The following is a 928,623-nucleotide window of genomic DNA, read 5'->3' as shown; positions in this document are numbered from 1 at the left end:
ATACCCAAAAATGTAGAAGCAACTTTGGAACTGGTTAACAGGCAGAGGCTGAAATAGTTTGGAGGGCTCAGAAGAAGATAGAAACATGTGGGAAAGTTTGGAGCTTCCTAGAGACTTGGAGGGCTCAGAAGACAGGAAGATGTGGGAAAGTTTGGAGCTTCCTAGAGATTTGTTGAATGGTTTTGACCAAAATGCTGACAGTGATATGAGCAATAAATGAAGTCTATGCTGAGGTGGTGTCAGATAGAGATGAAGAACTTGTTGGGAACTGGAATAAAGGTGACTTTTGCTATGTTTTAGCAAAGAGACTGGCAGCATTTTGCCCCCGCCCAAGAGGTCTGTGGAATTTTGAACTTGAGAGAGATGATTTACGGTATCTGGCAGAAAACATTCTAAGCAGCAAAGCATTCAAAAGGAAGCAGAGCAAAAAAGTTTGGAAAATTTGCAGCCTTATGATGCAATAGAAAAGAAAACCCCATTTTCTGGGGAGAAATTCAAGCTAGCTACAGAAATTTGCATAAGTAATGAGGAGCCAAATATTAATCAACAAGACAATGGGGAAAATGTCTCCAGGGCATGTCAGAGACCTACACAGCAGCCCCTCCCATCACAGGCCAGGAGGCCTAGGAGGAAAAAATGGTTTTCTGGGCCAGGGCCAGGGCCTCCCTGCTGTGTGCGGCCTCGGGACCTGGTGCCCTGCATCACAACAACTCCTGCTGTAGCTAAAAGGGGCCAAAGTACAGCTCAGGCCATAGTTTCAGTGGGTACAAGCCTCAAACCTTGGCAGCTTCCACATGGTGTTGGTCCTGCGGTTGCACAGAAGGCAAGAATTGAGGTTTGGGAACCTCCACCTAGATTTCAGAGGATGTATGGAAATGCTTGGATGTCCAGGCAGAGGTTTGCTTCAGGGGCTGTATCCTCATGGAGAACCTCTGCTAGGGCAGTGCAGAAGGGAAATGTGGGGTTAGAGCCCCCACACGGAGTCCCCACTGGGGCTCTACCTGGTGGAACTGTGAGAAGAGGGTCACTGTCCTCCAGACCCCAGAATGGTAAATCCACCAACAGCTTGCAACATGCACCTGGAAAAGCCACAGACACTCAATGCCAGCCTGTGAAAGCAGCCAGGAGTGTGGGGCTGCCCTCCAAAGCCACTGGGGCAGAGCTGCCCAAGACCATGGGAACCCACCTCTTGCATCAGCCTGTCCTGGATATGAGACATGGAGTCAAAGGAAACCATTTTGGAGCTTTAAGGTTTGACTTCCCAACTGGATTTTGGACTTGCATGGGGCCTGTAGCCCCTATATTTTGGCCAATTTCTTCCATTTGGAATGGGTGTCTTTACCCAGCCTGTACCTCCATTGTATCTAGGAAGTAACTAGCTTGTTTTTGATTTTGCAGGCTCATAGGCGAAAGGGACTTGCCTTGTCTCAGATTAGACTTTGGACTGTGAACTTTTGAGTTAATGCTGAATGAGTTAAGACTTTAGGGGACTGTTGGGAAGGCATGATTGGCTTTGAAATGTGAGGACATGAGATTTGGGTGGGGCCAGGGGCTGAATGATATGGTTTGGCTGTATCCCCACCCAAATCTCATCTCAAATTGTATCTCCCATAATCCCCATGTGTCATGGGAAAGACCAAGTGGGAGGTAATTGAATCACAGGGGCAGGTTTTTCCTATGCTGTTTTCATGATGGTGAATAAGTCTCATGAGATCTGATGGTTTTATAAAGGGCAGTTCCCCTGCACATGCTCTCTGGCCTGCTGCCATGTAAGACAATACTTTGCTCCTCCTTCACCTTCCACTATGATTGTGAGGCTTCCCCAGCCATGTGGAACCATGAGTCCATAAACGTCTTTTTCTTCATAGCAGTATGAAAATGGATAGATAGATAGATAGATGCATAGATACATAGATAGATAGATATCCTATTGGTTCTATTTCTCTGGAGAACTCTGACTTATATACCACTCACGTGAAGTTGGTAGAAAATTATTTGTTAGAAGATAGATAGATAGATAGATGATATAGATAGATAGATAGATAGATAGATAGATAGATAGATAGATAGATAGATAGATGATAGATAGATAGACAGACAGATAGACAGACATCCTATTCTGTTTCTGGAGAAGGCTAACTTATATACCACTTATGTGAAACTGATAGAAATTACTTAACAGTTGCCAAGATCCTCAATTCATGTGAATTTCCTTCCTGGACCTGGTGCCACTATAGGCTGACATTCTTCCTTTCCCTCTTGTGATTTGTGGCTTCTACAGTCTGGGTCAGTGGGCTGAGAGCAGCGGACCTGGGGGGAGGCCTGATTTTACAGAACCTACCAGCTCTGTGAGCTTGGTGCATTAATTAATTTTGCTGACCCTCAGTATCCTCCCTGTAAAATGAAGAGAACTGCCACCCCAGGAAGGTGTGGAGGGGATTCATGAGATAACATGCAAAACATTTCACACAGTACCTGGCACCAAGCAGACACTCAATAAAAGATTGCTTATATTATTATTTTAGAGGTGAGGAAACAAAGAAACTATGCTTTTGAGAACTACACTTGAATTGTCAAAAAAGCCTCTGAGTAAGGACCTAAAGGATATTGCGAAGTTAAAACAGCATGAGCTTGTTTCAACTGATCAGAGGCCTTTTCCTCATACAAGTTTATGCTATCTTGGCTTACATTGCAGTGGCAAGATCTCTGGATAAGCAGGGAATTACTCTTCTCGCATTCATCTTCTTGGACTTATATCCTAGGATTTTCTCTCCAGGAAACTGATATCACCTTAAAAAAAATCAATCTTGGAAAAAGTGCTTGTTCATCCTTTTGATAACTCCTCATTCCCACCCCGATCTCCTTCTGAGTTCAGAGCTGGTTCTTCCATATCTGTTCCCACTACTCTGGTTGATGCCTTCTTCGTATCTTACCTGGGACTGCAGTCATTTCTTAACTGGCCTCTCTACATCACAGGGCTCTTTCTAAATGACAGGGCTGAATGCACCATTCCCCATTTCTAAACCTTTCAGTGGGGCTCTGTCACTTACAGAATTGGGCCAGCCCACTCAGTCAGAAGCCCAGATGGACCTCCATGGTCTGCCCTCTTCACCCTGCAGCCTCACCTCCCAACCCCTGGGCCCTGGAAGTTCCAAACAACCAACTCTTCCCCAGACATGTCTGTCTAAACGTTCTTCCTCATTTGGCAACAGATAACTTTGTCTTATCCTTCAAAATCAACCCAGTGTCACAACTTTTGCAGAAGGAGCTAATCCAACACTCTCTGCCTCCTGAACACCCCACCCCCTCACCTATTTGCTTGCCGCTGCACCTTGAGCTTATTCCTATCATAGAATTACCACATTACACTATAGTTTGTGATGTATGTGACTATGGCCCTGTCTGTGAGCTCTTCCAGAGCTACAAGTACATTATAGTTATCTCCGTATTTCTTTGACCTATTAATGGGTGAGGCACACAGAAGGCACTGAAGAGACGTTAAGCAAATACATTTAAAAATGCACAGGTTGGGGACGGAAGAAGATGAATGTAACTGTAAAGGGGTAGTACAAGGGGGAGCTTCATGGTGATGGCATAGTTTTGTATCTGGATTGGAGTGGTGGGTATACAAATCTACACATGAGACCAGGCAGAGTGGCTCACGCCTATTAATCCCAGCACTTTGGGAGGCTGAGACGGGCAGATCACTTGAGGTCAGGAGTTCGAGACCAGCCTGGCCAACATGGTGAAACCCCATCTCTACTAAAAATATAAAAATTAGCCATGCTAATGGGAGGCTGAGGTGGGAGTAATCACTTGAACCTGGGAGGCAGAGATCCCACCGCTGCACTCCAGCATGGGCGATGGAGAAAGACTCCGTCTCAAACACATACACACACACACACACACACACACACACACATCTACACATGTTATAAAATGGCATAGAACTATATACACATTGTAGCAATGTCAATGTCCTGACAGTGGTATTACACTATAGCTGTGTAAGACGTAACCATTGAAGGAAATTGGATGAAGCATATGCAGGATCTCCCAGTGCTATTTTCACAACTTCTTGTGAACCTATAGTTACTTTGAAAAAAAAAGTTGGCCGGGCACTGTGGCTCACACCTGTAATCCCAGCACTTTGGGAGGCCAAAGCAGGCGGATCACTTGAGGTCAGGAGTTCAAGGCCAGCCTGGCCAACATAGCGAAACCCTATGTCCACTAAAAATACAAAAATTAGCCAAGCATGATGGCGCATGCCTGTAATCCCAGCTACTCGGGAGGCTGAGACAGGAGAATCACTTGAACCAGGAGGCAGAGGTTGCAGTGAGCCAAGATGGCGCCATTGCACTCTAGCCTGGGCGACAGACAGAGCAAGACTCCGTCTAAAAAAAAAAAAAAAAAAGGAAAAGAAAAACTTTCTTAGAAATGAAAAACACACACAAACTCTAGTTTTACTGTTCCGGCTAATCTAATAAAATAATTGGAAGTAAGGGGCTGTCAAAGTCTAATTTAATATTATTTAAAATTGGTTAGAAGGTGAATGATTACAACAGAAACATAACCCAAGTGTGCTTCAACATGCGGCTGTTTTATTTATTTATTTTTTAATTACTTAATTTTTTTATTACACTTTAAGTTTTAGGGTACATGTGCACATTGTGCAGGTTAGTTACATATGTATACATGTGCCATGCTGGTGCGCTGCACCCACTAACTCGTCATCTAGCATTAGGTATATCTCCCGATGCTATCCCTCCCCCCTCCCCCCACCCCACCACAGTCCCCAGAGTGTGATATTCCCCTTTCTGTGTCCATGTGATCTCATTGTTCAATTCCCACCTATGAGTGAGAATATGCGGTGTTTGGTTTTTTGTTCTTGTGATAGTTTACTGAGAATGATGATTTCCAATTTCATCCATGTCCCTACAAAGGACATGAACTCATCATTTTTTATGGCTGCATAGTATTCCATGGTGTATATGTGCCATATTTTCTTAATCCAATCTATCATTGTTGGACATTTGGGTTGGTTCCAAGTCTTTGCTATTGTGAATAATGCCGCAATAAACATACGTGTGCATGTGTCTTTATAGCAGCATGATTTATAGTCCTTTGGGTATATACCCAGTAATGGGATGGCTGGGTCAAACGGTATTTCCAGTTCTAGATCCCTGAGGAATCGCCACACTGACTTCCACAATGGTTGAACTAGTTTACAGTCCCACCAACTGTGTAAAAGTGTTCCTATTTCTCCACATCCTCTCCAGCACCTGTTGTTTCCTGACTTTTTAATGATTGCTATTCTAACTGGTGTGAGATGGTATCTCATTGTGGTTTTGATTTGCATTTCTCTGATGGCCAGTGATGATGAGCACTTTTTCATGTGTTTTTTGGCTGAACATGTGGCTGTTTTAATCTGGTTTGAGTTGATGTTTAAAAACAAAAAGAAAAAGAAAAAGAAAAAGAAAAAAAAACATGGTTGTTTTAGAATATAACAAGTTTCTGCTCTGAAGACCTTTCCACCAGTGCCTAAGTGCTTAGGGCCTTGAGTAGAGTGAATTAGGTCAGTGCTGCTGTGGGTGCTGAACAAGGTCAGCAATGATGAAACACCTGAGAGAAACATACAGCTGCATTTATGGTATCTGACCACATAGAGGCTGAATGGGTGGAAGAAAACTGCTGGGCTGACCCACAACTCTGGGAAAACCTAAAACTCTGAGACTGTGTCCGTAGCAACCTGGAACCTGTGAAAAGCTACAGGTGCTAAAAAATGAGGCTTTTTGTGGATTGACACCTTCACAAGCTAAAGGCCTCTAGAAACCCAGAGCCTCTAAAACCTGAAAGTCCTAGCAACCAGGTTGAGCTAACAACCTAACAACTTCGATAGCCTAGATCCATAAGAGCCTAGGGCCCCTAGAAACTGATGTCTCTAATAACTTGGGGCCTTTGAGAAACATGAAGCTGTTAATAAATTGAAAATCTGAATAACCTGGGGCTTTTAACAACCCAATACCTGTAATAAACTGAAACTCTTAGCAACTTGGGTTGCCTAGCAACCTGGGGGCTCTAATTATCGGAGACTCCTAGCAACCAGAGAGATTGTACAACCTGAGGGCCCTGTACACATCCAACCCTGGACCCAGACTGCCTCTCACTCTTGCAGTAGCTGCCGCTGCATCTTGAGAAGCAGTGTGATCTAAGAGACAGAGCTGGAATTGGAAACCAAAGACGCATGTTTAGCGTTCTGACTTTGCCACTTGCTAACCATATATCCTGTGGCCTAAGCTCCCTGACCATCAGTTTCCTTACATATGAGAAAAGGCCGGGCACAGTAGCTCATGCCTGTAATCCCAGCACTTTAAGAGGCTAAGGTGGAAGGATTGCTTGAGGCCAGGATTTCAACACCAACCTGGGCAACATAAAGAGACACTCTTTACAAAAAAAAAAAAAAATTTAATTAACCAGGTGCGATGGCACATACCTGGAGTCCCAGATATGCAGGAGGCTAAGGCAGGAGGATTTCTCAAGTCCAGGAGTCTGAGGCTGCAGTGAGCTATGATCACGCCAGTACACTCTAGCCTGGGCAACAGAGCGAGACCCTGTCTCAAAAACAAAACAAACGATCCAGTTATTAACATTTTAGTGGCTAAACAGTCATTTGCACTAACATACTTCCTGTGAATAAAACAGGTTAATCTGGATTCTAAAAATACACATTGTCCTACGTTGGACTCAAAAAAACTGTCATTTTTCATTAAAATAAATACACCCTGTAAACACCTTTATTCACCCCATTTGATTCTCAAAGTTGCGAGTGTGGGAAGGTGGAGTGAACACCAGGAAGATGCTCATCCCTGGTGCAGTCCAATGTGAGGACCAAGACCCCCAAGGGGAAAGTGAAGACCTCCCACGCTCACAGGAAGGGCCAGAGCAGGGACCAGATCGACCTTTCCAGAACATAGCTGTGTAATCACACTGCTCTTGCCATTGACAGAGAGGGCACAAGAGAAAGCCTCTGACATTATTGCTCATGGGCCTGGAGTTGAGAGACAGTGAGCCTGGGTATTCTATGGGGCTTCTTATGGTGTGTGGAAGGGAAATCATATGCTGCTCTGTGGGTGTGTTCAACCTTCTGAACTTCTACGCCTTTCTCTGCAAAATGGGGAAAATGATATGCATCTTTCAAAAGATCTGGTGTTCATGCTGTCTTCCCTCTGACACATTCCCTACTACTCTCTTGGAGCTCCTCTCTCCTAGCTGAAATCCCAGGCCCCAGCAGAGCTCTCCCGCAGTGCTCAAGGGTTGAGTGGGGAGGAAAGACATTCTCCACTTAGCACCCAAAAGCAATTTCTCTCCCAAACTACAAGGAAAGAGCTGAGCTCCAGTTTTATGCTGTTTGATGGGCCCAAAGGAGTATCTTTTTTTTTTCTTTCTTTCTTTCTTTTTAGACAGAGTCTCACTCCATTGCCTGGGCTGGAGTGATCTCGGCTCACTGCAACCTCTGCCTCCTGCATTCCAGGGATCCTCCCATCTTAGCCTCCCAAGTAGCTGGGATCACGCCTGGCTAATTTTTTTTTTTTTTTTTTTTTTTTTTTTGGTGTTTTAGTAGAGACGGAGTTTCACCATGTTGCCCAGGTTGGTCTCAAACTCCTGAGCTCAGGCAATCTGCCCGCCTTCGCCTCCCAAAGTGCTAGGATTACAGGCATGAGCCACCATGCCCCACCTCAGAGGAATATCTTATATAGCAATGGTTTTCCACTGGAGATGGTTTCGCCTTCCAGAGGATGCATGGCAATGCCCGAAGACATTTTTGGTTATCACAACTAAGGGAGGGGGATTGCTACTGGCATTTGGTGAGGAAAAGTCAAGGATGCAGCATCCAACAAAGCACAGGACTGCTGCCCACAACAAATCATTATTCAGCCCAAATGTCAGTCGTGGCAAGGTCAAAACATCCTAATATACGGCATAGAGCAGTCTAGGTCTGGATCCTTCTCTGTTCCTAGCTTCCATGTGATCTTAGACAGGCTCTCTCATTTCTCTAGGCCATAGTCAGTTCCCTGACCTGCAAAACAAGACAATTTGATTTGATTGTGAGAAACACACATTCACCCATCCAAACCCAAAGAATGGACTTGGAGACACGAAGAAGAGCGGAAGCAAGACTTTTAATGGCAGTCTTGCAAGATCAGGTGTCTGGTAGGCAGGCACGCCCAGGACAGTTACAACAGGTAATTTATCTCCTAACATGCAAGTCCCTCCCCCAGTTCCTCATTGATCGAGTACTGTGGGGTTACAATCTTCCCGGATATCGCCTAAGTTTCATTATCCCTCTTATAAGGTTATACCCTGGGTCCCCTTCCCCACTTAAGTTTCAATCTCCCAATAATGAAACTTTCTTCCCTTTTATAGGGTGACCCCTTCCTCTACATTCTGTTCACTTATTGTGACCTTCTAGGTGAATGACCCATGCAGTTTGTTACGTTTGCAGGCTGGCTGCCAATACTTAGATTTATCATGCCTTGAAAATGGACCATTTAAAATGTTTTCTCACAAACTCCCTCCTCTTTTCTATTTACTTCCTTTGGTCTCATTTTCATATGAAGCCTTTTAGTCCTCGAATTTCTCGTTTACTTTCTTCATCATAGGAGAATGAGTTTAATTTGGTTTCTAACAGTAACAGGTTATTTTCCTGGTAAGTCATGGGCATTTGTTTACTAATAGCTGCTTCAATTAATCTCTGTGCTAGTCCCCTCACACAAGGGACAATACAACATCTCACTGAGGTTAAGACTCCTGCCACAATTGTGACAGATATAAGGATTGAAGCTACCATGTCTTTCCAAACCAACTTCTAGCCAACCCACAAGTGGGTCATCAATTCCAGCATTTTCTGCCAGTTCGTTGGCTAGAGTTTTCAGTCCTTGTAAAGCTTCTGTGATGGTCCCATCTGGGGCAGTATTGTTGAGAATGAAAGTACAACATTTCCCACCTAGCATAACATATACGCCCCCTTTTTCCACTAGTATCATGTCTGACGCAAGCGTGTTTTCCCAGGCCATTTGGCTGGTGGCATCTAACTGGCTAGCCACCCCTTTGAGGGTGTCTCAAGTATAATTGATAAATTTCTGTTGATTATAATAGATGTAGTTAATCCAATCCACATTCTTATTAATAGTTGGGCCAGGTGTGGTGGCTCACGCCTGTAATCCCAGCACTTTGGAAGGCCGAGGCAGGCAGATCACTTGAGGTCGGGAGTTTGAGACCAGCCTGGCCAACATAGGGAAACCCCATCTCTACTAAAAATACAAAAATTGGCTGGGCATGGTGGCATGCACCTGTAATCCCAGCTACTTGGGAGGCTGAGGCAGGAGAATGGCTTAAACCTGGGAGGTGGAGGAGGTTGTGGTGAGCCGAGAACGTGCCAATGCACTCCAGCCTGGGTGACAGAGCGAGACACTGTCTAAAAAAAAGAAAAAATTAGTTGACCCCCAAAAGAGTGCTGACTTTGGGCCTTAAATTCATTAGGCACCCCACTAGGGACTCCTATTGAGTCAACATATATATTGCGGTCAAAAGAATTTGTCAAATCTCTCCAGTTTTGGTGGCCATATGTATTTTCAGGTATCTTGTGGAATGCCAGGGTGAAGGGAATGGCCAATCGGACTAAAGCAAAGTCCTGGTCCAATTGGACAGTAACAAGCTATGGAGATTCCTTTCCCACAATACCATCAGACATCAGCCTGGGGTATATGGAGAGCTGAGTAATTGCCTTTGCCTCACCAGTGATGTTTAGGAATTGGGTACAAGTCGAGAGTTCTCCCATGGGCTTATTGAACCTGCCCCCTGCCTAGAGAGGCAAGAGGAGTAGTTCATATTCCCTATAGAGAATGAGGGGATTGCTGTGGGATCTGACCTCTGCAATGCAGGAAAGAGTAACGACAGACTCCTAGAAGTCTCATTTCCCATGCATCCTTATCCTCGTATAGAGCCAACATACAACGCATTCCTTCAGGACTGGTATCCCATCCTAGGGGAAACGGAGCCACTTTTGCCTGAGGTTGTCCTGCAGCACACACATAGCAATTACTCTTCTTGAGGGCTTATACCGAAAATTTGACCCATTAGACCCAGACATTCACATCCCTGTAAACTGTCTCAATTTCTATGATTTGCCTTAAATACTTTACCTCAATTATTTTTACCCTTTTAGGGTCATTATTTGGTGGACTAAAGTGTTTGTTAGGGTCTGGGGTTGCAGTAGTCCCAGGCAAATGGGAGGTTGAGTTATTGATTAGTTTGAGAACAAACCACCCTAGGGGTCTTTCCCTGTGATGTCTGCCCCTAACTTATGTACATAGGATGCTACTTCTGGTTCTTGGTCTAGAACAGCTGGATTGTCAATGGTGATGAGTATAGGATTGCATTCTAAATTCTGGCAGTTATTTGGTGGGGAGCTCTTGGACAGAGGTAGTTTATTCCTCAAAGGTCTTCAGCTCAGAGTTTCCCACCCCATGTTTACTGCCCAACCCTCAAATTGGGTAGTCCACCATACATCATCCCAGCTGGGGCAGGGTGATGCCCTACTGTAACCTGCATTTGACTCAGGGCAAAGATATTTATTCACCTGGGAGAGCTGTCTCTAATTTTCCAAATTCCCACAAGGTAAGACCTGGCAGGCATTAAATCTTATAGTTTGGGGTGCTACCATCTGGGTTATATTAACTACCAACCTGATTGGATAGGGAGGAGTCCCCTGCCAGTTTCCATTTTGACCTTCTGCTTCTTGTATAGTAGCCTATCCCAGCCATATTAACTTCCAGAAATGGGACCAGCTCATGTTTTCTTTTTAGATTTTTCTCAGAGTTAACTTTAAGGGTTCCTCAGGTGACCCATGCACTTTTCACCGGGTTTTTTCCCCTCCCTTCTGGGGTATCTTTTACCAGTTACTTGACTCAAGTATACTGAGTTCACCCCCATTCAGCTGTTTGCACAGCTGTCTCAGTGCTCAGGAGCACTTGATAAGGACCTTCCCAGCTTGGGTGCAGCATGTCTTCTTTCCAAGTCTTAATCAGCACCAAGTCACCAGGCTGGAAGTGGTAAACCACAAACTCAAGAGGCAGAATTTGAGTCAGAAGTCCTTTTAACCTAAGGGATAACAGGGTAGAGGATATGGCCAGTATATAATATCTTAAGAATTGATCAAAAAAAAATTGATCCTTGGTTTCCATAGTAGGGAGATCTGTAGCTCTGCCCAAATATGGGAGCCCATATAATAACTCATAGGGAGACAATCCCAAGTCTTTTCTTGGGGCTGTCTTAATCCTAAGGAGTGTTATTGGAAGACATTTTGTCCAAGGCATTTTAGTTTCTAAGATTAGTTTGATGATACACTTTTTGGGTGTTTGATTCATTCTTTCTACCTTTCCAGAGGAAGGGGGATGCCAAAGGGTGTGATAATCCCATCTAATTTGTAAACCTTCCATAATTCCCCTTAACAACCTTGAGAAAAAGTGGCTCCCATTGTCTGAATCAGTATTTTCCACCAGGCCAAATCTAGGGTACAATTGTTCTAATATTATTTTGACCACATTCCTGGTGGTGGCTGTTGAAAGGGGAAAGACCCAGCCAGGAAGGTGATCTATGATCACCAGTAAATACTTTAGTCTTCCTACTTAGGGCATTTCTGTGGTATCTACTTCAATGCTTTGAAATTGTCTTAATCTGGGAGGTCTTCCTCCCGTGGCCTGTTTTCTCATTATCTTTTTGTTTATCCTTTGACAAGCTACACAACTTCCACATACTTGTTTAATGAGGGTATAAATCCCTATACACCCATAATTCCTAAGTATTGCATTATACAGAGACTTGGATCCCCAGTGACTCCTTTTGCATAATACAGACATTAGTTTCTTATTGGGGGTTTACTCACACTGGTTCTTTCACACTGTCCACCTTTTTCTCGGCTGTCTGCTCTGGCTCTGCGGCTCCTGCCACCCCCACGCCTGCAGCTGCACTCCCTGGCCTGCTAGGCCAGCTTTTAGTCACAAAGCTAACCTTTAAAAGGCCTTGCCCACTGGTTCTTCCAGATTTAATCCAAAATATTTTCTCATCTGATCTCTGAGCCTCTGCAGGAATGCAGAGGGAGTTTCCTCTTTTTCTTGTTGAATCTCAAATGCCTTTACGACATTTTATGCCCTAGGAGTGGACTCTTTGATCTCTTCTAATTATTCATTCCTCCATTTGGGCCCAGTCCCTGGGATCTTTATTATCCAATTTGGGAATGACATTTGGGAATTTTTGTTTGGCTGGCAAGAACCCTTGCCCAGGAGAGTGTTGCCTGTCCCAGATGGTCATGACTGCTCTCCTAATCATTCCCCTTTCTTCTCCTGTGAACAGTATATTTATAATAGAATAATTTTAGCCCAGGTGTAAAAGCTGGGTCCTAGGATTTGGTACAGCTGGTCTGCTAAACTGAGGGGATCTTCTAGGAGTGGTTTCATTTCCTTCTTGAAATTCCTAACTTCAGTACCTGTAACAGGAGCATTTACAAAGCCAGTCTCTCCCTGTCCCATGGGAACTTCCCTAAGAGGATACATGCTAGATGCCTGCTGTGTGGAGTGGATAGGGGAGTTTTCAATATCCTCTTACACTGTTCTTTTTTTTACATATATACTTTAAGTTGTAGGGTGCGTGTGTACAACGTGCAGGTTTGTTACATATGTATACATGTGCCATGTTGGTGTGCTGCACCCATTAACTCGTCATTTACATTAGGTATATCTCCTAATGCTATCCCTTCGCCCCCACCCCCAACACCCCACAACAGGCCCTGGAGTGTGATGTTCCCCTTCCTGTGTCCAAGTGTTCTCATTGTTCAATTCCCACCTATGAGTGAGAACCTGCGGTGTTTGGTTTTCTGTCCTTGCGATAGTTTGCTGAGAATGATGGTTTCCAGCTTCATCCATATCCTTACAAAGGACATGAACTCATCCTTTTTTATGGCTGCATAGTATTCCATGGTGTATATGTACCACATTTGCTTAATCCAGTCTATCATTGATGGACATTTGGGTTGGTTCCAAGTCTTTGCTATTGTGAATAGTGCTGCAATAACCATACGTATGCATGTGTCTTTATAGCAGCATGATTTATAATCCTTTGAGTCTATGCCCAGTAATGGGATGGCTGGGTCAACTGGTATTTCTAGTTCAAGATCCTTGAGGAATCGCCACAGTCTTCCACAATGGTTGAACTAGTTTACAGTCCCAACAACAGTGTAAAAGTGTTCCTATTTCTCCACATCCTCTCCAGCACCTGTTGTTTCCTGACTTTTTAATGATCACCATTCTAACTGGTGTGAAATGGTATCTCATTGTGGTTTTGATTTGCATTTCTCTGATGACCAGTGATGACGAGCATTTTTTCATGTGTCTGTTGGCTGCAAAAATGTCTTATTTTGAGAAGTGTCTGTTCATATCCTTCACCCACTTTTTGTTGGGGTTGTTTGATTTTTTCTTGTAAATTTGTTTAAGTTCTTTGTAGATTCTGGATATTAGCCCTTTGTCAGATGGGTAGATTGTAAACATTTTTTCCCATTCTGTAGGTTGCCTGTTCACTCTGATGGTAGTTTCTTTTGTTGTGCAGAAGCTCTTTAGTTTAATTAGATCCCATTTGTCTATTTTGGCTTTTGTTGCCATTGCTTTTGGTGTTTTAGTTATGAAGTCCTTGCCCATCCCTATGTCCTGAATGGTATTGCCTAAGTTTTCTTCTAGGGTTTTTATGGTTTCAGGTCTAACACTTAAGTCTTTAATCCATTTTGAATTAATTTTTGTATAAGGTGTAAGGAAGGGATCCAGTTTCAGCTTTCTACGTATGGCTAGCCAGTTTTCCCAGCACCATTTATTAAATAGGGAATCCTTTCCCCATTTCTTGTTTTTGTCAGGTTTGTCAAAGATCAGATGGTTGTAGATGTGTGGTATTATTTCTGAGGGCTCTGCTCTGTTCCGTTGGTCTATATCTCTGTTTTGGTACCAGTACCATGCTGTTTTGGTTACTGTAGCCTTGTGGTATAGTTTGAAGTCAGGTAGCATGATGCCTCCAGCTTTGTTCTTTTGGCTTAGGATTGTCTTGGCAATGCAGGCTCTTTTTTGGTTCCATATGAACTTTAAAGCAGTTTTTTTCCAATTCTCTGAAGAAAGTCCTTGGAAGCTTGATGGGGATGGCATTGAATCTATAAATTACCTTGGGCAGTATGGCCATTTTCATGATATTGATTCTTCCTATCCATGAGCATGGAATGTTCTTCCATTTGTTTTTGTCCTCTTTTATTTCATTGAGCAGTGGTTTGTAGCTCTCCTTGAAGAGATCCTTCTCATCCCTTGTAAGTTGGATTCCTAGGTATTTTATTCTCTTTGAAGCAATTGTGAATGGGAGTTCACTCATGATTTGGCTCTCTGTTTGTCTCTTATTGGTGTATAGGAATGCTTGTGATTTTTGCACATTGATTTTGTATCCTGAGACTTTGCTGAAATTGCTTATCAGCTTGAGGAGATTTTGGGCTGAGACGATGGGGTTTTCTAAATATACAATCATGTCATCTGCAAACAGGGACAATTTGACTTCCTCTTTTCCTAATTGAATACCCTTTATTTCTTTCTCCTGCCTGATTGCCCTGACCAGAACTTCCAACACTATGTTGAATCGGAGTGGTGAGAGAGGGCATCCCTGTCTTGTGCCAGTTTTCAAAGGGAATGCTTCCAGTTTTTGCCCATTCAGTATGATATTAGCTGTGGGTTTGTCATAAATAGTTCTTATTATTTTGAGATACGTCCCATCAATACCGAGTTTATTGAGAGTTTTTAGCATGAAGCGCTGTTGAATTTTGTCAAAGGCCTTTTCTGCATCTATTGAGATAATCATATGGTTTTTGTCTTTGGTTCTGTTTATATGATGGATTACATTTATTGATTTGCATATGTTGAACCAGCCTTGCATCCCAGGGATGAAGCCCACTTGATCATGGTGGATAAGCTTTTTGATGTGCTGCTGGATTCAGTTTGCCAGTATTTTATTGAGGATTTTTGCATCGATGTTCATCAGGGATATTGGTCTAAAATTCTCTTTTTTTGTTGTGTCTCTGCCAGGCTTTGCTATCAGGATGATGCCGGCCTCATAAAATGAGTTAGGGAGGATTCCCTGTTTTTCTATTGATTGGAATAGTTTCAGAAGGAATGGTACCAGCTCCTCTTTGTACCTCTGGTAGAATTTGGCTGTGAATCCATCTGGTCTTGGACTTTTTTTCATTGGTAGGCTATTCATTATTGCCTCAATTTCAGAGCCTGTTATTGGTCTATTCAGGGATTCAACTTCTTCCTGGTTTAGTCTTGGGAGGGTATATGTGTCGAGGAATTTATCCATTTCTTCTAGATTTTCAAGTTTATTTGCATAGAGGTGTTTATAGTATTCTCTGATGGTAGTTTGTATTTCTGCGGGATCAGTGGTGATATCCCCTTTATCATTTTTTTACTGTGTCTATTTGATTCTTCTCTCTTTTCTTCTTTATTAGTCTTGCTAGCAGTCTATCAATTTTGTTGATCTTTTCAAAAAACCAGCTCCTGGATTCATTGATTTTTTGAAAGGTTTTTTGTGTCTCTATCTCCTTCAGTTCTGCTCTGATCTTAGTTATTTCTTGCCTTCTGCTAGCTTTTGAATGTGTTTGCTCTTGCTTCTCTAGTTCTTTTAATTGTGATGTTAGGGTATCAATTTTAGATCTTTCCTGCTTTCTCTTGTGGGCATTTAGTGCAATAAATTTCCCTCTACACACTGCTTTAAATGTGTCCCAGAGATTCTGGTATGTTGTGTCTTTGTTGTCATTGGTTTCAAAGAACATCTTTATTTCTGCCGTCATTTCGTTATGTACCCAGTAGTCATTCAGGAGCAGGTTGTTCAGTTTCCATGTAGTTGAGTGGTTTTGAGTGAGTTTCTTAATCCTGAGTTCTAGTTTGATTGCACTGTGTTCTGAGAGACAGTTTGTTATAATTTCTGTTCTTTTACATTTGCTGAGGAGTGCTTTACTTCCAACTATGTGGTCAATTTTGGAATAAGTGCGAGATGGTGCTGAGAAGAATGTATATTCTGCTGATTTGGGGTGGAGAGTTCTGTAGATGTCTATTAAGTCCACTTGGTGCAGAGCTGAGTTCAATTCCTGGATATCCTTGTTAACGTTCTGTCTCATTGATCTGTCTAATGTTGACAGTGGGGTGTTAAAGTCTCCCATTATTATTGTGTGGGAGTCTAAGTCTCTTTGTAAGTCTCTAAGGACTTGCTTTATGAATCTGGGTGCTCCTGTATTGGGTGCATATATATTTAGGATAGTTAGCTCTTCTTGTTGAATTGATCCCTTTACCATTATGTAATGGCCTTCTTTGTCTCTTTTGATCTTTGTTGGTTTAAAGCCTGTTTTATCAGAGACTAGGATTGCAACCCCTGCTTCTTTTTTTTTTGTTTGTTTTCCATTTGCTTGGTAGATCTTCCTCCAACCCTTTATTTTGAGCCTATGAGAGATTTTGTCACCACCAGGCCTACCTTACAAGAGCTCCTGAAGGAAGCACTAAACATGGAAAGGAACAACCAGTACCAGCCACTGCAAAAACATGCCAAATTGTAAAGACCATGGATGCTAGGAAGAAACTGCATCAACTAATGAGCGAAATAACCAGCTAACATCATAACGACAGGATCAAATTCACACATAACAATATTAACCTTAAATGTAATTGGGCTAAATGCTCCAATTAAGAGACACAGACTGGCAAATTGGATAAAGAGTCAAGACCCATCAGTGTGCTGTATTCAGGAGACCCATCTCACATGCAGAGACACACATAGCCTCTTACACTGTTCTAATTCTTTACTTAAATTTGGATAAAGATTTAAAGGAGAGGTTGGTTCAGCTCCCCCATGGTCTCCAGGTCTTTCTTCCTCTAACCTTCCTCCTGCCCCTTGATCTTCCTGTCCCCTATTTTTTGAGACGTATGGAAGGGGCAAGCATGGTAGGGGGTCCCAGGGCTTTTCCCTGGGTGAGGACTTTTTACTAGGCTCTTTCTCTTCTTTGAGGGGGAACATGGGGGCTAATTCCATGATCCATCAGAGAGTGTAACCTATCTCTTCTCGTCAGTATGGGGTTTTATCATTCACATAGAGAATTAAAACTTGGCAAACCCAGTCCTCGTCTGATCCAAAGTTAGGCCAAAAGACTGAAGGCTTACAAATGGGGTCCTTGGGACAGATAAAACAGCAATACTTTTTCATCTTTTGCTTTTCCTTGTCCCTGGTTCGAGAGTTGTCCCTCCAAACCTGCAGCACTCTCCCCAAAAGACTATCCAGGGAATGTCAGAGAGAGTCTTTGATTCCCTCTTTCCTTTGTCCCCTTGGCCTAGAATTTCTGTTTCCCATTTTTGGTCAGTCTCTGTGTCTGAGTTTCCTTGTGTACATAACCCCCCTCTATTGGAGGTTTCTTGCACACCCCGAAAATCACTTCATCCATCTCCGGCCATTTCCCTTGCAGGAGAATGGAACTGCGGATTGGGACTCTGCACTCGCTTCGTATCTAAGATACCTCTCAGTCACACACACTTGACCTCCGAAAATGCCCAACCACCAAGGCAGTACTTATAGTCCAATTTTCTACCTTGGCTCATGCACAAGTTTGCCTGGTTGCCACAGTGCCTGCTTTTCTCCCTCTGTCACCTCCACTGCCTCCTGAGTAACAGTCTCGAGTTTGTCTATGGCTTCTGCAGGGAGCCGGGGCGCCCGGACAGAGCAGGCCACCTAAATCAGGTGGGACACATCTCCCCTCTCACCCAGAGTCTTACTCCACGCAGGCACAGAGATCCCAGATGGGCCTCCAGGTTTGTGAGAAACATACATTCACCCATCCAAACCCGAAGAATGGACTCAGAGACACGAAGAACAGCGGAAGCGAGACTTTTAATGGTGGACTTGCAAGATCAGGTGTCTGGTAGGCAGGCACACCCAGGGCAGTTACAACAGGTAATTTATCTCCTAGCACACAAATCCTCCCCCCAGTTCCTCATTGGTTGAGTACTATGGGGTTACAATCTTCCTAGACATCGCCTAAGTTTCATTATCTCCCTTCTAAGGTTATGCCCTGGTCTCCTCCCCTGCTTAAGTTTCAATTTCCCAATAACAAAACTTTCTTCCCTTTTATGGGCTGACCCCTCTTCTACATTCTATTCACTTATGGTGACCTTCTAGGTGCATGAGACATGTGGTTTGTTACGTTTGCAGCCTGGCTGCCAGTACTTAGATTTATCATGCCTTGAAAATGGATCATTTAAAATGTTTTCTCACATTGATGATCCATGTGGCCCCTCCTAATGCCATCATCCTCTAGCTGTGCCCCCTACTCACCCACCTGCTGATTTTGTATATGGTATTTTGAGTCTCCATAAGCTAAAATGGGTGTATTGTCACCTCCATTTCTTCAACTGTAAAATGGGAATAATTATTCCTACTGCACCATTCCTATATTGGCATGAGGAGAAAAAGGGAATAATGTGTGTGAAATTGCCTTACACATAGTACATGCTTAATCAACATTTGTCTTCCTTAAAAAACCATCATAATGGGTTAGCATGGAAAAAATGTTAAAGAAAATTGTAATTCACTGACAAGCATCTTCATTCAACAGCCAGTGGGACAGAGTGGCCTTCAAGCCAAGAGAATTACATGATGTCACAACTTTCCAAGAGGCGGTGATGGATCTCAGGCTTCACAGGCAGCCTAGTGAAGTGGAAAGAACTTGGGCAGGGAGATAGACAGACCTGCTTTTAGGCCTCTGACCCATCCTTAATAGAAATATTTCTGTCCAAAAAAAAAAAAAGATTACACTGGAATAATCATTTCAACAGCTCCAGTCACTACAAAGTGGAAGATTACAGAGCCTTGATGCCAAGTCTGAGCTGAGCTCAAACCCTTCCTTTGCCATTTGTTATTGAGTGACCTAATTGTCAGTAGGGATGGTAATAATTCAAATTATTATTAGGAGGCTGTGAATTTCAAGTAAGATAAAGTATTTAGTAAGTGCTTAATAATATTAGCTATTGTTGTGTTCTAAGAGCTACAGATGGGTCCCAGTCAGTGTATTAGTGTATTGCCTGCCTAGGCACAACTGTATTCTTGTTTAAGATTTCCATGAAAAATCACACAACATTGTCAAACCCCATCACGGTTCCATGAGAAAGATGTTTAGTAGTCTCTGCTACCCTCCCTCCATACACACACACACACACACACGCATCCCATTTTACATGTAAAAAAGTTGACATTGGACATTTGATCAAGATAAAGATCTGTTATACTCTGAAGGATGGGGATATAAAGTTGTGTTTTTCCAGCATCTCCTTCCTTCATCCCAAGAACATACTGCACTCCCAAGAATATACCCATCAAAAGAGGTTAAAATGACTGTTTGAAGTGGGAAAGGCATCATCCTACCCCTGAGCCTCTATAAAGAAAGAAATCTTGTAAAACAGAATCTGTCCCATGGTTAAGCCAAGACCATCTCTTATTGATTAAAGGTCAACAAGAATGTAGATTAGTTAAGCTATGAAGAGACCTAACATTCTGAAATGCCAAGTCCTGAGGCTAAAAGTCTGAAACCAATCATTCAAAATCCAAGGAGATGCAACCCTGGAGGAATGATCTGAAGTAAGCTATTTCACAGAATCTGAAATCCGGATTGCCAGTATCTCGCTAAGGCACTCCCACACAGAGGGCTGAAACTGAGCTCCAAACTCTGATAGTGCTTAAAATAGAGTCCTGCAAACATACACAGAGCTCATGAGGCTGTAAGGCAGACCCCTGAATTCCAAAGTTGCTGGGAGTATTGGGACAATCAGGCTTGACAAGAGACACTTACAGACAAGAAGACAGAAGGAGACAGAGGCACCCACATGATAAAGAGAGTCAAGCAGCAGCTACCCACTTCTGGTTCCTTAAACGTTCTAAATAAACAGTGGAAGCTTAGTCTTCTCTTGGTTAATCTTTCATCTCTCCAGAGAATGTGGCTTTAGTTACTACCCAGTTTTCTTATCAGAGGAAACCAATGTATACAAAGGCAATGGAGTTAGTCCAGAAGCCTTTATCTAATTATATTATCAGAAGTCAATGGTTGGCCTTAAACAGTGCCCACTTCTCTAGAGTCTAAGACAGGGAGGTGAGAACAAGCCAGGCCAGAGCTCAGGATAGAGTTGAGTAGGGGGCAAAATTTCAGCTCCAGTCTGGACTCAGTGGCTCACGCCTGTAATCCCAGCAATTTGGGAGGCCGAGGTGGGTGGATCACTTGAAGTCAGAAGTTTGAGACCAGCCTGGCCAACATGGTGAAACCCCATCTCTGCTGAAAATACAAAAATTAGCCAGGCATGGTGGCGGGTGCCTGTAGTCCCAGCTACTCAGGAGGCTGAGGCATGAGAATCACTTGAACCCAGAAGGTGGAGGTTGCAGTGAGCCGAGATAGCACCACTACATTCCAGCCTGGGTGACAGAGCAAGATAACATCTCAAAAAAAAAAAAAATTCAGTTCCAGGGCTGGGCCCCTGCAGAAGGCAGCTGTGAAGGTTCAAGGTGCTTAGTTCAAAAAGTGAAGCAAACTCAAGGGTACAAGCAGTAAATGTCTGTAAAGCTGCTCTGGCTGGGATGAGTGCACAGCAGCAGAATGTCTAAGCAGCCAGCCAGAGCTCAGCAGCCAAATAAATGGAAGTCAGTTACGGAAAACATGTCCAGATGCGGCAAGACCTCACCAGCAAGTGGGGAGGGGGAGAAACAGATAACTGGCTCGATGTTCTTGTTTGTCACTATCTTCTCATTGCCTAGCCTGGATGCTGGCATATAATAGATGCTTAATAAACATTTGTAGAATTAATAAATGCAAGACAAATCCCCTATAGACACCAAGTGTCTGCTTACTTTCCCGTCTCCACCATCCTGCCCATCACTGCCTTTCTTGCAGCTTCCGAGGGTAGTCTCATTAAATCACTAATTGTAATTAGATCATAAGAACAAAAGTACAGATACTGTCAGGTTGTAAAGGACAAGAAAATTAGGAGAAATCTAATGGGAAACATAAAGCTTGGAGATGGAGTTGCTGATTGAGCTCCAGGAGCAGCGCCTGGGAGGGGAAGACTGGCTGTTGCGGGAGGGTTGGAGAGAGCAGGGGAGCCTACTGGGGCATGGAGAGGAGAAGAGGGGGCTGGACCTTGCTTCCTGGTCCAGCCAGCCACAGGGAACTAACACCTAATGAAAGCAGCCTTGCAAGCTCACAATAGGATGTGGTCTGACTCATCACCTCCCCACTGTAACTCTGGTGGATGGGCTTCTCACACTGCCTATGGAAGAGGAAAGCATTACAGAGGCCACATGGGATGGGGCTGGCCTGTGGCTCCGTTCTGGAAACAGCAACCAGACTGCCTGCCCAAAAGGTGCTGCTAAGACCATGGTGAAAGTCAATAATGATAAGAAGCCACCATCACTCTGACAGAAGACTCATGACATGAGAGCCAGATGTTCCACAGGACAAGGATCTCCTTCCCTGAGTTGGAGGCAGGCAAGGAGCTGAAGTTCTGTCAATCCAGCCAGCTTGGGCTGAGCCACGGAGCAAACCAGGTCTGTTTCTAATCTTGTCATCTACTTTGCCCACATTCAGGTGTGGCCTCAGGCGTCCTCTTTACTCTTGGCTTCTAGGAGGCGCCCCTTTGGGCCACATGTTGAGACTCAACCCTCAGAGAGGATCTGCTCCTGGTTGTGTTGCTGCAGATCCCTGGATCTTGCAGCGGGGAGAGTGTTGACGTTGCCTGGAAGAGGAAACAATGTAAGAGACTGGCTATCAAACTACATTCTGTGAAGCTGGGGGACTCCGCAGAGGTGTTCGGGAACAGAGGGGAGTTGAGCAGGCAGGGGTTCTGCACACCCCCACTCCCACTTCAAATCAGAGCAGCTTCACTTTTCTCCATATTACATTACAATTCTACATAAGGTTTTGTTTCAAGAAAATGTTTTGAACTAGCCTGGGCAAAAATAGTGAGACCCCCTGTCTCTATAAATTTTTTTTTTTTAATTAGCCAAGCATGGTGGTGCATACCTATACTCTCAGCTATCAGGACACTGAGGCAGAAGGATCGCTTGAGCCCAGGAGTTCAAGGGTGCAGTGAGCTATGATCACACCACTGCACTTCATCCTGGCCAACAGAGAGAGACCCTGTCTCCAAGAAAGAAGGAGAAATAGAGAGAGAGAGAGAAAGAGAGAGAGAGAAAGAGAGAGAGAGAGAGAGAGCTGGGCACAATGGCTCATGCCTGTAATCCCAGCTTTTTGGGAGGCCGAGGTGGACAGATCCCTTGAGCCCAGGAGTTTGAGACCAGCCTGGGCAATACAGTGAGACCCTGTCTCTACTTAAAAAAAAAAAAATAGCTGGGTATGGTGGCATGTACCTGTGATGCCAGCTACTTGAGAGGCTGAGGCGAGAGAACCAATTGAACTTGGAAGGCCGAGACAGCAGTGAGCCATGATCAGCCACTGCACTCCAGCCTGGGTGACAGAGCAAGACCCTATCTCAAAAAAAAAAAAAAAGATATTAGAAAAACAGGGAGAAGAAAGAGAAAGAAAGAAAGAAAGAAAGAGAGGGAAGGAAGGAAGGAAGGAAGGAACGAAGGAGGAATGAAGGAAGGAACGAAGGAAGGAAGGAAGATCCTGAAACTAAAAAACGTTGATATCTGTGGCAGATTCAGTTATTGACCCCAGATCTTCCTTCCCCTATAGTGGAATTATACATCCACATTCATACCATGGCTTCACGATGGACAGAGTGTATTTCCTGAGCTCTTGACTTTGGGCCTACCTATTCTTTGACCAACAGGATGGTTGCACAACACTAGCAAAGACGTGAAAAGTGTTTGTGTGGGCCTACACTCGAGTTCTTGCCTTTTCCCATGAGAAAAATTTGCCTCAGCTACAAGTCCAAGGAGGATGAGAGGCATGTGGAGCAAACCTGAGCCCAACCCACTGCTTGGAGTCAGGCTGAGTTGAGCCCGTTACACATCAGCCAAACCCTACCAATGCACAGGTCAATAAGCCCAAAATAAACGCTTGTTGTAAAACATTCAAATTTCTTTTTTTCTTTCTTCTTCTTTTTTGTTCCATCTTGCCCTGTCGCCCAGACTGTGCAGTGCAGCGGTGCAATCACAGCTCACTGCAACCTCCACCTCCTGGCTCAAGTGATCCTCCCACCTCAGCCTCCCAAGTAGTGGAATTCTAGGTGCATGCCACCACACCCAGCTAATTTTTGCATTTTTTTGTAGAGATCACATCTTGCCGTGTTGCCCAGGCTGGTCTCGAACTCCTGAGCTCAAGCAATCGGTCCACCTGGTCTCCCAAAGTGCTGGGATTACAGGTGTGAGCCACCACACTCTGCCACCATTCAAATTTCAAAGTTGTCTGTATGCAGCAACATTAACTGACTACACAATGCCTTTTAAGGGCCCTTCCAGCACCTTTATTTAAACAAAGAATCTGTCCAAAAAGGAAAGAAAGAAGTTTACAAAAAACTCAAGCACTACAGTACTTAGTTCTATTGCTTTGGAGAGCAATTTTACAACATCTAGTAAAGCTGAAGATGCCCATAACTTACCATTCATTATTCCACCTCTAGGTAATTATATAACAGCAGGAGTTGGCAAACTTATTCTGTGAAGGGCCAGATAGTAAATATTTTAGGCTTTGCCAGCCATATGGTCTTCATTAACTGCTGTTTTAGCATGACAGCAGCCATAGACAACACTCAAATGAATGCCTGTGGCTGTGCTCGATTCAAACTTTTTAATAGACACAGAAATCTGGATTTTATGTACTTCTCACGTGCCACAAAATAGTTTTCTTATTATTTTTAACCATTAAAAATGTAGTGGATAAACAAAATGTGATACACACATGCAATGGAAAATTATTCAGCCTTAAAAATGAAATTCTGACACATGCCTCAACATGCATGAACCTTGGAGACATGATGCTAAGTGAAATAAGCCAGTCACAAAAGGATGAATATGGCATGATTCCACCGACATAAAGGACCTACAGTAGTCAAGTACACAGAGACAGAAAGTAGAATGGTGTCTGTCAGGGCTAGGGGAAGCGGGAAAGGGGAGTTATTAATGACCACGGAGTTTCAGTTTGGGATGATGAAAACATTCTGGAGATGGATGGTGGTGATGGTCACCCAATGACGTGAATGTACTTAATGCCACTGAACTATATACTGAAAAATGGTGAATATGGTAAATCTTCTGTTATGCATATTTTACCATAATTTTTAATTTATTTTTATTTATTTATTTTTTTGTGTGTGTGAGACCTCTGTCGCCCAGGCTGGAGTGCAGTGGTGCGATCTTGGCTCACTGCAACCTCTGCCTCCTGGGTTCAAGTGATTTTCCTGCCTCAGCCTCCCGAGTAGCTGGGATAACAGGCATGTGCCACCACACCCAGCTAATTTTTATATTTTTAGTAGAGATGGGGTTTCGCCATGTTGGCCAAGCTGATCTCAAACTCTTGACCTCAGGTGATCTGCCCACCTTGGTCTCCCAAAGTGCTGGGATTGCAGGCATGAGCCACCATGCCAGGCCCCATTTTACCACAATTTTTAAAGTTAAAATTCAAATTCAGAAAAAGGAAAAATGTAAAAACCATTCTTAATTCATAGCTGCATACAAAAAACAAGTGGTAGCCAGGTATGACCTGTAAGCTATAGTTTGCTGACACTTGCCTTAAACAAACCCTCTCACTGTTCCCCAGGAGGAGGTAAGTGGAGGAATTCATCACAGCATAGTGTGGGTTATAAAAAAGAAAAAAAAAGGAAACAGCATAAATATTCATCAACAGGAAAATGGAGAAATACATTGTGGCATATTTATATAATGGAATATTCAATGATAAGTGGAATCTGCTACAATTTATATATAAAATTTAAAACCCTACTGAGTAATGCTATATTGTATTAATGAATACATAAATATGTAATAAAAGTGTAAAAACATACATAGGAATGATAAACACTGGATTCATGGTAATAGTTACCTCTGAGGAGGGAGAGGAACAGGGGTAGGAGTGGAATATGCGGAGATCTTCAATTATATCAGTAATATTTTATTTCTTTAAATGAGATCTGATGCAAATATGACATAATGTTAAGATTTGATAAAGCTTAATCGTGGGTAAATAGGTATTCATTATGCTCTTTTCTATTCTTGTCTATCTTTGAAATATTTCATGACAGAAAAATTAATTTAAAAAAAAGCAAAGCAAAGGGAGGAACAAGTTTTTTGAGGAAAGAAAAGAAATCATCAATTTCAAAACATGCCAGTAACAAAGTGAATAACAGGCAAGGTAATCGGGCCATCTCACAGATCCTGGCTTCCTCAGGCTTCTTCAGCCCACCAGCTGAGAGCTTAGGGGACGGACCGTGTGCAGAGACCCACATTTGGAACCAAAGGATAGCTCTGTCCACAGGTTTGTCCCTCTGTGGCTGAGAGAGAAGACCGACAGTGCCAGACCACCCATACCTGGGCACCTTCCTCCAGCCACAGCCCTGGTTTCCAGAGATAAGCCCACCCCCACTCACAAGGCATGACAAGTCATTTTAGGGCTTCAAGATGTTTTGTTGTGAAAACCCCAGCTTCTCTCCTAAATACCTGCAGAGATGGAAAAAGACAGGCCAGGCTTCTCTGGGGGACCTCTCCTCAACTCAATAAACATTTATTGACCTTGTTTCTAGTCCGTATCTAATGCTGTCTGTTAGGATTAGATTAGACTGCAAGTAACAGGAAACCCAACCAACAGTGGCTTAAACATGACAGAAGTTTACTTCTGTCTCATATGAAATAAATCTAGAGGTAAATAACTCATGGTAGTGTGAAGGCACTGTCATCCCTAGGCTATGACATACTCCTGTTCAAGATGACAAGAGCTTCAGTTACCAGATCTGCCTTCTAAGCAAAAAGATGGAAGAAAGGGAAAAGAACCAGCATTCTCCCTTTTGAAGGAGACTTCCAGAAAGTATCCTTTGACTTTTTCACTGACATCTCATTGGCCAGACATAGTCAAATGGCCACACTTAGCTCCAAGGAAAGCTAGGAAATGTAGCCTTTTTCCAAGACACCATGAACCCAGCTAAAAACCAGGGATGCTATTGCTAAGAAGGGAGACAAGATATTAGAAAAGGCAACTCACAATCTTTGTCACAGTTACTGAGTTACTATGTGACTGGCCTTGGGCAAGTGTCAATAATTCCTCACGCTTCAGACAATGCATTGGATTAGGTCATTGCTAAGATCCTTTCCGGATCTGACATCTCATTCTATCCTATAATATTCTATGCTAAAGCTTTATGCTTAATATAATTGATTGATTCAAAGTCGGAAGAGAACCAATACGTATTACTTATTTTCAAATGTTCAATAATGTCATTATTTATCTTTTTTAAACCTCACAAACAATTATATGATGTTTGATGTATTATTCCCTTTTTTTTTTTAGAGACAGGGTCTCACTCTGTCACCCAGGTTGGAGTGCATTGGCACAATCAGAGCTCACTGAAGCCTAGAACTTCCAGGCTCAAGCCATCCTCCCTGCCTCAGCTCCCTGAGTATCTAGGACTACAGGTACACGCCACCATGCCCAACTAATTTATCTATTTATTTATTTTTTAGAGATGGGTTCTTGCTATGTTGCCCAGGCCGGTCTCTAACTCCTGGCCTCAAGTTCCTCCTGCCTCAGCCTCCCAAAGCGCTGGGATTACAGGCATGAGCCACCACACCCGACCATATTATTCCCTTTCAGATATGAGAAAATTGAGGTTCAAGATGGCTAAGCCACCTCCCAAGTTCATGCAGCTTTAAATGGTGTGACCAAGATTTGAACCCAATCCAGGCTCTTTCACCACACCATGCTGCCAACTTCAATATCTTGAAATAGACTGGGATACAATCCCAGGTCTGCCATTTACTAACAGTGTCACCTTGGATAAATTACTTAGCCTTTTTGTGCCTTGTTTTTCTCATCTGCAAAATGGAAATAATAGTACCTATGCTGTAGGGCTGTTGAGAGGATTAAATAAATGAATAAATATATCTGCCACATAAGTATTAGTGTATAAGCATATTAGCTATTCTTATAACAGGGAACATTTGAGATGTACCTGGAGGAAGAACTGAGGAACAGGGAGGGTGTTGCAAGCAGAGGGAGGGATAAGCAGGAGGTATTTAGTCTCCTCCAACTCCAGTACTTAAGCAGGACAGGTCCTCATTTGGCACGTATTTGACTCAAATAAGTCTCAAGAAAACCCCGAAGAATAAAGGACTATGAGACATGAATCTTAACCTCTACCTGGAAGGGAAGGGAGAGTAGCCCCTCTTAACTCCCAACTGCAAGCTCTCCATGGCGCTGGGAGCATGTAAAAGGAGGGTGATGAGGGTCATACATGAACTTGGGTCCTTGCTCTGTCTTGGCCCGTATCATGCCATATTCCATGTGTTCTGGTTAGTTATTCACAGCAGGCAGCCAGCCAGCTGGGCGGCACTCAGCCCCACCTTCTTGGTGAGGTTGTTCCTTGAACTTTATCCCCACGACGGAAAAAAATTTTTTTTCTCTGTATACTTAAGAGAAAGACAGCTACACAGAGTCACACCCACAGGTACAGCTAGCCAGGGCGCTGCAGCCAGGAGGAGGGCTGACGGGCAGGGCTTTCCTCCCCAATGCCAACCTCTCCCAAAGAGAGATGTATCTCTTCTGTAGGGGCCACGTGCAGGTCTGTCTTTCAGCAAACTGGGCAAATCGTGACATGGAGGCAAGCACATGAAAATGGAATTTGAGAGACCTGGTCTCTCATCCCAAATCAGCTCCTAAGCCACTCTGTGACTGTGAGCAAGTGCTTTGACCTCTCTGCGCCTTGAGTTGGTGGATGTAATAACACCAGCCTCATAAGGTCATTCATCTCTTGTGAAGATTAAATAAAATAATGCATGTAAGGTGTTTCCAACAGCTCCCAACATGCAGTAGGGACCCAGTCACCCAAGGCCCCTGTCTCTGCAGGCTCCTCTCAGCTATTTTAACATTCTACCACACTGTGCTAGTGCGTCCCATAATTAGATGACTTTTTTTTTTTTTGGCCCTAGGCATACCCCTTATATTTCTGAACTTAATGAGTTTACCTTTGAACTTTTTCACACTGTTTATGCATTTATGACTTTTTATTATAGCTTTTACAGGATGACAGATGTTAGGGGCTCTGAGTAGCACACTCACCTCCTCTCCTCCATGCAATGAACTGGGAATTCCTTGGTGTGCATTCTTTCCCAGTTCTTCCCTTACTGGCTGCATGAGCTTGGAGCGTGAGTTTCCCTTCCTAGGCCTGTTTCCTCCTTGCTAAGTCTCATTTTCCTAACTAAAAACCAGTAATAATAGTTGCTACCCCTCCAGATCTCCCAGGCTGTTTTAAGGAATCCACAGACTCCAGTAAGATGAGTGTGGCATGTGTTCTCCTGAGGAGAGGAGATGGGGAATGAGCAAAGTCCTACCAGGTCAGGACAGAGTGATCAGTCCAACAACAACACCAACTAAGAGAAAGGATGTCCCAGAGGCCAGGAAGGGTACAGGGAGAGGGGCATGAAGAGAAGTTGATTGATGGGTACAAATATAGACTTAGATGGAAAAAATAAGATCTAGTATTCGATACATCAGCAGTGTGACTATAGTTAACATTAATCAATTGTATATTTCCAAATAGCTAGAAGAGAATAATTTGAATGTTCCTCGCTTAAAGGAAGATAAATATTTAAGGTGTTAAAGCAAATTAAATATGGCCTGAGAAGGACTCCATACTTCTATATATGAGTGATTGTGGACAAAATGTAACCCAGCTTAATAGGCAGGCAAGATTGAAAACCTAACTTAGGAGTATGCACCTGTAACAATAGCTGAGTCTTGGCCAATCCCAGTGGCCACACTTCATCTACTCATGGACTAAGTTAAACTACTCATGGACTAAGTTAAACACCAACTGTAACCAATCCAGCTGTTTCTATACCTCACTTCTTATTTCTGTACCTCACTTCCCTTTTTATAAATTTGTTCTGACCACAAGGCACCCCTGGAGTCTCTCTGAATATGCTGTGATTCTGGGGGTTGCCTGATTCATGAATCATTCATTGTTTGATTAAACTCCTTTAAATTTATTTCCACTGAAGTTTTTAACAAAGGTATTGGATGTCCCAATTACTGTGATTTGACTACATGAATGTACCAAATTATCACCTGTACCCCAAAAGTATGTATATCTAATATACATATCAATAAAAATAAATTTTTAAAAGAAGAGAAAAGGAGTCTTATTCACCCTTCATAAGACAAATGGGGCTGGGTCATCTGGAAAGACAATAAGAGAAAAGCCTCTCTCAGGGGATGTATTAGTCTGTTCTCATGCTGCTAATAAAGACATACCCAAGACTGTGTAATTTATAAAAAAAAAAAAAAAGAGGTTTAATGGACTCACAGCTCCACATGGCTGGGGAGGCCTCACAATCATGGTGGAAGAGCAAAGGACATCTTTTATGGCAGCAGACAAGAGAGAATGAGAGAGCCAAGTGAAAAGGGAAACCCCTTATAAAATCATCAGATCTCGTGAGACTTACTCACCATCATGAGAACAGTATGGGGGAAACTGCCCCCATGATTCAATTGTCTTTCACTGGGTCCTTCCCACAACACATGGGAATTATGGGAGCTACAATTCAAGATGACATTTGGGTGGGGACAGAGCCAAGCCATATCAGGGGAGGACAAAGCCAAAAGTTTCAAAGAGTAAAATTAATAATCCCATTTGCAGAAGTAAATAACAAAGAGGAGAAGGAGAAATGGTAAAGTGCTGAATTGAAGCAGAAATCACTTTTAAAAAACCAAAGAGCCAAAGTGAGAAGTCTGTATAAACAGAATCCCAGTAATTAGGAGAGACAAACGGAGTGGCAGGCAGGAAGGCAATGCCATGCATAGACCTTCGCCAGAAATGCAAGGAGGTCAGAGGGCTGCCACAGGGTTGAGAGAGAATGCACAGGGAAAGGTGAGAAATAAGAAAGTAAGGACATCAGAACAGTGTAATCGTTCTGTTTCAGGAGCAAGGGAAGGCTCAGAGAAAGTGGGAGGCAGGCTTTAGAGGAAGACTACAGCATCATTCCAGAATGGGCCAAGCTATAAACTTAAGAAAGCACTCCCCAGGGAGTCAGAGTCTGGCAATCAAGGTCTCTATATGGCCTCAAGACCAAGAAAACCTCAGATTGCTGTCCCAGGAAAAGGAGAGGCCTAGCCAAGGCAATAATAATACATTTAGAAAGGACAGTGGGCAGCTATGGCAAGCTGGAGCCCTCCAGCTGCAGCTCCAGCTCAAGTCCCACCACAAGCACTGGCAGGAGCAGGTGAGGCTGGGGGTGCCATGCAGGATGGCAGTGGACCACTCAGCCACCATAAGGGAAAACACAGCAGGGATGACAGAGCGAGCTGTGGGAGAACCATCACATTCAGATCCATGATAAGCTTCAGACCAGACAATGAGCCAGGGACCAATGTTGGCAGGAACACTGGAGGTAAAGAAGATGCTAAACAACTGGGGAAGACAAGGGAAGGGACTGGAGAGGAGCAGGCACATGGGAGCTGAGGCTCAGACACCTGCCTTCAAAGATCACATGGAGACAGACCAAGTGAAGTATCTCCCCCAAGCAGGGATGGGCCAGCAGGGCAAACAAGGAAAGTCATCTGAGTACTTGCTGCTGGAAGAAGACACACTGAGCATCATCAGCATGTGCATTTGTGTGTTTGTGTACTTTGAAGTGTACATAGCTACATTTTTTTTTTGAGACAGCATCTTGCTCTGTGGCCCAGTCTGGAGTGCAGTGGGGCAATCTCAGCTCACTGAAACCTCCGCCTCCCAGGCTCAAGCAATTCTCCTGCCTCAGCCTCCCAAGTAGCTGGGACTACAGGCACACATCACTGTGCCTGGCTAATTTTTGTATTTTTAATAGAGACAGGGTTTCATCATGTTGGCCAGGCTGGTCTCAAACTCCTGGCCACAAGCAATCCACCCACCTCAGCCTCCCAAAGTGCTAGGATTACAGGTGTGAGCCACTGCACCCGGCCCATGGCTACAATGTTTTTGAGCATCTACTGAATGTAAAGCAGTGGGTGAGGCACATTACATACATTAGCTCCGTCAATTCACACATACACACAGACACACACACACACGATTTTGTGTAAGGCCACACAGTAAGTGGCAGAGCTGGGATTTGAATGTGTTTCTTGCATCCCAGGCCTATGCTCATAATCGCTCTTCTATTCCTTAAGATAAAAGGTAATACCATTTGACCCAGCCATCCCATTACTGGGTATATACCCAAAGGATTATAAATCATGCTGCTAATAAAGACACATGCACACGTATGTTTATTGCGGCACTATTCACAATAGCAAAGACTTGGAACCAACCCAAATGTCCATCAACGATAGACTGGATAAAGAAAATGTGACACATGTACACCATGGAATACCATGCAGCCATAAAAAAGGGTGAGTTCATGTCCTTTGTAGGGACATGGATGAAGCTGGAAACCATCATTCTCAGCAAACTATTGCAAGGACAAAAAACCAAACACCGCATGTTCTCACTCATAGGTGGGAATTGAACCATGAGAACACCTGGACACAGGAAGGGGAACATCACACACCGGGGCCTGTCGTGGGGTGGGGGGAGGGGGGAGGGATAGCATTAGGAGATATACCTAATGTAAATGACGAGTTAATGGGTGCAGCACACCAACATGGCACGTGTACACATATGTAACAAACGTGCACGTTGTGCACATGTACCCTAGAACTTAAAGTATAATAATAAAAAAATTTAAAAATTAAAAAATAAATAAATAAAATAAAAATAATAATAAACAATGGGAAGCTTTTGGAGATTTAAAAAAATAAATAAATTTTCACTTAAACTTGAAGAAAAAAATTCCCACTATGTGTCAGTCTAGGTATAATTACTAGGTATTGGAAATACAGTATTCAGCAAAAGCATATAGGGTTCAAACTTTCATAGATTTGACACAGAAAGACACTATTCAGACAATCAGGCTAATCAATATAACAAACTGATACACGTTCTGAGAAAGAAGAAATGAATCATAGTCCTAGGTGCAGGATAATCAGATGTGCACACAGCAGCTTTCCAAATGTGACCCAATCAGCCAGTCTGGGAATTCCAGGTTGACACGTTCTTATTCCTCCCTCTTCAGACAAAGGCCACAGAAATTAGATCAAGCACCTTGAATCAAGCACCACTGTTTAGCTTTCCAATGTCCTCACTCCAGAACTACAGGGAGAGGGTATACTAACATGCCTCAGTTGGCCTCCAGGGTGAAGCAAAGTTGTGGCTAAGTGAACACTTCCTCCACTCTACTAGGAACCCAGCGGTCCAGTGAGGTGCTGTAGCCCACACCTGAAGGTTCCCAAGAGCTGATTATGCACATCACGTCCCATGTTCAATGGCATCATGTTGGTACCCTGAAATCAGACATGCAGGGAGAATTTAAACTCCAAAAACAATAAGCACTACAAATCAAACAATAAACACTGCATCTGGGGGAAAAAAAAGATAAAAGGTAACTCTAGGAGATACTTTCATTTCTCCTATTTGATTGGAAAATGGGAGGAAAGGTGGGCTCTGCAAAAAGTTCTTCTGGGATGAGACGGGGCACTGAGTCATCCACTCTGGGTAACCTGCCCGGCTTTCTCACTTCCTAAGCTGGATCCCGGGTTTCTCTTCTGTTCTCCTCCTGCCCTCTGTGCTTACTTCTGCCTTCACATTGTATTAAAATCATTTGTCTCCACATCTGTTTCATCCATTAGACTAGTGAGTGGTTCTTATCCCTGGGTGCACATTAGAATCTGTTTAAAAATAACAATGCCAGGGTCTCACTCAATACCAATTAAACCAGAATCTCTATGGCTAGGACTTCGCAATTAGTATTTTTTTAAAGTTCTTCAGACGGCGATTCAAACGTGCCACCAGGTCTGAGACCCACTGTTGCAGGCTGTGAATACTTCAAGGTCAAGATCAGGTCATGGGTTTTTGAATCCCCAGAGCCCAGCACAGAGCCTGGTTCATAGTAGTTGCTTGACACATGTTTGCTGAGATGATGAATTCAGATAGCAGAAGATAAAGATCAAGAATACAGAAAGGGAAATCAGGAAAGTGTCATGAAGAATGGGAAAAAAAGATGTGATTTGAGAAGCAAAAAAGAATCTTCAAGATGCCAGGGCAAAGGAAAAATCTGCATGAGGCTGCACGATCATGAGGTTGTCTTGCATAACAAATCTCTAGTTAAAGGTAATATGAAGCTTCAATGCAGAATAAACAGCACTTGCCTCAGAGAGGAATGAGGTGGAGAGGAGTCAGAAACGTGAGTCTCTGAATGTACTGGAACAATGGGCGTTAGGGGCCAGAACCCTCGTCGGTGAGAGGAGATGAAGAGGGCACGTGCCAAATCAGAAGAGAAAGAATGAAATCATGAGTTTGAGAATAACAAAAATGTGTGAAAGAATATGGCCTGGAAGATAAAAATCATGATTTAAAAATAAAATGGGAAAACAAGAAAAAGAAATCTTATGAATAAGAGTGGATTTGTTAGCCATATGCATGTTTGCTCAGAATGCTATTGTTTCAGCAGCGGGGAAAGGATTATAGGTAAATAAAATACGCAAATGCAGTTCATAATGAAAAATCCTTTGATGAACAACTGAGATAATCACTGTGAAAACTCTCTGAAAAAATACAAAATGTTCTGGAAATGCAAGGTGACATAATTATCATTCTAAGGTGCGATCATCCAGTAGAAGTTGCTGTGTGTCCTAAGAAAATTAGCTCTCGGACAGGGGCAGTGGCTCATGCCTGTAATCCCAGCACTTTGGGAAGCCAAGGTGGGCAGATCGCTTGAGCTCAGGAGTTTGAGACCAGCCTGGGCAACATGGTAAAACCCCATATCTACAAAAAAAAATACAGAAATTAGCCAGGTGTGGTGGCATGCACCTGTAGTCCCAGTTACACAGGAGGCTGAGGTGGGAGGATTGATTGAGCCCAGGAGGCGGAGGTTGCAGTGAGCTGAGAGATCATGCCACTGCACTCTAGCCTGGGTAACAGAGTGAGATCCCATCTAGAAAAAAGAACAAATGAAAGGAAGGAAGGAAGGAAGGAAGGAAGGAAGGAAGGAAGGAAGGAAGGAAGGAAGGAAGGAAGGAAGGGAAGGAAAAAAAAAAACTGGCTCTCTGAGCACTGATCATTGGTAACTAAACTTACTTCAGCTTGAGACAGCTCTCAAGAGGTAGGCTCTCCCAGGCTGGGTCTTGGAGGAGAGCGATGTATGCCAGGTTTGTGCACTAGGTACCCTGGGGAAGTTGAAAGAAGTCAGCTTGAGTCTCTGGCTGTAATACATAGAGCCAGAAAAGAGAGAGAAATAGAATAAAGGGAGCAGAGAAACAAAGGAGAAAAAGGAGATATATTTAATATTTACTGAGTGCCTACTGTGTGCCAGGAACTGGGCATATGCAATTTCATTTAGCCATCAACATAACAGTACAGAGCTTTGAACTGGCCCAGTATCATATTCGATGTTAAGAGTATCTCACACCCCTCTGCAATTTTCACTCCACACTCTCTCCCTAGGATTGCACCCATGGCCAAAACTCTCTTAATAACTTAATGAAAAGCCTTCAGCCCAGTCTTTTCTGAGCTCCAACCATTATATCTCTAACTCAACTCAGATATCTCAAATGCACCGCAAACTCTTCAACTCCAAAACGGATGACTTTAAACTCGTCCCCAAACCTGATCCTCTTCTGGTGCTTCCTGTACCAGTGACCCCTAGCCCCAAACTGTCACCCCCATATAAGTGTGCAAACTTGAAACCTAGGAGTCTTTCTTGGCACGCTATTATCTTGCATCACTGTCCCATATCCAATCCACCCAAATTCTATTTATTTTACTTCCTAAACATTTCTCAAATGCTCCACTCCCCTTTCCATCTTCCTCTCCCTGCCTAGACCAAGCTACCATCATCTCTCACCTAGACTGCTGCAGCAGCATCAGGCAGCTCCTATCTGCTCCAGCCTCCTCCTATTGGTTCTCCACGTAGAAGGCAAAAGGATCTTCTCAAAATACAAATCTGATTATGTCTCCACCTCTAATCAAAACCCACCAGATCTGAATAAACCATTTGAATGGGTTCTCATCACTCTTCAGAGAAAGACCAAAGTCCTTCACATGGCCTGCAATGTCTGGCATGATTCAGTCCCTCCCCCATTTTCACCTGGCCTTCTTCCCTGTCTGCTCTGCTCTTCAGTCACACTGGCCTGGTCTCAGTTCTTGTCCTTCTGCCAAAGGGCCTTTACATGTACAGTTTCTCATACATCCACTTCTTCACCTCTGGACTCCTACTTATCCTCCAGATAGTATATCAAAGATCCTCTTACTGGAAGCCTTCCTTGACATCTAGATAGATCAGTTTCCCTTATAATCTCTCATAAGATTCAAATTATTTTCTTACAACACTTTTAAAGTTTTCATTTTACATTTATTTAAGCAACATTTTGTTTAATGTATGTCTTTCCTCACCAGACTACAATCTCATGAGAGCAGAAATTGTGTGGCTTTTCTCTGCCCTGCATCCCCCGCACTCAGACATGCTTGTCTCTTCATCCTCTACCTTGGGACATGCAGCTTCCTTTCTGTGCTACTCCCACACACCCTGTATGCCTGACCAGCTCCTACTCGTCCTTCAAGGTGTTCCCTTCCTCTCCTCACCATTCTTGTCTATTTCTTTGACCTGTGACTGTTCCCACAGGATTTGGGTGGATTGGGGTGGATTTGGGGTGGATAAAGGAAGGTTTGGGTTTTTTCTACCCTGTTGTTTTTTTCTGCCACTACACCTAACATGTGAATATTATTATGTGCCTTTTGTTCCATAGCTCCAGCTCTCAATATTTATTTGATCTCTAGATAAGAAAGTATAAAAGCAATGGAAGGAATAACTAACAAAAAGAAAATCAATAAATTTGACTACACAAAATTTGAAACTTCTGGACATCAGAAACCATTGTAAACAAAACTAAAAAGCAAATGACAAAGCTGGGTGAAAATATATGCAATAAATATGACAAAGGGTTGTTATATTTAATATATAAAGAGCTCATATAAGTCAATAAGAATACTAAAATCCCAGTAGAAAAATGGGCAAAGGGCATGAATATGTACAAATAGCTAATAAACACCTGAAAAAAAAATGTCTAACTGCACCAGTAGTCAGGGAAATGCAAATTAACACAATGCTAGGCCATTGTTCACCTATCAAATTAGGAAAACATTAAAGGCTGGTGAGGGTGCAGTGATCAATTGCTAATGCCCCAGGAAAAAAAATAAGAAAACAATTTTCAACATTCAATTGCCCCCTATCACCTAGAGAAAAAGTCCAAAGACCTCAGCAAGGCCTATGAGACTCTCCAGAGTCTCATCCTCACCTTCTTCCCCAGGCTTACCTCCTACCATGCCACAGCTCCCACCTGACACTCACAGTACTGAAGCAGCTAACATGTCCTGAGCATGGCATGGAATGTCATGTCTGCAAGATGGCCCTACCTGGATGCTCTGTCCTCCACTTCCACCTTCCCAACCCCACCCTGTCTTCTCCTAACACCTACTCCTCGACAGACTATTCTGAGATGTAACCACCTTTAGGAAACTCTCATGACCTGGGTTTGGTGGTCCTGCTCTGCGCTGTCATCACACACACATTCCCTCCCTTAGCCCTTACCACACTGTATTGAAAATGCCTCTTTATGGTTTTCTTTCCACCTTAGATTATATGCACCTCAAGAGAGGCATTATCTTTTTATTCATTCATGCATCTCTGGGCCTAATCCAGTGCAGATGCTCAACAGATGACTCTTGAACTAATCATTCATGTAATAAATCAATTATTCTATTCTGCACAATAAATTTTTGCCACTATTCTGGTAAATGCAAATTTTATTTTAAATGGATAAAATTAAGTCATTTTGGAAGGAGAGGAAATACCTCACCCATGCCCCAGCCCTCATTTTAGTACCTATGTTCTATCATCCTGTGGGTTGTAACCAATTAGTGGGCCGTGAAATTAATTCATGGGTCACAACTACCATTTTTTTCACAAAAAAAGATTTGAACTGGAAGAGAATGGAATGACTCTCATGTCTGTTCTTTCCTTTCCATGATGGATTTCCCACCTGCTGCACCCAGGCAGGAAGATGTGCCAGTTAAAAACACAAGTTGAGGAGTTGAAGATCCTGCTCTGATTCATATTAATTGTGAGACTCCAGGAGGGTTACTGATCTTTCTGCTTTGGTCTCCTTACCTGCAAAATTGGGATAATAAAAATACAAATAGGATGAAACAGGAAGAACCAGTTTTGCCTCAAATTCTGAAAATTGCTCATCAGCCTTTCTCATAGAAACACAGTAAGACCCACCAGAACAAACACAGCACAACCATATTATTTCCCCCGGCACTTTCTGTGTGTGTGTACATGTGTGTGTTTTGAGACAGGGTCTTGCTCTGTTGCCCAAGCTAGAGTGCAGTGGCTCTATCAAGATTCACTGCAGCCTCCACCCAACCCAGGCTCAAGCGATCCTCCTGCCCCTGCCACCTGAGTAGCTGGGACCATTTTCTGTTCTGATGCCTGACTCCTTCTTTGTCAAGTCTCCATTCAGGCAGCAGCTCTGCCCTATTTCAACCCCACCCCTGCCCTGTCCCTTCTCTGTGTGCCCACAGTCCCTCTTGTGGTCCCCTCCATCACAGCACTGGCTACAGTCATGGCTCCAGCAGTTGCTCATTTCTCTATCGCTCCTTAAGGGCAGGGATTGTGCCTTTTGTTTCATAGCTCCAGCATCTAGCACGAACCCTCTTCCACAGAAAGCTCTTGGTATGCATTTATTGGAGACAGGGAGGAGGTGAGGAGGATAGAAATTCTTCATCTGACACTTTCCCCACATTTCCAAGGCCATAAAGCAATGCAGGGCCTTTGAACTGTAGGCCATTTTCTAAAAGTCTGCTCGTGTGGGCACACAGGGTCTCTGGAGAGGGAACTCCTGGAATGAGGCAGGTCAGGGGGAGCACCAGGGGAAGTTGGATGCCAGGAATACGTGTTCCCTCTTGGAGATCTCACAAGCTGGGGGAATTTCTCTGGAGGAATGTGAGTTGCACAATCGACCCTTTGAACACTGATTAGAGGCGACGGCTTTGTATGTCTTCATATGAACAGACTTGTAGTGGGGCAGGGACAAGGCTACTCTCCCTACTGTAGGGATTCCAGATTTTTGGCCACTCAATTCCAGAGCCCATGAACAGAAGTCACTGCTTGGACCAAGCCATGGTAACTGAGGTGACGCCATCTGGGTCAGCGGCATCAGAGAATGGGAAGCTGTGGAGAGAAGGGTGTTAACATTGGCTAATCAGAACCAGGCCCACAATTGGGCAGCTCACACATACCGTTTTGCTTGTTGACATACCAACCCAATGACAATAGCCTTGACCATACAGATGAGAATGCTAAGGACCAGAATGTTAAGAACTTGACCAAGCTCACACTGTAAGTCACTGAGCCCAAATTCAAACCTAATTCTGACTTCAAATATCTTGTTCTCTTCACATTGAATCTCTATCTCCAAGTAATTTCTTTTTCATCAGAATTTGAGTCTAATGCTCCTATTCCAGGCCAGAGGGAAGAGAGACATGGAAGGAAGGCTCTACTACCATGTATACAGACGCTAGAGAACTAGGCACTTAGGAATGTGTCTGTTGCCTGGGAAACCACACCTGGCACAGAGACAGTCCTGAGATCCCTGGCACTCACTAACCAGCCCCTTCCAAGGGAGGAAGTAACTTCAGCCAACTCCCGAAGGGCCTAGAGGAGTGGCATTGCCTCCTACCCCAAAGACTGCTTCCACTTCAACCATCAGCCACCAACACCAAATTTATCCAGAGGCTTCTTACTTGTCCAGCACTAGAAAAAAAAACTACACAGCAGTGGGATCAGAAATCCTACAGTCCAGCAGACACCTCCAATATCTTCGGCAACCTCTCCTCACAACAGAAAGGGCAGCATCTAAGGGATCCAGAAAGCCAATGTGCCAGGACTTGCCAGGACTCAGAGAAGGTAATCGACATTGGGCATTGCTTCAGGGGTGCTGGGAAAGCTCTCCACCCTGCAGACCCACACCAGGTGGATGGTATTTGAGATACCAATTCAGAACTGCTTCTCTGTGGCTTAGGGCTCTAGTGCAGGTTAAAATGCAGGGGACACTTACAACTGTGGCAGCCATTGCAAACTTAGCATGAATTGCTTTCCAGTCTAATTACGAAAACAGGTTCTGAAAGGGAGGTAAAAAGACAAAAATAGGATGACTCTGGATGTTTACTGTGGAGGCCTCAAATAGAAAAGTCAAAGTGACTTTGTATACATTCCCCATTCACAGCTTGACAGGACGGGAAAGTTCACCACTTAACGTTTTTAAGAGTTGATGGAAGCCACCAATCCAATAAGGTGTCCCCTGGAGCCCATCCAGAATCCATCCTTTAGTCCATGAGAGTTGAGCTCCAGCTTCCCTCTCCTGACTCCATATCCCAGCTGTGGTTCTGTGGTTTGGTGTACATTGTGCAGGTTGGAAGTGGCCTGTTTTCCTGGAAAGAATGAAATGTGCCCAAATGGAAAGACAAACCAGGTCCCAATCTTGGATTTGGGAATATGGGTTCCTGGTTCCCCAGAATCCAGCTGAGGAATTTTCTGACTTCAGTTAGACAGAGAAAATGACATGGGAACAGATGTGCAACTCCAAACATGCTTGACAGCATAGGCTACGAACCTGGGCAGCCCCTATACCAGGCCCCTCTCCCAAGAGCAAGCTGGCTCTGAGAATCTGAGAAGTGAAGAATTCAAGCTTTTCCTACAGGCTTATGACAGAAATTATGCCATTTGGGTATGTATCCAAATTATATAATTGTGATTCTGGGTCATAGCTTTCATAATCTTTCAATGTTTGCAAAATGAACAGATATTAATATCAGAAGAAAGGGGGAACACATCGTTCAAGTCATTGCTATTGTTAATGTGGAAACTACTTCATAGTGCTATCTTCACTTCTGCCTGAACTCCAAGAGGTCTTTAAATATATTTTATATATATGTATGTTTTGGAGACATGGTCTCACTCTGTCGCCCAGGCTGGAATGCAGTGGCACAATCAGGGCTCACTGCAACCTTCACCTCCTGGGCTCAAGCGATCCTCCCACCTCAGCCTACCAAGCAGCCGCACGTGTCACCATGCCCAGCTAATTTTTGTAGTTTGTGTAGAGATGAGGTTTCACCATGTTGCCCAGGCTGGTCTCAAACTCCTGGGCTCAAGCAATCCACCCACCTTAGCCTCCCAAAGTGCGAGGATTACAGGTGTGAGCCACCGCGCCCAGCCTAAATATCTCATTTTGAGGCATACACAGAAATCATCCTCAGGATTCTTAGGCTCTCTCCTTCCATCTAAGTATGTCCCACAATACACCATGCATATGAATTTGACTCAATAACTACACACTTGAGGGAAACATAAGTATAAATTTACTATCCACCTAGTGGTAGCTAGGTAAAATTGCAGGCATAAAGATAAAAAAGAAATCATCAACTTTGTAGTTCCTCAGCTTCAAACCCAAACCTGCAAGGGAGAGGAGAGACCCAGACGCCTCAGGGACCAGGCAGATAATACAAATAAATGAAACAGGCCAGGTGAGAGAGTACAAGTCTTGCCAAAAGAAGAAACCCCTACTTAGTTTCAATTGATTGTCCTCTTCTGAAAATGCAGATCAGAATTGCCACACATTCTGACCGATCGAGAGAGGCCAGAAATTCTAATTTTAATGTGAAACCTCTTGATTTCTTAGACGGTGGCTCAATTTTCTTGAAAACACTAGGTGAGCTAAATAAAGCTGACAGTCCACCAGTTTTCAATACTCCTCTTGCAGAGAGTGAATGGCATCTCCCCTAACTGTAGTATTAGACTGCCACTCACCAGCCACAGTTTGCAACTGCAAAAGAGGCATAAACTGACGGGGATCTCCTGCTTTACTATGCACACACAGCTGAACTCTCCAGCCGTGGAGAACAACTAACTCTATAGGAAAAAGTAGAAGGCTAAGCTGAGCCATCCAGGGATGGCGGCAGGGGCCTTCATGGCTAGCTGCTGGCCTGTAGGCACTAAATTGCAGACTGCTCCTGCAGGAAGCCTTCAGGGCCTGGGAGGCCTTTATCTGGCTCAGAAGCTAGGGCTGCTTCTCGAAGGACTTCCAAATGCTCCTCAGCAGCCGACAGAGACTGGTCAATCCAGTCCAGGCCTCCCGTCAGATGGCAGGCATTCCTTGTCACCAGCACCAGGTGACTGACAGACAGGAGCAGGGCAGTCGTCCTAGGGAAAAAAAGAAAATAGGGTCAGGTTTCCTAGGAAATGAGGGACTTTGCACAAAAGCCCAAATAGATAGACTTTTTGACTAGTATTCCCCAAACTGCACACCCTTCCCTAGGATGTTGGTAGGTATGCAATTTAAAGTTGGCTCCATGCTCAAATAAATTTGGAGATGGCTGGGTTAAACATGGTTAACTGAAGCCTGCCTCAGAGCCTTCTGAGATGTACCTGGTAAAGCTCCAAGGAGAATATAACAGGCTGTCTCTCACAAGCTTATTTAAGACTGTGGAAGCCATTTTCTGCAGCACACCTATTAACATCTCCCCAAAGAGCGCTTTGTGAAACAGTTCAGATATAGTCAATCAGATGAGCATATTCCCCAACCGCTGCCCACTGAAACATAGGACAGACACACCCTCACTTAAACATTCCTTATTGATTACAAATTGGTAAGGCCCAGGGCTGGTTTATCCAACTCAAAAAAAAAAATGTAACTGAAAACCAAAGTGAGGAGTAGATTTTTCAGTGCTGAAAGATTCACTGTAGAATACCTTTTATATGGTTAGTACCATGATGCATTTGAGAATACATTACAGATTATTAACCCACGGACAAAGCTCGGCAGCAGTAGGAGTGGGGCAGAGAAACCAAAGCTGAAGCGCTGTGACCCACTGCCGATCTGGCAACTGTTACATGTGTATGACACAGTCATATAAATCCAAGGCACGAAAGAATCTATATTTCTTAAATGGGTTGCATCTGGTATAGGAACATAACAATTTCATAGGGCTAAGTACACTCTGTGTATGCGCATGTCTGGTGGCAGGTGAGCACAGCTGTGGCTGACCTGTCACCTCCATTCTCACTGCTCTGGGAACCACTGCCCCACCGCCCAACTGGGTGGCACTCACAGCTAAGGCATGTCTGCTTCTGGGGTACAAAAATCAGAGGGGGAAAGGGGAAAAGGTAGAAGGGAAGGCACAGTTAGGATGTAACATGGCCGGAAGTCTAATCATAACAATTTAAAATCTAAGACTGCCTCTTTCTTCTCCTGGGTTTCAGGAGAGGACTGGCCTCTATCACCCAGTCAGGCGCCGCTCACTGAAGTAAATGGCACGCATGGCCCGGGCAGCCTAAGGAGGCTGCAAAGCCACCCTCCCTACACAAGCCAGTCAGCCAGCCTCACAGATCTGATAAAACGGTTGTGGACCTCTGCATGAAAAACCGAACATGCACCCACCCCTGGTCTCACCGTGCGTCCAGGAGTTTGGGGTCCAACGGAGGGTACATCGACTTCACAACATCATCCACCCTGACCGGAGGCAAAAGGTGTTCAGTACTTCACTTTCCTGATCTCCTTTTCTCCTTTTTTTTTTTTTCCTGAGACAGAGTCTCGCTCTGTCACCCAGGCTGGAGTGCAGTGGTGCTATCTCAGCTCACTGCAACATCCACCTCCCAGGCTCAAGTGATTCTCCTGCCTCAGCTTCCCAAGTAGCTGGGATTACAGGCACGCGCCACCATGCCCAGCTAATTTTTGTATTTTTAGTAGAGACGGGGTTTCACCATGTTGGCCAGGCTAGCCTTGAACTCCTGACCTCAGGTGATCCACCCACCTCAGCCTTCCATAGTGCTGGGATTACAGGCACGTGAGCCACACGCCTGGCCCCTTCCTTCCTTTCTATCTTTATTCCAGTTCTTCTTTTTTGGTATTCCAGACCTGGTCTTTAATGGTTCTTTCTCCAATTGCTTCTGCATTCTCAGACAGACACTTAGGCACAAAGACTTCAGGTTCAGTCTTTGCAGAGACTACTTTGTTTTCTAGTTTTGTTTCAGTTCCAATGGTTTTTTAAAATACAGTCATACATATGGAATGATGTTCAAGATTACTACTATATTAAAAAGGCAAATTGCCAAATAATATGTAAAGCTCAATCTGTCATTTGCATAAAAATAGATAAACAAAAGCTCTGAAATGTGGGGTTGGGAAGGATCTGGAGGAACACTCACCACTTAATAGTGGTTTTTTCCTACAATTGGGAGGGAGTAGACTTTCCAGGTCATGTATGTCTGCAGTATTTCACATTTTTATAAGCATTAATTACTCTTGTATTCAGGAAAAAAAAATACAAAGCTAAAGGTATGTAAGACACCGAAAAAGAAGGCCATGAGTTTCATTTGGCTTCACACTGCTCTACTGGATTTCTTCTACCCTGTGGTTAATTTTTTTAAATCAAGTTCAGAACTACAATTCATTCTGATTTGCGTGGCACAAGGTTTTGCTCCAAATCTTTGCTCATGAACACTCGATAGGAAGAAAAAATAAAGATGTATTGTTTGATTTCTAAAAGCACTTGAAAAAAAGATGGCCTCAAACACTCTTATTCACGGCTGTGGAGCCGGTGAGGACATGCAGAGACACAGTCACCCTCCGCGCCTATCTCAGCCAGCTCCTTTCTCTAGTGCCCTGGAGCTGAAGCCACCTCCTCGAGACTCACAGGCCATCAACACACTGTGTGGGATAAATGGAGCAGGAAAAACAATGGGGACAAAACATGGCCAGAAGGAGAAAGAAGTGTGAGGGCAAAAGGACAAAGCAGGACCCTGGCTGAATTATGGCACGGAGCATTCTAGAAGTAGTCCAAGGTACTCTTTAGGATGGGCCTGTGAGCACCAGAACAGGTCCACTCTCTGGACAATGCCACACCCTCATCTTAGGACCCGTGCTGATCCTACTCACCCAGGCTCACACAGAAACCTCAACCTCCTGAAAGTGCTGCCTTGTAACCTGTATCACAGGAATCTGCCTGGCCTCTAAGTGGCTCTTAGAAGGCACAAAAAGCATGACAAAGGGTCTAGTGAATACCATAGTGCAGAATCTTTAAAACTAATGGGGAAGGAGGCCGGGTGTGGTGGCTCACACCTATAATCCCAGCACTGTGGGAGGCTGAGGCAGGAGGATCACCTGAGGTCAGGAGTTTGAGATCAGCCTGGCCAACATGGTGAAACCCCATCTCTACTAAAAATACAAAAATTAGCCAGACATGGTAGCAGGCACCTGTAATCACAGCTACTCAGGGGGCTGAGGCAGGAGAATCGCTTGAACCCGGTAGGTGGGGGTTGTAGTGAGCCAAGATCGCACCACCGCACTCCAGCCTGGGTGACAGAGCAAGATTCCATCTCAAAAATAAATAAATAAATAAAATAATGGGGAAGGAATGCCCAGTGCCCACCCAGAGCCTGGGATGTGGGTTCTTATAAAGCCAGGGGCTGACCATGTGGCTACAGCCCACTGGAGGCAATTCCAGAGAAGGCAGGGAACTGTTCTCAGCTGAGTCCCTCCCTGGATTATCTCCCTCCCACTCTCTCAACTCACTGAACTGCCTGGACTGAGTTCAAGCTGACCAGGTCGTGTATTCCCTCAGAGGAACTCACGTGGCAACTCAGGAAACTGGTCGTTTTTATTTGGTTAATCTTGAGGCAGAGAAAGGGCTGGTTCCTCGTGATTTACCTGGGGCCATGGCAACAAGGAACGTGTGGGCCCCTGGAACTCACAGCAGTGCCATTGTTTCAGCAGGCATACAGAGGTGCCCTCCCGGGTGGGCGGAGGGGCCAGGTGGCTGACGTGGAAAACATCCTGGCCCCGACCCTCTGCTCAGGCACGTCGGCATACCAGCCACCAGGTGGCAGCACAAACTTAGTACAGCCCTTGGCTCTAAGAAAAGGGCTTTATTTTTCCTCACGATATCAAGCCCAAATGAGGGGGTGTAGCTGTTGACTGCAATCCTGCTGGTTGCCTCCCACACGGGATTTCGCAGTTAGCCTGGAATCTGGGAGGTTGAATGCCATATGGCTTCAGCTCCCACCCAGTGCTGGAGGCTGCTGGCCTGGGCCAGGGATGGAGCAGTGGGCACAGCCAGAGTGGGTCCCCCAAGCTAGTCTCCAACACAGATTCAGGCAGAGACAGGGGTGTGGGCATCTGTGTGACATGTTGGCCTGGGAGGAAGGCGTGTCAAGGGGAGCTGGTATGTGGCTGGGTAAGAGGGGCGGCCACGGGCTCTGCAGGGCAGGGTCTAGGACAGGGTCAGGACTAGGCACCTGCTGGCGCTTCCCCAAAGCCCTCTCAGATGGGTCATGCTGCAGGTGGGGATGGTGGAAGCCCACCTTAGCTGAGAAGTCTCGGTATCTAAACCCTCCTGGTCACTCTGTAAATGTGTGGGAAACAAATAGCTGAAGTTGCCTGTGCACCATTTTATAGAAGAGCCCAGCTCTGCGGCTACCCCAGCTTCCAGCCCCTCTCTTCCCTCAGGGAGTGTGGGGACCTCGAAGCCGCCAATTGCTCACCTGGGGCTGATCCGCTTGGCCACCACAATGATGTCGCTGACACTGGCTGAAGTCTTCATCTTGGCCCCAGAGCCCATTGTCATGGCAACAAGCTTCTCTGTCAGAGTGTGACAAATCTAATGCGGCAGGGAGGAGAGAGATGAGGGCTGACCTGGCTCCACTCAGGGCCTCGCCACCCCCACGAGACAAATCAGCCCTGCCGTGAGTTCCATCGCAGCTGGCCCCCAACCTAATGGCCAGATGTGAAAAGTACAGAGATGAGAGGAAACGGGTGGGAAGTGGCAAAAGCCAAGGGCATGGCTGGGAGAGGACCTGGGGTGGGAGCCGCAGATCAAGGGCAGGGTGTGGGCTCTGGGAAGCCTAAGCTGAAATAATCTGTCTTAAGAAAAATCATGTGCTCCAATTTCACCTTCTCACTTAGGGGAAAAACCTACTTTCTTTTTCTATTCCTTCATCTCATGGTTTAGTCTTCCACAAGAATAAATATCTCCAACAAGGCACCCTCAGGAATGGGGCTGAACAAAGGGCAATTGTTCCCTTTAAGCACATGCTCCAATAACAGCACTTATTTCAACAATTGTCTCAGGTAATATATTAGCATGTTTATCAAGCTGATGATGAAAGGACCTTAGGAAAAGCAGGGAAAAGGCAAGACTGACTACAGCCTTCTTCGTGGTCCCACCCACAGAGCTGGCCACCCCAGAGCTTGCTTCCCCTTTCCAGGCCACCCCATGCTAGAACCAACCAACATGGGTGCGCCTCTATCCATGGCAAGGAAGCACCCCTACCTGACCTATACTTGGAGCTGGACAGTAGAGGGCAGAAAGAAGCCCAAAGGTCCACCTGGGAGTTAGCCCAGACCCCTCTCCCAGCTCCCACCACAGAGACTCAAGGGCAGGTGACCTAGCAAAAGAGTCTTAAGATCCCAAGAGGAGACTTAGAAGCCCTCTCCTTTGATCAGAGGTTCGCCGGGTAGACACAGATTCCAATTCAATATGACTCCCTCCAGCTGATTCATCTCACACCACAGGTGCCATTTATCCTCCTAATAGATGAGGACAGGAGACAAAACCCAGGCCCAGGACACATCTTGGCCAGGAGAAGGGAAATGTAGTATAGTATTATCTTCTAGCCATTATGCCTACCTAGCTCTATCAATAACCATATTTATATCTATAGCCATATTTGTATATCCAAAGAGCCTCTCAGAATTAACTAAGCCTGGACTCTGAGATAATAACTTCCTACTAGGCATTTATCCATCCCCTGAGAGAGACAGCCAAAGAAGAGGTGGGGTAAAGAATGTTTTATTAATAGTGTCTTCTACTGAATGACACTAAAGAAAAGACAAAGTTGTCTCTTTTGAAATCTTGAATAATTACTAGTCAAAGAGATAAATGTGTGATTACCCAGGTTACTGATGTAAAAAAAAAAACCCTGATATTTGCAACTGGCCAAATATTTCAGTATAGTTATTATTCTATTAGGTAGGATATTAACAGGCAAGAATTGAAAACAAATGCTAAAACCATAAAATTACCCAAAATGCAAATTGGATGCAATTTTTCAAAGATTCCAGGCTTTCAAAGAAAAAATCCTCTGCCTTCAGATTGAAGTATGCCTGCTTTGGTTTTTTAACACTGATTGTCCCATTTGGCTGACTACGGTCACAGCCAAAGAAGGCTAGTGATGACTTTCTAGTCACAGTAGAAATCCAAATACAGAAAGAAACTCACCATACAGGCCTGAACTCTCTGTTAGTGAAAATGAGTGTGCAGGGGGAAGCAGGGAAACCCCATTTCTCTTGGCAGCTACACGGTCTCAGGAATACACAGCTTTCTCCAAGAGGAGTGAAATGGTGGCTGTGTACCTAGGCTGTCTTTCCCACAGGTCATTGAATTAAGACGACCAGATGAAATAAAGCCTTTGAAACAGCCTTGAGATTCTGTGAACAGCCAGTCCAGGCAGGGGGGGAAGTAAACCACAAAAATTCCAAGTGTCAAGTTAAGGAAAGGCCTCTTGCGAGAGGTCAGTGCCCTTTCTAAGGTCCCGTTCTACTCCATCCACGCACAGTGGTGCTTTTCGACTACCCTTTATCCCACAGAGAAATAAGAGAGGGTTACCTTCAAGATGGCAATGCAGTGGGACATGAGACCCCTGGGGAAACAAGAAGAAGTCATCAGTGCTCATCTGGAGGGGCCCACCACCCTCCAGCTCCCACCCTTGCTTCTCAACTTGCCCTGACCGGTGGGCACAGCCCAATACCAACCACTGAGAGTGGGAATGCCTCAGTGTCAACATGAACCAGCCCATGAGTTAAAGGAGGGAGCACCTCCCTTCCCTTCCCCTCCCTGCACCCAATCCACTCTTCCAGCAAGCTCCACTGTGTGCCTAGCGAGTCATGCTTTAATATAACTCTCAAGCTTCTGGTAGACTGTTCCCTCTGCCCAATGTGTCCTTCCCCTTTGCTCAGACTGGGGAACTCCTCCTCATCTTTCAAGACCCAAGTCAAAAGGCACCTCCTCTGTGATATCTTCCATGAGATCCAGCTCAACCTCCCCAACCCAGGCAAACCTAGACACTGCCTTCTCCATGTGCCTACTGCACTGTACACAAGGATCTCTTACAGTTTCTGTGATACTGACTATAACTGTCTTTTCAACCGTTTCAATATCTGCAGCACCTGACCCAGTACCCTCCACATAATGCCCCACAAACATGGGACCAGGGAATGGATGGCTAAATGGATAAGGCAATGAAGTAGCAGCCGCTTCTCAAAATGTAGGGGCTCCTGTTGGATGGAGAGACCCCTGAGATCCTAAAGAAAAGGGCTGCATCTCTGAAGCCTGAGCCAAATTTATGGGCACTCAAGGATAACCAAAGCACACCAGGGTGACTTTATAACAACCTTTGCCACACAACTATAGGCCGCAGTGTTCAGGTCTACAAAATGTGGGGAGAGAAGGAAAGGACAAACACTTTCAAGTCATATTCTGATTTTCCCCCACACTAAAGGCACAGGAAAGAGCAGCAAGTAACAGAGTGACTGTTCTTGAATGCCAGCTAAGTGCTCTGGCAAAGGACACCAGCAAAGGGCATCATTTGCCAGAAGCCCGGAAGCAAACAGTTCCCATGGCCTTACGAGGCATCTTCGATCCAGTCTTCATTCTCCAGAATGGCCTCAATGTGGGGGTTGGTGATAACGACATCGTCCAGTTCTAACTCAGAGGGCTCAGACTGGGTCTCCATGGCACCAATGAGGTCCACAATGGGCCTGGAAGAAAAGGCCCCCGTTAAATGGTTTCATGGTGGGTGACCGCTGCTGATCCTCTCCTCACTGAGGCCCACATACACCATAAAAGAAGTAAGGGAGTCAGTAAGCTAGGGCAGAGACCACTTGTCCCGGATCCAAACCTAAGCCTAGTGGGGCTGCAGCTGAGGGCAGGGCACATGGCTAGACAGGGAGTTGGGGAGGCAGGCCGGGAGCACTAAAACAAAAGAAAAGTGAAATGGAGTCAGATAAGCTACCAAGAGAAAGAGTAGGGTATAACTACCTGATTACAAAGATGTTAGGGATATCCCTTCAGGACAAAATTATATCCTTCTATAATGTATTTTCCCTTTAATCCTACATTTTACAGAGAGGCGGTGGTTCCTATTACCCAAACCTACATAGGCTCCCCACCTGGTCTGCAGAATAACTCTTGTGAACCACTTTGGTCCATCCCTATATCCCTGCCTTTTCCTAGTTACACTGGAAAAGTGAAAGAAGTAAAAACACCTCCAATTTTACAACAGGGTACTTTAGAAAATGAGATACCATGGCATTCTGTTCAGTAGAAGAGCTTTCCTGGGTCATATAAATGGGCATTTATAAATTATGAACCACTTGACAGAGATGCTGATAGGATTAAGACAGAAGGATAAGAAAAACTAAGGGTTAATCCCTGAACGGTCTATCAATTAAAATATCCCTAAATTGAAAATAGAATCTTGCTTACAAAATATATTTCACATACAATGCATCACAAAGAAATCTGCTGGGCAGGCCAAGCATGGTGGCTCATGCCTGTAATCCCAGCACTTTGGGAAGCTGAGGCGGGTGGATCACCTGAGGTCAGGAGTTCAAGACCAGCCTGGCCAACATGGTGAAACCCCGTCTCTACTAAAAATACAAAAATTAGCTGGGCGTGGTGGTGCATGCCTGTAATCCCAGCTACGTGGGAGGCTGAGACAGGAGAATCACTTGAACCCGGGAGGCGGAGGTTGCAGTGAGCCAAGATTGCACCATTGCACTCCAGCCTGGGCAACGAGAGTGAAACTCTATCTCAAAAAAAAAAAAAAAAAAAAAAATCTGCTGTGCAAAGAGAGAAACAGTCCTAAGTTGGGATTTCACAAAACCAAATGTTTGTTGCTTAGATGTATGGCCAGAGTGTGGGCATCTGATTTCTGTTCCTGTGGGTCTGGCTGGAAAGTGATTTGGCTTATCCAAATGCTAAGTGAGGTGGCCAGTTTGAGACAGATGGCTGAGCTTTTATGCTAGGTGAACATGTTCATATTCAGTGACTTTCTTCTTGGCTCAGGAAGCAGAGAAGGAGGTGACTCAGGATGTTGGGAGGCTTAAGGAACATTCTTAAACTCTGAGGTCTTTACAGGGAAGGACACCTGCAGGTACCATTTTAGAACCAAAAAGCTGAGTTAGAGTTGCCCAACACTGAACTACGTGTTCCTCTCTTTTTCTTTAGTTAGAGCCCACCCCTCCTCCTTGCCCTCCATAGGCTCACTCACTTAGAATCATAGCGCTGCAGCAGGTCTCGCGGCCGGCAGTAGCGCTGCCTGCAAACCAGCACCAAGGCTGCAAACGAAGCCAGAAAGATGGTGGCCAGCACACCTATGGCAACAATCACCACAGTCTCCATGCTTCCAGAGGGCTCCTGACTCAGTCCCGGTCACATCCTCCTCATGGGCTAAAGCTTGAGAGAACATGAAGTCAGAGCAGATCTGGTCAAGAAGCCACGAAAGAGAGTGGGACAGGTGGGTCTTACCTGCTGGAAGTGGCAAATTGGGGAAGAGGATGGCAGGTGCTAGGTTCCTCCACGACACCTGCAGAGACCTGAGGGCCTGAAGAGAACCAAGGTAAAATTTATGCCATGCCCCAAATTTGCCTTTTCCTTTCTCAGAAGAATTTGCTCCCCAGTTGGACTAAAATTTTTTGTTTGTTTGTTTGTGTTTGTTTGTTTTTTTAAGATGGAGTCTAGCTCTGTCACCCAGGCTGGAGTGCAATGGCACGATCTCAGCTCACTGCAACCTCTGCCTCCTGGGTTCAAGCGATTCTCCTGCCTCAGCCTCCCAAGTAGCTAGGATTACAGGTGCCTGACACCACACCCGGCTAATTTTTTGTATTTTTAGTAGAGACGGGGTTTCACCATGTTGGCCAGGCTGGTCTTGAACTCCTGACCTCAAGTAATGCACCCACCTCGGGCCTCCCAAAGTGCTGGGATTACACGCGTGAGACACCGAGCCCGGCCTTAAAATAGCTTTTTAAACCCTAGACAAAAGGAAACATTTTAACTAGCAGTTGTTTTCGCAGCCATAAAAACATGCACAAAAGAACACCCATTAAAGAGAGGAAAGATGAAACTGTATTTACTGAGGATCTACTCTGCACCAGGTTCTTTGTTAACTTTTCCAACAACAATCTTATGAAGTGGACATATTAGTAATCCCATTTTACAGTTGAGGAAACTGAGGTTCAGGGAGGTTACAGAATTTTTCCAATATGCAGTCAGGAGATGGAAAGCCATCCACTTACACTGAGATGGACATTCACTCTACTTTTCCTTTCTAAGGAAGAAAGAAGACTGTAAAGGTTCTGGAAAGAGTTCTAATTGCCAGTTTCAGTGTTGGAAACTTAGAACTGGCATTAAAGTGTCCATTGCCTCTTGCCAGTTTTCACTCAGGAGACTGTTTCACATCTATTTCTTTTTCTCATAGAATTCTTTTATTTGTGTACAAAAGAAGAATGAAAGAAGTCCGTGCATTTGTATATACTAGTGCACAGAATTTTTTTAGTATGAACACATCGATAGGCACAAACACACATAAAATGTAACTTGATAACAGTAGCTGCCTCTGGAGAGAGGAACTGAAGAACGGGGTCTTTCACACCTATTTTAAACTCATAAGCCAGAAGAACAAGGGCATCTCACAGAAGTACATATTCACTGTTATTTCATTGTAGGCCTCCTGCTTGTCTCTCTTTGTGCAAGCATTCTCCCCTCTCTGGGCTTTAATTTCCCCACGTGAAAAAAAGACACTCTGACTTAGGAGTCCTTAGAATACCAGGAGGGTGCTTTTCCTCTATTTGCACTTAATTCTATCCTCCATGTCTCGGAGGGTCCAAACGCTCTCGGTCACCATTCACTAAGTATTTATTGATCATCTACTATGCATCATGCACTGGAGATTGGAGATAGATAGGACAGAGACCCTGATCTTAAGGAGTTGGTGGGAGAGGCAGACAGGTGACAAACCACTTCAACTCCATGTGCCTGTGCTTCCTGCAGAAGAACACAGAAAAGAGAGTAACTGTGCTTGCATGACACTTTCTGGGAACTGACACTTTCACAGGAGTGGTGAGGCTAGAGCTGGGTTTTGAAGGATGAGCAGGAGTTTGCCAGGTAGACAAGGTTGGGACATGCCTGGCTTAAAGTGCCAAGGAAGCCTTTCTCAAAGGGCTCACAGAGCTGCTCTCCCATCTCGAGCTCACTGGACCACAAGAAGGAGAAGGCTGGCATCTGCCTCTTCTGTGTGTGTCGCTGATTTTGTGAGAGGTAGGTGGGGGAGGGGGGTAATTCTCAGGGTCCGCCTCTGTTTCTCTACGTGTGTGTTTCTCTTTACTGTCCTTTTAACCACCTCCTTTTGGCCTTTGTGTTTTCTGCCTCCTCTTATGTCTGCCTTTATCTCTGTTTCTCTTTCCAGGCATCTTTCCCTCTGCTGCTCCCGTCTCCCGCTTCTCAGTGTCTCTCCTTCCCCTCCCCCGGTCCCCAGGCCTCCAAGACCACCCACTTGGTTTCCTCTCTCTTCCTGTGCGTTCTGAGTGTTTCTCTGATCGTGTTTCTCTGGGTGTGTGTGAGCTGAGTGTGCTTCTAAGTGTGTTTCTCCGTGTGTGTTTGTGTTAGTGTGCGTGAGCTGTTTTTCTGTTTCTGTGTGTGTGAGCTGTTTCTCAGAGTGTGCTTCTGAGTGTGTGAGCTGTGTTTCTCAGAGTGTGTTTCTGAGTGTTAGCTATGTTTCTGAGTGTTTTCTGAATGTGCTTGTGTGAGCTGTTTATCTTGAGTGTGCTTGAGTGGGTGTGAGCTGATTGTGTTTCTCAGAGTATGTTTCTGAGTGTGTGTGAGCTGAATGTTTCTCCGAGTGTGCTTGTGTGTGTGAGCTGAGTGTGCTTCTGAGCGAGTGTGAACTGTTTCTCGGAGTGTGTTTCTGAGTGTGTGTGAACTGAATGTTTGAGTGTGCTTCTGTGTGTGAGCTGAGTGTTTATCTTGTGTGCCTCTGAGTGCGTGTGTTTCTGAGTGTGTGTGAACTGAATGTTTCTGAGTGTGCTTCTGTGTGTGAGCTGAGTGTTTATCTTGTGTGCTTCTGAGTGCGTGTGTTTCTGAGTGTGTGTGAACTGAATGTTTCTTAGTGTGCTTGTGTGTGTGACCTGAGTGTTTATCTTAAGTGTGCTTCTCAGTGCGTGTGAGCTGAGTGTGTTTCTCGGAGCGTGTGTTCGTGGTCCTTCTCTGCAGTCTGCGTGGCGTTTCTTTGTGTTTTTCTTTCTCTATTCTTCCCTGCGTACTGAAGAGTAAGTTTTCCTGTTTTTCTCCGTCTCTTTCTCTCTCCCTTACTTTCCCCCTTCCCCTCCGGTTCCAGAACCACAAGGACAGAACAGACCCAAGACCCTACCCGCTTCCCCGTGCTCGTCCACCCAGGACGCCCACTCTGTCCCCGGGAGGGAGGGACCCCCAGCCCGCCCGGGACGCGCCGCACGGGCCCCGGAGCGCTCCGGGGCGCGGCTCCTACTCCTTTCCCCAACTTCGGGCGCGCGGCCCCGCGGCAAGAACAAAGCTGCGGCACCCGCCTCCCCTCTCCCCGGCAGCCGGGCCAGGCCCCGCGCCCCCGCGTCCCCTTCCCCGACTCGCCGCGGCCCGCCCGGCCCGGCGGGGCTCACCCACCTCAGGCTGTGGCTCCCGGGCGCATCCCGCGACTGCCCCGCCGATGGCAAAGTCCGGGCGCGGGCGCGGGCCTGCAGCGGAGCATGCCGGGAAGCGCCGCGGCCCTAGGAATCCAGCCTCGCGCCCCCGCGCCCCGGCCCCCGGCCCCCGGCCCGCGCCAAATCCCCGCCGCCAGGCGCCGCCGTCACCGCCAGGCCCCCCGGCGGCCGGGGCAGCTGGGAGGCGGGCCCTGGCGACCCAACACCCCTTCCTCGCGCCCCCGCGGTGGCCCGTCCGGGCGGCAGACGGAGAGGGGAGCGGAGGGTCCCTGCCTGCGCCCCGCCCCGGGCTGGCGGTCCCAGGCGGCGAGCGCGGATGGGTACCGCAGGGGGGCTGGCGGCGGAGCCAGTGTGCTCCGCCACGGACTGTCCCATTGAAACCCTGCCTCTGCCACTCACTAGCTATGGACAACTTAGTTCAGCCTTTGTGCCTCGGTCTGTAAAACGGGGCTGCTGCTTGTCAGCATCCTCAGAGTTGGTATTAGGAATGATGGGATGCAGGATGCATCGGACTGCCTGGCCCAGGGTAAAGAGTGAATCGAGGGTCGCTCTTATTTACAGCCTGACCCACGGGTCAGTGAGAAGCAGGCCCACCCCTGGCGACTGCCTAGCCAGGGGCAAGAGTACAAATGCAGAGCCCTTGCTAGTAGTCTTGCTGCTTCTATTCCCACACGACTCCATCCCATACATACTGAAGGGGGTCTACTGGTTCAGGCAAACACACACCCCCTACCCTGCCATCCTTCATTCTAACGATACTCAGGCCAGGCAGGGCAGGCTGCCCTGGGTGGATGGAAGTCAGACCTTGGAAGCAGGCTCAGGGCTGTTTACACAGGGATTTCCGGAGTCCAGGGTACCAGGAGCATGATCTAGAAGGGAACATACGCTCCAGCTGGAGTGGGCCAACTAAAGCACGGGGTTCAGGGCAGGATCCCAGTGGTCCAGGTCTGAGGTCAGTATCGGTGACAGTTAACAAAGGATACAGATTGGGTCCTAGGCCGCTTGACACAGGGTCTGCAAACTGGTACCCCCAAGGCCACATCCAGCCCACAGAGGTGGTTTTTTTGGTTCATACTTTTGTTGTTTTATTTTAATTTTTTTGAGACAGAGTCTCAGTCAGTCGCCCAGGCTGGAGTGCTGTGGCACAGTCTTGGCTGTTTACGGGTGGAGGGTGTCCAGGTTCTTGCCTTTATTTATTTATTTATTTATTTATTTATTTATTTTTTGAAACAGAGTCTGGCTCTGTTGCCCAGGCTGGAGTGCAATGGCACGATCTCAGCTCACTGCAACCTCTGCCTCCTGGGTTCAAGCGATTCTCCTGCCTCAGCCCCCCAAGTAGCTGGGATTACAGGTGTGCGCCACCACGTCCCACTAATTTTTTTTGTTATTTTTAGTAGAGACGGGGTTTCGCCACGTTGGCCGGGCTGGTCTGGAACTCCTGACCTCAGGTGATCCACCCACCTCAGCTTCCCAAAGTGCTGGGATTATAGGCATGAGCCACCGCACCCGGCCTGTTCTTGTCATTTTGAACAAAGAATTAGACAAAAGGCACAAGCAAAGCAAGTAAAGAAAGAATGAAGCAACAAAAGCAGAGATTTATTGAAAACAAAAGTGCATTCCACAAGGTGGGAGCAGGCCCCTGCATATGGGCTCAAGAGCCCCTGCTGTAGAATCTTCTGGGGTCCAAATACCTCCTAGAGGTTTCCCATTGGCCACTTGGCGTTCACCCCATGTAAATGAAGTGGTGCCACAATTAGTCTGATTGGTTGTGGAAAGCAACCAATCAGAGGCTGAAGTGAAGTTACAAAGGTTGCACTCCTATGCAAAAGAAGATTTGGCCCGCAATCAGTCTGATCGGTTACTTTCCACAACCAATCAGAGGCTAAAGTGAAGTTACAAAGTTACACTCCTATGCAAAAGAATATTTGGCCGCAATCAGTCTGACTGGTTGCTTTCCACAACCAATCAGAGGCTGAAGTGAAGTTACAAAGTTACACTTCTATGCAAACGCAGGATTGGTTGCGGAAAGGCAATCAGAGGTACTTTCAAAAGATTTTCCATCTGCCAAGCAGAAAGTGGGGAGTGGGGGTTGCAAAGGGAGTAGTCTCTGGTCCGTTTGTTACTTAGGTGCGGAAAGTTGGGGTTTTCCTTTTGATTTAGTTCTAGGAAGTCAGGTGAACCCTTAGGTTTCCTGCCTCCAGACCCTATTCTCCTGCCTCATCTCTCTCCTGAGAGACATGACCCCCATAAATCTTTATGGGATGCAGAGGAACTGTAACTGCTTTATGCCAACTTGGGGCGTAGTTCCTACCTACTGGAGATCATGGAACTCTTGCCCTACTCTGTCTAGTGGAGACAGTGTGGCATCCTGATGGCCAGGGGTGGTGTCTTCACTTGGAACTGACTGGAAACTTTGTCACATGATCATCTGAAGCTTGATGGTCTCTATGTGAAAGGAAATGAATATGGTTAAAAGATTTAACAGGAACTTCAGGGGGTGGATACTTATGCTGTCAGGAATGTTCATTATGGAGATGAATTGAAACATTCTGCTAATTACTACAAAGGAAGTGATTCCATAAGTTTGGAAGAAGGCAATAAAAAAATGGCCACTATTATCCAGAGCACTTCCACGTTTTATTAAGTACCTTATCTCCTGGCCTGATTTGGGGTTGCTGGGATTGGCCAAGACTCAGCTATTTTTACAGGCACATATTCCTAAGTTAGGTTACCGTTCATCCACAGAGACTCCAATATAGAAATACGGAGTCCTTCTCAGGCTATATTTAATTTGCTTTAACAATTTCCCCCTTTTGGTCATTTTCTCAATTTTGAGAGATTGACCAAACCTTTAGTCATTCATGTCACTACCACCATCATAAATGAACTTATTTGGTCTTGAAACCCACTGGGAAACAGTAAAACAACAGTGAGTTTTGTACAGTGGGAACAAGGACTGAGTAGAGGGTACCTCCTTATGGTGGAACATCCTGTTTGCAGGAGAAAAACAAAACCTGGTCTGTTTTAGGATCTATGTGTTTTGGTTTGTTTGGTTTGCTGGGGCCTAGCACATGATGTCAGTCCAAAACACTGGCCTCTCATAATTTTGTTAAAAAAATTCTCCCTTTTTGGTCAGGTTCTCACTTGGGTGAGAGTGTGACCAAAATTTAAGGCCTTAGCACCACACTCACTTGCCATCATTTTGGGTTTCCAGTCTCACCACATCATTCATAGGTTATGGTATCCTCCTGGTCATGCACTTCTTTCAGCTCTTGTCATTCCACTTGAAAAGAGACCATTTGACATTCTAGAGATGGCTGAATGCAAGCATTTAAAGCCTTTGAGATAATACAGCGCACCAGGGAGACTATTATTATGACTACTGGGAGGATAATACTAAGAGTTTGGAGCATACTTCATACCAAGGATCCCCATAAACCAAACCACCTAAAATTAAATCAAAGAATGTGCTAAAGAATCTACTCACTTAACTAAGAAATCTCTTCGTTAATCCCCTACAACTAAATCTCTATAATCTTCATTTGATGTATTTCTCCATAAGCCACAAGTGCCAGCAGCTGCACAGATACTTCTCTGTTCAGCCGATTCTATCGTAACCTTCACAAAAGAATTTAAAATCTGTTGTGTAACTATAGCCTTTACAGTAGATATTCTCAGAAGACCCAATCTTTGGGTTCTAGATTGTGAAGGGGTTGATTGTCCTCAGTGACCCATAAAAAGCTTTCTTTACCTGGTGAAAATACACTGTAGCATAATAATCTACTGTTATAACATCAGCCCTCTTGCATAGGAAAGCTTTTTTACAACCAGAAACATGCATTGAAAATGGCAATTGAAATGTTTAAATGGCCCATGAGGTAGCCAAATGTACTTGAAGATTTGATTGTCTTCCCAGGAATATGGATTTGACAAACCAAACATTGGTTATAAACTACTTTAGCAATGTATAAGTCAGCACACCAATATATATTTAATTTGGATTATTTTATCTTTTCCATGATGAGTCATGGAGTGCATAACCTTGAATAACAAAAGCTTTAAGGACTCAGGAAGGGCAAGGCTGCTGTCCTGGTTCTCCATGAGTCCATGCTTAACATCGGACTTACGTCATCTTGAATACCAGTTGTTTCTCCAGTTTAGCTGTATAGCACTGACAACTGATGGGTTATCATAGGTAATTTGACTTAGACCATGGAGTTCATTCAAATTGTATATCTAAACAATTTTAGTATCCGCTGATTTAGCATGCAAATCTGGCAAAGTATTTTCTTGGTACTCAACTAATTTTTGTTCCACTTGGGTTAACACTTTTATACAAAGAAATTTGGTCTCTCCCCCTCCCCCTCCCCCTCCCCCTCCCTCTCCCTCCACGGTCTCCCTCTGATGCCGAGCCAAAGCTGGACGGTACTGCTGCCATCTCGGCTCACTGCAACCTCCCTGCCTGATTCTCCTGCCTCAGCCTGCCGAGTGCCTGCGATTGCAGGCGCGCGCCGCCACGCCTGACTGGTTTTCGTTTTTTTTTGGTGGAGACGGGGTTTCGCTCTGTTGGCCGGGCTGGTCTCCAGCTCCTAACCGCGAGTGATCCGCCAGCCTCGGCCTCCCGAGGTGCCGGGATTGCAGATGGAGTCTCGTTCACTCAGTGCTCAATGGTGCCCAGGCTGGAGTGCAGCGGCGTGATCTCGGCTCGCTACAACCACCTCCCAGCCGCCTGCCTTGGCCTCCCAAAGAGCCGAGATTGCAGCCTCTGCCCGGCCGCCACCCCGTCTGGGAAGTGAGGAGCGTCTCTGCCTGGCCACCCATCGTCTGGGATATGAGGAGCCCCTCTGCCTGGCTGCCCAGTCTGGAAAGTGAGGAGCGTCTCTGCCCGGCCGCCATCCCATCTAGGAAGTGAGGAGCGTCTCTGCCCGGCCGCCCATCGTCTGAGATGTGGGGAGCACCTCTGCCCCACCGCCCTATCTGGGATGTGAGGAGCGCCTCTGCTGGGCCGCAACCCTGTCTGGGAGGTGAGGAGCGTCTCTGCCCGGCCGCTCCGTCTGAGAAGTGAGGAAACCCTCTGCCTGGCAACCGCCCCGTCTGAGAAGTGAGGAGCCCCTCCGTCCGGCAACCACCCCGTCTGGGAAGTGAGGAGCGTCTCCGCCCGGCAGCCACCCCGTCCGGGAGGGAGGTGGGGGGGGTCAGCCCCCCGCCCAGCCAGCCGCCCCGTCCGGGAGGTGAGGGGCTCCTCTGCCCGGCCGCCCCTACTGGGAAGTGAGGAGCCCCTCTGCCCGGCCAGCCGCCCCGTCCGGGAGGGAGGCGGGGGGGTGGGGGTCGGCCAGCCGCCCCGTCCGGGAGGGAGGTGGGGGGGTCAGCCCCCCGCCCGGCCAGCCGCCCCGTCCGGGAGGTGAGGGGCTCCTCTGCCCGGCCGCCCCTACTGGGAAGTGAGGAGCCCCTCTGCCCGGCCAGTCGCCCCATCCAGGAGGGAGGTGGGGGGGTCAGCCCCCCGCCCGGCCAGCCGCCCCGTCCGGGAGGGAGGTGGGGGGTCAGCCCCCCGCCCGGCCAGCCGCCCCGTCCGGGAGGGAGGTGGGGGGATCAGCCCCCCGCCTGGCCAGCCGCCCCGTCCGGGAGGTGAGGGGCGCCTGTGCCCGGCCGCCCCTACTGGGAAGTGAGGAGCCCCTCTGCCTGGCCAGCCGCCCCGCCCGGGAGGGAGGTGGGGGGTTCAGCCCCCCGCCTGGCCAGCCGCCCCATCCGGGAGGGAGGTGGGGGGGTAAGCCCCCCACCCGGCCAGCCGCCCCGTCTGGGAGGGAGGTGGGGGGGGTCAGCCCCCCGCCCGGCCAGCCGCCCCGTCCGGGAGGGAGGTGGGGGGATCAGCCCCCCGCCTGGCCAGCCGCCCCGTCTGGGAGGTGAGGGGCGCCTCTGCCCGGCCGCCCCTACTGGGAAGTGAGGAGCCCCTCTGCCCGGCCAGCCGCCCCGTCCGGGAGGGAGGCGGGGGGGGGGGGTCGGCCAGCCGCCCCGTCCGGGAGGGAGGTGGGGGGGTCAGCCCCCCTTCCGGCCGGCCGCCCCGTCCGGGAGGTGAGGGGCGCCTCTGCCCGGCCGCCCCTACTGGGAAGTGAGGACCCCTCTGCCCGGCCAGCCGCCCCGTCCGGGAGGGAGGTGGGGGGGACAGCCCCCCGCCCTGCCAGCCGCCCTATCCAGGAGGTGAGGGGCACCTCTGCCCGGCCGCCCCTACTGGGAAGTGAGGAGCCCCTCTGCCTGGCCAGCCGCCCCGTCCGGGAGGGTGGTGGGGGGGTCAGCCCCCCGCCCGGCCAGCCGCCCCATCCGGGAGGTGAGGGGCGCTTCTGCCCGGCCGCCCCTACTGGGAAGTGAGGAGCCCCTCTGCCCGGCCGCGACCCCGTCTGGGAGGTGTGCCCAGCGGCTCATTGGGGATGGGCCATGATGACAATGGCGGTTTTGTGGAATAGAAAGGCGGGAAGGGTGGGGAAAAAATTGAGAAATCGGATGGTTGCCGGGTCTGTGTGGATAGAAGTAGACATGGGAGACTTTTCATTTTGTTCTGTACTAAGAAAAATTCTTCTGCCTTGGGAAAAAAAAAAAAAAAAAAGAAATTTGGTTATTTCTGTGGTCTACAGTAAGTTAACATAATAAACATAATTATGAATGATAGCATATACTCAGACATATTTAGAATTTTAGAAATCCCATACAATTTTGTAACATATATTAATAGTCACTGAAATATAACCTGAAGAAAATTAAACATTTTTTTATTTTGACAATGCTTCCCATGTAACTAAATATGTAAGCTGAAATTTGATTTTGGGAAGCCTATTAAATATGCTAAAGGCTTACAAAAATTTACATTCCCATGCCTTCTTATAATCTTTTACCATTCATTCAACCGGTTTGCACAGAGAAAGAGAGGCCAGAGGTCCGACTGGTATGAAATTCTTACCCTTTTGCTGCGTATCAGGTTTCTGGGTTCTCTCTCCCTGAGCAGCCCTAGTGACCCTGGCTCAACTATATGCAAACACAAACATTGCCATGAATTAAGAATGTTCACAGGCCGGGCGCGGCGGCTCGTGCCTATAATCCCAGCACTTGGGAGGCTGAGGCACTAGAATCACTTGAACCCAGGAGGCAGAGGTTGCAGTGAGCCGAGATCGCACCAATGCACTCCAGCCTGGGTAACAGAGCAAGACTCCATCTCAAGAAGAAAAAAAAAAAAAAAAAGGAATATTCACAAATAGTTTACAAAGTCTGGACAAATTAGGCAGAGAGAGAAAAATATGACTTGAAAGCATACTCAATACACTTAAAGTATCAGGGAATCTAATATCCAAAAAGTTAGTTTAAAGTTAACAAGCTGGTGTGTTCCATCAATTCCTGTGAACCCAACAAAGGTAGCCTAGAAATTCCAGACAAATGGAACAAATGATGACTTGCTAGAAATGCATAGGAAACAAAATAACTATTCATAGAACCGAATAAAAGCCTTCCACTAGAAACTAAAAAAAATCATGGTTTTATATATATGCGTACATAAGCAAAGCCCAGAGGAGCGTAAACAGCAAACAAATAAAAATTAGAAGCACAAACAAACAGGAAACCAACCCTAAATTTCTCCTACTCAATCTACCCGGGAGGCAGCAGTGTTACCCAGAGCTCCCCGCCAGAAAAACCCACATAATGAATATTTTATTCCTGATATACAATTCAGTATCCTTAAGCTCACCAATATCACCACATATCCGGTGCAATCAGGAAATACACTCTCAGCCAGCCGTGGTGCTTCACGCCTGTAATCCCAGCACTTTGGGAGGCCAAGGCGGGTGGATCACTTGAGGTCAGGAGTTCAAGACCAGCCTGGCCAACATGGTGAAACCACAGCTCTACTAAAAAATACAAAAATTAACCAGGCATGGTGGCACGCACCCGTAATCCCAGCTACTCAGGAGGCTGTGGCAGGAGAATAGCTTGAACCCAAGAGGCAGAGGTTACAGTGAGCCGAGATCATGCCACTGCACTCCAGCCTCAGTGACAGAGCTAGATTCCATCAAAAAAAAAAAAAAAAAATTAACTCCAGGCACATAATCAGTAAGTACTCCAGTGCCAGCACTATCCATGCAAAACAGTAAACATAGTGTGAAGCAATGCAAGTATGTATATGAAATTTGACTCCACACAGAAAAACACGGCTTAACTATATTAAAAAAGAATTGCCAAACTGCCAATGCATTTTTTTACAATATTTCTTATTTTACTTTAATCAAGACTAAGAGCTTTAACTATGAAAATGTTAATTAGCCAAATTTCTCCAATTCTCTATGAGGTTTTAAATAATATTTTATTATCTAAACTTTTCCACATGTTTCTTCCCTACTTACTGGTTCCTTACTACATTGTTTCATAAACAACTTTTTCAAATCTGTAATTTGAACTAACTTTTAGATAACTTCTGAATTAGACAAAATTATTATTTTTCTCACTAATATCACAAACTTTTTTGGCACATTTTGTCCTTAGTAACCTAAAACTTTAGCAAAACACTAAAAAGCAAGAAATCTTGAACGATCAGACATGGGCATTTATAGATAAGAACAATCCCACAGTTTTTAAAAATATATTTCCCCATACCACAACCCTTTCTTAATTGGAAATGACCCACATATTCAACGAGCATCAAAAATAATTTTAAGATTTTAATTTACACAAAACATTTACATAAAACATTTATCCCATTTACATATACTCAATTCTTTCACTTACATTTATCTAGATAACTTCTGTAAACTGAGATATTAGATGCTATCATTTAAAGTTAGTTATTTCCTTGTTAACTACGTTTTGAATAGCCAGTGAACATCAGGTGCTCACCTAAACCTAAGTAAGAGTCTCAAAGTTAAATACATAGGTATTTTTGCTAATAAATCACAAGATTTAGCTGACAACATTAAATTACTCATGTTTGTCAATAAAAAGGGCACGCAAACCAAGATCACTTTGTTTTGGCTGGGTTTATAGTTTTATAACTTTCTATGCCAAACCTGGACACCTCAAAATATCTAGCAGAGACAAATATAAAATCCAGACAAAAGTGTATGCTGACAGTTCTGAAGGCATTTCTATTTTTATTTTACCAATAATTTTAAAAGCAGCTTGTTTAGTAAAGTTATACTTAAGTCACATGAACTTGAACATTGCTTAAACTTATTTATTTAATTTATGAGGGCTCTTTTACTTACAAGCCAGTTTGGTAGACACAACATATAACAATAAGCATACATACAAATAAACACATCTAGACATGTATACACACTACACACAAATAAATGAAGATCCAATACCTTTTACCTTGGAATCCTAGCCATGAGATAGCAATACAAGCTTGCCAGTTTTACTTTGTTTGCCCCAATAGGTAATCCAATGAAGGCCGTGAACCAAAATTTCAGGTAAAGCAGTTTGATTTTTAAAGGCCAGACCGCCCCAGATTCCAAAGAACACTGGGGCCAAACAGCACCAAAGGAGAGCATCACATATTAACCAGACCCAACCCTGCTTAGGACAGCAGCACTAAAGCCTGGATACATGCAACTCCATCCTACTTTCCCATTCAACAGCAAACTCCAGATTCCAAACAATATTGGGGCCAAACAGTATCGCAACTGCAAGAGAAAATTCTAACGAGGGCTTAGTACTAGGCCTAAGAACCTCTGCCGAGGGCGTTCTCTTTGGAGAGGTTGTGGTCCAGAGGATCCCCCAGAGTGTCCCCCTTTGGGGTCCAATCTTAGAGTGTCAGATGTCTCTGACCTTAGATGGGCACCAGTGCCACTTTGCATGTTTTCCCTCCAGAGGTCATGGCCTACTATGAGCTTTCCTTTTATCCTTGGATGAAGGCCTGGACTTACAGCACTCTTATAATTTGTTAAGGCCACAATTTCCCATGCTCTTCATTCCACTAGAGATAGCCATGAACTTTAATGACAGGAACTGGAGGCTGAGTGGGTTTCTTTTGCCCTTAGCCAGTCGAGTAGGAGAAGGGAAGAATTTAGCATAAGAAAAGGTTTAAGTCGCCTGAAACACTTGTGAGTTCGCCCCAAGCTGTGCCACATGTAGCGATCAGGGACCACAACCAGAAAAGACAGAAGAGTCCTTCCTGCTTCTGGGCAGGGCAGTTATCCCCATTCACTCCTTTGCCTTCAGGCAACACTGGAGAGTGGTCCCAGCCAGTTGCCCTCAATTACCAAGGAGCTGCTAGGAAACAGCCACTGAAAGACTGAAAAAGAAAGAAAGGAAAAATACCCAGGTCCCTTAAGCAAACCAGGCGGTGGCAGTTAGGTGCCTCCACATGGAAAACCCTTTCAGTTCACCTGCCACAGCCAGAGACCTAGAGTTGCCTCCATGCTTAGGCACTGCTCACCAAGGGACCCGAGTTGCAAAGGAAAAAAAAGAGAGAGAGAGAGAGAGAGAGAGAGAGGGAGAGAGACAGAGAGATTACCCTGTATGGAGCAGAAAGGAGAAAAATAAACCCCAAACTTTGGGCTTACCTTTTGGCTGGCTCACCAAAATATGTTACCGGTGGAGGGTCTCCAGGTTCTTGGCATTTTGAACAAAGAATTAGACAAAATGCACTAAGCAAGGAAAGAATGAAGCAACAAAAGCAGAGATTTATTGAAAATGAAAGCACACACCACAGGGTGGGAGCGGGCCCAAGCATAGGGGCTCCAGAGCCCCCATTACAGAATTTTCTGGGGTCCAAACACCCTCTAGAGGTTTCCTATTGGGCACTTGGTATTCACCCCATGCAAATGAAGTGGTGGCCTGCAATCAGTCTAATTGGTTGCTTTCCACAATCAGAGGCTGAAGTGAAGTTACAAAGTTACCCTCCTATGCAAATGTCTGATTGGTTTTGGAAAGCAATCTATCAGAGGTACTTTCAATTTTCTATCTGCCAAGCAGAAAGGCAGGGTGGTTTGCAAAGGGAGTAGCCTCTGGTCCTTTTGTTGCTTAGGTGTTGAAAGTTGGGGTTTTCCTTTTGATTTAGTTCTAGGAATTCAGGGTGAATCAGCCTTGGGTTCCCTGCCTCCAGACCCTATTCTCCTGCCTCAGGCTCACTGCAACCTCTGCCTCCTGAGTTCATGCCTCGGCCACTCGAGTAGCTAGGATTATAAGCATGCACCACCATGCCTGGCTAATTTTTTGTATTTTTAGTAGAAATGGGTTTTCACCATGTTGGCCAGGCTGGTCTCGAATACCTGGCCCCGAGTGATCTTCCTGCCTTGGCCTCCCAAAGTGCTGGGATTACAGGTGTGAGCCACCACGCCTGGCCCGGTTCATGGTTTTTAAAAATCAGATTAGTTGCCAACATTTTAAAAAATCAGGACTCTCACTTATAATTCTAGATTTCCAGCTTCCCTGAAAAATTAATAAGATCTCTCAAAAACACAGCCTACATTCCACCAGTAGCAACAGTCAGCAGGAGAGGGCAGGTGTTGTCCGAGGCTTGCTTTCCAGACCCAGCACTACCCCATTGCCCCTACAACATATGTGCACACACTCACAGCTCACCCTTTTGGTAAGAGCCTGGACCTGTAGGTAGCTGGGTTTTCCCACCATTGGCTCTCAGGGAAAAGAAGGCTGAGGGATGATTTTATAATCCTCTGAAGTGCTTTCATGAAGAAGCTACAAGCATTACAATCTGTGTAAGGAAAATAGGCTCAAAGCAAAGCAGCCAGCGTTGGAATGGGTGACTGGGGACATTAAATGTGTCCATTTCTTGGAGAGTCTCTGAGACGAACTATTTCTATTTGTGTTGGGTGGTTAAACATTTGGTGGCCTTGAGGTAAGAAGCTAAAACCACATGATCTCTTGTGGCCTCTTCCAGGTCTGGGGTTCTGTGACTCTGTACAAGAGATGTAAAAGAAAGCTTTAATCTTGAGGAGGTTGAAGCACACATAGAAAAGACATACACTTACCAAAAAACAAGCAAACATATAAACAAGTGAATAAACAGCTCAGCGACTGCCTGGAGCTGACAGTATGCATGCCCCAATTAACCACCCACTAACCTGCTGCTGGGAGGAAAGAGTTGTACCAAGGTTGTGCCCAGTACCTTTTCTAGCCAGCTGTCTCCCATTGTTCTAACATCCCAAGGCCCCTTGAAATCTCTCTCAGGATTGATCTGAGAAGACCTCAGTGTTGCACAAGACTGAATTGCAAGCAACAGAAAATGATTGTCCCACGAGGAAAGGGGACTTGTTGAAAGGACAAGAGGGTGCCCACAGAATCAGCAGGAGACTGAAGACCAAGATTAAGAACTGGGCAGGCTCTAGGGGCTAAGTGCCCCTCTCCATTATCCTACATTCTAGATCCCAAATCCTGGGTAGGACCTCACCCTGTCTGCTTCCACTGTGGGAGGTGAGGCACAGGCAGTATCCTGCCTTCCAATATACTGCATGTGAGGAGGTTGTCCCCAAATAGGTAAGAGGTATGATTGCTGGATTGTTCCCCAAAATTCAAATACCCCTAGCTAAGGCCTCTCCTCACTAAGTCTGAACAGCAAAGTGTGTAACAAGGGTCCCCAAATTGAAAGCTGAATCCAGTGATTAGAGAGGACAAGCCAGCAGGTCAGAAATGGTGCTGACCATGATAAGGAGGAAGAAGGCTTGGCTCCTGGCCACTGGGTGCATACTCGTGCTCTACTCAGCAAGGAATGAATATTTGTTGAGCACTTACTATGTAGCAAACACTGATTAGACATCCGACACACCTTATCTCTTTTGATCTTCTCACCAACCCTAAAAAGTAGGTATGATTATGTTTGCAAAGGAAGAAATAGCCTTGGAAGGGTAAGGCAACTTGCCTGAGCTCTTTCAGCTTATATGTGGGAAGGCAGGAAGTGAAACTCAACACCTCCTGGTACCAAAGCAAGACCACTCAAACCAGGAAACTGATAGCTCTTCCAACAACCTGGTTATTGGAACAGGACAGGTGGTCATGGCTCCAGCTGCAACAAATAGAGCCACTCCATCCCAATTTTGCACACACTCCATCATCAAAAACAGACTTACTCTGGTCCAGATGTAACTCAAGTACTGTACTTTTTTGGCTAGTCTCATCTTGATTTCCTTTTGTTTTGCTTTTTCCTTCTGATATCTGTTGCATAGCTGTATCTGTGTCATGCGTAGCTCCTGGATGAATCTCTTTGCAGCACCTAGCACTGTGTTATAACCTAGTAATAAATAAGTGGTGGTAGTGCTACCTGGCTGACTGGACACCAAGCAATAAAGATGCCCATGCTTATCCACTCAGAGCAGCTGATACCCCTTGAAAGACAGCTCAGAAGACAAAGATGGAAAAGGAGAATAGCAGACAGATGTTGGTTACCTACTCTCCCTTCTCTCCCCAATCCTCGTCACTGGGCAAGAGCCTCTTCCTTCCAGGCAGACAGGACCAGTGAGGTACAACAAACCCCCTCCTGTCCCAACCAGAAAAGCTTCTCACATTGTCTGTAATCCACATGAAACTCTCTCAACTCACCTCTATGTTTTCAGAGGGGCGGCAGAAGGACATCCTAAACCCCTACCAGGTACGCAGTTACAAGCAGGAGCCTGAGCCAGAAGCACTGTGAATGGAGACCTCCTTCCCTCACTTAATGGCCGTGTGATCTGAGACAGTTCACTCAGTTTACGTTTCCTCATCTGTAGAATGGGGATCACAGTAAAACTCATGGCCTACAGTTGTTTTGAGGATGAAATGAGATGACACATTTAAAGTGCTAACACCTAGAAAGTAGAATGGTGGTTGCCAGAGGTTGGGGGAGGGAGGAAGGGGGAGTCATTGTTGATGGGCACAGAGTTTCAGTTTGAGAAGATGATTAAAAAGTGCTAGAGATGGATTGTGGTGATAGCTGCGTAACAGCATGAATGTACTTAATTCCAGTGAACTGTATACTTCAAAATGGTTTAAATGGGGAAGTTTATGTTGTATATATTTTATCACAGATTTTTTAAGTGCTCATCACTGTATGACATTAAAAGAAAAATGAGGCCTCCTAGATGTTCCTCCAACATGTGAAGCTCATTCTACTCCAGTGATTTGCTGTGCCCTCTGCCTGGAATGCCCTCTGCCTGGAATCCTTACCCCCATTATTCCCAAGGCTCCTCCTTCCTTTTGCTCAGGGACCTGCACAAGAGTCACCTCCACAGAGAAGTCTTCCCAGATCAACCTATCTAAAGTAGCACCTCCCATCATTGATGTGCCCCTGGCTCTGTTGTGAAATGTGGGGTTTTTTTTGTTTGGTTGGTGTTTTGTTTTGTTTTGTTTAGAATTTTTCTTTTCTTGCTCTGCCACCCAGGCTGGAGTGCAGTGGTGCAATCACGGCTCACTGCAGCCTTGACGTCCTGGGCTCAGGCAATCCTCCTGCCTCAGCCTCTCACGTAAGTGGGACCACAGGTGCATGCAACCATACCTGTTGGAGACCAGCCTCAACACCACCCGTACGGTACCCAAAGTCCAGTGGCGACGAAGGAATGAGAAGATACAGGTTAAGAGTGCATAAAGAGTGTGGGCCAGGGGGACAACTGTAAAATGGAGGCTGTAAAAGGCTCAGAGCTCTGGTCTCTGCACTATTTATTGAGTACAGTCACTTAGAACTAAGAAGCAGATGTTGAAGGCGAAACAGTGAAAGGGAGGCAGTGCGTCATACGTGTAATCTATAGCAGTGGTGGTTTAAATGAATCTCCTTTGTGCTCAAACAGTGTATCTTTAACTTATTGGAGAGTAGTTAGTGGGAGTGGGTTTAACTAGCAGCCTGTACATCTGGCCACATTCTAATGTTTCAAAGGAGGGTCTTTTTTCTTGAACACAGTGTTTATAGATAAGAGAGCAAGTCTCGCTCAGAGCATGGGAACATAATGGCGATAAGAAGGCTTTCCTCCTCAGAGGCCTTTTGTGGCTTTTCACAACCTACTGTCCCATATTTTTACAGCCAGTTTATACAGGCACCCCATAAGCCTTTCCCCCAACATATACCCAGCTAATTTTTGTGTGTGTATGTAGAGACGGGTTCTCTCTATGTTGCCCAGGCTGGTCTCGAACTGCTGGGCTCAAGTGATCCGCCCACCTCGGCCTCCCAAAGTGCTGGGATTATAGGCATGAGCCACCATGTCCTGCCTGAATTGGATTTCTGAATGGCATGTATCACTACCTGACACTGCGCGATATATTTATGACTTCTCCCATTCCAGAATATAAGCTCCATAAGGGCAGGGACTTTATTGTCATGGTCTCTGCTGACCCCCAATATCTAGAACAGTGCCTGGAGCTTAGTGCTCAGTAAGCACTGTGCATGGAGTGAAAATAAAGCTTAGCTATCATCACTGTCATTCTACAGCAGGGATGGGAACTCTCCACCCACACCCAGCACCAACAGGCCCGCTGGGGTGTGGCAGCCACTGGGAAGCAGGAGGGTTAAGCACATGGGAAACACTCAGACAGGGTAAGGCACCAGAATTGGAAAGAGAATGAAGGTTGACCTGAATTAAAGTGCCGCAATTTTAAATTTCTGGTTTGACCGAGTCCATGTTTGTTTTAAGTGCTCAGGCCCTTTTATGGACTAGTAAATGGCTTTCCAAGGACAGCGCCACCAGCCAGGAAGGGGGTTGTGTATACACTGATCAGGCTTTCTCTAAGCTGTGGGCGTGGACAGAGACCATAGCGAAAGCCCGTCCTCCTTGGAGGAGTGAAAGTCAGCAAACACTCAGAACTGCTGTGGGTCTGGCTGGAGCGAGGGGGCAGGACCAGGAAGCAAGGAAAAAGAAAAAGCGTGGAGGAGGGTTGAGAGCTAGCAGGGCAGTTCTGAGCCACTGGAGATACAGGGCAAGTTTGCATTTGCGCTAAGTTAAGGCAGCTGGGCCAGGGGACATTGAGACCCTGAACAGGGTTTCCCTAGAGGAAAAGGCATGTGCACAGGGCATATGCATCTGGCAATTGAGGCTTAAAACACTTAAAATCTTCAAAAGACTTCCCTGAAAAAGCTTTAAAGACAGATAACACAGCTGTCCTCTCTTGCCCATTTCCGTATTTTACCATGTCCCTCTTTACAGCCAATAGAAATATCTTGCTTTAAGTATTTTGGGAGTGATGTGTAGATGTGTATAAGGGGAAGTAAATCCCATATTTTAGTTAATGCAGAGAAGATTGGTTCAAGGATGGATTTAATGCTATAAATAAAGTTATTTAAGCGTCCAGCTTTAAATCTGATACATCAGCATCTCCTACTTTTAATTTTCAGCATGATCATATTAATTATAATCACTGTCATTTTTGAGACTTTGTTCATGCCAGGTACTGTGCTAGGCACTTTGCATAGATTATATAATTATTACAATAATCTCTCAAAATAGGTATTATTCTCCCTCACTTTATATAGGAAGAAACTAGGGCTCGAAGAAGTTAAATACATTTCTACAGCTGGTAAGTGGTAAATCTAGGATTTGAACTAGAACTGTCTATCTGAAAAGCTGTGTTATAAGACAAAATCACCCACCACCTAGCCTGGTGCCTGGCCCATAACATATGTCCAAAATATTTAGTTTGGGATGACCTGAATTAACTCATTTTCATGATACCATATTCACTGAGTGCATACTCTATTTAAGGTGCTTTACAGGCAGCACTTCATTTAATTGTCTCAACAGGTCAGCGGGGAGGAATTATCTCCACTTTATACAGGGGTACACTGAGCATCTGGGAAGTTCAAGAACTTGTGTGAGATGCCACAACTAGTAACTGGCAAATACAGGATAAGAAGCTAAGTCTGTCTGACTCCAAGTGGTGGATCTTCTCCTTTACCCACCTCTTTCTGTGTTCTCTCAGTCTTGGAAAAGACATCAATGGTCACTTTGCCTCTGATGAGTTCCCCCAGGGCCTGGTATACACCTCTAATGGAATTTCATTGCCATAAAACTTTTTTCTTTTTCCTTAATGTCTGTGAAATCTGCCTTGGTATAAATATCTAATAGTAATGCCTTAAACCAAAGCATTGTGTTGGTGTAAGAAACACTTTCATGTGCATTGTTTAATTTTTCACCATAACCATGTGCCATCACCACATCACCATTTTACAGATGTGGAAGCAGGTATGTGGCCAAGGGATGACCCGACTGCAAGTTCAGCACAGGCTCCTTCCACGACACCAGGCTGCCCTAAGTACAAAGTCCAGTTCAAACCGGGGAGTGTGAGATAAGAGATGGGGAAGAGGGATAGAGGTGAGTCAGAAACAGTCTTCCTCCATTTCTTGACCACCTTAGAAACCACCTCCCTCACCTACCCCATGCCTCAGTGACCCTCTTGTGTTTGAACTCAAACCTGATTTACTAACCTCTTAAAGTGGAAGGGAAACAGCATGTCCTGGTACAGGGTAATTGATCAGAACAGTAAAAGTGCCTTAGGTTGCTGCAAAGGGGCTGTCCTGTCTTGGTCCTCTTTGTATTTCCCTATACCCTCTAACTAAGGGACACCCAACTTCTTGGCCCAGAAGTCATGCCCAGTACCTCTGATGACTGACAGGACTTTGGGAGGAATCTGCGTTTCTCTCTAGACTAAGCCAGATCCCAGTGCTTGGGTCAAGTGGAGCTGGAGACAGTGGAACCCTCTTAGAACCCCAGCAACAGTCAACTTTCGGGAGGTGGTGCTGAGAAGAGAGTCCTCACACAGTTCTGGGTCAGCCAGGATGGTATTTCCCCAGGACAACTGTGGGCTGGAAGAGGATTATGTCACTACCTGGCATTTTTCTAAATCCAAGCAGGGCTTTAGAATACCCAAAGCCATCCCAGGATTCAGGATCTGTCTCAGGACAGCAGGAACCTAGCAGAGAAGGCCAGGTCTGGGGTCTGGAGCTAACAGCCCCCAGATTGCCTTCAGTCCACTTCTAGTTACCCCCCTAAGCAGCAGCCTCTCCATCCCCTTGAAATGTCCAGGACCAATGGGACAGAATCCTGCAAGAGAGAACCATGGAGAGAATGGTGAGGGCTCTGATGCCTCCCAAGTGGAAAAAAACACACACTTCCGGATCTGCTGACAACCTAAAACCAAGAAGGTGCACTTCAAAGAGTGGTCACTGGGTGTCACCACTGCTTCTAAAGCAAGTGCCCTCATCTGTGAGCTAACGTTGAAGATTGCTGGGGAGAGAAATTCCTTCTTGGAGCCTCTGTTTACAGGCCTGACATCTTCTGTGCTTCCCTTGAGCTCCATGCCATTCTCACTCCTCTCACCCTCTGGTCCTACCATCTGGCCTGGATCACATAGGCCACCACGGAGTTGCTCTCTTGCTCTTCTCTCCTTCCCAGCTCTCTTGGCAGAACCCAAACTCCGTGTTCTCCATGCTGGCACTGGAGCACATAGTTAGGGAAAGTCACCCAAGACTGGCTTTGCTTTTGATTCATGATCACAAATCTCAAACAGGCACTTATTCCTAGTCATCCATCTGTCCGTAAGTGTCCAACTCTCACTTACTCCCTCAAACAACTTCATATCTAATCTTTAAACCTCCTATGCCCCTATTCTGCTTTACTTGTACCATTTAGAAAAGAAAAAAGAAATAGGTATCAACTCCATGTTTTCATCACCAAACATCTAAACCTTCCAAAATTTGTATCTATCTTCTCTTTCACCTCTACTCTGTATCTCATCTCCCTTTACTTTCTCAAGGTCCTTTGGCTTTCTCTACTTTCTTCTGGATTAATATCTCCCTCTCTGCTAGAGAATTCCCACCAATGAACAATTAAAATCTAGTATCACTCATCTTAAAAATCTTTATATACCAAGTGACTCTCCAGTTACCAGCCTGTGTCTCTCTTCTCTTTCAAACTAGATTTCACCTTTCATCTCAACACCATAAGAAAAAAAGCTGTCTCTACTAACTACCTCCCGTTCTCTCTTCAACTTGCTCAAATCTCGCTGATACCCACTGTGCTCCACTGAGTTGACTTCTCAAGATCACCATGACCCCCATGTCACCAAATGGACATAAATATCCTCACATTCCCACCAGGATTGTGAACACCAGTCTGACCATGTTCTCCCTCTTGGCTTCCATGACACCACCCTCTCCTGATTTTCTTAGATTTATCCTTGGTTTCCTTTGTTGGCTCCTCCACTGTCTGATTTTAAATATTAGAATTTTTCAGTCTTTTTCCTGGATAGTTTTCTCTTTTGCTTTTTACCCCATCTTCCTGGGTAATCTCATCCATTCCTGCTGATCTATACATTGCCTTTTGATGCTGATGGCTCCCAGATTTGTATTTTGGGCCCAGTCCTATCTATTTCACGTCTTCACTTGCAGGTTTCATAGGTATTTCACAATGAGCATGTCCAGAATGGAATTCTCAATTTCTTCCTCTCCCCAAAACACCTGTCCTGTGTTTAGTCTTCTCCATCTCTGTAGATTGCATGGCTGTTTCCCACAATGCCCAAGCTCCAAACCTAGGAATCAGTACTTTTTTCTACATGCTCATATTCATTCCATGAGCACGTTGTATTCTCTCTCCAAAATTCATTTCAAATTTCTCACTTCTCTCCATTTTCACACTCAACTGGATCACCATCACCTCTCTACGAAACTGACATGGAACATTTCTAAATAATCTTCTCATTTCCACACTTTGTGATCCATTATTGACAGCGGCAACAGAGGTCTAAAACCTAAGTCAGTGATGGGGCCATTCTGTATCTTAATCTGGTATACATATGTAGAACTTTGTGGTGTGCTTAAGGTTCGTACACTTTACTGTAGGTTGTATCTCAACTAAAAACAACAACAACAACAACAAAACAAAATAAAGCCAGGTACGTTGGTACATGCCTATAATCCAGGCTACTTGGGAGGTCAAGGCAGGAGGATGGCTTGAGCCCAGGAGCTTAAGACCAGCCTGGGCAACATAGAAAGACTCTGTCTGAAAACAAAACACCTAAGTAAAATGTCAATTCTCCAGTTAAAATTCTTCAGTGGTGTCCCTCTGTACCCAGGTAAAACCCAAGCCCTGCATCACATGGCCCCAGTCTTTTCCTCCAGCTTCATCTCCTATTGTATTTCTTCCTTGCTTGCTAGAGCCCAGCTGTCCCAGCTTCATTTAGTTTCTCCAATTAATCCAAGAACTGTCCTGCCTGCCTCAGGGCCTTTGCTCAGGCTTTTTCCTTAGCCTCTGGGCTAAGGAACCCTTCTCCATTCTTAAGACCTTCTCCTTCATGTCACCTACCCAGGCTTCCCCCAGGCTCCCCACCCACCCCTATCTACAGCATATCATCCCATTTATCCCTTTTGCTCCTTACCGTGATTTTTTTTTTTTTTTTTGAGACAGGGTTTCACTCCCATGGCCAAGGCCGGAGTGCAATGGTGCAATCTTGGCTTGCTGCCACCTCTGCTTCCTGGGCTCAAGCGATTCTCCTGCCTCAGACTCCCAAGTAGCTGGGATTACTGGTGCATGCCACCACACCCAGCTAATTGTTCTATTTTTAATAGAGATGAGGTTTCACCATGTTGCCCAGGCTGGTCTCCAATCCCTGAGCTCAAGCGATCCGCCCACCTCTGCCTCCCAAAGTACAGGGATTACAGACGTGAGCCACCATGCCTGCCCTTGATTTTATCATACTATTATAATTGTCTTTTTTCTGCAGTTGGGACCAGATTATACATTTGACACTTGTACACTTATTACACACATTAATATATATAAGTGCTACATCATAGATAATCAATGCCACTGCCACAATTTTTTTTTTTTTTTTGGAGACAGAATCTCACTCCATCACTAGGCTGGAATGCAGTGGCGCGATCTCGGCTCACTGCAACCTCTGCTTCCCGGGTTCAAGCAATTCTCCTACCTCAGCCTCCTGAGTAGCTGGGATTACAAGCACATGCCACCACACCAAGCTAATTTTTGTATTTTTAGTAGAGACAGGGTTTCACCATGTTGGCAGGCTGATCTCGATCTCGTGACCTCATGATCTGCCCGCCTTGGCCTCCCAAAGTGCTGGGATTACAGGCGTGAGCCACCGCGCCCAGCCCCAATGCCACAATTCTTATACTCAAAGAGCAAGCAGATACCTTTTGCTTTAGTTCCTGTAAATCATGGCAGAGGTGCTTAAATTTTAAAAATTGTCTTTCCTCATAGGAGTCTAAACAATGTCTCAACACTGTCAAGAGCCATAGCAATCTACACAAGCCAGGTAAAAGGGAAAATTACGGCCAAAGCAAAGGTTGGGGGCTAAGGTTGGAGAGGCAGGCACAGGTGGATAGGGAGAAAGCCAGAAGCTGGCAGCAGTCCTCATTACACTGCAAGTTTGGGCAATACTGTCTACTTTCAAGCTCCCCTCTCCCTGGATTAATACCCCCACATACGTGCCCCCCAACTTGCCCCCAATCCTTTGTGATCTCAGTTCATTCTAGTGTAGCAGTCTCCACCCTCAGTCTGGAGTGGGGAGAGATGATGGGTATACAGTGTCATCGATCTAGTTGTGTCCTTCAAAGAATACAATGGGTAAGCGCAAAACGGGAGTAGTATACATAAGAAATTAATAGCCATAGACAACAAGTACATACACACATGCACACATAGCATGCACAAGAGAAAATGCCTTTCCTTTATTATGTTCACGAAGTAAGCTGGAGGCCAAAAACACAGGACCCAGAGACTAGGTGTGTAGCAATGAAACTCCTCATGCAGCAGGACAGCTTCTCAGACATCTTGTCTTCCAACCCAGCCTTCCAACACATCTAGTTTTTTGACAAGTGAGTCATTTTAACAAGGCCATTCTGAACAACTTCATTTATTCAAAAGCTCTTCTGAGAAGATCTCTGCTTAACTGCGCCAAGGATCTCTCTGCCAGTGATGGCTCTTCTGTGGTTGTAGAAGGACAGCCTAAATGCCTCCAGGCTAACCCATTCCAGTTGCCAAGCATTGAGGGCACCTAGTGCATACAAGACCCAGGAACGCCCGCTGAAATCAGGGTGGATCTAGGGGAGAAATGGCACAGAGGTGAGACAGAAGTAAAGGCTTCCCACAGTGAACAGTTGTGGTCTGACCCAACACCCAGTACTCATGGTTTCTATGAATTCATGTACAAGTGGAACAACATAAGTGACCTTCAAGTTGAATGATGAATTAAAAAATAATAATAAACCACCTAAAGGGGCAACGACAGGCATTTGATGAAACAGGCTGTTATACTGTAAAAGGAAAATAAACCTTGGGACCCCAAAATACTAAACTAAAGGAAAAAGCCAAACTGAGAACTGCTTAGGACAAACCTGCCTCCCATTCTATTCAAAGTCACCCCTCTACTGAGATAAATACATATTTGATTGCCTCACTTGGAGAAGCTAATCAGAAACTCAGTAGAATACAACCACTCGTCTCTTACCTACCTATGATCTGGAAGCCCCCTCCGCGCTTTGAGTTGTCCCGCCTTCACCTCGAGTTGTCCCCTTTCCAGATGGAACCAATGTACATCTTATACATACTGATTGCTGTCTCATGTCTCCCTAAAATATGCAAAAACACACTGTGCCCCTACTACCTTGGGCATATGTCATCAGAGCCTCCTGAGACTGTGTCATGGACACATATCCTCAACCTTGACAAAATAAACTTTCTAAATTAACTGACAAAACACACACACACACACACACAACCACACACACAAAAATTAACTGAGACCTGTCTCAGATTTTTGGGGTTCACATTTTGGTAACCATAAAGGGATTCTGAGTAGAGATGCCCCTGACCTTTGACAAATCTCTTGTCGGTGCTTGGTACCAGCATGAGCTAACTTTATGGCTCAAACCAATAGGACAATTTATTGAAGTCTGCAAGCACCCCCTCCAGAGAATCCCTGATCTCCCCAAATTTAGTCAAGAACTAAAGTTTATTTTGCTGTACAACTCCTCCCTCTTTTGTTTTGTTTGTTTGTTTTGGAGTTTACTTGCTCCCAACAAGGAAGGCAAGATTTCCTGTTTACAGGACGATGGAAGGCAGGTAACTCCTTTATGGAGTTTGAGCTCACTCTCGGCAGGGAAGAGGAGTTTGAGGCTTTTTTCCTGCTTCTAGGATGGTAGAAAGCAGTCTTCAGCCTCAGACCCATCCCTAGGTAAATAACTGAATTGGAGTTTTGTCTTGGCTAAAGTTCAACAACCAGCTGGTCTTAATTTTTTCTCCATTAGAACACTCAGTGATCATATTGTTGGGTTTTTGTTGTTGTTGTTTGTTCCGGTCTTTCTTCCATCAGATTTGACCAGCTTTACATGACTTGATCAAATCCAAGTGAAAATTCCAAATTATGGGTAACAAAACCTCTCTAATTTGACTAAAATTCCTCACAACTATAAAAGAGTTAAAAAATGCATTTGGTTTCTGTGTTTACTTCCTGTCTTAAAAAAAAAAAAAAGTTCTTTCATTTACTTTTCTTCCACCCCATACCTCCTTGCCCCTTTGCCATCTACAGTACCAAAAAATCTAGAGGAGGCTTCTAATGACTTGAACCCTTTAAAAGAATTCAGAACAAAGGTTCTAGTCACCCCTTTTGGGGTGTTCTGTTTTCTTTGTTGAGTTTCAAGAGTCATAGGCAGATTTTTCTTAGGTCTAAAGGTCTGTTTTTCTGTATTACATGACCTGACCTCTTTGGCTTTGGGGGTACCAGAGGTTATCTTGTACTGTGAGAGGATTTGACCTTGATGTGTGTAATGGTGGATGAGAGCTACAAAGTAGGGGTGGCTGAACACAGTCTACAGGAAATGCCCTTGGCTGTTGTTTATTTTTTCTCTCCTAGGAAGTTGTTGTTTAAGGAGCCTAATTCTAGTTCGGAGATGCATTCTAAGAGGTCTTGTCTACTACTTTGTCTCCCAAAAGTAATCTCAATTCGGCTTGTCTGTGTACATTTACATGAGGAACTGAACTGTTGTTTTCATAGATAAATGAGAGACTGAGTTTTCTCAGCTCTGAAGAGAAAGGGCATTTGCTCCTCCCAGCTGAAAGGTGCCCCTGGGTGACCGGGGGCCTTGTGGGAGTGTCTGGGGGGTTGACCCCCATGACATACAACAACCCCACAGGGAAATCTCCAACAAAAATTAATTTAAAAAAAAGACTCATCCAGGAAACACGTATAAAAACTGATCACCTGGCATTTTGAACCCTCTCAGAAGTCTTAGACCTCTGGAGAGAGAAACTGAGACACGTAAGAGGGTGAAACAACTTAGTGGTGACACATTGTGGAGTCTGGCCACAAGCAGCACACATCAAACCACCACACAAAAAACCTGAGGCCACAGCTCAGTTCCCCCTCTTCAGAAAAAAAGTGAGACATAATCTAATGAGGAGAAAACAAGGAGAATGACCTCCTTTTGAACACTCTGTAGGTTTTATGACACCTCTACTTGCCAGAGTTTATGTAAAATGGAATATGGTCCTTGTACACACTTACATTAGAGAAAAAGAGCCCTAAGTTTGACCTGCAAACTACGTTGTTCCTAAATTCTTTTTCGCTATTTTTCTCTTCTGCCTGCTTTAAATCTGCTGTTATTTTTCTCTTCAGATAAAAACCACTGTTTAGATCCAACATATTCATTTTGCAAGCTGGTGAATTTGTATTTATCTCATGGCTAAAGTTCTGAAGTAAAAACTATAAGGTGTGTGTGTATTTAAAAGGACTTTATAATTTCTATAATTTTATGTTCAAATGACAATTAAATTCATATTAATTTCCCTCTAACACAGACTTTTTCTCTCCATAACTTACGATGTAAATTTTGCCATTAGATTTTTACCCGAGTTGTTTCCTTTAATATACAAGTTTAAGACTATTTAACTGACAAGTGCCTAAGATAATAAAACAGGTTGTTAAGAATTTGAAAGTCTAAGATAGGAAAAAAAAAGTTTTTTATGAACTGATAGGAAGTACTTCCACTGGCATGCCTAATACATCTATGTATTTATGTGTTGTATATATAATATATATATAATATTTCACTACTGAAAATATATAAAAGAACTCTAATTGGCTTAAGAAAATAAAACACTTGAATCAAATACTTTATCAGGAAAAAAGAAAAGACTAGTCAAATGCTCTTTCAAGTTTATGTAACAAGTAAAATCTTTAATAAATTAACCTTAACATTATTGGTAAAGTAATATTAGAAATGTCTTAATAATTGCCAACATACATTGTTGTTTGCATTTATTAATTAAACAATTTCATTCTATCCCTGCCAAATACTATAAAGGTGTCAAAATTTGGTATAGGGGTTACAAAACTATAAACACAGCCCAAAAACAGAATGATCTTTGCTTGTGTAATTTCTTTTTTTTTTTTTGAGATGGAGTCTCGCTCTGTCGCCCAGGCTGGAGTGCAGTGGCGCAATCCCGGCTCACTGCAAGCTCCGCCTCCCAGGTTCACACCATTCTCCTGCCTCAGCCTCCTGAGTAGCTGGGACTACAGGTGCCCACCACCACGCCTGGCTAATTTTTTGAATTTTTAGTAAAGATGGGGTTTCACCATGTTATGAAGGATGGTCTCGATCTCCTGACCTTGTGATCCGCCTGCCTCGGCTTCCCAAAGTGCTAGGATTACAGGCGTGAGCCACTGCACCCAGCCAACTTGTGTAATCTTTAATAAGATATTGATATTCATTTAATAAAAAACTATATCTTGAATTTAGTAAGATTACCATAACTCCTAATTTTGTGACTTTAGACGGTCTAGTCTACAGGCAGTAAGGTTTGTTTGGGGAAGGGTTTGTTATCATCTTTGTTTCAAAGCTAAACTATAAATTCCTCCCAAAGTTAGTTCAGCCCACACCCCAAAATAAACAAGGACAACTTGGAGGTTAAAACTGAGATCACTGTCTCAGTTATAATTTTACAATGATGGTTCCATAACTTTAAATGATGATTATCACAGTTTTCAGAAATAATCTAGGTAAATGACTTCTGTCTAATTTAAAATGTATTTAAAGGTTATGTATAAAACAAGATAAAAGGAACCCAGAAGTAAGAAAGATGTGAAGAAAGTTATAAAAGTAAAGAGGTTTTTTTTTTTTTCGGTAAGAAAGCGTAAAGAGAAATGAGAAAGAGTCTTGTACGGTAGATTTAGTCCTAAAGTAAAATAACTGATGGTTTAAGAAAGAGGGATGTTCAGGACAAGCCAGAAAGTCCAAACATGTTATGAACAGTCTGTGTAAGTCACAATAAGAAAATTCATTTTTTAAAAAAGTTTTATATGATCAAGTTGTCAATTAAAGAGAAAGTATAATGATCTTTCTAGAAATTGGGCTTGATGTTAAAAAAAACACTTCTACACTAAATAATTGGTTAGAACAATGAAATTTTCTTAAGGGATTGACTTACTCTTAATAAATTACAAGAGATTTTAACTTTTTTTAGCCCAAAGTTCAACTTTCATTGCATCTCGCCATTTTCAGTTTTCTTTCTCCTTTTAAAGGGCACAAAATAGTAATGCTCTCCTTCAACTCATTTTCAGCTCATACTTTTAAATACAAGTACTTTTAAAGTACTTGTGACATTGAGTTATAGGACTTTGACTCCTGGGACTAAAAAGGACACCAAGTCCTGCTAAATCTTAAACACTGACAACAATTAAAGCCTCATCTTCAGGCCCAATAGAAGATGTCAATTAAAATAAACTACATTCCTGAAGTCACAGGGCCAGAAATTAAAATTATTCAACTCCTCAAGGCCCAGGGACTATCACAGAAGAGGTGAATATGTGAGATTTTTAAGGGCTGATTTTGAGAGATAAAATAAGTTCAGTTTCCCTATAAATTAATAATTAATATCAAAGACACACTGATACAAGACCAATGCATAAGCCCCTATGTCAGATTAACAAGGTTTTTTTGAAACATTAACTGACTCCTTAATAAAAGTTATAAAAGGTTTATGGAAATTATATCTTATGGTCAAGATTTAAAAAAAAAAATTTTTTTTGACACAGAGTCTCACTCTATCACCCAGGCTGGAGTGCAGTGGCGTGATAATGGCTCAGTGCAACCTCTGCCTCCTGGTTCAAGCAATTCTCCTGCCTCAGCCTCCCAAGTAACTGAGATTATAGGCACATGCCACCATGCCCAGCTAATTTTTGTATTTTTAGTAGAGACAGGGTTTCACCATGTTGGCCAGGCTGGTCTCAAACTCCTGACCTCAGGTGATCCACCCGCCTCAGTCTCCCAAAGTGCTGGGATTACAGGCTTGAGTCACCACACCTGGCCGAGATTAAAATTTTATAGATTGCTTATAAAATTTTTAAAAACAAGGGCTGGGTGCAGTGGCTCACACCTGTAATCCCAGCACTTTGGGAGGCCAAAGTGGGTGGATCATGATGTCAGGAGATCGAGACCATCCTGGCTAACGTGGTAAAACTCTGTCTCTACTAAAAATACAAAAAATTAGCCAGGTGTGGTGGCAGGCGCCTGTAGTCCCAGCTACTTAGGAGGCTGAGGCAGGAGAATGGCGTGAACCCCAGAGACGCAGCTTGCAGTGAGCCAAGATCACACCACTGCACTCCATCCTGGGCGACAGAGCAAGACTCCGTTTCAAAAAAAAAAAAATTGTAGTTGCCTTCATACTGTTTATTAGGACTTATTGTTTGGAAAATTAAGTGTCCTCTCTCAAAGAATGAAAGTTTTTGCCTTTTTTTGAAATCCTTGAGTTATCACTTTGGTCAAATGAATGACTTGTTTTACAATGACCTGTGTTTTTAACCTTTGATATTTTACAAAATTTCCAAAATCAAATTATAAATTTTGTCTTTTTCTGACCTAATTAATCCTTTAAGATATTAGGTTCCCTAAAGTCAAAATTTAATCCTTTAAGATATTGGGTTTCCCAAAAGTCCTAGTTTGAATTATTTTATATACAAATTATACAGGAAACAAGTCAAATCTAAAATGATATTTGACTTTATCTGGGCTGTATTTATATAAATATGTTATTGGTATGTGTTCCAAAATTATGGGAAATTCCTATAATTCTGATATGACTTAGTATACATTATCAGTAATTATAATTGTTATGTTAAATTATTGTGTGCCACAGAAGTAACAAATTTCCTTGTCAATTGTATGTCAGCTATGACTGACCTAAAACTTTGTCATCCACAGACAATTGTTGTTTGCTTTGGTCCTCTTTAGAAGGTGGCTTTATAAACAACCATAAAGCTCTAACAGATCCTCTTGAATACAAATTTCTGATAACTTTGGAGACTGTGACATCAGAATAGAAGAAAAATGTTTAAGATTCATGGAAAACGGAAATGTTTATAAATAGTGACCTAATAGAAGACTGAAATAATCTTTTTGACTTCTGACTTAAAACTTTATTGCTGATCCTTTGTTTTGTTTTTTTCATAGTCAAGGAAACTTTTCCTTTGAGCTATTGACAACTTTTAACAATTTAGTATATGCCTATGAACAAACTTTAAAACATATTTGTTTCTCTCTATCTGACTTCTCCAGAATTTACAAACTATTTATGAGTATTCTTAACTTTTGAAAATACAGTTATTTACAAAAGTACAGTAAGAATCTATTTTCATTTATAACAGGACACGACTAGAGAAACTGGTTATTTTACCAAGACTTTTGACTGGAATGGTGTGCTTTCCTTTAAAGAATCACACTTGACTTATGGAGCCAATAAAAGCCCCTTAGGAAAACTGGCCTCATACCTTGTTGACACAGTCCCTGTACAGGTCTTCAGCCAGGCTGACTTATGATAAGTAAAGAATGTCACTTTCTGACAGGCCCAGGAGCCCCAAGTTTATCTTGGAACCTCAAGAGGAGAAGAATTCACTCAACTCATAGGTATTTGATGGTACAAATCCATGACTGGGCTTGGCTTTTAAAAACTCTTATCTAAGTTTCTTTCTATGGAACAAAGTTCCATCAAAGCCAATTTAAAAGCCTATGTTAAAAAATTTTTCTTGCTATACTATATGCAAATAATCAGGCCAAGTATAATAAAACAAATCAGTCCTACCATGATTTGTCTTTAATAAAAATGGTAAACTAGACAGAGAAAAATTATATTTCAAAAACTATGGTACACCTGTTATTAGATTCTAGTCTTGCCTAATGTTGTTCGATTTTTATTATTTTCTACAGTTCAGACCAAATTCTAATTTTTCTTGGCTACAAGTCTTCAAAATAATGTTTTCAATTTTTTCTTCCCCCACATCTTTCCCAGTTTAGAGTCACTGAAAACTAAGCTGTGCTTTCATAAAACCCTACGAACTGAAACTAGACAACTTAAACTTCAGAAGAAAATAATAGCAACCTATTTACATACATAAGCCACTTTCATACCTGCCTACTAAAGTATGGACTTCAGAGTAATATGGCCTATACCAATTTTCCAATATTGTTCTTTTGTTTTTGTTTTTCTCCCTTCCTCCCCCTACTTTATCTTCATAGGACATGAGACTTCACAACTTACTAAAAATGAACTTTCCTAGTAACTCAAGACCTACCCATCTAAAAATAAACCATCCTAGCCATGAAACATCAGACAAAACCTGAGAGCAGATTAATTTTCTCCTAAAATGTTTTCTCCAAAAGATTTTAAAAAAGAAAAGGGGGGATGTGAAATGAAAATAAACCTTGGGACCCCCAAAATCACTAAAGGGAAAAGCCAAACTGAGAACTGCTTAGGACAAACCTGATTCTATTCAAAGTCACTGCTCTACTCACTGAGATATATACATATCTGATTGCCTCATTTGGAGAGGCTAATCAGAAACTCAATAGAATACAACCATTTGTCTCCTATCTACCTATGACCTGGAAGCCCCTCCCCACTTTGAGTTGTCCTGCCTTCGACTCAAGTTGTCTCACCTTTCCAGACTGAACCAGTATATATCTTAAACATATTGATTGATGTCTCATGTCTCCCTAAAATATATAAAACCACACTGTGCCCCTAACACCTTGGACCCATGTCATCAGAACCTCCTGAGACTGTGTCACGGACACACATCCTCAACCTTGACAAAATAAACTTTCTAAGCTAACTGAGACCTATCTCAGATTTTTGGGGTCCACAGTACCTATCAGCAGTTTCTTGGGATGAGAAAGAAGAGAGGGACGGGAATTTGGAGCTGGTGAGAAAGATAACCGTTGTTTGGATAACACAGACTAATTCCAGTCACTTCAACCTTTGTGACTTGGTTTTTCCTAACAGAAGTGGAGTTAACGTCCAACACCATCTGAAGATGGAAAACACTTAGTTTAGAATGTGCTTTCCCACTTTATATTTCACATTAAGTAAGCATTTTACTTTGACATTTCTCAATCTTCAGCCTCTCTTTCTTCCTGTTACTTCTTTGTGGTCTTCAGCCAGGCTGGAAAACTTGGTCTTCCTCGGATGTGTCCCTGTGTTTTCCAGCCTCCACCCCACTGTTCATCTGTCACTTCTACCTACCATGCTGACACTCAACAGCACTCTTCAGATCCTATCCATCCTGTAAGGCTCCTCCCCAAGTGCCAGCTCCCTTATCTGTGTTCCACACACACTTACTAAGTTCCTCCTCCCACTGAGAACATTGGCACTCTCTGCCGTCAGGCCCTGTATCACATGTTGCTACATGTCATTAGTGTCCTTGTTTAATGTTAGAGAGACAACCAGAGTAGTAAAAATAAGCTGTTCTGAGAATCATTTACCCAACGCTCTAATCCTAGCTCCACTTGGACATGAGACATATGGAGCAAGTCATATTTTCACACTGCTCTCAGCTTCTTGTTGCTGTGTGTGTGTGTGTGTGTGTGTGTGTGTGTGTGTGTAAGACAGAGAGAGAGGGGAGGGAGGGAAGAAGGGGGAGATGGGGGATGAGAGGGAGAGGGAGGAGAGAGGGAGGCTTGAGGTGAGATTCAAAAAGTTTTCCTGGTTCTAATAATTGAGAAATACTTCCTCCTCAACACTCTCCCACCGCAGGATTGTGAGTCCCTTTACAATAAAGTCTGCATCATTTTCATCTGAGTTCCCACAGCAAACAAGGCTTGCACTTAGACCACTTAGACACTCAATACATTTATCCAACCAATATCTTGTTTTATCCTTACAGTGCCCTGAGACAGTGACTCCAGCCACAGACCCAAGCCTTGGGAGGTACAAGGTGGCCTGCCAGGCCCACACAGTTAAGAACAAGCCAAAGAAAGACTAATTAGAGGAGAATGTCCAGGGAATGCACAAAGGACTACTTAATGCAAGTACTCCCATAGAGGGTCCTACCAGCCCTACAGGCTCTAGAGCAGGGGTTCTCCACTGGGGGTAATCTTGCCCTCCAGAGGACATTCAGCAATGCCTGAACATTTTTGGTTGTCACAACTGGGAGGGAGGGAGCAACTGGCATGTAGCAGATAGAGGCCGTAGAGGCTGCTTAACATCCTACAATGCACAGAACCCCACAACAAAGAGTTAACCAGCCCCAACATGTCAACAGGGCTATGGTTGAGAAGCTCTGTTCTATATATCCTCACTACACATCATGCACCTTCTCTCCTCTCCCATCTTTCCTTAATCTCATTTTCCCCTTTGTTTCCCAAGATAAGCAACAGATTCTAGATGATATTACCGGAATATGGGAGCTGTGGTATGACACACGTGAACACTCAAACTTACTTCCTTGTCATGAAGGCGTAAAATTCAGTCAAGATTTCAGAAAATCTCCTTACATCTTTTGAATCTTCCCAGCTTTTGAGGGGGAAGATTTTCCTGATTGTTTTCTACCAATTTCTTATGCCACGGGGTGAAGTTGGGTGGGCAGGAGGAAGGAACCAGGGTGCCTACCCCTCCTAAGTAATATTAGAAATACAGAGCATCATTTGACGAAAACTGATCTATGCCACTCTTCAAAGTTACAAAACAGACTAGGTGGCAAATATCCGCTTTACAAGAAAAGGAGAGGGCGTTTAAGAATCAGTTTAGGCCAGGCGCAGTGGCTCATGTCTATAATTCCAACACTTTGGGAGGCCAACATAGGAGGATTGCTTGAGCCCAGGAGTTCAAGACCAGCCTGGGAAACGTAGTGAGACCCTATCTAAAAAAAATAAAAACCCACTAAAACAGACAAGCAAATTAGCTAGGCATGGTGGCGTGGGCTTATAGTCTCATCTACTTGGGAGGTTGAGGTGGAAGAATCATTTGAGCCCAGGAGATGGAGGCTGCAGTGAGCTATGATTGCAACAATGCACTATAGTCTGGGTGACAGAGCAAGACCCCATCTCAAAAAAAAGGAAAAAGAATCAGTTTACAGATTTACAGATTGCCTGTCAACAGATACGAGAGCGAGAGAGACATTCATTAAGAGCTCAGGTGTTCAGAGCTGCTGCCAACAGAAAGAAAACGAAGCGAGAGAAGACAGCAGCCATTAGCAGATCCAATTTAGAAAAGCTGTTGGCACATAACTTTTCAGGAACACTATGTGTGAAGGACTCCTGTATCACAGTAAGTTGAAGTCAAGATGATACCCAGGGCCGCTAACATGATACCTCTCTTGGCCATTCTAAGCTTCTACAAAGAGTGCACCAACTCACTTGCTTTAGGATTTTCCCCATGTAACTAAAATAGGCTTCCTTCCTCCTCTTCTTTCTCCACCTCCTCTTCTTCCCAGTGGCTGAGTTGGCCCACTCATGCTTCTTTTTGACTGGGAAATAAAGCTCAGTCTTGTTCTTAGGGAATCTTAGGTCATTTAAGCAAATGAAATACATGTTGAAAGCTCAATCTTTAGGCCCCTAGCTCAGAGCACTGGCTGTAGGTCAGTGTGTGCTCCAAAAAGGTTTTATAGGGAGCGCTGAAGTATGCTTTCCTAATTAAATTAGTGATCACACCTGCAGAAGATGAAGGTGCTCAGAATCCTTAATAGATATTAGGTGTAGGCCGGCACAGTGGCTCACACTTGTAATCCCAGCACTTTGGGAGGCCGAGGTGGGAGGATCACTTCACCCCAGGAGTTTGAGACCAGCCTGGGCAACATGGTGAAACCCTGTCTCTACCAAAAAAAAAAAAAAATTGTCGGGCATGGTGGTACATGCCTGTGGTCCCAGCTACTTGGGAGGCTGAGGTGGGAGGATCACCTGAGCCCAGGAGATGGAGGCTGCAGTGAGCCGTGATCATGCCACTGCACTCCTGCACTCCATTCTGGGTGACAGAGTAAGACTCTGTTTCAAAAAAAAAAAAAAAAAAAAGATTAGGTGTAGACTCTAAACGAGAGAGGCTACTTTGATGCAATGGCCATTAATTTACCAGGCAACAGTCATTTCAGAAGTTATTCTTTTATTGTACCTAACTCAAGGTGTTTTTATTACATGATTCTTAGCCACTAAGATTTATATTCAAAAGACTGGGAGTGAAACCTGGAAGATAGATGTTTCTAAAGCAGGCCAGGTAAATCTAATGACCAACCAGATATGGAATTTATTGATCTATGAAAGCTTCCTGAAACAACTACACAAGATTTGGGTTGGAGTGGAGGAGGCATCTATTCACAGACATTGCACTTATGCCTTGTATTTGTATTTGCATCAGGAGAAAAACGCATCCTCTGAAAGGCAAGCACATACCTGGTTATGCAACAGCAATTAGGAACTTGGGTGACAGCATGAACAAAAATGCCAGGAAGTGACTGTATCTACAAGACTCAACTTTGAGAAATTGTAGATAGCCCATGAACTTCCTGCAATTAGTGTATCAGTTCAGCTACAAGGAATTGACCAGCCTGACACGAACGAACAGATAAGAGGACACCAGAGAACCAGGGTGTCAAAGGAGAGAAGAACCAGATCAGAACAGACACTCTTTCCCCTACTACTGGTTATAAGTTGCTTCAAAGCCTTGGTGCAAGGGACTGGCAGATAATAACAGTGCCGTCAACTTAGGAGCCCTAACTATGTCCCAGATGCCACACTAACATTCTTTATCCCATTTAATTATCAGAGCAACGCTATGAGGTAAGATATTAGCATTACTCCACTTAACAGAGAAGGACACTGAGGTTCAGAGGGCTTAAGTGACTTGCACAGGGTCATATACAGTGTCTGAGTGGCAAAGCCAGCCTTGGAGCCTTTGCTTTCTAACTCGCATTCTCTCTCCTTCCAAAACTGAACACCAGAGCCCCACAATGTTTGTAGTTACACATGTGCTCTACATAATTGCTACATGTATCAATTCATTGCTGGAGAATTTCAAATGTAACTTATTTATAGTGTAGGTTGAATTCTTCTGAATTATTTCTTTGATACTCTGCAAAGTCCTGAATTTAAAACCCTGAAAAAAAAATCTGAATAGTGCCTGAGTTAACAACAACGACAACAAAAACTAAACAGAATACCTCTGTGTACTGGAAAGGAACAAGTATGAAAGGAAAAGGTAGTTGCTTGTTGCCTGGTTGTCAAAACCATGCCCCCACCCCACCCCCAACTCTTACTCTCAAGTCACCAGTCTCATCTTTAAACTCTCTATTTTAAAATGCCATATATGGCTGGGTGTGGTGGCTCACGCCTGTAATCCCAACACTTTGGGAGGCCAAGGCGGGCGGATCACTTGAGGTCAGGAGTTCAATATCAGCCTGGCCAACATGGTGAAACCCCGTCTCTACTAAAAATACAAAAATTAGTCGGGTGTGGTGGTGGGCACCTGTAATCCCAGCTACTCGGGAGGCTGAGGCAGGAGAATCGCTTGAACCTGGGAGGTGGAGGTTGCAGTGAGCCGGGATTACACCACTGCACTCCAGCCTGGGCAACAGAGTAAGACTCTGTCTCAAAACAAAATAAATAAAATAAAATAAAATAAAATAAAATAAAATAAAATAAAATGCCATTTATACACAGAGCATGTATGATAGAGTGAATCAGAAGGTTTTTTGTTTTGTTTTGTTTTTGTTGTTTTTTGTTTGTTTTTGTTTTTTCTCATTATTTTAAACAAATTCAAGTCACACTTTAACACAGAGTGAATCAGAAGTTTTTTTTTTTGTTTTTTTGTTTTTTTCTTTTTTTATACTTTAAGTTTTAGGGTACATGTGCACATTGTGCAGGTTAGTTACATATGTATACATGTGCCATGCTGGTGCGCTGCACCCACTAACTTGTCATCTAGCATTAGGTATATCTCCCAATGCTATCCCTCCCCCCTCCCCCCACCCCACAATAGTCCCCAGAGTGTGATATTCCCCTTCCTATGTCCATGTGATCTCATTGTTCAGTTCCCACCTATGAGTGAGAATATGCGGTGTTTGGTTTTTTGTTCTTGCGATAGTTTACTGAGAATGATGATTTCCAATTTCATCCATGTCCCTACAAAGGACATGAACTCATCATTTTTTATGGCTGCATAGTATTCCATGGTGTATATGTGCCACATTTTCTTAATCCAGTCTATCATTGTTGGACATTTGGGTTGGTTCCAAGTCTTTGCTATTGTGAATAATGCCGCAATAAACATACGTGTGCATGTGTCTTTATAGCAGCATGATTTATAGTCATTTGGGTATATACCCAGTAATGGGATGGCTGGGTCAAATGGTATTTCTAGTTCTAGATCCCTGAGGAATCGCCACACTGACTTCCACAATGGATGAACTAGTTTACAGTCCCACCAACAGTGTAAAAGTGTTCCTATTTCTCCACATCCTCTCCAGCACGTGTTGTTTCCTGACTTTTTAATGATTGCCATTCTAACTGGTGTGAGATGGTATCTCATTGTGGTTTTGATTTGCATTTCTCTGATGGCCAGTGATGATGAGCATTTTTTCATGTGTTTTTTGGCTGCATAAATGTCTTCTTTTGAGAAGTGTCTGTTCATGTCCTTCGCCCACTTTTTGATGGGGTTGTTTGTTTTTTTCTTGTAAATTTGTTTGAGTTCATTGTAGATTCTGGATATTAGCCCTTTGTCAGATGAGTAGGTTGCGAAAATTTTCTCCCATTTTGTAGGTTGCCTGTTCACTCTGATGGTAGTTTCTTTTGCTGTGCAGAAGCTCTTTAGTTTAATTAGATCCCATTTGTCAATTTTGGCTTTTGTTGCCATTGCTTTTGGTGTTTTGGACATGAAGTCCTTGCCCATGCCTATGTCCTGAATGGTCATGCCTAGGTTTTCTTCTAGGGTTTTTATGGTTTTAGGTCTAACGTTTAAATCTTTAATCCATCTTGAATTGATTTTTGTATAAGGTGTAAGGAAGGGATCCAGTTTCAGCTTCCTACATATGGCTAGCCAGTTTTCCCAGCACCATTTATTAAATAGGGAATCCTTTCCCCATTGCTTGTTTTTCTCAGGTTTGTCAAAGATCAGATAGTTGTAGGTATGCGGCATTATTTCTGAGGGCTCTGTTCTGTTCCATTGATCTATATCTCTGTTTTGGTACCAGTACCATGCTGTTTTGGTTACTGTAGCCTTGTAGTATAGTTTGAAGTCAGGTAGTGTGATGCCTCCAGCTTTGTTCTTTTGGCTTAGGATTGACTTGGTGATGCGGGCTCTTTTTTGGTTCCATATGAACTTGAAAGTAGTTTTTTCCAATTCTGTGAAGAAAGTCATTGGTAGCTTGATGGGGATGGCATTGAATCTGTAAATTACCTTGGGCAGTATGGCCATTTTCATGATATTGATTCTTCCTACCCATGAGCATGGAATGTTCTTCCATTTGTTTGTATCCTCTTTTATTTCCTTGAGCAGTGGTTTGTAGTTCTCCTTGAAGAGGTCCTTCACATCCCTTGTAAGTTGGATTCCTAGGTATTTTATTCTCTTTGAAGCAATTGTGAATGGGAGTTCACTCATGATTTGGCTCTCTGTTTGTCTGTTGTTGGTGTATAAGAATGCTTGTGATTTTTGTACATTGATTTTGTATCCTGAGACTTTGCTGAAGTTGCTTATCAGCTTAAGGAGATTTTGGGCTGAGACAATGGGGTTTTCTAGATATAGAATCATGTCATCTGCAAACAGGGACAATTTGACTTCCTCTTTTCCTAATTGGATACCCTTTATTTCCTTCTCTTGCCTAATTGCCCTGGCCAGAACTTCCAGCACTATGTTGAATAGGAGTGGTGAGAGAGGGCATCCCTGTCTTGTGCCAGTTTTCAAAGGGAATGCTTCCAGTTTTTGCCCATTCAGTATGATATTGGCTGTGGGTTTGTCATAGATAGCTCTTATTATTTTGAAATACGTCCCATCAATACCTAATTTCTTGAGAGTTTTTAGCATGAAGGGTTGTTGAATTTTGTCAAAGGCTTTTTCTGCATCTATTGAGATAATCATGTGGTTTTTGTCTTTGGCTCTGTTTATATGCTGGATTACATTTATTGATTTGCGTATATTGAACCAGCCTTGCATCACAGGGATGAAGCCCACTTGATCATGGTGGATAAGCTTTTTGATGTGCTGCTGGATTCGGTTTGCCAGTATTTTATTGAGGATTTTTGCATCAATGTTCATCAAGGATATTGGTCTAAAATTCTCTTTTTTGGTTGTGTCTCTGCCCAGCTTTGGTATCAGAATGATGCTGGCCTCATAAAATGAGTTAGGGAGGATTCCCTCTTTTTCTATTGATTGGAATAGTTTCAGAAGGAATGGTACCAGTTCCTCCTTGTACCTCTGGTAGAATTCAGCTGTGAATCCATCTGGTCCTGGACTCTTTTTGGTTGGTAAACTATCGATTATTGCCACAATTTCAGCTCCTGTTACTGGTCTATTCAGAGATTCAACTTCTTCCTGGTTTAGTCTTGGGAGAGTGTATGTGTTGAGGAATTTATCCATTTCTTCTAGATTTTCTAGTTTATTTGCGTAGAGGTGTTTGTAGTATTCTCTGATGGTAGTTTGTATTTCTGTGGGATCGGTGGTGATATCCCCTTTATCATTTTTTATTGTGTCTATTTGATTCTTCTCTCTTTTTTTCTTTATTAGTCTTGCTAGTGGTCTATCAATTTTGTTGATCCTTTCAAAAAACCAGCTCCTGGATTCATTGATTTTTTGAAGGGTTTTTTGTGTCTCTATTTCCTTCAGTTCTGCTCTGATTTTAGTTATTTCTTGCCTTCTGCTAGCTTTTGAATGTGTTTGCTCTTGCTTTTCTAGTTCTTTTAATTGTGATGTTAGGGTGTCAATTTTGGATCTTTCCTGCTTTCTCTTGTGGGCATTTAGTGCTATAAATTTCCCTCTACACACTGCTTTGAATGCGTCCCAGAGATTCTGGTATGTTGTGTCTTTGTTCTCGTTGGTTTCAAAGAACATCTTTATTTCTGCCTTCATTTCGTTATGTACTCAGTAGTCATTCAGGAGCAGGTTGTTCAGTTTCCATGTAGTTGAGCGGCTTTGAGTGAGATTCTTAATCCTGAGTTCTAGTTTGATTGCACTGTGGTCTGAGAGATAGTTTGTTATAATTTCTGTTCTTTTACATTTGCTGAGGAGAGCTTTACTTCCAACTATGTGGTCAATTTTGGAATAGGTGTGGTGTGGTGCTGAAAAAAATGTATATTCTGTTGATTTGGGTTGGAGAGTTCTGTAGATGTCTATTAGGTCCGCTTGGTGCAGAGCTGAGTTCAATTCCTGGGTATCCTTGTTGACTTTCTATCTCGTTGATCTGTCTAATGTTGACAGTGGGGTGTTAAAGTCTCCCATTATTAATGCGTGGGAGTCTAAGTCTCTTTGTAGGTCACTCAGGACTTGCTTTATGAATCTGGGTGCTCCTGTATTGGGTGCATATATATTTAGGATAGTTAGCTCTTCTTGTTGAATTGATCCCTTTACCATTATGTAATGGCCTTCTTTGTCTCTTTTGATCTTTGTTGGTTTAAAGTCTGTTTTATCAGAGACTAGGATTGCAACCCCTGCCTTTTTTTGTTTTCCATTTGCTTGGTAGATCTTCCTCCATCCTTTTATTTTGAGCCTATGTGTGTCTCTGCACATGAGATGGGTTTCCTGAATACAGCACACTGATGGGTCTTGACTCTTTATCCAATTTGCCAGTCTGTGTCTTTTCATTGGAGCATTTAGTCCATTTACATTTAAAGTTAATATTGTTATGTGTGCATTTGATCCTGTCATTATGATGTTAGCTGGTGATTTTGCTCGTTAGTTGATGCAGTTTCTTCCTAGTCTCGATGGTCTTTACATTTTGGCATGATTTTGCAGCGGCTGGTACCGGTTGTTCCTTTCCATGTTTAGTGCTTCCTTCAGGAGCTCTTTTAGGGCAGGCCTGGTGGTGACAAAATCTCTCAGCATTTGCTTGTCTGTAAAGGATTTTATTTCTCCTTCACTTATGAAGCTTAGTTTGGCTGGATATGAAATTCTGGGTTGAAAATTCTTTTCTTTAAGAATGTTGAATATTGGCCCCCACTCTCTTCTGGCTTGTAGGGTTTCTGATGAGAGATCCGCTGTTAGTCTGATGGGCTTCCCTTTGAGGGTAACCCGACCTTTCTCTCTGGCTGCCTTTAACATTTTTTCCTTCATTTCAACTTTGGTGAATCTGACAATTATGTGTCTTGGAGTTGCTCTTCTCGAGGAGTATCTTTGTGGCGTTCTCTGTATTTCCTGAATCTGAACGTTGGCCTGCCTTGCTAGATTGGGGAAGTTCTCCTGGATAATATCCTGCAGAGTGTTTTCCAACTTGGTTCCATTCTCCCCATCACTTTCAGGTACACCAATCAGACGTAGATTTGGTCTTTTCACATAGTCCCATATTTCTTGGAGGCTTTGCTCATTTCTTTTTATTCGTTTTTCTCTAAACTTCCCTTCTCGCTTCATTTCATTCATTTCATCTTCCATCACTGATACCCTTTCTTCCAGTTGATCGCATCGGCTCCTGAGGCTTCTGCATTCTTCACGTAAGTCTCGAGCCTTGGTTTTCAGCTCCATCAGCTCCTTTAAGCACTTCTCTGTATTGGTTATTCTAGTTATACATTCTTCTAAATTTTTTTCAAAGTTTTCAACTTCTTTGCCTTTGGTTTGAATGTCCTCCCGTAGCTCAGAGTAATTTGATCGTCTGAAGCCTTCTTCTCTCAGCTCGTCAAAGTCATTCTCCATCCAGCTTTGTTCCGTTGCTGGTGAGGAACTGCGTTCCTTTGGAGGAGGAGAGACGCTCTGCGTTTTAGAGTTTCCAGTTTTTCTGTTCTGTTTTTTTCCCATCTTTGTGGTTTTATCTACTTTTGGTCTTTGATGATGGTGATGTACAGATGGGTTTTCGGTGTGGATGTCCTTTCTGTTTGTTAGTTTTCCTTCTAACAGACAGGACCCTCAGCTGCAGGTCTGTTGGAATACCCTGCCGTGTGAGGTGTCAGGGTGCTCCTGCTGGGGGGTGCCTCCCAGTTAGGCTGCTCGGGGGTCAGGGGTCAGGAACCCACTTGAGGAGGCAGTCTGCCGGTTCTCAGATCTCCAGCTGCGTGCTGGGAGAGCCACTGCTCTCTTCAAAGCTGTCAGACAGGGACATTTAAGTCTGCAGAGGTTACTGCTGTCTTTTTGTTTGTCTGTGCCCTGCCCCCAGAGGTGGAGCCTACAGAGGCAGGCAGGCCTCCTTGAGCTGTGGTGGGCTCCACCCAGTTGGAGCTTCCGGCTGCTTTGTTTACCTGATCAAGCCTGGGCAATGGTGGGCGCCCCTCCCCCAGCCTCGCTGCCGCCTTGCAGTTTGATCTCAGACTGCTGTGCTAGCAATCAGCGAGATTCCGTGGGCATAGGACCCTCCGAGCCAGGTGTGGGATATAATCTCGTGGTGCGCCGTTTTTTAAGTCAGTCAGAAAAGCGCAGTATTCGGGTGGGAGTGACCCGATTTTCCAGGTGCGTCCGTCACCCCTTTCTTTGACTCGGAAAGGGAACTCCCTGACCCCTTGCGCTTCCCAGGTGAGGCAATGCCTCGCCCTGCTTCGGCTCGCACACGGTGCGTGCACCCACTGGCCTGCGCCCACTGTCTGGCACTCCCTAGTGAGATGAACCCGGTACCTCAGATGGAAATGCAGAAATCACCCGTCTTCTGCGTTGCTCATGCTGGGAGCTGTAGACCGGAGCTGTTCCTATTCGGCCATCTTGGCTCCTCCGTGAATCAGAAGTTTTAATGCAAATAACATATACAAATTGGCAGGTAACAATCAAGGCTCCATGGGATGGCACTCTTCACACGGAATGGGGAAATGGGAAGAGTTGTGCCAGGAGGGACGTAAACCAGGGCTTTATGTCAGGAGGAGGCTGGAGAGCATTCGGGGAATGGGAAGAAGAAATGTGATGCTGCAGTGAGGGTGTAGCACAGAGGGAATTCACTCATTCAAATATATTCAGGAAGGGCCAGGTGCAGTGGCTTATGCCTCTAATCCCAGCATTTTGGGAGGCCAAGGCAGGAGGATTGGTTGAGCCCAACAGTTTGAGACCAGCCTGAGCAACATAGGAGACCCTGTCTCTATGAGACCAGCCTGAGCAACATAGGAGACCCTGTCTCTACAAAAAATTTAAAAAAATAAATAAATAAGCCAAGCATGGTGGCATGTGCCTGTAGTCCTATATAGTCCTAGCTACTCAGGAGGCTAAGGTAGCAGAGTTGTTTGAGCCCAGGAGTCTGAGGCTTCAGTGAGCTGTGATCGCACCACTGCACTCCAGTCTGACAGAGCTAGACTCTGTCTCTTATTTTAAACACACGCAAACACACGCACACACACGCAGAGGAAGTTTTGATCCCTTACTAAGTGCAAGGCCCAGGGCTATACATGTAAATGGTAATAAATCAACAGGAATCATAAAACTCACATAGAGGAAAATCACAGCGTGACCAGAAGCTCACAGGCATCAATTAGAAATCTCAGTCTGCTAAAAAGGACATGCTACAACTTATCTGCTTCTAATAATTCCCTATTCTGAAGATAACAGAAGCAATTGCACTAATAGCAATGCTAGCTTGTATTTACTGAGTGCTTACTGCCCGCCTTAAATTACATGAAGCACTTTATAGATGTCACCTCACTTCACACTTCGAGGTGGGTTTTTCTCATCTTTATTAAAGGTGAGGAAACTGAGGCTTACGCAGATGAGCTAATTTGTTCAAGGTCATACAGACCTAGGACTTGAACTCCAGTGTATGACACCAAAATTCCCCTCAATATTTCTCCAAGTTTGGTTGGCCCCCTGTCCACCTGCAGCAGAATCTCCTGGGCTGCTTATTAAAATTCAGATCTCTAAGCCTCTGGTGCAGGTACCCAAAGTTTGGGTACCACTGTGCCACCACTGCCTCCTGAGTATGGGGAGGATGCTACTCTGAACAGAATCCTATTCAGTTCAGGAGAGCTAATTAGAGACTTGGAAAGGATGAGAACACTAAGAGAAAGTGACACTGTGAGGAGATAAGCAAAGTCACACTGAGACATTGAGACGCTGGACCTCAAAAAGATCGGTGAAATAAGAGTTGGAATTTTATGGACAGAAACTCTAAAGACAGGTCAACTTGAGAAAAGTAGGAGGCTCCTTTCTACCTGGCCCTGACCTTGGCCCCCCAGCTTGATTACAATTCACTTCAAGCTGGTCCTACCTTGGTGGCATATAAGCTCCAAAGGACAAATCAAGCTCATAAATAGGGATAATGAGGAACAAGAAGATGGGACAGTTGGGAGCTGGTTGGCATACAGGGCATGCAGCGAGTCTGGGCAGTGGTTCAGGACTAAGAGTGAGTGAGATGTTTGTTTGTTTTGTTTTGAGATGGAGTCTCGCTCTGTCGCCCAGGCTGGAGTGCAGTGGTGCAATCTCAGCTCACTGCAACCTCCGCCTCCTGGGTTCAAGTGATTCTCCTGCCTCAGCCTCCTGAGTAGCTGGGATTACAGGCATGCACCAGCATGCCCAGCTAATTTTTGTATTTTTAGCAAAGATGGGGTCTCACCATGTTGGTCAGGCAGGTCTCAAACCCCTGACCTCGTGATCCATCCACCTCGGCCTCCCAAAGTGCTGGGATTACAGATGAATGAGCTGTTTTTATGTAGATATACCTTCTGGGCATGAGGGAGGCCTAATGAGGCAAATGTCCCAGGTAGGTGCAGACATTGTGGCATATTACAGAGGGGATTCAGGCATTGGATGAGATATTGGGTTACATGACCTCTGGGATCTCCTAGATTGAAACTTTTCCCCTGTATAATTTCTTCAGGGTTCAGGTTGTCAGATTTGGATATAAGCATGGCTCACATTATTTATACCTCTAGATATTCTGAAGAATTAATCCAGTTGGTTGGAAAAAGTCAGAGGGTCATGCTATGCATTTTATTTCAGGATCTTAACCCTAGGAGATGGATACTGCTGCAGCTTACCAGTTGAGAAACTGAGAAACTCTGGGTAAAAGGCAGGAGGAAAGCAGTTTGGGGGAGCAGATTATCCATCACCCTAAATATGATGTTGCACTCTTCCTGGAATGTCAATTCTGCAGATACTGACCCAATATGAATGCTAGGTGAAACTAGTACTAACTAGTACTAGGTATTAGATATTGTAGTAGTAGATGTATCTAGTACTAGTTATTATTATCGTATCTTGTACTAGTTACTAGATATTGTTGGGTTTGAAAGAAAACCATTCCAATTCATTTCTTCCCTCCACCTGACAAAGTAGCAAAGTACTTGGAATTGGAACGGTTTTCTTCCAATCCCAACAATATCTCCTCTTTAACCTCTACTCTAAACTTTTAGGAGAAAAAGGGGACAGAGAAAATGAAGACATCATCCCAATATTTACAAATGGGAAAGGAACAGAAGTTCTGGGGGTACCCAGAGAAGATCTAGGGTGTTGCTCTCCCTCACTTCTACTTACCTTACCTCCTGAACTTCATCTCACGAAGTGCAATTTCTCTCTTTTTAAATTTTTTTAAATTGTTTAATTTTTTGTTGTTGTTGTTGAGACAGAATCTCACTCTGTCACCCAGGGTGGAGTGCAGTGGCCCGATCTTGGCCCACCCGGGAACCTCGGCCTCCTGGGTTCAAGCAATTCTCCTGCCCCAGCCTCCCGGCGCAATCTCTTAATTGAATGTCCATGCTGGATAGTGGAAACTACCCATTACATGACCCAAACCACATATTTTGAGTTCTGGTCTCAGCTCTACCACTGCCTCACTTTGATCTAGTTAGTCAGCCACTCTTCCTGGGACTCGGTTTGTCCGTCTGTAAAGGAGGATGTTTGATATGACCAAACATATCCTCCTTTACAGATATCATCATACTTAAACATGATGTTCAAGTAACAACATTCTATTCCTTAGAATCTTGCTACCTAAAGTGTGGTCTCAGAACCAGCAGCATCAGCATCACTTGGGAGCTTATTAGAAGAGCAGAATTTCAGGACCCAGACCTACTAAATCAAATTCTGCATTTTTGACAAGATCTCTAAGTGATTTTTCTTTTTCTTTTTCTTTTTTTTTTTTTTTTGAGACGGACTCTTATTCTGTCACCAGGCTGGAATGGAATGGCACGATCTCGGCTCACTGCAACTTCCGCCTCCCGGGTTCAAGTGATTCTCCCGCCTCAGCCTCCCGAGTAGCTGGGACTACAGGCACCCACCACCACGCCCAGCTAATTTTTGTATTTTTAGTAGAGACGGAGTTTCACCACGTTGGCTAGGATGGTCTCCATCTCTTGACCTCGTGATCCGCCCGCCTCGGCCTCCCAAAGTGCTGGGATTACAGGCGTGAGCCACGGCGCCTGGCCCCCTAAGTGATTCTTCTGCACTTTAAAGCTTGAGACATCCTGCCTTAAGACACCATCAATCCATGAATAGATTGTGATATGTCTTTTTGTTTTCCCTCTCATGGGTTCCTATCACACTCCCAAACTTTCTAGCTCTAGGACTGCTTTCAATGGCAGAATAGCTTGAGATTTAGTGATTATTTGGTTTGGGGCTTAAGGAAAGGCCATATGGCCCTTAAAATGGAACAATACATCTACACACATCCATTTACTAATTAACTTGCTAATTAATTCACCTACTACACTCAAGAAATACCTGTTGGGTACCAGGCACAGTTTGAGGGGTTGTAGATATAAGGATGAGTTGGGCACAGCCCCTGTCCTAGAGAGTTTAGGGATATGCCTGAACAGCCAACTCCAACCCAGAGTGATAAACACTTCTGTAATTCCTAAAGAAGATGCATTCCCTTTGAATGTTTATAGTCAGAAACTACGTCATGGCAAGCAGGAATAATTCTGGAGGCAGTTCCAGGTTGTCCGCCTCCACCCTCTGATTCTATCTTTCCTGTGGCCTTACATCTGTGGCTTGTCTGCCCACACAGGGGGATGAGTTATTGGGACAGTCCCTGTCTGGTGACTCACAGGATACTGACAGTGATGGCTTGCTATAATTCTTCTCCATTCCAAAATAATCAGGAATTGTGGTGTGATCTTTCCCTTAGCTCAGGAGTCCTTAACTTGGGGCCCGTAGAAGAGAGGTTACTTCCAGGGGTGGAGGTGAATTGGTGGCCCGTGGGCAAACTGTTCTGTGTATGTGCTTAATATATTTGTCTCAAGAGAAAAAGTCCACAAGTGTTTTTGTTTTGTTTTGAGACAGAGTCTCGCTCTGTTGCCCAGGCTGCAGTGCAGTGGCACGATTTCAGCTCACTGCAACCTCCGCCTCCCGGGTTCAAGCAATTCTCCTGCCTCAGCCTCCTGAGTAACTGGGACTACAGGTGCGTGCCACCATGCCCAGCTAAGTTTTGTATTTTTAGTAGAAACGGGGTTTCACTATGTTGGCCAGGCTGCTCTTGAACTCCTGACCTCATGATCCATCCGCCTCAGCCTCCCAAAGTGCTGGGATTACAGGTATGCGCCACTGTGCCCAGCCGGAAGTCCACACGTTTTTATTAAAGGATGATGAAACCTAAAATTGAGAAGTAGTGCCTTGCTACTCTCCTCTTGCTGCCGACACCCTTGTAGTACCGGCTCCTTCCTTCTCTTCCTCCTCTATCTCCTCCCCTCTTCAGCTGACATCTCCCAACACCCTCTGTGCTTAGCCTGATTAGTTAAAAGGAGCTCTGTCTGTGGTATCACAGTCACTCCAGTCCCCAACTCAACACCATCACAGGTAAGCACAGCTGGACCACAGGAACAATGGAGAAAAGAAGTGTCTAGAACTCAAAGCCAAGTCGTTAGCAATTGGCTTGCTAGTCTTCTGTCTTTAAGAGTTAGAGGTGAGAAGATGAACTTTAAAAATCACTTTTTGGACTTTCAGGATGGTTCAGGGTAGTGATCCCTGCCATGAAAACTCCCTTTCCTTTGTCCTGTGAGATGTCTAGAGTGTCAGGTTGGGGGTTAGGGGAGAGAGGGGACTCTACAGGTGGGTAAAAGTCATTAATGACATCAGAGAGGCAACTGTCAGGTCTCTTTATACTTAAAGAATTTTTTGGCTTCAGAAGCCATGAAAAGTACATATGCTATTTCTGATGTATCATTCTTAGTTCAAATCCAGGCTCATGCAGTAAAGAGGAGGAGGTATGTTTTGGATATTTTCTAAGGCAGAGTTCCAAATCATTTCTATATGGCTGTAAGTACGTAATGAAGTTATTTTGCAACATATGTTTGCCTTTCTACTTCTGCTCTGTGATAATTTGGGATTATAAAATAAATTTATAAAATGCCCTTTGAATATGCTGTGTGACTATTGTTGTTGTTGTTTTTTTCCTAGCTGTCTTATTTCTGTCTTGCCAGACTCATGCTGAAAGAGTTGTCTTCCTTGGATGCAAAGCCTCTGGTAAAGGGAGGGAGGGCAGGGCAGCCCAGAAACATTCTGGGAAAGTTGAATGGGAATAAACATTTGTGGTGGAAAATTCAGGGTTGATTTTCGTGGATCATCAAGAGTAGACCCTCTGCAGTGGCTGGTAACTACAGAAGGGTTTTTGGAACAGTAGCTTTTGTTCAGTGTGAACACACAGTGTGCAGGCCTGGTCCCAGGGGAGAAATAAACACAGCCCTGAGATCTGCTTCCGGGGCAGGAGATGAGACTGAGGTTAATGTTGTACAATGACTAATTTGCAATGCAGAAAACTACCAAGGGGGGTGGATTTACAGTCTCACATTTTATGACCCATAGGTTCACAGACCATTCCATATTCATTTATCAAGCAACAGTTTATTAAGCACTTCATCTCTTAGCACTATGCTAGGAGGTGCCAGAATTACATTTACATCAAAAACCAGAAAAGACAGCTTCCAGCCCTCATGGCCCTTACAAACGAGTGAGAGAGACAGACAGTAGGCTCAAGGGCATTTAGTACTGTAATGGGGGCAGCACTTCCAGGATGCTGCAGGAGGCACAGAGGAGGAACAGCCAATTCTGACTCAGGAGATTATGGAAGCCTTCTTGGAGGAAGTGATGTTGAGACTGAGAGCGGAGGGATGAGCGGAAGTTAGCTAGGTCATAGGAGTGAGGGGTGGGGTGGCGGGGAGAACTTCAGGCAGAGAACAGGATGCACCTTCTCAGGGGCATATGGGTATATTTGACATCTAATTATTTTTGTTTTTAGAATTACCTGTTCAGTGTTTATAATCTCCTAGCACATCTATGCCAAATAGAGCTAAGAGGTACCCTGGACCAGGGTTTTCAAAAATATCTGCTGGTTCTTCAGTTCTGGAAGGTTTGCAAAATTCTGATGTGACTTTGATTTCTAAGTGTTATTTAATATTTTTAAATTAAAAATTTTTATTTAGCACAGTTTTAGATTACTATTTAATTTTTAAGTTTAAATTTCAGGCCGAGTGTGGTGGCTCACACCTCTAATCCCAGCACTTTGGGAGGCTGAGGTGGGCAGATCATGAGGTCAGGAGCTTGAGACCAGCCTGACCAACATGGTGAAACCCCGTTTCTACTAAAAATACAAAAATTAGCTGGGCATGGTGGCATGCACCTGTAGTCCCAGCTACTCAGGAGGCTGAGGCAGGAGACTCGCTTGAACCCGGGAGGCGGAGGTTGCAGTGAGCCGAGATCGTGTCACTGCACTTCAGCCTGGGCGGCAGAGCAAGACTCCGTCTCAAAATAAATGAATAAATTTCAAACTAATTGCAAAGTTACAGAAAAGTTGTGAGGATAGTACAAAAGAAAATCCCCTCAAAAGTCCCATATATTTTTAATGACTTTACCACTTGTTAGTATTTTGCATCATTTGCTTTAATCATTTATATGTCTACCAATATATATGCACGCCCTCCTTCCACCTCCTCATCTTATTATTTTTATTATTCTTGCCAAACAGTTCGAGACATCATTTTACTCCTAAATACTTTAGCAGATACCTGCTAGAAACAAGGACATTATCTTGCAGAATCCCAGTAAAATGATCAAGTTCAGAAAAACTAGCATTGATACTATCCTACTATCTAACATCGCGTCTATATTTGAATTTCACCAATTATCCCAACAATGTCCTTTACATTTTTCTGGTTGGAGATCCAGTCCAGAATCACCCATTGCCTTTAATAGTGATGTGCCTCAGCCTCTTTGTCTTTCACATCATTGATATTTTTGAAGAATACAGGTCAATTGTTTTGTAGGATGCCCCTTAATGTGAGTTTGTTTGATGCTTCTTCATGATTAGATTCCATTTACGTATTTTTAGCAGGTAAATGATATGTGTCTTTTTCAGGAGACCATATCAGGAGGCTCATGGTGTCTGTGTGTCTCATGATTGGGGATATAAACTTTTATTTGTTTTATTTTTTGTATATTTTAAACTGTAACAAAAACATGCATCTCCAAATGTGTTTCTATTCAAATTTTATCACAAAGAACATTCATAATGAGCTAATCTGCTCTAGGTTACCTTGACTGAATGCAGACCAGAGTATTCAGTCTCTCCTGCCGGCTGTGCATATACCTGAACTTTGCTCAAGTGTGTCATTGATTAATAATGTTGTAACTGCACATTGGCCTAGAAATGCTGAATGTAAAGTTGTATGGGTAACAAATTACTGCTTAGTTATACAAACAAGAATTTGCTTGACACAGTACAATGAAAACAACATACAAAAGTAAACTGGAATCCTGAGGCTAATAGTGAGCCCCATTGAGCAGATTTGGGTTCATCATGAGAGCATCAATGCCTAATTTTATACTAATTTGGACTTATACAAGAAATTAATAAAATACCCTTTGCATATGTTGTATATGTGTTTTATATGTTGGGTTCCTATATAAGATGTTGATTAAAATGAGGATCTCTTACTTTGGCCATTTGGAAACCACATTGTATCCCACCATAGCTCCTAACCACTGTACAATTTCTGCAACTCTCTCATCATCTGCAAGCCGTGATGTTTCTTTTCCTGGTACCTGGGATTTTGCCCTAATTTTTAACACCTACAGAGCTCAGGGAACACACATATATAATTTACCAAAAGGTTTTGGGGTGTGGTCCCTGGATGCTCCAAAGTGCATACAGTTTGAGATTTCTTTCTTTCCTTCTTGAAGTTCAGTTCTGCTTATGTTAAAACATGCCAATACAAACATTAGGAATACAACCATACCCTATGCAATAACCTACTTAGCCACTGACCGACACCTCCACAAATGACCCAACCATAGGACAGTCCTACCTTATTCCAGAGCTTTTATTCCACAAATGAGGACACTGATATCGAGACAGGTGGATCTCCTCCTTCTGAAGGACAGCTGCTAACGGTAGTCAGATGCAACCCAGCTCTGCTGGTGCCAGGGATTGGGGTGGTTTTCTGATGGCAGAGGCAGTCCCTCAGGAGGTGACAAAGCTCCTTTCCTTTCTCTTAGCAAGTGTGGGTGGCTGGCAGCTGAAGCAGGCCTTGGGCAAGGTCCTTCAGTCTGGTTTACTCATCTCAAACTCAGCCAGAGTTGAAGCCCAGCCAGGTCCTTGGAGGCCTCTAGATTTCCTCGTAGATTTTGTAATAGAAGATGTCCTAACAGAAACACAGGACTGAATAAATGTAGATACCTTAGAAAGTCATTTATTTAAAAAAAATAGCTGGGCATGGTGTCATACACCTGTAGTCCCAGCTGCTCAGGAGGCTGAGGCTGGAGGATTGCTTGAGCCCAGGAGTTTGAGGTTGCAGTGAGCTGTGATTGCACCACTGCACTCCAGCCTGGGTGACAGAGGGAGAATTTGTCTCCAGAAAAAGAAAAAAAAAAAAAAAAGAAAGAAAGTCATTTGTAGTATATTTTCTTTGGGAAAATACATTGAGTTCAAAAAGAATTTTCCAAGCTCAACCAATGTATCAATAAATTGGAGACTACTTACAACTCACTTCATTCCACTGAACCAGTATGGATTTCATATTTATATATGCAAAGTAGTACAATAGTTATTTGGTGGATGCAAAAAGAATGGTCCCATGCTCAAGACATCCGCAATAATCCTGGAGAGATGATACAAAGATATATTAAAAACTTAATAATCATATAAGGTAATGTCTGATGACATGCTCGGATGAGTGGAAGAGAAAATGGGCCACTGAAGAATGGAGGTAGTCAGACGTGGTTGAACGCTGCGGCTCCTAAGTCAAATGACCTGCGTGAAACCGCAGCTGCTCCACTTCCTAGTCGTATGGCAAGTTTCTTAAAAGTTCTCTAAGGCGCTGAGAACAGCTCTGGGCATTTTTGGTGCCCCAAAAATGTTAGCCATTATTATTACCTCTCAGTCTGTGCTTGAACCACCACTTCAAGAATGGGCAGGGTGTGAGTAGAGAGGCGGGAGTGGGTTTTGGAGCAGGGTGACAGAATCATAATGAATTGTCCTCGCGAAAAGCTCCACGAACTACTTTTCTAACTTTGTTGGCAGCTACCAAGTGTGGGCGGCAGGCGGCCATCCTCTTGGCCGCCTGAGATCCCAGCGCCTGTCCCCAGGGGGCGCTGCCACCCAGCTGCCGCCGCCCGGCCCAGCGCGCGTCCCCGCCGCCCACCCGCGCGTGCGCGCCGCCCAGGTGAAGAGGCGGCGGCCAGGGCCGCGGCTGGGGCGGGCTCCTCAGTGGGCCGGGAGGGGCGGAGCCGGGAGGCCCGGGCGGGGCGGAGCCGGGACGAGCCCCAGGCTGGAGGCGGGACCAGCCGCTGCCGTCTCCGTCTCGGTGTCCCGGCCCCTACAGCGCCCGGCAGCCGCGGCGGGAGGAGCGGAAACTGTCGGGTGCGTCCCGTTCGGAGCCGCGCCGGCCGAGAAGGCGCCGAGGAGCAGCGAGGCGGCCTCTGTCCGGCCCGGACCCGCCGAGCGGCGTGCGCGCCCCCTCCCCGTAGCCTCGCGGCGCGGCCTCGCCCCGGCCCCTCCCGAGCTCATCGCGGGCCCACGGAGCGGCCCCGGAGGCCCGAGCGCGCCCACCTGAGCCCCCGCGCTGGCGCCATGGCGGAGCAGGAGAGCCTGGAATTCGGCAAGGCAGACTTCGTGCTGATGGACACCGTCTCCATGCCCGAGTTCATGGCCAACCTCAGGCTCAGGTGAGGGCGGAGCGGCCGCGCGCAGGGGCGCGAGGCTGCGCTTTCCCGAGAGGGGGCGCCTCGGGGCGCGGCCGGATCCGGGGTGTCGGGAGCGCCCAAGCTCCAGGGATGGAGGCGCGGCCGGGCTGCGGTGTCCGGGGGTCTGCCAAGCTCCGCGGCTGCGCTTTCCCGAGAGCGGACGCCCCTGGGGTGCGGCCGCTTTGGGGTGCGGGGGGCGTGTCGAGCTCAAGGGCCGCGCTTCCCTGAGAGGGGAGCCCTGGGCGCTGTCCGGGGTTTAGGTGCAGAGGGTGTGCCGCGCGGGAGGGCGCGCTTCCCCGCGCCAGGTGAGGGATGTGGGCGGGCCGGTGACCTCATGGAAACTGAAGGGAAATAACTTGAACGAGAGTTGCGGTGGCCCCGAAGGCCCTAGGAGGACTGGAGGATTATTTTGGAGAGAGGCTGGCGTCTCATCCCGGCTTTACACTTGCTTCTTTTCTTTCTTTCTTCGCCCTTCTTTTTTTTTTCCTCCTGGCGTAGTTCCATCCTGTCATTCAGGATGCTATGGAGTGATCCCTGAGCTGTCTGTTCCGGGACACTGGCTATTTTTTTAGTTACTCTCTAAACGTAATTAGACACGTTTCCAGACATCGAAGAGACTGCTGTACTTGCCAGTGCCAAGATAAACTGTCTGAATTTGACAAGACGTTCATGGTTTTGGTTTTTTTCAAGGAGTTAGTGGATGGAGCTCTTGTGTTATTAACATCCTTGAGAACGTAGTCACAACTCAACGCCCCAAAATGGGCTTCCAAGATGTGGATTTGTTTTAGAAAGCCCTTTACATGCGATTATTTCACCCTTGATAGAGTAATATGTAAACAGTTTTAAAGTAGTTTGACTTAAACATTAAAGTAAGTGGAATTTCAAAATAGCTGAGTTTTGGTGTGCGTGTGTATGTTTCCCTGCAAGCTTTGGCTGCATTTCTTCTAAGGTTTATAGCTAAACATCATTCCTTAAGCTTATAAAGTGAAAGTCATAATCTAGGCTTGGGTGCTTAACCCTAATTTCATTATTAACTACCCCTGTCAATCCAGTTGACAGGGGTCAATCAGGTTGATTACATACCAGCATAATGATAGGATGTTACATTTCTGATCAAGGTTTGGATGTACAACTTTTATAGAAATCACCCCAAATATTAATCAAAATGATATACCTCTACATCAGCTATAACCAATACCCATTATCATAGTGATTAAGAGTCAGACTGTTGAGATTCAAATTCTAGTTCCACTGCATTCTTGCTGTGATCTTTGAGCAAGTTACTTAACCTCTCTGTGCCTCAGTCTTCCCGTCTGTAGGATTGGGGTTGTCCTGAGGGTTAAATGAATTATTAATAATATGTGTATACATACTTCAAAGATTAGTGCCTGGCAAATCCATATTAGTAAAACTGTTTTAAGTTTTCCCAAGTGCACATAAAATAGATAAAGGGGTAAGTTACATAGCAATTTCATAGATTAAGGTTGTTTTAAATTAAGAGATTCTACTCCTCTCCCCCACAGGAAATAAGTTGTGTGCTTTGAGAAATGCCTTTATAATTTTGTCACTCTCAGTTATAATCATTTCAGTTTTTCAGACATTGGTACATTTATTATGTACATACTGTATACAAGACCATGTAGTAACAGTTGAATATGAAGCCTTTCATTTTAACCTCCATCTTTCACCTCCAGCAAATACATGGGCTTAGCCAGAGCTTTTGCAGAATTTTCAGAATTTGAAATTGAAGGCATAGAGTCTAACAGGGCTACATTAGTTTGTAGGACTACTCCTCTGTAATAGAATTAAAACTCTTGTGGTTTTTAAAAAGTAAATTGAGGGAAGGCACTTAGAATTTCTGCTTTTTTTTTTAAAGCATTAAGTCTCTTAAGTGTGAAGTTTGAATCTCAAAATAGATTACTAAGGTGAGCCTAACAACTCCTATGTGTACAGAAGAGAATGCTGCAATTTATTTATATTTATATTTATATTTTTTAGAGATGGGCCCTTAGAGTTGCTATGTTGAGCAGACTGTTCTTGAATTCCTGGCCTCAAGCAATCCTCCCATCTTGGCCTCCCAAAGCACTAGGATTATAGGTGTGAGCCACCATGCCCGGCCGAATGCTGCAATTTAATTCTACTGTGTGCAAGGTACTCTAGGAGATAAGCTAGGAGTATCCAAAGAACTACAAGATGTGCTGCTTACCTCTCGAAGAGGTGACATCTCAATGAAGACCTGGAGAAAGGTGGAATTTTCTATTGATTTAAAGAATAGTTCAAGAAAACAACATCAGGAGGCTGAGACAGAAGGATTGCTTGAGCCCAGGAGTTCAAAGCTGCCGTGAGCTATGATCACACCACTGTACTCCAGCCTGTGTAATAGAGCACGACCCTGTCTCTTAGAAGAAAAAGAAGAAAGAAAACAGAGAGAGACAGAGACACAAAGAGAGAGAGAGAGACAGAGACAGATAAAGAGGAAGGAAGGGAAGGAAGGAGAGAAAAGAAAAAAAGAAAGGAAAAGAAAGAGAAGATAAAAGCCTTATAAAGCTTAGGTGATTATTTGTCAAGTAATTATAGAAATTGTTCTGGAAGTTCAGAAGAGAGAGAGATACCTTAGGTTGACTCCAAAACACCTTATAGAGGAAGAGAGGAGTTGAGCTGAGTTCCAAAGGATGGGTAGGATTTGTAAAGGTGGACTCGTGGCTGGAGAGCATTCCAGGTGGATTAAGCAGCATGAGCAGGGGTTGGCGGCATGAAAGCTGACTCTGGGTGACAGTGAATAAGTTAAGTTGTTTGGAAGGGAAGGGGTTGGTGTTGTGGAGAGGTGGGAGGAATCACCAGCTCTCCATATGGCCATTGGCTAAGGCCCAGGTTTTTAGGTCTACCTTTATACCCAATCTCCACATCATTCAAAATCCTGGGTGTACAGATGTATATGTATTTGTATGTATCTCATCTGTGTGTCCTTGATGACTCTGAGAACTGGCTGTGGTTCTCATTGTACAGATCAGTGATTGTTCATGACTTACTTATACATTAAAATAGTTGGTTCCCTGTAGCCATAAACACAGTGCCAGCAAAGGGTAGCACCCTTACCCTCCTCTGAAACTATAAATTCTGACCCAGACAGAAAACAGTCCTCTCTTTCCTTTCACTTTGCAGAAGGTGACCAGAAACCCACCACTGCGTAATCCAGGTGCTGTTCTGTGATGTTGAAGTGTTTTTGTCTCCTGGAATATTGGTGGTTGGGCACATATTTCTGGTTGTATATAGCTGAAATTGAGCGTGTTTGGTCCATTGGTATATATGGATGTGTGAGTGAAATTCCCATGTGTGCTTGTACCTCATGACTCCTGCCCTCCCAAGCTGTAGTTCCTGCTCTTACTCCCCAGTCTGGAATGTCCTGTCCTCCCTTCCCACCTGGCTCTTCTGCAAGGCCTGCTTCCTTCCTTTAAGTCATGTAATAGTCAAGCACTCAAGGCTGCAGGTGCTTCATGGGTCTGTGTTTTCTCAACAGCAGCACCTAGCATAATGCTGGGTACAGAGTACATTCCTTCATGACAACATTTTTTTGTAGAGAGGGAAAAATGCTTGTTACTTTTTTTTTTAAAAGCTTATGTGGCATTGTCCTTTTAGAATTATCTTCTTGTTTTGCTATTAATCTGGCCTTCTTTTTCCCTCTTGGAGCTAAAGCTTGATTTTTAGACAACTGCCACAATTGATGCAACTTTCTCCTACCATTTTTACTTTTAAAAATTGACCTAGGCCGGGCGCGGTGGCTCACGCCTGTAATCCCAGCACTTTGGGAGGCCGAGGCAGGTGGATCATGAGGTCAGGAGATCCAGACCATCCTGGCTAACAAGGTGAAACCCTGTCTCTACTAAAAATACAAAAAATTAGCCGGGCGCGGTGGCGGGCGCCTGTAGTCCCAGCTACTCGGGAGGCTGAGGCAGGAGAATGGCGTGAACCCGGGAAGCGGAGCTTGCAGTGAGCCGAGATTGCGCCACTGCAGTCCGCAGTCCGGCCTGGGTGACAGAGCGAGACTCCGTCTCAAAAAAAAAAAAAAAAATTGACCTAGATGTGTGTCTGGATGGGGCAAGAGTAAAAGAGTGATGTGGATTACTGCGAGTTAGGATATCTGAGAAGGAGCTTCAACTTATATTTCTTGCTTTATAACAAAACCTGCGGCCGGGCGCGGTGGCTCACGCCTGTAATCCCAGCACTTTGGGAGGCTGAGGCGGGCGGATCATGAGGTCAGGAGATCGAGACCATCCTGGCTAACACCGTGAAACTCTGTCTCTACTAAAAATACAAAAAAAATTAGCCAGGCGTGGTGGTGGGTGCCTGTGGTCCCAGCTACTTGGGAGGCTGAGGCAGGAGAATGGCGTGAACCTGGGAGGTGGAGCTGGCAGTGAGCCGAGATTGCGCCATTGCCCTCCAGCCTGGGTGACTGAGCAAGACTCCGTCTCAAAATAAATAAATAAATAAAACCTGCTTGTGTTCTAACAAAACCCTGGAATATCTGAGAAGGAGCTTCAATTTATATTCCTTGCTTTATAACAAAACCTGCTTGTATTGTGAGGGCTCCTTCTTTCCCTCCCAGAAGTCTCTTGTTGGGGGATATTTCTTTTGACTTTTTGGTGGAGATGGAGGTGGTGGTGATAAGTTCCTCATTCCAATTTCCAAGGGTCTCTGCTCAGGCGTAAGACCTCTGTATGAGTCCTGCCTGCTTCCATGGTCAGGAGCAGTTCCTGCCAGCAACCCTGATGACCACTTGAAGCCCTAACCACAACATCCCTGTCCTACCATGTTCTGCTTTCTCTGTAGCCACTTCCTTTTTGGATGTGGAGCTCATTGGTTCCTTTTCTCCTTACATGGGCCATTCCTATACGTGAGTTCTTCCAGCATTAACATCAGCTTTGCACCCTCCCTCTGAGAGTCCTGCCAGGGCAAGCTGCTTGCATCTGCTCCTCGGCGTGCTCCTTACTCCGCACACTCCTCACTCTCAGCCATGTGCGTGAAAGGAAGAATGCAGGCTACTGCTCAGGAGTGGACTTGAGCCACGGACGGTGTCCTTGACAGAAATGCTTTCCATTTTATAGGACAATGAAATATACGTTAGACTTCCAGAGGTCCAGTTTCTTAACTTTATTTGTTATTGGTTCCTGTTTTGAGAATAAAGCATCTATTCAGTCTGATATCTTGGCTTCTCAGAAATTTAATTTTTCACCCTCTCTTTTCTTACTGGGTTTTGTCTTCCATAAAAGCAATCATCTGAAGCACTGTGCATGCCAAAGCTCCATGCAACTTCTCTTTTTTAATCTAACACAGTATGTCTTTTGTACCTTTGCTTAGACCTGGGATTTTCAGCCTTGTCACTATTGACATTTTAGACATTTTAGACTTTGTTGTAGGGGCTGTCCTGTGTGTCGTAGGATGTTTAGAAGCATCCCTGGCCTCTACTCACTAGATGTCAACAACTCCACTCCTCTTTCATTTATGACAACCAAAAATGTCTCTAGACATTGCCACAAGTCCCTGGGGGGGTTGTGTGTGGGTGGGTGTCTTTGTGCTCACATGCATGCAATATTATCCCTAGCTGAGAGCCACTGGCTCTTGCTGTTTTCACCCCCTGGAATGTCCTCCTTTCCTCATCTCTGCCCTCATTCCCTGCCTGCCATACTCTTACTCATCCTTCAAGACCAGATGTGAGAAATCTTTCCCAATCCCCCAAAACAGGTCAATGTCACATTCTCATGTGCTCTCAGGATACATGGACATTTATTCATAACAGAGAATTTATCATATTCATATTCCTCACCAACCTATGGAATCCTCAAAGGCAGATAGCCTGTTCAGAGGTAGATCCAGGTTTTCTGGTGCTTTGAACCTCATAATGCTTGGGGGCAACCACCTTTAAGAAAAAGAATGTAAATCATGAATGCAGAATAAAATGCAAGGCTTTGGAAGGGGAAGGTGCAAGTGAGTGGCTGTGAAGCAAACCTACCTTTAATCCTTTTGCGTTTTCTGTGATGCTACAGAATTTGCCCTTCCCCATGTTTAATACATCTTAAAATGAATTAACTGAGTACTCAAATGTTGGCTGATTGGTCTTCAACCAATGGAATTATTTCTTTTTTTTCTTTCTTTTTTTTTTTTTTTAGCAGACAATCTTCTCAAAATACTGTACTTTAATAGAACTTAACTGTGTGTTGGGGCAGTGAGTTATAGATTAGAAGAAAGGCAGGAAACAGACACACACATACTCACCACACCACCCCTGTATTCTTTCTCTGTGGCTGTTTGGTCATTTGGAAAATTTGGTGGGACAAAGGGTGTCTCTTGCTTGCCAGGGAAAAAAACCCATAGATACCCTGGGTGGTCTTCAAGTAAATGTAAACCTGCCATTGGTTCAGGGCTCTAGTTAGAAATAGCTCTAGTTAGATTTATAGGAGAGGTGAATGGCACACTAAATCTTTTTGGCTTCCATGTGAAATTCTTTGGCAACCTCTTTTGAAGGCCTTTGGAAAAGGACAGTTTGCTCTCTGCCTGTTTTGTACATTGGCTTCATATTGGGACAAAAATGGGAATTTGGGTTTTGGAGCTGCCATTTGGAGTGAATCACCCTGCCGCCTGGTTTCCTTTCCTACTCCGTGACAGATTTCCGAGACTATTTTTATTCAGGGTCATTTCTTGACCCTGGAGACTTCTGCTGAATTTAGTTCCCAAATAGAGCCAGATGTGGGTGGAATCAAGCACTTAGAAGTTGCTACTGGTTCATTTCATTGCAGGTTCTGATGGGATCTACTTTTCTTTTTTCTTTTTTTTAGACGAGGTCTCACTCTGTCACCCAGGCTGGAGTGCAATGGCACAATCATGATTCACTGCAGCCTTGACTTCCCCAGCTCAAGCAACCCTCCTACTTCAGCCTCCTGAGTAGCTGGGACTACAGGCGCACACCACCAAGCCTGGCTAATTTTTTTTTTTTATTTGGGAACTACTTTTACATTAAAGAGATACACTTTGGCTTTTTGCTTAACTTTGAGACAAAAATGTTGAATCTGATATAGCTAGAAATGTGTTTATTTAGTGATCTCCATATTAGCTCTATGTGGAGAGCTGTTCGTTGACATTCTCACCTAAGTGTGAGTCAGCTAAGCAAAATGGACACTATCTCTAGGAGTGACCTCATTTAATGATAATTCTCTAGTACCCATTTGTGGTGCTGCCACTGGAACTGGTTTGGGTCATTGTATTATTGCCCAGCCACTGCTAAGTCGGGGAACTTTACTGTCAGCAGTGGCTCCAGCTCCGCTGGGTAGATTACCTGTTCATGAGCCTCACCGACATGGCCTATAAAAATGCCAACTATATTCATAATGGGGTCAGAGGGTAACAGCATTTTAAAATATGCATTGTATGTCTCTCCTTTATCATTTATTAGATGCCTTGATTTGGATGACAGTTTTATTTCCTGTAGGAAGCAGGCTTCTTTCAGTTCAACTGCAATGTAATTACTGGCTAGATCTCTTTTTTTTTTTGAGACAGGGCCTCGCTCTGTTGCCCAGGCTGGAGTGCGGTAGTGCGATCTTGGCTCACTGCATCCTCTGCATCCCAGGTTCAAGCGATTCTCATGCCTCAGCCTCCCTAGTGGCTGGGATTACAGGCACGTACCACCACTCCCAGCTAATTTTTTTTTTTTTTTGTATTTTTAGTAGAGATGGGGTTTTGCTATGTTGGTCAGGCTGGTCTCAAACTCCTGAGCTCAAGTGATCCGCCCGCCTCAGCCTCCCAAAGTTTTGAGATTACAGGCATGAGCCACCGAACCCAGCCAAGATCTCTTGAATAGAACAATGTTTTCCAAACTTTAGTTTTGAGCATTTGTGGGAAAAGAGAATCAAAAGTATGCTTCCAATAGGGAATCATGGAAAGAGCACAGGCTCTGAGACGTAAATGACCAAGTTCAAATCTCAGCTTCAGCTGAGCATACTTCTCTTACCATAGGCTTCCCTAAGCCTCATTTCCTTATATGTAAAATGATCGCCTTTTAGGGTTATTGAGATGAAATCACATGTTCAGCAAGTGCCTGGTATATAATTCTCACTCAACTAATGCTAACTCTTCCTGAATCCTTCCCGAATGGCCTCACCTCCCTACCCTGACCCCATAACTGCTAGAGAGCTAGATATTTTCATCTCTTCCTTGTCATTTCTTCCTCCCTCACTAAGACAAAGTTTTGTCTTTTTTGTTTGTTTTGATTTTGTTTGGGGGGCAAGGATGAAAGTTTGCAATGGCGCAAACTAGGGAATTCAGATTACCTAGCAGAGAGTGCAAGAACACGAAATAGACAAATCTGGACCTTAATCTTGTCTTTGTTCCTTTACTACCACCTGTGTGACTTTGGACAAGTGACTTAGCTTCTTTGAGCCTCAGTTTTTTCATCTATAAAGATGATGTGTTCTTGTGAAATTATAGCACATTTAAAATATGTGTCAAATACCTATGGTGGTGGCTGAAGCATAGTAGATACTCAGTGGGTACCCCTCTGTCTCTGCTCCATTCCCTGGTCCAGCCCTGTGAACCAAAAATGCCCTTGCTATTCCCAATTCACTCTGTAACTATCACCCTATGCATTCTCATAATCACATTCCCTCCAGGTATCACTATTTAATTTCTAGAAATCGTTTTAGACTCTTTGGAAAATGAAATATATTCATATTTAAGAGATTTCTAAACTATTTTATTCTGCATGTCACTGTTCTCAGCCTCCGTGAAGGTTTGTAACATCTAGGCACTATTGCTAGGTAATAGACTTTAAGTCTAGAGTTTTTTTTTTGTTTTTTTTTTAAATCTATAACCAATTTCCTCATTATCTATAGACCCTATATGTTTTTCATATAATCTCCTGGTATTAAAGCTAGCAACTACTTGAATTCTTTTTTTTTTTTTTTTTTTTTTTTTGAGACGGAGTCTTGCTCTGTCGCCCAGGCTGGAGTGCAGTGGCATGATCTCTCGGCTCACTGCAACCTCCATCTCCTGGGTTCAAGCAGTTCTCCTACCTCAGCCTCCTGAGTAGCTGGGATTACAGGCGCCTGCCACCATGCCCAGCTGATTTTTGCATTTTTAGTAGCGACAGGGTTTCACCATGTTGGCCAGGCTGGTCTCGAACTCCTGACCTCAGGTGATCTGCCCGCTTTGTCCTCCCAAAGTGCTGGGATTACAGGCGTGGGTCACTGTACCCGGCCAACTACTTGAATTCTTACAGTGTGCTTAGTGCTGGGTTGGGTACTTTGGTGGGGGTTACTTTTAATAAAGTTACTCTTTGAGGGATAGCTTAATTGGGAGTAAGAGATACCTTAATAAATGGATCAATATAAAGTGAAATATGATTGAGCTCAAATGAATAGCACAGACAATTCTTTTTTTTTTTTTTTTTGAGACAGTCTCACACTATCACCTGGGCTGAAGTGCAGTGGCGTGATCTCAGCTGACTGCAACTTCCGCCTCCTGGGTTCAAGCAATTCTCCTGCCTCAGCCTCCCGAGTAGCTGGGATTACAGGCACCTGCCACCACATCCAGCTCATTTTTGTATTTTTAGTAGAGATGGGATTTCACCATGTTGGCCAGGCTGGTCTCAAACTCCTGACCTCATGATTCACCCGCCTTGGCCTCCCAAGACAATCCATTCTTTTAAGGGCTTCCTACAGAGAAGGAATCAATATATCATATTTTTAGAAAAGAGAACTGATGACAATATAATTAAGAGCTGTCTATATGTATGTACTATATTATGAGGGAATTCAGAAAAAGAAAAAATGGCATTGGGAGTAGGTAAAAAATGCCCTATGGAAGAGGTAGAATGTCAGCAGACCCTTGTTGAAGTAGAGATAGTCTTTCATTTGGAAACAGTCCTTCCTCCCCCTGCCCTGTGGCCTGAGCCATCCTGGCCTTCTTTTCTTCTCTCTCCACTCACTTTAAGCATGCGTGGGCTGGCTGTGCTGCTAGCCAGCTTCCATTGCTCAAAAATATTTTCCCCCACATTGTCTGCACTTCTTTCATTCTTGTCTTATGCTGCCCCAAATTCTCCCAACTAGAGATTGAGTTAGGTTGATAAGAATCCCCTTAGAAAGTCAAATACTTCTAATGCAGCACAAGCATGTTAGTGTAAATCTGCTCAGTCTGGTTAATTTCTTTCTCATGCCTCAGTGGCATCAGTTAGAATAAGGAATAGAGAATTTCATTTTTGAGAAATAACTTTACAGTATGTTACTGTTCAGGGATACGGCAGACCTGGGATAGAGAACTGAACCCTTGTGGGAAGGGACGGGCAGCAGGTAGTATAAGGTTAGTTCATTCTTGGGGAGGCAGGTCCTGATGACAGAGAGGGGAGGGTACCTGACGAAAACTTTGCTCAATTAAAAATTGTGTCTCTGGTTTATCTTTGGGTCTAGAAGAGAGAGAGAATTTTTTTTTCTTCTTTTATTTTATGCTCAATTACAGAACTTCCAAGACACAGCACCCAGTGTGTGTGGTGAATACTGTGGCCCTAACATTTGGGTTTAAGGGACATTACTGAGGAGCCAGGTGCAATGACCCATGCCTGTGGTCCCAGCTACTGGGGAGGCTGAGGCAGGAGGATTGCTCAAGCCTATGGGTTTGACACTATGGTCACGCCTGTGAATAGCCACTGCACTCCAGCCTAGGCAATATAGTGATACCTTGTCTGTAAAAAAATGAAAAATAAAAAGAGAGACCCTAGAGAGCCAGACTATGACTCTAATCATGGTTTTCAACATTCTTATTGAAATAGAATGGTCTGGTTTTGGAAAGTAGATCATTTTTTAAGTGAAGGGTTCCAGTAAGTGACTTCAGTTGATGGAGAAGGGAATCAAGAACATCTGCTAGTTCCTCTTGATATTTTGTCCACCTTCCAGGCTCCTCATTGTCCTAGCCTCATTCCTGAAGATATCCCAGTTTGTATTCCAGGCACAGCTGCCCACATGGGACTAGTTACAATTATCCCAGCATGGGATTGCCTTTATTTTCCCACATTTCTGCTCCTTGATACACAATATAGAAATGGATTTCACTTTAATGAGATTAAAGCATTAACTCTAGTAAAGCTATTCTGCTTTAATAAAAAGATTGTTTACTCCTGAACATAGGTTTTTCAGAAAAAGCCACAGGCCAGTTCAGAGTTCTAAAAGAACCTCCTGGAATAGATGGATAAACACACCAAGGAACAAACACAGCTTTCCTTTTATTCCTCCTCTCCTCATATCTCTCACAGTTATATTGTTAAGTCTTGGGAAAAAACCCATTACCACTTACTGTATATTCACAAGGTTCACATATGCAGAAGAAGCAAATGAATTTGTCAAAAAAAAATGGCTTAATCTAAAACAATGAAGCAAACAAATTTCGCCTCTGACCACAAAGTCGGCTTTGAGTAACTTGTACAATAGAGGATCATCTGTAGCAACGCCGGGTTATCCCAAATGGTTCTATCTCAGACTGTTGCTTTGTGTCCAGTATAAAGTCAAGATAAATTTTATAGTCAATTAAAAGTCAAATCCCATGAAAAAAACCCAACAACATATTTATTTTGGATAAACCCCATCATTGGTCATATATCAGCTTTGGGTTTTACAGATATTTAGGTCATTTTAAGTTTATTATAAGGATAGTCCTTGATAATGAGATTGAGTTAACCTGTTTCTGCCATCTTATCCCGTGTTCCGTCTTATTAAGACAAAAACCTATAAACAATTCAAAAAATGTCTAGAATAGTTTAAATGTCAGTGAGTACAACTGTTTTTTTTAATTGCATTCAACCTTTCCTATCGGTTTATATTTATGTCCTACCTCTACACTCAAAGTTCTAAGGGCAAGACAAAGTCTTATCTCCCAAGGCTTATTTCCAGGCATTAAGGAGAAAATACTTTCACCTCTATCACGGAATAAACAAATAAATGCATAGTACTTCTGCATCTTTGATTCTTGGCTGAACTATGCATTTACTATATTTTATGTATGCTTTTTAATGTATTCTATTTTATGTATATAATCTGATTTTTCTGTAATAACTCCAGTTTTTGGTAATGCAGGAAAAATGAAATTACCATTGCTCTTGGAAAAACCACTAAAATAGATTTTGGGCCTTTGTGAAATGGTAGACATTTCTCTCCTTTTTTTTTTTTTTTTTTTTTTTCATTCGTAGAACTCAGACATGTGAAGCTAGACACCGTACAACAAAGCAGGAAACATTAGTGGTGCTGTAATCTTGAGCAGTCTCATGATGTTGCTTGCCTTAGCCAGTTAACTACATTTTACCATACTACCAAACTTTTCACAGCATTGTGATGCCTTTATATAGCTTTGTGTCATTTGCTAAGTGTTTCTAAGGGACATGCCTTTACACAGCAAATCTAGGGACTAAGCTTGTTTAGATTGGTGCTTTAAAAAAAAATCTGTAATCTGTCGTGTCCTGGGTCATGGAGGTGCCTGAGGAGCAGTCTTGGATTACAGGTAGAGGTGGAGTAGGGCTTCAGGCCCTGGCACTCTAGTGCTTTTAACAGAGCAGCTCTGCTCCTGCATAGTGGGGTTCCAAGGAATATGTCATTTGGGAAAAAATGCTATCACATTGGAAAAACAGCTTGCAAACAACTGTTTTAGATGATTTTTTTTCCAGAAGGCTTTTATTCTTGCAAACACCAAAAAAAAAAAAAAAAAAAAAAAAAAAAAAAAAAAAAGGAAGAAATGTTTGTAACCAAAATTATTTTAAAAGTGGCAGTATGGTATAAAATAATGAGCAAAGGAAATATTTCAGTTATTCAAAGTTCAACATGGCTATGGCTACCTTCTACAGTAAAACTTAAAAAATCTACTTCAGTTCTCTGAGCCTTTAATGGCTCAGTCTTAAAATGAGACTGATTTCTGCACTACAAGATTATTATATCAAATGAGATAATAGCTGGGTTGTTTATTGTTCTTTACACATAGAGGGCACTCAGATGTTCGTGCCTTTTCATTTTTGCTTCCTTAAGCAGAATATAAAGAATGTGATTTAATTCTTTTTCTTAATGACTTAGATCATCATGACTGTAGTTATAAAAAGTTGTTTTCATGTCCTTGGTATTTACTGTCATATTTGTAATGTTTTGTTCCACACTAAGTTGATCTAAATTAACTTTTAAAAATATATGGTTCAGTTTCTATCGTTGCTTTCTGTGTGCCTCCCCGTGAATTCCCTTTCCCCTCTTAATTTACAAAGGTAATCCTCTCTGGGTTTTGGCTGTCAGCCGAGCTCATTAGAAGGGTGTATAAAAAAGGAGTTAATATGTTGTAATGAAGACTGAGGGGTTACCTTGGGTATATCAGTCGTAGGGCAAGAGTTTTAAGATGTCTGTTTTTTATCTTCTCTGCTGAGAGGTATTTTTTATTGCTTTGCTGTGTTTGGCTGGAAAGGCAAGTAGGCCAAACTGAGTTCTAAGTAGGTAAGGTGCTACTCTAAAACATATTACTGCCCTTGGTATTTGAATTGTTTGTGTGGTTGAACAAACCAAACATGATGAGTGCATTTTTCCACACAGTGTGCAATTTATGACTGCTTGTTGACTTGTGGTAGGCAGCTGCTATTGGCAGAATCTGTTACTGTTTGCATCTCCACCTCTCAGGTTCCTATTTTATCTGAAACTCTTACTGAAAAGAAACCTCTTCTTCAACTTCTTGATTTACCCTAGGCTGGGGTTCCCAAATCCAGCTTTGTGTCATGATCACCCAGCTTTTAAAATACGCAGATTCCCCGGACTCTGTCTTCTGGAGATGGTGATTTATTAAGCCTCCTTAGTGCCCAGGTGAGTCTCATATGCAGCCAGGCTCGGAGCCACTGTCCTAGGCTAACGTTTTTCACTCCACAGTTGTGTTCTATTAAAACTAAATGGACTATCACTGTAATGTGAGCTGACTGACATATTAACAAATGTATTACAACTTATCCAAATAGTCAGTGTTCTTAGTTCTGTTTTGGTTATTAAATCAATTTAATCGTTGATAATCACACTTTATTCTTTATCCTTACAACAAGTTTTCCATTTTTTCACCCGATGGTTATGGTTATCCAGTTTTAGCTACAATGTATGTATTTTTCTGTCCTCAGATTATCCATAAAAACTGTATAATCCCACCCTCCTTGTTAATACCTTGATTTATTTCCTTTACAGTCTTTTCTAGACATATAAAAAATGTACATATTCAAAACTTTGGCATCTTCCTGCTTATACAACATATAGTTTTGTAAACTGTTTTCTCACATAGCATGGTATCTTAAATGCTTTTCCATGCCATTAAGGTGCCTTTGAAAGTATGGTGGCAGCCACGTTGTCTTTATTCTTTTCTGGATATGCAGGAGCAACCCAGATAGACACGGTTCTTGTTCTCATAGAACTGATAAACCAGCAAGGGGAATATACTAAACCAGTAAACAAACAAAAGGATAACTACAAATAGTAATAAGTGCTATGAAGAGAAAGAGCAGAGTTCCCCCATAGGGGAAATGGAAATGACGTGTCCAAGTATGTGGGTGTGTCACAGGGAAGGCACTTTATGGGGAAGATAGCTTTAAGCAAGATCAGAAGGATGCGGAATATGTGCCTGTTGGGGGAGAGGTGGGGAGCGGGGGAACAATCAGATAGGGAAGAGAGAGAAGACAGAGACATAACTTTTATTGATTATTTATTTATTGAGACAAGGTCTGGCTCTATTGCCCAGGCTGGAGTGCAGTGGCACAATCTCAGCTCACTGCAACCTCCACCTCCTGGGCTCAAGCTATTCTCCTATCTCAGCCTCCCGAGTAGCGGGGACTACAGGCGTGTACCACTATGCCCAGCTAATTTTTATATTTTTTGTAGAGACGGGGTTTTGCCATGTTGCCCAGGCTGGTCTCAAACTTGTGAGCTCAGGTGATCCACACCTGCCTTGGCCTCCCAGTGTTGGAATTACAGGTGTGAACCGTGGCACCTGGCCGAGACATATTTTTAGATAGGCTCAGTTTCTGAAACTGAAAGGTATCCAGTGAGGCTAGAGTCTTTGGGCAGAGTGGGGCAGGCAAAGTAGGGGCAGGTGAAGATGGAGCACTCATCAGGGACCACACTTTGCGGAAGGGTCTTGGGACATAAAATCCCAAGATTCAAAATTTAAGTATGTTGGGGAGCAATTGAAGGGCTTTACATCAGGGTGACAACACATTTTTAACTATCTGGGCTTTCTTTCATTTAGCTCCTATAATCTCTCTGGTCTGGGAGATGGCTGAATGTTTGTTTTTTGTCACATTCGTGAATAGGGTGCAGATTTGGCAATTGTTTTCTACACATTTCCTCTGCTAAGAATAAATACAGGCCAGGTGCGGTGGCTCACACCTGTAATCCTAGCACTTTGGGAGGCTGAGGCGGGTGGATCACGAGGTCAGGAGATTGAGACCATCCTGGCTAACATGGTGAAACCCCCATCTCTACTAAAAATACAAAAAATTAGCTGCGTGTGGTGGTGGGTGCCTGTAGTCCCAGCTCGGGAGGCTGAAGCAGGAGAATGGCATGAACCTGGGAGGCGGAGCTTGCAGTGAGCTGAGGTTGCGCCACTGCAGTCCAGCCTGGGCAACAGAGCGAGACTCCGTTTCCAAAAAAAAAAAAAAAAAGAATAAACACCAATACAGCCCAGACGTGATCCCTATAGTATAACAGAGTTGTTTCTTGGAGTAGGTAGCCCTAGGGCAGTGTTTTGTTGATTTGAAATAAGTGAATCTTGATAATGACTAATGGGCTAACACTGATTTGAGGGGATTTACTTTTCTTCATTTTATGCTTCAAGCCAGAGAAATTCTGAGCCATGAATTCTCTGATGAAGTCTCTTGAGTCATAGAATTTTAATGCCGGAAGGGAATCTTGAGGTTCCTCACTGTTGTATAGATGCATGAAGTTAGAAACACAGAAAGTCAGGACTTTTTACTAGTCTAGTGGCACATTTACTACGGGGGCAAAAATCTGTCTCCTAGCTTTGTGTTTATTATTCGGTTTTTGTCCTATTCCTAGCTCTTTTGCTTTGCAATCAAGTAGCAACTCTTCAATTTCCTTTATTATTCTCACTTAAAAGACCTGAACTAGTTGAAACAATGGAAAAGCTTACAATGTAAATAAGAAGTAAACCTCTAGTTCTCTATTGAAGGGCAACAATTTAACAATACAAATACAAAATAACATTGTTGTAGGTGTGAGAAAGATGGAGGTCTTAGTAGTCTATGTTATGTGTCACCATTGACTTGGGCTATGTCAGAGGAAATACAGGGACTTGGAAGTTCCCTAGCTTATCACACCTCTCCTGGAGGGGTGTGTGGTTGCTAGCTTCACTCTATATCAGTCAGAATGCTGTTGGGGGCAGCTAAAAAGAAAACCAGACCAAACTGGCTTAAACAGAAAAGAAACATGTTATCTCACACAACAAGAAGGCTAATGATAAGAGAGGTTCTGGCCAGTCCCTAAGGACTCTGCCTCCACTTGTCTGTGATTCCCTTGGTTTTGCCCTTCTTGTGCTGGTTTCATCCTCAGCTGGTGGAAGGTCGTTGCAACAGTTCTGTGCATCTCACCCAGGCACAGTAATGTCCTGAGGAAGGAGAGTGAGCTCTCTGCTTGTGTTGTGCTCCTTGCTTAGGAAGCCCCCCAGAAGACTTCCTTACATGTCACATTAGTTAGCATTTGGTCACATGCCCATTATTAAACCTGCCACTGGTAAGAGGAATGTGGTTATCATGATGGAATAGTCAGGCGCTGATGATAGATTTCTCATTTCCTGCAGCATGTGGCTGTATGGAAGGGAGTGGATACCTGAACAAAGTCAGGCTTTTTTAGGAAAGAAGGAATTTTAGGGGCAGAATAGGATATTGGATAGGCAACCAAAAGTGCCTCCTCTACACAGTTTTACAAGCTATGTAGACAGAATAGGATTTATTCAGAAAAGAATGCTCAATATGTTGAGGGTACTTGAAACCATGTCATTTAAGGAATGACTGAAGGAACAAGACAGGACATGAACACCAACCTCAAATACTTGCGTATGAATTGATTATGTTTATTCTGGGAGACCCCAAAAGACAGAATTCATGCCAGTGGGTAAAAGTGAAGAGATGTAGATTTATCTTTCTGCTCCTTTTCTTCCTCTTCTTCTCTTCCTCCTGAAGAATTTGGTCCTAAAGCCATTGGGTTGGGGCACAGCAAGGTAGGCATCCATCCCAGGGGAAGGGGAGCCACAGGGGCCCAGATTAGAGTTTGGAGCCAAGTTGAGTAAAGAGGGGGCCAATGCATGAGGACCTGAGTATGGAAAAAGAGCATCCGTGCTGGCATGGTCTTGGTGACAGCAGTGGGAGATAAGTGATAAACAGGGAGATTGACAAACAAGTAAATATGTTGAGGATAATGGAGTCAGGTTTCTCATGGTCATAAAAGAGAGCTCCAAATATGGAAAGGGGAAAAGTACAGTCAACCCTTTGTAGTTAGATTGGAATCAGAAGTTTTCAATATACAGCTAGACAGAGGAGTAAATATAGATGTGAATGCGTATGCACCTATATCCATACATTATGTATTCCCCATCTCTGTCCATTGTGAGGACCTGGGAGCAGTGATACCTTAATATAATAGCAATGGTCACACCTAGTACCATCCTCCACTGAAAGAAATCAGGGCTTTGTGGAGAAATGGGTAATTCCAGGGTTGTCACAAAGTAAATATTAATACAAGGTGAGCCGGGGGCATCTTGTATTTTCAGAAAGCAAGGAAATCCTCAAAGAATGATGAAAAATGTAAAACAGATTCAGAAAGCAGCTTAAGTGAGTACCCACTAGCTAAATCTGGGTCAGTTTAATCATCAAAATGAAATCGGAAACCATGAGTCCATACTTACATAAACTAATAAATAACTTTTGAAGTTTGATGAGGAATGGGATATTTACTTAGTATCTCCCTACAAAATGTTCAATTAATTAATACCAAAGAAAAAAAGATTATTGTTACAGTGGAGAAGCCTGACAGATGCTACCTTAATGAAGTGATCAAAATGAACAATGTCAGAAATGGGACAAATCAGAATCATGTACCATGTGATCAGGTGCAATGAGAAAAACACAGCATTACTTCCTCTGTGACATTCCTGCTAAAGATGCATAACCTGAATCTAATCAGAGGAAACACCTAGCAAGCTCAGATTGAAGGCCAGTCTTTAAAATAACTAGCCTGTAACCTTCAAAAATGTTAAATTCCAAGAAAGACTGAGGAAGTATTCTAGAAGCAACGAGAATAACAAGACATAACAACTAAAGGTGAAGCATGATGCTGAACTGTATACTTTTGCTATAAGGGACATTTATTGGGGCATTTGGTAGAATTTGAATAGGGTTCAAGAATTAAATCTTAGCAATATATCATATGTTAATCTCCTGATATTGATAGTTGTATTTTGGAACTGCTACTTAGACATCAAATGGTTCCCAAAGAAGGTAATGAGTTTCTGGTCATGTGAACTTATTGAAACTGGAGTTAAAGGTTCACTCATTAGGTTCTTGTAAAGAGATGTTGTGCATCTGGAATATTGGTCTATGTGGCCTCTAAAGTCATACATTCTAGGATTCCAGTTGTCTAAATGCATATTTTAAAGGAACAGTTGAAAATATTAAATGATGTTATGCTCTCAGTTATTACAAATTAACAATTAACATTACCAATCAACAGGTATTACTTAAAGCTTTTTGCTAGAAACTGTGTATACTGAGGACTACATATAATTCGTTCCAAGAATAATGATATAATTGGAGATAAATGGAATGAAAAGATATGTAACCCCCGAAAGTAGCATATAATAAATGCCTGATGATTAGTAGCAATATTCTACAGTTCACATGTGGAGAAAATTTCTGAGGAGTCTGAGCTTTGGTGGTTAAGGAAGGCCTTTATTGATTAAGGGATTGGGCTGAATGCTGGAATGTGAATAAGACTTAGGTATGCATGAAGTAAGAATGGCAAGGGAGAGCATTCCATGCAGGGGTGCCTCTGTGAATGGTTGTGACATGTTCAGGGACGGTGAGAAGACCAGTCTGATAGGGTTAAAGGAGTCTATTTTTTTTTTTTTTTTTTGAGGTGGAGTCTTGCTCTGTCGTCCAGGCTGGAGTGCAGTGGTGCGATCTCGGCTCACTGCAAGCTCCACCTCCTGGGTTCACGCCATTCCCCTGCCTCAGCCTCCTGAGTAGCTGGGACTACAGGTGCCCGCCACCACGCCCAGCTAATTTTTTGTATTTTTAGTAGAGATGGGGTTTCACCGTGTTAGCCAGGATGGTCTCTATCTCTTGACCTGGTGATTTGCCCACCTCGTCCTCCCAAAGTGCTGGGATTACAGGCATGAGCCACCGTGCCCGGCCAAAGGATTCTTAAAGGATTAGCTCTGCCTTAAATTCATTACAGTTGGGAAGACAGGATTAGATTCCATAAAATGGAAAATGGGAAGGAAACTAATTATTGGGGCAGCTACTAGGCATCATCAGGTGCAGTGTTAGGTGGTTTTCATTCATTAATCTCTTATAATCTATTCAACCCTACAAGATAGGTGTTATACAGGTATGAAACACGTGTTTACAGAGAAAGAAGATGGCTTTGCCAAAGTCACATAACTGATTAAGAAGCAGTTTGAATTTGAAGCCAGACTGACAGGACTTCAAAGTGCTTGACATTTCTGCTACCCCTGCTTCATACATATGGAAAGGAATAGAGAGCAATGATACAGACTTGGGGGGAGGGGATGACTGTATGTGTAGAATATCGAGAAGAATATTGGAAAAAGGAGGATATTTCCCAGTACCTCTTCTCATGTTGAGATCAAAGTGCTCATAGAACATGCCTCTGAGATTTAGATGATCAGAAATGAGCATAAAATGTGAGAAAAGGGCCAAGGATTGAACCTTCAAAGAGATCTGTATTTAAGGGACAGTCAGAATAATAAGGACCCTGAGAGGAGTCTGAAGAGGAGTGTCCATGGAGGTTGGAAGAAAACAGGAAAGTCTGATATCACAGAAGTTGAGAAGAGAGGGGTCAGCAAAGTTGCACACTTGAGAAAGGCCAAGGAAGAGAAGGATGAAGAGGTGTCCATTAAATACAGCATCCAAGAGGGCATTGATGACTTTCATTAGGGTGATCTCAGTGGAGAGGTAGAGGTGGAAAACAGTTTGTAGTGGGTTAGTCAGTAGGGGTGAACAACTAGAGACTGAGTGATATTGCTTTCAAGAAGTGTGTTGGAAAGGAGAGAAGACCATAGCTACAGGTTTTTGTTTTTCTGCTACTTTTTAAGCCAAGAGAGTTGAGTGTGAATAGGTAATGATGGGAAGGAGGCCGTAGAGAGAGAAAGACATTTGAGAGGACAGAGAGTCTTCTGCAAAGGATGAGATGTCTGAGGAGATGTGAAGCGCTGGAATCTGGAGCAGCAGACATGAAGAGGATGAAGGCTCCTATGCTTTTTGTGGAAATTGTCCATATCTCTCCCTCATACAACAGAAGTCTTTGTGTTCCCAGGCAGGGTGGTCTCACTGACCATAGTATAGCTGCTGTGTGGTCTATACTATTTCAAAAAGAAAAAAAAAATCATCCAAGAATAGCATCTGCATGCACATTCTGATTGATGGCAACTAAGATACATTTTGTTTAAAGCTGCAAAATTCGGTACCGTCATTATAATGCTGTCATTCTGAAATGCCTGCCTTAAAAATGAGAGTAAAAGAAGAACAAGGGAATAAGAATGACTATATACTCTCAGCCAATGAAAGCTAGTCCTACAGACTATCATAGCATGGATCCATGAGTTAGTGCTTCAGACAACCTCATCCAAAGAGCCCTGTGCTGTGCGTTCCAGAGATGAGTATGTTTCACAACATGTATTGTTTACTCTGTTGTGACCTCCTCTCCATTTATTTTGGCTTCTACAGACCTATTTTGATTTGTAATAGTTGCCAAAGATTTTTTTAAGTGAATGAATGATATTAGGCATGCAAGAAATAATACTAGACCTGCAGCTTCTGCAGTGTAGAAATAAAGGGGGAAAGTACTATGTTAGATGTAGGAGTAGGAGTCGAAACCTAAGAAAAAACACAAATGTCCATCAACAGTGGGATGGAAAAATAAATTGTATTCATACAATAGAATGCTAGATGACAACAAAGGTGAATGAATTACAGCTACATACATCAGCATGAATTAATCTCACAATCATAACATTGAGCAAAAGAAGCCAGACAGAAAACAATACGTACTCTATGCTTTCATTTATATAGAATTCAAAAACAAGCAACACTAATCTATGGTGTAAGAAGTCAGGATAATAGTTATTTTTGGAGAAGAGAGAGGGGACAGTAATTAGGAGGAGACTAAAGGAGGGTATCTGGGGGTGCCGGGAACAGTCTTGGCACAGGCAGTGGTTACGTGTACTAAAGATGTGTACATTCTTATGTATGAATGTTATACTTCAATAAAAGTGTGTTTTTAAAAAAGGCCACAAGGAGTCCTCAAGGAAATCATGGAGGAAACAGTACAAAAATCAGCAAGCAATTAAAGGTTTGTAGCAATCCTTTGACCTTACATATGGCATCATAAACCTCATTGCAGCCAATGGGGATGGAACCAACAATTTTATTGTTAGTTGAAGGTGTGTCATGACTTCGTGGATTTGCAGAGACTGCAAGAGTAACTGCCAAATATGGGATGTGTGCGTGTGTGAGTGAAGCTACACTCACACATGTACACATACACATTTGTATATCATATGTTGGCATCTTCATAGGGACCACAGTTAAAGCGTGCAGATTCATCCAGTTCCCTCATTCCAGGAAACTCTACTTCCAGCTCTCTACTTTCAATTCATGTATTCTGTAGCTATAGTTACGGACTTTATTGTGCCTATTCAACCTTTACCCTGTGTTTATTACTTCTCAAATCACTTTCTAATTTTATTTTGAGTCTCAGATGCCTTTCAAGAATTTCACATTTATGGGATGTTTTTACTTCCATAAATGTTTTTACTGTGTTAACCTGGCCCAGTTGGTCTGTGTACAGGGAGTACAAACTAATTCTGATGTTAGCTTGTTAAATAAAATTAAATCTGTCACCACTGCATAAAGTGTATAATGTATCCCAAAGTGAAGCAAGAATTATTTCTTATTTGTTGTTTGCCATTGGCTTCGCCAATGATTTCTCCCTTTAGCCCAGAGAAGAACTGAAGTTGATTCCTTTAGATGTGCAAGCTTTTCACATTCAGGTTTATTTCAGGTGGAACTTTGCTTTTCTTGGAGGAAGGTGACTCATTTGTGAGGAATTCTGAATGGCTAAGTAAGGAAGAGATCTGTTTTTCAGAGTTTCATAAATTTTTACTAGTCTACTCTGCCAGGATCCATTTTTATTCCTTCATGTAAGCTCTTATGAGTTAGATCTTAATGATGATTCTGATTAATAAGCTAAAATTCCCAAGGGTTACCTATTGCCTATGCTTGCAATTAATGTAAAAGAAACTTTCCGTGGAGTGAAAAGGAGATTTTATTTTTCTTTAGTTTGGACTGATTCCAGTATGCTGAAGTTGTTGATATTGCTAGTAAAAAAAGTATTTGAATTTTCATTCTGTTTTTAGGAAACTAAGATAATTTTTGCCTATATTTGAAATCAGTAGCTATGAAAGGTGACTTTCAAGTGTATTCCTGAGAAAGAGGAAATAAGAGGTTGGGGGAAGATTCTAATAATTAAGTTTAAAATGTGCGTACTTTAAATATCACTGCGAGACAGTTGTTTGAACTTGAAGCAGATACCATGCTTCCTAATGTTGAATTTACTGTTTGTTTCAATAATTTATTGACAAATTTATTGGGTAAATTTGCCATCTTGCATATATTGATTCTAGAGCATTGGTTCAGAAGTGTGGAAAAAAAGATCCATAATTTGTTAATCCATCATGTACTTTTTGTTCGTTTGTGAGCCAAATCATTCATTTAAGCAATTAGCAGTTAATTATCCATCAACTATATGCTAGGTTTTAGAGATACAAAAATGAATAGAATCCTTCCCTTGCCCCTGTGTAATCCAGGTCTATAGGGAAAGACAGACATGGAAATAATTACAGCAGTGTAATCCATGCTGTGATGGAGATATGGATGGCATGCCCCAGGAACTCAGAGGAGGATGCATCCAACTATTTCTGGGAGGTAAACGGAAGCTTCAAAGGAGATGTTTGAACTAAAGTGTGAGCAGGAAGTTGGCAAGTTGGCCATAGAATAAGAATAAATTCATCAAATCCTATGCTAAAGATTTTTTATTATGTGGTGATGGGGAGCCATTGAAGGATTTTAATTAGGGAAATGACTTGATCAGATTTACATTTTAGAAGACTGTGGTGTTAATGAAGGAGATATATAATCACATGACTGAAGCTGGAAGTAGAGAGAACATTTAGGAAATTGTTGAAAGAGTCCAAGTGAGACTAGTGAGAAAGTGGGAAGAGAGACACAGAGGCGTGGTTTTCATATCTGTTGAGAAGGTAGAATTGATTGGCTTTGGTATTTGATTTCGATGGTGCTGTTTACAAAGAGTAGAGATGCAAGAGGAAAGAAAATTTGGAGTGTGGGTTAGAAGGTAAGATAACAGGCTGAGGCTATTGTTCTTGCGAGTCATCACATGGAATTGTCTAGTAGCCAGATGGAAGTACTGGACTGTACAGTTTTGAAGCAGATTAGAGTGGTGTGTAGTCAGGACATAGGTGTTACAGTCATCTGTATATGATGACATTTGATGCTTTTGAAGTATATGAGATTACCTTATTAGAGAATGTATACAGTGAGAAGTGAAGGTAAATACCATCTTTCACAAAAAGGTCTTTTGGACCTCTGGTTTGTTTCTCAAAATTGTTTCTTTTTTTATCTAAATTTATAAATACATGATTCTTGTAGAAAAATTGAAAAATATAGAAATATATAAAGACAATAAGATAATAATATTCACCCATAATTCAATTCTCATTCCCCAAGAAAGTCACTGTTAGGAAAAAACTATGCATGTATTTGCCACATAGTTGAGACGACATTCTACAGACAATTTTGCACCCTATTTACCATTAATTCAAGCATAGTAGCATATTAGTATTATAAGTAACATTGCATTTAATATGTCTGTATGAGAATTATTTTCTAAGATCACAATTCTTCTTGGTATGGATTCCTAGAAGTAGAATAACTTGGCTACAAGACATAAACAAATGTAAAACTTTACATTTTGGCCAGGCACAGTGGTCATGCCTGTAATCCCAGCACTTTGGGAGGCCGAGGTGGGTGGATCACCTGAGGTCAGGAGTTCGAGACCAGCCTGGTCAACATGGTGAAACCCCGTCTCTACCAAAATATACAAAAACTAGCCAGGTGTGGTAGCATGTGCCCGTAGTCCCAGCTACTGGGGAGACTGAGGTGAGAGAATCTCTGGAACCTGGGAGGCAGAGGTTGCAGTGAGCTGAGATCATACCAGCCTGGGTGACAGAGTGAGACCCTGTCTCAAAAAACAACAAAAAAAACTTTACATTTCATCAAGTGTTTTTCAAAATGGTCATATCAATTTCTACTTCCACTGGCAGACAGTTCTAACATTTGAAGGTTTTAGGGGAAGAAGAGTCAATAAAAGAAATAAACTAGAAAGTAATGGTACGAGAGAAACTAACAGAGGAGAGAATTTCTAGAAGGAAACAACAGCAGTAGTAAATGCTGTAGATCAGGGGTCCCAACCCCCAGGCCCCTGACCGGTACGGTGGTCTGTTAGGAACCGGGCTGGGCTGCACATCAGGAGGTGAGCAGCGGGCCAGCAAGCATTACAGCCTGAGCTCCACCTCCTGACAGATGAGCAGCATTAGATTTTCAGAGGAGTGCAAACCCTATTGCGAACTGTGCGTGTGCACACTCCTTATGAGTGCACACTCCTTATGAGACTCTAATGCCTGATGATCTGAGGTGGAACAGTTTCACCCTGAAACCACCCCCCTGGGTCCATGGAAAAATGGTCTTCCACAGAACCTGTTCCTGGTGCACAAAAGGTTGGGGACCACTGCTGTAGAGAGATCACAGAAGCAAAGAATGGAGGAGACCATTGAGTTTGGTGATGGGAAGCCTTGGTAGAATGGTAGGGAGTTAGCCAGGTTGCATTGAGCTGAGGAGTAGATGAGGTGGATATGGACTATTTGATAGAAGGGCTGCAGAACTGGTGGAAAATATTGTGTTGTTTGTTTTTAAAGGTGAAGAGTCTTAGGCATGTCTGTGGGAATTGGAGTTGATCATTGATGGAACAAGATGCTTGAGGAAGTGAGAGAGGATGGGTTCCAGAGCTCTGGGGCTCCCTCTTTTTCAGGCTCAGGAAAAAAGGTGGTCAGGATTAGGGTGGATGTAGGTAAAGTGGCAGGAAGTCAGAGTTGTTTCTGTCTATTGGATTTTATTTTGCTTTGTGAAATAGAAGGCAAGATGTTGGCTGAGAGTGGGGGGAATGGTAGAAACATCGACTTGAGGTGAGAGTGAATAGGTTTACCTTCTGATTTGGGAGCTGTTGAAGGACAAGTACAAGGATCACCAGACAATGCCAAAGGTCCTCCTGATGTTGAACTCCATGGATTTATAGAGTTTCCAATTGGTCAACCTGAGTTTTTGTTGTTGTTGTTGTTGTTGTTTTTCATAGTACTTGGCAGCCTAGGTGCAGGGGAGAAATGAAGTAAACAGTTGGTCATCTGAAAAAAAAAAAGTTTTCATAAGTATTCTTAACTAAAATTTAAAGTAGGTACAGGGAGGTTTATTCTCTCATAAATGAGAAAAAAGAGACAGAGATTGACTCCCATGGTAAGTTGGTGATCAAGCCCAATCCAAGCCTTGATAAGACTCCATTCCCCTCAAATTCACTAATGCTTGTAGTTAAATTTTAGAAAACTTGGTATGTCCTTATATGGTGTATCTCAAACAAACAAAAAACAGGGTACATAAGAGTGAGTTAGGGAGAAGAAAGAAAATCAGACAGCATTACTCTACTGTGTTATTCCTGTGCAAAATTACTTCATATTACAAAGTGGAGCAGTGTTTAATCAGAGGAATTATAGAGAAACAATGAAAGAGAGGTAAATAGAGCACTTACAAAAGTCACTTAGTTTTTATACTGCTCAGACATTTTTTCCTGAAGAATACTTTTAAAAAATTAATATCAAATACAATTTTATTTCAAAATAAAGTGGCTGCATTCTTTGATAGGATTGTTGTACCCATGGTGAAAGAGTAGTGCAGTAGTTCAGGTCTGAGTGTGTGATGTGTTGGAGGATGGGCAATTGTCCATTTAAGTATCAGTGGATAATTGTTATTTTTAAAACTTCACATAGTTTGATTCTCTCTCAAAATATTGTAAAGAAATAACTCCTTTATGAAACTTACCATCATTGTTTTCTCTTACATGGTCTTGAGTGACATCAGTTTTAAAGGATGTAAAGAGCCATCTCAAGAACAGTAGCTATTAAACTGGTTTGAAAGTTGCTTGACAATAATGGAAAAAAAAAGTTATTTCCCAAAGGATTGCAGTAAGACTGATGATTTTTATGCCAGTGGAAGGCCAGTTTTTACCACAAAAATTTCCCTGTAACCTTTCATGATTGAAAACATATTACTTGCTATTCAAAAACACAGGCAAATTAGTGAGGAGAGTTTCTAAAAGAAGCTCAAGGGTTAGACATGTAATTTGTGGATTACATGTCATGATAGTGAAGTGTATTTCCTTCCGTGTTTTGTTTTAAACTGTAGAAGGGACACAAAAGTCCACAATTTGGGCTTCAAACTTATTTTTACAGCTGTAAGATGAAAACACTTAATTTTTTTTTATTATACTTTAAGTTTTAGGGTACATGTGCACATTGTGCAGGTTAGTTACATATGTATACATGTGCCATGCTGGCGTGCTGCACCCACTAACTCGTCATCTAGCATTAGGTATATCTCCCAATGCTATCCCTCCCCTCTCCCCCCACCCCACAACAGTCCCCAGAGTGTGATATTCCCCTTCCTGTGTCCATGTGATCTCATTGTTCAATTCCCACCTATGTGAGAATATGTGGTGTTTGGTTTTTTGTTCTTGCGATAGTTTACTGAGAATGATGATTTCCAGTTTCATCCATGTCCCTACAAAGGACATGAACTCATCCTTTTTTATGGCTGCATAGTATTCCATGGTGTATATGTGCCACATTTTCTTAATCCAGTCTATCATTGTTGGACATTTGGGTTGGTTCCAAGTCTTTGCTATTGTGAATAATGCTGCAATAAACATACGTGTGCATGTGTCTTTATAGCAGCATGATTTATAGTCCTTTGGGTATATACCCAGTAATGGGATGGCTGGGTCAAATGGTATTTCTAGTTCTAGATCCCTGAGGAATGGCCACACTGACTTCCATAATGGTTGAACTAGTTTATAGTCCCACCAACAGTGTAAAAGTGTTCCTATTTCTCCACATCCTCTCCAGCACCTGTTGTTTCCTGACTTTTTAATGATTGCCATTCTAACTGGTGTGAGATGATATCTCATAGTGGTTTTGATTTGCATTTCTCTGATGGCCAGTGATGATGAGCATTTTTTCATGGAAAACACTTAATTTTTAAGGGATTTTGTGTTCCAGTTTTACATGTCTTACTACATGTTTATTTCTAACAATTTATTTCTTCTTATACTTAATAATATATGTTTATGTAACTTTGCACAGGTACGTAAGAATGTTAGGGAACTTGGCAGTGTCTATGAAATGGTCATCTAGGAGCCCCTTTATTACAATGTGGCTTATTCTCTTAAAGCATGTACTTTAAGGAACAAATATGAGACATGGGACTACTGCACTGAATGAGCCCAGCTACCTACTATGGCAAGAAGGGTGTGGGACGGGGGACTGTGGTTAGGTAGCAACGGCACCAGTAATTCAAGCTGGAAGTCATCAGGGACTGATACCCCACAGAAACAAGAGTATTTCCACTTTAAGGAGTGAATCCGTTTTAAATCCAGTGTAAGCAACAGAGAGCTAAGGACAGAGTATGGCAACTCCTCAAGCCCACTAATGGCCTCTGTAACATACAAAACATTTAGTCTTCTTGATCATTCTGAGACTTGACTACCACAGAACTACTTGTTTTCATAAGGAAATGTAAAGAATTAATGTTTTGGTAATGTTTTACTTTGACATGATTTAAAATTTCAGAAAAGTTACAGGAACTCCCATGTACTTTTCACCCAGATTCATCAATTGTTTGACATTTGCCTTATCACTCACTTACCAATATTTGAGAGTAAGTTGCAGACATCCTGCCCCTTTCCCCTAATTCTTCGATGTGAATTTCCTAAGAACAAGGAGGGTCTCCTACATAACCACAGCATAGTTATGAAAAGCAGGAAATTTTACATGGGGTAGATAATAATCTTGTACCAAAGTCCATATTTAGATTTTACAATTGCCCTAATCATATGTTTTATAGCATTTTTCCTGGTCCAGGAGTCATATCTTAAATCTCATTTAATCTGAAATAAATTAACTAACTAGAACGGAGAGAGGCCCATTTTTCATAGTACACACTGCACACTTTCATTCATGTGTATTCATTTCAGCATCTTCTCTGAAACAGAATGACAGAAGCTTGTACATAGCAGGTACCCTGTAGGAAATACTTGTACTTTACGGCTTCTCAGTTAGTGCCTTTTTCAGCAGTGAATTAATTTTTGTATAAACAATCTTTGGTTCTTATTCTACTGTATAGGTACTGTTGTGTGCTGAGGACAATATTAAGCTTTCTTTGGTTTGAGCCATGTTTTTAACATGTATTAATAATAACTATTCTGGCTAGGCATGGTGGCTCATGACTGTAATCTCAGCATTTTGGGAGGCTGAGGCAGGTGGATTGCTTGAGCCCAGGAGTTGGAGATCAGCCTGGGCAACATGGCAAAACCCTGTCTCTACTAAAAATACAAAAATTAGCCAGGCGTGATGGGGCATGCCTGTAATCCCAACTACTTGGGAGGCTGAGGCACAAGAATTGCTTGAACCCCAGAGGTGGAGATTGCAATGAGCTGAGATTGTGCCACTGCACTCCAGCCTAGTGACAGAGTGAGACTCAGTCTCAAAATAATAGTAATAACTATTCTATCCCATTGGGACATTTTTGTGAGTCCCTGATGAGACAGTTCCAAAGTTCCAAGATATGTCCTGCAGTTTGTCTTTAGCTGAGAAAAAAATGGCAAGTGGCCACTGTCTTTCTGCTTAGGGCCAGTGATTTAGTTTCTTTTCTCTGGGCTATAATTATTCTCTGAAGTATGTGAACAAAGCAGCATATATATGCTTGTGATTCCAAAATCACTCGTAACTTTCACCATGTTTGTTCCATTGAAAATTGCATGATAGTTTTTGGTACTGATGTTCCATTCTATAAAAGTTTGGCATCGTTGACATTCTGTATCTAACTCATTCATGCCATGTATGAAGAATTCCCAAATTAGGATTTTTCTTAAAAGACTCATGGGCTACATGGAATTAAATTACTAAATTCAGGTATAGTTTTTAAATGGTTGTTTTGTTTAATGTTATGATTCTGTAAATTCTATAAAGAGGAGAATTGTGCTATCATCTAATCTCCCTATTCTGTCTTATTTACTTATTTGTTTGTTTGTTTGAAACAGGGTCTCGTTCTGTTCCCCAGGCTGGAGTTCAGTGGTGTGATCATAGCTTACTGCAGCCTCAATCTCCTGGGCTCAAGCATTCCTCTTACCTCAGCCTCCCGAGTAGCTTGAACTTCAGGCACAGACCACTACACCTGGCTAATTTTTAAATTTTTTGTTTAAAAAAATTTAGCTGGGCAGCTATGTTGCCCAGGCTGGTCTCAAAGTCCTGGCCTCAAGCAGTCTTCCTGCCTCGGCTTCCCAAAGTGCTGGGATTACAGGCATCAGTTATCACTCCTGTGCCTGACCTGTCTTGATTGTTTAAATTTTTATAAATGTTTGTCTACAAAAGGAGTAATGTTCTCCACAAAGTCTACTTAGATAATGTGCTTGTTAATGTTTGTATTATCAGTCTGCTTCCCTTTTTATTTAATTATTACTGTAATTTACTTTTGCAAGAATGTATTTCTATTTCAGATTGTAGATTTCAAAACACAAAGCACAAAATTAGATTTTTTTAACCTCAGAATGTACCTAGATACTCACCTGTACACATATTAATAAAGCTAATAGAAATACTACACATATTAGTAAAACAGAGTGATGTGCTTGGCTCATATTGTGGACTCTGTTATGCTGATGAGCTATAACTATTAATAGTCCTGTGTGTGATCACATGATACACATACACTTTTTGGTTAATGCCTGAGATAATGTTGAAGTAGGTATTCTGCTGTTTGGCCTTTCAGAGGTTAAGACCAAAGCCTCAAAAGGTGTTACTCTTATCAGCTAACTTTTTGTCTTGTGTGACGAAGCCCAAATTGCATTGCAGGCCTGTTCCTGAACTCTGTGGGACAAAGCCCATGTTGGGTAGGGGTAGATACCAAAATAAAATCTTAGTCCTATTAAAAGGAAGAAGAGAGGGAATAGGTGCTAAGTAGGCAACCCTCAGAGTTCACTCTATCACCCTTCAGGCTTTCGTTGTACCTTCTCCCACTACTCACCACTCTCTGGCTACCCTAGCCATCTTTGTATTATGAATTCAGCAGTTTTTTTTTTTTCCTCTACAGTATTTCAGAAGCTCGTACCATTCAGAGTAAGATGCTCAAATAATATTTTCCTTTACTTTAAGTGGGCAAAGCAAGGGTGTAGAAAGCCACCACAGGAGTGGAAAATGTCCTTGGAGTGGGAATCACATCAGTTCTGTGATGATGGAAATATTCTGTACCGTACTATCCAAAGCAGTAGCCACGAGCCACCTGTGGCAATTGGGCCCTTAAAATGTGGCCAGTGCAACTGAGGAACTGCATTTTTATTTCCCTTTAATTTAAGTTTAATAGCCACATGTGGCTCGTGGCTACTGTATTGAACTATGCAGGACAACGCTGTCACTCCCCAAGTCAAGAACCTGGATACATCCCTCTACCTCTTCTAACTGAGACTGTTTATCTTATAAGGGGGAATTATACTTCCCTGCCATCTTCATAGACTTGAGAACCAAATATGATTGTAGTTGTAAAACCTCTTTGGAAATCATCAGTTGAAAATATAAAATGACATTATCAATATTATGGCACTCTATCTTTTTTTCGTAGCAAAGCTGAAACCAACCACTTTTTGTTGATAATCTCAGTCCTATTACTTCTCCTGTTCTACTGCTGATTCTTTAGGCAGGGGTAAACCTAGAGGCTATTGAGTGAATAGGGAGAGGAAGCATAATTAAAGTCAGTATTGTTGAACCTTTTTAGTTATTAAAAAGGTTTACTAGTGAAAATTGAAGACGAAGTTTTTAAGTGAAAACTTCATTTATAAAAATAGTATGTGGTCTTAATTTTTTTAAAAAGGGAGTCAAAATAGAAAGTTACAAAGAGGAAAGCAAAAATCACACAAAAATCTCACCACCCAGAATAGCCATCGACAATGTTTTGGTGTAGCCTTCCAGATTTTTTTTTTTTCCTTTGGTATGTGTGTAACTTTTTAGAAACGTGAATATGTTGCCTTAAGCTGCATTTTTTTCATTTAAAAGGTGTACTGTTGACATTTTACGTGTCAATAGATATACATCTACTTTAAAATATCTATACATTTCTAATTATGAATATAATACAAAGTTATACAAAATTCCTAACTCAAGTGTTTCATAAACACAAGATTTATAAAGAGAAAGTCTCCCAGAAGTCATACCCCATTTGACATTATTATATGGTACATGCACATCAGTATTACTTTAAAATTTATTTTTATAAAACTATATTACATTATACATTGTTTTTTTAGAGATAGGGTCTTGCCCTGTCATCCAGGCTGGAGTGCAGTGGCGTGATCATAGCTCACTGCAGCCTCAAGTTCCTGGGCTCAACCAATCCTCCTGCCTTAGTAACTCTGTAGTAACTGGGACAACAGGCATGTGCCACCATGCCCAGCTAATTTTTAGAAGATGTTTTACAGAGACATAGTCTTGCTATGTTCCCCAGGCTGGTCTGAACTCCTGACCTCAAGTGATCCTCCTGTCTCAGCCTCTCAAAGTGCTAGGATTACAGTTATGAGCCACATATTATATATATACATATTATATATAGTATATATACACATATATACATATTATATATAGTATATATACACATATATACTATATATAATATATATACACATATAATATATACATATACATATTATATAATATATACATATGCATATTATAATATATACATATGATATATATATCATATATGATATATACATATTATATATTATATATACACATACATGATATATACATATTAAGAACAGCCTAATACTGTTCTTAAACTTGCTTTTGTCACTTATCAGTATATGTTTTATACATGTATTTATATGTTACTTGTTGTGTTACATATAATAGAATATTTAATAAATTTACTGGTGAGCTGATACTAGTTTTTTGTTAATAAGGTTATCATTATGCTGATAAATATCCTTGTGTGTGTATGTATGTGTATATATATGTGTGTGTGTGTATATGTGTATATATAAAATATATTTATCTTTTTTCTTAATATAGATTCCTAGAAGTAAAATAAGAAGTCAAGAAGTCAAATGTATGCAAATTAACCATTTTTATATTTATTGCTAGATGGCCATATAGAAAAGTGGTGTTATTTCAACAGAGAATAAGAGTTCTCCAGAATGGGTATTGCCATATTCATTTGGAGAGGAAAAAAGCTTTACCATTGTTAATAGATTTTCTTCATGTTAATTCTAGACTGGAATGTGGCTGAATGAGTTTGTGTATATGTCCTTTCGAAATTACAGATCTTACACCTTGTCTGTAGGATCTTGATGAAATCCACTGCCTTTCCTTCCATTCGGTTTCAGCTGGATCTGTAAACCATTCTTGCCTCCTTTATTTCCATCTCTTCTATTCTCCTTAAGATAGGGGAAAATAAAGCTTGGTGACTTTGGATTTTCTTAGCATGCCAGATAGAATACATGATGATTTAGTGACTAATAAACATAAGGCTAGTAGTCAGTATTATGCTTTCCATTTGATTCATTTGACATTCCATTACTAATTTGGCAGGTTATTGTGCAGCTTTGAATACATTTTGTATAAGCACACTTCTCTATTTTTTCCTTAGTCGTCGGAGTTTGTTCTTTATGGATACTCAGTGTGGTATGTAAGCTTTAGAATAAAAAGATGGTTGTCTGCATGTTTGGCTGGCTGTGTACTTTAAGTCAATAGTCTTTCTTAGGCTCCAGCTACACTCACACATATTTTGGCTTAAAACTTGAATTTAAGAGGAATTCCTGTCCTTAAAGAGAAATAGACGTAGACTGGGCATGGTGGCTCATGCCTGTAATCCCAGCACTTTGGGAGGCCGAGGCGGGCGGATCACTTGAGGTCAGGAGTTCGAGACCAGCCTGACCAATATGATGAAACCCTGTCTCTACTAAAAATACAAAAATTAGCTGGCCCATGGTGGCGGGTGCCTGTAGTCCCAGCTACTTGGGAGGCTGAGACAGGAGAATTGCTTGAACCCAGGAGGCAGAGGTTGCAGTGAGCTGAGATCGTGCCACTGCACTCCAGCCTGGGCTACAGAGCGAGACTCCATCTCAAAAAAAAAAAAAAAAAAAAGAAAGAAATAGAAATAAAACAAATGACAGTATAACTGTGTTGAGTACGAAAAACTTGTGTATTGAAAGAAATAGTGATTTGGGTTAGGTAGAATCTTAGAGACTTTCCTAGAAGAAATTGGATACTTACCTGGATGTTGAAGTTGGTGAGATTTTGAAGTCTGAGCGCATAGAATGTGGAAGCACATTCTGAATGAGAGTGAGGAGAAGGTATGTAAGACACCTTGAGTGAAAGTTCGAGTGCCAGCAACATCTTGGAAATGGCACACAGCTTTGTCTGGTTGGGGTAGATCACCTTTGCTGAGAAAGAATGCAGGCATTTTATAGGAACAGATGAGGAGTGGGGGAGAGAAAGAGAAAGAGAGCGAAAGAGAGCCCCTTAAAGTGTATAAAGTATCTACATATAAAGACTTTGAGGAATAACTGCATATTTCTAATCAAGAAAAATATCAGAAACCCCATTAATCCAGTGTGCAGCCAACTCCTAAGAGTCCTAAGTGACCCCTGTCCACCTGGGCACTGCTGGGATTAACTGTCTCGGAAACCTTGCAGTAACTTACGCTTCACATCCCCTGTGTTCTTGGTTATCTCCCAGAATGCCATTCTATTTTATTGTTCTCATACTGCTTCTTCTTCCTTCAGACCCACAACTCTCAGTCCAAGCTCCATTGTATCCCTGTCTTCCCAGTCTTAAACTGCCTTGTTCCGCTGACCTTCAGGGACCGTCACCTGGCAAAACCCCAGTCCTGGAACTATCAAATGGCTCATCTTAATTTGTCCCTACAGATCCAATATTGGGGCTGCCGAGACTTGCTGGAGAAAATACTACTACTGCACAGATGGGTACAAATAAATGTATAATTGCTAATCTCACTCAGATCTTCAAATTTATGGACGTTACTTCTGTGCTTCCCTAGACTGCTCTCTCTCTCTCTTATTTTGTGTAATGTCTCTTTCTTAGCCTTTTCACTAATCTTTTATTACTAGCCTACTCCCTGTCTCCTGCATCACCTTCCTGCTTCCCAGAGAAATACCCTGCAGACCTGAACTCCCACTTCCTCTGGCACATCTAAAGACCGCATCTTTATCCATTCTTTCTTCCTTCCTTCCTGTTGCAATAGGAGATGGGGGCTTATCCTCCTCTATTAGGCTAATTCTGCCTACCCTATCGTGAGTCCTGTCTTTTTTCACCCTCACAGGGACATTGATCTCTGAAATTATCTTTTTACTCTTTTGAATCTTCATCCTTGTCCTGTCTCCCAGATGCTTCCCTTCAGCATCCAAACTTTGTAGTAGACACCTATTATTTTATCTGAATAGTGCCCTTTTCTCCAATCCAGCCAGATGGTAACTCTGGGAGCTACAATTTAAATGCAGATGCTTCTTGACTTGCAAAGGGGTTGTGTATTTTTTTTTTTTTTGAGACAGGGTCTCACTCTGTCACCCAAACTGGAGTGCAGTGGCACAACCATAGCTCACTGCAGTCTTGACCTCCCCAGGCTCAAGTGATTCTCTCACCTCAGCTTCCTGAGTAGCTGGGACTACAGCATGCAACCGTGCCTGGCTAATTTTTTCTATTTTTTGTAAAGGTGGGATTTTTGCCATGTTACCCAGGCTGGTCTTGAACTCCTGGGCTCAAGTCATCTGTCTGCCTAGGTCTCCCAAAGCTCTGGAATTATAGGTGTGAACCACTGTGCCTGGCCTACAATGGGGTTACAGCCTGATAAACCCATCATAAGTTGAAACTATTGTAAGTCAAAAAGGTATTTAATACACTTAACCTACCAAACATCGTAGCTCAGCCTAGCCTACCTTGAACATGTTTAGAACATTTGCATTAGCCTACAGTTGGTCAAAATCATCTAACATAAAGCCTATTTTATACTGAAGTGTTAAATATCTCCTGTAATTTATCGAATACCATTCTGAAAATGAAAAACAGAATGGTTTTATGGGTACTTGAAGTATGGTCTTTACTGAATGTGTATCACTTTTGCACCATTATGAAGTCAAAAAAATCAAACCATCATAAGTTAGGGATCATCTGCACAAGACATTCCTGCCTTTTGGTCACTGTTGATTTGTCCAAGGATGGGCATCTGACTCAAGCTGGACCAACCACAGTTCTTCCCCAGGACTTTATATTTGAAATGAAATCATCTTTCTCTCTGTTTTGGTGGCTGAAATTCAGAATGTGTATGTTTTGGAATTGTTGGGAGTCAAGTTCTGAGGGTTGAAGAGTAGAAAAGAGTAGAGAAGAATGAGGGGAAAGAAAGACGAGAGAGTAAGAGAGGGAGAGAATAAGAATGAATTATAGCCAAAAGGCAAAAACATTTCCTTAGTTCTTTACAAGCAGTGATTCCTAACCTTTTTTATGTCATGACACACATAGCAAATGGTAATATAAATACTGCCCATTGAAGGAGATGGACAAGGCTGTGCTTATGGCTGGCGGACACACCTGTAATCTGAACCCAGGTAAAAAGCTGTACTCTGCAGTGTTCTGAGAGGTCATACTTGTAAATCACTCCCACGTTGAGAAAAGCTCTGTTCCAGAATCTGGTTCTAATTATCTTGGTCCTAACCCTTGGGTCGTATGAGATACCCTTGCAACCTTCCTTTAGATGCCATTTCCTCCAGGCTGCTTCCTGAACTCCCCAGATCCTCTCCAGTGTGCGCCAGTAACACCCTGGGCTTTTTGTTGTAATTATCTAATTATTTATCTGTATAATCTGTTGTATATGAACCCCAGGAGGATAAGAACTACATCTCTCTTTTCATCTTTATAGCCCTAGTGCCTCCAGTGGGGTAAACATCTCCTGAATGAAGGAATTATGCTCTGCCCACATAAAAAGATGGAACAAGAAAATTGTAATTGAAACAAGATCTTTTGTGTAAATATTCTTTCTTTCTAAAAGGAGACGGCTTTGAATGGCAGCCCTGGAAAGGAAAGTGAATGAGAACTATGTCTTTTTGGCATTATGTGTCTGGTAGTTTTGTCAGACCGTCAGATCTTCAATTTCTTAAATTTTGCCTTGTATTAAATATCTCACTATTCACGTTGCAAAATAAGACTCAACCCATTTTCAGAATAACAAATCCCCTGTGGAAAAAATGCATTAAAAATCCTGAGAGTAAATACAGGCCTAAAAATATGAGCAGTATCTCTGTTTTGTCCACTCACAGAATTATGTGTCCTGTCTTGTTTGTACTGAAGAGGTTGAGGAGGATTAATCTCTTCCTATAGGGTGAGCTTCCTTCCCCATGCTTCCCTTCATCCTCTGCCTTTCTCTGGAATTGCCCCTTACCTTCAACTTGCTGTCCATATTCCAGCTCACAGTGTTTCCAGGTTCACAGCCTTACTGCACTATGGTATGAGAGAATCCAAACTCAAACTGATTAAAGCCACACGCAATTACTCCTAACTTAGTCTGGCCCAATTTAAAAGCACTTAAATTCTCTGGCAGGTCTTTTCCACTCCTTTGGTTCTTAGGCCCTGCCACTATAGGTTACAATTATTTTGATAAGGCTCCAGCTTGCTTTGAATTCAGGTTGAAGTTTTTTCTTTATTCACTTCTTGGCTCTTGGAAAAATAAGGTTCTTTCTTCCTTGGGACCAAGGTATACCTCTGTTTAACACTGAATTAACAAATTGTCCATATAGTTCTCTCCAACAGCTTAGTCTACCTTCTTGGCTTAGACTTAGTCCTTTTTGCTTTTGCTTTCCTTTAGTTCTTGACATTTCCTGTACTTTGAGACAAACTATTAAGGTGTTCCTACTCTGCTTGTTTTTCTTGTTTTTTGTTTTGCTAACAACTTATGTTATTCTTGCAAAAATATATGATGGAAGGAAACATGGCTGAATAGCAATTGTTTAAAAACCTTATGGAAAATTATATGTAATCAAGTTGTAATTTTTCATATATTAAGCATTTAGTGTACTTCCAAATAAAATCACAATTGGATTGGAGTTGGGTGTATAGGAGGGAAATTGACTAAACAATTTCAAAGTTTATGTGGAAACTAAATATGTGAAAGTAGCATAGAAAAGTTTGAAGAAGAGTATTGAGTCAGTTGTTAATATTCCTCATAGTCCCTTAAGTGGGCTCCTTGACTGTACTCCTGACTTCCTCTAGTAAATTATTTTTATTTTCTTATAGATAAAGTGATCTTTCTAAAATGCCTATCTGAACACTTTGCCCCCGATGAAGCCCTTCGGTGGCTTACTTTGCTCTCAAGATAAAGTGCAAACTCATTTTTTAGATCTTTAATATCCTGTGTGATCTCGCCCTTAATACTTCTCCAGCCTGAGCTCTTGCCTGTACTTTTCCCGTCTGTCTGTTTACTTGTCTCCATCTTCTCACTAGCCTTCAAGCACCATAAAAATAGTGACTATCTAGTCACTATGTCTCGTTCCCTGTTTTATCCCTACAATCTAACGTGATGCAGGTGCTTAGTAAATATTGGTCAAATGAAATAATTATAAGGCTAAGACCAAATCGATGGAACTGAAAAGACAGTCCAGAAGCAGACTATTTCGTGTCTAAAAATTTAATAAATGATAAGGTATGCATCATAAATCTGAAGAGGAAAAGAATATTTGATAAATGGTATTGCCAGAGCTGGTTATTAATTTGGAAAAAGATAAGAGTTAGAGATGAGACCAGTATGTTAATAGTACCCCCAAAAAGGTTGCTAAGGCATTAAAGAGTTAATTTTTTTAATTTTAAGAATATAGTTTGACATGAATATTTATAGGGAAATACTTAGATTTATGGGGAATATTGTAGGGAAAAAATATTTCTAAGCTTGGGTGTGATCACCGATCCAACTACATAAAAATTTGAAAAGCACAAAGAACATTACATCTTGGGAAATGATTGCAGTAAATATAAAAATAAAAATGTTGTAAAGTATTATATGAAAAGAAAAGCACAATACCTTAGTGAATGAGAAGAACTCTAAAAAGCACTTGATAAATGCATACACAAAATGAAGACCGTTTATGAAAATGAGAATATAAATGACTAAACAAAAGTAATTTCGATTTTACTAGTAATCACTGAGTTAAACATTAAAACAATGAAATACAAATTTTTTGTCCTATCAGACTGATAAAAAATAGGGGAAAAGCCAGAGTTGGTGAGGACATGGTGAGTTGGTATTATGATGCATTATTGGGCACCAGTATCAACTGATAGAATTTTTCTGAACCAGTTTGGCTCTGTCTGCATCAATACCAAATGGTTGTGTACATTAATTCAGTAATTCAACTTCTGTGAGTATGGATGAAGGAAAGATTTTAGATACAAATAAAGCTTTAAATTTTGGTTATCAGTGTTTAATTAAAGCAAAAATTAGAAATAGTCTATTTGTGCCCACCTAGGGATGCAAAAAGAAAGAAAGAAAATAATCTAAATGTCCAGCAGTAAGAGAATCATTAAACGGTGGTTAGATCTAATTGAGTAATGCATAGCCATTAACAATGAACATGAGCCACAGTCTGGGAAAAGATTTTTATTATATATTATGGTCCTATATAATATAAGATTTGACAAAGCACTCATAGCTAGAACATTTAAAGAACTACCAAAAGAAAAAAAAAGACAAACAGCCCAGTTAAAAAAAAAAAAAGAAAAGGCAGGCACTTTGAAAAGAAGATAACCAAATGATCAATAAACATTTAAAAAGTCCACAACATCATTGCACATCAAGAAAATGGGAGCTAAAACTACAATGAGATAATATTACACACTCATCAGAATGGCTAAAATTTTAAAAACTGACAAAAATCAAATATTGGTGAGGATTCAGAATGAACCATTTAAAAAAAAGGAAAAAAATATTGGTGAGGATATGAAGCAACTGGAACTCTTACACATTGCTGGGAAACATGTAAATTACTTCAGCCACTTTGGAAAACTGGCAGTATCTCCTCAGGCTAACTCTATACCTATCCTATGACCTAGCGATTTAACTCCTAGGTATATACTCAGGAGAAGAATTCATGTCTACCAAGAGACTTTTAAAAGTGTAAAAAGAGTAGCTTCATTCAAACTAAACCAAAACTGAAAATAATCCAAATGTTCATAAACAGGAGAATGGCTTAACCGTGGTATAATCTAATGTAATAATTAATATAATTATATGATGTCATTATGTAACTATAATAGTTAATGTAATTAAATTGTGGTATATTCCTATATAGAATACTGTATGGTGATAATGAAATAACAAATTAGTGACACACACAACAACATGAATGATTCTCACTAACACTATGTTGAACAAAGGAAGATAGACCAAAAGAGTACATACTAAATGATTCCACTGATTTGATGGAAGAGTAGGCAAATTGATTAGTGACTGATCGTCATAGAAGGCAGAATAGTGGTTACCCCTGGGTGGGAGAATTAACTGGGAATGAGCAGAAGAGAACCCTCTGGTGTGATGGAAATATTCTATGTATTGATCTCTAAGGGGGTTAGGACTATCCATGTGTCCAAATTCAGCAAACTATGCCCTATATGTGCTCTTTAACATTCCTTACTGATAAACTGAGGGAAAAATAACACATGGCCTTGAGCAAGTCACTTAATTTTCCTAAGCTTCAGTATGCTCTTCTCTAAATCACAAATACACTTGCAGGATTGTTGTTAGAATAGCATATGGTTAATAGGTAAAAATGGCAGTTACTGTCAACTAGAAATACTTAAAAATATTATATGTTGCAATATGTATAAATTGTGAATATATCATATGGTTGGAGGAGTGTAAAACACAACCCCCTTTGCATTAAAATACTAATTTACCAAAATATATGCAGTGGTTTAGATGTCTTTGGTTAATGAGATTTGTTTTTCTTCCTATTTTTAGCTTACAAAAATATGAATGAGCATTATACTCATAATGAAAGCAAACAAATCTTATTTAAAACATTTAAAAGTAATTTTCAGTCCATAGTGAGCGCAGTATGAACCAACAGTTAGTGTAAACCCCCAAATCTTAATTCTCTTTTAGGTTAGATTACTTGAAGAGTTGTGACTACAACAAAGGAATTAATATTCACTTGGTTTTAGGTGCCACCGTTCTAAAGGGATATAAATAATCTAGGATGAATTCAGAAGAAGCATGACCAGGTGTTAAAGAGATGTGAGCTTGTGATATGTGACAAAAGCTGAAAGACCTACTCATGCTTGTCTGGGAGAAGAAAGACCCAGAAGGACTTGATGTCTGCTTTCAAATCAGAAGGCATCCATGTGAACAAGAGTAGGTTATGTTCTCTGTGATCTCAAGCAGAACCAGTAACAGTAGGTAGAACCTATGCCAGGGAATCCATTTCAGGGCCGTGTAAGAAAGCTCTTTGTGACAATGCTATTCATTCATTTATTCAAGTTATTTATTGAGTGCATTTCTGTTGTAGGCCCTCTACTAAGCATAGAGTATCCGAAAATAACTAAGTCATGGTCCTTTCAGTAGTGACCAAGGAAGCTATGCAAATGATAACAGATCATGTTTTTCAGTGCTGTGACAGAAGTATAACAAATGTTATAGGAGCTTAGAGGAGGGAAATGTGCTGTTGTGCAGGGAATAGGAGAGAGCTTCACAGAAGGGGTAACATTTTAGTTGAGTATTGAATAATGGATTAATGGGTATTTGCCAAGCAGCCAGGCAGGGTATGGTATCTGGCAAAACAAACAAACACAAAACCAAAAAAAAAAAAACCCCAAAAGAAAGCAAAACCAAAAACCAGAGCTGTGTTTGTACTTGTCAAGGTATGTTTGGGACCAGACTGTGCAGGACCTTGTATATATCCTTTTGTAGGCAATGGGAAGCGGTTGAAGAAATGTGGTTTTTTGTTTGTTTGTTTTTGTTTTTGAAGCAGAGTCTTACTCTGTCACCAGGCTGGAATGCAGTGGCGCGATCTGGGCTCACTGCAACCTCCGCCTTCCGGGTTCAGCGGATTCTCCTGCCCCAGTCTCCCGAGTAGCTGGGACTACAGGGGCGCACCACCATGCCTGGCTAATTTTTGTATTTTTAGTAAAGACAGAGTTTCACCATGTTGGCCACGATGGTCTTGATCTCTTGACCTTGTGATCTGCCCGCCTCGGCCTTCCGAAGTGCTGGGATTAAAGGTGGGAGCTACCGTGCCTGGCCAAAAAATGTTTAAGAAAAGGAACAGTGTTTGTTTTGGGGCAGGTAACTCCAGCTAAGGTTGTAAGACAGATTGGAGTAGGAGAGCCTGTGGTGAGATCCTAGTTTGGAGAATGCTGCAGTTCTCAAGTGGCAGATGATGTAGGATGAGGAATTGAATGATAGTGGAGTTGGAGAGTTGGACTGCATTTGGAACGTTCCTCAGGTAGACTCAAGAGGTCTTGATGACAAATTGGGTAATTGTTTTGGAAGGTGAGGGAGAAGAAAGAATTGAGGATAATTCACATGTTGTTAGCTTGGAGAACTGGGGGCCAGGTGACCTTGGCCTTACCCACAGGCACTGTTTGGTTCTGGTTATGGGGCAGGGGAGTGGACACCTTCACTTTGACTGCAAGCTCCATGAGGACAGGTATCATATGTACTTGTTCATTTCTGTTTTTCCAGTGACTGGAATAATGAATGAATGAGCAATTTGTTATCCCTCCCAAAGTGTTCTACTAATTTGATGACAATTCTGGGACTTCTGTCTGTTGTACTTAATTAATATTGATCAGGCTAAACATATTATCAGGTATTATTACATTTCGGAGAAGTTCATTTATTCAGCAAACATCTGTTGGGCGCCTACAATATGCTGAGCACCATCCTTGTCTTGACAGGTAAAATAGTAAGCAAAAAAGACAAAAATGCAAGCCTTCATGGAGTTTTAATTCTAGTGGGGGGAGACAGACTAAAAATAATGATAAAGAAGCAAAGTATATAGTGCATTAGTTGGTGATAAATGCTGTGGAGAAAAAGCACAATGTGGAGAGAGGGAGTGTTCGGAGGTGTAGTAGGGGGTCTTATCTAGAATGGCCAGGGAAGGCCTCACTGAGAAGGTGGCATTTGAAGAAAGAATTGAAGGAAGGTGAACCACGCAGACAGCTGGGAGGAGAGACTTCCAGGCAGAGGGAACAGCAGATGCAGAGACCTGTTGATGGGAGCTTGCCTAGTGTGTTCAGAGGAGCAAGGAGGTGGCCAGTAAGGCTGGAGTGAAGCGTGTGTGAAGAGGAGAGCAGAAGGAGATCCGGTCAGAGCTGTGGGTGGATCAGGGTCAGGAAGGCCAGTAAGGCCAGGAAGGCTGATAGAAAGACTTGACATTTTTCCTGGGGTGCCATTGGAGCTGGGGTGCCATTGGAGAGTTTGAGCAGAGGAATGGCATGATGTGACTTACATGTTAACGGAATTACTCCGGCTGCTGTTTTAAGAATAAATTGAAGGGGAACCATTTGGCTAAGAAGCTATACAATAATTCAGGTGGGAGAGGTGATAGTGACTTGGACCTGGGTGATCGCAGCAGAGGTGGTGAGAAGTAGTCAGACTCTAGATATGCTTTGAAGAGAGATGGATTGTGTTTATACTTTGAAGATAGATGGATTCTCGATATACTTTGAAGACGGGTGGCTTCTGTATGTACTTTGAAGATAAACAGATTCTAGATATACTTTGAAGATAAATGGATTCTGGACATACTTTACTGACAGATGAGACATGGGGTATAGCGAGCAGGAGGAGCAGGTGTGGGACACTATCAGGGGCTCAGTGTTAACATGCTACGTTTGAAGTGGCCACTAGACATCCAAGTAGAAATGCTAAGTAGGCAAGTGGATGTACAGTTCTGAGATTTGGGTTAGAAGTCCAAGCTGGAAATATAAATTAATTCTGAGGGAACTTGTTACTGTGAGCATAGTTTATGATTTGAGCACCCGAGACTCGGGGGAGTACCATATACAACACTACTTTAAAATAATGTAAACGTCCCTTGGGAGAAATTTCAGATTGTTTTGTAGGCATAAAAACATTTTATAGATCAGATAAATTAAGCTGCCAACTTGTACCAAAGTTAAAAGTTCTTAGTTCTTTGTATTTTAAAGAACAGTAGATTCTTAAATCATATATAACTTCTATTCTTTACATTTACTTTTCGTTTAAAAATAAAGCATGCCTTTTTCTCACGTCAATAAAATTGGTGAAATTCGCCATTTTAATGCAGCTGCTTTTACTCAGAACACCTAATTTTTTCTTAGCTTGCTCTTCTCATTCATGTGTATTCACAGACTGCAAGTTAATTTTAACAAATGCAAAATACATAATTAGGAGCCGGGCCCAGTGGCTCACACCTGTAATCCCAGCACTTTGGGAGGCCGAGGCGGGCAGATCGCAAGGTCAGGAGATCGAGACCATCCTGGCTAACACGGTGAAACTCCGTGTCTACTAAAAATACAAAAATTAGCTGGGCGTGGTGGCGGGCGCCTGTAGTCCCAGCTACTCGGGAGGCTGAGGCAGGAGAAAGGCATGAACCAGGAGGTGGAGCTTGCAGTGAGCCAAGATTGTGCCACTGCACTTCAGCCTGGGTGACAGAGCGTGACTCCATGTCAAAAAAAATACAAAAAAAAAAAAAAGAAGAAAGAAAAAAATTAGTCAGGTGTGGTGGTGCGTGCCTGTAGTTCCAGCAGTGGAGTCAAGGGAGCTGAGGTGGGAGAGTTACCTGAGCCCAGGGAGGCTGAGGCTGCAGTGAGCCATGATTGTACCATTGCCTGGGCAGCAGAGCAAGACCCTGTCTCAAAAAAAAAAAGAAAGAAAGAAAAAAGAAAACCCCCATATTATACATGACAATGTATCGCTTCGTGGCCTTTTGGCTAAGATCTAGTGTATACATGACACTGCAGAATCCTAGTGAGATGATGACCAAAATTACACAGCTGAGCTGAGATGAGGACCCAGGTGTGTTGGACTCCAAGGTTAGTTTCCCCTGCATTGCCTCACCTAGAAAAGTTAGGAGATGGTAAAAGATGCCTTGCCCTTATGTGTAATGACAACAGCATCCCTGGTTACCTGATCAGGCCATTCAAATTCCAGGAAATGAAAGCAGCATATCACTGAGAACTTACCTAAATATTTGTTTAAGAATAATATGTAAACCTAAGTACAAACACCCCAGCATTTAAGTATGTAGAAAAGTAATCTTATTCTCTGGGGCACAAATTGAGTTATTAAATGCAGTACATTGTTTTAACAGCACACAATTCTGGTTATTACTTTGTATTGCATCAATAATTAATTACATTGCTGTTTACCTTGTTTATTTAGATTTGAGCATATGTTACTTTGTAAGTGATCCTAAGCCATCATTCTAAAAACAAATTAGTGGAAGCCCTATGCTCACATTCCTCTTTAAACAGATATTTTAGTTGGATTACTAAGTATCTCATTATCTGAAAGCACTTAATGCTCCATCAGCTTGGGGTTTCCTAAGCAATGTTCACAAATTAGTGAGAACAAAAGTGAAATAAATTCATCTGTGAGGACTTACCTGAGTGCTATTAGTAATGGGTACTTTTCATAGGTTTCTTGCAGTAAAAACTCAGCGTGATCTAAGACAGCAAAAAATAACAAAAAGCTGTTTCTTTCTCCTCCAAGCGAATATCATGTGCTTCAAAAAATGTTATTCTCTTTCTCGGCAGAATTTTGGAAGCCTTTTCTGATTAGATTAGCACTCTATTAAATTGCTGCTTAGTATTGTGTTGACTTCTACTTTCTTAAGTCTGACAATATTCTCTTGATCACAAGTCAGTAATATATTTATGAAAACTTAATCTATACCTGCTTTTTGCACTCATGTCAGTATTTTTTTTTATTCGAGACGGAGTCTTGCACTGTCCCCCAGGCTGGAGTGCAGTGGCATGATCTCAGCTTGCTGCAACCTCCGCCTCCTGGGTTCAAGCGATTCTCCTGCCTCAGCCTCCCAAGTAGCTGGGACTGTAGGTGCGTGCCACCACGCTCAGCTAATTTTTTGTATTTTTAGTAGAGACGGGTTTCACCGTTACACAGGTTGGTCTCCATCTCCTGACTTCGTGATCTGCCCGCCTCGATCTCCCAAAGTGCTGGGATTACAGGCATGAGCCACCGCCCATATCGGTATTTTTTAAAAACGCTTTTTGTGTAGAAAAATCAGAAAATGAGTATTAGGAAAAATTTAAAAACCCAATTATTCCATGTAGTGATAACCATGCTTAATATTTTGTGTTTATCTGCCCAGAGTTTTTTCTGCTTATATAGGTTAGATAAATGCCTATATGATTTTAAAGAATAAAAATGGGTTCATACCACTGAGCAGTACAACACTGTATCCTTTCATTTACTGTGTTTTTAACATCTTATTTCACTAGATAATGTCTCTGCCACATTCATTTTTATTAGCTTCATGTTCTGCTGTATTTCACAGCCTTCTTTCTGTCTACCCTGCTTGCAGTCATCCCACTTTAATCTAGGACAGTAGCTCCTGGGGGTACTATGCTGTTATACATTTTTAGTATTTTCTTATATTCAATGATAATTGTGTGATAAATGCTATTTAAAGCATCGTGGCTGGTCTGAAGGTAGTGAGTTATCTCAGTTGATTGTTCAGTCACTTGCAGATCAAACTCCTTATTCTACTCTTTACCCCCTTCTCACTACTGCACTTGACTATTCGAAAATGAGCATCCCACATATTTTCATCAGATGGAGAATTTTGTGCTAATGCTGAGTATCTTGATTTAAATGTTATCACTTTCTCGGTTTACCTCAGTTATCCAGAGCACAGATAAAGAGAATAAAGTAAAATTTATTTAATGGAAACTAAAATATATATTGTAATCAGTTAACTTTATTCATAAGAAGACTGTCTCATGCCTTTTCTGGGAGCTCTTTTTCTCTCTAGCTTTAGACAGGACTCTAGGGCTAAGCTTCAGTTACCTGGAAAATTTGATGATATGTGAATTAAATTATTCATAGAAGAGATGTCTGTTTATTTGATTAGCGGTGAGTGGGTTGGAGAGACCGATTTATGATAGGTCTCATGCTAGGGACTTTTCATTTCTGCTTCACAAAAATCCCACAAGGCATGTACTCTAGTTTCTGTATCTCTCTCATTTCCTTGTTAGTTTAAAAAACAACATGAAGCCGGGCTTGGTGGCTCACACCTGTAATCCCAGCACTTTGGGAGGCCGAGGTGGGCAGATACTTGATGCCAGGAGTTTGAGATCAGCCTGGCCAACATGGCAAAACCCTGTCTCTACTGAAATATAAAAAAATTAGCTGCGCTTGGTGGCACACTTCTGTAGTCCCAGCTACTTGGGAGGCTGAGGCATGAGAATAGCTTGAACCCAGGAGGTGCAGGTTGCAGCGAGCTGAGATTGCGCCACTGTGCTCCAGCCTGGGTGACAGAGCAAGACTCTGTCTCCAAAAACAAAACAGAAAAGAACAGCATGAGACTCAAGTTCCTACCCCTAGAAAGTAATTGAACTAGGGTACAACCTCAGGTCTGGCTGCAAAGCCAGAGGTATGTGTATAAATTCAAAGTGCATAAAATAACTTTTAGCCAAATCATTTTATCCACCACTTGAAAATGACTTTGTCTGATGTTCTGATAAATATCTGTCCCAAAAGGTGGGGAGGTAAATGAAAGCACCCTGAGAAGACCTTACTCAAAAATGCCCTTAATCTAAGTATCTAGTTCCCCTGTTCTAATACTTTCTTAGCTCCTCCCTGTTAGATGACTCTCTTTTTGCTACTATTTCAAGATTTCATCTTAAAAGCAAATGTTTTGTAGTTTACTTTGGCACACACCATAGCATATTTTCTTTCTAGCATTTCCATTTTTGTTCCTAACTTATTTTCTCCTGTCTGTGTGGAATTGAGGCAGTGTAGCTCAGTGATTAAGTCCTGAGCATTGGAGTCAGACCCAAGGTCTGCCTTCTGACTGTCACTTACTAATAGTGTGGCTTTAAGCAGGTTTACCCGACTTGTATGTGTGTGCCTCCGTTTCCATAGCAGGAATATAGTATAGTAGTATGGCACCAACAGAACTGATAGAACAGAATACAACACCATAGAGTGGCTCTGAAGTTTAAATGAGAAAAATGCATATCTAGCACCACCTTGCCTCTTAGCACGAAGCAGGCATTCAAAATAGGTTAGCTTTTCTACCCCTTTTACCTCTTTAAATAATATGAAATAATTGATTTTGCCCACTGGCTTACATAGCATTTTCCCTCCCTCCCTCTCTGCATGTAGTAGCTTAGAGAGAACATTTGGAACCTGGCATACTTGGCCAGAGCCTGCTCATTCTCTGCTTGACTCATTCACGTACACACCTGTTTCCTGTCTTCTTTCTTTTTTTTTTTTTTTTTTTTTTTTGAGACGGAGTCTCGCTCTGTCGTCCAGGCTGGAGTTCAGTGGTGCGATCTCTGCTCACTGCAAGCTCCGCCTCCCTGGTTCACGCCATTCTCCTGCCTCAGCCTCCCGAGTAGCTGGGATTACAGGCACCTGCCACTATGCCCGGCTAATTTTTTGTATTTTTAGTAGAGACGGGGTTTCACCGTGTTAGCCAGGATGATCTCGATCTCCTGACCTGGTGATCCGCCCGACTCGGCCTCCCAAAGTGCTGGGATTACAGGCGTGAGCCACTGCGCCCGGCCTCCTGTCTTCTTTCTGATAGCACGGGAGAAAACAAACAGAATCCAATTTACTTACACAGAACAATGACCTCTTACCCAGGACCTTTCTGGAAAATAATGCCTGCCATTAGTATCCCTGGCTTCCACGTCAGCTTCTTTCACTCATCCTTAACTTGAAGTGTTTTTCATTGTGCTTTCAGCCTCTCCCATGCTCAGGGTTTTGGTCTTTGTCCAATATTTAGCGGTTTGTGATCATGTGCTTTTGCCATTGGTGTGGTTCTGACTTGGTAAGAGTTATTTCTTAATGCTTTGTAATGTTATCCCTATTTCTTTAGTGAAAACTGCAGTTTATAAGTAATGATAAGCATCATATTTTACTTGTAAATCAGATTTCTGAAAATATTTTTCTGCTTAAGTGAGAGCTGGATTTTTTTTCAAGGTTACTTTTTCCTCATTGCTTTGGCATAAAAGACAATTCCTTGTGTACATAGTCACTGACCATCTGTTTTGTGGGCTGTAGATTCTAGAGTTTGCCTTTAAACTTAATGATGTCTTTTTTTCTACTCTTTCCTTTTTGGGGGGTGTTCATGTCAGTTGAATCGATTGGAGGTTTTAAAAATAGAGAAATAAATACAAACATTTTTTACAAAATGCTTATTAATTTTTTTATTGTAGTAAAATATATGTAACATAAAATTACCATTTTAGCCACTTTTAAGTGTACAGTTCAGTATTTCTGTAGCATTAAGTACATTCACATTGTTGTTCAGCTGTCACCACTACCCATTTCCAGAACTTTGTCATCATCTCAAACTGAAACTCTACCCATTGGACCATAACTCCCATTCCTCCCTCTTCACAACCCTGGTAACCACCATTATGCTTTCTGCCTCTATGAATTTTTTCATTCCAGGTACTTCATATAAATGGAATCATACAATATTTGTCCTTTTGTGACTGACTTAGTCACAACTTATTATATGACTTATTATAATGTTCTCAAGGTTTATCCATGTTATAGCATGTGTCAGAATGTCTTTCCTTGTTAATCCTGAATAATATTCCATTGTGTGTTCATACCACATTTTGTTTCTCCGTTCATCCATCGATGGACATCTGGGGTGTTTCCACTTTTTGGCTATTATGAATAATGCTGCCATGAACATTAGTGTGCAAATAAATTTCAGGCCTCTACTTTCAATTCTTTTGGGTGCATACCCAGGAATGGAATGCTAGATCATATGGTAAATCTATTTTTAATATTTTGAGGAACTACCATACTGTCTTTCACATTTGGTGGCACCATTTTTCCTAACATACATTCCCATGTTTTATATTTTACATTCCCATGTTTCCTAATATACTGATATAGCATTTTTTAAAAGTTTAAAATATATATATGTATATGTTTTCAACTATGATTGTATCAGAATTTAGCTGGAAATTATGAAACAGTATGATAAATGCATTACCAAATATTGCACTTCTGAAATATTTTCTCAAGATATTTTTATGTCCATTAAATTAGTTTGCTATTAGTACTAGTTTGTCTTCTATTCAGATAGAAATTTTCTCCTATCACAAGAGTGTGGAAGATCCAGTGTCCACGGTCTTCTATATCAGGGCAGGATTTTTGGTGTGTGGTGTCACCTGTATAAATTACATTGTATTCAGTTTTATTAAATGTCAAGTTTTGTTAGATTTCAGATTTTAGTAACATAGAAATTACTGAAGGGATGCACATTTTTCTACAAATAAATTTTCAAGCCATGATTTACTCATTTGCAACTAAATATTTAAGCTCCTATTCTTTTTAAGGTAGTAAGCTGGCTACTGTAAGAAAAGCATCTCTATGTATTTTTTCCACATAGGCCTTAAAAACATTCATTCATTCATATCAACAAACTTTTGTTGACTTCCTATATGCCAGGCTCTGCTAAATGGGTGGGGATGGGAGGTGTTGATTGCAGGTAGGTGAACAGGCAAGTCTTTATTAGACTTGTATGGTTAAGTTATGTGAAGGTGGAAGTACAGAATGCTTTGAGAGTAAATGAGATGGGGCAAACTAACCAATAGTTGGAGAGGAAGGGAGAATGTATCATCAAGATCTCTAAAATACCTCAAAATTCTTCAGGAAGTGTATTCTCCCTAGAATAGTTAACCCCCAGAATAAAGTAGTAATACACTTTTTTTTTTTTTTTTTTTTTAAGATGGAGTTTCACTCTATCACCCGGGCTGGAATGCAGTGGCACCATCATAGCTCACTGCAAGCTCAAACTCCTGGGCTGAGGCAATCCTCCTGCCTCAGCCTCCCAGTAACTGGGACTACAAGCGTGTGCCAGAGCACCTGGCTAATTTTTATCTTATTTTTTAAATGTTTGGTAGAGATGAGATCTTGCTATATTGCCTGGGCTGGTCTTGAACTCCTGGGCTCAAGCAGTCTTCCCGCCTGGGTCTTCCAGAGTGCTGGGATTAGAGGCATGAGCTACCACACCTGGCTATGGTAAACATTTTTATAGCATTTTAATATCATATATCACTTGTGAAATGAGTATTCTGTTAAGGAAGCAGCATTCGACTTCTGTCATGCCCATCAATTAAAACTATCAATAGTTTTAAAACTCTGCGCATATGAGCATGTGACCTTGCTTAAAGAAAAATTGGGCCGGGTGCAGTGGTGCACACCTGTAATCCCAGCAATTTGAGAGGCGAAGGTGGATGGATCGCCTGAGCCCAAGATTTTGAGATCAGCCTGGGCAACATGGTGAAACCCTGCCTTTACAAAAAAATACAAAAATTAGCCAGGCGTGGTGGCACATACCTGTAGTCCCAGCTATTCAGGAGACTGAGGTGGGAGAATCATTTGATCCTGGGAAGTTAAGGCTGCAGTGAGCTGTGATCACACCACTGTACTCCAGCCTAGACATTGGAGCAAAACACTGTGTCAAAAAAATAAAATAAAATAAGATAAAGAAAAAAGAAAAAGAAATGAAAAATCATCCTGAAATAATAAATACCCTGTGTTTATAAAGTAATGTATTATGGAAATTTTTGTTGTAGTAGTACTTAATTTCAGTTTGAAAATGTTGTACACCCAAACAAGCTCAACGACTATTTCTAATATCACATTTTCAAAAGGCCACAGTTGAGATAACAAAGATATGCTGCTATTCTTTAATATTTTCATCACTTTTAATTTAGCTTACTTTTTTATCCTTATTTTTTCATTACTAAAGAAAAACATGCAAGTAACAGTCAAACAATCAGAAGTAAATGAAGTAAAACATGAAATTTCCTCCCTTTCCTCTCCTCCACGAATTCTACTCCACAAAAGTAAACATTGCAGTTTAGTGTGTCTCCTTCCAGGACATGCAAGCATTTGGACAGCCAGCTACTATAAGAGGAGGGAGGGAGGAAGAGCGGGAGAAGGCAAGGGAGAGAAATTGTGCATACCCATACATACATTCAAATTAAATAATAATGAGAGTATGCCATAATAATGTTCTGTATATGGTTTGTTTTCTATTTACTAGAAATGGAAAGTTAGACCAGAGCACCAGCTCCAAAGAAAGAGGTCCTGGGTCAATTCTGAGCCATCACTTACTAAGCCGGGGGACCTCAGACAGTAATGCAGTCTTCTTCAATCCTAATTTTGTCATCTGTCAAATAGGGGTAATTATTTGCTCCTTAACAGGGTTGTGAGGATTAAATGAGATACTATGTGTAAAGTATTTGGGGGACGTGCCTGGCACAGAACCCCAAACTCTGGACAAACAGTAAGCTGTTAGTTTTATGGGTACTATAACTAGGATAGCTGACCCATTATGCTATGCTTTGCTGTGTGAAAGGACAAATATCTCTTTACTGTTCTTTATTTTGCAAAAATTGAACTTTAAAGCCAACTTTTCGAGTTCCTAAATGAAAGTTTATTAGTCTATTGAGTGCAGTTGCTTTGAATTTATAAGTTAAATTTTGGGAGAATTATTACCAACTTTCAGGGTTGTTTTGTTCCAAATGAATCTCTTGTGTTCAGCATATAATTTGATTCTACTTTGTGATCATTCTGAGAGTCTTGCTTTTAATGGTTTTATATGACAATTTATTGACATGACAGATATGTTTGGTCTCAGTTCTGTTTTACTTTATGTAATTTTTCTGCCTTTAGTACTTCTTTTTTTTTTTTTTTTTTGAGACGGAGTCTTGCTCTATCGCCCAGGCTGGAATGCAGTGGCCTGATCTCGGCTCACTGCAAGCTCCACCTCCCGGGTTCACACCATTCTCATGCCTCAGCCTCCTGAGTAGCCGGGACTACAGGTGCCCACCACCACGCCCCGCTAATTTTTTATATTTTTAGTAGAGACAGGGTTTCACCATGTTAGCCAGGATGGTCTCGATCCCCTGACCTCTTGATCCACCCGCCTCAGCCTCCCAAAGTGCTGGGATTACAGGCATGAGCCACCGTACCCAGCCTAGTACTTCTTAAATAGTTTTTGCATGATGTTCAGTGTTTGTGTTGCCTGGCTTTATGTTTTCCTTTTGATAATTTGAACATCTAAAATTAGGTTTTTTCCTAGTAGTTACTTTTATAACTATAACTTTACATTCCCTCTCTCCCTTTGATCACTCAATTTTTAATTACTTATATTACTATTATCAGTTTTCCTAGGTGTATTTCGCCAAATTGGGGATATATATGACCAACCTGTGGGCTTACCAACAACCAGTGGCTTGATTTGCAAAGTTTAACTCAGTTTTAAGCACTATATGCATGTTGTCTAGATTGAAATTCAGACTTAGCCACTTGCTAGTTGTGTAACCTTAGGCAAGTTACCCAAAGTTCACTATGCCTCAGTTTCCTTCTCTGTAAAATATTTTATATATATATGTATATAAAATGAATGCTGCAGAGGTTAGTAGTTGGGCTGATCTTGTAGCTGCGTAGTGTCATCAGTGCCCTGACCCTGGGTGCTCACTCAGTCTATCCTTGGCTTGTGACTTTTGTGCTCATGCTTGTCTTGTGGTCATATGATAGTTACTCCACCTCCAACCTCTCATCAGCATTCTAGACAGAAAGAAAACGAGGAAAAGGGGTGCCTATACTGAGGAAGCAAAACTTTACTAGAAACCCTCAACTTACATCTCATTGTCCAGAACTAGGTCACATGATCACCCCTTCCTGAATGTGGGAAATAAAACAAGAATATTTACCATGATAATTTTACCAGACCAAGTAAAAGTCATGGTTAAAACCACTAATTTTATTTATTTATTTTTATTATACTTTAAGTTTTAGGGTACATGTGCACAACGTGCAGGTTTGTTACATATGTATACATGTGCCATGTTGGTGTGCTGCACCCCTTAACTCGTCATTTACATTAGGTATGCGAGACGCCGGCTGAGTCTCACGCCCGCGGGCGGCAGCCGGTCGACCCCGGAGGCCCGACTGAGGAGCGGTCGCGAGCGGAGGTCGGCCGGGTGCGGGGACGCCCCGGGCCTCGCCGCCTGCTGCCCGCCACCCGCGGTCTGCTGGTCGACCCGTGCGGAGGAAAGAGGAGGAGGGACGCGCGAGGGCCGGAACCCCGGGTGGCCGCCCCACCGGGGCCCGCGCGGCCACCCCCCGGGACGGGGGCCGGCGGGCCACGGGCCCGGCTCGGCGCGGCCGCCTCCGCGGTTCCCACCCACGCTCCCCGGGCCCCGTCCCGAGCCGCCCCGGCAGTGAACGGGGAGGAGGCGGGAACCGAAGAAGCGGCGCGCCGACCGGGGACGCGCGCCCCCCGCCCCCCACCACTGCCCGTGGTCGGCGGGAGAGGCCGGGAGGGAGGAAGACGAACGGACGGACGGCGCTGGACGCGTTATCCCTCCCCCCTCCCCCTACCCCACAACAGGCCCCAGTGTGTGATGTTCCCCTTCCTGTGTCCAAGTGTTCTCATTGTTCAATTCCCACCTATGAGTGAGAACATGCGGTGTTTGGTTTTCTGTCCTTGCGATAGTTTGCTGAGAATGATGGTTTCCAGCTTCATCCATGTCCCTACAAAGGACATGAACTCATCCTTTTTTATGGCTGCATGGTATTCCATGATGTATATGTGCCACATTTTCTTAATCCAGTCTATCATTGTTGGACATTTGGGTTGGTTCCAAGTCTTTGCTATTGTGAATAGTGCCACAATAAACATATGTGTGCATGTGTCTTTATAGCAGCATGATTTATAATCCTTTTGGTATATACCCAGTAATGGGATGGCTGGGTCAAATGGTATTTCTAGTTCTAGATCCCTGAGGAATGGCCACACTGACTTCCACAATGGTTGAACTAGTTTACAGTCCCATCAACAGTGTAAAAGTGTTCCTATTTCTCCACATCCTCTCCAGCACCTATTGTTTCCTAAAAACCACTAATTTTAAAATGCTGCCTGTGGTTGGCAGAATTATGCCCCACCATCACCCCCAAAGGATGTCCACAACCTAATCCCTGCATTCATATTTTGTCTCTTTCTTTCACTTTTTGAACAAAAATCCTATGCTTATAAGTAAAAGGAGTTTTTCCCTGAAAAAACTTTTCCCCCCAGTCCCTAGTATGGACGAGTTTGAATTTGGTAGTTTGAATTTAGATCTGTCCATGGAAATTCAGTTCAAATATAGGACTAGATCTCCCTGGATCCATAGAGAAGTTCCAGTCAAAGATGTGTGTGTGTGTGTGTGTGTGTGTGTATGTGTGATTTACTTATCTTCAGCTGACAAAGGTTGGCAGTTGTAGGGCACTTGGCCATCTCTTATTTCTCTACAATAAGGATTACTTCATCCTTATTTGTAATTCCTAAAACTAAATTAAATTTTATGTACATATGTATTCATTCATTTCTTTATTTTAGTTTGTTGATTTAAGAATATTCCCACAAGTTAAACAATGAAAGTGATAGTTATATTAGAGATATGAATGACTAATTATTCCTGCCCACCACCTACATCATTTTCCCCCCAGCTTAATGGAGGTTTTATTGACAAACAAAAATTATATATACTTGCATCCAGTCATAAAAAAGAATGAGATCATGTCCCTTGCAGGGCCATGGATGGAGCTGGAGGCCATTATCCTTAGCAGACTAACACAGGAACAGAAAACCAAATACTGCATGCTCTTACTTATAAGTGGGAGCTAAATGATGAGAACACATGGACACACAGAGGGGAACACACACTGAGGCCTATCAGCGGGTGGAAGGTGAGAGGAGGGAGAGGATCAGGAAAAATAACTAATGGGTACAAGGCTTAATACCTGAGTGATGAAATAATCTGTACAACATACCTCCAACACAAAAGTTTACCTATATAACAAACCTGCATATGTACCCCCTTAACTTAAAATAAAAGTTAAAGAAAAAGTAGGAAGAATGAACAGAAAAAATATATATACTTAAAGTATACAATGTGATGTTTTGATATAGGTATACATTGTGTAATTATTACCACAGTCAAGCTAATTAACGTAGTCATCACCTTATATAGTTACTCTTTTGTGTGTTTATGGTGAGAATATTTTTCTATAACTGAAAGTTTCTACCCTTTGACCAATATCTCTCCATGTCCGCCATCCCTTGACCATATATGCCCTCATATGGTCATAATTGTATGAGGTTATGACCTCATAACAACCATTCTTTCTTTTTCCTTGAGTTCAACTTTTTAGATTCCATATTGTAAGTGAAATCATGTAGTATTTGTCTTTCTGTGTCTGGCTTATTTCACTTAGCATAATATCCTCCAGGTTCATTAATCATTCATGTCACAAATGGCAGGATTTGCTTTTTAAAACTGAATAGTATTCCATTTTCTGTGTATGTGTGTATATCACATTTTCTTTATCCATCCATTTGTCAACAGACACTTTGATTCTTTCGTATCTTGAGACTAATGTGAATATGCTGCAGTGAACATGGGGTGAAGATCTGTCTTCAAGATGGTGATTTTCTTTCCTTTGAACATATACCCAGAAGTGGGATTGCTGGGTCATATGGTAGCTCTATTTTTAATTTTTTGAGGAACCTACATACTGTTTTCCATAATGGCTGTACCAGTTTACATTCCCACCAACAGTGTGCAAGAGTTCCCATTTCTGTGCATCCTTGTTCTCACTTTTTAAAAGAGAAACTACCCTTCTATGGCCTTACTGAACAGTGACCATGTTTTGAACCACTTGATTCCTGTCTCCCGTCTCTCCCTCTTGCCACATCTGGAATGAGACATAATCCAAAGATGACCAACCTGTGGGCTTACCAACAACCTGTGGCTTGATTTGCAAAGTTTAACTCAGTCAGTTTTAAGTACTATGCATGTTGTCTAGATTGAAATTCCGACTTAGCCACTTGCTAGTTGTGTAACCTTAAGCAGGTTACCCAAAGTTCACTATGCCTCAGTTTCCTTCTCTGTAATATTAGATCCTATATAATGTGGTTTTGAGAATTAAAAATAGTTAAGTCCTTAGAACAGTATCTGGCTCATACTCAAAGCTTCATAAATGGTAGCCATTATTATTATTCTGGTAGGAATTTGGAATTAAGAAACTGAATAACTAAAAGAGTTACTAGTAGAAACTAAAGGTAGAGTGTCATGAGATAGAACAGTGGTTTTTATTCCTTTTTGGGGTCATTGCTTTCCTGAAGCATCTGATGAAAGTATGGACATTCCCTGCAGAAAAGTTCATAAGTATATATAAACAATAAAATCAAGGTTGAAAGCACCTGATGCAGAGAATGATGGAGAGGAGGCCACAGCAAGTCAGAGCCATGTGCAAGTCAGCCTTGAGAAGGAGCAGAAACTGCCACCAAAGCAGAGGGAACTGTTGAGTAAACGGAGGGGAATGGACTGAATGAAAAGGCAGAAGCAGAAGCTGGGAGATAGCCCTTCAGTTCCGGTCCAGTGATTTCTACCCCAGAATTCCTGTGAGATCTCTGTTTATCTCCTCACAGCCAACTTCCCTGCTTATAACCAAGCTAGCATAGCCTCCCTTCTTGCAATCACACTATCCAGACCGAAAAAAAAAAAAAAACTTGAAACCAACTTCTACATGATGAAGCATTATTGCTGTGTCATTTCAGATTTCTTTCAGCCAACATTATGATGTTTTCCTGTGGTGTGATTATATCAACAGCAAATGCTTTCAGAGTAAAGTGAATAGCCATCTGTAGTTACTTTTCAGCGGCTGCTAACTTCCTTTTTTGTAGATAGAACACTTTCCAGGCATATCCTAGTTTTTAACATTCCACTTTAAGGAAAAAGCAAGGAAGAAGTAACGTCAACCTATCTCTCTAGTAGAATTCTCTTTTATTTCTATTAATTTTTTAAAGTTTTTAAGCAGAAAATGAGGCAGAACTTCATAAGATTTTGTAGGTGAAAAGGATTTTAAGGAATTTTCCAGGCCCATTACATCCAAAGAAAACTGGACCCTGGTATCCTATTGCATACTTAGTCTAATTTAGTCCTCACAGTAACCTTATGTGATATAATACCCTTCCTTACAGATGAGGAAACAGGCTTAGAGAGATCTGACCCCTTGCCCAAGATCGCTATAGCAAGTGGTAGAACCAGGATTTGATCTCAGGGTTTTCTGACTACAAAGCCTATGCTGCAATGCTTCACTGGACTCTAAAACTTAGGCTAGAGAAGAGTGAGGCTTTCACTTTATTTCCCCCATTGGTCTCTCTCTCAGCAGCTCTTCTAGAAAAGAAGAATGGGAACTTGCAAGCCCCATTTTTTTGATCCTTGAGCCGAATGGGTCTTGAATGTGTCCATCGAGCATCTGCCTCCGTTGCAGTGTCATCTCAAGTGGTGGTACCTTCCCACTGGGCTGGAGCTACTATTGGATACTTAGCCAACCCTCCTTCCATAATGAGGCCTTCACATGGGACCACAGCTCAGCATTGCTGGGAAGAATGGTCAGAGACTGCAGGGGCAGCAGCGATCCACAGTTTGAACAGAAGCATCACTAAGACTTGTTTACAGACTATTTGCAGGATAGAGGTGTGGTTAAAAGCACTGGCTCTAGAAGTAGACTGCTTAGGTGAATCTCAACTCTTTCACAATACTTGTAGGGCAAGAACCTACTACCTCTTTTTTTTTTTTTTTTTTTTGAGACGGAGTCTCGCTCTGTCGCCCAGGCTGGAGTGCAGTGGCGGGATCTCGGCTCACTGCAAGCTCCGCCTCCCGGGTTCACGCCATTCTCCTGCCTCAGCCTCCCAAGTAGCTGGGACTACAGGCGCCCGCCACTACGCCCGGCTAATTTTTTGTATTTTTAGTAGAGACGGGGTTTCACCGTTTTAGCCGGGATGGTCTCGATCTCCTGACCTCGTGATCCGCCCGCCTCGGCCTCCCAAAGTGCTGGGATTACAGGCGTGAGCCACCGCGCCCGGCCCCTACTACCTCTTAAAGTCTCCATTTCTTTATCTGGAAAGTAAGATATTTCTTTAAAAGTGCATACCATATAGGGTTGTTGTGAAGATTAAATGTGATAATGCACGTAAACCACTTAGCTCAGTGCCTGGCATGGTAACGCTCAGTGAGTGTTGGCTATTACTATACTACTTGAAAACAGTTTAGAGAAAAAGCAAAGAAAGAGGAACATCAACCTCTACTGGATCCTTTTATTTTGGTTAATTTTGAGTTTTTGAACTGAAAACAAGTCATAAATGTATAGGCTTTTATAGCTGGGAAGGATTACTTTCCTTGAAAATGGTAACTCCTGTGTTTAGCTGACAAAACCAGTTTTTAAACTGCAGTCATTTTATGAGTGTAAAATATTACCTTCAAAAGGCATAGAATGTATATGCATTTTATTACTGTAATTAAGAGAGGTACAAATATGTTCTTGTTCCAAGTTTTTTGTTGCTAAACCATTAAATAATCTGGTGGTTGTTTTCCTGTTACTCAGCAACATAAAGAAGCTTCAGTCTTCAGTCTTCAGTCTTCATATCTTTTTAGAAATGCATAAAATTTGTAGATTGCTAATGTATTCTTGTAACATTACTGTTAGCCAGGCATGGTGGCTCATGCCTATAATCCTAACACTTTGAGAGGCCGAGGTGGGAGAATCACTTGAGGCCAGGAGTTCAAGACCAACCTGGGCAACATATCATGACCCTGTATCTACAAAAAAATTTAAAAATCACTGTGAAGTAGCTAGCAGATAATTACTATTTTTATTTTATTTATAGCAATACATCTAGTACCTCATTAAATAGAAATTTGAGGTACAAGTAGTTACTTGCCTAAGTTACATAATTTTTCCTCACCAAAAACTTTTTATTCTGTGGCATTTCTTACCGCTTGTCATCTTTTTCTTTAGTTAAAAACACTAATTTTTTTATTATTTAAAAAAATTCAAAAAGGGACTGTATTATATTGGAAGAAAGACTAAATCCTGTGTGTGTGATGAAAATGGATTAAGGTTTTGATGTTGAATTTTAAACTCATACTTATGCTACATCCAGGAATTTTTCATAATATCTGCAGTTGAGGTGAGTGCATCCATTTATTAGATTTAGACCACTTAATATAAAAACAATGAAGTAACTCAGGATTTACTAATTGTAAATACATAGTATAAATATGTTTAGAGAAAAATTATATGCAAATGTTTTTTCCCTTGCCTAGAATTTGAAGATATTGTTAAAACATGGCAATCTATTGCAAACTTGACTGTTTAGAATCAAACAGAATTATTTAAAATTCAGTTTTAATAGTACTACAGCAATCAGGTGGAGAGAAACCAAAATAATTATTAAAATGATTTCAAAGTTTAAGACGAAAAGTAAATAACATTGGACTAAGTTTCCAACCTTTCCCTTGGTCTAGGACATTAACCTTCTCTCTTTAGCTGCCTAACCCTTATGTATCCTTCTGGGCCCTGCGTTTGTCTCAGTGAAGCCTTTCCTAACCTGGTCAGGTCTCATGTTTAATACAGTGTTAGCACTGTGACCTCTTCCTATATCTCTTGTTTGTCTGGATTGTAATAATATGATTGTTGATAATTTTTTAAAACTGTGTTCCTCACTTGACTCTAAGTTTGATCAGGGCAGGAACCAAATGTGCCCTTTTCACTCCCAGACGCTTAATGCAGTGTTAAACATCACACTAGACCCACAGACATTCTCAATAAATATTTATTGACTGATAGATGAATGGATTCCTTGTTTAGGATATTGTAGCTGAGAGATATTGAGAAGAATCAACTGGCTACTTCCCACTGGTTTTCAGATCAGTTAGTTGCTACTAGGTTACCATGGATAAAGGATTTGTTTATAAGCCCAGAAGTTTAATTTTATCCTCTTGATTCTCAGTTATTGATACTAGTAAACAAACTTACAAGAAACTAATTTGTATGAGAGAATACAACCCCGAAATTTACATAGGAAAATGTACCTAGAAACTGGGGCTTGTGGTCTATACAGGTGTGGCAGAGACGGTAATCACTTACCTTGTCCTTCTCAACATTTCCTACCTAGCTTGCAGTTAGGTGGGGACCACAGGACTAACCTGTGGTATTGGCCAATGAACTCTGCACAGAGTGATGTGTCACTTTGAGGCCAAGGGAATTCAGAGCCAGCATGCTTTCTTGTTTGTTTCTTTTGCCAAAGCGTGTGCTCTTTAGGCCTCCTGTTCTCATTGGCAAATCTACGAGAGGGAAGAGGGCTGCCTGACCAGGATTGGACTTAAGCATAATAACTATGCTTTTAAAAAAGTTAAGAGAATAAGAACTAACATGAAAATTTAAAATATTTAAGTCATTATCATTGATATTTTTCCATACTTTAGAGATAGTTCTCACAATTCTTGAGCCACAAGTTTGGAATGATTTCTTCTACCACAATATTTTTGGTGTCTTCCTGGTAAATAAGGAAAATCCAGGTTGAAATGGGCAACTTCTATAAGTCAAGAGCTGGAAAATCTTTTTTCCTACAGTTTATGTATTTTAGCAGTAGTTTATGTAGCAAAATGGATCTCTTATGAGATAATTTTTTCATTAAGTATTTTTTCAACAGAATTATATTTGAGCCTTGAGCGCCTATTTTCTTCAAGATATTGTTAAGCTCTGCAAAGGTGAGTAAGTCATATATCTTGTCTTCAGTATTTTACCATCCATAACAGACTGCTAATTATTCAGCAAAATGTGTTTCCTGTTCTTTGGAGGCACATCCTCCCTTGCAGTTACGTGTCATGTGACAGAGTACTCATTGGTGGAATTTCTGAGGTCTAGACACTTCTAGGTCTAACTCATAAAAGCCTCCCGCAAGTGATTCTCCATTCTCTGCCACTTTTGTTGGCTGGCTGTTGATGCGCAGCGTAACTTGAAGTCATGTGTTGAAGATGGAAGCGTTTTTGTCGGACATGTCACTGAACAGTTGCATGGAGCAAAGGCCTACTCCCTCCCCACAGAAACGTTTGTATTGGACTAATGTATGGGTAATAAATCAACTTCTTGTGTAAAGCCACTGAAAGTTTGGAGTTTATCTGTAATTGCAATTAGCATTATTCTAGGCAACTTCTAATAGATGATACAGCAATTCCAGTGTGAATATTTAAATTTTCAACAATGATTAATTTGTCTTATTTGTAATGCATCGTGCTTAGAAGAGACATGTTTTCATTTAAAACAGTCTGCTAATTCTTTCTCTTGCTTTCATTACTCCAAATTATATGTCTCTTCTTTTAACAGCCAACAAATGGCTACTCTGATTAAGGAGGCCCTTCATTATCCTTCTTCCTCTCACACCGTTTTATAAGGTCATTTATATGGTTTCTGTGCTTACAAATTCATTGAGCATTTACTCTTATTTATAAGTGCAGTAGGAAAAAAAGAAGGGATAAATTTAGAATGTTAACACAGAAGTGTTTTTTGTTTTTGTTTTTGTTTTCTTGAGACGGAGTCTTGCTCTGTCGCCAGGCTGGAGTGCAGTTGTGGGATCTCAGCTCACTGCAACCTCCGCCTCCCGGGTTCAGGTGATTCTCCTGCCTCAGCCTTCCGAGTAGCTGGGACTACAGGTGCACACCACCACACCCAGCTATTTTTTGTAATTTTAGTGGAGACAGGGTTTTACCATGTTGACCAGGATGGTCTCGATCTCTTGACCTCATGATCTGCCCACCTCGGCCTCCCAGAGTGCTGGGATTACAGACATGAGCCACCACTCCTGGCAAGAAGTGTTTTTTAGATGGCTGACCTGAACTCTGGCAGGTCACTTTTCTAAAAAGTGTTGCTGCCTCGAGAAAGTTACCAACATGTGAAAGCTAGTTTGTATTAAACCTTCCACCTAATGCCCATGGCAGAAATCTAGTTATTCTTGATTCATGTCTGTCCTCACCATCTCCACTCCCATCTGATCAATCACCAGATGAGGTCAATTGAGTCTCCTAAATATCTTTTGAGTGTGACTACCACCATGCTCTAGTGTAGGTTTCTATCAAGCATCCCATGGACGCAGCTGTCTCTTAACTGGTCTCCATAGCTCCAGTCTTAAGACTTCCATGCTGTAGCCAGAACTTCTTAACATGACTTGGAAGGCCCTTGCATCATCAGCAATTAATTCTCCTCTCTTTTCTCTAGTTTTCCTTTCCTTTACTGTTACTGTCCTTTCTGTGCCTTGTGCTCCAGGCTTACTGAACTTCTTTCCATCCTTTAAACATGCTTTTTTCTTTCTGAAGCCTCTCAGCCTCTGTTCCTGCTGAGATCTCCATGTGGCACACTACTCTTTCCCACTCCTCCTCCTCCACCCCATCGCCTCAATAATTCCTACCCATTCTTTAGTTTTCAACTTAGATGTTACTTCTGGGATCACCTTCTCGGTCCTTGAGGTCTGGGTTAACTGCCTTTCATTTGTACTGTAATATATCTCCCTGCATTTCCTCTAATAGCTCCTTTGTTACATTTTCCTTTTACTTGTCTGCATCCCCTACTGGGCTGTCTGGAGGAACACAGACCATAGTTATGTTGATCACCATTGTATCTAAGCCCTTGGCGTATTGCTTAGCACAAAAAATATTTGTTAGATGAATGAGTAATAGGTTGTGTAAGAACCTAGTCTTTTTTCAGACTTGTCTGTAGAGTGATATTTGAGGATATAATAAAGAAGAGACTGAAGTCAGTGCCAGAGTATCTTTTCACATATTGGGAAATCATCAGTGAAGACCGTTTATAGGAGAAATGATTGAATGCTGGATAGTTGTTGAAGATTGAACTAACAAGATTTGCCAATGGATTGGATGATGGGTGTGGATGACTCCATGTGTATAAGTTATATTTGCTTGGCAAAATTGTTCATGAAAAGTTAATGTCGCCATTATGGTTAAGGTGATTGTGAGAATTAAATGGCCTATACATATAAAGTCTCTACCTAGTCTAGTGCTTGGCATTTTGTAGGTACTCAATAAATATTATTTTCCTATTTGTAAGTGACTTAGTGCTTTGTTAAGGCAAGGAAGCTGAATGTGTTATAACATGCTGCTGTTTCTAAGCAAAACTGTGCAGCAGGTGAAGTTGGTGCCCAGTGTCTGCTGGAACTTCTGCAGTCCTCTCCGTTGTCCTACCCAGAACCCCACAGGCTATATCTCAAGGTCAGTACTCCTTCCCTTGACCTGGTACTCTACTTGTCTCTCCAGTTCCCTCACTTGGAAGGCTTATTACTCTCATGTTTCATCCTGACTTCCTCTAACTTAAGTGTAGGTAACACAACATAAAGAGTTAAGAGCATTTACTCTGCTGTCAGACTGCTGGGTTTGAACTGTGGCTCTATCACCCCTGACCTTTGTAACCTTTTGCAAGTTACTAGACCTCTCTTGTCCTCATTTTTTACCATATGTAAAATAGGAAGAGAAACTCTTAGAACTGTGAGAATAAAAGAGATAATTCTTGTAGTACATTTGAAATTGTGCCTAGCACATAAAAAACACTGAATAATTGTTTGCCATTTTGAGTCATAATCATACCTGATGACTTCAGCCACTTCTGTGTAGCCCTCAATATCCCTTCTGTACCAATTCTTGAATTTCTGCACTCCTGTCCTCTCATCCATCCTTTGATCTTGTTTCCATTTGGAAAAGTAAACTCAAACTCAGAATTCAAAACTAAACTTATCAACTTCCCTATTAAGGCAAGCTTATCTCTTTTTATAGCAGAATGTGTTGGCTACAAGTAGTAATAGAAAAACCCAAATAAAAGTGACAAACTACAAGGAAAGTTATTTCTCTCCCATAACAAGAAGTGTAGTAGTAGAATGGGTCCTGGGTTGGATAATTCAGTTGCTCAGTTATGTTTTCAAGGACCCAGGTGCCTTCCATTTCCTCAGCATTTTGACTTGTCCTTTTAGACTGGCTCTCCTCAACTCAAGATGAAAACTCAGGCAACACGTGCATATGACAGCTTTCAAAAAGGATTGCCCCACATCTTTACTCAGATCCAAGAAAAGCTTCCTAATCTCATCAATGACAAGAGGACTGGAATTCCCAGCTTTACCTTAGACTAACCAAGATCCATTCTCTTGGAGCTGGGGATAGCATTCCATTTCTGGAACACATGGCTTGGTGAGGGATGAACACCTGAGCAGCATCAGAGCCCTCCTGGCAAAAAAAAAAAAAAAAAAAAAAAAAAGAGGGTGAGGGTTGGGAGATAAATGTGGCTAGAGGGCATACAGTGTCTACTACAAGGTTTGAAATATTTCATGATTAGAAGTAAAAGATATAAAAATGAAGAAGAATTAGTAGTCACATTGAAGTTAGGGAAAACTAGGTAGTAAGTACTGTAGAAAATCAACTCAGACCAAGGATTGGGGCTGGAGTAGCGGGGATGGATTTGGGAGATGCAGCATGCATCCTCATTGACTGGACATAGGGAGGGGAAGAAAGGCCTCACTTGACTTCCAGTTTCTTTTTGGCTAAGTGGATAGCCATTCATGGAGATGAGGAAGACAACAGGATGAGTAGGTTTGACTGGTAGAGGTTTACTTGAGTTATGTTTTAAATGCATTGAGTCTGGGATGCCTAGTGAGACATCCTAGTTGAAATATCCTATAGGCAGTTGGAAGAAATGTCTGAACTGGAAATGTAGATGCCCTTTTGAGAGCAGAAACTGCTCCTTCCTCTTTTCTTCATTATTGATGGTGTCTCCCAGTCTTTTTCAAGTCTTCCTCATCCTTTGGTGCCTCTCAGGCTGATAGCCTTCTCCCTCTCTTCTTAAGGAATACACTCACTTTTGGTGAAGCCGTTGCTACAATTGCTGTCTGTCTGCCAAGGTTTCAGTGTAATGCCATAAGGCAAATAACCTAAACCCATTAAAATTAATTCAGAATTTAAAAGGCCAGATAATTTAATCTACTTTTTAAAAGACTCATAAATATTAAATTACCAAAAAAAAAGACAACTCCTCAAACAGAATAGATTTATCCTAAGCCGAGGAAATTGTGATAAGTGGACAGAGTTATTTAAAGGCATATTAAAAGTTAGATTTCTCACGCCTGTAATCCCAGCACTGTGGGAGGCCGAGGCAGGCAGATCACTTGAGGTCAGGAGTTCGAAACCAGCCTGGCCAACATGGTGAAACCCCGTCTCTACTAAAAATATAAAAATTAGCCGAGCATGGTGGTGGGTGCCTGTAATCCCAGCTACTTGGGAGGCTGAGGCTGGAGAATCCTTGAACCCAGGAGGCAGAGATTGCGGTGAGCCAGGATCACGCCATTGCACTCCAGCCTGGGCAATAGAGCGAGACTCTGTCTCAAAAAAAAAAAAAAAAGTTACGGACTTAACCTTATGGTTCCCCAAAAGTATAAACATGAGAAACAGAGATCAGGAATTTTCAATCATTTGCTATTTAGACCTAAATTACCAGGGGAAATCCTCCAGCACATTCTGACACAGGACACCCAACCATCTGTACCTTTTCTGAGTCTGTGAACTCTGAACTTCAGGGTCACCCTTAGAACTCTTTGTATCTGCGCTTCTGTTTCTCTTGCCACCTACTCTCTCCTCCCTTTCTCAGCCTCCCTGTCTGCTGTCTGGGTGCTCTTCTCTGCAGCTTCCTCACCCTTCATATATAGTCCCTTGTCACATTGGTTCCTGGCTCTGGCTACCCACTACTTCCTCCCCTTTGCCACTTCTCCCCAGTGTTCATGTACACCTTTCAGCCACATCATTCTCCTGGCTGCTTCCTGCTCATGCCTGTCAAGGTCACCTGCATGCCACTGCTTTTGCTTTGTCCTGGCCTTTTCCCTTCACCCTTTACTTAGCCCTTTCCCACTGCCTTTAGGTATAGAGGAAGCATTAATTAGTTTTTGCCTGTCTTTAGAGAAGCAGATCATTGATCATTGTGAATTTGTACTGCAAATACTGTATAGATTATTAGCTCACCTGACAATTATAGTTGGACCCCTTCTAATAAGATGATGCAAAAGGCCTGTCCAAGTATTAGCAGTTGCTATTATTGCTGAGCACAGAAACTCTGCATGAGTGCCCCTTATTTTAAAAACAGCCCAATGGCTGGGCACAGTGGCTTACACCTATAATCCCAGCACTTTGGGAGGCCAAGACAGGCAGATTAATTGAGGCCAGGAGTTTGAGACCAGCTTGGCCAACATGGTAAAACCCTGTCTCTACCAAAAATACAAAAATCAGCCAGGCATAGTGGCACATGCCTGTAATCCCAGCTATATGGGAAGCTGAGGTGTGAGAATCGTGTGAACCCAGCAAGTGGAGGCTGCAGTGAGCCAAGAACACGCCACTGCCCTCCAGCCTGGGCAACAGAGCAAGACTCTGTCTCAGAAAAAGAAAAAAAAAAAAAAAAAGGCCTAGGCCAGATACAGTGGCTCATGCCTGTAATTCCAACACTTTGGAAGGCCAAGTGGGGAAGATTGCTTGAGGCCAGGAGTGCAAGACCAGCCTGGGCAACATAACAAGACCCCCATGTCTATAGAATAAAAAACAAAAAAATTTAGTTGGGTGTGGTGACACATGCCTGTAGTCTTAGCAGCTCAGGAGGCTGAGGTGGGATGATTGCTTGAGCTCAGGAATTTGGGGCTGCAGTGAGCTTATGATTGCACAACTGCACTCCAGGATGGGTGACAGTTTTTTTTTTTTTTTTTATCAAAAACAAAAATGAATAAAAACAGCCCTAGGAGGGGGTGTGGGAGAGCAGGCATTTTCTTTGAGATACAATTTAGAAATATCTCTCAAATCTACCCTAAATATACATATGTGTGTGCATGTGTGTATTTATATGTACGTATACGTACACATGTTTACATATATACGTATGGCTATACCTAAAGGCATAAAATTTGCATACAAAATTTCTCAATGTCTTAGTCTTTCAGGCTGCTCTAACAAAATATCATAAAGTAGGTAGCTTATAAATGGCAGAAATTTATTTCTGACAGTTCTGGAGGCCAGGAAGTCCAATATTAGGGTGCTGACATAGTTGAGTTTTTGTGAGTGACCTCTGCTGGGTTGCAGACTGCCACCCTCTCATTGTATTATTACATGGTGGAAAAAGAGTATGTTAGCTCTGTGGCCTCTTCCTGTAAGGGCACTAGTCTCATTCATGAGGGCTCTACCCTTGATGACCTGGTTAACCCCAAAGGCCCCCTCTCCAAATACCATCACATTAGGAGTTAGATTTCAATGTATGAATTTTGGCGTGGCAGGGGGTGGGACACAAATATTCCATTCATAGTGCTCAGAATACATTAGAAATCGATAGCATTGGTTATAGTCGGATAAAAGCACTGGAAGTTCTGGGATAAGCTGTGAGGGAAAACTTTTACTGCATTCCTTTTATATCTTTTGAATTCTGATTATTGACGTATTACTTAAATATTTCTTTCAAATTTACTTTTTTTTTTTTTTTTAAAGAGACAGGCTCTCATCCAAGCTGGAGTGCAGTGGCATGATCATATCTCACTGCAGCCTCGTACTCCTGGGCTCAAGCAATCCTCCTGCCTCAGCCCCCTGAGTAACTAGGACCACAGGCATGCACCACCATGCCTGGGTAATTTTTAAATTTTTTTGCGGAGACAAGGTTTTACTATGTTGCCCAGGCTGATCTTGAACTCCTGACCTCAAACAGTCCTCCCACCTTGGCCTTCCAAAACATCAAATTTAGTATTCTATGACCCATCAGTTCTCACTTGAAGAAATTTTCCCCCACAGAAATGCTTGTTTGGGTTAGGAAAATTGTGGGTAAGGTGATGTTAATGATAACATTGTTTATAGTAACAATAGCAACCACAAAAGCAGGAGCAACCTAAAAGTACATCAGTAGGGGCTGACATCTCAATTATAACATATCTATGCTGTTATTTAGGAAAATGAGGTATGCAAATATGGTAATGTGAAAGGGTTGCTGATTAAGATAGGGTAGGTTATGCTAGAGTTACAAACAACCCCAAAGTCTCAGTGGCTTTAATGTAAGAAGGCTTATTTCTCAGTCACATAAACTTTTCTGTCAATCCAGGGGACTCTCCAGGCAATCCCTGAGCACGCAAGCTGCTTTGATCTTGTGGCTCTGCCATCTCAAACACAGAGGTTCCTCAGTCACCAAAGCATGTGCACACCAGCTTTTCTGTGCTTTGGCCCAGAAGTGTGTGTGTATCCCACAGCCTGCCGGGCAGAGCTAATAGCATGGCCTTGCCTAACTCCCGCAGAAGTGTGGGAGAACAGATGAAATGTTTGGGATATAAGCCTGCTTTACTATTTACTGCTAATGTTACCTTTAGTATTTAAGACATCCTAATTGAGAAAAACATGTAGATCAGATTATATGATATATATCACATACAGACAAGATATATTAATATGACACGTAAGATACAGTGTATATTTTACATATTATATATAATTTTGTTTTAAATATGTATATACATAGGGTATAGGAACATAAAGTTTTATGGAAGAATATATAAGTTAACAATAGGAACCTCTAGAGAGTGGAACTAAGGTTACCCTGTTTAAATATTTTTACTGTAATTTTTACTGTAATAAAGTGTTTAAACTGCTTTAAACACTATAGTATAGTCTTTACCTTTTATTCATACATATTAAAATAGTAGGATTATTGTGTATTAATTTTTGTGATTTTTTTCCAATCTGGTTTAAATTGACTTTGTGAAATCCTCCATGAAAATAAATTCAAGTTTGAGAAATCTGAGTTGTGCAACTGTTATTTCACCTTAAGTGAAATTAACTTATAGCCTATTTATGTGTGTATATAATATGTATAGACCAAAGAGAATTGCCAAATTCACCTACATTTTTATTTATACATCCTATGTTATTTAGTTAAGGCTTACGTGTTGCCAGTTTTGTAAAATAGGAAATGCCATTCACTGTTGACTCTGCACCACTCCTTTCCTGAATATGCTGGAACTAAAGGGCAGGCAAAGAAATAAGTAATTCATTCATGGTGAACAAGCAAGGAACAGACTAGCAACACCTTGGAAAGCCAAACACCCTTGGAGCTATAAAAACATAGTAACAGATGACATAATCCTTACTCGGAAGATTTATTATTAATCTCTTTAGATATTCAAAATGTGGAGGTTTGGCCATTCATGGTGGCTTATACCTGTAATACCTGCACTTCGGGAGGCTGAGGCAGGAGGATTGTTTCAGCTCAGGAGTTCAAGGCCAGTCTGGGTAACATAGTGAGACCTTGTCTCTAGTGAAAATTTTTTAAAAATTTAAAAGATCAGCTGGGCGTGCTGGCATGCACCTGTAGTCCCCAGCTACTTAGGAGGCTGAGGTGAGAGAATCACTTGAGCCCGGGAAGTTAAGGCTGAAGATTCACTTTTCACAGATTAATGACTATTTCTACAAAGCTAAACATTCTAATTTACAAATGGGATACATATTAAATATACATTTAAAAAATAAATTTAAACTCTAATTGAAAAACAAACAACATAACACCTTAGGTATGGTGTGATAAGGTTACTTTTTTTTGTTTTTGTTTGTTTGTTTTTGAGACAGAGTCTCGCTCTGTCACCCAGACTGGAGTGCAGTGGCGTGATCTTGGCTCACTGCAACCTCCGCCTCCTGAGTTCAAGTGATTCTTCTGCTCAACCTCCCGAGTAGCTGGAACCACAGGCGTGTGCCACCACTTCTGGCTAATTTTTTTGTATTTTTGGTAGAGACAGGGTTTCACCGTGCTAGCCAGGATGGTCTCAATCTCCTGACCTTGTGATCCGCCCACCTTGGCCTCCCAAAGTGCTGGGATTACAGGCGTGAGCCACTGCACCCGGCCATAAGGTTACTTTATAATAATCATGAACTTTTACCTCTCATCAAACCCCAGAAGGCAGTTTATTCGTTGAAGTTGCAGATAACCTGAGAATAAAGATGGTGAAAAGCCCTAAAGATGTGGCTTGAGGTCCTATGTCTATCAGGGAGTAACTCTAGGAAGGAACACGTAATCTTTGAAAAAGCTCTTCCAGAATTCAGATCCAAGAGCAGTGCTTCTTTGAACCAGCCCAACCTGAATGAGCTGCCTTGATCAGGGTTAGACTATCCTGTAAACATCAGCTTTTAAAGCTATCATTTTTTTTTTTCAGAGAATTATTTTGGCCTTGAAGTAATGTTTGTTTTATATATAAATGCTGTCTAATTTTGATGGTTTGATTGCTTCATTAGTCATCTCTGCAAATAACACACTTCTCCATCGGTTTTGGCTTCAAAACCAAACTCAATATGTGAGGAAATCACACCTCCAAGTAACAGCTAGTACAATCTCTTTTGGTCTTCATTTCTCTGAACCTGCTTCCTTCACCATAATTTGGTTTGCAATGACTGTACACTCAGAAAATACATGTATTTTGGAGACAAAGGAGTCCATAAAGCTTATTTTGCAAAGGATTAGGCGTGAAACCAAATTAGGATTAAAAATAAATAATGTACTTTTTATTTCCCTAATGTCTTAGTTTGTTTGGGCTGCTATACCAAAATACCTTAAACTCAGCAACTTATAAGCAACAGAAATGTATTGCTCACAGTTCTGGAATTTGGAAAGTCCAAGATCAAGATATTGATAGCAGATTTGGTGTCTGTTGGGATCCATTCGTCATAGCTGGTGCCTTTTTGCTGTGTCCTTACATGACAGAAGGGGCAAGCAAGCTCCCTCAAGCCATTTTTATAAGAGCACTAATTCTATTCATGGGGGTAGAACCCTTATAATCTAATCACCTCCCAAAGGCCCTACCTCTTAATACAGTGCAAATAATATTTTGAGTTAAGAGTTTGTATAATACCCTTAAATATGACACTTTGTAACATGGTCAGACTGTGTGTGACCAATCCAGCTTGTATCATACAGGACCTCATCATGCAACCTCACCATGTGAGTTTGATAGCATCCAGACTGCTCTATACTTTATTGAATAAAATGAGTCCACTAATCTTGCTCTTGGCTGCCACTGTAATGTCAAATTGTCGTAAAAGTTACTAAACTCTTTATTTCCTTACTTATCACAGACCAAGCAACAGACAGTTTGCAGACTGGAACCCTTGAAATAACACTGTTCTAGGAACTATTAGAGAATATAAACAAATGTAGAAGCATTTAAAATACTAGATAGCAGTGAAACATTTAATTGCTTAAAAGGGTAATAGATGAGATGCCCCAGTGCAACATCCAATTAATTGGCAAATAAATTGTAGAGACAGTAATTGTCCTGAAAGTCCAGTGGAGGGAGAAAGATCACTCCAGGCTAGAGGTGTCAAGAAAAGCCTTATGGAGATGGTGGGTCTTCAAATAGTTCTTAAAGGACAATATTTAAAAATAAAAATTGCATAAGTTTTATTAATAATTTTAGTATATTCCTGTAAACTCCAAAGTAAACCCTAGTCATACTAGTTAGTGTTAGTCATACTATTAGAGCCCTCTATATCTATGTGTCCTGCATCTGTGGATTCAATCAACTGCTAATAGAAAGTATTTGGAAATCTACATCTGTACTGAACATGTACAGACTTTTTTGGGTCATCATTCCCCCAAAATATAGTATAACAACTGTTTACATCGTGTTTGCATAGTATTGGGCATTATAAGTATCTGGAGATGATTTAAAGTATACAGGAGGATGTGCATAGGTTATATGCGAATACTATGCCATTTTATGTCAGGAACTTGAGCATCCAAGAATTCTGCTATCCACAAGAGGTCCTGGAACCAACCCTCTGCTGGTATCAAGGGATGACTGCATATAAATACTAGTATTACTAGATAAATCTTCCATTCAGCCTTTGAATGCAAAGGGAACTTCCTTGCTTGTCTTCTTTTTTAAAACAATTTACAAAATTTAAAAACAAAAGTCTTTGTTCTCTTGAATCATTACAAATTTCCTGGTAATTACTGTGTTTGGATTAGATTCTTTATAAGTGGGACTACTCTGTAAGATTCCTTTAAAAGCTCTGCTTTGCAGATGTTGTTTTGTAATATGGAATCAATCCTTGCCAGCAAGAGTGTAGTTTATATTGCATCACTTCCTTCGCAAGAGAATTGACTGCAGGATCCTTGGGGTTAGGGTCATTATTTTTTCATTGTTTTGCAAAGTGTGTATTGCCTATTTATGTTGTTAGAACTTTCAGATTAGTCATGACCAGAAATTAACTGGGAATGATTATTACACCTGTCAGCTGATAGTGCGATGTATATAAGCTATAGATGATTTTTTTCCCAAACCAATTTCATGATTTGTAAACATTAGTTTGGTTTTAAAATAGGATAACATCCTTTTAAAATACATATTTCCAGCTTTTCTTGAAAAATTGGAAGTTCTGGGCCCGGCGTGGTGGCTTACACCTGTAATCCCAGCACTTTGGGAGGACGAGGCGGGCAGATCAGGAGGTCAGGAGATCGAGACCATCCTGGCTAACACGGTGAAACCCTGTCTCTACTAAAAATACAAAAAATTAGCTGGGTGTGGTGGCGGGCACCTGTAGTCCCAGCTACTCGGGAGGCTGAGGCAGGAGAATGGCGTGAACCTGGGAGGCGGAGCCTGCAGTGAGCCGAGATCACGCCACTGCACTCAAGCCTGGGCGACAGAGTAAGATTCTGTCTCAAAAAAAAAGAAAGAAAAATTGGAAGTTCTGGCACAACTTGGTTCACATTTCAGAATGGGAACTGTCTGCTAGAGTTAACAGCTGCTTACTTTATACAGGGCTCATGCTTCTCACAGCCCTCACCATGCCCTGTTTGACTGACTTCTTTCCTTTTCCACTTATCTTTGCCTGCCTAACTTCCATAGACAGTTTGGCTACTGGACTAGTGTGTAATAGTGCGATTTGGCCACCAAATCTAAAACCAAGACAAAATGAAACCTCCAGCTTTTTTAGACCAGCAGGTACCTTTCCTAACTTGATGAAGCATCATTTGAAGAACAAAATCATGTATCATTCTGTGTTTAAAATTAGTTGGTTGATCACAGAAATAGATTATTATAATCTGTATAAACAAGTGAAATTTATCTGTATGTATATATATGTTATAGGTCTACATACACACATACATGTATATGAGAATAAGACAAATTTGAAAACATTAACAATTGGGCATTCATCTGAATGAAATTTAGGAGTTTTTAATGGTCTTCTTACAACTTTTAAGTTTGAAATTGTTTCAATGTGAAAATTATTTTTAAAAGTCAAACTAACTCTTAACCACAGATTTTTAACAGTGAAAAATATTTTTCTTCCCTAAGTGATTAATCTTTGTCAGATTAGTCAGATTAGTCAGAATTTGAGAAAGGGAAAATTTAAGACCAACTTAATTGATACCATGTTTTACAAGTTATTTCCCAGAAAAAAATTTTTTTCTTTAGCTGATATTAAAAATAAAACTTAGAAAAAATGTTTTTAATGCATTAGCAATTGAAACTATTTGTCTCTGCATCCAAACTGTTAGTACCTTGACATAATAAAGTACTCAAAGCATAAATAAACGCGTTGCTTCTCTGTGTCCAAAGAGGAAGCTTATTAGCAAAATATATACATATGTGGTGATGTGTAGGCATCTACATATTAGGTACTTTAAACAAATGATCATACTGTCAGAAGAGCACAGACTTGAGCTGTTTGTTCATTTGTGGTGATGAATTTGTGCCAGTTCATTCCCATTGGTCTGTTCTCCCTTGTAATCAATGGTATGTGTCTCCTAGAAGGCTGGTCAGGGTACAAGCTGTATACCACACAGCCAAGACTGAGAACAGATAGTCAACAACTGAATTGATTCTCCTTATTTTCCACAATAAACTATCCCAGATTTGGATAGTGGAGGTCCGTTTCAGCTGGCTGCAGTATCCTTTGGACATGTCTGTCATTCTGTGAGAACTTCCTTATTTTCTGCTCATAAAGATAGTCCAGGTTCATCTTGTATTTCCTGTGTCCCCATTATGGATTCAGCCGTTTCCTTTAGTATAGCATTTAGAAATCAAGAACTGGGTGGTAGATATGGTTGTTGCCATTGGTGTGTCATTGCTCTTACAAACAGAGCTAGGAAGGGGGTTGGGGAATGCACACACACACATACATGTGTCTACATCTATTTCTTTGTCTATTTATTGACAGGTACCATATTGATATTTACCATTTCAATCTAACACCATGGGGTTTATTTTAACCTTCCCTCTTTCATATTTGTAATTTCTTTCTGTGGTAGGAAGAAACCTGGGCTCCCATTATCCTCAACATATATACTTATTTTCTCAGTTTTCCTGTATGTCACCAATTTCCACTCCCCCTGCCATGCAGGCCACTTCCTAGACCCCTCCCCTGCTGGACAACCCAGCTGCACCAGTGGAATCCTTACCCTGGCCCCACCACCAGCCCAGTGATCCAGCCGAATCCTCAGCCCTGTCTCTGCCAAATATACTGGCCACGCCGGCCAAACCCTTGACTTTTTAAACTTAGACGAATTATAAGCAAAATCTTGAGACAAAGTATTTCCTGGAATTTTAAAATAAGAATATTAGTAGTTTTAGTTATTCAATCACACATTATTTAGTTTCAAATCTTATTCACAGAAGATGTAAGACTTGTTTAAGTAAAGATTTGTAAATAATATTATTTATAAATAAGCTTAGTTTTTCTTTCACTTTTTTGAAATGTCATATTAATAGACACTTAGAGAAACTGCTTACTGCTTAAATGAGCAAGATTGAACTAGAGGACAGGCACTTTCCTTTTTTTCTTGTTTTATTTTTAATTTACAAATAATTATATTTATGGGGTACAGTGTGATGTTTGATACATGTATACATTGTGGACTGGTCGAATCAGAGTAATTAGCATATCTGTCACCTGAAATATTTATCGTTTCTTTGTGATAAGGACAGTTAAAATCATCTCTTTTAGATTAGCTGGTGTTGTGGCACGCACCTGTAGTCCTAGCTACTCAGGAGGCTGAGGTGGGAGGATTGCTCAAGCCCAGGAGTTTGAAGCTATAGTGAACTATGATTACGCCACTGCACTCCAGCCTGGGCAACAGAGTGGGACCCTGTTTCTGGAAAAACAAAAATAAAAACAAAAAAAAACAAAAACAAATAGCTCCTTTAGCTATTTTTCAATATGCAATGCATTATTATTAACTGTAGTCACCCTGCTGTGACTTTTTCCTCCTCTCTAGCTGAAACTTCGTACATGTTGACCAGCATCTCCCAGTTCCCCATCCAATCCTCCCCTGGTCTCCAGCCTCTGGTAGCCACCATCTACTCTCTACTTCTATTAAGTTCGACTTTTTTAGATTCCACATGTAAGTGTGGTCATGTGGTATTTGTCTCTCTCTGCCTGGCTTATTCTACTTAGCATAATGTCCTCTAGGTTCATCCATGTTATCAAAAATGACAGAATTTCCTATTTTTTTAAATAAAAGCTAAATAGTATTCTGTTTTATATATATATATTTCGCATTTTAAAAATCTATTCCTCTGTTGATGAAAACTTAGATTGTTTCTATATCTTGGCTATTGTGAATAATGGTGCAGTGATTGAGAGTGCAGACTGATCTTTGACATAGTGATTTTAATTCCTTTGGGTATGTATATATCCAGTAGTGGGATTGCTGGATCATAAGGTAATTCTGTTTTCAGTTTTTGAAGAACTCTATACTGTCTTCCAAAATGGCTGTATAATTTATAATACCACCTACAGTGTACAAGGGTTCCCTTTTCTCCACATCGTCTCTAACACTTCTTATCTCATTTTTTTGATAATAGCCAGTCTAACAGGTATGAGGTGATACCTCATTTTGGTTTTAATTTGCATTTCTCTTATTATTAGAGATGAGCAGTTTTTCATATGTATTGGTCACTTGTATGTCTTGAGAAATATCAATTCAAGTCCTTTGCCCATTTTTAAATAGATAGTTTATTTGTTTTCTTATTATTGAGTAGTTTGAGTTTCTTATATATTATGGATATTAGCCCCTTTCCAAAGTACAATTTGTAGGTATGTTCTCCCAATCTGTAGGTTGTCTCTTTACTCCATTAATTGTTTCCTTTGTGGTGCAGGAACTTTTTAGTTTGATGCAATCCCATTTGTCTGGTTTTGCTCTTTTTTTTTTTTGGTTTTGCTCTTTGCTTTTAAGGTTATATCCAAGAAATCACTGCCCAGACCAGTGTCATTGAGCTTTTCCCATGTTTTCTTCTAGTAGCTTTATAGGTTCAGGTCTTATGCTTAAGCCTTTAATCCATTTTTAATTGATTCTTCTTTAAGAGGGGAGATAAAGTTATATTTTCATTCTTCCATATATGAATATCCAGTTTTCCTAACACCATTTATTGAAGAGATTGAGGACAGCTATTTTTTTAGAACAATTAAAGATTTTCTTAATGGCTTATGAAGCTCAGAATGCAGTCATGGTTGGGATGATACTTAAAAAATATACTATTTGTCTTAAATTGGCAACCAATCTACCTACACAAATTTCTCTCTCAGTTAGATCTAGCAATAAACGAGATTTAATTTCTGCTACAGGGACTAAAAAATAGGGAAAATTATTTGTTTTTTCCATTTCCTGATGTATTTGATCTGTTTTTAGTTTTTGACTCTTTTCTTTGCCACTACATTTTTATTCTCTTAGTTCACTTCCTGATGTCTGGTATTCCTGAGTATAGAAAATACTTGGTTATTTTCACAAGTGGAAAAGGACTGGCTGGCTAAAGCAAAGTAGTAGATTATCCAAATCATGTTTGTCTTTAGCATGTGTTGATTTGTGTTTCTGAATGTGGACCCATTTAATACTTAGAAATTTTAATAATGAATCTCTTAGTAGTTCCAGTTCCCTCTTACCTTACTTACTAAAAACCTTTTTGAGCCCCACAGCAGTATACTAGAAATAAGTATAAATAAAAAGAAATTTGGTTCACATTGTCTTAGGAAACTTGATTACAATCTAGGAAGAAAGCTGTAAAATGCCATATCTCAACCATCATTTAAAGATGAAAACTCTTTGCAGAGTGGCCATAGCTGATGTCTTTCACCTACTTTAGGTCTTCTTTACACCCTTCCAAATTTAGCTCCCTTTCCCTTACCATAATCACTCTATCCCAAAATGAGCAGACATTATTGATGGCCCCAGTGAGCAGCTTTTGATATTTCACTTGGGGATGCCATCTCACATTCTTAGCTTCCATTTAGGGGCTGTTGGCATCAAAAGAGTTACAGTATTACCAGATTAGCACCGTAGAAGTTCCACGTGCCTCCAGACACTCCCAACGTTGAAGCAGTGATTGAGCCTCCTTAACTGTGGACAGGGGAAGGGAAGTAACCACTTACGCTATCTTAGACACAAGGAAGATTATTCTTTAAAAAAAGGTAAACTTAAGCTAAAAGAAAATGCCAGATATAGGAAGTATAAGGATAGTGCAGAATATAGGAAGTATTAAAAGCTTTCCATGAGGAAATGCAGCCTTATGGATGTTACAGACTTCTGACGAGGAAAGCCAAGGAGAGCCAGCAGACAAGGTGTCTGGCCCTTCATTAATTCAATAAATATTTTGGCTGATTTTAAAATACTTTGCTCAGTTCCTTGTTGGCTATTAATTCACCCCAACAAAAACAATAGTCAAACAATAACTTTAGGAGCGTCTGGGAAACTTTCCGGTTTTCCTACTCATGCAATCCATTCTGTAGTAGAAGTAGATCTCCTTCCCAGGTCAGTGAAAGCTGTGCTTTGTAATTCAGATTTCTCCAAGTAGAGATGATGGTTAAATGATTGGCATAAACGTATTTCTTTCTTACCTGTAACTGGGCACATGATGTCAACAAAAGAGGGCTTTAGAAGATTTTCTATTAATATTTAGTAAATGTATAATTAGCAACATACATGGAAAAGATCTAAAATAATTCTAGGCACAGAGTTGATGCATAGTTAATATTAGGTCAGAGTGAATCTGTTTATTGAATTTTAAAAAGTTTTGTGACAGTAAGCTGAAATGAAAGTAATCCATGCGCTTGACGTTAACCACCTGTGAAAGTCTTCAGTGTCTCTTGTCACGACTACAATAGCTCCTCCTTATCTGTGAGGGATACACTCCAAGACATCTAGTGGATGCCTGAGACCACCTATACTGAACACTATATATACTGTTTTTTTCTATATGTACATAGATGTGATGACGTTTAATTTTTAATTTAGGCACAGTAAGAGATTAACAGCAATAATAAAATAGAACAATTATAACAATAAACTGTAATAAAAGTTATATGAATGTGATGTTTCTCTCGAAATATCTTCATGTTTTTGGGCCATGGTTGACCGAAGATAACTGAAACCACGAAAAGCGAAACTTTGGATAAGGGGGACTACTGTGCCTCCCAGCCTGTGCCCAAAAGCTGCCTATCTGGGTACCTGAGGATTTTTAATAACACCTTGGAAAACCTTTCTTTAAATACATCACAGTCTTCACATGTTATGAAAAGTGGGATAAGAAACTATGTTTTTAGAAAAGTGATGCAGCAGGCCAGGTGTGATGGCTTACGCCTGTAATCCCAGCACTTTGGGAGGCCGAGGCGGGTGGATCACGAGGTCAGGAGATCAAGACTGTCTTGACCAACATGGTGAAACCCCATCTCTACTAAAATACAAAAAATTAGCCGAGTGTGGTGGCAGATGCCTGTAATCCCAGCTACTTGGGAGGCTGAGGCAGGGGAATCGCTTGAACCTGGGAGGCAGAGGTTGAAGTGAGCTGAGATCGCACCACTGTACTCTAGCCTGGTGATAGAACGACACTCCATCTCAAAAAAAAAAACAACAAAAGTGATGCAGTGTACTAAGTTTTATGTCATTTTCTGAATTAGGCATAGTTATTTAAAAGTGACAGGATATACTGTTTAGGTTTCCTGTCGTCCAGAGACCCGTCCCATGGAGTGAAATACCTCAGTACCATGTAAGGTAGAGAGGCTTCCTACCAGTATAAATTTGAGAGTGGGAAGGGATGAGAATCTTAAGTTTATTCTATTTAGTTAAAGTCCTCAGCCATCTGTGGGATTTACTTGTTTTTTAAAAGGATGTTTGGCTGGGCATGGTGGCTCACACCTGTAATCCCAACACTTTGGAAGGCTGAGGCCAGCAGATTGCTTGAGCTTAGGAGTTCGAGAACAGCTTGGGCAACATGGCAAAAACCCCGTCTCTACAAGAAATACAAAAATTAGCTGGATGTGGTGGCCCGCGCCTGTAGTCCCAGCTACTCAGGAAGCTGAGGTGGGAGGATCACTTAAGCTTGTGAGGTGGAGGTTGTAGTGAGGCTGCGATCATGCCACTGCTCTGCAGTCCAGACAACACTGTGAGACAGTCTCAAAAAAAAAAGTATGTTTAATACTGTAATTCACATGGTTTTTAATATTATTTAAAATGCATAATTGTTATCAATTCATATAATTGTCAATGCCTACTAAAGAGTTTTCTACATCAGGTCCAGGTATCCTTCATTTTCCTGAGCAGTGTTGATTTATAAATAAGCTAACTCCCCAGTTAAGGTAAAATGCAGCTAACTACTTCCCTAGGTATGCCAAGTAGCCAAATGTTACCATAATGGGAAATCATTTCTAAATGGAATGGATGAAAAGGAATAAATATATAAATATTGAGCCCTATGTTGGATAAATTATGTTTATTGTTGGTTGAAAGAGAAAATCAGTGTCATATTATTAATAGGTAATTTTCATTCTCATGTTTTGGTTTAAATCTTCATGCCTGTCATTATTGGACACTCAGCACCGTTAAGGGTCTTGTATCGGTTCGAACCCCGAGAGCGCGCTAACAGACAACATGAGGTGGTGTGAAGCAACATGCTGTTTTAATGAGCACCTGGGTGCAGGCGGGCTGAGGCCTAAAATGGCCTCAGCACCAAGTGAGGACGGGGCAAAGGTTTTATAGTCTCCTGTAAACAGGAAGTGTCGTAGTCTGACGTAACTGCTATGTTGTACCCGGATGGCCTCTTTCTCAGTCTTTAGGAGTACTTGTCTTCAGGCGGACTCTCTTCCTCCTTCTGCTGTCTTGCTGGCGCAAGTTGCTGCCCCAAGTTGCACCTTGGAACTGGGCCTGAGAAGAGAGGAGTTATTCATCTCCTTAAGCTTTCAGGCCCCGGGGAGAATCTTACAAGCACTTCATAGCTAAATAATGCTATGGTGATTTATTCATGTGCTGACATTGTATAGCTTCTTTATTGTATTTTTTAAAAAACTGAATTGCATGAGACCTTAGTAGTTAACGTTTTATGGGAGGAAGCTATTGTGTTTGTTTCTATTATACCAGGAAGGTTGAATCACTGAGGAACTTGGTATGATGAATTCAGTTAGTAAAAAAAAAAAAAAATTTAAATAGAACCCAGATATCTCCTGTCTCTTTAAAATATTTTTCCACTTTTAAATGGGGCAATGAAGTATGTGTTCTCCTTGCCGTGTTTGCTGGCCGTGATGGTGTGGTTATCTGCTTGCTCTCTCCACTGCTGATGATCTGTGTTTGCCATCCTTGGTGTTGTTCACTTTGTGTTCAGGGGATCGGGTTTAATTCTATGAGAGAAAGAAGTGTGAGAAACATCTTCACTTGGATGTCTCTCAGGTGTCTCAAACAGATTGCATAGTCTGTCTGAATCACAGTTGCCTCCTGTCCCTATCCTCATTAATGGAGCATCACGGTCTGCTCAGTAGCTCATGTGAGATACTTACCCTGACACTTCCTTCTTTCTTGCCTCTCATACCCAGTAAGTTACCGTCTCCAATAGATTATATCTCTACTCTTAAAGCCTGTCTACTTCTCTGTCTCTCTACTGCTCCATCCCAACCAGAGAACCCGTCATTCCTTCCTGAGACCAGCGTAGTGCTTCCTAATTGGTCCATTAGCAGGCACTCAATTCCTTACACCCTGCAGCCAAAGGGAAGCTTTCAAAAAAGCAAATGTGATCAATACTTAAAGCTCCACCCTTGGATAAAGTCCACAAGCCCTAAGGCCTTGCGCGCTCTGGCCCTCCTCCCACACCTCTCTCCCTATGCTCTCTCTGCTGTGGTATAGTCACATGCCCTGCTCTGGATTCCTCAAACACTGCTGCTTCCCTCCACCAGTACAGTGCATTCTATTGGCTCTCCCTGGACCTCCATTTAGTGTCTGTCCTTATCATTGCCTGCATTAGGGTGGAGATGAGTCTGCTGTTTATTCTTCTGCTTGTGGCTCCCAGCACAATGCTTGGAACATGAGTGCTAATAACTAATGATTGATTGAATAAACAACTGGATACAAATACAATTAAATACATCAATAACATTTAAAATTAGGCATGCCATAATAAATAAAAGAATTGTGTTTTGAAAAAGCAAGCATCACCTAAAAACGTATATATCAAAAACAGTTGTTTTCCATTGCAGAGGAAAGGTAAGATAATTCATCTAGGCATCTCCTGACCACATCTTCTGGTTAACTACCATTTGTGCAGCTCAAATGAAGAAATATTGCACCAGAAGAAGAAAGCCAAGAAATGAAGTCACAACGTCAGTCATTTAATCCACCACCTGTGGTCCTAACTAGTTCTTATGTCCTGTGGTAAGCCTAAGCAATTTTACTGAAGGCATTTGGCCTTAGAGGGTCCCCATGAACTGCTAGAAGAATGCTTTATAAACATGAAGCCAAGCTGGATCACCGTTCGCTGTGCTAGCAGAAGTAACCCTCACTGTGATGTTAAACAGAAACATAGCACTGATGCCGCATGCTGAACAATGGGTCTCAAGTGGAAGAAAGATATTTCCTGCCATTCTTATGACTTCTGCTATTGCTCATAATAAAAATACGACTTGGTATTATTGTGCTGTTACCATGTACTAATTAGTGTGCTGAGCACTTTATGCAGAGTATCTCACTTCTTGTAACAATCCTCTGAGGGAAAGGTACTATATCAGTTGAAGAAAGTGAGGCACAGGGAGGTTAAACAGCTTCCACGTGATCATAGAGCTAGTCAGTGCTAAACTGCAGCCAGATCCCAGAGTCCACCTTCTTAATCAATACACCCTTTCCTCTGCTATCGATGGGCCTGGGAATACCCATATGCTGCACTGATGGGCTGTGGTGGTGGTTCTTAAGTGCTGTCTTCCAAGTTGTTAATTCTAGGCTTCAGTGTGTTAACAAAAGATCAAAATAAAGCATCCTTTTCCAAATCATTTTAAGAAAGTGTAAACCAAGAAGTGGTTAGAACTGTCTATGTGGAGATTATATAATTGCATAAATAATTCAAATGTCAAGCAATACAATTTTTAGGAAGTCTTCTTTGAAGCCTCCCACTCCTAAAGCTGGTTTAGGTATCCTTCTCTAAGCTTCCATGACATTCTTTCTATCTTTGTTATTGCCTTAAATCTTTTCTGGAACAGAGAGAGAGATTGAGAGACAGAGGAGAATGAGAACAAGAAGGGAATAAGTTTAAAAAAAAAAAAAAAGCCTAGTTTTTAAACCCTCTATCGTTGTGCTTACTGCATAGCATTGTCTATTTATATAAGCCTTTGAGTACAATAATACTATGTCTTATTCTTCTAGTAACTAGTAAGTGTCCATGTGCCAAGTACTATGTCAAGAGCTTGAGTGCTGCACTGGTGGACTGTGGTGGTGCTTCTTAAGTGCCCTCTTCCAAGTTGTCAATTCTAGGCTTCAGTGTGTTAACAAAAGGTCAAAACAAAGCATCTTTTCCAAATCATTTTAAGACAGCTTGAGTGCTCTTGACATAGTACCTGGCACATGGACACTTACTAGTTACTCAGATGTTTATAAATGCACACAATCAGTAACTGGCAGAGCCAGGGTTCAAACCCAGGGCTCCAGTGCTGTATGACTCTAAAGCTCATAATTGGAGACCAAGGTAGGGGGATCATTTGTGGCCAGGAGCTCCAGACCAGCCTGGACAGCATAGAGAGAACCTGTCTCTACAGAAAAATCAAAAAATTGGCCAGGCATGGTGGTGTACACCTGTAGTCCCAGCTATTGGGGAGCCTGAGGCAGAAGAACCACTTGAGCCCAGGAGTTTGAAGTTACAGTGAGCTATGGTCATACCACTGCACTGTAGCCTAAGTGACAGAACGAGACCCTGTCTCTAGAAAAATAAAAACAAAAATAAAATAAAGCTCCTACTCTTTCCAACATATGGTCCCTGTCCATCTCAGGAACACACAGTCTAACAAGGGGATAAAACTAATTGACTCCATCACATGGAAACCATGATTTTTGCCAAGAGAAGCAGAAACAAGATGCTTTCACCCTTGGGAGAGATTCTCATCTAAGAACTGGCAAGGTGGGCTGAACCTTATTGAAAGTAACCTAATGAACATTGCATAAGTGTAGAAAGGGGTCAAAGTTTTGTGTATTTTGAAAATAAAACTCTGTCCTTTCTAAATAGGCCAGTATCGTTGGTTTAAAAACCCACACCCATGAAACAGAAAGTCTCATACATTATAAGCAGAAGTTTAAATTGGTACAGTCTCTTTGGAGACTAATTTGGCAATATAATTCATAAATTTAAATTGCTTATATCCTTTGAACTAATAATTTGAATTCTAGATGTGCGTTCTACAGATATACATACACATATGCACAAAGAAATAGCTACCATTGTATTTATACTTGCATTGTTCATAGTAACAAAACTAAATGTCCAATAGGGACTGATTAAATATATTATTGTATAATCACCCATGAAATGGAATACTATGAAGCCATAAAAAACTCGGCTTTTCTCTATCTACTTACATGAGACTTTTGCCAAGATAAACATTTTAATTAGAGAAAAAAAAATTGCCATTCATTCAAAAACAACAACTAAACTGTTTCTAAATGAATTCACAGGAAACCAGCAGCAGTGGTTGCCTCTGAGGAGGGAAGGTATAGGAAAGAGGAGAGAGAAACACTTTTCACTGTGTATTCATTTACATCTTTTGAGTCTTTTACTAAGAGTCTATCTTGCCTATTCTAAATTAATTAATTAACTATATAAAGAGGATTAGAAGTTGGATTTTTATTATCAACTTCTAATTTTGATATAATTTCAAATTTACAAAAAAGGTAGACGATACTACAAGAAACCCCCTTTTGTTCTTTATCAGTTGTTTACATTTTGCTCTATTTGCTTCTTAATTTCTCTTTGTATATTTTTATATATGTATGTAGTTATTTTTTGTAACCATTGGAGAATAAATTGGAGACATCAGGCCCCTATCATTAAATAATTCAGGGTGTGTTTCTTAAGAACAAGGATCTTCTCTTACATAACCACAATACAGTGATGAAAATCAGAAAGTGTAATTTTGACGCAATTCTGGTTTCTAATTCATAGCTGATGTTCAGATTTTATCAGTTGTCCCAACAATATCCTTTTTTTTTTTTTTTTTTTTTTTTGAGACGGAGTCTCGCTCTGCTGCCCAGGCTGGAATGCAGTAGTGTGATCTCGGCTCACTGCAACCTCTGCCTCCTCGGTTCAAGCGATTCTCCTGCCTCAGCCTCCCGAGTAGCTGAGATTACAGGCACGTGCCACCATGCCCAATTAATTTTTGTATTTTTGGTAGAGATGGGGTTTCACCATGTTGGCCAGGCTGGTCTCAAACTCCTGACTTCAGGTGATCCACCCACCTCAGTCTCCCAAAGTGCTGGGATTACAGGTGTGAGCCACCATGCCCAGCTCATTACTGACATGATTTTAATGCCCATGTGGTCCCAGATGGGTGCAGTGAAAGTCCATTCATCTTGCTCCTGTGTCCTTTTGACATGTGCGTTTCCTACTTTCTGGCTCAACAAGATAGTCCAAGCTCATTTTGTACTTTCCCTGTTCCAGTGATAGAATCCGCTTTTCTTCAAGGAGCCCTGAGTCCTTTTAGTTAAGAAAAATGGTATTTCCAGGCCTTTATCTGGTGTTACTGTTTCTCTAAGTGGACAGAGTTAGGAAATGTGTGTGTGTGCATACCTATTTCTTCCTCTCTCCCTCTTCTCTCTCTTTGCCCTGCATATACTATGAGTTTGTACTGATTCTTCCAATTCCAATTGAGACCCATATATTCTGTGACCTTCTTCTCCAGCAATGAAAAGTCTGTCTCAGAAGTTGAGTTGGAGTAGATACCATTTAATTGTATTTTTCTAGAATAAAAGTTGCTGTTTGTATCTAGATTGTGTGAAGTTGTCCACATAAAGAGAAGATCGTTCTGAAGATAAAACATGAACAAGATAGATATGTCCTCTATTCCTTTGCAGGTAGACAATAAACAAGTAAACAAAAAACAACTTGTGACCGGTATTACAAAGGAAACATACAGGTGTGGAATGATGGGGGATAGAGAAATTTTGATGGATAAGGAACTTGTGTGAAATTTAGGAAACAAACAGGTGTGGAATGATGGGGATAGGGGAATTTAGATGAATAAAGGCCAGTGCACACAGTAATCAGAGGTAGATGGCATGAGATGAACCAATGTCTGTGTGTCAGATTGGCTTGAGATTAAAGTTTCCCATTGAAAAGATTTAAGGCTAGGAATGCAGAGTAAGATAAGATTTATATTTTAAGATCATACTTGCTACTGTATGGGGAACGGATGGAGAGTGGTTTGAGCAGATCAGTTAAGATGATACCTGTGACAGTGAAGATACCTGAGGTTGCATATTTTTGCTAACACCGTTCACTATCAAAACTCTTGCTCTATATAGGTGAAGAAGCATATCTTATTGTTGATTTGATTTACATTTCTTTATTTGTAAGGAAGAATGAGACATTTTTATTGAATTTATTTTAGTATAACTAGTTTTATTCCTACGGTTACTGTAACAAATTACCACAAACCAGGGGGGCTTAAAATAAAGAAGTGTATTGTCTCACAGTTCAGAAAACTAGAAGTCCAAATTCAAGGTGTCAGCAGAGCAATACCCCCCAAAACCGTCAAGGGAGATACCCTTCCTGGACTCTTCCTAGCTGCTGGCAGTGGTCGTCAATCCTTGGCTTGGCTTGACTTGTGGCTGCATTCTTCTTCTAGTCTCTGCCTCTGTCATTGCACAGTGTTCTCCCTGTCTCTCCCTTCGTGGGGCATTTTTCTCTTTTATTGGTTTCAGGTCCACCCTAATGACCTCCTCCTAACTTGATTTCACCTGCAAAAACCCTATTTCCAGATAAGGTTACATCCACAGATACTAGGGGTTAGGATTTCAGTGTATCTTTTGGGAGAATACAGTTCAACTTATGACAGTAATGATGTGTGTTTTTTATTTTTCCAAGTGACTAGCCCATTTTCTAACACTGTTTATTGATGTTTATTGTTGGTATATTTATTTACTGTTTTGAAATGTCACCATTATCAGATACCTCACATCTGTGACAGACTCACAGCCAACATCATACTGAATGGGGAAAAGTTGAAAGCATTCCCCGTGAGAACTAGAACAAAACAAGAATGCCCACGTTCACCACTTCTATTCAACATAGTACTAGAAGTCCTGGCCAGAGCAATCAGACAAGAGAAAGAAAGAAAGAGCATCCAAATTGGAAAAGAGGAAGTTGAACTGTTGCTGTTCACCAGAGATCTGATCATATACCTAGAAAACCCCTAAGACCCTTTATCAAAAAAGCTCCTAGATCTGATAAACAAATTCAGTAAAGTCTCAGGATATGAAATCAGTGTACACAAATCAGCAGCACTGCTATATACTGACAATGGCCAAGTAGAGAATCAAATCAAGAACTCAGTCCCTTTCACAACAGCTAAAAAAACAAAACAAAACAAAAAACAAAAAAACTTAGGAATATACTTAACCAAGGAGGTGAAAGATTGCAAGGAAAACTACAAAGCACTTGTGAAAGAAATATTAGATGGCACAAACAAATGGAAACATATCCCATGCTTATGAATGGGAAGAATCAGTGTTGTGAAAATGACCATACTGCCCAAAGCAATCTATAGATTTAATGCAATTCCTATCAAAATACCATTATCATTTTTCACAGAACTGGAAAAAAAATCCTAAAATTCATATGAAACCAAAAAAGAGCCTGCACCCCCAAAGCAAGACTAAGCAAAAAAACCAAATCTGAAGGCATGACATTACCTGACTTCAAATTATACTGTAAGGCTATAGTTACCAAAACAGCATGGTACTGCTATAAAAATAGGCATGTAGACCAATGGAACAGAACAGATAACCCAGAAATAAAGTCGAGTACAGCCAACTGATTTTTGACAACTGGGGAAAAGACACCCTATTCAGTAAATGGTGCTGGGAAAACTGGCAAGCCACATGTAGAAGAATGAAACTGGGTCCTTATGCAAAAATCAACTCAAGATGGATCAAAGACTTAAATCTAAGACCTGAAAGCATAAAAATTATAGAAGATAACATAGAAAAACTCTTCTAGACATTGGCTTGGGCAACGAATTCATGACTAAGACCCCAAAAGCAAATGCAACAAAAAATAAATAGATGGGACCTACTTAAACTAAAAAGCTTCTGCACAGCAAAAGAAATAATCAGCAGAGTAAAAAATAAAAAAATAACAGATATTGGCGTAGCTATGGTGAAAAAGGGAACACTTTTACACTGCTAGTGAGAATGTAAACTCACCAGTACAACGACAGGATGGAGAATTACCATTTGATTCAGTAATCCCACTACTGGGTATCTACCCAAAGGAAAAGAGGTCATTAAGTGAAACAGACACACACACACACACACGTTTATAGCAGTACAATTTGCAATTGCAAAAATATGAAACCAACCTAAATGCCCATGAACCAATGAGTGGATAAAGAAAATGTGGTATAGATACACCATGGAATACTACTCGGCCATAAAAAGGAACAAAATAATGTCTTTTGTAACAACTTGAATGGAGCTGGAGGCCATTATTCTAAGTGAAGTAACTCAGGAATGGAAAGCCAAATATCATATGTTCTCATTTGTAAGTGGGAGCTAAGCTATGAGGATGCAAAGGCACAAGAATGATATAATGGACTTCGGGAACTTGAGGGGAAAGGGAGGGAGGTGGGCGAGGAATAAAAGACCACATACCAGGCCTGGCACCGTGGCTCACGCCTGTAATTCCAGCACTTTGGGAGGCTGAGGCTGGCAGATCACGAGGTCAAGATATTGAGACCATCCTGGCCAACATAGTGAAACCCTGTCTCTACTAAAAATATAAAAATTAGCCAGGCGTGGTGGTGGGCGCCTGTAGTCCCAGCTACTTGGGAGGTTGAGGCAGGAGAATCGCTTGAACCCAGGAGGTGGAGGTTGCAGTGAGCCAAGATCATGCCACTGCACTCCAGCCTGGGCGACAAAGTGAGACTCCGTCTCAAAAAAAAAAAAAAGAGTACATACCTGGTACGGTGTACACTGCTGCTTGGGTGACAAGTGTACCAAAATCTTGGAAATCACCCCTAAAGAACTTACCCATGTAAACAAAACCCACCTGTTCCACAAAAACTATTGAGGTAAAAAAAATTTAAGATTTTACATATAAATGAGATAATACAAAAAATTATTTTGCTTACTTTTCTCCACCTTTTCTTCCTGTCTCCTTCTATTTTCAGCAGTGTCCATTCTCTTTATGTCTTTTAATATGACCTTTATTACTGTGGATTTTTTTTCTCTCTTCTGGTTTTTTTCTTGAGCTCTTCTAGCTTTTTATCTCTTGAAAAAATGATTTTAAACACAATTTCTCCTTTTAAATGATGCCTTCTTTGATATCTTATTTTAGAGAGCTACATTTTTTTTTGTATTCTTTGCTTTCATACAGAATGTTCTTTCATAATTTTTCTACTTTGTGGTTTTCTTTGGGGGAGTGGGGTATTCTTGGTCTGCCTTTTGCCTGTCAGATGTTTTACCCACTACCTACTTTTTTTTTCTTTTCTTCTGACATCTTATCATGTGCCCCATTCTGGTTCACTTCAACTGACCGTCTTTTTTCTTTTTTGACGGAGTTTTGCTCTTTCACCCAGGCTGGAGTGAAGTGGCGCGATCTCAGCTCACTGCAACCTCTGCCCCCTGGGTTCAAGAGATTCTCCTGCCTCAGCCTCCCAAGTAGTTGGGATTACAGGTATGCGCCACCACTCCCAGCTAATTTTTGTATTTTTAGTAGAGCCGGCGTTTCGCCATGTTGGCCAGGCTGGTCTCAAACTCCTGACCTCAGGTGATCCACTCACCTCAGCCTCCCAAAATGCTAGGGTTCCAGGCGTGAGCCAGTGCGCCCGGCCTAATGATTGTCATCTTTGAGTAGGTATGGTTCATTCTGGGTTGAAAGATAAAATGCACTGAGTTTGGTGGTCTGCTGCTCATTCCCTGTCTCACCAACTGTCTGCCCTGAAATGGCAAGAAGATTGCCTAACTAGAAAGCAAGTTCCCTATGTATGTCTGAGACTTCTGGGAGGTGATTTAGCATTGCCTCTTTTCATTTATCAAGATCATCTGCTGCAGAGCCACTGCACTTTTTCTCTTTTGCCTCACCACTATGACAGCCTGTTTTTTTTTAAAAAAAGGAATTTCTAGTTACTTCTTCATTTAACCTCACCTTACATATACTTAGAAGTGTCAAATGGGACTTATTTTGTTCCAAAGCCACCTGCATACTGAGACCCTGACATTCTTAGCAAGACTTTTGGTTTGGCTACTCAGGAACTGCAACCTACTTCTGGAGAACTCTACTCCAGTGCCGGAGATTTGGAGAGGCATATATTCAGTCTTAGCAACCTGCCTCAACTAGGTCTAGTTTTCATAGCTTTTCACAATCTTTCTTCCTAGATTGTGGTTCAGAGTTGTGGCTAGTTTTTTGTTTCATTGTAGGCGATGTCTTTTTCTGTTTTTGTTATTCTTGTTGATTTTCTGAGGGTAGAAAGGGGGCCAAGATATCATTACTTTATCCTCCTTAAATGGAAGACCCTTGAATGGTATTTGAAGTGATACTAGACTCAACCCTAGAGAACTGGAATATTTAGAGATCAGCAGAAAAAGAGGAGTCAGCAAAGGAGACTGAGAAGGAAAACCAGAGAAGCAGAAGGAAAATGAAGAGAACGTGGCTCAAAGAAGCCAATAGAAGAGTGTGTTGAGGAAATGGGAGTCAGTGTCAAATACTGAGAAATTAAGTAAGATGAGCATAGAAAACCAACCAGTGAATTTAGCAGTTTGGGAAGTTTGGTCAAGGTTTATTGAAGTGCAGGAGTGGAACCTAAATTGGAGTTGTCTAAGGAGATAGTGAAAGGCCAAAAAAAATGGCATGGGTAGATGGACACCTCTCCTGAGAAATAGGAACGTTCATGGTAACTTAAGATTCCATTTAAATTCAAAAAGGAAGGAAGACAGGCCAAATCAGTGTGATTAAGCAACACCTATTCAGAAAGTGTACGTTCCTCCTCAAGTAAATGAATAATACTTACGAATAAGGTTTTGTTAATACCATACCTAGTAGACCATTCACAGAGAATTTTCTTCCTGATTATAATTGGTTCCATATATTTCAAGAAGTCAACCAAGGATAACACTGAATTCTGTTAGTGGGTGAATCTAACTTAGACGCTTCAGGAGTACATTTGAGATATGGTCATCTGAAATAAATTCCTTTTTCTCTTCTGCCTAACTCAAATATATTTTTGTCCCTTATGTTCAGTAGGTTTTAAGATTCTGTCCAGTTTCCCCGTGAAACAACTCCAATTTTCCTTTCCTCATTTCTCCTACCATTCCCCCCACTGAGCACCTTATTGATGTCTTTAACTAGAAAAGTCTTCACTGATTCCTTGTTTCCAGTCACATCAAATGTAAACTCCCTCAAATGTAAACTCCCTAAGCCTGGTTTTCATATCATATCAAATCTGACCCCCATGTACATTTCCAACTGTTCCCCAGCATTCCTTAACACAGCCTTCTACTCTGACTGGGCCAACCACCTTCCGGTTCTCCATACCCCACCCCTCCCCACAGTATCTTCCTTTTCTGTGGGGTTGTGCATGTAGTCTGCCTGTGACTGATCTGAAGGAGCCCCTCTCATCTTGACTTCCTACTATAGATTGTCCTATATATAAGTGACACATGCAAATTAACAAGGCTACTTTAAAAAAAAGGTTTCAGAATTCCTTTACAGTGAACTATTGTTTGCCAATGTCATTATTATACCTTTATATTTTATCCATTACTACTCACTAATTCAGAACTTTTTAGAACCTCTTTGTTTCACTTAAAAGCCAGTGAAAATATATGTCCCTTTTAATAAATATTTTTAAACTTACTAGTTTAAAAAATCAATTGCTATTAATTTATGTTAACCATTTAGGAAGTTCTAAAAAGGAAAAAAAAAAGGTAACAGAGCAAAGACCATAAAACTGACGTTGGAGGTAGAGTATTAAGAGTGACTCCATAGAGGACCTAGTGCTTAGACTTTTGGAGAAGGAGAGGGAATCTGGCAAGCACATGGGGAAGAAGGAACCAGGAAAAGGTGTGAGGCAGAATGAACTCCATGGGCAAAACCATGAAGACATGGCGCTCTTGGGAACTGTAATTAGCTCATTAATGAGAACAAGAGCAACAGAGACAGAGAGAAGTGGTAGGGGAGGTTTTGGTGGGTGGAAGTGTTGTTGGTAGATGGAAGTCAACAGAAACCCGGAGGCCAGACCCTGTATGCTCTTACTCTTAGTGTTCCTCACTGAAGGTGGTTTATTGGGATAATCTTTGTCACTACAGTACATGCTTTTATTACCTTACCTATCATACTATATTGTTGTTATTTATGTACAATGCTTTCCTGTTCTCCACTCCTTTTTTAATTCCCAGGGTTTGACCCGGTATCTGGCACAAAGTAGATACTGAATAATTATAAAAGTTTGTCATGAAAGGTTTGCACACAGAAGTCATAGGAACACCTTCCTTGGTCTCTTGTAAGAGATGATAACATCCTATTTGTCATCTAGGATAATTAGTAGTTCTTCCTGGAGGCAAACAGAGTAAGCGACTATATTACTTTAGTGCTTACTTACTACCCTATGGCTTTCCAATGCAAACTGAAATTTGAGTTGCTGTTAAGGTGTATATTGGCACCACCTAGTGGTGATTTTTAAGACCCAACCAAATTGAAAGTTTTGTATTTGATAACCAAACTTAGAATTTCAAGTAAAATGAGCTTCTAACGTTTTGTGAATTGCTGAAGCATTGTATTTAATATCATATTCTGTTAATATTTGCCACTATCTTTGAGTTAATAGTTATGCATTCAATTATTTTCTTAAGACATGAGATCTTGCTGTGTTGTCCAGGCTGGACCCAAACTCCTGGGCTCAAGTGATCCTTCTGCCTCAGCATCTCAAATAGCTGGGTCTGCAAGCATGTGCCACTGTGCCAAGCCATTTAATTATTTTATACATGGTGCCTATAGGTTAATAGAAAATATTTTATTTGTAATAAAATATTATTTTAGAGCATAATGGTCTATTAGTGGCTCTAAAAATTATCCAGTGAAAAAGAAGGTACATCATTGGACCAACATGGAATCTTAAAATAGTCTAATCTCATACATAATTTGCTGTGACTCTTAGTTGCAGAGTTCCCGGCTCATGAGACATTCTTCTGCTGCTTTTCTTCATTTTTTTTTTTTGTTTGGACAGTGCTTATTCAAAACTAAACAATCGTGCCCTTTTGATTCTTTTCCTTGGAGATACTTGAGCATGTACTGCAAATTTGCAGGTTAAGCCAGAAAAACTTGCGTAGTGAATCTTAGCTTATTTTCGCGAGTCTTTGAACAGTTGTTATATAGATATTTTGCTTGTGACTTGTAGTTGACTGACAGCTGAGTCAGGGAATTGGATTTTTTTTTTTTTAAGATGGAGTCTCACTCTGCTGCCCAGGCTGCAGTGCAGTGGTGCGATCTTGCCTCACTGCAACCTCCGCCTCCCAGGTTCAACCGATCCTCCCGCCTCAGCCTCCCAAGTAGCTAGGATTATAAGTGTGCACCACCACGCCGAGCTAATTTTGTATTTTTGGTAGAGATGGAGTTTCACTATGTTGCCCAGGCTGGTCTCAAACTCCTGGTCTCAAGTAATCCACCTGCCTTGGCCTCCCAGAGTGCTGGGATTATAGGCAAGAGCCACTGCGTCTGGCCAGAGAATTGGATTATGATAATTGAATTCATTCATTCCTCATGTGTAAGGATTGTTGTGATTTCAGTAGCAATGTTTATAAAACAAAAATGTTATTTAAAAATCTCCCTTATGCATAACATAATCAGAAGCATACTATTAATGATCTTTTTTAAAAAGTACTTATTCAATGTCCGAGGGTAGAGGGGTATAATTATGACCATTTTACAGATGAATAAGCTGAAACACATGGAGGTTAAGTAGCTTTCACAAGGTATCACTGCTATTGAGTTTGCAATGTGAGCATTCAAACCCAGATGTAAAGGACTCGAAATCAGTGCTTTTAGCTGCCATGTAAACTTCCTAACAACTGAGAGGATACATAGAAAACCCATAGTAGAAAAATGCACTGAAAACCTTGAAGTAGTTAATAACTGTTAAAATACTCTAAATACTTGATAAAAATCTTGGTTTGAATTTATTGTTGAAATTATCAACATCTGTTTGTTTCCATTCCTAATTATAGCCAACAGCCTTCATTCCAGCTTAAAGGAAATTTAAGGTTCTTGCTTTTTGGTCCCAAATGCTTAGTTATTTCTCCTGCTCCACCAGCCATGAAGCAAGCGTGCTTAGAGACATGCTGTCTGTGAACCAGCATTTTGCCTGTCAGGGCACACCCTTTGTTCAGTTCTTGGACGTGAGAGAGATGTCTACCAGTATCTCTCAGCTGGTAGAGCATGTTGGTGGTAACCACTTGTTATGTGGAAACATCTAAGCTCTGGGCCACATATGTTTCTATGTGTGGATTACTGTGTAAAAACAGTGGACATATATGGGTTTTCTGAATTTTATATTTAAAAATTTTCTTAAATAGACACATAAAGTTGCACAATTGCAGTCATAGCATACCTACTCAAGCTTTGTATTTTTTTTTTTTTTTTTGTCCTGTGGCCTCTTCTCACCTGCCCATGTGGCCTTCCTCTTTATTTCTCTCCTTCCACATAACCCTACTGTGTGTATAAAATGATGCATAAAATATAACATGTATTTGTCTATATTTTTTCACACTTATGTACTCATTTATAAAATATATCTGTGTACAGATACAAATACGTATGATTAGATTTTTAACCCTATTTTATGGGGAAAAGGTAGAATCATATTATATATACTTTAAAAATACACATGCCTTTCAACCAGCTGTCCCATTCCTGAGAATCTATACCACAGAAGTAAAAGCACCAATCTGTAAGATTATGTATCAAGAGTGTTTTCTGCAGTATTGTTCATAGAAAGCAGGAAGGAACAGGAATCGTTGAATATATAATGATATATCGACACCATGGAACTTTAGGCAGTCATAAAAAAATAAGTTTGATTTAGAGCAGAAGTGTCTCCTCCACCATTCTCTCTGTTATGGATTTTACTGTTTATATTAATTTACTAACATTTTAGTGAGGTTCAAGAGGGAGAAAAAAATAAATGTATATGACAGTCCTCTTTAAAATTGAAAATCTGACTAAGTGGATTTCAAGATCTACTTTAACTTCTATTTCTTTTCCTCCTAGAGCTCTGAGATTGTCTTCAACTCTTTTTAGCTTTTTCATCTTCTTACCCTTCTGTATTTTGGAAACAGGAAATCCCAGCCTCCAACAAGTTAAATTCTTCCTTCTTGCCTGGCTTTTAACCCCTACTGGTCTTTTCTACCAATGGCATCTGAAGGGGCACAGCCTCAAACATTCTCTACAAGTTAACTCAGAGCCAATGAAACGTCAGTTCAGAAATCATTCCTAGGATATTTGGACTTCCTTGGAAATAAGAGACTCACAGGACAGATACATCATTTCTCTGTAACCACAGCTACGTCTTCCTTTTCTTTTGCTTCTGTACAGATTTGAAAAAGGGCGCATCTATACGTTCATTGGAGAAGTCGTCGTTTCTGTGAACCCTTACAAGTTGTTGAACATCTATGGAAGAGACACAATTGAGCAGTATAAAGGCCGTGAGCTGTATGAGAGACCGCCTCACCTTTTTGCTATTGCGGATGCTGCTTACAAGGCTATGAAGAGGCGATCAAAAGACACTTGTATTGTGATATCAGGTAATTGGAGGGGATCCCCTGTATTTCCAAAGTCACAATGTGTTTAATTTGTTTGATACTCAAGAATCCAAACAATTGATTAAATATTTTTTTAAAGGTAGAAGCCTGAGCAATTCTATAGGAGAGAGAAAAGTGATGAACGTTAAATACCAAATTATTTATATCATTTCTGATCATCCTCTAATCTTGGTTCATTTATGAATACATATTACACTTGGATGACTTCTGGCCAATTTGTTAGATTGAGCTGACATGGAAAATGTTTCCATCTCAAACACATAAAAGTCTGGATAAAATGTAACAAAATTATTTTAAATAGCAAAATGAAACCAACGAAAATGAAATATTGAGGTGTGAAAAGGAAGAATCAACTCAAAATCAGACTGGTGCTTGGGAACTAGTGTTGAGGGACCTACTGAGGCGTGGGGGCCAAAAATAAGCTTTCAGAGCTGAGGGGCTGAGTTATTGAAGCCCAACAAGGGGGGAGATAGGCACGAGATAGGGTACACACCTCACATGTTTGAGGACTGGAGCCAAACTGCCTACGTTAAGGGGAGCCCTTCAAGGACCCTTATGTAGTGAAATGGGGACAGGAAAAATATCTGTTCACTGACCCAGGATGGCCTCTCCCAAATTGTGGGAATTTCTTCAGGTGCTAATAATACCTCACATTTGCACTGGTGGTTTTATGCTTTTAGAAACACTTTTATAATCATTATTCCATTTTGGTGAGCAAAACAACTCTCTGGTATGTAGAACAGTTATTTTTCTACTTTATAGATAAGAATATTAAAGGTCAGAGGAGTTAAGTAACTTAGTGTTGGAGTTAGAAAATTATATCCTAGGACTATGTTTTATTTAAAACAAATCACAAAAACAGTATTACTGGGTTTTAAAGGGGAGAATAAAAACAATTATATGAGTGTGTGGAGTAAAAGCAAAACGTTTCTTCGCCTTGAGTGCCTTATTCTTCCCAAAATTCCAGCAGTAACAGCTGTTAACAGTTTAGTGTTTATCCTTTTATACATTTTCTCTGGATGTGCAAACAAATACAGTCATAATTGCATGTGTAATTATATTATAAATATATAATTATATATAGAATTATGTCTGTTATATAACTAATTTTTCCATTTAATAATATATAGTAAATATCTTTTCATTGGTGTTTCTATAGAGCTAGTGCATTCTTTTTAATAATTGTATAGTATTCCATTTAAATAATTGAATCATAATTTATCCAGTTATCTACTGATGGATATATAATTTCCAGATTTTAGCCATGACTTACAGTACAGTCTATAGAAATGTTTTAAAAGCTTTGAACATTATTATTATTTGGTTATGTTAGTATTTTTTAGTATTTCCTTAGGAGAAATTTCTACCAGTGGAATTTTTGAGTCAGAAGGCATAAGCATTTAACATTTCGAAGATACTTCAAAATTGGTTCCTTTTTCCCCATCCCCCAGCATTATCCCAATTGTCATGCTTTTTCTATGATACCTTGTGTCTGGAGCTTGCTGTTTTGTTTTTTCACTAAAATTACTCTAACCTTAATTTTTTAGACGAATTATTTTGTCCCCTTTAAGATTAAAAGAAATTCTCTTATAGAAAATAAGATTATATGAATTTAGTTGTAACCACTGTTTGACTCACTACCTTATTTCATTTCTGCTAGACTTATGAGTCCCTACCAAGTACTAAAACTTTAGTCTTAGTTTACCACATCAGTACCTTTTTCCTAAGTAAATCTTTATTTGTAGTCTACTCATTATTTTAGTTTTATAATAGTTTTATTTTCTTCATCATATTCAGGTCTGTTAGAACCACTAACCATATCAAGGCAGGACGAAATAACTCAAAAAAGCAAAAAAATGAAACAGTGCAACATGTGGGATTTTAAATGCATCACCAGTATCAGATTTTTAAATTATTCTATTAAAAATTAGCTTACTCTTGGTTTAAATTATTATGTTAAGCCCTGAACAATTTTTCCCCCCAGGGGAAAGTGGAGCTGGTAAAACGGAAGCCAGTAAGTACATTATGCAGTATATTGCGGCCATCACCAACCCCAGTCAGAGAGCAGAGGTTGAAAGGTAAGAGCACTCTAATAATGGGGAGGAATTCTTAGCACTCTGTTTTCTCTATGGACTTGGCTAGACCTAAACTCTAGGGGTTGAGCATTTTGGGGGTCTAAACCTATGGGCTGAGCATTTTTTGATGATTAAGCTACTTTGATTCTCTTAAGTGCATATTGTCTCTGTACTTTTATTTATTTCACTGTATCCATTTCTAGATTTGTTTTTAATAGAAAAATAATACTATGGTAAGCTTTACCTAATTATGAGACCAAAAGAATCATTACTCTGAAACAGTTGAAAGTGTTCCCATCCTGGTTTATTACTGTTGACTTAAATGTGGTCAGCAGAGCTGTTATAATTTACACTGGTAGGTTTTATTGTTCAAACTCTCACAGGTTCCTTGCTCTTTGCACCACATCAGGGTTTTTAAAAAACTGTGTTCTGAGAGAAGTGGGACTCTGGAAGGCAGACCCATGCCTTCCCATCATCATCATTACAACATTCAGAATCCACTGACAGTGGAATTTCTGAACAAGATTCATTTTCTTTTTTTCTTTTTTTGAGATGGAGTCTCGCTCTGTGGCCCAGGCTGGAGTGCAGTGGCGCGATCTCAGCTCACTGCAAGCTCCGCCTCCCGGGTTCATGCCATTCTCCTGCCTCAGCTTCCCGAGTAGCTGGGACTACAGGCACCGGCCACTGCGCCCGGCTAATTTTTTTGTGTTTTTAGTAGAGACGGGGTTTCACTGTGGTCTCGATCTCCTGACCTCGTGACCCGTCCGCCTCGGTCTCCCAAAGTGCTAGGATTACAGGCATGTGCCACCGCGCCCGGCCGAACAGGATTCATTTTCTAAAAGGATTTCATGCCATACTGTGCTATTGCTCATGGGAAGATGAGTAATAAAGCTGATCTCTACTGTCTGGGGCCCAGCATTTAGGGGAGCAGCTGGCACATAGTATTTGCTTAACAAATACTTAAGGGATGAATGGATGATAGCTATAAAGCAACAAGACTCACTTTCTTATGTGGTGCAGCCTTTTTGAAGAGAGAAACTGTTTTCCTAATTGGTTACTTCAAAGCTCAGTACTAATTTAGTAAAGAGTCCCACCTCATCTACACATAACAATCTTCAGTTTTATAAATAGGAAGAAAGGATATTGGGTTGATGTAAAAGAAGAGAACTTACACTTCACTACCCTGCGTAGCCTTTCTTCTTTTCATCATATTGGGCTGCATTGCTGGGCCAGGAGAGGCATTTTTCTTAATTGTAACATATCCCTCCTTCTTACTCTGACTTTACAATCTAGTTTGACAAGGACAGGGATATGTGTAAATTTTCTTAATTTCCTTAGGAGCTCAGGAGAGCAACTAGATGAGAAATAAATTAATTTCACACCTACAATAGTAGAGTAAGGCATATATAAATTTACTAGTCTTTCACAAACATATCTTATCACAAGCAGTTTCCCCCCACACACATATTTTTAAAATATGCTTTCATTTATGAGGCGATAAGGTTGAACTCTCCAGTATTAGCGGGAGTAACAGTAGATCTTCTACATCAAGTTATTTCAGAGGCCAAAGTTATTTCTGCAGGTATGCCTGTATAAGAAGAATTTTATCAGTGGAATGAAAACAAGGATATAGCATGAAGTTTAAAATGTATCCATTGGGAGGGACTGCTGTATAGAAAGTTAGCATTCGTCGAATAAAGAATGCATTAAATGGCTGGTACAAAGGAGAAATTCCATACAGCTTCAAAGAAAATAATGAGCAATTTCTGAACTAGTGAAGATTAAATTTATGATGTATAACTAAGTACAATAAAATGTCACAATTCCAGGTTTTATAAGCAAGTGCCTTAAAAATTGTATCATTTTCTGTATCACCTATTCTTTCCCTTTTCAGAACACATCTTTTTAAAAATTTTCTTTATGTAGATAAAATATGTACATTTATAAAATGAAAAACAAAAATTACAGAATTAAGTTGAAGATGTAAAAGTTCCCTGAAATCCTACCTTGCCCATTCCATCAGTCTCCTGTCTAGATAACCATAGTAAGGTGTGCTGATCCCTCCAGATTTTTAAGCATTTGCTGATACATGTGTATGCACACACACACACACGTGAACATACACATACACACACAAGGATCCTGCAATGCATGTTATTTGACAACTTGATTTTATATTCATTAATATATGCTGGACATTTCCATGTGAGTACATATTGATGTACCTCATTCTTTTTAGCACCTGTATAGTATTTCATTATATTGGGAAACAAAAATTTATTTTTATCCCTATTGGTGGACATTAATTTGTTTGTTTTTTTTTTGATATTGCAAACAGTGCTGGAGTTAGCATCTTTGTATAAATATTTGTATGTGGTTTAGCAAAATCCAGTTTTTAAAAAATTCTAGTCTCTATAAGTTTTTATAATGACTTTCATTTATCTGTGTTAAAGAGTGAAGAATATGTTGCTTAAGTCCAACTGTGTTTTGGAAGCTTTTGGAAATGCCAAAACCAACCGTAATGACAACTCAAGCAGGTTTGGAAAATACATGGATATCAACTTTGACTTCAAGGGTGACCCTATTGGTGGGCATATCAATAACTACTTACTAGAAAAGGTAAAATATGCTTAATTTCTGAGGGTAATGTTTTAAGTGCTGAATGTTTAAACAAATTATATTTATAGAATTTATTTTATTGACTCAAAATAGCTTTAAATCCTATTCTCCCTTCTTCATTAGCTTTTTATGATAAGGTATTCTCCTTTTGTCTTCTCTTCTTAGCACTTACACTGTCAAGTTGGAAAAAGTTGTGGACTTTGTAGATAGATTTAGCTATGCGTGTGAATGGGTGGGGGCACAGGTATGAGTGTGTGCCAGCTTCTGGGTAAGGTTTAACCGAAAGTCAATCTAAGACTAATCAGTTCTAGCCTTTTTATACATCACCATCTTCTATACATTTTAATTTTAATTAATTTGATATCTCATTTTCTTCTAGTTTCTATTTGTTCATTGCTTTATAGTAACATATATGTATTTTGTGATCTTACATCCTAATTATGAAGCGAACTGTATTTGGTCAGTAAAAACTTAAAATAGGCCCAATTTCTAGAGGATTCCAATTAGAATTTTCTTCTTGGGACCACCAGAGAGGTTGTGTCTGGTTTGGTTTTGTGTTTTTTGAGACAGAGTCTCACTCTGTCATCCAGGCTGGAGTGCAGTAGCATGAACATGGCTCACTGCAGCCTCAACCCCCCAGGCTCAAGCAATCCTCCCACCTCAGCCTCCTGAGTAGCTGGGACCACAGGCATGGCCCACCATACCCAGCAATTTTTTTTTTATTTTGTAGAGATGGGGTCTCCCTGTGTTGCCCAGGCTGGTCTCAAACTCTTAGGCTCAAGCAGCCCTCCTGCTTCAGTCTCCCAAAGTGCTGGGATTACAGGCATGAGCTGCTGCACCCAGCTGGTTGTGTCTTAACTAATCTTGATTATCAGTGGACATGACTGCAAGAGAATACATAGAGTTCATTTTTACAGTTAAGCTTGTGCTTTATAAAATCAAGTCTCCACCTTGAATTCATACAGATCTAAGCCGACAGGTTTTCTCAGTTAAGGGTTTCCTATCCCAGTTAGGCCATAGCATCCTTTATGGCCATATAATGAAGTATAATCTTTATTTTTGTTTGTTATATTGAAGTCGGACTGTTAAGGAAATAAATGTATTATCAGAGTCAGTTGAAAAAGGACAGGAAATGCCAGGTATTATTATCAGTCCTTTTTCCAGAATGTTTCATCAGTTCACTTTATGTGTAATACATATTCAATCAAAAGGATCCTTTTGAATGAACTCATATTTTGAACCCTCTCCTAACAGCAGTATTTTTGGAACCATCTAAGGCAGAGGTCTCTATGGATTGATCTTGCTCAACTGACTTTTATTACAGGATATAAGGCATTGCTCTTTGAAATGCCAGCAGACCCTGGGGAAAGGAATGTTGAGAATATTCCTCCCTAAGCATTCCTTCCTATTCTCCCCACTTCTAATTCTTACCCCACCCCCAACCACCAAATTCCATCTTTAGGCTCCAGGTTAAAAAAATCAAAATAGCTTCATTCTTCAGAAAGTTTTAGGGACCTCTGTTTTAAGCAATAAAAAGAATTATCAAAGAATTGCAGGGGAAACCCCATAGAGAAGACTCATTCTTAGATGAGTATACAATCCATGGGGGTCTTTAGGATATTTAACTGATTTGGGAGAGGTCGGATAAAGAAAAAGGAGCATTAACCTTGACTATGCCTTTAGCTCCAGCCGCCTCTTTAAGAGGAAATTGTTGGGCAGGTGGGGGAAGGCTAGTCATGGAACGAAACTGTAAGCCAGATCGGGTGTGAGGAGGGGAGGTGATAAAAGGATTATAGGGTGGGAGAGCACAGGCTGAGGAAGAATTGGGACCTGGCTCAGCCTGGCAAGGCACAGCCTGGGGAGGAGGGGAGAGGTCCTGTAGAAAAGGAGGATTCAGAGGACTCAGAGCTTGGGGTGGAGACTAAAGGAACAGACAGGAGAGAAAGAAGAAAGATATGGGACAAGTCGCATTGGGAGCAGAGACTAGGGAGGGACCGATGTGTAAAAGAATGCCTGGACGTCAGGCATCTCAGATCATTTGCCCATTGTACGACAATAATTGTCTAGACCTTGTAGGATGGAGAAATTTAAAGTGCTGTTTTCTGGCTGTTTGGAACCATTGTTGAGTTTGTATTGGGGTCAAGTGGTATTGCAGAAGAAAATAAGGTGTTTAGGTTTTAGGTCAGGTGTGAGTTGAAGAGGTTTTAAGTTCTTGAGAACACAGGCTAAGGGAGAAGAAGGAGGAATGGAGGGTGGAAGGTTGACCATAGTGGAGGAGGCAAGCCCAGAGAAAAGAGAGGGTAGAGACATGGGCCGGGGTCGGGGGGTGGGGGTAGGGAGTGGGGTGGGGTTGGTACTTGCCACCCAGGAAAGTGGTGCTTGCCACCAAGGTGAAGGATCAAGGCAAGTGTCCCCACAGTGATCAGACACCAATGGAGTGTGGGTGAATAATCAGGCAGGCGTCCCTGCAGTGATTAAACACCAAGGGAAGACTGTCTTCCCGAATCCGTGACCGGTGCTGAAGTTTTGTGTTCACAGATAAAACACGTCTCCTCTGTCTCTACCAGAAAAGGAAAGGAACTGAAATTAAGGGAAGGGGGAGATTGAAGGGTGGCGCCGAAATTGAAAGGAGAAAGAGGTTGAGGGATAGTAAGAGAGGTTGGAGAAGAGAGTAAAAAGAGGCCGCTTACCTGATTTAAAATTGGTGAGATGTTCCTTGGGCTGGTTGGTCTGAGGACTTGAGGTCGTAAGTCAGTCTTTCTCACAGAGCAAAGAGCAGGAGGACAGGGGATTGATCTCCCAAGGGAGCTCCCCCGATCCAAGTCACGGCACCAAATGTCATTAGTTAAGGCAAGAATCTGCCATTTTCACTTCTTATGTGATTCTTCAGTTGCTTCAGGCCATCTGGATGTATACGTGCAGGCTTGGGCTCAGAGGCCTGACAGTTCCCTAAGAAAGTGGCTCCTGTTTTATTTTAGGGGCACATTTTCGGGTTAACCATTTTAATGTGTTTTTTCTTAGTCTCGAGTGATTGTGCAACAGCCAGGAGAAAGAAGCTTTCATTCTTTCTATCAGGTTAGTAATCCATTATACAGATAATTGATCATTTGCCCAGTTGTGCAGGAAATGAGTATTTGTGTCTTGGGCTTTCCCCTGTCCTATGCATCACTCATCTCCATTGGCCCCGTAACATGTCACGCATGCACGCACGCACGCACGCACCACATGCCCTGCCCTACCTGCTTAAGAGATTGGATGAACATGACTGTTCCACCCAGCTGGCAGGAGCTTAGCCAACCAGATGACTGCCTTGGGTGAGCATCCCCCATATTTTCTTGCAGTACAGATAACACTTTAATGACTGTGAAAGCTTTTGAAATGGTACATTCTAAATGTTAAATTAATTTTTGTTTTATTTTGAATTGAAGCTGTTGTTTCCATATTTGGGAGTTCTAGAGATCAGAATACAAATTCAGTTTGTTTCACTCATACACACTAAAAGCAATATGATTACTTTTAAAAAAACAATCTGGATTTATAACTTCTAGGGAGGATTGCCTTTTTAATCCATCAAGTTTAGAAAAAAATTTGAGTATTTATTTTCAAGAGTGCTTTTAGATTTTAAAGCAAAATCTTTTAAATAGCCTTCCTGTTGGCAAGTCTTTACACTTAGAAAACAAGTATGATATATTATTGTAAGTTTTTAAAGCCCAAATTAATGTAAATCAAGGTTAACAGAAAGTAACTGAACGGTGACAATACAATTGGATGCAATTCAGTCGAATTCAGTTTCTTCTAGGTAACTGCTTTAATAGACACTACTCATTTGTATATATAAGTTCTGGTATATTAAGTTTAAAAATCAATTTTTAAAATCTGATAATTAGACTTTTTAAGTAAACAAAAGCATACAGTTTAATTTAGAGAATTTAAACCTAATACCTTCCAAAAACATGCTCTATATAAAAGCACTGTCAATATTGTGTTTATGGTTCTGTTGGCAATTTGCCATGTTTTAAATAAGCTATTTTTCTACCAAATATAAAAGAGTTCTGTTTATTTCAATAACCTGTAACTTTTTCCCAGTGTTCTTCCCACTTGGGTGAAAGTATTAAAATTTATCTTTATCCAATACTACAATCATGGTTCCCCAGCTGTCCTCTTTTCCTGAGAGGTACAGATTGATGAGGAAAAGCTGTTTGTTTCCAGTGTGATTCAGCATATGACTGTCTGCTGATGTTTCTTACTTCCGTAGCAATATTGACTTTTTCTAAATTCTGAGACAGAACTATATCCTGTCTATAGTGAGGCTGCTAAGCAAGCAACCACCACAGAGCATAGGATCCTGTTTTACAAATGACGGCATTCAAAGCAAGAAACTTTTATGCCAGTTATATTGTAAATGAGATGAGACATTTTCAGAGTAATTTTCTTTATGACTGCATAACATTCTCTGTAACTGATGACATTGAAGCCATTTACCTTGAATGTTTAAAAAAACAAACAAGCAAAACTTCAAAGCTAGAAACAGGAAGACATAAGTGAATTAAGCCCAGAAAATGAATAAAAGCTAGATTACCACTAAGTTCATGTTTGGTTCAATGTATGTCTGGCCAATTTATTTCTAATTAAATATTTTTCAGCTACTCCAAGGAGGTTCAGAACAAATGCTACGCTCTCTACATCTCCAGAAATCCCTTTCATCCTACAACTATATTCATGTGGGAGCTCAATTAAAGGTGAGAATTTCCTCTTTGAGATTGCTCCAATAGAAAATCAGTCAAAGGATTAGAAGAGACATTCAATAATTATCTGGTCAAGCCTGCTATCTTTAGGCAAATAAACATCTCTTTTATCCTGTTCTATTTTTTAAATTCTCAAGGACAGAGATTCAGCACATTTTTGAATCAACAACTTTGCTTAAAATCAATTATGATATTTTATCACCATCTGACAGGAAAGAAGTTTTTTCCTACATTCAATGTTTTATTTTAATTTTTAATCCTATCCCTATTCCGTTTATTTTCACACTATAAAAATATTGATAGGACTAGGAAGCCTACCTCCTAAGAAGATTCCATATGATTTGGCCAAAGGCAAGTTAGTAAGACAAAATTAAAATGCACTTTGATTCTCCACTCACTGTTTGTTCAAATGTTGATTTTGATGTACCCTAGAAATAATTTTGTGACCTTTGAGGCATTCCTATTCAGCTTTCAAGTTTTTCCATTTTTTCTCTTTTCTTGCATGCAAGCACTTGCATACACTTACATGCAGGCGTATTTTTGCTCTTTTATTTCTAGTTCATTTTATTTCTAGTTCATCTAGTAATTTTACAACTAATTATAATAATAGTTTGTTGATAATAGTTACACTATTATCCTATTTCGTAGGAGGGAAGGTATATAAATGCATATAATAAGATATGGTAGGATATAGATCACAGTATTAATTATTTATTCTAGATGGGTGAGATTATGGATATTTGTGTTCTGTTTTTCCTTATTTAAAAAAATTCTACATCAAAAACTTACTGCTTTCATATTTGGGGGAGAAATAAAAGAAACTGTAAAGGAAAAAGATCTAAGATATGGGAGCTATTTCTTTAAAAAATTCTATTAATCAAAATAAGCTAATTATACCTGCATTATTGGTTTAGCTGTATTTTTATTGCTGTGCATAGAAATTAATGATATTTTGGTTTTTGCAATTAATTTTCCATTATTTGACATTTAGGTTACAACAACTTTACTTTTATGGTCATCTGAGAGCGAGCAGGATGTTTGGCTGAAAATGAATTAAAAACAAAAAACAGTAGAGGGCAACACTCCACCTCTCTGAGAACTAGCCAGAGGCACTTAAAGAATTGTGAAATCAACACCTGGAAAGCCAGTGACTGGGAATGTTTGTTTTCAAATTGTCTTATCGACTAAGTTACTTTTGACCAAGTCGTGTAGAGTCCCCACAGAAAGCAAGTATTAAATTAATAGCCTTTTTTCTAGGTTAAATTTAGCTTAGATTCCCTTTTTATCAAAAATTTCCATGTCTGCTTTCCCCACCTTTTTTTTTTTGCTTCCTAAGAAAACAAAGAACTAATAAATGATCATAGTCAAAACCTAAACTATGAACCAAAAGGAAACAAAAATACACTAAATCTTACCATACAGAAATGATTATTGATAATGGTTTGCATCTATATTTATAAATGGAATCATACAATAAATCCTAATTAAATAAACCTGTTTTTATTATAATCTTTCCATGCAAACAAATATAAATTAATATAATAATTTTTATAACTATTAAGTATTGCACTGTGTGTATCTTAACCAGTTCTAAAATGCAGGAGTCATATACAGTTAAGATATTTTGGGTTGCAAGTAGGAGAAGACCCAATTAAAAGTCTCCAAAAACAATAAGAAACTTAATTATCTAGCATAACAAGAAACTCTGAGATAGGACAATTCCAGAATTAGTTAGTTCATTGCCTTAACAATGTTGTCAGGGACCCAGGTGTTTTTTTGGTTGTTTCCCCAACTTACAACTCTGCCACACTCATGGACAGCTCTGTCCTCTTAGGCTGGTTTTCCTTTTAGTCCCAAAATGTCATCAGAATTTCCAGGAGTCACCTGCAAAGGAGATGTTCATGGCATATGTCCTTTATAAGCTAGGGAAACCTCCCCAAGAACCCTCCTCCACTCATCCCCCATAAACACTTTCCCTCATGTTGTATTGATCAGAATGGCATCCCATGCCTGTGGCTAACCAGTCATTTAGTAAGGGAAATAAGATCACTCTGATGAGTTTAGACCAGTGAAGATTTACCTCTTGAGGCTAGGTAGATGCCAGTCACAAAGGACATGCACACTTAGAGAGGAGTAAACAAATCAGGGTTCGATTGGCAAGAAAGAAATGAGGGTAGAGGATGGCTGTTAGGTAAGCAGCCAACAGTTCCCCACAGTAGGACATTTAGATTTTATCCAGTTACTTTCCAACTTCAACATGGTTGCAGTTTATAATAATAGTAATATCTGATACTGCTGAGTGGTTTTTTTTTGTATGCTGGTGCTAGAGAGGTGCTTTATATAAATTTTCATTCAATTCTGACAACCACCCTGTAAGATATATGTTATTATGCCCATTTTATTTGTGAGGAAGTTGAGGTTCAATGAGGTTAAGTATCTTGTCCAAGGTAAAAACAAAAACCTAGGAGGAGGAGGGGCTGGCCTGGTTGTCTCCTGGACACTAGAGGAACTTGTACTCACCAGGCAGAGAGGTCCCCTTCCAGGGCCCTTCCTCAACAAGTGAGCATCAGGCCAGGTCTCTGTATCCAAACAAGAGGAGAAACTTACTGAGGAAAGAATTGGTCAAGCCTCTGCGGCTGCTGCTGTGGTAAAACTAATATAAGCAGTTACTATTGCTTTATTGCGAATTTCTGTTTACGCACTTGTATTTCCAATGTGATGGCCACAGCTCTAAAAGGGCAGGCGATTCATCTTTGAGCTGCCTGTACCAGTTAGTAGAGCTGACTTGTGAAATGCGTATCAAGTGAGTGAAAGAATGAAGTTATAGTCCCAGACTATTTAATAGCTTACTAAATGACTGAGGCTGGCTGTTTTGCTTTTGAGGGCCCGCCTTGCCTCACCTGGAAAATAAACCGCCTGATTATACGAGAGTGAAGTGTTGTTGCCAGCCTAAATAAGACAATTGTGGAACAAAGAGCCACAAACAACAGTAGCCAAGCATGTATCTTGGAGGCTCCCACATTCAGCACTTGCATTTGTGATCTCACATCCATGCTGTTGCCTTCACTGATCATGGAGTGGGGGATCAGCTTGTCTGAGCCAGCTCAGGACTTGCTCCCTCACTGAAGGTTCCAGAAAACGGCACAGTGCTTATTTTAGGTGATGGCTTTCACGCACAAGTGGGCTTTGTACGTGCTGAATAATGTTGCAACTCGTGAAATCATTTTTATTTTCTCTGGAGACTCACCATCCCCTCAAGTGATTTACTATGAAGGCAAAACCTTGGTATAACTTAGTTTTATAATTGTTGAATTTTAATGCTCATAGGAAATATCTGTAACTTCAGTTTTTCATTTTCATCCCCAGTCTTCTATCAATGATGCTGCCGAATTCAGAGTTGTTGCTGATGCCATGAAAGTCATTGGCTTCAAACCTGAGGAGATCCAAACAGTGTATAAGATTTTGGCTGCTATTCTGCACTTGGTGAGTAGGGACACCTCTCAGAATGTATTGTCTTCTGCTGAGAACAGGATGCTTTCTCAGAAGATTTTGTTTTTTCCCTGTAGATTTAAAAAGTATTCAGAGAAAATTTTGTACGTATTTTGAAGAAATTACTATGTCTGTGGTTCTTGCCATCATTTTATAATATTATGAGGGATTTTCCAAGCTACTATAGGGTTGGAGACTACTACTTCAGTTGATTGTCTTACTGGTATTGTCAAACTTTGAACTGGTTAATTTTAAGGATAAAGGAATTCAGCAGTGATGTGACTACTAGTGGTATAAATTTCTAGTGGCATTTGAAACATAGAATCATAGGTTATCGGAACTGGATTTTTAATCATCTCATTTTACAGATTGGGAAATAGCCCTGATGGGTGGCATGACTACCTCAAAGGCACAGCCAGCTCATCCCAGAGCCAACACCATAGACCACTTTTGGGCCACTTGTTTCCCACTATACCACACCAAACTTAGAAGTGAAGAACTGTGTGTTAGATTTCTTTCATTAACATTTATATAATTAGAGATACTTAAAATACACTGAACATATAATCTTACAATAAGAATGACAACATGGATTCAAATCTGGAATAAAAATTACTTTTCACTTAATATAGCAAGATTTAACTCTAAATGAATCAGAAATGTGCAGGATCTTTATGAAAAATATTATATAGCAATATAAACAATAAATGTTCCTGACTAGGAAGACTTTAGTATTATAAATTGTCTCATCTGTTTGAATCAGTTTTTAAATACAGTGCAGCAGTCCTTTTCAGAATCCAAACAAGAATTTTATTTTTTGTTGTTTTGTTTTCTTTTTGAGATGGAATCTCGCTCTGTCACCCAGGCTGGAGTGCAGTGGTGCAATCTAGGCTCACTGCAAGCTCCACCTCCCGAGTTCATACCATTCTCCTGCCTCAGCCTCCTGAGTAGCTGGGACTACAGGCGCCTGCCACCACGCCTGGCTAATTTTTTTTATTTTTAGTAGAGACGGGGTTTCACCATAGCCAGGACAGTCTCGATCTCCTGACCTCGTGATCTGCCCATCTCAGCCTCCCAAAGTTCTGGGATTACAGGCGTGAGCCACTGTGCCTGGCCTTTATTTTGTTTTTAACTTGACCTGTTGATTCTAGAATTTACCTGGAAAAAGATCAAATAAAGTATATTAAAGAAGTGTCGTATAGGGTAGGGTAAGGGAGGAGAGGGAACATGACTAGTTCTACCAAACTTAAAATGATAGTAAAAGCTAGAGTACTTTATAACTTTGCACAAGTTCAGCACCAGATCAACAGATTAATCAACTGATTGGTTAATGTGCTGGACATTTGGTAGATGGTTATAAGTATGTATTGCTTATTGAATGAGTGGAATATAAATAGACTCAAACACTTGAGGAGATTTAACATATTAAAAAGGTGACATTTCAGCTGGGCGGGGTTGCTCACACCTGTAATCCCAGCACTTTGGAAAGTTTGAGGTGGACAGATTGCTTGAACCCAGGAGTTCCAAGACCAGCCTGGGCAACATGGCAAAACCCCATCTATACAAAAAATACAAAAATTAGCCAGGCATGGTGGCACGCATCTGTAGTCCCAGCTATTTAGAGGGGCTGGGGGTGGAAGGATCGCTTAAGCCTGGGACGTTGAGGCTGCAGTGAGCCATGGTGCACCACTGCATTCCAGCCTGGGTGACAGACCCTGTCTCAAAAAAAAGGTGACATTTCAAATCAGAAAAAGCTAGACTGTTCAATAAGTCCCGTTAGAGCAACTAATCATGTGAAAAATAAAGTTAGATTCTTACTTGATACCATGTACCAAAATCAATTGTGGATGGATTAAAAAGTTTAAGGAAAAAGGCCAGGCGCGGTGGCTCACGCCTGTAATCCCAGCACTTTGGGAGGCCGAGGTGGGTGGATCATGAGGTCAGGAGGTCGAGACCATCCTAGCTAACATGGTGAAACCCTGTCTCTACTAAAAATACAAAAAATTAGCTGGGCGTGGTGTCAGGCACCTGTAGTCCCAGCTCTTCAGGAGGCTGAGGCAGGAGAATGGCGTGAACCCAGGAGGCAGAGCTTGCAGTGAGCCAAGATCGCACCACTTGCACTCCAGCCTGGGCGACAGAGCGAGACTCTGTCTCAAAAATAAATAAATAAATAAAATAAAAAGTTTAAGGAAAACAAAAACTATAAAAGCATTAGAGGAAAGCATCAAATGCTCATAAACCCTTTGGAGTAGGAATGGTCTAAGTATGACACCAAAGAAAGAGAGACCCTAAGGCAAAAGATTCATAGATTCGATTACATAAAAATGTAAAACTTTTATCTATCAAAAACATACACTGAAAGCAAAAAGATAGATGAGTGTCCGGAGAAAGGGAAAAAGTAGATGAAACACTGTTTTTATATGTTGAGATGTATAATGTATTTAGGAAAATAGGTACAAACAAGGTCACCTGAATTGTATTTTATATTGGCAAATATATCCTTGACATAATGTTTCATAATGTGTTATTTTTTTCACTTTTGATACAGGGAAATTTAAAATTTGTAGTAGATGGTGACACGCCTCTTATTGAGAATGGCAAAGTAGTATCTATCATAGCAGAATTGCTCTCTACTAAGACAGATATGGTTGAGAAAGCCCTTCTTTACCGGACTGTGGCCACAGGCCGTGACATCATTGACAAGCAGCACACAGAACAAGAGGCCAGCTACGGCAGAGACGCCTTTGCCAAGGTGAGAGTGTAACTGACCCTATGTCACCTGGTGTTGATCGCAGTTGCAAATTGAGTGAAATCCTGTGAGCATGTATTCAGACATTCTTGAAAGAGGGTTAAGGCTTTTAGAAACCATAATGATACTTTCTGGCCATACAAGCCTCGGTAAAACTCCCAGATGTAAGTAAGCATCACTGCCAAAAAAGGTTCTGAGAAGAGTGGAAGCTGACTGGGGGTGGCGCTCATGAGGGCTTCACGTGCTGCTTCTCTCACTCAATAATGCTTCGCCAGAGTCAACTGACTGAGCTCTGATCCATTTTTTTTAAGTTTTATTTATTTTTAATTGACAATAATTGTATATGTTTATGGGTACAGTGGGATATTTCAGGACATGTACACATTATGGAATGATCAGATCAGACTAATTAGCATACCTCTTACCTCACCTACTTACCATTTATTTGTGGTGAGAACATTTAAAATCCACTCTTAGCAATTTGAAACAATATTATTAGTATTATTATTAACAGTCACCACGCTTTGCAGTGGATCACCACAAATTATTCTTCCTGTCTAACTGAAACTTTACCCTTTGACTAACGTCTCACACTTTCTCCATCCACCCCGCTCCTCTAGCCTCTGGTAATCACCATTCTATTCTCTGCTTCTATGAGTTTGACTTTTTCAGATTGCATATAGGTGAGATCACACAATATTTGTCTTTTTGTGCCTGGCTTATTTCACTTAGCATAATGTCCTCCAGGGCTGTGTACTAAGCCTGCAGTGATAGTACCACAATTTATTTAACCACCTTACTCTTAAGTCACCCACTTTACTTCCCTTTTTTGCAACTGCAAACAATGCTGCACGTCTTTATACATCTATGCTTATATACTAGTGCTTTTGTTTCAGCTGGATGGATTCCCAGGAGTGAGCTTGCCAGGTCAAAGGGTATACTTATTTTATTTTTATTTTTTGAGACGGAGTCTTGCTCTGCCATCCAGGCTGGAGTGCAGTGGCACAATCTTGGCTCACTGCAACCTCCACCTCCCGGGTTCAAGTGATTCTCCTGTCTCAGCCTCCCAAGTAGCTGGGATTACAGGAGTGTGCCACCACGCCCAGCTAATTTTTGTATTTTTAGTAGAGACAAGGTTTCACCATGTTGACCAGGCTGGTCTCGGACTCCTGACCTCAAGCGATCTACCTGCCTTGGCCTCCCAAAGTGCTGGGATTACAGGCGTGAGCCACCGCACCTGCCATATATTTATTTTAAACTTTAAATTTACTGATTTTATGGCTGCATGGTAATATTTTATTGTTACTTTTATTTCATTACTAGTATATTTGAGCATCTTATCATATTTTTGTAGAGTATTTTAACATATTCTAAGAATTGCCTGGGTATATCTTTTGTGCATTTTTCTTTGGAGCTGTTATCTTTTTATTGTCAATTTCTAAGTGTTCTTAGCATATCATAAACTTTAACCCTTTGTTATCTGTGTGGCAAGCGTTGTATTTTCTCACGTCTAACTTTCGTTGTTGTTGTTTTGCTGGTTGATTAGTTTACTGTCTATTTCATTTTTTACTCTTGTAAGTCTTAGGCTTGGTTTTTAGTTTTGGGGGAATTTGAATTTTTCCTAAGTGCAATGGAGAGCAATAGGGAGGACTTTAAGGAGGGGCAATGACATCAAGTTTGCCTTTTTTTTTTTTTGAGATGGAGTCTCGCTTTGTTGCCCAAGCTGGAGTGCAGTGGCACAATCTCAGCTCACTGCAAGCTCTGCCTTCCGGGTTCATGCCATTCTCCTGCCTCAGCCTCCCAAGTAGCTGGAACTACAGGCGACCGCCACCACGCCCAGCTAATTTTTTATATTTTTAGTAGAGACAGGGTTTCACCATGTTAGCCAGGATGGTCTCCATCTCCTGACCTTGTGATCCACCCTCCTCGGCCTCCCAAAGTGCTGGGATTAGGTGTGAGCCACCGCACCCGGCCGTTTTTTTGTCTTTTTTTTTTTTTCTTTTTTTTTTGAGACGGTGTCTCTCTGTCACCCAGGCTGGAGTGCAATGGTATGATCTCAGCTCACTGCAACCTCCACCTCCCGGGTTCAAGCAATTCTCCTGCCTCAGCCTCCTGAGTAGCTAGGATTACAGGCACCCGCCACCATGCCTGGCTAATTTTTGTATTTTTAGTAGAGATGGGGTCTCATCATGTTGGCCAGGCTGGTCTCAAACTCCTGACCTCAGGTGATCTGCCCACCTCAGCTTCCCAGAGTGTTGGGATTACAGGCATGAGCCACTGCACCTGGCAAGTTTGCATTTTTAAAATGATCACTCTGGCCTTAGTATGGAGAATGTTATGGGGGCTAGAGTAAGAATGGAAGCAAAGAGGTCAATTAAGGGGATATTTTGTTAATCCAGGAAAGAGATGAGGGCAGCTTGAATCAGAAAAGTGAAAGTACAAATGGGGAGAGGAGGATGATTTGAAATGGACTGTGTTGAGAAAATAAAATCCATAGGACCTATTATGTGGAGAATGAGAGAAGCAAGAATAATACTTTAACATGGTCTGGCTCCAGCCCACCTCTCCCACCTCATTTTATACTATACCCAGCCCCCCTTTCTTCAGCCCAGCACATTAGTCTTCTCTCAGTCCTCACAGATTATCCTGATCCCTTTCTCCTTCCAGTCACAGGGCCTGTGCACATCTGTTCCCTCTGCTTGGACTGCTCTTCTCTCCTCTCTTGCTTGGCTACCTCTTACTCATCCTTCTGGTCTCAAGTATCACTTTCCCAGAGAGGCCTTCCCTAACCTTCCTGAGCACTGCATAGATTAAATTTCCCTAAGACCCCATGTACCTCTCCTTTAGTGTGGATGTTTATCTGCGAGGTGGGGGGCAAGTGAGAGAGACAGAGAGAATAATTTTTTCCTTCACTCTATTCCCTAAGTTTCTTGGACATTGAGACTATGTTTGTGTTTGCCTAGACCTGTATCTCTAACAAACTATATATAATAAGTATTCAGCAAATATTTGTTGAATAAATCAGTGAATTTCTAAGTGGTGCTATTTATTTGTGGCTAAAAGTAGGATAGGAACAGTTGTTGGAAGAGGAAAGATCAAGAGTCCTTTGAGTTTGAGATGGCTGTGAGCCATTGAAGAGTCAGTGTCAGGTAGACAGTCAAGCTCTTGAGTCAGGAGCTCAGAGACTGTTCTCTGAGTCTGGATTTGGATAATACTTTTGGGAGTCATATTATATTTGTATTATTTAATCCTGGGTGAGATGATTTAGAAGGTGCTAGAGAGTGAAGAGAAGAGGACCAGGAAGAACTCCAACTTTTACAAGTCAGGTAGAAGAGGAGACTCTACCAAAGGTCACCAAAAAGGAACATCCAGTGAACAAAGAGTAAAATTCAGAAAGGCTATTATCCGAAATCCAGAGAGAAGAGTGTTCCAAGAAGGCAGTGAAAACCTAGGTTGAGTGATGCTGAGCGACAGAGCAAGATGTCCATATGAGGTACGAGAAGTATCTATGTAGAGGTGCTGGGAGTCTTTGATGAGCCATTTCAATGGAGTAATAGGATGTAAGTGGAGACTGGAGTGGATTGAAGAGTAAAGGGGAGGTAATGGATATGGGTGAAGAGAGTGGGTAGCTGGCAGGAGACGTTAAGGAAGGTTTTCTAACGATGTGACGTTGCAGAGCACATGTGTATCGGGATGTGAATGTGTGTTAGCGTGTGGCACCTTTGTCCATGTGTGGCTTAGTGTGTGTGTTCTTGTGCATTGGATGTGTGTTCGATTCTCAGGGAATTTCAACCCTTGATCTTTGGCTCAGATCTTCATTTAGCATTAGAAATCAATATTTATATTTTTTAGAATTCATATAGCTTTAGTGGATCATAGATATTAACTCACTAGCTCTCAACTCTTTATAGTTGATGAAATTAATAATAAAGCAATGAACTGGCTTATTCAAGGGATCAGGCAAACTATTGATATAGCCGGGCAGGGAAACATGCCTGGAGAGTGTCGTTGGAATTGGTATAATGACCGGTAATAATCTTTTAAAAATACAAGCTATTTACTTTAGTTTTGCATACATCAGGTAGTTTGGGTTTTTTTAAATGGACAGTCTACATTTTCATTTGTTCTGCTGAGGCCAGTAATGGCTATGCTAAACAGTGAGAAGGTGGACAGGAATTTAAAACTGATCACAAATCCAAACAGAGGACTCATTCCCAAATTGGCAAGCATTTATGATGCTATTTTCCTTGCAGGCAATATATGAGCGCCTTTTTTGTTGGATCGTTACTCGCATCAATGATATTATTGAGGTCAAGAACTATGACACCACAATCCATGGGAAAAACACTGTTATTGGTGTCTTGGATATCTATGGCTTTGAAATCTTTGACAACAACAGGTAAACTGGAAAAGATACTTAAAACCTTGTTGCCTGTTTTCTATTTGTTGAAACTTAATTTATTCCTTTTCTTGTAGTTTTGAACAATTCTGTATCAATTACTGCAATGAGAAACTGCAGCAGCTATTTATTCAGCTGGTTCTGAAGCAAGAACAAGAGGAATACCAGCGGGAAGGGATCCCCTGGAAACATGTGAGTGGACTCTTATGGAAAATGCCTTCATGTGTTTCTCATATTATTGATAATGTCAAATTTTATTTTAGGTATTTCTTGATCTTTTGGGGGTATTTGAAACATCTGAACCTTAGCTTTCCTTTTTGGGATATGTAAATACAATTAATTTCATCATTTTTAGGTGGGATTGCTATAATTTGATAGACTGCCTTGTTGATGCCCAGAACATCCTGAGTTAGAACCAGTAAACCTGTTTTCACTTTATGGCTGCTACCACGTGGACTTACTGGTTTATATCTGTCTGTTAGGTTTAGCATACTTTATTAAGTTATACCTTAAATTGGCTGAACTTTGCTTCAGAATCTAGTTTCTTCTTCCCTTTTTCCTCCTTTTTCTCCTCTTCTACTTTGTAGACTATATGGTATTTTATTGTCTTCAGTTAATGTTGTTTATATTCTCTGAAACCTACACATTAAAATACTTGTTTTACTTTGCATTTTCTTGTGTATTACACTTCAATTATCACCTCTACTCTAATCAATCTTTGGGAACTTTTGTATTTGTCAGAGGCAAACTAATCTGGTAAGATATAGCTGGAAAGTATAATGGGTGCACAGTGCAAACCACAGAGATCAAAGCTAAAAGGCATGACTTGTTTGGTTTTTAAATTTCCTGTGATAAGACCTTCTGTTTATGATAGAAATGAGACATAGTAATTTTTCTTGTAAGTTTGTATTTTTAAGCAATTTTGAGAATAAACTTGAAAAATACAAAAACTTTTAAGTTTCTGTAGTTTGAGTTTATATGATTGTTCATCCTCTTGCCAGAGAATAGAAATGAAGCCAGTATTTGTTTTTTGTTATCCAATATAATAGCAGCAAAAAAATATTTGAAATACTATATTTAAATGACTTTTATCTTCCTTCCTACCTATTTTCTATTTCCTCTCATTCTGAAATAAAGAGACAGTGATATAACAAATAGCTTTCCCGCCTCAAAATTGTATCTGCCTTCCATCATGTGTTAAACGTTAGAATACCATAAAACAGTTGCTCAGGTATATTGGCATAAATTTTACCTATCTGCATATAAACCAAAGGGCTATTTTATATAAGAATTATCTATAGTTTGACTTAAATAATGAACTCTCCTAATACAATTAAAATTTAATTCAGTTCAATTAAGTGTATATGAAGCTTTCTAAGAATGAAACTGTTGTATAATATAATACACGGTATAACTGAAGCTTGGATTTTTAATACCAAATTTAATCATAAAACTTGTTATTCAAATGTGATTCCAAGGTACTAGTCAAAAATATCCTTTCACAATCAGAATATCAAATTTCACAGACATAATTGACAACAGGGTAAGTAATGCAGTGGACTGTTCCAAACATCTCAAAAAGAATTAAGAATCCCAAAATGCAAAAAATTTTCGCTAAATAAACCAAGAACTATTTGTCCTAGAGGGAGCAGAAGGCTAACTCCAAGGTAACAGTTACTTACTACATGGCAGATCCCCCCACAATTAGAATCTCTATTCTGGGTAAAACCCCAAACTTCTAAACATAGTGATTCTTTTTAAAAGATTTTTTATTATGGAAAATTTTAAACACACATTAAGAAGACAGACTATAGTACAGTAAACCCTATATACCCATCACCTGGCTTTAACACGTACCAGTTGATTGCCAGTCTTATGCCATCTGTACTATACCCACCTACTCCCAGATTATTTTGAAGCAAATTTCAGATATCACATTATTTCATCTATTCAATTGGGTATCTATTCAGTAAATATTTCCATGTATTTCTCTAAGAGAGTTTTACAAAAACCATAATCACAATGCCATTATCATACCTAAAACATTAACAAAAATTCCTTAATATCATAAAATATCCAGTCAGTATACATGTTTCATATTTCCTTAATTGTCTTCTGGTTGTTGTTTTGCAGGTTAAATTTGGATCCAAATAAGTTTCTTACATTATGATTGATTGATAGGTCTCTTGCATATCTATAGATTTTCTCCATGTTTCTTTTTTTCCTTGAATGATCTCTCTTTGCAATCTTGTGTTGAAGAGAATGAGTCATTTGTTATGGAGTTCCCCACAGTCTGGATTTTGCTAATTGCATTCCTCAGGTGCCATTTAATATGTTTCTCTGTTTCTTGTATGTCCTGTATATTGGTTGTTAGATCTAGAGTCTTGACTGGATTCAGAGTCAGTTTTTTTCCACAGCCCATTTCATAGACTGTGTGTGAACTTCCACCAGGAGGTTCATAATGTCTGGTTATCTGGTACATTCACTTTTAAAAGCTTTCGATGCTGTAGTTTGCAAATCATTTTAACTATTGAGAACTTGATACTCAAGCACAAAGCTGTTTTATCTGGAGTGGGTATGAAAGGCCAGAGCCCCATGTCCCTAAGCTACCCCATCACAAGTCTTCTGGCTCCTGGTATCCCTTAGGAAACCTTACGGGAATGCCAAGTTGCTGGAAGAACTTAGTTTGAAAACTACTGGTTTAAGCAATGTTTGAAGCAGTATTAAACTTACAAACTGAAAGTTACTAGCAGAGACCAATAGCTTTTAATAATATAATTGGGATTTTAGGGAAGGTAATTCTTTAGTCCCTGGGACAAAAGACTTCGTCTTTAATTTCACAGTCCCGAAGTCTAAGATGTCAACTATTAATATAGAGCTCCTGCTTTTTGAGTATTTTTAGGATTTTTTTTCCAAAGATGGAAATAACTTTTCTCCCTAATTAGAAATGTAATAAATGCCCATAATGAAAGTAAATATTTAGACCTACACTGCTTCACCTCAGTACTACTGAGATTTTGTGCCAGATAGTTCTTTGTTGTGGAGGCTGTTCTATGCATTGTAGGATGTTTAGCAGCACCCCTGGCCTCTACCCACCAAATGACAGTAGCACCCCTACCCCATTTTGACTAGAAATGTCTCCTGATATTGCCAAATGTCCCCTGGTGAGCAAAATTCCCCCTATTCCCCTATTTGAGAAACTTTAGTTTAGACAGATCAGAAAAGTATAAAAAACAAAGTAAAAACTACCCAGTTTACAGGTTTCAGTCCATAAGATACAGAAGAGAACATGCAAGACTAGAAATGGAGCTAAAAGCCATGTACAAATAACTGGCATAAAACCTTGGATTTTAAAGCATGAAATGGGAATACATGAGTCACTTGAATGGTCTATTATGAGTATATAGACCTTATAGAAGGTAATGGAGACAGCAATCAGTTTAGGTAACTCCTGCGTAAGATGGGACATAGCAAGATTAAACTGTGTGATCATAAGCTGCCCCTCTTTGAGATGTGCAGCTTGCCTGAGTTGGCCTTTCTTTGTGTGCCTTCTGTGTGTAGTGATAGGTACATTGCAGGCTGTCAGAATAAACAGGTGTGGCAGAGGATTGTTGGACAAACCTTGTACATGTATAGTTGCTGAAAAGCCAGAAGTTATTTATAACTTCATTCACCTTGTGGAAGTAAAGGAAAAGCTTTTTCTTATCTTTTATAGATATTTATTTCTCAGAATTAAATTCTTTATATTATGCCTAGAAAAATGTAAAAATTCTACTGAATTTTTTCAAATTGTTCAAAATTCTATTGAAGCTTTTTAACTTTGGGGAAACCAAAAGAAATGCTCTTTTGGATTTTAGTCATTCAGGGTCATGTAACTAAAAATGCAAGTTCTTTTTTTTTTTTTTCCGTTTTAAGTGGAGTTTATTTAACACTAAGAGATAAAGGGTTGTTAACAAACACAATGACAAATGGACATCTGATTGGGATGAGGCATTATCCTGTACACATAATGTTGATATTTTTGTGTACCCTCAGTGCATGGCATTTACACATAGAGCCACTACTGCACAGCACAAGAGTATCTGAAGAGGCTGAATCAGAGTAAGGCTGTTTAAAAGACTGAAATTTTTTAGTATATATATTCTGCATGAAAACAGAACTTTTGAACTGGCAGGTAGAAGGCAACTCTGCCAAACACTACAGTTAAAGCCCCCACTTTAGTGCACAGTTCCACCCCTTCCATCTGCATGCGTGACACATTAACAGTATTTAAAGGTAAACGAGGCACTTTGTGGCAACTGCAGCCATCGTTATGAACATATTGCACAAAATTTCTAGAACTAAACATTTAACTTGTACCCTACTTTTATAAAATTGCAAGTTTTGTGTAGTACCTTAACTTTATTATGAAGTAGTATATCAGATAATACTTTAAGGTTATTTGTTGGCCCTTTGTGGAAGGTGGACCTTACAGTTAATGGCAGGCAGATTGGTATGAAGGAGTAGGGTTGGGTGTGGGATCTGGAGGCAGGATTAAAATGAGTTTGTAATGGGAGAAATGGTGTCTACCTTATTATCTTTGCCTTGGGCTGTACTAATCTCAGACGGTGTATTTCATGATAGAAAGTTAACAAAGAAATTTAAAAATAAACCTCTGTTAGAATGTGTACTCTTTTTAGCGTAAGACCTCTTTAATGTTATTCACACATTTGACACCAAAGTAGTTTTACCTGAACTCCTGATACAAATGGGAGCATCAGGGTTTAACCTGGCCTGGTCACTGTTCTCTTCAGAATTCCCTCCTTGCTGTGTCCTACAGATTGACTACTTCAACAATCAGATCATTGTTGACCTCGTGGAGCAACAGCACAAAGGGATCATTGCAATCCTTGATGATGCTTGCATGAATGTCGGCAAAGTCACCGATGAAATGTTTCTTGAAGCACTTAACAGTAAATTGGGCAAACACGCCCATTTTTCCAGCCGAAAGGTAATGTGTTTAATGACACCTTCTTCCTTTTATCTGTGAGGTTCTCCTTATTGTTTGATGGAGTTCAACGACTTTATATGTTGGGATAAAAGAATGTCCCCTTTAATAAGAAAGAAAAGTCATAAACATTCATTAAATGATTTGTTGCTGTGGATAAATTCTGCCTCTCTGGTTTATAGTATGAAGAAATTGATAAAATCATGTTAATCCAGGAGAGGGAGCTCCAGACTATGCAATTTGGTAGAAACAGGAAAAATGAGCATGATTCTTTAGAAAGCATGATGTCATTTGTAACCAATAGATGTAGAGTCCTTGCTCATGTGCTAGAATTTTACTCCTGCATCTGATAATTCTGGCATGGAAAATAGCTTTTGTCCTTGACTTTTTACTGTAATCCTCAGTAACAAAATGTGTTGTGCACTCTGCTGTACTTCTTCAGATCATATGACTTCCTTGAAAACAGAGAGATTCTAGTTGTAATTCTAGTTATTACAGAGAAACTTATTCATTAAATAAATGGGTATCCTTTTAACTCTCCATTTTTCAGGATCTAAAAAAGTGATAAACAGATCACATATCTGTAGTAATTGGTGACAATTGTGCTTATCAGACCTTTGTGCTGATATGGACATATCATTTGCATGGAATATTCCATTTGCATGGAATATGTTTGCTATTAATATTTGTTCAAGAAATTTGTGTTAGAAGAGGAACACATCATCATCGCCCCTGAGACTTCCCTACCCATAGTCTTGTCTAGTAACCATATGCTAAAGGGAAAACAGGCCCTTGCTCCTTCACATCCATAGAAAAAGGGGGCAAACATTTCTGCCTCTCCAGAGTTCCATGTAAATCTCTGACACTGCCATTTTTTAGTGTGAATAAAGTCTATTTTCTAACTTATCTCCTTTGAAATTATGTAATCAGAACAGAGAAATTCCACAATTAACTAGCTAAAGCCCAAATCGTCAAGAAATAGATTACTAGCTGACATTTATTTTAGGCCAGTTTTTTCTAAAATATTCTCCTTGGTCTGTTACTGAGGATTGATAGTAACCCTACTACAAATTGGCTTTCAGATACTACAGTCTGCTCTTTCATGTTAGGGTTTTGGGTTAGAGGTACTGCTTCAGTCATTCCCTATTTACACCACAAATACCTAATAAGTGCTTCTCATCTTCCAGGTGCAATCCTAGGTGCTGGGGACAGAGTACTGGGCAAAGTTAGAAGTCACCTAAATAATTTAGAGTGATGCTTTTAAAGATGGCATGATTACATGGGCAAATGTCCTATCTTTGAGGGAAAGTTTATAAATGCCCTTTATAATCACAGTTCAGGTTTGGAGACTCACTTAGCACGGTGCCTACCAGATGGTAGACATTTAATCAGTGTTTGTAAAGTTGAATTGAATTGTTCCCAATCATGTCAAATAAATCTTATTTAAATTTTCATTTAAATTAGCTATGAGTCTCACATGAGAAATCAAATCCACCTCATTTTGATATCTTCTACCTTGGCCATTTATATACCTGAATTAAATGTGTCAACCAAATATTTTGAAATATAATATCATTCCTTTTTTTTTTTTTTCTTTTGAGATGGAGTCTCACTCTGTTGCCCAGGCTAGAGTGCATGGTGCAATCTTGGCTCACTGCAACCTCCGCCTCCCGAGTTCAAGCAATTCTCCTGCCTCAGCCTCCCAAGTAGCTGGGATTACAGGCACCTGCCATCATGCCCAGCTAATTTTTGTGTTTTTGTAGAGACGGAGTTTCACCATGTTGGCCAGGATGGTCTTGAACTCCTGACCTCAGTTCATCTGCCCACATGGGTCTCCACAAGTGCTGGGATTACAGGCATGAGCCACCACGCCCAGCCATGTCATTTGTAAGAGTAACTGTACATACCACATCAGTATTTGCTACTGATTTGACATGAAATGCTAAATAGTAATTTGTCTGTGGAGAGGATTTTCTTTTTCTTTTTCAAATTTATGGGAGCCCAGGTTTCCCAACTTTCAGACCAAGTGGCTCTTTCTTTTGGTATCCCTAAGACAAGTGCTGAGGTAGTGATTATTTATTTGTTTATTTATTTATTTTTATTATTTTAGATCTGGGAGGTGTACATGTTCAGGTTTGTTACGTGGATATATTGCATAAAGGTAAACTTTGGGCCTCTAGCTTACCTATCACCCAGATAGTGAACATTGTACCCAATATGTAATTTTTCAACTCTCACCCCCTGCTTTTGGAGTCCCCAGTGTCTTATTTCCATCTTTGTGTTCATGCATATGCATTGTTTAGCTACCACTTACAAGCGAAAATGTACATTATTTCACCTAGTATAATGGCCTCCAGCTCTACCCCTGTTGCTGCAAAGGACATGGTTTCATTCTTTTTTATGGCTGCATAGTATTCCATTATATATATGTATATCACATTTTCTTTCTATCCAATCATTTGTCGATAGACACTTAGATTGATTGTTTCCATGACTTTGCTATTGTGAATAATGTTATGGTAAACATACGAGTACAAATATCTTTTCGTTATACCTGGTAGTGGAATTGCTAGATCAAATGGTAGTTCTATTTTTAGAACTACCATTTAAAAGAAATGTTTACATTCTTTGAGAAGTCTCCATACTGTTTCCCATAGAAGTTGTATTAATTTACATTCCCACCAACAATGTATAAGCATTTCCTTTTCTCCACATCCATGCCATCTGTTTTTGACATTTTTAGTAATAGCCATTCTGACTGGTATAAGACGATATCTTATTGTGGTTTCAATTTATATTTCTCTGATGATTAGTGATGTTGAACATTTTTTCAAATGTTTGTTGGCTGTTTGTATTTCTTCTTTTGAAAAATACCTGTTCATGTTCTTTGCCTACTTTTTAATGGGGTTATGTGATTTTTTTGTTATTTAGTTATTTGAGTTCCTTGTAGATTCTGAATATTAGTTCTTTGTTGGAGGCATAATTTACAGATATTTTCTCTGATTGTGTAGGTTGTTTGTTTACTCTGTTGGTTATTTCTTTTGCTGGGCAGAACCTTTTTAGTTTAATTAAGTCTCATTTGTTTTTGTCACATTTGTTTTTGAGGTCTTGGTCATAAATTCTTTGCCTAGGCCAATGTCCAGAAGAGTTTTTCCTAGGTTTTCTTCTAGGATTTTTATAGCTTCAGGTTTTATATTTAAGTCTTGAATTCATCTTAAGTTAGTTTTTGGGTATGGTGAGAGACAGGGGTCCAATTTCATTCTGCTGTATATGGCTAGCTATTTTTCCCAGTACCACTTAGTGAATAGCGTATGCTTTCTCCATTGTTTATTTTTGTCAACTTTGTCAAAGATCAGTTGATTGTAGGTATACAGCTTTATTTCTGGGCTCTCTGTTGTGTCCCATTGATCTATATGTCTATTTTTGTAACAGTGCCATGCTGTCTTGGTTACAATAGCCTTGTAGTATAATTTTGAAGACAGGGTAATGTGATGCCTCTGGTTTTGTTCTTTTTGCTTAGAATTGCTTTGGCTATTTGGGCTGTTTTTTGGTTCTATATGAACTTTAGGATTGTTTTTCTAATTCTGTGAAAAATGACATTGGTAATTTGATAGGAAATGCATTGAATTTTTAGATTGCTTTGGTCAGTATGGGCATTTTAATGACATTAATTCTTCCAATCCATGAGCATTGTATGTTTTTTCATTTTTTTGTGTCATCTATGACTTCTTTTGTCAGTGTTTTGTAGTTCTCCTTGTAGAGATCTTTCACTTCCCTGTTTAAATATATTCCTAGGGTTTTCTTTTGTGTGAGTGTTTGTGGATATTGTAAATGGGATTGAGTTCTTGATTTGGTTCTTAGCTTCAGTGTTATCAGTCGTGTATAGAAATGCTTATTTATTTTTGTACATTGATTTTATATCCTGAAACTTTACTGAAGTTGCTTATCAAGTCTAGGAGTCTTTTGGAAGTCTTTAGGGTTTTCTAGGTATTAGATCATGTTATCAGTGAACAGGAATTATTTGACTTCTGTTTTCCAGTTTGAATACCTTTTATTTCTTTGAGATAGAGATTTTTTAAATGTCTTCTTCTTTGGGATTTTTACCTAATGAAGAAAAGAAATGATCAAACTATCAAAATATTTTAATCACTGTGAACTGTTTATTACACATGCTATTCTGTGTGTTGAGCTGGATATCATCATTTGCTACGGGTTACTGATTAGCTAGACTTATTGGCATGTTAAATTAGAGGTTTCTGTCTTGTGACAGTTATTTCATTTAGGGACTACATTGCTTCTTCCGTATTAAAGTTACCATGGAGAGACAGGCAAATAATCCAATAAAGCATAAAATTATTATTTAAATTATTAATATAAAAAGTTAAATGATAAATACATAACTGCTATTACCAAAAAAAATAAAGAAAAATCTAAAACCTCCTGTGTTCAGATCAGTTGCAACTTTGCAGTATCCAAATGTAAGAATGTTCCATTAGTGTAGACATCTCTTGGGTCCTTTTCCTTAAGGGGTTTTATAAATAAAACAGTTTGTAAAAGGGGTTAATAAGAGAGAGAGCAGAAAAGGGGAACTAAGTATTTTGGAGACCTCTCTGTATGGTAGATGCTTTGTTCTCAATAGTTCATTTAATCCTCAGAACAACTCTCTGAGATAAGTAATTATTAAAGAAGTCAGAGTGAGTAGATGGTAGAGGCAAGATTTGAACCGTGGAGGTCTGACTCTAATTTCCTGTAATTATTCACTTGTCAAATTAATAGAATACACCTTTCAGGTTGAGATTATTTGTTATCGAACATTAGAACCTAAGTGGTTTTTGTATATTTCCCTAGGAAAATTTATTTATTTATTTATTTATTTATTGAGACAGAGTCTTGCTCTTGTCGCCCAGGCTGGAGTGCAGTGGCATGATCTCGGCTCACTACAAGCTCTGCCTCCCAGGTTCATGCTATTCTCCCGCCTCAGCCTCCCGAGTAGCTGGGACTACAGGCGTCTGCCACCACGCCCGGCTAATTTTTTGTATTTTTTTCATAGAGACAGGGTTTCACTGTGTTAGCCAGGATGGTCTCAATCTCCTGACCTCGGAATCCGCCCGCCTCAGCTTCCCAAAGTGCTGGGATTACAGACGTGAGCCACCACGCCTGGCCTCCCCAGGGAAACTTTTGTGGACTCTCCTAGATGTCTGCTTAAGAAACTATAAGATTCCAAGTGATTCTTAACAGGGCAGACAAAGAAGTCTAGATGCTACTGTAACAAGGAAGATTGTAGAAAGTCATAGAGACCTCCACAGCCATATAAAAACTGCCTTCCCATAAACTATTCCTCTTCAGGGAGAAAAGGAGCTGCAGAAGCTTTATCTTCTGTGAAATGATAGTCCTGAACTGGAGTCTCAGCTTAGCAGACAGATGAGCCAGGCCTCCATGTACATAAGAGAGCACAGATGTTACATTCGATTCCAGGAGTCCTTTCCAGGGGTACCACTTACTAGCTATGTGATCTTGGGCCAATTGCTTAACCTCTTTGAACCTCAGTTTCCATGTGTGTAACAGAGAGATTGTTGTACCTTATATGTCAGCATTGAAGACTGAATAAGATGTGTATGCCTAACAACTAGTAAGCCTTCAGTATGGTCCTCCTTAAGTCCTCCTTCAGTATGGTCCTCCTTAAGGAGGAGAAAGAAACTCTATCAGTCAGGGTAGGCTGGACTGCATGAAGATAGTAGCTAAATTTTGTTTGGTTTGGTTTGGTTTTTGAGACAGGGTCTCGCTGTATTGCCCAGGCTGGAGTACAGTGGCCCAATCTTGGCTCACTGCAGTCTCTGCCTTCCATGGTCAGGTGATTCTCCCATCTCAGCCTCCCGACTAGGTGGGACTACAGATGCATACCACCACGCCTAATTTTTGTATTTTTAGTAGAGACGGGGTTTCACCATGTTGCCCAGGCTGGTCTTGAACTACTGGTCTCAAGCAATCTGCCTGCCTCAGCCTCCCAAAGTGCTGGGATTACAGGCCTGAGCCACCATGCCTAGCCTGTAGCCAAGATTAAAGTGTCATAAGATAGTAGAAGTCTGTGTCTCTCTCAGGGACCCAAACTTCCTCTATCTTCTGACTATTCCATGCCTTAGGGACTACCCTCTGCATCCAACTAGTTGGGGGAGAGAAGAAAGCACAGAGGGGAATCATTCACTTTTCACCAGTTTGGGCCTAGAACAGCCACACTTTACCTCCATTGTCCAGAACTTGGTTACTTGGCCATATCCAGCTGTAAGAGTGGTCAGGAAATGTAGTCTAGCTGTGTGGATTTCTAGTGAAAGTTTAGTCTTTATAATACATAAGCCATATTTTTAAATCAAGCCCCACACAATGTGATGTCATAATTTGTGATATTATCATCATTTCATATTAAGCTGGAATATATTTTTAGGAAAGCAAAAATGTCTGTTTTCAAAATAATATCCTTCTTGATTCCTTAGCTCTGTGCCTCAGACAAAATTCTGGAGTTTGATCGAGATTTTCGAATTCGACATTATGCAGGCGATGTAGTGTGAGTATCTTACCTTGGTACCTACCATGATTTGCATGCCGCCTCACTTTAGAAAATACAACCAGGAAAAATGTAAATTGGTTTTATATTCATTTGCATGTTTTGGTCATTTGATATGTCAATATATTTTAATTTGTTCAACTTAAAAATGGCATAGCTTCATTCATTCCTTGCTTTTCAACCATTTATTGAGCACACACTACTTGCCCATGTACATTTCGTACAGTTCCTGGCATAGTTCGTGTTCAGTAAGAATCAGCTGGCGGGTCAATAAATCATGGAAGTATATTAAGAACTGGGATAGAAAGATGGATAAGATGGTCTTTGCCCTAAAGAACCAACAGTTTAGTGAAGAGTATAGGCATGTACGTCCATCAAAGGTCACTATAATGAAGAATGGAAACAGTTAAACTAGAGAAGCACAGGCATTATAGGAGCAGTGGGTAGGAATAATTAACCCACTGAGAGGGGTATAGAGAGGTCTTGCTGGAGGAAGTGGTATCCAAATTGAGTCCTAAAAGTAAAAGAGGGTTAGTCAGGGGAATGAATTAGGAAGAGGGGAGAGAAAAGAGAAAGCTTTCCAAGTAGAAGAAACAGTAGGCATAAAAAGGCCCCTAGGTGAGAATAACTCCTGTACATGAAGATCTGCAAATAGTTGGGTAACTGCATAAGCAAAAACCATTTTTGCTACATTATTTTCCAAATATTATTTTAAAAAGTAAAACTCTTACTAGCCGTATTTTTATTAACAATACAATAAAGTAGAAATTGATCAGAAAGTATAACTAAAAATTATAACTACCTTAGTACATTAGGTTCCAAGGGCTGCTGTAACAAATTAACCACAATCGGTGGCTTAAGTCAACAAAAACTTATTCTTTCACAGTTCTGGAGTTCAAAAGTTCAAAATCAAGATGTCAGCAGGGCCACACTCTCTCTGGAGGTTCCTGTAGAGAGGAGTCTGTTCCTTTTTCCAGCTTCTAGTAGCACTGGACATTCCTTGGCTTGTAGCTGCATCACTCCAGTCACATTGCCCTCCTCTTTGTGTGTCTGTGTTAACTGTCCCTTTGTGTCTATCTTTTTTTTTTTCCTTTTTTTTGAGATGGAGTCTCGCTCTGTCACCCAGGCTGGAGTCCAGTGGTGCGATCTCAGCTCACTGCAACCTCCGCCTCCCAGGCCTAAGCAAGTCTCCTGTCTCAGCCTCCTGAGTAGCTGGGATTACAGGCGCATACCACCACGCCTGGCTAATTTTTGTATTTTTAGTGGAGACGGGGTTTCACCATGTTGGCCAGGCTGGTTTCGAACTCCTGACCTCAATTGATCTGCCCGCCTTGGCCTCCCAAAGTGCTAGGATTACAGTCATGAGCCACCGAGCCTGGCCGCTCTGCCTCTATTTTAAAGTGACATTTGATATGGTATGTAGAGCCCATCTGAATAATGTAGGATGAGCTTCTCCTCTCAAGATCATTAATCACATATTTTATGATATAAGGCAACATTCCCAGGTTCCAGGGAATTTGATATGAAACTTTTGTTGGGGCTGCATTTCTTAGCCTACTATATTTATTATGCCTTTACTGTCCACTGAACACTGCTCCTCATCTTATTGTTTAAAGAACTCTTTTTCTTAGTTTTTACATTAGGAATTCTTTACATGTAATCCATTGCAGGAAGAGATTAAACAAAAAAAGGTAAATGATCTTCTCTATAAATGCTGAAATGATGTTTGAAGAAATTTTAATAGCTGTTCCTGATTTAAATCAAAATTCTAGGACCATAAAATAATATGGCTCAAAATTATCACACCATCTGTCAAACTAACCATTAGTGATGGAATGGCACCATTTTCCACTTTTTCTGGTCCTGTTCCCAGGTTCCATAATACTGAAGAGGGAAGATCCAGTACTATACAAATATCTCCCACTAAAAATCCAAGCCTCACTTACAGGGTACTTTCATACCACTCAGAATGACGCAAATGCAGAGCTGGATAGAGGCCTTAGAGATGACCTAGACCAGCCACTTCATTTTACAGATGAAGAAACTTATGCAGAATGAGTAAAGTTCTTACGCAATGCCACATAGCAAATTTACAGAAGAACTGAGACAATACCTAGGTTTCTAGACTCTTAGTCTAGAACTTCAACTAACCCTTTTGAGGGATATTCAATGCCTCAGACTTCCTCTTCACTTCTTAAACTCTTCAATCCTTTTCTGGATTTTTACTGAGTATCTTCTATGTGCTCAGTACTTCATAAGGTATGGTCTCTTCCCACAAAGAGCTGGCTGCCATGTAAGATACATACGTATATACATATATGTATGGTTGTATGTGTTCTTATTTTTACACATGAAAACACGCATATATACACATAAACATTTATATACATGTATACAATAACAGTGGTCTAAAATAATTGCCATATGAGTAATAGCAATTACTCATTTGGAATTTAGAGTAAGGAAATACTTCCAGGTTTGTGTGATAAACCCAGGAAGGCTGATGCTGGTCTTTGAATGCTAGGAATTATTCTTATAGGAAGAAGTGGGAAGGGTGCTACAAAATATTCAGGAAATAGCAACTAGGTCCATCTGATTGGAGTGTATCCTTTTTTGTAGCACAGAGAAGTAGAACTATCTGGAAGAGTAGCTTGAGATCAAATCACAAAGGTTCAGTCAAAAGTGACTTGAAAGTATTAAGAAGACCTAGGTCGGGGCAGGCAAGGAAATAATTTTGGGTATGGTAACCTTAAAGTACCCATGGGCAGCACAGCCTGAAGGAACTTTCTTGCAGGATTAAATATGTAAGGCAAGGAATCCGGGTTAGAGATCTGAGAATTGCTTATACTGATCTGATTGTCAAGAGAGAAAACAGGCACGAGAGCAGAACTGTAAGGTGTAGCTGTGTCTAAAGTTCCTATTTGCTTAATCTCCTAGCCTCTGTCTTAATCACCCAGAGTTGTCAATTACTTTTATAACCCCAAAAATGAATTCACTCCTCCTAGAGTCCATGCCAGTCACTGGGAGTAGTACAATTCTATTCCTACTCTTCTCACCAACTGCAATCTTAGCTGGACTTTCAAGACCTTACTCATCTCCCTTCCAAACCATCTATACTGGCCTCCTCATTCTCTCTCCAGAGCACCATGCATGTGCCTGCTTTCGTCACTCCATTTGATCTGTTTCCCTGTGTGATCTGCCTGCCTTTTTCTCCTCTGCTTATCCAATTATTACCATCCTTTGCAGTTCTTCTTGGAATCTTTTATCCTACCCTCAACACTGAGTGAACCTTAGGCAAGTCACTTGACCTCCCTACGGATGAGACTGTTAGTTCCTGTATGTTGCTGTTTTGCTTTTATCTTAGGAATGCTGGATGATAAATACAGCTATCTTTTAAAAAGTCATCTTCTTGAGGTAAGCAATAAACCAGTAGGGAATTATCATCTTAATCATAATAGTACTGATGAAAATTCCCTTCTATTTAGTAGGTAAATTTGGTATCCTTTAATACAGAACAAGATGAACAATATCAGCTTTTAGATTATTGATTGCATAATTAACGGTGGAAAGGCTTGTTGCCTCCTGGAAAAACTTAAATGTGGCTCTTGCTTGGTAAATGATACATGTTTTCTGTGATTTTTCCCTGTTAGCTATTCTGTCATTGGTTTTATTGACAAAAATAAAGATACTTTATTTCAAGATTTCAAGCGCCTTATGTATAACAGGTAAGATTGAAATTTTATTAATTAACTCTAGATTAAGCTCATTGACATATGTAATATATGCACATGGTTATATTTATATGCAATTTTAAGAGTTTCTGGCACATTTTCTTGTTCTGCTTTATCAGACTTAATAAATAGCATATAACTAACTTGATGATAAAATCTATAAATTTTGGGCAGGGACCTGCTAATAATATGATGTGCTTTGATTTCCCTTGGGTTGCCTCAGCTTCTGTGCTCACTGCTGCCAGCCTTCCAGCATCCCCTACCAGTATACTCAGCAGTCCTCAGGCCAGGCCAGTGTGATGAAGAAGTGTCAGGTGACATCTGGCCCAGCTAGAAGTTTTGCATACTCAGATTCCCACTGTAGTGTCTTCACCCCCAAATAAGAGACCGCTCTGATATCAGAGTGGCATCTAGTGTCAGTGAGCCCTGATAGTGACTGAGCAGACAGAATCTTCTCACAAACCAACAAAATGTGGAAAAGTTATGGCAAAATAAAACTAGGCAAATGATAACAAGTTTAAATCCAGTATGGATACTTTAAAAAGAAGGTCCATGAAGAAGAAAGAGGATTCCTGGTCATCTTTCTATGGGTTAAAGAACTGTATTCACTCATTTGTTAAGTCTGCTTAGTCAGTGCTCAGTAGATTATCAAAAATGTATTGAGTACCTTTGAGGCACACTTTCTTCTATGTTCTGGGATACAGCTGTGAAAAAATGTAGGCAAAGTCCCTGGCCTCATGGAGATTATAGTCTAGTAAAGGTGACAGTTAATAAACAAGGAAACAACTTTCAGTTTGTGACAAGTGCTGTGCAGAAAAATAAAGTAGGTAACAGATTGAAGGGTACAGATGAGGAGGGGCTGGGAAGGAATTATAGATAGGGTAGTCAGAAAAGGCCTCTTATAGAGGTGACATTTCAGCAGAGACCTGAATTAAGTGAAGGAGGGAGCCATGCTGGAGGAAGAGCATTCCAGGCAGAGAGAAAAGCTAGTACCAAGGCCACAAGGTGGGAATGAGCTTGAGTGTATTGACAGCAAGGCCATTGTGGCTGAAAACAGAGTGAGGGATGGAAAGAGTGACTTTAGAAAGGTAGGTAGAGCCTGGATCATAAAGAGCCTGAGTCCACATAAGAAGAAAGTATGAAGGGAAGCGTTGGAATTTATGATGTGATGTGATGTGATTTATGTTTTAAAGATATCACTGCTGCTACTACTATGTAAAATGCACACAGTAAGGGACAAGCATGGAAATAGACAGTAAAGGAGGCGATTTTAATAATGCAGGCTGAGGCTGGTCGCAGTGGCTCACACCTGTAATCCCAGCACTTTGGGAGCCTGAGGCGGGCAGATCACAAGGTCAGGAGATTGAAACCATCCTGGCTAACATGGTGAAACCCCGTCTCTACTAAAAATATGAAAAAATTAGCCGGGTGTGGCGGTGAGTGTCTGTAGTCCCAGCTACTCAGGAGGCTGAGGCAGGAGAATGGCATGAACCTGGGAGGCGGAGCTTGCAGTGAGCCGAGATCGCGCCACTGCACTCCAGCCTGGGCGACAGAGTGAGACTCTGTCTCAAAATAATAATAATAATAATAACAATAATAATAATAATAATGCAGGCTGAGGCCTGGGTGGTAGTGATGGAGATAATGAAAAGGGGTCAGATTGGGTGATATTTTGAAAGTAGAGTTGACAAGATTTGCTGGTAGAGACAATGTGTGGTGTGAGAGGAAGACGGAAATCAAAGGTGATACCTGAGCCTGATAGGAGAAGACAAGAGGAAACGCTAATTGGTTCAGGGAAATTAAGAGTTTTGTTTTGGATATGTTATGTCTGAAGTGCATTTTGGATACCCAATTAAAAGTGCCAAATCAGCAATTGCAACTATGCATCTGAATCTCAGGGGAAAGGTGGGGCTAGAGATATAAATTCACAGTCATCAGTGTATTGATTGTATTTAAAGCCATAGACTAGATGAGAGTATCTAGGGAGTGAGCGTAGTTTTAAAAAGAGAAGAGGTTAAAAAGACTAATTCCTGAGACACTGTAACATGTAGAGACAAACAAGGAAAGAGGAACTAGCAAAGGAAACTGAGAGCATGCCAGTGAGGAAGGAAGTAAACAAGGAATCTGGTGTCACAGAGGCCAAGCCAAGAAAAAATGTTTAAAGAAGAAAAAAACGATACACTACATCAAATCTTGTCAAAAGCAGGAGGGATGAGAGGACCAAGATTGACCATTGGATTTGCTAATGCCAAGGTCAGTGGGACTCTTGACAACACTGGTTTCCATGTAGCATTGAAGACAAATATCTCATTGATGTGAGCTCAAGGGAATACAGGAAATGAGAATATAGAGACATTGTGTTTAAACTGTTCTTTCAAGAATTGTTATCAAATGATTCATCTGTATGGATGTTGAAGCCACCAAGATTAATGATGGCACTATCATCAGTAAAAAGTTACAGAGACAGGAATGTGAGAGAGGATCCTTGGAAGAACTGGGCATGGGGAAAAGGGACTTTCAGAAGGGAATTTCAATGCTTAATTTATCAGGTAAGGTACATTCATTTTGAGGGACAAATGACAGAGTCCAGCATTTCTCTGTGCAGAAAATGTTAAAAGCTCAACTTAGAAAAAACAGCCTTATTTGGCCAGTAGTACCATCAGGGTGTGTTGCCAGTCTCTGTACCAAGAGGCTGCACGAGGTGATGTTTGTTAACTTTGTGAATGTACCATGGCCCAGAGGTTCAGCTGCTGAGAACAGCTTCACCTTTCAGTGGTGAACTAATATAGCCCAGGCTCTCCAGGCCAGTGTAGAAACCAAACAGCATGTGGATTTATTTCTAGTGGAAAATCTAACAGTAACATGGAATGGAATACAGTTGTCCCGAAGTATCCATGGGGGATTAATTCCATCTGGTACCCTCCTCCACTGAAGATACCAAAATCCATACATGTTCAAGTCCCTTATATAAAATGGTGTAGTATTTACATATAACCTACACACTTCCTCCCAGATACTTTAAATCATGTCTAGATTACTTACAAAACCTAATGAAATGTAAGTGCTATGTAAATAGTTGTTGTATTGTTTAGAGAATAATGACCCCTCAAAAAAGTCTGTACATGTCTAGCACAGGCACAAACATCTTTAAAAAAAATTTTTTTTTTAATTTACTTTTTTTTTTTTTTTTGAGACGGAGTCTCACTCTGTCGCCCAGGCTGTAGTGCAGTGGCGCGATCTCGGCTCACTGCAAGCTCCGCCTCCCAGGTTCATGCCATTCTCCTGCCTCAGCCTCCTGAGTAGCTGGGACTACAGGCGCCCACCACCACGCCCGGCTAATTTTTTTTGTATTTTTAGTAGAGACGGGGTTTCACTGTGTTAGCCAGGATGGTCTCGATCTCCTGACCTCGTGATCCGCCCACCTTGGCCTCCCAAAGTGAAAAATATTTTCTATCCATGGTATATGTTGAATGTGGAAGCCATGGATATGGAGAGCCAACTGTAATTGTGTTCATGTAACAGGCTGTTTTTCCCTGTTGGAAAACGTGCTTGGGAAGTCAAATAGCAGTGAGAACTCTGATTCATTATTACCCATGGAATCCAGAATACTTAGTTGCCTGGTAAGCACAGAATCAGAACAAAGGAACTTAGATAAACCCAACAAATAAAGGCATCAGGCTAAGATGAATCCATTTCACAATAGGAATAGTTTTGCCAAAGGGGTGAAAGATTGAAAGTCTATTAAATGCAGCATATTGTGTATATTCCATAATAGGAAAGGCCTTGCCTGTGAGATGGGAAGTCTTGACTTTTTTTTTTTTTGGATAAAACCATCCTCCTAGATGGTATTGGAATGAGCCACCTTCATCTCTGGACACTATTTGATGCTTCCATGGCTAATAACCTTCCAAAATTTGAATCCATTTTTTCTTTGTATATGTTAATATAATGATTTTTCTTTTCTTTTTTTTTTTTTTTTTAGAAGTGGTATCCCAGTCGCCCAGCCTGGAGCACAGTGATGTGATCATAGCTCACTGTAACCCTGAACTCCTGGGCTCAAGTGATTCTCCCAACTCTGCCTCCCCAGTAACTGGGGGTACAGGCATGCACCACTACACCCAGCAATATAATTATATTTAAGCAATGTTCCTTGGATTCTAGTTCTGTAGACCTTGATAATATACACACATGTATGCATGCATGTATGTGTGTGTCTGTGTCTGTGTGTGTCTGTGTAAATGAAGGGAGGAAGGGAGCAAGCATTTTGCATTCCAAGTGCACAAACTTTTACTCTTTACTGCTGTCTTGTTAGCCAGATGAGATCTGCCTTACCTATTATACATACTGGGTCTCTGGAGGAGCTTCCCTTCTAAGATAAGGGTTCTGGTATTTAAAATATGTTGAAAACTATTTTGTTAATATTACATTCAGGCTGGGCATGGTGGCTGACACCTGTAATCCCAGCACTTTGGGAGGCTGAGGTGGGAGAATCGCGTGAGCCCAGGAGTTTGAGACCAGCCTGGACAACATAGGGAGACCATTCTACAAAAAATTAAAAAGTTAGCCAGGCATGGTGGCACGTGCCTGTAGTCCCAGCTACTTGGGAGACTGAAGTGGAGTATCACTTGAGCCTGGAAGGTCGAGGCTGCAGTGAGCTATCATCTCACCACTGCACTCCAGCCTAGGTGACAGAGTGAGACCCTGTCTCAGAAAAACAAAAATATTACAGTCATGACTTGGCCTGAAAGTTCTTTCTCTTTAAAATGACTCCCTACAACTGTTTGGATTCATTTTGTATCAATTCTGCTATTTAACGTATTATCTTATTTCCTTCATTTCCAACCTTTACAGTGTAGTACAGGAATAGTCTCCAAATATGGCCAACAGTGAGTAAGGTAGACAAAGAATTTGGAGTAGAAACTGCATAGACCAAACACCAGTGACTAAAAGACACAGTCTTTTAACATGTGTCGAAATTTTCAAAGTACACAAAGTGCAATTTTCTACTTTCTGAAAATTCTATTCAGTAAATGTTAGAATGGCATTCAGGCACCATGTGCACTGTAAGTTAAGAACGTTGCCTTAAATTATTTCTGTGCTAAAGATAAGAATGAAAAAGTTAAGGAAAAACAATATACATCTATGTAGTCATTTTGATATAAGTGTACAAATGGAAAATTATGGAATAGGACTAGAAAGTAATGAAACTGGGTTCATAAGCCACAGGTTATTGCAGCATTTTGTAGCCACTTTGACAGTAGTTGGCACTGCTTGCTGGTGATGGTGGGGGCTGGGAGTGTTGCTCTGTCTGTGTTCACAGACCCAGTCAATCCACACATTACCATTTGTCTTCTTCGCTCTGCGCTCATCTGCTCTTTCATCTTGCAGCTATTATTTTGAGCACCTACATACAGAAATATTCTGAGTGCTTTGGGGATCCAACTCAATTTTTAAAATTTTATATGAGGGAAAAAAAGTGGGTAAAATGTTAGCAGTAGTAAGAGCAATTAGCAATGAATGCTAATGTTAATTATTTTCTCTTCTCAACCCCCAATTTTTTTTTATTATACTTTTAGTTCTAGGGTACATGTGCACAGCGTGCAGGTTTGTTACATATGTATACATGCGCCATGTTGGTGTGCTGCACCCATTAACTCGTCATTTACATTAGGTATATCTCCTAATGCTATCTCTCCCCCTCCCCCCACCCCATGACAGGCCTTGGTGTGTGACGTTCCCCTTCCTCTGTCCGAGTGTTCTCATTGTTCAATTCCCACCTATGAGTGAGAACATGTGATGTTTGGTTTTTTGTCCTTGCGATAGTTTGCTAAGAATGATGGTTTCCAGCTTCATCCATGTTCCTACAAAGGACATGAACTCATCCTTTTTTATGGCTGCATAGTATTCCATGGTGTATATGTGCCACATTTTCTTAATCCAGTCTATCATTGATGGACATTTGGGTTGCTCAACCCCCAATTTTTTAAGAAAAGTTTTTTTCTGATAAAAGTTTCTAGGAAGCAAGCAACATTTTGAGTTCCAACTGCTTTAACATCAAAAGCACCCAAAATGAAACCAGAAAAAAAATGACAGTTGAGATCACTACACGTTTTTAAAAATATCTCCACAGAGCAAAATTATGAATATACAATTTTAACCTGAAAATTGGCCTGAAATGCATTTTTAGATTTGGATTGCAACAGTCCTAATGTCACATCAATAAAATATTGTAACTGCCAATGCTACCTACAGATTTGTTCACAATTTGAACTGCAGTAAAGGGATTTACGAGGGACAATATAAAAATGGTTATTTTATATTCCTACCTGTGTTTTTTTTTAAAGAGCAGGCTTTCTGTAGTGTTACCTGTTCTATTAATATATAAATTATTTGCTTTAATTCAAAGATATTGCCACTTTTATGTTTTCTGCTGTGACATTGAGGATCATTTTTCTACTAGTGGTTTGTCCTCATTTTCTAACCATCACAAAAATGAATTTGTTTTATATATGTATTGTAAGAGCCATATTGACCATTTGAGGGTCCTAGGTAGGTATAATAAGGATGTCACTTTAAAGAAGTTTAAATAATTTTTAAAATATGCTATAGTTTGGAAAAACATCTCAATTTGCATTGCAGTATCAGTCATTATTCTTGTAGCATAATTTTCTGGATGGAATCATCATTCCAATTAGGCCTTGTGAGTTGAATCTGTAGTCCAATTATGATTCTCAGGATACATTTCAGCAGAATTGCTTATCAGTTTTTATCCAGCTTATTTGAATGTGACATTTGAATTGTTTTTTCTGTGCTTCTCAGTTCAAATCCTGTGCTCAAGAATATGTGGCCTGAAGGCAAACTGAGCATTACAGAGGTGACCAAGCGACCTCTGACTGCTGCTACCTTGTTTAAGAATTCTATGATTGCTCTAGTAGACAACCTTGCATCAAAGGTAATTATTTTCTTTTCTAAATATCCATTTTAACTCATAGATTTCCTCTTGATGTATTATAAAGAATGTATGTATGATTTGCTTTTTAGGTAATCATGTAGATTGAAGAATATGTATAAAGTGAATGTTATAATAGAATTTTTATTCCTGCATTTTTAAAAATCTCACCTCAGTGGAACGATTGTTGGTGTCCTAGATTAGTATCTGTCTTGAATTTGAGCTTTTTATTCTACTGTCATGGTCAAGGGAAAAATCTTGGATTTGAAAAATATATAAGGCACAGCATGCCCAGCAAAAGGAACTTTAGCGCTGTGCTGAAAACAGGACCTGGCCAAAATAAATAAGTAAAGTCTTGAATTAAGTTGTAAAATGTACCATTTATATATTGTGTTTGAGTACAAAGTGGCCAGAGAGTTTTAAGAGGAAATTTAGGATGCAAGTATTGTCCTTAGGCTGTTTTAAATAATTGAAATATAAAGACGTATTGGCCTGGGTGTTGTGGCTTATGCCTGTAATCCCAGCACTTTGGGAGGCCAAGGCGGGAGGATCACTTGAGACCAGCCTGGACAATATAGTGAGACCTCCTTTCTGCAAAAAGTTAAAAAATTAGCCAGGCATGGTGGCATGCACCCACAGTCCCAGCTACTCAGGAGGCTGAGGCGGGAGGATCACTGGAGACCAGCCTGGGCAATATAATAAGACCTCCTCTACAAAAAGTTACAAAATTAGCCAGGCATGGTGGCACATGCCTGTGGTCCCAGGTACTCTGGAGGCTAAGGTGGGAGGATCGCTTGAGCCTGGGAGGCAGAGGTTGCAGTGAGCCAAGATCACACCACTACACTCCAGTCTGGGTGATAGAGCAGGACCTTGTCTCAAAAAAAAAAAAAAAAGTTGTATTATTGACAATTATTTGTGTTTTTTATTGTTTCTTTAAGGACTAATACTATTTGATAACTTTTGTCTGTTTTTTCCCTTAAAGAACATATTTCTACCCCTAACTGCTGCTGTTGGCAAGTTTGATAAATTAGGCAGCATTCTGAGCCATGTTATTTTTAGTTTCTTCATTTTTATCTTTCTCTTCTGGTGCTTCTCCTATGTAGTTTCTTCTTCGTTATCTTTTTTTAAAAAATCAACTTCCTCTCTAAGAATTTGAATCCATACTGTTTCTGGTTACTTCACTATAGATAAATTAGGCAAATGCCACAGGAACACATCTGTGCGGTCGCTTTCTATCTCCTTTTGTCAGGATTCTTTGGCCTCAAGTGACCGCATATAAGCACAATTTGTTGGCTTATATAATCAAACCTCCAGAAAGGCAGGGGTAAGGACACTGGCACTGGAGGCTGGAATGCCGTTAGGACTCTTCACTCTTGTATCTCAGCTTTTCTTTGCATGTCAACTGCAGCCTGCTTCATCCAGCAAGAAGAAAAGTGAACCTGGAAGGAAGACACAGGACACAAGAAACAGTTGAACACTGAATTTCATGAAAGACTTTTAAATATTCAGTTAACTACAGTTAGTCAATTAACTAGAAAAAGAATTGTTTTGTTTTCTAAACTTGGTAGTTAATGTGCCATGTAAAGAAATAAAAATTCCAGAACCTTCTATAATTTCTGTATCAGGAATTGCATTCACCTTCTAATGAAACAGATCCCTGAATTAGTAGCTTAAATAAGAGAGACATTTATTACTCTCTCCTATAAATGAAGTATAGAAGAAGGCATCCCAGGACTGGCATGGCAGCTCCAAAGTTATTAGAGACCCAAGTTCTTTCTGTCCTTCCGCTCTACCATCCTAGTGCTTGGCACCCAACCTCCTGGTCCATGATGGCAGCTGGAACTTCCTCCTTTTTAAAGAGACTTCCTGGAAGTTTGACACACTTTAGCTACACCCCATTTGCTATATAGAGTTGTCAGGGAAGCTGGGAAGGACATTTTCATTCTGGTCAGCAGTGCACTCAGCTAGCAATAAGAATTCTGTTTTAAAGTAAGAAAAAGATACTGGACATAAAGTAGGGAACTAGCCTAGCAATCTCTGCTACAGCTTCCCAATCCATGTGTGTATGGAGATCAGGGGAGAAGGGAGGGAGCAGAGATAAGCAGAAGAATATAGACAACTTATCAGTACAATAGAAGGCAAGAAGGTAAAGCCAGACTGAGAGGTTCTAGAGGACAGCAGAAAAAAAAAAAAAGAGTTGCATTTAGAACAAAATAATATGATAGAAATAAATCTAAATAATTGGTATTCATCATAATGTAAATAGACTAAGCAGACTAGATAGGTGGAAAATCCAGCTATATGCTCCTTAGAGGAGACACACATAAATAACACTATGCAGAAAGCTCAAAAACAAAGACGTAGAAAGATATCAAGCCACCTCTCACCAAAAACGGTTAAAAGCAACATTCATGTGAAAGAACATAGAATTTAAGAAAGCAAGTATTAATACAGATAAACTAGTGATATCAAAATTATCCAAGACAAGCCATGTTGAACTAACATGGTACCTAACAACATACCCATACTTCTTGTAAATTCTATAAAGAAAAAAAAAACCTGAAAAATTTTAAAGGAAAAATTGACAAGTCCACCATCATAGTGGGAGATTTTAAACCAGTGCTGTCAGAAAGATAAATGATAGATGAAGCAGACAAAAATGTTAGTGAGAATGCAGAAGCTTTGAAAACCAAATTTAAACTTTATCTAATAGATCAAAGGAACCCTGTACCCAGAGAATAGGAAATACATATGCCTTTAAAGTATACATCAAGGCCAGACATGGCGGCTTATACCTGTAATCCCAGCACTTTGGGAGGCCAAGGCAGGAGGATCACTTGAGGTCAAGAGTTCAAGACCAGCCTGTCCAGCATAGTGAAACCCTGTCTCTAATAAAAATACAAAACTTAGCTGGGCATGGTGGCCTGTTGTCCCAGCTACTTGGGAGGCTGAGGCAGGAGAATCACTTGAACCCAGGAGGTGGAGATAGCAGTGAGCAAGATGGTGCCAATGCATTCCAGCCTGGGCAACAGAGCGAGACTCCATCTCAAAAAAATAATAAAATAAAGTATACATGGAACATTTACAAGAATTGACCACATAATAGATGACAAAGGAAACCATTTTGGGTTCGTGTGTGTGTGTGTGTGTGTGTGTGTGTGTGTGTGTGTGTGTTCAGATGGAATCTTGCTTTGTTGCCCAGGTTGGAGTGCCATGGTGCGATCTCAGCTCACTGCAACCTCTCTGCCTCCTGGGTTCAAGCAATTCTCACACCTCAGCCTCCTGAGTAGCTGGGATTACAGGTGTGTGCCACCACACCCAGCTAAATTTTTTTTTTTTTGTATTTTTAGTACAGATGGGGTTTCACCATGTTGACCAGGTTGGTCTTGAACTCCTGATCTCAGGTCATCCACCCACCTCGGCCTCCTAAAGCGCTGGCATTGCAGATGTGAGCCACCATGCTCAGCCATCTCAACTATTTTGAAGAAGTGCATATACAGATACAGTTTTCATCTTCAAAGCAAGTAAAATAAAAATCAGCATTAAAAAAATGTAATATGTTTTGGAACTTTAAAAGTACTCTCCTAAACAGGTCATAGTTTGAAGAAGAAATCACAATGGAAATTATAAAATGTTAGGAAGTGCATGACAAAAAATTTGTCAGAATTTATAGAATACTGCTAAAGTGATCCATTTGTTGCCTTTGTAAAATAACAAGAAAGACTGAAAAGTTAATGAGCTAAGCACAACTTAAGAAGCCAGAAAAGGAACTCCAAAGAAAACCTGAAGAAAGAAGTAAGAAAATATTTTTTAAAATAGTAAAACTTTAAAGTAATGGAACAAAAAAGTAATCAATAAGACCTCTAATAAAGCTGATAAATTAAAAAATTATGAACAAAAAAAGGGCTATTACTGTGCAGACATTATGGAGATTTTTTTAAAGTATCAGAATATTATGGATAACTATATGCCAATGAATTTGAAAATGTAGATGGTTTTCTAGAAAAAAAAAGTTATCAAAATTAATTCAAGAAGAATGGGGCAACCTGAATATATCAGTAACCTTAAAGAATCCGAATAACTGATGATAAATCCACCTTTTCCCAACGTTGCCAAGGACATCAGATCTAGATGGTTTTACAAATCAGTTTTATAAAACCTTTGTGGAGCCATTAATCCCTATCATATGGAAACTGTTTTGGAGGGTGGGAAGAAGAGAGGCAACTACTCAACTCATTTAATGAGATTAATATTACCTTAATACAAGCTTAATATGAGAAAATAAAATTAGAGATCAATTTAACTTAGAAACACAGATGTAAAGACCTCAAAAATATATGAATAATGCATTTTCTGGCAACATGGTGAATGAGGTGCCCACTAAAGCCAACTGAAAACAACTAAAATGTTAGATAAAATATAAAAATCAACATCTTGAATCTAGCCATGAACTAACGAAAAGTAAGAAATATACAAGCCAGGAGCTGAGTGAATACAGAAGTTAACTGAGTGAAGGAAAAAACCCCTAAAGCTGCCCCTCACCCTGTGGGGATTTGTTGAAGTGTGTAACTTTGAATATAGTTATTCAAGGCTGGGTCCTTGAAGTGAAGCCCAGGGCCTGCCCAAAGTAGGGTATCTAATAAGGAATTCTGTGCACACACACACACACAATGGTGAGTCTTTAAAGGGCTACATGTAGAGTGAACTAGAAGTAATTCCCCATTATCAGTAAGGAAAACTGCCTGTCTTGGTCCTTGGCACTCAGCCATGGGTGGAGGGGGTGTGAATCTCTCTTGGGAATTTATAATCATAAGTGAGCTTTTAGGTGGTTTGCAACCCAAACTCATACTATCTGGGTAGCTTGAAAAAGCCTCAAACTGACAATTTGATTAAAGGTGGTCCAGGTCTTATAATTGCCCCAGGCATCTGAAAAAAGCAAGTAAAACTGTTTTCCTTAGGAAACTATCTTCATACTGTCACAGAATCCTTGGGGTGTGACTTTTCTCGCCAGAAACCTTTGTGCCTGGTGGTGCCTTTGCCTGAGTTTTGCTCAAGCCTGCCAGGCTTGTTCCACCTACTCAGCCTCGCAGGCTGCACTCAGCTTGCCCTACCAGCCTGGATTCCACACTTGCCAAGGGTGAGCCAGGCACAGAATGGCAAGGGGAGTGTGAATGAGCGAGCATAAGGTCCAGCCACTGCACACAGCCAAGCACACAGGCTGCAGCAGAGCGGGCAGCTCCAGGTGCCGGCACAGACACTGGTTCCCTGTGAGGCTGCGGCTGGACCAGGCATACTGCAAGCAGCTTCCATGGCTGGCACTGGGGAATGCAGTGGTGCCCAGAAGCTTGGAAATACCAGGAACTGCAGAGCCCCAAAGAGTATATCAGCCCTGGCTTGGGGAGCTCCTAGGTCTGGGCTCCCTGAAGGGCCACAGCTCTTCTCCTTCTCTCTTCACTCCTCGTCACCCACAACGTGGCAAGCAAAGGGCATGTTTCAGCCCTGTTTGTGTTACAGCTCTTTTAGCCCTGCCATTCAGTGGATTCTGAGTTGTTGTCCTGTGTCCAGGAAGAATGAGGTATGCATACAAATAGAGGGTGAGCAAGGCAAAGAGGTGCTTTATTGGGTGACAGAACAGCTCAGAGGAGAATCTCAGTGGGTAGCTCCTCTCTGCAGTCAGGTCCTCCCATTGTCTACTCATCTCTCAGCATAGAGGAGACCAGCAGTATGAAGCTAGCTCCTCTCTGCAGGCAGGTCGTCCCATCATCTGCTCAGCTCTCAGCAGAGAGGAGACCCATGGTGGGTAGCTCCTCTCCACAGGCAGGTTATCCCATTGTCTGCCTGAGTCTGGCTGAGTCTGGGGTTTTTATGGGCTTCAGAGGAGGGGAAGTGTGCGCTGATTGGTCCATAGGCAGGCCTGGAAAAAGCACTATAAGTTCTCACTCTGGACCATGGAACTGGCAGCCTGGCCCAAAGGTGGGATTTCACCAGCGACCCACCCCTTTCTGCCCAGGCACCTGTCTGCCTCCTGCCACCATTAACCTGCCATCCACAGCACCCACAGAGTCCAGACTGTTCGTGCCAAGGGGTGCCTCCAGGCCCACACCAAGCTGCCCTCAGCACCCCGTTGGCCTTCCGCTGTGCTCTTTGGCATCCAAAGTCTGAAGGGGGCCAAGGTAGCAGGGGGCTGGCATATCAGCACTGCCCCAAGTGTGCGCATACCCAGCTGGGTTGCAACAGTGCCCAGGCTCAGCCTCAACTTTGCTCTGAAATCAGAGTGGGCGCCAAGACCAGGGAGAGGCCAGACGTTGGGAGCAGCACATCCAAGCCAACAGGGGCAGGGGAGCTTCCCATGTCCCCGGGAGTGCAGAGGTACCCAGGTCTACAGCCATGGCTGGGTGGTTATGGCTTCACCCAGGAGGTTGGGGCTCCTGCCTGCTCCCAGCCCCCAAGAGCACAGGGATGCCTGGGTCCTGCACCGTAGCTGGGCGGCCACAGCTGCACCCAGGAAGTGCGATGATCCCACCCAGCCAACTTGGAAGGGGGCGGGGCTTCCACCTGTTCCTGGCTACTGCCAGCTCCACGGAGCACACAACCCCAGATGCACCTCCCCCACTGCAGCCAGCATCATGGCAGCAGCTGCTCCAGATGGGCCACCAATACCAGACCTTAAAGAATTTCCACAAAGCTCTAAGGAAAATTAGCTCACAGTAAAGAATCACTACAAGATACTATAAGTAAAAGGCAAACTAAACAACAAACAGCAGGTTCAGACTCATGAAAACTTCTGATACAGAAATGATCAGAAAGAGAATATGAGAATGCTTAATATACATCAAGAAATGAAAGGCCAGAAAATGAGAGAGAACAAGCAACTAGACAATTGATAGAAATAAAAACTAAGTAATTAAAATTAAAAATTCAATGGATAGGTTTAACATCAGTTTACATAAAGCTGAAGAGAAAGTAGTGAAATGAAAATAAGAACTGAAGGATTATCCAGAATTCCACTTAGACTAAGAAATGAAACATATAAAAGAAACATTAAGACACATGGGGGCTGGTGGCTCATGCCTGTAATCCCAGCACTTTGGGAGGCCGAGGCGAGCAGATCACAAGGTCAGGAGATCAAGACCATTCTGGCTAACACAGTGAAACCCTGTCTCTACTAAAAATACAAAAAAATTAGCCAGGTGTGGTGGCATGCACATGTAATCCCAGCTACTCAGAAGGCTGAGGAAGGAGAATCGCTTGAACCCGGGAGGCAGAGGTTGCAGTGAGCCAAAATTGTGCCACTGCACTCCCGCCTGGGCGACAGAGCAAGACTGTCTCTGAAAAAAAAAAAAAAAAAAAAGACACGTGGAAGAGAAAATAAAGTGGTCAAACATGTATCTTATCAGAGTTATAGAAGAGAAAATGGATAGAACAATATTTGAAGAAATATTCCTGAGAATTTCAAGAATATTGAAGGACTTAACAGAATCAGGAAGCCCAATGAATCTGAAGTTAGAAAAATTAAAAGAAATCTGCATATAGACACCTAGTAAAATCCTAGAACATTAAAGACAAAGAAAATATCTTAAAAGCAGCCAGAGAAAAGACAGATTAGATTCAAAAGTATGACAATTAGGCTGAGAGAAAATAAACGTAAACCAAATTCTATACCCAGGGAATACATTTTTTCCAGAACAAAGGCACAATAAAGAATCTTTCTGAAAAACAAAAACCAAAAACAGAGAGTTTATCAACCTCACTTAAGGAGATTCTAAAAGATATTCATCAGACAATAGGAAGAGTATACTAAGTGAAACTCTGAAATGCGAAAAGAAAAGAAGAGCAAAGAATTGGTAAATACGTAGATGCATGTAAATGAACTCTGTAAAATAATATTTTGTGGAATGGAAAATACAGATTAGAGTTATCACAGTAACAATTGCATATCAATTAGAAGAGCAGGTAATTGTAATTCCAGTGTTTAAGGTCCTTAGTTCAGAAAAAAATAATAAAAATATTGTTTAACGTTCAACTCTGATGAGTTAAAAATACATGTGAAAATTTTCTAACATAATCATTGAAAATAGTAGAAAATAGAGGTTATAAATTCCAAACTAGTAGAGAAGGAAAAGAAAAAAAAAAACAATAAAAACAAAGAATCCTCCCTGCCCCCAAAACAAAAACATAAAAAAGAAGAAACAAAAGAACATGGGAAAGCTGGATATTTGGTAGAAACAAATATAAATATATTAGTAATTACATTGAATGTAAATGGATAAAAACCAATTCAGACTGAAGAAAAAGAATCCAGATATATGCTATTTATTAGTGACACCCGTAAGGAAATAGAACAACTGAAAGTTTATATCAGTTCGACAGTCTGGGATCACCTTTATCCCATTTCAGGGCCTGTAGTAGCTCAGTGTTGGGCTGTCGTCCATTCACCTTTATCTCCCTGGTTTAGCTATTCAGGATTCCAGACCAAACTACAGTCCCTCATCCAAGACCCCAGGTTCTAACTTTGGTACCCAAGTCCCATGAAAGCCAGAAGCTATGTTCAGCCTTATGACTGTCTTTTCCATATCAACAGTAGCTTCTAAGACAAAAACAACCATGAGGTGTAGGCTCACTCAACTTGATTTTAGTTTTCTGATTTTGGCCAGGTCTTTCCTCACTATCTTATTAGCTCCGAGATGCACTTACCAAAACCTTTTCCCCATATTTTGTCTAGCACTTTTTTTTAGTAACTTCATCAGGAAGATTGATAAGTATTACCTAGTGCTCCATTACCAGAAGTAGACGTCCCTGGCTCCTCACTTTCACAGAGTCCATAGTGCCTTCAGTTCATGACTTGTATCCCCACCCAGATTATAAATCTTTTGAATCTAGAGAATGGGTTTTGTTAATTTTATGTATTAATACCTAATAAGGTACTAAAACAGATTGTCAGTAAATTATTAAATGAACTTGAATTTGCTATGACTATTTGACAGTGTTCAAAGCAAGTTAAATAGAGGTATATTTAGATAGTGTAGTCTAGCTAATCTATATACTGATTGGTGTACTTTCACAAATGGTGTTTTTTTTCCCGTAAAATATATAGGGAGAGACAGGTGAAAAAGTTCAAGAGAATAAGATCACTATTAACTTTTGCAATTTAACCTTTATAAGACACTCTGAATTTGCCAAATTTAGGATTTCTTAGGCTGAGTCAGTCTGGATATTTATAAATGAGAGAGGAGGCAGCATTTATAAATTGAGACAGAATGCTGATTAAATATAGAGAAAGTATTCCCACTATATTCCTTATCCAAAGACTTTTATATCACTAAACAGGATGAAAGGGCTTCCCCCCATTTCTTAGTTGGTTGTTAGTGTCTCATCCAATATTGCCACTTCCTATGCGTAATCACTCAGTACTGGTAATAGTCCATTCAACTATTTTCTGGTTAATAAAGTTGTATTAATACTCTTCATATGATGCCTTATAAGATTGCGTTGCCTACATGATTTTATACATTATTCAGTCCAAAATATTTTCCAAATCACATTGTAATTTCCTTTTTGACCTAAGGTTTAGTTGTTCAGAAGTATTTTTCTTAATTTTCAACATATAGGATTTTCTCATTATCTTTTTGCTCTTGATTTCTAGCTTAGTCTTATTTCATCAAAAGACATACTCTGTGTGGTTTCAATTTTTAGAAATTTGCTAAATTTGCTTTATGTATATGTTTTGTTTGTCTTTAAAAAATAATTTGCAGCCGGGCGCGGTGGCTCATGCCTGTAATCCCAGCACTTTGGGAGTCCAAGGTGGGCAGATCACAAGATCAGGAGTTCAAGACCAGCCTGGCCAACATAGTGAAACCCTGTCTCTACTAAAAGTACAAAAAATTAGCCAGGCATGGTGGTGTGCACCCTGTAATCCCAGCTGTTCGGGAGGCTGAGGCAGGAGAATCACGTGAACCCGGGAGTCCGAGGTTGCAATGAGCTGAGATCACGCCATTGCACTCCAGCCTGGGTGACGGTGTGAGACTGTCTCAAAAAAAAAAAAAAATTGCATTCAATATTCTATACAAGTCCATTAGGTCAAGTTTGCTAATAATATTGTTCAACTTTTCTATTTTCTTCCTGACTTCTTTGTTTTGTAAACATTGAAAGGTGTTTTAAACTCTGCCTTGATTCTGAATTTATCTGCTTGTCCTTATTGTACCTTTGATTTTTTGTGTAAATATTTAGAGAATTTGTTAGGCTCATTCAAGTTAGAACTGTTATATCTTCCTGGTGTTTGAGTCATTTATCATTATGAAACATCTCTATTTCCATATTGCTTTTTGCCTTGAAATCTGCTTTGCATGAATAATATAGCTATGCCAGCTTTTCTTTTGGCTAGAGTTTGCATGGTATATCTTTTTCATCCTTTTACTTTCAATCTTTCTATATCCTTATGTTTCAAGTGTGTCTCTCATAAGTAGCATATAGTTAGCTTTGATTTTTTTAATCCAGTCTGACAATTTTTGTCTTTTGAATAAATCATTTAGTTCATTTACTTTTAATATAGTGTGTGTTGCATTTAAATCAGGCATCTTGTTAATGCTTCTATTTGACTCTTCTGTATTTATTTTCTTTTTTTCTGTATTTCTTTTAGATTGATTATTGTGGGAGAAAGGTAAACAAAACTTTATTCCTTCCCCTTGACAGCTTAACCTCAGTTAAATTTCTAGCTCTGTTCCTCTGGCAACCTAGTAAGACATGTATCACTTAACAACATTACTTATGGTCAGAATTATCCCTGTCAGTAAATTGCATCTGTCTTGGGAGAATGATGTCTGGTGGGTTTTATATACTTTGGGTTTGCCTGAGCTTAGTGACTCCTGTATTAGGTCTGTCCTTTGCTGGACCCTTGAAGCTATGTCTTCTGAGCTGTTCTAAGAGATATTTGGTCCTGTGGGGCATGAGGCTTTTAAGCCAAGTTCACCTCGCACACATGTCCAATGTGGATCTCATCTCCTTACACCTAAGCTGTCACTTGACTGCTGTGTGGACTGCTCCAAGGACACTGACGCTACCTGCTAGCAAACCGTGTTCTTGGCCTTTTGAAGAGATTGGTGCCAAATGTGGCCTATGAGTATTCTGAGTCAAAATGTTTAGTTAGACCTAAGATCATACTCTTTCCCCTCCACTGGTGTTGCAAGTATTTTTTATCATTTTATTTATTCTCTTTATTATTTTGGAAGATTTACTTAAATACTGTTATAGTGGTTACTTGACTTATTGCAATATCATTCTTGAATATAAAAATCTAATGTTATTTGGTACTTTTGCCTCCTTCCTAGGAAATACAAGGCCAATTTAATTCCATTTACCTTCCTCCTAACTTGTATGCTATTTTGGTCATGTATTTTAATTATATACCAAAATAACATGCATGTATTTTAATTATATACCAAAATATATTTGGTCATGTATTTTAATTATATACCAAAATAACATGCATATACATTTTTAAAGCCAGTAAGACATTATTATATCTATTTAGATATAAATATATTTATTATATTAGATATAGATGTTATATCTATATTATCTGTATCTATATTACCTATAGCTATTTATACCTATATGATCTATATTATCTAATATCTATATCTATTATATCTGTTATAGCTATTAGATGATATAGATATAATATATATCTATTTAGATTGTAATTTACATCTATTATATCTATTTATTCACTTGTTTATCTTTTTTCTCTTCCTATTTTTTTAAAATATATCATGGTTTTATTTTGCCAAGTTACTCATGAAAAGCATGACTTTTTTTCTTTTTCTTTTCTTTTTTTTTTGAGACAGGGTCTCACTCTGTCACCCAGACTGGAGTGCATTGGCATGATCTCAGCTCACTGCAACCTCCACCTCCTGGGTTCAAGCAATTCCTGTGCCTCAGCCTCCCAAGTAGCTGGGACTACAGGTGCACGCCACCACACCCAGTTAATTTTTGTATTTTTTGGTAGAGATGGGGTTTCACCATGTTGGCCAGGCTGGTCTCAAACCCCTGACCTCAACTTATCTGCCCACCTTGGCCTCCCAAAGTGCTGGGATTACAGGCGTGAGCCACTGCACCCAACCCCTATATTGTTGACCTTCCATCTGGGATCATTTTCTTCTGCCTTAACCTCACTCTATTATATTTGAAATCTGAGGGTGACAAATGTTGTTTTTGTTTACCAAAAAATATTTCTATACTGTTTTCATTCTTGAAGAATATTTTTGCTCAGTGTAAAATTCTACGTTAGCAGTGTCTTTTGGCACTTCAAAGATAGTGTTCCTTTGTCTTCTGGATTTCATAGTTTCTTTTGAGAAGTTAGCTGTCAGTCTGTCTCTTTGTTGCTCCTTAAGGTAATCTTTTTTTTCCCTCTGGCTGCTTTGATTTTCAGAAGTTTCACTATGATGTGCTTAGGTGTAGATTTTTTTTTAAATATGCTTGTAGTTTGTAGAATCTCTTCCATTTGTAGCTCCCCTTTTTTTTAATCAGTTTTAGCAAGTTCTTTTCAAATATTTCTTCTGTCCCTTCTGTCTCCTCTCCTTTAGAACTCCATCTCACTGTGTCTTCTATACCTCTTAGCCTCCCATCTTTATTTTCCATCTTTTTATCTATCCATGCTTCATTCCAGAAAATTTCTTCTCACCTAACTTCTAGTACATTCATTTTTTTTTTCTTCACCTATTTCTTTTTTTTTTCTTTAAGATGGAGTCTCGCTCTGTTGCCCAGGCTGGAGTGCAGTGGCGCGATCTCAGCTCACTGCAAACTCTGCCTCCCAGGTTCAAGACATTCTCCTGCCTCAGCCTCCTGAGTAAACTGGGATTACAGGAGCGTGCCACCATGCCCAGCTAATTTTTTGTATTTTTAGTAGAAACGGGGTTTCACCATGTTGGCCAGGCTGGTCTCAAACTCCTGACCTCAAGTGATCCACCCACCTTGGCCTCCTAAAGGGCTGGGATTACAGGCATGAGCCACCACACCTGGCCTTCTTCACCTACTTCTAATCTACTCTTGTACTGATCCACTGAGTTCTTAATTTCCTTTATTATATTTTTCAGTTCTAGGTTTCCATTTGGCTTGGTTCTTTTTCATAGTTTCTGGTTCTATACAAAATTCTCATTATTGTCTTTTGTCACCTTGAACATGGTAAGCATAGTTATTTTAATATCTCTATCTGATAACTCCAGTGTCTGGATACCTGCAGGTTCGTTTATTTTTTTATTTTGTTTTGCTGTTTCTAATTCCAGTTTACTTGGCTACTTACATGTCTGGTTACTTTTTATTTTGTTCCAAATATTATATTTGCAAAATTATCTGCAGAAATAATTGGAGGCCCAAGTTTATGTGATTTTTCTTCAGGGAAGAGTTAATTTTGCTTCTTTTAGTTACCTAAGAACAATAGTATTCCAAATCAGCTATTCCAATTTCAAGGACTTAGGTGATTCAAAGCTGAATTATGGGCTCTGTAAAGGACTGCCTCCTTCTACTTCATCCTTATTCCTGTTGGTGGGATCCTAACCCAAAGTGAGAGGGGTTTACCTGTGTCCCCTCCTTTTCAGGCCTTGCTCGCTAATCTTTGTCCCACTAGGCCCATGAAGCTGCCAGAATCACTACTCAGATCCCATCTACCTTCTCTGGAACTGGCAAATTTCCCCAGGAAAAAAAGGCAGCCTCAAACCTGGGTTCTCCTCCACGGTTTTCTTCCTCTCCTGGATTCTGACCCAGTAAATTCTCCACTGTGTTGTTAGATCTCCCATGTCTTCTGGCAAACGTTTTGTTTATTTTGTTTACCTATTCTAGTTAACCCTCAGCACGGGTGTCAGTTTAAATTACCTAGTCTGTCATTACTCAAAGAAAGCCCCCGTATCTTCATTTCATAAATTAGCTAATTAGTTCCAGAGAGAATTTACAGCCAAGACTCAAGTGTTCTGATTTTGTACAATGCTTATTCTGTTACACTGGTGCCAAACATGCAGATAAATCTGGTAGCATTTTGGCATTTACTGTGCTCAGTGCCACTTTTCTTGGTTTATTCACCAAAAAGTAAAGGCATTCTATTCCAGCAAACTAGTAGAAAATCCTTAAGTAAACAGTGCCTCCGCCCGACTTCCCCATCCTATTAAGTTTTTTAAAAAACTTACTATAAGCCATTTTTTAAAGTGAGCTACAGTTGTTCCCCCAATATAGATGCTCCACTTGAAAATCATTACAGATTTAGTGAACGTTTGATCACACATCACTATTTTTAAAGTAGGATTCTGCTTGTGCTTTATAATAAAATATACCAAAATTTAATATCTAATGAAAGGGTTGGTATTCCAGAATAGGGAAGAAGTGTAAGTTATCTATCAATCCATAACAAATCACTGTAAAATATAGTGCTTAAAATAATGGTTCTTTGTCATGATTCAGGGGTTGACTGGGCAGTTCTGCTGGGCTCACCAAGCAGCTGCAGTCAGCTGGGGCGAGATAGGCTAAGATGAGCTCACTCAAATGGCGTGCCTGGATGACTGAGCATCTTTTCTTCATGTAGTCTTTAATCCCGGGCTTCTTCACATGGTAGAAGTGGTCCAAGAGGGCAGGCAGACCCTCTCGAGGATGGACTTCCAGAAGTAACCCAGTGTTGCTTCTGCTGCATTCTACTGGTTAAAGCATGTCACAGGCCAAGCCAGATTCGAGAAGTGGTGTAGAGACTCCACCTCTTACTGGGAGGTGGTGCAAGATATTGAGGTCATGTTTTTCCTTCTGCTACAGATGACAAGATGAAAAAGGGCAGGTGTACTAGGCAGAATAGTGGCCTCTGCATAGCAACAGCAACTCTCTAACATCAGCTAAGTGTCCTACAATTCAATTCAGTTCTTACACTAACTACCCAGAGTTAGCATTAATCTAAAAAATTAAAGGACAGGGTCCCTAATAAGACTCTCCTTTACTTCAGACACCAGCTGCAAGTGAGGTCCACAGAACACCTGCCCTTATATATAACTTGGGTATAAATTTGAGGATTCCCATGACCCCCCTCTTCAGGTTTGATAATTCACTAGAATGATTCACAGAACTCGGGTCCAAGCGCAGGAGCTTCTGTCCCCCTGGAATCAGGGTGCACCACCCTCTGAGTACATCCATGTGTTCACCAACCAAGACGCCGTTGTGAGGCTCAGCGTCCTGAGGTTTTGTTTTTTTTGTTTTATCAGCGTTTCATCACAAAGGCATGATTGACTAAATCTTTGGTCACATGATTAAGCTTAATCTTTAGTCCCCCTAACCTGCCCAGAGGTCAGGCAGCTGTAAGTTCCAGCACATGACGGAGTTTTCTGGTGACCAGCTCCCATCCTGAAGCTATCTAGATGCCCAGCTATGAGTCACCTCATTATCATAACTAAGACACTCCTGTCACTGAAGAAATTTCATAAGTTTTTGAAGCGCTATGCCAGAAACCAGGAACAAAGGCTGGTAGATAATATTTTTTATTCTTACTATTACTATACCATAGTCATCCCAGATGTCCACATCCTAATCCCCAGAACCTATGAACATGATATGTGCTGTGGCAAGGTGGAATTAAGGTTGCAGATGGAGATAAGGCTACTAATAAATGGGCTTGAAAATAAGGGCTTATCCTCCATTACCCAAGTGAGCCCAGTGCTATCACGAGTCCTTCAGTGGGAAGGAGGGAAGCAGAAAAGTCAGAACGAAGAGGTGACATCATAAAAGACTCAACTGGCCATTGCTGGCTTTGAAGATGGAAGGGGGCCACCAGCCAAGGAATGTGGGCAGCCTCCAGAAGCTGGAAAATAAGAGAAAATGGGTTTTCTTCTGGAGCTCCCAAAAACACCAACCCTGCTGACACATTGACTTTTGACTCAGTTAAACCTATTTCAGACTTCTGACCTCCAGAAATGTGAGATAATAAAACTGTGTTGTTTTAATATACTAGATTTATGATAATCTGCTATAGCAGCAATAGGAAACTAATACAGCAGGGCCTAGAAAAAGGCAAAAAATGGCATTACCTTTCACCATGTAGGACAGCATGATAAATGTACTATCGGAGTTTCTTTTTTTAGGTGTTGAAAACTGTTATTCTGTTCAAAATGCAAGTAAATTTACATCCTTCAAATCTCTCCTACTTCTTAAATTATTTACTACCCGTTTCTACTTCTAGCCCTCAGCAGAGCTCAAAACTGCCTAATTTAACTACAGAGTATTCTGTATCTTAATCAAAGTGCATCTGTGTGTGTCTGATAGATAACAGATTCAGAGAAGAAAAAGAAATTCTTTACACTTGTAGGATACATTTGACCTCATTGATTCATCCAGTGATAATTTATTCATTATCTTCAGTGTACCAGGATCTATGCCAAGCATGGTTTTATATTTAAAAGGGGTTATGATCTAATATGTAGTATAAAACTTAATTGGCACAGAGGGAAGGATTGCTAGCTGAGCTCCTTCATAGAATCAGTGATGCCTGTAGGTGGTTTTGGAATTTCTCTACTTACCCGTGAAGTTTAATCTCTTTTCCGAAAGTGCAAACTAATGCAATAATATTAATAATGATGGCTGACACTTAAGGAGCACTTACTATATACCAGAGCTGTCCGTCCCTATCATTCCTTAACATAATATTAACATTAACAAAGAATGTCCTTTTACATTCTCCATCCATTTTCATCGTTAGCTGCTGCCTTTTTCTATTGAATTACTCCTTCAGCTGCTTTAACCTTGTTTTCATAAATACACAGAAACTCGATCTTTACGTCTCTGTTATTTACTTCCTAGTTTTATCCCTTTTCTACTATTCCTAATAAACCCTAAAACATAATTAAACAAAAATTTGGCTGAATGCATGAGAACTTCTAACCTTGAATTGAAGGAGAAAGGAAGAATAACTACTTTATTCACAAGTGTATGCCTGAGAAATTAGAGGCACTGAGCTTAACTTGACACAATTAACACTAATTACATGTTAGTGTCCCTAGCTGGGAAATTTTCTCCAGTGAAACTTACCATTTGCTGATTTATTTCTTTAGGAACCATATTACGTTCGTTGCATCAAACCCAATGACAAGAAATCTCCACAGATATTTGATGATGAACGCTGCCGGCACCAAGTAGAATATCTTGGACTACTGGAAAATGTGAGAGTGCGTCGGGCAGGATTTGCCTTCCGCCAGACATACGAGAAGTTTCTTCACAGGTGAGAATAGACTCGTCAGAGAGGCCTAGTTCACTGAGAATAAGGGAGTCCTCCCCGTACAATAGTGCATCAGCACATATTAGGCAATCTATAAATATTTGTTGGGTGAACAAAAGAGCTGAGGAAATTACAAATATGAAAGACTTTCCCAGTTTCAACATGAGTCCCTGAATTCATGGTTTATGGACCATGAAAAAGTTTCAGCCTTTTGGGAGGAAATACTGGCATCATAGCATAGCAGAAAGAGCACTGATCTGAAATCACATTGTGGGTGGAATTCTGATTATGCCACTTACTTGCTGCTTGATCATGGGCCAGAAATTTAACTTCTATGACCCTGTTTTTGCATCTGTGAAATAAGTAAAATAACATTTCATAGGACTGTTATGAGAAATTAACCTAAGTAAAAAGCCTAGATTCCTGGTACATCATAGCTATTTAATTAACACTGCCTATCATTACTGGTGTCAGTAATTATCATAATAATAAAATATTAAGGAGTTAAGCATGGAGGACCTGAAATCAGTCTGCCTGGTTTGATTCCTGGCTCTGTCATTTTTCAGTTGTGTGACTTTGGACAAATTACATACCCTTTTCATGCCTGTTTCCTCATGTGTAAAATGGGGATAATAATAATAACTACCTTGAAGCATTGCTAGAGGGTTAAATAAGATAATATATACAAAACACTTGGAATAGTAGTACCTCCGTAAAGTAATCACTCAATAAGTGTAATATATTGTTGCTATTGTTAATTTATTGTTGATAATGTTGCTTAATGATACCATGTCATATAAAAAAATGATAATGATAATTGATAACTTGGAATCACAAGAATGCTTTAAATTCCATCTGTTTTAAAACACTTATTGAACATTTTCTATAATCTCGACTATAGTTTTCCCCCCAAAAATGAATAAATATAAATTTACATAAAATATAAATAAGAAAAATGCAGAAAATTAAAATACTTTAGATTAGTTGGTCAAAAAAGAGTCTCTAAGGAGCTGACAATGACAGGAAGCAGCCAGCCATACAAAGATCAGAGCAAAGAGAAGATGGGGCAGAGGGAACAGCCAGGGAAAAGGCTCTATTGTGGTAGTAAGTGAGGCATTTTAGATGCCAAATGTAGTCCATTGTGGTTGGAGGACACTGACAGGACAGTGGTGTGAGATGAGATCAGAGAGATGGACAAGAGCCAAATCATGTCAAACTTTGTAATCAGACTAAACTATTTAGATTTTGGCTAGGCGTGATTTAAAAAACAAAGAAACAAAACCATTGGTGGATTTTAAGCATGGAATTACATAACCTTATGGATGTCTTAAAGGAATCACTGTGGCTACTGTGTGAATAGAAGGCAAGGAGATGTTGGCCAGGCGCAGTGGCTCACATCTGTAATCCCAGCACTTTGGGAGGCTGAGGGGGGCAGATCATGAGGTCAGGAGATCTAGACCATCCTGGCTAACAAGGTGAAACCCCATCTCTACTAAAAATACAAAAAATTAGCCGGGCGTGGTGGCGGGCGCCTGTAGTCCCAGCTACTCGGGGAGGCTGAGGCAGGAGAATGGCCTGAACCTGGGAGGCGGAGCTTGCAGTGAGCCAAGATCATGCCACTGCACTCCAGCCTGGGTGACAGAGCGAGACTCCGTCTCAAAAAAAAAAAAAAAAGGGCAAGGAGATGTTTAAGGATGCTATTGCAGGAGTCCAGGAAACAGGGCTTGATGACAGTGCCTTCAGTAAGGGACTATTATAGATATGAGAGCAGTGGACAGATTTGGGATATGTTTGAGGGATAAAGTTGACAAGACTCTCTCATGGATTGGATATGATGAAATAGGAATAAAGAGGAATGAAGGATGAAAATTATATTTTGGCTTGAGCATCTAGGTAAGCACAGTACCATTTGCTGAGATAAAATTGGGTAAAATAATTTTGAGGAACAGGATGTGGAACAGGAGTAAAGATGGAATCAAGATTATTCTCTTGACTATGTTAACTTTGACACATCTCTATGTTCACTTTGAAATGCCTACTAAGTATCTAGGCAGAAATATTAAGCCATTAGACTTTCATACCTGGAGTTCTGGAAAGAAGTTTAGGCTGCAAATAAGAGATTTTGGAGTCACTGGTAACATAGATTACATAGAAAGTCTCGGGACTGGATAGTGAAGAGGAGGAGGTCCATGACAATGTTTAGATTTGTGGTCTGGCATGAAAGAACCAGCAAAGATAAGAGAAGCAGCAACCAATAAGGTAGAAGAAAAACCAGAAGAGGATTATGTTACAGAAGCCAAGAGAAGATGGCTTTTTTTTTCTTTTTTTGACAGGGTCTTGCTCTGTCACCCAAGCTGGAGTACAGTGGCGCCATCTCAGCTCACTGCAGCTCCACCTCCCGGGTTCAAGCGATTCTCCCACCCCAGCCTCCCAAATAGCTGGGATTACAGGGGCGCGTCACCACACCCAGCTAATTTTTTTTTCATTTTTAATAGAGACAGAGTTTCACCATGTTGGCCAGGCTGGTCTCAACCTCCTGACCCCAGGTGATCCACCCGCCTCAGCCTCCCAAAGTGCTGGGATTATAGGCATGAGCCACCACGCCCAGCCAGAAGATGGCATTTTAAGAAGAAAAGTGTAGCAACTTTATGCTGCCCTTTATATGAAGTTCAAGAGCAGGCAAAACTAATTTATGGTGATAGAAATCAGAATAGTGGTTAGCTATTTGTATGGCAGACTAGAAAGCAGAATGGGGGAACTCTCTGAGATGATATATCTTGATCAGGGTGTCGGTTTCATGAGTATACACGTTTGTCAGAACTTGAATTATATACTTGAATTATATACTTAAATGTGTATATTTTAGTGTATGTAAATTTGATCACAATTTTTAAAATGTTTTTTAAAAACTAAACTTTTTTAAAAAGTAAATTAGTGGGCCAGAGGATCAAGCTGAAGTCTTGTTCCAGATCTCATCACAAAGAAAAAAAGATGGGAAGTATTAAACAAAGGTCTAGCCGCATGTAAGGTTGATCCAGGAGCAGCAAAACCCATGTAACAGAAGGACTAGAGGAAAGAACACCAAGAATAGGGGAGAGGCACTATTCGAACAGTGGCCAGGGATTTGCATGAACTGAAAAAAGACGAATCTTCAGATTAAAAGGATACACTGATTGTCAAGCATAAGAATTTTTTAAAAACTTAAAAATACATTTGTTCACTTTTAGAATGTTAAAGAAAAATAATTATAGCTCCCAAGAAAAAAAGACAAACTGCCTTTGGGGAGTGAGAATCACGCTGACATCTGGTTCCTCATGAACGTTTGATCAAGTAGACGAAGGAGCAAAATGCCTTCACAGTGTAAGGAAAGGGCTTTCATGCCTAGAATTGTATTCTGTGTCAAAATACCATTCAAGAGTGTGAGTAAAATAAACAGCATTTTCTGGCATACCTAGTTTGAGAAAGTTTATTACTCATAGACCCTCTGAAAAATCTTCTAGAGGATATACTTCAGCAAAAAGAAAGATGAATGCAGAAAGGAAACATGTGGCAGGATATATGCAAAAAAGCAACATTGAGCAAAGAAATCTGTAAAACTTTTTGTTAAATCTAAACAAGTACTGATTGTAAGGGTGGGGAAGAAGTCTTTAGTGATAATCTGGAACAAAAATTAAAATGGGAGTGAGAAGTAGAGATAATTAAAGATTTTGTCCTATTTATGGAAAGGATATTATAGACCGTGATTAACTAGACAGGAAAAGAATTATGTGTTGAAATTTTCAAGTGAGTTATAATAATAGTTGTGAATATTTTGAAATGTTTACTGGATGTACTAGATACTGATTTAAACATTTCACATATAGGAAGTCACTGGAACTGACAACCACTTGAGGAGTATACATTATTCCCCTTTTATGTGGCTCATCCAGTGATGATGAGAGAAAAGATAATATTTTCTACAGTGAATTTTTGCTTTTAGATTCTGCAGATTTTTTGCAAGTAGTTTAGGTTTGAACCTGAATTTTTGCTTGTGACTTTTCTTCATTTTCATTTATTTTACTGAGAAAAGAGAGAAGGATTTAAAACATGCTGATAACCTTAAAAGCTACTAAAGTCCTTTAGGGAGGTAAAACTCCTTGTCAGAAAGCAGATGAGTTCAACTTTTTAATTAGCAAGTTCAGATTGCTGGTTTGCCAGAGAACCAGGGTCATGCAGTTTGCTGGCATGAAAGAAGGCAGAGTGCCTCTTGCCTGCCATGGGAGCTGAGCAGTGGGGCTGTAGGATAGCAATCCAGTTTCTGAAGCGTGCCTGAAACAAACAACACCAGCACTACCCATATGATGACCCAGATGTAGACCCCTACTATAGTTTGGTGTAACAAATTTGAGAGGTTTCTGATTTCACTTTTTTTCATGTGACATTGTTTGGTATTACCTCTGTCTTTATATTAAAACTTTTTCATTTGGCTTTGATCTCTGCCCCCATCTAGCAAGTGAGTAGGCTTTAAATGATTTCTTTTCATTCATTCTGCAAATATCTATTGCCTCATAGTATGGCAGGCAACATGATAGGCACATGGTATATAGTGGGGAACAAAACAAAGTCCCTGCCTTCATATTAGCCACAGACTAGGGAGGGAGACTGACATTAAGCAGATAAACCCACAAATCAGTATGATTACAAGTTGTGATAAATCATGTGAGAAAAGAATAAATAAAACTAGTTGCCTTAGAGAGAATATTGGGGGTAGAGGGTTTGTTGATATACAAAGATCAAGAAAAGACTAAAGGATGAGAAGGAGCCAGACTTTCAAGGACTAGATAAAATGCATTCCGGGCAGTGGGAACAGCATGTGCAAAGACCCTGAAGTAGGAAGGAGGCAACCGCATTACAGAACCCCAAAGAAGTTAACATGATTGATGGATAGTGAGGAAGGAAAGCAGCCAAAGACAAAAATGATTTCAAGCTTTTTAGAAAACTACTCTGACTGATGTATGCAGAATGGATTGGAAAGGAAATGGAAAATAATTTAGGAGTCTGTTGTAAACTAGAAGGTGGCTTGCCTTTGAATTGAAGCAATAAAGATGAGGAGAATTGTTAAATATATTTTGGAGGTAGAGTCAATAGAACTTGATGATGGATTAGAAATCATGATAGGGCAGGGAAAGAATAAAAATATTCTCAGGATCCTGGCTTTAGTAACTGGGTAGATTGAGGTAGGAAAGACTGAAGGAGTAATTAAGATGCCTTCAAGACCTGTATAGACATTGGATATATAAATCTGAAGCTCATAACTGAGGGCTAGACTAGGGATAACACACAAATTGAAAATATATGTTTATATTTTATATACTTATAAAATATACATATTTTTGTTTTTATATTTGGAATGTTTTATTAAAAGTAAGTGGACTAGATGAGGTAATGTGGGGAGAGAATACATAGAAAGAAGTCCAGGTCTTAGGCTTGGGACACGCCTGCATTTGGGGGTATAGTAGTAGCCAGAGTAGCCAGAAAATCAGATTGACAAGATATATCCAGGGAGGCAGAAGGAGAGCATGCTGTCATGGAATCTAAGAAAAGAGATATGTCAAGAAGAAGGAAGTAATTAACTGTAATTAGGGAGTAATTAACAGATGCTTCCTACATATCTACTATCTTAACAAGAAATATGAAAAGCCCTGTGAATGATTTATATTCCTTTGGGTATATACCCAGTAAGGGGATTGCTGGGTCAAATGGCATTTCGGGTTCAAAATCTTTGAGGAATCACCACACTGTCTTCCACAATGGTTGAACTAATTTACATTCCCACCAATAGTATAAAAGTGTTCCTGTTTCTCTGCAACCTTGCCAGCATTTGTTGTTTCTTGACTTTTTACTAATTGCCATTCTGACTGACGTGAGATGTTATCTCATTGTGGTTTTGATTTGCATTTCTCTAATGATCAGTGATGTTGAGCTATTTTTCATATGTTGGCCGCATGTATGTCTTTTTTTGAGAAGTGTCTGTTTATATCCTTTGCCCACTTTTTAATGGGGTTGTTTGATTTTTTTTTTCTTGTACATTTGCTTAATTTCCTTTTAGATTCTGGATATTAGTCCTTTATCAGATGGATAGATTGCAAAAATTCTCTCCCATTCTGTAAGTTGTCTGTTCACTCTGATGATAATTTCGTTTGTTGTGTAGAAGCTCTTTAGTTTAATTTGTCATTTTTGCTTTTTTTGCAATTACTTTTGGTGATTTCATCATGAAGTCTTTGCCCATGCCTGTATCCTGAATGGTATTGCCTAGATTTTCTTGTGGGGTTTTTATGGTTTTGGGTTTTACATTTAAGTCTTTAATCCACCTTGAGTTAGTTTTTGTATAAGGTATAAGAAAGGGATCCAATTTCAATTTTCTGCATATGGCTAGCCAGTTCTCCCAGCATCATTTATTAAATAGGGAATCCTTTCCCCATTGCTTGTTTTTGTGGATACATGCACAGGTATGTTCATTGCAGCACTATTCACAATAGCAAAGACATGGAATCAACCCAAATGCCCATCAATGAAATGATAGACTAGATAAAGAAAATGTGGTACATACACACCATGGAATACTATGCAGCCATAAAAAGGAAAGAGGTAATGCCCTTTGCAGGGACATGGATGGAGCTGGAAGCCACTATCCTCAGCAGACTAACAGAGGAACAGAAAACCAAACCGCACATGTTCTCACTTATAAGTGGGAGCTGAACAATGAGAACACGTGGACATATCGGGGTGAATAACACACACTGGGGCCTGTTGGGGTGGGGGTGGGAGAATGGAGATCATCAGGAAGAATAGCTAATGGATGCTGGGCTTAATACCTAGGTAATGGGCTGATTTGTACAGCAAACCACCATGGCACACATTTGCCTATGTAACAAACCTGCACATCCTACACATGTACCTCAGAACTTAAAAATAAAATAATTATTAAAAAAAAAAAAGAAAGAAAAGACATATGAGAAAACTTTAAAGATTCATGTAAGGCACAAAGCAGACTAGATCAAGTGGGAAAACATCTCTTGTTCTTGAATAGGACAACTCAACACCATATAAAAATTAATGGATTCACTGAGTGCAGTGGCTCTTGCCTATAATCCCAGCATTTTGAGAGGCCAAGGCGGGCAGATCACTTGAGGTCAGGAGTTCAAGACCAGCCTGGCCAACATGGTAAAACCCCATCTCTACTGTTAACAAAAAAATTAGCTGGGCTTGGTAGTTGCCTGTAATCCCAACTGCTCAGGAGGCTGAGGCAGGAGAATCACTTGGACCGGGAGGCGGGGGTTGCAGTGAGCTGAGATCGCACCACTGCACTCATAGATAGAGCGAGACTCTGTGTCAAAATAATAATAATAATAATGTATTTAATGTTCCAACTCACTAAATCTATCAAGGGTGCTTTGGGTCTTTAAAAATTGTTTATTCACTGAATTCTGGTTTTTTTGCCTGGAACTGTAAAACTTGATTCTGAAGTTCATTTGGAAAAATATGTGTGCCAGAATAACTAGAAAGACCTTTAAAAAAGAAAAGAATTAGGAAAAACATTAAAATGTACTTGTATCCTCTATAATTAAAACCATGTGGTAGTGATGCACAGATGGACAGACACAGCAATGAAACAGACCAGAAAGTCCAGAAATAAACTGAAGCACATATGATAAAGGCAGCATGTTAATCACAGAGGGGAAAGATGGACTTTTTAATAGTGTTGGAACAGCTAGACAGCCATTTGTTAAAAGATAAAATTAGATCCATACCTCACACCATATACCAAAAAAACCCTCTAAATGATCAGAAATCTAAATGTGAAAAATGAAAACATACAAGTACTAGAAGAAAACATAAATGCATTACTCTATAACCCAAGTGAAGAAAGCTTTTCATACAATGACTTAAAATTTAGATGTAATATAAGAAAAAAACTAAATTTGACTACATGTGTTAAACAACTTTGCATGATGGAAAAAGCTCTGTGATAGCCTTCTAAGATGCCCTCTACCTCCTGGTATCCATGCCCTGTGTAATCCCCTTCCTGTGAGTGTAGGCTAGACCTAGTGATTTGCTTCTGACAAAGTAGAATATGGCAAAAGTGATAGGATGTCACTTTTGAGATTAGACCACAAAAGACTGTGACTCTGTGACTTCTGTCTTGTTCACACTCACACTCATGAAGCAAGCCGCTGTGTGGTGAGCTGCCTTAATGAGAGGCCCACATGACAAGGAGCTGTTGACTGCTCGTATGTAGAAATGCAATTAATTTTTGTGTGTTGCTCTTATGTGCAGCAACACTGCTTAATTTTCTTTTAGTTATAATAGTTTTTTTATCTAGAGATCTGCTTGATTTCCTTTGAGGAAAGTTACATTATACATAAGTAGTATCCATTTTGTTTTTCTGTCAGTCATTTACCAATTATGTCTTGGTCTCACTATGTCGACTAGACCTCCAGAGCAATGCCGAGCAGGACCCATGACAGAGCCACCCTTCTCTTGTATCTGTTTGTAAAAAGAATGTTTCTAAGGTTACCCCTTTATGAACAATATTTGCCGTAGGATTTTGGCAAATAGACTGTATGAGCTTGAGGAAGTCCCTTCTATACCTAGTTTAGTAAGAGTTGTTATCTTAAAGTGTTTTATTTTACTGAAGCCTTTTTTGCATACCTTATGAGGCTAATGAAATTCTATTGATAGTTTGCTAAGATTTGGTTTTCTATGAGGTGTCTTGCATTTTATTGAATAGTTTTCTATTGAGATGACCATATGGTTTTCTCCCTTAACCCTGTTTCTTTTTTTCATCCAGGTATAAGATGATCTCTGAATTCACCTGGCCCAACCATGACCTTCCTTCAGACAAAGAGGCTGTCAAGAAACTAATTGAACGGTGTGGTTTTCAGGATGATGTAGCTTATGGGAAGACCAAAATTTTCATTCGAACACCCCGAACATTGTTTACCTTGGAAGAACTCCGTGCCCAGATGCTCATAAGGATTGTCCTCTTTCTACAAAAGGTAATTTTATATTTTATATATAAGGATAAGATTTTGCTTTTAAGTTCTTAAAAATTTGTTGCATATTTTCTTTAATTCAAGAAATATTCCTGGAAGATATGTTGTTTTATGTCTATGCATATCTTAAAATGTTTTCTGTTGCCTTCACACATGGAAAACTTACTTGGTTGCCCCAGTTCAAAATTATTTTTGCCCAAGTTCAAAATTATTTTATCTTCAAAACTCTGAAGATATTTTGTTTTTAAAGTTGGAGAGATGTCTGAACCAGTCTTTCTGTCCTTTACTGTTAACTGTGTTTTTTCCTTCAGCTTAAATGCATAAAGGACTTTTTTTTTCCCCCCCGAGACGGAGTCTCACTATGTCACCTAGGCTGGAGTGCAGTGGCACAATCTTGGCTTACTGCCACCTCCACCTCCAGGGTTCAAGTGATTCTCCTGCCTCAGCCTCCCGAGTAGCTGGGATTACAGGCGCACACCACCACACCTGGCTAATTTTTGTGTTTTTAGTAGAGATAGGGTTTCACCATGTTGGTCAGGCTGGTCTCGAACTCGTGACCTCGTGATCTGCCCACCTCGGCCTCCCAAAGTGCTGGGATTACAGGCGTGAGCCACCACGCCCGGCTGCGTAAAGGACTTTTAAATCTTGTAAGTAAAAAATGTTGCCAACATGTTTGAAATTGCCTCCTTCACCTATCATTACCTACTCACCACCACTTGACCTCAGTGCTGACTCAATGCTCGTTAGTTGATGGTGCTGTACCTGTCATCATTGATCTGTGCAAGGCCCCTTCTCATTTCATTCACTAATTCATGTATTTCTTTGTATCCCCCATACCCTTTCCCATATCTTCCATATGAACTAAAATAATGCAAAAAATTGTAGAGCTATATGAAAAATCATATACCTCTGTGAGGATGTCCTTGGGATATATACCTAGGTGAAAAGTTGCTGGGTCATAGGGCATGTGTATACCTAATTGATATAAATAGTGCCAGGTTATCTTGCATGAGCCAGTTTGCACCGCCAACAGCTGTATATGAGGGTTACTATGTGCCATATCCCTACCAGTATCTTCCAGCTACCTAAATTTTGTCAGATTAATAGATAGAATGATATCTCATTGTTGTTTTACTTTGTATTTCTCTGATTACCTTTGAGTTTGATTATCTCATTAAATGCTTCTTTGCTTGCTGTATTTTCCTGTAAACTGTCTATTCATACTTTGTTTTTCTACTCGAGCTGGTACTTTCTTGTTGATTAGCAGAAATGCCTTCAATATTCCAAACATTAACCTCTTATTTACTTTAGATGTTATATATTCTCCTATTCTGTAAGCATTCTAATGAACTTTATCCATAAGATGCTTTGTGGACCGAATTCTTAATTTTGACATAATCAAAGTCTTCAATATTTTGCCTTATAGTTAGTGATTTGGAATTTTCTTTAAGAAGGCTTTTCATGTCTCTCAGTCACAAAGATATTCTGTATTTTCTTCTATGAACTGTATGGTTTTACCTTTCACATTTAGGTCTTTAATTCATTTAGAATCCACCTTCATACATGGTTTTATATAGGAAACTAGTTTTATTTTTCTCCATATGGTGAGAAAGTTTTCTCAATATCATCTACTAAGCAATCTGCCCTTTTCCCATTGATTTGCAGTGCCACTTTTATTATATATTAAGTTCCTGTATGTAGATAGGGAATAGTTTTATTCACACTTACACACACATCCTGTCTCTGTGTGCTCTATTCTGTTCCATTTTTCTATTTGCCTGTTTTTGCACTAATGCAACACAGCTTTTATTATATATATTAGTGTGTTAGAGGGTTAGTTTATCTTTTCTACTTCTTTATTAAGGTTGATTAACCTATACATAGACCTTTATTCTGCAGTATACATTTTAAGTGCATAAGTTTATTAAATTCAATAATTTTTATTAGGATTGAACTGAATATAGATTAATTTGAAATGATTAACATTTCTACAATATTAAATCATCTTATTAAGAGTGTAATATAGGTTTACTTAAATCATCTTTATTGAACTTTAGACTTAGGCCCTATGAATTCATGGTTAATTCCTAGATACTTTATTATTTTTGTTGCTGGGGTGAATTTTTTTATTATGTTTCCTACATGGCAGTGTTAGTACAGAGAAATAATATTGATTTATGTTGCTTTATCTAAATCTAGAACAAAACCTTTCTTGATTTATATTTGTTGATTCTGTTGGCTTTCCTAGGTAAATAATTATATCATGTATAAATAATGAATTTTTTCTTCCAGTTGCCAAGATGTTTCTAAGTGTTGGTTTCTTTTTATTTATTTTGCCTAGAGCTCAGGAAAACATTTGGACTGGAATACTAAATTCTGTTTCATCCCAAAACATTTTCCTTCTATTAATTTTTTTTTAATGTTGCTTTCATTCAGTTCTATTTCTCAAGAATGCTTGTAAATGTTTCTGTTGGATCTCTGTTTTCTGCCATAGTAAATTATTTTCAAGTATCTGTTCTTCTCTGTCTTCAAGTCCTGGAGTCCTTACCCTTGGATCTCAAGTACTTACCTGTAGGCTTGTTTTTAGGGTTTTTTTGGTAGATTCCTCTGCCCCCAGATCTGTTACTATGTCTTTTTTTCTTTCTACCTATTCAAGAGATTGATTGATTCAAGCTCAGAGTTAGACTCTGAACCAGGGTGACCATACCTCTCAGTTTGCTTAGGACAGTCCTGGTTTATGGCAATTGCCTGTTGTGACTATTAATAGTACCCCTTTTACTCTCAAAGTGTTCCAGTATGGATAAACTACATAATCACTCTACCCTGGAACTCACTTTCTTTCTACATGGTGCCCGGTAGATTCCTCTTTTTAAATCTACAGCGATAGTTTGTTTACTTCCTTCACAATTGTCAGTGTCCCACAGACTTCAGTCTGTGGCAGCTCTGCTAGCCAAAGATGAGCCCAGCTCATATATAAAAAGATGTAATTCCAGGTGTGCTACTAGGGCTGCAGCCACTAGGCTTCTTCCTTTCCTGGTTCTCTCTGACAGCACTGTGCTTCTAGAAATGCAGGGTGCCATTACCAGTCCCTACCTCTGCTTTTTTTCTGGTGAGAAATTAGTCTCTGTCTAGGAAAGAGATTCTAAAAGAGAAGGGACAGTGGCTTCAAAAATTATCACATATGCAGTGAAGGGAAAGCTGTCCAGTCTTCTCTGTGAGACAGATCTCGCATTTCTTCACCATGAGGCAGTGGAGTAGGGAATATAAGGGTCTCCTTCCCTATGCTCAAGAAGACCATTCCAGGGTATCTTATGTGCGACCTACTGATTATGTTTTTTTGGATCAACTCCACAGGCCATAAAATTGGAGGAAATTTCTCTGGGCTTTTCGGAATGGGTCATCAGTCACCTAACCATGTGATGTGTGTTTTTACTTTTTCTGTATCCTTATAGAAATTTAATGGGAAGTTAGGAGAGACAGTATCAGGAGCTGTTATTTTAAACAAGAATCTCCAACAATTGATTTTTATTTCCTTTTAAAATAAAAATAGCTATACTGATAATATAAATAAATTATGCTCATTGTAAGAACAAATTTAAAGCATACAAAAAATATAAGGGAAAATGTGAAAAAGTCACCTAAAACCCCACCATCCAGAAGTAACATCATTAACATTGTGGTGGCCATCCTTTTTGATATCTTTCTGTGCATATAGACAAACATATCTAAAATAATATAAAGAAGATCATAGTTCATATGAGTGTATTTCTATGATCAACTTTATCTTTTTCTGCAGTACTTTGTACTATCTTTTTTCCCCACATTTTTCCTCTCTGCCCACATTTCTTCTCACCCCCTATGTCGAGAGTCCTCAAGACTATCCTGTTTTGATGATTCACTAGAAGGATTCACAGGACTCAGCATAGTGTTGTACTGATGAGTAGAATTTATTACAGCGAGAGGATCAAAGCAAAATCAGCAAAGGGAAAATGCACAAGGAGTGAGATCCAGAGGAAACCAGGAGCAGGCTTCCAAGAGTCTTCTCCCAGTAGAGTGGCACCAGATGCACTCAATTCCTCCAGCAATGAGCTGTGTCAACACATGCCAAGTGTTGTCTACCAGGGGAGCTCCTTAGAGACTCAGTACTCAAAAGTTTTTACCAGGAACTGGTCATTAGGCACCTTCTGCCTATCATGTACCAAAATTCCAGATTCTCAGAAGGGAAATCAGATATTCAGCACAATCTACATTATTTGTATAAACATAGTTTAAACACAGTAAACCAATCTTATTACTTAGGGAAAGTTTTGTATCAACGTAGGGAGCTGTTGACCAGCAAGTTCCCAGACACCAGCCAAGGACCAACAGACAGACCACTGTAAGCATAGTAGTCTCAGGCCTGCTATGTAAACTCTTTTATGGGGACCCCCATTAGTCTTCCCTAAACTTTAATAGACATCTTTATACATGTAGCCTTCCATACTGGTGCCTTCATTTCTATGCGCTGAATTCCCAGGAGTGAGATTGTTAAGTTGAAGAGTATATATGGTTTTAATCTTAAGAAATCATATTTCAACCCACAATGCAAGTGAACTCTTTTCTCTAAATTTTTGACCACAGTGGCTTTTACCAGGCTTTTTAATTTTTTCCCTTCTGATCAATAAGAAATAATACCTTATTTCTACATTTTTTAATTTCCATGACTACCCTTGAGTGTGTGCTTATTGGCTTTTTGGATTGCCTCTCTTGTGACTTATTGATATTCTTGGCCCATTTTTATATTGGGTTGTTCATCCTTTTCCTATGAATTTGTGGGAGCTATCTGTATATAATATGCATTAATATTATGTATTACAGTTATTTTTGTTAGAGTTGTCATTTGACTCTGTTAATCGTAAACTCTTCGATGTGAAAATTTTCACTCTCAATATAATGAAATTTGTCTTTTTCTTCATAGCATCTGGGTTTCTTAAAAAAAAAATTATGGATCTGGGAGGCTGGGCGCAGTGGCTCACACCTGTAATCCCAGCACTTTGGGGGGCCGAGGCGGGTGGATCACAAGGTCAGGAGATCGGGCCCATCCTGGCTAACACGGTGAAACCCCGTCTCTACTAAAAATACAAAAAATTAGCCAGGCATGGTGGCAGGTGCCTATAGTCCCAGCTACTCAGGAGGCTGAAACAGGAGAATGGCGTGAACCCGGGAGGCGGAGCTTGCAGTGAGCTGAGATCGCGCCACTACACTCCAGCCTGGGCAACAGAGTGAGACTCCATCTTAACAAAAAAAAATGTATAGATCTGGAATTTATTTTTGTACATGATTTTGTCCCAGGCGAATAACTAGCTGTTTTAATTTTATTTAAACATTTCTATTTTTTCCACTAAATTGAAATTCCACCTTTGTTCAGTGTTAATCTTCCATACATTCATGAATGTATTTCAGGACTCACCATTTTATTCTACAGTCAATTCCTATGGCAGTACCATGCTGTTTTTGTTATAGTACAGCATAATAGATTTTAATATCTGAGAACCTGGCTTTAAGTGTATTTTCATACCTTTTCTGTGCCATAATAGAGATTTAGGCCAGGTGCAATGGCTCATGCCTATAATCCCAGCACTTTGGGAGGCTGAGGTGGGCAGATCACTTGAGGCCAGGAGTTCAAAACCAGCCTGGCCAACTATGGCAAAACCCCATCTCTACTAAAAATACAAAAATTAACCTGCTGTGGTAGCGTGCACCTATAATCCCAGCTACTCAGGAGGCTGAAGAACGAGAATTGCTTGAACCTGGAGGCAGAAGTTGCAGTGACCTGAGATTGTGCCACTGCACTCCAGCCTGGATGACAGAGTGAGACTCTGTCTCCAAAAAATTAGAGATTTATTGGTAAGTTGTAGAAGGTTCAGTCAAGAATGTTGACTGTATTAGTCTGTTCTCATGCTGCTAATAAAGACATACCCAAGACTGGGTAATTTATAAAGGAAAGAGGTTTAATTGACTCACAGTTCCACATGACTTGGGAGGCCTCACAATCATGGCAGAAGGTGAAAGGCATGTCTTAACATGGTGGCCGGCAAAGAGAGAGATGAGAGCCAAGTGAAACAGATTTTCTCTTATAAAACCATCAGATCTCATGAGACTTATTCACTACCATGAGAACAGTATGGGGGAAACTGCCCCTATGACTCAATTACCTCCCACTTGGGTCCCTCCCACAACATGTGGGAATTATGGGAGCTACAATTCAAGATGAGATTTGGGTGGGGACACAGCCAAACCATATCATTAACTAAAACCAGAACCTCCAAAATTTATCGTTCTTAGAGAGATACAAACTGTGTTACTTTCCGATGCATAAAAAAATGTATAGTCTTCCACTATCATCATCTAAACCATTAACTACTCAGTATCAAGAATTACAGATAATCGGCCACGTGTGGTGGCCCATGCCTGTAATCCCAGCACTTTGGGAGGCCAAGGCGGGCGGATCACGAGGTCAGGAGTTCTAGACCATCCTGGCTAACATGGTGAAACCCCGTCTCTACTAAAAAAAAGTACAAAAAATTAGCCGGGCATGGTGGTGGACTCCTGTAGTCCCAGCTACTCAGGAGGCTGAGACAGGAGAATGGCGTGAACCTGGGAGGTGGAGCTTGCAGTGAGCTGAGATCGTGCCACTGCACTCCAGCCTGGGGGACAGAGTGAGACTCCATCTCAAAAAAAAAAGAATTACAGATAATCTGTTTAGTGCATATTGTTCCTCTTAGTATACAGTCAGCCCGCTGTATACACAGGTTTCACATCCTGTGAATATTGTATTTTCTATCTGCATTGGGGTGAAAAAAAAAAATCTGTATGAGTGGACCCACGTAGTTCAAATCTGTGCTGTTTAAGGGTCAACAGTACTCAGTCGTGTATTTGATATTGTAAGGAATTTGTGAAATGAGTAGAAAGATCTCTTTTTTTAAAGAAATAACCATCTAGATTGCAAAAACTGTTTTATTGATTTTATAGTGGATAATTTATAGCAATACAAGTTCATGTTGAAAAATGAAAAAATATAATTTTATATTATTTAAAATATGTTATTTTATATTAAATGCAAATTTAAATTGTTACATCACTGTTGTGTAATACTTTTTTGTTATATCTTTACTCTCTACACATTTATTGCATATTTGTAATAGCTGACTTAGTCCTTCATAGGATTCCTCAATCTGCATTTCCTCAATCAGTCTACTATTACCAGGCATTTAGGCGTTTCCAATTCTTCACTCTCACAGGTCTCATTACAGTGCACATCCCCGTTTACCTAGAGCAGTGCTTGACAAGTACTAACAATTCAGTGAATGTTAGCTGCTGTTATTACTACTAGTGCTGCTACTACTACCATTGACTATTTCTAAATATCCTTGATTATTTTGTTGGAATAAATTCTCAGACACGAAATTGTTGGTTTAAAAGATGTACACTGTTAAGGTTTTCTATACCCATTTTCAAATGGCCCCTAGAAAGATTGTACCAATTTATGTTCCCACCAACTAATGTGGGAAGGAGTTTGTCTCACTGATGCACTGGTTATTTTCATTTTTTAGAGCACTCTTTGTGAATGACTGAAAACCTGAATGTTTTGTCTGAATATTGAAAAATGTGTTTTATAAAAAGCCCCAGTTATACTATACCCATTAAAAGAAATGAATCAATGTAGCCAGTGAGATTTTTATAAAGGTCATTCTTCTCTACCTTTCATAATGCACATTTGATTCACTTACCCATATACCCTCTACATTTGAGTTTGTGTGTGTGTTCCTTATATCACATTTGAATGAGAAATCACTAAGATGGTGTTTCTAGAAGGCACTGAAGAAACTATATAAGTTTTCAAAATTACAGCTTTAAGAAAGGAGGTGCTAAGAAATCAGTAAACTATGTTGTCATTTCAGCAGCAAACACGTGGATGGAGCTGAGTTGAAGTATACAGTGATTTAGCGTATTATGAGATAAATCTGTCCACACTGATTTTGTTATTTTAGCTTTTTTTCTTCTTCAACCTGGGCCTTTCTGGTTTGGGATTTATCATTCATCTTCTATGTGTCATATTCATTAATTCCCAGAAAATAGGACACTTATTTGTTGCATGGCTGGGGAAATCCTGAAAGAAGACTGTAGTTTTAACTTTTAACTAATAATTAACAATTAGCCAAATTTTAATGAAAACAATGTACCAAATGCATAACAAAGATTTATAATCCTCTAATATTCTGTAACCATTCAGACTAAAATATTTTGTTGTCTCGGAAGAGGAATGGGATATGAAAACCTTCAAAAAACTTCCTTTCTTTTTTGGTAGATATATAGTTTATAGTTATGTTCTCATTCTAGGGAATCATAGGGCAAGATCAAAATCGTCAATAGCCAGGCACGGTAGCATGCACCTGTAATCTCACCTACCCAGGAGGCTAAGGCAGGAGGATCACTTTAGCACAGGAGTTCAATACCACCCTTGGCAATATAGCAAGACCCCTATCTCAAAAAAAAAAAACAAGCAAAAGGGATCAAAATTTATATATAAAGTTATGTTAAGAATGGATTCTCAAAGGGAGATAGAAAAGAATTGAGAAAGTTTGTCTTTTGTGTCCATTAACAACAAATTTGGACAGGTAGATAAATTGAAAGAATAGATTTCTTGACCCACCTATAACACAAATAGGTGCCTTTGTGAATTGTTTTTATTTGGGGGATTTGGCCTTTTTTAAAGGGCATCTATAATTAATTATAGACAGAGATCTTAATTGCTCACTGTGTCACATAGTTGGACCATTTCAGATTGCATAGCTTTGATTGTAGCTCTAGGAATGGAAACAGCTCTTCCAGTGTAGTTAAGAGGGCAAGGCCTTTCCTCTGTCACTCACTGAAGGCTACTAAACATATAAATTATTTCTCAAAATGGTAATATCTTAAGACTCTAATCATTTTCCTCTGAGCAATTTGTAGGTAACTTAGCATCACAGTTACAGCTTATGAATTCTACAGCAGCAAGAACTGTCAACTCTTTGGAAATTTAAATTATGCTACCCCTTACCTGCTCCATGTTCCATGCTATGAGTTTTCCAGTTTTTATTTCAGGCCTAATTGTGGCTCGCAGCTTGTAGCATCCATGATACAGTGAACTGTGGGGTCCACAGTCAAGCTTGAATTTGAAGTCAGTTGGCAGTCTTCCATTGTAGTTGTGTGAAACTACAGACATGTCTTTATAGGAAATAATAGAAATACTTGCTATAAATATTCAGATGCATTCAGTCCCCAGAATGTATTTTTGCCTATCTGGTAGATTCCTAATTAGAGGATGATAGTAATTTGATTATTAAATCATTGCAAAATTGATGCAATTCCAAAAGCAGAATAGCACTGGGGGGCGAGGAGGGACAAAGGAATGAGTGGAGAAGAAAGTCTGTGGAAAGACGTGAAAGAGAAAAAGATATGAAAAAGATAAAGCCAAGAACAGGGAAAAAAAAGCCTCAAGCTAGTGAAATAAAATATTCAAGATATAGGCTAAAATTATATGATTGTTTCTAATTTTATGTGGAATTCAAAGTGGAATTATAGGGTAGTTAGGGATCTTTTCTTAATTCAAAATAATAAACATTTGACATTCCCCTAGCAAACTAATATTATGAAAATATTCAAAAATAGGGTATGTGATTTTATCAATAAATCAGTGCAGGCATAATGTATATACAAATAACAGGCACACCACGTACATATATGCACACAAGTATAATAGTGGGAAAGGAAATAACAGAAGCATGTAAAACTCAGCATCATTTTTGTGCTGGTTCATGGGAAAATTTTTTTCTGTTCTTATATCAGGATTAGCTGTACTTCTCCTGGGCCACTGTCCTCAAACTGGCAGGCATGTTATGGGGAGGAGCCAGGCTGCTGTGTAGCCTGCTTGTGAGCTTTCCTTAAGCAATGATGTTAGACAGCCTTGAAATATTCCTGCACTTAAGGGAAATGTTTCTAGTGGTTTCTACTTTTGATTGATACTGGTTGACATAGATACATTTGAACATGCAGACATGCTAAGGTAGTCATCTATTCCAGTTGTGTTAAGAGTACTGTACTTTGGCAGGGCATGGGGGTTCACCCCTGTAATCCTAGCACTTTGGGAAGCCAAAGCTGGACTATTACTTGAGGCCAGGAGTTCGAGACCAGCCTGGGCAACACAGCGAAACCCCATCTCTACAAAAATAAAAATAAAATATTAACTGAGCATAGTGGAGCACACCTGTAGTCCCAGCTACTCAGAAGCCTGAGGCAGGAAGATCACTTGAGCCCAGGAGTTCTAGGCTATAGTAAGACATGATTGCGCCACCGAACTTCAGCTTAAGTGACAGAGTGTGACCCTGTCTCTAAAAAAAAATGAAATAAATTTTAAAAAGAGTAATGTACCTTAAAAATCAAGAATAGATGAATTATATCAAATTACTTTTCAACAGATATCAAGATGCTTATGTCATTTTTTTCTCTTGAATTATCAATACAGAGAATTCTAACCAATTTGATAGCAATATGATGTTTACCTAACAAGATAAAATGGACACTTTTCTTTTTTTGTCTGTATTTTGGAACAGTCTAAATAGCCTTGGAGTTAATCTTTTGAGGTTAAACTCCCTTGTGAAGCCATCTGGAAGGGGGTATTTGTTGGAGTGTACCTCTTCAACAGCTTACTCTAGTTCTTTGTGATAATTGATCTGTTTTTATTTTGTGGGATTAATTTTGGTAATTTATATTTTCCTAGAAAATCATTCAGATTCTCTAATTTAATTGAACAGAATTGAACGAAGTAGTCTCTTACATTTTCTTCTCATTTCCTTTGAATCTGTAGTCATTCCCTCTTACCATTTCTTATTTTGTGAATTTCATTTATGCTTATTATCTTTTTTCTTTATCAGCTTTAGTTAATGATGTATTGTATTATTTTTTCCTCAAAAAATCACCTCTGATTTATTTATTCTACTATTTTCTTTTTTCTTTTTTTTTTTTTTTTGAGATGGAGTCTTACTCTGTCATCCAAGCTGGAGTACAATGGCGTGATCTCAGCTCACTGCAACCTCCACCTCCTGGGTTCAAGCGATTCTCCTGCCTCAGCCTCCCAAGTAGCTGGTATTACAGGCGCACACCACCATACCTGGCTAATTTTTGTATTTTTAGTAGAAACAGGGTTTCACCATGTTGGCCAGGCTGGTCTCGAACTCCTGACCTCAAGTGATCCACCTGCTTTGGCCTCCCAAAATGCTGGGATTACAGGTGTAAGCCACCGTGCCCAGCCCATTTTCTGATTTCTAATTTGTTAATTTTTTTATCTTCATCAATTCCTCTCCTTTTTGGAATATAAAGAGCAGAGGCAATCAGTTTATCTTTCTCCAACTTCTGGAGTTGAACACTTCGTTCAGTTTTTTCTTTCACATTTATTAGTAATGAACTGTGAAATTTTTTGTGGATCTGCTTCTGCTGTATCTGTAGCAGGGGTCCCCAACCCTTGTGCCACGGACTGGTACTGGTCCGTGGCCTGTTAGGAACTGGGCCCCACAGCAGGAGATGAGCAGAGGGCAAGCAAGCTCCGCGGCCTATCAGATCAGCAGCGGCATTGGATTCTCATAGGAGCAGGAACCCTGTTGTGTGTGAAATGCCCATGCAGGGGATCTAGGTTGTACACTCCTTATGAGAATCTAATGCCTGATGATCTGATGGAACAGTTTCATCCCGAAACCATCCCCTACCACCTCCCAGTCCATAGAAAAACTGTCTTCCATGAAATTGGTCCTTGGTGCCAAAAAGTTGGAGACTGCTGATCTGTAGGACCTGATATATTATTATTTAATTATTTTTTATGTTTACATTTTCTCTTTCCCTGAAAGTTGTTTAAAAAAATTTTTTTAAATCATTTCCAGGTGATACATGTTTTGTGTGTGTATTTTCTTTACTTTTCTAATTTTGTTCTTAATTTTTTAGTTTCACTGCTTTATGATCACAGAATGTTAAATGTTCCATTTCTACTTTCTGGAATTTATTGAGGTTTACTTTAGGGCCTGGTGTACAGTGATTTTTTGTGAGTATAATGTGAAATAAGGTATATGTTATTTTTTAATATTTTTATTATGGAAAATTGCAAATATTCACAAAAATAGGAAGAACAGTTTAATGAATCTCCATGTTTCCATCACCCAGATTCAACAATTAACAATATTTTGTCATTCTTATTTTATCTAATTCCCACCTCATGCTTTTATGTATGTTTGTTTTGGTTTGGTTGAAGTTTTTAAAGAACATCCCAGATATCTTTTGTCACCCTTAAATACCAATCTACAGATAAGGACTTTATAGATAAGGACTTCATACTGTTATCATACCATATAAAATTAATAATTAATAGTTTCTGTTCATTGTTCCCAGTTGACTGGAAACTATCTTTTCACAGATGGTTAGGGATAGGCGTGGCCACCCCCAGAGCTGAGACAGCATTGAGAAAGGAGCACACTCATCTTTATCAAAGGGCAGCATCAACACCTAAGGCAGTGAGTGGTTCCTGGCAGTCTGACAGTTATCTCTGTCATTTGGGAGTTTTGTTCCCATATATTTCAGAAACTTGATATGTAATATTAATTATGATTTTCAGTGACATATCATTTCATCTTTAAAAATTGAATGTTTTAAAGGTGGCTTATGGGCTGGGCACGGTGGATCATGCCTGTAATCCCAGTGCTTATTTGGAGACTGAGGCAGGGGGATCACGAGGTCGGGAGTTCGAGACCAGCCTGGCCAACATGGTGAAACCCCATCTCTACTAAAAATACAAAAATTAGCCGGGCGTGATGACACAAACCTGTAATCCCAGCTATTCAGGCTGAGGCAGGAGAATTGCTTGAACCCCGGAGGCAGAGGTTGCAGTGAGCCAAGATGGTACCACTGCACTCCAACCTGGGCGACAGAGCAAGACTTGTCTTGAAAAAAATTAAAATTAAAATAAAATAAATGTGGCTTATGTATGGCAAGGAGTGGCGTCTTTAGTTTGTCTAAATTAACAATTTCATATTATTTATATGTTCTTATATTTATTTGTTAAATTTGCATTTTGCATTTTTTATTATTGGATTATATTATGGCTTTAGCTCCCTTATCACAAGAAAGATCTTGTGAAGGATTAAAAGTGGCTCATTAAAGCATAAACATATAATGAAAATAGTAAATTCTGAAACTGAGAATAATATAATAACTGTTAATTATAAGTAGACTCAAAGATTAATATAGTGTAATCATTTTCAGTGAGTACGATAATTTTGTAAACCAGCCAAAAGAAAAAGTATGAATAGAATCATTATCTGAAAATTGGATTTTATTGGTTTTGTCATTCATTTGCCTAATGTTTTATTTGTTAGGAAACTGTCAGATAGAGACATGAAGTGATGGGGGCTTTCATATGATTTCTAAACAAAGCACTCTGACTTCTTTGTAAAACCAATCAAGTGTTTTATTTCTAAGACTAAAAGCAAAATAATTATTTCTCATATAAAATTGATTACTTTTGTCCTTAAAAAAGAAAAGAAGGAAGGAGGGAAGGGGGAGGGGGAGGGGGGAAGAGAGGGAGGGAGGAAGGAAGGAAAGAAGGAAGGAAGGAGGGAAGGGGGAGGGAGAGGGGGGAAGGGAGGGAGGAAGGAAGGAAGAAGGAAGGAAGGAAAAAGAAAAGAGAAAAGAAAGAAAACACAAAACCTACTGATATGGTAGCTAGTATTTCCTGAGTGATAGGCACTACTCTGGATACTTTACTATTCTGGTTATTTAACTAAGTCATTACAAGAACCTTGTGAATGAGTGTCCATTATTATTTCCATTTAATAGATAAGGGAGCTAAAGCCACTGAGTGGTTAAGGACCTTGGCAGAGGTCACACACGGTAAACACCAGAGCTGGGATTTGAACCTAAGAGGCCTGCTTCCCACACACACTCTTTTGACTGCTGTACACTTTTGTACCATAGTGGCATCATTCAAGAAACAGCTATGACTCACACTATTGAAAAGTTTGAAAAACTAGTCACAAAGGTGATGTGTTCAGAGGATGTCCTCAAAGGTGATGTGCATCATGCTCACAAAGAAAGCAGAATGCAATTTGCAAAATTGCTTTATTAAATAGCCTTGGTAAAGTGGTAATGTCTTCTGAGTTATTCACTGTCAAGTATGTGGACTAAGATACAGTAATACAATTGGAAAAAAAACCCTGATGTTGATGTATGAATCAGCTCTTGACACGTGTATAGTAACAAAAAGTGATCGATGACTTTTTTTTTTTTTTAACTGAAAATACATGCTCCAGGAGAAGAGATTTTTGTTTGTTTTGGAAAAAGTGACTTTCGAGCTATGGCTAGGTTGGGAAAGGTGCATTTACAAAGCGACCAAGAAAGCATCAGCTGAAACAGGAAGCTGGGGTATGCTACTAGGCAATGAAAGAGGTTGCCCCCAATGCTAGTCCATTCATTGCTTTATTGATGGGGAATATTTATGGTCAAAAATATGCTGCTTGGTCTTGACTGAGTGTTGAAAGAAACAAAAGCGTACCTTTGATTGAATGGTGGCCATTGACTCCGTATTTTTCCAGTATGCTGTGAGAAGAAATGGGTAGCATTTACAACACTGTGACATGTGGCTATGCAGGAAAAGGTGCTCACATGCATTTTAAAATGAGTAATAAATGTGGATTTGTTCATTCATTACTGAATGGAAACATGAAAAGGAACAAGACAAAGCTCCATCCAGAAGCTGACAACCCAGCCAGGGGGCAGATGTGTGCACCCAAACCAGTGAAATGGAGTAATTACGAGGCCCTAGGGTAGTAGGCAGTGACTGCAAGGTGGGCTCAGAGAAGAGGCACCTACCTGAGCTGGGGAGAGGACACTTTCTGGAAGAAGTTTGCCAAAATCTTAATTAACTCTGTTAGATTCACATCTTACTTGGAAACACATTAACAGGGAGGACAGATCTTAATCTGTATTTCATAAGCCATTTATACAGATTGAGTTAATTAGAGCTGGAACTTGACATTATAGTGGGTTAACTGTCACTAAAGCTAGTGGGTAAAATGGACTTCCTTTGACAAATGTAGAAAGCAAAGTTTTCTACAAAAATATTCAAACAAATATTGTTTTCTGTAACAAACATAGACTAGTCTTAGTCTTTGGAATTACTAAAACAGCCTTTCCATATCACAGGAAAGTGCTTGCCCTGCATAGCAAACAGCCAAATGGGTAACTAGCAAGCAAACACATGTGGCAGCAGTGCCACGTAGAAGGACAGAATTAAACTTAGAATAACTTGAATTTTATAACAGGTATATAAATATTTACTAACCCTTTCCTTATTTATCTAACAAGATGTAAAGAGCTAGCTCAGGACTTGTCTTCTTAAAGCACCTGGATCAACAAACTCCCATTCTGTCAAGGTTCCTCATTACTAACTACTAGTTGAGCTTGGCAGCCTCTAATTTGGTTATACTTTTTTTGTCATAGTGTATAATATTCTGTTTCCACATTATACTGTCCATAGTCTTCTGCAAGTTGTTTTTTTTTCCACTCAGAATAATGTTTTTAAAATTTGTATAGGTCCATAAGTGTACTAATGGCTTATTTACTTTTGCTTGTTATTTTACTATTTAAAAGTCACAGTTAATTTCCTAATAATAGTCAGTTTTTCAGTTTTTTGTCATTCTGTGAAATGCCACAGTGAACATTTTTGTACATATTCTCTTGTCTGCAAGTGAATAGGTCTCTGTGGGGCTGCCATTCTCAAATTTTGAGAATTCTAAAGAGCTTACCTTAGAAAATTCTACAAAATGCAACAATATGCAAGCACATATTCCATTAGCTATCAGAGTGATGATGTCATCACATGTGATATAGTCTCTGGAAAATTCTATCATAGGCTGAGAGGGTGAGAATTTAAAAGGCAAATAACCTGCTGGTATTCTTAGAAAATTAGTTTTTATCTTGAAGATCCCCTAAAAGTAAAGGGTCTCAGCAGTGCTCAGGGTTCCCCAACCACACTTTGAGAACTGCTACTCTTGGGTATATACCCCAGATTGCAAATGCTAGATTGTAGAGTCTGCACATTTTTAAGTTCACTAAAGTTTGCCCAGTTGCTTTCCAAAATAATTGTACCAGTTTATGCTCACCAAGAAATGTATGAAAGCTTTTATTCTTCTACATCCTTATCAACAATTCACATTGGCAGATTTTTTAATTTTGGCCAATCAAATTTTGATCCCTGAATATGACCGTTACTTTCTTACAAGCTCAGCTGTGCATAGGGGTATTTGTTACATTGTTGTAGCAGTAGGGATATCAAGTTATCTATTCTACCTTCTTGCCCTACTCATTGGAAGTCCTACTGGAAGTTTAAGAGAGAAGTGGTGTGGTCAGTTTGTGACTGTTAAATAGATCTGTGTCAAGGAAACATTAGAAGTCAATAAGACAAGGAAGGATGGCCAATTAAGAGCCTGTTGCTGTAATCTAAGGCAGGGGTCCCCAATCCCCAAGTGGCAGACTGGTACTGGACTGTGGCCTGTTAGGAACCAGGCCGCACAGCAGCAGGTGGGCGGCAAGTGAGCAAACATTACCACCTGAGCTCCGCCTCCTGTAAGATCAGTGGCTCATTGGATTCTCATAGGAGCATGAAGCCTATGGTGAACTGCGCATGCAAGGGATCTAGGCTGTGCGCTCTTTATGAGAATCTAATGCCTGATGATCTGAGGTAGAACAGTTTCATCCTGAAACCACCCCCACCCCCACCATGCCGGTGCATGGAAAATCTTTCTTCCACAAAACTGGTCCCTGATGTCAAAAAGGTTCAAGACCACTGATCTAGGGGAAAGCTGATGAGAACTTAAATTGCAGCAGTGGTAGTTAAGATGCAGAAAAATGTGAGAAATATTTAGGAGACCATGAAATAATTAGCAGACTATGATAGTTATTGGACAGGAGATTGATGAAAGGCAGGAATCAATGATTCCCAGGTTTCCACCATAGAGTCCTGGATAGCTGGTATCACTGACAACTGAGATAGAGGTAGAAGGTACAGAAGCAGGGGCATATCTGGAAGATGGTAGTAGTGTGGGGTATGATGTGTTCGAGGTGCCTATGAGGCATTCAAGTAGAGATGACCAGCAAGCAGTTGGATATATGAGTCAGAGAAACAAAAGAAGTAGCAAATTTTTTTTTTTTTTTTTTTTTTTTTTTGAGACGGAGTCTCGCTCTGTCGCCCAGGCCGGACTGCGGACTGCAGTGGCGCAATCTCGGCTCACTGCAAGCTCCGCTTCCCGGGTTCACGCCATTCTCCTGCCTCAGCCTCCCGAGTAGCTGGGACTACAGGCGCCCGCCACCGCGCCCGGCTAATTTTTTGTATTTTTAGTAGAGACAGGGTTTCACCTTGTTAGCCAGGATGGTCTCGATCTCCTGACCTCATGATCCACCCGCCTCGACCTCCCAAAGTGCTGGGATTACAGGCGTGAGCAAATTTTAAATAAGAAGAAACAGTCAACAGCATCAGACATAGTAGGTATGTCCAACACCATAATGGCTGAAAAGTGCCCACCTAGTCTGGCAATTAGTAGGTCATTGGTTTATTAATAACCGGCATGTTAAAGTTGGGTCAGGATGAGCTCAGAGTGTAGAAGAAAAACCAATTGCCAAACTCCTCCGGCGAGGAAATAAAAGTGTTTTGAACATTTGTTGGTGAATCATGGAAATGAAAATAGGTATAGCAAAAAGGTGTCCGTAATGAAGAAACTAAGAAGCGTTAATTTTCCGTAAGACATTTAGTAAATGTTGAAACACTGAAGACTTACCCCTACATATATTACTAAGCAGCGCTATTAGAATAGCATTACTATGTACAAGTCACTGAACTTACTATGGGGAAAAAAATTTGGTCGATTTATAATATAAGCCTATAACTGGTCCATTTAGTATTTAACATATTGGCAAATGTAAAGCCCTTTTAGAACAATAAAAATGCTTCAGCAACAACTTAACATTGAAGCAACAGTACATTCCCTCACACCCGGCCCCACTCTCCTTTTTTCTCTTCCCACCTACTTGGTGAATAAAACGATAAAAGCATATTTGGAAAATAATGGTGACATGTCAAAAATAATTTGTTTCTTATTTATCTCCTCTCAGACACTGCCAATAAGAAACCATTGCCACTCCATCCCCAGCCCACTCTGCTGTAAGTTGGAAGCAGATGATTTGCTCTCCTGAAAGAGCAGCAAATCCGTTGCCTGGGTGATATCTCATTACTAAGGCAACCAATTTGGCGCATCAGTGTGAATCTCAATTTTAAAATATAATTATGCCAAGAGATGTACATATGCTTGAGGTTTACTTAAAAGAAATCTGTTCGCCTTTGCAAGGAAAACATTTCCTATGTTAGGTGAAAAAAGAGGGGAAATACCACTTTTATTCTTTGCTAGCTAAAATACACCTTTCAATTGAGCCCCCACTATGTTTAGTAAAACAGCTTGCATTGGTTTCTCCCTCACCACTTTTTTTTTTTTTTTTACTTGAGGTGTTCCCTTTCCAAGACACTTCTCTCTTGAGACTTGTCACTCATAACCCAACAGCTGTTGTCTCCATGACAACATTTTCTGGCCCCTATAGGTGGTGATAGGAAAAAAAGGAAGGAAAAAAAAATGGCTACATATTCATTTCACTTTTCTTTTTTAATTGCTACAAGCTCAAGAGATTTGACTCTTTGTAAGGAATTAATTAATGAAGGGGAAGTGATTTCGTGAATAGATGCTTAAATTAAATTACAAAACTTCTGAACAATTTAATGAGAATTGCTATCCCAACCTCAAATGAAAGGTCTTATAGTTAAGATGTATACAATCAAAAGCTTGTCTGGAGGAAGACTGTATTACAGAGGTAGCTGAAGATGCGCACAGCCAAGCCATGTAAAATCCCAGTGAATTACTGCTGAGCAATTATTTTTTTCTTCCTTGCCAACAATAAAACATTTGTTTAAAAATAAAAAGAGCATATTTTGGTGGAGGGAGTATTTAATTATCAACCTTATTAAAGAATGCCTATTAAATCATGAAATCCTTGCAACTCATTAAGTTTCCTGTTTGCTGTAGATGCCAGGAAGCTCAGGGCTCAGATTTATATGTAAGTCCAGGAACCATCCTCAGTTTGGGAGTTTCAGTGGAACTGACTCCCTTTCCTTCCTACCACCCTGCCCCTGTTGCCCGGCTGTCCTTTTATTCTTACTTTGGTAATTTAGTTGTCTGTATACCTTTTTTTGTAAGTTCCCTCTAATCCTTTTAAAAATAATTAGATAACAAGTATTAAAGGCAATGATGAAAATATTTTATTGTAATAGCCGTTCACTGCTTAGTCACCATGCTGACATTTAATGTAAAATATCACCCTAAAAAAGATTTTTTTGAACAGACTTTTATGAAAAGAAACAGCTTTTCTAAAGTATGTAATTTTGCCACGTATTTCATTGAGCTAAGAAACTTTATGGGTGACAAAATATATCCTGTTTACCAAGTTAGGTACATAATGGCATACATGTGGTTTAAGTGTGAAGCCTACAGTATTGAGGTTTATTTTATTCTCTTCTTGCTATAGCAAATGTATATAACTACTACCAAGAGATCTAAGTGTATCAAAAATTGCTCATATTCTTTGTCATGGCACATGTAAACACATTCTGCTTGGACTATCAAGTTTTGCTAACCTAAAACAGAAAGTTTATGAAATATTCAACATGTTCTGGGAAATGTGTATATTTAGAGCATTCAGTTTCTATTAACGAGGAGCTATATAGCAGTCTTAAGCTATATTTTTAAAAATTTCAGCAACTGCAGATTATGAATACCTTTAATATACAAAAGGTCCCTCCTAAGAAATGAGATAGATACCTCACTAGAAAACTGAACAAAAATATGGACACTCAGACCACAGAAGAAGAAAAATGGCCAGCAACCATATTTTCACCTACCAAATACTCGGGATTTTTCAAAATATCATACACAGTGTTGCTAAGGATGTACACTACTGGCATAAGAGTAAATTGGTGAGAACTTTCTGGAGGGGTAGTTTGGCAATGTGTTTCCAAAAAATCTAAAAATTATATTTGCCTCTAATCCAGCAATTATACCTCTAGAAATTAATACTAAGGAAAATCTTAAGAATATATGTAAAACTTTAGTTGTAAGAAATTTTTTTGTGGCCAGGCATGGTGGCTCACACCTGTAATCCCAGACTTTGGGAGACCAAGGTGGGCGGATCACCTGAGGTCAGGAGTTCGAGACCAGCCTGGTCAACATGGTGAAACCCTGTCTCAACTAAAAATACAAAAATTAACCGGGCATAGGGGCAGGCGCCTGTAATCCCAGCAACTCGGGAGGCTGAGGCAGGAGAATCGCTTGAACCCAGGAGGCAGAGGTTGCAGTGAGCTGAAATTGTACCACTGCACTCCAGCCTGGGCGACAGAGTAAGACTCCATCTCAAAAAAAAAAAAAAAAAAAAGAATTTTCTTTGCAACATTTCTCATGACAGTGGGAAATAATGAAGACTCTTAAATGTTAAGAAGTTAGTGGAGATGAAGAGCGATTGGCTATGAGTACAAACATACAGTAAGATAGAAGAAATAAGTTCTTTTTTTTTTTTTTTTGAGGCAGTGTCTTCTTGCTCTGTCACCCAGGCTGGAGTACAGTGGTATGATCCTAATATGTTGCAGCCTTGAACTCCTGGGCTCAAGCAATCCTCCTGTGTTGGCCTCCCCAGTAGCTGGGTCTACAGCCAGGTGCCACAACATCTGGCTAAATTTTTTTTTAAGAGATGAGTTCTGACTATCTTGCCCGGGCTGGTGTTGAACTCCTGGGCTCTAGTGATGCTCCTACCTCAGCCTCCCAAAGTGCTGAGGTTACAAGCATGAGGAGAAATAAATACTAAAGTTTGAGAGCCCACTAGAGCGACTGTACTTAGCAACAATATAATGTATAAGTCAAAGTCACTAGAAAAGAGGACTTTAAAGGATATGGTGTTAGTCTGTTCTTGAGTTGCTATTAAAAAAATACCTGTGGCTGGGTAATTTATAAGGAAAAGAGGCTTAATTGGCTGATGGTTCTGCAGGCTGTATAGGAAGCATGGTGCGGTCATCTGCTCCTGGTGAGGCCCTCAAAGAGCTTCCAATCATTGCAGAAGGCAGAGGGGGAGCAGGCATCACATGGCAAGAGCAGGAGCAAGAGAGGGAGACATCTCATGAACTAACAGAGCAAGAGGTCACTCATCACAAAGGATATGGCACTAAGCCATTCATGAGGGATCTGCTCCGTGATCCAGTCCCTCCTACCAGGCCCCACCTCCAACACTGGGGATTAAATTTCAACTGGAGATTCGAAGGGGATAGACATCCAAACCATGTCAGATGCCGACACATAAAAATGATAAACACTCGGTCAGGTGCTGTGGCTCACACCTGTAATCCCAGTACTTTGGGAGGCCGGGTCAGGCAGATTGCCTGAGCTCAGGAGTTCGCGACCAGCCTGGGCAACACAGTGAAACCCTGTCTCTACTAAAATACAAAAAATTAGCTGGTGTGGTGGCGTGTGCCTGTAGTCCTAGCTACTTGGGAGGCAGAGGCAGGAGAATTGCTTGAGCCCGGGAGGTGCAGTGAGCCAAGATCGCGCCACTGCACTCCAGCCGGGATGACAGAGCAAGACTCCATCTCAAAAAAAAAAAAAAAGATAAACACTCAAGGGAACGGATACCCCAAATACCCCAACTTGATCTTTATACATTCTATGTATGTAACAGACACTCACACATAACCTATATATAAGTAAAAAATATATCAGGAAAACAGTTATATAAGTTATGATGTATCTATACAATAGAAAACTATGGGCCAGGCGCAGTAGCTTATGCCTATAATCCCAACACTTTGGGAGACTGTGGCGGGTGGATAACCTGAGGTCAGGAGTTCAAGGCCAGCCTGACCAACGTGGTGAAACCCCATCTCTACTAAAAATACAAAAATTAAAAATTAGCTGGGTGTGGTGGTGGGCACATGTAATCCCAGCTACTCGGGAGGCTGAGGCAGGAGAATTGCTTGAACCCAGGAGGCAGAGGTTGCAGTGAGCTGAGATCGTGCTGCTGCACTCCAGCCTGGGCAACAGAGCGAGACTCCATCTCAAAAAAAAAAAGACAGGAAAACTATGCAGCCATTAATAATGACGATATTTTAACAAAATGAAGAGTGTTCTTCATAAATGTTAAGTGAAAATATATGTTACAAAACAGGATATTCAATGCGATTCCTCTTTAACCACATTGTTAATTCTGGAAATATCTACACACACACCCATTATATTTACTGAAGAGGACGTGATGAGTCATACTTTTGGTGGCTAGGCGGGCATCATTCGTAACTAAGGAAAATTAGGACTATTTTTATTCAGTAGTTTTTGTTAAAGTCTTAATGTTGTCAAACATCGCTATCTATTCAAACTTAGTACTATAATGAGCGTCAGTATTTTTAAGAAATTCAATTTCAAAATAAGATGTTTACTACTCAGCTGTCCTGAGTTGGTTGTATTGTATTTGTGTGGATAAGAAACCAAACACTCATAGAAAATATGTTGGTGACAAGTATCCTTGGGGAACTCAAAATATAATCAAGCATTTATAATTTAAATGCAGGTTTACAAACAAAGTACTGTATTCATGAGTTTATTGTACTTTAAATCGATTATAAACAACATATAACTATGATCACATTATTTCAGCCTAAAATTTTAAGTAACAGTTTTTATTATAAGGTAATACATGTTCATTGTGAAAGATTTTTAATTTAAAGAAGAGAATAATATTACCCATCATCTCACCACCAAAAGAAAATCACTGTTAACGTTTTGGGATATATCATTCCAGTCTTTGTTCTACTCTCTTACATGCACGCACACACAGACACATACACACATACACACACACACACACACACACACACACTTCAAAAATCAAAGAGACCATATGCACTGTAAATGAGTATTACCATTTGAAAATCAGCAGAACCGTGGTGATGGTTGTGGTACTCTGCCCCTAAACCACTTCTGTGTGATCTCCCAGGCTCCCTCCCTTGACTTGGATCTGCACAGCATCACAATCTTAGGTTTTATGGTGTTGTGTCTCCGTTCAAAAACCCTTCAATCACCCACAAAATTAAGACTAGACTTTCCCAGAGTCTGGCTCCAACCAACCACGTCTCCTGTGATGCCATAGCACGACATTGTTTGTTTTTACTGAACCCTCAAACATCTCTGCTTTTTCACCTGTATGTATACTTTTACACATACTGTTTGCCTTGCTTACAGTGTTCTTCAAGTTCGATTCTGCCTCCTCACTAAAGTCCTCCCAACCAGACCGCTGTAAATAAAGTCATCTTTACATCTTTGCCAGAACCCATTTGTCAGTTGTATGTGGCTGTATGAGACAGTGAGTCAAAGGGAAGCAGGAACAATGTGCCTGCTGTTAGTTTTATTGTAGGATTTACGTTCGTGTAAGGTTTTAGGTCATTCTCACTTCATTTGTCTGTAAAACAATAGGGATGGTGTGGGCATATCTATTATGATCAAGTGTGAAGTGTGTTGCAGGTAATTTTTTACTAAGGTTTTGAAGATTGTGAATCATTTTACAAGTAGGAGTTGATTCAAGGTTATTCCCATGGAATTTATACGTGCTTTCTTGAGTGGGCAAGGAAGGCAAATCTCAGGGATTGCACAGCTCCCAGAAAGGTGTTGCGCATATGAATGTTCCTCCCAAGCTATGCTATGGAAGAGGCGGGGCAGAGAACCTCTCAAATAGATGACTTATAAGGAGTCTTTAGCTCAGAAATTCCCGGTGGATTCTGTATTTTTTGTAGTCTTTAACCAGTGTTTAAATCTTAGATCATTTATTAATTTTGCAGATGTGTCTGATCTCTTCAGCTAGATTATAAATTATGGAGGGCAGCAGAATCCTTGTACTTGATTATGTTCCACAGAGGACTCCCAGCATCATGCCCTGTACCCAGTAGTCTTAGGTAACATTTCGTCAATAATGTACTTATCATGATTCAATACTAGGTAATAATTTGCTTCTGGATTTACAAGATTTCTTATTAGCTATGTTATGTATGAAAGCAAAGATATTTTTGAATATATAAGAGCTATTTATGTGCATTTAAATGAGATACTTTAGTAATACCAAGCAAATGGAGTAATCAGTAGGCCCTAGAGTTATTCCCAACTGGGCCAGGCACAGTGGCTCACGCCTGTAATCCCAGCACTTTGGGAGACTGAAGCAGGAAGATTGCTTGAGCCCAGGAATTCAAGACCAGCCTGGGCAACATGGTGAGATCCTGTCTCTACAAAAAATTTTAAAAATTAGCCAGGCGAGGCCAGGCACGGTGGCTCACACCTGTAATCCCAGCACTTTGGGAGGCCAAGGCGGGTGGATCATGAGGTCAGGAGATCGAGACCATCCTGGCTAACATGGTGAAACCCTGTCTCCACTGAAAAATACAAAAAATTAGCCGGGCGTGGTGGCAGGTGCCTGGAGTCCCAGCTACTTGGGAGGCTGAGGCAGGAGAATGGCGTGAACCCAGGAGGCGGAGCTTGCAGTGAGCTGAGATCGCGCCACTGCACTCCAGCCTGGGTGACAGAGTGAGACTCTGTCTCAGAAAAAAAAAAAAAAAAATTAGCCAGGCATGTTGGCCCTTGCCTGTGGTACTAGCTACTCAGGAGGCTGGGGTGCGGGCGGGGGGTAAGGGGGAAATAAAATAGTACCCACCTCATAGTATAGTTGTATTAAATAAGTTAATACATTTGACAGAATTTGAACACTTTGTAAGTACCTGTGTATTTAGTTTTTGTTCTTTGTTTTTTGGTGTGTGTGTGTGTGTGTGTGTGTGTGTGTGTGTGTGTGTGTTTTGAAACAGGATCTCACTCTTATCACCCTGGAGTGCAGTGGCACAATTATGGCACTGCAGCCTCAACTTCCAGGGCTCAAGCAATCCCTCCCGCTTTGAAACAGGGTCTCACTCTTATCACCCAGGCTGAAGTGCAGTAGTGTGATTATGGCTCACTGCAGCCTCAGCCTCTGGGGCTCAGGTGATCCCTCCTGCCTCAGCCTCCCAAGTAGCTGGGACTACAGGTGTGTACCACCACCTCAGCTATTGTTTTTATTTTTTGTACAGACAGGGTCTCACTTTATTGCCCAGGCTGATCTCGAACTCCTAGACTCAAATGATCCTCCTGTCTCAGCCTCCCAAAGTACTGGGATTACAGGCATGAGCCAATGAATGGTTTGGGTTTCCATTCATTGGAATAGTTAACTATTGTCACAGTTACATGACAGACCACCTGCGTTAGTGTCCTAAGGCTGCTGCAAAAAAAATTATCACAAACTTGGCAGCTTAAAACACAGAAATTTATTCTTTCACAGTTCTGGAGGAAGGTTTGAAATCAGTTTCACTGGGCCAAAATCAGAATGTCAACAGGACCACATTTCTTCCAAAGGTTACAGGGGAAAATCTATTCCTTGCTTCTCCCAGCTTCTGGTAGCTGCCAGCATCCCATGGCTTGTGGCTGCCTCCATGGTCACAGTGCCTTCTCTTCTGTTGTCATATTTTCCACTGCCTCTGTTTTACAAGGATATATATGATTGCATTTAAGGTCCAAACAGATAATCTGCCCATCTCAAAATCCTTAACTTAATCATATATGCAAAGTTTTTGTGTGTGTGTGTTTGTTTTTGTTTTTTTGTGTGTTTTTTTTCCCCCTTCCACAGATCTGTAGATGATGATAACTTAAAGCTGGTAACGTTCACAGAGATTTGCAGTTGGCTATTTTGGCTAATTTTTAAGGACCATTGTTCAGCCTACCACATCACTCTAAAACTTGGTGGATATAACAGTCAGAATTTATTTGTTGCTCATGCATCTAGGGTTTGGTCAATTTTGGCTCAGTTTATCCAATTTATATCGCATTGGCCAAAGCAGGTCATATCAATGGGATAACCCATGGAGGTCAAGAAGGCAGAAGTGAATATTTGCTCAACTATAATGTAACCGAGCATGGGGTTCTCTGTAGATGACAATAACTTAAAGCTAAGTTAGCAACGTACTTATTTGGGTGAAGAAGAAAATCCAGAATTAAAAGCAAAGTTATTTAGTAATAGGACAGTTTTCTATAGTTCTTATTTGATGGTTAAATCAAGGAGCTCTGTCTATTGTGGGCCTAGTCTGGCTAAATACATATATTCCTGAATCTAATAATCGTAGAAAACCTGTTCTAGGATTTTTTATTTAGGGGAAAAACCTCTACAGACATGGAAACTCCAGGACTCCTTTAGGCTACCTGCCATTATATAGTTAAACAGTGGATTCCATGGAGTTATGAAAAAGAAGCAAGGGTTTTCTGCCCCTTTGGAAGAACAGAATATCTGCTAGATAGCCTCTCAAGATGAGAAGTGAACCTGGAGATTGCTCACCAGCTGCTTTCTTGAAGCCAAAGCTATATTAATTACAGTATTTTCTCATGTCATCTTTGGCCTATGAGCTTGGGTATCTAGTTCATCTAAATAATCCAACCAAGAGTTGTTTCCTTACGCATTACTTGGAGTTAATTTGAGAACCAGTATACAATACTTGAGTTTGATAGAATTTCCCAGTCTAATTTTTTTTCTTCCCTCTCATTCCAATAATAGAGGAATTATATCATTCTCACAGGCCCAGTGAAAAAATGAATGACACACAGCGTTTATTGCTTTCTAGGTCTTGTTGACTTTAAGAGAGAGAATAAGGATGTGCACCTTTTCCCTGGTCACTTGATAAAATGCAGTGACATTGAGGTATTGACTTTTTTTTCCAAAAAAAAATGATAAAGAGAAATTTTCCATGAAAAAATCCTGTAACTAGAATGAATAGGGAAGCCGGAACTTAATTTAGAACATCCACATTTTCATACTCTAACAGAACCAGCTGATTTAAGATGAAGAGTTTGTATTTTCAGTGAAATTTTTATGTAAAAGGAAAATTCATTGAAAATCAGACATTTTCATGCATCAAGTTGTTCATTGGCAAATTGGCAGCAGTTTTTCAAGTTGATGCTTATTCATGCTAGTCTGCTGTAGAACCATCAACCGTCAACAGTGAATTTGAAATTCTCTTCAGACTTGAGAAAATACATGACAGCTGCCATGTATTTTCTTCCTTGAATGTTTCATAGTTTGCTTGGCTCATCCTCACAGTTGTGTAATAGGATGGGCTGTTTCTTTTTAGTGCTCTTATACCCTAAGGTTACTGAGCCCTTGGATGTAACACTTCCACAGGGCCTTTTTACAGATCAGCGAGTCTTTAAACTTCAAATAAAGATATTTAGTCTATTCAAGCCAGTAATCATTCCTTCAGCAAATGTGTTTATTGCTAGGTACTCTTTGGAAATACAGGAATAAATAAAATGAAAATAGTCCTTGTCCTCATGGATTACACATTCTAGTCACACAAAACATGAGTGAACACATAATTACAAATTGTGTAACAGTCATGAAGGAAAGAAAATGCTGAGCGAGGCAAGCATTCAGAGGACAAGGGAAATACATTTTTGGCTTTTAAAAAGATGGGGGAGGAGCCAAGATGGCCGAATAGGAACAGCTCCGGTCTACAGCTCCCAGCGTGAGCTACGCAGAACACGGGTGATTTCTGCATTTCCATCTGAGGTACCGGGTTCATCTCACTAGGGAGTGCCAGACAGTGGGCGCAGGCCAGTGGGTGCGCGCACCGTGTGCGAGCCGAAGCAGGGCGAGGCATTGCCTCACCTGGGAAGCGCAAGGGGTCAGGGAGTTCCCTTTCCGAGTCAAAGAAAGGGGTGACGGACGCACCTGGAAATCGGGTCACTCCCACCCGAATATTGCGCTTTTCAGGCCGGCTTAAAAAACGGCGCACCACGAGACTATATGCCACACCTGGCTCGGAGGGTCCTACGCCCACGGAGTCTCGCTGATTGCTAGCACAGCAGTCTGAGATCAAACTGCAAGGCGGCAACGAGGCTGGGGGAGGGGCGCCCGCCATTGCCCAGGCTTGCTTAGGTAAACAAAGCAGCCGGGAAGCTCCTGGGTGGAGCCCACCACAGTTCAAGGAGGCCTGCCTGCCACTGTAGGCTCCACCTCTGGGGGCAGGGCACAGACAAACAAAAAGACAGCAGTAACCTCTGCAGACTTAAATGTCCCTGTCTGACAGCTTTGAAGAGAGCAGTGGTTCTCCCAGCACGCAGCTGGAGATCTGAGAACCGGCAGACTGCCTCCTCAAGTGGGTCCCTGACCCCTGACCCCCGAGCAGCCTAACTGGGAGGCACCCCCCAGCAGGGGCACACTGACACCTCACACGGCAGGGTATTCCAACAGACCTGCAGCTGAGGGTCCTGTCTGTTAGAAGGAAAACTTAACAAACAGAAAGGACATCCACACCGAAAACCCATCTGTACATCACCATCATCAGAGACCAAAAGTAGATAAAACCACAAAGATGGGGAAAAAACAGAACAGAAAAACTGGAAACTCTAAAACACAGAGCGTCTCTCCTCCTCCAAAGGAACACAGTTCCTCACCAGCAACGGAACAAAGCTGGATGGAGAATGACTTTGACGAGCTGAGAGAAGAAGGCTTCAGACGATCAAATTACTCTAAGCTACGGGAGGACATTCAAACCAAAGGCAAAGAAGTTGAAAACTTTGAAAAAAATTTAGAAGAATGTATAACTAGAATAACCAATACAGAGAAGTGCTTAAAGGAGCTGATGGAGCTGAAAACCAAGGCTCGAGAACTACGTGAAGAATGCAGAAGCCTCAGGAGCCGATGCGATCAACTGGAAGAAAGGGTATCAGCGATGGAAGATGAAATGAATGAAATGAAGCGAGAAGGGAAGTTTAGAGAAAAAAGAATAAAAAGAAATGAGCAAAGCCTCCAAGAAATATGGGACTATGTGAAAAGACCAAATCTACGTCTGATTGGTGTACCTGAAAGTGATGGGGAGAATGGAACCAAGTTGGAAAACACTCTGCAGGATATTATCCAGGAGAACTTCCCCAATCTAGCAAGGCAGGCCAACGTTCAGATTCAGGAAATACAGAGAACGCCGCAAAGATACTCCTCGAGAAGAGCAACTCCAAGACACGTAATTGTCAGATTCACCAAAGTTGAAATGAAAAAAATGTTAAGGGCAGCCAGAGAGAAAGGTCGGGTTACCCTCAAAGGGAAGCCCATCAGACTAACAGCTGATCTCTCGGCAGAAACCCTACAAGCCAGAAGAGAGTGGGGGCCAATATTCAACATTCTTAAAAAAAAGAATTTTCAACCCGCAATTTCATATCCAGCCAAACTAAGCTTCATAAGTGAAGGAGAAATAAAATCCTTTACAGACAAGCAAATGCTGAGAGATTTTGTCACCACCAGGCCTGCCCTAAAAGAGCTCCTGAAGGAAGCACTAAACATGGAAAGGAACAACCGGTACCAGCCGCTGCAAAATCATGCCAAAATGTAAAGACCATCGAGACTAGGAAGAAACTGCATCAACTAACGAGCAAAATCATCAGCTAACATCATAATGACAGGATCAAATGCACACATAACAATATTAACTTTAAATGTAAATGGACTAAATGCTCCAATGAAAAGACACAGACTGGCAAATTGGATAAAGAGTCAAGACCCATCAGTGTGCTGTATTCAGGAAACCCATCTCACGTGCAGAGACACACATAGGCTCAAAATAAAAGGATGGAGGAAGATCTACCAAGCAAATGGAAAACAAAAAAAGGCAGGGGTTGCAATCCTAGTCTCTGATAAAACAGACTTTAAACCAACAAAGATCAAAAGAGACAAAGAAGGCCATTACATAATGGTAAAGGGATCAATTCAACAAGAAGAGCTAACTATCCTAAATATATATGCACCCAATACAGGAGCACCCAGATTCATAAAGCAAGTCCTGAGTGACCTACAAGGAGACTTAGACTCCCACACATTAATAATGGGAGACTTTAACACCCCACTGTCAACATTAGACAGATCAACGAGACAGAAAGTCAACAAGGATACCCAGGAATTGAACTCAGCTCTGCACCAAGCGGACCTAATAGACATCTACAGAACTCTCCAACCCAAATCAACAGAATATACATTTTTTTCAGCACCACACCACACCTATTCCAAAATTGACCACATAGTTGGAAGTAAAGCTCTCCTCAGCAAATGTAAAAGAACAGGAATTATAACAAACTTCTCTCAGACCACAGTGCAATCAAACTAGAACTCAGGATTAAGAATCCCACTCAAAGCCGCTCAACTACATGGAAACTGAACAACCTGCTCCTGAATGACTACTGGGTACATAACGAAATGAAGGCAGAAATAAAGATGTTCTTTGAAACCAACGAGAACAAAGACACAACATACCAGAATCTCTGGGATGCATTCAAAGCAGTGTGTAGAGGGAAATTTATAGCACTAAATGCCCACAAGAGAAAGCAGGAAAGATCCAAAATTGACACCCTAACATCACAATTAAAAGAACTAGAAAAGCAAGAGCAAGCACATTCAAAAGCTAGCAGAAGGCAAGAAATAACTAAAATCAGAGCAGAACTGAAGGAAATAGAGACATAAAAAACCCTTCGAAAAATCAATGAATCCAGGAGCTGGTTTTTTGAAAAGAGCAACAAAATTGATAGACCACTAGCAAGACTAATAAAGAAAAAAAGAGAGAAGAATCAAATAGACACAATAAAAAATGATAAAGGGGATATCACCACCAATCCCACAGAAATGCAAACTACCATCAGAGAATACTACAAACACCTCTACACAAATAAACTAGAAAATCTAGAAGAAATGGATAAATTCCTCGACACATACACTCTCCCAAGACTAAACCAGGAAGAAGTTGAATCTCTGAATAGACCAGTAACAGGATCTGAAATTGTGGCAATAATCAATAGTTTACCAACCAAAAAGAGTCCAGGACCAGATGGATTCACAGCCGAATTCTACCAGAGGTACAAGGAGGAACTGGTACCATTCCTTCTGAAATGATTCCAATCAATAGAAAAAGAGGGAATCCTCCCTAACTCATTTTATGAGGCCAGTATCATTCTGATACCAGAGACACAACCAAAAAAGAGAATTTTAGACCAATATCCTTGATGAACATTGATGCAAAAATCCTCAATAAAATACTGGCAAACCGAATCCAGCAGCACATCAAAAAGTTTATCCACCATGATCAAGTGGGCTTCATCCCTGGGATGCAAGGCTGGTTCAATATACGCAAATCAATAAATGTAATCCAGCATATAAACAGAGCCAAAGACAAAAACCACATGATTATCTCAATAGATGCAGAAAAAGCCTTTGACAAAATTCAACAACCCTTCATGCTAAAAACTCTCAATAAATTAGGTATTGATGGGACGTATTTCAAAATAATAAGAGCTATCTATGACAAACCCACAGCCAATATCATACTGAATGGGCAAAAACTGGAAGCATTCCCTTTGAAAACTGGCACAAGACAGGGATGCCCTCTCTCACCGCTCCTATTCAACATAGTGTTGGAAGTTCTGGCCAGGGCAATCAGGCAGGAGAAGGAAATAAAGGGTATTCAATTAGGAAAAGAGGAAGTCAAATTGTCCCTGTTTGCAGACGACATGATTGTTTATCTAGAAAACCCCATCGTCTCAGCCCAAAATCTCCTTAAGCTGATAAGCAACTTCAGCAAAGTCTCAGGATACAAAATCAATGTACAAAAATCACAAGCATTCTTATACACCAACAACAGACAAACAGAGAGCCAAATCATGAGTGAACTCCCATTCACAATTGCTTCAAAGAGAATAAAATACCTAGGAATCCAACTTACAAGGGATGTGAAGGACCTCTTCCAGGAGAACTACAAACCACTGCTCAAGGAAATAAAAGAGGATACAAACAAATGGAAGAACATTCCATGTTCATGGGTAGGAAGAATCAATATCGTGAAAATGGCCATACTGCCCAAGGTCATTTACAGATTCAATGCCATCCCCATCAAGCTACCAACGACTTTCTTCACAGAATTGGAAAAAACTACTTTAAAGTTCATATGGAACCAAAAAAGACCCCGCACTGCCAAGTCAATCCTAAGCCAAAAGAACAAAGCTGGAGGAATCACACTACCTGACTTCAAACTCTACTACAAGGCTACAGTAACCAAAACAGCATGGTACTGGTACCAAAACAGAGATATAGATCAATGGAACAGAATAGAGCCCTCAGAAATAACGCCACATACCTACAACTATCTGATCTTTGACAAACCTGAGAAAAACAAGCAATGGGGAAAGGATTCCCTATTTAATAAATGGTGCTGGGAAAACTGGCTAGCCATATGTAGGAAGCTGAAACTGGATCCCTTCCTTACACCTTATACAAAAATCAGTTCAAGATGGATTAAAGATTTAAACGTTAGACCTAAAACCATAAAAACCCTAGAAGAAAACCTAGGCATTACCATTCAGGACATAGGCGTGGGCAAGGACTTCATGTACAAAACACCAAAAGCAATGGCAACAAAAGACAAAATTGACAAATGGGATCTAATTAAACTAAAGAGCTTCTGCACAGCAAAAGAAACTACCATCAGAGTGAACAGGCAACCTACAAAATGGGAGAAAATTTTCGCAACCTACTCATCTGACAAAGGGCTAATATCCAGAATCTACATTGAACTCAAACAAATTTACAAGAAAAACACAAACAACCCCATCAAAAAGTGGGCGAAGGACATGAACAGACACTTCTCAAAAGAAGACATTTATGCAGCCAAAAAACACATGAAAAAATGCTCATCATCACTGGCCATCAGAGAAATGCAAATCAAAACCACAATGAGATGCCATCTCACACCAGTTAGAATGGCAATCATTAAAAAGTCAGGAAACAACAGGTGCTGGAGAGGATGTGGAGAAATAGGAACACTTTTACACTGTTGGTGGGACTGTAAAGTAGTTCAACCATTGTGGAAGTCAGTGTGGCAATTCCTCAGGGATCTAGAACTAGAAATACCATTTGACCCAGCCATCCCATTACTGGGTATATACCCAAATGACTATAAATCATGCTGCTATAAAGACACATGCACACGTATGTTTATTGCGGCATTATTCACAATAGCAAAGACTTGGAACCAACCCAAATGTCCAACAATGATAGACTGGATTAAGAAAATGTGGCATATATACACCATGGAATACTATGCAGCCATAAAAAATGATGAGTTCATGCCCTTTGTAGGGACATGGATGAAATTGGAAATCATCATTCTCAGTAAACTATCGCAAGAACAAAAAACCAAACACCGCATATTCTCACTCATAGGTGGGAATTGAACAATGAGATCACATGGACACAGGAAGGGGAATATCACACTCTGGGGACTGTGGTGGAGTGGGGGGAGGGGGGAGGGATAGCATCGGGAGATATACCTAATGCTAGATGACGAGTTAGTGGGTGCAGCGCACCAGCATGGCACATGTATGCATATGTAACTAACCTGCACAATGTGCACATGTACCCTAAAACGTAAAGTATAATAAAAGAAAAAAAAAAAGAAATATATTTTTGAGAGGATGGTCAGGGAAGACCTCTCTGAGGAGGTGCTATTAAGCTGGGACCTATAGATATGAAGGATTTAACCCTAGGAAAAGTTCAAAGAGGGAGAATTCAAGCCAGGAAATACATAAATAAGGAGGCTGTGAGAAAGAGCTTGAGCATTTGAAAGACCTTTTAAGCAGTTTCACCATAGTGTCCATCTTCTGTCACTTTTTGATGCTATTACACATCCATTTCTTCAAGGTTCAGTGCAGCAGGGTTTATGTCTATGCTGGAGTTTAGGTTTTGGTTTTCTGGAAGGACACCTGGAGGGCGGCTATAGAGGAGTTCCATGAAATATTGATCATAAGCCAGTTGAGATGAATTAAAAAAGACAAAAAAGAAGGGCAGATTTTGATGATCCTAAAATATTTCCATGGTTCACATACAGAAATAACTGTTTAGGCAGCCTAATGCTTGTGTTCGTTTGAAAAGCAGTCTTGATTTGTTTTCTGAAATCAAGACATGCATTTCTGACTTCGAATGAAACCACTCATTTATTATGACATATATTAAAAACTATACCGTATGCCCTTTTCATCATACTTTATGCCTTTTGCAATCAAGTAATGTATTTATATGTCTGTGTGCATATATATATATATATATATATATATATATATATATATATATTTATCTATCTATATATCCCCTGATGACTTCCCAGTGACTTTTTACACCTCTGTTTCAGAGGAGATATATAAAGATTTCAAATATTAACCCTTCTTATTGCCTGACCAGGTGCTGACCTAGATTCACACCACTCACATGGAACATTTCTCCTGCCATCTTCATCATCTGTAGCCAAAAACTTGTTTGTATTTCAAAGAATCCAGAGCTTTAGTGGGCATTTCACACATTTTTAATTATGGATAATCTACTGGAATAGGCAGAATCTGCTGCCATTCATGGAGTGATTATAAAATAAAGGCTCTCTGCTCATTATGATTCAATTCCCCTAATGTTTTAACAAAAACATAAATTAATTGTATGGGCATGTAATTGATTTTAAAGTAGGGAAGGCCTTTCTAACTATAGCAGCAGTAAAAGAATTCACAAAGGCAAAGTTTGCTAGATATTCCTGCGTAAAAATTTAAAACTTCTGGCCGGGCACGGTGGCTCACACCTGTAATCCTAGCACTTTGGGAGGCCGAAGCGGGCAGATCACGAAGTCAGGAGATCAAGACCATCCTGGCTAACACAGTGAAACCCCATCTCTACTAAAAATACAAAAAATTAGCCGGGCATGGTGGTGGGCGCCTGTAGTCCCAGCCACTCAGGAGGCTGAGGCAGGAGAATGGCGTGAACCTGGGAGGTGGAGCTTGCAGTGAGCCAAGATAGCGCCACTGCACTCCAGTCTGGGCGACAGAGCAAGACTCCGTCTCAAAAAAAAAAAAAATTCTATTTTTCATAAAACATCATTGTATCACAATATGTTTAGTTGCAAATACAGAAAATGCAATTCAAACTGGCATAGAGAGTAACAGATTTATTTCACAGAACATGAAACCTCTATTCAGCCGTCTCTTGGGTCGTCTTCCTTCTAAGTCTGGCTCCCCCTTGTGGTTGTGAGGTGGCGGCTAACAATTTCAGCCGCCACAGGTTCTAGGTTCAGGGAGAGTCGCCTCTAGAAGTCCCTTGGACATTCTCTCAGACAGGAGAGAACGTTTTTCTCTGAAACACCTAGCAAAATTCCTCCTGTTTCATTGACCTGAACCAGTAACCATGGCCAGGAAATGATAAAAGGCAAAATGCTAAGAAATCTTTGTAAATGTAATAAAAAGTTTATTTTCATATACAAAAAGCCCTTACAGATCATTATGTAAAGTAATGAACATGTTATGGACAAAAAAAAAAAAAAATAGAGAAACAATTCACAAAAGAAAAAATCTAAATAGCTAATGAATTTTTAAAAGTTGAATAACCCTAATTAAAGCAGTTTAATCGGAGCTACATTATCCCATCAATTTATTTAATTCTTTTAAACTATTTATATGGTAGATTTTGGAAATGAGGGCTTTAATGTGTGGCAGCCGAAAATACAAAGGGATTACAACAGCAATTCTGTTTTGAGAACTTTGCCATGAATCATTCATGTGCTTGAATTTATGTACAAGGATACTACTAAAATGTTACTGCATATATCACTCCAAAAAAAAGAGAAAACATCAGAAATATCTCACAATAGGGGATTGGTTAACTGAATTTCATATTTGAGTACTGCAAGGATGCTTAGAATCACATCATAGGAGGATATTTGATCACATGGGAAAATATTTCTGATATATCAAGTAAAACACATTGCAAGGCATTGTATGATTCTGTATAGTTTTGTATAAAAATGTACACAGGCATAAAAGAAAAATGAGTACATTTGACTACATAAAACTTTTTTAAAAACAACCTCTGTATGGCAGTATACCATAAACAGTATCAAGAGATCATCAACATACTGAAAACAAAACACCAGTGACAAAAGGATGGTTCACTTAATTTATGAAGAATTCATACAAATTAATAAAATAGAAACCCAAAGAAAATGGATAAAAGATAGAAATACACAGTTCACCAAAAGAATTACAAATTACTAAGAAGATATAAATTTATTTTTAAAATAATAGATTCAACAGTAATAGATGTTGATTGAAAAATTAATCATATTCCTGTTGACATTTATTTAAAATGTGTTCTGACTTGATTGTTATTATATAACTCAATTAAGAAACCTCAATTTTCAAATACTGTGTTATAAAACATTTAGGAAGAAATAGATGAGGTAATACAAGCACAAGATTATGTTTCTGGTAGGTATGATACTTTATCAGTGATAGATAGTTACAGTTATATGTACAAGTTGAATGTAACATGATTAATTAATTATGAAGACCATATAAAACTTCAACATCACAGGAGTATATCCAGCATTCTACTTTATCTAGGTTTTTCTCTATAACAGTGACATTTATTTCTGTGTCACATTATTCCAACATGAGCTACTCATTACTGTGATCATTTCTGATACCCACTGTTATGATAAACCATGCACCCAAATAACACAGTTGTATTCCCTTAGCAATATATTTTTTCTTCTTGTAATTGAGTTATGACCAGTAACAGTCTTCATAGTTAATTGTGTTATGTTCAACTTGCATTATGTAAACTTGTACTGTTGAAAAAGTATGTCCTTAATAAATATACATTGTCTTATCCTGTCATTCCCCCTTCTATCAATTACAGTCTAAGACAGGAAAATGAAAAAGAAGTATGTTTGATGTTTACCCTAAGTAAATGGGAGCCTTTTCCAGATTATTCCCTTCCCTGCAACATTCTAAAATCCCCTTTGAGGAAGCATCTTCGCCCAGTATCTCTGTTATAGTGAGCACTGGAAACTGATGTATTTTGGGATGCAGGGCTGCATTGAAGAGCACTGGTTAATGCCTACAACAAGAGCCAGGCTACTAGCAAAAACTGGAAACATGGATTACGTTTCTCTGTAGAAGCAGACTTCATAGGGCTGAAAAATGACTGTTTCCCAAAACCAAGCATTTGCCAGCAAGAAAATATTATATATGACTTAAAGAAGCTTGTGTCAAATATATTTTCTGCTTTTTATGGTGAATTATTAGTAAGAAACATACAGCAGCACAGTACAAACAAATGTCAAGAATAAGTACTTTAAAAAAAAAACCTATTCTTAATGTATGTCAAGTGTCTAGGACAAGGCATGGCACATACCAGTAAAACGATGTGTTCTCTCCCTTCTCTTGGGGTAATACCAGTCATCAGATGAAAATCAAATATAGTGTTTATCAGTTCCATGTCTACTTTGGAACAGAAAAAAACTTTGCAATAACATTTTAAAATGTTTACTCATTATCAGTAGCTGTTATGATAGAATGCTGGTATATGCTCTTATGAATCATCTAATGTTGCATCCTCAGTGTACAGGTGAAGAACCCAAAGCCTATAGAGTTTGAATTGCCTGATTTCCCAGTACTTGGTGGGAAATGCTTGCCTCTTCCTCCAAAGTAGGGCCGTTTCCACTCCACCCCCACACAGTGCCAGTCAAGGAGCTGTTCGTCAGAACGTTGAAACAGCCTCACTTTGGAGTTCAGGAATTCAAGCTTCATACATGGAAGTTGACATTGTTGTGGCATTTGATCAGATCTTACTTTTAAGGAATTAGTCATAGTTGTTTCCCAGTTATCTCATAGGCATATTTGGTTCTTCCTAGAATATCATAGATGTTTCCCATTCTAATCATTGCAGTAATATATTATACATCAAGAAAAACTGGAAGGGAAAATAATCCAAACACCAGTATTTTGTAAAGATACAAAAATATTTTCAATTTAATACATTGACACAAAACTGATACTTGGATGGAAATCCAGTTACCCCAAAACAATTAAGAACTATCGATGAGCATCTAATGTGTCATTGGGCCTATATGCAAAAGATTATCTGGAAACTGGAAACAATTATCCAGTTTTGCTATATCACTATATCACCTAGGCTAGTAACTCTTGGCCTCAAGCAATCTTCCCACCTCAGCCTCTCAAGTAGCTGGGAATACAGGCATTAGCCTCCATGCCCAGCTCTTCAAATTTTAAGTATTACATTTTTCCGAAGCCTTGTTCATCATTAATACTTTTTAGTTATCCTTTGTTTATGAGCACAAAGTTGACTTAGCTCAGCTATCAATTCCTATTTTATTTTATTGCCAAAATTTTAAATCAGATATTTTCTTCCTTCAAAACTGTTTCCCCAAACTGTGATTTCATTCTCTTATTAAAAAATGTAGCATGTTGGCGGGGCACAGTGGCTCATGCCTGTAATCCTAGCACTTTGGGAGGCCGAGGCAGGCAGATTGCCTGAGCTCAAGAGTTCAGGACCAGCCTGGGCAACACGGTGAAACCCCGTTTCTACTAAAATACAAAAAATTAGCCAGGTGTGGTAGCACGTGCTTGTAATCCCAATTACTCAGGAGGCTGAGGCACAAGAATCACTTGAACCTGGGATGTGGAGGTTGCAATGAGCCAAGATACTGCACTCCAGCCTGGGCAACAGAGCAAGTCTCTGTCTCAAAAAAAAAAAAAAAAAAAAAAAAAAAAAAAAAAAAAGTAGCATGTTTATGTAATTCCTTACAATGGTCAACCAGAAGTTAATGAAGAAAGCCTTAACTAACCAATAAAGAGACTTTTTTTTCTTTAAAGTATGGTCGAAGCCAAAAGTTTTCAATATGTATATAGTTTGGCAACAAACCATGCTCTCTGCCTTTTACTAAGTGCAACAGCTGCAGTGTACAAAACCCACTTCCTCTCAGTGGCCACATCTCTGCCCTTTATTATTATTGGAATACTATAAACCTACTCCTATTAACAATCAGCACAATGAAAACTGTGCTGATGCCATTAGAGATCACACTCAATTCAACACTTTATGATTGGCTATAATCCAAGCACTTTGGGAGGCTGAGGCAGGTGGATCACCTGAGGTCAGGAGTTGGAGACCTGCCTGGCCAACGTGGCAAAACCCCATTTCTACTAAAAATATTAAAATTAGCTGGGTGTGGTGGTGCATGCCTATAATCCCAGCTACTCAAGAGGCTGAGGCAGGAGAATCGCTTGAACCCAGGAGTTGGAGGTGGCAGTGAGCTGAGATCACACCACTGCACTCTAGCCTGGGTGACAGAGCAAGACTCCATCTCAAAAAAACAAACAAACGAAAAAAAACCTTTATGATTGGGAATTATCTGCGTATATATGAAGAATGTAGTAGTGTAGTAGTTTGGATTATGTTTGAAACCAAGCTTCCTGTTAATTATTATAGCAAGTCCAAGTCTCTCAGAGGGAAAATTAAATAATAGGCATTATTGCTTTATATACCATTAGACTGCTTTAAGTGTGATACATTTAGGAGATGGCATGATCAATTCTTGGAGCCAGACAGAGCTAAGATACAGTTTTATCATTTACTGTGTTATCCAAAGTATATCACTCTCTTTGAACCTTAACATCCTCCTTTGTAAAATGCTAAAAACATCTGCCTATTGGGACTATTGGAAAACTTAAAATGAGATAGCATGTGTCCCCTGGCACAGAGCCCAGCACATGACTGGCACTCACTCCCTTCCCTTCCTCCAATCTGCCAAATACCACATCATGTTTGTTCTGTAATTTTTGTTTCCTTATGCAGGGCCAGGACTCAAATGTAAAATTTAAGGCGGTACCAAAAATGTGGTCAGGATAGATAATATGTTCATGCAATATTTTTAAAAATCTGAAATTAATGGAACAAATCTGTGGTGAACAAAAGATCAAACTTTTAAATAAAGACGGGATCCATATTATTGAACTTTTTCCTTTTGCCTCAGGCTCCAATATGGCCCGACATGGCACAGCCTTTATATATAACTCAGTGCAGGTTAACATATGAATTAACTTAGCATCCATTAAACATGTTTCCAGTTTTTTAAATTAGCACAGACTAATTTACATACTCATAAAATTGCCATCATTTTCAATTTTTATATATACTCACCAATATTCAGAAAGCACAAGTACAACAAACTCCTTAGAAGAAAATTCAAATTTTTAAAAAAGGTATAATGACCACTCTTGCTTATGTAAAATTGTTAAAAATACATTGTGCAGTTGTTCTCCACTATCCCTTAAAGATACCTGTTGTTTTATTTTGAAATAATTTTAGATTTACAGAAAAGTTGCAAGAATAATATAAAGAATTCTTATGCCTTTCGCCCCAGCGCCCAAATGTTAAAATTTTAACTATATTTGCTTTATCATATTGACACAGGATTTTTCTTGGCCCCTTTGCTAGACTCGCAGCCCGGGCACCCTGTCTACTTGGCCCACTGCACTCAGCCCCTGGCAGGAGGGAGCACGTGGGCGAGCGAGTATGGGATCTGGCTGGCCGCTCCAAGCACCAACATAGAAGCAAGCTCCATGCAGGGTCCATGACCAAACCAGGCATATTACCCCCAGGGGAATGCAGTGATGCCCAGGCAGGGGTGCCTATGACTCCAGAGCCCCAAAGGGAGTGTTACAATATGCTTATTAGCTCTTTTAGCTCTGCCATCTGCAGCCCAACAAACAGGGATGTGTTAGCAGCTCCATCAGCCTTTTGCCCCACTCTGGCCTGCAGCTCCGGGACAGGCATGGCCCTGGGCCAGCTCAGGACCACCACTGCTTCTCTTCTATGGGGTGGCTGCTCTCCATTGACACAGGCAGAGGGTCAGTGTTACAGCCTTTCTGAATATCTGGTCCTAAGCTCTTGTCCTGCATCCAAGAAGAATGAGGTCATGCTGACAATTGAAGGGTGGTAAAGGCAGAACATTTTATTGAGCAACAAAACAGCTCTCAGTAGAGAGGGGACAGGCGGGTCAGATCATCGCTCCAGTGTGGCTGAGTCTGGGGCTTTTATAGGCACAGGATAAGGGAGTGCATGCTAATTGGTTTGTGAGTATGCAAACATGGTTAAAACAAAGGCACCAGTCGAAAGTGGACATGGTGTAAAAACAGGGAAGGGTATATGTAAAATAGGTGAAAGGTGGGGATCAATCAAAGGAAAGCACACCAAATGGGAAGACAGGTTCTCAGTCTCATCCATGGATTTGACTTGTAGCTTGGACTTCAGGCTTTAAGCTGTTTTTGGCTTGAAGGTAAGGTCGCACCAGGGACCCACCTATGTCTGCCTAGGATTTCTCTGTCTCCTGCCTCTATCAATGCTTGTTCTTTGGTTCTCTCTCTCTCTCTCAATCTGTATATGTGTATATCTGTGTATATAGATCTATTTGTGTGTATATATACAATTGGTTTTGGAACTATTTGAGAGTAATTTGCACATGTAATACCCTTTACCCCTAAATATTTCATGTATATTTTCTAAAAACAAGAGCATTCTCTTCTGTAACTATAGTATAATTATCAAAATCAGAAAATTCACACTGATACAATGATATTTTCTATGAGTTTACTTGGTTTAGGAAAATGTCTTTCAGCCAGGCACAGTGGCTCACACCTGTAATCACAGCACTTTGGGAGGCCAATGAGGGCAGATTGCTTGAGGTCAGGAATTCGAAACCAGCCTGGCTTACATGGCAAAACCCCGTCTCTACTAAAAAAAGACAAAACTTAGCCAGGCATGATGGTGCACACCTGTAACCCTGGGCTACTCAGGAGGTTGAGACAAGAGAATCGCTAAAACCAGGAAATGGAGATTGCAGTGAGCCAAGATCACACCACCGCAACTCCAGCCTGGGTGATAGAGTGAGACTCCACCTGAAAAAAAAGAAAAAAGAAAAAGAAAATGTCTTTCCTGACAAATGTGTATGCCTCTTATTAGCTAAATAAAATGTGTATAAAATACCCCATTTCTGTTACTGCTTTGACTTTTAATTAAAGTAAGCTTTATACACAATAGCTTTCATAGTCTAGGTTTTCTGGTATAATTACTCTTTATCTTATTTGAATAATTCTTTTATTTTGTTTGATTTCATTGCTTCCCAAAAGGATAGAACCTGGTTCTTTGGAAATTGTAGAGCAGGAAAACACTTCCTCTACCTGCTTAGATTCAGTGCCTGGGGCCTGCAAATTTAACTCACAAAAGACAGATTAACTGGAGAAAAGGCATACAATTTTTACTGATGTAAGGATTTTATATGCACAGGAACTTCACAGAAAAGAAGTGAAAAACCTAAAGAAGTGGTAGACTCAGGGTCTTATATACCATTTTAAAGAAAGGCAATAAAATGTGACTAGACATGAGATAGGGGATCTGGGATTCTAGGGCCAGTAAATTGTGAGAAAGTGACTAGGAACTGCATGAAAGGAAGTAATGGAAGATAAAGGCTATTTTAGTAAGACCTATTTATGTAGACTCATCTCGATGTGGACTCTTCCTCTCTGGTGGTGAGAGTGTTCTTATCTTCCTAGTACAAGGAGAGGGCACTTTTCTCATGGGAAATATATCCTTTTCAGGGAGATAGGGGAAGGGCAGAGAGCTTTTCCCACATCTACTATTTCTTAGTTGTCTTTAGCTCAAAATAATCTTTATGCCAAAGTGGCATAATTTTGGGTGGCATATCCTGATCCCCTTCAACATTAGTACTCTGTGTACAAAGAAATCTGTAGTCAGTTATGGTTTTTTTCAATTCTGTTAAAGGAGATTTACATAAAAATTCTCAGAGCTTCGGCCAGGCGCAGTGGCTCACACCTGTAATCCCAGCACTTTGGGAGGCCAAAGCGGGTGGATCATGAGGTCAGGAGATCAAGACCATCCTGGCTAACATGGTAAAACCGCGTCTCTACTAAAAAATACAAAAAATTAGCCAGGCGTGGTGGCGGGCACCTGTAGTCCCAGCTACTCAGGAGGCTGAGGCAAGAGAATGGCATGAACCTGGGAGGCGGAGCTTGCAGTGAGCCGAGATCACGCCACTGCACTCCAGCCTGGGCGACAGAGTGAGACTCCATCTCAAAAAAAAAAAAAAGAAAAAGAAATTCTCAGAGCTTCTAATGTGCTAATGTACACCATGAATCTCCATAAAGGGAATTGCAGTATGTAGCTTTTCCAAACTTATTGAAATTGGAACCCTTTTTTCGGGGAGCATTCCAAAAGCCCTGTGTTCCAGAATGTACTTTTAGAACTCTGTGGAATCAATGTTAGGGTATACCTTTGGCTGGATCTTTCAAATATCAGCTATTTTGGCAATCTAGAGAACTAGTCAAAATTGAGATTATTTGCAAACCACTAAAGCAAATGTATACTGTGTTATTATTTTGATGGAGTACTGTGTGTTTTGAATGCTGGGCATTTGTCACACAAGGTCAAAGCCTGACCTGTACTCTTTACCAGGTGGTAAGCCACCTCGCTATCAGACAGAGGTAGACTTGGAGATGGTAGAGGCTGTAGGAGTCTCCTGAAAAAGCTGAAATATTGCCAGACACCACTTTGGATCTGCTCAGATGCTCAAACTCTTGACCAAAACTCTGTAGTTCTACATCAAAATGCAGTTTAGATAGTCTTGAGAGATTTTCAAGATGAATTACCAAGTTTTTACCTCCTCTTTTAAGAAAACAAAACCAAACAAAAGAAAGCAGTCACTTTCCTACAGCTCCACAGAGTGTTTACAAGATTGAATCCTGGAAAATCTGTCAGAGTTACTTAACCTATTATCTGGAGTAATTTTATTTTCATTTGTCTGCAAAATAATTGCGATTTGGGTTTCAATAGTGTTGATATTGGGCTGTTCTTCTGATAGTAATTGACCAAAAGGTTCAATTACTTCTTGAAGTTACAGTTATAAGGAGGCTGTCAGATCATGTCATCATCATAGTGAAGAAATCATTAATAGGCAGCAATTGTGTGCACTAAAGAATTGCAAGGTTAATGAATCTGGACAAGGCCATATATATAAAATGGGCATGTCCTAAACGAAGGTTCATGGGTCAATTAACTCGGCAAGTTAGTCTCCCAGACCAAGGTAAGACAGCTCAGGGGTGGTCACTTCTAAATTATGTTCCACCAAGCACATACCAATACCACCACCTGCAATAGTTAAGTTCATCAGGACGGCTTGTAATGATCAGACTCACATGTACTTTTTGTGTGTGTGTGGCTCTTCATTTTAATGATTTTTACATTTGTTTATTGACTAAAGATTTGGTTCTTTTGTGTCTTAGATTTATCGTATGTCTTCCAAAATATTATTAATTTATCTGTAAAACGAAGGAATTTTGTGTCAGGAATTAAGCTAATAGCCTATAAATTATATTCACTGGATTATATTTTCTTCTTGTTACATATTAACCTGCTAGTCCGGTAAAAACATGAGCACCAGCATTTTAAAAATAGCATATCAAGTCTTTATTCATTTTGTCCCTTATAGAAATGGAAGAGGAATAATTCAGAAAGATTTTTCTGTCTCTGAGTCTTCCTTTAAAATAGCTCTTAGAGCCACACCCTTCATCAGTCAATCATGAAATATCCTAAATTGAATGTGACTGTCATATTCTAAATTTGATGGAATGTGTCCATACCAAATTTTGTATATTTATAATTTGCTCAGAGTTCATTCAACGAGAGTTCATTATTTACATAAATAAACCCTCCTCTACCACAACTTTTTAACAACCGTAAGGTGTCAGAACTCTGCCCAAATAACCATATGGGTTATGTAGACTTATCTCAATGTGGACTCTCAAAGTTCCCCATTATGTAGACTCATCTCAATATGGACATCTCGAAGATCCCCATAGGGGGAACTTAAAGATAGAAATGGAAGAAAGATGCTTCTAAAAATTGTCCTTAGGCATGGAGGACCTGAGAAGCTAGGAGCTGAAATGTTGAACAATTCTGTTTGTGGAAACCAAGAGAATGTCTAATTCAGAGTACCAGGGAGCTGTGAAGTAGTGATTTATATTGACAACAAGACAGAAAGAGCCCCCAATGCCCATAATGACTAGAATTTTGAAAAACAAAACAAAACAAAACATGGGGAACTAGGAGAAAAAAAGGAAAGCTGACCTGTGTTTGATTCTGAGACGAAACGGAAGATACATAATTGCCCTACTTCTTAATAGAGTGCAACCTAGAATCCTACTTTTTTTTGCAAAGTTTAATGACTGTTAGATGTTGCTTTGAAACGTCTGACTGCTGAAGAAGTATGCAGCAGAAGAAAAAATGGTAGAATTAAGATGGCATTATGAAACATCTGGTTAAACATGACAGTTGTGTTTATATCCACTCTCTTAACATCTCGAAAAGAGCAGAAAAGGAATAAAAATTGGATAAACCTACGAGGACAAATAGTACCATAGTGGAAACAACAGAAGACAAGAGGTGTCAGCATAAGTTTAGAAGTAAGTAAATGAGTCGTTACTCCCAGGCAAGTGCCTGCAGAGAACAAGGCAAACAGGCAAGACAGTTTGCCTTGTTCTGACTGTAGGGCTGTAGAAAGATTCTAGACTGGGAAGGACTGGGTGCCTCTGTAGGTAGGGATGAGGGGTGGCCCTGACAGAGGAGGTTGGTTAAAATCTATATAAAGAGGAATTAGACACTAGGTCTCTCCCCAGACCACACAAAGCTAAGGGACTACCTCAGCCTCATTCTGATAGATGGCAAGAAGTTTCTTGTCTGAGTAAATTGAACAGGATTTAGAGAAGTTCTGAACTTAGGGACACCAGGCTTAGTGGAGGAGAGGGGTCAGGTACCATATTGAGACCAAGGATATTAAATGAAAGTATAGACACTGAGGAGTAAGATTCCCCCCACCACCCACCCCAGACCCCTTCACTCTGAGGATTCTGGCAGGAAAGAGAAAACACTTCATGATCCTGACATTCTGGGGTTCCCCACAGATGGCTACTCCCAACCTAATCACCCTGTAGTGAAGTTCCCCATCCATGAAGCACTTATACAGAGCTTCTAAGGGCTGTTCACCCTTCAGTGAGAGTGGAGGGCCAACGATCCCTATACATTTGAGGAAGGCCTTGGGCAAGGCCAAGACTAAGACAAACAGGAAAACTGGGGATTTAGAGGTAACAGGTGCAATACAAGGAACAGTGCAAAAAATAAAACCATAAGTTATATACTCAGAGGTGGGATGAGATGTTGCATTCATAAAGTAAGAGCAACATGCTTTTAAAAGAAATATTACAAGAGCAAGGATGAGCTCTTGAAGATGGAAAATGTGACAGCCGAAGTGAAAGATTCAATATCAGACTTGGAAGATGAAGTAGAATACATTCATTCATTCGGCAAATATTATTAACTAGGTCCTTGGCATTGTTCCAAACAGTGGAAATACATCAGTGAGCAAAACAGACAAAGATCCCCAGCCTAGTGGCCCTTAAATTCTAGTGGGAGAGAGCATAAATAACACCATAATATGTAAGTTACGTGATATGTTGGAAGGGATTGAGTGCTGGGGGAAAAAGAAAAAGCAGAGCATGGTAAGGAGAATTAAGAGTGCTGGGCGGGTCGGGGGGCGGGGAGGTGGAGACAAGTTGAACTTTTAAATCAGAAGGCCAGGGCTGGCCTCCCTTGGGAAGGTGACTACTGAGCAAAGATGCAGAGAATGAGGAAGTCAGCCATCTGATGGCTGGGAGCAGATTATTCCAGGCAGAGGGAGCAACTAGCACAAAAGCCCTGAGACAAGAGGATGCCTGGCCTGTGTAGGGTCCAGCAGGGAGGCCAGTATGGCGGGAGCGAGCAGGGGAGAGGACAGCGGGAGATGAGGTGGGGAGGAGACAGTGTCAGACCACATAGGGCCATGAACGCTATAGGAAGGACTTTGGCTTTTCTGCTCAGGGAAATAGCCACTGCAGAGTTTGAGCAGAGAAGTGACATGATCTGGCTTTGGTCTTAAAAGGATCACTCTGGCTGCTGTGTTGAGAATTGGCACCTCAGTTGCAAGGATGTGTGCAACGCCATGCCAGCATTCTCTGTTTATACCTGAGTCGTTCCCTGTCAGCAGGCCTCTCTGTTTGCCGCTGTCCTCTTTTCTGAGAAATGGTCCCTTGCTTGCTCCTCTGTCAGTATGCTCTCTACCCGATATCCTCTGCTGACTTCACCTCGCAGGTCCCAGTGTGTGTCCTTCAGCTCCCACTCCTCTGGCCTCATATCCTAAAGCATGTAACGTCTGGCTGGTTCTACTTTTGTGTTAATATTGTTTGAAGCAGGGCCCCTTTTGGCTCCCTTGTTTGTTGAACCTCTCAGCCATATGCAAATAAGTATTAAGCACTTGTTTTTTAATATAACATTTAATTTTCTGCTTTCTGAGGCTTTGTCATCAGGCACAGTCCTTTACAAACGTAAGCTTTGTATGACTCAACAAACTCAACAGTTTAAGCTGCTTTAAACAAAGAGAGAAAACAGGAAAATCTGTCTTATACCTTAAATTCCAAAGCTGCAGACCCTTGGTGGGAAAACCAACCAACAACCCTCCTGCCACACATACACACAAACTTTTATGGAAGCGTATCTATTTAAACCAAATATGCTTAGATTATAAGGGAAAATGCATGAATCATTTTTTCCTGTAAAATCATTTTCCTCTGTAGTTTTCAATGCTTGTCCTTTGATGTTAAAAAATAGAGCCTAAGGGACTTCTCATAAAGTTGGTGATATAACTGCAGGTTCACAAAATTTCCTTCCCACAGAATTGTGTAAGATTAACAAATATCAAATGTAAAAATAACAAAGAACATGCCATCAACCCCGAAACCAAGAAAAGATTCCAACTCCATACCATCAACTTTGAGAAGTGTCATCCAAAAAAAGAAAACTTGGGCCAAATTGAAAGAAGATGCTTTTAAAAAATCGATATGTTCTTCAAAGAGAAGAATGGAGCATGGAGAAGTACAAGGAGGAAATTCTGAAAAGTCGTACTACTTTTGAAGGTGCTACATTCAGTATAAAGGTGTACCAGAGGGAGGGCTTAGAATACCCCACACCTTCATCGGGGACCCTTTCTTTCATCAAGAAGACTTCTTTCACAAGCAAGAAGAGTAGGCAAGGTTTGCCATCTTTCCTGCCTCTGATATATCAATAAGTGGGTGTAAAATGAGGAAAGCCTCTGCAAGCAATGATTATTACAGCCGAACCAAGGAAAAGCTCCACTAGACATGAAAAAGGAACACTTGGCCCCATAACAAGCCAAAAGCCTATGATACAACCCAGATTTGAAGCAAACCTCTGATGCATTTATTTCATAGAATGAAGTAAAGCAGTTACTTAAAGCCCCTGCATGCTCTCCTCTCCTCTTAGGCAACTGAATGACTGGATAAGGTGTATAAACCATGGACACCAGTCCATGTTATAGGTGGAAGAATAAAACAATATCAAATCAGGCACTGTTTGGGGGCAAATGGCAGACTGAGAAAGAATGACTTAACATTTACTAAACAGTTTTCAGGTCACACTGACAAGTGACGGAGGCAAAAAATCTGCACATACAAAAAAAGAAAGTAGCACAATTGCCGGGTGCGGTGGCTCACACCTGTAATCCCAGCACTTTGGGAAGCCAAGGCGGGTGGATCACAAGGTCAGGAGATCGAGACCATCCTGGCTAACACAGTGAAACCCCGTCTCTACTAAAAATACAAAAAGTTAGCCAGGCGTGGTGGCAGGTGCCTATAGTCCCAGCTACTCAGGAGGCTGAGGCAGGAGAATGGCGTGAACCCAGGAGGTGGAGCTTGCAGTGAGCCAAGATCACGCCACTGCACTCTCGCCTGGGTGACAGAGTGAGACCCTGTCTCAAAAAAAAAAAAAAAAAGAAAAGAAAGTAGCACGACCCACTAAAGGTAAATAAAGAACAGACTTTCAAATAGTCATAACAGCCTATGCTTATTGGGCACTGACTACTCACCAGGCACTATTTTAAGTGTTGCGTATGTATTAACTCCATTAATCCTCATAACACTACAAGGTAAGCACCATTATTATCCCCATTTTACAGCTAAGAAAACTAAGGCACAGAAGGAAGCTTGCCCAAGTTTACACAGCTCTTTTTTTTTTTCTTTTGAGACAGTCTCGCTCTGTCACCCAGGCTGCAATGCAATGGTGCGATCTCAGCTCACTGCAGCCTCCCCTTCCCAGGTTCAGGCGATTCTCCTGCCTCAGCCTCACGAGTAGCTGGAATTACAGACGCGCACCACCACACTTGCCTAATTTTTTGTATTTTTTAGTAGAGACGGGGTTTCACCATGTTGGCCAAGCTGGTCTGGAACTCCTGACCTTGTGATCCGCCCACCTTGGCCTCCCAAAGTGCCGAGATTACAGGCGTGAGCCACCGCGTCCCGCTGCGCAGCTCTTAAGAGTGGGACCAGGATTTGAAAACAGGCAGTCTGAGTCCAGAGCTTGTTCTCAACTACTCTGCTTTTATAACTCAAGAAACAGACAACATTTTAGACAACTGCTTTTTACTTTCAAGGAAACTTAAGAGAATAGAAATGTATTGGCCATACACCTTTTCTTGAAAGCTACTGGGCGTGGGGCGGTGGGGGAGAACTCGGATCCAACGTGGAAGAGTAGTTTAAAAAGCCCCAGGATAGGGAACTGTTCAGTGGATACAGGTAATATCAAAGAAAAAGATTCAGTTAATGTGCCTGACAAGTAAAAAAATTACTGCTAATCATTTGATGGGTCTGTAAGAGCATTTGGCAAAAATTAGCAGTAGGTTTATAGTAAATAAAGCAAATTTTAAAAACAAGGCAGTTACTAATGATAGGTAAAAACAAATACACACAATAAAGAAAGAACATTCATACTTCTTAGCACAGCAATGAACCAAATATATGTGTAATATATAACACAATGCAATATAACATATACATATCATATGTAAATTATTCAATATATAATAGAGTTAATATAGGTAATGTAAACATACTTTAACTATGATTGGGAAGGTAGATGAGAAGAAAGAATGATGGTGAGAGAGCTAAATCTCCATCTTGTGTGATTTGGATAGTGTCTAAAAGGATCAACCAAGAAATCATAATATACGTGGTTTTTTGGGGGGGTATTTTTTTTTTTTGGGACAGGGTCTCACTTCCATCGCCCAGGCTGGAGTACAGTGGTGCAATCTTGGCTCACTATAGCCTCAACTTCCTGAACTCAGGCAATCCTCCCACCTAAGCCTCCTGAGAAGCTGGGACTACAGGTGCACACCACCACACATGGCTAATTTTTCTGTATTTTTGATGGAGACAGGGTTTCACCATGTTGCCCATGCTGGTTTCAAACTCTTAGGCTCAAGTGATCCTCCCACCTCAACCTCCTAAAGTGCTAGGATTATAGGCATGAGCCACCACACCTAGCCATATTATCTATAAATATGACAGTAAATATGGAAGAAGCATCTAAAATAGTTTGTGTTGATTGAGACTGGAGGTAGGGAGGTGGGTTTAGAAGGATGAAGAGAAGGGCTAGTGTGTTTTTTTATATGCATTTTTGTGCTATTTCATTTTTTCAACTATTAAAAACCTAAATAAGCCAACACAGATGAAATTATAAAGGTTGTCAGAAAAGACCCCCTTTATAAAGTAGGTTTCTTGTAAAAGAAATAAATTACTGCTTAAAAAGTACTTACTTATAAAATGTTTTTTTCAATTTGCTAAAGAAGCTAACCAAAAACATTCTAATAGGAAGCTCTATAAAACACTTCTTGAAAATTAAAGATTGATATCCTTTATAGATGTGGCTCCAAGGAGTCTTAAATTCCTCCCAATAAAAGAAAAAAGCAACAAACAGTAGGAAACTTAAAAATGTGTTTTGTCTAAGAAATTAAATCACATACTTTCACCCTGTAATTGTATTTTTTTGGCTTTTCAAGATGCTAAAGAAGGGAGCTTTATTTTTGCACTTGGGTGGAGGCGTAACAAAGCCATCTGTACAGTGGATTTGGCTACAAGGAAGGGAGCCATTTTGACTAAAAAGGGCTGCTGTACTGACGCCACATGAGATGACGAGTTAGTTTTTATTGCCTCATTGTCTTTAAACATTCTGTTTATATGTGAACTCTAGGTTACCATCACAAATTGCCCATGTGTCATGTTTCCCTTAAATGTTATGGTTTTTCTTGACCCATTGGGGTCCCTTGATGATCTTCTTGCACGTAGTGTGCAAACAAATCTGTATCGTGCAGCAGGCTGAAAAGGGAGAACACTGCAAGCACATGGTGTACTTTAGGAGTCCGCATGAGGACAAACCTAAAACAACTGAGTCAAATGAGGCATTGTGCAAGTTTTGCTTAGAGGAATTGGTGGGCACAGACGGGGATTTTTAAGAAGAAATAAAAGAAACCTGAGGGAGTCTGCAGAACCCATACTGTGGGCTTTGAACTAGAGGTTGAAAATCTTGGCTCTGAAAGGCCAGGGACTAGGGAGGGAAATAATATAATCAACCTAAGAGTTGGAACAGTTATTTAAGTAGCAGCAATAAATATACTGGGGCATGATGGCGATGTGTACAAGGAGTTCATCGAAGAAAGCAACTAGGGTTGTTTGGCATCTTGGAGACTGGTAGCAGAAAGGGAAAGAAAGGGGTTTACACTTCCATATTGTGGAAGAAGGAGTAAAGTGGTGGTGGAGAGGATATACAGGGGAAGAGCCAGTGATTAATTGAAGATCGCACCAAATTTGTTTTTGCTTGAGAAGTTGAGAAATATGGGTACCTGACAAAGGATCCTGAAAAAAAATAAGTATCTCTGACTTTACCATGCTTGGATGAAGTTGGCATTGAGGCGTTTATATAGTGTCATTGATTTGTGAGCACTGAAAAACTTTTAACAAAGATTCACAGGATATTAGTACGTAATCTGATTTACCCTTTACCCATGAATCTTTGAGAGTTTACATAGTGCCGCGGGAGAGGAGGTGCACAGGCTGTGTGTAAATCAGTTTGTAAATCCAAAGTGGCGTTACACCAGTGGCCAGCATGTATAATCTATGTAAAGTTAGGTTTCACAAGAAAACTATAGATGCTTATGGCATGATGTTCTGACTCATCTCGCTTCCCTTCAGCATTCCTAAAATATTTATCCAAAGATATTTGCATTTTGGCTTTCTTCTTTTCATGACAGTAGAGTTAAAACAGGACTCAGCTTCAGGCTCAGCACACACTTCAGTGTAGAATAATGAGCAGCTAGACAGCTGAAACAAAATGACTGATGTGACTCCCCACGCCATCTGTTGGTGGCAGGTGGAACTGACATGCTTTGGCTCTGGCTGATTTTTGTGCACACTTGCAAGTTGCCTGGTTGAGTTTGTAAGTAGAGGAGCTGCTATAATATCAAAGCCATCCACAACTCAGCCGGTCAATAACGTTTTCCTTTTTCTTTCTCTATTGTGAAGGTGTGGCGGGGCACCCTGGCCCGCATGCGGTACAAAAGAACCAAGGCAGCTCTGACAATAATCAGGTACTACCGGCGCTACAAAGTGAAGTCGTACATCCACGAGGTGGCCAGACGCTTCCATGGCGTCAAGACCATGCGAGACTACGGGAAGCACGTGAAGTGGCCAAGCCCTCCTAAAGTTCTTCGCCGTTTTGAGGAGGCCCTGCAGACGATTTTCAATAGGTAAGAACGTGCTGCTGTGTGCTGCATCCATTTATGGTGGCACAGTTAATACTATGCAAAGTCACAAGTCTGAGACCGTGATATTGACTCAGCTATTTGCTGTTATGACATTTACCTTTACCTTATGTTTTCAGTTTTGTAGATTTGGCTTTCAAAGAGCATCTGCTTACCCCTCAAAATAAAGGAACTGCCAATTTGTTTTTCCTGTAGCAGCTGACAGCAATGTGCCACAACCCCTGGACACAAGCCATAGTTAAGATAAGCTACTAGCATGCTGTTTCTACTTACTTTTATTAGCTAAAAATAAAACCACCACGCATAACTCAAACTAGAAAATCCATTAATCCTTTCAAAGCAGTGGTTCTCAATTCTGCTGCACCTTAGAATAACAAGGAGTTTAGGAAATATGCCAGCACCCAGGTCCTACCACCAGAGAGTCCTGTTTAATGGCGCTGGAGGGGTGGGGCCCAGGCAGAGGTCCTTTTTTAAAGTTTCCCACGTGATTTTAAAGTGCAGCCAAAGGGGAAAATAACTGTTTTTAGAGCGAGCTGTCTTTTAAATAAATAAAAACCCAAGTAAAATTTGGTACCTTTCCAACTGGTCTTTATTTTTTTATAACCTGCCCTGGATCTGAGTGTGTAGTTATTCCAAGTCCTTTCTCCTTGCTTTTTGAGCTTATTTATTGCCAGTATACACCAGATATATTTAGTTCTGTCTTAGATACAGCCATCTAGTCACATAAACTAAGCTACTTCTTCTCAAATATAGTCATTTTATCATGATACTCCATAAAGAACACTTTGAACTAATTGATATGCTGAATGTACAAGAACTAATGTATAATTCTGTGCTAAATCAGATGTTATCTTCTTTAGATTTTGCTTGAAATATAATTGATGGAAGGTATCAAAAGATAAAGAAAAATGCATGGAAGAAAACTCTTTAATATATATCTCATATGCTTTTTTAAAAAAAGAAATAATTGCTCATAAGAAGAAAAAATACAGAATTATTGAAAACAAAAGTACCTCAACCTTCAGTTCTCAGATATAGTACTATAAATAATTAGTTTTCAATCTTGGCAGGCTTTTTACGTAGTCACATATGATTTGAGCATTTTTTTCCCCTTTTTTACACAGATAAGATTATATGTATGGCTATATGACTTTACTCAAAAATAAGTCTTGAAGATCTGTCCATACCAATAAAGATCTGTGTAAGATTTTAAGAGCTGCAGGAGATTGTTATTGATTTTGATTAGATTGCACTACAGCCTATACAGTCTTCTATTTAGATTTTGAGGTTTTACTTGTGGTCTAGAATTGATTGTTTTGTACAAAATTCAATGTACTCATTCAGCAAATACTTACTGAATGTCTGCTGTGTTGCAGGCACTGACCTAGGTTTCAGGGATATGGTGACAAACAAGAAAGATGTGAAAGACAGTCCCAGCCTTCCCAGGCCTTATAATCAATGGCATTTGAAACTAACAGGTCTGCTACATTTGTTCTGTATACGCACACGTGCGTGCACACAAGCACACTCGCACGCGCACACACACTGAATCTTGCCAGTTGTGTCCATCTAGTCCAGGGTTCTGCAAACTTTTTCTGAAAGAGCCAGATATTAAGTATTTTAGGCTTTGTAGGCTACAGATGGTCTCTGTCACATATTCTTCTTTGTTTTGGTTTTGGTAAACATGTAAAAATGTAAAAACTATTCTTAGCTTGTGGGCAGTACCAAGACAGACCATTGGCCAGATTTGGCACAGGCTATAGTTTGCCAACCCCTGATCTAGGCACTATCAGGAATTTTTTGATCTGTGGAATACAGAGAGAGATGTATTAAAGAATTCTACTGTGATTGTAACATTCTTATGTTTGTTTTTCTAAAATCTCAATGTGCATCTAATCATGTTTCAGTTCACTCCTGTTCTTCACAGTAATTCTTTTTAATTGAGCTTTCTCCATGCCTGGCTTTGTCCCCTTTTCATGTCATTGAGGCTGGTGATTTTTATGGCTGCAGCTGTTGTTGGCTACACGTATTTATAGACAGCAGTTTGCTTGATTAGGATGAGAAGCATGGGTGGCTTTCTCCATGGTTGTATAGGTCAGGTCCTGAATCCCCCAGTGTGCTTCTGTGGCCTTTGGAGTCAGTCAGGGACAGACCTTGTCCTGAGCCACTGTGGGCAGTGAAGACAGGACAGGCTGACCAGGTTTGTAGACTGGAAACAGACCAGTAGACAGAGCAAAGATGTCTCTCCACCAGTCATGAAATTTGGAGATCAAGGGCTGATTCGAGAAGTTGCTTAGGAAGCCACTGAGTATTGTAAGACCCACCTGTCACAGCGTCCTTGACTTTGACCACCAACTGCTCTAAGTCTGTCACTCTTTTAGTCTCTTCTGGAATGATCTTAGGACAGTCTGTCTTGTTGGAGTGTTGGTTGTCCATAGGAAGTAAAGAAAGGATTCCACTATTCTACTGAGCCATGACTTCTTCATGGTTGTTGCTTTGGCAACCTACTATCTCTGACCAACATGTGGCCTGCCTCACTGCAGCCAGCCATTCCATGTGCAGGGAACAGGCACAGCTTTCACCTTAAAATCCTTCATCTCCTGCCCTTGCTACCAGTCCCTGCCACTTCAGGCTTCAGGATTCTCATCTATCCCTCTGAGGGGTTTTCTCCTTCCACTGAGTAGAGTGCACTGCCCTGAGTGAGCCGCTTCCCCATCAGCTGGATCCCATCTGCTTTGTGTCTTCCAGAAAGTCATTACACTTTCTACTTTATTGACATTCCCATTTTCTGGTGTTGTTATAAATGTTTCCTTATTTTTATATTTATTTGGTTATTTCAGTGGGAATTTTCCATTTTAGTTAAATCTCATTCTATGGAAACAAGTTTGAGAACAGCCGGCCTTGATTATTCGTCTGATCAAAAGGAAGTTCTCTGTTTGCTTCCAACCTCCGTACTTCAAGCTCCTGTGGCAGAAGAGAGGATATAAGCATCGTGCAGGGCTAGGGTGCCGCCAAGCGCATAAGAGAACTTGTACCTGTTTTTTCCCAATCAGGAACAGGTTATTTTTGGTTTAAGCTTTCAGTTGCTTAGCCAAAAAATTTTGGAGTCATCCTTAAATCCTCTCTGGCCCCCACATCTAATCCATTGTCAAATTCTGTTTGTTCTTCCTTCAGAAATATGCAGAACCAACACTTACCTCCACCTCCACCTCCACCTCCCTGATCCAAGCCACCTTACTCTAGCATGTGTGTTTCGGAAATAGCCATCTAACAGGTCTTCCTGTTCCCAGCCTATAGCAACCACAATGACCCTTTTAAAGCATGAGTCAGGTCATGTCCCATCTTTGTTCCAAACCTTCCGATGGCTTCTCATCTCATTCAGAGGAAAGGCCAAAGTCCTCATCATGGTCTCATGGCTTTGTGGATTCTGACCCTGACTCTCCCAGCTCCTTACACTGCTCCTCTGACGCACCAAGCAAGCTCACATCCCGGAGCCTTTGCACTTGCTGTGTTCTCTTCTCTTCCTAGAACACTCTGGTGCAGGTCTCCGTATGACCAGCTCCCTCACGGCCTGTAGGTCTCTGCTCATCTATCCTTATCAGTGGTGCCTGCCCAGACCACCCTATATAAACCACCCTATATAAACCACACCCACTCTGCATTCCTTCCATCTTCCACACTCCCGGTCCTCCTTGCCTTACCTTCACCATCCTACATACTATATGTCTACTCATATATTTGCTATCTGTCACTTCTCTCCAGAAGACAAGCAGCTAGCAGAAAGGACCTTTGTTTTGCTTATTACTGTGCCCCCACTGCCTACAACAGCACTGGGAGTTTAGCAGGCACCTAGAAAACCTTCGTTGAATGAATGAATGATGAATCCAATTTTCTATGCCCTAAATATAAATATTATGAGAGCCCATGTATCACTAAGTTCTAGTTGCTTTCAAAACACACAAACAACAAAGCAAGTTTTAGGAAAGATCTGTCTACATAAAATGATATGTATTTTAGCAACTTCTGTGTGTATTTTGGAGGCATTTTACTTTTTTTAGCATGCCAGTGCTTTGATTTCATTCTACTTAATGACAGCTTCAGTTATTTTTGAGAATGCATGGAGCCCAGGCGTGGTGGCTCATGCCTGTAATCCCAGCACTTTGGGAGGCCGAGGCAGGCAGATCACTTGAGGTCAGGAGTTCAGGACCAGCCTGGCCAACATGGTGAAACCCCATCTCTTATAAAAATACAAAAATTAACCAGGCATGGTGGCACACACCTGTAATCCCAGCTACCCAGGAGGCTGAGGCAGAAGAATCACTTGAACCTGGGAGGCAGAGGTTGCAGTGAGCTGAGATCATGCCATGCACTCCAGCCTGGGAGATGGAGGGAGACTCAAAAAAGAAAAAAAAAAAGAGAGAGAGAATGCATGGGATTGCATTTCTAAAGTCTAATACATGTTGTCTATTTACTTGTAGATGGAGAGCATCCCAGCTCATCAAGAGCATTCCGGCCTCAGACCTGCCCCAGGTCAGGGCAAAGGTTGCAGCCGTGGAAATGTTGAAGGGTCAAAGGGCTGACCTCGGGCTCCAGAGGGCCTGGGAGGGCAACTATCTTGCTTCAGTAAGTCCAAGGGAACAAAGTGAAATCTACTTCTACTTCCTCTACTAAAAAAGAGAAGTACATATCTCCAAAGAATTTGCAGAAAGGATAAAACACTTTTAGAAACTAAATAATTTCTATGAGATACTAAAACATTTTATTGCTTCTAAATGTACAGTATTTGATGTTTCTCCCGTGTTTAAAAGGGTTCTGTGTGTTGTATCCATATGTATTAAATACACTCTATAACCTGGCCTTTGACCATTTAAACCTTCCCTTACATCATTCAGTGACGATTTTTTAATTACTACCTTTATATTAATTATTCCCAGAGCTACACTTTATCCTCTCTCCCATTCCCTATTTTAAAATTTGTATAGGATCTTTGATGTTACAACAACCATTTAGTAGCTTACCATCTGGGGTGAGGAGATAAAGAGTGCATGTGTGAAACTATATAAGTGTAGTTATAAAGCAGTACACTGAAAGATTGCCTTTCCTTCTAAAATGCTAAGCATACTCATTTTGTCTTGTTTCCTTTCTCTTTCAGAAGCCAGATACACCTCAGACCTCAGGCACTTTTGTCCCTGTTGCTAATGAATTGAAACGGAAGGACAAATACATGAATGTCCTCTTTTCCTGTCACGTCCGTAAGGTAAGGCAAGCTTAAACCAGATCATCTTGGAAAGGAAAGACTGATTCAGATGAAACTCACTTAAGCAAGCCTGTAATAAAACATAACAGTAGGTACATAACTAGCTTCATCATCAGTTCACTAGACCTGTCTGTGCTGAGGCATTGTAGGAATGGCTGAGGTGACTACAACTTTACAGTTAGGCTATAAAGCCTTCCTAAGGGAAGTGATAACCTTTTTTTTTTTTTTTTTTTTTGGAGACGGAGTTTTACTCATGTTGTCCAGGCTGGACAGCAGTGGCGTAATCTCGGCTCACTGCAACCTCCGCTTCCCAGGTTCAAGTGATTCTCCTGTCTCAGCCTCCCAAGTAACTGGGATTACAGGCATGCACCACCATGTCTAGCTAACTTTATATTTTTAGTAGAGACAGGGTTTCACCATGTTGGTCAGGCTGGTCTCGAACTCCTGATCTCAGGTGATTCACCTGCCTCAGCCTCCTAAAGTGCTGGGATTCCAGGACTGACTCACCATGCCCAGCCAATTTCTTTTTAAAACTAGAAAAAAAAAACAAAAAAACTAGATTGCGGGGACCTCTTTAAAGTCAGGGATTTGTATTTCACTGCATGTGTATCTTTCATAGCAGCTGTATATCTGCTTTATATTTAATTGTCATTTAGTACTTTTTATACCTACATTATTTCTTTTATTTATTTTTTTTTTTTGAGACGGAGTCTCATTCTGTCGCCCAGGCTGGAGTGCAGTGGTGCAATCTCGGCTCACTGCAAGCTCCGCCTCCCAGGTTCATGCCATTCTCCTGCCTTAGCCTCCCGAGTAGCTGGGACTACAGGCGCCCACCACCATGCCCGGCTAATTTTTTGTATTCTTTAGTAGAGACGGGGTTTCACCATGTTAGCCAGGATGGTCTCGATCTCCTGACCTCGTGATCCGCCCGCCTCGGCCTCCCAGAGTGCTGGGATTACAGGCGTGAGCCACCGCGCCCAGCCTATACCTACATTATTTCTATAAAACAGGGTTTGGGAGAGGAAGAACTGAGTTTTAAAAAGAGGAGTAGGGCATATTGAGATTCGGAAGGTGAGGGAAAAGTTACCTGCTATGAATGTATTTGCTTGTCTGGTGCAGGATACTTGGGCTGCTATTTACCTGGAGATGATAGCAGTTGGGCAAATGGAAGTTGGGAAGTGGAAGGCAAAGGACGTAGCTAGTCTTAAAAAAAAAACCTTAAAATACTTGTTTAGAAGAACACAGAAGAATTGAAATTATCATTAAAAGAGTATTTTGTAGAATTATCCAAATACATTTTAAAATATTAATGAAATTATAATTTTTAAAAAATATTAACTAGGTTGATCCAAGAAGAGACAGTAACATAAATATGGCAATAGACAAAGGAGGAATTAAGAAAATTATCAAAGAATTACCTCATAATAAAGGCCCAAGTTTAGGTGATTTTACACGTGCTTCATTTCAGATCTTTTAAAAAATAATAATTACAGTAGTATTCAGATCAAAATAATGAAATATGATTTTTCAACTATAAATTTGGCAGTCTTTAAAGTGTTGATAATAACCAATGTTTATAAGGATGTAAGAAGACATTTTTGGTCGGAGTATAAGATATAGTCATTTAGAGTGGACAATTTGGCAATATCTATCAAAATTTAAAATTCTCATACCACTTAATCTAAGAATTCCACAGCCCATATTTACCCTACAAATATATCTGTACAAATACCCAGAGAGAGAGAGATGTACAGGTTTGTACATTGTAACAGCCAGAAAAACTGGAAAAAATGTGAATATATATCAATAGGTAATTAATCAATTGTGTATGTACACAGTAATATACACTGATATTAAATTAGCGGGAGGCCAGACGCAGTGGCTTATGCCTATAATCCCACCACTTTGGAAGGCCGAGGCGGGTGGATCATGAGGTCAAGCGATCAAGACCATCCTGGCCAACATGGTGAAACCCCATCTCTACTAAAAATACAAAAAAATTAACTGGGTCTGGTGGTGTGCACCTGTAGTCCCAGCTACTCAGGAGCCTGGGGCAGGAGAATTGCTTGAACCCGGGAAGCAGAGGTTGCAGTGAGCCGAGATCGTGCCACTGCACTCCAGCTGGGTGACAGAACAAGACTCCGTCTAAAAAAAAAAAAAAAAAAAAAGTGGGAAAAAGATATCTATGTGGGGAGAAAAGGACAAAATGTGTGAAACAGTGGTTTTCAAGACAGTGGACATCAAGCAAGGAAAGACAATGTTCCCTGAAATATGAAGAAAAAAATGAGGTGATGAGCCCTGCAATTTGCCAGTTTTCTGTCTTGAGAGACTTTCCAGTCCCAGGATGAGCAGTGGGGGAAGCCCAGGCAGAGCCCAGTAGACAAAGACAGAGCTTTTCAACAGTGAGAGAGACTAAGGCAGCTAGAATTTGTGGAGCAGAGTATCAGAGAGGAGAGAGTTGCACAGAGAGAAAACTCTGAAGATCTGTAGAGTTCACTTTGACTGTTCGTCTGAGTACTGATCAGCACATACATATGTGCATATGAGGAAATAACTCAAGGCTGGGAAACAGCAACCCAAAAGGATTATAGGCAACAATGCCCAGTACTCACACAGGGTTGCAAGTAGTGCCTGTTCACACCAGCCAGACTGGAAAACCTCATGATTTATGAGGCACCGAATAGAGTACTGACAAGAGATTGCCTCAGTAGGGGGTTATAACTAGCCCTTGACCAAACACTGTTCTGATCCTACCTAATAAATCTTGAAAGCACAACCAGAGATAATCAAACTGTTCCCAAGTAACCTAACCAGAACAAAGCCAAAAAATTTTTATAGGAATACAAAAATATCCAGCTCACAGAAGGTAAAATTCACAACATATGACATCCACTCAAAAGTTTCCAAGCATACAAAACAAGAGACTACAACTCATAAGGAGAAAAAAAATTAATCATTCAAACTGACCCAGAACTGATATAGATGATAGAATTAACAGACAAGGTCATTAAAATAATTATTATGATTGTATTCCATATCTTCAGAAAGCTAGAGGAAAGATTTAACATGTTAAATAAACACATGGAAGATTTTTTTAATGACCTGCATGAAGTTATAAAGATGAAAAATACAATTTCTGGGAGGAAAAAACATACTCAATGGGATTAACAGCAGATTAGTCTTTGCAGAAGGAAAACTAGTGAATTTGAAGATATAGCAATAAAAACTACCCAGAATTAAACACAGAGAGAAAAATAAAAGGCTAAAACAAAGCATCAGGAAGCTGTTAGATAACTTCCTGTGGCCTAATATAGGTGCAGCCGAAGTCTCTGAGGGAGAGGAGAGAAGGAGAGAAATAAATAATATTTTTTAAAATAACAGCTGATATTTCCCCAAAATTTGATGAAATGTTAAATGCACAGATCCAAGAAGCTCAACAAACACTAAGCACAAGAAACATGAAGTAAACTATACTACGGTAAATTGTAACTAAATTGCTCAATACCAGTAATAAAGAGAAAAAAGACACGAAGGAACAAAGAAAGTATGCATCCAATTTCTTGTCAGAAGCAATGCAAGTAAGGAGACAGTGGAGCAACATCTTTAAAGTACTGGTGAAAAAACAACAACAACTTAGAATTCTATACCCAGCAAATATATCTTTCAAAAACCAAAGTGAAATAAAGACTTTTTCAGACATATCTGAAGATAAACACTATAGGAAATGTTAAAGGAAGTCATCCAGACAGAAGGAAAATTATACCATATGAAAATGTGGACATTCACCAAAGAATGAAGAGCAAGTGAAGTGGTAGCTACATAGACAAATACATGTCTTTTCTTACTTAAATGTCTTTAAAAGGTAATTGACTATATACCAATGTTTATGGCAGCATAATTCATAATAACCAACAGGTGAAAGCAATTGAAATGTCCATCGATGGATGAATGAATTAAGAAAATGTGGTATAGGCCAGGCATGGTGGCTCACACCCATAATCCCAACACTTTGGGAGGCTGAGGCGGGTGGATCACTTGAGGCCAGGAGTTTGAGACCAGCCTGGCCAACATGGTGAAACCCTGTCTCTACTAAAAATACAAAAATTAGCCAGACGTGGTGGCACAGGCCTGCAATCCCAGCTGCTCGGGAGGCTGAAGCACAAGAATCCCTTGAACCCGGGGGGTGGAGGTTGCAGTGAGCTGAGATCGCACTACTGCACTCCAGCCTGGGCAACAGAGTGAGACTCTGTCTCAAAAAAAAAAAAAAAAAAAAAAGAAAGAAAGAAAATGTGGTTTAGCCATACAATGGATAAAAAGCCATAAATACATGCTACAACCAAGGTGAACGTTGATATTATACTAAGAAAAATAACCAGATACACATGGATAAATATTGTATGATCCCAGTTATATATGGTACCTAGAATGATCTGATTCATAGAGACAGAAAATAGAATGGTAGTTCTAGGGGTTGGGGAAAGAGAGGACTGGGGAGTTATTGTTTAATGGGTATAGAGCTTCAGTTTGGAATGATGAAAGTTCTGGAGAAAGATAGTGGTGATGGCTGCACAACAATGTGAATGTGCTTAATGCCAATGAAGCATTGACCTATACACTTAAAAATGATCCAAATAGAAAATTTTGTTATGTGTATTTTACCGAATTTTTTAAATGAAAAAACACAATTGGCTACTTAAACAGAAACAGTGATAAAGTAGTGTAGAGTTTATAATATATGTAGAAGTAAAATTTATGATAACAATAGCACAAAGATGGGGGAAATGGAAATATACTGTCGTATGGTTTTTATACCATAAAGTGATATAATGTCAGTAGACTGTGATATGTTATAAACGTATTCTGTAAATCCTAGAAAAGCCACTAAAATGGCAATACAAAAAGTTATAACTAATAAGCCAACAAAGGAGAGAAACGAAATTATAAAAAAAAATCTCAATGCAAAAGAAAGCAGAGAAATGTGGAAAAGGGAACAAAGAACAAATGGGACAAATAGAAAACAAATTGAAAATGATAAATTTAGGCCTAACTGTATTGATAATCACATTAAATGTCAATGGTCTAAACACACCGCAATTAAAAGGCAAAGATTATGGCTTCTTAGCATGTGGATGTGTGCACCACCCCCAAAGCTCTCCAAACCCCATAATTTTGAGTTTATGGAGGTTTTATTACACAGGCATGGTTGATGAAATCATTGGCTATGGGTAATTAACTTAATCTCCAGCCCCTCTCCCCTCCGTGAAGGTTAAGGGGTGGGGCTGAAAGTTCCAACCCTCTAATCATGCCTTGGTCTTTCTGGCAACCAGCCCCAATCCTGAAACTATCTAGGAGCTCCTAGTCACCAGTTATCTGATTAGCAGATAGAAACTCTTATGTTGGGAATCTGGGACTAAGACTAAATAAATATCATAACAAAAGGTGATTCTATAACCTCTATCACTCATAAAATCACAAGAGTTTTGGGAGCTTTGTGTCAGGAACTGGGATGATGAGCAAATATATGTATTTCTTATTATATCACAATCAGTGTTTGAACATTATAAGGAAGAAGAAAGAGGTCAACTCAACGTGATAGAGGCTTGTTTGTTTTGTTTTTTGTTTTGTTTTTTTGAGGCAGTCTTACTCTGTCACCCAGGCTAGGGTGCTGTGGCGCAATTTTGGCTCACTGCAACCTCTGCCTCCTGGGTTCAAGCGATTCTCCTGCCTCAGCCTCCCCAGTAGCTGGAATTACAGGTGCACATCACCACGCCTGGCTAATTTTTATATTTTTAGTATAGGCAGGGTTTCACCATGTTGGCCAGGCTGGTCTCGAACTCCTGACCTCAAGTGATCTGCCCACCTAGGCCTCCCAAACTGCTGGGATTACAGGCATGAGCCATCGTGCCCAGTCCTCAGTGTGATAGGGGCTTTTTAACAAAATAGAGAGCAGCTGGTTACAGTTAGAATGAAATAAATGTCATCAAGGAAAGACTGCTGGCAGTATCTTGGGGTGGGTTACCACACTCCAGAGTTTAGTTCTGAACTCTGAGATTTAGAAACTCTATTTTATAAGTATACCTAGAGTCGATCAGACTATCAAGAAAAGACTTTTGCTAACCAGATTCACACACCCATGCAAAAAAAAAAAAAAAAAATGTATAAGCTATAATGTCAGTTTGTAAATATAACAAAGGAATGTACCATGTCAGTGAGTCCTCATATTCACTATCTAGTACACTTTAGTATCAAGCAGCTGGAAAATCAAATTAATAATCAGAGCAGTTGATCAAAGACAGTTGGATGGTTTTAAGAATTAGGTCATTTACTACAGAAATGCCTGATGTCTCTATCTTTCCAGCAATGACAATTTTATGTCTGACAGAGAACATGTCTTTACCTGGGTCCTGCTGGATTAAAAACTGAAGCATTCTTATTCATGTCCCTGTATTTCCAAGTTCAAAGCAAAATACTCTTTGTTCACCCTATAGCTTAAATACGACTTTAGAAACTGTTCAATCCCAAGGCTACGCCAGCGTAAACTTGATAGGATTTCAGTAAAGCCCTCTTCTTTATGCTTAGATTCTCTCTGAAACAGCCACTTTCCATTAACCACATTATAAAATGTCCTTTAAGGTGAAAGACTTCTGCAAATAGCTACTCTCAACCATGATGTGTTTTCTCCTTATCTGCCTCTCCAGATAAACTTTTATCTGTGGCCCCCTGTGGTACTGACTAAACCTATAGACAGATCACTTGTAGTGTTTAGGGAAAAACAAATGCTAGGGATTTTTTTCTTTGGTTGAAGATTTTAGTTTTGGATAATAGAAGAAACAAGATGAGGGTTTATCTAATACAGAGTCTATAATCTAGTTTTTCTATTACTATATGAATTTAAGTGGAAGAAAAGAGTGCTTTTTTGCCATAATTATAAGTCTGGAATTTACATCTATATGTAGAATTTTTTCCTTTGCCATTTTAATATAGCTAAATTATGCAATCTGAGGCTTTTACTTTGTTACCTGATGTCCTTCCCACTCAATTCATATTCTGAGGATAATTTAAGCTGCTGAAACAGAAGGTAAAGATTTGTGATATGTTCTCTTTAGAAATTACATTTTTTGCATATAAAAACGTAATATTTTCAAACAGTGTTTTCATACAATTGCTGCTTTGAGGTTTTCGTTTGTTGTTTTTAGATTAACTCGGGAACATATAAAAGGACATGGGACCTACTTGTTTTGACTCTGGAATGACCTTATGAAATTATGTAACAGGTTTTTTAAATCATATTCTTTTGCCCTACACTCATATGTTTTTCAGTATGATTCCACAAAAGATGACGTGCATGACTTTTACTTATTATTGTTTCCTTTCTTTTATATATATATATATTTTTACAGAGAGGGTCTTCTTCTGTTGCCCAGGCTGTGACTGCAGCCTCAAACTCCCGGGCTCAAGCAATGCTCTTGCCTCAGCCTCCCAAGTAGCTGGGATTAGCTATTATTTGGTGCCTATTTTAGATATTCTCTATGAACTCTAAGATTCATACAAGTGATAGTAAGTGTTCTTCAACATGAGTTTTACAGAACCAGTGTTCTATTGAATATTTGTAGGTGCTGAAAAAGGGTTTCATAGTTAAAAGTATTTTGTAAATACTGGGTTAAACATGCTCTTTAAGTGCAGAATTCTCACAGCCTTTAATATATTCATGGGATCCTGACTGTTAGAAGGAAAACTAACAAACAGAAAGGACTTCCACACCAAAACCCCATCTGTACGTCACCATCATCAAAGACCAAAGGTAGATAAAACCACAAAGATCGGGAAAAAACAGAGCAGAAAAACTGAAAATTCTAAAAATCAGAGCACCTCTCCTCCTCCAAAGGAACGCAGCTCCTCACCAGCAATGGAACAAAGCTGGATGGAGAATGACTTTGACGAGCTGAGAGAAGAAGGCTTCAGATGATCAAACTTCTCCGAGCTAAAGGAGGAAGTTCGAACCCATCACAAAGAAGTTAAAAACCTTGAAAAAAGATTAGATGAATGGCTAACTAGAATAACCAATGCAGAGAAGTCATTAAAGGACCTGATGGAGCTGAAAACCATGGCACGAGAACTACATGACGAATGCACAAGCTTCAGTAACTGATTCGATCAACTGGAAGAAAGGGTATCAGTGATTGAAGATCAAATGAATGAAATGAAGTGAGAAGAGAAGTTTAAAGAAAAAAAAATAAAAAGAAACGCACAAAGCCTCCAAGAAATATGGGACTGTGTGAAAAGACCAAATCTCCGTCTGATTGGTGCACCTGAAAGTGACAGGGAGAGTGTAACCAAGTTGGAAAACACTCTGCAGGATATTATCCAGGAGAACTTCCCCAACCTAACAAGGCAGGCCAACATTCAAATTCAGGAAATACAGAGAACGCCACAAAGATACTCCTCGAGAAGAGCAACTCCAAGACACATAATTGTCAGATTCACCAAAGTTGAAATGAAGGAAAAAATGTTAAGGGCAGCCCTCGGGTTACCCACAAAGGGAAGCCCATCACACTAACAGCTGATCTCTCAGCAGAAACTCTACAAGCCAGAAGAGAGTGGGGGCCAATATTCAACATTCTTAAAGAAAAGAATTTTCAACCCGCAATTTCATATCCAGCCAAACTAAGCTTCATAAGTGAAGGAGAAATAAAATACTTTACAGACAAGCAAATGCTGAGAGATTTTGTCACCACCAGGCCTGCCCTACAAGAGCTCCTGAAGGAAGCACTAAACATGGAAAGGAACAACTGGTACCAGCCACTGCAAAAACATGCCAAATTGTAAAAGCCATCGATGCTAGGAAGAAACTGCATCAACTAATGAGCAAAATAACCAGCTAACATCATAATGACAGGATTAGATTCACACATAACAGTATTAACCTTAAATGTAAATATGCAAAATGCTCCAATTAAAAGACACAGACTGGCAAATTGGATAAAGAGTCAAGACCCATCAGGGTACTGTATTCAAGAAACCCATCTTACATGTAGAGACACACAGGCTCAAAATAAAGGGATGGAGGAAGATCTACCAATCTAATAGAAAACAAAAAAAGGCAGGGGTTGCAATCCTAGTCTCTGATAAAACGGACCTTAAACCAACGAAGATCAAAAGAGACAAAGAAGGCCACTACATAATGGTAAAGGGATCAATTCAACAAGAAGAGCTAACTGTCCTAAATATATATGCACCCAATATAGGAGCACCCAGATTCATAAAGCAAGTCCTTAGAGACCTACAAAGAGACTTAGACTCCCACACAATAATAATGGGAGACTTTAACACCCCACTGTCAACACTGGACAGATCAACGAGACAGAAAGTTAACAAGGATATCCAGGAATTGAACTCAGCTCTGCACCAAGCGGACCTAATAGACATCTACAGAACTCTCCACCCCAAATCAACAGAATATACATTCTTCTCAGCACCACGCCGCACTTATTCCAAAAGTGACCACATAGTTGGAAGTAAAGCACTCCTCAACAAATGTAAAAGAACAGAAATTATAACAAACTGTCTCTCAGACCTGTGCAATCAAACTAGAATGCAGGATTAAGAAACTCACTCAAAACTGCTCAACTACATGGAAACTGAACAACCTGCTCCTGAATAACTACTGGGTACATAACGAAATGAAGGCAGAAATAAAGATGTTCTTTGAAACCAACGAGAACAAAGACACAACATACCAGAATCTCTGGGACACATTCAAAGCAGTGTGTAGAGGGAAATTTATAGCACTAAATGCCCACAAGAGAAAGCAGGAAAGATCTAAACTTGACACCCTAACATCACAATTAAAAGAACTAGAGAAGCAAGAGCAAACATATTCAAAAGCTAGCAGAAGGCAAGAAATAACTAAGAGCAGAACTGAAGGAGATGGAGACACAAAAAACCCTTCAAAAAATCAATGAATCCAGGAGCTGGTTTGTTGAAAAGATCAACAAAATTGATAGACCACTAGCAAGACTCATAAAGAAGAAAAGAGAGAAGAATCAAATAGACACAATAAAAAATGATAAAGGGGATATCACCACCGATCCCACAGAAATACAAACTACCATCAGAGAATACCATAAGCACCTCTACGCAAATAAACTAAAAAATCTAGAAGAAATGGATAAATTCCTGGACACATACACCCTCCCAAGACTAAACCAGGAAGAAGGTGAATCTCTTAATAGACCAATAACAGGATCTGAAATTGAGGCAATAATAGCTTACCAACCAAAAAAAGTCCAAGACCAGACAGGATTCACAGCTGAATGCTACCAGAGGTAGAAGGAGGAACTGGTACCATTCCTTCTGAAACTATTCCAATCAATAGAAAAAGAGGGAATCCTCCCTAACTTATTTTATGAGGCCAGCATCATCCTGATACCAAAGCCTGGCAGAGACACAACAAAAAAAGAGAATTTTAGACCAATATACCTGATGAACATCGATGCAAAAATCCTGAATAAAATACTGGCAAACCAAGTCCAGCAGCACATCAAAAAGCTTATCCACCATGATCAAGTTGTCTTCATCCCTGGGATGCAAGACTGGTTCAACATATGCAAATCAGTAAACGTAATCCAGCATATAAACAGAACCAAAGATAAAAAACACATGATTATCTCAATAGATGCAGAAAAGGCCTTTGACAAAATTCAACAGCGCTTCATGCTAAACACTCTAAATAAATTAGGTATTGATGGGACGTATCTCAAAATAATAAGAACTATTTATGACAAAACCACAGCCAATATCATACTGAATGGGCAAAAAGTGGAAGCATTCCCTTTGAAAACTGGCACAAGACAGGGATGCCCTCTCTCACCACTCCTATTCAACAGTGTTGGAAGTTCTGGCCAGGGCAATCAGGCAGGAGAAAGAAATAAAGGGTATTCAATTAGGAAAAGAGGAAGTCAAATTGTCCCTGTTTGCAGATGACATGATTGTATATCTAGAAAACCCCATGGTCTCAGCCCAAAATCTCCTTAAGCTGATAAGCAACTTCAGCAAACTCTCAGGATGCAAAATCAGTCTTCAAAAATCTCAAGCATTCTTATACACCAATAACAGACAGAGAGCCAAATCATGAGTGAACTCCCATTCACAATTGCTTCAAAGAGAATAAAATACCTAGGAATCCAACTTACAAGGGTTGTGAAGGACCTCTTCAAGGAGAACAAACCACTGCTCAATGAAATAAAAGAGGACAAAAACAAATGGAAGAACATTCCATGCTCATGGATAGGAAGAATCAATATCGTGAAAATGGCCATACTGCCCAAGGTAATTTATAGATTCAGTGCCATCCCCATCAAGCTACCAATGACTTTCTTCACAGAATTGGAAAAAACTACTGTAAAGTTCATATGGAACCAAAAAAGAGCCTGCATTGCCAAGTCAATCCTAAGCCAAAAGAACAAAGCTGGAGGCGTCACGCTACCTGACTTCAAACTATACTACAAGGCTACAGTAACCAAAACAGCATAGTACTGGTACCAAAACAGAGATATAGACCAATGGAACAGAACAGAGCCCTCAGAAATAATACCACACATCTACAACTATCTGATCTTTGACAAACCTGACAAAAACAAGAAATGGGGAAAGGATTCCCTGTTCAACAAATGGTGCTGGGAAAACTGGCTAGCCATATGTAGAAAGCTGAAACTGGATGCCTTCCTTACACCTCATACAAAAATTAATTCAAGATGGATTAAAGACTAAAATGTTAGACCTAAAACCATAAAAACCCTAGAAGAAAACCTAGGCAATAACATTCAGACATAGGCATGGGCAAGAACTTCATGTCTAAAACACCAAAAGCAATGGCAACAAAAGCCAGAATTGACAAATGGGATCTAATTAAACTAAAGAGCTTCTGCACAGCAAAAGAAACTACCATCAGAGTGAACAGGCAACCTACAGAATGGGAGAAAATTTTTGCAATCTACTCATCTGACAAAGGGCTAATATCCAGAATCTACAAAGAACTCAAACAAATTTACAAGAAAAAAAGCAACCCCATCAACAAGTGGGAGAAAGATATGAACAGACACTTCTCAAAAGAAGACATTTATGCAGCCAACACACACATGAAAAAATGCTCATCATCACCGGCCATCAGAGAAATGCAAATCAAAACCACAATGAGATGCCATCTCACACAAGTTAGAATGGCGATCATTAAAAAGTCAGGAAACAACAGGTGCTGGAGAGGATGTGGAGAAATAGGAACACTTTTACACTGTTGGTTGGACTGTAAACTAGTTCAACCATTGTGGAAGACAGTGTGGTGATTCCTCAGGGATCTAGAACTAGAAATACCATTTGACCCAGCCATCCCATTACTGGGTATATGCTAAGGATTATAAATCATGCTGCTATAAAGACACATGCACACGTATGTTTATTGTGGCACTATTCACAATAGCAAAGACTTGGAACCAACCCAAATGTCCAACAATGATAGACTGGATTAAGAAAATGTGGCACATATACACCATGGAATACTATGCAGCCATAAAAAAGGATGAGTTCATGTCCTTTGTAGGGACATGGATGAAGCTGGAAACCATCATTCTCAGCAAACTATCGCAAGGACAAAAAAGCAAACACCACATGTTCTCACTCATAGGTGGGAATGGAACAATGAGAACACTTGGACACAGGAAGGGGAACATCACACACCGGGGCCTGTTGTGGGGTGGGGGGAGGGGGGAGGGATAGCATTAGGAGATATACCTAATTTAAATGACGAGTTAATGGGTGCAGCACACCAACATGGCAGGTGTATACATATGTAACAAACCTGCACATTGTGCACATGTACCCTAGAACTTAAAGTATAATTTTAAAAATCTATATATAAAAAATAATAAAATAAATTTTAAAAAGGAAAAAATATATATTCATGGGATATGAATATCCCTAGTGGAGGCTGTGGTTTGCAGTATTTCTGAAACCAACTTGTCCATGGACCCTTACTTTCACAAAACCTCACATAAGGCTAGAACTGAACAGCTTAGAAAAATGCTGCTATATAAAGACTTGGAACCAACCCAAATGTCCAACAATGATAGACTGGATTAAGAAAATGTGGCACATATACACCATGGAATACTATGCAGCCATAAAAAATGATTAGTTCATGTCCTTTGTAGGGACATGGATGAAATTGGAAATCATCATTCTCAGTAAACTATCGCAAGAACAAAAAACCAAACACCACATATTCTCACTCATAGGTGGGAATTGAACAATGAGATCACATGGACACAGGAAGGGGAACATCACACTCTGGGGACTGTTGTGGGGTGGGGGGAGGGGGGAGGGATAGCATTGGGAGATATACCTAATGCTAGATGACGAGTTAGTGGGTGCAGCGCACCAGCATGGCACATGTATACATATGTAACTAACCTGCACATTGTGCACATGTACCCTAAAACTTAAAGTATAATAATAAAAGAAAAAAAGAAAGAAAAATGCTGCTATAGAAGCTCTTCACTCACTGTGTTTCAAGTTTTCTGACAAGTGCCAATCCTCTGTTAATAGCAAAAGCTGTTGCTATGTAAAGTTATTTACTAAGGCTAATAATTATTCCACCATATAGATTCTATTTTACTCTCAATTACAGACACCATTTTTGTCAAGTTGAAGACTGAAAAAAATGTGCTTTGGTTATTAAGGAAATGCTTAGAGAATTGACTGATTTCTAAAACTATGGGGCAAAGGGGAGAAGATTGAATAAAATTCAAACTAAAATTTAAATTTTAGTTTGCTATATCCTCCCTATAGCAATATATCCTGCTATGTTCCATCCTGCCAATCTTAATTTCATTAGCTAAATAGCCTACCGAAGCTAACCATGTTTTCAAATTGATCTCTAACTTCTTTGTTTGCATCTTAGAAATAAGAATTTGAAGGAGGGGATGGAGGATATAGATCACAACTATGCCTTCTTTTCTAGTTGAGGAGGGCTTTTTAAGTTTTCTGTTTGTTGGTTTGGTTTGCATTCTTTTTCCTTCTAGTTACTGAAAAACATGATATCGTAGTGGTTCAAAAATGTTTAGTGCTAGGTACGTTGATTAGTATCCAAGTCTAGCTGGACATGGTGGCGCATGCTGGCAGTCTCAACAACTTAGGAGGCAGGAGGATCACTTGAGCCCAGGAGTTTGAGGCTGCACTGAGTCACTGCTTGAGCCACTACACACTATCTTGGGTGACAGAGTGAGACCCTCATCTTTTTAAAATACATATGTGTTTATTACCCAAGTCTAAGTAGCTAACTACTTATAAAATATCCTGTGGTTAATTCTGCTCTTAGGAAAAGATTTACCTGAACATGTGAATCTTCTCTGACCCTCTGTCTAATAAAGTAGCATTCTACACACACACACACACACACACACACACACACACACACACACACACAAAATTTCTCCCAATCTCATAATCTAGTTTATTTTCTTTATATCATTATATGAAATTATTTTTACTTATTAGTTTCCTATTTGTCTTATCCCTATATACCAGTCTCAGATTCTTATTATAACCAAGGGCTTCATATTATTTCTTTGTATAATTGGGTTATTTTCCTTTTAGTTATTGAATTGTATTAGTTCTTTACATAGTCCAGATACAAGTCCCTTTTTAGATATATGATTTTCAAAGTTTTTCTCCCATTCTCTGGGTTTGCCTTTTTACTTACTTGATGGTGTCTGGGTTACATATGTTTAGTCCTTTAATTCTTCTGTGGTTTTCTTGTTTTCCATGTTCAATTGTAAAATTTCAATTGCCAAATTCCACAAGTATGGGAACAGCTACTCCTTTTAAATCTTTATTGCATCCAGTAGAGTGGCCATACATGGTTCACATCTATTAAAGAATTTGTCTTCACAATCAGCCAACTTGATTTCCTTATTGATGAGATACTATGGTTTATTGGTTTGTTCTCTTACAGGTAAATCGATTTAGTAAGGTGGAAGACAGAGCAATTTTTGTCACTGACCGTCACCTGTATAAAATGGATCCCACTAAACAGTACAAGGTGATGAAGACTATCCCTCTATACAATGTAAGTCCTCTGTGCTTCTCTCTGGATAAAGATTCTTAACCTGGTGCTCATGGACCACTAATGGGTCAATAGACTGAGTTCTAGAATCTTTGGGGCTTTAGGATGCCCATGAATTCCTGAAATTTTATGTGTCATATGTTTTGTAGAAATGTACAGTTTTCTAAAAGGATCCAAAGTTTCCAAGAGATAAATGCAGACATTTTTTAAAGTGTAAGGACTACTGATTCTTTGTGATCTTTCTCTATTCCTGATCCACTGTTTAAATGCACTGGCGTATAATGCATTTTCTTATTTGTTTTCATAAGGTTTGTTTTTATATGGAAATGGTAGAAAATCGGTAGGGGATTACTTAAAATATTACTTTTTCTCTTTTAAATGTAAAATTTATGCTGCTTCCAGAATTCTTTTCACCATATATTTTGTGCATATTTAGTTGTTGATTGTGTGATCTTTGGTGTAAGTCCACTTTATTGTTCACTATAACCATACAGTTTTCTAATTCCGTTATCATTTTTTATTTGAAATACGAAATTTCGTGGGTATCTCCTTGAATCGCAATATGAGTTTGTTTGTTTGTAATTTGTCCTTCTTAATAGAGTCTGCTTTACAAGTGACTGTTTATTCTGATTCTTCGGAAAGATCCTACCGGAATATTGGATCTTTTCACGTGTCAGGTGATTTTCCTCTGTTAGTTGTTAAAGAAGGAAGACTGTGTTTGTCTAATACTGGGAACTATGAGGAGTATTACTTAGAGAATATTTTAAATCCTTTTGGTTGCTGCAAGAGGGAATAGGAAACATATTGTTTTACAGTTTTATTTTGCTAAGTCAGGGGTCCTTTTAGTTATAAGGTACAAGGAAGACAAACTATTCCTGGCTTTGCTGAATGCTTTAGAATGATTTAGACTATGGGGTGGAGATCCGTCTTCACTATGCACCCCTCACCCAACCCCCTCACACACACACCTTTTTTCCTTTCAATAGAAAGGCCAATAGATTGCAACTAAGGCTAAAATGATATGACACTCTTTTTTATTTTATTTTATTTATTTTTTAGACAGTTTGACTCTGTCCCCCAGGCTGGAGTGCAGTGGCACGATATCAGGTCACCGCAACCTCCACCTCCTAGGTTCAGGTGATTCTTGTGCCTCTGCCTCCTGAGTAGCTGGGATTAGAGGTGCACGCCACCATGCCCAGGTATTTTGTATTTTTAGTAGAGATGAGGGGTTTCGCCAAGTTGACCAGGCTGGTCTCAAACTCCTGGCCTCAAGTGATCCACCCGCTGTGGTCTCCCAAAGTGCTGGGATTACAGGCATAAGCCACCACACCCAGCCCTAAAACACTCTTGATTATATATAGTCTTCTTATATATAGACTTATAATCTTCTATTGCAGTTACAGTTTAAGCCTAATAACCCTCCAATCTTGAAGTAGGAGATGAAGATAGATGAGGCAGAAAATCATATTTTGTCCAAGTCTAAAGAAGTGTGAAACCAAAAAAATTAATTGTGGTATGTGTTTTGTTCCTTTTCCTTGCTTTCTATTAAGGGGAGATTCATCAGGCACATGATATAAATTCAATAAATAGTTAAACAGCTCTTTGAACCGAAGCTGTTTTCCCTTATTCATGTCAACTGGTTTTTATAGTCACTGTTTCCCTTTATCTTCATCATTATCATTGCTAATTGTTATTAATAATATCATGACATCATAAAAACTAACAATGTTTAACTACAGTAGTAAAGGTAAAACGTCAGTGGGATGGATACACCCCGTTGCAGATGCTGTCAACACCCTGCCCATACCGTCTCGTATTCCCATACCATATTTGTGCATACCAGCCTGATTTCCAGCAGCCAACATCTTTGTCAAAAAGCTGCCCTCAGGCTGCCAAACCTGCTTTGCCCTTACTCACAGAGGGCTGGAAGTGCCTAGGCACTCATTGTGTGATAAGTGTGGGGTATAAATACTCCATCTCCATCACTCATTGGCCAAGACAGTTCCAGGCTGTCTCACACCATCTCCTAGAGCTTCCCTGCAGGAGTAAACTTGCCCACAGTGGTGGCTGCCTTCTCTCCCCACTTCCTTGCCAGTGTGCCTGAACCTCCCAAATCAACTCTGTATACTCATCAGCCTTTATCTCAGGGTCTGCTTCTGGGTGGAACTAACTTCAGAAGGGCAGCCACCTTTTCAGAGGGAGCAAGTTCGATGTGATGGGGAACTTCCAACTAGACCTGTCATTGTTTTTAAGTCTGAAGCAAATATGTCAGAATATTAGGTGTGGATGATAGGGACATGAGTATTTGTTATATTATTATTTATACTTTTCTGTATGATTGAAATATTTTGAAATTAAAAACAAAGTTTAAGATAAAGAACCTTTTTAAAACATGATGATGCTAATAATAGTGTTGGAGAAGCTGGGAGGGGATGAAGGAAAGTGATTTCAATTTTAACCATATTGAATTTGAGGTTTTTGTGAAACGTACAAGTATACTTTCCATAGATAGTTGGAAGTCTGATGGTATAGAGTGGGAAAGAATTCATCACTTCAGATTTAAGAGTGGACTCATGTATAGTTGGAGGCTGAAATTATGAGTCGAGAGAGAGAAAGGGGGTGGATTATTCAAAAACATCCACAGTTAAATGGTGGGAAAAAGAGAATCACTGAAGGAAATGGAATAAAAAGGAAATTTCTTTATGGACCTCCATTTTCTCATCTCTCTTTTAATGGACTAAATGAGCTCTAATTTCCCTTCAGTTCTATACTTTTTAAATTATTCTACGAAAGAAAAAAACTATGGGAACATCATGTTTCAAAATCAAATCGGAAAGTTTTCAGAAATAAGAGTAGTCAATAAAAACATACAGGGCATAGCTAAGGGCATCCATACTTCTCTCATTCTCCACCTTTCATTTCTCCTTCTATAGAGGCTCCTTTCCTGTTTTAGTTAGTCCTTTCTTGCTCCAAGGACAGACTGTAAGCGCATTCTGTCTTAAGTAATGTTTCTTTCCACCCCCCCGCCACCCGAGACGGAGTCTTGCTCTGTCACCCAGACTGGAGTGCAGTGGCGCCATCTCGGCTCACTGCAACCTCCGCCTCCTAGGTTCAAGCAATTCTCCTGCCTCAGCCTCCCAAGTAGCTGAGATTACAGGCACCTGCCACCGTGCCCAGCTAATTTTTTTTGTATTTTTAGTAGAGATGGGGTTTCACCAGGCTGGTCTTGAGCTCCTCACCTCATGATCTGCCCACCTTGGCCTCTCAAAGCGCTGGGATTACAGGCATGAGCCACCACGCCTGGCCCCATTTTTTATTTTAGTAAAGGTACCAGGGTAGTAAGGGAATCAAATCCCATGGAAACCCAGGAAATGCTACCATTCAGGTTTTAAGGCAGCTTTAAGGGACCCTGCTATCGTTTAGCCTCCTCCACAACCTGAGTTTTGCATAGCCTATGTTTCTGCCATTCTTTCTCTTTTTCTCTTTGTCTATCTTCTTACTCACAGTTACTTCTTTCTTGCTAGACAGCATGGGTCAGCTTTAGGCTAAGGTCTGAGTCAGCCAACTCAGCAAACCATTAGAGTTTCATCTTGCAGTAACATATTGAACACAGTGTCTCAGATGAGGCCTCGCCATAGCAACCAATGCTGGGTGATCCAGATCGGTACTTTTGTTCATGCCGAATGCTTGCAAATCTATGCATAGTCTTTCCTTACTTTTTCTGGTATGGCATGGATAATTCCTACTATTCATTTTGGGGTATAACTGATCTCCTCCCTCCACTATTTATCACTGTCATCCTTAGGCCCAAGCCACATTTGGACCTTGGTCACAGATCACGCTGAATATTGGGGCGGGTCATTGGGTTTTCCCAGCAGAAAGGAGCAGAAGAGAAGTGCTTCAGATAGGCCAGGTTGGCCAGGCATCCTAGGTCCTTGGATTCTTCCCAGCTACTCCCACTCCAATTGCCAGCATCCCAGTCTTTGTCAAACAGGACCTAAAATTGTGCTCATGAATCTCCAGGATGGGTGAAAACTCAGCTGATGTTGCAATTTGGTAGTTTGTCTAATCATTCTTGAACGTAGTCTTCATGAGTGCTTTCAGCAGAAAGTGGTTCCTCTGTTTCCTTAACTGCCTCCAGCCACGCACTATGGGACCAATATTTGTTGTTTTCCTAATGCACTATAAAAAATACCCATCCAATCCCACTATCCTTACATCTCCTAATGCATTGAACTTCTATAAATCAGCAACTAACTTTAATGGGCACACCAGCCATCTCCCATGGGTCACCAGTGATAGGTTAAGTAACATCTTCCTCCGTACAGACCATGAACTGCTGGCTTTCCACACTGGGTGGAGCAATCCTCCTTTGCCCCTCCTTGTTGAGATGCTGCAGCCAATTGCACACCCCCTCTTGAGAGTTGCTTTTTGCAGCATCCTGGTGCTCATTTCTTCCTGCTAGGTTTTGAGTTGTAATGAACAGAGACTTAAGGGACCTCGAGTAGACAGGAGATGGGCGATTTTAAATTGCATCTGGGTCAGAGAGAATGACAGTCTAGAAATTACCTTCTTTGGGATTTTAGGCAGTTATACATCAGATCATCTATACATCACACCCTCAATAACTAAACCATTCAATTCAGATAATTACTAAGTGTTCATTATATGCCAGCCACATATGTATTAGGAACATAGAGGTGTCAAAACAGGCAAAATCTCTGCAAGTCTTGGAATTTACATTCCAATGGGGAAAAGTATATGTGTGTGTATGTATATACATACGCACATGATATAGTCCATAGAAGGTGATAAGGGAAAAAATAAAATCAGGAAAGAAGATAGAACGTGTGAGGTGTGTTGTAAGTTTAAATAGGGTGACCAGGCCTCACTGAGAAGTTGACATTTAAGCAAAGACTTGAAGGAGTTAAGGAATGAACCGTACGTGTACTTGGTGGAAAGTATTTTAGACAGAAGGAACAGCAAAGACACAGAGACACGAGCAGGGAGGAAGGAGCCTTCTGGGATGGGGGTGGGGGCTGGAAATGTGTAATAGCTTGATCTGGTGGGGGGTTCACAGATGTATACATTTGTAAGAACTCATCAAGCTGTTTACTTGAGATTTGTGCACTCTAGGGCATGCATGTTATACCCTAATAAAAATGGGAGGAGAAAGAGAAGAAAAAGAAGAAGAAAGCAAGCTATCTATGAAGGGGGTAAGAGGAGGATGTAAGTAAAGAGGAAAGTGAAGCAAATTAGTTAAATGATCACTCAAGCCTGGGGGAGATTTCAGTGTACTTAAAGAGAGGGATGTGTGAAACACTAGAGTGAAGAGCTCTTCATTGTACCTATAGGTATATACTCCTTTGTGTTCCTAATATTGATTATATGTACTTTTTCTCATTTCTTCCAAGATCAGTTTTGCTGTAGGTCTGTCTCTCTTATTGATTTTGTTATCTTTTCATTTACCTCTGCTCTTATTTTTTCCTTCTTCATTCTTTAGGTTGTTCTTTTTCTAGCCTTTTTAGTTGGGGGCTTAACTGTTTTTTTTTTAAATTTAGTCTTAAAAATTCATTGAATTTGTAAATTTGTATTTAAGAATGGCTTGAGCTGAACTTCACATGTGTGATACTACCTTTGTTGTTCAGTTTTAATTATTTTGTGATTTCCATTGTGAGTTCCTCTTTAAGCCATGAGTAGTTTGGTAGTATGTTTTTAAATTACTACATAGATAGTAATTTGTGGTAAGTGTGCTTTTGTGTTCTGTGCGGGGGAGATCATTTTTCTCCATTGCTCTTCAGTGCCATATTTGTCATAAACCGAGTGTCCATACACCTCTTCCGGATTCTCTGCTCTGTTCTATTGGTCTGTTAGATATCCTTGTGCCAGTTACTGTTTTGATTACTGTTGGACAAAGGTATTATGAACCCAAAAATTACAATAAATTCCCAGATACCCTCCTTTCCGTCTTACCTCCTCCCAACATAACACTGTCATTTGCCACAACCATATGAAGGGAAAAAGAGCGGGGGATGATGGTAAAAGGAATTCTGTCAGAAAGGACAGCTTCCTATTTGCCTATTTATATATATATATATGTGTGTGTGTGTGTGTGTGTGTGTGTGTGTGTGTGTGTGTATATATATATATATATATATATAGTACTTAAGTTTGCATGTTTTCTTTCTCATGAAGTCAAATGCCTTTAGGAGTCAGATGGGCACATACACGAATGCAGCATATACCTCATGACACGGCAGCCGCCACTCCGCTCCAAAAGGTTTGGGCCATGCCTGAATCCACTGGGCCAAAGCTTTGGATATGCCTAGAAAAATCAGAAGTCTGCATTTTATGTGAAATCTCCTAATTGTTAAGTATTATGAACTAACTTTAAAATGCCTTGCAAGCCAAATAAAAAAAACATGTCTATAGGCCATATTCAGCCCCAGGTTTCCAGTCTGCTACTCTTATTAAAAGAGGTCTTGTCATTTGTTATTTGAAGTGAGCTATAACCAGACTCCTTGGCCTCCTCCATGCCAAACTTTAAAAACTCAAAATCTATGTTATGTGTTATTCTAGACTTTATGGAGCAGAGATAGACACTAACCATTTCTCACTCACTTATAAGGAGCTATAATTGGGTGCAAGCTTTAGGAGAATATATTTTCTACTTTAGTTAGCAAGGAAGGAAGGGAATAAAGGAAATCTCTGATAAGCAAATCTTTCCTAACTTAAGAGCATTCTGTTCCCTCAGAGTTCACTGCTAATTCTATCCCTCTGACTTTTTATTATGAAAAATTTCAAACTAACAGAGTTTGAAAGAATAGCACAGGGAACACCCATGTTCCCCACCCCTATATTCACTAAGGCCTTATTTTTTGCCATATGTGTTTTATTTCTGTCTTGTGACACTTCACCCTTGAAATACACGTGTGCATCTCCGAAGAATAAGGACATTCTCCTTCATAACCACAATACCATTTTCATATCTAAAATATTAATATTTCCATAATATCATCTAATATTCAGTACATATTTAAATTTCCCCAGTTGTTCAGACTACCTTTTTTTTTTTTAAGAGACGGGTTCTCGCTCTGTTGCCCAGGCTGGAGTGCAGTTGTGCAATCATAACTCACTGCAGCCTTAAACTCCTGGGATCAAGCATTCCTGTCTCCTCAGCCTTCCAAGTAGCTAGGACTGCAGATGCACGCCACTACTCTTGGCTAAACTTTGAAAATTTTTTTTGTAGAGACAGGGTCTCACGTTGCCCAAGCTGGTCTGGAACTCCTGGCCTCAGCCAATCCTCCTGCCTCAGCCTCAAATCCCAAAGTGCTGGAATTACAGGCATGAGCCACACCACACCTAGCCAAAGACTGCCTTTTAAACCTGTTTTTTTAATAACAGAATTCTGTGTAGGTTCACATTTACATATGTAGAAGTAAAATTATTCCATCATATGGCACTTGGTAGTTACATCTCTGGTCTGTTTTAGTCCACACTGCACTTCCACTCACATATACCCCTACCCTGTTTTTTTCCCATCATATTGACTTTTTAAAATAGCTTTCTTGAGGTATAATTCACTGTTACAGACTGAATTGTGTTCCCCCAAAATTTATATATCAGAGTCCAAACCCCCAGTACCTCAGAAAGTGACTGTATTTGGAGATGGGGTCTTTAAAGTAGTAATTAAGTTAAAGTGGGATCTTAAGAGTGGGCCCTAATCCAGTATGACTGGTGTCCACATGAGAGGAGATTACAACATAGGTACAGAGGGAAGGCCATGTGAAGACAGAGAGAAGACAGCCATCTACAAGGCAAGGAGAGAAGCCGTCAGAAGAACAACTCTACCGGCAGGGCGTGGTGGCTCATGCCTGTAATCCCAGCACTTTGAGAGGCTGAGGCGGGTGGATCACGAGGTCAGGAGATTGAGACCATCCTGGCTAACAAGGTGAAACCCCATCTTTACTAAAAATACAAAAAAAATAGCCAGATGTGGCGGCAGGCACCTATAGTCCCAGCTAATCGGGAGGCTGAAGCAGGAGGATGATGTGAACCCAGGAGGCGGAGCTTGCGGTGAGCCGAGATCACACCACTGCACTCCAGCCTGGGCAACAGAGCGAGACTCCATTTCAAAAAAAAAAAGGAGGAACAACTCTACCAACATCTTAATTTTAAACTTCCAGCCTCCAGAACTTCAAGGAAATACATTTCTGCTGTTTAAGCCACCTAGTCTGTGATACTTTATCATGGCAGCCCTAGCAAACTAATATATTTACATACCATAAAATTTGCCCATTGTAAGTTATAGTTATTTTTAGTAATTTATGCAGTTGTGCAATCATCACATAATCCTGTGTTAGAATATTACTAGGCTGGACGTCTGTAATCCCAGCACTTTGGGAGGCCAAGATGGGAAGATTGCTTGAGCCCAGGAGTTTGAGACCAGCCTGGGTAAAATAGTGAGACACTGTCTCTACAAAAGAAAGAAACAGATCTGAATACTAGATGTGCTTGTTGCTACCGGGGATTCATTTCTTTTAGGTCCTCTCAGCTGGCACAGGACAGAAATATATGTGTATAATCTGTGTATATACACATCTTTATAAATATTTTTATATGTGACCATCTTTATATGAAGTTAAACATGAGTTTATACTAGTGTCTCTCACTCTAGTCCATGACCACATGAGTCATTCTAGCCTTCCCCCATCGCTTATCTTTAAATTCCCTGTCCAAAAGTGAGAAACCTGGCTTGCACCATCCACTGTCCATTTACCTAATTGTTCATTTCCAGTATCCATGCATAGCAGTATCAGAATTGTTAACCTGTACTCCTGTGAGGCACGACTTTATCAAATAGAGTACAGTGCTACATGCACTTCCTTTTCCCTTTAGTCTTACACACTCCACTCATTTCCAAAGTTACCTAGGTCAGCACCTTTTCTTTCCGCCCTCTTCAGTGAGATTGATACCTTTTTTTTTTTTTTTCTTGAGATGAAATCTCGCTTTGTCACCCAGGCTGGAGTGTAGTGGCGCAATTTTGGCTCAGTGCAACCTCCGCCTCCCGGATTCAAGCAATTCTCTGCCTCAGCCGAGTAGCTGGAATTACAGGCGCCCGCCACCACGCCTGGCTAATTTTTTTTGTATTTTTAGTAGAGACGAGGTTTCACCATCTTGGCCAGGCTGGTCTTAAACTCCTGACCTCATGACCCACCTGCCTTGGCCTCCCAAAGTGCTGGGATTACAGGCGTGAGTCACTGTGCCTGGCCCATACTTTTTAATATAAGTGGATTCTCTTGTCACATTTTGCATTCCTTCCTGAAACCCCCCAACCTCCTAATTTTTTTTAAGTTGCCCACAAAGGTTCACTCTTGATGCTGTTGAGTTCTGTAGGTTTTGGCAAATGTATAGTGTCATGTATCCACCATTACAGTATCACACAGAACAGTTTCACTGCTCTAAAGATCCTGTGTGCGTAACCTGTTCATTCCTTTCCCTCTTTCCCCTGAACCTACGGGAACCACTATCATTTTACTGTCTCTACAGTTGTGCCTTTTCTAGAATGTCATATAATTAGAATCATACAGAATGTAGCCTTTTCAGATTGTCTTCTTTCACTTAGCAGTAGGCCTTTAAGGTTCCGTCATGTCTTCCCATGGCTTGTTGGCACATTTTGTTTTTTTAGTCAAGAAATAGTTCATTATATGGAGGTGCCGTAATTTGTTTCTCCATTCACCTATTGATTGCTTCCACTTTTTGGCAACTATGAATAAAGCTACTAAAAACATTTGCAAGCAGGTTTTTTGTATGGACACAAGTTTTTAAATCTATTGAATAAATAGGAGTGCTATTGCTCAATCCTGTGATAAGACTAAATTTAGCTTTGTAAGAACTGCCAGTATTTTCCAAAGTGGCTGTATCATTTTCCATTTCCACCAGGAATTAATGAGTTTCTGTTACTTCCCATCCTCATCAGTATTTGATAGTGTCTTTTTTTTATTTTGGCCATTCTAATAGGTATGTAGTTGTATCATGTATTTTTCTATTATCCTAAAATATATAACTCAGTACACACTGGATTATCAATTAATCTTTATGAGAACCATCTCTTCACTCTTTGTCATTAGTTGGTTTGTTTTCAGGAGACAAAGCTTGATCTTCATGTAAGCCTAAGCAAACATAATTAAAAGCTGAATTTGGCACTTTTTCCCCCTCTTCCATTAGCGAGAATTATTCAATTTACCATTTAATGATGGTTCTAGTCACACAGGAAAGATAAAAACAGGAAATCGTGACAGGTTTTTGAGACTCTTTTCAGCAAACACTGTTCTCACAAATGGCATGGTCATATAATTGTAAACAACATGAAACATTAAGTTACGGGTGACCCCTTTCTATGTATAAATATTGCACACTAAGGTTAGGGTTTCAGCCAACTGGAATCTGCATTATTGTCAAATTGGCATCATCCCCTTTGAGTCACCAGGTATATTTGTATGTAATATTGAATTAAAGCATTAGTTGTAAAATTGTTAACAAAGGTTAAAATTTTTACAGGGACAGTAGGGTCAGAATTTGAATGTTTTGTGAGCTGGGGGACTTGTGGTTGCTGAGGCTTGATATGGAAAACAGAAGCAAGAAATAGCCTACATAATTAGCAATATTGTGTCCAAAACTTTGATCACAATCTCTTTGAAAATCATACTAGAGATCACTGTAAATTGGTGGGAAAGATTGCTCCCCGTGGCTGAAGCATGTTGCTTGAATAAATGCACTTCTGCCACTAGAGTTCATGTGGACATTAGTCCTCCCAAACCAGCATCCATGGAGCAGGTTGCCAAGATTGAGTTTAATTTGCGTAAACAAAAAATCTGTTTGCCAGTTTTGAGTGAGAGCACAGTAACCGAAACATATAACCTTACCTCAGCTAGAATTCTTCTTACCCTTCTTTTGTTGTTGAGTCATGATGTGTTTGGTCTGAAGAATGTTTGAATCTGCCCATGAATGTTGTTTTGATATAGTCCCTTTTTATCAGTATGGGCTTGATGACTAAGGAAGCAGCCAATTAATTGCACAAATACCTCCTTTCGTTCTGTGGAGAATACAAAGCAAGCAGGGGAGAGAAAAGAGACAATTATCTGAACCGATGTGACTGTTTTGTAAAGGTAAATGGACTGTAATTATGCCAGACTTCATGCTTTATTGCTCTATTTGACGTGACTTGCTAGAAAGATATCATTTCGTTTGGAAGATGGATTGTCCTTGTAATGCGTACAGGGTGAACCCTGCTGAAATCCATCCGCCCGCCGGTCTGTGCCCCATCACCATTTCTAAAGCACCCTACCCTCATGGCAGTGTCCCAAAGGAAGGGGTTTCCATGGTAACCTCAATGGATACAGTCAGCTGACGTCTGGCACCGCCTGTGCTGGTGTGCGCTAGCCTACTCACTCCCTCGGCCCTCCCTCAATCCTTTCAACTATATTTATTAGTTCTCTTTAATGGAAAGTATATAATCCCTTAATGTCAGACCTTGAGTGGCACTCAGCTTTATTAATTTATTTAGGTAATAAATTTACCTTCCTAATTAATTCTCAGTAGTCCTGGGAGCTGTATTATTTTAAACATCTTGCACAATGTTTATAGTTCTGCGTGTTATAACAAAGAGAGCCACTTAGCAAAATTAGATATTTGGAAACCTCTCTTCTTAGAAAAAAAGTAATGTCTATATTATAGAGAAATTTAGAAAAATACAGATGAAATTTTTTTCTTATTCTGATGGCTTTGGCAATGAAACATTCTTTCCCCGCCTCTTATAATTTCTTTTTAACACTCAATGACTTTATTATTGGATTTGAGTGAGCCACGTCGTTTTAAAATACTTCTAAGAAATGTGACGACTAAGCCACATTCTCTCTCTTTTTTTGTTAATAAGAGAGAAAGAAGTCAGAATTTCAGAGCTCCCCCGTTGATGGTTTTCCTGACATGTGTTCAGAAGCAAACGCCTTTTGTTACACTGGTTAGAGACAGCTGCTTATGCCAAACGCTACTAAGCAAACTGCTTTCTTTTTTTTAATGTGTTTTTCCTTACATGTGCAAAAATCTGACCAATAAGCAAACGATTTATAGTACCAAAAGTCACTGCTTTTGGGCACAAAGTAGAGTCCATTTTCATCAGTACTGTACTTGGAAATTCAATTTCATATGTAAAAGATGTCTCAAAGCAACGTCTGAAAGCACCAACCACTAGGGCCAATTTAACGTTGTTAAAGAAACACAATGCCTTTTAAGAACTAAAGTGTAAGCAAATTAGTACAGTACCACCTTAATTTATCCAGAGGTCAGATTGCTAGAGGCAAGATGGCTTTAAAACAAAGCCATACACGGAGATGTATATATTTTTTACATCTCTACATTTGCAGAAATAGATGTCACTAAGCTGCGGCAATAATAGGCTTCCTTTAGACAGCTGTCTTTATCAGAGCTCTCTTTTATTCAGTAAACATTTTGGAGCACCTCCCATGTGCTGTGCATTTGGCAGGCACTGGTGGTGCGAGCATACATCACGTAGCCTCTGCCTACAAGCCTTGTGGACCCGTGGGAGAGACAGGGAAGCCACCAGTCCATCGGCACAGTGCCTAGGTTGCTCACTGTGGCAGCCCCGTAGGTGCACAGCACAGTAATACCTTGCTCTGAAGAGAAAACTGGTGCTCAGAAAGGTGAAGCAATCTGCCCAGGTCACAAAGCTCACCAAGAATGGAGCTGGGCTTCATCATTTGTGTGTGTGACCTAGCCCCTAATCCCAAGTGTGTTTGACCTAGGCCAGTTCCAACAGCCACCTGCTACCTGCCCCTCCCTTTGACAGATAACACATGAAACTAAAATCCTGTTTGGGGCCCAGAGCAGTGGCTCACACCTGTAATCCCAACACTTTGGGAAGCTGAAGCAGGCAGATCACCTGCACTCAGGAGTTTGAGACCAGCCTGGGCAACATAGTGAAACCCCATCTCTACAAAAAATACAAAAATTAACCAGTAGTCCCAGCTGCTCAGGAGGCTGAGGAAGGACAATTGCTTGAGCCCAGGAGGCAGAGGTTGCAGTAAGCTAAGATCGCACCATTGCACTCCAGCCTGGGCAATAGAGCGAGACCCTATTTAAAAAAAAAAAATCCTGTTTTAAGAGGAAAGAAATAACAGAACTAACATTCATCGCATGTGTCATGCCAGGTGTTTCTTAAATGATTTAACCAGACTATATCTCAATCACTGTAAGAATCCCAGGCAGGAAGTCTCATTTTATAGATGAAATAAATTCTCAGAGAAGTTGACCACTAGCGCAATGTTTCAGTGCAGGTTCTTCTAATCTCAGAGCCAGAGGTAGCCACAAAATTAGGTATCTTTCTACCTAACTTAATTGCCAAAGTTGCTCTCTCTCTCTCTCTCATTTTCTTTATTTATCTATTTAAGTCTTTCTTACATTAATAATAGCTTTCTAAAATAGTTTGTCTTAACCTTTTGAGGATTAGTGACTTGTATGCCCGCAGGAAACTGAATAATCAAGATGAGAGTGTTTGTATTGGCCCTGGTCTGCATATCAGGAGCTCCGAAGGTATGGTCCATTAGGATACAAAAAAGGGCTGGGCACAGTGGCTCACGCCTGTAATCCCAACATTTTGGGAGGTCAAGGCAGGCAGATCACTTGAGTCCAGGAGTTCAAGACCAGCCTGGCCAACATGGTGAAACCCCATCTCTACTAAAAATACAAAAATTAGCTGGACATAGTGGCAGGTGCCTGTAATCCCAGCTACTCGGGAGGCTGAGGCAAGAGAATCGCTTGAACCCGGGAGGCGGAGGTTGCAGTGAGCCAAGATCGCGCCATTGCATACCAGCCTGGGCAACAAGAGCAAGACTCTGTCTCAAAGAAGAAAAAAAAAAAAAAGATACAAAAAAGGAAAACAAGAAAAAGAAAATATCTTCATTTCTTTTAGGGGGGAAAAAACAGCACCTTTAAAGAGAGCTGCCACGTTATACTTTTATTTGTACAGTTTGTTTCTCTCAATTGCAATCCTGCCTCCTCAAAGAAGAAAAGGTACTACTACAGTCTCAAGAAGGCCAGAAAAAATATAGTGGTTTTACTGTTAACCTGCTATTTAGAAGATCTGATTTTTATTTTATTTAGTTTTCACTTTTAAAGCCAAATAAAAAATGTTAGTATGTTAGTAGTCTTAACTCAGGGGTTCTCAACTTTAGCTGCACATTAGAATGGCCTGGAGAGTTCTTAAAATTACTGATACCCAGGTCATACTCCAGATGCATGAAATCAAATCTCTGCTGGTAGAGCTAGGCATCAGCAAGCATTAAAGCTCCCCAGGCCGGCCGGGCGCAATGGTTAACACCTATAATCCCAGCACTTTGGGAAGCCAAAGTGAGAGGACCGCTTGAGCCCAGGAGTTCAATACCAGCCTGGCCAACATAGCAAGACCCTGTCTCTACAAAAAAAAAAAAAAAACTTAAAGAAAAAATAAAATAAAGCTTCCTAGGTGACTGCACTATGCAGCCAGAGATGAGAACCACTTATCTATTCTGTTCCCCAAATTTTTTCACTTTTGTTGTTTTGGCTCCTTGGAAACATCTGTTAAAAGTTGGACTTGCTCCCAAATTCAGTTCTGCCATTAGAGTTTTTTATCACTTACGTATATGTGTGTGAGAGAGAGACAGAGAGACACAGAGTGCTAAGGTCTGAAGGTGTTCCCCCAAAATTCATATGTCAAAATCCTAACCCCCAAAGTGATGGAACTCGGAGATGGGACCTTTGGGAGGTTTCTACCCTCATAATGGGATTATCGACTTATACAAGAGGCCCCAGAGAGACCCTCGCCCTTTTGCCATGTGAGGACACTACGAGAAGTTGGCAGTCTGCAACCTGGACGAGGGCCACCAGCACCCTCATCTCGGACTTCTAGCTTCCAGAACCGTGAGGAGTAAATCTCTGTTGTTTATAAGCCACCAGTTTATGGTATTTTGTCATAGCCACCTAAATGGACTGAGACAGAGTTGGAGAGAGTGTGTGTTTTCTAGAAAGCCTCATGATCGCGTATCTGTATCAAAAATTAAATTTTCTTTAAGTCATTGACCATGGTTTAATGTTTGAGGACAGTCTCATCAAAAGATTTTCCTTAAACAAGAGTAGTATAAGATAAAGAAATCACCTTATATTTGATGATTTTCATTCCTTATAGTGGACCTCTGCATATATTGTCTCACTTAGCAACGACCCCCCATCCCCACCACTACCACACACATACCACTGGGAGGTGGCCTATACTGGTCCTGGACTGTAGCCATTAAATAAATGAGTTTGTTTCTTTGTTATTGGCTGAGGTCCAGAACAAACTTTCTTTACACAGAATTGTTACGATGAAGTTCTGCACTACAGGGGGAATCTGATTTTTTTAATATAATAAACATTAGAAGGATTTCATTTTATTGGAACCATATCTAAGCATAGACCTCTTTACAGTGTGCCATGGTTAGAGGTATATCTAGTGGGAACAAGTAAAGTTGACAGGCTCAGGGTCCTCTCTCCTGAGTTAGCTGAACTACTACTTTGGCTCCTGTTGAGCAGCCATTCTGCTTCTTGGGAGCCACCTCTGATGTCCGCCCTTACCATCCCCTCTGATAGCCTTTCACAAATCTTGTTGAGTTGTAAAAATATCTTATATTGCATTTAAAGATCATTACACCATAAATGGTAAAGGACAAAAGAAAAATCACACCCCAGTGGGGTCTGGCAACACAAGTGTTAGGATATTTGGAAGCAGATGGGTGGTTGTTGAATTCATGCCCCATTTTAACAGTAGCACCCATCTCAGTTGAATGTTGAGGCCCAAAATGAGGTATATGAAATAATGCGTGGAAAGTCCTCAGCATCGTTCTTATCACATAGTCAGGTGCTCTAGAATTAGAAACTGCTCTTTGCCCCCTTGCAAACTGGCAATCCCATGCCTGTAGAAATCAGAGTCGGATGAAGTCAGCTTTCAGTGCCCTCACTGTCTAATCTTTGATCTCGGTTTTCATTCCCCTGGAGTGTTCTCCCAGATAACTGAATGGCTTCCTTACTTCATTCAGGCCTCTGCCCAAATATAACTTTAAAAGGCTTGTTCAGAATGATACCCTCAGCTCCATCTTATCCCTCTGTATGCCTTTACACACTTTATTCTTCTTCACAGGCCACATCACCACCTGTCACATTATTAGAGTTCTTTTCAGTCTGGCTCCCCCACACCCCCATTAGAACATAGACTCCATGGGAGAAGGGTCGGGGACTCTCTTGTTCCCAGAACACTGCCTGCCATACAGTAGGTGTTCAATAAATGAGTGTTGATGGTTGAGCTGGAGAGGTCAAGACTGGTGACAGGAAAAGCAGTTAAGATGCTGCTTAAGAAATTACAAGGACCTGTACTCAAGCAAGGACCATAAAGAGGGGGAGATGGGTTCAAGACCTGTTTATGTGCGAGAACAACAGGCTTTGGTGCTGGTGACTCACCAAGATGGGAAATACAGGAAAAGAAGCAGGGATGTGGTAGCAGAGTGTGAGAAAGGTCAGTCTCAAATGGGCTTCATTTGAGGCAAGGCCCAATACACAGTCAAAGAGCAACCTAGGATGGAGACTGTCTTAGCATGGGGTGCTGTAACAAGAAACCACAGACCGAGTGGCTTAAACAACAGGAATCTATTTCCCAGTCTGGAGGCTGGAAGTCCAAGATCAGGGTGCCAGCATGTTTGAGCTCTGGTGAGGGCTTTCCTTTCAGTTCACAGAGGACTGGCTGCCTTCTCATTGTATCCTCACATGGGGAAGAGAGGAGGAAGCAGGTTCTGGCCTGTCTTTTCTTATAGAGACACTAATCCCAGCATGAGGGCTCCACCCTCATGACCTAATTACCTCCCATAGGCCCCACCTCCAAATACCATCACACTGGGGATTAGGGTTTCAACATATGGGAGGTCACAGACATTCTCAGTCCTTAGCAGAGACATGGATTTGGAAGCCGTGGACAAGAGCTTGGGGAGGGGCATGAGGAGAGAAAGGAGAAAGTACCTGCAAGGTAACCAGTAAGAATAAAGCTTTTAAGGCTGTAATTAAGGGTTGGCTTTGATAAGGAACACATGGGAACCATCAGTCTTCTAAGCTAGGAGAACCTTTTTAATCCATCCATAGCTTTTACTGTCTTCCACACATTCAATAAATTCTATCATCTACCACTTACCTGGCAGGTAAGGAGGGAAATAAGGACGAGAAGATGCAGCTTCTGCTTGTCGTTTAGTGGGAGAGGCAAATGCAAACAAAAATAATCACAGTGCAGCTTGTTAAATGCAAAAGCAAAGGTGAGCATGAAGTTCTATGAGAGGGTGCAGAATATGGCAGAAATGGCTTTTCAGGACAAGGAAACGTTTGAGGAGGCTCATACGTACAGGCTGAGCATCCCTAATCCAAAATCCAAAACTCTCCAAATTCCAAAACTTTTTGAGCACCAATATGACGCCACAAGTGGAAAATTCCACATCTGACCGCATGTGACAGGTTACAGTGAAAACGCAGGCACACAGCACAGCTTATTCAACGTCCCCAAGGGAAAAATAAAATTACCTTCAGGTTATGTATATAAGATTTATAGGAAACATAAATGAATGTCATTTTAGACTTGGGTTCCGTCCTGAAGATATCTCATTATATATGCAACTATTCCAAAATCTGAATAAAATGCAAACTCTAAAAGATTTCTGGTTCTAAGCACTTTGGATAAGGTATACTCAATGTGTATATGCAAATACTTGTGTATGTTTGCGATGGGCTCTCGTAGCTTTTTTCAAATTCTTAAAAGGAGTGTGTGCTCCAGCCTGTGATGTTTGCCTCCTGGCTCCTCCCCCTACATCAGAAACCACTGCAGGAGAAACTACATTTCTGATTTGTTTGGGGCATTATCTAGAATAAGAAGTTGGGCCTTCAAGTTCTAAACAAAATGGAAGAGATGCATTTCTCCCTACCTGTCTCACTGAATACAGCTAAAAACCCTAGACATTATATCATAAAACAAATTTAAGAAGATTCTGAATGCTGGAGAGAGGAAAGTGGACCAGCTAGGGACCTCAGGACTCTGGAGGAACTTGGCAGGGGGGGGTTCCCTGGCTTTTCTTTTTGCCTCCTTTCTATCCCAGACTGCCTGCTGGAGAAGCCCGCCATCCAGAAACACCAGCAGGCACAGAGAAGAGCCTGCTCTTTCTTGCCAAAAGTACAAGAAAGGGGTAACCTAGCAAAACAGAATCCTTTGACAATAAGCACCCTTCTCCAGAAAAGCACCAGGGGGAAAATATGCAGATACCTCCACCTCTCATCAGCAAAGGCCTAGTGAAAAGCCTAGCCCTCCACCCTCACCTGGCAGTAAAGAGGTACCCCTCTCCTGACCCTTCCCTGCTGGGCTGGTGTCAAGGAGGCTCAGTGGGGAGCCAGCCTAGGGGTAATGAGGTACCCAACCCCTCTCAGTATGTCAGTGGAAGCAGAGGGACATGCCTAGGTTTCCACCCACTCCTGGAGGCTATGAGGCGCCTGTCATACTCCCCACAAGAGCGGTGTCAATGGAAGCCATGTTGAGGGGCCTGGACTTCCACTCCCATCCGGCAGTAAAGTATTTGTCCTCACCTTCTGCTCCTGGCCCACTTTTAGTGGAAGCCTGCTAAAAGAGAAGATTTAAGTAAGATCCAGAGTCTCCTAACACAATATCCAGAATGACCAGGATACAATACAAAATCACTCATCATATCTAAAATAGTTGTTATTGCACACCGACTCAGAATAGGATAAGGAAAATAAGCCTAAAATGATGAGTGAATAATCTTTTTTTATTTTGCACTGAGAGGGTCAAAAAAATTCAATTAAAGACTAATAAGGAAAGCAGCTTAATTAAGTTGGTATTTTAAGAGAGAGGAAAAAATAAATTTAAAATAGATAATATAGAGCTTGATTCAATTAGTAAAACAATTAGCTTTGTAAAATAATAATTTGACTATCTAGGACCCAATTATTTAGTAGTTTTACCTAAATCAATGGTTACGTGTAATTTGAATCACTTGGGGAGCTTTTACAAACTGCAGATGCCCAGCACAAACCAGACCAAATGTATCACAGTCTTCCCTGTGATTCTCATACATAGCCATGGTTGAGAGCCATTGGCCCAAAAGAACCATAATCAGAAGGAAAATGGGAGGATGTTTATACCTCCCAAATAGATGAGACAGAGTCAAAATAGGTGGGACAGAGTTTGTGTGGTAAACTTTGTATGTTCTTTCCAAAGGAGCGCCTTCTTGGCCATTTGTCTTGCTTTATGTACCCTTGTGATGAATTTGATTATCTCATTCCCAAGCCCAAAACAATAAATCTGAAGCAGTAATTAAAAGGAAGTCAGCATCTTACACAGGCAGGCATATTGATGACTGCAATATATGAAAACTGAAAGTATAGGAAGACTCAGAGATTTAGTTCAGTTCCACTAGATGGCTTGGTATTAAAAACTTGTTGAAGTGATTTCTTGAGCTATGTCCTCAGAGCAGTCTATTTGGGATTAAAATTGAATTTTTCGTGAAACTACTGAACTCCAAGTTACAAGACGAGCCCAGGAACTCAAACTGCCAGATACTCAGGGAAGTATCTGGCTTGTCTTAGATTTTAACAAAAAGAAGACAAGATTCTTGCAACAAAAGGAAAAATTCACCAAGCATTTAAATTAATGGAGGAGTTGCGAGGCACAGTGACTCACGCCTGTAATCCCAGCACTTTGGGAGGCCGAAGCAGGTGAACCACTTGAAGTCTGGAGTTTGAGACCAGCCTGGCCAACATGGTGAAACCTTGTCTCTACTAAAAATACAAAAATTAGCCAGGCATGGTGGCAGTCGCCTGTAATCCCAGCTACTCGGGAGGCTGAGGCAGGAGAATCACTGAAACCCGGGAGTCGGAGGTTGCAGTGAGCTGAGATCATGCCATTGTACTCTGGCCTGGGCAACAGAGCAAGATTCCGTCTCAAAAAAAAAAAAAGAATTAATTAATTAATTAACAGAGGCAGCTATGGGAGGCCCAGCTTCCTGTGTGTCACTCTCTAGAGGAATTTGTATTTAATTTTGTTAAGTACCAAATCCACTGTGATGAGAACATTATGTGGGTTGTAAATGTTCTTCTTGATGGTGCCCTTGATCCCTGTCAGGATGTGGAATATTGGGAAGAAATTGAAGTTTGATATGGAGATGTTTTATTTATTCAGTGCAGTGAGGTGAATTGGTGTTGGAAACTTACTGAAGAGTTTTGCTGAGTGGCTTTCATCAAGCTGTTAAAATCAAGGGTTGAAAGCCCTTGTCAATCAATGATATAAACTTAGCCCTTTTAATCAGTTGATTACAATTATTTTCCTTGACCTGAATAATGTTGATCAATAGTACTAGGCTCACAACAAGCACTTGGGAATAAAGTCGATTATACTGGTTTCAAGACAGTTTTTCATTACTGCTCAAAGCTCATGTTTTGTAGAAATAGGTTTTGTTTTACCATTAAAACAGCATGTGGCTCACACATACTGGTATGATGTTTGGATCATGTGATCCAGGCGTGCAGTCACAGAGAGCCTAGTAGCCCTGAAGATGCATCTGTTTTAAAGCATACTTACTAATTAACATTCACCATAACAACTTTGAATCCCTAAGAAAGGAAAAGAATTTTATTCTGTTTCATGAAGTGGGAAAATATTTATAAATATGGTATTTTTACTGTTTATCTGATGTGTTAAAATAATAACAAAAAATTTTTGAAAGTGACTGTCTGTTTATAAAGGAATTAATTCTTAGTTATCCCAAACAATGTATTCTTTCTATGATGCATTTACAAAATTAAGGTTTCTCTCTGTTACTGTCATATGTTCTTGGGTCAGTGATTCAGAATAGGTGGGCCGCGAGCAGTGGCTCATGCCTGTAATCCCAGCACTTTGGGAGGCTGAAGCGGGTGGATCACCTGAGGCTAAGAGTTCGAGACCAGCCTGGCCAACATGGTGAAACCCCATATCTACTAAAAATATAAAAATTACCCGGGCATGGTGGCGGGTGCCTGTAATCTCAGCTGCTTAGGAGGCTGAGGCAGGAGGATTGCTGGAACCCAGGAGGCAGAGGTTGCAGTGAGCTGAGATCATGCCATTGCACTCCAGCCCAGGCCAACAACAGACAACAGCGAAACTCCGTCTCAAAAAAAAGAGCAAAGCAGGTGGCTTCTCTCTGCTCTGCAGTATCTGAGGCCTTAGCTGGGAAGACTTAAAGACTAGGGGTGATTTAAGGGCTGGGGCTGGAATCATTTGAAGGCATGTTCACTGAGGTGACTGACACCTCAGTGGGGAGGACTCGGAGACTGAAACTGCTGACCGGAGAGCCTTATGAGGCCTTTTGGAGATGCTTGGCTTCCTCACAACATGGTGGCCTCAAGGTAGTCAGCCTTCTTTATTTTTTTTATTAACTTTTTTTGAGACAGTCTACTCTATTGCCCAGGCTAGAGTACAGTGGCGTGATCTCAGCTCAATGCAACCTCCGCCTCCCAGGTTCAACAATTCTCGTGCCTCAGCCTCCAGAATAGCTGGAACTACAGGCATGCGCCACCATGCCCAGCTAATTTTTGTATTTTTAATAGAAATGGCCATGTTGGCCAGCCTGGTCTTGAACACCTGGCCTCAGGTGATCCACCCAATATGCTGGGATTACAGGCATGAGCCACCACGACTGGCTGGTAGTTGGACTTCTTATGAGCTGACTTAGTGCTCAAAACATGAGTGTCCCATTAAACGAGGCAGAAGCTGCATTGCCTTTTATGAGCAGGCCTCAGAAGTCACACAGCCCCAATTCTGTTGCATTTTATTCGTCAAAAGCCAGTCATATAGTAAGCCTAGATTGAAGGGGTGAGGATATAGACCTCTATCTTTCTATGGGAGGAGTGGCAAAAATTTTGCAAACTTGTTTTAAATCCTCCACTTTCTACCCGCTGATTAAAAATTATTTTTGTTACTCTTACTTAAAATGCACTTACCAGCCAACCACTGTGGTTACACCTGTAATCCCAACACTTTAAGGACGCCAAGGCAGGAGGACCACTTGAGGCCTGGAATTCAAGACCAGTCTGGGCAACACAGCAAGACCTCATTTCTACCAAAAAAAAAAAAAAAAAGTTTTTAATTAGTCAGATGTGGTGGTACATGCCTGTAGTCCCAGCTACTTGGGAGGCTGAGGCAGAGGACTGCTTGAGCCCAGGAGCTCAAGGTTTGAGCCATCATTGCACCACTGCACTCCAGCCTGGGCAACAGAGTGAGACCCTGACTCAAAAAAATGAAGTAAAATAAACTAGAATGTGCTTACCCACTCCCAAGATGTCCCAAAAGTCTCATCTCCTTATAATACCAGGTTTAAGGTCAAGGGCCAGGATCTCATCTAATTCAATCCAGGCACAGTTCCTTAAGTAGAGTTCCTGCAATCTGAAGACCAACTAAAAGGAAAAGTTACCTGCCCCGCATACCCAACATGCAGTGATGATCTAGGGGTGGGATACCTACCACAGACATTTCTGTTCAAAGAGGAGGGGAATGAGGGGCACAAAACACTCACTGACCATCTGTGTTTGCAACTAAGTAGCTTTCTTAGCTGCTTCCTGTCCACAGGTCCAGAGCCTCTTTGCATTTTGCCATGTCTATGTTGCTTTCAGTCCAGTCCTTTGAAATTTTGATGGTTTCACTGTGTATCAATTTATAATCACTCCATTAGACAAAAAACACGCCCACAAATCTCTGCAAAATAAACTCTCCCATACCTTGGGCTCCTCGTGAGCTATTGTGGGACAAGACCCTTAAGATTCAGGAGCCCTGTTGTTTATCGGATAGAATTTGTAAGGCATGCCCTAAAGATCTTTAGAGCCTCGTTTAGTCTGTCTGGAAGATACTATGGATGCCTTCGATCTTTCTAAGGTTTTAACAAAGGATTTTACAATCCCACTCTGGGTTTGATCCGTTGCCCTGAAACCATTTCTTAATTTGAGAATCATTTGCCATCTGGAGAAGCTGGGAATAAGAAACAGTTTTATTTTCAAGCCTAGCAATTGCAGGCTTCTTTATGTTTCCTCTAAATTTTACATGAGAGCAGAACCATTCTTTATTAAGGTCCTCTCTCTCCTCTCACATTTTTTTCATAGACAGCAAGAAGAAGCCAGATGGCACTTTCAGTATTCTGTCTAGAAATCTCCTTATCTAGATCATCACATTTGTTACGTACATTTTCTATTTTCTGCCTTCCCATAGGCAACAGTGTTGTCAAATTTTCTCCTTAACAAAGGTCCGCTTTCCTCTGGCTCGAAGTAGTCTTTTCCCTGTTTTCCTCAGGCCCTCACTGACCTCCTCTTGAAGGCCTGCCATGATTCCCCCAACAGTCTCTCAGAACCTTTCCAGCTTCCACCTACTTCCCAAAGCCAGTGCCAACTATCTGGGATTATGTTATAGGAGCACCCTACTCCTGTTCCAAATTTTTATTCCAATTACTATTGCTGTGTAACAATCCACCCCAGACTTAGTGGAATGAAACGACCGCTACTTTATTATGTTCTTGGATTCTGTTGGTAAAGAATTTGAAAGAGGCACTGTGAGGCCAGCATGCCTCTGCTCCACAATGTCTAGGGCCTCCATTAGGAAGATTCGAAGGTGGGGGTTACTTGGTGAGTGAGAGTTGGAATCACTGGAGCCCTCATACACTCACTTGTCTGGCCCCGGCTGGCAGAGCTCAAGCCAGGACTGCTGACCAGAGCACCTGCACACGACCCCTCTGAGAGGTTTGGCTGCCTCACGGCATGGCACCTCAAGACCATCAGCCTGCTTGCATGAGGGCTCTGGGCTCAAGCAAGTTGTTGCTTTCAAGAGATGCTTGCTTATAAAGGGATAAACTCTCAGTTATGCCACAGCTTCCACCATTTCCATGATGAGCCCACACAGCTGAGCTTCCTGAGTTATAGCTAGTTGAGGAGTAAGGAGGGAACAAGATGTGGGGGACTGGGAAGGGAGAAGGAGGGAGATTAGGAGAGACAGATGAACAGAACAGAGAAAGGTGAAAAGAAAGTCACCAGGTGTCCTGCAAAAAGCCAGAGCAAACTGTCTCCCAAGTTTCTGAATGGAAAACAGAATGAACAGAATGTTCTCCATCAAAGAGCAGCCAAATCAATTTGTTAATTGAGATCAAAAGAACATAAGCATTATCTCTGCAGTCTAATCAAAGAACAGAAGTTGAATAGTACATCCAAAAACCCAAGTGTCTGTGTCAAAATACGAGCAAACACCTGCAGAAATTAAGTGACCGCTACAATTTCATGAAAGTTCTTTGTGTGTCAGGCATAGCTTTGGACGGGGTGTGGGGGGCGGGGGCATGGAAGGGCAGGGAGGTGGGGGGAATACCAAGAATGAAGTCCCTTAGAGGTGTATGTAGAGAGCAGTAACCAAAGAAGAGGAGAGATTCTCCAGGACAGAAGATTGTGGAACAGCTGCTACTGGGAGGAAGTTTGGAACAAAGATGCTCCAGAGTTAAAAAAAAAAAAAAAAAAAAAATTAAAACATTATTATAGTGATGAAATAGCAATAAATACATTTGAGTATTTACCATCTTACTGTAAAATGAAGTATTGTTTTATATACCATGGTATACTGTAAAATAAAAACAATACAAATGCAAAACTTCATACTTGGCTGAAAAAAGTGAAAGCCAGCGAGCCTGACCCCAAGGAGATCATTCTGGTTGGACAAGCACACGGATAATACATAAATGTGAACTATTAATAAATAAACTGAGTTATATTGAGGTATTTCTTTTTTTTTTTTTTTTTTTTTTTTTGAGATGGAATCTTGCTCTGTCGCCCAGGCTGGAGTGCTGGAGTGCTGGAGTGCAGTGGCACTATTTCGGCTCACTGCAATCTCTGCCTTCCTGGTTCATGCGATTCTCCTGCCTCAGCCCCCCGAGTAGCTGGGATTACAGGCACGCACCACCACGCACAGCTAATTTTTGTATTTTTAGTAGAGACAGAGTTTCACCATGTTGGCTAGGATGATCTTGATCTCCTGACCTCGTGATCTGCCCACCTCGGCCTCCAAAAGTGCTGGGATTACAGGCGTGAGCCACTGCACCTGGCCTATATTGAGGTATTTCTTACTAGTGAACCACCCTTACCCTTGTGAATATACGCTCATGGTCATGGTGTTTATCTTGTTGCATCCAGTTTGTTAATTATTTTGGATTTTGCATCTGTATTTGTACGTTACATTGATTTCTGGGTGTGTTTGTTTTTGTGTATGAGAGAGAGATTCAGCAGGTTTTGCTAGCAGGATAAATAAAATGAGTCAGTATGATTTTTCTCTTTTTCCATATTGTAGAGCATTTAAGTATGATAGAAATTACCTGGGCCTATAACATAACCTGTGCCTAGTAAGAACTAGAAGAGTATTTTTCTGATAATCTAAAAAAAAACTTTTTGCTAGTTATAAATAGAAATTAATTGTTTTATCTTTCTTTAAGTCAATTTTACTAATTTATATTTTCCTATAAAATCATGCATTTCAGGCCTGGTGCAGTGGCTTACACCTGTAATCCCAGCACTTTGGGAGGCCAAGGTGGGAGGATCACTTGAGCTTAGGAATTCATGACAGCCTGGGCAACATGACAAAACCCTGTCTCTACTGAAAATACAAAAACTAGCCGGGTGTGGTGACGTGCTCCTGTGGTCCCAGCTGCATGGGAGGCTGGGGTGGGAAGATTGCTTGAGCCTGGGAGGTAGAGGCTGCAGTGAGCCGAGATCGTGCCACTGCACTCCAGCCTGGGCAAGACAGCTAGACCACATCTTTAAAAAAAAATATGCATTTCATTAATATGAAATTACAATTACAAAAGTTTTTCTCTTCTAATTTCTTCTTCTTCTTTTTTTTTTTTTTTTGTTTTTTTTTTTTTGAGATGGGTCTCACTCTGTCACCCAGGCTGGAGTGCAGTGGCGTGATCAGCTCACTGTAACCTCAAACTCCTAGGCTCAAGCAATCCTCCTGCCTCAGCCTCCTGAGTAGCTGGGACTACAGGCACGCACCACCACATCCAGCTCCAGCTAATTTTTTTTTTAGCTGGGGTTTTTGCTATGTTGCCCAGGCTGGTCATGAACTCCCGGCCTCAAGTGATCCTCCTGTCTCAGTCTCCCAAAGTGCTGGGATTAGAGGCTTGAGCAACTGCTCTTGGCCTCTTATAATTTTGAAAGTCAACACACCCTTTCTTAAATCCCTTTCTCATTCCTAATGTTAAATATTTGCGGTTTTGCCTGTTTTTTCCTTGGTGAGACTCTGCCAAGGGTTTGGTCTGTTCAAAGAACCAGCTCTTTAATTTATTATGTATGTTGTTCTCATTCATAAACTTCTACTTTTATCTTAATTAATTTTATAAACAGGGTATATTTTTGTTTTTTGCTTAAATCTATAACCCCTCGTCCTCCAATAAAGGAGTTGTATCCTGTTCACATTTCTTACAGCAACTGGCAAAAAAACTTTTCTTAAATTCAATCGTGTTATTTAAATGCTTTCTATTTTTTATGCTCCCACGCTATTTCATTCTTTTTTCTGTTGCTGCATTGGTCAAGTTTTATTTATTCTCTTTTTACTACTGGTTAGAACCTTACACATCCTTTTTCATCTTAATGATTACTGTTAAATATTTGAGCTGATCTTTCCTAATTGATATCAAGAATAAAATGGATTTACTTATCTCCTCCTGTGAATTGTGACAAAATTAATAGAGTTTTCTTTTTGTTTTTGAGACGGAGTCTCGCTTCAGTGCCCAGGCTGGAGGGCAGTGGCATGATCTCGGCTCACTGCAACCTCTGCCTCCCAGATACAAGTGATTCTCCTGCCCCAGCCTCCTGATTAGCTGGGACTATAGGCACCCTCCACCACAACCAGCTAATTTTTGTATTTTTAGTAGAGACGGGGTTTCACCGTGTTGGCCAGGCCAGTCTCAAACTCCTGACCTCAAGTGATCCTCCCGTCTTGGCCTCCCAAAGTGTCGAGGTTACTGGTGTAAGCCACCACACTTGGCCAAGTTTTCTGTTTTAAAAAAGGATATAAACCTGAATTTTATTTTCCTGTGTAGATAACTTATTTTTGTATGCCTAGGTACTTGAAGATTTTTTCCTTTATTCTACAGGTCTAAAACTTCTCTGGGCTACACATCCAGAAGATCCTCTAAGTTTGGCTGGTACCTGTGATTCCTTTCTGTCTAAAGACTGGGATGTTTTCTTCTATTATTCTTTAATTTTCTAAAGTATCTATTCAGTTACTGCTTCCATTGTGTATGTAATTTATCATATTTGTCTTTTCGAATTATTTCTCTTTCTAATATCGGTCTGTTTTGCGCTGATTTCGTAAATGAGAATATGGATTAGAGATTTTCTTGTATAGTGAGCTCTGCTCTCTAGCGCTCATTCCATTGCAGAGGAGGAGAGGACATCTGCTCTGATTTCTCAGGCCGGCCTCCTCTTCCAGAACTGCTCAGCTCTTTACCTATCTAGTTGTGTTCACTGTTTGGTCCTTCTTAGTAAGGAGAGGCTGGGAGAATTGAAATGGGTTGCAATCAGAGACTCTTTTTGCCCTGTTCAAATCTTCAAGGCCAAAGAAGGGGAAGGCTTAGATTTATCATAGCATAGAAATCTCATAGATTAGGAGAAATAAGGAAGCAACAGGGGCAGGGGGAGCCTTGATAAGGAGTTTCCCTTTTGTTCGGAGAAACGCATCTATGTGTTATGGCTGCCCAAATGCAATGAGGTAGTGACCCCTTCCCCAGCTGAGGTGTTTCACAAAATACCTTCCATTTGCATGGTGTTGTAAGGTTTTAAAATTATATTTTCAGTGATAAAGTTTTGCTGACTTATTTTCACTTAGAGTGTAAGACCCTCGAAGACAGAGGGTTTTTTTGCTTATTTACTTTTTGTACTCCAGAGTTGCTACTATTTGATCCTTACCACAACCCTGCAAGGTAGACAAGGCACCTGATGTTATCCTTATTTTGCAGAAAAGGAGACAGATGCCCCAATAAATTAAATGAGTCACTCAAGATCACATGGCTGAATTGGGATTAACACCCAGGTCATCCTTAGTACACTAATCCCCACTTACCATCCTTTCTTCCAGAACTAAAGGGGACGTTCTGGGTGCTGTTTGTCCTGCTTTGGCAACAATAGGGACTTAATCTTTCATTATTTGTGTAGCAGAGCAACTTAAGTACTGTTTTCCCTCATTTCTTCTGAGACTGACACACCACTAGGCCTGGGCGTACACATGAAGAATTCCCATCCACAGCAGATAAAGCCACCTAGACAGCAAGGGAGAGAGAAGGGGAGGGAGAGAAGCCCACCCGCTGAGAGGGGGTTGTGGCCGAGAGCAGAGTCATTGGCTCCTGTCCTCTGGTCCAGGTAGCACCTAGGAAGGGATCCTCTATCCCTGTGGTTTCAGCGTTCTTTGCCGAATCTGTCTCTTTTCCCTGAACCCCTGCAGCTAATGCTCCTGGGATATGCTGGCAGAGTTACTGCTGTTACCATTCTCATTTCTTTAGGCTTTAATCAAGCTCTCCTGTGAAGTGCTACATCAATTCAATTTTGAATTTCACATATAAAATAATGAAATGAGAGTGAAGCGTGATAGACATAAAATGTTTTTTTAAAATGAAAATGATATTTTTAATTTAATCATATAAAAATCATCTGGATCCAGTACATGTAAGTGGCAGAGAGTTTGCTATATTCTCTTACCAATGGCCTCAGAAAGCCCACGATCCACATTGGTTGGTGAATGATTTCCAATTTCTTTAATATTTTCCCTTCTCTCCATTAAGCCCTGACCCTGGCATTCTTTAAAATCAACCCAAGAACTCACCTCCTATGAAAATGTATTCATGGGAATACTTATTTATAGAATATATAAATATTCTATGTTCATTTATACATGATACTTGAAAAACCTGGTGTGATGGAAAGAACATGAGTCCCCATCAGTCTGCAGGTCTGAGTTCTAGTTCCCGGGCCTGCAGACGGGCTGAACTCCTTCAGTCTCAATTTCTATCTGTAAAACATAGGCATGGAACTAAGTGACACTGCAAATCTGTAAATTGTTAAGGTGTTTTTCTTCAGTTATTTAATACTTACCTCTTCCTCTGATCCAACTGGATTGTGAATCCCCCAAGAACAGGGATCACATTCTCAGCATCTTCTGCACGTCTGTCCCTACCACAGGCCGTGTGGCACTGCGCCATCCCCCAGTGGTTGCCTTGTTCATGCTGCCTGCCCGCCTGGCTGATAGCACCTGTGGTAGCCAGGAGGTGGCACTTCGGTATTTTATGCAATAGAAGAACAGACCACAGAATGAGGAAATCACTCTGACTTCTGCTTTATTGACCAAAGTAGAATATCTAGAGATCAAAACAGCCAGGGTGTGCAATTTTTTAAATTTATAGGCAATGAATATAATTTACGTGCATGGGTGGTGGTGTACAGGTCTCTTGAGTCTTAGTATGGGCGTAAATTTGTGTAACCACTGCCACAGTCAGGATACAGAGTAGTTCCATACCCCAAAAACTCCCTTGTATCGGACTCCTCATAACCCCAAACCCTGGCAGCTACTGATCTGTTGTCCATCCTTATCCTTTTATCTTCTAGAGAATATCATATAAATGGCGTCACACAGGCTGTAACCTTTTGAGACTGGCTGCTTTCATTCAACCATAATGCCTGTGAGATTTATCTATGTTGTTGCATGTCAGTAATCTGTATCATTAGTTTGTTCATTGCTGAGTAGCGTTCCATTATTTAAATGTACCACAGTTTGTTTATCCGTGCACATGCTGCTGGATATTTGGGTCGTTTCCAGCTTTTGTCAATTATTAGTAGAGCTGCTGTAAACATTCATGTATAAATTTTCATGTGAAGCTAAGTTTTTATTTCTCTAGGATATGTGCCTAGGAGTGAGATTGCTGGCTCATGTGGTAATTTTCCATTTAATTTTTTGAGTTAACAACCACTGTTTCCACAGTGGCTGTAACATTTTACATTTTGTATTTTCACCAATGATGCATGTGAGTCCCACTTGTTCTGTGTCCTCACCAGCATTTAGTATTATCACTCTTTTGTTGTTGTAGGCTGTTTTGTTATTTTAGCCATTCTGATGGGTTTGCAGTGGTTCCCATTGCAGTTTTAGTTTGCATTTCCCTAATGGCTGCTGATGTTGAGCACCCTTTCATGTGCTTATTCACCCCTATGCCTTCTTTGGTGAAGTGATTTCAAATCTTTTATCCATCATTTTTAATTGAGTTGTTTACTATCAAGTTTTAAGAGCTCTTTATAGATTCTAAATACAAGTCCTTTATCAGATACATTTTTGCAAATATTTTCTACCAGTCTGTGGCTAGTCTTTTCACTCTCCCACCAGTGTCTTCCTTAGAGCAAAAGTTTTAAATTTGATCAAGTTCAATTTATCAATTTTTTTGCTTTATGGATTGTGCTTTTGGTATCATTTCTAAGAAATATTTGCCAGCCCAAGGTCACAAAGATTTTCTTCTATGTTTTCTCCTAAAAGTTTTCTAGTTTTACATTTTGCATTTCGATCTTATAGTGCACTCTGAATTGTTTACGAGATGTGAGATTTAGGTAGACTTTTATTTCCGTTTGCATGGGGGTGTCCAAATGTTCCAAGTTATCCAGATGCCCACATTATCCTTTCTTCATTGAGCTGTCTTTGCACCCTGGTGAAAAAATTATTGGCCATATTCACGTGAGTCTGTTTCTGATCTATGTTTTTTTTTTCCTTTCTAAATTATTGTCTTGATTAACCTAGCTTTATACTAAGCATTAAAATCAGCCTCTATGAGCCCTCCAACTTTATTCTTCATTTACAAAACTGTTATGGCTATTCTAGTTCTTTTGCTTTTCCATACATATTTCAGAATCTGCTTGTTGATACCTACAAAAAATCTTGCTGGGATTTTGGTTGGGATTTCATTAAATCTATAGATTAATATGGGAAAAATTGGTATCTTAAGAATTTGGGTTTTCTAGTCCATGAGGATATTATTTTCCTTCATTTATTTAGGTTTTCTTTTATTCCTTTCATCAGCCTTTTAATTTAACTTGTTCAACATTTTGTAGTTTTCAACATGTAGGTCCTACAGATAGATGTTTTGTTAGATTTATATCTAAGTATTTTTGTTTTTGGAGTTGTTATAGATGGTTTTGTTTTTCAATTTTTGTTTCAAATTTTTCATTGCTAATATAGAAATATTTTTGTATGTCAGCCTTGTATCCTTTGACCTTACTAGATGCGCTTATTAGTTCTGGGAGCTATTTTGTGGATCCTTGGCATTTTCTATGTAGGCAATCATGTAATCTGAAAACAGAGACATGTGTTTCTTCCTTTTCAATCTGTATGCTTTTTAATTTTTTTTTTCTTTGAGATGGAGTCTCGCTCTGTTGCCCAGGCTGAAGTGCAGTGACGCGATCTCAACTCACTGCAACCTCCGCCTCCCGGGTTCACACGATTCTCCTGCCTCAGCCTCCTGAGTAGCTGGGATTACAGGCGCCTGCCACCACACCTGGCTAATTTTTGTATTTTTAGTAGATACAGGGTTTCACCATATTGGTCAGGCTGGTCTCGAACCCCTGACCTCAAGTGATCCACCCACCTCAGCCTCCCAAAGTGCTGGGATTACAGGCGTGAGCCACCACACCCAGCCGCTTTTTAATTTATTTAACCTGCCTTACTGCACTGGCTAGGGCTTCCAGTATAATGTTGCATAGCTGCAGTGACAGTGGAAATCCTTGCATTGCTCCCGATCTTAAGGGAAAACATTCAGTCCTTCTTCACCAAGTATGATGTTAGCTGTGGCATGTTGTATATGTCATTTTATCAGGTTAAGTTCCCTTATAATCCTGGTTTGCTGAGAAATTTTTATCATGGATAGATGTTGAATTTTGTCAAGTACTTTTTCTGTGTCACTTGATACAATCTGTGGATTTTCTTTGTTATCCTGTCATTTTATTCTGTCATTACCTTGATTAATTTTTGAATACCTAACTAGCCTTGCATTTCTTAGATAAACTCCACTTGGTCATGTTGTATTATCATTTTTATGTATTGTTGGATTTAATTTGCTAATATTTTCTTGACATCCATTTTTACATCCGTGTTGATGAAGGATATCAGTTTGTAGTTTTCTTGTACTGTTGTGTTTATTTTTGATATCAGAATAATGCCAGCTTCAAAGTGAGTTAGGAAGTGTTCCCTTCTCTCCTATTTTCTAGAAGAAATATGGTGAATTGGTGTTATTTCTTCTTTAAATGTTTGGTGGAATTCACTATTGAAATCATCTGGGACTAGAATTTTCTTTTTCAAAATGTTTTTAAATATAAATCTAATTTCTTCAACAGATACAGAATTATTCAAGTTATTTCTTCTTGGAGAGTTTTAGTATTTTGTGACTCTTAAATAATTATTTGTTGTTGTTGTTGAGATGGAGTCTCACTCTGTCACCAGGCTGGAGTGGAGTACAGTGGCATGATCTCAGCTCACGGCAACCTCTGCCTCCTGGGTTCAAACAGTTCTCCTGCCTCAGCCCCCCAAGTAGCTGGGACTACAGGCGCACGCCTCCATGCCCGGCTAATGTTTTTTTGTGTGTTTTTTTTTTTGTATTTCAGTAGAGATGGGGTTTCACCATGTTGCCAAGGCTGGTCTCGAACTCCTGAGCTCAGGCAATCCGCCCGCCTTGGCCTCCCAAAGTGCTAGGATTACAGGTGTGAGCCACTGCACCCTGCCAGAATTATTTGGTTTTAACTAAGTTGTTGAATAAGTTTTTGTATAGAATTGGTCCAAATATTTTAATATTATCCTTTTAATGTCTGTGTGGTCTATAGAGATGGCCCCTCTTCCATTCCTGATATTGGCAATAAGTTCTTCCTTCTTTTTTTGTTTTGGGCTAGAGGTTTATCAATTTTATTGATCTTCTGAAAGAACCATCCCTGTTTCATTAATTTTTCTGTATTGTTTTTCTATTTCAAATTTTGTTCATTTCTGCTCTTTATTATTTCCTTCCATCTGCTTGTTCCGTGAAACTGATAGAAGATTAAAGTCAGGGGGTCACTGAGCAAAACCCTTAGAAAATGTATGACGTGTTTTGTTGTTTTTAGGGATGGTGTCTCGTTATGTTGTCCAGGCTGGATTCAAACTCCAGGGCTCAAATGATCATCCTGTATCAGCCTCCCAAGTAGCTGGGACTACAGGCACATGCCACCATGCCCAGCTCCAAAATGTATTTTTTAATTCATTCTTTTGAGAATGATCCAAATAGTTTTCCATGCATTTTCTCTTTGCAGTTGACTGGTCTGAGTGTCTCCAATGGAAAGGACCAACTTGTAGTGTTCCATACGAAAGACAACAAAGACCTCATTGTCTGCCTCTTCAGCAAACAGCCAACCCATGAGAGTCGAATTGGAGAACTTGTTGGAGTGCTGGTGAATCATTTCAAGAGGTAAAGTTTGATTTTTGTAACTAAGACACGTTTTAAATCTATGAAATCTTTAATCGTAATTATCACTGAGCTTGTTTTGTGCCAATTTTAATGTATTGAGCTATTTTTCTCCATAAGGACAACTTAAATCATCTGTTTCGCAGAAGGTAAAATTAGCATCCCAGCTTACTTTCAAGGTTAGGAATGATCCTCTACTTTTCCAGCCTCCAGCTGAACCAACAATGAGAGATTTCCCTAAATGGTGATTTTTATTCCACTGTCGATCCAAATGCAATTAAATCCAAAAGATAGACAAATTACTTTATATTCTTCTCGTCATAGCTTCTCATTTACCCCAAGTATAATCAGTTTGTGTGTCCACTATGACCATAAGCAAATTAGAAGGCAGATTTGGGATGGTTTGCAAGTCCATGAAGACTACAAGAATTCCTGAGAGAGGCAGTGACCACTGCAGAAACATGGAGTCATGATGGAACATGGCATAATCTGAGAACTTCATAGTAAGCCCTGATGATACCTGGGGCAGGGGGGTGAACAATGATATAATAAATATAAACAGAGAGCAGGTCCTGAGAGTGATGGGGACCAGTGAATGGATAATTTTAAGCAGGGGAGTGATTTTGTCTGGTTATTTATTGGAGTTGTTTCAGAGATTGGATTTCTCTTCCCATAAGGGGTCATGGAGTATTTGGGTGGGTGTATCTCTCCAAAGTCAAGTGCTCTCTTTGTGGCATGCTGCCTTCACCTCCCCAACCCCACCTGATGCTGGGAGAAGACCACTCATCAAAATCAGTGACTAAGAAATGATACAAGTGTAGTTACTTTTTCTTCCTAAAAGACATTTCCTGAGTTCCTAAAATTAATCAAGTATTCCTTATTAGTATGTTTTTTTTTTTCAGTTTAGACGTGGCTTCTCTTTCTCTCAACAAACACATATTTGGAATCAGATGTCCACATATCTAATTCTATTGTATTCATTTTGGCTGATAAATGTATAGAGCATAATTTTAGAGGTGGGCTGCACAGACCATTTATTTTATGTTATTACACCTTACATTCTAGATCAAAGTAGATCTTTAAATATTTTCTATCATTAAATGCTTTTACATGCTGTAAGTAAAATAATACTTAATGGTCATTTGTGGGGAAAAAATAAGAAAGTAATTACCAAAAATAATAATAAATGCATAGACTTTTGAAAATTCCTTTCCATCTGCCAAATAAATGTAAAGCTAAGAAAAATTTTAAAAAGTTTAGAATGTGGCCAGGCGCAGTGGCTCACGCCTGTAATCCCAGCACTTTGGGAGGCTGAGGCGGGCGGATCACGAGGTCAGCAGATCGAGACCATCCTGGGTAACACAGTGAAACCCCGTCTCTACTAAAAATACAAAAAATTAGCTGGGCTTGGTGGCGGGCACCTGTAGTCCCAGCTACTCAGGAGGCTGAGGCAGGAGAATGGCGTGAACCTGGGAGGCGGAGCTTGCTGTGAGCCAAGATCCCGCCACTTCACTCCAACCTGGGCAACAGAAGGAGACTCTGTCTCAAAAAAAAAAAAAAAAAAAAAAGTTTAGAATGTAAGGAAAAGACATAAAGAAGGCATCTCTGCAATAAATGTCTATAACTCAAATAAGCAAGCTTATTTTCCTGCTAATATTTATAGCAAAGTATAGAAAATTAAAGGAATTTTAATTTGTTACTCTTAATTTGGATACCAGTACTAATGAATGCAAGAGTTTTTGCCTGGGAGATTGAAGTATTTTATCTCTATCTGGGTGCTTATTTAGCAAATTCTGATCTATTAAGTGCCTTCTACAAGTGACAGAAATACGTGAACCTGGATGTAGATTTCATCAGTTGCTTTCTTTTCCTAGCTAGCATATGCATGCTGAGGTACATTTCTAGGCGTATGTCCTCTATCTTTAATGTATGTAAGGATTTTTAATTTCTTTAAAATTTATAAATGTGAAGAGAAGACTATCAAGATGCTAGGAATTTTTTGGTGGATTTTTTTTTTTTAATTCTTGGTGTTTCTATCTTATGAATTAAGAGTGAAGTGGAAATGAGAGATAAAATCTTTCCTCCCAGACCCCAGAAAAGTCAGGCTTGAAATTTTGACTTAGAGTTTTAGTCATCAACTTACTATTTACTTTTTGGGAAAAGGTTAATTTGATTTTTTCTAGCTATTTTCCTTTATTGTCAACTATCGTATCATTGCCATGACATTGAAATTCACATTGTATTTTATAAGCATGATGTTGTGGCACATAATCTTATTTGTCCCTGAGTTAATTATGGAAATCCAAAGGTTCGGGAGGGAATTAACTTCAGACCAATTCTTTATCTTCCAGATAATTTCCCTAAAGTACATTCTGAGATGTGTTCTTGTCAGCAGTTGGGAGGAAAGGGCTCAAAACTTCCCAAGGCTGAGGCAAGAACCAGCTAAGAGGACCAGAGGGAACAGTGCCCAGCCTCACAAAGAGCCAGGAGTAGTTTCTGATCTAACAAGGCAGACTAAAGAACTTCGTCATTCACAGGGTAATTGGGTACAGTATTCAGAAGGGTTTTGCCTCAGTAGGGGGGAATAATTGGCCCTAGAATAAATGCTGCTCTGGTACCACCTAATAAATCTTAAAAGCAAGACCCAAAAGGATCAAACTGCTTCCAAGTAACTTAGCTATGTCCTGAAACAAAGCTCATGTATATTTCTAAAAACACAAAAATATCCATACCCAACAGGTAAAATTCACAATGTCTGACATCCAGTCAAAGATTACGGGCATGCAAATAGGAAAATACAGTCCATTATGAGGGGGAGAATCATCCCTTTGAAACCAACCCAGAACAGACAAAGATACTAGAATTAGCAGATACAGACATTGTAAGTCATTATAACTAGATTTCAGATGTTTATAAGTTAACTAGAGATAAGGAAGATGTAAGAAAAAGACCCAAATCGAACTTCTAGATGAAAAATACACTGATGTTTGAGATATTCCATGATTTAAAAAGAAAACAAAACAAGACAAAGCATGTCCTCGAATAAATTTTTCCTCATCACCATGAGTTGAAGCCAGAACTTTCCTGGCATTTCCTTTCACATGAATCTTGAAACAAAAACCAACTAAGTATAAATTAGTCTCTCTTTCACCTCCTGCAGTCTTTATTCAATCCAGACCCATTATTTCTGCCTCTCCAAGTACACACCCACATATTTTATGTTTGCTAAAACATTTGAAGACAATCTTTAATAAAGTACAGGTATACCTCGTCTTACTGTTCTTGACATTATTACACTTCACAGATATTGTGGTTTTTATAAATTGAAGGTTTATGGCAACCCTGCATTGATCAAGTCTATTAGCACCATTTTTCCTACAGCATATGCTCACTTTATGTCTCTGGACACTGGAAGAAGATGCCATCTAGAACTTTCATAGCTAGAGAGGAGAAGGTCAATGCCTAGCTTCAAAGGACAGGCTGACTCTTTTGTTAGGAGCTAACAAATTGCCACAGCAATTTTGATAATTCTCATAATATTTCAAAACTTTATATTGTTATTAACTGCTATGGTGGGCTTTGATCAGTGATCTTTGTTATTACTGTAATCATTTCAGGGCACCACAAACTGTACCCATGTAGGACAACAGACTTAACTGATCAATGTCGTGTGCGTTCTGACTGCTCCACTGACCATCTATTCCCTCATCTCTCTTCCTCTCCTCAGGCTCCCCTATTCCCTGAGATACAACAAGATTGAAATTAGGTCAGTTAATAACCCTACAGTGGCTTTTAAATGTTCAAGTGAATGGGAGAGTTACACATCTCTCAGTTTATTTTAAAAACTAGAAATGAGCCAGGTATCATGGCTCATTCCTGCGACCCCAGCACTTTGGGAAGTTAAAGCGGGAGGATTGCTTGAGGCCAGGAGTTCCAGACCAAGGTCTGCGCAACATAGTGAGACTCCATCTCTACAAAAAAATTTAAAAGTTAGTCAAGCATGGTGGTGCACACCTGTAGTCTGTAGTCCCAGCTACTTAAGAGGCTGAATTCAAGGCTGCAGTGAGCGATGATCGTGCCACTGCACTTCAACCTGGGTGACAGAACAAGACCTTGTCTCAAAAAAAAAAAAAAAAGGGAAAAGAAAAAGCTAGAAATGATTAAGCTTAGTGAGGAACGCAGGTTGAAAGCTGAGATAGGCCAAAAGCTGGGCCTCTTAAATTAAACAGCCCAGTTGTGAATGCAAAGGAAAAGTTCTTGAAGGAAATTAAAAGTGCTACTGCAGTGAATACATGAATAATAAGAAAGTGAAACAGTCTTATTGCTGATACGGAGAAAGTTTGAGTGGTCTGGATAAAAGATCAAACCAGCCACAACATTCCCTTAAACCAAAGCCTAATGCAGAGCAAGGCCCTAAACTCTCTTAAATTCTTTGAAGGCTGAGAGAGGTGAGGAAGCTGCAGACGAAAAGTGGAAGCTAACAGAGGTTGGTTCATGAGAATTAAGAAAAGAAGACATCTCCATAACATAAAAGTGCAAGGTGAAGCAGCAAGTGATGATGGAGAAGCTGTGGCAAGTTATTCAGAAGATCTAGCTAAGATAATTGATTAAGGTGGCTACACGAAACAACAGATTTTTCAATGCAGACAAAATAGCCTTACACTGGAAGAAGATGCCATCTAGGACTTCCGTAGCTAGAGAGGAGAAGGTCAATGCCTAGCTTCAGAGGACAGGCTGACTCTTTTGTTAGGAGCTAATGCAGCTAGTGTCTTTAAGTTGAAGCCAGTGCTCACTGACTGTTCCAAAAATCCCAGGGCCCTTAAAATTACACAAAATCTACTCTGCCTGTGCTCTATAAATGAAACACAAGGCCTGGATTACAGCACATCTGTTTATAGCATAGTTTGCTGAATATTTTAAGCCCACTGTTGAGACCTGCTGCTCAGAAAAAAAAGATTCCTTTCAAAACATTACTATGCATTGACAGTACATCTAGTTATCCAAGAGCACTGACGGAAATGTACAAGGCTTGATTAATGTTGTTCCCATGCCTACAAACACAGCATCTATTGTGCAGCCCGTGGATAAAGGAGTAATTTCAACTTTCAAGCCTGATTATTTAAGAAACACATTTCATGGCCAGGCACAGTGGCTCACGCCTATAATCCCAACACTTTTGGAGGCCGAGGTGGGCTGATCACCTGAGGTCAGGAGTTTGAGACCAGCCTGGCCAACATGGTGAAACCCTGTCTCTACTAAAAATACAAAAATTAGCCAGGCGTGGTGGCACATACCTGTAATCCCAGCTACTTGGGATGCTGAGATAGGAGAATTGCTTGAACCTGGGAGGCGGAGGTTGCAGTGAGCCAAGATCACACCACTGCACTCCAGCATGGGCAACAGAGTGAGACTCTGTCTCAAAAAAAACAAAATGAAAGAAAAACATTTCATAAGGCCACAGCTGCCATAAATAGTGATTCCTCTGATGGATCTGGGCAAAGTAAACTGAAAACCTTCTGAAAAGGATTCACCATTCTAGATGCCACTAAGAACATTTGTGATTCATGGGAGGAGGTCAAAATATTAACACTAACAGAAGTTTGGAAAACATTGATTCCAACTCTCATGGATGGCTTTGAGGGGTTCAGGACTTCATTGGAGGAAGTTATTGCAGATGTGGTAGAAATAGCAAGAGAACTTGAATTGGAAGTGGAGCCTGAAGATGTGACTGAATTGCTGCAATCTCATGATAAAACTTGAATAGATGAGGAGTAGCTTCTTATGGAAGAGCAGAGAAAGTGGTTTCTTAAGATGGAATCTACACCTGATGAAGATGCTGTTAACGTTGTTGAAATGATGACAAAGCATCTAAAATATTATATAAACTTAGTTGATAAAGCAGTGACAGAGTTTGAGAGGATTGACTCCAATTTTGAAAGACATCCTATTATGGGTAAAATGCTCTCAAACAGCACCGCATGCTATAGAGAAATCTTTCATGAAAGCAAGAGTCAATGAATGTGGCAAACTTCATGGTTATCTTATTTAAAGAAATTGCCACAGCCACCCCCGCCATCAGCAACCACCACCCTGATCAGTAAGCAGCCGTCAACATCAAGACAAGACCCTCCAACAGCAAAAAGATTACAACTCACTGGAGACTCAGATGATCATTAGTATTTTTAGCATTTTTTGTTCTTCTTTAATATCCGCTTAATTAAAGGAGCACTCTCATTGGATTTAACTGAACATTCAACCGGCTTCTCTGTTATAGTTTGCTTATGTTCTTTTTAAATCACACTTTCCTTATTGTTTTTAATTAAAATATGTACAGTATTTAGACATGATGCTATTGTAAACTTAATAGACTACAGTATAATGTAAACATAACTTTTATATGCACTGGAAAACCAAAAAAAAATTGTGTGACTTGCTTTATTGTGATATTCACTTTATTGCAGTGGTCTGCACCCAAACCCAAAATATCTCCAGGTTATGCCTGTATATTCCAAAAGATGACATTAAGAATATATAACAACCAGTATGGCTCAAGCACAGACCAGTCAGAACAGACACCATCCAGAAACACCTGATACCAGCAAGTCCAGGCTGTATTCCACAAATCAAAAATTCCACCATGGGGTGGGAAAACCCAAAGTCAAATACATTTGGGATATGCTAATGAAGTCAAACAGGTTTCTTTTTTTTTCTTTTTTGAAACAGAGTCTTGCTGTGTCACCCAGGCTGGAGTGCAGTGGTGCAATCTTGGCTCACTGCAACCTCCGCTTCATGTATTCAAGCAATTCTCGTGCCTCAGGCTCCTGAGTAGCTGGAATTGCAGGCGTGTGTCACCATGCCCAGCTAATTTTTGTGTTTTTAGTAGAGATGGGATTTGGCCATGTTGGCCAGGCTGGTTTTGAACTCCTGGCCTCAAGCAGTCCACCCGCCCTGGCCCCGCAAAGTGCTGGGATTACAAGCGTGAGCCACTGTGCCTGGCCCTAACAGGTTTCTTTACTGCAGTACCTCTCCGAGTCATTAATATGCTTTTGTTCATTGTAAATGCTACCAATACAAGAACAAGAGAATTCTATCTATATTGATATAAAACCATTTCCAAATAAGAGGAAAAAAGGGCAAGGTACAGAATGGTGTGTGTACCGTACCACCATTTGTGTAAAGAAGTTGAAACGAGATTTCTTTTTTTTTTTTTTTTTTTTTTTTGAGACAGGGTTTTGCTCTGTCACCCAGGCTGGAGTGCAGTGGCACAATCTTGGCTCACTGCAACCTCCACCTTCCCAGGTTCAAGCAATTCTCCTGCCTCAGCCTCCCGAGTAGCTGGGATTACAGGCACCTGCCAACATGGCTAATTTTTATAGTTTTAGTAGAGATGGGGTTTCACCATTTTGGCCAGGCTGGTCTTAAACTCCTGACCTCAGGTGATCCACCCGCCTCAGCCTCCCAAAGTGCTGGGATTACAAGCACCTGGCAAGAAGTTAAACCGGAAGATATCCGTATCTATCACTGGATAACTATATTATAGGTAGATATATCTCTATTTATATAGATAGATATATAGATATCTCCTATGACTTTTTTTTTTACAAAAATGGTGATATGCTACACATACCATCTGTACCTTGCCTTTTTCTCCTACTAAACAATGTATAGATATAGGTACAGATAGATATGTATACACACATATGATTATGTATAATACAGGCTATATCTGGGAAGATATTCAGGAAATAGATAACAGTGTTTGTCTCTAGAGAGGGAACTGAGACACCTCAGTACAGGGAGAAAGAGGTAGAAGGGAGATTTATTTGTTTTTCATGGTTAAACCTTCTGCGACCAATATATGTGTTACTGATCTAAAATTTTTTCATTTTAATAATAAGTGGCAGCTAGTTTTCTCTGAATTCATTATTATTTTGCTTTCCTGCTTAGAAAAGTAGAAAAGAACAGAAGAACTGTCCAAGTGAACAATCTCTCATAGCATTTCAATATATTGAAACAATCCCAAATATAGCCTCTTGGAATATTATCTTTCTGTATGGTCTTGTTGTATATATCACATTAGCCTAAGGTGAGGTTTCTTTTTCTGTGGTTGTAGTGCCAGTGGTTTACAGAGGTTTTGAGTGTGGCTGACTTTTGGTTTGCGTTTCATTCTCAGCAGCAGCTACCTGCTGGTACTGAGCTTTTCTGCCCACTACTAAACAGATGGTCTCACGTTGGCTGCCCTAACTATGAAGTCACCAGAAACTCTGCAGTATTAAGCTGTCAAAGGACCCATCTGCCCTAAGCAGCTGTCCAGGCATTTGCCTGTCTGGATGCTGGAAACCTCAGTATAACTCCAATTGCAGGCATTAAAATTTCTTATTTTTCCTGTTCTCTTTCTGTGGATGCAAGCCAGAAATCAATGCCATCTGCTTCTTGTTCTTCTTTAATATCTCCTTAATTAAAGGAGCACTGTTACTGGATTTAACTGAACATTCGACCAGCTTCTCAGTTGTAGTTTGTGTATGTTCTTTATAACTCACACTTAGAGCCATGGGGAGACCCATACCGATAAGCAGGCCAGCAGTTGCTGGCTGCACATTGCTGTCACTGCCGCGGCAGTACAGGTGAGGAGCCAGGGGAGGTGAGGCCTCATGACAAGAGGTGAAGGAGGCAGAGGATGGGGCCACCTCCCAAAGGTCCCAGCGCCTGGCCCTCCCCGTCCAGCAGAGCTGCTGCTCACGCCTTCTGCTGCACCTGCAGTGAGGCTCCTCTGCCCCAAACCTGAATACCCGTTTCCATGGCCTTTGATCTATGTTCCCAGACTGCTCTCTTTGAATGCCTGGCCACTCATTTTAATAGTTTATATTCCATAAGCAAAATAAAGGTATGCCATGTCGATTGCCAGCTGTGGAGGACTGGTTGATTAAATTTTGGTCCATCAAATTTAGGGTATTTGAGCTATTTAAAATAATTATTGAAGGCACCTGACTTATGGGGGACAGAAAAGTGAGTGGCCACAATTCACTTTCCTCTGCCTTCCAATAGAGATACACGTGAAAACACAGGAAGCAAGGACACCTTTCTGTAGTGCTGGAAACTAGAAATGTGATTCAATCCTGGACCTGCCAAGAGGGGCATCCTTCACCCCTGCTCATGTATCGTCTCACCAGGTCTTCCCTGACTGTCCTCTGGAGAATAGCAATTCACCCTGTCCCACCACACCCTGTCCCCAAACCCCCCTAATCTTTCCCCATGGCTGTCAACTCCACCTGACATGCTGTATCTTTACTTGTGTATTGTATATATTCCAACTGGAATACAAGCTTTATGTAAGCAGAGACTTTATTTATATTGTTCCCTGCAGTTTCCCTAGTGCCCAAAACAGTGCTGGCACACAGAAGGTTCCCTGTAAATAACTGTTGAATACTCATTGTTAAACAGAGAATTGCTGACTGATAGGCCCCACTCGCGGTAGGGTGCTTCTAGCCCTTCCTACTGATAGGTGCACCTTGCCCACCAGAAGATGGTAACTCAATCCTTCTCCTGTATGAAAGAAAGGAAAAATTCTTCTGATAGTTTCCTTCCCTTTATGAATACCTCTTTTCCTTTTTTTAAGTTATTTTTCTGACACAATGATTATACATATTTATGGGATACAGTGATATTTTGATACCTGTATACAAGGTATAATGATCAAATCAAGGTAATTAGCATATCTATCACCTCAGACATTTATCATTTCTTTTCATTAGGAATATTGAAAATCCTCTCTTCTAGCTATTTGAAAATATGCAATAAATTGTTAATTGTGACCGATTACAGATAAGATTACAGAATAGGGTTCTATATTCACCCTGCAGTGCTAGAGAATGCTAGAACTCATTCCTCCTCTCTAGCTGTAATTTTATATCCGTTAACCAACTTCTGGCTATCCCTGCCACTTGCCAGCCTTCATACCACCATATGAATGTCTCTTTCCTTGATTGATTCCAGGATTACAGGGCTAAGCAATGTAATATGTGTGGGACAGAAGGCAGGAGGCATTTCAAGATATTAAATCAGCAACTAAAAGGGCTGTGGGCTGGAAGAGCCATGAGTATGTTGAATGCTGGGGGCTGCAGCTTTCCATTCACTTTTCTTTAACAACTACAGAACTAGAAATAATTTCAGACTCTCCTTGTCAGTGAGCTGACAAGGAAGCAGGATGTAGGAATTCCTACTCAGATCAGCAGTTTCATAATAAGTAGAAGACTTTGCAACCACAACTAGAGTCTGTGCACACAAGCCAGCTCTCCAGCTTAAAAACTGATAAATGATTTTGGCTACAAACAGGTGGGCTGTAAGAAGGAGCCCCAAAAAATCCATATGCCCTTTATGTAAGAACATCAGAACTGAATAGATGTCTCCTTAGTTGGGAGGCCTATAAAGGAAGATATTAACAGTAAGAGAGATATAGATATTATAAGACCTAAAAGAAAAAGCCTATTTCTGAAAAGGCCAATAATATAAAATTTATGTTACAGAAACCATCTGCTTATACTCTGAATAAAATTCAAGAAAGCATAGATTCTACATAAACAGGCCCAAGATTACATGGCAAACTGAGATGAAGAGGATGCTGGCTGAGAAACAAACAAAAGTGTTCAATTATTTGAATGAAGTAAGGAAAGATATTTTAAAATGTAAATCAACATTAAAATCTGAAAATGGCACAGTTGATATTGCAGAAAATAGAATTGATGTGAAAGGAAAGTTTGAAGTCTCTCAGTGTGCAGAATTTACTGTTATAATGGGCAACATGTTAACTTTCTTAGCAATATACAAAATAAGGGTACATCTTACAGAGAAGGCATCTTATATTCAATAAAATATGGTAATTTAAAACATACAAAAAGAAAATATGTCTGTACTGAATGCACTTTTTCTGAAGTTCCAGAGAGCCTACTTTGTTATCATGATGACCTTTTTTAATTTCAAGGGTTAACTAAATATATGTAATTCTCCAGCTTAAAAGCTGAGAAATGATTTTGGCTACAAAGAAGTGGGCTATAAGAAGGAGCCCCGAAGAGTCCATATGCCCCTTTATGTAAGAACACCAGGACTGAATAGATGTCTGCTTTTAATATATATAACTGGTTTTGTTTTGTTTTTTTGAGATGGAGTCTCGCACTGTCACCCGGGCTAGAGTGCAATGGCACCATCTCGGCTCACTGCAACCTCTGCCTGCCAGGTTCATGCAATTTTCCTGCCTCAGCCTCCCAGGTAGCTGGGATTACAGGCATGCTCCACCACGCCCGGCTAATTTTTTGTGCTTTTAGTAGAGATGGGGTTTCACTATGTTGGCCAGACTGGTCTCGAACTCCTGACCTCATGATCCTCCCGCCTCAACTTCCCAAAGTGCTGGGATTACAGGCATGAGCCCCAACGCCCAGCCAATATATATAACTTTTCTTTATATATAACTATGTTTATAGTTAATCCTTGAAATTATAAAGTATGTATTAAACACACAGACCTGGGAGTGGAATGAGATTCTCTTACAAAGGAACAAAAATTAGGATTCCCTCCGTCTTCTGTACTGCAGCAGTAAATGCCAGAATCCTGTGGAGCAACATCTTTAGTCTTCTAAGGAGAAAAGCTTAGAGAGCAACAATTGTATGCCCAACCAAGTTGTCATTTGTGTTTAGCAGACAAACGAGCCTCAGAAAGCATGCTACTGGGGCTCTCTGGAGGAGGAACAGCTGTGATCCAGGAGTCAAATGCTGTCACAATCTCCATCTCTCATCTTCACATCTCTTGTCTTGCCAGGTTCACTCTCCTGTAGTGGTGGCTTCCACATGGCTGGAAATGTCTCCAAATAACTCTATATCTCCTTTTCCAGCCTTGCCACCAGGGGGAAATTAAGAGAATGTTCTCTGGGCTATTGTCCTAAAACCCCAGGGAAATGTTCCCACTGACTCAATAACTGGCCAGAGTAATGGTTGTCATGGCATGGGTAAGACACCTACCCCAGTGACAGTCACTTTGGCCAGAGAAGTGGTGTCTTCCAAGAACATGGAAGTCTCCAGTAAAACCTGAGGAAGAGCATGTTTTGGAAGAGAGTGAAGCAGAGTGGGGTGGGAGTGACTGGGGACGAAGTGTACGGGGCCAGCATTTCCCGAAAGAAGCGGAAGTGATACGGTACTGGGCAAGAAAAACAAATGGTTTCACATTGTTTTGTTTTGTTGGGGTTTTTTTCAGTGCTATATACAGTATATACAGTTTTATTTGTTTTTAGTTTTATGGTTCCAGTCATTTCCAGAGTTATTACTTAGGTCAGTAAGTCTTTTTCCTTGCCCCTACATTGTTGTACTTTACATAAGTTATATCGAACATTTGTAACAGCTAGATTGTTTTCTCACAGTTCCATCTTATTCTGGCATCCCCTCCCCTCCTGGTTGGTATTTTTAAGGTGCTATATGGATTTTGACAAATGCAGTGTCATGTATCCACCACTGTAGTACCATATAAAATAATTTTATTTATATTTTTTGCTTGTTAAAATTATTGTTGGTGTAAATACCAAATTGACTAAAGAGTTAATTGTAAAAACTGAAATCATAGAAGAATTAGGTAAAATAAAGGATAAATCCAAAAGAACAATTAATAACTCTACACAACAACATTGATGCATCCATCTTAAGTGCATGTTGCTAAGTGAAAGAAGACAGTCCGAGAGGCCTACATACTGTATTATTCCACTTATGTGACATTCTGGAAAAGGTAAAACTATAGAGATGGCAAAGCCTGTGGTTACCAGGGGTTTGGAGATGAGGGAGGGTTAAAAAGGTGAAGCACTGGGGATTTTTGATGGCTATAAAATTATTCCATGTACATTCCTGGGGAACCTGGTGCTAAACCATTCTTGGACAACCTGCTTCTGGGTCAGGGTTTTGTACATAGCAGAGTGGCTCTCTTGCTGTGATTATTGAGTCAGCCCTTGACATAAGGGTGTGCAAGATATAATAAAGAGAAAACACATTGTTTTTAATTGCGAAAACTTAGAAACCATATAAAAGTTCATCAAAACAAACATGATTAAATACTTGATGGTATTTCCATACAATTAAGCAGCATGCAGCCATGAAAAAGACTATGACAGTCTTTCTTTATCAGGGGTCCTTAAAGTGTGGGCTCCATCGGCATTAGAATAACCTGAAGGTGTTTTTTCAAAAGGCAGCTCCCCGGGCCCATCCCAGGCCCTCTAAATCAGACCCTCCAGGAACCTACATGCTTAGTGAGCTACCCAGGTGATCCCTATGCTCAAGCTTGATGGCCACTGGTTTCATGAACTGACATAGAAAATGACCAGAAGGAGCACATCATGTTTTCATATGGCCAATTTGCTGATGCCATTGCGATGAAAGTAGGTTTGTTTTTTTTTTTGATGAAATCACCAAAGATTTGTGTTTTTGAAATTGCTGACAAGTGCAAAAGAAACATCCCCTACTGCCCCAGTGAAGAAAGGCGGGATGGAAAGAGGGCTGAGGCTCAGAGAAAAGGGGTAAAGAAGGAATGGAGAGTAGAATTGAGTGGAGGATTACAGAGAAATCACACAGAACCAGGATCCTGTTTACCACATCCACTTGTCCTAGAAAGAGCCGCCTGTCATTCTAAGCAATGGTTTTTAATTACCCTAAGAAGTTCGCAGTGAGGGCCCACCTGCCCACTTCCAGATAGGAAACTCCACCTGCAAAGAGCAGGCTTCCACATAATGAACTTAACCTATTTACATGCACTCAGTCCCACCTGCTATACACAAAAGAGTACAGAGAGAAATCTTAAAAGGTTTTCAGTGTGACTAAGCTGGGGCAAAAATCAAACAATGTTAAAGTGTAACAGCTGTTGTGTACTGTGAGCAATCCACTGACTTTCCATCTCTCCCTGTGCACGGTGCCCATCTGCACTGAGAAGCGGCTGCCCTTGGGCAGAGCTCACCAAGAGGTTGTGCAGGGGCACAGTCATCCTCAGCTTTACCTGCCTTGATGACGGGAGATTTTCTGGGGATTTTTGTGCAAATCAAAGATTCTTATTTGCTTTGTGACGTGTTCATCATTGTCTTTTATGTTGAAAGAGTGAATCCAAAAATACTGGAAAACTGATCTTTTCATCATTTCCGCAGGTAGCTATTGTACCTTTAGAGTAATCATATTACTTTTTAAAGGCCGTAGCTCTAAACCTTACAATATATGTTAAAACAGAGATCTTCCTGTGAGGTATTCATGAATTCACCAAATGATTAGTGAATAATACCATGCTATCTGTTGGAATTTTTTTCTAAATTGAATGTCAGATATAACTCTTTAACTTAATGCAATTTTTAAAAAGCTCTCTTAATGTGTTTATTTCAGGTCTTAGCAGCTATATTGGAATCAGGAGTTTATATAAGCATAATATACTCAGTGAAGTGTTTTATCTGCCACAAACACTGTTCTATTTTTATACCATCATTCAGCATGCATTCACTAAGCACCCATCACAGGTCAGGCTGCGGGTGGTAGGAGGGATACCAAGAAGAACCCTGTGGTCCTTTCCAGTCCTTTCCCTTCAAACAGCTCTTAATCCCATGAAAAGACAGCATGTACATTATACTGCCTGGTATGTACTGTAATAAAACCATGGACAAAGGCCATGGAAACACAGGGGATAAACCAGCCCTCTTTGCCTACCAGAGTCAGGAGATCCCTGGCAGAGCAAATGATCACCCAGTTGGGTCTTCAAGTCTAGTTGGAGGTTATGAGCTGGGGGATGAGGTGAGATGCTCCCCATAGAAGGGAGGAGAATATGCAAAAACTTGGTGGAGCTGGTACATTTGGAGAGTTGAGTGATTGCAGGGGACCAAAGGGGCTGTAGCAAGAAATGAGACTGGAAAAATAAGTAGAAGCTTATAAAAGCCCATGCCAATGAATTTGAACTTTATCATATAAGTAATGGGGAGAAGTAAGTATAAAAATATAAAACTGCCCAACAAGACAAAGCCTGAAGACACAGATGTCACCTAGCCTATACATGCTCAAGAATGCAAAATAATTTTTCACTTAAGGGAAGTGGGAACTTGAGGAACACTAGTTGATATGTAATACATCTGTGGGCCCCACATGCCAAAAAGAGTTAATTGAACAGAGAAAGAACTAGCAAGATAGAAGTTACAAAGGCAGGTGTTAAACCTCAGTAATAAAACCAGAAATCAAAAATCCTCATGGAGTAAAAACTATAACAAAATTCTTTAGCTTTTGTAGCTTCCCTGAAATTGTTATTTTGCCACCCCTTTAGTAATTAGCAATAAAAATCCCTAGAATGAGAAGGACCTAGATTTTTACCTTCAGGGTCAGCAAGGAAGCACGAAGTTAAAGAAGCTTCCTCCTGTTCTACAGCTGTTCGTAGGGAGAGAAGATTCTCAAGGGACAGTGTGAATGACGGAAATGTTAAATTGAGGAGGAGGCGGAGCTTGGGTGTGGAGGCATTTATTGTTTGGTCTGTCCAGTAATCCCTTCTTCTGGGACCTTCCTCTCCCCTGTCACACTTCTGCATGGTCCGACGAGAGGCACCACATCCTTACATTGCCCTACTCCCTGGAAAGAGCTGAGTACAGGGCACAGGTAGTATCTGACCCAACCCGGACCACTTTCCCCATCCCTCAAGATTTTTGGGCTTTGGATCAGAGAAGACTTATAATTCATTGCCTCTTCTATGCATGAAGGCAAAACATTTGGGAGCTGTGGCTCAACACGTTCCCAAAGGTGAGAAGTTGGGTTCAGTAAGAGAGAACAGCGTAGAGCATAGGGAACCCACGGGGAGCAGCAGGACTCAAGGTGAAGCAGGACCTGAAACATCCAAGCCCCAGGTCTGCCTCCCCACGAGGCCGGCCACCTTGTGGCCATCAGACTGTATGCCGTTTGTTGATTTTGTGTGACCTAAAGCAGGCCAATTTGTCAAAAACCAGTTCACAAATATGCAGTTCACAAATATGACACTGTTGTACTGTACACTTGGAAATTGTTGGGAGGGTGAATTTTATTCTCTTGCAGGGGCAGTGGGGTGCCACAAGTTTTGTTTTTGTTTTTTGTGGGTTTTTTTTTTGTTTTATTTGTTTGTTTGTTTGTTTTTTGAGGCAAAATTTTGCTCTGTCACCCAGACTGGAGTGCAGTGGTGGGATCTCAGCTCACTGCACCCTCCACCTCCTGAGTTCAAGTGATTCTCCTGCCTCAGCCTCCCAAGTAGCTGGGACTGCAGGTGTCCACCACCATGCCCAGGCTAATTTTTAGTAGAGATGGGGTTTCACCATGTTGGCCAGGCTGGTCTTAAACTCCTGGCCTCAAGAGATCCACCTGTGTCGGCCTCCCAAAGTTCGGAGATTACAGGCTGAGCCACCATGCCCAGCCTTTGCCACAGTTTTTTAAATGGATTTTAAAAATTAGTTCACCAGAAGTCAGTTTGCCCAATACCAGTTCATGGAAGTTATAAAAATTTGTGAAGTTACCAAAAACTAGTCTTGAAAAAACTCCTTGAATATGTCCCTTCTAACAGCTTTTTAATACATGTTCAGGATGAAAAAAACTAAGGCTCTTGGGTTGGTTTAGTCTTTTTATTAAGTGGAGCAGAAAAAAATGGACTTCACTCAAATGTACAGGTATGCTGTTTGGAGTTTATTTTGAACGATCAGAGAAGGACATCCCTCTTTCAGATGCTTCCAAAGAACTAGCAAGCACGTGTGTCTTTTATCAGGCATCGTGCCCTTAAAGGGATTCCTCCCAGATAGCAGTGCCAGATACTAGGGCTTGACTGTCAGAAACAAGCAACCTACATTTCAGGTCATGCAGATCCACATTTTTCCTAGAAGGTAGCTCTACACACTGTCCAACCAGGAACTGTCAAAATCCACAGATTTTAGCATTTCCTATGGGGACTTTAGCTTATCCTAAATTCTGAAATCTTCTTTGTTATTTTCCATTTGATATTTAGCTTTCTTCTATCAAATTTGCCAGATGACTAATTCATCTAATTTACCAAATTTATAGATTTACCAAAAATGTGTTTCTTTTGACTCTTTATATAAAGTATATAATTCAGCTAGGTGAGATGGCAATTAATAGCCTTTGAGGATTTCTACAAAGTTCTAATTGATTGATTTTCATTTTGTTTTCATAACAACAGTTTAAGGAATGGTCCGTTTGTTTCTGGCCCTGCTGCTGCAGCTGGAAGTAGCTGGAACAGAGGAGAGAAGGGAAGAAAGGAGAGTCTGTGCCCAGTGCATCTGGGCCGCCAATCCCACAGGGAAGGGAGGCTGAAGAGCAGAGGGAGGGGAAGACTAGGGGACCAAGAAGGGGTAGGCTGAAGGGTGGGAGAGAGGCTGAAGGCCCAAGAACCCCAGGTATTCACAGCCTCCATTGACCCTGCTAGTTCGTCCAACAAAAATTGGATAAACAAAACTCAGCCTTGTTAAATATGCAAATTTGGTAAATTTGGCAAACTAGTCATTCAGCAGATGACTTTTGGTGAATTCACCATTTGGCAAGTGACTTTTTTTTTTTTTTTTTTGAAACGGAGTTTCACTCTTGTCACCCAGGCTGGAGTGCAGTGGCACGATCTTGGCTCACTGCAACCCCCACCTCCTGGGTTCAAGCAATTCTTCTGCCTCAGCCTCCCGAGTAGCTGGGATTACAGGTGCCCACCACCACGCCTGGCTAATTTTTGTATTTTTAGTAGAAACGGGGTTTCACCATGTTGGCCAAGCTGGTCTCAAACCCCTGACCTCAAGTGTTCCGCTCACCTCAGCTTCCCAAAGTGCTGGAATTACAGGCGTGAGCCACAGCCCCTGGCCTGGCGAGTTACTTTTTACTCAGTGAATTGTCCTAGTTCTTAACAACTTTTCCTTTTTGCTTAAGTCACTATGAATTGAGTTTATGTAACTTGCATCCAACAGAGTCCTAACCTAATGAGTCTTGGAAAAACTAGTAACAAAAATGAGAGAGGAGCACTGCTTGTTGTTACAAGGGTAGGAAAGACATCACCGTTTAGAGAAAATGGTATCATGTTAAAGAAACTTGTTTTCATCATACCCATCAAGAAATAAGTTTTTGAAACGAAGAACAAGCATCAAGAGGGAATTTAAAGCCCAGCTAGGAAAAGAGGACTGCTGGATGCTTTATTAATTCACACTCCAGGCCAGATGACTCACATCCTGAGACACTGGAAAGCATCTTCATATGAACCCCCATTCACTCTCAGACATCTTTGAGCAGTCATGGAGAGTGGAAAAGGGCCAAGAGACTGAAGGCAGGTAAAGGTTTTCCTTGTGCAAATGTGAACACAGATGCAAAAATTATATGTAATTATTGTTGAACCTGACATAAATTTTCAGCAAAATTCTAAAATTGTCATAGTTTATACGTACTTAGAAGGGAAAAAGCAACCAAAGAAAGCATAAGTTCAGTGAGAAGAAATTGGGTAAAACTAACACAATTTTTCTTAAACAATGACTTGAATGAAGACATACTTACAAATTTGCAAATAAGAAAAACCCAGGAAGGATAACTTATATTTTGATGACAAGTTAGGATTCAAAGTATCTTGACAAACCAGAATAATGAGAAGAAACCACACAACTATATAAATGTAAAATTCTGCTTTGGGTTCAAAATGTCATTTGCACACATAGGGAATAGGAAAGCCTCTGGGCCCATTCTGTCCCCAAGATGCTAGAATCTGTGATACTTTCAGTTATAGGCAACACTAGAGTGGAGATGAGAAACTTACCACCAGAGAAGAGAGGAAGAGATCATTCTATCAGATTAATTTTTCCCCCTGAATTTTAAGAGGATGAGGGACATAGTATTTTCTAGAGCTTAGAACATGGACAAAGGCTCAGAAAACGAATTCTTATGGTTTGCTCAGGTGTTTCTCCATGGCATGCATTCCTTACCAGACCCTCTGCAAATCCCAGACTTCTCTGTTCAATGGGGAAAGGTTTGTTCTATTGAATTCAAAGACCGTCCTCTAACCTGTCTTAAAAAGGTAATAGCAATTGCTTCCTTTAGCTTCTCCTTGACACGTAGAGAAATTATTCCAAGCCTCCTTTTCTTCAATATTTGAAACCAAAAGAAGTAGCCGACATGATATTTATGGTCAAAAAAAAAGTTTTTTGCACTTAATATTTTTTATTTTTGGTCTTTAGCTGTCTCAAAAAAATATGGAATGTTGAATTTCCTATAATTGTTATGTATTAATTGTATAACCAGAAAAAATTATTTAAACATTAATACGAGACTATTTTATTTTAGACTGCCCTTCCTTTTTTTTTTTTTTTTTATTTTGAGACGGATTCTTGCTCTGTTGCCCAGACTGGAGTGCTGGAGTGCAGTGGCGCGATCTCAGCTCACTGCAACCTCCGCCTCCCACGTTCAAAAGATTCCCTTGCCTCAGCCTCCTGAGTAGCTGGGATTACAGGCGCCCGCTACCACACCTGGCTAATTTTTGTATTTTTAGGAGAGACAAGGTTTCACCATGTTGGCCAGACTGGTCTCGAACTCCTGACCTCAGGTGATCCTCCCACCTCGGCCTGTCAAAGTGCTCGGATTACAGGCATGAGCCACTGTGCCTGGCCAGACTGCCCTTTCTCACAGAAACAAAGCAACTAGTAGCCAGTAAATTCACATAAAATTTTCATAGTGGAAAAAATCCCCATGCAACAATCGCTGGTAAGACAGAATCATTACTAAATGAAGCAAAGAGTTATATCTGGTCTTAGGAAGAAAGATACCAGGCCTAGAATGTCATTTACAAAATGAAAAGAATCTGAGGGTATAAGAAGAAAAGAAATTTAGATATAAAATAGAAAAGGAAAGCGACCTTACAGAACCAGATGATTCAGAGAACTCTTTGTCAGAAAAAAGAAAAAAAAATGAGAGAACAATTTGTTAAAGAATATTATATTTCTTGCTAACCAAGACAAATGAAAACAACCCAAGCGCAGCCTAGCTAAATTATGCCATCAGAATTAGTAACTTTCCACATCTGAGGCTTCTTTGATGCATGGAAATTCTTGGCCTTCTGTGCTTGTCATATGCTTTGAATTAACAGACCTATTAGGAATGAGTATTTGACAGGAAACAGACAATGTGGCTTCCAGTCCTAACTCTGCCACCAGCTAGCTATAGGCCTTTGAGCAAATCAATGTTTTTTTGTCCCATAGTTTATCAAAAGACAGCTCCAAATTTGTTCATTCCTTTAAAATATGTATTTCTTTTTGCAAGATGAAAAAGTTCTGGGCCAGGTGCTATGGCTCATGCCTGTAATTCCAGCACTTTGGTAGGCTGAGGCAGGAGGATCAGGAGTTTGAGACCAGGCTGAGCAACATGGCAAGACTCTTGTCTCTTCAAAAAAATTTAAAAATTAGCAGGGTGTGGTGGCATGCACCTGTAGTACCAGCTACTCCAACTCCAAAGGCTGAGGCAGGCAGGAGGATCACTTGAGGCCAGGAGGTCAAGGCTGCAGTGAGCTATTCCAGCCTGGATGACAGTGTGAGACCCTGGCTCGAAAAAAAAAAAAAAGTTCTGAAGATCTATTTCACAACAGTGGCAGTGGAAATATTACTACTGAACTGTATACTTGAAAATAGTTAAGATGGTAAAAGAATAATGTAAAAGTCAGTGTTGGTTGGCCAGCATCATAGAAACCAGAAAAATCTATTTCTTGAGGTTCAGTCACATATCAGACATTTTAGACACAAGGATGCAAAGACCAACCTCCTGCCATTGGTTATTGTCTTATCAAGGGAAACAAATGTATCATGTATAATAAGTTTGTGGAAGTATAAAGAAAGTGGTTTAAAGCACAGAGGTAAAAGTACATCTCTAGATAGAAGCGAGATTTGGGGAAAATATCATAAAAAATAGGTAGTATTTGTTCTGGATACGAGAATGAAGATGGTCCCCAAAAGGTAGGACACAGCTGGACATGGTGGCTCACCCCTGTAATCCCAGCACTTTGGGAGGCTGAGGCTGGGGGATCACTTGAGCCCAGGAGTTCGAGGGCAGCCCAGAACTGCCACAGATGTTAGAAATCACCAGTAACAACATTAAAATAATTATTACAACTGTGTTTTAACAAAAATTAAAGATGTGCAAGATATCAAAAAAGACCCAAATAAGCAGGGCACGTGGCACATGCCTGTAATCCAAACACTTTGGGAGGTTGGGGCGGGCAGATCACTTGAGCCCAGGAGGTTGAGGCTGCAGTGAGCCCTGATTGTGCCACTGCACTCCAGCCTGGGTGACAGATCAAGACCTTGCCTCAAAAAAAAAAACAAAGAACAAACAAAGAAAAAGACTCAAATCGAACTTTTAGAAATGAAAACTATGATGTCTGATATTAAACTACAGTGGCTGGGAGTAACAGCACATTAGATATTACAGAACTAAAAATTGGTGAATTTAAAGACATAGCAATAGAAACTATCCAAAATGAAGCACAAAGAAAAGATAAATTTTCAAAAAATGAATAAGTCATCAGGGAACTGTGGGACAGTTTCAAGTGGCCTATATATAAAGGACTAGTAAGCGAAGTCCCCGAAGGAAGGAGGAGGACAGAAAAAATACTTGAAGAAATAATGGCTGAAATTTTTCCAAATTTGATGAAAACTATATAAACCCTTAGATCCAAGAAGTTCAATGAACCCTAGGCACAAAAAAAATCATGAAGAAAACTACACTAAGGCATATCACATTCAAATTGCTCAAAGCCAGTGATAAACATTGCTAGAGGAGAAAGACACATTATATACAGAGGAATAAGGATAAGATGACAGAGGATTTCTCGTTGGAAACAATGCAAGCAAGAGAGCAATAGAGAAACATCTTTAAAGTACTGAAGGAAAACCCCCTCTACCTACAATTTCATACCAAGCAAAAATAGCTTTCCAAAACAAAGGTGAATTAAAAGACTTTTCAGACACAAGAAAGATAAAACAGTTTATTCCCAGAAGACTCACAGTACAAGAGATGTTAAAGTCCTTCAGAAAGAATAAAAATATACTACATGGAAATATAGATCTCCAAAAATAACAGAAGAGCACTAGAAATATTAGCTACACAAGCAAATTTTTAAGATTTTTTCCTTGTTGATTAAATCTTTTTAAAAAACAATTATCTGTTTTAAAAATAATAGTAAAAGTAATGTGGGTGAATTCATGAAGGAAACATAGCAAACCTAAATATATATGGCCCTAAAAGAATTTCAAAATGTATAAAGCAAAAACGAACAAGGGAAAATGGAGAAATCTACAATTATATTTGGAAATTTCAATTCTTCTGTCTCCATAATTGATAGAACAAGTCAATAGAAAATCAGTAAGCATATAGAAAATGTGAACACTATCAACTGAGTTGAACTGAGTTGAACTAGTTACCATTTATAAAACATTCTGCCCAACAGCATCAGAATACACATTCTTTTCAAGTGCATATTTGCCAGAATAGACCATATTCTGGGTCATGTCACAGTTACAGTAAATATTATGTAAAAGCATTCAAAATCTCTGCCATAATGAAACATAATTAGAAATCAACAGCAAAAAGATCCCTGGAAAAATTCCTAAATAATTGGGAGCCAAATAACACACTCCAAAGTAACTTATAGGTCAAAGGGGAAATTAAGAGACATTAGTATTTTGAACTTCATGAATATGAAAACAATAACATTTCAAAATTCATGTAATGCTGCTGAAGCAATACTTACATGGAAATATACAGGACAATAAAATGCTTTTCTTTTAAAATGCGTAGATTTTAAAAGTCTCAAATCAATGCCCTCAGCTTTTATGTCAAGAAACTAGAAAAAGCCAGGCATGGGTGGCTCATGCCTGTAATCCCAGCAATCTGGGAGGCCGAGGCAGGTGGATTGCTTGAGTCCAGGAGTTTGAGACCAGCCTGGGCAACGTGGTAAAACCCTATCTCTACTAAAAAATTACAAAAAAATCAGCCAGCCATGGTGCCTCACGTCTGTAATCCCAGCACTTTGGGAGGAGGCCAAGGCAGGTGGATCACCTGTCCAAGACAGGTCAGGAGTTCAAGACCAGCCTGGCCAACATGGTGAAACCCCATCTCTACTAAAAATACAAAAATTAGCCAGGTGTGGTGGTGCACACGTGTAGTCCCAACTACTCAGGAGGCTGAGGCAAGAGAATTGCTTGAACCTCGGAGCAGAGGTTGCGGTGAGCCGAGATCGCTCTACTACACTCCAGCCTGGGTGACAGAGCAAGATTCCATCTCAAAACACACACACATACACACACACACACACACACACACACAAATTAGCCAGGTATGATGGTGTGCACCTGTATTCTCAGCTAGTTAGGAGGCTGAGGTGGGAGAAACACCTGAGCCCAGGAAGTTGAGGCTGCAGTGAGCCAAGATTGAGCCACTGCACTCTAGCCAGGGTAGCCAAAGTGAGGCCCTGTCGGGAAAAAAAAAGAGAGCGAGAGGGGCATGGAGAGGGAAAGAGAGAGAGAGAGAGGAAGGAAGAGAGAGAGAAAAGGAAAAGGAAAAGGGAAGGGAGGGAGGGAGGAAGGAAGGAAGGAACTAGAAAAATAAGAGCAAATTAAACCAAAGAAAGCAGAAGAAAGGTCAGAACAGAAACCAATGAAATGGAAATCAGAAAAACAATAGCAAACATCAGTAGTACCAAAATAAAATTGATACACATCTAGTAGGACTGATGAGGAAAAGCAGAAGACACAAATTCCCAATATCAACATGAAAAATGTGACATCAATACAAATTCTATCAATATTAACTGCGTAACAAAAGAATGTGATACAACTTTATGCCAGTAAATTTGACAGCTTAGATTAAATAGACTCCTTGAAAGACACAAACTACCAAAACTCACACAAGAAGAAATAGATAACCTGAATAGCTCTATGTATATTAAAGAAATTTAATTCATAGTTAAAACCTTTCCACAAGGGAAACTCCAGATCTAGATGCCTTTACTGGGGAGTTCTACTATAGATTTAAGAAATATCACCAGTTCTACACAAACTCTTCGAGAAAATTGAAAAGGAGATAATGCTTTCCAGCTCATTCTGAGGCCAGCCTTCGCCTCATACCAAACCAGACAAAGATAATACAGGAAAAGAAAACTACAGACCAATGTCCATTAAGAGCATAGATTTAGGAATTATAAGCAATATTTAGTGCATCCAATTTAGCATTTTATAAAATAACTAATCAAATCCAACAATATATAAAAAGGATAATACATTGTGACCAAGTGGGATTTATCCCAGGCATGCAAGGTTGGTTTAACATCCAATAATCAATATATGAAATTCACCAGATAGTCCGGGAGCAGTGGCTCACACCTGTAATCCCAGCACTTTGGGAGCCCAAGGCAGGCAGATCACGAGGTCAGGAGTTCGAGACCAGCCTGGCCAATATGGTGAAATCCCGTCTCTACTAAAAATACAAAAAATTAGCTGGGCCTGGTGGCGGGCGCCTGTAGTCCCAGCTACTCAGGAGGCTGAGGCAGGAGAATCGCTTGAACCTGGGAGGCAGAGGTTGCAGTGAGCTGAGATGGCACCACTGCACTCCAGCCTGGGTGACAGAGTGAGACTCTGACTCAAAAAAAAAAAAAAAAAAATTCACCAGATAAACAAACTGAAAAAAAAAAACAATCTCAGTGGTTGCAGAAAAAGCATTTAAAATCCGGCATCCATTTCTGGTAAAAAAAAAAAAAAAAAAAAAAAAAAAAAAAAAAAATCCTCTTAGCAGACTAACAATAGAAGTGGACTTCTACAACCTGGTAAAGTACATCTGTGAAAAAATCTAAAGCAAATATCATATTTAATGGTGAAAGACTGAATGTTTTCCCCTTAAGATAGGATTTAACTCTATTGCATAATTTTTGGATAACTGGTTTGTCCATTTTGGATAATTGTATTAATTGAATAATTTGTATTGTCATTTTATATTATCATGGTGGGAACAGTTTGGCAGTGTTTTAAGCTAAACATATCCCTGCCACATATTCCAGCCACTCCACTCCTAGATATTTATCTAGGGGAAATAAACACATTTATCCATATAAAGACATACACAAATGTTCACATCAAATTATTTGTAATAGCCAAAAACCGGGAATAACCCAAATGTCCATTAGCATTGGAAGATGGATAAGCAAACTGTTATATCCATACAGTGAACTACTACTCGGTAATAAAAAGAATGAGCTATTGATACTACAACATGGATGAATTTCAAAATAATTTTGCCTGGTGAAAGAAGCCAACCTGAAAAGTTTATCCATTTATATACAACTCTAGAAAATACAAACCATAGGAGCAGGAAGTAGGTCAGTCATTGTTGGGATGGAGAGTGGATAGGGAGGGGAAGGAAGTAGGAATTACAAAGCAGCACAAGAAACCTTTGGGGAGTAATGGATAGTTTGAGTGCAGTGATGGTTTCACAGGTATAATATATATTTCAAAACCTGTCAAATTGTATACCTTAAATATGTGGAGTTTATTGTATGTCAGTGATGCCTTAATAAAGCATGCCTTAATAAAAGTGACTAGAATCTGGAGTATAGGGAGGGATGTTCAGGTGAGACAGGGCCATGAATTGTGTATAGAAGAAAACAGCACGAACAAATACATAAAGGAACTATTTGAAAATACATTGGGCTGGACGTGGTTGCCCATGCCTGTAGTCCCAGCACTTTGGGAGACCAAGGCAGGAGGATCACTTGAGTCCAGCAGTTTGAGATCAGCCTGAGCAACATGGTGAGACCCTGTCTCTACAAAAAAATTTAAAAATTACCTGGGTATAGTGGCACACACCTGTAGTCCCAGCTACTCAGGCTGAGGCAGGGAAGGATTGCTTCAGCCCAGGAGGCTGAGGCTGTAGTGAGCTGTGACCATTCCACCGCACTCTCGCCTGGGTGACAGAGCAAGACCCTATCTCAAAAAAAGAAAAAGGGAAAAGAAAATAAAAAATAAAAAACATTGCCACTGTTCTGAAAACAGTGAGTAGTCCAGAGTGGCAAGATCAGAGATTGTGTTGAGAGGAGTGGCAAGAACTACCAGAAAGGTATGTAGATATGACCAGATTGTCAAGGAACTTGAAGGGAATGTAAATGAGTCTGAAGTTACGCCAAAGCAGGAGGAAGTCATCAAGGAAACATGTAGAGTGAAAAGGGGCCAGGATGGACCCCTAGGCAATTCCTACATGTAATAAATGGGAGGTCAAAAGGCAGGAGGAGACTTAGGGGAAGTACTCTCCCAGAAAGAAGACAACAAGGTCAAATGCCTCCGCATTAAAGGAGACCTAGCCCTAGAGCAGTCCCTTTGATTTGGTGACCTTTGAAAGCACCTTTTGTAAAAGCATTGAGGGTAAAAGCCAAATTGCATGCTAAAATTAATAAAAAGATTAAATGGAAGTATAGTCTGATCTTTAGAGTATTATCTCTTTCTATTACAAATTCTGTTATTTCAAACTCAAAAGCTAATTTTTCATACTGCACAAGTTCAGGAAACCCAGTTCCGAGGATCTGTTCTGTAGGTGAGAACCTGAAAATCTAACTGTGGGTATGTCCTAAACTCGGCCAGCTAGTGCTGATTCCCAGATGAGCAGGGTTCTGAAGTTATTATTCTATCAGGTGAAAGTAGTAACCTTGTAAATGTGGGTGTTTGATCCTGAGAAGATGGGGTATAGTTTCCTAACCTTATACACATAGGGAATCTGATATGCCATGCCCCTTGGGGCCCATTACCTATGTGACCCTCTATGATTTGATGGCAATTTATTGGACCTCTGGTGGGTTGAATAAAAGAACTTAGGACCATTAACAAAGGGAAATATTTTTACCACATAACTTATTTTATGTATATGAGGTTTCAAAGCTGTATTCTGCTATTCTCTTATATGCAGTTTGTGCCAGCCATCTCTTATGTTTTATAAACCTGGGCATTCTAATAGCTACCTCTAAGGTCTCTTTGAAATATGTTTCTGAGGCTGGGCGCGGTGGCTCACGCCTGTAATCCCAGCGCTTTGGGAGGCCGAGATGGGCGGATCACGAGGTCAGGAGATCGAGACCATCCTGGCTAACACAGTGAAATCCTGTCTCTACTAAAAATACAAAAAAATTAGCCAGGCGTGGTGGCGGGTGCCTGTAGTCCCAGCTACTCAGGAGGCTGAGGCAGGAGAATGGCATAAACCCAGGAGGCAGAGCTTGCAGTGAGCCGAGATCGTGCCACTGCACTCCAGCCTGGGTGACAGAGCAAGACTCCGTCTCAAAAGAAAAAAAAAAAAAAGAAATATGTATCTGAATCTTGAAAGTTCTGTCTGTTGGATTCTTATTTATGCTCTATTTTCAACTCTTACTAGTGAAAGCTAAATCACATTCTTTTTTTTTTGTGACTAGACTATGAGTCCTTGGTAAAAAAAGCTCAGTATTGCTGTTAGTTAAATGATAGCCATCTGTTCAGAAGAGCAGAACTCAAACCTAAAAGCATCCTTTCTGCAAAAGGAAAGGTATAAAAATAAACATCTCAGCACCTGACAAATGTTGATTAATCATTAGACATTATATATTATCTCTGTTCTAAATCACTTATCCTGGCAGGGTGTGGTGGCTCACACCTATAGTCCCAGCACTTTGGGAGGCTGAGGTGGGAGGATCACTTGAGCCCAGGAGTTCACGACCAGCCCTGGCAATGTAGCAAGACCCAGTCTCTACAAAAAACACAAAATAAAAAATTAGGCCGGGTACGGTACCTCATGCTTTTTTTTTTTTTTCCTGAGACTGAGTCCCACTCTGTCGCCCAGGCTGGAGTGCAATGGTGCGATGTCGGCTCACTGCAAGCTCCGCCTCCCGGGTTCAAGTGATTCTCCTGTCTCACCCTCCTGAGTAGCTGGCATTACAGGCACCCACTGCCACACCAGGCTAATTTTTTTGTATTGTAATAGAGACAGGGTTTCATCCTGTTGCCCAGGCTGGTCGCAAACTCCTGAGCTCAGGCAATCCACCTGCCTCGCCCTCCCAAAGTGCTAGGATTACAGGCGTGAGCCACCATGCCCAGCCTACCTCACACTTTTAATCCTAGCACTTTGGGAGGCCAAAGCAGGAAGATCTTTTGAGCCCAGAAGTTCAAGAGCAGCCTGGGCAACAAAGCGAGACCTCATCTCTATTTGAAAAAAAGATAAATAAAAATTTAAAAATAAAAAATTAGCTGGGCATGGTGGCATGTGCCTGTAGTCCTAGCTACTTGAGAGCCTGAGGCGAGAGGATCACTTAAGCCTGGGAAGGTCAAGGCTGCCGGGAGCTATGATCATGCCACTGCACTTCAGCCTGGGTGACAGAGCAAGACCTTGTCTCATTCATTCATTCACTCATTCATAAATAAATGACCCTTTTTAAAAAGAGGCAGTAGTAAATCAAAGCTGATATTAGATTAACAAAATATGAATGTTACCACAGAAACACATTTCTTAGGCACATGGACTACCATCATATGATTTAGTCCAATTAAGGTTATTTTGATATCCTGAATAGTATGTGATACATTATTGATATGTATCACAGAATTCTCTTTAGAGTTTTGTACTGCTTTAAAAACCTTGTCACCGTCCTTTTATAAGAGATTACAGTTAGATAGTCACAATTGTCCTCAGAAATTGTCCTTGGTAGTTGATTCTAATGCAGATTCCTAAATATGCTGTCCTTTGTTGCTTCTTAGATAGAGAAATAAGGTCAGGAGACCCAGGTTCCTTTAAATATAAAACCTTGTAGTTTACAAACTTGCCATCAGTCATAGTGCTTAGAACCTAAATAGCAAGTGGGGCAGAGTAGCAAGCTGGCAAGTTCTCCAAAGTTCTTTGGGATAGTAGATATTTTGACATGCTTCCTCTTTCTTCTCCTGACTCACCCCTGATCTACCTAAGAGTGAACTAATTTTACTCTGATTTTGTTCTTGAAGTCTACTAATGGATTCCCTTTAATAGGTAAAAAGGAGTCAAATATACAGCTTTTAGTGGTTTTGAGGTTCCTGTGGTTTTGCATCTTCACTGTTGTCACATCTCTTAGATGAGGGCATTGATTGACACACACCAAAACAAAAAGATTCTCCCTCAACAACAAGCATACTAGGAACCTACCTTTTAAAAGCCCATGTTTTCTTTTCTGTTGCCATGGAATGCTATCCCCGGCAGGTTGATTGCCACTACAGGTAGTTGAGCAAAGAATCATCTTGGTAATTCTGGAGTCTGTATGATGGATGTATTTCTGACCCATCAATCTAGCAGTCATCTCTCTGATGGGCAGGATCCAGGCAAACTCCAAAGAGAAGAAGCAGGAGCCATTGAAACATAATGGAGTGAAAACAAAGTTAGGAGAAACACACCCCAGAGGGAATGGGGGGTGAAGTCCATGGGATTCGCTGCATAAAGTGGAAAAAGGAGCAGATAGAGAACTCACTATGCATCTGATAGGACTAAGATAATAAGGTGGGTATCCATAAGTCACCCCAGAAAATCTCTTTCCTTGTACTATATAATCACACCACATGGAAAATTTTATTTAACCAAGCAAAATTTATTGTGGATGTAATGAACTTTCAATAAAGCCTCACTAATTTCAATTTTACTCTTTCAAAATTTTCATCAGTAAATTAAAGGATGCAAAAGAAATCAAATGTAAGGCTTTGTAGCCTGAGGCTGCTGCCTAATGATTTTTTAATGGATTGAGCTATATACAGACAAGGTAAATCAAAGGTCCTCGGATTGGAGCTACAGAAAGTAGGAAGAACGTTTGGCTGGGCCAAAAGTAGCTTTATTTAAATACCTGCTAATAATTTGAGTTTTACTCTAGAATGTTTTTTATCATGCTTAGTATTATGTGAAACAGTACATAAATTTGGGATTCTTTCATCAAAATTAGTGCTTTAGGTTTGATTTCTGTATATCAACATTTCATTGCTTTTATTAATAACAATAATACTTCCGATACTTCCCATCAGCTCCCACGATTATGTCAGTAACTTTACATAAACTGTCTTATTTATCCTTCAAAGTCACTGTATTACAAGGTAGACATATTTATCCTCATTTTACATATGAAGAACCCAGAGTTCAGAGCATATAAATGACTTGTCCAGGGTCATACAGCTAGCAAGTGGCGAGCACAGACAGATTCAAACCCAGTTTTTCTGACTTCAAAGCTCATGATCCCTGCAAACCACTGTTTTAGATGTTAGGACTAGGGAGCCTACACAGCTCACCAGGGATATGCTTCTTGACTTTGAGAGGGCTTCAGCTGCACCTCGTGTACCTTTACTTTTGTTTTCTCAATCTGTATAGTGAGCCCACACTCAGAAGTGCCAGGCTCTCTTTCTACATAAGTTAGGTGCCAAAGATACAGCAATAAGCAAGATACTATTTCTTACCACACTGAATTTTCAAATGAATAATTGAAAGCAAGTACAATGGTGATGAGCAGCATGAAGGAGAATTAAATGCTGTGAATAAGAAGTTTACTAAGAAAATGATTAGGAAAAGAAGACTTGCAGAAAGACAATTAGCCTGATTTGGAGAAGAATTTGTGGAGACGCTATTTACATTTGAAAGAAAGAAAACAGAATTTCTTTACTCAACATACTATAATTCAGACTAACCCACTTAATTTAAATTAGCTAGCTTTACAAAATTTCATCTTGGGTGCATCAATCTGGATAGTCTTTGCTAGTAGTGATACAACTGTGCACATGTATGTGAATTCTCTTCACTTATACTAGATGCTAAAAGACAAGCTTCTGTAAAGTACGGAGAGATAAGTATTGTCCACCTATAATTCTATTCCCAGCCAAAGTATCAGTCAGGTATAAAGTTAAAAATAAACAAGGGGGCCGGGCGCAGTGGCTCACACCTGTAATCCCAGCACTTTGGGAGGCTGAGGCGGACGGATCACGAGGTCAGGAGATCGAGACCATCCTGGCTAACACGGTGAAACCCTGTCTCTAGTAAAAATACAAAAAATTAGCCGGGCGAGGTGGCGGGCGCCTGTAGTCCCAGCTACGCAGGAGGCTGAGGCAGGAGAATGGCGTGAACCCTGGGGGGCGGAGCCTGCAGTGAGTCGAGATTGCGCCACTGCACTCCAGCCTGGGTGAAAGAGCGAGACTCCGTCTCAAAAAATAATAATAAAAAATAAACAAGGGATAAAATATGGTCAGAGACCGGGCACAGTGGCTCACACTTGTAATCCCAGCACTTTAGGAGACTGAGGTGGAAGGATGGCTTGAGGCCAGGAGTTCAAGACCAGCCTGGGGAATATAAGAAGGCCCTGTCTCTAAAAAATAAAAAATAAATAAATTAGCCGAAAGTGGTGGCACATGCCTGTCATCCCATCTACTCAGGAGGCTGAGGTGGGAGGATTGCTTGAGCCCAGGAGTTCGAGGCTGCAGTGTGCGGTGATCACACCACTGCACTCCAGCCTCGGTAACAGACCAAAACCTTCCCTCAAAAAAAAAAAAGAAGAAAAACAGCACAGTCAGAGCCTTTCACACACACCCTTTCCTGTGAAGTTTCCTGAGGATATATTCCAGCAAAGTAAGGTAATAAAACAGGAAAGAAGAAGACATGAGAGTCAAAGGTAGCAGATCCAAATCAAGAGAGAAATAGAGTGGCAGCTGTGGTACAGACTGACAGAGCAAGAAGACACGGGGCTCTGATGATTGGTACCTGTGAAATGCGGGGATTCAAGGGATTTTATTCAATTCTAGACCATGGAAGAGAAAAAACAATTGTAAGTTCCAAGCAAGAAAATAGAACATATTTGGGGACATTATTTAAATAGTGAATAATAATTATAGGTTTGCAGAAATAAAACATTCTTTGATTTCCAACTTTTAGAATTAATCTTAACCAAAGTATAGAAGCCTTAATTAAGGCTACAGAACACCGAGTTGATAATAGTCAGTATTTTTTCAATGCCTTGTATGTGCCACGCATAGAAGGTGATTGGGATACAGGCAGTGAACAAAACAGTTCTTAAAGGGCTCTTATTCTAGAAAGGGGTATGAACGCTAAGAAAGTACAAACAAGATAATGTCTGGAGTGCTGTGAAGACGCTGAAATAGGGTAACATGAAAGAGCATAGCTAGGGAGAAGAGGTTGCTTTTGCTAACATGGAAAGCCTGTCAGAGAGTGACCCTTCAGTTAGGATTTGAATGACGAGAAGAAGGAGAAGATCTGAGATGTCACCAAGCAGAAAAGTAAAGGCCCTAAAATGGAAATTAGCCTGTGACAGTGGAACGATAAGTGCCTGTGTTGCTGGAGCAGAGTGAATGAAGGGAAGAGTATAGGAGATGGAAGTTAGAGATCACCCAGGCCAGATCATTGAAGGCCTCGTGGATAATGATAAGGGGATTTTAATAAGAGGTTTTTTTAGCAAAGGGGGTGATGTGGTCTGACTTATATTTCTGAAAAATCACTCTGGCCATTTTGTGGAGGGTGGATTATAGCAAGACAAGAGGGTGGCTGGTCCTAAAATTAGAAGACAGTGGCTTGTACTAACATTTTAGCCATGGAGATGGTGAAATATATTTGGAGGTAGAAATGACAGGACTTATGTGGGCGAAAGGGAAAGAGAGGATTTGTTTGTGGCTGGAGCATCTGGGTAGATGGAGTAGCACTGGCTGAGAGTGGGGTACTTGGGAAAAGAGCATCTTTGGGAGGTAAAATCCAGAGATCAGTGTTGGAGATGTCACAAAGGAAGCAGCCTCAGCCTCTGGTGTAGAAGTATAGCTGGTGGGAGGTGGGCGAGGGGGAGTAAAAGTGCTGGAAGGAAGGTGGAGATACTGGCATCAGCACCTTAGAAAATGGGAAATACAGAGAGAGTTTCTTGTTGATGGAACAAAAATAAAGGATACATATATTATTTAATGTGGTCAAGAAGTAATACAACTATTGATGAAATTACAGATGAGGAGGAGAGCAGGGGTTATTAGTGATATGAACCTAGGTCTGTTGTAAAAGGAAGTCAGTGGATATATATCAAGTTGATAATTTCAGATAAATTGAAGTTGATAAATTCAGAAAGGTAATATCAGCCTGTTATTTAGTGTTTGGAGTTCACCATAAAAAGAGCTAAAAGTAGAAGCAATTTAAAGCAAGCACAAAAGAACCAGCAGTGGGTTAAGGGACTGTTGCTTTTCATTTTCTTCAGTCCTCTGCATGGGTTACTTTGCTAGAGTAAAATGGTAATATTCTTAATTGCCTCGACAAAATCAGATTTTCTGGATGTGAAAAGGAAGTGATTTTTGATTTCCCAAAATTAATTGAACAGGGGAGAGAGAGTTTGAAAGTCTTATTTCTTCAATATACCACCAAGAAGTTTTCATTTTAAAATATGCTAGAAAGTGGCAGTGGATATGCTACCAAGTGTCCAAAGAAATGGCTACTTCCTTTCTTGACTTATAGAAGTTTCCACCCTTTTAATTTAAACCCAATTCTCGGTCCTCTGCTACCTTCTGGAGAACAAGGAATTATCAACGCGACCCCACCAGAATTTACAGTTTTTCTAGGCCATATGGCAAATTTAGTGGAATTGCAAGTTCCAGGAAAGGAGGAAAGGCTTGATACAGGGAACAGCCCAGGGGAGCAGAAGAAAGGCAGCAGCAGGAACAGATGCTTGGAAACTTCCAGTGGAGGGAGGGCCAGAGGCGGGGTTGCCAGGGTTAAAAACCAGAAGAGTGTGGTCAGTTTTTGACCATTTACCAACCAATGAGGTTTTCTTTACCCGTTCGTTTGCCTGCTTCCACGCCCCACTCCCCCACATCTCCTCTTCCCTCCTGGCTACCCTGCATCCTCTTAGCCCAGCAAGCCCCACAGATACTTCCCACTGATTCACCTACTCTAGCACCAGTGGTAGAAACACCCTTTAAGGTCTCTCTTCCAAGGGCCCTTCTGTGCATTTGTATTTACTTTTCCCTCCACCCACCCATCTTGTGACTTCTGAGTCCCCTTTTGCCCAGCACTCCCCCTCCAGCACTTTTCCTCATGGGAGCCAGCCCTTTCCATAGCCTCAAGTGGAACTAATCTGTCACTTCTTTCTCTTACCTTCTATTCCCGACAACAGACATGTGTGCTTGGTGACTTAGATTCATATCTATAGTATTAATAGACACCTTTAGGATATGCATGTTAGAAACATGAATGTTGTGTTAAGTTTCCTGTCTTAGAACCCAGAACTTGGCATTGTAGAATCCATCTGTGCAGATCAATCATATCAAACTGGGATGTCACTGAGTTTTTAGAGGTTTGTGAACTTTACAAGAGTCGCTTTGAAAGGAGCTTTGAAAGCATGAAGAATGTTTGTTAGAAGAGCCTTAAAAAGTGTAATAACCGGCCAGGCGCAGTGGCTCACGCCTGTAATCCCAGCACTTTGGGAGGCCCAGGCAGGCAGATCACAAGGTCAGGAGATCGAGACCATCCTGGCTAACACAGTGAAACCCCGTCTCTACTAAAAATACAAAAAAATGTGGCGGGTGCCTGTAGTCCCAGCTACTTGGAGGCTGAGGCAGGAGAATGGCATGAACCTGGAAGGCGGAGCTTGCAGTGAGCCAAGATCATGCCACTGCACTCCAGCCTGGGCGACACAGCGAGACTCTGTCTCAAAAAAAAAAATTTTTTTTAATGTGGTAACCTTGGCTTACCATGCATGAGGGTTGATAGGAGGAAACTATCCTGTACCCATTCTACAACCAAGGAAGTTTGATTAAATGTAAGGACAAATTTTTGACTGTCAGAGACTGATTACATGATAACTCCTTGAGGGCCCTCTGGTTCTGGGTTCCACTGTCTCTTACAGGCAATTGGTGAGGGTGAGGCATCGTGAGACTCTGAGGCTGGAAGGAACTTAGAGATTCCAGCCAATTCAGCACAGTGGTCAGACTTAAACAGAACTCATCCCTAATTGCTCAGTTACTGCTCTGTTTGTAAAGACCAGCAGAGGAATATATTCCACAGTTCCCTTGGTGATTTATTTAATGATCTTAAACATCCTGCTCAGGAAACTTGGTCCTATTTCTAACCAAAACTGCATCTGCTGTGGTTTCTTCTAGTTCTCAGAGACTGTGGGAAGCAGCTGTCCCCATCTAGTGACTTGCCCTGTGATACCTTCACACACTCATCCTCTGACCTTTTATCTCTCCTTTATTCCCGGATCTTATTTTCTGGCTCTTTAATATATTCAAGTTATACGTGCTAAAGATCAGCAACAGTTCAAAAGCTCTCGGAGCAGGATGACTACTGTGTTGCATTTACTTTCTCAGTCTGTAAAGCAACTGGAAATTCAGATTTAACTAGAGAGGAGAGTTACCAATCATTGCTCATCTCTCCAAGACTAATGCTTTGGGAGAGAAAAGGCATTATGGAGGCAGGGAATTCACACTCCTGGGCGTCTCCCATTGCTCATCCAGTGGGAGGTGACGGTTCCCAGTCTCAGTCTGGGGCACTTCCTTTCACTTCCCCTGGGTGTTCACCATTGTGAGGAACAGGTTAGATGGGGAAGAGCTGCACAAGAATTTCACACAGTGTCTTTTCTGTGGCAGATACTATTGCAGAATTGGTCATGCAGGTCTGAGAACACCACATGTAAGTTAAAGTACAAGAGGCCTGTGTGTCCTTGGGCCCAGTGCACCTGCAAACACTTCCTCGATTAGTCAGCGCTTAGCTGACTTAGTGTCTTGGCCTAGAGCAATACTATCCCCAATTAACAATGGAAGTGAAATATGCCCATTGCTGTCTTCACCCAGAGAAAATAGATTGCTCATATATTACTTCTTCCATACACTCACATGGAAATCAGCTGAAGTTTCTATGACACCAGGACAGTCAGCAGCTCTGCCATAAAACATTTTAGTCATAAACATCTATTTATAACACAGACCTCAATGTATTTATTTAAAAGGCACCAGATTATCTAGTCGTGGGATTTATTTATTATCAACTGACAGTTTCTGAACACGAAGGATGTACAAAACACTCCTCTACATATTGGGGGTGGCCACAAGGATGACTTAAACCCCCCAACCTCAAGGAGTTCCCAGTCTAGAGAGGGCAATACACATAAAAACAAATGATGACTGTGTCCAGTCAAGATGCATAGGAGCATAGAGGCTGGACCTGTAATTCCAGTGAGTAGGTGCAACTGCACTTCGAGCTGCTCTGGAGGTGTGTGCACTCACTCTTCCAGAAGAGAAGCTGGAAGGGCTGAGGTCTGGGACAGAAAGCACGGAAAGGGCAGATCCCTCTCAGAGGCTGATCTGGGTGGGGAAGAGTCAGAAAATGTGGGTTCAGTTCAGATTGCCAAGGACCTTCTATTCCATGTGAGGTGACCACAGATCCCAGTTTCCCAAGGTTTATGTCTGTTGCTCCAACATAATCATCAATAGAGCTGCGTCCTTTAACTCTCAAGAGTGTCCCAGATAGATGATAAGTCCCACAAACACCTGACTTATACAGCTGTGCAAAGGGGGTTGATAGGTTATATAAAGCAAATGAATGAATCAGATATGTGTCCTGGAAAGATAACTCCAGCAGCCATGAGAAAAACAGTTTGCAAAGGGATGAGACTAGAGACGGAATCTCTCCATACAGACAGAAGTAGAATGAAACATACTTGCCTTGAAAACTAACCATATTCTAAACATGGACTTGCCTAAATGTTGGTTATAAGATTGTCTCTGTTTCCAATGACAATTTTTTGAACTGTGTCAAGTTGCATAGATGTTCTGAATGTCTTTTAAGTTCTCAGTAATTTTCAGAAATAATGCTAGCTGCCTGACACCAGCCTTTTTTTTTTTTTTTTGTAATAACGCAGAAAGATAAAGAGGATTCTGATAAATACCTGGGGGAAAAAATCTCAAGACTCTTTTGGGAAAAAGGACTTAATGTTGCAGAGGAGCTCTGATCACCCAGGTTTGGTGCAGAAGTTTGCGTGACCTTTTTCTAGGAAGCTGCCGCTCACCATTATTGCAGCATACCTTTTGCATTGTTTTGCTAGTCTTGCAAATAGGTTTCACCAAGCCACCCACACTTCCCAGCCATCTTTCCTGAAACTACTGAATGCACCTCTGAGATGGATTGGGGTGTAGTCTCCAAGGCACAAAGCTGAGTTAATTGGACGTGGAGACTGAACCTGTAGCAGTGGCCTCGTTAGCACCACTGAACTACCCGGACACAGCCTCAATGATGCAAGGCACTTTTGGTAAGATGCTTCCTGTAGGTGTCCTTCTGTGCACATATGCTCCCTTCTTCCAGGGCTACTTGGACTTGATGACTAAGAATGATGAAAGAATGAGACCCTACAGTGGCCAAGTCATCCTGAAGGGACTGGCCATGACTGAAGCCCAAGTTCTTAGCATGTTCATGCTTGAGAAGCAACACAGCACAGGGCAGAGAAAGAGTACAAGGTTTGGAGTGAGATTGGTCTGTGTTTAAGTCCATCCCTGCTACTTACTAGACAAGAGACATCAGACGTTACTTAACCTTTGTGTACCTTATTTCCTTCCCAGGATTGTGACGACAACACCTGCTGTACCTGGTGGTTGGGTTTGTGTTAACCTAGCCAAACCCCCAGCACAGGTGTGGCACATGTAGGTGCTTAGTTGACGGTGGCTGATTTTATTAACTGTTGTCATAGTGATTATTACAGAATAGGTTCTGTTTAAATACATTCATTCGCTGAGTCAGCATCTATTTCTTGAGCACATGTCACTTGCTGAGTCGTGTTCTCTGCCCTAGGGATATAGCCATGAACAGGATAAACAAGGTTCCTGTCCTCAGGATGCTTAGACAAATGCTCTAATTCAGCTCTTCTTTTTTCATTTCCTGCTCAATTTATTGACTTCTGCCACCCCTTCATTTGTTGCCCTTTCCCAGCATCCTCTACCTTCAGCCAGAAACCCCTGTTTTCTCAGTAGCTTTGTCCTGTTAATATCCCAGAAGCCTGCAGCCGCATCATCTGCTCCTTTTTGATTTCCTCCATTCTGTGAACATGGATGGAGCACGGGCTTTGGAATCAACCGTTCTGCCCTCAGTCCCAGCTCTGCCGCTCCCCACCTTGGATGCAGAGGCTCCCATTCCTCTGTTGGAAAGATCACACAGATGTGTCTCAGAGGCTTGGTACACAGTGCCTGCCTGATTTGGTTAAAAAGAAGCTTAAAAGAGAAAGACCAAAGAGGGAAGCTTTTACAAGTTGCTTTTTAAAGCTTTGGAAGTTTGTGTTTGAGGCTTCAAACAGATAACTAATTAAGTTCTAGCACTCCCTGTGATTCGGACAACAACCGTAACTACTGTCATGTTACTACTATTAATTGATTCTATTTGGTTCCAATGACACGAGTCAAAAAATGTTTTCCCAACTGTGGTTGGACTCAGTTGACTTTCCAATCATATCACTCCCCTCCTTCAGTGGCTACTCAAGATCAGGTCTGAGGTCACTCCCACAGCCTACACGATGTGGCCCCACCTCCTCACTCTGCATTTTCCTGCACTTACCTGCAGGCTCACCTGCAGGCCACAGCAGCTTTCCTTGGCTTCCTCAAGGAAAGCCCCTCACTGCCTACCTCAGAGACAGCTCCGGTGCCGTGCCCTGTGCCAGGAATGCTGTTCCTAACCTCTTCCCCAAGCCCCCGTGCATCTTCCAGGTTTCAGCTTAAATGCTACTTTCCCAAGGAAGCCTTTTCCTGACCCTCTCCTCAAACAAGTCTAAGTCCTCATGTTAGTGTCGTCTTCTAGCACTCTGGTTTTCTCCTTCATAACACCACAGTTGTACTTCCTTTTCGTATACTTTTTTTTTATTTAACATCTGTCACTTTCAGGGGGTTATAAGGAGCACATGAGGGGAGGACTGTGTCTACCTCCCCGTCTAGAAGCACAGGAACTATGTGTTGAATGAATATATAGGAAGCTGTAGATGGATTTCTTATCACTGCATATATTCAATCTTAGCTAGAAACACACTCTGAAGGCCGGGTGCGGTGGCTCACATCTGTAATCCCAGCACTTTGGGAGGCTGAGGTGGGTGGATCGCCTGAGGTCAGGAGTTCAAGACCAGCCTGGCCAACATGGCGAAACCCTGTTTCTATGAAAAATACAAAAAAAAATTAGCCACACCTGGTGGCACGCACCTGTAGTCCCAGCTACTTGGGAGGCTGAGGCAGGAGAATCACTTGAACCTGGGAGGGGTTGCAGTGAGGCAAGATCTCGCCACTGCACTCCAGCCTGAGCCACAGATGGAGACTCTGTCTCAAAAAAAAAACACACACACTCTGAAACAGGTGTGTGGAATTGACCTTCAGATCTGGACTTCCTGTTCAGATGCCAGTGGTAACAAAGTCATTACTTGATAATGTTTACTGATGGCCATGACCTAGCTCAGTTCAGTCCTGAGTAGATGGGCATTCACAGCAGCCTACTTAGCAATTATGTCACCGGCCATATGAAGACTGGCCACTCCTGAGAGCAGAGGTGACAAAGCAGATGATCGAGGGCTAAGGGCTGAATAGATTCCAGAATCTGAGCAGCCACTTTCACCAGGTCATATCTCCAGGGTCCAGAGGTGAGGTTTTAGGGGGATGGAGGTGGGAGCTGCATCATAAAAGTGAGCAGTGCCAGGGTGCCTTTCGTTGCTACAAGGAAGAACCCTATCTTAAAGGAGCAGTTTTTGCACATGAAGGTATTTTCTTCAGGCTGGGTGTGGTGGCTCACGCCTATAATCCCAGCACTTTGGGAGGCCGAGGCAGGAGGATCACCTGAGGTCAGAAGTTGGAGGCCAGTCTGGCCAACATGGTGAAACCCTGTCTGTACTAAAAATACAAAAATTAGCTGGATGTGGTGGTGAACACCTGTAGTCCCAGCTACTCCAGAAGCTGAGGCAAGAGAATCGCTTGAACCTGGGAGGCAGAGGTTGCAGTGAGCTGAGATTGCGCCACTACACTCCAGCCTGGGTGACAGAGCAAGAAGCCATCTCCAAAAAGAAAAAAAGTATTTTCTTTTTCTTTATAATGAAATGATGTCTAGTTATATGCATTATGAAGCAGGAAGAGTTATCATCAAGGGTGATGGACTGTTTAACGTAATTGTGAGATGGGGGGTATGCTGTTTCTAGAATTAACACAGATTGACCTTTGTAACAGTGACCACAAAATGCAGACAGGCCTGATGGGGATTTGTTCCTATACTCTTCCCTGTAAACACCACATGGCTTGGAGCCTCAGTTGATGCCTTAGAGTCAGGGTTAAAGGTGCAGCTATGTGGAAGGGCTTCCAGCTCTTTGTTATGTCTTGTGCTCACTGCTGCTTTGCCACTTACTTTGTAGTCGTCTGTCTACTTAGTCCATCTCCCCCATTAAACCACAAGTTCATTGAGAACAGGGACCATGTCATAAATATATTTGACTCATCCCTAGCACCTAGCACAGGAAACACTAAATAAATACCGAAAGAGGGAAGGAAGGAAAGCAGGTAGGTCAGTAGGCTCTGGTTAAGGGAAGGGATGGTGTAGGGTTCACCCTGGGCTGTACACTATGCTCCAGCACTGACTGTAAAGCCACTTCATAATTGCTAAGTAGAGGGTGTCGGCTTAGAAAGGAAAGGGACCACATGCTGACCAAGATTTTCCCAGGTGACACTGTGAAGGAAGCTGATGTCAGCTTCACATCCAGACTTGTGTGAGTAATTAGAAACTTCAGAGGGAGGGTAAAGAAAATCTGCCTACTAGTTGACAGCCCCCTTCTCAGCCCATATGGATCAACTCATGAAGGGGAAGAAGCAGAGGGCATGAGGATCCATTCCCAGGTTAGCCTGGGCTCTGCTTACTGCCCCCAGGCAGGGCTCCAGCACCTGCAGGCCAGGGACTCCACAAGGGTCTTTGGAAGCCACTATTGCAAAGCAGAAATACTTCTGTACATTATCTGCTAATTGTCCATGGGCAGGCTGGAGGCAGCAAAGTGGCTTCTGGACCCCTACAGATAAATTTCAGCAAAGAGATTTTAATCAATTGATGGATCGATCTCACTGTCTCCTGCTACTTGCATATTCCCTTGCAGCCTTTAGCCCAGCAAGAATTGTAGTAAACCAAGATCAGCATCATACTGAATCAAAAGGGGTTTAAGAAACTAAATACGCTAAGTCAAATGTTTTAATAGCTTATCTTAAACCAATATGTAGCAGTTTGAGGTGTGATTGAATGCCACGTGTGCAGCAAAGGGACAGGGTGAGGAATGAGGAAGCCACGCGACTGTTCAGCTCCTTCTCATGAAGTAGAACTCAGTGTACTGTTGATGGCTCCATTTGAAATGAAGTTGAACTTCTGTTTTTCCAAATGTTTGTTAACTATTTGTATGTCTTTTTATTGTCCGTTTTCATTGCAATTATAGTTCTCCCACTGACGTTAAGATGCAGGTGCTGAAGCACACACAGATCAATCTCATCCTCCATCAATGCATTTATATATTTAGAAATCACCGTAATTGCAGGCTGGGTGCGGTGGCACACGCCTGTAATCCCAGCACTTTTGGAGGCTGAGGTGGGTGAATCACTTGAGATCAGGAGTTCGAGACTAGCCTGGCCAACATGGTTTGAAACCCCATCTCTACTAAAAATGAAAAAAAAAAATTAGCTGGGCACAGTGGTGCGTGTCTGTAATCCCAGCTACTCAGGAGGCTGAGGCAAAAGAATCGCTGGAACCCGGGAGACGGAGGTTGCTGTGAGCCAGGATTGTGCCACTACGCTCCAGCCTGGGCAACAGAGCAAGACTCTGTCTCAAAAAAAAAAAAAAAAAAAAAGAGAGAAGAAAAAAAGAGCTGTAATTGCAAAGAAAACGGAAAATAACAACATATATAAATAGTTAACATTTAGAAAAACAGAAGCTCAACTTCATTAATAATCAAAGATGTCTTAACAAAACAATGAGATACGATTTTTCCTTCAAGTCAGTATAATTTATTTTGATAATAGTCTACATTCACGAGAATGCAGTAAGGTTCTGCATTGATATATTGCTGCTGAGAGGTAATTGATATAAATCTAGAAAACCATTTGAAAGTATGAACTGTCTTTCAAATGCCCCTCCCTTTAAAAAGACAAAGGAAATACCATAAAATGTTAATCATAATTATTTCTAGGGTTATGTTGTACATTTAGAATTAAAGGGAAAAAATAACATTACTAATATTTTAATGCTCACATCATTTTCCCTAACAATCTCCTTTTAAGAAATATCCTGTCCGGGCATGGTGGCGCACGCCTATAATCCCAGCACTTTGGGAGGTGAGGCAGGAGGATCACTTGAGGCCAGCCTGGGCAACATAGCAGAACCTCGTCTCTACAAAAAGTTTCAAAATTAGCTGGGCCTGGTGGCACGCACCTGTAGTCCTAGCTACTCATGAGGCTGAGGTAGAAGAATCACTTGAGCCCAGGAGGTCAAGGCTGCAGTGAGCCTTGATCACACCATTGCATTCCAGCCTGGGCAACAGAGCAAGACCCTATCTCAAAAAAATTAAAAATTTAAAAGGAAAGAAATATCCTAAGAAAATAATCAGAAATATGGGCACAATTTTATATGTAAAGATCCATAAATAAGTTATTTATAAATAGTAAAAAACTGGAAACAGTCTAAATGATTAAAGAATGAAATGAAATATTTTGCAGCTTACCTTTACAAACTTTTTGATGTCAAAGGAAAGTGCTTATGATAAAATAAGTTTTTTTATGTGTGTAATATTATATTCTGATTGTGGTCACAATTTCAAAAAAAATGTTCATTGAAAGAACGAGCGTATCAGCCTGGGCAACGTGGCAATACCCGTTTCTACAAAAAAATACAAAAACTTACTTAGCCCAGCGTGGTGGCATGCACCTGTAGTCCCAGCTCCTCGGGTGGCTGAGGTGGGAGAGTGGCTTAAACCCAGGAGGCCAAGACTGCAGTGAGCTGTGATTGTGCCACTGTACTCCAGCCTGGGTGACACAGCAAGACCCCTGTCTCCAAAAAAAAAAGAGAGAGAAGAAAATATGCCAAAATGGTTTATGCTGACTGCTTTTGTTTTTACTGCTTTGAACTTTTCTGTGTTTTCCAGCTTTACTTCAATGAGGACATATTGCTTGATAATCACAGAAAATTTTTAACTCTTTATAGCAAAAGTTAATTACTAAAAGGATACGTAAAATATAATATTTCTATGTTAATATGTCAAAATATTAACAGTGGTTCTCTCTCTAGATGATGAGATGGTATTATGGATAAAATTTGATTTCTTTATAGCTTTTTGTCACTTTCCAAGTTTTCTTTTTTTTTTTTTTTTTTTGAGACAGAGCCTCCCTCTGTCTCCAGACTGGAGTGCAGTGGCGGGATCTCGGCTCACTGCAACCTCCTCCTCCTGGGTTCAAGCGATTCTCCTGCCTCAGCCTCCCAAGTAGCTGGGACTACAGGCACGCACCACCACGCCCAGCTAATTTTTTTGTATTTTTAGTAGAGACGAGGTTTCACCATGTTGGCCAGGATGTTCTTGATCTCCTGACCTCATGATCCGCCTGCCTTGGCCTCTCAAAGTGCTAGGATTACAGGCATGAGCCACCACACCCAGCCACTTTCCAAATTTTCTACAATAAACATGTATGAATTTTAGAATTAAAAAAAAAGGAGAGAGTTGGAAAAAAATTGAAGCAAAAAAAGAACTTACAAATGTAGAATTTGTAATGGGACTGAGTGATGGATGTTATAAGTGCCGGTTTACTCTTACACATTTTCAAAAACATACCTCTCTTTGAAAGATTCACCAGCTAGACTGGGCTTTGTGGCTCACACCTGTAATGCCAGACTTTGGGAGGTTGAGGCGGGTGGATCACCTGAGGTCAGGAGTTCGAGACTAGCCTGGCCAACATGGTGAAACCCTGTCTCTACTAAAAATACAAAAATTAGCCGGGCGTGGTGGCAGGTGCCTGTAATCCTAGCTACTCAGGAGGTTGAGGCAGGAGAATCACTTGAACCCAGGAGGCAGAGGTAGCAGTGAATCGAGATCACACCATTGCACTCCAGCCTGGGCAGCAAGAGCAAGACTCTCAAAAAAAAAAAAAAAAGCCACGCATAGTGGCTCATGCCTGTAATCCTCGCACTTTGGGAGGCCAAGGCGGGCAGATCACGAGATCGGGAATTTGAAACCAGCCTGAACAACACGATGAAACCCCGTCTCTACTAAAAATACAAAAATTAACTAGGAATGACGGCACACGCCTGTAATCCCAGCTACTCAGTAGGCTGAGGCAGGAGAATCACTTGAACCCGAGAGGCGGAGGTTGCAGAGAGTTGAGATTTTGCAACTGCCCTCCAGGCTGGGTGACAGAGCAAGACTCCATCTCAAAAAAAAAAGATTCACCGGCTAATCTTGAGTCAGAATTTTTAACTTTAGGTATAAAAGTTATATATATATATATATATATATATATATATATATATATATATATATATGTTGTCTCTGGGTATTACTTTTTTTTTACTTAAATATCTCCATAACATACATTTCTTTCTTGCAGTAACTTTTGTGGACTACTACTGTCTCTTTTGGCTTCATCTCAGTATTACTTAAACTCCAGAAACTGTGTCTCTGATAACCTGCCATAGTCATATGAATCAATTACCATATTTATGCAAAAAAGAAGAGACTAGCTTATTCTTCAGAATAGTTTAGTATTTTAACATCAGGCATATACAGCTTGTCACAAACACTTTTTCCTTTTTTTTTGAGATGGAGTCTCATTCTGTCGCCCAGGCTGCAGTGCAGTGGTGCAATCTCGGCTCACTGCAACCTCCGCCTCCCAGGTTCAAGCAGTTCTCCTGCCTCATCCTCCTGAGTAGCTGGGATTACAGGCACATGCCACCACACCTGGCTAATTTTGTATTTTTAGTAGAGATGGGGGTTTCACCATGTTGGTCAGGCTGGTCTTGAACTCCTGACCTCGTGATCTGCCCGCCTTGGCCTCCCAAAGTGCTGGGATTACAGGCGTGAGCCACCACACCTGGCACACTTTTTATGCAGTTGGATGAGGGTTTCTATAGGATAACTACTGTGTCACTGCATTACAATACCATAGCATTGACAAATACAGACAGTGACACTGAAGAGTCAAGAAATACTTCATTTAAAGGTCTGTGGCTGGGAATGGATATAATTGATTTAAATTACAAAAAATTAATGATAGATATCAATAAAAAGAGAAGTTAAAGATAGTAAAACGTATTAGGATGGAAATGATGAAATGTGATAAAAAGATAATGGTAACAAAGTGCCAGAAGTGTTCAATTTAGGCAAATTAAATTTAACAGAGTTTAATTGAGCAAAGAATGATTCACAAATCAGGCAGCCTCCGGAACCAGAATAGATTGAGAACAACTCTGGGGCTGCCACATGGTCAGATAATGTTTATGGACAGAAAAAGAAAGTGAGTATACAAAACAGAAGTAAACTACAGAAGCAGCTGGATTGGCTACAGCTGAGCATGTGCCTTATTTGACCTTGGCTTGAACAGCTGAACACCTGTGATTGGCTGAAACTCAGCTGAAACTCAAGTGATTGAGTGAGACTCAGCTCCGAGTTTCAAGAGTAGATTATGGTCTGCTCACACATCCAGTTAGGTTACAGGTCATTATGTGTGGAGAAACCTTTAGTCCAAACTTAAAATATGTAAGGAGGCAACATTAAGCTAAACTTAATTTAAGAAAAGTATATGAGAAAAATAAATTGCGCTTCAGAAAACAGTTGAGATCCCTATTGTATATGGATTACAAACCCTTTTTTATACAAGCTTTTCTTTAAAGAACATGCCCCAACAAGTAAAGTTCAGGAAATTCAAGATCCAATTCAGTAATTTAGAAGCCCTTGAAAGACAATTTGGTTCATATTGCACACACACAAGCACACGTTCTGAGATACTTATTAAACACATGCAGATAATAAAAATAGTTAACATTTGTCTAGTCCTTAGTCTGTGCTAGGCTATATTGAAAGCACCATGCATATGTTAGCTCATATAAGCCTCACAGTAACTCTAGAAGGTGGGCCCTATTATTACTGCCATTTATAGCTGGAGAAACTGAGGCATGGAAGGGTTCAGTGGCTTTCTCAGGACCACAGCTAATTATTATAGTAATGGACCAGAGCTCAGACAGTCTGGCTCCAGCATCTACTCCCCGCCTCAGTGTCTTGTCCCAAGACTATACTCCCTGTCAGATGTAGGGTACTGGTATTATTCAAAGCAGAGGAAGTAAAATATTTAAAACGGAAGCACATTTTAAAATAGAAAATGAGAGGGGCAGAAGAGACGGAGCGTGTTAATGACCTCTATATCCTCTCATCTCCCTGGGAATTCATTCTATAGCAAAACCAGGGAGAACTGTGGAGGAAGCCTGGTTCTCTTGAAAAGAAAGAACATTTCTGGGCTCTTATTCTCAGCGGTTGTGTTATCTGACAATGCGCCCTTGCATGGAGAGTGGTTTGTTTGCTGTTTTCAAACCACAGGTGTGAGCATGTGATGATAGCAGTGCATTACTGATTTTCTGTTCATCCTGCAGTGAAAAAGCACAATGTAATGTGCTTCCATAAGGTGTGAAGTAAAACACTTTTAATCAAACTTCAAAGAACACTCTTCTCTTCTGAGAGCAAAGCCTTGTTTCCTTGCTGCTCCATCTTCTGTTCAGTGTTAACTGTCTGCTGCCCATCTCCAGCCTGGCTGTGCTCAGAAATAAATTGTTTCCATTGGGCCTAGGCACTCAAGGGTTGGAACTTACTCTTGAGATCAAGGAGGGCCCTGCCTCTCAGAGTGTTTCTTTTTATCATCCCATGGTTTCCCACACAGACAAACTGTTTTAAACTAGACCTGAGGTTGACAAACTTTGATCCACAATAGAATCTGGCCCACCCCCAAGATGACTTTGCATTTTTATATGTTTAAGGGGATAAAAACTCAAGAGAGGTTTAATATTTTGTAACACCTGAAAATTATGTAAAATTCAAATTGTGTCTATAAATAACATTTTATGGGAACACAGCCATGCCCATTCATTTACGTCCACAGTTTCAATAAATGTGGACATGGCTGTGGAGTGTGGACATAAATGAATGAGCGTGGCTGTGTTCCCATAAAATGTTATTTATAAACACAATTTGAATTTTATATAATTTTCAGGTGTCACAAAACATTATATAATTATGTCCAAATTACATAGTTACAGTGCAGACTGTATGACCTGCAAAGCTGAAATATTTACCATCTTTCCTCTTATAGAAAGACTTTGCTGAGCGAAACCCCATCTCTGCAAAAAATACAAAATTTAGGCATGGTGGCGTGCTCCTGTAGTCCCAGCTACTGGATGGGGGTGAGGGTGGGTAACGGGAGGATCGCTTGAACCTGTGAGGTTGAGACTGAAGTGACCCAAGATCCTGCCACTGCACTCTGGCCTGAGTGACAGAGCAAGACCTTGTCTCAAAAAAAGAAGAAAAAGAAAAAAAAGGAAGTTTGCCGACTCCTGAACTAGAGCACCAGAGCATCTCAAGCCCCACCCAGTTTGGCCACCTTTACTAAAGATGAACTAGGCCGGGCACAGTGGCTCACACCTGTAATCCCAGCACTTTGGGAGGCCAAGGCAGGTGGATCACGAAGTCAGGAGTTCGAGGCCAACATGGTGAAACCCCATCTCTACTAAAAATAAAAAAAATTAGCCGGGCGTGGTAGCGGGCATCTGTAATCCCAGCTACTCAGGAGGCTGAGGCAGGAGAACAGCTTGAAACCGGAAGGCAGAGGTTGCAGTGAGCCGAGATCACGCCACTGAACTCCAGCCTGGACAACAAGAGTGAAACACCATCTCAAAAAAAAAAAAATGGATAAACTAAGCCTGCCGAGTGAAAGGCACACATCATTTCACTGAATGATAACTGCAGGGTGTCCCACAAGCTGCTGGCCATTCTCTACATTCATCATAGTTTAAACTGCTTTAATTGGGGTGATTTCCCTGCATCATTTGTCTGTAAAATATGTGAGATCTCTTCCTAGAGGTCTCACCAAGCCACATTGTAAAGGAAACAAACATCATCAAGTTTCAGGTTCCACAAAGAGCCTGTAAATTCCTTAGGTTAGGGAGTTTAGCACAAATCATTTTCTCACAGACCCAAAACACTATAATATTCCTATTTTGTCTTCATTTAATTCCCATGGTCTTAATGTTAAATGTGATGTTCATTTTTTAAATGTGAAGCTCAAGAATAAGTTGCTAACTAACTTGTTGCTAAAATCCAGTTTTATATGTAGTTAAACATTTTGGCTGAGTGCAGTGGCTCATGCCTACAATCCAGACACTTTGGGAGGCTGAGGTGGGAGGATCTCTTGAGCCCAGGAGTTCAAGACCAGCCTGAGCCACATAGCAAGATCCCATCTTAAAAAAAAAAAAAAAAATTGTGGCCATAAACCCTGTGTCTGCACGGTTTACAGTGGGCTTGTGTGAGCTGAAGCTGGCCTGTAGGCAGTGTTTCATCATCTGTGTGACCTGTAGCAACTGTTCAATTCTAGAATGGCTTCCTCCACCCACTTCGAGCCCTCAGGAGCCCCACTCACCCATTCATTCAGAGCACCCACTTGTTGACCACCTGCAGTGGGCCAGGCCTTGGCTGCTCTATCCAGTCTGTGTCAGAGCACCTACAGTCCATGGCAGGCAACAGCTGTAAAGAAAGAACTGCATTAAGTTAGAAAAATATAGGTAAGAGAAGATTGGTAGAGATGAGTCTCCCCCATTGGGAGTCCCATGGCAGCACATAGAAAGGCTTTACAAAGCAGTTGGTCTTCCCACTGTTTGCCCATTCCGTAAATAACTACGTGCACCTGCCATGTGCAAGGCCCTGGGTTAGACACATCACACTCCCTGTTCTCAACCTTACATTCCAGTGGGGCAAACACACAAAACCCAAGTAAACAAATGAGTAAAAATAATTCGATATGATAAGTGCTAAGGAGGAATAAGCAGGGCTCTGAGGCAGAAAACGAGGTGCCCTCTTTTCATAGAGTGGTGGGAGAAGGCCAAATGAAGAGGTGACACTTCAGCTCAGGCTCGGAAGATGAACAGGAACTGTGAAGACCAACCCAGTCAGGAAGAATAGTTGGTGCAAAGGCCCTGAGGCAGAAAAGAACTTAGTATGCTTGAGGAATTGAAAGCTGGCCAGGAGTTGGAGGAACAGACCATTAGCCACGGCTTTGCACGTGGTGTGAGGAGGGGTGTGGCTATTGTGGGCAAGGGTCTGGAATGGCATGGGTGTTGGTGGATGTGCCACGGATACAGGATTCTAGCCGGGACGAGCGGGAAAAGCAGGCTGGAAAGCCAAGGAGGAGGCAGATTGCGACAAGCCTAGGATACCAGGTCAAGAGATTTTGGTTTTATGCAACAGACAACAGGCAGCCAGAACAGAGGAGGATTTTGTGTTTCCACTTAAAAATATTTTTTCTGACAACAAAGTAACTCTATTTGTAGAAATTTTAGAAAATATACACAAGTACATTAAAAAAAACTGGAAGCACACATTCAAACCATTGTTCACATTTTTATATCTTCTTTGCATATAGATCTGTGTATAGTTTTACAAATATGAGATTCTTCTGTACATTCTATCTTATAATTGTGATTTCACTTAACAATATAGAGCAAACATTCTGAAAATGTTTTCCTGTGTCACTGTTCTTTTCCAGCACAGCTTGTAATATCTGTGTGGTATTTCATGCTAACCACACAGGTGTTAAAGGCTGTGCTGGAAAGGAACAGTGACACAGGAAATTTGTGCTAAATTCGTACATTTATTCGACAAGCCCTGCGATTGAGCACCTAGAATGTTTCTAATTTTCAGCCTTACAAACAGTGCTGTGATAATTATCCTTAAAATGATGTATTTATTCATATCCGTAATTGTTTCCTTAGGAATTCCTAGAGACAGAGTTGCGGGGTCAAAAAGTGTATATTTTTTAAGGCTTTTCGTACATTTTTCTAGATTAGCTTCCTAAAAGCTTGTACCATGTTATGCTCCTACCAGCCAAGTGTGAGCATACTTCACTTACCAAGCTACTCACTTTGCACTAGATTTAATTGGCCCGTTTGAAAAGGAAAAAACTTCGTATATCCATTGTTTCAGTCTGCATTTCTTAAATGAAATTGAACGTTTTCTGCCATGGGTCTACCTGTGATTTGTACGTGTTTCATGGATTATTCATATCCTTTGCTGATTTTTTTTCTTTTGGTGTGTTTATGATTTGGTTACTAATTTTTAGGAGCTTTTTATATATTAAGACCATTTACACTACTTGCAGATACTTTCCCAGTCTGTCTTTCTGCATTCTTTTTTCAACAAAAGTTTTGCATTTGTATGTGGTCAATTCTGTCCTTTCCTTTAGCCTTTACATGAATGCTTTTCCCCACTGAAAGATCAGGTAAATATTCACTTATATATCCTTCCCATTCTTCAGTACTTTTACAAATTTTAATAATTTTTATATTATAAATTTCAATAATTTGTCATCTTTAATCAGATTTCTGTATTTCAAAGATAACTGAAGAAGTGTGGAGAAGGTTCCAGAGGGGAAGGAACTGGTATCAGGGAGACCAATTAACTAGGTGTTGCAGTTGCCCAAGAGGGATCTGGCCATGGCAGTGATTCCAACCCTTTCCTGCCCCCACACAGTCTAATTGTACAGAGTACACCCATCAGGAGTAGCTCTCACTATGTGCAGTGATTCTCAACCTCAGGTAGGGGCAGGGGCAGGGGCAGGGGCAGGGGCAGGGACTCTCAGCTCAGTTGAGAATCCCAGTGGAGTTTTAAAGGAAAGAACATATTGAACAGAGGCTCAGGAGGGCAGGCAACTGAATGGCTGTAGGTGATGAGCAGAGTAACTGGTGACTCAGGTATTTTATTTAGGTGAGTTGGTAGATCACGGTTCCATTAGCCTAGACCATAACAACTATGGGAGGCAGAGGCAGAGCCATAGAAAGGAGGGGAAGAGCATGGAAGATGACACAGACATGTTAGAACGTACTTATTTTAAAAGGATATAGTTCAGTTCAGGTGGAAATATCTAAGCAGTGAGAACGGGGAGCCTGGACCCCAGGAGTCTGTACTGGGGAGTGTGGATTGGGAAGCCAGCTTAAAGGAAGTTGAAGTGGTGGGAGTGAATGAAACAAGCCATGTGTGGAGAAGAAGAAGAAAAACATGGCCAATAAGGAACTCTCAGGAACATAACATTCCAAAGGTGGGAAAGGGGTGTTGAGGAGGAGAAATAAGTAAACAGGACTAAGAAGAACTTGTCAAAGAAGTAGGAGAAGCAGAATGACAGCAGTGCCGAGAGAAAAAGAGTTTCAAGGAGAGGGAATGGTCTTCAGCTTTGGAACTTTCTAGCAAGATACCTAGGCCCTTCATTGTGCCATCAAAACCCACGTCCTTTTTCAGCTGCTAGAAGAGGAGCTGATTCTTTCTGCTAGACTCTTTCCTATTCTATGTCAGGTCCATTCGCAGCCCTGGTAATTGCACACACTGCTTCCTCCACCCACAATACTCTCCCCTGCTCTTCCTGGTGAGCCACTCCTCTTTCAGGAACCACTTCAAATATCGCCTCCTCTGTAAAGGCAGTCCTATTCAGCCTTCTGCAAAATTCACTCAACACTGTTGTGAATTTCTCAGAGGTCCCTTGGCACTATAGTTCATCTCTCTAGCTAGCATGCCACCTTGTGTAGTAGTTTTCTACTTCTCAGTGCTTTTCAGGCTCCTCTAAGGAGTTCCCCCAGCAACAGGGAAGAGTTAACTCAACATTCACCAGGGACATATCCCAACACAGCCTATGACATGCTGCTGGTTTTTTTGTTTTTTTTTTTGTTTTGTTTTTTGTTTTTTTTTTTTTGTCTTAGAGAATGGCATCTCACTATATTGCCCATACTGGCCCTGAACTCCTGGACTCAAGCAGTCCTCCTGCCTCAGCCTCCCAGAGTGCTGGGATTATGGGCGTGAGTCACTGTGCCCAGCCTGGCATGCTTCTTTAAAGGCCTGTGTTTTGGTAATGGTTGATGCTGTTTTTCATGCTGTCATTCTAAATGTTGGTTTTAATTTACTTGGGTGTCAGGTGTTTCCAGTTACTTACATGGAGTAAAGCTTAGTCTCCAGCAAGTTTCTCCATCTTCGTTCTGTGGTTTCGCTTACTATAGCACCCTGATGCACATCCAAGGGAAATAATCGTGTCCCGGTTTAAGAAGCTTCAGTTTCCACATCTGTATCTTCCATTGGAGCAAGAGCATTTCCACTGCAGTGACTGTTCTTAAACATCCTCTCTCTAGTACCCAGCACAGTACCTAGGACATAGTAAGCATTGGTGTATACATTTACAGAAGCAAAGGACAGAAGGAGGAAGGTGGGAGATGAAAGAGTGGATGGATGGATAAAAGGAAGGAGGGCAAAAAAGGGGAGGTGAACAGATGAACAGATGGTTGGGAGGGAGACAAGGAGGGGAGGGATGGATGAATGGATGGATGGATGGATGGATGGATGGATGGATGGATGGATGGGTGGATGGATGGATGGATTACAAAGGTTAAAGAGTGAGCAATGCAGGCCAGGCTGTGGCTCATGCCTGTAATACCAGCACTGTGGGAGGCCCAGGTGGGCCAATTATTTGAACCCAGGAGTTCAAGACCAGCCTGGGCAATATAGTAAGACCCCCATCTCTACAAAAAATACAAAAATTAGCCAGGTGTGGTAGTGTGTGCCTCTAGTCCCAGCTACTCAGGAGGCTGAGGTGGGAGGATTGCTTGAGTCCAGGAGGCTGAGGCTGCAGTGAGCCATGATTACGCCAATGCCCCTCTGCCTAGGCAACAAAGCAAGACCCTGTCCAAACGAAACAAAACAAAAAACAGTGCATAAGTAAAGCTTGACTGCAAAGTACGATGAGGGAGAAGACATTAGCTATGGATAGTTTATTTTAACTTCAAGGCATTTGGTAGCAGTGGAGGGATAGGGAAGAACAGGTGGACTTTTTGGTCTTTTGTTTACTGGAGGAGATTTGAACATGCTTCTAGGCTAAGGACAAAGCAGATAGCCACTGGAGGAGAGACTGAAAATATTTATTCAATCAAGAAATATTTATTGAGTACCAACAATGTGCCAGGCTCTGTACAGGAAGTGAGCAAGATATAGACGGTGTTCCTGTGCCATGGAACTTTCATTCCAGCAGAAAATAGAAAGGATAATGGGTCATGATCCATGAGAAAATGGAACCGCGTGCTGATTGGTGTGTTCTCGGGAAGAGCAAAATGTTTTAATGTTAGTCCAGGTCAAACATAATTATGAAGGTGAGACTCCCGAAGGGAAAAGCCACATACATTCCAAAGCCACCTGGATGCGTGTGTGTGTGTGTGTGTGTGTGTGTGTGGCAGTGGGATGGTGGGTGGGGGGACATAGAGAAAGAGCAAAAGTAAAGCTGGACGTGTCCAATGTATATTTGCCAAAAACATTTTTCTCTCCTGTGATTCAGACAAGGTGGTGCTTTCAGGATATACAAGTGAAACCAAGGCAGAAAAAGACATGGCCAAGTCTTGTCTAGCCGGTTAGCCTAAGCTTTTCTGGTCTTTTGTAAGTGACTCATTTCCCTTTTGTGTGGTTTTCTTAATATATTCTGCATAAGGCTGGCTGTTACATCCAAACAGAAGCAAAATGTATGATCTGAGCATGCACTGCCTCTTGATCTAATCCACTTCTTAATTACATTTATGTTCATTGTCTTTGAGTCCTATAGTTTGGGACAATTCTACAGGCTCCCCACCCCTAGAAGTCATTCATTATCAGCTACCAGCCACTCAATGTTTAGTTATAGTGAATAAAATACTTTCAGTGTCAGAAACTATAGATCTCATTTCTAACTCTAGATTAATTCTGTTTCGCTGATAATATTAAGAAATGGCTGTAAATTGGATGAAAATATTCTAAAATTATTTCACTATTATCATTTCTTTCTCTTTTTTTTGACACTCTGTTGCCTAGGGCTGGAAGGCAATGGTACAATCATAGCTCCCTGTAACCTCAACCTTCCAGGCTCAAGTGATCCTCCCACCTCAGCCACCCAAGTAGCTGAAACCTAGCTAATTTTTAAATTTTTTGTAAAAACAGCATCTCACTACATTACCCAGGCTGGTCTCCAACTCCTGGGCTCAAGCTGTCCTCCCTCCTCAGCCTCCAAAAGTGCTGGGATTTCAGGCCTGAGCCACAGTGCGTGGCCCACTTTTATTACTCCTATTTCTATTATTATAGGCTATCCCCAAATACTTTTTAGAAGTAGGCAGAGTATATTCGCAAGTACCTTTTTAATTACCTAGAAAACAAATCTACAAAGAATGAAGACATGGGACTCAGTTTGTGATTTCCTCATTTTTAATGTGTGGTATTATAGAGGCCTTACTAATCCTCTGTGATTAGCTGTGGAAAATTTTGCTTTAATCTTTGCAACAGGTTAGATCATGAGACAGTGAACACCAAAAAAAAATTGCAACTCTGTAGTATTGAAAAAATTTTATATGGCATATTTCTTGTAACAAAGCATAGCTCAGGCTGGGCGCAGTAATCCCGGCACTTTGGGAGGCCAAGGCAGGCAGATCACCTAAGATCAGGAGTTCGAGACCAGCCTGGCCAACACAGTGAAACTCCGTCTCTACTAAAAATACAAAAATTAGCCGGCCATGGTGGTGCACACCTGTAATCCCAGCTACTTGGAAGGCTGAGGCACGAGAATCACTTGAACCAGCAAGGCAGGGGTTGCAGTGAGCTGAGATTACACCGCTGCCCTCCAGCCTGGGCAACAGAGTTAGACTCCATCTCAAAAAAAAAAAAAAAAATTATAGCTCAAAGCTTGAAAATCATTTTGTTTTCATGGGATTCATTGTAAAGGAGATTTGACCTAACATATTATTAATACTGATCTTTTCATTCCGTTAAGTATTCACTATCATAGAACACTAAATTAGGCACATTCCATAGAACTTTATAGTTTTATGCTTTTTGTGATGGATAATACTGAGTGTCAACTTCATTGGATTGAAAGATGCAAAGTATTGATCCTGGGTGTGTCTGTGAGGATACAAAAGGCTTTCACACTGCATTTTACTCCTATTTCGCAATACTTCCATAAGATAGTTAATGCAATTAACGTGTCCTTCATGTGACAGATGAGGAAAATGAGGCTCTGGGATTGAAGAGACTTGACAAAAGTCATTCAGGTCATTGGTATTTGCATAGACCACACACCTTGCCACCAAGTAGTTCCCAGACTGAAGCAGAGGCAAATGACCATTTATGAGTGTAACCCTCCTAGCATGGCATCCAACTCATGGCAGACCCTCTCCAAACGTTAGCTATGTGCATTTAAACTTATAATTCCCACAAACAGAAGTGACATTAACACTACGGAAAACAGAGCTTCGTAAATTAGAAAGTCAGTGCTATGCCCCTCCTATGACCTCGCTAACATTTTCAGAAGGTGGCCCAGGGATTCCTGCTCACTACTTATCTTTAACGTTTATATTTGTAACAAACGATTAAGAGGGAGGGTGCAGTGGCTCACACCTGTAATCCCAGCACTTTGGGAGACTGAGCTGGGTGGATCACTTGAGCCCAGGAGTTTAAGACAAGTCTGGGCAAAATAGTGAGACCTTGTCTCTACAAAAATAATGAACAAAATTAGCTGGGTGTGGTGCTGTGTGCCTGTAGTCCTAGCTGCTCTGGAGGCTGAGGTGGGAGGCTCACTTGAGCCCAAGAGACAGAGATTGCAGTGAGCTGAGATGGCACCACTGAACTCCAGCCTGGACAACAGAACAAGACCCTGTCTCAAACAAACAAACAAAAAGGATTATGCATTTTGTGTAACATATATTTTTTCAGTGTAAATGTATGTGTATACAGATATATATAAAAATAATTAAAAGTCGGCCAGGCGCGGTGGCTCACGCCTGTAATCCCAACACTTTGGAGGCCGAGGCAGGTGGATCATTTGAGGTCAGGAATTCAAGACAAGCTTGGCCAACATGGTGAGACCCCATCTCTACTAAAAATACAAAAATTAGCTAGGCGCGGTGGTGCACACCTGTAATCCCAGCTACTTGGGAGGCTGAGGCAGGAGTATTGCTTGAACCCGGGAGGCAGAGGTTGCAGAGAGCCAAGATCATGCCACTGTACTCCAGCCTGGGCAACACAGTGAGACTCCATCTCAAAAAAAAAAAAAAAGACCAAAAAATAATTTAAAAAGAATTTAAAGTGGTACTGAATAAGAAGTCAGGTCTCCCCTCATTGGTGTCCCATGCAACACAGTGACTTCCCACTGGCACTGGAAAACAGGATTTTTCCCCACGTTGCCAAATGCTCATAGAGCCAGTGACCTGCTGAGGTCTTCTTGAGGAGCTCAGACAGCTCTTAACCTAGCTCTAACTCCTTCTTATTAGGCCCCTTCTCATTTTCCCTCCTCTGCCTTCTATACCTAGATAATCCTAGAGGATAAACTTTTTTTTTTTTTTCTTGAGACAGGTCTCGCTCTGTCACCCAGGCTGGAGTGCAGTGGCGCGATCTTGGCTCATTGCAACCTCCTTCTCCTCGGATCAAGCCATTCTCCCACCTCAGCCTCCCAGTAGCTGGGACTATATACGTGCACCACCATGCCCAGTTAATTTTTTGTATTTTTTGTAGAGACAAAAAATATAAAAGACCAGCCTTGTTGCCCAGGCTGGTCTCCAACTCCTGGGCTCAAGCAATCTGCCCACCTCAGCCACCCAAAGTGCTGGAATGACAGGCATGCCACCATGCCCTGCCTAGAGGACAAACTTTTGGCCAGAGCCAAATTTCTTCAGCAGGTGACAAACCCAGAAAGAAAGGGCTTAGGGTTCTATAGCAACTGCAATGATGAGTGCTCTCTCGTCATGTTAAGAACAAACTAAGGAAATTAAGAACTGGGCTGTCCAAAATGGACCACTCTCCGTAGTGAATTTTTTTTTTTTTTTAAGACACGGTCTTGCTCCTTCACCCAGGCTGGAGTGCAGTGCCACAATCTCAGCTCACTGCAACCTCTGCCTCCCAGGTTCAAGTGATTCTCCCACCTCAGCTTCCCATGTAGCTGAGACTACAGGCATGCACCACCACGCCCGGCTAATTTTTGTAGGTTTTTTAGTAGATTCAGGGTTTCGCCATGTTGGCCAGGCTGGTCTCGATCTCCTGGCCTCAAGTGATCGGCCTGCCTTGGCCTCCCAAAGTGCTAGGATTATAGGAGTGACCCACTGCGCTGAGCTACTATAGTGAATTCTCTATCACTGGAAATACTCAGGCTGAGATCAGACAATCACTTGGGATGCTGCAGAAGCGGTTGGTTGGTTGGACAAGACAATTATGAACAACCTTTCCTAATCTGAGCTTCTGTGATTCTGCGGCAGCAGAAGTCACCTTTATGCCTATGGACACATGAAGTGTGACATGTTAATGACTATGCATATGGAAAAGCGTGGCATTTATTTAATTTACCTAACTTAGAGCCTCACATTCCTTAGCTGTAAAACTGGGATAAAAATACCTGTCCCATGGGATTTTTATGCAGATTAATTTAAATCATGAAACATAATGTAAATTGCCTGCCGCTGTGTCTGGCAGGTACTCATTAGGTGCTGGTTATCTTTGAATATTCACAATATACCATGTGCTGTAACATATATGAAAAAAGACTTGATTGCTGCTTTGAGTTAGATGAGTTCTCGTGCCGGCACAATGGCCCACACCTGTAATGCCAACACTTTGGGAGGTAGAGGTGGGAGGATTTGCTTGAAGCCAGGAATTTGAGACTAGCCTGGGAAACATAGTAAGATGCTGTCTTTACAAAAAAAAAAATGTTTAATTAGCTGGGCACGGTGATGTAGTTCCAGCTACTCAGAAGGCTGAGGAAGGAGGATCACTGGAGCTCAGGAATTTGAGGCTGTAGTGGGCTGTGATTGTGCCACTGTACACTCCAGCCTGGTGACAAAGCAAGACCCTGTCTCTAAAAAAAAAAAAAAAAGGTTCTTATTTTTGTGACTTGGCCAGCCTTCAATAATGGAGCTCAGTGATAGCCTAGATAACCCAAACAAAATAAAGCAAACATCACTTTGAGGTGCACCTCTGAATTTGCATCTGGGCATTACTGATTTGCAGTACTACCTTTGCATTTTATAGGCTGTAAACTAATTGAATTTGAGATTCCTTTCTTGGAGTCTCAACTAAAAGGCAGGAGAACTCATATTTTCATATTTGGGAGCACAGGGGTTTGGGGAAACAGTAGGTTCTTTTTAAATGAATATCCTTGGCAGCCATGCCCCCCACAAATCCTTTTTCTGCTTCTCTAGGAAAGGTGCTGGAAAGCAGCCAGCACATAGGAATTAAAAAGACAACCGGCACAGAAGAGAAATGTGTGCTAAAAATACTAAAACCAACAAGGATTCATCATCTGAAAGCAAAATAGGTTTTCTGTGTGCCCCTGCTTCTGGACTTGCTCACAGTCGTGATGGCTCTGTGTTATTTGGGGGTGACAGTAATTATGGAGCTGGAGTGCTCCTCGACAAAGACAGACAGAGCTCCTCGCAGAGGGATGGTTTCCATGGCAATAGCATCAGCATCTGAATGACTTCCTGTCACAACAAGTTGGTGATTTAATGAGTTCATTACTGAATTCCAAAGGAAAACCAGAGAGTGGATGAGCTACTGTTCAGCCCTCAAAGTGGCTAAGTCCATAGTGAGGGAGCCATTTCTACCGGGTGCAGCATCAGAACCATTAACAGCTCAGGGCCGTTACAAAGGCAGCCTGGGTGCTCCAGGGCGGGTGTGTGAAGGGAAGGCGACCCAGACTGTGAATCTGCAGCCACGTGGTCTGGCAAGGCCTCAGTGGCTGTTATTCCAAGAGTGTGAAAGAATCATATGAGTCTCCACTAGAAGCTTTCCCTGGTTCAAACCCAATAAAATTCATATCACAGGAGTTTAGCTCAGGGCTTCAGATGCATACTCCCAAGTACCCCAAGTCCTTTAGAAAAGACACCGAGAAAAAGAAACAGACCTTAAATTCTTATTGTGTACAGAGGAAAGGGAGAAAGCATTTCATCCTACTTTCTGTTCTTCAGTATTGTAGAGATTGACACTTATGTGGAACCCCAAAAAAAAAAAAAATCACCTGGATACTTCAGAAATTGGAGATGTCATTCATGTGGCGAATTGCATATAAAATTTAAGCTGAGAGGTTATGTATCACAATAAGAATGTATAATAATTGACCTTTCATGCTTTACTATCTTCACTAATTAAAGTCTACCATATGGCTGGTAGAACAATGTAGCCTTAGGCTGATCAATTAACTAGGGACCAGTTAGGGACAGAAGTAAGACAGCGGTCATGATTCTCTGTGAGTGTCTTCCTAATAAGAGGTGGAATGGTATTCCACTCCTCTCACGTTCCTTTCCCCATTAGTTCAATAAATATTTGATCCCTCAAAGGGTTTACGATCTAATAATGGGGACTGACTACATTCAGAAGGAAGCCTAAAACAGGAGAATAATATGCCACTGTTTACTGATGTTTCCTGGGTGCTGCCACTGAGCCACATGCTTTACATACGTTTTCTCACTTACCCTGTATAACCCCATGAGATGAGCATTGCTCCCATTTTTTATATGAGGAAACTGAGCCCTGGAGAGGCTGTGTAAGCCAGAGGTGCCCACAGCTGGGAAGTGCAGAGTTAGGACTCCAACTCGAGTCTGACTCCTTGGTTTGTGTCTTGCGCACTCTGCCCAAAGAGAGATGCAGACTCGGGGCCACAGGCATTCAGCGGGAGAGGCCAGAGAGGGGCAAGATGGAACAAAGACCTTGTAAGGGGAAGAGATGCCTCCTCCCCTTGCTCCCCTACACTAAGCAGAGACTCCATATCAATACGCAAGGCAGGTGGACAAGGTCTGTGCCCAGATATAGGAAACAGAGAAAACTTGGAGAAAGAGAAGTCACAGAGAACTAAAAATATGCATTTTATCAAATATTTTACCAGATCAACTAATAAAATGGGGAATTTGACTAATTTGGCCATATATATATTATGCTTAGAAAAGCATACATAGTAAAGGTTGTAAGTATGAGTGTGTGTGTATATGTGTATGCATGAACAAGTGTTGATCATTTTCTCTTTTAATAAAAATAAGGAAAGCAACTGCCTGACTGATGTGATACTTGCAAAGAACACATAGTTGCCTCTTATTTTTCTATATGCAAGTATACCTACTTTCCAAAACATCTAGCATATTTTCCCAGGATCCCTGAGAGGTGTTGTTCTATCCTTGTCTTTCTAACAATGGGGAAGAGAGAAGATTGCTAGTATTCTCTAAGAGTACCTTCATAAGACGTGGTCAGCAACAGAACTTTTACCACCCCAATCCTACTCATTTTTGGAGATTCCTTTAAAATATACCACTATTTCATTAATCATGTGTACAATTTGGACAGTAGAATTTTTAAAAGAAAAGCTAGTGTCATATAAAACTTAGCAAGCTTTAGGCTGGGCACAGTGGCTCATGCCTGTAATCTCAGCACTTTGGGAGGCCAAGACAGGAAGATCGCTTGAACCTAGGAGTTCAAGACCAGCCTGGGCAACATAGTGAGACAGTGTCTCTACAAATTTTTTTTTTTTTTAATTAGCTGGGTATGGTAGTGCACACCTGTAGTCTCAGCTACTTGGGAGGCTGAGGCGGGAGGATCACCTGAGTGCGGGAGGTCAAGGCTGCAGTGAGCAGTGGTCATGCCACTGCACTCCAGTGTGGGCAACAGAGTGAGACCCTGTCTCAAAAAAAAAAAAGCAAGATTTGGCCAGGCGCGGTGGCTCACACCTGTAGTCCCAGCACTTTGGGAGGCCAAGGCGGGTGGATCACTTGAGGTCGGGAGGTCAAGACCAGCCTGGCCAACATAGTGAAACCCCGTCTCTACTAAAAATACAAAAATTAGCCAGGTGTGGTGGCACACGCCTATAGTCCCAGCTACTAGGGAGGCTGAGGCAGGAGAATTGCTTGAGCCTGGGAGGCGGAGGTTGCAGTGAGCAGAGACTATGCCATTGCAATCCAGCCTGGGTGACAGAGCGAGACTCCATCTCAAAAAAAAAAGCAAGATTTAAGTATTGCTTTAATATGCATGGGATTATCTAGTCAGGACTTAGCATGCCACCTCTTAGGGCTACAAGATCTGTGCTAGGCACACTCCACAGGTGCCACTCGCCTAGACTTTGACATGAAGGGCACCCTGGAGTAGTACAGCATGGCAGCCCTCACATTTTATTTATTTATTTATTTTTATTTTTATTTTTTATTTATTTATTTATTTGTTTGTTTTTGAGACAGAGTCTTGATGTTGCGCAGGCTGGAGTGCAGTGGCATGATCTCGGCTCACTGCAAGCTCCGCCTCCTGGGTTCACACCATTCTCCTGCCTCAGCCTCCCGAGAAGCTGGGACTACAGGGGCCCGCCACCACGCCCGACTAATTTTTTGTATTTTTAGTAGAGACAGGGTTTCACCGTGTTAGCCAGGATGGTCTCGATCTCCTAACCTCGTGATCTGCCCGCCACGGCCTCCCATAGTGCTGGGATTACAGGTGTGAGCCACCACACCCAGCCGGCCCTCACATTTTAAATGACTCACCAAATAATCAGATATGTAATTTGTTTATTTATTCATTTTTTTTTGAGACAGAGTCTCGCTCTGTCGCCCAGGCTGGAGTGCAGTGGCATGATCTTGGCTCACTGCAAGCTCCGCCTCCCAGGTTCATGCCATTCTCCTGCCTCAGCCTCCCGAGTAGCTGGGACTACAGGCGCCCGCCACCATGCCTGGCTAATTTTTTGTGTTTTTAGTAGAGACGGGGTTTCACCGTGTTAGCCAGGATGGTCTCGATCTCCTGACCTCGTGATCCACCTGCCTCGGCCTTCCAAAGTGCCGGGATTACAGGTGTGAGCCACCGTGCCCGGCCCAGATACGTAATTTATAATCATTGAATCCCAGGGTCGGAGTGGAGCTAATGATCATGAAATCCAGCTTCCTCTGTAGGCTATGCTCCCCAAAGTGTCCCACCCTTGCTTGGATACCTCTGGGGTTAGGGAACTCACTACTTCTAAGGGTTGGAGGGCAGCTTCCCACAGGCCTCACTGGACTGTGCTTATACAGGAAATATTTAGAAACTAGTCATTCATATATTGATCAGGAAATATTTAGATATTCCTGAAATACCATTGATACGGGAAATATTTAGCAACTAGTCATTCCTTCTTGTCCCCTAACTGTTGGCTTTTTTTTTTTTTTTTAGCGTTACCTCCTACAGGGTTTGCAAATGCAGTTTTCACATGCTGCCGGGTGTGAACAGCATACTGCTTTTGCTCTTTGGACGTCCCTTCTCATTAATACACATGTTTGGACATGAGGATCAATAAAGTGTTAATAAACTGACAAAACCACAGCTGAAATAGGACTTCACCAGTGTCACAAGACAGCCAGTGGGCCACCCCTCCCTGTCGCACCACGGAGGCAGAAGCAGGGCAGGTCTGCACACATATGCATTTAAGATAAGGCACAATAGCAGTGTGCCAGGCTCCTCAGCCCCAGAAAACAGAGAGGTTCTTCAGTCTGGATAGAGAAGTGGAAAATGCTTTCTTTTCTTTTTTTGTTATAACTGCTGGTGCCATGATAATCCTCTGTCGGCCCGGTGGTTATTTGGCACTTCGATTTCTTACTCTTTTTCACTGTGCAAGTCACTGAATGTAAAAGGTGAATAAGACATGAGGCACACAGACAAATACCTCTGAGAAGGGTAAGTGCTGTCATAGATGTGTGTTCTGGGAGCCAGGGGTTCCTAGAAGGAGCTGCAAACCTGGTGGAGAGGGAAGGACAGTCTCAGAGCCCTTGGGGGAGCTTCCTGGAAAGAGCTACAGCTGAGGAAACACGGAGGAGGAAGAAGAGAGGAATTAGCCGGGTGAAGTTAGGGGAGGAAAAGAGAGTATTACAGTAAAAGCAGGATGTGCTGAAGCTGTTTCAGGGAAGGCAAAGAGTTAAGTATACCTGCCTAAGGGGGTGGGGCGGGGAAGCACCCTGGAGGAGAGTTACAGGGATGAAAAGGAGGTTAGAGATAGGCAGGGGCCTAGTCCTAGGAAGCTTCAAATGCCAGGTGAATAATAAGAATGCACACATCGAGTACCTACTGCGTGCCAGGTCCTGTGCAAAAGTTTTACATGAATTTTTGCTTTAATCCACCTGCACATTCTCTTGGAGCTGGGACTGGACCACTCTCTGATTCTAGATACTTTCTAGCTAACTATCTAAAGAGCTTTATTGTGATATAAATTCACATACCATACAATTCACTCACTTGAAGTATGCAATTCAAAGGTTTCTAGTATATTCAGAGTTGTGCAACTATGACCATAATCAATTTAGAAATAATTATCATAAATGAAAACCCTTTGGCAGTCACCCCCATTCTCTGAAAGTCCCCACCCAACTCTAGGCAATCACTAATCTACTTTCTGCCCCTGTAGCTTTGCCTACACTGGACATTTCATATCAACAGGATTATATAATATGTGGTCCTTTGTGACCAGCTTCTTCCTCTTGGCGTAACATTTTCAAGGTTCATCCATGTTGTAGCATGTATCAGGACTTCATTCCCTTTTATTGCCAAATAATATTCCACTGTATAGATAGACCACATTGTATTCACCTGTTTGTCAGTGGATAAACATTTCAGTTGTTTCCACTTTTTGGCTATTATGAATAATGCTGCTTTGAACTTGTGGATATAAGTTTTTGTATGGACATGATTTCATTTTTCTTGAGTTAAATATTTGAGTCATATAGTAAACCATATCTTTAACTTTTTGAGGAACTGCCAAACCATTTCCCAAAGCAGGTGACCACTGTATTTCTACCAGCAGCGTATGAAGCTTCTAATTTCTCCATTCCTTGCCAACACTTACTGTCTTTTTTTTTTTTTTTTTTTTTGAGACGAAGTCACTCTGTCACCCAGGCTGGAGTGCAGTGGCACAATCTCGGCTCACTACAACCTCTGCCTTACAGGTTCAAGCAATTCTCCTGCCTCAGCCTCCTGAGTAGCTGGGATTACAGGCCCACACCACCATGCCTAGTTAATTTTTGTATTTTTAGTAGAGACGGGGTTTCACCATGTTGTCCAGGCTGGTCTCGAACTCCTGACCTCAAGTGATCCGCCCACCTCAGCCTCCCAAAGTGCTGGGATTACAGGAGTGAGCCACCATGCATGGCCATTATCTGTCTTTTTGATTATAGTCATCCTAATCGATATGAAAAGGTATCTCAGTGTAGTTTTGATTTGCATTTCCCTGATAACTAAAGGTGTAAAGTATGTTTTCATGTGCTTATTGGCTATTTGTATATCTTCTTTTAAAAATATCTATTTAGATCCTTTGTCTACTTTTCAACTGGGCTGTCTTTTTATTATTGAGTTCTAAGAGTTCTTTATGTAGTCTAGATACAAGTTCCTTATCAGATATATGATTTGCAAAGTTTTTTTCTATTCTGTGGGTTTTCTTTTCACTTTACTTTTTTTTTTTTTTTTTTTTGAGATAGTCTCTCTCTGTCACCTAGACTGGAGTACAGTGACGCGATCTCGGCTCGCTGCAACCTCTCCCTCCTGAGTTCAAGCAATTCTCCTGCCTCAGCCTCCCGAGTAGTTGGGATTACTACACTTGGCTAATTTGTACTTTTAGTGGAGACGGGGTTTCATCATGTTGGCAGATTGGTTTTGAACTACTGACCTCAGATGATCCGCCTGCCTCAGACTCCCAAAGTGCTGGGATTACAGGCATGAGCCACTGTGTCCGGCCTCTTTTCTTTTTTTTGGCAGTATCCTTTGAAGCACAAAAGTTTTTGATCTTGACGAAATTCAGTTTATCTATATTTTCTTTTGTTGCTTGTGCTTTTGGTTTAGAGACCGTATTTTTAACCAATACATTATTTGAACTTGATTCTGTGAGTTATGGAAAGTGACTGAAGGACTTAAAGTTGTAGAATGACCTAAAACTTCTCATTTTTAAAAATCAAACTAATGCTTATACATGTGTGGCAGGCTAATGATGATTCCCAAAGAGATGTTCATGTTCTAATCCCTAGAACCTGTGAATATTATCTTATTTGGAAAAAGGCTCTTTGCAGATTTAATTAAGAATCTCGAAATTAGATTATCCTGGATTATTCAGGTGAGCCCTACGTGGCACTAATAAATCCTTATAAAAGAAAGGTAGAGGGAGATTTAACACTCACAGAGAAGGCAGTGGGAAGACAGAGGCAGAGACTACAATGATGAAGCCACAAGTCAAGGAGTGCTGGCAGCCACCCGAAGCTGGAAGAGACAGAGAACCCTAGAGGCTCTGGAGGGAACATGGCCCTGCTCACACTTTGATTTCAGACTTTTGGACTCCAGAACTGTAAAAAAGTAATTTCCTGTTGTTTTAAGCCGCTAAGTTTATGGTAATTTTTTACAGCAGCCATAAGAAACTAATACAGTATGGTTTTTAAAAAAATCAAAGTGAAAGGGTTTTAAATGAAAAGATAACATGCTGCTCTGTGTGTGTGTGTGTGTGTGTGTGTGTGTGTGTGTGTGTGTGTGTGTGTAGAGACAGGGTCTTCCTACGTCACCTCGGCTGGTCTTGAACACCTGGGCTCAAACGATCCTCCTGCCTCGGCCTCCCAAAGTGCTGGCATTACAGGCATGAGCCACAGAGCCAGGCCTTTAAAAAAAGTCATATTTGAACATCATCTATTTTATTTATTTATTTATTTTAAGTTCCAGGATACATGTGCAGGATGTGCAGGTTTGTTACGTAGGTAAACATGTGCCATGGTGGTTTGCTGCACCAGTCAACCTATCACCTAGGTATTAAGCCCAGCATGCATTAGCTATTTATCCTGACTCTCTCTCTCTCCCCCAACCCCCACCCACAACCGGCCTCTTGTGTGTGATGTTCCCCTCCCTGTGTCCATGTGTTCTCATTGTTCAGCAGCTCTCACTTATGAGCAAGAACATGCGGTGTTTGGTTTTCTGTTCCTGTGTTAGTTTGCTGAGGATTATGGCTTCCAGCTCCACCCATGTTCCTGCAAAGGACATGATCTCATTCGTTTTTACGGCTGCATAGTATTCCATGGTGTATATATATCACATTTTCTTTATCCGGTCTATCATTGATGGTCATTTGGGTTGATTCCATGTCTTTGCTATTGTGAATAGTACTGCAGTGAACATACATGTGGACATCATCTATTGACCTTTGACTATAAAAGATGGTAGTTTAGGGCAGGCATGGTGGCTCATGCCTATAATCCCAATGCTTTTGGACACCAAGCCTCAAGGATCACTTGAGTCCAGGAGTTCAAGACCAGCCTGGACAACACAGCAAGACCCCATCTCTACAAAAAAAAAAATAATAATAATAATAATAATTATCCAGGTGCAGTGTTGCATACCTGTAGTCCCAGCTACTCAGGAAGCTAAGGCAGGAGGATCACTTGAGCCCAGGAGCTCAAGGTTACAGTGAGCTATGATCATGCACGCCACTGCACTCCAGCCTGAGCAACAGAGCTAGACCCTGTCTCTAAAAAAAAAAAAAAAGATGATTTATTTTACTTAGATGCCTTTGACTACTCCCTCCCAATTTTTACTCGTTTTTCCATTATCTTTAGCTTACTGTCAGTTACTATTGCAACTCAAAATACTGTAATCATCAAATCTAAGATGCCATCTACTATAAGATGCACCATTATTTTCTATTCCACTAAGGAAAAACAGCACTGCCAATTATACTTCTACAGTATCATGAAGAGTAAGGAGCTTCCCAGTTCAAAGACATTACAGGTTGAAAAAAATGGGGCCTTAGAAACAGTGAAATACAAAAATATACAAGAAATTTTTTTCATGCTCCATCAACTTCAGACCCCCTTGACTCACCATGTCAAATGAAGATATAAGTGGCCCAGATTTTCTCCTTACTGCTCCATGTCCCTCTCTGAACTTTTGACAACTATAGCTTTACTTTTACATTGTTAATATTAATATTTATATTGTTTTCCACTTTGGTGATTGATTCTAAAGCCAAAACCCAATAACTGACATTTATATTACTATGATTTTGTAAGCATTGTTTCCTTCAGAGCCAGGTAGCGTACTAGGATGACATTTCCTTCTTATGGATTCATTTCTCTCTCTATGGACCGCTATGCTAATGGACAACCCTCAGTTCAAACTGGTCATTTCATAATTGGAGTATTTAAATGTTGTTTGTCAAGTCTTAGGCTAATTATAAAAAGCAATTAGACCCTAAAAACTAAACATTTATGATACTGGCATGTGTAGCCCCTGCTCTTTGACATCACTCTATCTGTAGACCTTCTCTTCAATTCCTTATCATCTAAACCTGGAGTCAGCAAACTTTTTTCTGTAAAGAGCCAGATAATAAATATCTTAGGCTTTGCAGACCATATGGTCCCTGTAACAAGTACTCGGCTCTTCCATTGTGTCACAAAAGCAGCCACGGACAATATGGAAATGAATGGACATGGCTGTGTTCCAGTAAAACTTTATTTACAAAAACAGGCAACCAGATTTGGCCCTGGGTCTTAGTTTCCCAGCCCCTGATATAGAAGAATAAATCGTGGCCCTCATATCTTGGGACACTATGAATATTTCAATTTGGAAGGTTTTGAATACTCTAAATTGAAATGACTGTAACATGGGCCACACGGGACTGAAAAAACACTTGAAAATCTAAAATTCTTTAGATGTCATTAATATAGGTCATCTTCCGGCCCTAGGAGGAAACAAGTCTGCTGAAGTTGCACTCTTAGATGTTTCTCCATTCCTTGGGCAAATCAAGTAAGACAGAACAGAGAAACGTCTTTCATCCAACCACACATTTTCTGGGTCAAAGGTGGCCTTTCAACTCCAAAAATAGAACTCTTCCCAACCTCCACTTCCTGCTGACAAGAAGTGTGAACTCTTGGATTTCTAACTGTGAAAGGATGCAATTCATGGAACTTTTTTCCTAACCACCAAAATGAAATCCTGGGTAATAAAGCTTAAAAGGAATCAGTAACAATTTTTGGAATGTTGCCAATGTTTAAGGATATCGAATGGAAAATTCTACAGCCGTGACCCAGATCCGATTCTAAGAAATAATTTCAAACTTTAAAATGAAAAATATAATGCATAATATTTTCTTATTCATACTATCATTAATTTCCCAGCTTAAATCTAATTCTGGGAAACTAATTAATTGGCGTTGTCTTTAGAATTATCCACTTGAAAACTTAGGAATTTAAGCCAGCACATAAGATCTATAACTCATATAAGCCAAACAGCCATATTTATGATTCGTTTTAATATCTAAACCAGTAAGAACCCACTAATTCGGCCATGATAATAAAAGTTAGTTTCGGGTTTAAAATGACCTGATACAATAGAATCTTCTTTTAGTTTTCCCTCTTCAAGATATGACTTGTGATTTAATATAGGTTTCCTTTTTTAGACCTAGAAAATAATAGAATTAGAGTCTGTATCCTGGGGCCAGGCACAGTGGCTCATGCCTGCAATCCCAGCACTTTGGGAGGCCGAGGTGGATGGATCACTTGAGGTCAGGAGTTCGAGACCAGCCTGGCCAACATGGTGAAACCCTGTCTCTACTAAAAATACAAAGATTAGCCAGGTGTGATGGCTTGCACCTGTAAATCCCAGCTACTCCGGGAGGCTGAGGCAGGAGAATCTCTTGAACCCAGGAGGCGGAGGTTGCAGTGAGCCAAGATCATATCACTGCACTCCAGCCTGGGCAACAGAGCAAGACTCCATCTCAAAAAGAAAAACAAAAAACAAAAAAAAGAGTCTGTATCCTGGGAGACCCATAACTCTTGTCTGTCTGCACTCTTCCAGTCTGCAGCTATGCGCTGCCTCTCATGGCTTTGAGTACAAACACTCTCTGCAGGAATAGAGTTAAGCTTAAAAAAGAAATTTGCCCTTCTCCCTCAAGTTACTACAGTCTTATTTCTGCAGGTAAAACACCCTGAGATCCTCAAAGATATTATCTAAACGCTATTGAGTTTTGTATAAATATTCTATAAGTACGATTTTTGTTTTGTTTTGTTTTGTTTTGTTGAGATGGAGTCTTGCTCTGTCCCCCAGACTGGAGTGCAGTGGCACAATCTTGGCTCACTGCAAGCTCCGCTTCCTGGGTTCAAGCGATTCTCCTGCCTCAGCCTCCTGAGTAGCTGGGATTACAGGTGCCCACCACCACACCCAGCTAATTTTTTGTGTGTGTTTTTAGTAGAGATGGGGTTTCACCATGTTGGCCAGGCTGGTCTTGAACTCCTGACCTTGTGATCCGTCCACCTTGGCCTCCCAAAGTGCTGGGATTATAGGCGTGAGCCACCGCGCCCGGCCACAAGTACAATGTATTGTTTCTCTCTTCAAATGTATTGAATCTCTCTTCAAAGAGATTGAAGCCTATGTTTCAAAAAGTGTGTTTTTAATTATTATTACATGGTTTACGTTGCAAGTGCTATGTACTAGGTCATAAAGTGAAAATTTAATCTGCAATTATACTTAAGTGAGCAAAAGATGTTGCATTTTCAGTTTTATGCTTTAAAATATTTTCACATAAGCTAAAAGTTTGGCCTCATTTTCCCAAAGTATGCCATTCACTTCTAACGGTTTACAGATTAAACTTTTAATTTAATTAAGACTGAAAAAGAACCTCTAATAGAAATAACATACATGCTTGATTTGGTGGAAAACTGTCCTTAAATTTAATATTCTCAGGTCCACACCAAATGTCTTGTATTACTTTGCAAGGATTGACTTCTCACAACTGGCCACTAGATATATCTGTATGGACTTAGCCGAATGATTTTCATTTTTCTAAAGAACAAAACGTTTGTGTGTTAACTTTCCATTCTCTATACGTAGTTGGGCACACAGATTGACTAAAATGGCACCTCTTGTTCCCTGTTGACTGAAGCACAGCAGCTGGGGGTTTTTAAGATTTATTTAACTGTACTTCGCTCACTCAATTCCATTCCTTCTTGTGGCCCTCCAGCTGGTCTCACATCTACGGGGTGTAAAGAGAAAAAGGGGGGGATTTCTTCAGTAATGGAAGCACACATCCCAAAAACAAGGAATTAATATTAGCCCCAGCATTTGTCAGAGAAACATCAGCAGAAGCTTCCGCCGCACTCTTCAGCTGTTTTTTGTACTTCGCCCTTTGCAACAGATTATTATAGGACTCACTGATAAGCCTCTAGATCTCATACCCATTAAGGATTTAAACTTTCCAAATAAAACATTCCTCCTTGAGAAATAGAATCTTTGCTGTGTGTCTATATGTGCCCTCATTACCTTGCTTAGGGGTGTTCTTCTTTTAAAATATATTTTTCCAGCTGGGCGCAGTGGCTCATACCTGTAAACCCAACACTTTATGAAGCTGAGATGGGAGAATCACTTGAGGCCAGGACTTCAAGACCAGCCTGGGCAACATAGCAAGACCTTATCTCTATAAAAATAAAAAATTAAAAAATTAGGTGGGTATGGTGGCACATGCCTGTAGTTCCAGATACTCAGGAGGATGAGGCAGGAGAATCACTTGAGCCCAGAAATTCAATGCTGCAGTGAGCTATGATCACACCACGGCACTCCAGCCTTGGTGACAGAGAGAGACCCCATCTCTAAATTAATTAATTAATTTTAAAAATGTAATAAAAGTAATTATTGCATATGGATGGGGAAATGTTGGAAAACTTTAAAAAATTACTTTATAAAGAAAAAATTTAAGTCAGCTATAATTTTGCCGTGCAGAAATTACTATTACTATCCTATTTAAGTAGCTATGAAGTCATGATAGAAAGCAGGTTTCACAAGTTGATTTTCTCATTTAATATACTACAAGTAATTTCCTATTAACAGAAAACTTTATGCAGTCATTTAAAAATTTTTGTTTATTGGGCATTTTGATAATTTCCCATTTTTAATTTTAATTTATGCTATGATGAGCATCTTTATAATAAATATTTGTAACACTTCATATTTTTTTAGGGTAACTTCAAATAGGGTACGGGCAAAGAAGAAAGTGTGTGTTATCCAATGGAAGAGCAAGTATGAAAGCCAGGAGGGAGCAGAGAGCTCAGCACATGGTGGAACTGAAAACAGTGGAGTAGGGCTGGAGCCTGGAGAGCTGGGAAGGAGCAGGAGGCCTGGGAGCTGGAGAGGTCAGCGGATCACAGAGACACCCAGAGGAGCTTGGTCTTTTTCGTGAGAGAATTGAGGAGCTAAAAGAGAGTTTCAAGCAGGAAATCAGATTTATGGCTTAGAGACGTGTGCTTTAGTAAGATCATTCTGGTTGCAGCTTGAAGAGTGGGTGGCAGGCAGCAGCTGTTAAAATGCTTCAGGTGAGATCTGATGAGTCTGAGTAGTGAAGTGTAGTAAGGGAGGAAAGAAGAGAAGGTGGGTTTGAAACAGGTTTTGGAGGTAAAATCTTCAGGATTTGGTGATGGATTGCTGTGGAGTGGGAAGGAGGTGACATCATGGAGGGCCCTCAGGCTTCTGGCTTGGGTGATGGGTGGCCATGAACCCAGCTGTCTCTTATCCAAGGGCAAATATCTAAGAGGCAGCTGAATATAAGGTTTGGAATTAAAATGGGCTAGAGGTATAGATTTGGGAGTTATCAGCATATGGAATTACCTGAGTATCAATTTACAAAATAAAGTTTCATTTTGCCATAGATCTAAAAAATATATAGAGAAGTCCTGCGAATGGAAGAAGAGGGTAGAGGAGACAAAAGGAATGGTAAAAGAGTAGGAAGACCAGAACACGCTGTGCCTTGAAAGCCATGTGAGAGAGTGTCATAAAGCCATCATGATCTTATTCAATAGTTGGCAGAAAACCAACTATTGACAGAATTCAATGATTTGAAAAACCCAGGGAAGTAAGATGGGATGATCAAGTCTGACTTCTTGAAGAGGACCTGCTGTCATTCATTTTGTAACCACCAAACAAAATAACCTTAGTGTAGATAAAGCCAAATAGAGTTGTTTTGCACCAAACAATGGGAGTGGAGGGCCTCAGCCCTGCTGTGGTAAAATGAGCATATCAGCCTCGTGCACTCGTTTGGTTTTTTTTTTTTTTTTTTTTGAGACGGAGTCTCACTCTGTCGCCCAGGCTGGAGTGCAGTGGCAATCTCGGCTTACTCCAAGCTCCGCCTCCCAGGTTCACGCCATTCTCCTGCCTCAGCCTCCCGAGTAGCTGGGACTACAGGCGCCGCCACCACGCCCGGCTAATTTTTTGTATTTTTAGTAGAGACGGGGTTTCACCTTGTTAGCCAGGATGGTCTCGATCTCCTGACCTCATGATCCACCCACCTCAGCCTCCCAAAGTGCTGGGATTACAGGCATGAGCCACTGTGTCCGGCCCCTTCTTCTACTTTTAATATTCGCCCGACTAAGGGCACCTCTTTTAAGGCCGTGGGTCACCATGAGACGTTGACACTACACTGTTTATTCTGCTACAAAGAATATTTTAATTTCTGAATTGGTGTCATTGAGTAAGCCTGCTTGAGGCGGCAGATATAAACTTGTGTAGAAGTTCAAAAGAAAGCAGATCATTTCTGGTTGAAAGGTAAAAGAAAGGTGCAAATCAGAAAATAATTCACAGAGGGGGCTGTTTTTATCCTTCCTTGGTCTGATACTTGTTTTAAAGAACTGACTTCTCACCGCTTAAATTGGAAATTGTCAGCTGAATTCTCAGCAGCCACATTGGAGCCAGGGATGGCACAGTGCAGGACCTTGAGAATGTCCTTATCCTGTAGCACAAAGGATTAGCTGCCACTTCCCAACAGATTGGCTACTTGGTCATGGTGGTTTGCAGCCAGATGATGATGTAGCCATTAAGAGTGAGTGCCATTGTATGATTCCTGATACTAGTGTTGAGACATGAAATTTTCCTGCTCTGTAAGCAAACAATATTGAACATAAAAAGTGACACATAATACTCTAGAAGCTTAAATGTTGTCCCAATCACTTTTCTCTACATTTCAGCATGATTGCCTGTATATATTTTGAATGCACTTCCCCATGCTGATCATGCTTTCAGGTGTTAGAATAATCTAGCCAAGCCTTCACTGAATGCTTCTCCGCTATCCATCATTATGCATGCACATGGCCATTTTTGTTTGATGCACACAAAAGGTTAATGCCTTGAGCCAGGTTTAGAAAATTGGGGATTAATGTCTGAATGCAGAGCTGATGCCATTTTTTCAGGAAAAGCAATGGCCTTTATAGAATCTTTTTCCAACAACATTCTTATTTGCCTTCCATCAAGTTTTATTTGGTATTGCAGAGTAAGCTTACTATATAAATCAGAACTCTTTCTGATGAAGTGACCAATTTAATCCCAAAATTGAATGTCCTAGAAGGAACTCAGAGAGTTGCAGGACCCTGGGGACTTTAAGCACTAGAACCAAGGACGTGATCACCATCAAGATCCTTTTCTTCTCCTCCCAACCCAGCTCTCTTTCTCCACTCCTCTCAGTCTCTGTGTGCTGGCCTCATTTTTTCCGACAGTAGGCTTCTACACAGGGGAAACCTTGGTCACAGGCAGCTCCAGACTTCCATTATGTCAGCTTAGCATCCTGAAAGAAAGAGAAAGCCTATCTGACTTCAAAATATATGAATCCCAACGGAAGTCTCTGATTGGCCCAATTTGGTTCTCATGCCCTGTACCCAGGCCAAGGCATGGAGGAGAGGGAGCAGGTCCTGGGATTGGTAGATCACATGCCCATCCTCAAGGCTGGGGAGTGTCGGCCTATGCTGGGCAGCACCACCCTGGGTTGCAGTGAGGGAGGATCAGTTCTCCAAAGGGAGTGAGGACAGAGAACTAAAAGAAGGGAGCAGACAGAAACCAATGTCAATTATACTCAATGGTGAGTTGCAGTGAGGGAGGATCAGTTCTCCAAAGGGAGTGAGGACAGAGAACTAAAAGAAGGGAGCAGACAGAAACCAATGTCAATTATACTCAATGGTGAGATACTCTTTTATTAAAAAAAAAAAATTATTTTTAGCAACAGGGTCTCACTCTGTTGCCCAGGCTGGGGTGCAGTGGCATCATCATAGCTCACTACAACCTCAAACTCCTAGGCTCAAAAGATCCTCCCGCCTCAGCCTCCCAAGTAGCTGGGACTACAGGCATGCACCACCACACCTGGCTGATTTTTGCATTTCATATAGTGATGGGGTTTCACCATGTAGCCCAGGCTGATCTCAAACTCCTGGACTCAAGTGATCCTCCCACCTCGGCCTCCCAAAGTGCAGGGATTACAGGCGTGAGCTACTGCACTAAGCCTTTCTTTTGTCTTGAATGATGTCTTTCATTCTTGTCCCAGAGTGTCCTGATGCACCACAATGAAATTATTATATTCTTGGAATTAGACTAGCACTTAGTCTGTAATTTTTTCTCTTCTCATCATGTAATTTTAAAATATTTCCCTATGTTCTACATTACAGCATTTGTTGAGATGCAATTATTATAGTTTTAAAGGGCTTTCACGTACATTATCTCATTTAATTCTCAAAATCTTCTAAGCCATTTTTAAATGTATTAAGCCTATTTTATAGATGGACAAAAAGGCTTAGAGAGGTTCTGTGATTTTCCCAAGACCACAGACAGAGTGTAATGGAGCGGCTCGATGAACACAGATCGGGCTCCTTGCCTGTCCTTGGTGTCACATGCCTTAGATAACTGTCACCTATGTTTTTTAATTTATATTTGTCTCATTGTCCCTGGAGAACTGAGACTCTGCCATCTACTTTTACCACAGAGCTCCACGAAACCTCCTCTAGTGCTGTATACCTTGTGAATGCTGAATAGGTGATGCAGACTGGTAATGAACCAAGGAGTTTAAAACGCTATTGTTCAAGTGGAGATACAGCTGGGAGCCTTTGAGGTTGTGGAGCCCAGGTACAGTGGGAAGACTGCCTGGCTCCCCGTGTTTGTTTACGCGTTGGGAGTCAGCACGGGGCCTCCCCCACGGTGAGGAGCGCTGTCCCTGGAGAGCCTCTTGGAAGGCAGCCATGATCGTGGAGAGGAGTGTTCATGTCTCATCCGGGAAATCTCTCACCGCCTGTGCCCCTTCCCTGTCTTCTCTCAGACAGCCCATAGAAACACATTAGCATCCTGGGCCTGATGCCATTCCTTAAGCAAAAGGCACCTGCCCACCCACATATGTCCATGTGAGTCTCACCCACCTGAAAGCAGCACCCCCTGAGCCCATCCTGGCCACATCCACAAAGCACACCCAGCAGCTCATTGCCCCTGCATTAGAGACACACACACACACGATTATAGAGTTTACCCCTGTGGAAAGTGTTTTCAGATGAAACAGAAAAGGGTCTAGCATCCCTTACTCTGTATTCTTCTTAAGGGAGAAACTTACAACTGCAAAACAGGTCCTGCCCTCCCCACCCGCCCCTTTTCTGGTGGGTTTCTTCCCTCCTCTCTGTCCAGGCAGCTCACGTCTCTGGAGGGACACCTCACCTGCTTCCTGCTATAGCCTCTGCTATGTTCTGTGATGCCTTCTGAGACCCTGCCAGACTACCTGGGGCAGCTTGTCTCATGATCCTCCTGCTCAATTCACAGCTCCCTGTTGAAGTACAAGCTAGTTAACAACAGACACAGATTCAGATCCAAGTGAGGGGTGGGTTGGGCTGTGTGTGTGTGTGCACGCGCACATGCAGAATTTTGATACTGCTCCTGCACATTGCATGTAATGATGTGCAACACTTGTTCTTCTCACTTAGGAGTCCCACCATCTAATGCCTACAGGAAGTAAACCAGAAGTCTCATCCGAGGACACCATCTACCGATCTATGTCAGTTTCCTATTGCCGCTGTAACAAATTACCACAGATTTGGTGGCTTTAAACCACAGACATGTTTTTTTCTCACAGTTATTAAGGCCAGCAGTCCACATTCATTTCACTGGGCCAGAACGAGGGCGTTGGGCAGGGCCTGTTCCCTCTGGAGGCTCTCAGGGAGAATCCACTCCTCCACCCCTCCGGCCTCTGGGAGCTGCCGGCACTCCTTGGTTTGTGACTGCTTCACCCTGATCTGTGCCTCCAGGATCACACTGCCTCCTCCTCCTCCTCCTGTCTGTGTCAGATCTCCCTCTGCCTCTCTTTTAAAAGAATACTTGTGATTGTATCTAGGGTCCACCTGGATAATCCAGGATAATCTCCCCATCTCAGCAGCCTTACATAATCCCATCTGCAGGCCTTTTTGCCACGTACGGTAACATTCACAGGTTCCAGGGATTAGGATGTGGATATTTGGGGGTGGGAGGGCATATTCAGCATCACACACTACCCTTCCCAGTAATTCCCCCGACACACATACACACACACACACATACGCACACACACATATACACACCCCTAAGTTCTACTCAAGAGCTGGCTCTGCTTCTTTCAACTTCCCAGTTCTGAGGAGCCAGCTTCCCAGCTCTGCCATGCACTTCCTACCCATCTCACCCTCTCCCACCTGCAAAGCAGTAATTCCTCAGTGCCTTGCTACCAGCTCTCCAAAGGGCAGAGGAGGCTAGACATCGCCTCTGATCAAGGTACTGGATACCTTCTTCCCCAAAACCACTGGCCCAGTGGGGCAGAAGAGGGCAAGCCTTAAGTGGGGTAGAACCCAAATGGGCCAATTTTACCACCATAAGAATCAAGTCAGCCGGGCGCAGTGGCTCACGCCTGTAATCCCAGCACTTTGGGAGGCTGAGGTATGTGGATCACAAGGTCAGGAGTTCGAGACCAGCCTGGCCAACATGGTGAAACCCTGTCTGTAAGAAAAATACAAAAATTAGCCAGGCCTGGTGGCGGGCGCCTGTAATTCCAGCTACTCAGGAGGCTGAGGCAGGAGAATTGCTTGAACCCGAGAGGCAGAGATTGCAATGAGCCAAGATCGTGCCACTGCAGTCTAGCCTGGGCGACAGAGCAAGACTCTGCCTCAAAAAAAAAAAAAAAAAAGTTGTTTTGCTTTTATGTAGCTTTTATTGTTTTGTTTTATTTTTATAGAGTCTCTCTTTGTTGCCCAGGCTGGAATGCAGTAGCACAGTCACAGCTCACTACAGACTTGATCTCCTGGGCTTAAGCAGTCCTCCCACCTCAGCCTCCTGAGTAGCTGGGACTACAGGCACATACCACCATACCCAGCTATTTTTTTTATCTTATTTTTAGTATAGACGGGGTCTCACTATGTTGCCCAGGCCGGTCTGAAACTCCTGGGCTCAAGCGATCCTCCCATCTCAGCCTTCCAAAGTGCTAGGATTATAGGTGTGAGCCACCAAACCTGGCTACTTTTATGTAGCTTTGACAAGCGCAGGAAATGTCTTGCTTCTGCCCCTCTGTCAGGATATCTCTAGAATTTAAAGTTAGTGAGAACAGAAAGCACATCCTTGGCTTACAGTCCACAGGGCCTGGCAGTGCCTCAACAGGCTGGACACTCCTTGGACAGCCACATGGACTCCTCCTTACTGTGGTTAGCTGCCATCAACCAGTCCTCTCGCCAGCATGCAGGGTGGGTTTGGCAGCGCCAGGCACAGCTTCACATGCCTTCCTTGTTCTTCTGAAGTCCCCTCTCTGGATGGTGACCTTGTTCATGTGGCCATTTTTAAAGCAGAAAGTTGGATCCCAGGCCAAATCCTGCCTTGCAGTTCCGAGAGGCATGTGCTGTCCCCCTTCACTGGTGATGGCGGGCCGGGGAAAGACCCCACTGTGGTCTTACGAAAAGTGTTTGTAGAGAAACCAAGCAGCACTGTATGGGATGGCTGATAATTGCTGCTCTTGGTGTTAGTTCCTATCTGCTTAGGCAGAAGGTTGGGACTGGGGAGGAGGAATGTTAGTGGAGATTTTATGTAACTGTAAACTTCCTCTCTACTGTAAGAAGGATTCTCTTGAAAGAAAATGAAAAACAGTTCCAGATGGTCCATGGAAGATGTTTCATGGTTGGAAACCTATTCTACCTCCTTGTCAAGAATAACTATGCCTTGGCTGGGCACGGTAGCTCACGCCTCTAGTCCCAGCACTTTGGGAAGCTGAAGCGGGAGAACTGCTGGAGCTCAGGAGGTCGGGGCTGCAGTGAGCCATGATTGTGCACCTGCACCCCAGCCTGGGCAACACAGCAAGATTCTGTCTCAAAAAATAATAACTATACCTTGAAAATAGGGGTCCATACTTACCAGCCCACAAAAAAAAAAAAAAGAAGGCTTTATGAAGAGGAAGTACCAAGATCTAGATAAAGAGTCTCTAGCTCCTTTCAGTTATCCGGGTAAGATGTTCACTTTGTATTTAGGTATTAATCTTAGGCACAGACACCATCTAGGAGTCTGTAGTGCCACATTTTCATACATATATGCACACTTGAAGATTTTTTCAAACTCATAACTGACAAAGGACTTTATTTGAATAGATATTTGATACGTTAAAATAGAAGACTTAGAGGCTATTGAAGGGCAAATAATTTGATGTAATCTAAGAAATATATTGGAGGGAAAGGAAGAGAGGGAGTTCTTGTTGAGTTCGAAACAATATAGAGCTGATATTTACAGAGGAGCTATTATGTGCTGAGCCAGAAGTGGGGATAAAACAGTGAACAGAACCCAGACCCTGCCCAGGGTTTACAATCTGGTGGGGGAACCAGATGAGTAGACGGGATTACAATGCAATGTGTTAAGTACATTAATAGGGGATATACGTCAAAGGGGCAGTTAAACCTTTCTTGGAAGATCGGAAAGGCTCCTAAAAGTGATGCCAATATTGAGGAAAAAATGACAAATAGAAGTTGATCTGGAAAAGAGACCAAGAGTCTTCCAGGTGGGGAATAGCGTGTGCAAAAGCCTAAAGGCAAAACCATCGTGGCAAACAGGTGTATGAGGGTGAACTAGGAGACAAATAGCTGAATGACCTAGCGAGAAGGGCAGGTAGGTGGGGAGTTGGGAGGTCCAGTTTCTCCTCGGGCTGAGTGACCCTGCCTCTCCTCCATGTTAGCTATTGTCACTGAAGGTAGCGCCAGGGAGCCCAGCAAGCTGCCCAGTTCTCTCTACTTTCTTCTGTGGCATCTGAGACTCCAGGATGGGCTCCAATTAGAAACTGCAGGGAGGGCCGCTGCAGTGTCTCTCGGCCCCAGAACTGATATTTCTGGGGCAGAGAGAGTTGGGTCCTGAAAGTTGAAATAAATGTTCCTTTCTAGCAGGGTTCTGATCGCTTCTCGGCCTTTTGGCTAAGATCAAGTCTAGCAGGGTTCTGGAACTGTCCCCAGCGAGGAGCAGGTTATCAGATGCACAACTCTGATGTCACACCTTATTATATCCCAAGAAAAAAAAAAGTTCTTGGTTATTACCTGAAAAAAAAAAAACCCAAGGAATTTTAGAAATCACTTGATAAGAAATGTCAAGACATACTGACTAGAAATCAAACCACAGCAGCTGCTTCCCACAGCTGCATGCCATGTGGCGACCTCATTTGAACAGTTAGTGAGGCTTAAAATAGCCAGGAATGTAAAACTCTTCAGGATCAGGTCTCTCAGTGAGATAGCCACAGAAATCCACGTGGGGAAGGAGAGAGGGGAGGTTTGTCTTGAAACCGTTGGAGCAGTGGTCAGAGGACTATCAACTGACAGCCAAATAAATCCTACCAGGAGCCTGTAGTTCCCCACTCCTATGAATGATTGAAGCTAACGGTGCCCATTTGACAGATGGTAAGAAAAGTATGTTGGCCCCTGAATGCTTGCAGATTGAGAATTCCTAATTCAGCTATAATCCAAATACAGTTGACTTCCTAAGGAAAACAAAAGTAACGAGATGTAGGCTAGGTGTGGTGGCTCATGCCTATAATCCTAGCACTTTGGGAGGCCAGTGCAGGAGGACTGCTTGAGCCCAGGAGTTTAAGACCAACCTGGGCAACATAGCGAGACCTTATCTCTACTAAAAATTAAAAGAATTAGTCAAGGCCAGGCGCAGTGGCTCACGATTGTAATCCCAGCACTTTGGGAGGCCAAGGTGGGTGAATCACAAGGTCAGGAGTTCAAGACCAGCCTAACCAACATGGTGAAACCCCATCTCTACTAAAAATACAAAAATCAGCCAGGCATGGTGGTGGGCACCTGTAATCCCAGCTACTCAGGAGGCTGAGGCAGGAGAATCGCTTGAACCCAGAGGCGGAGGTTGCAGTGAGCCGAGATCATGCCACTGCACTCCAGCCTGAGCAAAAGAGCGAGACTGTCTCAAAAAAAAAAAAAAAAAAAGAATTAATCAGGCATGATGGCACCCACCTGTGTGGTCCCAGCTACTCTGGAGGCTGACACAGGAGGATTGCTTGAACCCAGAAGTTTGAGGCTGCAGTGAGCTATGATGGTGCCACCGCACTCCAGCCTGGGTGACAGAGCGTGACCCTGTCCAAAGAAAAAAAAAGAAAAAGTAATGAAATGTAAGTTCATTTTTTCCATCCTACGCCTGAGCTTGTTAGCGCAGAGAGTGTTTTAGTTGTGAAACTAAGACTGAGACTGAGACTTTCTCACCAATAGAGGGAAGAGTGAGTTGACGTCGGAAGGAAGCATGCTCCACCAAAGACAAAAGCAAAATGATGCTTTTTTTACTGTGGGAAATTCAAAACGATGCATATATTCATTCAGCCCCAGAGAAAACAGATATGCTTTCCCAAACATAGAAAAGCACCAACAACTTTTTTATTCCATTTTTCTTGTAAGAAAACTAGTTTACCCTGGTTGTAGCAGCTCTGTGGCAATCATAATAGCAGCAGCACATGCTGATTACGCACGGCACTGTGCTCCAGGCACTGTGCTGAGAGAACTCTTTGCCATGGATCATTATCTTTTGATCTTCACAAAGTCTGTATGAAAATAATACTATCGTCATCCCCATTTCATGGCTGAGGAAACTGAGGCTTGGAGAGGTTAAGAAGTTTGCCCCACGGCTTACTGGTTGTTGGGAGAAGATGGGATTTGCCCCGACCACTCTCACTCCAGGGTTGGCACTCTTTTTTTTTTTTTTTTTTTTTTGAGACAGGGTCTTTTTCTGTTGCCCAGGCTGGAGTGCAGTGGTACAATCACCGTTCACTGCAGCCTCAACTTCCCAGGCTCAGGGACTCAGCCTCCTAAGTAGCTGGGACTATAAGTGCACACCACCATGCCTGGGTAATCTTTTGTAGAGATAGGGTTTCTCCATGTTGCCCAGGCTAGGACTGGCACTCGATTGTAAAGCTCCTCGGGCACTGTTTTGTCATGAGACTGAATGGAATGATTTTTGTAGTCTTCTAAGTCTCCTGTGGAGAGCTTTTCTGTTTCTCATTTGCATCATGCTCTTTCGCTATTCGTGACATTTCGCACTTCTGCCCTTTCCTTTTCTCTCATGGACTCGATGAATGAACACTGAATCGGAAATGTGAAGCCCAAGGTGAGAGTTTCACTTCCACCCCTAAGTGCTCTTGACAATTCATAACCTCTTTGGGCCTGGTTTCTTGTCTGTAAAAGGAAGTTGGGTCAGAGCCAAAGCCCACCCCTGTGCTAAATACCTTTCTTCTCTTTCCCCTCCCCCACCTGCCTTCCCATCTCTTTTCCCTTCCTTCTCTTGCTGTCCACTGGCAAGCCCTGAGTCCTACCTGATCCTCTTTCCTCCCATGTGGTAGGCAGGCAAAGGCAGTGGCGTTAGTTGCACTGCTGTCTAAGAGGCATGGGGGGCCAGGCGTGGTTGCTCACGCCTGTAATCCCAGCACTTTGGGAGGCCAAGGTGGGCAGATCACAAGGTCAGGAGATCGAGACCATCCTGGCTAACATGGTGAAACCCCGTCTCTACTAAAATACAAAAAACTAGCCGGGCATGGTGGCAGGCACCTGTAGTCCCAGCTACTCGGGAGGCTGAGGCAGGAGAATGGCGTGAACCCAGGAGGCGGAGCTTGCAGTGAGCCGAGATCGCACCACTGCACTCCAGCCTGGGCGACAGAGCGAGACTCCATCTCAAAAAAAAAAAAAAAAGACATGGGGGACACTAAGACTGAGGAGCCTGACAGCCACATGATGCTCCTAATGGAGTCCACAGGCAGCACTGGCCCTCCTCAGTGGGTAATGAGCAAAAGCTGGCTGTGTGACTCCTCTACCCCACTCGTTTTTCCGTGTTCTTCATGTCATTAGGGTCCTCATACTGCCCCTTAGCTCACCCTCCTGCTTTGTGCCAGGCCATCCTAGCCTCCTCCAGTCCCTCCCCACCTTAGCATCACCTCTCAGTGCTCTGTGCCTCATCCCCTGGGAACTCTGCTGTCTATTTAGGAAACAGTGCATCATGTCTTCCTAATATGTTCACTATGCATCCCTTCCAGCCACTATAATGCTTTAACTCATTGTAAGTCAGCAGCTAGAACTTAAGGCCTTCAAGAAACTAGAGTAGTTTGGGACAAAATTCTTTCATTCTGACCACCAATGGGGGACCCATTTTTGGTGAAAAGGCTTTCATTATAACCCTGAACTCTGTGGTTTCAACTCAGCATTAGGCCACAGCATCAGGCCTTTAGTGGTGAGATGGAAGCAGGGATAGCAAATTATGTCATAATCCATGAAGAGAATTTATTTCATACCTCTATCATTTTTAGTTAATGTTTTGCTTGATTAATTTTAATTATTTGCTCCTAGAGGATATGTAAATTTTATTCGACCTGAATATTTGGAATATTTCAGAGAAACTGAGTTTTGCTTTTTTTTTTTTTTTTTTTTTTTTTGAGACAGAGTCTCACTCTGTCGCCCAGGCTGGAGTGCAATGGCATGATCTCAGCCCACTGCAACTTCTGCCCGCTGGGTTCAAGCAATTCTCCTGCCTCAGCCTCCTGAGTAGCTGGGATTACAGGCGCCTGCCACTGCACCTGGCTAATTTTTGTATTTTTGGTAGAGACAGGGTTTCACCATCTTGGCCAGGCTGGTCTTGAACTTCTGACTTCATGATTCCCCCACCTCGGCCTCCCAAAGTGCGGGGATTACAGGCGTGAGCCACCGCGCCTGGCCTAATTTTTTTATTTTTAGTAGAGAAGAGTTTTCACCATGTTAGTCAGGCTGGTCTTGAACTCCTGACTTCATGATCTGCCTGCCTTGGCCTCCCAAAGTGCTGAGATTATGGGCGTGCGCCACCGCACCTGGCCCTGAGATTTATTTATTTAATCCAGGTTGGCTGGCTAGGGTTCTATGGACCAAGAAGTACTCACCACCCACATCTCAGCAAATTAATGTTTTCCCGAAACATTTTAAATTATTGATCATGAATTTCACTAGCATCTATATTTAAATATTCCTTGACGCTATGGCTACTAAACACAGGAGCAATTTGTATGAGGAACTGAAAATTCCTCCTTAACCTCCTCACTGTTCTTTTCAGTTTGTTCCTGATTATGCGGGAATTTACAGGCCTTCATCACATGAAGTCTGCCTCTACAGAAAGACTGCTTTACTCTTCACTATCATAGCACTCATGAGTGCTATGAGAGACAATATGCGTTTTTTGAGCCTTCTCTTCCCTATTTTAGGTGTGTTTCTAAGGAGTAGGTTGGTTGTCATGGTTCAGGATGGAAGAATACTGGAGTAGGCAGCGGAGGGAGGCAGGCCATCTGGCCCTGAGGGAGGGGTCTTTAGGAAATCAGTAGACAGCCTGCTGGCCAGAAGATTTTAGATGTGTTCTTGCTTAAAGCTGAACTCAAGGTCGGATCTTTTCTCAAGGCCCAGTTCTAGACTTCTAACCTTCCAAACTGAGGTCTGATCTTTTGGGTAAGCCAATGGAAACATTGTGTGTTATCTCTAGATTTTGCTGAACAAAGGGGCGCGATTCCCCGCCCTATGTTCTCAGCAGCTGAGTCCTACCATTCCCTGATTGATTTCCACCCCCTGCCATTCCCAATACCGCCTGCAAAGAAGATGAACTTTGTCAGTCACCTTTGAATATGGTGCAGTTTGAATTCTGGAATGCAGGAATAACAGCAGTTCACGCGTATTATTTTTATTCATCATTTTTCTGTCAGTGGCTGTGTCAAGGCCCTGGGATACCACAGTGGCTTCTAGGATAACCAAAGAACACATATGACTCTTAGGATGGACGTAGCATCATGTCTAGATGAACAGAAGAGTGGTTAGGAAATGGCACTCCAGTCAGACCCATGACCTGTATCGGGGGAGCCCCACAGCAGCGCGAGCAGGGCAGTCGGGAGGCAGCTCCCTGCCAGCCCACACCAACCTGTCACACGCCTATTATTCATCGACATGCCTCTCTATTATAATCTCACAAAGCATGGTGCTCCAGACCCAGGACAGATATGTCATAAAGGTGGGACTTTGCCTGATGGATAAAAAGACCTATGTTCCTGCCCCCGTTTTGCTATTCGCTGAGTTTTCAAAACCTCCCCAGCCACACCCCTTGGCTCTTTGTGTGACTTCATAGCAAGGCATTCGTGCTAACAGGATGTTTCTGGGCCCAGTCGCTATTGCTTTCCGGAGGCTGACCTCGGGAAGTCCTCTGTGTGGACTTTGTGCACAGCGGCAGGGTCCATCACCCTCAGCTAGTGTGCGGCAGGTCCCGGGGCTCAGCAGTTACAGGGATGGTTCAGACCGGTTTCCACCCTCACAGAGTACAGTCTCATGAGCCTTTCCCTGTTCGTGCTGAAATACAGTTTAAGAGATGATACCATGAGTTTGGGCTTTGAATAAGAAAAAGAAAAAGGTGCACAGATTGATTTTCTTTTTCTGGAGCAGGAATCTGAGCAGGAAAAGTGTCACGTAAAGCAAACTGCTGCAGTATGGCTCCTGTGGGCCTGAGTCTTCAGGGTTTCCACTAATCCTATTTCACATGGCTGCGGGGGTAGCCCTTTCTCCTCCCTTCTTAACTATTTCTGGCTAAGACATCGCCCTGGTTTTTTTTTTTAAAAAAAAAAAGCCTGCTGTTTACCCACATCTCCATTGTTCAATGTTTTTGTCTTATATTCTTAATGTTTTTGTCTTATATTGATCCTGTACCCTTAGCTGACCCAAGTCCCCATCCCCTTCCTTTTCAGCAACGCAGTGAGCTCATCAATATGCCAGCAGATGATCTAAGCCCCAAATCATCACCTTCTCGGGAAAGACAGACAAACAAAAACAGCCGGAAGGAGGGCGGGCAGGCGGGCTGGGAGGGGCTGTCGGCGGCGAGGCGGAGAAGCGCGGCCGGCCGGGGCTGCGGGGGGCTGCAAGGAGGGCGTGTGCGCTGGCGCTCGGGCTCGGGCAGCGGCTTCGTTTCAGCCGCGGGCGCTGGGGCCGGCGTTGCCTTGGCGACCGCGTCGCGCTCGAAGCCGCAGCCTCCGCCCCCGCCGCCGCCGCCAGAGCCCACCCGGCGGGTGCAGATTCCCTTTGTCTCCTCCGCCTCCCCTCCTCCCTGCTTCCCTGCGTCCTCCCCCTCCCGCCTTTCCTTTGTCGCCCCGGATTCCCCGGCAGCCGCCCTTCCTGCGCTCCGCTCCCGCTGCAGGTGCCCGGGGCCGCGAGGACAGGCCTCGCCGCCACCCCCACCCGGCCTGCCCAGTGCCTGGCATGAAACCAGTGTTTCCAAAAGCGGTGCCGGGCTGAAGCGCCGCACAGGAACTTGCTTCCCTCACCTGGGCGGCCTCGCTGGCCTCTAGCCGGCCTGTACCGCGCATAGCAGAGCTAGGAGACATGACAGCCGCCCCCTTTAAGGACCCAAGAGATTCCCCACGGACCTCTTCCCCTTCCTTCCGTTTGAGAGGGAGCGGTGTCACTTGGTGAGAGGGAGGAGACGGGAGGAAAAGGAGGTGAGACTCGACGTCCAGTGCCCTCTTGGCCTGGCTTGCTCGGCCTTCCCTGCAGCGAGGCGGGGCGCACATCCCCTACCCGGGCCGCAGAGAACCTGTCGGCCGCCGAGTTCTGCAGCTCGATGGCATTGCGAGGCCGAAAGCAGAATTTCCAGGACCTCTGAGAGTTGAAGTCGTTATTCGGGGGGAGGGGATTCTGTGAGCAAAATGTGCTGCTGTTAGCATTCACGGTCACCTGGTGATGAAGAGTGCTGGGGATTTGGCCACAGTAATGGCCCTAACCCAGAACCCTCTTTGTCCTGGAGCAACATAGCAGCTCTAGTGGCAGTGGCGTCAAACATCAGATTGGCTCATATTCTAGCCGATACCCTCTTAGTGTGTGCCAGTCTTAGTGTTGACTGATACACCCTAAGTGGGACTGTGGTTGCTCATGAGGAGGGAAACCGAGGCCAGGTGATAGGGGTGGAAGGAAACACGCTTTCCCTCTAAATGCTTTGGGACCTGTGAATATCATACCATGTGCATTTCTTATTCACTCTTTAAAATCAAATGTTTTTAATATCACTTCTTCAAGAAAGTGTTCACTGACTCCCCCGAGAGTAAATAAGATAGATTAGGTTTCCCGTCACGATTCCATTGCAGTCTGTACTTTTACCGCGAGAGCTCTTCGCAGAATTATGAATAAACAGTAATGAGTGTGCAACTCATGTTTACAAGAGTCTTCCACACCAGGCTCTGAGCTCCATGAGGGCAGGAGCAAGACCTGGCTTATGCATCACTGTTCCACAAGGGCTGACACACAGGCTTTAGCCAATGTTTGTTGACGAAAGAAATGAGAAGGGGACAAGAAAGAGGGTGATGGCGGAGTGGTGGACCAGGTGCTGTCCAGAGGGTGATGACAGAGTGGCAGGCCAGGTGCTGTCCAGAGGGTGATGGCAGAGTGGCAGGCCAGGTGCTGTCCAGAGGGTGATGGCAGAGTGGCGGGCCAGGTGCTGTCCAGAGGGTGATGGCAGAGTGGCGGGCCAGGTGCTGTCCAGAGGGTGATGGCAGAGTGGCGGGCCAGGTGCTGTCCAGAGGGAGAGCCGGGGTGGCAGGAGGGGTGCCCATCTCCACATCCTCCTCTGAGCTCTGTGACCCTTGGGGGCTCAGCCGCTCCTTCACAGGCACTTCTAGAATGTTGTTCCAAATCATTCTTGTAATTCTTCTTTCTAGTATATGTTTAAAAATTGTCATAATAAAAAGTGTGATAAATCAATTAAATTGTATGTAAGGGGAATCCTATCATGTGCTAGGCCAGTTCCCAGGCAGCTAATTGGAGCATTTATCTGAAGCAAAGCGGGGCCAGCTCTTCTTCCGGTCGTTCCCAGGGAGGGTGATGCTTAAACGGTTTAAAGCGGTGGTGCACAGGAAAATCACCCAGGGAGCTTTAACAACGCGACATTCAGGGGTCCACAGGCAGACCAATTGAAGCAGAGTCTCTGGGGTTGGAGCCTGACCACTGCTAGGGCCAGTATTTTTCATAAGCTTAACGTGCAATCAAGGTTGAGAATCTTTGCTCTATGGGCTCCCAGAGACAGACAAGAGGAAGTGGGGACACACTCACCAAACCCAAAGATTCCATTTCAGCTGTAAAGCTGACACTGATACACTTGAGGCTAGACAAAGAGGCTGTTTGCTTCAGCCCACTTCAGATTGTTTCAGTACTGCTCATATGACTTCTCTTTGCCTTAAAATGCCTCCGGATCCCATCCTGTGACAGTCATTTAAAACAAATGTGTAACTGCCTAATCAGGGCACAAACCATTTTTCAGATTTGCCTGGGCAGCAGTGACCTAAATATTACCCAGGGTGTCTGACTTCCAGCTCCAGAGGAAGAATGTATTTGGTTTGATTGTTTTCATGCCAATAAAGTTGGGCCAGTAATTCAAGGTCCCCATTGGGATAGCTGAATCCTTCGATGCTATAAATTAGTTCTTTAGAAAGCAGTGGTGTCGTTTTTATTGAATTGTTCACCTTCCAATGGAATCACTATGCACCCACGCTAATTTGTTGTGCCATTGTTAATGGATATAAGATAAAAGGAGCAGGAACTGGAGAGGATGGTGGAAGTGGCCCAGCCCATTTACACCAGCCAGGTATGTGGAGTAAATCTTGGGAAAATGTGTCTATTTAATCCACTTACAAGCCAAATGGTGTAGCAAGTAGCAGCAGATCCATTCTGCTCTCTCTCTCCCAGGTAACAATGCAGGCAGTAAATAAGGCCTGTATTAGAAGCCACTAAAGCTGTAAACACACACAGCAGGGAAATTTGCCTAAACTGCCCACTGAGGTATCAGATGCAATTGGCCTTCTATTGGAAGTGTGTCTGCGCTCAAGGGCAAGCCAAATTTGGCAAGAAGCCATGTGGAGACACTTCACATTTAAATCTTCTACGAGACTGGGGGCAGGGAGACAAAGGTTCCTCTGGGGCTCTCAAATCCAATTGGTGATTCCAGAGAAAATGGGGACTCTTCATGGCAGGCAGGAAAAGGGGAAATGTGGCCTGAGAGAACCCACACTTTCCCAGCCAGCAAGCTCCAGCCTGGATCAAAACAACCCATTTCTGGGAACTTAAAATAAAAAATAAGAGAGCAGTCAAATGAACTTGAGACCCCCACAGGGCCTTTCATGTGTCTACCAGCAGCAGCATGGTGAGTGGTTTCTGTGATGTGGGATTCCAGGGCAAGAGGCACTGGACCATGGCCACTGGTTCATCTCTCATTATAGGCCAGAAATAGATGCCCCATCCCAGGAAAAGGGAAATAAGGCTGCATGGAATGTTTCATCTGTTGGAATATTGTTCTGCTCTGCCTGACAAGATTACTGAGTTCTCAGTTCTGTAGCAATGGCATTGAGTAAGAGTCTGAAAATTGATGCATTATGTACTCGCTTAAAATAGCAAATGCAGAATAGAAAAAGCAAAGCTGCTAGGAAGTGTGCAGAACATATTGATAGAAAGGCCTGCTTTGCCTCTGTCATTACCAGCATGAAAGTGTGTATCGGAGCAGGGGGTAGACTTTCCATCAGAAGCATCTGAGCAGTGGAGGCTCTTTTACCGCAATGAGACAAGGGTACATTTTTTTAGCTGACATAAGTGAGTGTAAATCTTTCTGTTCTCAAACAGGTGGTAGAAAGTGGGCAATTTGTTTCTTTTCATCTCCGTGTTCTGGGCTTGGTTTATGAGATAGCTGCCTCTGTTTTAACTTCTTTGAATTCCCCTCAGAACAAAAATCCCCCACCACCTGCTACTTAATCAAATATTCTTCACTGTGGATTATAGTTGCCTGGATGGGAGCAAGGTTCAGTGACAGTGTGATGGAAAATATCCAAAAAGAACTATGTCGTCAGCCCCAAGAAGAAAGCATTATCCTTTGTCCTTAAAAATGGGATTTAAGGCTGGGCACAGTGGCTCACACCTGTAATACCAACACTTTGGGAGGCTGAGGCAAGAGGATTGCTTGAGCCTAGGAGTTTAAGACAAGCCTGGGCAACAAAGCGAGACCCTGTCTCTACAAAAAATCAAAAAATTAGCCGGGCATGGAGGCACATACTTGTGGTCCCAGCTATATAGGAGGCTAAGGCAGGAAGATGACTTCACCAGGAGGTGAAGACTGCAGTAGGCCATGGCTGGGGGACTGGGCGAGACTCTATGTCAAAGAAAAGACAGGAGGAGGGAATTTAAAAATACTGAATAACAAGTTAAAAAGTCCTTCTGGAATCGACAAGCCTTTTTGCCCTGGAAGGTGGCATAGTTGCTTCTTAGGGGAATATCCGTGGTCAGGGACAGAGGCCTTGAGAGGCTGGGCAAAGGTCCTTTCAGCCCTGGTTTCATTCGTCTAACCAGCATTCCACTCTAACAGCCTCCTCCATTCAAGCGCTTACTCCATTAACAAACATTAATGGGGCACTTACTCGATGCCAGGCATGGCACTAGCCACTGTGCATATATTTTCTCCTTTAACTCTCTAGAAAAAAGAACATTATCCCTGTTCATTATCCCAGTTAAGGAAACTGAGTTTAAAAGGATTAAGTAACTGCCCAGAGCCAGACAGCTAGATTTGAACCCTAAACTATTGATTCCAAACCTTGTATTCTTCCCACTATGCCTCCATTGTCTCCTCTTTTGATTAAGCAACATTCCTAGAAATACAGGGAACCTGGAAGGCCCCTGTCCGCATCTCTTTCCTGCTGCTGCTGCCAGCTGGAATGTCTGACTCCCGGATGTGTTATAACTAAACTTCTAAAAGAACGATCAGTATCTGAGAAAAATCCCTTTTTTCAAGCTCAGCAAGCAATGTGATGTACTAACAGCCCCTCATCGTGATTCAAACTAACTATAATTTACCCATTGTTGTTGGACATTGACTAGTTTCCAAATTTTTATAGGTCACCACGATTTTGGAGAGTGTGACCTGCTATTTGCAAAGCAAGGATTAGACTTTCCCTCCTTTCCCCTTTATAATTTGCACTATTGCTTCTAAGAATAGTGTTTTTTAAAGTTTGGACATTTTCAGATAAAGATTGCTGGAAATAATAGTGTGAAAAATATTTTTTAAATAAAAGACTAACATTGAATAAAAAGATAGAAATCTTGGGCATCCGCGGTGGCTTACACCTGTAATCCCAGCACTTCGGGAAGCCAGTGTGGAAGGATGGCTTGAGCCCAGGAGTTCAAGACCAGCCAGGGCAACATAGGAAAACCCTGTCTCTACGATTTTTTTTTTTTTTTTTTTTTTTTTTTTTTTTGAGACAAAGTCTTGCTCTGTCGCCCAGGCTGGAGTGCAGTGGCACAATCTCAGCTGACTACAATCTCTACCTGTGGATTTAAGCAGCTCCCTGCCTCAGCCTCCCGAGTAACTAGGATTACAGGCACATGCCACTATGCCTGGCCAATTTTTGTATTTTTAGTAGAGACGGAGTTTCACTATCTTGGCCAGGCTGGTCTTGAACTCCTGACCTCATGATCTACCCGCCTCAACCTCCCAAAGTGCTGGGATTACAGACATGAGCCACCATGCCCGGCCAAAAAAATTTTTTTAATTAGCATGGTGGTGTATGCCTGTAGTCCCAGAAGGCTGCAGTGAGCCATGCTCACACCCTATACTCCAGCCTGGGCAACAGAGCAAGATCCTGTCTACAAAAAAAAAAAAAAGAAAGAAAGAAATCTTAAGGCGTTTGGGGTGGGTGAGAATGACAGCCAGGTTGCTGAGACACAGCTGTGCGGGCAGGCTTACCATTTCAACTCTAAATTTTCAAATTCTAGACTTTATTTGCTGTCACTTAATATAGCACAGCATCACTGTAATATTGTAAGTGCTGATTTTATAATAGAATTTTCTTACAAAAATAGGTTTTGTGAAACAATTTTGATACATGATAAACTGTTTTGACATATGATCTACCTTGCTGGATTACATCTATTCCTTTAAGGGAGAGAGAGCACTGAGCCCTGTGTACTCCTGGGTCTACATGGTATATAGTGAAACCCTTTGCATCCTTTTCCAGAGGAAGTCAAACTCAACACTGTCCAAAAAACAAACTCATTCTCTCTTTCCACCTCCTTCTCCATCACATGAGCTCAAAACCTGAAGACATGGTAGAGTCTCCCTCTTATCACCCACATTCAGCCAGTCGCCACGTTCTCACTCCTAAGCGTCTCTCCAGCGGGACCCCACTCTTGCCCTCTCATGATCACAGCTCTTTCTGCCTTGACTTACAGTTTCCTAATTGGTCATCCTACCTCAAAATGCCCCCATCAGTCAACAGTCTATCTGCCATACCTCCTAGTTTATCTCTATCAATTTCATGTATTGGCTCTTTATTAAGCACCTACTGTATACCACACCCTCTTTTAGGTACGGGGGATACAGACAAGGTCCCCCTTCCCATGGAGCTTACCTTTGGGCAGGGGATAGAAGCTATAGGAGACGGACAGTTAACCAACTAAGTATCAAACAAGTCAATTTCAGTTAGTGGTAAGCACACTGAAGAAAACAAAGTATTATCTATTTTCTGTCTTCAAGAATCCTTGGCTGGGTGTGGCCAGGCTTCAAGGTGCCTGAAATGTAGCCCCCACTCATCTTGAACTCATTGTCAAGTCCTCCTCATCCTCCAAAGGGCAGCTCATCGCCTTCTTGTCTGTAGGGTCTTGGAGACCACTGTGGCTGGAGAAGCCCAGTTAGGCTTCAGGGAGAAAGGACAGGTAGAGCTTGAGGGACGTTATTAAAGGAAGGAGAGACACTGGCTGAGCAGGTGAGTCACCTTCAGCCCTGGTACACCAGGCTGTCTCCCTTGGCACCCTGTTCAGTGGCTCTGTCTTCATCCCTATCTGTGGGGAGTAGCACGAGGATGAGAAATCCTGACATGCTGTGGACCCAGTGCTGAGAGCCTAGTTTATTCCAGTGATGCATGTGCATAGCAAAGCCACGCAAAGCCAGGACACAGCCTAAGAGGCCACACCCTTGCAGGGAGCAGGCAGAAGTCCTGGGCACCTCCCTCCACCCTGGGCCTGCTTAGTGCCCTCTAGACCTTCTGTGATGCTGACTCTGTTGCACCTGATACAGTAGCTCAGGAAGCCTCCTTCCCCAGGCTCTGAGCTTTTTTGAGAACTGAGGCCTTTTTATTATTTATCTTGCATCCCAGAAGATGCAGATGTTTCATGATGGCTCTTTTTTTTTTTTTTATGAGATAAGAGTTTCACTCTTGTCGCCCAGGCTGGAAGGCAGTGGCGCCATCTCTGCTCACTGCAACCTCTGCCTCCTGGGTTCAAGTGATTCGCCTGCCTCAGCCTCCCAAGTAGCTGGGATTACAGGCATGCACCACCACACCTGGCTAATTTTGTATTTTTAGTAGAGATGGGGTTTCACCATGTTGGTCCGTCTGGTCTCGAACACCTGACCTCAGGTGATCCGCCCACCTCGGCCTCCCAAAGTGCTGGGATTACAGACATGAGCTGCCACACCCAGCCAGCTCTCTTTTTAATATATATGTCCCCAGTGTGTTTGTGTGTAGGTGCTAAGTGCTTTCAATGTTCGATTCTCAGGTGGCAGGGACTGGGATCCTGTTAACTCCTCTATCCAGTGACCCACAGCTACACACAAATATAAATTTAAATGCTTCTTGATAATGGTGAGCTGAATAAGCAAATATATAATGGCGTTCCCGACAAACCACTAAAAATCGTCTGTTCAGAGGAAGGTGTGGGTGCTGGTGCATGTTCAGTCCAGTCTTATTTAGCACCTTCATTAATGATGTGAATAGAAAATAAACATTGGTGTTCACAGATGGTGCTAACTTTGGAAATGCTGTTAATAGAAGTGTCAAGAGAGGAGAACAGAAATATAAGCAGGAAATAGCAAAGATGTCCAAAAAAAAAAAAAAGTTCAATACAGCAAAGGCGAAAACCTCTTTCAAACATGTAAAATAAAGCCCTACAGACATTAGAGCAAGAGCATCAAGAGATGAGAAGTTCGCGGGGGGAGCTGGATATGGTTGCTCTGGCCTGTAATCTCAGCACTTTGGGAGGCCAAACCAGCCTGGGCAAGACCAGGCTGGGCAACCTAGTGAGACCCCATCTCTACAGGAAATTTAAAAAATTAGCCAGGCATGGTAGCACACACCTGTAGTCCCAGCATCTCAGGTGGCTGAAATGGAAGGATTGCTTGAGCTCGGGCGTTTGAGGCTGCAGTGAACTATGATCATGCCACAACACTCCAGCCTGAGCAACAGAGCAGCAAGACCCTGTTTCCAAAAAAAAAAACAGAGTGAGCGAGAGAAGTTTAAGGAGAGTAGGGGAGGTAGAAGAAGGAAGAGACGTGAAGAGAAGGGGAGGAAAGGACAGATGTCCTCTGATTGATGTGGGAGGGTCTCAAGGCTCCAGAGCCCACTTCCCTCTTGAGGGTCAGATGCTGGCCCAGGCGTCCCACTGAGGTGGCCCCAGCCCTCTGCTCACAACTGCTGTCTCATTTGTTTTGTGATGGGGCTTTGGTTTGGTTTGGTGGTATTCTGTTTCTTTTTTTTTTTTTTTCTTCCCTCATACTTGAGGGAGCTGTGGGTATAGTTTTGTTCTTTAACTCTGGTTTTGAAAGGTTTCATTATGCCTGGCATAAAGTATTAATTTGGGCATTTTGGCAGGGTCAGAGGAATGCAGCCTTTAAAGAGTACAGATTCCAAATAGACAAAGCAAAATGGAGCTTCCTCAACACCTCCAAGTCTGATGTTGGTGGAGGGGAAGCAAAAGAGAGAACCGACGCAGGGGTCGCCAGGCCTCTCCCGGGAGCCATCAGGCCACCTCCAGTGCACCGAGTCCCTGCCTGGCCCACCTTGCCAGGGGAAGCCTGCTGAGGCACAAAGCATACGAAGCTTTTGGTTGACAAAAACGGAAACCAGGAGTCTCCATGGAGTACTCCTCAGGGACTGCAGCTGGAAAGTCAAGACAAAGATGTGTGCTGGAGAATAGTAAAAAATGCATACAAATTCTCCAAGCACCAGGAGAGTGCCTCTTTCTTTAGCAGCCTGGAATCATCTATGCCTGGAAACATCAATGTCTTCTGGCCAGACAAAGGCCAAGGAGTGAAAGGCGCTATGCCCAGCAAGAAAAACTTACAAGTGGTGAAAGTGCCTGTGCAGGGAGGGGGTCAGGGGCTGGGTCAGAATGTCCAAACCTCAGCATCGTTACAGGAGGTTCAAAGTGCCTTTTCCTCTGACTCAGAAGCACCTGGTATTAAAGAATTCCATGCTGCAGAGGCTATGCTCCACGCAAGAGCTAGAACAGCATTTTAGGGTGGAAACTAAATGGAATGGAGGCGCAAATGCTGTTGAGGAGACAGTTGCCCTGGGCCAGGTCCTAGCCTCACCTTCCAGCTGCAAGAAGTTGCTTGAGCTTTCTACGCTTCTGCACCCTCATCTATAAAGTGAACAGAATGACAGTGCCCCATAATGACAGCTTTGATAAGGATTAAATGAAATTAAGTATGTAAAATGTTTAATACAGTGCCTAGTAAATTCTTAATAAATAAATGGATGACAGTGAATTTCAACCTTCTCCTCCCAATCTAAGACCCCTTTACAACTCCGCAGGCATGCTGCTGAGGAGCTCCAGGCCCATATATTTCACTAGAAATATCTGCCCACATACTTTGGGAGGCCGAGGCGGGCAGATCATGAGGTCAGGAGATCGAGACCATCCTGGCCAACATGGTGAAACCCCGTCTCTACTAAAAATACAAAAATTAGCTGGGTGTGGTGGCGCACGCCTATAGTCCCAGCTACTCAGGAGGCTGAGGCAGGGGAATTGCCTGAACCTGGGAGGCGGAGGTTGCAGTGAGCCGGAATCGATCGCACCACTGCACTCCAGCCTGGTGACAGAGCAAGACTCTGTCTCAAAAAAAAAAAGAAAGAAAAAAAGAAATATCTGCCCACATTTCTGAAGCTATTACTGAGAAATCTGCATGGAGCCAGTGCAGTGTCTGCTCGTCTCCATTAAACCTCAGGACATAAAAATGGCAACATGTTTATCGATACAATTCCCGGAGCTTCTCTAACCTTGCATATGTGCTTCCAAAGCCCATCAGTCCAAATGTTTTCCATCCTACCAAATGTTTTTATTTCACTGAAAACTTCATTAGCAGTGGGGAGGCAGCAGCTAATACAGGGATGTTTGGGTTTACAAAGCAAGGTAATGACTCACTTTGCAAGAGGGTTCTTCAGTTCCCAAAAGGCACCCCTTGAACAGTGAGTGTCCCTAGTGCCTCTTCATATGTTTTCATCACACTTGACACATAAACAGCCCCTTACACGGAGCAGGATACCAGGCCGGGACATGTACCCCACCTGACCCTTTGTGTTCAACCCCAGCCCACCGATGGCTCCGCCTCACTTGCCTCACTTCTTAACAACCCTGCTGTGAAGATGGGTGAGGCCAGCCTCATGTCTCCCAGTTGAAGACATGTCTTGTGTTGACATTAGCCCCAGCTGCTTTCTTAATCATGTCATTTTATAAAAATTCATTCTTTCTATAGACATTTATGGAACTCCTATTTTGTATCAGACACTGCACGAGGAGCTGTTGATAGGGACATGAAAGTGCTCAGCTCATCACTCTGCTCAGAAGCACACAGCAAACAGGGACCACGGCTAATGATGTGCTTTTTAGGGGCAGGATGCATAGAGGTTAAGACTTGGACTATGGCCTGGATTGCCTGGGTTCAAATCCTGCCTCTACTCTATCACTTCGGGCAGGCAGGTCCTTAGGCTCTTTGGGCCTTCTCATTTCCTCTTCTGAAAAGGAAATTCACCTCGTGCTGTAGTAAGTCCGTGAATTGATATCTGTAAGGCACTTAGTAAGCACTGTATACTGTTTGACTATTTGTCTTAGTCTGCTCAGGCTGCCATAACAAGATACCATAGACTGGCCAGGGGAGGTGGCTCACACCTGTAATCCTGGTACTTTGGGAGGCCAAGGCAGGTGGACCACTGGAGGTCATGAGTTCAAGAGCAGCCTGGCCAACATACCAAAATTCCGTCTCTAGTAAAAATACAAAAATTAGCTGGGCGTGGTGGTGTGCGCCTGTTAATTCCAGCTACTCGGCAGTCTGAGGCAGGAGAATTGCTTGAACCAGGGAAGCGGAGGTTGCAGTAAGCAGAGATGGCACCACTGTACTCCAGCCTGGGTGACAGAGCAAGACTCTGTCTCAAAAAAAAAAGATACCATAGACTGGGTGGCTTGAACAACAGAAATGTATTTTCTCACAGTTCTGGAGACTAGAAGTCCCAGATAAAAGTCCAGCATGGTGCTGGGTGCAGTGGCTCACACCTGGAATCCCAGCACTTTGGGAGGCCAAGGCGGGCAGATTATGAGGTCAGGAGTTCAAGACCAGCCTGGCCAACATGATGACACCCCGTCTGTACTAAAAATACAAAAATTGCCTGGGCATGGTGGCACATGCCTGTAATCCCAGCTACTCAGGAGGCTGAGGCAGGAGAATCACTTGAACCCAGGAGGCAGAGGATGCAGTGAGCCAAGATCGCGCCATTGCCCTCTAGCCTGGGCGACAGAGCGAGACTCCGTCTCAAAAAAAAAAAAAAAAAAAAAAGTCCAGCATGGTTGGGTTCTGGTGAGGGCTCTCTTCAAGGGTTGCAGACTGCCACCTTCTTTCTGAGTCCTCACGTGGTGGGGAGAGAGAAAGCAAGCACCCTGGTTTCTCTTCTTTCTGTCAGATCAAGGCCCTGCTCCTATGACCTCATTTAACCTTAATGACCTCTGTAAAGCCCAGATCTCACAATACTGTGGTGTTGAAGGCTAGGTCTTCCATATAAGGAATTGGAGGGGACACAATTCAGTCCATAGTACTATTGTTATATTGTTATTTTATTCTCCTTTTATTTGATTTCTAATTTTACTGCACTGTAGACACAGAAGATGGTTTCTATGTGATGCTAATTCACAGGTTGTTATTGAACTTTCTTCTGTGGTCTAGTATGTGTTCTGTGTGTACTTTAGAAGAATGTGTGTTCTCTAATTGTTGAATGTAATGAATACACACACATACACCCAAGTTTTTTGTTTTTGGGGGAGTTTTTTTGAGATAGGGTCTCGCTCTGTCACCCAGATTGGAGTGCAGTGGCACAATCACAGCTCACTGCAGCCTCAACCTCCCAGGCTCAAACAATCTTCCCACCTCAGCCTCCCGAGTAGCTGGAACTATAGGCGTCTGCCACCACACCTGGCTAGTTTTTTTTTTATTTTTTGTAAAGACAGGGTCTCATTCTGCTACCCAAGTGGGTCTTGAACTTCTGGGCTCAAGCAGTCCATATCTGCCTCAGCCTCCCAAATTGCTGGGATTATAGGAATGAGCTACCACACCCAGCCTATTTTTACTTTTACTATGATTGTGGACTTGTTATTTTATCTTTGTAAATCATATGTATGAGAGCATCTTCTTGGTAAACTGTTCCTTAATAAATAAACAAAACAATTATCTAATGAACTTTTTTTTAATTTTCCTGAGACAGGGTCTCACTCTGTTGCTTGGCCTGGAGTGCAATGGCACAATCATAGCCCATTACAGCCTCAAACTCCTGGGATCAAGTGACCCTCCCACCTCACCCTCCCAAAGTGCTGGGATTACAGGCATGAGCCACTGCACCCGGTCTCTAATGAGCTTTTTCTCCAGCAATGCTTTTCCCCAGCTTTCTTTTGATTAGTATTTGATTTATGTATCATATTCCCTACCTAAACTGTCATCATGATTTAAATGGCATCTGTTACAAGTAGCATATAACTGCATTTTTAAATTAAATCTGAGAAATCCCTTTTAGCCAGAGGTTTGCACATCTAGGTTTACTGTGCTCATTTATATATTTAAATGTATTTATTCCATTATTAGTTTGTGCCTTCTTGTTCCCGTGTTTCTTCTTTGCTACTTTTGTTCCCCTTTCCTGCCTTCTATCTGATGGATCAGATTTGTTTTATACCCTCCCTTCTACTGCTCTGAGAGTTGTACATCACAGTCTACTGTATCTGTTTCCCATTATTATAATTTTTTTGCACTGTGCTTGCCTGAAGGGAGCCTCAAGTTCATGAGTCTCCCTACCCTCCTCCCAAATGAGACATGGACCTTTGAATGCTTTCCTGGGACCACCACCCCACCTTTCATGCTGCTGTTATCCAGGATTTTAGTTCAACAGTGTTTTAACCCCCCAAATGAGTCATTTTTATTGTTTCGTATAGTGAATGTGTATTTGGGTTTGCTTATATGGTGACCTGTTTATTTGCTCCTCATTGTACCTCATGCTCTGCTCTTTCCTTCTAGATTCAGTCTCTTTCCTAATGAGGTGTCTCGCAGCAATTCTTTACAAGACAGCCAAGATAGGCCAGCTCTCAGAGCACTTGTTGTCTGAAAAAGTCTTGTCTTATTTAATTTCTTTTTCTTAGAGATGGGGTCTCATTATGTTACCCACACTGGTCTCAAACTTCTGGCTTAAAGCGGTCCTCCCACCTTGGCCTCCCAAAGTGCTAGGATTACAGGCGTGAGCGACCTCGTCCAGCCTGTCTGAGAAAGCGTTTGTTTTGCCCTTGCTCTCAGATGACAGTTTGGGGATAGAATTCTAGGTGGACGGTTTTTTTCCTTCAGCCCTTTGAAGAGTCTGTATTTTCATTATCTCCCTGCATTAGATGTTCTTTTGCAAGTAACGTGTCTTTTCTCTCTGGGTATTCTTAAGGTTTTCTCTTTGCCTTTGGTGAGCTGCAGTGGATTTGCTTTTTTCAAGAGGTCAAGAGAAAGGAAAGTGTGAGGTTTCTGTTTTTTACTGACAATTTGTTTGTTGATTTGTTTTCCCACCCAGAGGTTCCTTGCCACTTTGCCAGGCTGGAAGGCAGACTTCTTCTGGTGTCCTGTTCACAGACGGGGCAGCCTGCGGAAGGCCCTGCCACATGCAGGGCCTCGGTCCTCATTCCCTTGCATGTGGACCCGGGCGTGACTCCTGTTCAGGCTGGCACTTCCCAGAGCTGAGCCCCAGCCTGACCTTCCTCCCATACTGTCTTCACACCCCCTCCTTTCTTCTGATACCTGGAGGTTTTCCTTTCTTTCCTGTCACCTCCACTTGGATTTTAAATCCTCTGTCTGTGGAATTGTATTCGGCACAGGAAGATGCTTGCAAGGGCCAGGCTCATCAGCCCTGTCCCTGCTGCTGGAAGCAGCACAGCAGAGCCTCATGCTCAGGCTGAGATGGAGCAGAGGCCTGCAGACGAGCACCCAGCTCAGCTGGGGTTGGCGCCGATGGTGGAGGGTCCTCGAAAGCTCTGGGGACGATGGCAGAGCTATTGGCAGGGGAGCCGCAGGGTCTTTTGAGCCCTTAAAAGATCTCTCTGATGACTGTGTGGAGGACATCACACAGTCTGCCCCTGTGCTGGGGCAGACCCAAGGCAGAGAAGCCAGTCCGGGCTATGACAGTAACCAGGAAGGAGAGAAAAGGGTCTGGGCTGAGGCCTCGGCAGGGGACACAGACAAAAAGTGCAATCAGTAGAACTCAGAGACTGTCGGCAGTGGAGAAGGAGCGGGAGCGGGGCTGCCTGCCAGCTCTCTGGCCTCAGTGACCGTGCAGACGACACCTCTCACTGCATAGGCTTGATGGGAGGAGGGAAGCACTTTGAGGGAGGGGGCCAAGAGGATGATCTCAGCATTGGCCATGTGAAGACTCAGCTGTCTGCAGAGCATTCCGGGGATTTGTCTAGGAAGTGGCTGAAAAGACATGCATGGACCTCATGCTAAGAGAGGGGACACGGACTGGATCATTGTCATTGAAACCACAGGCATGAGTGATGCCACTGTGAAATAATGTATAAAATGAAAGGGGCCGAAGATGAAGCAGTATTTAAGGAGTGAGAAAGCAAAGCCAAAACAGCTCCCGCAGGAGTCCCACTTATTCTTGCGGTATCAGTCTGTGTGTCGCCTCCTCTGGGAAGCCCACCCACCCCAGCCACCCAGGGTCAGTGACCCTCCTCCATGCAGCAGGTGCTTCCTACAAAGCACTAGCATCCACGAGCTTGGGCCCGGGTCATCCTCACCGCATTTGTCCTTCTCTGGACAGTGCCCCTTCCACCCTGGGCGCTCCATGAGTCACTGCAAAGAGAACGTGGGCAGGGAAGGGAAGAATGGGTGTTGGCAGCATGAGGAGAGTGCCATGGGGGAGGGGCAGCCCAGGCTGGGAGGGTGGTGGCAGTCCTGTTGGGGACACAAGCAGGGTGAGTGTGGATCACGCCCCCGGGCCTGGGAGCCAGGTCAGTTCAGTGCTGTGGAGAGGCAGACAGCAGGCTTGGGTGAGGTCTCAGGGCATGCTGGCTGCCGACAACACCCAGATATGACCCAGTTGGTTCATGACAAGAGAAAGGTTTTACTTTCCAAATACAAATGGTTTTGCCCCATTCCTCACCAGCTGCAGACCCAGAAAGGACTCAGTATGCCAGGAAGCACCACGCCACCACTCCTGGACTTGGCCTGGTTGCTGAAATCATAGCCTCACCTTATAGGTGACTGTGGTAAAAGTGTCCATTCGACCCTGACATAAACAGAAGTGGCATTTCCTAAAGCAAGATTTTGAAAGAGATTCCCTGTGTGGTTTGACATCAGCAGGGGGATTTACTTCTTGAAGGAACTGAAACACAGAGTAAACAGCTGCAGTCATGAGCTCCTGATGCTCCAGTCAGTAGCTGTTGTCCTCAGTGTGAGCCAGAGAGCATGCATTATGTCCTAGTGACATCCAGATGGAGGACGGCCTGTCTCTGTGACTCTAGAGTTTCTCATGAAGCACTTAATGCATTTACTATCACTTTGAAAAGCACCTGTCTCTGCTTGGTGCAAGGCTGTGTTCCTCCTACCACATCCTGTTACCAAACTTGAGAGAACATTGCATTAGCCTCACAATATTCTCAGACACTCCTTGCTGCACCCAGAAAAATGTTCTCACCAAGTGACTGCACTGCACCCCACTTCCACTGCATTTTCCCTTGAAGTGCATTTGTTAGAACCTGGATCACCCCCACTCTCACAGGGAATGCCATTGAGAGGAAAAGTGACTCACTGATTTCTTCAAGTCCTGCCTGGCTTCTGCAGGGGCAGGGCAGGTCGGCGAATGACAGTCTCCTAATCCCAGCTGAGCCAGGGCTGCCTGCAACCTCCCAGGACCCGCTTTCCTGGTTGGCTTTGACCTAAAACCCTGCACTGCCCAGCTGACCAGGGGCCTGGATGGGAGGGGATGTTTTCTGGGCTGATTCACCTTCTGGACAGGAGTGGCCTGTCCCACTTTGTGCAGGGCCTGCGAAGGCACAGGTAGCACAGGGAACATGTTTGTTCATTCCATAGATCAAGTCTTGCATTTACTCACGGGTTTCTCTAAGAGCAGAAGACAAGAGTCTAAATGAAAAATGAAGGAAAGTAATTTGATAAAGGCCATTTGCCTGCAATGATGGCTTGAAACAGATGAAACGAGATGAAAGTCCCCGAATTCCACAGTTTGCTGGCCATTAAATCCTGTAACAGAGGATGGGGAGGGAAAAAAAATATCCCTCCCCAATGCAGCCAGCCTCCCTCGGCAGCTGTCCTTTGGCTTGGCGCACCCTCAGAGGGAGACGCCCTGCCTCCATCTGTACGATGTTTCCTTTTCTTTAAAAAATAAGGAAAGAATTCTGGCTCTAGTTGGATTTCCAGAGTGTGGCGAAGTTCAAACAAGAAAGAAGTCACTGACCCCAAGCGTCTACTCCGTCTCCTGCCCAGGCCTTTCTCTGCTCTGTCTCCAGGATCAGCACAAGAAATCTCTTATTAGTCTTAAAATTATTTTGGCTAAACTTGAGATGAGGAGAGAAAACATGGTTTGAAGGCAAATTCTAATTTTTCATTTAGGTCAATCCACATTTTAAAAAAAAATTATTGTGGTAAAATACACATAACATAAAACATATTATTAGTCACATTTAGTACATTCACAATGTTACAAGACCATCACCTCTACCTAGTTCCGGAATATTTTCATCACCCCAAAAGGAGACCCTATGCCCTCTAAGCAGTCCCTCCACGCCCCCACTCCCCGCAGCCCTTGGCAGCCACTAACTGGTTTCTGCCTCCGTGGCTTTGCCTCTTCTGGCTATTTCATATAAATGTAGTTATACAATATGTAGCCTGTTGTCTGCCACCTTTCACTTAGCATCATGTTTCAAGGTTCAAGGTTCATCTTGTTGTAACATGTGCTAATACTTTATTCCTTTCTGTTGCTCAATAATATTTCATTGAATGGATGTACCACATTTTGTTTATTCATTCATCCACTGATGCACATTTGGGTTTATGTAGGAAAAGTCTCTATCAAACTGTTTCCTCTGCTCTCACACCACCACCACAGTCATCAACACAGAAGAAGACTTCTGTGACCAAAGGTATGGAGGTTTTCGCCACACACCTACCAGTGGTCACCAGCTGGGTGTCCTCCGATTCAATTCCGACATCATCTACCTGGAGATGGTGTCAGATCCCACAGGTTGAGGGCTCAGACCAGCCCCCACACCACCCCTAGACACCAGTTGCAAGTCAGGGTCTCTGGAACTTCTGACCAACCAGCTTCCAGTTGGAGTTCCCAGGACCTCCTCTTTGGGTTCAATTAATTTGCTCACAGAACTCAGGGAAACACTTCCTTACATTTACCAATTTATTAAGAAGGATATTCTAAAGGATGCAGATAAACAGCAGATAAAGAGACAGACAGGGCAAGGTGTGGAAGGGTCCCAAGAAGCAGAGGCTCGTCTGTCCTCGCGGACTGGGATGCCTCCCGGTACGTGCTGGATTCTTCTCCGCCTTCCCGTCAGCCTCCATGTGTCCAGCTCTCCAGAAGCTCCAAACCCATCCTTCTTGAGTTTTTTATGGAGACTCCATTGGCTGTCCATGATTGAAGCATGGACAACTGTGTCGAAATGAGATTGGCCAAAAAGGGACTGATCTAAACCCACCAAGGCCTGTCCATTCAGATCTTTCCTGGCCTCTCTGTGCAGCATTCCTTCCTCCAAGGTGTTGGGCAGGACCCCCTCGGGAATGAGGGTGTTAGGGCTCACAATCAGATTAGAGAACTGACTTGGGCAGGAGAAAGTCAGCGAGAGAGATTTTGTTTCCTGAGGGCTGCTTCTGAGGCTTCTGAGGCCTAAAGCACCCCAACGTTATAACAAAAGACTAACAATGGTTATGGGAGATACGAGCTAGGAACTGTGGATGACACCTCATCATATCATCATCATCATCACCATCATCACATCACAAGGCTGTTGCTACCTTTGGTAAACAGTGCTGCCATGAACATTCATGTATAAGCTTTTGTCTGTTCTCAGTTCTTTTGGGTATATACCCAGGAGTGGAATCGCTGGGTGATATGGCAGTTCAATGTTTAACTTTCTGAGGAGCCGCCAACCTCAATCCACATTTTCTTTTTTTTTTTTTTTGAGATGGAGTCTCACTCTGTCACCCATGCTGGAGTGCAGTGGCACGATCTTGACTCACTACAAGCTCCGCCTCCCAGGTTCACGCCATTCTCCTGCCTCAGCCTCCCGAGTAGCTGGGACTACAGGTGCCCACCACCATGCCCGGCTAATTTTTTTGTGTATTTCTAGTAGAGATGGGGTTTCACCATGTTGGCCAGGATGGTCTCGATCTCCTGACCTCATGATCCACCCACCTCGGCCTCCCAAAGTGCTGGGATTACCGGCGTGAGCCACTGCGCCTGGCCCCTCAATCCACATTTTCTGACTTCGTTATCTGCTGATGGCAGTGTGTAGATGGCGTCAGCTGGGCAGTGCTCAGCCGAACTTCAGAGCAGAAGGCTGGTTCTTCTTGCCCTTGTTGTTCGGTGGTGAGCTCAACACACGTAGTCACTCAACCCCCTCTTCTGCCCAAACGTCACAGCAGCACCACACAAACAGGCTGGGAGTCAGGCAGGCCAGGGCTGCCCAGGTCTGTGCCAAGGAAAAAAGTAGTAACCCAGGCAACTGTCACTTAAGGCGGCAAAACAGAGTATCTCTCTGCTAAGGAGCAGACCTCCTTCCCAGGTCTGGTTCACAGGTATCTGGCCACTTTGTGTTTAGAAGGAACTTCATGGACTGGGTGAGTCTCCATCCCAGGAGGCTCTTGACCAGTTGTGCCCATTGTCTTCCTCATTCATGAGGCTGCAGTGAGTGTGCGAAGTTGATGAAGTGAGCAGATGAAGTTGTGTTACTGGGAGAGAGCCATTTACACAGCAGATGGACTGAGGCCTGCAGCCTTACGCGGCCCCAGCACGTCCAGAACCTGTGGCCCAGCCAGTGTTGCCCATCAGCACCTGGGAGCATCTCCTGTGTGCAGGGCAGCACCACGCATGCAGCTGTGTAAGACGCCTCCCCTCCCCGCCAGGACCTTGCATTCTGAAAGTGGAGACCAGTACATGTGGTGTGAATGCTCCATTAAACTTGTAGGGTTGTTTATTTTTTATTTTTATTTTATTTTTTATTTTTCAAAGATGGGGTCTTGCTCTGTCACTCAGGCTGGAGTGTGGTGGCTCAGTCTCGGCTCACTGCAGCCTCCGCCTCCCAGGCTCCAGCGATTCTTCCACCTCAGTCTCCCAAGTAGCTAGGACTACAGGCCCATGCCACCACACCCAGCTACTTTTTAATTTTTTTTTTTGTAGAGACAGTAATTCACCATGTTGCCCAGGCTGGTCTTGAACCTCTGAGCTCAAGCAATCTGCCGGCTTCCGCCTCCCAAAGTGCTGGGATTACAGGTGTGAGCCACCATACTTGGCTTTTTATTTTTATTTGTTTATTTTTTTTTATTTTTTTATTTTTGGAGACAGAGTCTTGCCCTGTCACCCAGGCTGGAGTGCAGTGGCATGATCTTGGCTCACTGCAACCTCAGCCTCCCAGGTTCAAGCGATTCTCCTGCCTCAGCCTCCCGAGTAGCTGGGATTACAGGCATGCACCACCACACCCAGCTAATTTTTGTATTTTTAGTAGAGACTGGGTTTCACCATGTTGGCCAGGATGGTCTCGATCTCCTGACCTCATGATCCACCTGCCTCTGCCTCCCAAATTGCTGGGATTACAGGCGTGAGCAACTGCACCCGGCCGCCTTTTTAATTTTATTTTTAGAGACAGGGTCTCACTATGTTGCCTAGGCTGGTCTTGAACTGGGCTCAAGTGATCCTCCCACCTCAGCCTCCAGAGTAGCTGGGACTACAGGTGTGCACCACCATGCTTGACACTTGTAGGATGTTTTTTGTTTTATTTTGTTTGAGAGGGAGTCTCGCTCTGTTGCCCAGGCTGGAGTGCAGCGGCACTGCAATCTCCAACTCTCTGGTTCAAGCAATTCTCCTGCCTCAGCCTCCCGAGTAGCTGGAACTACAGGCACCCACCACCACACCCGGCTAATTTTCGTATTTTCAATAGAGACGGGGTTTCACTATGTTGGTCAGGCTGGTCTCAAACTCCTGACCTCATGATCTGCCCGCCTCAGCCTCCCAAAGTGCAGGGATTATAGGTGTGAGCTACGCACCCGGCCTGCTTGTAGGATTTAAACACAGAATCAGAATCCAAGCCCCTCCCCACAGGATGTAAAACATTTAGGAAGAGAATATTCAAAACAGAAACATTCATATGGTTTTGTGAGCTATGCTAAAATGTGTAAAGAACATAATCTGATTCAATAATATAGCTCTCTTGAACCATCTCTTTTGGAGGTTCTTGACACTTAACTGAGAAAGCAGTGGAAATTCCTTCTGCGAAGCGAGAAATTGGCACATGTTTTACACACAGTCCTTCACATCTTTCAAAGTGCCTCACGTGCATCACTCCTTAGACCGTAAATTCCACGAGGGCAGGCGGCTTCCCAGGCTCTCAGGAAGAACCCCTGTCTGGCTCCCAGCTCGGGTTTCATGTTTCCAGTGCCGACACAGTGCCCGGGGTGGAGTCAGTCCTTGTGGAGCACCTGGAGGGTAGATGGTTTGATGGTTGTAAAAGCCAGACAGAGGTTTAAGTGACTTGAACAAGGTCATGAAGCCAGGAAGCATGGCAAGGCCAGGACAGAATCCAGACTCTCCCACCCGTAGGCCCGGCTCTTGTATTAAGACCTCAAAGGGATCAGGAGAGATCTCACGTGGGCTTAGAAAACAGTCCTGGGAGGGGCAGTGTGGGGACCGCCACTAAATACCACCTTTTCTTTCCTGAAGTGTCACTGATTTTTGTTCAGTTGGGGGATGTTCTGGGGAAGTGGGAATTAGATGTTTGCCTCAGATCAATATCCGTGGTCCAGGAGAGGGACAGGTCCCCGAGAGGGGACAGAGACAGGCCCCGCCACCCTCAGCACTCAGGCGAGTCTCTGCACTGCCTCCCATCTCCTGCGGTGCTGGGGCTCCTCCGCCCAAAGAGAAGAGCTAGCAGGAACACTGCCTCCGCCAAGCCCCAGGGGCTGGGCCGGTGGTGTGGAATGCCGGAAAGCCAGAATTGCCAACGGGAAGGAGAGGACCAACTGGCTGTCCCGGGACAGTACCCACCACCAGGGAGGGGACTGAGCAGCTGTGGGGCTGGCACAGCAGAAGTAGGACAGGGAGAGGGAAAGGGGCCCACAGCTAGCTCATCCACATCCACAACCCAGAAGGATCCAGTGTCCAACTTCTGCCTTCCTTCTTGCTATTCAAGAACCTTCATTTCAGCAGAGTGGTGGCCTCGGGTGGGGAAGAGGGGCTGGCCCGGCAGTGGGAGCACTGTTGACTCGTGCATGATCGGCTTGGACCTTCCAGAGCGTGGTCTGCTCTTCCCTCTGCTGGACACTCCCTGAGGAAGGGCCTCCCCCAGGCAGCAAGTACTCCACAGGACCTACTGACAGGGACAACAGAGGGCAGGAGGAAAAGGTTTCAGCCCAGCCCGTGTGGGAAGCAGCAATCTGGAGCAGTGGTTCCTGCTGCATTTTTTATTCTACAACAACTCCCTGAGGATGATATCCTGGGTGCCGATTTATTTATTTATTTAGAGACAAGGTCTCACTCTGTTGCCCAGGCTGGAATGCAGTGGCATCATCATAGCTCATCACAGCCTTGAATTCCCGGGCTCAGGCGATCCTCCTGCCTCAGCCTCCCAGGGAACTAGGATTACAAGCACAGGCCACCACACCAGGCTCATTGGTTTGTTTTTTTATTTTTTGTAGAGAGGAGCGATGGGCTCCTGGGCTATAGGCTATGTTGCCCAGGCTGGTCTTGAACTCCTGGCCTCAATTGATCCTCCCTCCTCTGCCTCCCAGAGTATTGGGATTACAAGCATGAGCCACTGCACCCGTGCCATTTTATAGCAGTCATTTGCTCCTCCCCATTTTCCCACCAGCCCGAACCCCGGCATCAAGGCTGTAGAGCATATCCTGGAGATACACGGAGCCCAGAGGAAGCAGGGAGGGTGGAGGCAGGGGCCACCCTGCTGAGCGGGAGTCAGGAGAGCCCTGCACGGAGGAGCATGCCCCGATTGTCTGAACACGAGAGGGTGAGGGTGAACTAATGGTTCCCATTTTCTGTCTCTTAATTTTTTTGAGCTGACGTGGAGCGTGGCCTGTTTAGAGCCCATTCCCTCAGACTGAGTCACCAGGTGATTCTGGAACCCACTGTGTACATGCAGTTCCCCAGGGAAGGGCGAGGGCAGAGTCTGGACTCCCTGCACAGGGAAGGGCACAGGCCCTCCAGGAGGGCGAGCAGGGGGAGGCCGCTGCCAGGGTCAGGAGGGAGGCTCCCAGAGGACAAGAGTCCAGTGAGAGGGACCCAACGCCATACCAGGTTGACAGAGGGGAGGCAGGGAGGCCACCCCAGCTCAGGGACCAGCCTGGTCCTGGAGGCATCTGGTCCAGCACGAGGGCTGCAGGGGCCCCACCTGGACCCCGCCGCCAAGGGCTGCACATGAGCCCTGCAGAGCGGCCCTGGTGCCCACAAGAGTAGAAGAGGGCCTGAGTCACGGCCTCTGCTGGGCTCTGCTATTTTTATGTCCAAGTCTGGTTAAAAATAGCTGTCTAAGCTCAGGTTTTAGCTGCAGCTGACAAGACATTAAGTATTAGATACGTAATGCCCACAAGTGACAACCGGGGTCTCTTCCTGTGTCCGTGAGAAAGCAGGGGGGAGACAGCCATGAGGAGAGCCCCTGAGCACCCCGCACTTACCTCTGAAACTTTGGGGCCTGCTGTGGGGCGCGCCCACCAGGTGTCCTCAGAAAGCGTGTGCTGGGCCAGGTGCTCTAGTGACACCCATTACTCTGGGCACGCTGACCCCGTGGAGCCACCGCACGTCGGAGCCCTTTGAGCTGCCTCGGCGTCTGAGCAGTTGCGCCTCCCGGGCAACCAGTGCTTAGAAAGTGCCTCACGTGCTCATGGCCTGGTGAAGGCGACTCCAGGCTGGGCAGAAGCTCAGCGCATGCTGGCCTTGGCCCTGGCGTTCCCCTGGCCGTGTGGACACGACAGCTTGGCGTTCACTGCCCAGCACTAAGAGCAGCTCCGTAAGTCCAGCAGAGCGTTCAAAGCGGGACCAACCTGCCCACGCCCCAGACGCCATCCCGAGAGCAGTGAAAAATTCCCAGGGCTTTCGGCATACGGAGCAGAGCCAGCCAGTCCTGACTGGAGGCTCCGAGGTCAGGAGGCTTCCTCCTTTCTCCTCTCCCCTCCCAGCTCAGAGCTGACAAGGCACAAGCTGAGGTACAGCGTGGGATTGTGCTGCCTGTGTGAGCAAACATTGGGGTGCCAGCCTATCGCGACAAGTGTCTCTGCTTTTAAAACCAGCAGCAGCTTCTTAGCATGTTCAGCGTCGTGTGAGGAGCTGGAGGAAGGGCTCGGGCTCGGGCTCTGTCCAGCAGGAAGAGCACAGCTTCCGCCTCTGCACCCGACCTGGAGCCCGGCCGGACGCCCGGCTGAAGCCGCCTTCATGTGCTCCCAGGCCAGCGGGGCTTCCTGCTGCACAGGGTTCCCTGCAGCCCCCGGTGGGGCACCGGCTGCACTGTTCTGCAGCCTCCAGGGTGGCAACCAGCCAAGCGGCCCAGCTCCAGATGAGAGCAGCCTCTCGCTTGGGGAAACCCAAGTCAGGCCCACTTCCACCAGCCGGGGTGTGACAGGCAGGGACCAGCCAGGAGCAGGAGACATCTCTCTCTCTCTCTCTCACTGGGGCATGTGGCACGGGTCTCCCGCAGGATGGATTAGTGTCAGAGTCAGAACCCCAGCCCTGGTACACCGAAGGACCCAGGGGCTTGGTCCTCAGCCCCAGCCAGAGACCTGGTGGCGTCTGTTCAACCACATGGCCCTCCACTGTCCAGTCCCATGCGCTGGCATGGGAGCCAAGGGCCCTGCCATGGTGCCGAGGCTGTGGTTGGAGGCCCAGCTAGTGCCACACTCGCCTTGCCTCGGCCTCTCTGGGGCCCTTCAGGCATCCTCCTGGCACTTGTGGAGGAAGCAGGCTGCGCCGGAGCCAATGGTGGCCGGGAGCTGCCGGGCAGGTGCCCTGTTCTCATGCTGCCTGCTAACTGCCCGTCTGGTGTTTTTGGTTCCTGCAGTGAGAAGCGCCACCTTCAAGTGAACGTCACCAACCCAGTACAGTGCAGCCTGCACGGGAAGAAGTGCACCGTCTCCGTGGAGACGCGGCTCAACCAGCCCCAGCCCGACTTCACCAAGAATCGCTCGGGCTTCATCCTCAGCGTGCCCGGGAACTGACGCCCCGCGGAGGCCTGGCCCGGAGCCCGGCCACACTCCGAGTCCTGGGTCCCAGTCCAGCTGCTGCCTCCCAACCCATGCCCGCTAGAAACCTGCTGCGAGGGCCCCTCCCAGAGGAGCCCCGCCCCTGTAAGATTTCCTTCCTGGTTTTCTGCCTTTGGTATCATCTTCCTCTGTCCTTACTGTCCACGGTCCCTGTTCAATAAGCCAAAGACCCTGGTGCCCCGCCCAGACCCCTGGGCTGACGTCCAGACCAATCTCACCCCAGAGGCAACTGGATGGTGCCTTTAGTTGGTGCGGATGCCCCGTGGCCAGGTCAAGTCAGAGCACCTGGACAGGTGTCCTCCCTGCTGCTGACCCTGCAGAGGGAAGGGGTGGGGATGCAGGACCCCACTCTGCGGGAGCCCCATAGCCACCTCTCTTGCCCAAGGTGAGCCAGCCCTGGGGACCCAGCTCAGGGAGGCTCTGCTCAGAGTTCGGCGGACCCACCCCAACCCAACTCCCAGCCGCCAGCCAAAGCCACTGGGTGAGCAGAGTCACCCACAGGGCCAGCCCCTCAGCCAGGAGCCAGTGGCAGGAGCGGAACAGCCCATCCAGCAGAGTGAGTCCATCCTTCCCAGGTTCTCCCCTGGGAGACTCCCTTTGCCACCAAGGCCCCCACCAGGGCCTCTGACCACCGCTCTGGAGAGGACAGTGTGGCATGCTCCAAGGATCATCTTACTTAACTCGCAGCCTGTGGCTGTGGTCCTCTTATAGATACTTTCACCGTTTGCAGGGTTGCTAATCAGATACCTGCTGTCACCACACTTGGGTCAGGAACCCTAATGAGAACGGGGAGCTGCCAGGGTGAGGGCAGCCCTCAGGGTCGGCCGCTTTCCCTCTGGACCACCTCCCGCTGCGTTTCCTACTCAGAGAAACAGCAAGGGCGGGGTCAAGACACGGGATGACGGGAAGCAGGAAGCGGGGCAGCAGCACAGCGTGGGGTCCTGGCACTGCAGGCCAGGCCAGGATGCCCACCCCGCCCTCTACACGGCCCCTTGGGGCCTGCGCCCGTGAAACTGGTGCCAGGGAGCACTGCCAGCTTGCCAGTTTCTGCCCAGCAAAAGCACGTATGCTTCAGGGGCCTTCTGAGACCACCTTCCCCACTGAGCCCCAGCTGCTGAGAAGGCCTTGAGGGAAGTAGAGGCTGGGAGCAAATGCCCCATGCGGTGAGAGGATGAGGGGAGCCTACGCCTCAGGCATGTGGTGAGAGGATGAGGGGGAGGGAGCCAACGCCTCAGGTGGAGTGGGCAGAGGTGCAAGAGAGGGATGTACTGAAGCTTCTTCCCGTCCTGCCACAGACACTTCTCCTGCCTTCCCACCCTGACCCGGCAGAACCCACCAAGTGCCTGTGTGCAGCCTCCTGTGCCTCACCCAGGGCCTGACCCCAGAGTGGTCCCAACAACCCGGTCTCATGCCCACTCCCCATCCCTGCTTCCCAAAAATTGCACTGTGTGCAGTTTGCAACAAAGAATCCCGCTGGCATCCTGTCCTTGGGAACCCTTTCTCATTCTCCAAGCCTGGTCAGCTGCCTGCACAGGCAGAGGTGCCCTCAGCCCAGATTAGCAACACTCATAGTTTTGCCAATTACCAGTAGACACTAGTGGAACCATCTAACTGGAACTTCCTCTCTCCTTCCACTTATTTCCTCAAACTTGTTGCTTTACACTAGACACATGCAAATGTATGTTTTAAACACACCAAAACAGATCATGCCAAATGAGTTGCCTGTCAAAGGCTGGAGGGCAGGAGGAGGGCCTGGGTTTGGGTTCTTTCCTCCCAGCCTTTGGATGGTGCCTTGGGCCCCTTAGCCCCAGCGCCAGGGCCTCCCAGCTGAGGCCACAGGACAAGCACTTTTTTATGATGTACTAAAAGCCACAGTATGTGGCAACTGCAAAAGGATCAGGAATTTAGGGTATGATCTCGGTCACGTGTCCCGGGCGCTGAGGGGAAAGGAAGCGGGCATGATTGTAGACAATGAGGGGGTTCTCTTGATGTAATGAAATGCAATTTTATGGTTTGGTGCAAAAACTCCTATTTTCCAGTAAATTAACTTTATTTCTAAAGCATATTTTGATTTGCCATCAAGAGCAATAAAGCATTAAATCTTATTTTTAAAGGTGTTCTGCTTATCTGTCACTGAAAACTTGGTGAAATTTTTGCTTAAATAAAGTCAACCATTATCTGGGAGGATAGAAGGGAGAATTAAGCACAAATCATGTAAAATGGAGGATGATTTGCCTGAGGCTTTTGAACAAAAAGTGAGCAAGAAGCAAGCTGTGGACCGGAGGTGTGAGGAGGGAAGGAGGCCGTGGGGTTGAGTCCCAGCACTTTCTCCTGCCATCTTGAGGCCTGTGCGCTGGCAGCTGGAAGCACACTGCTTAGTGCCAGGGAATATGTTTACTGCAATAGAAGCACGTATGTAGAAAGGAAAGGCTCAGAGACCTACAGCAGCAGACTGGGGACAGGCCAGGCCAGCGGAGTGAAAGGTGCTGGGAGGAAGTGTGGGGGCGGCAGGGAGAGTGAGAGGAAGCAGCAGCTCCTCCTGGGGAAGGGAGCAAGGCCCTGAGGGAGCAACAGGGCATGGCCAGCACCCAAGGGTCCTGCAGCCAGGGTGCTTCCGGTCACTGGTCATTGGCAGAAAAGAACACGCAGCGGTGGCTTCTGTAACTCAGACGAAGGCAGTTGCTTTGTGGAAAGCAAGTGGCCTTGATCACAAGGCTGACAGCTCCCAAGCTACAACTTGAGGACAAGAAAGACTTTCCTAGTACTCAGGAGCAGCTTCAGACCGCAGGGTGCAGGGCCTGGGGAGGGCCACATCCAGCATCCCCATAACCCTCTTCCTGAGGCTGACGCTGGTGGCACGTGCAGGCCTCAGGCTGGCAGTCAGGACAGGTACAGATAGAGCTGGTAGGAACCCCACCCTTGCCGCAATTATGGGCTGGAGTGGCTGCTTCCCTGGGAGCCACAGGGCTGGATTTCTCCCTCCTGGAAACCCGCATGGAGCTAAACCTGCAGGGTTGGCCCATGTGGACGCCAGCCCACCCCTGCTGGCCTGGGAGACCCCGGGGGAAGGGAGCACAGAGCAGAGCCAAGCCCAAGAATACGTGGGAGCAGCAGCTTCAGAGTCACACCTCGACACAGGGAGTCTAGGGTCCAGAGCCCCTGCAGGACCCACCCGGCCAGACCTCACCAGGCCATGCTTGGGCCTGACCCTCCTTGGCCGGAGGTTCCAGTCACCCAGCTCTGCCACGGGAGCCTTTGGGAAACAGCTGCCCTCACCTCGGCCGACGCTAAACCAAAGCTGACTTAACCTGTGCTTCCTTCTTAATCACCTTAGTGTGTTAAGCCCTCGCCCCCAACTCTGTCCTCCCCTCCCCAATAACACAAATCCAATTATGTTCTGAGTGCATGAATCATTTAGTAAAGGGGGCCCCAGCCTGCCCACAAAAAGAGGTCTCTGTAATGGATGGTCAGTGCATTTTATTGAATCAGCACAGTACAAAAATAAATAAAAATAAGGGAAGGGGAATTAAATTACAGCCAAACTGAGCTTCATGACTTTGTCAGATTATAAACCACACATACTCACAAACACACTACACATACATACAAAATGAGACAAATATAAATTAATATTAACAATACCCACAGTTTGGTCAAAGAATAGCTACAGAAGAAATTGCACTAAAAAACCAACATACATCACACGTGTGTAATTAGCAGTTTCAAATATACAGCTATGAATAATTCTGAGTGAAAAAAATGGCACATTTTCTTTTCATTGCAAGTTTAACTGTTGGAACAAAACTAAGTTCTAATAACTGCATGGAAAGAATATATCAACCCTCCAGGTTTACAAGAAAAAGAGAAAAACCAAATCCTGAACTATTATTCCTGTGGCTTGTTCTGTGCATGGGTGTAATTTTCACAGCCATCTGTTCTAAGATTATTTTTCTTAAGACACAAAATGCTCCTGGTTTGCATGCACAATATCACCGTAAAAGCAACAATTAAAGAATAAAGGTTTTTTTGTAGGTTTTTTTTTATTGTTGATCTAAAAGTAGTCTTCATAGCAGCATGGCAAATGGGTTCTTTGCTTGCACACTCAAGTATATCAGTTGTTCCTTTACACAATACTGATGACCAGTGCAAGGGGAGAGAACACGACAGGCTTCACACTGAGGGAACTAGAGAGTTCTTCCCTTAGTCCCCACCACTTCCGAAATGTCCACCTCCTCCGAAGAATAAAAAAATAAATACGGAGAAAGAGAAGGAAACAGACACGCAACTGGAATCCTGTGGATGCAACGTAACTGCACAGTTCGCAGCCAGGTTCCGCCAGCTGAGGGTGATACACACATGCGCCCTCCTCCTGAGACTTGGCACTGACCCTCCCTCTTCCATGCCACCAGGGGCCTCCCACCTCTGGTCGCACGCGGCAGCAGGATCTGAAGACAGGCTGTGTGGAAACCCAGCAGAGAGGAGGTGCTGTGTGAAGTCTGTGCCAGCAGCCGCAGGCTCCTTCCACCGCTGCACCGATTATCTGACAGTCCCAGGAACGGCTCTGCTGGGCCTCAGGTGCAGCAAGGCAGATGTTCTCCGGCCGGGCAGGCTCTCTTCCCCACCTCTGGGAATGCCTCCAGCCACCAGGTTCTGCCTCAGGACTCTTAAATTGGGACTTCAATTTCACAGCTTTCTTTTTGTGTAAATTTCAGTAGTGCATGTGCTGAAATCGGTAGCCACCTCGAACTTAATCCTATGTAAAGTGACCCTCTGCCTCCCCACCCCAGGTCCCCATTCCAGCACTCCCCAGTGGACTGGGCCTGGAAGACAGAATCCTCTGTAGTGTCTTCACATTGGTCTTTGTTCTCCACAGCCGAGTGATGGGCCATGGAGGAAGGCTTGCTCCCTCTCCCAAGTCCCAAGCCACCAATGCGGGAGAATTAGAAAGAAAATCAATAAAGTACACATTTGTGTTTTTACAGCCAGTAGGGTAAGGTGGAAACCAAAACCAGCAGCTGCAAATGATCAGTTGTAGAAATCAGCAGGCTTCCAGAGCAATCAGGAGTCTCACTCCCCGTCTTGTAATTGTCTCCAAGATCCGGCTGTCTCACTGGTCCTTGCTGGGCAAGGCTTCCTCTTTAGAAGAAACTCAACTGTTTAGAAACAGCTTTAAATTAACGGGTGGGGGTGGGGTCACCACATCGCCTTCCCCCCAGCTCTGCAGGACAAATGTCATGTGCACCAGCAAGAGGCCTTAGCCCTTAGGTGGGCACCGGCTTGGTCTCAAGGTATGGCATCCCTCACCTTGCCCAGAAGGCAGGCGTTGCTAATGGGCACCTGCAGCTGTCCTGGCATTTGCCACAGGGTGACTGCACTACATTATTCAAAAGAAAAACTCACCCAGGAAAGCTGTCCCCAGCTTCACCCCACCTCTTTAGCTGGGACCCAAATTGAGAGAAATTAATGAGTCAAACCAGCTCATCGGCCAATACCACCAACGTGGCTGGGAGCAGCAGACAAGGGGGTAGGGGGGCGAGTTCCATTTCTCCACTAAAGAAAAGCCCTTCTCCCTAAAAAAAGAAAACAGCAAATCAGGGCGGTGTGTGGTCAAACGACCAGACACAATCTTTCCACTAGACCCGCTCAGCTTCGCCTCGCCTAGATTGAAGATGTCCCCGGGTGGCGGGGATCTTGCCTCACGACCCCACTGGCAGCTCAGTTAGGGTGGCTGGCTCCAGGAGCCTCTGGGAGAGTGAATAACTCCACACAGGAGCCAGAAAAGGGCCTCCAACCAGAAACCCCAATTCCTCCCTGGGCCAGGCAGCCAGAGGCCCCTCTCTAGCTCCATACAGGGTGCAGCCGGCAGCCTTGCCTACCCTGGACCCAGCAAGGGCACAGGCGGCAGGGGCAGGTCAGTCCTTTGAGTTCCCCAAAGTGGGAGGTCAGTGGCCTGGGTGGCTCTGAATACATCTTCTGGGTTTTGCGCAAGGCTCGTGAGTTCAAAAGTGCCCAGAGTTCTTGGCAGGGATGAAAAAAACCCCAGGGAGAGACTGTGGGAAAGGTGAGGCCCTTGGTGGCTTTGCTAGACACATACTGTACACAAAACTGATTTAATAATAAATTCTTAAAAATGCATTGAATCCTTGAGCCATGACGCAGGCTACAGTGCTCACCGATCCAGGCCTAGGAGGAGCCGCTTCTTGTCCTCCTGGCCGCTCTCGTTCTTCAGGTCGGAGAAGACCTGTGTGAAGTAGTGTGGGTCGGCATTTATCTGCAGCATCTTTGAGCTCATGAGGTTGATGACAGAGAGGCAACGGTCCCAAAAGGCCTCCTTGCAGCTCTCCACCAGGAAGGGCTTGAGCGGGTAGGAGATCTCGTTGCCCATGTAGGAGTAGGAGAGGTACAGGCATGTCAGCAGGACGGCCTGGAGCTCGTGATCCGAGCCCACCTCGGAGGAGATAACATCCCTGCAGAGCATGTAGAGGAAGACCACGTTGGCCGGCGTGATGAAGCCCTGGTCCTGCCAGCCCTGCAGAAGCAGCGAGCGGTCCACGCTGCGCAGCCAGAGCACGGGGTCCGTGGGGGACAGGTGCTTCAGGCGGTAGCACCGGCGGCAGAGAAACTCACCCAGGCAGCGAAGCAGCTCACTGGTGGACGCCTGGACGATGACCCGTTTGGGCGTCCCTGCGGAGGTGACGGCAGGGTGAGGGGCTTTCTTGACTGAGGAGGAGCCCCCGGTCTGGGAACCCGAGAGCTGGCTGGCCGGGGGTGCAGGCGGCTGGGCCGGTGGGGGCTGGGCGAATGTGGACAGGTTGGCGCACGACAGCGACTTCTTCAGGTTCTCATTGTTGAGGTGCGTGATGTTGTTCTGGTAGCTGCTGTTGGGCTGCACCTTCTTGGAGTTCTTCTTCTTGGCCGACACGGCCACGATTCTCTTCCAAGGCAGCACGGAGATGATGGAGTGGCGCTTCAGGTTCTTGTCCTTGGCGTTCTTGCTGTTCTGTACGGCCGTATAGTGGCCCACGGTGGCCGCGCCATCCTCAAACAGCGTGGCCTTCCGGTAGCTGGGAGACAGGGACAGCACCGTGCCCATGGTGCTGCTGCGCGCCGGGCGGGGGCTCGCGCCCCTGCGCGCCCAGCCTGCCGGCCGGAGGGATAAAACCGCTCACCGAGCCTGCGGCGGCCCCGGAGAGGAGGCGGGGGCGCTCCCGGGAAGCGTGCTGCCCCCTTGGATCTGCCTGGAAAACAAGATGGTTCTTAGCGCCAGGCTGGGCTCCGCGCCGCGCCCCTGCGCCCCTGCGCCCCTCCGCCCCGCGCCTCGGCGCACCCCGCCGCCCCAGTCCCGGGCCCTACCCGCGCCCCCGCGACGCAGCCTCGCCGCCTCCACTGCAGCACCCCCGCCCGCCGCCGCCGCTGCGGTCCCCAGGCGCAGCCGGGAGGGGCCCGGTCGCCGACGGAGGCGGCCGAGGACCCCCGCCTGGACACCCCGCACGGGCGCGACCCCGGTCTCCGCTCCCCAGGGCCAAGGACGGCCGCCCAGCGCAGGCTTACCCGGCAGGCGGCAGCTCCTGCGCTCCGCGCCCTCCGCAATGCGCGCCGCGGCCCCGCCGCCGCGGTCCCGGCGCTCGGCGGCGCTCGGGGGCGCTCGGCGGGGATCGGCTGGGCTCGCGCTCGGCGGCGGCGACGGCGGCGGCGGCGGCGGCGGCAGCTAGGGAGCTTCTGTCCAAGGTTCTGCAGGCACCGCAGCCCCGCCCCCCGCTCGGCCGCCCGCACCTTCGCCGCCGCCGCCGCGCTCCCGCTCCCGCTCCCGCTTCCGGCGCGCGCCTCAGCGCCCTCCCTCGCGGGGCGCGCGCGCCGTCCACGCTCCGGCCTGGTCTCGCCGGGGAGTCGCGGCCGTTGGTGTCCTCAGCTCGAGCCGCGCACGGTGCGGGTAGGACGCGGCAACGAGCGGGAGGCACCTCTACGCGCCGGGCCCCATCTAGGAGCCGGACTCCGCGGCTGCGGCGGGACACGCGGCGTCGGCCCGCCCCGCCCCTCGGGGCCGCCCCTCCCGCACAGCTCGCCGCCCGCTCCGCGCCGCCGCCCAACAGCAGCCCGGCCGCCGGAGAGTCCTCGGCGCCCGCGCAACCCAACTCTGCCGACGCGGGGCGGGCGCCGAGCAGGGCGGAGCCGAGGGCCGACCCCGCCCGCGTCCCGCCCAGACACGTGCTGCCTTTGTTCCCGCCGCGGCGCCCGCAGCTGCCGGCCGCGGGGGCACTCTCGGCCGAGTCCCTGCCCTGGCAGCGCGCGGCCCGCCCTCTCTGAGGCTGCCGCCCTGGCCTGGTGAGGAGCCCTCCGCCGAGGCCAGGGTCCGGAGCTCCCTCCTTCCACCTGACATCCCCGTCCCTGTGGAAAGCAGCCAGGGAGCGCGGGGAAGAAGGCCCTGGGCGGGGAGAGGCGACGCCTTTACTGAGGCCTCCCGAGTGCCACGCGCACCTCGAGTGGACAGTCCAATCGGTTCTGGCCACCCCTCCGGGGCCTCCGTTCCCTCATCATGGGTAGATGACCGCGGCCGAAGTGGGCCTCAGAGATCCAAGCCAGAGAAGCGTGGCCCGTAGCCAAGCCTGAGCCCGTCACAAATATGACCTCTAAGTTCCCACTCGCCCTCTTATTTGTCATATTAAAGCTGAAGCAACTGCCCCTCCGGCCAGCTTTCTGACCCTCTTAAACGTTTTCAATTCTAAGTATGTATAATTTGAGAACTTGATGCTAGCGAAATTGAGTAAAATTCTGTTTCTGAAAGCTGTTCCTGTCAGATGTGAATCCAGATCCTTCACAAAGGCTGTTGTTCATTTACTATTTTACCTTGTTTCTGGAGATCGAGTCAAAACTGACCACAAACCTGGGAAACAGGAAACTTAAGCCCTGTCTTAATCCAGATTATCTCTGGACCTAGAGATGAGGGAGTGGCTCTCCAGAGGAGAGGATGCCACCCAGTTACCTGACCACTCCAGCCGACTAGGCTTTCACCAGCCCTGTCAACTGTCCTAGGGGGAACAGAAAGGGAATCTGGCATCATTCAAAATGGTGCAATCAAGGCAGAAAGTGCTGGGTTTTGTTTATGTGCCACTCAGATTTCTGTCAATAGGAATTCCAGGCTTTAGGAACCTTGGGGGGCAAGGCATACAGTGGAAAATGCATTGCTCTGTACCCAGAGGGCTACTTTGTCCACAGCCTTTCAGAACATCCACAACAGCTGTTATGGGAACTCAGAAGAGGAAGGCAGGCCCCCAGCTCAGTGCGCCCCTCCCTGTGAATGTTCCTCAGTGTACAAGCCTACCTGCTCTTCAAATGGAGCTGTCCTCAACCCTCCTGCATGTAACAGTAAGAAGCCAGAAGAGGCCGACGCAGTGGCTCATGCTTGTAATCCCAGTATTTTGGGAGGCCGAGGCGGGTGGATCACCTGAGGTCAGGAGTTCGAGACCAGCCTAGCCAACATGGTGAAACCCCGTCTCTACTAAAAATACAAAAAAAATTAGCCAGGCGTGGTGGCAGGCACCTGTAATCTCAGCTACTCAGGAGGCTGAGGCAGGAGAATCGCTTGAACCTGGGAGACAGAGGTTGCAGTGGGCCGAGATTGCACCATTGCACTCCAGCCTGGGCAACAAGAGCGAAACTCCATCTCAAAAAAAAAAAAAAAAAAAAAAAAAAAGCCAGAAGAAACGATTTGCTTCGAGACCCTGACCAAGTGTCCCTTTTCCTTCTCAAAGGAAAGCCGAACCCCAGCCTCTTTTCCTCAGCCCTTACTTGGAGCCTCTAGCTCCTGAGTTGGCTCTGTGCCCCCCTTCAGATTCTAGTGTTGAGCCAAGGTTAAATGTTTTCCACTTCCCAAAATATGTCCAAATTTTGAAGCCTATAATCCACCCCGGCCAGGCGTGATGGCCACACTGTGTCCAGCAGTTTCAGAGGCCAAGGCGGGCGGATCACCTGAGGTCAGGAGTTTGAGACCAGCCTGGCCAACATGGTGAAACCCGTCTCTACTAAAAAAATTAGCTGGGCGTGGTGGCGGGTGCCTATAATCCCAGCTACTCGGGAGGCTGAGGCAGGAGAATAGCTTGAACCCGGGAGGCAGAGGTTGCAGTGAGCTGAGATTGTGCCACTGCATTCCAGCCTGGGTGACAGAGTGACACTTCGGCTAAAAAAAGAAAAATCCACCCCCTAGAAAAACCTGGGCCCACTCTGTTACCTTTAACTCTCAATCTCAATTCTAGCTATTCCAATTCACGGGGAGGCGGACCAAGCTCACCCCACTACCCTGCTTCCCACTCTGCAGCAGCATGCCTCTGCATGGGCCTTTTCAAGCCAGGCCATACCCTGTGTCTTCTCACCTTTGTCCAGCCAGCCTTTCCCTAGCACCTTCAAACAGAGCTCTCGGCAGAACACCAGCCTCCTCACACTTGCCCAAGGCAAAGTCACAGTTGCAGCACAGCAGGAATGGGATGGCACTGGCAGCCCACTTGCTGCTGCGACTAAGGGAGGGGTCTCCAGGAGCTCCTATCACCCAGGCCATGCCTGTTATGCTGGTTTTCAGACACCACAGAGCTCCTCTTTTCATTCAACCCACCACCACCTCCCCACCCCCAGTTCCTATCACTGCTCCAACTGGAAGCAAGGAAGAAAGGACAGTCAACTGCCAGAAATGGCAGAACCAAGGACCCAGAAGGCAGACCCAGTTGAATGAGGCAGAGCTGTTTTCTTCCTAGCTGCCTTCATCATAGAACTGCAGGGAAGATTTCCAAATCCCACCCCCATCAATCAGCCTACTTAGCCTATTGCCTATCTCTAGCTGCCTGAAGGGCCAGCCTGCTTGTTAGCTTCCCTGCTGGGCTGGGCTGCCCGTGGACTGCCGGAGAGTCCACTCTTCCTGCATGCCCCACTTCCCATAGCATCCCGAGGGAGGGAGGTCAAGGCGGGGGCCAGCTACAGCTTCCAAGAAGGGTTCCAAATAGAGCAGGCCTGAGCCCTTACTCCTGAGGAAGTCGGCTTTGTTCTTTCAGGGATCACAGAGCAGCATCTAGTGGCCCTTCTGAGCAGCACAGATTACATAACTAGCACACAGCAGGGGACCAGAGCCTCTGCTCCCAACTCCAGTAGAGTCTCATTAACACACAAGAAAGTCCTGGCACCATGAAGGCTGGAGCCCAGAAGGGAGGTGAGGGAGCCGGGCCCAGGCCAGCCCACCGGCCAGCTGACCTTCCCAGCTGTGCCTGGACTCAGGTCATGAGAGGCCTGGGAGAGGAGGCAGTGACACAACTGCTGGTCCTGGAGGTCTAGAGCTGCGCTGTCCAGATAGAAGCCACATAGGTAACTTTATATTTTCTAGCAGCCACATTACACAAGTAAAAGGGAAACAGGTGAATTTTAATAATATATTTTATTTAACCCAATACCCAAAATATTTCAACACATATATAAAAAAGTTATTGACATATTTTACACTCCTTTTCTTTTGTTATCATACTAAGCCTTCGAAGTCTGGTTTGTGTTTACACTTGCAGTGTATCACAGCTCGAACCAGCCACGTTGCAAGGGCCTGACAGCTGCACATGGCTAGCGGCTACATATTGGACAGCACGGGTCTAGAGGGCATCATCTGACCAAGACCCGCAAAGGGAACTGAGAAAAGGGCTACTGCCTGAGCATCTCAGGACTGCCCTAAGTTTGAGAAAACATCTCCCCTCTACTCCAAAACTAGATCTCTTTGGAGTACTTTTTAAAGTCCTTTATAGAAGCAAAGCTCTTTCTGCAAGTGAAATACAGAGACACAATACTAAAACTGACAATGGCTGAACTGCTCAGACTGAAGAGGATTTAGCAGGTCCCCCAGTGGTCCCAGAGCCCCCCGCCCCCGCCAGGGTGTGAGGCAATATGAAAATCGCTGCCTTTGAAGATTCCAAAAGGAAACGAAACCACAACTGCATGTCAGGACTCTCCAGACACCTGCACGTCTATGACTTACTAAGCTTCACATCACAATCACCTGCCAAGGAAGCAGCATCCTCACTGAGTAGAAGAGAAAGTAGGCTCAGAGGATCTACTGCCCAAACTTACATGTGCTCACTGGACCATGCTGCCCTGGAAGAAGACACCTGAACTCATTTCCAACCTCAGAACTCACACACCAACTTTCTTGCCCCCAAAGCCCTCCAAGTTTGGACCCCAAATTTACCTTAAGGACTCCCATTACACAAATGAGATAACAGCTTTGGCCAGATGAGAGCTAGACTAGTGTGGGGCCACACAGAGCTGTCTGGACTTGCTTGGAAGCCCTCCAGCACTCAAGAAAAAGACACCTTTTGAAAAAAAAAAAAATTATTTTTATTGGAACTCATCTGAACATCAGATATACCTGGTGTTGGTTAGCAAGAACCGTTTGTACATTTGATACTGATGGTGCCAAAACCAAAACAGTGACTAGACATGATGGGGAAAGATGTTGAGAACAAAAACCTGATTTTGGAGAGGAAAATAAAAGCCAGTCAGATTCAGTGAGGATGCAAAACCTGGTACAACAAAATCCTTTTACAAAATATAAATTTATTATGAAAACCTGGAAGGATAATCCAAGGAAGGTAAAGAAAGAGAAAAGGAGGCCAGCAGAAGAAGGCAGGAAGGAGAGGAAAAGAGAAAAAGACAAAGAGGAGATGAGAGAAGAAAATACAGTTCAGCACAACAGAAGTGCAGAAGCTCACCTACCCAAATGGCATTAAAGCCTCGCTGTGTAATCGTGTCAGAAAACAAAGCATACTGACACATAGTGCTCTACTTCCCATCCACTTGAGTTCTAAGAGGTAAATTAAAAAGCTCCCTGGGAAGGGGACATGAGGTTGCTCAAAAACCCAACAAAGAAAATTAAAAAAAAAAGAGAGAGAGAAACCACACCCCACAGTCTCATTTCCGATGTTCATTGTTTAAAAAAGGAATAAATCCATCTGAAAGTAGGAGAGGAGGAGTGGGAGAGGGAGAGAAGCTCATGGCTTTCACAGACAGCCTGACTCCCCTGGAGGGGAGAGGAGGAAGGCAGAGAGACATGATGGTCTCCTGGTTGAGAGGGGAAAGAGAAGGGACAGAGAGGAAAGAAGAGAGGAGAGGAATGCAGGAGAGGAGAAGAGGGGCAATTAAAACACTGACGACTAATCTAGTTTACTGTGTTTAAAAAAAAAAAAAAAGCCACATGCATAGCAGGCCCCTTGGGGGCTAAGGGCCCACACTGCTCCCTGTGTGGCCGTGGTAGACACTAGCTCCTGGCCTCATCCCCATTCCTTCACAGGTCAGAGTGGAGCTATGCAGGCGCTGCTGCTGCTGCTGCTGTTGTTGCTGCAGTGGTGGTGGTGGTGGCGGCGGCGGCAGGACCTTCGGCTACTCTGCTGGAGCCAATGTGGGGAGGGAAGGGCAGACAGGCCGTATGGTAGGGGAAAGAACACCAAAATGCCTCATTTCAAATAAAAAAGAAAACAGCAGTCTATACACAGTTGTTTGTTTTGGTTCAGTACAAACAGAATAAAAAGTCATTGCTTTTGATGGTCAGCAAACACCCAATTCTGAGGAGGAGGAGAGGTGATGCCCAGCAGGTGGATTAGGACCCCCAGTGGTTGGCGGGGTGCCTGGCTTTGCGGCCCTCTCCCAGGAGGCAGAGAGCACAGCTTTAGGTAGTGTAAGCCTTTTTCCTTTTATTTAGAATAATCTTTTTTTTTTTCTTTTTCTTTTTTTTTAAGCAATTTCCCCACTCCCAAGTTGGGCCAGTAAAGATTACATGAAAACTGGCACACCTATTGGCTGGAATACAGATGCACCAAATGAGGATTTAAAAACTTTCCGAGCGAAAAGTAGAACAAAAAGAAAAAAGAATCTCCTAGCATTTTCCCCCAAGGTTTCACTCTCCCGCCACACACACTCTCCAAAGGACCGCTACAGATCCAACTCTGCAAGAGAAGACAGAGCAGTGTCAATCAGGAAGCCATGAGGACACCAGGAGGAGGTTTTCAGTCTCGACACGCAGAAGACAGAGCTGCCCAGCCCTGGGGTCCTGAAGCCAGCACTCACCTATGTCAGTTTCTTGGCTTTGTTGTAGAGGGAATCCACTACTTTGCTCATGTTCTGAATTGTTTCCAGAGCAGCTTCGTAAGTTTTATCTACTGGGGGTTCATCGAAAATAATCAGGACACCCTCCCCCTGGTCCAAAATCCCTGCAAGAAACACAAGGGCAACCCAGGTAAAAGATGAGGTTAGACACAAAAGTGTTTGTGAAGCAGCCCACTCCCTAGTTGACTCACTGTGTCCAGAAAAGAAGGGAAATAGAATTCATCTCCCTATTCCATGTACACATGCTTATTACACATTCTCATCACAGGGAAGAGGGGCCAGGACCCCAGGGTGAACCATCGGGGGAAACAAATAGAACATCTTCTTTGAAAATAAACTTCTTCAACCATCTCATCACCACCACCAGCCCCCTTGCCTGTGTGACTGTTACTTACCATGAAATTTCTTGTCAAGAATCATCTGTGATAATTTCCTTTCCACGTCGGCCTAAAATCAAAGCACATGATTAAAGGGACCAGTATCCACTAGTCAGAGATCACCCTGACACAGTAGCTTTGTTGGAGGGGTCTTAGGCCAAATGGACTGAAAACAAAATAGCAACAATGCAACTCCTACTCTAGTCCACACTGCCCATTCCCCACTGAGAAGCTGGGGAGCTTTCCAATGAGGCCAATCAGGTGCATGTGCCACCCCTCCTCGCCACCCCGTCCCATTCCTCCCTGCAGATGGCCTTAAGACTCCTTACCTTGGAGAGTTTGATGAGACTAGATATGTGTTCAATCTAAAAGGAAAGGCAGAGAGACACCAACACTGAAAGTTTTACTTTTGCCTCCAATAAGAGAAGGGAGGGAACAGGGGGAGAACTGCTGTATTTCTCAAAATTCTAATGTAAGACCCTCCTTGGCCGTGCTTAAGTCTCTTGTTCTCTGCCCATCTGCCTGCCCTTCACTGCTACACACAATAAACAGACTCTTATCCCACACACCCAATACAGAAAACAGGTACAACACATGCAGTGACTAAAAGCGAGGAGGAAACTGCTCAGAACACATGCAGGGGCAACCCACATGCCTCTACCCACAGCATCTCTCTCCTCGATTTTTGTTCATTTTATCAACAGAGGCCCAAGCTCTTGGTGGCCTCTTGCCCACCAGGCACACCCCTAGAAGTGAGTTCCCATTCTGGACAGGTGTGGAAGGGAGGTGGCTACAGTGAGAATGCCTGGCCAGAAATGGAGTCCCCAGAGGGTTCTCACCTGTACTCTGGAAAAAGGCTCAATGACTCGGATCAGATTCTGTTCTAGTAAGTTATCATACAACTTGGCCAAGTGTGTGCTGATGATTGGGTCATCCCGGAGCTCTGCCCGGTAATCTGTCAGAGCCTGCCAAAGGAACCAGTTGCAGAGATTGGCACAGAGAATCACTTTAAAGTCATGCTACTCCTGCTTCCTAGATAGTCTGCTGGCCCTTATAAAACTACATGGTTGAATGAAGTTAGGGGAGATCTGGGGAGATGCATGATACAAAGCAGAAAAGGAATGTCAAGAACTGAAAGGGAAGTTTGGCTTGGTGGCACGCACCTGGAGTCCCAGTCACTCGGGAGGCTCATGTGGGAGGACTGCTGGAGCCCAAGAGTTCAAGTCCAGCTTGGGCAACACAGAGAGCCTCCATCTCTAAAAATAAATTTTTAAAAATGCTATTTTATGGTAGTCTCTAAGAGAAAAAAAAAATACAAAATAGAACAAAAAGGTGGAGTCACCCTAGGGACCATCTTTCTGTCTGCAGGCTTCAGGTGAACAGCTCAAACCATGTAAGCCCCAAGAGCAACTCAGCTCATGAACCAAATTAGCTACACAAGCATTTCTCAGCATGTATTCTACAGAATAAATAGGGTCTCCATGGGGGGGAAAAAAAGAACATTGAGGTTAAAGAATAGGAAATGCTGAATTCCACAACTAGCTCTTGGGAGTTTTATGAGGACCATCAGCATAACATGGCTCTGCAATGATTAAGCAAAATTAGGTGTTTTAATTATTATTAGCCCTAGTATTTTGTTTAGCCCTAGTATTTCCCAAATATCTAATCACAGAATCCTTCTTCCAAGGAACTATTTGGAATAAAAGTGTCCCATCAAACATCTCAGACATTGGGATAAAATGATCTAGACCAAGTATTCATGTGTGTGATTTACTGGACCATCAGTAATGGTCTCAACATCCCAGCCTCATGTCAGCTGTGCTACAAGGTGTTAAGGGAAGCAGGCGAATCATGCCAAGTAAGACGCAATAGGAATTGGCAAGAGCCCTCCAGGAAGATGGTGAATCTCAGGGACAGTCAAAGCCACATGGTCTAGTCTCCATCCACACTAAGTTTTTCTCTCTGGATCTAGGTTTTGTTTTTATTAAGTTGATCATTATACTCAGACTAAAAGGAGAGAGGTTCAGGAAAGACTATATAATTCTCACCCTAATGCCCAGACAGGCTTTTCTCCCTTTTCAAAACTCCCAAACAATGAGCAAAATGCACCAGGGTTAAAGAAAGCCTAGATCATCACCCTGAGGACGTTTCTTTGGGTCCAAGTACGCACATCAAGACTTCCCTTCTGTCCACAGAGGAGCAGACCTGGCATTTCTGGAGCTGAAGGAATGCCTACAACTGTGTCATGTGGAACAAGCACTAGGCCTAGAGTCAAACTCTGACCCTATGCTGTGTGACTTTGAGTGTCCTCCTGAATCCCAGTTCCCTTAACCATAAAATGCAGATAATAAATAGGTGTGTTGTGAAAAATCAAAGTGAAAAAAGGACAGAAAGAACTTTTGAAATAGAAAGGTATTATGTATAAATAATATATATTTTATATCAACTCAGTAAGTTTCATTGTACAAAGTGCTTAACTATTTCCTGGTTTTAATACTGTCCTAGGTGAAGGATACATGGAATCATTTGCAACTTCTTTTGAAACTATAATTATTTTTAAAAGTGTGTTTTGAAGTACTTAAACGTCCCTCTCTTCCACTCACATTCCATACCAACCCAATATCATACTCACCTTTTCAAAATCTGCCAGTGATCTGTTCTTGCTAGCCTGAGCCACGCATTTTAATGCTTCTGTCTGAGAATAAAGAGACAAACCATGAAAGCGATTTATTCTGCACACTAACATTTACCCAAGTCTCATAAGCAGTATGCTGTGTCCACACAACTTCTGCCAAAAGGAAGAACCCGCCCCACCATCGTTCTTCTTCAGACGCCCGGGAAGAAGAGCCGCAAGTACTGAATACCACTATATGCCAACCTGTTTCCCTTTGAAACCTGAAATGACTTAATAATACTAGGAAACAGAAATTTTCCAAACAGACCGACCCTAATATAGCATTCTCTAGAGATGACAAGCTAAAAGGAAAAATGACAAGAGAACTGTGATTTCTTCTCCCTTCCTCCAAGGCTTGTTATCGCCACATCCACCCAAACTCCTTCTTGCCCTTAGACCCTATTATATCTGTGCTTTATCAAGATTCATTCTGCTAGGTTTGGAACAAGGCACTGAACAAGGTCTACCTCATTAACACTGAGGCATCAAGGCCAGGCACAGTGGCTCACACCTGTAATCCCACCACTTTGGGAGGCCGAGGTGGGCAGATCACTTGAGGTTCAGGAGTTCGAGACCAGCCTGGCCAACATGGTGAAACTCCCTTCTCTACTTAGCCGGGCATAGTGGTGGACGCCTGTAATCCCAGCTACTTGGGAGGCTGAGGCAGGAGAATTGCTAGAACCCAGGAGGCAGAGGTTGCAGTGAGCCAAGATCATGCCACTGCACTGCAGCTGGGTGATAGAAAAAGAATCCGTCTCAAAAAAAGGTTGCGGCATTAACATATTACACCAAATGTTAAGACCCCACAGAGTGATGAAGGTATAATCAATAGTTGAGAACAACTTCTAACATGGTTAAAAAAGGCACCTGACCAAGCTATTAAGTCTCCACTCAGCAAAAAATCTGCAACACTCATCTTTCTGGGAGATTAGCCTATCTCCTGCTTAAAAGCTAACATCAAAGGCGCAAGGGACTAAGAGAAGCTGCTCTTTTATCAGCCTACATGCTTATATAAGAACAGTGTGTCTTATACAGTAGACTACATGGTGCAAGGCTAATCATTAGTGTGTTTGTCTCCAGCATTTGTCCTATAGACAGAAAAAAGTGTCAAAATGAGAAAAGCCTGGAACTTAGAGCCAATGACCCTAATTCAAAGTCTAGCTCCACCATTGATTAGCTACCTGACCTTGCCCTGAACACTTGGATGTCCCTGAGCCTGTCTCCTCAACTCTAGTTATAGTGAGAGTAGTGCATCTTTCTTATTTATTATTTTTTAAGACAGAGTCTCACTCTGTCGCCCAGGTTAGAGTACAGTGGTGCTATCTTGGCTTACTGCAACTTCCACTCCCCGTTTGAAGTGATTCTCCTGCCTCAGCCTCCTGAGTAGCTGGGATTACAGCCACCAATGCACTACCATGCCCGGCTAATTTTTGTATTTTTAATAGAGCTGGGATTTTGCCACATTGGCCAGGCTGCTCTCAAACTGCTGACCTCAAGTGATCCGCCCACCTCAGCCGCCCAAAGTGCTGGGATTACAGGCATGAGCCACCACGTCCAGCCCCTAATTGGCTTTTTATCAGCAAAAGTTTCAGGTCAGCTCCTGGTTTTGACCTCAAGAGTACCGGTTATTACTATACTGGAAGATGCGTGGCTGGATGCAGTGGCTCACACCTACAATCCCAGCACTTTTGGAGGTTGAGGTGGGCGGATCACTTGAGGTTAGGAGTTTGGGACAGCCTGGCCAAGATGGCAAAACCCTGTCTCTACTACAAAAAATTAGCCGGGCATAGTGGCGGATGCCTGTAATCCCAGCTACTCGGGAGGCTGAGACAGGAGAATCACTTCAAACTGGGAGGAGGAGGATGCAGTGAGCCGAGATACGCCACTGCACTCCAGCCTGAATGAAAGAATGAGACTCCAACTCAAAAAAAAAAAAAAAGCCAATTAGGGCCACTTGTAGAGAGGGAAGAAATCATCTATGTGGCCACTCCTCCAGAGATACAGTGAGATTATATAGACAGCCAATCAGTCTGTGTTTAGAGACCACTGCAGTTGAAATCCAGAAAGATTACACTTACTTTACTAGTGATAATCAAGCAAAATACAAAGAGGAGACAGTCTAGACGTCATCTTTGCGTAGGTCCTAACTGTCTGCTCTCAGAAGTCACACTCATACCTACTTGGGCATTAAGGTAACAAAAAAAAAAAAAGGGCCTCTTTTTGCACCACACCCAAAATTCAAAGCACGAGTAGAAAGGTACTGATCTGAGAAGCACAGAAGTAAATCTCAAAACCTAGTTTCTGCACCAAGCAATCAGACCTCTCTAAAGCACATATGCACCAGACCTTACCAGGCTCCTAACCTGGAGAATCTAAGATTTCATACCCTGCCTATGTTAAATTCACAACTCAGACTCGTGGTAGATAAATCTTCTGGTCAAAGCCAAATGCAAACTAACTCACTGCAAATGCTACAGTTCAGTTCCCTAAGTCCCTCAAACAACGTGATGTCCATAAGAGCACCAAACGCTGACTTTCCAGGCCAAGAATTTAACAGTCTGGGAAACACACTGAATGGGCTTAAGGGAAGGAAGTGAGTGGGGCAGAAGGAAGAGAGTAGTATGAAGATCTGAAGAGTGCTGGTCTCATCAAACGTTGTGACTCTGAAAACATGCTGGTCTCAGAGTGAGCAGAACTGCAGTCAAGGGAGTCCCTACCTGCCTCCCTGCATACCGAAGTGCAAGCTTCCCGCTCACCAAAGCCTGGACATCTTCTGGGCTAGAAAAAAAGACATACTTGGTCAATTGCTGCAGATGTTATGCTTCTAAAGGAAGGTTTGGGCAAATTTCTTTTTAACAGAATTCCATTGTAATAAAGACTCTGCCCACACAGACAATCAGCCCAACCCCTAAACCCATATGCCCATCACATTGCAAAAGCTAGGTTTTCTCCACTCTGGGTCACAGCTCAGCCTGAAGAGTAGAAAAACTCCAATGTTAGAAAGCTGAACTGAACCTACCAAAAGCAATAGACACAACAAGCAGAACTATAAGTTTAAGTCAAATCCCAGTGTAACAGGTATTATTAAAACATAGCCCTTATGTAATCCAAAGATCCAGAGAGAGTTCTTAGTCAATATTTCATTTATTCCCAAAAGAATTGAATAATTCTGTAGACTTCTTTATAAGTAGGTCTGTCATACTTTTGTTGTCCACTTTTTCAAACCTCTCCTTAACCCTTCCTTCCTCATTCTGGGTGGCTCAGTTGGCTGTTACTGGCTGATCTGTAAGCTATTTCCTGACCCTCTGTCCTGTGCTCTGCACCTATGAGGACAGAATATTTAAAGGATGAGGAGAATTCTCCAAGAGGAGCTGGGAAGGGGATTTCTAAAATGTCTGCCTGATTCTGAAAGACTAGCAAGCGAAAGTTTTCTGGACCACTTTTGATCCTCCCGCTCTACCTTAGCCAGCCCTAGAGGCCGCAGCTGCTGCTGTTTCTGTAACTGGCCAAACTCCCTGCTCAGGCCATCTCTGCCATGGCAAACAGACTTGCTGAAGGATCTGAGTTCTTGTAGTCCAGAGTTAAGGTGCACCTACGTGTTGAGCATGATTTTGCACAGCAACATGTACTTCAGAGATGTGATGGCCTTGGGGCTGTCGATGGAGTCATAACCCTCAAATGCCTCATAGAAGTATGAGTACGCAGTTTTCCAGTCCTTCTCTTCTGCTGCATGGATAATACCTGGGCATTGAAAAGAAAGGAATAAGAACATATAAAATAATAGAGCCATAAAAGATCAGAGCTGGGAGGCAGCTTAGACATCTACCTAAATGGGCACGGTGGCTCACACCTGTAAATCCACACTTTGGGAGGCTGAGATGGGAGGATCATGTGAGCCCAGGAGTTCGAGACAAGCCTGAGTAACATAGTAAGACCCCATCTCTTGAAAAAAAAAAAAATGCTGGGCACGGTTTCAGCTCACGCCTATAATCCCAGCACTTTGGGAGGCTGAGGCAGGCGGATCACCTGAGGTCAGGAGCTCAAGATCAGACTGACCAACATGGACAAATCCCATCTCTACTAAAATTACAAAAAAAATTAGCTGGGTGTGGTAGCGCATGCCTGTAATCCCTGCTACTCGGGAGGCTGAGGAAGGAGAATCACTTCAACCCAGGAAGCGGAGGTTGCGGTGAGCCGAGATTGCGCCACTGCACTCCAGCCTGGGCAACAAGGGCAAACTTCCGTCTCAAAAAAAAAAAGCCAGGTGCAGGGGTTCACTCCTGTAATCTCGGCACTTTTGAGAGGCTGAGGCAGGAGGATAGCTTGAGCCCAAGAGTTTGAGCCTAAGTAACAGAGTTAGATGTTGTCTCTTTATTTTTTTTTTTGAGCCGAGTCTCACTCTGTCACTGAGGCTGGAGTGCAATGGCGCAATCTCAGCTCACGGCAACCTCCGCCTCGTGGGTTCAAGCAATTCTCCTGCCTCAGCCTCCCAAGTAGCTGGGATTACAGGCACCCACTACCACGCCCGGCTAATTTTTTGTATTTTTAGTAGAGACTGGTTTCACCGTATGTTCGCCAGGCTAGTCTTGAACTCCTGACCTCAAGTGATCCACCCGCCTCGGCTTCCCAAAGTGCTGGGATTACAGGTGTGAGCCACCACACCCAGCCGACCTTGTCTCTTAAAAAAAAAAAAAAAAAAGAAAAAGGCCGGGCATGGTGGCTCATGCCTGTAATCCCAGCACTTTGGGAGGCAGAAGCAGGAGGGTCATCTGAGGTCAGGATTTCAAGACCAGCCTGGCCAACATGGTAAAAACCTGTCTCTACTAAAAATACTAAACCAGCCAGGCATGGTGGCGGGCACCTGTAATCCCAGCTACTTGGGAGGCTGAGGCAGGAGAATCTCTTGAACCCAGGAGGTGGAGGTTGCAGTGAGCTGAGATCACGCCACAGCACTCCAACTTGGGCGACAGAGTGAGACTCCGTCTTAAAAAAAAAAAAAAGAGGTCAGGCACAGTGGCTCACGTCTGTAAACTCTAACGTCTATAATCCCAGCACTTTGGGAGGCCAAGGCAGCCAGATCACTTGAGGGTCAGGAGATCGAGATCAGCTTGGCCAACAAGGCAAAACGCCATCTCTACTAAAAATACAAAAATTAGCCGGCCTTGGTGGTACATGCCTGTAATCCCAGCTACTCAGGTGGCTGAGGCAGGAGAATCACTTGAATCCAGGAGGTAGAGGTTGCAGTGAGCCGAGGTCACGTCACTGCACTCCAGCCTGGGCAACAGAGCAAGACACTGTCTCAAAAAAAAAAAAAAACTCTACGTCAACTCCACCAACCTACTGATGAGGTCAGGAAAGGATAAAGAACCTGCTCTGCCAGGCACAGTGGCTCACATCTGTAATCTCAACACTTTGGGAGGCCAAGGCAGGTGGATCACCTGAACCTAGGAGCTCAAGACCAGCCTAGGCAACAGGGTGAAACCCCATCTCTACAAAAAATTAGCCAGGCGTGGTGGCACATGCCTGTAGCCCCAGCTACTTACTCATGAGACTGAGGTAGGAGGATCACGTGAGCCTGGGAGGCTGATGATAGCGATGGGAGCTGTGATAGCAAAAATGCACTGCAGCATGGGTGAAAAAGTGAGACCGTCTAAAAAAAAAAAAACCTGCCCAAAGTCACCATAGTCAGCAATTTGACAGCTGAGATTAGAAGATGAGAATCCAAGTCTCTGACCTCCCAGCTCAATGTCATATTGCCAATATAAGTTCCCAAAGGAGTTAGAGACTCAACTTAAAAGGGACCTGAAAAACACATACTGTACCATCTTTCTTCCATGCTTCTCACCACCATTCCAGTCCTGCTATCTTTTGGAGCCACAGGAAAAGGCCATGTTTACCCTCCATGACATCACATTCACAGGTCAGGGAGTTGACCTAAACATCTCTAGACTGCCTGAATGACCTGTTCTAATAATATTAACTACTTTAAGATAGCTTTTCTAAGCCTGATAGTTTTATATTTATGCAACTGTCATGGGGCATGGGAGAGGGAATCCAACATCTTATATTTTCATTTCAAATATTTATCATTTGTGGATGTGCTTTTGCCTAAATGCACTCAGTGTACAGCTTTCACATAATGCCAAATCCATGAACTTAATTATACATGGCTAAGCAGTATTTCTTCAGACTGATATACCATAGTTGACCTAACCAATCCCCTATTGCTTAGAAGTTGAGTTGCTCCCAATGAGCTTAACTTTGATTGAACCTGCTACTACTGCCAACCTATGCTATCACTTGGGATAACATAAAAATTAGTTCTTTCCAAGCTTGGGAGGCATCTAAACCCTAAAATTCTCTATTTGTGTATATTAGCTCTAACTCTGCCCCAGCCCTTTAAGAAGTTACAGACCTCAGCCCCATCCATTTGTTTACCACAACTGCTTCCCAACATCTTTCACATCGAGATACATGTAGAAAGTATTTAGCACACTAGAGTCAAAGGATGACGCTGCTGACACATGATCCAAAGAACTCAATACCAGCAGGAACCTTCTGACTTCACCATTTATTGAGTGATGCGTCCTTCCAGCCTACTCAAAAAACCTCCCACTTTGGGTTTGTGGGAATCAGATCCTTTTTCTACTACTGTTAAGTATAGAGGCCTCAAGGAATATCTGCTCTTCTCTGTAGCTAAGGAAAGCCCCTTCAACAACCCAACAAACCATTAATGCTGCTAAACTAAATGAGACACATCTCCATTTTTCCACATCTCCCAGTATAGAGAGAGAATAAGCCAGACCCAAAAATATGTATGGTTAAAAAACAAATAAATAAAATAAGGCCCAAGAACTGGTATACTGCTTTGCCAAACACATTAGTTAACAGGGGCCATATCAGCACTCTGAGTGTCATGGCTGGCACATGAGGTTTATTGTTAAAAACAGAAACAGGCCAGGCACAGTGGCTCATGCCTATAATCCTAGCACTTTGGGAGGCAGAGGCGTGCAGCCAGCCTGGCCAACATGGTGAAACCCCATCTCTACTAAAATACAAAAATTAGCTGGGCATGATGGCAGGTGCCTGTAATCCCAGCTACTCGGGAGGCTGAGACAGGAGAATCGCTTGAACCCAGGAGACAGTGGATGCAGTGAGCCAAGATTGCGCCACTGCATTCCAGCCTGGGTGGCTGAACAAAACAAGACCCCATCTCAAAAAAAAAAACAGAAACAAAGGCCAGGCATGGTGGCTCATGCCTATAATCCCAGCACTTTGAGAGGCCAAGGTGGGAAAATTGCTTGAGCCCAGGAGTTCAAGACCAGTCTGGGCAACATGGCGAAACCCTATCTCTACAAAAAGTTAGCTTGGCATGGTGTCGCGCTCCTGTAGTCCCAGCTACTCAAGAGACTGAGATAGGAGGATCACTTGAGCCCAGGAAGTTGAGGCTGTGGTAAGCTGTGACTGCACCACTGTGCTCCAACCTGGGCAACAGAGTGAGACCCTGTCTCAAAAAAAAAAAAAGTAAAAACAAAACAAAAAACTAGACTGTCACTCATTCAACACAAACATTAATGAGGCTCTATCATGTGCCAATTATTACCATTTTACAGATGAGCTAAACATAAATTAAGTAACTTGCCCAAAGTCACATACTAGAAAGCAGCAGAACAAAATGTCAACCTAGGAAAGCCTGATCCTAGATCAGTACATCCCTGACAGATGAGTCGAGTAGGCATTATCTTTTACAGATGAGAGGTAACACAAGCACTTAAACTCGTCTTCTGCTTCCAATTCCAACATTCCTTCAATAATGACGCCTCCAGTAAAAAAAAAAACTGCTGAATACAAAAGAAAGTATTCCACCTGCCAATCCATGGCTTCCCAGCCTCACATTCACGCACTCCATCGGAAAACTACATACCACACTCAGCTGAAATTGGGTTATCATTCCTCAGCCCTGATTTGAGGCCCTTTGGAAAAGTCAACCAACTTTACAAAGATCTCCAAGAGTCAACAGACTTGGGGTAGGCCAATCCCAAAGGAAAATGCTACTATTCTGAGTAAGTGGCTAAGAGCTAAGGGAGTCTTCTACGTGCGACCTTTCTAAGTTTGGTTCTAAAAGTCAGATTGCCTGGTCAACCACAGATAGGTATGTTCTTAATACATTTTAGGCAGTTAACAGGAGGGGAGCAGCTAGTTAGAAAGGTAGCTTTCTAACTGGTTCTCTGAAGAAGCTAGAGCCAAATCAGCCAATTTTATTCTCCAGCCCCAACCCCCATTCCTTCCACCTATAAAATAAGATGAGCTTTAAGAAAACACATCCCAGGAATAGCTACGTCTGTTACCCGACTGCATGTCCAAGGTGGCCTGCAATTTAGGGGGGCAGTAGATGGCATTTGCTGTGGTTCGAGCAGAAGTTAAGGCAGCTCGGGCTTTCGGCAGGTTGCTCAGGGCATGGTATGTTTTGCTTTCTAAAAGCTGTACTTCCACCAAAAGAGCTTTGTCGTCCATCTTTTTCAACTCCCGCAGCAGCTGAGAACCTGAAAAAGGAAAAGACATTCTCCTTTATAGCCATCAGCTTAATACCTAATAATAGCTCACTCTCCCACCCTCATAACACTCAGGATTAAAAAAAAAAAAAAATTCCTGAACTCAAAAAAGGTTACCTCTAGACCCCATGCAATAATTAAATTTTCCACTAATGTGCTATCTTCCAAGAGAAAAACACACCTCTTTGAAGTTTTCTGCTTCCTAAGGACAATATTAGAGCCAACAGTCCTATGAGCTTACTCCTAAGATTTAAATACAGTGGGAATCTCTACCTATAAAATGCTAAATCTAGTTATCCAGTTCAGAAAGACACAATCTCGCTCTCTTCTTGTCTAGCAATCACAAGGCTATATAAGAAACACTGGGGCACTAGGTTGATGAAGGAAGTAAAGAGTTCTAGATATACCAATGTTCTCCAAATATACCTTCTTCCCTGACTCCCCCATCTCAAACTAGAATATCAAATTCAAACAGACTTACACCATATACATAAATTGACTCAAAATGGATCAAAGACATAAATTTAAGAGTGAAACCTATAAAACTTCTAGAAGAAAACAGAAATAAATCCCTGTGGCTTTGGATTTGGCAATGGTTTCTTAGATGTAACACCAAAAGCATAAGCAACAACAAAAAACAGGTAACAGAACTTCATCAAAATTAAAATGTACTTCAAAGGACGTCATCGAAGGAAAAAAACAACCCACAGAACAAAGAAAAAAAAATTGCAAATCATGTATCTGGTAAGGGACTTGTATACAGAATAAAAAATAAACCTAAATGCCCATCAACGGCAGACTGAATAAAGAAAATGTACATATACACCACAGAATACTATGCAGCCATAAAAAAGAACGAGATCACGTCCTCTGCAGGAACATGAATGGAGCTGGAGGCTATTATCCTTAGCAAACTAAAATAGGAAGAGAAAACCAAATACCACATGTTCTCACTTGTAAGTGGGAGCTAAATGATGAGAATACCTGAACGCGGAGGGGAACACCACACACTAAGGCCTATCAGAGGGTGGGAGGAGGAAAAGGATCAAGAAAAATAACTAATAGGTACCAGGCTTAACACCTGAGCACCAAAAAATCTGAACAACAAACTGCATGACGCAAGTTTACCTATGTAACAAACCTGCACATGTACCCGACATTAAAACAAACTTAAAAAAAAGAAAAGAACTTCAGAATAAAAAATAAAAACAAGAGCTGGGTGTGGTGGCACACGCCTATAGTCCTAGCTACTCAGGAGACTGAGGCAGGAGGATTGCTGGAGCCCAGGATTTCCAGGCTGCAGTGAGCTATGACTGCACCACTGTACTCCATCCAGGTTGGGTGACAGAGTGAGACCCTGTTTCTAAAAAATAAAAACACAAATAACCAATTAAAAAATAAGCAAAGGATCTGAATATTTATCTGAAGACATACATATAAAGGAGGCCGGGCGCAGTGGCTCAAGCCTGTAATCCCAGCACTTTGGGAGGCCAAGGCGGGCACATCACCTGAGGTTAGGAGTTCGACACCAGCCTGGCTAACATGGTGAAACCCCGTCTCTATTAAAAATATACAAACTAGCTGGACATGGTGGTGCACGCCTATAATCTCAGCTACTCGGGAGGCTGAGGCAGGAGAATCACTTGAACCCGGGAGGTGGAGGTTGCAGTGAGCCGAGATCGTGCCACCGCACTCCAGCCTGGGAGACAGAGCAAGAGTGTCTCAAGAAAAAAAAAAAAAAAAAAAAGGCCGGGCATGGTGGCTCACGCCTGTAATCCTAGAACTTTGGGAGGCCAAGGCGGGCAGATCACTAAGTCAAGAGTTCGAGACCAGGCTGGCCAACATGGTGAAAACCCGTCTCTACTAAGAATACAAAAATTAGCCGAGCATGGTGGTGCGTGCCCATAATCCCAGGTACTTGGGAGGCTGAGGCAGGAGAATTGCTTGAACCCAGGAGGTGGAGGTTGCAGTGAGCCAAGATCACGCCACTGCACTCCAGCCTGGGTAACAAAGAAAGACTGTCTCAAAAGAAAAAACAAACAAACAAACAAACAAAAAAACAAGACATACGAAGGAGCAAAAAGCACATGAAAATATGCTCAGCATCATCAGTCATTAGGGAGATGCAAAACAAAAACATAATGAAATGCTATTTAGGATGGCTAAAATTAAAAAATAACAAGTGTTGGTAAGGATATGGAAAAATTGGAACCCTCATACAATGTTAAAGAGAATGTAAAATGGTGCAGCCACTTTGGAAAACAGCTTACTTAGCAGCTCCTTAAACAGCTAATCAGTTACCACATGACACAGTATAATTCCACTTCTAGGTATATACCCAGAAGAACATGTCCACATAAAACCTGTTCATAGCAGTATTCTTAAGAGCTAAAATGTAGAAACAACACAAGTGTCCATCAACTGATGAATGGATAAACACATGTGATATATCCTTACAATTGACTATTATTCAGCAATAAAAAGGAATGAAGTACTGACACATGCTACAACATAAACCCTGAAAACATAATGCTACGTGAAAGAAGACAATCACAGAGAAACAAATATTGTATCATTTCATTTTTAAGAAATACCCAGAACAGACAAATCTACAAAGATACAAATAGCTTAGTAATCGCCCAGGGCTGCTAATGAATAGGAAGTTTCTTTCTGGGGTGATAAAAATGTTCTGAGGCCAGGCACGGTAGCTCACACCTGTAATCCCAGTACTTTGGGAGGCCAAGGCAGGCAGATCATTTGAGGTCAGGAGTTTGAGACCAGCCTGACCAAAATGGTGAAACCCCATCTCTACTAAAAGATACAAAAATTAGCCAGGCATGGTGACAGGTGCCTGTAATCTCTGCTATTCGGGAGGCCGAGACAGGAGAATCGCTTGAACACAGGAGACGGAGGTTGCAGTGAGCCAACATCACACCCCTGCACTCCAGCCTGGACGACAGAGTGAGACTCCATCTCAAAGAAAAAAAAAAGTTCTGAAATTTTTTTCTTTTTTTGGAGACAGAGTCTCGCTCTGTTGCCCAGGCTGGAGTACAGTGGCATAATCTTGGCTCACTGCAACCTCCACCTCCCGGGTTCAAATGATTCTTCTGCCTCAGCCTAACAAGTAGCTGGGATTACAGGTGTGCACCACCATGTCCTGCAAATTTTTTGTATTTTTAGTAGAGACGGGGTTTCACCATGTTGCCTAGGCTGGTCTCCAACTCCTGAGCTCAGGCAATCTGCCTGCCTTGGCCTTCCAAAGTGCTGGGATTACAGGCATGAGCCACCACGCCCAGCTGAAAACTTTCTGAAATTAAGTAGTGGTGATGGTTGTACAACTTAGTGAATACACTGAAAACCACTGGATTATACACTTTAAAAGTGAATTTTATGGTAAGTGAACCATATCTTATTAAAGTTATTTTTTAAATGCTCCTATTTGAACCATATGAAATTGCCACTTTTGCAGTCCAAAAATTGAATATTGGAAACTCTTCAACCTAATAGATCATAAGAGCCATGTTCTTTTGTTCGGAAAAAATAGTCCAGATCTACCCACTCATAAAAAGCAAGCAGTGGCCGGACACGGTGGCTCATGCCTGTAATCCTAGCACTTTGGGAGGCTAAGGCAGGCAGATCACTTGAGGTCAGTAGTTTGAGACCAGCATGGCCAACACAGCAAAACCCCATCTCTACTAAAAATACAAAAATTAGCCAGGCACATGCCTGCAGTCCCAGCTACTCAGGAGGCTAAAGCAGGAGAATCGCTTGAACCTGAAAGGCAGAGGTTGCAGCGAGCTGAGATCACACTGCTGCACTCCAGCCTGGGCAACAGAGTAAGACTCTGTCTCAAAAAATAATAATAATAATAATAAATAGATAGATAGATAGATTAAAAAAAAAAAGCAGAGAAGATTTCAAGGTGTTTAAAGGCCACACAGGAAAAAGGCTTCAGTTAGCCACTCCAGCTTCCAAATATATTTGTACCCAATTAATTTCTTGATTTTTAAAATAGATTTTAAGTATATAAGCAGATATAGTAAATAGGACAGTAAGCCAAACATTTGCCTTTAAAAACCTAAATCTGAAATTTAACAGAGTACTATATGCAAAATATAGATACACTTTTTTTAAATTTCAGTTATTAAAATGGAATTGATTTTACTGCTCCAAATTCAAGTAAACTTAAAACTACCCATTTGTCCTCTAAATTTGACAGATTAACTCTAGCTAGTTTTTTAAACTTTCAAATGACATTTTCCCATGACAAATGCAGAACTGTAAGCTACTTTAAATCCTTCTTAGAAGTCAGTAGAATATAAATTATTAACAGGTAATTAGTAAGAGTAGCCAGGTGGTTTAGAATACATTCATTTAGCTAGCTGAGATGACTTATTACCAGCTTACTTACCCAAATGCAATGCTTCCTGGTACCTCTTGGTATCAAAGTACAAAGACACCAGTCTTGCCTAGGAAAGAGAAAAGGCATTGATTGAAGGGGGGGGAAAAAGCCACAGAAAGAAATCAAAGATTGACAGTCACAGAACTGTTACTGTTAAATATGCAATTTCTGATGATAGCATCAAATTCAGCATAAGAGACGATCTAGCCAATGTATTGTCTCCTATTATAGCCAGCAAATGACTGTTAACTTTACCATGTTGTTGCTTACTACTCTGAGCCAAGTAGCAAATCTGTCTCAAAACTTCAATCAGAGCAATTATCATAAGTGGGGCTACCATCAATAATCTTTCGGTATCTAGGTAATTACAAAGTTGCTGAAGATACTTTTGATAAGGATGGTACTGCTTACATTCACCCTCTGTCTCATGCTTAGAGACCTGAAATGAGTACTAATGTAAAACCTACCTCCAAAGCTTGGCGTAAGAAAGTTCTTTTCTCTGACTTGGCCCATTCGATGCACTCTAAACACAGCTCGACCTGCAATAAGGAGAGACAGTACATGCAACATTATGTCCTCAAATTCTTCCCACAAACCATGCTTTGGAGAACAGCTTAAATTCCCTCCTTACATATTATCCATGTTGCTCTATTTAGTGTCTGATCCACAGTATCTCAATGTGTAATAGTTATATCATAATGGAGCATCAACTTGGCTTTTTACACATAAAATATTTTTGTGCTTAGATTATGTTTTTTAGGAAAAGAGCTCTATCTTCAAGACTCCTACCTACTGAGGAGAGACCAAGAACTTCCAAACAACATGTATAGACCTGGAATGTAGATTTCTATGACAGATTAGGAATTTTTAAAGCACAGATTTCTCCCTGGTTAGAAATAGTAATGGTAATGTATAATACACAGGTAATAAAGGGGAGAAATTCTCATCCTAAGCACTAATGCCTCATTCCTAGCAGTTGCTTTTAAGACTCAAAAGGTCCAGCTGGCTTTTTCCCTTTCAGATTCTAAGCAGTGCAACTAATCAATTCATCATCACTCTTAAAGCAAACAGGTACAGTAACCTAGCTTGCATTAAAGGGGATAAAAGCTGGTCTGAAGGTAATGAGTAATCTCGATTGTTCACAGTCAGTTACAGATTGAGCTCCTGATCTACTCTTTCCCTGCTTCTCACTACTGCACTTTGACTAGTCTTAAAAAAAATTTTTTTAATTAAAAAAAAAAGAAATTAGAATTAGCCTAACACGTAAAAGCGCTTTTAAGCTTTATTTAAAGGCACTCTGAACCCCTACTACTATCTGCCACCTAAGTAGTGAGGTAAGGTGCAAAGTAACTGACTTAAAGCAGCACTCAATGCTAGACAGTCTAGCACGCCATCAGGTATCCCTGACATGCTAGCTTTGACAAAGTAAATATTAAGTACTGAAGATCTTCTATCACTTTGGTTACTGCAAGTTTTATATTAAGGTTGCTAACTAGAGCATAAGAGCAAAAGAAATGAAATGAGAAACTGAGCTCTCCAGAGAACTAATTGCTAATACAACAGGTTTTTATATAAATCCAAAGTTCTCTTAAGAAATGCTGGCCAGGCGCAGTGGCTCATGCCTGTAATCCCAGCAATCTGGGAGGCCAAGGCAGGTGGATCACCTGAGGTCGGGAGTTCAAGACCAGCCTGACCAACATGGAGAAATCCTGTCTTTACTAAAAATAGAAGAAATTAGCCAGGTATGGTGGCTCATGATCGTAATCCCAGCTACTCGGGAGGCTGAGGTAGAATAATCCCTTGAACCTGGGAGGTGGAGGTTGCGGTGAGCCGAGATCGCACCATTGCACTCCAGCCTGGGCAACAAGAGTGAAACTCCGTCTCAAAAAAAAGAAAAGAAAAGAAATGCTGTAAGAAGGAAAAACTATAGGGACATAATCCAAATTGACAGGATCTTCTACTTTTAGATCCTAAATTCTAGCTCTGTAAATAAATTAATAGATAACATTACACAGTATTCAGAGGATTCACCAGGAAGAGAACCAACAAAACCTTTACAACTCCTCACTGGAGCCCCCTGGTGGCTACCTAATCTCCAACTCTAAACTCAACTGACCTCATAAAAATTACCTAAAAATAAGACAGAACCAAAAACTAAAATAAAAGCAAGCTTTATCACAATTGCAGAGTTTTGAGTTATATTCTGAAAAGCTAAATTCAAAGTAAGATTTCTAATATAAATGGAACTGAAAATATTTCTCTGAATAGTCTTAGCAAAGGAAATATAAGTGTTTAGTTCTACATGACTTCAAAGGGTAAGAAGTGCCCCCCACAGTTTTACCCAGGGAGTTTTTTCAAAGGACACAAAAATGAATACCTAGGACTTAGAAATATTCCTCTGTAAGTTTTATTTCAATAAACCATTTACCACACTCATCTACCAAAAAAAAAGAATGCCTGGGCTGTTGATTCATTAGTCTAGAATAGAGCTTGGTCATTGAAAGTATATCTCTAATTAAGAAACAATGAATTATACTCCTGCAATTCACCTGCCTCCATTTCCCTGATAGTCCAGACACTAAGTGATTCACCTAAGGTGAACTGACGGGTAACATCAGAGGATTTGCCAGTAAGAGAACCAGCAAAACCTTTGTAACTCCTCATTGGAGCCCCCTGGTGGCTACCTAATCTCCAACTCTAAACTCAACTGACCTCATAAAAATTTTCTAAAAATAAGACAGAACGAAAAACTAAAATAAAAGCAAGCTATATCACAATTGTATAAGATGAATTCACCTAAGGACTACTAATCGGTTAATATCTGGACTATCACATATATCTGCTGCTGGCACCAGAACTTGTGCCTAACTCCAGCACTCTACCTATCTTAACCCAGCCTTAAGTTAAGGTCATCATAGATGTTTCTCCTACAGCAAGGATTTTTTTTTTTTTACACGAACTGGATATCTTTTTTCTTTTTTTCTTTTCCTTTTCCTTTTTTTTTTTCTTTTCTTTTGAGACAGAGTCTCACTCTTGATGCCCAGGCTGGAGTGCAATGGCGCAATCTCAGGTCACTGCAACCTCCACCTCCTGGGTTCAAGCACTTCTCCTGCCTCAGCCTCCTGAGTAGCTGGGATTGCAGGCGCCTGCCACCATGCTCAGCTAACTTTCGTATTTTTAGTAGAGAGGTTTCTTAAAACGTGCTATTGTGGGTCGGGCACAGTGGCTCATGCCTGTAATCCCAGCACTTTGGGAGGCCAAAGCGGGCGGATCACGAGGTCAGGGGTTCGAGACCAGTCTGGCCAACACAGTGAAACCCCATCTCTACGAAAAATACAAAAAATTAGCAGGGTGTGGTGGTGTGCACCTGTAATCCCAGCTACTCGGGAGGCTGAGGCAGGAGAATCACATGAACCTGGGAGGCAGAAGTTGCAGTGAGCCGAGATCATGCCATTGCACTCCAGCCCGGGCGACGGTGCGAGACTCCGTCTCAAAAAAAAGAAAAAGTGCTATTGTGTTTCAATTGGGTAGACTATACCAGAAAAGTTGCCCATAGGCTACTCCCCAGAGATCCCTGGAAGGAAAGTTGAGTTCACTATTTGGCAAGAGTCTGGTTCAGTCTTCCTTCCCTCCTCTTCACCTTACTTTTCCACTCCCCAGCCCTTGCCAACCAACCCATCCTCACTCTCTCACTCCCCGACTCACATGCCCTCACTTTCTAGGCTCCAAACCTTGCATTTAAATGAACAGATCATAACCTGAATCATACCAACTTTGGGAATAGCAAGCTGAAGATGGTTCTCTAGATATATCTGTCTTTTTTTTTTTTTTTGAGACAGTGTCTCACCCAGGCTGGAGTGCAGTGGCGCTCACTGCAAGCTCCGCCTCCCGGGTTCACGCCATTCTCCTGCCTCAGCCTCCCCAGTAGCTGGGACTTCAGGCGCCCGCCACCACACCTGGCTAATTTTTTGTATTTTTAGTAGAGACAAGGTTTCACCGTGTTAGCCAGGATAGTCTCGATCTCCTAACCTCACAATCCGCCCACTCGGCCTCCCAAAGTGCTGGGACCACAGGCGTGAGCCACCATGCCTGACCAGATATATCTGTCTTATAGTTAGTCCTCAAATAGAAAAAAGCAAGGGAAATCCCCTCCCTCATATTCTCAGTACCAAACTCCTTAACACAAAATTCTAGCTGTCTTAACAGTATTCTAAAACGTCTTATTTAAACCAGGCACAGTGACTCACATCCGTAATCCAGGCACTTTGGGAGGCTGAGGCAAGCAGATCACTTGAGGCCAGGAGTTTGAGACCAGCCTGGGCAACATAGCAAGACCCTATCTCTACAAAAAAATTGTTTTAATTAGCCAGGTGTAGTGGTGCACATCTGCAGTCCCAGCAACTTGGGAGGCTGAGGCAGGAGAAATGCTTGAGCCCAGATGTTCAAGGTTACAGTGAACTACGATTGCACCCTGCACCCCAACGTGGGCCACAGACCAAGACCCCCATTTCAAATAAATAAAACTTCCCATTTTGCCTCAGGCCTCAATACTACCATGATAGCCATGGTATGTCTTGCTTGTCTATTCTTTCCCACCTATGACTTGCTTGTCTATTCTTTCCCAACACCCAGTCAAAAAATTTTAAAAGAACTAAGAACAAGGCCGGGTGTGGTGGCTCACACCTATAAACCAGGCACTTTGGGAGGCCAAGACAGGCGGATCACCTGAGGTCAGAAGTTCAAGACCACCCTGGCCAACATGGCAAAAGCCCATCTCTACTATAATCCCAGCTACTCAGGAGGCTAAGGCAGGAGAATCACTTGAACCCGGGAGGCAGAAGTTGTAGTGAGCCAAGATCACACCACTGCACTCCAGCCTGGGAGACAGAGTAAGACTCCATCTCAAAAAGAAAAAAGAACTAAGAATAAAAATTATATCCTATTTCCCCAAGTCAGAGACCTTGAGTTACCTAAACGAATGTAGTAACAACACCCCATGCTTACATTTCAATTCAATAAACTCAGATCTTAATTCAACAAAGTATTTCCTGGCTGGGCATGGTGTCTCACATCTGTAATCCCAGCACTTTGGGAGGCCGAGTCCAGAGGATCACTTGAGCCCAGAAGTTTGAGACCAGCCTGAGCAACATAGCAAAATCCCATCTCTACTAAAAATACAAACAAACAAACAAACAAACAAAATTAGCCAGGCGTCGTGGTGTGTACCTGTACTCCCAGTTATTTGGGAGGCTGAGGTGGGAGAATCACCTGAGCCCAGGAAGTTGAGGCTGCAGTGAGCTGTGAGCATACCACTGCACATCTACCATAGGGAAGGCACAGGCACAGTCCATACATTCCTTTGACAAATAGGTATGCAGCTTCTTCAAGCCAAAGTACTCTAAGGGCTAGGGATACAACTTAAGAGTATATAAGCAAAAAAAAAAATACATATATATATATATATATATATATGTATTTTTTTTTTTTTGAGACACTCTCACTCTTCTTACTCTTGCCCGGGCTGGAGTGCAGTGGCACGATCTTGGCTCACTGGAACCTCTACCTCCTGGATTCAAGTGATTCTTGTGCCTCAGCCACCTGAGTACCTGGGATTACAGGCATGCACCACCACACCTGGCTAATTTTTGTAAAAAATAAATATTGTTAAAAAGGAAACAAAGATAGGGTGATCAAGGAAAGTCTCTGAGGAGGTAAGATGTGAGCAAAGACTTGAAACAGTGTAAAGAAAAAAAATCCTGTTAAGATCAAGCTGACAGCAATCCATATGTATATGAATGTCCCAACCCCAGACAGTTTGAAGCATAAGGCAATAAGGCCAGTAATTACAGCTGTAAAGAAAGTAAAAGGAGACTAGTATAGTGGATGTGGTCAGAGGTAGCCATGGTTAAGGAATTTGAACTGTACTGGGAATGAGGAAGGCTCTGTGGTACTGCAAGGCACATAGTGCTTCACCTGAGTGAGATTGTATTACAGTAAAGGAGACAAGGCAAGTGTAAAGCCACTGTCATACAAGGCAGAATACTCAGAGCATGTACAAAATACAATGTGAGTCACTGAAAGAGTTAAAACCACATTAAAGTCAGGAAGGAAAGAGTTCAGAGGAGGTAGAACTTGAGATAAGACTATGGAAGAGAAAGGTACAGCATGAGGGTTATACAGGCTTGTTCAGCAAACAGCCAGGGATCCAACATGGCTGACATATTTGATATGCTTAGTAGAGTCCTGGGAGATTAGACTACTGCAGTAGGTTGCAGTAGGTTGTATTATAGAAAACCATTAATTATCTAATTCTGCAGGCAATGGAAAGCCACTGAAGGTTTGAGTTGTGGGAGAAGAGGGAGAGGAATAAAATTATCAGAGGGCTATTTGGTAAGGTATCTCTGACAATGATGGAATGAGGCTTTTACAGTAGTCCAAGTAAAAAAAAATTAAGAACCAAACTAGATGGTAGTTGTAAAGAGAGACCACAGCTGGGCGCAGTAGCTCACGCCTATAATCCCAGTACTCTGGGAGGCTGAGGCCGGCAGATCACAAGGTCAGGAGTTCGAGACCAGCCTGGCCAACATGGTGAAACTCCGTCTCTACTAAAAATACAAAAATTAGCCAGGTGCAGTGGCGGGCACCTGTAATCCCAGCTACTTGGGAGGCTGAGGCAGGAGAATTGCTTGAACCCAGGAGGCAGAGGTTGCAGTGAGCCAAGATCGCAACACTGCACTCCAGCCTGGGTGACAGAGCAAGACTCCATCTCGGGGAAAAAAAAAAAAAGAGAGAGAGAGAACAAATACAAAAGAGGTGGAGAAGCAGACAATGAAGAAAGCTGAATTGACAAAATTTAACAAATGGCTGGATGTTGAGGTTGCCCATATTGAGTCTGAGGTGCAGGTGAGACAGTCTGGATGATTCACAATTTGCTCCAAAACAAGCAAATAACCTATAATCCACAAAAATTACCAAAAGAGGTCCTACTTAGTGGAATAAGACTCTGGTTCATGATAAAAGCAAAGCTGCTAACCATCAAAAAAATCAGCCTTAGCCGGGCGTAGTGCTGCACGCCTGTAATCCCAGGACTTGGAAGGGCAAGGCAGGCAGATCATTTGAGACTAGGAGTTTAAGACCAGCCTGGGCAACATGGCAAAACCTCATCTCTACAAAAATACAAAAATTAGCCGAGTGTGGTGGTGCATGCCTGTAGTTCCAGCTACTCAGGAGGCTGAAGCAAGAGGATCACTTGACTCCAGGAGGTTGAGGCTGCAGTGAGCCAAGATTGTGTCACTGCACTCCAGCCTGGGCAACAGAGCAAGGCTGTCTCAAAAAACGAAAACAAAAACAGCCTTTACTAAAAAGTAAAATGACACTGATGATAAAATGATACAATGCCTAAAAGTGTTTCCTTTCACCCTAAGGAAAGGAAGAAAGGTCTTTACTTTATATAAATGTAATGTGCAATGAACAATGACAACATATAACCACAGTTAAGGGAGCGCCTAACCAGTCAGGGAGCCATATGACAAAGGCCAGGAAATCCTACTAGCGAACTATAGCAGAGCACTTGAATGGATTTCCACAAAGGAACAGGAGAAATGATCATTAAATAAATGCAAGTCAGGCACAGTGGCTCACGCCTGTAATCCCAGCACTTTGGGAGGCCAAGGCGGGTGGATCATCTGAGGTCAGGAGTTCAAAACCAGCCTGACCAACATGGTGAAACCCCGTCTCTACTAAAAATACAAAATTAGGGCCAGGCACGGTGGCTCACGCCGGTAATCCCAGCATTTTGGGAGGCCGAGGCAGGCAGATCACGAGGTCAGGAGATCAAGACCATCCTGACTAACACTGTGAAACCCCATCTCTCCTAAAAAATTACAAAAACTTAGCCAGGCGTGGTGGCGGGCGCCTGTAGTCCCAGCTACTGGGGAGGCTGAGGCAGGAGAATGGCATGAATCCAGGAGGCGGAGCTTGCAGTGAGCCGAGATCGTGCCACTGCACTCCAGCCTGGGCGACAGAGCGAGACTCCGTCTCAAAAAAAAATAGCCAGGCATGGTGATGCATGTTTGTAGTCCCAGCTACTCAGAAGGCTGAGGCAGGAGAATCCCTTGAACCCGGGAGGCGGGGGTTGCAGTGAGCCACGATCACGCCATTGCACTCCAGCCTGGGCAACAAGAGTGAAACTCTGTCACCAATAAAAAAAAATAAATGCTGTTCTATCCGCTGAGTGAGCTCTAGGTTATGGGGATGGATAATTTCAGAAACTTCAGTGTGCAAAAAGGAGCAGCTTCCATAATTAACTTTTCTGCCCAAAAACTTCCAAGTAACATTTATCAGTCAGTTTCAAATTAACATTTACTGATCAGTCTATTTTAAGGTACTCTATTTCAAACAAAGAATGGTATCACTTTCATGATTTTTTTTTTTTTTTTTTTTTTGAGACAGAGTCTCGCTCTGTCACCCAGGCTGGAGTGCAATGGCGTGATCTCGGCTCACTGCAAGCTCCGCCTCCCGGGTTCACGCCATTCTCCTGCCTCAGCCTCCCAAGTAGCTGGGACTACAGGCGCCCACCACCACACCTGGCTAATTTTTTTTTATTTTTAGTAGAAACGGGGTTTCACCATGTTAGCCAGGATGGTCTCAATCTCCTGACCTCGTGATCCACCTGCCTTGGCCTCCCAAAGTGCTGGGATTACAGGCGTGAGCCACCGCACCCGGACTCATGAGTTTTTTAAAGTACAATTTTTAAAAAAAGTTAGATAAGACTAATACCCTAAATAACTTTTAATTTTTTCATTAAAATAACTGACACTTTAATTCAAAATAGCCATCTAACTTTTTATATACTATCATCAAACAGTTTTGCCAGAGACATAAATCTGAAGACTACTCTACAAATGAATTTTCTACAAATAAAGTTAGTATATAGTGTTTAAATCAGGATTCAAAGAATCATTAAAGCCAGATTTTACAAAAGGTATGATTCCAAAGTAGGATCCATGTGTCCTAGGTTTCTGAAATTCCCATTTATTCAATATGCTACTATGGCCTTTCATACCTTTCACGCCCACAGAGGCTACAGCAAACAATCAGACATATAACCAACTAGCAATTCTGCCCTTATATTATCTGCCATTTTACATTTGTTTATTGCCTGCGTTCCCCGTTAAAAAATAATCCTCATGACAACAGTGACTGTGTTTTTACAACTGTATCCCCAATACCTAAAACAGTGCCTAACACGTAGCAGGCACTCAATGAGTACTGATCAATATATCCATAAGAAAAACAACAACTATATTCTTCCTACAAACAGATTCAAGCAATGACAATATACCCTGCTTCAATCTGCCACTTTTTACAGAATGATGTTTAATTTTGGTATGCGTCTCTTCCTGAATTGCAGAAAATACAGTTATCTTTGAGAAGGTTGGAAGATTCAGTGATTACTGAGAAGCACTCTTTAATACAGCTCAGGGTCTAGTCTGAACTTGTGGGACACATACAGGAACACCAGAGTCACTTCTGCACAATGAGACACAAATGGATGGATGCTCACCCCTCAATAAAGGCATATATGCAGTACAAAACATGCTAAGAAGGAATACCACAAGACTTAATTAGTGCTCAGAAGGAGCTTTGTGACACAAGATGAAAGGTACCACAGACACAGAAAACATTACAAAGGTGTGGCAATACAATACCTCAAAGACAAGAATCAGTTTGTGACCCTGATGTAATGAGGATTCCAGGGACCACTGACAATCTCCACTTACAAAGCAAAGCATGGAACAGACCCAAAGTATCAAATGCCCTGTAACAAAGAGAAACTGACATGATAAGTCCTGCGCTGTCCTCCCAGTTTTCCCTTCCACATTAGTACTAAAGTGCAGGTAGGCATTTCTTTCTTGGAAACAAACTTTTCTCCATATTGTCTACTTTCTGTCATTAATATCACTTACCTCCTGCCCTGTAGCTGCTTCCATATCAAGAAACAGATCAAGAAGAGATCGGACCAGGCGAGCTGCTTTAGCCTTGCTGATGGAATTCAAGAAGGGTCGTACATACTTCAGGAGTCCTCCAAGCTCTGTAGGAAAGGCAATTCAAAAAGAGGAGTAAACATCAACATTTGAGACAAAATACCCACTTAAGAAACTGACCCAACGTCATAAAAATCGGTACTTACATCACTGGAATCAGTCTAAGTGAAACTTACTAGGAGTTTAAAGCATTCCTAGCAAATAGCAGAATAGCAAAAATAAGTTAACATCATATACCAAATTTGCATTCTGTTCCCTACTCAGCCACTGGATTACTATGAAGTTGCAGGAAAAGCTCATGTCTCTGCTTCATTTATCCATCTTAATGAAAGATAAACAGCAAAGTATTCATAATCTCAAAAACCAGTTTTCTAGAACATGAAATATGCTGTGTCCCTGCCACCTTCACAAAATTACTTCCTCACAACCAATAAATATGATCAGGTCATAGGGGTAATTTTTTTCTAACTTCCAAGTCTGCTTCAGCTGTTCCCCTTAGACAGAGATTTTCTACTCCAGATTCCTTTTTCCTGTCTTTCTGCAGTGCTCCCCAGTTTAGCCTTTCTGCATTGTCACTTCCCTGGCACTCTTCTGAATAAACTTTTCACATAGAAGAGTGTTTTGCCCTTAAAGTGCTGCTATATCTCTTTTAAATTCCTCATTAATCTTCAAAACCTAAGTCTTAAACTATGACCAAAAAAGGGATCCATCACAGAGCTTTTCCCCCACTATATAGAAGAGGGCAGTATATGAACTCTAAAGAAACATCTTTTGAAACAATAAACTAGAGATATGCTTGTCAAATAGTAAAAATTAGAGAATGGTTCAACTCAACAACTAAGGAGGTATTTTGGAATGTAGGTTAAAATTACTTTAGTGCCACTGCCTCTTTAATATTCTCCAATTGCAGACTCACCCTCCTGAGAACTCTAATTCAGGGCAAGCAAACCTCACCCTCCAGAGAATGCTAATTCAAGGCCCTGAAATCCTCATCTGCCTGAATAGTCAGAGAATGCATGGGACTGTGTCCGGTACTTAAGAACTTGATATAGAGTAGAAAAGTTCATCTTTTCCCTTCACTCCCCAGTAATGACCTTTGATTCCCAATGTTTAAAACTTTTCGCCATTCTGCCACCTCATTCACCTCTGCACAAGACTACAGTATATACTCCTGCTTTCAAGAGGCACTAATGCCATAATCCCATCTGAAATGTCTTGCCATCTTCTCAGTCTATATAAACCTTATATATCCTTTTAGGTCCATCTGAAGTCCTATTGAGTTTCCCATGTAACTCCAGTCTACAGTGATTCTCCCCCTCAAATTCCTTTTGCATTTATTTCAATTATATTATGTAATGATAGCTTTTTAAAAGTAGTCTGAAGCAATGTCCCTTCTCCCACAGAATTTCCTCCTGTGCCTGAACAATTCTGAATGATTTCTAGTCACAGAAATGTTCACAAAGCAGCCTATTCCAATGTTGGCCAAAACAAATTATTCCTTTTTGAAACACAAAACACAAATCTATACCTTCTTTCACATGGCTTTAAATACTTAAAGATAATTATCATTTACATTTCCCTAATTTTCCCTTTATCCAAGCTTAACATCTTTGGCTATTTCAACTGTTCCTCCGAAGTCCTTGTTTCTAGGTAACTTAGTTGCTCTCCTCTGAACAAACTCTACTTTGTAAAGGTACTACTTGTGGTATTTTGTGGTACCCAGAAATGAAAACGATTGCTCCAGGTAGGGTCTGACAGTAGACCAGGAGGCAATTTAATTCTCTTGATCTGGCCATGATATGTAACACAAGATAGCATGTTTTGCTTTTTCTAACACCTCTCTTTGTTCAGACTGAGCCCATTAAAGTTCTTTTTAATAGACTACTGTCAAAACAGGTAATTCCCCCAACTTCCTCTGTTTTGAAAAATACTTTAAGTATATAATTTAATCCTTATCGCAACTGAATTTAATCTTCCTGGCTTTGGCAATAACTGTGAATTTTAATTCTGTCTTCTAACTGTACTGAGTCATCTACAAAAATAAGCATCCCTTCTGAAATGGCTTTAACCATGATTCCAGATGCTGACCAGAAAAACAAGGACAGATCCTCATGACACAATGCCTGAAGACTTCCCTTCAGGTTGACAAATGATCCATTTATTAACATGTTTTGGATACAGTTATTCAGCCCATTGTAAATTCATAACCTGTACCTGTGATATTAATATTATGGCAAATGTTCAACTACCCTGCTTACATCAGATATACAGTCTATATCATTCCTCTAATCCAGAGGCTGGCAAACTTTTTCTGTGAAGAGCCAGATAGTAAATTTTTTTGGCTTCACAGGTTATATGGTCTTAGTAGCAGGTCCTGAACTCAGCCAGTCACACACAATGTGGAAACAAATGGGCGTGGCTTTGTTCCAATAAAACTTTATTTACAAAAACAGGTGGCATGCAGACCCCTGAAAATCTATGGGTCTGATAAAGCTAACCAAAAAGAGAACTAGGCTGGGTGCAGTGGCTCACACCTATAATCCTAGCACTTTGGAAGGCCAAGACAGGCAGACTGCTTGAGCCCAGGAGTTTAAGACCAGCCTGGGCAATATGGCGAAACCCCCTCTCTACAAAAATTAGCCAGGCATGGTGGTGAAGGCCTGTAGTCCCAGTTACTTGGCGGGCTGAGGCAAGAGCACTGCTTGAGCCCAGGAGGTCGAGGCTGCAGTGAGCCAAGGTTGTGCCACTGCACTCCAGCTTGGGTGACAAAGTGAGACTCTGTCTCAAAAAAACAAAACAAAACAAAACAGAGAGAACTAAGGTGAATTTGGAATAATCTGTTCACAATAAATCCACTTTTTTTTAAGAGATTACTATCTCCTTATCAAATAATCTGTCCCAGAACTCTACCACTGATGACCATGTATAGTGTCTACTCTTTATTTTTAATTTCTTTATTTCAATGTGCAGCACACAGTGAATACATCTATTCTTTGCATTACCCTCTTGAAAGGCAGGATAACATTTGCCTCATCTTCCTTATACCTCTCCATGATTTTTCTCAGAATAATATATGGCTCTATAGTTATATCTGCTAAAACTATTTTTTTGATAATAAAAGAAACTGTTAGAGCCTAGAGACCTGAACTTATTTACAGAGACTATCTGCTCTGTCTTCTCTCACCTACCATTAATTATCTCTTTCTGCTGTTATTTCTATCTTTTGCAGTTTGAAAATCATTTTCCTTCCTAGAAAAGGCAGAAGTGAAATATGAGCTAAGCAGTGTGCCTTTCTAACACCTGCTAGCCTTACAATATTTTCTCTAAGCACTGAGTGTTATCCTTCTTACGCCGAAAGAAGCAAATGATCTCTTAGTTGTCCCCCTACATGTCTTTTTCTTTTTTCTTTTTTTTTTTTTTTGAGAAAGAGCCTCACTCAGTCACCCAGGCTGTAGTACAATGGCACAATTGTGGCTCACTGCAGCCTTGACTTCCCAGGCTCAAGTGATCCTCCTGCCTCTGTTTCCCAAGTACCTGGGACACAGGCACGCACCACCACACCCAGTCAATTTTTTTATCTTTTTTGTAGATATGTGGTCTCCTTATGTTACCCATGCTGCTTTAAAAAAAAAAAATTTTTTTTAACAGAGATAGGGTCTTTGCTGTGTGGTCCAAACTGGTCCACATAACTCCTGGCTTCAAGCAATCCTCCCACCTCAGCTTCCCAAAGTCCTGGGATTACAGGTGTGAGCCACTGTGCCCACCTGCATTTTTCAGACTCAGTTCATCATCTGTTTTAGTCTACTACTGTTTTATATTCATTCTTGTTTGTATTTCCTGTTTCCTTCCACTTTCATACATACTGAGTTAATTTTTTTTTAAGTCCCATAAAATCATACTGACTTCCTCCTATTCTTACTGGGATTATCTGTAATTATATGACCAGATTTTCCTTGTCAGAACCTCACAGAACTTGGCTGGGCGCGGTGGCTCACACCTGGAATCCCAGCACTTTGGGAGGCCAAGGCGGGTGGATCACCTGAGGTCAGGAGTCCAAGACCAGCCTGGCCAACATGGTGAAACCTCGTCTCTACTAAAAGAAAAAAAAAAAAAAAAAAATTAGCCGAGCATGGTGGCTCACGCCTGTAGTCCCAGCTACTTGGGGAGGCTGAGGCCCGAGAATTGCTTGAACCCAGGAGGCAGAAGTTGCAGTGAGCCGAGATCACACCACTGCACTCCAGCCTGGGCAACAGAATGAAACTCGGTCTCAAAAAAAAAAAAGGCCAGGCACAGTGGCTCATGCCTATAATCACAACACTTTGAAAGGCTGAGGTGGGTGGATCATTTGAGGTCAGGAGCCCAAGATCAGCCTGGACAACATGATGAAACTCCGCCTCTACTAAAAATACAGAAATTAACCGGGGGTGGTGGTGGGCGCCTGTAGTTCCAGCCACTTGGGAGCCTGAGGCAGGACCTCACAGAACTCAACAGATTCCTTTTAGAAGTTTTAGGCTATGAAATCCTGAGCCAAGGCATCATGTCTGATGATGCTCAACACTACTAACACTACTTGCAATCACAATTACACATCAGACATTGTTTTATTTGGTAATCCCCAAGTGATTTTTGTTGGCCAGGGATCCTATCTTAAATTTTTGAGTAGAATACTTAGCACAATGCTATGCATTTATTAAATGCATAAAAAAACTGAACATTAATGGAACAGACATATTTTCTGTTCTCAGGAGCAAACAATACAAACATATCATTAATAGCAAAGACAGCTAAATATATGTAGGCCTCAACACTTCCTTAGAGTTCCCATTGTGTATACCTATACTCATCAAACTTTCTTAGAAAACAATAAGTAACATGGAAATGTTTTTGAAAGTTCTTATAATTCATCTATTAAATTCCAATAGCTTTAGCAGTACACTTCTAAACTTCTCAGGTCACAAGGCAGGAAGGGCAAGAAATAAGGGGAGAATACATATAAAATAGGAATTTCAAGCAAAACAGTAACATTTTTGGATGAAAATTACTTAAGTATTGACTATATACCACACACTGTTCTTAATTCATGCCACTGGAGGAAAGTAGAAATTTGGATATTTCAACAACAAAAAAATCTTTTTTTGAGACAGGGTCTTGCTCTGTCACCCAGGCTAGAGCACGGCAGTGTGACCATAGCTCACTACAGCCTCAACCTCCTCGGCTCAAGCAATCCTCCCACCTCAGCCTCCAGAGTAGCTGGGACTACAGGCACATAACACCACACCCAGCTAATTTTTCTATTTTTTGTAGAGACAGGGTCTCATTATGTTGCCAGAGCTGGTCTCAAATTCCTGGGCTCAAGGGATCCTCCTACCTCAGCCTACCAAAGTGCTGGGATTACAGGCATGAGCCATCACGCCTGGCTAACAACAAAAAAAATTTTCACATCACTTCAGTTGGCTTTATAATTCAGAAAAATTACCTTATTATATTTTGCATGGAGTAATTATCAAAACTGTTTTGGAACCCCCCAAGCTCAAATTAACTGACAGACAAGTGGAATCCTTATGTATGTTAAATAGGAAGGAAGTCAGCCTAAGATGAAAAGACACCACCCACCAATGATAATTCATTTAAGTAGACAGTTATAGGAAAGCAATAACCATGATGTCATGTGGCTATATGGGCTCTGAAGTAAGACTACATGAGCTCAAATCCTAGGTCTACCAGTTATTAGTTGAATGAGCTTTGTTAAGTTATTTAACTTTTCTGTGCTCAGTATCCTCATGTGTAAAATGGTAACAAAACCTACTTCAAGTTGTTTCGAGGATTCAATTAAGTTAAACCATGTATGTGTTTAGAAGAGTAACCACTTGGCCAGGTGCAGTGGCTCACACCTGTAATCCCATCATTTTGGGAGGCCAAGGCAGGTAGATCACCTGAGGTCAGGAGTTCAAGACCAGCCTGACCAACATGGTGAAACCTCGCCTCTACTAAAAAAAAAAATACAAAATTAGCCGGGCATAGTGGCGCATGCTGGCAATCCCAGCTACTCGGGAGGCTGAGATAGTAGAATCGCTTGAACCTGGGAGGCAGAGGTTGCAGTGAGCCGAGATCGCACCATTTGCACTCCAGCCTGGGCAACAAGAGCAAAACTCTGTCTCAAAAATAATAATAATTAAAAAAAAAAAAGTTCATAGCACTCAAAAACCATTATGGATGGTTCTTTTTATAGCTACTTAATGATGTTTTAAGTAAGATATAAGGCCCATGTAAACACATCCTCACAATTTCATACATCTTTATTCAGCTCTATAGACTGAGCCTAATAATTAATAAGTTAGTTATCTTTAATTGAAAAAAATCACTGGCCGGGCACAATGGCTCACACCTGGAATCCCAGCACTTTCGGAGGCCGAGGTGGGTGGACCATGAGGTCAGGAGTTCAAGACCAGCCTGATCAACACAGTGAAACCTCGTCTCTATTAAAAATACAAAAATTAGCCAGGCTTGGTGGCGCGTGCCTGTAATTCCAGCTATTCCGGAGGCTGAGGAAGGAGAATCGCTTGAACCCAGGAGGCGGAGGTTGCAGTGAGCCAAGATCGCACCACTGCACTCCAACCCGGGTGACACAGCAAGACCCCGTCTCAAAAAAAAAAAAAGAAAAAGAAAAAAAAAATCTTTAGTTCTCAAGTTGAAGAAGTTGTGCTAACTAACCCCCATCATTCTCTTGAACAACATAATTTTAGGGAAAATAATTCATGAGGTCACTTACCAGATCTTAATCCAATCTAATCAAATAAGCTCTAAATTCACTTTAAACTTGACAAAAATCACCCATTTAAGTTTAAACAGACTTCTCTCTAAATACTATTACCACTTTACTGGTAAAAGGTCCTTCCTGATCAAAAGGACTCCCTTCTCATTCCAAGGACACACCCATCATCAGAATATTATGTCAAATCTAATCAGTCAATGGTTCAATTACAACTAGAATGTTTGAGCAATGATGTGCACAAAGTCCTAGGTATGAATGCAGAAGTCTTGGGAAGGCTCCATTTAATGTCTTATTCATTCTCATTCTGAATCTATCAAAAAAAAATGACAGTGAGTCACTTGGATACAAAATCCTTTGTCATTTTTAAATCAGGCGCTTAAAGTTGTTATCTATCTTAAATACATCAGAGTTGCTCAGTGAAATTATTGAAGACTGTTGCTGCCTCTATGTAAGGGAATACAGTGAGAATTCAAAAACCAGAAACAAATCAGAAATCACTATATCCCAACAAAAATAAGATTGTCTCTCATTTGCAAAACTAAACTACCAGGAAAGAAGTGAGTTTAAAGGCCACTTAATTGCCTGCTAAAAAACTGAAGCTCAACAAGTTGCCAAGAAAATAAAGCTGAATTCAGTTTGTGGATCAGTCCCATGATTCTTCACTCCAACAAAAGACAGGAATTTCACTGAGCATTTCAGATACAATCCATGTGTAGCACTTACCTGCAGCTTGTCCAGTCTTTGCCAGGAGAGATCCCAGTTCCAGGATGCTCTGCTCTTTGACTTGCACTGCCTCTTCATCGTTTTCCTGAATGTCACGCTTCACTGGGAGAGGAAAATGCAAACCCTCTTAAAATTCTGACCAAAAAATGAAGACTGAGGGAAATTTCACCCTCATAAGATCCATTACAAACTCAAACATATTTACCAAAAGACAAATTCTAGAGTTAAAAAAAAAAAAAAAACTCTAAGCCAGGAAAAAAAAAAGATCATATATACGTAGAATATGCTCCATGTAAATCATAAAAAAAGGATTCTTCTCTTTGATTTTAAATGTGCCTTTTCATTCTACCCAGCAGAATTTTGCTTACCTACATACACTAAGTTTCTGTTGTGGTCACTTGGTTAAAGTGAAATTAAAACAAAACAAATCCTTCATACTTATGGTGCCAAGATCTGTTCCAGTCACTATTTTATGGGAAGATATTAAACATGCCTGTGCGTTTATGCCACAAACTAAAATCAATTGACCAAGTTACTGATGCCTGTAAGTCAAAAGCGTTTCAATAAACTTTAGGTCTGTGCAAAGCCTCAGCTGATGGGTGTGTTAGGGATAAGCAGGTCTATAAAGCCATTCAAGAAAAACAACTCTATCAAAGCCCCAGATCCTGCACAGCTACACTTAGGGGAGACTGCTGCTTTTTAATGCATTGAGGTCTGTTAAAATAACTTTGTGCTATCTGTCCTATTTTCAACAGTTAATAACTATTTTAACATTCAAACATGGAATAGCCTCTCCAAGTTTGTAGTGATCATCACTAGTTACTACTACTCTTACAAAGCATCATGACTTGACAAAAACCATGATGGAGTCCAGAAAAAGTAAGGCCGTCAACCACCATGACTCAAGCTTGCTCTAACAGTGAAGCTTTCAGGGAACTCTCCCCTAGAATAGTGGGCCAACAGGAAATACTCTAATTGTAATATTTGACGTAATTTCTACTTTATGAAAGAAAAAATATTAGACACTAGACACAGACTATTAAAATTCATGCTCCTCACATTAGTTCTAAATAATAGTGTGTACTCAGAATAAAATATCCATGTAACGGTGATTGAGATGACTCTGGTTCCGTAGAAGTAACTGACCTAAGATCAGAACTTTTAAAATGAAACACCTTTTACCAATATCATTCAAAGATACACCTTGACGCCCACTTCCTCTCCTTCTCTAGTATCCCCAATGATAAAGTATCAAGATCTTGTCATTGTCCTTTCTCCGTGCAGGTCTGGAATACCAAAATTCAACACACTAAGTCAAATGCCAACATCTTGCAAGTCCCACATACAGGTGCATTCTCATACTACTTGTTGAGCCAATTCAGATCTTCCCAAACTACACTACAAAGATGCCATTACATGTGCAGTGAAGAGCTAGTCCAAGCCCTAATTGAATCCTTTATGAGTGAACATTAACGTCTTCTTCTGTCGTAATAAATTTCTGTTCACACTTGAATCCCAACAGAAAGCTGCCGGAAGCGACTGGCTGGGATTCCCATTTCAGTTTTCCTGTTGTGTGTAGGTGTAAGACCATCGTTATTACAGCGTTAAGAAATTTTAATTTTTCCGGCAACATGCAGCCGACCCGTTCCAAAGAATTCCCTGAACTCCGCGGCTGACAACTAACTCCCTTAACTCACTTCCAACCCCTACAGGCAGTCTGGAAAGATTAGTCACCTCCTCTAGCCAGGCGGTCCCGCTCCAACACCTCACTCTTACACCCTACACAGAGCAGATGAGCGTCTCGGCCACCTCCACAAACCAAATGCCAATCTGAGGTGTGTGTCACCCCTGAATTTCCCACATTCTGAAAGAGACCCTCCTCTTAGTGGAGCTTTCTGCCGTGGGGCTGAGGAGTAGCAGCTCCCAGCGTCCCGTGGAAGGAAACTCCCAGAGAAGAGCAAGCGCTCGCGCTCCCACCCGGAGCAGGCTGTGCTGATTACAACGGCGGGAAATGCCTGTCCAGAGCTGGTTTCGCCAAGGCCTTTCAAGTAGAGACTCTAGGACCAGTCCGTGACAAGCACGCCGGCCGGCACTGCTCCGGGTCCCAGACCAGCTCGTGCGGGCCAGAGCCGGGGACATGGCTAGGGAGGGATCCCCGGGGGCCCGGCTCGGCCCACTCTCCCACCCTACGCTGAGCCCCCCGTGAGTCAGCAGCCGGCGAGGGGACCCGGGGATTGCCTCAAGCCCTCCCACAAGAGTGAGACCTGGGAGGCTCTGGGGAGCTCCGAGCGGCCTGCGCCCCCGGCCCGGCCCCCCTCACACAGTGAGTCAGCAGCATCAGAGCCGGCTAGCCGGGCCCCTCTCCGCTGCCGCCGACCGACATAAGCCGAGCTGGGCCGGCGGGGCCGGGGAGGCGGCGCGGCGACCTTTACCGATGGAGTGGAGGATGTCGATGGAGGCCTCCCGGTCGGTGCTGAGTAGAGACTGGGCTCTCTGGAACTCCACCACCGCCGCCGCCGCCATCTTACCGCTCTCACACCGTCCCCGGCCGCGGCCGCCGACGCCGGAAACACACACCCGGAAAGCCCGCCCTCGGGTCCCTCCGCCTGTAGCTCCCGTGGCTCCGTTCCCAGAGCACTCCGGGAGTTGTAGTCTCTCCGCCGGGCGCGGGCTGAGGGGTGGGGAGAGCGGGACCGCCTCGCAGGTGGGCTGCAAGCTCCCCAGCGCCTCCTAGCGGGCGGCCGGCGAGGAAAAGAGGCGGTGCCCCGCAGTGGGAGCTCTAGATCGGTCCCCGCCCACCCCAAAAGAGGCTTCTTGATTCCGGCCCCGCTCGCGCACCCCTGAGAGGGGTTCCTGAGTACTGGGCTAGGTATTGAGTCAAAGCTGCGTGGCTTTCTTTGCGGCTTCCACGATTTAACCATTCATTCGGGACGATAAGTGACCTTATAAAGTGCTCGCTATGTGGCAAAGAATAGCACCATTCGAATGCGTTCCAGTGTCTGACGCCTGTGCGCCGCACACACGCTTTCCAGGCTTGACTCCCGCAGAACGCTGGCCGGCAGGTGGGCAAACCCGCCAGGACCGGAGAAAACTGTCCTCACGCGCCCATTTAACCTTGGGACAGTGCTGGACGTGATGAAGTGAAACATCACCTTTGCTCCATTCACGCCACAAATACCTCTTGGGAATCCACAGAAGCCTCACCCAGCTCCCCAGCTCAAAGAAAAAAAAAAAAAAAGGAAGGAAGGAAGGGAGGGAGGGAGGGACGGAGGAAGGAAAAAATTGAATTATTCTTCCCAATATCTTCAGCCCCTTCAACTAAAGTCACAGATATCAGTGAAGACGTCGTGTGGACGGAAAAATGACATTCTATGAGACCACTTAGGGTTAAACTTAAGAAAGGTGCTAAAAGGATACAAAGACAATTCAGTATTAAGGAAGACCTTTCTCTAGGTGATGACGATCCAAAAATGGAATGTGCTGTCCCATAAAAGGAGGCAAAAAGGGGACTAACATTGCACACCCTCCTCTGTAAGTGGATTAGGCCATTTATATTCCTCTATCTCCTTTTATTCTCCCAACAATGTTCTGTAAAGCAGATATTTACTCCCCTTTAATATGTGAGGAAACAGGGGTTTGAGTTATTTGGTGAAGCTCAAATCGTGATTGGGAGAGATAAGAGCTGCCGGTTAGGGAATGCCTTCCTAATTCCTGGGTGTGTTCACGTGAAAAGTAGTTGACATCTCATCAGGTTGTTGTAAACAGGATTCATGACTTTGATGGAGAGTTGGATTAAATGGCTTCTAGCAAGGCGCGGTGGCTCATGCCTGTAATCCCAGCACTTTGGGAGGGCGAGGTGGGCATATCGCTTGAGCCCAGGAGTTTGAGACTAGCCTGGGCAACATAGACCCCCGACTCTACTAAAAATACAAAAATTATCCGGGCATGGTGGCGCACGCCTGTAGTCTCAGCTACTTGGGAGGCTGAGGTGGGAGGCTTTAGAAGAAATCATAGGAGAGGATAGAGTGCTGGCCTCACTACAAAGAGGGAGTACCATAAAACAGTGGACCCCAACATTTTTGGCACCAGGGACCAGTTTTGTGGAAGACAATTTTTCCACGGATGTGAGGAGGGGGGATGGTTTTGGGATGAAACCGTTCCACCTCAGATCATCAGGCATTAGATTCTCATAAGGAGCAGGCAACCTAAATCCCTGGCATGCTCAGTTCACAATAGGGTTTGCCTCCTATGAGAATATAATGCTGCAGCTGATCTGACAGGGGGCGGAGCTCAGGCAGTAATGCTGGCTCCCCAGCCGCTCACCTCCTGCTGTGAGGCCTGATTCCTAACAGGCCACTGACCAGTAGTGGTCCTTGGCCCAGGGTTGGGGACCCCCACTGTAAAAGACTAGGAGTGTCTGCCAGATCTTTCTCCCAAGCTAGTGAGTCTTGCTGACTGTGGAAACTTATGAGCCCATCCCTGTGTGATCATCATGGTGAAAGTTTTGAGATGAACTAGACATGTCTCTTGAGGAGTTTGGCATGTGTGCACATTCATGAAGATGGGCACCCACTTCTAGCCTGCAGAATTCTGAATTAGGGAAGCTGGCTGGCACACTCTACAATAGGACAGGGAGAAAAGGCAACAATAGGGTAGCTTCCACTCCCTGTGTTTGACATGGCAAGGTTCTTATGAGCCAAGAGGATGCTGAAAAGGTAGATCATCCGGGACCTTCTTAAAGGAACCTATTCAGTAGGACCGTATGCTAGTGTAAGGAGACCCAGAAATAAGTTGATGGAAGTGTGGACTTCAGGAGGCAGTCACTGATGGGAGTCTTGAGATCCACAGGTAGATCCTCCAAAGAACACAAGAATACATAAATGCTCCCAACGAGAAAGAACCAGCACCTGGGTCTCTGCCTCTGACGTCATCAGTCATGTAAGAGAAGAGACCTTGACCTCTTTTAATTCCTCCTACTTCTCTGCTTTCACCAAAACCTCCTCCACCCTGGAGGAAACCCAGAAACAGCAGAGTGAGAGGGTGGAGAATGAAAAGAGTGAAACTGCAGACCAAACACAAATTTTCAACTGCCTGAGACTTAGAGACAGGGGAAAAGCTTTAAGTTAGATATGAAATTAAAGTTTTGCTTTAGGCTAGACTGGACTTTCAATCATTATAAATGGCATAAAAGAGATTTAGGGGCCAGGTGCAGTGGTTCATGCCTGTAATCTCAGCACTTTGGGAGGCTGAGGCGGGCGGATCACGAGGTCAGGAGTTTGAGACCAGCCTGGCCAACATGGCAAAACCCCGTCTCTACTGAAAGTACAAAAAAATTAGCCAGGCATGGTGGTGTGTGCCTGTAATCCCAGCTAGTCAGGAGGCTGAGGCAGGAGAATTTCTTGAACCCAGGAAGTGGAGGTTGCAGTGAGCCAAGATCACCCCACTGCACTCCAGCCTGGGTGACAGAGTGGGACTCTGTCTCAAAAAAAAGAGAGAGAGAGAGAGAGATTTATGAGATTTTCCCATGGCATCTCCAGGGCAAAGGAAGGAAAATCCAATATTTGCCTTCAACTAGGCTAGCCACTTAGTAGCTGATGACTTTAACATGTTTCTTAATTTCTCTGATCTTTGGTTTTCTCATCTACAAAACAGGGATAATAAAATCTAGCTCACCACCTGTAATTCCAGCACTTTGGGAGGCCATCTTCATTACATAATACTGAGACTCTATATTATAGGGATCACAAACTACTGTGTAGTAGTCACCTGTCATTGATTGCATCCACAGGTTAACAATGTCCCTAAATGTAAGTATTACTAAAATGAAAGTCATTCTCAGAAATGTGACATTCTCAGTGTCACACTCACCCTCTTACTATGCCATTCTTCCCCACTTTGAGATTCTTTGTACCTCCTCTGTATATCTCTAATGCTCTGGCCTTGTGAGAGTCTGGTTAGCATCCTCCTTACTGTGGTCCACAAAGTGTCGCATAATCTGGCGCCTGCCTACTTCTCCAACTTCGACTCTTATCACTTTGCCCCTTACACACTTTGCTCAGCTGACCTTTTCTTTTTTTTTTCTTTTTTTTTTTTTTTTGACTCTAACATGCCACGTTCCTTCTCACTTCAAAGCCTTTATATTTTCCCCTCAAAGGTTTCAGCTCAAAGGTCATTTCCACAAAGTGGCCTTCTGTGCAATCCCATCATAAGTAATCTCTTATGCCTTCAATCTAGTAACCATCACATCATTCTATTTCCTTCCTAGCATTTAACACAGTCTGTGATTTTATTACGTCAATTTTTAAATTTTTTTAATGTAAATTTTATTTTTACTTTTTTTTTTTAATTTTAAGTTTTTTAGACACAGGCTGGGCACAGTGGCTTACACCTGTAATCCCAGCACTTTGGGAGGCTGAGGTGGGTGGATCACCTGAGGTCAGAGTTCAAGACCTGCCTGGCCAACATGGCAAAAACCCGTCTCTACTAAAAATACAAAAATTAGCTGGACATGGTGGCAGGCACTTGTAATCCCAGCTACTCAGGAGGCTGAGGCGGGAGAATCACTTGAACCCGGGAGGTGGAGGTTACAGTGAGCCGAGATCAGACCACTGCACTCCAGCCTGGGCAACAGAGCAAGACTTCGTCTCAAAAAAAAAAAGGATTTTAGAGACAGAGTCATGCTCTGTTGCCTAGGCTGGAGAGCAGTGGCATGATCATAGCTCACTGTAGCCTTGAACTCCTGGGCTCAAGTGATCCTCCTACCTCAGCCTCCTGAGTAGCTGGGACTATAGGGATGCCCTACAATGCCGGGCTGATTTTTTTTTTTTTTTTTGAGATGGAGTCTTGCTCTCTTGTCCAGGCTGGAGTGCAGTGGTGCGATCTCTGCTCGCTGCAACCTCCGCCTCCTGGGTTCATACCATTCTCCTGCCTCAGCCTCCTGAGTAGCTTGGACTACAGGCGCCCGCCACCACGCCCAGCTAATTTTTTGTATTTTTAGTAGAGAGAGGGTTTCACCGTGTTAGCCAGGATGGCCTCGATCTGCTGACCTCGTAATCTGCCCACCTCGGCCTCCCAAAGTGCTGGGATTACAGGCGTCAGCCACCATGCCTCACCCAGCTGATTTTTCTTTTTTTGAGAGACAAGGTCTTGCTATGTTGCCCAGGCTGGTCTCAAACTCCTGGCCTCAAGGGATTCCTCCCACCTTGACCTCCCAAAGTGCTGGGATGACAGGCATGAGCCACTATGCCCAGCCTGTTTCACTTGTTTGAATCTCATCTCCCTCCAAAAGGTTGCAGGACTACATGCTATAGAAAATGAGCGCAGAATTTGAAGTCAGACAAACATGGAGCTCAATATTATCTCTGCTACCAACTAATAGTCAAATTACTTAACTATCTGATACAAAGTTTGATCATCAGTAAAACTACTTTAAAAATTGATTTTACTTAATGGTTGTACAATAATGTGATTGTATTTAATGCCACATAACTTTTTTTTGTTTTGTTTTGTTTTTTGTTTTTTGGGTTTTTTTTGAGATGGAGTCTCATATTGTCACCCAGGCTGGAGTGCAGTGGTGTGATCTCGGCTCACTGTAACTTCTGCCTCCTGGGTTCAAGAGATTCTCATGCCTCGGCCTCCTGAGTAGCTGGGACTACAGGCACCCACCACCACGCTCTGCTAATTTTTGCATTTTTAGTAGAGACAGGGTTTCACCATGTTGGCCAGGCTAGTCACGAACTTCTGACCTCAAGTGATCTGCCTGCCTTGGCCTCCCAAAGTGCTGGGATTACATGGGTGAGCCACCGCGCCAGGCCAGAACTGTACAATTTTAAATGGTTAAAATGGTAAATTTGATGTTATTCATATTTCACCACAATTTTAAAATTTTACTTCACAGATTTGTTGAAATTTATTTTTTTTAAGAGACAAGGTCTTGCTATGTTGCCAAGGCAACTCCTGGATTCAAGACATCCTCCTGCCTTAGTCTCCCAACTAGCCAGAACTACAGGTACACACCACTGTGCCCAGCTTTGAAGTTTAAATTTTTAAAGACACTAGAACACTTCAGTGCTATTACTGACACATATATAAGTATTCAATCAGTGGCAGTTATTAAAATTGCAATTAAGTCGCTGATTAAATTAGCTGATTAGCACCCACTACTCCCCTTCCTCAGGGAGCCCAGTTGGAGGGCTAAATGAATCTTTAATAGATAATTTTCATAGTAATAGAGTGGTGATCAATTGTCAGTTCTATTTCCCTTTTATTTTATTTTATTTTTTTTAGGAGACGGTGTTTGTTCTTGTTGCCTGGGCTGGAGTGCAATGGCGTGATCTCGGCTCACCTCAACCTCCGCCTCCCAGGTTCAAGCAATTCTCCTGCTTCAGCCTCCCGAGTACCTGAGATCACAGGCGCCCACCACCACACCCGACTGATTTTGTATTTTTAATAGAGACGGGGTTACTCCATGTTGGTCAGGCTGGTCTTAAACTCCCAACCTCAGGTGATCCACCCACCTCGGCCTCCCAAAGTGCTGGGATTACAGGCATCAGCCACTGCCCGCAGCCCAACAGGTAATTTTCATAGTAATAGAGTGGTGATCAATTGTCAGTTCTAGTTCCCATCTTAAGCTTCCTCACCCTCAGTCTCGTCTCCCTCCCCTCCCTGTCACGCTTCTTTCTGTCCTCATGCCACCCCCAAACATGCTACACAGCCCTAATTTTCCCTATGCTACTCTATATTCCAAAACAATTTTTTTCTATATAGCTCTTGATTGTTCACCGATCTTTCTAAACATTTTGTATCCCAAAGTTGAGCAAATAGAGGAATACTATGATGTACTATCCTGCCAATACAAGCATATATGCTCCTCCTTCTCCTCTCTCTCCTACCCTATTGTTACTGGAAAAAGGAGTCTTGGTCCAGACCCCAAGAGAAGGTTCTTGGCTCTCGCACTGGGAAGAATTCAAGGAGAATCGGAGTGCAGTGAGAAGAGATAGTTTATTGAAAGCTACTCCATTATAGAATAGAGTGTCCTTGGAAAGCAAGTGGAGGAACACATAGTCTTTAAGTTTTTCTTCTATAGGGATCTTTGTCTATACAAAGACTAAACTAAGCTGTGCCTACATGCGGATGGGCAGACAGCATGACCAAATTTATTATGGTATTGATTTAAAGAAACCTATCCTTGACATTCTACTGTGTGAGTACATCAAAGCATAACTATCTTTAAAAAAAAGCATAATTATCTTGAAAGCAAATCTTGTTATGGGTATTGGGACATCTGGGCTTTTCTGTTTTTGTAGAAGTCTGTCCTTGCAGGTAATCTTTAGGTTGTTTCCTCAACTATAAACATCTTATGACCATGGGTCATGCTAGTTTTTTTTTTCTTCAGAGTCTCACTCTTGTTGCCCAGGCTGGAGTGCAATGGTGCAATCTCGGCTCACTGCAACCTCTGCCTTCTGGGTTCAAGCGATTCTCCTGCCTCAGCCTCCCAAGTAGCTGGGATTACAGGTGTGCACCACCACACCCAGCTAATTTTTTTTTTGAAACGGAGTTTCGCTCCTGTTGCCCAGGCTGGAGTGCAGTGGTGCGATCTTGGCTCACTGCAACCCCCGCCTCCAAGGTTCAAGCGATTCTTCTGCCTCAGCCTCCCGAGTAGCTGGGATTAAAGGTGCCCACCATCACACTGGGCCTAATTTTTGTATTTTTAGTAAAGACAGGGTTTCACCATGTTGGCCAGGCTGGTCTTGAAGTCCTGATCTCAGGTGATCTGCCCAGTCCAGCCTCCCAATGTGCTGGGATTACAGGAGTGAGCCACTGCGCATGGTGTGTCTTGCTGGTTTTAAGATGGAGTTGATTGGCCGGGTGAGGTGGTTCACACCTGTAATCCCAATACCTTGGGAGGCTGAGGCGGGCAGATCACCTGAGGTCAGGAGTTCGAGACCAACCTGGCCAACATGGCAAAACCCCATCTCTACTAAAAGTAGAAAAATTAGCCGGGCATGGTGGCAGGTGCCTGTAATCCCAGCTACCCAGGAGGCTGAGGCAGGAGAATCGCTTGAACCCAGGAGGCAGAGGTTGCAGTGAGCTGAGATTGGGCCACTGCACTCCAGCCTGGGCAACAAGAGGGAGATTCCGTCTCAAAAAAAAAAAAGATGGAGTTGATTTTAAAATGACCTTATTCTGGCTCTCCTAGGCTCCTGCTTCCCTAACGCTATGACAAGGAGTTAAGGCTTGCAGTTCTACACTAGTGCTGACTCCATAACTATGCATTCATTACCATTCGAGCTCTGGAGAGGGGGAAAAATAGTAAAAAACAAGGAAAATGTACATTATATTTTTATCTCTTTTGGGGAACCCTTCTCTCACATACTGCCACATCTCCCCAGACCTCCAGACACCTTATCGTATTTGAATTGTATTACAGTTCTCTTTTAGTGAAAGTCTGTTAGTGATAACCTTGTCTTTGACTTTATTTTACTCTCACTCTTTATTGATAGTTCAAGTGGGTATAAAATTCCTACATTGTAACTTTTCAGTCAACATTTTAAAGGTGACTGTCTTCAGTCTAATCGAAGTTCCTTTGTAGGTAATCCATCTTTTCCCTGTAGTTAATTTTAACAAATTTTTTGTTTTCAGCTTTTATCAGCTTCACTACAAAATATTTACATCCTGATCAGGATGCACCAGCTTTCCTGAATCTCAGGATTCCTGCCTCCCAGTAATCCTGGAAAATTATCTGCCATTATCTCTTCAAATATTGCCTTCTCTGTCTCCCTTCTATCTTGGAAATCTTATTACATGTAAGTTAGATCTGCATTGTCCAGTATAATAGTCACTAGCCACATATGGCTGTTGAGCACTAGCTAGTCCAAACTGAGCTGCGTGTGGTATAAGTGCAAAATACACACTGGGTTTCAAAGACAGTAGGAAAAAAAGAATATAAAATATTTATTCGTGACTTTATATTACACAATGAAATAATATTTTGGATTAATTTCATGTGTTTCTTTTTACTTTCTGTTAGGTTGGTACTAGAAAATTTAAATTATGCATGTATGTATCTCATATTATATTTCTATTGGACTGTGTAAAACTATCTGCATCTCTTTTCCATATCTTTTATATTTTCTATCTCCTTGTCTCTCCATACTACCTTACAAGGAATTTTCTTAATTTCATTTAATAGTTACTGGATTATATCATCAGCTCTTTCTAATCTGCTACTTAATCCATCCACTAAACTTGTTTTGCTTTGTTTTCCAGACAGAGTCTCGCTCTGTTGCCCAGGCTGGAGTGCAGTGGTGCAATCTCAGCTCACTGCAACCTCTGCCTCCCGGGTTCAAGCGATTCTCTGGCCTCAGTACCCTGAGCAGCTGGTACTACAAGCGCACGCCACCATGCCTATTTTGTTGTTGTTGTTGTTGTTGGGGTTTTTTTTTGTATTTTTAGTAGAGATGGGGTTTCACCATGTTGGCCAGGCTGGTTTCGTACTCCTGACCTCAAGTGATCCGCCTGCCTTGGCCTCCCAAAGTGCTGGGATTACAGGCGTGAGCCATCGCGCCCAGCCCATTCACTCAACTTTAGTGTTAACCAACTTAAAACATATTTTTTGGTCCTCCTGCTTGCACTATGACAGCCAACATGAAGCCGCAGGGGCGGCCGCCCAGAGTCAGAGTCTGAGTTGTGGTGACCAGCTGCAAGCATCCGTGTTGTGTCCTCCTGGGGAGGAGGAAAGGGTCATTTGGAGCCAGCAGTTTTCAGCTTTCTGGGGGTCATTTTGGAGTTCAGTAAGAACTGGGAAGAATGTGCTCAAAGGGAAACCTGGGAAGAAGCTCTTCACCTGAAAAATGTTCGCTTTGCCTCAGTTGTGAATTCTTTCACTGAGAAGAATTACCATTATGTTACTGTATTAATGAAAGGAGAAGTGGACGTGACTCATGATTCAGAACCAAAGAATGTAGAGCCTGAAAAAAATGAAAGTTGGGAGTGGGTTCCCTGGGAACAATTTCCTCCTTCTGGGCCCTGTGTTCTTTAAAAGAACAAAACTATGTTCCATTTAAAGAAGATCTGAACCATCTGGTAGGATACAAAGGAAATCATCTCTAGGTGGCCAAGAAGATTTCTTGATTTTCTTTAAAAGACAAAAATAAGGTCAGGTTAGGGAATGAAAAATATCTACATTTCGGTGCAACTCCATTTTATCTAAAAAAGTTCTTGTGATCACCAGTTTATTTGCAGTCTCTTAATGTACCCACCACCCTTTCAGCTAGTACTTGATAACATTTTTCTGAAATATGTATAATTGAATTATATTTCAGACACAGGATATATGATAAATACTGATATTATGGGTAATCTGCTTTCCATATTTACCTGTGATATTTACTGTGCAGTTTGTCATTACTAGCTTGCATGGAATAGGATGCAGTCGAATTTGCCTTAGTGTTCTGTTCAAATAGAAATCAGAATTCAAATATTGTAGTTTAGATTCAAACACAGTATGCCTGTTGCAAAATTTACCAAGTTTGTTGATTTATTAATTTAAATTATTTTTAAAATTATTAATTTATTTTTAAAAAGTGGATTGGGGGTAATACATTGTGATAGTCTTTGCAACTTACAGGGAATGGGACAGGCCATTAGGGTGTATTTCCCAGGTTTCCAACTGAGAACCTAAACCCAGAGAAGTGAGACAAACCATCTAATGTCTGTATCCTACTATTGACAGGCTGTGTGATGTTGGATTTCTCATTTACTCTCTCTGAGGTCCAGGGTCCTTATTTGTAAAATGATGACATTCGTCTAGAGCAGTGGTTCTCAAAGTATGGTCTGGGGGTCTTCAAGAGCCTTTGAAGAGTATCCTAGGTCAAAGCTATTGTTATAATACTAAGACATAATTTATCTTTTGCACTCTCATTTTCTCATGAGTGTCCAGAGGAATTTTTGAGCAGCTATCTGGTGTGATATTATAACAGGCTGAATAAAGAAGTAGATAAGAGAATCTAGCTTTCATCTACCGTCAGACATTAAAGATACTTGCAAAAATGTAAAGCATGGCCGGGCACGGTGGCTCACGCCTGTAATCCCAGCACTTTGGGAGGCCGAGGCAGGCGGATCACGAGGTCAGGAGATCGAGACCATCCTGGCTAACATGGTGAAATCCCGTCTCTACTAAAAATACAAAAAATTAGCCGGGCGTGGTGGTGGGCGCCTGTAGTCCCAGCTACTCGGGAGGCTGAGGCAGAAGAATGGCGTGAACTGGGGAGGCGGAGGTTGCAGTGAGACGAGATCACGCCACTGCACTCCAGCCTGGGCAACACAGCAAGACTGTCTCAAAAAAGTAAAGCAGTTGGGACTCTTCTCACTAATGAATTTTTCTTGTTGTTTAGAAAAATAGTTATTTTTTGTGAGTCTTACTATGTGAAAAATAGCTATTTTTCAAAAAAATTATTTAATTTAACACATATTGGGCTTTTGTTACTCATAAATAATTAGTAATTTTTTTTTTGAGATGGAGTTTCGCTCTTGTTGCCCAGGTAGGAGTGCAATGGGGTGATCTCGGCTCACTGCAACCTCTGCCTCCCAGGTTCAAGCGATTCTCCTGACTCAGCCTCCCGAGTAGCTGAGATTACAGGCATGAGCCACCATGCCCAGCTAATTTTGTATTTTTAGTAGAGACGGGGTTTCTCCAGGTTGGTCAGGTTGGTCTCGAATTCCCAACCTCAGGTGATCTGCCCGCCTCGGCCTCCCCTAGTGCTGGGATTACAGGCGTGAGCCACCGTGCCCAGAGAAAATAATGAAAATTTTAAGAAAAAAATAAATAAAACCTATTTTTTAATTTTTACAAGATTGGTTTGGTCCTTCTCTAAAGCTGACTTTTTTCAAAGTATCATATTATTTGCTTATGCTTTGGGTTCCGTCTTTTGTGTTTTTCATTCTTTAAAACAAAGTCTCTAATCTGTATCTGATCATTATTGCTATTCATGGGAGCCTGGTCCTGCAGTTTGTTGTGTCTGCTGACTCTCCCTCCTCCAGGATTGTTTTCTCCTGTATTTGTAATTATGGATTATGAGCTCATCTTCAACTGGGTTTTATCTTTGTTATTGCTAGGAGATCTGGGTTGAGTTCACTTCTGCAATCACATCTCAATATTATGTGTTCATGACTACATTGATGTTAGTTTACAGAGTTTGGGGAATTTCTCCACTACAAAGATAATATGATTTAATCCCTGATATAGTTTGAACGTGTGTCTCTGCCCAAATCTCATGTTGAATTGTAATTCCCAGTATTGGGGGTGGTGCCTGGAGGGAGGTGATTGGATCATGGGGGTTGATTTCTTATGAATGGTTTAGTACCATCCCTTGGTGCTGTCCTCATGATAGCAAGTGACTTCTCTCAAGACCTGGCTGTTTAAAAGTGTGGCACCTTGGCTGGGCATGGTGGCTCACACCTGTAATCACAGCACTTTGGGAGGCCAAGGTGGGCGAATCACTTGAGGCCAAGAGTTCGAGATCAGCCTGGCCAACATGGTGAAACCCCATCTCTAGTAAAACTACAAAAATTGGCCAGGCATGGTGGTGGGCACCTATAATCCTAGCTACTCAAGAGGCTGAGCAGTCTGAAAAATATAAAATAAAAAATATATAAAAACAACAGGCTGGGTGCAGTGGCTCACACCTGTAATCCCAGCACTTTGGGAGGCCAAGGCGGGCAGATCACGAGGTCAAGAGATCGAGACCATCCTGGCCAACATGATGAAACCCTGTCTTCTACTAAAAATATAAAAATTAGCTGGGTATGGTGGTGCACGCCAGTAGTCCTAGCTACTCATGAGGCTGAGGCAGGAGAATCACTTGAACCCAGGAGGCAGAGGTTGCAGTGAGCCAAGATCACACCACTGTACTCCAGCCTGGTGACAGAGCGAGACTCTATCTCAAAAAAAAAAAAAAAAAAAAAAATATATATATATATATATATGTGTGTGTGTGTATATATATATGTGTGTGTACATATATATATATGTATATATATATATATATATATATATATAAAATAAAAGTGTGGCACCTTGCTCTCTCTTGCTCCTGCTTTCACCACGTGATGTGCCTGCTCCCACTTTGCCTTCTGCCATGATTAGAAGCTTCCTGAAGCTTCCCCAAAAGCAGATGCCACATGGCTTCCTGTGCAGCTGCAGAACCATGAGCCAATTAAACCTCATTTCTGATAAATTATTCAGTCTCAGGTATTTCTTTTTCTTTTACTTTTTTGAGACAGAGTCTCGCTCTGTCGCCCATGCTGGAGTGCAGTAGTGCAATCTCGGCTCACTGCAACCCCTGCCTCCTGGGCTCAAGCGATTCTTGTCCCTCAGCCTCCCGAGTAGCTGGGATTACAGGCATGAGCCACCATACTCGGCTAATTTTTTTGTAGTTTTAGTAGAGATGGGGTTTTGCCATGTTGGCCAGGCTGGTCTCAAACTCCTGACCTCAAGTGATCCACCTGCCTTGGCCTTCCAAAGTGCTGGGATTATAGGTGTAAGCCACTACACCTGGCCTCTGGTATTTCTTTGTAGCAACACAAAAACAGCCTAATACAATTCCCAAATGAGAAAGTCATAAAGTTACAATTTACCAGAGCAGATTTTTATTTATTTTTCTACCCAGGCTGAAACAAATATGTTTCCTTGTTGGCTGCCTGTGTCAGGGGATACAGGGGATAGCTTTTTTTTTTTTTTTTCCTGGCTACCTCTTTCATTGAAGGGACAGCCCTTTGAGCATCCTGGCTTTAGATAGGTATCTTAGTTTCAATTTCCATGTTGACCAAGCTAAAGCTCTTGTCTCTTTCCCTATGTGTGGTTTAAAATCCAAGCCCCAAGATTATCAGAAGATAAATTCCATCTGCATTAGTCTGTTATCACACTGCCAAAATGAACTACCTAAGACTGGGTAATTTATAAGGAAAAGAGATTTAGGCCAGGCACAGTAGCTCATGCCTGTAATCCCAGCACTTTGGGAGGCCAAGGTGGGTGGATCACCTGAGGTCAGGAGTTCGAGACCAGCCTGGCCAACATGGCAAAACCCCATCTCTACTAAAAATACAAAAATTAGCCAGGCATGGTGGTGGGTGCCTGTAATCCCCGCTACTCAGTTGGCTGAGGCACGAGAATCACTTGAACCTGGGAGGCAGAGGTTGCAGTAAGTTGAGATCGCACCACTGAACTCCAGCCTGAGTGACAGAGTGAGACTCCTCTCAGGGGAAAAAGAAGAAAAAAGATAAGAGGTTTAATCAGCTCATGGTTCTGTGGGCGGTACAGGTTTCTGCTTCTGGAGAGGCCTCAGAAAACTTACAATCATAGTGGAAGGCAAAGGGGAAGCAAGCACATCTTCACATGGCTGGCAGAAGAGAGGGGGGTGGAGGAGGTGCTACACACTTTTAAACAAGCAGCACTAAGGGGATGGTGCTAAACCATTAGAAACTGCCCCCATGATCCAATCACCTTCCACCAGGCCCCTCCTTCAACACTGAGGATTATAATTAGACATGAGATTAGGGCAAGGACACAGAGCCAAACCATATCATTCTGCCCCTGGCCCCTCACAAATCTCATGTCCTTCTCACATTTCAAAACAAAATCATGCCTTCCTAACAGTCCCTCAAAGTCTTAACTCATTCTAGCATTAACTCAAAAGTCCAAGTCCAAAGTCTCATCTGAGACAAGGCAAGACTTCCCTTCCACCGACGAGCTTGTAAAGTCAAAAACAAGTAATCAAGTTAGTTGCTTTCAAGATACAATGGGGATATAGGCCTTGGGTAAATACACCCATTCTAAGAGAAAGAATTCAGCCAAAACAAAGGGGCTATACGCCCCATGCAAGTCCAAAACCCAGCAGGGCAGTCATTAAACCTTAAAGCTCCAAAATAATCTCCTTTGACTCTATGTGTCACATCCAGTCCACACTGATGCAAGGGGTGGGCTCCCAAGGCCTTAGACAGTTGTATATCTGTAACCTTGCAGGGCACAGACCCTGCAGGTGCTTTCATGGGCTGATGTTGAGTGCCTGTGGCTTTTCCAGGTGCACAGTGTGAGCCATTCATGGATCTACCATTCTGGGGTCTGGAAGGTGGTGGCCTTCTTCTCACAGCTCCACTAGGCAGTGCCCAGTGGGGACTCTTGTGTGGGGACTCCAACCCCATATTTCCCCTCTGCATTGCCCTAGTAGAGGGTCTCCATGAGGGCTCCACCCCTGCAGCAGACTTCTGCCTGGACATCCAGGTGTTTCCATCTGAAATGTAGGTGGAAGCTCCGAAGCCTCAATTCTTGCCCTCTGCACACATGCAGGCTTAATACCACATGGAAGCCACTAAGGCTTTTAGCTTGCATCCTCTGAAACAATGGCTGAGCTGTACCTCGGCCCCTTTTAGCCATGGCTGGAGCTGAGTGATCACGATGCAGGGTGCCAGGTTTCAAGGCTTCACACAGCAGCAGGGCCTTCAGCCCAGGCCTCCAGGCCTGTGATGGGAGGGGCTGCCACGAAGGTCTCTGAAGTGCCTTGGAGGCATTTTCCCCATTGTCTTGGCTATTAACATTTGGCTCCTCTTCACTTATTCAAATTTCTGCAACCTGCTTGAATTCTTCCCCAGAAAATGGGTTTTTCTTTTCTACCACACAGCTGGGCTGCAAATTTTCCAAAATTTATGCTCTGCTTCTCTTTTAAATATAAATTCCAGTTTCAGATAATCTCTTTGCACATGCATATAAGCATACACTGTTAGAAGCACCCACTGTTAAATGCTTTACTACTTAGAAATTTCTTCCACCAGATAGCCTAAATCATCTCTCTCAAGTTCAAAGTTCAACAGATCCCTAGAGCAGGGGCACAATGCCACCAGTCTCTTTGCTAAAGCATAGCAAGAGTGACCTTCACTCCAGTTTCCAGTAAGTTCCTCATCTGCATCTGAGACCACCTTGGCCTGGACATCATTGTCCATATCACTATCAGCATTTTGGTCACAACCATTCAGTAAGTCTCTAGGAAGTTCCAAACTTTCCCTCATCTTCCTGTCTTCTTCTGAGCTCTCCAAACTGTTCCAACCTCTGCCCATTACCCAGTCCCAAAGTCACTTCCACATTTTCAGGTATGTTTATAGCAATGCCCCACTTCTCTGGTACCAATTTTCTGTATTAGTCCATTCTAACACTGCTATAAAGAACTACCTGAGACTGGGTAATTTATAAAGAAAAGAGATTTAATCGGTTCATCGTTCTGTGGGCTGTACAAGCTTTTGCTTCTGGGGAGGCCTCAGGAAACTTGCAATCATAGCAGAAAGCAAAGGGGAAGCAAGCACATATTCACATGACCAGCAACAGAGAGGTGAGTGGGAGAGGTGCTACATGCATTTAAACAAGCAGCCCTAGAGGGATGGTGCTAAACCATTAGAAGCTGCCCCATGATCCAATCACCTCCCATCAGGCCCCTCCTCCAACACGGGGGATTACAATTAGACCTTAGATTTGGACAGGGACACAAAGCCAAACCATATCACCATCCCTCCTCCAACCAGGGCTGCTGAAATATACACTCATGCTTACTGCTCTGATCTTACACTTTTTTTCTTTGCTTTTTAACTATGATTCCTTTTTTTCCTTTATCTTTTCTTTTCTTTTTTTTTTTTTTGAGACAAAGTCTTGCTCTGTCACCCAGGCTGGAGTGCAGTGGCACGATCTCAGCTCACTGCAACCTCTGCCTGCTGGGTTCAAGCGATTCTCCTGCCTCAGCCTCCCGAGTAGCTGGGATTACAGTCACATGCCACCACCCCTGGCTAATTTTTGTATTCTTAGTAGAGACGGGGTTTCACCATGTTGGCCAGGCTGGTCTCAAACTCTTGACCTCATGATCCACCCACCTCGGCCTCCCAAAGTGCTGGGATTACAGGCATAAGCCACTGTGCCCAGCCTTTTTAACACAGGGACTCACTATGTGTTGCCCAGACTGGTCTTGAACTACTCCTGGCCTCGAGTGATCCTTCCAGCTTGGCCTCCCGAAGCTCTGGGATTATAGGTGTGAGCCACCATGCCCAACCTATCATTCTTTTGTTTTTAAAGTCTCACTATGTTGCCCAGGCTGGTCTTGAACTCCTGGGCTTGAGAGATCCTCCTGCCTGGTATCAGCCAATCTTTCTTTCTTTCTTTCTTCCTTCCTTCCTTTTTTTTTTTTTTCTGAGACAAAGTCTCACTCTTGTCACCTAGGCTGCAGTGCAGTCGCATGATCTTGGCTCACTCCAACCTCTACCTCCCAAGTTCAAGCAATTCTCCCGCCTCAGCCTCCCGAGTATCTGAGAGTACAGGCACAGACCACCACACCTGGCTAATTTTTGTATTTTTAGTACAGATGGGGTTTCACCATGTTGGCCATGCTGGTCTTGAACTCCTGAGGGTAATCCACCCAACTCAGCCTCCCAAAGTGCTGGAATTACAAGCGTGAGCCACCATGCCCAGCCTATCATTCTTAATATTCATTCATTTATCAGATATTTATTGAGCCCCTACTATTTTCCAGGTACTAATCTAGGTACTGGGAATACAGAAACAATGTGAAGTCCTTGGCCCCTATATTCTACTCAATTAGAAAGACAATTATGGGCCAGGTGTGGTGGCTCACGCTTGTAATCCCAGCGCTTTGTGAGGCCAAGGAGGGCAGATCACCTGAGATCAGGAGTTCGAGACCAGTCTGGCCAACATGGCAAAACCTTGTCTCTACTAAGAATACCAAAATTAGCCGGGCATGGTGGCTCGCACCTGTAATCCTAGAACTTTGGGAGGCTGAGGCAGGAGGATTGCTTGAGGTCAGCAGTTCAAGACAAATCTAGCCAACATAGTGAGAACCCATCTCTAAAATAAAGAAAAAAAAATTGATTTTAAAATATTATTTTTCATCTTTAACTTTAAAATGTATTTTATTCGTTTTATAATTAATATATAATTAATTTAACACATGGAGTATTACTTATAATTTAATTTATATAAATTAAATATGATACATTAATATTATTTATGAATAAACAGATATACATATAATGGGGGATATATACCCCCCCGTTTTTATTGATGGAGTTCACAATTGTAAAAACTTGAAACCAATTCCTTTAAAACAGCCACCACTCAGGCACCTGTAACCCAGCTACTCGGGAGGCTGAGACAGGAGAATCGCTTGAACCTGGGAGGCAGAGGTTGCGGTGAGTCGAGATCGTGCCATTGCACACCAGCCTGGGCAACAGAGAGATATTCTGTCTCAAAAAGTATATGTAAATAAAAATAAAAAATCAAAAAATAGCCACCACTTCCACAACATTCCTAGTACTAGATTTTTCCTCCTCTTAAGCCCACCAACATCCTCTATCTCTGAGTATTTGTTGTGGTTTCTTAATTTTTATTTATTTTTTATGTTATTTTTATTTATTCATTTATTTATTTTTTTGGAGATGGAGTCTTGCTCCATTGCTCAGGCTGGAGTGCAGTGGCGCGATCTCAGCTCACTGCAACTTCTGCCTCCCGGGTTCAAGCGATTCTCCTGCCTCAGCCTCCTGAGTAGCTGGGACTACAGGTGCACAATTTTTTATTTTTTTTTTAGATGAAGTCTCGCTCTATCACCCAGGCTGGAGTGCAAGTGGCATGATCTCAGCTCACTGCATCCTCTGCCTCCCGGGTTCAAGGGATTCTCCTGCCTCAGCTTCACGAGTAGCTGGGATTATAGGCATGTGCCACTACGCCTGGCTAATTTTCATATTTTTTGTAGAGATGGATTTTCGCCATGTTGGCCAGGTGGTTTTGAACTCCTGACCTCAGGTTATCTGCCCGCCCTGGCCTCCCAAAGTTCTGGAATTACAGGCATGAGCCGTCATGCCGGGCCTTCTAAGTATTTAACATAATCAGAGATCATATTCACCATAAGATACAAATGGGGTTATTTCTCACCAGCAGGGATATAATAATAAAAGAGGAACTTGCTGCCCCCAAATGAAATGGTATAAATATATCTTTGATATAAATGATATAAATATATCTTAATATTTTTAAGTTGTGGATCTTTCGTTCATCTTTGTTACCAGCTCTTGGGGCAAGGCTTGACACCTATTAGCATCTGTTGAGTAGGTAGATAGATAGTACAAGTTTACAACATCTGCCTTTTCTTATCTAATTTACCAGAGAACTGAATAGAAAGAAGTAAATACTATGGATGTTTTGTTAGAGGTGTGGCAATATTCAGATAGGAAGTAAAGTATCACAATTAGAGCTTGCCCATAAAACTCTATAGAACCAGCCCAATTCTAGTTGGAGTAGGGAGAGTCTTAGGATAATTTCTCACTTTTCTACCAACTTTTATCACATTTATTTATTTATTTATTTATTTATTTATTTATTTATTTTTTGAGATGGAGTTTTGCTCTTGTTGCCCAGGCTGGAGTGCAGTGGCGCGATCTTTGCTCACTGCAACCTCCACCTCCCAGGTTCAAGCGATTCTCCTGCCTCAGCCTCCTGAGCAGCTGGGATTACAGGCGCGTACCACCACGCTCAGCTAATTTTTGTATTTTTAGTAGAGACAGGTTTTCATCATGTTGGCCAGGCTGGTCTCGAACTCCTGATCTCATGATCTGCCCACCTCAGCCTCCCAAACCAAAGTGCTGGGATTATAGGAATAAGCCACTGCATCCCGCCTATCACCTTTTTTACTTCTTCTTCTTCTTCTTCTTCTTCTTTTTTTTTTTTTTTTTTTTTTTTAGATGTGGATCTCACTATGTTGCCCAGGCTGGTCTCAAACTCCTAGCCTCAAGTGATTCTCCTGCCTCAGCCTCCCAAAGTGCTGGATTACAGGCATAAGCCACTGCGTCCAGTTACTTTTCCTACTTCTTGACTAAATTTTGGTAATATACACCTTCCTAAAATATTTATTTCATTATGAGTTTCAGAATTATTAGCACAAGATTCTCTTGAGGCTGGGCATGGTGGCTCACACCTGTAATCCCAGCACTTTAGGAGGCCTAAGTGGGAGCATCTCTTGAGCCCAGGAGTTCAAGACCAGCCTGGGAAACACAGCAAAACCTTATATTTTTTATTTTATTTTATTTTATTTTATTATTTTATTTTATTTTATGACAGAGTCTCACTCGTCACCCAGGCTGTAGTGCAGTGGCATGATCTCGGCTCACTGCAATCCCCACCTCCCAAGCTCAAGCGATTCTCCTGTCTCAGCCTCCTGAGTAGCTGGGACTACAGGTGTGTGCCATCACACCCAGCTAATTCTGTATTTTTAGTAGAGACAGGGTTTTACCACATTGGCCAGGCTAGTGTCAAACTCCCAACCTCGGGTGATCCACCCGCCTCGGCCTCCCAAAGTGCTGGGATTACAGGCGTGAGCTGCCACACCCAGCCAGACCTCATCTCTATAAAAAAAAAATTTAATAATAATTAAAAAATTAAATTTAAAAGATTATCTTGAATGTTTTAAACCTCCATGAAATCTGATCACATTCATTTGTCTCATTACTAATGCAATATATTTAATGCTTCTTTGTATTTAATTTGCTTCTTTATATTTATCTTAATAGAGATTTTTCTATTTCAATGCTATTTTAAAAGACAAGTTCTTAGATTTGTCATTAATTTGATTGTTTTCTGGGTTTTATTCACTAATTTCTGCTTTAATCTTTACTGTTGTTTTTTTTTTTCCAAGACAGGGTCCTGGTCTGTCACACAAGCTGGAATGCAGTGTGTGGTGGTGCGTTCTTGGCTCACTGCAACTTCCAACTCCCAGGCTCAAGCGATCCTCCCACCTCAGCCTCCCAAGTAGCTGTGACTGCAGGTATGCACCATCACACTCAGCTAATTTTTTTGATTTATTTTTTGTTATAGAGGCTGTTTCTCCCAGTGTTGCCCAAGCTGGCCTCAAAGTCCTGAGCTCAAGCAATCCTCTCACCTCAGCCTCCCAAAGTGGAAGCACGAGCCACCACACCCAGCTGATCTTCACTTCTTTCTCTTTTTTTTTTTCCTGGGTTCACGCCATTATCCTGCCTCAGCCTCCCGAGTAGCTGGGACTACAGGCACCCGCCACCATGCCTGGCTAATTTTTTGTATTTTTTAATAGAGATGGGGTTTCACCATTGTTAGCCAGGATGGTCTCGATCTCCTGACCTCGTGATCCACCTGCCTTGGCCTCCCAAAGTGCTGGGATTACAGGTGTGAGCCACCGCGCCCAGCCTTTACTTATTTTTATTTTCCTTTCATTTATTTTGTTGTTCATTTTTTAGTTTCTCAAAAATGGTTAGTCCATTTAATTTTATTCTTTCTTAATCATAAAAGCTTCTGACTGTTTTGCACATCAGATAAGCAAAGATTAAAAAGAATGATCTGGCTGAGGGCGGTGGCTCAAGTCTGTAATCCCAACACTTTGGGAGGCCGAGGCAGGTGGATCACCTGAGGTCAGGAGTTCGAAACCAGCCTGACCAATATGGTGAAACCCCATCTCTATTAAAAATACAAAAATTAGCTGGGCTTTGTGGCATGCGCCTGTAGTCCCAGCTACTCAGGAGGCTGAGACAGGAGAATTGCTTGAACCCAGGCGGTGGAGGTTTTAGTGAGCCGAGATTGTGCCATTGCACTCCAGCCTGGGCAACAGAGCAAGACTCTGTCTCAGAAAATAATGATCTGCCTGGATACAGTAGGTCTTCTAGAGTGAGTGCTGGCCCTAACAGTGGGAACCTGTCTCATCTTGGAATTTCAGAGGACCTAACCTCCCAGACTGCTCCTTCTCTGTGCATTCTGTGCCTACCACTTGACATATACCACCCTTGTAGAAAGAAACCTAAGCCAGCTTACCCATCCTGGAGTGAGCCTATACTAGAGAAACAGATTACCTACAAGACAGTATAGATGGTCCATACTACATGCCTATATTCTTAAATAGGAATGGACAGCCAAGAACTCCCAGACATTTGATGAAACAGCAAAGCAAACAGAGCAGAACCAAAGTAAACAAACAGAATTTAATGGAAAGGAACTATTTTGAAATTCCAAATTTCAGAAAGTATACTCAGAAAGTTTTTAGGAATATATTTAATCAGTTTAACAAAATATAGTCTGCTATAGAAAAGGAACAAGCAGAGAACAAGAAAGAGATCTTGGAAATAAAAAGTATGGTTGCTGAAAAATATCTATAAATATAATAAAAATTAAACTATTGTTTTCAGTGGCCGGGTGCAGCGGCTCATGCCTGCAGTCTCAGCACTTTAGGAGGCCAAGGCAAGCAGATCGCTTGAGCCCAGCAGTCCTAGACCAACCTAGGCAACATGGCGAAAACCTGTCTCTACAAAAAATACAAAAATTAGCTGGGAATGGTGGCTTGCGCCTGTAGTCCCAGCTACTCAGGAGAGTGAGGTGGGAGGATCACTTGAGCCCAGGAGGTCAAGGCTGCAGTGAGCCGTGACTGTGCCACTACACTACAGCCTCTGTACAGGATCTACAGAGTGAGACCCTGTCTCAAAAAAATAAATAAATAAAAATAAATAAAACTCTGTTTTCAGCTTAGAATTTGATCCTCTACCAGTCAGGCATGAGGGAAAATAAAGACCTTTCCAAACCTTCAATAACTAACCTCGTTCTGGAAGATAGCATAACTCAAGAAATGAAAGGAAATTACCACAAACGATTTGTTTTATACAACAGTCTAATAATAGAATCGATTATCTTTCTTTTTTTTTTTTTGAGATGGAGTCTCGCTCTGTCACCCAGGCTGGAGTGCAATGGCATGATCTCAGCTCACTGCAACATCTGCCTCCAGGGTTCAAGTTATTCTCCTGCCTCAGCCTCCCGAGTAGCTGGGATTACAGGTGCCCACTGCCACGCCCAGCTAATTTTTGTCTTTTTAGTAGAGATGGAGTTTCACCAGGTTTGCCAGGCTGGTCTCGAACTCCTGACCTCAGGTGATCTACCCACCTCGGCCTCCCAAAGTGCTGGGATTACAGGCATGAGCCACTGCGCCTGGCCATGAATTCTCTTTTTAAAAAAGGCCCAAAGACAATACGATAAGACAACTTGAGATGAAGAGGAAGACTGAAGAGACAAGGAAACAGACAGGATCAAAACAGCATCATTAAAAAACTAATAAATAAGACAACTTAAGGAAACACATGAACATATCACAAAGGTTAAAAATAAAGATGATGAGGGCTGGGCACGGTGGCTCATGCCTGTAATCCCAGCACTTTGGGAGGCCAAGGTGGACGGATCACGAGGTCAGGAGATTGAGGCCATCCTGGCTAATATGGTGAAACCCCCATCTCTACTAAAAATACAATAAATTAGCCGGGCGTGGTGGCATGCGCCTGTAGTCCCAGCTACTCGGGGAGGCTGAGGCAGGAGAATCACTTGAACCCAGGAGGCGGAGGTTGCAGTGAGCCGAGATCGCACCACTGCACTCCAGCCTGGTAACAGAGCAAGACTCCGTCCCAAAAAAAAAAAAAAGAAAGAAAAAGATAAAAGATGATGAAAGCTGAGAAAGGAGACGATGAAAACAAAGGAATAAGAGAGAAGACAATAGGTATGAAGAACATGGCATCTGTTATAAAGTTAACTAATGTCCCTGAAGTAAAGGACTTTATGAATAAAACAGGAAAATGAGAAAATTATTCAAAGAAATAATCTTTCAAATTTCTCTTTAATAAATAAGGAAATTAGTTACAGATGGAAATAACACACCATGTTCCAAGAAAAAAAAAAAAACTGACACAGCATGGTAGCTACTGATCTCTATCCCAGTTAAGTCACTAAACATTAAAGTTAAAGAAAGAATTCCTTGAACACAACCAACCAGACAATAAAGCAAGTTGCCTAAAAGGGGTGAAGCAGAGTTGGGAATTGGACTTATCTCAGACCTCTCTGAGGCAAGGTTCAATGCCAGAAAAACATGAAACATGCCACAAATTTCAGAGACAAAATGTGGCCCAAGAAAATGATACCCAGTCAAGATGTTGTTCAAATATAAGAAAAAGAGATAGTCTCAACATGAAAAAAATCCAAGGAATTTAAGACAAAGAGCTTTTCTAAAAAAAAAAAAAAAAAAAGAAAGAAACAAAATCTAATTTAATAATTAATCAATACAAATAAATCAGTAATGGGAAAGTACTTCTGGTGGTGAGCAGTGATTCCACCTGAATATAGAACTAAGACTACACAGGACCTAATGTAAATGCTATAAACCTCAACAGATAATATAACTACCAAAAGCAATGGGATGAGGAGAGAAGATAGGAAGCTGAGTGTTAACTTCAATTTCTTCATCTTTCCATAGTAAGATGTTAACAAAAGTGTCCAATAATAAAACATGTAGCTAAAACATATAATGATTCTACTACTTAGTGATTTTCATATCTTTTTTCTTAACTTTGAAGAGATAGACTGAGAAATAATAGCTCTTAGATGAAAAATATTTACTAATGTTTAACCATTTCTTCCATTTTACTTTAATTTCCTTTTTTTTTTTTTTAGTTGTCAATTTCCAAGAAAAAACATTAAAGGGAAAGAAGTAGTTGGAATTAGGTGGGGCAAAGTGGCTGTCACCTGTAATCCCAGCATTTGGGGAGGCCAAGAGTTCAAGACCAACCTGAGCAACATAGCAAGATTCCATTTCTACAAAAAATAAAAAATTTTTAAAAAAAATTTTAAAAAAAGGAAAATTTTTAAAAAAATTAGCCAGGCATGGTGGCTATGCCTGTAGTCCCAACTACTTGAGAGGTCAAGGTGGGACGATTACTTGAGCCCAGGAGTTCAAGGCTGCAATGAATTATCGTGCCACTGCACTCCAGCCTTGGCAACAGAGCAAGACTCTGTCTCAAAAAAAAAAAAAAAAAAAAGTAGTAGGAATTATAAAATAAACACCTACATTCCCATCATTCAGAATTAACAATTATAAATGTCATTTTTTTTTTTTTTTTGAGAGAGAGTCTTGCTCTGTCACCCAGGCTGGAGTGCAGTGGCATGATCTCGGCTCACTGCAACCTCCACCTCCCTGGTTCCAGCGATTCCCCTACCTCAGCCTCCCAAGTAGCTGGGACTAGAGGCGCATGCCAGATGGTGTTTCACCGTGTTGGCCAGGTTGGTCTCAAATTCCTGACCTCAAGTGATCCGCCTGCCTCAGCCTCCCAAAGTGCTGAGATTTCAGGCATGAGCCATTATGCTCAGCCAAATTTGATTTTTTTAAAAAACAAAATATTATAAAGAAAGCTAATATTCCCTTTAAACACCATTCCCACTCCCATCCCTCCAATGCAGAGCAAAACCTTTTCCATCTAGCTTTTTTGGTATTTAGAGATATATAGACAGATAGATATTTATTATCAGCAATGATATATAATATTGCTATGTGTGAATAATGCTTTTTTCTTTACACAATGGTACCATACCAAATATATTGTACTGCATCTTGCTTTTTTTCATTCTGTATTGTTGAGTGAACTGCATATAGAGTTAATTCATCCCTATTAACTGTGTATATACCACTGTATGATTAGTCCGCATTTATTTATCCATTCTATTAACGGACACTGAGATTATTACTCTTTGATTTTTTGCACTTCCAAACAATGCTACCATGATCATTCTTGTATGCATCTAAAAGTTTCTCAGTATACCCAGAAATATAAGCATTTAATTATAAAAACACATTTGTTTTCTTTTTTATTTTTTGAGACAGAGTCTCGCTCTGTCACCCAGGTTGGAGTGCAGTGGTGCGATCTCAGCTCACTGCAACCTCTGCCTCCTGGGTTCAAGCGATTCTCCTGCCTCAGCCTCCTGAGTAGCTGGGATTTCAGGCACATGCCACCACACCTGGCTAATTTTTGTGTTTTTAGTAGAGACAATATTTCACCATGTTGGCCAGGCTGGTTTCAAACTCCTGACCTCAAGTGATCTGCCTGCCTCGGCCTCCCAAAGTGCTGGGATTACAAGCGTAAGCCACTGCACCCAGGCATTCATTTTCATTTTATTAGATACTGCCAAATTGCTCTTCCAAATGACTCTATATCAATATACCCTATCCCTATCTCAAGAGTTGTGAGAGCTTATCATTTTCTCCACATCTTTGCCCGTACTTGACATTTTGGGCAATCTAAAGGGCAATAGTTTCAGTTAACAAAGTAGCTAAAAAAAAAAAAAAAGTGCAATAGTATCTTGTTGTTTTATGTTTCCTTAATACTAATAGTGTGAGACTATTTCTATGATTGCTAATTTATTTTAGGTAGATTCTTCCTTTTATCAAAATAAAATGCTCCCTTAATTTTTTTTCACATCCTATTTTGTCTGGTATTCAATTGCTACTCCCAATGTCCTTTGGTTACTATTTGTCTGATGTTATCATTTTTCATTTCTTAATATTTAGGTTTTCTATGTTGTTTTACACGTGTCTTTTATAAACATCATATAGCTGAACTTTGGTATATGTGTGTAATTAATCCAAGCTGAGCCTTTTTAAAAATTACTGTTTTTACCATGGAATACTATACAGCCATAAAAAAAGAATGAAATTGGTTGGGCATGGTGGCTCACACCTGTAATCCCAGCTACTTTGGGAGGCTGAGGCAGGCGGATCACCTGAGGTCAGGAGTTCGAGACCAGCCTGGCCAACATACAGTGAAACCCCGTCTCTACCAAAAAAATACAAAGTATTAGCTGGGCGTAGTGGTGCAAACCTGTAGTCCCAGCCACTTGGGAAGCTGAGGCGGGAGAATCGCATGAATCCAGGAGGTGGAGGTTGCAGTGAGCCAAGATTGAGCCACCGCCTGGGCGACAGAGTGAGACTCTGTCTCTCAAAAAAAAAAAAAAAAAAAAAAAAAAAAAAAAAAAAAAATCCTGTCCTTTGCAGCAACATGGATACAGCTGGAGGCCATTATCCTAAGGTAATTAACACACGAACAAAAAACCAAATGCCACAAATGCCACATGTTCTCACTTATAAGTGGGTGCTAAACATTGGGAACACATGGACATAAAGATGGAACAATAAACACTGGGGACTCCTACAGGGGGAGGGAGAAGGATGAGGACAAAGGCTAAAAAACTACCGACTGGGGACTGTGCTCACTATCCAAAGCTCATAAAACATATTTTAAAGAATTGCATAAAATGCCAGGCATGGTGGCTTATGTCTGTAATCCCAGCACTTTGGGAGGCTGAGGCAGGTGGATCGCTTGAGCCCAGAAGTTCAAGACCAGCCTGGGCAAACCTGCGAAACCCTGTCTCTACCAAAAATAAAAAAATTAGCTGGGTGTGGTGGAGTGCCTGTGATCCTAGCTACTTGAAAAGTTGAGATGGGAGAATAACTTGAGCCTGGGAGGTCGAGGCTGCAGTGAGCTGAGATCACACCATTGCACTTCAGCCTGGGTGACAGAGCGAGGCCATGTCTCAAAAAAAAAAAAAAAAAAAGCATCAGTTGATTGATAACATATGTCTGTTATTCATCATTTAAGTTATAAATGGTCTCAATTACCTTACATATGCATTTCCTTTCATTTTCCCTCCAAAGTATAAATACTATATCAAATTTCTGGGTAGAGACAGCAGTTCAATTTTCTTGCCTCCCTGCAGCTGCTGCTATCAGGCTTGAATTAAAGATACCTCATGGGCAGGCGCAGTGATTCACACCTGCAATCCCAACACTTTGGGAGGCCAAGGCAGGAGGATCACTTGAGCCCAAGAGTTTGCGAACAGCCTGGGCAACATGGCAAAAACCCATCTCTACAAAAAATACAAAAATTATCCAGGTGTGGTGGTGCATGCCTATAGTGCCAGACATTCAGGAAGCTGAAGTGAGAGGATCACTTGAGCCTGGGAGGTTGAGGCTGCAGTGAGCCATAATAGCACCACTGCACTCTAGCCTGGGCAACAGAGTGAGATCCTATCTCAAAAAACAAACAAATAAATAAAATAAAACAATAAAATATTCTACAATGTATACGAAGGAGAAAGGTTCATTGGTGGATTAGATAATCTTTAAAAACAAGGGTAAGGCTAGGTGTGGTGGCTCACACTTCTAATCCCAGTACTTTGGGAGACCAAGGCAGGAGGATCACTTGAACCCAGGAGTTCAAGACCAGCCTGGGCAACATAGTGAGACCACATCTCTACAAAAAAATTAAAAGTAACTTAAAATTTTGTTTTAGTGTAAATGGAGAAAGGGAGGCTTGCTCTATCAAATATTAAGACATACTGCAAGGCCATAATGATAAGGCATCGGTGCGACATGCCAACGGAACAAAGTAGAGAATTCAGAGAAGGACTCATTTCTATATGGGAACTTGATGTAAAATAAAGAAAGCATCACAAATCAATGGGGAAAGAAGAGATCATTTATTAGGTGATGCTGGAAAAACTGATTCACTATATGGAGGAAAATAAAACTAGAATGCGACCTAACATATATAAAGGTGAATTCCAGATGAAGTAAGGAGTGAAATGTGAAAGAAAAACTATAAAGTTAACTGAATAAAATGTAGGATGAACTTTCTGATTTAGAGACAAGGAAGAAATTTTTAAAACTTCTAAAGTACAAACCATACAGAAAAACAAATAAAAATTTGATTACATCAAAATTATTTCTACCCATGAAAGACATCACATATACAAATTTGCTAGGTAACAGGAGAATCGAAGAAGGTATTTGCATTGTCAAATATCTAAAGTATATGAGGGCCAGGTGCCGTGGCTCACACCTGTAATCCCAACACTTTAGGAGGCCGAGGCAAGCGGATCACTTGAGGTCAAGAGTTCGAGACCAGCCTGGCCAACATGGTGAAACCCCTGTCTCTATTAAAAAAACAAAATTATGGCCAGGTGCGGCAGCTCACGCCTGTAATCCCAGCACTTTGGGAGGCTGAGGCAAGTGGATCACTTGAGGTCAGGAGTTGGAGACCAGCCTGGCCAATATGGTGAAACCCTGTCTCTACTAAAAATACACAAATTAGCTGGGCGTGCCAGCAGAAGCCTGTAATCCCAGTTACTCAGAAGGCTGAGGCAGGAGATTCTCTTGATCCCGGGCGGCAGAGGTTGCAGTGAGCCAAGACTGTGCCATTGCTGCCTGTGCCATTGCACTCCAGCCTGGGCAACAAAGTGAGACTTTGTCTCAAAAAAAAAAAAAAAAAAAAAAAAAAAAGTATGTGAGGATTCAAGAATCATCTTTCTGTTCTGCCTTCTCAGAATGGCTTTTGTTCCCTTCAGGTTGCAGGATGGCCACTGCAGCTCCAGATAGCACATCCGAACACAGGAAAGCAGTTTTTCCTTATGCTCCTCTTGGTATTGTGGAGAAGTACCTTTCACAGAAATTGCCTAGCAGAATTCCTGTCAGATCCCATTGATTGGGACTGGGTTATCCATCCATGCAGCAGCTACAAAGGTGGCTGGAAAAGCAATTTGTGTACATTTTCAGCCTCTATAGCGGGAGACAGGATGGCCAGCAAGGAAGAGGGGTTACAGAATGACAGTTGCAGAAGTAACAAGGAACACTGTCCATATCTCCCCTCCTTTTTCTGCAATGTCTAGCACTCCTATTAGACTGATGTTAGCATTTCTGGATCTTCCCTCCATGTCTCCTAAATTTTCCTTCGTATGTCCATCCTTCTCCTTTCCTTTCCTACTGCATTCTGGGAGAATTTCCCTGTCCAAACATCTAGCTCACTAATTCACTCTTCAGTGTATCCACTTTGTAATCAGCATTTATTATTTTATTTTAAAAATTACATTTTTCATTTTCAAGATCTCCAATTTGGTTCCTTTTTTTTATAACGCCCATTCTTGCTTCATGGATACAATATCTGTGCATCTCTTTGACAGTATTATGCTTTTTCTTTTCTTCTCTTTTTTGAGGTGGAGTTTCACTCTTGTTGCCCGGGCTGGAGTGCAATGGTGTGAACTCGGCTCACTGCAACCTCTGCCTCCCAGGTTCAAGCGATTCTCCTGCCTCAGCCTCCTGAGTAGCTGGGATTACAGGTGCCCACCACCACGCCCGGCTAAATTTTTTTTTTTTTTTTTTTTGTAATTTTAGTAGAGAAGGGGTTTCACCATGTTGGCCAGGCTGGTCATGAACTCCTAACCTCAGGTGATCCATCTGCCTCGGCTTCCCAAAGTGCTGGGATTACAGGCGTGACCCACTGCACCCAGCTGACAGTATTATGCTATTTCTAAAGGTCTGTTCCAATTCTGTTAGCTGTTTCCTCAAGTGAAGATGTTTTCTTTAAACTCTGTTTCAAAGAGTACTCAAGTATGTGAAAATTCTTTACCATAAGTGCAGTTTTTTCCACTGAGATTCCTATTAGAATGAAACTTTCTTGACTTGAGAAAGTAACTGGCCTTGGAGTTAGGGTGTAGTTGAAGGAGGTACAGATTTGATTGTTGGAACTTACACTCCATGTGTTTTTCAGTAAGACTGGAAGATGTGTAGAGTATGATACAAGAAAAGACGCCTCCACAGCTAGTTTTCCAGGCTTAAGCGCTCCTTATTTCTCCCTGGTATTGTCAGCCACTTGAGGCATTGCTCTACCTCTGAGACGCTGCTCCTGTCTGGAGATAGTTGTTGCAGATGCATGACTTACAGATGGGAGGCCAGGGTGGGTACAGGGAGAATGGGTCTGCACTGTACCAGCTCCCATAATGAGTCTTCATCTTGCTTCCAGTTTCCACTACCGGCAATGTGAGAATAGAGCTCCCACTTCTTGAGGTAGTACTATGAGTTGAGTTCCCACATATACACTGGACTGCCATTACCCTCTTCAATTCACTCCCATCTAATTTTAGTAGAGAATTTCTCATAAGAGAATTCGTCTTGTTTTCAAATGCTTCTATGAATACATTAAATTCTTTCTTCCTGTCATTTCTAGAGTTTGGAGAAAAGGAGGAAAACTGCAAAATGTACTCAGATGACCACCAATAAAATATTATTTTTGTTAAAAATTATCATGTAAGCTTTCCAATTTGGGCCTGGCAGAATGGTTCCTGAAAAGGGTGGCAAAAAGAACAGGCCATTCTGCATCTACCAGGTGGTAACCCGAGAATACACCATCAGTATTCACAGGTGCCTCCGTGGAGTGGGCTTCAAAAAGCAAGCCCTGGGGCTGAACGCGGTGGCTCACACCTGTAATCTCAGCACTTTGGGAGGCCAAGGAGGGCAGATCACGAGGTCAGGAGTTGGAGACCAGCCTGGCCAACATAGTGAAACTCCATCTCTAAAAAAAATTTTAAAAATTTTAGCTAGGCACAGTGGTGTGCACCTGTAGTCCCAGCTACTTGGAAGGCTGAGGCAGAAGACTCACTTGAACCCAGGAAGTGGAGGTTGCAGTGAGCCGACATCACACTACTGCACTCCAGCCTGGGCAATAGAGTGAGACTCCATCTCAAAAAAAAAAAAAAAAAAAAAAAAAAAAGCAAAGCAAGCTCCTCAGGAGGCACTTAGAGATCCAGAAATTCACCATGAAGGAGATGGGGACTCCAGATGTGCACATTGATACCAAGTTCAACATAGCTGTCTGGGCCAAAAGATAAGGACTATCCCATAGTGTATACCTGTGTGGTCATCTAGAAAACATAATAAGGATGAAGATTCACTAAACAAGCTCTCTATACTTTGGTTACCTATGTATCTGTTACTACCTTCAAAAATCTACTGACAGTCAGTGTCGATGAGAGCTAACAGCTGATCTTCAAATACATCAAATACTTATAAAACTGTCCCTAAAATGTATCATGTATGATTTCCTTTATATATTTTATTGTTCATTCATCTCTCCATCCGTCTTCCTATCTGTATATACACATAGAGGGAGAGATGTTTGGAATGTTTTCCTTTTTTAAATTGATACATCATAGTTGTACATATTTTTGGGGTACATGTGATATTTTGACACCTGTATGCAATGTATAATGATCAAATCAGGGTAATTGGGATATCCATTACCACAAACATTGTGCTAGAAACATTACAATTCTTTTCTAGCTATTCTGAAATATACCATAAATTATTTTTTATTTTGTTTTTTTAGAGACAGGGTCTTGCTCTGTCACCCAGGCTGGAGTGCAGTGGCATAATACAGTTATAGCTCACTGTAACCTCAAACTCCTGGGCCCAAGTGATCCTCCTGTCTCAGCCTCTCTACAGGTGTGCACCAGCACACGCAGCTAATTAAAAAAATTGTTTTTTGTAGAGACAGGGTCTTGCTATGTTGCCTAGGCTATACAATAAATTATTGTTAACTATAATTTCCCTACTGTACTATTTTTTTTTTTTAAGACAGAGTCTTGCTCTGTCGCCCAAGCTGGAGTGCAGTGGTGCAGTCTTGGCTAACTGCAACCTCTGCCTCCTGGGTTCAAGTGATTCTCCTGCCTCAGCCTCCTGCGTAGCTGGGATTACAGGCAAGTGATACCATGCCTGGCTAATTTTTATATTTTTAGTAGAGACGGGGTTTCACCACGTTGGCCAAGCTGGTCTCAAACTCCTGAACTCAGGTGATCCACCTGCCTCAGCCTCCCAAAGTGCTGGGATTACAGGTGTGAACCACCGTGCCCAGCCTTTTACTTTTTTTTTTTTTTTTTTGAGACGGAGTTTCGCTCTTATCACCCAGGCTGAAGTGCAGTGCAGTGAGTGAAGTGAAGTGCAGTGAGCAATCTCGGCTCACTGCAACCTCTGCCTCCCAAGTTCAAGTGATTCTCCTGCCTCAACCTCCCCAGTAGCTGGGATTACAGGTGCCTACCACCACGCCCGGCTAATTTTTTTTTTTTAAATATTTTTAGTAGAGATGGGGTTTCACCATGTTGGCCAGGCTGGTCTCAAACTCCTGACCTCGTGATCAGCCCACCTCAACCTCTCATAGTGCTGGGATTACAGGCATGAGCCACTGTGCCTGGTCCGTACTATTTTTAACTTAATATTAAAATAGTTATTTTGGCCAGGCACAGTGGCTTATGCCTGTAATCCTTGCACTTTGGGAGGCTGAGGTGGGAGGATCCCTTGAACTCAGAAGTTCAAGACCAACCTGGGCAACACAGTGAGATTGCATCTCTATTATTAAAATAAAAGTTGGCTGGGCACGGTGGCTCACGCCTGTAATCCTAGCACTTACGGAGGCCAAGGTGGGCAGATCAGTTGAAGTCAGGAGTTCGAGACCAGCCTTGCCAACATGGTGAAACCCTGTCTCTACTAAAAATATAAAAATTAGCCGGGCATGGTGGCACGTACCTGTATGTGTAATCCCAGCTACTTGGGAGGCTGAGGCAGGAGAATCACTTGAACTCGGGAGGCAGAGGTTGCAGTGAGCTGAGATCGTGCCACTGCACTCCAACCTGGGCGACAGAGTGAGACTCAGTATCAAAAAAAATAAAAATAATAAAATAAAAAACAAAAATAAAAGTTATTTTGGGGTTATTTGCTTTCTCTTTTTTATTTTTATATTTTTATTTACATAATTTTAGAGATGGGGTCTCACTATGTTGCCCAAGGCTGGTCTCAAACTCCTGGGCTCAAGTGACCTTCCTGCTTTGGCCTCCCAAAGTGCTGGGATTACAGGTATGAGCCACCGCACCTGGTCTCTCCTTGATTCTTTTTTTTTCCAGAGACAATTTTTTTTCCTGAACTTTTTAATACCTGGATTCATCTCAAGAGTATTTCACTGTCTCTTTTTGAAGAGTTTTTTCTGTCAAATATTAACCTATCTTTATCTGATGGTTTGGTGCAAGCTAGTAAATTTCAGGGACCTGTTCTCTGCCTTGCTTTCTGAGGCCCTGATGAACATTTCTTTAAGACATGTCAACAAATAGTTACTAGCATATTGTTAGATAGGTGAAGTCTGGCCAGGATCTTGTACATTTCAAGGTAGGCCTCTCAAACCCACATTTATTTTTAGGAATTATAGGAAGTCTGGGTTTTGTTTTGTTTTGTTTTAAGACAAGATCTCGCTCTGTCACCCAGGCTGGAGTATGGTGGTGCAGTCACGGCTGACTGCAGCCTCAAACTCCTGGGCTCAAGTGATCCTCCCATCTCCACCTCTTGAGTAGCTGGGACTACAGGCACATGCCATTATGCCCAGCTAAGTTGTTTACTTTTATTGTAGAGACAGGGGTCTCACTATGTTGCCCAAGCTGGTCTCAAACTCCTGGCCTCAAGTGATCCTCCTGCCTCAGCTTCCCAAAGCACTAAGATTATAGGCACGAGAACGTGCCCGGCTGGACGTCTGGAATTTTTTTTTATAGATTAGAGGTTGCTGATTCAGTCAGTTTTAAATGTCTTTAATAATTCACATCCCCCCACATACTAATATACACAAAGTTGCAAGGTCTCATTGTACACAATGCTTCTGGCCAGTCTGTGTTTTACCATTACCTTTGCCACAGTAACACAGCCTATGTAACAGGTGCCTGTTCTCGGATAACATCAGGATTTGCATCCAGTTCTGATTTCCACCCCAGGCTCACTTGGCATCAGTCCATACTACATCTTATGTAGATGGATCCTGACATTATGTACACAGTCTTGATAGTGCTGCATGATTACTAAGCAAAGCAGTCTGCATCAAGTCAGGCAAATGACAAGCTACGTTGTAAGGATTTTTCTCTTCTCATTTGGTTAACTCAACAATACAGATATCTGCCCAAATTTTAAATGAGAATTTTCTATTAAAATCCATTTTCTCAATAGAAACTGTTTCTGGTGTAGACTGGATTAAGAAAATGTGGCACATATACACCATGGAATACTATGCAGCCATAAAAAATGATGAGTTCATGTCCTTTATAGGGACATGGATGAAACTGGAAACCATCATTCTCAGCAAACTATCACAAGGACAAAAAACAAAACACCGCATGTTCTCACTCATAGGTGGGAATTGAACAATGAGAACACATGGACACAGGAAGCGGGGGAACATCACACATCGGGGACTGTTGTGGGGCGGGGGGAGGGGGGAGGGATAGCATTAGGAGATATACCTAATGATAAATGATGACTTAATGGGTGCAGCACACCAACATGGCACATGTATACGTATGTAACAAACCTGCACGTTGTGCACATGTACCCTAAAACTTTAAGTATAATAATAATAAAATTAAAAAAAAAAAAAGAAACTGTTTCTGGTGTAAACAGTGGCAGGATTTCCATTATAAATGTATAAGGTAAATGTTATTATCATCTGAGTGACTGGCAGCTTTTCCTACTGTCCCATAGATTCTCCTGGTTCGTCATTTTCATGAGGCAGATTAACAGACAGAGATCTTGCATATGACTCCTTATATACCTGGGTTTTGGATTTCATCTGGTATCTGTAAATTTCTCTTTCCAAACCACCTCCTTAGAATTCTTATCAAAGAGTACAGAACAAAAATTCTATACCATTAGATTATGACCTGCAGATTAGCAGATTATAAAAGGTACTTTACAGATATAATTTCATTTAATCCTCCCAACAACCCTATGAAAATAAACATTATATGACAAAAAGACACATTGTTGGAAAGGTCAGAGCTAGTACTCAAATACAGATATTTCCAGCCTGAGAACTCATTTTCTTCACACTATACCATGATTTAAGAGACAAATACATTCATGTAACAACACAAACTGTAACATAACATTTTATAAGTATAAATAAAATGCTACCCCAAACAACAGTTCCTTTTGTCTGAAGAGAAAATGGTTCTTGGCTAGGCGTGGTGGCTCATCCCTGTAATCCCCGCACTTTGGGAGGCCTAGGTGGGCAGATCACCTGAGGTCAGGAGTTCAAGACCAGCCTGGCCAAGATGGTGAAACCCCATCTCTACTAAAAAATACAAAAATTAGCCAGGTATGGTGGCACGCACCTGTAATCCTAGCTACTCAGGAGGCTGAGGCAGAGAATTGCTTAAACCCGGAAGGCGGGGGTTGGGAGAGCCGACATCGCACCACTGCACTCCAGCCTGGGCGACAGAGCGAGACTCTGTCTAAAAAAAGAAAAAAGAAAAAGAAAAAAAAAGAGAGAGAAATGGGTTCTTATTAGCTAGTAGAAAAACTGAGAAGACTTCAGGGGAAATGGCAACTGAAAGAGGCCTTTAAGGATGAATAAAATGTCAACAGGTCCTGAAAATATAGCTATCAAATAAATTCCCTATGCAGATGCATAGGAATTATCCCCTAGGCTTTTATACTCCTCCTGAAAATTGCTCAGTACTTTGGAACCCTGCTCGTTTTCCAAATTCTCTCTATCCCATCTGCAAGTGCTCCCTGACCTCTACCCCAAACCAAATTTACCTTGACAGATTTTTTCAGGACATCTAAGGCTACATTTGTTTAAAAACAGACACTTAGCTCTGAGACATAAGGCTTTCCTTTTTTTTTTTCTTTTTCTTTTTTTCAAGAGATGGGGGTCTCACTATGTTGCCTGGGCCAGTCTCAAACTCCTGGACTCTAGGGATCCTCCCACCTTGGCCTCCCAAAGTGCTGGGACTACAGGCATGAGCCACTGTGCCCAGCCAAGGCTTTTCAACTACACTTTGTATCCTACTCATCTTATGCATTCTGATGCTTTTGCATCTACCTAATACTGCCTAATCTTAGTTTATCTTTTATAAGATTTCTTTCACAACACTTACAAATATAGCCTGGTCTCTATTCTTCCTGAATAACAACTTCTAGTATAAAAACAAAAAGCAATAGAAACAAGGATGCATTTATTTAACTTTAATACAACATCGACTAAATAAAGAAATTTAACAATACTAAAAGATAGAATGCAATAATGCTTATATTTCCTTTGGTGATCAAATGTTAACACATAATTTTAATACCTTATGCAGTAATGTTTCTATCGAAATGTGTCTGGTTTTTTTTTTTTTTTTTTTTGAGACATGGTCTCACTCTGTCACCCAGGCTAGAGTGCAGTGGTGCAATCTGGGCTCACTGCAAGCCTTTGCCTCCCAGGCTCAAGCGATCCTCCCACTTCAGCCTCCTGAGTAGCTGGGACTATAAGCGTGCGCCACCACACCCAGCTAATTTTTGTATTTTTTACAGGGATGGGGTTTTGTCCAGGCTGGTCTCAAACTCTTGAGCTCAAGCGATCTGCCTGTCTTGGCCTCCCGAAGTGCTGGGATTGCAGGCATGAGCCACGCGCCCACCCATGAGATACCTTTCATTCAAGCTTGACAGCAGCACCTGCAGGGAGAAAAGAAAATTGAACTGCTCTCTCTACCTACTTCAGCCTCCCAAGTGCTGAGATTACTGGCATGAACCACCACACCTGGACGATTTCTGTATTAACAATGGAAACTTAATATTAGAAGAGAATGCATCTTTATTGAGTTACATACCTTTGAGGAGCAAATGAGCTAATAATCGCCCTCCATGTTTATATTATTGATAATAGAATAATTATATTTATTGTATGCTAGGCACCATGCTAATGCTTTATTTTCACAAGACCCTATAAAGTAATATCAGTTTGTGGGCTTTTTTTCTGAGACAGGGTCTCGCTCTGTTGCCCAGGCTGTGTGCAGTGGCAAAATCATGGCTCACTGCAGCCACAACCTCCCAGGCTCAAGCAATTCTCCCACCTCAGCCTCCCAAGTAGCTGGGACCACGAGCACACACCACCATGCTTGACTTATTTTTTACTTTTTTTAGAGATGGGATCTAGCTATGTTGCCCAGGCCAATCTTGAACTTCTGGGCTGAAGGGATCCTCCTGCCTTGGCCTCCCAAAGTGCTGGGATTACAGGTGTGAGCCACTGCACCTGGCCAATATTAGTTTCTTTTCACAAATAAAGAAACTGAAATTCAGAGAGGTCAAGTTACTCGCTCAGTGTTATTCTGCTAGAGACAGCACAAATCACTCTGCCAACAAAATTTCTGTTATTTCAACTCCTGGCCACTTTCACCAGGAGCAGTGGTATGCTCCTATAGTTCTAGCTACTCAGAGGCCAAGGCAGGAAGACTGCTTGAGCACAGGAGTTCGAGTCCAGCCAGGGCAACATAGCAAGATTCCAGCTTTTAGAAGAAGAAGAAAAGAATGCCATTCTCATCCCCAAATCCTGCACAAAAAGGAAATCGAATTACCCAGCCACTGTGAGATTTTCCAAAACTTACCAATTATCTTACAATGTCCCCACATGTCATGGTTAGTCACTGATAAAATCAGCATCTGAATTCCACAAAAGCAACCAGAGAAAATCACTAGGCCATGTAAACACATGCCTCCTTCGAGGTATTGTTATGGAACGTATATGTTATCCAAAGCCCAGTCCTGGTGAAAAATCTTGTCTTGGGTTTGTAAGGTGACAGCAGAACCTCTGGATCACCCTGGAGGCTAGCTTTCCCTGATTTGATAGTAGAGTTGCTCCAAATCATTCCATTATCACATTGAGTAGAAGTCTTCTGTTAGAATCAATTATCAGAATAAAGGGATCCCATTCCAAAAGAAAATCAACCTGTAGCAAAGAAGTTTTTCTTATAGTGTTTACAGGGTCAAGTTCATATGAGTAAGAAATTCTTTTTTTTTTTTTTTTTTTTGAGACGGAATCTTGCTCTGTCGCCAGGCTGGAGTGCAGTGGCGCGATCTCAGCTCACTGCAAGTTCCGCCTCCCGGGTTCAAGTGAGTTCCCTGCCTCAGCCTCCCAAGTAGCTGGTATTACAGGCACACGCCACCATGCCCGGCTAATTTTTTGTATTTTAGTAGAGACAGGGTTTCACCATGTTGGCCAAGGTGGTCTCAATCTCCTGACCTTCTGATCCGCCTGCCTTGGCCTCCCAAAGTGCTGGGATTACAGGTGTGAGCTACCACACCCGGCCTAAAGTAAGAAATTCTACACAGCCTACAAAAGAATCTGCAGTAAATGTGGATATTTTTCTTTGGTATACAGAATTGTATCCATGTAATTAATACAAATGCACTATTTTTTTTTTTTTAGATGGAGTCTCACTCTGTCGCCCAGGCTGGAGTGCAGTGGTGCAATCTCGACTCACTGCAACCTCTGCCTCCTGGGTTCAAGTGATTCTCCTGCCTCAGCTTCCCGAGTAGCTGGGACTACAGGTGTGCACCACCATGTCTGGCTTATTTTTTGTATTTCTAGTAGAAACAGGGTTTCACCATGTTGGCCAGCCTTGTCTCAAACTCCTGACCTCAGGTGATCTGTCTGCCTCAACCTCCCAAAGTGCTGGGATTGCAGGCATGAGCTACCACGCCCAGCCACAAATGCACTATTTATTCATCATTGAGGCTTAACTTACAAAAGCAAGCTTTTCTGAGTACATAAGAGACATATCCTAAAGCAATGGTTTCCTTATTTCTCAAATTTTAAAAATATAATACCACTTAATTATGTCATTGATATCCTGATCACTTCAACATCCCTGTAAAGCTAATAATGATAATAATCACAGATTTTCTGTTCTTCATCTCAAGGGCTTCTATTTTTGTTGATGCTTGATTTGTTTCACGCACTTCAAGCAGTGCCTCCCTCTAGACTTGCCATGTTTTATTCTTCATCTTTTTCAGACCTAAAAATAACACAAAAATCCTACAAAGCATTATCTAAAATATTTCTAATAAACAAAATTGCATTTTGTATGCAAAGGACTAAATTATGCACATAAATTAATCATTCCTTCGACAAATACATTATCAAGGAGTGTAGCTTAGATCAAATGTTCTAACAGATCACCCAGATTTTTCAGAGGAAAGACAGTGTAACTGTAGAAAATGTAATATAATTTTCAAAAGTATATCATCAGGGCGTGGTGGCTCATGCCTGTAATCCCAGCACATTGGGAGGCCGAGGAGGATGGATCACCTGAGGTCAGGAGTTCGAGACCAGCCTGGCCAACATGGTGAGACCCCATCTCTACTAAAACTACAAAAATTTAGCCAGGTGTGGTGGTACGTGTCTGTAGTCCCAGCTACTCAGAAGGCTAAGGCAGGAAAATCATTTGAACCCGGAAAGTGGAGGTTGCAGTGAGCTGAAATCACACCACTCCAACCTGGGCGACAGAGCAAGACGTTGTCTCAACAACAACAACAACAAAGTATATCATCAGATGTTTGGGCGCAGTGGCTCATGCCTGTAATCCCAGCACTTTGGGAGGCCAAAGCAGCAGATCACTTGAGGTAGGGAGTTTGAGATCAGCCTGGCCAACATGGTGAAACTCGTCTCTACTAGAAATACAAAAATTAGCCAGGCATGGTAGCACGCGCCTATAGTCCCAGCTACTTGGGAGGCTGAGGCAGGAGAATCGCTTGAGCCCGGCAGGCAGAGATTGCAGTGAGCTGAGATGGTGCCACTGCACTGCGGCCTGGGCAACAGAGCTAGACTGCTTTAAAAAAAAAAAAGTATATTATCAGCTATGTAAATTGTGAAAGATAGTTTCAAAGTGGTGTAAAACACACAATTCTTCCTTGAAACAAAAAATATAACAAAGCCTAGGAAAGCCATCACAACCTACCATTACCACATCCTAATCATATGTCTCCCTCCTTAATTATTGTTTCCAAACTTAAACTCCTGGTTGTGCGTGTATCCCAGTGTTACCTGTCTATGTTAACTTGGAGTCAAGTTCTTTGCCTCATTGCTGGTTTCCCAAGATCTAGTACAAAACTTGGCACAAAACATGCTCAATAAACGATCACTGAATTGAAATAAACCTCCTTTACATACCTTGGAGGCACAAATAACATAAGGTATGCAAAAGTACTTTGGAAACTATCAAGCACCATACGAGAGCTGGTTATTACCAGAATGCCACCAGAGAACAGCATCTCACCATTGGCTGTCCTTTGTAAATTCTATTACTGGCATATATAAATCATTGGATCATTAATGCCCATGTCACATATGGCCAAATTTTACTCTAATAATTTTATTCTTCACCTGTCATTTCTAAACAACCTCTCCCAAACAAAAGATGTCCCCAATTTAAAATACTATTTCAATCATGAGATCCAAATAACTAAATCTATAGCAACATAACTGCATAATAGATAGCTCCAAAAATCATGGACTTCTTTCCCATGGAATAAAAGCTTTCCTACACTGCAGCCAATCTGACACCACACTTAATACTGAGTACATTCCTGTTAAAGGCTTGCTGAATTTTAAGAAAACATAAACCCCATACTCAAACTGTACAAGATAAAATTTGCTTAAGGGTATGTGTAGACAAATGAAACAAATTAGTCAGCTCTCTGTCCTGCCCCTTCTCAGAACCCAACTTCCCTGGTCTTTGCAGTTCTGAGTCGCCCTAATCTTCAGGTTCAACCCTTCCCACAACTACCACTTCCAGAGTTAATCCTGACCCCCAAGCAACTCATTGTTCCACCCATCAGTCTACTGAGCAAACATTCATTAACTACTGTGTGTCAGGCGCTATACTAGGCTTGAGAACATCTATGGCTTTATGGTTAATTGCGGTCTCTATAAGGGTAAGTCTCACATTCTTCTTCTTCTTTAACGTTGTCTTAACCATTCCAGGCTCTTGCCTTTTCATATAAATTTTGGGTTAAGCTTTTCAAGTTCTAAGGAAAGTCATTAGGTATACCATTTAATTTATAATTTGGAGAGAATTAATTTTTTTCTTTTTTAAATTTTATAGTCTTTATTATTGAAACATTGCGTTTCCAAATCACAGTGGTTTCTACTGACAAAGTGCCTACAATTCATTTCTTTATTAATTACAAACATTTCAGAGTAATTACACAGCACTTTATCTTGTGCCAGCCAAACCTCACAACAATGCTAGGAGGTAAGCTGTCACACCTACAGTTTGTTTTTCCCTCTAAAGGAGAAGGCAGGGAAAGAAAGTCTTTTGCAGAGTTATACAAATATTTGGCAAAATTCAGAACAAATCTGAGAGGGCTATTGATAAGAAGCTCTTTTCATTATAGACATTCATTCTATCCATGAATGAGAGAAAAAAGAGAATGGAAGATTTATGCATTACTTCAATTGGAGAAATGAGATAGGAGAGTGGCTAACACAAAAATCCCTAAATATTGTTTTAGAAAGTATGAAAAGTGGACTGGGTGTGGTGGCTCACGCCTATAATCCCAGTATTTTGGGAGGTCGAAGTCGGCAGATCACCTGAAGTCAGGAGCTCCAGACAGCCTGGCCAACATGGTGAAACCCCGTCTCCAATAAAAATACAAAAAAAATTAGCCAGGCATGGTGGCACATGCCTGTAATCCCAGCTACTCAAGAGGCTAGGGCAGAAGAATTGCTTGAAACTGGAAGGTGGAAGTTGCAGTGAGCTGAGATCGCGCCACTGCACTTCATCCTGGGCAATAAGAATAAAACTCTGTCTCAAAAAAAAAAAAAAAGTATGTAAAGTGGCATTTTTATCCCACTTTGTACACTGCTTATATCTTACCTATGCAGCTCATCCAATATCTCATTGCATCTGACAATTATTTTTGACTACCTTTTAAAAAGATGGAAATGAACCAATTTCATAATTCATTTACTTATAAATACATCTTTATACAAAGGGGAAGGGCCTAAAAGACTATTACAGAACCAATTTTTTTTAAAAATTGAAAATTACACATTACCACCAGATAGCATTTTCCCAGATAGGACTTTGAGTAGGCCGGGCGCGGTGGCTCACATCTGTAATCCAGGCACTTTGGAAGGCTGAGATGGAAGGATTGTTTGAACCCAGGAGTGTGAGACCAGCCTGGGCAACAAGGTGAGACCCCCGTCTCTACAAAAAAATTTAAAACTTAGGCATGGTGGCACACGCCTGTAGTCCCAGCTACTGGGGAGGCTGAGGCAGGAGGATTACTTGAGTTCAGGAGTTTGAGGCTGCAGTGAGCTATGATGGGATGGCATCACTGCACTCTAGCCTGGATGACAGAGCAAGATCCTGTCTCTATGTTAAGTAAGTAAGTAAATAAATAAATAAATATTGACTGGGCGCGGTGACTCACACCTGTAATCCCAACACTTAGGGAGGCCAAGGTGGGTGGATCATGAGGTCAGGAGTTCGAGGCCAGCCTGGCCAACGTAGTCTCTACTAAAAACACAAAAATTAGCCAGGCACGGGGGTGCATGCCTGTAGTCCCAGCTACTCAGGAGGCTGAGGCAGGAGAATCGCTTGAACCTGGGAGGCAGAGGTTGTAGTGAGACAAGATCATGCCACTGCACTCCAGCCTGGGCAAAAGATTGAGACACCATCTCAAAATAAATAAATAAATAAATAGGCCTGGTGTGGTGGCTCACGCCTATAATTCCAGCACTTTGGGAGGCTGAGGCCAGTGGATTACCTGAGGTCAGGAGTTCAAGACCAGCCTAGTCAACATGGTGAAACCCCATCTCTACTAAAAATACAAAAAATTAGCTGGGTGTTGTGGTGGGCACCTGTAATACCAGCTGCTCAGGAGGCTGAGGCAGAAGAATCACTTGAACCCAGGAGGCAGAGGTTGCCGTGAGCCAAGATCACGCTATTGCACTCCAGCCTGAGCAACAAGAGTGAAACTCTATCTCAAAATAAAATAAAAATAAATACTTCTACTTTGTTTATAACTAAGTTTGCAATAAAAGATGTATAAGGGTTGGGCGTGGTGGCTCACGCCTGTAATCCCAGCACTTTGGGAGGCTGAGGTGGGTGAATCACCTGAGGTCAGGAGTTCGAGACCAGTCTGGCCAACATAGTGAAACCCTGTCTCTACTAAAAATACAAAAATTAACCAGGCATGGTAGTGCACACCTGTAGTCCCAGCTACTTGGGAGGCTGAGGGAGGAGAATTGCTTGAATCCAGGAGGTGGAAATCACAGTGAGCTGAGATCACACCACTGCACTCCAGCCTGGGTGACAGAGTGAGACTCCATCTCAAAAATAAATAGATAGATAGATAGATAGATAGATAGATAGATAGATAGATAGATAGGCCAGGCTCAGTGGCTCACTCCTGTAATCCCAGCACTTTGGGAGGCTGAGGTGGGTGGATCACCTGAGGTCACGAGTTGGAGACCAGCCTGGCCAATACAGTGAAACCTTGTCTCCACTAAAAATACAAAAATTAACCAGACGTGGTGGTGCACGCCTGTAGTCCCAGCTATTTGGGAGGCTAAGGCAGGAGAACTGTTTGAACCCAGGAGGTGGAGGTTGCAAGTGAGCTGAGATCGCACCACTGCACTCCAGCCTGGGTGACAGAGCGAGACTCCAAAAAAAAAAAAAACAAAGTACAAGGTCAGGAATGGTGGTTCATGTGTGTAATCCCAGCAATTTGGGAGGGTGAGGAAGGAGGATCACTTGAGTCTAGGAGTTCAAGGCTGCAATGAGCTGTGACTACACCACTGCACTCCAGCCTGGGTGACAGAATGAGAGTCTGTCTCTGAAAAAAAAAGAAAGTCCATGCTAGGCTGAAGGAACCAGAGGTGCAAAGGCCCTCAGGGCAGAACTCTGTATTTTTGCCATAGGAGAATTTTGAGCAAAAAAGTGTAAATATTTTCAAAGAATTAAATTCTTGGACTGGGTGCAGTGGTTCATGCCTATAATCCCAACACTTTGAGAAGCCAAGGCAAGAGGATCACTTTAGTCCAGGAATTCAAGACCAGCCTGGTTAACAAAGTGAGACCTTGTCTCTACAAAAAATTATACAAAAATTCAATAATTAGCCAGGTGATAATTGTTAGTGGGTGGTATGTGCCTGTAGTCCCAGCTCCTGGAGAGGCTGAGGTAGTGGGAGGATAGCTTGAGCCCAGGAGGTTGAGACTGCAGTAAGCAAAGGCCTTGCCACTGCATTCCAGCCTGGGCAATAGAGCAAGACTCTGTCCCTAAAAAAAAAAAAAGAAATTATTGCATTCCAGAATAAATCCTCCTTGTCTATTGTATATTATTTTATTATTTATGTATTTTGGGACAGTTTCACTCTTATTGCCCAGGTTGAAGTGCAATGGCACGATCTCGGCTCACTGCAACCTCCACCTCCTGGGTTCAAGCGATTGTCCTGCTTCAGCCTCCCGAGTAGCTGGGATTATGCCCAGCCAATTTTTTGTATTTTTAGTAGAGACGGGGTTTTCTCATGTTGGCCAGGCTGATATCGAACTCCAGACCTCAGAAGACCCACCTGCCTTGGCCTCCCAAAGTGCTGGGATTACAGGTGTGAGTCACTGCACCCAGCCTCATACATTATTTTAGTACACTGCCAAATTTGTAAGAATTTTACTTCTCTTCCTTTTTTTTTTTTTTTATACTCATGAGATTGGTTTCTAATTTCCTTTCTTGAACTTCTTTTGCCCATTGTTTCATTAAAAAGAGACAAGGTCTCTGTCATCCAGGCTGGAATGTACTGGCACAATCGCAGCTCACTGCAGCTTCAATCTCCTGGGCTCAAGCAAACCTCCCATCTCAGCCTCCCAAGCAGCTGGGACTTTAGGTGTACACCAGCACATCTGGTTAATTTTTTATATTTTTTGTAGAGACAGGGTCTCACTATGTGTTGCCCAGGTCCTCCTACCTCAGCTGGGATTATAGGCATGAGCCATCACACACAAGATGTTATCCCTTTTTCTGAGTCTCTTCCTTTCTTCTATTGAATTGATTTCTGTATTCCCTTTTTTTAGCCGTGCTAATTTGAAAACTATAGATGTGTCTGGGTTTTTTTTAGTAGTTACTCTTGATTTTAAAGCAACACACTTAACTTTATGTCTACTCTAAATGTCTGCAGCTATGTCTCTCTTCCTGGGGAATGTGAAGAGATTCTTAGCACACCATTGGACAGATCCTCTCTATTACTATTTAGGGCAGCACTTCTCAGAGTATGTTCCCCAAGGCCCTTTCAAGGGTCTGAAAGGTTAAAGCTATTTTTATAATAATACTACAAATTGTTCTCAATTGATTGACATTTGCATTAATGGTACAAAACTGATGATGGGTAAAAGAGCTGGTGTCTTAGTATGAATCTAGGCAGTGTTATCAAACTGTCCCAGTAGTCACTGTATTCTTCATCATGCACTCACAGAAAAAGCCAGTTTCACTTAAGATTGCCCCAGATGACAGAATAAAAATTGTTAATTTTATAAATCCTTGACCCATGAATACACATCTTTTAAAAACTGTGAGTGATAACATGGGAAGCATGCATAAAACACTTCCACACACAGAAGTACAAGAGTTGTCTCATGGAAAGACATTTGTGCAATTCTTTGAGTTGGGCTGAACTAGCTACTTTTCTCAGGGAGCACCATTTTTATTTGCAAGAACTGATAGACAACCACGGATCTACAGATGTGGGTATGTGGCAGACATTTCCTCAAAAATGAAGTAACCCTGTCACTTCAAGAAAAACAACTCAGTATTTGTTGTAACAGAAAACATTTAAGCTTTCAAGTGAAAAAGCGATTAAAATAATCCCTTTCCCAACTACTTGTCTGTGTGAGGTTGGATTTTCTTTGGGTACTTCAACCCAGAAAACACTGCAACATACTGAACACAGAAGCATATATGAGAATCTAGCTGACTTCTATTAAGACAAACATTAAAGAGATCTGCAAAAATGTACAAATAACGCCACTCGTTACATTTTTGTCTTGATTTAAATTTTTATTTTGGGAAAAACAAAAACAAAAATAAATAAATTTTTATTTTGGGGCCAGGCATAGTGGTTCACACCTGTAATCCCAGCACTTTAGAAGGCCAAGTCAGATGGATCATTTGAGGTCAGGAGTTCAAGACCAGCTTGGCCAACATGGTGAGACCCCGTCTCTACTAAAAATACAAAAATTAGCCAGATGTGGTTGTGCATGCCTGTAATTCCAGCTACTTGAGAGGCTGAGGTAGGATAATCACTTGAACCCAGGAGGCAGAGGTTGCAGTGAGCCAATATCGTGCCACTGCATGCCAGCTTGGGTGAGAGTGAGAACCTGTCTCCAAAAAAAAAAAAATCATTTCAGGCCAGGGATAGTGGCTCACACCTCTAAACCCAGCACTTTGAGAGGCCAAAGCAGGAGGATTGCTTGAGGCCAGGAGTTCGAGACCAGCCTGAGCAACATGGCAAAACCCCATTTCTACCAAAAAGAAAAAATAAAACAAAATTAGCCAGGTGTGGTGCAGCATGCCTGTAGTCCCAGTTACTCAGGAGGCTGAGGCAGGAGGATCACTCAAGCCCCAGAGGTTGAGGCTGCAGTGAGCCATGATCATGCCATTGCAGAGTGAGACCCTGTCTCAAAAAAAAAAAAAATTATTTTGGCCTTCCATCACAAAAAAGGGTTTAGAGTCAATAAATAATTTAAACTTACTGACCTGTTAAATTAATTCCTATGGTCACATTACTTTAAGTCAACCACTCCTCCCACTATAGAAACTACCTTTTGCTTCTTGATGCCCACACTTTCCTTCTGGATTAACTTTTCTTCTTGTAGAGGCATAACCTTGAATAATTTTTTTTTTTTTTTTTTTTTTTGAGACAGGGTCTCACTGTGTCACACAGGCTGGAGTGCAGTGGTGCAATCTTGGCTCACTGCAGCTTCAACCACCAGGCTTATGTGATCCTCCCACCTCAGCCTTTTGGATAGCTGGGACTACAGGCAAGCACCACAATATCCTGCTAATTTTTTGTAGAGATAGGGTTTCGTCATGTTGCCCAGGCTGGTCTCAAACTCCTGGGCACAAGCAATCCACCCGCCTCGACCTCCCAAAGTGCTGGGATTACAGGTGTGAGCCACCGTCCCGGTCTGAAATCTAGATGTTCAGTGATTATCTTCTCAAATGTGATCTGTCATTCCTTTCTTAAGTTTTTTAGTGTCTTTGAATGAAAAGTTAAGGTTTTGTCTTTTTTTTTTTTTTTTGAGATGGAGTCTCGCTCTGTCACCCAGGTTGGAGTGCAGTGGCATGATCTCGGCTCACTGCAAGCTCCGCCTCCTGGGTTCATGCCATTCTCCTGCCTCAGCCTCCCAAGTAGCTGGGACTACAGGCGCCACCACGCCCGGCTAAATTTTTGTATTTTTAGTAAGAGATGGAGTTTCACTGTGTTAGCCAGGATGGTCTTGATCTCCTGACCTTGTGATCCGCCCACCTCAAGCCTCCCAAAGTGCTGGGATTACAGGCGTGAGCCACCATGCCCGGCCACCTTCTTACTTTTTAAATCTCTCCCTTTTCTTTCTCTTACTCTACTTTATCTAGAAGATGTGCAGTTGGCTCCACCTGTTCCTCCAGAGCCTTCAATTAAGATCTAGGGCTTCATAGTGTTTCAAATCTTCTGTGCTGATACACTAATATTACAGATTCAGTCACTTGAGCAGACAGGCTACTTTGCTGTTTTTGGTCAAAAAGTCATGTTTTTCTCCCTTGCCCTCACTAGGCCCACTTTCTTACAAAGCAACAGTCCCAGACAGACAGTCAACCCTTTTATCAGCCTGCTTTCACAAGCTAATGCCCATCCCAGGCCCTGGCTTTGAGGGATACTCCCAGCTCCAGGCATCTCTGCCATGGAGTTCTCCTAAGGATCTGTTTTACAGAAAGAGGTCAAAGTCCCAGCAAACACTGATTCTCCACTCAGAGCCGGAGTCTCACTGTGAGCCTCACATGCCACTAGAGCTTTCTCTTTTTTTTTTTTTTTTTTTTTTTTTTTTTGAGATTGAGTCTCACCCTGTCGCCCAGGCTCTGGTGCAGTGGCACAATCGCGGCTCACTGCAACCTCCGCCTCATGGGTTCAAGCGATTCTCTTGCCTCAGCCTCCCGAGTAGCTGGGATTACAGGTATATGCCACTACACCCAGCTAATTTTTAGTAGAGACAAGGTTTTGCCATGTTGGCCAGGCTGGTCTCAAACCCTTGACCTCAGGTGATCCACCTGCCTCAGCCTCCCAAGGTGCTAGGATTACAGGTGTGAGCCAACGTGCCTGGCCTCTCTTCTATTTTTAGTCATATGTTTTTCCTTTTTCAACATTTATTTATTGCTACGTGTTTGAGGCAGAGGAATTGTGTTGAAGTTGAGCTCACTTTAACATCTCAATCAGAAGTCATATATCCTTTCTACATTTTATAAAAATAGGAATATATTTTATAATTTAATACGTTTTTTATTTTAAATTTGTTTTACTCCCTTTACTATATATGTATTATAACAGGGGCAAATAAATAGCAGAGTCGTGGAAGCAAGGAAGAGCCAAATTCTGATAGAGGAAATGAATTTCTCAGAAGCTCTTGCCACATACAAAAAATAAAAGAAAGATAAAAGAAAAGACTTCACAAAATTTCAATCACTTGCCTGCCAGCATCCTAAAATTTTCTGTGGATTCACTGGAATGGGCAGATCACCTGAGGTCAGCAGTTCGAGACCAGTCTGGCGAAACCCTGTCTCTACTAAAAATATAAAAATTAGCTGGGCGTGATGGTGGGCGCTTGTAATCTCAGCTACTCAGGAGGCTGAGGCAGGAGAATCGCTTGAACCCAGGAGGCGGAGGTTGTGGTGAGTCAAGATTGCGCCACTGCACTCCAGCCTTGGCGACAGAGCAAGACTCCGTCTCGAAAAAATAAATAAATAAATTTTAAAAAAATGATTAAGATGGTAAATTTTGTTCTATGTATTTTACATAAACGTAAGAAAAATATACCTGAAGATATCATCCAGGCAACCAACTTCTTTATTTAATAAGAAAAAAATACTTTTGATTTGGAATTTGTGAGGTGAAAGGACTAACAGTTAATATTTAGACTTGTAAAGAAAAATAAGCATAATAATAGTAATTGTGGCTACAAAGCAGAAGGTAAATGTTACAATTCATGAATAAAGCCACAATAAACTTTCATACAACATTCACGTAATATTATTTAATATTACTACAAAAAAGTAACCATGAATAAAATAAAAAGACACCCTACCATTTAACTCACCAGAAAATAGGGGGAAATACCAAAGACGCATAGAGAAACGTGTGCAAGAACTTGTCAGTGGCTGGGTATGGTGGCTCGCGCCTGTAATCCCAGCATTTTGGGAGGCTGAGGTGGACCAATCATGAGGTAAGGAGTTGGAAACTAGCCTGGCTAACATGGTGAAACCCCGTCTCTATTAAGAATACAAAAATTAGCTGAGCGTGGCTGCGCACCTGTAATCCCAGCTACTCAGGAGGATTGCTTGACCCTGAGAGGTGGAGGTTGCAGTGAGCTCAGATCACACCATCGCAACTCTAGCCTGGGCAACAGAGCAAGAATCCCATTTCAGAAAAAAAAAAAAAAAAAAAAAAAAAAAAAAAAAAAAAAAGAACTTGCATCAAAATGTTTACATGGTGGCCGGGCACAGTGGCTCACACCTGTAATCCCAGCACTTTGGGAGGTCAAGGCGGGCGGATCATGAAGTCAAGAGATTGAGACCATCCTGGCCAACACAGTGAAACCCCGACTCTACTAAAAATACAAAACATTCGCCAGGCATGGTGGTGTGCACCTGTAGTCCCAGCTACTTGGGAGGCTGAGGCAGAGGAATCGCTTGAACCCGGGAGGCGGAGGTTGTGGTGAGCCGAGATTGCACCATTGCACTCCAGCCTGGGCAACAAGAGCAAAACTCCATCTCAAAAAACAAATAAACAAAAAAAAATGTTAATATGCTTATCTCTGGATGGTTGGATTAAGGGTGAGTTCTGATTTTTTTTTTTTTTTTTTGAGATGGAGTTTTCGCTCGTTTCCCAGGCTGGAGTGCAATGGCGTGATCTAGGCTCACTGCAACCTCTGCCTCCTGGGTTCAAGCGATTCTCCTGCCTCAGCTTCCCGAGTAGCTGGGATTACAGGCATGCACCAACATGCCTGGCTAACTTTGTATTAGAGATGGGGTTTCTCCATGTTGGTCAGGCTGGTCTCCAACTCCTGACCTCAGGTGACCTGCCTGCCCCGGCCTCCCAAGCTGCTGGAATTACAGGCGTGAGCCACCGCGCCTGGCCTGCTTTCTTTTATACACATTTTTTTCCTCTGACATGGGATCTTGCTATGTTGCCCAGACTGGTCTTGACTCCTGGGCTTAAGTGATCCTCCCACCTCTGCCTCCCAAGTAACTGGGATTACAGGCATGCTCCAGTGTGCCTGCCTTGCTTTCTTCTTATTCTTTAATTTTGACCAGTTTGTTCCCCATCTCTTGACCTTTAGAATTCCTGCTCCTACTGCCTAAGACACTCGTCCTGTGCCTTCTCCACATGGCTGGCTCCTTTCGATCACTTAGATACAGCTCACACATCATTCAATTCCTCAGAAAGGCCTTCCTCTAACCTAAAGGAGTCCCAACTCCACCAACCACTATTATTTTACTCTGTTTTTTTGTCTTCATGGCACTTTATCAGTATCTGAAATTAAGTTATTTTCTTTGTTTAATGTTAATCTCCAAAACTAGAATGGAAGCTCTATGAGGGGAAGGGCTCGTCTGTTTTGTTTACCTAATGTATTTCCCTAGGACCCTGAAACATGTTATAGCCCATAATATTGGTTGAAAATGAATATATTTGTGCTAATTTTGTAATCAGAACAACAAAAAAAAAATAACTTTTTTTTTTGAGACAGGGTCTGGCTGTTTTGCCCAGGCTGGAGTGCAGTGGTACAATCTTGGCTCACTGCAACCTTGACCTTCTGGGCTGAAGCCATCCTCCCACCTCAGCCTCCCCCATAGCTGGGACCATGGGCATGAACCACCATGCTACGCTAATTTTTTTGTATTTTTTAATAAAGATGGGTTTTCACCATGTTGCCCAGGCTGGTCTTGAACTCCTGAGCTCAAGTGATGCACCCATCTGAGTCTCCCCCAGTGCTGAGATGACAGGAGTGAGCCAACACACCCAGCCCAAATTCTTTTTTTTTTTAATTTTATCAATCTAAGTCTAAATCTAAACCAAATTATTTTCAATAGAGAATAAAGAATAAAAGCAGAAAGACTGAGTTAAAAAAAAACAAAGATTAAACCATAAGATACATTTTATGTACATTTCACTGGCAAAAAAATGTAAAACTGTGAGAAACCTAAATGTTGGAGAAGATATGGATCAATGAGAACTCCTTATACACTGCTGGTGGAGTATAACTTGATTAACTACTTTGGAAAAGAATTTGACATTTTCTTATGTTTATTATTTACATATTATCCAGCAATTTCACTCCTAGAAAAACCCTTTCACATATGCATCAGGAGACAGATAATAATAATTTTTACAGCAGCACTTTTCATAAAGCAAAAGACTGCAAATCCAAACATGCATCAAAAAGAGAGTGGATAAATTCTGGTACATCAGACAATGAAATACTATATAGTGGAAATGAATGCACTGCAGCCACAAAAAATAACATGAATGAATCTTAGTATAATTTTGTATTATTCCATTTTTTTTTTTCAGACAGATTATCGCTCTGTTCCCCATGCTGGAGTGCAGTGGTACGATCTTGGATCACTGCAACCTCTGCCTCCGGGTTCAAGCGATTCTCCTGGCTCAGCCTCCAGAGTACCGGGGATTACAGGCGCCTGCCCCCACACCCAGCTAATTTTTGTATTTTTAGTAGAGACAACATGAGGTTTCACCATGTTGGCCAGGCTGGTCTTGAACTCCTGACCTCAGGTAATCCTTCGGCCTCAGCCTCCCAAAGTGCTGGGATTACAGGCGTGAGCCACCTCGCCCAGAGCAATTTTTTTTTCTTTTTTTTTTTTTTTTAAGAGAGAGTCTCATGCCAGGTGAGGTGGCTCATGCCTGTAATCCCAGCACTTTGAGAGGCTGACAGGGCAGATCACGGGGTCAGGAGATCGAGACCATCCTGGCCAAAATGGTGAAACTCCGTCTCTATTAATAATATATATATATAAAAATTAGCTGGGAGCGGTGGCGCATGCCCGTAATCCCAGCTACTTGGGAGGCTGAGGCAGGAGAATCGCTTGAACCAGGGAGTCGGAGGTTGCAATGAACCAAGATTGCGCCACTGTACTCCAGCCTGGCAACAGACTGAGACTCCATAACAAAACAAAACAAAAAAAGACAGTCTCACTCTGTTCACCCAGGCTGGAGTGCAGCGGCGTGATCTTGGCTCACCGCAACCTTCGCCTCCCCGGTTCAAGCGATTCTTGTGCCTCAGCCTCCCGAGTAGCTGGGATTACAGGTGTGCACGAACACGCCCAGCTAATTTTTTTTTTTTTGTATTTTTAGTAGAGGTGGGGTTTCACCATGTTGTTGGCCAAGCTGGTCTTGAACTCCTGACCTAAGGTGATCCACCCACCTCGGCCTCCCAAAGTGCTGGGATTACAGGTGTTCCAGTGAGTAAACTGGAACAATTAAACTTAAATGAACACAATCTTCAATACATTTCAAACCTCTGAAGTTATGAGTATCACTTTTTTTCTTTCACATATTTAGATGTAGTCTGTCAGCAATAAAATTAAGGCAAATATATCAGCTGGGTTCACTTAAATTTTTAAAATTGTACCGGGTACCCTTTACCAATCTTCATTAACATCAAGAAAACATAAGTACACTAGTTGTGCTGGAGAGAAGGAAATTACAAGGAAGACATTGGGTTAAATCTAACAACTTATTAGTAAATGAGTTGAAGATGTAAAGTATAATATATAGGCAAATAAGAGTTTTCAGGAGGACAGTACATTCTTGAGAAAACCCTAATGCATGAAAATTTAAGAAAAAGTTCTAAGATGAAATGGGATTAATAGTTGTCTTTGGGCCGGGCATGGTGGCTCACGCCTGTAATCCCAGCACTTTGGAAGGCTGAGGCAGGCAGATCACGAGGTCAGGAGATCGAGACCATCCTGGCTAACACGATGAAACCCCGTCTCTACTAAAAATACAAAAAATCAGCTGGGCGTGGTGGCAGGTGCCTGTAGTCCCAGCTATTCTGTAGGCTGAGCCGGGACAATAGTGTGAACCCGGGAGGCAGAGCTTGCAGTGAGCCGAAATTGCGCCACTGCACTCCCGCCTGGGCAACAGAGCAAGACTCTGTCTCAAAATAAATAAATAAATAAATAAATAAATACATAAATACATAAATTAATAATAATTGTCTTTGGCCGGGCACAGTGGCTCATGCCTGTAATCCCAGCACTGTGGGAGGCTGAGGCAGATGGATCACGAGGCCAGGAGTTCAAGACCAGCCTGGCCAACATAGTGAAACCCCGTCTCTACTAAAAATATAAACATTTGCTGGGCATGGTGGCACACGCCTGTAGTTCCAGTTACTCAGGAGGCTGAGACAGGAGAATCACTTGAACCGGGGAGGTGGAGGTTGCAATGAGCCAAGATCATGCCACTGCACTCCAACTTGGGCAACAGAGTGAGACTTCGTCTCAAAAAAAAATTAAAAAAAAGAAACAATTGTCTTTGATGATTAAAATATTTTAGAAATCTGAATTACAAATCCGCAGTATAAAGATGAAAAATGTCACTTCAGTAAAAAGAAATAAAAATTGATTCATGTACATGAGTAAAAAAAAATAAAAATTAAGCCAGTCACGATGGCTCATGCCTGTAATCCCAGCACTTCGGGAGGGTGAGGCGGGTGGATCACAATGTCAGGAGTTCAAGACCAGCCTGGCCAAGATGGTGAAACCCCGTCTCTACTAAAAATACAAAAAAGTAGCCGGACTTGGTGGTGGGCGCCTGTAATCCCAGCTACTCGAGAGGCTGAGGCAGAGAATTGCTTGAACCCGGGAGGCGGAGGTTGCAGTGAGTCGAGATCGCACCTCTGCACTCCAGCCTGGGTGACAGAATGAGACTCCGTCTCAAAAAAAAAAAAATTAAAATTAAAATTAAAAGAAAAATGTCCCATCACCTTAGGATGCCTCTGTCCTCCACCTTTTTTTTTTCCCCCTATTTTGGCTGTCTCACTCTGTCGCCCAGGCTGAAGTTCAGTGGTGTGATCTCAGCTCACTACAGCCTCGACCTCCCAGGCTTAAGTGATCCTCTCATCCCAGCCTCCCAAGAAGCTGGAACTACAGATGCACACCATCATGCCCAGCTAATTTTTGTATTTTTTTTGTAGAGATGGAGTTTCGCCATGTTGCCCAAGCTGGTTTCAAACTCCTGAGCTCAAGCCATCCACCTGCCTGGGCCTCCCAATCTCCTCAACTTCTAAAAAGATTTTGAAGTAAACAAGACCAAAGAGTAAGAAACATATATAGCTAAGTTTACAAATAAGGAGAGAGAGAGAAAAAAAAGTTCTATTGGCAAATAAACAGTAGCCTAAAATGTTGCATTTACAAAGAACTAAGCATTTTGCTGTTTTTGAGTTACACATTTTTGTTTGAAACAGCGTCTTATTCTGTTGCCCAGGCTGGGGTACAGTGGTGTGAACACAGCTCATTTTAGCCTCCATCTCCCCGGGGTTAAGATGATCCTCCCACCTCAGCCTCTCAAGTACCTGGGACTACAGTTGCGCACCACCATGCCTTGCTCATTTTTAATTTTTTTTTTTTTTTTTTAGAGATGGGGTTTTGCCATGTTGGCCAGGCTGGTCTCAAACTCCTGGGCTCAAGCAATCCGCCTGCCTCGGCCTCCCAAAGTGCTGGGATCACATATATGAGCCAATGTGGCCAGGGTTACATGTTCTACTTTGCCATATCCTACAGGTATTACAAGCAAATCTTCTCCCTACAAAATGAGATTAGACTGATTAGACTAGATCTTTAAGGCAACTTCTGGTTCTAATTTCATACGGTTTTACAAAGACAGTAATTTTAAGTAGGTTTTAAAAATTCAACTCTTAGGCCCAGGTGTATGGCTCACACCTGTAATCCCAGCACTCTGGGAGGCTGAGAGAGGATTGCTTGAGTCCAGGAGGTCAAGGCTGCGGTGAGCTGTGATCACACCACTGCACTCCAGCCTGGGTGACAGAGCAAGACCCTGTCCAAAGAAATTTCAGTCTTCAAACCAGATGCAATCATTCTGATCCTAATATAAAACTTTTAACCCGTAAACCAAAATACAAGCTAAAAGTGTCTCCCTCTCTTGAGGGGGAGCTGGGAAGAACCAATTCAGGTGTCTTGGGTTTCCAGGACTAGGGTTTTTCCACTACTAGGGTAGCAAACAGGGATGTTTCTTACCAGAGCCTCATTCTAGAGGGAACATAACAAAGTGAGCCAGAGAAAGTCTTGTGCAAAGAGGCATTGCAAAACCAGCAATCTGGATAAAGATAGAAATAAACTTCCTGTAATCCCAGATGCTCAGGAGGCCGAGGCAGGAGAATCGTTTGAACCCGGGAGGTGGAGGTTACAGTGAGCCAAGATCATGCCACTGCACTCCATCCTGGGGGACAGAGGGAGACTCCATCTCAAAAAGCAAACAAAACAAAACTGAGGCTGCCTAGATGAGGTCAATAAAAAAGTGTCTGTACAGTAGTTCTCCCTTATCTGAGATTTGGCTTTCCATGGTTTCAGTTACCCATGGTCAGCTGCAGTCTGAAAACAGATGAGTACAGTATCATATTTTCAGAGAGAAAGAGAGACCACATTCACATAACTTTTATTACAGTATGTTGTTATAACTGTTCTATTATTTATTAGCTGTTGGTATCAGTCTATCTTATAAATTACATTGTATTAGGCCGGGTGCAGTGGTTCATGCGTGTAATCCCAGCACTTTGAGAGGCCGCGGCAGGCGGATCACGAAGTCAAGAGATCAAGACCATCCTGGCCAACATGGTGAAACCCCATCTCAACTAAAAATACAAAAATTAGCCAAGCGTGGTGGCACGTGCCTGTGTTCCCAGCTACGTGGGAGACTAAGGCAGGAGAACCGCTTGAACCTGGGAGATGTAGGTTGCAGTGAGCCGAGATCGCGTGACTGCACTCCAGCCTGGAGACAGAGCAAGACACTGTCTGGGAAAAAAAAAAAAAAAAAAGTATTACAGGGCTGGATGCGGTGGCTGACACCTATAATCCCAGAACTTTGGGAGGCTGAGGCTGGCAGATCACTTAAGCCCAGGAGTTCGAGACCAGCCTTGGCACCATGGCGAAATCTCATTTTTACTAAAAATACAAAAAATTAGCCAGGCATGGTGGTGTGTGCCTGTAATTTCAGCTCCTCAGGCGGCTGACGTGGATCATCTGAGCTGGGAAGTCAAGGCCACAGTGAGCTGTGAATAGGCCACTGCACTCCGGCCTGGGCCTGGATGATGGGTGTGAGACCCTGTCTCATTAAAAAAAAAAAAAAAAAAATTGTAGGTAATTTAGAGATGATTTAAAGTATATGGGAGGATGTGCATAGGTAATATCCACATACTATGTCATTTTCATATCAGGGACTTGAGAATCTGCAGATTTTAGTATCAAAGGGAAGTCCTGGAACCAGTCTTCAGATAACAAGGGACAAATCTAGTTCTTCCTGGGGACTGTAGCCGGGAGTAGAGCAGAAAACAATTTCTTTCGTTTAATCCACATTAGATTTTTATTTATATTTATTTTGAGACAAGAGTCTCACTCTGTCACCCAGGCTAGAGTGCAGTGGAGCGATCTGGGCTCAAAGAGATTCTCCCACTTCAGCCTCTGCACTAGCTGGGACCAGGTACGCACCACCATGCCCGGCTAATTTTTGTATTTTTTTAGTAAAGATGGGGTTTCACCATGTTGGTCAGGCTGGTCTTGGACTCCTGACCTCAAGTCATCCACCTGCCTCGGCCTCCCAAAGTGCTGGGATTACAGGAATGAGCCACCACGCCTGGCCTTAGATTTTTAAAAGTAACATGCAACACTTTAAACATAAAGAAAACGTACTTTTAAGAAAAGGAACAGTATGGACTTTGTACAAATTTCCAGAAAGCAGGTAAAAGATTATATACTCTTGGTAATTATGAACTACTGGAGTTAAATATTTTACCTTTTTGTCTCACCACTATTTACTGAGAAACTGAGGACTAAAGTATGCTTTGCCAACACCCTGACAGCTATCAGACATAGCTTTCTTTGATTTGAGGATGGCATCACAGAGATATACTTACTCAATGTAACAAACACTTACTGCCTACTAGGTGCCAAGCACTATGAATCATAGGTAAAATAACCTCTTTCAAACCCCACAGTAATAAACTTAGTCACCTATTATGACTATATTCAAGATAGGTCCCTCCCCATCCAAAAATGTTCATTGATTGTTCTGAAATTTTACTTTTGTGATCTCAGTCCCTTGGGATACTGCATTTCCCAAAAGCCCATCTAGGAACTGAAATATTGATGCCAAACACTAATTTATATAATTATATACACCGACAACCTGCAGCTCGATCACAATAGCCAATTACTGGTTCAACTGCACCAGTCTATTCAGTGGCTTGTTCCCCAACATCATACTCCATCATCTACCTCTTGTCCATCATCAAACCTTCCTCTCTGGGATTATCTTGCTTTCCTCCTGTTGATATAAATTTCTGCAAACATCAGCTTTCATCAAAAAAAATCCCACACTGGTGATCTACAAGAAAAACTGTCCTGCAGGTGTGATTAGCACAGTGTTTAAATTCTCTTTAAATAACTATGAGATCTAACTTCTCTAGAAAAAAACTGAAAGCTGGCCACTGTGGCCAGGCAATGCACCCAGCATGAGCCTCATTTGTAAGGGTCACGAGTTCCCCACTCCCCAATTGGCTTGTTTCACTCATTTCTATAACCTATCTGGTTCTCGTAGGTGTTTCAGTTTGCAATCACTGGTCTAGCCTACCTCTATTCCAAACTAAAGCTATTCTTTCGCCATTAATAAAACGAGAACCTTTTATTCTAGCAGACATGCCGCAGGAAAAGTTACTTTTCAAAAATCCTTCTAATCTTAAACAAATACAGATTTCATTGTTTTGTTTTAACAGCTCTGTCCAAGAGACCTTTGCTATTGTCAGAGGTTATTCTTTAGCCAATCACAAGTATCTGTTCTAAAGATCCTGCTCAAAAGGACAGCATGACTGAGTCAGGTTTAAACTGCACAATATTCAAATAAAGGCACATCTCTCTAAACCTTTAGTCTGTTTTGATGAAATAAATTAACCCTGCCAGGCATGGTGGCTCATGCCTATAATCCCAGCACTTTGGGAGGCCGAGGTGGGCAGATCATGAGGTCAGGAGTTCGAGACCAGCCTGACCAACATGGTGAAACCCCGTCTCTACTAAAAAATTACAAAAATTAGCCCAGCATGGTGGGGTTTACCTATAATCCCAGCTACTCGGGAGGCTGGGGCAGGAGAATCGCTTGAACCCAGGACGTGGAGGTTGCAGTGAGCCGAGACTGCGCCACTGCACTCTAGCCTGGGCAACAGGGTGAGACTCCATCTCAAAAACAAACAAACAATATAAAAATTAGCCAGATGTGGTGGTGTGCACCTGTAATCCCAGCTACTGAAGAGACTGAGGCAGGAGAATCGCTTTAACCTGGGAGGTGGAGGTTGTGGTGAGCCGAGATTGCGCCACTGCACTCCAGCCTGGGTGACAGCAAGACTCCATTTCAAAATAATAATAATAATAATAATAATAATAATAATAATAATAATAATAATAATAATAATAAATCCATTACTAGCAACTCAATTTAACCCAGCAATTACTAAGCGCCTCTTTTTAAGTGTCGTGCAACGTGCTAAGTTTTAGGAATGAAATGAACAAGACACAGTCCTGCGTCCGAGGTTGCAGTCCAGTATAAACACACAAATTGATGGTAAGTACATAATGCAATGAAAGCACATACGAAGGTCATCACAGAGGATCAGGGATTTGTAAGAGGGAATTAACTCTAAACTAGTATTTGGCAGATGTGAGGAAGTGGAAGTTACACAAGTCAAAGTACTAAGGGGCAGAGAGGGTGTTGAGAGTTTAAGCCAAGTACCAAGGGAGAACGGCAAGAAATTATTTTGGAAAGATAAGCAGGAGTCAGATTATTAAGGGTCTTTGAGCCAAGAGTTTTCAGAGGTAAAACCTGAGCCTCAGTCTTGACTCCTATTTTATCCAAATTTTATCCTAGGAAAAAGGAGTCATTAACAGAATGAGAAACGGGCCGGATGCGGTGGCTCACGCCTGTAATCCCAGCACTTTGGTAGGCCGAGGCGGGTGGATCTCAGGGTCAGGAGATCGAGACCCTCCTGGCTAACACGGTGAAACCCTGTCTCTACTAAACATACAAAAAATTAGCCAGGTGTGATGGCACACACCTGTAGTCCCAGCTACTCGAGAGCCTGAGGCAGGAGAACCGTTTGGACTCGGGAGGCGGAGGTGGCAGTGAGCCGAAATTGCGCCACTGCACTCCAGCCTGGGCCTCCCCCAAAAAAAAAAAAAAAAAAAAAAAAACAGAAACAAAAACAAAAACAGGATAGGAAGCTGAAGAAACACAAGAACGAACAAGGAGACCACTACAATGGCAAAAGTTGGATTCCAGAGCATAGCAAAAGAGGAGAGCTGTTAATGGATGCCTAGTACAATGTAATAAAAAAGGATGCAAATACAGATTTTATAGATATGGTAGGTTGAGGGCCTTGGCTTTTACCATCTTCATGAATCAGAAAGCCATCAGACAAACTGTTTATGGCATCGACGGATGAGGAAAAGCAGTGATGTGGAATAGCAAGGGGAATAAGTGAAAAGGGTGACTATCAATTGCTTCATAGCATCATGATCCTAGCAAATACTGAGACATATGGTTACACATTGCTCACTTCCATTGTACATGGTTATAATACATGCACAATGTATGAATATACATTGGTAGAGACTCAGAACCAGCTTTCAGGAAAGTTCCATGAAGAATTCAGAAAGAGGGGTGTTCTGTTACTACAAAATACAAGTTATGTGGTGATAACAAAGGTTTCTGAGCAGAACAATGTCCTATAATTGTGGGGAATAGTAAAAAATTAAGAAACTTAGTTTGTAAAGTGACCAAGAAGTACAATGGCCTCAGATATATAAGGCTTCCAAAACACTTTAAACTGGCCTTACTGAACATAAGATAGTTCTAGTTTCAACTCACCAAGTCAATAGCTGTCCGGCCCAGTTACAGTTTCTAAATTTTATTATTCCCTGTCACCCAGATGGTAGTGATATGGAAATATCCTGTGGTACCAGGAAATAGTGGCAGCCTATAATGATACCCTGGGTGCTTCTGAAGACACACTGGGTCCAAAACCACAGCCACTGCTCTAGTCGATGTTTTTTTGTTGTTGTTTTTTGAGACGGAGTCCCACTCCTTGTCCAGGCTGGAGTGCAGTGGCACGACCTTGGGTCACTGCAACCTCTGCCTTCCGGGTTCAAGCGATTCTCCTGCCTCAGCCTCCCGAGTAGCTGGGATTACAGGCACCTGCCACCACGCCCGGCTAACTTTTGTATTTTTAGTAGAGACAGGGTTTCACCACGTTGGCCAGGCTGGTTCTGAACTCCTGACCTTGTAATCTGCCCACCTAAGCCTCTTAAAGTGCTGGGATTACAGGTGTGAGCCACCACACCCAGGCAGTTAATGTTGTTTTTATGCCAAGAATCCCAAGACACCCCAACTCCTAGAGAAAATGTATATGCCTAATGTGGTATTCAAGGAACTTTACACTTTAGACTCCAATGACCTCATTCTTTAGAACTTTCCTTCATAAGCCTCATACTGTTGGGTTTTCCCATCTCTTTTCTAACACGTTTTTTTCCAATTTGCCCAAATCCTAACAATCCAAGACCTACTTCAAATGCCACCATCCTGAGATCACATAGATGGAATTTGCTTTCTCCAAATTTTACGTCCTTTGAGGGCATTTTCACTTTGTTACTGATGTATCCTTCTTAGACTCTTGAAGAAACTTATTTTTTGCCTCTCAATGTCTTACTCGATCTCCAACAAACATTTCCTAAATAAGTCTTACAGATTAGGTGGAGCCTAAACAGCGTCCAAACAAATAAATAACAAAAACAAAAAAAAACAAAAAATCCCCCAAACCAACCCACTGTATTTCCAATGTTTCCTTTTTGAGTTGGGGGTCTCACTGTTGCCCGGGCACCAGCGAGTGCAGTGGCACCATCATGGTTCACTGCAGCCTTGAACTCATGGCCTGACGCAATCCTCCCAACTCAGCCTCAGTTGCTGAGTTTACAGGCATAAGTCACTGTACCCAGCATCAATATTTTGCTTTTTGCCTTTTCCTGTGTTTCACACATTCAAGGTTAGCATCTTCTAACTTCTCCCATGACTATTCAGTAAGTCATTACATCAGTTACTCTTGAGATGTTTGGGGCCAGGTTCTTCTTGCCTTCTAACTGATCCTCATACTGCCCACCAACCCACCCTGCCCCACTGCCAACCAACTTAGGATAATCTGTTAATCATAAACCATGTATTACTCACCAGCTCCAAGTTCTTCAAAAGATTTCCATTAGAATGACATTCAAACCATGGTCCATTGTGAGACTTGGCCTCTCTCTCTCTCCCATCTCCACTCACCTTACATGCACACGCACCCATCCCACCCACCATTCAAACCTCATTTTTTGTTCAAGATGTTATGTTTCCCATCTCATGGTTTCTGCACACCTACTACCCAAAACACTGTTACTCAATGAGACTTTGTGCAAAGGCTGGCTTCTTAAATCCTCAGTTCCAAAGTCTCTACTCAGATGCACTTCCTCTCTACTATGTACAAAGGATAATATCAAAGCACACTGTGGGCATTCATATATATGTGCTAAATGAAATTTTTTGATTTGCAATAACTGTCTGCTCCCACCATTGCCTGTGGTCTAACAAGGTTAGCACAAATGTATAGTGTGTTAGTTCTTTCAAGTAAACATACAGAAAATACTGAGCACTTACAAAGTTGCCAGGCCAAATTCTTCTACACATATTTACTTGTTTCTCACAAACCTATGAAACTTATAACTACCATTTGAAAAGTAATTTGTTCCAGGTCATATAACTAATAAATAATAGAAAAGCAAGGATTTGGTTGCAAGATCTAGTTTTATGCTCACTCTAAATCACTGTTTCTTCTGGCTCATCTACCTACCCAACTATCACATACAAAATATGCACACTAAGCGTGCTCTTTTACCCCTTTTCCCCGTAGACATTCTGTATTTAATAATTATTCCTTACAGTTCCCAGGATACAACAAAAACTGCTCAGGACAACTGATGCATATCATAATACCTTATTAATATATAACTGTTCTGGATACAAATTTAAAAAATGGGCTCAGACAAGTATCATAAATAATAAATGAAAGATTTTATTCATCTTTGTAGATAACAAGCACTCAAAGGTTAATGAGTGAAGGAGATAACCATCTCCTCCAAACAAAGAGGCTCTTAATAACGCAGAAGCAAAAATCTTTCCACTTTTAGATGAAAACAAACTAAAAAATAACTTCAGGCTTCAGATATGGAAATAAAGCACCATTTTTCAAATGGTAGACTTGGCTTACTTAAAATAAGTAAATAGCCCCAGACTATCTGAAAAAGAAAAACATTTCAATGCCCCTTGTGAGTTCTAATTACATGGCTACATGTTAAGGAACATCTCAGATCTCTCTCTGAACCTACTAGTAAACAAAAATTATACAGATATATATACAAATGTAGTCTTCCATTTCATTTTTCATTTGCACAAGCTTCCAGCTATTTAACCAGGTGACAAATCAAAGTGACAAGATGCACTAATATTCGTGAGAACTTTAAATTTTAAAAGCTAGTATTTAATTACCCTTAGTGAGCTCATTTACTTACATTAAAAATTATGCGATCAGTCATGATTTTTCTTTAGACCATTTAATAATACACATGGACTAACATTTATCATGCTTTGTTCAGGACCTCCTTACAATCATATCCCTTGTATGACTTACTCTTCACATAATCCCTTGCCAGTAAAAGTGAAGACCGAAGATTGACCTGACAGACAGGTCCCTTTACTAACCTTTGCAATCTTGTACCACTTCATAAAATAATGCTTACTCTAAACCACTACAGACTAGTTTGGAAATAAATGGACCTTTTCCTCAGAAATAATCAATCTTTCCTGGTGTAGTAATTGAACACTTGACTTTAACCTTCATTTATTATCACTTTATTATTAATAGAACATCCCAGGGAATAGACTCCCAAATCTTATCACTTTTTCTTTTTTTCTTTTTTTTTTTGAGACGGAGTCTCGCTCTGTCACCCAAGCTGGAGTGCAACGGCGCCATCTCGGCTCACTGCAACCTCCTCCCCCTGGGTTCAAGCGATTTTCCTGCCTCAGCCTCCAGAGTAGCTGGGGTTACAGGCACGTCCCACCACACCCGGCTGATTTTTGTATTTTTAGTAGAGACGGGGTTTCACTATGTTGGCCAGGCTGGTCTCAAACTCCTGACCTCAGGAGATCCACCCGCCTCAGCTGGGCCCAGCCCCTTTTCTCTCAATTTAAAAACTGCTTTAAAAACTGCAAATCAAGTATTGGGTTAATACCACTTTACTATTATTAACTGATTCCTCTAATATTCCAGAAAGAGCACAAGATTTTTTCCATTTTTGATAGCTGCCTATTGTCAGTTTTAACTGGAGCTGAAAAACAGAAGACTTAAATAAACTGAAAGCCATCATCGAGTTTTAAAAAGGGACACTGAAATAATCCTTCTTGAAGATATTTTCTTTAACAGCCACTTATTTCTACCCTGCAAAAAGCTTGAAATATAAAATTAGTATTTAAAGCACCATACAAAATAAAAAAACCAGACAAAGGAGTAAGGTATGTTCCAATTTAATCTTTATGCAGGCAAATTTGTAAAAAATGTTAATCACATCTACATGAAGTCGCAAAAGAGATGCAATAATTATTGCTCACTTTTAAACATTACCTTATATTACGGAAATTTGGCTACTTACTCTCATCACTATTACATGCACTTCAAGTTAAATACTTACCAAATTTTCACTGTTTATTCCTGCTAGGAAAGGACACAGTTCCTTAGAAATTTACTTCACTTTAAATCTTAAAGACATAAATTGAGGGTCCATACTTTGTTTAGTGCTTATCTAGAAGAATGCATTGCCACATCACATACTCAGGTATTGATTTTCAGATTTTAGAAAACTATCATTGTTCATACTAAAAAGCATCACAGTTGACTGTTTATTATTGGTTCAGAAAGATCACAGGAGGAAACAGAATGTAAAAACATTCTTAGCATATGCTGGTTTTAATCTAGGATATAGTTAAAAACTAGAGGGAAAAAATAATCCATGTGTTACATATAGCGAGGCTAAATAAAGCAGGGCATAAATTAGAAATTTACTCAGAAGCTAATTTTCACTGGTATACGTGGTCTCAGAAATCAGTATTTCTAACTCCAATTTTTCATGCAGGGTTAGAGTGGCTTAAATAATACTTTTGAAATTTTTAAGCCTCTCAAAGAAACCCTGTAAGCAACTAGTCTGCAGGAAGAATTTTGGTAAACCCTTCTTCCACTCTAACTCCAGCTTACTGCTCATGAATCACCACAACAACAGCTTCAACAAGAACAGAATGAAGTTCTGGTATCTTAATTTTACACCTATGCAATGTCTCCAAAGCACTAAGAAAAATCTTTTGGCTGCCAACTAAAAAAAATGTTTAAGAACTTTCTTAAATACTAATTTTAAACATTTATTCCATCTCACCAAAATGAAATAATTTATGTGTTCAAAGTTTTTGTATTTATAGTCTGTTAAGTGAAGGTCAGAAAAAAGTGAACTAGCAAATTAAAAGGGAAATGCCAGGTGGTAAAATAATTTTCTAATATTCTTGATTCAAGTAATATCCAAAGATGTAGAAATTCAGAGTGCTCACCTCTTTAATCAAAGTGTCCTATTTCAGTTAATTTTAGAAGATAAAATTATAATATATAAAAGTATAAAACAGTACTCACCAGAAAGGCAGCTTTAAAGAGATGGTTTTAAGGAAAACCATTTCCACTGTATCTACACCATTTCATATACAGATTAAACTGTGAAAGGCAATGAAACTTAAGCCCTTGTGCAATTTTACATTAAAAAACAAGTGGTTATCTTGTAAGATATATTTTATTATCAGTTGATAAATCCATGTTTTAAAATTTAGCAATATGCACAATTTCCATATAATCTGTTTTCACAATGGCTAATCACCATCCAGCTCAAGAGGAATTCAAGATTACTAGTTTTATGGCTAGATCGTCTCAAATTAAACATCACACAAGGTGAAAAGGAAGAAGCCATACATCCTACTATCAGATTAGGATGGTTCAGGCTTGCGAAAATTAGAAATTAACTTGTATGCTTTATTCCTCCCTCCTCAGTGCTTTACATTTGTTATCAACCTAAAAGCACAACATTTAGAGGTTAAAGGAAATCTTTAGAGGATGGTTCAAACAACAATGAACTCGGGTAGAATAAAAAAAAAATAAAAATGTTAAAACACATTTTCCACAACCCATTATGTCCCCACTGCCCCTCAAAAGTGTTACATAAAGAATCTAGCTACATTTCTTGATGAGTAGTCAACTTTCAGTATTAAAAAGGTATGTTATTCTTAGTTTACAGTAAAATGAACTCACTGGTACACCAACGGGATACGTTATAGTTTACAAAAAAAGAACAAAAATAGAGGAGTACTTGTATTTACAAGTGTTGCTAAAAGAACAAAAAAGCATTATAAAAACATATTCTAGCTTATGACTGTACACCATTTATCATTTCTAGATGTGAGGAAACTTGCCTTTTTTCTTAGGTTGATTCATAATGTAAAAAGTTAAAAGGTGAATGAGAGAACCACCATGAAATAGCTTAAGTAAAAGACCCTGGACCCAAAGCCCTGGACTCCATATCATCTATCAACAAGGGCATAGCCAACTGAAACTGTCTTTTCCTTTTATGTACAATGTATCTACTTAGGTTGAACCACAAGGAGATAACAAAGGAGCAGTATTACACCTTTATTACAACTGGGGTTAGCAAACCTAGATCTACTTTGGCCCAAGTACTGAGTGTTTAAAGTGTCCAATGGATCTATTATTAGTTATACTAACATTTAAGTAACCGCACAGCTTTCTTCCTTGTGTGAGTTATATGGATATGTTTGAAAAAAATAGGAACATCAGGTACTTACAGATTAAACTAACCTGTACTGGCAGGGCTGTGGGATTTTTCTTCTCTACCAGTAAGTAGCAAATGCTGAAATTCTGCTGCTAGTTAACAAAAACACAAATTGTATTAAACTGAGGAGTTCAATCCATAGTTTAAAAAGTCAATGTGCATTAAATTTCCTCAGAGCCTGATACTAATACATTTAAAACTTTTCCCTAGTTTTTTTTTTTTTTAAACAGAAGTTACCTTATATTGGCTATTTAGAATGAGCTAATTAACATTGAAAATCTCTTGGACACATCTCAATTTTACTATGTATTCCAGTATGTGAACTGTGATAGAAATTTTGATTACTCTAAAAAGGGGATGGGCATATATCTTAAACATGTGGGAATTTCTAAATTTAAACGAATATGTAGACATACCCCCAAAGACAAGCAATTTTTAAAAGTTTTTAATTCAACTTTTGTAAAAATTGATTTTGTCACATCAGAGATTCTCAATTTTAAAAACATGTACTGAGAAGCAAATTCTATTGTTTCTCTTTGAATAAGCGAACAGGTAAAAGGGGGCTTTGCTCAATAACTAGATGCTCTGTATTTTTTCTAACTCAGACTTACAGTAACTGTAGTAACTCTTCCCTTGCTCCACTTGGGTACTTAAGCAGCCTCATTTTATTAGTAAAGACTCGGATATGATGGTGCAAATCTTTTTTTTTTCACCTCTGTGACTGCTAAACTATTTATGAATAAAATTTTAATAAGAAGCTACATTAAAATACTATGGTGAGACCTCACTAACAAATGCAAATCATGAGCAAGAATGCCATTACTTTTCAATATATTTAAGGTTCTTAAGTCAAACAATACTACCCAGTGTTCTCTCCCAAATAATCACTATTGGTCCATGTGTAGTAAACTGGGAAAATATCATTCTTCATTTTTATCCAAGTTGGCCATCAATGAATTTCACTGTTAGTTCCTCAGACTTAACCAATGGTGAAGGAACACAGATTCCACCATAATAGTAAAATGCAAACCAACCAACCCAGACACTAACAATGTCAGAGGGCTTAGAAAATGCCAATAAAGTACTTCACCTTTTTACAAACACAGCACACATTACTGAAGCTGTGCCAGATTACTACCTTATAGACCATTACATCATTTAGAATTAATGGGTGGGTTCCAAGTAATCAACCATTAAGACAGTTTACTCACATGTACCTCCTCTGAGGTTATTTTGATAAAAATTAAAACATAAACATAAACATTCTCATAACGGATTGTATGCCTCTTAAAGAACCTAACCATCAAAGTTTCCATCTAATTAGCCAGTCTAGATTTATAATAGTGTTCAATTTGCTTCAAATAGGAATAGTTCAAATTAGTTTCAGCGAAGACCTACCTTGTTTGGGCTACAAATTTCTGCCTCAATATGACTACTACTTCCGCTTAGTAAAATAAAGACATTTTCCCCTGAGAATACATGAGACTAACTGAACAGATTTAAAGAGAGATGATTCAGATTTCTCAAACTAATTTAGTTCCAAACTATTATTTTCCAGAGTTAAGAAAATGAAAAGCTTTTCAAGACTAAAATATTATGCAAAAATGTATAGAGCCAAGAGCAAGAAAAATATACTTATTAAAAGCAATTATCTTACTGAAGAATTTTTTTAATGTTACTTTAAAACGTAATCTATTTTCTAACAAAAATGCCAGGTAAAAAAATAAAGATAGATGTTTTAGGGCTTAAACACTTGGAAAAGGTGGATATATTTAAAGTTATTGGGAAGCGCAAACTGAAGTCCTACTTTCTCCATTTCCTACATATTGGTTTGAATTAGATCCATAATAGGGTGCCTAAGAGCTTAAGATAGTAGTTTAGAAAACTCAGCACTAATCACAAAATTAATGAATATCCATTATGTACATGACCATACATCAAGTGCTTATTTTGCCAAGAAACATCACACAGAAAAGTCAGATGATTTCTTTGCTATAAAAACAAAAGGTTATTATTTAAATGATTCAATGACAGAAATTAAAATACTGAGAAAGGGTTTCTAAAAAGGAGTAAACTTTACTGTCATGAGACAGTTAGCATAAGTGGAATTGGGGGAATGTTTACTTATAAAAATCTGCCCTATAGTCAAATAGCCTTATAATTGAATCCCCTTTTAAAGGACTTTTACATAAAAGTTACAATGAAGAGCAAACAAATTTCAATTTGGAATAACGCAGAAAGATTACTCAATATTAGGTCAATAATGACAACCTTTTAAAAAAGACATTCATGTCTGTATAATTTTAGAGTATCTACTTCTAGGGTACATGTCTATTTTCATCAGCTTATTCAAACAAAATTTTGACTCAGTTAAAGTGGTGACTTCACAATTTTCTTTCATTTGCCAAGTTTTACTAGTGGATGTTACAGACACCTAAAAACTACATAATTCTCAAAATCTTATTTGTCTGAGTCACAGAACTACAAAAAAAAAGGAACTATCTTAGTTATCTATAGATATTACCTTCAACAGATTATGACATTACTAAATCCTTCCCACCCCCAGTACTCAACCAGATAAGAGCCTGTATTTCCAGCACACTTTTTTCAATTATCACCATTAGAATTAAGATAAGCAACTTAGAAAGATTTCAGCATATTGCAGGATGGTAGGTAATAGAGAAAACAGATCTCCAATTAAGGACTCTTAAATGTTGATTACTGAGGTTATAAAATAGTCCAATGGGATATTTTGTCATGGAAGCAACAAAATTCTTTAAATATTAAAATCCTATTAGTTATAGTGAAAAACATGTTATTTAACAAGTCAAAATTTACAATTCATTTAATGCATATTTTTTCTTTATGCTTCCAAGAATGAAAACCATATACAAACAATTCCAGGTTTGCTAAATGCTATACTGCTTGTTCATTGTTACTGCTCAGAGTAAACTGCTATCTGGATAGAATCGTGGCTCAAACACAAGAAACAAAAGTAATTCAGGTTTGTTTTTGGCCTCTCTTCCAATTCCCTAATTATTCCCTACAACAAACACACGCACACAACTTTTCTCACCAAATAAAAGCAAATTTTAGTTGGAAACAAATGTGGATACTTTTCACATGTGCGTAAAACACTGTTCAGTGAGGCTGAAAATGAACCTCAAAATAATCACTCCAAAACCATAGTTTAACATACTTTACCACAGGATCAGGTATCAAATTTCAGTTTCGATACCTGAAAATTAGTAATCCATCCATGCTGAAAGGTCTGTAACACCCAAATTCTGTTGTTATATCAACTATATGGTCTATACCCCCACATACACAAGCACACACATAGACACCACCTTCCCACCTTTACAGGGCTCTACATTAACATTTGCTCTAATGTGGTGAGGCTTGAAAATATTTTAAAATTAAGCATTTCCAGATGACCTTTTAGCCTTAACATTCAATGCGTAAGTTTGTGATTAAGAATGCAGATTTTGGCCAAGCGCGGTGGCCCACGCCTGTAATCCCAGCACTTTGGGAGGCCGAGGCAGGGGGATCGCAAAGTCAGGAGATCGAGACCATCCTGGCTAACACGGTGAAACCCCGTCTCTACTAAAAATACAAAAAATTAGCCGGGTGTGGTGGCAAGCACCTGTAGTCCCAGCTACTCGGGAGGCTGAGACAGGAGAATCGCTTGAATCCAGGAGGTGGAGGTTGTAGTGAGCTGAGATCGTGCTACTGCACTCTGGCCTGGGTGACACAGCGAGACAGTCTCAAAAAAAAAAAAAAAAAAAAAAAAAGAATGCAGATTTTGGCCAGGCGCGGTGGCTCACACCTGCTACTCCAGCACTCTGGGAGGCTGAGATGGGTGGATCACCTGAGGTCAGGAGTTTGAGACCAGCCTGGCCAACACGGCAAAACCCCATCCCTACTGAAAAATATTGAAAAAATAGCCAGATGTGGTGGCGGGAGCCTATAATCCCAGCTACTCGGGAGGCTGAGGCAGGAGAATCACTTGAATCCGGGAGGCAGAGGTTGCAGTGAACCGAGATCGCACCACTGCACTCCATCCTGGGTGATAAGAGTGAAACTCCGTCTCAAAAAAGAGAAGGCACATTTCAGTATCCAGTGGCATTTCCAATGATTAAACTTATCCTTGAGGTTAAATTTAATAGTTTATGGAGAAAATAAAACCAGTAAGATTTTCCTAGAAGTGAAAGTAAAAAACTTGAATGAAACATTTCTTGCCTCCAATCAAAAATATCAAATTTTGTCAATTTATTGAAGTTCAATATAGGAACACAAGCTTTACTGAAGCTGTTAATTATGTAACACACAGCAAATTACATAAAATTGCATATGAAATACTTATGTTTATTAACACCACAGTCAAACGTGAATATTAATATAGAGCCTTCTCTGCCAAAAGAGTATAAAAATCCTAAGTTTAATTAAATTTAGGGGCCTTCACCAAACTTGCTGCAAGTTTGGGGACATAAATATCCAACAGCCATAAAGCTGTGAAAGCCCCTATAAGGAATAAAATAAATCCCACTTGCCTCAGACTGAACAGGGCAACACTGAGACTCAGCCTCAGCCTGTCCTATGGCAGGGCTATAGGAAGAAGAAAATTTTAATTTTAGAAAAACAGTTCCCAATTAATTTAAAAGACATGCATTAAAATTTTTTTTTTTAAAAATCCCAATGATCAAGCAAGCAAAAGGAGCAGCTTTGTTTTTAACTATTGTCCACTACAATTCCACTCTGAGCCCGTACTTCTTTTTGTTGGGGAATCCCCCTCCCCAATTAATTAAGTTTAATTAAGGTGAGTCTAAGTTCAAAATGTAACTTAGTGGAATAGGAGTACAGTAGGAATATTTTATTCATACCTAATGGCAAATGTGTGAGACACTACTAAAATACTAAGTATTCAAATCAAGTAATTCCAGCAGCCACTCAAAAATTAATCCTTACCTGCTGTGGTCTTGTTAAACAGTATGAAAACTTATACAACAGAAACTAGTGCCAGACAAAATGTTTTCTTGTTTTTCTAAAAGGGGTGGATGTAAGGTAGAGCCAAAGTTGCCAGCCCTACTAACCTTACAGCTTCCTTAATTATGACAATCACAATGCCTGCCTGAATTATCAAGTCCCAAAAGTTGTCTTCTGTGAGGGCAGTTGGCATCCACTTTGACTCAACTTCATCTACTACTTAAGGAAGGTTGAGTCAGAGTTAATTATATGAATATAATTTGCTCCACTCATAATTCAACCACACTATGGACCCCAGAAGCATTTAGAAAAAAGGTATTTTCTAGAAGCTTAATTACGTTTGGATGCATGCAAAAATTACACTTCAAATATATTAAATGGGTACACCACCTCTGAGCCTATAGCTACAAACTCAGGAACTCATGAGCTTAAGTTTTATCTGCCAATGCCTAACACTTTCAATTAATTTTTAATTAGAATTCTATCCCATATTTAAAAGTTCCATTTTTGCCCATCAGACCTATACAGAGAGCAAAAAACCTTGCTACAAAGTATCAACCTTCTTTGCATAAAATGCAAATAAAGCTTCACATAATTTCTGAAACAGGTCTACTAACCCTATTGCAGTTTGTCAATAACCGTATACATGAAATTCCTGAGAATTTGGGAGAGCACCCCTTACTTAATTATTCTAAATTTAATCACAGCATTTTTTTTTTTTGAGACGGAGTCTCAATCTGTCGTCCAGGCTAGAGTGCAGTGGTGTGATCTCCGCTCACTGCAAGCTATGCCTCCCGGGTTCACGCCATTCTCCTGCCTCGGTCTCCAGAGTAGTTGGGACTACAGGCATCCGCAACTACGCCCAGCTAATTTTTTGTATTTTTAGTAGAAACGGGGTTTCACCGTGTTAGCCAGGATGGTCTCCATCTCCTGACCTCATGATCCACCCGCCTGGGCCTCCCAAAGTGCTGGGATTACAGGCGTGAGCCACTGCGCCCGGCCTATCACACCATTTTTATCTTAAAGACTTTCAACACAAGTTTTCCTTCAGCAGTATATTAAGTGTGCTGCCAAATCAAAGCAGCATGTATTAATTTTGAAACCATTTAGGTAAGCAGAGGTTCAGAGGGGAAAGTGGTTTGGGACTTGGCTGCTGGCAGAAAGAAATACATTACTGGCAAAATACCTGTTTTATTTTCAAACTATGAAAATTTTTGTACCACTATGGTACCACAAGCACAGGAGCCAAAATCATTGAAGCCAGATAATCAGATATTTTAATTTATTTTTTGACAGAGTCTCGCTCTGTTGCCCAGGCTGGAGTGAACATAGCTCACCGCAGCCTCGGAAGGAGGAAGAACCTCCTTCCTCAGCCTCTTGAGCAGCTGGGACCACAGACACACACTAACGCGCCTGGCTAATTTTTAAATGTTTTGTACAGATGGGGTTTTGCCATGTTGGCCAGGCTGGTCTCAAACTCCTGGACTCAAGCAATCCTCCCATCTCAGCCTTCCAGAGGGCTGGGATTACAGGCGTGAGCCACTGCACCCAGCCAATGTGAGTTAAAATAGCATTCAGCTTTATAATACTTGCAATGTTTTGCTTAAAGGTATGACTTTCATCTGTCACATAAATACGAACTCTTTTGTGATGGCTAAATCACTTTTCAATATATTTTCCTTCAAAGTTAAAGCCCTTTTTTCCATACAACTTCAGACTTCATGTGTTTTATCTATACCTTCACAGGAAAGTTATAAAGAAATGTTACCATTTTCTTAGAAGTCTTAACTTTATAATGAGAAAAACTCAACTTGAGTTCATTATATTAATACTTTGCATAGGTTATTTGATGCCTAAAAAATCATAAAACTACCCTGCAAAAGATCAGAAAAACAGATCCCAAAAAGGTCAACAAGAGCTATTATTTTAAGAGGTTGCAACACAAAATATTGAATAGCAGTCATCTCTACAGAAAAGCTCTCTGTAAGAACACAACATTCAAAATTTCCAAGGATAAATAAAAAGTTGCACAGTAAGGCTACCTAGGCTTAATAACAGAAGGTACTCAAATGAATAATGTAATCTTCCAGGAACATAATAAAAATTGCCAATTCATCTGTTAACCATCCCAACAGAGACACATTTAGATTCTCAGCATTACACTTAGAATAATATATAATAACCCATTAACAGCACAAGAAGCTATTACTGCATGCACCTAAGCTTCTAGAAGTTTGCACCTGAAAAGCTTCTGAGGTCCATGCAGTACTGAGTCTCAAAAATAATCAAAAGGAAATGAATGGGTCTGGCACTAGGCTCTAAACATCTCAGCAGGAAGGAAAAGTGTTAACATTTACATTTTAAGTATCTATGACACGTGATGTGTACTGACACCATAGAGGGTGGAAGGGTGATTATAAAGATTTCATACCCATTATGTAATGACTCATGTATCTTAAGTTTTTCTCTTAACTGAAACATTAACATACAACTCTATGCAAATTCAGTTTAAAACATGCAGCTAAGAAATAACCTACAACTCAAAGACAGAATCCAATGATATATCAAAACTGCATTGGTAACTATGAATTTTATTATGTGGACATCTACTGTGGCATGCATCTGTACAAACCTTTCAGGCAGTGGTCCACAGCTGGGTTATGAATAAAAAGGCATAAATTTTTCTCTCATTTTATTACAATGAAGTTTAACAGTACAGAAAAGTCACATGACCTTGGTGGGTCAGATTTCTTAAACCCTGCAACATGAGGAACTCTAAATACATTAAATATTGTTACACATTCAGACTTCCAATGTACAAGTACTTGGAAACAGTTACAGCCCTCACCAAGCTAGGTTGGGGACATGAAGTCCAACAGCATCTGAAATGCTGTGAAGGCAAACTTTACAAATAGCAATGTAAGCTTACAGAACTTGCCTTTACTAGGGTGGTATGTTCATGTAATTCCAGCGCCTTCACAATTTAACGAACCAAATTTACTATACTTCACTTCTAAAAACCTAGATGAAACATGAAAAAGAAGCCATACAGTATAAATTGCAACTTCAGGAAAAGTTCCTGCTTTATTATTCCAAATAATTTTTCCCATGTAAAATAAATGTCCAATAGTTCCTGGTATGTGGGAAGATAATGTTTGTTAAAGTCACAATGAAGCCTTATTGACGGAAGCTTGGCTATATAAACAGCACAAGTTGAGAAAAGGTTTAATCTCCAAACCTATTAGACTGGATGAAGTAAGATCAGTAACGGCCACCTTGCGACATTACAGGAGGTCTCATTCCCATCGGAGGTCGAGGAGGCCCACCCTGGTAAGGGGGCACCATTGGCGGTCCCTGCCCATACGGGGGCATAGCACCAGGAAGGTATCCTGGCATGCCTTGATGATGACCACCATACTGACCTAAAATCAAGAATTTCAAACACAAAAAAATAGATTGTTAACGCATTGTACTTTTAAGTGCAACGTATGCTGCAGATAAATTTAATATTTTATGCGTGAACTTAGAAAATCCACTAAATATGAAAAACATAAAAAGAGGAATACCATGAGGTGGCATTGGGGGTCTCATTCCTTGTTGCTGTGGGATGCCTGGCTGTGGTGGCATCATACCTCCAATTGGTCCAACTGGTGGATTACCGATGGGGGCCTGTCCTGGCCGAGGAAGATTACGTTGATACTTAGGTAACTGTGCCCTTCTCTCTTCCTGGGAATAAAAATAAGCGCAGGGCTAAATACTCGAATGCAGAGGCTCACCAAGCATAAAGGCATGCATCTAAAATCTTACAACGTTAAGAGTAATTTTCAAAAATTTACCCTTACATCCCAACTATTTACTTTTGCCAGACAAACCAATCCAACTACTTAAACTCTAGATACCTTAAAACTTCACCTATTTGTAAACTTGAAGCATGGCTAACAACTTTCCGGGAATTACAAATTGCTTCAACAAGAAACTATCTAATGAAGTATTGTTATTAACATTCTTTTTTTTTTTGAGACGGGGTTTCACTCATTGTCCAGGCTGGAGTGCAATGGCCTGGTCTCAGCTCACCACAACCTCCGCCTCCCGGGTTCAAGAAATTCTCCTGCCTCAGCCTCCGGAGTAGCTGGGATTACAGGCATGCACCGCCACGCCCGGCTAATTCTGTATTTTTAGGAGAGATGGGGTTTCTCCACAATGGTCAGGCTGGTCTCGAACTCCCGACCCTCAGGTGATCCACCCGCCTCGGCCTCCCAAAGTGCTGGGATTACCGGTGTGAGCCACTGCGCGCCCGGCCAACATTCCATTTTTTTCTTTTTTTTTTTTTGAGATGGAGTCTTGCTCTGTTGCCCAGGCTGGAGTGCAGTGGTGCAATCTTGGCTCAACGCAACCTCCGCCTCCCAAGTTCAACTGATGATCCCGCCTCAGCCTCCCGAGTAGCTGGGATTACAGGTGCCCGCCACTACACACTGCTAATTTTTGTATGGATGAGGTTTCACCATGTTGGCCAGGCTGGTCTTGAACTCCTGATCAAGTGATCTGCCTGTCTTGGCCTCCCAAAGTGCTGGAATTATAGGCGTGAGCCACCACACCTGGCCATTATCAACATTCTAAACATTAACTTTGTATCAAAATTCATTCATTTATATGGGACTTAAGGGATCTGCAGATTCTACTTCACACTTAACGTTTATTCAATTAACATATGCAAACTTATGTTTAACTAAAATGATTTTTAAGAGAGTTAAGAACCTGACTTACTGTCTTCTTTTAGAAACAGTCTGGAGGAAGGGGAGAGAAACCATCTAAGACCAAAACATGCAATATCTGTCCACTTTAAGTATTTTATGATTTCTTAAGAATCAGAATGGCAAAAACCACTTAGTGAGCATTAAACCAGATCACAGACCATCTGAGTACAAATGAACACTTATTTTAAAGGGACGAACTGCTATAATGGCTTTAAATCAAATGCTGCTCGTAGAAAACTAAAAGCAACTTACCAGGGATATATCCTCATCTGGATGGATCAACTTACTGGTTGCACTAGTTGTTGTAAGTGTAGCAGGCTTACTTGTTATTGAAGCCGCTGGTTTAGCTGCAGTACTATTTGTTGTACTAGTTGTTGAAGCTGTAGACTGTGTATAAGCAGGGAATGTAGGCTTTGGGGGTTCTGTAGTTGTTGCAGGGGTACTATTTAAGGGTTTGAAATCTGTACCAACAGGTCCTTGGACAGCTGCCTGAGCCTGTAAAATACAATACTTCATCAACGAAACTTCAAAACCTTAAATTAACTATATCTACAACAGTTTAACTTAAAACAAGGCATCAACATTAAATAAAGGACCAAACTTTAAATGAAATTAATACAAAGTTAATGTGATAAACATTCCACAAAATTCAAGATAACCCATAAAAATATCAAAAGATGCTAGGTTAAAGTCACACCCACAACACAGCAGTGGAAATAAGACTGCATATTTAACTTGTTAGATGTCTTCTACCTCCTCACCAAAAATTAAATTTACAATGCTTTGTATTTATTCCAGATTGCTGAAATACAGTATCTTAGAATAGCATGTGTTCTATTTTTAATGTTCTATTAATTAGTTATTAATCTATCAAACAGCTAAAAAAAAAACTACAGAATATGAGTTTAAACTCGTTACTAACTATAACATGAACAGTGTAAATGGTGACACAATAAAAATACATCCTTTAGTAGTATTCTTTATATATATATATATATATATATATATATATATATATATATATATAATCCCCTCCAAATTAACAATGGCTGGATAATTATCATGGACAAAGGAGTTAATTTAGCAGGATCTTTTAAAGTAGCAAGTTATCAGTAACAAATATGTTACTTTTCATAATACCACACATCTAAAACATGTAGACTAGGCCAACTTTAGAACCAAAGCAGTATTAAATTTTCTTACATTAAATGTGATGCATTAAACAGCATTAAATCAAAATAGCTTAATCATGCATCAGGCTAACCATTGGCCACTATAATGCATTTACTGCTTACATGCTTTTAACCCTTTAGAACCACAGGAGTTCGGGGTAGTTTTGTTTAGTATGAATTCAAATTTTTAAATACCATTTGACTTATATAGCATTAATTTTGCTTTAAAAAAGTAAACACAGTATATTTTTGGAAAAATATTCATTTTTTAAGTAGGGTCCAAAGGGTTAAGTTATAAAGCCATTTTAACAATTTTAAACTGCAACTTCCTGCGTACTTGTGCTGTGCTAGGAAACAGAGCTTTAGAAGATGCAGACAGACTTTCTGAATTGGATGAAGCTGTACTTGAGCTTGTGACAGGTGTCCCCATCTGTAGCATAAAAGAAAGGAAACAATGAAAAGTCTCCAAACAAATGGGTCAAAATAAGCCATGTGGTAGACTTTTTAGTAGATTGCATATTTGTAAATGCAAAATTTAATGCAATCAAATGTCACTTATTTTAAAAGGCAGGCAGTTAATGCATTTACAATAAACAAAATTAAAGTATGAGCCTCAAAATTTTAATTCTAAATCAATAAAACCTAGTTAACTAGTTTCTTTTCTAAAACTACTGTTTTGCATTATTTCAAGAATGATACCTGAAACTGAGAATAACGATGTACAAATACTGACACTTCAATCCAATTCTGTATCAATGATTCTCTACAAAAGATTTTTGCCAAAAGTTTTACATCTCTCAATACATAAAATTTCCACCCACCATAAAAGCTAGGTTAATGTGCTTAACAAAAGGCACTTAAAGAAAATGCTTTTAATTTAGCACCCACAAACAGAAAAAAGCAATTTAAAAAAATCTAAGGGATAATCTAAAAAAGAAAATGAATAAACATACATCCCGATCTAAATTCTGAATAAATTAAATCTGAATCTGCTTCTCAATGAAACTAGGAAAAAAAGCAAAGGTGTTAACCATCATGTGTATACCATATAGAACAGAAGCATCTTTCACTTATGCTCTGGAAAAAAGACTTTTAAAAGCTTTGAAAAAAGACCAGTAAGAAATACCAGTGTGCCTAGGTCAAAAGCCATTAAATTACGCCATTTTAGCACAAGTGCGGCATTGTAGCTCATCACTGTTCCGTACTAGAGGCAGAGCCTGACAAATGATTTGCTACCGTCTTAAGAATGCTAATCTTTGACTTTGGTGTCCTTCCATTCAGTTTAGTCAGTAAAGGAAAACTTCTAAACGCTCCAGATACTAAACTTTCATTAGCTTAAAAAAAAAAAAAAAAAAACTAAGAATAAATAGGGTTCACAGCTATGAAAAAGTAACATACTAACTTTGGCTCCGTTCAACCTTTTATGGGTAGAGGAAATCAGTGTGTAAACATGGAAGTGGATAAGCCACCTTTTAGTATATTTAATAAATAATATTAAAAATATTATAAACAAAAAAATTGACCTATGAAAATTTCAAAGACTTCTGTAAACAACTGTACTTTATCTTTAAATATAAGTGCACTCCTTTTCAGGATTTTCACCTTACCTGTCCAGCACTGGGGAAAAGAGGCTTAGTAACTGGAGGCTGTGGGGCAGGTACAGTTGCTGTTGGTGCAGGTGGTCTATTAAGAATACCTGGCGCTGAAACAGCCTGTGCTTGAGTCATTGGAGGAATTCCAGGACGTGGAACAGGTGGGGGCATACCTGCAGAGAAGAAATGTTTGGGGAAATTGAGTCACTGAAAAATTTAGTGTGGAAAAAAACGCTTCTATACTACAAAGTTATTAACAATTAACTGCTCAATGACTCGACTAAATCCAAGGAACTTAGGCATTTGCCCCATGCAACATTCTTACCTTAAATTTTCCCTTCCTTTGTACTGCTTCAGAATTTTACGAAGTGGAAGATAACACTAGACCCTGCTGCATGGGCAAAACATTTGGCAATTATGCTTACTGGTCCTACTGATTTAGCAAACTTCTTGCAATATATAAAAGAATTATTTCAATCAGCTACAAGACAGATATTTAAATACTCCCTGAACCCTAGTGCAAATTACAGTAAAAACTGATGAATCAAATATCATGAACAATAAAAACTTTTCCAAAGTTAAACACATCACTACTACATACTTTAAACTTCCTCAACATGACAAAACTTTTAATGACTTCACATTCTCAAATGAACATCAATTATTATTCTGTATTCTTTTAAATACCTAAATATGTACCACAACATAATGTATATGGAACTGCCTGGCAATTATTCATAGTTTGTTGATGCTTTATTTTTCCTGTGTCCATTTACATCAACTATCATTTCAGTACTCTAAATATGCTATGGATTGCAAACACACCAACATAAAACGCAGGCTAGGGCCGGGCACAGTGGCTCACGACTATAATCCCAGCACTTTGGGAGGCCGAGGCAGATGGATCACGAGATCAGGAGTTCGAGACCAGCCTGACCAACATGGTGAAACCCCATCTCTATTAAAAATACAACAATTTGTCGGGTGGGGTGGCACACTCCTGTAATCCCAGCTACTCAGGAGGCTGAGGCAGGAGAAAATCGCTTGAACCCAGGAGGCGGATGTTGTGGTGAGCTGAAATCACACCACTGCTCTCCAGCCTGGGCAACAGAGCAAAACTCCATCTCAAAAAAAAAAAAAAGAAAAAAAAACAACTAATAGCCTCGTGTGGCACATCTTGCTGGCCAACCAAATCCCTTTCCTTGTGCTGTATTTCCTGCTTTATAGGCCAAATTCTATATACTTAATTTCCCAGGTTCCCTCACAGCATAATACGTAAGGAGCTAAAGAGCTTCTGGGAAAGTTATTTTGGTTCCAAATAGAAGAAAAAGGAGGCCAGGTGCTGAGGCTCACTCACACCTGTAATCCCAGCACTTTGGGAGGCTGCGGCTGCAGTGAGCTATGATCGTGCCACGGCACATCAGCACGAGTATCAGACCAACACCCTGTCTCAAAAAAAAAAAAGAAGAAAAGAAAATGGAGAGTGCACTACAACCGACACCCCTTCTTGTCTGAGCTGTCTTATAACCAAATGACATTTCTGAGGAAAAAAAGCTAAGGTGAGCAAAGTCAAAAAAAGCATGGGTTAATAAATATCATTGAGCCACTGAATCTACCACTTTTTTGTTGACTGAGACAATGAATGCCTACACCGTTTAATACAGTTTGTTGGGGCTGGGCACAGTGGCTCACGCCTGTAATCCCAGCACTTCGGGAGGCCAAGGCAGGCGGATAACCTGAGGTCAGGAGTTTGAGACCAGCTGGCCGACATGGCGAAACCCCATCTCTACTAAAAATACAAAAATGAGCCAGGCGTGGTAGTGGGCGCCTGTACTCCCAGCTACTCGGGAGGCTGAGGCAGGAGAATCACTTGAACCCCGGAAGCAGAGGTTGCAGTGAGCCGAGATCATGCTCCAGCCTGGGTGACAGAGCGAGATTCCATCTCAAAAAAAAAAAAAAAAAAAAAAAAAAAAGTTTGTTGGATTTCTCTATTACTTGTCTAAAACATTCCTAACAAATACAAGCGCTCTAAGTATGTGAGATTCAGCACATAGGCCGTGACTCACTTTGGCTGCTTTGAAACCTATCATCTATTTCAAACTTCAAGAAAGGGCCAGCCAGGCGTGGTGGCTCACACCTGTAATCCCAGCACTTTGGGAGGCCAAGGTGGGTGGATCACCTGAGGTCAGAAGTTCAAGACCAACCTGGTCAACATGGTAAAACCCCGTCTCTACTAAATACACAAAAATTAGCCAGGTGTGGTAGCAGGCGCCTGTAATCCCAGCTACTCAGGAGGCTGAGGCAGAAGAATCGCCTGAACCTGTGAGGCAGAGGTTGCAGTGAGCCGAGATATCTACCAAAATACATTTTTTAAAAAAGGGTCCATATAACACTTCTCACAGGAACTTGCAACTTTCAAAAATTTTTAAATTTCATTATACTAATGCCCACAGACGTCTAAAAAAACTTAGAAATAAAGCCTGTACATCATATTAAAATGAAATTATCTAACATATACCTGGTGGCATTCCAGGCATCAGAGGTGGTATTCCTGGTCCAGGTGGCATCATTCCACCCATTGGCATCATTCTATTAGAAAGCAAATTTCAAGAAACAGTAAGTTAATGAACAGCATAAACCATTAAAAAATATTCTGGCTAAAGCCTGAAACAACACTAGATAGAAGACTTGAATCTGACCTCTAATACTGAAATGAATCAAAGCTGAAAGAACACACAACACACTGTAACAATCCTATCAAAATAAATTGTCTAAAACCCAGCAAACTCTTTGGTTTACCAATAAAAAAAAAATGTTGACAAAACATTTAAAGTCATTTGAGAACAAATATACTCTCAATATGTACAAGAGGCCTCATCTAAAATATGTGTAATGGGAAAGCAAATTCACCACTTTTTCCACTTGGAAAATATCCACAGAGTATTAAAGAAAAAGAAGAAATCTCTATTTCAGAGTTGTGTTGGATTTTGAAAAGAAAAAGATTGAATGAATGTACCCTGTGAAATGAGATTTTTTATTTGGCTAGGTGCAGCAGCTCATGCCTATAATCCCAGAAGTTTTGAGAGGCCAAGGCTCAAGGACTGCTTGAACTCAGGAGTTCAAACCAGGCTGGGCAAAAAGTGAGACCATAACTTTTTAAAAAAGCAAAAATTTTAAACATTAGCTGGGTGCAGTAGTGTGCGCCTGTAGTCCCAGATACTCAGAGGGCTGAGGTGGGAGGATCACTTGAGCCCAGGAGGTCAAGGCTGCAGTAAGCTGTGACTGCGCCACTGCACTGTAGTCTGGGCGACAGAGTAAGAGACCCTGTGTCAAATACATACATATACACACACACACACACACACACACACTTTTTTTTTTTAGAGAAAGGAAATACTACCACCAAAATTAAAGACACTCAAAAGTAAAACCAGATGGCCTATTTACAATAACTACCTACCACTAAACCATGACTTAAAAACACAACCCACTTATTTTTTCCCCTAAAAGAGCTCACCTTCAAATATCAGTGTCCAATTCACTTAAAAAATGATAAATTGGTCAATTTTCTTTCAAATTTTTTAAATTTTTGTGGGTAAATTCAGTTCTTGATTTAAAATTTTTATCAGAAGATTAACTTCTATTAATAGATTAGAAAATTCCATTACATCCTATAATAATAAAGCATGTAATTTCATAGAATATAGTCTTTCTTAAATACTAACCCTTATTAACAGGTCCCATTACTTTCAATAGTTTGGAGAAAATCACTGCACATTTGAAGTATGTTTATATGGGTCTATTACCGTTTCCTAAAAGATGTTTTATTTTCCTTCTTTAAGAGACCTGTGTTAATTAGCTTGCAAGTTTTAGTGAGGAAGGTTAGAAAATTTCTGAAGTCAACTGAATAGATACCATTAAACACACACATAAAAAAATGACAGTATGATTATACCTCCTGAATTACATTATGAATGAGATGCTTACATGTTTTCACCGCAAAATGACTGGGTGTATTTTCTCTGATGATGCAATCTGTGAAAATGTATGACAAAATCAAAATCTAACTGTGATTTTCAAAATACAGTGGGAAAGTGTATTGTATACCTCTCACATCCAACAATATTTAAGTAAAAGTGATGGGCACAAGCACCTCATATTCATTTTAGTTTTGATGCTTTGACAAATAAATCATTTACAGAGTTTCTCTGCTTCTTGTCACAACTACAAAGTGTCACAGATAATTCTGAATCTCAGAAACGCAAATCTATAAATAACCAACTACTTTAATCACAGTAAATGCAATTGAAGTAGATGGTTGCTTACATATACCCTAAAACCCAAAAATCTATTACTCAGAGGCAAATTTATATTCCTTAAATTTACTGGTTGATCCCTTTATTAGACAAGATATATAGAGCCCATACCTTCTAGAAGCAAAAAATGGAAAGTAACATTTCATTCATATAACATCCAAATTGAAAAAGATCATTACTAGGCACAAGCCTACAGGGCAATTAAAAGAATTTTCTTACCCAGGTGGCATGCCTGGCATAACTGGTGGCATTCCTGGCATCAGAGGAGGAACACCTGGCATTAATGGAGGTATGCCTACAAGCAAGAATTTCAATCAAAATAATAACAAATATTAAAGAGTTAGAGGGAAGAAAGTAATACTTCGATACAATATCAATAATGTCCTAAAAATGTTAGATTTTAAGCAATCCTATGTGCTACCTGGAGGCATTCCTGGTGCTCCTGGTACTGGTGGCAGTCCTGGCTGTGCCATTGGAGGAATATAACCTTGCTGAGGTTGAACAGGCTGTGGCTGAAATGAAGTTGAGGCTGCAGAGTCGTCATCATCATATTCATCAGAATCATCTTGTTGCTTCTTTTTTTGACTTTCTGTTAAAAAAAAAAAATTATTTCCATAGAGTAAAAACTAAGAAAGTTTATTTACAACATTCAATATTTAAAAATACATATATGGGTAAAATTACTTCATGAGATTTTTCTTCCCCAAAAATTCAATTAATACTGCTCTATGTTCTTCAAATGTGTTTTCGCCCTATATTAAACAAGATTAACGTTCTTTCCCTGTCCTATGAAAGGTAAAATGATTATCCTAAATCAGTATTTTTTCTTTTAAATTTTTAGTAAAGTCTTGCTCTGCGATGCAGGCTGTACAGCAGTGGCACGACTGCAGCTCACTGCACTCTCAAACTCCTGGGCTGAAGCGATCCTCCCGCCACAGTCTCCCAAGTAGCTGGGACTGCAGACACATGCCACCACACTGGGCTTTTTTTTTTTTTTTTTGGGGGGGGGGTAAAGGTGAGGTCTTGAACTTTTGGCCTCAAGTGATCCTACGGCCTCAGCTACCTAAAGCACTGAAATTATAGGAGTCCTTCATTTTCATATGCCTTAACACTTGCTAATTCTATTTGGAATTCAATTATGAATAATAATATAAGAAAATGGAATGATCCAAATGGTACTGCATATATACAAATCAAGTATGTCTTCAAAAACAGAGCTCAAATTTTAAATTCCAAATAAATCTATCATCTACCATTCAATTTTATCTATCTATCAAGTGATCAATCAATCGATTTATCTAAATAGGATCTCACTCTGTTGCCCAGACTGGAGAATTCACAGCTCACTGAAGCCTCAACCCCTTGGGCTCAAGAGATCCTCCCACCTCAGCTTAGACTATAGGCATGTGCCACCACACCCGGCTAATTTTTGTATTTTTTTTTTGTAAAGACAGGGTGTCATTCTCTATTGCCTAGGTTGGTCTCCCAATTTCTGGGCTCAAGCAATTTTCCTGCACTGCCTGCCCATAGTGCTGGGATTACAGGTGTGAGCCACTCCAACTACCCTACCATTAAATTTATAATTGAAAATACTAACTCTGGGCTTAAGTGAGGCTGAAAAAAGAATATTATCACAAGGGGAGAGAGATGGTGGCTCACACCTGTAATCCCAGCACTTAGGGAGGCCTCAGCAGGTAGATTGCTTGAGGTCAGGAGTTTGAGACCAGCCTGACCAACATGGTGAAACCCCGTTTCTACTAAAAAATATAAAAACTAGGCCAGGTGTGGTGACTCACATCTGTAATCCCAGCACTTTGGGAGGCCGAGGCGGGCAGATCACGAGGTCAGGAGTTCAAGACCAGCCTGACCAACATGGTGAAACCCTGTCTCTACTAAAAACACAAAAATTAGCCAGGTGTGGTGGCACACACCTCTAATCCCAGCTACTCCGAAGGCTGAGGCAGGAGAATTGCTTGAACCTGGGAAGCGGAGGTTGTGGTAAGCCGAGATCGCACCTCTGCACTCCAGCCTGGGCAACAGAGTGAGACTCCATCTCAAAACAAAAACAAAAACAAACAAAAATCAGCTGGGTGTGGTGGCTTGCGCCTGTAATCCCAGCACTTTGCGAGGCAAAAGTGGGCAAATCACCACTTAGGGTCTGGAGTTCGAGACCAGCCTGACCAACATGGTAAAACCCCGTATCTACTAAAAACACAAAAACTAGCCGGGCGTGGTAGTGCATGCCTGTAGTGCCAGCTACTCAGGAGGCCAAGTCAAGAGAATGGCTTGAACCTGGGAAGCAGAGGTTGCAGTGCAATGAGCCGAGATCATGCTACTGCACTCCAGCCTGGCAACAGAGCAAGACTCCACCTCAAAAAAGAAAAAAACAAACAAACAATCACTTAAACCCCGGAGGCAGAAGATGCAGAGAGCCCAGATCACACCACTGTACTCCAGCCTCGGCTGGACAGAGTAAGCCTCTGTCTCAAAAAAAAAAAAATTAAAAAAAATAAATAAATAAAATAAAACTTATCCCAATATTTACCTTGTGTTTTCTGTTCAAGAAGTCGTCGTCTTTCATCCATGTCTTTTTCTGGAATACCTTCCATACCATATATTTCCAACTCTATGTCTGTTCTTCCAGGTATTGCATTTGGTACGGCATCTATTGTTTCTTTATGTACCTAACAACAACAATTTCCATTAGATAAAAGTCTTTTTTAAGAATAATTCCAAGTTAATCAAAGACTGCTTAGTATAAAGAATAAATGTTCTATAGTGAGGCCATGTAGAGCCAATTCCCAGTTTTGCCATTCACTAGCTCTGTGACATTAAGCATGTCAGTGAACTTCTAAGCCTCAGTTTACTTCACCTATATAATAGCTAACTTCTAGAGTTGTTTTTAGGATTAAATACTGTATATAAAAAACACTTGGCGAGATGTCTAACATACAGTAAGCATTCAATAAACATTCTTTCAAGTTTACCATATAATCTTGATTACTTCAATTATTAGCAGTAACTAGTAGTCCTATCCAAATCAGGGATGTTTCAAGTGTGAATTAAGTAAAGATTATGAAACAGCCTCATATTAAGAATTAGAATATAGCCAGGCGAGGTGGCTCACATCTGTAATCCCAGCACTTGGGAGGCCAAGACGGGTGGATCACCTGAGGTCAGGAGTTTGAGACCAGCCTGGCCAACGTGGCAAAACCCTGTCCCGACTAAAAATACAAAAAATTAGTCGGGTGTGGTGGGGTCTGCCTGTAATCCCAGCTACTGGGGAGGCTGAGGAGGCAGAATCACTTGAAGTGAGCAGAGGTCACACCACTGCAATCCAGCCTGCGTGAGAGGGAGAGTCCCTCAAAAAAAACAAAAAAAAAATTAGCAGGGCGTGGTGGTGCACACCCATAATCCCAGTCACTCGACAGGCTGAGGCATGAGAATCACTTGAACCTGGGAGGCAGAGGTTGCAGTGAGCACTCCAGCCTGGGCAGATACTGAGAGACTGTCTCCAAAAAAAATAAATAAAAAATAAAAAGTCAGGTGGGGCGGCTCACGCCTGTAATCCCAGCACTTTGGGAGGCCGAGGCGGGCGGATCACGAGGTCAAGAGTTCGAGACCAGCCTGACCAACATGGTGAAACCCCATCTCTACTAAAAATACAAAAATTAGCCGGGCATGGTGGCACGTGCCTGTAATCCCAGCTACTCAGGAGGCTGAGGCAGAAGAATCGCTTGAACACGGGAGGCAGAGGTTACAGTGAGCCGAGACCGTGCCACGGCACTCTAGCCTGGGCAAGAGAGCGAGATTCTGTCTCAAAAAAAAAAAAAAATAATAATAATAATAATAATAATAATAATAATAATAATAATTAGAATAGCAAATTTTCTAAGTATAGATCTTGAGACAAGCCTCTGGTTACAAACTAGAAAAGTTACATTTGCAATCAGTATCACTTGTAACTAATGAGTTACGTGAGGCATTTTACTTTTTTTTTTTTTTAAGACAGGGTCTCACTCTGCCACCCAAGCAGGAGTACAGTGCCATTATCTCAGTTCACTGCAACCTCCGCCTCCCAAGCTCAAGCCACCCTCCCACCTCAGCCTCCCAAGTAACTGGGACTACAGGTGCGTGCCGCCATGCCTGGCTAATTTTTGTATTTTCTGTGGCGAGGTAGTTTTGTTATGTTCCCCAGGCTGCTCTCAAACTCCTGAACTCAAGGGATCCACCCACCTCAGTGTCCTAAAGTGCTGGGTTACAGAGGTGAGCCACCATGCCCAGCCCTGAGGCACTTTAACATGTTTATTGCAACACACTGAAAATCTGGGATTTTTTTTCATTATATTGTTTTGCTACATAAGCGCTTCTAATCTTCAGATCTGGGTAACTTTTGCCAATAATGTAATATCCCTGCCAGTCTTGGTTTCTTCAGCAAGCCATTTTGCTGAAGTAGATGTCAAAGTATTTTGCCTAGACTATCAAGCCTTTCTGGAAATGCTAATGCATGCTCAAGTTTGAGAAGCACTCATTTAGGCTAATGACTTAGATATATTTGCCCAAATAATACTCATTTTTTCTTTCCTCCTAAGACATTTTCATGTACGAACAGAAAAGTAACTACAAAAAGCTAAGTATTTTCTTCTTAGCAATGTATCTCACTTAAAGATTTGAAACTGGGGCATGCAAATCAAACTCAGAAATTATCTTAATATCTGATTGTTAAAAGCTATTCCTTATATTGCAATTAAAATATTTATGGATAAAGCGGCTTAACAAGTGACTTAATTGCCGTTTCCTAAGGTTTTTTGGAATATTTTGCTATTCTTAATAAAGAGATGATGCAACAGGCATTCTATAAACAATTACATTCACATACACACTAATCTTCACTACATTTTTGAGAAGGGCAACAATTAAAGGTGTATCTATTATGGTACAGCCAGAATTAGATTTCTTGGGACCCTGCCAAGCAAAGTCATAGCGTCTTGGTTGAAAAGACAGGAGCAAGCACTGATGAGAAACTGCAGGGAACCACCTAACTTACTAATAATGTCTTAGGGTTTATCATCTATAAAATTGGTATGATTTAACTGCCAGGTCTATCTCACAGGTTGCTGTGAAAATAGGACTAAATAAAGGCACTCAGACAATAATGTTACTAAGTTTCTCAACTAACCTTGAAGCTTCCACTCCACTTCTCTGCTCTTCATAAAGTGCAACTCCCTAAGAATGCCTTCGCTTCCTCTCCCTGTCTCTTCAAAGCACCGTAATCACACTTCACCCTCACCACTCTTGGAAATCGCTCTTTGTCAAGTCACCAATGACCTTATTAACCCAGTCTCAGTACTCTTACTGAACCAGCATTTGACTCAGTTAAATAACTCACTCCTTGAAACACGTCATTGACTTCCAGGGCACTACTCTTGGTTTTCCTACCTTTCATCTCCTTAGACGATTCCTTTTAATCTCCTGACCTTCAAATGTTGGAAGTGGCCTAGAGCAGAGAGCACCTAATTTCCAACCACACTACAGTCCTTACAAAGGACATCTGGTAGCGCGGCTTAAACTAGCCACCCTTACATTGTATGCGTCCAAATTTCTATCTCCTGTTTTAATTTCTATGAACTCCTGACTTGTACATCAAACTGCTTCGGTAACCTTTTCATCTGGATATTTAATAGACCTCAAACATACCTACACTCAAAATTAACACAGGACTCCCTTATTCTCATTCTTAAGCCTATTATCCCTGTAGCTTTTCACATCTCGTCATATGCTCAAAATAAACATTTTTGAGACAGGGTTTCACTCTTGTAGCCCAAGTTGGAGCTGAGTAGTGCTATCACGGCTCACTGCAGTCTCGTCCTCCCCAGCTCAAGCGATCCTCCTGCCTCAGCCTCCTGAGTAGCTGGGACACAGGCACGTGCCACCATGCCCAACTTTGCATTTTTTGTAGAGACAGGGTCTCATTATATTGCCCAGGCTAGTCTCGAACTATTAGGATCAAGTGATTAGTCCATCTCGGCCTACCAAAGTGCTGATTACAGGCGTGAGCCACCGCACCTAGCCAGACCATCTTGAGATCAACATCTTGAGACCACCCTTAACTCCTCACTTTTTCTTATACCCCATATCTAACCTATCAAACTCTGGTCTCTGTCACCATCTCCTCTTGTCTGGAATATTCTAAGTCTTCTAAAGTGGTCTCACCGTACTCTGCACTTTACTTTCAACCCTGCAGCCAGAAAAATCCTTTTAAAAAGTCTTACAGGCTGGGCGCAGTGGCTCACGCCTGTAATCCCAGCACTTTGGGAGGCCAAGGAAGGTGGATCAGGAGGTCAGGAGTTCAAGACCAGCCTGGCCAAGATGGTGAAACCCCATCTGTACTAAAAATACAAAACAATTAGCTAGGCACAATGGCAGGCGTCTGTAATCCCAGCTACTCGAGAGGCTGAGGCAGGAGAATTGCTTGAACCCGGAGGGCAGAGGCTGCGGTGAGCCGAGATCACGCCCACTGCACTCCAGCCTGGACGAAAGAGACTCCGTCTCAAGAAAAAAAAAAAAGTCTAATAGAGGCCAGCTGCAGTGACTTATGCCTGTAATCCCAGCACTTTGGGAGGCCAAAGTAGATGGGATCACTTGAGGCCAGGAGTTCAAGACCACCCTGGCCAACGTGGTGAAGCCCCATCTCTACTAAAAATACAACTCAGGCAGGCACGGTGGTGCATGCCTGTAATCCTAGCTATTTGGAAGGCTGATGCACAAGAATCACTTAAGCCCAGGAGGCGGAGGCTGCAGTGAGCACAAGACAGAGCAAAACTCCGTTTCAAAATAAAACAAAAAAAAAACTGACAGAGCATACATCTCTATTTAAACCCCTATTTCATTCAGAATTAAAGAAAATGGCCGGGCTCAGTGGCTCACAACTGTAATTCCAGCACTTTGGGAGGCCGAGTGGGAGAATCGATTGATCCTGGGAGTTGGGCGACCAGCCTGTGCAACATAGTGAGACCCTGTCTCTACAAAAATAAAATTTTAAAAATAGCCAGGTATGGTGGTACACAATTGTTGTCCCAGGTACTCAGGAGGCTAAGGTGGAAGGATCATTTGAGTAAGGGAGTTCAAAGTTGCGGTGAGCTATGATCTGCACTCCAGCCTGGACAACAGAATGAGACCCTGTCAATCAATCAAAACAAAATGTTCTTATCCACACTACCCAATATAAGTTAGCTACTTGACAGAGAAACTGAGCATTTAGATATTTATATCATTTTAAATAGCCACATGTAACTAATGGCTGCAACAGTGAACAGCTGTGAGTCTAACATGTAGTAGGTTCTCTAACAATTTTTTTTTTTTTTTTTTTTTTTTTGGAGACAGAGTCTCTGTCACCCAGGCTGGAGTGCAGTGGCACAAACTCAGCTCACCGCAAACTCTGCCTCCCGGGTTCAAGTGATTCTCCTGTCTCAGCACCCGCCTCGCGCCCCCCGCCCCCAGCCCTCCCCCCGCCCCCGTAGCCAGGACTACATGTGCCTGCCACCATGCCCAGCTAATTTTTGGTATTTGTAGAGATGGGGTTTCACCACGTTGGTCAGGCTGGTCTTGAAACCCTGACCTCAGGTGATCCACCAGCCTCGGCCTCCCAAAGTGCTGGGATTACAGGCGTGAGCCACCACATCTGGTCAACATTTTAAAATGAATATTAAATTATTGTTAAAGTATCTGGAGTGAAAAGGATCTATATAAATTTATCTTTAAACCTGGAGAAATCACGTCTCCCTACCTCCCACCCATAGTAGTTTCCAATGATTTGGTATTTGCTCATCTCATATTTCTGTAAGGTCTAATTTAGCAAAAATTCAGACAGCTCTAGGACTAAGCAAAGTAGAATAATGTTGAATGAGACATGAAGGTACTTACTAGATCTTAAAAAATATAAATTACAATGCTCTCGCTATTTATTAAAAGAACTTTAAAAACCTAGAAATTATTGTCATTATTATTATTATTGAGACAGAGTCTCACCCTGTTGCCCAGGCTGGAATGCAGTGGCACCATCTCAGCTCACTGCAACCTCTGCCTCCAGGGTTCAAATGATTCTCTTGCCTCAGCCTCCCCAGTAGCCAGGATTACAGGCCCATGCCACCACACCCGGCTAATTTTTGTATCTTTAGTAGAGATGGGGTTTCACCATGTTGGTCAGGCTGTCTTGAACTCCTGACCTTGTGATCCGCCCACCTTGGCCTCCCAAAGCGCTGGGATTACAGGCGTGAGCCACCGCGCCCAGCCGAAACCTAGAAATTATTAAATGAAATACAATTCTGGGCTGGCACAATGGCTCATGCCCATAATCCCAGGGCTTTGGGAGAACGAGGCAGGAAGACGGCTAGAACCCAGGAATATGAGGCTGCAGTGAGCCATAACCATGTCACTGCAATCCAGCCTGGGCCACAGAGCAAGGCCATCTCTTAAAAACAAAAGCAAAAAGTACAATGCTGCCATTCCAAAAGAAGTCCAATAAATAAATTGCTGAAATTAGCCTAGCCCCAAGCTACAGATAATAACAGATCCTTCAATGGCAGTGAGTAATGACTGCTAATTAAGTATTAATTCTTAAGGCCAGACCACCTACAAAATCTAAATCGCTGATCCTTGTTCTCTGCTCCAAGTACTCAGGAAATATTTAGTGATTTCGATATGTTACCAATCTAACCTAGTAAGGTACTATCAAACTAAATACAAATACAAACCCTCTTTAAACATAAAAAGCCAGTTTTGTTTATTGTCTTGATGGCTATCGAACAAATTTTTTGTTTTTTTTAATGCTGATTGGCTATCTTATCTTTTGCAGTAAGTAAGTGAACAAAAAAAAAACAAAACTACAGTTGTCAGAGAAATAAATGATTATTCTTTCGGCCAGGCGCGGTGGCTCACGCCTGTAATCCCAGCACTCTGGGAGGCCCAGGTGGGTGGATCACCTGAGGTCAGGAGTTCGAGACCAGCCTGGCCAACATGGTGAAACCCCAGTCTCTACTAAAAATACAAAAAATTAGCCGGGCATGGTGGCGGCTGCCTGTAGTCCCAACTACTCCGGAGGCTGAGGCAGAAGAATAGCTTGAACCCGAGAGGCAGAGGTTGCAGTGGGCCGAGATTGCACCACTGCACTCCAGCTTGGGCGACAAGACCGAAACTCAAAAAAATAAAAAAGATTATTCTTTCAAGTTGTTTCCAAATCACAAGCGGACAATAAATACAGAAGAAAAATCCTTACCTGCATGCAATGAATAGCTAAGCCAGGTCCTGTATACAATTTCTTGTGACATATATGGCATTTAAAATGCTTTGCTTTTTGGTGCTGAATAAGGATCTTCTCATCATCAAAATCTCTATTACAATACCTGATCAATACTGTTAAGGCACAAAGACAGCCTAATGATGACACTGCCTATAATAAAAACATATGGATAACATTACAATATGGGAACAGCTAAAACCAAAATGGTACTGTATAGAAACTCTGCTTTTTATATTTATTACACAATTAGGGACTACACTTGCCATGTTATTTCAGTATTTTCAATTTCCTAGAAGGCCAGCTCTCTTCACCACCCCAAAAAACACATCTCAATAATCAGCAATATACTTTGTCAAATTCCTGTGTTTAACAGAGATGTCGGTGAAACTTTTGTTATAAATATTTCAACATTTACAAATGCACACTGAGGACAGGAAAGAGTTCAGTTAAGAAATCCCTAAGGTTCTGTCAAGACAATTACTTCACTAGATATGAAGACGATAGCAATAACTGGATTAGGAATTTAGCAATATTTAGAATCTAAGAGTAACTATATGGTGAACAATAATCACATAATTTCGAATGAACAATCCATAAAGTTGTTTCCAATTCCGTATGAATTTATGTTGCCAAGCAATGTATTTAAATTCACAGATCAATAAAATCAATAAAGCAGAATTCTTACATCAATAAAACAGAATTCTTACCTCACTACTCAGATTTTCCTAAAATCACATTACAAAATTCGTAACCGTATTTAAGCTATTTTTAAAACTGTTACATAAACGCAGTACTGTAACAAGCCGCCTTTACGTACAAAACAGTAAATAAAATCAATTTTAATGTAAAGAATATTAACGCTTCCAGAAAAAGCATTAATACCACACTGTAGTAAGAGTTTTCCTAATAAGATAGGCACTTTTTAGTCCTACAAAGTTGGGTAACAGAAACTCCGCCCTGTGAGAACGCTTCCTGAAGATTAAGGCGCCTCTGGGTGAGACACGGAAGCTAGTTCTCCTCCCGCCCCGAAAAGAAAAAAAAAAAAAAAAAGGTTCGAAACCAGGGTTGACTAACTTGGTTCTTTACTAAACCGCCAATTCGAAAAAATAAACACAAAACACACATAAAGTAAATAAAAACAGAAAAAGTGGGTGACAGACTGTGAAGCTGTCCCCAACCCTCCATGAAAGTAATAAGCCTATCGCACTCGAAGAAAAGTCCCTTGTTGAATCGTCACCAAAACAACGGAAGGTGGCTGAATAGTCCCTAGGGGACACTGTCCCTGGCGGAGGGGTCCAGGCCGCCTCCCGGAGTCCAAAATTCGCACCGAACAAGATCCTCCTGAGTCACAGAGTCACACGACCCACAACTGCAAAAGCCTGTCGACCTCGGAACCCCATTTTCCTAGAAGCCTTCCCAAGTCCAATCCCAGCCACCAGGCCACCCACGCAGACGCCTAAATACAAACGCTCCACGCCGTAAGCCAAATCCAGGCCTCCTAGTCCCAGGCCCCAACAACCGGCACCCCAACGCGACCTCGACTTCAAACCGACAAAGGATACCAGCACCACGGCTTCAGCTGCTTCTTCTTCTTGCGACCCATAACTGTGTTCTACCGGCAAAGTAAAAGGGAGGAGAAAAGAAGCAGGAGAAACGAGGCCAAAAATCCCTCACTTTCCCAACCCAACGGCTACCACCACGTCCCACAGGAAGCAGACACAAAATGGCCGACGGCCTCGTTCCCCGCTCCGCCTCCCGTCAAGCACTGCGGTAGGAGGCGGAGCCAAGAAGGGGAGGGTCACATGACGCAGACCTCCGCCCTGAGTGGGTGGGACTAAGAGGCGCGAAGAGGTGGCAGCCATCTTGTCCGTTTCAGAGTTTTTCGCTTTCGCTGGCTGTGCTTGCGGAGCACTTTGGGTTTCATTTGTAAAGGAGCCGGAGCCCCAGGTACGCTAAGGGGCATGCGAATGGAAAACAGAAAACAAAAAAACGGAAAAGATTGCCAGTGCAGTTAGGGCCGATCACAAATAAAGATAGAGACAGCGCCCAATTTTAATTTTGTTTCAATTGAACAGTAAATGTTGATTATGTGCCTATTAAATGCTAAACCAAATAAGTTAGTCTCTGCTTTGTAACTCGCAGATTGGTGACAGACGAGTACACAATGCAGAGTTCTCAGTGCGGCGTTGAGGGAAATGCGAAGTGCTGTAGGACCTCAGAGAGCGGGAGTCCTAGGGCGGCTGTAGTGGTAGTGGTCGTTGGGTTGTCAAGTAAAGTTTTGTTTTTCTTTGTTTTGTTTTATTTTTCTGAGACCAAGTCTCGCTCTGTCTCCCAGGCTGGAGTGCAGCGGCGCGATCTCTGCTCACTGCAACCTCCGTCTCCCGGGTTCAAGCGATTCTCCTACCTCAGCCTCCCGAGTAGCTGGGACTGCAGGCCCGCGCCACCAAGCCCGGCTAATTTTTGTATTTTTAGTAGAATGGGGTTTCACCATGTTAGCGAGGCTGGTCTCGAACTCCTGGGCTCAAGTGATCCGCCCGCCTCGGCCTCCCAAAGTGCTGGATTGCAGGCTTGAGCCGCTGCGCCCGACATAAGAAAGGTTTCTTGAGGAGTCAACGGGAGCAAGCAAGGTGAAGGAAAGGGTATCTCCGTAAGGGAGCAAAGAGTTTAAGTCTTTGAGGCTGGGCACGTGAAAAACTAATCGTGGTAAGACTGGAGCTGATAGCCGGGCGCGGTTGCTCACGCCAGTAATCCCAACACTATGGGCCAAGGCCGAGGCAGGCGGATCACTTGAGGTCAGGAGTTCGAGACCAGCCTGGCCGACATGGTGAAACCCTGTCTCTACTAAAAATACAAAAATTAGCCAGGCGTAGTGGCAGGCGCCTGTAACCTCAGCTACTCGGGAGAATGAGGCAGGAGAATCACTTGGACCTGGGAGGTGAAGGTTGCAGTGAGCCGAGATCTCGCCATTGCATTCCAGCCTGGGTGACAGAGTGAGACTCCGTCTCAAAAAAAAAAAAAAAAGACTGGAGCTGTCAGTGAAGGTGCTGGTCACAAGAGATAATCCTAGGGAGGCTAGCAAAGGCGGGTTCTGGCGAACCCTAGAAGCATTCTCAGAAGTTGGATTTCAGCTGAAGTCTCTGAGAAGGCACAGTGGTTCTAAGAGGGCAACTGGAGGATCATGCAAGTGAGAGGTGGTTAAAAGTCCAGTGCTTGGGTTCATAGTCCACCAGTGCCACTGCTTAGCTGCCTGACTTTGGGCAAGGCAGTTAAACTTCATCTTGGCTGCACTTAAAACAGAGCTTAGCATATAATAATAACTAGTAATGTAAATTATGTTACTATTAAAAGCAAAAAATAATAGCAGACATCCATGGAGCACCTACCGTGTGCCAAGCATTGTAGTGAGTTTTAACATTATTTGTCTCAGCCTCTGGGGTAGGAGCCATTATTGTCAACTTGTTAATAGAGATGAGATAAAAGAGACTTAAGAGAGCTGGAATAATTTGCCCCAAAACACAAAGTATGTGTGGAGCTGAATTAAATTTGAATTTTAAAGGATCAGTTTGGGCTGTGCGCAGTGGCTCACACCTGTAATCCCAGCACTGTGGGAGGCTGAGGCGGGTGGATCACCTGAGATCAGGAGTTGAAGACCAGCCTGGCCAACATGGTGAAACCCGGTCTTTACTAAAAATACCAAAAAAAAATTAGCCAGGCGTGGTGGGGCACGCCTGTAATCCCAGCTACTCCGGAGGCTGAGGCAGGAGAATCGCTTGAACCCGGGAGGCGGAGGCTGCAGTGAGCCGAGATCACTCTGCTGCACTCCAGTCCGGGCGACAGAGCAAGACTCTGTCTCAAAAAGAAAAAAAAAAAAAAAGTTCAGGCTGGGTGCAGTTGCTCAAGCCTGTAATTGCCGTGCTTTGGGAGACTGAGGCAAGAGGGTGGCTTGAGGCCAGGAGTGTGAGACCAACCTGGGCACCATAGTGAGACCATCTCTATGAAAAAATAAATTGAAAAATGAAAAAGTTTAAAACCGTATTGCAATGTGCTGAATATCCCCCCAACTGCTTGAAACGTAATCACCAATGTGATAGCATTAAGAGTTGGGACCTTTAGCAGGTGATTAAATCATGAGTAAACTGGGTGGGGGGGGATTAGTGATTTTATTAAAGTGCTGGAAGGAACTAAACTCTACTCTCTCTTGCCTCAACCAAATGAGGATGCAGCAAGAATGCCCTCATCAGACACTGAGTATTAGTGCCTTGATCTTGGATTTCCAAATTTCCAGACTATAAGAAAATATAATTCAGTGGGTGTGGTGGTGGCTCACCCCTGTAATCCCAACACTTTGGGAGGCTGAGGTAGGTGGATCACCTGAGGTCAGGAGTTCGAGACCAGCCTGGCCAACATGATGAAACCCTGTCTCTACTAAAAAATACAAAAAAAATAGCTGAGTGTGGTGGCGGGCGCCTGTAATCCCAGCTACTCTGGAGGCTGAGGCAGGAGAATCACTTGAACCCAGGAGGCGGAGGTTGTAGTGAGCCGAGATTGCGCCATTGCACTCCAGCCTGTGCAATAAGAGTGAAACTCCATCTCGGGGGAAAAAAAAGAAAGAAAAGAAATAAAATTCTGGCCAGGTGTGGTGGCTCATGCCTGTAATCCCAGCACTTTGGGAGGCCGATGTGGGTTGATCACCTGAGATCAAGAGTTCGAGACCAGCCTTGCCAACATGGCAAAATCCTGTCTCTACTGAAAATACAAAAATTAGCTGGGCATTGTGGTGGGTGCCTGTCATCCCAGCTACTCAGGAGGCTGAGACAGTAGAACCCAGGCTGAGGCTTGAACCTGGCAGGTGGAGGTTGCAGTGAGCTGAGATTGTGCCACTGTACTCCAGCCTTGGTGTCAGAGTGAGACTCCAGCTCCAAAAAAAAAAAGAAAGAAAGAAATACAATTCTGTTATTCATAAATTCCCCAGTCTGTGGTGTTTGTTACAGCACCATAAACAGATTAAAACACTTTTACTATGAAAGCAATAAGCAATAAAATATTGCTGTTAGTTGGGAGGCTTAGGCAGGCGGATCACCTGAGGTCAAGAGATTGAGACCATCCTGGCCAACATGGTGAAACCCTGTCTCTGCTAAAAATACAAAAATTAGCTGGGCCTAGTGGCGTGTGCCTGTAGTTCCAGCTACTCGGGAGGCTGAGGCAGGAGAATCGCTTGAACCTGGGAGGCAGAGGTTGCAGTGAGCCGAGATCGTGCCACTGCACTCCAGCCTGGCAACAGAGCGAGACTGCGTCTCAAAAAAAAACAAAAAAAAATTGCTGTTAGAAATTAAAGAAGGCCTGGTGCGCTAGCCCATTCCTGTAATCCCAGTACCTTGGGAGGCTGAGGTGGGAGAATCACTTGAAGCCAGAAGTTTAAGGCGAGCCTGGGCAACAAAGCAATATCCTGTCTCTATGAAAAAATTAAAAATTAGCTGGGTTTCGGTGGCCCAGGCTGGTAGTGTGCAGTGGTGCAATCGTAGCACACTGCAGCCTTGATCTCCTGGGCTCAATGGATCCTCCCACCTCAGCCCACGGAGTAGCAGGGACTACAGGGCCATGCCACCATGCCTTGCTAATTTTTGTGTTTTTTGTAGAGGTAAGGTCTCGCTTTGTTGTCCAGGCTGGTCTTGAACTCCTGGGCTCAAGTGATCCTCCTGCCTTAGCTTCTAAGTGTTAAGATTAACAAGCGTGAGCCACCATGCTGTGCCTCTCGTTGTAGTGAGTTTATAGATAAGCAAGGGGAGGAGGCTAGAATGATCCATGCGGCCATGGATTAGAGCTGGAGACACCAGAATGAACTCGTGTTTATTTTAAAATAGATACATAGAGAAATATTTATGGATATGTGTATATACTAAAGTTAGTATAGATACATATATCAGCTGAGAGGGCCTAGAAGCAATAATGTCCCATATCAAGCATACTTTGTCCAGAGATCTTGGTTTGTAATACCATTCTCCAGTAAAAGCAACCTGAGGTCCTTGGAGAAATGGTTGATTCGGACCAGGCACGGTGGCTCATGCCTGTAATCCCAGCACTTTGGGAAGCCGAAGAGGGCAGATCACGAGGTCAGGAGTTCAAGACCAGCCTGACGAACATGGGGATTCTGCTGCCTCAGACTCCCGAGTAGCTGGGACTACAGGCATGCGCCACCACGCCCGCCTAATTCTTATATTTTTAGTAGAGACAGGGTTTCACCATGTTGGCCAGGGTGGTCTCAATCTCCTGACCTTGTGATCTGCCTGCCTCAGCCTTCCAAAGTGCTGGGATTACAGGTGTGAGCCACCGCGCCCGGCCAGGGGAATTCTTTTCAACCTAGAATTCGATGTCCAATCATATCAATCTAAAATTCTATTTCTTTTTTCCCCCCTGAGATGGAGTCTTACTCTGTTGCCCAGGCTGGAGAGCAGTGGCATGATCTTGGCTCACTGCAACCTCTGCCTCCCAGGTTCAAGTGATTCTTCTGCCTCAGCCTTCTGAGTAGCTGGGATCACAGGCGTGCACCACCAGGCCTGGCTAATTTTTGTGTTTTTAATAGAGACGGGGTTTCACCATGTTGGCCAGGCTGGTCTCGAACTCCTGACCTTGTGATCCGCCTGCCTCAGCCTCCCAAAGTGCTGGGATTACAGGTGTGTGCCACCATGCCTGGCCCCTAAAATTCTATTTCTAAGGAATATCCAATCAAATGTGAAAATACAATAAAGACGTGAGGATATATTTTCAGACATGCAAGAGCTTAAAAATTATTTTATATATACCCTTTCTTGGCTAATATTGGAGGCAGTACTTGAGCAAATCAAGAGAATAAACCATAATCTAGAAAAAATGGGATTAACAGGGAAGAATGTGAAGAAATCCAGATAAGAATAGAAGAAAGGGTTGTTGGGGGGGACTCTATTACTTCCTTTCTTTCTTTTTTTATTTTTATTTATTTTTTTTTGAGACAGAGTCTCACTCTGTCACCCAGGCTGGAGTGCAGTGGCATGATTTCGGCTCACTGCAACCTCTGCCTCCCGGGTTCAAGTGAGTCTTCTGCCTCAGCCTCCTGAGTAGCTGTGACTACAGGTGTGTGCCACCATGCCAGGCTAACTTTTGTATTTTCAGTAGAGATGGGATTTCACCATATTGGCCAGGCTGGCTTCAAACTCCTGACCTAGTGATCCACCCACCTCGGCCTCCCAAAGTGCTGGGATTACAGGTGTGAGTCACCACGCCCGGCCGTATTAGTTTCTTTCTTTCTTTTTTTTTTTTTTTTTGAGACAGAGTCTGGCTCTATGGCCCAGGCTGGAGTGCACTCTGCCTCCCAGGTTCATGCCATTCTCCTGCCTCAGCCTCCCAACTAGCTGGGACTACAGGTGCCCACCACCTCACTGGGCTAATTTTTTGTATTTTTAGTAGAGATGGGGTTTCACCGTATTAGCCAGGATGGTCTCGATCTCCTGACCTTGTGATCCGCCTGCCTCGGCCTCCCAAAGTGCTGGGATTACAGGCGTGAGCCACCACACCCAGCCACTGTATTAGTTTCTTATGGCTGCTATAACACGTACCACCTGGGCATGGTGGCTCACACCTGTAATGTCAGCACTTCGGGAGGATGGGGCAGAAGGATCACTTGAGCCCAGGAGTTCAAGACCAGCCTGAGCAACAAAGTGATACACTGTCTCTATAAAAAATAAAAATACAGCTGTTTCCTGAGTGAGATTTGGCTTTCAGTCTGGGCAAATGAAGACCATTTTGCGGTTAAATGGGCTCTTTTTTCTCAATTCCTTGATATGGACCTGTGCTGGGGACTGGTCGGCTATTCAAGTACAATGCACCCAGTTTTGGTTCTGTGCCAGGATTAAACCCACGATATTTCACAATTTGTATATGAACCCCGATGAAGTGTTTCTAGGAGATGGCTGCCTTGTAACCTAGTTTTGCCAAATATCTACTATGAGTTTTTCTACCATCCTCATGACTGTGGTAACTCAACCTCTCCAGGAAGTTCTTCTGCTTAAAACTAAAATCAAGTATATCTCAAGAGACTACTGCCGATCTGAAATGCCTCTGTCATGTGTTGTCCGCAATCAGAATCCTCTTTTAAATGTAGTTGAAATGAGAGATAAGGAAACTGACAATGTTACTGAATGGGAGATAGAGGTGAGGATACCCATTGCGAATGAAGACATGGCAGTAACTTCTGCAATACAATCTTTTAAGAATCTGACTGCTATACTCACTTGTTCATCAAATGAGTACCTTTATTGCAAGAGAAGAAACTGTGCTATCCACTTTGATATGGAGAGGCAATTTGGAATCTCTGCCATAATTGCTTAGGACTGAGGATTTAATGTGCTATTTTGTGAAAATCTGAGAAGCAGGAAGGGGATTTAACGATCTCAACTGTTATCCATCTGAAAAACCTAACTTGTAATTTTAAATGAAATGGCAGGTTGCCTTCCACTATTCCTTTTTAAAAATAGGAACTGCCCCTGCTTTTAACTTTATGAAGTTTTATTTATGAATAAAGTTTGCACTACTAAAAATAAAAAAAAAAAACACAAAACACACGCATGCACACACACACGGTGGCTTAAAACAATGGAAATGTATTATTTCACAGTTCTGGAGGCTGGAAGTTGACATGGAGGTGCTGGTGGGGACATACTCTCTTGAAGCCTCTAGGGGAGAATCTGTTCCATGTCCTCTCCTAGCTTCTGGTGATGACCATCAATCCTTGACATTCCTTGGTTTGTAGATACATCACTCCAGTCTGCCTCCTCCTTCACGTGGCGCTATGGTTTGAGTGTTTGTCCACTCCCAAATTCATGTTGAAATGTAATTGCCATTGTAAGACTATTAAGAAGTGGGGCCTTTAAGAGCTAATTATAAATTGCCCAGTCTTTGGTATCCTTTTATAGCATCATAAAATGGACTGAGACAGAAAACTGGTACCAGAGAATGGGGTGTTGCAGAAACAAACACCTGAAAATGTGAATTGGTGTTAGAACTGGGTAATGGGCAGAGACTGGAAGGGTAGCTGGCATTACAGGCGTGAACCACCACACGTGGCTAATTTTTTTGTACTTTTAGTAGAGACACAGTTTCACCATGTTGCCCAGGCTGGTCTTGAACTTCTGACCTCAAGTGATCCGCCTGCGTCGGTCTCCCAAAGCACTGGAATTACAGGCGTGAGCCACCGTGCCCGGCCTTTTAGTTTTTACGTAGTCATTTTTTTAAACGTTTTCCTGTATGACTTCTAAGTGTTTTGTTATGTTTGGAAAGACCCTCTTCAAGAATTAACAAAATTATCCCATATTTTCACTTTAACAAAATTCATTTTAAATTCTTAACTTTTTGATCAAACGGGTGTCTGTGCGTGCTGGCACGCGCGCAAGGAGGCAGACGAGTAGCCTTATTCTTTTCCATGTGGCTAGGTAGTTGTGCCACCTTTATCACATAGAAAGTTTCCCAGATGTCTCAAAGGAAAATAAGTTCAAAATAAATGGTAAAAGCTTGTCAGTAAAGGCGAACTCAGTACGCCTGTCAGCCCCTGTGGGGAGAAGAGACTCCCTTTCCAGGCCAGTCCTTGCCTGCGAACCCGGGGAAACCAGCGGAACGCAGGTGTGCGAGGGCCGGGAGCCGGACGAGCCCTGATACCGACGGCTGCACGGGAGCAGGGGAGCGGTTTGGCGGAGACACAGGGCCGCTCAGAGGCCGCCGCAATGCTCCCCTCTTTGCAGGAGTCGATGGATGGAGATGAAAAGGAACTAGAGAGCAGCGAAGAGGGAGGCTCAGCCGAGGAGCGGAGACTCGAGCCGCCGTCCAGCAGCCACTACTGTCTTTACAGCTATCGCGGAAGCAGGTGCTGGCGCCCAGCTCGGCCTGCCAGCCCGCCCGCCCCTGCGGCCCCGCCCCCGGCCCGCCGCCCGGCCTTGCACCCCACCCCCGGCCCAGCGGCCCGGCCGCTCCTAAAAGCCATCTTCTCCTCTCCCAGCCAAGGTCTCTGGCCTGAAGGGCGCTCCTCGCCTCCCGCTGCTCTTCCTGGCCCCCGTCGTGGACTTGTATGCCTGGCCCAACCATGCCTGTGCCCTTCATCTGCCCCTATATCATCCCAGCCTCTTACTCTCGCGGCTGCCCTTTGTTTAGCGCAGTGCCCCGCATGCTCAATAATTTCAGTTCCCGTCCCCTCTCCTTTCTGTCATTATCTCCCCACTTCTCCCATTTCTGTCACACACACCCCCATCCCCACCCTCTGGTTTTCCTCTGTTCTTGATTCCTCTTTTTCCTCCTTCTGACTTTCCTGGAACCTTCTTGGCCTTGTCAAGTTTGGTTTTTAAAGGAGTTTCCTTGAACCTTCTGGGTATTTAGCCTTTCCTCCACCCGTTAAGTGGCCTGGAGAGAGAAGGGGCTCTTGTCAGCACTGCTGTATGGGTTTTCCTTGTCATGAGGATAGGCAGTGCACTTCCACCTTGCAGCATTTTTAGTTGACTCCTTGCCTTACCCTGCTTGCCAGGCCCCCATACTCCTCTTGGTTTAGAGCCCATAATTGATAGCACTATTGGTTTTGTGGCTTGTAGATTGGCACAGCAACGAGGGGACAGTGAGGACGGAAGCCCAAGTGGCACAAATGCAGAAACTCCCTCTGGTGATGATTTCAGGTAAAAAGAGCTTCAGCATAATTCATGCATGTGCTTTCATCTTCCCTGCATCTCTGGCCTGTACATGTCAGTGGATACTCTATTTCCACTGAGCTTTCCCTGAGTCAAACCGTCAATTCCTCCTATCCCCTAGGAACCTCATCCTGATTTCCTCATTGGCTGGTTCATTCAAGGCTGGGGCAAACAAATCCACATACTGATAGTGTGCTTGGTGATTAGCCAAAAAGAAATCCTTTTTTTTTCTTTTTCCTTTTAAATTGAGACAGGGTCTTGCTCTGCTGCCCAGGCTGGAGTGCAGTGGCATGACTTTGGCTCGCTGCAGCGTCAACCTCCCCGGCCTCAGGTGATCCTCTCACCTCAGCCTCCCCAGTAGCTGGGACTACTGACCACCACGCCTGGCTAATTTTTGTATTTCTGGTAGAGATGGGGTTTCACCATGTTGCCCAGGCTGGTCTTGAACTCCTGGACTCAAGTGATCCGCCCACTTCTGCCTCGCAAAGTGTTGGGATTACAGGCATGAGCCACCTTGCCCAGCCCTGAAAAATTTTTTTTTTTTTTTGAGACAGAGTCTCCCTCTGTTGCCCAGTCTGGAGTGCAGTGGTGCGATCTCAGCTCACTGCAAGCTCTGCCTCCCGGGTTCACGCCATTCTCCTGCCTCAGCCTCCCGAGTAGCTAGGACTACAGGCACCCACCACCACGCCCGGCTAATTTTTTTGTATTTTTTTTTAGTAGAGACGGGGTTTCACTGTGTTAGCCAGGATGATCTCTATCTCTTGACCTTGTGGTCCACCTGCCTCGGCCTCCCAAAGTGCTGAGATTACAGGCGTGAGCCACTGCTCCCGGCCCCAGCCCTGAAATTTTTAAATCATCAATTATACCTCAATAAAGTTGAAAGATAAAAAAGATAAGAATGTGTGCAGGGGTGTGATTATAATGACTGACCATGGAATTAAGGCAGAATAAGGAGGGAAGTGAGATGAGAAACTTGAGAGACTGAAAAAGAGGTAGGGTCAGTGGATTGGGGGTTCCAGTGGAGTCACAGTACTGGAGAGAATGAGCTGGAAAGATAGGAATATTTTAAGCTATTTGATGAGGTAGATCATACTTAGTGACATACATTCCTAGAAGCCTCACCAATAGGGGTCATAAGGACAGCTTTCCCCAGTCCTTAAAAGAGCCCCTGGCGTTGGTACCATTCTGTCTGACTTAATGGGTGTGAATACCCTAGTCCACTGGTAAAGAATGTGTGTCTTTCATTTGTCAAGCCTCTCCTTGGCAGATACTAATCTACCATCCGAAGTGGAGCCAGAGCTGCGCAGTTTCATTGCTAAGCGTCTTTCAAGAGGTGCAGTCTTTGAAGGGCTGGGTAATGTTGCATCTGTGGAGCTAAAGTAAGTGCAAAATGTGCTGTGTCCTGAGTTTTTATTTCTGAACTAAATATGAGAAGTGATGAGAAACTCCAAAAGATCAGCTCCTACTAGACCTGCAGAATTTGTCTTTATTCTCTGGCAGCCCGAGCACTGGGCCTCACACATAAACATTTGTGGAATGGAATTAATTGAATGGCAGAGACCCTGGCACCCAATTGCACTTTATTTAATTAGTTTATTTTTTTTTGAGACAGGGTCTTGCTTTGTTGCCCAGGCTGGAGTGCAGCGGCCCGATTACAGCTCACTGCAGCCTTGACCTCCTGGGCTTAATCAATCCTCTCACCTCAGCCTCCCAAGTAGCTGGGACTGCAGGCAGGCACTACGATGCCCAGCAATTTTTTTAATTTTTTTTTTTTTTTTTTTTTAGAAATGGGGTCCTACCATGTTGCCCAGGCTAATAAGTTTTGTACTTAGAAGAAGAAAAGTGTTGATTATTAAAACTAAATTTGTATACAGTTTGTATTTTCACAAACTTTTATGTAGTTTTCCTTACAAAGGGGAAATATAGCAGATACTCTCTTATTTTCATTTTCAGATGAGGAAATAAACTCAGAGTTTATGTAAACTTAAGTCATGAGGCTGGTCAAATTGATGGAGTTCAGGCTTAAACATGAGCATTCTTAGTCCAATTCCAACTGTCTTTCCATTACACCTCTCCTTTTTTGTTTTGTTTTGTTTTTTTTAAGACAGAGTCTCACTCTGTTGCCCAGACTGGAGTACAGTAGCATGATCTTGGCTTACTGCAACCTCCGCCTCCCTGGTTCAAGCAATTCTCCTGCCTCAGCCTCCCGAATAGCTGGGATTACAGGCATGCACCACCATACCCGGCTAATTTTTGTATTTTTAGTAGAGATGGGGTTTCACCATGTTGGCCAGGCTGGTCTCGAACTCCTGACCTCAGGTGATTCACCCGCCTTGGCCTCCCAAAGTGCTGGGATTACAGGTGTGAGCCACTGTGCCCGGCCTCCATTACACCTCTTTATTCTAGTTCAACTCAGACCGTGAAGTTAGCATACAGGTCCTCAGGAGTTTGAGGCCACTTCCCAAGGATAAGGCCACCTTCAGGCACATCTGCCTTAAACATCAATTTGTGAAGCTTTGGGAGAGGGGAGAACATACTTTTTTTTAATATAAACATGGGTATGAACTAGAGTGAAATTTGTGTGAATTTTTCACATAAGACAGGAGAATTCAAAGAAATTTCATGTATGTTAGTGGCTGCTTTAACTAAAGCCCTCCAGGGTATACATTCATTTTTCTTTGCTGCTGCAAGTACACCAACGAGAAGTCTGGGAAGCTCTGAGTTAGTGGGCAGTTTAATGGTGTTGCCAGATCAAGATGACCAGAATTCAGAGCAGTCCACAAAATTATAGATGCATGAGTAACCAAAATAATGCATTTTACATTTTCTTTCTTTTCTAGAATTCCAGGTTACCGAGTTGGTTGTTATTACTGCCTTTTCCAAAATGAAAAACTGCTTCCTGAAACAGTAACGATAGACTCTGAACGTAACCCTTCAGAATATGTGGTCTGTTTTTTAGGAGGGTCTGAAAAAGGACTTGAGCTATATCCTTTCTTTGGTTTTTGAGAACATCAGGAAGGAAAACATGGGAAGGCAGGTGGAAGAATATTACTACCAACCTCCAAAAAGCTTTTCTACTCCTCGTGTATTTAGTTGAATTTCATACCTTCATGTGGCCATTTTGCCTTGGCTTGTTTGCATTTGCAGCTCACATTATTTGAGAGATTTTATATTTCTTGTTGAGAGATGAAATACTGTCTTCATTATTCATCCTTTATTGCTTCCTTAAGAACATACTTTCAGGCTTGAATTGGACAAGTACATTCAAGGGCTGAAAAATAACATGAATTGTGAGGTAAGGTGACTGACTTAATGGTTTTTAAAGACTGAAATGGGGCCAGGCTCAGTGGCTCACGCCTGTAATCCCAGCACTTTGGGAGGCCGAGGTGGGCAGATCACAAGGTCAGAGACCAGCCTGGTCAATATGATGAAACTTCATCTCTACTAAAACTTAGCCAGGCATGGTGGCAGGCACCTGTAGTCCCAGCTACTTGGGAGGCTGAGGCAGGAGAATCGCTTGAACCCGGGAGGCAGAGGTTTCAGTGAGCCGAGATTGCACCACTGCACTCCAGCCTGAGCGACAGAGTTAAAAAAATAAAATAATGACTGAAATGATTAATATACTGTGATTGCTCTACTTGTCAAATCATATAGGTAGACACAAAGACGCCTGTATTCTAGAAACTTGCCACCTTGTGAGCTAGTAGAGAGGTGAATTTTTTTTTTTTTTAGACAGGGTCTTGCTTTGTTGCCCAGGCTGCAGGGCAGTGGCGCGATCAGGCTCACTGCAGCCTCAGCTTCTTGGGGCTCAAGCAGTCTTCTCGCCTCAGCCTCCTAAACAGCTGGGACTACAGGCAAATACCAACACGCCTGGCTAACTTTTGGTATTTTTTGTCGAGATGGGGATCTCACTTTGTTGCCCAGGCTGGTCTAGGATTCCTGGCCTCAAGCAATCCTCCCTCCTCAGCCACCCAAAGTGCTGAGATTACAGACACGAGCCATTGTGCCCAGCCTACAGGTGGTTTCTTTTTCTTTTTCATTTTTTGAGATAGGGTCTCACTCTATCACCCAGGCTGGAGTGCAGTGGCACGATCATGGCTTACTGCAGCCTTTTCTGGGCTCCAGCGATCCTCCCACCTCAGCCTCCCAAGTAGCTGGTACCACAGGCATGCACCACCATGCCCAGCTAATTGTATTTTTGGTAGAGGTGGGGTTTTGCCATATTGCCCAGGCTTGTCTTGAACTCTTGAACTGCTGAGCTCAAGTAATCCACCTGCCTCGGCCTCCCAAAGTGCTGGGATTACAGGTATGAACCACTGCACCCAGCCTACAGGTGATCTTAAAGGGATACAGGAAACATAGTCCTGTAAGTGCTGAAAGTTTCACAAGACTACGTCTGATGTTTTGTATCTATGAAAAATTCGATCTATTCAATGGCATGTAGTAACATGCCTGGCGAGGAAGAGGATGTCCTTTTCCTGATTTCTAGGCATATAAGATTTATATTATGGTCAGAAGTACTGGTCCATGCAGCCTCTGGCACCAAAGACATGCTATGCAATAGTATGGCTGTTCTTGAACTAAACATCAAAGATTCTTAAAAACATTCTATTTTCATTAATTGATCTTTTATGAATTAGGCATATCCATATCAACTTATTCAAACCTTTGAAAAACTGGCTGGGTGTGGTGGCTCACACCTGTAATCTCAGCACTTTGAGAGGCCAAAGCGGGCAGATCACTTGAGCCCAGGAGTTCAAGGCCAGCCTGGGCAACAAAGTGAAACCCCATCTCTACAACAAATACAAAAATTAGCCAGGCATGGTGGCACGCACCTGTAGTCCCAGCTACTTGGGAGGCTGAGGTGGGAGGATCGCTTGAGCCTGGGAAGTTGAGGCTGCAGTGAGCTATGATTGCACCACTGCACTCCAGCCTGGATGACAGAGTGAGACCCTGTCTCAAAAAAGCAAACAAAAACAATGCTTTCAGCTTGTAGCAGTTGTTAGTCATGACTCTCACAAATTTACTACCCATTACATATATAGTAGAAGTTATACTTTTCACATACTTAGAAGATACTGCAGGAGAGAGGAAGGGATAGTGCAGGAGTGAGCAACTGATGCAAGTCTAATAGAGTTGTTCTCCCGGACTAGAGCTCTTCGTGTGTGACACTAGTCTTCAGGGAGCAGTATAGCCTAGAAAGCCAGATGTGCTCACGGTAGCATGTCTGACATCTGGAGTGGAGTGGAGTGCTTTGATGAGTTACTTGTATCCTTCCCCATTCACATTCTGAATACGAATGAATTCTCTATCTACATGACTAATTCAAAAGGCACTTAATAAGCTCATACTATGCATGTTTTAGACACTGTACCACAGGTGCCAGGGAAATGAGGATTATTGAGTGAGTATCTCCATTGAGTGCACAGTACAGTGGGAGGAGAGGGACTTGTGAGTGCCCAACTCTTCCCTGTGAAGAAATAGCATGGAACCCTATTCAGTCTCTTCATTTTATAGAATGCATTTCTTGGTGTGTTTTAAATAAATTCAGTACAGATTTAACCCTCACCCTGCCCAACAAGCCAGGAAAGGTATATCACAATTTCTTTTTTTGAATTGGTGGTGTTAGCTTTAAAAAGGGAGGTGTCTATCCTGGTCTTTTTCACCATCAAGGATATGATGAAGAAAATATGAAGTCCACTAAAGGAAAGGCTTATATTAAAGCAAATGATGTTCTTTCTTGATTTAGGCAAGGGGCCTGGAGAGTCACATAAAATCCTATCTGAGCAGCTGGTTTGAGGATGTTGTATGCCCAATCCAAAGGGTTGTTCTTCTCTTTCAGGAAAAGCTTACCTTTCTGCTACATGCTGTAAGTACTGCCAAATGAGAGCATTTCCTTAACTGAGAATCACTTTGGATGATTTAGAAACATACTCATTTTCTCTGAACATGACTCCCATCCCTCCCCAAATATTCAAACTATGCTTGCTATCAAGATAGACCACACTTTATTTTCTCAGATCTAGAAAGTGATATTACTAAGGTAGAGTTGAATTTCAAATGCTGAGTCTTCCTAATAGGATAAAACATTTTAAAATAATTACTTTTCCAAGTGATCTGGGAAAGGTATAGTTTCCAAAACAATTTGAAAAGGAAAACAAAAATCCAGAGCAATTTTGATTCTATAAAATGTTAATGAGCAGTGGCTGAACAAGGCTCTGGAGAGCTTGTGACCAGTGCCCATCAATTGTTGTCCAGTGTGGTAGGGACTTATGGGGACATTTAGTCATGAGTAGCTGCTCAAGAAAAACTGGAATATATGTACCAATCAGGCTTTATTTTTCTCTCATAGGCTTTGAGTTACACTCCTGTTGAAGTTAAAGAATCAGATGAAAAAACAAAGAGAGACATTAACAGGTAAAGAACAGTTTTTTCAAAGAGAAAAGCTTTTCCACAGCAAGATTGACATCTGTGTTTGTAAACTGCTCCTTCCATCCCTTCCCCACCAGCCCAGTGCAAAATAAATTTGTTTTCATCCTTCCGTCCTGCAATATTGTTTGTGGAAATGGACTTGTGTGTGTGGCAGGTTTCTGAGTGTGGCCAGTCTTCAAGGACTTATTCATGAAGGCACCATGACTTCTTTGTGCATGGCCATGACAGAGGAGCAGCATAAGTCTGTGGTCATCGATTGCAGCAGCTCCCAGCCTCAGTTCTGCAATGCAGGTGAGCTACAACCTCTGAAGCAGCCTTCCTACATCTCTTGCGAGTCCCCATCTTTGCACTGAGAGCCTATGATACAACCTTATTCTTCCTGCCTTGTGCAGTTTTACATGGTTATCTCAAACCATGAGAAACCACTTGGTGAAAACAATATAATTCTAGAAACATGGAAATCATGCCATGCCTAGCAATTCCACACCTAGGTACATAAAGAAATTCTAGTATGTGTACACAAGGAGATGAATTTTAAAATGTCCATAAAGGCATTACTTGAAAAAGCAAGGAATTGGAAGCAATTTAAGTGTTTATCAACAAGAAAACTGATAAGCTGCTATATTCATGCAATGGAATATAACAGAGCAGTGAAAAAGAATGAACTAGAGCTACTTGTGTCAATATAGCTCTCAAACATACTATTTAGTGAAATAGCCATAAAAGAAAAAATACATAAAAGTTTTAACATATGCAGAATAATGTAGATAAGGCTTACACGTGCAAAGGTATATGGGAAAAGTTTAAAGACGTCTGTGGGAATGATTATCCTCTCTGATGGGAAAGGAAGGGGGATGTGATTGGGAAGGGGCATACAGGGGGCTTCAGCCATTTTGGTATTCCTTAGCCATGTGGTGAGCACACTGTTTTTTTAGGCCATTATACATGTCTTAAATAATTCATTATAGGTGTTTTTATAAAGAAATAAATGGGTCAGGCGCAGTGGCTCACACATGTAATCCCAGCACTTTGGGAGGCTGAGGCAGGTGGATCATCTGAGGTCAGGAGTTTGAGACCAGCCTGGCCAATATGGTGAAACCCCATCTCTACTAACGATATAGTTAGTACTCCGGCTGCACTCCAGCCGGGCAACAAGAGCGAATCTCCCGTCTCAAATAAATAAATAAATAAAGCTTTGTAAAATTTCATTTTATTTAGTCTCTCTGAAATGTTTTATAGGAAGTAACCGGTTTTGTGAGGATTGGATGCAAGCTTTTTTAAATGGTGCCAAAGGAGGTAACCCTTTTCTTTTCCGACAAGTACTGGAGAACTTTAAACTAAAGGTAATTAGTTGGCTGTGTGCCAAGTGCCACATGAAATTTTTGTCTGAATTTTAATTAGTACCAGTGACAGAGTAACAAATTGCTTTATAGCTGTGATGTCTGTTAATTAGGATGTTCTCAAAACTGGAATTATCAGAAGACATTTACTTTATTTTTTGGCAGCTTCTGTATACATATCATTTCTAATAAATTGGGTTGAATGCTTGCTTATATTTAAGGAACATCAGTCTTACAATTTGTGACTTAACTTAGTTGGAAAGCACAAAAAAACTGGTTCAGTGGCTAAGTTTTCAAAATTCTGATGGGGGCTGGGCGCAGTGGCTCACCCCTGTAATCCCAGCACTTTGGGAGACCATGGCAGGTGGATTGCTTGAGGCCAGGAGTTCAAGACCAGCCTGGCCAACATGGCAAAACCCTTTCTCTACTAAAATTATAAAAATTAGCTGGGCCTGGTGGCGCATGCCTGTAATCCTGGCTATGTCAGGTGGCTGAGGCACGAAAATTGCTTGAACCCAGGAGGCAGAGGTTGCAGTGAGCCCAGATTGTGCCACTGCACTCCGACCTAGGTGACAGAGTGAGACTCTGTCTAAAAAAAAAAAATTCTGATGGGGACGTGTTGTCACCTTATTTAGTTTTGTTTGTTTGTTTTAAGAGACAGAATCTTACTCTGTCACTCAGGCTAGAGTGCAGTGGTGCAATCATGGCTTACTGCAGCCTTAACCTCCTGGGTTCAAGCAGTCTTCCTGTCTCAGCCTCCTGAGTAGCTGGAACTACAGGTGTGCACCACCACACTCAGCTAATTATTTTTATTTTTTGTAGAGACGGGGTCTTGCTGTGTTGCCCAGGCTAGTCTCAAACTACCGGCCCTTAGGCAATCCTTTTGCCTGGGGCTCCCAAAGTGTTGGGATTACAGACATGAGCCACCATGCTAGGTAGATTATTTTAAAGTATTTTTATTTTGTATAAGAGATTTTTGGCTGCGCGTGGTGGCTCACGCCTGTAATTCCAACACTTTGGGAGGCTGAGGCGGGTGGATCACTTGAGGTCAGAAGTTCGAGACCAGCCTGACCAACATGGTGAAACCCCGTCTCTACTGAAAATACAAAATTAGCCTGGTGTGGTGGCACACACCTGTAGTCCCAGGTACTTGGGAGGCTGAGGCAGGAGAATCACTTGAACCCAGGAGGCAGAGTTTGTGGTGAACCGAGATCAAGCCATTGCGCTTCAGCCTGGGCAACAAGAGCGAAACAAGAAAAAAAAGGAGATTTTCTTCTTCTACCAAGGGCAAAGCATACTGCAATTTAAATTTTGGAAATATTTAATATGAAAAGCAAACAATTCAGGAAGATATGTTGAGTTCTCAGCTGGATAGGAGTTATTTTTTGAGCTTCATTATTATTTCACTTAACACATTTTTAACTGGGTAATCATTTTCTAGGCCATACAAGACACAAACAATTTGAAGAGATTTATCCGACAGGCAGAAATGAATCATTATGCTTTGTTTAAATGTTACATGTTCCTAAAGAACTGTGGTAGTGGAGATATACTTTTGAAGATTGTTAAAGTGGAACATGAAGAAATGCCTGAAGCCAAAAATGTGATAGCTGTCCTTGAAGAATTCATGAAAGAAGCTCTTGACCAAAGTTTTTGATCATATGTTTTGAGATAATTGTATGATCAAGTTGTATATTTAAGTCTTAGTGTTTGAAATTGCAGTTATAATTGTTCATAGGATTGCTATTTAAGATGATTTGAAACTCAATCCAGATTTTCTTTTTGTATTTTACCAATTTAACTTAAATAAAAATCTGAAGAACATCTTCACTGAGTCCTAGATAGATAATGTATGTGAGAGTTGTGAAATTTTAGTGTCTCACTGGCCCCATAAATTCCACGCTTCAGGAAGTTGTTGCTTAAAAAATTTCAGAGATGATTTTGTTTGTGGCTTTTCTCAGGAAAAGCCTGAGTTTGCTGCAGTATTTAGCAACTTTTCTTCTCAGAAAAACCATAATACTTCCTTTTCAGTGGACTGTAGCTTCTTAAAAAAAAAAATGTAATTCTAGTCTTAGAACAGATTAATACCACTACACCAGTTCAGAGATAGATCTGTGCATCCTGTGGGTGCTTGATACATTTTTTTGTCTAGTTGATAACGGCATGGATGATAAAGTCAGATTTTAAGTCAATATGCAAATCCTGAGTATGTAGAAAATTAAATGAGCTTTACAAATCGATGCACTAGCTTCAAGATAAAATATTATCTTTGAGCTGGGCGCAGTGGCTCAAGCCTGTAATCCCAGCACTTTGGGAGGCTGAGGCGGGCAGATCATGAGGTCAGGAGATCGAGACCATCCTGGCTAACACAGTGAAAGCCCGTCTCTACTAAAATACAAAAAATTAGCCGGGCATGGTGGCGGGCGCCTGTAGTCCCAGCTACTCTGGAGGCTGAGGCAGGAGAGTGGCGTGAACCCAGGAGGTGGAGCTTGCAGTGAGCCGAGATCGCGCCACTGCACTCCAGCCTGGGCGACAGAGCGAGACTCTGTCTCAAAAAAAAAAATAATTATCTCTGAGAGAAAGCTACTGCAGAAATCGCCTTCAGTCACCATTTCATTTATTTGTTCACAGGTATTTATGAAGAGCCTGTGTTTTCTTTTAGGTGAAAATGCTGGAGTTTTAAAACAGTGTTGAGAAAAGAAACAAAGTACATACAGTTTACAAGCAAACTGTAACATAAGGAATGCAAACAGTTTCTTCCTATTAGAGTTACTCATTGATTTTAGTTTTTTGTACATTTGTTACAAGCCTCAGATTGTTTTACTCTGAATCAATTGAAAGTGCCCTCAGCTAGCCATTTACAATTCCCATGGAAGCCTATGTAGCTACATACATACAATTGCAATTTGCTCGGGATAGCTCTTTAATAAATTCATTTGATAATGATTTTTGCTTAGAAGAACAGAAGTCTTGTGTTCTCACTTCCCTGAGGATGCTCAGAGGAGCACAAACCCATAAAACTGAGGAATCCTCTCTTAAATGGATCTAAATTCACATTAAGTGCTGAGTTTTAACTTTCAAAATGACTGACAATGGCCTTCTGCTTTCTCCTCTACATAAGCCTCGGGACATGACTCACATTTCTTTTCTTTTAATGAGAAATACAATTCAGAATCTTCATAAATGCTTTCATACGGTTTTAAACTTTAATAACTTGGAATGTAGGCAGTATAGAAAAAAATCTAAGTAGCATTTTTCATAGTATTAAAGTGAGAGTGGCTGGGCACGATGGCTCATGCCTGTAATCCCAGCACTTTGAGAGGCCGAGGCAGGTGGATCACCTGAGGTCAGGAGTTCCAGACCAGCCTGACCAATATGGTGAAACCCTGTCTCTACTAAAATTACAAAAATTAGCTGGGAACTGTGGCATGTGCCTGTAGTCCCAGCTACTTGGGAGGCTGAGGCAGGAGAATCGCTTGAACCCGGGAGGCAGAGATTGCGGTGAGCCGAGATCGCGCCACTGCATTCCAACCTGAGTGACAGAGCGAGACTCTGTCTCAAAAAAATAAAGTCAGGGTGACTAAGGAAAACCAGCAATTTTATGACACTGTCCTTGAATCTGACTGTCTTTTCCCAATGTAGTTGGTTCCCCACTTGGAAATCATTTTTTAAAGTAAGCTACATTAGCACATCAACGTTTTAAGTCTGAAAAAATACTTCATTTTCAAATTCATGTCATTCAAGAGTCTATGTTGTAAATGGCATTTAAAAGCAAATGTGTTACCTGCTTCAAATCATTTATGGATATAGGCAAGGTGTAATTACATATTCTCTGTGTGGTTGTATATATTTTTGTAATGTAGGCTCACTACATTACACAGCTCTATATGATAGTCTTATTTTATCTTTTTTTTTTTTTAATGAAATGGGGTCTCACTATGTTGCTCAGACTGGTCTTAAACTCTTGGACTCAAGCAATCCTCCCACCTTGGCCTCCCAAACTGAGCCACTGCACCCGGCCTCTGGTAGTCTTATTTTAAAAAAAGTAAGTCTGGGCTGGGTGTGGTGGCTCATGCCTGTAATCCCAGCACTTTGGGAGGCCTAGGCGGGCAGATCATGAGGTCAGGAGATCGAGACCATCCTGGCTAACACGGTGAAACCCCGTCTCTACTAAAAGTACAAAAAATTAGCCGGGCGTGGTGGCAGGCGTCTGTAGTTCCAGCTACTCGGGAGGCTGAGGCAGGAGAATGGCGTGAACCCGGGAGGCGGAGCTTGCAGTGAGTCGAGATCACACCACTGCACTCAAGCCTGGGCGACAGAGCGAGACTCCGTCTCAAAAAAAAAAAAAAAGTCTGACAAACTCTGTATCACTACTGTAGACAAGGAAAATGGTGTCATGGAACTGAATATCTTGGTCATGAGAAGAAACCACAGAGTTCATGACTAGAAACATGTACTGTATTCAAATTTTAATAAGCTACTATCTTGGCTTTTAAAGTTGTTTTTTTTTTTGTTTTTGTTTTATTTTTTAAGACAGAATCTCGCTCTGTCACCCAGGCTGGAGTGTGGTGGTGCAATCTTGGCTCACTGCAACCTCTGCCTCCCAGGTTCAAGTGATTCTCCTTCCTCAGCCTCCCCAGTAGCTGGGACTACAGGCATGTGCCACCATGCATGGCTAATTTTTTGTATTTTTAGTAGAGACGGGGTTTCACCGTGTTAGCCAGGATGGTCTCGATCTTCTCACCTTGTGATCCACCCGCCTTGGCCTCCCAAAGTGCCGGGATTACAGGCGTGAGCCACTGTGCCCAGCCAGCTTTTAAAGTTTTAAAAAGGATTTGTTCAGACATGGAATATATTTGTGTATATTACTTGTGTGCTGTACACACAGAGGAAATGTATGTTTGTCATGTATGAAGAATGGCTTCAGTTTCTCTGTAATTAATTTGTAATTATAATAATAAAACTTAGCTTCTCATCAAGACAGTTGTTTTTGTTTAATGAGCTCAGTCCTCAAGCCTAACATTTGTATTCCCAACAAGGTTGTGAGGAAATTATACTTGCTATACTAAGGAATTTGTTGAAGAAGATCAAATCACTTGCTGGGATACACACCTTTCTGCTTCTTGCAGGAGGCATCAAGCAGAATCTAAGAGCAATTTCCCTCACAATGTTTTATTCATTGTCCAGTAGAGTTATACTCATAGAACTCAATAACCCAAGTTACTTCCTTTCACTCTCATTCATTATTCACCATGACAGAATGCCTGTCCTCTACCAGAGGATCCCTTAGACCAGGTGCCAGGAAAGCCTGCGGGCTTCTTGGAAATAAGATGCAGTTACTAGGACCACACTTTCCTAACAGTGTGTCTTCTCACTTAATGGAAACCCTGCTGACTTCAATGAAGTCTTTCCACTTGGAGGTCTGAGAGGGCAGTCCAGTTCTCTTAATTGCTAAAGTTCCTAAATGTGGCTGGATGTGGTGGCTCAGGCCTGTAATCCCAGCACTTTGAGAGGCCAAGGCAGGAGGACTGCATGAGCCTAAGAGTTCAAGACCAGCCTGGCAACACAGTGAAATGCCATCTCTACAAAAAATAAAATTAGCAGGACCTGGTGGTATGTGCCTATAGTCCCAGCTACTCAGGAGGCTGAGGCTGGAAGATCGCTTGAGCCCAGGAGCTCAAAGTAACTGAGCTATGACTACCACTACACTCCAACCTGGGCAACAGAGCAAGACCCTCTCTCAAATATAAAGAAATAGGCCAGGCACGGTGGCTCATGCCTGTAATCCCAGCACTTTGGGAGGCTGAGGCGAGCAGATCACCTGAGGTCGGGAGTTCGAGACCAGCCTGGCCAACATGGAGAAACCCCATCTCTACTAAAAATACAAAATTAGCCAGGCATGGTGGCACGTGCCTGTAATCCCAGCTACTCGGGAGGCTGAGGCAGGATAATTGCTCGAACCTGGGAGGTGGAGGTTGCGGTGAGCCGAGATCACATCATTGCACTCCAGCCTGGGCAACAAGAGAAAAAATACATATATATGGAAGCAGTAATGAATCGACAGCTGTGGTTTTTCTTGTAAACTACTATGAGGGCTGATAAGGTGAAGGTCCTATTACATGAACTCTGAGTGAATGTCCCGAGGTTCATTCCTGTTACTGGATGGCCCCAGGCCTAATGCAATGAGATGGATCTTTAAACAAAGACCCTGAGGCCTGCACATGCTTAGTGCCCTTACAGTCCTGTGCAAATACCTGAGGGCTGACAGCATGAACTTTGGTACCACCAGTCTTGGGTGTGAAGCCAGCTGTGCCACATACTACCAGCAAGTAACTAAATTTCTCTAACCTTTTCCCTTGTGTATAAATAGGGGGATATTTATACCTAGTTCACATAAAGTAGCTGTGGAAATGCCTACCTCAGTGCCTAGCACATAGTAGGTACACAGGAAATCGTCTTCATTTCTTTTTTTCTTTTGAGACGGAGTTTCACTCTCGTTGCCCAGGCTGGAGTGCAATGGCACGAATTCGGCTCACTGCAACCTCCACCTCCCAGGTTCAAGCGATTCTCCTGCCTCAGCCTCCCAAGTAGCTGGAATTACAGGCACGTGCTACCACTCCTGGCTAATTTTGTAGTTCTAGTAGAGACAGGGTTTCCCCACGTTGGTCAGGCTAGTTTCGAACACCCGACCTCAGGTGATCCACCCACCTCAGCCTCCCAAAGTGCTAGGATTACAGGCATGAGCCACTGCACCTGTTTTTTTTGTTTGTTTGTTTCTTTTTTGAGATGGAGTTTCGCTCTTGTTGCCCAGGCTGGAGTGCAATGGCGCAATCTCGGCTCACTGCAACCTCTGCCTCCTGGGTTCAAGTGATTCTCCTGCCTCAGCCTCCTGAGTAGCTGGGACTACAGGCATGCACCACCATGCTTGGCTAATTTTTTATTTTTAGTATAGACGGGGTTTTGCCATGTTGGCCAGGCTGGTCTCAAACTACTGACCTCAGGTGATCCACCTGCCTCGGCCTCCCAAAGTGCTGGGATTACAGGTGTGAGCCACTGTGCCCGGCCCTTCATTTCTTAATTACCTTATTATTGGGAAGTGCCTTATTAATGTGTGGAAGAATGAAAATCTAGTATTAATAGAAGGGAAGAACCAGGAAAGTGAAAAAGGGAGAGAAGGCAAAGGCAGAGAATTCAACAGCTTCTGGCTCTCCAAGGAGCTTGCCTTTATTATTTATTTATTTATTTATTTATTTATTTATTTATTTATTTATTGAGACAGGGTCCACTCTGTCACCCAGACTGGAGTGCTGTGGCAGGATCTTGGCTCACTGCAACCCCTGCCTCCCAGGCTCAAGCAATTCTGCCTCAGCCTCCCAAGTAGCTGGGACTACAGGCACGCACCACTACCGCCCAGCTAATTTTTGTATTTTTAGTAGAGACAGGGTTTCACCATGTTGGTCAGGCTGGTCTGGAACTCCTGACCTCGTGATCTGCCCGCCTCAGCCTCCCAAAGTATTGGGATTACAGGCGTGAGCCACTGCGCCTGGCAGTTTTTTTGTATTATTAGTAGAGATGTGGTTTTTTCATGTTGGCCAGGCTGGTCTCGAACTTCTGGCCTCAAGTGATCTGCCTGCCTCAGCCTCCCAAAGTGCTGGGATTACAGGCATGAGCTACTGCGCCTGGCAGGAGCTTGCCTTTAAATGGCTCAGGTACTTTAGCCTGAAGTTGACCTATAAGAGCACTGATGCTCAGAGAGGATCCTGATTTCTCCTTCTAGGGAAGTTGGATCTCCACACTGTAAACAGAAGTGGGTTCTTTGGCCTTTAGCCTTAATGGCACTCTAAAGTTTGTTCTTGGATAGATTCTGCAGCATTTAAATTTTCTTTTCTTTTCCTTTTTTTTTTTTTTTTTTATTTTGAGACAGAGTCTAGTTCTGTCGCCCAGGCTGGAGTTTAGTGGCATGATCTCGGCTCACTGCAACCTTCGCCTCCAGGGTTCAAGCGATTCTCCTGCCTCAGCCTCCCGAGTAGCTGGGATTACAGGTGCCCATCACAGCGCCCAGTTAATTTTTGCATTTTTAGTAGAGACGGGATTTAACTGTGTTGGCCAGGCTGGTCTCGAACTCCTGACCTCATGATCCGCCCACTTCGGCGTCCCAAAGTGCTGGGATTACAGGCGTGAGCCAATGCGCCTGGCCTGGTTTTTTTTGTTTTGTTTTGTTTGAGACGGAGTCTCACTCTGTTACCACGCTGGAGTGCAGTGGTGCAATATCGGCTCACTGCAACCTCTGCCTCCATGGTTCAAGCGATTCTCTTGCCTTAGCCTCCTGAGTAGCTGGGATTACAGGCGTGCGCCACCACACCCAGCTAATTTTTTGTATTTTTAGTATAGACGGAGTTTCATCATGTTGGCCAGGCTGGTCTTGAACTCCTGACCTCAGGTGATCCACACGCCTCGGCCTCCCAAAGTGCTGGGATTACAGGCGTGAGCCACCATGCCCGTCCTACATACACATTTTTATGGGAAGAGAAATCACAGCTTTCATCAACCACTCAAAAGAGTTCAGTGATTTGAGAAAAGTTAAGTAAGATGCACACAGCTACAGACTGGTGCTAAGCACTGATGCCCCAATCTGTATTTTATAGAAATCCTGGATCCACCACCGCTGCTGTTCACCCTCTCCCACCCATCCTGACCCAGACCCAGATGAAACAGGCCCTAATGCCAGCCCTTCAGGTCACTTCCTGAATAACCAATGGCTTGGAAAAAGAAAAAAAATATTTAATGGAATCTGTGCTCAAATAATATGTTACAACAAAAATATACAGAATGTACACAATACAAAAATACTTAGAAACAAACATTGCAGTCTGTGTTTTGTTTTTTCCACTTACTCAAGTCCTCGGAGGGGCAGTTCACTGTTGGGCACTGTTTTTAAGGCAGAGGAGAACCGTGCTTTCCAGCCAGCACGGGGAGCAACATGAATGATGCCAGGAAAGGCTTTCACGGCACCCAGGGAATCTGCATTACGTATTTGCAAATTAAATTGGACGCTGGGGGAAGATCCTGGTGTGGTGAGCAACAGCTCCCCTAATCCTCTGGGCAAGAATGGTTCTCATGGAAATCGAGAGTCCTATTAGCTGGCAAAAGAGCCTCATTAGGGAGCTTTTCCTAATTAAAAAACGAATGATGAATGGTGTCATTAAAGCGAAATTTCTCCTTTGAAGGTTTGTTTTCCCTTCCCCAGTTTCTGTGATTCCTCTCCCGTTTAATGAGAGCCAGTGAGTCTATGGCTGCTGTTTGGGGATTCCCCAGCTTTCAGTTTCTGTATCCTGTGGATAAAAGGCCAACCTACCTCCACCAGCCTGAAGATTTACACACCACCCCCTGGGCTGGCAGCCACCTCAGACAAGGAAAGAGGCACAGAGGACACGGCCAGCCTTGGCCATGGGGAAGTGCTGCTGAGAGGGTGGTGGGACCTGCTGAGGAGAAAGCCAGATGCCACAAAGAGAACCCCTCTGACCAGACAGCTGCCTCCTGACCTGGGGAGAGGCCTGGGTCAGGTGAAGTGACCCTATGACCCCACCCTGTGGCCCCGCTTGGAAGTCATGGTTGGGAGAGGGGATGGAGGTGGGTGTGCTGACAGAGAACAGCTGGGGCTGGTGGTCTAAGGTGTAGACGAGGGTCCTTGGCAGCAGAGGACACACTTAACATGGTGGGAGACACGATTCCGCCTCCACTGTCCTTCTCAGTAACAAGCTTCCCTGGGAGTCCCCGAGGGAGCTGAGTGCTTCTATGAGGGATTTCTAGAATCTTCTAGTTCAATGCTTTCTCACCCCTAAGAGAGGAAGCCCCCTCTCCAGGTCATACCAGACAGAGGTGGCACTCTGCTCATTCCACCCACACCACAGAATCCCCAGGGGCCAGGACAGGAATCTGGAGGGGATTCTCCATCCCTCCAGGAAAGGACCTCATCGCTCAGCTTAGTGCGGCTGCAGCCCAGGCAGAGGCAGCAATGTCCTGACTCCTTCTGCATCCTCCCCTGGTCTTCCCTGAGCCCAGCTCCACAGCCTCAGAGCCTCCTCCTCTGAGGCACTGACTTCCATCTACATCTTTCTATCACTAGGGCAGAGAACGGTGGGCAGGGCACACACAAGACGCCCCAGGCTGACGCAACACCGCCAAAGGCGTGGGCCCACAGTGCCACAGGCTGCGGCCCTCAGCATGGCACTGGTGCAGGGGAGCAGGACCTAGGGAACTACATATGTGGATGAGGCCAGGGCAATCTATTTAGCAGTGGGCCAAGATGCGGTATGGCTGGGCCTCGCCTGCCAGTGAGTGAGTGAGCCCATTTACATGTAGTCACCAGGATGGGAAGCCACTGTGGCCCAAGACCCCAAATGCCTGGCCTGACTGACCCTGGACCCTGCTACACTCAAGGGCCAGGATGGGCACCAGGCTGGAGGAAGACCGTTCCCACACTCCTGCCCCTGTTTCTGGACACGCCCAGCCCCCCTGCCTCCTCCCAGGCCTGGCGTTCTTTGTTCTTCTGGGCTGTCAGTGGTTGAGAATTCCAAGAGCACGATAAAGGGAGTGTCATCTTTTGTCAAAGGTCATCCTCATGCCCTCCATTCGGGGCCTGCACCAGCTCCTGTTAGGAGGGTCATTCCCTCCATCTTGTTTTCTCACCTGTGTAATGGGGTGGGGTGGATTTGATAACCACCATGTTCTCTCCCGCATCCAAGCCTCCGAGGCTACTGGCTGCCCTCCCTCTGAGGTTCATCCATGCACCCAACAATTCTCCTGAGGCAAAGTTTTCCAACTAAACTGGAATTCCTCTTCCTGTAGCCTCCTGTCCCCCTAACTTAAATGGACACATGGCCTCAACATTCCTACCCCAGCCTCTCTTGCGCCCCCAAAGCTCTTTCTCTCCTAAGGGAGATAGGATGGAACCTTTTTGGATATGAAGGCCATCTCAGACGGAAACAAGAGCTGAACCTGGCAAACCTCAGCATCCAGGGATCCTTGGAGGGCTTGAGCTCTCCCTCCAGCAGGGCCATTCTGCCACCGGTCAGTGATGCTCAGGGGCAGGTGTGGAAGGGACAGGAGATGGGAAGGAAGGGGGCAGGCTTTGTCAAAGCAAGGACATTCAGCAACCACAGCACACCACGGTCTGCCACCTCTCACGGATGCCCACATGGGCCCCCTGCATCCTCCATGCCTTCTCTGCAGGCGCTGTCGTGCCTCAGTTACCTTTCCCATCACATACACACATATACGCACACACACACACACACGCATGAATGTTTCAAAACACTGTCTCCATAACCAAAGAGAGGCACAAAGTAGTGTCAGGGCAGCAAAAGGAAAGAAAAAGACCCTAAAACAAGGCTGGGCATGGAGGCTGGGGCACCCGTGTGAGATGCCAATATCCTGGAAGAAAGGGAGGGAGAAGTCTGAAGCTGGTCCTGGGTCTGTCTTCTCCAGGGTGGAACTTGGAATGAAGTTTATTCCCCCTGCATGGGTCCCTCTCACTGGGTACCCCCAGCACAAGAGGGGTCCTAGAGCCTACAGGCTCCCTGCTCTGCCCAACCCAGGCACAACAGATCATGCCCCGGTGCACACCAACCAGCCCAGGAGGGCACCCTGGTTTCAGCCAGGTCACAGCTGACATGTCCAGTAGGCCCTCTTCTTACTGGAGCCCCAGACACAGCAGGTGTCAAGGAGACACCACATGGCCTGCAATTATTTCTGAGCTAGAGAGGGGCCATGCCTGGACGCAACAACCTTCGAGCCTTCCCATGTCTCTTAGGGTCTCTGAGGGTAGAGGAGGAGGAAGAAGCTGCTGCTCAATCCGCAGCAGTGAGGGGGCACCCCCTGGCCCCATGGAAGAAGCCCAGCCCAGGTGAGGGAGGGCCACTCTCACACCCCACCCCAGACCTTCACCCTGGCCCGATGTCATCAGAGCAGCCGAGAAAAACGACAGCAGCCACATCAACTCCTCCGCCAGATGCCTTTCAGAAAAGGGTCTCCACTGTGTGTCCAAATCTAAACACAAACATTACAGTGGCCCAGAGTCTTCTGTCCTTGTCTGCCCGGCCTAGCTGAGCTGGTGATGAGAAGAAACCTCGCAGGCGCTCCCTGTGGGTGCTGCTTTTCCCTCCCCTCCCCGACCTTGGGCCTCCAGCCCTCAGGGGGGAGGCGGCAGCTTTAAGTCCAGCAGGGTGTAGGCAAAGATGTTCCAGAAGACAGCGAACAGCACGAAGACGGTGTACATGGCCACAAAAATCCACCACAGTGACTGGTCCTGGAGCCTCTGCTCGTAGTTCCTCAGGACCACCACGCCCAGGGTGATGCCCACGGCCACGCCACCCAAGTGCGCCACAAAGCTTGGGTGAGGGCACGGGGGATAGGCCGACGGGTGGAAGCGGAGCCACACGGCCCGCCCAAACTCCATGCTCACTGCAAGGGGAGGAAGCAGAGAGATGTCACAGGAGGGCCCTGAGCAGGGGCTGAGGGCCTTCACTTCATCACCCACCCATGAATTCATTCCCTATTAGGCCAAGCACCATTCTCTGCACTGGGGACACAGTAGTGAAGGAGGCAGGCAAATCTCTGTTCTCCCAGAGCTTACAGGGTCTAGCAATAAACCAGTAAGCAATTACATACATGAGATAATTTCAGGAAGAGAGACATCTATGGGGGGAAACAGGTGATTAAAAGCAATGCCTGTTTTAAGGAGGGAAATTCTTTAGCCCGGGGAGTCACGCAAGACCTCTCTAAAGAGGTGACATTTGGCCGGGTGCGGCGGCTCACACCTGTAATCTCAGCACTTTGGGAGGCCGAGGCGGGTGGATCACCTGAGGTCAGGAGTTCGAGACCAGCCTGGCCAACATGGTGAAACCCAGTCTCTACTAAAAATACAAACATTAGCTGGGTGTGGTGGTGGGCTCCCGTAATCCCAGCTACTCAGGAGGCTGAGGCAGAATTGCTTGAACCCAGGAGGTGGAGGTTGCAGTGAGCTGAGATTGCACTACTGCGCTGCAGCTGGGGCGACAGAGCAAGACTGTCTCAAAAACAAACAAAAAAAGAAAACCCTGACCCCAACAAACTGCTGAATTGACCCCTTAACAGATTCTTTTTGTTGTTCTTGTTGACACAGGTCTCACTCTAGGCGGGAGTACAGCGGCACCATCACAGCTCACTTCAGCCTCAACCTCCCGGGCTCAGGTGATCCATCTCAGCCTCCCAAGTAGCTGGGACTACAGGCACCCACCACCACATCTGGGTAATTAAAAAAAAAATTTTTTTTTTTGTAGAGATGAGGTCTTACTATGTTGCTCAGGCCTGAACTCCTGGGCTCAAGTGAGTTTCCTGCCTCAGCCTCCCACAGTGCTAGGATTATAGGCATGAGCCACCACACCCAGACCTGTAACAGATTCTAAGATGCCTTCATCCTGATCACCAATCCACGCTTCTTGTGTGAACTTCTTGGGTCAGCCAGTCAAGTGGGGATGGGCGCTAGGAAACTGCCATCCCATTATCCACTACCAAAAGAACACTGAGGGTAGATATTCTTATTCCCATTTTACAGATGAGAAAAACCAAGGCAAATTTGACACTGAAATAAAGCCCTTTGAGGGGAATTTTATACCTATTTAGCTACCAGTTAATGAGCCAGGGCACTTCTCTCCACCCTAACCACTGCAGGGGGTGCCAGAACCTCCAGGGACCTTCATTTCCCTTGGGGTTGCCCAGCCTTCTGGGCTGAGCCCTGCAACTCCAAGGATGGCCGATAGATGGCAGAAAAGGCGCATCCAGGGACTGACCCTCCGCCCTCCGCACTCCCACTCCTGCCCTGGGACAGCCTTCCAGCCTTGGCTCCCCAGGTCCAGGGTTTGATAAAGGAGGTATGAAAGATGATGGTCTCCAACTCCGATACAGCATTTTAGTTTTTATGATGCTTACGGTTGGATTTTTTTTTTTTTTTTTTTTTTTGAGACGGAATCTCGCTCTATTGCCCAGGCTGGAGTGCAGTGGCGCGATCTCGGCTCACTGCAAGCTCCGCCTCCCGGGTTCACGCCATTCTCCTGCCTCAGCCTCCCCAGTAGCTGGGACTACAGGCATGTGCCACCACACCCGGCTAATTTTTTGTATTTTTAGTAGAGACGGGGTTTCACCGTGTTAGCCAGGATGGTCTCTATCTCCTGACCTCGTGATCCGTCCGCCTCGGCCTCCCAAAGTGCTGGGATTACAAGCGTGAGCCACCGCGTCCGGCCGGATTTTTTTTTTTTTTAAACAACAAGACTCGTGCTTCTCTTTCCTTCCTCAAAAACGAACAAACTCAGAGCCTAAGCAGACGCAGAAGCTATGACACACCCACTGCCACCCCACTGCACCCTAATACCCTGACTCAAGGAGTCCTCAGGTTTTAAGGCTGGAAGTTCCTTCCTGGGATGAGAGATTCTCCAGCCCCATCCAGGAAACAGATCCAGAGAGACCCACAGAGGGTCAGGGGCAGACCTGATTTCTTGAAAGCCATGGGGTAAGAAGTAAGGAAGGTGGACGTGAATTGAAGCGGAGCCTTCCCAGGCCTGACCCTCCGTGAATTGAAGTGGAGCCCTCCCAGACCTGACCCTCCATCCCAGGTTTGTTCAGACTCAGTCTTCCTCTTACCTACACAGCAGGTAGCTGACCCAGAGAAAGCCCAGGTGCTTACTGTCTAGCTTGGCTAACATGTGGGACATTTGAAATGGCACAGGCTGGCTCTGAATTCTGGCTCTATCACTTCTTAGCTGGGTGACCTTGGGCTAGGAACCTAACTCTCTGAGCCTGGAGTTTCTACCTATAAATTAAGCTAATAATAATACCCTTTCTAGGTGGGTTTGGAGGACTGGATGAGAAAATGCGTTCACTCCCTCTTCTATCCTCATTGGTTTTTTTGTTTGTTTGTTTTTGTTTCAGCATGTTGGTCAGGCTGGTCTCGAATTCCTGACCTCAGGTGATCTACTCGCTTTGGCCTCTCAAAGTGCTGGGAGTACAGGCGTGAGCCACTGCGCCTGGCCTTTTCTTTTCTTTTCTTTTTTTTTTTTTTAAGGCAAGGTCTCGCTCTGTCACACAGGCTGAAGTGCAGTGGCATGATCATAGCTCACTGCTGCCTCAAGCTCCTGGGCTAGGACTATAGGCATAAGCCACCATGCCTGGCTAATTTTTAATTTTTGTGTGTGTGTGTGTGGAGACAGGGTCTTGCTCTGTCGCCCAGGCTGGTATTGAACTCCTAGGCTCAAGAGATCTTCCTGCCTCAGTCTAAGTAGCTAGGACTACAGGCGCAAGCCACCATGCCGGGCTAATTTTTTTGTATTTTTTTTTTTTTTGTAGAGACAAGGTCTTGCTATATTGCCAAGGCTGGTCTTAAACTCCTGGGCTCAAGCGATCCTCCCACCTTGGCCTCCCAAAGTGCTGGGATTACAGGCGTCAGCCACACTGCCCGACCCCTACCTCCATTGCTTCTGTTCAGACTCATCTCTTTCAATCTCAGAAAGAGCCCTTTGGCCTTTGGTCTTTGGTCTTATCCCCCTTGTCCCCACAATCTATTCTCCACACTGCAGCCTGACTGGTTTTCTAAAACTCTGGTTATCCATCAATAACTCTCTTGTTGAAAGCCCTCCAGTGGGATCCCAGGGAACGCAAAGTGAAGTACATTTTCTTTTCTTAGCATTTAAAGCCCTTAACAATCTGACTCATACTATTTCACTAACTTTATCTCTGATCAAAATCACACACAATCCCAAAACGAATTTCTTGGTTTTGCTAACCAACTCGCTGGCCATGACCCTTCACCCATCTATATGTTAGTTCAGGCTGCAGCTTTGCCTGAAATGTCCTCTTACACCATGTTTACTTGGTGGACACCTGCTTGCCTCTAACACTCAGAATGACCTCTGTAGGTAGAACTGAGCTCTCCCAACTAGGGCCCTGAAGACATCTTGTTCCTAGAGGTTCTTGGACTAGTTACAGTTTGCGAACCTGCTAAAACTGCAGCTTTTGATATATGTGTGTATGCACATGAGTGCACATATATGTATTTTTCTGGCGACAGGGTCTTGGACTTTCAACAAGGGATCTCAAAGGATCAGTTCCATGACCAAAAAGGTTAGGAAGTTATTTGTCTTGATCTGGGTGCTGGTCCTTAAGCACTTTTCTGTTTGCATATTATATGTCAATAAAAAGATGAAAAAATAGGCTGGGGCCAGGCATGGTGGCTCATGCCTGTAATCCCAGCACTTTGGGAGGCCAAGGCGGGCAGATCACCTGAGGTCAGGAGTTTGAGACCAGCCTGGCCAACATGGTGAAACCCCGTCTTTACAAAAAATACAAAAAAGTAGCTGGGCGTGGTGGCACGTGCCTGTAATCCTAGCTACTTGGGGGGCTGAGACAGGAGAATCACTTGAACCCGGGAGGTGGAGGTTGTGGTGAGCCGAGATCACACCACTGCACTCTAGCCTGGGTGACAGGGGGAGGCTCCATCTCAAAAATAAAATAAAATAAAATAAATAAAATAAAATAAAAATAAAATAAAATATAAAATAAAATAAAATAAAAGGCCAGGCGTGGTGACTCACACCTGTAATCCCAGCAACTTGAGAGGCCAAGGCAGGAGGATTGCTTGAGCCCAGGAGTTCAACACCAGCCTGGGCAACATGGCAAGACCCCCATCTCTGCCAAAAATTTTAAACAGCCAGGCATGGACCCACACATGTGTAGTCCCAGCTATTTGGGAGGCTGAAGAGGGAGGATCACCGGAGCCCAGGCAGGAGTCTGATGCTGCAGTGAGCTATGATTGTGCCACTGCACTGCAGCCTGGATGACACAGGGAGACACCCTGTCTCAAAAAAAAAGATGAAAATATAATTTTTAAAAATAGATAAATAAATAAAAGATGAATGGTTACGAAGCAGCACAGCAGGACAGACAGCTCTCACAATATCCCTACTTTTTTGCTAACCATTGACATGTCCCACTTTTTTTTTCTTGACCATAAGCCCGTGAAGGGCAGGAACTGTGCCATCTTTGAACCTCAGGCCCTGGTGCCAGGCTTTGGTTCCCCAGCGCCCCATCAGTACTTACTACAGATAAGGGCCACAGCCATCCGCAGCAGCTTGAACTGGCACTTCATGCCTGACCAGTTCTAGGGAAAAAGGAGAGCTCAGTCAGTTCCAGATTAGACCACTCTTCTGCCGGTGTGTCTTGCTTAAGAAAACCTGACATTAAAATAAGGATCTCCGTGAAGTCCTGAATGAGAGGGTTGTGGCTTAGTAGCAGAACACACCACATGGCTTTGAGATTTTAGGCAACAGCAAGTTTACTCCCGTCATAAGAGTTCTTGAGCTGGACTAACAAGAGGAAGGGACTCCAGATCTAGGAAGAGGAGAGGCCCTGTCTCCTCAACGTGGACAGAGAACATCTCAGAGCTGCATTCATTGCTGAGCTCCACGGTTGCAAAGGATGCAGGACAGCCAACCAAGCAAAGTCAAGACAGAACCACCAGGATGATAAAAGAGCTCAAAATCCTGCAAATGAGGAATGAATGGGGAAGCCAGGATCTTTTAGCTCAAAAAAGAGGGGACTGAGGGGTCAAGTTCATTGTTGTCAAATATCAAATGAGTCAACACAAGGAAAGGGCACATTCAATTCAGTGTAACCTGCAAGCAGAAGATGCAATGGATGAAAACTTCAGAGAGAGACTTTTTAGCTCAGAGTAAGTTTCCATTTCTAGTAAGCAGAGCTCTCCAGAGATAGAATGGTCCGTCTTGCAGGCTTCGTGAGTTTCCCAACCATCGGGGGTTTCACATCACTCGGAAAGGATGCTCCAGAGGAGAATCAGATACTGGAGAGGGGGTGGGCCAGGTGGCCTTCAAACAACTCCCTCTCTCCCCTGAGAATCTTGGAAAACTCGGAACCTCCAAAGCAGATAAACAGTACAATTATTCGCTTTACAAAAGGACTTTTCACTTTACAAAAGACTTCACCACAGGATTCCTTTGAGAGGCACTCCTGCAGTGCATTCAAAGCACTATTCCATTTATACAGAGGTGCGCGTGCACAGAAATAAGCCCGGAATCTTCCTGGAACACATAAGCCCCAGGGAAGGAGGGCACAACCAGGGGACTTTGGTTTCCTCCCACCACCCAATCTGCCTTTGCTGCCTGGCCCAGGCCCAGCTCGGGGGCACGTGTGGCACTTCTTTGAGGTTGCAGGAACATCCGTGTAACTTTACAGAGGCCCTGAACACTGGCATGGACACTAACATCTATGAACACTTCAGTCAAGCAAGCAGGACACAGAGCACATGCCAAAGAGGGGGAAATCCTCACAGCCTTCAGTTCTTGCCCACCTCCTCCCTTCTCCCCATCCTTCCTCACTGACCAGCAACCCCTTCTTCACAGAAAGTGAAGTGTGGGCCACCTGCGGTCCCGCTTTAGGTGGAAAGCCTGTCTTCGCTTGCCGACATGTTCCATGCTAGGAAGCAGATGGCAGGATATCGGTGTCATCTGCTGGTGTCTGCCCACAGAGGAGCCTTGCCAGGAGACGAGGAAGAAAACAGGAGTCAGTGCCCTCCCCTGAATCTAGCGACCCAATCTGAGCTGGCTCAGTTAGCAGATGGTGGGCACCGCAGCCCCCTCTTCAAGCTGAAACCCTAGGATGGGAGGAAACTTGGGAATCATCTAATGGGACATCTCTTCCCAAAGGCGGACACCCACTGCCAAGTAGCCAACAAGATGGCCCTCCAGCCCACGTGATGGGGTGCTCCCTGTCTCCCTGGGAGCCCTGGGAAGGGCTCTCACCCCTAACGGTTCTTCTTGCTGTTGTTTGCCAGGCTTTCCTTCCCTATAATGTCCCCTCCATGGATTTCAATTCTCCCTTAAAGGTGATACCCGGCTGGGCGCGGTGGCTCATGCCTGTAATCCCAGCACTTTGGGAGGCTGAGGCGGGTGGATTACTTGAGCCAGACTCCGTCTCAAAAAAAATAAAAATAAAAAAAAGCGATACCCATGTTCATAGCAGCATTATTCACCATAGGCAAGACACGGAAGCCACCCCAGTGTCTATGGATGGATGGATACATGAAATATACATACATATGTCTATATATTTGGTTTCTTGCCCACCTCCTCCCTTCCCTGACTCTTCCTCACTGACCGGCCACCCCTTCTTCACAGAAGGTGAGGTGAGCCACCTGCCTTCCCTTTTTAGGTAGAAAGTCTAATCTTCACTAATCTTCATGTTCCAAGCTAAGAAGCAGATGGCAGGATAACGTTGTCACCTGCTGATATATACATACAATGGAATACAATTCAGCCTTTAAAAGGCGGTGGCTCACGCCTATAATCCCAGCACTTTGGGAGGCCGAGTCGGACAGATCAGAAAGTCAAAGGAGATCGAGACCATCCTGGCTAACATGGTGAAATCCCGTCTCTACTAAAAATACAAAAAAATTAGCTGGGCATGGTGGCAGGTGCCTGTAGTCCCAGCTACTCTGGAGGTTGAGGCAGGTGAATGGCGTGAACTCGGGAGGCAGAGCTTGCAGTGAGCCGAGATCACACCACTGCACTCCAGCCTGGACGACAGAGTGAGACTCGTCTCAAAAAAAAAAAAAAAAAAAAAAAAGGGAGGGAATTCTGACCCATGTTACAGCATGAATAAACCTGGAGGACCTTACGCTAAGTGAAATAAGGCAGTCACAGAAAGCTAAATACTGTATGATTCCACTTAGATGAAGTATAGAGTAATTAAATTCATGGAGACAGAAAGTAGAATGGTGGTTGCCAGGGGCTGGAGGGAGGAGGGGGTGGGGAGTCATTGTTTAGTGGGTACAGAGTTTCAGTTTTGTAAGATGAAAAGAGTTCTGGAGACAGATGGCGATGATTGTACAATGTGAATGTATGAATGTACTTAATGCCATTGAACTGTACATTTAAAATGTAACTGTATACTTTAAGATGGTACATTTTATGGTATGTACATTTATCACAATTAAAAGCAAAAGTACAGAAGACTTTTTAAGAGACAGGGTTTCACTCTGCCAACCAGGCTGGAATGCAGCAATGCAATCATAGCTCACTGCAGCCTCAAACTCCTGGGCTCAAGTAATCCTCCTGCCCCAGCTTCCCAGGTAGCTAGGATTATGGGCATGTGCCACCACACCTGGCTAAATTTTTTATTTTTTGTAGATATGGAACTTCACTATGTTGTCAGGTTGGTCTTGAACTCCTGGCCTCAAGTGGTCCTCCAGCCTCGGCCTCCCAAAGTGCTGGGATTACAGGCTAGGTGCTCACGCCTGTAATCCCAGTGCTTTGGGAGAGGCCAAGGCAGGAGGAATGCTTGAGCCTGAGAGTTCGAGACCAGCATGGGCAACATGGCGAAACCCTGCCTCTATAAAAAATTAGCTGGGCGTGGTGGTGTGCACTTGTAGTGCCAGCTACTCAGGAGGCTGAGGTGGGATGATCGCTTGAGCCCAGGAGGTGGAGGTTGCAGTGAGCTGAAATTGCACCAGCACACTCTGGCCTGGACAACAGAGTGAGACCCTTTCTCAAAAACAACAGGCCAGGTGTGGTGGCTCAGGCCTGTAATCCCAGCACTTTGGGAGGCTGACGCAGGCGGATCACTTGAGGCCAGGAGCTCAAGACCAGCCTGGCAAACAGCAAAACCCCATCTCTACTAAACATATAAAAAAATTAGCTGGGTGTGGTGGTACATGCCTGTAACCCCAGCTACTCTGGAGGCTGAGGCACAAGAATTGCTTGAACCTGGGAGGTGGAGGCTGCAGTGAGACGATATTGCGCCACTGTACTCCAGCCTGGGCAAAGGGTGAGACTCTGTCTCAAAACAACAACAAAACAAAAAGTGCTGGGATTACAGGCATGAGCCATTTGTGCTCGGCCCCCTCTGAGTAAATATCTTATTATTTTTCTTTTTTTTCCTTTTGAGACAGGGTCTTACTCTATTGCCCAGGCTGGAGTGAAGTGGCATGATCACGACTCACTGCAGCCTTGACCTTCTGGGCTCAAGTGATCCTCCCACCTCAGCCTCCCAACTAGCTGGGACTGTAGGCACACTGTACCACACCCGGCTAATTTTTAAATTTTTGTAGAGATGGGGTCTCCCTATGTTGCCCAGGCTGGTTCAGAACTCCTGGGCTCGAGCAATTCACCTTCCTCGGCCTCCCAAAGTGCTGGGATTGTAGGGCGTGAGCCACCAAGCCTGGCCTAAGTGAATATCTTATCTGAAGACAGTGTCTCTTTCACTATGTCCTGAGTGATAATATCAGGCAAAGTAAGTTAGAATGTATGGACAGCTCTCTCCTTTATCTGAGGTCTCCAGCCTCCATGCCCCTCCTGGGCCCTATCTGGGATAGATGTTAAATGCGCCATCCTTATTTTTGGCCTGGTTGGCCATCAGTGGGGTGGCTCAGAATTCCTTCTTCTCTGTCATTTTCATTTGTGAATTTGAGATAACAACTGCCCCTTATCTCAGTTCCCCACCTCATCAGGTGGTTGTGAGAATGAAATGAATTAATATATGTAAAGCACTAAGACCACTGCCTGGCACACAGTAGGCATCATCTAAATGTGTGACAGTATCTTGACCTGAGACAAAGACGGGGAGTTTGCCCTGCAGAGTGGCTTGAAAAAATCTGAATCTGAATGACTCCAGTTTTGCCACAGCACCTCCCAGGCCCGCTTTATGAGTTTACAACATCTGCCTGGACCCTGAAAGCCCTGGAGCTTGCCAAGCTGATCCAGTCCATCCCTCTGCCGCACACTTTAGGGAAGAAGAAACTGAGGATTCAGGAGGGCTGGTTCAAGGTCACAGTGAGTGAATGGTGAGCTGACTGGGCTCCTGGTCCAGGGCTCTGTCCACCCACACTTCAGAGGTCACATTCCATGTGCCTGGGCCGTCTGTCCCAGCTGCCCACAAATGGAGCGAAAAAACGCCAGTAAATATGACCTGCCTCCCAGCAGCCGAGGGGTTAAACTAGAGAGTCCCCGCTTCCAACCAGCTGCCTTACTTCCCTAATCCAATATTCCCGCCAATAAAATCAGTGCACTGAAACAACGGGAGAGAAGAAAAAAAATCTCACATGCAGCCAGCACTGCTGCTGCTATAAAAGCTGGAAAGCCTGCAGATCTTTGGGGAATACAAACCTTTTGCAGGCCCTTTAATTTCATTCTCCCAGAGCCTCAAAGAGTGAGATAGTACTCACCCACAGCGAACAAGTTGGTAACCAGTCCCCTCAGCATCTTGCTCACCCAAACGGGTTAAGAGTGCAGAGGCTGAAAGCCAGGCAGGGAGCTTCCATTCCAATACAGCTTTCTATATCTATCCCTGGTAGAAACGGTTTCTTGTGAAATGACTTCAAGAAAACCCAACACAGGGAATGTGAAAGTATGACGCAGATAAATTAGGGAGTTGATTCTTTGTCCTACAAAAATATTTTTCCTTAATAAAGTAAACCTTTTTTTTTTTTTTTTTTTTGAGATGGAGCCTGACTCTGTCGCCCAGGCTGAAGTGCAGTGGTGTGATCTCGGCTCACTGCAAGCTCTGCCTCCCAGTTTCAAGCCATTCTCCTGCCTCAGCATCCTGAGTAGCTGGGACCACAGGTGCCCGCCACCACGCCTGGCTAATTTTTTATATATATATTTTTTTTAGACGGAGTCTCTATCTGTCGCCCAGGCTGGAGTGCAGTGGCACGATCTTGGCTCACTGCAACCTCCGCCTCCCGAGTTCAAGCGATTCTTCTGCCTCAGCCTTCTGAGTAGCTGGGACTACAGGCACCTGCCACCACGCCCACCTAATTTTTGTATTTTTAGTTGAGATGGGGTTTCACCATATTGGCCAGGCTGGTCTCGAACTCCTGACCTTGTGATCCGCCTGCCTCAGCCTCCCAAAGTGCTGAGATTACAGGCATGAGCCACCGCACCAGCCAGTTTTTTGTATTTTTTAGTAGATATGGGGTTTCACGTATTAGCCAGGATGGTCTTGATCTCCTGACCTCGTGATCTGCCCACCTCGGCCTCCCAAAGTGCAGGGATTACAGGCATGAGCCACCACGCCCGGCCAATAAAGTAAACTTTATAACAGAAATCTTTAGTGTCTGTTAGGCAACCATCTTCCCTTGTGCTTTGACAATGTGGTTCAGTTTGTGAAAATTCAGACCTCAAACATTTTGGGAAAACATCAATCATACAGAGCGAAGTGTAAGTAAATATCTTGTAGATTAAAAAATGGAACTCTGGCCAGCAGGAGGCAATTAATAAATTATTCAATTAGGTGTATCTGTATATTTCTAGTGTTTAAAATAAGAAGTCTTGGCGGGGCATGGTGGCTCACGCCTGTAATCCCAGCATTTTGGGAGGCTGAGGTGGGTGGATCACTTGAGTTCAGGAGTTCGAGACCAGCCTGGGCAACATGGTTAGCTAGGCATGGTGGCACGAGCCCGTGGTCCCAGCTACTCGGGGGGCTGAGGCAAGAGGATCGCTTGAACCCAGGAGGTGGAGGTTGTGGTGACCCGAGATCACCCCATTGCACTCCAGCCTGGGTGACACAGCGAAACCCTGTCTCAAAAAAAAAAAAAAAAAAAAAAAAAAAGAAGTCTTGATTATAGGGCTTTTTGCATTCCAGATCTTTTGTTGAAATATTTTGTCCATTTTTTCATCTCCCAAACAACTGTTTTGTGAAGATGGGATTACCGATGAGACAACTGGGGCTCCAAGAAGTTGAGTAATAGACTCATAGCTATTAAGATGGTGACATTGGTACTCAAATGTGGATTTTCTCTCAAGTCCATGCTTTTTCTTTTCTTTTTTGAGACAGAGTTTCGCTCTTGTTGCCCAGGTTGGAGTGCAATGGCGTGATCTCGGCTCACCACAACCTCCACCTCCTGGGTTCAAACAATTCTCCTGCCTCAGCCTCCCGAGTAGCTGGGATTACAGGTATGCACCACCACACCCAGCTAATTTTGTATTTTTAGTAGAGACGGGGTTTCTCCATGTTGGTCAGGCTGGTCGCAAACTCCCAACCTCAGTTGATCCGCCTGCCTCGCCCTCCCAAAGTGCCGGGATTACAGGCGTGAGCCACCGCGCCCAGCCCAAGTCCATGCTTTTTCTACTTTTAGTTCTGATGAGGTACTTTACTGTGTATCTCACACACACACACACACACACACACACACACACACACTCCAAACCTTCATTTTGAAGCTGAAAACAATAGTATATCTATTAGGTAGAACGATATGAATTTGCCAATATTCAAATGCTGATGGCCCATAGAAAGGGCAATTTTTTTTTGAGACAGGGTCTCTCTCTCTCTGTCACCCAGGCTAGAGTGCAATGGTGTGATCTCGGCTCACTGCAACCTCTGCCTCCTAGGTTCAAGTGATTCTACTGCCTCAGCTTCCTGAGTAGCTGGGATTATAGGCACGTACCACCACACCTGGCTAATTTTGGTGTTTTTAGTAGAAACGGGGTTTCACCATGTTGGTCAGGCTGGTCTTGAACTCCTGACCTCGTGATCCACCCGCCTCGGCCTCCCAAAGTGCTGGGATTACAGGCGTGAGCCACTGTGCCCAGCCAGAAAGGGCCATTTCATATGGGTCGACCCAACGCATCTCTGAACTGCTTAGCACTGAACTAATTTGAGTAAAGGTAGCCTCTTGACAAAGAGAAACCAGCCTTTTTAATGAGACGATGAGTTTTCTTTCATCGTCAATAAACACCACATAACTTTCTTTCTTTCTTTTTTTTGAGACAGGGCTTCACTCTGTTGCCCTGGCTGGAGTGCAGTGATGCAATCTCAGCTCACTGCCCGCTGCCTCTCTGGCTCAGGTGATCTCAGCCAGCCTCCAGAGTAGCTGGAACCACAGGTGATCTCACCTCAGCCTCCAGAGTAGCTGGAACCACAGGTGCATGACACCACACCAGGATAATTTTTTGTATTTTTGGTAGAGGTGGGTAGAGATGTTGCCCAGGCTGGTCTTGAACTCCTGGGCTTAAGTGATCTGCCTGTGTTGACCTCCCAAAGTGCTGGGATTACAGGTGTGAGCCAGCGCGCCCAACCCACACAACCTCCTGGAGAAGGGCTCCCCATGTGTCATGCTCTGGGGACTGCACAGCTCCCAGTTGGCCAAGGAAAGCCGTTTGCTTCTGGAAGGCACGGGGCTCTCAGATGAGGCTGCTCATCTCCACAGCGGCAGGCCATGGGCTACTTGACAGAGAGAAGCATCAACTGGAACAAAACTGCTCTCACACCTCTCTCGACAAACGTGCCCTACTCCATGGTCCTTCAGTGGTCTGCCTTCACCATGGGAACTTCTGGGCCATCAGGGCTGTTTCCCATGAGGTGGGGAAGAGGGTGGGAACAGGGCATCGTTATGAATGCCAGCGTGCTTCTTCCTCCCTGTGTTCTCTTTCAGTTGAGCTTGTTCACCACCCCTACACACATACAAGTCTTGGGCGGAATGGGAGGGAGGAGGTTAGCATTTCCTTCCCCTACTGAAAGGAATTGGGGCAGGGGGAGGGGGGAGTGGAGGAGGCAGAATTCAGAGGAAAAGCTGTGTCTGGGGAAAGATGTGGCACTGATACAGAATGACCCATTTAAAAGGGCCATGGGAGGCAGCCCATGCACTCAGGTTTTCAACAAACTGAAGTGTGTGCATGTGCAAACACACCTGCACACACACACTGAGAGGCTCACCGTTCCACGTTTCCCAACACCCGCAGCCTCTCTCTGAGCACTCACCTGAAGGTGCCAAAATTCAGGCCAGTAGCAAGTATAGGCAGGTACTCAGTGTCTGTCTATCTCTCCCCCTCTCTTCCTTTCTTTTCCCCTCCCTCTTGTGCTCTTTCTTCTCTTGCTCAATGTACAATGGGCATTTTGATGAGAACAAAAGGGACAGGGTTGGGAGCAGGGTGGGTGACAGAGAGATTGATAAGGAAGAAAAACATGGGATAATTCAGGAACGCCAAGCCCTGTGCACTGTGATCATTGAGCATTCAAACATCTGCCACGTGGGCGAAGACACTGATGGAGGAGTGGGTGAGAACAGGAGGACCCCAAAGAAAAGCTATGCCTTCCTTCCTTCATTCACTAAAATCTAGTGGGCACCATCTACCATGCTCCCAGCCATATGCCAGGTACTGGGAAATAGACAAGTAAGACCCGGAGGCTCCCAGGCCAGCAGAGGGATCGGGCAGGGTTAGCCACTGACTCCTCCATCAGCCTTCAGACTTCAGACCGCCTCCAAAAAAAGGATTTTGATATCCTCTAAGACTATCAGATCCCAATTTCTGGCCTTCAAGGCTTTGTCTAGTCTGACCCCATCCTGGCCTCTTCTGTCAGGAGAAGGAAATTAAATTTACATTTATATAGGTGGTTATTTGCACTTTATTTCATTTACTGTATGTCATTCTATTACTTTTCTTTTCTTTTCTTTAAATTGAGACAGGGTCTCACTCTGTTTCCCAGGCTGGTGTGCAGTGGTGCAATCTCTGCTCACTGTAACCTCTGCTTCCCAGGCTCAACTGATTCTCCAGCCACAGCCTCTGGAGTAGCTGGGACTATAGCCATGCACCACCGTGCCCAGCTAATTTTTGTATTTTTTATAGAGATGGAGTTTCACCATGTTGCCTGGGCTGGTCTTGAACTCCTGAACTCAATGCAATCTGCCCACCTCAGCCTCTCAAAGTGCTGGGATTACAGTCCTGAGCCACTGTGCCCAGCTCCCATTCCATTTCACAGATGTAGAAAGTGAGGTGCAAAGCAGTTAAGTAATTTGCCCAGAGTGTAGCAGGGATTTAGACCTAGGCTGACTGGCTCCAAAGACCATGTTCTTCACTATCACACTGTACTACCTTTCAGGAAAAGGCAGAGGGTGAGAAATGGAGTGGTGCCCCCCTCCCATGACAGACTGGGATAGGGGAACAACTGTTTTTTTTGAGACGGAGTCTCGCTCTGTCACCCAGGCTGGAGTGCAGTGGTGCGATCTCGGCTCACTGCAACCTCCGCCTCCCGGGTTCAAGCAATTCTCTTGCCTCAGCCTCCCAAGTAGCTGGGACTACAGGAGCGTGCCACCACGCCCAGCTAATTTTGGTATTTTTTTAGTAGAGATGGGGTTTCACCATGTTGGCCAGGATGGTCTCGATCTCTTGACCTCATGATCCGCCTGCCTTGGCCTCCCAAAGTGCTGGGATTACAGGCATGAGCCACTGTGCCTGGCCGGGAAATGACTCTTGAATGGTTGTCAGGAGATACGGGTTTAAGCCCTCATTTTGCCACAAACTTGACTGTGACTTTGGACAAGTCACTTAACCTCTCACAGCCTCCTTTCCTATTTGAGAATTTTGATGAGATAATCTCTAAAGCCCTTGTATTTTTAACAACCTATGATAAATAAGCAATTCCAATGGCCATATATGCTAGTGACCAAATTTTTTTTTTTTTTGAGAAAGAATCTCACTCTCTCCCCCAGGCTGGAGTGCAGTGGCGCGATCTCGGCTCACTGCAAGCTCCACCTCCTGGGTTCATGCCATTCTCCTGCCTCAGCCTCCCGAGTAGCTGGGACTACAGGCGCATGCCACCACGCCTGGCTAATTTTTTGTATTTTTAGTAGAGATGGGGTTTCACCGCGTTAGCCAGGATGGTACCAAATGTTAACTCTTTAACGTTGGTGAATGGGAAAGAGGCAGAAGGGGCAGATGGGCATGGTCCTAGGCCAAGCCGTGACTGGAGAAAATAGGAATCGCATCTGGAAGGCGCTCATTTGAAATGGGCCTGCAGAGGGTGAGGAGTGTGTGAGAACTCTGCTCCAGGTCAGGTCTGCCTGGTTTTTGGTGAGCCAGCCCCAGTGGATTAATACTCAGGCCCAGTGATGGCAGAGGACAGGGCCAGAAAGACACATTGAGAACGGGAGGTGCTCACCATGACAATGTTGGCCAGATGGGCAGAGACGAGAGCATACACCCCTCCAGAAGAGCCCACGACTGGAGCGGTCATGTCAGCCACAGACACTGCCAAGGACCCTAGTACAGAAAGACAGCGAGAATTCTCAGGAGTGCGGGACTCGGCTCACCCAACCCAGCCCCAGGCCTTGGATTCTGCAGGCTCCGTGCTAAGACTCCAGAGCAAGACGCTCCACCTCTTCCTCCTTTGAGTCCATGTTGCCAGGGAGATTCCCCTCCCCTCCCCTCCCTCTCCCTCCCTCCCTCCCTTCCTTCCTTTCCTTTTCTTTCTTTCTTTCTTTTTGAGACAAGGTCTAACTCTGTCACTTAGGCTGGAGTGCAGTGGCACGATCAGCTCACTACAGCCTTGACCCCCGGGCTCAAGTGATCCTCCTGCCCCAGCTTCCCAAGTAGCTGGAACTACAGTCGTGCGCCACAATGCCCAGCTAATTTTTGTATTTTTCTTAGTAGAGACAGAGTCTTACTATGTTGCCCAGGCTGGTCTCAAATTCCTGGACTCAAGCAATCCTCTTGCCTCAGCCTTCCAAAGTTCTGGGGTTACAGGTGTGAGCCACAGAGCCCTGCCTCCAGTGCATTTCTTAGAGGATTAATTTCTGGCTGAAAGAACCATTTGATTCTTTGACTCAAAGAGGGAAGTGTCCTGCCCAAAGTAAAATTCAGACTTCTACCTGGATTATCTGCCTCTCAATCCAATGTCTGCCTGACATGGTGCTATGTCAGGGTTCTGGAACCATAACAAAAATAGTAGCAGTAGTTATTGAAGAAACAGCTGCCACCTAGGTGACACGGATACCAAGCAAACATTTTACAGACTTTCTTCCCTTCAATCCTCAAGACAGCCCTCTGAGGCAGGCGCCAGTAGCCTCATTCCTGAGATGAGGAGACTAAGCCCAGAGTCTCCTGGTAGGAAGTGCCGGAACCAGGATTTGCATCTGGGTCTGCCTGATGCAAAACCCACCCGTGTTCTTGACCAAAGCCTGCACTCTTGGCCTCTCTAGCAGCCACGCCCCAAACTGGCCCAGAGGTTAACCTCCACCTTCTTCCATCTCTCCCTCTGTTCAACAGCATCTAGAAAACTGCTTAGGGTTACGTCCACCCTTCCTCCAGCCCAGCTAAATCACAAAAGGCCAACAGCATCTCTCCAGTGGGGCTCCTTTGGAGGAAACATGTCCTTGAAAAGTCATGGGGAAGAGAGAGAGATGATGTCATACCCTCTGGGGGAAAGGAAGGGTATGCGAGGCTTGGTCTGGGGGATGACAAACTTTTGTCCTGGGAGGGAAGCTGAGCAAAGAAAAGAGGGGAAATTTATTGTTCTGGTCTCATTTAAGTGTGATCAATGCTTTGTCTTCCAAGGGAGGACATGGGAGACTAAAAATAACTAGGAGGTAGAGCCCAGGGCTCAGAGGATGAGAGGTGGCTGGCCTGGGTGAGTGTGCAGAAATTACCACTGGAAAATGCCCAGGGGCTCAAGAGCCAATTAGCTGCTGGAGAAAGGAGGGACAGGCAGAAAGCCAAATTCTGCAGGCTGTATAGGGTGCAAGATCCACGGACTTAGGAGGAGGCTGGGCCCAGCCCAGCAACCAGAGCACCCAAGGACCTGGCAGCAGAGCCCCCTGATAAACTCCTCCACCTCCCCTGCCCCCACCTCCATCAAGGCCTCCCCTACTCACTGAGCTCCTTCAAGAAAGAGAGTCCCCACAACCAATTCTTGGTCTCAAGGGGGATGTAATCTCTCAAAAACAAAAACAAAAACAAAAAAAACCTGTCATGAACTGAGGACTCCCAAGTCCTCCTCCCCTTCCAGGGCAACTATAAATCTTTCATGCCTTCCCTCTGGCTTTAATTAGGTATTGATCTATTGTCAGATAACTTTCTTTTGCTTTTGCTTTTTTTACTGCTTAGCCACAGGGTCAGCCATATATAACAGGAAAGAAAAATCCCAGGGTGGCAAACAAACAGGCAGCAGGATCTGCATGACAAAGGTTTCCCACGCTCTCCTGGTGGGGCTGTCTTCGAAGGCTGCATTGCAGGGCTACAATGAGGGCTGGCTGCCCAAGCTGCTCCTCATTAATTACCTTTTGGACAGAGGAAGCCCCAGCCTCCCTAGGCTGGCTTCTCTTCTCAGAGCAGGTCTGTACAAACTGGCCCAGAGTCCACTCCCTCGCCCCTGCCCCAGCACGGTCCACCAAGGCAGAGCCGCCCCAGGGCAGCCCCAGGCAGGGATGGGCCCCTGCGAGGGTCAAGCTGGCACACACTGACCTTTCCCTCACCCTATCCATGGCTCGGAGTCCTGACCCTAGGGCCAGGGGTCAGCGTAGGATTGTGGCAGGAGTATGGAAGGGGCCTGGCCAGCTAGCTGTGTGACCTTGGGCACAGTCCCTGAATTCTTTGGGCTTCGGTTTTCTTTCATGTCTATAAAATGAGGTCTAAGGCTTTCTGACTTTTGAGCAGCAAAACTCTCTTCAAAGGAAACTTTTCAGGGACGCCCTAACCCATGGAGCAGAACACAGGCAGCAGCTCTGGCTAAGTGGGGATGGGGCCTAGAGAACAGTTTGCCAGTGCTGGAGGGGACCTCCCTGGTTCCTTCCAGATCAGAAATTCAGTGACCTGAGTCTTGGCCTAAGATCCAGGGGCCGCGGCTCGGGTCCCGATTCTGGAACCTCAAAGGTAACGGCCTGAATCCACCTGCCCCCACATTGGTGATATAAAGACTTTTGGGCCAGGTGGGGTGGCTCACCCCTTATGTAATCCCAGCACTTTGGGAGGCTGAGGCAGGCAGATCACCTGAGGTCAGGAGTTCGAGACCAATCTAGCCAACATGGTGAAACCCCATTGCTACTAAAAAAAAATATATATATATATATATATACAAAAATTAGCTGGACATGGTGGCGCATGCATATAGCCCCCCAGCTACTCGGAATGCTGAGGCACAAGAATCGCTTGAACCTGGGAGGCAGAGGTTGCAGTGAGCCGAGATCGTGCCACTACACTCCAGCCTGGATGACAGAGCAAGACTTCGTCTCAAAAAAAACTCCAAAAAACTAAAAAAAAGCAGACTTTCAAGTGACTGCAGGTGAGGCCTGGACTAGAGCAACTGGGAGAGACCAAAGACAAACATGGGGCTGTGTACACATAAACACAGTAATAAAGGCCCTCCCCGGGCAGGAAGTGTGGGCCAGGGAGGAATCCCCTCCAGAGCTCTGAACAATCCTAACAGGTACAGGCAGATAAGACCAGTATGAATTCCACAGAGGTCATGGAGGCAGAGGACTAGGAGAGAATGGCAAACTGGAGTGACATGCCACACCTCTGCACAGAGGCAAACCATGGGCCTTAGTTCTCATCAGGATTACAAATTCTGTATCCTGCACCCCAAAATTCTGAGGTCATGCCAGCACACAGATAAACTGGCAACTTTGCCATAAGGTACAGCTGTGATAATTTTAGCCCAGAAAATTTTAAAGCAGGTGTTCTTCAACATCTTCTTTGGCCTTAAAAAAAATCCAAATAAAAATTGGCAGAACATTTATCTTTAAGTAATGTAACTTTATTTACGTATCTTTCCTTTTTTTTTTTGAGGCAGAGTTTCACTCTTGTTGCCCAGGCTGGGGTGCAATGATGAGATTTCTGCTCACTGCAACCACCGCCTCCTGGGTTCAAGCAATTCTCCTGCCTCAGCTTCCTGAGTAGCTGGGATTACAGGTGGCTGCCATCATGCCCAGCTAATTTTTGTATTTTCAGTAGAGACAGGGTTTCACCATGTTGGCCAGGCTGGTCTCAAACTCCCCATCTCATGTGATCTGCTCGCCTCGGCCTCCCAAAGTGCTGGGATTACAGGTGTGAGCCACCATGCCCGCCAACTTTCCTTTATTCTATAAATATTTATTGCCTAACATGTGCCAAGCCCTGTGCTAGGCCCTGGGGATGCACACGTGGTTAGTAATCTATATAATCTATAATATAAGATTGGTGATATTGATTTTTTTTTTTTTGGTAGAGATGGGGGTCTCACTATGTTGCCCAGGCTGGTCTTGACTTCTGGCCACAAGCAATCCCCTCACCTCAGCCTCCCAAAGTGCTGGGATTACAGGAGTGAGCCACTTTGCCCGGCCCAAGATACTGGTTTTTAAAATACCTACATTGTGTGCCATATAATTGCTAGCCATAAGTGATTTTCACATTGGCCTCAAGCATTGGTTAGAAAGAAGCACAGGGGGCTGCCAGGCGCAGTGGCTCACGCCTGTAATCCCAGCACTTTGGGAGGCCAAGGCGGGTGGATCATGAGGTCAGGAGTTCAATACTAACCTGGCCAAGACGGTGAAACCCCGTCTCTACTAAAAATACAAAAAAATTAGCCGGGCGCGGTGGTGGGCACCTGCAATCCCAGCTATTCAGGAGGCTGAGGCAGAGAATTGCTTGAACGCAAGAGGCGGAGGTTGCAGTGAGCCGAGATCATGCCACTGCACTCCAGCCTGGGTGACACAGTGAGACTCCGTCTCAAAATCAAAAAAAAAAAAGGAAAGAAGCACAGGGCTTGGGAAGGGCTCCTCCCTAGTTCTAGTACTTTTCAGGTAAGCAAATCTGCAAGTCATTTCACCTCCCTGGGCTGCCTGTAAAATGGGAGTGGTAGTACCCACCATATAGGACAGCAGTGATGAGCATAGCATCCACGATCATCCGCAAACCCCTCATCATATGCCTGGAGCATGTATATGCCCCATAGAGGTTAGCTATCCTCATTACAAAGTGTGGATTGGAAACACTTTCACTGGGAAGGAATTAGAGAGTAAGGCTGCCAGACATCTATTAAGGTCTCCTTTGGTTTTTTTCTTTTTTTCTTTTTTGAGACAGGTTCTTGCTCTGTCACCCAGGCTGGAGTGCAGTGGTGTTATCACAGCTCACTGCAGCCTTGCACTTCTGGGCTCAAGCGATCCTCCTGCATCAGCCTCCCAAGTAGCTGGTGGGACTACAGGCCTACACCACCATGCCCAGCTAATTTTTAAAAAACTTTTTGTAGAGACAGGGTCTCCCTATGTTGCTCAGCTTGGCCTGGAACTCTTGGGCTCAAGCGATCTTCCTGCCTTGACCTCCCAAAGTATTGGGATTACAGGTGTGAGCTACTGCACCTGGTCTGCCTTGGTTTCTGACAATAAATTAACTGCAAAAAGGACAAGGACCACCTTTTGGTTCTCGTCATACTATTATAGTGGTTGAGATCACAGCCTTGGGGGTCAGACCCTGCCCAGCTCCACCACTTTCTAGCTGTGTCTTCTTGGGCGAGCCACTTAGCCATCTAAGCCTTGGTTTCCATATCTGTGCTGGGGGAGAGCAGCAGTGCCCACCTCGTAGCGTTGCTGTGTGGATGAATTACGGCCTGCATATGGTAGGCACTGATAAGTGCCACCCGTCCAATCTAGGGCTGGCTGGCTGTAAACCGGCTCACCTCTCAGAGGAAAGCTTGGGAGGACAGGAAAGGGTAGACAGCAGAGACAGATCAATCAACTCAATCATGGAGATCAATGACATGTGTGGTGACCAGAGTGCCCTCTGGTCTTAATCACTGACTCAGACAGAACAGTGCACGCCATGTGCTCAATGATACAGCCCTACATGCTCACATTCAGGTGATGAGCTCTGCTTCTGTTTGAATCTTCCCACTCTGCACTGGTGTCACTGGGGAGGTGACACCTACTCTGTCTCCCCACTGCATGTCACCTGGTTTGGGTGAGGTCTGAGTCCATTTGAATCTTATTTTTGTCTTCTAGGTTATTGGCATTCCCATCTAATTGAATACTAACTGCAAATGTTATTAATGTCTTCCCTGTTCCTTGCTATTTAACATCTGGGTCTCTGGGTATTGAGGTATGGAAAATGAGGCTATCAATCCTCAGATGTCAGGATTAGGGGGTGTGTGGGTGGCTGAACAAGTCTGGCACTTAGAGATGCTCATTAGCCCTTTATTCAAGGACGTGGTGAGCCTTGGATTCTGGGAGGGGCTTGCAGGGGTGCTGACCAAGGTGGCCAACGATTTTAACCTCAGCGCATACAGGAGCAAAGGAGATGGTGCAGGGTGAATCTCCCAGGCCAAGGGTTCATGCACTAGCAGACCAGCCTCGTGTGGGTGGGGTGGGACCCTTCCTCTTTGATTTCTGAAACCACTTCAGTTACTCCCAGGGTCCCTGCCTGCCTGTTGTTTACAAGGCTGACGCTGCCCGGCTCTCCTGATGACAACTTTAATACCACTCAGAAAGGATTAAGATCTTACTTAAACATACACACAAAGCTCCCTTGGGCACAGCTGTCAAGCTGAAGAGCTGAGGCGGCAAACCTTGTTAAAAAAAAAAAAAAAAACAGCCGGCAATAAAGTTGGAGACATCACGAGGGAGATCCTCATGTTCAGAGGCCTGGCTGGCAGACGCTTCCTGCAGAAATCCGTGCTCTCCCCAGCTAACTTCACCCACCTCACCTCCCACTGGGGAGGGGGCAGAAGGTGGAAGGCTCACTGGGAGTCACTCTGGCCACTATCCATGAAGGATGATCACTGGCCACACGTGTGCCCACTCAGCTGGAGGCCCAGATGCCTTCAGATGGAGCCAGGGCTCACTGCCTCTTAGGTCAGACTCCCTGTCAGCAGTGGGTCAGGCAAGGGGACTGCGGTTGGTCTGGGTAGCAGCCAGCTCTCTTTTTGGGGACAGGTGCTACGTGGCCAGGGTGGTACCTGGCTCCACTCACCCCTTTGATTCCCCTGTGGGGATCTCACTGTGCCCTTGCAGTTTTCGGAGCACTGTTGTTCCATCTGTTGCCTCACTCACTCTGCCCTCCTGGCAACCCTACAGGCAGATCTCATTAGTTCCCTCTTAAAGCTTAACATGGCCAAAAGAGGTTAGGAAATTTCCCCAAGCTCAGAGAGCTACCACATGGTGGTGTGAGACCGAGAGTCGGTTGTCCAGCCTGTCCCAAATCCAGTGCTCTCCTCCCCCGTCCTGCCACACACCTCCCTCTATGGGCAGCAGTCCGTTCTCCAGCCTCATAGGGAGGTGGGTGTGCCTGGAGGACAGCCTGGTTAAGTCAGGAGCCTTGGAGATGAGGATCTTCTGTGTGTCCTGGAAACCTGGGGCTTGCCCCGCCCCACAGGGTCTCCCACCCCACCCTGGGGCAGTGTGCCTTTGTGGACACGGGGCCTACCTGCCTACCTGCCACAACACCGGCCACGTAGACAAGCCCAATTCGGGTGGCTCCATGCACCATCTCCAGGGGCACCCCCACCAGCAGCTGCAGCACCACATTGAGTCCCAGGTGTTCTATCCTGTGACAGAGAGACCACACTCACTCATTCATCTATTCATTCATTCATTCATTCATTCATTCAACAAACACCTGCATCCCCCAAGATGCCAGGGATCCAGCAATGAACAAGACCACCTCTGCCTGCGAGGAGCTCATGGTCTAGGGGAAGGAATGACAATTCAGACAGACCATCTTGGAAAGAGTGTTCCTTCCAGATGGGACAGGAACAGATGTGCAAGGCCTGGGCGTGACTGGCAGCATTTCACTTGGCACAGTGAGACAGACTAACCACAGTCAAGATCCAGCAACTAGGCTGGGCGCAGTGGCCCACACCTGTAAGCCCAACACTTTGAGAGGCCAGGGTGGGAGGACCACTTGAACCCAGGAGTTCAAGATCAGCCTAGGCAACATAGTGAGATACCATCTCTGAAAAAAAAAAAAAAAAAAAAAAAAAAAAAGATCCAGCAACTCCATCAGTTAACATGTGAAAAACCAAGGTTCAGAGATAGTGACCAGCCACAGTTAGTGGCCACGCTGACACAACAGTTCAGGTCTCCAATCTGCCTGACCTGCTCCATTCACTGGGCCATGTGGTCATTCTGGCTCTCTTTGTTTTTTGTTTGTTTGTTTTTGTTTTGTTTTGTTTTTTGAGATGGAGTGTTGCTCTGTCAACTAGGCTGGAATGCAGTGGCATGATCTCAGCTCACTGCAACCTCTGCCTCCTGGGTTCAAGCGATTCTCCTGTCTCAGCCTCCCAAGTAGTTGGGATTACAGGCCACCATGCCCGGCTAATTTTTGTATTTTTAGTAGAGATGGGGTTTCACCATGTTAGGCAGGCTGGTCTCGAACTCCTGACCTCAAGTGATCCACTCGCCTCGGCCTCCCAAAGTTTTGGGATTACAGGCATGAGCCACTGCGCCTGGCCATGTTCTGGCTCTATTTGTAAGAGCTATGGATGTTAGCCAGGCGTGGTGGCTCATGCCTGTAATCCTAGCACTGCAGGAGGCCCAGACAGGTGGATCACCTGAGGTCAGGAGTTCGAGACCAGCCTGGCCAGCGTGGTGAAACCCCGTCTTTACTAAAAATATGAAAATTAGGCATGGTGGCAGGTGCCTGTACTCCCAGCTACTAGAGAAGCTGAGGCTGGCAGGTGCCTGTAATCCCAGCTACTCGGGAAGCTGAGGCAGGAGAATAGCTTGAACCTGGGAGGTGGAGGTTGCAGTGAGCCGAGATCGCACCATTGCACTCCAGCCTGGGCAAAAGAGCGAGATTCCTTCTCAAAAAATAAAATAAAATAAAATAAAATAAAATAAAATAAAATAAAATAAAATAAAAAAGAGCTACGGGTGTTTAAAGAAAAATATGTTCTCAAAACAAGTGCAGGCATTAAATATACATCTTATAACTTAATAATTCAAAGCTTTCCCTTAAAGTCTCATAAGAGAGGTTTCTCTTTACTGGTATAAGAAGAGATCTAGGCCAGGTGCGGTGGCTCAAGCCTGTAATCCTGGCACTTTGGGAGGCTGAGGTGGGCGGATCACAACGTCAGGAGTTCAAGACCAACCTGGCCAATATGGTGAAACCCTATCTCTACTAAAAATACAAAAATAAGCTGGGAGTGGTGGCATGCACCTGTAGTCCCAGCTACTCAGGGGGCTGAGGAAGGAGAATCGCTTGAACCCAGGAGGTGGTGGCTGCAGTGAGCCAAGATCGCGCCACTGCACTCCAGCCTGGGTGACACAACGAGACTCCATCTCAAAAAAAAAAAAAAAAAAAAAAGAGACCTATTCTGCTCCAAAACCCTCAGGACTAGGATATGGGATCCCAGGTTTTCTGTTTTTTTTCTTTTTTCTTTTTTTTTTTTTTTTGAGATGGAGTCTCTTTCTGTCATCCAGGCAGTCTCTCTCACACCATCCATGCGGTGGTGTGATCTCGGCTCACTGCAAGCTCTGCCTCCTGGGTTCATGCCATTCTCCTGCCTCAGCCTCCCGAGTAGGTGGGACTACAGGCGCCTGCCACCAGGCCTGGCTAATTTTTTTGTATTTTTCAGTAGAGACGGGGTTTCACCATGTTAGCCAGGATGGTCTTGATCTCCTGACCTCGTGATCCGCCTGCCTTGGCCCCCCAAAGTGCTGGGATTACAGGCGTGAGCCACCGCGCCCGGCTGGACCCCAGGTTTTCTGACCCTGTGAACACCTTCCTCCCTATACTACCTGTGACTACATCTTGCTGCTAAAATTGTGGGGCATCTAGCTGTGTGCATGTGACCAGAAAAGACTGTAACATGACTATTACTAAATCAATCAGGTGCTTCCAACTTTATACAGCACTTTAACACCCACTGTCTCATTTAAATTGAGCTGACATCCCCTGGGAAGCTCCTGGGACAGGGCTCAGATGCCCTCAGCTCACTGCTTTTGGCTCCAGGAGGCAGAGGATGGAGCAAGGAGGCTTTGGCTATTCTCCTTCCTCACCCTGAGGCACCAAGAGAGGTCAGGGGGCAGTCCTGGAAAGAAGGCAGACAGTCCCAACCCACGTGCAGCCACTGGCTTGGGATGCCTGGGCAGGGAAGCCCCCGTGTCTGTTGTCACCCCTGGCTCATGAGTGGATGTGAGTGAAGCATGACAGCCATCCCGCTGCTCCTTAGCCCTGTAAGATCGAAGCCTGGGGCAAGCCAGACAAGGTAAGCAGCATGTACCAATGGTCCTCTTTGGCCTGAGCAGAGGCGTTCATTCAGGTCTCTTCACCCGAAAGCACCCTCCCCCGCAGGTGCAGCCAATTTGGGATTAGCTCTTGCACCTGCTTTAGAGGCTAAGGGGAAGGGAGGCTCATGGGACAACTCCCTCTTGGCCATTGTGGGTCTTTCTGCTGAGCAATGGGAATTATGGCGTCATTGGGGCCAGAGTGACCCCCTTCCCAGTTCCCACTCCAGGGCCAGGCACCCCCACGGTTTTCCCCAGGCTAACTGTGAGCTCCTTCACTTCTCTGGAGAGGCTACAGAAGAGAAGACACCACAGAGGCCTGGTGTCTGGGGTCTCTCCTCTCCCATCAAAGTGCTTCTACCATATAAAAGCCTCCAGACTGCTCTTCAAGGGATATGGACCTGGGTGGTCACCTGGCCAGCTGGTAGGCCCTTATCATGAAGTGGGAGGCACCAGTGAGAACCGATTGTGCTGCAGCCCCAAAACAGGCTACAGGGTTCTATAAACAGAAACTATAATTATCGTCAGAGTTCCTCAAGAAGACCCTCTCTATATATGGAGACCACACTGGGAGGCACTCACACACAGTTATGGACAATAAATCTGGTGGCTTGACTCCCTTTTTGCTCTAGTGGCCAAAGCAAAAGCTCTAGGAAGCCACTAGGAAGCACTAGAATAAATTTTCAAGCCACGTCTAGCAAGTACATAGAATCAAATGCTGTGTATGTGTGTGCTGTTCTCACTGCTGGCTTTTAGCATTTTCCTTCTTATATATTTTCCCCTTTCCCATTCACTCTCAATAATTTACTTGTATATTTTGGTATTAAATGAGTTTCAAGCAGCCATCCCAAATCCTATGTCCAAATAGATAAAAATAAACTAAAAACTATATTTCAATCCAGGCTATCTTGACCACTTATTTTTCTGTAGGGTCTTTTGACAGAGCAAAAGAAGACAGGTACTCACCCTGCATGCATGAAGATGTATGTCAGGTAGCGCCAAACCTGTGCTCGCAGCTGTGGGTGGTAAACCAGGGAGTTCTTCAAGTAACGTGGATGAGTTACCTGCAGTACAAATTGACCTAGTGACACCCCATTGTAGAGGAAAAAGGCAACCTGGACAGAAGAGAGAGAGTCTGTTACTAGGTGCACACTGCCCAGGAAACTTCCTGTTGTGCTGACTAGCACTGGGAGTCCCTACAGGAAGTTATCACCTTTCCTTCTCAGAGAAAGAGGGATACCCCACAGCCAGGGCCCAACTGAGTTTTTTTTTTTTTTTTTGAGATGGAGTTTCGCTCTTGTTGTCCAGGCTGGAGTGCAATGGCACAATCTCGGTTCACGGCAACCTCCACCTCCTGGGTTCAAGCGATTCTCCTGCCTCAGCCTCCTGAGTAGCTGGGATTACAGGCATGTGCCACCACGCCTGGCTAATTTTGTATTTTTTAGTAGAGACTGGGTTTCTCCATGTTGGTCAAGCTGGTCTTGAACTCCTGACCTCAGGTGATCCACCCGCCTTGGCCTCCCAAAGTGCTACAATTACAGGCGTGAGCCACTGTGCCTGTCTCAGCTGAGCTTTTAACCACCCCTCACCCACTTCTGTTTGCTTATTTTGTGTCAAATGGCCGCAACATGGTCCTGGGGTCTCTTTGTCCACACTTCCTCCGTGCTAAGCAGAAAGGATTTGGAGGATTTTGAACTTTAATTCCAGTAATAACTCACGCACCCACTTGGGAGATGACGAATTCCACATAGCTTGATTTCTTAAATAACTATAGTGAAATAAACATAAAATTTACCATCTTAATCAGTTTTTTGGGTTTTTTTTTTTTTGAGACAGGGTCTTGCTCTGTCGTCCAGGCTGGAGTGCAATGATAGTCTTGGCTCACTGCAACCTCCGCCTCCCGGGTTCAAGCGATTATCCTACCTCAGCCTCCCAAGTATCTGGGATTACAGGAGTGCACCACCACACCTGGCTGATTTTTGAATTTTTAGTAGAGATGGGGTTTCACCATGTTGGCCAGGCCAGTTTAGAACTCCTAACCTCATGTGACCTGCCCACCTCGGCCTCCCAAAGTGCTGGGATTACAGGCATGAGCCACTGCGCCCGGCCTTAATCAGTTCAGTGGCATTAAATGACATTCATGTTGCTGCGCTACCATCACTACTATCCATCCACAGAACTCTTCATTTGCAAAACTGAAACTCTGTACCCACTGAACAATGACGCCCCACCCCCTCCCTCCAGCCCCTGGCAACCACCATTCTACTTTCTATCTCCATGAATTTGACTACTCTAGCTACCTCATATAAGTGGAATCATACAGTATTTGTCTTTTTGTGTCTGGCTTATTTCACTTGGTATAATATTTTCAAGGTTCATCCATGTTGTGTAGCATGTGTCAGAATGATCCCCCTTTTTTTTGAGACAGGATCTCACTCTGTTGCCCTGGCTAGAATGCAGTGGGGCAGTCTCAGCTTGCAACTTCTACCTCCTGGCTGGTCTTGAACTCCTGGGCTCAAGCGATCTTCCTGCCTCCTCAAGTGCTGAGATTATAGGCATGAGCCACTGCACCCAGCCTTCCCTTCCTTTTTTTTTTTTTTTTTTTTTGAGGTGGAGTCTCGCTCTGTCGCCCAGGCTGGAGTGCAGTGGCGTGATCTCAGCTCACTGCAAACTCTACCTCCCAGGTTCAAGCAATTCTCCTGCCTCAGCCTCCCAAGTAGCTGGGATTAGACGTGTGCCACCATGCCCAGCTAATTTTTGTATTTTTAGTAGAGACAGCATTTCACCATGTTAACCAGGCTATCTCGAACTCCCGACCTCAGGTGATCCACCTTCTTCAGCCTCACAAAGTGCTGGTATTACCAGCGTGAGCCCTCCACTATAAACACAGACCACATTTTGTTTCTCCATTCATCTACCGATGGACACTTGGGTTGCTTCTACCTTTTGACTATTGTGAATAATGCTATTATGAATATGGGTGTATCAATATCTCTTCCAGTCCCTTTCAATTCTTTTGGGATATATTCAGAAGTGGAATTGCTGGATCATATGGTAATTCTATGTTTAATTTTTTGAGGCAACGCCAGACTGTTTTCCATAGCAGCTGCACCATTTTACTTTCCCACCAACAGTGCACAAGGGCTCCAATTTCTCCACATTCTCACCAACATTCCACAGAAGTTGATTTTGCAAACGTGACTGAAGCATACTTGTTTAATCTCTAAAAGGGTATTTAACTCTTTTTTTTTTCTGGGACTCCTTCTAAAATGTATCATTTACGTCCCTGTGTTCTTAATCAGGGCATATGCATAACTGTTTAAGAATATCTCAGGTATGGGCTGGGCACAGTGGCTCACGCCTGTAATCCCAGCACTTTGGGAGGCCGAGGCGGGCAGATCACAAGGTCAGGAGTTTGAGACCAGACTGACCAATGTGGTGAAACCCCGTCTCTACTAAAAATATGAAAATTAGCCGGGCGTGGTGGCAGGCACCTGTAACCCCAGCTACTCAGGAGGCTGAGGCAGGAGAATTGCTTGAACCCAGCCGGCGGAGGTTGCAGTGAGCCAAGATTGCGCCACGGCATTCCAGCCTGGGTGACAGAGGGAGACTCTGTCTAAAAAAAAAAAAAAAAAAAGGAATATCTCAGGTATTGATCTGGGCTATAAGAGTGATTTGTTTCTCCAGCAACCCCAGGAAGATGACATTTTTTGTTTGTTTTTGTTTTGAAATAAGAGTCTTGTTCTGTCACCCAGGCTGGAGTGCAGTGGCACAGTCTCGGCTCACTGCAACCTCTGCCTCCTGAGTTCAGGCAAGTCTCATGTCTCAGCCTCCTGAGTAGCTGGGATTACAGGCACCCACCATGATACACGACTAATTTTTGTATTTTTAGTAGAGACGGGGTTTTACCACGTTGCCCAGGCTGGTCTTGAAATCCTGACCTCAATGACCCACCCGCCTCGGCCTCCCAAGGTGCTGGAATTACAGGCGTGAGCCACTGTGCCCGGCCAGGATAGTGTTTTTGCTCATACACTCAAGGTCCTAAATTCTTTTTTTTTTTTCTTTTTTTCTTTTTTGAGACGGAGTCTTGCTCTGTCGCCCAGGCTGGAGTGCAGTGGCACGATCTTGGCTCACTGCAACCTCCGCCTCCCGGGTTCAAGCAATTCTCCTGCCTCAGCCTCCCCAGTAGCTGGGATTACAGGCACCCACCACCATGCCTGGCTAATTTTTATATTTTTAGTAGAGACAGGGTTTCACCATGTTGGCCAGGCTGGTCTTAAATTCCTAACCTCAAGTGATCCGCCCACCTCGGCCTTTGAAAGTGCTGGGATTACAGGTGTGAGCCACCACGTCCGGCCAATCCCCCAAATTCTTGTATTTCTTTTCCTTTTTTTTTTTTTTTTTTCTTGAGACAGGGTCTCGCTCTGTCACTCAGGCTGGAGTGATGTGGCATGGACACAGCTCACTACAGCCTTGACCTCCTGGGCTGAAGCGATCCTCTTGCCACAGCCTCCCACGTAGCTAGGACCACAGGCATGTACCACCATGCCTGGCTAATTTTTTGATATTTTGTAGAGACAGTCTCACTTTTTTGTCCAGACTCATCTTGAATTCCTGGGCTCAAGAGATCCTCCCACCCTGACCTCCCAAAGTGCTGGCATTACAGGTGTGAACCACTGCACTCAGCCAATTCTTTTATTTCTTTAAGATTCAGGTCTGCTTTAAACTTTTCTTTTGTCACTTCCTTCACTGCCAGGCTGTCGGCTGCTGTTTCTTATTGCTTGCTGGTAGTGGACCCCTTTGTTGCTTTACACCATGTCCCTCCTATTTTCTATTCATTATGAAATCCGAAAGCCAGGTTACCAGAACTGTATAGAAGACAAAAGCCTTGGGCATTGTAGCCCCAGGGCTTCGAGATCGTTATTTCAGCTATTTGATCACTTCCCAGTTTCTTCTAGATTGGTGGTTCGGGTTTACATAGCTGAGGTTCATCTGAACCAATCTGGACACAAAATTGCTCCTCTTGATCAACCTGGGCAAACTGAATTCTCTGGCCCTCAGTTTCTTTATCTGGAAATGGGTACCGATACCTAGACTTCCAGAGTGGCCAGGAGGTTTAAAAGTGATAAACTATACACAAAGAGCCAGCCCCCTGCCCGGCACACACTTAGAGAAGGAAGCTATAATTCGTGTTGGGTTAAAATCTTCTGGGCTCAGCCTGGGAATGGCTTAGGCCCCTGGTAGCTGTATTCTCCTGGGCTCTCTGAGGAGCCGTTCTGTCCACCTAATACCATGAGGGTGGCCTGGTAGCAAATCCTGCTTCCAAGGCATCTCGTTATTATTGGGCCTCAAACAGAAGTTAATAAATAGACCAGCACAGTAAGCGCTTGAAGAACGAGTCCAAGAATATCTCAGAAAAATCGCAACTTCAACATGTACTTGGATGAAGCCATAACAACAAACAGGGGAATGCTGGCCTGCAGACCAGATATTCTGACTTAGAAGAAAAGAAGGATGCCGCGAAGCTTTTGATTAGGCAGGAACTTTACAAGAACATATGCAGAGGCGGTAATTAGGCCCGTGGCTTTGGAAGAGAAACAGCGGAGATCATAAAATCCCAAAGTGAAGCCAAGCATCCATTCAGGAGCTGCAGCTGGGGTGGGCTGCACAGGTTGTTGAGTGGAGGACCCAAAAGAATTGAGTTTTATCACACATGGGCACCAACGCAGCAAGGGGTACCTTTGGATTCTGTTGCATAAGCAGTAGAATTTAGCATAACAATAGGCACAGAGGATTCCCTAAGGGGAGAATGTTCTTTAAAAATGTTAAGCCCATATTTACCTGTTCACACTCCCTCCCAGATGTGTTTGTGTGATGCTTTTGTGTTCAGAAAGCACCAGTAGCCATTCTCTCACTTTAAATAAAGGTGTCCTGGGAGAGGGAAGGCAGGTCTGGTTATTTCTGATTTTCAGGCGGGAAAAAGGAGCAAATGACTGGTCCACATTACCCACCTAGGGAGGAACTAAATAAACTGGCTTTAATGAGTTAGCCTGGCTAGATCTCCCAAGTCAATGAACTTATGACATTGTTTTTATTGCTGTTGTTTTGGGGTGGGTGGGGGGTAGTGGTCCTACGGGGATTTGGCTGCAGTAAGTATTGTTTGAAGTAATAATCTTTGGAATATCTCTTTGCAGTCCACGGTTACAACACTGGTATGCACCGCAACAGAGTCTGATTTGCAATACAACTATTATTTGATCCTCAACCATTGCCCTTCAATGGAAAAGAAATGTCCCTCTTCCCCCATGATCTGTGTGTCATCCTCTTGGCTCCTCTCCCCATACCCGCCACTCCCCAAGGCAGAGCAACCCCCTCCCCACCCTTGTCCTTGCCTCCAGCAGCGTGACTGTGATCATGAACCAGGGTGGGGGGCAGCAGGTGTAGCTGTCATAGTACCACTTGCGGTCAATTTCCCGGGGCAGGGTCTCATAGGCCACATGGCGGATAAGTCGCTGCGAGAGGCTCAGCCCCTTCTCCTCCAGCAGGGCCTTGCTGCTTAGCCTGCGGTTGCCCTGCAGGATGGCTTGGCGGAAGCTGTTGGAACGCTTGTTGCTCATCTGTGCAGGAAATGGAGTGGGGAGAGGGTCAGAGCTGGGGCCCAGCGGAGCTCCCCACCCACTTCCCAGCCAGCATGTTCCTTGCACCAGGCCTGACCCCGCATTTCCCTTTCTCCTATAATTGTTAATAAGAAGCAACATTCACCAAGGTCTTGTTAGGTGTCAGGGGTTATTATTCTCAGCCCTTCACGTCTTTTGGCTCATTTGATGATCACCAGTCTTCCCGTTAGATAAGGACTATTAACATCCCCATTCTATTGGATTAGGAAACTGAGACACCGAGAGCTTTAGGAATCCATCAAGTTCACACTCAGTAAGGCTCCAGAGCCCGTATTTGTGTTCACTATACCTTCCTTCATCTACTCACTCATCATCCATCCATCACAATTTACTGAGCAACTACTAAGTGTCAGGCTCATTACCAGGCACAGGGAGGGATACGGTGGTGCTCAAGACAGATTAGTAACCAGCAATCACAGTTCAGAGTGATGGTTGCTGTGGGAGCACACAAGAGGGAGCCCAATCCAGTCCCAGGGAGGTCAGAGGTCAAGGAAGGCTTCCTGGAGTAGGTGAAGTCTGAGTGAGAATCAAAAGATGAGCAGGAGGTAGCACCCTCAGACACGCTAGCTTGGGAAGAGGCAGGCAGCCCTTGGTTAGATGGGTTTGCAGAGAGGCACCCAGAGCCAAAACCCAAGCTGTGCCTGGGGAAGGTCACCACTCCCGAGGGCCTTCACAGGACCTGGAATGCCCAGCAAGCCCAAAGACTGGCTGCAGAGCTCCACCTGGGGACCAGCTCTATCCTCAGCGGCCTGAAGCTTCTCTGACACATACTGGGTAGAGCTCTGGCAGCCTCACCCAGTGGTCAGCCTGACTCGGAGACCAGAGGTGGCCTTGCTGACTCCTGGCCTCCCGAGGCCTCCGTTACCTCCCACCTGCCTTCCACGGCCAACTGTAGACCCTTCTTACGGGGAGAAGTCCTAGAGATATGGCTCTCCCAAGCCCACACCTCAGCTGTCCCTATGTTTGCTGGTGTGGGGATTATCAGTGTATTCCTGGGACTCTAGGCCCAGCAGTAGACATCAGGCTAAACCCGAAGGCAGGAGCCCTGTGGGCTGGTGAGGTAAACCAGGCCAGACCACGGCACAGGGGTTGTAGGCCCTGTCAGAGGGCAGATGGCTGGGGAGGATCTAGGTTCAGACCAGGCCAGGTGGTGTGAACTTCCATCTATAGGGTCCCCCCACCTCACATTCCTGAGCTCTGTTGTCTCATAGTCAAAATCTAGCTTAAAGCTCGCCCCCTCCAGCAGGCCATCCCAGATGAACCTTTTCCAACCATTCTCTATCCCCATTCTCTCCATGCCTACAAAGCTTGGACCTAGTTCTTCTCAATGGCCCAGGAGCTCTGTAAATGTAGGCCAGGGTTAGGCGCCTGGTGCACATTGTGAGCCCAAGACAGGATCACGATGTCAGATTATTTTGTGGCCACTCTCACCTGTCTCTCTCCCAGTCCCTGAGGATGCACCTGCACAGGGGAGTGCACAGCACCCGTGGTGGGAGCTGGCTCAGCAGGGGTACACACTCACCATCCACCTGCGTCCCTCACATGCCCAGTGCTGTGCTGGGCACAGTCCATGACCATGGTCCCAGGCCTCATGGAGCTTACAAGTGGAGACAGAAGTGTAAAAACAGTAAAAAAGGGTGCCATCATAGTTATTTGGCACCCCGTATTATTCCGACATTACAAATATGGGGACTGAAGCTTGGAGAGGGTGAGTAGTTTCCCCGGGTACTCATACTTAGTAAACCACAGAGTCAGGATTCAAATACAGATCTGCCTGACTCCACAGTCCATGCTAGCCCATACAGAGCTGTTGTGCCAATCAGATAAAGGAGCCTCTTCTTCTGGATGGGTGCACCCATGCCAGGCCTTGGTGGGCAAAGTCCGGGCCAGATTTCAGTCTCCATCATCTCTCAGCTAGGCACCATTGTACAGTATACAACCTGCACACTCATACACGACTACCCGGGTTGCTCAGCTGTAATGCAGTGTGGCGGTCTGTACTACGAGAGAGGCCTGGGCAAGGCACTGTGGGAGCTCTGAAAAAGGCTGACTCACTCTGCCTGGCTTGAGCAGATAAAGGCTCACAAAGGATGCAGAGGAGTTTACCTGGTGGAAGAACATTAAGAGACATCAAAAATATTCAAATACTTTTTTTGATCCTTGCAACAACCCTAAAGAGAGGATCCTTTGGATCTATTCTACAAATGGGAAAAGGCAGGCTCAGAGGCTCTTTCCCAGTGAGTGGCAGAGGCAGAGCCAGACCAGGACCCGGGTTTGCTAGACTCCAGGTCCTCAGCTCTCTGCTCTACTCAGAGCTTCCCCTCTGGTGAGTCCCTTTGTCTGCTCTCCAGGGCAGCCCTGCTCATACAGATCCAGTGCAGAATTTGAACAGAGAAATCTCAGAAATCCCAGCAGTAACAAGTAACTTGCTGTCCTGAGCTCACACAGAGGCTCCATTGACCCCTGGCTGGAGAGAAGCCACTCCTGGGCCCCACGTGCCCTAAGACCTAGCAGGGCATCTTGCAGCAAACACACAGGTGCTGGGGCTGTGGCTGTGGATGAGCCTGGGCAGGCTCAAACCTTTGGCCTGGTCTTTGGTGGCACTGCTGGGTTCCAAGTCACAGGACTCACCCTCACTGCCTATCCTATGAATCCTCACTGTCCCCCTCCCCTGCTCAGCTCAGCTCTGTCCCTTGCTCTCCAGGAGGTCTGCTCCCCGGGTCCACTCTGAACAGCAGTCGATTCCTCCACTCCTAAAAACCCCACAGCAGCTCCTTGCAATCACGCCAACCCTTGGACCAAGGCTGGACCTCAGCCAAGAGGCTGTTGAAACATCTCCCCTGCCTGGGCATCCACATCAGAGCGCTCATGTGGCACAATGACAGGCTCCAGTGGTGGCGGCTCCCCCATCACTGGTGCCTTTGAATTTAGGAGTCTGGGGCGCTTCACACAAGTCATTTCACTCTCGCTCCCTCCATGGGTGACATGAAGAGAGGTGACCAGCTCCATCTCACCAATAGGAAAACCCAGCAAAAACTTTGGGTCTTATTTTCAACCTGCTTGTTCACCCCGCTTTTCTACTGATGTCACCTGCATCCCATGGTGGGTGAAATACTGCCTGCTTAACCCCACTGAACCCCAGTCCACAGCAGCCCCTGAAATAGCGCAGCACTAACCCTCAGTGAGGGGAAGTCTCTGCTCCGAGATAACAGACCGCTGGGCAGGATCCATGGGCCTATCTTCTCCAGCCTCTTTGGCAGCCCAGGGCATCGGCTGAGCAGATATGCTGAGCTCTGGCTCTACCACATGCTGCACTGACCCTCCCGGCCCCCACTCCCCAGCCCCTTCTCCTACCACCAATACCCTACCTACTCGCAGCCCTTCATTTTGGCGTAACTGACCCCACTCTCAGCTACAGGAGTGGGGCAATGATTGATTTAACGCAATCTACCCATCCTACTGACCCAATCTAGGCCAATGGGAGGGAGAAAATACCAGGCCTTGTGCAAGAGCTACACCAAGAAGGGTTTCTCTCTCCTCTCTCTCCCCTCCCCTCCTCTTCTCTCTCCCCTTCCCTCCATCCCTCCCTCCCTCTCTCTCTCCCTCCCTCCCTCCCTTCTGCAAGGTGCAGCCTGAGGGTATGAGGGCTGGAACAGCTGCAGCCACTTTGCTGCCACAACAGGAGGGTCTGAAATTGCCAGGTGCTGCCTTGAGGATGGGCTGACACTGCGGAGGGCAGAGCCTAGAGACAAAGAGAAGATGAGTCCTTGGTGGCACCCTTTCACCTCAGAAGCCTGGACTTTTTCAATGCTGCAGGCCAACAGATCCTTTGAATTGCCTAAATCCTTTAAATGTGTGGAAGCCATAACCCTCAAACAGGTCCCCCCGAGTACCAAGGGCCCCAGAGCACTCACTAGGCTGACAAAATCCTGGTAGCCGATCTGCCCATCCGCGTGGCTGTCGGCAAGAGCCAGGAGGACCTCCCTTTTGTGCGGGTCCAGCTTGGAGCTGTGGCTCTCCAGAAGACTCCGGAACTTGCCTGTGCTAATGTAGCCTGTGTTCCCAGGGTCAAACTGAGGGAAAAGCAGACAGCAGCAGGGTCAGCAGGGCACCACCTCCTCTTCACACTGATGTGGGTGCCCTGATCTCCACCACTATTCACTGGCTTTAGTCCCCAGCCCCTGGCAGAGGCTCAGTGTCTGGGAGATTTCCAAGGACCCCCCTGGGAAACATCTAAATAGGAATGTCCTGGAGGACCTGCAGACCTTCAGGATCACCCAATCCAACCATCTCACGTGGATAAGGAAACTGAGGCTCAGAGAGGTTAAACCGCCTCCTCTCACCATGGAGAGGGAAGTGCGAATGAAAAGGCAATGAGTGCAGGAAGATGAGAAACTTCTGGGGCCTGGGACGGGTGAGAGGACAGCAGGAGAAGGACATTTCAGCTGCGACTGGCAAAGGGAAAGGGGACTGGGCCAGAGGGACCCCAGGGGGGATGCCAGAGGGCCCTGGGGAGCAAGAAGCACTGCCTTGCAAGTCCTTCTGCCCCTGGCCGCCCTCCCATGGCCCCTCCCACACACCCAGGCGGGGAGGATTGGTGGGGCTCCCCAGAGACACTCTGCTCTGTGGTTTTTGTTTTGTTTGGGGGGTGTTTGTGCGCGCGCATGAGTAGGAGTGCGCGTCTGTGTGTTTTACACCGTGCTCTTTCATCGTTTGCAGCTTTGCACCACGTGGGTCCCTCTGCCTGGGATTCCCTTTCTTCCTCCGTCTCCCTGGAAGACTCCGACTCACCCTTCCTGACTACTCAGATATGCCCTTCTCTTGGCAGGCTCACCTCAGCCATGGCCTGTTCTCACGGAACCCTCTGTTCTGTCCAGACCTCTGGGCCTCCAGCCCACACTGATGTCTGTCTGCTTTTGCCTCCTCCTTGGACCGCGGCGCCTCGCGGGTCGGTATCACAACTTATCCCCGGTACTTAGCACAGAGCCTGGCATTATCAGCACTCAATCAAGATTTGTTGGATGAATAACTAGTGGGTGTTCAGATGAACAGACAGGCACTGATTTTCCATGAAAAGCCTCATCAGTTCAGTTAGAAAAGGCAGGATCGGGCCAGGCGCAGTGGCTCAAGCCTGTAATCCCAGCACTTTGGGAGGCCAAGGCGGGCGGATCACAAGGTCAGGAGATGGAGACCATCCTGGCTAACACGGTGAAACCCCGTCTCTACTAAAAATACAAAAAAGTAGCCGGGCGTGGTGGTGTGCGCCTGTAGTCCCAGCTACTCGGGAGGCTGAGGCAGGAGAGTATGGCGTGAACCTGGGAGGCGGAGCTTGCAGTGAGCTGAGATCACGCCACTGCACTCCAGCCTGGGCAACACAGCGAGACTCCATCTCAAAAAAAAAAAAAAAAAAAAAAGAAGAAAAGGCAGGATCTTAGTCACCTCTCCCAGAGAAGACCTTATCATTTCTATCCCTTTCCTCACGGAGCCCACCCAATGCCCACAGCAACACTTTTAACACCAAGCATCTCCTGGACGCCAGGAGCTTTCTTGTTCAGAAGGTGCTTCCCTACATAAGACTCCACTGCATCCTGGAGATGCAGCTGTGAGTTGTTTAAAAGGCAAACAGACATTGAGGATGTATGTGTGTGCATGACGAGGGAGTCCGGAATACCAAACCCACGTTTTCGCCTTTTCTAGATGGTCAATGAAGGCTATTTTAGGAAAGTGGATTCTGTGTGTAGCATTTCTGAGAAAATCAAAGAGCAACAGTCAGGAGTCTCAGTCATGGGCTATTTCAATTCTCCACAGAAGGCCGGGCGCGGTGGCTCATGCCTGTAATCCCAACACTTTGGGAGGCCGAGGCAGGTGGATCACGAGGTCAGGAGATCAAGATCATCCTGGCTAACACGGTGAAACCCCGTCTGTAATAAAAATACAAAAAATTAGCCGGGCGTGGTTGCAGGCGCCTGTAGTCCCAGCTACTTGGGAGGCTGAGGCAGGAGAATGGCCTGAACCTGGGAGGCGGAGCTTGCAGTGAGCCGACATCGTGCCACTGCACTCCAGCCTGGGCTACAGAGTGAGACTCCGTCTCAAAAAAGAAAAAAAAAATCTCCACAGAATTGAACAAGAAAGGACATCTCCAATGAGGTCTATTGTTTTTTGTTTTAGACAGGATCTCACTCTTGTCACCCAGGCTGGGGTGAAGTGGTGCCATCATAGCTCACTGAAGCCTCGACCTCCTGGGCTCGGCAATCCTCTCACCTCAGCCTCTCAAGTAGCTGGGACCACAGTTGTGTGCCACCACAACCAGCGAATTTTTAAATTTTTTGTAGTGATGGGCTCTCACTACGTTGCCCAGGCTGGTCTCGAACTCCTGGGCTTAAGTGATCCTCCTGCCTCAGCTTCCCAAAGTACTGGGATTACAGGCATGAGCTACCATGCCTGGCCCCGAGGCATATTTTTAAATCTGTATATCTCCCACCTTCAAGCCAAAATGCCAGGTTTCATGGATGACATCTGTTTGGTTCACAACACCAAGTATTTCAGGAAACTCACCTACTTGTTGCTCAGTAAAGATCTTGAAGAATAAAAACACCTAATATTTGCTGAGTGTTTTCATGGAGCCAAATACTGTTTAAGCACCTTATGCATATAATGTCTTTGACTCCTACACAACTTTATGTAGCAGATCCTATCCATGTCCCCATATTACAGACGAGGAAATAGAGGCACAGAAGAGTTAGCACGGGGAGGTGAAGTGATTTGCCCGGCAAGCGGCAGAGCCAGGATTCCACCTCCAGACAGCTGAGCACTCCTCTAAGCCATGGCCAGGTGCCACTGACCTCCAGCTCCAGGGACTGCTCTGATGCCCAGGAACAAAATTTAAGGACCAAATAGGTGAGTGTGGGCCCAGGAGAGGAAGGGGCTCCATGAGTCTCACAGCCCTACCATAGGCAGAGATTTTTAAATCAGGAAACAGCCCCGGACAGCAACAGCTCTGACCTCCTCCATTGCTCAGCTAAGGAAATGGACCCTGGAGAGGGAATGTGGCAACCACAGCCAGGGAGGGTCTGTTTCTTTGGTGCCTGGGACCCCTCCCATCTCTACAAGCCACCTGTGCCAACCCCTACTCCATCACAGGGTCTCACTAGCCTGGCCCTCCTGTTCTGGGTGGGTAGATAGGGGGTGGGGTGCGGGCTGAGAAGGAGCAGGTGGAGTCCTGGGGAGCCCCCCAGTGGGGGCTGCAGGAGGGCCATTGGTCTGCGGCACAGCTTGTGCAGTCTCTCCTGCCTCGGCCTAGAGAAGGGAGCCCAATGACTTTGCGTGCCCTGGGAGCAAGCACCAATCCCCTCCTAGGGGCTGCCTCCCAGGCTGGGGAGGGCCGTGGGGTGGGGGTGCAGTGGGGGTGCTGGGATCAGGCTGCAGACAAAGAGCCACCTGCTCTCCCCCTCAATCTCCCCCTCCAGTGCTCCCTGCTGTTGTCCTAGTGACATGGCTGCCCTGTGGCTCAAGCCTCCACCCCCACCAGGGCCTGCCTGCCCTGCCCCAAGCATAGTAACAGGCTCCAGACAGCAGAGAACAAGCTGGAATCAGGCCGAGCCTCGGTTCTCTGCCAAAACTCTACCTTTCATGGCAGGGCCAGACAATGGGGGGCGGGGTCACCGCTACCCTAATAATGAGGCCTTGGGGATGCCCGGAGGATGGAGGACGGCTGGGGCAGGGGGAGGGAGAGGCAGCAATGGGCCGGCTGCCTGGGCTCCATGAATGCACAGGACACCTTTCAACCCCCAACCCCACCCCCAGGAAGATGAAAGCAAGGGCAGGTGCTGACATTGGGTATGGGGCGTGGGGGAGAGAGAAAGGGAGGCAAAGGGAGAAAGAGACAGAGAGAGCCAGAGAGAGCATGAGTGCACAGAAAGCAGGAGAGAGGTGCATCCCATTGCCCCAGAAGGAAGCTGGGAGTTTCTAACAGAGGCTGCACCCCTCACTCAGGGGTAGCAAGGAACAAGGCAAACCTCATGCTTGTCTCCACCACTAACCAGGGTTTGTGTCATTTACAGCAAACTCCCGAGCCACAACTACCTCATCTACAAAGTGGGCTACCTTCCTCTCGCAGGGCAGCAGCTCACCAGGGCCTGGGCTCGGAGGCCAGACCAGCTTCCCTTGCTGCGAAGCTGGGAGCATCCTACTGTGATGGGGGTGTGGCTGACCCTCTCTGGGCACATATCCTACCCTTCCTCCTCCTTCACAGCCTGCTTAAGGAGGACTGGGATCATTAGGCAGATCCAAACTGTGGTTTGGAGCTTTCGGGAAAACAAGCCCCATCAATGCAATTTCCTTGTTAATACCGTGCCACTGGTCCTGAAGCTCCCCTCCCCCAGGCACTGTGCCCCAGATTCACCCACTTTGGTAGTGAGGTGCTCCTGATGGGGTCTGGGCTGGGTGGGATTGAGGCGGCCTGACCGGGGCTGCTCTGGGGCTGGTCGGGGCAGCCGTTAGAATGTGGGCTGTGAATGGGCCGTAGGGGCCCAGCAGGGAGCCAGGAGCCTGGGAGCGTCCTGGAAGCTGCCTCCTGAATAGGGCTCAGTGCCTTGGAGGGAGGGGCGGCCAAGTCCACATTCAGCCTGAGCGGAAGACACAGAGGAGCTGGCCCGCCCACCTGCCTCGGCCTTTAATCGCACCAGCACCCAGCGTCCGACCCTAATCCTCTAGGTCACAGCTGGCCTCAGCCTGAGGCCTCCCACACGGTCTGCCTTCTCCTATCCTCTATGCTGCACCCATTCCTGGGGCGCTCAGCCCATCTAGGTAGGGGAACTGACCTACCAGATTCTCTCTTTGTATTGCTGCCATCTGGGGCTCCTTCCCCAGTCTGGGGCAAGGGGAGGAAGAGAGTTCCAGAAAGAGGCTCCACTCGCAGCTGTTGTGCCATCTTGGGTAGTTCATTCAACCACCCTGCCTCTGTTTCTCCATCAATCAAGCAGAAACTCTTCTCAGGGAGCTATAAGGGCCACCCACCCCGTGCACATAAGCGTGCCATACGGAAACGGGGGGTAGAAAATGAGAAATCCACAACCCATGCAGCCCACAAGGGCAGCCAATCTTCTATTTGGAATCTTTGCACAGTCAAGGGGCTACAGGACATTCGGGATCACAGCAGGCAATTCCACATGGAGTGAGGAAGGGCCGGGGTCATTTGGGTCTGTGCTGTCAGAGGGGCCTGGCAACACTGGGGAGAGGGACAGCAGGTCAGGGAATCAGAAATCACGGAGCAGGAGGGAAACTCAGTGGTTTTCAAACTACGCTGCAGAGTTCTAGGGGCTATGGGGCCTCCAAGGCCCAGAGGTGCTGGGGAGGGCACTGAGGAGCAGCCCCCAGCCCTCCTCAGGCAGGGCAGCTCCATTCGGAGCTAGTTTATGTGCTGGCCTTCTGCATACTATCCTGGTGAACAGCAACACGATAAGGGCTGATATGTGTGGAAAGTTTGCTATGTATCAGGCACCCCTTGACTGAAACCTCAGGCCACCACACACCCTGGTTTTTCTGTGTTAGTCCTGGCATATACCTGTTGTCCAAGCATATTAATTATTATTGTTCTTGTTTAAGAAACAACAGGATCTTGCTCTGTTGCCCAGGCTGGGGTGTAGTGATGTGATTGTAGAATTCATAACCTTGAATTCTTGGGATCAAGCAATCTTCCTGTGTTTGCTTCCTGAGTAGCTGGGACCACAGGTATGTGCTACCATACCTGGCTAATTTTTAAATTTTTTTGTAGAGACAGGGTCTTGCTATGTTGCCCAGGCTGGTCTTGAACTCCTGGCCTCAAGCAATCCTCCCACTTTGGCCTCGTAAAGTGCTGGGATTATAGGCGTGAGCCACCCTGCCCAGCCTTGAGTGTGATTTACAGTAGCTCCTTTACTCTCAAAGTGTCCTAACTTGGTCACTTTGAGAGTGGTCCCCCCTATTTAAATCTCACAGCAACCCTAAGAGGTACACACTATTGTGAGCTCCATTTTACAGGAGAGGAAACCAAGGCACCAAGAGCTGGGTTGCCCAAGTGTGAATGGCTGGTAATAGGTGCAGATGGATTCATATCCAGGCAGAGGGGCGAGAGCCTGCACTCTCTCCCATCACTAGAGTGCTGTGGCTAAAGAGAGTTTGAGAGACCCTCATCCAATCCTCTTATGTGTCCACCTAACACATATTCACTAAGGATCAACTGTGGCCCAGGCATCCCACTCGTTTTATGGGGAAACAGGTGCATAGGGCAAAAGGAACAAAATAAACTAGTCCAGGTCAGAGAGTGAGTTCGCGGTCAAGACAGAAATAGTTCAGGATTCCTCCACTGTGCTGGCTGGTCCCATCTTGCCCTCCCTTGTTTTTCTCTGTCTTGTTCGGTTGAATGAAACATAGCCCCTGAGTTTATTTTTATTTTTTTGAGATGGAGTCTCACTCTATCGCCAGGCTGGAATGCAGTGGTGCGATCTTGGCTCACTGCAAGCTCCACCTCCCAGGTTCAAGCAATTTTCCTGCCTCAGCCTCCCGAGTAGCTGGGACTACAGCACCCACCACCACACCCGGCTAATTTTTGGTATTTTTAGTAGAGACGAGGTTTCACCATGTTGGCCAGGCTAGTCTCAAACTCCTGACCTCAAGTGATCTGCCTGCCTCAGCCTCCCAAAGTGCTGGGATTACAGGTGTGAGCCACCACACCCAGCTGATTTTTAAGGGTTTCCCAATGTGTGTTCTGTGGAATACCAGGTACCTGATGGTACCTGAAATAAGGGTTCTGTGGTCCTACAAGTGGAAAAACCTCTTGGAGGGTCATAACGCACCATATCAAGGACTCTGCAAGGTTTTAGGCTGGAGAAACCTGTCTGATTTTGTTCAGCCCAGCATTCTTCAAACTTATTTGACCTTTGGTCGTAGTATTTTTTCACAGTAACACTTGATGGAACACTCTTTGGGAACAAGGTATGAGTCCACAGCAGTCACGTTTCCCTTTGGTGAACCTAGCCCCTTTGCCGCTGGTTCAGAACCAGAGCCTTTCACTTCCGCCCCATGAGTAGCATAGGTCTCCGAGCAGCTGACACTTTGCTGGAGTCTTCCAGCAATGCTAGAAGTCTGTGGGCTCCAGGCCCAGCCTGAGGGTTGACTGGGGACACCAGGCCTCAGAAGAGGCTGAGGAGTCCGTGACTGGCCTAATGGGGCCACTGAGCCGAGCTCTCAGGGAGCAAACCCCGCTGGAGCTGGGATTTGCCTGCTCAGCACCCAGGACAGCAGCACTGCTTCTCCCCTCCCAGCTGCAGGCCCATGAGCCAGGCCAAGGCTTCAGAATTTGCCCAGCAACAGGGAAGCATGAGAGAGAGAAGGACATACCTCTGTCTTCTTGTGTCTATGATGTATGTGTGATTTTCACCAGCTGCATTTTCAGGGCAAACACACGTCTGGTCTCTGCCTCCAAGGCTTGAATTCTCTCTCCCAGGAGGACCCTCTCCCTGTCCATGCTCTAGACAGGCCCTGGACCTCAGTGAGGGATGTGAGTACTTTCAAGGACCTCAAAGGCAGTACCCAGAGCCAAGGAACCAGCTGCCACTGGGGTAAAGACCTCTTGAGTCAGGAAGGTGGAGACCTGGGATCTAGAGCAGGTTCCCACCCGGATCCCCATTGTCTTCTCCCATGTACACACACCAAGGCAGAATGAGCCCTGGGAAATGAGCACAGGCACGTGTGCTAGGGCTGGAGTCCAGTGCTAGGGCTGCAGTACTGTGCTAGGGCTGGAGTAAGGTGCTAGGGCCGGAGTAAGGTGCTAGGGCTGGAGTAAGGTGCTAGGGCCGGAGTAAGGTGCTAGGGCCGCAGTACTGTGCTAGGGCCGGAGTAAGGTGCTAGGGCCGGAGTAAGGTGCTAGGGCCGGAGTACTGTGCTAGGGCCGGAGTAAGGTGCTAGGGCCGGAGTAAGGTGCTAGGGCCGGAGTACTGTGCTAGGGCTGGAGTAAGGTGCTAGGGCCGGAGTAAGGTGCTAGGGCCGGAGTACTGTGCTAGGGCTGGAGTACGGTGCTAGCGCTGGAGTCCGGTGCTAGGGCTGGAGTACGGTGCTAGGGCTGAAGTATGGTGCAGGCAGCTGTCTGGTGAAGGTTACCATGGCTCAACTGCTGGCCCCCTGCCTCATTACTCGTCTTCTGAGCAGAGCAGAATTAACGAGGCTGCCCAGGGGTTTGTGGTTCAGCAGAGCTCTCCCCACCCAACAGCCAGAGCCCAAAAGGGAACTCTGGCCCTTTCATGGATATTTACAGCCCCGTAAATTAGGTCCAGGCTGCAGCTGCCAAGGTCAGCGGGGAGGTTAGGGGAGTAGGAGCTTTCTCTCCCAGTTCTGCTTTCTTGCAAATGAGGATGCTAATTCACCCATAGAGAAAACCACCTCACACCCTTCCCTTGATCTTTTCCCCTGACTCTTTAAAATACTGACTTTCACAATTTTTTTTGTTTTTTTGTTCTCATGCCAACCCTAGAGTAAGTCTGGTTTGTCCCATAGAGAAAACCACCTCATACCCTTCCCCTGACCTTTTCCCCTGACTCTTTAAAATACTGACTTTCACATTTGTTTTGTTTTTTTATTCTCATGCCAACCCTAGAGTAAGTCTGGTTCGTCCCACTTAACAGATACAAAAATTGAGGTACTCAGAGACATGCCCCCTGCCTGAGGCACTCTGGAAGGGGTGGACCCAGGCAGTCTGGCCTGCTTCAAGCTGGGGCTGGGAGTGGGTTTTCAGAGACCTCAAGCCTCTGTGGGAAGGAGAGAGACCAGATGGAGGCATGAGGGGCCCTTGTGACCCCTACTCCCCTGGGATCTGGCCAGGCCAGGCCCCTGACAGCTGGAGAAGCCTCCACGATTCTGGGATTCCCAGTTTTATTATTTCTGCTCCCTCAGCTGCCACCATAGAGGGGTGCGGGAGGCAGCTCAGCCCTCTCATGGTGCTTCTCCCAAAAGCCCCAAGCAGCCTCCTGAGCATCCCCCTTGCCCAAAGTCGAACAGCCGAATCCTAGGATGGGGCAGCCAGGCTGATTAGGGAGAGACAGGCATCCTGGCCTGAACTCAGGCTGAGCCCTTGACAATCGGCATGCTTCCAGAAAACCATCCAGCTCTCCCAACATCTGGGAAGTGAGGGAAAGAAACGACCTCACACCTTCCCTGGAACGCATGCAGCTGGGGATGGGTGGGGTGGGCAGCACGGGTTGGGGGACTGCCTCCTCCACTGGGCCTATTCCTTCCCGCCCCTGGGGGACTCCTGCAGCCCCTTCTCCTCCTTCCGACCTCCTCACAAGGCCTCCCAGGCACACAGACGGCTCCCTTCCCATTCCAGAATGGCCCCTGCCTTTGGCAGGCCACTGAGGGGGCTGCCAGGGGCTGTGACTCAGAGGCCCTTGGGTACCCAGGAGGAGCAGATGTAACATCCATGCTGACTCATCCGGCCCAGCCTGACGCGCCGCCTGGGGACTGAAGCCGAGTCATGGCCATGAAGCCCAGGAGTCTCAAGGGAACTGCAGGCAGGGAGTGGGGAGTGAATGTCAGCAGGGAGGGATCTGACATCGCCCCATCTCTCCCCTTCAGCCTAAACTGCTGGCCGCCGCTGCTTCTCCTGGCAGCCACCAAAGGGTCTCTCTGGTCCCCCAGAGGAGAGAGAGCCAACAGATCCAGGGAGAAGGAGGGGAGCAAGATGCAGAGCGGGTGCATGGCAGGCAGGATAAAGGGCTGGAAGGATAAAGGGTGCTCAGCTGCTCCTGCATCTCCTGGCCCATTTCAGGAGCTACCCAGAAGCCTTGTGGGGACACACACACATGCATGCGTGCACACACACACACATGCACACTCTTGCACACACAAACACACATGCATGCATACACACACATGCACACTCATGCACAAACACACGTGCACACATATATACACATGCGACTGCCGCAAAAGGTCCTCACTGCTGTCTTTGGGCAAGCTCCGCCCCCTCAAACCTCACTTTCCCTTTTTATTTTAAATAGAGAAGGGGTTTTGTTATGTTGACCAGGCTGGTCTTGAACTCCTGGCCTCAAGCAAACCATCCTCCCCTCTCAACCTCCCAAAGTGGTGGGATTACAGGTGTGAGCTACTGCACCTAGCCAGTTTCCTCTTTTGAGGTGCAGCACCACACACCTCACAGGGCTGCTGAGAGATCAAAATGAGACAACAAATTTATAAGCATGCAGTTAGACATTCAATGTTTGCTCCCTCGAAGAATATTTACTGACTCAAATATACTGATTTCAACCTGTACCTTGCTTCACAAAAGCCTGGGGAATGGTGATGGGGGCTACCTCTAGTTGTTCACAGCTTAAGCCACACACGGACTGGTTTCTCTAGCACAAGACAATGGCCCCAGTGTCACGATAGACCACTAAGTAAAGCTCCAGCAGGAATTGCCAGATCAGAACACCAGACAGAGGAGTGCTAGCCCTGTCTACCTGATGGCCAGACGCCTCGTCTCACCCTTCACCCTCTGCCATGCACAACACTCCCCAGGCAGCCTTTGTCCAAAACCTTCTCTCCTTTCTCTCTGGAAAGTTCAGGGGAAATGTGATTTTTCAGCTTCTCCCCTAAAGCAGGCAGCCTGATATGGTGGAAGGAACCCCAACTGGGGCTCTGAACACTTCGATTCAAGACCGAGGTCTGGCCAGGCACGGTGGCTCACGCCTGCAATCCCAGCACTTTGGGAGGCTGAGGCAGGCAGATCGCTTGAGGCCAGGAGTTCAAGACCACCCCGGCCAACATGGTGAAACCCTGTCTCTACTAAAAATACAAAAATTAGCCAGGTGTGATTGCACACGCCTGTAATCCCAGCTACTTCGGAGCCTGAAGCAGGAGAATGACTTGAACCTGGAAGACAGAGGTTGCAGTGAGCTGAGATTGTACCACTGCATTCCAGCCTGGACAACGGGGTGAGACTCTGTCTCAAAACAAACAAAAAAACAAAAAAACCTACTCTATTATATGTCTTTTTATTTTTTACTTGTTTAAATTGCTGTAACACACAACAGTATTTATGAGGTGCTCACTACATACTGTGCCAAGCACTATACACACAGCATCCCGTCTTCACAACAACGTAGGGGGGAAGGTACTAGGCTGGCACTTTACGGATGAGAAAACTGAGGCGTGAAGAGGTCACCTGGCTTGCCCATTGCCACACACCTAGTAGGAGCAGAACTGAGACTTGACCTAGATATGTGTCCTCTCCACCTGCCTTGGTTACTCAAGGCACCAACTAAGTGAATGGCCTGGTGGCAGGAACACAGTTCAGATAGAAAGCAGGGTTGGGATCTAGTCTCCGCTCTGGCTGTATTGCACCAAGTGACCTCAGTAGGCCACTGACTTCTGTTTCCTCATTTGCAAAATGAGCGGACTGGGCTGGGCGCGGTGGCTCGCGCCTGTAATCCCAGTACTTTGGGAGGCCAAGGCGGGTGAATCACCTGAGGTCAGGAGTTCGAGACCAGCCTGGCCAAAGTGGTGAAACCCCATCTCTACTAAAAATACCAAAAAATAGCCAGGCCTGGTGACAGGCACCTGTAATCCCAGCTACTCGGGAGGTTGAGGTAGGAGAATCGCCTGAACCCGGGAGGTGGAGGTTGCGGTAAGCTGAGATCGCGCTACTGCACTCTAACCTGGGCAACAAGAGCGAAACTATGTCTCAAAACAAACAAACAAAAACAAAAACAAAATGAGCAGACTGGACAAGATGCCTCCATTAACCTTCTAATAACCTATATTCCTTGAGGTGGCAGCAGCCATACGGTGGCAGAGGGGCTGCCGTGAGTGTGGTAGCTGCACAGTCAGGGCCTGCTCTTGGAGAGGATATTTTAACCCAAGACAATGCATGCAGAGCTGTAGTTCGACCTGTCGTTCGCTCAAACGTGTGTATCTATTATGTGTCAGGCAGGCAGCCAGGCGAAGTTCAACCTCGGATCCCTCGGCCCTGTTGCCCAAAGCAATCAAATGCATTTCTGTGAGTGGTCAGGAATAAAAGGGTTAATGTCAGTATAGCTGATGGGGTCACTGGGGCAGGAGTAAGGTAGGGAAGCAGGCTCTGTGGTGAAGAGGAGTCCACAGCCTCAAGGGTCCTAGAGACCACTTGATAAGGAGTTGGGGGTGCAGAGCCCAAGGGCTCCAGTTAAGCCCGTGGCTTTGTTCCTCTCTGGGAACCCTGCTCTGCTGGTTAATTGTGAGTTCTGGGGGTGGCCAACACCCTGTCTCTGGGGCAGGAGTTTTCTCTGCAGCTCCTTGCTAATCCCTTCAGGGGTCTTATCTGAACCTCTTTTCAGCTCCCAGAACACCTTTAAGCCAGCTTGCAGGGGGGACTACAAATGAAGTCAGGCCAAGGGAAGAGCCCCAGGCTGGAGGGCAGGGAACTGGGAAGGGGAGACACTGGAAGTCAGAAAGCAAAAAAATCCTCTGGGCTCAGAAGTGTTGAGGAGCTGCCTTCCCCGTAGGGGCCTGGATCTCAGAAGTGGTCCTTGTGCTTCTCCAAGCAAATTCTGATTCTCAATGAAGATACTTCTGTTGAATATCCACTGCAAATCAGATATTGCAAAGGGAGCTTCCACTTCCATTTAATTCTCATAGTCACCCTGAAGTTAAATATTACGTCCCCATTGTACAGAGGAAGAAACTGAGGCTCAGAGAGCTAATGTAATTACCTCCGATCACAAAGTGAGTAAGACTTGAACCCAGGTCTATCTGACTCCAAATCCAAGTTTCTGACCCCAGCAACCCACCGAAGCGGCGGATCCACGCCTTCTGTTCATCGTAGCACATGTTTATGTTTATAATTTTGGTGAGACAGTCAGTACTTGTCTGCTTTCCTTCTGGGAGATTAGCAAAATTGGGGATCTCTTTTGGGGGTCTAGGAAATACAGGCTCCCAGTGAGAAGGGAAAAAGGAAGATAGTCAAGTTACTTTCAATACTGCATTTTCCCTCTTGTTCTTTTGAGCTTGAAAGCAATTGTGCTTTGTTGACTTAACGGAACTCTGCTCCAAACTCTTTTGTTCATTAAACATTCACAGATCTTGGAGGCATTTTTAAGGGTAAACCTGGAAATGACTTTTCCAACCCAAGAAGCCCTTTGTGGGTTAACTGGGCTCTGGTCCCATATCTGTCACTGCCCCGCTATTTGGCCTTTGACTAAATATTTGACCTTGAATCAAAGCTTCCTGGGATTCAGGAAGGGACTGAGAATAAGACTATCAAAGCATAACCCGAAAAAGGGAAGCTTTTCAGAAACCTATGGAACAGATGTAAAGCGATAACTAAAGGGGACATTACCTGTGCAAAATTATAAATATCAGTGGCATAAATCAGAAATAAAATATCAACCCAACCACACACAAAAATTTACCAAATAACATTTCTCAAACAATATAATAAAGAAGGCTTACTTAATAAGTGATGCTAGCATAGCTGGATAGGAATCAGATGCAGATGGAGTGCAGGGTTATATGATGTTTTTAATCATAGAAAAAGTAGTAGGAAATAAAAGGGCATATTTATGAGATCTGGGGAGGTACGAAAACTATCTCAGGTCTGAATCAACAGAAGGAATCAGGAAGGAAAAGCTCAACAGATTCCACAGAAAATAAGACTTTTTTCTTTAACAAATTTTTTTTTAAACTTTTAAAAAACGGAGGTGGGGTCTCGCTATGTTGCCCAGGCTGGTCTTTAACTCCTGGGCTCAAGCGATCTGCCCACCTTGGCTTCCCAAAGTGTTGGGATTACAGGTGTGAGCACCCAGTCAGAAAAATAAAACATCTTTACTACGATATTATACTATAACAACAGACTAATATTTATGGTAAATTTTAAATCTACTTAAATATTTAGGAAAACCATCAAGATCTCCAAAATATGAAAAGACGATTCCCTCAAGAAGAAGTTTGAACAGGACATGAACACATGGAACATACCGAGTTGAACTGATGACCCTCAGGTCTCCCACCTGCTGCAACTTCTGGGACCCATGGGGAAGAATCGGGGGAGTGAGGGTGCGTGGCATGGATTGGCCCTGCTAACACTCCTGCTTGAGTGGGCCAGATGCCACAATGCCAGGGAGGGGGATGCAGAAGCTTCCATGGGACTGGGGTCACCTGCTTTCATCACCTCCAGTCCCCACAAAAGGTATCCTGGCCATTTAGTTCGACGGTGACCATATAGGACCAACAAGACCAACACCATGGCTTCTAGCCCTTGGGGTCCAGTTGGCGTCATGCTAGATCAAGGCTACTCCACATGCTGAAGAACCAGACATTATGGAGGGACTGGTCTAATCCATCCCTAACACCTGGAAAACAGACCCTAGCAGATCCCAGTTTGAAATTGGGCTACCACTGGTGTCTGCTTGACCCAAGAAGGGAGGGAGGAGATACTTGACTGGTTCTAGCCACCCATGCCATTGATCTCTGGAAGGCGAACTCCAGAGTCACTTGTGCTTACAGGGACTCTGAGAGGTGTCATGTCCCATCCATGACTGCAGTTTGATCTATCAGGGTTGCTTGCTTCTTTTTTTTTTTTTTTTTTTTTTTTTGAGAAAGGGTCTCACTTTTTGGGAGGCCATCCTCCTGTCTCAGCCTCCCAAAATGCTGGGATTACCGGCGTTAGCCACTGTGCCTGGCCTAATTTCTTTCCTAGAATTAATTCTGGGCAGGCCTCCCAGAAGCAGGGGTATGCTCTTTGTGACACCCAGGACCCAGGACCTACCTTCAGTTGGAAAAATTCGATTTAATAGACCACTAGCTACTATTAGGTGCTACACATTCTTTCTGCTCCCTTGAGTTCCAAAATCTTCCTACTAAAAGCTCTCTTCCTTTCACCCAAATGGTTTGTTTTAAAATGTACACATACACACAGGGACTGGCAAAGGAAATTAATCAAATGAAAAAGATAGACACAGACAGAGAAAAAAAAAGAATGATACACTTTGTTCTAGGTTCTGATTCTAAATCTGGCAGGAGGTGTGAAGGGCTGGCAGCTTGGTGGTAGTGGTGGCAGTGGCGCAGCGGGCTCCCTCCTGCCTTGGGGCATCAGGCCAGCAGCTGCTGTACTCTTAGGAGCCAGAGGGAGAGATGCTCTACCCGTCAGGACAGGAGCCAGTGCATGCTTTGAACTTCAAACCACAGCCAGACCTCGTGGTTAATGTGGATGATCACCCCAAATCCTCACCCCAGGCCTTTCGCGCTGCAATTCCGTGTCATCACGCCCACTCCGGCATCTGCAACCGGCTGGCTCCTCTAACTGAACTTGTCTCAAACCAAAGTTGTCATTTTTGCCAAACGTCTCTCCTCACTCCAACTTGTTTTTTGTTTTTGTTTTGAGACAGGGTCCCACTCTGTCACTCAGGTTGGAGTGCAGTAGCACGATCGTGGCTCACTGCAGCCTCAACTTCCTGGGCTCAGGCAATCCTCCTGCCTCAGTCTCTCATGTAGCTGGAACCACAGGAGTGTGCTACCATGCCTGGCTGATTTTTTAATTTTTTGTAGAGATGAGGTCTCACTTTGTTGGCGAGGCTGGTCTTGAACTACTGGGTTCAAGTGATCCTCCCGCCTTAGCCTCCCAAAGTGTTGGGATTACAAGCGTGAGTCACCACACCTGGCCCCACTCCAACTTCTTTCCCTCCTAGGTTCAGAATCTCAAAGTTAGATATGTGGTTCCCCTCACCTACGGTCTATTAAGATCTTCCAATTCTTCCATCACCATGTCCCTCTTCCCGTCCATCCTCACTGTCACCTTCTTGCCTCTGTTCAGTGCTGCAGCTCCTGCCTAGCTTCCCTCATCCCCGTAGCCCATTCACTCCTTATCCCCTAAGACACTGGAGCTTTCCCAAGCCTGGCTTGGATCACATAACAACCCTGCTAAAAAACTTTCTAAGGCTTCCCCTGCCTACAACGAAGTCCTGGTTCAAGCTAATTTTTCAGCTTTATCTCCTTCTCCTACCCAACACATTCCCTCTGGCCCACTCACACCAATTTCTTAAAGTTGCACAAACTTCATGGCACAATCATTCTCACCCCAGGACTATAGCACTCAACTATCCTCCAACATGGGGCAAAGAGGGAGAAGGAAGCACATAACAGCACCCACCACGAATGCTAAGAGGAGAACCATTTCCTTGCTGAAGGTCAAATGTCCATCTCCAGGTTCAAAAGCCAATACTTGGCACCCCCAACTCCATGCCCTACACCTGGACTCCAGGCATTGCGAAGAATCACACACAATTTCCCCTCTGTAACCTCCCAGCACTCCCTCATCCCTATGACAGAATTAAAGACATTGAATTAGACTTCAAAAGAGTCCATACTGTGAGTCAGCCCCCAAGGATGGCAGAGATTTGACTTCAGCGGTGGCCATGGACCCTCCATAGTGGAGGTAGAAACGGAGAGGGATTGTCAGCCCAAGCCCTTCCCCCACCTCTCCAGCCCCCTACTGCAATCCCCTGGCATATGGAGGATTTCCCAGGCATTCAATATATAACGTCCAATTTCTACATGGTGTAAACCCGGCTCTGGTGCAGCAGAGTAGGGAGGAGGCAGGAGGGAGATCCTCTCAGGGGAGCCCATCTCTTCCTCCTGATACCTGGAGAGCAGTGTCGTTCAGCCCTAGAGATGCACAAAGCCACACCCCCACCCCACGTCACCATCTCAGGAGCGCGGAGCTAGGGAAGCCCACGCAAGCAGGGAGACTGAGACCGATTTCAGGGAGGGCTGGAAGGAAATGGGGGGTTAACTGCTCACATACCTGATCAAACAGGACTTTCCAGTGCTGGCAGAGAGGGAGGCCATGCAGGAGAGGAAGAAGAGGAGAGAAAGAAAGACACACTTATCACCAAGGTCTCTGTAGTCCTCGGATGTTTCTGACATAGCCTCCCAGCGGCTGCCCAGGAGTCATGACCAGGCTCAGGGACTGGCCACAGGAGAGCAGGGGAAGTCTGGGAGGAGCTCCCCAATGAGTCCACACTGAGCAGAGGGAGGAAACTCACAGTAAGGGATGGGGTGGGGGCGGGGGCGGCAAGGTGGGTGTTGCTGGTTCTGGAACTGGCAGAACAAGTGATTCTCAACAATTACTAAATAAAGGCGTCCAAATATGTCCAAGCGCCTCTAATAATTTCTGCTGCCTAAAGCTTATGTCCACAGCTACTCCCAGGCCTGGGAGAGCATGGCCAGGTGCAATTCCATCAGACCCCGGCGCAATGAGTCTCACCTGCTGGGAGCTAGAGCCCCCCCCTCCCCCCCCAGGAGAACTCACCTCTGCATAAACACTAACATTTTGCCTGCAGTTTTTTGTTTGTTTGTTCGTTTTTTGTTTTTTTGCGGGGAAGGGGGGGTGGTGAATGCCGAATGCGGTGAAGCCCACCCATTCTCTTCCAAGGCTGAGTCTAAGTGGTGACTACATCAGATTCTGCCAGGGGTTTAGGGCCAGAAGGAAGTGATAGATTTAACCGCAGACGCCAAAGAGAGAAGATCGTAAACTACCCCCCAACCCCATTCAGACTTTCCCGCTTTCGTTGTGTGGGTTGGGGGCCTGGTTTCACTTCCATCTCCCCACCCTGAGGGAGGAGTGGGCAGGGCAGGGTGTCTGCCCGGTTTTTCACCCCTATGTGTAGGTTAGCCCCGGGAGGTTAACCCAAGAAACTCCAGTTCCCAGGGCTTCGCAGGGCCGGCCCGCAGGACCGGAGGGATGGAGACCCGAGCAGCAGACGGCGGGGAAGCCCTCGGGGCAGCCCCTCCCTCTCCTCGCCCAGGGGACCGTCCCCTGGCACCGCCACGGTCTTGGACTCCCGGGCCTCCTTCTAGGAGCAAAGCCGCTCCCAGCACTCTTTGCCTCCCTGCTCCGGCCGGGGTCAGAGGCGGGGGCCGGCTTGAATTTCAATCAGTGTCGCGGCAAGGCAGGTGCCGGGCGGGAGCTAATCCGGGAGCGGAGGAAGGGGTCGCCAGGCCGGCTTGCATGGCCAGGGACGGGGACTCTGCGGCGTCCGCTCCTTCCCCAGCTCCGGGAGCTCGCAGGTCGCGGGCGTGAGGGGAGGGGGAGTCACCGCCGTGACGCGGCCGCCTCTGCGGGAAAACGCCGTGTCCCGGGCACTGCACCAGCGGCGGGGAGGGGGCTCCGGCGGTGACAGGTCCGCGGCGCAGTGGCGGTGCTGTGTCCCGCAGGGAAGCCGCGGGAACCAGAGCGGGGGAAGCGGTGCGCGCGCGTTTCGGGGAGACCGGTCCCTCCGCCCCCTCCTGCCCGCGGGGACCCGGCCAATCCGGGGCGCTCCCGCGTCACCCTGAAACCTCCAAGTTGCCCGGCGTGGGGCGAGACAGGGGCGGCTTTTCCCCCCGGCGCCCCCTAGAAAGTTTGCCGGGCGGGGAGGGGGCACTCACGTCCTCCGGCGCCGCGGGCAGCCGCTCCTCGGCCTCGGGTTCCAGCTCCTCGATGCGCTCCGCCTCGGCGCAGGCGGCCACCGCGGGGCCCGGGCTGGGGTGCTCGCCCATGGCCGAGACGGGGTCCGGGGGCGGCGGCGGCTGCGGGGCTCGTCCCGGGGCGCCGGGCTAACTTTGCGCCGCGGCGGCCGCGCCGCTCCAGGGGCTCAGTGCGCGCCGCGCCGCCTCCGCGCCCGCTCCGCAGCCCGCGCCCGCCCCCATGGCCCCGGTCCCCGCGCCGCCGCCGCCTCCTCGCGACCCCGGGACGCCCGGCCCCTCCGCCGCCAAACTTCACTGCGCTAGCTGCCCCGCCGGCCTCCGCCTCCGCCCCGGCCCTCGCGCCCGGCTCCGAGGCGAGGGCGCCCTTGGGCCGGCCCCGGCCCCGCCGCTCCCCGCGCTCCCTTCCCGCTTCTCGCGGCCCCCGCTCTGCGCCCGAGTCTCCTCCTCCCCGCGGAGTCCTCGGGGGCGGCGCGCGGGCGGGGGCGGGGCTGCTCGCGGGGAACGCCGGCCCCCGCCCCGCACCCCACCCCGGGCGCCGCCACCCGGGCCCAGTCGGTCAGAGCGGCGCGGCCCGGGAGCGGGAGGGCTGCGGCGGGGCTGGCGAGGAAGTGGTGGCGCTGCCCGGGGCGGGGATGGGGACTGCGCCGTCCCCGGCCCGGTCACCACCGGCCTGCACTCCGGGCCCGGGCTTGGCTCTTCCATCGGCTTAACCATCACTTGGAGGTGGCAGATATGTGATGGAGACACTATGTTGGCGACGTCAGGGTTAACTAGGAGTGAATTGGGGGCGCGATGTTGTAAGGACGGGATTCCTGCCTCCCGCCCCATTATCCTTACGCCCTATTCACTGCGGTCTCAGATTCTGGGAGGTCTCGGGAGGCCCAGAAATGGGAGAAGTCAGATTGCGGGGTCGTGGGCCCCAAAGCCTAAATCTTGCCCTTCCTACACCCAGAGCTAAGTGACCATGCCCAGGCTTCATTTGACCACATGGACAAAGGTAAGCCCAGGGAAATGCCCCATCTGGGGAGAGGGACGGTAAAGAAACTAAAGCAATCAGAAAGGAAGTTAGCCAAAACGGAGTAGGGGATCTTTTAAAGAAAACAATCGATGCTGTTTCCCTGCAGGAAAGCGCCCCCAAGAGAGACCATCTCCCGAAGCAGAGGCTCTGGCTGTAAATGGTGCTAGTGGCCGGCCTGGCAGGGGCCAGCTCTCCCCAGAGGCTCAGGAGCTTCTCCAGGAGGCATCTCGCAGTCAGTCCCCAGCCCACACCAAGGCTGTGCCCTTCCACTCCTCTTGCTTTCCTCTTCCCACCACCCACTCACTCACTAGTCTTTGCCCTCTTCCTTCCTCTGGGAAACGGAACAGGCTCCTTTCCATTAGTGAGAGCTGCAACTAATGCAGTCATCTTCAGAAAGCAAAGACATAACCCCGTGCCCAGGATCCGAACTGCGACCATCACCCAGCAATGACTGCTCCCCTTAAACACCGAGAAGGGAATTCACTTGATTCTAATTAGGTGAGTTTGCTACAGACACCAATTTTCATCTCTGTTTCAGAAAGTGTGATCATTTCAACTATTTTTGTTTCTCACCACCCTCCTCCCCATCCCTACTCTACTAACAAGTCAAGATCCTGCCAAGATTTCCTTGTAAATAAAACTGTCTGCATGGGGTGTGATTTTGAAAACAGCCTTCAGGGGACAGAAGAGAGGCTGATTCCTTTGTGAAGAGGAGCCCAGAAGGACAAATGACCGCTGGGGCCCTGGGGTCTGTGTCGCTGCCTCCCGCATCCCAGGCTGTCATTTGCATGACCGGTATGGGTGTTGGCTCTGTTATACTTAGATCTCTGGGACTAGAGAAGTGGGCCAGGAAGTCTGGTTCCAGGGGAACTGGAAGGAGAAGGGCACAGAAAAGGGTTGGCCACTCTGCTGGGATGCCCAGCCACCCTGGACAGTGTTCTGATACCAGCTACCCAGGGAGCTGCCTCTTCATCAGCCCAGGGACAGCTCTTATCAACATATCCAACTCTGTCATCCCTTCGTGGGGAAGGGAGCTTAGCAGGCTCAGTTCTGTTCCTGAACATGTATTAAGCTCCTACTAAGTACCAATGACAGAGCTTTGAGAATACAGAGGTGGATAAGAACCAGACCCTGCCCTCCAGAAATGGATAATTGGGGGTGACAGTCACATTCAACACAAGGGTAAGTCCTGGATTCAAGGGAAGCCCAGAAGGTGTAGAACTCCAAAGGAGGGGGTCGCTGTGGGTCCAGGAAGGCTTCCCAAAGGATAAGCCTCCAGAACTAGGCAACATGGAAAAGGTGAAGGAGGTGTTCCAGGTAGAGGGAACAGCACGACCAGGCTTGTGGAGCAGCATCATATGGGAGGCAAACGACAAGCAGTTTGGCATGGCTGGAAACTGGAGCACGATGACCAATCTAAAGAGCCCAGCCTGGACGGGAAGGTTGTGAGGGGCTGTGAGTTTCATGGGAAAAGAGCTTGGACTTTACCTAAGGGCAATAGGGAGCCATTGAAGGATTGTGAGCAGTAGAGTAATATTTAAAAGATCCCTGGCCAGGCGCGGTGGCTCACGGCTGTAATCCCAGCACTTTGGGAGACCAAGGCGGGCGGATCACGAGGTCAGGAGATCGAGACCGTCCTGGCTAACACGTTGAAACCCTGTCTCTACTAAAAAAATACAAAAAATTAGCCGGGCGTGGTGGTGGGCGCCTGTAATCCCAGCTACTCGGGAGGCTAAGGCAGGAGAATCACTTGACCACAGGAAGCGGAGCTTGCAGTGAGCCGAGATCTGCCACTGCACTCCAGCCTGGGCGACAGAGTGAGACTCCGTCTCAAAACAAACAAAAAAGATCCCTTTGGCTGTAGTGTAGAGTCTAGACAGGAGGGAGGTTGGCCTGAGCAGAGGGCCATGAGAGGTGCTGTCCAAGGAAGAGGTCACAAGGGCGGCAGCAGTTAGAATAAAAGGGAGAGGGAAGATGGGAAACATCCAGAAGGCTATCTTGTTCCTCCTTCTGTCCCTAGGAACATTTACCCCGCCTTGGCAGGCTATGTTTCCAAAAGTCTCCTAAGAAGGAATTCCTGATCTCTCACCAGGATTCTTGCTTCACGGGGCAGCTTCTCTCACCTTGGCCCTTGCTGGGAGGTGATGGTGTCTGGACTTGGAGACTGTTAGGACAAGTTGTTACATCCATCATCCTCCATGAGCCTGAGGCCACCCTTTACCTGTTGTCCTCAATGTCACCTACGCCCAGCTGGTCAGACCACTCTGCCCCTCAGCTCCAGGCGAATCTGCAACCCACTCCCGAGCAGGCAGTAGGACATGGGGCCTGGGGTCCAGGCCTAGAAAGCTCCAGGGGATAGGAGTGGCTAGGCACCCTGACACCTTTTGTTCTACTCTCACCTGAGACAGCCTAAGGACTGGCATATTCTGTGGCATTTTGGGGGCAGAGGAGGGAGTAGGCATGGTGTCACTTTCACTGACCAGCTGCAGCAGGCAGGCACTCGTCGATGCCTGGAGGTGTGCCATGCAGAGGCCCCTCCCTGGGAGAACCTTTGGCGCTAATGAGAAGTGACACGGAACTGGGCCTATTGGCACTTCTTCCTTGCTCTTCATTTTGCAAGTGCGCTACACCATGGCCTCTTTTAAGGTTCCTAACAAGACACTTGAAGTCAACGCAGAGCAGGATGAAGGGCTGGGGAAGGGTGGATCAAACTCGGTTTAGAAGGGCAGGAGCATGATGTTGAGATGAGCCTTGAAAGGGGCAAGCTTGTGGTAGAGAACGTGGAAGGGTTTCTAGGTGGAGGGAACTGCTGCGGCAAAGACACAGAGATAGGAAAGCTGTTGACTGTGTTGGGAACCATGAAGTGGCTGAGCACAAAGTGAGGATGGCCGGGCAGGCGAGGAGCACTGTGTCGCCAGAGTCCCCGAGTGCCAGTCTGAGGAGGTTGGACCTCGCCCAGTGGGAGATAGAGAAGCGGTGATGGCTTCTAACTGGAGCAGCATTTTAGGAAGATTAAGTTGGCGACAGCTCAGCAGTGCCATTCAGCTCACACGTGCTGAGTGTCCATTATGTGCCAGACCCTGGCCGAGGTACTGATAGTACAAAGGGGATGAGACCCGGGCCCTGGCCTCCTGGGGGAAAATGAGGTCATCCTCTAATGACAGTCCAGTGGGATAAGGGGGAGGAGAGAGAGAAGAGCCTTTCCAGGGCTGAGTCTCTCAAATGTGCCCTCCAAGAGAGGAAGGAGTTTTTTTAAGGACCCGATGTTCTGGTCCTGGGAACTGGGACAGTTGGCTGCCATGGAAAAGCCAGGAGTAGCTGCTGGAAGCGGGGAGAGGAAGGCAAAGGGGGCTGAGCAGTTTGTTTGTGGACACCTTGAGCTAATGAGAAGCCAGGGAAGAAACATGAAGGGCTGTAATTATTGCTCAAAGCAATGGCAATGCCCAGAAGGGGGGCAAACAGGGATGACTTTTTCTCCAGAACCTCTTTCACTTGGGGTTCATTCTGACATCTCCCTCTGCCAGACCCACACCCTCCGAGCCCCTTCTCTCTCTGCAGCCAGCTTAAACCTAAACTGACCTTCGTGGCACCCTGTCCCCACCTGTAGCTCTAATCTTCTGAGAAACCAGCCCTGAGCTACCACTGTTTGCCTTCCTGAGATGAAGACGTAAGTTATTTTTGACTGAGATCCAAGTCCCGGCCCTGAATTCTTTTGTCTTCCGGGAATCCCCCAGCCGTGTTTGAAGTCTGCAAGTCCAAACAGCAGACATGGCTCAGGATGGCAGAATCCGACCACCCTCCACCTCCATCTCCAGCATTCTTCCATCATCGCCCGCTGTCTGCCAGATCAAACGGAGCAAGACTGCTACATGGATTTCTTTCCCTTTCGTCTCTTCCTTTCACTCCAGGGCTCCCAGTTTTCTGAGTAACTTAAATCATTACTGAGAGATGTGTAGGTTCACAGACCAAACCCTTTCAAAGCAAGGCGTGGGCACCCAGAAGTTGAGCTCAGAAAAGCACAGAAAAAAACTTTCCCAGTCCCAAGATTTAGCCAGTCACACATTCAGGGAAACAATCAGCTACTTTGCCAGGTCTTACCTTCCTTTCCTGCCACCTCCTTGGGGCCTGGCTGGTCCCCAGGGTCCCATTTCTGAATTCTCATTGGGCCTCAAGACTTCCATATGACCTTCACTGTGCTATAGGCAGGTCCTGTGTCTTCAGTAAACCACCTGTTCTATCTTACCCATCAGCCAGTCACAGTGGCTCACACCTATAATCCCAGCACTTTGGGAGGCCAAGGTGGGAGGATCACTTGAGTCCAGGAGTTCAAAACCAGCCTGGGCAACATAGCAAGACCCTGCCTCTACAAAAAAATTTAAAACCGGCCGGGCGCGGTGGCTCACGCCTGTAATCCCAGCACTTTGGGAGGCCAAGGCGGGCAGATCACGAGGTCAGGAGATCGAGGCCATCCTGGCTAACACGGTGAAACCCTGTCTCTATTAAAAATATAAAACATTTGCCGGGCCTGGTGGCGGGCACTTGTAGTCCCAGCTACTCGGGAGGCTGAGGCGAGAGAATGGCGTGAACCAGTGGGGCAGAGCCTGCAGTGAGCCGAGATCACGCCACTGCACTCCAGCCTGGGCGACAGAGCGAGACTCCGTCTCACAAAAAAAAAAAAAAAAAAAAAAATTAAAACCTAGCCAGGTGTGGTGGCATGGGACCTGTAGTCCTAGCTACTTGGGAGGCTGAGGTGGGAGGATCCCTTAAAATAAAGGAGAGAATCTTGCCCATCTCTCTGACGAATGCTCTCTCCTCCACAAAGCCTTTCCTCAACTCTCCAACCCAAATGAACCACTCCTTCCTCTGAATCCCTTTTTCCTTTTGACTTTGAATTATATCTTCTAAGTTTTATCTTCCTGATACTAGAACGTACATTCCTTGAAGGGGAGGATTATGGCTTATTCAATTCTGCATCCTTCGCAATGCACAACATTGCACACTGTAGAAACTGAACAAATGTCTGTTTAATGAAAAAAAGGGGATGCCTCTCTTGATATGACACAAAGTCTAATTATATAGTTATTACTCTCAACCTGCAACAAGAGACAACTTTTATGTTATGGAGAAAAAAATTCTTCTGCATAATAATAATGCGCCTGTATGCCTGCTGCCTTTATTTCAAAATACTTCCGCATTTGCCATTGCATTTCATCCTCAAAAAGCAAGCCTTTCTGAGGTGAGCAGAACAGATACAATTGCCTCCATTTTATAAATGGGGACACTAAAATCCCTGGGCCCCGGGGAGGTTTGATTCTCCATGCCTGTCACCAAAGTTCTTATTTAAAGAGTGAAATACAAAAGCCCCTGATGGTAGTGAGTGCCCTTGGCCCCGACCGCTGACCACTGTCTGCAGAGACTGCTTTCCCAGGGCAACTGGACCAGGCTGAATCCCAGCGCACAAATAGGGCTTGTCCAGCTGCAGGCTTGTATGAGTCAGAAACTTTGGGGGTTGTCTCTGGCTTTGTAGCTAAAACTTCCATTGGTCTATTTACTGCTTTGTTTCTCTCAACCTAAGTGTGCAATCAGTGTCCTCAGAAAAAAAGAGAATGATCTGATTTTCTTACCCACTGCACAGAACCAGGCACCAGAGTGTCCAACAGACTGTGGAGGGAAAGAAATGGTGCGAGTCTGGCACAGCCAAGGGTAATTAGCTGTAAGAGACCTGTGGCAAACCTTGACATTAGAGCTCACTGTCTATGAGGGGCAAGGATTGGTTTTGTTGGTTTGCAGTATTATCTTTTTTTTTTTTTTTTTTTTTTTGGAGATGGAGTCTGGCTGTCAGCCAGGCTGGAGTGCAGTGGCATGATCTCAACTCACTGCCACCTCCGCCTCCTGGGTTCAAGCCGTTCTCCTGCCTCAGCCTCCTGAGTAGCTGGAACTACAGGCGTGCACCACCATGCCCAGCTAATTTTTGTATTTTTAGTAGAGACGGGGTTTCACCATGTTGGCCAGGCTGGTCTTGAACTCCTGACCTCAAGTGATCCACCCACCTCAGACTTCCAAAGTGCTGGGATTACAGGCGTGAGCATTGCCCCTGCCCTGCAGTAGCATCTTTGACTCCTAGAATGATTCTTGGCACATAGAAGGTTCACAAAAAGTATTTGCTCATTGAATGAACCTGTCCTATTTATACTTCTTCAGGCCTAGAGAAGGCCTCCCCGAGGCCAGAATCCCTGGGAAGTCTGCCCAGCATCTAGTCTCTTAGGACTTCGTTGGCCTCCTCTGGGGAAGAACATCAATTCAGCCCAGCACCTGCTCCAGTGAGGGGCTGCAGCGAAGAATGACGTGGGGTCCACGAGGCAGGCTTTTTGATGGTGAGGCCGCAGCAGCAGCATCAGCATCAGCAGCAGCAGCAGCAAGACATCCTGGAGCTCCATATTCAGTATGGCAAGAGGCAACGGGCGTGAGGGAAGCAGTCCCGAACAGAAATGCAGGAGCAGCGGTAACAGCAGCAGCCGCTGCCTGCGAGCATCAGGCAGGGGAGTGAGACAGTGGGCACTCAAATCCGTTTCCTCCATCTCTCAGCCACACAGCCCAAGCGAGGCTGTGTGAGAACTTCTCAGTGCACATTGTAAATACCATCTGTCACACTGCCTGCCCAGATGCGGCCTTCCTCCCTGCAAAGGAAGCATTCTTTATTATTTATGCAGAATGCACCCTACTTAAGTGTTGCACCACCAGCAGAGAGAAGACAAAGCCTGGAAGAGTCAAGGACTCCAGGGATCTGCTTTTCGGATAGCAGCCGGTTGGGAGGGGCTTGGTCATCCATCTTTCTGGGGTGGGAGGTTCATTCAGTCGGGCAAGGGCACTTCCCTAGGAATTAGGAGGCCTGCGTTCTCAGCTTAGTTCTCTCACCAGCTTGCTGTGTGACCTTGGGCAGACACCTCACCCCCATGGGCCTCCATTTTTTTTTTCCATCTGTAAATGCAGGGGTCAGACTAGATGATCTATGACATCCCTTCCAGCTCTAAATTCAATTGGTGTCCCTCTAACCCTTCTCCATCCTGTGCGGGCCCAGAAGCCTGTTCATTACCGTCAGCTCTCCTTCCCAGCTGGCAGGGGAAATACAGTTCAGGATCTGATTTCTTTTTCTTTTTCTTTTTCTTTTTTGAGACAGAGTTTTGCTCTTGTTGCCCAGGTGCTGGAGTGTAATGGCGCGATCTTAGCTCACCGCAACCTCTGCCTCCCGCATCCTCCTCCTCCCGGGTTCAAGTGATTCTCCTGCCTCAGCCTCCTGAGTAGCTGGGATTACAGGCATGTGCCACCATGCCCAGCTAATTTTGTATTTTTAATAGAGACGAGGTTTCTCCATGTTGGTCAGGCTGGTCTCGAACTCCCAACCTCAGGTGATCTGCGTGCCTTGGCCTCCCGAAGTGCTGGGATTACAGGCGTGAGCCACCGCGCCCGGCAGGATCTGATTTCTTAGTACCTGAGAGCAGGACAAGGGGCCAGCAGACCTAGGCTCTTGTCCAAGCTCTGTCACTGTTTAGCCTTGTGGCCCTGGGGAAGGCAGTTTCCTAATCTCAGTTTTGTCTTTTGTGAAACCAGTGGGAGGGACTAAGAGATTTCTGGAGGAGAATCCATCTCTAAATTCCATAATCCCTGATTTTCCCTTCCAAAACACTGCTGATAAACACGTTTACAGACCAAGTCTCTAGACCTGGAGATTAGTGAAACATAGTTCTCTGCCCTCAGTGAACTCGAAGTCAGGTGGAAAAGGCATGCTAGCTAAAAACAACTGCAGGTGCAATGTGACAGGTACAAGTAGAGATGGGTGCAAAGGATGTGGTGGCATTAAGGCGTCCAAGTAGGTGATGCTGGAGCTGGATCTTAAAAGATTGAGTAGGAGTTCACCAGGTGGATGGGGCCTGATGTGTTCAAGACAGAAGGAACTGCATGTACTAAGGCAGGAAGGTGTGAATCTGCATTGGAACTGCCCACTTGTCCACTGTTAGGCTGACAGTGACATTCGGGGAGTCTTTGCATTGACTGCTTCCTCTGCCCCCCCTTTAGAACAATCTGGTACTCCCTGGGTTGGGATGAGGGGACTTATGGTTGACGGCTCCATATGGCTTCCCTGCCCATGAAGTGCATCACCAAGGAGATGAGTGACTTGAGTAAGTCTCCCCTTCCACATGCCGGTATCTGTTCTCTGAATGAAAATCAGCGAAGCAGACTGAAACTGAGGGGCTGGCTCAAAGGGTCTGAAGGTGACCCATAACTCTTCAGCCTCGCCCACCATCAGGCCAGGTCAGAGGAGGAACGTGGCACTGTGCAAAATGGGGCCCAGTGGCTGACGTGGGCCGTCTCGGTTTGTTGGGCATCCTCCCCTGTGCAGCCAAAGCACGTGATCTGTCCTACAGCTGGGGTGGCCTGTTGTGGCTCCTTGGGGAGCTGTCCACGTCATCTGCAGAGAGATGAAATCAACCTGTCCCTTCTCCGTGAAGGACATCCTGCAACAGAAATGCACTTCCCCCAAACCCAGCTTCTCAATGTGGTCACTGTAGCTCTGGGCTGCAGCTCACATGCCTGGCTCTGCATACTCCAAAATACACAAGAACGGCAGAGGGGAGACGCATGCATCCAAGACATCATTAGCTGTGAGCAGCCTCATAGGCTGTGAGCCATGGGGTTAACCAGGCTCAGAGAAGGCCTGCAAAGCGGCAGTAAACATTCTGCTGGCTTGGCTTGGCTTGCTGCAACAATTTATATCCCAGGAAAAAAAGGGGCCAAAAGTCACGGAAATAACAGAAATGCTGAAGGAACTGGCACATTTGCCAGATGGTTCCTGGGGCACAATCGTATTTGCAGAGGGACAGTCTGCAGCGGAGGTCCTTTCATCAGAGAGCAAAGACTCTGGCTGACCGCTCATTCATTATCCCAGGACTCACTTGGAGGAGGGTGGTGGCTGGAGCACACCCACGCTTGTCCTTCCTTCCCGGAACCTTGAAGCTGTGGTTGCCTGAAGCTGAAGTGGCATTTGGGATTGGGCCTCTCCAAACACCCACAGCTCTGCTTCTTTAGACACCTGCCACCTGTGTCTCTTTTTCCCAACTTACACCAGCCAGTCCATTCTCCCAGCTGCCAGCTGTCATTTTCTCCTTAGTGCAACTGGTCAGATTTTAGTAAATAACACAGCTTGGGCTCTGACAATATGAATTCAGTTGTGCTGCCAGGGCCGAACTATGAGGCAGTAGGGACAAGGCTGGGACAGGCTAAGTGGGCTTGAAAATATGAATAACCCGGCTGGGCGCGGTGGCTCACGCCTGTAATCCCAGCACTTTGGGAGGCAGAGGCGGGCAGATCACGAGGTCAGGAGATCGAGACCATCCTGGCTAACACGGTGAAACCCCGTCTCCACTAAAAATACAAAAAAAAAATTAGCCGGGCATGGTGGCGGACGCCTGTAGTCCCATCTACTTGGGAGGCTGAGGCAGGAGAATGGCGTGAACCTGGGAGGCGGAGCTTGCAATGAGCCGAGATCGCGCCACTGCACTTCACCCTGGGCGACAGAGCGAGACTCCGTCTCAAAAAAAAAAAAAAGAAAAGAAAAGAAAAGAAAATATGAATAACTGGAAGGGCATTTAAAATTATTTGCTGCATTATCACAGAATTTTCAAGAACTCATTGCTTTGTCCTGGTATTGCATATGTCTGTGTTTGTCTTCCTCCATTAAACTAGAGACTTTTTTTTTTTTTTGAGACAGACTCTCGCTCTGTCACTCAGGCTGGAGTGCAGTGGCGCAATCTCAGCTCCCTGCAATCTCCACCTCCCAGGTTCAAGCAATTCTCCTGCCTCAACCTCCCAAGTAGCTGGAACTACAGGAGCATACTACCAAATCTGGCTAATTTTTTTGTATTTTTAGTAGAGATGGGGATTTACCATGTTGGCCAGGCTGATCTTGAACTGGTCTCAAATGATCCACCTGCTTCAGCCTCCCAAAGCCAGGATTCCAGGCATGAGCCACTGCGCCCAGCCTAAACTAGAGATTTTGAGCAGTAGGGAAGATGTCTGTCTTGGCTTTGCTACATTCTCCATGCGGATTGGTGGTTATAGCCTGAATCATGCTGTTGCCCCCAGAAACCTTGGTCATGGGGGTGATGGGGTGAGGGTGAGTGGACAGTCAACACAAAGGCATCACTACAAGCAGAGGCCCTATTCTTGGTGGTCAGTGCCTACCTCTGCATAAGGACAGTGTCATAGCAGCAGAGGGAGGCTGTGCGTGGTCAGCTACTTATTGAAAGGGTGCCCACCTATTAGAAGTTCTATAATTGTCCATTTATTGCAACTTCTGTGTTATATGATGACCTCCTTAAGGAAAGGATGTCTCTATAATCATCTTACTTTCTCTACATCCTAGTACCATGCTTGTCAGTGTGGCATTGAGGGATTTGGTGGAAAACATACATATTTATCCATTTAGACTTCCATTTGCATCTGGCAGGATAACTTTCAGCAGGCTGGTTAACCTCAATGAGCCTCAGTTTCCTTGGATTTAAATGAGGCTAATATTACCCATCTTGTGAGGATGTAGGTAAAAAGGATGGGACAGTACTTGGCACAGAGTAGCTCTCAGTAAGCATCCGTTCCCCATTCCTTCCCCGCCCAGGATACTCAATACATGGAGTTGAATAAATGAATAAATTATTTCAGAGATGAATACACTTTGGCATCTTTCTTGGATATATTCACACTCCCCAAAGCCCAAATATTGCAGTTAAAAAAAAAACATCCAACGGCCGGGTGCGGTGGCTCATGCCTGTAATCTCAGCACTTTGGGAGGCCAAGGCGCGTGGATAGTTTGAGGTCAGGAGTTTGAGACCAGCCTGGCCAATGTGGTGAAGCCCCGTCTCTACTACAAATACAAAAGTTAGCCAGGCGTAGTGGTGAGCGCCTGTAGTCCCAGCTACTCGGGAGGCTGAGGCAGGAGAATCACTTGAGCCTGGGAGGCACAGGTTGCAATGAGCCAAGACTGCACCACTGCACTCCAGTTTGGGCGACAGAGTGAGACCCTGTCTGAAAAAAAAAAAAAAAAAAAAACAACTAGGTAACCGAATTTGCAGGAGGCAGCCATCCTACAGCAGGGGCTAAAATGGTTTCCAGCAGATGGAGAAGCACCTCTGTTGTTTTCTAAAGGGAAATACATGCCTGTAATCCCAGCACTTTGGGAGGCTGAGGTGGGAGGATCATTTGAGCCCAGGAGTTTGAGACCAGCCTGGGCAACATAGTGATACTCCATCCTGACAAATAAAAAATTTAAAAATTAGCTGGGCACAGTGGCAGGCACCTGTAGTCCCAGCTACTCAGAAGGTGGAGATGGGGGGATTGTCTGAGCCCAGGAGTTCAAGGCTGTAGTGAGCTGTGTTTGCACCACGGCACTCCAGCCTGGGTAACACAGTAAGACCTTGTCTCAAAAAATAAACAAATACATAAAATAAAATAATGCAAAGAAACTACATCAGGAAACACGACTAGACGTGGTGGATCACGCCTGTAATCCCAGCACTTTGAGAGGCCGAGGCGGGTGGATCACCTGAAGTAAGGAGTTCGAGACCAGCCTGGGCAACATGCGGAAAGCCCGTCTCTACTAAAAATACTAATATCAGCCGGGTGTGGTCGCGGGCGCCTGTAATCCCGGCCACTTGGGAGGCTGAGTAACGATAATCGCTTGAACCCAGGAGGCAGTTGTTGCTGTGAGCTGAGATGGCGCCACTGCACTCCTGCCTGGGCGACAAGACCAAGACTCCATCTCAAAAAAAAAGAAAAAGAAAAAGAAAGAAACTACATCAGGAAACAATGCCACAGGACCTTGTGTTTGACCTCTTTTATTTCTCTGCTTGATACAGAAAGCACCCAGTTGGTACCTAATAAATGCACACTAAAGGCTTTGCCTCCTTAGAGGTGCTGGAGTAGCAAGACTGGCTGGGCGCCACATGAAGTCCTGGAGCCACAGTGTCCTCTAGTGGGAAAATGAGGCCATAGCACCCCACAGAGCTGACAGACACACAGTGCGGTGCCAGAGCTGGGCAGTTTCCCTAAAGTGACCTGGATTAGTCTCAGTGCAGGCGCCAGGGCAGACTTCCAGGGCTGTTTTCATGCCTAGAAAACAAAAAACAAACAAACAATACACTTTACAGGACGTGTTTTTCTGCACGTATTACTCAGAAAGCCATTGCAGCCACATTTGTTCCTTAAAATTAATTGTCAGTCAATTTGCGGGTCTAGGCGATAATGATAGGCTAGCATCACAGAAAGAAACCAGATATTTGCTGCCTCTGATGGAAGTATACAGCACCCCCTAAGTATTTTTGCTACAGAATTGAACGTGAATCTGTTCAAGTCTCTAGATCCAATTCACAGGAAATACATTGGTCATTAATGAATAAATATATTTAGAAGAGTATGTTGAATGACACCACAGGTATATGATCAGGAAAATCCATACCATAGGAAACTACAGGACAAATCACCTGGTTTCGTCAGCAATATATATTTGATCCTGACTTAAAAAAAACAAGTGAAAAAAAAAGACTTGTTTAAAGAGTTGGGGCGATCCAAACACTGTATATTTGATCTTAAGGAATTGTGGTTTTTTTGAGACAGGGTCTTGTTCTGTCGCCAAGGTTGGAGTGCAATGGTGCCATCAGGTCTCACTGCAGCCTCGACATCCCAGGCTCAATCAATCCTCCTACCTCAGCCTTCTGGGTATCTGGCACTACAGGCCTGCACCACCATGCCTGGCTAATTTTTGTATTTGTCGACATGGGGTCTTGCCATGTTGACCAGGCAACTCCTGAGCTTGAACTCCTGAACTTAAGCGATCTGCCTACCTTCACCTCCCAAAGTGCCAGGATTACAGGCATGAGCCAACATGCTTGGCCAATAGTTCATTTTTAAAGTGTGAAGATGGTATTGTGGTTTTGTTTTGTTTTGTTTTAAGATTCTTTATACTTTAGAGGTACACACTGAAGTATTTTCAGATGAAATAATGGGCTATCTGGGCTTTGTTCAGCATAATTCCAAAATGGGTGGGGGAACAATGAAACAGATTGACCATGTTAGTAAGTGTTGAAGTTCAGTGGTGGGTACATGTACATGAGAGATCATTATACTATTTACTCTACTTTTGTTTTTATTTGAACATTTTAAAAAATATTTTAAAAAATCCTTACTAAGGTACGTTTTACTTTAATTCTCTTTGAGAGCCCATAGGTAACACCTTTAAAAGCCTTATTTTGCTGCCTCTGTGAGAAAACTATTTGACAGCTTCTGTAGGATGGGGTGTTATAGATTGCTTTCACCAAGCACATCTGAGAAGTATGGTCAGAATCGGGTGAACCTCTATGCTTTAAAACTTGAGGGTCAGGTGCAGTGGCTCATGCCCATAATCCCAGGACTTTGAGAGGCAGAAGTGGGAGGATCGCCTGAGCTTAGGATGTTCGAGACCAGCTTGGGCAATATAAGGAGACCTCACCTCTACAAAAAAATTTAAAAAGCTGGTGGGGGGTGGGCGTGGGCCTCTAGTCCCAGCTACTCAGGAGGCTGAGGCAGGAAGATTGCTTGAGCCCAGGAGATGGAGGCTGCAGTGAGCCGTGATGGCGCCACTGAACTCCAGCTTGGGTGACAGAGACCCTGTCTCAAAAAATAAATAAAATGGCACCATTTGAAAGAGCTTCTGTTCTTTTATTTACCCCTGGATAATAGGGTGGGAAGAGGCCAACGACCAGTGGACAGGTCATTTAAGGGCGGCTTTGACAAATGCTCTGACTCAAGGAAGCCAGTTGCACCTATGCTCCTGGCAATCTCCAGACTGTCTGCATGACGCTCTCTCCTGAGCAGTAACTCCTGACCAGAACTTCCCAAGAAAACCTCAGCAAGTGTATAGGTGGATTAAGCACCTCCTGCCTCCTTTGCAACCACCATTCTCCCCTCTGCACCAGCTTATATAAACACAGCTGTATCAGCAGCCCTCCAGCTGCCAACTCTCCTAGAAGATATTTGGCATTTTCCTATTCTGGCTAAAAATAAGTCTCAGGCTCTCCTGGGCATCTGCAGGTGGAGTGCTCATTCTGCCATGCTGGAGTTTTCTTAAGATGCTGTAAGTAAGAAACATGGAATTACTTGTATCATGTTCATGGCAGAAGCTCTGCTCCTTCCCTTGGGAAATGGTCACAAGCATAATCAAAGCTGAAAGGAGCCCTTCTGCCTGTCCCTAAAGGTCTTCACTCACTGGGTACTAACCTCGAACATGGCATCTGCAGACAGAGGGCATGGGTTCAAGTCCCAGTCCTTCTGGTTAGCTAGGTCTGGGACAGGTTCCTTAAACTCCTTGAGTCTTAGTTCTCTTATAATGGGCATGATAGTAATATCTACACCTCTTGGTTATGACAATTAAATGGTATGTGAAAAGGGCTTTGGAAACAGCCCTATAAATGTGCTATTTTTTTTCCTTCTTCTTCTTCTTTTTTTTTTTTGAGATGGAGTTTCACTCTTATTGCCTAGGCTGGAGTGCAATGGTGCGATCTAGGCTCATCGCAACCTCCGCCTCCCAGGTTCAAGCGATTCTCCTGCCTCAGCCTCCTGAGTAGCTGGAATTACAGACATGCGCCACCACACCTGGCTAATTTTGTATTTTTAGTAGAGACGGGGGTTTCTCCATGTCAGTCAGGCTGGTCTCGAACTCCCGACCTCAGGTGATCCGCTTGCCTCAGCCTCCCAAAGTGCTAGGATTACAGGCGTGAGCCACCGCACCCAGTCTATTTTTTTCCTTCTTAATACACTCTCCCACCCACCCCCCTTGGACCAACAGGCTCTCATTTATACACTCAACAAACACTTGAGACATTTTAAGAAAAGAAAACTTCAGACCAATATCCCTCATGAACATAGGTTCAGACATTCTTAAAATGTTGGCAAGTCACCTCTAACATATATGAATAGGATAATACATCGTGACCAAATGGGGTTAATCTCAGCACAGCAAGTTGGTTTAACATTTGTAAATCAATGTTGGCTGGGCGTGGTGGTTCATGCCTGTAATCCTAGCACTTTGGGAGGCTGAGGCAGGGAGACTGCTTGAGCTCAGGAATTTGAGACCAGCCTGGGCAACATTATGAGACCTTATAATGAGATTTTGTTTCTAAAATGTCAGCTAGGCGTTGTGGCACACGCCCATAGTACCAGTTACTTGGGAGATTGAGGTGGGAGGATTGCTTTAGCCTGGGTGATCGAGGCTGCAGTGAGCCGAGATCAAGGCTGCAGTGAGCCATGATTGCACCACTGCACTCCAGCCTGGGAGGCAGGGATCCCATCTAAAACAAAACAGAACCAAAAACTATGTTATTTACCATATTAACAGACTGAAGAAGGAAAACTATACGATAATCTCAATAGATGCAGAAAATCATCTGACAAAATTCAACATTTATTTATGACAGAAACTCTGAGGTGGTTGCTGTCCCAGGAACAGCCTGAAGGTGGGCAAAGGGGGAAGGAGGGAGACCAGTAGAAGCCTAGTCCATCAATCCCAGCTAGAGAAAGATTAGGGAGATAATTGGATCATGACGGTGGTGAGAGGTGGCCACTCTCTGATTATCTTGAAGGTAGGCCCAACAGGATTTGCTAATAGAATGACTGTAGGGAGTGAGGGAAAGAAAGTATCCAATAAGGATGACTCGGATATTTTTGGACTGATCAACTGAAAAGCTAAAGTTGTGGTTAATAATGATGGGGAAGATGGTGGGCATAGCAGATTTTGGTGGAATAGATCAAAAGTTTAATTTTGGACATGTTAAGTTTGAGATATACATTCAGCATCCAAGGTAAGGTGTCTAATAGGCAGAGGATATATAAATCTAAAGATAAAGAGAGAGACCATATTTGGGCTCTAAATTTGGGAGGCTTCAGCATATAGTTGGTGTTTAAATTTAGGAGAGAAATAAAATTACAAAAAATCTGAGAAAAGACAGAAAAAAGGTGTCAAGGACTCAGCCCTGTGTCTCTTCACCATTAAGATATCTGATAGAGGAAGACAATCCAGCAAAGAAGCCCGGAAAATAGTGGCCAGTGAGGCAGAAAGAAAACCAGGAGATTGTGGAGGCCAGAAGCAGACAGTGTTCCGAGGAGAAAGGAAATGTGTCAGATGCTGTTGCTGAGGGTAAGATAATGGCTGAGATCAGATGCTGTTGCTGAGGGTAAGACGATGGCTGAGATCAGATGCTCTTGCTGAGTGGTAAGACGATGGCTGAGAACTGATTGTTGAATTTGGCAATGTGGAGGACATTGGAGACCTTTACAAGAGCAGTTTCGGTATGGTAGGGGAGGTAACAAGCTGGGAGGAGTGGCTCAAGACAGAATAGGAACATCAATCTCTTCAAAAATTCTTCCAAAAAATAGAAAAGGGGAGAACACTTCCCAACTCATTCTGTGAGGCCAGTATTACCATGAAAAGTGTTACTTGGGGCCGGGCACGGTGGCTCACACCTGTAATCCCAGCATCTTGGGAGGCCGAGGCAGGTGGATCACGAGGTCAGGAGATGGAGACCATCCTGGCTAACACAGTGAAACGCTGTCTCTACTAAAAATACGAAAAATTAGCCGGGTGTGGTGGCAGGCGCCTGTAGTCCCAGCTACTCAGGAGGCTGAGGCAGGAGAATGGTGTGAACCAGGGAGGTGGAGCTTGCAGTGAGCCAAGATCACGCCACTGCACTCCAGCCTGGGAGATAGAGTGAGACTCCATCTCAGAAAAAAAAAGAAAAGTGTTACTTGGATAACAAAACTAGACAGAGACATCACAAGAAAACTACACCGGCCGGGCGCGGTGGCTCACGCCTGTAATCCCAGCACTTTGGGAGGCCGAGGCGGGCGGATCACGAGGTCAGGAGATCGAGACCATCCTGGCTAACACGGTGAAACCCCGTCTCTACTAAAAATACAAAAAATTAGCCGGGCGCAGTGGCGGGCGCCTGTAGTCCCAGCTACTTGGGAGGCTGAGGCAGGAGAATGGCGTGAACCCGGAAGGCGGAGCTTGCAGTGAGCGGAGATCGCGCCACAGCACTCCCGCCTGGGCGACAGAACGAGACTCCGTCTCAAAAAAAAAAAAAAAAAAAAAAAGAAAACTACACAATGATACACCTTATGCTATAGATGCAAACATCCTCAACAAAATACAAGCAAACTGAATCTAACAATATATAAAAAGGAGTATATACCATGACCAAATGGGATTTTCCCAGAAATGCAAGATTGGTTCATCATACAAAAATCAATGTAATACACACACTGTATGAATGGAATAAAGGACAAAAAACAAATGATCATTTCAGTAAATGAAAAAAAGCACTTGATAAAATCCAATGTTGCTTCATTATAAATAAAACACTCAACAAACTAGGAAGAGAATTGGTTTAATCTGATAAAAGACATCTATGAAAGACCCACAGCTCAGCCTGGGCAACATGGTGAAACCCTGTCTACTAAAAAATACAAACATTAGCCGGAGGCTGCGTGCGGTGGCTCACCCCTATAATCCCAGCACTTTGGGAGGCCGAGGCGGGCGGATCGCTTGAGGTCAGGAGTTCAAGACCAGCCTGGCCAACATAGCAAAACCCTGTCTCTACTAAAAATACAAAAATTAGCTGGGCATGGTGGCACGTGCCTGTAATCCCAGCTATTTGGGAGGCTGAGACAAGAGAATTGCTTGAACCCGGGAGGGGGAGGTTGCAGTGAGCCGAGATTGCACCACTGTACTGTAGCCTGGATGACACAGCAAGACTTCGTCTCCGAAAAGAAAAAAAAAAAAAAAAACAGAATTAGCCGGGCGTGGTGGTGTGTGCCTGTGATCCCAGACACTTGGGGGCTGGGAGGCTTGCTTGAGCCCAGGAGGAGGAGGTTGCAGTAAACGAAGATCACACCACTGCACTCCAGGCTGGATGACAGAGCAAGACCCTGTCTCAAAAAAAAAAGAGAGAGAGAGAAAAGCCACAGCTAACCGACAACTTACTACTGAAAAGGCTGAATGTTTTCCCCCTAAGATCAAGAACAGAACAAGGATGTCTGCTCTTGTCGTTTGTACTTAACATTGTACTGGGGGGTCTAGGCCGGGCAATTAAAAAAGAAAAATAAATAAAAGACATATACTTTGGAAAGGAAGGAATAAATCTATCTCTAATTGCAGATGACATGATCTTATGTATAGAAAATCCGAGGCCTGGTGTGGTGGCTCACGCCTAATCCCAGCACTTTGGGAGACCAAGGAGGGAGGATCGCTTGAGCCCAGGAGTTGGAGATCAGCCTGGGCAACATGGCAAGACTGTGTTTCCGCCAAAAAAAAAAAAACAAAAAAAAAAAAAAAAAAGGAAAAGAAAGAAAGACTAGCCGGGCACAGTGGTTCACACCTGTAATCCTGGCACTTTGGGAGGCTGAGGCGGGCTGATCACCTGAGGTCGGGAGTTCAAGACCAGCCTGACCAACATGGAGAAACCCTGTCTCTACTAAAAATACAAAAAAACTTAGCCAGGCATGGTGGCACATGCCTGTAATCCCAGCTACTTGGGAGGCTGAGGCAGGAGAATCGCTTGAACCTGGGAGGTGGAGGTTGCGATGAGCCGAGATTGCACCATTGCACTCCAGCCTGGGTAACAAGAGCAAAACTGCAAAAAAGAAAGAAAGAAAGAAAGAATAAAAAAGCTGGGTGTGGTGGCCTGTGCCTGTGGTCCCAGTTACTGGGGAGGCTGAACTGGAAGGATCGTGTGAGCCTGGGAGGCAGAGGTTGCAGTGAGCCGAGATCATGCCACTGTACTGCAGCCTGGGCAACAGAGTGAAACCCTGTCATAAAAAAAGAAAAGAAAATTGAAAACATATGCCCATACAAAAACTTGTATATGAATGTTTGTAGCAGCATTATTGATAATAATGAAAAGGCGGAAACAACCCAAAATATCCATAATTTTTTTTTTTTTGAGACAGAGTCTTGTTCTGTTGCCCAGGTGATCTCGGCTCACTGCAACCTCCACCTCCTGGGTCCAAGTGATTCTCATGCCTCAGCTTCCCCAGTAGCTAGAATCACAAGCATGCACCACCACACCTGGCTAATTTTGTATTTTTAGTAGAGACAGGGTTTTGCCATGTTGGCCAGGCTGGTCTCGAACTCCAGCCCCAAGTGATCCGCCTGCCTTGGCCTCCCAAAGTGCTGGGATTACAGGCGTGAGTCACCGTGCGGCCCAAATATCCATAAATTGATGAACGATAAACAAAATGTGATATTTCCATACAATGAAACATTACTCATCCATGAAAAGGAATGGAATGCTGATACATGCTGATACAAGGTTCATACAGATGAACCTTGAAAACGTTATGCAATCTGAAAGGAGCTAGTCACAAAGATCCACATATTGTATGATTCCATTGATATAAAATATTTAGAAGAGGCAAATCCGTAGAGACAGAAAGTAGATTAGTGATTACCAGGGGTTCGGAGAAAGGAGGATTGGGGAGTGACTGCTAATGGGTACAGAGTTTCTTTCGGGAGTGATGAAATGAGATAGTGGTGACGGTTGCACAAGTTTGTGACTGTACTAAAAACCACTGAATTGTACATGCTAAAAAGGTGAATTTTATGGAGTGTGAGCTATATCTCAGGTTCTGAAAAGAGACAGAATAGGAGACACTGAGGAAACTCTTTCAAGCAAGCTATAAAGGGAACAGAGAAATGCGGACGAAGAGATTTTTTTTTTCAGATGGGAGAAGTAATGTTTGTTTGTTTGTTTGTTAATAAATCCAGAGGAACACAAATCAAAGATCCAAGAAAGGCAGGGGGAATTGCTGGAGGATGCAGACGACAGAGGCCAGACTCTAATGCGTAAGTGAAGGAGCTGCCTGTGGACAGTTTCTCTGTAGTCACAGAAGGGAAAATATAGCAGATATGTGCAAGTCCAGGTAGGTGGGCATGCACGGGATGAGAACTGGACGAGATTCTCTTCCAAGTGCTCTCCTTCAGAGAGCTTGGTCTGTTTTCCTTCAACATCTTGCTTATAGCCTCCTGTCTCAAAACATGCCTGCCAAGAAAGTACACTTGCTTCCAAGAAAACAAGCAAGAAAGCAAGCAAACCAATCCCCTAAAATCATCTACCCTGATAGTTTTATTCTTTTCTTTTCCTCAAGACAGGGTCTTGCTCTGTCACCCAGGCACAATCATAGCTCACTGCTGGCCCCAATAGCTTTAAAAAGTGAATTCCAACCAGGTGCACAATGGCTTATGCCTGTAATCCCAGCACTTTGGGAGGCTGAGGCAGGAGGACTGCTTTAACTCAGGAATTTGAGCCTGGGCAATCTAGCAAGACCTCACCTCTTCTAAAAATTTTTTAAAATTCGTCAGGTGTGGTGGCATGTGCCTGTAGTCCCAGCTTCTTGGGAGGCTGAGGTGGGAGGAGTGCTTGAGCCTGAGAGGGCGAGGCTGCAGTGAACTATGATCGTGTCACTGTACTCCCTGCTGGGCAAGAGTGAAACCCCACCTCAAAAAAAAAAAAATTCCATCTCAAACTGGTCATTCTAAGTTCTTTCAACAATGTTATTTATTTCTATGTTATTTTAATCTATTTTTGAAATTAAATTTTATTATCAAAGAGTAATACTTGCTCAAATAAAATCCAAAAGGTACAGAAAACAAATCTCTCTCCCACCTGTCCCCAGCCCTCCTCCTTGAGGCCAGTTTATTGTATGTCCTCTGAGAGGTAGTCTATGCATAACTGCATATTTATCCCTCCTCCCTTTTTTATTAATTAATTAATTAATTTATTTATTTTTGAGACAGAGTCTCGCTCTGTTGCCCAGGCCGGAGTGCAGTGTTGCGATCTTGGCTCACCGCAAGCTCCACCTCCCGGGTTCAGGCCATTCTCCTGCCTCAGCCTCCCAAGTAGCTGGGACTACAGGTGCCCGCCACCACATCTGGCTAATTTTTTGTGTTTCTTTAGTAGAGACGGGGTTTCACTGTGTGAGTCAGGATGGTCTCAATCTCCTGACCTTGTGATCCACCCGCCTTGGCCTCCCAAAGTGCTGGGATTACAGGCGTGAGCCACCGCGCCTGGCTCCCTCCTCCCTTTTTAAAACTGCAAATAGTATCCAGACTTACCTAGCGTTCTGCATCATGCTGTTGTCACTGAAGATACATCTTGGAGATTGCTTCATATCAGTACATACAGCACTGACACATTAGTTTTCATAACTGCCATGACATCATAGTCCTAAAACATGTTCACAGAGTCCTTGATACTTCTCCTTTCAAGAGGTGGCTCGATTCCCCTCCCCAAACATGTGTGCTGGACTTAGTGACATGCTTCTATAGAACAGAATATGGCAGAAGCAATGATGTGTGCCCTCTGAGACTAGGTCAAACAAGACAGTGCAGCTTCCTCCTGTTTTCTATGTCTTGGGTCACTTGCTCCAGGGTCAGCCAACTGCCATGTCATTCAAGCAGCGCTGTGAAGAGAGGCCCATGTGGTGAGGAGCTGAGGCCTCCTGCCAATGGCTAATGTGCTATCTTGGAAAGGGATCTCCCAGCCCCAGTCAAGCCTTCAGGTGACTGCAGCCCTGGTTGACAGTCTGAATACAATCTAATTAGTGACCTGGAGCCAGAATCACCCAGCTAAATTGCTCCCAAATTCCTGACCCACAGAGACTGTGAGATAACATGTTTATTTTAAGCTGCCAAGTTTTGGAATAATTTGTCATGCAGCTATATATATGATATATGATATATATGATATATGATATATCATATATCATATATGATATATCATATATTATATATTATATATATAATTTTTATATAATATATATCATAATATTATATATATTATATATATAAAATATATTTTTTTGAGATAGGGTCTTGCTGTGTCACTCAGGCTAGAGAGCAGTGGCACAATCTCAACTCACTGCAACCTCTGCTTCCTCAGCTCATGAGATCCTCTCACCTCAGCCCCCTGAGTAGCTGGGACTACAGGCGTGCAGTCCCATACCCGGCTAATTTTTTAACTTTTTGTAGAGATGGATAGAGACCATGTTGCTCAGGCTGGTCTCGAACTCCTGGGCTCAAGTGATCCACCCGCTTTGGCCTCCCAAAGTGCTGGGATTCCAGGTGTGAGCCACCACACCCCGCCAGCAATAGATAATTAAGATGCATGTTTAAGATAAATGTGTCCTATCTCCTCCATCATCCCATTTCAATAGGAAAAGCCCTTGGCCAGCCATAAAGCGTGTCATGAACATGAGGTACAACGCTTCCTATCCCATTTTCTCTCCCCAGCTTTCTGATGGCAACCAGCGCATACCTCTGAGTTTGTTCAAACCTGTTGCTCTCCAGTAACACAGTGTGGTCTGTGGGTCTTTGAGCCAAGTCTGTGCTGGCCCATCTCATATGCTCCCAGTTGATGACTTCCCCCAGAGATGTTGGTGTTTTCATCAGTACTTCCACCAGCAATTCTCTGGGTCGGTGTCAGAACCATGTAATAATAAGTTTTTGAAATGTTCAGGAAGTGAAGTCAGCTAAGAAACAAATTTGGCTTTATGAGCCCTTTCCCATCTCCACTGATCTGGGCAGGCCTCCCTGCAGTGTGGAGAGGACCTGTCAACTATATCCTGAGAATAAAGATTTCTTTTTTTAAAAAAAAATCTCATCTTTTCCCTGGAGTGGAAAGGCAGCTAATAGCATTCAGATATTTTGAGATGAAACTGTTACCATGGGAATGTTTCCATATCTCTCCCTTAATAATGATGGGTAGAAACAATGAACAGTACAGCTCTTAGAATTCTAGAGATAAAGGAAATAAGGGGGGAAAAATGAGAGCTGGAAAAACAGATCCCCCTAAAGGACTGCTTATCTCACTCAGAACTCTGCTCTGGTGCTCTCTAGGTGAATGTGGGGAGTTTGTAGGTCAGCGGTTTTTCTCCAAGGGTCAGGGTTCCCATATAGGAAGGAGATCAGTGATCCTGAGGTGGGTGGGGTGTGATTCTTCAGTAATTGCTGGTAAGGGGGTGAAGCTGGTCTGTCCTTCTGAGGCTCTGTGTGCAGGGTAGGGAGTGGAGGAGGAAAACTGAAGAGCTAACAAATTCAGATGCTTCTAAATACTTCTCCGTCTTTGTCCTGGCAAGAGGTCAAAGCACTTGAGGAACTCCTCCTCCCTAGGGCCTCAGACTGTACCCTGAAAGTAGAAGCATGCTGGCACACATTTTCATCTTGTAGTTCCAGAATTTCCTGTGCTGGACTGTCCTCTACAAGGGCTCAGGGATAATTTCTTAACCAGGAAGGCATCTCCTCCTCCATCCACTGTTTGAAGCACTGTAGGGGTCCCCTCAGGTCATTGTCAGCTGAGCTCCTGTTTCTCTAGGGCTTTGAGAAATCAAAGGACAAATGACTTGTTAATGAGCAAAATAATTTATCTCCTGTGACAGGCATTTTACCTTGTCTGCCATAGCCTCATACTCTCTCTCGGAAGGATTTATTTGCCTTTGTTGTTTTTACTTTTTGAGAAGGGTCATCCAAATAGAGCCATCCTGCCTATAAAATGAATGGGAATCCAACCCATTAGCTGAGAATTTAAGAACTCGTGTTGAATGTGTCAGGATAGGCAGATTGGGTATCCCCTTATTGTAAGCACCCCTTAAATCTCTCAAAGATGAAAGAAATGGATACCATCCCACCAAGCACCCCTGCACACTGTGAACTCACCTAAGGTGAGAACTGCCTGCTCACCGAAATCTTTATCTGTCAATTCCCCGCCTCCACCCCTGACCTAAGTTTGCTTGGAATGTCAGCATCTAGGGATTTCTTTTTGTTCTTGAGATCTTTAGTTAAAATACAACATAAGCAGCACTTGAACTGTTTCTTGGTGGTAGCAGCTGAAAGCTAATCTTTATAGGAATGTAGCTTAAGGAGCAGAAACCGTATTGGGTTGGGTGAACAACTAGAGAACTAAGTGTCTTCTTTCTCTGAAGCATCTACTGAAGCAATACATATGGTTGTCCCTGTCTCTCACACCCTCCGGAACCCGCATTTTCTGTTCTAAAATTTGTGATCCACAAAGAGAAAAGCAGTTTAAACATTTGATCTAGCATAAATATAAGCTCAGCAGAGGGAGCGCGGCAAGAGGTTCTAAACATAGGTGGCTCCACAGCACAGAGAAACCAGCCAGGAGACACCCAGGCAAGCGTCCTTGGCTGACTTCCCAGGTCCCTTGGCTTTGGGCTTTCCATGGTCCTGACCACATAAGGAAGGCTCTCTCTGCCAGTGACAGGCATCTCCCAATTCTTTCTCGCTGACTGCTGCGCTAGTAGGTCCTCTTCATTTGGGCTTGGGAGGTCATTTTTGGCAAACAGTAACTCTCACTCCCAAAACGTGGATCCTAAAATGTGGAAGAATCCTGATGACAATGTAAGATGCTACAGCTGCACCTGGCTGGTGGCAGAGTTATAATCTGGTACATGTTTCAGCTGCCACTTACACATAACAGGTGAGCACAGCGTTCATGCTGCTTGAAATGAACACCTATTCTGTTCCAAGCACATTATTACACAGCATATTTTTTCAAATTCAGCTGTACTTTGACAGTTTTTATAGAAAGTATGTGTCTCAATTTTTACATACCAAACTGGAGGAAATTTATCCAGTGAAGTGATTACTGATCTCCAGCCCCAGAAGCGTGAGGCACACAGGTACCTGAATTCTTTCAGGCCAAATGAAACTAACTAAATATTCTTTATGTATGAATTGTTATGGGGCAAGGTGAACACCACCTCCTCCATAAAAGCTTTCTGGGAGCTCCTCAACAGCAGAAAATCTCCCCTCTGCTTGAATTCCCATTGCATTTGTTTTTTTTTTTTTTTTTTTTTGAGATGGAGTCTCGCTCTTTCGCCCAGGCTGTAGAGCAATGGCGCGATCTCGACTCACTGCAACCTCCACCTCCCAGGTTCAAGCGATTCTCCTGCCTCCTCAGCCTCCCGAGTAGCTGGGATTACAGGCATCTGCCATCATGCCCGGCTAATTTTTGTATTTTTGTCGAGATGGGGTTTCACCATGTTGGCCAGGCTGGTCTTGAACTCCAGACCTCAGGTGATCCACCTGCCTCGGCCTCCAAAGGTGCAGGGATTACAGGCGTGAGCCACCGCGCCTGGCCTGCACTTGATTTTATCTCTTATAGGTCTTATTTTTCTACCTATAGTAGATGCTTATTTACATATTACCTCTCCCTATTGTATTGGAAGATCTTTGAATCAGGCATCTCCCCCATAACTATTTCATCTCTATTTCTCACCACATACAGCCCAGCACTTTATACAAAGGAGGCTCCAAGTACATGTTTCTGAAGGAAAGAATGACCAAGCAGAACAGAATCCCTTGTGATAAACTAAGTGTAGCAGTAGAAGAGAGATCACTGAGCCCTGGCCAAGAGGCCTAGTTGACCAGACGACTTGAAGAAAGGCTCAGACCCCAAGTCTGAGGCCTGTGACCCCTGGCTCTGAATTGTGCAAGTCCCTGACATTGTGTCATTGATTTTGTGGACGCACTTCCCCACAGCTCAGTTGTTGGAGCCAGCTCTGCAGGAAATATTTTGGTTGTCCTTTAGCTTTATTTCCTCACTCAGTCCAATAAGCTGCACTGACTTTCATAGAGTTTTAAGGCAAATGGCTTAAAGTTCATTTATTTGTCCATTTACTCATTGATTCAAAACATATTTACTGAGCATCGACTATGTACCAAGTATTGTTCTAGGCCCTGAATATAAAGTGGTGATTAAGACAGTCATAGACCTACTCTTTTTTTTATTTTCATTTTTTATTTTTTGAGATGGAGTTTTGCTCTTATTGCCCAGGCCAGAGCGCAACGGCACGATCTCGGCTCACCATAACCTCCGCCTCCAGGTTCAAGCAATTCTCCTGCCTCAGCCTCCCGAGTAGCTGGGATTACAGGCATGCACCACCATGCCTGGCTAATTTTGTATTTTTATTAGAGACGGGGTTTCTCCATGTTGGTCAGGCTTGTCTCGAACTCCTGACCTTAGGTGATCCACCCACCTCAGCCTCCCAAAGTGCTGGGATTACAGGCGTGAGCCACCACGCCCGGCCCAAAGCCCTACTCTTATAAAGCCTACATTGAAGCAGGAGGGAGACCCTCAACAAATGAAGGAGCACACATGGAAAAGGAAGGAAGGGAGGGAGAGAGGGAACGAGAGAAGGAGGGAGGGAGGATGGAAGGGAGGGAGGGAGGAAGGAAGGGAGTAAGGGAGGGAGAGAGGATGGGAGGGAGGGAGGGAGAGGGAAAGAGAGAGGGAGGGAGGGAGAGAGGGAACGAGAGAGGGAGGGAGGATGGAAGGGAGGGAGGGAGGGAATGAGAGAGGGAGGGAGGGAGGATGGAAGGGAGGTAACGAGATAGGATGAAAGGGAGGGAGGGAGGGAGGATGGCTGGTGGTGAGATGCTGACAATCAAGGTGATGTCAGATAGAGTTTTTGTTTGTTTGTTTTGAGACAGAGTCTCGCTTTGTCGCCCAGGCTGGAGTAGGTGGTGTGATCTCAGCTCACTGCAACCTCTGCCGCCTGGGTTCAAGTGATTCTCCTGCTTCAGCCTCCCGAGTGGCTGGGATTACAGGCACCCGCCACCATGCCCAGCTAATTTTTGTATTTTTAGTAGAGACAGGGTTTCACCATGTTGGTCAGGCTGGTCTCGAACTCCTGGCCTCAAGTGATCCACCTACCTCAGCCTCCCAAAGTGCTGGGATTACAGGTGTGAACCACCACACTCGACTGTCACATTGAGTTTCCAGATGGTTTCTTTACACAATCTGGAAAGGCTCCACTTTGAGGAGGTAACATTTAAACTGAGATTAAGTGACAAGCATGAGGCAGCTTTTTAAAAAAAGAGGGAAGAGTGTTTCAAGCAGAGAATAGCCAGTGCAAAGGCTCTGAAGGAAGCAGGCAATAGGTCTGGAAACAGTGAGTTCAGAGAAGCAGGCAAGGAACAGCGCAGTCCGGTTTTAAAAAGCAGGACAAGGGCAAGGCGTGGTGGCTCACACCTGCAATCCCAGCACTTTGGGAGGCCGAGGCGGGCAGATCACAAGGTCAGGAGATCGAGACCATTCTGGCTAATGTGGTGAAACCCCGTCTCTACTAAAAATACAAAAAATTAGCCGGGCATGGTGGTGGGCACCTGTAGTCCTAGCTACTCGGGAGGCTGAGGCAGGAGAATGGCGTGAACCTGGGAGGTGGAGCTTGCAGTGAGCCGAGATCGCACTACTGCACTCCAGCCTGGGCGACAGAGCGAGACTCCGTCTCAAAAATAAATAAATAAATAAATAAAATAACAAATAAAAAAGCAGGACAAGGAAACTGGGTTTTATTTAAGTGTGACAGGAAGATAATGAAAGAATTTAAGTGTAGGGGTGGCAAGATGGCTGCTTAAAGAGAATGGATTTTGGAAGGAAAAGAAGAAACTGGGAAACTGCTGCAGCCATTAGGAGGTTATCCTGCATTTATTCCAGGTGGGAAGTCGTGATGGGCTGGCCCTGGGTGGTAGGAGTGGAGATGGAGATAAGTAGACAGATACATGTATTGGAAGTAGAGTCAACAGGACAGGGACGATCGGGAAAGGGGCAGTTACTGCTGGGTACGAAGGGTTCTGTTTAAGGTGCTTCAGATATCCATGAAGAAACAACAGGCAAGAAACTAGAATCAGTTGGCTGGGGGCGGTGGCTCACGCCTGTAATCCCAGTACTTTGGGAAGCTGAGGCAGGCGGATCACCTAAGGTCAAGAGTTTGAGACTAGCCTGGCCAACATGGCAAAACTCCATCTCTACTAAAAATACAAAAAATTAGCTGGACGTGGTAGCGGGCGTCTGTAATCCCAGCTACTTGGGAGGCTGAGACAGGAGAATTGCTTGAACCCGGGAGGTGGAGGTTACAGTGAGCCGAGATCGCGCCATTGCACTCTAGCCTGGGTGACAGAGCAAGATTATGTCTCAAAAAAAAAAAAAAAAGAAAGAAAGAAAAGAAAAAAATAATAAACTAGAAGCAGAGTGTAGATTTCTGGAATCAGGACAGGGCTGGTGATAGCAATTTAGGAGTTGCAGCTGGATTGTATTTAAAGTCCAGGGGCTGCTAGTAGCAACGAGCTACACCTAATGCCAGAATCTTTGTTTCTAAATAACCATTCTCTAATCAAAGGAACCAGAGTTCCTGGAGAAATGGTTGATGTTGGGACAAGGGCAAGTAAAGTACAGGATGAGGATGGGAAGTAAACAAGTTGCTTGGAACATCTTGTGATGCCTAGAAATAAGGAAGTGCTCAGAAATAATGGGGCACATGTTGACGGGTGCAGGGGCCAGCTTGAAGGAGCTCCTGATGGCCCAATCTAGGATAAGAACAGGATGAGCAAAACTGAACAACGAAATAAATAACAATAGTAATGTGTTATGGAGGCCGGGCGCAGTGGCTCACGCCTGTAATCCCAGCACTTTGGGAGGCCGAGGTGGGCGGATCACGAGATTAGGAGATCGAGACCAGCCTGGCCAACATGGTGAAACCTCGTCTCTACTAAAAATATAAAAATTAGCTGGGCGTGGTGGCACATGCCTGTAGTCCCAGCTACTCAGGAGGCTGAGGCAGGAGAATCGCTTGAACCCGGGAGGCAGAGGTTGCAGTGAGCCGAGATCACGCCACTGCACTCCTGCCTGGGTGACAGAGTGAAACTCCATCTCAAAAAAAAAAAAAAAAAAAGAAAAAAAAGAAAAGAGTAATGTGTTATGACCCATAGGATAAAGTAAATAGTAAATATCCATCATATAAATAAATATCAAATAAATAAATAAGTCAATGGGGGACGGACACTCTTCTCCTTTACTGTATAACTCCAATTAATAAATACAGGGGGAATAACTGAAGTAGAAAATTGGGAAATACTGCAGTAATAAATGTTCTGGGCAAGATCAACAATTGTCAAAACCACAGCGACACCATTTCACATTCACTATTAAATAGTTACAAAAACCAAGACAGGTAAGTGTTGGTGAGGAAGTGGAGGAACTAGAACCCTCACATATTGCTGGTGAAAATGTGAAATGTGCGGCCACTTTGGAAAACAGTTTGGCTTTTCCTCAAAATATTAAACACAGAGTTACTCAATGACCCAGCCATTCCATTCCCAGGTATATACCCTAGGGAAATGAAAATATACATCCACACCAAAACTTGTACACAGAAAAACAAAACACAAAATGAAAATGAAAAAACCAACTTGTGCACAAATGTTCATAGCAGCATTATTCATAACAGTAAAAAATTAGAAATAATCCCAATGTCCATCAACTGAAGAATGGATAAACAAAATATGACATATCCATACAATGGAATATTATTCAGCAGTAAAAAGGAGTAAAGTACTGGTATATGCTACAAAACGGATGAGTCTTGAAAACTTTATGCTAAGTGAAATAAGCCAGTCACAAAAGGCCACAGGCTGTACGATTCCATTTATAAGAAATACCCCAAAGGAGCAAGTCCTATGATTACTTTTGTAACTTTGTTTTTAATGTTTCAAATTATTTCAACATAAAAAGTTTAAAAATCAGGGCCAGGCACGATGGCTCACGCCTGTAATCCCAGAACTTTGGGAGGCTAAGGTGGGCTGATTGCTCAAGCCCAAGAGTTGGAGACCAGCCTGGGCAATGTGGCGAAACCCTGTCTCTACAAAAAAATATGAAAGTTAGCCTGGTATGGTGGTGCACATCTGTAATCCCAGCTACTCAGGAGGAGGAGGTGGGAGAATGGCTTGAACTCAGGAGGTGGAGGTTGCAGTGAGCCGAGATTGAGCCACTGCACTCCAGCCTAGGCAAAAGAGCGAAACCCTGTCAAAAAAAAAAGTTAAAAAATCAAAATCAAGGTGCTGAATGAGATCACCTAGAGACAAAGTCTAGATAAGAAAGATAAGGAAACTCAGGACAGAACCTTGGGGTACTCGAGTATCCTAGAGGTTGAGCAGAGGTCGGGCAGCCCACAAGACTGAGAAAGGAGCCAGTGAAATAAGGAAACTCATCTGTTTGTGCTGCCTGCCAAGACAATAGGGGTGAGGGACATTTTATTGGCCCCTGCTATGGTCTGAATATATCCCCCCCACCCCAATTTCTTATGTTGAAATCCTAACCTCCAAGGTGACAGTATTAGGTGAGGCCTTTTGGGAGGTGATTAGGCCATGAGGGTAGAGCCCTCATGAATGGGATTAGTTGCCCTTATAAAATAGGCCCAAGGGAACTTTTTGCCCCTTCTACCATGTAAGGACACAGTGAGAAGGTGACATCTATGAACCAGGAATCGAGCCCTCACAAGACACTGCATCTTCTGGTACCTTAATCTTGGACCTCCCAGCCTCCAGAACTGTGAGAAATAAATTAGTGTTGTTTATAAGCTGCCCAGTTTATGGTATTTTGTTACATTGTTATGGCAGCCTGAATAGGCTAAGACAGCTCCAATACTCAAGAGAAGCAAGACATTTCTCAGATACATATAGGAGAAAAAACTGGCTGCCACCCATGCCTCTCCCACTCTCCAGACACAGTGGTGCAGCTCTGCTCAAGTGCAGGAGGAAGGGCAGAGGGTTGCCATCCTGTGGGTCTTTATATGGGATGCAGACCTCCTATTCTCCTGACAAGGGGAAGGGGAAATAACACCCCCCAGGAACAGATCTCAGTAAATGTGCACAATCCCAATCTTCATTGTTTAGGAGGGAAATAGAAAGTTCAAGTAACTTGCACATAGAATGTGGCAAAGTTGGGATTTAAACTCAGATCTTAGCTCTTAACTCAATCCTTTACTACTCCCCAACCCATAATCTAGTGAATTTCCACTACCACTAAGAGATCATTTAGCTTCCAGGGCTGCTAGTCAGTTCTTTCCACATGGACTCAGTGACTGAGTAAAGCTGCTTCTCAAGAAAGGGTTGTGTAAATCAAGAAAATGAAATTACAGGCCAGGTGCGGTGGCTCACGCCTGTAATCCCAGCACTTTGGGAGGCCGAGGTGGGTGGATCACGAGGTCAAGAGATCGAGACCATCCTGGCCAACATGGTGAAACCCCATCTCTACTAAAAATACAAAAATTACCCAGGTGTGGTGGCATACACCTGTAGTCCCAGCTACTTGGGAGCCTGAAGCAGGAGAAAGGCTTGAATCCGGGAGGCAGAGGTTGCAGTGAGCCGAGATTGTGCCACTGCACTCCAGCCTGCCAATACAGCAAGACTCCATCTCAAAAAAAAAAAAAATGAAATTACAAATAAACGGATTGGTATACATCCCCCTAGGTACTCTAAGAGTAGGCAAGTGCATGACAGGCAGGTGCAAAGGTCCAGTACTTAGTTCAGTACTGGGTAGGATGGAGACAGGTTAGCTTCCCCAGGTTCAGTTCCTTGGGGTCAGGGAAAAGGACATTTGCTGAGACCTGACTAGTATATCCCTCCCCTGCTTAACACTCTTTAATGGAATCTCTAGAGAGGGCCAAGAGAGGATCACTGGACAAAGCACAGGTGAGGGCAGGGGTGCCATACTGTGCACAGGGGGATGAAGTGGATAGATGAGCACTAAATGCCAAGGCTCAGCTCCTGGATGCTGACAGCCAGGCCTTGGCCCTCCTTGAGACCTAAAGGATGAAGAGCTGGGAGGACAGGCTTCTAGAGAGAAAGCATCTGCAAAGGGCTCAAGAGAATGAGCAAGGTACATTCTTAGAACTGAAGGAAGTTCTCTGTGGTTAGACTGTAGTAGGATAGGGAGAGTGCAGATTTGGCTGCAAAGGTCTGGGTCTGGGTCTGCAGGGCCTTGAGATTTGAATTGGAATTTTCCTAGGGGAAAGAGGGAGACATAGAAGGGGTTGTTCTATTGTTTTACCAAAATTATTCGTATGTATAATTTCTCTTAAAAATTTTAACCACTGTACTGCTAGCAAATTTATAGTTTTGTTGCCCCCAAAGATTGTAACCTCTTTGACTCCTTCAATATCTACTGCAGCAGTTCTCAAACCTTCACGTGCATCTGAATCGCAGGGCAGGGTAGGGGGTGGGTAGTGGTGATGGTTGTTAACACAGATTTTGCTGGGTCCCATCCTCCAAGTTTCTGAGGCCTCAGAGTCTTGGAGGTCTGGGGTGGGGGTGGGGGAAGGGCTATTGAAAATCGTATTTCTTACAAATTCCCAGGTGATGTGATCACACTTTGAGAATCTGGGGGAAAAGTAAGAGATGTAAGAGGGGCTGGGCGCGGTGGTTCACGCCTGTAATCCCAGCACTTTTGGGAGGTCAAGGAGGGCGGGTCATCTGAGGTCAGGAGTTTGAGACCAGCCTGGCCAACATGGTGAAACCCCGTCTCTACTAAAAATACAAAAATTAGACGGGCGTGGTGGTGGGCACCTGTAATCCCAGCTACTCGGGAGGCTGAGGCAGGAGAATCACTTGAACCCAGGAGGTGGAGGTTGCAGTGAGCTGAGATCGTGACATTGCACTCCAGCCTGGGCGACAAGAGTGAGACTCCATTTCAAAAAAAAAAAAAAAAGAAAAGAAAAAAAAGATGTAAGAGGAAGTCAGTAAAAAGTGTGGTGAATGTGTGAAGACATATTCAGCCACTCATTCTCTAGATGGTATATAGAAGTGGCTGGATGCCACTGGAATTATAGAAATCCTGGAGGCAGATTACAGAAGCAGAGATGAAAAATGTTAGTGACAAAACTTTATTCTAGGAGTTCTCCCCCATCAAAGCCCCTGACACAAGTACTTTTCCATTTATAAAATGTGAATAAATTTTAAGAGTATTTTTTCAAAATTAACAACTTAAGAACAATTAAAAATCATAGAGTGCTTTTCAAAGAGTAGTTATATCCTTACTTCTCCTCAGTTATCTGTACCTGAAATAAACCTAACCACGTGTCTGCACTCCTCTCAATAGACACATCAATTACCTAGTGACAGCTAGCAGAAATGAAGGCAGAATGCCTCAGAGGAAATGAAAGGCTTCCAGAAAATTTGCTTTGCCAACTTTAACCCTTTTTAGTTATAGAGATGTCAAAACTGTTTAGCGGGGTTTTTCTTTCTTTCTCTTTTTCCCCTTAGGCCTGTTTTTTTGTTGTTGTTATTGTTTTTCACAGACTATATTGCAAATCTACCAAAGGTAGGAACAAAAGCCCAGTCGTTAGGTTGGCTCCTACAGTGGAAGGAGTACCAAACTGGGAATCAAGATACCTAGGTTCCAGTCCTAGCTCGAGGACAAACTAATACTGTGGCTTTGAGTAAGTCACTTCTTGCTGTCACCCAGGCTGGAGTTCAGCGATTTAGGCACACTGCAACCTCCGCCTCCTGGGTTCAAGCAATTCTCCTGCCTCAGCCTCCAGAGTAGCTGGGACTACAGGCACCTGCCACCATGCCTGGCTAATTTTTTGTATTTTTAGTAGAGACAGGGTTTCACTATGTTAGCCAGGATGGTCTCGATCTCCTGACCTCGTGATCCTCCTGCCTCGGCCTCCCAAAGTGCTGGGATTACAGGCGTGAGCCTCTGCACCGAGCTGTCACTTCTCGCCTTTTTGTGCTCCCTGTACGCTATGAAAGTATGGAGTTGGACAGATGACCTTTATACTATGTAAGCTATCTAAGCTCTGAAATTTTGGCTTTAAAATTTAAAGAAATAAGAAGCATGATCACATGTTCATGCACACAAGGGGGTAAATTCCCCAGATAACTAGAGTTCAAACTAAACATTCTCGTGGGATTCCTTTACTTTCCATGTATACCAATTATACAACTGGAAAACTGAAAACAAGCATAGATAAAGTGCCAAAAGAACAGTTCCACGTGAGTCCTCAGAAGAAGTGGAATTGATGCTCCCTTTACCTTCTAAGCATCAAACTGCTCTTTGAGGTTAACCCCACGTTGGCCGGCGCACCGTGCTCTTATAAACAATATGATCAGTAAAAGTGAAAAAAATCAAACAACTCCTACATCCACTCTTAGTTTTCATACAAACAAAACATGACTACAGTATTTTTAAGTTCTTCATAGTATTGAAACTTTTCACATTCCAAAACAATCAGGTAATTTTTTTAAATCATTAGTAAATGCTGCTGTGCATTTACTACTATATTTTCATCCGTTACAGGGGGCGTTTATCAAATCTGGCTCACTGTCAGTTTCTGTACAGCATGTGAATGGTTTCCACTTTTTTTTTTTGAGATGGAGTCTTGCTCTGTCACCCAGGCTGGAGTGCAATGGTGTGATCTGGGCTAACTGCAACCTCTGCCTCCTGGAGTCAAGTGATTCTCCTGCCTCAGGCTCCCGAGTAGCTGGGATTACAGGCATGCCCCACCACGTCTGGCTAATTTTTGTATTTTTAGTAGAGAAGGGGTTTCATCATGTTGGACCGGCTGGTCTCAAACTCTTGACCTCAGGTGCCCGCCTCAGCCTCCCAAAGTGCTGGGATTACAGGTGTGAGCCACCGCGCCTGGCTAGTTTCCACATTTTTAGATGGTTAAGAAAATCAAAATAAGAATATTTTCTGGTACATAAAAATGATACAAAACTCACATTTCTGTGTCCATAAATAAAGTTTCATTAGAATGAAGTAATTCATTTGCTTATGTATTGTCTATGACTGTTTTCATGCTACAACAGAGTTGAGTAGTTGTGAAAGTCTCAAATATTTACTATCTGGCCCTTTGCAGAAAAAGTTTGCGACTTATAACTTAAACTGCAGTATACACATTCATGTCATCCTAATAAAACTCCTAAGGGTTGATTATAATACACTTATATGGGCCGGGCACGGTGGCTCCCGCCTGTAATCAATCCCAGCACTTTGGGAAGCCGAGGTGGGCAGATCACCTGAGGTCAGGAGTTCGAGACCAGCCTGGCCAACATGGTGAAACCGCATCTCTACTAAAAATACAAAAATTAGCTGGGCATGGTGGCAGGCACCTGTAATTCCAGCTACTCGGGAGGCTGAGGCAGGAGAATCATTTGAACCTGGGAGGTGGAGGTTGCGGTGAGCTGAGATGGCGCCATTGCACTCCAGCCTGGGCAACAAGAGCGAAACTCCGTCTCAAAAAAATAAAAAACACTTATATGTAAACTATAAATAGGAAAATGCTGAAAGAGAAACACACTGTTCTTGCGGAATTTGGAATTTTCAATGTATGAAAACGATACTGGCAATTCCTCCTTGTGTGTACACAGCTGACATTCAGCTTTCAAACCCAGAAGGACTAACAATCTCTCGATTTCGCCATTGGACCTCTGCAACTGTCTATGCTAAAGAAGATAAAATTGGCCGGGCGTGGTAACAAAAATTAGCTGGGCATGGTGGCACATGCCTGTAATCCCAGCTACTCAGGAGGCTGAGGCAGGAGAATCACATGAAGCCGGGAGGCAGAGGTTTCAGTGAGCCGAGTGGCACCGTTGGGAGACTCTGTCTCAAATAAAATAAAATCTTGCCTTCTAGTAAGATACTTTCTGAACCCAAAATATCTGGGACAAATGGTCTGACAAGTCTGAGTGCCATGGGAGCAAGAGGATATTTTATGAAACTGAGATGCACTAGAGAAACCTGAGATACACAGCTGTGATACTCACAGGTCAGACTTCCACAGAGCTGAGGGCCAAGCAGGTTAACAGACACTCGCTCTCACTGACAGCAATGTTTGATAAAAAGAGTTAAAAAGACATGAATTACTTGCAACCTTAGGGGTTTAAATAAGTGTGTTATTGGACTGTAGATCTGGGGATAAAGGCATTGGAAAGGTCAAGCTGCCTGCATGGGTCATTCTCATACTGTGAACATTAAATTTAGCATCTTGACGTGGTATTTCTCAAAAAGTATCTAGTCCCAAATCAGTTTCCTAAAAACACGTGGACTGTGAAAGTATGATTTAGGAATCTGGTATGTTGGTTAAAAAAATAAATAAAAAATAAGATATATTAAAGTATGAAGTCAAATAAACATGTTAATGGAACTAGATTACACACTTATTTTTAGGATTTGCACATATATTTTAAAGGCATCTTTGTACTGACTTTTACTAGTGCAATTCAGACAAAAGGGGCATCAAAACTAACCTAACAGCCAATGATAGGCAAAAAAAAAAAAAGCCAACCCCAGGTGCATTTTGAGGGCCTGTTTAGGAAAGAATTATGCTCTACCACAGAGATCGGGCACTTACATCTGCTTCCCTCTCTTTATTCATTATTCAGCTGCCTTCATAGATTGGGAAAGTTCTCATTTCATTCAAGACTGGCTCATCAGTATAGTTCTTTTTTTTTTTTTTTTTTTTTTTGAGACAGGGTCTCACTCTTGCCCAGGCTGGAGTGCAGTGGTGTGATCTCAGCTCACTGAAACCTCCAGCTCCTGAGTTCAAGGAATTCTCCTGCCTCAGCCTCCTGGGTAGCCGAGATTATAGGCATGTGCCACCAGGCCCGGCTTTTTTTTTTTTTTTTTTTTTTTTTGTATTTTTAGTAGAGACAGCGTTTCACCGTGTTGGTCAGGCTGGTCTCAAACTCCTGACCTCAAATGATCCGCCCGCCTTCGTCTCCTAAAGTGCTGGGATTACAGGCATGAGCCACTGTGCCCAGCCTCATCAGTATATTTCTTCTTTGGTGCCTTCCCCTGGCAGATGATGTGCATATATGCACTGATACCCAAAGTCCTCCTACCACTTTCATAGGCCATTTCAGAATGGTCATGTGCTCCCCAAATTCCTAATATCAGAGCCCACTCCTACCGTAGCATTATCAGTGCCAACAATGCGAGAAATTGCTCATTTTTTGGTCAAATGTGAAAGAGAAAGACATGAATAGCAAGAAGCAACAGATCCCTGATATAGTTACTACATTATGCTAGGACTACAAACCTTCAAAGCAATGCTTCTTCACACAACTGCCTTATTATTCATTAAGGCACTGCAGCCTCAGAATTGCCCATTTGAAAGACAATGCTGAGGAGCTAGTGGCCTCACAGATTCCAGGCGATTTGAGCTCTAGCTAGGATGCAAGGCAATTCGAGCTCCAGCTAGGATGATCGAGGTTGTTTGCAACGACCGTCTGGGGAAAAAGGTCCACGTTAAATGCAACACGGATGATACCATCGGGGACCTTAAGAAGCTGATTGCAGCCTAAACTGGCACCCGTTGGAACAAGATTGTCCTGAAGAAGTGGTACACAATTTTTAAGGACCATGTGTCTCTGGGGGACTATGAAATCCACAATGGGATGAACCTGGAGCTTTATTATCAAAAGATGAGAATCCTCATCTTCCTGCTGCCCCACTCTCCTCTCCCATCCTCACCCCGCACACTGGGATAGATGCTTGTTTGTAAAAACTCACCTTAATAAATACTTAGATGTTGAAAAAATAAAAATAAAAAATAAAAGACAATGCTTTGGGAAGCTGAGGCAGGCGGATCACCTGAGGTCAGGAGTTTGAGACCAGCCTGGCCAACATGGTGAAACCCCGTCTCTACTAAAAAAAAAAAAAAAAAAAAAAAAAAAATTAGCCGGGCATGGTGGTGGGCGCCTGTAGTCCCAGCTACTCGGGAGGCTGAGGTTGCAATGAGCCATGATTGTGCCACTGCACTCTAGCCTGGGTAACAGAGCAAGACTCTGTCTCAAAAGAAAAAAAAAAAAGACAATCCAACTGGTGTAAAGTGAAAGATCTCCTTTCGACTCTCAAGTTCCTATTTTCTTTATTTCTCCTTAGTACTCTTAAAGCTTGCATCTCCTGAGTAAACTGTAAAAGCCAGAAAAAGCCTTTTCTTGTGTTCACATTATTTTCTCACATTCACTAGTCTCTAAAGTGGATGCAAAATGAAGAAAAATAGGCCAGGCCTGGTGGCTCATACTTATAATCCCAGCTCATACCTATAATCCCAGGCAGAAGGATCACTTGAGCTCTGGAGTTTGAGACCAGCCTGTGCAACAGAGTGAGACCTCATCTCTACTAAAAAATTTTTTAAAAAATTAGCCAGGTGTGGTGGCACATGCCTGTAGCCCCGGCTACTTGGAGGCTGAGGAGGGTGGATTGCTTGAGCACACAAGGTCAAGGTTGCAGTGAGCTGTGATTACGCCCCTGCATTCCAGCCCTGGCAACAGAGCAAGACTCTGTCTCCAAAAGAAAGAAAAAACCCATATGTGCCTGTAGGTTAAAGATGAGAAAACAGTAAGCATTCCCTCTACTAATTCGCCCCACCTGGAGTGATTGACAAGTGAGGAAAGGGGCTAGCTTAGCAAGGGGGTGTGTCCAGAGCAAGTGCAAGATAGGGCAGCTGCCCCCTGCCTTCTTCTGAACCAAAGAAATGTAAGCTCCCCAAATGAAAAGATGGAGAGAGAATATCTAAATATATAAACACACCACTTATTAACTCTTGGTAAGCTAGCTTCTTACCTCTGCTTCTCACAAACACAACAATCTATAAAGCATATTCATTTAAAGCAGTATTTCAGACAAACTAGAAAAGAACTTGGAAAAAATTAACTGTCATTGCAAACTATACAACTGACATAAATTTGGTAAGTGGGAAATTCTCAGAAAATAATAAAAAATGAGGAGTCAGGCCGGGTGTGGTGGCTCACACCTGTAATCCCAGCACTGTGGGAGGCTGAGATGGAAAGATCACTTGAGCCCAGGAATTCAAGGATGCAGTGAGCTATGATCGCGCCACTGCACTCTAGCCTGAGCAACAGAGTAAGACCTTATCAAAAAATAACAAATAACAAATGAAGTGTCATGTTATTTTGCCAGCTAGTAAGCTATACTGTTACTAGTTGCTCAAGAAGTGTGATCTTGTAAGAAAATGTCCCTCAGAATGGCAAAGAGGAAAAATCATGTTAAAGGAGAAAATAAACATGCAAACAATAGCAGAAACCACATTAATTAGCTATGTGTAGGGAAAACAATTGGCCTTTTACCAGAATAGATTTCTCTACAACTTTTAAATAAATTTCCTCTTACATATATAAATCATACTTGACTTTTTTCCTAATAAGTTTTTTTTTTTTTTTTTTTTGAGGTATACTTTCACTCTTGTTGCCCAGGCTGGAGTGCAATGGCGTGATCTTGGCTCACTGCAATCTCCACCTCCTCCCAGGTTCAAACGATTCTCCTGCCTCAGCCTCCCAAGTAGCTGGGATTACAGGCATGCGCCACCATGCCCAGCTAATTTTTTTTATTTAGTAGAGACAGGGTTTCACCATGTTGGTCAGGCTGGTCTCAAACTCCTGACCTCAGGTGATCCACCCACCTCGGCCTCCCAAAGTGCTGGGATTACACGATTGAGCCACCACTCCCGGCTGAGTATTCCTTTTATACAGAATAATTTTCAATATGAGAGATAGAAACCAGAGGACTTCACTCACATCTGTACAGAAATATTTACTTTAGATGACAAAAGAACTCAAGATCACAGTACACAGCAGTTATTTATTTAAATACTTGAAAAGGCTGATGATGGAAAAAATAGGTTTATCATGAGAGTTTATATTCATTAGATTTATTTTATCATTTAAAAAATTACTGCCTCTAGGTTATCCTAGCCTGATATAGAACACTTGGTGACACATGCAGTTACTGTAATATACTATAACAGACACAGCCATTATAGAATGATTTACACTTGGGATGAAATTCAACAGTAGTAAGGGTGACTCTTTATTTAAACTAAAAACATTGGTAATATACAAATTTTTTTTTTATTTCATTGAAAGGGCTATAAAATTCAACATACTGACAAGGAAGCAACATAATCACATAGATAACGCCTCTGCTAATTGCTTTTACCTAACTTCACCCTTAAAGGTGAGCTGCACACTCAGCTACACAAGTTTCTAGACTGTGCGATGGCTTCAAGGCTGGCCTACCACAACTGACTGAAAAAATGTCATGTTGGTAAGCTGACACTGACTTGTATGTTTTTAAAAATGGAGAGACAATGGCAAATTGTACCTTATGTCCTTATAGAACCCAAAGGATCATTCTGAGTAAATGTGAAATAAATAAAGTGATCCATGAGTAAATACAATCTCTGGGCTAACTTAAACCTAGAAGAGTGAGCCAAGTGAGCACTAACAATACCACTTAGAAATGTCTAGAAACATCATTTCTAGAACTCAGCTTGGGAGACCATATCTTGCCTGAATATGTACATATATTTACAAAATATTCCCTTTTGGCCTCTGGAATTTAGCCATTTTAGTTTGGCTGTTAGCTGTTTTCTTTCCATATGCTAGCCAATACTGCAGTTATAACTATCATTAAAATACTCTTATGCATGAATTACAAATATTAATAAAGTAACTCTGCATGTATAAATATCTCAATAATTCTAGCAGAACTTAAAGCATTCAGAATGTACATAAAAGTATTTGTTTTTGGTAGGGACAGTATTTCTTTTTATATCATCGCTGTTTCAATAATGCTTTGTACATAGCAAAGCCCAAAACTGCAAAAACAGTAGCACCAAAACTTGCTCGAAGCCAAAACGTGGAGCTCTTGAGGTCAGCTTGTGTCACGTGCCTGCAGTCAGAAAATATAATTATTATTTAAAACATGATTAGTATGAAAACCCTATACCAGTTATTTAGCAGTCTACTTTTAGGGAAGTATTAGCACACTTGTCAAGCTAACTGCATACAGTAATGCTTATCAAAAACATTGATCAATATAGCCATATATATAATTACTTAATCATTACTTTAAGAAAATGACACAATGTAGATACTAATAAAGACAATTAGCTACTTTGTGGGAGTAGACATCTAAATTTGTAAACTTTTTTTCACACAGGAAATAAAGAAGTTAGACAAATCAATCTAGCATTTTATAATACCGTTACGGTTGTTCAAAATGAAAATTAAGGCGGTGTTCCCACAATTTTGAGGATCATATTCATGGTTAAATAATGTGCAATCTCCTATCCCCAGGAACTGAAAGCTATTTTGTAAGCAGTTAAGTGACAAGTGACAATACTTTTCTAAGAGAAATGATTAAAGTCAACTTTGGAAACACTGAGCCTCATAAAAATTTACAAAAAACCCCCCAAAAAACCCGAAGGGGGAGGGGAAGATTTATCAGTTTGCATTAATTTGGTTACTGCTAATTAAAGAGAAAAAAACCAATCCCTGGTGTTAGACAGGCAGTGATAATGATACCAACTAACAGACATAACGTAATGTGATGGATTGAAAGGCAATGACATAAAATAAGCCATAGTATGCATGACAAGAACAGGGACAGCCTGTACCACAAACTGAGTTGTGAGCATGCTCAGTAAGTACCCTCAAGAGTCTCAAGTATGACAGCTTACCATGAAGAGGATAAAGCTCTAAAGAAAAGGTCAGAACATTTTATTTAAATGTCACTGAAGTCTTAGTTACTAAGTGAACACAATTGAGATGATGTAGAAAACTTAAAAAATTGGCCGGGTGCAGTGGCTCATGCCTGTAATCCCAGCACTTCGGAGGCTGAGGCGGGTGGATCACCTGAGGTCAGGAGTTCGAGACTGGCCTGGCCAACATGGTGAAACCCCGTCTCTACTAAAAATATAAAAAGTGGCCGGGCATGGTGGTGGGTGCCTGTAATCCCAGCTACTTGGGAGGCTGAGGCAGGAGAATTGCTTGAACCTAGAAGACGGAGTTTGCAGTGAGCCGACACGGTGCCACTGCACTCCAGCCTGGGTGACAGAGTGAGACTCTATCGCAAAAAAAAAAAAAAAGAAAGAAAAGAAAACTTACAAAATTAAGAGCTTAGAGAGACTGTCTAGTTTAGGTTATTTTATAACTAAGTTAAACAGATTTGAAGCAAAAGTCAGATATCATTAAAAGACCAAGGCACTGACATATGCAAAAGAGTTAAGAGCCAAGAATTCAAACTGCACAAAACTACTTTGCCTCAGTAATAGTCAAAGAGAACAGATTAGTTATCACAAAATAGTCTGTACATCCCTAGAAACAAAAGTCTACAACACAAGCCAGAGTGCTCCATGCTTAACACAACAAAGCAAGACACAACACTCCAATTCTCACCCTCACCAGTTTCTATTTAAAAAAAAAAAATCACTCCTCACATAATTATTTCTTACAAAGCAAAGTGATATCACAGGTTCATTCCAGCTTGCAAGTTAGTTTTTCCAACAGGCAGCATTTTATTAAAAAAAAAGTCAGAGAAGAAAATGCTTAGGTTTTTCAAGCTGGAAAAACTCCAACGAGGCCAACCCATTGGAAATGTTACCTGGCTTCAAGAAAAAGTGGACCATGAGATGACTCCATGAAGATGGAATCTTCTACAGAGCTGACAGCATGCACCTGGTGAGTAATACTGCCCTCATCGTCTGCTAACAGCATGGCACCCCACTCAGCTATCCGGGCTCTTAACCTTTTATACACATGCACACAGTTTGCAGTTCACAGCAGAGCTCACAAAAAAAGGGACTCAAAATAACATCTCTCAATTATGCATCCCACACATAAATTGAGTTGCCACCCTATATGATGGATCTCATGTTTTCTATATTTAAAATAAATGTATTCTATAGCAAATTGCCAAACTTAAAAAAAAAATCTATCTGTATGTACTCTGTTAACAAACACACACACACACCCACTCCAGACAAGGAAACCTAAAGCTGTTATATACATTCTCTAAACATCCCTATGAGGCTGGTCTTGGTGCATCTGAAATACCAAGTCCTTTAAACCAATACCATAAGCAGTACCTGACAACACGTAGTAACCATAAGTATTCAACAGAAATGAGGTTAACAACGATTAGTCGTGAAGTTTACAGATGATTATAACTTTGGGTTATCAAAAACTACAAATATATATCTGTGAAAAAATTGAGTCCAACATCCCAAACTCACAGACCGCCATGGACCTATGATGAGAGTAACAGAAGTTTACAACTCCAAGTCAATGCAGATGCATAGAATTTAAAGTCAGAGCGTAGGTAAAGGTGCATTAGAGGTTTCTCTTCATCTTTGGCCTCCCTGTGATTATCATGCATCTGCACTGATGGAGATTTTTTATCTTATTTTTACATTTTTACATTTATTTTTTAACTTAGGAGGAAAAAAGAATTAGGATTTAAGCTAGCTATAATCATATTAAAATCAATCAAAATGATTTCTCATAGATAGTCTTCAAATATAGATATCTGTTTCACAGATATGTGGTTTCTTGTTTGTTTGTTTGTTGATAGAGATGAAGTCTCACTATGTTGTCCAGGCTGGTCTTGAACTCCTGAGCTCAAGCAATCCTTCCACCTTGGCCTCTCTAACTGCTGGAACTACAGGCTGGTCTCCCTTGTGTTTTAAGACACATGAAATAATATATTCTGACTGACCTTATTGCTTAGTTTTCTTTTGCATTTCAAGATCAATATAGATACATGTTCAAGATACAGCTAGTTTAAAACTTAAGGTAACTATTAACTTATAAAATATATTTCGATGGCTCCATCAATGTCACAGTAGCTGTTTAAGACACTTTTAGACATGGAAAGTTACTTACAGAACTATTTTACACCTGTACCACCTGCATTTAAAGGCTGCACTACCAGGCTCTATTTATAAAAGAGAAAGCATTTAAAATGGAGGGCACGCTTATCATTGCTTAACCTGAATAGAGAATAATGTGGTCTCACATGTATTCCAAAAGTATCAAAAACTAATTCATGTTTGTCCTTTCAGTTTTCAAACAGAGGCAAGTACAGTTTCATAAAGCTTCTGGCTCATTTCTTTCTTTCTTTTTTTTTTTTTTTTTGAGACAGACGAAATCTCACTCTGTCACTAGGCTGGAGTGCAGTGATGCGATCTCAGCAAACTGCAACCTCCGCCTCCCAAGTTCAAATGATTCTCCTGCCTCAGCCTTCCAAGTAGCTGGGACTACAGGTACATGCCACCACACCCAGCTAATTTTTGTATTTTTAGTAGAGACAGGGTTTTACCGTGTTGGCCACGATGGTCTCGATCTCCTGATCTCAGGTGATCCACCCACCTCGGCTTCCGAAAGTGCTGAGATTACAGGCGTGAGCCACCACGCCTGGCCGCTTCTGGCTCATTTCTAAACTTAAGCAGAAATAATTCTTCCACAATTCAAAAGCATAATTCTTTCAAAATGACTTATAGAAAATATCATCTTAGAATAACTTATAGTATCTTACTGCATAGTTTTTCTTTCTAAAGTTTACTTTATTTTCAAATATAAAAAAGCTAATATACACTCATTAGAAAATAAGGCAAAGTAAGAAAAAAAATCATTTATGTTACCCAAGGCAACAAATTAAAAGGTCAGGTATTTCCTTTTAGACTTTTTTTTTTTTTTTTTTGAGACAGAGTCTCGCAATCTCAGCTCACTGCAACCTCCACCTCCCAGCTTCCAGTCACTCTTGTGCCTCAGTCTCCCGAGTAGCTGGGATTACAGGCGTGCACCACCATGCCCAGCTAATTTTTGGTATTTTTAGTAGAGATGGGGTTTCACCATGTTGACCAGGCTGGTCTCAAACTCCTGACCTCAAGTGATCTGTCTGCCTCAGCCTCCCAAAGTGCTGGGATTACAGGAGTGAGCCACTGTGCCCAGCCCCTTTTAGACTTTTTCTATGTATTTTTTACACAGCTGCAAACACAATGTGTGTATATTTCTATATATTTTTCACACGTGTTATAAGGTATGGACTTCTTCATCAATTATGGAAACATTCTAAATAGCTGGATTATATTCTATTCTCCTATTGCTGGCTATCTCCTTTTATTTTATTATTTTACTTTTCAGAGACAGCGTCTTGCTCTGTCACCCAGGCTGGATAGTGCAGTGGTGCAATCCTAGCTCACCGTAGCCTCGAACTCCTGAGCTCAAGTGATCTTCCTGCTTTAGCCACATAAGTAGCTGGGACTACAGGTGTGTGCCATCATGCCTGGATAATTTTCATTTTTCTTGTAGAGATGGGGTCTTGCTATGTTGCACAGGCCAGTCTTGAACTCCTGGCCTCAGCCTCCCAAAGAGCTGGGATTACAGGCATAAGCCACCATGCCCAACCTGGCTATCTCCATTTATTTGTGGCTACAAAAAAAAGACTATCTTTCTACATAAAATTTTTCTCTATATTTAGGATGTTTTCATTAAGATAGACTTTCCAGAATTAAATGTTACAAGGTCAAAAATGTGTACGTGTGTCTATGTATAAAGGTTTTTTTTCTAACCTAGTGATATATCAAAATCACCAAACCTTCCTACTCTATGTGGAATAAGATCATTTAGTTAAGCAGTATCTCTTTTTAGAACATTAGAAATAATGACTAAATGTTGAATATAACCCTAACTAATCATTCGCAGTTTGTTAGAGCTTTCAAGTTCTTAGGTGAAAATTCCTGTGTCTGGGATGTTGGCTTTCTGGCTTAGAAGTGCTGAAGGCCCATTAATGTATCAGACGTCAAGTTCTCCTTGACACAGGTGTAGGAGCCAACCAACACGTCTGGACTTGGGTTTTATTAAGGCCACTACTTAATAATGCAGAGAGAAGAAAATGTTGCAAAATTCAGGTAATAAAGAGTTAAACGAACAACTGTGTGAACTGTGAACAGTCACACAAGGCATATGCAGACTGGCCAAAATTCCTATGTACCTTTGCACTGAATATCTTTAGTGCAAGGGCATACAAAATACTTTTAATTAATTCTGCAACTTAAGGTGAATATAAAAACATGAACTGGTTGGGCACAGAGGCTCACACTGTAATCCCAGATCTTTGGGGGGCTGAAGTTGGAGGGCTGCTTAAGACCAGGAGTTCAAGACCAGCCTGGGCAACATAGCGGAAGGGTAAGAATTCAGAAATTGTTACCCAGATATCAATTAACCTTGTCTTAGACTGTAAGCTATTATGCAGAGGAAAAGAAAAGTTCAGTAGAAAATACTGAAAAGAAGCAAAACTGAGAGATTTTACTCAGAGGAGCTCCAGAGAGTCATTTTTATCAGTCTTCCCACACAATTTCTCAGAAATGTATTTGAATTTCCTATTTTTCACTCCTCTCATCTCCCCACCTTATTCTTTCCAAAATACAACTAAGAGATGTACAAATGCACTAATGTGAATGGTCTTCTAATTTTACAACTCTACCCATATATATATCTCAGGTATAGATTTTTAAGATAATACCCTAAAACAACCAATATAACTGTAATAGAAGTGTATCTAAAGTTACCAGGGCACAGAGATACCATATTTAGCTTTTTCTCATTTGTAATTACGTATCTCAAGTTGAAAACTATACTGAGGTCACCAAACTACAGTAAATTTTTCTGTCTTTATTTATTTATTTATTCAGAGACAGGGTCTCACTCTATCACCCAGGCTGGAATGCAATGGCATGAACACAGCTCACTGCAGCCTCAACCTCCTGGGCTCAGGTGATCCTCCTGCCTCAGCCTCCCATGTAGCTGGGACCCCAAGTGCGTGCTACCATACCTGGCTAATTTATGATTTTTTGTAGAGATGGGGGTCTTAATACAACTTTGTTGCCCAGGCTGGTCTGGAACTCCTGGGCTTACAGAATCCTACTGTCTCGATCTCCAAAAGTGCTCAAATTATGAGTGTGAAACACTGTGCCCAGCTCTGTTTTTTTTTTTTTTTTCAGACAGGATCTCATTGTGTCACCCAGGCTACAGTACAGTGGCACAAACACAGCTCACTACAGCTTTGACCTCCTGGGCTCAAGCAAACCTCTCACCTCAGTCTCCTATGTAGCTGGGACCACAGGTGTGAGCCATCACACCCAGCTTGTTTTAAAATTTTTTTATTTTTTTAAATTTTTTGTAGAGACAGGCTCTCACTTTGTGACCCAGGCTGGTCCTGAACTCCTGAGCTCAAGTGATCCTCCTGCCTCTGCCTCCCAAAGTGCTGGGATTAGACGCATGAGCCACTGCGCTTGGCCCTTTTCTATTTTCAAATATTCCACTTAAAAAAAAAGTCTTCTGAGGACGGGCATGGTGGCCCATGCCTGTAATCCCAGCACTTTGGGAGGCCGAGGTAGCCAGATCACATGAGGTTAGGAGTTCGAGATCAGCCTGGCCAACATGGTGAAACCCGTCTCTACTAAAAATACAAAAAATTAGCCAGGTGTGGTGGTGCATACCTGTAATCCCAGCTACTTGGGAGGCTGAGACAGGAGAATCACTTGAACCTGGGAGGTGGGGGTTGCGATGAGCTGAGATAGGGCCACTGCACTCCAGCCTGGGCAACAGAGTGAGATTCTATCTCAAAATAAATAAATAAATAAATAAAATAAAATATTAAAAATTAAAAAAAGTCTTCTGGACTCTCTGCTTTTGTTTCTCCAAATGTTTCAATCTGGTGAAGTATTTTCTTTCTTTCTTTTTTTTTTTTTGAGATGGAGTCTTGGTCTGTCACCAGTCTGGAGTGCAGTGGTGCAATCTTGGCTCACTGCAACCTCCGCCTCCCGGGTTCAAGCAATTCTCCTGCCTCAGCCTCCCAAGTAGCTGGGACTACAGGTGCGCACCACCACGCCCAGCTAATTTTTGTATTTTTAGTAGAGATGGGGTTTCACCATGTTGGCCAGGATGGTCTCAATCTCTTGACCTCGTGATCTGCCCTCCTCGGCCTCCCAAAGTGCTGGGATTACAGGCGTGAGCCAAGGCGCCTGGCTGTATTTTCTGTATCTACTTTTAAAAATAATGCCACTACTGCTAATAACAATTTTAAAAAGGACAATTCTCCTAACTGAGCCAATAGGCATAAAATATTTTAATAGGATATTTATTAGGATAAACATATATTAGGATAAATATTTAATAGGATAAAATAGGTTAAGGAATCAATACACAGTGTCTAGCAGCTTCAACACAAACCATAAGCAAGCTGTTAACTGAGCACGCCTAAATAGTAACATACTTTGGGAAACGACACAGGTGTGCACTAATGTCAAGAAATGCTTCACCAAGCATTAGAAGAATCTGAATTTACAGATGATCATGAATACAAAGGAAATGCTCCAATATCTATATGTTAACTAGTGATACTTAAAGATCAGATAAGGCAAACTTCACCTTGTCATGTCCTTTAATATATTAACCAAATGACAAAAAATTTAAAAATTATAAGCAGCAGCAGCTTACTTAATGAAAATCTATAACATAAACTCTTGTATAACTTTAAATATATGACTATGTATACAAATTCACAAACAGTCTTATAAGGACCTTCATACAAGGGAATAAATAAGTTTCATAAGAAACTAAAGCAGGACTTCCTTGGACAAAATATTTTACTATAACGTAATATCCCAAAGACTCTTAGATTTCCAACATTTAACAACATTAAGATTTTTAGAAACCTATCCTTTTCATAAGGCAATCCTATGAAAAAGCAGTTCATTTTTGTCTGACAATAATAAAATCCTTTCTTCAATAAAGGGCTCCTATATTAAGTAATGAATTCAAACTACATAAAGGAAGAACTTGGGTGATTATTAAAGCAATATGGGTAAATGAAGTCATTAATGAGTGGCTTAAAAGTCACACATATATTTAATCTAAAAATACATTATAAATAGGGTAAAAAATGCAATAGGTATGATGTCTATCCATCATACTTTTGGGTCTCTGTAAATATTCGGTGTGAACTATGCACTTGGTTGTCAAAATAAAATGCTGCTACTGAACTTAAGAAGTAACATGAACCAACAACTTATATGGCTAATGCAAATAATAAAATAGAATGAAAGAAATCCTAAAACCAAAATATGCACAAAGGAAATCACGCCCAAAGAATAAACTGTAAAATAAGCAATATTTGATTAAATAACAGGTTAGAAGTGGTGAGATTATACACAAAAACCTAGCTGGGAAGGAGATTGAGAGTATCAAAAAATGACTAAGTTACACAAACAAACAAATGAAAACAAACACCTAAAAAAGGACAAATTAAAGTTCACGATACACTACAATCTAGTAACATTCTCATGCAAAGCAGGAGTGTTCTCAAGTCAGAGTAATAAATACTTAATAAATAAAAATCCTGGGTAGTTCAAACCAACAATCAAGCTCATCTATATATAATCATTTTCAAATTTAAAAGATATTTAAAATTTAAAATATATTCAAAAGGTCTTTTTCTCCAGTAACGTAATTTATACCACTTGAAATGAAAGCAGTCCCAAAGATTAAAATCATCTGACCACATGTTACTCATCCTCCACATGTATTCAAATTCAAATAATTCCAGTTATTCATAAATTAGTCTAAAGTAAAACATAAACCTATCCAGATCTGAGTGAGCTCATAATTACCAAGAGAAAGATTACATGTGAGATAGATGTATGTTTAACACTACTCTCACACATCAAAGTTAATATACGTTCAATTAAATTGGAAATAAAAATTTTTAATTCATTCTTTCTATACTTAAAATATATCGTGTTAGTAAATAAGTTCAGGAAAAAAGACAATTTTTTTCTCATAAAAGGAAAAACACTTGCAGAAATTAACCTCTTGAAACTGCCTAAATTCATTATCAGGTTATATAGCACTTTCCTTTTTAGCATGAAGGACTAACATCACTGAAAATATAACCAAAGTTAAAAAATGTTTTTCTTAGAGAAATAATATTTAGAAAGATGCTTAAAGGCAGGTTCCATATATTCTTCATTTTCAAATTTTGCCCCAGTTCACAGCAGGTTCCTATTTAAAGCAGGTACTTAAATTAAGTACTCTGAATGAATAAATCACATCAAGGTGGGGTTAGGGGACAGTGGGGTAATAAGAGAATGTGGTCTCAAACATGTATCATATCTGGTAGTAATTTCTATTTCAGTGACCAAAATTTTTACAAGCACACTAAAACAATGTGCTGATTTGAGACCAATACTTGTCTACTAATTTAATTCTTTGTAGACATTCAATGAAACTTTTTACTTAAATAAAAATGACAGCTGGGTGCGGTGGCTCACAGCTGTAATCCCAGCACTTTGGGAGGCTGAGGCTGGCAGACCACCTGAAGTCAGGAGTTCGAGACCAGTTTGAGACATGGCGAAACTAAAAATACAAAAATTAGCCGGGCAAAGTGGCACATGCCTGTGGTCCCAGCTACTCCGGAGGCTGAGGCACGAGAATCACTTGAACCTGGGAGGTGGAGGTTGCAGTGAGCCGAGATCATGCCACTGCACTCCCGCCTGGGTGGCAGGGTGAGACTCCATCTCAAAAAAAAAAAAAAAAAAAAAAAAAAAAAAGACAAGCCTTTTAGAACTGCTCTTTCACAATTCTAAATCAAACACTAAGCATGGTAGTTCTGATATCTAAAAACAAAGACTTAGGACCTAGTGTTAGGTGAGAACCCTCCCTATGAATAAAATACAGTGAAAAAATTTTAAATGACTTTTACTTAGTCAATCAATCTTTTTTGTGCCTAACATTAGGATATGTCTAACACAGGAAACCAATAGTGACCAACCAGTAACAGCTGCCAAAACCTGAGAAGTAACAGGGAAAGGTGGTTCCATTCTCATCCCACCACCCAATAACTTTTTCAAATTTTTCATGGGAAAGGAGTAAAGTGGTGGTGGTGGTGATGGGACCAGAGACATTTTCATTCTATGTGTCCTTTTCCTTGGCCTCTATTTTCATGACTAGGCCATACCTTAAGACTGAGGTTGCAAGCTGGTGGACTATAAACATGCTTTGTTCTGATTAGTACTTAAAAATTTGTTAATTAATTGCTAATCTCTAACAATCTGGAAATTTCACACCAAAGCCTTGATTTCCAGTCTCTTGTAAAACCAGAAAACCTGGCAACACCAGACCTGTACAACAACAAACGGCCAGAGCTGAGTGGTGGCTGCCTCTTTTAGACAGTGCCTGTCACAGTCCCCACCTCTCCTTGTTTCTTATACTTGGCCACCTTCATTCTTTTACAGTATCCATCCGGGACCTGTGGGCACTGAGTTTTTGGCCCCCACCTACCTATCTTACTTACCTTTCATAAACTAGAAGAAACTCCAATACGCAGCCCCTAAAATTCCACTGTACTTCTCTTAAATAAATGATTGAAATACTAACGGGGATAAGGAAGGAGTGTTTGAAAAGTATACTGGTTCCTCTACTTGTCGTTTTCATTCTTTCCATTCTTGATTACCAGATGTCAGGATGTGTGCTGACATCACCATTAAATTACTACCAGTTTATAAATAGATATGACCGAAACGTACTGATTTCTCTTTGAGGGCCATTGTATAATTTACTATGCACAATAGTATTCATTTAATGCACATCTGTCCTATTTCATTTGAAAGCTAACTAAATCAATTTTATTTGAAAGCTAACTAAACCAATCTAGGAATAAAATTGTCACCAGGGACACAGACAATGAATCAATCTGTAATTATGGACAATCAAGAGTTTCTAGAATAGGTAATAAAATAGGTGGTTTGTGATCAGCAATTACGGGGAGCCAAGGTGAGTTCACCAAAATAAGACATCAAATAGATGTTGCTTGCTAATTAGATAAAATTATGATATTGGTAGATCAGAGGAATATGGAAGAAATTATATACTGATTTTAGAAAAATCCTTCATGAAATATCTGATAAGACAGGAAGACAAAATGTGGGCTGGATAATAACATATTTTTCATTGACTGAAAAATCCTTCCCCAAGAATTTTGAACCTGTCATTGACAAAGAGTTCTCTGGTGGAATACTATAGGGCTTGCTCAGTTTAGCACTCTCTCTCTCTCCAACCTCTGGGTATTCAACATCATTTTTTATCAGTAACTTGAAAAACAGTACATATCTACCAAATCTGCAAATAACACAATGCTTAGAGAAATATATAATGGGACAAATGACAGAAATAATGTTTGAAATGACTGAGCTAGAACAAATGGATCAAAAAGAAGAATATGACATTTAATAGAGATATATATGTATCTGCATTTAGATTTAAAGCATCAACTAAAAAATGTCAAATACACATCAGAAAGGAGGGGACATCTGTCTCTTCATATGAAAAACATCTGACTTTAATTAGCCCCAAGACAATATATGTCAACAGTGGGATGGGACTGCCAAAAAGTTAATTCATGCCCTAGACAGATGCTGTCCTAATTGTGAAAAACAGCTGCCCACTGTTCTGGACTAGTCGCACTACAACTGCAACACTGCTTTCTATTCTTGGTGGCACCTTTTAAGAGGTACTGTGAAAACCTAAGGGGCTTTCAGATGAAGACAACCAGGAATGATAAGTTCACTAAACCATCTAATTTAAGAAAAGGCTGAAAGAAATGGGGATGTTCTACCTGGAGAAGAGAAAATTAGGGGAGACATGATGGCCGTCTTCAAATGCCTGAAGGATTGCTATGTTGAAGAGGGAGTAGGATAGTCGTATGTTGTTCTAAAGGGCAGAACTAAAACTAAAGAGAGAAAGTTATAGGGAAAACATTTAGTTAAAAAAAAATAATAAAAGCAAAAGCAAAAATGCTTTCCAATGAGGCAAGCCATCAGCAGATAAACAGCACTCTCTCAGGAAGGCTTGCAGGAAGGCATTCTAACAGGAGGTTAGGCCAGATGAATTCTAGAATCTCTTCCAACTCAACGATTCCCAACACTGGAGCACCTGAGTGTTGTTTGGTTTGAACTAGCCTTGCATTTTCTGTCAGTCATCATGAGAGAATCTGTCTATGTTACTACTTTACAAGGTGCTAAAGCACAGAAGCAGAACTTTGCCACCAAATGGGTGCGGTGATCCCTTCAAAGCAGTCACCTGAGATGGTTGCATTCTTATTCCAGAGCTGTTAGTGCTCGAAACATCACTGAAACTCTCAGAATGCCTTCAAAATCAGTTTCTGACTCACAGAAGAAATAAACTCACTGTTTCATAGACACATCCACTATATTGCTGGTGGATACAAACTATGGTCATTTGATACAGTTAAAGTCTAGCCCTCAGTGAGTGTCCAATGGTGAGCCAAATAACTGACCCATTTCTAACCAAAATTGAATATTTAGCTTGATCTTAATCAAGCCCAGCTCCCAAAGACTTTTAAATGATTTCAAAAACCTAATGCATACACATATGACATCAGGTACAAATTAGTATTCAGCTCTTAAATGCTCAAAAAATGTAAAACTGATTTGAACAAAGGTAGCATGATCAGCATAAGAATACAACCTTCCAAGATTATTGCTTTGAGGGAATATATGCATCCTTTTTTTTTCTCTTTCTTTCTTAAAAGCGTGTTACTTTATAGGATTACTTCATGCTTTTGGTTCAATTATAAAGGCCTAAAAAAACAGTACTACAGATCTTTTTCTCTTTTCCACATTCCTTTGAGTTCTTAAAGTTGGTTATTATCCTCATGTCTAGAAACCATGTTCTTTCAAATAAACACTCCAGGTACTTAAAAGCAGATTATAATTATAAATGGTTTCAAGAATAGAATATTGTTTCAAACTCAAAATACTGTTTGCATTACTATGGTTTTAATGAGATATATTATTTCATTGTAAGCTGAGTACAGTATAATATCTTTCATTTAGGATTAATGTGTCTTTTCTTTACTACAAAAGTCCTAATCTATTAACTCACAGCCAAAAAATTTTAATTTCCCTATACATATTATCTTTTAATAGGAAAGATAATTTATCTTCCTTATGAAAAAAACATCCAAAATCTTATTTTATAGTCCTCTAAATATACCTATTAATTTAAAAACATTATTAAGGATGCTTCCAAAACTAAACATTGTCATCACAGTGAGAATTTTAGTGGAAGTTAGTTGGGCATCAGTCAGCTTGTCTTTGTAGTGAGTATCTGTATAATAAATAGTTATCCGCTTTTTTCTTTTGTATTTTAACAGAATGCCTGGTACCCAGTAAATAAAGTTAAGAACCTGTTAAGAACTGCAGTGAAGATTTTGTTCTTTACAGATTGCAGCAAGTCTGAGTTGAGGAAGTTCTGACAGATGCAAAATGTACACCTGTTGCAGGTGCACATACAGCGTAACCGGGCATGGCTGCGAAAACACACAGAAGGACAGGAGTTGAGTTCTTACTTACAAATATGGCACAAGTCAGGGTGTGCCAACTTAAAAAAAAAAGACTTAGGCATAAGCAACACTCTTTGTAGAAAGGAAAAGGACAGTATGGGGCATGCTAAAGTTGTGCAGAATTCCACATTTACCAAAAACATAATAAATAGTAATAGCTTCCTCCTCCCTCCCTGTAGAAAATCTAGGGAAAATTAGCTGATACTTTTGCTTTTTTTGGAGGGGGGATGGAATTATTATTACATGAATTTTTGTGGAATAAATATGCACAGCAATAGATGGCACCCTCGTCTAAATTAATAAAAAGAAAACCTGAGTAAGCCATAAGCACCCACCAAAAGGACAAAGTTTGCTAGCGTTTAAATAACGATTCCCTCCTCCTCCTCCTCCCTCAGCATACACACATGCCTGAAAACCAGGAAGGAGAAGAATGATAAATATACAAATGAGTCAAAAGACAAGTGTATTCAACCCTGAGAAGATGTGAACAACAACGTCTTTAATTCATCAAGCACCCTGGCTCTCAAAGGAACTAAATCAAGGTGCTTTATAAATTTCTACTCAAATAAAATATAGGGTTGATTTCATCTGCTACCCAAACACAGCAGCTATATATGACAGTATGAAACTCTGGGTAAGGATGTAAAATCAACAATGGATCCAATTGAAATCAGATATGAAATTTAGGGAGGCTTTCTGACTCCTTTCTGGTTGAGGAGAGTTGCACTAGTTGGTGCAGGCACAGGGGGCAACCCATTTCACCTCGGCTCTAACTACCAAAGTAGGGGGTCTCCAATGACTGTTCAGTGGTCAGAGCCACTCATTCATACAAAGCCATCACACCACCCATGAAGAGGTACTGGTTCAGAACCCACTCAGAAGAGCGCCACCTGATGAATCAATGACATCACTTCCTGTAACACCTGAACATTTTTTTATAGGCTTCTCAGTCAAAAGACTGGCCCAATCTGACTTGGCTTAGCTTATGAGATCTGATGAGACCACAGCACATGGTGGCATGGTTGTAACGATTAGCAGCATTCCAATAATGCCTAATTCCCAATATGAAGAAAAACAAGAATTAAAAAAAAAAACTTGTATAGGCCCAAGACATTCCTTTTTCATTTTTTTTTCATTTTTTTTGACTTGTGATGATGAACAAATCACTGCTACTAAGTCTCTGCCAGCTGTCATACTGGAATCCATCTGTTATTTTATAAATCAAATCTGATTCTTTAACATACACAAGGCTCCACCCACCAAAAAGGAGAGATGCAAAGTATGCTTAGCAACAGGGAGATGCTTCATGAGAAGTAGTTTGGGATTAACCATATAAACAAGTGGTCCATGTATGTACATTTATCATATAACACACACACACACAACAGAATTACAGTAAAATGTTTTAAAAATGCAGATGTAAAAACACACTTGCAGTTACTGTAATCACAAGATTAAAGAAGTACATTTATGTAGTAAGGAAGACAACGTAATATATAGCTAGGCAGGAAGCCTGACCAAGCAGTGCGTTTCTACATAATTACTAAATGTTAATTATGGCAAGAAAGGAGATTTGGTCATTCTCTAAGAAAATATCAACAAAATCCCACAGAAGTCATAAAGAAAAAGTAACTTACAAAGCAGTTTTTAGAAAGACCCAGATTTTTCTCAAATTCTCTATTCTATCAGTGTGGCCCATGTCTCGGGAGAGTCTGTCTCTGTAATGATCCTCTCTGTAGATAACATACATGAGAGTTTTAAAGCAAAGGTAAAACATAAATAAGGTTTTGGTTATTCTATAATAATAGGAATGACTTGTCTTCGAATACAAATAGAAATTCAAGGGTTTGTTGCATCTAAAAAAAGTATTAGGTAATAAAATAGCAGTAAAGTTAACTGACTTTAAAAATCTGTACAAATCAACACCTTTTTGAAAAATGTCATTCTTGGTTTATAGCAATGTTTGATTATTACTCTGTGTTACACTGTAGTTTTCATAAGAAGAAAAATAATTTAGAGACTAACATAAGAATAAGTAGAATAAGCTATAAAGTCCTGAGAAACGCACTGCCTGAAAAACTATTTTGTTACAAAACAGAATTTATACAAACACACTACTTGAGGCGAATGCCATTAAGAACCATGCAATTTTAAGGCAGTTAGTAAACTACAGAGATGACCACAGTTATGTGCTTGTGCATATGCATGTATAGATATATAATAAATGTACATGAAATTTGTGGCTCGTAACACTTAATGTAAAACATTTATACAGTAGAAATTCCAATTACAACTACTCTTTACAGCACTTAAAAAAGACATATCCTAACTGAAGCATACCCACAATTTCAACATAAATTAATAAAATATTTTAGAAAACTTCATATACCTAAGGTCAAAAACAGAAAAATATAAACTTTCTGTTCATATGAAAATGCTTTATAAGCATAAAACAACATGATGCCAAACCCATTTTATTCCAGTAAAACTATTTTTTAATGCTGGGTGGGGGGTTGTGTTTTATTGTACTATTCTATTAAGATAGTTACAGCCTGCTCAAAAATATACAGATATTGTCAGAAGCACTGTTTATATCATTTTATTATGGCATTCAAACCAAACTTGCATTTACTCAAATTTGTACCTTCTCATTACAAAGTATCTTTCTGTTGCTGAACAATTCCTATGTGACAAAGATATTCCCTTCATGGCTAATAATGGCATGCAATGTTATGAACCATGCAACATGAAAATGAAGACAGCAAGTACTTACGGATACATGGCCATTGTTGTCAATTTAACAAAGATATCCTTACTGGGGGCATCAGCAGTATTGCAAGTGAAGGCTTGTGGTGGAGGCATTTTGTGTTTCCTGCAGAAATCAGTAGGTGAAATACTGTATTCTTGTTTAACTTCATGCAGGTCTGACTTTGCAGCTACGATTAAGCAAGGTATTCTGCTGTCCATAAAGTGTTGCTATGGAATAAAAAATGAAATCAAAATCTGATAACAAGTTCAAAAATTACTATTTAATTAAATGTGAACCAAGCATTTCCTCCAGATGGGCAAAGCAACAGTAGTTTCAAAGCGAAAAAGTGAACCAAAAGGCAAAGATTGGCAGTGGTCTAGGTAAATCTCATATAATAAATAAGATCCAGATCACTTTTCCAATGCTGATGACAAAACAGACCTATACTGATTCCTTAGATTTATTACAATTAAAAAAAACATGTAATTAAAAACACACATTAAACACACATATTTTGAAATATAAAGAAATCCACCTAAATTCTTTTATAAAAACTACTTTCATTTTTTAATATCACCTCTAGTCCTTGAGCACATGCATTTTTATGTGTGTCTGTATAGTCGCAGTCATGCTGGACATAACCACTTAAAAATGTAATACTGTGTCCTCCATATTCTTCAGAATTCAAAACTATTTTTAATTTTACATTTATTGTTTTTATTTTTTAATTTAAATATTGCCTAACATTCCACTAGATTATTTTATCTTACTTCAGTAAATCATCGTCCATTGTTAGCCATCTTGATTATTTCCAGTTTTTTCCTGTTAAAAACAATGCTAGAATAAACACCTTTGTACATATAGCTTTTTACTCCTATTGAATCTTATTGATAATCCCTAAGTGACTGATAGACTTTCTAAGCTTCAGATTTATCCCTTTCCTCTGGCTGTTATTCTTGGTATATTTGGCAATATATAATCCATATGTACTACTCTTTTTTTTCATCAGAGAGAAGGCAGACATATGTAACTTTTAACAGCTGGGAAGAGCTTGCATTAATGTAAAAGTTCTCAATCAGGAATGCACCTCACAATCACATGTCGAAAACTTTCAGAAATATGTATGTCTGAGACTCTACCACTTTAGAACAAAACCAGAACCTTCAGGAATAGGGTAAAGATGTATGTATTTTTAAAATACACATGATTTTGTTGCATTTTTGTGGTTAGGAAACACCACACTGCAATTCCATAAAAAGTCCATATGAAGTTACATTCAGTCATAGTCTGTAGGAGCAACAAACCTTAAAAATCCTGGCACAGTATTCAAAGGATTTGGGATTGCTGACATCATATACCAGGCATACAACATCACAAATGATTTCAGCTTCAGTTAGAAATTCCGATTCTGAGATATCATGCAACTTGTAAAAGAAAAAGATAATGAAAAATATAAGTATCATAATATTGATATATTAAGTCATGATAGCTTATTACTTCCTTCCCTGGACTTCCTAAGTTTAAAAGTACTGGTTAAGCATAACTTTTCAGGCCAGTTTTAAAAGTAGAAAGTATAGACAAGGCTGGGCGCGGTGGCTCACGCTTGTAATCCCAGCACTTTGGGAGGCCGAGGTGGGCGGATCACAAGGTCAGGAGTTCGAGACCAGCATGGCCAACATAGTGAAACCCTGCCTATACTAAAAATACAAAACAAATTAGCCAGGTGTGGTGGCGGGTGCCTGTAGTCCCAGCTACTAGGGAGGCTGAGGCAGGAGAATGGCATGAACCCGGGAGGCGGAGCTCGCAGTGAGCAGAGATTGCGCCACTGCACTCCAGCCTGGGCGACAGAGCAAGACTCAGTCTCAAAAAAAAAAAAAAAAAAAAAAAAAAAAGAAAGTATAGACAAATAAGTATCTTCTGATTCTGCAGACTAAAAATGGTGATTAAGATTCTGTGGAAGCTTAGCCAGGTGCAGTGACGTGTGCCTGTAGTCCCAGCTACTGGGGAGGCTAAGGCAGGAGAATCGCTTGAGCCTGGAAAGCAGAGGTTACAGTGAGCCGAGATCACGCCGCTGCATTCCAGCCTGGGTGACAAAAGTGAAACCTTGTCTCAAAAAAAAAAAAAAAAAAAAAAAAAAAAAAGATTCTATGGAAGCTAGTATTAGTGAGTGACTAATGTGTGGGGGCAGGCCCTCTACATGCATTGTTTACATTCTGCAGATAAGGAGACGGGCTAGAAAGATTAAGTCAGCTGCCCATGGTACACATCTAAGAAGTTATCAAATCAAAATTTAAACTCAGATATGATTCTCAAATCTATTTTCTTTCTACCACACCTTTTCTCCCCACTAATCAAAAACAAAAAGCAAATGACTCTTTACAGTAAGGTCATTTTTGTTCTGTTTCACTGCCACTCTTCGGTGCTTATTATAAAATTTCTTAAATATTCCATCTATGCTATAATGATCTCCAACAAGAGTAAAATTCAGGGGTGGGCACTGTGGCTCACACCTGTAATCCCAGCACTTTGGGAGACTGAGGTGGGCAGATCGCTTGAGCCCAGGAGTTTGAGACCAGCCCGGGACAGGGTTTCTCCACGTTGGTCAGGCTAGGGTGATCCACCCGCCTCGGCCTCCCAAAGTGCTGGGATTAGAGGCATGAGCCACCACACCTGGCCCATATAACCCTCCTTCTACTGTATTTCATAGTGTCTTTTCAGCTCTTCTTTTGTACTTTTTTTATTGTTTGTTTGATTTTATTGCTCCTTGCAGAGCAGGGCTAACCCATAGGCAGTGTGCCTAGAGTAGCCTATACATTTTTAAGGCTAACATATTTGTTAAATACTCCCTTCCCTGCTAAATAAACTTGATTCAGATTACAGATAAACTACCAAGCACTAGCAGGGTTTTCATATTAATTTCTAGTCAATAGTACAGGAAATATTTTTTTAAAAAAATAGAAGTATGCAGCCATAAATAAAGAATGAGTTCATGTCCTTTGCAGGGACATGGATGAAACTGGAAGCCGTCATTCTCAGCAAACTAACACAGGAACAGAAAACCAAACACTGCATGTTCTCACTCATAAGTGTGGGAGTTGAACAATGAGAACACATGGACACAGGGAGGGGAACATCACACACAGGGGCCTGTCAGGGGGTGAGGGGCAAGGGGAGGGAGAGCATTAGGACAAATACCTAATGCATGCGGGTCTTAAAACCTAGATGATGGGTTGACCTATGCAACAAACCTGCACATGTATCCCAGAACTTAAAGTAAAATTTAAAAAAAAAAAAATAGAAGTAGAAGAAAGTAAAAGGGGAGTTCAGTTTTTTCGACTTTTTTTTTTTTTTGAGACGGAGTCTCACTTTGTTGCCCAGGCTGGAGTGCAGTGGCACAATCTTGGCTCACTACAACCTCCGCCTCCCAGGTTCAAGTGATTCTCCTGCCTCAGCCTCCTAAGTACCTGGGATTACAGGCACGTGCCACCACGCCCAGCTAATTTTTGTACTTTTAGTAGACAGGGTTTCACTAGGGCCAGGCTGGTCTCGAACTCCTGACCTCAGGTGATCCACCTGACTCAGCCTCCCAAAGTGTTGGGATTACAGGCGTGAGCCACCATGCCTAACCCATTTTTCTCAACTTTCTTATTGTGGTATAGCTAACATACAATTAAGTGTACCAACTTAATTTTTTTTTTAATTTTTTTAAATGATGAATTTTTATTTATATCTAAACCTATGTAATCATCACATGATAAAAATACTTAAAATTCTTTTTTTTTTTTTTTTTCTGGAGATGGAGTTTCGCTCTTGTTGCCCAGGCAGGCATTATCTTGGCTCACCACAACCTCCACCTCCTGGGTTCAAGCGATTCTCTTGCCTCAGCCTCCCGAGTAGCTGGGATTACAGGCATGAACCACCATGCCCGGCTAATTTTGTATTTTTAGTAGAGACGGGGTTTCTCCATGTTGGTCAGGCTGGTCTCAAACTCCCGACCTCAGGTGATCCGCCCGCCTTGGCCTCCCAAAGTGCTGGGATTACAGGCGTGAGCCACCACGCCTAGCCAAAAGACTTAAAATTCTAATGAATAAACCAGATGAAAAAAAATAAAATCAAGCTTGGCATGGTGGCACATGCCTGCAGTCCCAGCTCCTTGGGAGGCTGAAGTGGGAGATCCCTCGAGCCCAAGAGCTCGCCAGGGCAACATAGTGAGACCGTGTCTCTAAAAAAAATTAAATAAAAAAAAAATCACACAGAAGTTCTACAGAGAGTCATTCAATTGAAGCCAATTTGTTTTCAAAGAGTCATTTAAAAATGTACCCAATAATTAGTAATTTTTGTATGCCACAGAATTTCTTACCAACAAGTATTTCTCTTGTCCATATACATAAACAGTGTTAATCGCATAGTAGGATTTATGATCTTCACGAATTTTCTTCTGCCTCTGAAAACAGAACCGAAAATCTCAATATCTGCAGTAACTAGTTTTCAACAATATACAAACATCTCTGTGTATATGTGCAGGTGTGTTATAAATAAAAGGGCATTCTTCCCTACACTGTGTACTATTTATCAGTACAAAGGAGATATTGATTTTATGTTTCTTAGTTCTTAAGACCTAAAATAAAAGATGTATTTGTTCTGCATAAAGTACAAGCAGTAGCTAAAAAGGAAGGAAACTATCCGTATTACTGAAAGTATATTCTAGAGCCACCTGCTGGCAATCTTCATTATACCATAATTTGGTCTGATCGAGATTAATACCCATCTAGAAATATGTCGGCAGGGTGTGGTGGCACATGCCTGTAATCCCAGCACTTTGGGAGGCCAAGTAGTTCAAGACCAGCCTGGGCAACATGGCGAAACCCCATCTCTACTAAAAATACAAAAATTAGCTGGGCCTGGTGGTTCACGCCTGTGGTCCCAGCTGCTCCAGGGGCTGAGGTGGGAGGATCACCTAAGCCCAGGTGGTTGAGGCTGCAGTGAGCCATGATCATGTCACTGAACTCCAGCCTGGGCAACAGAGCAATGCCTCGCCTCAAAAAAAAAAAAAAAAAAAAAAAAGAAGAAGAAGAAGAAAAGAAATATGTCTTCTTCTTCTTACTCAAGGGAGTAGTAAGAACTAGATATCAATATTCAATTCAAAATATTTACTGTGCATTTACTTCATGCCAAGGACTGTGTTAGGTGCTTTCACATCTGTAGTCATTTAATGCCCATTTAAACACTGGTTAAAAAAAGACAAATGATAGCTAATATCAATGAAACAAAGACAGTTCAACAGGATTACTGTTACATTTAGACTGTACTTGACTAATACAGGCCATTGAGTTCTAATAATTATCTAAAAAGGTCAATGGCTATGAAAACATTATGTAAACTAGTAACTATAAAAATTTGTTGGATAAAATTGTATTTTACGAGAACTCTCACCATTAAGTTTCTTCCAAGAAGAGCCTGAAGAACTCCACTTTTCCCACAGTTTTTCACTCCAATTACATTACATCTGAACACATTTCTTTGAGTTTGTTTTTTCTGCAGGTCTATCTTTTTATCTCTTGTCACTAAAAATAATAATAATAAAAAACCCCACTAAATATGTACCACTTAGATTCACTAAGCCTCCATTCCACCTTTTGCAAAATAGGGCATTGCTGCTTATTATTTTTATGAAGTAGCTGATCTATAAACAAACATATTGTACAACAGTCAAGCTGTATGTGAATGAAGTACACAGAATGCAGAAGGGCCCCAGTTAGTGGAAAAAATGCATTTCTGAAAGTTGACTGGAATGTGAATTTCGAGTAACCAAACATTTATTTCATCATAAAATAGTATATTTTCATAAGGAAAATATCCTATAAATGAATGAAAATTACTAAGAATATAGCCAACATTATATTCCATCTAATTTTTTCTGTGATAAACTGTCACATATTATAAACTAAAAGATGCTATTTCAAATCTGCACTCTCTTGGAGCTGGATCCATAAAACGGAAAGGGACACACACTTTGGGGTTAGCCGTCCTTTCAAATGTAAACTGTAAAAGAGGCATGCCAGAAAACAATGCTGTATCATAGGGACAGCAAGCATCCCTTCCTGAGGTAAAGAGACCTTCTTAGAGCCGGGTGCAGTGGCTCACGCGTGTAATCCCAGAACTGTGGGAGGCCAACAGGGGCAGATCACAAGGTCAAGAGATTGAGACCATCCTGGCCAACACAGTGAAACCCCATCTCTACTAAAAATACAAAAATTAGCTGGGCATGGTGGTGCATGCCTGTAGTCCCAGCTACTTGGGAGGCTGAGGCAGCTGAATCGCTTGAACCCAGGAGGCGGAGGTTGCAGTGAGTTGAGATCTCATCACTGCACTCCAGCCTGGTGATAGAGAGAGACTCCATCTCAAACAAACAAACAAACAAACAAACAAACACAACCTCCTTAGGCTATACCTGAAGACTGAACTACAACAGACCTCACCAGAGATACTAGTGATAGTAGAAAAAAAACCGAAAATGATAAAAATATATAATTATGGGATAGTTAAATAAGTTATAGAACATCCATATTGTGAAACATTATTTAACATTAAGATATATAAAAGTATACCTATTGATACAGAAAAATGTCCACAATGTGCTGAGTGAAAGAACCTCATGGCTGGCTAGTGACTGTTTTCTTATTCTCTGGTGTTGAATTAAATACTGTCTAATTGGTTAAGTATTTTAAAGGGTACCTGCTCTGTCAATTTAAGAAAGGCTGTCTTCTTGTGCTAGGGCTTCCCATAAGATATGGCAGATTTTCCACCAACAGGGATATAAGAAACTCTTGAAATGATCAGTTCCTTAACTTGCTATTTCCATACATATGGTTTACTTTAAGTGGTGCACATTGCTTGGCAAGAATGCCTGGCTTACAAGATTTGTGAAAGCTGTATTAATACAGAAAACAGTTAATACGCATTATTTTTAATGTTTAAAGAAAATTAAAACGCAAGATCAACTGGTAAATCCTTTAATGCCCACAGCTCTTCCTCATTTTCATCAGTGGAGTAACCCCAGGGAGTAGACTTGAAGCAAAGTCTCTACTTTCTTTCTTTTCATAAACAATAAAATCAAGCACCTCAACACAAAAGAAATGATCTGATCACAAGGAAAACTAATAGAGTGTAGATGGAAGACTAATGAAGATGAGTGTATTCTTACTCTTTGTTACATTTGAAAATGGAGTCTTAAAAAATATCTCTAATCATGAGCTGAACAGTATCTAGATACTTACCTGTAACAGCTGAAGCTTGAGACTCTTGCTCAGTCAATATTGAATAGCCTAGATAGCCCAAATATTCCAGGCACCGCTGTACATCTAAATAAGTCGTGAGCCTATGAAAGAAAAGAGTTTAAAATGTGAAAAGTTCCTAAACGAATATTTATGGGGAAAAAAAAGCCAATAGCTAAAAAAACTTTATGCACCAGACCTAGATAATTTTTGTCTAGACTACTTTAATTTCCTATGAGCCCAACCATAGTTTTTCTTACACTGCCATTCTTTTTTTTTTTTTTGAAAGATAGGGCCTTACTTTGTCATCCACGCTAGAGTGCAATGGCACAAACATGGCTCACTGTAGCCTTGAACCCCTGGGTGCAAGTGATCTTCCTGCATCAGCTCCCCAAGTATCTGGGACTACAGGCATGTGCCCCCAAGCCTGGCTAATTTTTTTTTTAATTTAAAAAAATTTTTTAGTAGAGACAGGGTTTCGCCATGTTGCTTAGGCTGGTCTTGAACTCCTGAGCTCAAGTGATCCATCCACCTTGGCCTCCCAAAGTGCTAGGATTATAGGTATGAGCCACGCTGCCTGGCCCTACACTGCCATTCTTAATGCAGAGAAGAAAGGGAGAAGAATGCAAGATGGTGGGTAATTCCTCTCTCTACTCCATCTGTCCAGAAACACTAAGCTTACAAACATAAGCGGTGAGTGGCTGGTAAAATCTAGATAGAGTGGGGATATTTTATGCGATCTACCTTCCAAGTTAAAAACAAACCAAAAAAAACAACCTCCTTAGGCTATACCTGAAGACTGAACTACAACAGACCTCACCAGAATACTAGTGATAGTAGAAAAAAACCCAAAAATGATAAAAATATATAATTATGGGATAGTTAAATAAGTTATAGGACATCCATATTGTGACACATTATTTAACATTAAGATATATAAAAGTATACTTATTGATACAGAAAAATGTCCACAATGTGCTGAGTGAAAGAACCTCATGGCTGAGGCAGGAGAATGGCTTGAACCCAGGAGGCAGAGTTGCAGTGAGCCAAGATCACGCCACTACACTCCAGCCTGGGCAACAGAGTGAGACTCCATCTCAAAAAAAAAAAAAAAAAGAGTTCATTAAAAACAAACAATAACAAAAAAACAGAATCTTCAGTGTCAAGTAAAATATGCTTCACCCCATATTCTGAAAGAGTAAGAATTGTGCAACAGCAATGACATTTCCAATTCCCTTAATCAAACAAAAAAGTGCTAAAATGTAGTTCAATTTTCAAAGACTTACTACTTTTTCCCTATATATCATTCAAAAGAAAACAATCCCTTCCTGATAAATTTATAGAACATTTATAGTTCATCTTAGAGATATCAGCAGCTAATCTTGCTTAGAGGCAATTATGATTGAAGAATTTCATAATGCCTCACAAGCTTACAAAGTGACAAATGTAATACACCATAATTTTAAACTATTTGTAACTCTAGAGGAAAGAGGTGAGCTCTATACTCACGTCCACTGGGAAAGGAATCCCTGGTAGGTTATCCAGCCTCTTTCATTGGTACAAACTGTGTTATTCACATCTGGCCCCCAAGGTATGTAAGGGAAAACTTTAAATAAATCTTTAAGCTCATCAGGTGACAAAGCACAGTCTCTATCCTGAAGAAACACAAGGATACAGAATGTTTAGATATCTAAGATAATAATTCCCAACTCAAAAGCCCCCCAATCTAGTAAAGCTATGCTTTTTAAAACTACTTAATAAATGACAACAAATTTTACATTTTATCAAGAAAATTCCTCAAATGTATGTAAGAAAACCTATAAGAGAGTCTATTAGAAATTAGACATTTTCATCTTGAGAAAACAACAAAGGTAAACAGCAGAAAATATTTTTGCGAATTTAACTTAGAGAGGTTAAGCAGTTTTTGGCTATGTAACATACACATCCCATAGCTCAGGGAACAGAGTTATATCATCCATAGAAAAATGTTTTACTATATATAATGGAAAATTACAGCTAAAGGCTTACCAAATCATGCTTGTCAAAGGTGCTTTGGAGAAATAAATATGCATGATGATTTAATTCAGTAGTGCAATCAGGAGGTATTTTCAGCCTGTTGAAAAAATTCAAGAGTAAAATAAATCATTAATCAAATGTTAAAATTTAAGAAATTAATATAAAATTGCAACAAGTCTTTTGTGAGGTAACACCATTTACAAGAATATCTTCACTTGGTATCATTTAGACTTTCCCAAGGAAACTCTCTGGAGTGATTTTGGCACTCTTCAGAAGAGTCATAATAATGCTCATTCCAAAGTAACAACATTTTCTTTTTTTCTCTTTTTTAAATTCAGACAGGGTCTCACTCTGCTGCCCGGGCTACAGTGCAGTGGCACGATCACAGCTCACTGCAGTCTCGACCTCCTGGGCTCAATCAATCTACCCATCTCAGCCTCTTGAGTAGCTGGGACCACAGGCGCACACTACCATGCCTGGCTAATTTTTGTATTTTTGTAGAGATGGGGTCTCACCATGTTGCCCAGGCTGGCTCAAACTCCTGGGCTCAAGCAATCCACCCACCTTGGCTTCCCAGTAAGTGTTGGGATTATAGGCATAAGCCACTGTAGCAGGCCCATTTTCTTAAATATCAGAAAAGCAGGTTAATATAAAAAATTTACAAATAATACTGATTTACCTGTCATGGGTTTGTTCTTCCTACAAATTTTAAGTCATACTTATGAGCTTCATATTAATTCCAATATTGTAATGAGTTGAAAATGATGCAGAGAAGTTATTTCTACCTGACTTGACCTTTTGGACCCACCCTAAATTCTGTTTAATAAACATTAACCAAATGCACTGAGTGCTGGACATGGTGACTCATGCCTGTAATCCCAGCACTTTGGGAGACCGAGGCAAGGAGGATCACTTGAGCCCAGGAGTTCAAGACCAGCCTGGGCAACAAAGTGAACTCCATCTCTACAAAAAATTTTACAAATTAACTAGGCATGGTGGCACATGCTTGTAGTCCCAGCTACTGGGTAGGCTGAGGCAGGAGGACAGGTTAAGCCTGGGAGGTTAAGGATGCAGTGAGCCGTGTTTGCACCACTGCACTCTAGCCTGGGTGACAGAATGAGACCCTGTCTCAAACAAACAAACATAAAAACAAACAAAAACCAAATGTACTGGCTGGGCGTGGTGGCTCACGCCTGTAATCCCAGCACTTTGGGAGGCTGTGGCAGGTGGATCATTTGAGGTCAGGAGTTCGAGACCAGCCTGGCCAACATGGTAAAACCCCGTCTCTACTAAAAATATGAAAATTAGCCGGGTGTGGCCAGGCACGGTGGCTCACGCCTGTAATCCCAGTACTTTGGGAGGCCGAGGCGGGCAGATCACGAGGTCAAGAGATTGAGACCATCCTGGACAACACGGTGAAACCCCGTCTCTACTAAAAATACAAAAAAAAATTAGCTGGGTGTGGTGGTGGACGCCTGTAGTCCCAGCTACTCGGGAGGCTGAGGTAGGAGAATGTCGATGAACCTGGGAGGCGGAGCATGCAGTGAGTCGAGATCACGCCACTGCACTCCAGCCTGGGCGACAGAGCGAGACTCCATCTCAAAAAATAAAAAAATAAAAAAATAAGAAAAAAGAAGAAAAAAGAAAATTAGCTGGGTGTGGTGGCACGCACCTGTAATCCCAGCTACTCGGGAAGCTGAGGCAGGAGAAGTGATTGAACCCAGGAGACGGAGGTTGCAGCGAGCCAAGATTGTGCCACTGCACTCCAGCCTGGGTGACAGAGTGAGACTCCATCTCAAAAAAAAAGCAAATGTACTGAGCTAGGTACTAGGGAGACAAAAATGAGACAGGCTCCCCACTTCTAAGGAACCACAAACAAGTGGGAGGTGGACCACAAAGACATTTCTTTTTTTTTTTATTTGAGATGGAATCTCACTCTGTCGCCAGGGCTGGAGTGCAATGGTGCGATCTCGGCTCACTGCAACCTCCACCTTCCAGGTTCAAGCGATTCTCCTGCCTCAGCCTCCCGAATAGCTGGGATTACAGGTGCCCGCCACTACACTCGGCTAATTTTTTGTATTTTTAGTAGAGATGGGTTTTCGCCATGTTGGCCAGGCTGGTCTCGAACTCCTGACCTCGTGATTCACCCACCTCAGCCTCCCAAAGTGCTGGGATTACAGGCGTGAGCCACCACACCCGGCCCCCAAAGACATTTCAACAGAATGAGGCAGGAGCTAAGAATGTGCAAGCCAAGGATGCTAGGGAGCCACATGAAAAGGAACATCTCTGGCCTGGGGACTGGGAAAACCTCAACACTGCTGAGAAACATTGTCATCTGAATTGAGACTTGAAGGATGAGAGGCATTAATTAGGTGGGGGCGAGAGGGAGAGAGGTGAAAATAGCATGGACAAAAGCCTGGTGTAGAAAAGAACATATGCTTGGTGGACAACAAATAGTTTGGTATTGACTTCCAGAATGAAGGCAGGGAGTGTGCATGAGGAGAACAGATCATGAATGACCTTGCAAACCATGTTAAGAAGCTTGGATTTTAGACCAGGTGTGGTGGCTAATGCTTGTAATCCCAGCACTTTAGGAGGTCAACGCGGGAGGATTTCTTGAGCCTGAAAGACAGAAACCAGCCTGGGCAACAAAGGGAGACCTCATCTCTACAAAAAATTTAAAAATTATCTGGGAATGGTGGCCATGTGCCTGTAGTCCCAGCTACTTGGCAGGCTGAAGTGGGATGATTGCTTGGGCCCAGGAGGCCGAGGCCACAGTGAGCTGTGATCATGTCACACCACTGCATTCTAGCCTGAATGACAGACAGGGCAAGACCCTGTCTCAAAAAAAAAAAAAAAAAAGCAGCAGCTTGGGTTTTATCCTGTGTCTTGAAGGGAAGTGACAGAGCCAAATTTTTATTTATTTATCCACTACTCTAGCAGTAATGTGAAGGATAGATGCAGAGGGTTTCATAAGGATAGAAATATTCGTGTAGTAGCTCCAGGGAGTTATTTTGCAGAAAATTAAAGGCAAAGAGGATTAAAAAAAACTGAAAGAGGTGATTAGTGTAAGCCACAATGCGACAAGACGTGGAATTTCCTAACTGTCATACTTAAGAAAGCAATAAGCAACCTCCCATAGAATTCATCTATTCACATAAATGACACAGAAAAGAAAACCTTATGAGAGAGTCCTATAACAAATTCATTCATTTAGTATATATTTATTGAAAAATCTAGGAAATTAACTTGAGCCAAGATTTAGTAACTTAGTCAAAGGAAGTTTCAATTTAGAACTGATTAATGGACTAGGAATCTAATCAGAAAGAACTTTGCTTCCTCAATAACGGAGAAGTAAAAAGCAACAGTCTTTCTGAACCATTACATAGACAGCTGAAGGTGCTATGCTAAAATAAAAGAGCACTATGAAGGTAATGTGCCAATGAAAAAATGAAGAATGATTGAAAACTCTGAGGCCAGATCCTGGGAAGTCACCATCCCTGAAAAGCTCGCTTCCCTGGGGTATAGAAGAAGGATCCTGCAACAAGGCGGTCTCTTGTTTGGGGATGGCACTGGGTCCATTTTTAAACAAACAGAACTTAAACACAGCATTATCAAAGGAAAATAACTGGCCAGTCATGGTGGCTCATGTCTGTAATCGCAGCACCTTAGGAGGCTGAGGCAAGAAGATCATTTGAGGCCAGGAGTTCAAGATCAGCCTAGGAAATATAGTGAGACCGCTTTTCTACAAAGAAAAAGAAAACAAAGAAAGAAAGAAAAAAAAGCCAGGCATTGTGTTGCACACCTATAGTCCCAGCTATTTGGGAAGGTCAGGTGGGAGGATTGCTTGAGCCATGGAGTTTGAGGTTGCAGTGAGCTAGCCAAAATGAGACCTTGTCTCTTAGGGAAAAAAAAAAAAGGCCGGGTGCAGTGGCTCACGCCTGTAATCCCAGCACTTTGGGAGGCTGAGGCGGGTGGATCACGAGGTCAGGAGATCGAGACCATTCTGGTTAACACGGTGAAACCCCTTCTCTACTAAATATACAAAAAATTAGCCGGGCATGGTGGCGGGCGCCTGTATTCCCAGCTACTTGGGAAGCTGAGACAGAAGAATCGCTTAAACGCGGTGGGAGGTTGCAGTGAGCCAAGATCGTGACACTGCACTCCAGCCTGGGTGACAGAGCGAGACTCCGTCTGAAAAAAAAAAAAAAAAAAGAAAGAAAAAGAACCACAAATAGACCAGTCGTTTAGGAAAATACCTACTTCAACTTAAGCTAAGAACAGGCTATAAAACTGAGGGAGAAGAACAATGTAAGAAAAATGTGAATCAACATATTTCTGAGATCTCTTGACTCCCAAAACAAGTTTGTTGTCTAGCATCTTATTTTTCCTTCCTCAGTAAAATGAACAAAAAAAGATACTTGTAGTCTCGACAAGAAGAGGAAAAGTTTGAGCCATGAGGGAATCAGTGGTTCTCAACTGGGGATAATTTCACTTCAGAGGGTACATTCGGCAATTTCTCAACAGTTTTGGTTGTCACAACTGGAAGTGTCACTGACATCTACGGATGTGGTAAAGATCCTATACTGCACAGGACATCCACAACAAAAAATTTTCTGGTCCAAAATGCCAATAGTGCTGAGGTTGAGAAATCCTGCTATAAAGCTCTGCTATAATTCTAAAATATTCCCAATTAGCTTGAAGCCCACCTCCCCATGTGTGCTAAATCAACCTTAAAAATATTTAACAAGTAAAATCATTACAAAACCAAAGGTGACTGGGCATGGCTCAATGCCTTTAATCACAGCAATTTGGGAGGCCAAGGTGGGAGGATCACTTGACTCAGGAGTTCAAGACCAGCCTGGGAAACATAGTGAGATCCTGTCTCAATAAAAAATTAAACAACAACAACAACAAAAAAAACAAAGGTACATACAGGGGGAACAAATATTCAGGTGTCAAATCCAGGTCATCATCATAACCAAATCGTCGAAGCACAGTCCAAGTAGTTTCGTGTCTCCCTCTCTGGATAAAAAGTGTGTGTAAAAAGAGAAAACCTGAAATAAAGTAAATTAGTAAATAAAGTGTACAGAGTCACATAGGAGAAAAGCATGTAACATAATGGCAAGAACCAGATTCATGAACATACGGATGCTAGCTTTGCATTGTAAAGCTCAAAACAAAACAAAATTCACAAGTATCTCAATGAAACAGAGCTGATTTCAGAATTGTTTCACATATACACCCAGCTCAGCAAGAGAGAGCACTAGAGGAAATGGCCAACATTGCATCTCAAGGAATATACTGACATGCACAAAGTTATATGAGAGTAGTGTTCTACAGATCTTTGAGCTTATTTTTGTCATGGAAAATTCTGGTTTTCAATCTCATTAACTTCACTGTGCCTCTATAATATATTCTCCAGGGAACATTCTATACTGGTAAATTTGACTCATAGACAAAATTCCCTAAAAATAATGACTATTTAAAGGCTGTTTATGAGTAGGAAGAATTTTAAGATACTTTTTTTTTGTTCCAGATATCTCCTTCCATCAGGTGGACCTCTGTATCCTTGAGATCCAACCAATTTCCCTACCTCTAATTTATATTGGTAGTAAAGATGATAATCCCCAACAATGGCCTGTCCCTCCCAACTCATAAATATCCAAATCAGACTTTAGGCATACTAGTAAATATTAACATTTCCTTAAAGTATAAATAATGCAATAAAGACCTTCACCTTCTGCCAAATTTTGAAAATATTAAGTTTCAAAAGGGGGAAAAATACCATTTACCCACCTTTCAGGGTCAACCCACTGTCAGCCACACCATCACTTATATGTTTTCTGACTACATTCTTGACATCCTCCAGAGCTTGAGGAGCTAATGGAGTGTTGAAACAAATCCTCTAGCAAAAAACATAAAAATATATTTAAAAACAAACCAGCGTTAAAACCACAAATAATATAAAATGATAATCTACAAAGCAATATTAAATCCATGAATTGCAACCAAAGAAACATATTCTACATTAGGAATAGTCACCACTTTTTTAAATGTATTATTTAAGTAAAACATGGGCTGGGTGCAGTGGCTCACGCCTGTAATCCCAGCACTTTGGGAGGCTGAGGCAGGCGGATCACGAGGAGATCGAGTCCACCCTGGCCAACATGGTGAAACCCCGTCTCTACTAAAAATACAAAAATTAGCTGGGTGTTGTGGCGCATGCCTGTAGTCCTAGCTACTTGGGAGGCTGAGGCAGGAGAATCGCTTGAACCCGGGCAGCGGAGGTTGCAGTGAGCCGAGATGGCGCCATTGCACTACAGCCTGGGTGACAGAGCGAGACTCTATCTCAAAAACAAAAAAAAAAAAAAAAAAAGTAAAACATGTCATTCTTAGAAAGAAACATTCCCAACTCCCTCCATCCTGTTTCTAAAACACAGGGCTCTTTCTGTAGCTATGTTATTCAAAACCAAGAAAGCAAAATGATTCAGAGTTCAGACTCCAAGTCATCCTTAACACACCCACTTTATACCATAAAATGAAGCTATCAGAATCCCCTCAATTCCTGAGCATAAGAGAGTTTAGGCATATATAGGTTGATGTGAAAGATAGTTTTATGAGAAAGAAACTTATGTTTATAACATACTGTTCTTGTTGTTTAAGCTAACACATTTTACAGCTTTCAGCAAAAAAAAAAAAAAAAAAAAAGATACGCAAATGTCTGAAATAAAGGACCATTACCTGAAAGAAGTTGAGTTCAGCATCATTGAGAGTACCATCATTATCTTGATCAGATATTTTAAATATACGAGTAAGGGCTTTTATACAAGCTGGTTTCATCTATAAATCATTGAGAAAAGAAATAATTGTTTAAACTGTGATTTTCATAAGCAATGCTGAGAATAATTCTGATTATTTTTACATAATATCAAATACAACCAACATGGAAAAATGAACTAAAGCAAAGCCATTTACTTTATATGCAAGCCTTTTTAAGTAAATGAGGCAATATTTGCTGGGACTGATATTTGGAATGGTCAAGCTCTCCCCTTAAGACCACAAATCCTCTAAGAACAGGGAAAAGAGAAGTTCATCTTTAGGAGGGATTCATTTTTCTAGTCACAGAAAGAAGAACTGTTTATTTATTTATATCTTCCCTCATTCCATAGAGGATATGAACTGACTTTTAAAACTACTAAGGACTTTCCCCTCAACTTCTGATTTCTGATCATCAGACTTCTGGTAGCAGAATGAGATTTGTTTTGATCTTTCCCCTGTGTGTATGTTAAAGCTGGGAAATAAAATACGCTTATTCACAAACAAGTGGCAAAATTATCACTGGTTAATAAGTGTAAAAAATTTTTACTAACTTCCTAGTATAAGAATTATTTATACTTTAAAAAGAATTTTGCCTTTTGTGACTCTAAAACTTTTATGACTAATGCTGCTGGAAATATATTCTGACAATTTCCTTCATTTTTGTTTTATGATTCATCATGGATAGAATAAATATATGACTATTTTAAAATAAGGCCCACATGCTTCTACACTGTATAACCACTATAGGGTAATCACTATCAACAATTTTGAGAATAAAACTTCAAGGAGAGCTCTGACTTTTGTCTAAGCTTGGAGATAGATCTTTATTTAGATCATCTAAATCAGAGAAATGAGATGTCAAGGTGAGGAAATATAAACTTATTAACTTACAAAATGGTAATGATGACAGCTTTGATCATGCTATCAAACTCAAATGCAGAAAAGAAATTCTTTAAAAAATAGGAAAGAAAATAATTATCTTCCAAACATACACAGTTAACCCCTTCTATTCTTGTTTTAAATGGGGTCTCTGGGAGAGTAATTTGATATAGTGAGAAAAAGATAAAACTTAAGATACAAAGAGAAAGAAACGAGAAAAAGAAGTCAAACATTTAGAAAGCATTTGAGGCTGGGCGCGGTGGCTCACACTTATAATCCCAGCACTTTGGGAGGCCGAGGAGTGCAGATCACCTGAGATCAAGAGTTCGAGACCAGCCTGGCTAACATGGCGAAACCCTGTCTCTACTAAAAATACAAAAGTTAGCTGGGTGTGGTGGCATGTGCCTGTAGTCCCAGTACTTGGGAGGCTGAGGCAGGAGAATCGCTTGAACCCGGGAGGCAGAGGTTGCAGTGAGCCGATATTCCATCACTGCACTCCAGTCTGGGAGACAAAGAAAGACTCCGTCTCAAAAAAAAGAAAGCATCTGACGGGGCTTCCCTTATAAAAGAGTACTAAATGGACTATAACATCTATAATCACACATGATTTATTCTTTAAAATAATGAATGGTAAGATAATGCTTCTATAAATGTGATCCTGTTAGTCATTAAAGATTAATAAAAACTACATTGTTATATTTTATTTACTCTCCTTTTAAAAAAGTTTAATAATTTAAATGTTTCCAAAAGAAGCAATAGCAAGAATATACAAAACAGAACCTAATCTTTTATTTTGTCTAAGTGATTTTTCCTCACATAATAAAGGGATACATTTTCAAAAAGTAATTTTAAGAAAAATAAACAATGCACTTTTCTCCTTTTTTTTTTGAGACAGAATCTTGCTCTGTCGCCTAGGCTGGAGTGCAGTTGTGCGATCTTGGCTCACTGCAACCTCTGCCTCCCAGGTTCAAGCGATTCTCCTGCCTCAGTCTCCCGAGTAGCTGGGTCTATAGGCACCTGCCACCATGCCCAGCTAATTTTTCACATTTTTAGTAGAGACGGGGTTTCACCATGTTAGCCAGGATGGTCTCGATCTCCTAACCTCATGATCTGCCTGCCTCGGCCCCCCAAAGTGCTGGGATTACAGGCATGATCCATTGCGCCCGGCCAACGATGCACTTTTCATTAAAGCTTGAAATGCAAAGCTAAAGAGCTCTAAGGTATTGGCCCAATGTCATATTTAAAAACTAACCACCTGAAAATGTAACACCAAAAAAGGACTACTAAAAAGTATTAAAAATTCTACTTAATAAAGCTATAAAAAATTATGGTATTTGGCTGGGCGTGGTGGCTCACACACTTTCGGGAAGCCAAGGCGAGCAAATTACTTGAGGCCAGGAGTTTGAGACCAGGCTAGCCCCATCTCTACTAAAAATACAAAAATTAGCCAGGCATGGTGGTGCATCCCTGTAATCCCAGCTACTTGGGAGGCTGAGGCAGGAGAATCATGTGAACCTGGGAGGCGGAGGTTGCAGTGAGCTGAGATCGTGCCATTGCACTCCACCCTGGGAGACAGAGACTCCATCTCAAAAAAAAAAAAAAAAAAGAAAAGAAAAGAAAAGATATTGTTGTTGTCTAAATAAAAGATTCCGTTATAGGCAATTTAAAGTTTGCACTTGTGTAAAACAAGGTATAGTTTAAAAGTTGAAAATTTTACCTCTCACTCAGGTCCACCTAAGAACTGAGTAACAGATGGTGGTAGATATTTTACTCTTGTGGGATGGGGGTGGGGATGAGGGATTAACAGATTAGCAGAACTAATAACAGGCCCGAGAACAAAGTAACAATTAAAAAACTGAGAACAAACTAATAGAGGGGATTTCATATACTGCTAGGCTAAGGCCTCAGAGGTAAATTCTTGTAAGAGTTCCCACAGTATTAAGACTGTTTCCCAAATTTCCTGTATCATAAATACAACACCTAGCTGAATCAGAATGGAATCTATGTGTTTTTTTGTTGTTTTTTGTTTTGTTTTTTTCTTGAGGTGGGGTCTCCTCGCTCTGTCGCCCAGGCTGGAGTGCAGTGGCACGATCTCGGCTCACTGCAAGCTCCGTCTCCTGGGTTCATGCCATTCTCCTGCCTCAGCCTCCTAAGTAGCTAGGGCTACAGGTGCCCGCCACCACGCCCAGCTAATTTTTTTGTATTTTTAGTAGAGACGGGGTTTCACCATCTTAGCCAGGATGGTCTCGATATCCTACCTCATGATCCACCCGCCTTGGCCTCCCAAAGTGCTGGGATTACATGCGTGAACCACTTTGCCCGGCCAGAATCTATGTTTTTAACAAGTAACACTTAGTGACTATTACGATGAGGTAAGTTTGGGAAATACTGGATTCGGAGTAAATTAGAAAGAAGAATCCTAACTAAGGAAAAGTAAACCAGGAATAAGAGTAAACTAGCACCAGATTAAGGGATAACTCAAATTAATTATTTATACCAGGAGTTGGCACATTTTCTGTAAAGGACCACATAGCAAATATTTTAGGCTTTGGGGCCAACAGGCAAAATCAAGCATGTCATGTAGGTACTTACATAGTAAGAAAGAAATCAAACTTCTACAAAGTTTTTTTGACAAAACTCAAAATATAACTGAGTACAGTTTTGCAATACAGATTTATTAATGAGAAGAATGAAATTCTTTTTGGAAGGAAAACATTTTGCTTTGTTGGGGTTTGAAGTTAGTGTTGTCCACCATGAAAATTAATTGCAAATGTTTATATGTTAATGCTGATCTGTAATGAGATTTTACATGTCCCATCTTTGAAAATGTCTCTTTGCACAAATATATACTGCCAATACTGGTACATATCCACAAACCTATGACTTTATAGAGCACAAGGTATTTATAAAATTATATTTGATTATTTTCTTGATGTTTGCCTTTTAGCATGTCATTACACTGCAGATTAATCAATTCCAATTGAAGGTTAATGGAAACTCAATTGCATAGTTAAGTGGATTACAAAATATGGAAATTTCCTTTGCATTTGCATCAAGGTCTAAAAAGATGATGCTGGAACTGTAATTTGAACCTGGAATATTTATCTGCTTTCCCATCTAAAAAACACTTTATTATTCTTTTCATGCTTTGGCATGATGAGTATGCAATGAATATAAATAAAAGGTCCTGGTAGAGTGATATACATAGTACTTGAAATGCTGTCTAGTGTGTCAGCGCAATTAGTAGTGCACTCAGCAGCAGTGAGAAGAGATGAGAGTAGCACATATAAGCTCTATTGAAACTATTAAACTTTGCCTTTGCAGCACACAAACAGCCACAGATAACATAAAAGAATGACCATGGCTATGTTACAATCAAACTTTATTTTTATGAAATGATAAAATTTGAATGTAATATAATTTTCACCTATCACAAAATATTATTTGACTTTTTTCAATCATTTAAAAATATATGGCCAGGCACAGTGGTTCACACCTGTAATCCCTGCACTTTGAAAGGCCAAGGCAGGCAGATCACCTAAGGTCAGGAGTTCGAGACCAGCCTGGCCAACATGGTGAAACCCCGTCTCTACCAAAAATACAAAAATTAGCTGGATGTGGTGGCACATGCCCGTAGTCCCAGCTACTTGGGAGGCTGAGGCAGGAGAATCACCTGAACCCAGTGAGCTGAGATCACACCACTGCACTCCAACGTGGGCAACAGAGCGAGACTCCATCTCAAATAAATAAATAAATAAAAATATAAAATGTTTCCTTAGTGTACAGACTGTGAAAATAGGTGGTAGGCCATGAGTCATTGCTAACCACTCACTTATACTATAAACTTTTCCTGAAAGATATCTGCAACTTTTTATTCTTAAAAACAATACCTCTCCCGACAAACAGAATCAAAGCAATCACCTCAAGCTGGGTGTGGTGGTGTGGTGACTCACACCTGTAATCCCAGCTACTCAGGAGGCTGAGGCAGGAGGAGGCCAGGAGTTCAAGACCAGCCTGGGCAATATAGCAAGGACCTGTTTCTTTCTTTCTTTTTTTGAGACAGAGTCTCAATCTGTAGCCCAGGCTGGAGTGCAGTGGTGCAATCTCAGCTCACTGCAACCTCCACCTCCCAGATTCAAATGATTCTCGTGCCTCAGCCTCCCGAGTAGCTGGGATTACAGGTATGCGCCAATATGCCCAGCTAACTTTTGTATTTTTAGTAGAGACAGGGTTTTGCCACGTTGGCCACGCTGGTCTCGAACTCCTGGCTTCAAGTGATCCCCCTGCCTCAGCCTCCCAAAGTGCTGGGATTACAGGCATGAGCCACTGCACCCGGCCCCCGCTTCTTAAAATAAAAATTACCTTTAATAATAATTTAAAAAAAGACAACCCAACTAAAAAGCGGGCAAAGGCAGCTACTCGAAAAGCTGGGGCAGAAGGACTGTTTGAGGCTAGAAGTTCAAGACCACCTTGGGCAACTCAGCGAGACCCCCTCTTTACAAAAAAAATTAAAAATTAGCTGTGTGTGGTGGCATGCACCTGTAGTCCCAGCTACTTAGGAGGCTGAGTGGGAGGACTGCTTGAATCCAGGAGGTTAAGGCTGCAGTGAGCCATGATCATGCCACTGTACTCCAGCCTGGATGATGGTGAGACCCTGTCTCTTTAAAACAAAAATGGGGGCCGGGCGCAGTGGCTCACGCCTGTAATCCCAGCACTTTGGGGGGCCGAGGCGGGCGGATCACGAGGTCAGGAGATCAAGACCATCCTGGCTAACACAGTGAAACCCCGTCTCTACTAAAAATACAAAAAAAATTAGCCGGGCGTGGTGGTGGGCGCCTGTAGTTCCAGCTACCCGGGAGGCTGAAGCAGGAGAATGGTGTGAACCCAGGAGGTGAAGTTTGCAGTGAGCCGAGATTGTGCCACTGGACTCCAGCCTGGGCGACAGAGCAAGACTCCGTCTCAAAAAAAAAAAAAAAAATGGGAAAGGACTTTGAATAGGCAATAGACGTTTCTCCAAAGAAGATGGCCAATAAGCACATGAAAAATTACACAACATCATTAGCCATCAGGGAAATGCAAATCAAAACAATGAGATCCCAACCACATCTACTAGGATGGCTATAATAAACCAAAAAAGAAAAGTAAAATAACAAGTGTGGCAAAGATGTGGAGGAACTGGAACCTTCATACACTGCTGGTGGGAATGTAAAATGGTCCAGTCATTGTGTAAAATAGCTGCTGGTTCCTCCGTATGTCAAATATACAATTACCATGTGACTCAGCAATTCAACTACTAAATGTACTCAAAAGAATTTAAAACAGGCCAGGAGTGTTGGGTCATGCCTGTAATGCCAGCACTCTGAGAGGCTTGAGATGGGAGAATTGCTTGAGCCAGGAGTTTGAGACCAGCCTGGGCAACATAGTGAGATCCTGACTTTACTAGAAAATTTAAAAATTAGCTGGGCACGGTGGCATGTGCCTGTAGTCCCAACTACTCAGGAGGCTGAGGTGGGAGGATGGCCTGAGCCTTGGAGTTTGAGGCCGCAGTGAGCTATGATCACACCACTGTGCTCCAGCCTGGGCCACAAAGTAAGATCTTGTCTCTAAATTTAAAAAAAAAAAAAAAAAAAAAAGAGGCCGGGCATGGCGGTTCACACCTGTAATCCCAACACTTTGGGAGGCCAAGGCGGGTGCATTGCTTGAGCCTAGGAGTTTAAGACCAACCTGGGCAACATGGTGAAACCCCATCTTCTACTAAAAATACAAAAATTAGCTGGGTATGGTGGCACACAGGTGTGATCCCAACTATTTGGGAGGCTGAGGTGGGAGGATCGTTGAAGCCAGGAAGTCGAGGGGGCAGTGAGCTGTGATTGTGCTACTGCACTCTAGCCTGGGCGATAGAGTAAGGCCCTGACCCAAAAAAAAGGAGAGTAGGCCAGGAGCAGTAGTTCACGCCTATAATTCCAGCACTTTGGGAGGCTGAGGCAGGAGGATCACCTGAGGTTGGGTGTTCAAGACCAGCCTGACCAACATAGAGAAACCCCATAACTATTAAAAATACAAAATTAGTAGGGTGTAGTGGCGCATGCCTATCATTCCAGCTACTTGGAAGGCTGAGGCAGGAGAATCACTTGAACCTGGGAGGCGGAGGTTGTGGTGCACAGAGATCGCACCATTGCACTCCAGCCTGGGCAACAAGAGCGAAACTCCGTCTCAAAAAACAAAAGAAAAAGAAAAAAGAAAAGAAAAAGAAAAACTAGCCAGGCATGGTGGTATGTGCCTATAGTCCCAGCTACTTGAGAGGTTTAGGTGGGATGATTGCTTGAGCCAGGAATTTGAGGTTATAATAAGCTGTAATCATGTCACTGCACCCCAGCCTGGGTGACAGAGCAAGACTCTGTCTTCAAAAAAAAAGCAAACAAGTGTTCAAACAAAAACTTGTATTGAATGTTTACAACAGTCTATTCGTAATAGCCTAAAAGTAGAAACTACTCAATATGCATCAACAGATATGGGGATAAACTAAATATGATGTATCCAGCCAGGTGCGGTGGCTCACACCTGTAATCCCAGCACTCTTGGAGGCAGAGGTGGAGGCGGGAAGACTGCCTGAGCCCAGGAGTTTGAGACCAGCCTGGGCAACATGGCGAAACCCTGTCTTTACAAAAAATAAAAGTAAAAAAAATCAGCTGGGCACGGTGGCGAATGCCTACAGTCCTAGCTACTCGAGAGGCTAAGGCAGGAGGATCACTTGAGCCCAGGAGCTTGAGGCTGCAGTGAGCTGTGATCACACCACTGCTCTCCAGCCTGGGTGACAGAATGAGACTCTGCCTCAAAAAATAAAAAAAAATAAAAAATAAAAAAAATAAAACCCACCAAAAACATGGTTTATCCATAAAATGATTATCGGGCCATAAAAAGAAATGAAATACTGATACATGCTACAATGTGGATATACCATGGAAATATTACGCTAAGTAAAAGAAGCCAGAAACAAAAGGTCACATATGGTATGAGTCCATTTATATAAAATGTCCAGAAGAGGCAAATCCACAGAGACAGAAGGTAGACTGGTGGTGGCCAGGGGCTGAGTAACGGGACAATAGGGAGTGACTGCTAATAGGTACAGGGTTTCTCTTTGGGGTGATGAAATGTTCTGAAATTAGACAGTGGTGATGATTGCATAACTTTGTGAATACACTAAAAACCACGGAATAGTACAACTTTAAAAGGATGAATTTTAAGGTACTTGAGATATATCTCAAAAAAATTTAGTTTTTCAATGTCTATGGCAAAATATTAAATTTTGGATATTTCAATAAGGAGTTACTGTGTTTCTTAGCTATAAAACAAAAGGGGCTGGGCGCAGTGGCTCACGCCTGTAATCCCGGCACTTTGGGAGGCCCAGGCAGGCGGATCACTTGAGGTCAGGAGTTCGAGATCAGCCTGGGCAATATGGTGAAACCCTGTCTCTACTAAAAATACAAAAATTAGCCAGGCATGGTGGCGCATGCCTGTGATCCCAGCCACTTTGGCAGGCTGAGGCATGAGAATCACTTGAACCCCGGAGCTGGAGGTTGCAGTCAGCCGAGATCGAGATCGTGCCACTGCACTCCAGCCTGAGTGACAGAGCAAGATTCTGTCTCAAAAGAAAAAAAACAAAAACAAAAGTAGTAGTCACATTGTATTACATTGTGCCTATGTCAAAAAACTACATAATGTTTTTATTTGTGTGTGTTTTTCAGTTTGTAGATTTTATAGTAGCAAAACAAGAAGACCATTAGCTAAGTCTTTGGAGGACTTTTTTGTTGTTATTGTTGCCAATTCTTGTTTGTTTTAATGGCACTTCCTGAAGCAGTACTTGATTAGATTCCATTGATGTGGAAAATATTACGAATATTTAATGTGAATGTCATTGAAGAAGAGTACCAAAATGTAACCATTTAATAAGCAATAAATTTAAATTTCAGCAGTTTAATCTCTACACAAATACTTAAGAGTTACTAAAAATCACTACCATACTAGAGTTACTACATACACATTCCAGCCCCTATAAACACAGCCTGTTACCTCCTTCTCCTCTGGGCAGTACAGGGGCCCTGTAGGATGAAGAACAGCTTTCTGTGCGTAATAAAAGAGCTCTGATATGTTCTTCAGGTTTTTCGCTGAACACTGAAAAAATAAAATTTTACACTCTGAAATCAATTATGAGAGCTAAAAACAATTTTCAAATTATCAACATAAGGCAAAAAAAAGATTCCTTGAAAAAAAACGAAAAATGCATCTTTGTGGACATCACAACATGAATGTCTAGAAAGAGTTCAGAGGCCAACTCCAACTTCTCTGTTTTATTTGGTTTACGTGACTTCACAAATAGCAGGAAATTTATTCCATCCCACATTGTCCCCCCTATTTAAAACCCGAATTTAGTAAGAATTCATTAAAAATAAATTTTCAAATCAAATTACAAGGCATACCTCCACACAGGTTTCTATTTCTGTATACTGGTTCATAATAGGAAGGATGGTCTCCATACTACTATATTCCACCAGATCAGATTTGTTCCCAACCAATATTAAAGGCAGCCTAAAATAAACAGGGCACATTGTAATAAGGAAGGCAAAAGACATTAAATTTATATTTTAATTTATATCATAACCCATTCTAACTAAAAAGCTTTTATTTAATCTTCTCAACAACATGAACCTTTCTCTACAGTCAGGTTGAGCCCCCTAGATAGCACGTATTTACTCAACATGTTATCTATTGAGCACCTATTATAAGCCACATACTGCTTTAAGTATTAAGGACACAAGACAGAAGGTCCTACCCATTCTGTTTTGTTTTTTGTTTTCTTGAGACAGGGTCTAGCTCTGTTGTCCAGGCTGGAGTGCAGTGGCAGGATCACAGCTCACTGCAACCTCAAATTCCTATGCTCAAGTGATCCACTTGCCCTAGCCTCCCTAGTAGCTAGGACTATAGGCACAAGCCACCACATCCAGCAAATTAAAAAAAAATTTTTTTTTTTTGTAGAGAAGGGTCTAGCTATATTGCCTAGGCTAGTCTCAAACTTCTGGCCTCCCAAAGTGTTGGGATGATAGGTATGAGCTACTATGCCTGGGCAGATCTATAAACCTGATCATTCCAATAGTGAAAAACAGAAAATGAGCAATAAGCAAATAAAATAATTTCCAATTCAGTAAGTACTATGCAGGAAATAAATAGGGGGATAGAGTAGTGGGAAGGAGCTAGTTATGTATAGTAATTAAGGAAAACTCCCTATGTAAAGGTGACATTTGAGCCAAGGGGTGAAGGATAAGATGAAATCTGCCATGTAGAGTCAGGGAAGAGCAAGCGAGGAGGAAGGAACAGCATGTGCAAAGGCCCCAAACTGAAAAAACATCCTGATGGGGCCAAACAACAGGAAAATGCCAGAATGGCTACAGAGTACTGAGTAAAGAGAAAAAGGTATAAAATGGGGTTAGAAAGAGGATCAAAGGTCAGACACATAAGGACTTACAAGCTGCAGTAAGGAGTGTAGGTTTTATTGTTAGTGTAAAATGGGAAGTCATTGAATGATTCTAAGAAGGGGGTTAACATTTTTAAATGCAGTGATTTTTAGAGCTACATACTGAAATACAGCATGAAAATAATGTCTCTATTTGCTTCAAAATGATCTCAATGGGAGGGGTAATAGATGAAACAAGACTGGCCATGAGTTAATTGTTGAAGCTGGATAACAGGTATGTACCTCAGTATATGTTACATTTTTTCACTATCACTAACAAATTTTTAAAAATTTCTTAGTGAAAATTTTAAAAAATATAATAGTAACTTGGACTAGTGACAGTGACAGTAAAGATGAAAAGGAAAATATTCAAATTTCAGATATATTTTATAAGACAGAAACAGCTGATAGGTTAGATGTGAAGATTGAGGGAAAAGCAGAAACCAAGAAAAATATTTAGGTTTTGGCTGGAAAAAAATGGGTAGATCTCAGAAGATACAGAAGATTAAGAATGATTTTTTGTTTCTGTTTTTGGCAGCGAGTAGGCAGGGAATTAAAGATTTTCTTTTAGACAAGTTAAATCTGATAAGTCTGTGGGGAAAAATCTTAATGGGGATATTAAGGAGGACCAACCTAGTGGAGAACTGTTGTGAATCCTGCAAGAGAGCTTGGAGGGAAAGCAAATCATCCTGCTGGAACTCTAGACTGCAAGAGAAGCACTTGAAAGCATTTAGCTTACCTAACCCTTGGTGTGCCATTATGCTTGAAAAGACCGACCACCATATAGCCCAAATATAAATTCCTACCAGAACCAGGAGGGTTTCCAAAAATGTAGTGGTTTGTAACCAAAGGTGTGCATCAGTGGCTCACGCCTGTAATTTCAGCACTTTGGGAGGCCAAGGCGGAAGGACTGCTTGAGACCAGGAGCTCAAAACTATCCTGGATAACATAGTGAGACCCTGTTTCTACAAAAGTTTTTTAAAAATTAGCCAGGTGTGATGGCACGCACTTGCAGTCCCAGCTACTTGGGAAGCTGTCATGGTAAAGCCAAAATTGTTTAATTCAGTGGTCCAAGCTGGTGCTTGATAGATTGATAGATCTTAGCAAAACTGCCCTCTTTTTTTTTTTTTTTTTTTTGGCTTAAAACAAAAATAAGCATTTATTATTTCTTTTTTTTTTTCTTGTACTTTTTTTTTTAATGTTTATTGATCATTCTTGGGTGTTTCTCGGAGAGGGGGATGTGGCAGGGTCATAGGATAATAGTGGAGAGAAGGTCAGCAGATAAACATGTGAACAAAGGTCTCTGGTTTTCCTACACAGTGTTTGTGTCCCTGGGTACTTGAGATTAGGGAGTGGTGATGACTCTTAACGAGCATGCTGCCTTCAAGCATCTGTTTAACAAAGCACATCTTGCACTGCCCTTAATCCATTTAACCCTGAGTTGACACAGCACATGTTTCAGAGAGCACAGGGTTGGGGGTAAGGTTATAGATTAACAGCATCCCAAGGCAGAAGAATTTTTCTAAGTACAGAACAAAATGGAGTCTCCTATATCTACTTCTTTCTACACAGACACAGTAACAATCTGATCTCTCTTTCTTTTCCCCACATTTCCCCCTTTTCTTTTCGACAAAACCGCCATCGTCATCATGGCCCGTTCTCGATGGTCGCTGTCTCTTCGGAGCTATTGGGTACACCTCCCAGATAGGGCGGCCGGGCAGAGGTGCTCCTCACTTCCCAGACAGGGTGGCCGGGCAGAGGCGCTCCTCACATCCCAGACGATGGGTGGCTGGGCAGAGACGCTCCTCACTTCCCAGACGGGGCGGCCGGGCAGAGGCGCTCCTCACTTCCCAGACGGGGCGGCCGGGCAGAGGTGCTCCTCACATCCCAGATGGGGTGTCAGCTGGGCAGAGGCGCTCCTCACTTCCCAGATGGGGTGGCCGGGCAGAGGCGCTTCCCATTTCCCAGATGGGGCAGCCAGGTAGAGGCGCTCCCCACTTCCCAGACGATGGGCGGCCAGGCAGAGGCGCTCCCCACTTCCCAGACGGGGTGGCCGGGCAGAGGCGTTCCTCACTTCCCAGATGGGGTGGCTGGGCAGAGGCGCTCCCCACTTCCCAGACGGGGCAGCCGGGCAGAGGGGCTCCCCACTTCCCAGATGATGGGCGGCCGGGCAGAAACGCTCCTCACCTCCCAGACGGGGCAGCCGGGCAGAGGCGCTCCTCACTTCCCAGACGGGGTGGCCGGGCAGAGACACTCCTCACTTCCCAGACGATGGGCGGCCGGGCAGAGGCGCTCCTCACTTCCCAGACGGGGCGGCCGGGCAGAGGCGCTCCTCACTTCCCAGACGGGGCGGCCGGGCAGAGGTGCTCCTCACATCCCAGATGGGGTGTCAGCTGGGCAGAGGCGCTCCTCACTTCCCAGATGGGGTGGCCGGGCAGAGGTGCTTCCCATTTCCCAGATGGGGCAGCCAGGTAGAGGCGCTCCCCACTTCCCAGATGGGGCAGCCAGGCAGAGGCGCTCCTCACATCCCAGACGGGGTGGCAGCTGGGCAGAGGCGCTCCTCACTTCCCAGACGGGGCGGCCGGGCAGAGGCGCTTCCCATTTCCCAGACGGGGCGGCCAGGTAGAGGTGCTCCCCACTTCCCAGACGGGGTGGCGGCCGGGCAGAGGTGCTCCTCACTTCCCAGACGGGGCGGCCGGGCAGAGGCGCTTCCCATTTCCCAGACGGGGCAGCCAAGTAGAGGCGCTCCCCACTTCCCAGATGGGGCGGCCAGGCAGAGGCGCTTCCCATTTCCCAGACGGGGCGGCCAGGCAGAGGCGCTCCTCACTTCCCAGACAGGGCTGCCAGGCAGAGGCGCTCCTCACTTCCCAGACGGGGTGGCGGCCGGGCAGAGGCGCTCCTCACATCCCAGACAGGGTGGCGGCCGGGCAGAGGCACTCCTCACTTCCCAGATGGGGTGGCGGCCGGGCAGAGGCGCTCCTCACATCCCAGACGGGGTGGCCAGGCAGAGATGCTCCTCACTTCCTAGACGGGGTGGCAGCCGGGCAGAGGCTCTCCTCACTTCCCAGACGGGGCAGCCAGGCAGAGGCGCTCCTCACCTCCCAGACAGGGCGGCTGGGCAGAGGCGCTCCTCACATCCCATTCGGGGCAGCCGGGCAGAGGCGCTCCTCACATCCCAGACGATGGGCAGCCGGGCAGAGATGCTCCTCACTTCCTAGACGGGGTGGCGGGCGGGCAGAGGCTGTAATCTTAGCACTTTGGGAGGCCAAGGCAGGCGGCTGGGAGGTGAAGGTTGTAGCGAGCCGAGATCCCACCACTGCACTCCGGCCTGGGCAACACTGAGCATTGAGTGAGCGAGACTCCGTCTGCAATCCCAGCACCTCGGGAGGCCACGGCAGGCAGATCACCCGAGGCCAGGAGCTGGAGACCAGCCCGGTCAACACGGCGAAAGTCCGTCTCCACCAAAAATACAAAAACCAGTCAGGAGTGGTGGCACGTGCCTGGAATCCCAGGCACTCGGTAGGCCGAGGCAGGAGAATCATGGGAGCCCGAGGCAGGCAGGTTGCAGTGAGCCGAGATCACGGCAGTACAGTCCAGACTCGGCAAGAGAGGGAGATCACTGGGGGGGGGGAGGGCATTTATTATTTCATGTAGTTTCTTCCGGCCAGGAATTTGGGAGTGGCCTAGCTGGGTGGTCGATCGACTCAGCATCTCTCATGCGGTGGCTCATGCCTGTAATTCCAGCACTTTGAGAAGCCAAGGCAGGTGGATCACTTGAGGTCAGGAGTTTAAGACCAGCCTAGCCAACATGGTGAAACCCCGTCTCTACTAAAAATACAAAAATTAGCTGGGTGTGGTGGTGGGTACCTGTAATCCCAGCTACTCGGGAGGCTGAGGCAGGAGAATTGCATGAACCTGGGAGACAGAGGTTGCAGTGAGCCAAGATCGCACCACTGCACTCCAGCCTGGGCAACAGAGTGGAAACTCCATCTCAAAAAAAAAAAAAGAAGAAAGAAAGAAAGATGTCACTGGGGGCTGCAGCCATCTGCAGGCTCGATGGGGCTCTTTTTTTTTTTTTTTGAGACGGAGTCTCGCTCTGTTGCCCAGGCTGGAGTGCAGTGGCGTGATCTCGGCTCACTGCAAGCTCCGCCTCCTGGGTTCATGCCATTCTCCTGCTTCAGCCTCCCGAGTAGCTGGGACTACAGGCGCCTCCCACCACACCCAGCTAATTTTTTTGTATTTTTGTAGAGATGGGGTTTCACTGTGTTAGCCAGGATGGTCTCGATCTCCTGACCTCATGATCCGCCTGCCTCGGCCTCCCAAAGTGCTGGGATTACAGGCGTGAGCCACCGCACCTGGCAAAACTGCCCTCTCTTAAAGATTCCCTCCTAGAAATGGCGCAAGCAAAAGCAAGAAAAGCAGATATTAGGAACATATGGGTATTGGATCCCCCAAGGCATCCCTGTCCAATACAACATTCTATGATGATGGAAATGCTCTTTATCTCTACTCTCCATTACTGTAAGCATTAGTCACATGTGGCTATGAGCACTTGAAACGTGGCTAAGTGTATCCGAGGAACAAGTTTTAGTTTTATTAATTTTAATTAATTTAAAGTTAAATCACCACAACTGACGAGAGCCTACTACACTGGACAGCAGAGCTCTAAAGGGTCATTCTTTCCTTTCCACCTTGTCAAATCATCACAAAGTTAAAACCATGATAAAAGAGAAGCCATACAATGCCACAGCATTTCTCACAGCACATATAATGTCATCTCAGTCTCCCTTCCAAAATATGTAAGACAGAGGGTTAATGACCATAGTCATATGTTTAGAACCAGATCTTTAGCGTTTCAAGGCACAAAAACTTCCAACTAAAAGAGAAATCTAAAAAATTGAGAAAAGGACTAAATGTGTACAATATATAGATATTAGTCTGATTTTCCTATTTAAAAAGATTCAGGCCAGGCACAGTAGCTCTTGCCTGTAGTCCCAGCACTTTGGGAGGCCAAGGCGAGCAGATCATTTGAGGTCATGAGTTCGAGACCAGACTGACCAACGTGCGAAACCCTCTCTACTAAAAAATACGAAAATTAGCCAGGCATGGTGGTACATGCCTGCAGTCCCAGTTACTCAGGAGACTGAGGCATGAGAATCACTTGAATCCAGGAGGCGGAGGCTGCAAGGAGCCAAGATTGTGCTCCTATACTCCAGCCTGGGCGACAGAGCAAGACTCTGTCTCAAAATAAATAAATAAATAAATAAATAAATAAATAAATAAATAAATAAAACTGAGACTTTTCAAGCAGCAGTTTGAGGAAGAGAAATGTAAGATTTATGACCAAAATAATCTGTCTGAAGTTGTGAATCATGATATCAGAGTTCTGTTTCTTGCTTTGCTCTCAAGTATATCTACTGCCTCAAATGAATCCCCCCAAAAAAGGCACGTGGGTGTGTGTATGAACAGACAGAAAAACTGATAGATAAGGCAAACGTGGCAAAACGTTACCTAGTAAATTTAAGTGAAGGATTTAGGGAAGTTCAATGTACTACTTCTTGTACCTTTTCTGCAAGCTTTAAACTTTTTAATTATAAAAAGTTTGAGAGAGGAAAAAATACCTGCTGTCTTTGTCTGTTCTTTCATTTATGAGAGGAATCCATCGACTTGTTACCTAAAATGAAAATTAACAAGCGCTTAGCCATGATAAGGATCTTTACAAAACACTCTTCCCTTAGACCCCTAAAATTCTAAACTGAGAATCAACTTTGGAAGCACTCCACTGAAACCAACTATAGGGAAAAAAAGATCACACCTACCTTATCAATAGAATGCTTGTTGTTAACGGCATACACTATACAGATGACATTAGCCTAGAAGAAAAATTAACAAATTAATCGTATCTAAAAATAATAAAAACATAGACAGCACTTAATTAGCAACTTATTAATATATTCGGGTGAAAGGAAGAAAAAATTTAACAGCTAAAACAAAAAAACAAAAAAAGAATTAGCTTGCCTCTAAGAGAAAATGTTCCTAAGGACTTAAAGCAAAAACACATACTCAGTAACAGCCATAACAATAAAGAACTGCAAAAGAACTTTTGGTAATTAAGAGAATGAAAAAGGGACGGGGTGTATCACTTGAGGGCAGGAGTTTGAGACTAGCCTGGTTAACATGGCAAAACCCCATCTCTACTAAAATACAAAAATTAGCTGGGCATGGTGGTGCATGCCTGTAATCCCAGCTACTTGGGAGGCTGAGGCATGAGAATCGCTTGAGCCTGCGAGATGGAGGTTGCGATAAGGCAAAATTGCGCCACTGCACTGGGTGACAGAGTGGGTGACAGAGTGAAACACGGTCCCAAAAAAAACACAAAAACCAACAAACAAAGAGAATGAAAAAGGCAGGCTCATAAAATCATCACTGTTTTTCTACACAAAACCCCACACCTCTGTTTTTTAAAGCTCACCTGAGATATTTCTTGATGAAGTTGTTCATCACTCTGTTCTGCTTCTACAAATGACAGGAAGTCAATGTTTCATATTGCAGACACTTTCATAAAAACTAATGGCCAAGCTAAATTCTATGCAACACTCATCTAACATCCCTCAAAATGACATGGTGTAGCAAACACAAGGGAAAGCCAGGGGAAGGAAAAGGTTCAACTACGATAAGGCAGCTGGCCCTGAAAGACGAGTCTATAAAAGGATAACTCAGGCATGGAACAGCAGAAGCATTGTGTAATAAATCTAGGCCAGCATCTGGTCCAGAGTTGAAAAGGGTCAGGCAAAGGACTTCAGAAATCCAAGCTAGCAGACTGGGTGCTGAAGAGTCAGAAGCTCGGACAAAGAGTCTATACACACAGGATCAAAAGGCAGGTGAGATTCTGGGTAATACAAGCTTAAGATCTAGATAGCAGGTGGGAGTAATAATAACCAAGACCCAGAGGCAAAACTGTAGCTTGATAATGAAGTGATGAGAATTCCCTCTCTAGCATGTATCTTTAGCTAGAACTGGTCTCAATGGGTGGGTGTGCCTGCAATTCCACGCATGCAGGGATATGAATGATATAGCTAGGATAGAAAGCAAATAATTGAAGAGCAAAGCAATTACTGGCATACTGATTTAGACCACCTTAGGTTACATATATCTTCCCCTAAAAATGCCTGTTACTTCTGACATATAAACTAATATCATACATGAATTCAATGGTATTTTATACTATGCTAAATAACAGGCCATATTTTTAATATCTTTCCATATGTTAAGTAATCAATGGGTTAAGGCTTCAATTCTAATACTGAGGTGAATCTAATTATATGGCTACACATATTGAAGAATAATTCTGTAAATAAATCTAGTTATGAGACTGATTGTAGCAGAAGTCATTCACCTCCCTCAGCTTTCAGTACAGTGCTGTCCAACATACAGATAATGCAAGCCACATACATAGTTTTCAATTTTTTAGTAGCAACCTTTAAAAAGGTAAGTAAAAAAGGTAAAATTAAATTTTCATTTAACCCAAAATATCAAAAGTATTTAAATTTCAACATGTACTCAATAGAAAAATTAATGACATATTTTACATCCTTTTTTCATACTAAGTCTTCAAAATCCAGTTATATTTTACAATTAACAGCACATTTTCATTTAGAACAGTCACATTTCAAGTGTTCAACAGCCACAGGTATTATGGAACCCAACTTAGTAATCTGGGGACGAAGAACTGTCAGATGGAGGCACTGGGTGGGGTATAGGGTAGAGGTTGACAGACATAAATGAGATAAGAATCGTAAAGGATCATTTACTGCTACAGAGAAAAGACCACCTCTCTGAACATTTGTAAAAGCTCAGTAAGTATCTTTTTTCAAGTCTATTAAATTAACCTACACCTTCATCTACAAGAGGATATTCATTACCTGAGTAATCTACAATGTGTGTTGGAACTCTCTCTGGGGTGACATCAGCTGGAATGGTGATTTCTTCTGCCCGGGGAGGAACCTTCATTTACAAACAAATATAGAAAAAAAAAAACACCTTTGAATATTATCACTCAAACTTGTAATAGATGATATAAATTTATCTACACAGGTTGAGTGTTTCTTTTCTTTTTTTTTTTTTAATGGAGTCTCACTCTATGGTCCAGGCTAGAGTGCAGTGGTGCGATCTCTGCTCACTGCAACCTCTGCTGCCCAGGTTCAAGTGATTCTCCTGCCTCAGCCTCCCGAGTAGCTGGGATTACAGGCGCCTACCACTGCGCCCAGCTAATTTTTGTATTTTTAGTAGAGACACGATTTCACCATCTTGGCCACGCTAGTCTTGAACTCCTGACCTTGTGATCCACCCGCCTCGGCCTCCCAAAGTGCTGGGATCACAGGCTGAGTATTTCTAAGCCCAGAATCTGAAATCTGAAATGTTCCAAAATTCTAAACTTTTTAGCACTAACATGATACTCAAAGGAAATGTTCATTGGAGCATTTCTGATTTTCAGATTAGGGAAATGCTCAACTGGTAAGTATAATGCAAACATTCCAAAATCTGAACAAATCTGAAATCTGAAACACTTCTGGTCCCAAGCATTTTGGATAAAGGATGCTCAACTTGTATTACCCCTCTCACCAATACCCATTTGTTGTATATATAAGTGTTTATTTTTGTGCTTTACCACAGATGCAAATATATATTAAAACTATAGGATAAAAACATTTTAAATGCGTATTTCTATCTACATAGACACAATACATTAAGGATACTTCAGATGTGACACAGACTCAGTGGATTCTTGGATTAATTTGGTGTTTCGGTGTTAGATTTTTTAAATATGTTGTTTTCATTCTATTTTGTTGAAGGCTGAAGATACTCTGCAAATGAGGAGGTATTTAAATCCACAACAATCTGCAAATAAACCAACAGGTTATCAACATTCATTTCCTCTAGAAAATAATTGACTGGCTACATAAGCCTTATGTTTGCTTGTTTTTCATTCACTTATTTATTTTTTGAGACAGAGTTTTGCTCTTGTTGCCCAGGCTGGAGTGCAATGGCACGATCTCAGCTCACTGCAAGCTCTGCCCCTGGGTTCAAGCTATTCTCCTGCCTCAGCCTCCCAGGTAGCTGGGATTACAGGCATGCGCCACCATACCTGGCTAATTTTGTATTTTACTAGAGATGGGGTTTCACCATGTTGGCCAGGCTGGTCTTGAACTCCTGACCTCAAGTGATCCGGCCACCTCAGCCTCCCAAAGTGCTGGGATTACAGGCGTGAGCCACTGCGCCCAGCCAAGCCTTATGTTTAATGATTCCATTTTTCACAAGGACTGAATTTTTAAAAATTAATTAAAAACCCTTCTAGATTACTTACAATCCCTAAAAAAGTGAAAAACTAAATTTTAAAAAACCAAAAACACAAAACCCTTATCCACAATCAAGAGGAGTATGCTAAAACAATTCTAAACTAAAACTCTCACAGAAAACTTTTAGGTGTTATACCCAGAGTAATTATAAATTAATGTTACTGATTCTACAAATAATACACGAAAATATACTTCATTTCTTAAATTAAGCAATTACTTATTTAACCATCTTGTCTAAGAGAAAAAAAGCAAAAAATAATAATAAATAGTCTTTTGGCAGCTGTAAATGTTGAAAACACTATCACATGATACATCAAATTCCTATTTGAACAATGAAATTATACAGATATTCCTATCTAAACTAGAGTAAAGGAAGGATAAATGTAAACTGTGACACTAATGATACCTACTATGCAAGAAAGAGGGTAATTTGAAATCATTTTCATCCCATTGCACAAATTTCATTCCCTATAACTATATGCTAACTTTATGCAAAGTTTAGCCAACAGCTCCTCACTCTAGAACTTCCAAAATGTAAATTTATTGCCAGTAATAATAAAACCACCTTACTACTTTTGGTGGCACTTCCCTGCTATTAAGTTCATCTCATTTGAGACCCATAACAATCCTTTGAGGTAGGCAAAGGTGGAATGAGTTTGTTTCAACATTTGTAAAATGAAGCAGGTAGATCATATTAAAGGTTTTCAAATATATGTATCATAATTCTAGTGGTTCCGACAAAAACACCTCACAGACCAGGGAGTGTCAGGCAGAAGGCAAGTAGGGATTCACATCTTTCCCCTTAACTTCAACTCACGGAATGCTCATTATCTTTTTTATGTTTTGGGTTTATGAGCAACATTTTATTTTTAAGAAAGGGTCACAGAGCTTATATGACATTTATATCCCTTTCAGCTTCCATTTTATAGATGAGACAACTGAGACACAGAGAATACAAAGGTCCTAGACAAAGTCAAAGGAAGAAAATGCAAAAGACTTAGATGAACTTAGACACAGGCTGGTTATTTCTCCTATACTGTATTTCATAGATACAGGTGATAAACAAATATTAGCTTTTTAAAAAGTCTCAACTGGCAGGGCACAGTGGCACATGCCTGTAATCCCAGCACTTTGGGAGGCCAAGACAGGAGGATTGCTTGAGTCCAGGAGTTGGAGGTTGCAGTGGGCTATGATGGCACCACTGCACTCCAGCCTGGGCAATAGAGTGAGACCCTGTCTCTAAAGAAGGGAGAAAAAAAAGTCTCAACTGTCCAAAAGGAAGCACATAACACATGCCAAAAGAGACAGAATTCAGTTCATTTTAATTTGATTTTGATAAATTTTTTAAAATTTAAATATGGAAATCAAAATGTTTACCTCTTCTGGAAATTCTTCACTGACCAGAGACATAATCAGTGATGTCTTCCCAACTCTAGCTGTGAAAAGAAAAATCGTTACTTTAATAAAGTGTTAGGTTCTACATAAGCTCAAATTTGGCAACCACATAAGGCAGTCTGTTACTCATTAGCTAAAATCTAAGGCATCCAAATTATTAAGTTTTAGTATAATACTTAAAAGTATATCTTTATGTTTAGAAAAGTCACACATACTCTTTTTTAAAAACTTGCCAAAATATATTCTGTAAAAGTACAAATCCCTCCTAACATCCTCTACTAACATTTTAATATTCTCCCAGATTTTTCCTATACTTATATTAACTTGCAATATTTTACCACAATGGAATCATAGTTATCACACTACTTTGCAATTTTCCTTTATCACTTAATTATGCATTTGGGCAGTATTTCATGTCAGTACATAAAAACTCCTAGAAGAGAAGACAAAAGTTACTGGTTAATGGGTACATAGTTTTTGTTGAGGATAATAAAAAAGTTTTAAGTACAGATAGTGGTGATGGTTACACAACATTATGAATAAATTTAATGCTGCTGAATTGTATACTTACAGTTAAAATAATTGTTACATGTATTTTAACCAATTTTTAAAAGCAGCAATAATAAACCCATTTTATATTAATATTTTTTTAAATCTCTTTTTTTTTGTGAGATGGAGTCTCACTCCGTTGCCTAGGCTAGAGTGCAGTGGCGCAATCTTGGCTCACTGCAATCCCCACCACCTGGGTTCATGCGATTCTCGTGCCTTAGCCTCCAAAGTAGCTGGGATTATAGGCATGTGTCACCACGTCCAGCTAATTTTTGTATTTTTAGTAGAGACAGGGTTTCCCCATGTTGGCCAGGCTGGTCTCGAACCCCTGACCTCAGGTGATCTACCTGCCTCGGCCTCCCAAAGTGCTGGGATTACAGGCGTGAGCTACCGCGCCCAGCCATCCTGCATTATTTTTGATAGTTGTATTAGAATCCACTGCATGATGTATTATAATTTATTAAAATAAACTCTTAACAAGGAACATTGGAATGGTTTCCAAGTTTTAACTTTTTTTTTTTGATTCAGGGTCCCACTCTGATTGCCCAAGCTGGAGTGCAGTGGTGTGATTTTTTTGGCTCACTGCAGCCTCAACCTCCCCAGGCTTGGGTGATTCTCCCACCTCAGCCTCCCGAGTAGCTGGGACTACAGGCAGATGCCACTACAACCAGCTAATTTTTTTTGTATTTTTAATAGGGACAGGGTTTCGTCATGTCGCCCAGGATGGTCTCAAACTCCTTGACTCAAGCAATCCACCTGCCTCAGCTTCGCAAAGTGCTGGGATTACAGGTGTGAGCCACCACACCTGGCCCTAAGTTTTCACTTTTATAAACAATGCAACAATTAGTATTTCTACAGAATAAATTCCTAGAAGTAGAACTCAAGTTAGTGCACAAGATCTTTTTTATTTTTAACTGATGTTGTTAAATTATCTCCAAAAACGAATAAACCAATTTACATCCTCATAAACAGAATATCAGAATGCTCATTTCTCTGCATCTCTACATTCTTTCTTCCATAGAGCATCATATTTAAAGGGTTAGTAACAAGGTAAAAGCAAAGAAAGTCTCCTATTACATTTTCTATTCTAGCAATTTTTTTATACACAAACTTTAAAATCTTAACTTTTATTATGAAATTTGACTTGTATTCCCGTCACTTTCTGATCATATAATTACTATTGTTAGACATTCATCAACTAAATCCTTTTGTGAATCTAGAGGAAAACAGTCCACATGCTTACTAATCTCTGCCATTATCAACAGTTTCCAAAATTAAAGTCTAAATATAAAATAAATGAAATTTTTTGAGTTAAGAAAAGTCACATTCCCTTCTTAAATGATTAAAAGGGTGAACACAAGTCCAGTCTCTGGGAAAATAATGAATGTCTGGAACACAGGAAGGAGAGTGAAAACAGCTTAGAGAGGGCTATGAACAACCGAGTACCGCTGGTAGAGGGATAGATCAGATGATTTAACAGGTGTCTTCGAGCTCTGATTTCTACAGGCCTTTTCAATTGACTTGTGTAAGAAGGTTTAGGCCTTTTTCAAATGGCTGACCACAGGTCACATTTCACTGAGTTCTGATGATGTCCGTGAATCCATCATCACAGAACTGCTAGAATCTAGTTAACAATGTCAGTTTATTCAGCTCCCCAGAAAATTTTCAGATAAAGAATCTGGGATCCAGAGACAGTCATTTTCTAAGTCTTACTAAAAGATTAGTTGCAGATTTAAGAGAATAACCCATCTCCTGATGGCCAAGCCAATGCTTTCTCTTTCTTGTGCCATACTTTAAAAAATATTGCTAATACAAGTTAACAACACCGAAAGGGAATGGTGACCTCTAAAGCCATGCATCAGAATAATTTATGAGGCGTATATATAAAATATATAAAAATATATTTATATATATAAATATTATATATTACATATATGTGTTTGTGTGTGTGTATATATATATGTCTGGTGCAGTGGCTCATGCCTGTAATTCCAGCACTTTGTGAGGCTGAAGTGGGAGGACTACTTGAGGCCAGGAGTTTGAGACCAGCCTAGGTAACATAATGACACCCTGTCTCTACAAAACAGTTTTTAAAAAATTAGCCAGGTGTGGTGGCACACACTTGTAGTCCCAGCTACTTGCGAGGCTGAGGCAGGAGGACTGCTTGAGCCCAGGAGTTGGAGGCCACACAGAGCACCATGATCTTACCATTGCACTCCAGCCGGGGTGACATGGTGAAACTCTGTCTGGAGGAAAAAATACATGCATGTGTATGTGAGTGTGTGTGTGTGTGCATGACATAACTGGATGTCATGTTAGCAGGCACGAAAATAATCTCCTTGTACGTCTCCATCTGAGCTCTTGGGTGACCAGGTGTATTGTCAGTGAGCAGTAATATTTTGAAAGGAATCTTTTTTTTTTTTGAGGAGTAGGTCTCAACAGTAGCCTTAAAATATTCAATAAGCCATTCTGTAAACAAATGTTTCCTTTTCTTTTTTTCCTTAGAGATGGGGGTCTCTGTCACCTAGGCTAGAGCATAGTGGGATGATCATAGCTCACTGTAGCCTCAAACTCCTGGGCTCAAGCAATCCTCCTGCCTTAGCCTCCTGAGTAGCTAGTATCACAGGCCACGCCACCACATCCAGTGAATTTTTTAATTCTTTGTACGGACAGGGTCTCACCATGTTGCCCAAGATGATCTTAAACTCCTGGCCTCAAGCAATCCTCCTGTCTTGGTCTCCCAAGTTGCTGGTATTATACGACCCAACCAAGATTTTCGATGTAGATGAAACAGCCTTGTATCAGAAGAAGATGCCATCGATAGCTAGAGAGCAGATATCAATGCCTGGTTTCAATGCTTAAAAGGATAGGCTGACTCTTGTTAGGGGCTAATGCAGGTTGCTGCCTTTAAGTGGAAGCCAGTGGTCATTTGCCAGTCTGAAAATCCTAGGGCCCTTAAAAATTATGCTCAATCTGGCCGGGCATGGTGGCTCACGCCTGTAATCCCGGCTACTTGGGAGGCTCCACTAAAAATACAAAAATTAACCGGGCATTGTGGTGGGTGCCTGTAGTCCCAGCTACTCGGGAGGCTGAGGCAGGAGAATGGTGTGAACCCGGGAGGCGGAGCTTGCAGTGAGCCAAGATTGCACTACTGCACTCTAGCCTGGGCGACAGAGCGAGACTCCGTCTCAAAAAAAAAAAAAAAATTATGCTCAATCTATTCTGCCTGTGCTCTATAAATGGAATAACAAAGCCTGGATGACAGCACATTTGTTTACAGAATGGTTTATTGAATATTTTAAGGCTACTGTTGAGACCTACTCCTCAAAAAAAAAAAAGATTCCTTTCAAAATATTACTGCTCACTGACAATACACCTGGTCACCCAAGAGCTCAGATGGAGACGTACAAGGAGATTATTTTCGTGCCTGCTAACATGACATCCAGTCTGCAGTCCATGGTTCAAGGAGTAATTATAACTTTCAAGCCTTATTATTTAGGCTTACTATTTACATTGTGTAAGCCTATATATAGCTGCCATAGATAGTGATTCCTCTGATGGATGTGGGCAAAGTAAACTAAAAACCTTCTGGAAATAATTCACCATTCTAGATGCCATCAAGAACATTTGTGATTCACAGGAGATCAAAGTAACATTATCAGGAGTTTGGAAGAAGTTGGTTCCAACCCTCACATGACTTTGAGGGATTCAAGCCTCAATGAAGGAATTGCAGATATGGTGGAAATAGCAAGAAAAGAGCTAGAATTAGAAGTGAAGCCTAAAAATGTGACTAAATTGCTGCAATCTCATAATAAAACTTGAACAGATGAAGAGTTTATTATGGATGAGCAAAGAATGTGGTTTCTTGAGACAGAATCTACTGGTGAAGATGCTGTGAGCAATATTGAAATGACAACAAAGGACCTGGAATATTACATAAACTTAGTTGATAAAGCAGCAGTAGGGTTTGAGAGGATTGACTCCAATTCTGAAAGAAGTTCCACTGTGGGTAAAATGCTATTAAATGGCATCACATGCTACAGAGAAATCTTTAGTGAAAGGAAGAGTCAATCGATGCAGCAAATGTCATAGTTGTCTTATTTTAAGAAATTGCCACAGCCACCCCAGCCTTCAGGAATCACCACCCTAATCAGTCAGCAGCCATCAACCCTGAGGCAAGACTCTCCACCAGCAAAAAGGTTACAACTCACTGAAGGCTCAGATGATCATTAGCATTTTTTGACAATAAAGTATTTTTAAATTAAGGTATGTACATTTTTTAGATATTACATTACACACTTAACAGACTACAGTATAGTATGAACATAACTTTTTTTTTTTTTTTTTGAGATAGAGTCTCGCTGTGTCACCCAAGCTGGAGTGCAGTGGCACAATCTTGGCTCACTGCAACCTCTGCCACCCAGGTTCAAGCGATTTTCATGTCTCAGCCACTCGAGTGGCTGAGATTCCAAGCATGTGCCACCATGCCTGGCTACATTTTTTTGTATTTTTAGTAGAGATGGGGTTTCGCCTTGTTGGCCATGCAGGTCTCAAACTCCTGGTCTCAGGAGATCCGCCCATCTTGGCATCCCAAAATGCTGGGATTACAGGCATGCACCACCACACCTAGCCTATAAACATAACTTTTATATGCACTGGGAAAACAAAAAAATTTGTGAGCCACTTTACTGTGGTAGTGTAGAACCAAACTCACAGTTTCTCTGAGGTATGCCTGTTTACTTATTTATATATGAGTATAGACTAACAGATTCCTCTATTATCCTATTATTTTATGGTTTGTCATTATTTGGAGGTTCAAGTTCCATTTTACTTCTAAAAATGATATTTATGCAGGTATAAGTCAACATGTGCAATATGATCCCATTTTAAAGATAAATATGTATGTGCATAGAAAAAACCACTGGATGAATATATTATACTAAAGTGGTTATCTTGGAAAATAAACACAAAAATTTTTTAACTAGAAAAGATCAGTAACTTTTTTTTTTTTTGAGACAGGGTCTCTCTCGATCACTCAGGCTGGAGTGCAGTGGCACGATCTTGGTTCACTGCAACTTCCACCTCCCAGGTTCAAGCCATTCTTGTGCCTCAGTCTCTTGAGTAGCTGGGATTACAGGCATGTGCCACCATGCCTGGCTAATTTTTGTATTGTTTTTTTTTTTTTTTTTTTTTTTTTTGAGACGGAGTCTTGCTCTGTCGCCCAGGCTGGAGTGCAGTGGCGCGATTTCGGCTTATTGCAAGCTCTGCCTCTTGGGTTTACGCCATTCTCCTGCCTCAGCCTCCCAAGTAGCTGGGACTACAGGCACCTGCCACCGTGCCCAGCTAATTTTTTGTATTTTTAGTAGAGATGGGGTTTCACCGTGTTAGCCAGGATGGTCTCGATCTGACCTTGTGATCCGCCTGCCTTGGCCTCCCAAAGTGCTGGGATTACAGGCGTAAGCCACCACGCCCACGCCCGGCCCTGTTTTTTTTGTTTTGTTTTGTTTTTTTGTTTTTTGTTTTGCTGTTGTTGTTGTTAGTAGAGAGGGAGTTTCACCATGTTGGCCAGGCTGGTCTTGAACTCCTGGCCTGAAGTGATCCACCTGCCTTGGCCTCCCTAAGTGCTGGGATTATAGGTGTGAGCCACCACACCCAGCTTATTTATTTTTGAGACAGGGTATCACTCTGTCACCCAGGCTGAAGTGCAGTGGTGCCATCACAGACCACTGAAGTTTTGACCTTCCAGGATCAACGATCCTCCCACCTCAGCCTCCTGGGTAGCTGGGACTACAGGTGTGCACTACTATATACCTGGCTAATTTTTTGTATTTTTAGTAGAGACAGGGTTTCACTATGTTGCCCAGGCTGGTCTTGAATTCCTGGGCTCGACATCCATCTGCCTCAGCCTCCCAAAGTGCTGGGACTACAGGTGTAAGCCACCACATTCAGCCTCAGTAAGTATTATTTTTAAGGTAATTTTTGGTATTAAAAATTGGGATGTTAGTCTGGGCACGGTGGCTCACGCCTGTAATTCTAGCACTTTGGGAGGCCGAGGTGGGCGGATCATGAGGTCAAGAGATCAAGACCATCCTGGTCAACATGGTGAAACCCCGTCTCTACTAAAAATACAAAAATTAGCTGAGCATGGTGGCACACGCCTGTAGTCCCAGCTGCTTGGAAGGCTGAGGCAGAAGAATCGCTTGAACCCGGGAGGCAGAGGCTGCAGTGAGCCAAGACGGCGCCACTGCACTCCAGCCTGGCGACGGAGCGACACTCCGTCTAAAAAAAGAAAAAAATTGGGATGTTAAAGATGACAACTAAAATTTACCCAAAAGTTGACAGGTTAAATGCATTCTTTCATCCTTTGATAAATATTTTTTAAGCAATTCTATAAGCCAGGCACTATTCTTTTCGCGCAGTGGCGCGATCTTGGTTCACTGCAACCTCCGCCTCCTGGATTCAAGCAATTCTCCTGCCTCAGCCTCCCTAGTAGCTGGGACTACAGGTGCACACCACCACGTCTGGCTAATTTTTGTATTTTTATTAGAGACAGGGTTTCACCATGTTGGCCAGGATGGTCTCGATCTCTTGACCTCGTGATCCACCTGCCTCGGCCTCCCAAAGTGCTGGGATTACAGGGGTGAGCCACCACGCCTGGCCACCAGGCACTATTCTTCATCCTGGGGATACCACTGATCATGGCCACTAGGTCCTCTCTACTTTTACATTACATTGTAACAGACTTAGATAGTTATCACCAATATAGTTAACATTCTTTGTTTTTTTTTTCCCTTTCTTTTTTTTTGAGATGGAGTCTTGCTCTGTCACCCAAGCTGGAGTGCAGTGGCACGATCTCAGCTCACTGCAACCTCTGCCTCCCAGATTATAGTGATTCTCCTGCCTCAGCCTCCAAAGTAGCTGGGATTACAGGTGCGCACCATCACGCTGGCTAATTTTTGTATTTTTAGTAGAGACGGGATTTTACCATATTGGCCAGGCTGGTCTCGAACTCTTGACCTTGTGATCTGCCCACCTTGGCCTCCCAAAATGCTGGGATTACCAGGCGTGAGCCACCACACCCAGCCTTGGTTAACATTCTTTTTACATATCTGGATAAAAAGAAAAATTTTAAAAATGTACCATCTCCGATTCATCATTCTTCTGCATTTAGCAGTCAAGATCTGTCAAATTTTCCTTTGAAATTTTTAACATTCATTCCTTCCCTCACTGTTCCCCTATTTCCCTAATTATGGTACTTTTATTGAAAAATCTCCCAGTCCCAAATTTCCTATCCCTTTCTCCAGTCTCTCTCCTCATTAATCTACCAACAATATAAATGCTGGTCCATTTTTCTTACATGCTCTTTTCATTTTCTGACTCACCTGATCAAACGCTTTCTTTGACTCTCAATTATCTACCACACCAAAATGAAATCATTCTACTGGCCTTTGAATATCATAAATAATCTATCCCTAGCTCACCTACCTAATCTCATTTCCCACTATCCCCCACTCAATTTGCTCAAATAAGGCCATTCTGCATTGTTTAAGTGCAAACAAGCCATGATAAATCCTGCCCACCTCACAGTTTCCCTCATCTAAACATCATTCCTGCTTTCCCCTCTACTTTCCCAAATGTTATTAATAATTATCTTTCAAGGATGGTTCAAATTCTACCTATAGCTCTTATTTCCTCCACTTCCTCCTTTGAACTACTTTTGTGCCACACAATTTATATTAAATTATAACTTAAATTTATACCCAAGATACATACTTAATATGTATGAATCTACATTGACACAATAACCAAATATTTGGAAACACTTGGATAGTGAACAAAATTTTCCAATTTTACATGAATGGGAAAAGGGCCTCTAGCACATCAACCAGACTGAATCATCTGATTTGATTTCACCTGGCCCAAGCACAGTGGTACTGCTGTTATTTTCGACATCACCACTAACGAAACTGGTCCCACCTCCTGGAGATTCTGGAACTAGCATTCAAAGATTTTCTTAACAGCAACCGGAGAACTGGGAATAACAGGTCGCTACTGAGGCAGTTAAAATATAAACATATGCTAAAATTACTGTGTTCAATTTGTTTTTGGTAAAAAATAAAATGTTAAAATTTCAAATAATATAAAGGAGGGAATGATATAACATAGAATACATCTGGTCTTTGTCCCCAGCTTCTGGCACAGAGCATCAGAATCCCTTGGAATTTCCTATATGATAGGAGTGTCTTTTATTATGAATAATGAGTCCCTTTCAACCACAGAGTTCATCCTAATGAGGTGACTCACGTGGGGAGGAGGGGGCAACAGAGCATGCTAGCAGGATGGGAGCTGGTCACCAGAAAAACCAACTACATGATTAGAGGGTCAGAACTCTCAGCCCCACCCCAAAACCTCCAACAGGGAAACAGCTGGAGTCAAGCACGTGGCCAATGACTTAATCACATCTACCTACTGAAAACCCATATAAAAACTCCGAACATCAAAGCTCAGGAGAGCTTCCTGGTTGGTGAACAGGTCAATGTACCAGGAAGGTGGTGCACCCTGACCCTACAGAGAAAGAAGCTCCTGAGCTCGGGACTCTTCCAGACCTTTCCCCATGTACCTCTTCAATCTGGTTGTTCATTTGTATAATCGTGAATATAGCACTTTCCCGAGTTTTGTGACTCACTCTAGTCTGAGGGGGTAGTAGGAAGCCCTGAATTTGTGGTTGGTCAGGCCAAAGTGCATGCTGCTGAAGTAAGGGCAATGTTGTTGGAAACCTTGCTCTTTAACTGGTGGTGAAACTGCCTTTGCAAAATTATGACAGTAAGAGAAATCTGACATAGTTGACTCCATCTTGCTTCTAACCTCCAAGCTGTCCCTGGTCATTCCTGGGAACAGGCCAAGATAACCTTGAGAGGAATTTAAGTTTACTGTTTAATCTTAAAGCAAGAATGATAATAGCACTTCCTAAAACTAAACCACCTTTGTAAAACTAGTGAAAGGCCACAAGGTTAGGATTATGTGAGGGACCTGAATTCTGCTAAGATACAGGTGTAAATGATAACCAACCATTGTTCTGGAGGTCAGGAGATTTGTAACTTTCCCCAGTTACTCCTGTGATAACATCACGATAATAGAGCCTACAATTGGCATTTTGAGATGTTTTTCATATTTTTGCATTTCTGGTGAAGGACTGACTCTACCGGAACCCACAACTTGTGACTCAGTCGATCCTGTGGCCCCCAATCAGCGGCTGACTGAGCACGAGGAACGTTTTCCACATCCCGATGATTTCATCCTCAACCAATCAACATCCTCCATTCTCTAGCCCCCACCCACCAAACTATCCTTGAAAAACCCAAACCTCTGAGCCTTCTGGGAGACTAATTTGCGTGATACATTTAGTTCTCCTGCATGGCCAGCCTTGTGTTAATTAAGTTATTTCTTTACTACAATACTGTGGTCTCAGTGAATTGGTCTGTCTGTGTAGCAGGCAGAAGAACCCACTGGGCAACTATAGTGGATCTGAAGCTAACTCTGGGTGGTGTCAGTGTTACGGGATCGTTGGGGAGTCACTTCACCAACTGGAAACTTCTGTGGCCAGTGGTGCCTCTGTCCAAGTTTTGCTCTGGCCCACTGGGCTCGTTCCACCCACTCAGCCTGGCAGGCTGTGCTCAACTCACACGACCAGCCTGGATCCCACGCCTGCCAAAGGTGAGCCAGGCACAAAGTGGTGAGGGATGTGTGAGCAAGCATGGGGTCTGACCTCTGTGCACAGCCAGGCACGCCGGCTGCTGCTGTGGGGTGGGCAGCTCCAGATGCCAGCTTGGGCACCATCTCCCTGCGAGGCTGCAACTGGACCAGGCGCATCACAAGCAGCTTCCACAGCTGGCACTGGAGAACACAGTGGTGCCCGGAAGCTTGGCGACTCCAGGAACCACAGGGCCCCAAAGAGGGAGTCACAGCCCTGGCTAAGGGAGCTCCCAGGTCTGGGCTCCCTGAAGGACTGCAGCTCTTCTCTCCTTCTCTACACTCTCAAGGTAGCAAGCAAGGGGCATGTTTCAACCCTGTTTGTGTTACAGCTCTTTTAGCCCCACCATTCAGCAGGTCCCGAGTTCTTGTCCTGCATCCAGGAAGAATGAGGTAACAGACAAGTGGAGGCTGAGCAAGACAAACAGGAGCTTTACTGAGCGACACAACAGCTCAGAGGAAACCTACAGTGAGTACCTCCTCTCTGTAGCCAGGGTGTCCCAACAAGTGTTCAGTTCTCAGCAGAGAGGATAGCTCCTCTCTGCTTGGCAGGCTGTCCCGAAGAATGTTCAGCTCTCAGCAGAGAGGGTAGTTCCTCTCTGCAGGCAGGTCATCCCAACGTCTCTTCAGTTCTCAGGAGAGAGGGTAGCTCCTCTCTGCAGGCAGATCATCCTGTCACCCCTTCAGCTCTCAGCAGAGAGGGTAGTTCCTCCCTGTAGGCAGGTCATGCCGTCGTCTCTCTTCTGGTCTGGCAGAGTCCGGGAGGCTTTTTATGGGCCTCAGAGGGGAAGAAGAGTGTGCCGATTGGTCCATGGGCAGCCATGGGAGGACCCGCGTCACAAGTTCCCACACTGGTCTGCGGGATCAGCAACCCAGCCCCCGGGCTTCAGGCCCTCCCAGCCTGAAGGTGGGGCTTCACGGGGCATCTGCCCCCTTCTGCCCAGGAGCCTGTCTGCCTCCTGCTGGCATTCAAGCTGCCAAGGCCATGCCAAAGGGTACCTGCAGGCCTACACCAAGCTGCCCTCAGTCCCCATCTCAGCCTCCCTCCCATGCTCGCCAGTGCCTGAAGTCTAGAGGAGGCCAAAGTGGCAGGGGCCTGGCATGTCACCACTGTCCCAAGCATGCGCACACCCGGTCAGGCTGCAACAGCACCCAGGCTTGGCCCCAACCTCGCTCTGAGATCAGAACGGGCACCAGGAGCAGGGAGAGGCCAGGCAGCAGGAGCAGACATCTCCAAGCCCACAGGCTTCCTGGGCCCCTTAGACTGCAGAGATGCCTGGGTCCACAGCCACGGCTGGGCAGCTGCAGCTGCGACTGGGAGGTGGGGCTCTTGCCAGCTTCCAGCTCCTGCCAGCTCCATGGAGCGCGGCACCGCTCAGGGCCCAGCTCCACCTCGGGGCTCCTCTCTGTCCACCCCTCCATGCCTGATCACACTGCTCCCCTGCCAACGGGTAACTCGGCCCGGCCCCATCATGGTGGCTCTGGGGATATCAGGCTCCAGGGGGCTCCCAGGTGTGGGCTCTGGGGACTACATGCCTCCTCTCCACATTTTCCCTGCAGCAGGAGCAGGAGAGGTACAGGTGGCGTGGCAGCCCCGGCCAACCCCGCACAAACAAACCCGATGATCTTGAGGCTGGCCCCACGAGTCCCAGCTGCGCCTTCAGCCGGGTGCTCATGGGCTCCTGAGACACGGTGTGGGGAGAGGTTGAGGCCATAGTGGAGGCTCCAGGCCTGGAAGCAGGTCCTGCCCAGCCATGTGAGGTAGGAGTGATGCACTCAGCTGCCTCAGGGATGCAGGGCACAGGGGTCCCACCACCACCACTGCTGCTCCAGCAGCCACTCCTGCTGCCACCGCTTGCGCCTCCCTGCTGCAGCTGATGGCCACTCCAGATGGCCGCCACTGCCATCATTAGAATTGAATTGAATTGTATGACACTCAGTTGGTATAGGAAAATTGGTGTCGGAACTCAGAGGGTACGTGAGCTCTGTATTTATCAAAAGAACTTATAGCTAAAATACCAAGAAACGGCCGGACACGCTGGCTCATGCCTGCAATCCCAGCACTTTGGGAGGCTGAGGTGGGCGGATCACGAGGTCAAGAGATCAAGACCAGCCTGGCCAACATGGTGAAACCCCGTCTCTACTAAAAATACAAAAATTAGCCGGGCGTGGTGGCATGTGCTTGTAGTCCTAGCTACTAGGGAGGCTGCGGCAGGAGAATCGTTTGAAAGCGGGAGGCAGGTGTTGCAGTGAGCCGAGATTGCATGGCGCCACCGCACTCCAGCCTGGTGACAGAGCAAGACTCTGTCTCAAAAAACGACGACAGAGGGAGACTCTGTCTCAAAAAAACAAAAAACAAACAAACAAAAACTGAGAAACACTGTAATAGATTTTTTATCCAAGAGCACTAGTTCCACCCAGACTCATGTCTACCCTGCCTATAACAAACTAGGGAAAACACTAGAACATGCAGGGTATTAACTTACGCTTCTACATGACCCATCTTTTTTGTCTAGACTCCTACTATTAGTTCATTTTATAATTATTGACCTGATTGTCTTCTAAGGACAAAGTTTTGTCTTACATACTATGTGGGGATAATATGGAAAATATATTAACTAAGACAAGGCTGAGCACAGAGTGGCTCATGCCTGTAATCCCAGCACTTTGGGAGGCTGAGGCAGGCAGATCACTTCAGCCCAGGAGTTTGAGACCAGCCTGGGCAATGTGGCGAGATTCTGTCTCTATAAGAAATACAAAAACTAGCAGGGCCTGGATTCCTAGATACTCAGGAGGCTGAGGTGGGAGGATCACTTGAGCCCAGGAAGTTGAGGCTGCAGTGAGCCATGAAAGAGCAAGACCTTGTCGGAAAACAAAACACCCAATCTATAACTTGGTCTCTAGGAAGAAAAAATAATCAGTGATCCAATTAAGACACACGTATTCTTTTTTTTTTTTCTGGGCGGCGGGGTGGGAGCGGGGGACAGTCTTGCTATGTCACCCAGGCTGGAGTACAATGGCATGATCTCAGCTCACTGCAACCTCCACCTCCTGGGTTCAAGCTGATTCTCCTGTCTCTCAGCCTTCTGAGTAGCTGGGATCACAGGTGTGCACCACCACACCTGGCTAATTTTTGCATTTTTAGTAGAAACGGGGTTTCACCATGTTGGCCAGGCTGGTCTTGAACCCTAACCTCATGATGCACCCGCCTCGACCTCCCAAATGGATTATAGGCATGAGCTACTGCGCCCAGCCAACACATGTATTCTTAACTCTGATTCATTTGTGTAATATCTAGGCAACCTTCCAACATATCACCAGTGATCTCCTGAAGGACTTCTTAAACCTCCTTGATGTCACATTTCGTACCAGCTACTGAAGATCTCCAGAAAGATTAAGAAACAAATATTTCATTATCACCCATAGGAAACTCCTCAAGGGCAGAAAACATGTCTTTCTTGTTTACTGTTGAATAACAGTGGCTCCAGCTCCCATGGCACTTAATAAATGCAGCTGTATAGCTTGGTGGTTAGGAGCACAAATTTGAAACTCAGGAATGCGGATGATTACTTTGGAGGAAAAGAGAGGACAATGTAATGGGAAGGGAGCTTCAAATGATTGGTAATACTTTATTTCTTAAGCTGGGTGTTGAGTATTTGTCATATTATTCTTTATTACCTTTTACATAAATATTTAATCAAAAAAGAAAAGAAGAAAAAACAACACAGGCTTTGGAACTACACAGAATTGGGCTGAAATCTTAGTTCCAGCACTTACTAGCTGTGCTTCTTCAGGCAAGTCATCAAGGCTGCTTATTCATCTATAAAATACTGGCCAGCCTCATAGAATTGTTAAGAGGATTAATCAAGATGAGAGCTATATAATGCTTAGCACAACACCTGTCACACATTAAGTACACAAATGGTAAATGTCATGACAATGATCAGTTTGAATTAAAGGTGTTAAAATGAGCACTGGCCTGGGCCAGAAAATCTGGATTCAGGAACCGGCTTTTGCCATTAACAGTATGACCCTGAGTTACAACTCTCTCTGGGCCTCAATTTTTCTCACCAGTTAAATCAGTTAAAAAAAGAAAAGGTGGGGATAGGTGGACTAGATGTTATCTAAATGCTTACGGCATATGCTTAAACTTCCATGGAGCACACCTAGAAAACAGGTCTGTAACATGAGAAAAAGTGCACATTAACATTAAGGGCTGGGCATGGCAGCTCATGCCCATAATCCCAGCACTTTGGGAGGCTGAGGTGAGGGGATCACTTGAGCCCAGGAGTTCAAAACGAGCCTGGGCAACACAGTGAGACCCCGCCTCTACCAAAAATAATTTTAAAAATTAGCCAGGCATGGTGGCGTGTGCTTGTAGTCCCAGCTACTTGAGAGGCTGAGGTGGGAGGATCATCTGAGCCCAGGAGGTTGAGGCTGCAGTGAGCCATGATCACACCACTGCACGCCAAGCTGGTCCAGGATGGGTGACACAGCGAGACCCTGTCTCAAAACACACATTCACACACCACTACGTAAGATATAGTACCCTAGAAATGGCAGAGAGATCTGCAAACTGTATGTTTTAACTGTGTGTGGGAAAGTGATTTGGCAGAAACATTCATCTAGCTACAAGAACAAAGTAGAACTCACCAAGCCAATGTTGGGTCCCGGAATTTTCAGATCTTGCCAACTTACATGCAACATTTCATAACCCTTTTTCCTTAAATAACTACATTTATCATGCCCTTGCTTAAGGTTCCAGCAATCCCAAACCTTCAGCTAGCTCAAGGTAGTATTCCTGTCAACATTCATAGTAGTACATCCTGATTCCAGATGATTATGCACCATGGAAGCAAAACACAGATGCTCCTTCACTTATGATAGGATTTCTTCCCCATAAACCCATCATAAGTTGAAAATATAAGTTAAAAATATACTTAGACCAGATGCAGTGGCTCATGTCTGTAATCCCAGCAGTTTGGGAGGCTGAGGTGGGAGAATCACTTGAGCCCAAGAGTTCAAGATCAGCCTGGACAACAAAGTGAGACCCTATGTCTACAGAAAATAAAAAATTAGCCAGGCATGGTGGCACACACCCATAGTCTCAGGTAATCGGGAGGCTAAGGTGGGAGGATCCCTGGAGCCTGGGAAGTCGAAGCTGCAGTGAGCCATGATTGAGCCACTGCACTCCAGCTTGGGCAACAGAGTGAGACCTTGTCTCAAAAAATTTTTTGAAATGTGTTAGGATCCTCCCTGGCAACCAAAACTTAAAAAAAAAAAAAAAAAGAAAGAAAGAAAGAAAAAGAAAAGAAAATGCATTTAGGCTGGGCGCAGTGGCTCAAACCTGTAATCCCAGCACTTTGGGAGGCCAAGGCTGGCAGATCACAGGGTCAGGAGATCGAGACCATCCTGGTTAACATGGTGAAACCCTGTCTCTACTAAAAATACAAAAAAATTAGCCAGGCGTGGTGGTGGGCACCTGTAGTCACAGCTACACGGGAGGCTGAGGCAGGAGAATGGCGTGAACCCAGGAGGCGGAGCTTGCAGTGAGCCGAGATCGCGCCACTGCACTCCATCCAGCCTGGGCGACAGAGCGAGACTCCATCTCAAAAAAAAAGAGAATGCATTTAATGCTAACAACACAGAAAGACAGTCCCTGACTTACCATAGTTCTGTTTTTCTTTTTCTTTTCTTTTTTGAGACAGGATCTTGTTCTGTTGTCCAGGCTGCAGTGCAGTGGTGCAATCACAGCTCACTGCAACCTCAACTTCCTGGCCCCAGGTGATCCTCCTGCCTCAGCCTCTCAAGTAGGTGGGACCACAGGCACACACCACTCCGTCACTCAGCTAATTACCACTCCATCACTCAGCTAATTTTTTTTTTTTTTTTAGATGGATCCTTGCTCTGTTGCCCAAGCTGGAGTGCATGGCACGATCACGGCTCACTGCAACCTCCGCCTCCTGGGTTCAAGCAATTATCCTTCCTCATCCTCCCGAGTAGCTGGGATTACAGGCATGTGCCACCATGCCCGGCTAATTTTTTTGTATTTTTAGTAAAGACATGGTTTCACCATGTTGGCCAGGCTGGCCTCGAACTCCTGACCTCAAGTGATCCACCCACCTCAGCCTCCCAAAGTGCCAGGTTTACAAGCATGAGCCACTGCACCCGGTCAATTTTTTTTTTTTTTTTTTTTTTGAGATGGAGCCTTGCTCTGTCGCCCAGGCTGGAGTGCAGTGGCGCCGTCTCTGCTCACCGTAAGCTCTGCCTCCCAGGGTCACACCATTCTCCTGCCTCAGCCTCCCGAGTAGCTGGGACTACAGGCGCCTGCCACCACACCTGGCTAATTTTTTTGTATTTTTTTTTTTAGTAGAGACGGAGTTTCACTGTGTTAGCCAGGATGGTCTTGATCTCCTGACCTCGTGATCTGCCCACCTCAGCCTCCCAAAGTGCTGGGATTACAGGCGTGAGCCACTGCGCCTGGCCTTTTTTTTTTTTTAATTTCTCGTAGAGACGGGGTCTCCCTATGTTGTCCAGGCTGGCCTCAAACCCCTGGGCTCAAGTGAGTCTCTTGCCTTGGCCTCTCAAGTGCTGGGGTTACAGGCATGAGCCATTGTGCCTGGCCCCTTTTCTCTTTTTTTTTTTTTAGAGACAAAGTCTCACTATGTTGCCCAGATTGCTCTTGAACTTCTGGGCTCAAGCAATCCTCCCACCTTGGCCTCCCAAAGTTCTGGGACTAAAGGTATGAGCCACCACGCCTGTCCCCTGATTTTTCAACTTTACAATTGGTTTATATGAATAATACACAGCAGACAGAGCTCTCTGTGGATCACAGACAGAATGCCTCTGTTATGAAGTCCCATCAAGTCCACCAAGCCCTGTACTTTATGTAATTTATTTTAGCAGTAGTATAACTCCCAGGTACTCAAAACAGCAAGGCCTTTTAAAGGATACAATGCCTATATAATTTCTAAGACCTCTGAACTTCTGCACCTGACTATTCCCAGTAGAGATGTCTGCTTTTCCTGGAGTGTCTCCATAATCACAACTACCACCAGCATGGATATTTCCAGGAACTTTTCCATTTCTAAAGAGCTATCCTGGATATTTTACACTTTTCTTTTTTGAGACAGGGTCTCACTCTTTTGCCCAGGCAAGAGTACAGTGGCATGATCATAGCTCACTGCAGCTTTGAACTCCTGGCTCAAGTGATCCTCTCGCCTCAGCTTCCCAAGTAGCTGAGACTACAGGTGCATGCCACCTTACCCAGCTAATTTTAAAAATTGTTTGTACAGATAGGTTCTCATTATGTTCCCCAGACTGGTCTCAAACTTCTAGCCTCAAGCTATCCTCCTGCATTGGCCTCCCAAAGTGCTGGCATTATAGGCATGAGCCACAGAGCCCAGCTACCTGGATATTTCAAATATCTCCATATTCTCATCCTTCATCTACTATACTAAGGATGGCAAAAATGAAGCTGACATTCAATAACTCAGTCCCACTCTAGGTCCATAAGAAATGTGCCTACCTTAATATGCTTAAGACCCTGATTCTTCTCATAATCCCCTTTTCAGAATTATCTTTTTAAAATTTTGCTCTTGTTCCACCACTCTAAGGCCCTCATCAGTTTCAGAAAGAAAAAAAAACCTACCTTTTAGTCCACAATTCAAAAAATGTTAAACAGGCCAAGTGAGGCGGCTCACGCCTGTAATCTCAGCACTTTGGGAGGCTGAGGCAGGCACATCACTTGAGCCCAGGAGTTCTAGACCAGCCTGGACAACATGGTGAAACTCTATCTCTACAAAAAATTTAAAAATTAGCCAGGCATGGCGATGCATGCCTATATGCAGGTATTCGGAAGGTTGAGATGGGAGAATCACCTGAGCCCAGGAAGTCGAAGCTACAGTGAGCCATGATCACGCCACTACATTCCAGCCTGGACAACCGAGTGAGGCCCTGTCTCAAAAAGAAAAAAAAAAAAAGATAAATAATGTGATCAAAATTAAGCCAATCCCCAACACTGAAAGGCTACTGGTTTCCAAGAAAGCACTTGTTCCTTAATCCCAATCACATAGGATCTCTTAGCAAAATTCAGGCTTTCAAGAGATGTTTTGTTCCCCTTGAAGTTCCCTCCCTCACCATGGCCCTTAAAACTCATCCATTCTTCCTCATCTCTCTCTCTCTTTTTTTTTTCAGAGCAGAAGTGGAAGTTTATTTTAAAAGGCTTTATAAGAGGAAACAAATGAAAAATTTACTTGCTAGAGACCCAAGTGGGTGTCTGAAGGTCCAAGAGAGAAAAGACCTTCATCTCTCTTCTTAAAACTCATTAGAACAAACTTTTTCCCAGTCACAGTCTCCTTCTGCTTTTCCCATGGACTCCCTATGTCTGCAATGATATTTTCAGAACAGACAACCAACATTATGAGGAACTTCAGATTTCTTCACAGCTCTGCTCATTAGTCTGAAGGTCAGTTCTGGCTGCCTGTGTAGCAGCAGGCTCCCGCCAAAGTACACCAGGTCTATTCCAGCAGGGCAGGCCTCAGAGATAGGAAAGAAAACACTCTGGCAGGAGAGAAGGTGTCGTAAAGACAACAATAATCAAGTAGCTTTACTCACGCTTGAACATACAGACACACAACACAGTGGTAACAAAGAGTGGGGGCAATTCTGTTTAAGTTATTTGTATCAGTCACTATCTTTTAAAGTGTGATTTTAAAAAATTTATTCATATCCTGCCTTATCTGGAAAAGAATTTGAGGTAATTTAGCACTCACTACATTATAAAAAATACCATCTAGTTTGTGAAGTAATTGTACAATAAAAGATCTTCTAAAAATCAAAGAACGTGAATCTCTTCCACATTAAAATCCAAGAGTGATTTCCTTTTTTTTTTTTTTTTTTTTGAGACGGAGTCTCGCTCTGTCGCCCAGGCTGGAGTGCAATGGTGCAATCTCAGCTCATTGCAACCTCCGCCTCCCGGGTTCAAGCAATTCTCCTGCCTCAGCCTCCAATGTAGCTGGGATTACAGGCGCCCACCACCATGCCCGGCTAATTTTTTGTATTTTTAGTAGGTATGGGGTTTCACTATGTTGGCCAGGCTGGTCTTGAACTCCTGACCTCGTGATCTGCCCACCTCGGCCTCCCAAAGTGCTGGAATTACAGGCGTGAGCCACTGCTCCGGGCCATGATTTCCTTTTTTTAAAAAGTTCATTGAGAGAGAGACACACCGCGCAGGACTGAAAATGGTCTAAGGGGATTCATGACAGATTTCAGAAACCATGATGAACAGAATGGCCCCAGAGAATCCCTAGCTAGACTCTTTCATCAACAGGAATGATTCCAACATGAAGGTGATACCACCACAGGATCCAGCTAGTCCCAGTTTCACTCTGTCATCCAAACTGGAGTGCAGTGGTGCAGTCTTGGCTCACTGCAGCCTCAACCTCCCAGGTTCAAGTGATCCTCCCACCTTAGCCTCCCAAGTATCTGGGACTACAGCAATATGGAGAAGGCATCAAGAATGTACTTCATTCACCCGCCAACAGTATAAAGAACTAGAAGCTCTGTTTAGCCAGACCATGTTCCCAGACAGAAATCTTCAGGAGAAACTAGCTTTGAAACTCAACCTACCAGAGTCAACAGTAAAGAACCCAGTGTCATGGTAAATTGGAGAGGATGTGAGATGATAACCTGGCTGTTTTCACTCAGGAGAAGCCTGGAATGCCTTCTCCAAGAACAGACCACAATCTCCCCTCTTCCCCCACTCCCAGGTTTGGTTTAGGAACCGGCGATTCAAATTGAAGCAGCAGCAGCAGCAGCAGCAGCAATCAGCAAAGCAACCAAACCAGATACCTTCCATCCAAGAAGAATGTGCCCACCTCCCCCAGAACATCCCCCAGTGCTTATGCTTTTTCTCCCGTGGTTTCAGATTTCTACAGCTCCCTTCCACCTCAGCTCTTAGACCCTTCCAATTGGGCATGGAACTCTACCTTCACTGAGAGTCCCACAAGTGACTTCCAAATGCAAGATACTCAGTGGGAGAGGCTGGTGGCCTCAGTTCCTGCTTTGTACTCTGATGCCTATGACATATCCCAAATCATAGAACTGTATAATCTTCCTGATGAGAATGAGATATCCAGCTCTTCTTTCCACTGTCTGTATCAGTATCTCTCACTCACAAAGTACCAGGTAGGAGGACAGGGTTCCTCTCTCAGCACCTTTGCTGGTCTAGCTGTAGGCCTATCTCCCACACAAACCTGGCCCAGTATGATAAGGCAAGGCTTTAAAGACTACAGTCTAACAGACAGCCTGGAATTCCAGAAAACCTCCAATATGGTAGACTTTGGATTTCTCTGACTAGAGTACTAATAAATATGGACCATTTAGAAAAGAGGTCTTCTTGCATCTTACACATGAAAAAAAAAAAAAGTTCATTAGCAGCAAAAGTTCAAAATTGGAAAGGGACAGATTACAGTGAATTTATGGAAAAAAAATAGCACATCTTCATCAGTATCATTTTTGTGTTTCCTTTTGGAAGAGCAGTGAAATAACAGCTACTTTAATAAAGGATCAGACAAATGTGACTTAGTCAAAAAATCCTTCAGTAAATCTAAACTAGGGCTTTTTGTTCTCCTTAGGGCCTCCCTACCTAACCCTATGTGAGACTATCAAAGGAATAATAAAGCAGCAAGTGTAAAAGCCACTTTTAAGCTATTTTTAAAAAATTAATATTTTGGCCAGGGGCAGTGGCTCACACCTGTAATACCAGCACTTTGGGAGGCTGAGGCACGTGGATCAATTGAGGCCAGGAATTCAAGACCAGCTTGGCCAACATGGCAAAACCCATCTCTACTAAAAAAATACAAAGAATTAGCCAGGCATGATGGCACATGCCTATAATCCCAGCTACTATGGAGGCTGAGGCAAGAGAATCACTTGAACTCAGGAGGCGGAGGTTACAGTGAGCCGAGATCATGCCACTGCACTCCAGCCTGGGCAACAGAGTGAGACTCTCTTCTCTCTATATATATATGTGTGTGTGTGTGTGTATATATATGTGTATATATATGTGTATGTGTGTATATATATGTGTGTGAGTGTATGTATGTATGCATGTGTGTATACACACACACACACACACACACACACATATATATATATATATATATATATATATATATATATATATATATAGAACTGCTGGGCTCAAGTGATTCACCCGCCTCGGCCTCCCAAAGTGCTGAGATTACAGGCATGAGCCACCACACCCAGACTATGCTAAAGATAATGAAACATTTTAGAATATTAAATTCTAAAAACTATTTAAATATGCTTACAATCAAAAAGGTATCTTAATAATGGCAAATATGATATAAACACTATATATTTTTAACTGCTTCAGAAAATAAAGATTGTTTATGAGGAAACAAAAATCCCAAGCTCTTCTTAAATTACACTAATTAAACTTCATATTTACTATAAAAGTTATAGGACAAATGCATATAAAACATTGTATTTTATAATAAAACTTATAACAAATAATTACAAATAAAATTTATAATAAAATGTATAAAATGTAATATAAATACATTTGATACAAACATTTAGTATGTTATTAATATGGAGGACAAAAAACTTATCCTTCATTAGCCAACCGACTAATGGTCTCTATTTCTTCTATTTTGCCTGAGAAATATTGAAGTAATCTATAAAAACTAAAAGCAAGACCACAATTATCCACAAGGACAGAAGGCCTTCTGATCCAGTTCAATAGAATATGCCACAGTTCTGAGACTCCATGCTTCTAAGCAGGTCATCCATGGAAAACATAATTCATCACTATAGAACAAATTATCCAGATTTATCCAGGCTACAAATGTGTCTTTTCATCACATCTTTTGAACATCTAGTTCCAAATGACAGCAAATTCCTAATATTCATGAAGCAGAAATAACATTCTCTGGTTCCAATTACCAATCTACCAGCCATACTGGCTATTTTTCTTGATAACAAACACCCCCTGCTTCAAGTGGCAAAGAGAACTACTCCTCATTTTTATGTTTCTTTAGTAAGAAGCGTTGTTGGCTCTTCCTAAGTTATTGAAATTAGAATACACTAGGGGGAGGAAGGTAACTATGGAGTTATATTTTTAACTGGAAAACTTTAGCATTTGGCGAAATAGCTAAACACTGTTCCAAAGGACAATTTCATTGCCCACATGCAGATGATGTGGCCTGCAGAACAAAAGCTATCGCTCAGCTATCCTTCTCCTTCAAACGAGATCAACACTAGTAACCAACTGGTGCAGCAATAAAGGACAGCAGAGAATAGGTTTCAGTACATATGTGAGGATGTTATAGAAAGGACTCTGTACGAACAGAATAGACTCTTTATGCAGAATGGACTCTATGGCCAGGGATGTTTGAACTTTGACTTTCTCTGCATTTAAAGACAGCTTAACTTCTTTTATCTAAGCACTAAATACTTATTAAGGAATTTTCTTTTTCTTTTTTGTTTTTTGAGATGGGAGTCTCACTCTGTCACCCAGGCTGGGGTGCAGTGGCATGATTTCGGCTCACTGCAAACTCCGCCTCCCGGATTCATGCCATTCTTCTGGCTCGGCCTCCCGAGTAACTGGGACTACAGGCACCTGCCACCACGCCTGGCTAATTTTTTGTATTTTTAGTAGAGACGAGGTTTCACCGTGTTAGCCAGGATGGTCTCGATCTCCTGACCTTGTGATCCGCCCGCCTCAGCCTCCCAAAGTGCTGGGATTACAGGCGTGAGCCACTGCGCCCCACCCTTATTAAGCAATTTTCATTAAAGCCTACACGCATCAGAAGTGGGCCCAGAAAAGATGCAGTTCACCTCAATGGGTGTTTGAACATCCCTGGCCATAGAATATTACCCAGGTAGTAAACACAGTGTAATTGAAACTGGAGCAGTTTAATCTTTTTTTTTTTTTTTGAAATGGAGTCTCACTCTATCGCCCAGGCTGGAGTGCAGTGCGCAATCTCCGCTCACTGCACCCTCCGCCTCCTGGGTTCAAGTGATTCTCCTGCCTCAGCCTCCTGAGTAGCTGGGATTACAGTCACACGCCACCATGCCCAGCTAAATTTTGTATGTTTAGTAGGGACAGGGTTTCACCATGTCAGTCAGGCTGGTGTCGAACTCTTGACCTTTGAGCCACCCACCTTGGCCTCCCAAAGTGTGGGATTACAGGTGTGAGCCACCGCGCCCGGCCAGTTTAATCTTTAAATATCATTCCAACAAAGACCAGAATGGAAAGCAATATGGCTTTTTTTTTTAATAGTTAAAAAAAAGTAGAGGCAGGGTCTCACTATGTTGCCCAGGCCAATCTCAAACTCCTGGGGTCAAGCAAGTCTCCCGCCTTAACCTCTCAAGTGCTGGGATTAGCAATATGGTTTTAAAATGATCTTAGGCCAGGCATAGTGGTGCATGACTGTGATCCCAGCACTTCAGGAGGCCAAGGTGGGTGGATCATTTGAGGTCAGGAGTTCAAAACCAGCCTGGCCAACATGGTGAAACCCTGTCTCTACTAAAAATACAAAAATTAGCCAGGCGTGGTGGTATGCGCCTGTAATCCCAGTTACTTGGGAGGCTGAGGCAGGAGAATCGCTTGAACCTGAGAGGCTGATGCTGTAACGAGCCGAGATTGTGCCACTGCACTGCAGCCTGGGTGACAGGGTGAGACTCTGCCTCAAAAAAATAAAAAAAGAGCAGGCCAGGCATGGTGGTTCACACCTATAATCCCAGTATTTGGGAGGCCGAGGTGGGTGGATCACTTGAGGTCAGCAGTTCCAGACCAGCCTGGCCAACACAGTGAAACCCTCTCTACTAAAAAAAAAAAAAAAAAAAAAAAAAATTTACAAAAATTAGCCAGACATGGTGGTGCATGCCTGTCATCCCAGCTACTTGGGAGGCTGAGGTTACAGTGAGCCAAGATGGCACCACTGTACTCCAGCCTGGGCGACAGAGCAAGACCCTGTCTCAAAAAAATAATAATAGGCCGGGCGCGGTGGCTCACTCCTGTAATCCCAGCACTTTGGGAGGCCGAGGAAGGCAGATCATGAAGTCAGGAGATCGAGACCATCCTGCCTAACATGGTGAAACCCCATCTCTACTAAAAATACAAAAAAAAAAAAAAAAAAATTAGCCGGGCGTGGTGGTGGGCACCTGTAGTCCCAGCTACTCGGGAGACTGAGGCAGGAGACTGGCCTGAACCTGGGAGGTGGAGCTTGCAGTGAGCCGAGATCGCGCCACTGCACTCCAGCCTGGGCGACAAAGCGAGACTCCATCTCAAAAAAAATAAAATAAAAATAATAATAATAATAATACAGAAAAATGATCAAATTTTTATGACAAAGAGGAGTGGTTTGGAAAACAAGGAAAGTCTAAACAAACTGAACTAGCTTGAACTCATTCATTCTTTTAAGAAATACCTGAGTGCCTCTTTTGTGCCAGGTCTGTTCTAGCCACTGGGGATACAGCAAGAAGGAAGACAAATCCCCTGCCTTCATGATGATTCTTTTCTAGCCCAAGAGACAGGACAAAAAATGTACAAATATACATGGTTATGGGGATAATGCCCAGGTCAGAGCCTTCTTATAGAGAGAGCAATGAAGGAGAGAGTAGCATAAAAGGGAAGTAAGGGCTAGATTGTGGAGGGCCTTACAGGACTGCATTAAAAAGTTTGGACTTTATTCTAAGTGAAAGTAGAAATCACTGGATGATATACATCTATTTTCTGAGACAGATTCTCACCCTGTCAACCAGGCTGGAGTGCAGGGGTGCAGTCATGACCCACAGCAGCCCCGAACTCCTGGGCTCAGGTGATTCTCCCACCTCAGCCTCTCAAGTAGCTGGAACTGCAGGTGCACGCCACTTCACCCAGCTAATTTTTTGTATTTTTTGTAGAGATGAGGGTTCGTCATGTTGCCCAGGCTGGTCTCGAACTCCTGACCTCAAGTGATCCACCTGCCTCGGCCTCCCAAAGTGCTGAGATAATAGGCATGAGCCACCACACCTGGCTCATTAGATGATTTTTAAGGTGCATAGCAGAATCTGAGATATTTTCTAAATATGAATCTGTATATATTCAGGACAGCTTGAATCTATACTTCAGGGTAAAAAAATTAAAAATAAAAAAATAAAAATGAATCTGCCTGCTCCACGGAAAATGGAGGAAAGCAGGAGCAGAAAGACTGGTTAAGGGAGATATTGCAAAAGTCAAGGCCAAAGCCAGTGGAATTTTGAAGTAGTTTGGCAGAGGTTGCCATGATAATCAGAGTTAGACAAACCAGTTAAAGATCTGCCAGATTCATTTTAAAAGAAGATAACAGTTCCATTTTCTTAAGGAACTTAACTAGTAGAAAACAAATATATCTCAATTTAATTTAAAAAGAAGACTCCATTAAAATGAAAACTATCCTGTTTACTATTATCAATATATATATATATTTTTTGAGACAGAGTCTCACTCTGTCCCCCAGGTTGGAATGCAGTGGTGTGATCTCAGCTCACTGCGACCTCCATCTCCTGGGTGAAAGCCATTCTCCTGCCTTAGCCTCCTGAGTAGCTGGGATTACAGGTGCGTGCTGCCACAGCTGACTAATTATTGTATTGTTAGTAGAGACTGGGTTTCGTCATGTTGGTCAGTTTCCTGGTCTCAAACTCCTGACCTCAGGTGATCTGCCCACTTTGGCCTCCCAAAGTGTTGGGGTTACAGGCATGAGCTACTGTGCCCAGCCATTAAAAATTAATTTTTTCTTTAAGAGACAGTCTTGCTCTGTCACCTGGGCTGAAGTGCAGTGGTGTGATCATGGCTCACTGCAACCTCGATTTTCTGGGTTCAAGCAATTCTCTCATCTCAGCCTCCCCAGTAGCTAGGACTACAGGTGCACACCACCATGCCTAGCTAATAGTGTTGTGGTTTTTTTTTTTTGAGGCGGGGTCTCACTATGTTGCCCAGGCTGGTCTCAAACTCCTGCGTTCAAGCAATCCTCCTGCCTCAGCCTCCCAAAGTGCTGGGATTACAGGAGTGAGCCACTGTGCCCAGCCATTAATATTTAAATTTTTTGTAGAGACAGGATCTCACTACATTGCCCAGGTTGGTCTCAAACTCCTTGGCCTCAAGTGATCCTCCTGCCTCAGCCTCCCAGAGTGCTTGGAATACAGGTATAAGCCACCTCACCCAGCTGTGTGGGAGCATTATTAAAGGTTTTTTTTCAGACAGAGTCTTGCTCTGCTGCCCAGGCTGGCATGTCTCAGCTCACTGCAACCTCCTCCTCCAGGGTTCAAGTGATTCTCCTGCTTCAGCCTCCAGAGTAGCTGGGACTACAGGTGTGTGCCACCACACCCGGCTAATTTTCGTATTTTTAGTAGAGACGGGGTTTCACCATGTTGGCCAGGCTCGTCTCGAACTCCTGACCTCAAGTGATCTGCCTGCCTTGGCCTCCCAAAGTGCTGGGATTACAGGCATGAGCCACAGTGCCTGTAATCCCAGGCACTGCACTCCAGCCTCGGTGACAGAGCGAGACTCTGTCTCAAAACAACAACAACAACAAACTATTTCATCATATATTTAAGGATCAGTTTTTTAAGCAAGTCGTCTACTCACTTTCCCTACCTTGCTCCAAAAGCATAAGCATGAATTATATGTTAAATAACACCTTCCTGAACCTTGTCAAGGAAGTCCATGAAAAATACAGATTAAGATATAGTTATAAATAAAAATAAAAATTTACAACTGCAAATCAAAAAGTAAACTATGGCTGGCTAAGCTTACTCCTAAATTCTAATTCTAAAGGAAGATTTCTCCAAACAGCAGGTGGATGAAATTTCAATGAACTCAAAGAACACTACAGAAGAGGGTAAAAACGTGTTAACTTTCTTCCTTGGGATTCCATCACGGTGACCCTGAGGGGTTACCAAGAATGAAATAATGGTTTAAAACAGAATGCTTCGAAACAGCAATGGCAGACTATTAACGAATGTATTAACTCTTTAAAACAAACAATCCAGTTATCCCTGGCCCACTTTCTTATTTTAGTCCTAGCAACTGAGTTACATAACTTGCAGAGTGAAATCAAGAAGTCCCCGCTGTTGCGTCCTCATGTCAGTGAACAGAGGGAACTCTCCTTTATTATATTTTCAAAAGGTGAAATGTATGAAATTTCTGGGTGGGGGGAGATATCAAATGTCTGTGTGCCTGTGGTTATTAATAAGTTAACTACGAAGTAACTATGGAATAAATAATGCTTAAAAAGAGGGCAAAGATTACGCTTTAGGGTAACAACAATTGGACCCTCCCCAGATAATTCTAATTCATTGAGCGCTTGCATAACTCGAAGTTGAGTAAAAATTTTTGATGAAATATCTCGAGTACGAGGAGTTAGTCCAATGCAAAGTACAAGTACTGCTAAAAAGGATCCGGCCCTTTCCACTACTCATATCTTAATGTCAATACATAGAGAGAGTGAAGACTGCGAGTGCCAAAAAAATGCAGAAACCTGACCTTGCCCACAAGTCGAATAGTTCTGCACCCCTCCCCCAGCTTCCCCGGGAGCCGGTTCACGCAATCCCTATTGGTCAGTCTGCTTATTCCAGCACCTGCCTGGCAGTGATAAGGGAATCTCCAGAAGACAAGAAGGTCTGAAAGGAGGCGGCCTGGGAAACTGTGAGGCCCAGAAGGACAGGGTTCGAAGAGGAAAAGGAGGAGAGAAGCTTCGGAGGGATGAGGTCGGGCGGTTAGGGCTAATAGGGACATGGCTTGGGAGGACGGCTGGGGAACAGGGAAAGGAGATCTCTGGAGGGCCCAGGTGAGGTGACAGGGTGAGGGCCGCCGGCGGCCAGCCAAAAGAGAAGAGTGAAGGGGCTGGAAGGCCTAGGAACGCGGAGAAAGGCGAGCGGAGCTGTGAGGCGCGAGAAGGGCCGGGGCTGCAAAGGTTGGGGCTGCAGGGGCGACAGGGGCGACAGGGGCTGCAGGGGCAGGGAGGGCAGGGACTCAGGGGCCGGCCAGAGGGTGCGGACTCACGTTCTCCCACCAGCAGGATCCGCACGTCTTTCTTCATGTCGGCGGCTCTCGGGGGCCGGCCTCCGCCCGCACGCACGGAGTGGACTCCTCTCACCAGGAGCACCCACCCCACGGCGCCACCTGCCAGCCTCTTCGGCCGCCGGGGCCCGCCGCGCCGCCCCCTCAGTTGCTTCCCCGCAAGAGAGCCGGGACAGCGCCAGCTCCGCCTCCTCCGGCCCAGCGGGCTGTGGCGGCGGCGGCGGCGGCGGCGGCGGCGGCGGCGGCGGCGGCGGCGGCGGGGACGACGGCACGCGGCGAGGGACACGCGCTTTCGGAACGCGAACGCGCTCTGCGCCGGAACAGCGCTCCCGCTGTCAGGCCGCCGCAGCGCAGGCCCAGGGAGCCTCGCCCACCCTCCTTTGGGCACCGCGACCCCGGAGACACTTGGGCCAGGAATTTGAATGGCGGATTCCCTGGTTTAACCCCGTTTATTTTATAGATAGGGACAGAAATTCCCTGTTCAAAGTCACATAGCTAGAGCTTGGCAGTGACTCAGAGCAGGGATCTTCTCACCAGACCATAAACTCCGGGAGGGCAGCGATCAGCTTGCATGGTTTTCAGCTGCGTCCCCACGTTATTGGATAGGGCCGTCAGAAAATGCTTGATCGAGTAGGGCGACTGGCTCCCAGGATCCGGCGCTTTCCACTCCCCAAAGCCCGTCACCCTAGTTGCTTTTGCCTCTGATGCTTATAAAATACGATTATAAGATTCGTTTTTACGCTGTGTGAACAAGACTCCTTTCTTTATAACCAAACTAAGTGACTTTTTTTCTGTCTATGTAGTTTATTTTATGGCAGGGTTTTCGGACACTCTTCTTTACTCAGGCTTACCCAGCGTAATGCTAGACACGGAGGTGGCACTCGATAATAAACTCTAGATGATTTTTCTAACATTGCCTTAATTTTCTCGTGACCCTCTCCATCTGGAGGAATTTGTTGTTACATGCTTAATGTTTGGTACACAATGGCAAATATATATATATACATACGCGTGCGAATATATATCACATCCCTAATACTTGGCACACAGTGGGAAATATAAAATACATAAATTAATGAGGAAGCACTATCTGTGCATAATGTACATTTTTTCTATCTTAAATATTACACAATAAACACTTAAAGGGAATGAAATGTGCGTAATACCAACTTCCCTTTCTCCTAGGAGAAGTCATGTGGTCTCTTGCAGCAGTTAAGAGTTGCTGGCAAATTTCCTGGGTTTGAATCTAGGCTCCACATAATAGCTCTGTGATCTCGACTAAGTGCTTTTATTTTTACTTCCCTCAGCCACTGTTCCTTCTTCTGTAGCATGGAAATAATGATGATAATACCTTCCTCTTGAGATGGTTGTGAGTAATAAATACTATAATACTTGTCAAGCATTTGGTACAGTGCCAGACTCAGAGCGTGTGCTCTACTGATCTCAGCTATCATTATTATATTAAAAAGTCACTAAAAAGTTGTAATCCACAGATTTTTTGTTTTGTTTTGGTTTTGTTTTGAGACGGAGTCTCGCTCTGTCGCCCAGGCTGGAGTGCAGTGGCGCAATCTCGGCTCACTGCAAGCTCCGCCTCCTGGGTTCACGCCATTCTCCTGCCTCAGCCTCCCGAGTAGCTGGGACTACAGGCGTCCGCCACCACGCCCGGCTAATTTTTTTTTTTTTTTTTTTGTATTTTTAGTGGAGACGGGGTTTCACCGTGTTAGCCAGGATGGTCTCGATCTCCTGACGTCGTGATCCGCCTGCCTTGGCCTCCCAAAGTGCTGGGATTACAGGCGTGAGCCACCGCGCCCAGCCTAATCCACAGGTTTTGAGGCAAATATGTTGTTGTGTTTACTGCAGAATTTCACCATCTTAGTTATTTGATGTCCATAAGGAGCACAGGGGAGAAAGCCCTTTCAAAAACAACTCTATCCCTGTCCGTGTTAGGAAAAAGAGGGAGATGGGAAAGACATACTCCTTGTTCACTGAGAGATAATGAAGTCGCGTTCCTGGGTAGATGTAAATAAGGTGCTTTCATCTCCCTCCTCCCCCCACACCTCAATGAGTGGAAATGTGAAATTCAGGAGGCTTGGTTACCTGATCTTTCAGGGAAAAGTAGCCCTCAGAATTTTAGTGTTACAAAATGTTTGAGTTGGAAGAACCCTGACAGAGCTCCTATTCCAATCCCGTTACTCTGTAGATAAAAAAAAAAAAGCAAGGCCCACAGAGACGCAATGACCTGGCACAGACGGCATGGCTGAGGCTGAGCTTTGCTCTGCCATTCCTAGTGCATGACTCTAGGCAACTCATGTCACCTAGTTGTGCCTCAGTTTCCTCTCTACCAAGTGAAGGCTGTGATCTCTTATGAAATTGTTTGGAGGAGCTCATAAAATAATGTATTTTATGTGAATAATGTAATGAATTGTAAATCTTTTTCCTAAAAAACAAACAAACAAAAAACAAGTTACACAAATATCAGAGCACAGAGGACAAAAGCCTTTTACAGAGGGGCAAATTCTTTAGGGCACTGCTTGCACCATGCAGCTTTGTGAAGAATCTAGATCCCTAAGAGCTCTCAATCAGCGTTGCCAGTTAATGACAATGTTGACTCATTGGGGCTTCTCCAGGAGGGTGAGCAGTAACAAGGTCTTCGTGGGGTTGTAGATGTGTACTGGGTAATGTCTGGTAGGCAGGGGCTTGGAAAAAGCATTTATTTAGAGGGACATCACAGATACAATATTGCAAAGAACTCCTTTGTAAATAAAACTTACTTAAAAATCCATATCCAGCCAGGTATGGTGGTTCAACACCTATAATCCCAAAGCTTGGGGTAGCTGCGGTGGGAGGATCTCTTGAGGCCAGGAGTGCAAGACCAGCCTGAGAAACATTGAAACCCCATCTCTACAAAAAATAAACAAATTAGCTGGGCGTGGTGGCATGCACCTGTAGTCCCAGTTGGGAGGCTGAGGTGGGAGGATCACTGGAGACCAGGAGTTGGAGGCTGCAGTGAGCTATGATGGCACCATTGCACTCAAGTCTGGGTGACAGAGCCAGAGTCTGTCTCTAAATAAAAAAAAATAAAAATCTGACTAGGCCGGGCACAATAGCTCACACCTGTAATCCTAGCACCTTGGGAGGCCGAGGCGGGTGGATCACTTGAGCTCAGGAGTTTGAGACCAGCCTGGCCAACATGGTGAAACCCTGTCTCTACTAAAAATACAAAAGTTAGCTGGGCGTGGTGGTGCATGCCTGTAATCCCAGCTATTCGGGAGGCTGAGGCAGGAGAATCGCTTGAACCCAGGAGGTGGAGGTTGTAGTGAGCTGAGATCGCACCACTGCACTCGAGCCTGGGTGACAGAGTGAGACTCCATCTAAAAAAAAAAAACCTAACTCAAGAGCTGCAGAAAAGAGGCAATATCAAGCACTTTCAGTGAGCAATGGATATGGTTTGGTACAAACTGAGGCCAGCACTTGCTAAAGTTGGGGAGAGGGAGTCTGGTATGCCAGGGTTTGCCTCCCCTGCAATGTAAGTTTCTTTCTACAGTCCGCAGCCATCTCCTGATCATCTATACTTCTGCCAGTCTGGCTCCCTGACTTGCCTTGAACTTTATTCCCTCCTTATGATGTTAACAAACGTCCACTAGGTGTCACTCTGATGTTCTCCTGGAGACAGCACAGGTCGCTGGTTAAAGCAGGGAAGCTTGGCTGGGGATGAGAGGATTGCTTGAGCCCAGGAGTTCGAGACCTGCCTGAATAACACAAGGAGACCCTGTCTCTACAAAAAATTTTAAAGAATTAAGCCGCCGTGGCTCACGCCTGTAATCCCAACACTTTGGGAGGCCAAGGTGGGCAGATCACCTGAGGCCAGGAGTTTGAGACCAGCCTGGCCAACATGGCAAAATCCTGTCTTCACTAAAAATACAAAACTTAGCCGGGTGTGGTGGCAGGCGCCTGTAATCCCAGCTATTTGTGAGGCTGAAGCATGAGAATCTCTTGAACGCGGGAGGCGGAGGTTTCAGTGAGCCGAGATCGCATCACTGCACTCCAGCCTGGGGGATTAAGCGAGACTCTGTCTCCAAAAAAAAGAAAACAAAAAAAATTAAAGAATTAATTGGACGTGGTGGTGCACACCTGTAGTCCCAGCTACGTGGGAAGATTGCTTGAGCCTAGGAGGTTGAGGCTGCAGTGAGCTGTGATTGTACCACTGCACTCCAGTCTGGGCCACAGAGTAAGACCCCGTCTCTTAAACAACAACAACAACAAAGACTAAGGATGCTGGAGTCTGCCTGCTAGATCTGAACATCAGTTGTGCCAATTACTAGCTGTGCATCACTGGACAGATTATTTAACTTCTCTTTGCCTCATCTGCCAAATGGGAATAACAATAGGACATACCTCATGAGATTGTTATGAAAATTAAATTAGTTAATATAATAGGAAAGGCTGGGCACAGTGGCTCACGCCTGTAATCCCAGCACTTGGGAGGATGAGGTGGGTGGATCCCTGAGGTCAGGAGTTCGAGACCACCCTGACCAACATGGTGAAACCCTATCTCTACTAAAAATACAAAAATTAGCCAGGCATGGTGGTGGGCACCTGTAATCCCAGCTACTTGGGAGGCTGAGGCACGAGAATCACTTCAACCTGGGAGGTGGAGGTTGCAGTGAGCTGAGATCATGCCACTGCACTCCAGCCTGGGCAACACAGAAATACTCCATCTCAAAAAAAAAAAAAAAAAGATTCATTAGCCGGGCATAATGGCATGCACCTATAGTCCCAGCTACCTGGGAGGCTGAGGTGGGCGATCACTTGAGCCTAGGAGGTCAAAGCTGCAGTGAGCTGTGATTGTGCCACTACACTCCAGACTGGGTGACAGAGCAAGAACTTGTCTCAAAAAAAAATACATATATATGTATATATATATATTTTATGTATATACATATATTTTTATGTATATACATATACATATACGTGTATATGTATATACATGTATACATATATACACGTATACATGTATACGTGTATATATATATATATATATATATATATATATATATATATATATATTAGGAAAACACTTAGAATTGTGCCTGGCGTGTGGTCAGTGATATATAAATGTTGGAAGAGGGAGATAGGAAAGACACACTCCTTGTTCATTGGCAGATAATGAAGAAATATTCCAGGGAGGATGCGAATAAGGAGGTTTAGTCTCCCCCTTCCCACCCACACATCAAATAAAATAAATTATAAGGGAAGTGGCTTCTGTACACCTCTCTGAGCTTGAGGACAGAGCTTCATGATGACACATACTGCAGCAAATCATAAGCCAAAGAACAGAGTTGTTGGCAGTGAATTTACTGTTGGGATATTACAGATTGAATACAATGTATTAAATAGATTGGATAAGGCCAAGAGGACAGATTGGTATCTAGAAGGCACTGATGGAATTTTCCTCTAGAATGCCAGGAAGGAGCTCTACCCTCACAATACAGGCTTCATGCCTCCTCAACTGTGCAGGGGAGGAGGTCAGGGCAAAGTGCTTTCGCCAGGAGATAAGAGGATCCATCTTTATGCCTAGTGACACAGCCTCTCTCTGAGTTCCAGAACAGCAGAACACCCAGGGCAAATGGGCAGGCCTGCTGGGTAGAAGATAAAGTGTGTGTTAAATGACTGACATTGGGTGGGAACAGGGGCCCCATCTCTGATTGGTGAGTTAGACAGAGTCTCTCACCAATCTCTGATTGGTGAGTTAGACAGAGTCTCTCACCAATCTCTGATTGGTGAGTCCTGGGCAGGAAACCAAATAAGACTTGGCTTGGCATCAGTCCCATGCTTCAGACCCACCTATCTTTGGTCTTTCAAGTTAAACCCAAAGCAGCATCCATCATCTGTGTTTTCTTCACTTTTGTGTCCCATTCCTTCCAGGATGCCTTCCTCCTTTTCCTGCCAGGCCCACTCTGGTGGAGTGGAAAAGTCCAATGCTTTGATACCAGGTAAATGCTGTATTTTATCTTGCCTTTCAACACACTCGTTATTGGTTCATTGTTCAAACATCCATGTCTTTGGCATAGTCAGTCACAAGGGTCCATCTCTAGAGGACATGGATTCTGCCTGTTTGCTTGATTTCGCTTGAAGGTACATCACTCAGCACAATTACTTATTAAAAGGCATTTGATTATAACTGTCAGTGTTGAAAGTATATTTCCAGACAAGAGCTTCATCTGTTAATGAGGTTGCATCCAGTCTTCTTTTTAATTTTCTTGAGCTCCTTTCAGATAAATTGGAAAACAAATACCCTCAATTAAGACATAATTGATATTGAGAAGCCTACCTCCAAATGGCCTGAATGTCTATGGAGTGATTAAGAGCATGGGCTCTGGAGTCTACAGTTTATCTCCAACACTTTGCTAGCTGTGTAACACTGACTAGCAATGTTGGGCAAGTGACTGACCTTTCTGAAAAATATAAACCTCATCTGCAAAATGGAGCTATTTCATAGGACACTTCTGAGGATTAAATAAAATGATGCAGGTAAAGCATTTGTCACATTGCTTAAACATGCTCACATATCACCCTTAACAGCTACATTTTAAATTAGGAATTCTTTTGCTGACTTACATCATCTTCCCAAGGGCAAATTGATTAGCCTACCTACTGTGGGTGGCAAGCCACCCAGGTGCCGAGGCAAGAGACCAAGGACACGAGCTGTTCCAGTATAATAAAATATAAAACAAGAATAGTTATACCGGATATAGATCTTAGATATGATTATATATGAATATAATTAATCATTAGTAGTACTTATTCTTTATTCCAATATTATAATAATCCTCACTCTATAATCATAGCCTAGGAAAAACCAGGCCATACAGAGATAGGAGCTGAGGGGACATAGTGAGGAGTGACCAGAAGACAAGAGTGCGAGCCTTCTGTTATGCCCAGACAGGGCCACCAGAGGGCTCCTTGGTCTAGCGGTAATGCCAGCATCTGGGAAGACGCCCGTTGCCAGGCGGACCGTGGTCTAGCGGTAGTCTAAGTGTCAAGGAAAAACACCCGCTACTTAGCAGACCAGGAAAGGGAGTCTCCCTTTCCCCGGGGGAGTTTAGAGAAGACTCTACTCCTCCACCTCTTGTGGAGGGCCTGACATTAGTCAGGCTCACCCGCAGTTATCGGGAGGCCTAACCATCTCCCTGTGATGCTGTGCTTCAGTGGTCACGCTCCTAGTCTGCCTTCACGTTCCATCCTGTACACCTGGCTCTGCCTTTTAGATAACAGTAGCAAAATTAGTGAAAGTACTAAAAGTCTCTGATATGCAGAAATAATGGTGTAAGCTGCCTCTCTCTCTCCCTCTCTCTCTCTGCCTCGGCTGCCAGGCAGGGAAGGGCCCCCTGTCCAGTGGACATGTGACCCACATGGGCTTACCTATCATTGGAGATGGCTCACTCTCCTTATCCTGCCCCTTTGTCTTGTATCCAATAAATATCAGTGCAGCCTGGCATTCGGGGCCACTACCGGTCTCCGCATCTTGGTGGTAGTGGTCCCCCGGGCCCAGCTGTCTTTTCTTTTATCTCTGTCTTCTGTCTTTATTTCTACACTCTCTCATCTCCGCAGATGGGGAGAGACCCACCGACCCTGTGGGGCTGGTCCCTACAGCCTACCAAATTGTAAACTCTGAAAGGCAAAAACGTATTTAATTTTTAATCACTTTAGAGACTTTAAAAATTTTGCTGACTTATTTTTTTTTTCTCTGAGACAGAGTCTCACTCTGTCACCCAGGACGCAATCTCGACTCACTGCAACCTCCACCCCACCCCAACCTCCACCCCCACCCTGCCATCCCTCACCTCTGGGCTCAAGCGATCCTCCCACCTCAGCCTTTTGAGTAGCTGGGACTACAGGCTTGCACCACTATGCCCAGCTAAATTTTTTTTGTATTTTTTGTAGAGACGGGGTTTTTATCATGTTGCCCAGGCTGGTCCTGAACTGGGCTCAAGTGATCCGCCTGCCTCGGCCTCCCAAAGTGCTGGGATTACAGACATGAGCCACCTGGCCTGCTGACTTTTTAAATCTTTTATACATACATACACACACACAAACATATATATATTCTCAAGATTTTTTTAGACCACAATCTAGTTCTGTCCAACAAAAAAATTCCATGGAATGGCACATTTATAATTTATTTTCTTGCTCTTTTGTAAAGCAAGAAAAAAATTATCATTTCTGTTTACCTCTGCAAAGAAATCAGCAGAATTAAATATAGTATAAGAAAATAATTCAAAAGAAAAAATATAGATAGATAAATATGTACAGTCAGCCCTCCATATCCACGAGATCTACGTCTGTGGATTCAACCAAATGGGGATAATACAGTATTCTCAGCATGCAGAACCCACAGTTACAGAGGCTTACTTTTCACATCCGGGTGTTCAGCAGGGCCAACTGCAGGACCTGAGCATCCTCAGATGTTGGTATTCAAGGGGATCCTGGAACTAATTCCCCTTCAGTATCGAGGGATGACCATGTATCTATATAGTCACGCACCACACAACAACATTTTGGTCAGTGATGGACCACATATATGAAAGTGGTCCCATTAGATTATAAACTGTATTTTAACCATATCTTTTCTGTGTTTAGATACGTTTTGATACACAAATGCTCACCATTGTGTTACTGTTGCCTACAGTATTCAGTGTAGTAACATGTTGTAGTTCGTGCCTCGCAGCAATGGGGGATGGTTTTATGGCATTGAGCCGTAACCTGTGGGATCACCAGGTGTCAGAATTGAATTGAATTATAAGACATCCAGCTGGTGTCTGTTACAGAATTGCTTGTTTGGTGTGTGAGGAAAAAAACTCACACATATCTGGTATCAAAAGTGTTGTGCTGAATGACTGTGTAAGAGAATAGGAAAAAGACACTTTGGGCTGGGTGTGGTGGCTCATGCCTCCAATCCTAGCATTTTGGGAGACCGAGGCGGGCAGATCACTTGAGGCCAGGAACTTGAGACCAGCCTGGGCAACATGATGAAATCCTATCTCTATAAAAGATACAATAATTATCCAGGCATGGTGGCACATGCCTGTAGTCCCAGGTACTCAGGAGGCTTTGGCAGGAGGATCATTTGAGCCCAGGATGTGGAGGTTGCAGTGAGCCAAGATCGTGCCATTGCACTCCAGCCTGGGCGACAGAGTAAGACACTGTCTCAAAAAAAAAAAAAAAAGACACTTTGTTTTTTTTTCCCTTGATATCTCAAGTACATATATTCTGTTTATATCAACAGATATATATATATATATATATTCTGTGTAAGCAACACTACGTGCTTTAAAAAATGTTTAAAAATTGAAATATGTACAATTGTAGGGGAATAGCTAAATTAAGTATGACATAACATGATTGGAATTTTTGCAGTCATTTAAATTAGTGACTATTAGAGAGATGGAAAAGTATTTACAAAATAAGTGAGAATATAGAAATATAAAACTATATGCAATTATGACTATGTAAAAATCATGTGATATATTCATTTATGCAACTTTAACCTTCTAGACTTTTTAAATTTTGAACTTTTACAAGCATGCCCATGCGTTACTCAGATAATAAAAACTAATGGATATACATAAATATTAGATAAGAGCACAAATGAAGGAAAAAGTAAGTTAAAGATCATAAATTAATTTTAGTACAACCATCTTTTGTAAAATTTCAAAGTTTATTGATTTATTTTTATTTATTATCTTTTTTTTTTTTATGGAGTCTCACTCTGTTGCCCATGCTGGAACGCAGTGGTGCAATCTCGGCTCACTGCAACCTCTGCCTCCTGGGTTCAGGCGATTCTCCTCCCTCAGCCTTCCAAGTAGCTGAGATTATAGGCATGCACCACCACACCCGGCTAATTTTCGTATTTTTAGTAGAGATGGGGTTTTGCCATGTTGGCCAAGCTGGTCTTGAACTCCTGATCTCAGGTGATCTGCCTGCCTCGGCCTCAGAAAGTGCTGGGATTACAGGCATGAGCCACCACGTCCGGCCTTTTTTTTTTTGAGATGGAGTCTCTGTTGCCCAGGCTGGAGTGCAGTGGCGTGATCTTGGCTCACCTCCACCTCCCGGGTTCAAGAGATTCTCCTGCCTCAGCCTCCCGAGTAGCTGGAATCACAGGCGCCCACTGCCACACCCGGCTAATTTTTGCATTTTTAGTAGAGACAGGGTTTCACCATGTTGGCCAGGCTGGTCTCAAACTCCTGACCTCAGGTGATCCGCCTGCCTTGGCCTCCCAAAGTGCTGGGATTACAGGTGTGAGCCACCGCACCTGGCCCAGCTTTTTTTCTGAGACAGAGTCTCAAGTCTTGCTCTGTCGCCCAGGTTGGAGTGCAGAGGTGCAATCTCAGCTCACTGCAGCCTCTGCCTCCCAGGTTCAAGCCATTTTCCTGTCTCGGCCTCCCTAGTAGCTGGGATTACAGGTGCACGTTACCACACCTGGCTAATTTTTGTATTTTTAGGCTGGTCTCGAACTTCTGACCTCAAATGATCCACCCGTCTCAGCCTCCCAAAGTGCTGGGATTACAGGTGTGAGCCACCACACCTGGCCCAAAGTTAATTTAATAATTATGTATTTTAAACTAAGTAGAAATATTTAGAAGGATAGCAATGCTTTAAGTGAGATATTAATATAGCATATCATGTTTTTTAAGTCATTCAACAAATATTTACTAAGTTCCACTATGCTTAAGGCTCTGCGCTAGGTGCTAGGGACATAGTAATGAACAACACAGATTTATCAAGGCAGGCAAGTTGTGAACAAGGAAGTTCATCTTTAGGCTTCCATATTTCTTCTCACTAGAATCCTCCAAATCATTCCCTATTTGCTCTAATCACCCCTTCCAAAAATCTTCCCTAAGAGGTACATCTCATAATTTAAATCTCCTCTGCCTTCCTCCTCCCCACCCCATCGATAGCCCATGCTAGCTTGGCCTGTGTGACTGTGTCCCATTCCTTCTAGCAATCTGCTGTCCCCGCTTGGCTGTGTTAATAGATTGCCCCTGGCCTCCCAAAATGCTGGGATTTACAGGCATGAACCACTGCACCTGCCTGCAATTAAAATTTTTAAAAATGTGGCCGGGCATGGTGGCTCATGCCCGTAATTCCAGCACTTTGGGAGGCTGAGGTGGGCGGATCACCTGAGGTCAGGAGTTTGAGACCAGCCTGGCCAACATGGTGAAACCCAGTCTCTACTAAAAGTACAAAAATTAGCCAGGCATGGTAGTAGGTGCCTGTAATCCCAGCTACCCGGGAGGCTGAGGCAAGAGAATCGTTTGAACCCGGGAGGCAGAGGTTGCAGTGAGCCGAGATCATGCCATTGCACTCCAGCATGGGGAACAAGAGCAAGACTTCGTCTCAAAAAAAAAATTTTTTTTTAATGTAGGTATGATGGTCTCTATGAACCAGACTGAGAATCTACCACTGCCAGGTTTATTCTGTTCCCCATCCCCCCACAGGGCCTTACCCTAGGCACTTACTTCAGGGTGTTCAGGACAGGCTGGTCTCTCTGCTTGACAGGTGCTATGATTTGAATGTGGTTTGTGCCAACCAAAACTCATGTTGAAATTTACTTGCCAACATGATGGTGTTTGGAGGCAGGGTCTTTAAGAGGTGACTGGGTTATTAGGATGGATGAATGACTTCCTCTGGGTGGGTTATCGAGAGAATGGATTAGCTCTCCTGAGAGTAGGTTGTTATAAAGCAGGTCAGCCTATTTTGTCCTCTCTCTCTGGCACATGCTTGCTTGCCCTTCTGCTTCTCTGCCATGTTAGGACACAGGTCAAAGGCCCTCACCAGAAGCTGACCAGATGAGCTGCTCAATCTTGGACTTCCCAGCCTCTAGAACTGTGAACCAAAATAAATCTCTTTTCTTTGTAAATTACCCAGTCTCAGGGTGCATTCCTAAGGTGTATCAGATAACTCTGGGTGACAAGACAGGCAGAACCTCATTATCAGCCTCTCAAGCCTGAGTGAAATGTTTTCATTTTAATAATTGTGGAGTGGTGTCTCATTAATGGTTTTAATTTGCATTTCCTTAAAGAGTGATGATGTTGAACATCTATTCAGTTGGTTATTTATGCCTGTGTCTCTTCTTTTTTTGCATTGTCTGTTCCAACATGTTGCCCATTTATAAACTTAGATGGTTTTCTCATTATTTAATTTTGAGAGTAATTTACATATTTTGGATGAGAGTACTTTTTTTTGTTGTTGTTGGTGTTTAACAAGACTTGACAGATGCAAGCACTTTATCAGAAATCTGATTTTCAAATATTTTCTCTCAGCCTGTGACGATCTTTTCATTTTTTCAACAGCGTCTTTTGAAAGCAGTTCTTAAATTTTTTTGAATGTGCCAAACACATTCATATTTATTTTCTTTTTTTAAAAGTAAATAATAAACAGCAGTTTATCAGTTTGTTAAACAAAAAAAATGACAGGCTGAGGTAAGTCTCCATCAGCCAAAGTTTATTGAGTCCAAGCTTGAGGAAGTGCCCAGGAAAAACACAAGGCACAGAAAGAGTCTGTGGCATGGATTCTCTGAAGAGGTTTTAAGGAGATTTAGTATTTATACATATCCTTAAACAGGGGAAGGCATGGCCAGGCACGGTGGCTCAAGCCTGTAATCCCAGCATTTTGGGAGGCCGAGGCAGGCAGATCACCTGAGGTCGGGAGTTGGAGACCAGCCTGACCAACATGAAGAAACCCCATCTCTACTAAAAATACAAAATTAGATGGGCGTGGTGGTACATGCCTATAATCCCAGCTACTCGGGAGGCTGAGGCAGGAGAATCGCTTGAACCTGGGAGGCGGAAGTTGTGGTAAGGCAAGATCACGCCATTGCACTCCAGCCTGGCCAACAAGAGCGAAACTCTATCTCAAAAAAAAAAAAGAGGGGTGGGGAAGGCATGTAGGATGAGGGGCAGGTAAGTAGTGAGACAGGGAATGGTTATATTCTTGTGAGACTTTAGTTAGTGCCCAGTAGATCTGCATTTTACATAAGATAAGGTGAACTTCTGAAGGAAAAAAAGGGAGTAAAGGAAGAATTAATTGTGCAGGTGTCTCCGGGTAGGTGGAAGCATGATTAATCTCATCTTCGCTTTGTTCTGCACCTGGAAAGATAAGCTTGGAATCAACATTATCCGTGTAGAAAGGAACAACATTGGTTTCAGGAGCTACATTTAGATTGCAGACCTAAAGTTACAATCAACATGCCCTCATTTTACGGGTGGATATACATCTTGACATCTTGAAAGTTTTTGAGGCAGCAAAATATTTAAGTGTGACTGATTTGTGGGGCAAACATCTGGAGCTGCCTGAGGCCTTTTGCATCCTGTGGGGGTCTGGCTAATGCTTCATGCTTTCACACAAGCTTGTGAAGTAGCAGCTTTGCACTTGGCAAAAGCATGGCAGTGTTGTGTGGCACAACCTCCAGGCTTAACTTTCTCTTTGGCATAAGGAGTTTGGGGATCCTGAGATTCTTTTTATTTTCCTTTATAAGTTTTACTTTTTTAAAACCTAAGCTTAACATTACATATTTAAACAACTGTCAAAACTTACTAAGTTGCCAGCCAGCATTCACGCACAACTAGAAAACATGCTTAATTTATATTAAACCAGAAATATATTACCATTAATATCTTTCAGTACTAAATACTGGGGAAAAAAAGCAATTATTTCTGTAGAAGATTCATCCTGAACAATGTTAACTTATCAGCAGGCTGACACCACTTGCATCACATTTCAAGAAAAATTGAAAATCAGATACATTGGTAGTGTACAATCTTGTACACTACCGAAGAATCATAGCTGGATGGGTGCAGTGGCTTCCACCTGTATTCCCAGCACTTTGGGAGGCTGAGGCGGGAGGCTTCCGTGATAGTTAAACTCTGCCTGTTGAAAAAAAACAAACCGGGGATGGTGGCAAAGTCACGCCTGTAATCCCAACACTGTGAGAGGCCGATGCAGAAGGACTGATTGAGTCCAGGAGCTTGAGACCAGCCTGGGCAACATGGAGAAACCCTGTCTCTACAAAAAATACAAAAATTAGCTAGGCATGCTGGTGCATGCCTGTAGTCCCAGCTACTCGGGAGGCCTAGGTGGGTGGGAAGATTGCTTGAGCCTGGGAGGTTGAGGCTGCAGTGAGCCAAGATGGAGCCATAGCCTGGGTGACAAAGCGACACCCTGTCTCAAATAAATAAATAAATAAATGAGTCACAGCTTACTTTGGATTATGTTTAATTAAGAAAAGCAAAGTGCATACAGAGATTTATAACTTTAAAAACAAAAAAAAAAAGTCTTTTTATATGATCCAAAGAATAAACTCAAAAGTCCATGACAAATAGAAGTTCTAAACAATTGTTTACAAATACTTTAGGTATAATTACAGTAAAAGTCAAGTTCATTTGAAATCACCAAAAAAAAAGTTTCAGGTTGGACACGGTGGCTCACCACCTGTAATCCCAGTATTTAGGGATTTTCTTACAATAAAAGGCATACAGGTTGATTATTTTAGGCATACAGGTTGATTATTTTAGGCATACAGGTTGATTATTAAATGACATGATTGCCCATATATAAAATTTTAAGGAATCTAAAAACAAAAAACAGCTTCCAAAACTAGTGAGTTTAGAAGCACAGAGGATGCAACATAAATATATGAAAATCGATTGTATTTCTATATAGTAACAAAAAACAAGTAGACACTAAAATTAAAACTACTATGTTGTTTATAATCATTCGAAAAGGTAAATACTTAGCTATAAATCTCACAAAACATGGACAGAACTCATAAGCTGAAACCTACACAGTGCTGAGGAAAACAGTCCCTGGATCATCCTGCAGCCTGGAGGGCACCGCCTCGGCGGCCCGGCTGACTCTCACGGCCCTGGGACTTTCAGGGTGGAGCGTGAACAGGCTTCCGGGAAACATCTTCCATCAGCCAAACCGTCCCGCTGCCTTATTGAAGAAGTCCATCTTCCAGTTTTTCTGCTCATATCTCTGAATCTCTCCTTGGCAAAGGCTCACGTGGGCTCCGGCACGGGCGTCATGCGGAGGACAAGGAAGGGGAGCCGCGCGTCTGGGGGTGACTCCCGGAGCCCCGCCTGCACCCAGGCCCGCCCTTCCTGCGCAGTGGCCCTGCCTGAGGCTGCTTTCCACCAGCGGGAATCGAAACTGATCTAGATGAGAACACATATGTGGAGGGAGGAGACTTGGCTAGAAAGGAGAAAGAGCAAGAACACCTTTATGAGGCAGAGAAGGGACAGTGACGAGGATTAGGGTTCAGGGCTGCAGGCTGCCCCCCTGCTGGTCCCCCAGCTCAGGCCCCTCCCCACCCCTCCCTCTAGCCGAACTCTCATCAGCAGGACCAGGCAGCACAGGGCTTGGCCCAAAAAGAACAAATTGAAGTTATTCAGAGAGCTGAGGAAACCCCTCTTATAGGCATCAACTGGTTTCCAGGAAAAGAGAGATGTTAATAGCTGACCCCACCACTGCAATGACTCTTTTGAGCCCTAAAGCAAATAGAAAAATCACTGGGGTAGGGAAGAAACATTTCGCATAGTGGTGCTCAGACTTTGGTAAGACAAGAATCTTCCAAGATTTGGGTGCTTGGGGGTAGGGCTAGAAATGTGCATTCTCTTTTTTTTTTTTTTGAGATAGGGTCTCGGTCTGTTGCCCAGGCTGGAGTGCAGTGGCTCAATCATGGCTCACTGTAGCCTCGACCTCCCGGGCTCAAGTGATCCTCCCACCTCGGCCTCCCAAGTAGCTGGGACCAGCGACATGCACCACCACGCCCCGCTAATTTTTTACTTTTTTGTAGATGCAGAGTCTTGCTATGTTGCTCAGGCTGGTCTTAAACTCCTGGGATCAAGTGATCCTCCTACCTTGGCCTCTCAAAGTGCTGGGATTATAAGTGTGAGCCACCATGCCCAGCTGAAAGCTGCATTTTCAGCAAGCCTCTCACACAGACCTTGGTTTTGTGGGCCCTAAAGATTACAAATATAGGGGGCATCTTTAAGAAAAATAATTTCTTTTTTTTTTTTTGTCTTTGAAACAGACTCTGGCTCTGTCACCCAGGCTGGAGAGCAGTGGCATGATCTCTGCTTACTGCAGCCTCCACCTCCAGGACTCCCACCTCAGCCTCCCAAATAGCTGGTACTACAGGTGCACACCACCACGCCCAACTAATTGTTACATTTTTTGTAGAGACAGGGTTTCCTCATGTTGTCCAGGCTGGCCTTGAACTCCAGGGCTCAAACGATCCTACCACTTTGGCCTGCCAAAGGCTCGGATTACAGGCATGAGCCACCGTGCCTGGCCAAAAAATAATATCTTACTTTACAAAACTAGATGAGCATCTGTGTGCATTGCTAGTGGGGCCCCACACAAGGGAAGGACCCTGCGGCACAAGCCTCGTAGCCCTTCCCATGAGTCCACTTCTGAGCCAAGAGGATTTTGATGCAGGAAGAAAGAGCTTCCTTGAAGAAACACAGACCAGTGCTTTAGTCACAGCATTACTGAGCACCTGCTGGGTGCCAGGCCCTGAGCTTGACTGTGGGGACCACAAACCAAGAGGGCACTGACCTTTCCCACCATGTATCATTAGAGTTGGTGGTTATGAAAATTATTAAATGCACTAACACGCTATGAAGGAAATGTAGTCAGTGTTCTGGGGGGAGAAAAGGGGGCCGGCAGCTAAGTGAAACCAGGCAAGTTACTTTAAATCTCCAAGCCTCAGTTTCCTCATCTGTAAAATGGAGCTCATCACAGAACCTATTTCATAAGGTTGTTGTGAGGATTAAAAGAGCTAATGCCTGTGAGGTACTTAAGTCCGTGCCCGGCACAGAGTGAGCACTCTAAGTTATATCTGTGTTTTTGCATATCGGACCTGTGATTGGTGAGACCAGGGTGGACTTCAGGGAGGGGGTGGGCCTTTGGTTTAGGACAGATGGTGCATTCCAGGGACTGCAGGGAGAAGGAGTAGAAGAGCACGCTCCTCTCTGTGTGTGCACTTGTGTGTGCATGTGTGTGTGTTTGTGCACGTGTGTCCTCAGGGAGAGATGAGCAGCTCCTTGTGACTGAAGAGCAGACATCAAGAAGGAGGCACTTAGACACCAGGTGCTGCAGAAGCAGCAGGGTCCCAGTCTGGAGGCCTCGTATTCCAGGCCAAGGAGATTAGACACTGGGTGCTGGAGAAGCAGCAGGGGCCTGGTTTGGAGAAGTGGGCAGGGGACTGATCTGGAGGCCCTTGTGTTCCAGCAAAGGAGCTCAGACTTTCTCCTGAGCAGTGCGAAGCATCACTGAAGGACTGTAAGCAGAGGAGTAAGAAAGCAGGTTTTGTGTGTCATAAAAATACTCGAGTGGTAAAGAGGCGGAGGGATTGGAGGAGGTAAGACAAACCGCAGGAGGCTGTCTGGGAGGCAGTACAGACATCCAGCTGAGACTCGCACTCAGCTCAGAGCCTGGGCAATGGCAGTGGGACAGAGACAGGCCAAGTAACTGGCCATTTGTGTTATGAAAAGTGCTGTTTCACAGCTTCCTATTACTCACAGTAAAGAACTGCAGCAGGGCTGGATAAGGCCATGGTACAATATTAACTTCACAGAGATAGCAGGTCATCTGATATGAAACCACTCCCTGGCAGACGCCTGGTCTGTCTGGCAACCATGTTGGCACCGTAATCCCATTTCATTTTTTTTTTCTTTTAAGACAAAAGTTTCCCTCTTGTTGCCCAGGCTGGAGTGCAATGGCCCAGTCTCAGCTCACTGCAACCTCCTCCTCCTGGGTTCAAGCGATTCTTCTGCCTCAGCCTCCCACGTAGCTGGGATTACAGGAGACTGCTACCACACCTGGCTAATTTTTGTGTTTTTAGTAGAGGCGAGGTTTCACCATGTTGGTCAGGCTGGTCTTGAACTCCTGTCCTCAGGCAATCCACCGGCCTCGGGCTCCCAAAGTGCTGGGATTACAGGTGTAAGCCACTGCGCCCGGCCCATGATCCCATTTCTGAGCACATACAATCAATTCTCATAGTGTGGTCCCCTCTGCCCATTTCTCTGTGGGCAAGAGGTTCTGAAATACCCAATATAAAACACTGTGATGGGGCCAGGCACAGTGGCTCATGCCTGTAAATCCCAGCGCTTTGGGAAGCCGAGGTGGGCGGATCAGTTGAGCTCAGGAGTTTGAGACTAGCCTGGACAACATGGCAAAACCCCGTCTCTACAAAAAATACAAAAATAAAAAATAAAACACTGTGATGGGAGTGGGGGTTTGTGTGGGACAGTTCAGTTGGCACCCATGTGGAGTTAATCAGACCCCATGGAGCTACTCAGATCAAAGTGATTTAAGCATTTTTTGTCTTCATGAACAAAGACAAGTTCCAGAGGTACAGCCTAAACTTCAGACCCTCAAGTTTTGGCTGGAGTGAGTGAACCAGAACAGTGAGTCCCAATCTTTTAAGGGAAGCATAATTTATATAAAGTAAGGCCTGCGACAGGGTCAACATTAGAATGGGCTCGTAGTGAAATAAGAGCCCTGTGAAACTTCCTGTGGAGTTACACAAATTACAAATCCACCAGGACTTTCCCCAGTGTCCAACTTCCAAAAATACTGTGTGTATAAAACAGTAACGTAATTCAAAGAAGTTATCCAAATTGCTCATGTCAACATGTTGCTTACTGAAATAGCCATAAAAAAACAAATCCCGCTGGGCGCTGTGACTCACACCTGCAATCCCAGCACTTTAGGAGGCAAGAGGATCATTTGAGCCCAGCAGTTCGAGACCAGCCTGGACAACATGGCAAAACACTGTCTCTACAAAAAATCAAAAATAAACTGGGCATGGTAGTTCATGCTTGCAGTCCCAGCTAATCGGGAGCCTGAGGTGGGAGGATCACTTGAACGTGGGAAATGGAGACTGCAGTGAGCTGAGATCATGTAGCTTGGGCAACAAGCAAGACTGTTTCAAAAAAAGATAGAAAGAAAGAAAGAAAGAAAGAAAGAAAGAAAGAAAGAAAGAAAGAAAGAAAGAAAGAAAGAAAGAAAGAAAGAAAGAAAGAAAGAAAGAAAGAAAGAAAGAAAAGAACAAATCCCATGCCTTCTTTGAGAAAAAATGTTATTTTTTAAAATCAAGATTTGAAGACATATCTTTGCAGAAATGTTAGAACAGCAATCTGGGGTTAGTCAAAGGTATGTAATAAAAAATTTGAAGTACAGATCAATTTAAAGAAGAATATTAAATAAATAGTGTTGATGGCACATGGACACAGGAACATTCAGAAATGTGGCATGTGGTTGGCTGAAATATTAGAAGCACCAGTTTAGTCATTCAGCCTCATTGCAGTTTTCAGATGCGATTCTGAGGCACAGAGAGGGGAAGTGACTTTCTCAAGGGATCATTGTATAGTTGAGGATTACTTTTGGGAGCATTGAACAGAAAACCCCCAAATGTAGAGGCTTGAACAAGATAGAAGGGTTTGTTTTTCTCTCATATGAAAAAGGCTGGCGGTCAGCCATTCAGGTCTGGGGTGGCAGCCCCACTGTTCCTGGGGACTCAGCTCCTTGTATTTTCTCCTGAATCACCCTTAGTTTGTTACTTCATGAACTAAAATGGCTGCTGGAGCATCAGCCATCGCATCTGTTATTTCAGGCAACATGAAGGAGAACAAGGCGAAGGGGCAAAGGGCACTCCTCCTCTCAGACAAGTTAGCTTGCTCCCTCTAAGAAGCCTTCCTGGGGGTCCCACGCAATTCAACTTCACCCCATTTCCGGATCTTATTCACGTGGCTACTCATAACTGCAAGGGAGACTGAAAAGCAGTCTTATTGGGTATATTGTCACCCTAAACAAAATTGGGGTTCTGTTACGGGCATATCCAGGATTTTTAGTGGGTCCGGAAGCTTTTGCAATTTCTCTTTAAGAAAATATACAAAATTGGCCGGGCACGGTGGCTCATGCCTGTAATCCCAGCACTTTGGGAGGCCGAGGCGTGTGGATCACGAGGTCAGGAGATCGAGACCATCCTGGCCAACACCGTGAAACCCCGTCTCTACTAAAAAAAATACAAAAACTTAGCTGGGCGTGGTGGCAGGTGCTTGTAGTTCCAGCTACTCGGGAGGCTGAGGCAGGAGAATGGCGTGAACCTGGGAGGCAGAGCTTGCAGTGAGCCGAGATTGCACCACTGCACTCTAGCCTGGGCGACAGAGCGAGACTGTCTCAAAAAAAAAAAAAGAAAATGTACAAAATTGTGAATACAAAGCCAGGTACTGAAGTAAATATGTGTTTAGAAGAAACAAAGAAATCAAAACAGATTACAGATTTTTAAAAACTTGACACATACCTCAAACATCTTAAAATCCAGAAAGATGGCCGGGGGAGGTGACTCATGCCTGTAATCTCAGCACTTTGGGAGGCCAAGGCGGATGGATCACCTGAGGTCAGGAGTTCGAGACCAGCCTGGCCAACATGATGAAACTCTGTCTCTACTAAAAATACAAAATTTAGCTGGGTGTAGTGGCAGGCACCTGTAATCCCAGCTACTTGGGAGGCTGAGGCAGGAGAATCACTTGAACTTGGGAGGCGGAGGTTGCAGTGAGCCAAGATTGCATCATTGCACTCCAGCCTGGGCAACAAGAGCAAAACTCCATCTCAGAAAAAAAAAATTGCCAAATATTTTAATATTTTAATACTGTCCTACTTCTTCAGCATACTCTTTGATTGCTCCTTCAAATGATGAAGATATAACTTTTTTTTTTTTTAGACAGAGTCTCACTTTGTCACCCAGGCAGTGAGCATGCAGTGGCATGATCTCAGCTCATTGCAACCTCTGCCTCCCGGATTCAAGCAATTCACCTGCCTCAGCCTCCCAAATAGCTGGGGTTACAGGCACACACAACCATGCCTGGCTACTTTTTTTATTTTATTTTTATTAATTAATTAATTTATTTATTTTGAGACGGAGTCTTGCTCTGTCCTGTCACCCAGGCCAGAGTGCAGTGGTGCGATCTTGGCTCACTGCAACCTCTGCCTCCTGGGTGCAAGCAATTCTCCTGCCTCAGCCTCCTGAGTAGCTGGGACAACATGTGCCCACCATCGTGGCCCACTAATTTTTGTATTTTTAGTAGAAATGGGGTTTCACCATGTTGACCAGGCTGGTCTTAAACTCCTGACCTCAGGTGATCTGCTCCCCTCAGCCTCCCAAAATGCTGGGATTATAGGCGTGAGCCACCGCGCCTGGCCCTAATTTTTGTATTTTTAATAGAGACAGGCTTTCACCATGTTGGCCAGGGTGGTATTGAACTCCTGGCCTCAAGTGATCTGTCCGCCTTGGCCTCCCAAAGTGCTGGGATTATAGGCATGAGCCACCGTGCCTGGCCAGGGTTTAACATATTTTCTATAAAGAAAATAGAATGACCATTCTGTCTTTCCATTGATCTGTTTATTCTCCATTGCCCACGTACTTTGGGTGCCAGGCACCATGGGACATGTTCCTTCATGATGCTCCTTGGAGCCTCCGGCCCTGCATCTTTGCATCTGGATCCAGGTGGGTTGGCGCAATTGGCAGAGGAGTGTTCTAGAAGCCATTCCTAACAGCTGGGAATAACTGAGTCATTCATGGAAGTGGCTGTGAACCACATAGACCTGTCCTGCTAAACCTACAATACATGTTGCCCAACTCAATTCCTTAGCAAGATTCCCAAAATGTACATGGCCTCTCCACCACCACCTGACTCAAGAGGAAGTGTGCTGGAGGGGAAGTTGGAGTGGAAGAAGATGGTAGCGTCAGTCCATTTAAAACATTTTAACTTTTGCAAATATTAGAGAAGTCTGTGAGCATGTGAACACATTGCTCATGCAGAGAAGGGCCCTGAAGCTCAAGCTGTATTAGCTCCTCGATGAACCTGCCTCTGGGTTCAGCTCCTAGACCAGCTGGGAAGGACAAATGATGAGCTGGCAGGTAGCGATGTTTGCCTCATGGAGGTCGCACCTGGTCTGGTTGCAGCCTCTGGCCCCAGCCCATTTTATTCTTGTCGCTGGCCCACACTGGTGCTCTTCTTTTATCCTTCACACCGTGTGTTCAGAGAACAAAGCCCCCTTCATTCACTGTAAACCCTCCCCAGGAAAGAAACCAGTATTTACCAGACACCAGATCGCTCTCTGTCTGGCACCTCTGATCAAGCTCCCAACAGCCCTTGCTGGGTTGAATAATGGACACATCTGAGAATCAGAGACCTGCCCAGGGCCATGCATGTGTGGAGCAGTGGAACCAGGCTAAGGGTGATAATAGCAGCCTGGCTCCCAAGTTTGTCGGCTCCCCCACACCCAGCAGCCCCTTCCCTCTGTTTTGGACTTACCCAAAGTGATGGCTGAGGCAGTTGCCAGAGCAACCAGCCACCACAGTTAATCTGCTGAGCTGACACTCCCAGGGCTGATTAGCTAGTTGGCGTTCTGGTTATTTACTGCTGCATAAACGTTATTCTACCACTTAGTAGCTTAAAACAATGACAGGGTTTATTTGGCTTACAAATCTGCCAGTTGGGCAGGGCTAGGTGAAGAGAGCTCATCTCTGCTCCACTCGGCATGAAGTCAGGTGGCCCGGAGGCTGGGGCTGGAATATCTGAAGGCTTCTTAACTCACAGGTCTACCGCTTAATATTGCCTCTTGGCTAAGATCTTAGCTGAGGCAATTGACTAGAACACCTGCAAGTGGCTTTTCCACATGGGTTGGGCTTCCCCACAATATGGTGGCTGGAGTCCAAGGGTGAGCATTCCCAGTGAGAGCCAGGTGGAACTTACATCCCTTTTATAACCTAGCCTCAGAAGCCATCCAGTGCCATTTCCACCACATTCTATTTCTTGAGGCAATCACATGAGCACCACCCAGGCTCAAGGGGAGGGGAAAGGGACCTCACCTCTAGACAGGAGGCAGCAAGAGGTTGAAAGAGCACCTGGAACCAGAAATATTTGGAAAATTCAATGCCCACCACAGACAATAAGTAAGTGCTGGACTCCTCTGGGCACTGGGGTACAGAGAGAATTGGACACAGTCCCAGCCTTAAGCAGCTCATATTCCAAAGGGTAAGATGGATATACAGCTGGGCTACATGGCATCAAGGAGGAAGTGCACAGAGTTTTTTTGTTTGTTTGTTTGTTTGTTTGTTTTTGAGACGGAGTCTTGCTCTGTTGCCTAGGCTGGAGTGCAATGGCACCATCTCAGCTCACTGCAAGATCCCCCTCCAGGGTTCAAGTGATTCTCGTGCCTCAGCCTCCTGAGTAGCTGGGATTACAGGCACCCACCACCACGCCTGGCTAATTTTTTGTATTTTTAGTACAGACAAGGTTTCACCATATTGGCCAGGTTGATATTGAACTTCTGACCTCAGGTGATCCGGCTGCCTCAGCCTCCCAAAGTGCTGGGATTACAGGCGTGAACCACCGTGCCCAGCCAAGATTTTTTGTTAAAGTTAGTATAGTTGGTTATGTGCTGGACACCATTCTAGGTGCCTTACATTTAACTTCATGTCAGTTTTATGAAGCGGGTACAAATAATAATCCCCATTCTACCTGGGAAGAAACAAAGGCACAGAGAGGTGAAGCAACTTGCCCACAATCACACAGCAGTAAAGTGCCAGAGCCGGGACTCAGCCCAGGCAGTCCCGCAATGGAGTCTGTGCTGCTCACCACAGCACCACCCCACCTGTCTTCTCAGATGCCCCCTCATGGGATGGACCTACTTTCATGGACCTCAACGTCTTTGCAGGGAACATGGGCCTAGGTGACTGCACTCTGTCACTAGGGAGTGAGGAGGGTTCTGCCAAGTGGTTTCATTTTGATCACTGTTTTCTGTGCCTGGGGGGTGGGAAGCCCAGAATGGCACAGCTCAGCTCCTAGTCCTATCAACTGTCTCTCATCCAGGGCTGATTCTAGAGGGGTGGCAGGGAATGAGTAGTGGGGGCTGCTCTGCTGAACAGGAAGGAACGCCGAGTCCATTCTCTTTTGTATCTGGGGATCCCCAGAGAAGAATGTAACATGGTATGAAAGAGTGGAACGCCAGCTTCTAGGGGAGCCGCAGTGTCCAACAAGGGCACACACTTTGGGAGTCAGCCAGGCCTGGCCCTAATTCCAAGCTCCTTCACTTCCAGGTGGGATGACCCTGTGCAGTCTACTTCACTGCAGTAACCCCCAGTTTTCCCTTGCTTACATGGGGGTGATATTTTCTCACATGACTTCCCTGATGTGAAATGAGAGAACACATGTAAAGCACGTAGCATGATCCTGCGTAGTAGGCAGTGAGTGACCATCTCTCCCTTTGGCCAGGCCTCCTGGCATGTGCCCAGACCTAGACCCTGTCCCCCAAGGAATCTGACCAACACACTGCAGTGGGGGCTTTCACCTCCCTTGTTTCTACACACTCTACCACTAGTGATATGACTTAAGATTATTTTATTATTTTTGCAGCCACATCCCTCAGTGGTTCTCATCAACTAAAATCCTACAGTTCTTTCCACAGGTAGCAGCTGCTTCTCATTGTCCTCCCAGCGGCCATCATAAATGACCTGGCTGCAGTGATAGTTGTGCTGTTACAGAAATATGGAAAATCCCAGGCCACGTCCTCCATGCCTCGGGACCTGTTTCCTTCCACACTAAAGGCTTGCTCAATACCCCAGCAAAGGAGGGATAGGTAAGATTCAGAACCCAGGCCTCCCGCACCCTCCCTCTGATGAGCTCTACTCCTGAGGGGTATTGTCCAGCCATTTGCTCAAGGGAGAAAGATAGTAGATGCTCAGTTCCTACTTGATGATGAGAAGGTGACTGAGAAGGGTGTGTCTACTTCTTCAGTGCGGCTCTGCCTCCCAGCCTAGAAACTGACCGAAATAACAACCAACAATTTTAAAGGTGGGATGTGGGCGGGAAGTGGAAATCTACATTCACACTGGAAACTAGAGTGTTGTCACAGGCTGTCCACATGCTGCAAGCATTGAACGTGATGCATTGCCAGAGCTCATGTGGGCTGGAAAGAAGGCATTACCGGGTCACTGCAATCAATGCATAGCTTCCCTTCTGGGAATGGACTTAGTGATCTTGGGAGGGAGGTGCAGATCCTGGCCGGATGAGGGCAGCCATCAGGCTTTGAACATTCACCTTATGTGCTAAGTGCTTCACACGCTTCATTTATTTGGTCATCACCACAACCCTGCCAAGTACCAAGATCCCACTTCGCTTATCAACAAGGAGACGGAGGTTCCAGGAGGTGCAGGAAACCGTAGCAGGGCTGAGGGCTGACTTGGTGTCCCCCATGGACTCAGGGGACTGGGGAAAGGGGAGTTAGTGTTTAATGGGAGTTTCATTTGGAGATGAAAAGGTTCTGGAGATGGATGGTGGTGATGGTTGCATAACAACGTGAATGTACCTAATGCTAGTAATTTGCACATTTCCAAATGGTTTAAATGATAACTTTTATGTTCCGTAACTTTGCCACATAAAAAAGGTAGGGGGAGGAAGGCAATCACTGCTAGGTTGCTGTGGTAACTCTGCAGGTGTATATAAAGCTATCAGGAAGAAAAAGCTAAAATACTCACTTACAGTCTCCCATTGTTTTGCTCCAGAATCCACACACCTGCTCTGTCCCTGCAATGTATATAATTAAAAGAATGCAGGTGCTCAGCCTGATTGAATTGAGCCTGCTTCCCTCTCAACTACTATTATATTCCAGATGGGATAATGCAGTCAACTCAAAGTTCTGAGTCTGAAGCCTGCCCTCTTTGTGTTAAAAGTGAGATCAGACCCAGGCATGGTGGTGTGCACTTGTAGTCCCAGCTGCTTGGGAGGCTGAGGCAGGAGGATTGCTTGAGCTCAGGAGTTCCACACAGTAGCATGCTATGATTGTGTCTGTGAATAGCCACTGCAGTCCAGTCTGGGTGACAGAAACAGACCTGCATCTCTTTAAAAAAAAATGCAGCCAGACGCAGTGGCTCACACCTGTAATCCCAGCACTTTGGGAGGCCGAGGCGGGCGGATCATGAGGTCGAGAGTTCAAGACCAGCCTGGCCAACATAGTGAAACCCCGTCTCTACTGAAAATACAAAAATTAGCCAGGCATGGTGGCAGGCACCTGTAATCCCATCTACTCAGGAGGCTGAGGTAGGAGAATCGCTTGAACCCGGGAGGCGGAGGTTGCAGTGAGCCTTTGCACTCCAGCCAGAGTGACAATGTGAGTCCGTCTCAAAAAAAAAAAAAATGCAATCAACACTGGCGGAGAGGAGGTACTGGCACCAACCTGAGCCTTTCTCTTTTTAAAAATAATTGATTTATTGATTTATTTATTTTAGAGACAGGGTCACACTATGTTGCGCAGGCTGGTCTCAAACTCCTGGGCTCAAGTGATCCTCCAACCTCAGTGTCCCAAAGTGCTGAGATTACAGACTTGAGCCACCGCACCTGGCCTAGACTTTCTTCTTGAGGTCATCAGAAGGGTTGAAGACACTTGAAAATAACGTCCTCACTGTGTGATGCCAGGGTATTTAATCCTGCATCTGTGAAGGTAAAGTGTTCTAGCAGACAGGGTCCATTTCTCACTGGGCAGCCCTGTTGAGGAGAGCAGGAACTGCAGGGGCTGGGGTTGTCCAATGACCAAGAGAAGAACAATTAGGCAGAGCGGACAGAGCTCAGAGCCCTGCATGTGAGCATGTTGTTCCCCACGTCCCCACCCCAACTCTTGTTGCTTTTTGCTGCACTGTTGGGGGAGACCCATTTTCTACTGAAGCTCACTGACACCATGTCAGGCTGCCATCATGGACTCCGGGCCTTGGGGAGGGCCACCGTGGTCTGTGGCGGGTCAGAGCATGTAACTAGAGCACACAGCGTGTGGCAGCCGAAAGCTGGAGGGTGAACATGCAGTTGACGCTTCCTGATGCTGGGCGTAGCAGCTTGGAATCAGCTCCAGATGCCTCCCAGTGACAGTGGAGCTGTCAGAACCTGCAGCTTGGTGGCCTGCCGCCAATTCCAGTCTGCAAACTTGTTTTGTTTGTCCTATAAACTGTTTTAAAAATGTAAGCCAACTTCTGAAAATTGGGAGATTTCACATAAAATTCCACACTTCTAGCATCTCTTAAAAAAAAAAAAAAAAAAGCTGATGTGGTGGCTTACACCTGTAATCCCAGCACTTTGGGAGGCCCAGGCAGGCAGATCACTTGAGGTCAGGAGTTTGAGACCAGCCTGGCCAACATGGTGAAAACTGGGCTCTGCTGAAAATACACAAATTAGCCGGGCTTGGTGGTGTACTCTGGTAATCCCAGCTATTTGGGAGGCTGAGGCAGGAGAATTGCTTGAACCCAGGAGGTGAAAGTTGCAGTGAGCTGAGATGACCCCATTGCATTCCAGCCTGGGCAACAGAGTGAGACTCTGTCTCAAAACAAAAAGAAAAACAAAAAACAAAAAACAAGGTCGTCCTGGCACAGAAAGAGCTCTGTTGATGGGCAGAGACACAGATGGGAGATGTAACTGACAGGACTTCAGTCTCCTTGACCCCACAGCCTTTGACACAAATCACTGCAATCCCCTAAAATCACTTTTCTTTGGCTTGCGTGGCTTTGTACAGTCCAGGTCCTATTACCATTTCCATTTCCTTCTGCTGCTTCCTTGTGATTGTATGTGGGAAGTTTCAATGCTTGTCCCTCCCTACTTTTTATTTTTTAAATCTTGTTAGGAGATTTTATCTATTCTTAGGTTTCAGATCTCCCCTTTATGTTGGTAACTCTCAAATCCCCCTTCTCTATGTGGTGATAGGGAAACACATATTGTACATCCAAGTGTGAGGAAGTTGTATTCGTGTTGGGGTCTGGAGGATGAATTGACGTTAGTCAGATGAGGGGTGTATCCTAGCTTGACTTTACTCCACTTTTGATTTTAAGTGCTAGCTGTAAATAGTTTAGTAAGGTCCTCTCTCTTATTTTTAATGTGTTACCCATTTGTCGATTTCTAATTACCATAAATGTTTTATTTTATTTTATTTTAGAGACAGAGTTTTGCTCTGTCCCCCAGGCTGGAGTGCAATGGTGCGATCTTGGCTTCCTGCAACCTCTGCCTCCCAGGTTCAAGTGATTCTCCTGCTTCAGTCCCCCAAGTAGGTAGGATTACAGGCATGTGCCACCAAGACTGGCTAACTTTTTTTTTTTTTTTTTTTTTAAGATAGAGTCTCACTCTGTCACCCAGGCTGGAGGGCAGCGGCCCAATCTTGGCTCACTGCAAACTCCACTGGGATTACTGGCCTGAGCCACCATGCCCAGCCCCAGCTAACTTTTGTATTTTTAGTAGAGACAGGATTTCACCATGCTGGCCAGGCTGGTCTTGAACTCTTGGTCTCAAGTGATCTGCCTGCCTTGGCCTCCCACAGTGCTGGGATACAGGCATGAGCCACCTTGCATGGCCAAATGTTTTATTTTAATATTGAAATAATATCATCCCTTCGTATGATGTGAAAGTCAACCAGACTTCACTTATATTAGATGCCAGATGCCTAATAGGGTAGTTTCTGATAAGTTTCTCCTTTTTTTCCTGCAGAGTGGAGAAAGAAAAGGCACAAGCAGTTGAGCAACAGGCCAAGGTTAGTGAACAGAAGAAGGCAGAGGATGTCAAGGCCCAAATGGAGGCTCTTTCAAAACAGCAGCACTTGACTTCCCATCAGCGGGGGGAGTTGGTACTGGTCCCACTTTTACATACATTTTTTACTTGATAGCATACATACATTTTTTACTTGACAACATACATACCTACATTTTTTAGCCAAATTCATGCACACCCATGCACAATGATATATTCTTGTGGGTTTTGTGGTTTATTTTTTGAGACAGTGTCGCACTATCCCCCAGGCTAGAGCAGATCACAACCTCGACTCCCTGGTTCAAGCGATCCTCCCACCTCAGCCTCCCTAGTAGCTGGGACTGCAGGCACACACCACCATGCCCAGCTAATGTTTGTAATTTTTATAGATATAGGGTTTCACCATGTTCCCCAGGCCAGTCTCAAACTCCGGGACTCAAGCAATCCACCTGCCTCAGCCTCCCAAAGTGCTGGGATTTTAGGTGTGAGCCATTGTACCCAGCCAGGTTGGTTTTTTTTTAAGTTTATCTCACATATATCGTATTGTCATTATTTGAAAACAGCTCTGTGGATACACCAAGCTGTGGTTTTGTAAAAAGTATACATATTTGGAGGACATCTGAAATAAGATTTCTATTATTTATCTTTAGAGTTTCATGAGTAATTTCTGAAAATAATTTTTTCTTGTGAATTTCCAGTTTGGAAAATTTCTGCAGTATATAGAAAAGCAAATTACGCTAAAACTCCGTAAGAGTTTGTTGTAATTGATTATTATAAAGCTACTGATGGTTTCTTAGTGTTTTCATACTATAAATAATGTTCCATGGCCAGGTGCAGTGGCTTATGCCTGTAGTCCCAGCACTTTGGAGGGCCAAGGCAGGAGGATCCCTTGAGTCCAGGAGTTCAAGACCAGCCCGGGCAACATAGGGAGACCCTGTCTCTAATAAAAGAAAAAAACAAAATTAAAAAAATAAAAATACAATGTGCATATATGCTGAACATTGAGCACCCGAATAAAAGATGATTACTGGCCAGGCGTGGTGGCTTACGCCTATAACCCCAGCAGTTTGGAAGGCCGGGGCAGGTGGATTGCCTGAGGTCAGGAGTTCGAGACCACCCTGACCAACATGGTGAAACCCCATCTTTACTAAAAATGTAAAAATTAGCCGGGCATGGTGGCGCACGCCTGTAATCCCAGCTACTCGGGAGGCTGAGGCAGAAGAATCGCCTAAACCCAGGAGGCAGAGTTTTTAGTGAGCGGAGATCACACCATTGTACTCCAGCCTGGGCTGCAAGAGCAAAACTCTGTTGGGTTGGGGGGGTGGTGTGCAGGGAAGAAAGATGATTATCACTTATTCCTATTGAGAAAATACTATAAAAGTTTTTACCACTTCCTGCCGCGGCGGCCTCAGCGCTGGCCCGAGGGGACCAGATCGCCGGCCCCAGTGAGCGGCATGCAGCGCTGAGGAACGGCGACCCAGCAGGGCGGCGCCATGAACCTCCTGCCATGTAACCATCACCGCAACGGGCTGCTGTACGCTGGCTTCGACCAGGACCACAGATGCTTTGCGTGTGGGATGGAAAATGGATTCCGAGTCTATAACGCTGATCCACTAAATGAAAAAGAGAAACAAGAATTTCTAAAGGAGGAGTTGGCCATGTTGAAATGTTATTTCGCTGCAACTATTTAGCTTTAATTGGTGGTGGAAAAAAGCCAAAATACCCTCCCAACAAAGTAATGATCTGGGATGACCTGAAGAAGAAGACTGTTATTGAAACAGAATTTTCTACAGAAGTCAAGGCAGTCAAACTGCGGCGAGATAGAATTGTGGTGGTTTTGGACTCCGTAATTAAGGTGTTCACATTCACACACAATCCCCAATGGTTGCACATCTTGAAAACCTGCTATAACCCCAAAGGCCTCTGTGTCCTTTGTCCCAATAGTAACAACTCCCTCCTGGCCTTTCTGGGCACCACACGGGCCATGTGCAACTTGTGGACCTGGCCAGCACAGAGAAGCCACCAGTGGACATTCCTGCACATGAGGGTGTTCTGAGCTGCAGTGCACTCAAACTGCAGGGAACAAGAATTGCAACTGCATCCGAGAAAGGGACCCTTATAGGAATATTTGATACTTCCTCAGGGCATTTAATTCAGGAACTGCGAAGAGGATCTCAAGCAGCCAATATTTACTGCATTAACTTCAATCAGGATGCGTCCCTCATCTGTGTATCCAGCGACCATGGCACAGTGCATATTTTTGCAGCTGAAGATCTAAAAAGGAATAAACAGTCCAGTTTGGCCTCAGCCAGTTTCCTTCCAAAATACTTCAGTTACAAGTGGAGTTTCTCCAAGTTTCAGGTTCCCTCAGGCTCTCCGTGCATTTGTGCCTTTGGAACACAGCCAAACGCCGTCATTGCAATTTGTGCAGACTGCAGCTACTACAAACTCCTGTTCAACCCCAAGGGGGAGTGCATCCGAGATGTCTACGCGCAGTTTCTAGAGATGACTGATGACAAGTTGTGACTCCCCTGCTGGGGGCGCCACAGCACCCACCACCTGCCGCCTTCAGGCTCTCGGGGCTGGTGCCAGAGCCCCAGGGGCCTCCTGGGCCACGGGCTGGAGGGGCTGCCCAGGGACCTTGGTCTCGAAGCCTTAGGTGGTTGTCTGCTTTCCTAAGGACTCCCATTTCCAGTATTAAAGAGAGAATCATCATCAAGGCACCGTAGGTACTCAGTGCTGTGACCAGCTTGAGTGGCCGCTGGCTGTTCCCATGAGTTCAGCTGTGATGTTAGCTTCAGTGGCTCCACCGCATCCTCACGCTGACGGGGGCTCCATACGGACCTGGGAACTGGGCTGAGAGGGTGGATGAGTTCAAGTTTGTTTTTGCAACAGATTCCATTGTTCTTACTGAGTCTGCAGCGGGGAAGTGAACAAGTGTGCAAATGTAAGTTCTTACATTATAAGCAGATTTAAATAGAACACCAGCAGCTTGCCTTAGAAAAGGAGAAAGGAATTCCTTCTCCCGTCCGAACATGAAGAAAAACGACCTGACCCTGTAGAGAGAGCACAGCGTGAATGTTTCCCCTTGTGTGAGCCCAGCCTGTGGTCTTCTCCGTACCTGCAATGTGGTCATCTGTGCCCGTAATGTCGTCTGTGCCCTTGCGTGGCATCCCCGTCTCTGTTGGGGCCATTAGAATGAGATGGACACCAGGCCACCGTAGAAGCCGAGCTGTCAGACCTCAGGCGTGTGCGGGGCGGGGACGCGGGGTCTCCTGGTTACATTCTGGGTTAAATCTGTTTCCCGGTTATGTGTAGGGAACATCAGAGTGACGCACGGACTTTGAACATTCGTTATGGGGGAAAACATCCTTTAACTTCAGGGTCGTCTGGCAGAGCAGGATCTGGGAGGGCCCGCTGTAGTGCCCGCTGCAGTTCCCGCTGGTGTAGAGGGAAATGCCTCGGTCTGGCCTCCAAGCCCCCAAGTCCACTGTCTTCCCCTCCCCTCATTTGTAAGAATAGCTACACACTAACATTTTAGGAAGGAAAGGCACATAACTTTTTTTAACATTTGGTAACTAAAATAGGTTATGGGCTCTACATTGTCAGCTATTTGGGATATATATTTAATTTTCTTAAATTCCCGTTAAAGAAACCCTATTTTATGGTTTTGATTTCAGATTGCAAACATATAAAATCTGCATAGCAGCGAGTTCTCGGTTTTGCCAGTTCCTTCAGTTCCTTTACTGTTACTGTCATGTAATCAACTAACTCTGTATGTGGATTTTGATGTAAAGTATGCATGTTCCTTTTATGTGTATTTAATCATGATGTTTAATTTTGCACACTTATTTGTAATGTTTCTTTTAAATAAAAGTGACTAATTTTGTTGTAAAAAAAGTTTTTACCAACTTCAGTATATAAACATTGAAGATACAGATGAATAGATATACTATATACAATATTATTAACATAGTTATACATAACTATCTAAAAATCACATATAAACCAAATTATTTGTTTCAAACTACTTTTCCCTCGCATTTTTTTTTTTTTTTTTTTTTTTTTTTTGAGACGGAGTCTCGCTGTCGCCCAGGCTGGAGTGCAGTGGCGCAATCTCGGCTCACTGCAGGCTCCGCCCCCTGGGGTTCACGCCATTCTCCTGCCTCAGCCTCCCGAGTAGCTGGGACTACAGGCGCCCGCCACCTCGCCCGGCTAATTTTTTGTATTTTTAGTAGAGACGGGGTTTCACCGTGTTAGCCAGGATGGTCTCGATCTCCTGACCTCGTGATCCACCCGCCTCGGCCTCCCAAAGTGCTGGGATTACAGGCGTGAGCCACCGCGCCCGGCCTTCCCTCGCATTTTATAAAACATTTTTTCAAATTGTTATGTATCTTTCAGTTTACCATAGGTCCTTCACTTACATCAAAGTTTGAGATGATAGCACGTTTGGATTCTACGTATGATGCTATCTGTCACAGGAAATTCATTACTAAACCCAAATATCTATAACAACCGGCTAGTTGTTTTGTTTTTTATTTTATTGTTGTGTTTTCTAATTTCTGCAGTGTAACTTTTTTTTTTTTTGAGACAGGATCTAACTCTGTTGCCCATGCTGCTGGTATGCAGTGGCATGATCACGGATCACTACATTCTCAATCTCGTGGGCTCAAGCAATCCACCCATCTCAGCTTCCCAAGTAACTGGGACTACAGGCATGCACCACCATGCCCAGCTAATTTTTGTATTTTTTGTAGAGATGGAAGTTTTGCCATATTGCCCAGGCTAGTCTTGAACTCCTGAGCTCAAGTGATCTGCCCACCTAGGCCTCCCAAAGTGCTGGGTTTACAGGCAAGCACCACTGCATTCGGCCCTAATATATTACTTTTAAAAATTTATTTAAAATTCTTTTTTACGAAGATAGCTAACACTTCAACTTTGAAGGCATATCCTCCAGTAAATAACTACTAAATATCTGTTCTATTTCTTTGCCTCCTTTTTTTTTTTTTTTTTTTTTTTTTTGAGACAGGGTCTTGCTCTATTGCTGAGGCTGGAGTATAGTGGTGCACTCATAGCTCATTGCAACTTTGAATTCCCAGGCTTAAGGTGATCTTCTGGTCTCAGCCTCTTGAGTAGCTGGAGCTATAGATGCACTACCACACACACCTTTGCCTCCCTCTTTCTTTTCTTTTTTCTTTTTTTTTTAACTGATTTAATCAGGTGAGATCTCTAAGTGTTGAAAACTAAACTCTTTTTCTTCTGAAGAATGAGGAATTGTGTAATGTACTTTATATTATATTCAGGTATATAAGATAGGTACAAAAGTAGTCCTAAAAAAATTCGATGTGATGTCATAGGTGAGCACTTTGCAAAGGCAGGAGATAGCGCAGAATTGGAATTTGATTTTAGCAGGCATCCCAGCATCACCCTTAACTAGCTCTGTGGCCTTGGGCCGGTTACACAACCTTTCTGAATCTCCATTTCCTCAGCTTATAAGATACTGAAGGTAAAGCATCTGCCACCAGGTTTGCTGTAAATTTCACCTGTTGTTTTTACATGTGTAAGGTTATACTGTTACTCATCACACCACTGTTGATAAGCTGTTAGAAAAGTTTAGCAATCTATAATAAAGGATATACAGAGTGTCTTTAATAACTGTAGTTTTAAAGATCATATTATACTACTCTGTATAGTATAAATTATTTTTTCTGTAAAAATATTTGAAGGAATAATATAAGAAGTCTAGGAAAACTATTTTATAATTTTCAGCTTTCTTGATTGCAGGTTTGCCAACTTTAATAATAGTGTCATTAACTATTGACATGCTTTCTATAGTTGGAAAAATTAGCATTACAGTGAAACAGAAACCTTTCGCAGCTCCATTTGTTCTCAGCTCTGAATCTCACTGCTGGGCAGCATGGTGTTCCTGTCTCCAGTAGATTACCCACATCTCTGTTGCTTTCAGTCTGAAACCTTGAATATTTGTACAAGCCAGAAAAACTTGATCATTTTAAATTTTCTGCTATGAACAACTTAGTATTTTTAATGTAATATATGTGATACAGAGACATAAAAATACTGCCTTCATAGATAGGTACCTTGGAGGAATTAAAAATATATATATGGCCTTTATCAAGAAATTAAATTCAGGTAAATCTTTTTTTTTTTAAGAGATGGAGTCACTCTGTCACCCAGGCTGGGGTGCAGTGGCATGACCTCAGCTCACTGCAACCTCTGCCGCCCAGGTTCAAGCAATTCTTCTGCCTCAGCCTCCCAAGTAGTTAGGATTACAGTTATGAGCCACAATGCTCGGCTAATTTTTTTATTTTTAGTAGAGACAGGGTTTCACCATGTTGGCCAGGCTGGTCTCAAACTCCTGACCTCAGGTGATCTGCCCATCTCAGCCTCCCAGAGTACTAGGATTACAGGCGTGAGCCACTGAGGCCAGCCATAAACTCAGGTACATTTATACGGGCATATATTCTTTTTGGAAGTAAAATATTTCAGAAATATAGTGTAGTTTCTTAAGGTGAGAGAAATTGTGGACAGACTTCTTGTAGAATGGTATTGTTTTTATTTTGAACTATTTTGATTCATGTTTCCTCTCCCTCGCTTTTTTAGAAATGATTAAAGCAGCAGAAGCTGACAGTGATTGCAACTTCCACCACTTCCTCAACCAACAGTGCAACCAGTACCATCTCTCCAGCACAGAAGGTTATGGTGGCCCCCATAAGTGGCTCAGTTACAACTGGAACCAAAATGGTACTAACTACTAAAGTTGGATCTCCAGCTACAGTAGCATTCCAACAAAATGAGAACTTTCATCAAACCTTTGCTATGTGTGTTAAGCAAGGCCAGTCAGATTCAGGTATACAACTATGATTAAGTAAAAGATTACTTTTGTTCAGGAAAAAGAATTTTCAACCCTTTAGCTACTGAAATGAAACTTTTTTGTAGAAGATTGTTTTTCTTTTGCAGCTGATTGAGCAAACAAGCTATAATGGTTTGTTACAGATAATGTTCATAATATTACATTAGCAAACTCGTCTCTTACATGATTTCACTTTCAACATTTACGTAGTTCACTTTGAGTGGAGAGGAATGTTTTTATTAAAAATACAAAATGAGCCACATTTCATGCATTGGTGCCCTTTCCTAGAAGTCACTACGTTGCTGGTTATTTTAAATCTGAAGCTTATTAAATGTCTTATACCCCATTAGCCACCAGCACAGCTGCGGCATCTGCTACAACCATTGCCAGCACAGGTCAGACGTTCCAAATTACAGGCAATCCAGTCACTATGGCAGGAAAAGTAATTACCAAACTGCCACTTCCTGCAAACAGCAAGACTGTCACTGTAAATGTGCCAGCAACACAAGGAGGTAAGGGAAATGTGAAGAGTTTTAATTCACATTTGCCAGATCATACTGTTGGCATTATTTCTCATCTCCGTTTCACTGATTTCAGACCTCGGATCTCACATTCTGTGTAGCCCACTATAAAACCCTGCCACACGTAGTTTCTTCTCAGCAATGGAGCACCACGTAATGCTTTCCAATAAAGTGACAGTTTTTAATTATGGCTTCATCTTTTTTTAAGGCATTGTTCAAGTACATCAGAAAGTCCTGGGTATCATTCCACCAAGTATAGGCACCAGTCAGCAAACCTTTACTTCATTCCAGCCCAGGACAGCAACAGTCACAGGCAGGCCCAATACCTCAGGCTCTGGAGGAACCACAAGCAATTCACAAGTAAGAATTCTTACAGACTTATTTTGATTTGATGTGTTGAGCACCACATTGATTTTTAGAATGACTTCTTTCAAGATTAATCCAACTTAGTTTCCTTTGCCTATTACTGAATCTGTGACAGAGTACTGATTTGGAAAAAAAATCTGTTATATATCTGATAAGTGAAAATGATATATGAAGTATTAATTTTTAACAGTTAAGGACACATTAGTATGGTTTATTAAGAATAATAATTGCTTTCTAGGATTTTATAAAGAAAATTTATTTGCATAAGACAATGGACAGCACTAGACCACCCAAGGAAGTATGCTGTGTAGGCTCGCTAGGAAATCAAATTTAAACTGCTGGTCCAGCCGGGCGCAATGGCTCATGCCTAATATCCCAACACTTTGGGAGGCTGAGGATGGTGGATCACCTGAGGTCAGGAGTTCAAGACCAGCCTTGCCAACATGGTGAAACTGTGTCTCTACTAAAAATACAAAAAATTAGCTGGGCATCATAGTGGGCACCTATAATCCCAGCTACTTAGGAGGCTGATGCAGGAGAATTGCTTGAACCCAGGAGGCAGAGGTTACAGTGAGCTGAGATTGCACCACTGGACTCCAGCCTGGGCAACAGAGTAAGACTCCATCAAAAAAAAAAAAAAAAGAAAGAAAGAAAGAAAGAAAAGTACTTAGAAAAACTGACAGGAGGAAGGATAATGTTCAGAGTTGGGATTTGGGAATGACTTGCAGAAAAGGTTGAAATTTTAGGAAGGATGGCCTGAGAAGGACTCACTAAAGATGGAATTTGAATAAAGACCTGAAGGAAATGAGAGAGATGTGCAGATACCTGAGGAAAGGGTCTTTTATGAAAAAGAAACAGCAAATGCAAGGGCCCTGAGGCCCTGAGTGGACCTGGTGACATTGAAGGGGTGGGTAGCCAGTGGGTCTCAGGGAGACCCAAAGAGGACAAGAAGTGGGAGTCAAAAGAGTTATGGTCAGAGAGGTGGAGGGTGGGTGGGTGTGGATTGTGCCTTCAGGTGTGCACAGGTCACACTGGAACTTAACCCTCTTCCTACACCACACTAGCTTTTCCTAAGATGAGATCCGGCCGGGTGCAGTGGCCCATGCCTGTAATCCCAGCCCTTTGGGAGGCCAAGGCGGGCGGATCACCTGTGGTCCGGAGTTCGAGACCGGCCTGGCCAACATGGTAAAACCCCTTCTCTACTAAAAATACAAAAATTAGCCGGGCGTGGCGGCGCATGCCGGTAATCCCAGCTCTTTGGGAGGCTGAGGCAGGAGAATCACTTGAACCCAGGAGGTGGAGGTTGCAGTGAGCCGAGACCGCACAACTGCACTCCAGCTTGGGCAACAGAGCGAGACTCCATCTCAAAAAAATAAAATAAAATAAAAAGATGAGATCCACAGAGTCTCGGGGTATAGTCAGAAATTATTAAATTTTTGAATTTCCATTTTGATCTAAAAATACATTGATATATACATATTGGAGATCATCCAGGTGACTATTATAAAAATCAATCAGTACTAATCCTTAGACATGTACTGGACTTCTATCTGCCAAATGCCGTGCTATGCATGTTTCACTCATGGTTTGTAAATGCTCACCACAGCTCTATGAGGGATGCATGATCACTCCTTTTTCTAGATGAGAAAGCTGAGGCTCAATCAGATTAAGTCACTTGCCTGTGCTGTCACACAGATGGAACATTTCTGAGCTGGATTCAAACCCAGGTTCATCTAGCTGCTTCTTTACCACCCTGCCTCCCCCTGAACTGGAGTCTGTGATCCACCAATTAGCAACTCCTGGCACAACGGTAGCCACCCTGAGCCTCAGTGGGCTCATCTTTGACAAAGGATCAGGGTCACCATGACCCTAGCTACCTTAGAGGCTTGTAATAAGCCCTGAATGAGAAAATGAATGTGGAACCCTTTACAACCAAGGACACTTGTGCAAATGCAGTGTGTTGTTATGTAAGGAGAGGAAGTGGGTCTCAAAGCAGCTCCTCCTCTTGTTCCTGGAAGATGAGAAACTCTGGTGCAAATAAAGAGTCATGCAGGCCTCTCGATCGAGAGTGATGTCCTAGGTTTATTCTATTTGCCTCTGGTGGCCCAGGGACCTTAGCAGCTGGACAGAGAGAAGAATTTGGGGGGAGTAAATGGGGAGATGGGACCAGGGAAGGAGAAAGGACTCTGGATTGAGTCAAGCAAGGACTCTAGTTCCAAACTGGACTTTGGAGTGCCTGATAGTATCTTATCAGAGATTTAACACAGATGTGATCATTTCAGAGGCGGGATGGGAAGGACAGGGGTCCAGTGAGCTATTGTTGTGAAGGTGGCCACCAGCCACAGCAGCCATGAGAATATGAGAATCTCATGCTCCCCACCGGCCCCTTGCCAGACTGGGCTACCTGACTATGCTTCAGTCAGTAGTGGGTGAAGACTCACTGAGGACAATGCCTTCTCCCTTAAACTGGGGCCTTTTCCTTCCTGGCCTTTCCTGGGAAAAGAGAGAACAATTAAGTCTGATCATTTATCCCCAGCTGACTATGCCCCAGTAGCGTGGGCTTTAAACCAAATACCACATGTCCATCTGGATACCATGGCAGGCTGGTCACGCGGCCGGCATGCCCGCTGGCTGCCTGCCCCTCTCCTGCATTCATTCAACCCTGATTCTGCAGCATTCCAGAGCAGCCCATTGTTTTTTCCCCTGGGATTGTGAGCCCAGCTCTGGTTTTCTCATCTCTCCTCTGGATGGTGGTGGAAATGCTAGGCCTCAATCCAAAACTGATATGTATTCAGAAAAAAAGAAAGAGAAACCAGTCAGGCCTAATTTGAACTGGGGAAATAGCCAGTGTAAATTTGGAGGAAAATTCAAACTCCATAGCTGACTTGAAAAATGTCCGCATTGACCGGGCATGGTGGCTCATGCCTGTAATCTCAGCATTTTGGGAGGCTGAGGCAGGCAGATCATGAGGTCAGGAGATTGAGACCATCCTGGCTAACATGGTGAAACCCTGTCTCTACTAAAAATACAAAAAAATCAGTTGGGCATGGTAGCGCACACCTCTAGTCCCAGCTACTTGGGAGGTTGAGGCAGGAGAATTGCTTGAACCCAGGAGGCAGAGGTTGCAGTGAGCTGAGATCGTGCCACTGCACTCCAGCCTGGTGACAGAGTGAGACTCTGTCTCAAAAAAAACAAAAAAAAAAACAAAAACAAAAAAAGAAAAGAAAAATGTCAGCATCCAGGGACTGTATCCACCCGGATGATACCCCATTGGGAGGGGGCAGCATCAGCACCGTGCCTGCAGAGGCTTAGGTGTACTTGTGTTTATGTTGATAGTTTATGGCTGTCTGGAGCATAGGCCAGCTCCAGCCCCACTCCCTGAACATCACCAAATTCCAAGCAGTGTGTCTCCGTGAATCTGCTGCTGCTGCTTTTTTTTTTTTTTTTTTTTTTTTTTTAGACAGAGGGAGTTTCTCTCTGTTGCTCAGGCTGGAGTGCAGTGATGTGATCTCAACTCACTGCAATTTCCGTCTCCCAGGCTCAAGTGATTCTCCTGCCTCAGCCTCCTAAGTAGCTGGAATTACAGGCATGCACCACCACACCCAGCTGATTTTTGTATTCTTAGTAGAGATGGGGTTTCATCACATTGGCCAGGCTGGCCTCAAACTCCTGACTTCAGGTGATCTGCCCGCCTTGGCCTCCCAAACTGCTGGGATTACAGGCACGAGCCACCACGCCCAGCTGTGAATCTGCTTCTATGCTGGCTGTGTTTTCCTGGTCACAGCAGCCTCAGGCTCAGTGAAAGTTCACTTGCTGTAATTATTCAGGTTTCATTGGTTCTCCCTTATCCCCCTGCAAAGACCCACTCTCCCTCTAAGTACTGATGGCAGCCTCCAGAGGGTATCTCAAATGTGCTCTTAAACTAGTCCTTTCAGCCACCACGTGGTGTCCTCTGAGCAGGACCGCCTGATCTTCTGGGCACCCCTCGCCCAACATGACCACTGCCTCTAGGCATCGCCTCCCAGGCTGGACACCAGGGGCCAGAGTTGTTCACTGCTCCCTTCACACTCCACAAAGGCCTTCCTGAAGCAGAGCTGTTCGTATTTCCACAAAAACACCTTCCCCACCTCCCCCTACCAAAAAAAAAAAAAAAAAAGAAATCACCCTTCCCCACCTCCCCCACCAAAAAAAAAATCACCCTTCCCACCTCCCCCCAACCAAAAAAAAAAAAAAAAAGAAATCACGCTCCCCAAAAAGAAAGAAAGAAAGAAATCACCCTTCCCTTTTTCACGTGTGGCTTCCATTCTCCTTATGCCCCTGGTGTGAGTCCCAGAGGCTGAGTGATGGCTGCCACACTGAACTCAAGAGTCCCTCCTCCCCTACATCTCTACATCTCTGAAGCTTCACTTGGACCCAGCTTGTCATACCCAACCCTATTCCATTAAGAGAGGTGTCTCCCAGGAGGCCACTGAGGCAGTAGACCCAGGCAAGTCTGTCCTGTCATGTTGCAAGCAGCTCCTGATGTGGCTTGACCCCAGGGGCTAAACAAGGATACACAGCTTCATCTAGAGTAGAATGAACCCCAATTCAATAGCCTCATGGAGACCGGGGACAGACCAGGCAGCAGAATGGAGGTGCAAAGCCTCCTAGGGCTCGAGGACTGGAAAGCGGATTCCCTGGGGAAGACACATGGAGCTAGGGAATGGCAGAAGCTGAGGATCAAGCACCTCATACACCCAGACTCCACATGTGGAAACCGCTGTTCAAACTAACGATACCAGGTTGACTGTGTCAGCCCCTGAAGGAAAGCTGGCATAAATAGAGCCTGGAAAACCAGGCTTATCTTTGCCCAGTAGGCAAGGTAAATATTTAGTCCCAGCCCTGGAATCGTGCCTGGTAGTTCCATTCTTTGCTATCAGTTTTCCTTTTATTCACTCATCCTGCAAACATTTGCCACCTGCCCTCCCTCTATGTGGCCAACCTTGGCCTGGGCACTTCGATGCTCTGATGGCTAAGACGTGATCCCCTATTCTTTTCCTCAGGGAGTCTTGCTGGGGGAACAGACAGGGGGCAGAGATCAGGTCAGGCCTCACAGGCTGGGTCTTGGCTGGCACATAGACTTCACAAGAGGAAGCAAGACTACAGGGAGCAGCCAGGGAGAGTGCTCCAGGGCTAGGGTCAGCACCCGTCCCAGCCTCCCTGACTGGCCTGGTGATTTCTGCACCCATGCTTCCCTGTAAGCGTGGACGTAGAAACACAGAACAAGAAACACTTTGAGGCCAGCAGCACTCAGTATAAGGGAAGCAGCAAGGACTGCTGGGTTTGCAGATCTGGGTTCAATTCCCCATTGCATCATTCATTCACTGGCAAGGGACAAGTTGCTTTACCTCTCAAGTTTCTTCAGAAAAGCAGTAGAATGTAGCAATTGTAAGTGGGCGGACTCATGTATCAGACTTTCTGGGTTCAAATCTCAGCTCTATCTGTTTTTTGGGGGTTTTGTTTTCGTTTTTGAGATGGGGGTCCTGCTTTGTCACCCAGGCTGGAGTACATTGGCACGATCTCAGTTCACTGCAACCTCCACCTCCCAGATTTAAGCAATTCTCCTGCCTCAGCCCCCTGAGTAGCTGGGACTACAGGCACACACCATCATGCCTGGCTAATTTTTGTATTTTTAGTAGAGACAGGGTTTCGCCATGTGGCCAGGCTGGTCTCACTCCTGACCTCAGGTGATCTGCCCGCCTCGGCCTCCTAAAGTGCCGGGATTACAGGCGTGAGCCACCGTGCCCAGCGGTAGTCATCTAACTTTCTAAGAACACATTGTGGCCTAAAGCTCAATGCTCTCTTTGTTGTTCTCCATTACTACAAAAGGTTTAACTAATTTTTAAACATACATTACATGCTGAATTATACTTAAATAGAACATGCTCATTGTAGGAAATGCCAAAAATATGAAATGGAAATCAACTACAATTCTACTATGCTAATTGGTTATTTTTCAACGATAAAAGCTGATCCAGTTGGTTATTTAGAGGAAGAGAATTTAAGTAGCTCAATGACCCAGGCACAGTTTTTGCATGGTACTTTACTTAATTCTCCAATACGTAGTGTTCTATCACATGAAAATTCATAATGAAATTTTCCAATTGCCCTATATTAACATTTTTAGTTTTTTACATTGCCCCAAATCAGACCACTTAACACTTTTGATTATCCATTCCTGTTTTGATTTTGTTCTTTAATTATGATTATACTGTATATATAATTTTATACACAGACAAGCTTGCCCTTGAAAATATTTATTCTTCTGATTGTTTTTTGTTTTTTTTTTTCTATTTTTATTTTTTACTCTGGGAAACATTTCTAATTCAACATACTTTATAAAATCATATCTCACATTGCCTTTTAGGGGACTAAAGATTGTTATCTGTTATTGTACCAAAACACGAGAGAGCAAAAAGGGATTTGTCTATTTTAATGCCATGATTCATAAAAGGAAATGAAGGGGGGGAGTAAGCTGGCTGAAATTAATAAAATTTCCTATGATTTGATATATATGGAGGAAAGAGTAAGACCGTGATTGTGTTATTGCAATTACTGATCCTAACTCCTGAACACTAAAACCTTTCTAATAAAAAAATTACACATTTTTCTAAACAGATCTAATAGAGAAATACTTCCAACTACCAGATATGAATAAATATAATTCACAGTAACTAAGAATGCTTTTTTCTGCAGATGAAGTATATTTGTGCCCAACACTATTTATATGTGAGAGCCTATCATTCTCCAAAAATATGCACGAATTCACAGGAATATTGATGCAGAATATGTGAGAACAAGCTTGGATGCAGCTATCTGGGTGTCTTAATTAAATATAAACATTCTATTTTTAAGCAAATGGAGAATGGGGAAAATTAATAGGATTATATGTATGGCAGATAATGTATGCAGAAGAGCAGAACTCAGAACCAGGCACTTAAAAGTGTACTTGCAGAATCTTACCTAACAATTTTATCTAAGTTAAAACTTAAAAGGCACTGCAGTTGGCCCTCTGTGGCCAAAGGTTCCGCATCCTTGGATTCAATCAACCTCAGATTGAAAATACAGTATTCTCAAGATGCAGAACTCTTGGATGTGGAATGCCAACTTTTCATATCAGCAGGTTCCATAGGGCTGACTGCAGGATTTGGGCATCCACAGATTTTGCTATCTGCAGAGGGCTCAGGAAGCAATCCCTGAGAATACTGAGGGATGGCTATATTAGAAAACACAGGTGGTATTTATTAAACATGCACAGAATACATCTAGCAGGATGAAAAAATAGCAATAATGATTGCCTCTGGAGAAAGGAGGTCAGATTGGAGATTATGAAGGAGAGAGATTCATTTTTCACAGCATACCTTTTTATACTATTTAAACTTTTAAGGTATGTATGTTTTTAAAACTTAAATAAAAAGAAAAGCAGAGTTGAGTAACAAAATAAATAAGGTGACATTGAATTATAACCTAATAAATAACCAGTTATAACCCAATGAATATAAAATAAATATCCATGAATATATACTCATAGAAATAAATGTCTGAAAAAATAAACGAATAAACAAATCTCCTGTGCAGAAAAAATCCAAATAATTTATGTAGATATTGCCCCTTCAGGAAGGTAGAACATAACTCCCCACCCACTAAGTGTGGCTGTTTACAGTGACTTACAGTATTGGGGGTTTGAGGAGATGGGGGAGGATGTAGGGAAACCTGACAAACACTGCCTCACCCAGAGGACCAAGGTTAACATCATCAGTGATAAGTCACGACGACAGCATGCACTCTTGATAAGACGAGAACTGCACATCACCTCTGTGGTCTTCCTCCCCAAAATGCAAAAACCTAGGCTAACCATGAGAAAAACCCATAAGGAGGGCTTTCTACAACATACCTAACCAGTACTCCTCCAAACTGTCAAGGCCATCAAAAACAAGGAAAGTCTGAGAAACCGACAGTCTAGAGGAAAACATGATGACTAAATATCATGTGGTATAGGATCATGAGGCAGAAAAAAGACATCAGGTAAAAACTAAGGAAATCTGAGTAAAGTATGGACTTGAGTTAATAACAGTGTGTCAACACTGGCCCATTAGTTGTAACAAATATCCCACACTAATCTAAGATGTTAATAACTGGGGCAACCAAGTACAGGATATACGGAAACCCTCTACTATCTTTGCAACTTTTGTACAAATCTAAAATTATTCTAAAATTTAAAGTTTTATTTTTTTAAAAAGGCAAAAAGTTCAAAAAATATTATTTCTTAAAAGCTGGAATGCCAAAAAAGTTTAAAAAGATACTTGAATTAAAGAAAAAAACTAACATTTTGGGGAATATTAGTAATGACCCAAGGCAGAAATAAAACACTAAAATGTATAGCATCCCTAATTTATGTGGGAATGAACAAGGTTCTCTTCGGAAAATGAAATATGGAGAACTAAAGTAAAATATACACACAGCCATACACTGCACAATGTTTCAGTCCACGAGGAACCACATACATGACGGTGATCCCATAAGATTTTATGTAGTACCTTTTTAAATGTTTAGATATGGTTAGATACACAAATACCTACCGTTGTGCTACAGCTGATCACGGGATTCAGTACAGTCACAGGACATACAGGTTTGCAGCCTAGCAGCAATAGGCTATGCCATATAACCTAGGTGTATAGGAAACCATACCATCTAGGTTTGTATAAGTGTACTCTATGATGTTCACACAATTGGGACATCGCCAAATGACACATTTTTCAGAATGTATCCCCATCATTAAACAATGCATGACTGTACTTGAAAATTTTAATCTATTTTTGGCCAGACACGATGGCTCAAGCCTGTAATCCCAGCACTTTGGGAGGCCAAGGCGGTTGGATCACGAGGTCAGGAGATCGAGACCATCCTGGCTAACTTGGTGAAACCCCGTTTCTACTAAAAATACAAAAATTTAGCCGGGCGTGGTGGCGGTGGGCACCTGTAGTCCCAGCTTCTCGGGAGGCTGAGGCAGGAGAATGGCGTGAACCTGGGAGGCAGAGGTTGCAGTGAGCCAAGATTGTGCCACTGCGCTCCAGCCTGGGCGACAGAGCGAGACTCCAAATCAAAAAAAAAAAAAAGAAAGAAAAGAAAATTTTAATCTATTTTTAAATTTTGCAGTGATTTCATACCAACAGTTTAGCTCAGACTTAACAAAAATAAAATGAGAAAATGCCCCTCTTGCCATTAGCTGTTGCCAGAAAGGATTTGATACTGCCCCGAGCCTTATCGGTCAGGTCTTCAGTTATGTCCATGTGTCGGTGGATTTCTTCATGCATTTCTTCCAGAATTTTGCAGAGTTCTGCTTCCCAATAATCTTTGTCTAGACAGTCAATTAATTCTGCAAGCTGAACCTTTGCACTGTAGTACCAAATTTTATTTTCATTTTCATTTTCTGTATCTTCTTCTCTTTAAAAATGGGGGGAAATACATTATATGTTAGACATAATGCCACTTATCTGACAGCTGCATCTACCCAGTGAAAAGTTAAAACAAAGCTTATGCACTAAAACTCAATATATGTGCTCACAAGAGATCCCTGCAGGTCTTACTCAAACTTGATTTACTCTGAGAAAGGACATCTAAAAAACTTGATACAGAGAAAGATGACCTCAAAATTCAGAGCCACATGAGAGTACTTTGTGGAAGCCAGTTTCAGCTACATCTCAATCAACTTTAAGATCATCAATGTAACAATATGATGAGCCGAATGTATTTAGAATTATTTTATTTTAATTATTTATTGAGACGGAGTTTTGCTCTTGTCACCCAGGCTGGAGTGCAGTGGCGCGATCTCGGCTCGCCGCAACCTCCATCTCCCGGGTTCAAGCGATTCTCCTGCCTCAGCCTCCTGAGTTGCTGAGATTACAGGCATGCGCCACCACACCTGGCTAATTTTTTGTGTTTTTAATAGAGACGGGGTTTCTCCATGTTGGTCAGGCTGGTCTTGAACTCCTGACCTCAGGCGATCCACCCACTTTAGCCTCCCAAAGTGCTGGGATTACAGGCGTGAGCCACCGTGCCTGGCCCGCTTCACCCTCTTTACAGCAGCCTGTCACTCTCCCGATCTCAGTGATGATGCTCTAAGTGGTTAAGAATTGATTCTGGAGCCAGGCTGCCTGGGTTTGAACCCAGGTCTGTTTATTAGCTTGGTGATCCAGAGCAAGTTATTCTGCTCTGTGACTCAATTTCCTCCTTTTAAACTGGGGATTATGCTAGTTACCATTTCATAGGATTGTTGTGAAATTTAGGTGAGTGAATATATGGAACACTTCATCAGTGCCTAGCATATGTAGGAGTGTTGGCTGTTAACATGATTACTCTGTCCTTTAGTTATGTCCAGAACTCCTCTTTGTCCCTGGCTTTTTATATGTAGCACTCATTTTGTGACAAACCCAGGACCAAGTATGCTATTGTCCGCAGAACATGAAGATGATAGGAGGGAAGAAAGAGAATAGGCATAAAAAGGGCGGTGTATATAATTAATTCCTGAAAGATAATGCATACCATCGGTGCTAGAATTTACCAGAATCTGTGGTCCTTGAGGTGTGGAGATCAGGGAAAGCTACATGGATAAGCTAAAAGTTTACTTGGGTCTTAAAGAGTACACAATGAGGTATGGAAAGCCATTGAAAGTTTCCAAGCAAGAGAGATTAAATGATTAAAACAGGAAGATTATTTTATTTTATTTTGTTTTTTTTTGCTTTATGTTCAAGTATAGACATGCAAAGGATTATTTTAGAATCCATACGTAGAGTGCCCAAAAGGAAAAGCTTATTTCAGGGAGACAAAATAGAAAGGTCTAGCAAAATGTAGGAGTAAAGTGTGAAGGGGCTAAATCAGATCAGTTGTAATAAGAGTGGAAAGAAAAAGCCTAGGATGTTTCAACAGAGGGCAAAGCTTTGGTGTTACCTGGCATAGGGTTTCTTTCTACTTATTTATCGATAAAGATAAGCTTATGCCCATTTTTCTGTTGAATTATTTACCATTTTTGTGTTGATTTGTAGGAGTTTGTTTAGACACATAAGTGCTTTTGGATAAAATACTTACATTCAAAGTAATTAACTGGCATCGTCTGTCCAAGAGATGGGATGGATAGGAAGTTAAGCTTCCGGGAGATGCCTCATCATTTGTGCCAGTGGCCCCGCATTATTTCTTGATGAAGTGTGCAAACTGGGAAGCTGATAGCTCTGGAAATGAGAAAGCAGGTGTTATTTTCTGTTTCTGAATATCCCCGACAAGATTGCCATGATTCTTTTATTTATCCTGTTCATTCTTTGCGTGCCTATTCAAGGATATAAACTGTCTTTCTTTGCAGAAATTTCCAAGGAAACTATATTTCATACATTGATGGAAATGTATGGAAAGCATACAGTTGGACCGAGAAACTGTGAGTATATTCTCTCCAAATATGACAAAAAACTAACTGCATTGTAAGATCCTTCTTGGTCCAGAATTTTGAGGTCCATACCTCTGAGAAAAGATATTTCCCCTCCATGCCCCAAATCAGCCTCTGTGGATTGCAATCCTATGGTTATTTTAAAATTAAATTTGGTAGGCTCTCTCTAAAATAAGAAGCAATTTAAATTTATTTTTTATCATACAAATAATACATGGTTATATTCTTTTTTTTCCTCTTTTTTTTTTTTTTCAGAGACAAGGTCTTACTTTGTCCCCTGGGCTGGAGTGCAGTGGCATAATCACATCTCACTGCAGCCTTCACCTCCCAGGCACAAGTGATCCTCCCATCTCAGCCTCCCAAGCAGCTGGGACCACAGGTGCATGCCACCGCGCCCACCTAATTTTGTATTTTTTGTAGAGACGGGCTCTTCCTATGCTGCTTAGGCTGGTCTTGAGCTCCTGGGCTCAAGTGATCCTCCCACCTTGGCCTCCTAAAGTGCTCATATTATAGGCATGAGCCACCACCCCCAGCCCGTGATTCTATTTTTAATGTATAAAAATGCAATAACAGGTATAACAAAAACCCTCCTTGTGCCCTACTCCCTCATCCCTGAGGTAATGCTACTGTGTGTTTAGTATACATGCTTCCAGACTTTTCCCCATTTACCTACATACATATTTACATAAAGCAAAATAGATTTGTTGTGTGGTTTTTAAAATCTTTTTTCTTTTCATAAAGGGTAACATCTTGCAACTTGATTCTTTCACTTCATGGTATCACTTATATGATATTCTTTCACTTCATAATTTCCTTCCTAGGACTTAGAGGGTCACCCCATTCATTTAAACTCCTGCATAATCCATAGTATGGATGCATCATAGTTTATTTAATAATTTCCCCATTGATGAATGTTGAGCTTATGCTTCGTGGGCAAGTATTCCTGTAGCATAGATATCTAGAAATGGAAGAGTTGGGGTGAAGACTATGTAGATATAAAATTTTAATTGTCCTCAAAAATGTGCCAACTGACTGTATCGTCAGCAGAATATGACAGCATTCATTTCCCCACACCTTTTCACTGTTGGGAATTTGCCAACTTTTTGTTGAATTTATGGATGAATAAAAGGGATTCCATCCAAATTTGAATTTTTCTGATCACTCATGAATTTAATTAAATATCTTTATATGTTTATTGAACATTTGTGTTTCTTCTCTGAGTTTTCTATCCTTTGTTCATTTTCCTGTTGAATTGTTTTATCGTTTTCTTCCTGATTTATAGAAGGAATTAGTTGAGACACATAAATGATTTTGGAAAAAATGCTTACATTCAAAGTAACATTTTTCACAACAGTTTGTGTCACATCATTAGTTTGACTTATATAGACAAGACATACATAAGTTCTAAATTAAAAATCAAACAATGCCATGTGCAGTGGCTCACAGCTGTAACCCCAGCACCTCAAGAGTTCGAGGCAGGTGGATCACCTGAAGTCGGGAGTTTGAGACCAGCCTGGCCAATATGGTGAAACCCCATCTCTACTGAAAATACAAAAATTAGCCAGGCATGGTGGTGGGTGCCTATAATCCCATCTACTTGGGAAGCTGAGGCAGGAGAATTGCTTTATTTATTTTTTGAGACGGAATTTTGTTCTTGTTGCCCAGGCTGGAGTTCAATGGTGCGATCTTGGCTCACTGCAAGTTCCACCTCCCGGGTTCAAGGGATTCTCCTGCCTCAGCCTCCTGGGTAGCTGGAATTACAGGTGCCCGCCACCATGCCCAGCTAATTTTTCTATTTTTAGTAGAGACAGAGTTTCACCATGTTGGACAGGCTGGTCTCGAACTCATGACCTCAGGTGATTCATGTGCCTTGGCTTTCCAGAATGCTGGGATTACAGGCATGAGCCACCACGCCAGGCCAGGACTACATTTTAAAAGCAAGAAAGTCATTACAAAAGTCAGAGTAGTGGTTACCTACTAGGGTTAGAGAGAGGAATATGGTTGGAAAGGGGCACACTGGGGCTTCTGGGATGCTAGCAATAATCTTTTGTAACAATGTTTACATGGGTATCTGCTTTATAATTATTAAACTGAATATTTGGCCAGGTGAGGTGGCTCATGTCTGCAATCCCAACACTTTGGGTGGCAGAGACAGGAGGATCACTTGAGCCAGGAGTCTGAGACCAGTGTGGATAACAGAATGGACCCTGTCTCAGAAATTAAATTAAATTAAATTAAATTAAATATAAACAACATTTACGTTATGTGCACCTTATGCACATTGTAGTTCTCAAATTTTTTTGATGGGGGAAAAAAGTTGAATGGCTTCACTTGCAGCCCTGACATGGTCCCATGTGGGGCTTTTGTAATAAGGTTTGGGAAAAGAGAGGAGGAAATGGAGGTTCTGCTGATCTTGGTGCCACCCAGAGTTGGATTCTGAAAGGTATATTATGATCTAGAGAGGAGTCATTAAAGATACAATTTGGTGGGAAGAGTGGAGCAGTGTGCTTGTGTGTGTGTGCTTGCACGTGTGTGTGTGCTTGCTTGTGTGTGCTTGTGTTTGTGTGCTTGCTTGTGTGTGTGCATGTGTGTGTGCTTGCATGTGTGTGTGCTTGCAAGTGTGTGTGTGTGCTTGCCTGTGTGTGTGTGCTTGCCTATGTGTGTGTGTGCTTGCAAGTGTGTGTGTGTGCTTGCCTGTGTGTGTGTGCTTGCCTATGTGTGTGTGTGCTTGCCTGTGTGTGTGTGCTTCTGTGTGTGTCTGTGCTTGCATATGTGTGAGTGCTTGCAAGTGTGTGTGTGTGCTTGCCTGTGTGTGTGGTGGTGGTGGTGGAGAGGGATGGACACAAAAAGGAAAATGGAAGAAAAGGTTTGAACGAAACCAGAGCAGATCCCATCATCTTGAAATGACCATGACCCAGCTTTCCTCCACATGCAGGAGATAGTCCTGTGTAGCAAATAGTTGTAGTTTGCATTTTAACCTAGAAATAACTTTTTCATTTTCCAGAATTCTCAGTGAAAATTATTTGACTGAATTACATAAGGATTCATTTGAAGGCCTGCTATCCCTCCAGTATTTATAAGTTAGTTAATCATATTTTTGAGTTTTTAGTCATATTATCTTTAAAATGAATAAGAGGTTCAAATTAGATAATCTCTAAGATTTCTTCCAGCAATAAAATTCTGCAATTCTGTAAGTTTGTATAGGGTCTCAGCCCATCTCTAGCATTAGCTACATCCTATGCATTTTCAGTTTTTAAATTGTATAGACAAAATACAGACAGAAAAAATTTCACATGGTAAGAAGATCTGAGCAGTGACTGACACCCATATGAACCTTGTTTTATAAGGGTTTACATACCATCTTCTTCTATTCAGTCTACAGCCAGTAGATCAAATCTAACCTAAGGTCTATTTTTTAATAGCCTATTAAGAATGGTTTTTGCATTTCTAAAGGACTGTGAAAGAAAAAAGAAAGAGAAATATGCGAGAGAGATCATATGTGGCCCACAGAGCCTTAAAATATTTACTGTCTGACCTTCACAAAAAACGATTTGAAAAAGTTGGTTTAGTAGGATGAAAGGAATTAAAGTTAACTTCAGATTGTTGCCTAAAGGAGAAGAAAATATAGACCACCTACATTCATTTGAACATCATTAATCCAGAATTTTTTGGTAATTTAATCGCATTAAATTAACATTTAAATATTTGAAATCAGCTGAATTATAGAAATAATATTATCAAGAATATTAAGCTACCAAGAGAATAGACTAGTATTAAGGATTTCATTTCAGGAATTGTTATATTAAAACAGATGTTTAAAATGATGGTTAAGTGGTAGAGCTAGAAATGTTTACAGTAAGAAGCATATCAGAAATGCCCCTAACTCTTCACTAATTACACAGTAACTATCTCCCCAGCCCTGTTACCAAGAAAGGGATACCTGCATAGTATTTCTGTCTGTTTAGAGACAAGAAGATACTATGTTCAATTGCTATGAAAGCTTGATTCTTATCCTCTGTCCGCAGAGGTGTGTATGTCATTAATCCTTATTAGTGATGCTCTTTTGCAGACAGATTCTTTCAAATGTGAAAGGCTTAAGGAAAGTGGGTGTAAAGACCCTCAAGTGGATGCCAAAGTGCTACAGAGGCCATGAAGTAATAAAACTACATTTGCTTTAAAATAATCATTTTCCTACTACTCACTCCCCCAGCTTTTCATTTATTTATTTATTTATTTTTATTTATTATTTTTTTTTGAGACGGAATCTTGCTCTGTCACCCAGGCTGGAGTGCTGTGGTGCGATCTCGGCTCACCGCAAGCTCTGCCTCCCTGGTTCACTCCATTCTCCTGCCTCAGCCTCCCGAGTAGCTGGAACTACAGGCACACGCCGCCACGCCCAGCTAATTTATTGTATTTTTAGTAGAGACGGGGTTTCACCTTGTTAGCCAGGATGGTCTCCATATCCTGACCTTGTAATCCACCCGCCTCAGCCTCCCAAAGTGCTGGGATTACAGGCATGAGCCACTGCGCCCGGCCAGCTATTCATTTGTTTTACAAATATTTTAATTTACTTTATTTCCATGTGTCAGTTTTAAACATGGTGGGCAATGCAGATGAGCAAGACCTAGTCCATGCTTTCAAGGAGTTTATGCTCAGAAAAAATGGGATGAACAATAACTACATTAAGAAGAAGAAATGGATGTGGGCACTAGGAGGGGTAAATTGTTTCTGAAGCATAGAAGAGGGGAAAATGACTTCAGTTTGGACCCAGGAAGCTGTTACTAGAACAATCCCATTTGAATAGGACTTTGAAGGGCCATTGTGTAGCATCGGACAGACATCTTGGGGACAATATTCTAAACTTGCAAAAGGGAAATGGGAGAAGGGCAAAACACAGGAAAGTATTCGAGGAATGCCATGAGTACCTGTAGATTACAAGGAGGGAGAGTAGGAAATTGGAGCCAGATCTTCTAGGGCTTTGAATGCCAAGCTGAGGAGCCATGATGGGGAACCATGTTATCACAGCAGTGCTGTAAGATGGATCTGCATCACAGTCATTGAGAGGGCACGTTAGAACTCAGTTCTGGACTCCGTCCTCATAGTTATTGATTCAGTTGGTCTAGAGTGGGACCAAGAATTTGCATCCTCAATAATTTCCCAGGAGGTGCTGGTCTTTGCAAGCCACTTCTGGAGAGTTTATATGATGACTGTGTGGAGGATAGTTTAGGAAGGGAGAGACTAGAGATGGAGACATCAGCCAGACAACGTTACACCATCCAGGTAAAGAGGGAGGGAAAAGCCCCATCTCTGTATAACTGAAGAAATTGCTTTCATGAAATATTAAAGCAATATAAAACCAAAAATGAATTTCTATTAATATGATAGAAATTAATTGTATTAATATGATTTGAATATTAGTTCAAAGTTATGTATTAAGTAAAGGGGTAACTTCCTTTCAAATGCTGTTGAAAGGATGTCTTTTATTCTGATACTGAACTGGCTTAGGAAAACAAAGCTAAACTAGGAAGGTGTATAAATGTGAGGCTATTCGTTTTAATATTAGAAACTATATATAGAGATAAAAGCTTTGAGCTCATAATCTAGGATTTGATGAGACTACAAAAGGGCATCTAATCAAGTCTACTGCTCTCAGGAAAAATTAATTCCAAAGTCTATTAAGTTGTATATTTTGTTTATTAAAAGTATGAAGGTGAGACTCTAGGAGAGGTACAGGCAGGGTTAGGAGCTCTGGAAAGTTCAAATACAGGTCCAAATGTTTAGAGTCGAGATGAAAAATGTGTATTCAATATTATTCTAAACTCTTGCTGTTATTCATACCAGTCAACACTGATAACTTATCAAGGCAATATTTTCCTTTTATTTTTCCTAGAGATTTATCCTGCAATAAAATACGATATATTGAAAGACATACATTTGAATCACTACCATTTTTGCAGTATATGTAAGTTACAAATATAACTTTATTACATTTGGAATTTTTATAAAACTTAATTATAAACCTCTTTGCTATTCATTTTGAAATATGATTAAAATTTGACCAGTAGAAAGGTACTAAAATTATATAGCAAGTCCTTCTTGTCTCTAGCAAAGATTAGTGTGAGAATTATTACACAGATCATAGTGAATCATCAGAGAGCAGTGGTTCTCAACTGGTGTGATTTTGTACTCAGGTGATATTTGGTAATGTCCAGAGACACTTTTGCTTGACAAAACTGTGGTTGTGCTCCTGGCATCTGGTGGGCAGAGGCCAGAGATGCTGCTAAACATCCTGCAGAGTATAAGACAAACCCCCACGGCAAAGAGTTATATAGTCCAAAATGTCGATGGTACTGAAGTTGTGAAATCCTGTTCTAGAGAAATGAAGATCACTTAACACAGGTATTTACTGAGCGTTCACTGTTTTGTAGCTAATGTATCACGTGTGCAATATTAAAGTATAAATCATAAGCCAGTATCTTCCACAGTGAGATTGCCTTAGTGCACAGAGAAAGGATTGAGGTGATGTTCCATCCTATGTAAATTAGACTCACAGCAAATGATAAATGTTCTGAAATAATTTTTTTTTCCTTTGGCTTATGTCTTTTTTTGTAGAAATCTGGGCTGCAATTTAATTACAGAACTGAGCCTTGGAACATTTCAGGCCTGGCACGGAATGCAGTTTTTACACAACTTGTAAGTGAAATAGAAGATGAATACGTGTAAACAACTATTTTGTATAAAAACTCATACAATTATTGGTTAGCTGGGTATAAGCCCATTATGAACTCTGAAAAGTGTGTCTTAAGATCCATTCGTTTTTCTCAAATGGGGAAACTAAGGTACAAAGCGGCCAAGAGACTTACACAGCTTATATATGACCTGCTCTGCTTATCCTAGTTCTGACCTATGGCATGGGCAAGAAAAGCCATCAAACAAGTGACCCTCAAATTAGCCTTGTTGCTGGGCGGGTGGCTCAGGCCTGTAATCCCAGAACTTTAGGAGCTGAGGGGGGCGGATCACCTGAGGTCAGGAGTTCAACACCAGCTTGGCCAACATAGTGAATCCCCATCCCTACTGAAAATACAAAAAAATTTGCTGGGCGTAGTGATGCAGTTTTTTGCTCCCTGGAGGACTTTGTGTTAAGCTTTCTTCCTTGCAGCTAAATGTTGCAGACATTTAAGCAGTTTGAAACTCTGCATATGAGCAGGAATCAAAGTTAAATCCAAAGTGTAGGGCTGGGCGTAGTGGCTCATGCCTATAATCCCAGCACCTTGGGAGGATCACTTGAGGTCAGGAGTTTGAGACCAGCCTGGCCAACATGGCGAAACCCCGTCTCTACTAACGATACAAAAATTAGCAGGTCGTGGTGGCAGGCACCTGTGATCCCAGCTATCGGGAGGCTGAGGGTCGAGAATGGCTTGAACTCCAGAGGTGGAAGTTGCAGTGAGCCGAGATTGTGCCACTGCACTCCAACCTCCCCTCCAGGCTGGTCTCGAACTCCTGTGACCTCAGGTGATCTGCCCACCTTAGCCTCCCAAAGTGCTGGGATTACAGGCTTGAGCCACCGCACCCGGCCTTGTGGATTTTTTTTTTAGAGACTACAGGTGTAAGCCATTGTGCCTGGCTTTTTTTTTTTTTTTTTTTTTTTTTGGTAGAGACAGGGTCTTGCTATGTTGCCCAGGCTGGTCTCAAACTCTTGGCCTAAAGGGACCCTCCTACCTTGAGCTCCTGAGTGGCTGCGATTACAGACTCCGGACACTGCACCCGGCTCCAGGTGGGTTTTATTACCATCTTCATTTTATAAATGAGGAAAGGGGCTCAGAGAAGTTAAGTAACATGCCCAATGTCACACAGCTAATAACTGTGAAGCTGGGATTTGAACCCAGGTTCTTGGATTCGAGAGCCTAAGATCCTGAGTTCAGGTAAGTAATACAATGTCAGCTGGCTGTAAGACAGATGATGGTAAATAACAGGGACCACTGGGCCTGGCAAGGTGGCTCACACCTGTAATCCCAGCACTTTGGGAGGCAGAGGTAGGCGGATCACCTGAGGTCAGGAGTTTGAGACAAGCCTGGCCAACATGGTAAAACCCCATCTCTATAAAAACACAAAAATTAGCCAGGTGTGGTGGCATGTGCCTGTGGTCCCAGCTACTTGGGAGGCTGAGGTGGGAGAAATCGCTTGAACCCAAGAGGCGGAGGTTGCGGTGAGATCACACCACTATGCTCTAGCCTGGGTGACAGAGTGAGACTCCATCTTAAGAAAAAAGAAAGGCCGGGGGCGGTGGCTCACGCCTGTAATCCCAGCACTTTGGGAGTCCAAGGCGGGCGGATCACGAGGTCAGGAGATTGAGACCATCCTGGCTAACACAGTGAAACCCTGTCTCTACTAAAAATACAAAAAATTAGCCGGGCATGGTGGCGGGCGCCTGCAGTCTCAGCTACTCAGGAGGCCGAGGCAGGAGAATGGCGTGAACCCGGGAGGCGGAGCTTGCAGTGAGCCGAGATCAGGCCACTGCACTCCAGCCTCAGCGACAGAGCTAGACTCCGTCTCAAAAAAAAAAAAAAAAAAAAAAAAGGCCGGCGCGGTGGCTCATGCCTGTAGTCCCAGCGCTTTGGGAGACCGAGGCAGGTGGATCACCTGAGGTCAGGAGTTCTAGACCAGCCTGGCCAACATGGTGAAACCCCGTCTCTACTAAAAATACAAAAATTAGCTGGGCGTGGTGGCATGCGCCGGTAATCCCAGCTACTCAGGAAGCTGCTTGAACCCAGGAGGTGGAGGTTGCAGTGAGCCGAGATTGCACCACTGCACTCCAGCCTGGGCTACAGAGCAAGACTCTGCCTCAAAAGAAAAAATACAAATAAAATAAAGAGAACAGCCAGTGGGAAGTCCCAGAAATGGGCACACACTGGGTGTGTCTGGGGTGCAGTGAGGGGCCCCTGTGGCTGAGGCGAAAGTCTAGGGATTATTGCACCCACTTTGCACGTGTGACCTTCCACAGTTCTTCACACAGCGACTCCTTCACAACAGTCTCATGACATAGGTTTTTATAATTCTCCTCTCTTGACGGGTAGGGAAACTGAGGCTCAGGGTGGCTAACTGAGCCACAGCCAGAAAGCAATGGAGCTCCAATCTGAATCCAGGCAGCCTGCCCCCACTGCCGAACTCCAAAGGAAACACAGTAGGGAGCCAATGCCAGCAGGCTGGGAGGGCTGCCTGGAGGAGGTGGATGTCACCAGAACCTGTGGGAGGACCCTGAGGAGCAGGGAGGGAGGGAGCTGCCGCTGACCAAGGCACAAAAACATGTTCCTGGGGCAGTTCTTGGAAGGCAGATTTCCAGGCGCCTGCCCCCAATGTGGCCCTGCCTCCCGCTCCCCCAGGCCCCCTCTTCCTAGAGGGAGGGCGGCAAGAGGCGCTTCATTAGCGCCTCTGAGGCCCCAGCAGCCCCGAGGGGATGAAAAGCGCCTAGGAGGGGAGCCGTCCTCATTTTGGCACACCTGGCAGGGGGCCCAGGACCACTGAAAGGGATTCAGCTGGGGCCGGCTGGGCAGGCCCGGTCATTGTTCCGGCTAGATCCGCGGTCAGGGCTTCAAATGCAAAACCGGGCTGGGGATGGGGTGGGGGCGCCGGTGGCCTCTGCTCTTCCTTTAATAGACCAAAGGACTCTGGCGGCTTAGCTCTTTTTCCTAATTTAAAGATATTTTCAGGCGTTTGGGAGCTCCCCTAGGCGAAGCAGGAAGGCTGGGAAGTGGGGGGCCTTGAAATTCTCTTCGTGGTTGCCCGCGGAGGATGGAGGAAAAGGCGGGGAGGAGGGGGGCTGAGGTTGGTCTGGGGTCACGGGTGGGGCGCTGCCCCCCCGTGTTGAGTTCTCGGCTGTCCTCTGCCCCAGTTTCCCTCTCTGGAAACTCTGTCTGGTTTCTGGAACCGTCCCCAGCAGGTAGGACGGATGCAGGTGTGCCCAAACGGCAGTTTCTTCCTAAGGAGCTCTTTCGGGTCAACTCTGGAGGCCTTGACTTGGGAGGCAGATGGAGGAGGCTTGATCCCTCTCAGCATGGCAGCCGTGGTGCCAAGGCAGGAAGGAGGGTAGGGAGGCAAGCCAATGGGGTGCAGCGGCCTCCATGCCAGAAAATGGGGGCTCCCTGGATCATCTCCTCGGCGGGAGGGTGTACGGGGACCAAGAGAGAGAACCAAGGGGCCCCGCTGGAGGGGGGCTTGGAGCCTAGGGACAGTTGAGGGGGTACTGTCTTCCCCTCTCTCCTGGTCACGCTGCCCAGTCGGCCTTTTTCTCCCCTTTCCCTCCCCTTTTGCCCCCACCCCCGCCTGCCCCCCTCCAGGCCCCAGCGCCCCCCACTCCCAACCCCCCGGCCTGCTCTCCTGCCTCCCCCGTGCCACCTCCTTGGGCTTCGTTCCTCTTCCCTCCTCCGAGTTCCCAGCCATCCCCTCTCTCCTCCTCCCCAGCCCGCCCTCCTCCCTCTGACTGGCTCCCGCCTCCCCACCGCTCTCTCACCCTCCCAGCCCCCTCCTCCCTCCCTCCCTCTCTCCCTTCCCTTCCTTTATCCCGGCCGCTCTTCCCACCTTCCCCAGCCGGAGAGAGGGGGCCGCGCTCCCCCCAGCCCCTCCCCCTCCCTCCCTGGGGCCGCCGCCATCTTGCAGGATGCTGGGGAGGGAGCCGCGTGCAGGCAATGGGAACAATGCATCTTTTATGAAGCGATCCCCTCTCCTTGCCTGGAAACCTCGCATTAATGCGGCAATGATTTCCCTCGTAATAGAGGGGGCTCTCCCGCGCCCCCAACCCGAGGGGCGCAAGAAGGGAGGGGGCCAGGTTCGGGGGTGAGGAGTGAAAAGTGGAGGGTGATGGAGTCATCGCTCCGGGCTCCCAGCTCTGCAGCCGGCGCCCTCCCCGCGCCCAGCCTGGAGACCCCCACCCCACCCCGCAGGCGGAGGTTCCCAGAGTGGGGGAGGGGTTCCGGCGCGAGGCCCTCTAGTAACTTCTGGGCTGAGACCCAGCCACAGAGTCCCGGCCGATGGGACCCCCACCTCCCTATTCTCAGCCCTGGCATTGGCCAGAAAGGGCGCAGGAGACCCTCGGCTGCCCCTGGGGCCCTCTGTCTGCGGCCAGGTCCTCTGGGACACGTGTCCCCCCCTCCCCCCAGAACCCTCAGAGGTTCCCCATCTCCTCTAAGCCCTGTTTCCTTCCCCTCTTCTCTTCCATCTTGCCGCCTCACTCCCATCCATACAGCTCCTGCCTCCCTCGTCCTCTCCTGGCTCCCCCTTTCCCCTTCCCTGCTGCCTGCCCCCTCCCTCCACACCCCCTTCCCTGCGTGCTAATGGCCCGGTGGCAGGCGGCTCCGTGGCTGTTTCTGGGGGAGGCGGGTTTGCAGCCAGGGGAGATGTTGGAGCGGTTTGGGGAGGGGGAGGAAGAAAAATTATACATACGTAAATCTGGGATAATGACGGTGCTGCTAATGGGGCGGGCGGCGGCAGTTCCCCCAACAAACACACACCCCATCACACACACTCAGGGACCAACCTGGCTTCCTGACGCGTTTGAGGGTCCGTGGGCCCCGATCATCTCCTTGACTGGCCCTGAACCATCCCTGCTGCAGATATGGGGTCCATGCTCATTTGTGACATCAATGAAACATCCCCCTCCAGCCCCCCAATTCAATTTGCGGCTTGCCACTTTGCTTGCCCTGTGGCCTAGGGGTGAGTAGTTACCCCAGCAGGACAGGTGTGTTCACTTGGGTCTTTTACCCCACCACCAGCCTGGACCCCCACTCCTCTAGGTTTTCTGAGGTCACACCACCCACCACATGACATCTTTTGCATAACTGAAGGAAGGTCAGACGGATTTTCTTACCCTTTCTCCATTTCATAGCTGTGTGACCTTAGGCAAGTTAACCTCTCTGAGATTCAGTTATCTCTACTTGTAATTTGGGAATAATTATGTTCAAAGAACCTGAGGCTGAGGTGGGAGGATCACTTGAGGCAAGGAGTTGGAGACCAGCCTGGGCAACATAGCCAAACCCCTGTCTCAAATTAAAAAAAAAAAACTTTTTGAAAAAATAAGTCAAGTTAAGGGCCAGGCACAGTGGCTCACACCTGTAATCCCAGCACTTTGGGAGGCCAAGGCAGGTGGATCACTTGAGGTCAGGAGTTCAAGACCAGCCTGGCCAACATGGTGAAACCCTGTCTCTACTAAAAAAAAAAAGTACAAAAATTAGCCGGTATGGTGGTGCATGCCTGTCATCCCAGCTGCTTGGGAGGCTGACGCACGAGAATCCCTTGAACTGGGAGGCGGAGGTTGCAGTGAGCGGAGGTCGCACCACTGCACTCCAGCCTGGGCAACAGAGCAAGACCCTGTCTCTAAAAAAAAAAAAAGAGAGAGAGAACATGAATTCACGTTTGTGCTTCCCAACTCCTTCATCACTTGCCTGGATTTACTGAGGTTGCCTTGGCCACAGCCTCCTGGCTTCTGCCCTGGCCTCCATCATCCGTTTGTTTCGGCCTCAAGTGATCTGTTCGTCTCGGCCTCCCAAAGTGCTGGGATTACAGGTGTGAGCCACCGCGCCTGGCCAAAATTTATAAACCTTGACTCTTATTCTCGGTGTGTCCCACAATACCTGGCACCTACTAGATTTTCAAATATGCGTTGAATGAGTGAATTAAATAAATAATGTTGTGACTATGTAAGGATATAACTGATGTAAAGTTCTTGGCAGGTCGCCAGCATTCAATAAACCAAGATGCTGGGCACAGTGGCTCATGTCTGTAACCCCAGCATGTTGGGAGGCCGAGGCAGGAGGATAGTTTGAACCAGGGGTTCAAGAGCAGCCTGGACAACAAAGCGAGACCCTGTCTCTACAAAAATTACAAAAAAATTAGCTGGGTGTGATAGTGTATACCTGTGGTCCCAGCTATTCGGGAGGCTGAGGTGGGAGGATCACTTGAGCCTGGGAGGTTGAGGCTACAGTGAGCCAGGTTCCTGCGATCCAGCCTGAGTTACTGAGTGAGACCCTGTCCACATCCCCACAAGAGGTAAACTTATGTTCATCAAAAGACATGTACAAGGATGTTCATAGCTGCTTTATCTACAATAACCATTCACTGCAAACAACTCAAATATCTATCAGCAGTAAGATAAATACATTGTGATACATCTCCACAATGGAATATTATACAACAAAGAAAAAGAACAGGAAAACAGACATGACAATAGATTCTCACAGATACAATGTTGCGTAAAAGCAAGATGCCAAACCATGTATTTCCACTTACACAAAGTTCAGGGGTAGGCAAAACTAATCTATGATGAAAATGTCAAATTGGAGGATATTGACTGAGAAAGAGCATTTGGGAATTTCCTGGAGGGACAAATATGTTCTTCTGGTCTGCATGGTGGATACACAGGTATACATGTGTAGAAATTCACCACGCTGAAATTTATGATTTGTGCACTTTACCATATTCATTAAAAAAAAAAAAAAAGAGGAAGCCAGTCATGATGGCTTGTGCCTGTAATCCAAGCTACTCAGGAGGCTGAGATGGGAGGATCGCTTGAGGCCAAGAGCTCGAGACCAGCCTGGGTGATGCAGTGAGCCCTTGTCTTCATTAAAAAAAAAAAAAAAAAAAAAAAAGATTAGGCTGGGTGCAGTGGCTCACGCCTGTAATCCCAGCACTTTGGGAGGCCAAGGTGAGCAGATCACTTGAGGTCATGAGTTCGAGACTTGCCTTGAAAACATGGTGAAGCCCCGTTTCTACTAAAAATATAAAAATTAGCCAGGTTAGGCCAGGGACGGTGGCTTACGCCTGTAATCCCAGCACTTTGGAGGCCGAGGTGGGCGGATTATAAGGTCAGGAGTTTGAGACCAGCCAATATGGTGAAACCCCGTCTCTACTAAAAATACAAAAATTAGTCAGGTGTGGTGGGTGCCTGCCTGTAGTCCCAGCTACTCAGGAAGCTGAGGCAGAAGAATTGCTTGAACCTGGGAAGCAGAGGTTCCAGTGAGCTGAGATCGCGCCATTGCACTCCAGCCTGGGACACAGAGGAAAACTCCGTCTCAAAAAGAAAAAAAAATTAGCCAGGCATTGTGGAGGGTACCTGTAATCGCAACTCCTCAGGAGGCTGAGGCAGGAGAATCACTTGAACCTGGGAGGTGGAGGTTGCAGTGAGCCGAGGTCACACCACTCCACTACAGCCTGGGTGACAGAGCGAGACTCCATCTCAAAATAATAATCATAATAATAATGAAAAGAAATGATGCTGGATGCAGTGGCTCATGCCTATAATCCCAACACTTTGGGAGGCCAAAGCAGGAGGATCACTTGAAGCCAGGAGTTTGAGACCAGCCTGGGCAATGTAGCAGGACCCTATCTCTACAAAAACATATATATTTTAAAAATTAGCCAGGTGTGGTGGTGCATGTCTGTAGTCCCAGCTACTCGCATGGCTGAGGCAGGAGGATCACCTCAGTCCAGTAATTTGAGGCTGCAGTAAGGTGTGGTCATGCCACTGGACTCCAGCCTGGGCAATAGAGCAAGACCCTATCGCAAAATAAAAGAATAAAATATACAATAAAAATAAAACAGAGCAAAGAGAATGTCCCCTAGAGCCATGTGTGATCCATACGCTTTGTGAATCCTGACACCTCCTCTCCTTCGAGGTTGTACAACTGTCTTCCAAAGTTGGAAAAAAAATGTTTAAACCTGCCCAGATTCAGGAGGGAGGTCCCAGGGGTACCAGTGCCCTCCCCCATTTCCCAAGGACAACAAGGGTTTCCAGCCTCACTTGGCCTTGGGGTGTGCGCAGCTCGGTGTGAGGGCCAGTGGTTGATCTTGAAGTTTCTTTCCTACTCCCTCATCCGTTTCCTGCCCAAGCTGTGGTTCCAGCTGACTCCCCTATCAGAGGCTGCGAGTGAGTTCAGTTGTTATGGCAACGGGGCTGCGGAGATCCCCAGGAACCTGCTGGTCCGCCTCATTGCCTCACCGTATGGGGAGCTGCTTTTCCCCTTAAAAATGAAACGGGAGTGGGATGGGGGAGGAACCCCCTTCTTCTGCTCTGGAATGAAATGCCTCCCTCACCTGCTTTGTCGCAAACCCCCGGTTTGGAGAGGAGGGTCTGGATGGGACCCAGACTGTGGATAAGGATGGAGGGAGGAGAACTCCTGCTCCCTGGGTTTTAGCAGCCTTCCCAGGTCTCACAGAACACGAGGAACACGGTCTTTCTCCAGCTCCAACTTTTCTCATCTGTTCATTCATTTTTTCCACAGGAGGCATGAGGAGGTGAGAGATGGAAAGAATGCTGTCTGTCATTTGGAGTCAGAAGGAAAAGAAGGTTGAGGGTCTGCCAGCTCTGCTCTAGTGGTTTTTTCCTGTTTCACCTTTTACAAAATCGAGATAATCGTTTCTACTTGGTAGCGATATTGTGAGGTGTAAAATGGATTAATACATGCAAAATGCTTAAAGCAACTTCTGGCATACGGTGATCTCTCAACCAATCCATTGTTATTTTATTATTATTATTTTTTTGAGACAGAGTTTTGCTCTTGTTACCCAGGCTGGAGTGCAATGGTGTGATCTCGGCTCACTGCAACCTCTGTTTCCCGGATTCAAGCGATTTTCCTCCTCCTGAGTAGCTGAGATTACAGGTGCCCACCACCACACCCAGCTAATTTTTTGTTTTCTTTTGTTTTTTGTTTTTTTTTTTTGAGACAGAGTCTCACTCTGTTGCCCAGGCTGGAGTGCAGTGGCACGATCTCGGCTCACTGCAAGCTCTGCCTCCCGGGTTCACACCATTCTCCTGCCTCAGCCTCCCCAGTAGCTGGGACTACAGGCGCCCGCCACCACGCCTGGCTAATTTTTTGTATTTTTAGTAGAGATGGGGTTTCACCATGTTAGCCAGGATGGTCTCCATCTCCTGACCTCGTGATCCACCCACCTTGGCCTCCCAAAGTGCTGGGATTACAGGCGTGAGCCACCGCGCCTGGCCAATTTTTTGTATTTTTAGTAGAGATAAGGTTTCACCGTGTCAGCCAGGCTGGTCTCAAACTCCTGACCTCAGGTGATCCACCCGCCTCAGCCTCCCAAAGTGCTGGAATTACAGGTGTGAACCACCGTGCCCAGCAGGGAGACCCTGTTTCTACAAGAAAAAATTTACTGTGATCCCAGCACATTGGAAGGCCAAGGTGGGAGGATCACTTGAGCCTAGGAGTTCAAGTCCAGCCTGGGCAACATACATAGGGAGAACCCATCTCTTAAAAAAAGAAAAAAAGGAGAAATAATTACATGTAACCCTACCAGCAGTTTTGTGGGATTGCTATGATCATACCCATTTCACAGATTAGGTAACTGAGGTTTTAGTGCCCTGGAGATGAAGGCATTCTCTAGTCTCCCAGAAGCCCTGAACTCTTGAACAACCCCAAATGCTAAACTCAGCAGTAAAATGGCTGGTGGCTCCTACCTGAGGGTTCACAGAGGGGCTGCCTGTGCTTGCCTCCCAGCCCTTCCTTCCTGCATCCCAGCCCTTTCTTCCTGTGTATTAAGAGGGTTGCAGCTACTTCAGGGCCAGTGTCTCCACGAGTCATCATGACGGCTTCCTGATCATGGCTCTCTCTCTCTCTTTTTTTTTTTAAGACGAAGTCTCGCTCTGTCGCCCAGGCTGGAGTGCAGTGGCATGATCTCGGCTCACTGCAAGCTCCGCCTCCTGGGTTCACGCCATTCTCCTGCCTCAGCCTCCCTAGTAGCTGGGACTAGAGGCATGCACCACCACGCTCAGCTAATTTTTTTTGTATTTTTAGTATAGACGGGGTTTTACTATGTTAGCCAGGATGGTCTTGATCTCCTGATCTCGTGATCAGCCCGCCTCAGCCTCCCAAAATGCTGGGATTACAGACATGAGCCACCGCACCCGGCCGCCTCTCTCTTTTACTAACCACAGGGATTCAGAAAATTCTTCCTCCCTCGGGGCAAAAAAAAAAAAATAAATAAAAAATCATATATTATAGATGAACTGATGTAGTTTGGATCTGTTTCCCTGCCAAATCTCATGTTGAACTGTAATTCCCAATATTGGAGGTGGGGCTTGGTGGGAGGGGATTGGATCATGGGGGCGGATCCCTCATGAATGGCTTAGCGCCATCTCTTTGGTGCTGTCCACACAATTGTGAGTGAGTTCTTTGGAGAATTAGTTGTTTTGTTTGTTTGTTTTTTGAGATGGATTCTCGCTCTGTCACCCAGGCTGGAGTGCAGTGGTGCAATCTCAGCTCACTGCAACCTCCACCTCCTGGATTCAAGCGATTCTCCTGCCTCAGCCGCCTGAGTAGCCAGGATTATAGGCCTGCGCCACTGCGGCCAGCTAATTTTTTTGTATTTTTAGTAAAGATGGGGTTTCACTGTGTTGGTCAGGGTGGTCTCGAACTCCTGACCTCAAATGATCCACCTGCCTTGGCCTCCCAAAGTGTTGGGATTACAGGCTTGAGCCACTGCACCTGGCCTGGAGATCTGGTTGTTTAAGTGTGTGGCACCTCCCCTCCACCCCACTCTCTCTCCTGCTCCTGCTTTTGCCATGTGAAGTTCCTGCTTCACCTTCTGCCATGAGTTAAAGCTCCCTGAGATCTTTCCAGAAGCCAAGCAGATGCCAGCACTGTGCTTGTACAGCCCGCAGAACTGTGAGTCAATTAAGCCTCTTTTCTTTATAAATTACCCATTCTAGCCAGGTGTGATGGCTCACGTCTGTAATCCCAGCACTTTGGGAGGCCGAGGCAGGCGGATCACTTGAGGTTAGAAGTTTGAGACCAGCCTGGCAAACATGGTGAAACCCCATCTTTACTAAAAATACAAAAATTAGCCCGGTGTGGTGGCACACACTTGTAATCACAGCTACTTGGGAGGCTGAGGCAGGAGAATCGCTTGAACCCGGGAGGAGGAGGTTGCAGTGAGCCAAGATCGTGCCACTGCACTCTAGCCTAGGTAACAGAGTGAGACTCCATCTCAAATAAAATAAAATAAAGTGAAATAAAGTAAAATAAATAAAATAAAATGTACCCATTCTTTGATATTTCTTTACAGCAAATTTACCCATATAGGCAACGGCCTAATACATGAACCCTCTCAACCCCCATCCCAGTTCCCTCCTTACAGAAGCTACTGCTGTCTGTTTGGAGTGTATCCTTACAGACCTTTTTCTAAATGTTTACATACACCTATACCAGCTATATAAACACACTATTGATTTTGTGGGATATCTTAGTTTGGGTCCTCCCAAAGGCAGAGACCCTGAGACAAAGATTTGCAGGGGTAAGTTGTTGACCTGGGAGCAGATCCCAGGAAATAGCAACAGGGAAGCTGGGAAGTGAGAAAGGAATGACAGGTTGTGATTTGCAAAGATTGTCAGCCCTGGTATTGATCGTATTGCATAGGCTCTTCTTACAAAGTGCTGGTGCTCCTCTCGTGAGAGGCGGGGTGTATTAGTTCCTTCTCACACTGTTATGAAGAAATGCCTGAAACTGGGTAATTTATAAAGAAAAGAGGCTTAATTGGCTCATGGTTCTGTGGGCTGTACAGGAAACATAGCTGGGGAGGCCTCAGAAAACTTACAATCATGGTGGAAGGCCAAGGGGAAACATGGCTGGAGAAGGAGCAAGAGAAAGAGCAGGGAGGTACTATACACTTTTAAACAACCAGATCTTGTAAGAACTCACTCACTATCACAAGAGCAGCAAGGGAGGACTCTGACCCCATGATGCAATCACCTCCCACCTGGCCCTTCCTCCAACACCAGGGATTACAATTCAACATAAGATTTGGGTGGGGGGGGATACAAATGCAAACCATATCACAGGACCTGTGTTCCCACCTCCTAAACCTGGGTGGGACTTGTGACTGCCTGGCAAATTCTAAAGTTTTTTGTAGAGGTGGGGTCTTGCTGTGTTGTCCAGGCTGGTCTCCTTGGCCTCCCAAAGTGCTGGGATTGCAGGTGTGAGCCAACATGCCTGGTCCAATTTAGATTTTTTTTTTAAGATGGAGTCTTGCTGTGTTGCCCAGGCTGGAATATAGTGGCACCATCTCGGCTCACTGCAAGCTCTACCTCCTGGGTTCAAGCAATTATCCCTGCCTCAGCCTCTCAAGTAGCTGGGATTACAGGTGCCTGCCACCATGCCCAGCTAATTTTTGTATTTTTAGTAGAGATGGAGTTTCGCCACATTGGCCAGGCTGGTCTCGAACTCCTGATCTCAGGTGATCCACCCACCTCCGTCTCTTAAAGTGCTGGGATTACAGGCACGAGCCACTGCACCCGGCCCCAATTTAGATTTTAAAGAAATTACTAAGGCTGCTAAACCTTATGTTGCTCTTAGCCCCAAGGGCGCTGAGAGTTGGGTTTTCCCAATCCCAGGCTTCCTGGGTATAGCTCAGACCACCCTTAAGTTTTCCACCCATGCTCCCTCATCCATTCTTTCTTCCCTTCTACAAATTTTCCCCTTCTCTGTTGGCCAGGAACATTTATGCAATAATGTCACACCAGTGACTACCAGAGCTGAATGCCGATAGAGTAACAGAATGCTAAGATGGACATTTCAACCAGGCAGACACAACGACTAGCAATGGAAGCCAGACCACAGTGAAGATCTTTTCTTTTCTCTTTTCTTTCCTTTTCTTTTTTTTCTTTCTTTCTTTTCTTTCTTTCTCTTTCTCTCTCTCTCTCTCTCTCCCTCCCTCCCTCCCTTTTTCTCTCTCTCTTTCTTTCCTTTCTTTCTTTTTTTTTTTTGAGACAGAGTCTCACTCTGTTGCCCAGGCTGGAGTGCAGTGGCGCAATCTCGGCTCACTGCAAGCTTGGCTCACTGCAACCTCCGCCTCCCAGGTTCACTCCATTCTCCTGCCTCAGCCTCCTGAGTAGCTGGCACTACAGGCGCCCGCCACCGCGCCCGGCTAACTTTTTGCATTTTTAGTAGAGACGGGGTTTCACCGTGTTAGCCAGGATGGTCTCGATCTCCTGACCTCATGATCTGCTCGCCTCGGCCTCCCAAAGTGCTGGGATTACAGGCGTGAGCCACTGCGCCCAGCCCTTCCTTCCTTCCTTCCTTCCTCTTTCTTTCTCCTTCCCTCCCTCCCTCTCTCCTTCCTTCCTTCTCTCTCTCTCTTTTTTTTTTTTTTTGAGACAGTCTTGCTCTGTCACTAGGTAATCTTGGCTCACTGCAACCTCTGCCTCCCAGGTTCATGCCATTCTCCTGCCTCAGCCTCCTGAGTAGCTGGGACTACAGGTGCGCACCACCACACCCGGCTAATTTTTGTGTTGTTAGTAGAGATGAGGTGTCACCATGTTGGCCAGGCTGGTCTCAAACTCCTGACCTTGTGATCTGCCCACCTTGGCCTCCCAAAATGCTGGGATTACAGGTGTGAGCCACCGTGCCCAGCCTCTTTCTTTTTTTTTTGACAGAGTCTTGCTCTGTTGCCCAGGCTGGAGTGCAATGGCACAATCTTGGCTCACTGCAACTTCCCCCTCCTGGATTCAAGCGATTCTCCTGCTTCAGGCCCTCAAGTAGCTGGGATTACAGGTGCGTGCCACCACGCCCAGCTAATTTCATATTTTTAGTAGAGTTGGGATTTCACCATGTTAGGCTGGTCACAAACTCCTGACCTCAAGTGATCCACCCGCCTTGGCCTCCCAATGTGCTGGGATTACAGGTATGAGCTACCACATCTGATCCCTAATTTTTATTTTTAATTGACAAGTAATTGCATACGTTTATGGACTATGATATGATGTTTCAATACTGTATATATTATAAAGCAGGTCACGCTAATGAACATATCCATCACCTCACATACTTATTTCTTTGTAGCAAGAACAGTTTGTTTTTTTAGAGACAGGTTCTGTAAAATATTGCCCAGGCTGGTTTTGAACACCTGGGCTGAAGTGATCCTCCCATCTCAGCCTCCCAAAGTGCTGGGATTACACATGTGAGCTACCGCACCAGACCCTATAGGGAGACCATTTAAAATCCACTCATTTCACAAGTTTGAAAATACATTATGGGGCGGGGCGCAGTCACTCACGCCTGTAATCCCAGCACTTTGGGAGGCCGAGGCAGGTGGATCATGAGGTCACGAGTTCAAGACCAGCCTGGCCAAGATGGTGAAACCCTGTCTCTACTAAAAATATAAAAATTAGCCAGGCGTGGTGGCGGGCGCCTGTAGTCCCAGCTCCTCAGGAGGCTGAGGCAGAGAATTGCTTGAACCTGGGAGGTGGAGGTTGCCTTGAGCTGAGATTGTGCCACTGCACTCCAGCCTGGGCAACAGAAAGAGACTCTGTCTCAAAAAAAAAAAAAGAAAGAAAAAGAAAAAAATATACATTATGATTAGCTATAGCCACCTTGCTGTGCAACAGATCACCAGCACTTACTCTTCCTACTGGAAACTTTGTATCCTTTGGGCCACATGTTTTCTGCGACCCCAGACTCTAGTAAGCACTGTTCTACTCTCTACTTCTGTGAATGTGACTTTTTTTTTTTAGATTCTGCATGCAAGTGAGATCATGAACTATTTGTCTTTCTGCGCCAGACTTAGTTCACTTCGCATAATGTCCTCCAGATTCATGCACGTTGTTGCAAATGACAAGATTTCCTTCTTTTATCAGGCTGAACAGTACTCCATTGTGTATATGCACCACATTTTCTTTATCCATTCATTCATTGATGGACACTTAGGTTGCTTCCATATCTTGTTATTGTGAATAGTGCTGCAAAGAACTTGGGAGTGCAGATAGCTCTTCCGAATACTGATTTCCTTTGCACATTACTCGGAAGATAAATTTTTTTGAGATGGAGTCTCACTCTGTCACCCAGGCTGGAGTGCAATGGCGCGAGCTCGGCTCACTGCAAGCTCTGTCTCCCGGGTTTACGCCATTCTCCTGCCTCAGCCTCTGGAGTAGCTGGGACTACAGGCGCTCACCACCATGCCCGGCAAATTTTTTTTTTTGTATTTTTAGTAGAGACGGGGTTTTACCATGTTAGCCAGGATGGTCTCAATCTCCTGACCTCGTGATCCACCTGCCTTGGCCTCCCAAAGTGCTGGAATTACAAGTGAGAGCCACCGCACCCAGCCTAATTTTTGTATTTTTAGTAGAGACGGGGTTTCACTATGTTGGTCAGGCTGGTCTCGAACTCCTGACCTCGTGATCCACCCACCTTGGCCTCCCAAAGTGCTGGGATTACAGGCATGAGCCACTGCACCCAGCCTTTTTTTTTTTTTTTTTTAGACAGGGTCTCACTCTGTTGCCCAGGCTGGAGTGCAGTGGCACAATCTCAGCTCACTGCAACCTCTACATCCTGGGTTCAAGTGATTCTCCCACCTCAGCCTCCGAGTAGCTGGGACTACAGGTGGACACCACCACGCCCGGCTAATTTTTGTATTTTTTTTTTTTTTTTTAGTAGAGATGAGGTTTCACTGGTGAGGCTGGTCTTGAACTCCTGACCTCAAGTGATCCACCTGACTTGGCCTGAGACAGGAGAATCGCTGGAACTTGGGAGGCAGAAGTTGCAGTGAGCCAAGATTGCCCCACTACATCATTCCAGCCTGGGTGACAGAGTGAGACCTTGTCTCAAAAAAAAAAAAAAAGAAAGTGAAAGATTTCATTCTGAACACCACTAGGCCCTGAGAGGCAAGGTTGGCTGACAGCAGACCCAGTGCAATGAGAACCATCTGACCCCCGGATTTGTTTCCTTCCTGTGGCCGCTATAACAGTACCACAAACTGAGTCACTTAAAACAACAGAAACCTATTTTCTCACAGTTCTACAGGCCAGAAGTCTGAAATCAAAGCATCTGCAGGGCCACGCTCCCCACAGAGGATCTAGGGAAGAATCCCTCCTGGCCCCTTCCAGCTTGTGAGGGCTCCAGGCGTTCCTCGGTGGCAACCACAGCCTTCCAACCTCTGCTTCCGTCTTCACAGGTCCTTCTCTACTGTGTCTCCTCTATGTGTCTCTCCTAAGGAGAGTCGTCTGTGGATTTAGGACTACCATGTTTTCCAGGATGATCTCATCTTGAGAATTCTAATATCTGCAATGACCCTTTCAAAATCCCTCCTACAGAGTTGACAAGGATTGCATGCTAGATTCCAGACAGAAATACAGTTACAATGAACCATGAATCGGGCTGCACTAGGGCCCCCTTCCTTGCTGCTAAAAGTCAGGTAGCACTTTTACACCCCATTGTTTCACCGGGCGCAGTGGCTCACGCCTGTAATCCCAGCACTTTGGGAGGCCAAGGCGGGTGGATCACCTGAGGTTGGGAGTTCGAGACCAGCCTGACCAACATGGAGAAACCCCATCTCTACCAAAGATACAAAAATTAGCCAGGCATGGTGGTGCATGCCTGTAAGCCCAGCTACTGGGGAGGCTGAGGCAGGAGAATCGCTTGATCCCAGGAGGCAGAGGTTGCAGTGAGCCGAGATCGCGCCATTGCACTCCAGCCTGGGCATCAGGAGCGAAATTCTGTCTCAAAACAAAACAAAACACAAATACATCCCATTGTTTCTACAGACAGGATCTCTGACATTAGGAGCATATGGCTTTTTTTTTTTTTTTTTTTTTTTTTTTTTTTTTTTTTTTTTTGAGATGGAGTCTTGCTCTGTCACCCAGGCTGGAGTGCATTGATGTGATCTCAGCTCACTGTAACCGCTGCCTCCCGGGTTCCAGCGATTCTCCTGCCTCAGCCTCCAGAGTAGCCGGGATTACAGGCGTGCACCACCACGCCTGGCTAATTTTTGCATTTTTAGTAAAGAAGGGGTTTTACCATGTTGGCCAGGCTGATCTTGAACTCCTGACCTCAAGTGATCCACCCGCCTCGGCCTCCAAGTGCTGGTGTTACAGGCGTGAGCCACTGCGCCCAGTCAGGATCATATGGCTTTTGCTTAAGGATCACTTCAGATGTTTTTGCAGATCTTGAATTCCAGCAACCAGTCTGAAGAAGACCCCGCATATAGGAATGGGATCAGCATGAGAATACAGCTTCTTCACCCACCCCTTGTCCCTCAACTCCCGCCCAATCCTCTGTCCCAAGACTTCACCTTGCACTCTTTGACCAATCAAAGGATCTCCACACTTGGGCCCACTCCATACCCCTTAAAAACCCCAGCCCCAAATTCCTCGGGGAGATGAATTTTTAAATTTTATTTCATTTTTATTTATAAATTTTTGTTTGTTTGTTTTCTGAGAGAGTCTCACTCTGTCACCCAGGCTGGAGTGCAGAGGTGCGATCTTGGCTCACTACCACCTTCATCTCCCAGGTTCAACTGATTCTCCCACCTCAGCCTCCCAAGTAGCTGGGACTACAGGCATGCACCACCACGCCCGGCTAATTTTTGTATTTTTAGTAGAGACAGGGTTTTGCCATGTTGGCCAGGCTGGTCTCAAACTCCTGGCCTCAAGTGATCTGCCCACCTCAGCCTCCTAAAGTGCTGGGATTACAGGTGTGAGCCACCACACCCACCCAGGAGATGGATTTTAGATTTGCTCCCATCTCCTCGATCTGTGGCCCTATGATTAAACCTCCTTCTCTGCTGCAAACTGGTATCTCAGCATGTTGACTTGCCCAGTGCCTCAAACAATGGGCCTATGACAGTTACAGTTTATCCACCTAAGATCACATTCAGGCCAGGCGCAGTGGCTCGCGCCTGTAATCCCAGCACTTTGGGAGTCCGAGGTGGGAGGCTCTCTCGAGGCCAGGACTTTGAGACCAGCCCGGGAAACATAGCAAGAATCTCTCTCTGCAAAAAATACAAAAATTAGCCAGGCATGGTGTTGCATGCCTGTGGTCCCAGCTACTTGGAAGGCTGAGGTGAGAAGATCACTTGAGCCTGGGAGGTCCAGGCTGCAGTGAGCCGAAATCATGCCATTGCTCTCTAGCCACGCTGAGTGACAGAGCAAGACCATGTCTTTAAAAAAAAAAAATAAGTTGGCCAGGCGTGGTGGCTCATGCCTGTAATCCCAGCACTTTGGGAGGCCGAGGCAGGCGGATCATCTGAGATCAGGAGTTTGAGACCAGCCTGGCCAACATGGGGAAAGCCCGTCTCTCCTAAAAACACAAAAATTAGGGGACGTGGTGGCAGGCGCCTGTAATCCCAGCTACTCAGGAGGCTGAGGCAGGAGAATCACTTGAACCTGGGAGGCGGAGGTTGCAGCGAGCCTTGATTGCGCCATTGCACTCCAGTTGGGAGACAAGAGCAAGACTTCATCTCAAAAAAAAAAAAAAAAGTGAATATAATAACATCACGTTCACAGGTTGCAGGGGCCAGAATGTGGACACATCCTTTTTGGGGGCCACCATTTGACACACTATATTCCCTCCTGGAGCTGCAGCCCTGGCCGTGAAAGGAAAGGAGAGGAAAGCAAGAAGGAAGGGGCCCCTGCACTACCCAGACCCCCAGAACATGATGCTGGTGGGGATGGAGGAGAGGCAGAAGGAAATAGGATTGAAGTCTAAATCAAGGCCCCAGCCTGGGTCTGGACATTCCTTGTTTTGAATTGAAGCCAAGCTGCCCTGTGACTAAGGCAACTCCAGGAACATCTGTTATCTGAGATGAACAGAGAACAAAGTCATAAAGCTAAGATTTTATCAAGGGGATTGTGGGGCAGGGGGGACACGTTTCCCTGTGAAAAGCACGTTATAGAGATCATGAGAGATCAGCCCTTGACTGAATTCACACAATGCTGGTTCATTTCATCACAGGGACCACCTGACCCCCAGGATTGTTCTAGAAGGTCTTTTTCTCTAACATCTCCACACCAATCCCTCTCCACCTGCCGCTCCCACCTTCCACTGGGTCCCCATCCTCCTCTGGGCTGGGGCCCTGCCTGCCTGCCATCCATTCACTCAACAAACACTTATTATTATTTTTTGAAACACAGTCTCGCTCTGATGCCCATGCTGGAGTGCAGTGGCATGATCACTGCTCACTGCAGCCTCTGCCTCCCAGGTTTAAGCAATTCTCATTTCTCAGCCTCTCGAGTAGTTGGGATTACAGGCATGCATCACCACACCTGGATAATTTTTGTATTTTTAGTAAAGACGGGGTTTTGCCATGTTGGCCAGGCTGGTCTTGAACTCCTGGGCTCAAATCTGTCCGCTCGGCCTCTCAAAGTGCTGGTAGTTACAGGCGTGAGCCACTGCGCCCAGCCCTAACACTTATTGAGCACCTGCTGTATGCCAAGGGCCAGGGAAGGGGGCAGCATACAGAGCCAGGAGAGAACAGTGTGGAGGAACTTCCCTTTTGGAGCTGACTTTCCAGTGGGAGACCTGGGCGATGACAAGATGAACAAGGAGTGAATATTCTGTGGTGTAGCCAAAAGTAGCCAGTGCAATGGAGAAAATACAGCAGCCTCAGGCCTGTAATCCCAGCACTTTGGTAGGCCGAGGCGGGCGGATCACTTGAGGCTAGGAGTTCAAAACCAGCCTGGTCAGCATGGCAAAACCCCGTCTCTACTAAAAATACAAAAATTAGCCAGGTGTCATGGAGCATGCCTGTAATCCCAGCTACTGAGTAGACTGAGGCAGGAGAATCACTTGAACTCGGAGGTGGAGGTTGCAGTGAGCTGAGAGCACACCACTGCACTCCAGCCTGAGCAACACAGCGAGACCCTGTCTCAAAAAAAAAAAAAAAAAGCAGCAATAAGAGTCTGTGGATGTTGTAAATTGGGTGTGTGTGCATCAGAGAAGGCTTCCCTGGGGAGGGGCACAAGTGAAGGGAGACCTGGAGGAGGTGAGGGAGGAGCCATGTGGATATCTGGGGGAGGATGACTCAGGCAGAGGGAACAGCCTGTGCAAAGGCCCTGAGGCAGGATGTCTTTGGTGAGTTTGGAGAACAGTAAGGAGGCCCATCTGCTTGGAGAAAGCTGGGTTTTCTGGCCTCCGTGAGGACTGGAGTTTTGCTCTGAGTGAGGCAGTTGGTAAGGAGAATAATGCCCTCCTTCCCAAGATGTCTACTTCCTCATCCTAAACTTTCAAGATCTCGTGGCCTGGGGAGGATAGGAGAAAGGGGCTGGTAACTGCTCCAGCGGGTTGATAAATATGGGTACTTCAGGGAGGCTTCCTGGAGGAGTGTCAAGCATATGACTGGCTTGAATTGCGGGAGAGGCAGGCTGAGCAGGGAGCAGGTGCCCAGGGAGAGGCAGAGGACAGGTGAAACACTTAAAAGTGTCTAAAGGAGAAAGAGTCCTTTGGACACAGCCAGGCCCTGAGAAGCAAGGTTAGTGAATTGCTACCTCATGCAACAAAAGGGACTTTGCTGATTAGGTAATTAAGGACCTTCAGACAGGGAAATGACCTTGGATCATCTAATCACACAAGTCCTTAAAGTGCAAGGGGGCGGCAGAGGGGAGTTGAAGGCTGTCATATGAGAAGGACTTGACTCGTCATTGCTGGCTTTGAAAATGGAGGGAGGGCCCACGAGCCAAGGAATGCAGGCAACTTCTAGAAACGGGGAACAGACAACCAGCAAGAAAACAGGGGCCTCAGTTCTACAATCCCGAGGAACTGAATCTTGCACCCCTAAATGAGCAAGAAATAGATCGTCCCCTAAAACCTCCAAGAAAGGACTGCAGCCTGCTGACATCTTGGTCTTAGGCAGGTGAGACCCGAACCACATCTCTGACCTCTAGAGCTGTAGGATAATTTGCGTCGTTAAAAAAACGCTAGCTTGTGACGGCAACCATGGGAAATTAACACAAGTTGGGAGCCTTCCGGGTTCTGAGCGGGAGGAGGGGGCGTGGCCTGATCAGGTGTTCGCTCGCGCCCTCTGGAGGCTGCGGAGGGAACAGGCTTCAGGGCCAGGCTGGAGACCTGAGCAAGGGTAGAGGGAACTGCACAGTCCAGGTGAGGGATGCTGGGCTGGACCAGGTGAGGGCCGGGGAGGTGGGGAAGAAATGAAGTCCGAGGTTTGAACGTGGATGGAAAGAGAAAAAAAGAGAGAACTCCAGCGGGGCGCGGTGGCTCACGCCTGTAATCCCAGCACTTTGGGAGGCCAAGGTGGGAGAATCACTTGAGGTCAGGAGTTCGAGACCAGCCTGGCCAACACAGTGAAACCCCGTCTGTACCAAAAATACAAAAAATAGCCAGGCGTGGTGCTGCACGCCTCTAGTCCCAGCTACTCGGGAGGCTGAGACAGCAGACTTGCTCGAACCCGGGAGGCGGAGGTTGCAGTGAGCCAAGACTATGCCATTGCACTCTAGCCTGGGCGACAGAGTAAGACTCCATCTAAAAAAAAAAAGAGAGAGAGGACTCCAGTCAAGGATGACCAGAAGCCTCTGAGCTGGGAACTTGGAGTCTCCCATTCCCTCCACCCCAACTCCACTAGTCCCTACCTCCCCTTGGCCTCACCTGCTAGCAGTTGTCCCAGGCGGAGGCCACATGCTTCCCTCTCCTCTGAGGCCTTGCCCCTGCCTGTGACCTCTCACTTGTCACATCTGCTGTCTCTGTTCTCAAGACAGGAAGTCAGATGGGAGTTGAAGACGGCTGGGACCTATGAGTCCCCAGGCCCCCAGAGGGATTCCGGATTTGAGAGTCGGCCTCCTCCCTCCCATCCAAGCCCAGCCCTGCCAAATCAGCTCCCAGCGCACTCCCTGGTCTGCACTTCTTTCTCTGTCTCTTTCTCTCTCTGGAATTTTCATTCTCTTTTTGGTAACCGAATTATCCCATCTCCGCCTCTCACTGGGGGCCACCCACAGAGGCGTGGGAGAGGAGGGGCCCAGGTCGCAGCGCGAGATATTAAACCATCAATCACCCGCCAACGCCGACTCCCCCGCACCAGGACCCTCCGTTGGCTCCACCTGGAAGCAGACCAGCTCCAGTGCAGGCCTGGAGGCCTGGGGACCCCATCAAAATGGGAGGCCTTGGAAGAATCTCACAGGCCCTGCATCCACCTGGGCAGGTGCCTGGGTGCAGATCGGCCTGGCTCAATGCACAGAAAGGTGTCCTGGGTTCAAATCTACAAGCTACTTCTTATCCACACATGGGAGCCACTGCATTGCTCTGTGTCTTGGTTTCTCCACCTGTAAAATGGTGATAACAGCCGGGCACGGTGGCTCACGCCTGTAATCCCAGCACTTTGGGAGGCTGAGGCGGGCAGATCACCTGAGGTCAGGACTTCGAGACCAGCCTGGCCAACATGGCAAAACTCCATCTCTACTAAAAATATAAAAATTAGCCAGGTGTGGTGGCGTGCCCCTGTAATGCCAGCTACTTGGAAGGCTGAAGCAGGAGAATCACCTGAACCCAGGAGTCAGAAGTTGCAGTGAACCGAGATTGTACTACCACACTCCAGCCTGGGGGACAGAGCGAGACTCTGTATTAAAAAAAAAAAAATGGTGGTAACATTTTCTACATCACTGGGGTTCACTGTCAGGATTAAACCAGTTAAGGCAGATGGCAATATCTGGCTGATAGTAACTCCTGTCTAGGATTTGCTGCTAGAATGATTTTCCTTTAAGATTGGGGGGGTCATTCACTTGTGAAGGAAATCCAAGATTCTTGGCTTTTGGGGGGACTTAATGGGGTTCATACTTGTGTCACCTCACAGCTGCTGCCTTGTATAGGTTGGAATTGGATTTTTTTTTTTTTTTTTTGAGATGGAGTCTTGCTCTGTCGCCCAGGCTAGAGTGCAGTGCACGATCTCGGCTCACTGCAACCTCCGCCTCCCAGGTTCAAGGAATTCTCCTGCCTCAGCCTCCTGAGTAGCTGGGACTACAGGCACATGCCACCACACCCAGCTAATTTTTTTTTATTTTTAGTAGAGACGGGGTTTCACCATCTTGGCCAGGCTGGTCTCGAACTCCTGACCTTGTGATCCAGCTGCCTCGGCCTCCCAAAGTGCTAGGATTACAGGCATGAGCCACTGCGCCTGGCCGGAATTGGATTTTTTTGTTTTTTGTTTTTGAGACAAAGTCTTGCTCTGTCACCCAGGCTGAAGTGCCGTGTGGTATGATCATGGCTCATTGCAGCCTCAACCTTCTGGACTTAAGTGATCCTCCCACCTCAGCCTCTTGAGTAGTTAGGATCACAGGCATGAGCCGCCACACCCAGGTCTAGGGGAAAAAAAATTAAAGGCTCTTTCAGAACCTTAACTAGGGCCAAGCAACCCATATTTCAAGGCGCTCAATTCACAAAACAAGGTCTCAGTGCTTTGCACAGGCTGTTCCCCCTGCCTAAAATGCTGTTCCCTCAGCCAGCCACGTGACTCCTCCTTGCCTGCTTCTGGGTTTGCTGCAATGTCACCTCCTCAGTGAGGTCACTTTGTAAAAATTGCACCCAGGGCCCCTGCCCGCCCCCACCCCTCCCAGCTGTATGTCCCTCCATAGCATGCACCCCATTTTGCATACCGTATGCAGTGCTTGTGGGGTTTGCCTGTTCATCCCACTGGAGTGTTAACCCCAGAGCAAGGTTCATTCATTCACTGCCCAGCATGGCACCTGGCATGAAATAAACACCCAGTAAATACTTGTTGAGTGAAAGCATGAACAAATTCCATTCAGCTGCTCCCAGAGGACCCCACAGGCTGCAGCCAGCTCAAAGCTGCTGTAGCTGGGCCTGTCAGCAATCTTGGGTTTCCTGGAGGGGGGTGGAGGGGGTATCACTGGATGTGTTCAGAGATGCAGCTGGTTCACTGTCAACTTTGTGTGGACTTTTCTTTTTTTTTTGAGGCTGGATCTCACTCTGTCACACAGGCTGGTGTGCAGTGGCGTGATCACAGCTCACTGCAGCCTCCACTCCAGCTATCCTCCCACCTCAGCCCCCTGAGTAGCTGGGACCACAGTTGTGCGCCACCATGCCTGGGTAATTTTTGTATTTTTCATAGAGACAGGGATTCACCATGTTGCCCAAGCTGGTCTTGAACTCCTGAGCTCAAGCAATCTGCCTGCCTAGGCCTCTCAAAGCAGTGGGATTACAGGCGTGAGCCACAACGCCCGGCCAGGATGTTTATTTTGTCATTATTTATTTATTGTAGAGATGGTGGTCTCCCTATGCTGCTTAGGCTGGTCTTCAGGTCCTGGGCGATCCTTCCGTCTTGGCCTCCCAAAGTGCTGGGATTACAGGCATGAGCCATGGTGCCCGGCCTTGTGTAGATCTTTAAAAGGTACCCCTTCCTTGCTGGGTGCCGTGGCTCATGCCTGTAATCCCAACACTTTGGGAGGCTGAGGTGGGCAGCTCACCTGAGGTCAGGAGTTCGAGACCAGCCTGGCCAACATGGTGAAACCTCGTCTCTATTAAAAATACAAAAATTAGCTGGGCGTGGTGGCGGGTGCCTGTAATCTCAGCTACTGGGGAGGCTGAGGCAGGAGAATTTCTGGAACCTGGGAGGCAGAGGTTTCAGTGAGCTGAGATCGTGCCATTGCACTCCAGCCCAGGCAATAACAGTGAGACTCCATCTCAAAAAATAAAATAAATAAAATAAAATAAAATAAAATAAAAGGTACCTCTTCCTCTGGGCAGATGCAATGTGTGGTGAGGGGAACAGATGATGTTAGCTTCTGCTCTAGCCTCTGTCTGGCATGCTTGTGCAGTGCGCAACTTGCACAACTGTTCTTGGCAGTACTGCTACTGTCCCCCATCTCTTGAGTAGCTCAGAAGGTGGGGGGCGCTGTGAAGACCAAGTAACCAGAGGCTGGACCTCTACACCCAGGTGTTTAGAGGGCCAAACCCCAACCTCTGTGCCCAGCTCATTGCTGGTGAAAAATCTGCCAAGGAACTGGACTGTTCTGGTGACACCCCAAAGACTCCCCTCCTGGTATCCCCAGCAGTGTCTCCCTTGCTCCTCCGGACTAGTGGTGCGGTGCCCTCGCCTTCCCCAGCCCCCTCTGCACGTTTCCACCCAGCCAGGAGTCCCACACTTGCCTGCTTCTCCCAACTCTCTCTCTCTCTCTCTCTCTCTCTCTCTCTCTCTCTCTCTCTCTCTCTCTCTCTCCAGCACAGTGGCTATTTTTATTTTTCCTTCTTATTAAATTTCCAACTTCTGCAAACACCATGGCCTCTGCCTCGCCGCGCCCCCCCACCTTCCCTTAGGGCGGATTTGATTCACTTGCGTTTTATTAACAGATTAAAAAAAAAAAAAACCCGCAGCTGCCACCACAATGTGACTTTCTCCGCTTTCCTGGAGGTTTAGGGAACTGGGCTACAGGATCCCCTCCGGGTTTAAATTTGCCCTCCTCCCCACTCCCAGGGACCTTCCCATCACAGCCTGAGCGGCGAGGTCGGGAAGGGGCTGGGGAGTGAGGTTGGATCTCGTTCTGGGTTTAGGGGGGACTGGGATGGGTGTCAGGCCTGATGCGGTTCCCCCAGCCAGGGACTCGTCCCAAGGCGGAACTGGAAATTAAAAAAAAAAAAAAAAAAAAAGCAATCCGTTGGGAAGCCCCGCCCCCGCCTCGCCCCCCACCCCAGACCCTGGGTGCTAAACGCTTCGGGTGGGAGGGGCAGCCTCGGGGGTGGGGGCTTAGAGTTGGCGCCTCCCACACAGAGCTGGGGTCGCCCCTACCCTCTCTCTCTTAGGATGGCTGGCAGGGGGCCTTGGGAAGGTTTGCCACCTACCCAAGCCCGGCTCGCTCAGTTTTCTTTCCTCCTTAGGACATTCTGATTCCGGTGCTGACTCCCAGACCTGAGAGCAAATTGCTTCTTCATGCCCCGGGGTGTTTTCCTCCCCTCAAGTCTTTTTTTTTTTGTCAGTCGCCATGGCAACCAAGAACCCAGCTGCACTATACTTCCCTGGGATACAGGATGGGGGTAGGGGGTGATGGCGAAACTAACTGGGTCGTTTAGGCCAGGACCTTCCTACCCTCCTCTTTGCCCCCTCTCTTAGTCCTCCACCCCTTCCCCACACCACCTGGTCCAGCCTTGATTGACAAGAGGGCAGGTTGCGCCTGTCGGGGTTACCCATCTTGGTGGTTGGGCCACAGCTTCCTTCTGGGTCACTCTGTTCTGGGAAGGTCCTTCATTTGGCCCGAGGACTAAGGCTCCAGCTGTCAGTGAAATCCCTTTCCCCTTCCTTTCCTCCACTCTTTAGTCCCTCAGTCAGGGTGGGCTGGTACGGTTGGGCAGGTTGGACACTGCACAAGGGGACACTGAGTGTGTTCAAACTAAGCTCCCGATTTCCATTGCTCCCTTACTCCATAGCACACTACAGACTAACCTCTCCTCTGCCTTACTGACACCAACTCTCTGTTTGCTATCAGGAGAGCCAATGATTTCAATAAAATACTTCAGTCCTGGTCACACCCCAATGCAGAGCTGAAGAAAGGAAGTCCAATCGGGAATTTGGGGCCTTGAACAACCCAAGCCACAGCTCCTGTGGGAGCTTAGAGAGAGTGCAAACCTGGGCAGAAAGAACTTCTACAGAGGGCCGGGCGCGGTGGCTCATGCCTGTAATCCAGCACTTTGGGAGGCCGAGACGGGCGGATCACGAGGACAGGAGATCGAGACCATCCTGGCTAACACAGTGAAACCCCGTCTCTACTAAAAATACAAAAAATTAGCCGGGCGTGGTGGTGGGCGCCTGTAGTCCCAGGTGTTCGGGAGACTGAGGCAGGAGAATGGCGTGAACCCGGGAGGAGGAGCTTGCAGTGAGCCGAGATCGCGCCACTGCACTCCAGCCTGGGTGACAAAGCGAGACTCCGTCTCAAAAAAAAAGAACTTCTACAGGGGCCAAAGCTAGGGTCGAGGACCATAGAATGCCTTGGGGTACCCAGGGAGGGGCAGGGAATGATTATCAAAAGCCCCAAAGGAATCATGGGGCTGGTCAAGTTGGCTTCACGGACCCAATTCTACCGCCCACCATCTATACTCTTTGCCTAGGTAGCTCCTCCCACTGGGAGGTGGAGCCTACTTCCACACCCCTTGAATCTGGGTTGGTCTCGTGATCTCCTTTGGCCAATCAATGGATTGCAGCAGAAGTGAAGTCACTTCCCAATCTAGGCCTGAAGAGGTGGTACATCTTTCTGGTCGACGTCTGGAAACCCTGCCCCTGTCAGGTGACCAAGCCCGAGCTAGCCTGCTGGAGGATGAGGGAAGAATCCTGTTGTCCTAGACCAGCCTATAGCCAGCCGGGCCCAAATATACGAAAAGACCCAGCCTGAATAAATACAGTGTGACTCTTGGACCCATAGACGCTGGTGGGTGAGCCCAGCCAGGAGCAGAAAAACTGCCCTGTAGCCTGCGAAGCCAAAATTAATGCTGATTGTCCTAAGCTGCTGGATTTGGGCGTTGTTAGGCAGCTTTTTTTTTTTTTTTTTTTTTTTTTGGCTCAGTCTCACTTTGTGGCCCAGGCTGGAATGTAGTGGTGCAATCTTGGCTCACTGCAGCCTCTGCCTCCCTCCCGGGTTCAAGCGATTCTCCTGCCTCGGCCTCCTGAGTAGCTGGGATTACGGACACCCGCCACCACGACTGACTAATTTTTGTATTTTTAGTAGAGACGAGGTTTTGCCATGTTGGCCAGGTTGGTCTCAAACTTGTGGCCTCAAGTGATCCACCTGCCTGGCCTCTCAAAGTGCTGGGATTACAGGCATGAGCCACTGTGCCTGGCCTTTGTTAGACAGCTTAACTGGCAACAGGTAACTGACAAGGAGCCTGGCAGGCACAGGTGTGCATTGGTCAGCACGTCCCCTTGCCCACGAAGGAGCTAGACTCAAATCCCGGGGTCCCTGAAATTGATTGTCAACTCTTTAACTTCCTGAGGAATCCTTCCCCATTTTTCCTTTATTTGTTTCTTTTTTGTTTGTGTTTTGGCATGGCCTTCCAATGAAATTCCCCATTTTTCCTTTTTCTTTCTTTCTTTTTTTTTTTTTTTTTTGAGACGGAGTCTCGCTTTGTTGCCCAGGCTGGATTGCAAAGTGGCGCGATCTCGGCTCACTGCAGCCTCTGCCTCCCAGGCTCAAGCGTTTCTCCTGCCTCAGCCTCCCGAGTAGCTGGGATTACATGTACCACCATGCCCCACTAATTTTTGTATTTTTAATAGAGACGGTGTTCCGCCTTGTTGGCCGGGCTGGTCTCTAACTGCTGACCTCGGGTGATCCGCCCGCCTTGGCCTCCCAAAGTGATGGGATTACAAGCGTGAGCCACCGTGCCCAGCCCCCCATGTTTTCTTTCCTTGATATATCTCTGATTGCACCTCCTCTCCTCTCTCTCTCACTTCCGTCCAGCCACATCAGCCTCCTAGCTGATCTCTACTTCTCCATGCTAGTTCCCACCCCAGAGTCTTGGCACCCGCTGTTCCTCCTGTCTGGAACCTTCTTCCCCCAGATCTCTATGTGTATCCTCCGCTTTTTCTCCTTCAGGTCTCTGTTCATGTGCCTGATCCTCTGAGGTGCCCTCCTTAACTCAGAGAGATACGTCTCCTTCCAGGCCCTCACCAACCTACTACTACTGCTCCCAATGGGAGCCACATCATGTCCAGCCTAGGACGCTAAAGTTGACCCAGGGCTCAGATGGGAGCAGAACAGGCCTCCCCTAAAACATTCCTTTTTTTTTCTTTTGTTTTCTTTTTTTTTTTTTTTTTGACACAGAGTCTTGTTCTGTCACCCAGGCTGGAGTGCAGTGGCGCGATCTTGACTCGCTGCAACCCCTGCCTCCCAGGTTCAAACAATTCTCCTGCCTCAGCCTCCCAAGTTAGCTGGCACTACAGGCACATGCCACCACACCTGGCTAATTTTTTGTATTTTTAGTAGAGATGGGGTTTCACCATGTTGGCCAGGCTAGTCTCGAACTCTTGACCTCGGGTGATCCGCCTGCCTGAGCCTCCCAAAGTGCTGGAATTACGGGTGTGAGCCACTGTGCCCAGCCACACAAAACCATTCCTCATCCACCTTTCCCCTAATGATTTTACTATCCATGGCTAATCATGTCCTAGATCCATGATTTCTTTCTTTCTTTTCTTTTTCTTTTTTTTAAGAGACGGGGTTGGCGGTTGGGGGGCGGGTCTCATTATGTTTCCCAGGCTGATCTCGAACTCCTGGCCTCAAGCGATCCTCCCACCTTGCCCTCCCAAAGTTCTGGGATTACAGGCGTGAGCCGCGGTGCCCGGCCTAGAGCCATGATTTCATTACAAGTTGCAAAATACTGCATTCCCAGTTTATCATGGCATTTTCCCATTTATACATCTGTCGTCTCCAACAATCTGGAAAGCCCTCAACGGCAGAGTCAGAGCCACAGGGTACCAAGGAAACATTTGCTGAAAGAATTTGAATTCAGGAGATGGAGCCTATTGGGGCAAAAATCCCAAACCAACAGGTATTTGTTGTTTAGGGCAAAGAAACATGGCACCATTTCTCCTGCTTCTAGGATCAAAGGCTGTTCCACTCCAATCTCCGCTGGATGCCAAGCCCGGCCAAAAGTCCCAGGACATGGCCTGGCCCCCTACCCATCAATGCTGTCCCTCTTCTGACACCCCATGGAGTCACCCTATGGACTCAGGACCAATGAGGTTTTGGGGAGAAGACAGATCGTCTGTCTACAGGTATCAACATTGCTTTCCTTCTCAAAAATTTTTTTTATTTTAAACCTCCCCACAATTCAAACATTTCTCTTATTATCTTCTGCCGAGGGAAAAAAATTAATAACATGGCACAATATAAAATACTAAATTAAAGGCATTTTGGAACCAGCAGTTATTTCATAAGCTTCCTTTTATTGCCACGCTAATGTGCCTAATTGCTATCTTAATGAGGACATTAATTTCTGGCTAATGTGATGTTACTATAGAAATTGCAGTCAATCTCTTAAAAGGAGGAAAGTGCTAGAAAGCCGTCCCACGAGGCAGAGGCTTTGGTCACCCTGGGGCTGAGGGGCAAAGGAGACGGTGCTGGAACCCGGGCCAAGACTGGGGGAAGGATGGGGCTGCTGGGAGCCAGAGAGGGGGAAGGCAGGTGACTTGTGCTGAGACTAAAACCTCCCAGGGAGGCCCTGATCTGAAAGCCAGCTGTTTCCGTGCCCGGGGATCTAGGAGATGAAACTCTGAATAGGGGAAAGTGTTACAGCAATAATAAAACCTGACATCAGTGGCAGGCACGGTTGAGGCATTTTCTATGCTAATCCTTGCAATAGCTCTATAAAATAGATAGTGTCATTTCCCCCATTTTATAGATGGGGGAACAGAGAGGTTGAGTAACTTACCCAAGGTCACACAGCTATTACATGGTAGAGATGGGATTTGAACCCAGCCCGTCTGGCTTAACTGCTGAGCTATGCTGCCTTTCAGCCAGCACCGTGACACCATCGAGAATAATAATTTCAAACATTTATTGAAGGCTTATTATGCGCCGGCTGTGAGTCAAGCCTTTTGCACACAGCATCTCTGGGTGGGCTCCATCTTGGAGAAAGAGGTGCAGCTACAGCCACATCTGAGCACTCCTTAATATACAGGGAGGACGAGGCAAGGCTCAAAGCTCAGGGGCTGGTGTTGCACCTCCCTCCCCACACAGGAACAGGAAATCCATTGTAGGTAGAGAGACATCAGGGCCCAGAGAGGAGGTTATTTACTCTGAGTTGCACCTTATCACAGGTTACTGTGGTGGTCAGGGTAGGTTTTGAAGGCAAATGGTCTGGGTTAGAATTCTAGCTTTTCCCATTTGGCGAGTGGCCGACCCTCTCTGCACCTCAATTTCCTCATTTAAAGATGGGGGCTATGGGAGGCCGAGGTGGGCAGATCATTTGAGGTCAGGAATTCGAAATCAACCTGGCCAACGTGGTGAAACCCTGTCTCTACTAAAAATACAAAAAAAAAAAAAAAAAAAAAAAAAAAAAATGAGCCAGTCATGGTGGCCTGTGCCTGTTATCCCAGCTACTCAGGAGGCAGAGGCAGGAGAATCACTTGAACCCAGGAGGCGAAGGTTGCAGTGAGCTGGGATCATGCCACTGCATTCCAGCCTGGGCAACAGAGTGAGACTCCATCTAAATAAATAAGATTGGGGCTAACAATGGAACCTACCTCCGAGGGCTGTTATAAGAATTAAATAACTGGTTGGGCGTGGTGGCTCGCACCTATAATCCCAGCACTTTGGGAGGCTGAGACGGGAGGATTGCTTGAGCCCAAGAATTCGAGACTGGCCTGGGCAATATAGCAAGACTCCATCTCTACAGAAAAAAATATTAAAAATTAGCTGGGTATGGTAGCATGCGCCTACAGTCCCAGCTACTTGGGAGGCTGAGATGGGAGGATCGCTTAAGCCCAGAAGTTTGAGACCAGCCTGGGCAACATAGCAAGACCCCATCTCTACATAAACATATAACAAATTAGCTGAGCATGGTGGTGCCCCCACGTCTGTAGACGTGGTTGATCTACGAGCAACCTGTAGATCCCAGTGGCTTAATGCACTAAAGGCTACTTTCTCACTCACATCACACTGCTGCACCTGGGAACCAGACTCCAGCTATATTGTGGCTTCACCTTCTTCCAGTGACTCAGAGGCCCCACAAGACCCTCTTTGTCCAGCCAGAAGATGCAAAGGAAGAATTAGAAGGTGCAGGTGGGAGGTGTTAAAAGCCTGAATGTAGCACACCTCGCTTCCATTCACATCCCACAGAAGCAGATAATGATAAAGGTTAGGAAATAGGTTTGGAGTCTGGGAAACATGGGGAGACCCCATATTAACAAAGAAAAAAAATTTTTTTTAATTAGCTGGTTAATGGTGGCGCAAGCCTGTTGTCCCAGCTACTCAGGAGGCCAAGGTGGGAGTGAGGTAGGAGGCTGGAAGGGACTCTAGAGGTGAAGTTCAGACACTGGACCAAATTCATGGCCAGGTGTGGTGGCTCATACTTCTAATCCCAGCACTTTGGGAGGCCGAGGTGGGTGGATCACCTGAGGTCAGTAGTTTGAGACCAGCCTGGCCAACATGGTGAAACCCTGTCTCTACTAATAATACAAAGATTAGCCGAGTGTGGTGGCAGGTGCCTCTAATCCCAGCTACTCGAGAGGCTGAGGCAGGAGAATCGCTTGAACCCGGGAAGCGGAGGTTGCAGTGAGCTGAGACATACATAGTCAAAAGAATTGCAAACAAATAGTCATGCAGAAACGCATACACATATGTATACAGCAGCATTATTCTCAATGACCAAAAGGTGGAAACAACCTACATGTGCATTAACTGATGAATGGATAACTCAAATGTGATTGATCTATATAACGGATATATTATTCAGCCTTGAATGAATTTCTGACGCATGTTACAACATGGAGAACCCTTGAGGGCATTATGCTAAGTGAAATAAGCCAGTCACCAAAGGACAAATACTGTGTGATTCCTCTCATATGAGGTACTTAGAGTGGTCAGATTCATAAAGACAGAAAGTAGAAGGGTGGTTACCATGGGCTGGGAGGAGAGAATGGGGAATTAGTGTTTAATAGATACAGAGTTTCAATTTGGGAAGATGAAAAAGTTCTGGAGATTTGTTTTACAACAGTGTGAATATACTTAACACTACTGAATTGTACACTTAAAACTGGTTAGAGACAGCCAGGTGTGGTAGCTCATGCCGGTAATACCAGCACTTTGGGAGGCTGAGGTGGGAGGATCACTTGAGTCCAGGAGTTCAAGACCAGCCTGGGCAACATAGCGAAATCCTGTCTCTACAATGCAAAACTTGGCCAGGTTTGGTGGTGTGTGCCTGTGGTGCCAGTTACTTGCGAGACTGAGGTGGGAGGATCACCTGAGCCCCGGGGAGGTTGAGGTTGCAGTGAGTCATGATCACACCACTGCACTCCAGCCAGGAAGACAGAGTGAGACCCTGTCTCAAAAAATAGGTGGGGAGAGGGGGCAGTGGTTAGACTGTAAATATTATGCCTACTTTACTTCAATTTTTAAAAATTGTTTGAAGCCACACACAAAAGTCTTATTTAGTGAAATCATGTATTGTATGATTTCATTTATATGAAATGTCCCAAATGGGCAAATTCATAGGAAGTAAGTAAATACTTGCCAGGAAATAGGAGAGGAAATGGGGAGCAGGGCCAGTGATTCTGGGGCTTCTTTCTGGGGTGATGAAAATGTTCTGGAATTAAATAGTGGTGATGGCTGTACAGCCTTGTGAATACTATACTAAAACCCACTAAATTCTGCACTTATTTAAAAGGGTGAATTTATGGTGTATAACTTATATCTCAATAAAAATTAATAAAAAGGAGTGGTATGAGGAATTGGGAAAATACACACACACACACACACACACACACACACACACACATATATGTGCCTTAACTCTAATCAGTTCCCTTTGTCCTTTCTGAAACAAAGTTATACCCAACTGATAGTATAAGGTGTCCAGTCCAGATCTCTCTTTCTCTCTCTCTCTCTCTATATACATATGTATCTGTATCTTTCCAGAAAAATATGCAAAATGGCTTGGTGAATTTTCTTTTTGATTTTAACACTTAACTTTTTTTGGCCAGTCGTGGTGACTCACACCTGTAATCCCAGCACTTTGGGAGGCCGAGGTGGGTGGATCACTGTAACCCAGGAATTTAAGACCAGCCTGGGCAACGTATCAAGACCCCTTCTTTACAAAAAATACAAAAATTAGCCAGGCTTGGTGGCACGTACCTGTAGTTCCACCTACTTGAGAAGCTGAGGCAGGAGGATCACTTGAGCCTGGGAAGCAGAGGTTGCAGTGAGCCAAGATTGCACCACTGCACTCCAGCCTGGGTGACAGAGCCAAACCTTGCTTAAAAAAAAAAAAAATCTAGCCTCACAGTGGCTTATGCCTGTAATCCCAACACTTTGGGAGGCCTTTATGGCAGGAGGATGCCTTGAGCCCAGGAGTTTGAGGCTGCAGTGGGCTATGATTATGCCATTGTACTCCAGCTTGGGAGACAGAAAGAGACCTTGTCACAAAAATAAATTTTTTTTTTCTTTGCTTTCTTCCTTTTTTTTTTTTTTTAAAGACAGGGTCTCACTCTTTCAACTGTCACCCAGGTTGGGGTATAACAGCTCAACCTCAGCTTACTGCAACCTCCACCTCCCAGGTTCAAGCGATACTCCCACCTCAGCCTACCAAGTAGCTAGGACTACAAGTGCACA

General features: G+C 43.1%; 9 protein-coding genes, 11 long non-coding RNA genes, 1 other non-coding gene and 5 pseudogenes across 76 annotated transcripts, besides 133 other annotated features; 13 read left to right on the top strand and 13 right to left on the bottom strand.

Moving 5' to 3' along the window:
* Positions 38,123-54,285, bottom strand: TMEM98 (transmembrane protein 98). 3 transcript variants are annotated; one of them, NM_001301746.2, is made up of 9 exons: positions 54,201-54,285; positions 51,467-51,538; positions 51,036-51,111; positions 50,779-50,963; positions 49,133-49,264; positions 48,114-48,147; positions 45,991-46,106; positions 42,902-42,961; positions 38,123-41,652 (listed from the first exon to the last, which is right to left on the bottom strand). In NM_001301746.2, exons 4-9 carry the CDS (start codon positions 50,907-50,909, stop codon positions 41,445-41,447), a joined length of 681 nt encoding a protein of 226 aa, NP_001288675.1. In that variant the 5' UTR covers positions 50,910-50,963; positions 51,036-51,111; positions 51,467-51,538; positions 54,201-54,285; the 3' UTR covers positions 38,123-41,444. The 3 variants fall into 3 exon arrangements, with proteins under 3 accessions (NP_001288675.1, NP_056359.2, NP_001028676.1); NM_015544.3 differs by lacking the exon at positions 51,467-51,538; NM_001033504.2 differs by lacking the exons at positions 51,036-51,111; positions 51,467-51,538.
* Positions 45,153-45,447: an enhancer, noted in NCBI's record as "tiled region #812; HepG2 Activating non-DNase unmatched - State 5:Enh". NCBI's record gives its function as "activates a minimal TATA promoter and a strong SV40 promoter by Sharpr-MPRA in HepG2 cells {active_cell/tissue: HepG2}" and the evidence as "EXISTENCE:reporter gene assay evidence [ECO:0000049][PMID:27701403]".
* Positions 45,153-46,052: a biological region, named in NCBI's record as "Sharpr-MPRA regulatory region 812".
* Positions 45,358-46,007: an enhancer, noted in NCBI's record as "H3K27ac-H3K4me1 hESC enhancer chr17:31263449-31264098 (GRCh37/hg19 assembly coordinates)". NCBI's record gives its function as "activates a minimal SCP1, AML or CMV promoter by ChIP-STARR-seq in naive and primed H9 embryonic stem cells {active_cell/tissue: H9 hESC(naive and primed)}" and the evidence as "EXISTENCE:reporter gene assay evidence [ECO:0000049][PMID:30033119]".
* Positions 45,865-46,052: a silencer, noted in NCBI's record as "fragment chr17:31263404-31263591 (GRCh37/hg19 assembly coordinates)". NCBI's record gives its function as "represses an EF-1alpha promoter that drives an FKBP-Casp9 reporter gene in an ReSE screen in phorbol 12-myristate 13-acetate-treated (for megakaryocytic differentiation) K562 erythroleukemia cells {active_cell/tissue: K562(+PMA)}" and the evidence as "EXISTENCE:reporter gene assay evidence [ECO:0000049][PMID:32094911]".
* Positions 46,008-46,658: an enhancer, noted in NCBI's record as "H3K4me1 hESC enhancer chr17:31262798-31263448 (GRCh37/hg19 assembly coordinates)". NCBI's record gives its function as "activates a minimal SCP1, AML or CMV promoter by ChIP-STARR-seq in primed H9 embryonic stem cells {active_cell/tissue: H9 hESC(primed)}" and the evidence as "EXISTENCE:reporter gene assay evidence [ECO:0000049][PMID:30033119]".
* Positions 63,961-64,592: an enhancer, noted in NCBI's record as "OCT4-NANOG-H3K4me1 hESC enhancer chr17:31244864-31245495 (GRCh37/hg19 assembly coordinates)". NCBI's record gives its function as "activates a minimal SCP1, AML or CMV promoter by ChIP-STARR-seq in naive H9 embryonic stem cells {active_cell/tissue: H9 hESC(naive)}" and the evidence as "EXISTENCE:reporter gene assay evidence [ECO:0000049][PMID:30033119]".
* Positions 68,750-72,929: a transcriptional cis regulatory region, noted in NCBI's record as "MYO1D Hub Enh region targeted for CRISPR/Cas9-mediated knockout". NCBI's record gives its function as "positively regulates MYO1D, SPACA3 and TMEM98 gene expression in K562 erythroleukemia cells {active_cell/tissue: K562}" and the evidence as "EXISTENCE:knockout evidence [ECO:0001091][PMID:29507293]".
* Positions 69,522-70,233: a transcriptional cis regulatory region, noted in NCBI's record as "candidate enhancer chr17.1750 targeted for multiplex CRISPR interference". NCBI's record gives its function as "positively regulates TMEM98 gene expression with high confidence in K562 cells {active_cell/tissue: K562}" and the evidence as "EXISTENCE:mutant phenotype evidence [ECO:0000015][PMID:30612741]".
* Positions 72,305-72,418: a transcriptional cis regulatory region, noted in NCBI's record as "MYO1D Hub CTCF region targeted for CRISPR/Cas9-mediated knockout". NCBI's record gives its function as "positively regulates MYO1D, SPACA3 and TMEM98 gene expression in K562 erythroleukemia cells {active_cell/tissue: K562}" and the evidence as "EXISTENCE:knockout evidence [ECO:0001091][PMID:29507293]".
* Positions 72,335-72,417: a transcriptional cis regulatory region, noted in NCBI's record as "MYO1D Hub Enh region targeted for CRISPR interference". NCBI's record gives its function as "positively regulates MYO1D gene expression in K562 erythroleukemia cells {active_cell/tissue: K562}" and the evidence as "EXISTENCE:mutant phenotype evidence [ECO:0000015][PMID:29507293]".
* Positions 75,852-87,005, bottom strand: H2BN1 (H2B.N variant histone 1). The gene is made up of 2 exons (NM_001401340.1): positions 86,832-87,005; positions 75,852-76,247 (listed from the first exon to the last, which is right to left on the bottom strand). The coding sequence occupies exons 1-2, from the start codon at positions 87,003-87,005 to the stop codon at positions 76,065-76,067; spliced, it is 357 nt and encodes a 118-aa protein (NP_001388269.1). The 3' UTR covers positions 75,852-76,064.
* Positions 75,852-105,583, bottom strand: MYO1D-DT (MYO1D divergent transcript). Of its 3 annotated transcripts, none has more exons than NR_184086.1 (4): positions 105,545-105,583; positions 104,477-104,594; positions 103,803-104,138; positions 75,852-76,247 (listed from the first exon to the last, which is right to left on the bottom strand). It is a non-coding gene; the product is annotated as an MYO1D divergent transcript (long non-coding RNA). The 3 variants fall into 3 exon arrangements; NR_184087.1 differs by lacking the exon at positions 105,545-105,583 and adding an exon at positions 104,870-104,955; NR_184088.1 differs by lacking the exon at positions 75,852-76,247 and having other exon boundaries at positions 102,357-104,138.
* Positions 82,893-83,187: a silencer, noted in NCBI's record as "tiled region #12135; K562 Repressive DNase matched - State 5:Enh". NCBI's record gives its function as "represses a minimal TATA promoter and a strong SV40 promoter by Sharpr-MPRA in K562 cells {active_cell/tissue: K562}" and the evidence as "EXISTENCE:reporter gene assay evidence [ECO:0000049][PMID:27701403]".
* Positions 84,530-85,237: a transcriptional cis regulatory region, noted in NCBI's record as "candidate enhancer chr17.1747 targeted for multiplex CRISPR interference". NCBI's record gives its function as "positively regulates TMEM98 gene expression with high confidence in K562 cells {active_cell/tissue: K562}" and the evidence as "EXISTENCE:mutant phenotype evidence [ECO:0000015][PMID:30612741]".
* Positions 84,840-84,886: a transcriptional cis regulatory region, noted in NCBI's record as "MYO1D Non-hub Enh2 region targeted for CRISPR interference". NCBI's record gives its function as "positively regulates MYO1D gene expression in K562 erythroleukemia cells {active_cell/tissue: K562}" and the evidence as "EXISTENCE:mutant phenotype evidence [ECO:0000015][PMID:29507293]".
* Positions 87,526-88,600: a transcriptional cis regulatory region, noted in NCBI's record as "MYO1D Non-hub Enh1 region targeted for CRISPR/Cas9-mediated knockout". NCBI's record gives its function as "positively regulates MYO1D, SPACA3 and TMEM98 gene expression in K562 erythroleukemia cells {active_cell/tissue: K562}" and the evidence as "EXISTENCE:knockout evidence [ECO:0001091][PMID:29507293]".
* Positions 87,973-88,034: a transcriptional cis regulatory region, noted in NCBI's record as "MYO1D Non-hub Enh1 region targeted for CRISPR interference". NCBI's record gives its function as "positively regulates MYO1D gene expression in K562 erythroleukemia cells {active_cell/tissue: K562}" and the evidence as "EXISTENCE:mutant phenotype evidence [ECO:0000015][PMID:29507293]".
* Positions 95,198-95,794: an enhancer, noted in NCBI's record as "H3K27ac-H3K4me1 hESC enhancer chr17:31213662-31214258 (GRCh37/hg19 assembly coordinates)". NCBI's record gives its function as "activates a minimal SCP1, AML or CMV promoter by ChIP-STARR-seq in primed H9 embryonic stem cells {active_cell/tissue: H9 hESC(primed)}" and the evidence as "EXISTENCE:reporter gene assay evidence [ECO:0000049][PMID:30033119]".
* Positions 104,989-105,978: a silencer, noted in NCBI's record as "silent region_8430". NCBI's record gives its function as "represses an Ori minimal core promoter by ATAC-STARR-seq in GM12878 lymphoblastoid cells {active_cell/tissue: GM12878}" and the evidence as "EXISTENCE:reporter gene assay evidence [ECO:0000049][PMID:35858748]".
* Positions 105,314-489,916, top strand: MYO1D (myosin ID). Of its 6 annotated transcripts, none has more exons than XR_001752521.3 (23): positions 105,314-105,660; positions 201,654-201,862; positions 203,865-203,958; positions 206,409-206,574; positions 209,596-209,649; positions 211,218-211,313; positions 214,686-214,802; positions 217,357-217,560; positions 221,811-221,956; positions 222,034-222,148; positions 226,776-226,946; positions 233,432-233,502; positions 237,153-237,227; positions 244,053-244,185; positions 261,249-261,415; positions 270,243-270,450; positions 323,100-323,323; positions 327,817-327,961; positions 328,491-328,595; positions 343,603-343,716; positions 377,197-377,351; positions 379,700-379,886; positions 381,076-381,177. XR_001752521.3 is itself a non-coding variant. In NM_001411088.1 (23 exons), the coding sequence occupies exons 3-23, from the start codon at positions 201,823-201,825 to the stop codon at positions 487,677-487,679; spliced, it is 2,757 nt and encodes a 918-aa protein (NP_001398017.1). In that variant the 5' UTR covers positions 105,314-105,660; positions 195,646-195,743; positions 201,654-201,822; the 3' UTR covers positions 487,680-489,916. The 6 variants fall into 6 exon arrangements, 5 of the variants coding, with proteins under 5 accessions (NP_001398017.1, NP_056009.1, NP_001290208.1 ...); NM_001411088.1 differs by lacking the exons at positions 379,700-379,886; positions 381,076-381,177 and adding exons at positions 195,646-195,743; positions 487,523-489,916; NM_015194.3 differs by lacking the exons at positions 379,700-379,886; positions 381,076-381,177 and adding an exon at positions 487,523-489,916.
* Positions 105,595-105,782: a silencer, noted in NCBI's record as "fragment chr17:31203674-31203861 (GRCh37/hg19 assembly coordinates)". NCBI's record gives its function as "represses an EF-1alpha promoter that drives an FKBP-Casp9 reporter gene in an ReSE screen in HepG2 liver carcinoma cells {active_cell/tissue: HepG2}" and the evidence as "EXISTENCE:reporter gene assay evidence [ECO:0000049][PMID:32094911]".
* Positions 131,042-154,362, bottom strand: LOC124903981 (uncharacterized). Of its 4 annotated transcripts, none has more exons than XR_007065713.1 (4): positions 154,259-154,362; positions 139,681-151,116; positions 138,738-138,842; positions 131,042-131,458 (listed from the first exon to the last, which is right to left on the bottom strand). It is a non-coding gene; the product is annotated as an uncharacterized LOC124903981 (long non-coding RNA). The 4 variants fall into 4 exon arrangements; XR_007065714.1 differs by lacking the exon at positions 131,042-131,458 and having other exon boundaries at positions 138,516-138,842; positions 139,681-139,850; positions 151,056-151,116; XR_007065715.1 differs by lacking the exons at positions 131,042-131,458; positions 154,259-154,362 and adding an exon at positions 153,880-153,900 and having other exon boundaries at positions 138,516-138,842; positions 139,681-139,850; positions 151,056-151,116.
* Positions 146,682-146,731: an enhancer, noted in NCBI's record as "active region_12039". NCBI's record gives its function as "activates an Ori minimal core promoter by ATAC-STARR-seq in GM12878 lymphoblastoid cells {active_cell/tissue: GM12878}" and the evidence as "EXISTENCE:reporter gene assay evidence [ECO:0000049][PMID:35858748]".
* Positions 154,224-154,293: an enhancer, noted in NCBI's record as "active region_12038". NCBI's record gives its function as "activates an Ori minimal core promoter by ATAC-STARR-seq in GM12878 lymphoblastoid cells {active_cell/tissue: GM12878}" and the evidence as "EXISTENCE:reporter gene assay evidence [ECO:0000049][PMID:35858748]".
* Positions 154,293-154,587: a silencer, noted in NCBI's record as "tiled region #12414; K562 Repressive DNase matched - State 5:Enh". NCBI's record gives its function as "represses a minimal TATA promoter and a strong SV40 promoter by Sharpr-MPRA in K562 cells {active_cell/tissue: K562}" and the evidence as "EXISTENCE:reporter gene assay evidence [ECO:0000049][PMID:27701403]".
* Positions 154,334-154,443: an enhancer, noted in NCBI's record as "active region_12037". NCBI's record gives its function as "activates an Ori minimal core promoter by ATAC-STARR-seq in GM12878 lymphoblastoid cells {active_cell/tissue: GM12878}" and the evidence as "EXISTENCE:reporter gene assay evidence [ECO:0000049][PMID:35858748]".
* Positions 159,579-159,788: a silencer, noted in NCBI's record as "silent region_8429". NCBI's record gives its function as "represses an Ori minimal core promoter by ATAC-STARR-seq in GM12878 lymphoblastoid cells {active_cell/tissue: GM12878}" and the evidence as "EXISTENCE:reporter gene assay evidence [ECO:0000049][PMID:35858748]".
* Positions 159,869-159,938: a silencer, noted in NCBI's record as "silent region_8428". NCBI's record gives its function as "represses an Ori minimal core promoter by ATAC-STARR-seq in GM12878 lymphoblastoid cells {active_cell/tissue: GM12878}" and the evidence as "EXISTENCE:reporter gene assay evidence [ECO:0000049][PMID:35858748]".
* Positions 282,908-283,108: a silencer, noted in NCBI's record as "peak2803 fragment used in MPRA reporter construct". NCBI's record gives its function as "represses an SCP1 promoter by STARR-seq MPRAs in K562 erythroleukemia cells {active_cell/tissue: K562}" and the evidence as "EXISTENCE:reporter gene assay evidence [ECO:0000049][PMID:32103011]".
* Positions 298,456-299,077: an enhancer, noted in NCBI's record as "NANOG-H3K27ac-H3K4me1 hESC enhancer chr17:31010379-31011000 (GRCh37/hg19 assembly coordinates)". NCBI's record gives its function as "activates a minimal SCP1, AML or CMV promoter by ChIP-STARR-seq in primed H9 embryonic stem cells {active_cell/tissue: H9 hESC(primed)}" and the evidence as "EXISTENCE:reporter gene assay evidence [ECO:0000049][PMID:30033119]".
* Positions 412,054-412,283: an enhancer, noted in NCBI's record as "active region_12036". NCBI's record gives its function as "activates an Ori minimal core promoter by ATAC-STARR-seq in GM12878 lymphoblastoid cells {active_cell/tissue: GM12878}" and the evidence as "EXISTENCE:reporter gene assay evidence [ECO:0000049][PMID:35858748]".
* Positions 412,804-412,883: an enhancer, noted in NCBI's record as "active region_12035". NCBI's record gives its function as "activates an Ori minimal core promoter by ATAC-STARR-seq in GM12878 lymphoblastoid cells {active_cell/tissue: GM12878}" and the evidence as "EXISTENCE:reporter gene assay evidence [ECO:0000049][PMID:35858748]".
* Positions 435,820-436,319: an enhancer, noted in NCBI's record as "OCT4-NANOG-H3K4me1 hESC enhancer chr17:30873137-30873636 (GRCh37/hg19 assembly coordinates)". NCBI's record gives its function as "activates a minimal SCP1, AML or CMV promoter by ChIP-STARR-seq in primed H9 embryonic stem cells {active_cell/tissue: H9 hESC(primed)}" and the evidence as "EXISTENCE:reporter gene assay evidence [ECO:0000049][PMID:30033119]".
* Positions 458,927-459,449: an enhancer, noted in NCBI's record as "H3K4me1 hESC enhancer chr17:30850007-30850529 (GRCh37/hg19 assembly coordinates)". NCBI's record gives its function as "activates a minimal SCP1, AML or CMV promoter by ChIP-STARR-seq in primed H9 embryonic stem cells {active_cell/tissue: H9 hESC(primed)}" and the evidence as "EXISTENCE:reporter gene assay evidence [ECO:0000049][PMID:30033119]".
* Positions 458,986-472,484, top strand: LOC105371734 (uncharacterized). The gene is made up of 2 exons (NR_188182.1): positions 458,986-459,041; positions 471,586-472,484. It is a non-coding gene; the product is annotated as an uncharacterized LOC105371734 (long non-coding RNA).
* Positions 459,450-459,973: an enhancer, noted in NCBI's record as "H3K4me1 hESC enhancer chr17:30849483-30850006 (GRCh37/hg19 assembly coordinates)". NCBI's record gives its function as "activates a minimal SCP1, AML or CMV promoter by ChIP-STARR-seq in naive H9 embryonic stem cells {active_cell/tissue: H9 hESC(naive)}" and the evidence as "EXISTENCE:reporter gene assay evidence [ECO:0000049][PMID:30033119]".
* Positions 462,729-463,158: a silencer, noted in NCBI's record as "silent region_8427". NCBI's record gives its function as "represses an Ori minimal core promoter by ATAC-STARR-seq in GM12878 lymphoblastoid cells {active_cell/tissue: GM12878}" and the evidence as "EXISTENCE:reporter gene assay evidence [ECO:0000049][PMID:35858748]".
* On the top strand, positions 462,912-464,668 carry LOC107985012 (uncharacterized). Its single transcript, XR_001752828.2, has 2 exons — positions 462,912-464,439; positions 464,477-464,668. It is a non-coding gene; the product is annotated as an uncharacterized LOC107985012 (long non-coding RNA).
* Positions 465,028-465,077: a silencer, noted in NCBI's record as "silent region_8426". NCBI's record gives its function as "represses an Ori minimal core promoter by ATAC-STARR-seq in GM12878 lymphoblastoid cells {active_cell/tissue: GM12878}" and the evidence as "EXISTENCE:reporter gene assay evidence [ECO:0000049][PMID:35858748]".
* Positions 465,905-465,954: an enhancer, noted in NCBI's record as "active region_12034". NCBI's record gives its function as "activates an Ori minimal core promoter by ATAC-STARR-seq in GM12878 lymphoblastoid cells {active_cell/tissue: GM12878}" and the evidence as "EXISTENCE:reporter gene assay evidence [ECO:0000049][PMID:35858748]".
* Positions 466,025-466,194: an enhancer, noted in NCBI's record as "active region_12033". NCBI's record gives its function as "activates an Ori minimal core promoter by ATAC-STARR-seq in GM12878 lymphoblastoid cells {active_cell/tissue: GM12878}" and the evidence as "EXISTENCE:reporter gene assay evidence [ECO:0000049][PMID:35858748]".
* Positions 467,075-467,124: an enhancer, noted in NCBI's record as "active region_12032". NCBI's record gives its function as "activates an Ori minimal core promoter by ATAC-STARR-seq in GM12878 lymphoblastoid cells {active_cell/tissue: GM12878}" and the evidence as "EXISTENCE:reporter gene assay evidence [ECO:0000049][PMID:35858748]".
* Positions 476,553-477,323: an enhancer, noted in NCBI's record as "H3K27ac-H3K4me1 hESC enhancer chr17:30832133-30832903 (GRCh37/hg19 assembly coordinates)". NCBI's record gives its function as "activates a minimal SCP1, AML or CMV promoter by ChIP-STARR-seq in naive H9 embryonic stem cells {active_cell/tissue: H9 hESC(naive)}" and the evidence as "EXISTENCE:reporter gene assay evidence [ECO:0000049][PMID:30033119]".
* Positions 478,095-478,865: an enhancer, noted in NCBI's record as "H3K4me1 hESC enhancer chr17:30830591-30831361 (GRCh37/hg19 assembly coordinates)". NCBI's record gives its function as "activates a minimal SCP1, AML or CMV promoter by ChIP-STARR-seq in primed H9 embryonic stem cells {active_cell/tissue: H9 hESC(primed)}" and the evidence as "EXISTENCE:reporter gene assay evidence [ECO:0000049][PMID:30033119]".
* On the bottom strand, positions 482,432-486,990 carry LOC124903982 (uncharacterized). Its single transcript, XR_007065716.1, has 2 exons — positions 486,147-486,990; positions 482,432-484,831 (listed from the first exon to the last, which is right to left on the bottom strand). It is a non-coding gene; the product is annotated as an uncharacterized LOC124903982 (long non-coding RNA).
* Positions 484,511-485,018: an enhancer, noted in NCBI's record as "H3K4me1 hESC enhancer chr17:30824438-30824945 (GRCh37/hg19 assembly coordinates)". NCBI's record gives its function as "activates a minimal SCP1, AML or CMV promoter by ChIP-STARR-seq in primed H9 embryonic stem cells {active_cell/tissue: H9 hESC(primed)}" and the evidence as "EXISTENCE:reporter gene assay evidence [ECO:0000049][PMID:30033119]".
* Positions 489,262-489,311: a silencer, noted in NCBI's record as "silent region_8425". NCBI's record gives its function as "represses an Ori minimal core promoter by ATAC-STARR-seq in GM12878 lymphoblastoid cells {active_cell/tissue: GM12878}" and the evidence as "EXISTENCE:reporter gene assay evidence [ECO:0000049][PMID:35858748]".
* Positions 490,887-491,006: an enhancer, noted in NCBI's record as "active region_12031". NCBI's record gives its function as "activates an Ori minimal core promoter by ATAC-STARR-seq in GM12878 lymphoblastoid cells {active_cell/tissue: GM12878}" and the evidence as "EXISTENCE:reporter gene assay evidence [ECO:0000049][PMID:35858748]".
* On the bottom strand, positions 491,185-495,445 carry CDK5R1 (cyclin dependent kinase 5 regulatory subunit 1). Its single transcript, NM_003885.3, has 2 exons — positions 495,276-495,445; positions 491,185-494,962 (listed from the first exon to the last, which is right to left on the bottom strand). The coding sequence occupies exon 2, from the start codon at positions 494,815-494,817 to the stop codon at positions 493,894-493,896; it is 924 nt and encodes a 307-aa protein (NP_003876.1). The 5' UTR covers positions 494,818-494,962; positions 495,276-495,445; the 3' UTR covers positions 491,185-493,893.
* Positions 492,035-492,156: a silencer, noted in NCBI's record as "fragment chr17:30817300-30817421 (GRCh37/hg19 assembly coordinates)". NCBI's record gives its function as "represses an EF-1alpha promoter that drives an FKBP-Casp9 reporter gene in an ReSE screen in HepG2 liver carcinoma cells {active_cell/tissue: HepG2}" and the evidence as "EXISTENCE:reporter gene assay evidence [ECO:0000049][PMID:32094911]".
* Positions 494,359-494,918: an enhancer, noted in NCBI's record as "H3K27ac-H3K4me1 hESC enhancer chr17:30814538-30815097 (GRCh37/hg19 assembly coordinates)". NCBI's record gives its function as "activates a minimal SCP1, AML or CMV promoter by ChIP-STARR-seq in primed H9 embryonic stem cells {active_cell/tissue: H9 hESC(primed)}" and the evidence as "EXISTENCE:reporter gene assay evidence [ECO:0000049][PMID:30033119]".
* Positions 494,359-495,095: a biological region, named in NCBI's record as "H3K27ac-H3K4me1 hESC enhancer GRCh37_chr17:30814538-30815097".
* Positions 494,806-495,095: a silencer, noted in NCBI's record as "silent region_8424". NCBI's record gives its function as "represses an Ori minimal core promoter by ATAC-STARR-seq in GM12878 lymphoblastoid cells {active_cell/tissue: GM12878}" and the evidence as "EXISTENCE:reporter gene assay evidence [ECO:0000049][PMID:35858748]".
* Positions 495,186-495,445: a silencer, noted in NCBI's record as "silent region_8423". NCBI's record gives its function as "represses an Ori minimal core promoter by ATAC-STARR-seq in GM12878 lymphoblastoid cells {active_cell/tissue: GM12878}" and the evidence as "EXISTENCE:reporter gene assay evidence [ECO:0000049][PMID:35858748]".
* Positions 495,556-496,085: a silencer, noted in NCBI's record as "silent region_8422". NCBI's record gives its function as "represses an Ori minimal core promoter by ATAC-STARR-seq in GM12878 lymphoblastoid cells {active_cell/tissue: GM12878}" and the evidence as "EXISTENCE:reporter gene assay evidence [ECO:0000049][PMID:35858748]".
* Positions 496,158-496,659: an enhancer, noted in NCBI's record as "H3K4me1 hESC enhancer chr17:30812797-30813298 (GRCh37/hg19 assembly coordinates)". NCBI's record gives its function as "activates a minimal SCP1, AML or CMV promoter by ChIP-STARR-seq in naive H9 embryonic stem cells {active_cell/tissue: H9 hESC(naive)}" and the evidence as "EXISTENCE:reporter gene assay evidence [ECO:0000049][PMID:30033119]".
* On the bottom strand, positions 499,119-537,928 carry PSMD11 (proteasome 26S subunit, non-ATPase 11). 2 transcript variants are annotated; one of them, NM_002815.4, is made up of 14 exons: positions 537,824-537,928; positions 535,392-535,493; positions 527,819-527,943; positions 518,318-518,389; positions 517,860-517,917; positions 513,245-513,439; positions 508,493-508,637; positions 507,614-507,674; positions 504,855-504,917; positions 503,062-503,187; positions 502,552-502,587; positions 502,241-502,292; positions 501,807-501,949; positions 499,119-501,685 (listed from the first exon to the last, which is right to left on the bottom strand). In NM_002815.4, the coding sequence occupies exons 1-13, from the start codon at positions 537,912-537,914 to the stop codon at positions 501,807-501,809; spliced, it is 1,269 nt and encodes a 422-aa protein (NP_002806.2). In that variant the 5' UTR covers positions 537,915-537,928; the 3' UTR covers positions 499,119-501,685. The 2 variants fall into 2 exon arrangements, with proteins under 2 accessions (NP_002806.2, NP_001257411.1); NM_001270482.2 differs by having other exon boundaries at positions 499,119-501,949.
* Positions 537,532-538,147: an enhancer, noted in NCBI's record as "H3K27ac hESC enhancer chr17:30771309-30771924 (GRCh37/hg19 assembly coordinates)". NCBI's record gives its function as "activates a minimal SCP1, AML or CMV promoter by ChIP-STARR-seq in primed H9 embryonic stem cells {active_cell/tissue: H9 hESC(primed)}" and the evidence as "EXISTENCE:reporter gene assay evidence [ECO:0000049][PMID:30033119]".
* Positions 537,532-538,208: a biological region, named in NCBI's record as "H3K27ac hESC enhancer GRCh37_chr17:30771309-30771924".
* Positions 537,839-537,918: an enhancer, noted in NCBI's record as "active region_12030". NCBI's record gives its function as "activates an Ori minimal core promoter by ATAC-STARR-seq in GM12878 lymphoblastoid cells {active_cell/tissue: GM12878}" and the evidence as "EXISTENCE:reporter gene assay evidence [ECO:0000049][PMID:35858748]".
* Positions 538,039-538,208: a silencer, noted in NCBI's record as "silent region_8421". NCBI's record gives its function as "represses an Ori minimal core promoter by ATAC-STARR-seq in GM12878 lymphoblastoid cells {active_cell/tissue: GM12878}" and the evidence as "EXISTENCE:reporter gene assay evidence [ECO:0000049][PMID:35858748]".
* Positions 547,009-554,351, top strand: NUDT15P2 (nudix hydrolase 15 pseudogene 2; annotated as a pseudogene).
* On the bottom strand, positions 600,553-632,281 carry ZNF207 (zinc finger protein 207). 3 transcript variants are annotated; one of them, NM_001098507.2, is made up of 12 exons: positions 632,112-632,281; positions 630,526-630,652; positions 623,797-623,935; positions 621,673-621,840; positions 621,471-621,546; positions 620,923-620,970; positions 619,454-619,524; positions 616,951-617,108; positions 615,681-615,773; positions 614,424-614,666; positions 612,984-613,143; positions 600,553-612,839 (listed from the first exon to the last, which is right to left on the bottom strand). In NM_001098507.2, exons 1-12 carry the CDS (start codon positions 632,150-632,152, stop codon positions 612,679-612,681), a joined length of 1,485 nt encoding a protein of 494 aa, NP_001091977.1. In that variant the 5' UTR covers positions 632,153-632,281; the 3' UTR covers positions 600,553-612,678. The 3 variants fall into 3 exon arrangements, with proteins under 3 accessions (NP_001091977.1, NP_001027464.1, NP_003448.1); NM_001032293.3 differs by lacking the exon at positions 615,681-615,773; NM_003457.4 differs by lacking the exon at positions 620,923-620,970.
* Positions 624,561-624,761: a silencer, noted in NCBI's record as "peak2801 fragment used in MPRA reporter construct". NCBI's record gives its function as "represses an SCP1 promoter by STARR-seq MPRAs in K562 erythroleukemia cells {active_cell/tissue: K562}" and the evidence as "EXISTENCE:reporter gene assay evidence [ECO:0000049][PMID:32103011]".
* Positions 627,697-628,198: an enhancer, noted in NCBI's record as "H3K27ac hESC enhancer chr17:30681259-30681760 (GRCh37/hg19 assembly coordinates)". NCBI's record gives its function as "activates a minimal SCP1, AML or CMV promoter by ChIP-STARR-seq in primed H9 embryonic stem cells {active_cell/tissue: H9 hESC(primed)}" and the evidence as "EXISTENCE:reporter gene assay evidence [ECO:0000049][PMID:30033119]".
* Positions 629,515-630,024: an enhancer, noted in NCBI's record as "H3K4me1 hESC enhancer chr17:30679433-30679942 (GRCh37/hg19 assembly coordinates)". NCBI's record gives its function as "activates a minimal SCP1, AML or CMV promoter by ChIP-STARR-seq in primed H9 embryonic stem cells {active_cell/tissue: H9 hESC(primed)}" and the evidence as "EXISTENCE:reporter gene assay evidence [ECO:0000049][PMID:30033119]".
* Positions 632,192-632,541: an enhancer, noted in NCBI's record as "active region_12029". NCBI's record gives its function as "activates an Ori minimal core promoter by ATAC-STARR-seq in GM12878 lymphoblastoid cells {active_cell/tissue: GM12878}" and the evidence as "EXISTENCE:reporter gene assay evidence [ECO:0000049][PMID:35858748]".
* On the bottom strand, positions 632,236-632,329 carry MIR632 (microRNA 632). The gene has a single exon (NR_030362.1). It is a non-coding gene; the product is annotated as a microRNA 632 (primary transcript).
* C17orf75 (chromosome 17 open reading frame 75) lies at positions 632,424-653,997 on the top strand. 4 transcript variants are annotated; one of them, XM_005258022.5, is made up of 11 exons: positions 632,424-632,496; positions 640,317-640,438; positions 641,154-641,234; positions 642,500-642,625; positions 644,087-644,230; positions 644,484-644,541; positions 646,996-647,115; positions 647,599-647,663; positions 647,833-647,969; positions 648,918-649,021; positions 650,460-653,997. In XM_005258022.5, exons 2-11 carry the CDS (start codon positions 640,323-640,325, stop codon positions 650,673-650,675), a joined length of 1,167 nt encoding a protein of 388 aa, XP_005258079.1. In that variant the 5' UTR covers positions 632,424-632,496; positions 640,317-640,322; the 3' UTR covers positions 650,676-653,997. The 4 variants fall into 4 exon arrangements, with proteins under 4 accessions (XP_005258079.1, NP_071739.2, XP_016880430.1 ...); NM_022344.4 differs by lacking the exon at positions 632,424-632,496 and having other exon boundaries at positions 640,265-640,438; XM_017024941.3 differs by lacking the exons at positions 632,424-632,496; positions 640,317-640,438 and adding an exon at positions 640,485-640,575.
* Positions 632,712-632,831: an enhancer, noted in NCBI's record as "active region_12028". NCBI's record gives its function as "activates an Ori minimal core promoter by ATAC-STARR-seq in GM12878 lymphoblastoid cells {active_cell/tissue: GM12878}" and the evidence as "EXISTENCE:reporter gene assay evidence [ECO:0000049][PMID:35858748]".
* Positions 635,840-636,021: a silencer, noted in NCBI's record as "fragment chr17:30673436-30673617 (GRCh37/hg19 assembly coordinates)". NCBI's record gives its function as "represses an EF-1alpha promoter that drives an FKBP-Casp9 reporter gene in an ReSE screen in K562 erythroleukemia cells {active_cell/tissue: K562}" and the evidence as "EXISTENCE:reporter gene assay evidence [ECO:0000049][PMID:32094911]".
* Positions 638,314-638,664, top strand: OOSP1P2 (oocyte secreted protein 1 pseudogene 2; annotated as a pseudogene).
* Positions 639,698-640,584: an enhancer, noted in NCBI's record as "H3K27ac hESC enhancer chr17:30668873-30669759 (GRCh37/hg19 assembly coordinates)". NCBI's record gives its function as "activates a minimal SCP1, AML or CMV promoter by ChIP-STARR-seq in naive H9 embryonic stem cells {active_cell/tissue: H9 hESC(naive)}" and the evidence as "EXISTENCE:reporter gene assay evidence [ECO:0000049][PMID:30033119]".
* Positions 640,479-640,558: a silencer, noted in NCBI's record as "silent region_8420". NCBI's record gives its function as "represses an Ori minimal core promoter by ATAC-STARR-seq in GM12878 lymphoblastoid cells {active_cell/tissue: GM12878}" and the evidence as "EXISTENCE:reporter gene assay evidence [ECO:0000049][PMID:35858748]".
* Positions 641,053-641,235: a silencer, noted in NCBI's record as "fragment chr17:30668222-30668404 (GRCh37/hg19 assembly coordinates)". NCBI's record gives its function as "represses an EF-1alpha promoter that drives an FKBP-Casp9 reporter gene in an ReSE screen in HepG2 liver carcinoma cells {active_cell/tissue: HepG2}" and the evidence as "EXISTENCE:reporter gene assay evidence [ECO:0000049][PMID:32094911]".
* Positions 653,998-657,019: 3,022 nt separating the features above from the next.
* Positions 657,020-657,879, top strand: LOC124903980 (uncharacterized). The gene is made up of 2 exons (XR_007065711.1): positions 657,020-657,060; positions 657,664-657,879. It is a non-coding gene; the product is annotated as an uncharacterized LOC124903980 (long non-coding RNA).
* RHBDL3 (rhomboid like 3) lies at positions 657,777-716,606 on the bottom strand. Of its 15 annotated transcripts, none has more exons than NM_001363836.1 (9): positions 716,138-716,262; positions 714,513-714,536; positions 694,069-694,206; positions 693,422-693,646; positions 687,996-688,144; positions 684,234-684,346; positions 676,997-677,097; positions 666,146-666,206; positions 657,777-661,480 (listed from the first exon to the last, which is right to left on the bottom strand). In NM_001363836.1, exons 4-9 carry the CDS (start codon positions 693,644-693,646, stop codon positions 661,209-661,211), a joined length of 921 nt encoding a protein of 306 aa, NP_001350765.1. In that variant the 5' UTR covers positions 694,069-694,206; positions 714,513-714,536; positions 716,138-716,262; the 3' UTR covers positions 657,777-661,208. The 15 variants fall into 15 exon arrangements, 14 of the variants coding, with proteins under 14 accessions (NP_001350765.1, XP_047291463.1, NP_001350764.1 ...); NM_138328.3 differs by lacking the exon at positions 694,069-694,206 and adding an exon at positions 697,621-697,779 and having other exon boundaries at positions 657,779-661,480; positions 716,138-716,606; XM_047435507.1 differs by lacking the exon at positions 694,069-694,206 and having other exon boundaries at positions 716,138-716,606.
* Positions 658,929-659,808: an enhancer, noted in NCBI's record as "H3K27ac-H3K4me1 hESC enhancer chr17:30649649-30650528 (GRCh37/hg19 assembly coordinates)". NCBI's record gives its function as "activates a minimal SCP1, AML or CMV promoter by ChIP-STARR-seq in primed H9 embryonic stem cells {active_cell/tissue: H9 hESC(primed)}" and the evidence as "EXISTENCE:reporter gene assay evidence [ECO:0000049][PMID:30033119]".
* Positions 678,167-679,039: an enhancer, noted in NCBI's record as "OCT4-NANOG-H3K27ac-H3K4me1 hESC enhancer chr17:30630418-30631290 (GRCh37/hg19 assembly coordinates)". NCBI's record gives its function as "activates a minimal SCP1, AML or CMV promoter by ChIP-STARR-seq in primed H9 embryonic stem cells {active_cell/tissue: H9 hESC(primed)}" and the evidence as "EXISTENCE:reporter gene assay evidence [ECO:0000049][PMID:30033119]".
* Positions 679,040-679,913: an enhancer, noted in NCBI's record as "OCT4-NANOG-H3K27ac-H3K4me1 hESC enhancer chr17:30629544-30630417 (GRCh37/hg19 assembly coordinates)". NCBI's record gives its function as "activates a minimal SCP1, AML or CMV promoter by ChIP-STARR-seq in primed H9 embryonic stem cells {active_cell/tissue: H9 hESC(primed)}" and the evidence as "EXISTENCE:reporter gene assay evidence [ECO:0000049][PMID:30033119]".
* Positions 683,430-684,060: an enhancer, noted in NCBI's record as "H3K4me1 hESC enhancer chr17:30625397-30626027 (GRCh37/hg19 assembly coordinates)". NCBI's record gives its function as "activates a minimal SCP1, AML or CMV promoter by ChIP-STARR-seq in primed H9 embryonic stem cells {active_cell/tissue: H9 hESC(primed)}" and the evidence as "EXISTENCE:reporter gene assay evidence [ECO:0000049][PMID:30033119]".
* Positions 692,455-693,102: an enhancer, noted in NCBI's record as "OCT4-NANOG-H3K27ac-H3K4me1 hESC enhancer chr17:30616355-30617002 (GRCh37/hg19 assembly coordinates)". NCBI's record gives its function as "activates a minimal SCP1, AML or CMV promoter by ChIP-STARR-seq in naive H9 embryonic stem cells {active_cell/tissue: H9 hESC(naive)}" and the evidence as "EXISTENCE:reporter gene assay evidence [ECO:0000049][PMID:30033119]".
* Positions 700,850-701,621: an enhancer, noted in NCBI's record as "H3K27ac-H3K4me1 hESC enhancer chr17:30607836-30608607 (GRCh37/hg19 assembly coordinates)". NCBI's record gives its function as "activates a minimal SCP1, AML or CMV promoter by ChIP-STARR-seq in naive H9 embryonic stem cells {active_cell/tissue: H9 hESC(naive)}" and the evidence as "EXISTENCE:reporter gene assay evidence [ECO:0000049][PMID:30033119]".
* Positions 701,622-702,392: an enhancer, noted in NCBI's record as "H3K27ac-H3K4me1 hESC enhancer chr17:30607065-30607835 (GRCh37/hg19 assembly coordinates)". NCBI's record gives its function as "activates a minimal SCP1, AML or CMV promoter by ChIP-STARR-seq in naive H9 embryonic stem cells {active_cell/tissue: H9 hESC(naive)}" and the evidence as "EXISTENCE:reporter gene assay evidence [ECO:0000049][PMID:30033119]".
* Positions 702,393-703,165: an enhancer, noted in NCBI's record as "H3K4me1 hESC enhancer chr17:30606292-30607064 (GRCh37/hg19 assembly coordinates)". NCBI's record gives its function as "activates a minimal SCP1, AML or CMV promoter by ChIP-STARR-seq in naive H9 embryonic stem cells {active_cell/tissue: H9 hESC(naive)}" and the evidence as "EXISTENCE:reporter gene assay evidence [ECO:0000049][PMID:30033119]".
* Positions 706,075-706,124: an enhancer, noted in NCBI's record as "active region_12027". NCBI's record gives its function as "activates an Ori minimal core promoter by ATAC-STARR-seq in GM12878 lymphoblastoid cells {active_cell/tissue: GM12878}" and the evidence as "EXISTENCE:reporter gene assay evidence [ECO:0000049][PMID:35858748]".
* Positions 707,108-707,331: a silencer, noted in NCBI's record as "fragment chr17:30602126-30602349 (GRCh37/hg19 assembly coordinates)". NCBI's record gives its function as "represses an EF-1alpha promoter that drives an FKBP-Casp9 reporter gene in an ReSE screen in K562 erythroleukemia cells {active_cell/tissue: K562}" and the evidence as "EXISTENCE:reporter gene assay evidence [ECO:0000049][PMID:32094911]".
* A 380-nt stretch (positions 716,607-716,986) lies between the features above and the next one.
* Positions 716,987-724,404, top strand: LOC105371731 (uncharacterized). 2 transcript variants are annotated; one of them, XR_934665.2, is made up of 3 exons: positions 716,987-717,173; positions 717,542-717,692; positions 723,396-724,404. It is a non-coding gene; the product is annotated as an uncharacterized LOC105371731 (long non-coding RNA). The 2 variants fall into 2 exon arrangements; XR_001752825.1 differs by having other exon boundaries at positions 717,301-717,692.
* A 4,659-nt stretch (positions 724,405-729,063) lies between these two features.
* On the bottom strand, positions 729,064-738,954 carry LOC124903979 (uncharacterized). Its single transcript, XR_007065709.1, has 2 exons — positions 738,385-738,954; positions 729,064-729,353 (listed from the first exon to the last, which is right to left on the bottom strand). It is a non-coding gene; the product is annotated as an uncharacterized LOC124903979 (long non-coding RNA).
* Positions 741,354-741,648: a silencer, noted in NCBI's record as "tiled region #9359; HepG2 Repressive non-DNase unmatched - State 13:Ctcf, and K562 Repressive DNase unmatched - State 12:CtcfO". NCBI's record gives its function as "represses a minimal TATA promoter and a strong SV40 promoter by Sharpr-MPRA in HepG2 and K562 cells {active_cell/tissue: HepG2 | K562}" and the evidence as "EXISTENCE:reporter gene assay evidence [ECO:0000049][PMID:27701403]".
* Positions 753,474-754,178: an enhancer, noted in NCBI's record as "OCT4-NANOG-H3K27ac hESC enhancer chr17:30555279-30555983 (GRCh37/hg19 assembly coordinates)". NCBI's record gives its function as "activates a minimal SCP1, AML or CMV promoter by ChIP-STARR-seq in primed H9 embryonic stem cells {active_cell/tissue: H9 hESC(primed)}" and the evidence as "EXISTENCE:reporter gene assay evidence [ECO:0000049][PMID:30033119]".
* Positions 754,179-754,885: an enhancer, noted in NCBI's record as "OCT4-NANOG-H3K27ac hESC enhancer chr17:30554572-30555278 (GRCh37/hg19 assembly coordinates)". NCBI's record gives its function as "activates a minimal SCP1, AML or CMV promoter by ChIP-STARR-seq in primed H9 embryonic stem cells {active_cell/tissue: H9 hESC(primed)}" and the evidence as "EXISTENCE:reporter gene assay evidence [ECO:0000049][PMID:30033119]".
* Positions 754,252-754,661, top strand: UBL5P2 (ubiquitin like 5 pseudogene 2; annotated as a pseudogene).
* On the bottom strand, positions 756,711-839,936 carry RHOT1 (ras homolog family member T1). 22 transcript variants are annotated; one of them, XM_047436363.1, is made up of 22 exons: positions 822,131-822,398; positions 811,337-811,395; positions 809,378-809,501; positions 808,526-808,607; positions 807,076-807,119; positions 806,423-806,476; positions 806,225-806,277; positions 799,573-799,681; positions 799,166-799,267; positions 790,139-790,237; positions 789,194-789,302; positions 788,331-788,451; positions 783,407-783,491; positions 782,888-783,033; positions 781,382-781,482; positions 779,538-779,668; positions 778,465-778,548; positions 775,409-775,528; positions 774,129-774,331; positions 772,993-773,088; positions 771,200-771,322; positions 756,711-757,822 (listed from the first exon to the last, which is right to left on the bottom strand). In XM_047436363.1, exons 8-22 carry the CDS (start codon positions 799,627-799,629, stop codon positions 757,705-757,707), a joined length of 1,695 nt encoding a protein of 564 aa, XP_047292319.1. In that variant the 5' UTR covers positions 799,630-799,681; positions 806,225-806,277; positions 806,423-806,476; positions 807,076-807,119; positions 808,526-808,607; positions 809,378-809,501; positions 811,337-811,395; positions 822,131-822,398; the 3' UTR covers positions 756,711-757,704. The 22 variants fall into 22 exon arrangements, 21 of the variants coding, with proteins under 21 accessions (XP_047292319.1, NP_001275687.1, NP_001028740.1 ...); NR_110083.2 differs by lacking the exons at positions 772,993-773,088; positions 809,378-809,501; positions 822,131-822,398 and adding exons at positions 761,252-761,389; positions 839,709-839,936; NM_001288758.2 differs by lacking the exons at positions 771,200-771,322; positions 822,131-822,398 and adding an exon at positions 839,709-839,936.
* Positions 801,743-802,267: an enhancer, noted in NCBI's record as "NANOG hESC enhancer chr17:30507190-30507714 (GRCh37/hg19 assembly coordinates)". NCBI's record gives its function as "activates a minimal SCP1, AML or CMV promoter by ChIP-STARR-seq in primed H9 embryonic stem cells {active_cell/tissue: H9 hESC(primed)}" and the evidence as "EXISTENCE:reporter gene assay evidence [ECO:0000049][PMID:30033119]".
* Positions 825,694-826,237: a silencer, noted in NCBI's record as "fragment chr17:30483220-30483763 (GRCh37/hg19 assembly coordinates)". NCBI's record gives its function as "represses an EF-1alpha promoter that drives an FKBP-Casp9 reporter gene in an ReSE screen in HepG2 liver carcinoma cells {active_cell/tissue: HepG2}" and the evidence as "EXISTENCE:reporter gene assay evidence [ECO:0000049][PMID:32094911]".
* On the top strand, positions 830,867-832,081 carry ARGFXP2 (arginine-fifty homeobox pseudogene 2; annotated as a pseudogene). Its single transcript, NR_002222.1, has one exon. The product of NR_002222.1 is annotated as an arginine-fifty homeobox pseudogene 2 (transcript).
* On the top strand, positions 839,303-841,212 carry LOC105371730 (uncharacterized). The gene is made up of 2 exons (NR_136413.1): positions 839,303-839,413; positions 839,725-841,212. It is a non-coding gene; the product is annotated as an uncharacterized LOC105371730 (long non-coding RNA).
* Positions 839,656-839,715: a silencer, noted in NCBI's record as "silent region_8419". NCBI's record gives its function as "represses an Ori minimal core promoter by ATAC-STARR-seq in GM12878 lymphoblastoid cells {active_cell/tissue: GM12878}" and the evidence as "EXISTENCE:reporter gene assay evidence [ECO:0000049][PMID:35858748]".
* Positions 839,746-839,975: a silencer, noted in NCBI's record as "silent region_8418". NCBI's record gives its function as "represses an Ori minimal core promoter by ATAC-STARR-seq in GM12878 lymphoblastoid cells {active_cell/tissue: GM12878}" and the evidence as "EXISTENCE:reporter gene assay evidence [ECO:0000049][PMID:35858748]".
* Positions 840,436-840,605: an enhancer, noted in NCBI's record as "active region_12026". NCBI's record gives its function as "activates an Ori minimal core promoter by ATAC-STARR-seq in GM12878 lymphoblastoid cells {active_cell/tissue: GM12878}" and the evidence as "EXISTENCE:reporter gene assay evidence [ECO:0000049][PMID:35858748]".
* Positions 846,711-846,950: an enhancer, noted in NCBI's record as "active region_12025". NCBI's record gives its function as "activates an Ori minimal core promoter by ATAC-STARR-seq in GM12878 lymphoblastoid cells {active_cell/tissue: GM12878}" and the evidence as "EXISTENCE:reporter gene assay evidence [ECO:0000049][PMID:35858748]".
* Positions 854,706-854,765: an enhancer, noted in NCBI's record as "active region_12024". NCBI's record gives its function as "activates an Ori minimal core promoter by ATAC-STARR-seq in GM12878 lymphoblastoid cells {active_cell/tissue: GM12878}" and the evidence as "EXISTENCE:reporter gene assay evidence [ECO:0000049][PMID:35858748]".
* Positions 854,826-855,045: an enhancer, noted in NCBI's record as "active region_12023". NCBI's record gives its function as "activates an Ori minimal core promoter by ATAC-STARR-seq in GM12878 lymphoblastoid cells {active_cell/tissue: GM12878}" and the evidence as "EXISTENCE:reporter gene assay evidence [ECO:0000049][PMID:35858748]".
* Positions 869,744-872,248, top strand: WDR45BP1 (WD repeat domain 45B pseudogene 1; annotated as a pseudogene).
* Positions 871,313-872,137: an enhancer, noted in NCBI's record as "H3K4me1 hESC enhancer chr17:30437320-30438144 (GRCh37/hg19 assembly coordinates)". NCBI's record gives its function as "activates a minimal SCP1, AML or CMV promoter by ChIP-STARR-seq in naive H9 embryonic stem cells {active_cell/tissue: H9 hESC(naive)}" and the evidence as "EXISTENCE:reporter gene assay evidence [ECO:0000049][PMID:30033119]".
* Positions 880,645-881,450: an enhancer, noted in NCBI's record as "H3K27ac hESC enhancer chr17:30428007-30428812 (GRCh37/hg19 assembly coordinates)". NCBI's record gives its function as "activates a minimal SCP1, AML or CMV promoter by ChIP-STARR-seq in primed H9 embryonic stem cells {active_cell/tissue: H9 hESC(primed)}" and the evidence as "EXISTENCE:reporter gene assay evidence [ECO:0000049][PMID:30033119]".
* On the bottom strand, positions 882,177-899,403 carry VILMIR (virus inducible lncRNA modulator of interferon response). Its single transcript, NR_199605.1, has 3 exons — positions 899,116-899,403; positions 887,237-887,376; positions 882,177-885,595 (listed from the first exon to the last, which is right to left on the bottom strand). It is a non-coding gene; the product is annotated as a virus inducible lncRNA modulator of interferon response (long non-coding RNA).
* Positions 886,590-886,698: a non allelic homologous recombination region, noted in NCBI's record as "sub-region N2603', recombines with sub-region N2603 within the NF1-REPb PRS3 recombination region". NCBI's record gives the evidence for it as "EXISTENCE:nucleotide sequencing assay evidence [ECO:0000219][PMID:22045503]".
* Positions 886,590-887,652: a biological region, named in NCBI's record as "NF1-REPc PRS3 recombination region". NCBI's record gives its function as "recombination_partner: LOC108783647".
* Positions 886,700-887,242: a non allelic homologous recombination region, noted in NCBI's record as "sub-region D0910711', recombines with sub-region D0910711 within the NF1-REPb PRS3 recombination region". NCBI's record gives the evidence for it as "EXISTENCE:nucleotide sequencing assay evidence [ECO:0000219][PMID:22045503]".
* Positions 887,168-887,242: a non allelic homologous recombination region, noted in NCBI's record as "sub-region GUE', recombines with sub-region GUE within the NF1-REPb PRS3 recombination region". NCBI's record gives the evidence for it as "EXISTENCE:nucleotide sequencing assay evidence [ECO:0000219][PMID:22045503]".
* Positions 887,328-887,333: a nucleotide motif, noted in NCBI's record as "nucleotide motif; CGGGGC motif, overrepresented near gene conversions and micro-deletions and micro-insertions". NCBI's record gives the evidence for it as "COORDINATES:motif similarity evidence [ECO:0000028][PMID:22045503, PMID:19431182, PMID:16086312]".
* Positions 887,469-887,499: a non allelic homologous recombination region, noted in NCBI's record as "sub-region D0710202', recombines with sub-region D0710202 within the NF1-REPb PRS3 recombination region". NCBI's record gives the evidence for it as "EXISTENCE:nucleotide sequencing assay evidence [ECO:0000219][PMID:22045503]".
* Positions 887,502-887,619: a non allelic homologous recombination region, noted in NCBI's record as "sub-region R85918', recombines with sub-region R85918 within the NF1-REPb PRS3 recombination region". NCBI's record gives the evidence for it as "EXISTENCE:nucleotide sequencing assay evidence [ECO:0000219][PMID:22045503]".
* Positions 887,621-887,652: a non allelic homologous recombination region, noted in NCBI's record as "sub-region R53520', recombines with sub-region R53520 within the NF1-REPb PRS3 recombination region". NCBI's record gives the evidence for it as "EXISTENCE:nucleotide sequencing assay evidence [ECO:0000219][PMID:22045503]".
* LOC102724625 (uncharacterized) lies at positions 890,653-894,428 on the top strand. Its single transcript, XR_002958140.2, has 3 exons — positions 890,653-891,739; positions 893,476-893,547; positions 894,198-894,428. It is a non-coding gene; the product is annotated as an uncharacterized LOC102724625 (long non-coding RNA).
* Positions 894,195-900,505: a non allelic homologous recombination region, noted in NCBI's record as "NF1REP-M PRS2 recombines with NF1REP-P1 PRS2". NCBI's record gives the evidence for it as "EXISTENCE:nucleotide sequencing assay evidence [ECO:0000219][PMID:15236313]".
* Positions 895,107-895,119: a nucleotide motif, noted in NCBI's record as "nucleotide motif; similarity to the predicted 13-mer PRDM9 A binding motif (LD hotspot motif), CCNCCNTNNCCNC".
* Positions 896,017-896,042: a non allelic homologous recombination region, noted in NCBI's record as "sub-region SER13', recombines with sub-region SER13 within the NF1REP-P PRS2 recombination region". NCBI's record gives the evidence for it as "EXISTENCE:nucleotide sequencing assay evidence [ECO:0000219][PMID:26614388]".
* Positions 896,042-896,424: a non allelic homologous recombination region, noted in NCBI's record as "sub-region SER12', recombines with sub-region SER12 within the NF1REP-P PRS2 recombination region". NCBI's record gives the evidence for it as "EXISTENCE:nucleotide sequencing assay evidence [ECO:0000219][PMID:26614388]".
* Positions 896,434-896,586: a non allelic homologous recombination region, noted in NCBI's record as "sub-region SER11', recombines with sub-region SER11 within the NF1REP-P PRS2 recombination region". NCBI's record gives the evidence for it as "EXISTENCE:nucleotide sequencing assay evidence [ECO:0000219][PMID:26614388]".
* Positions 896,621-897,141: an enhancer, noted in NCBI's record as "H3K27ac-H3K4me1 hESC enhancer chr17:30412316-30412836 (GRCh37/hg19 assembly coordinates)". NCBI's record gives its function as "activates a minimal SCP1, AML or CMV promoter by ChIP-STARR-seq in naive H9 embryonic stem cells {active_cell/tissue: H9 hESC(naive)}" and the evidence as "EXISTENCE:reporter gene assay evidence [ECO:0000049][PMID:30033119]".
* Positions 896,655-896,670: a nucleotide motif, noted in NCBI's record as "nucleotide motif; similarity to the predicted 16-mer PRDM9 C-type binding motif, CCNCNNTNNNCNTNNC". NCBI's record gives the evidence for it as "COORDINATES:motif similarity evidence [ECO:0000028][PMID:21750151, PMID:26614388]".
* Positions 896,658-896,755: a non allelic homologous recombination region, noted in NCBI's record as "sub-region SER10', recombines with sub-region SER10 within the NF1REP-P PRS2 recombination region". NCBI's record gives the evidence for it as "EXISTENCE:nucleotide sequencing assay evidence [ECO:0000219][PMID:26614388]".
* Positions 896,840-897,266: a non allelic homologous recombination region, noted in NCBI's record as "sub-region SER9', recombines with sub-region SER9 within the NF1REP-P PRS2 recombination region". NCBI's record gives the evidence for it as "EXISTENCE:nucleotide sequencing assay evidence [ECO:0000219][PMID:26614388]".
* Positions 897,266-897,380: a non allelic homologous recombination region, noted in NCBI's record as "sub-region SER8', recombines with sub-region SER8 within the NF1REP-P PRS2 recombination region". NCBI's record gives the evidence for it as "EXISTENCE:nucleotide sequencing assay evidence [ECO:0000219][PMID:26614388]".
* Positions 897,378-897,390: a nucleotide motif, noted in NCBI's record as "nucleotide motif; similarity to the predicted 13-mer PRDM9 A binding motif (LD hotspot motif), CCNCCNTNNCCNC". NCBI's record gives the evidence for it as "COORDINATES:motif similarity evidence [ECO:0000028][PMID:19165926, PMID:26614388]".
* Positions 897,380-898,117: a non allelic homologous recombination region, noted in NCBI's record as "sub-region SER7', recombines with sub-region SER7 within the NF1REP-P PRS2 recombination region". NCBI's record gives the evidence for it as "EXISTENCE:nucleotide sequencing assay evidence [ECO:0000219][PMID:26614388]".
* Positions 897,469-897,484: a nucleotide motif, noted in NCBI's record as "nucleotide motif; similarity to the predicted 16-mer PRDM9 C-type binding motif, CCNCNNTNNNCNTNNC". NCBI's record gives the evidence for it as "COORDINATES:motif similarity evidence [ECO:0000028][PMID:21750151, PMID:26614388]".
* Positions 897,602-897,617: a nucleotide motif, noted in NCBI's record as "nucleotide motif; similarity to the predicted 16-mer PRDM9 C-type binding motif, CCNCNNTNNNCNTNNC". NCBI's record gives the evidence for it as "COORDINATES:motif similarity evidence [ECO:0000028][PMID:21750151, PMID:26614388]".
* Positions 897,665-897,677: a nucleotide motif, noted in NCBI's record as "nucleotide motif; similarity to the predicted 13-mer PRDM9 A binding motif (LD hotspot motif), CCNCCNTNNCCNC". NCBI's record gives the evidence for it as "COORDINATES:motif similarity evidence [ECO:0000028][PMID:19165926, PMID:26614388]".
* Positions 898,025-898,040: a nucleotide motif, noted in NCBI's record as "nucleotide motif; similarity to the predicted 16-mer PRDM9 C-type binding motif, CCNCNNTNNNCNTNNC". NCBI's record gives the evidence for it as "COORDINATES:motif similarity evidence [ECO:0000028][PMID:21750151, PMID:26614388]".
* Positions 898,121-898,361: a non allelic homologous recombination region, noted in NCBI's record as "sub-region SER6', recombines with sub-region SER6 within the NF1REP-P PRS2 recombination region". NCBI's record gives the evidence for it as "EXISTENCE:nucleotide sequencing assay evidence [ECO:0000219][PMID:26614388]".
* Positions 898,185-898,705: an enhancer, noted in NCBI's record as "H3K27ac hESC enhancer chr17:30410752-30411272 (GRCh37/hg19 assembly coordinates)". NCBI's record gives its function as "activates a minimal SCP1, AML or CMV promoter by ChIP-STARR-seq in primed H9 embryonic stem cells {active_cell/tissue: H9 hESC(primed)}" and the evidence as "EXISTENCE:reporter gene assay evidence [ECO:0000049][PMID:30033119]".
* Positions 898,360-898,689: a non allelic homologous recombination region, noted in NCBI's record as "sub-region SER5', recombines with sub-region SER5 within the NF1REP-P PRS2 recombination region". NCBI's record gives the evidence for it as "EXISTENCE:nucleotide sequencing assay evidence [ECO:0000219][PMID:26614388]".
* Positions 898,690-899,363: a non allelic homologous recombination region, noted in NCBI's record as "sub-region SER4', recombines with sub-region SER4 within the NF1REP-P PRS2 recombination region". NCBI's record gives the evidence for it as "EXISTENCE:nucleotide sequencing assay evidence [ECO:0000219][PMID:26614388]".
* Positions 898,724-898,736: a nucleotide motif, noted in NCBI's record as "nucleotide motif; similarity to the predicted 13-mer PRDM9 A binding motif (LD hotspot motif), CCNCCNTNNCCNC". NCBI's record gives the evidence for it as "COORDINATES:motif similarity evidence [ECO:0000028][PMID:19165926, PMID:26614388]".
* Positions 898,831-898,846: a nucleotide motif, noted in NCBI's record as "nucleotide motif; similarity to the predicted 16-mer PRDM9 C-type binding motif, CCNCNNTNNNCNTNNC". NCBI's record gives the evidence for it as "COORDINATES:motif similarity evidence [ECO:0000028][PMID:21750151, PMID:26614388]".
* Positions 898,854-898,869: a nucleotide motif, noted in NCBI's record as "nucleotide motif; similarity to the predicted 16-mer PRDM9 C-type binding motif, CCNCNNTNNNCNTNNC". NCBI's record gives the evidence for it as "COORDINATES:motif similarity evidence [ECO:0000028][PMID:21750151, PMID:26614388]".
* Positions 899,505-899,569: a non allelic homologous recombination region, noted in NCBI's record as "sub-region SER3', recombines with sub-region SER3 within the NF1REP-P PRS2 recombination region". NCBI's record gives the evidence for it as "EXISTENCE:nucleotide sequencing assay evidence [ECO:0000219][PMID:26614388]".
* Positions 899,737-899,967: a non allelic homologous recombination region, noted in NCBI's record as "sub-region SER2', recombines with sub-region SER2 within the NF1REP-P PRS2 recombination region". NCBI's record gives the evidence for it as "EXISTENCE:nucleotide sequencing assay evidence [ECO:0000219][PMID:26614388]".
* Positions 899,979-900,109: a non allelic homologous recombination region, noted in NCBI's record as "sub-region SER1', recombines with sub-region SER1 within the NF1REP-P PRS2 recombination region". NCBI's record gives the evidence for it as "EXISTENCE:nucleotide sequencing assay evidence [ECO:0000219][PMID:26614388]".
* Positions 914,544-919,871: a biological region, named in NCBI's record as "NF1-REPc PRS1 recombination region". NCBI's record gives its function as "recombination_partner: LOC106113036".
* Positions 914,644-914,940: a non allelic homologous recombination region, noted in NCBI's record as "sub-region SER11', recombines with sub-region SER11 within the NF1-REPa PRS1 recombination region". NCBI's record gives the evidence for it as "EXISTENCE:nucleotide sequencing assay evidence [ECO:0000219][PMID:26614388]".
* Positions 915,147-915,545: a non allelic homologous recombination region, noted in NCBI's record as "sub-region SER10', recombines with sub-region SER10 within the NF1-REPa PRS1 recombination region". NCBI's record gives the evidence for it as "EXISTENCE:nucleotide sequencing assay evidence [ECO:0000219][PMID:26614388]".
* Positions 915,593-915,605: a nucleotide motif, noted in NCBI's record as "nucleotide motif; similarity to the predicted 13-mer PRDM9 A binding motif (LD hotspot motif), CCNCCNTNNCCNC". NCBI's record gives the evidence for it as "COORDINATES:motif similarity evidence [ECO:0000028][PMID:19165926, PMID:26614388]".
* Positions 916,911-916,960: a non allelic homologous recombination region, noted in NCBI's record as "sub-region SER9', recombines with sub-region SER9 within the NF1-REPa PRS1 recombination region". NCBI's record gives the evidence for it as "EXISTENCE:nucleotide sequencing assay evidence [ECO:0000219][PMID:26614388]".
* Positions 917,335-917,467: a non allelic homologous recombination region, noted in NCBI's record as "sub-region SER8', recombines with sub-region SER8 within the NF1-REPa PRS1 recombination region". NCBI's record gives the evidence for it as "EXISTENCE:nucleotide sequencing assay evidence [ECO:0000219][PMID:26614388]".
* Positions 917,610-917,904: a non allelic homologous recombination region, noted in NCBI's record as "sub-region SER7', recombines with sub-region SER7 within the NF1-REPa PRS1 recombination region". NCBI's record gives the evidence for it as "EXISTENCE:nucleotide sequencing assay evidence [ECO:0000219][PMID:26614388]".
* Positions 917,917-917,974: a non allelic homologous recombination region, noted in NCBI's record as "sub-region SER6', recombines with sub-region SER6 within the NF1-REPa PRS1 recombination region". NCBI's record gives the evidence for it as "EXISTENCE:nucleotide sequencing assay evidence [ECO:0000219][PMID:26614388]".
* Positions 917,935-917,950: a nucleotide motif, noted in NCBI's record as "nucleotide motif; similarity to the predicted 16-mer PRDM9 C-type binding motif, CCNCNNTNNNCNTNNC". NCBI's record gives the evidence for it as "COORDINATES:motif similarity evidence [ECO:0000028][PMID:21750151, PMID:26614388]".
* Positions 918,005-918,344: a non allelic homologous recombination region, noted in NCBI's record as "sub-region SER5', recombines with sub-region SER5 within the NF1-REPa PRS1 recombination region". NCBI's record gives the evidence for it as "EXISTENCE:nucleotide sequencing assay evidence [ECO:0000219][PMID:26614388]".
* Positions 918,344-918,671: a non allelic homologous recombination region, noted in NCBI's record as "sub-region SER4', recombines with sub-region SER4 within the NF1-REPa PRS1 recombination region". NCBI's record gives the evidence for it as "EXISTENCE:nucleotide sequencing assay evidence [ECO:0000219][PMID:26614388]".
* Positions 919,031-919,291: a non allelic homologous recombination region, noted in NCBI's record as "sub-region SER3', recombines with sub-region SER3 within the NF1-REPa PRS1 recombination region". NCBI's record gives the evidence for it as "EXISTENCE:nucleotide sequencing assay evidence [ECO:0000219][PMID:26614388]".
* Positions 919,291-919,445: a non allelic homologous recombination region, noted in NCBI's record as "sub-region SER2', recombines with sub-region SER2 within the NF1-REPa PRS1 recombination region". NCBI's record gives the evidence for it as "EXISTENCE:nucleotide sequencing assay evidence [ECO:0000219][PMID:26614388]".
* Positions 919,421-919,436: a nucleotide motif, noted in NCBI's record as "nucleotide motif; similarity to the predicted 16-mer PRDM9 C-type binding motif, CCNCNNTNNNCNTNNC". NCBI's record gives the evidence for it as "COORDINATES:motif similarity evidence [ECO:0000028][PMID:21750151, PMID:26614388]".
* Positions 919,722-919,871: a non allelic homologous recombination region, noted in NCBI's record as "sub-region SER1', recombines with sub-region SER1 within the NF1-REPa PRS1 recombination region". NCBI's record gives the evidence for it as "EXISTENCE:nucleotide sequencing assay evidence [ECO:0000219][PMID:26614388]".

The sequence above is a fragment of the Homo sapiens genome, chromosome 17 (assembly GCF_000001405.40).
Source record: "Homo sapiens chromosome 17, GRCh38.p14 Primary Assembly".
Lineage (NCBI taxonomy): Eukaryota > Metazoa > Chordata > Mammalia > Primates > Hominidae > Homo > Homo sapiens.
Note: the sequence above shows the minus strand (reverse complement) of the source record. Positions and strands in the feature narration are given on the sequence as shown.

Bases quoted from the DNA above. Each gene is read 5' to 3' on its own strand.
- TMEM98 (NM_001301746.2), bottom strand. From the start codon at position 50,909: ATGGAGACTGTGGTGATTGTTGCCATAGGTGTGCTGGCCACCATCTTT. The intron at 48,148-49,132 runs GTAAGGCCATGG...TTGTTTCCCCAG, and splicing joins GACTGGATCGAAGATGCCTC to GGGTCTCATGTCCCACTGCA. The intron at 46,107-48,113 runs GTAACCCTCTCT...CTGCCGCATTAG, and splicing joins ACTGCATTGCCATCTTGAAG to ATTTGTCACACTCTGACAGA.
- H2BN1 (NM_001401340.1), bottom strand. From the start codon at position 87,005: ATGTATTTCATTTGCTTAAATGACCTAAGATTCCCTAAGAACAAGACT. The intron at 76,248-86,831 runs GTGAGTTGGTGC...TTTCTCCCCTAG, and splicing joins TGGGGAAAATCCTAAAGCAA to ATCCACCCTGATTTCAGCGG.
- MYO1D (NM_015194.3), top strand. From the start codon at position 105,566: ATGGCGGAGCAGGAGAGCCTGGAATTCGGCAAGGCAGACTTCGTGCTG. The intron at 226,947-233,431 runs GTAATGTGTTTA...TTGATTCCTTAG, and splicing joins CCCATTTTTCCAGCCGAAAG to CTCTGTGCCTCAGACAAAAT. The intron at 244,186-261,248 runs GTAATTATTTTC...TTATTTCTTTAG, and splicing joins TAGACAACCTTGCATCAAAG to GAACCATATTACGTTCGTTG.
- CDK5R1 (NM_003885.3), bottom strand. From the start codon at position 494,817: ATGGGCACGGTGCTGTCCCTGTCTCCCAGCTACCGGAAGGCCACGCTG.
- PSMD11 (NM_001270482.2), bottom strand. From the start codon at position 537,914: ATGGCGGCGGCGGCGGTGGTGGAGTTCCAGAGAGCCCAGTCTCTACTC. The intron at 507,675-508,492 runs GTAGGTGCACCT...CTTTTTTTCTAG, and splicing joins TGCAAAATCATGCTCAACAC to CCCAGAAGATGTCCAGGCTT. The intron at 501,950-502,240 runs GTAAGTAACAGT...TGTTTCTTGCAG, and splicing joins TCTTGACAAGAAATTTCATG to GGATTTTGGACCAGGGGGAG.
- ZNF207 (NM_001098507.2), bottom strand. From the start codon at position 632,152: ATGGGTCGCAAGAAGAAGAAGCAGCTGAAGCCGTGGTGCTG. The intron at 617,109-619,453 runs GTATATGTTAGA...TCTTCTCTGCAG, and splicing joins GATGCCTGGAATGCCACCAG to GTATGCCCCCACCTGTTCCA. The intron at 614,667-615,680 runs GTACGCAGGAAG...TGTATTTTACAG, and splicing joins TGTTTCCTAGCACAGCACAA to GCTCAGGCAGCTGTCCAAGG.
- C17orf75 (NM_022344.4), top strand. From the start codon at position 640,299: ATGCTCCCCTCTTTGCAGGAGTCGATGGATGGAGATGAAAAGGAACTA. The intron at 642,626-644,086 runs GTAAGTGCAAAA...TTTCTTTTCTAG, and splicing joins GTTGCATCTGTGGAGCTAAA to AATTCCAGGTTACCGAGTTG. The intron at 644,542-646,995 runs GTAAGGTGACTG...TTCTTGATTTAG, and splicing joins AAAATAACATGAATTGTGAG to GCAAGGGGCCTGGAGAGTCA.
- RHBDL3 (NM_001363835.1), bottom strand. From the start codon at position 716,248: ATGGGCGAGCACCCCAGCCCGGGCCCCGCGGTGGCCGCCTGCGCCGAG. The intron at 714,537-716,137 runs GTGAGTGCCCCC...CCTCTCTGCCAG, and splicing joins TGCCCGCGGCGCCGGAGGAC to CACTGGAAAGTCCTGTTTGA. The intron at 693,647-697,620 runs GTGAGTGCTCTG...TTTCCTGCACAG, and splicing joins ACCAGGATTTTGTCAGCCTA to ATGAGCAACAAGCGTTCCAA.
- RHOT1 (XM_047436353.1), bottom strand. From the start codon at position 836,245: ATGTATATTTGTACATTTTTTGTCCTGTCTCTTGGGCTAGAAAAGAAT. The intron at 783,034-783,406 runs GTAAGCCTTTAG...GTGTTTCTTCAG, and splicing joins CCTTTGACAAGCATGATTTG to GATAGAGACTGTGCTTTGTC. The intron at 778,549-779,537 runs GTGAGAGTTCTC...TTCTGTTTTCAG, and splicing joins TTCTTGGAAGAAACTTAATG to AGGCAGAAGAAAATTCGTGA.